General features: G+C 36.2%; 2 protein-coding genes, 1 long non-coding RNA gene and 2 pseudogenes across 7 annotated transcripts; 4 read left to right on the top strand and 1 right to left on the bottom strand.

Annotated features, from left to right (window-relative positions):
• Positions 1–193,305: 193,305 nt before the first annotated feature.
• NEGR1 (neuronal growth regulator 1) lies at positions 193,306–917,734 on the top strand. Its single transcript, XM_081145808.1, has 7 exons — positions 193,306–193,877; positions 478,465–478,697; positions 605,673–605,798; positions 663,746–663,877; positions 739,036–739,156; positions 755,361–755,512; positions 914,821–917,734. Exons 1-7 carry the CDS (start codon positions 193,702–193,704, stop codon positions 914,943–914,945), a joined length of 1,065 nt encoding a protein of 354 aa, XP_081001934.1. The 5' UTR covers positions 193,306–193,701; the 3' UTR covers positions 914,946–917,734.
• A 12,418-nt stretch (positions 917,735–930,152) lies between these two features.
• Positions 930,153–936,228, top strand: LOC308560454 (chromatin target of PRMT1 protein pseudogene; annotated as a pseudogene). The gene is made up of 3 exons: positions 930,153–930,190; positions 931,607–931,673; positions 935,499–936,228. The product of its transcript is annotated as a chromatin target of PRMT1 protein pseudogene (transcript).
• Positions 936,229–984,819: 48,591 nt separating this feature from the next.
• LOC308560453 (3-oxoacyl-[acyl-carrier-protein] reductase pseudogene) lies at positions 984,820–1,029,007 on the top strand (annotated as a pseudogene). The gene is made up of 2 exons: positions 984,820–985,092; positions 1,028,244–1,029,007. The product of its transcript is annotated as a 3-oxoacyl-[acyl-carrier-protein] reductase pseudogene (transcript).
• Positions 1,029,008–1,073,734: 44,727 nt separating this feature from the next.
• LOC308560262 lies at positions 1,073,735–1,131,732 on the bottom strand. Its single transcript, XR_013999313.1, has 3 exons — positions 1,131,670–1,131,732; positions 1,076,577–1,076,647; positions 1,073,735–1,075,580 (listed from the first exon to the last, which is right to left on the bottom strand). It is a non-coding gene; the product is annotated as an uncharacterized lncRNA (long non-coding RNA).
• Positions 1,131,733–1,131,818: 86 nt separating this feature from the next.
• Positions 1,131,819–1,152,062, top strand: ZRANB2 (zinc finger RANBP2-type containing 2). 3 transcript variants are annotated; one of them, XM_081145599.1, is made up of 11 exons: positions 1,131,819–1,132,165; positions 1,135,806–1,135,858; positions 1,135,951–1,136,059; positions 1,137,026–1,137,108; positions 1,142,915–1,142,991; positions 1,143,252–1,143,386; positions 1,144,640–1,144,809; positions 1,146,313–1,146,399; positions 1,148,301–1,148,456; positions 1,149,531–1,149,604; positions 1,150,143–1,152,062. In XM_081145599.1, the coding sequence occupies exons 1-10, from the start codon at positions 1,132,110–1,132,112 to the stop codon at positions 1,149,562–1,149,564; spliced, it is 960 nt and encodes a 319-aa protein (XP_081001725.1). In that variant the 5' UTR covers positions 1,131,819–1,132,109; the 3' UTR covers positions 1,149,565–1,149,604; positions 1,150,143–1,152,062. The 3 variants fall into 3 exon arrangements, 2 of the variants coding, with proteins under 2 accessions (XP_081001725.1, XP_081001726.1); XR_013999428.1 differs by having other exon boundaries at positions 1,131,853–1,132,165; positions 1,149,535–1,149,604; XM_081145600.1 differs by lacking the exon at positions 1,149,531–1,149,604 and having other exon boundaries at positions 1,131,853–1,132,165; positions 1,150,143–1,152,014.
• The last annotated feature ends 1,371 nt before the right edge of the window (positions 1,152,063–1,153,433 follow it).

Below are 1,153,433 nucleotides of genomic sequence, written 5' to 3'. Positions count from 1 at the left end.
GTTATATACCCTTCTTCCCTAAATCCATCAAGAAATACCAAAATTCCCCAGGTGATTTTTAAATTAATGAATCACTATTAATAAATGAATGAGTGGCTGTGCTTCTATGTAATGTTTCATTTAAATGGAAAACCACATTTCTGACTCAGTCCAATCAGCACCTCCTTCTGATTGTGACTATTCTGATAGGAAACAAAATTAAATTAGAAATTAAACTTTTGAAATTAATGTTTTCTGGCTATAACAGTATGAAAGTATTGGAAAGGGTGAAAGGTCTGATGCAGTAAAGAGGCATAAAAGATATAAAAAGAAAAAGGAAGAGTGAAAGAATGAGAGGAGGGGTGAAGGTTCACAAGCATTACACATATTCTCTGCCCTAGATACTGTACTCAGTGCTTTTCCATAACCAGTCTCAACTCCTGGAGGCATGTGTCAGTAATGCTGTTTCATAAATGGCAGTACTCAGACTAACTGTAGTAGAATTGAAGCCCTCTGGCATAAGATCATAAAAGCATTACTGCTGAGAGCAGTCAGTCAAAGCAGACAATAATAAACCTAAGATAAACAGAATAAACATGTGTTAAAATTAAAACCTGATATGGCTGACTTTGAAACACATAACCTTAACCTTAAATCATAACCTTAACCGTAAATCTTCTACAGAAAGCTAAGGGAGGCTATAGATGATGTCCTAATTGTACTATTATTAGAAGTTTTGGAGAAAGAGTAAAAATGGAGCATGCTATCCCAGCAGGAGCTTTCACAAACTGCCCTGCAGCGACCACAAACCAAGGAGCTGGTGCTCCCTAGGTGAGCAGAATCATGTAAAGGCTTTCTTTTCTGTCCACCTGCCCATAGTTTTCATCTATGGGCAGCGTTTTGATTCCTTCACAGCTTGGTGGCTTGGGACAGTTGGACTTCCTATATGTCAGTCTCGGGCTCCAAGAGCAAGTGTTCCAGGAACCACGAAATAAAGCTGCTAGTGTCTCCAGGCCTGGGCCCGAAAATTGGCACAATACCACTTCTATTATATTTATCGGTTAAAGCAGTTACAGAGCCAGCTGAAATTCAAGAAGAGGGAAACACAGACTCAACCTTTCCATAAATGGAATTCCAAGAGGAATGTCTAACAGTCTATAGGAATTTTTAGTCTGCTAATACTATTATGTGTTATTTCATAGATTTTTTGTTTCTGTTGCATATATGTGAGTATATATTTGGTTAAGTTACATGTTTCTTTTGGTGGGTAAAGTTCAAAAAATTTTGAAAGCCACTAAAATTCCATTTTTATATCAAGTGTATTCATAACTTCTCCTCAATTTTACTTTATTTCAAAAATATACAACTTAAATTACTGTATCTGATTTGTATTCCTCTTCTAAAACAAACAAAGTATTATATAGATCAAACTGCATATACAGCATCTATTTGTATATATTTAAATTTCCTAAATGAGAAATAATGCAATAATTGTCATTCTTGAGTGCATTTATTTTATAATATTTCTAAATTCTCTTCAAATATTATCTAGTAATCATTATCTAGTAATTAGACAGGAATAAATATGCATATTACGTTTTTCTCTTACAAATATGGGAAGTAAAGGATCGATGGCTAGACTATGAAAACACAAAATGATATATATGAAATAATAAATCAGTGCCATTTGTGAAGCAATTACTCTAATAAGTAATTTACTTGCAGATCTTTTTATGTAGATATTAATTACAGCCATTTTGCAGAGAAACATAAGGCTTGAGAAATGAAATATCTAACCCAAATCACTCAACTCATTGGTAGAACTGAAATTCAACACAACTATTATGCCAATGACATGGTCATAAATAGTATGCTAAGCTATTTCTTAAACCTTTAGGAATTCTGAATTTCAGATTAACAAATTGTTTTCCCACCTGAACTTTTTATAAGAGTGTATAGGTCATGCTTATAAAATACTATAGATGCTACTAAAAATTTAATTATATTTTTTACATCCTTAATATGTTAGTAAAGCATTTGGTTGTTTTCAGTGCTCCTGCAGTACTAAAAGAGAAACTCCTAGAGCTGAGGGAACATTAAGAGTTTTCATTTAATCACTTTTCTTCAGATTTTTTAAAAAAAATTTGCTTTAAATTTAATAGAAAGAGAAATGTCATAAATGTTGGTAATTCATTTTACTATCATATGATTTTATTAAAATGTATTTTTACACCTAACTTGATTCATTTTATTTTCATGGTTTGTACTTTAAGTCTAAATTTAGCAGGAGGGAAACATTAGTCAATCAATCTCTAAGTAGTACTCTCTCATATATAATATTAATAAATTACTATTAATAAAAAATAACTTTGACCAAAGATGTTAGAGACTCCTTATGGGATTTTTAGTATTTAAAGTAAAAGCAAATATATATATATGTATATATATATATACACACATGACAAACAGATACATAAGTAAATATTTTTGTAAAGTGACTAATATCTATATTCTTCATGGTATTTTATACAAACTGTAAACATACAGAACAAGAAACTGACAATAACCTTATCCAGCATATAGGTAGGAAGTATATCAATTTGTTGACAAGGAATTGAAGTATATTATCTGTCCCCACCTATTAAGATGGGTTCATCCTTGGATTAATTTTCCACTGCTGTACAGAAATTGCTACAAATTTAGTGCCTTAAGACAATCACATTTATTATCTCACAGTTTTGAAGTTTCAAGAGTCCAATTAGCTGGGTCTTCTGCTAGGGTCTGACCAGACTGAAATCAAGGTGGCAGCCAGGGATATGATTCTCAGCTCAAGTTCAGGGTCTTCTAAGTTATGGTTGTTAGCACAATCCATTCCCTAGCAGTTGCTGTCTTGCTAGCTGTTAGCCAATGATTACTCTCAATTCCTATAGGCCACCCACATTTCCTTGCCACTGGCTCCTACAGACAGTTTGCAACATAACTATTGTTTTCATCCAGGCCAGCTGGAGTGTGTGTCTTCCTATCCCTCTCCAGTCTGCTAAGGTAAGTTATGCAGTGTTTGTAATATAATCATGGGACTGACTAACATCATACTCACAAGTTCTACCCATACTCAAGGATACCAGATTGTACAAGGGGTGTGTAGGAAGGAGCAGAAATATTGGGGTCACCTTAGAATTCTGCCTACCGCAATCCTGTAAGTTAAAAAGAAACATTTACTAATTATTGTGCTATGATTTAACATTTATTAACCTGTTTAGAACATGAATGGGCTACATGATAGACACTATAGATGTAAAGTCAAGTAAAACATGGTTCATATTTGCTTAAAGCATGCACTCAAGTGACGAAGATGACCGAGTCTACTGCGAGCCTGCTAAATGGTGTCGCTGAAACACATCAAGGTGCCCTGAGACCGTAAAGGAGAGTTACACAATTTGAACAGCAGGGTGAGAAAGTCCTTGTAAATTGATATTTGGATTAAGATTTAAAGAACATGTAGGAACTTGCTGAATGAATAAGTGAATTAGAAGAATTCTGGGAAAGAGAAAAAATTATGTAAGGAGAAAGATAAGAAATACTACATGAAATGTCCAAGTAGTACAAATAGTTTGATACATCTTGAGGTGAGAGTGCCCATCACATGAAGGTATCCTTAGCAATAATCTCAATGCTAACAGAATCTATATTGATTTAGTCGAAAGTAGGATGAAATATATTGAGTTAATTAGAACTAGGTTACTGATGCCAGAGTTATATTGCAACTAATGCTGGTGACTAAAATCAATACTTTATGCAGTAAACAACTTTAATGATTCTTAGAACATTTATTTTTATTTTTAAAGTTTATTTATAAGGTACGAGATATATTTTACTCCAAACATTGGCTATAATAATTTTTATATTATATAGTAACCTATTATAGAGAAATTTCAAGCATTAATGCAACATGTAATAACTAATATAAATAAAGGGTTGCATGAATCTGATGCTATAGACATTAATATTAATCACAACAATGTCAAATATTCATAGTAAAGTGCAATATCCAAAAAAGGAGCAAACTAATCAATTAATTAAAATAAATTTGAGCACTTTTTACTGTGTTGAGCTCAGGAAACTGCCATTATCTCCAAAAGGGTAAAAAATTTGGAATGTCTTACATTGTCATAATGAAGTTCCTTTGTTAAATTTTTCTTTTTCAAATGAATCTTCATCTATTTTACCGTTGGTGGGTTTTGGCCCTCTAAAATTACATAATTTATATTGAGATAATGTGATATTCAAAAGCAGAAAAGTCTGGGATAAGAGTCTTTGATATCAGAAAGAGAAATTATAAGGAGTATGTCTTCTTAATTCCATAGTTAAGGTGAGGCAGTGTATCAGAGTGGTTTAAAGCAGCAATGCTGGACGCAAGCTGCTTGAGTTTGAATTCTTTCTTTGTTTCTTGTTAGTTAAATGACCTTGGGATAATTACTTAATTTCTCTGTTAAACTGAGATAATAACTCACAAGCTGTTTGTAAGTATTCAATTAGTTAATGTATGTAGAGTACTTGGAACTGTGCCTGGTTCAACAAGTTTTAGTTACTTGTTATCTTGTACTGAGATATCCATACAGGCCACAAAGAAACTGGGAACTGTTATCATATTGGATGGGAACTCCCCAGTCCACCTCTGTTAAAGTTTTCTTCGAGTCAAACTTAGTTCTGAACATAGAGCAAAAGCCTCACAAGCATTTTGTGGTCAATAGTGAAATAACCTGTGGTGTAACGGGTATGGTATACTCAAGCTCTAAGGTGGCAATGGCCACTGTGGGAACAGGTCTTGGAACTGATAAGCTAATAATATGACAAAGGGTGCAGATTTAAAAAAATAACATTTACTAAAATATCTTCAGTATAGACATTTACCTCTAATAAGTGCCTTTGTGGGTGGTAAGAGATTCTGTGGGTTATACCAACAAGCCAACTGAGTCAGATTTAGCAGCAAAGAAAAGAACAATCATAAGGGATAAAATAAAAATTGGTGGAAATCATCAGATTTCATTCACATCAAAGTGGACCAAAAAAAAAGAGGTCCATGGAAAGTGACACCACAGAGTGATCTGATCATAAATTCCTAACTGGGCAGGTCCTAGTGGGTAGTCATGCCCCAGGCATATAACTTCTTTAGTAAAAGGCTTATCATAGCCTCTAAGCAAGCCCTGTCCAATGCTTCTCTGCACCTAGGTTAACACACCTTTAAATGCCCCGTTTCAAGACCTTCCTTCTCAGAATAGCTAATAATACAGATGGCTATAAAATAATAATAACTCAGTTGTTTCAAGATTTAAAAAAAAATAACCCTGATATTACCTATAAAAATAAAAAAAGACCCCTCCTTCTAAAGTATGCAGGAGATAATCCAATCCCTATCTTGCTTTCTCTCGTCTTCACAAAATCATCCTTACAGTCCCCTCCTTAACCTCAAAGGCATAAAATAAACTGCAACCTGTTACTCTGGAAAGTATTTAACTCAGTCTGTTGAGAACTTGCTTCTAGGCATATTCTCTGGCTCACATAAACTTGTATTAAAATTCTCTCCAGGTTTCAACATTCCTCCACTGACATCAGGTTAAATTCACAGTCCATCGTTTATAACCCCCTTTGGCCAGTAGCAATGATACACGACTGGATCAGCGCTTTTACCCTGCTTTTGGCCTGTGCTCTAAGCCTGCTAAGGTGCACAATTGCTTCATACACATAGGGTTGCCCTGTATGGCATTTTTCAATCCATCCCTCTCATTGAAATGCGTAACAGTTCAAAATGGAGAAGACTACAGAAGTGCTCTTTAGGGCAGTAAGATGTGGCCTTAATCCTCACGGGCTGCCCTGCCTCCCAAAACCTACCTTTGTCTTACAAGCGTATGATAGGGGACTATCCAATGCTTTCTGGGCGACAGATAATATTTCACAAGACTGTGACACCTTTTCTTGCCTCCGTGAAAGTCTCCCAAAGCAATTAAAATTTTTGAAATAGAAGCTTTTTATAAAAAATAGCAAATAAATAGTCTTAGAAAAACATTGAAGGGAATTAGAATGAGCCATATCCTCTTTTTTCATATTTATGTTCAGAATTTTAATGGCACTTGACTCTGAAATCATTCCACTAAAGCGGAAAATTAATATTTTAATATGTCTACCATTCCAGCAAGTAGAAATAAGTAAAGTGGAATAAGTAATAGAGAAGAAAATGTTTTAGTATTAACTATATTTATGAATATTTATCACCTCTACCTATTAGATATCTGCTTTTCAGTGTGCCCATTCATTTCTATATACAGTAAATCATTGCAGAACACACACAAGCAATTGTTTCACATTTTATAAAAAATAGGGTGACAATTTCCTTTTAATATATTTTATAAAATTTTGTCATAATTTTTTACTGAGTGAATCCAAAAGAGTGGAGCATAACTAATATAAGAACATTATCCGATGCGTTTTTCATGGAATGATAAATACCCTTATCAGTTTTTCTTCATCTAGATGGGGTTGGCAGAGAAACATGAGGAAGTAAAATGACATAAAATGGCTTTGCTGTCTGTGATACTGTCTGGAAATCTGTTTTGCTTCAGGGTCAAGAGTTGTAAAAATTTGACCCATATGGCTCTGTTTTGTTTATTATGTGAATTCATTTACTTGCGGAAGGAGCAGACTGACCAAGCGATTCATTAAAACAACAACAAAAAAACAATACAAAAGCAAAAACAAAAAAATTATTACTGTTAAAGGAATCTTTATAGTACACTAATGAAACTAGATTTTTTTATCCATGTGCACAATTAGTTGTGTCATCTACAGAAGAACTACGTATACGTGGGATAAGCCTATATCCATGGTATCAATGACCATTCTTGCTACAATTGACGTCAATGTTTCCAAATATAAATGAAAACCTCATTGGCACAGGTTTCTGACAGGCACCTTTTTGTTATCGCTCCTTGCTTGGTAACAACTTTACCCCAAAGAGAGTTGCCATAATTAAAATACAAAAGTGGCCAAGCCTTATCTTCCATGGACAACTAAACAATTAATTAAAACATAGTAAATTAAGTGGGTTAGAGGAATATGACTTTATTCCCCATCAAGTGACTCTGGTAAAACATAGAATATATAAAATAATTTGTATATATTACCTAGGGCTATTTCTGCTATGAAGTAAACGTTAAATAAATATTAGTCTGTTATGATAGTTATTACTATAGTCATCTAGTGTCATTCCAGAGATAACTACCATTCAAAAATGTATTCAAAACAACTCCCATTGCTCCTAAAAAGAAAAATATATACACGCATACATATACATTCATACATATACACATATGTAGTTAAAGTGAACATACCTGTAAAATTCATCTTTAAAAATAAAAGGTATAAAAAGTTCTATATTTGTTGTTAATGCTAGCACTTCATTGTTTGTTTAAAAAAGGAAAAATGTTTCATTCACTATGAATGCAGGAAAACTGGGCCAAGGCACTATAGATAAGGAGCTAATTTGTCAACATACTCAAATATGAGAACTTTTAAGCAACTTTTTCTTTAAAAAGAAGAGTTGCTTTTCTATGTCCTTAAAATAGTCTCAGTTTAAAGGGTAATCTCGTAATTCCTATATTCTAAAAAAAAAATGTTTTGTTTGCAGAAGTCGTCACAGCCAGAAATGATCTCAATTAAATAGGGATGCTATCAATTTTCTCATAGTGATATGGTAAGGAACAGTGAAATAACATAGGTAAAATGACTCATACAATCACAAGTGCATAGGACACATTCAATAACACAGATTATTACCATGGTTAACAGCAATCATTTAAAAAAAAAAAAACATAAGATGATCTTGACAAATCTTATTGAAAATTATATGTCAGGTAGATGATAAACCTATTGTATTGTCCCTCAAAGATGAATATCGTGGCTTTTACAATTTATTTAAAACTCTACACTGCATTTCTTCAGTTTATTGTGTGTTAAATTCACATGGTTGGGAGAAGAAAAATAATTTTATGTACTAAAATTTTTTTCAAAAGAGAGTCCATATCTAAATTTCGACAATGGTGGGTATGCAAAAGACATGTCAACAAATGTATATCTTAAAACCACTCACAGGAAATGCATTTTCTGCACAACTACTACTACTACTTATTAGTGTCTTGTACCAATACACTACCACCATTTACATCACTACTTTGAAATTTTAAATATGTATTTTATATCACCACTTTAAATCCTGAAAGTATATTCTTGAAAGTATATATAATGTGACTAAGAGCAGAAAAAAATAAACAAGATTGATACTAATATTTCTCACTTAGATAGGCAAGATTCCCCAAAACACTACTTTATTTACTTCTCATTTATATCTACGCCCAAAAGAAAAATATTAGAAATAGTATTTGTTTCTTAAAAATCAGTCTAATTCTTCACATTGGTTCATGAACAATGAGTAGTGGAAAGCACTGCCTCCTCCTCAACTATTTTCAGATTTCCAGGTTTACTTATAAGAACTTAGATAAGACGTATGCCTCCTTGTCCTTCCAAATGTGTTTTGGAGGTTTTCTAATTGCCCACCGTTTTACAAAGGTCATCGCTCACTGGTGCAATAGTTCCGAAAGATTGGTACCTTACTTATAAGGGGCATTTTTCTTGTACAACATCTTGCAGTTTGCACATGAGACCTGTATAACTAGAAAGAGGAAAATGATTGATGATTAATGAAAACATTACCTACAGGCTGACAGCACCAGAGAGTAAGGCTTTCACTAAATTGGAGTGAAAATTGCCTTTCCACTAGGAAAAGATAGCCAATAGTTAACATCAAATTGCAAAGAGAAAGAGCTCTAAGTTATCTGGAATTAAAGTATGGATTCATGCTATTCTCTCATTTATGTATTAAGAACCTATTATCTAAAAATATTTTGTTATATGTTGTGAGGATTTAATGATGAATAAGAGAAGCATCTTATTTCAATAAACTTGTCCTAATGGACAAATCACAAACATACACAAATTTCACCATAGATTTTGAGTAAAAAGTAGAAAGTTCCCCATTTTTTCTGACACGTCATTCAACAAAATTTGACACTTACTTGGTTAGAGAATATAAAAAAGAGAGTATTTGTAATTTCTCATGAAGTTTTACTTTTCATCTTTTCATACTAAATAATCAATGTAAATATAAATTGGTAAAATTAGAATGTTTCATCATTTTATTTGGTTCTTTTGAAGTCTAATTGTTCTTTACTTCCACCTCCCGGATGTTTTAATATGTCTATTTCCTAGATCAGCATGAATCTCACAATGGATAGTGAAGTTCTCCTAATATCTTTGTAGGTCTTTATTTCCTCTTTCAAATCCATCTAGTTATCTTATATACCAGGCAGTAATGTCATTTAGGGCATAATTGTGCTATGTGCTATTTTTTATTAGTAGTAAAAGATGTCTATTATAAAATGGCCTGATTATTTTTAATGCATAATTTGTTGTATGTTCCTAACTTTTAGTTCTTAATGTCAACAATATTAGTGAAGAAAATGACAAAACAAAACAAAAACAAAAAAAACAAAAAACTCTACCTTCATATTATGCAGGTACTAGTAGAAGAGACTAATTACAAACAAAATAAAATTAATATCTAATAATTGGTACTTTCTTTTTAAAATTAAATGTTCAGTAAGCAGCAGAAAATTTATATATAATAGATGAGCCAGAAATATTACTGATGTAGAATGATTAAAACGTAACATATTTTAATTGCTCTCTTTTCATAAGTGTCTTATTATATGTTGCAGGAAGCTCCAGAGACAGAAAATGAGTTCTAATACTATCTCCAAGTGGGGACCTTCAAATAAACTTTGAGTTTTCTTACTTACAGATTGGGACCAACCTCATTCAGAGGGTTATTCTGAGAAACTAATATGGTGAAATATTTGAAAGCAATGTGATGACTTCAATGTCCTATAAATTTATAAACCATTATTATGCAAAAAAGTATCTAAAGTTCATTAACATGGCACATGTAATGGTGAGTTTATTTCCTTTGTATCTCCTATTACTGCATTACTGTCCTGCATAGTGGACCACCAAGTCTATCTGGCCTTTCGTGTATTTTATTTGTAATCCTACTTATTTTATTCTTATATTCAGTGATTCCCAAACTTGACCACACATCAACATTATCTGAAGAGCTCATTCAAACTTAGATTTCTGGGTCCCATCCCCAGAGATTCTGAATCAGTAGTTCTGAATAAGTTCTGAGAATTTTCCCTACTAACAAGATCACAGATAGTGCTGCTACTGTTCTGAGAACTACTATTTTGAGAACAACTATTTATGGAGATAATGGCCATTTAATAGAGTTAATAAAAAAAATGCTTTTTTTTTTTCTTTTTTGTATTAACCTGAATTGTCTCTCAGTCAATCTGTACACAGAATCTCTTTGGAACTATATAAAACCAATAAAATAAACACTTCAAATGGAAAAATAAAATCAAAGTAATAACAAACAAATTTGAAAACTTTGATGACTGACACACTTATTATATGGAAACTTTCCTGAATAAACTAAAAGATGTGAATCCAAATTTAATATGGCAGAGGAAAATCTATCTTGCTACAGTCGAAAGTCGAAATTACACATCTATTATTCATCATATTAAAATCACTGAGGTGAAAAATTATAGGTGCAATGTCAAGTAATATGTATTACTTCTTTATCCAGAAGTCAAAATCATTTGTGTACAACTATATTTTTGATAATAAGTTTCTTTATTGTGTTAGATTTGACCAAATAATAAATTAATCATTTTTTTATAGCAGATGAAGAATCTATTGGAAATATAAGAAATGTTCTACCAAAATGTTTTTAGAGAAGTTTTGCAGTCACCATAAGGACAAAAAAAAAATAGGCAGAGATATATACAAATATATATACACCATTCTTTATGGTCCATTCTCTCATTCTTTAGAAAATCAAAGTCACTTAAGGAAGTACAAGTTAAAATTGAACCAGTTTCCATTTCCAAAACTTCTATTCAAATGATATATGCCTTCATCTCCTTCTTTCTTGTGTATTGTGCTGCCATAAGTGAGTATTAATAACTGCCTTCTCCTTAGTGTATAAGCATAATACTGTCTTTATCTTTTTTTTATTCCATTGACATTGGTCAACAGGATCATATAGGTTTCAGGTATGGATTTCTATGTTACAAAATCTGTATATTGTACTCTGTGCCCACCACCACATGATACTGTTCTCTGCAGTCTTCAAGTTGGTTTTCACATATTTACATATAGAGGAAACAAAACTTATTTAACAACTACTCATGAGATAGACCCAGCTATGAAGAAAGTATATATATGAGAGAGAAGATAAATGAAATAAAGACCAGGGATATTTTTACTCTGGCATGCAAATATATTTATATAATTTTTCCTATATAAATATGGGTGATGCATTCCAAAGAAAGCTTGGTCTTCTTTAACCCCCAAATAAGTAATAGTGTCTCCTAATTTCATTTAATTTTTTATCATGCTACAATTAATTTCACAGTATACCAAATTCAAGGCCTTAACAAGGGGGTAGGGAAAATACAAAATGGTAGGGCAAGATACAGAAAACCCCATTCTGTACCTAAAGAGGAAAAAAATGAGTTAAGCACTGATATGAAAAGTTCTACACCTTCTATGTGTGTTTGTCGATTTGGGGGGTATGGGTGTTGAGCTCTTACCTTGAATCTGAGTCTGGAGACATATTAATAGTGACACAATATTGGATAGAATGTTCTTACCGCTTTAAACACATACATCTCTTTTTCTTTTGGATGCATTGACATACAACGATGCTAGGATTTTGGAAATCACATAAAACCATTGGAGTTTGAGAACCCTCTCAATGGTTCTGTAGCTAACTTGCTAGAAAGAATGGTAAGAAAAAAATACACTTTTATGAAGAAATTCTTAATTTTATGGTCTTCTAGAAATTCTGCATGATAATGAAAAGCAGCTTGCATATGCTAGAGTCTCCCTCCTTGAGCGCTGATTTGCTTCAGTGGAGTTGTCACACTAACTTGGGCCTCCTCTGAGAGTCCTCCCTTCAGCTGCAAACATTAGTGTTTCCATTCTGGGCATGTCAATTGCAGTGGTTCAGTTACATTTTGTGGTCACGGTTAAAATGTACAACACTCAGGTGCCAGAAGAGGGGGGAGGTTCTAGTGAAGCTTGAACAACTACAATTCAGTAGAGGCCAGAACGACTATTCTCAGTGCTACTTATTCAGAATTAGTTTTCCACAGGAGACAAACTATGTCTCAATGGAGACTTCAGAGCATTGATATCTGCTTCTGAATGCTTCACAGAACTGTACTTCTAAATTCACTTATAAAGATATGTTCACCTACAATAAAAACAAGTTTTGTATTTTAAAACTAAGATAACATTCCCTTAATAAATCCTTAACCTTCTACCCGTTATTATTAAAAAAAAACCGACCAATCAAGCATAGTACATTAATTAAAGTAGACTCTTTCTGAAGTGGTTTGAGAATGTGTATGCAAAGAAAGATTTGGGAGGAGAGTGTGCCAATAGTTTAGCCTCTCCTGTCCAGGAATAAAGAAGGTTTATTGTTTTATAAATTGCTATAGAAAGAATCAATATAATATATAATTTCAAATGCTTATCCTGGCATCTAAAACTCTATCCACATTTTCATTAGAAAACAGAAACTTTTACTGAGCCAGCTCCTCTTGGGAAATCCTGAGCTTGTAGACCAAGACTCTTGGCCATTAGCCATGTGTCTGTCCCTCTTCCCTCTGAGAAAGAACAGACTTCAAAAACTGTCACTAAGTTCATGCTTCGTTGAAATCATAAGACTGTTTTAGTCCAAAATAATAATTTTTACAAGTATAGCAATGAAGAGCATGGAAGCACAGGCTGTGCTAGAAAACTCTTGTATCTCTTTCTGTCTTGAAGTATTGTGCACACTAACTAGTTCATAATAATTCTATTAGAGAATAGGTGATGAGTTTCTCAGGACCCCAACTGAACAAAAAATGTGATTTTATGCTATTCTTGTGTCAACTGCTCAGTTTTAAGCCCAAATAGACAAATAATGATTGACCAGACTGTGCTTGTGGTTCTTAATAATGGAAAAACTTTTTCCTTGTTTTCCCACCAAAAAGTAGGGGTGGTGCAGGGTGGAGTATGGGGTATGGGAGTGCAGTGTGTGAGTGGTGGGTGATTAGTGTCCTCTTTTATTCATATTTCTGAAATAAATGAAATAAATTTTCATAATGTTATAAGCTGAGAAAGCAGGAGAAGTATATTTTATTGATACTTTGTAGAATTTCAAGATACATAGCAGCATTTTAAACATTTTAAAAAATAAAAAGTATTTTTTACTGTCTGCCATTTAAGTTTTATTTTTACACTTGTTCCTTTACTTAAAAAGTAAGTAATTAATTTAAGATCCAGTAAAGGTAAGTGTCCATTGTATTTATGTCATGCTGTGTAACAAATAACTTGCAGAAAAGTGCCTAAAATTATGCAGCATCATTTGTTTTGCTCAAGACTTGAATGACTGGCTAAGAAGTTATTGCTTAGGTTCTCCCCCGGGGTGATCTTGAAGCTTCTTTACTTGCATGTCTGGCACCTGGTCTAGAAAAATTTCAACATGTAGCACTGGAAAAGCTGGGCCTTCTCTGGAACTTCTCTGTCTCTCTGTCTCTGTCTCTGTGTGTGTGTGTGTGTGTGTGTGTGTGTGTGTGTTCTTTCCAAGCAGTTTCATGATAACTGAGCTTCTTCCATAATGACTGAGAAACACACAGAACCAGTGTTTAAAGAGCTACCAGGAAAACCTGCATGACCTTCACTAACAGCCTCAAAAAACATGCAGTGTAATTTTTATCAGATTCTGTTCACTTAGGTTGTCCCAAAGGCAGGCCCATTTTCAAGGAGAAGAGTCATTGACTCCTCCTTTTGACAAGAAAAGTGTATCAGAATTTACAGATACCTGAATAACAAATGGATCAAAACCATAACAAGAGAAATTTTAAAAAGTCTTGAGACAAATGAAAATGGAAACACAACATACCAAAACTTATGGAATGAAGCAAAAGTAGTTCTAAGAGGGAAGTTTATAGCAACAAGTGTATAAGTCCAGAAAAATAAAATATATATATGTGTGTGTGTGTGTGTGTGTATATATATATATATATATACAACCAAATTTTGAACCTTAAAGAACTAGAAAAAATAGTAACTAAATCCCATGTTACCAGAAGAAAGGAAATAATAATAATAATAATAATAATAGCAGAAATAAATGAAATAGAGAAGAGGAAAACATTAGAAGAGATCAACAAATCCAAGAATTAGTTGGTTCTTTAAAAAATAAAATAGACAAACCTTTAGTTAGACCAACCAAGAGAAAGAGAACCCAAATGAATAAAATTACAAGTGAAAGAGAAGATATTAAAACTGACATCACAGAAATACAAAGACTTAGAAGACTAAGCTACTATGTACAACTATATACCAAAAAATTGGACAAACCAGAAGAAATGAATAACTTCCTAGAGACATACAATCTATCCAAATTGAATAAGAAGAAATAGAAAATCTGAATAGGCCAATTACAAGTAAGAAGATTGAATCAGTAATCAAAAACCTCCCAAGAAAGTGAAACCCAACACCAGATAGTTTCTCTGGTTAAACATGTAAAGATGAATCAATACCGATCCTCCTCAAATATTCCGAAAAATTGAAGTGAAAGGCACACTCCCAAACTCATTTTATGAAGGCAGCATCACCCTGACCCTAGAACCAGACAAAAACAGTACCAGAAGAGAAATCTATAGGCCAGTTTCCCTGATGAATACAGATGTAAAAATTCTCAACAAAATGCTATCAAACTGAAATCAACAGTACATTAACAGTACATCATACACAGTGATCAAGTGGGATTCATTCTTGGGCCATAAGGATAGTTCAACATACCTAAATCAATAAATGTGATACAACACATTAATAGAATGAGAGATCAAAATCACATGATCATCTCAGTAGATGAGAAGAAAAAAAAAGCTTTAGACAAAATTTAACATTCATTCATGATTTAAAAAAATCTCAACAAATTGGGTATAGAAGGAATGTACCTCAACATAATAAAGGCCATATGTGACAATCCCACAGTTAACACATTCAGTGGTGAAGGTTGAAAATTTCTCTCCAAGACCAGGAATGAGACAAGGGTGCTTACTCTCATCACGCTTATTCAAAACATTCTTGGAAGTCCTAGTCAGAAAAATCAGGCAAGAAAAAGAAATAAAAGGTATCTGAATCACAAAGGAAGAGGTAAAAGTGTCCCTTCAGAAGACATGATCTTATATATAGAAAAATCTTAAAGACTCAATTAAATAACTTGAACTAATAAACAAATTCAGTAAAGTTGTAAATGAAAATACAAAAATCAGTTGTATTTCTATACACTAACAATGAGGTATCTAAAAAAGAAATAAATAAGGTAATCCCATTTATAATAGCATCAAAAACAATAAACTACTTAGAAATAAATTTAACAAAGGAGGTGAAGATCTGTACACTGAAAAATATAAGATGCTTGATGAAAGAAATTGAAGATACTAATATAGGAAATGGTATCCCATGTTCATGAATTAGAATAACTATTGCTAAAACATGCATATGATCCCAATCAATAAATTTGATGCAGTCTCTATCAAGATTTCAATGGTATTTTTTACAGAAATAGAAAAAATTCTAAAATTTGCATGGAACCATAAAAAACTTCAAATTGGCAAAGTAATCCTGTGATACTTGTCTTTCTCTGACTGGCTTATTTTGATTAGTATAGTAGTCTCCAAGTCCATCCATGCTGCTTTAAAGGGTAAGAGATCCTTTTTTTTTTTTTTTTACAGCTGCATAGTATTCCATTTTGTAAATATACCACTGCTTTTTTATCCACTCATCTACTGATGGGCAGTTGATCTGTTTCCAGATCTCAGCTATAAAAAGACAGATTAGTCAATCAAAATTGTGTTACAAACAAAATAAAACTACTTGTATTTGTGTTGAAGTTTTAATCATGATGTACATTACATTCATATATCTAAATCAGTGGCTTTCAAACCATGTGCTGTGGCAGACACATCAGCGTGCCTCATGTTTTAAGAATTTTTAAAACATGCAATATCTAACTCTTTAGTCAGGGGCACTGACCTCTTTTCCTTTAGACTGGCAAATAAAAAAATAACAGCAGCCAATACAATAGCCATCCAGTCTCAATGGATGAAAATTATACTTTTTTTTTTTGTCAGATCGGCAAAAAAAAATTTTTGTGTGCCACAGAACTTTAGTAATTAGTTTGTGTGTGAGGTGAGATGAAAAAGTTGAAAATTGCTGACATAAATACATGAAATATTGTTTTTATAGGAAAATAAACTTAGTTATTAAAAGTTCAAAATTGAGTTATTGGATATTTACAACTACTAGATAAAAGGAAAATTGCAAAAAAAGTAGAAAAAAATTTTAATGAAATATATTTTATATCCAGTAAGAAATAAAGTGATATATTATAACTTAGAGGATATATGTAGCTTGGATGCTGAACCCAATATTTCTATTTAGTGCCTTGTAGGAGTGAACAAATAGAGTTAATGAAACTCCTTTCAACAGAGTTCACAGAAGAAAAGATTTATATTATACTACAATTAAGTAGTGTCCCATGAAGTTATATAGTTGTGAATATATATATATGAATATATGTATGTGTATATATATATAATAATGTGGGTCACTTTAGGGCCTATTTGAACTCTCTACTGCTTCTAAAACAAATAACCATTCTAAATTCAAAGTCCTTTAAGAAATATATATATCTTCAAAGATTTCTTATAGATATGATGTGTATTTCCCACTGCAAAAGCCCTGTAAACCTTTATAAAATGTCTCCTTCAACATCACTGAGTAAAATGGGCTGTTACAAAATGTGCTAAAATCTTCATTTCTCTTTTTCCTTGCAGTCACTCACTACAATGTTTCTTTCTTGTATTCACCCAACCTGTCAGCACTGCTTATTCAACCACCCCTTTCCCTGCACTAATATCAAAATTCAGGTTCTGAAAAATGACTGTACCTGTAAAACACAGCCTTCTCAAATTACTGTCCCTATATCTTTGTCATAGCTCCTCTCCCAAGAAGCAGCTCACATCTGGAATTCTGCTAAATACATTTCTCCTTCTTGTTACAGTTCAAATAGCCCAGGATCACTGTCCTGATTTCTAATGTTATATAGAACATTATAAACAAAGTTAATAATATTAGATGAATGAATGAATATGCCCATTGAATTATCAGGTGAATATTTAGCATTCTTTTTTTCTCTGAAATTAAATGTTTACCTATAGAAAATTATCATTTAGGTAGAATATCATATGTTGGTTAATTTGTGGTCTGTTTGTTCTTTTTGTCCAAAATCTATAGAGCATCTTTTATTTACAAGGTTCTTTGCCTGACATTGGGCATGTATCAGTGAGTAAGACAGACAATCGGTTTCCGTACTCACAGAGCTTGCATTCTTGATTATACAAAAATAATCCTAGATGAATGTGTAACCAAATGAACTCTGAACTCTTTGATGAGTATGTGTGTCTATACATATGTATATGCATATGAATATATGCATGTATATATGTGTACATATATGTATATATACATTATCATACTTTTTTAATTAAAAATTTTAATGTTGACATTATTGCAGGTGTCCTCCTTTTTCCCCCTTTGCCCACCTCCACCCACGCCTGCCTCCCCCTCCCTTCGCCTTCATGGAACTATTGTCCATATCCGTGGGGTGTGCGTATATGTTCTTTAGCTAATCCCTTCACATTCTTTTTCCAATCACCCCCATGCCCCTCCCCTCAGGCACCAGCCAGTCTGTTCCCTGTATTCATGCTTCTGGTTACATTTCAAACTGAATGATTACTCTATAAACATACATTTTAAAAATACATAATATAACAATATGTATAGTAAATCCATGATGCTCATAGTTTTAAACTCATGCCTTCTCATGAAAATATGAAATCCACATTTTCTCTAAGGTTTTTATTGTAAAAATATGGTATATTGTTTTTCTAATATAAATCCTATCCTAATATTTGCATGCCTCCTCATTGGCCCCTCCTATTTTCTAATATATCCCCATGGTTGAGCCTGGACTCCAGAGAACTAAATTCTATGTCCAAGTTAAGTCTGTATTGCATTTTAAAATACACAAAGCACTTTTACATATATTATTTCTTTTTTTCTGAAGTAATGAACAGTGTCTCCAAGGAACTAAATGGCACCTGGCTAAGTTGACAAAAGGCAAAGAGTAAAGTCAGGATTCTGATTTTTAAATTTGTGCACTTTCAATCATTTCTTTAAAAAAAATAAAAAATGTCCACAGCCCAGCCAGCGTGACTCAGAGGCTGAGCACCCACCTACAGTGCAGGAGTTCTCAGCTGGATGAAGAGTTTGGGCACCTGCCTGGGCTCCCTCCCCAGCAGGGGGCGTGCAGGAGGCAGCCGACCAATGACCCTCTCATCACTGATGTTTCTATCTCTCCCTCTCCCTTCCTCTCTCTGAAGTCAATAAAAATATATTTTTAAAAAAATGTCCACAGCCCTAGCCAGTTTGGCTAAGTGGTTAGAGCATCTGCCCATAGACTGAGGGGTCTGGGTTTCGATTCGGGCCAAGGACACGCACCTGGGTTCCAGGCTTGACCCCAGCCCCTGTCGGGGGGGGTGTCGGGAGGCAACCAACGAATGTGTTTCTCTCACATCGATGTCACCCCCCTCTCTCTCTCTCCCTCCTTTCCTTTCTCTCTGAAAAGCAATAGCAAAAGTATCCTCGAGTGAGGTTAAAAAAACCAGAAATGTTCACAAATGTGTTCTGACCCTTTTAGTACATTATGCCAAACATAATGTACTAAGTTACCCACAAATACCTCTGGTTTCTTTTATGATTTTTCCTGTTTAATTTTGGGGAATTCAGGGTTTCTAAGAATTTTAATAAAAGTTGCTAGCATACAAGTACTATACTACCATTTTATTTATTAATATGTTTAATAGGCATAGTATTGTTGAATTTTTTTTTACATTTTCTCATCTAGTAAAATAACATAATTTATAGACCTTTTTAATGTTTAGTTGTTAAATTTTTTAAGTCCCCATATTCTCAAATTTATATTTTGTGCTTTATTGGCCTACAAGATTGTGTAATTTAACCTAAAATTTACCTTTTCAAACAATTAAGCAATATACAATGATTTAGCATCTACATTTGAATACACACTTATGTTGGCCAGTAAAACCCAGCATCATTTAGAGCATGTACTACTGAAAGTTCACAGAATTGAACCAACAACCAGTATTTTCCCCTTTGGTAATAGTTGTGTTTTTTTTACTATCTTACTGTGTTATAGGACACCTTACCCAGTTACCTAATCTGATCATACCGACAATTAAAACGTTCTAACATAGGTTCTTTTTAATGTAGTGTGGTGACAAGGGAGAGCTAGAGCACTGAAGTAAATACAATCCTCGTAATTTACCACTCCAGATGTTTAGATAAACATTATTTTTCTCTGTACTTCTTTTTTTCCAGAAGAAAATACATATTTTGAAAGAAACAAGTTTTTAGAGCAGTATTTTATTTTTGCAACCCTCGAAACATTAACAGAAGGGTATTTATTGATAGTTGCTGCAGGCTATTTTAACTACTGTCAGACTCGTTGCCATTGATGTATCTTGTGTGATATCACTTGACATGTAAGGATTATGGTTCCAAATGCACTTCTATGTTTTAATGAAGATATACATACATTTCTATTTCAGAAAAATGCTGGGAATAATTTAATTCGTTTTTCACCATTACACTTTTACTGAAACTTTCATAACTCGCAACTTTCATACCCTGATCTAACTTCTTACAGGGCATAATTGTGAACTTTTCATACAAATGCCCCACTACCTATTTACCAAATAAGGAAAAATAGAATCATTGTTGCTATTTCAAAATTTTCTCAATATTTTATCAGTACTTTTTTAATGTATATTTGGTTAAAAGGGTCAGAGAAAATCACTCCAGCTATTCTGGTGTATAATTCTCTTAAACAAAATGTGTATGCATTGGTTAAAGACATTAAGAAATACATTAAGTAGATCCTCAACCTCTAATAGCTGTAAATTAAAGGCTATCTATGTGTATTGCCCAATGTAGAAATCTGCTGATAAAACCTGTGGAGAATTTGCATTTCTAAAGCTTATCCATGGTCTCTACTTGCTCTTGTGGCTTACATCAGTCAATTCCAACTCTCCTGTTTCCTAGTGGCTGCCCTCATAGCAAAGGAGAAAATTATATAATTTGAGTTTCCGCTAGAGACACACAAAATCCAATAATTCTGCTACCATTTCCTTCTGTATCAAAGTCCAAGCCAGCACTCTAGCCCAGTGGCTACCCACATTTTCCTGTTCTACTTTCACAGTTAGGAAAGCATGCATGTTTTCACTGGCAGGAATTCAGGTAGCCATTGGGACAGGTGTACTGTGAAAATGGAGAACAGGCAACACAAACTTCATCATTATGCTAAGATATTGCAATAAAAACAAATTACTTTTTATAAGACCTCAAGACAGAAACAGTCGGATAAAAAGAGATGGGATAGAACTTTCCCATTGCCTAAATCACCATATCTGGGCTCAAAAAAATGCAAAGTACTCCACTTTCTAATAAAAACTGCAAACAATTGGAGGAAATAACTTATTTAGGGTTTCTTACAAAGGGGCAGGACTAGCCATGCTGGCACCCACTTTTAGTCTGGGAATGGCCTGTGCAAGGTGAATACTCCTCCGGACTGCCATGTTCATGTGTACCTATCTCTAATTTAAGTGAGGAGGTACCTAAAATATTAGTTTGTAGAGATTAAGAGTCCCTAACTGAAAGAAGAGCTGGCATTTCATTCATCTGCTGAACATGCTCCAAATACATGGATCTGCCCTGAGCAGGGGAAAAAGAAAGAAAAAATGGCCATGGGGCCAAGCTCAAGGAAATGAGAAGACTGATATATGTACTAATGTAGATCACAAGGGTCAGCTGTCCACCCCACCTCCCATTAACTGCTATGTCATCTTACAGGGGGGTTCAATGTGTTGCTGTGAACTCAAAGATGATGTGGCCAGAAAATATGGATTTAGCCATACCACTGCAAGGAACTGAATTCTTCAACAATCTGAACGAGTTTGAAAAGGAAATCCTAATCAGAGATTGCTGATGAAAGCTTAGCATGGTGATAAATTGGACTTTGGCCTTGAGAGGCCCTCCAAAGAGGACTCCATTGAGTCAGGTTATGGCTGAACCTGTGATCCACAAAACTGTGAGCTAATATATGAGTGTTTTAAGTTACTAAATTTGTAATAATATTTTAATGAAGCAATAGAAAACTAGTACAACATGTTTAAATGTTTCTCTTGAAATGCAATTGCTCCATTGGTTGCAGAGGGTACATCTGTGATGTTCATTAGTAAATTCTTAGTGTCTAGCATAGCGCCTGTTTCATTTTGAATATTTAATGCATATCAGTGGATTGAATGAATAAATAGAAAACTGAAGCCTATACATGTTTAAAAACTTAAGAGGAAAATAGGATATGAAATAGAAAGGCAAATCAGATAAGTATAAAATAAAAATTATATTGGAATTAATAATTCAAGAAACTGACAGCTAATATTTATGAAAATATAACATATGAAACAAAAGTTATAAATTAAGAATTATCTGCAGTGCTGAGTTTATGAAAAGTTGTATTTAAAAATTTTATTGCAAAGATAGGTTTGTTAGAATTTAAACCACATTTTCAAAAGGAAATGATATGAGATGGGGCAAAAGTAGGTTTACAGTTGTTTAATATGGGAAACACAGAGTTTATTCTTGTATTATTTATTAATTATTGTATTATTTTCCATACCAACAACAGTACACCTACTTTTGCCCCACCCTGTATTACAAGGTACCAATACATTTCCAACATCACCTAAGAGCACCAAATTAATCCATAACTCAATTCATCATTTCCATAAATGATGTAAGAGAAAGAGTTGTCAAGCCATTTTAATAGTAAAAAGTATATATCATGACAAGTGCTGGCAAGGATGTAGAGAAAAGGGCACCTAGTACAATGCTGGTGGGAATGCAGACTGGTGCAGCCACTATGGAAAGCAGTATGGAATTCCCTCAAAAAATTAAAAGTGGAACTGCCATTTGACCCAGTGATCTCACTTCTAGGAATATATCCTAAGAATCCCGAAACACCAATCAGAAAGAATACATGCACCCCTATGTTCATAGCATTGTTATTTACAATAGCTAGGGTCTGGAAACAGCCCAAGTGCCCATTAGTAGATGGGTGGATAAAAATGTTAGAAAGGAGTACTATGTAGCTGTAAAAAAGAAGGATCTCGTACCCTTTGGGACAGTATGAAGGGACCTGGAGAGTATTATGCTAAGCAAAAGAAGCCAGTCAGAGAAAAACAAGTATCACATGATCTCACTTATATGTGGAATCTAATAAACAAAATAAACTGACGAACAAAATAGATCCAGAGACATGAAATCATGGAACAGACTGACAAATCTCAGAGGGAAGGGAGGGAGAAGAGGTGAACCAAATAATTTATATGCATACATGCATAACCCAAGGACACAGACAATAGTGTGGGGAAGTGTGGGGTGGAGGGAGTCAATGGGAGAAAAAAGGGGACATCTGCAATACTTTCAACAATAAAGATAATTTTTTTAAAAGTATATATCATCAAAGGGCTGATGTATGTTTGAAGAGTAAAACCAGAAAATTTTAAAAATGGATTATTATATTTGAAACAAATGGAAATATTGGCATTTTATAAGAATAATTGTTATAATCAAATAGATTCATCCAATAATGTTGTGAAGTTATATGGAGTGGACAAGAGACTAGAACCAAGGGCATTATTTTTTTGCATTTAATTCAATCATGAGTGAAATAAAAATAAATTGAAGTTGTAACTGTTCAAATGCGTGTATCTCAAAAATCATATGCCTGGAGCTTTATTATGAATTGTATATAAAGATTGAAAAGGAGAGATGCTAAGCTTTTGATGAATATTCATTAGCGGCTAAGGATTGGTTGACAACTTAGGATATTTTTTATCCTAAACTTGTAATTTTCTACAAAGATCAGGTCATTCACTATTGTGTTCTACACAAAATAATCTCGACAGCTTGATTTTATGCAAGAATAATTTTACTGATTGTCTAAACATATCTTAAAATTTTCCTCATTATCTGCTCATTTTATAATCCGCAGAATTTTGATTTGAGCTATATCATTCTAGGTCAGGTTCAGAATTTGTTTTATTTAGTATATTTATCGTTCCATGCTGGTTTAGAATTATTCTGACGAACTGATCAAACTTCATTCTTTCTGCCTTCATGTGGTTAGGCAGCTCATATTCCAATTTGATGGTGGCCGTTCATGTTAACAAGAACACGCTTTTTTTGCTGCATGAACAATGGATGCATGATCTAAATCCAGAATTTCCCAGGCTGCTTCATTAGGTTAAGCTAACACTGCATTATTGGCTATACTATACTTAAGGTATATTCACTATGTAATTATTTTGTTTCAGCATGTTTATTAATACTAAAGAATTACTTTAGTTATTTTATCTTTCTCTGCTTTATATATTCTATTTTGTGTTTAAGTATTTTTTTCCCTAAATCAGCTTTTATCCACTCACAAACAATGGTGATTTCAAATATATATAAAAATTACAGCAGAGAAAATATTTAAAAAGCAGATGTTGTAATGTTTCAAATTCATTGTTTTGTATCCTTTCAATTCTAATAGTGTTAAGTTAATTAAAAGTGTGCTTTAATAGGAATGGTCTATCAAACTATTCTCTGGCAGAATAGATGTAGTTATGACCTCAGAAACCAATACTGGCTTGCATATGCCCCATTCTAAAAATTAGAAAATTTGCTAATTATTGTAACCGTTTATCACTGAATTTAAATTTCATAAAAGGTGTACAGTGTCTATATTATATAATATATAGAAATATCTACATTATACTCAATTATATCCATAAAATCTAACACGAAGCCTATATTTTATACAGTGTACACTTACTATTTTTCTGCAAGAATGCCATAAAACCTGAAATAAGTTATTTTGAAAGAGAGATTAAAGCAAGGGTAAACTATATTAATAATCCTAGCAATTGGGGCTATCAAAAAAGTTTCTGCCGCCCGGACAGGCATGGCTCAGCACCTGAGCATTGACCTAGGATCCAGGAGATCAGGGTTCGATTCCCAGTCAGGGCACATGCTGAGGTTGCGGGCTGCAGCGGATCAATGACTCTCTCATCACTGATGTTTCTATCTCTCTCTCTCCCTCTCCTTCTTCTCTCTGAAATCAATAAAGATATATTAAAAAAAAAAGTTTCTGCCATATTTAAATGTTAAATTATTAGAAATTTAAAATATTTGCAATAGTATCCTCAAAAGAGTCATAGCACAGAAATTGCTCTTAGATGTTACATGACTTCAATATGTCTTTAAAAATAGTACTCATCTGAGAAAAAACTAAACCTTGAACCTTACTAGAAAGAGTACACTAGACAATCATTTAGAAATTGATTCTGGAATTAAGGTAAAAGATAATAGGATTAAACTTCTGGAAATGATTACAGGACAATATACTCATGACTTTGAGATTGGTACAGATTTCTTAAGCCGGACACTGAAAGAATCACTGATCATAAAGGAGAAGATTGACAGATTTGACTATCAGACATGAACACTTCTCTTTACTAAAAGATATTTTGAGATTCAAAAGGCAAATCCCCCAAAAGGAGAAAACATTTGTCATACATATATCCATAGAAGAACTATTCAATGATTCCTATAAATTAATTAGAAAACAATAAACTTCTTAAAGAAATGAGTGAAAAAACTTGAGCAACCTTTTTACAAGAGGATGGATATCCACATGGCCAATAAGCATATAGAACATGCACAATGTTATAAATCGTTGGGAAAATGCTCATTATAACCACAAAGAGATACTGCTCCATATCCACCAGAATGGTACAACTTAAACTCAAAATACTGATTTGGGGCACTTAAATGGATCAGCAGTGCTCTCATGCACTTCTGGTGGTGTTACAAATTGGTACAAGTTTGTAAAACTGTTGGCAGTATTTCTATAAGTAAATGTTTGTATATCTTATGACCAAGCAATTCTTGTGCAGCATAGACATGTACAAAATATTTATTAAGCACAATTCACAAGATCTAAAAATTGAAAATAACCACTATCAATAGTAAAACAAGAAACATATGTTATAGAAAAGACAATATTTCAAGCAATTATATACACATATTTTACAGACTCATGCTGAACAGAAGGACCTCAAACACAAAATAGCATACACCGCCTCATTTCATGTGCAGTGATAGAAGTTGGGATAGTGGCTGCCTCTGGGGGTCTGTAATGACCAGGGAACAGGTGCGGGAGAGCTTTCTGCCGTGCTTACGATGCTCTGCACCATGATCTTGGCACTGATTACCCTGGTGTGCTCACTTTATAAAAAATTACCAGCCTTTTAAACTTAACATTTATGACTTGATGATACATATTTTGCACCTCAATGAAGCGTTTACCAAAATAATTAAATAATATAATACAAAATATCATGTGCAAGTATCTATAATCACTTCTCTTAACTGGATCAAAGCACTTTGCAGATGGTTGGTGGAACATCCAGTTCAATAATTAGTGTCCAAATTATTAAGTTATATTAACCAAGATTGATGCTATATTTTGAAGTAGTCAGTTTCAGTTCATAAATCAGACAATTTGTAAAACTTCACCTTCTTAACTTTCCCTTCTTGGTTAGAATATTACAAGATTTATAATCTCAGTGAATCAATTCCCTTTCCATTTTCCTTAAAAAAAAGAAAAAGCAATGCTAATAAAGCTCAAATAGTCTTGATTTAATCTTTATTTTGAATCGATTTATTTTTAATATAAAGACAAGTTTTATTAAGTAACAAACCACTCTTTTGCACTTACCTACATATGTATTTTAAGCTTATGTGTTTCTCTCCATTGATGGTAATAATAATATATAATACATATAATATATAGTAACATATAATAATAATTATGAATAAGAAACAAATTGAGACCACTTAAGCAAATAAGGATAAAGCTATATAAAGACAGCATCAAGATATATATATTGTGCATTTATTATGTTTATTATGGGCCATACGCTATGATAAACACTTTGTCAAATTACCTCATTTAAAAATCATAACACTCTAAAGCAATATTATTTTGTCCTATTTGTAGATCAGGAAACTGAGTCATGAAGATAAGAACCTTGCCCAGGATGACACAGCTGCCAGGTGCCAGTGTCCGGGTTCGAACCCAAGCTGTCAGTGTGGAAGCTCAGGCACATAACTAATTACTCAAAGCTAAGGAACTAGTCCTTAGAGTGTCAGCTTGATTTAATTCCAGAGATGGTAGCAGTTAAAGATCAATTGTAGCATCTCGAGGCTGTCTTTACATAGCTTCCTCCTTATTTACTTAAGTGGTCTCAATTTGTTTCTTATGCATTTAAGTGCTCAATTATGTTAATGGTGTTCCCAGGTGACTTGCTCTTCCCTCTTCTGCTTTTCTTTCAAGTGATCCCAGAGGCTTCCCTCATTGAAACAGGGCCTAAACTTTTCACCCTGAAGAATTTATCGTCCTAAGCTTTGAGGGGCTGTATTCTCTGTGACTGCTTTTCATTGTGACAGACATTGAGATATCGGTAACTCCCATTTTTGAAAACCTATTGTTTCTTTTAGAGAATGCTTATTAATTGATGCACCTGGTTGAACGGTGATTGCCAGTGTTGTTGACATCTATTGATAGCTTCACTCTGCTTCTACAGATGCTGCTATAGTGTTCAACCTAGTTATGTCTTTTGAGCAACATATATCATCAGTGTTTAAAAACTGTAAGAAGTGTTTAGATCCTAAAGTCACACAATGAGAAGATTTATGCCGTTTGCTTCCTATAATTAAGACTGATAATTTTCGACTGAATTACAAAACATTTTAAATGCTGAAGGTATTACACACTATAAAGAGTTAGTGTCAGCCTTGGGGGTTTCGACTGCTTGCTTGTTTACATGTCAGTGACGATACCACTCTCTTTTCCTTTCAAGTGGGTGTAGTTCTGAGGCTGGAAATAGAGATGGCAAATGTGGAAAGAGCAAAGAAGCCTTCCTCTCTGCTCTGACGCTGAAGCAGTGGACATGAAATACCACCAGCTCCAAAAATGAAAACAATTACAGGTTTGATTGTATTTCAAACATTTTATCCCACTCACCACGCCCACTGCCATCCTATACCAATTACCAAAAACATTAGTGCATTAGTGCGTCTTTTTTAAACTAGAGGTAATTAGATTCTTATTGTTAATACTATCCTTTAAACATCCCTAGTTTATCTGAGTTCTGCCTCTATAGCTAGAACACAACATCCTCAAAAAGAAAAACTACATATTTTTTAATCTCTCCACAACTTCAAATTTCATCTAGTTTAGATAATGGTGGATGATATTAACAATAATGTCCCTTAATTAACATGGCAGGTGCATACTATGTCCTTGAATAAGGCCCTGTATAGTGAACACGGCTGCCGCTTGATGTACATCTGTGGTTTCTCCTTCTCTTGTGCCTTCAAGTACTGTCATTTCTCATTTGCCCGAATATTACAATGTCACATACTTCAGGCTACGACCCAGTCGAGCATTCTACACTGAGGAGCACCCCAACAGTTAAGCGACCCACCGTTTCTGAGAGTATCGGGTGTATTAGCATCAGAGTCTGGGCAGTAAAGCAAGCAGTTTGCATGAAGCTTCCCTTGGCAGGTGACAGGGAATTCGGCTCTAGTTGAGGTTTTGAGTACTGAAGGTGGGTGAGAGTTGGGGGGAAAGGGAGCATGAAGAGAGAAAATATTATTTCAATCACAAAACGACAAGCAAAGACTGAAAGAGATCACACAGCCAGTGCACAGGCACAGGAATCATGACTGGGAGAGTAAGAGCCTAAGTGAGGCAGAGGGACTCAGCGGCAGGGAAAGGCGGAAGCCGTCGTCAGAATGGGGTACCAGTTGAGAATCAAATCACAATGAGAGTACCCTGATATTATTCCATAAGTGCTGGTTTAAACCCTAAAATAACTCTAAAATACAACTCAGGAGAGGTAGTATGGAGGGGCAGGGCTGAGCCTAAATGCTAAGGCCAAGTGATTCCAGCTCTAGAGAAACTGATTCAGAGGCTGGAAAATGACAATAATGAAACAGGGGGAAAATTTTTTTTAAATTTTTCTTCCCCAAAGACATTTTATTTTCCAAAGTTATATAAGCTGCAGAAAAAAATCTCATTATTGGAAAAAGATAAAATTTAGCAACTGGATCCATTTTATCTTTGATGTCAAATTTCTTATACTAACTAGATGAAAGTTTGCTGTGTTGTTTCTTACCTATTGACATATTTATCTGGATCTGATTTTAAAGTCAGGTGAATTCAAGTCAGTGCTTTATGACCAATATCTTTACCATTTCCTCACCACTTTCACCTTCCATCCTGAAATACTGATGGTGCCTCTTGTTCATATGTCAATTACCATACAACAATTTGATACATAAAGAATGATGGCAATCCCAATCTTAAATAATTTGGTATTTTAAGGTCTTCCTTAATTTCTGGAGGCTAGATAATCTATATTCCAAGGGTTTTGCTCTGAAGTCTATTGATGGGACGTTTCCTACAAGATTAGGCTTTTTAACACATTCAACATTTTGACTGAAAATTTAAACACACTTTCTTTTTTTAAAAAAAAACATATCTTTATTGATTTCAGAGAGAGGAAAGGAGGGGGAGAGAGAGAAACATCAGTGATGAGAGAGCCATTGATCGGCTGCAGCCCTCAACCCAGGCATGTGCCCTGACTGGGAATCGAACCCCAATCTCCTGGATCCTGGGTCGATGCTCAGCCGCTGAGCCACGCCGGGCTGGGCAACACACTTTCTTAATCTAACAAGTACTAGAATATTTGAGATGTTAATTTAATGAAATACTTCATGCTTCATGTCTGGAAGCCTGGTGCAATTAATTACTTTGATTAATTTGTAATATTTAATTATATCAATAGCCATAATCTAATTCTTGCTTTATTATTTCTATTCATTAAATAATCATTGACGATAATTTAACAGGCATAATATTTCATACTTCTGTTATAAGTTTAATTAAGTGACAGGTCTGCAGCTCCCAATTTCACTAAATAAAACAAACAAGAATGTGGCCTTAGGTAGCAGTGTCAAAACCATAGGTGTTGATGAGCAACACACTTAAGCTCATTGTCACATTCAGTTAATTTCTAAATTACACCAAATTGCTTGAAAAATAATAGAAATTTAATAAGTTTACCCTAATTAACCAAAATACATTCTCAAGTACCCTTACTGAATATATTTTTGCTGTTATCTACATCAGTAATTTATAAAAATGAGTTATTAACAGAAATGTAATACATGCCACAAATGTGACTATTGTAAAACTTATGTAAGTTTTACATCAAATTAGTAAACACTAAAAATCTAAATCAGGGCATGCACCACATTTAAATAATTGTGTGATTTTAAATAAATGTTAAATGTGTATTTATCAAAAAAACATTGCCCTTTCTGAAGGGATTGTAAGCAATTGAAATTCCCCCAAGAGTATTTTAATTGCCTCTGATATGATACACACTGGAGCTAGGGAAAATATATGTGTTTGAAGAAACTAGGAGCAAAGTTTAATCCCCTTGGCTTGGTTGCCTAGCAGTAGTGTAGTCAAACATGGGTAAAAATATGTGAAGTATTTTTCTCTATTGTAAGGGGCTGTAACTATAAGTCTTGAAAAGAATCCAGTTGCATTTTTCTTCTCACTTATTTTGCCTTTTTGTATAATTTTATTCAAATGACTTTCTCTTACCTTATAGACATGATCATAGATACTTTACCAGTTACATTGTAATTACCAACTATGGGTGATTCACTTTTGCAGTGAATGTGAATTGCTTATTAAAAGTCATGCTGACTGCAAACCCCAGTTTTGTGAGCTAATTCTCCTGATGGCAATTGTAAATAAACTACTCCATTCTTTAACTATAGATAATCAAGACATTGCAGAATTCTGACTAATTGAATTCACTTATTATCTGATTGTTCTGAATGTAATTCAAGGATATAGATTTACAATAGCACACAGGTGCACCGACCAGAGGTTCCATGAATTAATAGCACAACTAGTTTATATTTTTTGTAATACAGAAATACATTTTTAAGTTAATATTTGTAAACTAAAATGCAAGCAAAATAGTGATAGACCTTAAACCAATTCCATGTTTTTTAAAAAGTTACAATTTGACATAATACAAATTGTTTCCTATAAGCCATATTTGTGAGCATGAAGCAGGGACATTAGTATTTAGGAATATTATTAAAAGTTGCAGTATTCAAAATTATCTCTCAATCATAAATAGTTTTCCTAAGTTACTCATCTGGCTCACATGAGTAATGGTAAGAGTCACATCTGTCCCTAGGGATTTCTCAAAGGTGGACATTTTCAAAAACTTGTGGAAAGAAAGAGAGTCTTAAAAAGGGAAGCAATCATTGCTTGAGTCTTTTGTTCTGAAACTTTAGTGAGCATGAGATTTGCCCTGGAGGGTTTTAAATAAACGTTTCTTGATCCCACCCCCAAGAGTTTCTTTTTCAGTAAGTCTAGGATGGAACCCAATAATTTGCATTTCTAATAAGTTCCCCAAGGGGCATTCTACTGCTATTATGGACCACACTTTGAGAACCATTGAGGCTTAAGCAAATCAAGTTACGCTCTATTTCGAAACTTAGGATATAATAGAAACAATATTGGATTTAAAGAAATCAATAATTCATGGTCCATAAAAAATGAAAGCTATAGAAGGGATAACTTTTTGTCTAGACACTCCTGGGTAAAGGTAATGCTTACTTAATCACTCTTTTTCCTTAATATCAGCAATTTCCCTGGGATGATCTGCTTTTCTTCAAATGGTGATAGGTGCTAATAGATACTGCTACAAATTCAATAGATATTGCCCTTATAAAACAGTCCCTACTTGGAAATGAGAATTTGAAAGGCAAATTTCTACTGAACTGTTTATATAGATCAAAATGTGTGTTTTTTAAATAGAAAAAAATCAATTTTAAATTTCTTAAGTGGGATCATTTTAAGCCAAGAAAAAATTATGTAACTGTAAGCATGGCCAGATGGGCTAATCTGCCTCAAAATATCTATTTCGAATCAGCAGGATTTTTAACTGCGTGTCTGTAATTATTTCATTGACTTGACAGAGGTTCCCACAGCTATGCACCTTGGTCCCTGCGTTGACTTCTCAACAATCACAGTAGGCTGCTGAGCTCCTGCGGGGCCGGAGCCGGGAAGGGCGGCTACCTTACAGGAGATCACACGCAGTGTACACTTCCCCACCACGCACAGCCTCAGCGCTGTGTCATGTGTTTTAAGTTCCTTCCTTCTTTCATCTTTCTCCATCTCTCCTCACTCTATTAATATCCTGGCTTCCTTCTCGAAAAGGAAGACGAGCAGATGCTGCACTGCCCACCCTCTGCTAGATAGATGTTGCTCTAGACGTCTCTTCGGGCCCCTGCCTTTTCCACCCGGCGCCTCCCTTCCTTGCCCCCTCCTCTCTGCCTTTCCCAGAGACCAACAGCTGCCCCTGACAGACACAGTGCTTTATGGCACCTCCACGGCTGGGCAGTCCATCAGCAGGGCAATTAAAACCCTACCTTTATATTTCTCTCTCTATATCCGCCTTTACTGTATTTCCCAAGGGGCAGCTGAGTCACAAAGCGGTGGGACGTGTGAAAGTGTGTCTTCATGTGCATTCATATATTTTCAGGATATGTGCGCTCACCCACGCATCTGTGTGCGTGTAGCTAACACCTCCTCATTCGCGTTGTTAGCTAAGTTGCTGATTTTTTTTAATATTTCTTTTCTTCCAAATAATTAAGATAACTTTATTAAAATGTTTTATACGATAAATAAATCAGATATTTGGATTTGTCCTGATTTTATTCTTTATACTAGAAGATTGGCTTCTTTATTTCAAGAACAACAATAGATGGATGTGACCTTTTGCCCCAACCCTTCCAATTCTTTCAGTGCCCCCTTTAACTAGGTTGGATATCTACTCTAATGTTCTGTTTTCTTTATTTATTCTTTCTGTTTTCCTTCCTTTCCTTTCTGGTCATGCATTTCTTGATGTTCAAAGTGTGGTCAGCAGAAGGCAACTACTGGCCTCACTTGGAAGTTTGTTAGGAATGCAGAATCTTAGGCTTCTCCTCGATTTGGTAAATTACAATCTGCGTATTAATGAAATCCCTGGTAACTCCTATAAGCTTTGGAGTGTGAGAAACACTGGCCTATTACATCAACTCGCATCGGATACCCTCAGGTGTTCCACAGACCAGACATGGCCCATAGACATGCATTGCCTGCTTTACACTGTACTTCAGTGTTTCAATAATCTGGGAACACATGAAAATTATGAGCAATCATGTTAAAATGTGAATCCCCCAATTCTATTGAAAAATTAGGAGATCTGACTAACCTAGGCTCACATTTGCATATGGAAAAAAATCTGTTTAAAGTGTTGAACTTGCTCCTATTTTATTTTCTACGTAAAATACAAGAAGCCCAGGTAAATTTGAATTTCAGATAAACAACAAATACTCTTAGTAAAATCGGATGCCCAATATTAAATGCAACACTCTTACTTTTTAAAAAGTATTCAGTTTCTATCTGAAATTCAAATTTGACATTCTGTTTTGATTTTGATTTTTCTTAAATACAGCAACACTACACCCTATTGATCAGCATATAATCATGAGAGAATATTAATCCACTTTATACACAGTAGAAAGAAATTACCTGGCACATAATAAGGAATTAATAAAGGTTAATTCTCTTTTCTTTTCCTATATAGTTTTCTCCTGTGTGTCTCACAGAATCTGCAAAACCAAGCCTAAACTTAAAATAAAATTTTATTTCATGTTATAATTCTGTGGAAACAGGGATACTTTTGAAGCAGGAATATGTTTTCAGAGCAATTTGTCCAAATATAAACAAAATTTATATTCATTGTAGACATTTGAAAACAAATTATGCAGAAAAGACATGCATCACACTTACTCAATGATGAAAGTAAATTTCATACACTTCCATCTCAGTTTATTTTATATGACTATATATTACTATAGATTTCATTATGCTAAAATTATAGTATTAAATTCTAATTTTTAAATATAATATTTCAGGAGTAATACAGATGCCAACAGAATAAAATATTTAATGACATCCTTTGGTAAAACTTTATTTACGTAGTTACTTCTTATTGTTATTTAGGCTATTATCGGCTCCCCAATAACATTTAAATAAACATATGTAATATTAAAACTAAGAAACAACTTCAAAAACTAGCTTTTAAGAACTGGCTAAGTGTTAGGTTTAATGCTATAAAATTGCTAATATTCAACTTTTTTAACATATAAACAGCGATTTCATATGGTTGGATCTAAGAAATTGAGACCCATTCAAGAATGGGCTATAATACACCATTAATAATACCTTAAAATATTTACAAAACATGATAACATGTTTAGATCATACTATTAAACCAGAAGAAAAAAAATGTGAAAAGGAAAGCCAAATTTTTAGGAAGACTTCTTTCTTTATGGTGAGGTTCACTGGTGAGTTTTCTTCAAAAGTTTTGCAAGTTCCCATGTTTCTTATTATTAATATCTATTTCTTTTGTAATTTCTTATTATTAATATCTATCTATTTTGAAATTAGAAAAAAATAAATAGTTTTTATAAGGGAGTATGTATTTAGAGGTGATAGCACTGGTTCAAGGTCAACATTCAACAAAATAAAGTAACCCCATACTGCCGGTCTCTGGTGGTCTCTGATCTGCTCTATCTCCTTTCAGGAGCAGAGGTTTGCAAAAGATTAGCATTCTTAGTTCGTGTGTGGAGAAACTTAAAAAAAGTCTTTCCAAAAGCCATGATGCAAGTCCACAGCTGTGCTGTGCAAGGGGCTGATGACTCTGGCTACTGTTTTGTCATTTCTAGTCTATTTAAGTGTGAAACAGATGTGTGAGACTCATAAAGTTTTCCTGATCTGATTCATCTTTAGTCTATGTGAAATTCATGGGGAGGTGTATGGTTACCCCTACAATGTAGTTAGTGGTCCAGCAGTTTCTCCTCTTTCTCTAGATTTTCAATCTAGAGAAAATGTATAGCTGTGTGTGCATACAGACAGGTCACGAAATGGGTGGCTGAAAGTCAGCTATAAGTAAATCTAATAGAGAACTTCATCCTTAGACGCCCTGGTCACCTTTATTTTACTAAAGGAATTTTACCAAGTAATATATGTCTTAGATTGTAAGAGCATTCTCAAAGAAGAAAATATAATCCTATTTTAGCTGATCCTGAATTCATATAACATGTTTATATTATAAATATTCTCATATTATCCTAAATCTCATATTTAGGATAATACAGCCTTCCTTTGACACAAATTTCACTCTGGTTAATTTAATAGATGGGTATCTAGGCAGCTTTCAGCTTTAAACATTTTATACCAAATTTTCTTCAATTTTTTTCTCAAATTATTTTGGAAAAGCTGTCACTTTTTCATATTTTGTTTCCCTCAACAATATCATATTTAATTAGGTAAATTACTTTAATATGCTTTGTTTATTTTAAGGTTTAAAAAAAAATACACCTGAATATAAGGATGCATTATAAATCTCATTTTACAACTGGGTAAACTAAGCAGTAACGTGCTATTCCTAAGATTCATATTTTAACAATTTAGCACTGTAACCCTAAACTTGAAACTTTGCCTAATTATAGTAAAAGCTTAATAAGTAGTTGTAATATTAATAATGCTTTAGCATGTGTAAATCAAAGGTTTTCTAATTCCGAGTTGTGTACCATTTACCTTTTTTATTCATTCACTCATCAATTTTATGCAACACTTATTAAATAGGCCTCCAAAGACTTCTCAAGATATAGATCAAAGGTACAGATCCAAAAATCAACTGCACAGAGGTGGTAACTGAACCCACATAAACATATGCCATCATTTAAGATGATTTTATTAAGAGAGATGAGCAGAGGGGAAAAGTGATGATTTAATAGAGTAAGGACAAAGAGAAGTCACTGATAGAGGCAAATCATGAAGGTGGAGATATTGCCCAGGGGAAAAATATTATACAATACAGTCTTACATGGTAAAATGTTTGAGTGGCATAAAAACAGATAAGAGGCCCAGAAAATTTTTACCTAGAACGTGACTGGTAGCCAGTGATAAGAATAAACATTGGACTCCAGGGAATGCAGACTACATATTGAATAAGTTTAATTACTAATTAACGGGGAAAATAGATTAGTAATTTAATGAAAATTGCTATTGTTATTTTTGTTTCTTTTTTATATTTATTTTTGAGGGAAGAAATTTATATGGCAAGAAAATACAGATTCCCTATAGCACTCATTGTAGCTGAGTCATTTCTCCATAAAATTGGGTAGCTTATAAGGACAATTGAAACATTTAGTTGTTTGATGAGGTTTACCCATAGTAAAATATGACAAACACACTTTAATATATAATCTCAACAGTGACAAGAATAATGAAGGATCATTATAGGTTTGTGCATTTCAGATGCGAAATGATGGTTTAACAAATATGTCACAGTCAAGTAGGGAAAATGCAAAAGAAATCATAGTATAGACTGAATGTCCCTAATATGTAAATAATTAAATATTAAAAATGCTTTTAAAAATAGGTAAACAACATAAGCAGAAAATTTAAAAAGATGTTCCAAATATGAAGATATCTAGCCTCATTCACCACCAAAAATATATAAAATAAAATAAGAGATTATTTTATTTTTATAATCAAAATATTAGTAAGATTTAATTTTTAAAATGAGTTAATTATATTTCTAATTATTTTGTAGAAAACATGTATTTGTCATTCCTTCTTGAATGATGAATAAGTTAAGAATATATATATATTAAATATATCATTATTGATTTTAAAGAAAAGAAGGGGAAAGGAGAGAGAGATAGAAACATCAATGATGAGAGAGTCATCATTGATCAGCTGCCTCCCACATGCGGGCATGTGCCCTGACCGGGAATCAAACCAAGATCTCCTGGATCCTAGGCCGATGCTCAGCTGCTGAGTCACACTTGGCCAGGCAAGAATACTTTTAATACAGTCTTGTAATAAGCACTCTCCAAAATAATAGTGGAAAGATACTTTGTATAAATTTTTGGCAGGGAAATTTAATAATATATACCAGAAACAATGAGATATGAATAAATTTTCCTTGTAATATAATAGTCTTACAGTCTTCACCTATATTCCCCTCCCCACAAAAAAGTCTGCAAAAATTTATGTGCATGGTGTTCACCACAATTTTATTTATAAAACTATGGTTAAGTAAAGTATGGAATGTCCCCATTTGGAATATGTCCACTATATTTAACATATATGTTCTTATATTTTTAATGTCCATTATAGGACTAAAGCAATTTTTAAAGAAGACATAACATGTATATTTATTGACATGGAAATAGGGCCACAATATATTGTATTTTGAAAAAAATAATTATATTCAAAGCAATATGGACATTATAACCCATTTTTGTAAAAGCCATGTATGTACATTTGGAAGAATATATCCAAAATCATTAGCAATGATTATTTTTAATGTGGTATATTAAGTGTTTTTTCCTATATTCATCTATTTGGTGTGAATTTTTATCAACAGATTTTTTTTCAATAACTAGAAACAGGCAAACCTACTTTCATTTGGAGAAATAAAATAATTAAACTCTCCAATTATTTTCATAATAATTTCATCAGTATCTTCTTTTATTATCTCTTTTCTGTGGTCAGAACAAAAAAGCTATGATTACCTCTGTAATTAATACAGAACAATCCATTAAAACAGCTGTGTTGAAACTTGTGTGTAGAGGAGTAGTCATGTTGCCATATTATCTTACTTTTGTTAAAAGATTAGTTCATTTATGGGATTCAGTTCTTGTTAGAAATGTGGAGGTTAATATTATTGTAATTAATTATTTTCAATAGAGAGTTAAAAATAGGTAAAAAATAATTGACCCAGTATTGATTTACTTTAAGCCTATGATCTTTACATTTGCCTGAGATTATCTTCATCAAATTTATAGAAAATTATTTTTTTAAATTACTCTTACTCAATGGTGCATGGCTTTATGATGGGGATATGCTCAGAGAAATGTGTCCTTGGGTGATTTCCTCATTGGGCTATCACAGAATGCTCTTACACAAAGCTATGTGACCTAGCCTACTATGCACCTGGGATATACGGCATAGCCCATGGCTTTGAGGCTCCAAACCTGCACATCATGTTACTGTATTGAATACTGTACAGTACAATCATTTGTATTTGTATATACAAACATACAAAAGGTACAGTAAAAATGTAGTATAAAAGATAAAAAATGGCACACCTGTAAAGGTCATTTATTATGAATGGAGCTGCAGGACTGGAAGCTGCTCTGGGTGAGTCAGTGAGTGAGCGGCAAGTGAGTGAGAAGGCCGGGGACATCACTGTCCACTACTGTAGACTTTACAAACACTGTCCCACAAGCCCTTTCCCTTCCGACAGGGTCAGAAATAGAACATCAAAGCTGCCAGTGCTGCTCCATGAACAGGGACATGGGCTGGGTTGATTGGAAGTACGGAGGAGAACCTGGCTGGGTGAAGGACAAGTCACCACAATAGTGACGGACGGGAGGGAGGGAGAGGTGGCCCGAGGATCAGTAGGAACAGAAATCAAGGTGGAGAGATGTCACGGGTTGTCATGGCAATGTCATTTTAGCTATTGCATGTTGGAGCAGTAGTAAGAGTAAGGAACTTTGTGGTACTCATTAAAAAAAAAAGGGTATTTCACATGGAGAGTGTGTAGAACTGAGGACTCCATATTTTGACTTTGGAAATTTGTTCTTACTTCCACTGACCTTATCTGACACAAAGGGCTCTCTCTGGCATTGAATTGATGGAAGAAATAAAACTTATCTATGCTTCACATCATTGTGACCTAAAAATATTTTTAAAGTGCAGGGACAGACTGGATCCATACTAACACACACAGTTTTTACTAAGGTATTAAGTGGCACTTAACTGTTAAGGTAGCTCCTGTGGACCTGTGTCCTTGTACAGGATCTTAGGTCCTCAACAAAGAATTTATAGCAGTGTACTCTGAAGACCATCAAGCTAGATCTGGGAGGGCTGTAGCACCCCTGAATATGTAGTGCTGGGGGACAGGCTCCTGTGCGCTGAAACAGGTCAGTGGCTGGCTGATTGGGATGTAACCTGTGCACTCAAAATTAAGGTGCTGGGAGTGAGAGTCAAACTATTACTAAGCCCCACAGATATTGATCCTGTTAGAGAGAAGAAAAAACAAAAAAAACCTCCTGAACCACATAGCCTTCCATTTCTTGTGGAAATTCAGCTCCATATAATGTTTAAGGACCACTGTCATATATGCAGTCCATCACTGGTAAAATGTCATTATGTGGCACATGACTGTTCAGTAACAGTCAATAAACTTTCAAATTTTTGTCTGAAATTATGTAAAATGTTATATTATGTTAACATTTCACAATTAATGGCCTTTCAGCAGTCTTATTATGAACAGCTCTAAAGCAAAGCTGTCATAATAAAATAAGTATCACTGGCAAATCTTTTAAAAATGGTGTTATTTAGAAGGTTTATAACAAGACATCTCCCATACATTAGATGACTTTCAAAATGATGAGCTACATTGTTACTAGTTAATGATGTGTTAACAGGAAATCATTTTCTTCCTAAATTCACTTTTTATTGAGGCACTTTCCACACAACTCTATACATGATAGGATGACGAAGGTTGAAGTTACGCACCTGGTCTCTGCATCCCTACCCATTAACTCTCTGTTCCCCAAGAGAGACGAGCAGGCCCAAGGTGCCTAGACATTGGGCCACGTTTCCGATGGGCAGGACGGGCTCCTCTAGTGCTCCGTTGTCATTGCCGCTTCCTGTGTTGTTCTGCCCAGGACTCATTCAGATGAGCCGAACACCTGGGCTTCTCATAAGTGTCCCTAAGCTACTGAGGCTCCAAGGAGACATGTGAGGGTACAGAGCTCAAGTTTAGACTGGGAAAGTAGATGTTCCAGCGCCAGTCCAGCTTTCACCCGAGAGCTCTGCTTTTACAGCGTTGCCATCAAGCCCTCTGTTGTCCCAGTGAAGCCACTACCGCTCACTCTCCCCATCTCTCCCCTTCCTTGATAGGCCACTGGCTTGGGAAAGATGCTCTCCCTGTGGGATAGTCATTGCCCAGGTATTCTCAGTCTTTACTTCTCTCTCAGGAGGTAACAAAGAGGCCGTCTTTGCTCTATAGAAGAGTTCTCTCTTTACCCAGTCTACTCTCCTTAACCTGCTGTATTACTTTTTTATAGAATTTACCGTACCTGACTCAAAAAAAGGTTATATCTACCACAGCTAAACTGTTTGTTAGGTAAAACTGAATCAAATGAATTAATGACGAGACAATGAGATATTGACAAGTCATTAATAAATAAGGTAGTTTGTTCCAACTTTGTTCCCTGGCCTATCTATAAGCCCTATTCACAGACCCCTGGGAAATTTTTGAAGTCTAGACTCCAAGGACCATACAGAGAAGGGTACTAAGAAAAAGACCACAGGGTTCGCTTAGGTGCTGGCTTCCTAGGAGCGTGAGATTGAGATGATTAACATAAATAGTGGGTGCTTTTTTATTCAGATGTCACAGACTTCACATCTCTTATCTTTCTGTCTCTTTGTATCTCAAATGAGGCCGCTAAGACACAAATCTGTTTACAAAAAGCAAAATAGATAAGAAAGGAATTATGCTTTTATCATGCAAATACTGTTTTTAAGTGAAGAAGGCAAAAAGCTAATCTCTACTTTATTTAGTGAAGAAGACAAGAAGCCAACAAGAAGAGCAAATAAAATATTGTACAAGCATAGCTGGGTTCACTTGAAAAGAGAATGGAAATGGCAAAGGGTAATGGAACACGAGAGACCCATTTCTGAATTTCCCAGGAAGTAAGAGTGTCTCCAACGTCACTGCTTCCTAGGAATATGAAAGCATGTTGTAAAACTGAAAATCTTAATTGTGGATTTTCCCTCCAAATGGGCCTAAATTAAGAGGAGTTTTCTATAGACATTGATCAAACTGAAGAGGGTCCTGGTAGGGTTAAAACTTTCCTTTATATGGATTCTTTTTCTCTTTCTTTCCCATATAATGCTATTTGTCCTGACATATAAAAGCAATACTGACCCAGTTTGGCAATATAATTTGTTTGGAGAATACAATTGTGTTTGCGATAACAGATGCAGACGTTAAAAAAAATATATTGTGATTTCAACATGTTGTTTGAATGAAGAACTTGCTATGATGTCTTATTTGTACCCTACCTCTGAAAATTAGAAAACATGAATAATTTAAGGTTGAAGTAATTCTAATTTGGAAATTGTTCAGGAAACTCTTGCCATTCCACCAGAAAAAAACACACAAGGATTGATCTTTAGTCCAGGGGGAAATTATTTACACCAGTATTAGTGGGAGAATAAACATTAGGCCACTTATATGTTTATCCATTCAATAATTCATCCTCACAAAAACTGTGTTCGAGACTAACAAAGAATGAAACAGGCTCTTAAATCATATAATCAAGATTTGTACCTGTGACTTATGGCTACAGAACTTCACTGTGGGAAAATGTTTCTTTACTGGTCTTTCAAAGAAGGAATTATCAATGGATGAGAGACAGACAAAAAGTGTAATAAAGGAAGTTTGGATTTGAGCCATCCATATACACTGACATCTACCAAAATTGCTGCTGGCCTGGAAAGAACAGCAGCCAAGGGAGGTGTATTAGTTTTTTATGGCTGCTGTAACAAATTACCACAAATGTAGTGGCTTACAACAACACAAATTTATGATCTTTCTTTTCTATAGGTCAGAAGTCCAAAATAAGTCACTCTGCTAAAATATAACTGTTGGAAAGGCTACATTTGGAGGCTCTAGGGGAGAATCCATTTTCTTTTTCCAGATTCTAGAGTCTGCCTGCATTGCCTTCATGCTCCCTTTCTGCCATCTTCAAAGCCAAGAAAGACTGATCCAGCTTTTATCATCTTCACTCTGACACTTTTCCTAGTCACCTCTCTCTGACTTCCTCCTGTGATTACATTGGACTTGCCTGGATAATACAGGATTAACTTCCAAAAGTCAGCAGCTAATTACCAATCTTGATTTCATCTGCAGTCTTAATTCAGCTTTGTCACATAACATAACAATCACAGGTTCTAGGGATTTAGATGCAGACATGTAGACATCTTTCGAAAAGCTGTGCTGACCACAGAAGTTGGTCCATACTGAGGGGCGGGGAGGTCAGGTGGATCTGTATGCCTACCGGTAAGACCAAGCAGAAATGTCCCTTTCGTTTTGGAAAGATAATACAGTGTCATTAGGCAATGAGTGAGCTAGGGCATATTGTGATCTAGGCAGGCTTGGAAAAAAGAAGAGTTTAGAGATTATATAATCAATATTGAGTTGTGCTATAGTAATTAATATGTAAATGTCTTTTTGATATGATGAATTGGCCAAGAGATAAAGAATTACACAGGCTTTTATATTTTTTAGCCTAATATATTCTTAAAAGTGATGGTATTTCAGAATATAATTTAGTAAAAGAACCAAAACAGAAAGAAAGCAAATAATAATGATATCAGAGAAACTATTTCTAAGAGGGAAAAAGGGTAAGACTATATTTCAATGGCAGGACCAGCATTATTAAGGATTTTAAAGGGGCTATTCTAAGCAACTTTGTTGTGTCATTTTGATTAGTTCAATCAAGGATTGAAAGTCAGCATATTTTAGTGTAAAGAGTAGAGACTTTGAGGTCTTGAGGAAAATTTGAGAATTGAACCCTCAGTTAATCTAGTTTTACTTAATTTCTAGCAAGTCTTACTCTCTCCAAGTCTCAACTCACCTTATGTAAAATAAGAAAAAAAATATATATCTAATCCCCAGGATTGTTTTTGAGATTATATTAAAGATACAGTATTTAAAGCATCTAGCATGCTTCTTGCCACAAAATAGATTCCCACTGAGTAGTAATTCTTATTTTAAACTGCAATCTAAACCCAGTGGTACTGGTTTTTAGTTAGACACTTTTGAATACAGGAATGTCTTCCACAAACACTCTTTATTATTTTTTCTTTGAATTTCCATTTTTTGGGTCACATATGCCTGTCATCTCCACTGAAAAAAATTTTCAAATCAGAGTATGGTTCTAGACATAAAATCTCATAAAAATACCTGATTCCTTTGAGAAGCATATTGATGTAAGACTATATTGTATTTATATGTGCAAGATGTAAGTACTCATAGTAAAAGTAAAACTATTACTGTATACATGACTTTGAAATATTTAACCAGTACAATAATATTAAATACATTAGGTGATTACATGTCTATGAACTGATTTAAATGTAAAATTAAAAGGATTAAAATGAGAAAAAAGTTATAAATGAATTGTAACACAGAATTAGAATTGGCGTGGTGGGTATGTGCCAAATTTCAGTAGGGTAGTTGTCTCCGAACCCTCCATGCTACTGGTAGTGCCTGAAATACCGTAGATGCCTAGAAAAATGTTTGTGGAATTGACATCAGTGTCTTCATCATGTTCATGAGCTTTTCTTATTTTGCACTGGCATTAATCGGTGCTTAATACATGGTTATGGGTTTTGTGACTAAACTGAGTCAAATTTGATACGTATATTTATGTATTGGCCTTTATGCTCTTTTCCTGTTCACAGTTGATCTGATTCTGATTCATTATTAACCTTTCGCCACTGTTTCTCAGTATATGTGTTTCATTGGTATACCTGAAATCCTACATGGAATTAGGCTAGTCCTCAAATAAGTAAATAAATAAACCTTTGGTTTGATAGTAATTGAGGCAAAACTTAATTTCCATATTGTCTCTGTTAAATAAGAGCACTGCCAAATTAATAACATTCTATGTTTTTATGCATCTTTTATGTTCAAATAAGGCAACACATTTCCTATAGGCTTGAGTATTCTGTCTCTGATACAAAGGAGCCAGGAAATATGACTTAATGGCTTGGTTAGCACCATTAACAGGTTGTAGTATCACTTCTATGACTCCTATAGTCCTTTCTGACACACTCATGGGTAAAAGGTGTGTAGATTTCTCTCAGCTCTTCAGGATCCAAACAAGATTACATGAATAAATAACCTCTTCATGCAATGTAAGGTAATTTATGTAGATTTTAGACATTTTCTAACTTTCCTTTCTAGTCATGTTTTTTTGTCCTTGGTTGCTTCTGAATAGAGGGCTTTACAATAATTTTCTCTCAGTCACTTGGTTATCCCCCTATACATAGTTTCAAACCATGTAAGTGGTTGATTTGTGGAGCAGGGAAAACAAGTGGCCTATTTGAGTTGTGGCTTTAAGTAGTCCAGTGAGAAAGGGGACAAGCTAAACAACTGCTTTGGGGCTTGGATTGGGAGAAACCAGTTCAGATTTAAAAAAATTCTCTGCAAAACCATCATTCATTCAATCAATATTTATATACATGATAGTCACTGTTCTAACACCTGGGGATACCACACAGACTTACCACACAAATGTACCTGCTAGTGGAAGCTTTTATTCTAGAGAAAGCAGCAGGAAACAAGCAAATACAATATCAATAGTAATAAAGGTCTTAAGGAAACATAGCTCTGGATAACAGGGTAGAATTTGTGACTGACATTTTAGATAGAGTGGTCACAGAAGTTTGTTGTCTTTTGCAAACAACAGAGAAAAGAGGTCTTAGATTTAGGCTTCTCTATTTTCCAAAGACTACTGACATAATTTCTGTTAATGATTTGTAAGAATTTTTGAAACTTGCTAATGTCACTCCTCTTATTATGTATTAGCTTTTTGGGGACACAGCATTCCCCATAAGATTGTGTAGACTATCTGGTATATAAAGCACAGTATCCTGTTTTCCCAGTGGTCCACAGAGTTTTCAATTCAGCAGCTAACAGTGGAGAAAACAGAAGGGATGGTGTTTGGGGGAAGAAAATGGTGGAAAGGTGAAAAAACATTGGACTAATTTAGCAAGTATTTTAAATCAGGGAAAGAGACCTGGTCTTTCGAAGCACATTAATTCCGTATTTCTTGACATGCATTCACTTCTGCCTTTCCCAAACCCTGTCATTTTGTGAGAAATCCCAGTAGTGAAACAGAACAGTGGTACCTCTGGGTTTTCAGTATCTCTGAGTTGTGGGACTGAGGAAAAAGAGCATTTTTGTCAGGAGCATAGGGTCAGGATATGGTCCTATAATTCCAGATTGGAACTTGGGAATCATACTCCAAGAGAGATAATATTATGCAAGATACTTAGAGTTTATGGTAACAATATTTGCCAAATTTTCTATTTCTTTTCATAATTTTATAATCAATTTATGTAATTTTATATATTCTAAATATATATGTTTGTTTGTTTGTTACCTATATATGTGTTCTTTTGGGATCCCCAAGAGTTAAAAAAAAATAGTGAAGACCAACTTGAGAAACAACTTGAAACTAGCATACACAATATTATTTACATGGTAAAAAGGAGGAACAGATTCCAAACAAATGATTTCAGCATGGACTCAGAGAATCCAACTTATTTGTTAAGTTGGAAACTGCTTTCGAATGAATCTTCTGCATTATACTAAGCCCTCTAACGAATGTTGGGAGACGTGATTACCCACAAAGCTCACACAAATACAATATCATTTTGTACAAGGAAGAAACAAAAAAAGTGATTGAATGATTTTCCCCTAAACAAGTTAAAATGATGGACTATCAAAAGCTGCTCCCTTACTGTTTTCCCTTCTAAAATTTGTTTAAAACTCTAATATCAAGGATAAAATATCTCATAAAAAATTTAATATCATGAGTTAGTTCGTAGAAAGGAAATTAATTCACAGACATTATCAAATGAAAGTCCCGAATGGTAAAGCTCTTTCTGGAAAAGGTTATTTGTAATGACCAAATTCGTCACTGTTTGGAATCTTGTAAAGGTCACAATGGAAGGTTCCACTTGTTTTAAATAAAATTCTATATTTTAAAAATAAATATGCTTTCCTTCCATTTCATAGAAATATCAACGCTGTTTGTACTATACTTTACTTTTTGAGCTTCTGACATTTACCCAGCTGACTGTCTTTGGAGAACAATCTCTTGACTGGGAAGCACTCTAGGTGAGAAAACTGTCAGTTACAAATTACTGTTTGAGGCATTGCAAAGTGCAAGAACTCTTCAAATTTAAAGAGTGACCTTGTTGAATATTTTTGTGTCTAACTCTAATTTAAATTTTAAACACAGCCTTTGTATAAATGTTGAGAAATTTGACTAACAAAGATATCATCAAACGAGAGAAATGCCTCAATTAAAATAATAATTGTGCTATAAACCTCATAGTTAACTATTTCTTAAGTTCATAAAATGTTGAATCAGGTTCCAAATATGTTGAAAGCCTCAGTTTTATAAGCTTATCTTCTTACTTTGAATTTTATTTATATATATAATTTGAATTAATAGTGAAACATTATTTTTAATGACATAACAAGACTGAATACATAATTTTTAAGGTTTATGTTATATATTCATTCTGAAAATATTTTAATACATATACTACATCAAGAAGTTATATTTTCAAAAAGTAAAGTAAATATTTTCTAAGAGTAATTCAAAGTAATAGTTCAAAGAAAAAAGAAGCTCATGGACCTAAACTGATTGCCAAAGATGAGTGTTTTTCTTTTATAACTGGCAGCACTCTAAATTATGTGTTTATAAATGTGTGGTGTAACACATAAATCTAATTTATGCATTTAGTACCATGTAGATTTACCAAATCTTTATTGTAACATAAACTTGTACCTTTAGTGTACTTTCTTCAAAATATTAGATATTTTATACTCTACATCCTAACTTTTGGTAAAATAAAAAAGAATTTTATCTTTAATGTAAGTTCTGGAATCAATGTTATGTAAATATTTTAATATTCACACAACAATTCTCTCCAAAGAAAGGAAAAAAATTCCTTTAATTATGGTTTAAGGTGAGTTAAAAGGGTGGTTGGAGTAAGTAAAAACAATAATTTAGTCTTAAAATGTGTATCTTTAAAGATTTCTGTGTTTTATCTTAGGATAATATAAAATATCGTTCAATATATTTTTATTTTTATGGAGCTGATATAAATATAATTTTTTCCTGGATGTCCATGTCCAAGAGAGTAAATATATCATAAGCTTTTTTAGTATAATAAAAGCTAATGTTGCATAGATATTGATGAAAATATATTTATATTATATATTGCAAACTATTTATGTCGCTTATCAATACCACGTTTGTGTACTTCAATACCAACTATCATCTGCTTAGCTCATTTCTGCTAATACCTTACACTCTAGATAAGAAGTCATACAATCTTGGAAGCTTCCTTTAACAACCCCCCCCCAACTGTACATATATATCTGTTAGGATTTATGGGAGATACAGAAAATAAATAAACACATACAAACATATGTATGTTTGTGTATCCCAGAGAGCTCAAGCAATTGTTTCTTTTGCACTTTTACCTCCAATGAATTAATGCATTATGATCAGATTTTTTATAGTCAAATAAATATTCCACTTCATCTCTGATATTCCACAAGATAACATGTCATTTCAGAACATATTTCAAATATGACTTTACAAATCATGACTGGTTTGCATAATTCATGCAGACATTCATTTGTACTTTCATTAATATATTCATTCAAAAATATTATGTTGGGTGATAAATTCGGGTTACAATTTCAAATAGGCCCACAGCCTTGTTCTCTAAGAGGTCATAATCTCACTGAGGTGAGCAAGTCAATAGGCAATTTAAATATAATGTAAGAAGTGATTTAAAAAAGTAAAGTTAGAGGGAGTAGCAGAGTTGTGGGGTTAAAGGAGGCTTCCAAGAATGTATGATTTCTGAATTAGACCATGAGGAATTTGCAGGAATGGGATAAGCAAATGGTGGTGGTAGTGAAGTAGACAGAAGTGCTATAGACAAACAACATTAATAGTTTTGCAATGAAAAGGCAAGTCAAATACAAAAAGGTATGTTATTTCCACATTTGCTATGCTCTCATTTTCAGTGTTTCTTATTGATAGCTACCCAAGTTTAAAATTTGCATTCAAACAAGTTGATGGACTTTAGACAACAATTTCCATGTCTAGATTGCAATGATTTCTTCAGGCTCATGCATTGGCTGTTTTGTTTCTCTGAGCAAGTGGAAATTTTTATAGCAAATTTGGTGTTTGGCTTGCTAATTCCATGAAAGAATTCTGAACTATCATAAAATGTTATAATAAACAATTCGGATTATTATTTAAATAACACAAATTTTCAAAATCAAGATGTTGCTTTTTAATGGTAATTATACTGTGATGCCATTGCCAGTGGCAAGTTAAAAATTAGACTTTTTCTCTGGGCCTAATTCTATATACGGCACACTGTTTCAGAGCGCATGATTATCTAAGTGATGTGTTGTGATGTTATGATTAAAACTATGCCTTCTTTCATCTGTTTGTTCTTCCCTATTATTTCTGTGAACTTTGCTAGCATTGAAGGCATTCTTATTAGAATGCTCATCAAACAGGTTTCAGCACTGCCCATGTTAATAAAAATCACATCAAGCACTCCTTTATAAGCATGACAGGGAACTGCTCATCTCTCATGAGTGTTTCATTAAGTGGCACAGAGCCACGGGCTCCAGGAACAATGCCAGACTTTCTTTTTTTTTTAATACAATCTAGTATCATGGAGTCAAAGATCTGTCCAATTTGTAGAGTTACTTGCCTGTGTGTCTTCACAGAACCCCTAGCCACAAAGAATTTGCCCCTTTGATCAGGATTCTTTTGTATCTTTGAATGGATAACTTGAAAAAGTGTTCTGCTCAGTAACCTGGCCTCATAACCCAAAAATGGGCAAAGAGAAAATAAGTCTTCAAAGTTCCAGTTAAAACATCTTCTACTAGATACGTTACAAGAGTTAATCTTTTTTTATTATAATTTGATTTTTAAGCAAATGTTCACATAAAATTTGTAAAATTTACCACCCAAAAGGGGTTACTTTGATCACTTTCACCAAAATCTGTATCATGAGTTATATCAAGACATCCATTTCGACATCTCTGTGCCATCTAATGGTAGAGCTCCCCGAGCTGCACTATAAGAATAATACTATTTTGAAATAGATAAAGCAAATTGTATATATCCATTCTCTTAAGAGCAATGTTAACCACATCTGTCACTTTTAGAGAATTATTTTGGGTTGAAATAAAGCAAATGTTTTTCCCTCTCCAGTCCCTGATGGAAATCGACTATATTGAGCCCACAGGTGATGTCCACAGTGCTTCTCCCACCAGGTTTACTCCAGTAACAAGATCATCCCCCCGACACTGCGGGCTGCACACCATGTTCACTGAGCTCTGGTAGAAACACCCCGGGTGCTCTGGAGACCAGTCATCAACCTGGGGGATCCTGATGGAAAGCTAGTGTTCGAGCGGTAATTCTTCCATTGGCGGAGCAGCTGCCTTGGCACTCAGAGACAAAGCTTTGCTATTGACATTAAGGAGTTGTATGTCACTTGTATCTGCTAGTTGCAGGCTTGCAATGTGGCCAGGAGCAAGGGTTTCATTTGCATCTGGACTAGGTCATTAGTCTGGGCAACAAAAAGGCATTTTTGTCCCCACCTACCACCAATCTAGCCTCCACTACCAATCCTTAAATTCTTCAGGAAGGTTCCAGGTTATTTTGAGACTAAGGCTTCTGGTTTAGTCTTTGACCTTTACACTGCTAGATGAGGAAGGAGCTATCGACAAGGTGGCTGGCTAAGATCTGATCCTTGAAACCAAATATGGCAATAAATAAATAAAATGCTACATATGCCATATTTCATAGGAATTAGTATAAGATAAAAGAAGGAAAGGAGCTGAATTTTATTTTATTTTTTTATTCTTTTTTTTTTTTCATATATCTTCATTGATTTCAGAGAGAGGAAAGGAGAGGGAGAGAGAGATTGAGAAACATCAATGGTGAGAGAGTCATTGATCGGCTGCAGCCCACAACCTGGGCATGTGCCCTGACCGGGAATTGAACCCTGATCGCCTGGATCCCAGGTCGATGCTCAACCGCTGAGCCACGCCCGGCCAGGCAAGGAGCTGAATTTTAATTTTCATTCTTGAAGGTAACTCTAAGTTATATAATAGTCATAAATTTAGATTACATTCATTTAATCACATATTATAATAAATTGTAATAATTTATTATTCTTGTCACCATTTTGTGGTTACAGTTTTTAGCTTTTTTTTATATGGCTTCAAAGGTGAGATTTCTTTATTACTTCAATTAGCAACTAAGTGTTGAGTCTCTACTCTCTATCTACCTGTAGACAAAAAAGGGGCACTATAAAAATCTAACCAAAAGTAACCTAATACGGTGATCTGAAAATAAATTCCTAATTTATTATGATGAGTAGTCCAACCTCATGCATGCAACTGATTTGGTAAAAGGTTTATCTTTTCCTTCATCAAGCCCTGTCCATTGTTTTTGTGCATCTAGGTTAACATACCTTTGAAATGTTTCCTTTTTAGATCCCTCAGAAGCATAACCACCCTCAAGATAGCACATAATCTTCATAATTATCCTGTAATCCAATCTTTGCCTTGTTTTCTCCCACTGCATAATCTTTCTTATGTTCCCTCCCGAATTCTAAATGTGAAACAGAAACTGCAAACTGTGATTCTCTGGAGCATTTGAGGTCTTGCTTCCGGTTATGTCTTCATTTTGGCTCAAATAAAATTTTATTAAAAGTTTCTTAAGGTTTGGACCTTCTTACATCAACACATGATGATCCACTCCTCAGATGGGGGTCATGTGTTTTTAATCTGTGTGTCTGCAGCTCCAAGCTAAGAAACTGGCACATCACTCTGGATCCATAAATACTTGGCAAATGAATGCTGTATGCCAGAGGCCAGCAGATACTAATTTAAAGAAGATTTAATCCTCAAAGTATATCAGTTTTGCCCCAAGGCAGACAAGTAAATTGATGCTTACAGATATAAAGTGTGTTACTGAGGTTTATTGCCAAGTGCTCTGGGTTCTAAAAGAAACTGGGGCACAGGAATCAGTATCTTGGAGGAGGTGATTTTGAACTGAATAATATTCAGTTTAATTTGGAAAATAAGCAGGAATAAGGTGAAGAAAGGGAAAGGTTTTACCATGGAGTATAAACAGAATATGTGAATGACCAGAGAAAGAAAACAAAAAAAAACACAGGAAGAATTTGGGAAATTGTATGCCATTGCCTATCTGTGGAGAGAGAGGTTGTGTGTGTGTTTCTGTAAATGGCTTTAACTAAAGTTCAAATGATAAACAGGTCTACCCAGATCATGAGGGGCTAGAGTTTTTTTAATTGAAGACATTAGGCTTAATTCTGAATTTTAGGGGAAAATCAAAGAACCAAAAAAAAAAAAAAGACCACTCTGGCTGCAGAAAAGAACAGAGTTTTGATACAGCCAGACCAGAGGCAGCAAGACCAGCCAGGAGAATAGTGTTCTTTTATAATTATGTGAGGAGTAAAGTGTTCTTCGCTCATCATTCACTTTTAATTGTTTAATATAATTTCAGTGATGTTTTCATTAAAATATTTATTATAAAATCAACCTGGCATTTTTTTTTAGTATTTCCTGGAACCCCATCCTGTGATAATAAGTTCCTTTTTAATTAGTGAAATTGATTCTCATTTTTGTTTTTAAAAATAGGCAATGTTATATTTAAAAATTTTAATTAGTAGTGCTGATTAAGGTGTACTCTTTAGATATCAGATAGACTAAAGTAGGTAAAATTTGTGACCTCAACCAGAGCCCTGCCATACTTCTGAATTTTCTTCCAAAGCAAACGTAAACACCTTTTCTTTCAAATTTCTCCCATCAGTGACTTTAATTAGTGATTAGTGGTTATTGCTTGTGGTTTCTGCTTCTCTGTTAATGAAAGGTCACAAATTAATGATTACTTTAAAATGTGCTAAAATAAATCATCCTTAATAAATAACTTTTTTGTTGCTGTTTTATGCCTGCTGCTTTCAAAAACAAGATGTGGGGTAAGCTGGGAAAATGAATAATGTTATATTGAGTTTTTATAACCACTTTTTTTCCCTGGAGAGAAGGAAAAATTTATTTATCAAAGCCAAACTCCAAAGGTGTGACAGTACTAGATTTTCTATTCCAAAAATTTAGGGTTTAAAATCATGTAAAATGATTAGTCAGTTCAGGTCAGTGTGGAAGGGACAACAGAATGACATTTCAATTTAAACAAAGCCTGCTACAGCTAACTTTAATCAGAGGCTCTAATAAATGAGTCAAAGAACAATATTTTATATTCCTTAATCCAAAAGAAAGCCAATTGTCATAACTCTTGTTCAAATGTCACACAAAACAATATGAAAATAATCATGAACAAAGGTGAATAAATACAAATATACCGTTCTAAGTTACAGGTTCTACTCTATTTTTGTTTTTCTTCAAATACAATTCAGTCATAAGTGATATATATGTATATATGAATTACTTAATATAATTTAACAACTATCTGCAGAACTCTTACTATGGGTAAGGCCCTATGTTGTGATGAGTGACATAGACTGAAGGAGGAACTCATCATCTAGTCTTTCATTCATTCACCAAACATTTATTGAGCTACTATTTGCATTAGGATGTGTTCTAGGAAATGGGGATTTATATTTGCAAAAAAGAAAAATCTTGAAACTGCACTTGGGATAGAAGAAAATGTTAATCAAATGATTTCAATACAAAAAAATAAATAGGCAACTCTGCTAAGTGATAAAAAAGAAAGATGTGCCACTTGTGTATGAGGGGTTATTCTCCTAAGAAAGGTCAGGGCAATCTTCTTTGAAGAAGTTGTCCTTTACTTTTTTTCCACTTTTGAGTATTTTTTCAATTAAATTTATTGGAGTGACATCACAGTTAATAAAATTACATGTGTATATACAATTCTATAAAACATTATCTATATATTGCATTCTGTGTCTATCACCCAAAGTCAAATATCCTTCCGTCACCATATATTTGACCCCTTTTACCCTTGACTGCTTCTCCTCCCCCAACTTTCTCACTGGTAACCACCACACTATTGTCTGTGCCTATGAGTTTTTGTTTATTTGGTGGTCTTTCTCGTTAATTTGTTGCTTTCAGTTTTATATCCCACATATGAATGAAATCATATAGTTCTTGACCTTTTCTGTCTGACCTATTTCACTTTGCATGATATTCTCAAGATTCATCCATGTTGTCACAAATGGCAGCATTTTATCTTCTCTTACGGCTGAGTAGTATTCCATTGTATACATGTACCAAAGCTTCTTTATCCAACCATCTACCAAAGGACACTTCAGTGGTTTTCATGTCTTGGCCATCATGAATAATGCTGCCATGGACATAGGAGTACATATATCTTTGCAAATAAACGTTTTCAAATTTTTCAGGCGGAAGTTATACTTTAGCTGACATCTGAAGCTAACCACCTGTCCTTGAGTTAGACTTAAGTTAAAGAAATGAGGGAGAGAATCTAAGGACAAGAAACAGAATGTGTAACTGTCTTATAATTAGGAGAAATCATGACGACAGAAGATCACTATGAATCAAAAAGAGGCTGGTGATTGAAATGAAGAGAGCTTCAGGTGGGAAAACCCCAATGGGAAAATACTGAAAAATATTAAGCATGAGTGGGAGAATTTGGGGGAGAGGGCCTCAAAGATGATACCAAATTTTTATTTTAAGGATAACTTTCTAGCTACCATGTGGAAAAAAGAGTGGATAAGACTCAGAGTAGTAGATCTAGCTCAGCGGTGAATGGAGGTAGAGGTGGATTGGTGGTGATTAAATCCCTGAGTGTGGTTGTTATTACCTAGTAAGAGAATACCAAGTGAGCATGGAGAAGGCTTTGGACTGAGTTTGAGGAACTCTAAATCTATTGGCTATGTAGAGGAGAGGTGGACAAGACTCCAAAAGAGAAAAGGAAAGAGTAGCCAGAGAGTTAGGAAAAAGCCATTATGAAAACAGTGGTTAATTGCATCAAAGACCACAAAGACATAAAACAAGAAGTATTTTAGAAACATCCATCATCTTTATCAATGTGAACATATTTCATGGAATCATAATGATTAAACCTTAATTGTAGGTCACTATCTAGCTGTCTGGCTATAAAAGTGAGAAGAGATATGAGCCTGTAATTGGAGGGGAATGAAGGGGACAGTAACGTTTGGGCTTACATTTTTATTTGTTTAATTAAAGAAATTTCACTATGTGTAAGATCGTAGGATCTCTGCAACAACGAGAAGGAGAAATTGAATCTATCAGTGAAAGAAAGGGCTGGCCTGTCAGAGAAGGCTTAAGTGCCGATGTACACAGGAGTTGATGGGCCCCTCACACAGGTGGGGAGATTTTCTTCAGGCAGAAGTGTTCAGAACTTTACTAGTAGGACGGGCTGCATGTATATGCAGATCAGAGAGATTTCCTCTGGTGGCTTCTAACATTTTTTCCGTAGAGTAGAAGATGAGCACAGGAAAGAGGTATTGTTTATTCATCCATGGTTGGGTTTAAAATAAAGATGAAAATCCCCTAGGGGGTATAAATAATATAAAGGATGCCATGAGAGTCAAACTAATGAACGGAAAGGAGAGTTGAAAAGATTGAGACAAAGTAGAAGGGTCGGGAAAAGGAAGGACGTGGTGATTACATTTCGGAATAGCTGTAGTGAGAGTACTTGAGTAAGTATGCTGAAAGGAAAAAGGTAACAAGGAGTCTGCAGCTCGTGAACAGAAAATTATTCCAAGAGATAAAGCAATACTTGCAGAGTTCAAAGAAGGAAAAAATATCTGCAAAAGAAGTCAGTGAAGCATTTATGGAGCTGAAGAATTGCACAGGGAGTGCTTAATAGCTGGCAACACTGCCCGAGAGAAGGGTTAGGGTGGGCTTAGGAGGTGAGCAACGTTCCAATAAAGGGAGCCCAGGAATGAAAAACAGTGAAGAATTTTCATATAGAGTGATAATCAATCCAGTTTAGCTAAATCAGAAAACATCTGAAGGGGAACAGTGAAATGAAGTTGGAAAGGTAAGGCTGGGATGCAGATTGGGCAGGGTTTTCAAGAAACCTAAGAAGTAAATGTAAACATTTCACACTAAAAGCTTCCATGGTAAAAATCAAAGAATGCAGAGGTTTCTAAAGCATAGTGAACAACCGTACACCCAAAATAGAATGTATTTAGCCAGATATTTTCCAGATTAAAAAAGGCCATCTGTGGGCCTTCCAATGAAAAAATGATCCAGTGCCACCATAAAAATATCAACATAGCTACACTGTGCTTCATTAAACACCGATTACCATTGACAAGTGAACCAAGATATTGGCCTTTCCAAATGGCATGTTGCATAAAATTCTTAGAGCAAAAATCAGAAAATTAGATCTTTAATGCAAAATCAGATATATAAAAGGCATCTGCTATTTTCAATGTTTTGTCGCAGGCACAGAATGAGGGGCTGCTTTGGAAACAGAAAACTGACATTTGCAAAGTACTTTTAACCACGGACATTATCAAAGTCCTGGATGAAATTAGCAACTCCACTCCCCTTTTTAATTTCCAGAGGGTGTTGGGAGCATGAAATGATGAAGAGGCTGAAAGGAACGCCACGGTCTTTCAGATTTTGTCCTTAATCCGGACGTAAGGAGAAAGAGATGCAAGTTGCAGGTCAGAGCAGAAAACTTGGCTACTTTTGTTTTCTCTGGCAAAATGCTTCTGGCAAAGAAGTTGAAATCAAGATTAAAATGAGTCCTTGATAATTCTGAATTGACTATTTCTGACAGGGTACAGAATATGAATTGGCAGAGTAGATGCAAGCCATGTTTTTTTCCCCCTGCATGTCTGGAGAATGTCATTTTATCTCAGGTTTGGAAAGACATTGAAGGTCAGATCATATGATAATGGGAGGTGAATCTATGTTATGTTCTCTTTCATCTGAAATAGTTTCCCTTTAAATAGGCTTTTAAACATGACCATGCTGTCACATCTTTACGAAGAAATCTATTTCCATTTTATGATAGATGTGTTCTCTATAGAGATGTTCCACTATACACTAAAGTTTAGAAATTTAAATTTTGTAACATTTTTAGAATTCATTGCCAAATTTATCTTTGCATTGTCTTTGACAAAATATCTACATAGTACATTAAAATATATAAGAAACTATTTTAATTGTAAATCTACTTGAAGATAATTCTTTCAAGAAGTTTAGAATTATCATTTACTTATAAATAGAAAAAGTGCTCAGTTCAAATGACCCTTATGTGTGCAGTGTAAAAGTTTTGAAGTACCTTAAACTAACAATACTTTATTAGCCATTACCTTGTGTTATAGTATATACTTGAGAAGATACCAACTCTAAAAATTTAATTTCAATCTCTTAAAAACTATCTAGAGTTTATACATTAGATATATTTACTTTGACAACACTTTCAAATGAAGTTATTTGGTTTGGTTCCACTGTATCACACAGCAAGAAAAAAACTTACAGTCACTAATATTAGCTTCGAAATTAGGCTATTCTTTTGAAATTACTTGTAAATGACAGCTTTAAAAGGATCATTCCAGATGAAGTAATACTCAATGACAATCTTAATTTAATGATTGTACAAACAAAGCCAATTAAATAAATGCTTGAGATCATTTTATTTCTTTGAACAACATACAAATTTAATATATTGAAAATCAAAGTTAGAGCTTAATGAAGGAAGCCGTTTAGATGTAAACATGAGCTTGATTCTGATGCCTCAGGACCCGAGCCGTCTATCATGCAAAGCCAAGGAAACTCTGAACACCACATAGCTGTCAGTGGCCTCGAGGAACTGACATAGTACAGAAATTTAGCAAAGAACCCTGCTGCCCAGAGTTGCCAGTGGAGAAAACAGAAATCCAGTATTATCAAACCTTTCAAACAAGTCCTCATGTTGACCAGTTATCTTTGACACGTGTGAGAAGAAAAACTACAAAATCTCATTAACAAGTCCACAAATATATAACTATTCAGAAAATGATTAATAATCTGAACTCATTTACCCACTGGGTATGTTTACATCTGAATAGGCCAATCAAAGAATTATGTTCACATCTTCAGCACATGGAAGTTCCTGTCAGAATAAAGCAATTACTGCACTATACTTTTTAAAAGCCTGCTTTGGGCTATAAGAATAGCATTAGTTGCTGGAGAAAGAGTCATTAAAAACAAACATACTGAGGTTTCTTTGAAAATTTATTTTATCTGAAACAAAATGTTGAAAGAAATGATCTACTTTGCATTTTAGATATTCTGGGGAAAAATGTAGTCATTTAAAGTGTCAAGAACATAAGAAATCTTTGCTTTAAAATATGTGTCAATTATTTTCCACTTTTTGTTTCTTTTCTTGGCTTCTAGAGTTGAATTGCTGTGTAAAACCCAGTTCAAATTTGAATGCCACAGAAGACCCCTTCTGAGCAGCAAAAAGGGGTTGGGGAAGGGGAATTTAATTCATCAAATTGTGTAAGGGACATTTCTGCATATAACACTGAGAGATTAAGATCATAAGGGCACACATAAATTATAATTAAATCAGTCACTACTGCATAGTATGGTATTTATATTATCTTATGTATATGAATATGTTTTTTCTTAAAACATCTTAGCCTGGCCGGCTGTGGCTCAGCGGTTGAGCATCAACCTGGGATCCAGGTGATCGGGGTTGGATTCCGGGTCAGGGCACATGCCCGGGTTGCCGGCTCGATCCCCAGTCGGGGGCGTGCAGGAGGCAGCCGATCAATGACTCTCTCATCACTGATGTTTCTATCTCTCTCTTCCTCTCTCTGAAATCAATAAAGATATATTAAAAAAAAAAAAATCTTAGAAGACAAATTTATACACACACTAACATCCATATACTTATTGTATTGTAGAAAGTGGGATGCCAATGATGTTTTTGATTAAGATATAAATGTATTCTATACTATGATTAGGATCTTTTACTTTTCAACACAGGGCCTCACCTGACCACGGAGAGGGGTGGGAGGTGGGGGTAGGAGTGTATTTGTGAACGCTGAGGGAGACAAATTGCCTATTTGTTATTTTACTATGTAGTTAGTGTTCACCTCTGTGGAATGCTGCTGAGAGGTTAAGCAATACGGAGATGATGGAAAGTCCTTTGAAACTGAAACATGGAGAAGGCTGTTGATAATTCTGAGGCCAATATATTTGGTGATGTGGTGGGGTGAGAGCTCAGGTGGAGAGATCTATTTAGAGAGAGATGAGGGAGGGCATTGAAGGAGGATTTGTCTTGAATTGGGAGACATTAATTAGCCTATGTTTTAATGCTGACTGAAATGATGGAGACTGAGATTTCAATGACATTAGATATCATTGAGGAACAGAAAGGACTATAAAAGAAAGTGTGGGAGTGTTAGGTCAATACTACAAATGAAGATAGGATACAACATCCACTATAACAGGATAGAAGGGAAACATGTGGTAGGTTTATAGGTAGTAGGTTGAGGGGGGTACTTTGTATTTGATGGTTTCTATTTTCTAAGTGATATATAAAGTGAAGGCATTAGCTTAGAATGAAATAAGAAGGTTGCAGATGTTTGAGGAAGGAGAGTTGGTATTTCTTCCCCGCATTCATCAAAAAAGGGAAAATGGGCATGGCTGGCTGACAATATCACACCATGGACCTTTTCTATCTTTCCAACTTCAGCTAACTTCAATCTTTCCCAAGACCAGAAAGCTTCAGCCACACTGATTTTCCTCCTGTATTTTCTTCCAGTCTTTGGATAGGACATGGTTTTCTCCAATTCAGGGCTTTGGAAGATTAATCTTTCCCCCTAAAAAATATTCTTCTACCACCCCCAGGCTATCAATACCATGGTCCTGTTTTATTATTTCTGCAATGTTATCCCCAATAGACAGTAAGTGCTCAGTGTTCATTTGTTCAGTGAACAAATAAACCTTTAGTAGTATCTTCTATTTCCCAAATGCTTATTTCTTTATTCAGCTTTTATCTGTCTTTCTAGACTTCGATGGAATATAAGCCACATAAAGCAAGATCTGCTTTGAATTTTTTACTTTTAACTCTAAGAACTAGAACAGCTATCTCCCAGTACATAGAAGGTTACTAATGCATATCAGTTGACTCAATGAACAAAATATAGAAGAATGCTAGTCCACTTCACAATGATTTTGCTAAACTTAAAGTGATACCAGTCAGGATCTTTTATTTTAATCATGTGATTTTTTCCCAAGATGATATAATTTTCCAGGTGCATGAGTCATCCAAGACTGGGAAATTGCCGAGTGAGACAGAGAAGGAGGCAAGTAAGTTCAAGGTACTTAAAGTGAGTTTGTTATAATGACTGGGATATAGGTGTCAAGAGAGAAGGGGCTGGTACAAAGTGAGAAACAGTTGTGATTAATGTATTGGCAAGGTCACCATAACCAAAGAATTGTGTTGTTAAAGGTAATTAAACAGGTGAGTCAAGTGAATAAAAAAATGTGGTAGGAGAGGGAAATATTTAAAATAGAGAATTCAGAAGTGGCACAGCTTCTGCTAATGGTGAGGTTAGAGCATAGCTTATATCAAGGAAGTGAAAAACTGAAATGAAGTTAAAAAAACAACATTCACTGGAGGTAAAGTAAAGGAATCAAGAATGTAAAAACTTTAGATTCCACATGTAAGCAAGATCATGTGATGTTTATCTTTCTCTGCCTGGCTTATTTTGCTTAGCATAACATTCTCCAGGCCCATCCATACTGTCCCAAAGGGTAGGAGATTCTTCTTTACAGCTGCGTAGCATTCCATGATGTAAATGTCACCAGGGAATACTATGATTCAATGACATGGAAGCATGGATCAGACTGAGGAATGTCAGAGGGAGGGAGGAGGGCGGGTAGGTGGAGGGGGAGAGAGTAACCAAAGAATTTATATGCAGATATGCACAACCCAAGGACACGGACAATGGTGGGGAGAGGGACTGCGGACAGGGGTGGGAAAGGGTTGGAACGGATTATTGGGGAGAAAAAGGGACATCTGTAATATTTTGAAAAATTAAAAAAAAAAAAAAAGTAAAAACATGGATGTGTCACTTACCTAAATACTAAAGTCATAAGAATGGAAACAGGAATAAGGATTTAAAGGCTATAATTTATAAATTAACTTTTTCAGTTAATGAAAAGAATGAGTAAGAGGCCAAGATAAAACAGCAAAAAGGAGGGAGCAGCGGGCAGCTAAGGCAAATGCCATGACTTTCAAAAGAATAAGACTTCAGCTGCCACTGTTATTTTGACTTTCACGTCTGTTCACAAAGGGGATAAGACAATTTGGAAGGTGCGATTGTTCTCAAGCAGGACAAATTACTTGTCTGACTGACATAATATAGGAGATAAAAAATTAGAGAGAAAAAACAAAAATAAATGAAAATCGGTCTCCACAGAAAGGACAGCGGTGGGACCGACAAGGGGCCAGATGAAGAGGACACTTGAGAGGACAGGGCACAGGCGAGGCTGGCGTGGTGAGGGCACAGGGCTGGGTCTGCAGTGAACTGTCACCACACATTCCGGGGTGGAGGTAAACGAATTGGCTTTGTTTACGAAAGCACTGAACACAAAACAGAACTCGGTGCCCATCAGTGCCCTCAGACCCAGGAATTACAAGTCATGAAGAGGATAGCGGGCATTTCTCAGTCACAGGGTGGCTACTTGGTTCTTGTGGCCACTTACCTACATGCCACTCAAAGCGAGAACATTGATGGCAGGCGCATGGCCGGTCCTCAGTGAGTGTGTGTTCAAGGAATGAAAACCATTTAACATTTTCTGCTATTTCTTGATTCCTTATTTCTCTACTTTCAGATACCACTGGAGGGGGGAAATGCACATTTTCCCAACTAGTCCCAAAATATTGTTTTTCAGCTATTTTCATACACCAATAACTCTTTATCATGTAACAGATGCTGTTTCTGCTTTGTGAAATCTCTGCCTAATTCTGCTAAAATTGCTATCCATCATCAATTCTAGGAGCCCCATGGCATCTTCTGACATTTGAAGATCAATTGCTGCTACAGTCAATTATGAAAAGCTTTGTTTTAATGGACCTATAATTGATATTGGTATTTTCTATTTTCAGACTCACTCAGAATATCCAGATCATTGTTTTCAGTCACGATACACAGACTAGTCTAGATCTAGTCTCAGAAAAGTGTTTAAATGGCTCTATTTTCAAAGAACATTTTTTTAAGGTTATGAAAATTGAAAATTATGGATTTTTCTTTTGTTGAGTACAAATGGAAAAAAATCTACTTAGTTCCCTTCTAATGCTTTATCATTAAAAAATCTACTTTCTCATTGGAATAAACTCTAAGAATGGCAATCTACATCATTATTTAATGTTTTTCTGTGTCTTTCAGAAAACTGGGCTATGGAGCTTTGGGCTCGTAGAATGATTCTCTGTATTATATTTGTGGTACAAGGGTAAATTAAACCCAAAACTATAATTATTCATAGTTATATGGTATGACATTCTAGCCTCTGTTAAGAATTAAACAGCATTTTTTTATATTTAGACTATTCACTTACTAAATGTAAACTTTCTGTTGTTTTGAGTTAAAAGCAATATGGCATAGTGAAAAACAGAGCAGTGAGGTTTGAATACTGGGTGCATGATTTCATCAAATATTTTTAAACTACCAGACACTATCTTAAAAGTGTAGTGACACAATGTAGAAAAAAATGGGGACATGGTTCCTGCCAGGAGGAATTTACAGTTTATGAAAAGATACAAGTGAATAGCTAGCAAAGAAAGAAAACAGCAATTGTAATGTAATAAATTATGTGGGCACATAATAGGGTTGCCAGGCATAATATAAGCTTCCCAGTTAAGTTTTAATTTCAGATAAGCAATGGATAATTTTTTTTAGTATAAGTATGCCCCTAATAATATATGGGAGAAATACAAAATAGGCTAACGCAGGCAATTCTAGCACAGGTGGAAAATGGATCCAAGCTAAACTTCCTGAATAGCTTGGATCCATTTTCACCAAAAAGGAGGTGTGTGCCATCTAAATGGAGAAGAAATTAGCCAAGTAATGAATGAGAATTGTAGGTAAAGGAAACAGCACATGCACAGACGAGAAGGTGAAAAAGAGTAGAGTGCATTTGGAGGACTATAGTAAGTTCAGCAGGAGTGCAAGGAGAGGGGGAGAGGGGAGGGGAGGTTGACCAGTTAAGATGGGGCGCTTTATGTCTAGACTAATAACGATGGGAAGGGCATTTTCATTTATTCACATTTAACTTTTTTCTGATTTGTTTCCTTGAAATTTCACTTGTTTTACAACGTGTATTATAAGTTTAATTTGGGAGGGTCAGAGAAAATTTTGGAGTCTATAGATAATATCTATGAGAAATGATGATTGTGTAAACAGGAGAGGTAGCAGTAATGTAAGAGTAGAGGAAGCAATAAAGAGAGAAGGGAGCACACACAGGATCCATTTAAGAGTTATCCACAGGAATTTGTAATTGATCATATGAGGGGGCGAAGGGGGAGTGAAGGGTTAGGGATAACACCTACATCTTTAATTTGTCATATGGGATTATTAAGGTTGAATGCCCTAAGCCAGGGAATGCAGTAGGAAAAATATGCTGAGGCAGTGTAATTGTGATGCGAAAAAGTTTGTAGGGTATGAGGAAGATTTACAGCAACCAAGGGGAAATTTCTAGTAGGTAGTTGATTATATGTCAGTGAAACCCAGATGAGAGATCTGGGCTTCAGCCATAAATTGGGGTATTTTTAGTGTGCAGATAAATGTTCCTCAAAGTGTAGTTCCAGATGACCTGTATCAAAATCACCATGGGTTCATGTTAAAAATCCTGTGCCCCAGCCAAACCTAGCACATTCTACTTTATCACAAGCACCAAGATGATTCTTATACAGTCAAGTTTGATAATCCCTGAGAGAGATGATGGATGAAGGGGTGAACCCGGATAATATCACTCGAGGAAAGTATAGTGTAACAAGAGCGTATTGCTCAGAATGATATGAAATACTACCAAAATAAAGTAAAATAAAAAGAAAAAACCCAGCATCACTAGGGAAACTTAGGAGGAGCTTCCAGAGAAATCACAAAAAACAGATGAAGATGGTTTTAGGAAAAGCAAGGTTAGACTGTGTCAGATTTTATGTTTCAATTTAAATCTTATAAAATACTGAAAGGTTGCTTTTTACTTAGGTTGCACACTACATGTTTCACTGACTGAGTGTTTAACCTCTAAGTCTGCAGCACCTAGTATATAAGATGTATTCAATTTTTGTTGTTATTGTTTAATAAATGCATGAAAATGTTCAAGCTTTGATAATGACGAACTGTACCACTGCCATAAATAATACTTTGCCAGATGGCATTTCTTCTGAGGGAGAAGATACATTATAAAAATATCTTTGCAAAGTTTTCTATTAAACATCTGAGACAAATATTGTTTTCTAACTTTAAATTTAGTTCGCATGTAGATATCCTAAAAAATATGGCTATTGCATATCTGCATATTTGGACTAAGATCCTCATAGCATTTGAACTGGCAAAAATGGTCATGCATTTTAGCTAAAATGGGACTATTTCTTTAGCTATTATTGAGGACTATAAGAAATCATTTAATAATATGCTAATATAACCCTTTTACAATGATTTATCTCTTCTCTTTGATTTTCTCTGTGTTATAAATCTCCACATTGGAGATAAGTGTAGCAGTTTTTCAGGTGTGCATTTGATGAGCTAGCTTACATAACCCAAGGCTCTCTATTTTAAAATACTCTTATCAGTACTCAATTTTCAAAGAGTAAAAAATAAATAAATAAATAAAAAAGGCATAAAATGGCTCTACATATTATATCTCTATCAATATACTAATGTTCCTCACTTTTCAGTATTTTCTATCTCAATTTTGATTTGGCCACTCAGTGCCGCTTAATTCACCACTTCCATTTTTAAATTCCCACACACCTCTCCAATGCCACTGAAAGTTTAATTTGTATTTATCTCCATTATTTTGCACATGAAATTGTAGCATAAAATGATGAAGCAAATACACGAAGGTTATAAAATTATTGCAATAAATATCCTAGATATCACAAGAAAAGACTCCTGTGCTGGGAAGAGATATTCATGTAAATGAAACTTCCCTATGTATTAGTATTTTAGTCAGAAGAAATGACTCTCCTCCCCCACCAAGTAGAAAGTCTGAATCTGCATTTAAATGGAAAGATGAATTCTAATTCAGATTTCAGCTACTGGGATCAAAGAAAATAAATCAGGTGTTGGCTGAAAAAGTTGCCTTTAAAGTTATATTGAACTATACTTATGTGAACATTAAGATTTAATCTAACAATCAAATGCATCAGATTAATTATCTCAATGGAATTTCTAGCCCATCTCTAACTTAGTCATTAAATATCTACTTCCAAAATAGCTTAAAATGTTCACTTAGTAGTTTACTCTAGTCTCATTTTTCATATTTATTTTAGATTCCATGGTACTATGCAAAGAAAAACAATGTATCTTTTAACTAACCTTCTATGTGAATCTTGATTTCATGTATTATTTTTATAACACTGTTCACTGAAAAATCATCTTCTGGAAACCAGTAAAATAGTAATGAAAACTACACTTGAAAGGCCTCATATAATAAGATGCCATGTCTATTTATTTATACTATCAATATGCCTACTTCAAACTCAAACCAGCTGTTAGTAAATTTAGAAATTATCCTCAACTCATAAAGCTTCCACAAGTATAGAATTCCACGAGAGCCGGGATGCTATCTTGTTTATCATTTTATCTCTTGTCTCAGTAACAGAATGAAGCACTTTGGAAGCATTCTATAAAAGTGAGTTTTGGACAAATAAATAAAGTAAGTAATAGCTAGCTCAGAATTTCCCCAGAATTCAAAATGTTGAAATTAACATTGACTGGTAACTCACAATGTATTAGAAATCAAAAATAGAAGGAACCTTGGGAACAAGAGTTGGTTGACTGTCAACCTCTCACACAAGAATCAGAAGTGTCTTTATATCAGGGACCACATTTTATTAAACTCCACATTCTCTCTTCCTTCTCCAAAATGCTGAGCACATGTGTAGTGCTCAACATTTCCTGATTGAATCACATTTGGAATTACTGACTGCCTCATGTGATCTCCCGTTTTTATAACAATATTACATAATTATGCTTTCACAGTCTTCGTGCATGCTGTTCCCTCTCCCTAGAATGCCCTGCCCTCTGCTCTTCACTTGGTAAATACGCAGTCATCTCATGCCACTCTGCATCCTTTGGCAGAGACAATACTTAAGTGCTGTTCTTGTTTCATAGTGTAGACTTATTGCTAAGAAGGGGGTGGCTCCCCCGGCTTTAACATTTGCCAGCCCCATTTGAATCTATGTGATGCATTGTGATTCATACACAATAATGGGATAAAAGCAGATTGGTGTCATTTCTCTCCCACAAAGTGGTTAAGAGTGAGGAAATAAGTGCCCACCCCAACCCCCCCTTCTTCCCTATCTGTAAGATGGATTTAGAAGATCTGAGCTCTTAGATAATTGCAAGTTCACAAGAAGAAAAGGTCTTCATTTGAATGTGAGCCACCCACCGAGATCAGAAAATACCATTTACATTTTATATGTTCAAGAAATAAGTTTTCGCTATGTAAAGTCATTATACACTTTGTTGTTGTTATAGCAGCTGGTGCTACCTGACCTGATGCATGTGACATCTTAGGGAAGTCTTCTCAGTCCCTCCTATCAAAGGAGACTTACCCATGTGGATCAAGCAGTCCCTTGACCAAAGTGTTAATCTACAAAGACACTATGCATCACTGGCATCCTATGAATTGGGGAAAAAGGTCCCCTCAGGAAGAGGACCTATGTAAGTGGAAGGAAAATTTTGCTTAAGCTGCTTTGGGTGGGGGTGGTTGGCGAGAGGCTATGGATCGTATGCACACGTAGTAAAAGTCTCTCAAGTAACCTATAAGAAGGGTAGGTCTGATTCATTGAATTTTTTTTCTGTGCTTTTTTTCCCCATTTTGTGGGGGGGGTGCAAATTTGGGGCTAGAACTGATCAGGGCAATACAGAGAACAAATGTTGCCCCAAGTTCTTCCCCAATTGATCCTGTGTAGCATTCACTCTCAATGCAGGCTATATACTGAATATATATTTTGCTATCATCTGTTCGAAGTTGTGCCAAATTTTTGGCCTGGCAAATGATTCATTTGACTAAATGTGGCCGCAGCTCTGATGGATATTATATGCTATATCCATCATAATACTATTACATATACACACAAGTGCATTCCCTAACTGTGTAAGAAACAAATTTAGAATCAGCATGTAGCATGTTTTCTGGAACACGGCAGGTTCTGAAGCAATGTCATACAGGGCTTAAGCATTTGGTGTTTAGAACAGTAGCGAGATCCTCCCCACCCCATTCCCAGCCCTTTTTATCTCAGACCTTGAGGAAATTGCATCCATCTTCATTTTCTTCCCTTTCTAATAACAGTGTTTTTCTCATAGTGTTTAATAAGACTCAAGTGAAGTAAGTTAAGTGCTTGACATGCTGAATGCTGCTTTATAAACTACCAATACATGTTAGTCATAACTAGTATTCTTTCCTGAAGGTTATTTATGGACTTCGAACTAAACTCTATGTTCAAAAATTTTCTGTAGCTGAAATGTGTTTAAAACCCTTAGACTTTTTCCATGTAAGTGTGACTATATATATATTAATATGAAAATTATATAAATTTATAAAATGAGTTTTTCTTGGCCCTCACAATATGTAAAATCAACTTCATAGACTTTCATGATGTCTTCGACTTTCTCTTCTGGAGAAAATGAGAAATGAAGATAACACACCTGTTACAGTGACCTATGCTAAAATAGATGGGCTACAATCTTCTGCCATCAAGTTTCTAACCATATTTGGGCAAATTATTTAACCTTCTTGAAACAGTTTGCTCCTCCAAAATTGGCAATCAGAGAAATAACTCCTCAAAATTTGGCTTAAAGGAAAAGCTAATATGAATAATTTTAAAGTATTTTTTGAATATAAAATGCCAGGTAATGTTCAGCTATCAAGAAGAGATTTAAATTTTACAGGTGTATGTTTTTATTTCTAATCACTATCTGCTACAGTGATTATCAGGAACTGTAAGTTGATTGATTAATTGATTGATTGATTGATCACTTCATTACATTAATCTAGAAGTGGGAAAAATAGGATCTTCTATCTCACCTGAAAAACATCTGCATCAAATCCTCCCTCACTTTACAGTGTAAAAGTGTGCTTATGTTAAAGTGCCTCATTTACAGGATAAAATACCTCCCTGCCAAAGAAGAGCAATGTGACATAATTACTCTTGGCTCTGAAGCCTACTATTAGTTTATTCAATGACTTTCCCAAATGGTGCTGGGAGAATTTGACATGAAACATTTTTGTTAGAAAAAGCATCTTTCAGCTTATGTAAGATATAGACATAGAAGAAAAATATGAACGGTGAAAATAAGCCTACATTTAATAGTGACAAACTACTTGCCACATGTATTCCTTAGGTTTCAAGTTCCTGGTTCTATTTTTGGGTTGTGAGCGGTACACAATAAAATATCACAATACTTTCTGAGATAAAATCAGTAGATCTCTTCTGCTAGAGTATAAAGCCAGTTACCCAGCTATTCAGACCTACTCAACTAGGGCAAGAAAGGGGTACCTCATTTAAAAGAGGAGCATGTCAGAAACTGGAATTAATCCAACATTTAGAGTGTTGCTTTGTCAGTGTAAGATGAGAGTAAGATGAGAGTAAAAATATCTGAAAACAATTCCCAGAGCAGCAAAAGCAACAAATATGTCAACATGAGATTCTTATAGATTCCTGGTAGGCAGGAATCTACTAACGTAGAATTTTAAGGTTCAAGTTTGGGCAAGTTTAATACCCTTTTATGGAGGCAGTATAAATTAGTTAAAATTTTAGACTTGGGGGTCATGTACCCATTAATTTCAATCTTGTTTTATCACTTGCTAATAATGACTTTGGACAAGAGTTAACCTCCCCAAGTCACATTTGCTTTATCTATAAAAAGAAAATAATAGAACATAATTCTTGAGTTAGGAAAATTAAATGATATGATAAAACTTTCTCACAAGGATGGTATATAGCCATACATTATTTTTATTAATATGATTGTTTTTATCAGGACAGATAAGGCACAGGGTATAGACTGGCAATTGTTCATGTAGGTAAATTAATAGTAAAGTTTACTGGGACATCAAAGGAATCCAGCAACAGTGCTTTAAGGACTGGCAAGTGCAAAAGAGAACCACTGGCTTACCAAAGCAGGGGCCTGAGTTTGAGTGAATGCAGCAAAAGGCCAATTATTGTCTGAGATACAAGTCTACAGGACAAAAAATTGCAAAACTGACTTACAAACATAGGATTCCAGGGATATAAGATGTACTAACCTTTATTTCCTTTTCATTTGATGGATAAAGAAATAATATGGTACAGAAATGTAATTGACATGTTCATAATTATACAGTAAATATTGGGTCCAGGATTTCAAACTAGTCCCAAGAATATATTCCTAACTATTGTGTTTTACTGCCCACTGTGGTTAATGGTAAAACTAAGAATTTGCAGTTGTGGAAATGAAAGGGATAACACATATAAAGCTGTTAGCACACGTCTAGCATGGGAACAAATATGGTGCTCAGTAATCTCTGCTTGGAGTGGAACATACACTTAAGAGTTTTAGTCATGCGGAGGCTCAAAAAATACTGACTGATGTATATTAAACAAGAAAATAATAACAAAAAGTACCTCTCCTACCTATTACTACATCTGCAGCAGCAGATTGCTAATAATAATAATAATAATAGTGTGACTGGTACATTAATAAAAGTATATTGCCAAACCATGTGAGAGGGGATGTTACTCATAATTACCTCCATTGTCCATTCTATTAACCTCATTTAAAAGAGAAATTTACAAATTCGATGTTGGCCAAAAGTTTGTTACTGTAGTTGTTAAAAATATGTCACATATTGCTTAGAGAAGACTTAACATGAGCATGATTTTTGAAGAATTGAAAAAAATGAACAAGAATTTAACCTATTTTGTTTTACTTCAAGGGTAAATCTAGGACTAATAGGTCAAAGCTAAAGAAAGCAAGCACTGGAATTTACCTAAATAACCATGTGCTTTTAATAAAGAGTTTCTGAAAATTGAAAACTTGTTAGTAGTGTGTATACTTTGATTTTAGTTGCTCACATGGATAGTATAAGATCATCTGGCATACTGAGATCGTCTTTAGGGTGTTAGGAAGGATGGTATACGGGAGATTCAAGCAGATCTGACTTTATGAACTTTTTCTAATTTCGGTCATCACTCCTTAATTTAACCAACCAACTTTAGTTATTTGCCTAAATCTCTAATGCTATGAAAGCACAAAATAGTTTATTTTTGGGTCATCAAATTAAAATGAAACTGATAAGAGTGTGTGTGTGTACATATATATGTGTGTGTGTATATGTATGGATCAGTAATATAACATGAATGCTTCTGCCTACACAGAGAGACATGTTTTGAAAGACTCTACAAGGTGCCTTCCAGCAGCTCAGAGAAGCACAGTGACTCTGTGTGATCACTTCGTCCATCAGAATCACTGACTTAGCTGCTTTGGGGAAGGCGTGTACTCTGGGTTATCTTTTACCTCACTGTCTGCTTCATTTTCTGTCTTTTGCTGGAATCTTTTCCTCTTTGTGAATTCTATATTTTGAGCTGCCCCGAACTCAATTTTCTTTTTATGCCTATTTACACCTATCCCCAAGGGACCAGCTCTGTTAAAGCTTTCATTTCTATCTGTGCACTGATGGCTCCCAGCACACCCCAGTTCTTCCCCCTCCTGTGTACTTATTTGACAGTGACACATGGATGTCCGAGAAGTATTTCAGACACAGCATTTCCAAAACAACTCTTGGTCCTTCCCCAACCTCCCCATTGTCTCCTAGTTTTCCCCATTCTGAAAAAGCTTCACTATGCGCTCAAGTTTATTTGGCCAAAACTCAGGGATCATCCTTTATTCTCTACTATTATCGCTATATCTAATCTACTGGCAAGTCTTCTGACTCCAGCTACAAGTCCTACCTGGACAACAAGCACATCTGACAGCTCTGCCATCATCCTGGCCAAGTCGCTGTCACCTCTAACATTGATTATTGCAACAGAATTTTATCCCTTGCTTTTATGTATTCCCCCTATTACCAATTCTATACACATCCACAAGAATAATCTATAAGAAAAACTATCGCATTATGTCCATTTGTTCAGAAACTCCCACGCCCGAGGAGGAAGTTTGAACTCTTTGTCACATTCTACATATACGACCCCATGTGATCTAGTTACCACTTATCTCCCTGACCTTTCCCATGACACTCTTCATCTGGTTCTGCCCTGACCACACTCGCCCTTAATGTGTCCTCTCCGCTTGCAACACAATTGATTCACTTAGCTCTTCAAAAGGCTCACTCCTTTCCTTCACTCATCTCTTTGCTCAAAGTCACCACTTCAGAGAAACCATCTGTTGATTCTTTAAAATAACACGCCACTACCAAACCACAGTCTGTAGCCTTCTGTCACCGCACCCTTCTTTATCGGCTTGGTAGCACTTATTGTTGCCCAAATGCAATAAATTGGGCAATAAATTGGTTGTTTTCTATCTTTCCACTAGGACACTAGACTAGAAGCCCCATTAAAATAAAATTTTCTTTTTGTTTGTTTGTTTTAAACCCTATTATATGTCTAAATTTTTGAACAGTGGCTGGCATATGGTTGGAATAAATAAAGGAATTAAAAAGCAAAATTAAATTTGATGTTACACAACTCATATTGTATACTACCCAAAGGGCTTATGTTAATAAAAAATCAGGATAGAGAAAGCAATGTCTTCACCCATAAATAGTCTCTTAGCATACTTCAAAGAAATGCATTAGAGTGAGAATTTGAAAATATACCCTTGCTGACAATCAGATAATGGTATCTGCAACAGAACATAAACAATTAACACAAACCTATTGAAGCCATTCCCTTCACCTCTCTGAGAGGCTCCCAAGGTTCCTCTGGGCATGCCAGGTAATCTTTGACTGTTGGGCTTCAAGAGATGTAAAAATTCAACCAAAATCCAGCAAAGACACTTGTCACTACAGAGTAGGACATACAATCCAGTAGTAGTGTGCATATCTAACACTTCTTTAGAATCCACCTGTTAAAGGCTTAATTGCCTGAGACACAAAATAACTTTGTAAGGAATCTAATCTATAAAAATTTCATTTAGTCCTATAACTTTATAGTTATTGAAATTCCCTGCGGGTTTGGACATTTTCTTTCCCGGCAGCCCCTTGGTGGGCAGTAGGAGCCGGAGAACGACAATGAGGCGAGAGAGAGTGGGGTGCGTGAATAGAAGCTTTGGAGCTATGGGCCGCAGACCACACGGTGCCTGAAACTGAAAGAGGGTAAGGGGTGACAAGGAGAGCAGAGGAAGAAAGGAAGCAGGAAGGAAGCCTAGCCCCCCAAGTGTGGCAGAGAGGGGTGATCCGATGACTTCTCAATCTCTCATCCCCTCTCCTGAAACATTTCGTTAAAAATTTAAGCTGCCCTGAAGAAGATTCCCGGTACATGAACTTTAAACCCCAACCATGTGCATCTCTGTGACTTTGTTAAGGATGTCCCATATCCCCAGACAGAAAGGAAAAAAAAAAAAGTTTTATTAAAATATTTAGACTTGTCTTGGGCACATACACTTGAGGCTTCCCTGACCTCCATCAATTAGCGAATCTTTTGGTGGAGCCAGAAGATAAAAAACTTGTCTTGGAAAAGGCTAATTGCAAGATGCTGCGAAGGATCTGAAGGTTAATGAAATAAACTTTATTGAAATGAAATAGATAAGGGTACATGAGTTCAGGACAACCTATTTTAAGAGCTATATCTAAGGCCTGACTAAAGTAATATAAACCTTGGTTCAATCTTACAAACAGCAAAATAGTGAATCCATAGGGCACCTCAGAGATAATTAAGTAGTGCCTTTAGGTAACATTCAGCATTTGGCCGGGATGCTGACATTTCCACTATCCTCTCCAATGTTTTTTTTGTAGATGGCCTGAAACCAGATGGCTGATCTGATATGTAAAGGAAGATTGGCCATTCAATCCATTGTATAAACTTCAGCCTTTGCCAGAATGCATTGAAGAGTATTTAAATAGGAAAAAAAAAGAACCCTCAAACTAAAGGTATGGATTTAAAAATAAGTGGATGAATGGAGAACTGCCACAATCTTAAACATTTAAGACACCCTTTAATAAGACATTTGTTGGTTTTGTAGACAAAAAGGCCAAGGCAAAATGAACTGTGCCATCTTAATAAAAAACAAACAAAAAAAGGAAAGAACTAGAGATCCCTGAGGGTTAGGAAGGGGCTCCAAGGGAGACTATAGCACCCAATTTCCAATGATTCTGTTAAACCATCAAAGGGAAACATCTCTAATAACAAGACAGAAACAAAACTTTCTAAATGGCAGAGTGGCTATTCTGTCAACTATAAATCCTACCACTTTTGTATACTTCTCTAGTAATCTTTAGATTACTAAAATGGTAGATTTTTCAAATACCCCTCAGACTCTTCCCCCAATCCAATGTACAACAATCATTCTCAGCATTCTTGGACTTCAACTTTGCTTCTTTGTAAAAACAAACATATTTGTTATTGAGAGGTTCCTTTTCAATGTAACTATTAGCCCTAACTAGTGTGGCTCAGTTGGTTGGAGCATAGTCCTGCTCACTGAAGCATTACGGGTTTGAATCCTGGCCAGGGCACATACCCAGGTTGCAGTTTCGATCCCTGAGCGGGGTGCATAGGGGAGGCAATTGATCAATATTTCTCTCTCACATTGATGTTTCTCTTGCTCTGCTCCTCTCCCTTCCTCTTTCTCTAAAATCAATGATAAAAAACAAACACCAAAAAAACACATATTTCAGGTGAGGATTTAAAAAATTTTTTAAAATGTAACTATTAAATCAAGTATTTTTCAGATGGACTATTTCCTGAGATAACTGACACCTCTTGCATGCAACATACACTAATAGTTTTCAAAAAAATATTTTTCAATCCTGTGTACTTAACTCAATCCCAACTTGAGGAATTACTTGAGGCCCAGGATAGCCCTGGGCCAAGAAATCCATAAATACCTTAAAAATATTATGGACTGATCTATTTAAGTAATAAATAATTCACCCAAGCCTTTACCCAATCTTACTCAATATCCTTTGAAGCCCTAAAGCAAACTGTTCCACAGACTGTTCTACTGTGGAAAATTTGTCAAAAAGGGACCCTTTCATTCATTGTGTTGGGGAACCAGAGACGTTCACCTTAGGGAAAGACCAAGCAGCACTCGGGGTTCAGGAGGTTTATCCTACCCGGCAGGCCCAGGGGAGTCCAGCTCCAAAGCCTGAGCCCCAAACACAATCGGAAAGGAGTTATACACCCTAATGCTGCCACCTACTGCGGGAGGACTGTGGGGCTCACCTAACAAGTTAGGCAGCGCAGGAAAGTGGCGGGGTGCAGGAGGGGAAGGGAGGGGAGACTGTTGGCCATTTTAGACTGAGTTTCCCCTTATCAATTGTACTAGTGCCTGTTATACTTTTGCATTTATGTAAAAAATACTAATATATATATATGCAAGATCTTAGTGTTATAAATAAAATGTGATACACTATTTCCCACTGGTTCCAAACCTAAATATTATTTTGTTCTCAGTACTACCTAAAACCATCCAGTTTACTGTTGTGTATTTGAGCTATTTCCTTTCACTATCCCTCTAGATCTCAACAGTCAATATTTATTTGTCTTGTCATGGGAAAATCAACAGCATGCCAGGTCTATTACTATACATCAATGATTTACAGAAGCCCTCTTCTACTTCTCTTAATCAAGACCTAAAATTTATAAAATTACCTATGACTTTCCTCTTTTACAATGTGTAGATACTTTTTTGTGAAGCCCAAAAGACAAAGTTCAAAAATTGTTTCCATCTATTTATTAAAAATATTAATTCAGAAGAGCTATAACTCCTTCAAAGAGAAATTAAAATTCTACCAACAAGTTCATTATTGAGAATATGTTATATCCCAAGAAGGTAAATCTCTAATTTCTAAGGGATTACACAATCTAGAATTTTTCTAGAATTCCAAAATCAGTAATGGACAATTTTATCACTAGTATTGAAGGTGTTGAGTACCAGTTTTTTTCTGTGTTTGCATTACATTTATGTAATTGATCTCTAGGCCTCAAAATTTTTTTAGGGGAGATAAAAATATGAAAAAACATTTGGTAAGGGTAAGTTAAGTTAGGTCAATGGTCAACTAACTCCAACTTTAGGATTGCCTAATTTTCACATACACTTTTCCCTTTCTACCATTCTTATTCTGGTCATATATTACAGAGTGGAGCAAAGTAGATTTATAGTTGTGAATATGCAAAACACAGTTTATTCTTGTATTATTATTTATTATTTCCTTATTTTCCATCTGAACAACTGTAAACCTCCTTTTGCGCCACCCTGTATACGTGCTCTGATGGTGTATCAAATGCAGCATATTCTCCTCTTCTAAGTGCTACAGTAGTAGCTACAAAGCTTGTGGAATCTATGGCAGATTCTAGGGTCCCAGAGTCCCCACTAAATTTGTTGGTTCTAGGATCCCCCCTAAATTTGTTGGTTCCTCTTGTTATATGGACTACTATTAGCAGAAAACACTAAGGGACTCTCAACAAGTTAACCCCTACAAGATCCCATTATCTTCCATTTTTATATATTACTACACTGTGTTAAAATCTTAAACTCAGAAATTCCCCTTCCCCACCTGAAGGAGAATCTCATTTTTTATTTATTATTAGGCAAAAATCTAAGCTGTACTCAAAGCTTTTGAAAATTATTTAGAAAATCACTGATTTAATTTTGTTTGTTGATGCTACATACCTGAAAAAATTCTTAATGTTGTCAAACATCCTATGTTCATTCATATTAATTTACAGTTACATAAAGAGCCACTCGCAGAATTTAATCAGCTCAAATGGCTGAGTCGATCATTATAACTTAGGTTTTCCAGCTATTTATTAAAATATTTCTAAGCACATTACTGCCCTTCCCTCACACTAACCACAAGAGAAAGCCTAAGATTTTAAATTAGGAACCTGTAGTTTGGCCTATTGTCCTCTGACTCCCTTCACCCACTCACTAACAGTTTTATTCAGCCAACATCTACTCCGTGCCATCATAGAAAGCTCAAGAATTTCTATGAAGGGGGAACTTAGGTGTATGTTTTTTCTGAGTTAAGATATAAATGAAATATAATATTATATAAATTTATAGTATATAGCATAATGATTTGTTATATGCATACTTTATATATTTTAAAACAGTTTAATTAACATTTATCACCTCCCATATTATTTTTTTTGCTTGTGAAGAGAACTTTTAAGAGCTGTATTAGAAAATTCCAAGTGTACAATACAGAACTGTAAACTATAGTCATCATGCTACACATTATATCCCTGAACTTATTTATCTTGTAACTAGAGTGTGACCCTTGAAACCACCTTTACCCAATTTTCTGACTCATTTCCCTTAGCATAATGCCTTCAAAGTCCACCCATGTTGTTATAAATGGCAGAATTTCTTTCTTTTTTATGAATGAGTAATATTCATATATATACACACATATATACTTATATAACATATATATAATTTATGAATATAAATATATTTATAAACATATTACTTGTTCATTCATCCATCAGTGGAAATTACGCTGTTTCCATGTTTGGGCTACTGTAAGGAATGCTGCAAAGAAATGTGAAGGTACAATATCTCTTCAGGTAGTGATTTTGTTTCCTTCAGATATATCCCCAGAAGTGGAATTGCTGTGGAAAACTAGGTTTAAAGAACACTCTTAAAGATATGTGTACTTGTCACAGTTGCTAGTGTTACTAGGGAGGTCTGTTTATTTGGGATGGTTTGGAGTGTTTGATGGCAGTCCTGGAGCAGATCATGTAGACACATCAGGGCCAACACTGTGTGCAACAGGTTTAGAAAGACGAGCCCAGCAGAAAGGGCCCACACCCACAGGAAATTTACTGAGATGTTTTCAAGTCTCCAAGTATGTAGATATACTAGGAGCCTGCAGAAATTCTCATACCTGAAGCTGATATTGTTACCAAAGAACTGGGCAGTACACAATCCCCAGCCAACCTTTCGGCCTTACTCCACACACCACAACCAATCATGAGAGTCTGAGAATCAGCTACATTTTCTGTAAACAGCTCAGAATAAATTCTAGGTAAATGACCAACATTTGTTCATTTCTGGAAATATGCCCCAACACTATTGTAGTTGCTTTCCATTGGGTCTCTCTTATGCACAGATCATGCACATTTTTAAGAATATTTCACGAGGATATTTTTACAAATAATTATTTTTTGTTATTCTATGGATTTGATATACTGAATTTTTAGCTAAATAGAAATATTTCTCACTGTATCTTAGAAGCCAACAACTAGAAAAAATTAATTAATTAGAAAATCATTTTGACTAAAAAAGTAGTAAGTACATTATTTTACAAATGCATGTTATATTAATTCTAAATAAAAATGGAAAAGAGGCTTTCATTAATCCAACCTTAATTTAGAAATCTCTGCATGTGCTTAAATATTATTTTACAAGTGTCTAATGTTAAGTGAATGCCAGAATCAAAACAAATCCTTCACTTGAAATTGAGAAGTGCAATCTGAAGTCCAAAATATTTATTTGTAAAATTCATCGTTAGAATCATCTAAGGAAAGGAGCTGAAGAACATAGTGAAGTCAACCTATAGTTGGATGGATGGTATCCCATGAGCATAGCAGGAACTTGCTAACTGACCTTCATAAATAATTTGGTCATTTTGTCAGTATAATTAAAGCAATCCTTATTAATTCTAATATAGCCAATAATAAGAGCACTTATACATTTCAGCTATAGGAAATAATTGTTGCTAAAATTTGTTTTAGGCTGAGCAGAGTATCTCCACCAAGGATCCTACCCACTAGGAAGGTAGTTTTTTTGGCATACACTGAGTGACAGATTGCTAAGTGGCAATCAAATACAATCTACACTCAGTATTCAAAGTGTTACTAAAATTACTATTGAAATCATATATGTAGCAACTTTATACTAATAAAGAAAGTGGAGGGATGTCAATTATCTCAGGGTGTAAGACAGAAGACTGTTTTTTTTTTAGTCAGCTGGGAAAGCAAAATAGAGGAGATGAGGGAGAGGAAGGTTTTGCTTCATTGTGTGAGAATTGGGTTTGGTAATTCGATGTATAAAGTTACATGCATGCAGCCTGAGTAAAAGCATTAAAGCAAGCATGGTGTTTAATGGAAGTTAAATGCTTTGTTTTCCCTACTAAACTTGATTTCCAAGATTTATTCTAGTTCAGAATATGATTCTACAAATTTGCCTGATTAAAAAAAAAAAAAAGATTAGAAAACACCTATTTTCTACCCCAGGCCATACACCTGTAAATATTTACAATTAAATATAGATCTCCCCTTTCATTTTACAACTAAGGAGTAGCTGCATCAGTACTTAGTCCTGTATTTTTATTGGACAAGTGTTTTTCAGGAATAGTTAAAACATTCCCACTTATAAGGACATTTTCACCTACAAATATATTTATAGTAACATATATTTGTATCAATAGTCTCAACTTTGTAAATGCCTAAATTCCACAGATGTCTGCAGTCTCTTTGTTTTCTCAGTTACACACATATCTTTCTGTACTATTAAAACCAGAGAATTAATTTATCATCTATTTTCCAAGATAGGCTGTTGTACCATAATGATTTTAAAAATGCATGCTGAACTATTATCGCCTTTCATTTGATGGGAAATGTCCCTTTTACTCTAACTAAATGAGCTTCTTTAGGTAGAAAATCACTTTTCTGTTCATTTAGCTTTAAGCTGGAAAGGAGTTTACCCAAACACATGGCCGTTTGCTCTTGAAGATCACTGTCATATTATAATTCCAGAGGTATTTTTCCTCCCTGATGGATTAGTCCAGATGTGTCCCAAACCTGTCACAAATCAGAAAAAGGTTAAAGATCATGTAATTTCTGTGTCGGACCCTCTGTCAAGTCATGTTTACTGTCACCGAAAGGTTAGGCCAGAGGAGAAAAGAATCGGGTTGATGAATAGCACGGAATGCATGTCAGCGAAATGAAGGAGGTGGCATGCACCTGTTTTCTGCAGTTAAAAGCTGTCCAGATTTTGCCCTGTCACTTTTAGTTTTTCAAAAGTACATTGCTTTTAGGCCTGGATTTTCAGCCTGCCTTAAGGCACTTGGACCTTAGAAACAAATAATTCATTAATATGTTTCCTGCCAGCTCTTTGAAGACATGGGCCTTTGCCTCACTTCACTGGGTATCACTGGCTCCAAAGGTTTCTGAATGAACAGCTACAGTTATACTGGGCTTTTTTTTTTTTTTTTTTTTTTAAAGAAGAAAATGGAAGTAATGAAAAACGGTGACATTTATTATTGTTCATATGTAAATATGTGCTAATATAGAGGCCCTTAAGACACAAACCATGATAAAGTCAGACTTCCAGGTTTTATATCTTGGTTAAGAATTTTTATAGAACAAAAAGGTAAAAATGCCCACAGGGTGAAGACACATTTTTTTAAAAAATACATGTTATTGATTTCAGAGAGAGGAAGGGAGAGGGAGAGAGAGCTAGAAACATCAATGATGAGAGAGAGTCATTGATCAGCTGCTCCCCCCACACGCCTCCCGCTGGGGACAGAGCCAGAAACTGGGGCACGTGTCCTGACCCGATTCGAACTGTAATCTCCTGGATCCTAGGCTGATGCCCAACCACTGAGCCACGCAAGCTGGGCAAGGACACATTTTCCTTGTACAGTTGTGAATACAGTGAAATGGTGAATTTAAAACTATGAGGTCTCTGACTGAGCGAAGCCCGTTCCTACGTGATGGAATAGAAACAGGATTGCGACGTCTATACTCCAAACAGTCAATTAGAGACGGTCTCAATAGTTACTGGTGATTTTAGCCAGAGGCCAAGGTTAATTTTTCCTGACCTCTACAGGAGATTTTAAGTCTGTCTGAGTGACTGACAAGTGCAGCAGTTAGCAGCTCAGCAGTTAGGTATACAACCTCCTACCTTCTGAAGAAATGTGTTTTCCTTCTAAGTGTCTGCCCTTAGCTGCATTGTATTACTTCTCTTGACTATCTTCCTGGGATTTTGAAGACTCTTCTCATGTCAAATATCACTACAGGTAATCTGCACATTTATTTACTTAGAATTTAACCTTTCTCTTGAATTCACTAGACCGTATACTATTCAAAATGGTGTTTTATTTACCAAGTACAGTATCTGGCCCAGTTCTGGGGTAATGTAGTCTCTGAGTAGGCAGCAAATTCTGAGCCAGTGTCCGGCTGAGAGTTTAATCCAAGTTAAAAACAAAAGCCTGAATGAAATCAAGACCCTTCCTGGGGCTGGAGGATGGTTAGAGGGGAGCAGGGACTTGGGCTGATTGGGGATTATAAACAGAACTACTGAGCTATCAATAGTCAGGAGGAGGGCAGAGGAGCGAGGGGGCCTTGGAAAGGTACTGCTGCTGGGGGGCTGCTGGGAGTCCCATGCCATGCAACCTTAGGACCAGGGAGGGCACAGGTAATTCACTAAGTTTACTGGTTTAGCAAAGTGGGTTTAATACCGAATGTCTGCTCTCTTTACCTATGTGAGGGGAGTGGCACTCGAAAGGAACTGAAACAATTTACAAGGTTTTAAAATACTACCACATACTACAGTGAGGATTTTAATCCTAGTGTACCTGGCTCCCATGTCGATTTAATTTCTTACCGTACATAAACAGTCCTCAAATATAGCCCCAGACCAGCAGCATTAGCATCACTGAGGAAACTGAAATAAACACAAACTCTCAGACCTCACCACAGACCTCCTGGTCAGAAAGCGTAGGGGTGCAACCTAGGGGGCTGTTTTTTAACCACCTTTCCTGGTGCTGTGCATGCTGATATTTGAGAACAAAAGCACTATACCAAGCAGCATCAAAACTCTCCGAGAGCCTCAGGGTGCTTAGGGTACAGAGAGAAATGCCAGAAAGTGTTGGGGGGGAGGCGGAGGAATATAAAATAAGAGTTTAACAATCACTTCCATTAATTGAGGGATTATTATGTGCCGATTGTATTTGGGAAACAATATTATAGTCTCCTATGATAGATGAGAAAACTTGAAGTGCGGTGACAAAATAGATGTCGCCCAACTTTACCAAACTGCTGATAGGAATCAGAATCCTTATTATTTGTTTCGTATTGAAATGGGCTTTGGGAGAATCTAAGGTCAGGTCAGGGCACAACTTAAGCATCTTTACTGTATGTGGCGGTTGAAGGTTACGCAGCAGAGAAGATGTCATACACTGTAAAGGGTTTTCACTTCTCTACTGCTCCCCCACCATTTATTTTGTGCTAATCTGAAGCGATGTTTGACTTCAAAGCCAAGGATTAAAATCAAATTATACTGCCTCTGGTTCAAAAGAATTTGAAAAAGCTCCATGGATAACGTGGTGTTTGAAAATGGATTTTTTTTTGTAGGTTAGGTCTTCCAAATTTCAGATAAGCTTTTTTTTTTTTTTTTTCTGCACAATTTTCAGATTATTTCATCAACATAAAAGAAAGTCACATTCTTAAAAAAAATCAAAGCCTGAATAATTGGGCAGATTCAGGGTCAAATAAAGTGAAAAATTATGAATAAGATTGTAGGTAACTTCTAAGTTATTACTAATATTCTAAAATGCCATGTAAAAGAAATCCATGACATTTTAAAGGATGCATTTGTTGTTTAAAATATAATACTAGTTTTGATTTACACTATTTATTTCACAGCATAAATCCAAATGTACACTCCTTTTAACTACATATGTTAGTTAATATTTTTAAAGATTGTCTATCATTTGAAGTTTTTCCACACATGCATAAAATGAAAAACACTCTTAGTTATACTATGTGGGGCTATAATATTTAGGTGCAATCCAACCCTATCAGGATCTAATTATAACAACATTTTTAGGGATTCTTTAATTTGGATATTGTTGTATGCTCAGAAAAATGTTATTGGGAATAAATACATGAAATAGGACAATGAATACTACATATATTTCTACGCAGTTATGTAAAATGAACTCTAAAGGGTGCACCACCTTCTATCTAAGACACTCAAACAACTGAGATGTGTTACTCAGTCTGCAGGCAGATGCTCTAACCACTGAGCCAACTGGCCGGGGCTGATTCCTATGCGTTCAGTGAAGCAGTCATCTCTTCCAGTCTTCATGGACTGGCTTTGGCAAGGAAAGGCTGTCACCAATTAGCCTAGCTAGAGGTTCTGGGATTCTCTCTTATTATTATTATTATTATTATTATTAATATTTGATGGATGTGCATGTTCCACTCCTTCCTATCCCTTCTGGGGGGAGAAGTCTCAGGATCATTCCCCTTCTCCAAATTCCGCAGAGCCCTGCTTGGTACTAAAAGCCAGCTGCCCTTTTGCCTTGGGCAGTGCACTGGGATGTTGGGTGTAAGCTCTGCTTCTCTCTCACCCCTGAAGGAGAAATCTCAGAACGGTGCAGCTTCTCTCTGCCTCATTGGGCAGATCCAGCTGCTAACCCCTACGCTGCTCTTGAGGTCCACAGGCATTCTTCTTAGGTGCTTCTTCTATCAGACTGTGTCACTGCTGGTACTCGGATGTCCAAGATGATGAGAGAAATCTTCAAAGCAGTCCCCAGACAGGAATCTGCATGTGTTCAGCCAAGGACACATATTTTTTAATACGTTAAGTATCTTCAAACAATAATTGCTCAAGATCTAATTATTTAATCATGTTGTGGTGAATATCACATGAGCTGCTTGATAAAAAATTGCTCTTTAGCTTAGGCACAATATATCCATTCCAAGGACTTTAGTTATAGACGAGATTTCAGTTGAATCTCCATATTTACAGATCAGTGCTAATAAATCCTATCTTTCAAAAGTCTTCTTTCAAATGGTATTTCATTTATTACCACTAATAAATGTAATAGTTAGTTGTTAAAATAATAACTGTGTTTATATATATTTTTGAACCAGCATATTCAGATGAAACTTTTTTTTTTACCTTTAAGATGCAATTTACCAACCCTAGAGAAGAGCCTGCTCTTGAGGATGGTACTAGCTAGCATAGCATCACCATCACTTCATAGCATTTCCTGCACTTGCATAGATCCCACATCTAAAGAAAATAACCATCCTTAAAGGATTAAGTCAAGGTGTTTCAGCTATTTAAAGTTATACCAGAAATAGCATTCCAATGGTTCAACTAGGGACTTGCAATACTATATAGCAAGCCATGGTTGCTTCTCCCTTCTGGGAAGGACTACATTATATAATTAGCTCCACAAAATTGTGACTTTGTAAACACATAGAGCTAAGATCTAATCTCAGTTCTGCCATATACTCGCTGAACTTGTCAAATAGAAAAAATTGCAAGTTGTGAGGAATTCATTGTGGTACTCGATGTATAATGTCTACTGATAAACTTAAGAATTTCCCACAATCCCACCTATTTCCATGATTTCCAATTTTATACAGGTATGATCCAAGATTTCTAGAGAGTAACTTCCTAAGGGGCTATAACTCTGGAATCAGAATGTGTGGGTCTGAATTCTGAGTTCAAGGTCTGCTGGCCTTGTGATTCTGTGCTTAACCCCTACGACTGTAGGAGGGTTAATGCAGAAGTAAGGCTCTTAGTGCAAAACTGACACATATAAAGAGTCATTCAATATTAGTTATTGTTGCCATTGCATCACTTGTTTCTGGCCAGAAATGTTCCACCTATCATATGACTTAGGGAAATAGTTATAGTTGCTCTATTGTTAGGTGTTTCATTCACAATGTTGATTCTTAGAAGTGTTACTACGATGGTCACTGTTAACAAAGATAGCTATACATGTTAGGCATATTATTTTCACCTGAAAGCATTATTTGGCATGTCTTTCAACCTCTCATTCTCAGAACCCATAGTTTAAAAGGTAGGCCTAAATTGATTAAAGGAATAATTTACTTCCTTCCTTTCCTTCCTTCCTTCCTCCCCTCCTTTATTCATACACCAGCTCATTCATATAACACATTTTTTCATGTGGGCTTTGGAGTGGGATGGCCAGGGTTTAAATCCTGGCACTAACATAATTAATTTTGTGACCCTGAATAAGTTACATAACCTCTCTAAGCCTCAAGTCTCCCTCTGCCAACTTTAGATAATAGTAGTATCTACCTTCAAGGATTGTTCTAACAACTAACTGAGATCATGCAAATCCCGTCACACAGTGGCTGGCATAAAGAGCTCAGAAAATGTTAGCTATTATAAATATTATTTTTATTGTTAGATAACTTTAGTATACTTCCTCCTGACCCTCCTTCACTTCCTCTGCATTACGGTTTGCCAGCACTCTGCTAGATGCTGGATCTATACTGACAGCACAAACAAACACTCATCATCCTATCCTCATGAAATGCACATTCTGGGAGTGAACATGTAACATACAAAGGAGCACAATTTAAAATATAGGATTATAATTTTTGATAATGTTGGTGGGAAAACACTTTTGGGGGATAATTGAGAATAACTGGAGGGGGCTAATTTAGGATTATGGGAAGGCTTTCCGTACATTTTGTAGAAGCTGAATTTAAGCCCAGGCCTGAAGGGAAGCCACAAATGTGAAGAACAGAAAAACCTGGGTGTGTGAGGCAGTGAAAGTAAATTTAGCAGGTAGAATGGGAAATGGAGTGTTAGGTCTCAGAAAATACAGATTTTGCACATAGGGAGAAAAGTTGGGTTCCGTTTTAAGTATTACTTTAAAGTATTTGTCTTTTATTTTTGAAAGCATTATGTGTCTGTTGTTGATGTTATAGATTTTGCTCTTTTTTAATATAGTCTTTAAACCTCCTGAAGTGTTTAAAAGACATTCTACTATACTGAACATGTATAAAATATGATACCTGCCATGAGAAAAGAAAGATATATATACAAAACATCAAATAAGCAATGTTCAAATCTTCAAATTATGCATCAGTTAAGATTTTAATTTACTAAAGCTGTTTGCTTAATTCTGTAGGCTTTATTCACAGATGGCAATATTTAAATCATGGAGTTAACAGAAAGCGATGAAAGAAAGAGATCTTGGTGGTATGATGTATCCAGTAAACCAGAACTGTGCAAATTCGCCAATTAAATTTGACAACTCCTTAAAAGATTTAATCCCACAGATGCAATACGACAATCCCAAAGTGGGAACAGTACATGAAATATCATCGCAGCCTGCTCATTCACTTAACTGTTCTTTCTTAAGGCGGCACAATCAGAATTGCATTTAAGGAGCAGATAGTATAGCAAATGCAGTTAGTACACAGACTCCAGATGCAAAACCTTGTCTTTGTCACTCAGAGAATGCAAATGAAAAATGCTGGATCTTAAACACTTCCTAGTAGACTGACTTGATTTCTTCTTGCCATTCCTTTGTTCATGCCAACATGTGACAGCAATACTATTCGAAACCCCTCCAAATGGTTTAGCAAATCGTTATATTTCCTTTCTCCCCACCCCCGGAAATAATTTCCTAAAATGGAATGACAAACAAACCAAAAAAAACAAACAACAACCACATAATAGTATTTTTCTGTTAATGGCCAATAATCTTTGTATTTGAAAGGCTGTTTAATTTAGCCCAAAGGTTTAAACTAAACTTTCATATAGCAGTGGTTTTACATTCTTTTCAGGTAGACACGTTGCTCAGTGCTGTGATTAATTGGGCAAGGCCAATTCCTTATATTTAGAGCCCACTTGTAAGTGGAAGTGAGAAATGAATTGTGCCAAGAGCCTTCAGTTCTATTTTTATTAATAGAGTAGATTACATAGATCACGAAAACAATCTTCTAATTTATAAGCGTCAATCTAACATCGTGTTAAACAAGAGTTATTATTATTGAGCTTAAGCTATTGAAGTGCGTTGTACCAAAGGGCCGCTTCCCACGCTGAAGCGCACTGCCGCGAGCAGGGCAGGTCAACCCCATGCTAATGGGCTCTCGGCGGCCTGATAGGTTATTGATTATCTCAGCTGGCATCGCTCGTATCAGGACGAGACAGGGTGGTTAACTGGAATGTAAGTTCTTCCTTTTGCCACTTGAAACAGACTCGCACGCTCATCAGTCACGTTATTCGGGGCCATGGTAACAGGCAGGAGGCTTTGTCCACAGGTGGATGGTTCTTTCAGAAAGGAGCAGTGCTGAGCACCATTAAACTCTGGCCCAGAAATGTTCAGCTCCTATTGTACCTATTAATCTAAACAGTGGCTGAAGTGCCAGATGGAAGCACAGTTCAAAGCCACTTGCCATTGTTCCCTTGCTAATGTGAATGGTAAAATTATACTGAATTTTGTATTTTGTTCATTTTTACCAAGACTGGACTGAAATGGAAAAGGAGAGAGTATATGTGATTATAAAAGGCTATGTTTAAAAAGACGCATTCACATGGTAACAGGCAGCCATACTATTTTAAAGCGTTTCTATAGAAAAGATTCTCCATTGTGAATAATATTTAAACATATGCCAAAAGTAATTTTGCAGAGGATTTTTTTCCCCCACACAAAGTTGTGTCAGTGCGGTTTATGTTCACCGGGAACTGGGACCCTTACAGCCTGTGCTTAAGCTGACACTTTTCTCTGCACATTACTGGTTTTTAAACAGAAGAGAAATGCATGTTGAAAATTGTAAAGAGGAAATAAACTGGCTCTTAAAGAAGTATCTTGTTGTGAAGTAATGCAGGCATTGTAAATTGGGAAGATTTTGTGATACATTGCTATGTCTATTTATTTGTGCAAATGTTTGAAATTGCTCAAAAGGGTTTAGTTTCATGTTTTGCAGGAATGGTTAAGTTTACTGTGGGAGTTTGCTAAAAGAGGAATACTAAAAGGAACAGGATTTGGGTTTTCTTGGTAAATAGTTTCCTTTTAATATTTTTTCTCCCAGGCATATTTAAATTATATAATATTTTGCCAAATAGAAGATCAAATTTTAATTGCAGCCACCTATAATATCAGGTGACTAAAGTCTCACCTGGCACTAATCCCTAATATCAGCCAAGAGTGGCTTGCTCAATTGTTTATTAAAGAGAAAACCACAGGCCCAATATGGCATCACTTGTGCCAAAGCCTGATACCAAACCTAGACTTATTGCCGGACCTAACTGCAGTTCCAGCTTTCACCAGAAACATAATCTTAATCAACCAGTCTGGTATTTTCTGGTCAACATCCATGAAGTAATCTGTCACGTGGACCCTCTCCATCCCCAGGAGAAAGAAGGGGCAATCTGCATAATAAAAAACCTTGCCATTCCCTTCTCCTCAAAAAAGATGCCCTGACCTAAAAATAACCCTGTCTTTTCTCTTGCTAATAGCCCCCTTGCCCTACCCACTTCCTATAAAAACCTTCCGTTTTATACAGCCCCTTGAACAGGCCCTTCCAGTTGCTAGATGGGATGCTGCCAGATTCATGAATTGCTTAATAGAGCCAATTAGATCTTCAAATTTTCTCAGTTAAATTTTGTTCTTTAACAGTTTTGATCAGAAACTTTTTTTTTGCTTTCATCTACATAACTATAATAGCAGTCACGAAAATTCTATGGAATATGTAAATTGTTAAAGTGGCAGTAAGTCTGAAATAATAAACCACTTAAAGTGATACAGTTACTAGTTAAGAGTATGGGCTTTGGCAGTCAGAAATTTCTGGATTCAATACCAGCAGTGTGACCTTAGGCAAGGCAATTCAGCTCCATAACCCTCAGTCTGCTCAACAATGAAATGATAATAGTGAAAGTACGGATGTGAGATGAGCTGTTTTAAGAATTAAAGGAGATAATGCATGTGAAGTCCATAAGGCATTTAGCATGGGTTAAACATATAATCATATTTATATTACCCAGTCCAACTTTCTTGAGTTAACAGTAGAACTGGACAGTTAGGGTACTTGTGTTTAATCACAATTAACCATGTAAAGAAAAACATACAATTACTAGTAATGTCAGTACTACAAACAAGCTTTTAGAACTAAGTTAAATTTTAAACTATACTACCCAGGAAACATGAGATTGAGATATTCTCTCACTTATATGAGTATATTATAGAATTTTATTACACCTAAATATTTAGTTATTAGGACATATGTACATACATCTATATATATACAATATTAATTCTACACCATTAATTCTCCTATAATCTTGCTATAGGTCTGCATTAGCACTGCTCTTTTTCCTGTCCACTGTTTTACTCTTAACTCAGCCTTTCATTGGTTACAAAAAAATATATAGTACCTCTATCCCCACTCCTGCCTCTCCTATCCCCCAACTAGGCAGTAGTGCTATATTGATATGCAGTCTCATTTTTTACTAAAAAAAAAAAAAAAAAAAGCTATTAATTCTGTTGATGAAGCTTTGTTCCAAAAGCACAGGTTATAAATTTTTGTTGTCACACGTCAGTCAGCTGAAACCCCCAGTGATGAACATACCCAGGCCTTTAGCTTAAATCAAATTGAAAAAAACCTTAAACAATTGAGCCTCTTTAAGATACCTAAATAATGATGGAATCAGGGGATTCAGCTGACATTATTATAACAGCATTTTAACTTCACACCCTACAGCCTCTTAAACAGAGTAGGCAATCAAGATTTATAGTTAAATTAATTGTCCAAAGCCCGATATGTAGGAATAGGGCAGAGATTACAGCCCAACAGTTTTAAAAGTTTAGGGGCTTTTAAAACTCACATTCAGTCTGCCCCTTACACGTTCCCATAGTAATTGTTGTTTACATTGGGCCACTGAGCTGTTAACTCTAACACGTCTTCACTTTTATAAACTGAAGAATGTCATGTCGATAGAACCCAAGAGATATAGAGTATGACTTATAATGATATGTTTAGCAGCAATTTTATTTTGATATTATTCAGCCTTATTCAGTGTCTATTTACATATTCTTTGTATTCATTGCCATAGATACATAAATAATAATTTAACAAATTCAAAACCTTTCTCTAAGTTTCTGATATCACAGATAACATCTCTGAACCTATATAAAATAGTATTATCTTCCTTTATGCCCATTCCTCCTCCTGAATGCTAGAGAACATGTGTGTTTTCCCCCAGAAATGTAATGGTTAAGCAATATTTATGACTACCTACATTCCTGTGAGAGTTAAATCATTAATTTAGCTGGTACTTTGTATTAAGAGGACCAAAACAAAGAACAACAAATTTTTGAAAGTTATGAAAGTGTGTTCACATCAACAGTTCTCTAAAAAAGAGCGGAAAATTCAGAAATGAGAGATATTAATTTAATAAAATCATGTGACAATAGTTAAAAACTTGAGGTCTTTAGTTAACAAGAACTAAGTTTATACACCATCTGTAGAACCTTGGGCAGATTTTCATTAATCTACAGATTTCTAATTTATAATAAAGGGATACAAAGTAGATAGCCAATAGTATCCTGATTCTCACTTTCTCTTCTCTGAAGAGTTAGGCAGACCTCAGACTTCATCACAATTAGTTCTGTGGTTTGGGGACAAATTATATAATCTTTTTTGGCTCATTGTTCAAAAAGTTATTGTGAGAATTCATTAAATAATGTAAGTAAAGTCCTGGATGCAGTGGCCAGAAAATGACAGCCCTAGGGCCAAATCCATCTAGCTGTCTGTTTCTGTAAATACAGCTTTATTAGAATGTGATACATTTTTGTGGTACAACAGCAGAGTTGAATAGTTGGCACAGAGATCATATTGCCCTAAAATATATACTATCTGATCCTTTACAGGAAGCGTTTGTCAACCACTGTCCTATTGCATTGCCTAATGCACTGAACATCCTTTCTTTCTTTCTTTCTTTCTTTCTTTCTTTCTTTCTTTCTTTCTTTCTTTCTTTCTTTCTTTCTTTCTTTCTTTCTTTCTTTCTCTCTCTCTCTCTCTCTTTCTTTTCTTCCTTCCTTCCTTCCTTCCTTCCTTCCTTCCTTCCTTCCTTCCTTCCTTCCTTCCTTCCTTCCTTCCTTCCTTTCTTTCTTTCTTTCTTTCTTTCTTTTTCTTTCTTCCCTTCCTACCATTTTCCTCCCTCCCTCCCTCCCTCCCTCCCTCCCTCCCTCCCTCCCTCCCTCCCTCCCTCCCTCCCTCCCTCCCTCCCTCCCTCCCTCCCTCCCTTCCTCCTGGAAAAGTCTATTGTCCACTATGTGAGCTGAGCTCTGAGCTAAACTCTAAGAATCCATCAATAAGACCCAATTTCTACAACGTAGTGGTGGATACAGACCAAAGACAATTAAAATGCAATAAGTGCTATTGTAAAATAACGACATGTAGATAGGTTTCCGTCTCAGGGGTTCAGAGGAGGCTTTCTGGACACAAAGATCTAAAAGGTAAATTCTGGAAAGTAAGTGGAGGTTTGCCAGTAAGGAGAGCAGGAGGGGAAAGGGTTCCAGTAACGGGAGAAAACATGATCATAGAAAACACAGCACTTTCCAGAACTTCAAATAGTTCAGAGTGTTGGGAGATTTATTAAGAAGAGTGCAGGAAGATGAGGCTGAACTGCCGAGCAGGAGCCAGGCTGTGCAAGGCCTTGTAGCCCATGGTCCGCAGAACTGAATTTATTATACCAAAATAATGCGAATGGATGCGGACAGGGGAGGTGTTTGCCCCAAATTCAGGTGGCAAATTAGTCATTCAAAAAAATTAGTTGGTAGCAGTTTTAGAAAGTGAAATGAAGCAAACATTGTGGACATGGAGACAAGTTAGATGATTGGAATACTTTGAAAAAGTAGACCAGTTTTAGACGAAGCATCTGTTCAGAATTAGTGGTGGACCTGGGTGTGGTTTTCTAGAAATTCTGTGGTATTATACACAGGACATGGCTGTTATCAAATCCTGCGTTCCTGAAGAAGCTGGATCGGAGAAACAATGTCCGAATGAGAAAAATACAGTGATATTACTCTGAGTGTTTGCAAAGCACTCATCAATCAGGATATAGTACTCTTTAGTCTCATATATATTTATTCAACATATATTTATTGAATGCTTACCAGGCTTCGGGAACCATTTTAAGGATTGGGCACATAGCAGAGCATAAAGCACTGAGCCTCTTTTCACGAAAACCGTGTTGTAACGGGAGACACAACCAAAACTAAGTAAATAAGTGAATATAGAGCTGTGAGTTGTGGTATGTTCTTTAAAAAGAGACACAACAAACAAAAATACAGGCACAGGATAGCACAAATATAACGGATGTTCCCTGTTTCAGAAGGAGAAATCGGGAGAATCCTGAAAGAAGCGGCCTTTCAGCCGACAGCTACAGGAGAGGAGGAGAGGGCCATGGAAGGAGTCACGGCTTCAGGCAGAGCCAATGGCCTAAGTATGGATGCCTACACGAAGGAACGTGCTGGGCAAGATTTAGAGAATTAAACAGTGTCAGTGTAGCTGGTGTGAGACATAAAATTATTTATGGTTGTTTTTGTTATTGTTGTTTATTTATTTTATTTTCACACACAGGTCTTGTGAAGATTTTATTACATTTATCTCCAGGTAGCTAATATTTGACAACTATTGTAAATGGCTTTTTAAAGTATTAATTTTGATTGTTAGCTGCGGAAAGAAATGCAATTAACTCGTTTCCAGGATTCTGCGAAGCTCTCTTATTAACTGTAAAAGTTTGCACGTTAATTAGAATTTTCTATGTTCAGAATCACATTATCTGCAAATACGACAGTTGTATCTCTTATTCTTTAATCCTCATAACATTCGCATCTTATGGGATAGGTAATAGGAAAATTAGAGTTCAATTTTGGTTTACATATGTTTTAAATCTCCTTAGACCCAAAGCCAAAAATTTCCTTATCATGCCACCTTCTAGCTGCCTATGGGGTCCTGGAAGCCAGCGCACGGACTGTCATGCCAACACGAAAGCAGAGGAGCCGCGGGCTGTCATTTCTGATCAGGCACAGGGACTGTGCCCGTTAGCGCACAGGACTCGGTCCATAGCCTGGCTCTGCTCCATCGGAACACAGGGCCTCACTCAGGAAGAGGTACGAGATGACAGAATTACCCTCTGTGTGTGAGCGGAGAGGCAGGCAGAAATACCTCCTGCGCCCCGAAACCGAGAGGATTTGGGGCAGATGGGGCTTCAGGCTCCAGGGAGGGCTAGGGAGCCTGGACAGTGCAGTTTCACTCGGGGCCCATGGGCAGGAGGGGTGCCGCGCCCAGAGCAGAGGGGTCAAACAGCCAGCACAGGGGCCCGGCGGTAAGGGAGGACTTATGTGTTTATTTATTTTAATTTTATTTTTGTTTAAAATATTACAGATGTCCCTTTTTCTCCCCAATGACCCGTTCCACCCCATCCCCTCCCCCTCCCCAGTCCCTCTCCCCACCATTGTCCGTGTCCTTGGGTTGTGCATATATGCGTATAAATTCTTTGGTTACTCTCCCCTCCTCCACCCACCCGCCCTCCTCCATCCCTCTGACATTCGTCAGTCTCATCTAAAACAGGCCCCAGGGGGTATCAAAGGAAACCATCGATGGGACGCTGACCTAGTTCTTAGACATAACTGTGTTAGCTCAGCATGTAAACAATCATTGAGATCTAGTGTATTTAAGGGGTGGGCAGAGGGAAAGTAACGGGCAAAATAATACAGTTGGTAGAGAAGAGAGATAACAGGAGTGTGTGATAAATATGACAGAAGGAGAATGGAGTCTTTCAAGGAGAGAGGAACAACACTGAAACATAAACACTATCAAAAGGAGAGATTAACAGTTGCCTCCTTTGATATCCTGGGTGTGATAATCACCATAAAGTGCCCTTTGTTTTTAGCAACAGTTAGAACCACACATAGTGATCTTACTAGAAACCGCTTTAGTGAGGGTCTGGGAGTTACAGCCAGATGTTAACGGCCTCGTGATTTTAGGGTGTCTAAGTAAGGATGACAAGGTGAATATGTAGATTCAAGAAATGCTCATTTTCTCTTTTCTCTCTCTCTCTCTCTCTCTCTCTCTCTCTCTCTCTCTCTCAAAGAGAGAAATAACGTTTGGAGTTGGTGGGAGATGAAGCTTTCCCATTCTCTTTTGTTCCAGACCCTTCCAAAACCCAACAACTCAAGTTCTGCAGATGAGATCAAAAGATTGAAAGGGAAAGAACGCCTGGCTAGCCCTGGCTGGTGTGGCTCAGTTGGTTGGGCATAGTCCCTTGCACTGAAGGGTGGACAGTTTGATTCCCAGTCAAGGCACATGCCCTGGGTGCAGACTCAACCCCCAGTGGGGGCCATGCAGGAGGCAGCCAATTGGTGTTTCTCTCTCACATCAATGTTTCTCTCTCTCTCTCTCCCCTCTCTCCCTTCCTTTCTCTCTCAAATCAACAAAAACATATATTTTTAAAAAAGGACACCTGGCTAAGTTTTTCTTAAAACTCGAGTATGTCTTAATAAAATGAATGTTTAAAATCTCGTAACAGATTGAAATTATTTAAAGTATTAGATTTTAATCACAAAAGCTCACTCCTTCCTTTGAAATCATTTAAAAAAGTTTTTGATTCACATTGGAAATTGCATGAGTTACATTTATTTATATATCTGTTTTTTGCTTTCCTACATAAACTCCGAAATAACCCAGCTACGATTACATATTACTGACTGTTTATAAATTGCAAATCTGCTCCCTTAAAATGTTTGACACAACTCCAAGGAGGCATGTATCCATATACACTCTAAATTGTTTTTATAAAAGATACTTTATATCACACATACAGTCTGTACTAGGGTTAGTTGAGGACATGAAATTTAAAGTCAGCACAATAGTTAGAGATGCCTCTAGGGCTTTATGGAAGATAATAGCTCCAACAACCTTATGACATTCCATTAACAATATTCTTTGGGATAAATTTTTGAAGCCATCACGCTTTCTTATACACACTTAACATCTATCCAAAAAAAAAAATACAACTTTTTTGCTTCATCTGACTATGTATAATTTAATTTTAAGATGCAGCTTTTATCATAAAAGTTTTTCAGGAAGTAATTTATAAGTTTGAACTAGCTAAAATCAGCACTTTATCAATTTACTGGCATTTTAAAAAAAAATTTCATGACTTTATGTTTTCCTGAACTACCTAAGTAGGTTTAACCTAACATATAATGTGTCCTTTTTAAATCTGAATAACGACCATCCAGTTTCAATGAGTTCCTTTTTTATGAGGTATATAACCTACTTTCCTTTACCCTGTCACCTCACCAACACCCAGGGCCCTTTACCCTTCCTCGTTGGCAGAGCCTTTCAGCTACATCAGGAGAAAAGTGGAGACATGCACTTCTTCCAGGGTAATAAGCCTGGAGTACAGAACACAGTGTTTCCTATTTTCACGTATAGGAAACATTTTTTTATTTATTTAAGAATAATGTAAAATTTGCCTTCCTGGCTATCTGACTAAAAAACAAATTTGAAGGTGGTACTTACTTGATGACTACAAACAAAGTTTTATGCTTTTGTTCATTCACTTAATTTTGCTTCTGATATGTCCATTTTGTGACCATTCGCTGAAAATCTCAGAACCCCTTAGACATATTGATTAGTTACTTTTCCTTGGCACCTATTAATTCTTTATATGGCAACAGAAGCTCCTGGACTTCTGTTATTTTTACTGAATGTGTTATGAATTTCAACAAAATGTACAGATTACATGACCCTTATTGTTAGTTTTCATGACTTTTTTCATGAGATATGGGTTTTATCTTAAACCATTAATAACCAAATGTCCTTTTAACACTCTCACTTGGTCACATGAAACTAGATACACTGACAAATCTTATTTGAAGTTTGGTCTTTATTTGTCACTTACTACTTTCTCCTGTTCTGTCCTCTAAACTGACCACTCTGTTTCAGTCTTCTGTTTTGTTTTTCCCCAACAATTTCTAAGTAGAGCTACTGCTTAAGAATTTTTATCCACTCCTCATTTTTCTTTATATTCTCTATAGGTACTTGCATCCACATCAAGGATTTGATTGGCAATGATTTCTTAATTATATCTCTAGCCTCCCCTCACCTTTTTTATTCCACATTCTCACTGAAGTACAGGACACATGTATTTTTCTTAGAATCCTATTTGCATATATCTGCTAATCCTGTTTTCCCTGTCTATACACTTCAAAACATCGCAGAAAAAAATATATTAGAAATACATTAAGAAGCTCTGGGGACATGGAGAGCCTCAACTTTATCTCAAAACTATAACTTTAATGGTCTTTCCCCTTCAAGCCTCAGTTGTTGGTCTTGCTTATTACTTATAGTACTGAGAAAAACACAAGCAATTTTTAAAGCTATCAGCTCACCATCAAATTTACCAAAAAAACACCTGTATTCATCCGCCGTCTTTACAAGCTCGGTGCACAAATTATCCACGTTTCCATTTAAAATCAACCCTCCCGCTTGCACTTAGGGTTCCATCTGCTGTGACCGCCTGAGAAACCTTGTTTCTGCTGTTCATTGAGTTAATTCTATCAGCCCACAGAAATGCTTATTACATCTTAAAAGGAAAGAATCCACTCACATGATACCATGTTACCCTACAGCGACCTTCTAACCCGTGCGCCCCCCTTTGGAGAGAACTCCGGGGTGGCCTCTGCGCTCCATCCTGACGGCCTGGCCTCCAGGCCCCTCCTGTCACCCCCAGCAGCCTTCTTCCTCCCCCCCCCCACTGAGTTCACTCCTGTGAACACAACCTGCCCAGTCAAACCTTTGAACAACCCTCTTTCCTCATTTTACTCAAACCCTCAGCAAATTTCAATGACCAATCTTCCTTCTCAAAACATACTTTTTCTTTCACAAAAAAAACACAGACTCCCGATTTTCCTCCTGTTTCCCCGAGCACTCCTTTTCTTCACTTTTAATTGCCTCACCCATCTTTACCTGACTTCGAAATAGGACAGTTTTCCAGGGTTCTGTGCCCTTTTATTTTCTATCCATATTTACTTGATAGTCTCATCTAATCCCATGGCTTTAATCATCATTTATCAATAATAATAAAAATAGTAATGCTGTGATGGGCTCTGTTATAAGTAATATAAGTGTATTGCTTAATCCTCAGGACAAAATTAATTTCACTTTGCAGGTGATGAAACTGAGCACTGGAGAAGCTCGGTGTCCTGGCCAAATTTACGAAGCGGGTACATAGTAGCTCAGGACTGCAAATCCTGGCAGTTTGGCTCCTGAGCTCCTAACTTCCAGCAGTTACTCTGTACCCAACGTGTATTTTTAGCCCTAACAGCTCTGTTGAACGCTAGAGTCCTGTTTCCCAGCACCTTACCCAACATCTACCTTTGAAAGCCTCGCACGCACCTACGAGGTGGACATACAGAAAACTGGTCTTTTGCTTTCCTCCCGAGTCCGCCTCTCTCGCTCCCCCTCTGCATGGCGGGGCCAATTTCCCCGAATTCACCTGCTACTCTTTCCAGGAACACCAGCCTCCAGGCTGCAAATCCGAGCTGTTTCCAAATCAGGTTCTTTGCACTTGTTCTTCCCTCCAGAAAGGTTCTTCCCCAAGACCTTACATGACTTACAGTCTCGCTTTATTTAGGTCTGTGCTCAGATGCCACCTGCCCCAAAATAACACTTCCCAGGGGTGAAAGAGCCACCCAGCCTTTTTCTTCCCCGCTAGTTGTATTTTTCTTCATAACTGTTGGCATCATCCATAATTAAACGTTGGCTTTTAGTTGCTTATTATTTGACTTTCCATTAAAATGAAAGCTCTATTTAGAAAGACCTTATCAAGTCCTTCCCCTCCTTCTGCCAGTGTGTACTTTTGGCCTGTTTTTAAACGCATTTTATACTTTTCTGCCTCTTCTACTCCCAAATTCTTCCTCTCATGTCATATTTATCTGTGGGGGCCTAACAGAAATGATGTAATTATATTTTTGCTATGAATCTGTTCATGATTCCTCCAGTTAAAATTGTATTATTATATTTTTACACAAATCAACCTTTTTAACCTCTGTCATAGATTTTTATCATATTCTGCTTAGCAGTATATTATACATACTAATATTTTTCTCTCTCATGAAATTATGTTTAATTTCTATTCCAATGCACAAACATTTGTTGACACATTCACAAGTTCTATATGTGGCCACAGGTCTTATCACTTTTATATCTTCCAAAGGCCAGACATAGTAACTTACATGTAGCAGCCACTCAATAAATGTTTATGAAATTGGTAATTTTTTCTGTTCTTGAGAAAAGACATTAATTTTATTTTCATTTAATAATTTAATATGGTTACTATAAATTATCTTTATTTTGAAAAAAATGCCTTTAATATATGGCAAATACTAATGCTCTTGCCTGTACTTATTATATGTGTGTGTGTATTTTTCCATATGTATTTCCTATATATACATATATAATTTATATATATAAGGTGTGTGTGTATATATATATATATATATATAAATAAATTTTACTTATATTGTTTTTTTCTTATAGAAGGAAATGCCTGTAGCTCTCACAAACTTTCCACCATCTACTTTATACTTTCCCTGGTATATTGCCTATGGTAAATTGAAAACCATAGGATATGTACCCCCCTTTGAGGTTATATTTGCTTAGTGAACCACACTGAGTAGGTCAGATTCACAATCGCTGTTAAAAACCCGTTGACGCCCAGGAAGCAGCTCTTCCTGTGCCTTTAGCAGCTGCTTTCCTAACCTTCTTTCCCTGAGCAATGACAGGCAGGCAACTGGGAGGCCTCCTATGTCCCTCGGACTTGAACTTCTTACACTGACGCTAGCCTCACAGATTAGTTTGGCATAAATAACAGCTGCTTTAGCCTCTTGCGATACAATTTTTGTCAAACTATCTGATGTCTTATCTAAGAGTCAGGACTGGGAATAACATCAGAAGCAGATTTCATTTTATTTGTTGAACTGCTGGAATTCAGGATTTGTTTATAATCCAAAAATATCTGTCAGAAATGTCATATGTTTGTTTGCTCACAGAAAACAATAATTTCTCTTTCTAAATATATTATATTTAACCAAACCTTAAAAAGGGAACACTACAATTACTATAGTTTACTAAATCTAGATTAATACCTTCCATTTTGTGTCTAATACAATAAAAAAACAGCTACAAATTCAAAATAACACAATTATTGATTATACATTTTTCATTCAATAATCCAAATCATATCCCTGCCATTGTTTGTTTTGTTGAGAAGGCGTATGGAAGAAATTGTAAGATGTCCCAAGTTATTTGTTTATTAAAAAATAAACTCTTTAGGTTTTTTGCTTCTCTGTAATCTGATGGCACATCATTCTAGGAGATGGAGTATTATATAATCATTTAAGTGCACAATTTTGACAAATAAATAATTGCATGGGAAAATGTTCACAAAAAAATACTAAATGAAAAACATGATTCAAGGCTACTTATATATTTTTACATGTGAGTATATATAAATAAAAATATATATTCATTTATATTATATATATATCATTTTTTAAAGAGTTGAAGGAAACACATCAAAGTTTTAAAATTAACTGTTTATAATAAATTATATGCTACTTTTTACTTTCTTTTTTACATTTTTTGTACTTTTCAAATTTTCCTGCAATTGTTGGCATCTAGGAGACTTATTTTACCTCTCTCTCAATAAAAGAATGAGACACATTTAAAAAAAAAAGTTCCTTATATAAATTCAGTGTTGGAATGAATTGTTTTTAGGCAGTGGTGTCATATTGTCGGCTAGTATTAATAAAAGTGTGAGACTATAAACCCTGGGTGTATGTGTGTGTGTTTTTTTAAACAGCTGTCTGTTCAGATTTTCATAAATAATGCTTATATAATCTATTTGTTTTTACCTAAATTCAAGACTCTACTCAGTTTGGTCTATCATTCTAGGCAACCAAAGAATGTTGAAATTTAACTGTCACCTAATGAAACTGCCACCCCCTCCTGATTTGTGTCATCTTAAAGAATAATACATAACAAGGGTAGCTTCCACCAGGACTTTTACAAAATGCTGAAGGGGCAGAGCACAGGACATGGAGATTTGAGGAATCACACCCTACCAATACCATAACAACATATGCTTGCTGGATTACTACAGGGAAGCCTCCAGACTCGCTTCCACCCTTGTCCTTGATCCCTTGTGGCCTAATCTCAGAACTGCAATCCTAGAGGGGCAGTTATAGCAGTACTTCGATCATGTCACTTCTCATTCCTATCAAAACGTTAAGGCTCTGTCCTTAGTGATCTGATCTAGAAGAAATCATTGTTGCTTGGTACTGCTGGCTGTTGACCCATGCTGACCAGTGAGTTCTTATTGTTTGTTTGTTTCTTTGTTTTTAATTTTCTAGAAGAGTAACAAATTTTCCACATTTACTTAAGAAAATAGAAAAATATCTAAAAAATATGAAGTAAAATGTACTAGATAAAATCAAACTAGATATATATCTTCCAATTCTTATACATAACATATAACACAAGTGTTGCATAATGTATGAGAGTAATGCAATAATACTGTATGTAGTTGACGAAACAGGATCTACCAAAAGTAGTGCCCATAAAGTGACCTTAATAAAAAATAGGGTATTTTCAGGTATAATTAGCTAAAGATCTAGATGTAAAATCATCCTGGATATAGAATGAGCTCTAAATCCAATGGCTGGTGTTCTTACTAGGAATGGACACAGAGAGATAAGCAGAGACGTCCGCATAAATACAGGACAGAGATTGGAGCTATGTTGCCACAAGTTGAGGAATATATGGGGATACCATAAACTGAAAGAGGACTGAAAGGTTTCTTCCCTAAAACCTTTAGAGAGAACATGGTCCTGCTCACACCTTGATTTCAGACTTCTGGCCTCCAGAACTGTGAGAGAATAAATTTCTGTTGTTTAAAAGTGCCAAGTTTTATGATAATTTGTTACAGCATCCTTAGGAAACTAATACACCATGTAAACACTTACGTTATATTCTTTTTTCACTTGTGCAATATTGCATTCATTTGTGTTATGTTGTGTTGTGTTTTCTTTCTTTCTTACTTTTAAAGGCTACAAAATATTACAAAATATAAAGGTACTAAGTTATTTTAAAACTCAAAATGTAGAAAATTTAGAATGTTTCCTTTCTTTATTCTTATTTTTTATGTTACAATAACACTACAATGAACGCCTTTGTACATGAGCCACTTTTCCATATAAAATTAAGATACTATCTAGAAGTAAAAATGTTGGATCAATTTATTCTTTTTCTGTTTATTCATCAATCATTTATTGAATAGTAGAGAATAAAGTTTTATCTAACTGACAAAATAAAGTTAAAAACTCACAAAACTTGTAGGTAACACAACGAATCCAGGAGACTTCAATGAGACATAAGAACAGAAAAGATGAAGTAATATTTTCTTATCTACAAAATGATTTTTCAAAATCACCATTTTCATTATCTTCATCTCTTCTCTGAATACTGTCAGTGCCTTCAAACCGGTCTCCTAACAATCACCCTTGCTTTACAGTAGATTCTCGACAAAGTACCCAGAAAGTTCATTCCAGATAAAAGTAAGGTAATATACTCCTGCAGTTAAAACCTCCTTTACTCAGCATTTCCCTCAGAGTGAAAGCCAAAGTCCCCCCAAGCCCTGCATGGTCTCGCTTCTCATTACTTTTATGACCATGTTTACTACTACTCTCCTCGCCCATTGTGTTTTAGTGGCCGCCTTAATCTCTCTCAAAGTCGGCCAGCACCCTCCTGCCCGAGGCCTGTACGGAGGCTCTTCACCCAGCTGGGGTAATCGGCCTCCACATAGACACCACTATCATTCCATCACCTCCTTCCTGGCTCTGCTAAAAAGTCAGCCCCACCTAAATAGTAAGCACTCCTACCTCAGCTACCATTTCTCTAACAGGAATCCTTTTTCTCTGTTCTTAAGTTCTTATTGTTTTAAAACATACTATATAATTAACTTATAATTTTAGTGTACCCTACAATAAAGACAAGGATTTTTGTCTACTTTGTTCAATATATAATTTATTTGGCTAAATGGTATAAATGAATACATGAATGAATCCCAGTAATGTTTATAAAATGTCTTTTATATTTCAGTATTATAAATAACAACAAAAACTAGCCTGTATTGAGGCTTTTAATATGCTTAGCATTACACTAAGTTCCTTAAATACATTAACTATAACTACTGATAGAAAAACTAATGCATGAATATTTTTCCTATTTTGAAAATAGAGAATCAGGCTTAGAGCACAGGTTTATTTTTGTTACATCCTAAATGTGAATTAACATGCAATAGCTTGCTTACTTTTTACAGGTAAATAATTAGGGGCATTTTCTACATGATAAATTTATGGAAATATGTTAATAGTTCTGCTTAGTTTTTTTAAATAAAAAATTAGATCAGATAATTTAAGATTAGATCAGGACTTGGAATTTGTTGATTATAGCTTATAGCCCCTTTCCGGGTTGAAATCCATGTTATTATCGGAAGCAGGTAGATTGATTTAGAAGTTGAGGTGCTTCTAATTATGTTGTGAATGCATATAAAATAGAATGTGAATTGATTCTGGATCCAAGATGTCGGCAGACAGAGTGGAAGCTACACTGACACTCTCCTGGAACTAATCTGGATTTACAACTAAAACATAGAAAAACTATCCTGAACACCATCCTGAAAACCAACTGAAGACGAGCTGGGGAGCACCCTCATAACCAAAGAGGAAAAGTAGAGACGGCAAGGAGACTGGTAGGAAGTGCGGACGCGAGAGGGCTGCTGGGCCCCCACAGGCAGCAGCTAAAGGTCCAAGGGAGATCCCAGCTGTGGGGGGTTCCCACTGAGGACTCTGGGGCCTACACCCCAGGCTGGGTTTCCCAGCCCAGAGCACCAGGACTGAGAGAGGTGCCCACATAACATCTGGCTGTGAAAAGCAGCAGGGTTTCTGTCTGCCAGAGAGAGACGGCTGGAAATGCAGGCACCGCCTTAAAGAGCCATCGCACAATGTTACCTGTGCAGCCACTTACCTTGGGCTCCTGTGGAGGGGGAGTGGAGTGGACTGGAGCTGTGTGGGGAGAGCCTAGGAAGTCATTCCCACAGACTGTGGGGGACATCTTTCTTGGGAGGCAAACTTTTGGCTTCTGTCTGAGGGGGAAGCAATTGCTTCACCCTGCTGGAGAGCCTCTTGCCCCTCCCAGAGGAGTTTCTACAGCCTGAGGCTTGTTAGGAGACTGATAACAACCAGCTGCCCCACCCTGTGGAGCTTCTACAGTCTGAGGCTCATTAAGAGGATCAGATTAACAAGTCTTCAGACTGAGGGTGCAGACCTCAGGGTGCTTTGAGTCTTTGCCTGATCTGTTTTGGAACCTGGACCTTAGAAAAGCAGACTTTGGTGTGAATCTTGGTCCTGTCCAAATTCACCCAGCCCCAGCAGTGGAGACCTCAAGCCTGGGGTTGTTGACAGCCCCAAACAGGGTGCTCACGGCCAGTCACAAACTGCATCTGACATCGACCTGTACCAGAGACCCTCCAAAAAGACTGAGAGTCCTAGCAGATCTACCTAACACTTAAAAACAAACCCAAAAAAGTAGCCAAATGGGGAGACCAAAAAACAAGCCCCAAATGAAAGAACAAAAGAAGTCTCCAGAAAAAGAACCAAATGAAATGGAGATAAGCAATCTCTCAGACACAGAGTTCAGAATGCTGATTGTAAGGATGCTCAACAGCATGAAAAAAGATTTGGAAACTATGAAAAATGACCATTCAGAAATAAAGAAAGACATAGCAGAAATAAAGAATACATTAGAAGGAATAAACAGCAGATTAGAAGAAGCTGAGGATCGGATCAGTGAGTTAGAAGACAGGATAGAAAAAATCACTCAATCAGAGACCTAAAAACAAAAAACAATTAAAAAACAGAACAATCTAAGAGAGCTGTGGGACAGCATAAAATGTAACAATATTTGTATTATGGGAGTGCCAGATGAGGTTGAAAGTAAGCAGGGGTTAGAGAACCTGTTTGATGAAATAATGGAAGAAAACTTCCCTAACCTGGTCAAGGAAAAATGCACACAGGTTCTGGAGGCACAGAGAGTCCAAAGCAAGAAGAATCCAAAGAGGCCCACTCCCAGACACATCATAATTAAAATGTCGAAAATCCAAGACAAAGAGAATCTTAAAGGAAGCTGGAGAAAAGCAATCTGTTACCTACAAAGGAGCTCCCATAAGGCTGTCATCTGACTTATCAGAATCTCTACAGGCCAGAAGGAAATAGCATGAAGTATTCAAGGTAATGCAAAAGGATATGAAACCAAGACTACTCTATCCAGCAAGATTATCAATCAAGCTGGATGGTGAAATAAAGAGCTTCTGAGACAAAAAAAAGTTAAAAGACTTTATCATTATAAAACCAGCATTACAGGAAATGTTAAAAGGACTGCTATAATTAGAAGTAGAAATAAAGAGAATGAGAAACAGCTGTAAAGAAACAAAATGTCAATGGATAAGTATTTTTCAATAATAACCTTATATGTAAATGGATTAAATTCCCCAATAAAAAGATATAGGGTGGCTGAATGGATAGAAAATATGACCCAACTATATACTGTCTACAAGAGACCCACCTCAGAACAAAAGACTCATATAGGATGAGAGTGAAGGGATGGAAAACAAATTTCCATGCAAATGAAAATGAAAAAAAAAGCTGGGGTAGCAATACTCATATCAGACAAAATAGGCTTCAAAATGAAGATCATAATGAGAGACAAGAAAGGTCATTACATAATACTAAAGGGATCAATCCAGCAAGAGGATATAACCCTGATAAACATATATGCACCCAATATAGAAGCACCGAAATTTATAAATTTATTGAAAGCTATGAAAGGAGTCAATATTAAAATTATAAACATGATAATTATTTACATTACTTGAACTTATGCCTGTGATATATTTAATTATCAAGAATACTTGAGCCTGGCTGGGTGTGACTCAGCGGTTCAGCATCCACCTAGGATCCAGGCGATCGGGGTACGATTCCCGGTCAGGGCACATGCCCGGGTTGTGGGCTCGATCAATGACTCTCTCATCATTGATGTTTCTATCTCTCTTTCTCCCTCTCCTTTCCTCTCTCGGAAATCAATAAAGATATTTTTTTTAAAAAAAAAAGAATACTTGATAGTTTTTAAGAATACTTTAAAGAAGACATCTTTGCCTTTAATAATAATGGTTATTGTATTTTAATGAAGGGAAACAAGACAATTCTCTCTCGCCTCCTTTTTAAATTAAATGTATTGGGGGGACATCGGTTAATAAAAGTATATAGGTCTCAAGTGTACAATTCTATGATGCATCATCTGTATATTGCATTGTGTGCCCACCACCCAAAGTCAAACCTTTTGTCACCATCTACTTGACTCCCTTTACTACCCCTATACCCCACTTCCCTCTGCTAACCACCACACTGTTGTGTGTGTCCATGAGTTTTTGTTTGGCTATTATCAACAAGACAAATAATGACAAGTGTTGGAGAGGTTGTGGAGAAAAAGGAACCCTCCTTCACTGCTGGTGGGAATGTAAACTGGTACAGCCACTGTGGAAAACAGTATGGAGGCCCCTCAAAAAATTAGGAATAGAGTTACCATATGACTCAGCAACCCCTTTCTGGGGTCTCTACCCCCCAGATTTGAAAAAATTTATTCACAAAGATCTGTGCACCCCTATGTTCATTGCAGCATTATTTACGGTGGGCCAAGACATGGAAATAACAGATGTGTCTTTTGACAGGTGATTGGATAAAGCAGCTGTGGTACATGTATACAATGGGATACTACTCAGCCATAAGGAAAAATGAAATACTGCCATTGCAACAGCATGGATGGGTCTTGAGAATATCATGCTAAATCAAATAAGTCCATCAAAAAAAAGTCAAGAACCATGTGATTTCATACATATGTGGGCTATACAACTGAAAGCAACAAATGAAAAAATAAGAAAACAATCTCACCTCCTTTCTTGATCCTGAAATACATATATTAGAAAGTATTCCCTTCAAGCTGCAAGGCTTATAAAGTAAATTATAGAATTTGGACAAAGGAAAAACAAAGGACAAGTTGTGTAATTAATTATAATTTTGTGAGGGGAGTTTGAGAGTCCTTTCTTAATGGTAGCAGAAATCCTGCCCTAAATTTAGGAAGATATGAATGCAAATCCTATATGGACTCTTTAAACACTATAAATGTTGTCTACAATTATATATATATACACATATATATATACATATGTATATATGTATATATTTTTTAAATATGTCTTTATTGATTTCAGAGAGTGGAAGGGAGAGGGAGAGAGAGATAGAAACATCAGTGATGAGAGAGTCATCATGTCTTCTGCATGCCCCCCACTGGAGATTGAGCCCACAACCCAGATATGTGCCCTGAGTAGGAATCGAACCTCAATCTCCTGGATCCTAGGTCGATATTCAACTGCTGAGCCATGCCAGCTGGGCCACAGTTATATTTTTAACAAATTATGATGTTTTATTCAGAAATACTACATTATGCTAAGCAGGAAGCTATTTTCTAATTATAGGATTGTTTATTTGTGAATACAGTCATAATTAATCATTAGAAATTCATTTTTAAATGTGCAAAGTCACTTAAAAGGAACTCCATTTCTTCTTCCCTTTTGAGTATGAATAGATATTAAAAATCTCTAATTCCTTGTATTTCTGATGTAGAATGAACTACAATTATTAATGGTTTCTTAATAGTTTCTATACCCAAATGCTGTTTATATTGCAACTTATCAGAATTTATCTTCATAAATATCAGGCCACAAGCTTCCCACTTACCTATTATGCAAAGCACAGTTGCAATTTCTTAAACACTCATTATAGATGTATTACCACTGGCCTCTATTTATCTGGGCATTTAAATGCCGGTGCCTTCTTCTATTGCATTTTTCCAGAACTCATTACATTTATTTTATTTTATTTGTTTGGTACATTGATCTCAATTCTGCTCCTCACTTCTAGTTTCTGCCCTTTTATTATACAATCTAGCTATAACAGAAGGAAGACTGACAACTTTCATTTAACTGTCACATCTTTCTAGGGGTCCACTTGCTGCAGTAAAATGACTCTACATTGCATTTAATGAACCATGAAGATTCAGAGACCAATAAAAAAAAAGTTTTCATGCCCTCAGAGCAAGAGGCTAGTCTCATCTTCGATTAAAGCTGTTTAACAGCCCACAACAACTGCCAGACATGGGGGAAAAAGTGGAATGGCAATGTCACCAGCTACTCACCTCCCATAATGAAGCATCTGTTCAAAAAATATAAGTATTTTCTCCTTCTAAGAAACGCAAAGGCAAAGGTGAACCAAGTAGTGAAACAGAGACTCAATAAAATAATACATGTTTTAATTAGAACAACAGAGGAAAAGTAGACTAGAAGGAAATAGGAAAAAGATGGGAGGTATTTGAGCCATTTAAATACTGTTCATTAGTGAGACTAAGAAGTACACAGCCTACCTACTATCACAGCAATTAAGTTCCACACAATTTGGCAAGAATAATATTAAGCAGTAGATGAATTTTCTGTTTGTTTTGTATACACAATAAAATTCCTGCTTCGTTTCTACATAATATCGGAGTTTGACCTCTCTCCCAGGAATTAAATTTTCTTCTCTGTGTTTGGATACATTGGCTATTAGTTTAAAGAAGAGAAAAAATAATTAGTAGGAAAGCAGTTAGCCAGGTTATGCTTTATAAACAGAGACACACTCTCCGGGATAAGTTTAACATCTTAGGTTCGCTTTAAGTTTTCATGGTTTTGTTCACATCATCTTAAAGCTAAAATAAAGAGTTCAATGATTTCCTTACACCAAAAATAAAAGGAAGAATTAATGTATTTTCAGCTTTATCTATATATGTTTAAAAAAAAATAAACCAGTAACTGGTAACTAGTAACCCTACAGTATCCACAGATCTACGAAAATCGCCATATGGGCTACCTCAGTGATTAAAGTTTACTACTAATAGTTTTGATTTTTTAGATTATGAAAGCAAGTCCCCAGAAGTCACTTGTTAAACTATGCTACTTTCAGGAGATTTAACTCATCAAGTTAAGCTATCACGGCACAGAGTGTTTTTCAGAAATAAATTTCAGAAAATTATGGGATTATTACATAGAAAACAAATGTAAGCTACAAAAAAGAAAATTAAAAAAATGAGAACAGGGCCACCAATGACCTGGCAAGTAGAAGGCTGGATGGATTTCTGCTCATAATTGACCCCTTAACTGGGTAGCCTGATTCTGAGCACAACCTACACAGACTGGAACCGTAGGTGGTGACCCCATGTGAAGGGATTGGTTTAGAGCTTGAGGTGCGTCGAGATAGACTGAATCTAAGTAGAAGTGCTTCCGATGGGGTTACGAGGATATCAGGCCTTACTAATAACAAGGAATTGGTATTAAAAATTGTCTTCCTTCAGTGAAAGCTAGAACAACAAAAGCGAGAAATAATTTGGTCTAAAAGAAGGTATCAAAGGTTGATTTTTTTGCTTTGTTTTGTTTTGTTTTGTTTTGTTCTATGTCAGTTTTGCCCAGGGCTCTCGCTGTGGATATGTGTTCTTTCCCTGTGGAATTTTCACCTGGGGAGATTTATTTAGGAAAGTTTTAAAGCAGTGGTATCCTTCAGAATGATAGTATGCAGAGCATATAAATACTAACAATAACTCGTTATTAGATTGAGTAAAAGCATTTTAATCAAACCAATCAAAGTTTTTCTTTTCCTCTTTATAGAAATGTCCCTGAAGTACCTGCCTTTCTCCTGCCAAAACAAATGAAAAAAATCTCTGTTATTTTGCTTGTAAGAAAAAGCCTACGCTTGGGGCTGCATAAATATCTCCATTTGTATTATAAGCTTACATTAAGGGAACTTTCCCCTTGGAGGGTGAGAAGTGATTATCACTTAAAAGAAGAAAAATCAAAATAAAAGGCATTGTGTAGGCTTGTATGGCATATGACTAACCTTTTAAGAGGTTTTGTGGGCTGTATTGTTTGTGACGAGTTTATCATGCAGTAAAAGTTAAGACTAACTGGTGCCTTAATGAAAAAAGATTTGACCCAAGATTATATGTTGATCGAAAAATGCAGTACACTTAAAATATCCCTTTAGCTTTTGGTTTGAATAATAGAAAATGTTTGTTTTATTGGCCTCTAGCTATATAAATATAGTCAATGTTATTTGCATTTAAAATTCTTAACAAGAAAACCGTTCATCTAATTTATACTGAATCACTGTACAATAGGCTTAGTATATAACATTAGTTAGTGGCACAAAAATAGCTACTGTGTATTCATCAGGAGTTATTATTAATCATCAGCTTCCTATAATGGCTACACTTATGTCTTTCTAACAGCTTCACTCTGTCAATGAAGTTACTGTGAACTGAGCTCAGAATTTCATTAAGTGCCTGTTTTCAGAAGGAAGACTTCTGTGAAGAACACGTAGACATATGCATGTAGGCAATATATAATTGCCTTATTGTTGTATTGCATAATTCCATTTAGAGCTGGCTTTAGATAGATATCTTTAAAATTAACCACATTCCAGAAAGCTTCAGATTTATTCCTTTTTAAAGTGCATCAAAATATTATATAAAATAATAAAAGGCTTATCAGAACACTAATTCTGCTTTAATTTGGTTTTCAGTCTTTATCCCTTTTAGTTGTACGCAAGCAGCCGAATGGATCGGGAGGATGTGACTGCCCGCCAGTGCATTTGTACCCAGTGAATTGACAGAGCCAATGAAGATAAGATTTTAAAAGAAAAAAAAAAGTCATGTGTATATTAATGGGGTAAACTTCTACAAGAGCAACTAATTTCACTTCACTGATTTTAGTCAAACCTTTAGGTAAATATGGAAATGTCACTTCCCAAATAATCTCTTATATATAGTAAAGACCAACTAAGCATTCAGCATTGTGATAGGTACTGTTTGAAAGGATTAAATGTAAATATAATCTGAGCTGTTCCTCAAAAAACAATTCTCAACTATAAAATGAATGCCTAAATAATGTAAAAAAAAAAAAAAGTTTGTATTTAATTTATAAATTTAGAAATAAATCCAATGGTCTGAGAATTTGAAGCAATAAAAGATCAGTGGGTTTGGAATCTTTGGGAATGGTGAGTGTATGGGGCAAATGGCCATACATTAATTAACAGCATTTGGATGGATATAATGAAAAGGACTAGCCAGAGGCAAAGATTTAGCAGTAGGAATCTTTCTGATGTAAAGTGCTGTGAGGGACAATAGGGTGACGCCAAATCTGCAAACAGTTTACCAGTTGCAGGCTTATACTAGGAAGTTGTGAGAAATATGACACTAATGGGAAAGAGAGAACCCCCACTACAAAAAAAGAAAGGGGGGAGAGATTAAAAGCCAAACTATTTATTTTTTCACAGCCTAATTGAAAAAGTAAATTAAAGTTAAAAATAAATAAATGAGAGAACTAGTAAGAAAATACCTAAATTGTTTCTGACTTCTCTAACAACATATACAGTTTTTTTCAAAATTTAATTCTTCATGCTCTTAATTTTTGTAGTCACACCTTCTTCCTAAGACCATCCCATCACGATGATCATTACTTTTATGTTCATTTCTATTCTCTTTTATTCATGAATCTCAAAGCCTTTTTTATTTTAAATATATCTTTATTGATTTCAGAGAAAGGAAGTGAAAGGGAGAGAGAGAGAAAGAGAGAAACATCACTGGTGAAAGAGTCCTTGATCAGCTGCCTCCTGCATGCCCCCTACTGGGATCGAGCTCACAATCTGGGCATGGGCCCTAACTGGGAATCGAACCACAATCTCCTGGCTCATAGGTCGATGCTCAACCGCTGAGCCACGCAGGTCAGGCTCAAAACCTTTTTTAATGGATCTCTAATTTGGCATCTTCACTCAAGCTCTAGTCTAAATGCCTATTCACTGGATATTTTAATTGGATAGAATGCTTTCATTTGGATAGGCTAACTTTTTCTTTACAGCACCAACTACAAAATAAAAATTATTATATTTCCCCTACCAAATTCAACAGCTCACCTTCTCTGTTTTTGCTAAATTCTTTGGTATCTGATTTTTCCTACTTGTATTTATGGAATCATATTGTTCTATACATTGTATCACCAGTGAATCAATTATACCCATCCTGGTCTAGGCCCCACCCAACATTAGTTTTACACTCACAACCATGCATACTCAAAACATTGTATATAATAATGGAAAATGACCATTTACCAAAATGTCTATAATAAATGTATTATCAAAAAAGAAAACATAAAAACATAAGAGCAATACTTTTTAAAGATAATAGCTGGTTTCATTACAAATTGCAATGGAGCAAAGAGCTTTGAAAGAAGTCAAAGCCCCTAATAGACAATGTTACATTCATATAGACGGCCAATTAGAGACACTCTTAAATTTCAAAATATTTTAATGAAACTGCATTTTTTCACTTTGGAAAATATTTTTGTACCATTTCAAATCATTGTATCAATACATTTAACATATAACCCTCAATGTTTGATAAACAATGGATCAATCATAGACAATATCACAGAGTATTTCAAAATAATAAAGCATTACATCATGATCAAAGATTCAATATTTAATGTGCTTATGGAAAATCAATTTTCCAATTTTACTGTATGGTTTTGAGGATATTCTTACACACTGAGCAATGTGCAGTCAAAGAAACTGAAGTGTGATATTCACCTAAATGTGGCCCAAGTCACCACCATTCCTTCTTGTACAAAGCACTAACAAAAGAGAATTTGTAAACACTAATTCTTGGATTTTGGTCTTATTCTACTTGAGTAATTGGTTTTTATTATATTCAAAATTTTCAATGCTTTCAAATCAAAATTAGGGCCCCTGCTTATAAAAAATTGTTATTTAGTAATAGCTTTTATAAAAACAGGAGAAATTATAAAAATCAATCTTGTATATAAAAGGAAAACAGAACAATTTTGATAATTTTTCTTCTTCACTCTTTTTCTTTTGCTTTGCTTTTCATTCCCTTTTTCCACCCCAATAAGGCTAACTGAATGGCACCTGAAGAATTTTGCTGTTTGTGATTTTGTAAACACTTTGGATATTATGAAGAATTATTAATCTATTTTGAAAGTGAAAGTAAAGATTCATCTTGAATTTGCTGTAAATCATGCACTATAGTAATTCAAAATTGCATGAGTCTTTGAAAGTTCTCAAAATCAAGACAAAAGTTTGGCATATTACCCATTTTTCTCACAGGATCCAGGTGTAGTAACAAGATTCCTTAATTTTTCCCAAGAGAAAAAGTTAAAGTAGAAGGTAAATACAGAAAACTGTTAGTAATACTAAAGGTTGGCCAAGAGCAGAGAAAAGATTTGATAACAAAGAACTGAATTGAAACCACAACCAGACAGTTTATTAAAGTTTCATAGTTCCATTCTCACAATCATTCAGATCTCTCTCATATTTTCACACATCTGGATGACATATATGCACCTAACACAAGTCCCCATAGGATATGTTCTCTGTTAGAAAAAATAACTATACTTAATTCACAAAATAATATTAATTATAGCCTTTGAGGCTTAGAGGGAGATTAAGCCTTTGTCTGGGTAAATGTAGGCACTTTACAATGTAAGACCCTTTATGAGATAAATGAGTTCTTGTTATTACACAGTCCAACAAAAGCCACAAAGAAATCTGAAAGCCTCTTAGCCAGATGAGCACAGTGAACAAATCATACTATATCTTCATCAAAATACTGGAAAATCCTTAGCAATGAATATAACCTTGGCAGTTTACACTGCTCATTAGGAAACGATGACCAGTGACCCAGCTAGAAGAGTAGTCATGTGAACTTAATACAAAAGTGGGAATAACATCTTTCGAACTAAACAAACCATGCATTTTTTTTTTCCAGCTAGAGTCATGACTCCCTAATCAATAAAGCAAAGCTCTAAGCATTAAACTGGATGGAAGAAACATTTTTATTATAAAATAATTAAAGTTAAAAAGATAAAATAGAAACTCAAGAATATAAGTGATTAGAGAATACAGCATTTCTGTTAATGAATTTTTATTTCAACATTTTATAAATATATAAACAGGTTGGGTGTTGTGAAATTATTTAGATCATAAAACAGGAGACCCTGAAAGAGTATTCACTATTTATTTCCAAAAAAAAAAAAAAGACTAGATGAATACTCTACAGATGAATAAAGTTAGATTAAATTTAGATAATTTTTAACATATCCAAGAGCTTCATTCCAATACTGCCCTTGGTCAAAATACTTTCTTTGCACATAATTAATTGCCTTCAAAGAAAAAGAGAAACAAAAATGCAAAGAAATCTTTGTCAAAACACATTGATTTATTAATCTCTATAACCCTTCCTATCCTTACCCTCATACATGCGTTACTATAATCAATGGCATACTACTTTGTATTCTACTTTTTTTTCATTTATTCAGTTATGGACTTCTTCTCATATTGTATCTTTATATATAGTTAATATTTTTAAACTAATACAATATTTAAAAATATACCAATAAGTATTAATAGTCCAGGAAGATATCTTTAATTTTTTTTTTTTTTTACTCTCTCATCCACGGCATATAAATCTATCACTTAAGTTTTTCTATTTTGCTTCCTATATAGCGCTCTCAGATTTGCCTTGTCTTGTCATCCTAACCCCCAAATGTTTCTTTTAGGCTCATAATCATCTCAATAATTCCTTTTGAGCATTTCAATAATCCCTTATCTGCATTTTTTTTTTTATTCCAGTCTCATCAACTCCTCAAAATGATCCTTTGCTCAGATACTAGAGAGACTGCCTGTTTCATAACACCAAAAATACCATATAGTGTTGATAAAAATGTTGCTATAAAGAGCCAAGATCATAAAAAAATGCTGCCATTGGCACACTACTGGTGGGAATGCAGACTGGTGCAGCCACTATGGAAAACATTATGGAGGTCCCTCAAAAAATTAAAAATGGAACTACTTTTTGACCCAATGATCCCACTTCTAGGACTATATCCTAAGAATCCTGAAACACTAATCAGAAAGAATATATGCAGCCCTATGTTCATAGCAGCGCAGTTTACAATAGCTAAGATCTGGAAACAGCCCAAGTGCCCATCAGTAGGTGAGTGGATGAAAAGCTGTGGGACATTCACACCATGGAGTACTATGCGACTGTGAAGAAGGATCTCATACCCTTTGGGACAGTATGGATGGACCTGGAGAATATTATGCTAAGTGAAATAAGCCAGGCAGAGAAAGACAAACATCACAGGATCTCACATGTAGAATCTAAAGAACTTAATAAACTGATGAACAGAATAGATCCAGTGACATGGAGGCATGGATCAGACTGAAGAATGTCAGAGGGATGGAGGAGGGCGGGTGGGTGGAGGGGGAGAGAGTAACCAAAGAATTTACATGCAGAAATGCACAACTCATGGACACGGACAATAGTGTGGTGAAGGCCTGGGGTGGGGAGTGGGTGTGGGGTGGAGGGGTCAAGGGGGAAAAAGGGGACATCTGTAATACTTTCAACAATAAAGTAAAAAATAAATGCTGCCACTTAAATAATATAATAAATCTTAATCTCCTAGAACGTTTGTTTATATTTGCTGAAATGTTTAACTTATTTTAGGTATATTTTTTGTCATAGTTCACCCTTGTATAAATATATATGCAAAAAACAATTGGTTACAGAATTCATGAATCGGCTTCACATTTACAGCCCCACTCTTCTGAGTAACCTAAGAAATGCTCAGTTTTGCACTGGCATTTCCCACTCAGTACTGTCCTCTGTGACACCAGGAGCACTGGAAGTAAAACATTTAAATCTGAAAATCTTTTTTTCATCCTCACTGGAGGATATTTTTTCCATTGCTTTTCAGAGAGAGGGGGAGAGAGAGAGAAACATCAAGGTGAGTGAGACACATCGATTGGTTGCCTCCCACACAAGCCCCAACGCGGCCAAGGATTGAGCCCACAACAGAGGTACATGCCCTTGAAGAGAATCTATCCTGAGGCCCTCTGCCTGCAAGCCAATGTTCTAACCACTGAGCGAACCGGCTAGGGCTAAACCTGAAAATCTTAACTGAATTTTTTATGTGTTGATTTTAAAATGTGTGAGGAGACAAATCATTTTTCAAAATTCTTTTACGGGATAATTAAACAAATATTGTCCAGAAAACAACACTACCCTAAATCCAGAGAGTAAACATGGGAATTAGATTATTTAACTTAGATGCTTGTTCCCAGTCCCATTTCCTGGACTAGATTTTACCCCACTGGTGGGAACCTCATTGCTTGTGAATATAAATCTCTGGTTTCTGTAAGATAGTGGGGAAATGTAATAGCTGTCTTTTTTGCAAAGCATTACCAGTTCCAAAATCCAGTATACAAATAAACGTTTATAATTTAACCCTTACATAAGTATGGAAAGAGTTGTTTTGTGTATTATTATAGGCCTACAGAAAGTCTCCATAAATAAGATCAGCCCATTTTGTGCAATTTCTTATCTCTGTTTTGAGAATACAGTGTGCCCAGTCAATTATTAATGGAAATCAAACCAGAAGTCAATATGTAAGTTACTTTGGTTAAAGTAAAATATTTTAAAGAATTATTATACTTGGCATATTTTAAAAGTTAAAAATGGTATCATATTCAATCAAATATTAAGTTTAAGCTTTATAATGTATGATAGTCAATTTTCTCCCTTCTTTCCCTCCTTTGTTAATTTCATTGGTAAGCTAAAAGAGTTAATGGGGACTATTTTAATCTGTATTTTTAATTTTACTTATTTTTTAATTGATTTTAGGGAGAGGGAGAGAGATGGAAGCATCTATATGAAAGAGAAACATCTATCTGTTGCCTGGTGTTTGAGCCCAGACCAGGGACCAAACCAGCAACCTGGATATTTGCCCTGACCTGGAATCGAACCTGCCACCTTTCAGGTACAGGACAACACTCCAACCAACCTAGCCACACTGACCAGGGGCTAAGCTGAAAATATTTTTAATATCAAACATATAAAGAGTTGCCTGGTGCATTAATTGTTAGTTAAATTTAACTTCCATATATAAACAAAAACAGCATTCACACCAATAATGATGAAGCTAGCATATAAAAACATAAAACTCTGTTGCCAAGTTTTTAACAAGTGTATTTGTTTTTAAAATCTTGACTTTGATATAAATAGCATATATCTAATTACCTTGGAAGACAAAGTTATTTTAAAAATTACTAAAAATGTTTGCAAATATCAATTGGGAATTCTCAAGAGGTTATTTTCAAAGACTCTGAAATTCATATTGAATTAAAATATGAAAATTTTTTTTCATTACAAATGCTTTGCCAGTATTTTTCCTAGCCTAGCCCAGGAAAGGGATTAGAATTAAATAATTTGAATAAGCATTTAGCATTTTAATACCTAGAACAGATTTATTTGACAAATAAATAAACAAAATAAGTTCAATGGAATCATAAAGGGGAATAAGAATATTTATGATATAATTAGAGTTGGAAATAATGAGAAGCTACAAACTAGAACCTAGCTAGCAAAATGTATATTGTGTATATAAATTATAGATGATAAATAATATATAGAAACTTTGGTAACTGAAGATATAAGTATAAATTCAAGTAAACATATGAACACATAGTAAAATTACGTTGATTGTATAAATTGTAAAAAAAAAGAAATTGGAGAAAGCTCTATTTAGGAAAATAGTTACTTCAATTCTTTATATATTAACTTGTTAAAAATGGTGTAACATTTATGATTTTAATTCACATATGTTTATGTATTAAGTGCTATAAATTAAAAAATTAATAACATGCCCAGGTAAAATTTCTAGCGGATTAGACAATGGTTCTAGAAATACAGATTTGAACATGGAAGGGGGGGGGGACCTGAAAATAGGAAGAAAGCTAAGCTAGCCAAATAATAAACAAAGGTAAAATGAAAGCTTTGATAACATACTGAAATGTAGAAGACAAACAGGAAGAATAGACATAAAGAATACTGCTTTCAGCAAAGTATGGGCTCCACAACATAATAGTAGTGTAAACATTCTGAGCCTGAATAAATAAAGTGAGGATAATAAAGAAGTTGTTTTGACACTCAAAATAGGTATTGTCCCAAAGTGTTAAACATAGTGTCCAGAAAATAAACTCTCAGAAATTATTGGGTTATTTTTACAGAGGTTAATTTCAGGAAAGTAGTTAGGAAAAGAAAGTCAGATTTTATCATCTATTAGATTATTTTAAAATTTTTAAATTCTCAAAAAATGTTATTACAAGTGACATTGCTGAAGATTCAGAGGTTTTTATAGGATATTTGTACAAGCATAAAAGTCTTTGATAGTATCTTATAAGGCTGATTTACTACATAGAATAGAATAGACAGGTTTGTTATACAGAATTAACCCATTAGTGACTCATAACAGTAAGCCAGATAGCTGCTATGGTTTTGCTATCTCAGTAAAAATTTTAAAAATTGAAGAAATAGAAATCAAAATCAGCAAATCAAAACTTTATCTTGAAACATTTCTGTAGTGTTAAGATCTTGGCTCTGCGGCCAACCTATCTAGCTTTGATATTTTGTGTTTTCCATTCTGACTCTAAGGGTTTTAATGGCCAAACTCTGAGTAATAAACATTCACACGTATTCCTTCCAATTTAGAGATTACATAAAAAACACTATTTTGCAATTCCTCCTCCACAATCCCACCCACAATGACTCAATAGCCTAATATACTCATTATTTTTCTCACCATTAAAACATAATTATATGTAATAATGGAAATCCTGTATTCTCTCCCACATCTTCTCTATCAAATTTTATTTTGAAAATACTTTAAAAAGAAATCCAGCTGAGCTATACTAATGATTTAAACTGATACAATGAGTTAAGATTTGAAAGTTATACTGAAGTTTCTCCATTTCCTATCACTTGAAAAAAATCGCCCATCCATCATTTCCATTTAAAAAGAAAAAAATGAAACTATCACCCTGTATTTTAATGAGTCTAAATTATAAGTTACTTGACATATGCCAACGGGTTCGAATTTAAGGATGGGATGTCAGCGTCTTCACTGTTGTGTTTTGCCATTTATAACTGATGAAGATGACATATTAAATGAGTATGTCCTTTCTTAATTCAAAAGACAAACTTCAGAATAATCACAAACTGGAATCATGACACAGCTTGATATAAACTCTGTATTTTCACATTGTGTTACTCTTGACCATTTATCATATTCTATCTTGTACTGTAATTTTCTGTTTATATATATTTTGATATTAAATCAATTTAATTCTTTTCATTTGTGGTTAGCCCTGGAACCTACCACATTATCTTCTGCCTATTCAATGCTTGTAAACATATGTTGAAGGAAGCAAGGTATAGTATGTTCATATTCACACAGCCTGACAGTTTACAAACTGAACTGTGCACTTGCTGAAAGCAGGGACTACGCATCTACATCTGTAACGCTGGCATCTCAGAGGCTGTTGGCATCAGAAAGGTGTGCAATGACTTTTCTTTTCTTTTGGCAGAATAAATATTTTGATAGGAATAAAACACAGGGTCTTTTGAAAGTCTTCATGAGAGTTAAAGTTCAATTGGTAGAGTGGATACAATTTGAAGAGGTTTTTAAATCCTATATAAAAGACTAAAATGGGCCGGGTCGGGTGTGGCTCAGCGGTTTAGCGTGGGCCTAGGATCCAGGCAATCGGGGTTTGATTCCCGGTCAGGGCACATGCCCGGGTTGCGGGCTTGATCAATGACTCTCATCTTTGATGTTTCTATTTCTCTCTCTCCCTCTTCTTTCCTCTCTCTGAAATCAATAAAGATATATTAAATAAATAAATAATAAATAAATAAGTAAATAAATAAATAAATAAAAGATTAAAATGGTAGATACTGATTTATATTCCAGTTATGCTGCTTCATGGACATACCAGTATAATAACCACCTCACACCTATGAGCCTTACTTTTCTCCATTAAACTGAAGAAGGGAATAACATGTTTGGCCATCTTCTTAAGCTTTACAATACCAGAAGATGTTTTGGTATTGTAAAACAATACCTGAGCCTTCAGAAGGTTGATTCTATTTTGGGTTCGTTGGGCATGTGATAAGACTAGTGAATACCCTTGGCATGGGTATCTTTACCTACTGCCTTTCATGTAAAGTCTGTTTTCTAATCAGATATGATGTGTCTGAGATAAAAGGGTAACACATAAGTGATTCTCTAAATCTATGGAGGTTGGTATCAATAGAAGTTACTTACATTTTCTACCTTCTAAAAAAATCATTGAATTTGTTGGGGAGACATTGGTTAATAAAATTATATAGGTTTCAGATGTACAGTTCTATAATACATCTGTATATTGTCTTGTGTGTTCCCCACCCCACGTCGAGCCTATTCCAACACCATTTATTCCCTTTCTACCCTCCTCTACTTCCACCCTCTCCCCTTTCCTTCTAGGAATCTACTGTTGCCTGTGTCTATGCAGGTTTTTTTCCTAACCCCTTCATCTTTTTCACCTCACCCCCTGCCCTCCTCCCTGACAGCTGTCAGTCTGTTCTCTGTATCTATGAGTCTGTTTATATTTTGTTTGTTAGTTTATTTTGTTCATTAAATTCCACATATAAATGAAGTCATATGGTACTTGTCTTTCTCTGCCTGGCTTATTTCACTTAGCACAATGTTTATCAGGTTCATCCATGTTGTAGCAAAGGGTAAGATTTCATTCTTTATTACAGCCAAGGACTATTCCATTGTGTACCTATGCCACAGCTTTTCATCTACTCGTCTGCTGATGAGCACTTGGGCTGCTTCCAAATCTTGGTTATTTTAAATAAAGCTGCAGTGAACCTAGGGGTGCATCTATTCTTTTGAATCACTGTTTTGGGTTTCTGTAGATATATTCCCAGAAGTGGAATCACTGTGTCATAAGGCAGTTTCATTTTTAATTTTTTGAAGTAACTCCACACTGTTTTCCACAGTGGCTGCACCCATCTGCATTCCCACCAACAGTGCACAAGGGCTCCCTTTTCTCCGCATCTTCACTAACGCTTGCTGGTGGATTTATTGATGGAGCCATTCTGACAGGTGTGAGGTGATATCTCATTGTGGTTTTAATTTACATTTATCCGATGATTAGTGACATTGAGTATCTTTTCATATGTATATTGGCCATCTTTATGTCCTCTTTAGAGATGTGTCTATTCAGGTCCTCTGTCCATTTTTTTAAATTGGATCACTTATTTGGTGTTGAGTTGTATAAGTTCCTTATAAATTTTGGATATTAACTTCATATCAGATGTATCATTGGTGAACATGTTCTCCCATTCAGTGGGTTGTCCTTCCTTTTTGTTGATGGTTTTCTTTGCTGCACAAAAACTTTTTAGTTTAATGTACTTTCATTTGTTTTTTTTTTTCTTTTTGTTTCCTTTGCCCTGCAGATCTATCAGAAAAAATATTGCTACAAGAAGTGGTTGAGATTTTACTGTCTGTTTTCTTCTAAGAATTTTGTGGTTTGAGTCAAACTTTAAAGTCCTTAATTCATTTTGAGTTTATTCTTGCATATGGTGTAAGAGCTGGTTTAGTTTCAATATTTTGGCATGTATCCATCCAATTTTCCCATTACCACTTAATAAATAGACTACTGTATATTTTCCTCCATTGTTTAATATTAATTTACAATAAAGTTGTAGGTTTATTTCTGAGCGCTCTATCCTGTTCCATTGATCTGTAAGTCAGTTTTCATGCCAGTGCCATGCTGTTTTAATTACTATAGCTTTGTAGTATACTTTGAATCAGGTAGCATGATTCCTTTAACTTTGTTCTTCTTTCTTAAGATTGCGGTGTCTATTTGGGTCTTTTGTTGTTCCATATAAATTTTTGGAATATTTGTTATAGTTCTCTGAAATACCCCATTGGTATTTTGACAGCAATTGTGTTGGATCTATAGATTGCTTTGGGTAGTATGGACCTTTTAATTATGTTAATTCTTTCTATTCATTACATGATATGTGTTTCCACTTATTTGTATCTTCTATTCCTTTCTTCAGTGCCTTATAATTTTCCAAGTACAGTTCTTTTACATCCTTGGTTAAATTTATTCCCAAGTTTGTTTGTGTGTGTTTTTTTTTAATGCAGTTATGAAGGGTATTATTTTCTTAGTTTCCCTTTCTGATAGTTCATTATTGGTGTATAAAAATGCAACTGATTTCTGGCTGTTTAGTTTGTATTCTGCTACTTTACTAAATTCATTCATCAATTCTAGTAGTTTTTTAGTGGACTCTTTGGGGTTCTCTATATACAGTATCATGTCATCTGCAAATAATTACAGTTTTTTTTCTTCCTTTCTAATTTGGATGCCTTTTATTTCTTCTTCTTGTCAGATTATTGTGGCAATACTTCCAGTACTGTGTTGAATAAGAATGATAAAAATAACATCCCTGTCTTGTCTATTTGAGACTTTCTTGTTTCTTGAGATAGGTCAGTAATGCTGTACATTTCCTTTAGGACTTCTTTTGCTGTGTGTCATAGATTTGGGTTTGTTGCGTTCTCATTTTCATTTGTTTCAAGGTGTCTTTTGATTTTTCCTTGATCTCATTTTTAACCCATTCATTGTTTAGTAACATGTTATTTAGCTTCTATGTCTTTGTATGCTTTTCAGTTTTTCTTTGTGATTAATTTCTAGTTTCATACCATTATTGTCAGAGAAGACGCTTGATATAATTTCAACCACTGTGAATTTTTTGAGACTTGTTTTGTGTCTTAACATGTGCTATATCCTAGAATATGTTCCATGTGCACTTGAAAAGAATGTATATTCTGCTGCTTTGGAGTGAAATGTTCTGAACATATCAATTAAACCCATGTCATCTAGTGTGTCATTTAAGGCCACTGTTTCCTTGTTGATGTTCTGTCTGGAAGATCTATTTATTAATGCCAATGGGATGTACAAATCCCCTACTATGACTGTGTCACTTTAGGTGCTTCTATATTGATTGCATAAATGTTTGCAAGGGTTATATCCTGTTGTTGGATTGATCCCTTTATCATTATGTAGGATCCTACCTTGTCTCTTGTTATAGCCTTGTTTTGAAGTCTATTTTGTTTGATATAGGTATTGCTATCCTAGCTTTTTTTTTCCTTCATTTCCATTTGCATGAAATATCTTTTTCCATCCCTTTACTGTTTTTGTCCAGATCTCCTTAAAGAATACTCATATTTTTTATCAGCTAATTAATTAGCGACCTGTCATAAATAACTATAGATGCATATTTCAGTGCATCTCTTCTTGTATAGGAACTGAAACATCAGAAAGATTTCCCTTCAGTACTGTTTTTAAGGGCTGTCACTGAGTGCAACTATGAACAGTGGCAGTCTACTTCCAGCCAATACCAATAGAACTTGGAGATCTAACAGAAAACCAGACTCACTTCTTCTTACTCCATTAACTGGTCATGGGAAATTCCCCATTAGGTCATATCTATAGTTGAGGGAGAGTCAGTGAAGCAGTAGGAGCAAGTACCATGGGAGTCTAAGCCATCTGTTTATACAGTTTATTTGTGCCTCCACAGACCTATGTGGATAAGTCTAATTTCATTTTATAATAGAATGTACTGTGCACATCCAATTTTATGGTTCGGTGGATCAGATAACACAATTCATGATGTGCAATACAAATTGCATAGTTGTGGTATCCCATGAACAGGTGTTCACTCAACATACTCCCAGTAACAACATGCAGCTATATTTCGAGTGAAAAATAGTTACTGGTAGATAAATGTATGGCTTAAGAGGTCTATGCTCTTATCCTTTTATGACAGCTTTCCAGAAATTCCACAGAATTATTCCATCTACCACAATATTTCCAATACCATTGGATCTGCTAAGTCATGAAGCCCAAGTGACTGGCAATTTGAACCACAGTCTAGAACTGAAGCAGAGTCCTTTCTTGCTTAGAGATCAATTCAGTATTGAGCCTTGTAGGTAAATTAGTAAATGAATCAGAGTCATACTCCCAAACATGATATGTTATATGCAAAATATGAGGCATGTCAGGTTTGTGCCTCTTTGTTTGTGTCAGGTGTGCAAGATACACCAATGCATTTTATGCTTTAAACTCATTTAAAGTAGATTGTCATCTTATCCCCAAATAACTGGACTAGAAAGCTCACCTTTGGACTCGTCAGGTTTTTGCTACTTTCTGTTCACTAGGTCCTATTAGCATAATTTACCAATGTAATGGGTAAGCATGATGATCTGTGAGATATCATGGAGTTCAATATCTCTAAAGCCTATATTATGACAGAGAGCAGGGCCTTTGACTTAGTATAAGGCAAGACTGTTTTCCCAACCATTACTCTGATTATTTGTTCTCCTAAGTATACAAAAAACAAAACAAAACATTATTTCCAGGTCAGAAACTGGGTAATAGACACTAGGGGCCATTTATATTTGCTCCCAAAGAGATACCACATCTGGAATTGGAGCTGTGATTGGCATCACCATATGATTGCATTTGATTATTCCCAGACACACTCCATCTATTCATAGGCCAAATAAGAACACAAAATAAGACTGAGATAGAGATCACCACGTTTGTATTTTTATTTTATTTTTTCACCCATTCCCCACTCCCTCCCGTTTGGCAAATATCAGCTTGTACTCTATATCTAGGGGTCTTTTACTATTTGGTATCATGCACCTATACTCCTATGGTTGTGGTATTTCACAGAAAATAAATATTTTGAGATATATGCATGCTGTTATGTATATAAATAGTTTAATTCCTTTTTATTGCTGAATGATAGTCCAATGTGAATCTACTTTGGTTTGTCAATTCCTCTATCCCTGGGCATTTGAATTGCTACCAATTTTGTCTATTACAAATAAAGTTGCTGTGAATATCAATGTAAAAGCCTTGGTATGAGCATATGCTTTCATTTCTCTTGGGTAAATAATTAGGAGTAAAATGATTGAACCTATATGGTAGAAATATATAGTATTTAACCTATAAGAATCTGCTTATTTATTTTTTCTCAAGTGGTAGTACCATTTTCATTCTCAGCAGTAGTGCGTGAGAGTTCCAATTTCTCCATATCATTATCAACCCTTAATATATTCATTCACTTAAAATGTCTTGAAATCATGTACTTTTAGTTCTCTCAATGTGTTATTTTATAAAGCTGTTTTGCTTAACTGAATTTCTTTGCATTTAGAATTTATTTTAACAATTTTTTATAGTTCTAAAAGGGTAAGTTTTGCACTTCTTTATTTAAATTTATTCCTAAGTTTATTCCTAGTTTTAGGCTATTATAAATGCAATTGCTTTCTTAATTTCATTTTTGGATTTTTTTTTCTGTATGTGGATGTTGAATATTATTGAATTTTATAAATTGATATTGTGTATAGATCTTGTATTCTGTAACCTTGTACAATCTATATATAAAATATAAATGCCTAAGAAATTCACTAAAATATTAGAATTTATAATAAATTAATTTCAATGTTTTACTCTGATATGTCTGGATTTTTATCTCATTCCATTTATCCTAGTTGGAAATTTTTGAGACACTGGAAGTATAGATTAATATTTTTCATCAAATTTAGAAAGTTTTAAGCCATTTATTTCTTCTCCTTTCTATCCTTTCCTTCTGGTACTCCTATTATACATATATTGGTACACTTTAATTGTGAGCCACATTTCAATGAGATCTGTTCATTTTTTCATTCTTTTACGTTCCCTGGTCTTTAGGTTGCACAATCTCTATCTTCAAGTTTGCTACTTTATTATCAGGTATTTAAAATCTACATCTGAGCCCCTCTAATGAAATATTCATTTACTATTCATATAATTTTCAATTGCAGAATTACATTTGGATCTTTTAAATTATTTCTCCCTATTGATATTCTTTATTAGATGAGACATTTTCATCACACCTTCCTTTTCTTCTTTAAGCATGGTTTTCTTTAATTTTTTGAATAATTTATAAGGGCTCTTTTAAAATATTTTCTAAATTTAACATCTGAGCCCTCTCTCACAGGCAGTTTCTGTTGCCTTCTTTTTGTCCTGTATGTGAATCATACATTCTTGTGTCCAAAAAGTCATCACCAAGTCCAAGGTCATCCAGATTGTCTCATGTTGTCTCTTAGGAGTTTTGTATCTTTGCTTTTTACATTTAAGTCTGTGATCTATCCCGAGTTAATTTTTGTAAAGAATATAAAGTCTGTTTCTAGATTCTTTTTTGGAGGGTGGAGGGGAGAGACATGTGGATATGCAGTTTCCAGTACTATTTGCTATAAACTCTATTCTTTCTCCACTGAATAACTTTGGCTCCTCTGTCCAATTCAGTTAACTATATTTGTGTGAGTCTATTTTGGGGCTCTTTATTCTGTTCCATTGATCTGTTTTTCTGTTTTCCATCTCTCAGTAATCACTGTCATTACTTAATATCTAATTTCTTAAAAAAAAACACATTGTTTTATATATTTTATATGTTTTTGTTTCAGGCGGAAGATAAACCTAGTCCCATCTTGTACAGAAGTAGAAAATGCAAATATTTAGTTGAAATTGTATAGAGTGATGAATTTTATCAAGAATTTTAGTAGTGAACTCATTGAGCCAGTTTCACTGCTTGATCAATCTCCTATTAAGTACTATTAAGCAATTTCCATATTTTTATTTTTATTTTACCAAAATATATTTCATCAAGATTCATTATTCTCTATGTAAATCATAATTAAGATATAATTTATCAATAATCCTATCCCAAACCAAAATTAGCTATAATAGTTTCTGTCACTGTAAGTTTTATTTTGCACTATTATTTATATCAAGTCAAATTTTTGCATGTTAAATTACCTTAGAAACATTTAATACCTTAATCACTTTTTGGTGATTTGATTAGTTCAGTTATACCATTGAGAGATTTGCATTTGTCATGTCAGTAACATGTATCATGATCTAGGTCAATGACTGACCATATATACCTACTGCTTTAAATTATTCATTAGGATACTGTTAACAGCTCTGTGAGAGAGAGAAAAAAAAAGTGATAAAGGCCAAAAGATAGAAAGGGACAATGAGGAAGGAAGTGGAAGAGAGAGAAAAATAAATAGAGAAAGAAAATTATATTTAATACTGAGTATTCAGTGATAAACTCTGAATTGTAGACAGAAGACATACCTTTGGCCTCAGAGTAGCTAAGGCAAGGCATCTAGCTTTGAATTAAAATATTACAATCTTATCCATTGATCTAAAGATGAGGTCCAGTGCTGGCCAATTTGGCTCAGTGGTTAGAGCATCAGCCTGCAGACTGAAGGGTCCCAGGTTTGATTCAGGCCAAGGGCACGTCCCTCAGTTGCAGGCTGGATCCTGGCCTCAGTTGGGCTCATGTGTGAGGCAACCAATCAAGGTGTCTCTCTCACATCGATGTTTCTCTCTCTCTCTTTTCCTCTATCTTCCACTCTCTCTGAAAAGCAATGGAAAAAATATCCTCAGGTGGGGATTTAAAAAAATTAAAATAAATAAGTAAAGATGAGGACAATTTTTTAAAAAAAGATCTGCATTATATGGCCCCTTCTTTTACTTCAGGCTCTACTCTGATTCTGTACTCCTCACTAAATAATTTAAGTATCCCTAAATATGTTAACTTACATAGAGATCTTGCCTATGGTATTTTTTCCCTTAGAACATTCTATCCTATCTCTCTTTTTGTTGATTTTTGTCTGTTAATTGCACAGGTTTCAGCTTACAGTAATTTCCTCTGGGAAACTGTCTATTACCACTCTCTATTTACAAGACTGCTTTAAATGCCCCCAGTACATGTTGTCATATACCTTACACTTTCTTATAATATTAGGCACCACATTATATTGTGTAATCAATAGTTATTTGTTGGGTTTTGTTGTTTTTTGATTCTGGAATCTAAAAGGGCAGAAACTCCCCATCTTCATCATTGAACAGTTAGCACCCAATGAAGCAACTGGCCTAGAGCAGTGTTGTAAAATATTTATTTAAATGAAATTGCTCCTCACTCTCATATTCTATGACATCATGATTCTAAGGCTGAACTAATATCTCAATCCTAGGATCACAGTTCATTACCACTCAATTTCTCTCCTAATTAAATTAGGTAAAATAACATGGAGGTTTGCACACAGAAAATCTATATGTCAAAAAAGACACCTAACTTGTTAAAGGGAAGAAATAGTTCTTGTTGTTTTAATTAGTATGTCTTCTCCAGGTAGCAAAGTGATCTATTAGAATACAAAGTATGGATTTTAATGAAACAGCCATTTCCAAAGGATTCTCGCCTTTGGCACATATTTATTAGGTTAATCACTATTCCAAAAAACTACATGTATCTAAGACTGTGCCATTGCTTTTCCCCGAGAGGGTTGTAATACTAATGAGTATTGAAGACATCAATGTATGATTCACAAAGAAACTGGTCATTTAAGCTCTAAATATATAGAAGGAAAAACCAATGGGATTAAAAGGAAAGAAAATTAATTCCCATCGTCTCTGAAACTTTAAGTATGTTTCTATATGTTCTCAATAAATCTCGTTTTCACACACCTATAATTCACGAAATAATGAAGATGCAAAATCAGTCTTATAAATGGAAGATTAGAGAATCAGAAGTTATTTTTGTCTTCAGGTATCCAAAATACATTTAACTGGACTAAATCACAATATTACCAACATAACTTGAACCCAAGTCCTCAATATCTCAAAGACCTCATGATTTCTCTAACACTCTCTATTGAAAATACCTCTTAAGAGAGAATCTGTGATTTAATTTTTTATGGCTAAAAGACTGATGATGTGTTTGTTTTAAATTTGTAGGTATGGTTTCTCTCATCTTTTTCAATTATATTTATGAACAAAGCCTTGGTAAACTAAAAGTAAAATTTTAATGAAGGATGTCCAGGCACCGGACAACACATAAACGTTCTCTTTTGGGGGGAAATGGACACTGAACTTTACTGATACCCCTGAAACCATTTCTCAGAATCAGTTACATTCCTTCAATACACATAAAACTGGCTCTTCTGAGATGAGCACCATGAACAGTGACTTCTAAATACTGAACTGCATGTTTATTATCTGTTTCAGTCATGGCTGAGTTCTGACATCTGGAAAATAAAAACAGTATTGCTGGATCCTGGATACTTACAAACTATTTTAATTATGATATTTCTGGCAGCACACCCTGTATGCATATTCATGGCTTTGGAAATGCTTCCTATTTCTATAGATTCCTTCCTCATTTGCAGGTGTGATTATAGATTCATGAATGCAGCAAATCACTTCTAATATTATAGCAATCCAGCCACTGCATTGAAATTTTCCTTGATTTTTTGATGAAGCTATGGCCTTGAAAGAAGCTCACTGAATTATATAATCCACAGTAGCCTTCAGGAATAGTGATAGTGGTACATAAAAGTTGGTTCATTTGGAATTTACTTCTGATTACACTTGAAAAGGACTCTAGAACTCTCCTTTATATACCCACTGGCCTCAGCACCCACAAACACACACACACACCCCTATACTTTCACATCTCCTACATCTTTCATACTAAAAAAAGAGAAGGGTCAGCTCTGTTTCCTCAGTCTAAAACTGATATTGTTTTCATTTAGAAACAATAGAACCATTTATCTTCCGGGGTTAACTAGGGTTCTGACTGTTTCCATAAAGTGCAATGAAAGCCATTACAGATATGTGTAAAATCATGAACTGTTTATGTTTCAGCAATTTATTTTATCAATAAAATATAGAAATTTACCTTTCTTCTCTCTTCTAATCAATATGGAATTTAAGCTTGATTTGGTGATTGATTTGGTCAAAATATCAATATCTCAATAAAGAGGCAGTGCACAGATACTCTTTCCTTTCTATCCATGTTACACATTAGAACCTTTGAAACATTTTAAACTTCTAGAGTGAAATGTACCCCAACGAGGCAAAAATTGATGTTCTTGTGTGAAAAGAAAATAAGAGAATTTTGTGTGATTGTATGAATTTCTGACACTACAGTGAACCCAGGATTTTGGAGATGTTGCTCTTCCTGTTAGGCGTTGGGTAGCAGCTGACAGTAATGCTGCTGAAGGAGTCACAGACTTCCCAGACTCCAGGCTCATTAAAAGTAGCTTGAGGCAAGAGATGTCAATCTTCATAATTAAATAGGCCTAGCGATTGCTTCCTCAGGTGCAGTTTCCAGTCATCTCACCGCTTTCCTAGGTAACTCAACTTGGCTTCTGTTTCCAGCTCCTTTTTTTGACAAGTCCCTTCATCAAACTACAAATGTCCATGGTTTGTCTCCAACCTATGCCTGTTGAATTTTAGCATTCCCTCAATTCTTCTCTGTACTCTTGTCTGATTTCAATCTTACCACACCCCATGTTATGCCAAACACGACTCCTCCAACATCAAAATCCCACACACAGAAACAGAAAGGTAATATGCATGAATTTGTAGTCCTTTTATTTCTGTATAATCCCATGTGTTTTGACACAGTTATTGAGTTTGTCATTTATGGTATTGACTTTCTCATTTTTCTTTATGTTCATGGCACATAGAAAAGCCAAAATATTGTTAGTGTTAGTACTATTGCTATTATTTCTATTTTCAGATGAGCAAACTAGAACTGGAAAAGTAATTGCCTTAGAGCCACACAACTAGAAATGATGGAGTCAATACTTGACTCCAAAGACTGGATATTAAGTCCTTTTGCTTAATATGTTTTTGCTGAACTGAATTCAACTGAGTCAGAGCATGTCAATAAGAATTAGAGGTGCAAATGCTACTTAGAAAGGATGGATATAGTAAGCAGGAAGTTGGCATCCTCAAACTCTACCAGCAAGTCTTCAGATCCCAATCACCAGGCCGTAATTACATATCAGAACCACTATTTCTGGTTGGGATGCTGGGAAAATGTAAACTAGCTTCTAGTCTATAGAAATTTACATGTCAAGCAGACCCTTAAAAGGACCCAAGATACAAAGGTAAAAAATAAGGCAGATATTAAATTTAACAGGGATGAGGTAAACTTGACTCAAGTAGTGAGGGCTAGTCAGTTATGAGCCCCACAGGTTTGAAATAAATGTCTAGTTTTTGTGCCTTAGATCAGGATTTGTCATTGGAACTGGTAAGAATGAGACTGTGGTGGCTGAGAAAGGAGGGTTGAAAATTCTATTTACAAAATCATTTTGTACAATTTTATAGAGATTATCCACAAGTAATATCAGACCTACTAGAATGTGGGCTCCTTTGAGGCAATGGGACTCTCTAATTCACCTTTATATCACTCAGAGCATTGAGCTCAGAACTTGGTTCATAACTAGTTTGGAATGATTGCAGACTTGAATAAATGCGCCCAAACCTGTGGTGTTAAGCTATTTGGTGCATCTCTGAAGTATATCATAGCTGACATTTTTTCTTTTATAATGATTTTAGACTTTGGGAATTGGGAGCACCTTATGTTTACCACCATGATGTCTAAATGATAAAATGGAGGTGAAGCGCTTAGCCCATACATGACCTCTACAGGCAGATTCACATATCAAGGAAGCGAATGGACTTGAAAAAATAGATTGGCTGGATTCAAGTCACAGTTTCACATTTACTAGCCATGAATATGACTTTGGGAAAGTTGTTTGAAATTGCATCTCCCAGTTTCCACAGTTGAAATGTGGGAATACTCTAAGTATTCATCTCATGGTGTTGCTCTGAGAGGTGTGTAAAGTAGTTGGATGTGATTGCCTAAGTTTCTTCTATCAAAGGTTATAATTAAATGTTTAAAAAACACTCTTCATTGCAATACCACTTCTCCAAATCCCCAAAACAAGTGACATCTGAAAACTTTGCCTTTATTTCAAATAAGATCTTCATTCAAATTTACAAAATCTATTATTTTCTCAGGAAAAGTCTCTTCAGGGCAACTAGGATGATGTGTTGAAAACCAAATGTCTGGGGAAAAAAAATCAATCAATTTTTACCTTGTAGTGTAACTGAAACACATACATACATATTTGGCAACAAATTGATTCATAGTCAGGTAAGAGCAATGAGAATGTTTGGCAAATTAAACTGGATCATCAATTTGAGTCATTGCATAATTTCTTAACTGATAGATCTGTTCAGTTTATTAGTTGTTGACTTGCAGAAAGTATACCATATGAGGCCATTGTTAAAACGGATGATTTGAGCAATGAAGGCACACACAATAGATGAGAGAGAAAAAAAATTAAGCCTGCCCCTGCACCAGAAGAAAATGTAAATAAATCAAAACTGTAAAGTTAAGGCTGATCAGATGTTGACTATAATTTGAGGTTTTGGGGCTGATCTAAAAGTCTTTTGGATTGATATCTATCACATTTTTTCCCTACTATTATTGGTGGCAGTAGGATTAGGGTTGCACAGAATATGTTTCTACTTCTGTCATTACCACTTTCCAGAAACCTCAACTGAAAATCCTTTAACTAGTCCTTTTGCTTTCTTATCTCTCTATAATGGAATTGTAATTTGAAATATATTTTTAAGTCTTTAGGCCACTGTGAATGAGTCTGAGCTAAGAGATGGTAGAGAATAACCTACTAGTTTCCTCTATGTTAAAATAAAGATAAAAATCATTTGTTTTCATACTCCCTGAAGTCGTTTGATAGTATCTAACTATGATATAGATGTGGATCAAACTGGGATGCTTCCATACCCATAGGTTCTGGAAGCTTTGTTTTCACTCACTGTATGACAGGAAATTCCTTTAAACTCATTACATAGACTTCAATTTTGAATTTTCAGCGACTACCCATGGCATTGTTGAAGTCGTCACACATTCACATGTTGCTGCAGGAATAAAATACCCAGTAAAGATGTATGATCTTACTGAACATTGAAAACCATCCAAACTCATGCCCCTGAGAAACAGAAAATGTAATAGGAGTTTTGTAATTCTAAAATTTATTTTTCATCAAATATTGCTGTTTTCACTAATAAATGGTGTTTTACTGCCTGTTAGATTTGTTCCTGAGTACACTGACAAAAGTAATAAATTATTCATTATAGCTATTTAGTAGTTTAGGTTTCATTCTGGATCAGAAACCCAGACCGTTAAGTTGTAAACCACTGAGATTTTTATATGAATGGACCTGGACATTCTAGATTTAGATGCTCCAAATCTTTATATAGGTTATATAGTTAATCGTAACATGATCTGAATTTTTAAATGATTATTCATATACAGTTAGGTATTTTAAATCTCAAAGTAGTATAAATGTCTAGTACACATGAAGAAAACCCAAGGCTAGTAGTTTCCATGATCCTTTAAACTGCAATGGTCTTTATATTTTAATATCCTGAAGTGCCATGAGTACCACCATGGATATAAAGTCAGTAACATTTGTATGATATTTACCATGCTTTTATTTATTTCAAAATACTCATAAAAATGGTAGTAAAATATATCCTTTCCCATAGACATAAATTATGCCATTTTACACACAGGCACAAGAGACCAAAATAAGGATTCAAGTTCAAGATTCTCTGAATTCATTACATTGTTGAGGTAAACACGCTGATGTAGCTCATTAAAAAAACCGCAAAGTGGATCATTAAAATCCTTCCAAAATTCACCCAATTATAGACAGATCCATCTGTACTGACAGTCATTCAGCTTCATATTTTTTTCATCAACATGTGTAAGTGTAGCACAATTTAAATTGTTTCTCTACAATGATAACACAGTTTTGTTCTGGTTTCCTGATCGTGTATCGTATTCTTTCTGAAAATTTGTGTTTGGTCCTTGGAGTGGTAGTTGGCATTCATCTCTCATATGTTGCTTTTATCATGTTTCTTTCTCCTGGCACTGCATTTGGCTACGAAAATTATAAGAATCTTAGCATCCAACATTCATATTTGGGGGATGGTAATCTTGGGGGTACATTAATTTGTATTTAATATATATGTCCTGTGTCTTGACCTAATCAGTTGTGTGTGTGTGTTACCTCAAGAGTGAACACATGAGGCTTTCTGAAATTTCTTTGATAAGCAAGAACAGCATTATTAATATTGCCATTTAAAGAAGAATACAGGCTACATAAAGAGAGAAGGCGTCCCTAGAAGTTAGAAAAATAGAATAGAAATTGTTGGTAAGAATGTGAAGAAACTAGATCTTTAGTGCATTATTGGTGGGAATAAAAATGGTGCAGTCACTTGGCAAAAAAGGTTGGCAATTTCTTATATGGCTAAATATAAATGTATTATGCTGTATAATCCATTGTATTTGTTTCCTATTATTGATGTAACCAATTACTACAAATTTAGTGGTTTAAAACACACACAAATTTATTATCTTACAGTTCAGGTGGTCAGAAGTCCAAAATGGTCTCATAAGGCTAACAAAGTCTCCTTCCCTGATGCTAACTCTCCTGCATCTCTCTTATAAGGAACTTTGTGTTGACGTGGAGTCCACCTGGATAATCCAGGATAATCTGCCAAATTAAGGATGTTAATCACATCTACAAAGTATCCTCTGTCTTGAAAGATTACCATTCACAGTCCCCATGGATTGGGCATGGACATCTTTGGTGGGGCGTTGTTCTGTCTACTACACTCAAAAATTCTACTCCTGATATATACCCAAGGTAAATGAAAGCGTATGTCCATACAAACTTGGTATATGAGTGTTCATAGTTGTTCATTAATAATAGTTAAATATTGGAAAGTATTCAGTATCTGTCAGCTAGAACTGTATAAAGAACAAAATATTGGTAGGTACTAAAACATGAATAAATTTCAAAAACATGGTAAGTGGAAAAACTAGAACCAAGAATGCACACTGTAGTTCATTTTCATAAAATTCCAGAAAAGGCAAAACTAGAGGCAGAAAGTAGATTAATGGTTGCTTGGGGCTAGGGTGGGAACAGGAATAATTGAAAATGTTCTAAAATTGGAGTGTGATTATGATTGCACAATCCTGTAAGTGTACTAAAAATATTACTTTGTGTGTACTAAAAAAAGTGGATTTTATATTATGTGATTTATGCCCCAATTAAGCTTATTCATTTTCAAATCAGTCCATAGGAAATATTAGTAAATTGATGGAGCAACAAGATAGTACATAAGGATTCATTATATTCCTTATAACCTTTTTCCAAATGTTACAGAAGTCAACATTTTTTTCTAATATTTCAAAATATTTTAAAAATAGTACTGAAGGAAAACATATATGTGTCTTAAACTATGTAATTACTTTCTGGAGAAGGCACAACATTTTTTTTTTTCTACCGGAAAAACACTGGTGATTTAAATATTTAAATTCCTCCTGCATGGCTCATGAGACTAAAAATAAAATTAAGCAAATTACAATCACAGTATTCATTACAACCTGTTTCTCATGTGTCTTATTGTTTACAGGGCCTATATTTTTACCTAGTTGTTCCTGGGCAACTAGGCCACTGGATAGAACTTGGGTTTTACTAGGCAATGAAACATAGCTAAGATTTGAATTCAGTTCCAGGTTAAATATAGAGTGGGAAGGCTTGGGGTACCAGAGACTGTATATTTCTGGATTGAGCTTTGGAGTCCCTGCTCTCTAGTCTATCAAGTCAGGTTATTCAAAAAAAAGCAGCACAAGTGGCAGTCCATTTTGGTGTCATTCTCAAGGCTTAAACTTCAGATGATCCTCAGCTCTGACAAAGGTTCTGTAAGCCACATAAAACCCTCTCTCATCTGCAGTTAGTGTTGACTCTTCTCTGCTACTGAGTCTTCAGTTATACACTGGAAAAAAAAGTTTAATTGTGACAGAGAGTTACTACTTTTACTGTATAAAGAACTTTTATAAATCAATAACCATAAGATAAATGTCCCAGTTTAAAAAAGCGATTTACCTAAGAACATATATTTACAATGATCAAATATATGAGAAGATGCTCAATCACATACTCAAATAAAAAACAATTGCAAATTAATGCAACAATGCATTATTGTTTTCACCTTTTATGCTGGCAACATTTAAAAAAGCAATTTTTTAACCCTCTATGAGCAAAGGTGTGAAGAAACATGCAATATTTTATACTATGGTAAACCATGTAAGTAGGTACTAACATACAAAATTTTGGTAATATTTTGGAAATTTTCATTAATGCACAGTTTGATCCAGAAATGTCTTTTTAGGAATTTATATGTATAAAGAACTACTTTATTCTTTGATCCCCTGGATCCTTGAATACTATACGTCCCTTGGTATATATTCAATAAATACTTGTTCATGCTTGTAAATTTACAAGAGGTTCATTATAACAGTACTGAAAAATAATAAAGTCTTAGAAGCAACCAGGGAATCAGTTAAATTATACATATAATGAAATACTACGCAATCATTAAAACCAGTCAGGTGGGTCTATATGTGTGTATGAACACTCATTAAGAACCAGTTGGTATAATAAATGTTCATCTGTTGTCCAATTCAAAAGTCATGAAGGAAACTAGTGGTCCATTTTAAATTTTAAAATTGCATATGGTAATAAACACACATACACTCAAATATACTCATATATACAACAAATTCTCCCTCCAAAAAAAAACCCAAAAAAGTAGGAATAAAAAGTGAGTAACACATCTTGATAAATATATATACAGAAAACATAATAGATAAAGGACTTTGTGTCTAATACAGTGCTATTTAAAAGCAATAAAATGTGTAGATCTTATCAAGATGACAACATATTTTAGACGTCCCTGAATTTTTCTTCCAGCTAGCCAGCTGCATTTTCTACTTCTTTCTGGAATGAGACTATCGCCTAGATAGGCATAAGAGCAGGAACCTAGAAAGTTAACTAAACAGGTCTACTACATCCTCAGGGAGACAAAGGAGTTCTCCTTTAATCCTGGCGGTGTCTGAGGGTCTTGAAGCAGAGGAAGGCTTATCTAGCTTTGAGACCATGGACAAAGCTATCAACAGGGCCACTGTTATTCCATGTGAGATCTTGTAAATTAGAGGAAAAAAAATGCCAGTTATACTCCTTCCTTCTTGGCTACGTGGCTTAGTCCGAAAAGCACAAGCTGGTTTTTAGCCCCTGCTCATCCCCTCAGAGGCCATTCTTAGGCACTGTGACAGCAATGTAATCATAGACTGTGTTCCTGGACATGGACTCATTGAAAGAGCTTAGGAGACAATAGAACACTATCAGTCACGTTGAGGAGGCCTTTCTTAGTTTGTTTCCCTAACATGTCCACATAAGATTCTGGATCAACCTGTTCCTGATGACTTGTGAACACCTGAAGAGGCATCACTGGTAGTCTGAGTTCAGTCTCCATGGCTCACCACGGGTCACCAGTCCAGAAGTTTGAAATTCCTGTGCTGGCCACCAATCACCAGTGACCTGGCGCACCAGGTGAGACCACGTGAAACAGTGAGCAAGCAGAGAACCAACCACCTAAGACAGTAGAGGACCAGAGAAAGGAAGGACAAGAGGGACACTTGGAACAAGTAAATAAAACTGATTAAGGACTCAGGTGAGAGTAAAAAGCAGTAAATGATCTCAACATTTTCAAATAAAGAATAAGATATGTTTCTAATGTGTTTTTAAAATAATTTTATATCTTAATATTTAACCAACAAATTAAAAAAAAAAAAAAGGATGATCGATATTGAGAATTAATGGATTAGAATGCCCAGTGCAAGGCCAAAATATATGATAAAGAAAAAAACAAACTGTTAAAGGGAAAGATGAGAAACCTGGATATTATCTTCAGAAGATATAACATCTCAATGTAGGCATTCCAGAATGAGCAAAATGAGTAGAAGAAAATGTGACAAATAAGCAAATAATAAAGGATTATTTATTTTTATTTAAAAAAAATACTGGGTTCTTTACATAGAAAGGTATCACTGAGACTCAAGCAATATTAATTTAAAAAAAAATAAAAAAGGAAAGAAAAGACCTAGACACATGCTTTTGAAATTTCTTAAAAACAAATATTAAGTAGAGAATCTTACAAACTTTCCAACAGAAAGAACAAGCTTTTTATCAGGGAATGATGATCATTTTTTACATCTGGTACAGGACACAAGAAGATAATGAAATAACATCTGGCCTACTGAGAGATCTGCCTTTCAAGAATTCGATTGCCGGACAAGATACCACCCACCCATCAAAATGAAAGTTAGCACTATGCAAATTTTAGAAACTCAGAGCATAACTGAGTAGTAATTGAATAGGAACATATATCTCAAAAATGGGAAAGATAATAAACACAAACATCTATATCTGTATATATGTACATGAGGTTGTGTGTGTGTGTGTGAATGAGTGAGACAAGTATTTAAAAATAATTTTTTTACTCTCTTTTACCCTATCACCTTAGGATGAACTCAGAAGAAAAATTCCAAGTAGAAAGCAGCCATGTGGCTAGGAAAGCAAGTCCCGTCACCAAATCCACTACTCCCAGTTCCAGGGTTTCTCCTTATATTCATTAAGTCCACCAGCAGTCGTTCATTTACACTAACTTGAAACACAGTATGTGATGGTCGATAATTCTGCAATAACAAAGAACTGCTGGAGCTCCCAGACTTAAAAAAAAATAAAATCCTATTATTTACTATGCCCAAGCACTTTCTGATTCCCTTTGTCTGAAGCTCTTTCACACATCTTATCAGAATTAGCTTCAGATGGAGTTACTTAGATCACTAATTTACCATAATTACAACCTGTTGTGGCTTTAGCATGAAACTTTTCTTAACTATTATTAACATAAGAAAGAAATCGCAACCAAGACAACTGAGAGTGGGACCTGCCCTTGGACTTCTTGTTCCATTTGGATGAACTCTGTCCTTGACCCACCCGCTTTCATGGGTGAAAGATTGTGCACCAATGTACTGCCCTCCCCATTAACTGTATTTCCTAATGCCTCCTGATTTACAATATATAAACCTATTCCTTCTGATAACTATTTTTTTACAAAAATGTTCTACAATTATATAGACATGAGGTATATGGAAAATAATACAGCTTGAAATGAAAAGTTTTAAATTATTTCAAGAAATAAAGACTTCAGAAGTGGAGGAAGGTAAAGGGAGACAGTTCTGTGTTCCTATCATTTCCTTTGAGCACAGGTAAAGACATTATTTTCCAGACTTCCTTACGGTGAGCGTGGGGCCATGTGACTAAATCAGGACATTGAAATGTGAGTGGCAGTGAGGCATATAAACACACTGCTTGAAGCTTCAGCTCTCTCTTCCTCTGCCACAACCACGGAGGGACCATATGTTGAGATGGTTGAGCCAAAAGATGGAAACACCTTAGATCACTGGGTCCCCACTCAGAGGGACCTTCCCTTCCAATATGCTAAAGCTCCTAGAGACTTTGCAAAAGTGAAAAACTTTAATGTGCTAAGGAACAAAGATTTGGGGATTCCACTCCACAGAGCATAGCTGTGTTTATTCTGAATAATGGAGGCGGCACAGAAACAGAAGTAGGGAATTTAATGGGTCCTAAAATTTTTATCTTGGATTGTCACTGGATTTGAATAATATAATAAAGAAAAAAGATATATTAAATTCTGATTGTGTGAAATGGAAAAATAAGTATCACCATATTGAAAAGCATAGTAGAACATAATTAGTAAGGCAGAAAAAGGAAATAATACAAGTATAATAAAGCCAGAAATATAATAAAAGAGAAAACAGCAAAGTAAAATAAATAGCCAATATAAAATAAAATGCAAGTAATAAAAACAATTATAGCATTTATAACACTAAATGTGAACATGCTGAATTTCTTGATTAGAGATGGATAATTGTTAGAATGGGTAAAAACAAAATCTACACATATGTTGTTTAGCAAAAAAAAAAATAAAATAAAATAAAAAGTGATAAAAACAAGTTCAGAATAAGAGATGAACAAAAGATTCCTAAACAACTATAAACAATAGATAAAAGTCCTGGCAGTGTTTCTAGCACCATGAAGTCTACGAACAAGAGCATTCCCAAGGGAAAAAGACACAATATATAATATATATATATTTTAAAGTCTAAATTTTCTAAAAAATACAGTTGACCTAAACCTTCCCTTATTGCATAAGGTAGCAAGTATATATATAAAACAAACTTATTTTTAACTTTTCAATAATATTTATTATATACATAATATAATGTCAAACTTTTTGATATAAACATTGAATTGAATTTTTATATTGTGATAAGAACATGGGATACACCTTCTTAAATTTTCAAGCGCACCCAGCACAGTCTTGTTAACACACGATAGGCACAATGTTGTACAGAGCTTTAGGCTTACTCATCTCACAGAAATGAACCTTACACTCATTGAACAGCAGCAGCCTGTTTCCCCCTTCTGCTGGCCCCGGGCAGCCACCATTCTATTCTCTGCTTCTATAAATTTAACTATTTTAGATACCATATATGAATGGAATCACACAGTATTTATCCTTCTATGACTGGTTTATTTTACTTAGCATAATGTCCCCCAGATTCATCTATGCTGTCACATGTGCCAAGATTTTCTGCCTTTTCAAGTATTAAAAATGTTGCATTTCATGCTTATGTCATAGTCATTGCAGCATTAGTCACAATATCCAAGATATGGAAAAAAGCCTAAATATTCATCAATAGATAAATGCATAAAGCAAACTTTTCAAATAGGACTTATTTCTGAAAAATAATTATAATTGGGAGATTTCAACACCTCTCTTTCTGAATGTTGATAAATCTTATTTATTAAAATAGAACAGCTATAATGGATTGAAATGTTCTATAAACAAGCTTAAATATTTTCACAAATGGGACAATTACTGGTACTTATATTCATGGAATCAATCCTTATGTCCATGGAATAATTACCAAAAAAATCATCTACTTGACCTGGCTGGTGTGGCTCAGTTGGTTGGGCATTGTCCCCTGCACCAAAAGGTTGCCAGGTCAATTCCCAGTCAGGGCACATGCCCAGGCTGCGGGCTCGATCCTCGGTGCGGGGCGTGCAGGAGGCAGCAGATCAATGACTCTCTCATCATTGACGTTTCTCTCTCTCTCTCTTCCTCTCCTTTCCTCTCTCTGAAATCAATAAAGACATATTTAATATATATAAATATGACCTCAAAAATTCACCTTCTAGATAACACTCTCCAAGATAATCCTTGTGTAAGTGAGAGGGAAGATTGTAAATTAATTTAAAAGTTATGAAGAAAAGTATAACTTAAAGAAAAACCTAAGAGATTTAGAGCAGTACTCAAAATATAGGACTTACATATTTTCTTTACTTAAATAAAAGATTAATAATAATAATAATAGCTGACATAATCTACTTATTTTCTATGTTTCAGGCACTGTTCTGAGAACTTACAAGTGTTATTTAACTTTTACCAAAATCCTAAGAGGTAAAAGTATTATTCCCATTTTACAGATGAAGATATTGAAATGCAGAGAAATTAAAGAACAAATCCAGCATCACAAACTTAGCAAACTGCAAAACAAGCACTCAGACCCAAGTGGTCTGGCTCCAGGTCTCCATCCTCATAAATATTATGTTACAGTAAATATTAATCTCAAGAAATTAGAAGAGGAATTATACGGAGGGAAAAAAAGATTGGTAGGAGGTAACTAATGATTTTCAAACTGAACTTCATAAATGAAACAGGAAAACAAAAAAATTTAGCACAACAAATCTGTTTTTTTTTTTGGCAAGTGTGATAAAATGGGTAAACCACTAGAAGCCCAAACACCCAACCAAATTTTAGAAGGGCATACCATTTGATTAATTAATTCTATTCCTAGGCACGGATGCAACCTCAGAGCTGAACAACTAGGGCAGTGTATGCATCTTCAGGATCCTTCATAATTACAAATACTGGCAACAATATGGATGTCCATAATTTGGGAGCTGGTTAAAGCAGCGATGTCATAGCCATACAATGGGACACTTAACATCAAACATTATATGATAAGGCAAAGTTATTGCCATGGCAAGGCATCCATAATTTTTAAATAAATTAATAGGTTACAAATGTTATATAGAACATACTAATAATTTAATAATTCCTATGTCCATAAAGGAAATGCCTAAATGGATTTAGATGATAGAATTTTTAGGGGTTTTTTGGTGCTATTTTTCTTTTTAACTCCATTTAGGATTCGAATTGTTTTTCAGTGTTAATATTACTTTTATAATGAGAAAACACTTTTCACTTTGAAAAACAAAAAATCATTAATTCTGGGCATCTTTAACAAATGGATACACGGAGAGGGCACACATATTTTTAAATTATATATTCATCACTTTTTTATATAATTGAGTATAAGGAAATAATCAAACAAAAGGCTAAATTTAAGTCTCAAAATCACCCAGTGAGATGCTAGGCAAAACTTTTTGCTGTATATCAAGTTTAGCTCATTATGTCTTTGTATCAAATGCAAAAGAAAGGCACATACTTGGTTCTTTATGGAATAACAATTAGTAGCTTCCTAATAATTGAGCTTAGAAAGTAATTTAACTTTTGATTCACTCAGAACTTTTTTCACATCTTTCATATTTTTCACCTTATTTCCATGAGATAAGTTTTAGGATTTTTAAATATTTCATATTAATATGTAGGCATATTTTGCAAAAATAGAATTCATATTAACTCGTATTTTAAACCAATTTATGACTTTCCGAAGATACATTTAAATACAATGAGGTTGTCAAGATAATCTGATGGGTTTAAGTGTATAGAAACAGCTGGCTGATAGACAAGACTAATTAGAATTTACTATCTTCCACATATGGAAACTTCATTTCTGAAGTCACTGTGAAAAAGGGGCACAGTTTTTGCTTTCCCGATGCAAAGATAGCCCTGATTCAGAATGGTCTGTATGTACTATTTGAAAAAGTATTTTAAAAACATTTCATATCTCTCAATTAATCTTTAATTTAAACTATTTTGACCTATTCTTAGTAAATGTGACAACAGAAACCCTTCCTTGGAGGGAAGTAGTGAAAATTATAAGGTAAAAAAATCTGACTATCATTTGGATGTTAATCTAGTCAATCTAAGTATATTGAGGCCCTAAAAATACCTACTCTTATTCTGAGTACTCAGAATACAAAAGGGAGTAAAATCCAGTACCTTCCCTTCAAACAGCCTGGCAGAAACAATAATGCGGAGAAAACTGTGATATTTATTATTATAAGAAAGCAACAATTTTTATAGAAATACATTTCTCATATAAAACTCCAGTAAAAAGAAGTTAGTTATTAAGTGAATATATTTAAGACTGGGCTATATGTCTGCCAAACAAAGTATAGAATCCACCTGAAATCAAAAGAAAACCAGTTACCTTATGAAAGTATGGCTGCGGATTCAGTTGTCTTCCATCAGACATGAGGTCCTCCCATGTTTAGGGGTGACAGCTCTTCTAGGCCCATGCCACACAGGTGGAGGATTTGTATCTCACAAATAATTAATTTTATTTTATAAACCAAGAAAATAGTATCTGTACTATTACATGTTAAATCATTCATAAATAGGTGTCTTAAAATAAAGAATAAACATTCCAGCTCCTTGGCTTATGAATTTCTTCTTTCAGCTCTGTACCATGTAAGGATAGGTGCAGAAGAAGGGTCTGGAAGGTCAGCAGAATATCGCGCTCATTATGGGAGGCAACATGCCCCGTCCCGCCCCAAAGGTGTGTGGAAGCTGCCAGCGCATTAGGTTATATGGCAAAGATGAATTTAGCTGACCTTGAAACAGAGCTATTGTCCTTGATTATTTGAGTAGACTAATTTGACAGAGCTCCTGAAAAGTGAAAAAGGGAAGCAGAAAGTATATATGAGAAAAAGGCTTGATGAAGAGGGAAGGAAGGAAGGAAGGGAGGGAGGGAGGGAGGGAGGGAGATGTTACCCTGGATTCTAAAAGCCTCTGCTTTAGAATCCCTCAACTTGAGACCTTGATTTCTCAGGTATTCATCTTCAGTTCAAGCACAGCATCTAAGGTATGGTCACTGTAATTATATATTTAGGAAGTTGCTTCCTCTTCGAATCCACTTGGATAAACAATGGCCACAGCAACAGGAAGGCAACAGGTGTGTATAGAAAGAGATGCTGGATGTAGCAGGAAATGAAAATGTAAATTTTAAAGGTATTATACAAAATACCAGTATTTCCTTCTTTACTTGAATTAGGCCACTGGCTGGATTTAAAAATTTGTTTTTAATCAGATTTGTGTCCTACTGTTACTTATAGCAATATACTTTAAGTTGAATAAAGAAAAAATATTTATTTAGCACATCACTTTCTATTTCTCATGAATTGCCCAAACTCACATTATATTCTTCACTTAAAAGTTGATTTTTTTCTTCTTGTTCTAAGTCCATTTTTGGAGCTATGTTGAGTCTTTCTCTGACTTTATACCATTTGTGCTATATACATACTTATTTGTCTCAGTTAACAATTCATCTCATGAGTATCAGAAAAATGAGAGTTAGTTGAAAAAAATCAGGGTGCTAAATCAGTTGGTGTACACTTTACAAAACTTGAATTTTCCCATCGAGCAAAATTTTCTTAAAGTTAAGCCCACTGATATTTAGATATGTCTAACACATTGCAATAACTTTGTGAATTTATTTGCAAAGCATTGCTGAGGTCTTTTTTAAAAAAAGTGGTATCAACCATGAAAGCACTTTTTGGACTTACATAAAAAATAAAGTTTATTAGGACAAAAAGCTTTGCAATATAGCACTATCACCTTAAAATAACAAATGAGTATATACAAAATATTTCATGGAGTATACTATATTCAAGTATATTACATGATATGTGGCAAAGATATATACAACTTTAAAAAGTGAAATATGAAACATGAGAGAATCATGACTTTCAAATTATGACCATGTGGAAGTTTCTAAAGCAAATCTTTACTTTTACTATGAATTTATTTGATTGTTTGACGCATTGAACAAAAATAACTGAATTCATGATTATTTATCTCTGAAATTATTTAGAATCTCATTATAATAATTAAGTGGCATTTAATTAAAACACATCTTCTAAGTGAGTTTTTGCTGTTTCACATTAACTGGCTCATTTGGATTACCCCATATTGTTTCCATCCATGATATCATGCATAGTGGGAGTAGTCTTAGGTTCTGAATTTTAATAAATCCTGTACAGCTGTTCACTGAACACCAAGTAGCTGATAAACAAGCATTAGCTAAAGTGGCTTATGAATCAAATATTAAACTGCATTTAAAATTACTATTTTTTAAATATGTATCAACTGAAAATATTAAAGTCAGTCACTTATATTCAAAAGTACTTCAGCCTAAATATATTTCAAATTAAAAGTCCCTTTGAAGACCTTGATAATTAATCTTTCCTTTTATGACCTTACTTCCATTAAATCTCTTTCCCTATAACCCCAAACCTTCTACATTCTCAGTGCATCTTTATTCCAATTAGATAAATGTTTCACAATCCTCCTCTTTCCTCAATCTCTCTAGAATTTAGAAAAACATTTAAAAGAAACATTTTTGGTAGGGTTGCTATTGATTTCTCTATTACTGTGTATACACATATAGGTAATACATATACAGGTAAATACACCTATAAGTACATACACATAAAGGTACATACACATGCGGGTTTTCACTGCTACCCAAAAGTACAGTTTTCCTATGAAACCTTTGTAAGATGAAATGGCATAAAGCAAATAAGCAAGTACCATTAATTTATATGGAAACATTTTTTAGCAGCCCCATACCCAAAATCATTAAAAAAATTACCTACAAGTCATACCAAATAAAAAATAAACCCTAATATAACACTAACATGGACAAAAAGCAGGGATGATATGATAAATACACAGCTTATATAAACTTGAAATAATGTATGTACAGTGTAATTTTACTGATTAAAAAGACTGATTTCTCCTTAAATAGAAGACAACGAAACATGTGGTTTTGTACACCCATCAGCCTACTCTAGGGATGAATGAGGGCAGTCATTAAGGAGAAATATTAAAGAGGTAATGGCGATCTCAACTAAATGGATCCTTAGAGATACTATAAAGAATTTGGTATTTACAAAGTGAAAACTTTTTTTAAAAAGTCAAAGAATTTAAAGCAGAAGAGTGAGATTATCTGATTTTTGTTAGGATGTCTCTTGCATTTTGTGAAGAGAATTGTGGGATAGAGGCGAATATGGAATGATGAAAATCAGTTAGGATAAATACAAGCGAGGCGAATAAAAGCACAATTGAGAATGGCTCCTAAGGTTTTGGCCTGACACTGGGAGAACAGAATTGTTACCTATTAAAATCACTAATTTTACAAGAGGACAAACTTTGGGTGATGAGTGGGTGATGAGTAGGGGGAATCAGGAATTCAATTATAAATGACATTTTCTGTACACACTCAAATGGAGGTGTGGAAGATAGTTTAATGTGAATCTGAAATCCAGAGGAAAGGTCTGAGTTGGTTATATCTATAAGGTGCCCCCCTCCAAAAAAAAAAAAAAAATGTATACACACTTTGAATAATTATAAAGGCAACGTTTATCAAAATACATTTCATTTTCAAAACTGAGCTATCAGCTGTTAAAGTGTATATACATTTTGGGGGGGACACCTTGTATTTCAGACTCCTCACTGCCATGCATGTAAGGGATTGGAAGCCATGAGAATGAAGGGAGGAGAGACAGTATGAGAACTGAGCCTTGAAGCATTCTGACCTGTTAAAAGTGAAGGAGAAGAGAGAAAATGAGTCCAGAAGACTACAGACTTTGCCCTTTAGTTGAAAGAAAATATATACTGTGGAGAAGCATGGATCAGGCTGAAGCATCTCAGTAGGAAGGTGGGGGGTTGGGGGTGGGTGAGGGGAGGTAGGGGGATGGGGGGGTGGGGAGAGATTAGCCAAAGAATTTACATGCAATATGCACAACCCAAGGACACAGGCAATGGTGCGATGGAGGCTTGGGGCAGAGAGTGGGTGCAGGGTGGAAGGGGTCGATGGGGAAAAAATGGGCCATCTGTAATATTTTGAACAATAAAAAAAAAAGAAAGAAAGAAAATATACATTGTGGTATCACTGTGTCTCAGATATGAACCTGAGTATTACCTGTGTACTGTACTCTTTTTTCCTCATTCCCCCAGTTTTACTCTGAGGGTCGATTTATTTCCCCAACTCACAGTGAAGTAGAAAAAAACATTTAAATGTGAAAAAATGAGACAAAGATTCTTCTTTTAGATGCATAATTGTAAGGTTTGGTTTTCACTTCTGTAAAAGTAGAAAAGACAGAATCTGGGAAGAAGAGAGGAAAGGCTTCTCTCACAGGTTACTCAAAAAGAAAGCAAAAGGGATGATCAGAACAGAAGGCATCCAAAAAGCATGTCCTCTCTGCTTCATAAACTGTCCTTCAGTAGTCCTGAACATCTCTAAATCCTACAGAATATTTGATAGTAGATATACTCTGCGTGAGGGTAAGAGAGGAGGGAGACATGAAAAAAGCATTTCATACATGTAGAAAGCACTTATCAATGTGGATCAGAGCAGAACTAGAGCTCTGCAAGAAAGAATCAATGATAACTCTATTTTAAGAGGCAATTAGAAGACAGATCACATTAAGGCCACAAAAGACTTCTTAGGTATTTTAGGTCAAAAAGTTTTTGTTCTGGTTAGTGAGTGAAAACCACCCCAAATCTTAGTGGTTTAATGCAGAATGTATTAATCTCTCTCATGGTTTTGTGGGCTGACTGACCTCTGCTAGGTAGTTCTTTTGGGATCTAACACGCTGTTTTAGCCAGATGTTAACTGTACCTGCAGTTATTTGAAGGCTCCTCTGGGCTGGGTATTTAACCCTGTTTACTCATATGCTTGATAGTTGATGTTGGCCTTTAGCCTCCAAGTTGAACTGGGGCTATGAACCAGAGTGCCTGCACCTGGCCATTCCATGTGGTTTGGATTTCTCACAGCATGGACACCGGGTTCTAAAAATGAGCATTTCACAAGGAAAAATCCCAAGCAAGGATCCCAAGAGGCTCAGGTAGAAGCTGCAAGCTTCCTATGAAATTGTGTCTGATGTCACACATCATCACTTCCACAACATTCTATTGGTCAAAAGCAAATCACAGAATAAACCCAGATTCAAGTATAAGGAACTATACAAGAAAAACTAAAATCATTTTAAATTTATTCTTTTGATTCATAAATATTATTTCTCTATTATGAAAGAATACAAAACTAGTGTTTACTATAGAGAATTTAGAAAATGTTGACAACAAAGAATCCATAATTTTATCATTTAAGAATAATTCACACATAATAGGTGGCTAAAACTACTTGTTTTAACACTGGAATTTTTGTATGTAACTTTGAAATCAAGGATGATAATATCTAGATTTTAATCTCTTTTTGCTAAAATTGTAACATAAATATATTTCTATTTCATTAAATATTCTACTACACAATCCATTTTAATATTACAGTACATGCATCCTCTGCTTTTCAAAAGTTTGTATTACACCACTTCACTTTTATGAAAGACCTACATTAATTAGTACCTGTTTTCAGTAACGAAAGAAATTCAAAGATTTCCCTTTTTACAAAAAAGGTGAAAATAGCATTTGGGTAATTGCTTTTTCTCTTCATGTCATTTCGGCTTGCAAAAGACTTCATAGAAATGCTCTACTTTCACATAGTGGGGGAAACGTATATAATATTATATGGAATAGCCCTAATTACTAATTTCCTATTGCTACTCAAAATTTCAGTTATCTCTAAAATGTTGCTATTATCTTTTTAAAAAAAGCCCTAACATCTAGTAATTAAAACTCTACTGTTATGATTAATTTCTATTAAAATAAAAAGTGACACAATTTTAAGATTTTTTAAAAACGAGCACTATGATTTTTTTTCTAAAATGCTAAAATGATTTACACTACCATTAGCACTCTTTGTAGCTTTCATTTTCTCACACCCAACCAACAAAAACTCTTTTGATATGAAAAATAGAATAATTTTTATTTTGTCTATTTGAGAAGAAATTTTTTTGCCCACCTCTCACTTCAATTACTAGTAATATTGAACATATTTCTACCTGCATAGAGGCTGTTTGTGTTTTGTTTTTCTCTTCAGGGCCTTTATTATTTTTTCCATTAAAATGTGCATGGACAAGACAGTATTTTGGTACCACATTTTATATCTTTAAATGTCATGAGGAAATAGATAAAACAAATATCCTAAATGTTATAGCCTGGATTACATTTCTGACTAACTTCATGAACCAACACATAAGAATACTCAGAAATAGAAGCAGAGAATAATTATTGTCAATTTACTTGTGGACCGATTCTTTTTTTCACTTATCATCATTTATTTACTTTATGGTATAACTATTATCACCAAAACTTTGTTCCTCAAAATTATTTTATAAGCCCAGCCGGTATGGCTCAGTGGTTGAGCATCGACCTGTGATCCAGGCAATCACGGTTCGATTCCCAGTCAGGGCACATGCCTGGGTTGCAGGCTCGATCCCCAGTGGGGGGCATGCAGGAAGCATCAGATCAGTGACTCTCTCATCATTGATGTTTCTCTCTCTCTCTCTCTCTCTCTGAAATCAATAAAAATATTATTTAAAAAAAATAATTTTATAAGGATTAGAGAAGTAATGCACCCCCAGGATTCCATATAGTGTCTGCTAAACTGTAGGAATAGGTATACACCTCTTTACAATTGTGGGACTGGATGGCAGCTCAGAAGTATGCACCGATTTAATAGGGAAAAAATAGGTTGTTCCTAAATAATATTACTAAATAAATAAACAGATAAATAACCACTACTTACACCACTGCCACACAGAGAATAAAATAAAGCGCTCAGTTTTCTAACAATTTGTTTTGTGTGGCCCATGTCAAGCATTGCTCAGTCACTGAATAAACAACTATATAAAATATAGTTTCTTGAGAATCATTTTATGTCCTGCTTAAAACCAATAGTTATCACTATTGAGAGACATCAGAATTACCACTGTCAAAAACTAACATAATAAACTAAATACCATATTATATCAGTTCAACTCAACAATAAGGATAGAATGTAGTTATTATCTCCTAAAAAAAGTATTGCTGTCATGCCTGTTTTATAAAAACACTAAGATAGATGCATCTTCTGTTTACCATATGGTTTTATAAAGTACTCTCAAATTTTTCGAATATCCTACATGTTTAAGCCATTTTTAAATGACAAATAATTTCTGCTTCAGAACCTGACAATTCATGCATGTAAACATTTATATTATACCTAAGGAGAAAGTCCAATTATATTAAGTATATTGTCATGCTTTATACTTTAGGGAGTGGAGTAGAAGTGGTTAAGAGATCAAAGTAGGCAACTTATTAATGTAGAACCAGGAGCCACATTAGTCAGATTAAGAAAAGGAACTCTACTTACTCATTTCAGGTCACTTCAGGCTCTTACACTTGCCTTGCTTCCCAAATTCAGCTGGCAAAGCCACAGCAACAATTCCTCGCTCTCCCAAGATGGTCTGCTCAAAGAAACAATAGTTTATACAGCCTCTTAGAACACTCCCCACAGGGCTATGTGATCAGCTATGCTTGTTGCAGAGCTGTGGACAGTTTGGAAACACTCCCTTTATTCTCCCTCTTTTCCCGTCTCATTCTTATATTTCCCTTCTTCTTTGTTTCTGGGGGGGGGGGGGTTGTTTGCAAATAAGGTGCTTGCCCGCAGGCTGCCGCTAAACTGAGGGACTGCAGGCTAGAATAGGTTCGCCCCAAGCTAAAGGGTTCGAAGGGATTCAAAAATACAAAAAGGTTTAACAGGTACTCAAAGCCAGTTAGATTTTTACAAAAGGACTATCATATACAGAACTGTGGACCCTGTTGTAAAAGAGGATTTCGGTTTTAGGAATAACCAAAAGATATACAGATCTATCTCTCTATATATATCTAAAACTTTTAGAATGAAAAATGACCATGTGCAAAAACTATGTTGCAGTTCTTACCAATGCTCCATCTTGGTTTTATTCCTACTTTTTCTATCATTAGAATGGCTTTTAGAACTACAGCAGATTTCTGGCCAGATTGATAATCGTTTGTTATTTTGCAAACTGGCTCCAAAAAGAGGTAGGCCGCCCTAGACTGGCGGTAGGTTTAATGCACATGGAGGTTTAACTTACATATGAGGCTTTCTTGGGCAGCCACAAGACAAGCAGATCTCTGCACAGCCCACCAGAAGGTTAAAAGTTTATACTATATAGACATCGGAGGGAAGGGTGGGGGGAGAGATTAACCAAATAATTTAGGTGCATCTATGCATAACCCATAGACACAGACAATAGTGTGGTGAAAGCCTGGGGAGGGGGAGGAAGTGGGGCGGAGGGGGTCAATGGGGGGAAAAAGGGGGACATTTGTAATATTTTCAATAATAAAGATAAATTTAAAAAAAAGTTTATATAGAGGCCATACCTTGGGCTCTGCCCCGTATTTGTTTCTGATGGTCTCGACACCACCAGAATCTCTCAAGGCTGCATCCTGGAAAATGGCTCCTACTGAGGGAGTGGCGCTCTAAATTTATATTCTGAGGGCAGGGGAGGGGAGAGAAACCTCCAATTGCCCAGGTCAAGGTCACGGGTCAACCACAGTCACAGCCTCTGATTATCTCCTCCAACAGAGTTAAATGCTTGTTATAAAAGTGGGGCCTGGGAGCAGCAGTACTGGCTTCACCTGAGAAGTGTAGAATCCCAGGCCCCTCTTCAAACCTGTTGAAGCTGCTCTGCATTTTGTTAAGATTCCCAGGTGATTCCTATGCACACTGAAGTCTGAAACATTGCCTTAGAGGAGGTAAACTTTGAGCTCTGCCCAGACAGATTAATTTCTTAAAGGGTACCATAGTAGAGAAGACCTGGTTACCTCCAAGGAGCAAAATGCTGGCTGATTAAGCGGGGAGAGGGGGAAGAAACGAACAAATACAAGTACTTACACCAGGTTAGATACTTTACTTGAGTTCACTAATGTCACCACCTTTAATATTACCATAAAACTCCGATGGAGCAATATTACAGCCCTTACTTCACTGATGAGTAAACTGAGGTTAAATAAGTTACCAGAGAGTACACACTTAGCAAATCTTGGCCAAGTATTTCTGTGCCCTCAAACTTTCATGCTCTTCTATACCTAACGTTCAGTGCACATGAAAAAGTTATAAATAATTCGTGAGAAAATAGAAGAATAATTAAGTGCATGTGGCACAGATTTTAAATTATAAAAGTGATCATAAGATGGTATCATCATTGGGAAGTGGTCTACTAAAAAAAAATTCATGGAATGTTGGATTAGAAAGTGGTAGAAGGTTTGGATAATGAAAAAACGAGAGTAAAAATGTATATTATTTATAAACATCTTAGCATTTTACACTCGTTATTTGATTCTTATGCCAGCCTCATGAAGTGCAAAATATTTTCCAATTTAGAGATGGAAAACCAGAGACTCATGAGCTTAAGGAATAAAACCAAGTTCACAGATCAAATAAGGAACAGTATTGTGAATTCAGAATATGAAGCTGTGATTTTCCCCAAAATAGCACTGGGAGTGAAAACAAATGTTCATTTTAAGATAGAAGAGGTCTCAATTTTCAGCTTTATTTTAGATTGTAATAGTCTTAACAGATAGTCAGAACCAATCCTTATTAATCTTATTGATATTACATTAAGGTATCTGTTAAATAGAAAATTCATTTTCTGACAAATTTCAGTCTCCTCCCTACTCATGCTTCCATTGAATTGTGATGTTTCTAAATATTTTCTTTCCTTCAAATAGTCTTCTAGTTCCTTCTGAAAAAGGAAAAAGAAATAACACATAAAGACAAAAAATGCAACCTTTGAAAATTATATTTAACTTATCCTCCAAGTATAAAATTACAATATCACATGCTTAATAACACAGGAAAAATAAAAATATCTAAAGCCTCCTCAGGGGTAAATCAACATTACTACGAAGTTACATTATTTTCCATTATGTCAAAGAGTATCACACTGGTCTTCAAAAGAGAATCATTTTCTCGCTGCTTAATAATACCAAGCAACTTGTAATCCAATAAAAAACAAATCAGCAGGGCTATTCGATGTCACATACAACTCCAAGAGAGCCATTTCAATGAGTCTACAACCTACAACTCTAAGTAATAAGAATGTTTCATTGTATTATTCAGTATCTTGCAGAGGCCCATTAAATGTTTACTGAAAGGAATTTAATTGGGAGTAAAGCCAAAAGTCTGTTAGTAAATGTGCATATGTAGGTGCTGTATTAATTTCTACATAGTTTATCTCTGCACTCTCTACCCTCCTTTATTTTTACAGCAACAAAGATAAAATTATTGATGTATGGCACATGTGAGAAATGGTGCAAAGGATGCTAAAAAGAGAAATTAAAGGGGTGGTGATAAATATATATTGTTCTATTAAACATTAATATATAGCTCTTACATTCATAGACATAGAATATAAAGCTATGTTCATACACAGAATATCATATATTATCTAGTCCAACTTCCCATTTATACATTCATTTGTCCATGTTTATTTACTAATTTATTTATAAACAGGGGTGGGCAAAAGTAGGTTTATAATTATGAGTACACAAAACACAGAGTTAATAAAGCTATTATAATGATTATAACCTGCATACTTTTTCCATATGAACAACTATAAAACTACTTTTGCCCACCCTTGTATTTATTCATACATGTGTTCATTTAAAATCCCTAATGCTTATCTTCTTTGATGAAAATAGCTAAAAGTAGCACTTGCCTTATAGAGTTTTCATAAATATTCAATGAAATCATCAATGCTAAGTGTACAACAGATTGTCTGATAAATGGTATGCACTGATATTACTATAACTAAACATATTCGTGAGAGTCTGGTATGAGCAAGGCTCTGTGATGAAATAAAATGAATAAAGGATGTAACTAAATCTGTAGTTATATCTTGTAGAGAAATTAAAATATATACCCATATAATATTTACAAAGCAATGTGATGTTAGATTCCAGAAGAAAAAGTTCTGTGAGGGGGCAGAGATTTCCAAAAACAGAAATCCTTAATTCTACAGTAATTATGATAAGTGCTTTAAAATATCTTTAGCAGGTTTTTGTGGGGTTTTTTTTACTGACTCACTAGGCAGGATATTCTATTTTTAGAAATGATTAATTATTAGAAATTATATTCTATTATTCTATATGGAAATTGCAGTATATTTCAAAATATTTTCCATTTTATTCCTAATCTCTTTCAGATGAATTTCAAGCAAATGCAAATCAAATGGGGAAAATGCAAAAGAATTTTCTTTAGTATTATTTTTTTAACAAAACACAGAAACTAGTGAATGGTAAGTGAATCATTCTATATAGAATGCTATTGTTTTATTTCTGCTGACTTCTAAATAAAATAGCCTAGCCAAAAGGATAAATAACAGGCTGACCTGGCCACATGCTCCCAATATATTATTAAAGTGCACTATATTTCCTTTGGGAAGAAATTACCCTGCTATTTCCTTTACATTTTTTATATCAATAGATGTCTGAATTTCACTGGAGCCACAGGAGAGGGCTGAAGGAATAAAGTTTGACAAAGCTGGGTTCAGCTAATGAGAGGTAAGGGAGCTCAGGGAGGCTTGAGTTTTACCATGAACTCTAGTTTTCATTTCAGTATTTAGGAGAGCAGGATATATCAAGGAGAGGGATTCAATGGCATGGGGAAGGGTGAACATGAATAGAGTTTACGTTTAAAATGGTATATTGGAAAATATGCTGTCAAAATCTGACACTTACCTTCAGTTTTTCAGTTTAGGCAATACCGTTTCCCCAAATAAGACAATTTTTGAAAGTACTTATTTACTTTGTATTTTCCAATTTGAGCAAAATAATTGAGCTTCTTGTTGACATTATTTGTTACTAGAAATGAGAGATATAGATGAGGCATTTGCCTTAGAATGCTCATTCTCATATTCTGCTCTTGGGATGTCACATTTTAGCTGTCTACAGTTTGTGTCGCTTATTACTGCAGGCAGTCAGAGGTGTGCCCGTGTCAAACTGCCTCTACTGAGCAAGTATATTTCTAGGAGAAATAATGTTTTAAACAGGAAACACAGGCATCTGTCAACAACTAATAAAGTACTTACACTGTACCTCCAGCACAAAAAGTTGAAAAGGAAGCCCTTACTCGTTGCCATTTCTCTGCATGTATTAAAAAAACTAATAATCAGAAAAAAACAGTCCTTATTCTTATAAAAGCAAGTTTAACAAAGATTTGGGCTAAATGCAAATGAGTTGTCAAAACTATTAATTGTGAATTTCTATCTCCTTTTTTGTCAGTCAATGAAGGTTTTAATACATATATAACATACTGATAATATTATTTCCACTATAGATTATACTGGTGTTTATAGAAAATCATTTATAATCCCAGAAATGTTTGTTTCCCATTTTTCCTTATTAATGGGTTATGGCTCTGAAACACCAGTCAAAAAAAGAGAGTAAGAAAAATAACTATCAAAGAAACTTGTCTACAATGACACCTGACTTAAAGTAATAATATCTCAAAATAACATACAAAATTTAACTTAATTTAAAACTCTTAAAAACTAAGGATATTAAATGGTATTTGAAATAGAAATATTTTGTAAACAATATTGTTAAATGTGAATGCAATTTGCCTACTACGATGTGTAACTACCTCAATAGGCATAGCAAAGTCAGTTATCCTGGTAGGATGCCTCTTTTCTAGATGATAACCTAAATTAGAAATTACATGTTGTAGTTTAATTTGAACAAATTCTAGGAAAGCAAGTAGTAAGATGTATGCTTGCACTTATTTTTACTTTAACATACTTTAAAAATAATAACAACTTTAACAAAAGTACTTGCTTACGTATAAGAGAGCATCTATGATTTGCCAACTATATATTTTCATTTTAGACTATCTGATGGAGATGTACTGATTACTCTTAAAGCAAGGAAATGACGAATTTTGTACATGGAAGCATTGTCTAAACTCCAATGGTAAAATGGCATTGAAAGGAAACAAAGTATCTCAAGTTGGGTTCCCCAAAAACGGACCCTGGGCAAATATTTGAAGCAGCCCCAGAAGCTTATCAGTAAGGTAGTGGGAAAAGAAGACCAAAAAAGAGAAAACTAATGTAAGCTCAGTAAGCAAGACATCGCTTTCAGCAACTGGGGTGCATTCCCCCTGGGAACATCTGGGGCCTGGATGGAACACAGTCCCCCGAGGCAGGAATTGTCCCGAAGCCGCCGTATCTATTTGCCAGCCCTCGCTGGGCACAGTCTGGGCCTTGCTCCTGGGCGAGTTCTGTCTCCTGTACTCTCATGCGTGCCCGGGAGGGGCTGGGCACACTCCTAAGCCGGAGGAGGCGGCACAGTACCCACTTAGGGGGTGCCAAGGGGATACGGGGGAAGCACTGACGGTGCCTGCTTCCGAAGGAAGTGAAAATCGCGCCCTACATTCCTCAGAGTTTACCATTAGTCATGTAAATGGAGATTCAGAAATAAGAATAAATACAAAGCAGTATTTAACAGGTGCGACTATAATTCTATAACTGCACATTAGGATAGTTAATACGAAGTTAAAACGAACAGGCACAGTCTCAATCTAAAGCGCTAGCACCTTGGGGCTAAGTCGGAAGGTACCTGAAGGCAGGTGAAGTGAGGAGAAGGCGCCCGCGGTGGGCAGCAGGCCTCCTGAGCCCCGGCGTGAGGCCGTGTGCTTGCGGGGAGCATGTCATGTAACGCTGTCAAACCTATATCATGCTGAAGGAGCAGGTGGGGGCATTTTATTCGCTGAGATTTTACGAAATAGAACGGAACAGTGATGTAGAAGTTAATTCATAGAAAGGGACTTATTATAAAGATACATGAGAAAAAGAAAAGGAACCCAAGAGAGTGTCTCAGCAGAAAATCTTGATCAGTATGCTGGGCCATTCAGGTGGCAGCAGTAGACCTGGAGCACCAGTGTCAGCCTTAGTGACTCGGTCAGCTGGTCTGTCCCTCGGCAGGGAACATCTAATAGCCCTGCGGGCTCGTTCTCCCTCCTTTCTACATTTCTGCCTCCAGGGCTACTGTTTCCTTCTATTGTCTCCTACTATGATTCCCTCTTTCCCTCCCTGCTTCATACTCAAAGCAGAGATATGACCCCAAGAGATATGACCTAATTGTATCAGTAAGCCCCTCTATATTTTGAGGCAATGCTATGGAGCAGCTCAGAAATGGTTGTCTTTGCAAGGGTGCAGATTCCCAGGCCAACACATTATATCATGACCACGTGTGGAAAGAGCCCTGCTTCTGGTCGCTTTCTTCAAAAGGGGGATTGAGTGTGCCAGACACTTGGTTATTCTTTAAATCTACCAGGGAAGGGAGAGCATGGACGAGGTCAATGGGGAAAAAAGGGGGACATCTGTAAGACTTTCAGTCTAATCATCAGAGAGATGCAAATTAAAACCACAATGAGGTATCACTTCACATCTGTCAGAAGGGCTCCATCAACAAGTCAACGAACTACAAGTGCTGGCGAGGGTGTGGAAAAAGGGGCACCCGGTACACTGCTGGTGGGAATGCAGACTGGGGCAGCCACTATGGAAAGCAGTATGGAGGTTCCTCAAAAGATTAAAAGTTGACCTGCCATTTGACCCAGTGATCCCACTTCTGGGAATATATCCTAAGGAACCCCAAGCACCAATTGCAAAGAACTTATGCACCCCTATGTTCATAGCAGCGCAATTTACAATAGCTAAGATCTGGAAACAACCCAAGTGCCCATCAGTAGATGAGTGGATAAAAAAGCTGTGGCACATTTACACCGTGGAATACTATGTGGCTGTGAAGAGGAAGGACCTTTTGGCCTTTGGCACAGCATGGAGAGAACTAGAGAGTATTATGCTAAGGGAAATGAGCCAGTCAGAGAAGGACAAGTACCACATGATCTCACTTATATGTGGAATATAATAAACAAAATAAACTGATGAACAAAGTGGATCCAGTAACATAGAAGCTTGGAACAAACTGAGGGAACTCAGAGGGAAGGCAGGGAAGGGGTGTGGGTGGGGAGAGATTAATCAGGAAACTTGTATGTTTATGGACATGGCCCATGGACATGGACATTGGTGTGGGGAGGGCCTGGGGGTGGGATGGATGTGGGGTGGAGTGGATCAGTGGGGGACATCTGTAATGGTCTCAACAATAAAGATAAAGAAACATTAAAAAGAAATAAATAAAGAAATAATTAAATTAAATTAAATTAAATTAAATTAAATTAAAAAATGGTTAAGTTTGCCCAACCAGGCGTGGCTCAATAGTTGAGCATCGACCTAGGATCTGGGAGATCGTGGCTTGGTTCCCGGTCAGGGAACATGCTGGGGTTGCGGGCTCGATCCCCAGTCAGGGATGTGCAGGAGGCAGTCGATCAATGACTCTCTCTTGTCACTGATATATCTCTCTCTCTCCCTCTCCCTTCCTCTCTCTGAAATCAATAAAATATCAAAAAAAAAAAAAAAAAAGGTTAGTTTTTTGTTAAACTTCTGTCAAAAAGTAAATAATGTTTCCTGGGATGGGCTAATGGATTTATGTGTGAAACCATTAGCTAATGTTTATTATGTTAATTTCTTAAGAGAGACAAACTCTGAACAGGTAAAACACAAACCAGGGTAGCCATGAGAGCGATATGGCAAATTAGATGTGAATGTGACACCTGAACCAGAGTCTGTCCCAAGCTGAGTAACTATTAGTGCTTGTACCTGAGAAGAAACGTATATGTTTTCACAATGGCAACTAGTGCCTTTGGCCTTCCTAGTATGTTCACAATTTTGCTTAAGGCAAGCCCTAATGGCCAGAAATATTAATTCCTCTTTATTTATTTAATATTCAGGACATCACCTTCTTTTTTTATAAAAATTAAAATAATAAGGCTATGTTACCAAAAAATACTCCTCATGCAAATTAATGATACTGGTTTTTGAAGAAGGCAGATTTTAAACGAGTTGTAGATTTAGTTGCAATTTATTTATGAAAAACAAAAGAAGTCTTTTGACATTATCATTATGCATAGTTTAACTAAATTAATGTAATTTTAAAATGACCAGGTGCCAACTCATCACAATGAATACATTTTAAACACTGAATTGGCATGGAACCTATGATTAGGTAGCATAATAAATAATAAGCCACAGCAAATTAAAAATAATAAGAAGAAGATATGGCTTCAGTTACAGGCAACTCTGATTTAAGGGAATCTTTAATTATTAATATTTCTGGAAAATATATAAACTCCCTTCTGTTTTGCCCTCAATAACAATAGCTTCTACAGTCAATATATTTTCTAATACTCTTATTACTTTATCTGTTAGCAGTGTGTTAAAAGCTGACAATGCCAGGGCTACCAATGGAGATGGCTGATGAATCATAATGTTGTACATCTTATTGACATGGAATCATAGATGTCTCAATAATTGGCTTTGGATGAGTGCAGAAGAGTGAAAAGATTTCACAGAAGATAATTCTTGCATAGCATGTCTGAAAGCTGAAGGGAAATACAAATATTTAAAATAAAAAACATATTGTGAGCATTCTCTCTCTTGGCCTTGTGCCAGGGACTGTGGGTAACACAAGGAAGAATAAAGCACAGTTGCTGATTATTGAGAGCTCACAATCTATGAAAAGTTAAGTAACTTCCAATAACAGTTCAAGATAAAAAAAAATTGGCATTGGCTGATGATTAATATAACCTACGTAGAAAATGATTGCATTAAGTGCTCTGTACATGATGATTTCACATTAGTAAAGTTAAATTGAAAATCACACTGAATATGCTTAAGTTGAGATTAAATTGAGATATAAACTATGTTTTAAAATTTGGATTTTCAATAGACATTTAATTAGAGATAATTTTATACTCAGAATAAAATTGAAAATATTTAAGTCTCTGTCTAATTATGATGAAGCAAATCAGTTAAAATAAGAATTAAGGTCCCAAACAAACCCTAACAGAGAGTGACCTTGACCCCTTGACCGTCAGACTCAACTGTGATAAACAAAAGCAAAGTGATTCAAAGAAGTATGTGAAGAAAACTAAGTTAGGACTGAAGCTTTGACAAAAAGTGGGGATACTGTTGTGCACAACTTGCTTATCTGTATGATATTTCTATGATATTCACTTGTAAGAACAAACTACTGGAAAAGAGGGCACTACAGCCATCAAGTCATGGTCCACGAGTGGCCATTAATATGTTTCTATCCAGCCACATCCGTCATGAGAGAGAATGTCTGGACCATAATACCTTTCTTGAGAGATGTTACCATTAACATCTTTTCATTTTTTCTCAATTTTACCTAATAGGCCTCTTTCCCATTTTTCAAGTGACTCCTATTGAGTGCTCATATTGGTCTGTTTTATATGAGGAAGGAAAGGAGAGTGCGTAGGTAAGTGGTAGAAATGTTATCTTTTGTTTCCTCCTAATTTCTTTGGTTGTTCTCAGTCAGGGTCATTTAGAAATGTGGGGGTAATATTATTTATCACTGGCTTTCAGTGACCAGGGGATATAGATGCTAAATGTCCTACAATATTTGTGAGAGCTTTGCAGAATGAAGAATTTTCCCACCTGATATGCTAATAGAGGCCCCACTGTATATTTAGAAGGAATTTGAAGGAAGAAACCATTGCCTCAAGTTTAATAGATATTTTGGGAAGTAGATTCACTTAATATCTATAATATATATAACCCTAAGCCCGCCTATACTTTGTGCCTTGGGAGTCATAGTAGACATAATGTAAATTTTTAAAAAACTGTAGTAAACTATATTGGGGATTCCTATATCATCTCACTCAGCAATACTATTTGCAAAGATTTTTTTTGCATCTAATCAAGAGATAAATTTCTAAGAAAATGGCTATATAGGTGTTATTTACAATCATTAAATCATGATAAAAATGTTCATTTATATAATTTCAAAGCATGCAAACTGCATGTTCTTGCTAAGGAGGAAGATTGATACATACATAATAATGAAAATTTATCTAATGTGACACATAAATCTCTCTGAACATTTCAGAAAGAGAGAATAAGTTTTTGTTACATCAATGAAATGATCCTATACTGACTTTGTGTACAGAATGTCTGTGTGTGTGTGTGTGTGTGTGTGTGTGTGTGTGTGTGTGTTTCTTGCATTATCCAGCTGAGGCATTTTTAGCTTGAGATTAAGAATACAGTTCAGGAACCAGACTGCCTGGGTTTCAAATCCAGCTCTGCTATTTACAAGTGGAATGAATTTGAGCAAGTTATTTAGCACCCCTGTACCTTTGCTTCCTCATTTTTAAATTGAATATGAATAGTGCCCCTATAAACGTTAGATATTTTAATATTTTGTACTAGACTCAAAAAATGTATTTTAACTTTTAATTGCTTTTAATTATTTTTTAAAATGTGACTGTGGCCATGTTGTTTGAACCAGTTTTTTTTTCTTTTTATCCTTGTTAATGTAGCTCAAAACAAGAAAGAAACCCCCCATAGAGGAAAGCTCATTAAACACACAGTATTACTAATAAAATAGTGCACATCAAAAGGGTTATTTTACAGAATTTTGTAGCTTTCTCACAGCCCACCTTAGAGAATTACTTTTTAATTTTCCTTTAGCCATCCAGGAAATAACAAAATCTTTATGATGTTCTGCCTCAAGATTTATTCCCAATCACGTTATCCTGGCAATGGTAGTATATTGTGATTTTTAGGTGTTATATAAGTATCTCTTTGTTGACCAGGAAGCCAGAAAACACATAGTAATTAAAAAGATGTACAGTATAATATATTCTAATTACAGATGATTACCTACTTCTACAAATGGGTTGTCACAAATTACTTGCTAACCCTTTCAGAAATAGGACTGATTTTGTATTGTTGCCATTGATTTTGCAAGCTTTACAAAAGGAAAGGATGATTATGTCAGAAACAGAAGTGATTTTGTTTTGTATTTGCTCTATTTTTCTTTTCTTTTCTGACCAATCACTTGGTCATTTTTCTTTTAAAATTCTAACATTCTTTAAAAAGAGCATCTGAAACAGTGTTGTCTTGTTTGGACAATAATTTTAGCTCACAGAAGAGAAGCAACAGAGGAAAGAGTTACCATTAACTAGATAATGACTATCAGGATAGAACTGGCACACAGAAAAACAAATGAAAAGGCACTTTTGGGGAAAAGTGACCTTATGTTTGTTTTTAAAAAATAAGAAAACCATAGGAATAATCTACTCAAGAATGTTATTGATCAGACCAACCATGCTTTTTTCCAACTAGGGAGTTACATTGCAGCAGAAAGATAAAGGGTGTAACGGCAATAGGAGGGAGGGATGAGTTGGGGTATAACAGGATATTTTCTTGACAATTTTAACTGTGTGACCAAATTTAAACATTTTTCTTCCTTTCTACCAAGCATATTCCTCTTCCAAATGCCACTGGCCACCATCATACTTCTCAAGCTAGAAACTGAAGTCATCTTTCTGGGTTTCTTACTTTTCTTCACTCTTCACAAGAAGGCATCAGAAAATCTGTCTCAAAAGTACATCTTCATCTGTTCCCTTCTCATCATTCCCACACCCATCACCTTTGCTGAAATAACTTCCATATCTCACCTCTACAAGTCCTTCACAAATTCTAATGAACATACAAATTACCTGAGGATCTTGCTAGAATATATTCTGCTTTAATAGGTTGGTGTAAGGCGCGAGATTTGTCATTTTTTACAAGCTTCCAGAAGAGTTGATTCTGCTAGTTCATGGACCACTCATTAAATAGCAAGGCCTACTTTACGCATAAAGTCACCTAATTTGTTTTGCAGGTTTAAGCTCTTCTTGCAATCTATTCTCCATCAAGTAGAGTGATCTTTAGAAAATATAAATCAGATCATGTTCCTTTTCAAATCAAAAATCATTTGTAACAGAATTTTAAATGCTAAATTTACTCCTTTTAAATATATCTATATCTATATCTATATCTATATCTATATCTATATCTATATCTATATCTATATCTATATCTATATATCTATATCTATATCTATCTATATTTATTTATTTATTGATTTCAGAGAGTGGAAGGGAGAAAGAAATAGAAACATCAATGATGACAGTCATTGATTGGCTGCCTCCTGCACTCCCTCTGCTAGGGATTGAACCTGCAACCGGGGCATGTGCCCTGACTGGGAATCAAACCTCAATCTCCTAGATCATAGGTCGATGCTCAACTGCTGAGCCACACCTGATGGGCTAAATTTACTCTTAACTCACAATAGAATCTCCAAATCTAAGAAAAATAGGTGAGGTGACAACTATCCCATCAATCTCTAGAGATTATCTAGAAAAGTCCCTGCAAGATATTAAGAGTATCTATTTGATCTTTCCAATATTCCTATTCGTTACCAACTCCAGCTTATGAAAGGGAAAGCTAGAGGTTAACAGGAATCCATCCTGGCTTTCTCCCCCCTTTTGCATGGGGAAGGGTACGAAATGCTCCATTTTCTGGTAATGTGAGAGGGATCCAAAAAAATCACTCATAGAAATTGAAAGTGCCTCTGAAATTTTGTGGTATGTATACGTTTTTCAGGGGACCAAAATTTGGCAGATATATTTGGTCTTCAATCACAGTTCCTGGTTCACAGCTCCCAAACCCCTTAGAATTTCCTAAGTGATGAGGACAATAGTGTTTCTTATTATGTTAATGAGGTGACTTTGGGACCCCACCCCAAAGTGGGGACTGGTTGCCAATAGAGCCAACAATATGATTAAAGCAGAGATTTTTAAACCTTTTTTAATCTCATGGCACACATAAACTAATTACTAAAATTCTACAGCATACCAAAAAATATATTGTATTTTTTGTCAATGAAATGTGACAAAAAAATAGATATAATTTTGATTGATTTACAAAATAATAATAATGGTAGTAGTAATTAAGGACACTTTTTGCTCCAAAGTGGCTTTTTAGAAAATCAGGTGCCTGTGCTTATATATAAGGATTTCTGGTACCAAGAATTAATCAATCATAAGCAACCTTATTATGTGACATGGCCATTAAGATGCAACTCTATTATGACCTATATATTTATGGTTCAAGACAAGGCATTAGCACCAGATGGCTATTGTTGTGTTGGCTATTGTCATTTTCTTATTTGACAATCTAAGGGAAATGATGTCAGTGCCTCTCACTAAATAGACAGATATTGCATATTTTAGAAGTTCTTGTAACACGTGACTTGAAAACCATTGGGTTAAAGATTGGAACTTTCAGTCTCAGCTTGGGGCTTGAAGTTGAATTAATCATCAAAATAGCCAGTGACTTAATCATAACTATGTAATGAAGGCTCCATAAAAACACAAAAGCACAGCTCATGCAACCTTTTTGTAGAGCTTCCATGCTGGGGAGCCAGAATATTTCCACATGCCACCATGCCTGCTCCAAGAGAACAGAAACTCCTTTTTTCAGGGCCTAGCCCTATGTGGCTTTTCATCAAGCTGTTGACTTTTATTCTTTAATATCCTGTCTAGAACATTGGTAATATGGTGAGTAAACAGGTTTTCTTGAAATCTGTGAGCAGTTCAACCAAATAATCAAATCTGAGGCAGGAATCTGGGGACCTCAGATTGATAGCCACTTGGTCAGAGGCACAGGTAACAACCTGGGCTTGCAGCTGTTGTTTAAATTGGAGGGCAGGCTGTGGACTAAGCCTTTAAACTGAAATCTGATTCTACCAATGGGGAGGTAGTGCCAGAATTTATTCAAATTCTCAGACATCTTGCTGGTGTCCGAAGGTTGTATTCATGAAGACATAACTATAAAAAATTTCAAGGTTCAGACAGCTTCATCCTAAAGATTATCAAACTCAGGTTTATAAATTTTAGTATAAGACTTTATTTCTGTGAACACTTGAGAGTACATTGCTTCCTTGATTACTACTCAAAGATACTTATACTTCTCATAGATTTGTGAAGACACATGTCTTCATGCCATGCACATGAGATTTCTTTCATTATTTTTATATGCCTACCAGTTGAATTTTTGTCATAAAAACATTTTCCTAGAAAGTGTCATACAGTAACTATATAATACTTTTTTTTTTTTCCCCAAATGCATTAAAACATCAGGGTAGATATATTGAAAGAGCAAGATTATGTTTTTTGTTTTTCCTAACCTATTTATGATTAGTCCATTAAATAAAACTTATAAAGACTGGAAAGTTCTTTGTGTTAGTGTAGGTAGCTAGATATTAATAAAGGAAGGGAGCAAAGGGAATCAGACATACAGAAGCCTGCTTCATTAGGAAGCTACAACTTCACACACTCCCCAGGAAACTGCTGCATTCTCTGCCCTCAGGATCTAATCCCCAAAGCAGGCAGCAAGGATAATTACTGGTCATTACCCGGGGAGGAATCAAAAGAACAAGAGAAATTCCTTTGCTGGGCAAATGTCTAGTAGAAGCTAAGATGGCACAGGGGGAAGTGCTCCTCCTAGGAGGCATGCACAGGAGGAGCCAAGACAGGGACAGTAAAGGTCTGTCTGTCTAGCCTGGGGAAAGGATCAGATTGAATAAGAGCCATGGGACGCTGGAAGATCTAGGAAATGGATTGGGTAGGGGGAGGACCCACCTGAAGCCCACGAAAGATTGGGAAGTTGATTACTTACTTTCAAAGGGCTCCTGGTCCCTCCCAAGCCTAAAATAATATAATCCAAGCTTAACAATGCTCACACTCTCTCACTCACCCGATTGGGTCTCCAGTTCTCTCCAGAGCCACCCGCTGGGCCTCTGAGTCACCTGGCCAGGCAGCTGTGTGGACTCCAAGCCTGGGCCTGGGTGAGCGACAGAGCGCCCGCAGAGCAGCAGGGACAGAGACGAGGCTGGCCACGTGGGACAAAGGCCCAACCGGACTGAGCTTCGACACGGCACAGAATTTCTGGACACTGGTCTTTGTCCTGGGCTTGCTGAGGTAAAGTATAAACTTTTCCCACAGCCGGAGGGACAGAGCTGAGACATCAGGAACCTGGGGGCAGCCTTCTATTTCTACCCTAATAAATCTGACCACAATACCTCCACCTCCCATGCATGGGTCCCCGGAAAGGCTTTTCTAGTGACTTTGTAAAAGGACCCCATTTTGACTGGAAACATTTGTTTTGGTAGCCAAGGTTTAAAAACTTAGAGAAAACAATTAAAAATCACAATTGGAAAGTACCGGATTCACGGCCACTCTCCTTTCGTGCTCTCCTGTACTTTCAGTGTTTTTTATACCACATAGATGGCGAGCTGAGGACTTCTCTCCTCTTGGTGCCATTGATTACAAAGGAAATTGCACGCAGCACTCAGACACAGTCCGCTTCCATTTCTCCAATATTAAAAAGTCATGCATATGATTCCGTTTGGCCTGACCCTCACAGTAGCACCCCTACCAGAGGACCTCCAGGCCGTTCCCTCCTGTTTGGAGGGGAAGGGCAGCTGTGAGGAGGGACGGGTCATCGTGGTTTCCCATGCCTCTCGCAGAGTTCCCCGTTTTGTCCTGCCAGGTACTTATGCTTCTCTTCTCCATCAAGATCATTCAGGGCTTTAGCTATTTTCCTCTCAACAATAGCCGCCCTTGAGCCCTCCATAAATTGGAGACACTTGCCTTTAATTCTTTTATTTTCCAACCGGACAAATGAAATGCAAAGATTTGATCACTTACCCTTCCAGTTTTAAAGCGCCTATGCATACATATTCATTATAGAGAAAACTTGAGAATACTTTAGTGATGTCTGCATATTTCTTATCTTCTTTCTTTCAAGATAATAGATTACAACATACTAGGTAAGATTATATTAGTCCCTGTACCTAGAAACATGAACATTTGGCTTGCTTGTCTTTTTTTATCAGTAACGCACCCCAAAATAAATAACTGAAAACCAATCTTTGGAAAAAACATTTTAACATTCTCCGAATTTATATCAGGCATTGCTGAGAGGATCTTGCTGTAGTTGTTTTTGCTGGGAGTGACAGTGATAGCGGTGTGTAAGCTGACTGCTAACCTTATGCAAAGTAAAGGCTTTACCTCAGAGCTCTAAACTGAATATGTTTAAGACAATGAAAGTTATCTCATAAATCTAAGTAGTCCAACAAGTACCATGTCAAATTTTATACATGTACATCTGACTTTCATTTGCTTGGTTCACTCCTGTGAACTAGAAGACAGCTCAAGGGCATGACCGAGATTAACTATAAATTTTCCTTCAAGGATATTTGAACCAGGGAAAAAGTCATAACACTTTTCAGGTAAGTACACAAGTCTAGGAAGATTCAGTGTGAAATGGTTTGCTTGAAACATGTTAGCTCTAGTAGCTAATAACATATCTACTTGTTACACATAGAAAATAAATATAAAGAGAACAGTGACACTAATTTCAGAAGACAAAAGAATTAGAAAGCATTTGTATTGAGTTTTGTTTTCCAAAACTTTGTTTATTTTGATATTTACATTTGCTGGTTTAGAGTAGAATAGTTCTTTCTAAATTAGAAACTGACAGCTTAATAATGTGATTGATAAGCTTTCTTTGCAGGAGTTACTGCTGAAATATAAACACCTATCTTAATTCTTATTTGTATTTATTATACTCAATATAATACAAATATAGAATGGAGATAATTTAGTTTTGTTGAATTCAGGAATGCGGATTGGAAAAATCCTAGCACAGGCAAAATTTTATTCAGCAAGTATCTAATTATCCTGTTCTGCATTGTGTGGTTAGTCCCACTATATTATATAGTTCACCTAAAATTGCTATGCAGATGTAGACACGACAAACTGTTTTAATGAGAAATCATTTACAGCATACTTATAGCCATGTCTCTATTTAATACTCTGTTACACAGCAGGGGAAAACTGCCCTTTTCGTCATAAAGGCTAAATCTCACAATATTGTCTGCAAAGACATACAGTGTTTTAAAGAACTATACTTTTAATATCTTCAGTATTAAATATTCTTTATAAGATGCCACTATATCTAGGCTATCATGACTTTCCCCATTGATAGCAGAGCCGTATAGGAATAACATTACCTTTGGAATCAGACTGACTAGGTTTGAATCTTGATTCTGTGATCGCTAGACCTGCAAAGTTACCTATGATATTTTATCTCTGTGAGTTTCAAATTCTTCCTCCGTAGAATGCTGGTAACTATACCATCAGTTCAAAGCCTGCAGAGTATATCATGATGTGTAAATGAGGTAATGGTGTGTGTGAAGTGTCTAAAAGCATGCCCTGTGCATTATACACAGTCAATAAAGTTGTTGTAGTGACTATATAAACGTTTATGCTAAACACTTTTTGATAGTTTCCCTAAGTAGTGTCTCCATTTTTCTCTTAAATCATATCCATTTCCAAAGAAAAGATTAAAAAAAAAAATCAAGGGGAAATAATTCATGTTAGAGTCCTACATGACTGCTGAACAAAATATACAGAAAAGACTGAAAAGAAAACATACAGAGGTGTTTGGTTTTTTTTCATAATTCAACCTCAGGAGGAGATAGCTACTGAACAGCTATATTAGTTGGCATTCTTAGTTGGAAGTAACAAATGCCCAATTCAATCTACCTTAAGTGAAGAAGAGAAAATTTACTGTCTCCTTAAGATACGTGTCAAAAGGGTAGAGTTGGCTATAGGAATATTCAAGCAATGTCCTCAGGATTTGTCTGTTTAACATTCTGCTCTGTGTTCTCTATGTTAAGTACCGTCTCAAAAGATCTTCCACTGTGGACAAACACAGCTTTGAGAGTTCCAGGTTTCCACAGGTTTTACAATCATAGAAGGAGAGAGTCCCTGAAATCTACTTTTAGTTTGATATAGTTCCTCTATGTTTTCTTCTAGAAGTTTTATTAGAAAGTCTTACATTCAAGTCTTCAATTCATTTTGAATTGATTTTTGTGTATGGTGCAAGATAAGGGGTCCAGTTTCATTTTTGATGTGTAGCTCTCCAGTTTTCCCAGCACCAGTTATTGAAGAAAATACCCTCATATATATCATTTGCTTCTTCGTCGTAAATTAATTGGCCGTATATGTGTGGGTTTATTCCTGGGCTCTCTATTCTGTTTCATTGATCTCTGTGTTAGTGTTTATGCCAATACCATACTGTTTTTGATTACTATAGAAATGCAATATAGTTTTAAATCAGAAACGATTATGACTCCTGCTTTGTTCTTCTTTCTCAATATTGCTTTGGCTATTCCAGTTATTTTGTGGATCCATACAAATTTTAGGATTGTTTGTTCTATTTCTATGAAAAATGCCTTTGGGATTTTGACAGGGATTACATTAAATCTGTAGATAAATTTTGGTAACATGAGCATTCTAACAATATATATTCTTCCAATCTGTGAACATGGAATATACTTCCACTTATTTTTCTCTTCCCAATTTATTTCATCAATTTCTTATACTGTTTAGTGTACAGGCCTTTCAGCTTCTTGGTTAAATTTATTCCCAGGTATTCTATTATATTTAATGTAAATGGGATTGTTTCCTAAATTTCTCTTTCTGATAGTTTGTTGTTAGTGTATAGAAACACAATGGATTTTTGTATACTGATTTTGTACCCTGCAAATTTACTGAATTTGTTTATTAGTTTTAACAGTTTTTTGGACTTTAGGGTTTCCTATATATAATATCATGCAAATAGAGGCAGTTTTATGTCTTCCTTTCTGATTTAGGTGTCTTTTATTTCTTTTTCTTGCCTAATTGCTCTGGCTAGGACTTCCCGTACTCTGTCAAAAGTGGCTAGAGTGAGCATGTTGTCATGTTCCTGATCTTATAAGTAAAGATCTTATAAGTAAAGATCAGGAACAATATCAGCTTTTTACCATTGAACATATCAGCTCTGGGCTTGTTATAAATGGCCTTTGTTTTATTGAGGTAAATTCCTTTATGACTAATTTGATTCCTCTCTTTTCTTTTTGAGTTTAGCTAAGTGTTTATAAATTTCATCTTTAAAAAATAGCTTTTAGTTTTGTTGATTTTTTTTCTATTTTCTTTCTAGTCTATGTCATTTATTTCCACTCTTATCTTTGATATTTCCTTCCTTGTACTAAATTTGTACTTTGTTTATTCTTATTTTTCCAGTTCCTTGAGGTGTCAAGTTAGGCTCTTTAAGGTGTTATTTTTCTTAATGTAGGCATTTATTGCTATGAACTTTCCTCTGAAAACTGCCTTATCTGCATCCCATAAATTTTGGTATGTTGTGTTTCTATTTCTATTTCCCTTAAGATTATTTATTTCTCTTTTCATATTTATCTTTGACACAGTTGTTCAGTATCATGTTGTTTAATCTCCAAATATTTGTGAAATTTCCAGTTTTCTTTTTGTAATTTATATTGTTTCATACCATTGTGACCAGAAAAGATGTTTGATATAATTTTAATATTCTTAAATTTTATAAGGCTTGTTTGTGGCCTCACATATGTTCTGTATTGTAGGATATTTCATGTGAGTTTGACAAGAATGTGCATCTGCTGCTGTTGTATGGAATATTTTGCACGAGTATATTATGTCCCTTTGGTCTAGCATGTAATTTAAGTACAATGTTTCCTTATTGATATTCTTTCTGAATGACCCATTCAGTGTGGAAAGTGGGGTATTGAGTTTCCCTATTGCTCTTTGTTTCTTCCTCCAGATCTGTTAATATTTGCCCTTAAGCTATCTTTAGTCTTTTATATTCTTTTTCTTTTTTCTCCTCTGATTGGATGAGTGCCACTGCCCTGTCCTTGAGTTTGTTGATCCTTTCTTCCCCTTCATCTAGTCTGTTTTAACCTCTCTATTGAATTTTTCAGTTCAGCTATTGTATTTATTCAGCTGTATGATTTCTGTTTGTTATTTTCTTATATATCCTATCTCTCTGTTGAAATTATCACTTTGTTCATGCATCGTTGTTCTGACCTTCTGTGAGCATCTTTATGAAATTGGTTTTAACTGTTTATCAGGTAAATAAAGTACTCCATTTTCTTAAGAGGTTATTCATTTCCAGTTCATATTGTTCCCTATATCCCTTTCAAAAAAATTAATAAATGAGAGTTAATTTTCATTCTTCCTATTGCATTCTCTTTTTTCCTTATGTTTATCTTTCAATTGTTGTATAAAACAAAATTTTTAGGTGACCCTGAAATTTCTGCCAGGTGTGAAAGTCAGTTTTAAAATAGTACTTTTTATGTGTAGGTTAAAATATTGTTTGATTTCCACCCCCCAGAAATTTTGAGGCTTATATAAGATCAAATTTATTAATTGCTATTCTTACTGTGTTAATTTCATGAAAATCTTCCGGATAAATATACTGTGTTCTAAAGATTACTTTACTGTAGTTTGTTTTTTTCAATGTACAAAAATGTCTATTAACAAAAGGTAAATGTTCTTAGTTCAGATTATAGTCAAATTTAGTGCATCAGTAAAATAATCAGTTTAATTTGGGAATGGGAGGTGGGCAATGCGATGTATTTAGGAATTAATATCTCTATGAAATAGTATCATCCTATTTCTAAAATGTATTATCTTCTTTTTTTGGCTTATTACTGGTAGTGTTATCAACTTATCACTACTTATTAGTTAACACTATCTTGAATTTTACATTAACACTATAATCATTATTAACGCTATTTAATAATATGAAATATATATGGTCCTTAACTTTTGTCAGCTATATGCTAAATACTTTAGTAAGTTCTCAAAAAATTATTTTCACCATTTTACAGATTGAAAAACGAATGCAAAGAAGTTTCAGCATTTTATAAGAAGAAGTAGAGCTGAGTGGAAACCTAAGTCCTAACCATGATATTGTTATGAATTCCTGTTATAAATCCTCATTACAATTTTTACTGAATAAATTTATGTACATATAAATCCTTGAAGCTAAAAAATAAAATAGAAATCTAATGTGTGTTTAGGGGGAAAAAAGTACATATGTATGCACATCCCTTATGAACTTGATTCTATGGAGAAGTAAAATTAATCAACTGAATAAAGAGTGCCCTTCCCATAAAATTAGTTTTTCTATAATGATAGGCATGCTATTAAAAAGTATGAAGTGGTTTTTATATATAAAACATGTTTACTTTTTAGTAAGTTAGTACCTAGATTTTTAAGGCTCACAGAATCATTACATAGAGAAATAATAGCTTATAGACTTAAAAGGTATCTAGCATTTGCTGCAACTTTATTTTTGCTAAAAAACATTTTAGTGTTCTCTTTAGCAATAATATTTGCATCCATAAACAAGCACTCTAATGGGAATGGATAAATCAGAAATGAACAGATTGAGTCAACCAGGGTCAGCAAACCTTGCAAGTCATTACCATAAATGCCTGTCAGCAAGCATACATAAAAGTGTAGATGTCATTGCTTGGTTCTTAATAGAGAGGCATCCTCACCACAGTCTCACTTTCACTACAGCTGGCACCTCTGACTTCACTTTGCCACGACAGATATGTGCTGACCTCAGCAAAGGCAAAGGCAAGACAGAACCAGCATGGAATTGCACAGGGTGCAAATATTATTAAAACATTATTGTTTACTGAGCTCCCATCTGTCAGGAAAGCTCAAGTGATTACACACAAGTTATCTTCCTGGACATGCTCTTTGCTCTCCTTTTTCCTTTTCTAGCCCAAATTCTCGTTACTTCTGTAAATTGATTTTATGTTTACACACAGAAAATGATCCAGCTGCTGTTTAAAGCAACATACTCCACTTTTGCAAAATGAGGCAAAACAATTTCTATACCATTAAAATGTACAGACATACACACTTTGGGAAAAAAATAGCTAGAGCTGCAAGCAGATTTTGGATTTAGAACAGGTTTTTTAAAATGATTTTTTAATCTGAGTCTCTGAATGGTTAGCGAGTTGTCTGAAATTATATGTAAAATATTTGATATGCACATATGTTGTGGAGAAGTTAGATAGTGTATTTCCATAGGAGAAGCCTTCTCCCCTTCCAAGAGAGCATTTCCCTCCCTACAAGAATAAGTCCTACATGCTTTGTTTCCACATGACACCAGCCCCATGACTACAGTTGACTGTATTATCATTGAATTCTTGACCTAAGCTCTAACTATTCAGATTCTCTTTCCCAGTAATTTGGAATTAGGATTCAGACACAGCAAGGAAGTGCCTACAGATTTGTATGTTCCAAAATAAGATAAGGCTACTCTCTGAAAATAAACACATGCTCTCAAAATATGATATTAAAAATAAACAAATTTACTTGTGTAAAAAACATATTTTGGGAATTTGAACCACATCTGTACTTTCTCATATTTTTTTTGGTGGTGTTGTTGCTTCCTAGGCAGGAAGTAATTGTTTCCCCTTGAGCTCTCATCCCTGACACAGATATTTCAGAGTTAGAGGAAAATTCACTTAACCCAAGGAAGAGAGGTCGGCATGTCAGAGTATAGAGAGACTGCGCTTTGAGCTAGATGGCTCTAGATTCAAAACCAAAACCCTGTATGAACTATATGCATGATCTTGGACAAGTTAATTTATCACCCTGCATTTTTCTCCTCTGAAAACAGAACAAACGTGTCAGTCTGAGAAATTAATTAAATGAGATAGCACTTGTCATGTAGCTTGAATGCTTCCTGACTGGATACATAGGGAGTGCACAGAGCATCTTAATTCCCTTCCTTCCCACCCACATTTGACAACCCTTAGTTTTAATTCGGAATATGATGCTAATACACAACTTAATAAGGCCCGGCAGTAGTGACAGAGGTCCCCAGATGTTAACATTTTCTAAGCTATTGTTTCCAGAAGCCCAAGGTCTTTCAGTGCTATTAACACCATTGCAGAAGAACCATTTCCTTCATTCTAGAATCAATTTTCATTATCTGTCTAGAACATTCCTTATAACAATAAGAAATGCTAGTTATTGATCACTAATTAGGTGGTAATTGACAATGCATTATGCGATTTACCACATTTAGTATTCACAGCAACAACCTGAGTTAGCTCTTGCTATCCTTGTTTTAATATTATGAAGTCTGAGGCTTAGAGAAGATAAATAAGTTTCTTGTACAAGATCCCAGCCAAAAAGTATCAGAGTCAGGATTCAAAAACAACTTTGGTTCCAAAGCAGTTATTTCATTTAGAGTTTGCTTATTTTTCTTATTTTTTCTGCTGGTTCCTTTACTGTTAGGCTATTCTTTTTGTTTTATATGTGTTTCCTTCCTTCTCTCCTTTCTCCCTCCCTCCTTTCCTTCCTTTGTTCCTTTCTTTAGCAATTCCAACCCATTAAAGAAAGCAGTTACAAGTGGGCTAGCATTACTTTTTACAGTTTTGCAATTTTAATATTTGTATCAACATAAAAATGTAGAGAACAAATTGAGATTTTATTTTGAAGACTGATTCAAATATTTGAATATTGAAAGTTTACAGAATTATTCATTTATTCAGCAAATATTTATTAAATGTCTACTTTGTGCCAAGCTTTGCTAGATACTGGAAATGCAGTAATAAACAAAATAAAGTTCCTGCCCTAAGGGCAAAATAAAAAAAAAATCTACAATCATATTCGGGAATGATCAGTGCTATTTAAAAAGTAAATAATGTTGCTTCTCTATAGTGGCTGGGTCCAAGGGATGACCAGACTAGCTACATATCTGTTTGGTCCTCTGAAATACAGGCCCTTTTACTCAATCTGGCCGACTTTGTCAAAGTTACCACAATGTTCTGGGAGGACCCCTGATGTCTTTCTCTGTCATCTCAACTATTTTGGGAACCAAATTAAAAGTGAATTCAAGTTCCTTCTCAAAGGCTGCTGGGTTATATACATATGAAGAGATATATGTCTTGGAATCATTTTTAGTATCTCGGATCATTTAATTTAATAAGAGCTAAGAAGTTTCCTGAAGATGATGTGGCAGTTGGGAAGCAGGAGCACGACGTCCACCTTCTGGATAAGGAGGCATCCATTTCTGACCACACACAAAAGGAAGAGCTATATTGAGTTGACTTTATGTGAGATGACAAGGCAACTCAGGAGATGCATGGGTGGGAGCTGTAGCTTAGAACAAAACAAAGCTAGGCAATCAAAAATGAATCCATTACACAAGCCAAGCTGCCTGGAAAAAATATGACTATTTCTTGTTAAAACTATATCCCCTATCTTAAATATTAACTTTCACATTGATTCCTTTGTATTCTTGTCATTGTTGCTAAAAGAGATGACCCACCCGCACAACGTTGCAGATGTGATTGTATGTTCCGCCTGTGTAGGTATCTCTCCCTCACATCACCTAAATCAATTCATGAGTTAAGTGCTTGAGGAGACATTTTATCCAAATTCTTGCCAAAGAAACGCTTTCTTATAGGTACTTTGTATGAACACCTTAATTCAAACGCTGTCTTTTTCATTACCCTGCTTATTTTTCCTCATAGTGCTTTAATTATCCCATATCTGGTTATCTGCTAATTGTCTGTCTTCCCCACTGAAGCATAAGCTCCAAAATCGCAACACCCTGGTCTTATTCACTATTGTACATACACCGCAGCACCTACAGCACTGGCTAACACCATTAGCAACTAAATGAACCTTTGTTAAAGAATTATAATACAGCAAAAAGGACTGGTTGAGAATATTGAAGCCATTCTATGAGTATAAAGGTTCAACTGATTAAACATCTAATTTTAATATAAATGCAGATACCAAATCATAACAAATGCACTGTCATACTACATTGTCTTTTTATATTAGTTCCTATTATTTTCTTAGTAGGAAAACAGTGGGGACTGAATTGTTCTCCATCTATTTGCTTTTCTTTCCCTGAATATACATATATATATATGTTATTCATTGAGATATCTCTTTGTCTATGCTTCAATCCAGATTCCCATTTTCTTCTTCTTTTCAATGTTGTATTTTATAAGTGGCCAAATATTAAGACACATGGATGTCTTGATGTTTTTTTCTTGTTGCACACACGTGTCACCCCAAAAAATAATGTGGAGGAAGTGGCTAGCCCATGGTGTTGTGTATCCTTGTGAAGAGGAAATGAATTTACCTAAAGCTTCTCCTAAGAACATTCCCACCGCAACATAGCATAGGGATTATGAGTATGGCTTTTGAACCAGACGGCCACATACCAGTTGACGATTACTCGTCTCTCTGTGCTTCATTTTTCTTTTCACTAAAATGAGGATGATGAGAACCCCTAACTCAAAAAGTTGTTCTAAGGAGAAAATCAGTTCATGGAAACAAAATGTTAAAACACTGCTAGACACGTAGTGATAAGTTAGCATCGGAGACAGTTCTCCAGGAAATGTGCATGTTTCTGCCTGGCTTGAGAGCAGAGGCACTGACAGTTTTCTTCCAGACTATCTCTTCATGGATGTTTGCAAAGTGAACCATTTTGAAATCTCAAGTGAAAGGAACCCTATCTTTAAAATGAGCTACCTTTTGCCCCAAAAGGAGACATTATCCTTATTTTATAGATAGTAAATAAATTTTTCTTTTCGTGAGGAGGGAGACACTGTCTTTATATTTCAAGGTTGTTTACTTTGCAAACATCCTTGAAAAGGATAGCCTGGAAGAAAACTGTGTTTGCAGATATAACCTGCACCCACCCACCCACCTTTTTTTTTTCTCTCATGGGAATCGGAGCTTGGAGAATGGGTACAAGAAAACATGTGTACTTTGGCTATTACTAATGCTGTGTACAGGAAACTCTTGTCTCTGACCCAGGAGTTTCATGTCTCCTCACAGCATTCATGAAGTGATGACAATATACCTTATAAGCTAGAAAGTAAAATCTAACATCGAGCAAGAAAGTATTTCTGAGATAATTGCAACCTGGATAGGTTTGCCCCATTAATTATTAATCATTTCCCTTTCATTTTTTGACTCTCTGCACCCTTCCTACTACTTACTATAAAATAAAGCGTTGATGGGAGAACCAGGTATTAGAAAATTGCTCCTGAAAACAAACTGCTACATGCTAGTTTATGTTGTTTCACCATTTCCTACGAGCTATATATCAATTACCACACCTACAGTCACTTTTCTAATTCTGTAAGTAGAAGTAGTTTCAATTTATCAGAAATGTGCAGTCTTCTGTGCAATGTGTTTTTTTTCTTTGCTGATTTTCCTCACTCCACTGTAATCTCTGTTGTCTTATTTTCTACTTTATAATCAATCTCTCATGCTAATACCACATAGTTCTTTTTTCAAAATGCTTTACCTTGAGGTGTTTTAAATTTTCAGGACAGTAGAATATAGGCAAGGGATGCCGTTTTCTATTCACCATCTGAGCGGTGATGCATAAACAAAGCAATATTTTTATTTCAAGATGTTGTATGATGCAAATTTTGTTTTCTCCATTTGTTTTTACTTAGTCCTTTATTTCTAGTTAAGAAAGTATCAAAACATTCTGTAAAGTTATTTAAATCTAAGTAATTTAGTCATTTTCTTATCAGTATTTGATGCTTCGCATCAGCGTTTATAAGCCTGTCTCCTATGATGTGTCCTGCGCAATAAGCCATGATAGAGATTACACCATACCCTGTGGTTTCTGCAGCAGCTTATTAAGCTGTTTAGTAAACATAACTCAGCATGTTTAAGGTGCATAAGCTGTTACTAAAATGAGTGTTTTCAAATCACTGGTTAAATTTTGAGGTTTTTATTAATATGTTAATAATTCAATTAATATACAATTATAATAGTTACTGCACTTAATATTTTGTTGAATGTGAAATTCAAAAACAACTTAAGAATATGGATCACTTCATCTGTAAAGAAAGAGTTGCCCCAATATTGCTTAGGGTCAGTCTGAAAACAAAAGTGAAAGACTTCAGAAGTGTCTTTATTTCCCCACTAACAACTTCCACAAACAGAAACAGCACACACATGCACCAAAACACTATTACAATCCATGTGGGAATAACCAAGAGGAATAGAAAGTATATGATAATTCTGTTTCTTGGACAGAAAGTGTAGTCCTCTGAATGTTATCCAATAAGCCTGAGCAATCTGATGGGTCTCATAGGTAGATACTAAGTCAAGAAAGAGAATACTTTGAGGAATTCAGAGGTGATTAATATCCCCAAGTTGCTCCACTTAGAAGTTAATCGATCTAAGTCTTTAACTCTCATTTGTGTTTATTTTGATATATAATAGAGAGCCCAGATTCTCTATCCCAGGTTTAAACCTGCAACCAGGGTAAGGATCCTGTTATCCACTCCCTAGGTTTGCTGTCTCTCCACCATTCCTCTTCATTCTCTGAATTCACTTCCTTGACAGATTAGTTTTGTTCAGTGTTGCAGAATTATTATTTTTGGAACATGTATTTAGCCACTTAAACTTATAATGACCTCAGAGACTTTACATAAGTGTTTAGACACACATACACACATAATCTACATATGTACATGTGATGTGATTTATAATAAAATGTTTATATTTGGCCTTTGTCCTTGCTTCTGGCACAGAGCTCCTAAAACTTGGACTTTTCTAAGTGATAAGAGCTATAAAGGTGTATTGGTATTCATAACAAGCCCCTTTCAACCACACAGGAGTATATGTTAATGAGGTGACATTTGGATCACTCTTAGGTGGGGGCTTGTTGCCAGGGGAACCAATAACAACATGATTTGAGATTTCACTCCCGTTCCCCTAACCTTTGGGAAGGGCAGGAGGCTGGACGTTGAATCAATTGCCAATGACCGATGATTAAACCGATCATGCTTGTGTAATAAAACCTCCATAAAAACCCAAAAGGACTGTGTTCAAAAGGCTTCTGGGTTGGTGAGCACATGGAAATGTGGAGAGAGTGGCACACCCAGAGAGCATGGAAGCCCTGCGCCCTTTCCAATATTCTTTGCCCTATGCACCTCTCCCATATGGCTCTCCCTGAATTATATCCTTTTATAATAAACTGGTAATCTAGTAAGTAAAATGCTACTCCAAATTCTGTGAGTCATTCTAGCAAATTAATACAACCCATGGAGGGCCTCGTGGGAACCTCTAAGCTATAGCAAGTTGGTCAGAAGCACAGGTGATAATCTGGACTTGCGATAGGCATCTGAAGTGGGGGTTCAGGCAATTCTGTGGGACTAAGCCCCTAACCTTCGGGAGAGGTAGTACTGTCCCACACAGATAGTGTCAGAATTGAGTCGAAGTGTAGGACACCCAGCTGGGGTTGGAATTACTTGTTGGAGTGGAAAAAATACACACATGTTGGAGTACAGGAACAAAGAACTGTTTCACTTTATGATTTTCACATAAAACAATCTAACCTCACAAACAATAATATTGCTTAGTTTTTGAATAAGAGGAGAATTTATTAGAAAGTGTTGTGGGTAGGAGCTCTGCGAATGTATGGAGGGACTCCAACAAGCAAAAGATTTTTCCCTTCATTTTTTCACTATCCTGTCACTTTTCCCTACCAAACAGAAAAATAATATCACTAATTACTTATGAAAGGAAGCATTTTTTCATATAAATTATTCAATTTTAATATTCATAACAATCTTATAAATTTTGTTATAAAATTTTACAAATGAAGAATTTGAGTATCAGTGAGCTATTAAAATTTGACCAAGGATTTTAAGGCTAGAAACAGGATTCTATACTGTGCCTGTCTGACTTTAGAAAGCATGATATAATAATAGTCAGAAATTGGGAGATATTTTCATTACAATATATTTTCATGCAGTGTTTCTCAGGGAAAATTTCAATTTTTATTCTGTCATCCTATACTAACAAACAAAAGAAAATGTGAAGTCATGCCCCAGAGACAAAGAATGAGTGAGACAGAGAAGGGTATAATTTCAAAGATTCTGGATATTTTTCAATTAAGTTATTTTAAAAATATGCCAGTATATCTGGCTATTTTCACATTTCATTTCATATTTAGACAGCCTCGGTTTCTGCCACATGGCTCCTCACATCCTGGATGCGTGACCTAAGACTAATTACTTTAAAGCCCTCTAATCTTTATTGTTCCATATTTGTAAAATGGAAGGGACTAGGAGTTGCTTGTCTTCACTGAGTTGTGCTGAAAATTAAATGAGATGATGCATGTGAATTGTTGGCACAGTGCTTCTCTCAAAATAAATAACAATGCTACCTATTGACATTTCTCTGCATATTAAAGCCATTATTATTTTATTAATCCATAATTATTATTGCTAAATCAAGTGAAAGGGCATTTCCATGACTACTCTGAGCATTCTGTGGAAGGCATACACTTTGCTTCAAAGCCCTCTAGTCAGCCTAGTCCTTTCAAGTGGGATGGGGCTGGTTTTTGATTCAGACTTCTAGATTGAATTCTCTCTTCTGGTTCTCAAATCTTGCCTTATATATCTAGTGTGAAGAATTGTGTATGATTCCTAATATCTTAATCTATCGCAAACTGGTAATTGTTTCATGATTATCATGTTTTATAGGTGATGCATATAGTTTAGTAGTACATGTGATAAATTTATAAAGATTCTTTTTTCTGATTTGTTTTTGTTAATTTAAGAAAACTTTTTCATCCCACTTATATTTTAATTATTTTAAAATTGCAAAATTAAATGTAAAGGTGAACAGGCAAAAGAAACAGCCTGTATACATATCACTCAGAGATAAATATTAACATTTGGCTTTACTTTCTTCTAAGGTTATTGCTTTACATTTTATACAATTAAGTATTATAATAAATATAAAATATGTGCATCCTGCTTTCTTTAAAATATTTTTCTAGCATTTATTGTGTGCAAAGTCCTAAGTGTTTAAATATATATTATGTATACTGAGTACCTCATCTATTATTTTAACAATTTTTGTTATGAGAACATAGAGGAAAGTGCATAAAACACATATGCAGGGTGTAAATAAAAACTATAAATTCAATATCCATTTAACTACTACTCAGGTAAAGAAGCAAAATATTGGCCATGCACTAAGTACCTCTCCCTCATCAAATCCCTCCTGCTCCCCTCTCCCAGAGATAACCATCATCCTGCATTTTGCACTAGACACTTTCTTGATTTTTTCTTATATTTTTGTTTTTGTATTATTTTCTTATATTCAATGAGGACAGTGCCAAGAATGGAGAATGATCTGAAATGTTTCCTTACTTGCAAGTCCAGTTAGAATGCCATAGTTTCACGGATGCTGGCAAACGACATGGCTTCTGTGTCAGAGACAAAGCACAGTGTACTAATCACAGTAATAGCAGCAGCCAGAGAATTGGCATGTCTATAAGTTTCCCAAATTCCCTTTCCCAAAGGGAGATTTGAAAAAGGCCAGGTGCCATTCGCACATACAGTAGAGTGCATTATAGGAGAGGAACTCTAAGCTTAAAGAACCTATATTTGTTATAATGAGCAACAAGTATGCTTGGATTTAGCCCCAGAAGACATTATGTTTAATATATGGGGCAGTAAAGGAAGCTGCTTTTTCTCTGGTGTTAGGGATGAGTTATAAATTGTCTCTAACTTTCAAGTCTGTTTGCTATACAAAATTCCTTGAAAAGGCAGTCCAAACCAAAGGCAGACAGTGCCTCTCTGCTCAAAAAACACGCAGAAAAACATGAGAAGCCTGTAGAGAATTGCCATCCAATAGTTAATACCATTTGAATAAATATAAAAATTGTGAATGGTTGGGGGAGGCAGGGATTCTGGGGAAAGACAGTATTTTTCTGACTCCCATAAAAAGTAACACTGTTGGATTCTAACATTCTAACTGGACTTCATACAATTAGACAATAGGTTATCAGTCCTGATAAACATCAGAAAGTATAACAAAGCCAGACTATTAAAACCATCGTACACTGGTACAGTTAGAAAGGAGAAAAAAGATATCTCTGGGTGTATAAAAATTAGTACTTGATAAAAATTAGTGCTTTATGAATCAGAGAATGAAGCAAAACCAAAAAGATTCATTCCTCCATTATCTTGTTAAAAAAACACCAAAAGCTTCATGGGTTCATATATTAACAGATCCAAAAATCAAACTTTATTAATATAAACTATAATACAAATTACTATTCATATATTGTTTCATGAGCTAAAGAAAGACAAAGACATTATGTTTATATTCAGTGTTTATGGAATGGAAGAAACATTATTGTTAAGATGATGGTTCTCCCAAAATTAACTTATAGATTCAATGTAATTGTAATAAAAATCCCAGCAAATTATTTTGTAGATATTGCCAAACTGATTCTCAAGTTCAGATGAAAAGTAAACACATGCAATACTGAAGAAATGGAAAAATTTGGAGGATTCACACTACCTGATTTTATGACTTACTATAAAGCTACAGTTAACAAGACAGGGTGGTATTGTTAAAAAAAAAGAAAAGAAAAAGAAAGAATATATATGTCAATGAAACAAAAATAGAGATTCCAGAAATAGACCTACACAAATACAGTCAACTGATCTTTGACAAATGGGCAAAAAAATTCAATGAAGGAAAAAGTTCTTTTCAATACATGGTGCTGGAACAACCAGACATTATACATAATAAAAAAGAAAGGATGAAAGAAATAAGATTCAAACCATATATCTGTCATAAAAATAGTCAAAATGGATCACATACCTAAATATAAAATGGAAGGTTATAATAGTTCTAGAAGATAACAGAAAATCTAGGTGTCCATGGACTTGGCGATAGGTTTTCAAATACAAACAAAAAGCATGATCCATGTAAGAAAAAAAAATAAAGTTAGACTTCATTAAATTAAAATTTTCTGCTCTGCAAAATACACTATTTGGAGAATAAAAACACAAGCCACCAACTGTGAGAAAATATTTGCAAAATGCTTATATGATAATGTGGTTATATCCAAATAAAACAAAAATCACTAATACTCAACAATAAGAAAACAAACAACCCAATTCAAAATGGGCAAAAAGTCTGAGCAGACACCTCACCAAAGAAGATAAATAGATTAAAAATAATAATCTGAAAATATGCTCAACACCATCAGTATGTAACTAGGGAATTATAAATTTAAACAACAAGGTACCACTTTATACCTATTATAATAACTAAAATCCAAACAAATTACCAAAACCATATGCTGGCAAGGATGCAGAATCACAGGGCCTCTAATTCATTGCTGGTGGAAATATAAAATGGTACACCAACTTTAGAAGACAGTTTGACAGTTTCTTACAAAGCTAAACATAGTCTTCAATTATCAACCAGCAATCCTGCTCTAAGCTATTTACCCAAATTAATTGAAGCTTTATGTCCACATGAAAACTTGCACAGTTTGTAAAGCTTTATTCAAGCGCTTTTATCACTTAGAAGCAACCAAAAGGTCCTTCAATAGGTAAATGGATAAACTGTTGTGTAGCCACAAAATGGCATGTTATTTGGTGATAAAAAGAAATGAGTTAATAAACCACAATAAGACATGAATCAACCTTCAATATGCATTGCTACAGGAAAGAAGTCTGAAAAAGCTACATACTGTAAGATTCCAATTACATAACATTCTGGAAAGAGAAAAACTGTAGAGACAGTGAACAGATCAATGGTTGCTAAAGGTTTGGGTGTGGGTTACACAGGTGAAACACGGGGCAATTTTTAGGGCAGTAGAACTATTCTGTATGATACTGCAATTACGAATATATGACAGTAAGCATTGGTCAAGACCTAGTGAGCTTTATAGCACACAAAGTGAAAGTTAATGTGTGCAAATATCTTTTTAGATCTCATTTAAGACATCAAGGAATCCCAGAATAAAAAGCAGATGTGACCAAACACTTTGCTCCTTCAAATGTATGAAACACAATCTCATTGAAGTGAGTGGGAGGAAAAGGTGCTGACCTGAGTAGCTTTGGAAATGAGTGGAATTATGACTAAAGTAAAAAGAACTGCACCTAAGCCCTGTATTCTAGTTAATAAAGTAGTTTCCCGTGGAGGAATGGGCTAACAATTCTGATACTACTATACATATGTACTGCAATTGAACAATTAAGTAACTGAACAGCATATAGTGGGAACTAGAGTTATCACTATTTGGAGTGGGAATTAGCAGATAATTAAGAGGAAATGGTTAGAATGATCCATATTTTAATAAATTACAGTTGGAGATATCAGTATGAACTCATATTTTGCTTAATATAGATACAGTTAAATATAGAAATATTTATACATATGTGTAATAGACTGGTTAGCATGCACATGCATTTCTTTGCCCCATCAGCGGACAGGGCTAGAAACAATGATACCCTGGTAGAAATACGCATACTTAGTGTCCATATTTTGGTTTCTCATACCATTCTCCAATTACAAAAAAAAAAAAAAAAAAAAGAACAAGTTTCCATGGAGAATTCCTGTCTCTAGAACCGATGCAGGAAATATAAAAGATAAACATGGAGGTCTAGAGTATTAAGTAGTGCCAAAAGTAAGGAAATTATCAGAAAATACAAAGCTAAAAAACAAGATTGATAGGAATATGTCAAAGGAGCCACTGAAAGAGTCTCCCAATGTCCAAAGCTCAAACAGCTTGACCAATAAAGTGACACTGGATTGTAATCCAAATTATAAAATAAATATCAATGGGCCTACAATAATATAAATGCATTAAAATGATTGAATGAATAAATAAATAAATAAATATGGGGGATGAATCAAATCTCCCATGCAGAGGAATTATAAATACTTTATGTCGATGGGTCACCTTCAGGAAAGGAGGTAGAATTCCTCACTCTTTACATGTGGGCTGTATAAAGTAAAAAGAAAAGAGAGAGAGGAACTTTATAGTGGAGAATCCTAAAAAACACCACTTTGCCAGGTGATCAAGGTCAACATCAACGGCAATAAATCATTTTGATAGCAAGTATCCTCGACATGGTGCAATGAAATAGCACTTTATCTATGAAATCTTTTTCTTAAAAACCTATAACCCTAGTCTAACCATAAAAGAGACATCAGACAAATTCCAATAGAAGAGCATTCTACAAAATACCTGATCAGTACACTTAAAACTGAACAGGTCATCAAACCCCAGGAAAATCTGAGAAACCGTCACAGCCAAGAGGATCCTTAGGTGTGACAACTAAAGGTAAAGTGGATCCAAGCTGGGATTCTGGAACAGAAAAAAGGCAGTAGGTAATAAACTAAAGAAATCTGACTTCATTAAAGGATAGACTTTAATGATGATGCATCAATAGTGATTCATTCATTGTAACAAATTTATCATACTAAGTAAGGTTTTAATATAAGGGAAACTATTAATTTCTCGATTTTCTGTAAATCTAACAATTCTAACAATGAAGTTTATTACAAATCAGTATTTGTAGTTTTAACATGTAATGTCTTCTAAATATTCATTGAAAAAGAGAAAAAGAAAAAAATTAAATCAGTGTATATGTATATATTATCTATACAAGGTGGGGCAAAAGTAGGTCTACAGTTGTTCATATGGAAAGTAATACAATAATTAATAAAAGGTAATACAAGAATAAACTGTGCTGCACATACAACTGTAAAACTACTTTTGCTTCACCCTGGATATATCCACATACAAATGTATATGTGTATGCAATTTCCAAAATATGAATTGCCAATGAGCTTAAGGATAAATTTCAGCAGAATTAGTAATCAAATAAATATGAATTAAAACAAAAGCAAGAGTGGTCCTTGAGTATCAAATCAGAAAAACACAACCCACAATTCTCTGCTAATAGACAAATAAGTTGAAACAATTTTTTTGGAGAAGAATTTTCAATATATCTAAAGCTTATCATTTAGGTTTGTACCACTGGACCCAGATAGTCTAATTCTAGTAATGCATCTTAAGGATCCATATTGATTTAGTTCTGTGTTAAGATTTAGCACTAAATTTTAAACTAAAATTAGCTTTGCTCATTGGTTGTTTTAACATGGTAGAAAAGAAAATGACCCAAATGTTTCAATAAGAGATGTGTTAAAAAAAAAAAAAAAAAAGTATAGCTATGCAATTGCACACAGCTATTCAATGAAATATTCTGGAATTAAACATAACATTTAGAAGTATATTAGTGACTTGAAAAGTTGGCGAAATTAAAATATTTTTAAATATTAAAAAACATTTATAGTGTGATCTCAATATTACAAATTGAAAGAAATGTCTGGAGTTGCTAGCTTCTAAGAAGGCTCCGAAAGGGAGCCCGCCTCCCGGTGCCGCAGAGCGCCCTCCCGCGCCGAGTCGCGGGCGGCCTGCACACGGGCCTGTCACGCGCAGCGTTCCCGCGCGTTCCCCCAGGTGAGACCGGCTCCTGCAGCCTGCGCGCTGCATTCAAGACTTGGTTATTGTCCCAGGATGATGCGAAGCCATAAAAGAGTGTAAGAAGAGAGGTGACATAATAACTTTTGTGTTTTAGAAAATCTTTTCCTGACATATGAGGTTGTAGGTGAGGAAAAAGGAATGTTGGAGACCAGTTATTTAGTCAAGAGAGAATCATCATTTTATGGTGAGCAGAGATGGAGAATTTTCAATTACTTTTTGCTAATAAATTGCAAACAAAAAATAAAACTTTATTATGTATTCTTCCAAATAAAACTATAGACTCAATAAAAATAATTTTGTATATTAATTTGATTTCAAATATTAATTATGAGATATGCTAAGGGTCTTAATGATGAAAAATCTAATAATGACAGATTTATTATACTTAACTAAAATGAGAATAGAGTAATATGTTTCAGAGAGATACTGAGACAAAATAATTCTGTTGATCAACTTATATCTTAATGTTTTACATTGTAGCTATGATTAACAAATATTTTAAAACAAATGTAAACACTTCTGTTTTTAATGTTCAGTTTATTTTCTAAAGTAATATATGTAATAGACAAATATATCAAATAATATATAAAATAAGATAATAAAGAATACACTGTGTTTGGCAAATAAGTTCTCAGTGAATGTTTGTGGTGGGTTTTATATTATGATTTTTCATACATTATATCTGTTTTTTCTTAAGTGTCTTGACTTGGCAGATATATTGTTTCTTAAACTTGACAATGATAATGGTGTCCCAGGTCACAAGATAATTTGGATAATTCACTAATCATCTAGAACAAAAATAGTTTTGAGATAAATACATCTGTGAGGTGGAATCATGAGTGTAAATATAAATAGCAATTATTTGAGAATATGAGAAATATTAATCCATCATAATTTCATACTGCAGCCTCCATTTTACAGTGCAAATTGTGTGGAAATTAGAAAATCAGTCCTAATGAAATAAAGTTGGTTTCAGCGTCCAAGGCCATGTGATCCTGCACCAAAAAATAACACACTCATTATATACATGAATAATCCAGATAAATTAGCCATTTGGGAATGCCAAAATTGGATTCTGAATGGAGATATGGCCAACAGAAAAAGCATTTGTAAAAAAATGAGCTAATCAGAGTATAAGAAATTTTGCTCCTGTCTGGCCACAATCCTTCTCTTCTTTCTCAAAGGAGTCAGGACAAAATATTATTAAGAGTTCCTGAAGCATCTGGATTTGCTTTTTGGGTAATGGAAAATTAGATCATAAATGATCACAAATAAATCTTACCTTATAAATCTCATTAAAACTGACAATAAGTGTAAGTGTAGCCACTAGATTATGATAGAAATAGAGCATAATTTTACTTGTTCTCACAGCCAATCATTTACATACCTCATGTAGAAATTGTGGGGAGGTGGGCAAACATTCTTTAGACTGAAGAACTGTCTCAATTTCAAACTATTTGCATGAATTCCATTAAAATCTTTAAACTAATGTCAATCCTTAAATGTATTTAATGTATTTCATTATTAATAAAGTGTGTTTGCGCACTGGCACTTGAATGTGCACAGCAGGAAGGTATATGTACCAAGAGAAAAGGGAAGCATTTACTCTCCTACCAAAACTACATGTCTAGAGAAATTCTAATTCCTTCAGTCCTATAAATCCAGCTTTGACTCTGGGTCCAATATGCGTTACTCTATTTGTGTACAAATCCCCATCTCATAGTGCAAATAAATTCCTCCCTTAAACTCCAAGAAAAAAATTAATTGAGCTTACGTGTCACTTATATTTAGTGATGTATTTTTTAAAACTTATGTATTAAAATAATAATAAAACAGAAACTAGTTGCCTGGACCGCTCACGTCCAGTCTTCATATCCAGAGGAACTGGAAGGTGGGATGCAAGCACTGAGTGTACAGGAGGGACTGAGATGGCCTGTGATCAGGCAGCATGAATCCACACTGTTCAATCAGTAAATATGTGCAGTCCCTCACTTTATGCTGGAAGGAACCTCAGAGGTTATGTATTATTCCAATCCCTCTGCCTTGCAAGAACCGGAACGGAGTCCAAGCAAAGATTTGTCTTTGATCCCTCACCACCTAGTGGCTAAAACTTGCCAAAAATTAAGGTCTCCTGTCCTCTAATTCAGTTTTCACTCCAATCATAATCATTATTACATAACTTTAAAATACTGATTTAAATTAGCTACATCCATAACAAATTTAACTTTTCCTTCATTTTAAACCGTAAGGTCTTTCTAATATATGTACACATCTTCATATTTACTTATATTGCCATGAAGTGGTGCTTTTTTTTTCTTCTGATTGACATAGACGATCAACAATATTGACAGAAACACAGTATAGATTGATAGACACATAGCCATTTCAGTGGTATCATTTAAAAACACAGCCTGGGTGTCTGGAAATATTTACTTGGTCAGTGAAGTTCTGTGATTAAGAAAGTCTGTTATACACTAAAGTTTTCTTCCTTAAATTTTTGTTTCCCTAGTAGATATTACTTACATTATATTATATAGTAGTAATAAACAAGCCCCGTTCAAGTAACATTTTGAGATAGAAAAGATGAAAACCTAGGTTGAGCTTACTAGAAAAATAAAATTTATAATGAAAAAAATTAATGGTATTATGTATTGGAAAAGATTGATTAGATGTGATTCCCACCAAGTGTACTAAAAACACTGACATTATAGGTAAAACAAACACAAGATGATTTTGGAAGGTGGGAAAAAGACGACAGACTGGTTAGGAACCTGAGGACCTATGGGGCGATATGGCTGTGTGTTCCCTGGGTTTCCCTTTTGCCAGACTGAGTGCTAGAGAAACTGGCAACTCAGAAATGCCAACAGGCATAGACAAAAAAATCCCAAACAAAAGCCTGCTGTTTCTAGCCAAAGCACCAGAAAAAGGGGCATCCTAGCAAGAAGAGAGCTTTTAGACAATAGTTCCTCAAGTCCAGCCAAATACCACACAAAAAACCCCCACAAAAACTGCAGCCCTACTTCACCTTCACAAGCAAAGACCTATTAGGAAACTGGACTACTCTCACCAGGCTGCACAAAGCTTCCCAAACCTCCTTCCCTGCCAGGGTCGGGGTGGGAGTGAGGGGCAGTGTGGTGGTATTAAAAAGGGCTGAGTTGAGTTGCCAGGATTTTCATCCCCACCAGGCAGTGACGACACACCCAACCACGTCAGAGAAGACCTAATGGAGAGTCAGAACTTTCACTACCACTCATAAGTAAGGAGAACACTCCTTCCGCTATGGTGTCAGTGTAGGCCCCCGGCCGCAGTGACAAGGTATGGCTCCCATCCCAGCCAGTGTAGTATCAACGGAGGCCTAGTGGGAACCTGAATTTCCATATCAGCCTATCAATAAATGGGACCACCCTCCATGGGTGGGAACACAGACTTCTAACCTTGATCTGGTACTATAGAGGCGCTATCCTCTTTTCCCAGGAGAAAGTTGTGAGTGAGAATATTACTAGAAAAGATGACATAAATCATTTCCAGAGTCTCATAATACCCAAATAATCAAATTTCAATTAAAAAAATATTCATCATGCCATGAACTGGTAAAATTTCAACTTGAATTAGAAAATGACATCAACAGATGACAACATCAAGATGACACCAATGTTAGAATTATCCAAAAGGGATTTTAAAGCAGCTATCACATAAATATTTCATTGAACAATGAACATGATGGAAAAAAATAATAAAAAGTCTCAACAAAGAAGCAGTCACAGCAGAGTCTTAAAAAATAAATGGTATCAAGAATTAAAAAAAAAAATTTTAGAACATAACAGAACAATCTAAAAAAAAGCTCAAAGAATGGGATTGACAATGAATGGAGAGGGAAGAGTAAGGATTCCGTAAACTCAAAGACAGAATAGAAATTACCTACTCTGAACAACAGAGAAATCAGACTACAGAACAAAAACAGGCCTTCAGGGACTTGTGGGACTATAATAAAAGACATAACATTTATGCCGCTGGAGTCTCAGAAAGAAAGGATAGAGGGTGAGACTGAAAAATTAATGAAGAAACAATGAAAAATAATGTCCCAGATATATTTTCCAACCTCTCCTGCAAGACACACTTCGGGAAGAAGCTTGAACTAAGCCGCCTGCCTCCAGCACTAAAGCACCTGCTTCCTCTGCTCCTGCCGGCTGAGCCGCCCTTATAAAGGAGTTCCTGGAATTCTATTTCAGCCAATAGGACGGAGACATTTCCAGTCCAATCAGAGCTCTGCAGCTATGCCCCTGTCAGCATCTTCACTGGCCAATCAGAGTGGCTCAATTCTGAACAATCAGAAGAGCACTTTTGGGGCCAATCAAACTGTGAGAATTTGAAGCTCATTTGCATGCGGGCAGGCCAATCAGAGACCAGGGGTGGGGCCCTCTCTGTATATAAGTAAGTTCCCCTCCGACTCAGAGCACAATGTTTTGCGTTTCTACCAAATCCTGAAGAGTGTCTCCCAGGTGGGGACTGATAGCAAAACACAGGCTGTGGCTCCAACCGGGCACCAGAGGGGAGGAGCAGAGCGGACTAGAGCGCGTGAAACCGGAGCAGTGCAGAGCGGACTAGGCCAGATGCGGGGCTGCACAACTGTCCAACCAGAGAAGCCCTCGCCAGACCTCGCTGCAGGCTGCTTTGCCCCAGGGAGACCTCGTAGCCATGCTGTTCCGCGGCCGCGCTGTTCCGTAGCTGTGCTGGCTCATAACTGAGCTATAACACTATTGACCTGCAGCCACGCTATAACGTAATTAGCCTGTTTGCACTGAATGAAGTTTGGTTGACAGACCTTAACAGAAACCTTATCCAAGAAGATGCTCAGATGGGAAGTAAGCCTATGAAAAGATGGCTCTACGTCTGATGTCATCAGGGAAATGTAAAGGAACACAACAGGATTCTACACATCAGAATGGCCAAAATCCAGAACACTGAGGATACTAAATGCTGGTGAAGATGTGGAGCAACAAGAATTCTCATACGCTGCTGATGGGAATGCAAAATGGTGCAGTCACTTTGGACGCCAGCTTGGCAGTTTCTTACAAAACGTAATGCACTCTTACCATAAGATCCAGCATCATGTTCCTGGGTATTTAACAGAAGCAGCTGAAAACTTATGTCCACACAAAAACCTACATAAGGATGTTTGAGGCAGCTTTATGCATAGTTGCCAAAGCTTCAAATCAACCACTCACATTTAGTATAAGACTTCTCTTTCTGCCCAGCGGTGTGGCTCAGCGGTTGGGCATCGACCTGTGATCCAGGAGATTGCGGTTGGATTACCCGTCAGGGCACGTGTGCTGCTCAGGGCTTGATCCCCAGTAGGAGTGCAGGAGGCAGCTGATCAGTGGCTCTCTCATCATTGATGTTTCTATCTCTCCCTCTCTCTCCCTTCCTCTCTCTGAAATCAATAAAGACATATTAAAAAAAAAAAAAAGACATCTTTCTGGTTTAAATACTTAGGTGAAATTTTCAGCAACATCCCACGGCAATGGTTTGAAGAGCTTTGAAAATAGTATAGATATCCCTGCACCTACTTCCCCCCAAAACCCACAAAACATCTTACCTCTTTGTTTTTATCTACATTTAATAAAAATATTAATTTTTTAAAAAAATGATAAATGAATAAATATATGATTTTTTTACATAGAGTGATTTAAGAGGGAAATTTGTTTTCACTCTCCTTGATTTATAGCCATTTTCTGACTGTGTACATTGTAGCTGTCACTAGGTAAAGAGTACAAAGTTTGTTAATTCTTGCCAGAAAGTAGCTTACCATCTACTTACACTTTTATTCAAACAACCACAAAATGACAATTTATTTTAAAAATGAGGACTATCACTTCAACTCTGGCTTAAATAAAAGAGCTCCCACAGAGAAATCATAGAAAGACATTTATGATCAGCCATTAGATTCATTACATCCTTGTTAACCTGGGTCATACAATCACATGGCGGGTCAATGTAGAGATTTAATTGATGGAGAGGAGGAGCTACTTTTGTAGCTATAGAATTCAAATAAAATAATTTTTCCACCTACAGATCTGCTTTATTATTTTATTTGAAAAGCTCAAGATGGTATATTTTTAGAAATATAATCTGTAGTGGAGTGGTTCTCAACCTGAGGCGATTTTTGCCCTCTCTCCCCTAATCCGCAGAAATTTGGACAATATCCTGGTGAAAGTTTGGTTATCACAACTATTGCCATCTACTGGTTCTATTGCCATCTAGTGAGTAGAGGCCTGGGATGCTGCTCAACATTTTCCAGTGCACAAGGCAGTGCCCACAACAATTCCCTACCCCAAATGTTTAAAATGGCTGGGAAACCTTTCAATGAAGGAAAATTTTCCCACCCCCAACAAATTCTCTGAACTTCTTAGTTCTCATAGTGACCTACAAATCATCACTACAGGTGAGTTTTACTTAATAGGGTGCTCAAACCTTAAACTAGCTTAATTCAAATAGAAAATCAATTATGGCCCAAGTGAAGGAGTTATTATTCATATGTCCTGGTTATAAGAGCCCCCTGACTGACTCTTTCAGGAATTACCAAGTTATCTCATTATCTTTTCCCATTAGATCCTGAGACCTGTTTGCCTAAAATGTCTCACACCTGGACAGTAATAGCATGAAAAATGCATCAGGGTTTACTCATTTAGTATCAGGAAACAAGTAGGAATTTGTATTCTAAATTTCCCCCTAATAATCTCATTTACACTATTGAATAAAAAATCAAGCTCATTAAACTAAGGAAGTTTGAGAAGCTTCCTTATAACATTATCTTTCCAACAACATTGAGGTCATAGGGCATAAAAAACAAGGGTAAACCAAGCTGCATAATGTCATAATCAGTCTCCACCCTTCTCCTTCCAAACGAACTCTATACTGGTTATCACATTTCTTTAAATATTAGATTTCGAGCGTTGGAAACAAAATAGAGGTACATAACTCAAAAGGAAGTAGTAATTCATTCTAATGTCAGTTCCTAAAAACTATGACCAAGGGACTATCCTATTACACCTACTAAAATGTTCAGACAATGTCGTTACCTATTCCTGATACTTAAAAACAAATTCTACTAAGGAACTATGTGCTATCTGAGCTGGAACTTTCTTTCTCTTTCTTTCTCTTTCTTTCTTCCTTCTTTCTTTCTTTCTTTCTTTCTTTCTTTCTTTCTTTCTTTCTTTCTTTCTTTCTTTCTTTCTTTCTTTCTTTCTTTCTTCTTCTTCTTCTTCTTCTTCTTCTTCTTCTTCTTCTTCTTATTATTATTATTATTATTATTATTATTTTCTCAGAAGGAGCCAACATTGCTAGAATTTAAGTCTCTGCTAGGAAGAAATCCAGGACCTCAAAAGCAAATACTGGAAACCCTGTAAAATCTTCTCAAATATATGCTCTTAGAAAGATTGAGGGGAAAATAAAGCCACAAAGGTTTTAAAAATCATTTTCCTCCGTAGTCAGAAGAACAGCAAAAGTACTGTAGTTACAGGGGTTGCCCTGCATATATGTAAATAACCTCTCCAATAGTCCACACATGTATAAACTAGGTTCAGTTGTTGCTTCCCTTCGGGTGGGTTTTGTGAGAGTTAGGTGCTGTGATCAGGGAATGGAAGTTGAGGTAACAACTAGAAGTAAAGAAAATAAACTCTTTGCCTTTAAATCCAAGTGGTTCTAGTTTCCTTTTACAAGCCTGAAGGGTTGTTGTACATATCAAAACTGCTGCATAGCTCCATCCCTGGTCACAGAAATCCCACCTCCTTCCGCCCTCCTCCCTGGAGATGTCAGACCTCTGGGAAACAGCAGTTACAAAAGGAGGCTTTCCATAGCTTGCACTAGAAAACGCTGGCACCCCATTCCTGCATAAAACAGCGCTAACCTGAGTCAGAATGCCGGGAGCTGTGCCTTTTGCTTCTCTTCAAATGGATCTAGATTATTTCTAGACAAAATTCTAAATAATGCTGCATAATTTTGCCCATGTACGTGACATGTCGATTTTTCTAATCCCCTGTTTGCCCTAGATAATTTTAAGCTTTATCCATCAGTGCGCCCCGGGAGAAAGAAGAAAAAGAAATCGCATTTAACAAGATGACAGTGTTATCTAGGTATCTGGCATCAATAGTAGCAGGAGTCTGTCATTGGACAATTATTTTCCTAGCCTACCCGACTGCTAAGAGAATGTTTTCATCCATTTGCAAGTGACTAACATTTTATTGATGTTTCAAAATGCGTTGGATACTGTTGCACTCTGAATTTCCGAGCTGGGTCTGAGAGTTAGGTTGGAATACTAACAGCAGGAACTCCCGCTGCAAACGTCGCGGTTAACGGCAGGCCTCGGAGTGTCCGTGGAGCAGCGAGGTGAGGCTGGTTAGGGGCCCTTCGATCCGGCCGTGCAGTGGTCACAGGTGATGGGAATCCTCCCCCTTCTCCACACATCCTCGTGCACGGCGGTAAAAATCACTGAGCGCCGCCGCCGCCGAGCGAAACGACTCCCTGCCCGCCTCGTAAAGAGCTCAGCCGGGGGAGGCGGCCGGATGCTGACCCCTGCAGAGACGATTGCTGCGGTGCGCTCTGCCAAGGACCCCGCTGGCGTTATGGAAAACGAGTTAGGGATGCGCGAGGTTTCATTCATTTCCTCCAAGGACTAGGGTCAGGTGAAGAAAATCTTTATTAAAGACTGCTTAAGGAGGAAGGGAAGAATGAAGGGGGTTGCTGAGCATATTTTTTTAACGACCGTACTTGTTTCCCTCCTTCATTTCCAAGCGCTTTGCTTTCCAAACTCCTCGCCGGGAGAGATTGATTGGCGTAACTGCTATTGACTCCAGCCTCGGCTGTCGCATTGATCTGCAAACGATCCAGAATAGCTAAAGGTCCTTAAACCTGGAAATGAGTTCACGAAAGGAAGAAGTAGAAGATGAAAGGGGCGGCCGGGTGCCCAGCACCCCCTCCGCGGCGGGCCAGGGCGGCGGCGCCAGCGGCGAAGGGGCTGCGGCGCGGGAGGCAGGGCAGCGGCTCTGCGCCACCGAGCAGGGGCCGGTGCAGCGCGGTCGGGAGGCTGTGGAACAATGTAAACCTGTGACTCTTTAAACCCGACAACCCTGCCTCGCCCAGATACGGATGCTCCGATCCTTGCGCCCGATACGCTCAACTGGGTTAAACTGCCTCTTACATAACGGCGCGGCCCGGCTCCACACAATTAAAACCCTGGATCCCAGTCCCTTCCGGACTCCGCCGCGCCGCGCCGCGCCCCCCGCCCGGCGCGCGCCAGTGCGCCTGCGCCCCCCACGCGCGCCCCCCCCCCGTGCGCGCGCACAGCGTCCGCGCTCACCCACGGCACACACGCCGCGCCTGGACCGGCCCTCCCGCGCATCACACACCCGCACCCACACCCACTTTAGTGCCAACACGCGCGGGGGAGGAAGGCGCCCTCCCAAGCATACTGACTGACCCTACAGACGCTCCAGCGGCTCTGCTGCGAGGCCTGGCACGCCCCCCCCCCCATGTCCCCTCAACCAGCAGCCCCAGCCGCCACTGTCCCTACCTATTTCCGAAAAGAGGTAAAGAGTGAACTAGTTGGCCGCTGGTGAACTGGAGCACGGCCGCCCAGGCGAGAATGGAAACAAATAAGAAACAAACAAACAAAAAGCCCTCACAGTCCCAGGCGTCATGATGGCGCCCATCACAAGTTGGAGGACTTTAAAGTTCCCGTGCTCAAGAGGTAAAACGCACGCGAGGGGGGAAAGCAAAGCGCCCCTCGGCTGTCTCCACACCAGCCCGACACGGAGACTTTTCTAGCAAAGCGTCGCTCCAGTGCCCGAGACAGGAAGGGGAGCCTTGTGCCTGCGACGCATCTCTTTCCCCGCAGTTTGCATGATTGTGATAGACCTCCTCCTGATATATAGTTCCGTTTTCTTTCTCTTTTTCCCCCCTTCATTCCGCCCCCCTCCCTGCTGCATCCCCAATCCCCGGGCGGGGTTGCTAAGGAAACGGCCGCTTGGCAACGCGCGCGAGCCCGGGGGCCGCCGGCCGCCGCTGCGCCGGGCGCTGCTGCTGCTGCTGCGGCGCTTGCAGCCGCCGTCGCCGCGCCTCCGCCCTCACTCGCCGGCGCGCTTGCCTCCTCGCTAGATGGTGTGCGAGCCGCCCGAGAATTAGACACGCTCCGGACTCGGCCAGAAGCGCCCGGGAGGCGGTGCAGCGCGGAGCCAGGGGGTGGGAGGGGAGGGAGGGAGGGACGGCGAAGAGGCGGAGGGGAGGAAAAAAAAAAAAAGAGAGAAACAACACTCAACAACTAGAGGGGGGAAAGAAAGAAAAGAAGCCCACCCAACCCTCCAAATAAAGGGGGGAAAAAAAATCGCGTGGCGCGCCGCCTGGTTCCCGGGAAGGCGCGCCAGCAGCGGGGCGGGGGAGCGCGAGCCGAGCGCTTCTGGAGAGCGAGCAGCCTCGCAGGGATGGACATGATGCTGTTGGTGCAGGGCGCTTGTTGCTCGAACCAGTGGCTGGCGGCGGTGCTCCTCAGCCTGTGCTGCCTGCTGCCCTCCTGCCTCCCGGCCGGACAGAGCGTGGACTTTCCCTGGGCGGCCGTGGACAACATGATGGTCAGAAAAGGGGACACGGCGGTGCTTAGGTAGGAGGACCGGCGTGCTTTTCGTACTTGTCTCAGTCTCTCTTTCTGTCCCCCCCCCCTTCTTTTTAAACCGAGTGAGAATGCCGGCGGTGACCACTGTCCAAAGAGCACCTCGGGGACGCTCGGGGCGGCCTGCGGGCGCTGGCCCGGTGGCCGGGCGGGCGGGAGCCGGGCTCGCGTGCTCAGCAGCACTTTGCCCGCGCGCCGCGGAGCCCCCGGGACCGGGACGCGCGGGGCCGCAGGGCGGGGGGCGCTGGGAAACTCCGCCCGCCGGGTCCCTGTTCCACGGTCGTCGGGCGCTCTCGGAGAGTCTGACAAGTTCCTCAGGCGTGTTTCTGCTCGACCCGAGTCTCTGCGACTTTTGCAAACTGCTCGCCCCCCGCGCCCTCGACTTTCCCTCTCAGTTGGACACTTGGGCTCGGTCTCTCCCGCCTCAGCTTGCTGGCTTTCTCCTGAGGGCTTTCCCCCTTTTCTCTCTCTCTCTCTTTCTTTTTTCCACCCCCCCTTCTTACTCCCCCCGCCCCCCGTCCATTGCCTCTTTCCTTTTCTGTTTCATCTTCAATTTTCTCTCATTCAAAAAAAAATCGCCACCGCTGTCATGCCTGGCCCCTCTTAGGAGCCCTCCCCTGCCCGACCCCGCTCCGCGCCCCTGGCCCTCCTCAGCGCTCCCGTGGCGTGGTCTTGCCGGGCACACCCCGGCTCTCGCCCTCGCCCTGCCACACGCGCGGGCGTGCTCCCGGCGCCCTGCTGTAGCCCGTTCTTCACCCGCACACGTCCCCTTTCCTGGGCGCTCCCGCTCAGTTCAGAGCCTCGCTCCCACGGGCTCTTCGCGCGCTGCGGGCCGCGCTCACACTCAGGTCCTCCGACTGCGTGAAAGGCCCGCACTTCTTCCCGCTCCGCGCTGCCACTCACAGGTGCGCCCCCCCCTTCTCGCCTCTGTTTTCTCTGTTTCATCTTTCTTCCCTCCTCCCCCCTCCTTCCATCTTCAGCTTTACTTTTTTTTTTTCTTCCCTCTCTCTCTCTCCTCACTCTCCTTTCTCCCCCCTTCCCCTAAGCTTGGGCGCTGAGATGTTTTGTCATTAATGAACCTCCACAGCCTGATGTTACCCCCTAAGCAGCACTGCAGACTGAGCTCCTGGAAACAGTTTCTCTCCTGTGAAAATATAAATTGACGATCAGCAGTACTTAGATCTAAACACGGCTAAAGGCCCTAATTCCTTCATTTCCCATCTCCCTCCCTTCTGCGCTCTGTCCCCCCACCTGATGTACACCTCAAATCTCCCTGAAAGATCTTCTTTCTCGCCACTGGGTGGTAGTTGGCTTATAAGTGTGGATTGCACAAAACCGGAATACATGGCACGTCTAAGTGAAAGAGTGGGGATAGGTTTCTGTTTGGATCGTGTAACATTTTAAATTTAATGCTCTGGGATCTGGGTGTGGTATATGACTTACACCTCCTGAAACAAGCTTATGAGTCGAAATCTGCATGGAATACTATTATAGTATCTAATATACACTAACAACATGCTTTTATAATATATCTTGTTATCTTTGCTGTAAACACAAAATGCCCCTGGATGTGTACAAAAGTAATGATAATTTTTTATAACTGAATAAAATACCTTTTCATTGTTGGTGAAAGCAGTGAACTCTTTGTCACATAGGGGATATAAATGAAGCCCGTATTTATGTTCTTTATATTAAGTTTGTTTTAAAAGTTCGAACAATAGTGGTAAGGACAAGACACTTCTTTCAGAGACTGCAAACATATATCGTGGGAACTGCAATCTATATGTTTGTAGCAGCATATTGCTTATTTGTAATGATCAATAATATCTTCAAACTAAATAATTTGATAGACTGCTTCTCTTTGATGATATATCTTGGCATTTTGTTTCTAATGGACAATCTAATAAATACTAAGGCTAATTAAAATAGATGAACCCATGTTTTGCTTCTAGGAGACCTATGCTTAGTTCACTCATTGCTTCCAATACTAAAGCTTCTCTAACTAGTGGAGAAAATATCTTCCCAGTGTGTTAGTTTGGTGCAGTCCTTGTTTACTCCTATGTACTGTACCTCATCCATATTTTTTTCTATACCCTGAGTTTTGTGATACCTTATTTTAGGGAACTTTTGACTTAAAAAATTTTTAAACAGAATAGAATCTCTATCTTTTCTAAATGATGTTTCTAACTAATCATAGTGTTGTTGTTTTTTAATAAAATAATCATTTTTTTTGTCATAGGCAACAGAAATCTGATCTGCGCTAGTTACTTTTTACCCAAAGTAATTTGCTTATAGTAATTCTAGAATTCTCTAGGGACCATCCCATTTTTTTTTTTTTTTTTTTTTACCTATTTACATTGTCCATGGGTTTTTAACTATTTTAACATATATATACACATACATATATATGTGTGTATGTATATATACATACACACACACACACACACACACACACACACACACAAGAAATCCTCAGTTTATTTTTTCTTAACTCTTCTCCTGCAACTGGTATTGACTGTCTTCATAGACCAGTACAGACAGAGCTTAAAGACTGATTGAGTGTAAGTCAGGTGACATATTTTTCATCAAAAGTAATATTACAGAGTTATGTTTTTGCTTTGGATATTTAGAATTGTGTTTGGTGTTATTCTGTAACTCATTAGAAAACAAAACAAACAAAATTTACCCTCAAACATGCAATCCCCCACAATAAAGTACAGAAATCTAGTGCTCAAGAGAATACTCTACTGAATTACATTATATCATTCATTAAGTTTTATACAATATACTCTACTTTTATTCTAACATATTACTCAAAGTATCTCTAATAAAAAGCAAATAGTGGCATAACAGTTGTCAAATAACTTTAAGAGCTAAAGGCCTGAAAGTGCAAACATGTCAGTCAGTGACTCTGTTGCTTGTGGTTACATTAATGAAATAGAAGTTTAAAGGTCAAATGATACATTTTTATCTCCTAAATGCCACTATGTCTGTTTTAGAGAAAAGAATCAAGAAAACAAAACTTTCTTTAACTGGTATTATAATGCAAAAGAGAAATTTATTTGGTGATTAACTATAATCTATCATTTGTAAACCATCTTCTCTGTTTAGCTCAAATAGAGGACTTATCATGAAATTTCATTTAATAATTTCAACATTCTTGTCATTTCAACTTTGTCTTTTAAGGTTAGTGAAGCAATATATTAAATGTCAAAATGTCCTTTTCTTCTAATAATGTTATTCACTGGTAAATTTCTGAAGGATTCACTTGAGCTATTTGGACCTTCTTGATAAAGTATTTAATGATGCATCTACTCAAGAATAAAGTAACATTTGGTATCTCCCTTAAACTTTGGATTCAAATAAATACATGGGTGTCTAGAGTACATTGTAACTTGCTACAAACACAAACTAATATATTCATTAACTTATTAAAAAGTGACTTTGATTACAACTACATTTAATATATTTTGGTTATTTTATACTTAACAAAACTTGTTAAACTGTATATGGAGAAATTAACTTTTTTTCCAGTCTTCAAATTACATTTTGCAGTGCATGGAAGGTCTGAGTTATTGCTTCATGGGGTGACATAGCAAAGCACAGGAGATGCTAGAACTACATTGATCACACTTCAGGATCCAGTATTTCTAGATGTGGAAAATCAAGGGGAATGTAACTCAGCTCTGGATCAATACATAAATTTCAGATGACTTTTTAAATATGGTTTTACAATTACTTTAATGTGAATCAGTTGTTTTATTCTTACCTTACTGACAAACAAAGTTATGATAACATGTCCAAAATGTTTAATATTCTTTGGAAATGATACAAGGAACATCCTCATTTATATCCTACAAGTATCTGAACATTTTTAAAAACACATGTCAGTTTTAAGCTAATTATTTCAATCTGTTTCTACTTCAACTCTTCTGTATGAATTTTGTACATTTTAAGCTGCCTTCCTGATATGAACTCAAAATATTCTGTTATCTGCTTGTCATGCTTTAATCAATGAAAGGGAAAGTATTTTCTTAAATGTTTTTTATTTTACCTTAGCAAAGTTGATCACAACTCTGTTATTTTAATGCAGTCGATTTGAATGGAATTTATATGAGATCCTAATATGATATTGTAATAAGGAGGAAGGCTTTTACTTAAAGCATAAATCATAGAGCACATTTCCACAGAAGATATATCCATTGGAAGACACAAAACTTTTACAAGTGGATTTATAATGGATATGACAAATATTTATTACTTGTCAGCCTATTTGTCCAATATGTTTACCTTTTGATAAGACTACATTAACTAGTTTGGTTTGGATACAAAAAAGTACATGATTTATGTATGAGAATGGAGAATTACCAATAGCAATAGAAATCAATTATGCTGTACCTTCAGAAAATCATTGAGGAGTCTCATATTGTCTGTTGAGTCATTCCTGCACATTGATGCCTCACATATCCCAGGTACATTGTTCAAGTATATAGATACTCTCAGCTTTGAACATTAAGGTGTTATTTAAAAACCTATGTGCTTATTAAATGGTGTCATTGAACAAATATATTCAAAATTCTGTTTTTTCCCCTTCTTTAAAAAAATAAGGGGAAATAGATTGTCATACTGAGTCAATTGGAAAATTGTGTTTCAGAATATGGAATTAAGTGCTACAATATTACCTGTAGTGATTTTTCTGGGCTGTTCTGTTAGCATGACTTATCACTTGGTATATTAATATGTAATTATTTATTATATTAAAGAACAATAATAGTTTTAAGAATTTATAGATAAATTTATTTTTGCCCAATCTTTTTAGTTCAGAAGAACTGCTAAGCTCATGTGGTTATAGAAATCTTTGAACAGAAACATTTTAATGAAGTACTTATTTTATTTATTTATTTTTATTATTATTATTTTTTTACATATGTCGCCTTTTTTCCCCATTGATCCCTTCAGCCCCATATCCACTCCCTGCCCCAGGCCTTTACCACACTATTGTCTATGTCCACAAGTTATGCATATATGTATATAATTTATTTGGTTAATCTCTCCCCCCCACCCCCCACCTACCCTCTGAGATTTGTCAGTCTGTTCCATGCTTCTATGTCACTGAATCTATTTTGTTCATCAGATTATTTTCTTTAGATTCCACATATAAGTGAGGTCATAGGATATTTGTCTTTCTCTACCTGGCTTATTTTGCTTAGCATAATATTCTCCAGGTCCTTCCATGCTGCCCCAAAGGGTAGGAGATCCTTTTTCTTTATAGCTGTGTAGTATTCCATGGTGTAAATGTCCCACAGCTTTTTCATCCACTCATCTACTGATGGGCATTGGGCTGTTTCCATCTTAGCTATTGTGAATTGAACTCCTATGAACATAGGGGTGCATATATTCTTTATGATTAGTGTTTCAGGATTCTTAGGATATATTCCTAGAAGTGGGATCACTGGAGGCAGCTCCATTTTTAATTTTTTGAAGAACCTCCATACTGAAGTACTTATTTTAAATAGATTGGCTTTGTAATTAAACAGCTCCACGAAATAAGTTAATTCTGCAATACCTGACTTCTGAAGAGTTCCAAGAAATGTTTACATGCTGTATGTGACAGTTCTGGGCTTGATTCACCAGACCCAACCTTCAGCCTTCTGCTACTCTGTGCTATTGGAGCTAGATGGTGGAGCTAATCCCTCCGCCACACTTCTCAGTCTTCTATGTCTTTAGGCTGTGGTTGGCCAGTGCCAGGTCGTTTGGGGAGAATGGAGGACATGAGTGAGAGCCAGGGTGTTTGTTTCTCCCCTCCTTCATCGCCTTGGGCAATGTCCAGCAGTGTCTCCATCTCCCACTGGAACCTCATTGTTTCTTCTTCCACCCATAACTGGCGCTTGGCCTTCTGTTCATGCCTCACCCATTTGTTCTTTCATGCTGGGAGCAGTAACGGTTCCCTGCTGTTCCAACTGCTGGGTTCTGCTTCTCAGCTTTCCCATCCCTTTGTAATCAGTTCCCTCCATTAAATTCCCTCGGTTTAAATATCCAGGTTGCTTTAAGTTTTTCTGGTAGGGATCTGATTAATGCAAAGCGAAAAGTAATAGTTTTAGTGATTTCAGTTATATCTGATTAAATTACTGCTTTGCCCGTGGCACAATAATGTCACTTGCTAGCATTGGATAGCAACATTGGGGCATATTACAAAAAAGAAAGATGGATATTTGTTCCCCCCCCACACACAAATTATGATGAGATTAAAACAAATTTATAAATATTCGATTAAATTTATAATTGAATAAATAATTTTAATAAAAATATGTAATGTTGCTAAGGGAGGGGAAATGAAGTTAATAGATATATATTGGCAAAATTCACTAATATTGTATTTTTTTTTTTGACTGAGCAAAAGAAAACTAGGGTTAAATTCTGCTTGTGGATATATGATCAAAATGCTGAGATAATTCTTACAGTATTGCCTATTTAAATCAGTAGGAACTCAAGGTCTGTCTTTTATATAACTTAATACCAAGGAGTTTTCAGTATTTTATGAAGTAAATGACCATAATAATGCCCATATTTCAGGTATTGAAGTATTTGACCACTGCAGAAATTAGCCTCACAAGCCATTTGAATCTTTTGATTAGAAATCAAATCACTTTCTACCCTATCCTGTTCAATTAGCATAAATTAAGGCATTATGACATCACATAGCTTACATAGAATAGCTAAGGGAATCTTTATTAGTGGATATTGTTTTTGTTTTGTTTTGTTTTGTTTTGTTTTGAATTTGCTCTCCCTCTTGACTGACTATTAGATGATGTGGGGAACCTTTTCCCTAACTTCTTCAAAATACTTTCTGAAAGATATTTGTTTAGGTGTCTGGCTCCAGTATAAACAAGCAGTCATCATAAAGTCATACTTTTGGTACATTTCTCTGCACTTCCACAGGAAAGATCTTCATTGAAAATCGTCATTAATGAAATGACCCTCTTTCAAAGATGCTCAAGAAAGGATTTCTTTCTTTCTTCTTTTTTTTTTAGAATATATCTTTATTGATTTCAGAGAGAGGGAGGGAGAGGGAGAGAGAGAAATAGAAACATCAACGATGAGAGAGTCGTCATTGTTCGCTGCCTCCTGCATGCCCCTGACTGGGGATGGAGCCTCATCTTGGGCATGTGCCCTGCCCAGAATTGAACCTTGATCTCCTGGATCCTACGTTGATGCTGAACCTCTCAGCCATGCCCAGCTGGGCAAGAAAGGATTCCTAATTGGGTGGGAAGTTACTTACTGATCTGTGCCATTCTGTCTTAAAGTTTTTACAGATTATTATTGACACTTTTTATGTACAAGAGAAAATAAAATATACCATTCTGCTTTCCCCTAGGAGCATAACATTATCTGCCTTTTGGCTTTTGTAAAGGAAATTTTAAATTGGGTCATATGCTGTTTTATCACGTGTTTTATGTTTTTCAAACTCATCAATGAAAACAACTTCCCATACTACTAGAGAGTAAAATATAAGCTTTTTTGAGATGGCTATAATCATTCTCAGATTGGATTTTAATTAGTTCACTGTACCTAAAAATGTGGTTAATTTATGAGATATCAAAGAAATTTAATAGTAGTAGTATTTTTTGATCCTTTGTTAAAATATACTTTTTGTTCTTAGCTGTATTAATTTTGATTGACAAAACATCTGAGTTCATAAGCTCTACAGCTGTTGTTCATCTATCCCTAGGGCCTTAACAGAAAACTTTGCATATATCAGGGTGACATCCACTATTTTTTAATTAATGAATCCACAGAAAGATAAACAAAAGAATAAATGTATTTGTTCTTTAGTTTATTAATTCTTTCAGTTTTTAATAATTGTAACATCTTTCATGCTGTGTTGGATCTGCATGCTTATAGTGATTAAGTACTTTTTTATTGAATCTATATATGAATAGCCTCTGTCTTAAGTAATTCCTGCAAAAGTTCTAATGGGTTAAGACACATTGGAATCATTCAGTGTCTTTAAATTGTAGGATACAACCTACAGTGTGTCTTGAAGAAAAAGTACTGGATACTAAAGGCATTTTAAAAAATAAAACCTACTAAAATAGAGTATAAATCATTATACATAATAAAGCTAAGTAAAGTATTTGATTAAACTTTTATGGTGTGTGTGGGGAGTGTGGTGTGTTGTGTCAAGATTTTAGATGTATTTCTTACTGTGGGTTTTAGAAGGGAAAGTTTGACATGCAATGGCATACGTATTGTAAGATTATGAAATGTAACTGTAATTTTAAGAAGACCAAATATTTAAAATCATATAGGAAGGCTTCTGCTATTTGCAATTATAATCAACAGATAACAGGAACATATTAAAACAGCAATTTACTTATTTATTTTTCTGTTCCTACCTCAACTCCTGGAGCCTCTTCTTCCTTTCTCGTAAGGTTTCAATTGAATAACATCAATAAAAGTAAAGAGGTAGAATTGGCTATTTGCTCTAGATGAATGGCTCTCAATTGTGAGAAGTAGCTACATACCCCAAACCAGGGCAGGACTTTTGCGTCGTTCCAAATGTCTCCCAGAGTTAGGGCAACAATACTTTATAAACCACAGGGTATTGATACAGCTGATAGAATTTTAATGCGTTCATATGGCTTTGATTTATAACGTTGGGGAGGTTATCTATTAGCGTAGTGGTTTCTAAGCCATATCAAGTTCTGAATCCTGAGGGAGGACCTTGGATGCTCTTAAGCATCCAGCTGGCATGGGGACTGGCCTTTTCATCACTTTCTCTAGGAAAAGGGGAACGTAAGAAAGCAGGAATTTGGCAGTGTTGCCAACATTAAGTGTGGCTCTCCTGAACAGAAGCCAATATATGATACTTTCTGGATAGCTGGTAATTTGTTCAATTTAAGGGAGATGTTTATAACCCTTTTCAGTCCAGATCTAAATTATTCTTTACCATATTTCACTAAGTCATTTGGACACAGGTTAGTGCCCATGCTCATGCTACAAAATAGGGTCTCTTTAAAGCTATAGTTCCTGCCATAAAGTATTGAAAGGCTTTGGCTGATTTAAAGGGCCATGGGAAAAATGTGTTCTGTTGTCTTCAGAAACTCCTTTCCTCTCATGGAACTAAATTAAATTTAGAGATATTAAAAGGATTTAGGAGATATCGTGAACATAAGAGCTGTAATCAGAAGGCAAGAGAGTATTGCCTGTATCGTCTCTCCAGAAACATTACATACTATTGTATTGGGATATTAAGTCAATAAATCAAAGGGGTCATAAAGTTCCTCTAATCTTACAGATATACTATTTCTCATAGGAGAACATACTTAGGTATATTTGATTTGTGAGTAACCCATTTTTAAATTAATATCTTGGTAATTGATCAGCTGAATAGAAAATGGCATTTCTGCTGCTTAACATATTGCTTGACATATTATTAGTGCTCAAAACCTGAATGTTGAGTGTAGGAATTGAAGGCAAGAGGGAAGAAGGGAAAGGGGGAGGAAGGAAGAAATGTAAATATGTTATACTATGTGTGTGATTTCTAATAAAATTCCCTAAAATTTTAGATTACTGGGATGACAAAAATTAAGCCACAAATTGTACTGTTTGGAAGAATTACAATAAAAAGGAATGAATTTCACTTTAAATACATTATTTGATAATTGGAATAATGCTAAACCTACATCCTTCCCATGATGAAGTGATATACACTATACAAATTGAAGTTTTAAAATCATATTTTACACTCAGGTATATGCCTGCCTACCAGGTTACTAGTCCATTTATGTTTATTTTAAAAGATAGATGGTAGCTCTGTACCTTGGCCTGCAGTGCAATCAGGGACCAATGTTTTTGAAATATGTTCATAAAAGGAAATTATATATAAGTCTTTGAATAATTGCTCACTTGTCTTCTGGAGAATATGTCATTGATCAATTTTTGGCTCATACATCTTTAATATGAAATAGATATATGGAGTTACTTTTGCTTATGCACAGAGTTTATATTTTATTGTAATTGTTTAGTTGCATTGAAAAACCATCACGCTTTGAGGTATCCAGAATAGGAGTGATAAGAGTTTTAGTTTCTATTTCTCTACTTACTGGCTACGTGGCTTGAACATATTCCTTACCCTCCCTAGCAAAACTGCACAGATGATGTAAGAAATGCTTTTAAAATGCTAACAGTACCTATCACACAGCAAGCACTCACTTTATATTAGCTAATGATTTTGTGCTTCTTTTCTTCCCCTGACAGCAATCCGAAATTAGTTGGCACTATTTAATTACTGACATGGGCATATTTTCCCCCATTTATTTTTATTTCTTTAAATACAATTTTATTGATTTTAGAGAGAGAGTAAGGGAGAGGGATAGAGAGATAGAAACATTGATGAGAGAAACATTGTTCGGCCCCCTCCTGCACGTCCCCTTCTGCGGATTGAGCCCGAAACCCAGGCATGTGCCCTGACTGGGAATCGAGCCAGTGAACTGTTCGTTCATGGGTTGATGCTCAAACACGGAACACGCTGGCTGGGCTGTTTTTCCCCATTTAAATCACTGTGCCAATTACATGTGAAATCATTGTACGTTATTTGTTGAATATATATATATATTCAATATATATATGTGTGTATATGTATTTATATGTGTGTGTGCATATATATATATATAAGTATATATATATACATATATATGTGTGTGTGTATATATATATATATATATATATATATATATATATATATATAGTGATTTTGTTAAAATAACATTTGATAAGTAGTTCTCTGGGGTCAGATTGTGAGCCCCAATTCAATAAAAGACCACAAGAGAAATTTATATAGAGAAGTTTATTGCTCACAGGTCCTAGAGGAGATACATGGCATGCCTCCAGGGGCCACACGAGGAGTCCAAGGGGCAGAAGCAGGCAGAGAAAGTGACAGGACCTGGGACAATGCCTTTATTAAGGTCCCTGGGTAGAGTGCTTTAGGGCTTCCTGGCCAAAGCTGGATTGGTCAAATGAAACCATAAAAAGTGTGTGTGTGGAGGGGGCAGTAGATTATCTAAGAGAAGAACAAAGAGAAGGCACATCAAGAGAGGCAGGGGAGGCTACTCTCAAGAGCTACTGGAGAAGTGATATCAGGAACTTAAATTTATTTACTGGCTACTCTTCAGGCTATTATCTAGGGTATGACCTGAAGAGGGGCTGATGTCAGTTCAAGGTCCCTGCTGGCCTTTCAGCCACACAAAATGGATGCTAAGGCAGCAATAGCCAAACTCTCGACACTTTATATTTTAAGATTCTATTTAATGGGCAACTTGTATTTGTTGTGCTGAACACAATAGCAAGTGAAATGACTCCAAATCTGAAAGTTGAAACACACCAAAAGAGGTTTCAGTTATTAGGATGCAGACCGGCAGCAGTCAATAGCACTAGAACCATAGATTTTATGCTCAACAGACAGATGGTGATTTGATTCATTTACCAGAAGTAAAACATCACTGTAACTAGGTGGTCACATGAAATATCAAGAACAGAAGAAGAAATGAGAAGAGATGGAAGAGAAGAAACACGAGAGACTGGAAAGTGCAATGCAGTGGAAGAGTCAGAGGGTGATGTTTAACATTTGTGGCAGAGTTTAGAATGGAAGAGGCCAGCTGATGACAACATTGGAACACAGTAGTTAATAAAAAGGCTAGAGTTATTTTTAAAATGCTATTGGCTTTATTGGGGTGACATTGGTTAATAAAATTATATAGGTTTCAGGTGTACATTCTGTAATACATCATGTGTATGTTATATTGTGTATTTACCTCCCAAAGTTGTCTCCTTCCGTCACCATTTATCCCCCCTTTATCCTCTACCTCCCCCTTTCCCTCTAGTAATCACCATAGTGTTGTCTGCAGCTATGAGTTGTGTTTGTTTTTTTTTTACTTAATCTCTTCATCTTTTTTACCTAGTTCCCCAAAGCCCCTCTCCTCTGACAGCTGCCAGCCTGCTTTCTATCTGTGAGTCTGTTTCTATTTTGTTTGTTTATTTTGTTCATTAGGTTCCACATATGGGTGAAATCATATGGTACTTGTCTTTCTCTGGCTTATTTCACTTAGCATAATGCCCTCCAGGTCTATCCATGCTGTTGCCAAGGGTAAGGTTTCCTTTTTTATGGCTGAGTAGTATTCCATGGTGTAAATGTCCCACAGCTTTTTTATCCACTCACCTGCTGTTGAACACTTGGGCTACTTCCAAATCTTGGCTATTGTAAATAACGCTGCAAAGAACATAGGGGTTCATGTATTTTTTTGAATTAGTGTTTCGGGCTTCTTTAGATAAATTCTAGAAGTGGAAGTGCTGGGTCATAAGACAGTTTTATTTTTAATTTTTTGAGGCAACTCCATAATGCTTTCCACAGTAGCCACACCAATCTGCATTCCCACCAACAATGCATGAGGGTTCCTTTCTCCACATCCTCGGAACACTTATTTTTTACTTATTGATGACAGCCATCCTGACAGGTGTGAGATGATCAAAACAGCATGGTACTGGCATAAAAACAGACAGATGATTTATGGGATGGAATAGAGATCCCAGAAACAAACCCATAATTGTCTTTATAGGCAATTAATATTTGCAAAAGGAGGCAAAAACATTCAATGGGGTAAAGATAGTCTATTCAATAAATAGTGTTGGAAAAATTGGACATATATGTCCCCCCGCCAAAAAAGAAACTAGAACACATTCTTACAGCACACAAAAGAATAAAGTTTAAATGGATTAAAGAACTTAAATGTTAGACTCAAAACCATAAAAATCCTAGAAGAAAACACAGGCAATAAAATTTCGAACATTTCTTGTAGCAATATTTTTTTCTGATATACATCCTCAGGCAAGGGAAACAAAAGAAAAAGTAGATAAATGGGACTACATCAAACTAAAGAGTTTTTGCACAGCAAAAGAAACCGTCAGCAAAATGAAAAGACAACCCACTGAATGGGAGGACATATTCACCAATGATACATCTAATAAGGGGCTGATACCCAAAATTTATAAAGAACTTTTAAAACTCAACATAAAAAACTAAAGAATCCAATTAAAAATAAGCTAAGGACATGACTAGACACTTCTCCAAAGAGGACATACAGATGGCCAAGAGACATATGAGAAGATGCTCGACATCACTAATCATCAGATAAATGCAAATTAAAACCACAACGAGGGCTAGATTAAAAAAATATAGCCAACTGTGTATTCTAGATGTGGTAGTAAATAATTAGTCAGGATTTCTATGCCTTTATGGATCCTATGACATCTATATGTTAGGTTGAAGGCAGTACAGTTCAAAGGCAGACTGCATTGCAAGAACTTTCTGTCTGTATTGCCATTTTATCCATAGACAATAAACTCAAGCTCAGAAAGTGTGTATGCTTGCTCTAATTCCCTATATTTGCTAAAAGTACAGCAGAATGATTTAAGTTCATAATCATGATAGAGCCTTCAACACCATGATTCAGATTCACTCTCATTGAGTACCTACTCTATAGGACATTCCATCACAACAGTATGCAATAAGGTATTGCTTTTCTGGTTTTATAGTCAAGTAAACACAGGCTTGGAAAGGTAAGATAATCTGCTCCAGGGAGAACAGGTAGTGCCTGAGCCAGAATTCAAATTTAGGTCCTTTTATCCAAAGCCTCCTGATTTTTCTACTGTCTCTGTCTCTCACTAAGAGGAGGTCAAAGCAAATTTAAATTTATTGCTTATTTCCGTTGTTAACATTTATTGAGCACCATCTGAATTTTAAAAACTGCTAAATTGACAGTGATAAAAAATAAGAATGTGCATTATATATTTGAAGAAACATGTTAAATTATTTTAAATGAGATAAAGTACTTAGCATATATTAGATAGTAATAAGCATTTACTAGAGTGGAAATTAGTGAATTCCACCCCCCCCCTTTATATTGAATTTATTAGGATGATCCTGCTTAACAAAATTATACAGGTTCCAGGTGCACAATTTCACAACACATCAGCTGTACACTGTACTGTATTGTGTGTTCATGACCCCAAGTCAAGTTTCCTTCCATCACCGTTTATCCCCCCAACCCCCTCCCCAGAAGTCACCACACTGTTGTGCATGTCCATGAGTTTTTCCTCTTTTTTTTTTTCTTTTTTGCCCAATCTAAAACTATATATATTCTAAGAAAAGTATTTCCATCCAAAGTGATTTTATCCCTAATAATTATGTTACTGATAATGAAAGAGAAAAAACAACTTTTGGACATCGTTTATGGTTAGGCATCATACATCGGTTACATACTGAACCCTCACAGCAGCCTACAATTTTTCTGCTTTATAAGTGGAGAAACAAACTCATGGAAGATGAATAACTTTCTGGACTTTAATACAGGTAGTAAATGACATACCTAGAATTCGGTCTTAGGCCTGTGTGTCTCCAAAGCCCATGCTTATTTATTTATTTTTTTTAAGGCACAGTATTTCCTGGGGCTTTTTGTACACTGTAGTCATTAATAAAAAGGAAAAGCTGTAGTTGTTTGCTGTAGTTTTCCAAGTCCCCAGTTTAATCATTTGAATTCTAATTCTGGTATAGCTTTAAACAGTGAATCAAACTGATTTAGATTCTCCTTTGAAAAGAATTAGGTGGCCTAGGGTACAAGCACCATTATTTTCCAAGATAGATGGGAAAATAAAAAAAAATTCAGGAATCTAAAAAACATGGTTTTATTCCATTTTCATCAAACATATCAGTAATATGTTAAAGTCTTGTTTAATTGCATTCAGTGTATGAAATTAAACATACTGGAATTAGACGGGTTGTCTTTTTCTGCTAGCGGGATAGAGGTATACTGTATATTTTGTAGCCTAACTGAATGAAAACTTATTTTTATGTAATTTAAGAATCTTTTTTTTTTTTTTTTAAATATATCTTTATTGATTTCAGAGAGGAAAGGAGAGGGAGAGAGAGATAGAAACATCAATGATGCGAGAGTCATTGATTGAGCCCGCAACCCAGGCATGTGCCCTGACCGGGAATCGAACCCCGATCGCCTGGATCCTAGGTCGACACTTAACCACTGAGCCACGCCCGGCCGGGCCAAGAATCTTCTTTAATGTGTTTTCATATTTACCTTCTACACATTTTACATGTGTCCCTAAGAGGAGAGTAAGTGTCTTATTCCTTGGCTCTCCTAAGTGTTCCCAATATGAAGTCCTATTTTTGCCTCATAACTTTCAAGAACATTTTCAGTCCTCTCTAGTCCAATTCTAACTGCTTATTTTCTGAATTTTGAATTCCTACACCTTTCCATTTTATAATGTTTATTCTATCAATTTTACATTACAGTATATTGTTATCTATTTTGATTCTACAAAGGAATATAACAGCCATTATCTTATATAACAGTCTTTCACTTATATTATCACAAATCCTTCACAGAACTTTGCATATTGGTATTTGTATGGAATATGTTTACTAAATTCTAGAATACTTGAATTGATTTTTTCTTTTTTTAATTTATTTTTTCTTTTATAATGTAGTTTTTGTTTTTTTTAATAGGGAGCATGTTTTATCAGACCTTCCTTCACCATTTTTCAGCATATGTTTATTGAGTCTCTGTCATATAGTAGACACTTTTTATAAGTTTGAGATACAGTGATAAGAGATAAGGTCCCTTCTATTGAATTTACATTGTAGTTCAAGCTGTGTTCTTAAACAGTGTAAAGAACTTATGTTTGACATTTTACCATCTATTAGCTCTCTGGTCACAAGCCAGTTATTTGGTTTTTGTGAGACTCAGTTTTATTGTTGGTAAAATGGAAATACTGATGGCTACCCTATACTGTGCTTATTGTGAATCCTAGTAATGACTTACGTGAATGGGTCCTGAGCAGTATTCAGCACACAGGTGACACTCAGTCTCAATGTTTTTCTCTCTGCCTCCCTCATCCATCCTTTCATACAGCTGTGACTTACAGCCAGGGCTATCTAGTTAAAGGAATTAGTTACATGTTATATGGTGCTTTCTTTATTCTATTTCTACTCTAATAACTTCTGAGGCTTCCCTATTTTGAATTCAAGGCAGCTTTCTTTGAAAAGTAGAGGTAATCGGAACATGCGATGACCGTCTCATTCACTTGTTTCTACTTCTTGGGCTCATTTTTATGTCATCTGAAATGATTCACCTTCATAATGTCCTCTTTTTAATACTTTTGTGCATGGACCTCCCCCTACATTTGCCAGTTTTTGACATATCCTGAATGTCCATGAAGAGTACATTTTCTTTCTCACAGCTTCCTCTGTTGGCCTCAAAACCTTCTTGCCAATATTATGTGTTTCTTCTAAAATCCTACACTTATCGGTATACTTGCATTATCATTTTTCTTCGTTGGAATGGTAATATATGTAAGGAACCCTTCATAATCACCACCTGATCCTCTGTTTGACAAGCAAAGCAAATGATATTTGATATTCTTCTGCAAGTAATTCTTCACTAAAGTAGTACTTCCATGCTTTTGTTCATTTTCTGAACTCTCCTGAGCCTCCTACCTCAATGATTGATGAGCTGATTTTCTGACTTTTCTTGGGGCATTCTAAAAATTATCTTAACATTTGATATATAAAATCACTTGGTTTCTGCTAGACAATATCTAGACTTTCCTATATCACCTAGCTTCAAGTAGCATGCAATTTACATATTGTTTATATGGAGAGATCACTAAAATGCAAATTTTTGTAAATTTATTTATTTACATTAAACTCCCTACCATCTTTCTTCTCTTGTACAAGTATATTGTGCTCATTTAAACTCTTCAATATCTTCATCACTTTCCTACTTTCAGCTACTTATACATATGTATTTACGTTGGGCCCTTAAAAATAGTGTCATATGTCTTTGAATCATTGAATGCACCAGGAAATTGATTTAAGTTGTTAGCTCTATATAAAATGGGCTGTTGAAAGTAGTACCTACCTACGTTGTGAGAATTAAATGAGATAAATTTTGTAACCTCCATAGCATCATACCTGGTACAAAATAGACATTAAATGTTAGCTGTTATGATTTTTATAAATATTATTAACAATAGACCTTTAGTAATATTTTAGGGGGTTAGCTGACAGCAGCCAAATTCAAGATTCTCTGGTAATGCTCTCACTCCTACATTCTCCACCATGCATCAGGAATTTCTTTCATTGATTATTCCTTTTTACTTTTTCTTTTCTTAAACCTCACTTGAGGATATGCTTTTATTGATTTTTTTTTTTTTTAGAGAGGTGTGTGGGGGAGAGAGAGAGAGAGAGAGAGAAAGAAACATCGATAGGTTGCCTCCTGTGGGCTCCCCTATTTGGGATTGGGGATAAAACCCAAAGCCTAGTATGTGCCCTGCCCCAGGAATCAAACCTGCAAGCCTTGGGTGTGCTGGGGCAACACTCCAACCAGCCGAGTCACCGGCCAGGGCTCATTAATTATTCTTTATTTCAGATAGGACTTCTTGCTATGGCCCCCTCTTTTGTGGGACTTTCCTCTCCTGGTCAGCTGATTTTCCAGAATAACTTCAATAATTTCCAAGTTCTATTCATTTTCTAAATTTAGTTCAATGTGAATTTTTTTTTCAGGGAACTTTTGTAATTGCTCAGAATTGAAAATTTTAAAGCAAAAATTCAAACACATGGAAATATATATCCCCAAATATATATATCGAAATATATACATATATTTACATCTTCGCAAATTTGTTTACGTCAGAACTTGTAAGCCCAAACAATTTTCTTGCATTAATGATGGATTTATCGAAATGTGTTTGGTGAACACAGTTCCTTCCTTGTATTTTAGTTATTTATATACATGTTTTATAAAACACCTGTAGTTTACTAGACTTTTTGAAGGCAGAACTGTTACCTTTATTGCTTTTATATCACGTGGGGCCTTAGATAGGCTTTGTGAGTAGAAAAATATTTGTGGAAATGAGTAAATAAGTATACAAAACACTAGTTTCTTTTCATTACAGTCCTTTCCATGTTTAGTTTGAGTGTATCTACTTATGCTATATATATGTACTTAATTTGTTAATTCATTATAGTTAGCTATCAATTCACATATTTTTACACAAATTTTATTTGGAATACATGTTAAGGTAAATATGTATCACATCTCCATTTTTTAGTGTTAATTTTAGTCTTATATCAATAACTTAGCAGAAATTTTTTGAGGCAGGGGGACATGTGTGCTCTATAGATATTGCTACCATATTGCCAGAAAATGTTAATATCAATAACATTATGTTGCTACAATAACATGGATGGAAAATATTCTCACCAAAGATCATATCAGGAATCAATCAATGTGTTATTTTTTAAAATGTAACACTACCTGAAAATAAGATTTTGGGGGGCTTTGATGAAATAAAATACTCAAATTCTAGAGTGAATGGTGCTGTAGTGTTTCTCCCCCTCCCCTATTTGTTTTAAAGCGGAGGATTATAAAATAGTGTATCATAAGTGGGAAGAAGAATTAAGTTTCAATCTGATAGGACCAATCAGATAAGTTTAGTCATAGTCAGAGAATTGTGATGAATATTGTTTCAAGACAATAATGATAATGCCTATAGCCTAATAAGAAAAATTTTAAATTTATAAAATTAAGAAGGCTGTTTATTGGAAGTTTTCCAAATATCTTATAAGTTCCAATGGGTATAATTCATATTAAATTCCTTAGAGATTTAAAAACAGAGTCCTTAGTTTTTGGTTTTCCAGTGCCTGGTGTATATATTACCAGACATTTAGGGGACATTCAATAAATAGTGTATGGACTGATTCAATAAATAGTGTCTGGCATTTCCTTAAACTAATTTAAGCACTGATTCATTACTTCTTAGTAAATTAGAGACATAATTTAGGATCAAAATTAATTCCTAATTGTTAAGTTAAATTGTGATGTTTTTATCTCAGTTATTTTTCTTAGAGAAAATTCAAAAGAAGAAGTTTGATATGCTCTAAAATTGCATGGCAATATAAAAGCTGATTGACTTTAGTACCACAAAATTAAAATGAAAGGCTAACAAAAACTATCTTTTAAACGAAAGTCATTTTACTATCTATTTTATATTATTTTCAGTTGGTATTAGCAGGTATGTTACTGTTCAAAGAGGCAAACAACTATCATCAGTCATGCATAATTAAAACAAAAATGTTATCCAAGAGTTTAGATTTAATATAGCTTAGTGAAAAAATCTGACATAATAGAGTGTACATAAATTGGTACTAATGTTGTAGTTATACAACTTTTGATTAAGGAAAAATGTTATGTACAGTTATTGAACTAGTTAATGAAAAATGACAATTGACTATATACTTAAAATTTATTTGATACAGTAGTATAAATTTTAAATTTATGATGTTAACATAAATAATCTTAAAACAGACAAATATATAAGTTCTTGTTTTCCATCTATAGAAAAATTAGACTTTGGTACACTTTCTTCTAATTTTTCTTTATGTTCAAGAAGAAAGTTTTCTAATAAATAAAATATTGGCATTTTGAATGATGCTTACCTCATCATCAGAGAAATCTATACATTGGTAAATGTTTCATGGGTGTCATGGGCTATTTAAGTTATTAAAAATAATTGAGTCATAAATATTATAAAATATTTATATTGTTTAAAAATTAAATATTAATATAAAATGATTTGGTCTCCATATATATTATTTTACTTTGAAAATAAACAGTAAAGGACATTGTAGGAAAATGGAAATAAAAAACCAAAAATGACAGTTTAAAATATATTTAATTATATTATTAATTTTTCTATATTAAAAAGCCTTCAGTATTTAATAATAGACTATAAATAATCACATCAAAGTAGAAATCAAGATATGATTGTAAATGTATCTTATAAATATTGAATTAAAATTTAAAATTCATAATTATTAAATTATAATTGTACCATGAAATATCATATCATCTATGTTATTTTAGAACAGGTGTTGATATTCCAGTCTTACAGATGAATAAACATAGGCTTAGATGTTTAAGACGTATTGGTAATGAACTATAATTATGTCTTAGAAATATCAAACCTTAGACTGCAACTTAGTCCGAGTTCTTGTTCAACACTCTTTTCTTCAGGTTACTGACTATCAGAACATAAACTAGTCAAAGTTACAGGTTTTATTTTATTTTCCAGGGACTCTAGAACCCTGGTTTCATTGTGGTCTCCGTATTAAGCGTGCCTCTCATAGCTAGTGATACCTCTGCTTCCAGGGGCCGCTGTCTCCTGTTTTGTGCTCCACTCCCCATCACTTACCCACTTCCACTGAATAAATGTGCACAGAGTAAATAATGGAAAAGTCTAAGAAGAAATGAAATCACTGAAGAAAAAGAACATTAGGGAAGCAATAATGAGGTGAAAATTGCTTCGTCTTCTTCCACTATTACGCTATTGCCATGTTCTTTTTTCATTGTCATTCTTTTGTCCTTTCTTTGCTTTGATGCCTTCTTTATTTCACTCTCTATCTCAAAACAAGAAATTACCAGGCAAGAATGAATATTAATGCTGGTTCTTTAGCCAATTGTACAATTAATTTGGGAGATAGGAAGTCAGAGGGAGATAATTCTTTGTACAAAGAAGTGCTTATGTAGCAGTTGTTCAAGGAATATAGCAGAATATTCAAGTAAAGACAACTCAAAGTCTACACGGTATATTTTTTGTCTGTTTTCTTTTGACTAGCTATAGTCATCAAAATGTTTAATATTTTAAAAATATATGAGGTTGTTTATATAAGCATATACTATTTAACTTTGGAAACAGATTTTCCTTCCCTTTTTCATTAGAAGAATAGAACTATTTAAATGCAAAAAACAGAACATCCCCTTTGGGGAAATAAAACTTTCAATTGGCGTAGGTAATTTCCACTAGTAAAATAATAGGGCACTTTGATCACCCCTGATCAGCATTTCCCGAAATGGTGTTATGGGGAAAGCTAATCTATACAATGCTAATACAAAAGAAGCTTTTTTAGCTGACCTATATTTGAAAAGTACTCTTTATTTCCTTTAAAAATAATTCTAACTGGTGCCCACAGCATGCAGTACATTTCTCTTTAATATGTACATGACTTTTCTTCCTGTCAGTTGAATTTTCAGATGAGCAGAGTCAGTTAAAATGAGTGTGATAAAAAGAGACTTGTTTCTACAGAAACAATGTTGAATGCTTAGAAACTCTTTGATAAAGGGAATCGTTAAAAATAATTATGTTTAACTAGATGTAGATGAAGTAGCTGTAAAATATTTGCAGGAAAATGATAAAATCTAGATGCATTCTATACTCAGAATGCCTCACAAATGTCTTTAAATTATCATTCCACTTTGAAGAATCAGAAACTAAATGTCTGGTAATCTTAATTGGAGCATTACATGGTGCAAGAAAGAGAGTGTGGAACTTTAGTCAGTAGTCACATTTGCTAACAACAGAAGGTGCCTTATTCTTTTAAGACTGACATATGAATATACATGTATCAATGAAAACAAAATATTTTGGGAATGCACATTATAAATTACTTTTGATTAACTGACCAATACGTGATGAGTCATTGACCGGCTGCCTTCTGCAGGCCCCTGACTGGGGATCGAGCCCACAACCCAGGCATGCGCCCTGACCAGGAATCAAACTGCAGTCTCTTAGATCCTAGGTCAATGCTCAACTGCTGAGCGACGCCCCGCCAGGTGCTATGGGGAAATTTTAGAAAGCTACTGTCTTCAAATAATGTACCCCTAACTGTCTAATTAGCACCCTTACTCCACATTTGTGGAGAGGAATTAAAATTACATTTTAAAATTGCTATTTAGAAGAAACTGCCTCTTGCTCTTTTAGAGCAGATGATATTTATTCATTGATATAACTAATGTTTCGTGAGTACTTAGTATACATTATTCTAGGTTCTTGGGATCCATTAGGACAAAAATAAAAAATCCCTGTTCTCAAGGAGTTTATAATCTAGCAGGTAAATCTATCAAGGTAGGAAATGAAAGCAACTAGAGAAGAAAACAGGGTTCCTAATATGGATGTAGGCAATGGACACAATATTCTCGCAGAATGTTCCATCTGGCTGTTTCCTCAGGCTGCAGAAACTAAATGTTATGTGACTTTGCTTTCACTTCAGGAGAGCCTCCAGTGCTCCCGGGACTGAGGGGCCACAGCCTCATCTCCCAGTCTCCTTCACCAACTTGCTCATTGTAGACACGCATTGTTTTCACCTATAATACTGCACCTGAGTTTCCCAACTTTCTGGTAGGTAAGTGACTAGTATTCTAACATCATTCTGGTCATTCAGGTCTCAGCTTGGAAGGTACCTCAGGAGCCTGCCCCGCCACTCACCTGGGGTGGACCCTCAGTCAGACATGACGGGGTTTGGACATGACGTACCCATTTCTTCCCTCTGATCTGTTTTATCTTCTAGTCATGCTTGCTGTTCTCTCACCGGTGTTATGGAAAAGTGGGGACCTTGCATCTTTTCTACCCAGCTTTACCTCCAGGGCCAGGTGGTGCCTGAACCACACTTGGTGCTCAGTAGGGTTTTATTGACAGAAAAAACTAAGTTTTAGAAATAGAAGTTGTTGTTTGCTTGTTTGTGTTTTTAATTACAGGACTTCTCAATATTTAACATGACAGCGTTAAAATTCATTTTACCAAATACGTAGTTTTAGCCAAACTATTTTTATTGGATATTTTTTTCTAAGAATTATCTCTTCAGATCGCTGTTCTGCAGAACATAATATGAGAAACACATATATTACAAGGTTTTTCTAATAAATTTTATTTTAAAACGTGATCAAATTGAAAATGTTTTTAGCACATCATGCTGAGTGCCAAAATCACAACACTGCTCTCCAAGTTGGTTATTGACTTAAATGACAACAAATATAAATATTTAAAATGGTAGTGCAAAAAGCTATATATTCCCATAACCATCTATTTAGGATTATTTTAAATGTGAATATTCCTTGTTTACTTTTGACATTAATGTAAAACATGAGTTTTCCTCCTTAGATAAAAATATTTAAATATTTTTAAATTAACATTTATGCAATTTTGTTTCTAAATATAGACCTTATTCTAATTTCACTAGTTTCCTTTTTAAAAAACTTATCTTTATTGTTGAAAGTATTACAGATGTCCCCTTTTTCCCCCCATTGGTCCCCTCCACCCCACATTCCCCTTCCCCAGGCCTTCCCCATACTATTTTCTGTGTCCGTGGGTTATACATATATGCATATAAGTTTTTTGAATATTCTCTCCCCACCCACTCCCCCACCCCCAAGATACTTATTCATGATCCTTCGGAAATACACTTCACTGTATGAAACAAACAAAAGCCATAATCTTATAACTATATCAGTTATACTATAAGTTATAACTTACAGTCTTTCTGAATCATGCAGCAAAATTATGTTGACATGGTCAAACATTTTATTTTTAAGCTCCTGCTTTAAATTGATCGTTTTTAAATCCACCAGAATTGTTTTAATTATATTTTGATTCTAGAATAGTTGTTATAATTCTTTCACTTATCAGAAAGGAATGTAATTGCCTAATCTGCATACAAATGTCAGCTTTTAAGATTCTTGGCTCCCTTACTATATGATGAAATACTGAATGAAGTGTGAAGCTGCATTGAATTCCAACTGGAATTCATCTAAAATATTATTTTTCAGTTTGAGCAAGTTTTTACATAATGTATATTTCATCCATAGTGCATTTCACTGGGGCGAGTTAGTTGAGTAGTACTTGGATCAAGGGTAACAGGATAGTAGTGTATAGTGTCATCTAGAATCACACTGCTTAGTTTTGAATCACAGCTTTGCTACCATGGAAGTATGACTGGACAGATTGCTTCCTCCCTGTGCAGATTCCCTCATCTATAAAGTGGTGACAACAATATTGCATATTTTATAAAGAGTTGTTTTGAGGATTCACTTATATAAAACTTGTGAATTACTTAAAACTGTGCCTGGCACATAATAAATGCTTAGTAAATATTAGTAAATTATTACATGCTGTTTGCTAATATCAATCATGCAACTTAATGGATGCGAAGAAAGTACCTGTTCAAAAGTATTCTTCATACCAATTGGACTTACCAGTTGATAACCAAATCTTGGTTTTGGGTGAAACCAAGGATGAAGGATATCTTTATATAAACACCCTTCAGGGAAGTATAGTTTTTAAAGCTATATATTTCAAAGTCAGGCCAATGTAGATTCATTTGCTTCCTAGCTATTGGGTATTCAGGCAGTTCACCAAACCTCTCAAAAATATGGTTCTGTTATCTGTAAAATGGAAATGAATCTGTACTACTTAGAGTTACTGTGAGGATAAAAAGGAAATTTACGTAAAACAGTTTAGTACAGGGTACAGTGTAAGCAATTGATAGTTTTTTTCATATCATTGCTATTATTATTTTAACTTCATATTATAACTCATTTCAGGAAATTATTTTAAATGAAAAGAAAACAAATCCACAAACACAAAAATCACATGTTCAAATGCGTACAAATGGCCATCCTGTACCTCTAAAAGCCCACCCAGAGTTGCTCAGTCTTGGAACTGTAGATGTTTTGGCCTGGTGGGCAGTCCTTTCTGTAGAAGGGTGGTTACTAGTACCCTTGTCCTGCAGTCTCTTGATACCAATAGCACCCGACCCCTTGAATTATGACAACCAAAAAGGTCTCCATATATTGTCAGATGTCCTCTGGTAAGCAAAATCACCCCTGGTTGAGAAACCATTGACTCATAGCCCAATGATTCTTTGACCCCAAGTTAAGAAAACCTGCATGAATGGAGATTTGGAAAGGATTGCAAATATTGGGGAATATCTGTGGCTTATTGCCATTCTTAACTCAGATTTCTTCAAGCTTCTTACATCACCTTTACCATAAAACAATGACAAAAATAAACTTTTTCTAAATTAGAGAATTTTAAAGGTGGTTTCTCTGCTAAAAGTGTTCAGCGGTTTATCAGTGTTTGGTTTACTCTAGAATGTATTTAGTAACGACTTTAGTACATGGATTTTATATGCATTCTGTTTTCATTATTTTTTTAATATAAATTCAAATTTCATAGTTAAGCTGTATTATTCATCTAATCAAGTTAGCAAAATTTGATCAAAACCAGTAAATAAAACTAAAAATTTTGTTTATGCACAGACTATATATTCTAGTTATTACATAAACTTTAGCTCATTTTTTTTTTTTCCTTCTGTGAACTGCAATAATGAAATAAATGTTCGGAAATAAGTATATTTGATATGTATAAAGTAATGAAGTTGCATGGTTAGAATAATTATTATTCATAATTCAGTTTTAACTTTAAATGTGTATTTTCTACTTCCTAATCAATGTAAATGAGATAAACTAGATGAACAAACAAAAAGCACATTCTCGCTCTCTTCTGTGGAGAGTAGGGTAAAGGAAAGGATCTGGCTAGCTGGTGCAGAGCCAGAATTTACAGTAAATGTCAGTGAAAACAGTCTTGTTTGGAATCTCCAGCTGGATGAGCATTGTGTCAACATTTTGTGATATTTCTTGATGATATCCTGTTAGTCTGAAGAACACTTAGCAGGTACTAATTATCATCTGGTGAACACTCTTCAGCTGAAAAGGTGAAAATCTATTCAGTATATGCAATGCGTGCTCAATCGTTAACCTAAACTGCAAATTACTAAGACTTAATGTTTGGTGATAATATAGGTTTAAACAAAACAGATGCTGTGCATTATTTTATACATTGTACGTTTCCCAGTGATTAGGTTTCAATTTATATTATTTTTATTAATGAATGAGTTAATTTATCTTATAAAGCACAACACATAAACTTCTAGATTGCTCTCTAGTATAATTTTAAACTATTATTTTTAATTTGGAGAAAAAATAATAAGTATTCACTACATTAACATGAAAGTTTAATGTTTTAAAATTAATATGTATGCTTGATAAATCATGGTAGATATTCTTAAATGAACAAAGCATACACGAGTCAGATGGCACATTAATATCCATAGTAAATTACAACGATGTGCTGACATTTTTATTGCATTCTGAATAGTCATTTATTAATTCAATAAATATCTGTTTAGCCCTACTATGTGCCAGCTGTTTAGCTGTCATTTCTTTTTGCTGAAAATAAAATAATTGGTTTTCATTAATTTTATGAAATTACCATTCACATTATTATTTTACTTAAATAATTAGTAAAATCAATTTCTCCAACCATAAATAAAACTCTAATAATAATGATGTGCATGTAGATTAGTACACAAGGGGAACATTTAACTTACTTGTACTTTCTAGGCAAAAATGGACCTGATCACAGGTTTATTTTTCATATAATTGTGATGAATCATAAATAGAATGAACAGACATAATAAAAGATTGAGCATTTGGGAAAAGAAAACGTTATGTGGATAATGAGGACAAACCACAAAAAACATAAAAATATATTAAACTATTGTAGAAATATATACATTTTACTTCACCTATACAGTTGGATATCTAAGTCTTCCAAGTAGCTATCTGAAGAAATAGGAATGACCTTAAAGTTTCTGGGAAAAATTCACTAGGAATAATAAAAAAAAGGAAAGAGATAATTTTTATTTTTTTTTACAAATATCCCCTTTTAAGAGATACATTTTAAAAAGAACACATAGTTTAATGAAAAAAATGAAACAGCACTTTATATAAAATGTATCAACATTTTACTGGCTATTGAAACATGTTGAGCCATATGTTGCATAAAATGCTTTTTCTTAATATATACATAAAGTGGGAGCCAAGGTATCATTTTTGAAAATGCAAAAGCTTTCAGAACTTTAATTTGATGGCTTGAAAGATGGCAGTGTTCCTTTTTCATTTCATCCAAGCTGCAAGCTTTCTTTGAGTGCCTCCTAAATATGTACAGTTCCACTAGGTATTAAGGGAAAGTTAAAAAGACGTTGTCCTTCAGAAGAATCTTTGATTGTAGTAGTAAGAAATACACCCATGAAAGACTTACCAGTGTACAACATAGCAAATGCTTCATGAAGATAATACATGATACTTAAATCCAGAGAAAAGGGAGTATATGTGATATAGAAACCTAGGAGTGAAGTGGGATTGGAGGTGAACCTTGGAGTATGGATAGAGTTTGAATTAGGAGAGAACATAGGTTAGTCTTTGTTCTGTTAGAGAATGTCATCTAATTCTTACTTGGTAAATTCATTTGTTTGGCTAGGGACATTCATTTGTAACCACTTCAGATTTCAATTTTTCATCTTTAAAATGATGGAGTTTGGAAAATTCTGTCATTCAAAGCTTTCATGTTGAATTATTCTTGCATTTCAGATTCAGTTAGTGTCTCTGCCAATTTTTCTTCCAACCACATATCCAAGACAAATCCCAATTTCCTGAAATTTCTATATCAGTATCATGGTTTCAATGCACATTCATTACTCTTGGTTTTGAGTCTGTTGCTAATATCCTGATATCCAAATATTTCTATTGCTTCTAATTAGATACAGATATATTGGATTAATTTTCCTGTACCTTATTTTTTATATGTAATGTATTTGAAATGACTTTGAAATCTGTTATAGATATCTTATTTTTATTTATACTGATAACATGATGTTCTAGCCTCCATTTTTTCCCTGTATGAACACTTACTTATTCCTGTATGAACACTCCCTGTATACACTTCTTCCTAGGTATTTTTCTGTGTCTCCATGCTCTCTTCTGTAGTTGAATGGAAAAGACCTGTACTTGGCTATGTCCCAAGATATGGCAGAAAGAATAATATATTGAAGTGAAGATGAATGTTGGTTTATTATTTAATCCCTCTTCAGTCTTATTGTCACTCCATAAGAGTATTCTGATTTTGTGACTTGATCTGAAATGTTTTGTATGATTTTCATTCCTAAGCTTCTGGGCATCAAGCCTAATGAGATGGAAGGATTTCCTAGAGAGTCCCCAAAGCATTCTAACACGAACTTTTCAATTCTTCAAGTACTTTCAAAAGAGAGAATGAAAATGGAACTATTAGAGATTCTTTGTTGACAATGAGGAAACGATGATGGATGAGGCAGTGGAGGATTATAGCTTAATATCTTAACAAAAAAATACTGTCCAACAAATTCAGTATTAATTCTGAACATACATTTTATGATAATTTGAAAAATCTCTACATATTTTGGCCTATAAGTGCCAATGCACCCAATTACCTGAAACCTCCCCAGTATTTATGCTTGCCAAACTATCGCTTGAGGTAAAAAAAATCCTTTAATTAAAACAACAAACAAGCACAACAGCAAGAAAACAAATGCAAATGTATACCCATCTTAGGCACTACCAATTTGTTGTTTCTTAGCAATTTAATTGAATTCTAAACTTAGAAAATTTTATTTTGCCCTATATGTGACCATTTATAATCGGGGGTCTAAACTGGATGGTGCGAGGTTATGTACTATATACCATAGATTTTATACTATTTTTAGGGAGTTATATCTGTAGACCCCCAAATGAGCACTCATCTTGATTAATTTGTAGTACTCGAACAAACATTATATATAAGCCATGTTCTCTCTCTCTCTCTCTCTCTTCCTCCCTCTCAAACACAAACACACAAACATGCACACAAACACACAGACACACCTCACAGTTTTTTTGAAGGTACATTAATATTATTTAAATTATAGAATTAATTTTACATAGAAATTTTAAAGTAACAAAACTTAGTTGTGAAAGAAGAGAAATAACAAATTTGTTACAGGCACGTTCTAGAACTGCCAACTGAGACTTGAGTTTATCCAACCTAAGTCATGGCTCTAGGATTTGGTACACTCATTTCTGAAACGGTCCTGAGCCCTGAGAAGAACTTGTCATAAGACTACAGTCATAAAATAATTCTTGAATAAATTCACTGGCTTCCATAGACAAACAGCTAAGAGGTTGGATTGCATATATTTTTATGTAAAAATTCACAAATGTATGCTCTGGGAAGACTCAAATAAAATATGGTTAATGAGAAAAATCTGCTTTTATACTTTATCAATTTTATGTAGCCCAAAACCATGGTGCCTACAAAATACAAAATAATGTGCTGAAAATTTTCTAAAAAAAATTCTCTTATCAGTCTTTTTTTTTTTTTTTGAGGAAGTAATTTAATAAGTTTGGCTGAACTGTATGTTTTTTTAAAAAAATATATCTTTATTGATTTCAGAGAGAGGAAGGGAGAGGGAGAGAGAGAAACATCAATGATGAGAGAGTCATTGATCGGCTGCCTCCTGCATGCCCCCAACTGGGCATTGAGCCCGCAACCCAGGCATGTGCCCTGACCAGGAATCGAACCCCGATCGCCTGGATCCTAGGTCAACGCTCATCCACTGAGCCACGCCCGGCCGGGCTGAACTGTATTCTTTAGGAAGAAGAAAAATTGTTTTGAATAAATATTGTAAGAAAAATGTTTCATTATAAGGATATAATTATATCATTCAAACAAAATAGTGTGTATTTTTGTTAGTCCTTTATTTTTGTGTTATTTTTGAAGTAAATATATTGCAATTATCTATTAATGTATTGATCACCTGATCTTTATGACAAAGATAATTCATAGGCAGAATAAGATCTACATAATGTATAAAGTTTCTGTTATTGAAAATAATCCCTTCAAAAAAATCAACGTAAAACTGATAAAGAAAAAGCTACAGTGGTCAGCAATGCAAAATATGCCCCCTTTTAAGATATAGTGCGACCCAGCAGGATATAATATGGTCCTAGGCTACTCTTATACACATTTACAAGAGAGTTTCTAGTAAATGGGAGGCGAGTTTAATGTCCCATTACTCTTTCCACGTATTTTCTATTTTGCCAAAGGATCCTCACATAGGCATATGAAATCCCCTGGCGAATTCCGCTGGGGTTCCCTACAAGAAAAGAATTCATGAGTTCATAAATCTTTCAGTCCCTTCAATTTATCTGGAGAGTTATGGATAGCATGCTGAGTAGCAGCACATGGAGCAGATCATCTTGAAAAATAATGCCATCTCCATAACAGGGAGGTTGCTATTTCCCAGTGGGGGGGAGCTGTTGAGGCTGTATAGATATGGCCCTATTGCAGATTGCTGCTGGCAGGGAAAATTCACATTCTTTCCATATTACTTTGAATATATTTCAGTGCCTGAGACTTTAATTATGTCAAAAAAGCACTTGGTAACACTGTAAGTTCTGATAAAAATGGGCAAAAGAAAGGGATTCCACAGTTAAATGTGTTGTTCTATTGAAGCTCTCTGCTATATAAAGGTACTACAGGATTACAAGGTGATTAAAGAATATGTGTGCTGTACCTTTAGACACAGCGACAGATAGGAAAGTAGATAGTCTTCATTGGCTGGTTTTCATATTTTTTTTTAGATTTGATTATTTGTTATTTGAAGGTAGGGATTTGTATTTTATGGTCCCTAATTAAACAAAATAGCACCTACATGTCTAGTCAGGCTTTTGTTTCTAACAAGTTATAATTTCTCTGTAGTCTGAATGTGACAATATGCATGTCTATGTTAAGGCATAGATCAGACTGAGGAATGTCAGAGGGATGGAGGAGGGCGGGTGGGTGGAGGGGGAGAGAGTAACCAAAGAATTTATATGCATATATGCACAACTCATGACAGGGACAATAGTGGGGAGAGGGACTGGGGAGAGGGGTGGGGCGGGGTGGAACGGGTCATTGGGGAGAAAAATGGACATCCGTGATATTTTAAACAAAAATAAAATTTAAAAATAAATAAATAAAAATATTTTTTTTTCTTACTAGATAGAGAAAAAGGTAATTAGTTACAATTTAAGGGTAGTGTATTGCAGTTCTCTAGAGAAAGAGAATCGAGAGGACCAATAGGATATTAATCAATAATATATTCTCTATGTATGTGTATATTCTGTGTGTATATCTATATATCTATGTCTACTTATCCGTCCATCCATCCATCCATCCATCCATCCATCCATCCATCCATCCATCCATCCACCCACCCACCCATCCATCCATTTGACAAGGGAAATACAGTGGGGAACAAGCTTGATTTAAGAGACTGTCTGATGAGATTGTGAGGGCTGGCAGGTCAAAAATTCGTAATGCGGGCCGGCAGTGTAGAGGCTCAGGCAGGATTTCTATGTTGCAGTCTTGAGGAGAATTCTTTCTTGTCTGGGAAACCTCAAACTTTTTCTCTTAATACCCTCAACTGATTGGATGAGGCCCACTCACATTATGGAATATCATCTGCTGTACTTAGTCTGTTAATGTAAAGGTTAATCACATCTGAAAACTGCCTGTATGGAAAATCTACACTGGTATTTGAACAAACAACTGGGCATGATAGCTTAGCCAAGTTGAGACATAAAATTAAGCAATACAGGTAGTATAAGGCAAGTTTTTGTTATTTCTGATATTAATAAAGATCTCCCAAATATTGGATAGGAAATTTGGGTCATTTTCAACAAAAGGGAATCAGATATCAGAGCAAAACTGACTTTTTTTTAGGCAGTATGATATATTATTCCTTTTTTTAAAACCTATTATTTTTCATCTGCAACTATATTTCTCCTCTCCTCTCTCTTTCTCCCTAGTGAAACTGAATCCAATTTAAACAGTTTGGTCCATAATTATTCTCTATTTTTTATTTATTTATCTGTCGTGTATTTCACATGATAGTGTGCAAACTTCTTTGGGTGAGGAGCTCAATTTCATGTTTCTTTTGTAGTCCTCAGAATGCCTCACTAATATTAATCTTTTAATTAGCTATCAATAAATATGTGTGAAGTTACTGAGTTCATGCATATTTTTACCTATTAAGGATGGCAGGATCTATCATAAGAATATTCATCACAAGGAATTTGTTCTTTTTTTCTTCTTTCTCTTTTTTTTCTTTAAGAAATAACCAAGTGAATTTAATATCCTTCCAATTAGAAAATGTGATTTTGATACTATTCTGAATATAAATAATAAACCATCTTGGTTTTATTCTAATTTTTCAACATTATGTACCAAAACTACCAACACAAATCATTTTCCCTGGGATATTCCCATACATATTTTCTAATACATATCTTTTTATTTTCTCTACATATATCTTAGAATCCATATCATGCCTCACTCTCTTTCAAGAAGCTTCTACAGTATGATCCATCTCACACTACTGTCTTCCTAACCCCAGTAGTTACAGGAATCCCACATCTTTTAAAAAAAATAATATATCATCTGTATATTGTATTATGTGTTCACCACCCCAAGACAAGTCTCCTTTCATCAACTTTTATTCCCCCTTTACCCTCTTCTTCCTCCCCATCCCCCTTTCCCTCTGGTAATTACCAGACTGTCATCTGTATTTATGAGGATTTTTTTTCTTTGCTTAATCCCTTCACCTTTTTTACCCAGCCCCCCAAACCCCCTCCCCTCTGGCAGCTGTCTGTTTTCAGTGCCTATGAGTCTGTTCATATTTTGTTGGTTAGTTTATTTTGTTCATTACATTCCACATATGAGTGAAATCATATGGTACTTGTCTTTCTCTGCCTGGCTTATTTCACTTAGCGTAACACTGACCAGTTCCATCTATGCTGTCCCAAAAGGTGATTTCCTTCCTTTTTTACAGCTGCATAGTATTCCATTGCGTAAATGTACCACAGCTTTTTTATCTATTCATCTGCTAATGGGCACTTGAGCTGCTTCTAAATCTTGGCTGTTGTAAACAATGCTGCAGTGAACATAGGGGTGCATGCATTCTTTTGAATTAGTGATTCTGTCGTCTTTGGCTATATTCCCAGAAGTAGAGTGCTGGGTCATAAGGCAGCTCCATTTTTAGTGTTTTGAGGTAACTCCGTATATACTGCTTCCCACAGTGGCTGCCCCAATCTGCATTCCCACCAGCAGTGCACTAAGGTTCCCTTTTCTCCATACCCTCTTCAGCACTTGTTTGCTAATTTATTGATGGTAGCCATTCTGACAGGTGTGAGGCGAATCTCATTGCAGTTTTAATTTGCATTTCTCTGATGATTAGTGACACTGGACATATTTTCATATGTCCATTGGCCATCTGCATATCCTCTTTGGAGGATATTCAGGACCTTTGCCCATTTTTAAAAATTGGATTGTCTATGTTTTTGGTATTGAGTTTTACAAGTTCTTTATAAATTTTGGATATTAACCTCTTATTAGATGTTTCATTGGCCAGTATGTTCTCCCATTCACATTGAACTTGAACATGTAAAAATAAATTATGGGGTAGCAATAAAAGCAAACTTTCTAGAAAATCAGGTGACAAAAATATAGAATAAAATGATGAATGGATTATGCATTTTTATAGCCAATTATGCTTCTGCCTCAGGACATTTGTACATGTTGCTTAATCTTGAAACATTGTACCCTTAGTCATCCACATGGTTTGCCTTCTTCCTTTTGGTTTCTAATCTGGGGTCACTTTACCAATTAGGCTTAGTGCTTATAATCACTTGGCATAACTAATTTTTTATATATTTATTGGTTTACTGTTGGATGTAGAATATAAGCTCATAAGCAGAGGAATTTTGTTTGATTTGTTTGCTGCAGTATCCCTGGCACTTAAAAAAGCATGTGATACAAAAGGTGAAATAAACATTGTTGAATGAATGAATGGATGTTTGAGAGGGTTTAATATCTGACGTAGTAAATTAGAACATCGGAATGGAAAGCATTTGTGGTATTTAAGTTTAATTGCCTACAGAAATATAAACACTCACTAAAACACAAGTTAATGTATAACTTTTTCATCAAATAAGGCATTATGTTTTGGAAACATCTAAATTTCCACCCTGGCACAGTTGCTTACTGTTTGACAGTGAACAAGTTACCTAAATTTGCTAACTCTTTTTTCTGAAAAATAAAATTATACTAAATCTATTCTCAATACCCCTCTCTCTTATCCAGTTAGTTGACAAATAATATTCATTAAGATACTACTACACGGCCGTGTACTAAAATGCTATTTTACAGAAATAATTTTATAGAATAATATGGAAAGTACTTGGTCCAGAACAAGATATCAATAGTCAAAAATTATTTGTATTTGCAATGAATCAAATAATACGTAGCCTGTAATTTAATGCTCACGTCTAGCTGTAAGTTCATAGCCAGGGTCTAGTGATATCTACCTCCTCATTCTCACCTGGGGTGCAGGGGCTGTCCAGGTGTGGGTAAGGGCATGAGTTCTGGAGTGGGACCACGACATTATTATTTTGTTAATATATCTTTATTGATTTCAGAGAGAGGAAGGGAGAGGGAGAGAGAGAGATAGAAACATCAATGATGGGAGAGTCATTGATCGGCTGCCTCCTGCACGCCCCCCACTGGGGATGGAGCCCGCAACCCGGGCCTGTGCCCTGACCAGGAATTGAACCCCGATCTCCTGGATCCTAGGTTGATGCTCAACCGCTGAGCCACGCCGGCCTGGCAGGACCACTCCGTTTGATTCTGTGTCTTGCATACAATGGCTGAGTAATCTGGCGCAAGTGTTTTGTTTTATTTATTTATTTTTTAACTTCTGTGTCTTCATTTTATTTGTAGTGGGGATGGAGAAAATAACACCTACATCATTTCATGCCCTGAGGATTAAATGAATCAATACAGCTAAAGTACTTAGAATGAGTGCCCAGCTCATAAAAGCTTCCTTTGTTTGCTGTTATTTGCTCTATGTTTGAATGCATTTAATTTATACTTTAACACAACGTTTCAAGACTTTTCAAAGCACATGGTATATAAATCTAAAATTTAAAAAAATAAAGCTTGAGATAGCTCAGTTAGTGATAGTTGATGAACTTTATATTAAGTACCAAATCCTTTTAATCCTTTTAATGTGAGTTGCTCTTATATATAATGAAAATATTTCCCCACTTTCTCTTCTTAGTAATGAGTCTTCACTGCGTGAAGAATTATCACACCACACTTGTATTCTGTATTAAACCAGATTGACAGTGAGTGTGGAGTGGACCAGGGTTTTTTTCCAGTTCATTTTGTCATTCTGCACACATTTATTGATCATCTCCTCTGATGAGCACTGCACTAGTATTTGACTTATAAAATAAATAATACAAAATAAAGAATATTAATAAGTAATGACACTCTAAGTCTTTTGGAGACCCTCCTTCTATATGATAAAGGCAACCATAAATAGATGTGAACAGTTCTAAAGTGAAAAATGATCACCTATTTCTCAAGGCAGTCAGGTAAAGATTCCAGGGAAGGCAACACTTGTGCTGAGTTTTAAGTAAGAGTTCTTTAGGCAGCCTAAAGGAAAATGAATTCTAAGATAAGAATGAAAGGCGTGGAGACACAGAGCAGTGTGGCTTGGGGTGAATTAAAGTTACTGCATTATGGTTCCGGTATAATATGTACAGGAGATAGCAGGTAGTGAGGCTTAAGAACTAGACAAGGACATGATCATAAAGGGATTTTTAAGACTGGCACTAGTTTGATTTTATTTTCCTGGCTGTGAATTGTTTCAAGCATCAGAATGATCTAGTCAGGATTATATTTTAGAAAAGTAATTGATAGCCTAGAGAGCAAAAGACTGGAAGTAGGATCGTTAGTTTAGGTTATTGCAAACAGACAATGGACAGATAAAATCAATTTGATTTTATTGAATGGGATAAAACACTTTCTATGATAACTGTTAAAATGGAATTTAAATGTTTCAAGGGGGCACTTTATAACAAAGACTGGTAACAATATTAGTAGGATATTAAGTAATTAATATTTTTATTTATTGTTTTAAAACTTGTATTTAATGTGCATAACCTATAAATTTACCTCCATTTAGGATTTAGTTTTTATAGCATAGTTCTGTGACAATAATATTTTGAAACTTAGGTTGAGAGTGTTAGGTTTTAAAAGTTTGTTTTCAAAACATGTAATAAAAGTCTAGAATTTAAGGGTTGCTTTTAGATTAATGGAATATTTATTTAGCAACTTTGTTTAAATGAAATATCAGTAATATATTCTATCATTGCATATGCAGAGAACTTTATGCCAAGTTAAAATATTTAACTCATCTATATGTATTTCCTCTATATTTAAAATTAATGTTTGATTCTTCTAAATGAATAGCAAGAAATAGTTTTTTTTGAGAGCTAATAGTATTCTTCTATATTACTTTGAAATTATATGATTTGAAAGATGATGCCTATTTGACTGTTTGCAAAATCTATCTAAATTATTAATATATAAAGTTATGCCTTATTACATTAAAATGTGCTGCAATCTTTCATGAATTATTAATGGTGCCGTGACTGTACCATTGACTCAAAAGTTGAGTAGTACTTGTGACATGGAAGAATCTACTTTTCTTGATGGAACGCTGATTGTTTCAGTAAAAATAACATTATAAACCTTTTAATCCTATATACTGCTTTAATAAATTTTGGTTGACTCACTGAATACATTATTTAAAATCTGTCCTAATCACTTCTTAATCAATTAGAGAACATTTTCCAGCTGAATTACCCAGCATGGAAATTTTGACAACATACAGTTGATCCTCATAATTTGTGAATTTCATATTTGCAAATTTGCTATAATGTATTTGCAAACCAAAATGAATATTGGGGCACTTCACAGTCATTTGTGCACCTGCACAGAGTAGCAACAATTTTGAGTGGACCAATGCACACATTGCCAGGTGAGGTCAAACAGGTGGCGCTCTGTCATTTCTTTCAGCTTATATTGTAAACAATATTGTAAACAAGTGTAATTTTTGCTGCCCACTTAGGGCCACATTTTTACTCATTTTGCTTTCTGTTTATGATTTCACTGTTTAAGATGGTCCCCATGCACAGTGCAAAAGTGCTGGGTAGTATTCCTCACTACAAACAAAGGCTGTGATTATCCTAGGGAGAAAATTTATGTGTTAGGTAAATTTCATTATGGCATGAGTTGCAGTGCTGTTGGTTGTGAGTTCAATGAGTTAATGAGACCTTAACTCATGTTGACATCAGGATTTTTAATGCCTTAAATGTTAAGGAATCTTTAAACTGAAACACACACAAAGACAAGGTCATGTATTGATCAGGTGACAAAAATATTGTAACCAGAGGCTCCCAGGAACCTAATCCTTTATTTCCCCTAGGAGCAATGGTCCAGTATTTGCTGATTCAGTGGTTGCAGCAACTTAATAGAACATAACTACCCCAAATAATGAGAATTGACTGTATTTTCAATTGCCACTTGGTAACTTGGCAGTGTGAGATAGAGCATACATAAAGTGTTTTTCTTCACGCACACACGCACACATATTGAAAATGTGTATGAATTCATATAGTTGGGTAGAAAATTCCTGAATCACTTATGCTGTACAAAGTAGATAAAACAGGTTTATAAAATATAACAGATCTAAAATTTCTTAATCTGTTGGATATTTAAAAAAAGATAGGCTATGTCAAAGATAGAAAGTTTTTAAAAGATATACATCTTGCAAATAATAATCATAATGCTAAGGCATTTGTAGCAGCCTGGATGGAGTAATCCTCTAATGCATTCTGGAATATATATTTTTGATTATGAATAAATAAGGAATTCACTCACATGTATATGGAAATTTCTGTAGCACATATTGTTACTAAAACAAAACAATAATGCCAAATAAAAGAAATCGTTAATGAGATGGAGAATTAACTTTGGCTCAGGGACTAAGTATGGTATACTGGAAAATCAGATTAAGATGCTATACTTAGATAAATCTGAAAGGATAAATCTAGCTTTCTCTATAAATCTCCTATTAACCTAAAACAAAGAGAATTTAATTCCCAATTCAAATTTAAATTAAAAACTTTTATCACTTCATGTTCTAATTGCACAACAATATTTATCCAGACTTCCTGTCACAAGAAATTATTATACTTATTTTTAGAAATAATATGAAATAGCATAAAAGAGCACTCTACATAATGTAATATTTGAGATACTTAATGAATGTAAGTATGTAATGAGAATTAATAATTATAGTGGGTATAATCCAGTAAATATACACACTTCACGCATCTTTTTCTGCATTGTTATAATTGTAGTCAATCTGTGGGTTTTTGTTTTAGTATTAACTATAGAGAGAATAACTTTTATTACTTACTTAAGAAAAGTACCTAGTATCAAGTGCTTGGAAAGCAGCACAGAAACATGACTTTGATAGACTGCCTCAAATTCCAACAGTGAAAACAGGCACATAAACCATTCTTAAAATTCCAGATTATTTACCATGTAATCCTCAAGCAACTGTGTGAGATGGATACCGTTGTTCCCCCACTAAATTAAAGCTATCCCCCCACCCTCTAAGAAACCAAAATATCATTTTTAATTTTAGCATCTGTAAGGACATTTTATTGGCTAGAGGTGTACCTATTTGGTGTAGAAATAATTTGATATGATTTGTATCCCTTTTTTTAAACCAATAACAGTCGTTTATTTTATTATCAAGTATTATTTACTGTACATAATTGTATGTGCAATACTTTTCTGTGACTGGTAGTGCAGTAGGCCTGTTTACACCACCGTCACCACAAACATGCCAGTAATACTTTGCCCTACAACATGACTGTGGCTGCACCTCTAGGAAGTAGGAATTTTTCAGCTGCTTTATAGTCTTATAGGACCACCGTTGTACATTTGGTCTATTGTTGACCAAATCGTCATTATCCAGCCCATAACTGTGGTCAGTTAACATGACTTTTGAAGTCATTTCAGTGGGATTATAATGTACAGATAGATTTGACACCTCCACCGGATAGAAATGTTTTGTACTGTATTCAGATCAGAGAACCCGAGAAAACATTTAACAACAGATGTTATTTCAGTTTTGCAAACAAACCCACCTTATTTTTATGCAGGGATCCTGAAAGGTAAATTCACCTACCTTTGGGACTATATTTGAAATTTGGCAGTATTTGCTAGGTTTGATCGATTCCAATACTTTTAAATTACTGATCCTGCCCAAAGTTGTTAAGGGTTATTTTAAAAATTGTTGTACTATGGATTTTGCCTGTATCTGTCCTAATTTCTGTTCTCCGAAGGGCACCCTAATGGATTTGCCTTATAGAATCTTAAAAATCATCTAATATTAGAGATAAGTAATCCAAAACCCAAGTGTTTTATTCATAAACCATTCTCTTTTTTAATGAGTTTTTTTGTTAATTTTTTGGGGTGGCTGGTTAATAGAATTATATAGGTTTCAGGTGTACAATTCTATAATGCATCATCTGTATATTGTACTGTGTGTTCACCACCCCAGGTCAAGTCTCCTTCCATCACCATTTATCCCCCACTTACCCTCTCCTGCCTCCCCCCACTCCCCTTTCCCATGCTGTAGTCTATGAGTATTTGTTTCTCTTTGCTTAATCCCTTCACCTTTCTCACCCAGCTCTGCCCCCTGCCTCCCCTCTGACAGCTCTCAGTCTGCTCTCTGTATGCTGAGTCTATCCTATGTTGTTTGTTAGTTTATTTTGTTCAGTAGATCCCACATATAAGTAAAATCATATGGTACCTGTCTTTCTCTGACTGGCTTATTTCATGCGGTCATAAAAGGTAAGATTTTCTTCTTTATGACAGCCAAGTGGTACTCCACTGTGTGAATGTTCCACAGCTTTTTATCCACTCCTCTGCTGATAGGCACTGGGGCTGCTTCCGGATCTTGGGTATTGTAAATAACGCTGCAATGAATAGAGGGATGAATATATTTTGTGAATTGTTATTTCCCCCTTTAATATATTTCGGTCATGTATTTGAGGAACTTTGAAATTTTTATTGAATGAAAATTTTGTAGCTTCACTTCAGATTTCCTTTTTAGATTTTAATTGAATGAAAATTTTGTAGCTTCACTTCAGATTTCCTTTTTAGATTTTAATTTCAGAATAGTGTTTAGCTACTCAAAGCAGTAGAAATTTATGTGAACAAAATTAAGTAGCTTAAAAGGAAAATGATAAATCACATTGTTTAAATACTTATAAGGTGGTTTAATCTCTAAAGTATTTATAAATTCAAACAAAACAATAAAAAGTACAAATAAAATATGCATAATAGTTAATTGTTTTCAGGATGAATTTTAAGAAATAATTTTGACTGAAAATAATTTATTCAATGCTTATTTATTGAATATTATGTCATTTTCTTGAGTGCAGAGTGTTGACTGCTTTCATTTACCATTGATATACTTAAGGATAAAACATCATTTATTATGGAAAATGAATAAAGATTAGGAGTATATTCTCCTCATATCAAAATTAAGTTTTGGTACCAAAGAATGATTGGTTGACATTGTCATATTTCAATTTGTTATTTACATTTTTTCTTAGTTGAGAAATAGGGTAATTATTCTTTAAAAAGCTATTTCCTAGACTTGAAAGGCCATGTGAAGTAAGATTTCTCTCAAACGCTCAGAAAACTTTGTACATGAGGCCCATGAACATCGTAAGGAAGGAGAATGCAATGCGGACCTTTTTGGAAAAGTATTTTACTGAGAAGTGTCTTTTTTTCCTCATGTCCATTCTAGTCATCAGGCTCCATGATGTGAAGTACACTAAGTGCCTCTGCCCCAAAGGCTTTATGTCATTAAAATTTGGTACTTTAAATTTCTGTTAGTCACTCTGTGTTCTGTGTAAGTTTTGGAAGACAAGTGCCTTACTGAACGGTACCAGCATCAGGCTTCTTAAGGAGAGTGAAAGGAGGGCACACAAGCCTGTGAGTGATTATTCCAGATGAAATGCATAGGATTGCATCACCAAAGCAATGAGGGCTGTAGGACACAAGGGTCTCCATCGGAAGGCACATTGCTAAATCCCCAGTGACAGATGGAAGGTGACATCAGTGCCTCAGGAGTACTGGGTGGATAGCTCTGTGCTGAGAACCGCTTGACTTTCATTATGGCTCCTGAAACCTCTTTTTCTTGTAGAGACTCTGTTAGTTAGTTTGTTTGCTTAATTCCATTAGCCTAACACATAGCAGGTAATAAGCAAATCAATTTGCTATGGATATTTAGCATGGTTTAAAGAATACACAGTACAGTTAAGGAGAGGGGTTAAATTTTGCATGTATTTAGATGATCATTTATTCATTTATATTTTAATTATTTGTTTGAATGTCTGTTTCTCCTACTACATTCTGAGGTTTTTAACATTTTTAACATTTACCATAGGGCCAAGGAAATGGCTGTTTAATGAAGGAGGGGAGAGCATTATTGAGGGATTCCTTATTGAGTCCTTACTGAATGGGTTGCATAGAAAGGTACGGATTTAACATTTGTCAGAGCAATTGATGGAAATCAACCAATTACAGTTTATCAGAAATTTAAATCACAAATAAAAATTTTAAGTAGTAAGGAAAGAAATGAAATATGGTCTTCAAGGTGGGAGAGAAAGAAAGTAGTAAGAAAAACAATTATTGAGCACCTACTGTGTGCCAGATGCTATACTGGAACTTTACTAAATTATTTTATTTAAAGCTTACAACAACCCAACATAAGGAAGTTATTAACTTCATTGCATATATATATATATATATATGTATAATTTGTATGTAACTTGCCTAAGGCTATATGACTAGTGTATATTAATTCAAAATGAGAACACAGGTCTTCAGGCCTTCCAAATTTCTGTAGAGCTTCTAGTGTCCCTAATAATATACTCGAGAAAGAAAGGATCTAACAAAAGAACATTAAAGATACTTTGCTTTCATGCTTTTAATAACTGGAAACTGAGTAACAAGGTCTCTTATTTTATAATATTTTGAAACATACGAAAATCAAAATTTTTTCATCTGATATTTAATTGGTATTGGTTTTATTTATTTTTCCTGGAAAGGATTTCTTTAATTATTTCATTTTGTAATAAAGTATCAAAATTAAACATGACATTAGAAAAGTTTTGGAATTAAAAAAAATGATTACGTGCATTGGAGGGACATTGGTTGATAAGGTTATATAGGTTTCAAGTGTACTGTTATGTCATACCTTATCTGTATGTTGCACTGTGTGTTTACCACTCAAATTCAAATCTTTGATTTTCTGGGTTTAGAATCCCCACCAGTTCACGTCTAATCTATAAACAAATTTTCACATGTAATAGAGTTTATATAGTTTAGCACTTAGAGAGAGCATGGATCTCACAGTAAATTATAAAAGTACTCTTGCTTTAAATGATATATAATTCTATAATTTACATTGGTTTTAGATATGCAGGTCTTATCTCTTAAAAATTAAGGTATCTGTTATAAATTTCTTTACACATTCACATGTTTCTTTTATATTCTAGCATACTTTCTTTTCCAGTGTAGCATAGGACTCTGATGAATCTATATGCTGATAAAACTTCTCCTAATTTTAACCTTTGTAATTTCTGAAAACAACAACAACAAAAAGTCATGAAAGACAGTACATTAAATAAGAGATAAAATAGAAATAACCAAGATTGGAATTTTTCATTTTATAATTAAAGTCACTAATGTATGTTTTATTAGAAAAATCTGCATGGCATGGAAACATTTTTTAACTATCCTGAGCAAACAAAAACTGGAAATTACAACAAAATATTTTAACCCTGGGTTAGAATCTGCAGCTGCATAGCACACAGTGTCACTTGCATCTTAATAGCTCTTTCTTCATAACAGAAATCACTCTAGATTATTTTGTGAATATAACCTAAAATAGTACTCTGAAATATTAGAAGAGTGAAACTTATCACATCAGAAAAGGCCGAAGCAAACGGAAAATGACTTGTTCAGATATTCAGTGGACCAAGTACCCAAAGATAAAATTGTTAATACTCTTCATTCCTTATTTCTCTTTTGCATCATAAGAAGTACCTTTTCTGAGAAAAACAGCCCATAATAATTAACACAGAAATTATAAAATCAGAATTTACATGTATGATTGAACACACAAAAGGGAATCAATTACCGATTATTTCCAGTGATGGACTAGGTGCTAGTATAGGTTTTTCAAAATTGCATTTAATTCAAAGTCTTCACATTTTTAAAAATTCTCCAAAATCTTTCTTTAAAAGATTTACCTTCATAAATATATTTTGCTTAAGATTGTTCCCAAGTCTTAACTGTTTCAACTGTTGTGTCTCAACCCATAACCTTAGTCATGTTACTTCATGCACAGGAAGCGGTTTCCTGTTCTCAGTGAAATTAGTCGTGGACTCCTTGGTGCTTTATCACTTTTCTCGTTTTTCCTTAAGAATGATATTCTGTTCTCAGTAAGTAATTCTTTTTACTATTCAAAATACCATATTTTCTGCCTCCACGTCTCACTCACTTTTTGTTCCTTCCTCATGAAAATAATAGTGCTATTTTTCATATGCTTTGCATTTCACATTTGCTGATCGTTTTATAAATATGACTTGGTTTCGTATCTTCTCGCTGCCCTCCAGTTCACCCTGCACACACCAACCTTCACTAGCACGTGGCATTTCAACCCTGCTATATGTTGATCTACCCCAAATACATCTTATGTTTTTCCATTTCTGCACCCTTGCTCACAATTTTCTGCGGAAATGTACAAGATACCTTTCTTTTCTTCGTTCTCAACCCATGCTATTTATATTCAATACATTATTTTGGGCCGGGAAGGAACATGGCCTCCTATGTACAAGTTTTCTTGATAAGGACAACAGTAACAGATTGCCGCTTCCTCCTCGAGACTATCTTAGCTTTTACACTTTGCTTTTAACGGGAACTGCACCTTGATATATATTTATGTATGTGTCAACATCTCCTTGTAGATTTTCAGTTCCTTGAGGATGGAAGCTTAATTATATTTCCCAGTATTTCAGTATATCTGTATTCTTCTGTGCATGGTTTTATAATAAATGCATGTTAAAATTTGGTGAAAACAAGCATATGATGGAGATATCTTTACTCCATAACTCTCTGGACTGAGAAATGAAAACCTAGCTACATAGCCAGCTGACTATTTTTCAAGACTTCACTGTGTACACCTTTTAATTCAATTTTATCTCCCTGCCTTTTAGCTTTCTCGTGTCTTTCTATAGGTTTTTGCTGTTGTTGTTTGTTTTTTTAGAGGGCACAAAAAGAGGCTCCAAGGAAGTTAGATAACTTCATCCTTGTGTGGTAACAGCACAAAATTTATGGGAATATAAGGATGGGTAACAAGTTAAATTGTTTTATCTTCTATTTTGCCCTTGTTTCACCCCTGCCCAGCTCCACAGAATGGAGTGTATTTTCCTATCCTTCCAGATATACAAAAACACTTGATAAAAGTAAAATAAAAGAGGGGGGTTAACCTATTTTCTATTACTCTAAGGGAAAAAGTATTACTTAAAAAATATATCACAGCACTCCATTTTACAGACATTGTTTTTCAAAACCAGGCTATAACACAGCGATGGCCATAGAAATGGTTGGTAACACAGCTCATTCCGCTACCTCAAGACCCTCCTCTCGCCGTCTCTCTAAGGAAGCTGAATGTCCTTACCTGAATGCATTGAGATGTCGCAGAGACATAATTTATATGTGTGACTGCGAATTAAAATTACCTTGAAAGCTTGTTACAATATCAACTCCAAGGCCACGTTAAGCAATCTTGATCAGTAGCTGTTAGGATGTTTTATCTGTAGTTTTAAAAATGTCCGGGCCCATATGATACAGATGTAGGCAACTTATGAGGCAATGCTTAGTAGATTTCTTCTGCATCTCTGTGAGGGAGGTGGTGCGTTGGTGAGTTATCTCAACTTTATGCTATAAAGCAAAACCAAAATCTTACCTCCTTTACAAAGCTCTGCAGCATTTATTTCTTCATTTGTTTTAGCTGCCATTCATCCTAAAAATAAAATGAATTATTTAAGGATCATCTATGTTCAGAAGATCACATGATTAATAGAACATGGCTCCTGCTCTCTAGTTATTCACAGTATAGGTAGAGAACCACACAAATTAACAAACAAAATTATCACAATGTCCTAATAGATATGCACAAAGCTATTTGAGAAGAAACATGATATTGTAATAAATTCTGTAAAGGTGGACAAGATCTCACATAACATCAATAATTATAATTAAGAATAATAAAAAGCAAATACTCGCACAGTACTTAGTATAGTCGCAAGTCCTTTTTTTAAAAAAAAAATATTTTTACTGATTTCAGAGAGAGGAAAGGAGAGGGAGGGAGAGAGAGAAACATCAGTGATGGGAGAGTCATTGATTGGCTGCGTCCTGCACGCCCCTGACCAGGGATCGACCCCGCAACCCAGGCATGTGCCCTGACCGGGAATCGAACCGCGATCTCCTGGATCCTAGGTCGATGCTCAACCGCTGAGCCATGCCCACCCAGGCTGTCATAAGTCCTGTTTATATATTAACTCATTTAATCTTTAGAACAGTCCTGCAATAAGCACTACCATTATCCCCTTGTTAAATGTGAGGAACTTGATGTAAAATGATGTCATGTGCTTGTTCCAGACCTCAGTCTTGAGTGGTGGAACAAAGATCATATCCAAGAAATCTTGATTCAGAACTTTTCCTTTTAATTAAAATAATTTATGTAGGAGGCTTCATTTCAGCATATAGTAAAGAGAAGGGAAAATCATTTTTCAAAAAGAGAGAAAAGAAAGACAGAATGGTAAATATAAAAAGAAGCTATGGCAGTTGTTGGCAGGGATGTCTTCCAGAGTTAGTCTGAAGGATGGGGATGTGCAATGGGTTTAAATAGAGTGAAAATCCATCATTTTTCCCACCTGCTCTCCTTGGTTGCTCCTCTAGCCTGCAGTTTCATGCATTTATCCATCATGAACTTGGTATGTTATTGTGGTCAGGGCATGACTCAGGAATGATGACCCTCTAGGACACCTTTGGAATTCTTCCATCATCTTCTGAGGTCACAGCAGAAACTTTTAGAAATACTAATGGTTATTAGGAAAGTGCACATGTTTTAGAATAGCCCAACAATGTATATTTGTGAATGGCTCAATGTTGACCTAAAAGTCTGCATTAATCTTAGATGGCAGGGCATAGTTCCAGGCTCAGGGCTATTTCATGTAATTCACTATTTGGGAGGCGAAAACAAGAGCATGGTCATTAAGTTTTGGATGACAGGAAGTTGGACACAATTGATAGAATCTAGGATACAATAGGGGTTAGAATTTGAATTAACTTTAACAAATTAGAGAAATATTCAGCTTTATTATAGATGAATAGGACTAATTCAGATTGGGTATAAGATAAATAAAAAGATGGAAAATGACTAGCTAAGAGTAATATTTTAGAAAAAATCTGGGATTCAAGAACTAGCCAAAGGCTGTTATTGCTTTGTTTATAATAATTCGCAGAAGTCTAGAGTTTTGTTTGTCATAAAGAACACCATAATTTGATTTACATATTTGATGACATGTAAAATGCATTTGAAACCTATCTAGGATTACATTAAATCACCAAATCGGTTTCTAGCAATAAAACTATACAAATAACTTCACAGGTGACATTTATACCAATCAACACTATGTTACTTTTTAAAAGTTAGGTATTATATACAAATAATTTTTCCAATCAATTATCATATCATTATGCCGAAGAGGACTTGTGAGGGAGATAGGTAACTCAATTCTTAAAGAGCAGTTTTTAACTTTTCATGTAAACTTTGGGCTGCTTACTTTGCTAGAAGTAATTTGACAAATGATTCATGTGAGATTTCCAGCAGTGAAATCTGCAAAATATTCTACCCAATATGGTTACTTAAACAGTTAAATCCTCCGCAATCAGAAAACTCCCAGTAAACTTGTGATTATCTGTATGACCTATTCTAATGTCCTGAGCAACTGTGTAAAGATCATGTGGACTGATTGTTCATGTTACTAACTTCTTAAAGGGATTGAGTGGAAAAATTACACAGTGTATTCTTCACTGTGCAAAATTTGCTTTTGATAAAAGCAGAATGTTTTAGAAAAATGTGAAATTTAGAAATATAATTTTCATTACATGTTGGAGCAGATTTTCTTATTTGGAAAATGTCCTTGAAATCAGAGGGCAAATCTAATCCTCTAAACAAATTTTAATTTACAAACACTTGAGACTATATTAGAAACTGGCATCATTAGTTCTCTTTAAAAATCACCTTTAAAAAGAAAGAATAAAAACTATATTGATTAACATGATATAACATTAAAGAATGTAACAATTAGTTTAAGTGTATCTTTCAGATTGTAATTTTACTTTTCCCAGACTTGACCACTGTTTTTGCAATGAATTTTTTTTTTTCTTTCCTTTTTGTTTTCTTTTTTGAAAATATATCTTTATTGATTTCAGAGAGAGGAAAGGAGAGAGAGAGAGCTAGAAACATCAATGATGAGAGAGTCATTGATCGGCTGCAGCCCGCAACCCGGGCATGTGCCCTGACTGGGAATCGAACCCTGATCGCCTGGATCCTAGGTCGACGCTCAACCGCTGAGCCACGCCTAGCCGGGCTGCGATGAATATTTAAAACTGCCAATCAATAAATGTTCTCTTTCTGGAAATATAGATCATTTACTTTTGAAAAATATGAAATTCAGTTATAACTCTGACCTATTTAAAAATATTAAATGATAGTCAACTATTGATAACTAAAATAATTTACAATCAGAATAATACTTTATATATGTGTATAAGTGTGTGCAATTATCTTACTATTAACTAAAAGTACTAATAAGAGCTAATAGTACAGGTTCCAGTATCAACTTGCTTAAGCACTGCAGTTGCAAGTGATGATACTGTTTATGTCAAGACTCTGTGGGTTTTCTACAAGTAGAGGTGGAAAAATACTTTTGGTAATGATTATAAAAAATATAGTTGATGATTTAATACCCCACACAAATGGAAATGGAAATCCAAACATTAGTTCATTCAGTTAGTAATTTAATTTTACTGAATGCCTGCATTTCACTTGGAAGAGCGATGGATTAAAACAGAATACTACTCAGACCCTTCTTTGAAAAACTTAAAAAAAAATTTGGGCCCGGCCGGGCGTGGCTCAGCGGTTGAGCGTCGACCTGGGATCCAGGCGATCGGGGTTCGATTCCCGGTCAGGGCACATGCCCGGGTTGTGGGCTCGATCAATGACTCTCTCATCATTGATGTTTCTCTCTCTCTCTCTCTCTCTATCCCCCTCTCCTTTCCTCGCTCTGAAGTCAATAGAGATCTATTTAAAAAAAAATAAAAATTTGGTAGTGGAAACATATTAACAATATAGTGGCAACAGTGAATTTTTGTGACACTTGCCTTAAATAACTTTATACCAAGGTATATTTTACATTATAATAATAGCATCATAATAACAACTTCTCATGGAAAGTCAGTTGGGCTTTCTTCATAATAACTGTAGCCTGTATTTAAAGCCAAGCACTGTTTTAAGAGTACTACATGTACGAACCTATTTAATGCCCACAACATAATCAGTCACTGCTATAATACCTGTCATTACAAGTGATGCACAGGGAGGTTAAGTAACTTGCCCAAGAGCACAAAATAGTAGGAGAAGCCAGCGTTCTAACTTAGGGATCTGTCTGCATTGTCCAGAATCTTCTCACTTGTGCTCTGGGTAATACTGGCTGAAATTATAGGTCCAAGTCCTATAAAATTCAAAACTTTCTCTGATACTTTGTGAATTTGCACTAATACTCTTCCTTAATGCTCACTTCTGCTTATTGGAAAATATGCCATCACTTATTTATACCACATTAATCAGTGTCTCTTCCTTGATTTCCTTAAGGGAAGCCCCCTATTTATTACAAAGGATTGGTTTTGCTAAAGGAAGGGTCTAAACTCAGCTTAGTAAAGCTAAACACTGCAAATGTAACATAAACATGCTCATTCTCTGAATCTTTTTTTGAATGCTCTTTCGCTGCAAGATACATCGAGCACCTGTTCCCGTACACAGCCTCCAGCTTGGTAAGACTCTGGTTTTCTCGGTCCTTTCCTTTTGGCAGCAGAATGATTATTCGTGTCTAATACAAGCCAGCTTCTTTCCAGCCCTGTCCTCCCTGCCCTCTGTTGCTGCCTCACCTTCAGATTGCACTTCTCACCTCAGTCCCTCTAACTTCAAGGTATTCTCCCGTACAGTTCCTTCACATTCTTGAGGACTCTGGTGATAGCAGTCGGAATGATACAGTTCTAACCGCTTTATCACTGAGTAGGTGCTCATTATTTGTGAGGCACTGTTTTATAACATCTCATTCTCCTGACTTTCCCATGAGGTAGGCTCTTGCCATTCTCATTTTAGAGATGAGGAAACTAAGTTTCAAGAAAGTGAATTCACTTGTCCAAAGTTTCAAAACCATTAAGTGCAATAGTGGGCATCCCAACTCTGATTTCAGAGGCCCACCTCTTTCCAGCGCTTTCTTCTCATTGAGGTCATGAATATTCCTTCCTACATTATTTCACCATAGCATTGTGATTAAATGGTTTGCGTGCACATAGGTTCTGTTTTCTTCTGAAGGAGATCAGTTTCATAGCTGTTCTGTGAAAATGGAATGGATGGCCATTTTGCCTACCCTAATATAAAAACAATTGAGCCCTTACAGCTCTTAGTGCCACTGTTTTTAAATGGCACTAAGAGCTACTGAATAGGAGTGACAGAAAGGATGCTTTGTTTTGTTTTCTTTCTATAGAGCTCATAAATATAAAAGTAAATATACATGAAAAAGATAATTTAGTTTCTGAATTACTTTCTTATCTGAATTTCAAAAGGCATTATGAATATAATTATCATTTTATCAAGAAATAAGTAACATTTGAAGAATATAGAGTGAACATACTGGTAAATATTTATTTTTAATATCTATATGTAAATGATATAGTTGGTTATGACCAAAGGCCAAATCAATCTTCTAATGCAACTTGAGAGTTTCCAAATATATGAATTCATGTATGGAGTCAAATGTAAACTCTCCCCAGATAATGAGACTTAAAGGTCATAACATATGCTGTTGAGAAGATAATTATTCTCTGGATATTCAGTAAAGTCTGTGCCCTGTGACACTGATGATTCAGAAAGCAGATATGTGCCCTCTATGATGTGTTGCCATGGAACACAAAAAAGGGGCCCATATATATCATTTGTAAAATGTAACTTTTTGATGCTTATGCTTAAGATTGAGCTCACATTTTTATAGGCCTTTATTCCTGCTGTTCTTTTTTTCTTCTTCTTCAAAATCTGATAGTAAAATAGTATTTTGCAATATGTCTACAATTTTATGTTTTTACCAAAAGTTCCCTTTTGAATAAAAATTCCATAATTTGTAGTTATATTTTAGTGATATCTAACATAAATACCAATTTCCATAAAAGTTTGATTCTGATTAATCCAGTAAATATTTTAAAGATTTGTTATTCTTTTACTTCCACTCAAGCAATATTTATGACTATTTAGATTACAATACATTTAATTCATAAACATTGTTTTCTAAAATTGACCTTCTTAGGTTTTTTATTCTACAATATTATTTTCCTTGCTTAAGTCAGTTCCTCAAAATATATATTTACATCTTAATATAACTTTATAAATCTTTAAAAACATATCCTCTTTCATAACAAGCAAGCACCGATCATGTTTAATCAAAACTAGGAGTAATCTGGATTAAATTTGATACCAATCATTATGAAGAGTAATTGCCCTGCCTGAGAGAGTTTAGTTTGATTTTCTTCTGTCTGCCTTACTAACTACATGAGGCTTTTTTAGAAATGATCGATTCTAAAAAAGAAATACTAATCATGATAGATTATTTATTAAAATTTAACTCAAACCTTTTAGATATAAAAACAAATACTAGATGCCCATTAATGAATTTATAAATGACAAATATTTAGGATTAGTCTGTTTTTTAATTATACACTTTTCTTATTTTTTAGTTCCTGTTAACTATTTATGTTTAAATAAATAATCTGCATAGCACAGAGCATGAATTCTAGGAGAATCCTGGTGAAGAATTTATTTTATAAATTCCATATTTCATAAGATGTTAGAAATGCATTTTTAGGAAATATAAAAACTAACAAGATACTTTTCAAATGTAGTACTGGTACAAACTCATTTAAGTAAAATTGTTTGCTTTATAGTTTAAATGTGACAATTATAAACTAACTTTATTCTAAATATAAAAGATAGATCACAGATTTTTCTCATTTAATGTAGCTTTGATGAGAAATGAGGGGCAGTGTGTTGTGGGTAATAATTCACTTGAGTCAGATAGTCCTGGGTTCATATAAAGTTCTGTCATTTATTCATGAGGGGATCTTTAGTAAGTTACTTCTCTGGTCTTCAGTTCATTCATCTATAAATAATAATAGACACTTCCACAAGGTTGCTGTGAGAATTATATGAAGTATATACACAGCACTTGGCAATTACAATAATACTGAATCAATAATTATAACATAGCTGATTTGTCTAGATATTTTAAGATTATCTTAATATAAGCCCAGCTATTTTCTTTTAAAAATTGTCTGAATGAATACTTTCTAAAAATATGTTATCAATTTGTTTGCTTAGTAAAGAAAATATATTAAAATATATTTCTTTTAAATATGCTTTTATTGTTTTCAGAGAGAGAGATAGAAACATGGATGAGAGAGAAATATCAATTGGCTGCCTCCTGCACTCCCCCTACTGGGGATTGAGCCTGCAACCTGTCATGAGCCCTGACTGGGATCGAACCAGCGACCTCCTGGTGCTTGGGACACCGCTCAGCCCACTGAGCCACACTGACTGGGCAAATACATAAAAATACTAATACATTTTCTGGACATAGAATTATTACAAAAACATATATGGATTCTTATCTTTTTACTAATAAGCAAGAGCAGAACAGAGAATTCTTAAAAAGAATGAATAATTCTCTTATTGTTTACATTATAAGCAGTAGTTTTCTTGCCAGTAAGATATAGATTCTGATCTGAAGGCCTCAGCTAATAGCAGCAGCATGTGTGTAAGAGCATGGGCATTCACTTATTCAGTGCATATATGTTAGATTTCTGCTACCTAGTGGAGAAACAAAAGGCAATAAGATGCAGCTTTGTAATCAGGTTTTCTCTTGATATTCAGATGTCTTCGTTCACTCTCTTATCCAAGTAGAAAGGTGCAAAAAATGATGCAGTTTTTAAAGCCATTGAATAAATTATAGCCTAGAACATAACTTATGTTGTTAATTAAATTAATACTTATAATATCATTCATGTTTTTGCATATTAAGTAATCCAAGATTACTTAACTAATCTTGGATATAATTCTTTTTTTTAAAAAATATATCTTTATTGATTTCAGAGAGAGGAAGGGAGAGGGAGAGAGAGAGTTGAAACATCAATGATGAGAGAGTCATTGATCGGCTACCTCCTGCACACCCCCGACTGGGGGTTGAGCCTGCAACCCGGGCATGTGCCCTGACCGGGAATCGAACCGAGATCTCCTGGATCCTAGGTTGATGCTCAACTGCTGAGCCACACCTGGTCAGGCGGATATATTATAATTCTTAAAGTGGAAACAAACTGTCTTTAGAGGACACCAGATGAAAATAAATTTTCAAGTATCTTTCAAATGTACTCTTGAGTTGTCTCTTTTTCTCTGTCTCTCTTCCTCTCTCTCTTTTGTATTACAGGAAACATCATCATTTTGTGATTAATAGCATGAGCACTCTAAAAAGAAACTTCTTTTAATTCATATTTCAGTAGACTATATAACCTTGGGCAAGTTGCAAGTTACTTAATTGTGTAAGCTGGGATTGATTCATACATTGGATAATACTAATAAAAATAATAATAGGGCCTATCTCATAGGGAAGTTATGAGAATTACATAAAATATTACATGTAAAGAGACATAATTCAATGTACTTGCATTTATGTATCCCCTGCATGGAACTCTTCTTGCAGATACTCAAGGTATTTCAACAGAGAATTTTCCCTAACCCTATTTTAAATAGCACCCTCTATTTTTCCACCTCTCTTCATTACATCTTAAATAACCTGGCTGTGAATTAGGAAAAAAATGTAAATGAATTAGACAGTTTTCCTAACCAGTTTTCTTTACATGGTCATCCTACTGACATAGTTGTCAAGAGAAATGTTATTAAAGAAGAAACTCCTTTTCAAAACAGAAAATGTTGAATGCATACATCATTGAAAGGCAAAATTCTTGGGGGACAGAAACTTGGGTAGTCAAATTGGTATACATCAGCATACAATAGTCTTCTAATCTTTGTCAAAAATATTTTTAATTAAAGCAGTTGTTATGCAGCCATAATGTTGTCATTTATCAGCCTAATGAATTTAAACTGAAGGCCACTCTTACTGTGAGAATGAACTGATTAAGTGGAAGATCTGCTTTGGTAATAATTAGTCAGAAAAGTGCAGTGGTGCAAATCAATATCTTGGTCCTGAGACTGTCCTTGGAGAATCTAAACCATAACAAAGCTGTCAAGCTGCTGGGAAGTGGGGATGTTACTGATTTGTGTTTCTAATTTACTCTGATACTTTCAACTTATATACTGAATACTTCAGAAATGAAAAGGATATTTTACTTATTAAATTGTATTGAAGCCTTAATTAGTAAACTAATTATGACATTTTTTAGGAATGGGAGAAGTATCAGAAATATTGTAATGTTATTTTTTTGTCAATGTTTAGCAAATATGCATCACTTGCTATTTAGTGTTATAACTTGTATGCAAGTAACTTTATTTCAAATATTGTGAATTATATGCATAGATGTCTTCATAATACCTAATATAAATATTTTATTATGGACTTGTATAAACTGTGTCATTCATCACCATGTCAGATCCATGTGTATTTTTTTTGTTGAGAAGAACAAAAACAATGACAAAATGATCTCTGAAGCATATTGAAAGGCTGAGTCAGTTTTGTAAATGTTTTACGAAATAAAGAGAACAAAAATGTTTCTGGCTCCATAAATACTGAACTTGGTTTCATTCATTCTTTTGAATTACACCTTGCTTTCACAAATGCCCACCCTGTCTTCTGCTCCCCCTTAAATCACCAGAAAAGTATATGACTATTTGCCTGAATTTAATAGCTTTAGAACTTTTATACATCATTGACTTAAGCAGTGTGATCAGAAAGATGGAAGATTATTCCTGTTCATCAGAGTTGTTCGTATTGCCATTCCTTTGGCCATGACCGCTTACCTCGAATGCCCTTGAACCCTTTTCCAGCCAGCCCGCCTTTACATGCCTGCTTGCCTACCACAGCTGTCTCGTCTTACACAGCCTTCAGTGACTGTTTTGTAGCCGTATTAAGTCCCTACATACACCTGACACATAGCATGATCTCTTTTTTAAAGACTCTCTCTTTTGTACTTTTTATGACAACTTTGTTTTGTAAGTTATTCACATTAAAATATAAATTTCAGGCAGTGGAGGTATGTTATATCTCTTTTTAATCTAGCTCATAGCCAGTTTTGTTTATCTTATATCCATTAAGTTTTATGTGAATGGGAGGCCTTAAAAATTCTTATTTAACTTTTTCTCATTTTATGCAGGGTGGGGTAAAAGTAGGTTTACAGTTCATATGGAAATTAATACAATTATTAATAAATAATACAAAAATAAATTCTGTTTTGTGCACTTTCAACTATAAATCTACTTTTGCCCTGCCCTGTATTTATTTCCTTCTACACAGTTTTCATGTGGACATTGACTGTTTTGATGATCACCTCCTTATTTTTGTTCTACCTGCTTAGATAGAAAAGCTTATGAACAAATGCTCAGAATGTAAGTTATATTTAAGGGTGAGTGTTATGTAGTGGTCTAGATTATAAGAATCTCTTTGAAAATGGAACATTTGTGTTTTTTGACATCAATTTTGCTTTGATTGCTGTTTGGTTTTTGATAAATTTGGTGTCCAGCTGCCTACCACAAAGCTTGGCTTCCTGAGATAAGTTCCAGCCAAATGTTTTAATTTGGTCCTGTCCATTTCAGGCACCTAACCTATGAGCCATCTGCCACACTGGATATAAGAATTACTGAGAAAAATTATTTCAAATTACAACATGCTAGAAAGGCAAAGATAACTTTTACAGTATCATTTGGGCAAAAGTGATCATTTAATAAAGTTAAAATTTATTTTTGTAAAAAGAAAAAAAAAAAACTTACTTTATGGCCCTGCTGCAAAAGTCAAACATGAATTACTGTTTGTGGTATACATTTATTTTCAGAAAATTCATTGCCTATTCATTGCCTATTCATTGCCTGGAGTTTTTATTATAATCTAAATTTTATTAACTTTAAGATGAAATGAAATTACTTTCATGAAAAAGAACTTAGGATACCAGAGAGGTTCTGTTTATTTTGGATTATGCCTGTCACTATTTATCTTATTAGAAATTAAAAATTGAGATATTTAAAAATATCATCAATTCATTTATAAATAGCCAAACTCATTACGTGTTAATATAAATAATAAATAACATAGTATTATAACATTACGTATATATAAATGAGATGAGTGGCAAAATAAATAAATAAATAAGTAAAATTGGATGAGTGGCATTGTCTTACATTTTTCATATCTCTTTAATGTCTGCCTTAATAGAAGATAGATGGATTCTCATTGATTCTGCATTCAGTCTGTGACAATATGATATTTTATCGAGTATAGAAAGAAAATTAGCCTCACCAAATATGGAATTGAGACAGGATGAGTCCATTAATAACCTTTTCAGAAAACTGATGTCTCCTTTATACTACACCCAAACTTGACAAGTGGTATTTTCAAAATGGTTAATTGCAATGTGAAATCTGAAACCGCATCAATGAACTTTTGTGCTCTGTTACATTAAAACCATTGGTTTATCCTGCACTTTAATGCGTCTTTATTCATGTTTGAATTTGTAAGGTCTCATTCATTGGTCAATTAGAAAATATTGGTTCACTGTGTTAATCATATCTTTAATTACATTAAACAATATCAGAAAAATAATCATGTTTATTAATACCATAACCAATATCATTTAAAAATAGTATTAGTACTGGAAAGCTCTCAAGCTCATGCCTGCAGAATCAAGACGTCAGAAATTTTAATTTTTTCTGTTTTGCAACTTGTAACAAAAACTCTCATGAAGGACAGTGCTTTATTTCCAAACAAATGTCTGTCAAAACTTGACTCTGAATAACTTCAGTTTTGTTCATCGATTATTCCTTCAAGTAAAATGATGTTCCATGAAAAATGTGACTAATTCAGTTTGCATCTCAGTCATCCAAGTGCTTTTATTGAGATAACCATTATAATTCAAAATGTATCACAAGTACTTTATGTGTACATTACATTTCATTACCTAGACTATTGAAAACATGTATACTCAGGGTTTTAAGGATCTTTTCAACTTCGTAGCACACACCATGTCACTGAGTTCATTATTGCTAAAGTTCCAGGTGTTTTACCTACAGACCACTGCTTTTGAAACATCATTGCAAATGTCAACATAATGAAACAGGCAAACAATATCTCATAATTATTATGAAAAGAGTTTTTACCTATCGAATAAATGAGCCTCAGGGACTCCTAGTTGTCTGTGACCATAGTTTGAGAACTGCTACACCAAAGAACAAAAAGTAAACTTTCCTGTTACAGTAAATTTAGGAATGTCTTCCAAAGTCTAGTTCATTCCTCTGTCACCTAAACTTTATTATTTTCAATAATGGGCCTAAAAGATCAAATGTAATTCAGTAAATATTAAATTTCTGTGGCTTGATTAGTATAAAGGAATGTCATAAAGTAATAACTGTTATTCTTTTAATTATAACTACCCTTTACTGAATACTTAGTATGTGTCTGACACAGAGATCTAGGTGATATAAAGTATATTAATTACTTAAAATCTATCGAGTTAGTGCTACTATTATTTTTCTTCTATAGGTAAGGAAACAGTGATTAAAAAAATTTGCCTTCAACTCTAGTACTTTAAATATGTACTTAGAAAACTAATAAAAAGAAAAGGTGCTAAATAAGAGAAAAATATTTCTAAACCTCCCATGTATTGAACAGGTATACCTACACAAACTTTCCTGAAAATAAAAGTACCCAATTACTTTGAAATAAATACATTTATTTTTCCTTTGATTTTATATGTTCACAAGATAAATGCAAAGGTAAAATTAAAAAAAAAAATTTAGAAGTGCCTATATTAATAATTTTGTGGGGGAGAGAAGACAAATGAGCAACTTACACTTTTTTTCTGGTGTTGCTAGTGGATATTTTTAACTGATGAATCAGTCCTTGTTCTTAAAATTCTGGCAATATCCTTTCTCAAAGTAAGACAGAACTTGACTGCTTAATTTTGTGTCTTGTAGTCATAGATAACAAATTATTTTCTAGTGGTGTTGAATATAAAACCGCTAGTACTTTGTTAGAATACATAAACAATTAAAATAGCCTAAAAAAACAAAACTTTTAAATCATTGCATAATTTTCAAAAGAAAATAATGATACGTATCTATTTGAAATAAGGTTGGCCCAGGAGGCTGGTCTAGACTCTAAAGAATAAGTATTTTCTCAATACTGAATTAAGGATAACATGTAACAGGGCTTGTGTCCCCTCTTCTCTTTTAATGGTTATCTCAACTGCGAGGACCCAGCCTCTTTGGTCTCTCACTTATTACTCATCCCCATGTATGGAAACATGGACTAATAGAGTGAGAACAGAGTAAGATGTCAAGGTTAGTTTTTTGGGAGATGTGGCTATTAAATAAGGTCAAGACTGTAAATGTAGAAAGACAGCAAGTCCGATAAACAGCAGCATCAAGTTGTGGGGCACTTGAACACAAAATTGGTATCCCTGGGTACTTGTGTGCAATGAACTTTAGGACACTGGTGTTTCTTAAACATTCAGTGTTGCTAGTGGTTGGATATTTTAATAAATGTTAAAGTTATTTGTGTTTTCTTCTTCTATGCCACATTTTTCAGAAATGGGTTTGTGCTCAGACTCAAGTATAATCATCTGGTAACAATGTGTATTTGATGCTTTTAAAAATAGCATTTCCCATACACACTCACAAAGTTGCCTGACCTTCCTCCTCCACAGAATTAATCATGCCATCTGTGCTCACATTGTATTTAATCATACTTCTAATATGACATTTTTCACATCATATTATATTAGAGTTCGTTGTTTCTTTCTTTCTCTTTTCTACCAAACCACGTGCCCGTGAGGGTAGAGATATGTCATTCATCCTTGTATCCCCAGCATCTGGCACATGTCTCACTCATACTAATATTCAATAGGCAGTATCTGCATTGTTTTGAAAAACAATGGATGCAAGTATTTTTTAATTAATGAAAATCACCTGTTGCATAAGCACTCCTAGAATGAAGCTTAAATGTGAAGCACGAAAAATTGTGAATGTAAAAAATATTAGGAGAGTAACAACATTCACGTTCTGATTCCAGTTTAAGAGAAGTATTATGAGGCTTGAACATGCAGTGTTAGCCTTTGCTGAGTCCAGTGTCACCTTCAAAGCCCTCTCTAATAGACAAGGCCAGAGAGGCGTCCCTTACTCTTCTGGCATTTGGAGTCTTGCTGTGTGAACCCAATATGGTTTTCCCATACCTGGAAACTCAAGCAGGTAGTAATTGTAATGTGAGAGAGCTTCTGATATCAATATGTGGGTTGGGTTAGAATGGAAGAGTAATACAAAGTCTGAGAACCTGGTCACTAGAAGTTAAGGCTTGTTTAAACTCAAAATCACTTTCAGATTATATATTAGCAATTTAATTTGGTGATTTTCTTCTAAAGAAAATTATGATTTTTGCTTTCTTCCCATTTATGACCCAATGAGAACAAAATCCTACATTCTCAGTATAATAGAGTTTCTCCATACTCCCAAACACTTTGCTTTGACTATCTATCAGCAATCATCTCATATTTGCTTATTTTATATTGTATTCCACAGGGCATATAATTTTATTTTAAGCAATGTCATATGTCTCTATAGATCTGACAACTTGATTTAAATTTGCCATGACAAATTATAGAAGGGAGAATGGAAATATTTTTAGTATTTCTCACAAATCAGAATTAGGGGCTATAACCTAACATCTTTAATTATGTAACATTTTATTTTCATTATGAAATTATACATGAGTTAATTATTCTGCAAAATGACTTTGAAGTAGAAATGAGAATCAGTGTATATACATATTACATAGCTCATTGACACTGACTAAATTATTTTTATACAGATTTTTTTGTGTGTGCTTGAAACCCAAACTGGAACAATACTGGAAAGAAGTCAGGATGTAATTAGTTTGGATATATGAAAAACAGATTGCACTGTTTCACATGCTGTGAACTGTGAGTGATCCACAAAGCTGTAAAAGATAGGAAGCTTCAACAGCTTCCCCCTGAACTCTCAGAGTTCTTGACTTTTTACATATCACTGCTTGGGAAGCAGAAAAACAGAGGTTCTACTGATACGAGGACTGTTGACTAAAATGGCTGGATTGGTTAGCTTTGATTGGTTTATGGCTTACTTCCCTAAAGATTTTTGATTCTTAAAATCAACATTGATCTTACTTGGAGATTGCAAGATGGGGGGGGGGGGGGGATGGTGAGGAAGAAGGACATTATTTTTTTTCTCATTAAATGGTGAATTTAGATGATATAAAGATCTTTACAAGGAACACAGTGAATGACCTTTGTGGTTATAGTCAAGAAAATCATTGTGTCGTCATTTATATAACTCAGCTGTCACAAAGTTATCACTGTGGAATGTTTTTTAATGCAGTTTTAGCCTTCTAGTATTTTTAGTTGATATCCTGACATTTCATTGTATACATCTTTGGTAGAATTAGGCCAAAGTCATAGTAAGGGTGGAGGATTTGGTGATTATGACTATCCAACTTTATCGTTCTTTTTTATTAAAATTTCATTGAGAGGAATTTAATCAAAGCTTAAGCATGAAATAACTATTAGACATACCCTGTATGTCACTGATTCTAAGACAGTTCTTCCACCTCTCCCAATCTCAAGATTGTTGAAATCATGATACATCTTAATATCCATGGAATCTTACACACGTGGTCAGACAGAGAGTACTGATGACATAGTTGTCCTTGTGTTACATGTACAAACTTCATCTAAGATATTCATATTTTTCTGACTTCATGTGAGTTATGTGCATTGTTAAGAGTACAGGGGTGGAGTTTAGTTGCTTAGAATGTCTTCAATTATTGCATTAATGTGTAATTTAAAGTGAAATTAAGAGTATTATGTTCTCAGAGACATGGAAAAAGAAGAAATGATATAAATTTACTATTATTGGAATGGCTGTTCAGTATTGGAGAAATTAATATACTTTCTTTCCAAGCTATAACCATGTATTTTATAAGACCTAACACAGGAAGATACCATTAATTGACAATATGTTGTTTGTTACTGAAATATCTGTAATATAATTGTCTGTCATTCCGCGCAATGTAAATGAAGACAGTAAACATTGGCAGATCCTTTGTAAATGTAGTATTAAAAAACTTATATGTTAATTGTAACTATTACCAAGTCATTTTATAGTAGTACATGAGGAGAATTTTTTCTCATTGGTAATATATAAAGGAAGGTTCCATCTATTTATTAAAGGGAACTTAGAATAGGTGAACTATGTAAATGCTAAAAAAACACACTCTACCTCAACTAATTTTTATTTTTATTTTTAATATGTCTATTGATTTCAGAGAGAGGAAGGGAGAGGGAGAGAGAGAGATAGAAAAGTAAATGAGAGTCATTGATCAGCTGCCTTCTGCACACCCCCTACTGGGGGTCGAGCCAAAACCCAGGCACGTACCCTGACCAGGAATCGAACAGTGATCTCCTGGATCATAGGTCGATGCTCAACTGCTGAGCCACGCCAGACAGGCTCAATTAATTCTTTATTGAAAAATTATGTTGAAAGATTATTATAACTCAAAGCAGTACTGTTTCAATTTTACAATGGTGTCAAAATCCTCAGCTGTTTTTAACTTCCAAATATTTGGGGTGATGAATTTTGTATACATTGTATTACATTTCTGATTAAGCATAAGTCAACAATGTCGTCCATCACCTCTGTTCCATTTGCTGGCCAGCAGGTTCTCTAAATTTGGAAAAATTATTTTCTCAGCTGTTAGTTCTATTTAACCTTTCTAGTTGTTTTCCTAGTCAAAGACAGCATAAAGTAGAAAAAGGTAAAAGAAGAAAATGATAAGCCAGAAAACAATCAAGTTGAGTATTCCCTTCTGTATCAGGATTAGGCTTGACGACAGTGATAGAAAACACTAAATAGCACTTGTTCAATAAGGCAGAAACTGATTTCTGTCACACATCGATTTCCAGAGGTCAGTCTCTCAGGGCTAGTGCGGTACTCGTGATTATTGCACAACCAGGCTCCTTCCACCCGCTGCTAGGGTTTGCATCTTCTCTATCCCCAAGGTCACCTCATGGCTTAAGGTCTCTCTAGTTCCATATCACATCTCATGCCGGCCAATAGGAAGGAGGACAGGAAAGGAGAAAGTCATGCTTTCCCCATTTGTAAGACACATTACCATTTCCCTTTCCTCCACCCTCAGTTCTTAGGCCAGAACTTAGACAGATATATATACAGCGGTACCTCGGTTTTCTAACGTAATCCATTCCGGAGACCGTTCGAGTTCAGAAACGTTGGAAACCCGAGGGATCCACAGCCGGCAGCTGGGCCTCAGGACCTTGCTCTCCGCGGAGGCTGCGTGGCCTGTTCAACTTCCGGGGCGTGTTCCAAAACCAAAGCGTTTCCTTCCGGGTTTATGGCGTTTCTAACCCGAAATGTTCCTCAACGGAGACGGTCGAAAACCGAGGTACCGCTGTGTTCCCTTACCTACAAAGGAGGCTGAGAATTGTGGTCTTTATTTTGGGCAGCCATCTAAAAAGTGTAGGTGCTTTGCAGCTAGAGAGGGACCAAACTGCCGGGGAAATGCCAGCAGCCTCTGCCTCATCCTCCCACCAATTATAGATCTTCTGGGACCAGGAGAGCATGGCACGTTAGGATCTCCAGCGAGAGGTTAACTTTTGTCTTATTTGGCTTAAAATGTTTGAGATAAATATAAAATTAATTTACCACCAGAGCTTAGTTATTCCTTACTTGTTTTTATGTTTGTTTCATTTAATAAATATTTATTAGATAGGAATTTTGTGGTCGGTACTTAAAGTACCACTTATTTTAAACAGTTGCAGGATTACCATTCAAATTGAATATAATGTGAATGATTCTCATGGATCATTGTGCAAGGCAGTGTCCTTGTCACTTTAAAACAAAGAACACAAATCTAAATACTAAAATGAATTTTAACTGGTTTCATCAAAGTCTGCGTGTGATGTGAATAATCTAAATCGATTCTTAATTTGTACTTTCAAAAAAGTCGTATTTTGTTTTTAGGTCATGCCAAATGTAGACTCTTACCAAATGTAGACGTGTCTTGCACCACTTTTGAGCAATATATTTTAACTTACTCCTTCATTGTGGTCTTTTATTCTTAGATCTGTAGGTTGGGAATGCAAATGTCTTTCCTTGTTGGAATATTATGTAGAACACAGTTTTTCTTACAGATGAAACTAGAGAACGTTTCAGCATTTAGAAGTGTACATTGCTAAGTGAATGTGGGCCGAGTATGCGAGTGAGTGAAGTGGGGGGCTTATAGCTATATATTGTTAATCAGTGTATGAATAATTGCTTTTGAGAAGCTCATTTTAAAATATTTAATCTTTAGTCGACAATGATCTACTATTCTGAAGAAAGATACCTGATTTAAATGATTGATTAAGACAGTTATTATTTTAACAAATATTTTGTGGGATTTTGTTCATTTTTCTATAAAATTACATCGTGTTTTTCCCTCCAAAACTTAAAATTGGTTTCTCTTTGGTTGGTAGTTTTTAAACTAGCATATTATATTACATAATAAGAAAAATACCTGAGTTCTTACATCTTAGAAGAATAATGTTAATTAAACTTAACATATATTTATAAAAAATTTTATGTTTGACAACTTCTACAAAAATGTAGAAGCAATTTAGACCTACCATCCTCTAGAAGAATATTTTTTTTCCTGAATTGTGTGCTGGAGATTGGGAATGAGGTGTTAGAGTCACGTGTGGTAAACTCTGGAATGATTAGGAAAGAATGAATAAGCAACTCTAAGAGCAGTAACTCTTTCTAAAGTACTTTTGTGGATTTCAACAGTGTCATAGCAATGAGCCTCCTTCAATTAGGCTATTAGCCTATTATAATGGTTAAGCGTGGATACTGAATGCAGTGCTATTAATCCCTGATAAATTCTGGTCTCATTGTCATGATGGAACAGTGACACATTTAACAGACAGATGCCATCAAGTACGTGCATGAAAAAGAAGTCCCTTTAATGCTCGAGGTACAACAGACTGTGCAGCACTGCCCTCTTTGTATGCCTGTGTAGGTCACTCCGTACAGCAGACGACAGGGCTTGCTTTTTCCCCATTTGGGACCCATCTGCATGGCCTTCCAGGACATGGGAAAGAGCTGGGACCAATGAAAACATGTGATAGATAGATCCAATTAGGAATTTAGAGTAGCTCATTTTACCATTCAGATGACATGTAGTCATGAAACCAGAATTTTTACAAAAAGAAGGGGAAGCAAGAGAAATGAAAAAACTCTTGTGGGAACGTCATGGTGAGATTCATGGTCAATTTCTCTGGGTACTATCATCCTGGAAGGCCAATGTGTAAGCCTGTTTGTAGTCAAGTTCTAAGTCATATAATTGATTTTTGTGTTTTCAAGAGAGCCAGCTAGGGAATCTTGGCAACTTCCCTGAACATGTTTGCTCTGGACTTTGATTCTAAGAGGGATTACTTCTTGATAATTACTTTCTCTACTTTTGAGACTCAAAGTTAGATGGCGAATAAAATATTTATTTAGAAGAGCATGTTACCACTAAGAATAAAAATTTCTCACTTTTTTCTTCCTGTTGATTATTACTTTATACAAAATAAGCTAACAAAAATATTAGCTTTGTTTCCTTTACCATTCTGATATATGTGTGCATGTGGAAAGAGCAAGGCTTTGTACCATTGTAAAATTTATCTTCATCTAGTAAAGAAATAATCCCGTTTTCATACATACAGAAATGTTGTAAGGGAAATCAACTTTTGGACAAATGTTAATGCCATTTATTGTGTTCAAATACTTCCTTTTATAATTTCAAGTGATAGATTGAAATGTTGGTGATTTTTAATGGGTTTGCCAGTTCTGCACTCTTTTCACATGTTCATAATAATATTAAAATCTATACTTAATGTATTATTTTATTTATGTTTTATAGGAATATGCTCATTGAATTAGTGTGATAAAATAATACCTTAGGCCAACATCATTAATAAACTTGATATCATCTTTAGATTTTGTGTTACTTAGGTATGACATTATATTATGATGGTAAACCCTTCATAGTTGATGTATATAGGGCTAGTCTCAGAAAATTAAAATGGTGTGTGGTAGGTATGTCTTCAGGGTTTTAATTTGACCTGGAGTGTATCTGTATGTGACCCAAAATGAGCTATTTATTTTTTTTACAAAATAGACATATAACTTCCTATACTAAAAGAATACCACATAATCTAAGAATAAATAAATGTATAACATGAAAAAATCATATCCCTGATACTGAATTAGAAAGAGAATTAAATGACATTTCTGGCCTTAAAATATTTTTTTACCTTTTAAGGATCTTGTGTGTACAATTCTTTGTTCCCATTCTCAGCAATATGGGTGTTTAGGAAGAGGGACAGAATAATGTGGTTCCTAAAATTTCCTTTTTGAGTCATAAAGGAAACTAACACTAACACTAAAGAGATATCACAGATTGTATGCATGTTTTACTGACACTTTATGGTGCATTATGTTTGTATTGATTTTCAGAACTTTGATGTACTGGAACTTTCGTGACTATTCTGTATGAAATTATTGCAAAGATAGACAAGGAAAAGCATGCTTTATTTTGCTTTTCAATTATAAGGCATCCTAATATCAGTGTTACCTTGGTGACACAGACAAATTAAAAACTATTCATGTTTAATGATCTGAAAAATCAGACAAAAATTAATATATCTGTTGTCTTACAAAAGTTCTTGTTTCTTTTATCTGACACCCAGAAAGATGAACTATATACTTAAAGCTCAAAGGTAATGAATGGCTCCATCACTCACTAGCTTCATCAGTTTAGGAAAAATATATTTGTCACCTTCCTTATAGAATTCAAAAGTCATAGCCTAGAAACGAACATACTTTTCCTTTAAGAATGTGTTAAATATTATTGGTGTACTGAACAGGAGTAATAAACAAGAGAGAGAAAATCCGGTCACCAGTAACCTTATACATAGAAAGGCACCATAAAAACAAGGATCTCAAGCTGAGGAGAAACTGTCCTACCATCCAGTGCTAGAGTCACCAGGCATTTAGTAAAATCTGTGTGTGATAAGCCCTATAATCCATAAACTATAACCTTGTAAGTCAAAGTAACATCCAAAAAACTCATAATTCTACTTTGTTAGTACTCGATTTGATTTAATAGTGGTAATGTGTGGAATGTTTTAAGCTTAATTAGTATTTTTAGTTACATAAATGAGATATATTCTTCTTACTGATTCATTGCGAAGAATATGTCTCATAAAGACATATGCATATGCCCTCCTAGACTGAAATTTACATTTTTAATATTTGTAATTTGCAATTAACACTCTCATTTTCCTTTTATTGTGGAATATATACTGAATCAGTGCTCTTAAAATTTTAAGAAAAAAATCCCTATTTTGTAATATCCTTCCTAGAGTATATTATACTGTGATGTATTTTACTCTCTGCCAAAACTGCTCTTTTTAACAGCAGAAGATAAATTGCTCTTTATCTCTGAGCACTGCCTTTTCACCATAGCCAGTGGGATTCAATACCACTGATTCTTTTTACAATCTTGGTTTAGAAAATTAAAGAAACTCAAGTAGCACTGCTGCAATTCATTTATGGCTAATACATCTTGTCTCGCATGACTGAGGACAAGTGCCCTCCAGATTAAATTTTGCTGCTCAGCATCCTGCATTTTCATAAAATATAGTCCTTACATAGCTCCATGAATATCCCAAGCATGTGGTTTAATTTAAACCAACATGCTTGAGTCACCCATTTAAATAAAATGTTTGTAATGTTCCAAAACTATTTTATAAATGCACCGTTTAAAAATAAAATGAGAAAACACTATAATTTCAAATGAGATGAAATATCTATACTCAATGGTAAGCAGAAAGATCTTTGGGGAGGATTACCTGAGTTACCTTAGGGACTAGACATTTGCTTCTGAATATTGATTTGTAAAAGAAGAAAGTTGTACTGCAAGTCAGGGCTGCAAGTGACTGTAAGTGCTGGATCCACCCACCCAGCTTTCCTATCCCTGTGGCCAAAGCAACAGAGATAAAGTTGATATGAATGGCCTGGCAAAATGTTACCTCCCCTGCAGTGTTCTATTTAAGCTAAATGCTGCCCCAGATGAATTTTGATAAAATTCATTTATAAAAATGATTATGTGTGTGAGTTTGGTAAAGGTAAATAAGAGAAAAAGTGATTTGAGAATGTATTAGATAGTCCTCACTCGGGAGTTTTTATTATGATGTATACAGATACCATTTGGATATTTTGTTTTGTTTGTGATAAGAAACACCTTGAAGTCTAAGGAAGCATTTTAAACTTCTATGTGCTTATGAAAGCAAACCAATTGAAATAAGCACCTGATACTATGAGTTTATCTTCTGTGTGTGTGTGCATGTGTGTGTTTTTCTGGTCTCCACTTAATCCATCAGATGATACCTCAAAATGATAAAAATTTACTTTAGAAACCATCCATGGGACTTTCAACCACAAAGAAACCATGACGAGATCAAAATGAACCTAAACTCGTAAGAGAGCCAGTGCACATTCTGATGATATGTGTGCACATTTACTAATATTCTGTACTTCAGTTGGAGGGACAGTGTGGTCTCTAATTATTGGGAGTATGTTAGTAGAACATCATGAATACAGGACCTTGAATGTATGTTGGCAGTTTTAAGGGATCATATCAAATGACCTGTATGCATAGGAATTCATAGTTACCGAGTTATCATGTAAACCTTTACTTTCTCTAAGTAAACCTTTTACTAACATGGGGGGAACTATAAAATTAATTGAGCCATTGTTTTCACGTGTTTGAGAGTATCAAAGCCAGCAAAATGACAAAAAATAGCTAGTAGAATCTACATGACATAAAATCTAACTAGTAATGCAGAATAACTTAATGGGTTGAAGGGTTTTAATCATTGTCTATCATGTATTGTCATATATCAATATTTTGAATGCATTTTTATAAAAATATCATAAAGGATTAAGTAGTTATATTGCACCTAATGGGTGGGGCAGATCATTAATTTCCAAAGACCAGTTTAGTGACTCTAGGTAGTTTCATGATTTATCATTATTAGCTATTCAGTTACATTAGCAGACATATACTTTCTTGCTTATATAAAAACTTTAACCAGCATGTTAATTTTATGACATAACATTTGATTGATGTGTTATAGTAACATAATAGAAAACAAAATTAAATAGAAACAAATGTTTAGGAACACCATATTTTTTGTTGGCAAGAAGTAAAAATGTGTGATTTTTCTGCATATGAATTCCCAAAAGTATTTTTCCAATTTCAATGCAAAAAAAAAAATTAATATCTGAATAAATATTCAGAAATATAGAGCCATGTTTCCACTTAAGTTGCTCAGTTAAAGGTAATTCACTTGTAATTATCTGCAAGCATTTTCCATATACTTAGCATTTATCAAGTCATTTCATGTCAATTATATCCAAGGCTCTCACAAAAACTTGCATACTGTTATTATATTATTTTTTGTAGAAGTAAACACATATACAAACACACCCATGAATATATATAGCTGATATTAGAGGGATTAAATTAACTTACTCAAGAAAATGTACATGATATTTGGCATAGTTGCATCATGTGTCTGTATATTCTGACTCAACTCAATTTATACTTAATATGACTATGTTTGACCAATGAAATTAAAGTTTCCCAATCATGTATAATTTACATTGGCTAATGTGCCAATACTTTCTTTCTTAATAGAAAATTTAAACATTTTATTATGTTGAGACAAAAATTCTAAGGCAATGACTTCTTAATGCTGTAAGTTCAGTAAGTAAATGAAGGTTGACAAAAGAGAAGGAGAGGAGAAATGAAAACACAGTCATTGTAGGTTAAAATCTGACAGTAAAGACCAAGATAAGCTTTTTAAATCAGACAGACCTGACTTTGAATCTTCATCTCTTAATAACTATATACTCTTCAGCAAAAGACTTGAGGAATATAATCTTGTGTCATGAACAACATAATGACAGTTGTTCTTATTATATGACTGTCATTATTGCATTTATCTGCTTTATAGAAATAACATTTATAAGACATGAAAATAAATATCTTTCAAGCAACATAACATCTACCTTTCTATGCAGGTTATAATTTATGGTTTCACTAATCCAATTATTGAACAAATATCAATTCCCTGGGGCCTATTTGGATCTCAGTAATAGTAGCCACTCAAGATATAGAGATAAGTAAAATTCATCTAAGCATTGAAGAGTTCATTGTCAAGAGTGGAAGACATACATACAGTGAGGGGAGTATAAGACTGCATTATTTTGGGAGTCCAGAACAGAGGTACATACCAGGGCATAGGAAAGTCAAGAAGATTTCAGAAATCTGATTACTGAGCTGAGCTTTAAAAGATAAATTGGAACTCTCCAGATGCTGAGGGAAAGTGTATGTGATTAGTATGAATAAATCTAAAGAGGTGAGAGAGAGTTCGATATTTCAAGCACTTCAGTTGTATTTTATAGTAAGTGAAGTGTGACAGAGAAGTAAGGGAAGAATTGCTACATTGAACAGCTTTTGGGAGAGAACATTTCCAAGAATGAGTATATAGCTCAAAAACATAATTATTCATTCAAAGGAAAGATACACAAATAGACTTTTATAATGTGACGAAAAGTACAATTTATCATTTGAACACAGATACTGTTTTTGGAGCTAAAAAAATGAGACAGTGGGCATCAAGCTGGCAGTTGGCAAACTATTGAGAGTGAATTTGCATATGTATTACATTTATAAAATATCATATTTTCATGTGAGAAATTTGAGGGGAAGACTCTGTGCCTAGTGGACATATATTTATGGATCTAAGAGCAGACATTGAAGAAAGAATACATGTTGAGAATTAGTTCCTTTTAGTTTTGTTTCTAACTGTTATCTGGGGCTGGCACTAAACCCTTCAGCACTGAAGTGCCTGAAAATCAAAACAATCACTTAATTCTGGTTAGAACACTAGGAATATAGAACTCAGAAAAACTGTTTGCAAATCCAGATTTAATATTACTGTAGAGAAGAAGGATGACAGCTAAGTTTAATATGACAACAGTTGTTATTTGTGATTTTTGTGTCTCATGTGAAAAGAATGTACAATTTGCAAACATTTCTAGGATGAATAATAATAATTCTATAGGACTCTTCTCTAGTTTAAGCAGAAAGCTACAAACACCATCTCAGATATTCAATGGAATTCGATTCCATTGACTTTAAATAAAAATCACTGAAAAAAACCTCATTTTTATTTTATTTATTTATTTTATTTTATTTTTGTTCAAAATATTACAGATGTTCCTTTCTCTCCCCATTGGCCCATTCCACCCTGCCTCACCCTCCTCCCCAGTCCCTCACCACACCATTTTCTGTGTCTTTGGGTTATGCATTTATGCATATAAGTTCTTTGGTTAATTTCTCCCCCTTCCACCCACCCTCCCCTTTCCATCCCTCTGAGAGTCATCAGTCTGATCCATGCTTCCATGTCATTGAATCATTTCTGTCCAGCAGTTTATTAAGTTCTTTAGATTTCACATATAAGTGAGATCATGTGATGTTTGTCTTTCTCTGCTTGACTTATTTACTGAGCATAGTATTCTCCAGGTCCACCCATGCTGTCCCAAAGGGTACAAGATCCTTTTAAAAGTATGAACATTAAAAGGAAGAATATGATTTATTTTGCTCCAATTAATGAACTATTTCCAAGAATTAAACAATGCCAAATCCATGAGGGAAGTGGCATGTAGGCAGCTAAATTATTAAATATAAAGAGTGTGAAGATTTAAAAGATGTGCCATGCCTGGCTGGGCATGGCTCAGTGGTTGAGCATCTACCTAGGATCCAGGAGATTGTGGTTCAGTTCCCGGTCAGGGCACATGCCCAGATTGCCGGCTCCATCCCCAGTTGGGGGCGCGCAGGAGGCAGCTGATCAATGACTCTCTCATCATTGATGTTTCTCTCTCTCTCTCTCTCTCTCCCTCTCCCTTCCTCTCTCTGAAATCAATAAAGATATATTTAAAAAATTAATAAAATAAAAGATATGCCATTGTTACAAGATAAGAGACCTTCTTTTCCCCCATTGTTTCTAGTGGGAGTGAAATTCTTGCAATATCTGAAGGAAAAGAATTTTCTGAGACTATCATAGAGAATGAGTGATTTTTATTTGCATAAAAATAAGTTCCTGAGTTTCCAGGGTTTCATTTCCTTCAGTCCTGCAAAGGAAGAAGTCCCATTTGCCTTTAGCAGGGCTAAAATCACAGCCAGTGTCCAGTGTTTTCTTTCCATATTTGCACAGTCTAATACAGCATCAAGCTCGGCTGCAGTCTAATCAGTACATGGCATGTGGGATCTGCAGAGCCACATGGCTGTGAAGAAAACATGGGCAGGAGCAAAACAAGTGAGCCCTGTGAGCCAAGAGCCAAGAGAAACTCCTTTGTTTAGGAGATTATATATTCCCAAATTTTCACCTGCTTGCAGTGGCCATGCCCATTCTGGCCAATGATCTCTGTTCCCAGGTGTGACTGACAGACAGGTACCTTCCCTATGCCCAACATTACTGGGCATGTGTCTCTCTCCCTTTTGTTGGATCCTTTCCCCCAGTGATCTGTGGGGAATTGGCTGGTGGTTCCCTGGGGAATGCAAAGTTTCAGCTTCCTGGTGAAGCTTCCCAAATGGCATGCCTATAATGTCTGGTGTTCCCTTTGCTCTTTTCCTATTATTAATAACTAGCTAATTACAATGGTGTCACCTTTGGTGGTCACATTGGAAGAAAAATTTATGTCCATAGTTATTGAGAAAAATCGCAAACTTCTTGATCTCTATAAGTTAGTAATTTACTGAATAAAATCAACCTTTTGAAAGGTTCATCTTTCTAAAATAGTTTGGCTTTGAAACTTATGCCATTTTCAGTGCATTGAGATTGACTACTTAAAATGACAGCATCCTAAGTTCAGGGTACTAAGACGCAATAGTGGTTACCTTTGAAGCAGCGAAAGAAAATAAAATGGGCCTAGGGTTTTTTTTCCTATTGATTAAAGTTGGCAAGCACTTGACCTACAAAAGAGAAAGAAAAACAAAAACAAAAATAATATGGGTATCACTTCCCTCTAGTGGTGAGTGAAGATTCTACAAAGCACACCCCAAGGAGTACACTACCAGAAGACTCATGACAGTCTTTTGCAAAAGATTTTATAGTTTTCAAAGTTCTCAGCATTTTTTCTCATTGAATTCTCAAATAACCCTATGAGGTTTTATCATTCCTACTTTAAAGACGAGGAAGCAGATTATTAACAGAGAACAGGATGCAATTCCAAGAGTAAAACATTGAGAATTGGGGAACCTCAGATTAAGAGAAAATTTTTACCACTAATTAGGTTTTTGGGTTTCTTGAGTTTATGCAAATGAAGTGGAAGAGTCTCAGTAGTATCTTACAGCCCATTATAATGATAAAATTACCTCAGCTTGTCTCAGTTCTTATATCTAGTAAGTAGCAAAATTGAGACTTTAGCGTTGGTAAAGTGTCACCTGGCCCAGTCACTCTCCCTCTGTGTTGCTGCCTCTCTTGAATGGTTTAAGATATGCATTACTTTAGTCAGGAATTAATGCAATAGCTAAGATTCTTAAGGCTACAAACTCCCCAATAAAAGCGACTTTGAGTAGGGAAGAGAACAGAATGAGTGGAAAACAAGACTATGGATATTCAAGAATTCTCTTAAGAAGCTTTATAAATAATTTTCTATGAATAGAGAAAAACGTATAGTAGAATTTGATTATGATTAACTTTTCCCAATTCATGTAGGAAGTTGGCAAAATGGTGTGCTAAACTTTAGCTAGTCTGGGACAAATCAACAGGTGGCAGAATGATCTAAACTTTGGTAGATGAGATGTTCCAAGTTAGCTGTGGAGAAGAGCAGCTTCTACAAGAAAGATGTTTTATTGCTGGGTGGATTTAGATCTACTATTCTTTTTACTAAGACAGATTTCTGGGTTGACAAGTTATAGAATGAATAATAACTAACCATGTCTGATGCTCTGGAAGGTTATAACTAGCATTTAGTAATTTTTTAAAAATCTAAAACCTTAATACATATGATCTGTATTCACATGAATTCAGATCTGAAGAATGAAAACACACAGTGCTAAAGTAGAGCATTTATTTTTCCCGTTTGGGTGAATATAGTGTGTGTGTAACAGTTAAAGTGCTACAGAGATTATATGAACCATCTCAGCTGGTAGGGATACAGAAGGACGTACCATATATGTGGGTCTTCAGCATTTCTACACTTATTGTACAGCTGAGCAATATATTAAGAAACATCCAAGTAGTAATTTAAGAATAATTATCACCAGATAATGCTTTCCAGCTCAGGTTTTTACTTAATAAAACAGTAGGTGGGATTTTTCCCCTCCCATTTAGTCTTCCCCCTTCCCAAATCATGTTGGTGACATCAAGTAGAAAATAAAATGTTGATGGTAGAAGCAGGGGAAAGCTTGGCCTTCACATAAATACCATGGTAGGTCTGAAGGTGCATAGCTGGGAACTGTCAATTAACTATACCTCCTGAAGCAGCATCTCTAAGAGGGAGGTTTGAGGAGCTCACCCTTTCCACCTCCATGCAATTCCTTAATAGGAATATTTCTCTTTTGATCTCATTAAAGACTTAATGTGTTAGAGGAGGGGGCATTTACCTTTATAATCATTATGCCAATAATACTAAATCATGAGGCAGGAAACCTAGGTTTTGATGTTGCTTTTTGTCCCCAGTTTCATGACCACTATTTCCTTGTATACCTGGAATTTCTTCTCTATAATATTATATGAGAATGTTTTGTTTCCATTTTAAGGTAACTATCAAGTGCCACAAACAGGCCACAAGCAAGTCCTCTATTGGTCCTTTTATTTTATTGAACACATATGTTTAAATATCTTTAAATATATATAAAGTAAATGTATAGTTATTCTCAAAGTCATTTCAGTTCAGACCTTACACAAGATGTTAAAGAGTGGGTGGTACATTTAGAAATGTGGGTACAGATTCCCCCTTGGGAAGTTGCTTCATTAGAAGTTCATTCCTCACTGGAACATTCAATTTGGAAATAGAAGCTACAGTCTTACCTTTTAACTAAAAAATAGAATGAATTATCTACCCCTTTATACTTAATTTCAAGAATTTTTATTAAAATTTATTGAACTTATAAACACAGTTCTTATATTCTGGAAGGACAAGTGCAAATAGCTAAATAATGCTTTAATATTCATTGAGAATATACTATGTACTAGGCACTGTTCTGAGCATTTCACAAGCATTTTACTCCTAACTATTCTGTTGTGTTTAGTTATTGCCACGGAAGTTCAGTTTATAAATTAACTGCAGAATCTCAGCAGCATTCAAGAATAAGCATACATATAGGCTCAAAACTCCAGAACAGGTTTTTGTATTTTTTTAGTCTTATGCTAAGCAATCCTCCGATCTTTTTTTAAAAAAAATTATCTTTATTGTTGAAGGTATTACAGATGTTCCCTTTTTTTCCTCCCCATTGACCTTCTCCACCCCCCCATTTGTCCCACCCCCAGGCCTTCCCCACACTATTGTCTGTGTCCATGGGTTATGCATTTATGCATATAAATTCTTTGATTAATCTCTCCCCACCCATTCCCCCACCCCGGCCTTCCTCTGAGATTTTCAGCATGGATGGAATGAGAGCATTATGCTAAGTGAAATAAGCCAGTCAGAGAAAGACAAGAATCACATGATCTCACTCATATGTGGAATAGAATGAACAAAATAAACTGATGAACAAAATAGATCCAGAGACATAGAAGCATGGAACAGACTGAGGAATCCAGAACAGTTTTTAATTTGTGATTGTGGAGTCAGTTGATCTATGAACCATTGTTCTGGTTGTAGTTTGGTTCATTCACATATCAGTGGTTGTTTAAGGGATACCTCTGATTCATGTACCTTTCATTTTACTTCTTTATAAAATATGTATATATCTTTATTGATTTCAGAGAGAGGAAGGGAGAGGGAGAGAGAGATAGAAACACCAATGATGAGAGAGAGTCATGGATTGACTGCCTACCGCACACCCCCCACCCCCACTGGGGATCAAGCCTGCAACCCAGGGCATGTAACCTGGGCATGTGCCCTGACCTCCTGGATCATAAGTCGAGGCTCAACTGCTGAGCCACGCCGGCTGGGCTCATTTTACTTCTTGAGTAAAGAGGAAGATCAACACTCATGCATGTCAAAATATCTAATTTTGTTCATTATAATCTTGTGCAAAAGAAAAGTTATTTTGAAACAATATATATCATCATAATGATAACAGAGAATGGATTTTAAATTTAATTAGATTATATTTTATATCATGTGTTGCTTAACCTATCAAAAACTTCAGATATACTACAGATAGTAGTATATCACAGTGTAAATATTAAAAAATGCAACAAGTCAAGATTATTTAAACTGTATCTAAAATAATGAGAAAAATCTTCATATAAACATTCTGCAATCCCTATTAGTTTGCCTTTCTATTATTCTTTACATAATTAAATCAATAAATATTGTCAAGTCTTATTATAGGTGCTGGAAATAAAACTGTGTATGAACTATCACTTTCCAATAATTATTACATATGTGAAATATATGTTTTGTATACATACAAACACAGATACGAATAGATACACAAATGATATATTGCTTTATTTAATTAATAGTGCTTATCATTTAAATCACTGAGTTATCTGCACACCATTTCATTTAATACACACACAGTGAATATTTTTGAAGTAGTTTATTACTTGCAGAAGTTTTACCTTTTAATTTTCATCTGCACCTTTTTTCACTTAATTCTTAATGTACTTTAAATAGTGAGGCAGCAGCCATTTCAACTACTAAAATCTTTTAACTCAGATCATGTGTCATTAGTGTGTAGACTTTCTGTTTTTTTGAGCTAATTCAGTTGAGATAATGATGATAATTATTATAAAATACAATGCCGGAACCTTTCAGAAAATCCTTTTTAACAGCATTCTTTGGTCTGTTTCACCAGGTAGTTGGGTAAATCCTATGCAGAATCTCAGTATATCTTGCATCTGGCAAGATAATAAAATAATGTAACCCACACATTTAATAAGCTGGTAATTTTTAGAGCTAGGGATTGTCCTAACACACAGGAGAAAAGCAGTGTTACAACATTGCCAGACACAAGCTAAGCCAGAAGAGCTGTAAGAGGCCTCCAGCCTCTGCGAGTCATTGGTGTCCTGATTTAGCCTACTTGTTCATGCGAGCTGTCAAGCAGAATCCGTAGAGGGCAAGGGAAGTGCTGTGACAAGGTGCCACTGAGAGAACTAATTGGGATTCTGCAAGTTAACGGTGTGAGTTTCAGAGAAGTGGACTAGCTAATGGAACACTCTATCTTTAGGGACTGACCATAAAAATTAGAAATTACAATTGGCTATTGATCACAAATTCAACGTCTTTGATTTTTAAAAAAATAAAATTAACTGAGGAAAAAGGGATAAAGAATGGTCACTATTTTAATTAAACTTGATAAATTGTTCCCTTTAAACACCTATGCCTAAAATATGAAGAAAAACAAAGTAGGAAATAGAAAATTGTGTGCAATATTCTTGACTGCCAGTTTCACTCTATTAAATAATTTCTTTGTCATTAAAAAACAGACACAAGTTTCCTTTGAAAGACTTCTGAGAACTTAATACTCTCCTTATTAATTTTTAAAGTGCTGAGTTTCTAGAAAGGTATGACTTTCTCAAAGCCCATAGGCTCTGAAAAGCAGTAAGCTGCGCTTCATCTCAGTGTCATTGTGCACTTCTCAACAGAGACCTCATTGTCCCTCCTCGCGCTGTATGCTTTGTAGGTGTTCTCTGGTGATTGAAAAATAACCTGTGACTGTACTGACATTTCTAGAAGGCTTGGACCAAAAAAAAAAGATATTCTACAATTACAATAAAATAGCTATTTGTGTGGGGAGGGAGGGTCAGAGTTTTACATTTTTATCCATATACTATTGATATTAAGACTAAAATTACAATTAATTTCTATAAAGAGAAAATATTTCAAAATGTAATTATATATGTACAATGATATTCAATGTAGTATTTATGTATTTTAATGTAGTAATGTTTATAATAATAAAACATTGGAAATAAATGAAATGAATGCCCAGTGATAGGAAAATGGTGAAAATGTGGTATACAGCCAGGCTGGCGTGGCTCAGCAGCTGAGCATCGACCTAGGGTCCAGGAGAGTGCAGTTTGGTTCCTGGTCAGGGCACATGCCTGGGTTGCGCTGGTTGTGGGCTCGATCTCCGGTGAGGGGCGTGCAGGGCAGCTGATCAATGATTCTCTCATTTTTGATGTTTCTATCTCTCTCTCCCTTCCTCTCTCTCTGAAATCAATTATATATATACATATATATATATATATATATATAATTTATATATGTATATATATAATAATTATATATATATATATATATATATATATATAATGTGGTACACACTAAAAGATTAACATGAGCTTCTCCATTGCTTCTCAACCTCAGTTGGTGGCACTCATTCTAGTAAATTTAGCTAGACACTAGCATTATCCTTGACTACTCCTATTTTCTTACTCATCATATCACATCATATGTGCCTGGGTTTGAATCTTGACCCTGCCTGTTGCTAACTGTGTGCCACATGTAAAATTTTATCTTCTCCATACCTCAGTCTCTTCTTTTCTGAAATCAAAATAAAAGGAGTACCTAACTCATTAGGTTAACTTAGATCATGTAGCACTTCAATCAGTGTCTGACAGATAACAGCTCTCCAATCAGTATTATTTTCCACTATTGTGAAGATGGTGGTACAATCCTTCCTTTAATCATTCCATTTTATATGCAGAATGTTCATTAAATCCATCTTGAAACTGACTTTTAACTATTCCCAAGCTTTGTTTCTTTTCCCGCTGAAGTCCAGCTCCTATTTTGCCGCCACTAATATGATCTATAAGTTTGACCGCTGAATACCTCTCAGTGGTCTTCCCTGTCATAGATGTCAGGGCATGTAGGCTTCCCATGATCGTCTGTGCTTAGGACTGCACACTCGTGATTGCCACTCTGCAGCCTGGTTGGTGTTCTAGCCATCATAAAGTGTTCATCTTTTCCCTACATGTTTATTGTTTGCCATGTAGAACGCCAGGCTGTTTTGCTTCAGCCAGAGCTTTTATCCATGGCTACTTTGTCTGGGAATGCTCACCGACACCTAACGTTAACTATTGGCTCAATGACTTTGACATCCTTCTGGAACTAGGCTTAGTTAGGTGTCCCTTCTCTGGCTTCTCATGGTCCTGTGTGTACAACTCTCTTATCACATCTGCTGCCTTGCATTTTAATTATCGAGTGTCCTTCCCAGTGGAGCTTGATTTCATTGATGGCAAATTCTTAGGAGTATTCCTGGTGCCTGGAAAAGTGCTTAGGGCATAGTAGCTGCTCTATAAATGCTTTGATCAGATGTTGTATTGATGTAATTGTTTTGATCACTGTAAAGATAGATATGAAAATGTATATAGTCAAAGGGAAATGTGTGTAATATCATGTAAGGTAAAAAACAAACAAACAAAAACAAGGGACCCCGTTTTATTTAGAATTCTATATACCATTGCTAAAACTGTGTAAAAAAGAGGTGAGAAAGGTAATTGGCTATGGATATCTTTAATGCTGATTTTCAAATTAATTTCCAAGAAGAAACATTTAGTATATTTTTTGGCATCAGGGTAGTTTGTGTAACTTTCCTAGAAAACCTCCCAAAAATATTTAGTTCTTTCCTGATTTTTAACTGTCTTCTGAGTACCACGATGTATCTTATAATACCCATAAATCTTCACTTCCCTGCTGTTATGTACATAAAGGCTACTAAGATATATTCAGGCTGATGACATACAGTAGTTGCATTCGCAGTGCCCATGCCTCAGTGCAAGGTTGCTTTAAAATGTGAAGTGTGTGGAGTTAAAAAAAAAAAAAAGTACAAATTTTATTTGTATAAAAACAACTATAACCCCAAATTGAAATATCTTGGTTCTATAATATTTCTAAAAATTACCCTCAAGAATTGTTCTTATAGACAGAGAAAATCAGCACTTGAATTCATACATGTTTCTTAAGTTTACCCCCATTTTAAACACTTAATTGAAACAAAACTCTAGTTTTATTCTTTTTAAAAAATATGTGTTTATTGATTTTAAAGAGAAAAGAAGGGAGAGGGATGGAGAGAGAAGCATCAATGAGAGAGAGACGTCGATTGGCTGCCTCTTGCACTGGGGGGTCGAACCCACAACCTGGGCATGTGCCCTGACCAGGAATCAAACCGAGGACCTCTTGGTTCATGAGTTGATACTCAACCACTGAGCCACACAGGCTGAGCTCTAGTTTTATTCAACATAGTTTATCTCAGCACTTTTGGGTAATGGGACTATTTCCTAGAGAATTCCAACCAATCATGATGCTATCACATTAGTAGCAATTTTACACATTTACAAAGAGGAAAAGTAAACATTTTGCCATTTAGGTGTCATTAGGAAACCACATCTGAAAGCCCAATTAGACTAGTCACTAACATAAACAGAGGAAAGGCCAGGATGGGCAAAGCATAGATTAGAATCAGGAGAGCAGGGGCAGCTTCTAGATAGGATTCCTCTTCTCCGCAGGTTAATTTTCGATAATGACCAGTTTCTGATCAATCTGTGGGCATTGCCTGAGTCAACTGTTACTATCTTCATCTTTTGTTGATCGGTAATTGGGCAACCACATCTAATACTTACAATCTAATAATTAGAATGGTTCTTTATATTTAAAATCCCTTTACAATTTATAAAGTGATGCTAAATGTACCAAATCTGGACCTAGTCTGCACAGCTCCTAGTGATTGAAAATATTATCCATACATTGCAGATAAATTCTCAAGAAGTTAAAAAACTTGCCAAAGCTGAATGAACTCTTGCCTTCTCATCCTGTGCTTTTTAAATTTAATATCCCACACAGCCTCCCCTGCTTCATGGCAATGCAATAAAGCACGGGTTTAAAGCTGTAAAAAGACTTTCTTTTCTATTTTTCTAAAGTTTTACATAAAATAACTTCCTGGCCTTTTGATCTATCGACATTAGGGTGTGAACTTATTACATCACTTGGAAAGAGTAATGTGGTTTAAAATAAATTCACTTAACTTAGTAGGTTCAAAAGATATTTGTTCTAATTTAATTCTGGACACTTTGGCTAGGTGGCTTGAGGCATGGCAGTGAATCTTTAAGGTCTCAGTTAACTCACCTATAAAATAAGACTTAAAAATACCCAGTGGAGCAAAACTATGGGGACAGTGAGAAGATCGGTGGTTGTCGGGGGGTAAGGAGGGATGGGGGCTGAATAGGCAGAGCAGAGGGAATATTTAGAGCAGTGAAACTATTCTGAATGGTACTGTGATGGCAGATACATGTCCTTATACACTTGTCAAAACTCATAAAATGTACAACACTAGGAGTTAGTCGTAATGTAAACTATGGACTTTGGGTGATAATGATGGGTCAATATATAGGCTCATCAGTTATAACAAATGTACCACTTTGGTGCAGGATTTTCATAGTGGGGGAAGCTGTATGTAGTAAAGAGCAGGAAATATAAATCTCTATCTTTAGCTCAGTTTTGTTGTGAGTGTAAAACTGTTCTGAGAAATAAATTTTACATTAAAAAAATCAGAATAATAAGTTGTACAACTTTATACCAATAAATTAAAGCCATAAATAAAATTGAAAATTTTCTTAAAAAAAATAATGCTGAGTGCACCTATGTCAGAGAATTGATGTAAAATTGAAAAAGAAAATGAGAAAGTGCTTTATAATTATTTTTAAAAATCCAGAAAGTTACAACTTTACTACCCAGATTACTTCTATTTATCTTTTATTATTTAGTAGAACAAGAATAATAATAAAAAAGATGTAATGTGATATGTAGCCACGATTTAAACTGCAGATACAACCATTAGAAATTAGGGAGCCTAAAAACTGAGGGAGAAGGGAAAACAAAGATGAATTAAATACTGTAGAATTTTTATTCCTTTCAATATCATACTTTAACGAACATGTTTACGATATTCCCATGAGAGCTGGTAATACAACATTGTTATATTGTATTAAAATGAATTTAATACCCAGAACATGTGATTGCATTAGCTTATGTGGCCAAAGGGAATTTAACTGTGAGAGGGAATTAATATTTCTAAACAGTGAGCGTTACAGTGGGGAGGTTATCCTGGACTACCTAGGTGGGCTCAGTGCCATCATCAAGGTCATTAAAAGTAGAAGGAAGTGAAAGAAACAGAAACAGAGAGATGGCAGCATGGAAGGACTCAACCCAAGATGCTGGCCTGGAAGATGGAAGCTGGACTCTGAGCCAAGGATTACCTGCACATGTTAGAGAAGAGAAGGCGCCAGGGTCCCCCTTAGAGCCTCCGGAAGGAATGCAGTTCGGCTGACACCTTGATTTTAGCCCAGTGACACCCATTTCAGACTTCTGACCTCCGTAACTGTAATAGAAGGGTGTTGTTTTGAACTACTAAGTTTGTTGTAAATTGTTACAACAGCGATAGGAAAATAATACAGTATGTCTAGCATAACAAGAAGAATATCACATTTTTTTTGAAATTCAGTTTTTAATGATGACTTTATTTTTACGGTGATTTTTATGAAGAAAATCTGATTTTTCCAGCCCAGTGCGCAGAAGAGAAAGCTATTTGAGCAGACTGTATTTGACGCTCGGAATTTTATTTTGGAGAAGGCAATTGAATCTTCATTATGCTTGGTATAGTGTTGATATTTGGATATGACGTTTAGTTATATATAGTCAGATATGAAGCTGTTTAGTGTCTTTAAAAGTTTCATTTTGGTATGCTAGTGCTAGCTTTTGTTCCCTTGAAAAAAATAGTACATTTTAGCAAATGGAAGGAAATGCAATGATATTTGACTGTAATGACAAAACTAGTTAAATGCTTGATAGAAAAAGAACTAGTATAGTTACTTTATATACCTTTGTAATGTGGTTTTAATGTGGAAAAAATCCTCCTTAGGAAGATTGAAAAAGAATCATATTGGATCAATAAAAAAAAAAATCATTAACATTCTATCACAGTGGTGACTTCTCTTCTATCAGCCATTGCTGATGATCATTTTACAATGTCAAAATGCTTTGTTTCAATGCACCAGCTTTTCCCTTTAGCTTCCTAAGATAACTTTCCTTTACAATATGATCAGAGTCTTCTTTCTAGAAGGATCAATAGACATTACAAAAGTTTATTAATAAGAAAGACTGGATTCACAGCAGATCAAACACTTATTGACTTGACTAAAAAATGTTTATCTGTTGAAATAAGAGTTTGGTATTTTAATATGCATTTCTCAGATTTTTAAATATTTTTTTTCATAAAACTCCACAAAAATATTAATATCCCTGTAACAATTCTTGAAAATATACTGTTTTCTTCTCTTTATTAGTTAGGAGTGCTGCAGTTGATCCAAAATAAAAGTTCAGCAAGATTCAAGTGTTGACGTTTTCATGAATAACTTATTTTATCCATTATGGAAGTTGCTAGTGCTTTTCAAGAGCAAATTACAAAAATATTCTATTTATGGTAAGAAAAACAAACAAAAAAAAAGACTGTGCTTGGAGAGAAATCATTTAAAGCCATAGCAGATAATAAAGAATTGGCAGCAAACACTGACTTCATTGAATTTCAGAGGCCCCTGTAGCCTCAGCCTATGTTGCTCATAGACAAACATTTGACTATTATGCTACTTCTACTTGTCAGCAGCTTTTGAACTTGACCTTATTCAGTGTTTCTGTGCTGGAATAATCCTCAGTAGAAGCCAGAAAATGCAAAGGATACTTTTGTGTGTTTTTATCACCATGAATCACTGTAGATTTTTTATGCTCAGTGCATATACCCAGATTTAGAGAGAGACAGCAGTCTAATATCTTTACGCTGAAATTCTTATAACTGAAGTAATATTTGTAGCAACTATTAAAGTCTGCTTCTGGAATGGGTACTTATTCTTTTAAATATTATTCTTCCACATAGAATTAGCTTGGAGAAAAATCCCCTGATGCTCTGGCAGGGGGAGGGGAAAATAGCTATTTTGAAAAACACCCAGAGACCTCTGTTCTTAACCAGACCTTCCCTCAATGAAAACTGTTTCACCAGAGTCCAGCTGGGCAGGTTTTAACCAGAGCCCAGCAGACCTGTGGAAATGGAAGTACCCAACCCCAGACCTCGTAGCCTTCCTGTCTCATGTAAGGGTGGATGGCAGGAGCAGACCAATAAAAAGTCTTTTTTAAGGTTGTAGCCCAGGGGCACAGGCTCAATAGAAGACAGAGACCTAATCATAGGAGCACTGAGTGCTTCCTTTTCCACCGCTTCTCACCACCACGTCAACAGGGCTCCTGGATAATAACAGCTGAAGAGAACTGAAAGAACTGCGTATCTCAGATCTTAACCAGGGATTCTCTAGGGAAACCAAAAGACAACAGGTGACGCATAAACAAGGACATCAGGAAACGTTAGCCTCCCATACCTACAACTATAGCTCAGTAAACATCACTAATTAGCAAATTTGGGTATCTAGGTATGAAATTGTAAACAGATGAATTTTTTCTGTTGCTCAGTGAAAATAAACATAGGTTTGCAAGGGCTCACTTTTAAAAGATTAAGTATTTTCCTAGCTTAGTAACTTCTTAAAAATGCCTAAGTTGCAAGAATGATAAAATTCGTGTTTAGTGGCTCATCCCACATTTCATTTTGAAGACTTACCGTGGATTAAACACTGGCATTGCTGTAGAGATCACAGCCACTCAACTTACTGTCCTCATAGAGATAACATTATAGCTGGGGAAACAGACAATAGACAAATAAATGGGTAAAACAAATAGTGTGTTAGAGAGAAATAAATTATTTACAATAAATCGGGGGGAAAAATAAGAGTGGGTTTGCAATTTTAAATAGGATGTCCAAGAAAGGTCTTGAAAATGTGTTATTTAAGGACAGGCGTGGAATATAGATTCATCTAAATTAAAAAGTTAGAGATATACATGAAATAGTCATTGCTTAATTTAAAAATATATAATGTTTTTATTGATTTCAGAGAGAGGACAGGAAAGGGAGAGAGAGAAAAACATCAATGATGAAAGTCATTGATCAGCTGCCTCCCACACGCCCCCTACTGGAGATAAAGCCTGCAACCCAGGTATGTGCTCTGACCAAGAATCAGACCAGGGATAGAACCGAACCATGACCTCCTGGTTCGTAGGTCAATGATTCTCAACTACTGAGCCACACTGGCTGGGTTCAAAATTTTTTGAGTGCCTAAGAGGAGACCCTGAGGACTTTCAGAGGAGCACAGAACTACCAAAGGCAAGAGAAAGATTTCTAAACCCTGGAGGGCTTATAACCTGTCAGGACATAGAATATTTCCATAGAGGTTTTAAAAAAGGTACAAATAAAGGGATTTCATGTATGTCTAAATAAAATTTATATTATATAGAGTATAAGGAAATGTAGATTTGAGTTCTCTGATTAGCTACAAATTCCTAAAACCAGCATTAATGGCCCTACCTTTTCATTATTCTTCAATACAATGATTTAAAGAGGTATCTCTTAGTCTTCTTCTGTTGTACATTTTCGTGTGTTCATTCTTTCATTTGTTTTTCAATTCACCTCCAATTTGTCAGTGAACCTTTAGCTGACATTTGTTAAAGTTCACTAAATTTGGAAACGATCTCAGGAATTAGGAAGTGTCAGATCTAATTCTGTGTTAAAAACAGTTGGGGGTCTGGGTGAAAAAGGAAGGAAACAAAAACCCCCAAAAATACAAAAAACAAAAACAGTGGGTCAGAAGGAAAGCCTTGTTATTATAGATCCATTTAGTGGAGATTTAATGGAGAGTTTGGCATAAATTCTGGATCACATAAAAACCCTTGCAGGAAAAAAGCATTATTTGCATAAGAGTAAGCATTAGAGAGTTTATATTTCATTAACCTGTTGAATCTTATAAAAGGTCAAAAGCAGAAATAATATTAAAAAACCACAAAGAAGAATTCAGTAGAGACAATATATTTAATTCCTAAATTATAAGATTACACACTAAGTCCAGGCCTGAGACAAACTATCTTAGAATACTTAATTAATTTACAAATCAGAATTAAAATGTTATACATTTTATTTATTATTAAATTAATATATAAACTATGTTGTTTATTAAGGACATTTGAAGCCTTTCTAAGGTTCAGTAGGGCAATATTTAATAGAATGTCCTGAAAGTTGCACCTTGCTGATTTTTAGGGAAAAAATATTCTAAAGGTGATTTGAAATATGAATATTATTTTTAAAGGTCTGATTTACATTTAACACTTTCCTAATGGAGACATTATAAGCATTTTGTTCAGTAATACTTAATACATTTTCTTCATAATAAGTGTTGAATATGCATGAATATCGGACTCTTTGCAATTTCCTACTAATTATATTGATTTTTTATTGTAGGAAGTAACTTTAGTTTATTATTCTTATGATAGATTTTTTTTTAATTTAAAATCATTGTCATGTCCTCATTCCCTCTTTTGCATATCCCATTATTCTTAGTGTTACCCTAATTATTTCAGCTACTATGCATTTGATAAAGTTTCCAAATCTTCACCAAATGTATCGCACTTTCCATACATCAGGGTTTCTGAGGTTCCTTCATGTCTTGTACCTTGTAGAGCGGGGTGCTTTCCTCCTCTGACCTGAAAAGATAATCTCAATAGTTCTACCTAAATCAGTGTTAACTTTTTTGGCAGTGACACTGTTCAGATTAAAAAAAAAATGTTTTTAAAGAAAGAAAATATCTTAATTTTTCTCCCTTCAAAATTGTTTGATTAGGTATACTTGTGTGTGTCCTTGGAGAGAGAGAAGAAGGATCGAGTAGGGTAAGAAAGAAAAGAGACTGGCTTTTCTTTTACTTCATCAGTTTCTCTCCAATATTTCATGTAAATACCCTCTAAATAATGGCCTTGGTTCTCTATGTCTTGTATAGAAGTCAGTGAAAAATTTTAAAAAGCTTCCTTTGTAAATTTGGAACAATTAATACATTAGAGATGAATTTATATAAACTAATTGATATAGAGTGACACATTAGTTTGAAGGAAAACAATTGATTTAAAAGTGAAGGTATCATGTAATGCTTAAATTTCATATAAGGATATTAAGCAAAACTTTGTCAAGGTTTATTTATATTTCATTTTATAGAGCTCAATTAAAATAAACTACATCTTTGGCAAACAGAAGTTTTTGTTGAAAAGGTGCGAGAGACCTCGAGTTAGAGGGCTTTTTTACTGTGACAATAAGAAGCACTGGAAAGAAAAATATAATAAAAATTTCCCCCCTTTTGTTATCATGTAATTACCTAGTTAATATTAATAAAGGGAAGAGAGCAAAGAGAAGCCAGGCTTTGTAAGCAGGCTCACCTGGGAAGCTTCAGCAGGAAGCTACAGCTCCAAGAGCATCATTCCTCCAGGGCCATTAACACCCCTCCCGCCCCCATCTGGCCGGACTGTTGGCGGGAGGAGGGGAGATGGGCAGGGGTGCAGCAGAAGTCGGGGTGGGGCAGGGAAGGGCTTGCCTGTCGGCCTAGCCTGGGGAACAGTGGATTGGCTCCGGGTGGACCCCACCAGAAGCAGGTGAGTTTTTGAAAAGTTCATTGGTTAGTTTGAAGATGCGCCTGGTTAAAATCGCCAGCCACAGTTGCCTCTCTCGCACTCTTGCTCCCGGAGCGCACTCCCCTGTTCTCTCTCCACAGCCCTGTGGCCTTAGCACCCGCATGGCCGATGGCAGTGCTGACCCCACACACAATGGACGACAGCTGGGGACACAAGCTAAGCCAGCCACATGCTGGATTGGACTGCACTTCCATATGGAACAGAAATTCTGGGCAGTGGCTTTAATTCTGGCCCTGCTGAAGTCAAGGTTGGACTTCTTCCATGGCCGAACAGACAGCGATGGGACCTTTGAGGGGAACCCCCTTAATTTTACATCATCAGTAAAGCTTTCCAGGAAACCCCATCCTCCCATGGGAGCCTCAGGAAATTCTTTCCCTGGCCTCACCCCAAGAACTCCACTTCCACCGATAACACTTTGCTTTAGATATATTAATTTAATCATTTAATTTATACTAATTCTCATATGTCATATATCACTAGATATGCAGCTTTTAACAATTATTTTATTTGACTAAAATTTATTTACTTAGAAAATAGAGTAATAATGTGTGAAATTAATTAATTTTCAATAGCTTATTTACTCACAATTCAATGATTTTTAAATTATATTTTCTGATTTTTTTCCAGTTTTCCTTTAACTTTCCTGTGTTATAAATATATGTCATTAAAAAAAACCCCTTCATTCTGTGAGATTTAATCACCCTTTCTACTGTAAAGAGTGAAGCCTAAGGAAATAGTAGTCAAAGAAAAGACTAGAAGGAGGCTTTTTTTGTGATACAGGTAATGGGATAAAATATTGTACTTTGGCCAGACAGAATTCCTTTCTTAAGTTTTGAATAGCATCTTCTTGTTTTGAGGAATTGCTTCCCACCTCAGGCTCCTAATATTGTCTCATCTCCCTGCCCCCAGGGATTGGCCAAGGCATTAGCTTGTAACTCAGGGGAGGTCAGTCATAGCACTTGACTGTTTCTGGCCATAAACATAAATTTAGAAAATAGTGATTTTAACCAAGTAGTTCAATCTTCTCTGGGATATAATCTTTTTAACCTCACACTGGGCAGTAAAACTCCCTTTCCTTTTTAGTGACAAAACTAAAGATATGAGCCCAAAGCTTCCTTGGCTCCCAATTTAAGAAGAAATCTCTATTTTGAGGTTTTATGTTTAAGAGAACAAGGCATACAGGAAAAAAAGAGAGAAAATAGAGGGAAAAAAGTGCCCGTCTCTATTTCAGTCAACCCTGCCTATACCATCGTGCTTGCTAATTACGCAAACTCCTTTTGTCTGAGTTGTTCAAGTAGATTTCGGACACTGGAAATCGAAAAAAGTTCTTAATAAGACAGTTAACCAAACAAAAATATTATTCGCTCATATCTAATCAAAAGCCGACAGTGATAGTTGGAAGGGAAGAAAAATATTTAGAAAGTATCCGTACACTTCCTCTCCTTGCTAATCTATTTCCCAAACCAGCAGCAGCTAAGGGTTGAGGATAGTGAGGACGGTTCCCAAAGTGAGAGACTCTATTTAACAGCCACTGACAGTTTCATACATATTTAGATGCTGAGGGCGGACATCATGCCTTGCTACGAAATCTCTTCAAGTCTTCAAGAAGTCAGACTCAGTAAAGAAAAGGCAATTGCTTAAAGAGAATGAAATTGGTAGAAGAAAGGGGTGTTAACCAGAAAAGAATATGGCAATGAAAGAAAACAGAATAGGGAATGCTTCTTGCACTGTGCAGGTACAGATAGAGAGCACCCAAAGGAAATTTTTAGGGCTTCATTCCCTCCAAAACCCTCTCTCCTATGGGATTCATGACCTAGTTGGCCTGGTGGCACAGATTCACTGGAAACATTGCTTCTAAAATTGTTGATGGCAATCTGTGCATTTCATCGCTTCCTCACGCATCTGTCTAAACTCATATTTTATTAATTAGAATTAACATATTTATTTAATGTGTTGTTTTGACTCACTCTTTGCCTCTAACTAAACATTATATCATCTATAAATCAAAATATGTGTTACCACAAAACTATTTTCTCAACATGAGTGACCTTTCTAATTAAAATTTCTAACGCTATGTTCTATTTAATAGTTGGAGACAACTGTTGATGTTCTGCTCTTCCCCTTTTCAGTAGTGTTTTTCATTAATGGTAATCTTTCCGTAAGATACTGCCCTGATAAATCATTATTGTTTACTGTAATGCCAGTAATGATACATTTAATATCACAAACTGTATGAAGACTCATACTTTCTGCTCCAACAGTCCTACAGATGAGGAAATGGTCATGTTAGTTAACTTAAAACAATTGCCAAGAGTCTGATTTTAAAGTGTATTTTTAAGAACAAAGAGAAAACATTTGCTTTCTTTTCAGGGAGTTATTTGAAATGATACTGAGCTTAAGCAAATGGCATTTTAAAGCCTTCCTCTTCCTTATCAGAATTTTCAGTGTTATTTTTACCCACTATTAAGGTAACCACTGCATTAGTTTAAAAATCCCAAATAGATGCACTTTGTTTGTTCCCCTCTATCTTGATTTTCTTTCTATAAATGGCAAAGGAAGGAAAAAAGGGGGTAGCAAAACTAAAACAGAGAGCCGTGGATATAAACACTTGACACACTGACAGTCTAGAAGATAATTAGCATTAGGTCCTCCACAGAAAAGGTATGAATTCTAAAAGCAAAGAAAATATTTAAGTAGCACACATTTCATGAGCTTTCAGTTGGATCTTAAAGTGTTTGTATGAGTAAAATGATAGACGTTTGGAAGCTGAAAAAGGTTTAGATATCATTTGGAGCAAGTTCACAATGTGGAATGTTGGGGAACTATCAGAGCTGGTCTGAGACGCCTGTGAGACAGCGTGTGAGACGGGCTGATCTGAAGAGTGAAGGTGGAGATGTTAAGCAGGGGTTATAAACACGCAGCCAAACCGGGCCTTAGATCACTCAAGGATATTCCCGCTTCTGCCATAGACAAGCACACTCACACAGGGTTTTCAAGTCAATGGGTTACATTCTCAGCTGAACTACATTCTCATGGAAATGCATTAGGGCCTTTACATGGTCATTTCAGATTTCAGGGCAGCAGTTCAGTAAAACGTAAGCTGTAGCGTGAAGGAAATCATAGGCTCCACGCAAGGCTCAAAGGACACTTATTTCAGTGGCCTGCACACTTGCTGAACCTGATGGAAGCCTACCTTCACATCTGTCCTTTGGTTTCTGGTTTTAAATGGCTTTATTTTTATTTAATTTTTAATTTTTATTTGTTCATTTTTTTTTTGCTTTACTTCCCCCCCCAACAAGTTTTCCTGATGTTTGACCTAATGAAAACTGACTGGATTCTTATATTGGCTACTGCATTCAATCTGCTGCAATATATTGTTCTTTTATTTAAATCCTAATCAGAGGATATGTTTTTTCATTGATTTGATAGAGAGAGAAAGAGAGAGAGGGAGGGAGGAAGGGAGGGAGAGAGAGAAACATCCATCAGTTGCCTCCTGCATGTGCCCAGACTGGTGATGAAACAACCTGAGTATGTGCCCTGATTGGGAATTGACCCAGCTACCCTTTGGTGCACAGGATGACATGCTAACCGAGTCACACCAGCCAGGGCAATACGTATTGTTATTTTGTTTTCTTTTTATTGAATTTATTGGGGTGTGACAGTGGTTAACAAAATTATACAGGTTTCAAGTGCACAGTTCTACAACCCAACACCTGTACTCTGTACTGTGGTTCACCGCCCCAAGTCAAGTCTCCTTCCATCATCATTTGCGCCCCCAGACCCTCCGCCACCTCCCCCAGCTTCGGTAATCACCACACTGCTGTTCCTGGCTCTGAGGTTTTTCTCCTTGTTTTCTTTTTTGATCAACACCCCCCACCCCGTCCCAACTCAGCCTCTGCTCCTACCTGTCAGCCTGCTCTCTATCTATGAGTCTGTCTCTATTTTACTTGATATTTTTATTTAATTAAAAAAATGCTTGTCTGAAGATTTATATAAGTGAGAATCACTTTATACTCTGTGTCCTAGGAGTATTTACTCCAGTGGTATCTCTGTACATCAAACACAAACTTGTACTTACAAGAAAATGTTCACTGTCTGTGCTGCTGTTATTTTGTTTTCGTAACTGTTTATTTTTCATTACCTAGTAGGAGATATGACCCATGGTGCAATAATCAAATAACACACTCTATTTATACTTTCTTTTTGTTAGGAATTGAAAAAAAAGTACACGTTTGACGCAGGCAGTATGGTGTAGTATCTGCCTTGACATTTTTAAGAGAAAGACAAAAGTTCATTTTGAGAAGTTTTGACTTGGTTTTTATAAAGTGGCACCTTCAGATAATTTATAAACCAGATAAAGTAGTGTAACTTCTCAGAGCCCACATTAGAAACAAATTTGTTGTAAAATGACATCCTCACGTCTCCATTTGGTTTATGTGGTCTTCAGACTTCTAATGACTATTTTTGGTAGTTTATTCTTTCTAACCATGTTTGTGTTTTGTGATGTGGGCATGGTAGAAAGCAAGCAACTAAAAGAAAAATTAGCATAAAATAATAGCAAGAATTATTTTAAAGCATATAGTTATTAAACAAAGCCCTTATTGCTAATGCTTAACATTATGTCACAGATTAGCAGTAGAGGCTCTGGTGGGGTAGAGTAGGACCTGGGCTTCAAATTACCAAAAGGATGACATGAGGCCAGTTATATATGAGGAGTTTTTCCTTATATGTCAAGCAGGAATAATAATAGTATCTCTTACAAGGATTAAGTGGCAATGTAGTGATTGCTCAATATGTGTAATCATCCTCATATAGTTATTGTAAAAAAAAAAAATCCAGTAAGCTGAATAGCATGGTTAAATTTAGGTTGGCACCATGATAGAATACGGATTAATAAATGCATTGCAATATTTTTGGTGAGTCTCATAATATTGTTCTAATCCTGTTCCCCAAAAAAAGTGGTGTTTATAAAGTTTTATTATGTGGTTTTATTTCATGAATTCAAAATAAATGAGAGTTTATAAATCAATATTTTCTAAACAGCAATCTATAACATTTTTGGAAAATCATCTAAGACGTATCATTCCTATCTTATCAGAAAACTATATCTCTCTTGAAAAATATGAAATTTTCACTAATGATATTCTAATTAAATATGGTCTGTATTGTTGCAATTGCTTTTTAATATTACCCTTCAAGAGAGCAGGTACTGTTGTGTTTTAAACTGCTGTATTCTTAGGGCTCAGGAATTGCTTATTATATTATAGATATAGGTTTATAAACATTTGTCATTGAACAAAAAAATCACTTCAATGCTTTTAGCCTTTGCAGTTTATATGAGGTCATGAAATGAGATCATGATGGCCCTTAGAGCCTAAATTATTAGTATTCAAGGCTCCATTGGTCTAAGTGCTTCAAATTATCTCCTGGTGATTTGTGGAGTGTCCCGTGGCTTGTTTCATGTGTTTCTAAGAACACATTTTTCATGTTGCTCTGCTCTGGACTCCCATTTTCTTGGCTATACTGCTGTGTTTGCTGTCACACAAGATGTCATTGCTTTGCTGGGCACAGCGGTTTTCATTGATGACTGTCACTCTAGATGGGGCAGTGGGGCAATGCCTTCCCTTTGTTTCTCTATCATTTCCTTGTGCACTCAATACAGAGTTTAGTTTAACTGACTTATATTGTCTAAAGCTAGTTGTGGTTATTAACTTTCCCATAATTTCTGAGAGCACAACTAAGTCTAAACTGTAACTTTTAACACTAGTTGAACGGACGTTTAAGGGAACGTACAAAATACAGAGAAGCACGATGCTTGGCCTGCGTCGAGGGCTGGACTTCTCAGCAGCCGCCGTATTGACAGTTTGGACTGGATGTCCTTTTAATAGGCGACTGCTCTGTGCATGGGGGGGGGGGGGGGCATTTAGCAGCATCCCTGCCTAGAAGCCATTAGTACCTTCCAAGTCATGGCAATAATGTCTCTAGACATTGCCGAATACCTCTTTGGTTCAAATCCCTGGTTGAGTGAGGTCCTTTAATCTAGATGTGGACCAGCTTACTACCCACCCTAAAAATACACCAAGTCATCAAATACCTAAGAATCCACACCCAAACTTCCAAAAGGATGTTAGAGAGGTTCTTCCTCAAACAACTATCGGCTACCACCTGGTAACTTGTTGCTGCCCCAGGAGTGGCCTCTTTCCAAAGCATGGATCCTGTGCTTTCCAAGTCAATCTCTCTTCAGAATCTGTCCCAGAATAAGGTAAAGGGACTCTCAGGACGCAGGACCTTTTGGCAGTAATTCTTTTCATCCAGGTTCTGGAGTTTGTGAAACAACTGCTCTAAGTAACAATTTATAACTCAGCAAACATGTAATAAAAGAATTCACCTAACTGACATTAGTAAACACAGCAGTTCTCTGTTTCTTTCATCGAATTCAATCTGCCGTGAAACATGGGTAGATTCCTGCTATGGAGTGACTTAAATAATAGTTTCTACTGGTAGTTTTTGTTTGTTTGTTTTTTCCTCAGAACCAAAGGACTGACAACAAAAATAAAAATCCAAGTCTTAGCCTTAGGAGACAATTGCACATTTTATATGGCAATTTTTCTACCTTCAACTAGTCTCAAGTTCTAGCCTCAAAAGCAATGCTTTGTTACATAAATGACACTTTTTTAACATTCTGAGAAAGCTCCATTTATTTAAAAGGCTTTCTAATGACCTTCCCAGAAAGACAATGCAAATAAAATGTCCTTTGTTAGTGTTTTCAGTGTCATGATGGTATCATGATTGAATTCATGTATATATTGCTGTAAATCAGGTTTATTTTAAAATTCCAAATTTACATTTTAATGCTTGGACTATTTTACTTATATTTGCTGCTTTGGGGGCATTTTTACTTTTGAAATAGCCTTTTTTTATTTAAAAATATTTTCATGTAGAGTGATAGGAACAATAAAATCCCTGAAATGTAATATCCTTTTTTTCAAGTTGTAATTCTGATAATTGCATATTGGATTTGTAAGGGGAAGGAGAACTAATGAAACTATTAAGGTATTTTTAGACTTTTTAAAGTTTAATTTGCCTTCCCACCTGGGCACTTTAAGGAATTTGAAAGTATTTTGATATAATATTCCAGTGAGAAAAGTCACCACCTAACAGTCTGTTCTTTTTAGTGCTAATATTGTTCACGCATCAGCACCTGCCTTTTCGGAGATGGTAGCAGCTGTTTGAGTTGGAAAAAGGAATGAAACCTTGATAGTTTCACACTCAGTACTACTGTATAATAAGCTAAGCCAGCTTTTGAAAAATCTAACATCTTTTTCAGGAAAGCAAGACATTGTTTGCAGGAGCATTGGTTAGTCATTCAAAAATAAATAGCAATAGAAAATCTGAAGATATGTTTCTAAAACTATATACTTAATTAACAAATTGTGTAAAGTCTATTTAATGGAACTATGACTACACATTATTTTAGTGTCAAAGAGGCAGGAAACTCTTTTGGAAGTCACAGTACACCTTAATTTTAGGTTAGTCGATAATATGTATAATTGATAATTTTGTTTTTATTCAAAAGCTAAATTAATTCAAATATATAAAATGTAAAGCCTAAAATGTTCTTTCACCATACGATTTGTGCCTATGCCCATCTGTGTCTTTCTTATAGTATCTCATTTAAATATGCACAATATTGCCTACCCCCAAATATTTAAAAGTTCTTAGAAAATAACCACAGCACCTAATATCAAATGATAGTCAAATAAAATTTGTGGCATCAGACACAAAGAAAGTTAAAATACATAGTACTTCAGCAAAGCTCTGCATTCTTCTGTTCTTTAAATTCACCAAGACCAAATTATTTAATTTGTGGAGAATGGGTATGTGACACTGCTTGCAGTATTTAGGTTTGAAGTTAGCCAGCAATTGTCCGTCTTACTGAAGTCCTGCAATACTTTATATTTGGAGTTGTCCTTGAAGACCATGGGGAGGTTTTGTGTTGTGCAGAATTCAGTGACCCATTTACATTACGATTGTGAACCCAATATTGCACCTGTGCTCTGCAGTGCCCATTTTACCTCGGAGTGATATTCAAGGTGTTGTGTTTAATCAACCAAGACCTATGTGGTTTGGCCTGTCATTTTCTTAAATATAAGAGTTTCTTCTCACTTATGAAGGCTAGAAGTTATGGAAAAGTAAAGAGACTATTGGAAAGACTCTTCCTAATCTTAAATACTCTGACTATCTGTTACAAATAAAAGTTTACAGCTGGGAATATAACTTAAGATTGGAATGGCAGTAGACATCCATAAGCACAGAAAAAAAAATGTGCCCACTAACCTTTAGTAGACATTTAGGATCTATTATACTAATTTCACATTATCTAGGCAAAGTACTTACCACCTGCAGCTTCAGCAGATGTATTATTCAGCCTCATAAGGACCTTCCACCTGTGTTTGATTTTATTTCAGGTTCAATTTAACAGGTTGACTTAGATCCTCTTAGGTCTCATCTTTATCAACTGAATTCTTAGATAATTCATGCAACAGAGTATTTATGATTAAAAAAAAAAAAAAGCTCTGTCTTCATTTCAATTCTGGTCATCACATTTTTAAACTCAACCAAAGTAATGACCTTGGGAAACTTGATCAACTAAAATGTACTGTAGATAATAAGTTTTTATTATTCATTTTTATACGATAGCTCAGTTTATTGCACAAATGTTCTCCAATCTGGAATGCAGTGACCTAGAAAGTGGGCTCCCTTTTCATTTCTGTAGAGACAGCTCTATTTCAGTTCTATCTGATTTAAAATTACGATAAAAATGTTAGAAGTGAATGCATCAGATCAGGCAGGGGCAGGGAAGAGGGAAATGGGGAACAGAAGATGGCAGGGATCATTGAGTGCGAGATCTATAAGCTAGTGGGACTAGCGGGGCCACTGTGCCAAATAAAAGGTGTAAAACTGTTCTCTAGCACTAGCTTTTTCAACTACATCAGTGGCACAGTGGACCCTGCTGCCTGGGCCTGCCGATAGGGCAGCTGGGCAAGAACTGCACCCGGATTTGAGAGCTACACTACGGGAGAGAGTTTTCATAGAATATACTGTTTCCTGAGCTACGTCATCTAAGATACTTTACATCCCACTAATATTAAAGAATATTATATTCATAAACTATTTCCTCAGGATGTCTTTTGACCCTGAGCCAACACCTCAAAGACTTTAAGTGCCCATTTTTCATTGATGACAACATAGACACTCTTTCAGGTGGCAAAGAATCCCTGGCCCTAGTGTAAGCTTTTCAGATGTACTCCTGGAGGAAGATGATAGACTTCCTGTTCCCTTCCATAATCTTTGCATGCTTTTCCATGTATAGGCCTGCACTCTGGCTGTGGGGAGCCCTTGCTCTATCTTCCAGTACTTCCATGGATTATATGGTAAAAATGTGGGAAATTTTCTCAAGCAAATAATGTCAAGTATTTTCTCTGAAAAAGGCTATTTTCTGTCCTCTTAGATAGGGTATCATGCACATGGCTTTGTTCTCAAGTAGCTATGTGGTAGTGGTAGCTTTGTCAGGTTGGCTTCTGTTCTTGACCTATAAAAGGGAATGGAAAAATCTTCAAAAGGAACCAAATAACATGAATGTCAGTGTTGATGAATGGCAGTCCTTGCCCTTAGCGTCACATGATGAGGTGGTGCTGCCTTGGAGTCATAGCAAACAGTGGCTGTGATTAGGGCCCCACTAAATTCTTTTTGTCGACATTTTTATCATGGTATCCAGCTGACATGCTCACACCAGACAGAATGTTTAACCTAGCTTTGCCCAGATTTAACAAATACCCTCCTCGTACTAAGAAGAGTGTTTTTATGATCATGCACCTGCTCTAAGTGTACAGAGCACAACCTTGCATACATACCTGTGCGTAAGAAGTATACACGAGAGCCCCCACATGCAGAATCTGGACCTCACTGTCATAAAAGTGATCAAAATACTGAGATTAGGGATTGATTAATATTTTCATTAAATATTTTTGTAAAATGTATCACTATTACACCAATGATAATATCTATAGTTTGGAAGTGCATCACACTATTTGTAGTAAAACAGTCTGAAAGGGTAGGGAATCTTTTATCAGATAAAGTAAAGATAATTTATTTGTTATCATCAATTTTTTAAAAAGCAGACAATGCCAAACAAATTTTTTTATGCTCAGAATAAAACAGGAAAGCATTTGTCATTGTGTTGATTCATTTTTGTGAAATTATACCCTTTTTCATTGGTTCTAGTCTCTTACTGTTGCTAATTGGTTTATACCAGATATAATTTATGAAATGAAAGCAGGGCATATCAGAAACAGTGTAGTGTTTGACAAGGAAGAAAGAAAGAAAGAAAGAAAGAAAGAAAGAAAGAAAGAAAGAAAGAAAGAAAGAAAGAAAGAAAGAAAGAAAGAAGGAAGGAAGGAAGGAAAGACAGACTACAGTAATAACAGCAATGACAAAAAAATGTTTGTATTCATTGAAGAAATAGTTTGTATGTTTAGAATCTGCCATAGATAGTACAATTCAATCAAGAAAAGTCAGTCTCTGTGGAAAAGGAAGACTGTTTTGCTTAATAGCAAGTCAATTTGAAAGGTAAAACAATTTATACAGAAGGAATGAGATGATATTTTTCCATTGCTTACAATAATATAGTTTTTGTTCTTATTTAAGTCCTATATTGAGAAATTCCTTTGAAACCTCAGAAAAGGTACTAGATAGCCTTTTTGACTCCCAAACCCCAATATAGTGCTAATTGCTAAAAATGATTTTTATATTAATTGGATATTTACTAGAGATTTTTATTATTGTTTATAATATAACATATAAAGTATGAAAAAGATAACTGAAACAGGTAGAGCCAGAATACATAAAATCTTTTACTCCTATATTAATAAATACAACTATAATATCTTATTTTTCTACCAGAAGGTTTATGTTAACTTCCTATGGGGGTAGCAGATTTTCCAAGTGCTGTTCAGATAATTTTCTTAGGTGTAAAATTTCTTTAGAAACAGGACCACCCTTATGCCTCGACCTAGTAACCATCCTGCAAAGGGTTTATGTTTGTTCCTTTTGCTTTATTTTGATTTTCCTAATTTGGCTTGGCTTGGTTTGGTTATCTTGGTTTGGTTTCAGATGGATGTGAGCCCTACTTAGCACTAACAAAAGAATGCTCCTAAAGCTGGAAGAGCTGTGGAGTCAAGATCTGTATTGTAGGTGTTGATGACAGTTAGCACTGTTGGCTTGGCATAAAGTAGGTATTTGAAATATGTTTGTGAGTTTCAGTCTCTCTGTCCCCCACTGTATTTTTTTGGAGGGAGGGCATTATAGTTAAGTGTCCATGGGATATCAAAATGGCCAGGAATAGCTAGAAGATGTAAAATGGGAAATGGAGAAGTATCAAAAGCATTTTAGTGTTTGATATTTCATGTCAATAGCTATCCGCTGTTGAATATTTTCTATGTGTTAGGTTCCAATATTACATATGTTACCTTCATTATATCAACAGTGTCTGTGAAATACTTGTTTTTATCACCATTTTGCAGGTAAGGAATCTGAGGTTCAGATTTGATAAATAATTTATCCAAATTCTGCTCTTAATTTAACACATTATTCTGCCTATAAAGAACTTGAAAGCCTAAACTGGCTCTATGAATATTGGAATAAATTGTTCCTGGCTTAGCGAATATATTAAAATAATAAGAGAATGAAAAGAACTATTTTATTTCCAATGAAGAATCTTAGTAGGTGAAAATACCCAAACCTCTTAAGAATCACAATGTAGTTAAAATATCATTTTTGAAGATTTTGAGTTATGATGAAATCACTAGCTATAAAGACTACCATCCTTGCTAAAATGTTAATTATTTCAAAATGTAAATCTGATTGTTCTTAGAATAATTGTCTAGGCCACTAGGTACGTGATTTGGCTGCCCCATGACATTTCTCCCCTTAAATTGTGATTTGGAAATATGAAAGACAGCATTCTTTCTCTGAACTTGATAGTTAATTTTTCAGTGTCCTTTAACTACTCACATTTGAAGTGAGCATTTTTATTACTAAAGAGAAATGCTCTCAGAGCCACTACCAGAAGCAGAGTCCTCATGGTTGTTTCAGTGATGATGGAAAGGTTAGGACAATTAGGAAGTTCTCATGGCATAATTGAAATGTATGAATTACTGGTACATTATGAAACTGTTTTAAATGACTGGAGAAAAAGTAGAATTACAGTAGTGAAAAAAAAAAACCTACAAAGTTTATTTAAGCATTGTTATATTTTCTACCATGTATTTTTCCCCTGGGACAAATTTGCAAAATTATTTTCTAATATTTATCATTATTTATATTATGTTTTATAGGTATTATTATATTCAAACCATAAAGTTATTCATAGCCATTCCTCTAATAATAGTCTCATCTTTCACCCATTCTGTTGAAATATGGCATGCTGACATTCATCCTGAAGGATAAGTTATTAATGTATTAATGTACCCAGTGACCTGTGGACATCTAACTGCCAGAACAGCAGGGCTCAGATTTGCCCTGTGAATCATGTGCAGGAAATACTAACCTAAAGTTATGTACATTCTTAGGATATGGCTCTGAGATGTCATTATAAAGTTCTATATACACATTTATATTCTGAGTGAAGTAAAATTTTCATGAGGTTCACAATCTCTAACATTTTGTTGATGTTTGAACCAGCTCACAATATTCCAGATTTGGTGAGATTCTACTGGCATTCCTGTAATCTTTCCCAGTAGGAGGATGTTTGTCACGCTCTTGCTGTAGAAATTTAAATAGCCCCATTGTGACTTGAAGGAAACAGAGCTTGTCCAGCTACCTTGATGACAGAAATGAATTCTGCAAGAGGCTGTGGGAAGACTGATTTCAACAGCAATGAGCTGATCATGAACTAGAGATCAGAACAAATGATTTGGGTCCTGATTTGGGGTGTCAGGTGAATTTGGTTGAAACAAATCCCTGGCTTTTCAGGGATTTCACTTTATGCCTTAAAATGTTTGCTCCTGTGTCTTAAACGTCTTCTTCTTTATTTTTTCTTATTCTTTAGCATATATGTATACACACACACACACACACGCCACACACACACACCACACACACACACACACACACATACACTCACATCTGTCCACATATTTGAAAAGCTGTTTACATTTTTCCAGATCATCTCTTGCCATCATTGATTTTCTCAGTTGTGTCATTGTTATCAATTTTATTAATTTTTTCTTCATAGCTTCATTTTTCTGATCTGTTTAATTTTCTCAGGTAGATGCTACTATGTTTTCTCACTTCTTAAGTTGGATATGAACTTATTTATGTCTGCCTTTCTTCTTTACTGATATATTTATTTAAGTTATGAATGTCCCTTTAAATATATCTTTCAGTCCATTCTTCAACATTTGATATGTAGTATTTTTGTTACCATTCAATTCTAAATATTTTAAAAATCCCATTATGATTTATCCTTTGATTATGCATTGCTTATATGTATTTTAACTTCCAAATGTATAATTTTAATATATTTTTCAAAATTTAATTAAATTGTGGTTACAGAACATAATTCTTTGCCATTTCTTTAGATCAGTTCTATGCTTAATTCCTAGTATGTGGACATTTTTGAAATTGCCTTACTTATGCTTCAGAAGCGTGAGCATGCTCTGTATGATTCATATTAAACCTATGTCATCGTGTTCTTTAAATATTCTATATCTGTACAATTTTTGTAACATGAAATAAATATTGGGAGAAGCACATTGACATCTTCCACTTTGCTAATTACTATAAACATTTTCTTCTGTTTCTATGAATTTTGTGTATAAAATTTTGGTCATTAAGAGTATGCATCTTTGGGATTATTATATCTTATGAATGACTTGACCCTTTTTCATTATATATTGACACTCTTATAATGTAGTTAACATTCATAAAATTTTTATGATTTGACTGGTTTTGTTTATTTTAAGAAATCAACTCTTTCTGAGATCATAGACATAATTTCAATATTGTCTAAGATTGTGGCAAGTATTGTTTATTTTCCTTTTTAATTATTATACCTCCCATTTGTGTCTTTAGTCTTACTGCATTGACTGAGGCTTCAAGTACACTTTGCATAGTAGTAATGATAGTAATAAGTATTTTAAAGTGTTTAACATTAACTACAAAGTGCTTGTCATATTTTACCATAAAGTATCATACATATGTGACTGTGCATGTATGCATGCTGTTTACATATAGCTTTATATACTATGGTAATATCATTTTCTATTTATCTGTCCAACAACCAGTTGAGCTATAAATTCCTTCAGGAGATCTCCTTTGTTTTGCCAACCATTATATCTCCATTGTCTAGCATAATGCTTAACATAAGATACATATTGTGTAAGTATTCATTAAATAAGAAATGAGTAAATGAATAAACATGTATAGTTCGAATCAAGTTTCCATGCACTAAAGAATAAATAATGAGAGAACCCTTGTGCAAAGTTTCGATCACTATTCTCTGGGGTATTTTTGTTTGTTTTTATTTTAACAAATATTACTCTGAATTTGTTAGAGTATTTTACAAGGGAGATATTTACCTGTTTAGTTGGCTGGTTTTTGCTGTTTTCTTTTTCATTTTATTATTATTTTTAATAACACTTGCTAAAAAGTCAGAGGAGTTTTAATAGACGAAGAAATAAACCGAGCAACAGAAAGCCGGTGAGTCAGGAGAATGGTGACCATGTAAGCTGGTGTTATCGCCTCTTTGTTGCTCAGGCTGTAGAGTAGCATTGCAAAAAATATGTGAATAGTTAAAATCACTATTTTTCCCTTTAGACAACTTTTAGAATCTCATTTTATGGTCTAGACATTAATGTGAGTGTGTCTATTTTAAAACTATAAAGAGCATCATCACATCTAAACTTGTTACAGTTTTCTGGCCCGTTGTGGCTGCAGGAATCAAAGCTTTTCCAAAAAATCTAATCAACCACATTACAGAATGATCTATTTTACAGTGACTGCTAGCCAAATACCACCCAAAATACCTCTATGCCAATATTTACGGTTTGAAATACACGGAGGGGAATTTGCTATATTGTCTTCAACATTGCTAAGGTGCCAGGTAAACCCATTTGGTTTTGTTTTATTTGTAATCATCAAATAATTACCAGAAATGTTATCATCCTTAAATCTATTTTAACTTAGTTTTGCAATGGTAATATTTACTCATTGTAGAAGCAAAAATTCCTAACACAGTCTCTTAAACTTCACACTCTTAAGAAGAAATCTCAGCAGGCTTCCTCCTTTATTATACATTCCTTTTTTTTTTTTAAGAAACAATGACTGGCTTTTCTTCTCAAGTCAATGCATGTCAGCTACATACTCATGGTACCTTTGTAGCTCCAAAGGCTTGTGCTTCATGACAGGTGTCAGGGCTGGTGGTGATTCAAATTAATATTAAAGTATAATAAATGAATGGTAGAGGAAATCTGCACCCTCTTCTCTGTTTAAGACTCAGCTTTGGGACTTTAATGTCCATATAAATGAATTGCTACTAGGCAAATTATGAAAGGACTCAGAGAAGGGATATGTGAAGAGAACAACCCTAAGATATGTGTGACAGGCTTTCTGAATATAAATCTGATATTCAAGTTATCAACTGGTCTTATAGTTATTATTTAAGGGTATTCATCCTTGGTAGATTTAAAATAAAAACTTTGGAGGTAGGGTAAATTGACTTGTGTTTTACTTTTTCTGAACAAAATTATATGTTAAAATTATTACTTCTCAATGTCTATTTTAAATTTAGTATATAAATAGCATATGATATAGAATTCCTGAAGATATTAAAACTTTTCATGTTTGCTTTATAATTTTTATAAATCCTCTAGGAAATTTTGTGTCAGTGAAGATTCTCTGATTTATGTCTAAATGTAAACTTTTAAAGAAATGTTTTTATCCCCTAAATATGACTTATGTATTATGCATACAAGCACGAACATACACAAAACACACATAGGCACACACACACATTGTATTGTTTCTAAGTGTAAGAGAGGTTAGCTAAGTCAGCCGTTCCTAAAATGCATTAATTAGGAGTACAGGTCAATGAAGAGAGTGTATATAAGTCACTGTGGATTTGAAAGAAATTTCACACCACCATGTAGGAGGAAATCTTACTTTTCCCAAAATTCCACCATAAATGTAGTCTCTGAATTGTGTGAATATACACAAATGACATGTACTATGTGTAACTATGCCACTCACCCACTAGTGTTAAAATGGCAAATTAAATAGCTTTACAGATATAATATCACTATTGATGCAGTGAAACAACTTGCTCTGCCAGAAATTAAAATAGTTTTGTGAAGACATCTTATCAGACTCCCCAACACTAGCCAACAGAAAAAAGAAATGATGGGAATCACATAGAACCTAAATAAAAAAACACACACTGAGAATTCTGAACAATAATGTTCTTTAACTTCCAAAGAAAGAACAGTAATTCAGTTCCAGAGTGATAAGTCATAGCTGATGAAATTTGTCATATTTGAGTGGAAAATAAAATTAGATATGAAAAATGGGTGGAATGAATACAAATAAGCCCTAATTGGAGTAACGTTTACTAAGGAAAAATCCTTTAAAAGAAGAAATAGAGTGCTATTTTAGCAGTGTTGTTTTATGATAATAATGAGTAAAGGAAAAAAGGAAAATAATGAAGGTGAAGAATAAAGATTAGAGTGGAATTGCACAGAAAAACACAAATTCAAAACAAAATATTCCTATGATGATCTATGTTTTGTGAAATGAATCCCTTACGACCAAATACCCACTTACTGATGGAGAGGAAGAAAAACAATTTTTATCAATCTAGCTCATCATAAGTTACTATAAAACATCCCACTTCACAGGGCAGCAAAAACAATATATATTTTAGAAAGGCATGGTGCATGCATGCTCTCCTGTCAACTTAAAGTTTGCACATGGTTGCTTCAGTGCCCCATTCAAAACTCTGTCTCACACCACCTTGCAAACTCTATTTTCTGCTCTCACATTTAGTGTTCACAGCTGATAAAATGTTGTTCAACAACTCGGTTCCTTGAAGTGAACTCTCAGTGATGAATGTACCTGGAATGAAAATAAAAATACATGGGCATACCTTAAAGGAAGTCAGAAGAACACACTCAATATAAAATTTAAGTAGATGACTCTGGGAATGCTTTTTACTGAGCATGTCTTTCTACTTACTATTCAGGATACTTGACATGTACTAGTATTATCTTGACCCTGACATTTAAAGAGGTTAGGATAAGTTCTTAGGAATTTTTGTTTTCCTCTTTGGAAGATGAGATAAACATTATTTTATTCACTGTTGTGAATTCCAATGTCTTCCATATAGGTCTTTGGTAAAAATGACAACTGCATGACTGACATGCTTTTATCAACAGTTCATTTTGAAGGTATATAGATAATAAATACAGATTATATAAGTTCAATTCAAACCCTGGGGGTTGAGCTGCATATGTAGATTTTAATGAAAGACCAAGATCAAGTTTTGCCTTGTAATTTTCTAAGGAAAGAGATATTGTAAACAAATCAGAAAAAAATGCTATTGGTTCTGAGAGTTGTGAGGGAGCAGTCAGAGAGGCAAGACTATATTTCAAATAAAAGACAGATTCTTTCCTTCTAAAGTGTATGGATCAACAGACCCTTGTTCAATGATCTCCTTATCTCTGAAATTTGTATATTCTTACCAGAGGGGTGAGCAGCTGTCTGGGAAAAGTGTTCAAATCTATGCAGTTTGAATATCAACAGTGGAATATTAAGGAGTACCAACTGTGGTAAAACTCTAAAATATTATTACAGTACTTTGCTTCTTTCACATGTGAAAGATGTGATTATAAAAAAGTGTGTTCCATGCACATTCACTCTGTCCTGAATTTCCAGTTGATATCTTATGGCAATAATTGTTTATGTGCCCATTTCTAACAGTATTTCTTATAGTTTTGTGATTACACCCTTTTTACATCAGTAAAACATATCTCAAGTGCAAATTGTAGTGAAAAATATAAATTATTATCGATTGCCTTTTCACTCACCATTGTATCCTCATATATACACCAATATCTTAAGACATGCCTGGCTATTCAATAGTACAAGTTTAATAAAAATAAATGAATGAATTAGATAAAATTTACAATGAATACAAGTCATATAAGGTTTGTATAACTTAAAGTGAGCAGAAATATCATGTATGTTTGGAACATTCAATTGGTTATGTGCTTATTTTTCAGAATCCTATGTACTTAAGCAATGATTTTTATTTTATTTAATTTTACTCCAAAATCTGAGGGATAAAGCACTTCTTCATTAAAAATGGAATTGATGCAAAAGGGAAAAGGCCTTGAGAAAAATCCCATGTCATTCTAAGATGTCCTTCCCCAGTGAAAAGCACTGAATTGATGAATATATATATATATATATATATATGTGTGTGTGTGTATATATATATATATGTATGTATATATATAAAACCATTTCCTTTGTTGTCAGTACATTTTCTAGGAATAAAACTGGAGTGACCTCAATTTACAACATAATGAGATACTAAAATATTGTCAATATCAAGTAAAATATGTACCTGGGACAATATTTTTCTATTTCTTTTCATAATTATTTAAAATATATTCACTATTGGGTAGAAAAATGGCAGCTTTAAAATGACATTCTTTTGTGAATCAGAAAAAGTGACTATTTAATCATAAAATTTGGTATCAGGGTAATGCTTGCATCATAAAATAAGTCAGGAAGCGTTCCTTCCTTTTAAGTATTTTGGAAGAATTTGAGGATTTGCATTAATTTTTCTTTAAGTGTTTGGTAGAGTTCACCGGTGAAACCATCTGATCCTGGCTTCCTTGTTGGGAGAGAGGATACTCCATCTAGCTGTCTGAATGCTTCTCTCAATGAAGTGTTTACTTTTATACAACCACCTGCTTTTGCACCTCCCCAAGTCACACTATCTTTTATCATAAGTGTAGCTACCTGACAGTATATATTCTCATTGTGTTATTGTCTAGCAAAACTGATAAAAAGCCTTGCAAAGCATATTCAACAAATACTGACAGAATGTCTTGTATGTTCCTGTCAAATGATAAGCTTACAATAGTCATCTACTGAATTAATGAGTGCATTAAATAATCACACTTTCAAAACTGTGAGGTTTCTATGGGCACTTAAATGTGAGATGAAAATAAATTCATTTCAATAACAATTTGAAAAAAACTATCTCAGTGTTTATTACTGAATCTTAAGTGTGAGAAGTTTAGTGAGGCTAAAATCTACATGTCATTAAAAAGTTTCAAAAACTCAAAAGAAGGTAGTAAGTTTCGCAGCATTATTGATCCATAATTAGTTTTATATTTTTCTATTAATTTATTTCATCTATATAAAACCCGTCACTTGCCACTTGAAGATTAATAGCTTATGAGTGGAAATCTGTAAGTTGACCCTTTTTGGACATATTACCTTACTTTGTATGTAGTGTGATTAAGTACTTATTTATTTGGCTGAACATAAATTCTGCATAATAATAATGTAATCCTCACTACAATCATTAAAAAGGCACTATTATAATCCCCACTGTACAAAAGAGAAATGGAGACACAAAAGATGTTAATGAATTACCATATATTACACAGCAATAAGTTTTAGTGCCGGGTTATGAATCCAGGTGATGTGGCTATGGAGTCTGTAATCTGTAATCTGAATTGCCTCTTGGTAAAGCCTTTTGTAAATGGGCATGATTCCCATCATTTTACTTTCTAGTCAATGTGTGGTCCTTTTTGTCATTCCCTAGTAGATAATGAGGAAGTATTTGTTACCAAATAATGAGCAGTATTTTAATGTTTTATCACTCATGTTCTTTACATTGCGTTTGTTCATGTGCTTGTGACTATCTCCCAAGTGCCCCCCATATGTCAGTCCCGGTGCTAAGCATTGAACAGAACCAGAGGTTGCTGGGGTTTGTTTATCGGTGGACTGAGGAAGGGCTAAGATTTATATAGATAATCAGTTACTCATTTATTATGAAAAGCTAAAAAAATTAAAGTAAAACAATGTCATATGTGTGGTCTCATTTGATATGGTGCAGGAATGGCACAATTTGTAAAATTTGTCTCTCGTGTTGAACTTCATTCTGATTCCCAATAAATCATTAAACAAATACTTATGGAACACTTACTCCCTAGGCAGTGGGCCAGGTGTGGAACCAAAACAACAGGCAAAAAGACAGACATATCATCAGCACCACTGAGTTTGACCCTGCCAGCCATCTCCACCACCTGCCACCCATTCATTCTCCACTTGCCAGTGCTCGCTCTGACATTCCTCAGCTTTTGACACACATTGCCCCCCCCCCCACACACTCAGTTTATGAACCACTCTACATATGTCTTCATGATAGGCCAAAATCTACCTGTAAAATAATAAGAAAACTATAAAATAATAAAATAATGTAATTAATTTGAATGTGCTAGTGAGAAACATTCTTAGATCTTGCTTCTTCTCCTTTCTAGGTCTCATGCATTTTCACTAACAGAATATGATTTCATGTAAAGATGGTTGGACCAGGAACCCAAAACACAAGTTCAAGGCTGATTGAGTATTTGAGTTGTTGATGTTGTTAGGATTAAATGAGATTGTTTATGTAAGGTTCCTTGGAAAATAATAGCTATTCAACAAATTAATTCTTTTGTTTAAATGAGATAAAATATCTGAAATATTTTTAAACCCCAAACTGATATGTATTGTTGTATTGTCTCTATTTCTCTCTCTCTTTCTCCTTCCTTCCTTCCTTCCTTCCTTCCTTCCTTCCTTCCTTCCTTCCTTCCTTCCTTCCTTCCTTCCTTCCTTCCATCCATCTGCTTGTCTATCTTTCTTTCAGATTATTGTGATTAGTAATCGGCTTGTCTTGTTGCCTAACTAAAATAACTCTGGTAGTGGGAAAATGTATCTTTTATGAGGAATTATCAACATCATAGCAGGTTGTGGACCAATGATTTGGTAGCATGAACTTCATTGTGTCCTAAAATTATATTCAGTAGATGAAAATTGGGTCACTTATGTTGAAGATCAGTCTTACATTTTTCATATCTATGTGTCTCTGTTTCCATGTGTCTCGGATAATCATTCAGAATTACCTTTAACTTAGGAGGAAATTAAAAAATCACACTCTGACAGAGTGGAACCTTCCTGACAAAGCATTAAATTATAAACTCTAAGTACCAATTACCTCCTTGATCAGAGGGCATGGAGCTGGAGTCATGTGGAGTAGAATGAATGATGAACTATGGATCCCCTCCAGTTTCTGCTGTTTGAGTCTCTGGTATGGAGTTGCTTTGTTAAAGGAATTTATTTATGATGATTGCATGGGTACAGTGTTCATAGACTTACTTAATTCCTTTTCTTTATTGGCTTATGACTTTTTCATTATCATGCTTTTCCTTTTTGCTATAAATTGTTAATTATTACTTTGATAGCACTGGGTAAAACTTCTGTTAACTGTCATTGTTTGACTAGCAGTTATGGAGATTTACTTTTTTTATTATTAAATATATCTTTATTGACTGCAGAGAGAGAGACAGAGAGAGAGAAACATCAATGATGAGAGAGTCATTGATCAGCTGCCTCCTACATGAATGGATAATTTTATTTATTAAATGAGTAATTTTTCTTATTTTTAATAGAATTCCCTGGCATAAATTCACATGTCAATACTAGAAAATCTGGATAAAATGTATCATTTATATTTCCATAATTTTTTGGAAATTATGTATACATAAATTGGCTTATTTCACAAAGTGTTCTTATATCTTCAAAAGATTGTTCCATATGTTTCCAGTTGCATCTTTGGTATTCATGGCCTGTGTTTCTGTAATACTGAACTACTTTGTGGCTCCCTGATACTACCATATGGATTACATATAGATTATATACATGAGTCTCTTTCCCTGGAGTGCCCCTCGCCTCACCCTCTTCCAATATACCATTATTAATTTAATATGCTCTCAATCACTTTGTTAATTCTTCTGTGTTAGAATATATAACATTATGTGGTGTACATATAATGATATGTAATGGTAGGGTCTCCGTCTTTAATCTTTATATCCATATCATGCCTTAGAAACTCTAATGCCTCTCAGCTCTGTGTCCTCAGCTTATTTAGTTTTTTGAGCTCTGCCTTGGTTAACTCCACCCTGTGCCACAGCCTGGAAACTGTCTAAGGCAGCAAGTTGATACAGTCATGGAGTTCACTCATTTGTCTGTTGTCTCCCAGGAATCATTGTCCTGTAGAGTCTAAATCAAAATTAGGATAAATCCTGGCTTAGTACTAAAATTTCCTTGCATATAAAATATTAATGTCATCATATATAGGCCCTGGTGATATTCTTCATAAGCAATTTCCTCCAAAAATAAGCATTATTGTCATAGCTTTCAACAATACTTAAATATAACTTCAATGAAGAAAAACAAGTTATGAATTAAGAAGCATTTAAAGACAATGTACAAATTTTCATAGTAATACCCATTTTGTAAATATAGTGCTATAATACCATCTTAATTTTCTTTCTAGATGACATTTAATAGATTTTTTATAACAAAATAATCTTTTATAACAAAAGACCATACAAAATATATGGTTATTTTTTCATTGCAAATCATTATAGCACTCTCTAAACATTGTTTAGTAATTTTTAAAACTCAAAGAATTATTGCAATGTTGATGTGAAATTTACTTTCATAACTTATTTTACTCAAATGGGTTAAGTATACTATGACTAAAGTATAATTTATAGTTAATGCCTTTTTTTAATATTAACCACAGAGTCAAAGTAGAAGACATTTTTTGTTCTGCTAACTTCCATGCTAGTGAATCTGCTGAAATATTTTCAGCTTTTGTCTAAAGCTGTTTGTATCAGATTCCTTTGCATTTTAAGAATCAACTCTGAGTTGAGTTACACATATAAGTGAAATTTAATTATATGTCATTTTCTTTAGGAACAGAACACCAAATACCAAACATATGTAATGTGTCTGGTGCAACTGGGAGAACACAGAACTGAGAGGAAGAGAAGCTCCACTGCCTGATGCCAGCTAAAGGGATTTTTTTAGGAACCTCTGTACTGTTTTCTGTGGTTGCTGAACCACTTTATATTTCCACCAGCAATGCACAAAGGTTCCCTCTTTCACCCAAATTCTTGTCAACACTTGTTATCTCTTATATTTTTAATGATAGCCATTCTAACAAGTGTGAAGTGATATCTCAGTATGGTTTTGATTTGCATTTCCCTGGTGATTAATGAAGTTGAACACCTTTTCAGGTACCTGGTGACCATTTGTATGTCTTCTGGGTATATATCCCCCCAAAATGAAAATAAGGTCTGGAAGAGATATCTACACTCCCACGTTTATTGCAGCTTTATTCATAAGTGCCAGATATGGAAACAACCTAAGTGTCTGTCAAGAGATGAATGGATGAAGAAGATGTGAGATATATAGATATGGGTTTAGAGATAGAAATAGAGGAAGAGATATATGAGAGGTATATGGGGATTTTATACATCTATGAAAAAGAAGGAAATACTGTTATTTGTGACATGCATGTCCCTCGAGGACATTATGCTAACTGAAAAAGAGAGAAAGACAAATGCTGTATGATCTCACTTATATGTGGAATGTAAAAACCTTAAACTCATAGAAACAGAGAATAGTATGGTGGTTACCAGGGGCTGAGGGGTGGAGGAATTGGGGAAATGTTGGTCAAAGGTTACAAATTTCCAGTTATAAGATAGATAAATTCTAAGCATCTAGTATACAACATGGTGATTATAGTTAACTTCAAATTTGTATTAGAAGCTTCAAATTTGCTAAGAGAGTACATCTGAAATGTTCTCTCTGGACAAAAGAAACGGTAATCATGTGATGTGATAGAGATAGTGGCTGTTAGCTAACACTGGTGATAATCATTTTGCAACACATAAGTGTATCAAATCAACACATTTACACCTTAAACTTATACAATGTTATATGTCTATAACTCAATGAAGATGGAAAATGCTATTATACTATACAGTACAAAAATTCTACATTGCTTTCTCCCTTTTGCTTAACTCCATAAAATAAGAATTTTTTTTAGAAAAAAATATTTCCTATTGCATTATTATGCTCCCTACTAAATGTACAATTTAACACAAAAAAGTACATTTTTCATATATGAAAGAAACTTTGTATTTATCGGTGCATGTCAAAAGATTTAGCTTCCAAGCAGTAATTTATACTGTAGGACCTCTGTATTTAAAACTAAACAATTTTATAGTGAATTTTCACCTACATATCTATAAGAGTGCCAAACCAGAAAATTATAGGTATAGATTGATTAATAACTAGTTATGAATCTTTATTCATAAATGAATATAGTCATGACAAAATAATTGTCGAGTTGTAAAGAATTGTATTTATTTTAGGGCCATATTAAAAAAAAAAAGCCTTGTAACATTTAAAGAAAAAAATATGAGAGAAACATGAAAAAGAGAAATTACCTAGATAGGTCTCTTTTTTTCTAATAAATAAAATCTCAAAAACAGCTTGAAAGATACTCCATAACTGTTTGGGGGGGGGGGGGAAGGGGGAAAGGTCAGCTCTGCATTAGTTTTGACTAGGTTTTACTTCACTAATAGATCTTTCTAACTCTCTGGTTCTTGCACTATACACTTTAGATTCTGTTTTTTAATTTTAAAATAATCATCTTTTAATTTTATATTCACAATAAATTACTTATATAGAAGGTGACAATTGTCATTTGGAATATACTATATCTATCTTATTTTTGTTCTTGATTTTTTATTATAAAGTCAGTTGAGAGTGATTCCTCTTCTGCTCACTTGTTGGAATTACAAGGTAATAGCAAAGTAAATGAATAGTGGTATCATATTAAATAAGTCATATTTCAAAAAATTACTGCAGCATCTTAACTTTAAAATTCTATGTCTAAACCCTGGTTATTCTCAGAATGGTTTCCAGGCTTAGTTGTAACAACTGAATGAAGATTCTACTGTTAATATTCTTACCATAAGAGATTTTTTGTAAGGCTTAAACCCCTGTCCTGTTGTAAGATAGCCTCCCCTCCTCCCTTTTTCTAACCTCCAGTTTTCTGTTTTTTAAACTGAGCCACTTCATGACACTCCCGCCAAAATGACCTATGAAATCAAATTCATTTCTCCATGAAGAGTGTAAATAAATATGAATTTCTAACTCCATAATTACTTTATCAAAGTATTGAGGAGATTTCCTTAGTTGACCATCCCATTAGTATCCAATTCATATTAATGGGCAATGGAAGTTAAGGAACTCTAAAGGGCACTCAGCCTGTTATACAGTGGGCTCCTTAATGTAGACCTAAGCAACGTAAAGCATATATGATATATTGCTAGGGTTATCCACCAATTCCATTGATATTGTAAAGTTGTCTTTAAAATCAATTTATTGGATGTGGTTTTATTTAATTTAATTTAAATAGTTTCTCTGAGAACGATAGAACACTAAAAATCCCCATATTTCCTTCTGATGTTATAAAATTAAGTTGTGCTGTTTCTATAATTACTATTAATTTTCACGTTACCACCAAATTTAAAAGTACTTTATTTGAGAATGAAATTTTCATGAGACTGCTATCCCCTGGGCCATCTTTGTTTAGAAACTTCTAACACCACACGGTTTGAATTTATTTCTCCTTTATCTTATTTTTTTCCATTTTTATCTTGTACCCATCTTCATTTATGTGTGCATGCCCTGTTCCTCAATTATACTGTAGGATCCCAAGGGGAGCATTTTTTTCTCTTGTTGATTTTTGTTTATACATCATTGTCGGGCCCATCATAATAAATATATAATGCGTATTTGCTGCATGTGTACTATCAGATATATTTAATAATAAGTATATAAAGTATATGAATTCTAGATATTATAAATATGCAGAATTAATTTTATCAATAAGCTTGCTCAAGATTAGGGGGACATTTTTAATAAGTTAATTGGTAGACTCAGGAGACAGAATTTATAATGAAAAAGTGTTTGCCAGTTAGATGGATACAAACATGGCCTAACAAATGGTGCAACAGAAAATTTGTTTTATGAAAATTAGATCCTTGTAGACAGTTGTTTCCCTATCAAGAATTTCTCATGTTTTTTAGTTGTCTTTCTTTCATTTATCCCCCATCCATCCATCCACCCAGCAAATATTTATTAAGAATGTACTCACTTTTAGGAATGACTTTATGAGCCAGAGAGATAAATATTGCTGCTTTTATGGAGCTTATATTCCGTTAGAGTGTGAGGCAGGGATTTGGGGGCATTTAGCCATCCCTGAGGAGGTCAGGATAGCTGGAATAAGCAAGAGGCTAACAGAAGATCAGGTCTCAGAGACAATGGGGATGGAGCAGCACAGGCTGTTTGTCTGCCATTGTAAGGAGAAGGCTTTGACTCCAAATGAAGTGAGAAATATTGGATGTTTTGAGCAGAGAACTTACAATATCTGAGTCACGTTTTAATAGGACCATTCTGCCAGCTGGGTTGAGCAGAGGCTCAGGGCGATGCTATCAGAGCAGGTACCACTTGCTGTAATGCAGGGAAGAGGTCACGGTGACTTGGGCCAGAGCGTCAGCAGTGCAGTTAATGAACAGGCCTTATATTCTGAATATATTTTGAAGGCGGAGGTAGAAGTATTTTTTGACAAATTTGGTACAGAGTGCGAGAGTAAAAGGAAGGGTGAAGGATGACTCCAAGCTATTTTTCTGGAGCAACTTTAAATGGACTAGAACTATCCTTAACTGAGTCATTACTATTTATTTCCATTGCTTTTCATTTATTCTCTTAAACCTTGCAATTTGATCCTGCTCCAAACATAAGTTGGACCTTTAAATGTTTTCTGCTTGCCCACACTGCATTTTATTACTCTGATCTTTTAGGAAACTTCTTTTACCCCTGACTTATTTCCCTTGTTTGGCCAAAAAGCCTTGGTTCTACATCTCTTTCTCACGCCCTATACAACCGATTCCATTAATTTTGGTATGCAGAAAGTAATTTATAAACCTGTGTGCCTATTAATGAATAAGAACATATTACAACTTAAATATTAATTTCACATAGTTTATTTTACATGTAATATACATTGTCATTAGCATGATTAAATACTGAAAACCAAATACTTCCTGGTCAAGTGACTAAACGATATATTAATCAGAAAATATGAATGTGACTTTAGAAATACTTAGCCTTATTCAGGAAGTTTAACAACAGCACTCAAAAGAATTGAACATACCAAAATCACAGCAAATTAATAGAAAATGTTTATCACCTTTTTGTAAAATAATTGCACTTAAATATATATATAATTTTTGAAACTATTTCAGATTTAGCATGAATGTTCACATATATGACTGCCATACATGTTCATATCTTCGAAAATCTTGTTCTACACAATTTATGAGTATTGTCTATTGTTACTTTAAATTATGACTGATAGTTATGTCTACTTTGTGGCACCTCTGTTTATTAAATGTCACGTTCAGGGGGCAGCTATTCATTGTTCAGATATACATGTTTTGTGATTTATGGCTGCATTTTAATAATACTTTCTGTCTCAGTTGCCCAAATATTCTACACCTGTTCTTTGTGAATATGTGTTTCTCTTAAAGGGTTTTAACGCCAGTGCAAATCCTTAATGTAATGCTTTATCACGATTCAGTGTGATTGTATCATGTAATGCAATCTTAGCTTCTTATATTTTTACACTTCTTGAGCTTTTAACAACCCATTTCCTGTAGCAAATGAGAACTATTTCAAGCTTTACCTAGTGTGGTCATCAAAGGAAGATAATATTTTTATCCAGATAATTTTTAGGTCATTTTAAATGTTCTGTAGGATTCTGCTAAGCCCGTGTAGGACCTCTGTTCCTGGGAATTATTTATGTTTATTTGACTGATAGAAATGTATGTTTTCATACCATTTGCTTTCTTCCTAAAATACCTCTCTAATGCACGTTTGTTTTTTGTTTCCTTTTTGTCCCTCAATCAGTTAGAGCTAAGAGTCTTTATTTCCACCTTTTCTTCTGGACTTAGGAAAATATGCTACAGGATTGTAAATATTTAACTGTATATAAAGATATTTCCTTTCCCTTTTAGAAACAAAAGCACTGTGAGTCAAATATTCCTTGATTGTGATGAATTATTTTTCTTCCAGATGCTGTTTTATCAAAGACTTGGGTGCACTAAAGACAGCCAACTGCTACTTGCTGATATATTTATTTTATAGCTGGAATACATATGTTCAAGGTTCAAGCTTTATTGAGAATTACTTTAATAATTAGACTATTTTACCACCTTCAGAAGCTTTTAATTTTTAGCACTTCACTACACAAAAGCTATTTTTTAAAGAAAAACTTCAGTGGTGAAAACTAACACTTCATAACAAATTACAATTTTTACATTTTTAAGTGCGTCATTCATACATTTTGAATCTCCATAGTCACAAAGATGATGTTATTACCTGTTGGGGGCCAGTCCTCCATGGTGTTTCTACAAATTTTGTGGCAACTTTTGTCCTTGACTATCTTTTCAAGGGTGTTTCTGAAGTGGCATCTCTGTCCAGGGCAAAAGGCAGATTTGTTTGAGTCCAATGTAATCAAGATAAGATATCCCTCTGGGACAATTATTGGGCAGGCTTGCTGGAAGCCCTTCTATAAGATTGGGAATTTCCTAAATTCGTGGAACCTCCACTGTGACATAAGCCCACTTTGCAGCATCCTCCTGGGCCATTTAACATTGCCCTTGTTTCTTAGGGTAGAAAAGGAACTGATGAGAATATGAAGCTCATGAAATGCATAATAAGTTTTTTTTTCTCTGACCCAAGAGTCTCTTGTCTACTTCCAGCCTTTATAAAAGTGTGGCAGGCTGACATATTAACTTACAAGTCGAATAAAATCTCTGCCTCTTGACAGTTGTTGACACTATCATCATTTTACAGAAAAAATAATAGGCTCGGAGAGGGTAAAAAACTAGCTTAAGGCCTTAGAAGCCATTAGTGGCAGAGGTAGAACTTGAACTCTGGCTTTGTCATAATATGATGCTGCTTCTAGGGAATGCATTTCAGCCCATAATTTATTATTTTTTAATTTTTTTACATTTTCTTTATATTGTATTTTGTTATGGTTGAGCCAAAATTTTATTTATTTCCTTTTCATTGAATTTATCGGGGTGACACTGGTAAATAAAATTATATAGGGTTTCAGCTGTACAATTCTATAATACATCATCTGTATATTGTATTATGAGTTCACCACCCCAAGTCAAGTCTTCTTCCATCACCATTTATCCCCCCTATACTGTTTTCTACCTTTCCCAACCCCCTCTCCCTCTGGTAATTTTAATTTATGATCTCCTGGGAAGTAGCTAGAGCTAAAGACAGGACTCATTCTGGCAGCTCATTATAGTAGTGGAAACTAATCAAGCATAAAAACTAATATGTATCCATTATGATTCAGTTACTTCTTCAATAAAGCTAACATATAAAGAACATTTAAAATATTATAATTATTGTTTCAGATTTTTGTAGTTTTAGATATAAAATTATAGTTTGATTTTTAAAAAGATGTCTCTGGAATTTGCCAAGATTGGGGACTGTGGAGATAGAAATGAAACACTCTAATTTCCGCCACTGCCTTTTTCTCACAAAATGCTTTCTCTCTCTGTCTGTCTCACTCTCTGTCTCAGTCTCTTTCTCTCACACACACACACAATTGCATTTTCTGATGGCTTACAGGAGGGAATCACATCACAGTAGACTATCCCTAGTAGTCCTAGTAGTTTTTCTTAAGGATTTAGTAATCTTACTATCATAAACTAGAATTATTTTATTGTCAGGAAATGGTTTTTGAGGAACACCAAATGTAATTAAAATTCTGGATCCGAAGTCTGGACACCAAGTTGTATTCTCACCTGTGTCACTACCTGTATGATCATTGCCATGTATTTAACTTTGATGCTACTTACTTTGTTGTTCTGTGGAAAAATGGTTGATTACTTTCAATAATTTTAAAGGGACTGTATAATAATAACAGTTAAATTTTTTTTCTAAAATATATATTTGTATTGATTTCAGAGAGAGGAAAGGAGAGGGAGAGAGAGAGATAGAAACATGAATGATGAGAGAGTCATTGATCGGCTGCCTCCTGCACGCCCCCGACTGGGGATGGAGCCCGCAACCCGGGCCTGTGCCCTGACCGGGCATCGAACAGCGATCTCCTGGATCCTAGGTCCATGCTCCACCGCTGAGCAACGCCGGCCAGGCAAGTTTCTTGATTCTGAGTGAGAAGTATCAAAGCTATCAAAAGTGACATAGGTGTTTTATCCTATTGCATTACTTCATACATATTTTGAAAAAATAAGCAGTCACTGCTATATTTGGTCTTTTTAATACACTATCTGTGATCTGTGTATATCCATAATAGAAATAATATTTTCTTGCTATTTTCATAAAATAGAATAAAATGCCATTGTATTTTACTTTTGAAATTTTATAATTGATTTATAAATAACAATAGATATTCAGTGTATGCAATTCAATATCTAGTTTATGACATAAATTTAAATTTTTATTTGGCTACACTTTGTATTGTCCTTTATAGCTTAGTACCTCTTTTGGCATATTATAGTAATGACAGTGCTATGAAAATTGTGTTATTCTTAACTATTATTGCTGTTTTAGAGGCCATGAATAAATTTTAAAATACAATTTTTTAATCTTAGCATGAAAGTAACTGAAATACATGTGCCCCTGCTTATGTGCTCATGGAACCCTCTGCTTGGGACATTCAGTTGTTCCTTGTCAGAATGAAGGCATTTTACATTTCTCACACAGTATTTTCTTGGTTTTATTAGAGCAATATAGTATGAAATATGAATGAGATGCTATCACTGGAGGTTATTTAGCAGTACCATTTTTATACAAGTGCCCCTCATCTCAATCTAACAGTTTACAGAGGTTGTTACTGACATTTTATTGAGTGACATGTAAGAAGTTAGAGTAGCTTCTGACTTTAATATAAACCTTAAATATTTTATCATCATTAATAAAGTTTTTGTTAAGGAAAAAATTAATACTTATTTTAAAATTTAACTGATGTTATCCAATGAGGAATGGTAGTCCCTTAACCATTTGAATGACTTTGTATTTTCAAATCAAATGATTTATACTGATATATATATATATATTAAGTATATATTGATTTCAGAGAGAGGAAGGGAGAGGGAGAGAGAGATAGAAACATCAGTGATGAGAGAGTCATTGATCGGCTGCCTCCTGCACGCCTCCGACTGGGGATCGAGCCCGCAACCCGGGCATGTGCCCTGACCGGGAATTGAACCTCGATCTCTTGGATCCTAGGTCGATGCTCAACCGCTGAGCCACGGCCGGCCGGGCTATACCAATATTTTTATCAGTGAAAAGGCTTGTTTGAGATTAATTTCACATTAAACCTTATACATTTATTAGTAATTCTTTTGTAAAATCCTATGGAATTCTAAATGAAAAGCAGCCAATGCCAAGAATGATTTAACATTTATAATTTTGAACACTAGAATACACAAAGGCACCTATTAATGTAACATACTAGTACAATAGAAATCAGTTTCTGATAACCTTTTATATCTGGTACAGGGAACTAGATTCATTTTAGTTCAATTAATCCCAAATCTGTGGGCTATTTGGTCCTTTCCACTTACAGAGACCTATTTATTACTGGGTTTCCAGGAAAATTTATTTATCTTCCCTATTGCTCAAGATTTTATTGTTGTTGTTTTGCTGTTTTATTTTGTTTCTATGTTTGTTTTCTATCCTGATTTTAAAGGCTTAGGTTTTGCTCTGGGCTACTCTTCCCCTCCTCCCCCAGTTCTTTTTAACTATATCCAGGGGTTTCCCCAGAATTGTTTGGGGGCAAGCAGGGAAATTAGGATGGCCATAATGGCAAGAGGAGGTAAGGAAGAGTACTTACTTGAAACTGTAGTTAGAATAGAAGGCACACTGTTTCACTTAACGCACACTTATTTAGGACTGGGAAGGGTCATGGAGGTGAAGGGGAGCTAAAACCTCCTTGGTGATGACTCAGAAATACTTGTATTTTCTTACTTTCTTATTGTTAATCATCATTAATCCTCAAGGCAAGAGATTTGTGAGCCAGCAGTTTCTGCAGTTGAATGGAGAAATATGTTTCATTCCCTTTCCAATTCCCCAAATGTTATATCTCGGATTATATAAGCATATAAATGATAGATTTCTAGTTTCAAAAAAAGATGATTAATACATAATTTTAAAGAACATATAGTTCTTAAATTGGCTGAAGCAGTACTGATTGAGGCGGAATCATTCTCTTGAGCCAATGTTTGTCTTTCACTTCTGTAATTTTGCATGTGCGGATAACACCAAATAAGTCCATCTCCCCCTTATGCTTTTGTAGATGTTCAAATACTCACAACCTTAAATCCCAGTCGTTGAAATAATCTTTTGAATTCAATCTTTTAAATCAATTATATAAAAGAATATGTTACCTCCTCCTATTAGATAATGACTTGATCATATTTGAGACTAATTTATTAGGTTAAGAATACAAATGGGATATGGTTTCTTTGCCTTCATCATGTTCCTGTACAGGACTTTTTCTATTGCTTGAAAGCTGTGAGAAGCTCTTGTGTATCCTAAATTTTACCTTTTTTCATAAACTTTGAGAGACTTAATTATTGTCTAGTGTTGAATTCTTCATCCTGCCCCAAACCTTTGTCTTTATTTCCACATGAGTGCCCATCTATAGTTAAAATTTATCATTGTTATGATCCTAGAGCATTTTTAAAGCACTTAATATTATGTGATATGATGCAAAAAAGTATTTCTGGGCCTACTTACATGCTCCTAGGGGAATTTGGTCCTATTACTTGTTATATACACCTACATGAATTATACAATATAATCTCAGGGTTATACAAAATAAATGTAAAGAATGTATTGTATGAATGATTTTATTCATGATAAATTCTTTGCTCATGATAAATTCTTTGCTCATGATAAATTCTTTACTTTACAAGCTGATGCTGGCCAGCATGGTGAATATACTTTTGCTTATAACTGCTCCCAGAAGTTGCCAGACCGAAACTTTGATTACCTGCATAGCTGGCCAGCATCAGCTTGCAAAGTAAAACATTCTTTCATTGTAACTAAAAATGCTTGGAAAGAAATAGGCAAATATAGAAGCAATTAAAACAGATAGTAGGGTCTATGATTCCAATTAAAGAGATTCTTTTCTTTTGGAAATATGTAACAGAACTTTATTGAAACTTGGAGATAACAAAAGTTTATCATAGATAATCTTAGAATCAGGACAGACCCAGATTCTGTGGGAAATTTTGAGAATCTTTGTAAGAAAAAGAATACAAAAATATTTTACTCCATCAGTTTAGAAAACATATGACCATGTATACAGATCGCTAAGGATCCTCCCAAGTCCTTGGAACCCTGACAACCAAGCTTCATTAGCTTCATGGTGATTATACTTTTGCTTATAACTGCTCCCAGAAGTTTCCAGGCCCAAACTTTGATTACTTGCATAGCTCCATAAAGAGATTCTTATTAATTTAAGGACCTTTGCATGGGGATTGAATAATGCTCCAAAATAAACTTCTGGCATGAAGCTTATTTCATATAATGTACAATTAAAATATATATTTTTAAAAGTATTCTAGGATGTGTCATACGTTTCCAAAGTATGTTTCACATTATTTATACCTACTCAAAATATGTCTAGAACCGACAGGTTGCCAGCATCAGCTTGTAAAGTAAATCATTCTTTCTTTATAACTGAAAATGCTTGGAAGTAAATAGGCAAATATAGGAGTAATGAAAACAGATAGTAGGGTCTATGATTCTGATTGTTTTATTTTGTATTTTGGAAATAATATATTTCAGTGTAATCACAATTTAACACTGTTACTGGAACTCACTACTTTCTGTTAAGGTGGTGATGGACTTACGGAGAAGAACTGCACTCCAGCAGGCTAAGGGATAGTGACATTTACTACTGTAAATATTTTCTCATATTTTTAACAGTATTTAAATTATAATATCCTTTGAATATTGCTTCAATGCCAGTGGACCACTCTATCCAGCATAGTGTCACTCAATTTTATGCAATGCTAATATTTTCTATAATTAAAGAGCTCATTCTACAAACCCTAAGAACTGTTGCTAAATTATATATAAAATTGATAATGATTCATATATATGCATAATATATAATCTATATATGCATGTCTATACTTACATATATGTGTATACACTTAATATTTTTCATAAACATTTCCAAGGTCACAAGTTTCTGTATGTTTGTGTATGTGAAAAAGCATAAAGTTACTAAATGGATTGGGAATAAAATTCACAAGTTTTCTACCAAATATCGAACTGCACATTTGTGCGTGTTCTTGCAAAGGCCATTTCTTTACAAATAGGGTCCTGGGGGATTGTTAGCACTAGATGAAGCTTCCTGCTTATTCACCTACTCTGGGATTTCCCATTTGCAAACACTACAAATGCACTGTGTTATAAATGAGAACAGCCTGTTGAGAGCAGTGGTTTAATGTTTTCTGGAAATGAAGAGAACATGTTCTGATACATTTGTAGTGAAATTCAGGTAGGAGCTTATTGAGTATAGGGAGTTTTTCTGTGTTTGTTTTTTTTAACAAGCATAGGAAATATGTTCTTGTGGTAGTATTATTGATAATTACAGATTCTTCCTAAAGAAAATCACTCTTCATGCTTTAGAGTTAACCTCCTTTTAGTAATGAAGTTAGTATTCCATTTGGTATCTAGGTAAACAATATATACATTAAAATACTGGGAAGCTATCTGGATATGTACCTTAAAAATCCTCTACATTGCCCCACAAAAAGAAGATAAAATAGTAGTAATATTTTAATAATCATAGGTCAATTGGCAAACTCTCTTTACTACTATTTATCTATCTTAGTGGATTTTGAATAAATAACTAGATAATAATCATTTTTTCTGAAAAAAAAGGGAGAGGATGTATGTCAACTATAGTTGGAAAATAAATTTTAAAAAAGGGTAGGGGTAGGATAAAATAAACTCAATCCTACTTTCCCTGCCACCACATTTTGCTCTCACAATTTTGCCTATTTTATAGTCTGAACCTACACTTTCACTGCTTAAGAGATATTTACTAACATCTTTAAGGAAAACTTGAGTTATAGTTTTATTCTCTATTTTCTCATAGATAAAGATAATCTAGCTTCTTAGATATGGTATTTATTATAGTTTTAGTACATATCTTATGAAGAAGCTTGAATATGCTATGGCATACTTATACTTGTAGTATTGTCTGCTTAAAAATTTGGGCATTTGGGCTCAGCGTTCTATTGCAATTATTACTTTTTTAATTTTTAGCAAATTAAAAAAATAGCAGGATAACTTTTGATATTTGAAATTTTATAAAAGTGACCTTTTCTTTTTGGAGTGCAGGGATGTAGATGTGGATGTGATCTGGGTGAGTGTGTCTGCACGTGTATGTGCGTGTGTAGCTGCAAATGTCAATATAAGAGATGTATTGCACCGCAGTAGTAAAATTTTGGTTATGTCAGCACAAGCCTGAGCTTATTCAGTTTTAAATGGGACAAAGAGCTGATTTACCATAAATTATAGCAGCATTTAATGAAAATTGTTTATATAAAAAGTAAATAAATTAACATAAGGAAGTAACTGTCATGTGAAAAATTACTTCTTTGAGCATCTCAAAATTTAAAGTTTAAGAAGTTGAAACATAATATTGGTATATATGTGCAAAAATGTGTTCTATTTTTCCCCAGTGAGTTATGTTTTATCAAGTGTAGTTACCTCCATAACTGATAATTTTTTAAAAAGTTTTATATAACAGTGTGTGTTAAAGTGAACTATAGAAATATTTTAAATTATATAGCTTCAGAATGATACATGGTTCACCATAAATTACAAAGGGTAAGGAAAAATGGAATGAATTTTTAATAGACCTAATTTCTCCTTTTAAAAAATAGGGGTTGTTAAAGGACCATCTTAAGAAGTATTAAATTATGCACAGATGTATAAAACATTAATAGGATATTTGTATGGGGTGGCTAATTTCATCCCTAACTGCTGAGTTTATTTACAGGATACATGGTACCTTTCAGTTTCTTATCTTTTCAGTTATACTCTCAAATTACTTATACTTTTTTTTCTAAAGGTTTCCACTTCATCACCAAATCATTCTTTCTATCCATAAAATATATTGTGCAGATTGACCTTTTCCTTTTTGCTGTGCAGTCAAAGTACTTTTTGGATATAAATAAAACATGCTTAACTCTCCTTTTCTACTGTTCTTCTTACTGTAATATACAGAGGTGGGCAAACGTAAGTTTATAGTTGTAAGAAGGCGAACATAAGTTTACTCTTGTATTATTATTACTTATTGCATTATTTTCCATACAAAAAACTGTAAACCAACTGTTGCCCATCCCTGTATTTATGTGAAGTATTATCTTTTTTGAGGTTTAGCATCTTTTAAATTATGTCTAAAATACATGTGAGGTGGAAAAATGTACAAATCTGAAGTGTACAGCTTCGTGACTTTGAACATATGAATATGTATGAGCAACCAACATCCACATGAAGATATAAAACATTTCTATCACCTCAGAGAGCCCTCTCCTGACACCTCACCCACCCACCCACCCAAGGTAATCACTCTTCTGGTACTATCAACATCAATTCATTTTGCTGGTTATTGAATTTAATAGAAATCAAATAAATCTGTTTTATGATGTTTTCCTTTGCTCAACACAGTGTGTGGGATTTATCCATGTTGTTGTGTGAATCTTTTTTAATTATAGTTTTGTATTCCATTATAGGAATACACGATAGATTAGTCCTCCATTCTCCTGATGGACATTTGAGTTTTTAATTTTTGACTTTTAATTGTCACCTCAGAGGAAGAATATTCAACATTTTATGAATATATAAGTCAGCTATAGTTTCTTTGGGTTTGTAGATATAGTTTCTCTTTTTTTAAATTTGCCTTTATTGTTTAAAGTATTACAGGTGTCCAATTTTTTCCCCAACAATTAACCCCCTCAACCTCGCTCCCACCCCCTCCCCAGGCCTTCACCCCGTTATTGACTGTGTCCATGGGTTATGCTTATATGCATATAACTTTTTTGGTTAATCTCTTCCCATGCTCCACCCCTCTTCACTCTTTCCTCTGAAATATGATCGTCTGTTGCATGTCTCAATGTCTCTGGATCTATTTAGTTTGTCACATTCTTTTGTTCATTGGCTTCTTCTTAAAGAAGATTGTTCAACATTTCCTGTAGTGCCGGTATGGTGGCAATGAACTCCTTTAGATTTTTCTTATCTGTCAAGCTCTTTATCTGACCTTCAATACTAAATGATAGCTTTGCTGGGTAGAGCAATCTTGGTTGTAGTTCCATGTTTTTCATCACTTTGAATATTTCTTGCCACTCCCTTCTTGCCTGCAAAGTTTCTGTTGAGAAATCAGCTGACGGTCGTATGGGTGCTCCCTTGTAGGTAACTAATTGCTTTTCTCTTGCTGCTTTTAAGATTCTCTCTTTGTCTTTAACCTTTGGCATTTTAATTATGATGTGTCTTGCTGTGGGCTTCTTTGGGTTCTTCTTGTTTGGGGCCCTCTGTGCTTCCTGGACTTAAGTCTATTTCTTTCCCCAGGTAGGGGAAGTTTTCTGTAATTATTTTTTCAAATAGGTTTTCAATATCTTGCTTCCTTTTTTCCCCTTCTAGCATCCCGATAATACGAATGTTGGGCCTCTTGAAGTTGTCCCAGAGGCTCCTTATACTATTTTCATATTTCTGGATTCTTTTTTCTTTTTGCTCTTCTGGTTGGGTGTTTTTTGTTTCCTCCTGTTCCAAATTACTGATTTGATTCTCAGCGTCCTCTACTGTTGATTCCGTGTAAATTATTCTTCATTTCAGTTCCTGGAGCCTTCATTTCAAATTGGTACTTTATTATGTCATCAATTTTCTCAGTTATTTTTGTAAAACTCTTACTAATATGGTTGAGCATCCTTATAAACAAAATTCTGAACTCTGTATCTGTTAGCTTGCTTGGATCTATTTCATTTAGTTCTTCTTCTAGAGATTTCTTCTGTTCTTCCCTTTGTGATATGTTTCTTTGCCTCCACATTTTGGCTGCTTCCAGGTGTTTGTTTCTATGTATTAGGTAGAGCTGCTATGTCTCCTGGAATTTGTAGAGTGGCTTTGTGTAGTAGGTGTCCTATAGGGTCCGGTGGCTCAGCCTCCCAGTCACCTGAGCTGGGCCTTCTAGGTGCTCCCCTGTGTGGGCTGTGTGCACTGTCCTGTTGTAGTTGAGCCTTGATTGCTGTTGGCATCACTGGGAGGAATTGACCCCCAGGCCAATCAGCTGTGAGGACCAGCTGCAACTACAGCCAAAGAGCTGCTGTGCTGGAGACACCCCTATGGAGCAGGATTTACATCAGTGGAGCTTTGGTGTTCACCAAGTGCGCCCCTTGAGTGTGTCACTAGTGGATGTGGTAGGGTTGTAATCCAGCGTGGTCAAGTCTGACCACCAGGTGCACTGTCTCTGGGGCCTCCGGGGAGGCACAAAGTCAACCTGTGCCAGTGCCGTGCCCAGGGCCACCCAGCATGAGCTACACAGCAAACCGTAGTTGGCTGGTCCTTGTGCTGGGCTTGGAGGAGCCCAGGAGAGGCCAAGCTATGAGCCAGTGCAGGCTGCCGCTAGTGCCAGGCCTGGGGCCGCTTATCAAGCCCTATAGGGCCTGCTGCTGCTTGTTTGAGAGATTTTAGGAAAGTCCTAAGCATGAGGCTCGAGAGGCCACTTGCACAGAAAAGCCCCTGGAAATGGCCCGGATGAGCTGCAGGTGGGGAGGGGCGGGGCCTCCGGGAATCACGGGGCGGGGCCAAAGGTGTGAGTCAGGCGCTGGTGATTCAAACATGGCGCCCGCCTGCCGGCTGTGTGCGGGGAGGACTTGCCAAAGGAGCCATGGCCTCCGCCAGCCCTTCTGCCCGGGAAGAAGCCGCCCCTCCAGCTCTCGCCCGGATCTCAGGCAGGTTAGTTCCTCCCCGAGTGTCCCGGGTCCTTTCAGGCTGCTGCCCGGCGCTGGGCTCAGAGGGAGCGTCCGAGTGAGTCCGTGCCGGGCCCTTTAGAGGAGCTGCTGGGCTTCTGCAGCCTCCGCGACCCTCAGGGACAGTCCCCGTGGGTTTCACAGCCCAGAGTTGTGGGGACGTCTCTTCCCGGCCCTGGAGCCCTGGGCTGGGGGCCTGCTGTGGGGCTGGGACCCCTGGCTCCTCCGGGAAACCCCCACTGCCAGGATTCCCTCCTGGGCTTAAACAGTGGCACCGGGTGTGGGCCCGGGGTGCGTCTCTGATTCAGCCCAGATCTGCCCGCGTCTCCGCCCCTCCTCCTGGTCTCGTTGCTCCTTCAGTTCCCTGGTTGTGGGGCTTCTGTGCAGCCGGATCTCAGGAGGCTCTGAGTGATGGTGGGTTTGTTTTAGTTGTCATTTTGGTGTGGTCGGGGGGGGGCGGCGGGTGCAGCTGCTACCTGCGCTGCCATCTCGTTTTTCTTGTAGATATATTTTCCCACCACTTTTATCGAGAGGTAGTTGATGTATAGCATTGTATTAGTTTCAGGTATACAACATAATGATTTGGTATATGTATATATTGCAAAGTGATAACCACAGTAGGTTTACTTAATGTCCATCACCTCCCATCGTTTCTTGTGATCAAGACTTTTAAAATCTACTCTTTCAGCAATTTTCAGCTATACAACACAGTCACAATATTTTCAAAATCTCATATTTCTCTAAGGGTCACCAACCTAGGCTCTGTGTGTTTGTCATCAGCATTACTCTGGAAGTAGGTTAGCTATGAGATGACCTAAGGGCCTCGTTGATTTAAATTATGTATAACCCAAAGGTTCTCATCTTGTGAGGTTATGGCTCAAAATGATATATTCTTTTGAGCCCTCCTTATTAATTATTTATACATATTTACTTTAAACTCACCATAGGACCCAGTTAAGCTAAGCTGTTCTCCTCCAGCATTTCCAACCCAATTGGAAGATGACCAGTTGCATATTCACTATGAAACATTTAGCAGTGTCCAAATCCTATACCAGTGGCATGCCAGCTGTGATCACACAAAACAGCCTCAGATGTTACCTAATGTCCACTATGGTGGGGGGGCAGAGAGGATGCCGTCATCTCTTATTGAGAAACCCTGAGATATTTTGATATTCCCAACAATACAAATTCTAACTTTTGAAGTATTTTTCCCAGTAAGAGAACCCGAGCAGTTTTGTTTGTATCACACAAACAACATGGTTTTCTTCTACCTCACTTGTTTGTTTTGTTTTTACCCTCATAACTGCCGTCTCCTTTTTTTAATACTATGGCATTCAAGTCTTACAATCTTTCTGTGTATTTTACATTTCAGGGTGGGGTGGTTTGGACTTCTATCACTTCTTAAAGGAAACCTTGGAAGATATTCATAAAATTTAATATAAATACCTTTGCTAATAAGCCTTTGCCATTTTTTCCTATTTAACAAATTTAGACTAGTTTTATTCATACCAAAACAATAAATGATGATTCTTATATGTATAATTTTCATGTCAAAGTACCTAGAACTTACTGAGAACATTACATTTACTTGATATATACCTTTTTTCATTTGCTCTGCAGTCATTGCACCATGAAGTTATAGTAAGCAATGCCATTTTCTTTCTTTACATTGACATTACACTCATAGCTTCTTTCTTCATATGTGGAACCACTGTTCATCCTTCAAGACCCCATGCTGTTCATTGAGATGAAGCCTTCTATAACCCATTTTAGGATTAAGGATCCTCGTCATCTATGTTCCCAGAGCACTGTGTTCCAACATTTACAATTGCAGTTACCACATCACATTGTAATTTATTGATTACTGTTAGGTGACTGTAACATACCATATACTAGAATGAAGTAAATACTAATCAACTTATTATTTATCCATTCAATAATTGGTTAATTCATATACAGTGTTCACTTTCCAAGTGAGGATTAAATGTTGTCCAGCGGCAAATATCTAGCTTAATACCCTACACAGTAGTTGTGTAAGAAATATCAATGTCATTGTCATAGCTAATGTGTGAAATCTGATGGACAGGATAGTCAGAAAAAAAACAAGATAACCTTTATTTTTTTTTTAAACCTTAGGACTAGTTGAAATTCTGAGTAGATTAGCTATAATAAAAATCAATAAGATCCCAAGATATAATCTCTGAACTACGACTTTTTCACCATGACCCAGAAAACTTCAATTGTCTTTATTATGTAGCTCTGATTTTATAAAAGTTGTTTAAGAAATAAAATGTTTCATCATCACAAATACATTTACTTAAAATTTTTAAATTTTGAAAAGTTTCCAAAATAGAAATTGAAATATAGAAATATATGCACATATGTATATACAATATATAATGCATATATTATATATAATTTCTATAAATTATGATTTAAATAAATTTATGTTAATAAGTATATATTTATTTCAGGATTCAGCTAAGGTTATGGAAGCCACTGTAGTCGTTTTAAACAGAAAGGGATTTAGTTTAGGAAATCAGGTCCATAAGATTGCCAGAAGAAAGGGAGAATCAGGCTGAGGCTGGTCCTTCAGTAATGACTTCTGGACCAACATTGCAGAACTGCTTGTTTACCTCAATTAGAAAGCAGGAAAATCAGGATATAGCCTTTCTCACTACCTGCTCCAAGAACACACCAACCTAGCCACTGCCAGGATTATTGTCACCTGAGCCATAAAATACCTGCTCAATCCTCACTATCAAAATGAGTGCAGTGAGGCCCACCTCTCTTTCCACTTCCTAATTCTGGTTGGTGGAACCTAAGTCACTGCTGGAGTCTTGCTGAACGGGAGTATCAGAAATACTGTTTTTAACTCAACATTCTCTGCAGTACAAAATGATGCAAAAAAAAGAGGTTAGAAGAAAGACGGATGAAACCAATCTGGATCCACTATAGTTTGTAAGCGGCAGAGTCAGAATTCCGCCACAAATCATGTGATCCCCAGGCCAGTGTTTTATACTTCAACCTATTAAGGATATTTAAAATAGTATGCTATATTTTTCTTTTTTAAATTTTTTTTTAGATTTTAGAGAGAGGAAGGATGAGAGAGAGCAAGAGAGTGAGACACACAGAGAGAGAGAGAGGAAGAGAGAGAAAGAGAAAGATGCTCACATCCATCATTGATCGGTTGCCTCCCACACATGCCTCTACTGGGGATCAAACCCACAACCTGGGTATATGCCCTGACCAGGAATCAAACCCTCCACCTTTTGGTGCATGGGACAATGCTCCATCCAACTGAACAATACCAGTCAGGGCTTTATTTTTCTTAAATTGCATACATTATTAAGTACAAACCACTGATCTTAGTGTTGTAAGGGCACAGGTCTTGGGGCACACATAGGAATAATTCCATGCCCTCAAAAATTGTACCTAGCTGTGAGAAGTAGGAGGAAAGTGATTTGTTTCTGAAGAGAATTCTCAGCAGTGCCTCAGGTTTCTGTTGCATCTCATCTCCAGCCACATGATGCAAGTGACTTTCTAGAGTTAGTCCCTGCAGTGTATATATAGTGCTCTGTAGCCACAGGATTTCTTCACCATACTTCATGCCACTTCTCTTAGATAACATTTGGCTGCAGTTTCTGGAACAGGTGGCACTTGAGAATCAAAAATACCCCGAGGCAAGTGAACATCCCTCTGCTTACAGTCTGGCCTATATCAAGAATGTTAAAATAGCAGGTGTCCTTTCCCGGAAGCATTCTGCTCACAAACCAAAAAGAGATTTCTTTTGCATTGAAGAATATATTTCAGGCTTTCTGGGGTTGGAGAACAGAAGAAAGTTCTTGAAATACTAGCAATGTTAGGGACATAGTGTGTGCAAGTGGACAGACTGTTCCAAATTCCACTGTCTTACTGCAGAGACATTGTCTATCTAGGCACCATGGGATTTTATTTTTATTCCCCCAGAGAACAAAATGAGAAATCTCTTGGGAAATGTTTTCTTTGTGCCTAGAATGCTAGCAGATTCAAGTATAGAAATCATTGCCATTGTTGCTAAATTCTGGGTTACATTAAAGCTATATTCTCAAAAGTAATTCCCTGCTGTTTTCAGAGTGCTGCTAATATGAATGATAGAGTAGCTCGAGTAGCCATGAAGTCTTTTTTTTTTTTTAGGGATCATTGCGGACAAAATGAAGCCATGCAAAACAGCTCTAGGTCTAATAAAAGTCATAAATTTAATTAGACACATCATTAAAAACTACATAAAATATTCCGGGAATGTGTATTATAGCATGTAAAAAGAATGGAACTTTACTGTTCCATGTATTTTAATATTTGTTAGTAAAACTCATCAAGTAGACAAGATGATAAGAAGATGGAATAGATTAATCTCAACATGGTTGGCAATACCATCAGTTGTTTTATGAGTCAAAGTTCACAGAAAATTACTGAGCTTTCACTTGAACTTTTACACCAGAAATAAAAAGCTCAGATAAAACGCATTCTCAGAGGCATGCAGAACTAAGTTGTGAGGGAACTATTTGAATGTGTCCCTTATTAAAACATTTCAATTAATATTCTTGTTATCAAGACCAATGAAAAAGTTTTATTAAAACTTCCTATGGATGTAGATATTGGAAGATATTTTAATGGTAGCAAATTGTTTCTAAAGAAATAAGTGGAAATAACTAGTCTAAACATTTTCACAGACTTAATAAATTGAAGATTTATGTTAATCTTTATATAATTTAAATGTTTTAAAGTGTTAAGCTGCTATTTGAAAGTCATTATAAATATTCTACTTAAAGCAAACTAATTAAAATATACTTTTTACTGTTAATACACATCATTACCAAACAAATGTTTATGTGTGTGCATGCACACTCACACACAGGTGTGCCAGGAGGGTGGAAATCATGTTGGGATATTTAGTTTTTATGAGGTAGGGATTAAATGAAGTGTAATTGAAACCACAACTGACTGTTGTATTCAACAGATATTTGTTGATGATCTTCTATATGTACAACAATGTGCTAATTATTATTTAGCTAAATCACTCCCTGCATATGACTGTAAGGAAATCCAAAATGCTAAATCTGAGGTTGTAAATGGGATGTTATTATTCACAATTTAAAAGGATCTATGCTTTGCACAGCAATTCTTTTAAAATGCTATTACTAATGCATTTACTGCTTTATAGATCATAGTTACTTTTGAAAGAGATTTGATGGATAGATAGATACATTTAAAATTAAAGATTATGGCTTTACTTTCTGAATATATTTTAATGTGCACAAAGTTATAAAATCAAAAAGTACATAATGGTATTATATAAAAAAGAAAAGTCTTGCACCAATACCCCCCCCCCCCCCCCGATTGCATTCCTCAGAGTGGAACTTTTATTTACGGTATGTTTTAAAAATGGAAATCTCTGTTATCCACCTACTGACCCTCCCAACAGAGTTGAGAATCATATTATAATACTGTCCAGGATTGTTTCCTTGATAAATATGTTTCTTATTTTTTAAAGAGGCTGATCAACTTTTGCTTAATTTCATATTTAGACTACACATAAAAAGCCATCTAAACTTTAAATTGACCCAGATGTCCTTAAATGATGTCCTGTTACTTGTTGAACCCTAACAGCTCTCTTCATTTCATGGGCCTCCATTTGTATTATCAGAATTCCTTTCCCACCTTTCCCACCTTTCCCACCTTTCCCACCTTTCCCGCAATCATGATGTCATGCAGAAGCAGTACGCCTGTGCCTTCAACACTCATAATTCAATTTCGTTTCCTTTCCTTTAGTTTGTGCCCTATACTTGATTTTAGATTAGTCAGTGTATTGTCATTTGTGGTACTTTCTGCATATGGCAGGTGTAATTCTATCCCTAGCACATTAAACGCCTGGAGTCTTCTCCAGCTAAGCCAGTCAAAAGCACTACCCTTCCTTGCCTTCCAGGTATGCATTTTCCAGGTGTTGTTCTCATTTAAAATCCATGTGCTTAGCCTGCTTCGTCAATCTACAATCTGCTCATGTCTGCTGTGTCCAGAAGCCACTGATGGTATTAGATTTTCTGGCACAAGTAATACCCCTTGAGCCACTGAGGCTAATATCTTACTGGCCTTAACAAGCTTGCAGACCCACAGCCTGTTGAGGCCAGGCTGAAACTTTAAACAAAATTTTCCATATAATGGGAGAAAGATAAGACAGCTATAATACTATAATAGGAATACACTTAAAACTTGCTATCAGATATCATTATGAAACATATTGCCAAACACATTTTGTTGGGTCTGTGCAGGATATCTCCCTGCCTAATTTTTGATCTATGATTTATAGTAGGAATTCCCATTCTTCTTTAGGAAAATATCCTTCTCAACTCAGAGCAGTGTGACATCATTTTATATACTGAATGAAAAAAAAAATCACATAAAAATAGAAAAGGTAAAAATCAATGCATTGTTCACAGCTTCTCAAGGGCTTCTCTTCCTGAGGAAGGTCTTTGACTTTCACGGACTTCACTCCAAGGCTTACTCCAGGAAGTTTAGCAAAACACAACTAGGAACCAAAGCTGTGGTCAATCTCTGTCTTCCACAAAACAAAAAACAGCTTCCAAGTTTAGAAAGCCAGCTATTTCAAGAATCTACTGTTCCCATTTTGGCATCAAAAATAATAGTGACATAAATGATACCACATCTCCTTACAAGAATTAACTTGGTGGAAAACTCAAACTTTTCATGAGTACTCTAACTTCTCTTTATTAATAAACTGCAAGTTCAGTGCATTAAAGTACAGCTGTCCTAGGTGATCAGTTTGCTTCAAAAGAATATGTGCTTTTCTACCCCTGGATGGTAGGAAATAGAATAGAATAAATGATGTTTCCAAACCTTTCTTGTTTTCTCTCTTTAAAAAAAAACCAAAAAAAGCAATGTCTTCTAGAATGTTTACTCAAATTTGAAATATTACAAGGAAGTGAAAAACTTCCTTCCAAAGAAGCATCCATTTTTGTTTATGTAATTATTCCAAGCCCTACTTTTAATATTCAGTGTACTAGTCAGGGCTATCCAGAGAAATAAAATCAATAGGAACTACCTAGATCTCTTTCTACATTTCTATCAATATATCACATATATAGATATATCTGGCCTGACTGTAGTTAAGAAGCTAAAGGGCTATAGGTGAAGGGTGAATCATGGTGAGGCCTGGGGTGGGCTTCAGTCTGAGCTTGCCTGTTTATGTGTTCATTTAACTCTGGGCATAGGTCCAGGGGGAAAAAAGCTTGCTGACTTGGAGGCATGGAGTTCTGCTCTGGCCTAAATGACTCTTTTTTACTCGTATGCTGTATCAAAGTTTTGTAGACTGGGAGACTGAACTAAATACTTTTTTGGGATGTGTGGGGGAGGAAGGAGGGGGAGAGAAACATTTTGAGGAGTTGGCCCACATCATTGTGAAGGTTTGGCAAGTTTCAAATCTGCAGGGTAGGCCCAGGGAAACACTGAAGCTTGAGTCCAAATGCAGTTGGCTGGAGAATTCCCTCTTATTCTTTGTTCCCTTAAGGCCATCTACTGATTGGATGGAGCCCACCTACATTATGGAGGGTAATCTGCTTTATTCAAGGTCTATTGATTTAAATGTTAATCTCATTTAAGAAATGTTTTCCCAGAACGTTCTAAAATAAATGCTTAACCAAGTATCTGTGTTCTATGGCCCAGCCAAACTGACACATAAAATTCACCATTCCATTCAATGGGTTGATCAATTCTGAAACTTTCTAGTATAAACTTATAACTTACATTGTTTTCTGATTTGTAACCAATGACATGAAATTATACAAATGTTTTTACCAAGCACAGATAGAAGGTATGGCTCAGTGGGCTAAGTGGTAGGAGTATGCGCATGCTGGAACAGCAATAGTGCCCTGCTTGGTACTGGAACCTCTGTGGTGGTGTCATACACAAGAGTCAGATTCAAGCTTAAGTGCTGTGAGAAGTTGTTTTGACTGAGAAACCGACAGTCTCATGGTATTTGAGGAAAATGAAACCCACCTAACTGTGAGAGGGTAGGAAATCCAGGATTAAGGAAAGATCACAGTCCAAATCTTCTTAGAAAAAACACTTTGAAACACCGCACTAACGTAGATACAGTTCCTCAGCTTTGCCCCTCCTTCACCACACTTTCCCCCTTGTCTCGCCTACTTTTCTACTTACTCTCTAATTACCTTTTCACTGGCAGTGCTTTCCATATCCTTTCTTTTCCAAATACACCCCCACGCACTCACACACACTTTTCCTATAACAGCCTACCCCCACTTCCAACTCCACTCGCTAAGGATAGAAGCTGTACATGTTACTTCACCAACTGAGGTTTGCATCAAGTAAGTCTTGTTGGCTTTCTCTACTTTATTTACGAATTTCTGATTTTCAGTCTCCACTCACTTGGGTGGACTGTAAACTCTGTGTTGCTTCTGGCTTTCCAAACTCCAAAGCTGAGTCACAGTTTCACTCTCATAAAGGATTCTGATGTAAGCCATTGGTCCAGACAGTGTGCTGGTAATGGTGAATCCATAACCCATTACCATGAAATCCCTGGGCCTAGTGTCTCTGTGTTTTTCAAGTGCCATGTTGGCCTCCCTGGGGTCCAGTCTTCCTTGGTGCTTCATGGGGCCAGGCTGAATATGCAATACTAACTTCCCAGTTCGTTGAATTCAGATCATTTAATGAAGTAGGTAAGAGATTATTCTGATATATTAGCTCAGGTGGCTTCTTGCCAAAAAGAAGGAAGTGTTAAAGAAAATACTGGTGGTGACATGGAGGTGATGCTAAATGAAGAACACTGAGAAGGAAAATAAAAGAGCAGCACCATAAAAAGTAGGGATTTTGACGTTTTGGAGAAACCCCAAATTACTCGACAAAAACCCACTTAAGAGGAGAGCCGAGAGGATTGCACGCTGTGCCTTTGCCAAGGATTGTCATGAGAAAGGGGCCTTGGAAAAGGCCACTGATTTTCCATGAGGACATCACTTAAGTCCTAACAGATAAATCACCCAAATGTATTAGAAGTATTCTCAAAAGCTGAGATCCAAAACCATTACATCTTTTCTAATAAACCATTCCTACCTAGAGGGCTTTTACAGGAGAAGGGCAGAGGAAGCAGAGAAATGGAGGGGAAAAGGCAGAGGCCCCAGGAAGTGTAACCAGCAACAGATTGAGAACTGGATATCCCTTTCCTTGTTGGGTCATTGCACACTGCCATGTCTGATCCTGGGGAGATCCATTCTCTTTGGTAATCTACAGACTACTATGTCTTTCTTTTCTTCCCTGCACCCTCCAGCCTGGGGAAATTATTTCCTGTTCATTTTTCTATGTTTTTCATCACTCAACATGTCACTTCATGTATGTATGCCACTGCATGTATATATGTGGGTCATTCCTATTGAATCTCTAGGCAGGCCTCAAAATTCCTACTAATTACCTCTGTCCAGATATAAATTAGACCTTATAAAACTAATGCTTTTTTGGATGCTATTCTATCTAAAGCTACCCTTTGATCAGTTAAGTCACAGAATTAGATGCTGCTAAGAAAAAGGGCCAAATTAGATTCCAACCAAATTGGATTCCAACACACCCATACATAAACATGGGATAGCGGGTTCTTCCACTGAGGTGGGACCCACCACTGAGGTGGCAGAGCCCTCTTATTCCATGTTGATGCATGGGAGTGTCGTTGTCGCTGTCTTTTATAACAACACCATTTTTTTACCTCCTTTGCCACCGCCACAATTCAGGTTTTAAATTATTTAATGCAATAGTGTCTTTTTTAATAGATCACAATAGTGTCTTCATTTTTCCAGCTTTATTGAGAGATAACATATGTAAGTTTAATGTGTACAACATGATGATTTGATACATGTATGTATTCCAAATGGTTATCACAATAAGTTAGTTAACATCTCTCTCCCCTCACAATGTTAGCTTTGTGTGTGTGTGTGTGTATGTGTTTATGTGTGGGGGGATAATATTTAAGATCTCCCCTGAAAACTTTCAACTATATAACATGGCACAGTTAATTATAGTCACCATGCTATGCATTAGATTCCCACAACTTATCAATTTTATAGCTGAAAATGTGGGGGAAATTATTTTCTAGTTAGGAAAAATTGTCTCCCTTAATGTTTGTAATGAACACCCATGTTCTTTTACACCAGTGGCTCTTTGCTTCAATACAAGGGGGAAGAAACCAAATAGTTATTAGCCACACCATACAAATAATATGTCAATTCAGAATCAATCAGTGATTGGGTAACTTGGTGGGACTTTAGAAGGAAAAAACTAGGATATTAGAAAATAAAACACAAAAACATTGGACATATTATGGAAAAAATGATGTATTATGGAAAATATAATGAATATATAAACTATAATGAAGATATACTGAGATAGGACTCTCCTTGTCACTTTGTATTTTCAGATAATTATATGAGAACAAAATAATACAAGAAGGTAGATAAAAAGGAGAAAGATAAGATTCAGAGCCATTAGTGTTCTTAACATAGATAAAAACTGTGAAGAATTAGGTCTGTTTTGGAGAATGAAAATGGAGAAATGAAATAGACTGTCCCGTGTTATGGAATGACCATGGGATGCAGAAGAAAACAAATTAATTGTAAATTTCACTTTGCTGCTCAGCCACTCTGTGGCATTCTTCATACTAACAACTCTGGATCTCGTTTTCCTGTCTGGAAGATAATGCCTATTCAGAGAATCACTATGAATATTTAATATCATTACCAAAATGAAAACAATGCAGCACATGGTAGGTGCTCAGGAAAAATCTATTCCATTTTTGTACTTATTTCTTGTAGGAGGCACAGGGATGTAAGCAGGTGCAAATTCCTGCCTCAAACATTTTAGGCAATTGAACAATTTTTACTATTCTCTGCAATTCTTTGCTTGACTCTCAGAAGCTCCATTGCAAAATCAGTTATTCTCTTATTCATATCAGTAAAGGGTTTTTATGGAACAATGGTTTTTATAACTGCAAACAATGAGAACTTCCATAATTTGGAATAGAAAAGAAAACGAGGTTTTTAAAAATATTTATCATTACTCACTTGTCATGAGGGTTCTTTATCCGCTAGTCTCCATTAAACTCTGATGTCTTTGCACACCCATGTTTTATCTTACTCATCTTTTCATACTGTACTATGTCTAATGCCGTGCCTAATGCTTATTAAAATAAATTGACTTAATAACAGTACTTTATGCATGTTGGTATAATTATATTAATGAATCATTTCTTCTCATAATGTTAGGTTCACATTCTGCTATGCTTTGAGAAGCGAGAAAAAGGAATGGAGTCAAATGGTTAATCTCTAGAAAACCTAGCATGAGAAGCCAAAATAAATCTAATAATTATAATTGTAATAGGTAATCTTCTTTCACTCCAGCTACATGCCAGACATGGTGCTACCTGCCTTTCATGGGTTACCTGACTCAATCCTCACAATTCAATAAGATAGGCACTGCTGTTACCCTCATTGTACACATGAGAAAACGGGAGCTTAGAGAAGTTGAATAACTAGCCCAAGGCCATGCAGCTCATATTTAGTATACACTAGAGCCTGAAAAACCTGCATGTCACTCTATACAATTACTAAATTTGTGTAACTACCGTTGGTTCCTACTCAAAAAGTCAAAACTAAAACCCAGTAAACCAAATAATGTATGCAGCTTGATAGGATAACTGACTCAGACATTGTGTTTCTATTTATTTTTGGATTCCCAAATATAACACCTATATTTTGACTATCTCTGGATTATGAAGTTTACAAATAATAAATTATTGGAGTTAACATATGTATTGAGATATCACAGATCAATATTTGCAATATTTCCCTTGGCAATGACCACATTGTTATCTGTGTCTATGTAAGATATATATACATACACATATATATAAAACAATAATATATATGTTATTTACTTTTTGCTTAATCCCTTCACTTTCATCCAGGCTCCTAACACCCTCGACCTCTGACAGCTGTCAGTCTGTTCCATACAGCCATGCTTCTGTTTCTGTTTTCTTTGTCGGTTTATTTTGTTCATTAGATTCCACATATAAATGAAATCATATGCTATTTCTTTTTCTCTGACTAGCTTATTTAACTTAGCATAATAATCTCTAGGTCCATCTATGCTGTCGCAAAGAGAAATATTTTTTTCTTAATTTTTCATCCCTTTAATATTTTGCTTGCACTTTAGACCTATCCTTTTATCAAATGCATTTAATTTAGTGACTACACATCTGTAATTATTCCGAGTGTCACAAGGTGGTCATATGGCATCTTTCTCACCACAGGAAACAAAGTTCTTGTGCTTTGTATATAATTTTTACACCATGGATCCTAAAAGTGCTGATGGAAATTATTCATGTAAAATATCTACTTTTATAGTCACACCAAACTGAAAATTAAATCCTAGTGTTTTAGAGTTGCATTATCTCACTTGTTTCCCCAGCCAGAAAATAGACAAGTTCTAGAAGTATTCATTTTTAAACCTTTGCATTCCTATCAGTTGATATAATGTAAATTCCATATTGTGGATTTCTAAGCAATAACATCAGTATTTTCATTCTTTCACATGTTAACTTGAAAGGAAAAAAATTGGGAAGAAAGGGTTGGTTCTCTAATCATATTTTTAAGATTTTCTAATAATAAATGCAAGATTTTACATACAGGCATAAATTGATCCAAAATTTTCCTATGTCCTAATTGTCACATTTTCTTGTTCTGAAAACATGAAAATCAGTATTTTTAATGCAAATTTTGGATGATTTGTTTAAGCGAGTTAGGACCTGACCACTTAAGTCAGTGAGTTTTCATTTTCTTCCAGTGGGTCCTGATCTCAGGAAGGAATTGAAGACAATTCTCAAGTTGGTGCCTTCATACTAACAATGAAATTTCCCAAGCAAATAGAGAGATGAAAAAAGAATAATGCACATTTATAATTTTGGAAGATAAAGAGTCTGCAAGAGAAACAGTGATTATAATACTTGTCTCAAAATGACTCCATAGAATCAATTGAAGGTTAATAAGTTTCTGTAGCCACTTATCAAGAAAATTTTTCATTAGCAATACTCATCTCTGTGGGTGTTGAAAGAAAAAGAGTCGGGTATGAGTGCACTGTACTTATCACATGTTGAAAATTAGATGAAGTATTTGTATTTATGACTCTTTTTTTCCCTCTGAACCATTAACCTCAATCTCCCTTGAAATAAAAGATTCAGATAAAACAGAGGGAAATAATAGTGTAGATTATGAATTTTTTTTATCTTCTTGGAGTTGTGTTTTAATGTTGAACACAATTTTAAATATGTATTTAATATAATTACTACTTTTTTGTAAGCTTGTTTTTCTAGGCTTGCTGCTGTGATATTAAGGAATTTGTCCAGACAATCAAGATATTAAATTATTTTGTACTTTGTATAGCAAATAGGTTTATGTGAAAATTATATTAAAGTAATAGAATGCCACCTGTTTTCTACACCATGGTAACCTTGTGTGATAATGTCACTTGCTTACCTGGGAAGTTATTGATGCATTGCAGCCAGGAAGAAGACTAATATTAAAATTGGTTAATTATAGTTGTGTTTTAAGTGAAAGGAATAAAAGCTATAAGTGGCTGCTTAAAGGGGACATGCATGAATTAAAATTAATACCCAGCACAGTAAGCCAGAAGAGGGTGTAGAAAAGAGCAATTCACTAAGAATTAGGCTTGGTTCATGGTCTCTGTTTTACCACTATTCTCCTATGTGGCTTTGGACAGCTCTCTGAAATCCTAAGGAGGTTGCAATATCTATTTTCTAGTCTGTTGTAGCTCTAATCTCTCATAATTATTTACTTTGGCAAATAACTTCATATATTCTTGATATCATAAAGCATTTTCATCTATTTTTATCATCTAAATTATCATCTATTTTTTCTTATATAAACAAGACTTATCTCTGTGATAACATGGAATACTCTTGCTAAAATTTTATATGTAAAAAGTAATCATATTGAATTATTTGGATATATCTTCAGACTCTAGCCTTAAGTTGTAAACTACAAATAGCAAATTATTTATCTAGATCTAGAGCGGTTAACCATATTCCATGTAGGTCAGATTTACGAGTGTAGTGGTATACTTCTGAAAACATTTAAACGATTATGAAACAAAATATAGTAAGTTACAACTAGAAGGAAGGTCCCACTGAGAATGCCTCGAATGAAATGAGGAGAGAGTATTAATAGTTCATGGTATTGAAACAGTACTTAAATAATGAACACAGTGATTATTTGTAAAAATGAGAAACTCTTTCTGAATCTGTCATAATATTTGATCTTTTGAGTGAATGAGTGCATGAGAGGGAAGAGCAAAGTGATTTCCTAAAGTATTATTTGTAATTACCCTTTCAGCTTTTTTACTTACCCTTTGAGATGTCCTAGCAATTGTTTGGCTATAAAATTCATGTGTGATTTTTTTCTTCAAAATCTTGATCTTTACTGATAATTCTTTCTTTCCTAGAAATCCCTATCGTGCTTTAAAAAATTATGAGACTTATAAATTAGACATATCTAGCATACCGAACCACAGATTTCAGGAAAGGGATGAATTAGTGTAAGGGCTCAGCCTAGTGCTAGCATCGAGGAAAAATGGCCTTTGTAAAATGAAACAGACTTATTTGATGTGAGTGAATGTGTGTGTGTGATTGAAAATAATGTTGATAAAATTATATAGTTAAATAAACTAAGTAAAATAGCTCTAGAGTAGGAAGACTAGTTTTAGAGAATGCTGTGAATAAGTAAACATATTTTAAGTCCAAAGCACAATGGATATGACATCTTTTTGCCTGAAAAATGCTAAATGTATCTCTTCTTTAAAATGAAACTGGAAACTCAGCCAAAGGAAAGATATTAAACTTGAGTTTAAATAGGTAAAAGTGTTTAGCATATTTTAAATTTTAATGCAAAAAGTTCTGAAAAATTACATTTATGTATCTATCCTACTTTTCCCAGGCCAATTTTTTTTCATAATGTTCAATACAGGTTTTGGTTGTTGTTCCCCCCCCCCCCCAAAGTAAGGCCTGTTCTCGAGCAGTTAGGTATGCTGAAATATATGTAGGACTTATGATGTTTCGGAAATAGATCATTCTATTTATAAGTATAGCTTCAAAAATCTTTAGTGTGGTAATTTTATGTAATGAATTTTATAATATTCTCAATATAATTTCCTTCCTATGTTATCATTGCAAAGCAGTTCTGCAATCAGTTGATTCATCATAGCCTACTTTTAAGATGTGTGATTATCCCCCACCTTAATGACATTTCACTCGAATCATTGTATATAGACTAAGAGAAATTTTCTTTTCTGAAAAAAACATACAAAAAATGGTTTCTTGAAGAAGCTGCACAAATCAAGCTTGAATCTTTTATAATGTGAATTGTCTTGGGCTGTTATACAAAGTAGCTGAATATCTCTTACTAAGGCCACAAAAGGAAACAGGAACAGTTCATATATCTAAATCATATTTATACCTATATTTCAATGACACTTTTGATTTTGATAGAGAGGGAACATTGAAAATACTGACTTCTAATTATACTTCATTCACAATTGTGTCTAAAGATTTATCCAAAATTTCAAATCTCATGTAGTAAATTAATCTCTAAACTACCATTGCTGGTCACTCTATTTTTCTTTGTCGAAAAGTTTGATGAGTTTCTCATTCTAAATGCTTTGCTGTCATCCTTAGTCATATTTTTATTTTACTTTTCCATTCAAGGCAATGGGGATAAATTTATAACCTGCCATTTTTAAAGGCAAGATCCAATCATCCTAGAAATCAAAACCTTATTATTCACATCAGTTTTGTTTCTTCTTGCCTTTCATTTAATAATTGGGAGGGAGAATTCATATCTGAAATTTAATATGAGTAATCTGAACTAACATAGCTAATAATACCTACTGAACTTTTCCTGCATAAGGAGACACGCCCGTGAACAGAGAACATTGGGGAAGTGGACGGTGAAATGTTCACATGGCATGTTCCAGGGTCACTGCTCCCTCAAATTGAATTCAAGTGCTCCAGTGCCTCTCGGCTCTTCATGCTACAGAACAGTGAAGCAACAAAAGTTAACCGAAATTTCAGACCTACCCGAGATCCAACTTCCATTCCTTTTGTCTAGTAACTTTTTTATATTGTTTACAAGTAATGAGTCTTTTTGACCTTTTGCTATTTTTACCTTTCTTAAATGTTCTTTAACTTTGCCATTGTTTCTTATAAGCTTAAACTCAATGCGTTAGCTAGTACTTATCTTTACAGGTCTTTACATTTTCTTCAATTGAATGTAATAATTTTAGGAAAGTTGTGATTGAATTTTGTTCCTGCCCAAAAACTTTTTTTAGATCCTACTTTTGCAAGGGTAAATTCTTATTTACCTTAGTTATTTCTGGATTTATGCTGTCTTCTGGAATCTCTTATGAATCTCGCATTTGTTTTCCATTAAACATTTCCAAAAATATTCTATTCTCAGTAAACTTAACTCTGCCCTTTCTCCTCAATTATCAAAGCGACTTTCTCTACTAAAGTAAAGACCTGTAACATGAACTTTACCAACTTTACCCTTCTTGGCCATGTTTCACCTCCATCCTTCCTCCTTTGTCCAGTCCATACTTTTTCATCTATGCCCTAGTTCTTCTCAGCTATTATTACCTGTGTAATTATCTGTCTGTCTCTTTATACTCAGAAATGATCTCAAGTTTTTCACATCCTAAGGAAGATTTCAGCAAACCCTGATGATCCTTATAGTTATTTTTTATTTTTCTGTCATTTTTTTCCCCTTTACTTCAAAATATACTTGATAAAATAACCTGTCTTCTCTAAACTTTTCTCATCACTCATCCTTTGTAGTCAGACTCTTGCCTTGCTTTGAAATTATTCTCATAAGTATCATTGTGCCTTCATAATCACCACATGTGCCAAACCCTCAAGTTCAAACATTCAATATTGATTGTGATTTTCTTGTGCTTAAAACTCTTGCCCAGCCGGGCACGGCTCAGCGATTGAGCATAGACCTAGGATCCAGGAGACCGAGGTTTGATTCCCCATCAGGGCACATGCCCGGGTTGCAGGCTTGATCCCCAGTTGGGGGAGTGTAGGAGGCAGCTGATCAATGACTCTCTCATCATTGATGTTTCTATCTCTCTCTCTCTCTCCCTTCCTCTCTCTGAAATCAATAAAGATATATTAAAACAAAACAAAGTGAAGCAAAATTCTCCATCGTTTACTTCTGTGACTCCTTTATAATATACTGTACTACTTTTCAGGACAAGTTAGATACAGCAACAGTCCCATTAGTTTTAACAAAACAAAGGTTTATTTCTTACTCTGTACTCAGGTTGGCAGGACTCTGCTATCTATAGTCATTAAGCTCTCTGGGCGATGGGGACTTCATAATCATACAGCTACACCACCTGGAACATAGGGAGATATCATTGTTGGTTCAGGAGAAGAGACACTGGAGGTTTACTGCTATCTTTTTAATGCTGCAAACTGGGACAATTACATGCTACTTCTTCCATAGCCCATTATCCAGAACAATTCATGTGATTCTGCTTGTCTACAGGAAGTTTGGGGAGGCAGAAGGAATGTTTGGTGAGCTCCCCTGTGCCTGCCACAGCAATCCTGCTCGGTATTTCTCAGTGTGATTACTCTTCCTTTAGTTACCCCTTAAAGTAGGGCTTCTCCATGACTGTGCCCGTGGCTCTTATTCATAATCTAAATCATTTTACCGAGTAGCCATCCACCTCTTTATGTACAACTGTACCTCTCTCTCTAATATTTACCTGCTGGATGTATATACTTCCCCCCCCCTTTTCAGTAAATTGTGACACCGTTTTGTCCTATAAAACAATGCCAGCTTAATTGTCCTAAACTAAATATATAATTCTAGGTTGCCTCATTTTGATTTGGGAAGTCCAGTTTTAAGCTATCTGTAGAAGAATTGTTTTAGTGTTGTTATAAAGAGACCTGAGTGAATATTCTGCTCATTCTCTACATCTACTGTATATGTTTTCCTTTGAAAAATTATTTCTTATAGTAGGTCTGATGCTGAAGTGGTTTGCCTCTTAAATGTTTCTAGTATTTATTTAGATGTGGATTCATTTGATTTTCTGTATTATTGCTTCACCCATAAAATGAGCAATAATTAGGGAAAATTACTATATAAATACATATAAATATATTCATAGTATTAAGTATAGATGCAGAAATATATGTGTATGCATATATATTAGTACATAATATTTTATTGCTTTGTTGAATAATGAGATGTGACACTTCAGTTTGCTTTGGTAAGGATTCAGCTAGCTAAAACCTCACTTTAAAAGCTTTTCAGTTACAGCCTCATTAGAAGAAAGTTATATAGCTACCATGTTTACAGACCTGGGCTGTTTTTAGTATCTTCCAAATGTGAGTAGTTCGTTGAATTTAAATGCTATTTTCTTGCATTTTATAGGTGCAAGTTACAGTTATAGCATAAAATATTGCCTATAGCTAAGTTACTTATAAAATAGCAAGAATGCAACTTTTATGCATATTGGCACATTTTTTCAATTTAGCATTTTAATTTTGAAGGTCACACTCATAAAGACCATGGAAGCTTCCTCCCATAAGGCTTCTGAAATTTTTAGAGCATAATTAAATTATCTGGATGGTGAGGTGGGGGGTTTGAAATACCACCTATGCCATCTAACTCATCATATTACACAAAATTTTTCATCATATGAGTAAAACTTTTTGTAGGTATGCTTCTTTTCTGAATTAGCTATGTTGTTCTTTGTAAGGCGCGCTTCATTGAGAATTGTTGTGTAACCTAAGTGTGTCTTTAGTTTTCTCTAGAGTAACTCATTTCTGCTGACTGTTGTCCTCTAGTGATCAAATCCTGCTCATTAGAGTTGCAGAGTCAGCAGGCATTTTAGGTGTGAGCCTTGGGGATACATAAGACATGAAGGAATAGATGGCTGGGTGGGTAGATGGCTGTTGAAACATGTAAAGATCTAACCTAGATTTAAAATAGCAATCTAGTGTTGTTGAACCTCAATGAATCAATCAACACAAAGTATGCCTTTGGGAGGCAATGGATTGAATTAGGTCATGAGAGTGGGGCTCTGGTGTGATGATATTAGTGCACAGAGGAGAGGCCATGAGAGGGCATAGAGAGCAGGTGGCCACCTGCAAGTTAGGAAGAGAGCCTTTACCAGAAGCTGAGTTTTCCAGCACCTCGATCATGAATTTTTAGCCTCTAGAACTGTGAGAAAAAGAAATTCTGTTGTTTGCGTCACCCAGTCTGTACTATTTTGTTACTTCAGGCAGTCTAATAAAAACATACAATATGATAGCAACTGCAGAACTTGGTGTTTAAGTCTTAGCTCATTTTGTCCTCAGTGGATGAAGTTCCGTATCATAATACACAGCAAGTAATTCTAAATGATGAACAGATAATTTAGAACTGTTTATATGTGTAAATGATAGAGAACAGTCCATATTACTTCCACAACTGGAGCATATCAACAAATTCACTTAAAATTAATCTGGTTACAGTAAGTCATATTTAACTATATACTGATGTGACTAAGTTCTAGAAAGGTACTGAAACTTTCAACTCTGCTGTATACTGAATACATACATAATTAACAAGGTCCTGTGCAGGTGTTTTATATGAGTAGAGATATAATGAGTTAATGCTGTGGGGTGATTATAATAATAAAAAAAAGGAAGAAGTACTGAAATGAGATAAAATCTATTTTAAGTAAAAATAAGGACATTGCATATATGTAGTTTTCTGCAGGGGCTGGTGTAGAAAGTTTTGTTATATTTCTAAAGCTTCCCTTGTGGATGTTTTAAAATTAAGTATCGACTTGTTTCAAGTAACACTCCTAGGCCCTTGGTGATGACTGTCGCTGCATGTTAATCTCTGTATTCCTCAAAACTAGAGGATCTGTCAGAAAGAAGGGGTAAGTGTACTTAAGTCCTTAGAAGACAACCAAATTATTTTATTTTTGGCATCACAGCATTTAAATTTCAGTCTTCTATCTTGGCAATGCCAAGATCACTACTGCTGATTTATTTATGTTTCAGTGGTCACGCAGTATTAACTCTAAGAACATTTGGCACTTAAAATCCAATTGTATACTGTTATATCTATACAAAGATATTTGATTTTTACTTACTTAGAATTATATCAACTAAAAATATTTAATGATCTGTTGGCAGAAGACAAAATGAATTTCCATGTATAATATCTAAAGGTAACATCTAAGTTTTAGTTTTTCATCTGTAAAACAGTTTAGATGCTAACTACACTAGCAAAAATTAATTTTGTGAGAAAATGAAAGTTATAATGTATGAACAGCCAAATCATTGTGCAAAATAGTAGACCTGTAAGGAGAAAGGTTTTCCCAAAGTTTACTTACCAGGCCCAGTGTCATTATGCGTACTATTAATGAAGAAAATTCATGAATGCAGAGTTTTATTCATCCTATAATATTTTTATATCATCCGCCTATTTATAGATGATAAATTTTTCCTTGAAACAATTTCCCTTTTTCCATTTCCATTTAAGAAGAAAAAAATCATAATCTCAAAAATTATACAATTCCTAAGTAGTTAATAGGGTATGTTCTCTTCAGCATCTCACCACATTTAAGAAATGAAACACACTAAAATATACAATGAATTTTTACTAGGTTAGAAAAAAAAAATTCTTCAGCCTAAATGGGACAATAATCCATCATGGTCCCAGGATATGATCGATCAGGGTGTACTCAGTTGTTTGATTTGTCATGGTCATAGATAGGTTTTCTGAGGGAAACTGTTCTACATTCTTGTTTTTTGTTAAACAATTGATTATTCAACCATTTTGCAGGACACTTGCTGTACAGCAGCATTTGAAACTCTGGAGTTCATATTTGATCCCACAATACAGACAAATACTAAAAGAGGGATTTTAATAAAAGTTTTTTAAGCCAGGAGCCAAAATTTGCCCCAAATTAAACCGAGAGAACAGATCACATTTCCAATGCAAAGAGCACATGGAAAGAAATATGGAAGTATTAGACAAAATTACCTATATTCTTGATTCCTTTGGTCATTTTCAGGATGATCCTAAGAATCTCAGACATCTCTCTGTAGCGTGTGAGTCTGACAGTCCTCCCCTAACAATGAGTCTACTCATGAAGCCAATATATATATAACTTTTTCAATTTCATGGATCTCCCAGGCAAGGCATTCTTAGTGAAGCTGTCTGATTCTCCTGCTGTTCTCTGAACCAAAGCTTGTAAGAATCTTCCCATTCTCTAGGTCTTTTGTAAAGCATGGAATGGGAAGGTTTGGGGACAGAAAAAAAAAGTCCAGAATTTTCCTTCAGCGGTTAAAATTTCTGAACTTGAATAAAGTTCATCTTTTTCTGTTAAACCATTTAAGATCTCTTTGTCTACAAAGAGAAATTGATGGGCTAAGCTGGACCCTGGAAGATTCAGAGGCCCATGTGATAGAGGAAAAGAATGAGATGGGGCTGAGTAAGCCTGTGTTCTTCCCTTCATCATCTACATTATCAAATAAACTGGATAGTTTGATAATAATAGTTATACTTATACTTAGTGTGGGTGTCAGGCATAATAGCTGTTTTTCGTATATTGCTTAATCCCCACAACAACACTAAGAGAAAGATACTGTTACTATCCCCATGCTACTGAGTCAGAGTGAGGTTAAATAACTTCCAAATATCTGTTAGCTAGTAGATGGTGATGGCGTGGGGGTAGAGAGTGGATTTCAAACCCAACCTGGAGTCTTTACTTTTAAGCTTTATATAATATCACCTCTCAGATAATGGATGCATTAATTAACTCCATTTTGGGAATCCTTTCACAGTGTGTAAGTGTAACAAATCATCACATTTTACACTTTAAATTTATTACATTTTTATTTGTTAGTTATACCTCAATAAAAGTAAAAAAATAAGATAAAATGAAATAAAATACCAACTCTCAAGTCAGTAGAACTTTAAAAGAAAATTAAAAAAACCAAACAACCTATGCAAGACTTTATAAATTTTTATTTTACCTGAAAATTCAATATAAAAGATGTTAAAATATTCTCCTTGTAGTATGGTATGGACTTTTTGGAGATATATTAAAAGAAAACCTGAATTTTTTCCACATGGGTGTATTATTTTTCTAAATAAATCAAACTCTGAAAATATCAGGAACTGTAATTAATAGGATATTTGGTGACTGTGCTTATAAGTTTCTAATCTATAGAAACACTATATTTTAATATGGTATTTTATATTAGGCAGCATTTGTTTTAACTCCATTTCATATAAAAATAAAACAAAGCTGGACAAGACTTGACAGCTAACTTTGAAATGAGTCAAGACAAATTTTACTAAATTATTCAACTAATTCAATGAGTTAATCATATAGCGAGATTCTGTATTGAGGTATTTTTTATGTAGTGAAGTAATATAAAATAATCCTTTCCTTCATTATATTATCTGCTCAAGTTTGTATTTATTCAAGGTCTGGGGTCTCCATAAACCAAAGAATGGAATAAAAGAAGCATTTGCCTTTATAAGAACATTCAAAATGAAATCAAGTTCAGGTTCACCTTGAAACATCAAACATCATTTCTAATTATTTAGTGTTTTTTCATCCTTAATTGGAAAATTGATCACATAAGACTTGTATTTGAAGTGTAAAGAAATGTGATCCACAGAGAAAAGAAAAGTCCTACAAACTGGGCTTTAGGCCTTCTTGAAAGTCTTAGCAAGATGCTTAGTCATACTTTAAGAGTCATATACTTTGTATCAAAGCTTAAAGAAAAAGAAATTTCTAATTCATTATCTTAGTTATTAAAAGTAAATGTGGGAGTGGGAGAAGCAGAGATATGAGGTAGAAGAGAGAATTGAAAATAAAATACTTTCGTAGTTAACTTGGAGAGAGAGAACAGTTCTATTTTTACTACAGATAAACCCTAATAAGCATTTACCACTTTCAATTGGCTTGGGGTAAGGCTTGCTATCAAAATGGCAGCAGTTTTGGAGTTTGTGGATTCCAGATTTTACAACCTATTATATATTTGTATTAGAAAGATTTAAATAATAATTAGATAAAAGATCTAATAATTTCTTTTTAAGTTTTGATTTAAAAAACACACACACACACACAAAAACATAACGTCAGGCATTGCGAAGGAAGTACTCTGGCTTTGAGAAATGTGGCCAGTGTGCCGAACTTAGCATTCACAAAAGAAAAGAATTTAAACAGGAATTTTTATTACAAGGATTAAGAAGGAGACAGGGGATTCATTAATTAATATAAAGCATTCAAGGGAAATTTACCACACTAATCAATTAGCAGAAGTGTTCCTAAATCTTCACTTGATTCCTACAGTAAAAGATTTACACTCTTACAAGTAGTATAATTTTCCTCGAAAAGATGCCAAACAGCAAATCCTTGATAAAGTAAGGAAACTCTAACTGCATTCTCTTAGGCAGCATATAATAGATTTTTATTTTAAATTTTCAAAGTAATATTCAGGTTTGAGTGCAAAATAAACATATGAATTATTTCTGAGCTATTTGAAACATAGTATTTTAATCCAAAGTCACCATTAATCTATGTATATGTGCTAAAATGTAAGTTTTAATGGAGATTTATACAGATAATATGAAAAGGTAAGCTTGAAAAATTAGATGTGTTATTGCACTTAAACAATTTTATTTTTAGTTCTCACCCGAGGATATGCTTTTGTATTGACTTTTAGAGAGAGGGGAGAAGGGAGAGGGAGAGAGAGAAACTTCCATGTGAGAGAGAAGCACCGATTGGCTACCTCCATATACTCCCTGACTGTGGATCAAACTCCCAGGGTCTGCGCCCTGATCAGGAATCGAACACAGGACCCTTCAGTGTGAATGGGAAGATGCTCCAAACAACTGAGTCTCACCGGCCAGGGTGAAATGTGTTACTGCACTTAATCTTCATGTTTAGATAATATAATTTCATTATTTTTAAATTGTGCATTTTAGCTTTTAGGGATATCCACAGATAGAATAATTTATTTTGTGTATTATAGTAGTTGGCAGGATGCTAGAATTTGCTATGTTTAAAAAGGAAACTCACGAGGTGAAGTTTTATTTGACGTTCACACAGAACCATTCATTCATTCAATCAAATTACTTGGGAAGTTGTGATGCACTAGCTATTTACCTTTGTGAACTATAATATAAATCCAATATTTCGCTTATTTTATCAATTTAGTCATATTACTTTTGGCCCACTATGTATGATTATAAACATTTATATTTCTTGTTAGTAATTTTTCTACCATTAGTTTTCTTTAAACATTGGTAATTTTCAAAGTATCAAAAGCTCAGAAATAATAGAAGTAAAATCAATGAATCATTGAGGTAGTAATTAGTAAATGTTTATTGTGTGCACACCAAAAAGACAGTTTGCAAACCAGGAGCAATCAAACTAAAACATGGAATGAGGTTCAGGGGTATATTGTTATAAAGCAGCTCATATAGTGAGAAAGCAGTGACTATTCTTTACAGTAATTGGTTATAATACTAGAATTTTCAGTGGTTACCTTGTATCAACCTTGGAAAACAGTTCAAGTTTTGTTTATGATTTCCAGACACATAAGCAAGAAATGACACAGATAGAGGTAGTCTTGCAAAATAAGCTAAGCTTAGCTTTGTTTGTATGATTAAACTGGTTTTGTCCACTCAGGAAATTTTCAAGGTTTGCTTCTGTTCTTTATTTTAACAAACGTCACTATTGATGAGGTAGTAATTCCTATGGAGACTTTGCTGTTGAATAATTGGGCTCTATGGTTGGTTTGTTCCATTGATTTTATAAGTGTCTAGGCATACTCAGAAGAAAGAAAATAAGTCCAAATTCTTCTTAGAAGAAGCCCATTGGAGTTTTGAAAAATGTGAAAATACTGAGAACTTTAACTTGAAAAATGTGAATTTGAATGATTATTGTGTTATTTATGGAAAGAGAATTGTGGTGAAAAGTGGAGGGGGAAGACCTGGGAGAGAAATAGAGCATTAGGAAGAAGTAGTTCTGGAGTTACTCAGTGCAATAGCTTGAACTCATCTAGTGGATATGTGTCATATGTGTGTGAACTCCAAGGGAGAACCCTCTTTACTTCCGATAGGACAGGAAAATATAGGAAAGAGAAGCACAGATAGCTATCCAAGGAACAGATGCTAAAATAAGCAGATAATTACGTACATGGAGTGAGTGCTAGGCACTTAACTAAAACCTGATGCTTAAGTGCTCACAGCATAGATATTTTGGAAGAAGGGTGAGGATCCAGCTAGGAAGATGCATAGAGTTTGCTAGGAAGATGTATTGTTTCCTATACGAGACTGCTGAGTTATCTGTGTCAGACAGCGTTCTTCCAAGATTGAGTCCCAGTGCTCAATAAATATACTTGTCTTTCTAAGAAACCTTAGGTTATTAATAATCACTTTCAGAACTGATTATTTTAATAGGGAAAATGGAATTAGCAAACAGCCAATGAATTTTAAGTTTCAATGGCAGACTCTTTTTTTCGGGAGGAATTTTAGAAATACAGGCATTCTGTAGCCAGAATGAGCTAGACAATTTAATTATTGAGAAAATCCAGCCTTTCATTAGATTTAGTTTTTGCTCAAGTGTAATGGCCTTTCTTTTCTTCTCACCCCTGCCACAGCATTCTATCAGTCCTCTTTTTTAAAAATTCATATCACCAATAAACAAACAACAAACCGCCCAGACAAAGTAATTGTGATGCCAGCCTAATAAACTTTGAGGCTTTCAGTTGTTGTAGATGAGGGTTACAACATACTTTCATAATGAAAATCGAGCTCCGTAATTAATCAGTCCAGTTACTGCCAATTCACATTATGACAACATAGAGTGTGTATAAATTATCTGTACTCATTGAGATAGAAAGAGCAAGAACCTTCTTTCTGATTCAGCTCAGGGCCTTTGCACAAGTCATTCCCTTTGCCTGGCATAATGTTTCCCATTCTTTCCCTGGATACACCTATTAATCCCTGAAATCTTAGACTTTTTTTTCACGATCCCCCACCAAACATAAATTACTTATTTCTTTGCTATTTTCTCTTTTAATATAACACTCTGATATTTTCCTTCATAATGCTTTCCATAATTTGTAGTAATAAATTTTTGTGAGCTTATATTTTAAGTCAGTTTCCCCTATTTTTAAACACTATCAGACTGATGCATACTATTTTAAATCATATGAGGCCAAATCTGATATTTTAAGTGATAAGTCGCATGATTAATTATTAAATAGTAAGAAAAAGGGAGAGGAAAAGTCATAATTTGAAAACCTAGTACCTTATTGTTACTGACTTTTAAGCAACAAAATTCTTCAAAGTTTATTATATTGTTCAATATATTAAGAGATGAATTAATTACATTTGTGACTTCTATTTTAAAGCTATATGTTCATCTTTCCAGAAATGCTAGAACATATGCTGGCTGAACAACAACATGCTGATTATCTAACCTTTGCTGTTGTAAGAAGCTCATTAAGAAATCAGAACGTTGAGAATACTTACTGACAAGATTTATAAATTTGATCTAACCAAGCTGTGGTTTTAGCAAAATGCTGATTTATAAGTAATGGTCTAAATGAACCTCACTATTTTACAAATAACTTTCTAGGTAATAAAGTACATTACCAATGTAATGTGATGCTGCTGTGTTCTCATATTTCATTAGCTTTTGATATGTAAATATAGCTTGTCTTTAGAATAATAAATCCCTGGCATCAGGAAAACATAATGGCCACAGAATAATCTTGCCTTTACACATTTGTAAACTACTGATAATTGTGAATAAAACTTGCAAATATTTTCTTTTTCAAATGTATGAAGAATCAATTTAAGACGTTTACTCCAAGAATATATATAATGTAAAATTGTTACCCTCATATCCCAAAAATGTTTTACGTTTTGTGTTACCATTTGAGTCTCTCAATTTAATGGAATTTTTGTAGTAGCTACAAAGCTTTCAAAATATTCAAAATAAAATTAAGGACTCACCAGCAATAATGAGAATTTGAGGAAACTACATTGCAGTCTAAGAAGAGGAGGAGCTCTTCTCTAATGTGTTCATTATAGGTTGGAATGGAGGAAAAAGCATAATTGCATTTTACTTGTCAATTATGTCCTATGTATTAAATAAAACTGTGGTTGATAAATTAAAATTATAAGGGAACATAGTTTTCAAAGTATATTTATTTTAGGAAAAAAACTTAATATGTAATAAATAGGTATATTTATGGTTCAGCTAGACATCTACTCCAAATCCATCTCCACTTCCCAGTGTTGTTAACGAACAGAGTACAGTGAGTCAGGAAGCCTTTTCACTGGTTAGTAGAGAGAAAAATGGACCAGATTGAAATTAGTTGGAAAACTTTTCTGAAGATCCTACCATAGTCCTGTTTTATGCCTCACTATTTGAGGATTTCCTCCAGCTTCCCAAGGAAGGTATTTTAGGCAGATCTCTACCTTTCCTGTCTTTTTTCCTGAAAATTTCAGACATACTATCTCTACCCTAGTTGTACTGAACTTTTTATGTTACCCAGAAAATAAAACCCTCTCAAACTCCCCCACCCAATTGGAGTGATGCAAAGTTCATCTTCTTCATCATCAGGGACTGAATGTTTGTGTCCTCACAAAATCCATATGTTGAAGCCCTAATCTCCAGTGTGACTTTATTTAGAGATAAGGCCTATACATACATTAAATGAGGTCATAAGGGTTGAGGCCCAGATATGATAGGATGGTGTCCTTATAAGAAAAGAAACCGGAGAACTCACTCTTCTGGCAAACACACGAGAGGTCCCCAGAGCACACAAGAGACCTCAGAATGAAACCTATCCTTGCCAGCATCATGATCTTGGACCGCCCAGCCTCCAGAACTGTGAGAAAACAAATTCTTGTTTCAGCCACCCAGTCTATGGTATTTTTCTATGGCAGCCCAGCAGACTAATATAATTGGTCTGGTTATTTCTTTAGGGCTAAGATAATTAAACTTTCTCAGTAATACTTCTAAAGTCTTCCCTACTATCCTACCTGTTTGCCTTCTCCTTGGGTAAACTAGAGAGCCGTGGGGCTTTGGGTAAGTCATCTGACACCCTAGTTCCTCCCTGCTCTGTACTCTCATGAGACTTGCATAAACCTGTAATATGAAATTGCATTATCTATTGTTGCAATTATTTATTTATTCTTGCCTTTCCTATGGGGTTGTGATGCCCTTGAAGATATCAAGCTTAGTCTTGCACAAATGAAGGAGGAAGGAGGGAAGGAAAGAGGGAAGAAAGGAAGGCATAATGGAAGGAAGGAAAGAAGGAAGGGGAGGGGAGGGGAGGGAGGGGAGGGGAGAGGAGAGGAGAGGAGAGGAGAGGAGAGGAGAGGAGAGGAGAGGAGAGGAGAGGAGAGGAGAGGAGAGGAGAGGAGAGGAGAGGAGAGGAGAGGAGAGGAGAGGAAAGGAAAGGAAAGGAAAGGAAAGGAAAGGAAAGGAAAGGAAAGGAAAGGAAAGGGGAAAGGGAGGGAGAGAGGGAAGAGAGAACAAATGGAGGGAAGAAAAGAGAGAGATAAAACAACAATCTGGTAAATAGAAATCTATAATATCATCAGTGTCACTGGCATCATCGATATAAATAAGCATGACAATGGATGCTTCGGTATATCTGAAATAATATGGTTTTAAACATGTAAGTACGACATACTCTCTTACTTGGACAGGCTGTAGCTTTGTGCTTATTTCTAGTGAAAGTTCTCTAGATTTCTAGAAGGATGTGGGGGGGGGCAAACAGTTGAAATCACCTTTTTACAATTTTGGGTGTGGAGGATTGTCCAATTAATTTTAAATATTTTAATGTATTAGAGGCAGGTAATAATACATGTTTTTTACCAAAAAGCCTCATAGTTGGGAATTACATCACTATGGACACAGCAAAACATTAAAATTATCTCCAAGAGACTTCCTAAATATTTTTTAGGGATACCGTGACATTTTATGATGTATCAGCTTGATAGCATCTTAGAGATTAGCTCAGTTCCTTATTTTTCAGATGTGAAAATTGGAGCCAGGGTGTTAGATGACTTACCCAAAGCCCCACAGCTCTCTGGTTTACCAGGGAGAAGGCAAACAGGCAGGTGTTCTGACTTCCTGTGAGTGGGCCTGTTGCCTGCTGCGAATTTGATCAGTTTCATTTTCAAATCTAAAGTCATCTTTATGCAAGCTTAGCAAATGTGTTCAGTGAGCAGACTTGCTTCCTGTTAAAAAATTTATCCAAATTATCAGGTAGATGATCCTGGAGTTATTTTAATTAAAAGCAATGGAGAAAAAAATTAGGCACTTAGATAGTTTTCTTGGACTCATAAAATTAAAGAGCCTCTTCTGTCAATATGTAGGTTAGAGGTAAATCCTGTAAATGTGAGTGTAAATTAGCTGTGTAAATTCCCATGCATATTAATTACAAAATAAACTCTCACTAAACTATATGTCCATGGTAGAAGCTCTTACTTTTTTTTTAAATGACAGTAGGATTTTATTTATTTATTTATTTATATATTTATTTATTTATTTATTTAAAAATATATCTTTACTGATTTCAGAGAGAGGAAAAGAGAGGGAGAGAGATAGAAACATCAATAATAAGAGAGTCATTGATAGGCTGTCTCTTGCACACCCCCGACTGGGGGTTGAGCCTGCAACCCAGGCATGTGCCCTGAGCGGGAATCGAACCCCAATCACCTGGATCCTAGGCCCACGTTCAACTGCTGAGCCACACCCAGGCGGGCGAAATTCTTTTTAAGAAAAAACAAAACAGGATTCTTCTAAGAATGGAAGTTGAAATATTTTAGATCTTTTTCTCCTTTCATCCGCTCTGGCTCCAGAAATGTGAATATATAATTACTCTACGATGAACTTTTTTACCTTAGGTTATTTCATTAATATAATGATTATATACCTAAAGAACTCTAAGTGGCAGCATCCTGGGGGGTGATTAACTCTCCAGGCTCTCCTACTCCTACATATGTTTTAAAAAGAAATATATACTATCCTCTTAGTATGAAGACATGAGTTAGTTATTTACAGCAGTCAGGAATGATTTTACATTTTCATCCAACCCTTGATAGAGGTTAAAATGTAATGGCAAGCTATTGGTCATCTGGCAAATCCCTAACTTCCGACTTTAATTTTCAATTTGACCATTGACATGATTAAAAGGCTCATAAAATATAATAGTAATCATTTTTCTATTTAAGAAATTAGGAGAATCTCCAACTACAAATCCCTGAGGTTAGGTAGGATTCAGGATTTCTTATCTCAACTAAATTTGAAATTAATCACTGGACTAATTAGTATATTTAATAGCCCATAATTTAATCTTCTGTCTTCGGGTAAGAAATTATTTAAAGTGCCCCAAGTGGACATAGGCTGTAACTATTAAGATGGAATTAAAAACAGAAAAAAAGACTAAAAAAGAAATGTTTAGATAGAAATTATTGATATTATCTCTGATGGGGACATATGTCAGCACTAAGAATATGTAATTTGAGCTAGAAGTCAAGCAGTATTTCATAAGAAATAAGACATTATGCTACTAATTTAAAAATTAATCATTTTTCCTGTAGGATTTGCTGCTTCAAAAGCAATATTTATATAATACTTTATATGAATTAATCACTTGAAATAAATGTTTGTAAAATGACATATTTTGTAGTGATAGGCAACTTCCTGGTCTAACTATCAAAAGCTAAAAATTATTATGTGCTTATGATGTATTAGACACTGTTCTAAGCATTTTGTATATATTAACTCATTTAGTTTGCCGTTCATTAAGAGATAGGCACTATTCCTATCCCCATTTTACAGATGGGGCCCAGAAAAATTTACTAAATTGCTCAAACATACATGGTTATAAGTGGTAGCTGCTCTTCAGATCTCACCTCCATACCCTTGCTATACAGAGTAAGGTCCATGGAAAAAACAGCAGAGCCATCCTCTAGGACAGCAATTTTTAACCAGAGTGTTAGCAGGAACACTGGTGTGCCACAATCATTTTTAAAACATGCTTTATTTGACTATTTAGTCAGGGGCATTGACCTCTTTTTCCTTAGACTGTCAAATTAAAAAATGACAACAGCCAACATAACAATAGTCGTCTAGTGTGAGTGAATATTTTTCATCAGATTGGCAAAAATATGTATTTTTTGGTGTGCTACAGAATTTTAGTAATTGGTTTATGTGTGCCATGAGATGACAGAGGTTGAAAATCGCTGTTCTAAGAGCTTGGTAGAAATGCAGAATCTCATTCTGTGCAAAACAGCTCTGAGTCTAGAAGCTAGTCAATGAAATAATTCTTCTGAACTGGGTGGATTTATAACCCAAGTAGTGAAAACTTCTTAGAAATTTGAGGAATACCTATTTTTGTGGACATAGGGAGTTACTGCTTCTCTTTAGTCATTCATTTTGTTTATTTTGCCACAGGCGATTGGTTATACTTATTTCTGCAAGTATGGTTCTGATCATTAAATGTCATTTTCTTCTTCGGTGTTTGTAATATAACCCCTCTTCATGCATATGACTTTTCTCATACTGAGGTTAAGCCGGATATTGTGAGTATTTATAGTCATAGAACTTTGAGGCCTTTAGAATTTACATATCCTGGCCATTCATTTGAAAGATGAATAAGATCTGGAGGGTCTTCCCAATAACCACGCAGCTCATCATTGTATTGAAATATAATGAAGTAATTAAAACAGATTTCTTAAACCCAAACCATGTGTTTTTCACATTACTATTTACTGTATTGAATAACAACTTTTGTTGCCGTAAAAAGTTTTTTAAGTATTTTTAGTTTAACTATTTTTAGTTTAAAAGTTATCAAATATGCATAGAAATAACAGTTACAATGTTATTATAGATTGGATAATTGATAAAGATTAGATACAAATGAAAATATAATACATATGTTCATACGATAAATAATATAATTAACTTATTTCAATTTTATATGCATTACCACAACCTTGTCTATCATTTGAACTAATATTACATTCCTAAACAGTTGTAGATTGAATGAGAAATAAAGTTAATATCATTATATAAATATGTGATAATACAGGCATGGAAATATTTATATCCTTTTAATTTATAGAGACAGTTGGTGAATTTTCACACTTAAATAGCACATATTCTTTCTACCGATATCAGTGGAATTTGTGTATACATTTTAGTGATATTTTTTAGCTCAGAAATAAAAGGTTGAATGATATCAGTGGTAGGCAGATTACTTTAAATATTTTTGTGGCCTGATAGTAAAGTCAACTCATTGAGGTGTTGAAGTGCTACTGCTTGTTCTGGTTTTAATGTTTGCATACCAGTAAACTACATTTGATTTCTCTGCTGCCTTTCATTTTTGCTGCAACTTGGATAGCTCTTTGGGTTAAATTAGGGAGTAAAAAAAAAATGGTGCTCATAGTTGAGCATTGAAAAGACAGGCTATCTAATGGACAGGATGTCAGAATTATACTCTTTTGAACCAAGACATTGTTAGTTCCAAGCTAATAAACATGGAATATGCATCTTCTCAACAGGGTACTCATTAGTTGTGCCACATTTTCACTGTGTTCTGATTATTTCTAATTATTTACTACAGTGTAATAAAGTATGTAAAAAAGACTTAAATCAATAGTAATTTGTACTGGTTTCTAGGAACTGCCCACTGTTCATGTCTAATAATTTCTCTTCAAATTCTTTGCGCTTGATTTGAAAAAGAGCAGTTCTAAGAATAATTATTCATTAAGTGGGATCTATGGTGAGGTGGCAAGGGTCTAACTGTTTTGTTTAACTTTTTTAGTAGAGGATTTATGTGGAAGAAAGGAGACTTTAAGTGATGTAGTTCAATTAGCATTAGATCTGGTGATAAAACTCCCCCCAAAACAATGGCTCATTCTATCTTGTTTCACCACCTTCCACACATGGTTGACATCTCATTGCCCACTGTGGCTGCTCCAACTGCAGACATCACATTCATGTTCCATTAACAGGAGTAAAGCGTATGAAAAAAATCATACATTTCCTTTTATTTAGCCTTTTGGAAGTTGAATACCAGTTCTGTTTATGTCTTCCTCACCAGACTTTGTTATATGACTACATTTAGTTGCAAGGGACCCTGGGAAGGGTGGATTATGTTTCAAAGTTGAAAATCAGAAGTTCTTTTACTGTAGAAAATGGGGGAGTGAATACTGGGAGGAAACTAGCAGTTTCTTCCACAAGGTATTACCACTAGTGTCAAAAAGAAGAAAAAAAAAATTGGGACTAAGGTAAGGAGAAACTTTATTCAAAAGGAGTATTGTAAGAAGGGTGAAAGGAACTATTGCAAAAAGGGGTTGGGGACTCATGCAATGTGGTTTGTCCATGAGATCTGCAAGCATCTCAAAAGTTAGGTAGAAAAGGGTTTGTCTGTTTTTTTAGTAGGGAGAAGTCAAGAAAGCTAGAAAAAACTGAATTTGGGGAAGCAGGATAAGTAAGGATATTGTGGTAAAACAATAGATCAGAGAATGTTTGACCCTTAGCTCAGCCTGTTCTCTGGAGTTTTATGCTGGCTGGTGTTGAGGGCAGGCCAGAGTCCAACAGTGTGGGGGAAAATTTGGGTCAACCTTTTTGACGCAGACCCTGGAACAAGGATTCTGTTTTTAACTATAGATCAGCTGGGATAAAATAGTTTAGGTAATCATTTATGGGGCAAAGAATGAGAATTCTTCAGAGTCCGAGTCTGGCCTTGTGATAGGTAAACAGGGGAACACCTGTGGGCCTTATCTAAGTCGCGTGGGGAGAGATGTGTCGGTGCAATAAGCCTTCTACTGGAACACAAAGGGGGAGGGATTTGTTTAACTTTCCCAGTTTACCTGGATCACATGGGTTGAGTAAAAGGCAACAGTTACGGGAATGCGAACAGAGGTTACTCTAATTTCTAAGTTTACTGAGGTAGAAAGGGAAGCACCTTCGCAGTGAGGGCGCATAGCCCGGTGCTGATATTAGTTAGACCTGTTCTCTTGATAGCCAGTGGCTCAGTCGGTTCTTCTGAAGTGCACTAGTATGGACTGTCCCCTAAAACGGGGGGGGGGGAGGGGGGGGCTGTGTGTTACTCATGAAGGCGAGAGAGGCTGGTCCTCAACCAGGGAAACTATATCTAAAAGGCAGAACTTGGGCTTGAGTGGGCACTGTTTTCTCTCATTGTTTTTTACTCTTTTGAGTTTGGACATTGGGTTTAGACTTGAACCTTCAGTAAAATTTGAGATGGTCTCTGACTGTAAAGGCAGGTGAGAGGTTAAGCCAAGCATGCCTGAAGGAGCTTATTTTGCAACTAAATTATCCAGTGGCATATCGCTTTCTCTGTGTATTTCTTTTTGTTACTTCCAAACATAGTAAAGCTTTCCAAATGCACAAACCAATTTATCAAATTTAAGCTGTCACTGGTATAATAAAGAGGCTACCATGGTGACAATTTTAGTAGTTTGGAAAGAATTTGGGCCATGGTGTCAAGCTGCCTTTCCCCACTGAAAGATACCTCTGTTTTGTCATTCTTGTTGATGTGGTGGGTTAGGGGTGAAGCGTTAGATGCCTTTCTTGAGAATATTTTATTCTCGGTGGTTGGCCAAAACATACTGAGAGAGTATATGAGGGGGCCCAACAAATATGTTTTTAATCAACTGAAAAATGAAACAAAAAAATAAGGTAAATGGCATTAAAAGTTACTGACATGATCTAGGTTGAAGGACATAGTTTATTGTGAGTCAAAATAGGCTTGCTAACTGCTTATTTCCTTGCAGCGTTCTTCAGGGATATAGATGTAAAGTGAAGGAGCAGTGATGAAATCCTCCATTCTTAGAAGCTTTAATAAATAAGGTAAACAAAATTTTAAAAATGTGTAAGAAGCCCTGGCCAGTGTGGCTCAGTTGGTTGGAGTGTGGTCCTGCACGCCAGAAGGTAGAGGGTTCGATCCCTGCTCAGGGCACCTATGGGAGGCAAAGGATCCATGTCTCTCCCTCTCTCTCACTCTCCCTCCCTCCTCCCCTTTTTCTCTCTCAGATTGAAAAGAAAAGAAAATGTGTAAGAATGTGTACCAGTGGCTGTTAGCCACCAGCTTACTCCATCTCCCTGATGAGAAGGGTCAGGGTCCTGCTTTTTTATCACACAGCCCCAGTGCTCTCACAGTTACCTTGCTTTCTCCTGCAATGTGATATGGTAGGCTACCCTGATACATTTTTTTACCCAGACCCTGAAACAAGTCATCATGTATAAGGAACGATAATTTCTCTTAGCAAGAAATTAAATTTAGAAATTACAGCTGGATACTAGGGGTGGGTTTTATCTTATGATTTATTTTATTTTTGGTTAGTTTAAGAATTCATGAAGAATGATTCTTAGAACTATTCTTATATTTTTCTTATACAGATTGCTTTGCTTTTAAATCATGTAACCATTTAAATAAACAAAAGAGTAGCCATTATATGGCAGGCACATAACTCAAGATTAAGTAAATGTTAATATATGCCTTATCTGCTTTATATCCTATAGATAAAGATATACATAAGTAACTATTTGGAAATTGATGTGAATTACTTATAATAGAATATGTGTGGGTGTGCTTTATATTTAAAATGTAGAGAAAAGCATGATAAGGTATGCATATTTTCTCAATTTGCTTTTTTAGTCAGTATGTTATATTTGAGATTTTCCCCCTGTTCATATTAAGATGTCATTTGATTACTTTATAGTATTACATTGAATGAATAAACAGTAGATTAATTATTGATTCCTCTGAGACACAGTTAGGGATGCTCCTCATTTATAATACTGAAACAAAATATTCTATCCCATGTCCCCTTGTGCTCAAGTACAATATTTCCTCTAGGGAAGGTACCTACAAGTGGACTTGCTACCTTGGAAGTTACCTATATGTCCAATGTTACTAAGTATTAATGAATTTCCTCTCCAAACTGGTTGCACAACTTACACTCTTACCATTATAAGTGTTTCCATTACTGTAAGTCCTTATTAATATTTGGAATGATAAAACATTAATATCTGTGGAGTAATAATTTTTTTATTTATATTTTTCTGAATACCAATAAAATTCTGCAGTTTTTCAGAAGTCTATTTGGGTTTCTTCAATTCTATTTATATTATATTACTTATATTAATTATAGCTATAGGTCTAGTCAGGTTTTCTTTTTCATCATAAGTCAATTTGGGTAACTTATTTTTTTTCTAGAGTATTGTCTAATTTGTCTAAATTTTTAGATGTATTTGCTTAAAGTAGTTCCATCCATTGGTTATGATTTTTTAAATATAGCTAGTGTTTTATGTATTTTTGTTCTGCCTGTCAGTGAACACTTATTTGGATTTCTCTGTTTTCTTTCTGTTTATTGAGATACACTTGATGGTTCTTGGTATTTTTAACATGAGCATTTCTTGCTGTAAGCATTTTTGCTGCAATTGTTTTCAAAGCACAACTAATTAGATGTAAGATTTTTTTTCATAAAAATAGAATATTACAAAATGAAAAAGGGACATAATGAATCATGAAAAATGTATAACAAAATTAAAAACTACTGAGAAAAATGAAAGACATTGTCTTGACAGTCATTCATTTCTAGTATTAGACTTTTTTTCCTGTCTGTTCATCTCCTTATTCAACATTGCACTTTCTCTTTTTGCTACAGTTTCTTCTTTCATTAAGAGAAGTATGGGTTGCTAACTAAAGAGCTGATAATTAAATCTCTCCAAGACGGTTGTGAATTAGTAACCACCTCTTTCATATGTGTCAGAGCTTGGTAAACTTGGTTTTGACAGGTGGGAGGGATGACTGCTCACTTAAGGACTTGCAAACTGGTGTGCTAGCATTTTCTGGTATCGTATGCAATCTGGCTATCCATGAAGCTTTGCAATCTGGCTCTATACAGGGTTGTTATCATACACTATTTTCAAACCACCATGTTAACTCATCACTGTATAGACCATTATGATGGCTCAGATTTATATAATATAAAAACGGGAGTACTGCAGAAATTTGTCAATGGGGAAATGAAGCCAAAAGGACAACTAGCTTAAATACATTAGGTATGCCCAGTGAAAACCAAACTGTCAACCAGTTATTTTAATTTTTTACAGCAAAATAGCCTTACAGCCAATTAGTTGTGCAGTGAAAACGTTGGCTGCAAAAATGATTGCTGCAAAGATATTTACAGCAAAGATGCTTATGGTGATGGTACCAGACACAGTTGACTTATGACAGTGTATAAGTTTAAGGTGTACAGCTTGCTGATTTGATACACATACGCACTGCAAAATTATTACCACAATAAGGTTAGTTAACACATCCATCATTTTAATAATTCCTTTTTATTTTTCATTTTTTTATTTTTCTTTGGTGGGAATATTTACAATCTACTCTCTTAGCAACTTTCAAGTATATAATACTGTATTGTTAACTATAGTTGCCATGCTGAACATTAGATCCTCAGAACTATTTATTTTCTAACTGGAAGTTTGTAACCTTGGGCCAACCTCTCACCATTTCGCTTACTCTCCAGTCCCTGGCAACTGCCATTATACTCTGTTTCTATGAGTTTGGCTTTTTTCTCTATCCATTCACATTTTCTTTATTCATTAATCCATCAATGGACACTTGTTTCCATGTCTTGACTATTGTAGTGAATGCTTCAGTGAAATTGAGGGTGAATATATCTCTTTAAGACAGTGATTTCATTTCCTTCATATCTATAGATAGATAGACCCAGAAATGAGATTGCAGGGACATAATGGTAGTTTGATTTTTAACTTCTTGAGGAACATCCATTCTGTTTTCTATAGTCTTTGCAGCAATTTACAATCCCACCAACACTGCACACAGATTCCCCTTTCTCTACATCCTCAACAACATTTATTATCTTTTCCTTTTTGAGATTGGCCACTCTAACAGGTGTGAGCTGTTATCTCATTGTGGTTTAGATTTTTATTGCCCTGATGATTAGTATTGTTGAGCACTGATTTCATGTACTCCTTGGCTGTTTGTATGTCTTCTTCAGAAATATCTGTTCAGGACTGTTGCCCATTTTTAATTGGATTATTTGTTGTTTTTTTGCCATTGATTTTTATAAGTTATTGATATATTTAAATATTAATCCATTATCTGATAGATGGTTTGCAAACACTTTCTCCCATTTCTGTAGGTTGTCTCTTCATTTGGTTGATCATTTCTTTTGATGAGCTGCTTCTATGATGTAGTCCCACTTGTTGATTTTTGCTTCTGTTGCTTGTGATTTTGGTGGTGTATCCAAAATAATCATTGCCAAGACCAATGTCAATAAGCTTTTTTTCTAATTTGATGCTTTCAAATTGACAGTCTCTATTTTTTTTATCAGTCTTACAAAAGCTTTTCAGTGTTTTTAGTCTTTAAACAGCTTCTGCTTTTATTTTACTTATATTGTTTGATTCAACTTTTATAACAATTTGTCAACTTTGTTAACTGTGTATTTTTATCCTGTTAAAAGATGAAGAACCTGGAGTTCAGTGAGTTTGAGATTTGCCATACACAATAAATAACAAATAAACAAACTACAAAAACAGGTGTTAAATCCTAATTCAAATCCAAGTACTCTGACTACAATCTTAGTTCTTTAACCTCTTTACCAGTGATCAGGAACTGACCTCTTTTTCATAGAGTTTATAGAAACATAACATGTAGAAGATAAATTCTATGCAGAACAAACCCAGGCACATTTTCACTTTCCAGCATGTTGACAAATGACTTCCTGAGGATCAACCAAAATATATTTTTCCATAGCAGCAGGCATAACTTTAGCTTCTGTTGAAAGGACCTGGGTAGTCATCTGTAGCATTCATTCATCCAGATGGTCAGCACCATAAAAATTTGGATGAAAATTAGTATATGCAGATGAGCTGTGGAAGCTTCACAGCTTGACACTGCTGAAATGATTTTTTTTTTAAAAATGTGCCTGAAAGCTCAGAATTGTTCTTAATTTGAAAAAATCAGAGAGAGAAGCCACCTTTTACATATTAATTGTTTTAATACCAGTATATAATCTTAATAATCACATATGTAATGTTTAGAGGATTATTGTTTTAAACATTTTTTGTAACTCAGAATTTAAGCTAAGAGTTGCCAACCTAGATCAGACTGTAATACTATAGGTAACAGAAAGCAAAATTTCTTGAAGAATTCATCAAACCTGTACCACTTATTTGCTACCTAGATAATTTTCCTCTTTAATTACAGTATCATAAGTTTCTTATTTATAAAAATAAAATATTTTCTAAGCTTCTGTATATCTATTTGGTAGTTTGAAATGTTGTAATGTTTCCAAAAGTTTCTAAAACTCTTTAAAAGTAATTTACTGAGAAAATGGTAACTCATTTTGTTTCATGGTTCAAGTATCATATCTGCTGGGGATAAAATTAATTAAAGTTGCAATATTTCAAGTTCAAGACTGTCTATATTTATGTCCTTAAAGTTGAATTTAGAAATGCCAGGAAAAATATGTACTATATATGCAAGCCTCTGAAAAGATTTTCCACCTATTTCCCACATCTCTTTCTGAGGTATAATTTAGGAAAGCTTGAGTTTTGTCAGGTATATTTTAGAAAAACTTTGACCATTAACCAGTTTATTTTGTCGTAGTTTAAGAATATATGCATGTCACATTGAACATGAAATGTGTGCTGTTTGGTTAAATACTTAAATGTTATTTTAACTGATGTATCAAATTTTATACCTCTTTTATAATGTCCTTATAATACTGGTAAGATTTTTAGCTATATATTTCTCCTCATCTCTGTTAATACTTTAAGATAGATACATACATAGAAACATACATACATAGGTAATGGGAGAAATAGGCACAGCATGAAAGCAAATCATATTTAATAACTTTGGTTGATGTACCACCCAGATCATTTTCAGGAATGAAAATTACTTTCCTAACTCCTGGAAATGCCGTTGAAAGATCGCCTCCGAAGACAACTGCCTTGTTCAAGTTCAGACACCCTTTTGTCAAAGTCTGAAACCAATGATTGATCATCACAGGGCATATGAAAGCCTGATGCCCTAGATCCAAATGGAATAACTATGAAGGCCTATCATATCTCCAGAGATCTCATGGGGCTGGTTGAGGTCTTCGTTTGGGTTATATCATTGCTCAAAACTGTTGCCCAACCTTAGCTGTTTAATGCCACAAGCATTTCCTATAATAAATGTCCTGCTTTCAAATCTTTATCTAGGAATCTGCTCATTGGGAAGCTTAGCCTGGACAGCAAGCTGACCTAAAATTTACAAATAAACTAACCAATCCTCTCTCTCTATATATGTGTGTGTTTATTAATTTCAGTGAGAGGAAGGGAGAGGGAGAGATAGAAACATCAATGATGAGAGAGAATCATCTATTGGCTGCCTCCTGCACGCCCCCTATTGGGAATCGAGCCTGAAACCCAGGCATGTACCCTGACTGGGAATCGAACCATGATCTCCCGATTCCTGGGTCTATGATCAGCCACTGAGCCACACCAGCCAGGTTAATCCTTCATTCTCTTATCTATTCATCTATCCATCCCCATAATATAGTGTATGAAACAATAATCAGTGGACCTCTGTATTTTGTGAAGTAACTTAAAAGAGATGATTCTCTCTAGTAGTGCTGGTTTTCCTATGCAGTATAGTGCTAAAGAAGGGGTGCGGGGAGCTGGGGACGAGATTAACCAAAGAACTTACATGCATATATATATAACCCATGGACACAGACAATAGTGTGGTGAAGGCTGGGGGGGCAGCGAGAGTGGGTTGGAGGGGGTCACTGGGGGAAGAAAGGGGGGACATCTGTAATACTTTCAACAATAAAGATAAATTTCTAAAAAAAAAAACACTTTTCAATAAGCATTTCACAGCTTAATGCCAAAACCTTTACATAAGATACAAAGCAACAATATTTTGTGACATTCTAGTTGGCATGTTGTCTATCAAATATTTTATAATGAATACAATCTTCAATAACAATAAGCATTATGCCCAGTTCAACCTACTTTAGAAATAGATACTAGCTATTTCTTTCCATGTATTAAGTAGGACAATAAATCTGTTAAATACTTTAATTCATATATATGTGTATATATATTTATTTTTTCATATATATATGAGAAAAAAATATATATATAGAACAAGTTTTCCTTCCCTGATTGCTGTGTCCAAATCCACAAACCTGGTATTATTATGCATCATTGATTATGTTTCTTGTTAGAGTGGACAACAAAATTGACAAGCAAGAACATAGATTAGAAAAATCAGTCAGTGTAAAACTACAGTTCAAGTAGGATTTGGAGCAAGTAAATTGTCTGTAAATTACAGTACCTTATCTTCAAAGTTCTATAAATTGAATAAGTTGTACTTCCTAAAATTGGAGTAGACATCTAGTCAATTTTTGTGTGTAGTAAGAAATGGTTATGGTGTTAAAATATGCATTTTACCTTCTATTTGGTGCTTGAGGTATGACAAGATGAATATCATCTTTACATAAAATCAAAATGCATTTCACACTGTGAACTTTTTACAAACCAGTTTGAGCAGAACACTCATTAAGAGTAATGGAAATTGAACATATACAGGCACTGTTACATGACAACAAAATTTAAATCTCTAATGTACAAGATATTACCAAGCATGAAAGATTCATGAGTAGGGATCTTAAAATTAAAAGATATATAATTTGGTTTACAAATCAAATCGATCTTTCCCATGTTTGCAGAACTTGTTATTTTGTCACCAAATGTTGCTACAACTAGAAAGGTAGTGTTTTACTTCTTTAACCAGGTGCAATACATCTATTATGAAACGAATATAAGGTAAATAAATGCATGTGTGATCATATTGGGGCTTTATGGCAAGAATTAGAATGGGTGCTGGGAGGGCCTGAAAGGTATTTTTTCCTGTTCTGAAAATGTATCACTAGCATTCTATCTAGTTTTTTAAATTATTTTTTAGACCTTTTTCTCTAACGCCTAACTGTTCTTTGGTTACCAAATTTATACAAGGGGTTGGTCAATGTCTTAGTCAGCTAGGGCTGCCCTAAGGAAATACCGGAGACTGGGTGGCTAAATAACTGAAACTTATTTTCTCACAGTTCTGGAGGCTAGAAGTCCAAGATCAAGGTGCCAGCAGGTGTGGTTTCTCCTGAGGCCTCTCAGCTTGCCGGCAGATGCCTTCTCACTGTATCCTCACAAGGCCTTTCTTTACTACACACACCTCCCTGGTGTTTCTCTCTCTCTCTTCATATAAGGCCACCAGTCCTATTGGATTAGGGCTCCACTCTTATGACCTCATTAAACCTCAATTACCTCCTTAAAGTCCCTGTCTCCAATTATGATCACATCGAGGGTTAGACCTTCAACATATGAATTGTGAAGGGGCACAATTCAGTCAATAACAGCCCATTCCTTTTAGTCTTTCTCTTGTTACTCTAAAAGTTAAAATTTGGTCTCCGTTGCAAGTTCTATGTGTATCAGACTAATTTTGTACATTTAGACCTTATTTTACACAATTATTTTGCTCATGGAAAATTAATAAATTGAAATAAATATTAATGAGAAACACTATAGTTTGGTAGTTAAGCCCAGAGGTCTAGGTCTAGTTCCAGGCTGCCTGGATTTGTATTCTAGCTCCACCACTTATTGGCTGAGAGACTTTGGGAACATTACCTAACCCAAGCCTTCTTATGAATAAAACTGGTATAAATAATGCATTAAAAGTGATTCACAAAGTATTAGAAAAACTTCTAGCAAATAGTAAATGTCTTATAAATATTATCTATTTTTATCACTAAGAATATTTTTCTATATATCCTGATGTTTAAAAGAATGCTTTGGTTATTTTTTAAAGTGAAGGAGAATTTTTTTAAAAAATGTTTTTAATTTCAAGTTGGTGATATGTTTGGACTCTAGTATCAGGCTGCCTTGGTTTGTATCCTAGTTCTATCACTTCCTAGCATGATGTCCTCTGAGAAGTAAGTCATTTAACCTCTACCCATAATTTTGCTTATGAGTGAAATGACAATAAAAAATAGCACTTTACGGGGATGCTGTGAACATTAAATGTAGTAATATAGATAAAGTGCTTAGAGTGTTGCTTGGCACAAAATAAGAATTCTTCTAATGATTTCTCACTTATATAAATACTAATATAAAAATCACCATCCCTTAACCATTTACTAAATGTGTGCTTCATACTTTTTTGTTTTTTGGGTGTTTTTTTAATTCAGCCAAACTTAAACAATAGCCAATTTTTTTCCCCAGCTGCCATTGCTGCAATTCAAGTTTTTTCTTCTACTTTTGGGGACATTTTCTGAGTAGACAAACGGAGAAGGTGCTCAGCTCCAAAGCAGTTTCTACAGATTGATTTTGTTTGTTTGTCTGCTTGATGTTTGGGCAAATAATGAGCATGGCCAGTGTCTCATGCGTAAACCTGTGGGAAAGTGGTCGTTAAGTGGCTATCATATGCTGATAAGACAAATCCAAGTCACCTCACTTAGAGACATTCACTAAATGACAGGTGCATTAGAGGAAGGATCTCCCAGAAAATATAAAGTTTTAAGGAGAAACTGGTTCATCTAATCGCAGGTCGACAGGCTTATTAGAAGCCTTCTAATTAGTGCCTCTTCTTTGACCAGAAGTTACATATCCTGTAATTTATCCTTAGAAAGTAATAGAGCAAGGGTACAAAATGTAAGCATGAAGATGTCCCATAAAAAAAGTAAAAAAGTAGTTTATAACCTTGTATGATGACAGTTACTTGCATGCTTGCTCTCACTGTGTGTGTGTATGAAAAATATGCATATGTATAAATCTGCATCTGCAAAAACCAAAATAACAGTGGTTATCTTGGGATTTGTTTTCCTCAGAATGTTTAATATTGGTTGTTTTATACACAGTTATATATGCAGTCTTCTAATAATAGTAATGCAAAACAAAACCTGGAGTTAGTAGTAATTTATAATCCACGTGCTGTAAGTATGTATTATAAGCCTAGATAAAGTGACATGCACTCTCTGTTTCTTAGTTTCCTCATTTATTTAAAGGAAACAAGAAGACAGACCTTCTGTATCTGATAAGGTTGATATAGGAACAGTACAAGATGGAAAAATATAAAAATGCTTTGCAATGTTGAAAGAACAATTTAAATATTGGCTATTAGGGTTAGTGGCAATAATAAAAATATTGATGATTCTCATCCCAGATGACTAAGGAATACAGTGTACATTTTTCTGCTTTTCTAGAAAATATTCCTTGGAAACACAGATCCCATTAAAAGTCCATTCTGGGCAGACATTTAAACTAAATGCATCATGAATCGACAAGAATGACTGTATTTGGACACTAGTGATGAAAGAATGGGGCCAGCACAATGGAAGCCCTGGTGCACGGGGCCACTGTGCTCTGCTTTGATCCCAGCTGGCTGAACCACGGGGGCTTCTGCACAGACACTATCAACATATTGCTTGTTCTGTCAGTTTATCTTGCTTCAGTTATTGGGACACTAACAAAGCCACAGAGGTAAAGGAGCCTCGGCTCCTCTACATGCCTGGAGAGAGGATTAGAGGGTTCTTTTCTTTAAGTAACTGTGTCTGTTTTCTGTATTTGGAGGGTTTATTTTTAATAACTGAAGAGAAAAAGGCGAAGGGAAAATATTCTTTCTGAGAAAAGGGAAAGGCAATACAATTCGTGATAAAGGCTTCCTCTTGCTATAGAGTAAATGGCACAGAATAACCCATCACTTCTCTGAATCTGACTCAAAGCCTTGTTCTCTTGGCTGGTACAATTTTGAGTAAAACAAATGCAAGAAGGGAGGGATTTCTTCTTTTTTTAACCTTTTAGATATTTATTTTTGTGCCAATATAGAAAAATTTATCAAATGCACCTCTTGAATTGTTATTTAGCCTGAAATTGAGTCTATGAAGCCATCTTATCACTGGGCATTATTTTGCAGAATGGTGGCTGTCAAAAACTACATTAAATGTAATACATGGCAGACTGCCCCTTAGAAAGAGATTTTGTGAGCATAAGTCTTAGGAGGAGCACATAGCCAGTGTCATCAATGCTGAAATCTGGGCTTTGCGGCCGGTTACTACATTGTGGACTGACAGTCACGATTCAAATTGTGCACCTGGGTACATAGTGGGTTACTCCCCGGGTGCTACATTTTGGGAGATGGTGTGTGAGATGGTTTAATGAACCGCTGCAATGTTTAATTACATATTTAAATCTGCATAGTTACACTTAGAAATCACACCCTACATTTACAGTGTGCTGGAATTTAAAGTGGTTTTAACATAGGTGAGACTTAGATTCAAACTCTGATTCTGTCACTTACCAAATATGACCTAGGACAAGTCAGCTAAATCATGTGAGTCTCAGAGTCCTTATCTTACCTTGTAGGGGATTTTAAAGGATTAGAGAATATATATATAAAACACAGTGCCTATTTGCTGATTGGGATAATCGATTATCCTCAAAGAATATTTAGTTCAGCACATAAAATGATTCTTTACTGATCCAGGTTCATGACTAATTTGGAACTTAACAGATCTTATTTGTTTCACAATAAATATTCTACCCTAATTTATTATAGATTTCCAAAATAAATGCATCTTCAGAAGTATAACATATAGAAAGACTTTCCTTTCATATAGAAAACATATAGAAAGACTTTCCTTTCATAACATATAGAAAGCTTTTCCTCCCACCTTTTTAGTACCACTGAGTTCATATACTAATGTGTGTACTTATGAAGACAGAAAGAAGAATGGAGTTGGAGATAAATTCTCTCTGAAAGTGGCTACCTATTTTTTAATCTGTTAATAAGACCCTGTGGATAGGCCCTGGTTTCCTCTTCAGTGCAGCTATCTTGAGAAAACATACTCACTGGAGGCTGGGTAGGCAGAGACCACCACGATCAGCTAAGCTGACACGTTAGCTCCTGCCTCAGGTGTTGGAGAAGCAGTTAGTCTGCATTTACTTTAGATCAAAAATGCTCTTTGCCAGCAAAAGGCTACTGAGACATGTGCAGAGCCTCCCTTCTCTGACACTGGGAGTGAAAGATGACAAGAAGCCACACATATCTTTTGGGAGTTAATCAGTCTAGTCACTAAGCAAAATATGTGTGTCCCCAAAGTCCTTTGTAACCACTTTATTCCATGCTCTATTTCTATTTATTGAACTCATTCTGCATCTTCACACTACTCTAGAAGCTAGGCATGTCAAGGTGCATAGGGAGAATCTTTCCTCTCAGAAGAGGGAGAGACAGAAATGCATGTAGTACAAGATATAACACCTAATAAATACTGCTAATATTGAACGCGCTCAGTGCTGTCATAGAAATACATAGCAAACATTATGGTATCACAGAATAGGGAGTGATTAATTCTGCCTGGAGGAGTCTGGAAGGCTTCAAAGGATGGGTGATATTGGAGCTGGGCTTGCCAATTAAATACAGAGGATTGGAAACTGGGAAACATTTTGTAGACAGAGGAAACAAAATAAAGGCTGAGAGAAAGGTAAATTCATAATTCTTGGGAATACCCTTATATGCAGACAGTAGGTATATTTTGTTTAGAGTTGTGGTTCAAGAAGATGAAGTTGAGACTCATTTGAAAGGGTCTTCAATGATGTGCTGAGCTGCTTGGTCTATTCTTGAAGCAACGATAGGCTGTCTATTTGAAAACTGTCATTAGGGAAAGGCAAGTATAACACTGTGTTACAGAAGATTATCTCCAGTGGCAATGTGGGAGAGAGCCTGGGGTTAGGGATTGGGCTAAGAGGAGATGGCAGGCAAGGAGTCCGTTATAAGAATCATGAAATAGTCTGAGAAAGGAACACAATAGGCCAGACATAGCTCACAATTCACTGTCAAGGTGGTGCAGCTCCAGCTTTATAGAATGTGATTTTATTGACTGTAGAACATAATTTAAGAATTTCCAGAAAGTAAGAACACTTACATCAATAATAGAAATAATTTTAGATAAGTTACTTGGAAGAGAGTAAAATTTCTGTTGAAACTTTTTGTGAAAAGTATGTATTTAAAAGATATTCTCCCTTCCTTCTTGTTCTAAGTATGTATTGGTGAGTGTGTAAAAGTCTTTTTATTCAATCATGTGTTCAGTCCTCATTCAATAAATCTGTATGGATTGTCTTCATATGTTAGATACCATGCTAAGTGCAAGATGCTGGGTGAGACACAACTTGTCTGTGGGCATCTCACTGTTAAGAGACTGACCAGTGATGGTGTTATTTGTTGGAAACTATCATAATAATTCTATGCCTTGAAATTCCATGTGTGGTGTGATGTTTCTGGAAAATTCTCATTAAATGTCCAGAATAAATCCATTTGGAGACATGATTTCTCAATTACATTTTGAGAAAATAATTTTATATTGCTGGAAATGAAACATGATATTGGGCGAAACCATCAGTTTAGCTAATCAGGTTACTGTGTTCTTATATTTTAGCCAGTTCTGAACCACAGAAAACATTTTTTTTTTTTACCTCTGTAGTTCAGCATGGAAATGGAGGGTGTTGATATTCTTTATATTCTTTTTCTTTCCTTTTTTTTTTCTTTTACATAAATCCTTCCTACAAGATAAAACTAGAGTGACCACAATAGTTATCAGCCATTTCATTGGGGGTAAGGAAGCAGCTATGTCATTGATTCTAGCCCAGAGTGAGGAAATCCACAGTGATCATTTATTTCCATTTGAGACGGGGCATATTTACTACACCAAAGCCTTTGCTCAGCAGAAAATGTCGTTTGGGAGCAGGTGAGCATTTGAAATTGTGCTGTGGAAAACACATAGGTTAAGATAAGTTGCAACAGTTCTGTTGCTGAGAAGAAAAAAAAAAAAAAATCTCCCTTTAAAGAAAGGTATCCATAAAGTAAATCAAAAAAGTTTTTTAAACCGAGTCTTGTCAAAATGGCCCTGGTTGATGGCCAGGAGTGTGGAGTTTACAGAATGGAACATAATGTCTAACGCTAATGTAGCCACCTTGGTTAATTACGTGCAAACTTTTGGAACATGAGTGATCTTTATTGTTGATGTCCAGCTCCTGCTGAGCGCTGCTTCAATTGAATGTCACAGAATTTTATTTATGCTCAATTTTAAAAGGGTGTTCTGTAATCCAGGAGCTTATCGTATTAACTCCTCCTCTAAACAAGGGCAGAGATGCAAATAAAGAGGTTATTAAAATCGGCTGTAAAAGACATAGATCTTTCATTAAAAGTTTCCAGACAAGCAGAAACATAGGCTTAACTCAAGGAGATTAACATGGTTAGGTTAGAGGCTAATTGTGTTTTGCATCTGAAATGTAATAAAAGTTTGTACCCTTCGGGGGGAAATACAGCTAAGGTTCATCAATTATTACCATCTTTAATTCTGCAAACCCTGGAAAACTAATTCAGAGCAATAGTACGGCTAGTTAAGATGATAAATCTCTAATTAAACAAGGAGCTATCTTCCTAAATGAATAATCTGTATCTAGATCTCAATGTGTCTCAGCATATTTAACTGTCTGTGTGTGGGAGAAAAATCAAAGTAGGTTTATAATTTTCAAGGTAGAGAGCTTGAGGTATTTGGAAATGCTATTGACACGAGTGTAAATTATTAATATCGTAATTTCCTAAAAGCCATTTTTGTCACTTCATAAATATGAACTTTATGAAAATTTCATTATAATTTTTCCAACCAATTACTTTGTCAGAGGACTGCAAGATGGATTCTTTAAAACCCGAGTTTCCATCTAAATCACTTTGAAATCTGAAATGCTTCAGGCTCTGTGGTGAAAGGGGCACTCAGGTTTTATGTGTGAAAACAAAAATTACAAGTTAGGGCGGGACATTTCATTTTCTTTGTTTCCCAAATGTGATTTTTCCTGTTTGTTTTATGTTTTTAAAATAGCCATTAGTAAAATATGATTTAAGATTTAATGTGAGTGGTGTATAAATGTATTAGAAGTACTTAATTTTGTAATTCTGAAAACATGACTGAGGCTGAGAATTCTGCCTCATATAGGAGCAAAACCTACTTAAGGGGAGGATATTACTGTTTCACCATTACTTGTATATATTATGATTCGAACTATCTATTAAAATCTGTGTATTATCAGATTTTAAATAGTGCTGGCAAGGCTGTCGTGTGCTTATGAGTCTGTATTGGATAAAATCAACAATGCTAAAAAAGAAACAATTTTAAACTTTAAACAATACTTATAAGGTGAAAGGAGTAAATCACATTTCATTTGAAAGAATGTCTGTAGCTGATAAGCAACAACCTGACCTGTTAAGTAAGGCAAAGAAACATTTACCCCTTGCCCTCCACAAAGAATGAATGGTCTGTGAGTCTAAAGAAGGCATCTGAAAAAAAATCTAGCGGCTGCAGTGTTAGTGGTGATTAGACCATTTATTGTGGAATTGCACTTTAGCAGTACTTAGCATCTTTAGATGCATATAATCCCTACCCCCAGGCTTAAAATTAGAAAATCAAGGACCCTAATAGAGAAGGCTTATGTTGTAACTAGATGCTGGCCTCTATGTGGCTGCTTTGTTGACACCTTGTCACATTAAATTTACTGGAAACTTGAAGTAAGAAAAAGGCAACAAGAAAAATGGGGAGGGGGAAATCAATGTGCTGCAGTAGGTCTGGGGACCAATCTAAAAGACAAGCTTCCAGTTGTATTTCCAACGTGCCTTTTTCATTTTGTGATGTTGTAAAAGTAAGATCTTCATTAGATACCTCTGGTGTTTACAATCCCCACAATAGAAATAAAAAGGAAATGAGATGTTCCATTTTTAATATTACACATACAATCATTTTAGAGTGTGGAGGTTAATTTCCCCCATAAAAGTGCATGAAAGGAATTAAAGGAAACAATTTGAACATTTTAATTTTTTTCGTGCATTTCAAGGAGAGGAATTAAGCACCAAAACACAAAACAATTATATGTGTAATTTAAAATACATGTTGATTTTTTTTCTGAGCAATAAACTGGCAATGACAGTAAAGGTAAAGCTTTCCTTGTATAAATAAAATGTATTCCTACCTAATAACTCAAAACTAAAGTGATAGTTATAGTTGATGCCTAGCTCACCAAGATAATATTTGTATAATAAAATGAATCCTTGTCATTGTTATTATGAGGAACACATGACACAAACTAGACATAGACAAAACTATTGTTTAAATTTTCCTTCTAACTCTTGCTATTATAAAACATTTACCACTTTACTTAGAGACACTTGAATTCCAAGACACCATCAAAAGAACCAACAGCCCCAAACCCTTCAACTTGCTGTTAATGAGATAGTATGTCAGATATTCCTGAACCTAACTGGAACATGCTTTGGGTCCTAATGTTAGATTATAAATGAAGCCTTTCTCTTGGTAGTCTTTGCCAAGTTCCTCTCCTTTTGGCACTTTAAATGCAAAAAGTTTGTGAGCACCATTTGTGACGATTCCTTCATTTCTTTCCAGAGTTCCAGACTGAGTCTTATTCCGTGCAAGGATCCAGCTTATATTGGGCATAGTGAAATTGCACGTGAAGGGAATGCCCAGATCCTGAGCCCTAAAGGCAAATGTGCTTTGTAAAACTGGATGCATGTCCTGTAATTTCAATTCTGTTTAGCTGTGTCCAATTAAGTCAAGAAATATCAGAAAAAGAAATGTAGGAGGAAACCAGAGAGTGTATATGTGTTACGGACTGAATTGTGTGTCCCCAAACCCATATGTTGAAGCCCCAAACTATAGACACCCAATATGACTGTATTTGGTGATAGGACCTTTACCAGGTAATTGAGGCTGAGGCCATAAGGGTAGGGCTCTGATCAGTTAGAGCCAGTGGCCTTATAAGGAGAGGCAGAGATATCTGAATGCTCTCGCTCTGCTGTGTGAGAGCACAGTAATAAGTCAGCTGTCCATGAGCCAAGGAGAGCACCCTCATCTTTTATTTGTTTATCAAACCTTAAGCTAAGTAAACTGTGAAATGTTCCTTAGTTGAAACCATGACCTAAGAAAACATAATAGATGTGGAATTTGAATGTTCCTGTAGAACCCAGCTCCTTGGACTAGTACACAGTGCTATCCATGACAATCCATGACAATCTGATGTAGAAAACAAAATAAACACTTAAAAAATCAAAGTTGGATTTAATTGTATTCCTCTAATGCACAACCTGAATTTTGTAGCCAAAAATTTAACAAAGAATTCTTTTTACTAATGTTTTGTCTGTGGTAAGCAACTTTTGTAATTCATTATTTTATCCAACTATTCTTCCTTCCATCCAGTAAATAATACCATTATGTGTCAGCAATAATACCAGACTCCTCGAGAACTATTAAGGCACTGCCACCATTTTCAAGAATTCCCAGCAGCAGGGGTGGCAGTGGCAGTGGAGTGTGGGGAGAGGGCAGAGGCTTTAAGGAAGAGGGAAAACTGCTGGGTAGAAACTAGGTACCAAGGGCTATGGGAGCACAACGTAGAGAGGACTTGGCTCCGCCTCAGAGCAGGGAGGCTTGGCAAAGAATGCAACCACCTGACCACTTGTTAATGGGCATGGAAGGCCCCACGTGTAATTTATCTGTGTGGAATCAGAAAGAATGTTCTGAGGCAGAGTAAACAGAATTGGCTGACCAACTGGACACATCAGTGGGCAAGTAGAGAAAATATGGTTCAAATAGACTTCGAAACAAAAGTCAACTTTTACATCCTATTAGTCCTTACTTAAAACACTGCTATGTGTAATGAGAAAGAACTAATTCAATAAAAATGAATTACTGGCTACTAGTCTACATTTTAAATGCAATCAAAGGACATAGATCAATGAAAAGATTATTAATGAACCATAGGGGACATTTGTTTTTTAAAATAGTAACTTAGCGAGACTCTCATGATATTCTTGTCACTTTGGTGAGCTTCCTAGAGTAAATCACTATAATTCCAGCAAGAACTTCACTTACTAGATAGATTATTCTACTTTCACTTTCCACCATAGAATGTGGAAGGACACTGATAATACTAACACCGAGAGGTTTTGAAGGAAAAGCTGCTCTCGTACTCTCATCCAGACCTAGCCAAGACTCTCTCGTTGGTTCTCTATGTCATTATTAACAAAGTAACCCTCCTTGAACTTACAGAAAAAAATGAATAAGTGAATAAATGAATAGTAAATAAATTACTCATGTTATTTTGGGCATGTACAAAATTAAGGTCTCTCTCTTCACTAAGCCTCTCCCCTGAACCAAACAAGACCCATACAAAGAAAAATAAAGATTTGATTAACTCCTTAAGAGTAGCAGCTTATTAGGTAGCATAAGGACATCAAGGTGTATTATTGATTCATTATATATAATGACTCTTTTGGAAATGAGAGGTATTCAAATCCCACATAATACGTACTCAGATAGCTGAGACTGCTAACTGACTTACCAGTGTGGTAAGAATAATAAATAAGAAATAAATTGAGAAAAAAATATATACATTCAAATCATTATAGAATTAAATCCAGGAGGTTAGTAATGATGAAACATTGAATTGCTTATCTTAAGGTAACCCAGCTAGTTATTTTCAGAACTAGTATTAGAAGCAAGATCTTTAGGTATGTAACTTTTTTTTGTTTTCTTGTGCTTTATATTTCCAAAGGATTGAGTAAATGGGTTTACAGAAAACATGTATAACATGAATTTTATTTTACAAAAATATTTTTTACTAAACTATATTTCATATTTGTCAAAATACATATAAATTGATATTTATTTTTTCAAATTGTTATATCTTTTCTATAAGCATTTAATATATTTGGGACTAGAATAGTACTTTCTTTTCAGATAAATTTGTCAATAAACACTGTTTAGTGTTTCTACTTGTTGAAATCAATGTGTAATCTGTGTACCTGCATATCTCTAAAGAATCAAGGGAAAGTACACATTAAAACAGCAGAGAATTCTAGAATGGGCCTCAATCAACATTTTACAATAGCCAAGATAGAGAAAAGAAGGCAAGTATTTACTTAACAAAGGATAAAAGAATTTTGTTTCATTGTATTAATTGAAACTAACTGTAAATGCTTTGTTGGAAGGCCTGGTTTATATCTTTGAGGACAAGATAATGTGTAGTTCATCTTTAATGTAAGCCTTTAACCTTTGTTAAATATTCTTGCATTATTGACCCTGAGCAGATAGTCACAATGAGTAGGAGAGATTTTAAAAAAAATTATAGTATTTGGTATCAGCAAGAGGAAAATATGTACACAGTTTACCATAAACAAGTCATATTTTTAAAAAAAGAAAAAACATGTGGTCCACATGTCACCTATTTAATGTGTAATCTTGCTAATTACCTACTATTTGGAGAAAGGCTTTGAGGATGAGAAGTGCCATATGTGTTAACATTATTATTTGAGTACTATAGCTTCCATAAATTAAATGTATTTGCAGATGAAATACCATTCCTTTGATCTCTAGGGATAATTAGTATTTCTGCCTTCTTCTAATTGTGTAAGTCATAACTTCTCAAATTTATATTAGCTTTCCAATTAGAGAACTTTTTAAAAATATGAAGATGGGGAGAAAGTTTTTATTTTATGTACAGATAAGGAAATGATGATAAATTTGAAGGTGGTATTTTAATTGTACAGATAGCATATATGAAAAGTCAAATATTGGGTGAGATCTCACAGCAAATTCCTAATGAGATACTTATGGTGAATACTACCCTGATATGGCAAAGATCGAAAGACAAATATTACAAAATAACTCTATCATCAAAACAATTAAATTGATATTTGTTGCTAAATAAGGTACCACAGTATTTGTAGATATAAATTAGATGTGTTTGGGGGCATAATTTCAATTTGAAAATAAAATTTGTTTTCAAAACTAAGTTTGCAGTCATGTACCTTAGTTGTAGAATTGAGCCAGGCAAGTTGAATAATAAACGATTTCAAAAAGAATCTGTAGTGTAAGACTAAAGGTTCAGAAAAGGATTCCAAAACGCCAAAAACGAGAGAAAGAACACAAACAGAAGGAAAGTGCTATAATATCACTATGGATATAAATATTCAGAATCAAGGGCTTCAGCCATTTGCTCAGTGATGGAGTAGTTCCTGAGGGGTCACCTGCACACTGGAGAGTTTCTGGTTTAATGTAGAAAAGCTCTGAAGATTTACTCTGCACTAGGTTAGAAAAGACATTTGCTTTACAATTTTATTTTTGTCTCACACTATATTTTTTATGCAGGAGATATTTTGCTGTAATTTTCTCTAGCTAATGTACCTATTATTTTAAAATTATTCCCCAGGGCTAATTAACTTCGGCAGGTTTAGATCTTATCAACTTACCTTATGGCTTTATACTTTTCTAATTGCTTGAACAATGCTTTCTATCCAAAGAGATGGATTCATTCAGAATATTTGTAGTATTAAATTAGGTTCAACAAACTTTCAGTTGAGGTTCTAATATGTGTGAGTTATAGAAATCTTTTTTTTCTCTTATTGATTTTAGAGAGAAAGGAAGGGAGAGGGGGAGAAAGAGAGAGAGAAACATCAATCAGTTGCCCTCTGTACATGGCCCAACTGGGAATCAAACCTGCAACCAGGGTATGTGCCCTGACCACTGGGAATGGGACCCACTACCTCTTGGTGCATGGAACGACTCTCCAACCAACTGAGCCATACCGGCCAGGGCTAAAAATATTAAATAAAACTAAAATGGAAAAAATGGTTGTATAGATTTTAGATATAGAAATATTGTCTCTCTAATATTAATATATTGAAAACTTTTGATATTAAAATTCTGTACAAATACAAAATATAAAACTAGTATCGGCACAAAGGGATTGAAAACAAATGCAGTATCTAAATAATTCAGCATTTCTCATTTTCCCATAAGTTATATGAGTAATTTAGATAATTACAAATAGAATTTGGCTGGAGATATGTGGCCTTTGAGTTTAATGTTAATTACTTCACTAGGGTTTCTGGCAATTAATTTTAAAAAATGGATCAACTGAATTGTATTTAGAACCAAGCACAACTTGTGATGTGAAAAATTAAAAGGTGATTTTAAAAAATCTTCATTCTATATAAATTTTTAATTCAATTGGATAAAGTTTAATTACCATCTTTTTATGTATAGGGTACTGATTCTGATTTATATATTGTGTAAAGTGTGTTGTTGTTTTTTTAAATTTAAAGGTGATAGTTGACTTGGTATTAGGAAAAAACAAAAAAACAAGCAAAAAAACTCAAAACCTAAATGTCACATAATGTGTTTATATGTGTTTGGTTTTACCCAGTTACCAGATCAATTTATTTTACTAATAGTAAAGAGGATGGAAATGTCTTTCCGTATAAAATCATTTGTCCTGCAAACACAAGTTTCCCAGGGGGGAAAAATCGAAAGAAAGGAAAGGCTCTGTTTATTTACATTTATTTACTCAAAAAATATTTTATGAGCACTTATCATTTACAAGGCCATACTAATTATTGCGTTCGGAATGCAAACATGAATATATACTTCTTGTCCTAATAATATCATAGTATAGTGATTGAAAAAAGAAAACTCCAATAAAACATGATTGGCATCAAGTGGAAATAAAGAGTGGAAATGCTGACTCAGCCTAGGAAAGTCAAAGCAAGCTCTGCCTAACAGGTGAGATGTAGGGCTCTTAATTATTGTGGTCACCAAGTCCATTGAGAATCTGATCAAATCAATGGAGGCCCAACACGGGACAATGCAGATATAACCTAACTGCAAAATTGTTTATAAACTTTATGTAATTCATTCTCATGTAGTTTTATACAAAAGTTCATGGCCCAATTCTACAAACAAGAAATAAGAGAAAGAAATAGAAATCGGGCAAATTAAAAATAAACTTTCACTCTGTTCAAAATTAATTTCCTTGATAAGAAGCTGCTTGAATTAGAATTTGAATGTATTTTTTATAAAAATTGTGATACATGATGGTTTGTACACATCATCTTTGACATCAGATGAGATTGTTCTTTTGATTAGAAATGTTGCAAAAGGAGTCAGAGCTCCTATAGTTAGCACTGTCCATTAGGGATAAGACATTTTTTATAATGCTGGAGTTCTCCAGGCATTTTCATTTGAATTTATGTGAACAAGTTGCTGGGGTCAGATTTGACCAGGTTTGCTTCTCTAATTTTTTAAAATTCAATATCCAAATTATTCAATCAGTGCTAAAAGAGGTTTCAGCAGAACCAATAATCAAGAGTTCTGTTGTGACTCCAGAGATTTAAAGATATTTTCCTGGAGGAATTTGGTAAGGTTTTTGTCACTACCACCTTAACCCTGAATAAGTGATTTCTTAAAGCATTTGGAACTTCATGTGGTTGTCCACCTCAAATTTCTCTCCACAATTAGGAAGTTGAACAAAATAACATACTTTATTATTTCCATCAAAAACCATGTCACAAGGCCCTACATGAAAATATTTATTCATCCTTATGGCTATAAATACCCTTTAAGTAGGTCAAGTCACCAAGAAGCTCTATAAAATTGTTCTAAGGATGCCCTGGCTGGGTAGCTCAGTTGGTTAGAGTGTGGTCCTGATACACCACGGTTGCGGGTTTGATCTCCCATTAGGGCTGATACAAGAATCAACCAATGAATGTATAAATAAATGGAACAACAAATTGATGTTTCTCTCTCCCCTGCCTTCATCTTTCTCTCTTTAGAAAAATGTTCTAATGATGAGCTATCTTTCTTTTGAATTTTTTACTCAAAGTTCAATCAAGGGCTTTGGAATGTGTGCTCCAGAAAGTTGGCAAATGTCTACGCACTAAAAATGAACTTAGTTTTCTCTTTCCATCTTCTTGACATATTTCTTAAAAAGGCAGTCATTCAAGACCCTGGTTCTGATAAAGTTGACAACTTTTAGGACAGTAGACAAAAATTTTCTCCGGATTGCTGGCAGTGTATCTATTGCCAGTGCATGCCAGCTTAGAAAGCAGTCACAGTCATGTGTGGGGCTCCTTTCTTCACCAAGGCACCAGGGCCATGGATGTTGCCAAGCCTCACAGGTGCTCCGTCTGTGCTACAAGTTACCAAGCTATTTTTTTCCCCAAGCTAAGTTTATCTTGGCAAAGAAACTTTTCACTCTTTCGAGGATGTCAATGGCCCTTATAATTTTCAAGGGGGCCTAGAAAATAGGCAATCTTCTTTAATACCATAAGAATTCTACATCATAATACAAATACCAACAATTTTTTAGATATAGTGAAATATTTGACTTTGTTTCAAACCACAAATGAGCTAGATTCTTTTTAGGGTTCATAGTATCACCATGATCAGTCCAAAAGAAGTGTTCTTTGTTATGCTTGGAAATGTATGCTTAAAACAAAGATTTTTATGTTGGAAAAGTCCAGATTAAGTACAGATGCATCCCTTTCATATCAAGTTGTCTTCTCATAACAGTAGTTTTGATTATACTGTGTATTTTCATGATGGATGAATGTATGATGCTTCATCAAAATGTTTGGCCTCACACTTTCACTATAATCTGTTGTACATTAAATGATAATTATGGGTTCTATGAAATTTAATTTAATGTGTAGCCGTTCAGAAACGGATTGGGCTTAAAATGCACTGGGGATGTCACATGCAAAGGCAAAAATTGGAAAGTGCCTGTGAGATTTTAAGGATAGTGGATAGTTTAATGAGGTGGATGCTTACCTTTCAGGCAATGGGGAGAGAATTCCAGAATATGAGACTTGAGGGTCCATAAACAGGCTCCCAAATTCCACAAACCAAATACAAAAAAATGTCGATTTTTTTCTGTTCCCTTATTTAACTAGGAAAGCTAGTTTTTATGTCAAATGAAAACAAGCTTTTGTTTCATTCTGAACAAATTTAGAATATCACAGATTGTTATTGAAGGTCAGATCTGATGGCTTGATTGGGAATGAAGGATGTGATTCCAAGGTGGCTCACACAGATGGGCAGCAAATTGGTACTGGCTCTTGGCGGGAGACTCGAGTTCCTCTCTCTGTGAACCTCTTCACACCGCTGCTGGAGTGTCTACATGATATCAGCTTCCCCCAGAGTAAGCGATTCAAGAGAGCACAAGGTGGGAGCCAGAATGTCTTTTATGACCCAGCCCCAGAAGTCACATGGAGGCCTTTTCCTAATAGCCTATTGGTAGCACAGTCAGCTTCATTCAGCGAGGGAAGGAACGGCGCCTAGATACCAGGAGGGCATGAATACCAGGGGGCAAATGATCGAGAGCTACTTTGGAGGCTGACTCCTACATCCTTAATAGACAGACCATCACTGCCATCACATGAGTGGAACAGCTGGAATAGTCACGCATAGATAAGAATAAAAATATTTCTTTCTGTATGTCAGTTAGAATTGAAGTGGGCAAAACATTTTAGAGAATAATTCAGTTCTTTAAGGGATTGAAGTAAAAAAGTAGACCCAGCAAGCTATCTTTCAATGAAATTTGCACAGTCAGGACAAAAATAATTATTCATCCCTTTGTTTGAAATTGTATAAATCGCAGTTTTATGACAATTATTTTTTCCAACCTGAGATTTAAAATCAATTTAAATGAAACATTATTTTTATAGAGAAATAAGTACCTTTCAATATCAGTGAGTCATTATGTGCATCAACTAATTCATTTATAAAGCATTTAGTTTATTACAGATTTTAATTTTTCCTAATATAATTTTAATGTTAATAATTATATATTTATTTGTATATACTATATTAGTTAATTTAAAAATATTTATTATTTTCTTAAATTATTTTACCTTCCCCTTTTTAGAATAAAATAGAAACAAAAAACTACTTTGCCTAGAAAAGCAGGGGACTTTAATGGAATCAAATGTTATAATGTAATTGAAATTTATTTTTATCTTATATTGACAGCCATTTTTCTCCACAAAAATGCAAAAATACTTAATTATGTGTAAATCAACAAAATGTCTTTGTACCAGATGCTGTAGCAAAACGTGTAAGTACTTTTCTTCACATTAGTCAGAGCCTATATACAGTCAAACTTGCTTTTAGAAAGGTTCAGCCATTCTGGACTGTAGCCTAATTTATGGAGTAAAATAAAATATATGCACCAACAATTCAGTTTTTCCTAATTCCCTTCAAAATGCTATGAATTGGAATACAAAGATCAATAGGAGATGGTTTTTACCCTCCAAAATTCACCTGTTAGTGGAGAAAATGGACATGTCCATATTTAACCTACTCTCTGGCTAAGGTTGTGTGTATTGGCCACATGCACAATGGTGGTGGGAACACAGAGGAGTGAGCTTGAGGCTAAATGCTTTGTGCTGCTTTGCTCTGCATCCCAATTGAAAATGAGTAACCAAAGAATTTATATGCATATATGCACAACCCAAGGACGAGGGCAGTGGTGGGGGGAGGGACGGGAAGGGGGATGGGATGGGGTGGAATGGGCCATTGGGGAGAAAAAGGGACATCTGTAATATTTTAAACAAAAATAAAATTTAAAAAAAGGCAAAACAAAAGTCTAAATTAAAAAAAAAAAAAACACAACAGAAAATGTCTTCAAACAGCTTTCTGTTCTACAACTTTACTCAGTTATTTTGTTTTATTTGAAACCATGGAAAAATTCCATTTCAGATCTATCTACCTTGCTACCTACAGCCTAAGGTCATGTAAATATATCTTTGCACTTACTGTTTCCTCAGCCTTAAATAAACTTCCTCAGATTCTTCCTGAGCTTGGGTCACTTTCTTCTCCCATTCTCAGTTTAAATGTTACTCTCTCAAGTAAATCTTAATGACCAGTATATCTAAAGTGGGCCCCCAGATTATTTTCTGTTTCATTATCCTACATTTCCTCTAAATATAATTGCACTATCTCAATTTTCTTTCTTATTTCTGATTACTTTGCTGGCTCCATCATTAGCATGGAAGATCAGCGTTTGCGACTTGGGGAAAGTAGTACAGCGATTGCACTGGGAGACTCCCTACTCCGAGCCGTTCTTTTGTTTATTTAAGGTTGTTCAATTGTTTGAGTTAATTTTTCAGGATGTCTTAAGAATATGGCAAAGGCAGAAAAGAGCTAACTTTCTGACTATGCTTTCATTTTGAAGATGTCACAGGATTAACCATTGCAGTTTTTGGGAAAAGACTAGGAAAGCTCCTTAGAAACATTATTCCCGAGCAGGTCTCTAGAGAATGTTTCACTCCCTAGTAGAATCAGGACTTGCTCATGCCTGCCCTCCCCACCCCAGGCCACTCATTCATTATTTAATGGTCGCCTCCTATAGAAAAACTGATGTGTAAACATATGTTAATAAATACGAAACTTGAAGGAGCTTATATGTTTAAAGGGGTGATGAGCTACATGCAGACCTATTCCATATACAAGCAGAACGGGAGGCGGGAAGGAGAAGGGATACCGTCCTTTTTGCCTCCATGTGCTCTTAAGCAATTCATTAAACAGAGACTTCAGTTTTCTGATGTGTGTGTGTGTGGGGAAAGAGTCCTGGGTGAAATGAAATTAAAGTTGCTTCAACCTTAACATGCTGTATAGTAATATGAATTATAATGAAGAATAAGTCCCATGGGGATTCAGTGGTGTTTATACCACTGCTGGCAGGGGGATAATAAAAGTAAAGCTTTAAGAAACACACTTCCTGTCTGAGTGGAGTCTCAGGGATGAAGAGGTTGACTAGATTTTGAACACTTAGAGAAAGAAGTGGAAGATAAAAGACAGGGAAGGACATTGAAGGTAGATGGAAGCACCCAGTCAGGAAAAGCAGAAGTAAATCAAAGTAACAGTAAGCAGTTTGTCCATTTTGGCTGCCTCACACATAGAAGGCTAGATTCTGGAGGGCCTTCAGTGCCCCGCTGGACACAGTTTATTTTCTTTCTGTGCAATTGAAGCGTGGTTATACACTTGGTGTGCTCTGTTCTTCTATACAGAATATTTCATCTACCCGAGGGGAGAAAGAAAAACTTAGTGGCTAGTAGTATATAATAAAAGTTAAAAGTACTGAGAGTCAGTGGATAAATCAAATGCTTATTAGGGTAGTAATAGTAACCTTTGTTAATAAATTTCTAAAGTTGAAAATTTTGATTTTTCCCTCATGTATTTAATACATAAGGATTAAATGATTACTTATAATAGGAATACTCCCTGTGAATTTAAAAGAAATACTGATCAAACCCAACCTATCAACAATAATTATGGAATCTATTTTAGCATCATATATTATTATGAAAGACTGGAAAGCCTTTTCTGAGTTATAGTAGACCACTGTTAATTTATGAAATTCACATTTACTGATATCTGAATGATGCATGATATTAAGTTATCATATTAATTGTTTTGCATTAAAATGTGCATATTTATTTAGTTATTTATCAACATATGTGTGTAAAAATCATGGATTGTGTTTATCTTAGGAAATGGAGTCATCTAGCAGGATTACTCATTAGAATCAAATGGCTTTCCTTTAGATTTTTAACTCTATTTCTGCTTCAATTTTTTATTTTCTTATATACTGAGCTACTAGAGGTACTCAGAGATAAATATTGCAATTGTTTTCTAGAGATTTAACTTTGCATATCTTATTAATATTAAATTTCATCTTTCCTCTGTATGCCTGAAATGCTTGCTGAAATAGTTGAATAGATATTTAAAAGGCTAAGAACAGGTTGGTGGTATAGGGGTGGGAAAAAAAGAGAGAACAGCAAAACTCATCTTTAAAATGAATTTGGACAGAGGCCAGGAATATGAGAATGCTCACTTTATAGTAATTGGAAGCTTTTTTGAGGGGAAGTGAGGGAGGGTGGTGAATCTTTTCTTGCAATCTGTGTACCATTCTGCCTATTTAAAAATGAAAGATATTAGAAGAGGATGGATTAGTAGGTCACAGACTGCATCCCAGCTAGTTTGTAGCAGAACATTCCAATATTTTTTCATGTACCTTTGTATCTTATTGTAGACCTTCTGATCATTTTATTAGGATTCATGTGTTATACATTGAGTATTTTTCTGGAAAATTAATTTATTTTAAATTAATATCTCCATTCTCTAATGTCTGGCATATTTCAACTGTTTTTGTTCTGGTAAAATAAACTGTACTACATATATAACTCTGTGAAAGCTCTATAAAGTACTTTACCATTGGAAAAAAGTTTATCAAAAGTTGTTCAGAAGTTTTCAACAACTAAGGATTATTTTATTTACTGCTGAATAAATTGAACTATTTACCTGCTTTAATCTATTCTGAAATAGATGCCTAATGCTTCAGGTCATTTAAGTGGCTAGAATCTAGAATCTGTAATTTATTGGTTATTTTGAAGGGTTGCAGTGACCTAAACTCAATGTCATTGAATTGAATAAAAGAATTATCTCTTTCTGAAGTCAATTTATTGTTCCTTTTATATTTTTCTCAAAATAATATATCAAAATTATAAACATATACAATTACTTAACTCAATACTTTTTTTGTTCTCTTGGTTTTATTTCTTTTGATGCATCTCCAAAATACTTAATTTTCTTCATTTCATCCTTTGTCAAATTTATTTTCCTAAAGTTTCAATATTTGCTTTCTCTCAAACTTTACTCTTTGTTCAATTATAGGACATTTATATTCCTTAAGTCTAAGGCTACTATTTATATATGTAGGAATGAACTTTGTGGTTAAATGACTTGTATGACAATCAGAAATACAGGTATTTTTTCCCCACTAATCTTCTCTTTTAGGACACTGAATCTTCCTGTCTCTATTTGCTCTATTAGATCATTAGATTTTCCATTGATGCTTTCTTGTTTTTCTTCTCAAATGTCTTATTTCTCAATAGAAAGGTTTGATTATTTACCAAAGGAAGTCACATCTGATGAAATCATATTTCCTCACAGTCCCACAAAATACACTTGGACGTTTGCTGTCATTTTAAGACATTATTTCAAATCCTTTGTAGATAGGGTCATGTAAAAGTATACAAATTTCCTCCTAATCTTTTCTTTACCATTCTATTCTGAATCTTCCATTTTGGATATTGAATTTGATCTGTTGCTGATAACAAGACAAACTTACGAAGCGCAGCATATTTGGATGTCCTACAAATAGACATAAAGATAGATGCTGACTTATCATACTTGTTTGTTTCTAGTTTTAAATAGATTTTTTGATGTAATGTTAAACACTTTTTCATAATAGTGTTTATGTTTTTGCTATTTAGATGCATTTTCAAGTGTCCATTGACGTATTTTATTTTTAAACCAATAAAGAGATTTGAAGAACTTTATTGTACCAATTATAAAAGAATTGGATATTTCAAGTTTGCAGAATTCTAATACAGTTATGTTATGCTGAACGAGGTCATAATTATGTTGAGAAAGTAAAAACCTCAAGTCTCAGGATTGCAAATATATAACAGTATGATTCATAACAGTGCTAAACCAATTATGTTAGCTTTTTGCTATATGATATACACTTCATTTTAGAGGATTCTGTTTAATTTAACTTCTACTTTTTTAACTAGAGTTAAATTGATCTTTGATATTCATTATGAAGTTATTTAAAATTTATTTCTGAATAATGTACAAGGAAACTGTGTACACTTACTTCGACTTTCTCCTTCAGCAATTATATTTAATAAAATATATTCATATATGATATGTAACTCAGAGTTGGTGAGTGTATTGGTCAGGGCCCAGTCAGGATAATAAAAGCAATGCTAGTTATTTCTAACAGAGGGGATTTGATTAAGGAAATAATTTACAAAAGTATTGGAAGGACTGGAAGATCAAAAGGAGAGTGTGAAATAATCCAAAGATGACTAACTCCAAGGGGAAAAATTGTGAAGAAAGTTCAGGAGTGAATTCAGGGCAGCTGTGCTCACCTGCAGACCTCAGAGGAGGAGCTTTCCTGGCCTCAGGCAGATTTGGTAACTTAGTGAAAGGATCAGCTGATGCTTGTTCTTAGAGATATATCACCTAGTATGTTGTCCTCCAAAAGAGAAGTGAGTGCAGTTTCACGTGTATATGACTAAGTAAGCTTTGAAAAAGTGAAACTCTACAGATTATAGCACAAAACATTTTTATACTCACCCCAGTTCCTCGTGCTAGTTTGAAACTGTTACAGGGAAGTGGGCATGTTTGGTGACACCTATGATAGATTTTTAAGAAAATTTTCTGGACTGTCTGAAGTAATAAAAGCGTCCTGGTCACATTTAGTCAGAAATCATGTGTATGTTAGGTGCTAACGTGTCTACTACAGTGATTTTCAACCGGTGTGCTGCAATAATTTTTATTTATTTTTTAATTTAAAAATATCTTTATTGATTTCAGAGAAAGGGAGGGAGAGGGAGAGATAGACACATCAATGATGAGAGAGTCATTGATTGGGGCCCTCCTGCACAACCCCTACTGGGGATGTGCACTGACTGGGAATCCAACGGCTATCTCCTGGATCCTAGGTCGACCCTCAACCGCTGAGCCACACCCGGCCAGGCCACAAGAATTTTAATTTATCTTCACTGTTGAAAGTATTACAGGTGTCCCATTTTCCCCCCCAATTGACCCCCTCCACCTCACTCCCACCCCCTCCTCAGGCCTTCACCCCATTATTGACTGTGTCAATGGGTTATGCTTATATGCCTATAACTTTTTTGGTTAATCTCTTCCCAACCTTCACCCCCCTTCCCCCTTTCCTCTGAAATATGATTGTCTGTTGCCTGCGTCAATGCCTCTGGATCTATTTAGTTCATCAGATTCTTTTGTTCATTAGCTTCTTCTTAAAGAAGACCCTTCAACATTTCCTGTAGTGCTGGTCTGGTGGTGATGAACTCCTTTAGATTTTTCTTATCTGTGAAGCTCTTTATCTGATCTTCAATTCTAAATGATAGCTTTGCTGCGTAGAGCAATCTTGGTTGTAGTTCCATGTTTTTCATCCTTTGAATATTTCTTGCCACTCCCTTCTGGCCTGCAAAGTTTCTGTTGAGAAATCAGCTGATGGTCGTATGGGTGCTCCCTTGTAGGTAACTAATTGCTCTTCTCTTGCTGCTTTTAAGATTCTCTCTTTATCTTTAACCTTTGGCATTTTAATTATGATGTGTCTTGCTGTGAGCCTCTTTGGGTTCCTCTTGTTTGGGACCCTCTGTGCTTCCTGGACTTAAGTCTATTTCTTTCCCCAGGTAGGGGAAGTTTTCTGTAATTATTTTTTCAAATAGGTTTTCAGTTTTTTGGTCTCTTTTTTCCCCTTCTAGCATCCCAATAATACGAATGTTGGGCCTCTTGAAGTTGTCCCAGAGGCTCCTTATACTATTTTCATATTCCTGGATTCTTTTTTCTTTTTGCTCTTCTGGTTGGGTGTTGTTTCCTCCTGTTCCAAATTGCTGATTTGATTCTCAGTGTCTTCTGTTCTATTGTTGATTCCCTGTAAATTATTCTTCATTTCAGTTCCTGGAGCCTTCATTTCAAATTGGTACTTTATTATGTCATTGATTTTCTCAGTTATTTTTGTAAAACTCTTACTAATATGGTTGAGCATCCTTATAAACAAAATTCTGAACTCTTATCTGTTAGCTTGCTTGGATCTATTTCATTTAGTTCTTCTTCTAGAGATTTCTTCTGTTCTTTCCTTTGTGACATGTTTCTTTGCCTCCACATTTTGGCTGCTTCCAGGTGTTTGTGTCTATGTATTAGGTAGAGCTGCTATGTCTCCTGGAATTGGTAGAGTGGCTTTGTGTGGTAGGTATCCTGTAGGGTCCAGTGGCTGAGCCTCCCCAGTCACCTGAGCTGGGCCTTCTAGGTGCTCCCCTGTGTGGCCTGTGTGCACTGTCCTGTTGTAGTTGAGCCTTGGTTGCTGATCATTGGGAGGAACTGACCCTCAGGCCAATCAGCTGTGAGGACCAGCTGCAACTACAGCCAAAGAGCTGCTGTGCTGGAGACACCCCTATGGAGCAGGATTTACTTCAATGGAACTTTGGTGTTCACCAAGTGTGCCCCTTGAGTGTGTCACTCATGGATGTGGTAGGGTTGTAATCCAGCGTGGTTGAGTCTGACCACCAGGTGCACTGTCTCTGGGGCCTCCAGGGAGGTGCAAAGTCAGCCTCTGCCAGTGCCTTGCCCAGGGCCACCCAGCATGAGCTACACAGCAAACCGTAGTTGGCTGCTACTTGTGCTGGGCTTGGACGTGCCCAGGAGAGGCCAAACTATGAGCCAGTGCAGGCTGCCGCTAGTGCCAGGCCTGGGGCCGCTTATCAAGCCGTATGGGGCCCACTGCTGCTTGTTTGAGTGATTTTAGGAAAATCCTAAGCATAAGGATAGAGGCCACTTGCATAGAAAAGTCCTGGATGAGCTGCAGGTGGGGAGGGGCGGGGCCTCTGGGAATCACGGGGCGGGGCCAAAGGTGGGAGTCAGGTGCTGGCGATTCAAACATGGCGCCTGCCTGCCGGCTGTGTGCGGGGAGGACTCGCCAAAGGAGCCATGCCCTCTGCCAGCCCTTCTGCCCGGGAGGAAGCCGCCCCTCCGCCTCTCGCCCGGATCTCAGGCAGGTTAGTTCCTCCCCGAGTGTCCCGGGTCCTTTCAGGCTGCTGCCCGGCGCTGGGCTCAGAGGGAGCGTCCGAGTGAGTCCGTGCCGGGCCCTTTGGAGGAGCTGCTGGGGCTCCCGCAGCCTCCGTGACCCTTGGCTACAGCCCCTGGTTTTCACAGCCTGAAGTTGTGGGGACGTCTCTTCCCGGCCCTGGAGCCCTGGGCTGGGGGCCTGCTGTGGGGCTGGGACCCCTCACTCCTCCCGTAAACCCCCACCACCTAGATTCCCTCCGGAGTTTAAACCGCGGCACCGGGTGTGGGCCCGCAGCCGAGTCTGCGATTCAGCCCCGATCCGCCCGCGTCTCCGCCCCTCCTCCCTCTCTCGGTGCTTTTTCAGGTCCCTGGTTGTGGGGCTTCTGTGCAGCCAGATCTCAGGAGGCTCTGAGTGCTGGTGGTTCTGTGTTTTATTTGTAATTTTGATGTGATTGCGGGAGGCGGCGGGTGCAGCTGCTACCTACGCGCCATCTTGTTACCTCGGCCGCAAGAATTTTTAAAACATGCAATACCTGACTGTTTAGTCCGGGGCACTGACCTCTTTTCCATTAGATTGTCAAATTAAAAAAAAAATGTCAACAGCCAACAGAACAATAGCCGTCTGGTGTGAATGAATCAAAAGTATACATATATTTTTATCAGATTAGCAAAAAATATAACTTACTTTTTGGTGTGCCGCAGGATTTTAGAAATTAGTTTATGCGTGCTGTGCAATGAAAAAGGTTGAAAATCACTAGTCTGCTACTAGGCAAGTGTTCTAGACAAAACTCCAGGTTTCATTTCTTTATGTTTGGCATGATCTGAACCTGTAGTCTGCGGTGGGAAGGAGCATGTGGGGATTGGCAGATTAACCTGATTTCTCCATTTTCTTGTCTAGTCGTTAAGTGATTATTGAACTTTCCAGAGTTGATGATAGAGGATGGGCTGAGGAGAGATAAGAACCAAATAAGTTAGTTTTTGACTTGTGCCATTGTGATTCGATATCAGTGTTCTCTCTTCTTAGCAGATGTTCAAAATTAATACTTTCTTGAATGTTTTCTTTGGATATTTCTGCACTGGAGATATCCAACTGCATTTCCTGTCATACAGAATCTACATTTTCTGGCCAGCTTCTTTTTACTTCCCCCACTAATTCTATAGTTTTGTGGCTTCGCCATGACCGAAGAAGCCGTTTTATTAAGTGGAATGTCTTCAAGCCACCCAGGCTTGCTCCCCATTATGGTCTACAAATGGTCCCCATCCGCATGCCCCCTTGCTCTAACGAACTCAGGAGGTGCGGGGATTCCTTACTTGGCCATCTCACCTCCTCCTGCTGTTTGAGGAACTAGGTAGACTGAGCACCTTGCCTTTGTGTCTGTGGTTCAAAGACTCCACACACTATGCGTGTCGAAGGCCCTTGCACTTGATGTGAGATAAAGAAATGTACCCACAGACCTGAAAACATTTCTCAAAAAAAAAAAAAAATTTCCTCTACCAGTCTCTTTGACATCAGTCATATGATAGCCTCGACAGGGGATTGGTCTGGAGTCACAGGACCAGTATTTGATTTCTCTCTTGGAAGCAATAGCATAGAGGTGACTTGGCACCTGGCTTTGGGACATTGGGGTGCCTTGCTGTTCATTTTTTGGTTCTCCATCTTTGAATATGCGCACAGTTCAAGAAGGAAAACATCCCATTTTAATGGGATGTGCAATTTCAAGAAACGAAAGTAGAATTGTAGGAAGAGAAGATATGGGTTAGAAGTGATGTAAATATTTGTAATTAAGACAACAGTTTACTACAGGTATATATAACTGTGAATGAAACACATGAAGAAGAAATTTAAATCCTTGCAAAACATACTGAAAGATTACTTAAAAGTACAGAAGGTGAAAATAAAGGACAAATGATTAGGACAATAGAATTGAGATTCAATCTATTACAAAAAAAATTTTTTTTAAATTAATGGCCAACACTAAACTTACATACCTGGAGTAAATTTGCAGTTTGTAATAAATTCCAATAAAGGGGCATTGACTACTTGAAACATACTGACACATGAACTAGCCTAAACAGAAACCAGATGATTAGGTTGATGGCCAGAGAGCAGATAGACTATTTTCACTGGCTCTACATTAACTCATGGTCTTTAGTGGAGAGAGGAATGTTGAAGATTATGGAAATAGTTACAAGATGGTATTTGGGTTGGGTTTAATATTGAACCAAATTCAAAATGCTGTTCTTGACAACTTCAATTGATGTTTTCTTTTATATTTATCATAATCTGCATGTACTTAGTCACATATTTCATTTGTGACAAGAAACCTATAATAGTCATTAGGTCTTTCTTCTTTTTTGCATGCATATTGAAACACACACACATGCTCTCTCTCTCTCTCTCTCTCTCACACACACACACACACACACACACATTTCTTTCCTTTCAATAAGGTTCAGAGTTGATGGACTTGTTCTCTGATTTTTTTGTCAGTGCTCTTACTGCACTTGCAAATTTAACTACCGAGGGTTAGCAGGCAGACAAGTTCATCATAATCAGCATCTATTCCATTTCCATTTTATACTCAAGGTCTATTGTTGCCAATTCATTCAAGAAGGTGTTTTTATTTAAGTGGTGCTTAAGTGCTGGCTTCTGTGCCCCGTGAATGCAGTCCCCGTAGGGAATGATTCTGTAGAATGGCTCATTCTGAATGATTCTAGGCTGCTGTGATGCTCTTGTCCATTGCAGATTCATGTGAGAATTTTCCTTCTAATGTAACAAGTGTTTATCTGACTTGTATTATCCTGGAGCACTTTGTGAGCCTCTATGTGGGATTCAGAGGAAGACTTTGACAGAACCTTTGCCAGGAAGGAGTTCCAAACATATTTTGGGCTTGACAGTTATAATATGTAAAAGCGAATCTATAGCTAGCAAATAGTTAAGTGTAAGGATATGTGGTATACATTTTTAGTTTTTTAGGAAATTAAATTATTGAAGGTTTTTGTATATGTCTTAATGTTTTATTTCTTTGCAGCTGCATATGTGTCTAGCAATTACATTTCACAGCTGTGTGTATGGAATACTTCTTTCTTTCTTCACCTCATGATATATAGGAAATGCATTTCTGAGTTAAATGCCTACAACCAGCATTTTCTCTCACTGGGGACTATTCTTAAATATATTGCCAGAATTACCAACGATTATCAGTGTAAGTAAAAACTGAATAAGTCTTTAGACCCTTCTGATCATAAAAGAATTCCATATTTCTATGCATCTGAATATCCCCTCTACATTCTTGACATGCAATTGGTGCTCGTACTTCATACAAGAAGACAGCTCCTGAGTGTTTACTCTTTAATATCATATTCATTTTTCTTATCAAGTTGCTAAGAGTTTCTCTATTATGTCTTATATCCTTCAGGATTCTACATAGTAGAAAATCCAAAATCCTCTTTGTCCTCTTGATCACAATACTAAGCTGGTATCCAGGAACACAAGGGATTTTGTTGCCATTGTTGACTCTTCAATACTCAGAGGGTTATTACTGTTAAATGCAAAATGCATTAATGTTAGAAAATTAGAAGCTGGAAGAAATGTAATTTTTAATATACAGTTTTAACAAGAGCCTACCTTTGAAATATCTCATATTTTCTCTTGCTTAATTTCCAATTGTTGCTAGCATGATCTCGTGTCTGGGCATCTGCACCAGCTACTCCACATCCATTAACCCTTTATTTTGGTTATATGGTGTTCCCTTTTAAAATAAAGAGATGCCCATTGTTACTTTCCTGATCAGAAACCTCAGTGGCTTATTTATACTTACAGGAAACAAGTTATCCTCTTTGGCATAATATTTACATTTCTTCAACGTCAGACAATCATTGTTATCATCTGCTGTTATATTAACATGTTGGACTATAATTCCATTGCATACTCTTATGTTTTCTGAACTTTTCATAGTCTGTTCCACCTCCATGCCTTGATTCCTTCTGTTTCGTTTGCCTGGAATGGACATTTTCTACCTTGTAATCTGATAATGTCTTAATTTTACAAAGTCTACGTCAGATTCTGCTGTCCTCGTTCTTTGGGAAAATTTCCCTTTCATGTACTCACACTTTATTTTGTTTGATTCATATTACAGAATTTATCATAATCTGACTCATATGCTTGTTAAATGTGTTATTCTTGTCGTCTACTCAACAGTGGAATCCTCGACCTGAATGTTAGATCTCTCAAAAGCCTAGCAGTGTCTTATAATCAGTGCCTTTTTTTCAGTGTTGCATTGGGATCTCTTTATTTTATTATAATATGTTGACTCATGGAACATCAGCAATATTTTTCTAATATTGTTTCTTGGGCAACAGAGATCTTTGCATGCTTTACCTCAGTTATCATCAGTGCCCACCAATGACGTGATTGATAAAAGATTATAAGTTTCGTGAAGACTGATATGATAACTTTCATTTTTGTACCCCAGTTTTCTTTTTGAGCAAAAATTACTTGCAGATGGAGATATTATATAAGAGAATTTTTTTTTTTTTTTTAATGCCTGAGTTTATATGTTCGGTAGCAGAACACAGTATCTCAGCAAAGACTCCTGACTTATTGAGTAGTTTCCTTGACCTTGAGAACTCCTTGTTATTGAACCATCATGGTTTATTGGAAGAAATATAAACTTCCCATGGAAATATATCCAGCTCCAATCTAAGCTTAAACCTATGAATCTATATATTTTTATTTAATGTAGTCATATTATTTGTGTATATAATGTTTTGCAACCTCTTTTTATTTTTTTTAACACTGTGTCATAGATATTTATCCTTGTCAGTGTTTGTAGAACTAGCTCATTCTTATTTACCACTGTAGGACATTTGATACTATGGATGTAACAGATTTATTTAAAGATTTTTCTAAGGAGGAAGCCACCGTAGTATAGTGGTTAACAGCTTCAGTTGGATTCCTACTTTAAATTCCTACTTTCAAACCTTGCTATACTTCTTACTAGTTGTGTGATACCTTTGCTAAGGTCTGACCTATGAGGACATAGTATTTAGAAAATGGCTAAGAATTACCTGTGCTAGAAAATATGCTTAGCCAGAGGACCTTGAGCTCTTTTATAATAAAGGAAATACTACCAGCAGGTGGCAGCAACTTTGGGTGGTAATCATAAACATCAAGAAATGCTGCTTTGTTAATTATAGGTCGCTCAGAGAGCAAATAAAAATAAATGACCTGTCAAATATGACATCATAGAAGTACACTTATTCATAGAGTTATGTTGTATTTTTATACATTGTGCATAGCATTATATAAAAATGAATTCATACCTGTGCCTTACATGATGGAATTACTTTTAAGTGTTTACAGTTATCCAGATTGAATCAGCCTTTAAACAGATAAGCATGAGATAGTTTATAGCTTGAATTTAAATATGAAACTATTTAATTCCATTCTTTCCATCTCTGAGTGATAATAAAGGTAGTTAAAATGGCAAAGAATTATAACCAAGGCAATTGGAGTTGAAGTTTTAAAAGAAGAATGCCTTCCAAAGAACTTCTACAACATTGTTGCTTAACAAAGGGCCAGAAGAACCCTGGCTCTGATAACTAATTGTCTAGGTTTATTTCCTGCCTCTGTCAAGGATTAGACAAACGACTTGAGTAAATGCATGTTTTCTCATTGTGAAGTAGGAATAGCAATAATATTGATTTCATGGTGTTGTAAGGATTCAATGAGATCATTATAAAATAAATTGTTAGTAGTGCCAGAAATATAGTAAGTGCTCAATAAAACATAGCAGTTATCTTTTCCAAATATGGTCTTAAACTGTATTTTTTCCCCGATAAATACCCCCATATCTTGGTAAAACTGTTATTCTCAAGTCAGTCTCAATGTTTGTTTCCTAGATTTTATGCTCAACATATCAGAGGTGATAAAATATACATTTAATATAAATATTCAGCTACAAATTCATTTACAATGGAGACTGATGTTGAAGTGGCAGGATGTTTTCATAGGCAAGAACACAAAGGCCAGGCACCACCATCATCCATGTTCCATCAAATAGATCTAATGTGTGTCTGAGAGAGTAGCAATTTTCCTAATAAGTGGAAAATAAAAGATTTACATCATCCATTTTTTAAAGGCAATTCTTTTTTAAAAAAAATGTTTTTATTGATTTTTAGAGAGAGAGGAAGGGAGAGGAAGAGACATACACATCATACACATCGATGTGAGAGAGAAACGTCAATCAGTTGCCTCCAGATAGGGGAGTCAACCCAAAACTTAGGTTGTGCCCTGGCCAGTCATCAAACCAGTGACGTTCCGGTGCACAGGATGATGCTCGACCAACTGAGCCACACTGGCCAGAGCATCATCCATTTTCTAAAGCTCTTGTTTTATTGTTTTCCTATACCTCTTTGCTACAGTTTAAATTAATATATACTTAATTATACCCTGCCTTTCAAAAAAACTGAAAATTAACTGTTGGTTATTTGCAGTTTTTTGACCTATTTACATTATCCTTCACTTTCGTATTCTTCTGTGATCTTCAGAGCTCAGAGAAACAGTTTAGAAATATATTTTTCCTTTTGAACATCCTAACATAATGGAAAAATAGAACACGGTTTTAAATGAATATAAATATTTAATTTTCCATCTGTGTAATTTAATATAGCTTTTAATTGTGGATCTGTAGATGTGCATATTTTTATCTGTGATATCCTGGGAGGACACAGAACCATATAAACGGCTGTGACATTCAGAAATATTAAATGCTTATTGGGAACACTTTGTACTTTCTGTAGCAGTTTTACATTTCAAGAGCGAGTTCATTTCTATATAAATAAATAATTTATATAGAATATCTAAGTAATCAGTCTAGGAAGATAGATTGCTGTAAACAGTCCTCCTCTAACAAACAGCATTACATCACGACCCTAAAACGCACTCATACTAAATCAGAGTGCCATTTTAGATTTTGCAAATTTTTGACATGGAATCTGAAAAAAAAAAATCAAACATTTATAGTATTTCGGAGAACAACTTTTGAATCATATACCTTAATAAATTTCAACTATGATGTAATTCCTTACATTTAAAGTTTTTCCTAAATCTGCTCATCTGTAATGTGTGAAGCTATTAAACACTATTAAAACAGTGAGTGGGGCCAAGGGAAGAACCCTCCTGAGAGATGGGAGACGTGTGAACTTATCCTAATTCTACTCAAGGGCCATATGAACTTGCTCACATTACTTTACCTTTCCGGTCTCTGTTTCCTTATACGTAAAATAGGAGTTGTAAAAGGAGCTAAGCTCACATAGAGTTTTAGTGGCAATTTAATGAAATAATAAAGTGCCAAGCACAGGATCTGGCTCAGAGACCTTATGAATTCCTGGTAACGATTTTAATTTTTGTAGAATGCTTCAAACCTTTAAATATTTTCTTTCCGGGTACCCTTTCCCAGCAGTGCCACTGACAGCCCTGCCAATCTCACCCACATCTGTATAAAAATAACTGTAGACATAAATTCTAAAAAATAGACTTTGGAGTCTGAACTTCATGATTTATTAGCTATTTTAGTTTAAGCAAAACATTCAAACTTCCTGAGTCCTATCTGTATCCATAAACAAAGAGGAAAGATACTTAGTCCAGAGAGAGAGGGGGAGATGCAAGTTTCAGTCCTGGTAATGTTGTGAAAATCATTCATAAACTATTATCAACTACTCTGTGATTTCCAACTGTCCTTCTACAATAAGGACAGAAAAGGTAAATACCTTTCCTGATCTATTAAGAGGCCTTTGAGTTAGGGAGGTAGCAGCAATTGTCCACCAATATTCCAGTTCCTTATGAACAAAAAAATATTGCTTACGTGCTCTATCTATTTGAGATTCCTTTTAATAGAATGTGACAAAGGAAGGTTTTGTGGGTGAGCAGGAAGTGGAATACATTTAGCAGAAGAGAGAAACTGAGATATGTAGAGGTTGTGATTTTTTTCAAAGTAGACCAACCGAGTTAATTCATGACAAGCCAAGAAGTAAATACTCAAAACACTCTTCCCTTTCCTTTCCTGCTTATCTAAAAAAAGATAGAATTTATACTCCACAGTAGGTGATCACACCTGCATGCACAATAGAAGCCCTTCTGGTGTTTTCCTAGGGCTAAAGAAATAAAACAATACTCCAAGGAAGTAACACACCTGTGTGCTTTTGGCTGCTACCACTCTGTGTTGTAACTGGCCAAATGTTTTCAAGTAAGTGTACTCTGTAGCTAATTTTATATGGAAAAAAAAGTGTCATTTCATTCTGCATGTGTTCCAAGGGGCCCTCTGCTACATGGCTGCTGTGCTCTTTTCACTTTTGTAATGGATACAAGAAAATAATATTGCTCAGGTTTGTTCTACCCTCCTGAAACAGAGGCAATAGTTGGGACTTGCATTCTTTTACAAAAGGAGAACATTTTGTTGCTTTTCTTGTTTAAAGTAAAAATGTGAAAATTAGGCAATAAATCATGGCAGGCCAGTGTTCTGGGTCATGATAGCATACCTTAGGGGGTATTTTAAAGCATGAGTCCTAGTGGCTTTGCCCTCTTCAGGAACATGTAATAATCCCCCAGAAAAGCACTGTTTGGAGTGTTAATATTATGAAATAGAATTTATATATAGAGAGAGGAAATGTAGATCTGTGCTTTTACTGGGCAGTGTACTCGGGACAAAACATTAATAGAGTATAAAAATGCAGGTTCTAAAAAGCTGTTTTGTTCGTAAACCCAGTTAGATGTCTCATACTGCTGAAGTCTCAAAAATTTGGTGAATTTCTTAAAAATAATTGAATGATTAAAACTAGACAACTGATCAAAAGATGATTGCCTATGTTAATGCAGTTAAAACGTAAAGTGTATGAATTTACTTGAAAGGGAAATAGTGTGAAAGTTGATGATAAATGTTTCATACTTTAAGAAGTGGCATCGTTTACCATGGAAATACATGGTATCAGAATAAAATTCTAACCTGTAAAAGCCTCCCTTTGACAGGACTTTAAAAAAATCTTTCCATTATTGCAGGCTAATAGCTTGACTGTAATGTTTGCTGTTAAAGGAGCAAGTGCCTGAACAAATATTAATCTTACATTATTACTACTAAATATTCAACTGATTTGAATATTAAAATAGCCCAAAGGCTCTTCAATAAAATATGTGATTACTGAAATAGTGCAGTCAGTCCCTTTCATCATGCCAGGCATATGCCATACATACATTAAAAGACTTCATAGTTTCTTAAGTTAAGTAAAAATAGTAATTGATAATAATGGCAAAGCCTGAAGTTTAATTTTTTTTTTGCCTTCAGAAATGATCTTCCCATTATATTTGAACTTATCCAGTACATTGCAGTAAAATTTTGATGATGTGGTTAACTGTTGAAACATTGTACTATATTCTTTCAGGAATATATATTTTTAAATAAGAATGATAATAATAATTTATACTTATATAGCAATTATTGTATGCCAGGCCCTGTTCTAAATATGTGGGTTATTATTTTTTTAATCTTTGTAACAAATCTATAAGGCATTTATTTCTTTATTCTCATACTTCTTATACTAAATCTACTTCAATAGCCAAATTAGATAAGACATAAAGACTGAATAGTGTTACTGTATGTTGACTTTCTGACTTATTTATCTTTCAAATTGTATTATTCTCTTAATCATGCATAAACATAATTTCCTGCATATTACTGAGAATCTCTTGAAATATGCTTTCATCCTTAAAGTTATTCCATGCTATTCAAATTCTTTCTCTTCCATTTTGTTGCATATCACTTTTAAAGCACAGAGTATTCTTTTTTTTTTTTAAGTTGGCACATTGGTTTCTACTTAAAAGCCCATATAGTTCAATGACATATGCTTAACATTCCATAGGAGACAGCATTACTTGTCAATAAACACATCAAAATGACTCTGTTGTAGGCACACAGTACTTACCGGACTGTTAATGATCCATCCTGTGAGTGCCGCGGACTAATGACCCAGAACTGGCCGCGTGTGCAGATATTCCAGTGGCCAGCTGGCCGTGCCCCCGGCTTGCTTTTCCTTGAATCTTCATCAGTACACAAAGCAACACTGAAGTTGCTTCCCTTTTCTTCCTTCTCTCTATATAAATGTCTTTCTCATTGTGTTCCCTTTTTCTTCTGCACTAGTTTATTTTCTACATTTTCAAATTATTTTTATGAAATCAATCTTTGCATATCAATCTAAATAAGTGGTTGATCTCATGTCTTCTTTAACCAGCCATTTGACTCAATTTTATTTGTCCTTGAACAATTTAGAGATATTCATGCTGTTTAATATTCTTAATTTTAATTTATATAATTTCTCATTTTTTTGCACCTTTCATTTTATTTCATTTATTAAACATTTTATTAATCATCAAGCCCTAAGTTAGGAATATAAAGCATGGTTTTTGCCTTCAAAATGCTCAGGGTTTAATAAGGGAAATACACATTGAAACTCCTGCGATTTTCAAACTGCTTTAATAAAGAGATGTGTAGGATACCATGGGGATATAAAGCAGAAAGTGATCAAGTTTATTTGGAGAATGTTAGAATAACTGACAAAGACAGAAATATTTGAGCAGACTCTTGAAGGTTGAATCGGTATATTACTGATTTAAAAGGGTAGGGAGAAGGCATTCTAAAGAAAGGTATTAGTGTTTACAGAGACAGTGACATGAATGGCTTAGTGCTTCAAACCCGGTGAGATATACTCTGGAAACTGAAATTTGTGGGTAAAGTGGTCAAAAGTAGGTAGGCACCAGGAGATGGGGGGTTGTTTGACTTTATCCTATGGACAGAAAGGAATGACACATATTTATTTACATTCGTTCATCAGATCTCATGTGGATTCTATTTATGCCTGTGTGAAATTAGATATATTTGTGTGAAAGCCTTTAATTGGGGGAGTATAAATACAATTTATGCTTTTGAAACACAATTCCAATATACTATGAAAGAGATTAGAAAGGATGACTGAGTCCATTTGAAAGCTTGAGATAGTAAGAAAGAGATGATGAAGGCTTGGGTTACTGCTATGCTGTGGTAAAAACAGGAAGAAGGAGTTTGAGAACTGTTTAAGTTATTGATTAAATAGGATCCAGTGATTGATGTGTAGGGTGAAGATGTCTCTGAAATAACTGGTTTGATTAGCTCAGTGGATTTGTGGAGCCAGTTATTAAGATGGAAATTTCAGGAGAAAGAGTTGGAATTGGGGCAGGGAAGGAAATGAATGCACTGGAGGGAAAGTTTTATGGGTGTGAAATGTTGATGGAAAATTTGAGTCCACCGCTACTCAAAGTCTAATGTACGTACAAGCTGCTGGGGAATCCTCTTTACATGCAGGTTCTGGTTCAGAGGACCTGGGGTGGGCCTGAGATTTTGCACTTCTGACAAGCACCTAGGAAATGGCCACGGTGTCTGTCCATGGACCACACTTAGCATAGCAAATATCTAACAGATAGCTGGATTTAATATTCAACTAAGAGATATGAGAGATATAAATTCACAAAATCTGAGCATATTGGTGGCCGCTGAAGCCTGATAAAACCTTTATTAAAATATGATACAAATAAATTGGCAAGTGAGGGAGCCCAAACTTTCAGACCAATGGTACTTGCATCTAAGAAGTGTACATAAAATGAGAAGAAAAATAGAGCCTATGGCTGATCCTTGTTGAGCAAGAACATTTGAGATGTGAGTAGAGAAAGAGAAACCAGCAAAGCAAATGGAGGATTGCTGGAGAAGAAATAAGGTCAGGGATTCTTCAGTTTCCTACAGTCAAAACAAAAGAGCGTTTCAGGGAGAAATCGGTCAGCGATATCACAAGCCACAGTCCACGGAATTAAGATGTGCTACAGACAATATCTATTATATTCAGAATGCTTGCAGTTATGCAGTTGGTGCAGTTGGTGGCCATTTCCAGGCAACTTTAATAGAGGCAGAAGTCAGAAGAAGCCAGATAGCTGTGGTTTGAACGTTGAATTGAGAGGTAAGGAATTAGAAGAAATAAAGAGAAACATTTTTTGTTTGCTTGCTTCAGGAAATTAATTGGGAACTGTATTAAAGAGAGGAATAATTGATTAAATCTCATATTTAAAGTTACATTTTAATTTTAATATTCAACTTTACTGGCAACTAGGTTTACTCCTTTTTTGTGTGCAGAGGACTCCAATGCCTTAGGGAAAGATATAGATTGGAAGTAGAGACCGGGGTCTTAGTTCTAGTCTGCCATTAATTTTCCATTTAATAGAACCAGGAAAAAAGCTTAAATCAACCAGTCCAAATTCCGTATTCCCATCTCTTCCCCTATCTTTCCATTCTTACTAATCAGTCAAAATGAGAGGCACTTCATAGTGGAGCAGGGACAATACTTTATTTGATCCAATGGACCATCTGCTTTAATTGTATCACTTCTGGAAAGTGGGGCTCTCCTTTCCAGTACTGCAACTTAGTTTTTGGCAGAAAGGACAAAAATTACCCTGCTGCACGTCAGCGATATATTTAAATGCTGCTACATGAAAATCAGAACGCAGTGTATGATTCCGGGTAGATCTGGGAATTTAAACTTTATTTTCTCAGCTTAACCCTGGGCTTATTTATCATCATCAGTAACCTTTCCTATCTTGGTGCTACTGACTGGTTTGAGATTATTCATGAGTTCAAAGAATTTGGATGGTATCTGGTTAACTTTTGATGCCCAGGGATTAGCACAGTGGCTGGAAACTTGAAAGATGTTCTTTAGATATTCACTGAATCAAATTAATATATTTTATTACTTAACAAGGGCTTTAAAGAACATGATAGAATAGTATTAAGCTAGTTAAAATAGCCATTTTAATTTTTGGGTAGCTGATAGGTATTTTGGAAACATCTAGTCTCCAATATGGTAAGAATACTGTGAGATAATCTTGGTTCAATATAAAGTTTAGTATCTATAAAGGCCTTCTTATTTTTAAAATGTTGTAATTACATAGAATTTGAGCAGCTTCTGGCTTTTTTGAAGGGTGGGGTCAATGTGAAGGTTATACTCTATGAGATATAAAAACATAGCAAGATGTTTTATGAGTTATGTTTTGGTGTCTAGAATGAAAAGCGTTCCTTAAAAGTTTAATAGACTTTCTTGATTTGGGGATCATAATTCATTTGTAGAAAAGTGAAATTGGATTGTTTCACTATCATTCCCAAGTGGCAAATCACTTCAAGAGCTCTATGAATAGGTGCATTTGTGCAACCTGATTGGCTACCCTAAAGGCAGAAGCAATTATATTATGCTAATGCTCATATTATGCTCAGAAATCGGAATTTACCATTCTAATACATCAATGTATATTGCCTTTTTAAAGAGGTAAGCTTATAGCTGTCAAATTTTGTGTAAAGAGAGGTTTTAAAGATTAGCAATTGTCAGGTTCCAGGAGCTTGAAGCATTCTTACATTTCATGGTAATGATCAGATCTTTTCTTTGACAGTAAATACAGAGCTGAATATAGTGATAACCTTGATTAAGTATAACATGGCTGTGCAAACATTCTGTAAAAGGTGTTTTACATCTTTATGTGGAGTTCATAACAACCTCAGGAAAATTATTTGGAAATTTGCTCATTAAGAGCCTGGCAGAAAAGCATTTTGTTTGCATGGCCTAATAAAATGGACCAGTGGATACATAATTTTTCCTAGGGCATGTAGTTTATGGTTGAAAATATTGTGGTGCTTCAGTGACACCATTTACTATCAACTTTTATTTATTTTATTTTATAGCTCATCAGAAGTTTTAACGGGAAAATTTTCCTTCCAAATTGAGTAACAAAAGCCAATGCTGAATTTCTTGCTTCAACTAAGAAACATGAAATGATACATACTATATACAGAGACTTTTTTATTTTAATTTTAGATGGAGATAAGAAATATATGATGAGGTGGTTAAGACTTTTAATACAAAGAAGAATTTTTCTCAAATAATTACTGATAGGTTCTTCAGTAATAAATCATCTAGCCAGATGGCTTTACATGAGAAATGACCCGTGTAAGTCAAATATTCTATTCTAAATTTTAGCAAGGGTGATTCTATGAATTAAAGAGAATTAATAACTTTTATATTGGAGCTGGGTTATAAAAGCTGATTTTTAAAAATATGATAATGCTTTTAAAGGCTATTACTAATATGATGAAGGTAAGAGTTGTAAGCAATCCTCCGAGGTCACTGTCTTTGTCTATGACTTATTATTCTTTTGTTTAAACAGTACAGTGTATCAAGACAGGAAAGCATGGCATAATTTTGTAGGAGAATATAATAAAATATAATGACATTTACTAGTTCCTAATACTCCTACTATGTTATTTTGCTAGTTCATTAAACGGTTTTCTCTTTCACTTTACTGTTTATTGATCCCCAGTGAATCTGAAAGCCTTTATAGAGCTCAGCTCTTTAATTTGTTATTTGAGTAATTATTGTTCTTGTGTTATTTGTTAAGATTTTTTTTTATTAAAATGTTTTAAACATGGAATGTAATCTACCAGGGAAGCATTATATTAACTTTAAAAATCCCTTGCTTTAATTTACAAGATATTTTCTAATATCATTATGGGGGATTTAGCAGCATAACTCTCATTTACACAAAAACAGGCCCATTGGCCTTTCTAAGTGGGGAAATATGCATCTGCATTTTAAAGCACTAAGCCCTTTTAATATCTCCCTGATAAATGAGCTTTTAGGATTCGGGCAGCAAATAGGTGTGGGGAGAAACTGTAAACACTTAGCTAAGTGGTTACAGATATATAAGCAATTAAAATGAGGTAATTTTTATTTGTGTAAAGGGTTTGGGCTTAATTTGAATCAGGCAAGTGTCAAGGACCCTGCTCCAACACCATCACTGCCACCACCACAATAACAATATAAGCCCAATAAATTTGCGTGGGCAGACACAAAGAGTTAGGAGTTATGCCAGCTTTCTTTTCAAAAACTTCTGCCACAAAAATGATAATGCTGATAACACTGAAGTGCAATGAATTGAGGAAATGAAATACTCGTAAAGGAGTTGGATACATACAGATTTTATTCTTACTTCCTTCGGTGTTTTTATTACTTCAGGGCATTTTTTTTGCCTTGAAATGCAATTATTTGTGGAAATAAAATAACATTTAATGAAAGGAGTAAGGTGGTAAAGATTTTGTTCTTACTGACTTGAGTGATGCTATTGTTTTATATTATGAGTCCTTGGCACCTTTAAAAAACACAGTAAAATGAAACCTTAAAAATTGTCATTGCTCGTTAAGAACTTTTCAAAATCCAATGGATTTATTATATTTGTTTTCTCCTAAATATTTTAAAACATTAACTTTTAAATGTTATCTGGTCAATTTTTTTTCTTACCTTGTATTTTTGTTGTTGTATAAGGTATCTTTTTAAAATTAAATGTTCTAAATACTCACTACTACTATACAGAAATGCAGTTGTTTTCTATTATGTTGATTTTATATACAGCAACCGTGCCAAACAATTATTAAGTTTAATTGTGAATTTGTAAATTATTTTGGTGCCTCCACGTAAATAATATCATTTGTGAATAATGACCATTTGGATACTTCTTTCACAAGCTGTACCACTTACTTATCTTGTCATGTTGTAATGGCTAAAAGAGTTGTTAGATTTTAAAAAGGAGTGATGATAGCGAATATCTGTCAAGTTCCAAAGAAAATGCATTTAGCTTTTCACTATGGATTATATTATTGCTGCCTTGATTGTGTTCTCTTTATAAATTTAAGGTTTTTTGTATCTATCCTATTCCAGTTTTTAAAGCTTCTTTTTATATATAGACACTAATTTTATTGAATGTATTTTTGGTATGGAAACAGTTCACTTATGACTATTATGCCAGTATCAATAATAGCTTTTTCGCACCATTTGTATGCTTTATTTTTTTCTTTAAGGCTGCATGATCTCACAATTACCAAAAGGTTGTGTTAACACCTGCCACTATAAAGACATACTTGTCATTTTCTTCTAGTAACTGTCAAATTTTTTTGTTTAATTATTTTGTGGCTATACCATAAGACCATCTAAAATTAAACATTTATATCTTTCTGTTAAATTAAAACATTAATTTCTGTGACTTTTATTATATCTACTGTTTTTGTTGTTGTTGGTTTGTTTTACTACTTTATCTTATGGTTTACTTTGATAATAGTATAACTACATCAGATTTCTTTGGTTTAGAATTTGCCTCATATACCTTTTTCTGTCCTTTGACTTATAATTTTCAGTTTATTTATGTTTTACACATTTTTTCTTGTAAATAGCATAAAGCTAAGATGTTATCTTTTACCTAATCTAACAATTTTTGTCTGGTCTAAACTGGTAAGTTTTCCTACTATCCCCCTCCCCCCCCGCCTCCTGGGGGAGTGTTTTCCTGTTTTATTTACCAAGAGTATTGTTGGTCAGAAGTCTCTTAATATGGGAGCTTATTTTTTCAATTTCCCATCTTTTCTGGGACCAGTGTTTTGTCTATTGCCTTCGAGAGTGGCTTGAAGTATCCAAACTAGGCCACTCAAGATAAGAGAGTTTTTATGATTTACTTCTCTTTCTACAAGCATTCTTATAATCTTGGCCCCTGAGGATTTTCCGTCCCTAAATTTCATGCCATCTATTATTTTTAGGTGATCTATATTGGGATTATTTCCCTCAAAATCTAGTATGCCTTATTGCCAGAAACAAAAGGGAATTAAAAAATATATATATGTAGACTCAAATCTTAGGTGACCAAGGAAACTAATAGAAGTGACTTAGCCAGTATTTTATGTATTTAGTTATCCCTCAGTTTTATCATCTGTAAAAAAGGAATCTTAATACATGCTTTACAGCATTAATTCTTTATTACAATGAGAATATGTGAAAGCCTTGGCTCATCGATAGCCACATACTTAGTTAAATGGTAATTAATATTAATAGTCAAAGGTTTATGTTAAAAAGAGTATTTAAATGAGGAATGCCTTTAAAAGGGAACTGGAGGTGATAAAACACAAACTGCTAATAACACTATGAATGATTTGGGGTTAAAATGTATAGCTTCAAATTTACAGTGCTGCATGGAACAACATGCGGAAATATATTGTATGGCAAATTAAGCACAGTAATGAAGCTCAGCCGTTATTCAACTCTTACCAAATAGAAATAGCAGCTTTAAAATTAAGACAGAACCAATTTAAAAACGCGTTCATTGTCTCTAGGTTTCTACTTGTTTGAAATTTATTTATTGATCTGATCAAGGTTTCATGTATGTCTTTGATGGTACTTTCATTTTATTAGTTCTTCCTAACTTTTAGGAGCTCTTAAAGAATTTTCAGGTTCATACTGATGGAACCAGGATATGGTACAGCTGCATTATAATATAACACTGTCTTCTACTTCTTTTAATCCTCACCTGAGGATATTTTTCCATTGCTTTTCAGAGGGAGTGGAAGGGAGAGAGAGAGATACATCGATTGGTTACCTCCCGCTCAAGCCCCGACCAGGGCCGTGGATGGAGCCTGCAACCAACGTATGTGCCCTTGGCCATAATCAAACCCAGGACCCTTCAGTCTGCAGGCCGATGCTCTAACCACTGAGCCAAACCGGCTAGGGCTATTTTCTTTTTTTTGATACAGTTTTCTAGTGTGGAACAAGAAAACGCTCCTTAAACTTATGAGCATTTTATAGCTGTTCATGTGCTTATGCAAAAATGTGTATATGCCCTGTCCATATGATTGGGACTATTCCTGTATATAGATGTGGAAGAGAAGGAAAACTCTGGATAGATTTTGTCACCATCCTATTTTAAGACACCAAGACTCGTCTTCTCTATCTTTTCAGTTAGATGGAAATACAGAAACATGAAACTCCAAGATTCACAAGCACTGTGCTGCTGTTCACTTCTTTGCTTGAGCTTAAAAACCTGGAATCATGCTTGACTTCCTCACATCATGCCCAATCCTCGAAAACATATTCTCATTTCTAGCATCAAAATATATAATGAATCATATATCATGCTGCCCTGTGCTACTACCCACTTCAAAGCCACCATCATTTCTGATATTTCCTGACTTGTTTTGCTGTTTCTACTCTCTCTTTTATAGCATATTCTCTGCAGAGCAGCCTGAGGGTGCCTGTGAAACCTACGCCAGATCATGTTAACTTTTCACTAAGATTCCGCCAGTGTCCTTCCATCCCACTTAAATGAAAGCATAAAATCCTCGCAGTGGCCCCTAACTACCCCCTTGAAAAAATATTTGCCATGCTTCATTTTGCTTCAGGACAGCCAGATTGGCCTTCCTTCGGTTCCTGAGATGTTATTCCCTAGACATGCACATGGCTGCTAGAGAGCAGTCCCTGCCAGTTTGGTTTTTTCCTTTGGCCTGTGTTAATTTTGCTTCACAGTACTTATCATTACCTGGCTTTAGAGTTTATGTCTATTTGTTAGTTGTGGATGTTCTTCAACCTAGATGCATATCAAAATTTTCTGAAAAGTTATTGAAATTATAAATCACACGTCAAAATGCCAGAATGGGCTAGAAGTGTTTTATATAGATATATATGAATCTCTTGGTGGCGTGGGAGAGGGGAGACATCCTGGGCATTGGTAACCTTTCAAACCTCTACAGCCAGATGACAACCACTATGTATTTCTTTTGTTTTCTTCTCCTCTCAGTGGACTATAAGCTCAATAAAGGCAAGGGCATTATCTCTTTTGTTCACTCCTCTATTCCTAGATCTCAGAATAATACCTGGCACATTCTAAGCTTTCAATAAATATTTGTTCATAATTTTAAAAACTCTTTAGTTAGTCCTTTCCATTTGACTATAGAAACAAATCTGTACCACTGGTTCTATATAGTTCAGGGAACTCTCTACCTCCCATTTCTTCATCAGTCTGTTCACTCATTTAAAAAATACTTATTCAGTGCATTTAATGAATCAGATAATATTCTAGGCTCTCAGATCAAGAGTAAAATAAATAAATATCTCTGCCCTTGTGGTGCTTACATTCTCATTGAGGAGTTCCATTCTGTAGATAACTGTAGTTTGAGAAATAAGGAAATCCATGTTCTTTTAAAGAATTTTTCGTTGTTCTATGTGCTTCCTTGATAAAAAGCCCCTTAACTTCTTTGGGCCTAGTCATAACATCACTTAAGGAATCCTTCTCCTTTAACTCAACGTAATTGAAACTGTTATTTTTGTGCTGCTGTTTAAAACACCTTTCCAAAGTAATTTTAGAAGATTCTTTCTTAAACTATGACTAATTAAAAGAAAACTGGTTTTCTGCAAAAGAAAATAATTGGATTGTAACAGATTTACAAGACCCACCACATCTGTCTTAGGAGAAACTCCTAGTTTTCTGAATAATGCCAGCTGGAGTGATAGCTCTGGGATATCATGGATGACATAACTGTTGGAATCATTTAAAAGTGCTTTTGAGTTTTGCACAACTGATCATTTAATTTTTCATTCATCTATTCAACAAACATCCTCAGGTGCTAAATATTACTTGGTGATTTGCCAAGTCACATGGTTATAATACATGTTCTCTGCTCTTCAGAAGCTCATTTTATGATCATACTTTTGTAAAGAAATAATAGCAAATATTATTCAAAGATAATATAAAACAAGTAGTGCACATTACAAAGAAGCACCCAGAATTGAACTTAGGCCCTCCTTCAGCTTGTTTGATGTCAACAGACAAGCTCTGCTTTTATTCTAGTTCTTTATCTACTCATGTTACCAATTCTTTTAACTCTCTTTGGCTTATATGTATATTATACTTACATATGTATGTATTCGCATTGCATTGTATTCACTCGGTACATGTATTTTATCAAATTATCTAGAATAAGTTAAAATAACTGTAAGAGTTGTAGTCATGAAAGTCTAGAACAAAGTCCAATAAATCCAAACACATATCATACTCAAAGGCTTCCAAAACAGCTAAATAAATAACTGTGCACAAGTATAAGACAAAAGAATCAGAGGTTATAATGAACTGGATGCAAAACCAGAATCTCTGGAAAGAGCAGAATGTTTATAGCATTGCCATAACTGCATATTAAACACAACTTGGTGAACCATGTGCCTTCCCTCTGAAAACGGCAGAGCAGTGGTTCTCTGAGGGAACCCAAGCACCTGAGATCCTGGTTATGGGCTTTTATAAGTTGCTGTACATCTTTTTCTAGGCTTACAGGTTGGTATTTTCCCTCTATGTGGAAGCAAGATCTCAACACTTAAGAGGAAAGCATCTTGGGTTCAATTCTATTACCTTCATCATGGAAGTATTTGGAGGAAATTAATATGTTTTTAAATTTATTGCCCACCTTTTTAACTCTTAGATGATTTTCTGGTCCTTTTTATTTTGGGAGGCAGATGAGTCTAGGAGACAGTTGCACCCCCTAGGAAGAATTAACTCTTTGATCCTCAGTTCCTCTGTCTGTAAATAGTAGTATAGTTTATGCTTCTCAGGTCTGTTTGGCTGATTACATTCGAAATTCTTTGTAAAGGATGATAGGTAGCAAATGTTAATTTCTTCTTGCATCTGTCTTTCTTGCACATTACATCAATTACTTTGAGTTTAATCTCCTGTTCTCACTTGGGTCAGTCTTCATTATTGCTCCTCTAAGATTGGATCCAAACCTATCAGTGATAATGAGGAATTTATTTAATAAATAAAGGTCATTGAAATACAAAACTGTAAGATGACATGATCTCAGAATGAAAGACGGTTTCTTGAATTGAGAAAATTTAGTTTTATATAAAAGTCACTTCAGTATTCTTGCTCTTCTCATTTCTCTTTGGAGCAAACAGAATGTCAGCCTAGATTTGTATTCATGCTTAGAACAGACTAGATAACTTTGGAGGCCTGTTTCTAACCTGATATTCTTAGATATGATTTGGCCATGGTTACCGAAGTTAATAGCAATTTGCCTAAAAAATATTAATGGTCATTTTATCCATGGTAAAAATCTAAAAGGATAGATAGGTTGCAGATGACTCATAGTTTAACTATTTGTCTTCATAACAACGTTAGTAGAATAGCATAGATGGATGCTCAAGCCCATAGGACAATAAAATGCATTTTTGTGATGAGAACATATCAATATATTTGCTTTAGATGGAGACAAAATACCACAATACATACTTTAAATTAAAAAAAGATATGAGACAAATGAAATAACCAATTTCATTTATGCTCATAAAAACACAACAGTGAAAAGACCTTGTATTCAGTATGTTTCTTTTATGTTTGCATGACAAATTCAAGGAGTTACTCTTTTTCCAAAAGTATGTAATTTCTTTAAAAATTATGTTTTATAGTTTAATTCACCTTAGTGTGCTGTCTAAAATATGCTTCCTGGATATCAGCAATAATTGAAACAAATGAGGTGTTAGCTGTAGCATTATTTGGAACACTTATTTGAGTTTCTTAAAATAGATCCTTTAGAAAACAACTCTGTGAGAAATACCCTCCAATATAATTGTAATTACAACCAAATGCCTAAACTTTTGGTGTATTACTTTATGAAGGAATACCTTCATTTGTCATATTTCAGAGAACTCTTAATTGTTGCATTTATGCTCACACTAAGAGCTGTGAATAATTGTTATGAAAAAGACTGTCTTTGTTGTAATGGTTAAACAATTAGTAAGCATTTCTGGCTTGATGGGGACGTCATAGTTAAGTGAAGACCTTTCAAAATTCAATACCTACACTGGCTTAATGAGAGCATAATGTGTTAATATTGCATTTAGAAGTTGGAAATAATTATTTGAACATTATTTAAATATTGGTAAATGAATATAATATTGCTAATATAAATTCTAAATGTTTATTATTTTAAAGGTTTCAAAAATATTTAACATTTACATATTATGCTATGTATATGAATATATGTTGACTGATACAATGTTAAAAATCATTCAATAACCTGAATTTTAAAGTGAGGTTAGTAGTAATACTAATGTTACTGGGAAATGTTACATCAAGTATCTCAGAAAGCATTTTTAAGGTGAGTGTAAAAAAATTAATTCTTTGTAAGTAAAGGGGTATTACGCAATGTCTAAATATATAGTTTGTGGAACTCAGCAGACCTAGGTTCAATCCCTGTTCTGTCACCACTCCTGGGACTTCAGCCTGATTCCTTATATGTGGGTTTCTCATATTAGAAGAGGCACAATAACCCCTAAATGACATTTGTAGTGCAAAATTCTTGACAAAGAGTAAGCATTCAATAAATTATAGTACCATGATGATAATGTTAATAATTATCACTCTAAAATAAAAGAAGTTATATGGTTAAAGAAATTTTGGAAGTGTTGCATACAAAAAAGATGAACAGCTCCCCCCCCCCCCCCCCAGCATTTCTTAGAGCTTTTAACATGCTAATGTGTATTGTGAATCTCTTAAAATTCTACAATTCCCAAGTTGAATTAAATACGAAGCCACTTCCCCCCCCCCCCCCCCACAGAACATCTCTTGGGACCAGTGTTCTTCCCACACACTTGCTTAAATGATATCTTAGATAAAGACCTACCTATTAATCATCATTCATGCAAAATTCATACTGCTTAGGTTTTTAACCACTTGTATTAAAAAATTTTAAATACTAAATGTCAAATGTCAGAATAGTGAGTGTTTAAAAAACTTTCATGAACATGACAGTCTGAGAACCAGAATTTGGGGAATAAAGTTTTCAACTGCACCAAAATCAGCCATTTTACAAGTGCCCATAATCCCCAGAGATCATTTATTTATAGTTACTTTATGTTAGCAGAAATATTACATGATATTAAACTCTAGTGCCAGAGATTATTTACTCTCACAATTCTATTTAGATTTAAACAATTTCCATTTTTAAAGAAACAAATTATAAAAACAAAGAAGTGAGATCAGTATTATCTTTCTTCCAAAAGAATTCATAGTTTTCATATACAGTTGATTAAAAAAAACAACAGACAGGTTGTTTGAAAGGGTCAATAGTAATATATAAACTTGAAATTTAAGCCTTAGAGTCAGGAGTACTGTCTTCATTTTTTGTTATATTTATTTTAATTAGTCTGCCTGTCTACAGTTTGGAAAATATACCTTCTGCATTGTATCAGAGGGATACTGAACAAGAAGCTGACTTCCCATTGCCTTCAGGATCTCCTAGTACTTGGACACAGCACCAGACTCTACAGCCTTGCACATGCCCCACTCTCCATCCCCACCAGATGTCTGCATGCACTTCAGCAATGTATGCTCCCTCACTACTTAGGTGTTTATAGGCCCCCGCACACTTTACCATATTTTGCTTCTCTGCTTTTGTGTATATTGTTCTTATTGGCAGATATCTCCACTCATTGTTTAAGATTCCACTTAGGCATCACCAGTTCTGGAAGCTTTTTCTAACCCCTGAATCAATAGCTGGGTTTAATACCAATTAACTGTATTCCCATTTCACATGATTACTTTTAATATTTGCAGTGACCATGCTGTGTTTTAATAAATTGTTTGAATACCTTTTTGTTCCTAAGAATGTCAGCTTTTTGAGGGCAAATATTGTGGCTTATTGATCAATTTCTAGCATCTCTATAGTATTTTGCTCTGTCTCTGGTTGCCCTTTGTGAATGATCTCACTGAGTATTAGAAAATATTATTTCCATTAGGCATAATAACCTTAAAATTTTGTTAACCCTCCAAGTTTTCCATCTAGTTCCTGAGAGTGTTTGATTTGCTAAGTCAGTATTTCTATGTGAATGCTATTTATTATATAACAGTGAAAGATTGTCCTTTCAAACCCTAAACTTCTCTTTCCCAAAGATATCAGCTCACCCACTGATTTTCTGAATTATTCTAATACCAACCGCATCTTATTCGGGCACTTGCTGGTAATGAACTTCTCAGACATGCTGAGCCCAGTAATATCCTTTGAATTCTATGTTCTCTCTCAGCTCCCTTTCAGGGTAGAGTTTCAGAGTGTTCATCAGCCCCCATGGTGCCCAAATTGATCTTTATTGACATGACCAAAATCATGCAGAGGGTACTGCATTAGATAATTAAAAAAACAGGGACTTGAAAGGAATACTTGTTTTAAATACATACTAACTTTATCTTCTGTTACTTTATGCTTTAACCTAAATCAATCATTCTTATGGCATCATCTTTCCATTCTCCACTGTCAGTGGCACCAAAATACTATTTCTAGGGCCTCTTAGAATAAGAAGTCTCAGGCCAAAATTACCAATGAAGGCTATGGCACACACTGCCACAGTTGCCTTGTGTATCTATTTTAAATTATCTTTAAAAATCTAACTGTAGTCATAATGACCTCCTGTGCTCAAAAAAACCACTCCCATCCACCCAGTCCTCTCCCAGGTTTCTATCAGCAAATAAATGCCTATACTTGTGCCCACGTGACTCCTCAGAGTTGTAGCCAAGGGCAAGTTGCCTTTGAGTTCCACACAATTGTGCTCACAGAGAATAAATGCTTTCTTTCCACTGCCCTGGTGTGAGAGGGAGGGGAATGGGGAAAGAAAGAAATATAAATATCCAGGGGAAAATACAGCAAAGCTTTCGTTGAGCCTGGCAGGTATATAGATTTGTATACAGAACATAAGGCAAACATTTCATTTTTAACCATTTTCATCACATTTCTTTACTGAACAGAAGGAGGAAGAAGAGTGTGACTTTGTATTAATTAGAAAAACAAAGATAAAAATGGATATTTTGAAATTGGACATTTTGTGAGCACCGTTCTTTCTTCCTTCCCCTCCGTTTTTATCCAGCACTGGTTTCCTTCTGCCTTGTTTCCCTGCCTTTATTCCCACCTCCTTTTATCTGCTGCCTGTAGCTGCTTCTGACCTATCTCGTGAGCCTAGGACGTGGCGACCACAGGTGTCAGCAGCTCTTCACAGCTGGCAGAGCTGTGCTTGCACTTGATTTTCCCCCATTAAAAAGGAAAAAAACCCACAAACACCTGTTTTGACTCATCTCCCTTCTTTTCTCCAATGGCAAATTAAACTGACAAGCTGGCTGGACAGTGGCAGAGGGGATTTTACTTTCAGTCAAATTATTTTTGTCTTTTTTTTTTTTTTGCCACTGGGTTCTCTTCCTGTCATTTCTTCCATGTGGTTTTTGACAGCTGGGATTATTTTTATTGTACTTCCAGTTTTTGCATTTAATAGCCAAGATTTTCACACTTCCCAGGTTTAACTAGCTTAGAATGACTGTCTAACCCCCGTATTGAGTTATGTCCCCAAAGTTACAAATATCTGCCCTGGGTTTCATTCATTCTTTGAGAACATAAATGTCTATGATATGCCAGTGCTGCCAGGTATTGGGGCCAAAGATATGAATAACACATGGTTCCTGTTATTGAATAGCTCAGCATGTAGTGGCCAGTTAGATACAAAACAGCGGACTACACTGCAGAGCTGGAGGGAGACAAACCAGGAATTTTTGAATGGATAACCCCTTAGGTTAAATGTAAACTGTCACAGGATAGTTCCTGCCCTAATTGTTAGGTTGTTACTTGAATGTTTGTAGATGGTAGTAGGATACTTTGTCCAAAGAATATTTTTATCTGGAGATTCTCTTTATAAAAAAAACAAAAACCTTGCATTTAAAAGTAGAATGATTTTTTAAAAAGGACAGAAAAACATGATATGCTAATTTTGGATTTGAATGAAATCAAAATTAGAATATTATGTAAGAATCTATATGCTAACCTTCACAAAGACTGGGGGAACTTAGAAGAGGAACGGTGCCTGAAATGCAGAAGAAAAGGGATAGTTTGAGGAATCTCCAGGCCAGTTTCTGTAGTTGACAAGAAAGAATCTCCTTATATTGAACTCTGGTTATTTGTTATGAAGGATAGGTGCAGGAAAGAAATATTAGATTCGTTGGCCATCTGCTACATAAAATTCTTTAAAAAATATCATTAATCCATATTATAATTCTGTGAGGTTGATATTATTAACTCTAGCACCCCTTTTTTTTCTTCCCTTCCCCCCTACTTTTTCTTAGATGAGAAGTTATTCAGATAGGTTTAATGATTCTTAGCACTGGTCTGTGCTAGGAACCGGTTTTAATGCAGATATATTTGACTTTCCTCTTTTCACTACAGTGACTGGTGAAGAGGTTTTCCGAAACATCATTGGTACAACTCAGGAGTGTGCATTTAACTATAGGCAATTCTAACGAAGATAATATAAAGTTGAAATACTGCTCTTACAAGTTTTGACTTATGTTTTGTATTACCATTACCTATCCTTCTGGACAAGGTATATTAAGCACTGCCTCAATCATGGGACTGTTCAAAGAGAATTATATAGGTCAAGTCTCAACTTTCAGTGAGGTTACTATCAGATGTAGTTATGGAAATTCAGAATAATAATGTTTAAAATTTATGAGCATTTACTGAGTGTCAGGGCCTATAGTAAGTGCTTTACCTAGACTATTTCTTAATCCTTAAAACAGCCCAGCGAAGAAGGTACTATTCTATTCGCATTTGCAGATGAAAAATTTGAGCTTGGTATAATAGCACAACTTACAACTTACACTGTATCCTAGACTTATGTGTGGGAGACTCCAAGTATAGACTGTGGAAAATGTAATGATGCATACTGGTAAATCACAGACCAAATGCATGCATTTTATTAGAATAATAAAAGCTTCTTTGTAGAAACAAAAACAGACTTCATAGGAGTAGATGTCTAGCTTGGGACTCCTGGGATGAAATTTCTAACCCTTCTTTGATTTATCTATTTAGTAACTATGTGGCTTTGAGTGCATCATGCCTATTAAATTCAATGTCCTATTCTATAGAAATGTGGATAATAGTCACTGACACCAATAAAAACCACCAATGAACTTGTTTATCCACACCATCATTTCTTCATCTTTCCAAAAGCAGTGTTTATGGTTTAAATAAAATTACCCCAAAATACTTATTCAAGCAAAACATAATATTGAGATAAACAGACTTTTAAAAAAAATTCTAAATTTTATCATATCTCTCCTAATTCTTCTTTATAGTCCAGAACCAGTCTCTCGCTCATCATATGCTACTAAGTATTACCCAAACACAGGATGACTCACTTGACATATTTTCTCTGAAACAAAGAAGATATAAACATCAGGGCTTGGGGAAAGTACTAGTGTACTTAATGAAGAAATAGATAAAATTATTAACATAAAAAATGGCATTTATCCTCAGAGTATATTTTGCAGACTAAAATTAGATTTTCTTTTTCTTAAATCTTCCAAACTTAAAATGTGTATCTTTGAATAGAAGAAAATGATAGTAAATGTTTTTGATTTTTGTTTTTTTTTTTGTTTTTTTATAGTAAGCTGTAATTTTGGTTCTCTACTCTTCTTTTTATACTGGCTTCAATATTTGATTTTTTAAATGCATGTTTTCAACTGGAAGCCATAGGACAATTGGTTACTTCATATAGGAGTGGCAGAAAAATGTCTCAACTAGTAGAGATAAGTGACCTTCCTTCTTAAAGATCATGCTGGCTTCCCCTTCTGCCAATCAACTGAGCTCACAGTGAGTTTGACCCAGAAAATTGGTCAGGTTAGGAAAAGAAAAAAATGTTGTCTTCTCTTTCCTTATCAGATTTTTGGTTTTGTTTCATCCCTTTGACTTAGAAAGAGAGAAAAAACATTTTAAAAGAATTTAATGCCTGAATTCTCTAGGATGCTAATTATTAAAAATTAAAACCTTCAGACTGGGAGGAACCTATGAGCAGTTGTGAAAGAAGTGGTCAGTCTCATAAATGAGCCCAAAGACATTTATGATTGCAAGTGAGTTCTTATCAGCATATTTGCTTCTAGGGTAAACCCACATAGTTAAGGGATACCCTGTCCCTTTTTTTTATTGCCCTAGTGTTAATGTTTTCTCTCCTTTCTCATGAATGGAAGCAAGTATTTATTTTTAGATGGAGAATTTTGACCTTTGAAAGGAAAAGACTTAGACCTCACTAACAGCAAAGAGATATATGGAGAAATACAGGTGTATTAAGACATACAAAAACAAGCAAACAAAAACTGCACCATTAACTTTGACCTTGATCTCTCCCTTTACACTCTCATGAAAAAGTGGTTAACAGTGTACTTATTCCCACTGTGCTGTGTAAGGGAGGTGAGCATGCTGCAGACTGTTGACACTGGGTCAAAGGGGCCTGTTAAAGGCAGCCTAACCTTGTCTTTGCAAGCCATTTTAGTTTTACATAGCTTTTGCTGCAGTAAATCATGACAATACTTTAGAAATGCAGATTCACCTCCCCATTAGTTGGGTTGCTAGTATCATTATTTTTAGTGGGACTTTTTTGAAACACTTTTCTTCTGATTTAATTGTCATGTTCTCCCTCATCACATTATGCAGTTAGGTACTCGGCTAATTACTAGGTGCTAATGTCAAAACGCATAATGTACCTGAATGGATTCCTCTCGTCCCCTCCTAACACTCTCAGCAGCATTACACTGTGTACTGACCAGGAGAGAATGTGAGTACGACAGTTGGTTTGGTGGCACTGATACTTATAGAGGAAAATAATTATTCTGATAGGACATACATTACATTTTGTGGTGGAGAATTATGATTATAGCCATTTAAAATGCATGGAATGTTTCTGCTATACCTACGTGGTCTGGAAGGCCTTTATTATACAAAGCTTATTTACTCTCAGAACTCTAAATTTACCATGTCGTTTTAACACATTCTTGGGGACTGACAGAACTGGAGATACTTTCATAGGCTAATGTAAGTGGACACACAGAAGTGCCAAAGTGCATTAGGAAAATGAAAATCTATTCTGCTTCACGGTTGAATTTACCCTTCTCCAGAGACTGAATTTATTTGCATATTTTATTTCAAATATATGTGAGTTACACTGAAGAAGGTTTGAAATTGAATAAATGCCATGATTAAACAACAGACATAGTGATGGCAGACCCGATAGCCTATCATACTTTTTTCTTTTCATAGGAACTTAAGCCTGTGTTACTTTTTGGTAAAAAGATATCTGTCCTGTAAAAATGAGTAAAATTTTATTGGAAAAGTTTAACCCCTGAAGGGCCTATTTTATAATTACTATTTCTATTCCTAATACCTGAGGAAAATTAAATGATAAATTGAATCACAATATAGGTGATCATATTGTTGTTTTTCCTAAGTGGTTTCTTTTCCTAAACATTCTTTTCTGAAATGTTGCATGATTGTCTGCTGCTGAGTATTTCTAAATAGTAAAGTCACTGGAAACATTTTACAGATAATTAACTTCCTACTTGAATAAAAAGTTTGGAAACTAGATTTATTAAAAAAAAAAAACAAACCCAAAAAACCCCACAAGTTATTATGACCATGTATTTATAATAACTCAACTAAAACTCTTTAAAGCAATTTGTATCCGTTTTAAAAATTATCTTTTATAAAGTTCAAATAAATACACATCTAAATATGTTTGATTATAAAATGTGAATGCTTAGTTTAAAAAATTAAGTTTTGATATTTTACCATATTCTGTAATAATTATAACTTATAAAAAGAAATATATATTTGTTCATATTGAAAATAATACAATACTTAATAAATAATAATATAAGAATAAACTATGTTTCCTATACTCAGGTCTGTAAACCTACTTTTGCCCACCCTGTATGTGTGTGTGTGTGTGTTTATGAACATTGCTTGTAATATCAAATGAGCATTGCATCAATTAGGATTTGTATTTATAGCTTAGAGACATGCATATATATTAGTGATTTACTTCTTGATTTTGTTTATTGTACACCCTACCACCACCACACACACACACACGTGAACTGGGCGAAGGGAAAGGAAAGAAAGACTACAATTGTGGCTTAAAGCAGGTGTTGCTTATGGGAAGTTTATTTACCCCTATTGCTCTGGATCAAATGTTTGTGTTTTACTCAAATCCGTTGGCTGAAACCCTAATCCCTAATGTGATGGTATTCAGAAACAGGACCTTTGGGAGATAATTAGGTCATGAAAGAGGAGCTCTTAGGATGGGAATAGTGCTTTTATAAGAAGAGAAAGGAGAGAGTTTCTTTCTCTCCATATGAGAACACAGCAAGATGGCTGTTTGCAAACCAGCAAGAGAGCTCTCCCCAGAACCTGGTTGTGGCGGCACCCTGATCTCAGACTTTCTAACCTCGAGATGTTATGTTGTTAGAGCCACCCATCTATGATATTTGTTATAGCAACGGAACTAACATACCTATTTTCTCTAGTTCTTGCCTCTTCAATTAACCAGGCATGCTGATCACACAAAATAAAAGAAATGCAGGAAAGCATACCTTTATTTTTCGACCCATTAATCTCTCAATCATTTATCTACCATTAATCTCTCCCTTAACACATGAAAGTGGCTCATGGAAATAAACTGTAAATCTCTGGTACTAGGTTGACTCTTCAAAGCTATCACACAAGTAAATAAATTGTATGCTTTATAAAGATTATGAATTGGAATAAAATATTTTAGTTCTGTTCATTCTGATCTTCCAGGTTTTACTTGTATTGAATTGGCTCTACAAAAAAAAAATGCATTGTATATTCCTGTAACTTGATGTTTCTATGTGAGAGTTTATATCATTCTTTGTACCATGCTTAGTTATATAAGCCCAACAGAACAAGGAAAGGCTATCAGTATAATCGAGATCAATTAATATGATCTAAAACCAAAATTTAATCTTATCTTCCAACAACTTCATGGCCATTTTCATTTCCAAGTTCCCCATTTTCTACCTGCTTCAAATATTCAAATATTAGCTGTTTGGTTTTTTAACGTCTTTACTTTTGAAGTGCCTCTCTCCTCTTTCTTGTGTTTTCCTTTCCCACCAATATTTCCTCCTTGCTTATTTAACTTTCTAACTGAATTCCGCCAAGGCCCCTTTAGAGTGACATGGCATGTTTCCTGGCACACTGCATTTTTGCTGTGCTGCTTCAGCTTGAGTTCAGGTACAAGAATGTTGATATTAACAGAGCATCCCATAAAAGTCAGTATTTTATCAGACAGAGCAGAACAGCAGCTGGTTGGTAAAGCCTGCCCTGCAGCCCCAATTTTTCAGGTAGGGTTTAAAAGCATCAATGCTGAAAGGATACTTTAGACATTTGAATAAGCATTGTAGGTATTCCTGATTCCAAGAAAGTGTCTAAGGAAGCAAATACCTGAACATAGAATTGAATTTCTTTCTAGCTTGACTTTAAGTCCGTTTTTCAGTTGTAATTTGCTAACCTTGAAAGTGTCCGTCCGAATGCTGCCCAGTTTAAGTGCTCCTTTCAAGCCATTTTACAGGTTAATAACAGGTGTAACCCCCTCAAAATGTTTTTATTCATGGGCTAAATTGTAGAGCATTAGCAGAAATTATTTTTAGTAAGCTTAGAAACAAGGAGTGTTTTACATTTGATGTGTTCTTTGCATTGATTTAAGGAAACCAGGAAAGATCTGTGGTCAACTCTTTGGTGCAGTTTGTAAAGAATAATTAATGAATTGCTGAATTGCATTTTTGAAAGTTAGTATTGATTTACAGTTAAGAGTAGACAATCCATATGACATTATTGATTAGCAATATGAATGCTAAGTTTTTAAATATCATTTCCTCATGTTATGTGGCTTCATTATCCCAACACTCTTCTACCCAATTTTTTAAACTCCTGTTGAACATTTACTCTATAGGCTATATAATAAAATTCTAATAAACCATTACATGTTCTCTTTTATTGCACTCTAATGAGCATATCTATCACTTCATTGGACCACAGGCTCCTTGAGGCTGTAGAGCCTATCACATTGCTACAGCACACAAGGTGCTGAGCAGTTCCTGTTAATTAGTTGACATTAGAGTCATCATTTTATTTGCCTAGGTACACTGTTGAGTTGTGTGTTACCCATTGTCTCTAGTGTGTGTATGTTTGGGAAGGGAGAGCAGGGTTAAGAAATTCAATGGAGGGAACTAAAAAAAATGTAATTGGGGAAAAGGTAATAGTATCATATTGCTGTATTTCAAAAATTTTATTTTGTATTTTTGTGATTTTTCTGAAAATTTCCCACACCCTTATAGGAAACTTTATTAAAATAAGAATAGTAATAAAACAATACATGTGACTCCATTACTGACTTTCAACTCCCCACCCCCACCTCCCATTGCATCATAGCACAATTTAAAGGCAGAAAGGAGGTGAACATAAGTCCAGGCCCAAATTAATTGTTTCCTAGAGCATTTTAACACATGATCAAAGAAGTTCATGTATTAAACTTTAAGAAGTAATGTGAAAAAGAAGAAGGAAAAAAAAAAAAACCACCAGGAGTCTAGAATTTTATTAACACCCTAGTTTCAAAAGGAGAAAATAAACATTTGATTGAAAAAACCCTGCAAATTTATTTCAACCCCTAGGAAAACTCTACAATGAATTATCAGGTCAGTTTTGGGGGAGGCACTCTGAAAAAAATTGTTCATAGTCTATGTAGCACAAGAGGACAGTTTCCTTGGAATGAGACTTTAAATTAATCAAGAATATATTCCTTTTCTGATAGTCCCTATGGAAATGAAATTCTGGTATGTTTTATTGGCATGCTTTATTACTTTGCCATTCTCTTCAACCCTGTGAAGTTTTGACCCTCCACTGGGCTAGTTTTTTTTAGCTACTATCCATAGAATTGCATGCAATGTTTATAATGCCCTTCTTAACATCAAAGGACTTGACTAAATGCCTAATTGTCTATCATTCATTTTGGTTTTTTTTGTTTTTTTTTAATATATCTTTATTGATTTCAGAGAGAGGAAGGGAGAGAGAGAGAGAGAAACAGAAACATCAATGAGAGGGTCGTCATTGATTGGCTGCCTCCTGCATGCCCCCCACTGGGGATCAAGCCTGCAACCGGGCATGTGCCCTGACTGGGAATTGAACGCTGATCTCCTGTATCTTAGGTCGATGCTCAACAGCTAAGCCAAGCCAGCCAGGCTCATTTTGTTTCTTTCTCCCTTTCTTGGTTGGCGTCTAGTGTTAATGCTGATATTTTAATATTGCATTTTCTTCTTTGTGGTAAGTCCAGAGCATTCACTTGCCATGATCTTGTGATTATAGATCAAATTTGATGCATTAATGAGTGCTTCTCAATCTTAATGTGCATCACTCTGTGAGCTTGCTAAAATGCAGATTCTGATTCAAGATTCTAGTAGAAAGCCCAAGATCCTCCATTTCAAATGTGTCTCAAAATATGCATATTTTAAGTAGCTAGACCCTAAAAATAGGAAATAAATGGTACAGATTACACAATACAATAAAATAAACAACAGGTGCAGCAAATCACCCTCACCTTGGGGTAGCTCTCATTGGTTCATCAGTAGATACTATTTAAAAGGAAGGAGTTTTTTATGTGACATAAGAATATAGAAAAAATTTAGTAAGCTACTTTTAGGAACATGACACATAATGAGAATAAATGTATTCATTTTCTCATTGACCAAAACAAAAAATAAAATAAAAATGTATTACTAAATTTATAGAACTAAATACATTTAAAAGAAATTAAATAAACTTATAGAGCATAGTATTTACACTTCTGAAGCTATTAAAGCTTAAACTATAAGATCATTTTTGGACATTTTCCTTCAACTCTCTTTCCTCATCTATAAAGTGGAGACAGTGTTATTGTGAGTATAAAAATAATTATATGAGTAATATACTTAATATGCTATAATTGTTCAATAAGTAGCACTCACTGTAATTATACCCATAATTATTATCTTTGTCCAAAGTTCAAAATTAAGAAGGAATTAAAGGAAGCTTATAAGAAAGGTCGTACATGAGGATATTTCTAGAACATTTATCACTATATTCCAGTTTTCAGAACAACTTGGAGATTTAAAAGTGTAGGCTTTGAGGTCAGATTTGAGTGTGCACCTGTAACCTTGATTACATTGCTTAGCCTTCATGAGCCTTGGTTTTAGGATCAATCTTATGGTGTTATGTGGCTTTACAAATCTGGCAGGGAGCTTGCCATATGTCATCTGAAACTGGCCCCTTACAAGGAGGGCAGGGAGAGGCCAACAAAAAAGTCAGACCACTCCAGATTGCTAGAGGGCAGTTTTAATAAGCAAGGGGACTTAAGAGATTTGTCTTAGGTGGCCACAAGACAAGTAGTTCTCCACATTCATCTGCCAGAATCTTAAAAGTTTATACAGAGGACTTAACTGGGTTCAGTTATGTACACAGGAGACCTCCACTGGGTTCAGTCACATATCCAGTCCAGATAGTCTCATCACCATATTACCATCTCAAGGCTGTGTCCTTGGAGCAGCTTCTGTGGAAGGCAAGTGAAATGCATGTTCTAACGACAGGGGAGGGGATGAGAAGTTTATTGCCTGGGTCCAGCTCTCAGATCCACTAGCGGTTATGTCTTCTTATGACTTCCCTCAAGATGTTATTATAAGAACTAAACAAAATAATCTATATTTATCTCACAGTACAGTGACTAACACTACTTTTGTATACCAGATAAACCAGGACCACTAGAACAAAGAGAAAATGAAGGCAGATTAATTGGTGACAGAGTAGTAAGCAAAATACTACATCTAGCAAGGGCTAGGTATGAAGGCTGATGCCTTCAAACCTCAAAAAATGTCATGCCCTGGCCGGTTGCTCAGTTGGTTCAGCAGCATTCTGTATGCCAAAAGGCAGTGGCTTTGATTCACAGTCTGTGTGCATACAGAAGTTTTGGGTTCAGTCCCTGGTCTCAGCATACAGGAGGCAGCCAATCAATATTTCTCTCCCTCTCTCTCTCTTTTTCTCTCTCTCCCCTCCCTTCCTCTCTTTCTAAAATCAATTAACATATCCTTGGGTGAGGACTTTAAAAAAGTATCATCAATAGTCTATAAACAAAGTGAAAGGTAAGTATTTTCAGTGATTAAAAGTGACTACTCCTCAGTCATGAGAAAGGATGAGATACAGTCATTTGTAACAACATGGATCGACCTGGAGAATATTATGCTAAATGAAATAGTCAATCAGAAAAAACAAAGAACCATATGATTTCACTCATATGTGGGATATATATAAAACTGAAACTTGTGGGCACAAACAGTAGTGTGGTAGTTTCCAGAGGGAAGGGGGTGGGGTGGATTGTGAGGGGGTCTTAATATATGGTGATGGGAGAAGATATGACTTTGGGTGGTGGACACATAGAGCAATATAGAGATCTTGTAACATAGAAACCCACACCTGAAACCTATATGTTTATATTAACCATTGTTGCCCCAATAAGTTTAGTAAAGTATTCTTTAAACAAACAAACAAACATGACTGTGGGGAAAGCTAACGCCCAGACATCAAAGGGGGGGGGGCGGGGGGAAGTTGTCATGGCCAAAATGCAAATATACCAAGAATGTATCTTCAAAATTTTCAGAAAACAGATTCAACAAACCCAAGTAAAAATAGATGTAAATAGATGAGGTGCTTTAGTTCTGAAGCCAAGACCCATCTGTTGTAGTCTTTGCTTATAATGTTATATTTAACTTTTCTCGAAATCTTCTGACGTTATATCATCTTCCCAGACAGGAAGAAAAAAAAAAAAAAAAAGGAAAAAACCACTAATGCTTCAATTACCTTGAAAAATAATCTCAAGACTATCTGAAGGAATTAATAGTGGGCATTATTAAACATGAAAGGGTTGAGTGAAAGGGGCAGGCTATGAAATCCTATTCAAAGTGAAGTCTTTTAAAATAGAAGATATTTTCCTAAGTAATGATGGTCTCATCAAAGCCTGGAGTGTGCATTGTTATATTCCTTTTCAGTCCTATAATTTTGTGATGTCAAATAATTGGGGCTCAAAAAGTACATTTTAGAAATTGGTATCTGTCTGTGAGACATTACTGAAAACCATTATAAAGACTGGAGTTTGTGTCCTTCATAGATGATAAAACAAAGGTAACTCATTCAATTACATAGTGACACATTTAAGAAAACTATATTGATCATTTAATATGTTCCAGACTTGTGCTAAGATACATGTCTCACAGAGCTTATGAACTAAAAGAAGAGAAAGTTTTGTATCTGAATTATTATACTCCTAAGTATGGATGTTATATAAATTTATTTATACATGACCTATGTATATACACTTTGATTATAATATATATAACCTTATGCATATATTTATTCATTATTTTATATGTATATTTATAATATAGTCTAAAGACATATTATACAATATATTTAAAATATGTATTTATATATTATACATACACACTCACACAAGTCTATGGGAGTATAGCATATAGAAATGCTATGGAGGATATGATATTTTAAGTGGTATGTTTGGATATGAGGAAGCATCTGTATTGAAAAAGGAGTGGGTCCAGGAAGTGCATTGTAAGGAGAAGCAAAAAAACATGAGACTTAAAAGTATATAAAATGTGTACTGTGTACTGTGTACTGTGTGTGAGATAAACAATGGCATTATAAGGCTGGAATGACAAATTAGACTTCTGTTGTGGAAGGTATTGAATTCTCTTTCAGTGATTTTGGATTTTATTTTCTGAGCAGTAGGAAGCCGTGCGAATTTTTCTAAGCAGTGGAGAGTCGAAATCAGGACTGTGTGTTAGGAAGATAAATATGGCAACAGTGGAAATAAATAGGATTGAAGTATTTAAAAGTTATTTCAGTAGTTTAGGTTAGAGATGATGGGGGCCTTTACTGAGGTATTGGCAGTGGGATTGGGAAGCTGAGAACTCAGTTGTGGAAGATCTCATGAATTGTCATAGAGATGTCTTCCCATTTAAAAACTGGCCTTTGTTAATCACAAAAATTCAGAGTTTTGAAGGAAACCACGTAGTTATGCTGATGGCTCTAGCTTATTTCTCTCATTGATGCTATAATGACAAACTATAAAATGGGGCCTTTACTTAAATGACAAAGTTAGAAGAAATGGAAAAAAAAAGTCCAGGGTATTCTTTGAAATTGAATTTTTATGAACTGCTTTATTTTACAGGTATATCATAAAATTATTTTCAATGAAACAGCCTCTTGCACGGAAGATCTGGAGTAAGATGAAATTAATGAGCAAAAATACACATCAGTTATTAAATTGTATGCCAAGAATCATTGAAAACACTATATAAGCATTATTTTGTTTAGTCTTCAAAAACCTTTGAGATAAGTATTCAGATTAGACCCATTTAAGAGGTGAATTCTAAGAAATTTAAAGAATTTAAGTAAAATGCAATCACAGATGGTTGATTTAAAAGCTCTAATGTTTTATCCCTTAAGTTTCACCTTACTGTTCACAATTACAACTCTTGGGAATTTTCTTTTTGGTTAGGGAAACATTAAGAACTAATTCAAAATTATTATTTTTTCTAAACAAAGGTAAATCCATTCATGTTTATAAATATAATGCAAAACCTAAAAAGACAATTATACCTGTATTAAAGAACAAAATTCAACCAAGTAAAGTTGAATATCTCCTTGGATTCTTAATGTATGCAAGGCACTATAATGGATTTTCTGGAAGAAACAAAAATCATGTGACTTCTATCCTCAGGAAGCTCCCAGAAGAGAAGAACACCAGAATTACTACAGAGGATATAAATTAAGGAACAGTATTTATAAATTAAAAACAATATTAGTAGATATATTAGACAATAATTCAAGGTACAAGTTCATTTGAATTTAAATGATGGATACGATTCTTACTTGGACACTTGAGGGGAAAGGGCATTGCACTGTAATTGGAGATATGACTTTAAATAAAACGTTTGTAGTCTAGAAATCTTTGTGGTAGATTGTGCTATAATTTAGGAAGACTGCTGGGGTGGAAGTAGTGGGGTTTAGACTTGAGAAGGCAAATTGAAGTTAGATTATGCAGAGATTGGCATAACACCCTAAGTTGTTTGGATTTTACTCCTTTAAATAGTTTGGCTGCATGAATTCATAAAAGGTCATTACATTCAGAGTCACCTGATCAATGGCTTAGAAGATTAATCTGTCAGTAGGTAGTGGATTCTTAATATGGGAGAAGATAGAGGTAAAAATTCTTGGCATACAATTTAATAATTGATGTGTATTTTTACTCATTAATTTCATCTTACTCCATTGGAGGAATTTTACATTCATCTAGAAATGAATTGAAAAGATCCTAAAGTACAGATATAATGGGACAATGAAACAACAAAATGTGTTATCTAACTGGTTTGTGGAATAGAAATCAGGAAAACTTCAAAGTTTTGAGGCTAGGGCACTAGGTTAATTTGTTGATATTTAGAGACCTAGAACTGTTGGAGAAGAAAAATAATTTTTCTTGTACCATTCTAGTTGGTTGGCAAATGAACAAGAAAGAAACACAGAAGTTTATTAACATGTATACCTCCTGTATATATGAACACTACTGAGGGAAACTAACTCCCTAAAATCACCCAAGCCACCATCGCAAATACTATTTCCAGTTAAAAATAAAAAAAGATGTTGAGGGTGGAGTCAACTAACTCCCTCAGTTGTGGGAGGCCGGGGAGAACTTGGAGCGAGCACAGTAAACTAGGGTAAGGTTGGTAAGCAGGTTTAAGAATCTGCCGTCTTCAATTATAAGTTATTAAAGATCTAGTCATTCTTCTCTTCCTGCTACAGAGAGGGGAAACCTGTACTAATGGAGATTTCCCTTACAAATGTGAATGTACCTTACAAAAGGGTAACTTCTATTGCATTTTCAGAGCTCCCCCTGTGTCTATTTCTTAAAAATAGTCAGCCAAAATAATCCTTGTACCAAAGAGGTATATAAATAATAATGTATTATATTTTGGGGGAACATAATGGATATAATAATAATGGATATAACAATAATGCAGTGTTTTTGTTTACTAATATTAAATAATACTGAGATGTTTCAACCAAATGCAAGCATTCTGAGGAATCAGGAGGCTGTGACAGATGGAGTTCAACTTCCTATGCAAAATGAACAGCTTTTATAAACCTGACCTGCTCTTTGTAGATTAAACTATTGAGACCACTATATGGTGACTATTTGGGTTCTGTGAGGAAGGTAGTACTGAAGATACTGAAGACAATTTCCTACTGCATTTCAGTAGTTAATAACAAAAGTGCTTTGTGCACAAAGAAAAGGAAAACCTTTAATAGTAAAATGACATAGTGACTCCATATCAAATGATGCATTCTCATTGTGCGTGGCCCAAGTTAGATTATTTCATTTTAAGACATATTAGAGATCAAAAAGATTCAGATAAAACAGCCAGGATAGTTAGAAGCACATTAAGATTTACATATGATGAGTGACTGGAGAACTGCAATTGCAATGGTGTATAAATGAGAACATCTAGACAAGTTTTGGTTGAGAGAGTTATAAATGTGAAGCTATGATACAAAATTATTTTAATGTCTTCTTTCTTCTACTTTATATTTTATAAAATAAAAATAGAGGCTTTTAGTTGTTAAACTTGTTAGAAATATACTGACCAATACAATTTAATATAAATACTTAGTAGTGATTTCAGCAATATACTTACTGGTACAATTTATGGTGAGGCTTTATTTTCCCTAAATTTATAGAATGAGCATGCTAGAAAGATCTTTTTAAAATGGACTTGGGTCATTTTTTAAGATGGATTAAAATCATTAATAATATTTGCAGTTATATAAGCTCATGCCATAAAATGCCATTACTCATTTGTTCTACTTAGGCAACACAAAATGCAGTTGCTGAATTGATCAGATCTGCAGCTGGATCACTTACTGGCTCATTAATTTTTATCATATATTGAGTATTCTGACCTGGTACATCAACTTTTGAAATAGCCACTTGTCTTCTTTCCCTGGGCAAATAGCTACTGGATGCATTTTTAAAATGTGGATCTAATTTATTTTGTTCTCATTGAACATCTGTGGGAGAGGACAGCTGGTAAACATGTGTTTAGGTTTACATGTACTCTGGGACTCATATCACCTCTGTGTACACTCCTGCAGGATCAGCTAGGCAAATCTGTTTAGATGCACACAGGTCTTCAACATTTCACATCTTTTCATTCCATTCTCCCTTCTCTTTCAGAATCCACCTCCAGGCATTTAGATTTTATTCTTCCTGCCATTTGGTAGTCCCAGAGAAACAGAGTAATTTGGATGCTTGAGATGAAAAAAATTTTGCAATAACATTCTTTTACCTTCTTAGTATGTATCTCCCCAAATCTTCCCCAGTGCACAAGAGGTTTTTTCCCACCCAGCATGATTGAGCCCAATGTCTTGCATTATGAATCTATATCCCACATGTTCAGTCCCTCCTCTGTGACAGTTACAGGACAAAGAGTGACATTGCTGTGTATTTTAGACACTTCAATTTTATAGCAGTTTTTTTTGTTTATGCCAGCCATTTCTGTTCTATTTTCCTTCCCAACTCCAGTATTCCATTTCTAATTCCCAAACTAATTAACGCTGAACTATTTGTTTCTTAATATATGTGACAAGACTCTGAAATAGTCAAAAGTGGACCTCCAGCCCAGCCAGTGTGGCTCAGTTGGTTGACTGTTGTCCCATGCAGGAGGTCATGGTTCAATTCCCTGTCAAGGTACATGCCCTAGTTGCTGGCTCGATCCCCAGTAGGGGCATGCAGGAGGCATCTATCCATGTTAATCTCTCATCAATGTTTCTTTCTCTCCCTCTCTCTTCCTATCTCTGAAATCAGTATAAACAAATTAAAACAAAACAAAAATACAAGTGCACCTCCAAATAGGGCAGCAATTAGCACAAAGATATGACAGATGTGATTTCAGATATTATTGATTATCTGGGAGTGAGACATGGATATGTGGATTTTCCTCCCATTCCAAATCATATACGTCCATCTATATTATCAGAGTCATTTTACTTTTTGTTAAACCATATAAAACCATAGCAGGTTTTTATTCTCTGTGTTTCCTCTAAACTACATGGTTTTTTATAATAGACTTTGTGTGTATGCTGTTGTGTATATATGTGTGTGTGTGTGTGTGTATATATATATATATATATATATATATATATATATATATATATAGTACTCTGATCTGTCTTTTATTTTACCCTCTTTAATTTTATACCTTCTTTCATTTTATATTTTTTTCTCCTGAAAAATTTATAATTCTCTTTTCCCTCTTATCTTATCTTCTTTATTCCTCATATCATCCTCATAGCACCTTATTTTTTTCTCTCCTTCTGTGCTTCAGGTTTTATCCTTTATGTGTTTGTGTGTTTGGAGGGAAGACTCATTTCTCCTAGGGAATTTAAGTGACCAAAAAGAAGCTGGTGCCTGGCATGACTGTCATGGTGTGTCAGCAGTATCAGGAGCTCCTCTAGGTCTGAAGAGGGCAGTGGACACAAGAGTCAGAGGCCCTTCCTCCTCATGCCCATCCGTAGCCTGGGAGTGGTCTTAGGGAACAAGAAACAGTATCTTTCTTTATTAGAGACTTAAAGCTGGAGAAGAATTTCCAAATGAGGTTTATATTAGCCCTCAAAGCACCCTTTACGAAGGAGTACTCTTTCAAATTCCATGTGGCAGTGCTGTTTTACACTCATCCGCATCCTTTCAGTGAGTTAATTGTATACAAAAGGAACTAAGAAGAGACTAGAAATAAATGGCTTTAATAAAGCAGATTTTATAAAAATCTCCTGATTTCCTCAATTCATAATAATATTCTAGATATTTTCCCCGGGCCATGAATAGATGTAATTTTCTCTTTTTGTGCCACAAATGGGGGTGTTTATTTTCCCACTGCTCAATGGTAGCTGAAATGCTGAGGGGAATGTGCTTCTGCAGTATCTTCTCCAATGTGCTCTATCCCATGCAGTCAAATAAACTGGATCATTGAACAGCACTAGGTACATTCACGTTGCAGCAGCAGTCAGAGAGAGGGTCAATGCCCTGCATTCTGTTTCTGCCCCTGTCTGTCTTTACTCAGCAGTGGACTATTTGGTCGACAATATTTAGTCTTATTTCTGCATCGTCTCCCCCTTTGCCTACGCTTTCCATAGATCACTACCATGTGAGTGGTTTGTGTTACTCCCTGGTAGCTGTTGCTTTCCACTCTCTCTCCTGCCTGTCTCTTTATCTCTTTTTTGTGTGCCAGACATGAAGCTGACAACAGGCCTTGATTTAAACACTCGAGTAGCTCTTTCACCACTTGCTATTCTTACATCTTGTTTCTTTTATTTGGATGCAGTAAATGAAGGTTATAGAACAGACAGGATGAAGTAGGCCTGGGAGATAACTGTACATTAACTCCTTAGGAATTCTAGTGTCTGATGAGACCATCCTGCTGAAAAAGCAAGGTGGCGCTTTCTAAGCAGCTTGATTCTGGAGAGTGCAAAGAAATGCCCCTTCCAGGAAACCCCTTGCTCACAAAACACTAAAAATTCTACTTTTAAAACACTGCACCCTTAAGTTAAATGTTTGTGTCTTCTAATTCAATATCAAGGTAGACACTGCAATCTTTGATTTTCATAGATCATTGTAATGATCTTCAGTTTTGTAATTTCTTCCCTCGGAAGAATTATTCTTCCCTTTCTGGCCTCAAGAACTTTGCAGTGGGAAAAGGTCAAAGGACAGGAGGCCTCTGAATAGTCTCTGACAGGGGAATTCAAAGACAGTGGAGAGAGTGGGGTCTGAAAACCTGTAAACATGACACAGTCCAAGGAAGCCACCTGTAGTAGGTCATGATGTCAAGGGAGGGCCTGTCGTACAACAAGTAGCCCGGGGAGACCAGGCACTTGGAAATTATTTTGAAACATTAATCTTCCTCCTAGGCTAGTTTTATTCTGTTGATCAACATCATGAACCTCTGCATGTTTCTGGAATTTGGAATCCCTTCATGGTATGTGTTCTTGGAGGAGAGAATAAAGGGGGTGTGGGGGCTGTGAGCAAGACCAAGTGGGAAAGCAGGAAAGTTGCAAAAGGCGTTAAGGAAGAAGTATAGGATGAAGGCCAGTCCACAGGGCCCGGCCACGTATGGCAGGGGTTCTTAATGTTACTGAGTTGTAGGGTCTCAAAAAATGAAAATAAAACTTTTCAGCGTTCACTCATCCAAGACAAATGTTTCTTTTAAAATCTCATAATGCACTATCATGTGGAATATATCTGGTAGATGAATTACCAGCTGTGGTTAAGGCCTGGAGCTCAATTTTAAGCTAGTGATAAATATCTTGGATTTAGAGGTTTAAATGTTTTTAGTAATTAAGAATTATTTTAGGAAAAGATAAAAACAATTACTCCACCTTGTATAGAATTCTCACACACTGACACCAAATTTAATTAGCTGTCTTATTAGGTGAGATTGGAGAACAAATAAATATAAATATATGAGGATTTTTAGTTTCATGTGTACAAAAGATGTTTGCCTCCCTTTCCCTTTTACAGTATTTTCTTATATATTTTCTCAGCTAATGTATTTCAAGTGCTCTCTTTTTCCAATTTTCTTCTCATGAGCAAAGTTACCCTCATTTCAAACATGAGAAACCCTGGTGGTTGAAGAAAATGATTTCATCAAGTATAATGCACTTCCGAGTATGGGGAGGCGATACAAGTTGTCTACCAATTAGAGACTGAATAGACAAGTCTATCAAATACTCTAATCTTATAGATAGTCTGGGGAGCCACTGATTTAAAATAAATGGGATGAGTAATAGATTCCAATAGATAAAGTACTTTCACTTCTTTTCTATGCATTACTCTATGTTTATCATATATAGATACCATAAAACTGTAGATATATGTAATTTAATATACTTGCCTATACATTTTCAAAGCCATTACATGAAAAACCTAGGGCATGAATACACTCTTTCCATTTCCTGTAGAATCTGTGAAAAAAAAAATAACATGGTTTTGTGGACTCTAGTGTTAGGCTGCCCACCTTAAATCTTAATTCAAAGATTTATTTGTGGTATTACCTTGGGCAAGTAATTTAATCTCTCTCTACAATCCAGTTCCTCATATACAGCAACCCTATGAAGATTAAATGAACTATAACACATAAAGTGCTTATCACAACACTCTGAATATTTTTATTATATAGAATTGTGGAGAAATGTGTTCGTGATTTGAAAAGTAAAATGAAGAGAGAAGGTTCAAGAGAAACCCAGCCCATCTTGATATTTTTACGGTATTCCAAAGACTTTAATATCTGTGATACTTCACAAATTACTGTGATTAAATTGCTTTGCATTTAGGATTATGATTTTGCCTGTGGAGGAGAGATTATTTTTCTTATAAAAGAAGAATCTGAAGCTCACAGAGATTAATTTAGTGTGACTCAGAGTTTCAAAACCCTGGTCCTGGAGGTAGACTGCCTGGTTCAAATCCTGGCCTGTGGTCCCGCTTTCTAGCTGAGTGATCTCGGGCAATTAACCTCTCCATGCCTCATGTTCCTCATCTGTAAAATGGGGATAATAACAGTACTGATTGCCTATGGTTGTTATGAGGATTAATTTAGTTATAATACTATATGTAAAAAGGCTTATAACATGCTTTGCTTACAGTAAGTACTCTATATGAATTAGCTATTATTTTTATATCATTACTGTGATTATTATAAAGCATGCTTAAGTTTACACAGCTAGATTAAATTGTGATTAAGTTTTCAATCACAACCCTGGTTTTAGTGATTGAAAATATGTTGCTGTTAGAATATCGGGATTTTTTCTGAAAAATAATTATAGGATATATACTGGGCTCTTACTATATGCCAGACACTCTTATATTCACTTTACATGGATTCTTTCAATTATTTCTCACCATGACTATATGAAGTAAGACTTATTATGCCTGCTTTGTAGATGATACAACTGAGAATGAGAGAGATTAAATTATTTGCCTAAGGCCACCAGAATTCCAAAAAAAGGGAGTCTAACTCTAGAGCCTGAATAATATTATGCAAATTTTAATTTTATCATTTTTCTCTATAGCTTCCAAATTTTCCACAATGGCCATATTAGTTTTACAAGTGGAAAAAAAAATGATGTTAAAAATTAATTCAACAGAATAACTATTTTGTTAAGCAGTAGAACCCTGAGGGAATTTTGAACAATAGATGATGACTGAGTTGTGGAACCAGTGGAAGTTAGGATCACATTGCTGTGGGTGGGCAGGAGGCAGTAAAAAGGAAAGAAATGAAGAGAGAAGAGATCCAAAAAGTGGCATTGGGAAAACTGAAAGGGCAAAGTTTAAATTCTCAAAGCTTTTATTCAGGGCTAGATTTGCATCAGTAGAATGCAATGACACACAATGTTTCAAAGAGACATTTTATCATAGTTGGATTAATGGAAGCATTGATACTCCCTTGACATCATTATTTTATGACTCATAGAATTTCATGAATGTTTTAAATCACAATCATCTAAAGAATAGTTGGCTATTTTCTGTGAAAAAAAATTTGTTGACTACATTTTAAAATTACAGATAGAAAAACTAAGCTAATAAGTTATAATAAAAGCGGTGTTTTCTCCAATTTCTTATCTGTATTCATACTTACTATTGGATCAGTTGGCTTCATATTTGTGAATACATATGCACCACTTGCACAAGTACATGCCCTTTTGTCTGAGCTCCATTTATGAGACTAATTTATTTTTTATTTTTTTAAATATGTTCTTATTGATTTTTTAGAGAGAGGAAGGGAGAGGGAGAGATGGAATAGAGAAACTTCAATCAGCTGCCTCCTGCACACTCCCTACTGGGGATTGAGCCGGCAACCAGTTCACGTGTGTGCCCTGACTGGAAATCGAACAGGTGACCTGTTGTGTGGGAAGATGCTCAATCCACTGAGCCAAACCTGCCAGGCTCACTCATTTATTCTTAATAGATCTCTTCTTTTTGAGTCTCTAGTTGTCCATAAAGCTGCCTGAAAACTTACCAAGAGCATTTGGAGAGGCACAAAGTATATTTAATTTGGTTCTACTTACTTAGACTGATGGAAGTCTAGCTCCTGTGGAGGGTGAAGAAATTTTTGGAAGGTGATAAATTATGCTCTGCTCTACAAATGCAGGAAGTACCCCCTCTCTTACACACTCCAAAGGAGTAAATTATGGTAGTTAAAAAAAATCCCACTTTAACTGTTTTTGCTACTAGATTAAAAAATAACTACTTAATCTGATTTTTGTCTTGGGAAAAAAAAAAGTGTTTTCCACTATTTCATTTCCCAGATATCATTATGTAGAATTATTTATATCATCATATAAGTAAAATTGCTATGCTTAGTAGCAATTTTAAAATAAGCTTTCAGTAAGTTTTATAAATATTAATAGTTTTAATAATTTGAGTTTAACTTTGGATCAGTATTTTTTTCTTAGCCTTTACAGATATTGCCTAAATAGGCCAAATAATTTCAATTGCAAAGTGATCTTAATCATTAGTGAATGATTATGATTCATGCTGTTTTCTCTATTAAGTGTAGTTAAAAGCCATTTATTATTTTAAACTTGTCAAATCCAGCTAGCATGTACAAGATTTTGTTTTATGTACAGGATTTATAAAAACTACAGACGCAAAGTCACATGAACACCAAAGAGAGCTCCTGGAGGAGAAACATTCCCAGTGAATTCTGCATTTATCTTTCCATCTGTGCAGATACAAAGAAAATCACCATTTTCTTGATCTTGTGTGCTTAGCCCTTCAAAGATTTTTCTCCTTAGAAATAGACTTTTGTGAATTATACCTCATTTGTACTTATTGATATCCTCCTTAATTAATCTTTGTGGCAGACACTATCTAATTGAACTCAGTTTAGTGAAGTAATTTTGCTTTGTTTTTTCCTCTCTTTGAGTATCTGAATCCAGTTGGAGTTTTAAATGAATCCAAACACTGCAGCCTGCTTCAAGTTAACCAGTCACCATTTATTGAACTCCTGCTGTATATATTGCAATAAAAAATGCATTGTGGAATTGCTGAAAGAAATAATAGATGCAGTTGTAAACTTCGTGAAACTGGGAAAGGATCTAGAAAAAAAGACATGGACATTTTGAAATCACTTGTTTCTTTTGAAGAAAAGTTTACACTAAAATTAAAGAAGCTGGGATTCTAGGCTAGCTGTACTGAGCCATAAAGAGGCTATTTTCTGTGCTATACCAAATGCTAGGATAAAAGAATCTTACCCTTTCAAGCCAGGAGTTGGTGAGGATTAATGAGAGATTATTTTGTGGTATGCTGAAAATGCTTAGAAGAAAGAGAGTCATGCAAATTCATATGACTATTTGATTAATACTGAATTTGAATGTTTAAGGGTTCAAAATAAGCCTGTACTTATACGTGGTCTTTAGTTTGAACTCATAAAGCCTAAAGAAAGAGAGATTTCATTTTTGAAAATTAGATTTTTATGCACTATTGTGTTTTTTTACTCACTTGTCTTGAAATTCTCATTTTTTCTATAAATTGAAGGAGATAGTAACAATGTAACAAATTACTTGTTAATGGGACATTGCTCACTATATGCAAAAACACACACACCAAAAAAAAACCCAACATTATTGTTACGTCCACAATGTATACAATGTTAATAGATATGATTTATTATCTCCAATGAGAGCTGAATGGTTCTAATCTAGGTGTGTATTTAAAATCCTTAAAAAGTTCACACCATTCATATAAACTGCAGAGCAAGTTCAATTTATTTCACTGTGATCAATGAAGCCTCTATCTTCTCTAACTCTCTAACATCTCAGCAGATGATCTATCTCACTTTCTACTGACTGGGAATGCTGGAGATGTCAAAGGAGAACCATATTCTTGTTACAGAGCTCTGTTCTTCAGACCCTGAGATTCAGAACTTCAGATTCATAGTGACATCTCCCTCTCACTCACGTTGTATTTCCCATCTTGTAGAGCCTATCACCTAATAGGTCTTCCATAACCCCTTTTTGTTTTTTCTCCACTGGCCTGTCTTGATACTTTCATAAATACCTTTTTTAACAGCCTCATTTGCAACCCCTACTCCATTTCCATCAACTGTACAGATGTCAAATACTTCTTCAAATACCATGCCCTGTTCATGATATTCAAGTACTTCCAAGCTCTGGAACTAAACCTTCCACCCTGCATGTTTGTAAAACTGAGCTAATCTTCCTAGGAAGGAGACTTATGTTTTCTGCTGCCATTGTTTAAGCCCTTCCTGTATCCTACTCTGGGCATTTCAGCATCTACTTTCATTATGTAATGAGCCTGACCAAAGCTTTCTTCATGCAAAAAATAAAAGCTTCTGTAATATCTTCTTTATCCAAACTTTCAAAAAGTGCTGCCCATTTCTCATAGTAACTTTCAATGTCTGCCTAGAATTATAGCTTTCTGTGTAATTTTTCTATTTCTACTATTAGATTCTAAGTTATTTTTGGTAGAAAACCTTGTCATCCCCCCTAGCTCTTGCTGGTACAATGATGACTGTGAAAACGACTTTCTCACAGACAAAATATTAGGCATCTAATGTGTAAGTGGTGAGGTAGATAAGGATACTCTTCTTATGGAAGCACAGAAGAAGGGTTATATAACTCAACCTGTGAGTTTTGGAAAGCTCATAGGAGAGGACTGCATGTAGGTAGACTGGATTATAAAGAATGAAAAAGATAAAGCCAAATAAAGAAAGGAAGGGAGAATGTTTTAGGCAGAGGGAATAACATGGGAAAACAGGAGCACTGAGACATGATTCTACAGTAGAGTACTATTTAGTGTTAATAGAGCTGAGTATATAGGATAGGAAATGGCAAACAACAAACTAGAGAGTTTGAGCCTTGGGTTGATGATATGGGATCATGAGATAGAATATTTGTAATGTTGAGAATGAGGCTTAGGTGACATTATATGATATTCAAAGGAGCTTAGACTTCATTTTGTAGATGAAAAGAAACTACTGAAAGGGTTATGGTGGAGACTGGTTATGATGAAGGGGCATTTAAAACAAATGCATGTTTATCCATTTTTGCCACATGCTATGTGCCGGTGGGAGTGTTCCCTTATCTATAAAATGTATAGCGTGATAGTTAACTTGTTGTTAAAAGAGTTAAATGGCATATTGTAGATATGACATCCTATGAAATGCCTTTTTTTTTCTTATTGCCTAGAATAAATCCTAACACATGGAAAATTTACAAAAATCTTTGCTGAATGAACCATAATGCTCTGCATAAGAGAAAGGGTCCTATGTTCACACTGTGTTGCCAACTAATAATGGCTTCCATTAGAATTGTTCTTAGTTGTGGCTTTAGATTAATTTTTATGGGTCCAGTACTTGTGAGTGTATTGCCCATAATAACCCTTCTTGCCTCTGTAACCTGTCTGGTAATGGTATATGGGGTTAGGGAGGTGGGTCAGGGTTCGGATCTTGTAGAAGACCAGGATTTATATTAACCGTGGGCCAGATGTCTCAGTGAATGTTTTGGACAGGACTAAATTTCAAGGACTTTTGGTATCAACCAAATGTCTCTATGGGCATTTCGGACAGGGCCAAAAATCTTGCAAGGCAGCTGACCACCTGGCGGAGCTGTGTGTAGAGTGAGTGGGCTTCACTGTGGGAGGATTACGTGCCTGCAATTCAGTCAGTTCAGGGAACCCCTGAATATCAAAATCTCCATCATGTCTTTTGGACATGACCCAAATTTTTTTTCCAAAGAAAAGACTTTCTATCATTTTTATGGAGTGGAATGAGGAACTGTTTAGATGTACAGGGAAAGGAGATGTACCTTTCATTGTTTAATGGTAAACTTCTGGTTTTTACCTCTGTTTTTACTATGTTGTCTTAGCCACCGTTGGACATGGTGTCCTTGACTTTAGAGTCTCTGGTATAATTTCTCTCGCTGCGTAAGTTGGAGAATTGTCTAAGTTATAACAATTTTGAACCTTTTTTTTTTTTTTTTTTATCCAACTCCACTCCTCACTCATACCTTCTAAATGAACAGGTGCCTCTGATTTTCTAATGCGTGTAAGCTTCTGCGGCTCAAATTGGCTTTCCTCTTTTTGGTCAGAATCTCAGAAAGAACTTAGTTTTCTGCCATCTCTACTAAGACCATAATCAGCCATTCATCAGCTTTCCATCACATAAAAAGTTTTTCTCATCTATTGTCATGTTCTATGTGTTATTCTCATTGTCCTTGTGCATAATCCTTTATTGACATTTTAATATGACTGTGGGAGTTATTGAAGATGTAAACACATTCAATCTGGAACAATTGAAAATTTCACAATGCTTTCACATTAATCATCTGGAATGTTTCACAGATGGAATAGCTATTAACTCTGTTTTATAAGTTGTAGAAATAGTTTCTTGAGTTGGGTTTGATAGGTGTTATGTAGCAAGTTTTGGGCCATAATTTGTTTTTATCTTTAGTGTTCCATGTAGTAAGTGATGAAGTCCAGAGAAGAAACATGTTGGAACCTCAGAAATAAACATAGGAAATGGAGAAACAAATTTTAGTACCAATGCACAGGAATAGGTCTTATACATATCAAGAGAGCAGTCCATACTATTTTACTTTTGCATTTAACTCTTGCTTACTCCAAGAGAACGAAACACTTCATATTTAAATTAAGTGGTGGTCGTTGCTAACTCTCATATATTTTTCAGGCATCTCACTTAGTTTGACAGGGTTCAGTACGACCTGCATCTCTCTCACCATTATAAAGAAGCCCTCATAATGGAAGAAGAAGCTCATATTTTTTTCAAAGGTATTACATGTATAAGAGCAACTTCATTCTCTCTTCAACACCTTTGAAAATGGAGGGTTAGCAACTTGAGAAATGCTCCTCACCAATATGTTTAGTTTAGGCAGCTTGCCTGGGCTATGCTATTGGTACTCATTCTTCAAACCTGGCCCTTCTTACCTGGCCCATCTTACCTGGCCTATCTTACCTGGCCCATCTTACCTGGCCCATCTTACCTGGCCCATCTTACCTGGCCTATCTGGCAGCAGAAAGTGAGGATTCACTGCTTGTAAGGAGATTTATTCCGGTAGATAGTGAAATTAAATATTGAATTGTACCTTTTAAGGATGGTGTTGTCTTCATTCTTTTTTCTGTTATTTTTTCCTCTTTGTTCTGTTTCTTTTTTGACTTGTATCTGGTCACTACTTACCCTAGTATTTTGTGCATTGTGATTTTTAGAAAGAAAAATACCTTGTAAAATTTTTAATAATGACAAGACAGTAAAAGTATGCAACTGAGTTTATTCTTGTATTATTCTTTATTAATTATTGTATTCTTTTCCATATAAACAACTGTAGACTTACTTTTGTTCACCCTTGCATATGTATATATGAATATATAACATATATATGTATACAGATATATGTATGTGTGTATATTGACAACATATGTATATGCATATATTATATATAATGTTAGATGTATATAAAAAACATTAAATAGAGGTAGCTAAACAAAAATGAAGGTTGCCTAGATTCAGGTCTTATGGAATCTTTTTAAGTGGTCAGAAAATTAATTTTGAGGTAGACTCTTTGAGTATTCTGAAGATGGCCTAGATTCCCTTCAGGAAGTGAGTGCATCTCAACAACAGCAAATAATATCTTTAATATTTTACAATCTTTGAAATCCAGGAATTAAATAGGTACTTTCTAGTTTTATCCTTTATACTGCATAGTACTCAGCATTCTATAACCACTATATAATTTTTTCACATTTAATTTGCCTTTTAAAAAAATATCCAAATATATTAAATGAATTGACAGTAAGAAAAAAAACTGTCTGAATCAAATATTCTCTCACTTTTTTAAACAATTTATGTGAGTTCAGCAATTAAATCCATTAAAGAATATATTGAAAATAGGTTTGTTTGTTTTTTCCTGCTGATGTATTACTCAAAACATATCTATTGGGGTTTTTAAAAAATATATCTTTATTGATTTCAGAGAGAGGAAAGGAGAGGGAGAGAGAGAGATAGAAGCATCAAGGATGAGAGAGTCACTGATCGGCTGCCTAGCCCGCAACCCAGGCATGTACCCTGGCTGGGAGTCGAACCCTGATCGCCTGGATCCTAGGTTGATGCTCAACTGCTGAGCTATGCCCGGTAGGGCTATATTGGTTTTAAAGGCAGTGAGATTAAAGTGTTTAGAAAGAAACATTTCTACTCAAAAAGCCTTAATGCAAAGACAAAAAACAAGTTGAAAAAATAAATCTGCACAATAAAATTTATTTTTGTTTTTCTTACAAACTCAGAAAGCATTTTATTTTAAAAGTAAATTAAAAAACAACAACACTGTACTAACTCCCTAAAACTTAGAGAAGCTATCTCTAACTTATCTTTATCTGCAGTTGAACTCACTTGAAAAAAGTCCTGCCAGCTCTTATAGCCACCAGCCATTCTCCCTCAATCAGATTCACTTATCAGGTGTTAAAATTAAATGGAATGGAAAATCTCTGGCTGAATCCAGTGTATTCCAAGTATGCATATTCAAAGGAAATCTTCCAGCAAATCATAAAATAAAACAACAGCACTGAAATTTCAGAGTACTCTCAAAGGCACTCCCTCAGTATCTTTTATCTCTTGGTTCATGTACATATTACATAAGCCGATGGTATCAGCATTGCATCCATGATTTACATTCGGATGGAATCTCTTAACTGTGTTTCAAAGTTATGATGTAGGAATGTGAGTTCTTGAAGTGAAGGAACAAAACAAAAACAAAACACATGAAAATATAAACTTTCCTTTGGGTAGTTTTATATTAATTAATTCTAGTTTTTGTGCTTATGCATGAGTCTTCCATGTAAACTATTCTATTTTCATAATGAATAAATGTGGTTATGAAGCCCAATGCTGGAGCACTAGTTGGGATTCAATTTAAGAACATTTATTGAGTACCTACTGTGTTCTAAGCTTTGTGTAGGATGGTAACCACACAAGATAGTTAAAAGCTATGCAATTGAGAGAAACTCGATATAAGTAGTTTTCTCTTTCCAAATACCAGGTGATTATATTTTTTTATATTCTCTTCTCAAAATGTAGGTGAATTTGTAAGATAAAATAAATCTAATAATTACAAGTTTTGAACTGGGAGGAATCTTATATCTTACCTATTCTAAGTAAAGTCTTAGTTTTATAGAGAAGAAATTGAGCCACAGAGAACTTAAGGGACTCACTTCCAGTCATGTGGCTAATAGGGATCTTCAATTAAGAGTCAGTCCAGTACAGTGAAAAAGACCACATTCAGAGTCAAACATATTTTCTTCTGCATAGGATATGTTTTACTGAAAATTTCTGACATTTCTCTAATATTACATCATGCATGTGTTGATTTCAATGTACAGAGCTAAGAGCTCTTGCAAATGTACTGTCAGACCTCACTTTAAAAATACTGTTGATTTCCAAATTTTGCATGAAAAATGGGACAGAAGAGCAGTTGGTAGCAGTGACATTTAGGTTAATTCCATAATATTGCTCCTATTCCACATCCTTCTTATTCAAGTTACCTGCACTTCATTAAATTGCAATATTTTAAGGTTCTAAGACATAGCCTCAGCATATTAGACACACTGTGAAGAATAGGAAAATAAATTTAAGAAGGAAAAAGCAATGAGAAGAAATGTGTCAGAAAGAACAGAGCCACTCTCAGCTCCCCCCACCTCCCAAAAACTAAGCTTACATTGCTTTCTCTGCTTCTAAAATTGTGTTGATTATATTCTACCTTGCCATAGAAATACATTTGAAATCCTTTATGTGATTCTTAGGAAAAGTGTGAATTCTTCCTTGAAATTTGTAATGCTTGTTCAATAAATGACTCAAGATGTATATACTGGAATATAACTATTTCTGGAATTCAGAGCCGTGACTGACAAAAAGAGTTGATATGTCTTCTCTTAATGTAGACTTTTCCACTAGACTCTTCTTAGCATGAAGTCTTTTCTGTGAGTGTCAAAGTGGACATTTAAGTACATTAGTGAAGGAAACATTGACGCAAGGTGAAAAGATTCATTCTCAGTCTTGTTTTATTCTTGAGCAATAATTAAGGCTTCTGTTAATTTCATTGGGGACTTGAATAAAAGATGGTAAAAGATCATGATTAAGATATGCCTTATTATTCTGTTCTATTTATGCAATAAGCAAGAGATGCTAATCTCTGATGTTGAGTAACTGAATTCAGATGTAGACATTTGCAAAAATAATTAATATATAATCAGATATAAAACAGACTAACTTTAAATTGAAAAGACTTATTAATCACATAAGATTCAGAGACATCTTGCACTTAAATAATTTTTAAATATTTCTAGCAAATCAGGAGATATGACTATTACTGTCATTAATTTTTAATCATTATTTTATTGGTACCCGATTCAAAACTAATGAGTGCGTGTTTAACTATAATTTTATACATCATAATTCATGGAATATTCTTACATGAGTAATTCTATTATTAAAATAGTTTAATTTAATAATCTATGAAGAGCTCAAAGAAAGAAAATTTACATTTAATAATATACTCTAAAAACTGTAAAGGAATTCATTTAATATCCTCAAAGTATATTCTTACTCAGGTAAGAATACGTGTTATCAATCTATTTTGGCTTGACTACTATTAATATCAAAACAGATACTGAACAATTTTATAGAGAAAATCAGCATGTCAGAGTTGATAGTGCTGAATATCCCGAGGCCATGTGGTTAATGGCCCTGGATTACTGAGTCAGTGGTGTGGGTGTCTGCATTGAGAAGGTAAAGAGCCCCAGGTGAGTGGAGATGATGGTTTTGCTAAGTGATCTGCTTCCTTGACTCCCTTCTGTAAGAAACTAAATCCCTCTTTTAAAAAAATTTGTTTTGCACAATAAATGAGCCAATGGAAATACAGCTTGGACATGGGAATGGGCTCCCAGGGTGCTCAAAAACAAGGGAAGGAAGGAAGGAAGGAAGGAAGGAAGGAAGGAAGGAAGGAAGGAAGGAAGGAAGGAAGGAAGGAAGGAAGGAAGGAAGGAAGGAAAAGAGAGAGTGGGGAGAGAGAGAGAGTGGGAGGAGGGAGGGAAGGAGGGAGGGAGGGAGGGAGGAAAATGAAAAAAGGAAATAGGAAAAGGAAAAGGAAAGGAAGAAAGGAGGAAAAATGAGATCATCTGTTAGCTGTGCAGGCACAGGAACGGCGGGGGATGCATCAACACTGGAGCCAGGCAGTCTCTTCAGGGCATCCTTTTAGTTTCTAATACCCTGTTCTTATGCTCTGTGCATCCTACCAAATAAAGATGAAAATTGATTATTTCATATTTTAGTATAAATTTGGCCTTTTATCATCTGTGGTATTCATTTTGCTAAGCAATGGGAAAAAAGATAATGATAATTCCCCATTTTTCCCCAAGTGATTTTCAAACATTGCTTAAAGATAAATGTTTTAAATAAGATACTTTGCCCTTTCTGTTCCTCATGGTAGATTAAAAACACCAGTGGTATCTGGATTAAAGTTAAAACCTGTTTTAGTTTTCCAATTTAGTGGCTTAAAAAAACAGAAATTTGCTCAGAGCCTGGAGGCTGAAAGTCCAAAATGAAGGCGCAGAAGGGCCATTCTTCAAACTAAGGCTCCAAGGGAGCTTTTGTTTCCTGTCTCTCCCAGCTCTTGGTGCTTTCAGGTATTCCTTGGCTTGTGGAAGCATCACTCAAAGTTTTGCTTCCATTATCACTCAACTCCTCTTCTGTCTGCCAAATCTCCCATGTTTGTCTCTTATCCTGACACTCATTGATTGGATTTAGGACCCACTTGGATAATCCAGGATGATCCCTTCTTCTCAAAGTCTCTAACTTAATTATGCCTGCAAGGAGTTATTTTTCCCCCAAATAAAGTAACATTAACAGGTCTCAGGAATTAGAATATGAACACATTTAGGAGAGAGCAGATTTTGTTTTGGTTATTTTAAAATATTTCCTTTGGTATGCAATCCAATGAGATGCAATCAAAATAACCATAGAAAGCAGTAGAGCAAAACTACTGAAAAAATCAATTTCAGAGTCAGGTAGACCTGGGTTTGAATTATAGCATCCATCACTTAGTAGCTATATGGCATTAGGTAAATAATTCGAAGGGTCGTTAGATTCTAATAAAACCCCAGCAGATTGTGTTCTGGTTAAATAATTTCTCCAGAGGGAAAACCTTGTTAAGAAGAAAAGAATGTTCTGGTGTATTGCAAAATGGTCCTCCTTTTTCTCTGCCCTTATTAGAAGCACAATGTTTTTTCCTCCAATATTATTATGAAAATCTGATTGGATTTCTGGAGGTAAGGCTCACAAAGGTATGGGGACCTCCATATGACTGGTTGTTCCTGAAATTTTTATCTCCCAGACTTGTCCATACTGAGCCTTTACAAAATCATCAATTACAGGTCAGATTTTCCTGTGTTGGCAGTGATTTTCACTCATGAGGTTTTGCTCTTGTAAATTGTGACTCTTGGTATATACTTGTCTGTCTCTCTAATCTTTGGGGAGGCAATTTTCCCTGTCTCCTCACTTCTCTTCCACATCAAAATATTGTTGATTTCCAGTCTGTTCAGCTTTTTATTTATTGTTATAATAGTATGGCAACTTCCAAAAATCCTTACATGCAGAACTGGAGACTGGAAGCTCTACTATAAGACTTTTTTATATTTTTACTAAATTCGCCAAAAGAGAATACACTTAAATTTTATTTTAATTAAAGTTAAAAATTTTAAAAAGTATTTTTGGGGAAAAAAATCTTAAATATGTGATAGCTTTTGTGCCAACAGTTGATTTATTGAAAATAAGTTTTGAAATTAATTTTCAGAAATAAAAGCTTTCCCAGAAGAAGCCATTTTTACTTTGGCACATACCTATTTATTTTTGTCCAAAGAATAATCAGATATAATCAGATAAACATAATAGAAATGCAGTTTATAAGAAACAATGTAAGGACTGTAGGGCAAAGTTAGGCAAATAAGAATAATTAAATGTTAATTTTGTGCATTTTCTCATTATAATTTGAGAAAAAATTATATAATTTATATTTTTAAAACTTTCACTTAACTCTGTTTTAAAAAAATATTATTATTGATTTTTAGAGAGAGAGGAAGAGAGAGTGAGAGAGAGAAGGAACATCAATGTGAAAGTAAAACATTGATTAGTGGCCTCCTGCATGCCCTCTACCAGGGATCGAGCCCGAAACCTGGGCATGTGCCCTGACCAGGAATTGAACCAGCAACCTCTTGGTGCACGAGAAGACACCCAACCAACTGAGCAACACTGGCCAATGCTACTCTATTTTTTAATATGTATATATCTGTTCACTTATCTCTGCAAGCAAAACTTATAATAGCTCTTAAGATGAGACTGTAGGGGAAACATCATTATTTTTTCTTACAATTTTAAAAGTGAGTTTCTAGAGAGCAAGCTGACAGCTGTCAGGGGCTGCTGGGGAGAGGGAGGGATTGAGCAAAAAAGTAAAAAAAGAAAGAACTCACTGACATGGACAACAGTGTGGTGATTCGGGGGGTAGGGGGTGGAGGTGGAAGAGGGTATGGGGGAATAATAGTGATGGAAAAAAATGAAAGAAAAATAATTTCTATTTTCAACCAAAAGGCAACAATAAAGTATATTTAAAATATATTTTAAAGTAAAGAACCAACAGTGGGAGAAATATTATTACTGAAATCATCTATACTCAATTCTATCTCATAAATTAACTTTGAGTTCTGTTGTATCAAAACAGAAATTTCATAGCATCTCAAGTGTAACTAAGGGCTAGTTGAATCTACAGGGTGAGACAAAAGTAGATTTATATTTGTTTGTGTGGAAAATAATGCAATAATCGATAAATGGTAACACAAGAATAAACTCTGTGTTTCGCTTACTCAGCTGTAAACCGACTTTGCCCAGACCTCTATAGCAGTGTCTATGGAGCAGGCAATAGAATTGTAGCACAGTTGTTTCATAGAATTTGGAAATCTTCTCTAGAGAGACAAATACTAATACTACCAGCCAGTGGAGGGTGACCTTTTCACATATCAGGTAAGCAATGCAAGTTAATTTCAGGATGTAAAAGGAGAGAACAAATATAGCCAAAATTAGGTACACCCCTGTTTTTTCCTAAAGTGATATAAAATGTATTTAATCTGACAGAAGTGTTGTTTGAAGAAAGGGCATATATAAGAGGAGAGATTTATTTTGTTCTTAGTTTCTGCTTTTCATTCCTCTATCTCAGTGGTAAATACCTGTATCTTTAGGTTTCTTATGTTGTAGATATAAGTGTTCCAGCATAATGTCTATTTAAATGACTGCCATTACTAATTTGAAAAGCTTTGTAATCCACCAGTAATAAATGAATTCATAACCACATCTTCTCTAATCACTACAGTGCCTGCACTGCTATTTGGCACACATTAGCTGAAACTGCCATTCACCTATAATTTATGACTAGCATACAATTATGTGTTATCGCTACTCCAAGTGATTACTACACTGCATCTTTTTCAGATGCGGTATGCACCACTCCATGATAAATTGTACTGCAAAGGATAGTTCATTTCTATAATTTATTCTATTATTTTCCTTAAGACAATCTTGAGAGAATTATATGGAAATGTGAGTACCTTTTTAAAGTAAGAATATTGTGCCAGTGTTCCTACAGGAAGAGGGAAAAACTGCATTCAGGGAAGGAAACAGACTTAGTGTTAAGAAATGCATTTGAAAATATTTTGATAGAAATGAAATATGCAACTTTAAGGACAGAGTTTGAACTTTTTAAAAAATGCACAATTGTGTTGTGATTAAAGACTGAACTTTTTAAAAGTAATTTGACAATAATAGTAAATATGTTAATATTAAATATCATGGAGTGTGGCATGGATAATTGAACAAAATTACCAAGTAATTATCCATTTGGATGGGAAGCTTTACAATTCAAAATATTTTAAACATTTTTGTTTTTTATCTACCTAGTATTTCTGTAGTAGTTATCAGAACTAACATTAATTATTTAGTCTGTGTCAAGCAAAGTACTACTCTAAGGATTCCACAGGTGTAATTTTATACAATTAACATAGCCCTGTAAATTCGGAAATGACACAGCTGTGTAGCTAATCCAGCAGCACAGCAAGAGTTCATGGTTTTTTGTTGTTGTTTTCCCTAGGACCGCCAAAACAAGTATCACAAACTCAATTTGTTGGGGGGAGGGCACAGAAATTTATTATTATAACATAATTATGGAGGCTAGAAGTCTATAACCTAATTACTGACAGGGCCAAGCTACCTCTGAAGGCTCTAGGAAAGAATACTTTCTTGTTTCCTCTAGCTTTCCATGGCCCCAGACATTCCTGGGCTTCTGGCGGCATAACTTCAATTTCTGCCTCCTTCCAACAGGTGCTTCCTTGTGTGTCTCTCTGTGTTCTCCCCTCTCCTAAAAAAGGCACCAGTTGTTGGATTTAGCACCCTCCCAGCCCCCACCACAGCCCATCTTACACACACACCCATAAACACACCCACACACCCACACACACACACACACACACCCCACCCCCCAGTTCCAGATGATTTTATCTCTAGTTCCTTAACTACATCCGCGAAGTCTCTATTTCCAAATAAGGTCACATTCTGAAGTTCTGAGTGGAATTGAACTTGGTGTGTGTGTGTGTGTGTGTGTGTGTGTGTGTGTGTGTGTGTGTGTGTGTGTGTGTGTGTGAGAGAGAGAGAGAGAGAGAGAGAGAGAGAGAGAGAGAGAAAGAGAGAGAGAGAGAGACTATTCACTTTAGTCTGGTGCTGGAGCTGAAAGCTCCATTAAAACATATGCACTCCAGAGTCTTTTCCCTTGAATGTGTATGATTGTGCCAGGGACTGTGTTTGGTACATATTTTAATAACCATTATAATCCTCTGAGTATATCTTTTTCTTTTACATGTAAGAATGCCCAAGGCCATGTGTCACACACAAAGCAACATCATGTAAAATTGGAGTGGCATTTCTAAAGCACAAGTTATGGCATTACCCTGTGTAAAAATTTGGTTTTACATTCCTATTAACTTTAGAATAAAAACTCCATTATTTAAAGTAATGTTTGGAGTCCCCTGGGAAATGCCCCTGCCTTCCTCTTCAGTTTCTCTTTACGTCTCCCCTCCCAATGCTCTTTATGCTCTCCCCCTTCCTGGCCTTCAGGGTCCCCCTGTGCTGCTCCCTCCATCTACAACACCTTCTCCCACCCTTTTTCTTCTGCTTACTCTCCTGGTCTCATTTTTCCCCTTCTGATGGGCTTCCCTTTCTGACAACCTAAAATAGCTTTAGTGAGTCTGCTATGGGCTCCCATGGCCATCTAAGCAGCACCTACCTTACCCTGTCATGCCTGCTGCGATTGCTTGTTTAATGGTCTATATGAGTGTGAGGGCAAGCCACAGAACTGTACATTCTCAGCTGCACTGTGAATACTGACTGACACTAAAATGTATGTTGAAAGAATAAATGAATGCAATTTATGAAAAATTGAAGGCAGGATATCTTTATGCATGAGATAAAGCAGAGGCAGAAAACTGCCTAGCAATTTATGACTCAGTGTCTTCATCTTGTTCCAAAAAGGCTTATTCTGACTTTTTGGCTCACTGCTTCTCAAGAAGGAAACACATCTGGGCTTCCAGCAAGCAGATGACTATCAAACAATGTATCTGTAGAGTCCTTATGCCTGCTCTTTCTTCATGAATCTAGAAATTTCTAATAATCCTCTAAGAATTCAGATGGCATATTTACATGCCTTATTCCATTTGCCCCCACTTCAATGGTAAGTGTTGAAATACACTGAGAAAGGTAGGAAAGCAAGTAGCAACTTTCATGATAGGACAGTCAGGACTGAAAAGGTGATCGTGTTAGTTGGTTGGTCAAGGCCCCGTGCCTGTATCCTGGGGTTGTGCAAAATCTAACCTGAACTGTATGATCCTTCCAGAGTTCACCAGCCACATGATGACAGAGGCAGTGAAATAGAATTGTATAATAGGATTATATAATAGGATTTCATCTGAGGAATCTCAGTTGTTAGAACATGATGTTGCATATATATGACCTGTAGTATTCAATATGTGGCATCTCAGGTATGGTCAGCTAGCATGGTAACTCTCATATAGGATTCATGCACATTTTCCCAGGACACCACCTTCCCTAACAGCAGAATGCACCATTTAGAAACCCCATGATATATGCAGTTCAGAAAGTGGTTTTCCATGAGAAAAACACTACCCACAAACATGGGTTCCAATCAATTTATTTCTTGTCCAAAGAAAATAGTTTGTCGCCCAGCTGGGCGTGGCTCAGCAGTTGAGCGTCGACCTAGGATCAAGGCGATCAGAGTTCAATTCCCGGTCAGGGCACATGCCCTGGTTGTGGGCTTGATCAATGACTCTCTCATCATTGATGTTTCTGTCTCTCTCTCTCCCTCTCCTTTCCTCTCTCTGAAATCAATAAAGATATATTAAAAAAAAAAAAGAAAAAAAAAGAAAATAGTTTGTCATTATGTGGAGGGTCTATAGATCTATTACATAATTTTATGCATAATGCAACGTAGATGTTTCCAGTGAGAAAATAAAAGATAAGATCTATAGAGGGGGGAACCTGCCTTTCTAAAAAAACAAAAACCAAAAACAACAAAAACCTTTAGAATATTCAGTCTTTATGTACCAGTTCACTTTGTAAAAGTTTTTCTATGCAAAATTCAGTAAATCCTATCTTCCCAGTTGCATTGTTAAGTTCAGTAGAGATTATTCCCCCCTCTGATGAACATTGAGAATTTGTGAACTGAATGTCAGTTTCATAAAATTTTTATCTGTTCTCTTTACATAAACATAATGTATCCTGGTGGCTAAAACCTGTCCATAATAGGAACTCAATAAATATTTCAATAATACACATATTTAGAAGAAATGTACATAGCTTTAACTCATCTACTGACCACACTAATCCATCATTAAGTATATCATTGGGGTACTGTGTCTCACTGATTGAGGACCAAGTCCCTTCAGAAGTTTCTCCTGCAGTGAAGCATAAAATGGAAGGTGTAAGTTATACTTCCATGTTTCCTCTTTCCTGTATAACTTGTGCATTTTCTAACAATTATATGTATTTAATTTCTAAAGGGAAAGTTGATGGTGTTTCAGAGTTGCTAGAGAGAACACACAGTTGAAGTCATTTGTTAGCAGGCTGAGGAGTGATATCCTTTAAGAATATTTGTCTAAAACATGACAGTCTGAGAAATGTGCTTGGCTTTCTGGATGCTGTTCTCAATAGTGACAGTGAAGTGTAATCTGGCTATTTTCAAGTCTTTTGTGTGACTAATTCCCATACATTACTACAAATTGGTTTCTCACTTCCGCACATGAATCTATGGGTAAAAACAAAGTTACTACATAATATGAAGAATATTGCATATAAGCATTGGACATAAGCCTATGTAACTACTTCTCCATTCATACGGTTAAAAAAATAATATATTGAACCATCAAATATTTGCTTAACCCTCATTATAAACAAAGGTTGTACCTATGGATTATTTTGAAGCAAAACATGTAAATGAAGAAGAAATAATGGCTAATACTATCCCCTGGGTACATTCATTTATTTTAATTTTATTTTTGTGTCTTTTAGAATTTTCCAAGCCAGAGATGTTGAATGCATGGAAATACTCTTCATTTATCATATGTAGAATTTTGATGGCAGATGAATTTGCTTTGAGATAGAACTCTACATTTAAAAAATTATAATAATGTATAATCTCCAGCTATTCAACTTGTTCGTGTTGTTAAAAGTTTTCCAAGTAAGATAGTATCATGCTTCTTTAAAATTCAAGCTTACAGTGTCTCCTTCTCTACAAAGGCCTGTGGTGACATAAAATTTAAATGTACCATTGTCTGGGAGTCCCACAGAGAAAAATTATTAGTGCCTTTGGATGTCGGTTGCATTGAATTGCTCTATTTTCTTTCCCTGCCTGCTTACTATGAGAAGGGACAGCAGCATGGACTTTCCTCACTGTCATCACCCATTTATTACAGAGTTGTGGCATTTATTTGAATTTTGCAAGTATAATATCAGTTCTCCATTCATTATTTTTTCATAAGTGCATCTTAGTGTAATAATCCTCTCCTCTCTGTGCTCATGTTTTTGTCAGAACCTATTACATCAGTGAAGAAATCTTTGTTTCTTTCTTAGCCTTGAACATACTAAGAGCTCATTTAGGTTTCCTAAAAGTGAAACAAATGCAGCTAATTATTCCTTGACCTGTATTAACAACCCAGCTGGTGGAGCCCAATTTTAGCTACTGAATATAAGATTATAATAAAATTGACTTGCACCCTTCGTCCAAGTTGTGAGAATGTTAAATACTATACAGGAGTTTTGAAGCTGCTTATTCTCTTGCCCTTTAGGCATGACCAACCACTCTTCTGTGGTCTCAAACCGGATGTTGCGTTTTAACTCCTTTAAGATCTGTTTCTCTGCCACAGAGCAGAACAGCAGAGGGGAGAAGTTACCATCTGCACTGGCTGTCATCACCTGCAGGAATTTTTGACTTGCCTGAGGATGTGATTGAGGCATGGATGATTTATCAGCAAACGATGCCTTTTTTTTCACTGAAAACTCACTATGGGAGATATTGTACACTCTTTAACTCTTTAAAAGGCCACTTTTATTCTTTTATATGATAGTAACAATTAGAAGCTTATCATTTGCATTTGCAAAAACACCGGGAAACCAAGTATAAGACATATTTTAAAACCTGCTTTCAAGGAATTTGGCAGAGAGCAACCACCAATAGGTGGGAAAGGAGTGTAGCTTGAACCTGTATGCGCAGCATAAGCAGCCATCTACATGGTTTGGGTGAAGGAACACTTGGGCTTATTCCACTTTTTGCCATGGTATATGGAGTGTTAACACTAAAGACTTTTTTTTTTTAATGCACATATTAACAAAAAACTCTTGCTTTGGACAAAGAACATGTGTTAGTTAATACTAAAACCTTAATGTGAATAAATTTGTCGGATTAACTAGCTGTCATTTGAAGAGTTAGTTTTGCTATGATGAAATGAGAGATATCTACATTTAATGAAGTACTAAGAATCATGAGGTGCAGTTATTTTATTTATTTTTTAATATATCGTTATTGATTTCAGAGAGTGGAAGAGATAGGGAGAGAGAGAGACAGAAACATCAATGATGAGAGAGAGTCATTGGTCGACTGCCTCCTGCACGCCCCCGACTAGGGATCAAGCCCACAACCCAGGCATGTGCGCTGACCGGGAATCGAACTGTGGTCCCCTGGATCCTAGGTCGATGCTCAACCATTGAGCCATGCCCAGCCGGGCAGGTGCAGTTATTTTTAAAATAAGAAAAACACTTTTAAATTTTGAGCCTGTAGCATTATTACTAACAGAAAAGATTAGTTGAATGAATGAGGGGAATGACTGAACTTTTGGTGGCATAGTTATTAGCATTCTACATCAATGTTTTGTACATGGTTATTAAATCAATGAATAAATTAACAGATGAAATAATGTAATTGTTTCTAGATTGGCCATTTTTATGACATGACATGCTATACAGACCCAGAAAAACATTGACACATTTATAACCTCTTACTCTCTAAACATGCAAAATGAAAATTAGGTTGTTTTTCTTTTTCTTTTTTTATTATCAGGATTAAATGAAGCTGATGTCTAAGAGTGAGACTAAGATTAATGTCCCCAATTTTTTCCAGGTGATTAAGATTTGAGCTCAATATTCATTTCCCAAATGTAACTTTCTAAATTCTAGTTTATTATATTGGATTCTATTAGAAAGGTTAACGTTTTCTTAATCAAAAATGAACCATTACATTCTAACTTAGGAAATAATACATAAAATTCCAAATTACAAAAGAGAATGGGTAGATGGACAACCTAGGTTTACTTTAACCCTTTTTCATGAATAAATAAACACATCACCTTGATCCTCACCAAACTTTTATTCAAAGCAGAAATCCTAGGTCTAAGGATGTATAATTGGTCAGGAAGAACTTAAGGGAAATCAGACACCTCTGCATAAATTAAGAAAGAGACTCCAAAGCACTTTCCCAAAAGATTTTATTCAGACCACAATGTCTGTCTAGAAGAAAAATGTTGGAGGTTGACAATTAAATTAGTTTTGGAAATCCTGAAATACTTTATCCCTCATGGAAGGTTTAGAATACATACTGACAGGGCCACTACACTACACAAATCCAGCAATATCATTCACATTATAGATTATGAAGAATTGCCTAAGTGGCCATATGCTGAGGGTAACTTCACCTAAACCCAAGGTAGCATTCACCATGCATTCAGCTGTAGGCATAGACAAACCTCACTAAAGTTGATTAAATCATATAGACATACATTGTCATGCTTGAGATGGGAGATACGTGATTCTAAGTTTTGTTTGGTGGATCGGTGACGCCATACCTGTGCTTTCATTCAGAATTTCTATAATCCCTTAGCTTTATGTTCAGAAGATAGCCACTGCTGCTTCCAACATCAAGGCTCAAGTCTTCATATAGCAAAATTTAAAAGCACAAAGTCAGTGATTTCACAGTGATTATGGTGGTACAATGACCAGAATGTAGGCAAATAATTTTATGTATATCCCTTTGATTATTTTATCAGGGAAGGAAAATATTTTCCAGAACCTCTCCATTGGGTCTAAGTTGGGTCTCATTGGTGAGAACTTACTGCTAAACCAGTAACTAGCAAAGAGAGCAGAATTATTATGTTTTATTTAGACCAATTATTTATAACTATCCAGGGTTATTGGGTAGACAGTAGTCTCCTAATAGTGTGCACTGCATTCAGTATTGAGGAAATACTGCCTTCACAAACTCCCAATCACTAACCATGCTTTGGAGAATATTTTATTTTGTTTTTATGTGATTATACATAAATGCAATACATAAATATTTTTTCTAACATTTACAAATATAAAACAGTCTTTTGGTAATATAGCTATCTATTATATACCACCCCACTATTTTGGGGTGATATATAACAATACCACCCCAAAGATAGTGCCATATAATAGCAACCATTTTAATTTGCCAACAGATCCTGTGAATCATTAATTTGGTCAGGGAACAAAGGGGTCCATTTATGTTTGCTCAGAAATGTCTGGGTCTTTAGGTGGGAAGAACTGAATAGCTGGGTGTGAACCAAATGACTGGAGGCAAAAATTATCTGTAGGCCTCTTTATTCATATGTCTGGCACCTCTGTTGGTAGGAATCAAGAGGTGGGCACATCCAGACCTCTTGGCCAGGTCATCTATACATAGCCTTTCCCTGGCAAATGGGAAAAAAATCCTATGAGGAATAATCTGAAAAGTGAGAATTAGAAAAGAGCAGAGTAGAAACCATATGGTGTTCTTTGATCTAGCTTCAAATTTCCTGACTCCATCACTTCCACCACATTCTATTGGTTAGAAACTATCACTAAGCCTACCCAAGATTTAAGAGAAGGGAATTTAAGACTCCACTGGTTGATCAGGGATTGGCGAGGCCTTAATGCAGAAGAATATGTGAGGTGTAAGCTATTTATTGTCTCCATTGTTGGAAAATACAGCCTGCCAAAGGTAGTATGAGGAAGGTGTAGAGAATTTAGGTGGGATTGGTAAAGGCCCTATGATTGATCTTATTTTAAACTTTTCAGGTATAAACTTCATAGAACTTGAACTTTCAATTCTAGGTATACTCTGAGAAGAGAAGAAGAGAATACCACCCTTCATCATGTTGATATTTAATGAATCTGACTGTAGAATGGAGTCTGATGTAAAGTAGAACCATAATTCCTGAACAGCAGGGCTGTATAAATCACCAGAGAGATATACGGAATGTCATTTTGTGGATGTTTCTATTTACTGCACCACAAATTCTGGTGATAAATTTCCACAAGTAATGTTTGTCTAACAAATCTAGTCTGGTTAAAAAAAGAGGAAGTGATTACTAAATATGATTAATCAGTAGTATTATCTTTGGGAGCTTTCAAGAAAAAAACTTACATTTTTGAAATCACAGATTCAACTAACTACAAATAGAAAATATTAGGGGGTTAAAAATGTTATGCTGACAAGTACTATGTAGCTAGGCCTATAATGGTTGTGTCTGTGCTGAACGTGTACAGACTGTTTTTCTTGTCATTATTCTCTAAACAATACAGTCTAACAACTATTTACATGGTGTTTATGTTATATTGGGTATTACAAGTAATGTATAGCTTATTTAAAGCATATGGGAGGGCATACATAGGTTATATGCAAATAGTACATCATTCTCTATATAGGACTTGAGTATCCACGGATATTGAAATCCACAAAGGTCCTAGAAGCCATCACCAGCAACTACCAGGGGACAAGCTGTATAAATTTTCAGACTCAGGCACAGAAATTCTAATTATTTTGGTTTGCAGTGGCTTCTCTCTCTTTCTCTCTCTCCATATATTTATGTGTGTGTGTGTGTGTGCATTCAATATAAATATTTAGAAAAATATATGAAATATACCTACCAAGGCAGGGATGGTGCAAGTATTAACTAACACAATATTTGAGAAGACAATTTGTCACAATTAAAGATTCACATAGTCTTGACCCAGCAATTCCATTTCTATGAATTTGTGTTTTAGCTGTACTTACATTGTTAACGTTTGAAGTCTGTTTATTGCAGCATTGGATTAGCAAAATATCTACTGGGAGATAACTAATGAAACTTCACCTAAAAGACATGAAAGTTAACAGTGCTTTGCATTCTCTTTGTAAAGCAGAATGGCTGTTCATGACCTCTCAAAGCTAGTAGGCTACCTTCTCTTCAGTACACCCCTCACTCTGATAAATATCATGGAGGGCCTCTCCTGTAAATAGTATGTGGATAAATCTTCAAGCGCTTAGAAGGAGAGTGTGTCTACATGAATGCATTATACAAAGATACTTTAGATAAACTGTAAAGGTAAGCAAGGTATTTAGAGTATATTATATATAGGATGAACTTATTAAAATTAAAATTTTTAAACATATAGGTATAGAAAAATATTCTCGTTTACATAATTTCTGGAAAGACATGCAAGAAATAGTTAATTCCTGGGGGGAGTGAAACTGGAGGTTTTAAGATCAGGATTTCTAGGATTATAAATGCTGATGGACAGAGACCTGACTTGGAGTGGTGAACACACAATACAGTGTACAGATAATTTGTTGTAAAAAATAATAATAAATCACCCCGGGGGGGGGGGGATCATGGGCATTCACTGTTTTTAAAACAAATGCCTAGTATATTTTTCTTTGAGGTGCTACAAAGTTGATTTTGATGTCCATCTGGGGTTAAGTACAGCAGTAATTAATTAATATGTTTCATTTTTAGGTGCAAGTAGGGAAAAGAATATGTGTAATTACAGAAAATACTTGGAAATTTAGAAGAAATAAAGTAAAAGTCCAAGCTTTTTTACAGTGTATTCTTTGAGGGAAATCAATAGGAGACATTTTTTTATTCTACTAAATTAGCATTTGTAAATGCAGTAACGAGGTATGCTTTAACATATCATTATCTAAGAGATAGGTGCATCTTAATTTCTAAAGGGTTTTTAAATATAGAGGAGAGAGCCAACCAGGACAGATTTTCATTATAAAGTGATATCATTACACCAATGATTTCAGGCTAATTCCCCACTTATACAATCTGACCACTGACCATGCTAGATCAAGAGGGTTTAATTTCCTTTGTAAATGTTCATTCCTGCTCATTTTACTTGAGAGCAAGTAAAATGGTAGTTTAATAAGGGAAGAAATCATTTTTAAAGAGAGGATATGTAAAAGCAAATGCTGTGGATTTTTGTCACAATAATTATACACTTCCCTTTTTATTATCATTTCTGACATATCTGAGTTAAAACCAAAAAAATAAATCATGTTTTCTGATTTGTTTCCAATAGCTTTTAAATGATGCTCACATATGTATTGACCTTTAGTGTTGACAAGAGCACATTGGACTGTTGTCTTCAGGAAATAGGTTGTAATAATACATTCCTTTCCCTTTGTCTTATCTGACATTTTGGCATTCATCACTTTTTAAGACTGTATTGGATTTTTTTAATGAAAGCGTTACTTTATACTTGCTGACAGTTGAGTTTGTCTGTCAGTTTTCTCCATTCCTAAGAATTTCTTAACAATATTAATATTAATAAAATAGCATATTTAAATGTTGCTCCCCCAATTTAAGATTATTTCATTGATTCAGAGTTATTTTACATGTGAAAATAACTGGATCTCAGAGAAGTTATGTGACTTTTCCAACTTACATAACTATTAAGTGGAAAAATTCTGCTACTATCCACAGTATACTTATAAGGATAATGTCTTTGCAAAATTCTTCACAGTTTACCAAGAATTTTTATGGATGCCAACTCATTTGGTCATACAACAACCCCAAAGTCTGTTGTTAATATTGAAATTTTGCACAAATATAAAATGAAGGATTGAGTAACGAAATGAGTGCCCAAGATTACAGAATTAATAAGTGATAGACCTGGAATTTGAGTTCTGGCTTTTTGATTCTCATGCCTTCCATTGTGACTCACATGGCTTAATGATTTTACATCCAGTGTACCACCTAATTTAACCTGTGTGGTCAGTGAATTTGTAATCTTGATTTTACAGCTGAGAAACCAGATGTTCTAGGAGGTCAAATGACTATAAATAGTAAGTGGCAGAGCCAGAGGCTGGAACTCACTCTACTGACCCCAGAGTCATTTCTCACAAGAATGCCTCTTATTTAAATCATTTCCTTTTGGCATTTTACTCAGTGAACAAAAACAGTGTCCTCTGTAAACGTAGAATTTCACTGTGAAGCTCTGCTTTCAATCTAGGGACAAATAATATTCAATAGAATATTTATCAGACTTGATTCCAGCATTCTACCGCAAGAGACAGGAAGAGGCAGTGCTAGACTTGGTATCAGACACAAGCCTTGGGGATAAAAGTACTGGATAACAAGCACTTACTGGATTTCAGCGTTGTCTTCTGCTCCCATACCTAAAGTTCAGCTCAAATTTGTGGACTTCGTAAGAGTTTAGTTCCTTTGGGATACTATAACAAAAATACCATAGACTGAATTGCTAATAAAAATAAATTTATTTCTCCTAATGCTGGAGGTTGAGAAATCCAGGGTCAAGGCATTGGTTTATTTGGTGGCTTATGAGAGTCTGCTTCTCAGTTCATGGATAGTCATGTTTTTGCTGTGTCCTCACGTGACAGAAGGGGTGAGTAAGCTCTCTAAGGGCCTCTATTATAAGGGCACTAATCTGATCTCCGAAAGCCCTCACCATCTAATACCATCACATTGTGAATTAGGTTATAATATATGAAATTTGGGAAGACATAAACGCCAGTCTATTGCAATAAGTGAGTGATGCTTCGCAGTGAGCCTAAAATATTATCAGGGAATTGCTTAGGCAAAATGAGAATATGATAAAATCCTCCCCTGTGTGTGTTTGACAAAAGTCTGATATATGAGTGTTAGTATAATTTGTTTATGGAAGAGTTAGAAGTCATCAAATTATACAAACCATGGAGTTAATATTATACCAAATGATACCTAAGGAAAATAAGCATAATTTTATTTTGTATTATGATATTTAAGGAATTTTGTCTCCATGGGAACATTTTTGCATTTCTACAAAACATATAGTTCATTTTAATAAAAGGTAATTTTGTAAGAGTTGTTTTGAGAATGAGTTGAATTTACTACTATGACCTAGGCAGTAAAATTAACCAAAATTAGATTTGTGCTTATTTATAAGTCTGGGAAGAGCAGACCTTACTGATGGAACAAATGTTTAGCCCTGTGGATTAACTCTGAGCCTTCTAATGAGCCACTAATGTGTAGGGGAATGCTGGACAGAGTTTAGGAGGAGACAAGAAATGAAAGCCTAATATCAGTAATATAATGTGAGAATCTGCTCTGGCCATTAAAAATTCAACTTTAATAGGAAATAAAGAAAAATTACATTTTTATTTCATGCTGTGTTATTTTTTATTTTATGCTATGATAAATAGAGGAAACTTACATAATATTTTATGCTATGACAGTATGAAACCCTTGTAAAGTTATATTCACTTGCTTTCTATCAGATTCAAATTTGTGTGGCAACAAACATTTCTTTAAAGGACCTACTTTATGAACGAATGCCATCTTGTAACTTTAACCATGGAATATAAAACAAAGTACAAAGAAACTAGTAACATTATTTATAACAGGACAATTAGAAAAACACTTTTTTGAAGGTCAAGGTTCAGTCCAAGCTGGTTTGCTCAGTGGTTAGACCATCAGACCACGGAATGAAGAGTCTTGGGTTTGATTCCAGTCAAGGGCTTTCACCTTGGTTGCAGGCTTGATGTCTCTCTCACATTGATGTTTTTCTCTCTCTCTTCCTTCCACTGTCTCTGAAAAGCAATGGAAAAAGTATCCTCTGACAAATTTATCATTAATGGCTCAGTGTAATAAAATTATTTGTGAAAAGGTAAAGAAACCATATGGCCTATAACACAATGGTTATATTGGAAGGTTGTAGGAGAATGGCTGAAAAGTAGATAGAGGTTATATTATAAAATATACTTTATTCCAGGATAATGCCTTAGGTTTTGATTCTGTGGGCAAAGAAGAATGATTTGATGATATCAAAATTGAATAATCAAAGTAGAATTTAAGAAAAATTAATCAAATAAAAGTGGATAGAATGCTGGTAAAGGGGTACATTATTCTATAAGTTCACTGAGTTTCATCTTGTACTTGGTAGAGTCAATTACATTTTTTTTTTACATTTATCTGCTTGTCAACAATAACTTTTTGTTCATATGGACATTTGGTCTATGTTAAACAAATTACAATACCAATGAGATGGATAGGTAAGTTGAATTAGTTCCAAAACTCAATTGGCACATTAATGCAATTATTATATAAGAGTGATTATTAAGAAATATATTGGTCTCCTAAGAAGAAAATATTTTACAAAAGTATTAATTAGTATATGTTTTATTCCTCTCAACTGCAGAAACATAAGCATTCTCTTGCTATAAATCTTCAAAAATGTTGTATTTACAGATCATGAATCATTATATTGATTTGTATTTATCTAAAAAATACCAATTATATTCCTATTTGGTTTGATTCATTTTTATAAAGAGTGGACTAATTTTTTGTCCAGAATTGGTTTGATGTAACTTTGGTGCTTATGAAACTGGATGTTTGAGCTTCAGATTACTCAACTGGAGCAAATACTTGATATCATGCTTGCCCTTGAATTCAATCCTAGTACTATGGCTATTGGCATTTAGTCTTCTGCTCTGTAGACTAAGTTTCTAAATGTGCAGAATGGACAAAGTGAAACTTCCTGGAGTATGCACTGCGACATAGGCATGGCTTTCAGTTTGTCATCTTTTTCCCTTTGTGAAACATTAATTCTGAAAGATTAATCATAGGCAGGGTGTTAAGAGACAAATCAGTTTGGGAATACCTATGTATTCTCTCTCTTTTTTTGAAGAGTCCTCATGGATATTAATATACTAAATGTTCTGAGAATTCCTGCAATAAGGAAATATATTTTAATTTACCTATATGTACATGGAACTACAGTTTGTTAACACCCCAAGAAGTAGTTCCATGGAACTCACTTTGGCAAATAATCTCACTTCACAGATAAGGCAACCTAGGTCTTCAGAGACTAATTCCTGAATAACAAGTAGTTGGTAGGACAATAATACCTAGAGTCCAAGTCTTCAGGTTCTATTTTTGAGGCCTTTATATTAGGTTGTGTTACCAAGAACTCCACATACTCTGCAATTGGAATTTATTTATTTATTAATCTGAGAGAGAGAAACATCAATTTGTTGTTCCACTTATTTATGCATTCATTGGTTGATTCCTGTATGTGCCCAGACCAGGGGTCGAACCTGCAGCATTGATGTATCAGGATGATGCTCTATCCAACTGATATACCTGGCCATGGCCTTGCAGTTAGAATTTAGACCAAGTGTACTTACATGACCATTAAAATTCATAGAAAGTAAAACAAGAATATTTCTTGCTGATAAGACTGACATGCATTGACAGAAAATGTCACAAATATTGTATAGCTTTTAAAGTATTGGTGTTAAAAAACATTGATTTTAATTTCTGATTTTAACTTTAATAAATTTTTACTAATTAAGCTTTAGGTTTCTTATTACTTTTATCATGTATAGAAAGAGTGCTGGTTCCTTCACTATTCCTGCAGCTTTAGCAATAAATAAAAGACCAAACTGAAAGTTGAGAATGGAGTTGTGTAAGAGGATGCTACTTCACCATGATTTTTTTGGATATGATATATTTGTAATTTATGCTAATAATCATACTGAAAGATGATTTAATTAATAATTTATTCAAGCAATGAAAGTTGAACAGTTGTAGGTGTCAAACACTGTGCTAGGCTCTGAATCTATCAGCAGCAAGGACATCCTTGAACTCTAGGAGTTGGTAATCAAGTTTAAATATTGAAGCTATATTTAGTGTTAAAATAAACCAGAGCAAATATATATGTATATATTTGTTGGAGTATCCTTTGGTTGCCCAAACTACTCAATATTTGCTCTGCCTTCTTAAAATATTTATTTATATCTTGAGATATACCTGGTTTACAAGTAAAATTAAATGGGAAGAAATTGAATTTATCCATTTTAACACTGTCTTCAGCACATCTTCATCTTTAAAACAGAGCAAATGTTCGGTATAGAAATGTGTGAACATAAGCCTCCACACAGAAGTGCGATTTGTTTTCAAGCCCCTTCTTTCCTCGGCAACAGCATAGTTAACTGAACCCAGCTGAAGGTTCTTTGGAGACTGAATTTCATGGACTCGGTCACAAATGCATGAAAGGGACAGACATCAAAGATATGTATCATGATCTGTGCCACCGCTGACGTACACCTGAGGTTTAGAGTTTAGCAAACCTTACTCTAATAATTCCCAGTGCTAAACTCTTTTGGAAAAAAGTAAATGCAAAAATACAAACAATAAAACTAATAAGATGTCTTCATTTAACACTAATGCAGAAGGCTGATCTAGAGCAAATTACTAAGGACTGATGCTGGTACTATGGGAAGAGCAAGGAGTTGGACTCCATTCACGGTCCCTGGAGTACCAAAGCAAACAAACAATATGAAGGTTAATAAGACATAAGCATATAAAAGAATAGAGGCAGTCTACTGTTTCTTCCTTTGTTCTACAGGGTGGTCTGCTTGACATCAGCTGTTCAAGTCTGCCCTCAGGGAATTTGCAGTCTGTCCCTTCAGAGGTTACTGGACCCCTGAGTTCACTGCCTTTTATATCTGTAAGCTAGGAAAAGGGCAATATTAACATTCAAGAATTTATCAACTACCTCATCGGAGAATTACTTTCGGTACAATATTGTTTGCCTTTCTTTTCTGTCACTGTATCATTGGGCCCATGAAAGATCTGACAAAGGCCTACCAAAATATATTATTTCCTGAACTCATTTAAATAATTCTCCATAATATGCTAGGACAAAAAGGGTTGCTTACTGGTATGTGGGTAAGTTGAATCTATGAAAATTGTAGTTTTGTAATAGTTTGGAAAATATGGTAGAATGGGCCAGATATTTGGATTTAGTTAGATCTTGTTCAAATTTCAGCTCTATTTCTAGTTTGTGGTTCCTTGAGGCTCATTTTATTTTCCTGTAAAAGATAAGATCAGCAGCAGCTTTATAAAGTGTGTGTATTACGTGCCATTGAGTCTGCTCCAGCTCCTGAGGTCCCTATGAATGAATGATGTCTACACCTCCTGTTCTCAACAGCCCTACTCTGCTCCTGTCTACTCATGCCTATGTCTTCTTTTATGGAGTGAATTCATCTCATGCTGGGTTTTCCCCTTCGTGCGGCCTGTATTTTCCCCAGCATTATTGTCTTTTCAAAAGAACCCTCATGCCTCATGATGTGCTCAAAGTAGGACAGCTTCAGTTTTGTCATTTTGCCTCCAGTGATGTTTCAGACTTCATTTGCTCTAGGACCCGCTTGTTCATCTTTCTGCTTGCTCATCAAGGGTATTTGTAGAGCTCTCCTCCAACACCATATTTCAAATGAAGCATCCTTTCTTTCTATCAGCCTTCTTTTTTTTCAAATATTTTTTTAAAATACGTTTTTATTGATTTTTTTAGAGAGAGACAAAGGGAGAGAGATAGAGAGATAGAAACATTGATAAAAGAGAAAGAAACATCATCGATCAACTGTTCCCTACTTGGGATCGAGCCCACACCCTGGGCATGTGCCCTGACCAGGAATCAAACCTTGACCTCTTGGTTCCTGGGTCGATGATCAACCACTGAGCCACACGGGCCAGGCACTATCAGCCTTCTTCACTGTCCAACTTTATCATCTGTACATAGTATTTGGGAGTATGAGAGTATGATCTTTGCCTTAGTCTCTGATGACAAATCTTTGCCATTAGTTTTCCTTCCTAATCTTTCCATTGCTGCCCTTCCAAGTCTCAGCCTTTATAAAGTACTTTTGTATAGTTGATTAGTGTTTAGCATATCACTAATGATGAAATGATGGTAATCATTATCTGATTATTTATGTGTGGTTGACAGCTATAAGACTGCAATACTTTTTATTAGGATTGATTTTATTTTTGGACTTTTATTTTCTGCAGTGTGCTTGTATGGATTTTTGTTTTTAATGTCATGATCCCTCCAGTTTTCTTTTTGGAAGTCAGAAAAGCATGAATACTCGAAAATGATGGTGATTATTCAAACACCTCCCTCAGCTTCAATTTACTGTTCATTAATTCTCAGTTTATTATTTATTCGAATTGTCCTGGTGATTGCTGAGGTCAGCAAGATTTTTTTATGAGCCTTTCATTTTATTTAGGCTTATATCCAACCAACTTCAAAATACCTCTTTCAATTTTTCAAAGCCTGAATTTACGAACTGTAGTGCATGTTCTTTCAGAAAGATAAAGAAGTTGGATTCATTATAATCAGTATTAGTAAATCAATTTATGTCAAAGCCTTTTCCTTAAAGAAATTTCTCCCTTCACTTGTTTGTCTTTGCTTTCCAAAAGTACCCAGGGTAGGTGGCTATTAAATAACCATTTTTTATATCAACAAGAAACAGAGACATACATTTTTAAGGATGAAAAATTCCCCTCCACAGACACTAATTGAAAATGATGAGAAAGAAATAAACAATCTAAGCATTATTCTTTTCTAAGGTCCTAAGTGAGTAATAAATGGTGTCAGATGCTGTTCTGCATCTACGCATTTAAAATTATCCAAATAAGTTAAATGAAAATGAAATATTCAGTACTTACGCTCTTTTGAGAACAGAAATATTGACTAGGTTCTAAAGAAACCTGTACAAAAATATTAGTGGTCTGGCAGGCATGGCTTAGCAGTTGAGCATCAACCTATGATCCAGGATATTGGGGTTCGATTCCCCGTCAAAACACATGCCCGGGTTGTGGGCTCAATCCCCAGTCTGGGGCGTGCAGGAGGCAGCTGATCAATGACTCTCTCATCATTGATGTTTCCATCTCTCTCTCTCCCTCTCCCTTCCCCTCTGAAATCAATAAAGATATATTTAAAAAAATGTTAGTGGTCTGAAGACAGACTTTGAATAAAAATTTTAAAATAACATTGTTGGTAATTAAATGATGCTTACCAATTCAAAAGGACCAAAATGTGAGTTGGTAGTTTACATTTTCAAGGCTACAGGTTAGGGATGCACAAGGTCACCTAATTGATCTTTCTTTTTTCCTCTAATGAAAGCTTGCTGTATACAAGTAGTAAGCTAAAGGAAGAATACTTAGAGACGTTAAAATGCAGTAAGATTGAAAGGGATGAATCTTGAGAAAGCTATCAAATTTCAATTTTACATGAATCTAGTTCTTATAAAAGAACTAGACATTATAGTTCTTTTATAAGAACTATAAAATTACACTTTTCTGTTAATCGTCTTCTCCACTAAAACCTCTTAAAATGCTTATATCCTTACTTCATTCCTGTCCTGAAACTGCTCTCAATAATGTCACTGAGAAGTAATCTTCTAGTTAAGGACATGTTTTCAGTTCCTCCTTGACTTCTTTATAGTATTAGACACTTAAGGACACCCCTTCTTGTTAAAAATTTTCTTGGTTTTCGTGTTACAAGATGTTTTTTTTTCCTACTATTCTCAATACCAAAATTAGTGGAATCTCCCAAGTTTCTGTCTTTGAAACTCCTTTTTATTCGTAATGCTCCATAGCATGACCATGCTCACATCTATTGTGAATAATTTCCAAATATGTCTGTCTACCAATGACTGCATTTATAATTTCTTGTCCCCTCCTGGTAATGGCACCTATGTCTCATATGCAGTATGTTAAAAAAATAATTGTTATCTCTGTCCTCAAACCAAGCCCTCTTTCTAATTTCTCCAAATTTAGGGAGTACTTGGATATTTCCAGATATACAAGTTTAAGCAATTGAAAAGAATGACATCTGTTCACTGTCTTTTACTAGACCACTCATCTCTTTCAAGACTAACAATCTCACCTTGATCACGACTCTCCCATTTATCTTCGCCTTTGAATTTTCTCTGTTGACAAACGAGACTAGTCTTTCATGACTTTTGGTGAAGATAATAGCTTCTAATTGAATATTCTGCCTGTTTTAAGAACCCTCATTTCAACTCAGGCTACACAAGGAAGACTTATGCTTTTCCTCTTTATCTTCTCTTTGGGTTTTTTACTCCCTCTGTCCCTGTCTATTTTTTAGTTGTTTTCCTAATTCTTTTAATGCATTGAGATATGTTCTCACCTTCTGGAAGTTCTATAAACCATCCTGTCTCTCATGGCATTTCTGTCATGTCCATCATGGTGTCAATATTTTGTGTATCCTCCATTCTTGACTGTAAGCTTATTGGAAGCAAGAATTTTTTTATTTGTCTTTTAATTTTTCTTATATACTTGCATAGTCAGAACTCAAAAAAAAATTTATGAGGGGAATTGAAGTGGGAATTGACCTAGACTCTATCTCAAAATAACAATCTTGAGTTCAGTTTGAAGGATGGTTATTTCTCAATGAGTTTAGACAGGTAGAGCTCAATTTCACTTTGTTTTCTGTGTATAAATACAAAGTGGAGTCTAGTGATACTACTGGTGATTTTCCTGCTATAGTTGCCTGCCATTAATAGCTCATTGGGATGACCAACTCATTTCACAAGGGTCGCTGAGCATCTGTTAGATAATGATGACTTTCAGCCATTACTAAAGATGAAAGACAAATGTATCTCATTATTTGTAAGACAATTTGGGGTTTGGCAAAATAAAAAATATATTTTGCCAAAAAATGGTTTCTTTTAATTATTGGACCAGTGTGTATTTCAAAGGAAATCTAATCATTCATTTATTTGCAACTCAATAAAATGCCACCTTAAAGTCTATTAGCTCTTCATAAATTCATATATTTATTTTTAAGCTCATCTTTTTTTCTTTTGTACTAAGTACATGAAAACTGAGGTAGACTGTCAAGGAATTATACAGTGCTGATTGGAAATCTTGAAAATATACCTATGATAGACTAATGCTTTAGAGAAAACAAAGAGAAATATGATAGCTTTTTTTAAGGGCTCATAATTAGAAAGGCCAATTAAAGAGAGAAAAAGATGCATGTGTATATACAGTATGACATCCATGAAGTCTTTTTGAATCAGAAACAAGTCATGAATTAAGGAGCTCAGGAGACAAGCAAGCCAGGAAACAATAGCCTCGTGTTCTCAGTATTGATTGCAAAGACAATTGTGAAATATTGGTAACAGAATAAAAGCTGAGGAAAGTGTGGTTGGATTTCTAACATGAATTTTACAAGGCAGTTTGTGCTTAACTAACTTGCTGGGCTGCTTGAAAATAATGCACTGTGAAAGATAAGAAAAGTGGATATAGTACATTTCGATTTTCATAAAAGATTTTGACAGCTTCACGTGAGAGATTAATGGCTAAGGTAGAGAATTGTAGAGTAAATGGTAAGGAGTTTCTTACAGAGGAAACCAGCTCAGGAATAAAACAGAGCCTTTGAGGAGAAAAATATTTCAAGGAAAAAAATTTTTAATGTGATAACCCTTAAAATTTCAGGGGCCCTGCATTTTATATTTCTAAATAAAAACACCCACACTCAATTTCCATTCTTACTCTTTTCATCTCTATTTACTATTACCATACATTTATTATGTTTCATGATGTTACCCAAATGTATATTATGTTAACTAAATATTATACTAAGAGTTATTACTAGTGTGTTCAGCAAGAAAAATACAGATAATTTTAAGGACAGTGAAAGACAAATTCATCTTTTGCTAAGAAGCAAAAGATTTACTGTTCCAAAGCTGGAACTCTGAACTAAATGACATGACCATGTTTGTAGATCAATAAAAAAATTAGTAACCTAAAAATATCATATAGTTCCAATTAAATTAAAACAAACTGAGTAAGCTTTTCCTATATTTAAACAATATTCATTTATCAAGTAAGTTTTCTTATGACTCTTTCTCACCAACTCTTTATTTAAACTAGCTCCTGAGTTTTTGTCACATGTTCTAGAAATTTAGGGAATAAAATATTATATGAGTGACTTCCACTTGTTTTTCTGAGACAGATGGAGGTTTTTTCTATTTTCCATGCGTCAAAACTAGACTTCCACATCACTAAATTATGACTATGGTAAAATGAACAAGCAGTTAGGTACAAGTAACCTCTGTAGACCGTGAGCATGTTTTGTTCCAAATGATATATTCCATTCTTTGAACCAGGGAGGAAATCCAGAGATTTGTGTGTCTTCTTCCATTAAGGATAATCAGGAGCAAAGATGTGAAGTACAATGGGAGTAAGGTGGATATCAGTGCTAACTCTGTGCTATCCCTCCCCATTCCTGTTCCCAACAGTTTGTGATTTCTTTTATGCACCATTCTCACAGTACTTGATTTAGAGTTCTCATAGTATTAAAAATATATTTTAGGCACTATGTGACAGACAATGCACTCCTTACTGGGAATCACCATAAATAAATCAACTACTAGGGTCCTTCATGGTTTAGCATAGTCAGTAAATGATTAAAATATGATTTTGCAATGTGGGGTAATAGAACAACGTAGTTAATGTGCTGGGAGCAATGCAGGCATTAGGGGAGGTCCATTAAACCTGCCTAAGGGCATGGGATAGAGATGCCAGGAAGAGCTTCCCAAAGCAATGATATCTAAGGCTATGTGCTTAGGTCTTGTTACATGGGACATTTCATTTAATCCTCAAAATAGCCCTTTCAAGGACATATGACTTTCTTCATTCTAAAGAATCCAATGTGAAGACTTAGAAACTTAAATAGTCCCCAAATTTCTAAGACTATTAAGAGTCCGGAAGAATTGTGATTCAATCCCATGTTGTTTGAATTCAGGGTGCAATTATCCTTGGAGAAACCATATCAACATTTCCCCAGATGACAGTTCCCCTGTTTTTAGAGAACATTATAGTGATGATTTTCTTCTTTACTGTTCTGGTTAATATTTTAGAGTGACTCAAGGAAGTAATGATTCATATCAAAGAATTCTGACCTTGAGAATTCAGTCATGGAGATAGGACAATAAGCAGCATTCTCATAAGCAGAGGTCCAGCCAGAAATCCATGGCTGGAATTTCAGCTTTGCACAAATCACAGTAGAATTTTATGTCCCTTGGAGGCACTTTCTTTCCTCAGCCAGCCAGGCGCTGAGATATGACAGGTCCAGCTGTCCACTCAGAGACTACTGCTGGAGGGATGCTCTAGCAAGAGATGGACTGATATTTGTGGAGGTTCTGGCTCTTTCTGTAGGAAAGAACTCAGATGTAATTAATATAAATTGAATGTTGGTTACATATTTAAATTTTCCTTCCTTGTAATCATAAGTATTCATTTTCACGTCTTGTCAATTTTTGCATCAAATGTCTTCTCTCTGTGTGTCTCTGTCTCTTTCTCACACACACACAAGCACAGCTCTTTAAACCAACACATATCTCAAAGCAGCAAAGATTTAACAGTAACACAAGAGTTGACCATATAGAAAAGATAAGGATATTTTAGATTTCTCAAAAAGAATAGAAATTCAAGAGACTACCAATACATATCTTTCAAAATAAATATTTAAAATCCATGGGCACTGGGTTAAAATTTTCAGCTGTGATAAATATTAAGTAAATACAAATGAAAAATCAAGCTCATGAGATTCAACAAAATTAAGATATTATTATTAGTTTTACGAGGTGAGATCAATATTTTTAATTTCATGATACATGGACAATTATAATATAGCCTGTCTAACCCAAGTATTGTTTTATTTTTAACAGATTTCCAGCAACCTTAAGCATAAATCTCAGAAGGAAGTGAAACGACTTTTTGAAATAACTATATTAAAGAAGTACATTTTCTTCCTAAAGAATGTCTTTGGGGCACTAAAATTAATCTGTAAACTAACATTCCAATAATTCTCACACAAATTCAGCCTTCTGTTTTCCTTACCCCTAGGCAGACAGAAACTAAAGTTTAAAGAGGAGAAAAATTTGAGACAAATATGCTGATAGCTTTAAATAAGGAGTTCAAGAGCTGAACATAAAAAAAAAAAAAAAAAAAAGATATGAAATATGTCTTTTTCCTAAAAGTGACCTGCCTGAGAGAAGGTATGTGGTTGGATTGGTTCCAGTTCATACCTCCTACTTTTAAAACATCTTTTGTAAAATGTTTGGAACATGCAGAATTATATCATGGAGCATGGCTCAAAGTATAAAACCTTCACATAACAAAACAAGAAGTCTGTTTAAAATATTAGTGTTGATGTTGAGACAATGAATAGACAATTTCCAAGTTGCTTTCAACACATCTACAGTAAGTTATAATAGAGTTATAAACTGACAGCATTAGTAATGATATTGGTGATAGTGCTTACATCACTCTGATGGAGTTAAAGGTTTGAGTGGCATCTCTGTAACAGGACTTCTTCCATCCCCATCGCCTAAGAAAACTGGGTTTCCCAGAATTAAGTCTGGCCTCTGTTTCATATAGTATGCTTATTGAACAAGAAAGCTTTCCATGTATCTAGATGAAACCATCTCATTAAGACTTCTAGCATTAACTAGGTAAAAAAAATAATCCATAATATTGTTTATACTTAAATTCTTACAGTCACAAGAATTTTATAGCCAATTTACATATTTATTTTTATTGCAAAGAAGATAAGGTATCAATAAAAGACTTTAAAAATAAAAAAATAGATTGGTATCAAATCATATGGTAGAAGTGGAATGAAAATATGAGGTTGGGGGAAAAAGAAACAATGTAGTATTTCTTTTAAAGTAGAGCTTGTTCATCTTTTTTAAGTGGGTGATAGTGAATATCAAATCACTGTGTTATTAAATTTCCTTGGACACATTTAAAAGTGAGAATTAACAGGTTTCTTTTTAAATAGCCACATTAATAATCAGAAGTTATAATTTTTGCAAAGAACTCAGCTCATGATAAAAATTTTAGGTGGCAATTGAAGAATGTAAGAGTTTACATAGTGTAGAAAATCATTTTATCAACTCTAAAAGCAAAAATAAAACTTCATCTCACTGAGCTTGGGAAGATCACAGTGCTCATGTAATCTCTAAATGGAGATTCATGACCATCTTTTAGAGCTATGAGGAAAGTTAACTCATAAAACCTTATAATAATTATAAAATATTTACCCTTAAATTTTGACTTATAAGTTTGTGCATTTATCTCCCATGCACAGCCTCAGCTGATCTTATACCAAATAGGAGTTCCATGGTACAGGTGATGCTATCTCCACTTTGCAAATAAGTAACTAAGCTTTAATAAAGATTGGATTACTTGACCGCCTAAAATTTCTAGTAAATCAGGGTGTGGGTTTCTAAATGTAAGTTTTTAGTCTTTCTCTCTCTCTCTCTCTCTCTCTCTGTATATATATATATTACTATGTTAGAAGTAATTTTAAAAAAAATTTTTAATTCAGTTGACATACAATACTAAATTAGTTTCAGATGTACAACATAGTGATCAGGCATTTATATAAATTTCAAATTACAATTTATATATATATATATAAACACTGAAATGCTCTTTTTCTACATGTTCTGCTTTTAAAACAAAGTTAACAATAAGAAGATAGGTTAATAAGAGTTACCTTTAATTACACACTTACCAGGTATCTGGTGCCATCCTGGACATGAAACGAACTATTTTAATTCTCATAATAATATTGTTAGATCAATTTTACTAATCCCATTATAGAGGTGAGAAAACTAAGGTAAATTAAATTGCTCTGGGTTAGAAGGAAGGTACCCAAGAAAGCTAACATTTGAATGCCAATGTTAACTATAATTAATTGCTGCACTATGCTGGATCTCTAAGAATTGTCCATGGGATCTAGCTAAGAGTTAAATTTGAGACTATTTTTAACTTTTAACATCTTTTGAGAAAATATAATCAGTTTAAACTTGTTTTCAGGGAGCACATGAAAAACAAAACTATATTGTGTTTTTCCCTCTGGGGTACATTTCCTAATATATTTTAAGGTATAGCTCATACTGAAATATGGTTTAGTCAAATTTTCTCAAGAGAGGACAGGTAAATATGGATTAATGGCTACTTTAGTTAATGATTGCAAGTCTGGCTTTAATTAATGTGCTATGTAGCCATTTTTTATTCATCAAATAAAATTTGTGCTCAGAATATATTTTACTAGAAAAAAATGGAAGAAAAATCCAGCAGTGACCAGCAGAAAGTTTAATGATCAACATAAGTAGAGAGAGAGAATAATTCTTATAATTCTTTTTATTTTTCAGATGTAAAGATTCTGTAAAGAAGTATATACTTTTCTATATATCCATTTGTTGTGTTTCTTTTATCATCTCTATTTATATGCAGATAGAATAGTTTCTAAATGACTTAAACAGAAAGATGGTTGATGTAAGGCAGTAGAGTTGCTGATACTGTTTTTTTCTTTATTTTTCTTTATTTTTCTTATTAAATGTATTGGGACGATAATGGTTAATATGAACATACAGCTCTCAGGTGCAGGTTTTTAGTACAGAATTCCATGTTTTTTCCCTTGTTTTGAGAATGAGGTGCCTGTACCTGGCTTCATCCCAAAGAGGACAGAAGAGAAAAGTTTGCCTGGAGCTTAGAGTTTTTTTCAGACACTTCTCTGGGCCTGATTTAATTCTCCCTCTCTGATATGGTTATTTTAAACATCTCCTGCATGCATTTTGAATGTAGTGCTCATTCCCTTTATAGCTCCTGAGGTGAAAGTCCAACTTCTCCAGGAAGCATCTGCCAGGGAGACAGCACTACACACAGAATCCTCCCCACAGCGGTTCAGAGCACCTGCTAGTTAACAGAAATCTTGAAGCCCTTCCAGATCCAAATATCTCACATTCAAGTCCACGTGGGAGAGAGCAAGCTGGTTTAGTTGAATTCAAAAACTAAAAAGTAGAAATGACAAAGAAATTTCCAATTTGATTCATGATTAAAGCCATTTGAACAAAGCTAGTCCTAAGCTAACTTCTTAAATATGTAGCACTTCGCCCTTTTACAATCTCTGCCTCTTTCATCAAGCCTGCATTCGTGCCTGCACCACTCTTAATGTGAACATAACACCTACCTCCCCAAAGGCTTTTGTGAATGTTAATGTGATTATACATTATTTTCTATTCCTCTTAATCCACCCACAGTCATCATTGAGCAAGTGAAATTTATTAATATTATCAAGACAAGATGGTGATAATTGGACTTCACTAACGGCAATAATGAAGTTATTTTACCATTCAGACTTTCCTGTTTTATTTAGTTATAATGTATAGGCTCTCTTTCACTCTATCCATACTTATTTTACTTCATAAATGCTAGTTTATATGTTGAATGATTTACAAATGTGTTAAAGAATCTTAAAGGTAAAAACTCCTTGGTGTGGCCTTTTCTAAATACAGATATTTTACTTACATGGAACCTTGACTTAAATGAGCCAATGGAAAGAATAAGATAAAACAATTTGTAGTATTATAGGAAAGCATGGTTTAAGTACAAGTTGAAATAAGTGATTTTAATGTTTGAAATTTAATGATTAATCGAAAACCAAATTTTAATGATTTTTCTAGGCATTGAAAATGTTGGATTATTAATGTTCTTTTTAATAAAGACTTAAATAATTTAAATTGTGCAGTAAAGTAAGACTAAAAAGTATGAATTAACACTATCATTTGATTATATTAAAGTCCCCATTTTTTAGGAATTAGGTATAGTTTTCATGAAAAAGCAAGAAAAATTTAAAAACTTTATTGTTTTCAGGGGTTTTTTCTTCTAACATAATATTAAAACATTTAAGTTGTTTGAGAATTTATTCTTAACTTTCAATCTCTTACCCATGATATTTTTAATATACTTTATTATTGTAAAGAGTGCTAGGAGAAAATATACTGGAAATAGATTTCATTCATTGTCTCAGACAGCGTTTTTTTTTATACTACATGAGAAGTGAAATATGCCTAGCAGGGCATGATTTTCATTCTACAAATAAGTGTACATGTATCATTAATATTATTCAAGTGCTTATGCCAGGAGGTTTAATTCAGTTATGTCATAATAAAGTTATTTCAATAAGAAAGTCACCTGTAAGTTACTTAACTTCTCTGTACTTTGGTTTCTTCTCTGTAAAATGGGCATTATGATAGTGCTTGACAGTACCTAATCCCAAAGAGTTGTGAAGATTGAGTGAGAAATATATATAATGCTCTTACAATAGTATTTGGCAGACAATAATGTTAATATATTATCTACACAACAGTATTTAACTGTTCCCTGCCCAACTGCATTTTTACATAGGTATTTCTTTAAAATGTAATTCTCCTTATTTATAAGGTGTGAGTACTTAATTAACTGAAGCTCATTGGACACGTTGTTGATTATGTGGGTTTCCCTTGAGAAAGTCTTATACCACATACACCTGCCAAAATAGAAATACAATGATAAGTTATTGTCATAACAGTAGTAAAAGAGAACTTAAAATATTAAATCAACTGTAATATTATATGTAATGAAATTATTACCTGACAAATATTAAATATATAATCATAATATTTACATATGTATATATGTGTACACATGTTTATATTCATATATCTATATATATCTATATATCATCTATATATCTATTTCTATATATAATTTATATCTATATCATATATCTATATCATCTATATCTTTATCATCTCTATATATCTATATCTATATCTACAGCTCTATCTCTATATCTCTCTGTGATGTTATCTAGTGAATAACTGACATGAAAGATATTAAGAAGAAAGTGCCTTAAAAACAAAGACAAGTGAGAGAGGAGATAGAATTTGTTCTATTTCACTTAATCTATGCTTTACTTCCCTTACTTCTCTGTGGCCTGGAAGCCAGGATATCAAAGCTCTCTTTGTATGCAGAACTAGCATGGAGGTTGTATGGAGTTCTGAATTTTTAAATTTTTTTTTCTGTATTCTTTTGAAAGCTCTCCTGTCAAATTTACAACTTCGTGATATAATAAAAAGGCAGCTGTGAAGGTAGCTAGCCAATTTCTTCATAAGAATATTGTGTCCCCTGGTTTAGTTTTGAATCCAAGGGAAACTGCACTTTTCTTCTTTTATTAATCAGTGCCTTTAATAGGAACTTTCATTAATCACCGTGTCTTGAGAAAAGCTGGTCCCTTTCCATAAAGCTGAATAAATCCTGCTGTGTGGGGTACTGGTAATGATGCTAAAGATTATGGTTTTGGGAAGTGTTATGGGGCATTAGAGATATGAAAGTGAAACAAATCATTCTTCAGCAGTTTTTTTCCTAATAGAGCTTTAAAAAAATAATAAATAACCTAAGTATGCTAATTTCTACTGAACTCTCTGATGTCCAACTTTCATATGTAATCACCACAGGAGATCATATCACAGACGGAGTCAGTTAAAATTATTCCAGCATCAGTTAGATCAACTAGCAGCACACCAACTAGGACTTATTACCCCCCAAATAAGGACCTGTCTAACATGTGGTAATGTTATGTATAAAGGAGCTCCTTAAGAGAGATCAGAAGGAAATGCAATTCTGATTAGAAAAAGGTTAACTATCTTAAGCCTGGATTGATAGGATTAACAACCGTGAAACAAAATGAAATATTCTAGCTATTTTCTTTCTTTTTTAAAAACACTTAATTTATTTTTCCCCCATCATGATTTATTCCACCTGTACCCTCTTCTACCTCTTCCTACACTCCCCCCCCCCCAATCACCACATTGTTGTCTGTATCAATTAGTTCTTTCTCTATTTTTTTCTCAATCCCTCCACCCTCCCACCCCTGACAGCGGTCACATTTCCAACAACCAGATGTTTGGAACTATGTATACAAAACATCCAGATGATTGACTGAACATTGAAGTATTTGCCATGATATTTGTCACAGTGCTAACGCAGCTTATGCTGAGGAGTGTGTTTTTGAACTGCTCCACTCATCTCCCTGTGAGTAGGTAGTCTAGCAGATTTTTTAAAAAGAAATAAAGAAAACATTTTCAAGAAAATTCATGCCACACTCAAAGGATAGGTTCATTATTGAACCTTTTTTCAATTGTTTTATTGTCCATACTTCAAAGGGATCCTAAGCTTACTAGCTCTTAAAATATTCCATTTAGAAATCTAGAGAGGAAAAAAAGATCCGAGTTCGTTACCCTAGAATTATGGCTTCATCCTGCTCCCATTAACTGCCTGACTGCTTCACCAACCTCTCCCTCACACATGAATCCTTCCATCCTAAACAGGGAGAACCCCTCATCCTTGCTGATGTCTGACTAAAAATACAGAGTATGGTCTTTCACCATGGTTAAGAGTTCAGGCGGACTGGCTTTGTTCAAGATACAATCTCAGTAACTTAATTTCTTCATCAGTGAGATGAAGGTTATAGGTTCCAGCTCATGAGGTTATAAGAGGGTCAATGTCAAGTGCCTAACAAGTGCCCAGCACATACTAAGCAGAATAGTTAATGGTTTAAAGTGGTTCCTGAAGTACAGAATCAAATGTTACAGTTTTTTTCTTATTTCCAGTAATTATGAGCCCAGCTCACCTCTCCCTACATCTACCACTTGACTCTGCTCACTGAGCTCAATCCACTGACTCAGATTGTTTGCTGAGTTCACACTATGTCTCCTATAGCAGTTTTCGTTTGTGCCGCAGATATTTGCATTTAATTATATCTTATAATGCCGACATGACTGCTTTTCCAACTAGATTGCACTTTGGAATTCTGATCTACTTTACCATATTAACCCTTCATCTAAAAGTGTCTTCATTTTTGCCTTCATTCATCCACTCAACAAAAATTTATACTCATTGTCCATTGTGTGTAGGCCCTTGGAATATACAGAGGCGACCAAGTAAACACAGCCTCTGGGTTACACTTTTGGAGACATGCAAAATAGTCAATTAAGTAAACAGAAAAGATGTCTAATGGGAATGTTGAGAACAGTTTTTGCTATTTAGTACATTAGGTAATTCAGTGAACACCTAAGAAAGGTAAGGAAGAATTAATGCAAAACTCTGGGGGATGAGAGTTCCACGGGGGAGAAGTGGCCAATGTAAATTTCCCGGGGCAAAAGAATGGATGACTTGTTGGAAGCAGGGCTAGAGGACCACTGTCTAGAGCAGAGCAACTTGGGAAGAGTGGTCGCTGACAAAGCAGAAAAGCATCAAAGAACCAGATACCATAGGCTCATGGGTCGTTATCAGGAATTGAGTGTTTCTTATGAGTGGAATAGGAAGGCTTGGAGCTGATGAACTCATTGAAACTAAAGTTTATTCTGTTTGTTGTTGGGAGAATGGTCCTGGCTATTGGGGTGAAGGGAAAGAGTTAAAGAATCTCTGGCAAATACAATAATCCAATTATAACAATCATTTAGTTATTATATATTAACTTTCTGTTATGCATGATGGCTATTAATGAATATACTTTATCATCTTTACTAAATTTTAAATTCTGTATGGGCCAGGGTAACAAGAGATTTATATTTTTAGACATTATAGAATCCTTAAGCCAAGAAAAAAAAAAAAATTTGGTGCCCAAAGAGTGCAAAACTAAATTATCACCACTTCCCATCCTTCTACCCCCACCCCCATACCATGATGACCTTCCTTCCCTCCAGCATTTCTTCTTAATACAGCATACACATGTCAGGCAGTATCCCTGTGTATTGTAACGGGGGGAAGGAGGGTGACTGTGTAGGTAGAGATTAGAAAACATGGGTCTTAGTCTCAAGGAATCAGATTTGTGTGTTCGGCCTGTTACATATATTTTATAAAACCATCTTATAGTTGACCTCACAACACATATACTCAATTTAAGTATCTTATGATTGTTATAAAATGGAAAGCCTTGCTACTCCCAATTTGTAAAATTCTGTATATGGTAATTTTAGTTAAGTTCTGACTCACTAGTGTAATTTGAGAATAATTCTGCAGCATTACAAGGAAATAATGCAACAACAACAACAACAAAAAGTAGTTTTTTCCTGAGTCTCCTTCAAGGGTATTTCTAATATGTCTTAAATACTTTGAGTTGAGACCAATAGCAATTATGAAATACAGTTATCTAAACCCAGAGGACATAAAGAACTCCTTTTCATTTTCACCGTGCAGAACTTCTGTTCTTCCTTGATGGTCCTGGATGTGCCAGAACAGAGGAACAGTGCTTATGCTGAGACTAGGAGTTACAACCCAGATCAGGTCTATGAAAGCTCTGGTGTCTAAAGGCTAATCTCCCTGGTTCTCTAATACCCCCCACATAAAGGTAAAGCTGCTTCTGCCTCTAGGGAAAGGGAAATGAGAGGCAGAGTGTTCAAAATCAGACTTTCATGGTCAAATATCCATTAATAATTAATTTTCTGCTTCCTTTAGAATAGAACAGGTTAAGCAGTTGGTCACATTCAGTAAATAAGAAATTACGTGCAGTAATTTCTGCAACATTCTAATCATCTCCCTCTTTCTGAAGCCTATTTGAAAAGTCTTTGATCTGCATTATGGTGGAAAGGACATTGGATGTAGAAATGCTAGACTCGATTATAAATTCAACTTTGCCACTCACTACTAGTGCTTAGGGCCAGTTGTATAACCTAAACATCCCAGTTGTTTCCTGGTGATGAATTAGAAATAGAAATCCATACCCCACAGGGTTGTTATGAGCACCAGATAAGGTAACGTGTGAAGGCCATGAATGCAGAGGTCACACAATAAACTTCATGAATCCATATAGTAAATACAAACAGAATTATCACAGCCCTGGTAGTGGTATTTTGATGTTCTGCCTAATACTTCTACAAATATGATCTTGTGAAATGAGAACTATGTCTCCATCTTCTTTCTGCATATTATTAGGAATGGCAATACACTATAATTGTTTAATTATATCATTAAAGTGGGTATTATTTTCTTCATTACATACGTAGGCAAAGCTTTTCAATTAACGGTGACCTTTATGACTTCTACAAGTTTGGATTCTGTAGATGGTTAAGCTGACTACAAATTAGATTCTGCAGTGTACCCTGTTCCTTATGTGTTTCCATCCACTGATTAGTTTCATACAGTTGGCAGCAACCTACCCCTGCTGCATTCAGCTTGCAATTTTGTAGCAATCTCAAACTCTGTGTTCAATCCCCCAAGGTGTTCTGTGGAAATGCTGTCAAACTATTTCGATGTATGTGTATTTTCATTCTGTAGCTGTGCTTTGTACTCATTTAAGAGAACCAGTCTTTAATTTGTATCAGAATGTTTCCAAGATGAAACAGAACTCCAGGCCTCAGCAAAATCACTGACATATGACCAGAGCCTTCTGTTGGAAGCCTTGATGTCCCTGACTTCTATTAGATACACAGCTATATTTCTGAATCTTGTTATAGAATACAACTTTGAATAAATGGCTTCAAATTTGGCCTTAAAATCTACTGTCACTATGCTTGCTACCATCATCTGGTTCTAGTTTACCTTTCCAATTTCATCTCTCATCCCTCCCTTGTATCCCATACTTGTACTTCCTTGTAATGCCTGGTTCTCTCTCTGACCTTTCCCTGGTGTTGCCCACATATAACACCTCTGTCTAGAAAGCTATGTCTTCCACTTCTCATCGCTTTAGCTCAGGCATTTCCTTTCCCTTCCCAGAAAGCCTTTTTCTATACCCCAACACCCTTTCTGAGTCAAGTAACCCTCTTTTGTCTCTCATGAACCTTTGACTTGAGCTAATAAAATTATTTTTCTTAATGTATAGTATTAACTGCATTTCTTGGTTGTCTTTCTCACTAGACTAAAAGTTTAGAAGAGCAGTGACAATACCTTTTTAAATCAATAAGTAGTAGATGTTTCATACATGTTTATTGGATAAATGAAAGCTACCTAGAAAAACTGTTAGTTCATTGAAAAGGCAACAAGAATTTGCTACTAAAATTATTATTTTTAAATTGCTATATTTAATTACAACAATATTATCAGTGAGATGCAGTTTATAGTTTCAATGTGCAAGCTTACTGCTTTGCAAATGCATGGGATTTTAAAAATAAATATGTATATAGTACCATTCTATGCTTTGTTTTCTGCATCTAATACATGATATTGAGAATCGGATTGGGTTGAGTGAGGCTGACTCATAGACCTTTCCTACTTCTTATAATTTCAAAGAACAAAATGCTTTTTAATGTTGAAAATTGTTATGTGAACTAACTTAACATTATTTAAACTTACTTGTTGTCAACCAGAAAGAATGAAAACTGATTTTGACTTGTTTTCAATTAAAACACACACATACACACTCACACAAAACCAAACTGTATTCAGATATTGTTTCACATTTGTACTGGGAATGGAAGATGTACCAGTATGTTCATGTTTCCTGTGTTTATGTCCGATGTTTGCATTTGATGAAGTGCTATAATTCAGCACATGGAAATACAGCCAGAGCAAAGATAATGTCTCTCATTTTCACTTGATTAATAGTGTTCATCTCTGGTCATTTGTAGGTGTTATTTGGAAGATGGAGCTTCAAAGGGTGCCTGGCTGAACCGGTCAAGTATTATTTTTGCGGGAGGTGATAAGTGGTCAGTGGATCCTCGAGTTTCAATTTCAACATTGAATAAAAGAGACTACAGCCTCCAGATACAGAATGTAGATGTGACAGATGATGGCCCATACACGTGTTCTGTTCAGACTCAGCACACGCCGAGAACAATGCAGGTGCATCTGACTGTGCAAGGTATGCATTTCTTAACTGCTATACTGTGAGAGACTGTGCTTAGAAATGTTCAGTAATTAGATATCAAGATGACTCAGAAATAACTGACAATGTTGAAAGATATGTGGTCATTGTTTTAAAGGATTTATGTTCCTAGATTCCATTAAGTGTAATGGGTATTATAGTCATACGAATCCCCACTTACAAGATCAAAAATTATCAATTAACATCACATTGTGATTTTTTGTGCATGATTTACTTCCTATCTTCCTTTGAGTTACCCTTCAATAAATCTTTGAGAACCCATGGTTGATACATTAAAATAAATATTTGATAACCCATGTTGAATACATTAAAATATTAGAACTTTTTGAAATATGGATAGTAACTCTTTAAAAGTAATTCTCTAGCTTTCCAACACTGTCTCAATTCAACTTCTGTGCACTTTGGTTAAAGTCACAATGAAAAGAATCAGCCTTCTAGAAATACTTAATTTAAATATAGAGTAATTGAAAAAATATGGTACACAATGCTTTATGCTTTGACGTACATTCAGTAGATCATAAATCATGCTAGCTAACTTGCAATCTCCAAATACAAACAGAATCATCAAATTACATTATTTTTCTTGCACACTAAAATGTAAGAGCATATTTATCCTGAACACAAATGCTTCTCAAGAAAAATGAAATTATAATGCTAATAGGATGGAAAATGTATATTTTTGCCCTTTACATTATTTCCTCATGTGTTTTAGATTAATAATGGGTTGGTTGCATAGAAATATTATGCTGTGGGACTCGAAATGACATTGCAGCATTTCTAAGTAAAATTAATAACAAATTATATGATAATGTGGTGCTAGGGAATGCATGTTTTATTCTTAACAGGAATGCTGAGCAAGCAGGTTATTTGTATTACCTCTGAGTTAACCCTTCAAATAATTAACACTAAGTGTTAATTTATGTACACAGCTTACATGTGGAAAGATTGTTAATCTATAATTTTATTAACTGAGCTTTATTTCCTTATATTCATGTAAACCTGAATTCAAAAACAGATTCGATTATTAGTAAATATTTTATCTTTTGATAAAAAATTAAACTTATTACTTAAACAAGTAATTTTAAGGAAGGAAGTATAAATTGAGGATTAAATCAGTGAATTTCCTCAACGGCTTTTCTTATTACAGATCATTGCAGACTGTAAGATATTCCTTATTAAAAGTATAGGAGAATATAGTTGTTTTCATCAAAGTCCGTCTTTTATACAGAGATTATCCAGAGATTCTAGAGGGCAGGAGTTTGTCCAGCTTCAAAAACTGACACGAGGTTACAAATCAGAAACACATTTCTTCTGTTATCCAGGCCTAATCCGATTCTCTTGTGTAGTCAGTGCCCTTTGACTTGAGTTTCTAGCTCAGAGTCTACAAAAGATTTTTATTACATGAGAAAAAGTAAACTTGGACAAATAACATATTTGAGTGGCTTGAGATACAGACTTTTTGCTTCTTATAGATTTAAATGATATATTTTAGACACTGAATATATCCTGCTTTCATTTTTTCCATTCTTGTTTCATGTTAGGCCCAGATTTTTAAACCAGACTGGATATATAATGGTTTAATTTCCATAGGGTTTCTTTATAACTTTATATAAAATAGATTACTTAATATTGTACGCATTTTTACAGCTGTTCCATGCCTTATTCTGGCACTCTTTTTTGCTGGCCACTTGATGATAGTGAACATTTGAGCACCATTTCAGGGAATACATATTAGGAATGCACCTAGTGAATGTTTTATCAGCATAATATTTTGTTCCTCTAGAAAAAGAAAATTTCTCTTTCTGTGTTGAAAATATGTGCTTGGGTCACATTAAAAGCTAATAATTTTACAGTATTTATGAACATAATTACTTATTAGAAGTTGATTGGCATGTGAGCAGTTTTCCAATTACATTAATAAAGTTCAGGGAGTCCATTAACAGGCTTGTCAGTCAATTCAAGAACTAAGCAAATGTCATAAAAAGTCAACCCCACTTAAGCTACATTTCCTCTCAAAGAGCAAAAATAAACAGATGTGCTCATCTCTTCAGTCCCTGGATTTGCTCCATTGTGTGGTGCGCAGAGTATCTGGATGGTTTTGAAGTGTATGTTCTTTGCTGAACAGTTTCCTAAGCCTTTACTCACCAGCATAAAGAAACTTAGCAAATAAAAGAAGAGTATTCATCACCAATGTCAAACAAACATTGGTGGATAAAAAAGAAAGCTCATCTTTAATTGTGGCAACTATGTACTCAAAGGAGCTACTTAAAAATAAAAACATTTTAGAAAGGGGATCATGAGAGAGGTGTCTTGCCAAGGCAGACATCGCATGGGAGGTTGTTTGGCGCTGGTGTCTTCTTAGAGCTATTAATATCAATGAATAGGATGATTGGGCGGGGGGAGACACCGAGATGTGAGTCGGAAAGCCTGGATTCCAGTTCTGAAGTTTTCCTCATGAAATGGGTAATTACCAAGCCTCTTTAAACTCTAATTTTCTCATTGGAAAGATGAAGACTCAGATGATCTTAAGGTCCATGGCAGTCAAAACCAAAAAGACAGATGACAAAACACACACACATGCAAAAAAACCACAAACCAACCAAGCAAACAAAAAACCACACCACTGTGATTATTTGCTTTTGATATGAAAGGCAAAATTATTTCAGTTAAAAAGTAAAAAATATCCCATAGCACTTGTATAAGACTTGTATTGTGCACCATGCAAACTAATTTTTGCACCGTAGCGCCTCGTATTTACTCTGCAAGGATGCTTGATTTATCTGCATGTTTTTCTTTCACCAACTGAGCAGAACAGTGTATATACTCATGGAATTTGAAGAATGTGGTGAATTGGGTTTTGCTTCAAGGGGGTGGAAACTGGCTAATAGACTCAGTGAAAAAATTACTTATATATAATATGATGCTGATAAATCAAGTTACCTGATTGTTCAGTGTTTTAAGTCATGTGGTGCAGCATTTACTAAGAGCAATCTTTCCTGTTCATGTGTATAAAAAGGTACAAGGCTGTAGCACCTGTGATGAGATCAGAGATTACTACTACAATACTGTACTGATCAGAAACATGAAATGCAAATGCTATCCACTCAAGTATATGACAAGGTTGGTTCCTACTTTTGAGTCCATGTTTAAAGACTAGGTTGTCCAGACACTGATAGGTGTTGTATACATACAACAGTCCAGCCAACACCTTGATTTTAGCCTTGTGAGGCTATGAACAAGGACCCAGCTAAGATGTGCCTGGACAGAAACTGAGATGATAAATATATGTTGTTTTAAGATGCCCCCCTGCACACAATATATATCGGTTGTTTATCACTCAACTTGTACCCTTTCAGGGAGATATGCTGTGGGTTTTCTCTAGGTAGAATAGATTTAACTAGCACATAACTCTATGACCAAAATAACTTCTCAATGGTATTTAACTTCCCCAGGGCATTCTAATTGCTTCAGGGTATATGACTTACCTAGAATATCTATGATAGATGGGTACTATGCTCCCCTTTACAAGGAGGGGCTTGTGAGGCGTTGTTAGCAGACAGTATTTATTGGTCAACCCTTTCGAAGATAGCCTTAGCTTTAGAGAGCCACCTTGCCCAAAGTCAACCTCTTTCTAGAGCAGTCAATATCCAGTGACTGACTGAGGCAGGCTGTATAAAGGCCCTTCTCTTTCAGCCTAAAGAAGGTAACTCTGATGGGCCATTTAGCTCCAGACAGCTGAAGCTGTTGACCATTGTGTATTGCAGTTTATCTTCTTGCTTTGTTCAATCCTATTTTCTTCCTTCTCCAGGGATTTATCACAAGGATATTCCCAATAAATATACTGCACTGTAAACTCCATCTAATTTCAGTGATTGCTTCCCAAAGACCCTAAACTATGACAATGTTAGATCCTTACCTCAGGCTTACTCATTGTTTTGAGAAAGGCTTTGTAGAGTAGAAAGAAACACGTTCAAACATCATTTATTATTAACAGTCTGCTTTGTATTAGAAGGGATTTAAAGTGGCTTATAAAGAAGTGTTTAGTGCACCAAGATAAATAGGAGAAATCTGAAGCAATGATAAGGTAAGAAGAGTAGGATGGGTCAGAGGTGATGTTAGATCATGAAATTTGTGACATGATTTCTATATACTTTTGAAGCTCGGCAAAAAGAAAAAAATAGTTCTAAGATTTATAGCAGCCAACAGAGCAAGAGAAACAGGATCAGTTATTCATGTCAGAGTCCATAAGGTTAACACTTATAGTTCTTGCTACCCTGATCCTATTACTCAGAATGGAGAAGCATTTCTACTGAGTCATCTCAGAGTCTCGCTATAAGGAACGTCTTAACAGTAAGTGTACAGTTCTCACTTCCCTCGCTCATAGGATTGTTCCTTATAACACGTTTCAATGTAACCCAAAGTTTGAGGAAGTTAAAAACATTGTTTAAAAATCTAAAAATAAATTCAATAAGATGCTAGTTCAATAACAGGGTAATAGCTTTTTATTAGTTTAGTCTATGAATAAATTTTAGAACCTGTTCTTCCTGAGTCAAACCTCTACAAATATTATATCTCTCAATTGGGTCTTTGAATAGGAATTTAGGTACAGATATTTCAAAATTATACTTACCAATGAATATCTGTGGAGCAATTATTCCATATAGCCACAGTTTGGAGCCGCATTCTTTAAAGACCAGCACATCTTAATCTAATATTAACATCCTTTTCATGAATAATAAAGCCTTGACAAGGCACGTACTGGAAGAGGAAGACACCCCACTTCTGCTCCACGTTGAGCTGACGGGCAGTGTACTGCACCGCCTCACAAGGCATGGATAGGCCTGCCTTCCTCAAAGGAAAGAAGGGAAAAGCTATAATGGTCAGAAAACATGCCAAAGTGCCACATATATTAGAAAATTCAAGCCATTGTTCTGCAACAGTAAATATTTCAGACTTTCAGCAAGCTAAAAAATGAACTAAAGAAAAATCATCAGCACTAGGGAAAGTTTTACAGAGCCCATAGATATCAAAATAGTCATTGCCTGAGTGCTGTGATGGCTCAGGACTAGACCCTTAGACTGGCTGCCACTCTGCTCTTTCATTATTTCAACCAAATAATGTTTAACTGTAAGGAATGTAACTTCAGAGTATACCTATAAGATTAAATAGTTATAAAATATATACTTAAAAAATATTATTATTGAGATATAATTCACATATACCATTATATTAGTTTCTGGTATGTTACATAATGATTTACTATTTGTATATAGGGGTGGGCAAAAGTAGGTTTGCTGTTATAATACAAACAAATAATACAATAATTAATAAATAATAATGCAAAAATAAACTCTGTGTTTAGTGTCCTCACAACTGTAAATCTACCTTTGCCCACGCCTGTAGTGTGAAATGGTCATCACAACAAGTCTAGTTAACATCCATCGCCATGCATAGCTACATGTTTGTTTTCTCATGATTAGAACTTTTAAGATTTTAATCTCTTAGCAACTAACAAATGTACACTGTTGGTTTGAAACCTGGGGCATTCCCCTGGTGAAATCTGAAACTGGCTTCAGTACATGGAAGAAAGGGAGAGACCAGAAACAGAGGCAGACCACTCCAGACTGGTGGGCGGCAGGTTTAATGAGCAAGGGAACTTATACACAAGGTTTATCTTGGGTGGCTGTCAGACAAGTAGATCTCCACACCCATTTGCTAGAATATTAAAAGTTTATATAGAGGTTCAATTAACAAGGTTAATAAGTTTCAGTCATGTATGAAGTGCAGTTAGTCTCAAGGCTTGTCCTTGTAACAGCTCCTAGTGTGGAAACAGTGAACAGAACCTATATTCCAAGGACAGTGGAGGGGTACTGACCCTCAGATTGCTCAGGTCCAGCTCGAGGGTCAACCCATCATTCTCTTGGTGACCTCTTCCAACAGTCACCATTCTGTACATTACATTCTCATGACTTGTTTATTTTATAGCTGGAAGTTTGTACTTTTAACCCCTTTCACCCATTTCTCCCCGCTTCACCTTTGGCAATCATCTATCTGTTCTCTGTCTTCATGAGCTCAGTTTTTGTTTCTATTTTAGAAAAAAAACAAAACAAAACAAAAGAAGAATATCTTATAAAAGTGATTTGGTTTTTTCATATGATCCATATCTTTATTATTAGCTAGATAAAATAGATCTATTTCTAAGATCACCTTATATGGAATGATGCACATATATTACATCATTTACTCTCTAAAAGTAGGTTATAAATGATATAAAATAACAGATAAAAGTTACATGGAAAAAGGTATACATACTCATTCTCACTCCTTCTGCAGGGATTTCCTATTTGTTCGACCAAAATAACTCTTTGCTTGCTTCAGTTCAGTGGGAGCCAAAATATACTGAGCTCATACAGAACTAATCAATACCTGAATACTGATCAGTGAGTCAAAGACCAGTTGAGTAGGTTAAATGATGTGACATATGGTTGTATTAGTCCTACACTGGAATCATACCTAAAACCTCCCACTTTTCTATTTTTCTTTATCTAAAATGTTCAGATTTGCAAGTTAGGAGGAAAGGAATGTATAAGCACTGTGGGGCAGATGCCTCCTTAGCTAATAGGACTCTCACCCGCTTCACCGAGTGCTTTATCCAGTGGGAAACAGTTTGTTGAAATATATGAGGTAGTGTTATTGACGTCCAGACAGATAATGGGCTGGTATCTAAACAGTTTAGAACAATTATGTCTAATGTGTGAAACCTGGGAAAAATAAGTCCTCTGGGTGTCTTTTGTGATCTATACTTCAGTAAAATTATTCCCTCAATCATATCCTTACAGACAAACTCAGGTCTGCTAACCTAGACTTGTACAGCATAGGCCTTTTTAAGCAGTGATGTATTTCATAATAAGTTTTAAAATGAATGCATTTTCAGGGGGATTGTTTCAGGGGATTTTTTTCAGACATCTCAGTCTGGCTACAATTGCTGTAGTTACATGGCAGTGTATATTAGGACAGCTTCTAGGAAACCATTACCTCGCTTCTTATCTCTGAGCTTGTTGACATTGATGAGGTTATTGGTTTAGCTACTAGGAGCCATAAGAAGTAAGGTTAATTGAACAAATATTCAGCAAAATTTTTATTTGAATATTGGCACTTCTTCCAAGATAGACATTTTTCTTTTTTTCTAAATATTATTGCATTTTTTTAAAGAATAGTCTTTCGAAAAACCTATAGGCCATTCTTTTTCTGTGATTGGGAAAAAAGAAGTAGCAGAAAAAGAAGGTAGATTTCAATGCATAGTATTTTTGATTGAAAAAGATTTTTTCTGTAAGTGTAGTGACCATGTTTTACTAACCAAAAATTAGTACATGAAGTTTTAATATAGTCTAACACAAGATCTTATCTTAGAATAGTATTGTCCATCAAAACTATGTAACAATCCGTAATATACTCCCTACTATACACAGAGGGAATAAAAGTTGATGGTATTTTCTTATCAACTTTCAATATGCTGTTATTTGCAAATAAAAAAGAGGTAGGAAAGAGCAAGAAAAATAAAATGGACAGATATTTAAGGATTTAACCCTCTAATCAAAATTTTCTGCCCTTTAAATGTCCCTTAAATGATTAATGAATATTTATTATGGTCCTTAGAGCATATTAGTTTGATAAGTATCTCAAAGCTTAGACTAATCACATTTTTTATTTTCTTGGTACTAATTCTGAATTTTATGTGTTGTGTTTCAGAATAGTTATATTTGTTGTCTACCTTAGAGTATCTTTTTTTCCCTAAAAAAAGAAACAAAAACAAAATAACTGTGTGAGTAATACATGTCAAATCCCATACACTATCAGTATGAAAAATCTCTCTATAAATAAAAGATCACTACTAAGCTTTAGCAGGTGCACTTATTTTGAGAAACCTCACAAATAAAATCTAAGTCTGGTGAAATAATTTATCTTCTCCTTGGAAGTCATTGCAATAAGATTTAATCTATAAAATAATTTTACTGTTTTACTCCCCAAGTTATGTGTGCAGTAAAGAAATTACACCAACACAATTAAGATTTTGTGTTTTCATTAACTAAATTCTAAATGACATGCCCCTTGTAACCTTTTCGTAGGACAAAGATAAAATTTAGCAGAGGAGAAAATTTGAATCTGCTAATGATATTGTTTATCTTATGATTTATAGCAGAACAATAAGAATTAATTATGTATAGTGCCAAGAGGAAAATGGCATAATTAAAATTGGTGGTGAAGTTCAATTTGCAGAATCAGAGTGACTCTAAGTCCCAACGTCTCTCTGCCCCATACCACTTCACTTCCCATTTCTCCAGTATCTTCTAGTTAGTGATTTAGAGAGAGCAGTAGAGAGACTCAGGAAAAGTGGACCATGCAGCCGAACTCGGCTGTTAGAGCTTTCTCACTCACATTAGTAGGTTTGCATCTAGACTAATGTTTTGTGTGTTTTTTAATTTGTCTTTATTGTTGAAAGTATTACAGATGTCCCTTTCCCCCCCCCATTAATGCCCTCCACCCAGCTCCTGCCGCTTCCCCAGGCCTTCCCTGCACTAACACCTGTCCATGTATGCATGTAAGTTCATTGGTTTGAGATTAACCAATAGACCAATGGTGTTTAGACATTTTCTGGTCATGAACCCATTTGAAATTCTGATGAAACTAGTAGACCTTGTCTGTAGAAAAATATATATACCCTTAAGATTTTGCAAAGCTTTTTATGTGAGCAGAACGATCATGAACCCCCTAAATCTATGTGTGGACTCCAAATATGAACCCCAGTGAACTCCTTGAGGGTAAGAACTGGGTCTTAGTAGTCCTTTTTGACTCCCAAATATCCAGAAAAGTGCCTGACAAATGCTAGGGACTCAAGAGAGGTTTATTGGCTGCGTATATGTACTCACTTCTTTTTCCCGGCTTCATGCCAATCACTTTTGCTTAAGCTGTGACTTAATGTATTGATGTTATCTTTAGGGCATAACACCAGGAATGCTGACAGAACAGGAAAACTTTTAAATTAAAGGGATTAGTTAGGCATTCTCAACTTAGGTCGCTTATTTTCATTTCAGGTCATAGCACTCTTATCCTCTGCTAATCCTCATGTTTTCACAAATGCAGGCCAGTGATTGCATGCTGTAGTGAAGGAATAATAAAGGAGATACCAACATTTTGCAATTTTTTTCTCTCTCCTCGCAATGTTATTTTGAGAAAATAATATTTATATGGGGCAGTCTTAGCTACAAAGATTATAAAGCAAGGGTTCCTAATGACAAACCCCCATCAGAGGTTAATATTTTAAAAGGGCCAAATATAATGCAATTAGAATTTCCTCTTAGGTTTTTAATTCATTCTCTTAGGTTTTGGTTTGAACAAGTTGGTGGATGGGCACATTTTTATTTTTTTATTTCATTTTTTGTTTATCTTTATTGTTGAAAGTATTACAGGCGTGCCCCTTTTCCTCGCATGGATCCCCTCCACCAGGCATCAGCCCCTGCCTCCCCCAGGCTTATTCAGTTGATGGATGCATTTTTCAATGGCGTGTTGAAGACTTAAGAAGGGACTCATTTCAGAGCTCTTTATCAGTGTGCAGTTAGGCAAGACACATGTATTGTTTTTCCTATGCTATGACCATTTCATGTAAAGGTAGTCCATTTTAAAAGGACAGCTAAGAGAAATTCAGTTTAATTCAAGCAATATTGTGTAGTCCCACTTTAATTCAACATCTGCTCTGTGCAAATAACTTTGCTAAAAGTTGCACATGCATTACTCCTTGTGGTAAGCAGAGTAATGGTACCCAAAGATAACCATAGAAACCATGTGTATGTGAGGTTACATGGCAAAGGGGAATTAGGAATGCAAATCACCTGTCCTGGCCAATGTGATTCAGTTGGTTGAGTGTCATCCCATGCATGGAGAGATTGCCAGTTGGATTCCCCGTCAGGGCACAAGCTTGGGTTTCAGATTCCATCCCCATTGGGGATACTGCTGGAGGAAGCCAATCAGTGGTTCTCTCTCATAGATGTTTCTCTCTCTCCCGCTCCCTTCCTCTATCTCTCCAAAATCAATAAAAGCATATTTCTTAAAAAAGATTGCAGATCACCTAATCTTATCATAGCGATAGCCTCTTGGGTTGTCCAGGTGGGCCCAATGAAATCACAAGCATGATTAACAGTGGAAGAGAGTGGCAGAAAAAGATACTCAGAGGGAGAGATGACTGTGGAAGTAGGTCAGAGTGATGTGATGTAAAAAGGATTCAAGCCCACTTTAAACACAGAGGAAGGGGATCAGGAGCCAAGGAATATGGGTATCCTCTCAAAGATGGAAATGGTAAGGAAATGGGTTCTCTACTAGAGACTCCAGAAAGGAAAGCAGCTTGGCAACACCTTGATTTTCACTGAGAGAGCTTATATTGTACATCTGACCTACAGAACTGTCAGATAAATTTGTGTTGTGTTAAGCCACTAAGTTTATAGTAATTTATGGCAACAAAAAGAAAACGAATACACACATACACAGTAAAAAATAAAGAAATCTTTATACACACCTAGGACAGACTTTCTCAACTTTAACACTATTGACATTATGGACCAGATAATATGTGTGTGTATGTGCGTGTGTGTATTATAGGAGGGGAGGAAATGTCCTATATATTATAATATGCTTAGGACCATCTTTGACTACTATAGGTTGAATGTCTGTGACCCCCATAATACACATGTTGAAACATAATACTCAATTTGATGGTATTAGGAATTAGGGACTTTGGGAGGTGCTTAGGTTGTGAGGGTGGAGCCTCATGAATGGGACTAGTGCTCTTATAAACAAGACCCTACAATATTTCTCCCCCTTTTCATCATATGAGGTTGTAACAGTGAAAAGATGGCCATCTAAAAGTGGGTCCACACCAGACACAGAATCTGCTGGTGGCATGATCTTGGTCTTCCCAGGCTCCAAAACTGTGAGAAGTTACTGTTTGTTGTTTATAAATCACCCAGTTTATATTTTATAAGAGCAGCCAAAATAGACTTTAAACAGTGGCCTCAACACATACACATGAGTAGCATTCCTTGGTTGTGACATCCCAAAATATCTCTAGACATTGCTAAATGTCTGCTGGGGTAAAAATCACCCCAGGCTGAGAACCACTGAACTAGTAGAAAAGATATGCACATGCTTTAGTGCTCCAGTGCCTGGCAGGTTGTGACAAACTGCATGTAAGTAGGGATCTTATCTGTCTTACTGCCTTACTCTTAGTGAGTAGAACAAGGGCTGGCATGTAATTGGGGATAAAATAAACATTTAATAAATGATACATTGAATGAGTGAAGACCCTTGGGAGTGCAAGCTAGCCAATCACCAGATAAAATTCTTCTGATTTTTCTCTCTCATTTGTTAATGGTTTGGATGATTTTCCCTTTAAAACTAGTTAATACTAGTGTTCTTCTAGTTTAGTGTGGCATTAGATTGACCTCAGGTGATTTCCAGCTTTGATCTTTTATAGAGGCTATAAACTTGGTTAAGTATCTCTATCTCCTGAATGCTCATTTTCATTCCCTGAGAAGTAAAAATACCCAGCTCTCTGAATTGCTGCGAAATTTTTAAAAAACAATTAGGTATATGAGAAATTTCTCCAAGTGTCTGAGTCAGAGTAGGTATTCAATAGATGTTGCCATCTGTCTTTTTCTAGTGAGCTAATAATACTCAGACAGATCCTTTCCTTTTTCTCTCTTTGAATTAGGATATAATTGAGATTGCTCTCATTGATTCCAAGTGATTTTTATTTTAGAATATAGATAATAAAGTTAATTGTAAAATATTAATAAAAGTAATTATTCTTCCTCTGGAAAAGTTCCATGTGAAAAGATATAATAAATTTTATAGCAGTGTTAAGGTTTTAAGCTACAATAGTTGAAAAGACTTTTTTTTTGGAAAACGGATTACTACTTAAAATTAAGGAAAAGATATGGTGGTAATCATTTTTGCCTGTTTAATCTCAGAGCCACACTTTGTACCTCTTTGTCATGCTTTAAATCATGGGTCTGGCTGGCTCCCACTGCGTGTTCCCAGGCTGCTCTGGTTTCTGCTTTCTGGCAGGATTCACCCAGGGGGAAGCCCTGGAAAGAGACTGCGGATCGGGTAGGGAGAAGCCAGGCTCTTTTCCTTTTCCTAATTGCTACAGAGAGTGCTCCTGCAAGGTCTTTCCTCGCTTGGCCCCAGCTTCCACGGGACAGCCTATCTTTCCAATAACACAGCTCACACTGGGCACTCCCATGCTATGGATCCAGTTCCTGACGAACAGCCCCGACCTCTGGGCTCTGGTAATGATGCCTCCTTGTGGGAATTATTGATTCCCCCTTGTTGTTACAAATGTCCTACTTTTCTCTATGCTTTGGCTTCTTAGCCCTTCATCACCTGTGTGAACAACTTCCTGGGTTAAAACCCCTTTCTTTGAAATACTAAAGTTTGTTTCTATTTTCTTGACTGGATTCAGACTGATACAGATTTTTTCCTAACATCTCAAGTGTTTCCTAGTTTTAGATACTCACAAAAGGCATTTTTTAACATCTCTCTCTCATATAGGAAACCATTTTATATAATGATAACTACCTCTTTACATTCTGGAAAAAAAAAAATCTCATTCTTGAGTATATATCCTGAGTATAAAAAGCAAATTTAAAAACAAATTTTAAAGTTAATTACACATATATTGGGACCTCAGATTTAGTAAACTAATTATCAGAAAGTAAGATAAATTAGGGAGAAAAGATAAAAGTATGCATAATCATTAAATACTGGCATTTATGTGAGCCTTGGGCTTCTCTTTATTAGCTTTTTGGGTGCAATTATCATTAGCATTTCAGTCGCATCTTTAATGAACATTAGAGCTACACATAGACAATGGCGTGAGTGGTAACGGCAGTCTTTCATTTTCCACACAGACTGTAACTTTAAGAAAAATCCCGTACATAGCGGCTGTGGAGTGCTGCTGTACATTTACCCTGGGAGCTAGGAGCTGTCCAGCAATATTCTGGGCCTTGATTTTTACAGCTGCACCTGTGCCTTGTGGGGAAACAAATAAAAAGCAATTTGGGACTCTTCTCCAATAAACCAGTTACCTTACTTTGGACACTAATGCAACCAAAGCACATTTCTTAAAGCATTTGTCTTGTGTTAAATATTTGTTCTAGGTGTTAGGGAAACAAAGATCCACAAATAAGAATTAGCTTTTCCCTTCAAGGAATTTATAAACCAGTGGGGCAATACTGGCATGAGGCAAGTAAGTGCACTAAAGTTAGGTAGGATCTAGGACAGATGTATATGCAGGATGCATTTAAAGGAAGTGGTCCTCTTTTTATGGAGGGGCATGTTCAACTTTTGCAGGGAAGTAGTTGATTAGGAGAAGGGCTTGAGGTTTGACTACAAGGCAGGAACTGATGGTTAGCTACAGGAAACTGCTTGAAGTTACTCTAAGTGTGCATAACAAATGATTTAGAGCTGAATAACAAGCTACTTCGAGACCCAGCAAGTGTTGAAGGAGCAGTTAGAAGTATGTCACATGGTCTTGTTCCATAAAGTTGAATGAGGGTTGGGGGATTGATAGTTTGGGAACTGACCAACTCTTTTGATTGGGGCAATGGCTCCATTGAAATATTGCCATAGGATGTCTTTTAGAAGTGGTGCTGACAAAGAAATTCTCAAATGGGCAGTTCCTGAGAGATCAAGATACTGTTGGGGGTTGTTTTAGCATGTGAGAAGTAATGGGGCTCTTGGGGAGCAGCTGTGGGAGGCTGTAATTGCTGGGCTCAACTGCTGACTTGAGCCTTTCATTGCTGAGAAGAGCAGCTGTGGAGGGTGTAAGCAGGGAGCCCTGGGGAGCCACGGCTGGGAGCTTCCTCAGATTAAGAAGCTGCCACGGGAAGCAGCAGTTTTGAGTATCATCTTATGGAAACTTTAGTTATTCATCCAGCTCCATCATCATGGCAGTTGGCAATGGTGGAAACACAGTCTTAGATGTATAAAGAAACAATGAATGATTGAAAAGATTAACAAAACCTTGTTCTAGATTTTTAAATAAAAAATTTTCTCAAAGTCTGACACAGCCTTCCTTGGCTGATAAAGCATATGATCTTTTACTTGTTTATCAAGGAACATTTTTACCCTAAAGATTAGCTGTTTTACTAGCCAAAGTTCCTGACACTAAAACACTATGACATTTTCATTAAGAAGCCAGAAAGGAAGGTCAACCAATGGAGAACTTGGTAACATCTGTCAACAACTTATCCACAAAAGGCACCGCTGTTAAACTGATGAATTTGTGTAATAATCATGTTGAACATCATATAGCATTACTATGAGGCTGTCTTCTTGAAATATCATGTGAAATAATATACTTTTATGCATTAGTGATTCAATTTGCATCTTTTTGGACCAGCATAGGCCCAGTTAAGAGGGGCCTGGGAGATAGAAGCAAAATAACAGGTGATTTTTATTTTTTTTTTATTTGAGTGAAGCAAAATTATGATACAAGGATTTGAGAAAAAATCCATTTGGAAAAGTATTGTGATATTTCACACTTGAATGATGCTCTGAGGACTACTGTGGATACTGTGGAAATAGAGGAACAGTGTGGAGGTAGAGATGTTGAACTTGTGAATGTGAGCACTTTAATTTTTAAGTTATAATATATCTAGTAATATTTTTGTTTTGTTAAAATCTTATAACATTACTGATTTCTGTCAAAATTACTCCATCTGAAGAAATTCAATGTGAATTAAGCCACATGGGGGTCAGTTACCCTGGCCTAATAGATACTTCATTGCTGTGGGTTTTAATTTTGACCTTCAGTCTTTGCCTGTTACACAATCTGTTCTCAACGCACAATGAAACAAAGTGAAGTAAGACAGGTTTAGAGTATATTAGTGAGTTGGGGTTTGAGTGGCCAAGAGTGAAATGTCAGAATAGCAACAAGAAGAATACTCCAATTTTTAGGACCAGCATACTCATTTTTTTTTTTTTTTTAGGTTTAGCATACCATACCCTCCTTTTAAAAGAGTGTTTTTAATAGAAATCACTATGTGTATTTTTCAAAGTACCATAAATTTACCCTTGAAGCTCTTGACCTCCTAAGACTCCTGGAAAGAGTTACTTTTAAGTCGGCTCTAGACAAATAAAATTGTTCTCAAAGGTATTTATTTAGCTAATGAAAACGCCTTGCAGAGCATTTGAACGATTATTTGAAGGCAGAAAACATTCCATGGCTCATCCATCTCTCATGGAGAGTTGTCAGCTTTGCATACCTTGAAGTGTTTTTTCCCATCTCCAAAGGAGACACTGCCCCACTTTCTGGGACTTGGCATGTGGTTGGGATTACTGCAAGGCTTTTGAGCCTGCAGTTCCCACAGCCCACTTGTCTTTGACAGCATGATATGTTCCTCTTTTAACTTCACAGTACACAGCAGTGAGGTCTCCCTTAAAGGCAACCTAACTCTATCTGTGCTTTCTAAAGTGTGGTTTGTTATCTACTTTGGCTGCTGCCAAAATATGGTATGACTTGCTTTTTTCATTTGCATGTAGTTAAAAAATTGATGTGGTCTTATGAAGATCAAAGGGAGGGAATGTATGAGTCCCTGGACCCTTCAATTCATACAAAAGCCTTAAAATAAGGAGTTAATCAACTAGGAAGAGCTATATATTTTAGAAGCGAAATGATCTCCTGTTTTGTTCCTTTAAGATAAATATTTATACATAATAAATATTTTTATAATGAATGAATTTATTCAGTCAGTTTCCTGGTTCATCACCTTCTGAAAGAATAGGAGTTATTTGTTCGACTTATTGAAATGTTATATTGCTGTTCAAAGATAACTAAATATACCAGTTTGATTTAACACACTCCATAAATTTTCAGTTCTCTCCTTGTCCCACTGCAGCACTTAACATTCCGTCTCATCACCACTGTGATATTTATGAGCAGCCATAGGCACCGAGTGCTGCACAGTGCCCTCTGCCAAGTGTGGCCTCAGTTCTCTCTGACTACTCCATAAAATCAAGAACCCTGACACAGCTGGCGATGTAGAGGGCATATGCATGCACATGAAATACCCAGAAGAAAATGTTGCACCAATCTCTACCTTTCTCTCTTTCCCAGACTCCTATCATCAATCAGATATTTAAAAATTGACCATCACATCACAGCCCTGTGGAACCCCTTTGCTTGAGCCCAGACTGAAATCTTCATAGACGGCTGAATAAAGCCTTAGGCCTACCATTTGAGTAGTCTAATGTAGAGAATACTGTGTATTTGAGATTGAAAAATCTCTGTGATTTGGTATTCTGACCCGATGGCTCTACATGTACCTTTACATTTTCAGTGTTTCATGGTGAATGGGAAATTTTTTTAAGGATCTCCACAGTGCCTGGAACTTGGCCACCAATTTGGCTGTTGCCTAACATCCTGGTGGTTAGTAAGGGAAAATAAAAAGTACTTGTTTCTAATAAGATTCATTTTGCTTTTCACTTGTACTTTATTTGATTTTTAAAATTAAAAAAATTGATAAAGACATATGGAACATCAAATAGTATGTAATGGGCTTTTAAATAAATGATTAGATTTTGAAGCTCTCTCTATAAAAGGTAGCCGAGCCAGAATGGCAAGCAAACCCCTCACTGCCTGCTCTCCTCAGTGCAGCAGTCCTGCCTCCCTCTTCTCTCCTTTGCCAACCTTACCCTATGGAGGTACTGAACATTTTGCTGTTCTGTTAAAGAATCCTGGTGTTTCACATCTCTGCATTTTTGTTTTTTCTTGAACCCTCTTTTCCCCCTCTAATTAAAATTAATCATCTCTTCTCTGAGTCCTCTTTGACCCTTTCCACCCTTCTATCTTAGTCCATTATTGGTTAATGTATCTGTGTTTTAGGCTAAAATGTAAACCACAGGAGAATGGGAAACATGCTTTATTTATACTTAATAAATATCTTCATAATGAATTAATTTATTCAGGCATAACTAACATGAGTCAGCTAATAGAATCATGCTTTGCAGAGAAAATGGCTTTCCAAAACTGTGATGCCTCTGCATAGCCTGCACAGTGGGAAGGGCTGACGTGTCCCATTAAGACTTATCTGAACCTGGGTGTTGACTCTCCCCCTTAGCTGTGTGAACTCATGATTGAGACACTTACTCTTTTGGGGGCCTTGTGGATAATGAATCCTATGTTACAGAATTATTTTTAAAATTAAAAACAGTCAGTACTCAATAAATGATGCAATCATTAGGTATTTGTAATGGAAGTCTTTTAAGACATTTGTATGCATATTGATAGTCATTGAAAAAATTCAGTCATTCATTTCAACTCCTCAGTCACTCCTCTTCATTGTCACTCTAACTTCTTATTTAATGGCTATACCCAAGAGCATCTGTACAAATATTAAATGCCTGTTTTTCTAGCTTTCTTTCTTTCTTTCTTTTTTTTTTTTTGAAGCTGGTTGACAGCACAACAGAAAAATACATATGCCAAGCCAGTGTTCACTTTGTAATGACAAAAAGATGCTTGTCAAACCTAAATTTGTTAAAATGCTACCCAGTCACTTCATTAGAAGTGATGAGATTTTTGCCAACCTCTTTATTTTAGACCACTCATCTCCCAGCCTGATAAAACAATTAAAAAAAATAGATTTCATTGTGTGTCCTCTAACTTTCATAATAACATAGTAATTACAGACCATATCATTGGGAATACGTTTGATACCAACTAAAGGAAGAGGAAATACTAGCAGCCAAAACTCTTTTATATACAGAGTGGTAGTTATTAACAATAGCCAAAATAAGAACCCAAGAGCAAATAAATCCACCTGTTAAAATAGGTAATAATAGGTGCAGATTTTTTAGTGAAATGATGGGAGCATGGGTATCTGTGTGGAACTACTGCAAAGGGAAGCAACTGTTTTCTTAATTCTTGTGATATTAAGACATAAATAAAAAATTCAGAGAGAGAGACAGAGACAACTATATTAGACTGTGGTAGTTCCCTGCTCCTAGGTAGTTACCATCAGAAGGCTATGCGGAAATTATTTCCAAGGAAGAACCATATTTTTCCATACTACCAAAGAGTGCTGCAGTACTTGGGTGTTTGTGGAAAATTATGAAGAATGAACTAATACCCTTATACTTCTGTAGAAAAGACAGAGGGGGCTTACATTTAATGGTAAATGGGAGAGGAAGCACCAAGTAATAGCACCAAATTTAAAATCCAATATTAGGTGGGCTGATCAGATGAATGGTAATGACTTAAAGCATCTGGTCTTCATTGCCTGGACCTCTACCATATTATCAGCAGATGTCCCACATTATTGGGAAGTTAATAGGGAAGAACAGAGCATAAAACCACCATATAGTATTTCTAAAATAGATGTTTACTTAATTTATAAAGATTCTGCACTTCTATAAGTTTATTTTGTATGAATTTTCAAAAGTTTTGATTAATGGGGCAAATCTATGTGCCTGTTTCTATTTGCATCGTTTAGTTTCTTTTTTTATTATTAAATGGTCAGATTTCTTTATAAGTATTATTTTCATGTTCTCATGTCTCCTGAGAGGTAGCGTACAGAAATGTTATAACTGTTGGCATTCTTTGGAAATCCAGGAGCAAGTAAATATTTCCAGTTAATTTATCCATTCACAGTAATGTTGTGCCTCATTTACCTCTTCTGTTAAACATGGATTTGAGAGAAAAAAAGAGGAAAAAAAGGTTGATAATGCATTAAGGTAACAGTTACGTAAATTTTGATTGTTGAAATAAAGGATAGGACAAGTCTGTCCGTGGTGAGACTGGCTCCAGGGTTCTATGTCATGGGTGTCTTGCCAGTGTCTTCTTATACGATATAGATATTGTTGTAGGTTGGTTCAGAAAGAGTTAATTCTCACTCAGGTTTGGTGCCTCAGTATCTTATTCTAGATTGACCATAAACTCTGGTCTCATGGGTCAGAAATATCTTACAATATTCTCACGTTGTTGAAATTAGAGTGTCTTTGTTTCAAATTTAGCATTTGTTATGTTAATGAGAGAGGATGTTGGTATTGTGATCAGTTCTTCACAGAGAAGCTTATACCACTTAGGGATTAGAGACATGCCATAAAAAAATGTTTGTCTTGCATACAGCAAGGGGTATACTTACGTATCAGTGGGTCCCCCCTCCCCTTTTCTTCAGAAGAAACACTTTGTGTTACTAGAGTTTACAACCATGTGTTGGTGACTGTAAAATAATAAAATTGGGGACTGGCAGCTCTATTTTTTTTCTTTTGTGTGTATGTGCCATCCATTCCTTTGTTATAAAAGATTAAAAAGTGCTGAGCCACTAGAAAGAAAATAATTGGAAATGAAATCATGGTAAAATGAATAGAAAAAAAAAAACTCTAATCAGTTGATGAAAGCATGCCATTTGGCATTGGGTCTTCTTTCAGTTTTAACATATTGTCTCATTTCTCAAAATCTAATTTCTAATATTGAGAAATCCAAAACTAAGAACAACATGAAATATCACACAAAAATATGGGTCTAGAAGTGACATTATGCAGGCTTCTTATCTTTTCTTGTCCACTCTAAACAAGAGTGGAAAATGTCATGTAGGAATGTACTGCTTTCATATTTTAGTAAATATATGAGGCTGGAAGTGTATGAACTTGGCATCTATTGTGTACTTGTAAAACTACTGAAACTGATAAGGATTTCCTCTAGAGAATTACACTAAATCACATGTATCAAACAATTATAATTACTGCTAAAGATATGTCAGAAAAAAGAAAAATATTTTTAATAGTGAAATTGGAAATTATTACAAAGTATATGAAAATACTCAATCTAGAAGTAAATTTTTATATGTAAATAAAATGTATACAAACATTCATATATTAAATCATAGTTCATATTAACAAATATATTGGCTGGAGTATGGTAGAATACATCATTTCCTAAAGTGTATAACTTGGAGCAATAATTTCAAAAAATGATCTGTAATAAATGGGTCTCCAATAAGCTTAGAAACCATGAATACTATACTCCCCTATAAAATATATACACAGTAAATGCATATAGGATTGTGTAAAAGCAGTTATTTTAAATCATAGCATCTGTGGTAGTCAGAATAATGGCTCCCGAAGATGCCCATCTCCTGATTCCTGGAGTGTGTGAATATGTTATTTTACATGCAAAGGGATTTAAGTCCGCAGGTGGAATTAAGGTTGTTTATTAGCTTGAAATAGAAAGATTGTCCTACATTATCTGGGTAAGTTCAGTGAAATTACAAGGATCCATATAAATAGAAGACAAAGATAAAAAATGAGGTCAAAATGATGATGATGTGATGTGATGTGATGTGATGTGGTGTGGTGTGGTGTGGTGTGGTGTGGTGTGGTGTGGTGTGGTGTGGTGTGGTGTGGTGTGGTGTGGTGTGGTGTGATGTGATGTGATGTGATGTGATGTGATGTGATGTGATGTGATGTGATGTGATGTGATGTGATGATGTGATGTGAGGACTGACCTTGCTTTGAACATGGGAGAAGGGGCCATGAGCCATTGACTGTGACCAGCCTCTAGAATTTGGGAAAGACAAGATGCATTTGCTCCTAGAGTTTCCAGAAAGAAATGCAAACCAGCCTACACCTTGATTTGATCCCCATAAGACCAGTTTTAGACTTCTAAACTGCAGAACTCTAAGGTGATATGTTTTTTTTGTGTCCTTAAGCCACAGTTTCTGGTGATTTGTTGCGGCAGCTACAGACAACTGATATGTCAGTTGTGTCTGTTTAAGTGATTACTACATGCCAGACACCATGCAAAGTACTTAATATCCATTATATTGTATTTCATTAACAAAAATCACAATAAAATATAAACATTATAATTACTCCCATTTTATGAACAAAGGAATTAGGGATGGGAGCTTATTTAGGTTTAGAAAGTTAGGTAAAATAGCACAAATAAGAAATATCAGAGCCAGAATTCAAATTAAAGACTATGAAATTTATGCTTTAAATTTCTTATTTTCAAATTTAGCTTTTACCAAGCTTACTTGGAACTAATTTCTCTCCAAATATACCTGTTTATTTTTGGAATCAGTATTACAGTGGAAAGAGACTATCCTTAAGATTCTAACTCCAAATTTGCTACTAAATATCCATATAACCTGGCTAAGCAATCTTGTGTTTCTTATCCTCAATTCCTTCAGATATTTATGTTCGCAAAACAGTCCCTGCTGTCATGGGGCTAAGACTCTATTTCTTAGCTTTATTCATGCCTATAGTTAAAAGTGTTTTGCATTTATTATCTTATTTGCATTATTTACAACAATCTGCTAAGTACCAATGAAAAGATATCATTATTCCCATTTTATGCATAAGAAAATTGAAGGGCAGGGAAGTTGAGTTTCTTTCTGTAGATCAAAAAGATAGTAAATAGTAGAGCCAGGTCTTTAAAGGATGTCATCTACCTCCTGAGTAGATGCTTTAAATTTATGTAAACCTAAGAAGTGACAAAATATATCACCATAAATGTACACTTTAATCCAAAACATTAAAGCAATGTCGCTGAATAACATATTGCCTTAGTTTTTCTTTGTAAATGTTTGATATATTTACATCTGGAGAAGGATTGCAGTAAAAGGAAACCACTAAAATGATACTTCTCTTACTACAGTGGTATTAATACTTGGGTACATTTTTTTTTGAAAGTTTTGCTGGAAATCCTGGCTAGAAGCCAAGACTCTAGCGTAGCCTTAGGCATGGTCATTTAACATACTCCGGAAGCTTAGGATTTTGTCAAATAAACTGAATGTAACTGAATGTAATTTCACTTGTTAATTGATTAGAATGGTACAGAGATGTAAAACAGAAATAGAATGGATTTTTGAGTCAAATTACGCAGACTTCAGTTCCCACTCTCCCATGATTAACGTTACCTTTAGTGAACAATTTCAAGTCCTAATCAGTCAGGGTACGTTTAATCATCTGTAAAATGAAGATAATGAGGCCTGTTTTTGAGGATTCTTGGTACCTAATTTCCCTACCCATACACCTTTAAAACTGGCTTGGACACAGCGCCTTTCTAAAGCATGCCAGTATTTCAGTGGTCGCACTTGGGTTTTAGTTGCTTGTTTGCCTCTCTATCCCCTGGGCTCTCAGTGTGTTAAGGTTGGGATGATCTGTTATTTAAAGTCTATCAGCAGCATTTAGCATGGGGGCCGGCCTCCAATACACACTTATTAAATATTTGTCGAATGAATGAGAATCGTCACAGAAAGTCCTTTGGATAATCTATAATGTCTGATTTTGTGAAGTTATGTTTAAAAATCAGTGATGAGGGAAAAACCTTTAAAAATAAAACCAAGATGCACTGTCCTACTCCATCTGTTGATTTTAGTTTTAATTTTTTTTTTTTTCTGTAAGCATCTAATCATATGATATACTCTACTGAATCTGCAACATATTTAAATAAATTTCTCTACTATTTATACAGTCTATGCATACCTACAATTAATGACTTTGATTAAATATATTTAATATTTTTGATGTAATATGTGCTGTCTTTTGTGGTTAATAAATCTTTCAAACACCTCCTCAATATTAACATATTGATTCAGTATTTATAATGTTTGTGAAGTTTAATTTATTTTCTAAATCTGGCTAAGAGAGACATACATTTGGAACTAACAAGATAAATCTTATACAGATTTGTGTAATGTAGAACAAAATAAATATTCAAAAGACTCCTAAAATCACATAAAAACCCCTTTCCAGTTAAAACTGATAATTTATTACTATTTTACATTGTGGGTGCTTGAGTGGGGTGTCAGTGTTGGTTACAAAATTAACATACTAATGTCAGCCACTGTTAGCATCTTGTCCTAGCTCAAAACAAAAGAAGCAAGGTAGAAGATTTTAAAAAATAATTTAGAAGTCGTTTGGTGAGATTAACCAAACAATGAAAAAGTAATCATGTTCAACAAACATCAGAAATATTAAAAGGCTATGTTTTATTCCTGGATGTATCTTTGAAGAAATATAAAATTGTACTTTTACAATCATGCCCAGTTTCTTCCCACTCTTTCATTTTCAGCCCTACTTTTGCCTGATTCAGGGACTACCTTATGAAAGAAAAACCACTAGCTATTTCAGATGGACTCCTGCCTGTGTGCCTTGTACATGGCAGAATGAAGCAAGGCCTTCTCTAAAGCCTACTCTCTGTAAATTAATCATTGAGTCGTCTCATCTTTAGGATTGTGTCCACAGGGCACTGTAGCATAGACTTAATTGTTTTGAAAACCTCACAAGCAATCCAAAGGGAATTCTCCAAGGACCTCAGCTTTAAGTGTCTTTAAACTTCAAATAACATGATTGGGAGTTCCAAGTTTAAAAACCTCAGTGCCTACAAATGATTTGTCCTTTGTCAATAGTGTTAACCTTTGGACTATTTAAAAAACATATATGTATATAATAAATAAGGGAAGATAAGTGGGCTTATTTTCTTAGGTTTGAGAGAAGAAATAGAAATAGTCCAAAAATTATTTAGTGTATACATTGGTAAAAACAATAACAACAAAGTAACACATGAGTTAGTTTAAGATCCAGAAAAGTAATGATTTACACGCTGCTCTGAGTGATTAATAACTGTGGCAATTGATTACATGGACTTAAAAGAATAGATTTTATATATAGAAGTTTTAGAAATCAACTGTCTCAATTCACAGATACTGGCACTAAAACCTACTGGAGTTGAATGACTTTGGTAGCTCATAGGGTAGCAAGGAAATGAGTAGACCTAAATTTGAAATCTACGGTTCCTTCCTAGCTGGAGGGCCTATTGGAGCCTCCTTTCTTCAGCCTTGTGAGGTGCATTGTCTGTCTCCTGAGGATGTTAAATGGGTTCTGAAATCTTTAAGACACTCAAGTATCTGACTGGGTTCCTGTCCCACATGAAGTGTTCATTTCATGTTAGTTCCTTCCCTTTTCTGCTCTTCTCTCTGTCCAGAGTTCTTTCAACTATAGCACATTTGCTAGAATTGGTGTATGTCTAGATTAAAGCTTGTCATAATTCAGATTTATAATGGTGGTTAAACTTTTGGAAATGTTTGCATTAAAATAGAATGAGAGCTGTGCTACAAAAGATTCTAAGGACTAATTAATGACCACTGAGTTTCATATTGTTTAACTTAAATAATCTTCATGATTTTGATTCTTAATATGTTTATATTGTTCTAAAATTAGATTCTGGATAAGAGGAAAATTTCAACTACATAATGAGTTTCCTTGCTATGAAAAATATATAAATGTAAATAAAAGCATTTATCTAAAAATATGAGATACATTGGATTCATCAAAATATGATTTTAAAATAAATGAACTATATCTAAACCAGCTTTTTAAGAAAAAAAAATTAACCTTTATTTGTGTCTGCAGACAAGTAAGCATTAAAATCCGAATCAAAAAACTGAATCAAAGGATAACATCATAACTGACACTGAGTACTTTTTCAAATATCTCAACCAAAATATTGGATGAAATATCTTTATTCTTAAGTTGCAAAATGAGAAAAAACAATTAGATTATACAAAGATGCCCTGATTAAAGAGTAAAAATATTTCACCACCCTTTGAGAGCATTCTAATTCCACAGAGAATTAAGGTGACTGCCATAGCATTCGTTACAAAAGTTGTGTTAGAAATGGATTGAGTAGCTGTCTCTCTCTGTATTGGTAGCAGGGGCTCACATGCAAGCTGCAGTCTTGGGTATGACATATATTAGAATCTACACTGCTGATTGTAGGGTCACATAATCTTGTTTTTCTGTGCAAATGTGTATATTGATAGTAAAATTGCCAGATGCCACCATCATCTACATTTTGAGTTCTTTCTGGCCCCCAGATTGAGTGGGTAGATACCAAATGAGTAGAAATACTAATAAACATGATCATTCTCCAGCGAGTTTGCTTGCAGAAACAGGCAATTGTATAAGAATCGGCTTATACAAGTTCCCAGCCACCTTTATGGAGACAGACATTGCTTCTCTTTTTAAGAGGAGACTGCTGGCCTCGCCAAGTCTTATATTGGAAGAGACATAGAGATAAATCTTGAATGACAGTGTTCAAAAGTTTAAGGAGCATTGCTACTATATTAAGTTACATTACTTTATCAGACTTTCTGTCTCTACCATGGCAATTGTATTATCTTTCATTTAAGAATGATATTGTTGTGTAGTACCACAGGGCAAACTCAATTATTTTTTGGCGATCATACCACAATTATCAAGCATTTCTGTCCAGTTATGGAGGGCTGGCACATAGAAGCTCTTAATCATGCTGTTTTATAATTTATAATAGGTTTTCTTCATCAATATTATAAATTAATTTTAGTAAGTAGTATCTATTTGAAATCACATTATTAATAAACATGTCCAAGCCCCTTCTTTACCTCTTTGTGTAATGCTGATAAATACAGCTGCTGTCCTTAGCAGTGCCATCACAATTGCTTTTGTTCCCTGAGGCACTGCTTCATACTGAATTTCATTTTGGGTAGATAAAAGACAGACTAAAGGATTTTAATATAATACATAACAAAATGATGACATAGACTCATCACTATAAGCTCTTGTGTCATATAAATAGGGAAGAAAAGTAATAAATCAATTGTTATTAAATGAACAAATAAGACTGATACAAACTATAAGGCCAGAAATTTGTTTTTTCATACTAACATTAAACTTAATAAATAATAACTTGCCTATCATATATCTGCCTGGTTACAGGGAAGGAAAATAATTATAACTATATATATATATATATAGTTTCTCTCAAAGTAAGAGAGAAAACATATAATGGAAATGTATCTGTATACATACCAAAATCCATAGATGATCACTCTTTTCAAGTGATTAAGTATATCACCTTAGTCAAAGAACTTTTAGGACATCTTTAGATGAAAGATTGAGGTCACAATGGTGCCCTTTGACTGATTTAAAACTAACAATATCTGACATATTAAATATCTTAGTTGAAATGCTATCATCATATACAATTTTTTTGTCAAGTTCGGTTAATGTTTTATAAAGTGAAGTGCATAAAAATAGCGTTGAAAATAAAATTCCGGCTTTAATTTTCTGGTGAGCAAAAGAATTTTAAGCTAAATAAAATTTATTTCTTATTTAGTAAACATACTAAAGATATGAGCAGACATAAGAAATGGTTAGATATCATCACAGTGCTGTCAAAAGTCAACAATGTTTCTGCTGCTGCACAGAGGTGAATGTGGGCTTAAGTTAGTTTTCTAATTTTTCAAGCAAGGTGTCTGGAGGCTTACATATTTTGGATTGTTTCTTTCTTTTTATTTGATATAAAAATCCCTATGCTTAACAGAAGTAATTTTCATAGATAGATAAAAAATAAAAATAGAAAGTTAATAAAAGAGGATTAATGATAGCATTTCAATGATTCATTAGCATATCCTACCCTCAATAGTTTTTTTGTTGTTGTTTCAATAACATAGCTAATAAGTTATTATCACAAGAACACATGAAAATGTAATCTACAAATGAAGCTCACCCAGAAAAAAATAACTTTTATAATTTAATATGTAAATGAAAACATATTTTAGAATAAGCAATAACATCTTCTGCCTATATTGTACATATGTACCAAAGAAATTTATTTGTTAAAATAATATAGAAATTGTATATTTTCTGGTAGAGCAGTTAGCAATGAATATTTTTAAAATCAGTATAGTTGTGGTGATGACCTTACAAATATTGTATTAGAGTACGACAATGAAAAATTAAGTTCTGAAGTGACTGATTTATACTTGAGGTAATGTAACAGGTTATAAGGTATTTATTTCAAATGTGAATTGAAAAATTAGGTAGATCTTAAATGGCACTGAATTTCTGAGCAGAAAAATATTGATAGTATCTGCCCAAACAAATCAGCACATAGAGCACAGTTGCTGCAAATATAGTAACTGTTATAGTTTCTCATAAGAAGAAATGATTCTGAATATGTAATACCTTGTGAATTAAAATAAAATATATTTAAGAAGTAATCCTTATGGAAAAATTCTTCAAGTGCTGTTAATTTCTAGCTTTTGCGGGGAGGGGGCAGCAGTAAAGATGCATAAGTTGGCAGATGCCTTTGTATTAAACTTCTTAATGAATGAATGTCTTTGGATTTTTCAGAATTTATTAAATTTAAAAGCACACTGATCACACACAGCACTCATATTTTGTTATCTAGTAGATAAGTCCTGGGACAATGGGCTCTGGACTATGATATCTGGCCTCGTCATTAGCATTGGGTCCTTAGACTTCTGTGTGCCAGCCTCTTTCAATTTCTAAGTCTGTGAAATGGGACAAAGGAGACCTTTACTTCCTAATTGCCCTCGGCATGCAATTTAACAATATAAATGTTTATGAATTTTATAGAAAAATAAATACCATTTTTATTATATTTTCTTTCCAATTTTTGTGCTATTATAGTTAAAAATCAAGTATAAGAAGTATATATTTCGTTTCTAGGAAAAATGTCTTTGTAAAGATACTCATGCAGTACTACCTTGTTCACTTGTGGTTAGGAGACAACTCTAACCACAGGATCCCATCTTGATGGTGGCTTCCCCTTCTCGAAGCCAATCGCCTACATTATAAATTGCCTACACTATGAAATTGATTGTTCAGCTTGCACCATGTATAGTGCAGGAGCCGGGATTCGGCAGTACACAAACTAGCCGCAGGAGGCTGCTCTCGTGGAGCTTACATTCTAGTGAAGGGAGGTGCATAATAAATTAGAAATGTATCAGATAGTCATAATAGTGTCAACATGTCAAAAGTAGTTAATAAATGATATGTACCATTATCAGTAGCAGCAGTCATAGTAGTAGATAGACTCTTAGGGAAATAAATATCAAGGTCATTCCTTATTTTTAGATCACTTTGTTTCTTCTTACTGTATCTCAAATTCAAACCTGATTTTCAAACTTCAGTTATGTATTGATAAAATGCTTTGGGCAAATCGCCAAATCAAAACATGGGTGCTTCACTGTTATCTCAATAAATACAGATTAAAAAATTAAGATTAATGTCATCACCAGATGATTTTAGTGTAGAAAAAAAATGAGCTTTAAGGTCAGATGGATCTGTGTTGAAATAATTTACTTATACGTTACATGAACATTAATTAGAAAATATTTTTAAACACATTAATACTGCTTAGCTATGATGATGATGATGATAATTATATATATTTTTTCACTATTCTCTATTTTATACCTAAACACAGCTATATCCTAATAACAGACCTTGTTTCTCTGTTTCGGAGTCTCTTCACTTCACTGTATCTTTCCCAATACAAATTAATATTAATTAAACAAAACACCTAGCTTTTGCATGGAGTAATTCTGTACATATTGAGAGATAAGTTAAGCAAATAAACGTGCTTTCCATCTTTAGCTTCTATAATTGTGGTTACAGCTTAAATCTTATGTTTCCTCTTAAAAGTTATTAAAACATGCAAACATTCTTTTCTCATATTAATTGGAGCCCTGCCCTCATTTTGCAGTACATAGTTGGCTACCCTGCAAGTTAAATAACTCTAATTATTAAGATTCAAAACATTACATGTATCAGTGAAGGCAATTAAGATGATTTGAATATTATTAAATGAAAATGAATTATTTCTGTTTCCAAAAACTAAATAAATATGCTTAGGGATTTTTACATTGTTAAATTGCCTCAAAAATAATTGGACAATTCAATATAATAAAGTGAATGCAATAAATAATTTTAATTCATAACAATAAGTACTGTGCTTATTTGCATGGCTGGGATAAAAAATGTATTGTGTAAGTACTAAACAGAAACTAATAGGGGAAAGCATAGGTTATTATACTTCTAAACCTCTAGTTCGTAAGTTATGACACTTTACTGTGATTAAATTTGGTCTAACTCCACTGTAGCATCTCATATAAGAGTTCTTAATCCCCTCCCATTTATCATGTGAGGAAATCCACATACATCAGGTCAAAGAAACTGCTTAGGAATTTTGTCAAGCAGGAATTCACACCCAACAGCATACTGTATTATTTGGTTGGAAGTAGAGAAATGGAAAACTTACTTAAGCAGACAGTGCAACGGCGAGGGTTTTGGGTTGTATATAACTCAAATGTTTTCCTTCACTGGCCCTGCTTTCTCTGTAGCCTTTTGGAAAGACCTCAAGTACTCCAATAACTATCCTATTGGAAGGACATAAGGAGAGCTGCGGGACCAGAGAAGAATTAGCACCAGTGAGAGAGGATCCTTGGCCAATAGTACTGACATTTGGATACTTGGTGTAAGAAAACAATAGTACATGCTTGATGAGATCTGGAGGAAACTAAAAGGGAAAAATATGGAAAATCTCAGGCAAACCTGCAGTGGGAAGAAATAAAATGGTCTCTGATCAGAATAGAGTAGTTCTATGAATAACATGACCTTGCATTATAGATATTCCAACACAAATTAAAAATGTTTCTACATATTAAATTATATCATATTTAATTAGAATATATATATTGGTTCACACTTGGGTAAATGAGGCTATAGGCAGATACTGTAAAACTGAAATGCACTTGTGTAACTTTTGAACCAATTCGTGGAGTTGGAGGTCTTAGTAAATTTCTGGTCCCAGCAATTTCTCCCTCAGTCTATCTTCTTTTCTATTGGGACAATACCCCAGCTCAAGGGATCTCAGCCTATGATTCTTGCCCAGCGTTTGTTGATCTTGTCTTCAATCCAGTGCCCATAGGTGGCCTTGGTCCCACTGTCTTCCTAGTCACTCTCTCTCAAATCATCCTCCAGACCCTGCAATTCAGGGGTCAGTACTGAACCCACCCTGAGTCTTCCCCTTTCCTGGGGTCTCAGCGCAGGGTCTGCATTCTGAACTCTTATATATCCGTGTAGACAGTTCAGAAAACCGTGGCAAACACCTCGATTCAACTGTTGGGCAGGAGGCATCAATGCAGGAGACAACAGTTTAATTTCTCAGTTTTCCAGAAGAGGTTTTCAAAAGGGACACGTTCCCTTGGAATTTTGCCTTTGCAGACACCTTTTCCGTGGTAGTCATGGGCATATAGGTGAAAGATTGCTCTTTTTTCAGCCAGGCAAAACCTTTGGGTCTCGAAGTATGTGTTAAATTTCTAAAGTTTATTTAAACATTATGTGAAACTAGCAAGCAAACTGCATAGCAGTTTTCATTTTTAAAAACTTGTTGATTCTGATGTCTCTCAGCACTTTATAAGCTAAATCCTTCTTAGGTAAAGCAGGTGAAATGAATGAAAACGAGATAAGAGCCCCGACCAGCGCGCCCGGCTGGAGCATCACCCCCCAGGGAAGGACTGGGGCTCAGTGGGGTGAGAGCGTGGACACAGCTGTGGGTTCAGGCCCCGGCAGGGCGGGCAGGAGGGCCACCCACCGCGTTTCCCTCTCTCCCTCTCCCTCCCTCTCTCTCTAAAATCACTAAAAACTTATCCTCAGGTGAGGAATAAAAGGAAAAAAGCCAGAGAGAGAAAACAAGAAGACATATGATTAGCACTGAGAAAGAATGTGTTAGCCTCCCCAATGACCCGTATGATAAGACTGACTTCACAATGTCATTGAGTGCCTTCAGCCAAAATTTAGAAGGTAAATTATGTATCATTCACAGACTCTCAGTCATTCCTAGTTGGTGAGTCATCTTCCATTATTAGCCAGGCACACTAACTGTGACATCTGAGAAACGTACATTCGTCAGTTCCTAAAAAAATAAAAAATCCCTAAGCCAGAAACCTCTATTGGCTGTCTAAAGGAGCAAAAACTATTATTTTAAAATTTCTATATTGGAAGTGGTTTCTGGGTTCATGAATATACTGTGTTTTATCTTTCTTTAAAATTCAGTATTGATCAAAATTATTAGATAAATAAACAGTGAAACCTATAATTATAATTTAGATTTTCCCAAATTTTTTACAGGTATTTAGAGAATGACCAAATTTGGGATAATTTTTTTGTGAACCCTAAAGTTTTTATGAACTTTATATGTGTTTTATTGTAAAATTACATTGTTTTCCTCACAAACAGTTACCATATGACCCAGCTATTCTACACCTAGTTATACATGTAACAGAACATATATCCAAAAAAAATTATACATAAATGTTCTTAATAGCCTTATTCATAATAACCAAAAAGAAAAAGCACCCAAATGCCCATTAATTAATAGATAAACAAATGTGATATATACATGGAATGGAATATTATTTGGTAACAAAAAGGAATAATGTACTGGATATGCTACAATATGGTTGAATCTTGAAACATTATAAGTGAAAGAAGTCATATACCAAAGACCATACATATGACAGGTTTAAAATAGGCAAATCCGTTAAACTGGAAAATAAATTAGTGGTTTCCAGGAATTACAGGGAAGGAAAAATGGGACGTGAATACTAATGGTTAAGGCATTTCTTTCGGGTTTGAGGAAAATATGGTGATGGTTCCATAATTTTGTGAATATACTAAAAACAGTGTACTTACAAAATGGTGATTTTTGTGGTATATAGGTCAGATCTAAAGAAAAATTAAAATCTACTGAAAAAGGTTATTGTGAGAATAAATGAGATAATATGTGAAAAGAGAAGCAATGTATCTATTAAATAGTAACTACTCATAAAGATTAGTTGATAATGATGACAATAATGACAAAAACTTGGTCTAATTCAGCATATAAGTAGGAAGTACATTGGATGTCAGAGTAAAACCTATTTTACCTATTACCCAAATCTCTCCCATCCAATGGCTTACAAAATGTTCTATTAAGTTCACAATGACAGTTAACTCCAGCATCATGCCATAGAAGTACCTGGAAACTATTTATAGACATTTCTTATATATTTTGGTAAACTGTATATGATCTTTTTTCTAGTGCAGGTTCTTTCTTTAAAAAGAAAACAACAAAACAGAAAACTACTTAAGGTATTTCTCTGTAAAAGATATTTCTTTGTAGCAAGTTAGCTAACTTTAGTAATCAGCATCCTCTAGTACTGAGTATCTCAGTAGGTAGGTATCATGTTTGATCTTGTTTTTCTTATCTGTAAACTGAGGATAATAATTCATACAGCTCAGTGTTGTTTTAAGGGCAAGTGGTACCATGCATTCAAAGAATTTACTGTAGTGCTTGTTCCATGGTAAGCTCAGTAAGTGGAAAATACTGTCATTGTCACTAATCCTAGAAGGATGCCTCAAAAAGCCCCTATTTCTGTCTGAATGTACCTCCTCTTATTCTTGAACTATTAAGGATGTTTTGGTGTTGAACCTATTCTAGCACTCAAGAGAATACCAAGAGACCTTGAGTTCTGGACTTCCGCTATTCCAAATCAGTTTCTTTTTCTATTCAGAGATAACTCAGATTTAAAACAATAAAGTACTTAGGCTAACCCCTACTCTGGGCCGGTGGCGAAATGAATAAATTATGGGACTGTCAGGCTTTCAGATATGTGTTTGTCATTCTTATGGAGTGTAAAGGTGTGGCCTGTCAAGAGCTGCCAGGCATCCTCTGGCACCACCCACCAGCAAGATTGCAGCAACACAGGCAATGATGTGGTAAAGGCCAGAGGGGGGGAGGGCGGAGTCTGGGTGGAGGTGGGCAAGCGTAGGGAAAATGGGGGACATCTGTAATAATGTCAACAATAAAAATAAAAAGTAATGAAAAGTGTAAAAAAAAAGTGAGTGGGACTCTGGGTGGGGGTGGGAGCAGTTAGACTCTAGGGATTTCACATAACGAAGGTTAGTTTCCACCTGACTTAGGATATTGGGGAGCAAGTACCATGGGAGTAAAAAAAAAAGGGAGAGGTAATAAAAAAAAAATTATAATAGGAAAGATGGGATTGATATTTGCTCCTGACCTCATGAGTAAAGTCAGAGTAAGGAGGAAAGAAACAAAAACCAAACAAAAACCCCACAGACTTGAATTTTTAAAAGTTCTAAAGTTTTTAGACAAAGAGGTCAATGTTTTGTAACCCAGATGGGATTTTGTTCTTAGTACTGGCCAGTACGAAATAACTAAGTGATAACAGTAGTAGACACAACCTCTCCTCTCTGCTCCTAATCTCACTTGTTAGCATCTCTCTCTTCTCTATTTCAGAAAAGTATTAAATATAATACATGTAAAAATATACATGTAATAAGTGCCTCTCAAATAGTGCTCTATCTGATTTATGTTCACTGAAGATCTTTCTCTCTGTTAAAGGCAAGTTGGGGAGTGAGTGAATGATAACAAGCTTTAGTGTACCTCTAACCACCTACCTATATGACCATTTCAGAAGCTGACTGCTGTTAAAAAGTGAGGGTGAGCCTTCCACCTAAAACAAATAACCTACCTCAGTAGATGTGAAAAACTGACTAATTTATATATGCCATCTCTAATTCCTGCTTCCATCTGTCCCTTCTTTCCCTTATATATTCCATAAGCCTTGACTAAGTACCTACACAGACCACTGTAGTATAATCTGAAGCCACAAAGACACAAAATATAACACACAGTAACCATGGGCTAATACCATGGAAGAAAAATGAAAAACAAGCTTTAGGTCTTACTGTTCTTAAATTATTGCTGCCAAAGTAAACACTAACATTTGCTTTTACAGTTCTTACTAGGGCATAGCTAATAATCATAATTCTCAAGGGAGAACATGTTTAGCAGGTTTTGACTTCAGGAACTAGTCTTCCCTGGACTAAACCCCTTTGTTACAATTTCCAACACCTTTTGTCCCTCTGTGTATTATTAGCAACTCCTTTGAAAGCTTGCAAACGTTAGACTTCATGCTTGTCATAAGGACTGTTAATGGTTGATAGTCTTTTCCCAGAAGTGCCTAAGTGAAAAAGCTGTCGTCTGGATATAGAAACTTCATCTCAAGATTTAATGAGCATTTTAAGTCTAACTCTTTTTCAACTAAGTCTTCTGCCTGCTTATTAAAAGCATCTCTAAATCTTACTCATTTTATAATATAAAAAATATTTCTGTGAAAAACATATATATTTCCATGTTGTGTAAGCACCCATTTGCTTTGTTATGAAAAATATCCAAGTGAACCTAGAACAGATAAAAGTTTAAAGAGAAACATACAGCATGTTAGCAGATAGTTGGATAAATCATAATAACGCTAATGTGAATAATCAAGGAAAAAACTCCCTACAATATTGTGCTTCCCTATTCTCTAGTGTTTCTCTGTAAATTAAAAAGTCATATTCAGTGTGATTAATTAATGGCTTGTGAACCATTTTCTAGGAAGTTTGGAGATTTTCTTGCATATTTCAGCTTTTTTACATAAACTCCATGTGCTTTTTTATTCCTCCAGACCCTCTTCCTCACAGTTGCATTGCTAATGTTGTGCTTTACTACAGAAGTTTAAAAAAGAGCTAATGTGAAAAAATGTCCTTGTAATAAAAAAAATTCTTTAAAAAATTCCAAAGAAGTAGAATTCCTACAAGTACCGTTGCTATGTGAGTCGGGTCCTCTGGGAGAATTGCAAGCTGGCTTTGTGCCCACTTATGCAGGGTTTCTTAATTTGTTCTACTGTAAAATAATGTGATGCTCTCCCCAGCCGTAAGTGCCTCGCTGGTTTGAAATGCAGGAAGTGTAATTAGACTTGAAGCTGAAAAGGAAGGTACCTTGGAGAGGCCTGGCTCTTATTAGCTTCAGAGCTAGGGCCAAACAGATGCCACAGACTATTGGAGAGCTGTTTCTTGGATGATGCTAATTGTTTACGGTCCTCATTATTCTGTGACATCCTAGAATCACCCAGGTGGGGAAATGTTGGACTGAAATTACCAGTATCTGTGCTAAGATAAACTCACCCTTCCACAGTTTAACTCTATTTTGACCAAGGCAGAAGGATGCAAGAGCCATTGAAGTTCATGAACAAGATTAAAAAAGCACCTGGTACTGGTCTTAGTTTGTCAAAGTGGGACTCTCAGTAAACTGTTTGAGATTTTTTTCACATTCCTGGTTCAAATATACAGAGAAAAATGTTTACAAAAAGAGATAAGATCAAGAACAAGCCCACCCTTCCCCCATGTGATTTAAGCCAACAACCTGCAATTGCTTTGAATCGTTGTATGTGATTGGCTATTGACATGTCTTCCAGTTTCTTTCTGAATAATCGTTACTTTTTCAAAATATAACTTTGCTTTGTTGTACTAACTTCATGAAAGTGGTAAGTGTATCATCTAATTCTCAATTTTCCACATGCCAAGTAGAGGATTTTCCATACTATAGATGTAGAATAAGAAATTCAACCCTCTTCTTGGGGAGAGAGACATGAAAGTTGAGTTGGATCTAGAAGATTTTTAAGACATCTTTCAGTTTTCAAACTCTGTGATTGTAATCATTTGTTGATTTGGTTTGGTTGATTAACTCATCAAATAGAAGTGTTTATAAACTAATTGATCAGATGCACTAGTATTTGAACGGTTCACATGTGCAGCAATCAATTATGGTCTAAATTTAAACTGTGGGTGAGTCTGTGTGGATGGTCCAGTTACAATGAATAAGAGATGACTTGCAAAACAATTGAAATTCTTCAAACAATTTTCATACCGCCTCTCCCAAGAAATGAGGCAAAATATCATTCGTGAAACAAAAGAAAGAACCAACAATGAAAAGTACAATAAAGATAAAAACTGTTCACAAACCCAGGAGGGAAACAATAGCCAATTAAACACAATGTTAAGAAAGATACAGTGTTAGGAGAGAATGAATGAAATTATTTTTGTAGATTTTAAGGGGCCCTATGGAGAAATTGGACCATTTGATTTCACTGATTTGAGTGAAGCATAAAGACAGGATGCCGTGATGGTTAAGGACACAGAGTCATAATACTGAAGAAAGTAAAGAAAATTATTTTAATTAGGCTGTTAACTCTTCTGTTTACTCTTTTCAGAAAATGTATCTCATTTAAATCTTTGTTGTTTCTAATAATAATTGCAAACAATTTGTGTTATGTGAGGTTATCAACTGAGTCAATTTTAACTTTAGGAAAAATATCTGCTTTGCTTCACTGAAAACTATATTTCAGTGTAATAACCTCTAATATAACTATGCTAGACAAACTTTCTCTTCTGGGGAGTTTATCAAATGGTCAGACTTCTGTGTTGAATTATCTATTTGTGATACAACTTCTAGTTGAATAAAAGGATAAGCCTTTTGATGCTTCTATTTACTTAACAGAAATTCCAAAATTAGTCAACATGATAGCATATCATGAAGTTAACACATATAATGATTATGGAGTTAATTGGGTATTTCAATCTAGCAGAAGTTATGAAAATAATTTTATTATTGTATAATGTATAACATCATAAAATCAAGCTGGCAGTTTTATGTTTTAAGTGGATTATAATTAAGGAAATATATTTTTGTGATGAATAAATACTACAGTAGTGGTATTGATGAGGTGAGTTAAGGTGTGATTTACATTTGCTGAAGTAATGTTTTATACATAGAAAAAAACTGAGGCCCCAAAAAATTAACATTCCAAGTCCCAACAGCAACAAAGCTAAAATTATACTTTTTTGAGTTCACCTATCCTGAATTGAGTTAAACAGAAATAAATATTTTGGCATTTAACAAACGGTTACAAATTATCCACTTAAGTACCTACCATATGCTAGATATTTTAGATACATTTTCTCTAATCTTTACAACCCTGGGATGTAGGTAATATGGCTCTCAGATGAAATAGCAGAGCAGCAGAAGGCAAAGGAAATTATTCATAATCACATAGTAAATGGTAGAAAAAAGTATTCTGGTAACCTCCAGATCTAGATTGGGTACCACTGAAATTGAGTCTTTGGGAAGTACTCAACATGTTTCTGTTTTTTCTGAAGAAGATGATTTTTTTTTAGTATGTGGAGCTGATAACCTGTTAGGAGTACGAGGGAGTGAGAAAACGGGGATACTAAGCATAGGTCCCTTTTTAGCCTTATTAAATTCCACAGTGTCTGTTTAATTTTTAAGGAACTAAAAATTTTACACGTTGTGTTTGCAAGAAAGTCAGCCATGAAAGATTCAGTGTTCTTATAGGAAGCATTCTCTTCCCTAAATGAAAAAAATAAATTCTCAGTTAACTCTCTTGAAAGGTCTTCTAATTGAGGAAGTCCATTCTTCCTTCAAAGCACATGGGCAGCTCCCATTAATAATAAAGCCCGTAGGGAGAAAGCAACTCCCTAAGATGCTATAAAATGCCAAATAGGATGAAATCTTCTGGCAACGTTTATACTGACTCTGAGTTTTGATATAAGCAGCTCGCCGTGCCTTCTACAGGACTTAGGAAACATTTAATCACCAGTTATATAACTAACTGAATTAAACGGAAAGGAGCAAATGTGAATGTCGACAGATTTAAATTGCACCCTTTAACTATAAAGCAAGGCTTGCATCTGTTTATTTAGATGACAGTCCATCTCGGTGCCAGGCTTTAGGATCCAAGAACCTAGGAGGGTGAGATAACGGTGCTCTTGAGTTCCACAGGAAGACAACATGCTTGGAAGAGGGTATTTCCAAGCTGCATTAATATGAAAACATCTGTCGGTTACAGATTAATTTTCTTCACAGATTTTTTCTACCTTTGGAAACATCTGCAGCTGAAATGTATTTCCCTAAAAATGTAGATTACAGAGGTCAACTAGTTTATCAGCCATTCTAAGAACTGGCTGCTGTCGACACTGCACAGATATAGCTGAAATAGCAAGATTAAGCACATACCTTTAAAGCTACAAGAGAAAAGCAGTTGGGTGAGGGGGAGAGATTTTCAAAAAAGAACCTATTAGTACTGAAATAACTCAGCTGGGAACTCACTTGTGGTCTGCCACAGTTTTCAATAGATGAAAGCCACATTATACTCATAATAGTCAAGAAATATGTGCACCAATCTTCTTCCTCACATGCATTTTTATAGTAAAACTGTATCCCTTTAAATTTAATAATCAATAATCAAATGAAAATAAATTGAGAAAACAAATGCACCTTGCAGAATCTTGGTTTAAAATCATGTTTTATAGCTTTATACTTAAACAGTCTGTATATTTTAAAATACACACGCATAATGACAATTTAGGGAAATGTAAATGTAGAAATCTGTGCACAGGCTTAATTGAGGTGAAACTTGCCAAAAAATTAAAAGCTATGATTTATTTTAGACTAAGATTTAAAACTCTTTAGGGAACTTGCATGCGAGCGCCGGAAGGCTTGGTGATGTCACCAGAACGGAAGGAAGAAACTATCAGTATTCTTAAGAAAAGCTGAATTTGCCGTAAAGCAGAGAGTTTCCTCTCCTAATCACCCTTCTTTATTTTTATTTTTATTTTTTTGATCCCTTTCTACAACAAAACAAAAGCTATTCATAAAACATTTGCATATTTGGAGATCCTGTTATCGATATAATTTTGAAGCTTGAAACACGCTGCCCTGTAGGAAGGATTCTAATTGAACAGAGCTCTCTTGAGAATCCTTTATAGTTAAAAAGTGTGCGTGCGATACCAAGGGGAGATGAGGCCAGCAAATACATTTCTTATGTATGAGAACACCATCTAGCTTTCGCTATTCTGAGTACTAGTACTTGCCATTGTTATTATTATCTACTGGATATATTGCCCATCCTTCTCTCAGAACTCCAAGAAGTTTAATTTCATCTGGAACGCTAACCTAAATTTTCATCAACATTAATAATTAAACATTGGTCCCCCTCTACTGTTTATCCTTTATTGTGGCAAGATGATGTGAGGTCTTAAGGAAAATGCTAGCAGCCAGAGCATAGAGCCTTTGTCCAATGCTCTTAACCTTTTTGTGAGGGTGATGCAATTCTGGTAAGAAGAAAAATATTTATGCATACAGCCAGAATTGAAGGCAGTAGGTTATCTTGGTAGGAAGCTGCAAAATAATATTTTACCAGAGGGTAGAAGAGTATTCTGAAAAGCTTTATTGAAACTATGAGGTTTTTTATCTGTATAAAAATGTTTGGAGCTCATTTCAAAGGAGCACAAAAAATAAATAATTGTTTGCAAAAGAAAATTTCATCTAGAACCAAAGGTTGTCTTAAATTTGAACAGAGAACAACAAATGAAAACAAAAAATCAACAAAGAATCTTTGTTCTGCTAACACTAGTGTGCACATACTTTTAAAGGATTCTTTTGGGTAATTGCGAACATCATCATTATTATTGAGAAATATACTTTTAAATGGATTAAAGTGATAATTTTATTACCCTTAGGAAGATTCTACAAAATGCACTTCAAAATGCAGCCATTCTTCTTTGAAATATGAACAATAAGTACATTTTAGTAGGAAAGATATTGATAAAAAGATGAAAGATTATAAGATTCTATATAAAATTATTTCTTTTATTATGAAAACATATCCTCAAAGCTTTCTACCTTGATACCTGGGGGTGTTTTGCAGCCTTAAGTAGCTCTCCATAAAGAAATTCTAAAGTTTAAAGTTAAAACAATATATTTCTAAAAATATTACTGGAAAAGAAATGGATTTTATATTATTAGCTATCTTGGTAATCTTCAAATCTTTCAAGACAAGACATACTAATGTTCACATATTTGGCTGCTATGAAGGTATATCTTTTTATAGAATTCATATGAAAGGTTCTATTTCTAAAGCAAGTGTTGGAAATAACTTTATACTGGGGTTTACATTAATCTGTCTAATATTTCTAAATTAGGCTATCAGAAAAGTGAATTTTAGTCCTTTTATAGTTTGTCTTTCCATAAAATATTTTTAATTGAAAAAAATCTGAAAGTTTACTTAATACTTCATCTGAAGATGGGAGGAAATTATATTGTACCCCCCACAAAAATGTTGTTAATGCCATGTTAAAAACTTGGCATTTCTAATATAATTGTGAAATGGTCCAGTAAAGAGCAAGAAAGTTAAGATATTTTTTTATAGAGAAAAAATAATTCTTCAAAACTTTTGATAAACTAGAACTTTTTTGCATGTTCAGGGATCTTAAACTCTTGAGTGAGGGGGTTTGTTCTGTAATCATCACGGTGTATTTAATTATCTCTCCATCCATAGTGTCAGCATAAGGGCCATCAGGAAAGTCCACATTTCCATAAATGTCTCCTGTGGTTGATTAGCTGCCCTAAAAATAGCTGGGCTTGAGCCAGCTTGCTGATAATTCTTGTTTTCTTAAAGGCAAACTTAGTTTCTTAAAATAATTCTCTTAAATATTAACTCCTTAAAGGCTGCCAACGTCTTTCCTTTTAATCCTCTTTTTATACTGACGAATGGGGTTGGTGAGAGGGATCTTTTATCCTTACTGTGGCCCTTAGCTTCAATCCCAGGGCAACAAGAAACAAAAGGTACCTCTCACCATTCATCATTCTTCACACATTTTATAATTTATTTGATGGCTAACAGACAGGATATGCATATATTATACCTGTTGCTGTTTTTAAGCTTTCAGCATTGTGTTCTAAGCCTCATATATTGCTACCTGGTAAAGGAGACATTTGTTTCATTGGCGTAGCTACATCTCTTAATAGAGGAATACACAGATGGCTATGATACTGACCTATAAACTTGTTTGTTGCCCTCATACTAATGTGGCCAAGGTCAAGGTGACACCTGATCAAGAGACAAATATTTTAAATACACTGACTTCTTAGAGTTATTCATCTCTTAAATTGGTTCTTGGTGGTGAGGGTAGCAATTAATTCCATATCCTCATAGATACCATGCATTTAATGATTATTTCCATCAATTTCTTATCATTTATGATGGTGACAAATGAATTTATTTCATTAAAACTATATATTTTCACAGTGGGAAATACTTTTTCAAAGTGAAATGGCACAATTTGATTTTATAGTTACAAACATTACTGTAGAGCAGAGGTTTTCACAGAATGGTTCCTGGACCAGCAGTGTCCACATTACTGAGAACTTACTAAAAATGAAAATTCTCAGGCTCTACCATAGACTACAAATAAGAAACTCAGGGTGGGGTCCAGCAATCTGTTTCAACAAGCTCTCCAGGTGATTCTAATGTATGCCAAAGTGAGAACAACTGCTGGGAAGCATAAAGAGAGCTCTTTATCCAGAGAGGGATAATCTTTGCTAAACAACTTTATAAGGAAAGCAAATATAAATTTATGTGTTCAAATAATTCTTTTAAATGCTAAAAAATACATTGACTACTGAAATTGGCCAGAATAGATTTTAGATTATTTATTAATTTAAAAAATCATTCAACTATTTCTTTATTCTCTACCCACCAAATAAAAATAGAATAGTCAGCATATACTTTTTCTATTGTTTTAAGTTATTATCAGGAGAGGGTGATTTAGAGTCATTTCTAATATAAGTTAGGAAGACCAAAACAGTAAATTATTACCCTGACATAACTACATGATGTCGAAATAAAGTTCAGGGCATGATATATTTTATTGTTGCTCTTAGGTTATAATATAAAAGTTATAAGACCACCTTCACCAAGGACTAAGGAGTCAGTCCTTATAGCTTGGGCAGCTCAACAGAACACTCACATTATATATGGACTATCTGCATTGACAAGTAATCCCCCAATTTTCTTTTATTGTTTTCTTCTTATAAAAGTAAGGTATATTATTGTGAAAAGTGTAAGTATTAAACTAACACCATAGGCAATTCCTCTATTTTTCTATTCTACTATATTGGTTGTTAACAGTGAATTGTATTCCCCACCCCAATAATTTACATGTTGAAGTCCTAACCCTCTGTATCTAAAAATGTGACTGTACTCAGAGACACTGTAGATTCGCTTCCAGACCACCACAATAAAGCCAGTAACAGGCCTACCTGGGAGATATTGTAGGTTCTGTTCCAGACCATCGTAGTAAAGCAAGTATTGCAATAAAGGGACTCAACCTTTTTGCTGGGGGAGAGTCTTGCTTTCCATTTGTTAAACATGCAACACCGGTGGAGCACAATCAAGCTTAGCACAATAGCACGAGACATGCCTTTATTTAGAGAGAGGTCTTTAAAGTGATAATTAAGGTTATATGACGTCATGAGAGTGGAGCATAATTGCATGTGACTGGTGTCCGTAGAAAAAGAGATGATTAGGACACTGGCACAACCACAGAGGCAAGACCATGTAAAGAACAGAGATAGAAGATGATCATCTACAACCCAAAAAGAGGCCTCCAACGACACCTTAAAAACCTACTGACACCTTGATCTCTGAATTCTACCCTCTAAAATTGTGAGAATGTTAATTTCTGTTATTGAAGCCACCTAGTCTGTGGTGCTTGGTCTGGCAGCCCTATTAAACTGATACAATCACTACCACTATTTCTGGTACCTTGCTGGACTTTTCTGCAGGTGAAGCTGCCTCTCTTGCTTTTTCTCCAACCCTTTGTTGTTTGTATTTCTGTCATGCTAGCATTGTTTTGAAAATGGTTTGATTCTTTTATCATTTGCCACCCTTGCAGTTTACCCCTTAACCTGCACAGTCATTGTTGCTAGAGTGTTATCTGATGTTTCTATCCTCACTATTACTGCTATAGTTTATTGCCCTTTTTCTGCACTATTGGAAAATTATTCCTGTAGGGTCCAGTTTCTCTAAATCTCTTCTCAATCTATCATGGCCTCCAAAATGTAGGTAGCACATGTGCTCTAAAGCAGATGTCTGATTTATCCCATTCAATTCCTCATCCTCTCCATTTTTTAGTTTGTTTAGTTTAAAAGTAATGCGTTGTTTCCCATATATTACATGATAAGCCCCAAAATGAAACTCTGACCTAGAGCAATTTCAATTTTTCCCATCCCTCCTCCTACTACTTATAGTCAGGGATTTCAACTCTACGAGCTCTCCACTCCAGCTGGAATACACTCCTCACTCCTGTTGTTTTTGTGTGTAACTTTCAGACACATCTAGGATCCTCAGATTGCTTGCTATGGGTGAGTGGTTATCTCTACAAAATATAAAAAAACAAAACTATGGAGAAATGCCCATTAAGGTCTAATTCAAGTTTGACTTTCTCCTAAGATCTTTCTTAACCATTGTTGCCTGTGCTCCACCTTCTGAAACACTTTTAATATTATCATTAACTTAGCAGTGGTTAGTGAACTGATTTGTTTCTCATATTGCTAGCTTAGGATCATAGAATACTGATAGTATAGAATAGTACTGGACTTGTTCAAAGGAAAAAAAAACCACTATATTATGTGCAAGAACTGCTTGTATTTTAGGGTTACTCTGTTAAAATAATGTTTAAGGACGCTCTCCAAAAAAAAAGAACTTCTTGTTATGTTCATTAGCTTAAAAAAATCAAGAACCATAGAGAGTACCAACCTCAGGGGTGAAGCAGAGTATGGAAGCCAAGTTGAGGAGAGATTAAGACTGAATAAGAAATATCTAATTTGGCAGTATAACTATCTACTTGCTGGACAACACTTCTGGATCAGGACAAGTTCATGAAGACAATACAGAATGGTCTAATTAATTACCTAAAGCAGAGGCCTGCTTTCCAGCACAATTAAAGCAAATAAACACAGCAGAGAGGAGGATGACAAATTGGGGCTGGGATTTATTTTTTCAAGACTCATTATGAAATGGTATCTACTAGAATGCCATTTTTTAAGGCTTACCAGTTTATTCATATTTGTCTTTGGGATTTAATAAAAGCATATTTTATATAGCAAATAAGTGCTATGGAAACCAAAAATTTTCCTTGGCAATCAATATCTTCAGAACATTTTCCTGTGATGTTACGGTAATGAATAAAGACCCAAGTTTTTCTAACGTTTACCATCTTTTAATTCAAGACACTTGGACCTCTAGGACGCTATCACACCAAAGAATCAGGCCTGACAGCTTTGACCCACTTCAGTAAAAGTAATTTACATGCTTTCCATCTTTTTCAGTGCAGGTGAATTATAATATTAGGTTGGTATATTTAAAAGGCAAAATGTAATAATGGAGAAGGCACACCATAAGGCAGAAGAATTAGAGAAAGTTGGCTTATAAGGATGAGACTGGCCAACAGGGCTGTGGTTAAAGAAAACAGACCCACAAACCTAGCAGACAGGGAGATAAAATGAGAAACTGGTGGTTGTAGAAGATAAAGATAATAACTATTTTACACTAAAATATAAAGATAAACTTTTGTTTTCTACCTTGCGCATCATTCCTGAATACAGTGTTTAAGACTTCTATTTCCCTCCATTAAAAATACCTTTTCATAGAGTGCTTTGAGATCCTTATATGAGGTGCTAAGTGCAAATTAATGTCGTCTAAAAGCTATATTAATGACTTTATAAGCAATAGTAGAATGGCTTCCAGTTTAGTACTAAATAGGTGTAAATCATTTCACATGAACAACCAAGTGAATTAATTGCAGAAAAATAGTTCAGCATGCACCAAATCTATTAGGATACTTGAACACAGCTGCAACTCAGAGGATAAACTAGATTAGAATACTGTTTGCAGAAAATAGCAAATCGAAGCACTCTTTGAGGCAATTAACAAAATCAGAGCATCCTTTGAAGCAAATAAGCATGAAAATGCCTTTTTTTACTCTGATTTTTCCAATTGCCTAATTTTGCTACTGTCTTGAGTGTCTTGGATTATGTTCAAAACCCAACACAACAGTTTGTCATACAGATGAGATTTTGTTTTGATGTGAACTATTCAACCACAACTAAATGCACATTTGCTACCATAGCAATGATGACTGTGAACTATCACAGTAACACCCACTAGGGCTTGACTCACTGCTGTCATTACCGATCATATTCTACTTATAGTTTCCCATTGATTGGGGAAGGAGGCATGAGAAGTATGATAATATTTGCATATGTATATGTAAATTATTTGGAATACATAGCATCTTTATATACTTAATTGTATATAACTACCATAGGGATCAGTAAGGCAGATGTAATTTTTCCATATTTTAATTCATATATATTAATTAACTGATATGGGGTCATATAGTGAAAGTTGTATATCAGGGACTTAACCTAATGTTTTTATTCCAAAACTTTTCCACTAAACTATGTTACAACAAAGTTCTTTTAAAAATTTTATAGTTATTTTTTCTTGTTATCAGATATTTTAGCTATTCCACACAGCCAAACACACTTAGAAATAATGTTTACTATGGGTTTTATATATTTCATATATTTATTTCTATATTTAAATGTTGTTTTTAAGATCTGAAGCTCAAATTACTTTATAAACATAAATGTTATTCTGTAGAAGTAGGTAAAGGCTTGCATTAAAACTAAACAAACAGAAACCGAGGAATACCCTATTTGTCTTTTCTACATCTTAGGATTGCATAAGAACTGAGGGGCGAAGAAAAAAAAAGTATTTTCTGAGTCAGAATGCAGGTCATTTTGTCTGAGTGTCAAACACTGGTGAAGCCAAAGGGTAGCCCAGCTTCCACTAACCTCCTAAAGCATTTTCAGGAAGAAAAATAAAGAAGAAATGAAGTAGAAAAAGGGAGGCAACAACGTCCACGTGGGAACAAACAAGAATGAGGGCTAGTGGTAGTGCTGGTTTATTGTACTATCGACATGGTAGATACCATAAATCATTGCCTACATTTGTTGCAGGTTTCACACAAACTGCTTTCTCAGCATTGTGGCCAGAAGTATGTTGCTGAAATTTGAACTGGATACAGCCTGTATCTGTCAGAAGGGGCTACATAAATTACACTGCAATATTTTAACACCTTTAATTTTCAGTGGCTTAAAATAATCAAGTTTTATTTCGTGCTCATGCTCTGTGCATGTGTTGTGCCAGATAGAGGAGCTTCCATCATCATGGACACCGAGAGATCCAAGAAAACAGAGCAGCAACCACCTTGAATGTTATACTATGTTAGAGGGGAAAGAGAATGCTACAAGGCCCGGGCATCTTTTTCCTGCCCAGGGCCATTTGGATATTTATAACATCATTTGCAGGCCATACAAAATGATCAACTTAAAAATTTGCTATGAGAAAAGCTCCTGGATTTATTGACTTTCCAGTCTCGCCTGCGGTTGCCGTGGCAGGGCCAGGCCGACTGATTTTATGGGCCGCATGCAGCCCGAGGGCTGGACGTTCCCCACCCCTGCTGTGGAGGGTCGCCAGCCAGCCAGGAAGCCACACATCACCTCCGCTTGTAACACTTCCCTCTACTCATTATGTGTCCCGGGCCCCTGTAACTGGCTTCACACAGATAGATTTATTTAACTGCTCTCAAATTTAGTTGTTTGAATAATCCATAGAACCATGTCTTAGAGAACGATAGAGCTTAAACACACAAGTAGTTAATTTAGCAGAATATATTAAAACCATCTCAGAAAATCAGTCTACCACTGTACCTAGAAAGAACATCATTGTTTTTCTACATGTCACACCTCTTCAAAGCAAGTTTTAGGCAGCATTTAATTATATAATTATCATAAGATTAATATATAATCACCAGTTTTGTGATATTTCCTATGATTGCCATCATTTATTTTTATTTCCACTGTGTTATTTAGTTGGCCAGAGTACTAAACTCTATAGATTTCATAGACAAAAACTCTAAGGTTAGCACTGTGGAAAGTGTTAATTCTGTGCAAGCAATATTAAGAGAATCTGCTGTCACTAATACTTCACATAATTGTTTTCAGAAAGGATAAATTGATATCTCCCTGATCCTCAAACACAAATAGATCATTAGAGCTCAAGTTAATGAAAACTCAATTCATGAATGAAACTTTATGAAAACAAGAACCCTCTGTGGGCAGTATAGAAAATAAATTTCCTCTAAAATAAGAGAAACAGACATCTAAATCTGAATAAAAAACTATTTTATTGCCAGGAAAGAAGGTAATGTGATTTAAAGCTTTCATTACCAGTTTCAAAGTCTGTTAGGTTCTTATTTGTACAAATCAGTTTAACTTGTCAGGCACTGGCATGCCAATATAAAACATACTCTTTATGGCTGAGAACAAATGTACAAGGTGTGTAAAGTGTGTGCAGCTGACAGGGCTGCTTAATATACATTTTGAGCTTGGAATGAACATAAGCAACCAGAAAAACCGAGACACCACAGGGAAAAGTATGTAGTCCTAAGTCAATCACTTTTATTTTTACTTTTTTCCTGGAATGTAAAATAGTGCCATTAGAGGTACCCTGACAAGGCAAAATTACTTCAAAACATTGTAGTCCACACATATAGTCTACCAGAGATACTGTTCTATCAGTTAAGAGTCTGAAGAACTATTGGGATTTTAGAGATCTAAGATTTAGGTAAGACCTCCAAAAATGACTAGGTCACTCACTTCTGAGTCCATTCCTCAGGGCTATGTCTTTTCATGTCTCGGCATAATATGTCGCTACTTTCATAAGCCTTTATGTAAGTGGCACTTTACAAGATATACTCTGCACTACCAAGTCACTGAAATTTTGAGGATAAATAGTAGAGTACTTGATATTCTTGACACATGTTGGAAAAAGAGCTCTAAGACAGAGGAGAACTTCTGTATGGCTCTTCTACTTAATGCAATTCTGCAATAGGGTTTAACTGCTATTAGACTTGCTTCTCACAGCACTCTTATCCCCAGGTGTTCATATGAAAGCTGAGATTCTTACAAACAAAATATTCCAGCCCTCAGGGTGAATTTGCAAGACCCTGCTTAGGTGATGCACATACAAAATCTGTTAGCTTATTGCATTTTGGGTGAACGTTGCCTCTGTAGTGTTTTGAACATTCACCCCTTCAGGTTAGCAGATTCATTAAAAAACATCGTGTGAGTGTGATATGAGCTCACATTTGAGCACACAGATTTGAATGAATAAAAAGGCACTTACAGAGCCAAATGATAGTCACATTCATGGGGCTGTGATTTTTCAACCTAGCTCTAGGCCAGTGTAATTCCACAAATGTAACAGAATGAATAGTAAAATTATTACTGAATCTTTAAGACAGTCCAATACCAAATTCTGGAATTAAAAATATCAGGCAGCTGTACTTAATTGCTCCCTCCCCCTGACAAAGCTTTATTCATGGTACAAATAAAGTATGAATTTAATTTAGGCAATTTTAATATATATATATCGTCATCCAATTTCTGAATTTTAAGAAGTTTTTTCTTAACCACTGTTGATTTAGTCAAACTAATATCTGTTCTTTTACCAAAGTGTGTGGAAGAACCCGTGGAACATTCCTTTGACTGTTAACTACAAAACACCTTAGTATAATTATGCATGAACTATTTTATTTTAACCCCTTACATTTAAACTAATCTTTTAAAACTGTAGCCTTTTGTAGTAGGTCTTTGTCAGTATTACATCTTGATGTCTGAAAATGTCTAAAGGCAAGTGTGTTTTTCAGTTTTGATACATTCAGAATGCTCAATTTATGACAAATACTTCACAAAAACTATACAAACAAGTTTTGGAGAATCCATTAATATATATTAAGACTACTGCTACATATCATAGACTATTGGAAAAATACTAAAAGTTCCTGCCTATTAAGTGAAAGGGAGGAAAAAGGAGATAAAAATATTTTTAGAGCTATTATATTCTTATTACCTGAATATATATTCCCTATTTTTATGATCATATTTTAATCTTTACCTACACAAATATTGTCTGGGCAATTCCCCAACCTATACTTTGTTTAGTTACCTTTTTAGCCACCATACTACTCTATTACCTGAAAATAACAAGCCTTATGTAGAACGGTCAATGTTATCTAGCAATCAGTATCCATCATGTTAAATAAATGTGAGACTAATTGCATTTCTTTTTGGACTATCTGTCTGTCTGCCAGAATTTTGGAAAGGTAATCACTTTTGCCTGCTACGTTTTCCAGTAAGATTTATTTTAAATCATGGTGCTATATTCTAGGACTTTTCCCTCTGTTTCACAATTATTCATTTCTTCTCAAAATATCTATATCAATTTCTCTATATATAAAATCCAGATTTGGATTGTATCAATCGACTTAAATAACCAGTTTGCCTAATTTCATCTAGAATTCTTTCATCTATTTAGTCATTCATCAAATATTTACCTAACCCCTATTTTAATCTAGGAACTCTACTCCATACTAAATATTAATCTATAAACAAGATATGGAAAGATCCTGCCCACATAGAAAGTAAAAACCAGTGAAGGATACAAGTTATGAGAAAAGATAATGTCTATACTAAAACATGAAGGCTGGAATGGAATAAATCAGACAAAAAGCCTGCCTTCCTGTGTGTGTGTGTGTGTGTGTGTGTGTGTGTGCACATGTGTGTGAAAAAAAAAGAGAGTACATGTGCATGTATGTTAGGGTACAGGAGAGCATGAGGAGTGCAAAGTGATGGCGGCAGTGGAAGGAAAGAGTAGAAATGTGTTTTAGAAATAGGATATAGTTTTCACTTAGCCAGGAGCAGGTTGATATGGCTAAGATAATATTAGAAAATACCTACAACATTGCTTGGTAACAAAAGTGGATTTTAGTGGAGATAATGGAAGTTGAGCTTCAGGGCATCTCTTTTATAGGAGCATCTTATGAGGCCCTGGGAGGTCTGCAGCCATGTGTTTATATATATATAAAACTTAACTTGTGAATAAGCTATTTTACCTCAATCAACTAAGACCACTGTGCATTTCTATGTGTTCTCTGAGTCAGGAGACGTTGGAATGGCTACCTAAAAGAAAACTGATTTGGGGATTCATTTGATGGAGGTATAGGGAGATATTTTTATGTGATTCACAGTTACTTCTTTTTAGTAGTTATTTTAATTATTCCCATGATAATACCTTCTAGGGATGCTCCTACTAAGTAAGGAGGAATGGATTTAAAAATATATATTGGAAAATGATTTAAATTCCTTCCTGTTTAGAAATGAAATAATGGCATTGACAAAGATAATATAAAACGTGTATGACCCATTAAAAAGAGGATATGGCCCAGCTGGTGTGGCTCAGTGGTTGAACCTGGAGGTCATGGTTCAATTCAGTCAGGGCACATGTTGGGGTTTTGGGTTTCGGGCTTTGATTCCCAGCAGGGGGCGTGCAGGAGGCAGCTAATCAATGATTTTCTCTCATCATTGATGTTCCTGTCTCACTCTCCCTTCCTCTCTCTGAAATCAATAAAAAACATATCTAAAAAAAAATAAAAATTAAAAATTAAATGAGGGCATGGACTGCAAACTGTTTAATGTTGTCCTCATTTCAAAGACCAAAGACTTGATATCAAACACATCATACCTGGTATAAAATCAATAGTGCTTTTTCCAAATTTGATGGCAATCTTTAAATTTTTCAGTATAAAATCATTAATGAATCTGTATGCTGAAATATATTTTCCTAAACTAAAAATAAATCACATTTAAACAGCATTGCTGAGGAATAATTGGAAATAATCTTTCTCTTTTCTTTATAGAAAATGATATTGCAAAGTAATTGCCATATAAGAGGCAAAAAATATTTAGTTACTTTGTAGAAAAAAAATTTTATAGAAGTGAGTCAGACATTTAAATAATGAAAATATTTTTCTGCTTTTGGATATTTCTAATATTTGTCAGGTTTTAAAAATTTATAATTTATTTCTGTCTGAAACTTATTCTTCTAACTTTGTATTATTTTTCTTACAGAGGGGCACCAAAATTGTATATAAGCCCCCCAAATCCTGGATCTTTCCCTACCTGGCAAACAGTTGTGCAAACAGTGGTAGCCTTTACAAATCAAAGACCAGGATAATTCACTAAATCCATTAATTCTTTCCTCAGTGTCTCGGCTTCAGTGTTCTCTCCTTACTGAATTTCTATGGTGTTTGTCTTGGCCTCAGTAGTTTGGGCACTTCTACCATTTTCTCATTGCAGGACTACTGTGGCCTGTATGCACCTTGCACTTGGTGAATTATTTATTGACAACGATAAACTTATAAATAACAATCTGGATTCTCCAAATCAAGCAAAACTTTTATAACTCAAAAATTTGCTTTCTTCACCACTGCTTCCAAATCTGACATTTCTCTGCATACAAGTCTATTTCAGATTGGATTCCACCATCATTTATTTTCAAAGGAAATCTAAGCACTTTAATTATTTTAAATTTCTCTTCTCATCCCTGCCCCATACTTCCACTAGACCACTCCTAACTGAAGTTGAATTTTTCTACTTAAAGATGACATTTAGTTGGATTTTTGAAACCATATCTTCTAAGTAATGGGTAGAGTTTTGTTTTATTTTGTTCGGTTGTTTTTGTTTTTCAGTTTGTCAAGAGAGAGTAGGCCTCCCAAAATAATGTTTCTTTAAATTAATCTGTGTGCTTTCCTTGATTTGCTTGTATGTAAAATATCTAATTGACACTAAAACATGGAGACTCATGAAAAACTGAACAAATGTTGCAGTTTTGATGTTACTGCTTGTACATATTTAAAGGGATCATACACTTTTAAAGTCTCCATACCTAATAAAATAATTCTTTCTTTTTTTTAGCATGTGTGGTGGTTTTCCATTCACTGCTAATATGTCTCCATGGATAGAAAGTTATAGTATCTATTTAATAGTATGGTGGTTGTGATCAGGAGATTCTGAATTAATATATCAATCCTCTGAAACACTAAAGGAGAAGTCAAACCCTTATTCTATTTCACCAACTTTCAAATATTTTTAAATAGTGATTAAATCCCTCTTTAGTATTTCTTTCTCTAATTTAAACAACCCCAATTTCTTCATCATTCTTTATATGACATAATAGTCAAACAATTTAGGTTAATTCTACCCATTTCAATAGACTTAAATCCCTTTAGGATAGGGATAATGCACTTCCCTTTTCACTACTTCACCTTTCCAAAGTACAATAAAACTGATACTTATCACTTATATGACCTTTATGCCTCACAAATAACTTTCACTTACACTGTCTTATTGAATCATAACAATAAAAAGGAATTAGGTAGATTCCCATTTTTCTGAGATGGAAACTGCAATTCAGAAAGGTTAAATGATTCACCAAATTCATAATTCTAGCTAGAGAATCTTGGTGCATTTTTTGACACTGTATCCAGAAAGCATCTCATTATACTATCTCTCCTCACCAAATTTATTTTTAAAATATACTATAGTTGTTAAAATATACTAATTTTTTTATAAATATTGTTTAGTAACCATAAAATCAGGAACAAGCGAAACATAAAAGTAACTCTTGAGATGAATCTATAAACTATCAGAAACATTGGTGAGAGTTACTAAACAATACAGGATGTTTGAAGGGTCAACATATTGGATGAAAATTTTGATGAAACAATTTAATATCTTAGTGATTTTAATTAAAATGTGCAAAATGTGGTAGGGTCAGATATTTGTGTCATTAAAGTACATCATTCACAATAGCTACGGCCCTTTATCATCGTTTGAATATTGAGTTATTAAAAGAATTAAATGGTTGAGAAAGTGTCTGCTCTTTATTATTATTTGATTAGCCTATTCTTCCTGACATTATAATGGATGAGTATGATATGTGTGGAGCATCTTGTCAAAAACAATTCCAACACTGCCTCTGAAGCCAAAATTTCTTTTTCTAATAATTGCTAGTGGTCTAGTTAGAAGATATTTTACTGTTCTTCTTGTGTTTTTTTTTTTCTTTTTTAATTACTCAATTAGGGATTTATTAAATTATTCAAATAGATTTTTTTAAGAGAGACTGTTTCCATTTAACTTGCCTCTTTTCTCTCCTCATCATCGGTCCCTTTAAGTGAGGGGAATGGCTTCTGTTTGTAGCCTTATTTGTTTATGCTCAAATGATAGAAAATGAAGGATTTCAAACCTGGGTTAGGAAAATGGTGGTGTATTTTGAAGGGTGGCATTTTAAAAATAACACTTTCAGCACAAAAGAAGAGCAATAGAATATAAGAGTGTTATTTATAAGACATCTTTAGCATGTATATGTCTTTGTTCAGTACAGAAAACACTCAAAATATTTTATACCTAAGGAGATTTTTATACAGGGAATTTGATGCTTATAAAATTGTTGGAGAAATTCTATATCGAGCTTTCAGGCGTGGCTAGAAAAACATTTCAGATCTGAACCACTAGGGGACCAATGCTAAAAATAAGGAAGATGGGAACCACTGGAAAGTTCTGGCCATTGTATCAGGTCTACTTCCCATGCTTTCATTCACCATGTTACTGACTGTCACAGTACTGCAAGCATCCCAATCAGATCTCACCTTGAACTTCTCTTGTTTGCAAAACCTACTAGAAACTGTCCTCTCGAAAAAGGGGCCCACTGAACTGTGTTCAGTATATTGTTTTTCTTCTTACGAAAAAGCCTATGGATTTCTCCTGTTCTCAGCGTGTCCCTAAATCGGAAGTCCTGCAGATACCTTTGTTTTTTATTGTATGTTATGCAACCTAGGATATAAAGTCATGTGCACGTAGATCACTGTATAAATAATAAATAATAATATTTATGTCCTTCCGGGGAAGACTGGAACTTTTCTACTCTAATTGAGCTCTTCTGCTTGTGCTTTTGATGTTTTATTTACTGTGTGCTTTGTAGGAGGGATTTTTCTGCTTATTGTTGTGGTCCCTGTTCTGTTTCAGCACTAGAAATAGCTCCTGTCTTGTGTTGCCCTTTTCTTTGAAATTTTGTTTAATTTCTGTCAGATGAAGGTTCTTTGGAGGCTGGAGGGCACTTGTGTCAATAAATTAAGGAAATAAAAAATGCCATCTGCCACTTTTTCACTCACTGTACAGCATTCATCAATGTATCAAGAAAAATTACTTGAGTCACAATTCCCTCACAGAGAAATTTATTTTCTTGTTTTTCTCTGATGACCTTCTAATTTTTAGGTGTAATCAAATTGTAGTGAAAGCCAGTAAATTATATACATAATATCCTTAAGTTTAGATTCTAGCCACTGCTGGAACGTTCAGGCCATGTCACAGCAGCCCTGGGAATGGAGTGGGGAGTAGGACAAAACCTCCCTGTCACAGTGCCTCCGTGACCATGAACTGCATGCCTGTGTCTTCCAGAGGAGATAGGACGCACAGTCTCGATAATAGAAAATTACTTAGCATGGGCATTGCCAAAAGTGATGCCATGGAACCTATGGGCCAGGAGGCCTTTAGCTACTGTCACTCCCTGCAACCATGTGCGCAGCCCACCAGTGAATGCTGCTCACTGTCACAGGGACAAACAGAAGGGGCCTATAATTTAGTCATGTGAACAAACTCTTGTCAGAGAGATGAGGTAGTGTCTAAGCTCTACTGTGTGACTTTGGTGACTTATTTGCCCTGTTTCAGTTTTCTCATCTATAAAAGCATGAAAGAAAACCAAACCATCTTAAAATTTCATGGGAAGGACTGAGTAAGATAACATGTATAAAGTGATTAGCACATCAGAATTGATAAGAAATGGTCTTTTAATGTCCTGCTAATCATGGACAGTCTTCCTGTTCATTCTGTGTAATCATCACTTTGATTGGGAGCCAGACCAAAGTTATACTCCCTGAGGGGACCCTGGAAGACTCACATTTTCTATTCCTGATTGTGGAAGATTTCATCTGCTTTGGGAACTAAATAAACATGTGTAGGAACTGTAATAGAAAAACAAACAAAAATAAGTATAACCAATATTCTCTTGATCACTTATGTATTTAAATACATCTACTGAGGGCATATAATGTGCTTAGCATTGTGCTAGCTACTGAGTCCCTAAAGATAAATAAAGGCTTGCTCCTCTTTTGAGAGGCACTCAGATATGTCAATAGATTGATTTCAGTGTGATAAAATCTAAAATGTACAGGACAGTACACAGAATAGAGTGGAAAGCCATTGATCTTTTAACAGAAGTGCAGAGCAGGGGAACCCATGGGCAAAGCCAAGATTTACCTCAGGATGCAGATTGAGATGTTTTTGTAAGATCACTAGGCCAGAATAGTTTTGGGTAGGAGACATCTAGGAAAAGAGAGAGTGAGGAAAGGGGAAGAACTTATCTCATGTAATTTTTTTATTATATGTATAATTTTAGTTTTTCCATCACCCTTTATCCCCTCTATCCGGTCTTCCATCTCTACCCCCTCCCCCCCCCACAATCACCACACTGCCATTGTCCATGTCCATGAGTTCTCTCTCTCTCTCTCTCTCTCTCTTTTTTTTTTCTTTTTTGCTCAATCCCTACACCCCCCCTCCTCCCATCTTTCTACCACCCCCAGAGCTGTCTGCCTGCTCTCAGAGGCTGTCTCTATTTTGTTTGGTAGTTCAGTTTGTTCAAAAGGGTGAATTATGTCACATCAGAAATGAGAGTGAAATGGGAACTTAAGCATAGCTTTGTAACATAAAAAGTTAGGAGTGTGAGGTATAAAGTCAGCACTTCTAGATTTAATTCCCTCTTTTGCCCTTTTCTAGCTGTGTCCTTAATCTCTTTTCATTCCTTATCTAATACATTTGGCAGGGGCATTGTGAAAATTAAAGAAAATGATTTCTTTAAATGATTGACTGAGGATCTATATATAATAAGCATTCAGAAAAGCTCACTGTTATTCATATTGAAAAAAAAATTAAGCCCATATTATGAATTACAGATAATATAGGGAACAAGCACCCCAAAATGCAAAACCTCTAAAGTATTAAAATATGTCTGTCTTTTGTCTTAAGTAACTAAACTATGTCTTCAGGTTGCCACCTCTGTGTATAAAAGCTACTTCATGTCATAGAAAAGCTGGTGTAATTTTTATAGATGATGTCCTGGCAGAAGCTACTTCATCTAAATACATGGTTTTACTTTTCATGGAGTGAAATCTATTTCATTCAATTCAACTCTGCTGAGTCAGACCTCTTAAACATTTAAAAAACAAAAGGAAACTGATAATTACTAACTTGAATTTATGAGACTACGCCCTAATTACTATAGTTTACTCATGTCTCCCTATAATAATCAAAAATTAATTTCATTTTATGCTTGCAAATAATCATTTTATTTAGAAAGGTTGGCCATCTTTCTTAGCAAAGTTATCCCTTTCTCATTACTTACTAGATTGTGCAAATTAAGCCATAGCTAGAGATTCAGGCAGATCTTTCTTCTCCTCTTGTTGGTGTTGAAGAGCAGCATGGGAAGGAAGTATGTCTGCAGAAAACTGAATTTGGGGCCTGGAAATCTGATTCAGTCTCAGCTATTTCCAGTGCTTGCAGGCACTTCAATGACTCCTAGCATCTCCAATGGAAACTATGTCTAGGGAAAAAGTAGGAAGCACTCTGAACACCCACACAGCTGTGCAGCCCACCCCCTTAGACTGTAGTAATAGTGCATGGTGGCTATTGTATGCCAGGCACTCTTCTACGTGTTTTACATTTAATTCTCACAATGACTCTAGGAAGTAGGTGCTATTATTAGTCTCATCTTATAGGTGGAGAAACTGAGCCACAAAGAGATTAAGAAATCTGCCCAAGATCATTGAGCTATGGGGTATTGAAATGGTGATTCTAAATCAATCTGCTCTCCAGAATCTGTGATCAGAAACACTGTGCAGCCCGGCCAGGCGTGGCTCAGCGGTTGAGCATCAACCTAGGATCCAGGAGATCGGGGTTCGATCCCCGGTCAGGGCACATGCTGGGGTTGTGGGCCAGGCAGCCGATCAATGACTCTCTCATCATTGATGTTTCTATCTCTCTCTCTCCCCCTCCTTTCCTCTCTCTGAGATCAATAAAGATATGTTTAAAAACAAACAAACAAACAAACAAACAAACAAACAAACAAAAAACACTGTGCAGTGTGGCTTCTCCACTCATCCGTTTCCCTGTTGTAGGATGAAAATAAACCATAGTGAAAATAGAGTAACTTCTTAACTTTCAGTAGTTAGCAAATTAGTAATTGTTCTCTCTATGACCTCTTCTTACTTTCGTTTTTATTAGATCCAGATTATTCTATTTTAACTTGATTATGCAAATGTGCTATTCTATAAAAATAATCTCTAATTTTTTCAAGTCCATATGTTTTCTATTCCCAAACACAGAAATTCTTTATGACTTGGGAGCTGGCTTATCCTTTCTGGGGCTCACTTTCTTCATCTGTTCATAAAAGACAAAGGTGTAATTGAAACCATTAAAGACTTTCAACTCTAAAATGTTATCCTTATGTAGTTACGTAAGAACAGGATTGAAGCTTCATATTGTTTTGATTTGGGTACTTATACATCCCTGCAAACCATGTTCATTGTTTTGTGCACAGTAAATTCTAGTAAATCTTACTGTTCCTCTTTGTATTTAGTAATCATCTAAATTCTAATATATGATTTAAAAACTATTTTAATTAAACACTGGTGTTAAACAGTTGCTCTAAATCATAATTTCATGAAACAAAAAGTGTTCTAAAACAACCTGCCACCATGCTTAGACAATATCAGATGGTCCACAAGATCCAGTGGGCAAAGATTATGAATAGGCTGCCAAAGAAAGCACTGTAAAGAGATAGTAATAAAAAGAATGGTTGTGCAGTGCAATGATCTACCTTCTAAGAGACTTGCAAAGTCATGTTTTCAGAAATAAGTGTTAAAAGGAAAGAAAGAAAAAGCATATTGTCTCTCACAAACTTCCCCTTCCTGGATAGTTCATGAGTGAGTCGAATTTCTCCCCCAACCACATGAGTACATGTATCTTAGGACTACGAGCTTCTTGGTGCACCCATAATAAGGATAACAGGGTATGTTTGACCTGGATTGGCAGAATTTGGAAGGGAATGTTCAGGCATATTGCAAGGATTTGCAGAGCAGTAGGGATCTGGAAGCAGACTGCTGGCAACTCTTCCTTCTTTATTAATCATTGTGAGTATGGCAGATGGTCCTTGGGTTATTTTCCAGAAGAAGGAGGAGCAGGGATATGGAGAGAGAGGTCCTCCTATCCTACTGTCCTCATTTAAAGTATGAGTTGTTACCTTGAGATTTAGATGCATAAATGAAGAACTTTTATTGAACAGGTAATTTATTGAGTGTCACCAATGTTCCAGGTACTCTTGTGGCAGTGGTGGTCGAGCAATGCCTTCATGGGGTTTGCATCCAAATGCGGCAAGAAACAGATGATAGAGAAAATGAGTCAAATATATAATATGTTATATCAAAGGTTAGCTAATTAGGGCCTGTGAGCCAAATCTGCCCTGTCTTCTGCTTTTATAAATAAAGTTTTATTAGAACACAGTCATGTGCTTTCATTTACCTGCTTTTATGTTAGCAGAGTAGTTGTAACAAAGACTATATGACCTGCATCTGTCCTTTAGCAGAAAATGTCTACTGACCCCTGAATTAAATTCTAGTAAGTAATACAGATAAAAATATATCCAGGGCCCAGATGTGCATGGCTCAGCAGTTGAGCATCAATCTAGGATCCAGGAGATTGCGGTTCAATTCCTGGTCAGGGCACATGCATGAGTTGCTGGCTTGATCCCCAGTTAGGGCATGCAGGAAGCAGCCAATCAATGACTCTCTCATCATTGATGTTTCTATCTCTCTCTCCCTCTCCCTTCCTCTCTCTGAAATCAATAAAGATATATTAAAAAATAAATAAATAAATAAATCCAGGAAGGAGAAGAACAGGGTATCTTTTTGATAGAGTGATCAGAGGACAAGTAACAGAGAAGGTAACATCTATGTAAATCACTGAGGAGGTGAGAGAGGAAGCCATGCAGCTTTTAAAGACAAGGCACTTTAGGCTGAAACAATAGCAAGTTCATAGGCTCTGAGATAGGAGAGTGCTTGGGATATTCTAGAAACAGTAGAAAGGCCAATGTTGCTGGAGCAGAGTGAATAAGTGAGGGAGAGGTAGGAGATCAAATAATGGGACAAAAGGTGTCAAGTAGCCATGTAAGGCCTTGGAGGTCATCCTGAGTCCTTTGGTTGTATTGAGTGAGTTGGGAAGTCTTTGCAACATTTTGACCAAGTGACATCTGACTTAACTTTTCAACAGGATTTTCTCTGGCTGCTGAATTGAAAACATACTGACAGGGAGCAGGGCCAGAGCAGGTAAAGCTTCTAGAAAATGTAAGAAGCAAGCATGAGAAGAGGGTGGCTTGGAAAACAGGAGTAGAGGTGGTAAAAAAAAGTAGAGACCTGATTTCCAATTAAATCTCACATACATTTAGATTAGGGAAATAAAATGATGTCATTTTGAAATGGAATAATAAAACTATTTCTTGTCCTACCAGTGTGGCTTAGTGGTTGAGCACTGACCTAGGATCCAGGAGACCGAGGTTTGATTCCTGGTCAGGGCACATGCCCGGGTTGTGGGCTTGACCCCTAGTCGGGAGAGTGCAGGAGCTGATGACTCTCTCATCATTGATGTTTCCATCTCTCTCTCTTCCTCTCCTTTCCTCTCTTTGAAATCCATAAAGACATTAAAAACACACACACACACAAAAACACCCCAGTATTTCTTACTTCCATGCAAGTATATTTTTGGTATGTACATTTTCTTCCATCTACATCTGTTGGGCTAACCATAAGGTGTTTACTAATTAGGATTCAAAAGTTTTTTGTTTGTTCATTTGTTTTCCATAAGGAGGCTATGATTTGAATGTCCCATATATATGTTTAGGCAGTCTGAAACAGGAGGAAAATATCAGCTAAGTTCCTTTAGATTCTCTTTCCTTTCCTTTTCTTCCATCGTCACTGAGAAATTCAGCCATGTAAAATAGGACTCTTCATCACTAACATGAATTAGCAAGGTTCCACGGTAATAATTTCCCATTAAAACCCATGAGGTTCAGGTTTTACATGACTCCTTCAGAGATGGTTACACAAATGCGTTGCTCTGCAGGCAGCCTGTTTAATCTAATGTAAAAACCATGAGAGCTTTTAAAACTTACCTGCAAGAATAGCTGGAAACTTCAGTGTGAGCAATAGAGTCCTGAGTTTTAGAAAAGAATATTTTTAAAAAGAATAAAAATGAAAAAGAGCATACTTCATTGGGAGCTTTGGGTAAGTGTGTGAGGACGTCTGACTAGTCGCTCTCTAGGCTGTTGACCCAAAGGATTAAATAGTCAAAACTATGTTTATGGTGCAGCAGAGTGACCGTTGGTGATCCCCACTTCAGCAGAACACTAGGGAAAATATGTTTAGAAAAATGGAAATTAGGATAGGAAGAAGTGAAAGCCAAATTACAACGCTTGGTGTAAGAGAATTGAAGGGAAAAGTGAAGCCTGCCAAATTCAATGCCCTGGAGAATATTCCAAGGGAAAGGAAGTCCTGTAAGAATGTTCTGTTTTCAAGGAACAAAAGAAAAAAGGCTTACTACAGCAAGTCTTTAAGAAGATATCATCCCATTAGTTGGATTCTCTAGAGATTATAGGGCAGCATAGAATTTATAGAATATTTGAGATAAAGGGAAAATGTACATTTTGTTGAAACTAAACCAGGTAGAATTAAATTTATCATAGCCAAGAGATAAATAACAGCACCACATATTTTTACAGAGCTTAACAATTCATAAAGAATTTTCATCTACACTCTCTCGCAAAACCAGGAAGGTTTCGGGTCAGAATACTTTTCAGGTGAGAAAACTGTGGCTCAGGAAAATTAAATGAGATAGAGTTTTGGAACTATGATTTCAACCCAGTATTTTAAAAATTCTAACCTAGGACATTTTTAAATACCCAGATGCTTTTTCACATCTATGGATTCTATGTTGTTTTCAAAAGCAATATTGGAGTTTCATAATCACCTAGAAGTTGGAGGTAAAGAATCATGAACCACCATCATTTGCATTATACTTTCCTGTTTACAAGAGCTGCCTGTCCTCTCTTATTTGCTCCTTTCAATTTTCAGATGAGGAAACCAAGTCTTAGACACATGCCTAAGGTTAATACAGGAGTAATAATGGAAACCTAACTTTTTGACTCCCCAAAAGGCTGATAGATAACAAACATGGAAATAGACAAAAGGAGTAAATGGATGGATAAATGGATGATATTTGTAATTAGTCTGGAATTCTGTTTATCTCACTATTGCTTCACTTCCACTTTGAAACCTTTCTTTACATCCCCTTGCCTAAGCCAAGAACCATTAGGTGCATAACCTATCTACTTCCATAATATGAGGTGTATTAGACTGTGAGTTCCTTTAAACAAGGAACTAAATCTTGCTAATCACTGTATCTGGCACACGGCAGAGAACACATGTTTATTAATGACACACAGTTCTATCTGGGATCATGTGCTTCCTCATAGGAGATCTCTCAGTACTGAATAAATGGCTCTTCATGAACCTGTGCCTCTTCATGTATCTATTACCTGGTAGGGCACTTAATTGGGTAGATAACTGTCTTTTTATTAGACCAAGTACTCCTTGAAAATAGGCACTATATCTGATTCATTATGACTTCACTATTGTGAAGATGAACACTTTGTAAATATCTGCCTTTGTCTGCTCCATTCTTACTCTGCTAGAAGGGCTTATAAGGGTAGACATAAGAAATATAGCAAGTGTAGCAAATGCAGCATGTCAAGACTCAGAATTGTGAAAAGGCATCTTTGGGGACAGGTGGAGGGGTTATGTGGTATCACTGGAGACTAGAATTCACTGATATTACTTACTGGAATCATGGTTCATAATTATATACTTAAAAATGTAATTTCCAACATGAGACATTTTGAATGTATTTTTTTTTTGGTAAATTCAGCCATTTCCTAATAGAATTAATTTCACCTTATTGCCACCCCAATCATCTATTAAAACAATTTTTTCATGATAACAAATAGTACCTGTGTCCTCCAAAATACTTTTTCTACCTTGAAGAAAAGTGTACTACAAATTTAAGAGAGCATTATTAATTTTAAGATTTTATTAAAAGTACATAATTCAAAGCTATGGTTACTGAACCATAAGGATGATTAAGCATAATCAAAATAATAAACTTATTGTCCTTACTACATTCTAAACCTTAATATTAAACACTTTTCAGTTATTTTTCAACATCTTCTAAATGTCAATATACAAATCTTATAAAGGACTTCCTATACTTCTTCTAGAGGCTAAGTGGCTATGGCAGCTTCCTCTAGAATTGGGTTGGCTATTTCCGCTTCATAAATCAACTGCTTTTCTTCTAGGACTGAAGGAACCCCCAGATGCATTTATTCTATTTTAAAAGAAAAATATATATTATTAAGGGTCTTCTAAATAACCTCACTAGTGGAAAAAAAATGAAGTTTCTTCAAGGTCCATCAGGGAAAACCAGAGATTATACAAATGTTATTTGTCAGCAAATATATATTGATTGAATAGAAGTTGTTTTGCCTTCTAATTGCCACTTTTCCTTACAAGGCACTTGGCAGGTCAGGGATTTGAGTTTATTGAAAGAAAATGAAACGGGTTGCAGTTTGACCTGACAGATTGCATATGGGGAAATATACAACAGAGTTACATTTTTAGAAGGGGACTTTGGGCAATGAAAGTGATTTATAGAACCTCCACATGCCTAAACGTGATATTCACTAGGGAGTATTTAGCGATAAGAAGTGTGGAAGAGCTTAAATTCAAGCATCAAAACTCATAGGTCAAGAAAAGGGTAAACACAAAGACTTATATTACTGACCTTGTTCTGTTGTAATATCCCACAGTTGCTTGGGTCTTGGTTTCAAGGGACATTGGCTGTTACAATTCTTGGTTTGATGCCTAAGATTATAATTCTCATTACCTCCTGATACCAACTGATTTATGGTACTGAGATGAATCTATTTTCTTTAAATATTTTCTAAATATCAGAGGCTGTATTAGAAATTAAAAATATACTTTTATTTATTCACTCAGGTACTCAACATGCATTTATTGAGAACCTACTGTATTCTAATACTACACTAGGTATATAAAGATAAATATAACTTGGGCCAAGAATATGAGAACTCACATTTAGAGAAAGTAATTATACAGCTCACAGGGAAAGTAATTCCTAGTCAGCATGCTAAATGTAGAAATAGAGGTAGATGAAAGCCACACAATAATTTTGAAGGAAGGAATTACGGCAAGTTTCAAAGAGGATGTCAGGCCTATGACGGGTTTTAAATGAGTGAATAGGAGTTTTCCAGGTTAACAGGGAATAGGGAAAATCAAAATGAACAAAAACATCTAAAGGTGAAGAGATATAGTATTAGATTAACTTTTCAGTGATTAACATGTTCAGTAAAAATCAAATTCTCAATAGAACAGAATACAGAATTAACAATATCAGCTGGAAATTCTTCTGCCCTCTGAACTGAGGTCTGAAAACCACCAATCTTGTCTCTTTTTGTAACCCATTTTGCACATTTCACAACTACTCCAGTTTGCTATGAAGTAAGTGCATTTGTATTCAAACAGATACCCAGCAATACTAAAACCCAAATGGGTACTGCTTCACAAATGTAACCCTCTCCCAAAGAAAGCACAGACAAGTTTTGGTACTTTTTGTAAAGAAATGTTGGTTTGTGATAACAGAAAGTTTCTTTATTCCTCCACTTTCTCCTCTGTCTCTTGCTCCTATCTGGATCTGGCTGTTGTGAACAGAAAGCCTGCAAATTCAGAGGCACAGAAGAATGAACCAAAGAGAATCAAGATATGTCTGTCCAGTTAGTCCTCAATTTTCTCTAGCAGGAGCTTCTAATTTCTGCCTCTTTTCACTACTCTGAATGAATCAGACCCCTAGTGTGCTCATGGAATTCTCAAGAGAAAGACACAATTTGGTGGAATTCTACTCCATTATACATGACACAATTGTCTCTGAAAACTTTAACATGTATCTTTTAATGGACTTCTAAACATAGCTCAGGATTCTTATAATGGTCATTCAGCAAAGTCGCATTAAATTGCTATATATCACATTAAATTCCTGTACTTCACATGGAATAATTAACAAGAACACAGTTGTATCTGAGAATTCATTATGCTTTAGATTAAAAATGGCAAATTATCTTTTAATTGCTCACAAATTATGAATAAGGTTTGTGAAAATATTCCAGCATCCTAAAGATTGATAAAAAATATATACATATTCTCTATAATTTAACTCAATAAGCACTGAGGGCGTACATACTCTTTGCCAAGCTCTGAGATGACATGAATAGATATAATCCCATCATTGCTCTAATGGGTCACAGTTTATCATTATTGATTAAGACCTACAAATATTTCTGAAGGTCAGCATTGATATTTGCCATGACTCATGAGAACTGGAAATTTCCTTAAACTTAAAAATCCAAATGAGCACTATATTCCAAATGGAAACCTCTGTGATCTCTAGTCATAGTCTGGTTTATCCCATTTCTATTAAGTACACCAGCCATTCTTTAGTAATACTAATCTTTCTTTTTGTTCTTCTTTTCACCCAATCAATTATCAAAGCTCTCTTGATTATACTTTTGGAATAACTTTCATAATAACTCTTTTCTGCCCATTTCTGCATTAACTTGACACCTTTTTCCTTTTCATCTATACTACTGAAAACCTTCTGTTTATTCATAATCTTGTCCTTCCTCTAAACTGAAGATATATAATAGTCCTGAAAATACCTGTACAACCCCCTCTGCCCCTGTTAAAATACAATCAACAGTTACCCATTTTCTATGGAAGTCACAAACTCAAGTGCCTAAAAGGGCCAGGTAAGTAACAAAATGAGTGGGGTTGGTAGAATAAACAGCAGGGAGTGGTAGAGACTAGTATGCCTAGGCTCCAAATAAGAGACAGAAAAAATTAACTTCCAGTTGGTTGTTTTCATCAGAAGGAATCTCCACCTAGCTCCCAGAAACCTGCATTTCTCTCATCTACCTTGTGTTAAAATGTGCATACAGCTCTTATCTCTTTTACTAAATGAGATCAACATATTATGATCATGTGAAGCCCCTTGCTCAGAGTTGGAGCTATAAAACTGTACTGAGTGAAATGAGAAATATATAAATTGCAGGGTTTTGTCCATTTCCTGATACAAAGAGTGGGCTATGTCTAAATGTAGTAAAATACTAATTAAAAAGAAAGTGCTATTTAAAAGAAAATTCACCTCTTGCTGGAAGTGCTTAAAACTCTTAGTTCAGTATAAGCCATCAAAACTGTTTATTAAATTATTTTAAAAATAGATCTAGGATGTATTTGTAAAACATTAGGAGGAAAAACTCATTTGGTCAGGAAATAAACTGGGGTTTCTGTGTGGGCGGTAGTGTCAACATGTAAACCAATTCCCCTGGTAACACAGTGCATAAAAACATTTTGTTCAAATCTTGGTACCCTGCTGTGTTCTGTAGTTTCCTGCCAAAATATTCCTTTGCTGTCATGTAGATAGCCAAAGCTATTTGTTAGGAAAACTCCCTTCTCTACTCAAATAGCCCAGCTCAGCACTTTCAAAGGCTCACAGGAAACACACTAAACTTGAAACCATCAGGGGTGGTTAGATAAATACAGGCAGCCTGATGTTATATAGTCCATGAGACTATCCTCTCCTGAACTCTGATTCAAAAGTGATTCTGAACTATACCCTTAGCTCTCAGGGAGATCTCAGCCTGGAGTGCTTCAGGATTGAGCATTTAAGTATACTTTAATGAGGACATTTACTAAAACCAGTGTTGGGATCTTTATGGGTAATTATGGCACCCCGAGAAAATCATCTAGATTACATTCTCTAGATGCCCTATAGTTTAATTAGAGCATCCAAATGTATGACACAATGCCAAATTTTTTGTACTTCACTGCTCTCTTTGCTGTATTAACATGAAAAAAATGTTATTAAATCAAAAGCCTAACTATTCATTTGTCATCATTCTGCCCCAAAATGAATAAGATTTTAAAAATAACATGTAGACACTAATGTATAGAGATTCACTTAGCAGGACTTCTGATTAGTATGGCAGAGGATGTTCCTAAGAGGGCTGTGCAGGGGTTCTTTTGTACTACAGGGAAGAAATTCTCAGTAGCAGTTCAAATAGTGCATATCAACACACCAGGGGAGATGTCATGAGGCCTTATTCCCCACTATAGGAAAATATTCTTGACCTTGGTGTTCTTGATTCACAATTTGCAGTATACTTGGGTCAGACAGTTTGTAGTGAGGGAGGAGAGGTCTTGCTTGGCAGTACTGAGAAGGAAAAGTAGTAATATGGAAAGAGGAAGAAAGAAGAATTTGTTTTTGAAAGTAGAGTATAGTCTAATAAGATAACAATGTTTGAATGTATGTGGTGGTAAAGAAAAGAGCAGACAGCTAATGAGTAATATGCATAGAATTGCTGAGTTCCTCTGGTTTGGAGGACGCAATGAGGCAGAAAAGAAGGTAGGAAGTGGTTAGTGACTAACTTTGCTCTTTGCTCACTTTTCTTGTCACAGAAAACATACTCCACATGGCATGTTGGCAATCTTTGAAATGCCATAATCTACATTAGACGTGTGTGTGTGTGCATGCGCGTGTATTTGAAGCTCTGAAGACCAGTGGAGATAATCACATACAAGTAATTAAGCCTTCTTGTTATTTTAGGTAGGTGTGACTAATAGTACTTCTTGGAATTTGGTATCAGAAAACAAATTTTTACACTTCATAGGAGATGAATTGTGTTTAGCTGAGAGGGGATGCTTGCCTTTCACTCACCCAGTTGTAAGGCCAACCTTAGAGCAGAGAAGACAGGAACATTTCTGGCTCCCAGATCCATAGCAGAGAGAAGAGCACACGACCAGGGGTCAAGCCACCTGGTTTGAATCTGGCTCTGCTGTCTTTTTGCTGTGTGACTTGGGCCAACTGAATCTCTTTGTGCTTCAGTTTTCTCATTTGTTTATAAATGGGGATGCCTGGCAGGGTGTGGCTTAACGGTTGAGCATCGACTTAGGATCCAGGAGATCGTGGTTCAATTCCTGATCAGGGCACATGCCTGGGTTGCAGGCTCGATCCCCAGTCAGGGGCTTGCAGGAGGCAGCCGATCAGTGACTCTCTCATCATTGATGTTTCAACTCTCTCTCCCTCTCCCTTCCTCTCTCTTCCTCTCTCTGAAATCAATAAAGATATATATATATTTTAAAATGGGGATAATAGTATCACCTATGTATAAGAGTATTGTGAATGCTGAGTTGAATGTTTATGTATTTAGAACACGGCATAATAACAGTGAGTGTTCTGTAGGTATTATCATTATGACTTTGTTTTGTTACTCATTTTAGTGGTACTTGTGAAGAAAGTGGGAGGCCTTGTTCCCCTGGGTTAGAGTACAGGTCTCTATGGAGTTCTTCGGGTGGGACATTGTCTTTTCTCTTACTTTCTCCTCTTCATTCTGGTTTTCTAAGTATAATAGTTTCTATTTTAACTATTTACTAAACTGATTATCATTTCTGCCTGTTTATTTATGCATAATATGATTTCCTATACCATGGAATGTGTTTTGTAGATACATATAAAAGTTTATAATTCATTATGAAAAAGTTAAGACAACAATAGGCTACTTTTTCTGACCATAAAATTATATAGACATTAACATAGGAAATGTGTTATAACTGCATACTCTGCAATTAATATTATGTAAGTCATTGTTTATCAGGAATAAGTTCCACAAAAATTTAATGACTTCGCTGATTGGTTTGAAAAGAAAAGAGTTATTTATGTTATTCCTAATTTTAATAAAAACCTCTATTTAGCGTGTTTTCAGATTTACGTGTCGACTTTTTGTTGTTATTAATCCTTACCCCAGGATCTTTTTTCCATTGGTTTCTAGAGAGAGTAGAAGGGCGGGGGGGACAGACAGAGAGAGAGAGAAAGAGAGAAACATCTATAAACTGGACAACCATCTCTGTCTTTAAATGTAAAATCTTATAGAAATGCAGTTTCTTGAGTATATCATGGAATTTCACCTCTGGCAGTCCTGCCTGTTCCAAGACATCCATCGTGATATGCAGCTGGTCAAGACAGCTTCTGTCCGTGACTTGGGCAAGGCTAGTCCCTACCTGTAGAGTTCTGACTTTCCTCATTGCTTTCCTCTCCCGGCTCGTTGCTGCTTTCCTCTGTTAGGCTGAACTGTTGGAAAGTTCTGACGAGGAACTTTTTCTTTCTTTTCAGGCCTGCAGGCACAGACTTCTGATTTGCATGCCATTCTTGCTAGTCTACATTTACCAGTAAGGCAGAATAACTCAGCGTAGTTTAGAGATGTAAAAAGAATCAAGAACAGCCCCCATGTTGCCACTGATTACAAGATCATATTTCCCTAAAAATACTTCCTCTCTTTAGCAGCTTCTTCAAAAACCTGAAGGATCACCGACCAATAAGGCTGAGATCATTAAGAATGATTTTGAAATGCCTTATCGTTGCAAAGCAAGTGTGATTTTTTTTTTTCCTTAACCATAAGTAAAACTGATTTTGATTCAGTCATATAGTGTTCTCCTTTAGAGAGCATTAAACTATTGTAAGGATCAGGAGGCCCTAATTTGCACACTCTGGTGTGACTCAAAACCAAGTGTTTACACGGAAAGGCCTACTTCATAAAATTCTTCCGTTCCACTCCTTTCCCCATTGAGGCATTATGACTTTGTTAAGGGATGGTTACATCCGTGGTTCTCATTAGTTTGATTAATGGTATACCTCTAATAGAGGCCGCCACCTGACATTTGGGAAAAAAATACATGGCAGGTAATTTTTAAAAATACAGAACCTGTCCCCTTAACCTAGTTTCATTCCCTCTGGTAAGGGTAGCAATTGGATGTGACACTCATCAGTGGGAGAGGTCTGACATCCTCTCCCTCCTCCCTCCCAAGTTCAATTAAAAGAAAGATAGCCTGCCTGACTTTCTGGGGAAACTGAAGCAAATGTAGGGAGAGAGCTGCTCAATATCCCAGCACAGTAAATGCAGCCTATCAGGTCCACAAATTTAAAACTTTACATTTCCTGTCAATTAGACATGTTAAGGTTTCACTAGAATATTGAATTAATGGAGTGATTCTGTTCCTAATAGATAATGCATCTCATGTGTCTTGCTGGTCTTTTCAATTAGGAAAACAATGAGGTGTAAAAATAGGCCAATTTCAAATTTTTCAAATGCTGAACTAAAATTTATATTCAAAAGCTTTTGCTCTGGAGTTGGCTTTGGGTCTCACTAGTGATACTACTTTATTCCCTTTAGGTATTTAAGATTATGAAAATTGTTTCTCTGGTCTTGATTGTTATTGACTGTCCATTGTTAACAACAGGATGTGACTTTAATTTTGTCCTAAGAGAAAGCGCTTTTAACACTAGGAACATATAGAGGATACAAAACTGGCCTTGGCCAAACCCTTCCCTAGTAGGCTTGTCGCTCGCAGTAGTACATAACCACCAAAATCACCCTATTTCCATTTCATTGCACAGGAGTCAATAACCCCAATTTTTGTTCTCTTAGGGCCTAATGGGAAGTGGATTTATTTAAATTTCTCCAAACAAATTGCAAGTTTTGCTGCTTTTATTGGTTTGCTTTTCCATTTAGTGCTCTACTTCTATATCTATGTCTATTTCCCTCCAAAGATTAGAGAACCTGTGTTTCTAAGCAATTGTAAAAGCCCTTCCCCACCCACTGTGCCACAAACAGGATGGTGCCTGGAAACTGATGACAGCAGCTCTCCTTGGGCATGGATGTCCTCTTTAATCAAAGTGAGTTCCCTAATGGGTACTGTAATGACGTTCATTTGCCATTTGGATGTACCTGATGTGACACTTGAGGCTATGCCATGATTACTTTCCCTTAAAAATGTGAAATAATTTTACAAAATCAAAAAGGCAGAAATATTGTTTAAAGAAGTTCATTTTAAAAATAGCAATATTATGATGGATTTGGGAAAGTGCTGCAGTCTTCTGTCTCACAAAGAGGGTCATTTTATATTTAACTTGGTAACAAAATTCTGTATTTGAGAATAACAGATCTATTGGTTACAAAAATCAGTCTGTTGGCTCCATACAGAATTTTCTGAGTTAAAGAATAAAGATGGTAATTTAATGATAGCATTGTGAGACACACCTTAGAAGCCAAATGTTTTACTCTGCTGAATCTGAAAAGTGTTTGATAATGGAGGAAACCACTGTATCCTTGAACTAATATTTAGACTAATATTTCCAAGGTTTCTTTTTACGTGAAATCTCTAATACTGCTATAACTAAAATGCATGCAGAAAATTGCTCCATGAAAAGTTGAAAAACATGCTTAACAGTGTACATGGGAACATCTCTCCAGTGTATGTTAGTATAGTATTTATTAGCCATAATGGAAAACATTTTCAAAAATCTTAAAGGAATTTCTTATTTTGTTAAGACCTGGAAGAATCTTCAAAACATACGTAATACTTATCTTTAGCCTCCGGAAAGCAGCATTGAAAGACAGATGCTGTCCATGATGAGTTTATATCTTGTCAAAGCATGATAAATCTAAAAATTAAGCTCAATATATAGTATATTTTTTGTTCAAAAGAATCATCAGGGAAGATGCTTTCATGACTTTCTTTTTACTCTGTCCCACTGTCTAGCAAGCCATAACAGCCACACTTCAAGCTCCCAAAGTGTGACAGAGCCATATCATCAAGCAGCATAAAGAGGAAATAAAAGGACAGAATATTGTGATCAATGGCAACTTCCCATGTGATTTGGGAACTAACAAATGCCTATTACCAATCATCTAAGAGTGACAGCAAGATGCAAAGCACAGTGAGCACAGTTTTGATTTAGACCTGAGTTAAATGTTGACGGTACTGTGTGTGATCTCCGGAGCTGCTGCTCTCAGAGCCTTGGCTCCCTCATCCAAGAGTGGAGAAAATAGTACCTGCTTGGAAGGAATTTTGTGAGAATTCTAAAAAAAATAATTCTAATAAACCATAAACCCACAATAGCTGGTAGCTATTATCTTTAGTTATTGTCTAGGTGGCCAACTAGACAGCACTGAGCCAGGTGATTGCGGGGTGGGGTGCAATGCACATGAGACATCACCCTTGCTCCGTAAAGAGACTAACAGCAAGAATCGGGTCCCGCAGAGTTCTGAGTGCAGAGCATCGCAGTGCTGTCCTCATGCTGGCCCTGCGACATTGGAACTGTTATTCTCGTTCTATAGATGAGGAACCTGGGGTTGAGAGGTTACCTAACCTTCCATCATTGTGACCCCAGGGTAGGAGCTCATAACCACCATGTTATGCTGAGTCACATGATAGTGTAATGTCCTGAGGGGGCAAAGCTATGTGTCTGTGAAATAGAGCAAACGGGGGGATAATTATTGCTAGACACATATAAGTGCTCGTTTGTATTGACATTATAAAAAGTGGCCATACCCTTTTCCCCATGAGGGCCTCATTTTTTTTTTTTTTTCTGAAAATAAGGGTTTAAATTTAAATTCATATTTGTTTGCATACTTATACAGAAACTGAAAAGACATTTATATTTTACATAATACTCTTTACCAAGGATTTCTCATGTAACCCCTGTTCCTTCTATTGTGTGGATACCTGATAGTAAGGTATTTTGTTGGTATTATCAAAGATTCCTCAGAGAAACAGAATTAATAGAATGTATATATGGTACAGTTGATCCATGAACATGCGGGTCTGAATTGCACCGGTTGGCTCATATGGGAATTTTCCCAGTACGAGTGGAGGGCTGACTTAAGTTACACATGATTTTTGACTGCATGAATGGTCAACAGCCTTAACTACCCCCCTCACCTTGTTCAAGGGTCAACTGTACTAAAGAGAGAGGTTTATTTTAAGGAATTGCACATTTATTTTAAGGAACTGGCAAATCCCAAATATGCAGGGTAGGCCAGCAGTCCAGAGACCCAGGAAAAAGTTCTTGTTGCAGCTCATGACTAAAGGCCTTGTGTTGGCAGAATTTGCTCTTGCTGAGGGAGGTCATTCTATTGTATTCAGACTTTCAAATGATTGGAGGAGGCTAGTCCACATTGTAGAGAGCAATCTTTTTTATTCAAAGTCCACCAGTTTAAATGTTAATCTCCTTCCAAAACAATCTAATTGAAACATCAGAACAATGTTTGACCAAATATCTAGGCACTGTGACCCAGCCCAGTTAACACGCAAAATAAATCATGAGAGGTTTTGTTGTGGTACAAGCATTCCAAATGCTCCAATGTGGTCATTTAGCCACTGGGATTTTTTAGGTTGTGGTTATTGTGACTATCATATCCTATTTTTTGTAGAGTGAGATCTACATGTTTAAAGTACAAATTAAACAAGGCATACCTGATCATTCATTTTTCAATGTAATAGTGAAGAAAGAGAATAGTTAAAACCTTTGCTTTCATATCTGCAAAGCCTCGAAAACATTAACATCATTGTAAAGGGACTCAGTCTTTTTTTTTAAATATTTTTTTGTTTAATTGATTTCAGAGAGAGGAAGGAGAGGGGGAGAGAGAAACATCAATGATGAGAGAGTCATCGATCGTCTGCCTCCTGCACGCCCCTCATGGGGATCGAGCCTGCAGCCCGGGCATGTGCCCTGACCAGGAATCGAATGGTGATCTCCTGGATCATAGGTCGATGCTCAACCTCTGAGCCATGTCTGCCGGGAAAGGGACTCAGTCTTTTGAATGAACCCCAGTAAAAGTGTAATGTACTTAATAGAAATTATTTTACTATTATTTTAAAATTCTGTAGATCAAATAAAAAAATACTTTGGAACATATAAAAATACTGATGTTTAACATAATCTAATGACATTGTAATTCAGAACATTTTAGAGTATTTATGGTAGCAAAACTTTAAATGTGTTTGCAGTGTTGAATGATATTTTACTCACCGTGCATAATCCCAAAGACGTTGATGTACAATGTTTCCTGATTCACTTAAATCAGGTATAAAAGAGAAACTCTAAAAGAGCCTACTTCTGTAGTCCTTCCATAAAGCGAGCTCTTCCAGGAATTATATTTACAGAAGGAGAAATCCGCTCTGGAGATAATGCATATAATCGCATTTGCTAAAAATGGAAAAGCCTTATTACATTCTTGTTTGGTATCTATTTTACATCATCACCTGCAGCTATGTTCTGTTGCCATTATTTTAATACTAGTAAGAAGAAATTGCCACTAAGAACCTCAAAAGAGAGGACTTATTTTGTAAAGCTGTAATTATGTACCTCGAGTTTCAGCATCTCCTTCAAAGAATAAAGATATGAAGGCTCTGAAAACTATTGCAAAAGAAGCACTTTGAAGAGCCCTTTGTGAATACATTTTCTCCCAATACATATTTGAATATTTGCATAAATAAGGATGAAGGCTCTATTATGGAAAGAGTTTAAATGCCTTCATTAAAATAAAATCTCTGTAATATTTGCAAATGATGTGTCCATTTCTGCTAATGAAGAAGCAGCCTTTTAAATCACAATCAAAATTGTATCTCTATCAAAACTCTTATCTTTTTGTCTTTCTTGATTTTTTTTCCATGATTTTAATTTTTACTACTCTTTGGAAAAATGTGGTCCCTTTGAAAAGTTTGTAGAAAATTGTCATAACAAATCTGATGTCTTTTCATCCAGCTGTGCTTCTTTTTCAATCTTCTTCAAAGATTCTTTGGGAGACCCTGGTTTCCTTCTGCTGGAGAGGTATCTGATGGTCGTAAAGGTTCTGTTACAGGACAGATTATCCATAACATTTCCACTTTCCCAATGTGGTCAGCCAGCCACTGGAATTTATAGGCGAAAACTACTATAAGGATTTCATATTCATTTCTATTTTTAAAACAGCTTGCATTTTCTCAAAGGCAGTTACAGAATATCAAATCAACTTTATATTAACTATTGGAATCTCTTTATTGAAACCAATTTTTAATTTTACTTCAACTTTTATTGGATCTATTTTTTAATCAAATACTGGCCTTTGCAATTCAAGATTCAATCTCATTTGATTAATTTCAGGCCATTTTTTTCTAGGCTTTTTGTACTATTATATGATATCTCATCACTTGATATCCTCTCTCATCTGAGAATTTAATTAATGTCATTAAAAACTAACTGAAGATCATTTATGAAGATGTTTAACAGACTAGAGTTCAAGACTATTCTGAATGAAACAAAACACTTCACACTCACTTTTAAAGACTCACAATATGCCTTTATATTTCCCATTTAGCTCATCAGTAAGCTAAATACAACCTTTTATTATTACCTAAATGCTTTCCAGTAGGATTTTGAGTTATCCTGACATATTAATGATTTTACCTTCATCAAAACTAGGAGTTCTGTATTTGGCATTAATAATGATTTCCCCTAATGGTTTTGTATATATGGATAAATGCATTTTTCTGTACAAAGGGTTCACTGGTAGTGTTATAATATATTCCCAAGAATACATAGCTCCCAAAGTATATAAAAATTTTTGCTTCCTTATGTGATTATATTTATAAACAATTTATGATGCAATTCACCTATGTCATAGATAGGTCATTACTATTCCCTCCTTGTCTAACCTCTGGGTTATCTGTATCATCCATATCCATTTTCTTGTAAAGTAAGCATTTTCTCAGATGCATATACTTATGATTTTTCAGATAACTTTCCAAAATATATATTTTGACTATATACTATTTTTAGATGAAAAAAGAAAAACTAAACTGTAGAAACTGAAAAAATAAGAACATTTTTTTATAAATGTACTTCATGTGATGTGAACAAGTGGATATTATCCAGGGATTATAAAACTTTTAGAAAAATATTTCCCATCAGTCTTATTTAATGATTTTTTCCTGACATTAATATATTTAGAATGTCAAAGAGATTCCAAACTCATCTTACTTTTAAAATGTTCTTCCTATTGATTTATCCAGAAAAGAAATGAGAGAACTAGATTATATCTTTTAGTATTTTTCTAATTAGATGAGTGCCCAATTGTGAATGATTAACACTATCTCAGTATCTACTTCATGGACCTTGCTTTACTGTTTTAAAGGGATGTTAACTAAGGTTGTGTCAATGGGGGGAAAATTGCAGTGACATATTCAAGAATATTAAAAGGACATTTCATGTGGAAAACATAAGGTTATGAAATTATTTCCTATAGGGTAAATAGAGCACTAGGTTCAATTGAGTCCCATTATTAAAAGAGCTATACAGAGATGAAGGAGAGTGTTAACAAGAGGACAACAAACAGGAGGGAATGTTCTGGGAAAGATAAGGAATGAATGTATTTCAAGTAAAAACGATGAAGAGAAACAATGTCCGTGTTCAAGTATTTTTTATAAGAGCATAAAGTCTGGGATGAGAGAAACCTGTATTTGAATCCAAGTCCTACCCTTATAAGCTGGCCAACTTTGAATCTCTCCTCTATGTGAAATATAGAATAATATCTACTTTGAAGACTATTGTCAGGAATAAGGATAATATAAGTAACATGCCTACAGTAGTATCAGACGTATATAAAAGTCCTTCTACAAATGATAGTTGGTATTATTTTTACTATTTTTATTATATAAGCAATTCCAAAGCAGTGTACAAAGGCCCTTTTGAATTGCTAATCACAGAGTTGCTTGCGAGTAGGTTAGCAATGGTGGAAGTTGGAACAGAGAGGAAGACTCTGCTTGACCTTAGAGGATAATAGATCATTCAGTTCTTTGTTTAACATACTAATGCATGCTTGAGTTTGACATAATTCAAATTTTACTGAATACTATGAGGCACAACTTTTGTTTCTGTTGTTCTTCCTCTCTGCCCTCTCTCCTTTCTTTCTTAGAAATGTTGCTAAATACAGCTGTGTGCCTCTGCAGGGAATTTAATCATCAGGTCTGATTTTGCCATTTTCCATTTCTCAGAAGTGTGGTTAAGGGTAATAATGTATGACAGAGAAGGAATCTGACATTGGTTAGATTTTATGTGTTGTTCTTTTTAAAAATAGCAAGGAGTACTATATATTCATATGTTGTATATTAATATATATTAAAATGTTGGCAAAAATATAGGTGTAATATTTTTAGATCAGAGTATTTTCAAATAAAGATTTTCCTTTCTTTCTTCTTTTAAAATTGATTTCTGTAGTCCCCCCTCCTTTTTTTTTAAGCAGTCTTGCTACATACAGGAAGCAATAATGTTTCATCAGCTTGCATTGTTTTCCCAAAGTCTAACTGTGCTAAGAGAACTGAATTAAAATAATTTTCGTTAATGTCATATATAACTACTCTTGAGGAAAATTAATTTCTCAATGTTTCTTATGTCACCAATGCAAGTATATGTAACCACTATGTAATTGTATATCGTTAATTCTTTTCTATGGCTTCCCAGGGTAGATTTTTATAAGAAAATGGAAATAGAAAATAGAATCGGTGAACAACAAAACCAAACAAAATAACTTAGTACAAATAAAGAAAAATAAACTCTAATTGCATGCCTAGAATATTCATGGATTTTTTTCTATTTGGCTTTAGCTCAGAAGTCAATAACATGTCACATATTGTCAGAGATTAGGAGTTGGAGGCAGTGTGAGAAAATGAATGGGCCTAGTGAGCCAGCCCACAACACTATCTTTCCCTTGTCTGCTAATTAACCAAGAGGCTAGACTCTTAGGACTTAATCCCCCACTGAAATAAATAAATTAAATGTAACACAGGTATACACGTACACACACAGACACACCAGGGTCCCTACATACCACACACAAATTCATATAAAAAATTGTATTTAAACGTATCAGTAACTCAGTTACTCCATTTTAGAGATGAGAAAACCAAAGTACGAAAAGATGAACTGGTACAAGATCGCATACGTGTAACTTGGCAGGCATGCTTGAAAGCAAGTCGTCTAAACCTGTGACTGTTTAACCATTATGCCATCAATGCTTAGCTCAACTTCCACAGTGAATTAGAAGACTGAGAAACTGGAGAATTAAAGAGAATTACAGGAGCCATCCCTGTGGCTCTAGGTTGTCCTGTAATTACTTCTTGGTTAGGTTGGAGAACTCGCAGAGGGGATAACCAAAATGGTTTAATCAACCATCCTTTTTCATTAGAACCATGGAATTGCACACCTAAAAAGGATAAGGTAAGAGTGAAGGAAAAAGGCTAACAAGGAAACATAGGTAGTGGGTTAATAATCACAATAAATCTATTAAATGCATGTATACAGGTACTGTGGGGACAGTTTCTTAGGTTGTGGTTGATTGAAAATGGCCACAGTTCTCTGCTGTCCTCTCTGTCCTTAACCCTTTGCAATGTGACTTTACAATTATTCACATTGAAAGATAGAATCTATTTTCCAAATCTTTGAGTTTTGTCTGCCCTTGTGACTTGCTTTGACCAATAGAATGTGGCAGAGGTGACATTATGCTACTTCTGAGTTTTGGTTTCAGGAGTACCGAGGGCATTTATTTGTTCTCTGTCTTGAGCTTCTGCCATAGCGTGAGAAAATGTTGATGGGAATGCATGACCCAGTTCCCCTCATTGCCCTAGTGGGCAGCGAGCCAACTACTAGGCAAAGACCACGAAACCTCACTTAGACCAGCCAGGCCTATCCTAAATCAGCAGAACTGCCCAGCTGTTCTGTAAACTCATGAGTAAATAAGCCAGTAAGTTTGGGGTATTTCTTATGCAGCACTAAGTAAGTGATAAATATTATCTCCTAAAATCTCAAAACAACACTGTTTGGAACAAAGCTCTGTTACAACAACATAGTAAATGGTGGGAGCCAGTATTTACTTTCAAGTTGTATGACCTTCTGCCCTGGTCTTGTCCTGCTCAGAAGGAAACAAGTTAAGTAATTAACAGTTAATGAAGACCTAGATATGAATTTCTCCTTACTTTCAATCCAAAATTTTAAACCATAAATCAAGTCAAGTTTTATGAAGCAAATTCCAATATCCTAGAGTTGGCTTCACTCCAGCACAAGCCAGTTTATTTGGATAACATTATAAAAAGATAGGCTAAAATCCAAGACTGAAGCAAACTCATTTATTTATTCAACAAACATTTATTAAGTGCCTGCCATATGCTAGGCCCTGTGCTTGGCATTATTATGCATTTAATTTTAAAAGAATCTATGATTTCAGAAAGAACTCTAAGCTAAATAATTTAGGCAGAACAAGGCAAGTTATTCGTAAGGATGCAGACTAATTGGAAATTTCCTAGTTTAAATGCCATACTTATACTGCAGTGAGAGTACTATGGACCTAAAGGGAAATGCACAGAAAGTTCTAAAACAATTTGTCAGAATAATTAAGCATATTAAGAATGGGACTTGGAACCAAATTTCTTCAACACACTCTGTAGAGAACACTATAAATTTGTGCAACTGGTTTATAACACCAGTTCTACCACAGGCATAAACCCAATTCAAATACTGAAAGATCGACCCAGCTTTATATATTGCCAGAGACAGAATAGGGAATCACACTAAGTACCAGCATGCTAGAGCCACCAACTCAAAATGACATTTGCCATTTATTTTTTATGTAGCTCTGCTTTCTTTTCCATTACCTCCAGTTCATAAAAACACTGGTTTCTTCCAGAAAGATTCTCTCTGTAACTAATTCTAGGCTTCATCAACCATTGAGAAATAAATGTTTTGTTTTTTCTCTTTTGTTTTTTTCTCTCACAGTGTATAATTTCCTCTTTTTTACTCTTGAGAAGGAACCATTGATAGAAGATAATGATATTTGCCTTTAAAAAGCAATAAGGCCTTACTCCAAATTGTACCAAATCTATTTTATTTTCCTATTACAAAGAAGAGTCCCAACACCTTGTCACTGTGGAATGCAAGGAGTGCTTTTCTCAGGTTAAAAAAAAAGTTTCTACTGTATCTGACATATTATTGTGAATAAGTATATAATAAGCAATAACAATCTGTTTCCTGATCATCTCAAAAATAGTAGTCTACTTCAAGGAAAGCAGATAACTTCTCTTTATTGGTTGAAATAATGAAAATGCATTCCCTCTGTATCACATCTCTGAATCTGTTTTTCATAATGCTTTTATCTCCATGTATCAAGTGTGACCTCGGAGCCCAGGAAGTGACAGGTTCTTTCCACTTTGAGTTCACAAATATATAGATACCCAGTTATTTAATAACACTATATTTGTTAGCATATTTCTAGTCAGGACCACTCGGTCAAAGCCAAACCTTTAAGTAGAAAAGTTAACAAATCCCAGATATGATAGGCTTCCCTGATTGAAATTCTCCATGTACTCATTGCAGTGCACTCAGCACTTGAGTTTCAGAAGAGGCCATCACATGTTGCCTAACTGAGCATTGGCTTTATGGTTTAATAAAGATGTTCTTTCTCCACTCTGCTTACATGGTGTGCCGTTTTAAAAAGTTAGACCTACCCCCCACTGACATGTTGTTAACCCCCTTATCCTCAGTCCAGTTCAACAAACCTTTATTCAAGGACTACCAAGTATTGTTATTTGATGTTTTATTATAGTCTATAGGTGACCTGGATGAAAGTTGACAAGGAGAATGTGACGTCTATTTGCAGTTTTGAACTTCATAGGCACCAGAGTTGACTCTTACTCTGTGGGCCTTTAATTTGGTTTGACACATGAGGCCACATCAGCTAGTGCCTTAGAGGAACTTTGTGTGTGTGTGTATAAAGTTCATCATTTATCCATATACTCCTGAGCAAGAAAAATCTAGAGACAACTTTCCTTTCAGCTTTGTGTGTCTGATGAAGAGCTTTCAGACATATGGCTCTAGTGGTATGTCACTTTGATCGCCTGGTTGTCAGTTTGTAGGGCTGTGTTGATTCTGTCACTGGTATTACCATTCTCCCAGACTATCTTTTGCTCTTTCCTCTCATTCAAACCTAGTATTCAGTCTGTCATTGCATCCTGTCATTTCCTCTTTTGAACTGTCTTTCAGTGTCTGCCCCCCCTCTCCTTCCCATCACCCCCACAGTGCTCTAGGCTTGTGATTAGCGCAAGGATGCTCAGTTGATTTTTCTCACTCCAGCCTTTACCATCTCTCACCCATCGTTCATAATTATTCCAGTCCAATGTTCCTAAATGTCCTAAAGCTCTACTTTTCCTCTGTTATTTCCTGTTGAATAACCTAGAGTAGTCATTCCCTCTTACCATTTTATAAACACATTTGGACTGGTACACCCTACTCCATTAAAACTAGGGCTCCCACTCATCCCAATACACCTGGATACCACACCAAGAGGCGTGCTTATACCTGCTTCATTGCTTTTTGAATGTTTGTCTTCCAACTGCAAATTTCCTCAATATCCCCTCTCTTATCGAAATCCTACTAATACCCTCAGAGACCAACAAAAGTTTCAGTTCTCCCAACATCTTCTCTAAAAGCTTCAGCCCATACTCAAATCCTCTGTGCTTCCATAGCACCCATTAATATTTTGTAACAGCACCTATCACTGTATGCTATAATTGTCCATTCCCATGATTGTGTCTCACACTCAATAGTGAGCCCTCTGATGACAGAAAACAGTTTTCTTGTTTAATTTTGTTACCCTATGTGCCCAGATGTGTTTGGCTCAAAGTAGCTTCTCATTGAAAACTTGTCAAAGTATTGAAAACTCTCCTTCTTCTAAATGCTTAACTCTAAACCAGGAGAGAAGTTTAGCAATATGCATATGTCTGAAGATGAATGTAATGACTAAAAACATACCACAGGTTGAAGGAGCTTCCATGAACTCAAGCAATCTGTTTTATTTGTAACTGTTTTCTTCCCAATAGCTTCTTAAGGACAGAGACCATATATTATTGGTCTTATGATCCTTTGCTAGAATCTAGCCCAGTGAGGGTAATGAAGAACCTGGGGATTTGAATGTTTAGGCTTCTAACACACAAGATTTTCAGTGTATATCACAGCAACAGCTGGGTGAGCTAAAGCAGTCCTAAAAGACAGAATACTGATTTTCTGATTACATCTTTATGTGTGGACCTATCAAATCAAAGAGGGCTACTGTATGTTTCATTTTCATTCATCCATGTAATGTGCTCATGCTTAAGGCTACTTTGAGAAATGTGGAGTCAGTCTTTGGAAATGCTTCCTAATTTAACAGGTTAAAATATCTCCAGAACTCCTAGATCCAGAGGGTGCTAATGGAACAGTTTTCCCCTGCAACTTTGTTGTGACCTTCTTAACAGCAGAAATTTTTGCTTACATAATTATGTTTTCCCATAACACAGGGTATCTTGCACACAGTAAATACTAAGTGAATACTTGCTGAGTGAATGGACTAGATTACAACAACTAAGAGCTAAACTTAGTAGTGGCTCAGAGAAGGAAATATCAGAGAACTATCCTAATGGAATAGTATTTCAAACTTTTCCATATAAACATTCTCTATCCCCCTTGTGCTTTATTGAATACAAGCATATATTGGGTATGATCGTTTTTATGTTACAATAAGCAGAATGGAGTAGCTGGAACAGAGACATTATGTCTTGCAAAGCCAAAAATATTAACTATGAGGCCCTTTACAGAAATGATTTTTTTTTTTTTGCTTTTTTTAAGGGCTGGATTTATTACTTTATTGATTTAAAGATTTAAGAAAGTGTTAAAAACACAGATTAAACTTTAAAGTGTGTCTTGTCTGTAGCCATTGCACTGCAAATAGCACAAAAAATTGAAATATTTTTTGTGTTCAAAACTATTATGGAATTCAACAAAGATGTCACTTACATTCTTGGCAGATGAAAGAAGTTCCAACACATGACTTCACTGTTTGCATTTGTCTTACTCCTTAACGTCAGTGAAAATATCAACTAACATTTACACAGGAGCTATACACAGAATGCCAGAAACATTACCAGGGTACGACTGCCTCTGACCTACTGCTGAGTCTCAACCCTGGCCCCCACTCCAGCCCTGAGGTTGGGGGTAACGGAAATCCAAAGGAGAGGCAGTCCCTGCCCTCAGTACTGCACATGGTTCAGCCAGAGGGAATGGCCCCGCCTTGTGCCTGTGTGACCATTATCCCCCACGGACCACAGGTGGCAGTTCTTACCTTGCAAATAGGCACAGGAAGAGTTATTAGATATTCACTCTTCTCTTGCATGCTATTAGGCTACATTTAGTGTTCATCAGGATGACTCTTAAGCAATATAAGATCTGGATAATCAAAGAAGCATTGAAGCCAATTCAACATTTCCAATGAAAACACATTTTAAAAAGAAGCTTTAACAAATGTTGAAACAAACAAAACCCCAGAAAAGGTTTCAACTCTTGGTCTAGAACAATGCCTGACATCCATTAGATATTCAGTAAAGGTCTGTTATACAAATTAATGAAATAAGAAATATAGAAGTCAGAGATAAAACTCTATTAGATAATACTTCACCATGCCTTCAAAGGTCCTTTGTGTGTCTTGAAATGTTTAGAGACCCTGAAATAGATGTCCAGTTGTATTCCTTGATCTACAGGGACCTATAGTGCTGTGGAAGAGAATTTGAGTTTAGTACCAATTGGAAGTGATTTATATAAACATTTTTTGATAGTTTATGTCTTTAAAGAAGGTTAAACTAGAGAGAAAGTCAAATAAGTTTCCGGAAAGAAAATCACCATTGAGAAAATAAATCCGGTAACGTCCGGTATGCTACATGTGGAACTACTCAGGGAAAGTAGTTATTCTGGGTAATAAAAGCTTGTGCCTGACATTTCCCTTGCCCCACCACCTTGGGAAGGATTGTGGTACCATATCAAGACTAGAACTACCCATCTCACTGTGGACCCCACGGTGAAACCCTTCAGGACTGTGAGATCCCTCATCCTGAAAAGAGCATGTTACAGAGAGCTACTGCCTCAAAAGAAGGGAAATCCTTATCTCTTAGTCAGTTTAGGCTTCTATAGCAGAATACCACAGGCTAGTTAGCTTACAAACAACAGAAATTTATTTCTCTCATTTCTGGAAGCCAGAGTTCAAGATCAAGGTGCCACATGGTCAGATTCTAGTGAGAACTCTCTTCCTGGTGGCCATGTTCTTATTGAATTCTCACATGGCAGAGAGGAGAAGAGCGGAGAGGAGGGGAAGGGAGGGGAGAGGAGAAGAGGGGAGGGGAGGGAGGGAAGGGGAGGGGAGAGGGAGGAAGCAAGCTCTTTCTTGCCTCTTCTAATAGGCACACTAATCCCATTTATGAAGATCCCACTCTCATGGCTTAATTATCTCCCAAAGGCCCCACATCCCAAAACCATCACATTGGGGGATAAGATTTTGACGAGTGAATTTTAGGAGAACACAAACATTTGAGTCATACCACTTTGGCTGTTTCTATTTTGGTAGAAATGAGCACATAATTATGAGTCAGACATAATGGTCAAGAGACCTAAAGAGTGTTTGGAACCTTAGAATCCAGAGCTGACGTATTGCATTAGCAGCAGCTCTGATTATATATCAGAACCCCCAGCCAGAAATAATTGGAATGTGGTATCTCTGAAAAAGGTGAGCTGTCTGCCTCATCAAGTTGATAGGAGCTTATTGCATTGAGATTTGGAGCCTTGCTGGGAATGTAACAGAGGCTTACTTACTGCTCGGTGATGCTGGAGATACGCTGGGTTCAATATCTGTTCAACCTCAGAAGAAATGACGATTTTAGTTAAATTTTTCATAGAAAAGAAACTGAAAGGAATTTATGATATGACAAAAAAAAAACACCTTGGGCAATTTAATTCTAATTGATTTCAGTTTGGCTTTACATAATAACCAAATCCAGACAAACTTTGATATCCTCCAAACTCAAGAACCTTTTTTTTTTAATCACCAAGTATATTGAAGGCTTGTTTCCAATTTCATTTGGATTCAGACTTCAGATAATAGCAGTGGACTGTGAGGTGAGATAGGAGGGTGAAACTATACTTGCGTTATACAATTTCCCAGTAAGACTGTGCTCCCCTCATCCCCGTCTGTGACTGGAACCTGTCCTGCAACACGCACGCAGGCCCTGACCCTCCAGCTGCGGCCTCCTCTCATCGCTCAGCCGTCAGTAGTATTTATTGTGCATTGATTGGGAGGAAAACATAAGCCAAACCTTTTTTTCCTTGAGGGAGCACAGCTCACACTGCAGGCAATAAATAATGACACAGAATCAGAACAAACAGCAGCTCCTGTGGAGTGCAGGACAGCAGGTGTACTCTGCTAGGAAGTTAGAAACTCAAGAATTTGGTCTCTGATGGCAATAGGCCGAGGTTACTGGGAAATAGGAAGCGATGTGGACTCATATCCCACAGACATGACCAACATACTCGTTAGAAAAGTAAAAAGACAGAGTGGATTGTAGGGAGCTGTGTGGATTGTATAGGTGAACATTTGAAAAAAAATAAAAGAAAATAAAGGAAGAAAAGGAAAGGAACCCTGTCTTTTGTAATAAGAGAAAAAGGAAAGGTCAAAAGCTTATGTAACAACGACAGGGTGTATTTCTGAGTTCCCTTGGGGACCCAAAATACAACTGCTCTTTTCTCTTTATTATGTCCCCTTTATTTTTTATTCCTACCCCTACTTTCCATATGAAGGGGTAAAAAAATAGAACTAATTCAGGACTAAAGAAAATTTGTTAACATTTATTGAGTACTAATAATATGCATAGAAATGAATTAAACACAGTGGACACACACACACTCATAATCTTTCTCTGAAATTCAGCCTAGTTGGAAAGTGAGAGAGGTGAAGAATTATAATACAAAGTCATAACAATCAATTAATTATCCAATTTCAATTACCCCAAGATATTTAGTCCATATCTTTATTACAGTACTTAGTACATGGTATTATAAAGACATAATTCCAAACTTGGATACTCCCTGGCTTTAAAAGCAGTTGTTGTCTTTTCTCTGATTCTGAGACGTTAGCTGTATTAGAAAGGAATTGTTAAATTCTTATACAAGTGGTCAGAAATGGGATATCTACTTGCTAAACTTTTGACATTCCTTACATTTGGTTTAACATGTTGTTTTTTTCTTTATTACTTATTTATAGTTGACATGGGATTTGTATTTTTTATCTGGTTCAACTTAGATAAAGAGAAAAATCACGAGGATGTTATGCTGTTATTTTTCTTAAAATGTGTCTTTATCTCATGGTATAGTTACATAACAATTCCGATCTAACAAGAAAACATAGTTTTGAAAAACAAAAAGTAAGAATTGTGTGTTGCTCGTTTTTGTCTTCAATTAGTTAATTCTGGAAACATGTTTTAGAGAAGAGTTCTGTGTGACCATTTGTTTTTAGTTTCTGTGTTTTCTGGGTGATATATTGAGATCAGTAATAAAAAATATATAAATAAGGGACTTCAGCAAGTCCTGGCACTTGTATTTGAGCTTGCTCTCTTCTCTTCTCTTCTCTTCTCTTCTCTTCTCTTCTCTTCTCTTCTCTTCTCTTCTCTTCTCTTCTCTTCTCTTCTCTTCTCTTCTCTTCTCTTCTCTCTCTTCTCCTCTTCCTCTCTCTCTTTCTCTCTCTCTCTCTCTCTCCCCATTTTCCATGAAACCAAAACTACTGAGTCACAAACTATAGCCAAAAAATCTATGGCATAAAAAACAGGCATGGTTACCTACAGTCAGTCTTTCAGCCTCTCCATTGATTGAACAGGGTTGTATGACAAAATAGTTGTTGGCAAGAGATGTAGAGCTCTCAGTTTACATGGAAAATGGAAAGCCAGGCATTCTTGTGAGAATTTTCAGCAGCCAATCAAACTTTACCCACCAACTGTAAAACTAGGATTGTCTCTATCGCTCTGTAGTAAAACACATTATGAATTTGTCAAGCAAAACATTTTCTTTTCCCCTCCACTCCATTTGTTTTGAATAAGTAAAATAGAAAACAAAAATAAAGACTTCTTTAGTGTTCTATATAATTAGTGGATATTTACTGAGCAGTCATAGCAGTCTGAATTTCAGCATTAGTCTCATGTTTTTGGAAACCACTGTCAAAAGAGAAAAGCCCAAAGTGAAAACCGCTCTGCACAAATGTATAAGCTTAAAAACAGTGTCATTCTAAAGGCTCTATTAATAAAAGTTGATTTCATCTCTCTTCACTAAAGGAATACTGACTATAATCATTAATAAAATGTAATCTATCGACAAATCTCCATTTAGTTTAATGAGTGTTTATTTTACCTTTGTCATTGTCCCTAGGTTTCACTAATGTATTAAAAAGCACTCCATAAAGAGAGTTATATTATTTTTATATTGTAGAAATACAGTTATGTTGGTTACTAGCTAGCCCTGCTCTCATCAATAAGCAGTAAATTTTAATAACTCAAAAACCATTTCCTTTTTGGGCTGTGTACTTTTCATAGAAATGAGTAACAGGCAACTCTCTTGCTTGATTGAAACCAAAACATTACACCTTCCTTTTCAGAGGAAAGGGGAAAAGATCTTGCTTTTTTTTTTTTTTTTTAACTTTCTTAGGCTCATATATAATCTTAAAGGAATGAAAACCTACTTATATCTCCTTTTAGAAAATATATGTCATGCTGATTACAAATTATTCAGGTAAAGGGAGGAAGACCCATTTAAATAGGAGGTGTCAACCTTAAAAATTAGAGAGCTAACAGTTATCTGAGCAGTGAGTTTATTTGGGAATAGCAGAGGGATTGCAGTTTGGGACATGCAAACCATGTCAAACCAGAGGCAAATCTGAAGAGACAAAAGAAAACAGTGTTTGTCGGATTTCAGGGGGAGATTGGGGAGGGCTGCATTGAACAGGAGCCTATTGGCGGGGGTGCGGCAGCTTCTTCTTGGTGATGAAGAGAGGGCGGTTGCTGTTGCGGAGGCAGGCCGGGAAGAAACCCGCCACCTTCCTGCTGTTATATGAGCTGCAATGAGTGGTCATGTGAGAGCTCCCCCTTCATGATTTCCTGCCTCCGTTTTGATGAGGTTTCCTTCATTCATTTTTCACAGAAGCTGCAGCCAATTTGTAAAACAAAACAAAGCAAAACAAATGAACAAAAATCCAGAAGCAGAAAGAATCTCAAATGTGTAAAACAGTGGTTCTCATTAAAAAGGGGAGACTAGATTTATTGAATGAAGTGATTCATAGGTAGAACCACGGTTGTGATATCATCATGGGAGTGATGAAATAAATAGAGAAAGAGCATGCTTGATTGCATATTTTCATTTAATGTGTGAAGGGAAGGGAAAAGAGAGCTGAGAATCCAGAAACAAGGAATAAACAATTTTAGATTGGAACATCAGATGGAAATAGACACAGGAGGAAACCAGAGGGTCATCCTCGAGACCTTGTACTGGTGAAGTAAACAGCTTGACAGAACACCTTCTACCACTCATCACATGAGAAGTTCATGAAAATTGAGAACGCAAAGACCTGGGACAGCGTTTCAATCTACAAAAATGCTATAGGTGAAAGTAAAAGGAAACAAAGTAAGAAACGTTTTCTGGAGTATTATCTAAAGTTTATGATTAGGTTAAACAGTAGTCAAAGATATTGACATTAGGTTTTCTGATTTGTTTAGCTTCAATATATTTTCACTTTTTTTTTCTCTCCTTCTTCTAATGTGTGTAGAGCATATATGATGAGTTTGACACAATGTTAATCATTTTACATGCAGCCTCACCTTTGATCTTTTTCACAATGCTATGAGGTATTATAGTTACCCTCAAATTATAGAGGAAGAACCTGAGATTTAGGGAAATTATGTAACTTGCCCCAAATCACATACTCAGTAAGTGGACACTAGGATCTGATATCCAGTCTTCTTTATTTTAAAGTCTTTGCTTGTAATTTGTACATCATAGTCCCTTTTTTGATGATCTAATAAACATATTAGTAGTATTAGTCAGATATCTACAACATAATCTAGTGGGCTTTTTTTTTAATAAGTTTCATATTTCTAGGCCTTATATCATATCTTCTGGATTAAAATGTTTGCATGTGCTATTTTTATTTGTTTGTTTTGTATTAAAATCTTGGGATGACATTGATTAATAAGATCATATGGATTTTAAGTGTACATTTCTATTATACATTTTAAAATGTATCATTTTTATGAGTTATGTAGGTAAGATAAAATACCATGGGAAAACAGAAAAGAAACTTATAAATTAGACTGTTTTCTGGAGGGAATTTAAAACGTGTTTAAGTTCTGTGTGGTTTACATATGAAAGAATCTCAGCATTACTTATCATCTGGGAAATGCAAATTAAAACAAAAATAAGATACTGTTTTATACCCACTAGAATTGCTAGAATAAAAAGACTGATAATACCAAGTGCTGACAAAGATGTGGAGCAACTAGAATTTCTGGTGGGAGTGTAAAATGGTACCACCATTTCAGAGAACTGTTGGACAGTTTATTTTATAAGAAATTAATTCCATAATGAAACACACATATATCCCATGTTGCAGAAATTCCACACCCAGACATGTACCCAAGAGAAATAAAAACCTGTGTCCACAAAAGACTTTCTTGTACATGAATGTCCATAGCAACCTCACTCATAACAGTCAAAAATTGAAAATATCCATAAACAGGAGAATAGGAAAGCAGATTGTTGTATATTTACATATTGCAATACTGCTCAGCAATAATAAAGAACAAATGAATGATACATGCAGCATGGACAAATTTTGCAGACATTTTAGTGAGCAAAAGAAACTACATAATTCTATTTATATGAATTACAAGAATAAGTAGAACTAGTCTGGTAATAGAAGTCAGTAAGTAATTTCTTCTGTATGTGGAGGGGTACAGGGATAGATAGGCTGAAAAGAGGCACAATAACATTTTCTGTGGTGATGGAAATATCCTATATCTTGTTTTAGATGATGGTTGCACAGAAGTGTAGAGATGTCAAAATGTATTGTTTTTAAAACTTGAGATCTGTACATGTAAGTTATAATTCAATTTTTTAAATTATACAGTTTTTATTATCACCCTCTTCCTCCACTTACAAATGAGAAAACTGAGGTTCAGGGAGGACAAGGTAAGATTTATGGCTCTGAAGTTATAAAACTTACAACAAAATTTAGGTATCCTATTTCTTTTTTTAAAAAAAGATTGAATTTTTTGGAGTGACATTGCTTACTAAACTTATGTAGGTTTCAGGTGTACAATTCTGTAATACATCATCTGCCAATGTTATTGCATGTTCGCCACCCAAAGTGAAGCCTCCTTCCATCACCACTTACCCCCCCTTTACCCTCTCCTACCTCCCCCACCCCCTTTACCCCTGGGCATCACCATACTGTTGTCTATGAGCTGTTTATTGTTTGTTTGTTTTTACTTAGTCCCTTCACTTTTTTTTCACCCCAGGTCTCCTTATTTCAAGGCTCATCCTATTTTTCTTTCTCTTATAGTGCCTATAGAATCATAAGGCTCCGTTTTGCAGTGTATCTACATAACTATAAAAAATACACAAAACAGACTGAAACATCTTTTTTTTTTTTTTTTAATATATCTTTATTGATTTCAGAGAAAGGAAAGGAGAGGGAGAGACAGAGATAGAAACATCAATGATGAGAGAGTCATTGATCGAGCCCGCAACCCGGGCATGTGCCCTGACCGGGAATCGAACCCCGATCGCCTGGATCCCAGGTCGACGCTCAACCGCTGAGCCATGCCTGGCCGGGCTGAAACATCTTTTTCAATTAAAAAAAAAAAGATTAAGATGAGAAAATTGCAAAGGCCAAACATCGAAATTAACTAGTTTTGGTGCTTTTTTGAACCAACTCTGAAAATCTCTTTATACAGATGATTCTGGCCTCAATGTCCAAGAGTAGTCAATTTTTTCTTTCTTTTAGTACCATAATCTATACCTCTGGAAACAACCAGGGAAGATAACTTGGCTCCTTTCTCGGGATTACATTTTATGTTAAAGGAGTTCCTCCCACACTGGTAAATGTAATGAATAGAGTGTATTCCATTTCATCAAATCACTTCTGTAGACATTCACAAAAGATCAGCTTCTGTGCACTTCAGTCAGACACACAGTTATGAAAGTGCCATAAAACCTGTATAATCACCACCTGCATGTAAAAAATGCCAGCAATAACTTACCAAAATATTTCCAGTGAAAATATGACTTTGACCCAGATGGCAAAATAGGCTGCATTGGCCGTAAATCTGCAGGCAGTAAATGGGCAGGTGGTAAATCTGCTATCATTGCTAGTGTTTTCCCAACACTTTATCTGCACAGACATTTCCTAAGGAAATAAAAATTCTGGAAATATGGAAGAAGAAACAAAATACTGACTGAAAACTCTGGTGTGAGGCTCTACATTTCTTGAAATTTAGGAAACAGGTCCTAAGATTTATAGGCTCGGGTGTGAGATACTGAAAACTAGAAAAAAGGTGTGCAGAGAATTGAGGATAAAATATATAAAAATCCTCGTTTATTTCCTATAACTTTTTACATCAAGAATTACCCTGGAAATACAAAGTTTGTTGTTTTCTTTACATAGAAAAGATAATATTCCCCAAACAATTAAAATGGATTTACCTCCTAACTTCTCTATTCCCTATCACAATGGTTTTTACCCAGAAATGATAGAAAGGTTACAACAAGATTCCCATGGGCATACTCAATTTAGGAATAGTCTGTGATCATCTCATTCAGATATGGGGACAAGATTATACCCTATTGAGTAGGAATTTGGTTTTCTTCAGAAAATAATGGATGTACTCACTACCAACATCCTGTAAAAAAGTGTTTAAGCTGGGGTTGGAAATGATGCAGGAATCTAGACTTTGGAAGGAAGCATCTCCATTACTGGGATACTTGAGCCTGAATCTGAGGTACCTGTTCCAATGGTCTAGGGAGCTGTCATGTCTGCATAGAGTCAGATTAACATCAGGTGATTTCAATCCTTGATTCCTGGACCTGTGTATCCTTCCAGTCAGTGCCACAACAAATATAAAGGTCATTAGTTCACATTCTGGATCCTGAAGGATTGCACACCCTCCTTTCAGAAGAGTGCCTGTAGCTTGGCACTTGAGCTGTGCCTTCAGAAGGCTATTCTAACACATCCTAAGGTCAGCAGTCTGGGCGAAGTATGTGAGACAACCAGTGGATCCCAGGGCCATGGATCCACTCATACAATTTCTTTACCAAAATAGAGGGAACCCTGGTCAGTAGGATTTTATGCCAGTGGCTCAAACATACTGTGGGCCTTTGATAGTGGGGCTAGCTAAGGCCCTCATGGCAAGAAAGGCAAGCCTATATGGGGAATGAATACCTTTTCCTGAGAACAAACCAGTGGTCTTTCCAGGAAGCATGACAATCAGTGTAGTCAATTTGCCATTAAGTGGCTGTTCTCAAGAAATGGTACCATATCCAGGGCTCAGCATTGGTCTCTGTTGTGGGAAGTTGGACCCTTGGCAGCAATAGTAGCTGGATGAGCCTGGATGAGTGGGAGCTGATTCTTTTGGATCCATGTGTAATATTCATATTTGCCATCATATCTGGTTTGTTTATGTGTCCATTGTACCAGCACTTATGTGGCCAAGGACACATGAGTCATTTTATCTGCTTGGCCAGATAATTTTATCTATTTGGTTGTTTGTACCTCTTCCATTGTGGATGTTCTCTGGTGGATTTTAATATGTGATACAAAGATCTTCTTGCATTGTGCCCACTCCTATGGGTATGTCTACATGCCTCTGCCTCATTACTCCTTGTATAAAGTATCCTAGTCTTTTACTTCCAGGCCATTTGCATAGACCACCTCTTAGCCACCTTTTGAGACACTTCTCTTTACACACAAAGTAGATGACCAGTTGCACTGCCTGAAGCCCCTACCCAAGAAGAGAATATTTTCTCACCACTATCTTTCAAGGCACCCCATGTACATTAAACCTATAGAGCAGCTGCTCTATATTTTGACTCACACAGACAACACTTCTGTAAATCAAATTGGGACTATTTCCCCCTCTATCAATTGGTTATATCTCATCTCCATGTGCCCTAGAAGTAGTCTGAGGAAGGGGTGTCATTACTATAGTGTTGTTCCATGGGGTTCTAAGTTATTTGCTTATGTATCTTGCTTGTGTTTCTTGTCCTGTTCATTCTCCATCCCAAATGTACCACTCTCATCTTTTGATGGTTGCTGGGAAAGGTCCAGAAATAATCCTTAGGTCTTAGTGTATCTTCAGGGATCAAGCTCAGGATCATGTAATATCTGAATATCATCAAGTGGTGTCCCATGATTAGGTGTTTTGTCTCTATGAGGACAAGTAGCATACCAAGAGGTGTTTTTCAAAAGACATACAGTTCTCCCTCTGCAAATGGCATGGCATTCCTCCAGAAATCCAGGGGAATGTGTTATGATTGTCCCACCGGAGTTTTCCAGAATTTCCATGTGGCATTCTTCTCACCATTTATAGCTCCAACCCCATAGGATCCACCATATTATATGACCCAAGTGGTGGGGCTGTTGCACCTCATCCTGGACCTGGTGTAAAGTCTATTTCTGTTCTGGGCTTCACTCAATTTTTTGTCTTTTTTGTCTTTTTTTTGTGTGTCACCAGTACATTTCTAAGCATGGAATAAATATGTTCCATTTTAGAACCTTAAAAGTCCCACTAGGACAATATGCTTCCTTCTTTGTGTTACTTGGTGCAAGATGTGATAATTTATCCTTTACTTAGAGCCCTTTAATTGTTTTGGACATGGCAGGCCCCTTCATCTACACAGATTTGACCTCTCACCCTCTGAAATACACATGTTCTACCAAGGCTTCCAGAATGCCAGCTACCTCTTGTTCATCTGGCATGATCAATATAATATCATTGATGTAATGGATTAATGTGAAGTATTATGAGTTGTCCAGATGGTCCAAATCTTTTCAGACTATATTATGACAGAATGTAGAAGAATTAACATAGCTGTGAGCAAAGCTGTAAATTAATATTGTTGTTCATTCCAGGTGAACATGAACTGTTTCTGACTGTCTTTTCTGATTGAGATAGAAAAGAATACATGTTCCAGAATATTGGCTTCATACCAAGTTCCTGAGGCCATATTAATATGCTTCAGCAAATATACCACATCTGGCATGGCAGCTGCAAAGGGACTATTACTGGGTTAAGCTTGCAGTTATCTTTCAGGATCCATCTTGTTCCTCTAGTGTTCAGACTAGTGAATTAAATAATGATGTTATGAGAACAAATGTCCCTGCATCCTTTAAATCCATAAAAGCAGCACTAATCTCCAACCTCTTCCCTCACTCTTAGGGTTCAACAATGTTTTTGATTTTCTGTTGACTGTGGAGTAGAAGGAACAGGTTCAGGGGCTTTTACTTGACATTACTCAATATTATAGCTATTACCCAAGTGGCCAAAGATACAATAAAAATGTTTTATCACATTTCAGAATGCCATTCTTGATTATACATTCAAGGACCAGAGAAATGATCATCAGTGGATATACCATTAGTGAATATATATAGACATTGACCATGACTCCATTTATTCATTTATCATCTGACCGTTATGTGTACACACTCTAACAGGAATACAACTATGATGGTCCCTGAATATCAATGTCAATCCAGACAGTGTGTGCAACAGTTGTCAAATATCTAGGCATTTGCTTTACCCAAGTAAATTACTATAGTCTTCTGGAAGAAGGACTGGAAGCATCATTACCATGTATACTTACCATACAATAGTGAGGACCTTTCCCCTGGAAATCCTATCACATCTTCGGTGAATTGGTCTTCTGCCTAAAAAATACCTCAGTTTTGAAAACTGAGCAAAGAATCATGAATTTTTATCAGGATGGCTGCCCTCATCCTCCCAGTCATCTACCCTTGAGCTCTTTTGCTCATACAAGCTGAGTAGTTCTCCTAATGGCAGCTTATCTATTTTGCCCCTAAAGATGCCTTGTTGTGTTAACATCTCCATGGCCATCTGTGGGTCAGGCTTCATTGGCTATTACTCTGTTCATTCATTACAAAAAATGAATCCCTCTTGTAAATGGTAGTTCAGCACTGCCACTTAGTCCCTCTTGTTTTTCAGTACTATTAGCTGCACTGATGTTATTGAGTGAAGATTTGTAACACCACTCTTCTCCTTCCAGTCCTGTCCAGACAGCCACCGATGAACTTTTACTGATGCTGGTGCCATCTCTTTAGCACATTCCTCATGGCCTTAGGAAATGATATGCCCTTTGGCCTCAATATGGAGTATAGTCATCTACTGAGTCTTCCAGCTGTACAGTGAATATTTGTTTGAGCATTTGCCTGAGCTTTCTACACCCTTCTTCCAGAGCCTACCATGGCATTCTGGCATTTCAACCTTGCTCAGTGTGTGCTGTCACTTTCCCCTTGTTTCTAGGAGTCATCCTAATAGGGAGTTCACATTTTCTGAGGAGGGTCCTTGCTACTTAAATAAATCCTGTGCCTTGGAAAGACACATACAAGTTAATAAACCTTTTCTATCCAATTTTATATTGCAGACCCCTTGAATAACCTCCTCGGAATCCAGTCCCACATGCATTTACCCAAACCCAGTTAGGACATGTTGGCTGGGTCTGGCAGCCCCTTTGGTATACAGATCACTTCACCCTACCTGGCTTATGCTGTGACTTGGTCATTTTTAGGTCTAGTGCTAGGGGAGAGAAGGGCAGACCCTGAGGTAGGTATATATTTCCTGAAATGAGAGAGGACTTTAAAACTGTCTTCCAGCAGGGTTGGCAGCAGGTACAAGCTCTCAACAGGGAGGGTGGGTCCTATCATAGGCTCGTAAAATTCAGACTCTAGGGAGTGATAATTTTTAGAGGAATGTACCCAGATGCCTCCATCTTAATCTTGGCCTTAGTGTTTAAGCTTCTTTCATGTTTGTAGTCTGACTATTTAACCCAGAATTGGGCCCCCAGCTTTCCCCAACATCTCACTAGAGACAATGCTTGATCCTTTGTATAAAAACAAGAGTCCCACTGGCTTCTAACACTAGCTTTAAACTGCTCATTACTCAATCTCAACTGTTTTGTGTTTGTTTTTTCTATAGAACAGTATTGTACAATAGAAATATAATGCAAGACACATATATACTTTTAAATATTTCTAGTAGTCACATTTTAAAAAGTGAAACAAACAAAATAAAAGAAAGCCCAACCAGTGTTGCTCAGTAGTTGTGTGTCAACCCATGAACCAAGACATCACAGGTTTGATTCCTAGTCAGGGCACATGCCCAGGTTGCAGGCTCAATCCCCAGTAGAGGGGTGCAGGAGGCAGCCAATCGATGTTCCTCTCATCAGTGTTTCTATTTCTCTATCCCTCTCTTTTCCTCTCTATCTAAAAAAAAAAAAAAAAAAAAAAATCAATAAAATCATATTTAAAAATAAAACATGAAATTATAATATGTTTTATTTAATTCAATACAGGGATTGGCAAAAGTAGGTTTATAGCTGTTTGTATGGAAAGATATGCATGTTATGATTATTACAGTAGCCTATTAACTCAAAAGAATAAACTATTTCATGTACTCACAACTGTAAACCTACTTTTGCCCACCCCTATATACAGATTAAGTGATAGATGTAGGGATAAGAAGAGAAGAGATTTCCTACAATTTCTCCACTAGAGGCATGTCAATGGGGAGGAGGGCTGAAAGGACAGTGAATCCTATAGAAGATTTGAGGAAAGAAAAGCTATTGGTTTGCTGAGCACTGGAAAGCCAGCATACTAAGTGATTTGGACGGCACACGTTCAGTTCTCATGTGAGTTTTATGGTCATGAACCTGAATTCAGACTAGACAGCAAGTGTATAAGCAAATATTTTGATTTTACAGGGTTTTCTGAGTTTCCTAGATGAGTGTTGTAAAGGATAATTTCGGTGAGATAATGGGTGTTTGAAAAGAATTGATCTTATTGATGCACTTTGAAATCCAGTTTGAGTAAAAAGCAAATTAAGGGCATAAGGGTGGTAGTGACTGTGAAAAAGGAGCCAAATTTCAAGAAAAAGAAATAGGTTAAGCCTTTTACAACCTCTAAGTATGATCCAGTTTATCAGAGATCACTGGCTGACTTAAATGGAAAGAGAAACTGATAGGTTAGGCAAAGAGGAGGAGGAGGGTGTTGAAGATTTTACCAATCGCACAGTGGGCTGAAGAATTGTTTTCTTTGTACATGCAAGGGACAGAGGCACTGATTGGAATCCTCAAATTCAGAGTATCTGCAGGCAATGTGATATATAGTAAAAGAACATTAGGTATTGAATCCAACAACCTGGATTTGAATCTTGGCTCTATTATTTTATCCATTCACTCACTCACTCATTCATTCATTCATTCATTCATTCACATATTTATTCAACAAATATTAATTTAACAACTACTAAGTGTTAGGCACTTTTCAAAAGGCTGAGAAACAACAATAAACAAATTGAAAAGTTCTTCTTTCACAAGCTTACATAGGGTAGAGAAGGGAGAAAGGCCAGACAGAGGAGGTAGGTAGGTAGGTAGATAGGTAGGTAAGTAGATAGATAGATAGGTAGGTGGGTAGATAGATGATAGATGATAGATAGATGATAAATAGATAGATAGATGCATACATATGTAAGTAAGATCATTTCAAATTGTAAGTACTGTAAATAAATAAAATGAAGTAATGAGATAGTCACTGACTTGGGCTGAGAGATGCAGCTGCTACTTAATAAGATGGTCAGGCAAGGGCTCTCCAAGGAGGTGACCTTAGTGCTCAGATCTGAATGACAAGAAGGAACCACTTACATAAAAACAGCATTCCAGTCAGAGGGGAAGTTAGCTAGCTCTACCATCTGAGATAAGGAACTTGAATTTTCTGAGCTTTAATTCCTTTATTAATAAATGGCAATAATATTATCTTAGAGGTTGCTATAAAAATAAATAATATATGGCACAGTGCCTAGGAGATAGTAATTATTAAAATGGGATTTGCCTTCAGTATTTCTTCAGAGTGATGGTACAGTTTCCTGAAAGATTTAAGAGTAACTATAATCTACCTTTGTGCTGACTCCCTTGGGCCACACCTGGACTTCCCATAAAGGTGTTTCACAGAGCCTACAGCAGAATATTTTGGTATTGTACCTCTTGTTAAAAACCACCAGAATGTTAATCGAAGTTTTTCTTGATATTTAAGTTTAGGAATGTCCCTTTTATAGAAAAGTAAATTTGAGAAATACATAACTTCATAAACAAGGGTTAACAAATTTTATAAATCTTGTTGCAATGTTGCTGTTTCAATAAACTCATTAAAAAAGCTTATAATGCATTTCAATATTTTTTATTCCGTTTTAATACTGTTCCAGTTCTATCCATGAGGGTGATTAGATTACCTGACTGGAAAATTGCAAAATTAACTATAAGGTGAGTGCTCAAATGTATCCTAGAGATTCTGGAGGGAAAGCACACCATGCTGTTAATTTCATTCTCTGTGTAGAAGAAACACTATGATTTTTAAAATGTCATTATAATATTATTTGAAATGACTTTTGTTTTAATTTAAAATAAATAAGAGAGCCACCATTAGGCCCCAGAACAAAGGAAAGCTAAACCTGTGTAGGAGCCCTCTTCCTTCCCCGTCACTGCCCCTCTGTCTGCCGCTGCCAGTTGTTAAGAGTCTTAATAACTATTAACAGTGCAAATTGCTAGCTCAAGTAAATGAAAATGTATTATTTTCTCTAACATAAAGCAGCTCATGGCTCATAATCAACTACATTTGGATCAACCATCACAGTTCACTGACAATAAAACCTTCTGTAAAATCTTTTTACAGACAATTACTGCTCTTTGAGAAGGTTATAATTTCTCTTCATACCAAACCATATTTTCTTATTTATTTTATATTTTCCCTTTACTTGCTCAAAGAAATTCTTTCTAAACTACAAATGTTTTAGGATTGAGTTGTCATGTTACATTTTTGTATTTATAACCCACGCCACACTGGAGTCCTTTTAGAGTGTTGAGTACACACACACACACACACACACACACACACACACACACACACACACTTCTTAGTACCAAACACACACACACACACACACACACACACACTTCTTAGTACCAAACACACACACACACACACACACACACACACACACACACACACACTTCTTAGTACCAAATCGGATATATCAGCTTCCTTTTGGCAGAAAGCTATATGCTGTATATAACAATGATGTCACTGTAAACTCAGAGAATAGTTAACAGAAAGATTATTTACTTTTATCCATTATTGCTATGCGTACCTTTGATAGAGAATGATTTTTAGATTTTGGTGGATGTTTAGTTAGTATTCTTTGATTATCTGGAGTCATTACATTGCAAAGGACTTGGAAAGCATACTTCATTTATCTTCATAACCTCAATGTCTAGGACAGGGCCTGAGAAATAGATGATGCACAGGAAATATTTGTGAATGAATAAATGATTACGGCAACTTAGTTTATTATTGTTGCACCATGTGGGTGACACTCAAATCGCTCTGAAAAGAGAGGGAAAAGAGATAGCTAGCTGAGAATATCCACGGCGATAAATTTCTAGACAAAACCAACGCCTATTATATTTGTTTACTTAACTGCCTTGTGCAATGATGATGGGAGAAGTATGATGATCCAGGTTAATCAAAACCTTAGAAAAGCATGACTTTCCAAAAGGGCCCACATGCTCCTGCAACACCAATAAATTGCAAGCAAACAATGAACGGAGGCATAGCCATTTTTCTTTCCTTTGTAGCCATCACTTATCTTGTCAGTCCCCCTGCTGCTGCTGCTTTTGCGCACATGGAGATGTATGTTTAATAAGCAATAGGTGGAGATCTTTAAAGGGATGCGTTTCCATCACAGTGCTGTTAAGGATCTAATCATGTAAATGGCAAAAAACACATATATGCATTCTTATTAGGTTTTGCCAGCCAGTGATGAATTGCCATATATGGAAAACAAACTACACATAGATGGTATTGTTGCTGTTGTTTTTTATTTGCTTTGAGCCAATGTGGTGTGCATTGATTTAAAAGCTTTAGATAATTTACTCTCTGGGGGGAAAATCACATATCCTTTTGGGGTATTTACCACTCTGTGAAAAATCTCTCATTTTCCTCTATTGTCCTCTCCTTTTTTCTAAAATAACACTGTGTAACTGGGAGTTGGGGAAAGTAATTATGCAAAAGATTCTATTTATTTTCTCTTTAATGCTTTTAGAAGTTAAGAACTACTGTTGCCTTGGATTCAGAGCAGATGAAGTGCATTCCCTTGTTTATACAAAAATCATGTCATTGTAGTTTCAATTTGCATTTCCCTAATACCTAGTGAAGTTGAGCATCTTTTCATGTATCTGTGGGCGATTTGTATGTCTCCTTGGGAGAAGCGTCTGTTCAGGTCCTCTGCCCATTTTTTAATTGGATTGTTTGTTTGGTGTTGAGTTGTATGAGTTCTTTGGATATTAACCCCTTGTTATTTGCAAATTAACCTGTTGTTTGCAAATATCTTCTCCCATTTAGTTGGTTGTCTTTTTGTTTTGTTAGTGGTTTCTTTTGCTGCTCAGAAGCTTTTTAGTCCCATTCATTTCTTTTTGCTTTTACTTTCCTTGCCTTTGGGGTCAAATTCATAAAATCCTCTCTAAGACCAAGGCCCATAAATTTATTACCCATATTTTCTCCTATGTAATGTATTGTTTCAGGTCTTATATTTAGGTCTTTGATCCATTCTGAGTTAATTTTTTAATATAGGACAAATAGTAGTCTAGTTTCATTCTTTCATGTGTGGCTTTCCAGTTTTCCCAGCACCATTTATGGAAAGAGGCTTTCTTTCCTACATTGTATTTCCAATATTCAGTTGGCTCTCCTTGGTTGAAATGTTGATTTATAAAATTTTGAAATGTTTTGTTAACTTACGCTTTGTAAATGTAAAAAGATGGTAAACTGGGTCTAGATCTATAACATAGCACAAGAATCACCTAAAGCATCGTATGCAGTTAAACATGAAAGGTTTCCATTAACTTCAGTTCCTCTTCATAAGTAATTAAATCATTAGATTTGTATTGTAGTATCACTGCCCTTATTTCTACTTTTGTCCATTGTTACTTCTGTTTATATCCACTACTTGTCTGTATTTTTCTAGTATATTTTGTTCTTGTTATTGATTTGTTTGATTGATTTATATTTTCTTATCTATTACAGAAAATGTTCAATCTTTATTCATAACTGTTCAAAGTTTAAATTTTAAATTGAAGGTCTTTATTAGCCAAATAACACAAGATTCAATTTATGTGCTTTCCAATAACTCTTCAAAACATCCCACAGTATTGTTATTTCAAAAATAGATAAATGTATCTTTGTAGTACTTAAATTTGTGTGGTACACTAGAATTATAGAGTCTTCTTTAAGAGCCTAGATTTTAGTGCCAAAAGATATCTAAATCTTAGCCTAGCTCTGATATGTTCCTGTCTCATGACTTGGGCAGTTACCTAACTATTCACTTTTAAAAGACCTATTCAATAGAGATAATAAGAATACCACCTATAGGATCATTGTGAGAATTAAATGAGATAATGTGTGGAAATTGCTTACCACAATGTCTGGGCAAATCATAAGTTCTCCATATTCTCCATAAATATGAACTAACATTTATATTAAAACAAGTTTTAAAGTCAGTTTATGGCTCTGACACGAGGAAGCTATAGTTGAGGTGAGAAAAATACCTGCTGGATTTCGGGAGGAGGGGGCAAGGAGTGGGAGAGTATTTCCAAAAAGATTTTAAATTGTAATTATTATTTTTTTACATTGCGTAGATCTACCTACTCATTTGATATTTCTTATATTACAGCATTAAAAATCTTTATTACCACAGGTCTTTACTCTTTGAACATTTAAAAACCCCAACTCATAGGAATTCCTACTTCAGAATCAAAGAAAGAACTTTAATATAATTTTTTCATTCCAATGGTCTTTAGCTTCAGGAGTTAGATTTGTGAATATTTTATAAAATATATTCTTTAAAATCTCAATACCATCTTTACTATAGTTTCTTGGTCAGACAGAAATAACAACTGATTAAAAGGATTAGGCCAAGAACAACTGGGGATAGCAAAGACTTTGTTGGGACATGATTTTTCATGACATATCTTATAATTATTTATTATCCAACCCAAAATTGAGATTATTGAATTAGATATTTCTTAATTTTAAAAATAATAATGAAAATGTCTTGGTAAAAGAGTGGCAGATATTTTGCAAACAAGGTTACTGGAAAAAAAGTAGTAGTCTGAAATCTTTATATGTTTTGGGATTATTTTCAATTATTTTTATTTCAATAATGAGAGCTTGAGAGGTTTGCAGAAGCAAATTTTATATAGTCATTATTTTTTCATTAACCACTTAATTTCTCTTTGTCTTTCCAATGCCTATTACTGAGGACATGAATAAAAATTTGTCATTTAAATAAAACAGGTGCAGATGAATTTCAATTCTCCTCCTATTATACATTACAGTAGGCAAGTAGTTAAGCATTTTACAAAAAGAAACATGAGAAATTGTAAATATTGTTTGCAAACTAATGAGCTTGCAATGAAATCTCTAGCTAAACACAACATTCCAATTATCTCTAAAATTGTGCTAGAGTGTTATTATCATTGAAAGTGATATTCAAAAAGAGTATACAGCTTCTCTGTGATTTCACATGTGAACTTAAATAGGATGGTGTCTACATATGAATATGTACTTTACTTACAATGTACTGGGAGGCCTGCTACTGGACCTTGGCCAGCAGATCTCTTAGAACTGCATTACATCTGTTCTTACTAATTAATTCACCTCGTAACATTCACAGTGGTTGGGAAGATTGGCAACAAAGCATGTGATTGCTGTTTATTATTATCAAGTTTATAACACATGAAAAAACAAGCACAGTTTAAAATTAAGTGTTATCTTCTTAGTAATAATTTTTAAATGTTACATAGAAATTTTCATATAAATATCAGAAATGATAGCAATGGTAGGTTTGTGACTTTAGATTTCCAGTTCTTCTCCTTAATATCATCAAGCATTTGCACTTTTATTTAAGACTGATATTTGATTTATTGCTTTATTTTGCTTCTATTTTATATTTAATAAAATATAAATTATTTTAACAGTACATTTGATATTTGATATTTACCCTGTAGGCACTAGATATTCAAAGATGAAAGTAATTATTCTTTGACTCTCAGGGAAGGAAATCTAAATACATTCCAGTGAATTTAATAAATGTTTATTGAGCATCTACAATGTGACAGAATCAGTTCTAGGTAATGAGGATTTAACAGAGACAAATATTGACAAAAATCTGTTACCATGGAACTTTTGTTTCCATGGGAATGGACAAAGAACAAAACACATAAATAATTCAGATAGTAGATTAGAAGGTATAAGTTCTATGGAGCAATTTGTAACAGGGAAGGTGGAAAGGTAACACTTGTAAATATAATGATCAGGGAAAAGATTTTTAGTGGGGTGACATTTGACCAAAGACTTCCTACAGGAGAAAATTATGCACATATCTGAAGGAAGAGTCAGGTATGTGCAACTGCAAGTTATAAGTCCTTGGGGCAGGGGAAGGCCAGAAAGCAAAAAGCTATTGGGTCTAGAACAGAGTAGAAAAGAGTAATATATGATATTGGAAAAGTAATAAGATGAGGACGGGAAGGCCACTGTTAGCATTGAAAAGACTTTATCTTTTTCTTTGGATGTAATGCTCTTCTAGGGGTACCATTATGAAATATCGCAGATTGTCTGACTTAAACAACAGACATTTGTTTTTCTCATAGTGCTGGGGGCTGAGATTCCAAGATCAAGGTGTCATCAGGGTTGCTTTCTGTTGAGTCCTCTTTTCCTGACTTGTAGACAGCCACCTTCTTGCTCTACCCTCACATGGCCTTTCCTCTGTGCAGGCACAGAGAAAGAGAGAGCTCTGATGTCTCTTTGTCTTCTTATAAGGACACCAGTTCTATCAGATTAGGGCCCTGACCTTATGACCTCATTTAACCTAATTCCCCCTTTAAAGGTCCTATCTCCAGATATAGTTATATTGGGGATTAGAGCTTTAACGTGTGAATTCTGTAGGAATACAATTTAGTCCATAACATTCTACCCCCAAATTTATGTCCTTCTCACATGAAAAATACATTCACCACATCCCAACAGCCCAAAAGTCTTATTTCAGCATTAATTCAAAGTCCAAAGTCTGATCTAAATATCATCTAAATCAGGTATGGGTGAAACACCAAGTATGGTTCACCCTGAGGCAAAATTTCTCTCCAGCTATGTGAATTTGTGAAGCCAGATAATAATGTGTTTACAAAATTCAGTGGTGAGACCTTAATCGCTCTCATTTCAAAAGGAAGAAATCAGATAGAAGAAAGGGGTAACAGGTCCCAAAAAAGGCCAAAACCTCGCAATACAAATTCTACTAGATCTTAATGCTTAAGAGTGATCTTTTCTAGCTGGATGCTCTGCCCTCTGGGCCCACTGGGGTTGCAGTTTCTTCTCCACAGCTCCAGGCTTCTGCTCCATCCTCTTGGCTCTTTGAGAGGGCCCTGCCCGGTGGTTCTTTGCAGGGTTTTCCTGGCACACTAAAACCCAGGAAGTGGCCTTATATTTTTCAGTTGCTATTTATCTTTGGGTTAACTGTGGGCACTCTCTTCCTCACCAAGCCCAAGTATACCCTCTACATGGGCTGGAGTCAGTGACAATATCAAAAAGTCACTCATAGCTTCTGGGGGCTGGCTTCTCTGTGGCCCTTGCTCCCACCCAGCTGTGCTCTCTCTTGCATTATATGAAGAGAGAGCCCCTGAGACTGAAAGGGAACTGTTGTGGCCCTTTATGTCCTTTAACAGCAGCTATTGATTGGCCCATTTAATGTTAAAAACACACATACTCTTTTTTTTTTTAATGACCAAGAAATTATACCTAATGAAAAAAAAGCATAGAGGTTTTATACTTAAATTTTATAACTGGATACTATAGCAAGTCTGGTTAAACAAAAAAGCTCTGTTTATTTTTTCTAAAAATATCCCATAAAGATGGTGAATACAAATAGAAAAATGATAACACAGTTTATGCGGCAGGACCTATTCCGAGAAGAAGAGTCAGCACCCAGAGCATTTTATTAAGATGAAATAAAGACAACTAAATAAATTACTCAAGATTTCCTTGTCTCCCGTAGTATTCCCATCTGTCTTTCTTCAAATGATGCCAGCTTGCTTGAACTCTCTTGTCCTCTTTAGTGATACAAGTCATTTCCCCCACCACCTGGCAAATATTTAGTAAGCTCTGATATATGTGACTAACCCGTGATCCCTACCTTTCATCCTAATTCTGTATATCAGGCCCCTGTGTAAAATAGCAGCCTTTAAAACCTTCCCTAGCGCCCAGGCAAAAGTGCTCCTCAACTCTTTCTGAACTTCACTGGTGGTCCATCATTGGTCTGAGAAATTGACTCCCTCCCTTTGCAATGTCTCTTTGTACTTTCATGGCTCCTGGCTCCCTAGGAGGTTGTTGGGAAGTTTGACATCTGCTTTCTGTAAGGAAGAACAGTGCTTTGTGCGTGATAGGTGTTTGCAACTTTCTGATGGAAAAAATTAACAAACAATTTTTTACTCTGGAATTCATTTGAAAAATTCTTTCAACTAATTATGGGCCATTCTTCTTTGCTTTAAAACAAGCAATTCAGTCACCCCAGGTTTTGCAACATCCAGATTGCTTGAGCCTCTCTTCTGGCTCTTAATCTCGCTCCATTTTCTAGAATATTTAAACATGATGAAAAGGCACAAAATCGACATTGTTTTTGGATGGGTTGAAAAAGAGCAATAACTTTACCATTGCCTCCAAAATTAAAGGGAAAAATGTATTTGATGACGATGCTGTGAATTGGCAGAACATCTTCTCAAAAATACATGCAAGCAAGGAGATGTGTAAATAAGACTCATTCAACACTGTCTGAAATGGGCCCAGGCTCTGCAATGCCTCTTGAGACGGGGGTACAGAGCACACAAAGAAAGCATCCATATACTTGGAAGGAAAATTGTACTATTGCCTGTGGTGGTCAAGGGCAGGATTTTGGATGGAAATTCAGGCTAACCGAATGTTAAAGCAATTAGAATTTAGAATTGTATTGATGTGCAGTCAGGAAAGCAAGGTTGGCATCAGCATCTCTGCAAAAGCTAGATTTTTATGACCAAAAGTTGGTTTATCTGAGTCCTATGTGCACACAGAAATGCACCATTTCTCTGGGACTGACTGAGACTTTTGAAATGACCCCCAACGGCTAGTCTGGTTCAAGTTATAGCTGCTCTTTCTTTCACAGTATACCATTAAACAAAACACGGCTCCCTTCCTGAAGGATGTGAACTTTCAGTTTCCAAATAGTTTGGGGAATGTATATCTTTTTAATGCCCCTTTTGCCTCAATCCATTGGCTTTATATTTGGTGACATCCATCAAACATCATTTCCTTCCTGAAAATGAAGCCAAAAAAGATTAAGTTTTATTCATTGATGTTGTAGTATTTTTGCTTGTATTAGTTTTGTTTGATTGTTGGTTTTAAATAATTCAGTTTTCAGAATCAGTCATTCTGTTGGATCAAATATATTTGAAGTTTGATATATAGAAATTCTTTATTAAAACTATGTGATAATTTACTTATGTAATTGCTGCATATTTCACTCATAATGGATTGAGAGAAACAGGAAATATGCAAAACAGAATGTAGGAAGCAAAAATGAATAAATCGTGTGCATAAGCAATAAGCAAGTAATTATAAAATAAACAGAAAAAGAAAGATCCTGAAAAATGCTGAGTGTTTTCAGTTCCTTTGATATAGATTACATTTTTATTAGCAAAAACAGTCAATCTTTGTGATATTTGTTTCAGTCTCTCTTTAATAATGACAGCTAATACCTATATAGCATTTACTTTACAGAGTTGTTTCTTCATTCAAGCATCACATCCCCTTTCCAGGTACAGAACACCTCATGAAAAAAAGGACACTTTTAATCTACATTTTGTTTAAACTTTTAACTTTTTTTGAAATTTGAAAAATATAAATAACTGAAAAGAATATCAACATCATTATACCAGTATACAAATTTAACCATTTGATATTGATTCACTTCACTTAAAAATAAAAATAATAGCCTGCTGGTGTGGCTCAGTAGTTGAGCGTCCACCCAGGAATCAAGAGGTCACTGGTCCGATTCCCAGTCAGGGCACATGCCCAGGTTGCTGGTTTGATCCCCAGTAGGGAGCATGTAGGAGGCAGCCAATTGATGGTCCTCTCTCACTGATATTTCTATCTCTCTATCTCTCTCCCTTTCTCTCTCGAAAATCAATACAAAGAAAACATAGCAAAAATAGAAATAATATATGAAGCTAAACATTTACTTTAAGCTTCCCTTCCATGATTCCTTGCTCTATCTACTCTAATTTACTATGTATTCCTCTTATATGTGTTTATGTTTTTATTATATATGTAACCATAATACTTTATGGAATATTTTTATGTATTTTAAGCAATATGGTAAATAGTATTACACTTTCATACTGTATAACTCTTTCCCAATTGGTGCTTTTTCCCATTAAGCATTTATTAGGTTTGAAATTTTATAAGATCAATAAATGTAATTTTGTATGAAGGCTGTATTTTTTAGAGCACTTTTAGGGTCACAGCAAAATTGAAGTGAAGGTACAAAGATCATTTATAGACTCCCTGCCCCCATATGTGCACAGCCTCTCCCACTATCAAGTTTCCAATAGAGTGATACATTCATTAGAATTGATGAAACTAACACTCACACATCATGATCACCCAAAGCCCATAGTTTGCTTTATGGTTCACTCTTAGTTTAGTACATTCTATGGGTTTGAAAAAATGTATAATAGCATGTATCCATCATGATAATATCATGCAGAATATTTTCACTGCCCTGAAAAATCCTCTGTGCTCCACCTATTCATCCCACTTTCTAACCCTTGACTCTTGGCAAGCATTTATCTTCATACTATCTTTATATTTTTGCCTTTTCCAGAATCATATAGGTTGAATCATACAATATGTAACCTTTTCATATTTGCTTCTCTCACTTAACACTTATTTGAGGTTCTTCCATTTATTTTCATGTCTTAATAACTCATTTCTTTTCAAAACTGAATAGTATTCCGTGTGTGTGTGTGGACATAAGTTTTCAACTTTTGGGGACTAAATACCAAGGAGTAAAATTACTGGATCACATGATAAGAGTAGATTTAATTTTGTAAAACAAAAACAAAAAACCAGCAAACTGCCTTCCAAAGGGGATGTACAATTCTGCATTTCCACCAGCAATGTATGAAAGTTCTATATGCTCCACATCCTCTCCGGCATTTGGTATTGTCAGTGTTCCAGATTTTGGCTATTTTAATACTGTGTAGTGGTTTTCACTGTTATTTTAATTTGCATTTCCCTGATGACAAGATTTGGAGCATCTTTTCATAAATTTATTGGCCATCTGTATATAATTTTGGTGAGGTGTATGTTTAGGTGTTTGGACCAGGTTGTTTGTTTTCTTATTGTTGAGTTTTAAGAGTTTTTTTGTATATTTTGGATAACAGCCCTCTATCAAATGTGTCTTTTGCAAATACTTTCTCCTAGTCTATGACTTGTGTTGTGATTCTTTTGTTGTTATCTTTCAAAAGCAGATGCTTTTAATTTTAATTCAGACCAATTAATCAATTATTTATTTCATGGATTATGAGTTTGGTGTTGTATCTAAAAAGTCATCTTAATACCCAAGGTCATCTAGGTTTTCTGGTATGTTATCATCTAAAAGTTTTATAGTTTAGTTTTGTGTTTCATATTTAGGTCTATGACCTATATTGAATTAATTTTTGTGAAGCGTGTATGGTCTGTGTCTAGATTTATTTTGTGCTTGTGGTTGTCCAGTTGTTTCAGCATCATTTGTCACAAAGACCTTCTTTGCCCCCTTCTATTGTTTTTGCTCCTTTGTCAAAAATCATTTGAGTACATTTATGTGAATCTATTTCTGGGCTCTGTATTCAGTTCCATTGATCTACTTGCCACCAACTGTCTTTTGCACTCAACATTTTATTATTTAGAGCAGTTGATGCTGATACACATAGTCCTAGTTAAAGCATTTTGTCTGCAGTTTAGGATACTATTGTATAACCTAACAGCTTGTAAATCTATGGATATTTAGGATTTAGGACTTTTATTTCTTCAAACTACGTAATTTTTGGTAAACTTTTTCGTGCATAAGTGAGATTTTCTGTAGCGTGGAGGTTCTCAGGCATGGATGCACAATGAACTCATCCAGGAAACTTTTGAATATAATTTATTGTTGGCAATTCAGTTTGTCTGCATTAGAGTTCATGCATTGGAATACTTTATGAACATCCTAGGTTTCCCTAATGTGCATCCAATTTTAAGAACCACTACTCTTATCTAGGACACTGCTTCTCAAATTTTAATATGCATATAAATTACCTAGAGATCTCGTTAAATTGCAGCTTTTGATTTAGTAGGTCTGGTTACACCTGAGATGTGCATTTGTAACAAGCTCTCAGGTGACAGAGGACCACACTTTCAAGTAACAAGGCTCTGGGGTATGTCAGTACTTAGAAATGAAATTTAGAGATATATGTGCATCTTCAGTTTTATGAGCTATTTTCAAATTGTTTACAGACTTATACTGTTTTCGACATCATATGAAATTTCATTTTCTGATATCCTCATATCTTAGTATTACTTAATTTTTAAAGTTTTACCAATATTATGGATTTGAAGTTGTGTTGTTTTAATTTAAATCTTCCAAAATATTAATGAAGTTAAATAATCAGTCATCAAATTTTCCTTTTATGAATTCCTGTTCAAATACTTTATCTATTTTTATTAACATGTTCTTTTTTTAACCCATTGACATGTTGAAATTCTTTATATATTCAGGATAATAATATTTGTTGTTTGTTTAAAGTCATTAGACATATGTCCTATAAATCTGAAGCTTCACTCAAATTTATTTATGGTGTCTCATATGTGTACATGTATAATGGCTTTAAATTTAACATGGCCACCTTTATTGATTTTTTATTTATTTATTTTGGTGTGAGTTTCATGTCTTACTCCTTCTCAGCATCATATAATAAAGTTATTTTATATTTTTAAACATTAAAATATTTTACTTTTAATATTTATGCTTTTCACATATGTACAGCTTATTTCTATATACAATGTGAGCTCAGAATCCATTTTTATATTTTTTCTAAGGTAGTTGATTTTCCTAATACCACCAACTGAATTGTACATTCCTTTCCTCTAATTTGTAGCATTTCACCATCAAAACCTCTGTGTTTGTGTGCTCGGGGCATGTTATATGTTTTGTGTGTATCAGTTTCATTCTGGTCTATATTTTTCCACCAGAGTTTTATAATTTTTAAGAGCATGATAGGATAAATTCCCGCCCCCCATAATCAAGGTTGTCATGGCCAATCTTTGTTCTTTACCCTTTCATATTAATACCATGTTAATCTTGCTGAATTCTGTGAATAAAAATTGAAGTTTTAATATAACTTTTAAAAATCTGTGGGTTTATTGTAGAAAGATTAACATTTTTATTGTAGTCTAGCTAAATTCTCATCAGTTTTATCAGTTTCAATAATACATAACTCCTCTTGAATATTCTACAAAGACAATTATATTATATATGATCAATAACTTTTTTAGACCTTTTTCCCCAATACTTAGACTTCTAACTTATTTCCTAATCTTATTGAAATGGTTAGGAACTCCAGTGAAGTGTAAAATAGAAGCAATGAAAATGGGCTTTCTAACTTTGTTTCAGTTTTTATAAAATATATCCAACACCTCACAATTAAAGATAATGCTAATTGTGAATTATTGGTAGATCATTTTAGTCACATTATGAAATACACTTTCTATCCCTAGTTTGCAACTTTTTTTGGTTATAAATTAGAGTGTTTTCTCGTACGCAATGCTTTATCTAAATCTATTGACATGATCATATATATATAAATATTTCTCCTTCAATCTGTTTCTGTGGAGTACTAAGTTGATAAATTGTTAATATCCTCAGTCTTGGAGTAAGGCATGATTTTTAATATACGTTGCTGGAGTCACTTGATGGATTCAGTATTATCATTACAATTTTTCTTTGTGCATAAGTGAAATTACTTTTCTTGGGCAGTCCTTCTCCATATTTAATGTCATATTATATTGGTTTCATAAAATGACTTGGTGAGATTTTTCTCTTTCTATCTTCAGGAATTGATTTATAACAATTATTTCTTTACATTCTGCTTTTTAAAACTTCTTTTGAGTGGGTTTTAAAACATAGAGATTGCTCCCTCAGATATTGGTAGATCTCTTGTATAAAATTGTACGGGTGTATTATTTACTTTTTGCTAATAGAACATACAAATGAGTTGTTCCTTCTAGGCAGGCTGCATTCCCTAGAGACCAGTTCTCTATCTTGTATTTCTGTCATCTTCAATATATGATTTTCAATTCTGAAGGTCATGTGCATAGCTCTATATGGGGAAATAGCATGGAGGACCATGAAAAGAAAGTTTTTGTGGGCCAAGACTAGGAGTGGCACACATATCTGCTCAGGTTCCACTGTTTAAAATTCAGTCATAAGTAACTGCAAGATATTCTGGGAAGCAGAATCTAGCCGTGTGTCAAGAAGAAAAAACAAACTTGGTCATCAATTAGCACCCTTGCTGACCCAGAAAGGAACAAATTCTATTTCTCTACTACAAAAGTTTATTTTTTTTCTATGAATTTTGTTTAATCCCACTTTTTAAAAAGTACCATTCAGCATCAAACACACAACTCAGTTTCTTAAGGGACCATTTGAATGTTACATCTCTCAGCCTGATAGGAACAGTTTGATGTTACAATCAGAGCACGATTGTGCTGACTTCCTACCAAAAGCACAGTGTTATATACATAATAACTCCTCTCATCAGCTGGTGACTGCTGTCATTTGGTACCTGTTTTCTTCGATGAAATAACTGGTTGGCCAAAATGAACCATAGTCACTTCTGTTTTCACAATATGTTTAAAAGGCAGGTGCTCATTGCATCTCTGAAGATTAAAAGCAATTCAGAGATAAATATGGAACAAAAGAGAAACCAGGGCAGCAAGTGTGTGGGTTTAGGTGTTTGGTGAAACAAGATGAGAAGGGCTCTTCTGTTGCTCATCAACTGAGAAGCGTATTTCCATCTGCTTATACTAACACATTGATCTGGATGCATTCACTGTGACGGCTGTAATGAGCACCATCTCACAAAAATGGGCTTAGGTATAAACGCCGGATGTAATATCCATATTATGTTTGGAAAGGCAAACATACAGTTGGCCAATGCAGTTTTCAAATAGCAGAGAATTGTCTCTCTTTTCTCCCCAAAGATAGTAATCAAATATTCTTTCCGTTCCTCAAATTCAGTAGAACTTAATTGGACCTATTATGTTTTAAGCACTCAGAGAGAACATAGTAAACAACTGTTTACCCTGACCTTTTATCATGTTCATTTGTTTTTCTCTGATTTGCTTCCTCATGTACCCATATACCGTGCAGCAAAGAGTAAAAAATCCAAAAGTTGAAACATCCTAAAAGCATGTTTGACTCGAGTACCCACCTGAAGTAGTAATCCCTTCCCTCATCCTACTGGTCTTCCACATTCTCTGACATCCTTGATGACAGGGACTTTACATTTTTAGGAAGTAATCTCTTTCATTGTGAGGACACTTCTTGTTAGAATACTTTATTATAATGACCAGAAATCTACCATTATTCTGTCCACTAGAACAACTTGGAATAAATCCACAAATCAATCCAAATTTTTTTCTTCCTTACATTTATTATCTTTGTGTAAACATGTCTAGCTCCCTCAGCTGTGTCTGTACATGGTATTGTGCCTGGGCACTTGACTATTCTGACTGACTGCTAATTGTAAAATAACACATCAGTGTTCCACACATAAATTGTAGGGATTGTAACTGAACACATAGCCCCTGGTATGGTTTTAGCCATAAGAGTGTCTGTAAGAATTTTATTTGAGTTGCTTAACACTGAGGAAAGGAAGCGGCAAACACAGATCCCCATGGCACGTCTGACCATTCTGCCCTCTTGCTGACGTGAATCCACCCACCTACACTACCTGGATTTGCTCGGCCACACAGCATTCTTCCTGCTGTGTGAGTGCCTTGTCCACATTTCTCCATTCTATTGGTTAAACTGTCATAGACAACTGTCAATGATTCTTGAGATTTTTATATGCTCAGTATGTTCATAGAATTCCTTTTATATATTAAGCCAGTTAACCTATTCAAATGGTAAATTAAATCATTTTGACATGGCCAAACCTTGCCCTTCATTTCTCTCAACACTCAAACTAAAAATTTAGATCTATTTTCTATCCTTTCATTGAAGTAGTAACTGTGATAAAAGAATAAGTAATTATGATAGTTTAGTATTGGCAAAAATATAGAACAACAAAGAGCTAATGTTTATAGGGTAGATTATTTGAGTGTTCCAACTTTCAGAAAAAGGAGAAGATTTGGCTTGTTTTTGGAGGCTTTGCCAAGGGATGAGACTGGAATGTTGAAAACAAGAAAGTTCAGCAGGTAGGAGAGGTAGTTACAGGACAAATACCCAAGGGAATATACTTCTCAGTCTTAACTGCATTTTTAAGCTCTTAAACATATAAAGTTATATTATTTGGAAAAACAAACTAATAGTAAATGATACTTTTTAACTGGGATATGAAAATGCACACCTAGTACCTTGGAGAATCTAAAGTAAACAAATACAAATGTTTCTTACTTAACAATACCCCAGGAGTAGGTTACTCACAATGTTTTTTAATTCAGAAGGGAGAAGTGGTAAAATATTTGTTACTCAGAATGAGGTAATTAATAGGAAGAAGAATGACTTTTCAATGAATGTGTTAAAGACTAACCCTTCAAATAAGGAAAGTTTAGAACTGATGAAAACACTCTTATTCAACACTTTCTGAGCACTTACTGTGTACTAAATGTGATTCTGTGAAATACTTAGGGAATAATAGAAAATAGTTCCTGCACTTATATGATTTCTCCATAAATAGTAGAAAGAGTTAATTTGTTCATATCTTGAAAGTGAATAGAGGGAATAATTTTAGCTGTGACCAGCTAAAATAGTTCAGTCAACTGTTGCAATCACAGTGATGAATACATGGTCTACAGATGGGTCCTGATGTTTCCTAACTCCATGCCTTCAGACGTGTCACTCTAATTGGAATGCACTTCTCTGTTTAGATAGTTAGAACATTTTATTTCAAAAGTATCTTTGTATCTCCATCTCCATCCCTTTACCTTCATTTGGGTGGGGTGATTTCCCTTTAGATTTAATATTTTATGTATTTGTCTCTTTTATAACTTCATACAATTATATTTTTAATTCACTTCAATCTTTGCTTCCTCCCATAATATATAAGCTGCTGAAAAGAAACAATTCTATTTTATTAGTTTTAAATGACTGGCACCTACTATATTTTCTTTTACATAGTAAGTGATAAATAAATATCTTCTGACCAAATAAATGATATATAAATTTATATAGAGAGATCTTTTGAGGTTAACTTTTCTATAAATACATTTTCCCCTTTATTACCATATTCCAGAATTCACAAAGGAACACTATGATATTAAAAGATTCACACAGATATTCAATATAATATATATCAACTATATGACAAATATACATAAATGAATATATTCATACATATATACATGTACAGTTTATGCGTGTTTGTATATGTAATTAATTGGTTATATAATTTTTATATTGTACTTAAAAATATTGAATATATGTAACTGACCAAACTTCAGTATTTTTATATTAATCCTCTGTATCATTTTATTGTTACTTAAAAGGAATTACCTTTGATTATTTTCTCTACTAATGAAATGTTCATTAATATAAAACCTAGATAGATAGGAGATAATTTGTAATATTAAACCCACTTGATGGAAATCAGTGAGTTAAAAAGATAAAGATAAGCCTCTTATTTAAAGCAAGATAATTATGAGTAATGAAATTTTCAGAGTTTTTGTGATTCATATTTAAATGTAAGTCCCAGAAGCTAGCCCTAGAATAAAACAATTTCTGGCAAGAGACTGACTTTTTTCCAATGAATAATTAAAACTGCAACTTTTTTCCATGTGAGCCATCTTATATCTTGGCAGTAGTCATAGTAGTATTTCAATAATTTATAAAATTTTGAATATAATATAGTTAATGCCACAAAAGCAATTTCTTTGATATTGAATTATAAGAGAATGCACTTAGGCCACTGTGACTAATGATCTAAGGGCCAGCAACCTGGCAAATTACTTTTTAACCCAATTTTAGAGAGAATTTTTGCATGTAAACATAGGACTCTACTGAGATCTCCTGGCATATAGTTGCATGGTCACATTTGGTTATTGCATTCAGAAAACATAAACAAAGCATTCTCTTTGAGAAAAATAGATAAAGGAACATGACGATTAAAAAAATATAGATAAGGTTTTTGGTGGGGGGAGCAGAATATGAATGCGAATCATGGTTTCATTATTTAAATTTCTGAATACATTCTATCCTCAGAATATTTCCTAAGGCAGGACTCTAGTCACTGTGAAGACCTAATCATGCTTATTCTATGACAGGTGATCAACTTACACATTAGTATGAAAATGTACAGCTTTGATGAGAAACCAAGCAATGTAATGTGAAAATGGATTCCTTGGGTCTTACAAGGCAGATGAACAGGCTGTGGGCTTGCTAGGATGTAAGGCAGGGATGGCAAGATTATGACTTTATGACTGAATCCAGACCACACAGGGTTTGGAGCATATGGTGAGGATTTTGTACACACATAAATCTATGGGCACTGTTTACTTTCACAGACCGTGTAGGTTTCTATATTATGACAGTTTCCCAGCCTGTGATGATCAAGTGTCTTCAGTAAGTGGCAAATTTTTCTAATTCCCATAATGGTACCATTTGGGTTGGGGCCAGGGTGAATCACAGATATTTGGATGAGTTCACATGGTACCAAAAAAATGGAAAAATTTATGTTTTAAAGATTGGCAAACCTGGATATCCATTTTCTAAATTGAAATTATCAGTGGTAGCTGCCCTCTTTGGCCTGGTGCTCTCCACTGGGCCTTATCACTCACAATGTTTACATGCACATTTCTCTTTACCTACCTTAGTCGTGATGTTACTTATGCATTGGCTTAGGTATTGTAGTTTTTAATATAAATAACTAGGACTTTGAGCTTCATGGGAAGTTTTCTCACCTATTTTGCAGTCTCTATGTTATCCCTCTGTCTATTGTAATGCTGACGCCACACTTTCTTTGTTGTAGTATTATAAGAATGTCTTGAAGTTAGTTAGTATAAGTCCTCCAACTTTCACTATTCTTTTTCAGACCATGCCTTTACTTGGTCATTTTAAACAACTACCATTATATATTTTACTAGCAATTCTGCTGTATGGACACCCTATTGGGAGTCTCACTGGGATGACTTCAACAGTTGGACCTAGAAGTGTTGAGGTGCTTCCTAAGCTCTCTTTTTGCTCCTGTTGTTTCAGAACTTCTCCAGGTGGGGTCTACATGTGGTATCTCTTTCACATGTTCCCTCCAGTGTGGTAGGTCCATGGTAGTTAGGCTAATCATATGGCAACACAGACCTCCAAGAGTCAGTGTCCTCAGAAAACAAGGCAGATGTCTAATGACAGTTTACGATTCAGTCTTGGAAGGCACATAGCTTTTCTTCTCAGTTCTATTATTTGAAGCATCCAGGAGCCTACTCAAATTCAACTGAGGATGGGGCACGAGTACAAAGACTCCATTTATAATAGGGGAAGAACTTGGGGCCATATTGTAAAACTGCCACATAAACCAACTAAAAAAGAAGCAAGTGGGTGAGTGGAAGAAGAAATCAGGGGTTGGATGTATTGAATTCTGCCCCATGATCGACCCTACCCCTGCCAACAAAATAAGAGCCGCTAAGCTCTCACTGCCTTACGCATAGTGATGTCCGACAAATATTAACCTTCCCTGTAGGTGTCCTTTTGTAAGACATGTGCCCAACGAGAAAAGAAAGAGAATGAAAATGTGGCATTTTGAATTGTTTTCCTGTTGCTTTCTAGCTCAGTTGCTAGAGGGTGTGTGTTCTAGAGAAAGGGACACTTTATTTTCAACCGAAACTTAAGCACAATTTTCTGGTGGTGCTGTTGGGCCTCATGGAAATCTCTTGGGCCTGTGTGAAAATACATGCATAAAATACAAAAGGAAATACATAAAACAATTAATAGTGGTTCTCTTGGAGTGGTGGGATTATTTTAAATGAAATCACATGAAATTACCGGTAGCCCTTTATTTTCAATCTGCCAAAAGGCAATTTTAGATGTTTCAACCTGATAGGTGCCTTGGGGGTTTTCTTCTTCATTCTTTATCTGTCTCCACATTCTATTCAGTAGGTGTGTGCTACCTTTGTAGTTAGAAAAATAAATATTGTGCTCAAAGAACAAAGAAACCAGACTTGGTTAGAAAAGGCGTGATTTTTCTGCTTGTGCTGCAATGACACATCATCTCTACAAGTACCAAAAACATAGCAGTCTTTAGATATAAAACTCTGCTAAAATAAGTTTACAGAAACCTGTGCCTATCAAGGAGAACTCATATTTAAGTGAAGCAGGCTCACCTTGTGAAAGGAGAAACCAGGTGTGACATTATAACTCTACGAGTCCAAGGGTAGACATTGGACTTACGTTTCAAAAACCGCTAAAGTAAGCTTTTAGAGATGGGAAATGTTTGCAAAGGAGGCAGCTGGGCTCTGGTATGACACAGCTGGGCTGTTTCCTCTGGGTTATGTGGAGAATAGTTCACTGCCAAGAATGAAGCAAGAAAAGTTCACCCGGGACACCCCAGAGGGTGTTTTCAGGCACATTTCCCAACAGAACAGTGGGGTTGGCCACCAGGTTTATGGGAATAGTGACTGTACTGAAAAAGGTAACTGCTTTCCTCAAGATAAATTCCTGGAAGGAGAAATCATTGGCTCACTGGGTTAGAATTTTTAAAAGTTCTTAAAATATACTGCCAAATCGTTTCCAGGAAAAAGCTCATTATTAATTCTTAATAAAATGTTATCATCGCTGCCAGTTTTAAAGACACAGAGTTGGTCCCTTAAGAATTCTGCCTCACTAGGTGTGGGCACCTGCGTTTGTGTGCTCTCAGGTATTTCGGCTGTGGCGCTCTTCCTATGCGTTTTGTAACCGTTTTCTGCCTGGGAGAAGGCGAATTAAGCAGGCATTGTAGATTCCCTGTGATACTCAACGGGCGGTAAGGGCGCCCTGGCCTTCCTGCTGCTGCTGCCGCTCGGGCGAGGGGGTAGCTGCTATTATGGCCCTGATTTTAAACAGTGTTTTATATCTTTGAACCATCCAATAAGTGAAGCTGAAGCGAGCCTGAGGTACAGCAGGGATTTGAACTCTGGAGTATAAACACTCATGTGTAGAGGCCAGCTATTAATCCTCTAGCCAAGATGAAGCAAAGGAAAAACCTTTTCAGTCTAAAATAGTGAAACTCTTGTACAACAGTGTTGTATTTTTCACCTCAAAATGTTTATATAGCAGGTAAAAAAGTTGCCTTCAATCAAAAATTTTAAAATCATTAAATAAATGTTAAGCTACCAAAACCTATTCTTTCTAAACCAGTGGCCTCATTAGATTGTGTGTGTGTGTGTATTTGTCACTGAAAAACTACCTAGCAAATGGCTGTGCTTTCCTGCAATGAGAAAATCTGTATTAAAATTTAGGAAGTACTTACTTTCTCTCATCTTACTCGATGTATAATTTATGTATTAGGCAGCCCAGCTAGGATGGAGAAAAGGGAAAGAGAGGGATGCTATTTCCACTTTGATTTTTCCATGACTACATATCCTGTGTGATATATTCCTCTAGAGGCTTACTTTCTTCTCTCCATTACTGATCGTCTTGCTCACTGTTATGAAAAACCAATTCTGGATTTTCCCAAGGGAAAATAACCCAGTGGGGAAAAGTTGCCTATGACACCTTTCTACCTCCAGTACGAAGCCCTCTTTATGTCCACCATTTCAGCTCTCAGGAAGTATGAAAATAAATGCACGCTATTAAAATATCTCTTCTAAGGATAGTTACATTTTAATATTAGGTTCTTGAAGGTAAATAACTGCTCTGAGGGTGTGAAGGAAGGCCTGTCTCATTAGAGTGGAGACAAATAAAGAAGAGAGAGAGGTGTATGCAAAGGTCTTTTGGGTATCTTGTAATGTTTCCAAACCTGTAGATTTTGGAACTTACTGTTGGCCTGGGATCTCCTGAGTTAGCCCTCTTCCCTATCCTAGGGTTGAAAATACCTCATTCAATTATCCTGATGATTGTCTGGATGCAGAAAACTAACTATTTTTAACTATCAAATTCTACTCAAATGTCATCTGTTTCATAAAACCCTATCTAGTTTCAGTATCCCCTCCAATTCTGACTCCATTGGCAGAGTTATATTTACTGTTCTTTGTTTCCAAAATACCTTGTAGTTACAAAATCTACTTCTGTAGGATTTATGACTCCATATTATGATTAATAGTGTTAGGTCTTTCTAACTCTTTAGACATGGGCTCTTTAAGATTAGTCTGCCTAATTAGATGGGTGCTCCATAAATATTTTTATGGATGGAGAGAGGGAGAGATTAAAATAGGTCATTGACTGCTTTGCCATTTTATATAACTGACCCCTTAAAGGACACATAAGATTGAGAAAAATGTGTACATAGGTTTTCTAAAAACGGAAAACCACTAAGCAACATGATTCAAAGTTTGAACCGAAGTCTGAAAGATACATTTTTCTCAGACATGTTCTTTGCCTCCAAAGTAGTTCTGCCATGTTCCATCAGTAAGTAATTCACAAATCCGGCAAGTCTGCATTTACCAGCCATGCTTGGATATTTTTTTCCTCCTGACACTGTCTATGTGATGGAATGAAAGGAGAAGCCACAGATGTCTGTGAAATGTCATAAACTACAAAAAGTCAGTTATAGTCTGTGACTGGAGAAAACAATGATGCTCGTTAGAGTCAGGCCAGGAAATCATCCAGCACCCACAAGCAAACCAATTTTTAAAAAAATAAAAAAATCATGAAACAATTTCTTCTCTCAGTTTGAGAAAAACACCTTTTCCAGGAGGTTTGTTATGTAACGTAGATATGCTTTCGATTTCTGGGGGCTGGCCAAGACTGAGAAGGGAAGTGCCAGCCTGGGGAAACGAAGACTGTTCTTTTGATATTGCCAGCCATTTCCAGATATGGAGTGCAAGAAAAGCCAATTCTCCCAAGATTTATAGTTATGTCTAGCTTGCTCACTCAAGCAGCTTGAAAAATCTTCAGAGATATGGTTTATTTGAACTAAACCAGATTCCAAGTCTGTGGAGAGGGGGGAAAGCAGAAATAATAGGTACATACTCTTTGAGTCAAATCCTTTTGTCCTTAAATTTCCATGACTTCTCAAGTAAAAATAAATAAATGAATAGCCAATGTATGCAGTGCTGCCTAAGATGTCATAGCCCATTCTGTTGAAAATAAATTTATAATATTAATGTCGAATTATTTCTCTGATTTTGCATGGCCAAAACTATGGTAGGTAATGGAATAGAAAAAAATACCATTACTTTAAAGGAGTTAAAAGGAATACTGAATCCCCAAACTGAGAGGATCTCGGGGGGGGGGGGGGGAAAGTCACATAGAAGCCATGGTACTATAATTGCATTTTCACTATATTCTCAGAATTTTTATTGTATCATCTTCTCCAGGGTATGAAATTTTATGGGGAATCTTCTTTAAAATATCGAAGAAATATTAGCTCGGTACATGTAAGAAAAATAAAACAGATACTTGTTGAATATCCTAGGTGTGTCAGACCCCTTTGTAGGTGCTGGTGATACAGATGCTGTTGAAAAAAACAAACGAGATTTCTACAACCAGGACCTACATTCTCTGAAGAGAAGACAGGCAATAAACAAGTATACCAAAACCAAAGACAATGACAGATCGTAAGCATACTATAACAGAGAAACTCTGAGGAAGAGTGCAGCGAGAAGGGACTGAGGGTTGTGGGCGCAAATGGTTCTTTCAACAAGATACATGCCTAGAGAAATGGATCTTGCTCTGAGATGATCAATATCATCAGTGACACAGTGTTTTAAAATGGAATTTTCACCTTTTAGCACTCACTCCAAAGTTCATATTTCAGTGTGTTTTCTTTCTGGTAAATTTTTGGAGTGGAGGAATTTGCTGTGAAGAGGTTGGTCAAGCAGGGCACCAAAAAGACAGAATCGCTTTTATTTTTATTTCTTGCTTGCCCTGGAAAACATGCTTGAAGAACAGGTCTAGTGATTATGTGCATAATCCAGACAGATACATTAAAACCGTTAAAGGTTTTTGATAATGAGCCTATGTATGACTTCAGAGAGTGAGTGGGAGTGCACTCAGTGCACTTTCCTTCATGTATGCACAACCAGGGACACGGACAGTGTGGCGAAGGCCTGGGGGTGGGTGGTGGGGAAGGGGGTCAATGGGGAAAAAAAGGGGACATCTGTAGTACTTTCAACAATAAAGGTAAATTTAAAAAATAAAAAATATATAAAACACGAATTTTACACCCTAAGAAATATTGTGGTTACAATATGCTGAACTGATGTTTTTTTCATAATCTGTGAGTGAGTAACTAAATAAATGTTTTGTATGTTGGATTAAATAAATATTCCATCCAACCTTTAGTTCTGGCCACCTAAAGAAGACCTCCAAATGGGTTGGTATCTGTGGTGTTTCATGGACTCTTACAACTTAAGAACTTGATGGGGCATTTAATTGACTCCAGTGAGCAGATGTAAATTTACAGGCCAAATAGTCCATGTCTTGAATTTACAGTTGAGATAACCATCAAATACATCCTCTAATAGTTCTCAATATTATGTGAGACCCAGCTTTGCATATCATGCAACTTAGTATAGGTGTAAACTTTATTTTATTTATTATTTCTAAAAATCATCTGAATAGACTTTTCGTATAATAAAACATTAGGCTCATACGATTCCTGTGATGTATAGCTTAGTCACCCTTGTGTCGACTTTTTAATGGTTATGTTCCAGACTACAAGATGAATTCTTGGAAGAAATTTAATTTAAATCAGTGAAGGCTGCTTACTGAACAAACAAAAATCTTATTTATAGAGCTCAGAAAGTAAGTACACGTTAACAACAACAAGAGGCAAACCGTGCAGCCTCTCACAAACTCAATTGCCCATTATAAATATGCAAGTGGCAGGGAATGGCACCAAATGGCGGGCTGGGTAGGAATCCTTAGCATTTGGTTTGGATATGGATTCTGTGATTTTCCTTGCTGACACCGCTTCATACCCTGCCCCAGGACACTGCGATAGATGACTCCAATGGGCAAAGGCAGTTGGGGCAAGTCAAAATGCATAATTTTTTAGAGAAAGTGAAACCAACAAGGGATTTAAATTACCTTTACTGAATCTAAATCTAAAGAAACATTTAAATATGCATCATTCTCTCCTTATGGAAGCTACTGAATAGTTTAGGACAGGGTATACTAAGTAGAAGTTGAATTTGAGATCCCTGAATAATTAAAATGAAGGCAGGTTATTAATCTGAGGGATCAAGAGTGATTTCCTTAAATGTATATGGGACATCTGTTTGTCGTCTTTGGAGAAATATCTGCTCAGGTCCTCTGCCCATTTTGTAATTGGATTGTTTAGGTTTTTTGTGTTGAGTTTTGTAAGTTCTTTATAAATTGCGTGTGTTAACCCCTTATCATTGGTGAATATTTTCTCCTATTCAGTGGGTTGTCTTTTCATTTCGTGGATGATTTCCTTTTCTGTGCAAAAATTTTAGTTTGATATAGTACCATTTTTTATTTTTTTATTTTGTTTCCCTTGCCTGAGGTCATATATCAGAAAAAAAATATATTGCTTCCAGAAATGTCTGAGATTTTACTGCCCATGTTTTCTTCTAGGATTTTTATGGTTTCAAGTTTAACATGTAAGTCTTTAGTCCATTTTGAGTTTACTATTTTCTATGGTGTAAGAAGGTGGTCTGGTTTCTTTTTTTTTTTTTTTTGCACGTATCTGTCCAATTTTTTCGACACCATTTGTTGAATAGACTATCTTTGCCCCGTTGTTTATTTTTACCTCCTTTGTCAAATATTAATTAACTATAAATGTATGGGTTTATTTCTGCATTCTCCGTTCTGTTCCATGGATCTATATGAAAAGATGCTCAACACCACTAACCATCAGAGAAATGCAAATTAAAACCACAATGAGATAGCACCTCATACCTGTCAGAATGGCTCCCAGCAATAAATCAACAAACAACAAGCATGTGGAGAAAAGGGAACCCTTGTGCACTGTTGGTGAGTGTACAGATTGAGGCAGCCACTGTGGAAAGCAGTATGGAGTTACCTCAAAAAATTAAAAATGGAACTGCCTTTGGATCCAGTGATTCCACTTCTGGGACTATATCCAAAGAAACCCAAAACACTAATTCAAAAGAATATATGCACCCCTATGTTCAATGCAGCGTTATTTATAATAGCCAAGATTTGGAAGCAGCCCAAGTGCCCATCAGTAGATGGATAAAAAAGCTGTGGGACATTCACACCATGGAGTACTACTGGGTCCTAAAAAAGAAGGAAACCTTACCTTTTGCAACATCATGGATAGAACTGGAGAGCATTATGCTATGTGAAATAAGCCAGTTAGAGAAAAACAAGTACCGTATGATTTCACTCATACGTGGAATCTAATGAACAAAATGAACTATCAAGCAAAATTGAGACAGACTCATGGATAGAAAGCAGGCTGACAGCTGTCAGGGGGACAAGGGTGAGGGGCTGAGTTGGGGGGAGTGGAAGGATTGAGACAAAAAGGGAAAAAAAAGAAAAAAATTCATGGACATGGACAGCAGTGTGGGGATTGCTAGGGTTAAGGGGCTGGGGAAGGTGGAGGAGTGTATGGGGGAATAAATGGTGATGGAAGGAGATTGACTTGGGATGCTGAATACAGGGTACAGATGATGTGTTGTGGAATTGTGCACCTGAAATCTGTATAATTTTGTTAACCTGTATCATCCTAATAAATTCAATAAAAATGAAAAAATGTATATGGGAATTTTATAATACATTTAATTCCAACTCAGCCTTTAAGCGTACTTCCAATCTCTAGTTTTTAGAAAGTTTCTGATGTACAATCTCTTTCACTGGTGATACACAACAAATAATTATAAACAGTCATAAAGTCGTGTATGTTCCCAATTAAAGTCCCATTAAGGGAGAGATATTCTGTGATTTAGTATGAAATTTAGAACTTCTGTCTTTTACTGGTTTTATTTATGGTGTCACAATGATGATGACAGTAATGATAATATTATAATAATTATTTTCTGCAAATTAAACAAGTTTACATTTAAGTGAATAGCATATTTCTTTATTACTCTGCTGTGGTTCATAAATACTTAAATAATATACACAGGAGTCCAAAACGCTTATTAACTTCATAGTTATTTAGGTGACTTTAAATAATTTAATTGATTGAACACATTTGCTCCTTTTTCAACACATCATTTAAGTTAAATTTCTAAATAAAGGGTTTGAGAAAGTTTGGAATAAGGTGTATAGAAAAGGGATATCATCTAAAACAGTAAGTTATTTTAACTCTCCTCGTTTTTCTGTGCTTGAGCACAGCATATTGGACTCACCATAAGACACACTGCTTTGCCATTCGGAAAGCTAAATAGAATCCTATTTAGGATTACCTGTGTGTGTACCATTTACACACAAACTGTAACCCAGGAAGAGCTACAGAGCCGAATGGTCCTAAGACGCCAGAGATGTTACCATTCTTCCCTGCTCCTGCCACCTAGAGCAGAAGGACCTCTTTTCTCTTCCACTTTCCCTCAGCCTTATGCTCCTGGAATCATCCCAAACCCTTCCCCGGTACCAAACCTTAGTCTGGAGACAGAGCCGACAATGCCTGTTAATGTTGTCCTACACTGAGGTTATTAATAATCTGATGCATTATGCTTAGCACTGCACCGAATAGCTTTGTGCACAAGTAGCCCCACATGCTTCACATTAAAGAAACCTGGATGAAGTAATCTTTGCCAATTTGAACCCAGAAGGCATAGCTATTCAATATGTGTTACTCATGTAAGAAGGTGAAGGTAAATGTGGAAAATATTTATCTTATCTTACTTACATACCTATCTGCCTCTTTCTTTTAATTTTAAATTCCTTGAGGGCAAGGATTATACTTTGAAATTTTTACATTTCCTGTGTGTCCAGAATTAACCTTCCATAATACTCTGTAGAAGTCTTAAACTGAATATGAAAACATTCAAAATATCTTTGAATATTTAGTGAAGCAACATCTGTTTTTACCTCCACAAACTACAGTGCATGTGAAGGATTTCATTGCCCCCCTCCCTCTGCACACAGTGTCGCTGTCAACAGGTGATGCGTTCTGGGGAGAAGAGCCTTGCCAAAGGGGTTTTCCCTTAGCAGCCCCTCTTCCCATATGTTCCTTCCCTGTAGCATATCCTGAATTATGAGGCCCGGGAGGTGATCGCAATCACCGAGATGACGTGTCACACCTGGAATTCAGCACACTTCCCTCACCACACAATTTTCCTTAGTTGTGTTGAATCTAAGTTTATGGCTAAGGAACTCTTGTTTCTCTGTGAAGTCAAATATTATGCTTAATATTAGTTTACCATTTATGTTTACTGTTTAAAATATAGGCAGATGTGTAAAGATCTATTAAAATAGCTAAACTATTTTAAGACCAGATAGAATTGACAGGATAGAATGCATGATCTTATGACACTTCATCACATCTTTAAATATGCACACAACTTCTGTCTAAAGTTCAGTCAGTTATATGTTTAAAATATGTAAGTAAACTAGCCAGGCTAGGCTGATCTCTGTGTCCTATATTCTCTATAAAGGAGAAAGTACTATGTAGCTTTTTCTTTTATTTTCTTAATAGTGTGCATTGGTATAGATGTATTTGTGTGTACATTCACACATTATGTGACATCTATTTCATAGTTTACTACATCAAACCTATACCTACATCCATATAGCCAATGACATTCCTATTTAATGTTGTAACTTTATTTTTATTAACTATCCTGTTCACCAGTAGTAGGTCTTTCACATTTTTTCCCTATTTTCTTTCTATGGTATTTAAATGTCTGTATTTCTGTTGTTTCAGTTAAGCTAAAAAGAGTAGCTGTTTGGAATGGTCTTTATGTTTTTATTATTTGCTTGAGAAGAGCTCGCTGAAGAGTTTGATGATAACATCTTTTAAATGCCAATTAAAATATGTCATTTAGAAACGGTTACAATAGTATATCACTTAGGAATAAGCCTTTTCTTCAATCATAGCAACAGTTACATGTAAAAATGTTTTATATTTGTAATCATTATCCTAGATTTATTTATAGCAGGGTTATGGTTTCATTAAAATAATCGAAGATGATATTCACACTATAGGTAATTTAATTCATCCTTACGGCAGATTTTAGTTACTGTTATTTTAAATAATTGTGAAAACATCTCTTGCGTAAAGAAACTTTAAGAATCTAACAATTAAAATATTCCAGTAAAAAAGTATATTTTTCTAATAATTATCAAGGTATCAAATTACCATTTATTTAGCTTTAACCTGCAACTTCAGCATACTATAATTTTTATATAGTAAACCATAATGTATGGCATAGGCCATTCATATACCACCAAAGTGAAGTTCTGAGAACAATTTAAGGCATGGGAAAAGGGCAGTACTGAAATTAAATGCAATATGATATATGTCTTTTAAGGCATCTAATAATAATAGCTAACACTGATACCAGGTGGTTTTCTAAGTCATTTAATATGTATTGACTTATTTAATTCTCAGAGCAGCTACATGGGGTTGGTATTATTACCTCCAGCTTTCAGATGAAGACACTGAGACTGAGATACATTAATCAACTTGCCCTAGATCACTCACTAGCCAGCAGAGGAACCAGGATTCATATCCAGGTTGTTTGAGTTTTAAATGAGAACATTTGGTATAATGGACATTTTAATCCAAGAAGTTAATATAGGGATTTTCCTACCCAACTTTCCCAAAGTGCACTCCATGATCAGTAGTTTCACCAAATACTCTGGGATAAAAGCTTTGATAGTCTAACACATCAGGGAAAATAAAAACGCAACATAATATTGTCCCCTTTACTCTTGGAGATTTGCAGTGGGCATAGCAGAGGTTTTAAGAAATCCCCAAGTGAAGAGACTTGTTTCAACCCGTGGTTTCCAGACATTACTGACAAGAAAACTTGCTGAACACAAGCTTCACAGCCCTTAGTAGCAGTGCTCCTTAGAACATAAACGCTGAGACCCTCCAGCCCTACTGTTTGGCAGACGGAGAATTGAGGCCTTTGGGGGGACCCTGTACATGTTTTTATCTCACTCAGCTCTTGAATCAGCATATAGGCATAACTGTTCTGCTATTTTAAGTTTCTTCTAGATTTCCATCTTTGTTTAATCTTTTCAACAAGAAAACTGTCGCTATAGTGAAGTCACACAGATGAAACAGATTGGCTATATTCTAGTTTACTTAATACAAAGTATCCACAATACAATTTTAATGTAAGCAGTTTTAATCATTCTTGGTATTAAATATTCCATTTATTCTGAAATATTACACATCTAAAAATTAAAGAAAAATAAAACTAACCAACTAACAAAAAAAATACTCTCGGAGAGTCCTGAGGATCTAGAGAATCTATTTTTTGGGTAATGATCATGATCATAGGCCATGAGCGCATTTCACAACCACAGCTTTATTGCATGAGATCACGGAGTTATCATATGTAGCTCAACAGAACTTTATATATTTTTTTCTGACCACTGCATGTTTTACCATTTCAGTTCCTCCGAAGATATATGACATCTCAAGTGATATGACCATCAATGAAGGAACCAATGTCACCCTTATTTGTTTGGCCACTGGGAAACCAGAGCCTTCCATTTCTTGGCGGCACATCTCCCCATCAGGTAAAGCAGAAATATGTCAGTGTTGTTTGTGCTGTTCAATATTGTCCTGTTGCCTCGCTTGTTCAAAACTTGGGTCAACATATTCTTTTCCATCTTACTCACAAGGTAGGCGGGATGCGTGGTTTTCTACTTATTCTTTATACCTAAAAACGCTGTAGTTCACCAAAGTTAAGTGAGCATTTTCCGTCAGAGCCCAGAATAGAACTTCTGTGTCTTGATTCCTAGTGAAGGTTACTTTCATTTTACTGTACTGAAGAAGCACAAATTAATAGACAAAAGGCACAAATGGAAATATTACACTAGAAATGGTTTCGTTTAAGTGTATAAGGCTTTTTCTTCTGTCTGCATTCACATGTTAATAGGCTGGAGTGAACTGCTAAGGTAATCAGGGGACAATCACATTATACAAATTATGAGGTCCGTGGGTCTAATTTGAAAATGCAGTTCAGAATCAAGGATCTGGAGGTTAGAATTACATTTTAACTGATGAAGGATCTTAAAACCCAAGAGTTTAAGTAACTTGTACGAGACCACGTAACTCTGTAGAATTAAGGGGCATGGCAGTCTATGGGTTTCAGTGCGCATCGTCTTAAGGAGGTGAAGTATACTCTAGGAAGCTGAGGGTAATCATCATCAAAATGCTCCTGTTTTCACAGCAACAGCTCTAACAGAATCATCAGCTTGGGTCAAATGTTAACACTGGAACGATATAGCTTTGAGTGTACCATGGAAGGGAAGGTGGTGCTTTTTAATGAACAGGAAGCCACAACATTTTAGATAATGAAAATTGATTTTTATTTGTTTTATATTTTTAGTGGAAATAGCTTCAACAAGGCTATTGTGATGAAAATGCTTTTAAAGAAATCAGAAAGATACATTTGATGTAGGCCTAGGAAGAGTACAACTGGAACATCTATTTGACCTGCTAATGCTTTCTTTAATATCACTTATCCTTAAGTGTTTTTCAGTTTCCTCATTTATGCAGTGGGTCTAATGAGACTTACTCATATCATATGCTTAGTATTACTATTAATGTGAGAAGAAAATCAATATAACAGCAGTATACACTTATATAATATGCATTATGGCCTCTATAATATTTCTGAAGCATGAGTGTACTCTTGACTGCCAACACTTCACTCTTTAGAGTGGCTGCAGAGTCATAAAAACTGGTATGTGAGCACTGAATTAGTGGCAGGACTCTCTGCAGAGTGTGAGACAAATGTAGGACCAACGGTTGAAATCCGTGTGTTCCTATCTCAAATTCCTTATTCATCAGTTCAGCCAATTTTAGTGCAGATCTCTTAGCCTCAGTTATTCTCAGCTCGTTTCCTACTTTCCAAAAATCAAATGATAATAATGCCTGGCTATTGTGAGACTCAAAATAGATAAGAGGCATAAATGTGCTTTAGAAAGTATAAGATGATATGCAAATACTGATTCTTAATCATCTCTTCAGGGATTTAAATCTGATATGGTAATATATATTTTTTGTAAGAACGAAGCACATAATCTCCATCTTTATACAATTTAAGATTAATATGTTGGATTTAACTCTCCTGCTTTGCAGTGCTTGTTACTATGCATATTCTTCTTTTTAAAAGTGCTTGGGTACATTCTAGTTTAATTAAATAGCAGGAATGTTGGTTAGTGAAGTTATTAGAATAATGATAATGGATAACATCATGAAGTTGAAAGAAGACAGATTGGGTTTAACTTAAACTGTACATAGATTTGTTTTCCTGATCCTGCCATACAAAGCAAATTAGAAAAATTAGCATAAATATTAACTATTATCCAATGAATAGCTAGACATGGCTGATATTTTTATAAATGCTTCCAATATTTTCAAATTATAATTTGTTAACTGTCTATAGTCAAACGCACAGCAATGTGGGGTTTCTGCTTTAAGTAATATGTCTGATAATTCTATTAATTTTGTAAAGTGATGTTTTTATATTTGAATACAAAATTGTATAATTCACTGATGTGTTACTATTTGCTTAACACATACTCATATTTTGTATATTCTCTTTTATTGTGCGATATCATGAAAGAAATGTGACTCAAAACAGCAGTCACCACAGGAGCAAAATTTAATGTTAAAAATAGATACAGATACACAGTTGACCCTTGAACAATGTAGGGGTTAGAGGTGCTGATGCAGTGCATTCATAATCCACTTATAAATTTTCACTCCCTCAAAACTTAACTTGTTCTTTAGTTGCCTAAGGGGCATTGCTCCTAGGACTACCCACAAACACTGAAATTTGCTGGTGCTCAAGTGCCCTATATGAAATGGCCTAAATCAATGCATACAGTGGGCCCTCCACATCTGTGGACTCTGAACCACTAATCAAAATTAGTGCTGCTACTTATTGAAAAAAACCACCAGAACAGCACAGCGATTAAGACCATGAACTTTGATGACAATCAGAATTGAATTTAAGACAGGTCTTCCTCTTACCAAGTGTAAGAACTTAGATACAATTGTTAACCTCTTTAATTTCAAATACAAAATGATGATAATAATTATACCCAATTCACAGAAGTGTTATGAGGATTAAATAGAATAGTATAGAGTATTGAAAAGGGTTCATGACTTAGAGCAAATGTTACATAACATTAACTATTAATGGACTACTCAGATGTGTTTAATTTTTGACCAGATAGATTCTCCAACCCTGGTTCTGAATAGAGGGGCCTATTAAGAGCTCTTAAGTGCAATCCACAGAGCTGTTCTCAAATGAGGCTGTTATGAAGCTAAAATTCACTTCGAACTTCTGGAGAACATTGACAGGTTTACATGAGCCACTTGATTTTGGATATAAGGACAAAATAAATTTTTTATCACATATCATTTTATCAATAAATCTAGATTTAATAAAAAAATAGAAAATGTTAAAAGATAAATTTTAAAATGATAGATTACAGATAACAAATATGGGACATCTTGAAAGCCTCTGTCAAGTTTTCACTTATTGTTCCTTGCTGTTTATCTTAATCACTGTTTCCTGGTCTATTCCTATTCTTTGATATCTGGAATCTCCAGAAACATTCTTACTCTACCCTGCTGGTGTTTATTATCTGACAAAGATATTGTTTTGAGTCTAAAGCTAAACTATGAGATAAACAATGGCTGTATGTCTCAAGCTCTTTGTTGTCTAATTTCCATATTCGTCCTGCCTTTTGGCAAGATATTCTCACCTAATTATCCGTAGGAATTAAGACTATCTAACTCACCCAGCCAGCATGGCCCAGTGGTTGAGTGTCAACCTATGAACCATGAGGTCACAGTGCTATTCTGGCCAGCTCAGTTCCCAGTGGGAGTCGTGCAGGAGGAAGCCCATCAATGACTCTCTCTCATCATTGATGTTTCTCTCTCTCTCCTTCTCCTTCCTCTCTCTGAAATCAATAAAAACATCTTTTAAAAAATAAGACTGTTACCTAACTCATTATGACGTCTGTCCAATCAGATTCACCTTTCTCCTGTTGTGTTCTGGATTCCACCTCTTCCCATTCTTTTATATTCTTATTCCACTTAATATCCTCTTTAATCTATTTTATTCTATTGACTTCTACTGTCCACATTTAAACAAGCTCAAGTTGCTCTTTTCTGAAGGCAGTCCTTTGACACTAATCACTTTTGTTTAATAAAAAATTGTTGAGCATTTATAAAGAAGAATACAAACAAATGGTCAGAGGTGTAAGAATACAAACAGAAAGCCATGGTTTCGAGACTAAAAGAGGAAAAGTTTCCTGGAGCAGCATGCAGTGAGCAATGTCAATCAGGCCAAATAAGAGCCAGCTAGTTAGTTGCCTTTGTGTGAGGTTGTCTGGTGATCATGTGGCAATTCAGTGACACTTCTGTAAATTGGGTATAATTATTATCATTTTATAGTTGAAATTAGAGATTAACAATTTTGTCTAAGATCTTACACTTCATGAGAGGAAGATCTGTGTCTTAAATCCAATTCTGATTGTCATCAATGTTCATGATTTTAACCACTGTGCTATTCTGGCACCATCTGATGCATAAGAAATTACTGGTAGGAATAAAAATAAATCATACATTTTATATTAGGGATTTTGAGAAAACCTTGAAAATAAAGTATAGATGCTTTGAAAGATAAAAAGCAGTTATTTCCTATACTTTCTAGAAGTATTGCTATGGGTTTGCCTCAACTATAAAATAAATACCATAAATTTTCAATCAAGAGTACAACAAATTGCTCTGACCTGTGGCTCAATTGCTTGGGTATCATCCTGTGAACTGAGAGGTCGCCGGTTCCATTCTGGTCAGGGCACATGCCCAAGTTTTAGCTCCATACCAGGTGAGGGTGTTGACGGGGGAGGCAATCAACGTAGTGCTCTCACTTCAATGTTTCTTCTCTCTCTCTCCCTCTCGCTTCCTTTCTCTCTAAAATCAATAAGTAAAATTTAAAGAAAAGAATACCATGAACCGTTCCAAAGTAAGAGATTTTAAAGACTTTAAGAATATTAAATGACAGCTTTTTCAGTATAAACAGAGTAAACAAAGTCAAATATTCATTAGACCATGGGTCAGTAGCCTAAGGCCTATGGGCCAAAGGGACCCTACATTCTATTTTCCTAAATGGAATTTTAGTTGCTGTGGTTGGAAGACAGTCAGACTCCTTCCTTTACATATTGTCTATGGCTTCTTTCATATTATAGTAGTAGAGTTGAGTAATTACAGTAGAAACCATATGGCCTACAAACCTTAAACTATTTACTATCTGCTCCTTTAAGGATAAGTTTGCTGAACCCTGCATTAGATATTTTAAAAGAGGTGTTTTAAATTTTGTTTCACAGCTGCAAGACATACAAGTTTAATGTTAGCACATTAAAGCTTCTATAACCTTTAAAGAAAATTAAGTACAATCTTAAGACAGAAAATGTTAATTACTAATTATAAAAAAAAATAAAAGACTGTAAAAATTAAAGTTATTATCTAAAAACCATGTACACTGCTGGAATCTGTTTAAAATAATTCTGATAATAATTTAATAATGATTTAAATTATAATCATCACAGGTACAATCTGGAAAGTATTACTTTCTATTATTGCTCTTGTTTCTACTATGGTTCCCTTCTGTGTAAGAAAGTCTTCTATGAAATATTTGAGTACTGGGCCAACACCAAGAGTGATATGATAAAGAGGCTGTATGTGTGATCCTTGCAAACTGGCAGCCTTAACACTTAATTCTTTGAGCATTTTCTCAGGTTTGCAATCCTGACACTGCACTTTGCTATTTAATGTTAGGAAGAAAAAATTCAGTAAAATCAGCAATTTATGCTCATGACATTTCAACAATACCAGATCTTCAGATTACAAGTTATGCTTCTATTTCCATTGTAGGGCTGCACTCTGTGTAGAGCTTTGGTGAACTTCCATAATGACTTTACATAATGGGTAACTATATAATGAATGAATCTACCTAATGGTGGCAAGTTAAACTTTTACCGTCAGATTGCATACTAATAATTTATATACACAGCTAAAATTGCCTCTTTGTTCTGAGTTTTCTTTATAGCAATTTTAACTTTCATTTGTCTGTTTCTAAGGTCCCCTCTACTTTTATTCAGTTAGTGGTGGACTATGTGTATTCAGAACTGTTGATGCCTACTTAAGATTATAGAAAACAAGAAAATATTCAGTACTTTGAGATACATCTGAGGCTAAACAATGGACCTGAATATATGATGCATCATTATAAAAAGTAATCCACTGTTCTTAGAGGAAAGTACTTATCCATGTGAAAAAGAAAACAGGAACCCATCAAGCATCTCAAAGCATTTCATTATACATCTAGATTTTTGTCTCCACTTAAAAGACTAAATTTGAGGTTAAAGCTTGGCATTAAGGTGTTTATAGTTTAGGAATTAGATTTTTGTAGTGTTCCCTAAGTGATTTCAAATGGCATGTTACATGTATTAGGGAAAGGTTTTACATAAATGGTTATATCTAAACAAGTTAGGGCTTGTTTAAATGTTATCATCTTAGAAAATGCAGCTTTACTTTGGTTGTAAATTTCATGCCAATTCATGCTGAAGTGGGGGCCACATTTATAATATTGAAATAGATCCTAAAAGGATCCAGAAAGAATACCAGTAGGTAGTATGAATGTATAAAATGAACCCAAATAATATTTAAGTATTATTCATTAGCACTTAGTATGTTCTAGGCACTGTTCTAACCTATCTTAGGTTAACATATATTCACTTGTTTACATGAGAATTATTATAACTTCATGTATAACATTCATGAGGAAAAGAGAATGATGTTTATTTGAACCCAGGGCAGACAGTGAAGATACAACTTGGCTTTACTTCTCCATAAATGCAAGATCATGTCCATGAAGACTACATTTGTATGCAAACAAGGCCTCCTGGAATTTTAGTGCTGTTACTGGATTATTACTAAGATATATATAAGTAATAAAAAGAAAATATGTTAATAATGATTTTTTAAAAATCAAGACTCAAGGTGTCCTTGACTGTTAGAGACATGAGCATATGTTTATCTTGCAATAAATTATTTATAGAGGAGTTATGACCTCTAGTGTAAAGAAGTACTATATCTATTTTTCTTCGCTCAAAATGAATATATTACTATTGAATTTTAATTATACTCCAACTTGTTTTAAAATTTTATTTTTCTTGATTAACTTGACCATAATTAGGAATAATTCTCACCAGTGGAAAATTAGAATGATCTTGGATTATAGATCAATAAAACTATGATTAACACTTATTCCTCTCATTATTTGTGTGCTACCTTTTTAAGATTCATAATTCAGGCAAATACAGCTACATAGTAGGTGCTCAATAAATAACTGTTAAATGACAGTATTTTAGAATATTATAAATTCTTTACATGACCAGTAAACTTATATTAACTGATTAATGTTTTAAAAATTAATATTACTATTAATTATTTTCACATATATAAGCAATATAGCATAATGCGCATAATGCTTAAAAGGACATGGTTAGTACTTGAACTGCTTGGTTTCAAATCCTTGCTCTGCCACTCACTGTGTGTGTTAACCTGGACAAATTTCTTAAACTCTCCATGTCTCAGTTATTTCGTCTGTAAAATGGAGGTGATAATAACAATAATATCACAGGGTTATTATATAAAGTAGATAGCACATGTAAAAAATTCAAAACAAAACAAAAATTAAGAGGTCCAAATTCTTAGGTATTATCAAAATTTATTTCACGGTTTATATTTCTGTAGAACTTGCTTGAGAACAGATAAAAGATGGCAATGATAAATATTGCGTTCTTATGTGATTAAAATCAGATAAATGCAACGCAATGATTGCAGTTCTAAACTTGTGAGATGTTGTTTTGTATTTAGTTGGTTCTGCATAGAAAGTAGAAGAGGAATGTTTACTGAGCAACTACCAGAGTGACTTCTAGAAACAAAAGTTTGAATTATCTATTCAGATTCTAATAAAAGGCTGTTGATGAGAGAAGACAAGAAACACACTGCATTAGAGGGATACATTTGGGGGTTTTTGTTTGTTTTATTTTTGCTATAGAAAAAATTATAAATATAAAGAACAAAAGAAAAGTCTTTAAGCAGCTATGTGTTACTAAGGGGTTGCCCTCTTAATAAAGGAGCAAGTCTCTCGAGAGTTCAATATGATCACTAGCCCGAACAAAGCCAAGGTGAAGGATATGAAGGATACTGTAACCAGGAGAACATGAATAACAGCACCATGTTTTCTGTTTATTATTATTAATTGCTATTATTATCTATAAGTTATCTAATCCTGGTACTATGCTACCCAATTTCAGCCTGTTAAAGTTTCCTAAGAATTTATGGAATATTTTCTTTCAGAAGACAGTACTTTCCCCCTTATAAAAATGTTACAAAGGGAAACTTGTCCTAAGGAAAGAGGTTCAACATTTATGAAATGTCTCCTAGTATAATGCATAATGAAAATATGTCCTGAAATGTTGAGCTTAATTTTGCCAGACTGACAAAAGAGGCAAAATGAAACTTTTATTGCACTTAAACTTATATGTACACTTTGGAGAGAAACGGAGGCTTAAAAAACTAGATTTATTGTATATTCTTGTCTAACTCGGGCTATGTTTCTTTGTCATCTTCAGAAATTTATAGAGAATAGTCTTGCATAAATTTAAAAATTAATAATAAGCCATGCTAAAGTCTTGAAAACTTGTCTTCAAAGTATACAGGATTATGAAGTGCCTTCAAATAACTTTTTTATTTAGGTTGGGTTTTTTTCACCTTCCTTGTTAGCCAGTTGTGTGTGTTTTTTTTTAATGTTTCCTTTTGCATTAGGTTTAAATTTAATCAAGTACCAGCTGCATTGTTTCTGGACAGTGCTGAGGCTCTGAAGATGTATTATACCCATGCATCATCATAGCATTGTCATCCTGACGATATATTAGTGTAATACATCTTCAGGGCCCTCAAATGAGAAGCTGTCTAGAAGGAACGGGGCGAGGAGTGAATTCAATTCAATTATAGGACAAAAGAACCAGCTGAAGGGAAGGAGAGACCTCTCAGAGCAAGTCTCTCAGTGGAGTTGATTACAACTGGGTATTTCATGGAAATATATTCCATTTTTCCTTTTGTGACACGACAAGGAATAATTATGGATTTTGAGCATGCAGTGGTAAAGATAAAATGACTTCCCCACCCTGCGTTTGGCTCAGTAAAGTCCTGATCGTTTTCTGGGAAGCATTTAATTAGTTTGGGGGAAAGTTATATAAGCTTTGCTATTCACTTAATACATGAACTTACAGTCCACAGTTAACCTATAAGTTGGTTTATTAAAATGGGATAGGTATGAAAGAATGTTTATCTTTCAAATGAAGCCTGAGTTGGCACTTTTTAAATGTTCAGACACAAGTAAAGATATACAATAGCTGACTGAAGGGTGATCAGCAGGCAGCAAATGAGAAAATCAACAAGTCTTCTTAGCCAACTCCTAACTATTTCCACTAGATTGAGCTGTCGGGAGTGATCAATAAGTCTTATTGCTAGGGTAAATTTTTCTTAGACATCTCTCTTGTGTTAGAAAAGCAGAGGAACTCTTAATTTCATCATAGTACAAGTATATCGGGGGTTTAAAGTGTTCAGCCTGGCATACATGTTTTTCAAAAATATATTGCTTAAGTAAAAATTCCTAACTCATTACATAATGGTTATATTATGAATATTTATTTTACATGTATTTTCTTTGAATATCATCTATTGAACACTTACATGTCAGACAGTTTGCTAAACATCGAGTATATAGATGTAAGAGGAAAATGTACAGCTACTACCTTCAAGAGCTGCACAATCTTGTTGGAAGAGACAGGTTTGGAAGAGTGAAATAATTACACATTAACTAAAGACTGTGGCTACAACAATAAGGAATCCTTTTTTTTTTTTTTTAACTATGAGAGTATGTTTATTAAAGCTGGAGATAGTGAAACAAGGAAGGGCTTAGCATAATAGAAGCAACAGGAGAGCCTAGGCTGGGCTGCCCTAACTTGTTGGGAAGTCAGAGAAAGGGGGCCTTGGGGGCAGGTTCAAGGGATTGGCCTGGGACTAGCTGCTGCTGCCCATTGCTCCCTTCGCTGCAAGTCTCATGGGGGCCATCAGAATTTGGGAGATATGAGCCTGTGAGGGGGAAGGAGAGGGGAGAGGATAGGAAGAGAATGGTGCAGGCTGCTCCCCGAAGGCAGAGCTTACCTGATAAGGCGTCGTTGTGAAGCTATCTTCTAAACTGAGCCATAAAGTTGAAGGAAGGGAGGCTGCTGTGTGTGGCAGTGCTGTGGAAAGCACAGCATTTGTAAATGCTTCAAGGCAGGAAAGAACCTGATGTGCTCTAAAACACAAAGTCTGGAACCAGCTGATAAAAGGGGAAAAGTGGCTTAAGGTTTGGTTGGAAATTAGCTGAGAGGGGTCAGATCAACTAGGGATTGATTATAGGCCATGGTGAAGGGGTCAGGCACTTTTTTCCCTAAATGCAAAAGGAAACTATGGGGAATTTTTGAGCACAGGAATGACATGACTTGATGTTAATTTGTAGAAGTTTGTGGTGCCGTGTAGAGAACGAATTGCAGGGAGCCTGAAGCGGAAGCTGGGAGACCCTTTAGGAAACCACTGTAGTAGATGAGGCAAGAGAGAGATGATGTTGACTTTAATAAGGGTGACTGCAGTGGAGAAGAAGAAAGTGGCTGAATCCCATATTATACAGGTAAAACCAGAAGACACTGAGAGATGGAAGATGGGGAAAAGCTTTTAGTTTTCTGGCTTGATCAACTCGAAGAATGGGTGTGTTTTCCATTAAGGTGAGGCAAACCAGGAGAGAAATATATTTTGGAGAAAAATAAAAATTTCTATTTTGACCATGCTAAATTGTAAGGCATATTAGACATCCAAATTGAAGTGCCCATGAATAATTGGATCTATGAGGCTCAATCTCAAGGGAGAGGCCAGGATAAGACATGAGACTTGATCAGTATAAGCCTGTGCTGTGGGGCCAAGTAGAGAGACACAAGAAGGTCCATGACCAATGTTTGAGGATTTGGAAAACAGGCGAGCAATGAGATTTAGGGAGAGCTGCTCGTGTACAAGACAAAGACCTAGAAGAATAAAGCTCAGAGAGGAGATTGTTTTAATAATTAGAAAAAAGATCTAATGAATTGAAATGTAATGAGAGGAATAATAAGCTACATACAGAAAAGTGTCTATTGTGTTTGGCAATACAGAGATTTTATTTTTTGAAATCCTCACTCGAGGATTTTTTCTTACTTTTCAGAGAGAGTAGAGGAGAGAGAGAGAGATCGATGTGAGAGAGACACGTCAATTGGTTGCCCCCCACCCTTGCCCTGACTGGAGCCGGGGATCGAGCTTGCAACCAGGGTATGTGCCCTTGGCTGGAATCAAGCACCGGACCCTTCAGTCTGCAGGCCGATGCTCTCACCAGGGAGCGAAACTGGCTAGGGCTAGAGATCACTCCTGACATTGATAAAACTGTGAAGCTGTGGGAAGCAGAGCCAGGCAGGGTAGCTTAAATAAGGAGTGTAGGGGCGGGTGGAGAACCAGTGGGCAAATCTTAGCTGTTTCAAGAAATTTGTAGTGGCAGGAGGCGAGAAATGGGACGTGTAAGGTTTAAGAGAAAGAGTATACTATCACAAACCCAACGCACCTATCCTCTGACTTCAACAATTATCCATACTTGGCTAATAGTGTTCATCTGTGCTACCTTCTCCAACTTAAAGAAGGATTTTTTTAACCACAAAATTATCTATGTTAAAAAGATCATTAGTAATAGTAATTATAGAACATTTAAACTCCAATGGATCATAAAACAAAACAGAAGTAGTAGCTTTGTAAAAGCGGCATCCCCTTCTTTATGCTTTGTTCCTCAACCTGAGATGCAGAGGCCTCTGCCCGATCGATACGGAGAGCGCAGAGAGCTGAAGCCTCACAGGTGTGATTGTGTGCCCTGTCACGGCAGCCTTCCTGTCGCTCACGAGGAGCCCCGAGCTCCTCGGATCCAGCTCTTTCAGGAAAGCTTCCAGCCCCTTTTTGATAACGTGCTCTGCCTCTTAGTTCTGTTGCATTGCTGTGTCCTGAAATCGCGTGTGCTTTATGCCCAATTTGTCACCCCAGGCATCTGGTGCTCTGACCGGCACCAGCCTGGACATGTCACCTGACAGCTTATTGCTTGCAGGGATCACTACCCAATTCCTTGCCTTGTTTTCTCTAACAGGAGATGCAGTCTTCGAGAAAGTCCTCCTTTCCCTTCCCAGGTGTCCTCTTGCCCGGCAGCCGTCACACATCACCAGTCGCCCGTCTCCATTCTGAAAGGTTACAGGGCACGTGTTGGATGCACAGAGTTAAATCAGGAAGACGGGAGAAAGTGATCTGGTGTCGTTTCCAGGTAGTTAGGGAAAGAAGATGCTGCCACCTCCCCACCTGTCGAAGGTGATGTGAACAGTAAGGGGTGCGCTGGCTCACTCTGAACAAAGAGAGTCGGTCAGTCAAATACGATTTGAGCCGATAAATCAGAAGATAAAATTTAATACGGTATGCTTGATGAACTTGATAGACTCTTAAACTTGCGACGAGCCTCTCAGTTGTTGCGTGTGATAAACTGAGTCCATGTACCTTCTGGAACTATCATTGGAAAGGGTTAAGGTGGAATTAAGAGTCTGCTTTAGGCAGTTTGGTAACGGAATTAGGTCCCCACCTTTACTAGGCTTCAGTATGCAAATTTAAGCCCTCTGTGATTTCTTTCTACAGATGGTGGGGTAATCAGATGTAAGGGGGTTGAGTAGAGTATGATTTCTCCAAACCCCACTAAAGCAAAGAAGGACACATGTTGAGCTTGTTAAGGCCCTGACATAATCATCTTTAATCATGATGTCTAGACTAAACATCAAACATGCCTGGGTTAAGATATGCAATTCAGACTGCCTTTCAGCATCAGTTTTCTTGGGCACTGCCTTTCAATTTTATTATTTTAAAGTTATTATTTTTTTTATATCTCTAAAACATTCATGTTTTTGGAACCTAACCATGAAAGCTGATATGGACCTACTCTGTATATAGTAGCAGCCCATCCTCAGAATACATAGAAGGGTATATGTAACCACTGGGAAGTCAGACCAGGAATCTCATTAACAGTCCACAAGCAAAGACAGTATTGGTATCCGTGATTTCCTATCATGAATGATGAAAGAGGCAGTATGTAGCTCTATGATTGCTAACACGGATGCATGTTATTATTCTGGAATTATTCAGCTATGGGCCGAAGATTCCTGAGATTTAACAAACCCACTGACCATAACCCACGTTTCAAGATTTATGTGGATGCAGACAACACCATTTTTAATCTCTGCTTGGGTATAAGATCCATAGAGCTGAATTCACTTTTATCTTTATCTTCATTGTACTTTCAATGTAGTAGGTGCCTAAAATATTTTTGACTGAATGATAAAACCTGAAATATGTTTCTAGTGAGTTCGGGTGATAATTTTATCTCTACTATTTCCACTAACAACAATAATGATGTCAACAATATTCTTTTAGGTGAGCACTTATTATCTGCCATGCAATTTATATTCATTTCCTTATATAAACCTAAAAAAAAAACCAAAACCCTATACTGTAGGTGGTTTTATTTGCATTTAAAAGCTAAAACAAAAACAAAAAACTAAGATTCAGCATTTAGTAATTTCCCCAAGGACTACAACTAGTATGATTCAGAGTTTAAATTCACAATCAGTTTTGATAGACTCCAAAGCCCAAGCTATTAACCATAACTAAAAGGAGCATGCATATAGGAGGTGAAGTACTGGGTATGTGGAGTTGCTAATAATAGAATTAGAATTTTTGGTTTATGGGCTTACTGCTATAGAATGGTGTTAATCTCAAAATGAACAAGATTTTCTGGAACAATTTCCATTAATGGGAGCTATTGTAAAATAGAGTTGAGACCCTATTACTGAAATAGTAATAAAGACTACATAATCCCATAAAGAATACTGCCTAAGTGAACTCTGGCACCTATGAAAGTGAGAGAATGCACTAATGATTGGTACCATAGTATTTGATTTATAGGTCATTGTATTAGTCAAGGTACTCCAGAGAAAAAGATATAATTATATATATTGTATAGATACAACATATATATATATATATGTATTGTATATACAATATACATATAATGTATATATATCACAGACACATTCAAATTATAAAATTTTGTTTAATGTGTGTATATATACACATTTTAATAAAATGGTGATGCCAGTGGCAAAATTGTATTTAATATATATAACAAATTATAATATATATTATATATTAAAATTATAAATTTATAAAATTATAAAAATTTGTTTAGTGTATAGTTTTATATATTATACTAAACAAAATTTTGCAATTTAGTCTCACCATTTCTTCATTAAAAATGTTAATGCTAAAAGAAGGGCATACATTTTAAATAAAATAAATAATCTTACATTAGATACCCTTCTTATCTGTTTATCTATCTAGTCAATAAACCAAAACTGATTATAGGAATTAATAAACTACAGCCAGTACAACAAATTCCTTCTTCAGTCTGTGTAAGTAAAGTATTATTGGAACACGGCCACACCCATTTATTTTTGTACTATCTATGGCTTCCTTCATGCTGCAACAGCAAAGCGGAGCTATTGCAACAGAATCCCTTTGGTCTGCACATCTGAAAATATTTACTATCTGGTTGTTTCCAGAAAAAATTTTCTTACCCCTGCTGTAGATTATAAAAGGATCCCATTTTCTATTTTTAGTACATATTTCCTCCTCAGTATTACCCCAAGTATGGACGGCTGCTGAATCTTTAGAGGCCAATATTTGATTTCATGATTAGTACTTCCTAGGTGTTATGTATAATTCCAATAGAGGACAATCTCCCCATTTCTTCAACTAATTCTTTAAATGCATCCTTTTATTCCCTTTATTTTGCCAAGTTTCAGTCAACCAGTGAACCAGATGACTAATGAATTTTCTTCAAATTCTTTTTTTAAAATTTTTCTTTATTGTGGAAAGTATTACAGATGCCCCCTTTTTCCTCATTGATCCCCTCTACGCTGCACCAGCCCCACCCCCACGGCCTTCATCACACTATTGTCTTAAATTCTTAAAGTTTAAAATTTCAAATTTTCATATTTTTATAGATACTACTTTCACACAATTTCCTCCATATGTATGCCAAGAATGATTTTTATTACAGAAATTGGAAGGATTACATGCTTGATTATACTGTTCTTTAGAAAGAGAAAATGTGCCTGGACTTCTCTCCAGGAAGAGTGCTGTTTTAAGCCAATTTATGTAGCCACCTTTGAGTGAGGCAGAATATTTTCTTGCAAAAGAAGCATGCACATTTGCCCAGAAGGCCTGTGGCCATTCCCTTAGTGACAGCCACAGAAGCAGCTCCGGGCTGAACAGCTCCCACGCAGAAAGATAAAAGTCACTGCTTGAGCAACATCCAGAGGGTAGTGAGAGCACAAAAAGCAAACGGTGGGGGGAAAGGTTGTCAAGTAAAATCAATAAGGCCTCTGTCTGAGACTTGGGAAGTCAAACAATGGGAAAATGTGTGATTTAATAATATTGATCTTCAGAGACATCCCCAGCAGAGCCTCTTGTGCCCTTAATGGGGATTCGTTGTGTTAAATGTTGAACATTCACTGCTCTAGGATTCAAATACATATCTTGATGTGTTCAAATTATACTGCAATCTCCACTCTCACAAGCACTATCTGCACACTTTAGAGGTGAAATAAGTAAACTGTGTAAGTAAATTTGAAATGGCAAATTAAAATAACAGATCTAGGGATGCTCTTAACTGACCTTAGCTAAGAGTTCACCATTTTCTGAAGAGGGGATAAAACCTAAAATGACTGAATTCCTTAATCATATTGGATATTATCTATGTTAGAGGATGCAGGCTAAAAGAGAAAACAAAAAACACAAAACAGGAACGACAGGTTTATGCCAAGCATTTTACGATTTTCTCATTTGATCAGATGTCTTTTCTAGAGCAAGGCAGCATGGCTAAGGAAAAGAAAAAAAGTCATAAATGTAAGTCCGGTTCCCTTACTATGGGATCTTGGGCAAGCCCCTTAACTTCTTAAGAACACAACTTTCTTACACCTAAAATGAAGGCATACGAGAACCTCTAAGGTATGTCCTGCCCAAAGTCCTTTAATTCTGTGAACCTAGTTGTAAGCTAAATTCCGTAGATGGGACACACAACATTCTGCCTCATTACATTGTCTTAAAATGCAGACATATGAAATTTACATACATGTGCACACATACATAGAGTCATGATCTGACTATGAAATAAAAATACTTTGGGGGTACAAACAGGGCTTTAATGACTGTTTCTATGTTCATCCATGGTGCATGTTAAAGGTGAGCAACTGTTTGGGAAGGGCCGGGTGATACAGGCCAAGCATGTTACTTCACAGTGGTCTGACCAATAAAGAGTTAAGGCATTGAAATCACAGAGGAGAAAATGATCCAACAGAACCACTGGTCTCTGAAGTTTGGAACAGGACCTGCTCTCTCGAAATTTAAAAGTGAGATTGGAACTATCTTATCAGGTTCTAGGAAAGGGAGCTAGAGCAGAGCGTTGGCTGCAGCAGGATAGAGAGTTAACCTAGTTCAGGGGCAGGAGACACAAATTCAAATTCAAGGCCCCAAGTAGCAGTCAAAGATCGGTTGTCAGAGACAAGAGCTTAAAGTATAAATAGCCCTGCTTTCTTTAGTATTTATATCATGGCAGATACTATGCCAAGTGCTTTAAGTGTGCCATGTTATATATTTTTGTAACTATGCAAAGAAGATGTGCTATTTTTATCATGTCTATTTTACTCACAAAGAAACTGTGGTTTAGATAATTAAATGAAAATTCAAAATTAAAAGACAGTGCTGCTAAGAGTATTTTTACACTGAGGCAATACTGCATTCAGTGTTTTGTTCAAAATGAAATTTGCCAAATGGTGATTCAGTGAATAATTGTGATGTCATGAAAATAGTGATAAGAGGGAGAACTGTTTCCTTCATTAAATATCCCCCTCCGTATTACATCAGAATATTTTATTCCAGATGCTGTTATTATAAATAAGTTTTTTTGGTTACTTTTCGGTCACATAGGTTTATTTTGGTAGCACACAGCAAAAACATCCTTCTTATCTTAGGTTAATAAACTCTCCTTCATTTCTAGAAAAACAACAGAATTATATCTTGTTATAATATTTGTAGTGAGCCCTTTTTCTAGTTTGCCCCCATTCCCATTGTACAGCCTTTTGATTCCATTTTCTTCAGAGTTTTCTTTGATCAGTTTCTAAACGTCTTTTTTTCCCTCTTGTGTGAATCACAGGAAGCATATTACAGTCCTTTGTAGAACTCAGTACCTCCACGTGTTAGAGACACTGCCCGTTTGCACAGCCAAGTGAAATTGTATTTGTTTCATTTCAGTTGTTTTAAATTAAGTCATTAGGTCAGAACCAAATGTCCCTGGGTATTTTTTTCGGAAAATGATAATAAAATATTTTGAAGGCAGAAAAAAAGATTATTTAGATTAGTCAACTAAAAATGAATAAACATGCTCACATGCATAAACGTACAAAATCAAAGGGCATAGCCTTTAAACTTTTCATTTATTTTTTCCAGAATACAGATATCATGAGTCATTGATAAGGTCTCAGTATATCATCATATTTCCCCCTTTATCTGGAGACTGACACTTGTTTAAAACATACCAAATGATAGCAGCCTGCCTTTTACTTAAAAAAACAAGAGTGAAGATAACTTACATGTATTCAATGAGTTACTGCAGACCTGCGCGTGCTGTATTTCTCATCAGGCATGAGCTTCATATTTACCCAGAGGGAACTACATTGTAAACCAACATAATCAATAATCAAGGAACTTGTAACCCTGACATTGGAGAGAAAGATTGTCCTTAAAAGGCTAATTATACCCTATGATGTATATTCTATATGGGGAAGTAAAGACAATAGAAAGAGCACTGGACTGAGAGTGTTTTCTCTCAAAGCTCTCCCATTGTGCCTGTGTCCATAAGCAAGATGCTTAACCTGTTTGGAATTTAAGCTTCTCGGGAAAAGTTACACTTGTCCAACTTTTGAAGACAAGACGAAATAATCAACATGAAAGATTTCCAAAACCAGTCTTAAACAAGCATCAATGAGATATTAGCAGACTTACCTTGTCCTACAAAATGGAATTTGAAAGGACCTGAAAGCTAGGAAATAGTTTCAATTTTCCCAACTCTTCCTGTTTTCTTTCTTAAAACTTTGTAATCTAGGTTTCTCTAATAAAACTAAAATGTAAAACTCCAGGGTGAAGTGTGGGGTATGGGCAGAATAGGATTAAAAAATAATATTATAAAAATGAGAAATCACCCCTTCCCAACTCTTCTGCTCAGGTTTCTATTATTATATAAAGATGATGAAGGAAAATTTCCCCAGGCCTCTGTTTTTACTCAGAAGTGACACTAAGTGATTCTAACATTTATATTTATATGTTTTCATATTGATTCTACATGCTATACTGAGCTGGATTTAATGGAAGGTGGTTGACTGACTGATCTGCCTATCTAAGATCCCTTCTGGTAAATATCTATACAGGAAATACTTCACTATTTTTTTAATGAGATTTATATGCCTGACTTCAGAATAGCTCTCTACAAGTGTGTCTATTTGTCACTAAGTCAATTGCCCCTTTATATGATAAAAAGCTGATGTATTTTACTACTCACTAGAGGAAATAGTCTTAAGGAAGATAGCCTCCCTCCTATGCTCAATTTAATTGTCACTTGAAAGCCAGTAATGCAACGGAATCATTTACACTGGCTATATCCTTTATTTTCGGAAGAGGGTTGAAAATTTCAGTGACCCTTAGAATCAGATAAGCTTCTTACATAATTGAGACAAGCAATATTCCATTTTTAATGGCTAATACCCAGGTGGACTGAAAGGCACTTTAGAGACGGAATATACCGTGTAATTAAAGGAGGGATGAAACTGCAGAAAACATCCATGAATTTCCTTTTGGAAAATTTAGAAATCTGCAGACATATAAGTATGTATATATACTTTTTCTTCAGGTCAAGTGATATTGTGTGAATGTTGTGACAGAAGTGGCAGAACAGAGAACATACTTGGAGGAAAATTAATGTATCTGTGAATTTGGAAGTGAACTTCCATGGAGAGTTAATAGAAAAAAAAAAATCGTAAATGGTAGTCACTTAAGGATTTAGATAATGAGAATTTTAAGGTATATGGCTTTTTCTTTTTTTAAAACAATATGAATTCCAGGTATTTAATAGCTTTCAGGTCTAACGAGATAATTTAGACAAGAGTATTTCAGGTGCTGGAACAGCCTCTCCTGGTTTGCTATCTTTTGTTAGAAGTCCCACTACTTCCTCCAGGCAGCCTTTACACTTTAATGTTGCAGTCCTGAGCAATAGATTTGATAACGTTATGTATTCATTAAGTACATATTTATATATACTTGCCACAAGGTGCTATACTAAATTACAGGCAAAACCCTCACAGAGGACAAGCCATGTGCAGCAGTTTGCTTGCTGTGTTTCTTTTGGCCTTGGTTCAAACTCCAACCTCTATAAACCAAGGCAACATTGTGTTTAGTGTACTATTTTCTTTCCTTTATTCAAAGACATCATTTGATTCTTAAATTCCTCTGAATTGTTATTTTGTGCCTCCACACGTGCATGCCCTCACCCATTATTAATATCACTCACCAGTGTGTTACATCTGTTACCAAAAACGAACCTACACTGACACATCAGAATCACCCAAACACCATAGTTTACCGTAGGGCTCACTCCTGTTGGTGTACATTCTATGGGTCTGAACAAATATATAATGGCATGCATCTATCATTATAATATCATAAAGAGTATTTTCACTGTCTTAAAAATTCTCAGTGTTCTATCTTTTCATCCCTCTTCCCACCCCCTAACCCCTGGCAACCACCTATCTTTTTACAGTTTCCATATTTTTGGTTTTTTTCTAGAATGCATATAGGTGGGATCATAAAGTATGTAGCCATTTCAGATTTGCTTCTTTCACTTAGTAATATTCATTTAATGTTCCTCCATTTATTAGTCATGACTTGATAACTTGTTTCTTTTTAGCACTAAATAGCATTTCATCATCTGGAAATATCACATTTAACTCACCCATTTACCTACTAAAGTATTTCTTAGTTGCTTCCAAGCTTTGGCAATTATGAACAAAGCTATAATGAACATTTGTGTGAAGGTTTTTGTGTGGACATAGGTTTACAACTCTTTTGGGTAAGTGCCAAGGAGCCTGATAGTTCGATCATAAGTTAAGAGTCTATTCAGTTTTGCAAAAAAAACCCAGCAAACTGCCTTCCAAAGTGGATGTATACCATTTTCTTTCCCCCCAGCAATGTATGAGAGTTCCTATATGCTCCCTACCCTCTCCAGCATTTAGTATTGTCAGTGTTCCAGATTTTAGCCATTTTAATAGGTATGTGATGGTATTTCATTGGTTTTGTTGTTAATCTTCACCGGAGGATATTTTTTCCATTGCTTTTCAGAGAGTGGAAGGAAGGGAAGGAAGGAGAGAGAGAGAGAGAAACAGAGAAACATCGATGTGAGAGAGACACATAGACTTGTTGCCTCCCACAGGCACCCCGACAGAGGGCAGGGACTGAACCCGCAACCCAGGGACATGCCCTGACCGGGAATCAAACCCGAGACCCTGTGCTACATGAGCTGATGCTCTAACTACTGAGCAACACTAGCCAGGGCAGTATTTCATTGTTTTTAATTTGCATTTCTCTGATGCTATATGATGTGGAGGATCATTTCATATGATTATTTGCCATTCTATCTTCTTTGGTGAGGTGTGTGTTCAGGTGTTTGGCCCATGGATTGTTTCTTTTCTTACTGTTGAGTTTTAAGTGTTCTCTGTATATTTCGGATAACAGTCCTTTATCAGATGTGTCTTTTACATATATGTTCTCCCAATCTATGGCTTGTATTCTCATTCTTTTGACATTGTCTTTCACAGAGCACAGGTTTTTAAATTTAATTGAGGCTAGTTTATCAGTTATTTGTTTTAAGAATTGTGTTTTTGGTGTTGTATGGAGGTCTCTTTTATAAGGGCACTAATTCAACTTATGAGCACTCCACCCTCATGACCTAATCACCTTCCAAAGACCCCACTTCCAAATATCATCACATTGGGAATTAGGCTTTACCATTTGAATTTCTGGAGGACACAAATATTCAGTCAGCACAGTACGTTCAGCTTCATCTCCCTTGCCAGTCCCAACCTGCTGATAGTTCTTGTAAATAAAGCATCACTGAAACATAGCCATACCCATCAGTTACCTAGTGTACATGCTGTCTTGCTACAGCTACACAGGTGAGTGGTTGCCAGAGAGACAGTATGTCCCAGGAAACCTAAAATAATTATTATCTCTAACTTTATAGTAAAAGTTTCCTGACTCCTGTGTTAAGAAATGGACATGATAGATGAGTGTATATGCACTAATTAAAACTGCACGTCATGGATACCGATATATGATGTTGATATTGATGTATGTGTTTTTAATCTTACATGGCCCATTATTGCTACTATTTATGGAGCACTTACTACATTACATTTGCCAAGCACATTATATTTTTATTTTATTTTATTATCATAAACGTTCCATTATCATCCTTCCTGATATTTAGAGTTAGATCTTGGAACTCAAGCTTTATAACTATAAAAACCATGCTTTTATTTTTTATGTAATAGTCTGATCCTTAAAATAATAAAATAAGATCCAAATGACATCTGCCTAGGATTGCTTGACAACTTTTGCTCCTCAGATATATAACAACATCAGCATCATTTTTTTGATAGTTAATCCTAAGGTTATCTAAGCCACCAGTGGGAGAGGATTGCAGAATTAGGCAGAAAGAGGGGATAAGTAATTGCAGGACAGGTCTTATTTCCAATTCTTGACTGAGGAGATGGTTATTTTATATGCAATTTTCAGTGTTGAGCTGATGCTTGAATGAAGAGAAACTAAGAGTCTACGGCTTTAATTATTTGACTGAGAAAGGACAGTTCAATTCATAAGACCTAAGTGCCAATTAGCTAAATGAGAAACTCAAGCATGATACCCAGCTTCAAGGTAAAAAGAGACTCAGAAAGGCAACAGAGCTCTGCAGCTGCGGCTGATCTTCAGCCACACCGACATCCTATTGAAGATCATTTTGCAGGTTATTAGGGCCTGAGTTGGGAGCCTGAAAGAACAATAGCATTTAAGGAGAGTCTATAAAATAAAGTTCATTTTGTACATGAATGACATTATCTTTTTAATAATAGAATACTGAAAGACATTTTCAGATTCAACATATTAAGCATTGGTTAAAATTAATATTCGTTGTTAACAAAGAGGCTGATCCAGTTATGAAAATTTTAGTCGAAATTGTTCTTAGGCTGAAGAAACCAATGACAGCTGAATTATAAAATATTCAAATTAAAATCTTACTGACAAAACCAGGTAACTGTGACTCCGTACTATCTGAACCTCTGTAACAGTTATTTTGTATGTATATTCAATCACGTCTTACTTTCAGAAGATCATTTTGTATTACATATATTTGATTGTCCATAATTCTTAAGAAAAATGCATGTGGTAGGTCCTTGGCAAACACTCACAGAAAGGATGAATGGATATTTGGAGAGCTGAGTGAGTTTTCCCAGGAAGATGAGCCTGGAGGGACTAAAGGGTAGATTATCTACATTTTGAAATAGGAAGTAATGGAAGAGGTAGGGCTATATGAGAAAGCAAGCACCACATGACTTAAAAATAAGTTGATCAGTAGTGGCAAAAAATGATAAACACAAATATGATATTCACCATCATTGTCAGTATTTCTGCAATGTTCATAGATGCACAGAGGCCCATATCATCAGAAAGGTTTTAAGATATTTTCTGAGCCCTGATTTTAGTGCAACTTTGTACTATATTCTGCAACTACAGTTGTTGAACCTCCAGCTCAAAAAGGATTCACATAAAGAATTAGCAGATCAGCCCAAAACTCTGGTGTCTCCTCCTTAGAGCAATAATGAATGTGTTGAAATTTAGGATACAATGAAATCGAGTGGTTGAGAGCCTAACTGGGACACAATAAATGGAAGAAATCGTTGGGTCAGATTCTTTTTGTGAGTAATTTAGACCCCACTTTCTGATGGTTAATAGGACACTTGAGGAAAACTCTACAGGGAGTCTCTTTGATTACACTGAAGAGAAACTGTAGGCTTGCAAAATAATCCCTGAAAGTAAATGTTCACTTGTCAACTCTGAAGCATCCAATGGACCTAACTTAACTATAAAATACTTTTTAAAACATCCCCATCACTTGTTTATGAAAGTAATGAAAGGGTAATATTAAAATGTCTGCCTTCTGGTTCCAAATGGCACCAAAGCTATGGTACCCTGAAATTTGCCAAGGGTGATGTTAAATGGTATACCTTATAAATTTAATTTTCACTAAATCTAAATCTCAGTTGGTCAAGATTTTATTTTATTTTATTTCTTTTAATGACTTTATTTTCCTATATACAGCAGAGAAACCCTTCCATTATTGCCCCAAAAAGCATCTTTGTGGCATGAATAAGCTCATTTCCTTAGGGTCCCAACCTTGCTCCTAGGATGTGGGTTATCCATGAGGGAAATTAGGCTTCATAATTTTAGGTATTTAATTCCATTACATTATATGTTCCTCTCTTAAATCATACTTATATTAATCTCTATATCTGGAACCCATATATGGTACAGAGTAGCAAGCCTAAAGAGTAATACAAATATTATGTAGCAATAATGGAATAATTCATTCACAATTTGATAAAAACTATTTATATGTTATGCTTTATTAGAGGCCCAAATAATGAATGGCTGAAAAAATTAAACAAATAAGGTTGACCGCTTTTAAAAGTTTATAGTATATTAGGAAGATAGATGTATACATAGCTGTATTATAGCAATGAGTGATGTAAATTCCCTAAGAGAAATATGTGGAAGCAGGAAAACAAAAATCTATCCAGTCCATGTAGGCAGTGATTTCTGTTCTTTTGGTTCACTACTATATTCCTCTCACCTAGATCTTAATACGTGCTCAGTAAAATTTTTCTTGAATGAATGAATCGATTTCCTGATTTTGTGGTGGTCATGAAAGAAAAATAAGCTTTTGTTTGAGACACTCCTAGAATTCATTGGAATGAAGGTGCAGTTGCACAGAAGTAGAATAGGAGGGAAATATCCAGTTTTGTTTTGTTTTTAAGGGTAAGAATGATTTAAGAGGGTTCTTTGTTTCTGTTTTTTATTTTTTGTCTTGATCTGTTTGCTCTTTGTTATGTTATCTCTTTAGTCTCTAATAATAAACAGAGGCATCATAATTTGAATTAAATAAGGAAAGCAGGGAGCTCGTATAATGCAGTTCTATGTATCCTCAGTAACTAAAACAAGACCCTGAGGTTCATAAAAGGTTTTCCCCGAGGACAAAGCAAAGTCTGCAGGACTTTTTATAGAGGTCCACTTCGGGGAAATAGATGGGATAATAGTAACCTAGAAAGGAAAGGAAAGAGGGATGATAAAACTTTTTCACTCCAGCGTGGCCTGCTCCCTCCCGTAGCCGGTGGATGGAAGTCATCTGATGTAAGGAGCGTGGTTGCCTAAAAGGACTGTCACCCCTTCTAGCCATGGGGGCTGGAAACTTGATCTGAGAGGTCCCACAAATGGGTCAGGAGGGAGGTGGGGGTATTTATAACTTGTGGATGAAAAGCCAGCTATTAGATCCAACTTTTAACTTCTTAGTAAGTGGCACCAAGGAAAATTAGCTTTTGTAGATATTTCTTTTGGCCTTACTTTGTCTGAAGGAAGAATGAAAAAGTATAGAATGTATTTTACTCTCCACTTTGTTTGTCATGTTTATACTCAAAAAGCCTTACAACTAATGGTAAGATAAATGACCAACTTGCATTGTGAGAGGCTCTCTTACCCACTTTATTACTTTCTTCTTATCTTTGTTACTGTAACAATAACATTTCTCCACCTTTATCTCCATTTCGAGGGATGGAACAAACTAAGGCTAGGCTTTCAGCCAGCATTAGCATTTCTCTACAAGAAAAAAGGTTAGTTTCTTACCTTACCTCCATCCAAAAGGTGATTGAATAGGAAATATATAGAAAAATCAGGACCAGAATTTGTAATTTTAGAGCTATTGAAAAACTGGTTGAATAAAAGGTCACATTTTAACAGACATTTTGGATATAATATGATTGAGCCTGTTTCATTTCCTTTTTCATAAGTTGAAAAATCAAAAGGGCTTATTTTAAAATTCAGGTTACGTCTCTACTTTTGCTTGGAGTTTATTATAGCTGAAAGATTGGTGTGTTTTTTTCACTTTTTTTTTTTTTTTTGCTTAAAACATGCATGAATGGTTTCTGATTTCTTCTCACCCAGATATTAGAGAACAATTTTAGGAAGCACCCAAGTCGACTGCATTGCATTCTCAAGTGTTCCTGTCTCCTCTTAGAGCCCATCCAGAATTGCCTTCACAAAGGCACATTGGCATTTAAATATCACTTGGCATTTTTAGTTTGGTTGGAATAGAATTGCAGAAGTTTGCTTTTCTTACTTGTGAGAGAAGCAGATAGTTATGTACATTTCTTTCCTTCTGCATGTTGAAAAATGCATTCAATTTTTCTGGAAATATTTAGTTCTATTATTATAGATACTAAAAGGCATGATTACAGTGCAGGTTCCTGGTTCTAATGTAATCTCTTATGGAAACTTTGGTCTAGGAGAGCTCTCCTGATTTCATTCAAACTTTGTCCAAGAGACAACCAGCAGATGGCTTCTGGACTTGAACAACTTGGAGAGGCTTAGATGAGAAATGTACCTTTTCTAGAAACTAAGCTCTGTCCCAGTTACAAGACCATATACCAATCACTGATTATTTCAATGCATTATGGTTTTCTCTAATGTTGCTGCACAACCTTAGAAAGAAAATGTGTATTTTGAATAGTATTTTAATGGTAAACTGTAAAACGGATGTTTAAAATCAAATGTGTTGCTTGTACGTTCATAATCTCTGAAAGTATACATACAAAACAAGATACGATAGTTTTTGTAAAGATACATATCTATGTATATATTATTTGACAAATTATTAAATGTCAAATGTCCAGATTCTGTTTTGGACATAAAAACTCATCAAAATATATTTTAAAATATATAAAAAGTAAAAAGTCTAATAGTATAATACAAAGATTATATGTAATAATAGAAATTAACTAATAAGAAAAACTTAATTTCAAAAGTTAGAAGGTAGCATTTCTTTTATAAAAATAAGACAGATATTTTATCTAGTTAGCTCATCTGGCTTTGCTCGAAATCCCAGGTAATTTTAAACTTTTTACTCCAAGAATGATGAAAATGTTGAAACAATAACAATCCAGGGAGATCCTGAATCACATTGTCAGGAACTCTATGAATATTCTCTTTCATTGAATACTAATTGTTCATTTCAATAGAATGTAAAAACTTTAAACCCTTTATACCCCTGAGGCAGGAGTATAAAGTAGATGACTTTCTCAGTCCTTTCTAGCTCTTTGATTCATATGTTACAATTTAAAAATAATTTTTCTCCAATGACTTTGAACACATAATATTATTCTAAGATGAGTCATCTTTAGTTGTTTTCCTCTAATACCTATCATCACAAAAATAACCCGTGTAATGGCATATCTGAAATGCCATGCGAAAATATACTGCATATATTGCACAAATATATGTGTATAATTAATTTTGTACTTTTAAATTTTTATGTAAAAACATATAAATATTCATTTTGGCTATTCTTATCATAGTCATTAGAACCATATTGTTGTTTTTTTTACTCCAATGTCTGTAACTATGTTATGCTCCTATATGTACAAATCATGTCATCACTCTATCTCATTTACCATTTTAAGAAGAAATAACCCTACATTCAGCAATTCACTTCAGCAACCATTCATTAAATATAAGATATTTTTGTTCATCCTGTCATTTTTGAAGTACTTTGAAAACTATAATGGTGTTTTGGGCTCTCAAAAGCTTACAGTCAGTAGTAGGTTAAAAAAAAATGGATTTACATGTAAAAACTAACCATAACTAGGAGAAAGATTCAAACAAAAAGTGGAGTTCTGGTAAAATTTAAGCTGAAGCTCTTAGAAGGCTCTGTAAAGAGGTGCTGTTTGAAGTGTGCACGGAAAGACGAATACTAAACCTGGCAGCAGGATAGCGGACGGAACAGAGAATCAAGAGGTGGGAAATTCATGCTGAGTAGAGGTGCTGGTGGGCACCCATGTGAAAATGTCAATGTGACTAGTAACTGGAAATTAAGAAATAGGCCACCTCTAGTGAAGGAAAGTTGGAAGTTAGCAACATAGAGCTAAAGGGGTAAAAGAGAGTCTCAGGTAGGAAGTATGTAGATTGAACGTAAGGCTGCTGAGGGGGGAGGCACAGGAGGATGACAGCTGCAACGTGGCAAGTGGGGGGAGACCCACTTAGGTGACTGGAGAGGAGCAGCCCCCCATCCAGAGGACAAGAAGGCACGTGAGCCTCTCGGGGCCTGCGACGGCAGGACTGTGCACGGCTCAGGGCACTGAAAGCAAGAGGCCGTCAGGCATTCAGTGGAAGCCGTTTCCCTGGGGCGCCCGTGGCCACAGAGGTTTAAGGACAGATTGCATTTGGGGGGAATGAGACTTTAATGAAGTTGGCAGTGAGGGAAGGGGAAAGTTGGGATGGTAGATGAAGTTAGAAGCATAGCTCAAGGAGCATTTATTTTTACTTTGGGGAAATCAGACTAAAAGGGAGAAGGCATCGGAGAGAGATTGGCATAGAAGAAAGGGGATCATTTATGGAGAAAAGTTGCTTATAATATCAAAATAATGATGAAAAGAATTGTTTATTGAGCTGTTACTAACACTAGGCAATATTCAAAGGCCTTTGTGTAAAATAAGTCAATATACCCTCAACAATTCTATGAGGTGTATGTGCTATTATTACACACATTTTTACAGACAAGGCCGTAGAAGCTTGGCTAAGAGTGGTTAACAAACTTGCCCAAAGTCTCCCCGAATGGAAAAGAAAGAGACACAGCTTGAACTGAGGCCATCTGGATTCAGAGCCACAGCTCTACAAAGAAACCTGGCACATCTCTGTGAATTCTTTACTCTCCTTCCTTAGGGTTGTAGGTGAGGCCTGGAACCGGTCAGTCCCACACCACAATAAGGGAATTGATGGCTCTCAGCAATATGAGGAAGCTTATGATATTTTATGAGAATTTCATAAAAGTATAAAAATTAACTAGATTTTCTAGGTATTAATCACATTGAAAGATTTAATACTTTCCAATTTAGGAAGTTTCAACATAATGGTTGAAAAGAAATGATTAAATTGTATAAGGTGGAGGTGGGTAACAGATGACTCATTGTTTCTTGTTTGTAAGAGGCTGTCATTGACATGTTCTGTCCTTTTGGAAATGACACTATACGTGCAATTGGAGGGTACATCCAATTCTATGCTGTTTCATTTTGTTATATTACTATTGTTTTATTCTCTGCTATTTTAATGAACTTTGAATTGTTTGTCAGTATTTACTCTTTTCCTAGGTCCCCTACTCTCACTCACCTTATCCTAGCTTCTCCAAAATCCTACTAACTTCTATTATTTTTGCTGTATTGAAAAGTTCTTACAGCCTTGGGCTCTTCAGCCAAAAGTATGATATGAAGCTGAAATATAAATAATGCATCAGATCTATTTTACTAACTTTCACTCAATCTGGGCACGTGACATTTGCAATTTTAACAAACCCGAGGCATAGTGCTGAATAAGAGAAAATTGGAACAGTTAGAAGATAGACTAAAATTTCTAAGAAAGTTTTTCTTTTAGTTTGTCTAATATATATATAATTCAAGTCCACTGGAAGAATGTTGCCTCTCAGATGCTAAAATGAACATCTGCAAACTGTTCCCGCAAACAACCTGAGTAACTCCCATGCTCAGAACCCTCCCTGATTCTTATTATTTTCTACAAAGACAATGTGCTTCCTTCCAAACATTAGTAGATATATCAGATATTTCAGTATTAAAATGTAGATGCACTTGCCTTTTAGATCTCAGTCTAATCTCTGAAGCTAATCAGCATACTGTGCAGCTTTCCCAAAGTGGTTTTTATTTTTTATTTTTTTTAACAATAATTCCAGTAGATAATCTATAGGAAAACAAAACAAAACAAAACAAAAAATGTCCTGTGACCACACTGACTAGAGGAAAGCTGAGCACACCTGTCTTGCGGAGTTACAGTGCACATTACCACATTAAGGGCTCTCAGAAGTCCAGGCGTATGAAATCGTGCCTCTTCTGTTTAACCCAGTATTTCCCAAGCTTATTTGAAAATGGCAAAACATTTTCACCATAATCTTACCAAGAGAATGTCCTATAAAATGTTTTTATTTTATTTTATTTTTTTATTGAAGGTGGTTGTTTTGTCGTCTCCTACCCATCCCCCAAAACACATTTTGTGCAATGCTGCAGCCTCTGATTTGTGCTTTCTGAGCCAAGAGCAGTAAAGAGAAAATTCAGAATTCTTGAGTATTTATGTATCAGTCCTATAAATTTATATTTTTAGTAATATAAAATTGACAAATCTTTGGGAAGTGTTAGAAAAGGAAACTGGATTTCTTCTAAAGGCACAGAGTCCTCATGGAACTTCGAAGCTAACCAGCAAGAGATACTGCATTTTACCAGCACAAATGCAAATGCCTTTCCAAAGAACTATGAAATGCAATCCAGGCCATTGGTACCCAATTTTTTACTTTAATGTTGCATTGCATTTCCCCCCAGATACCGCTCTAAAATTACCAGCATTGTGCTAATGACAAAACAATACCTGCAATATAGGAGAACAAGCATATTAATTAAGTAAGCATTTACCATGCTTTATATTTCTAGTATATATTTGGAAGCTGGCCAAAGGAAAGAAAAAAAAAGAGGGACTCAATAATGTGTGTTGAATGTGTCACTAATGAATTAAAGATAGTAATTGATGAGTGTAAAATTGAACACATTGTCTGAGCCTGGGTCTCTGATAGAAAATCTAGATATCTGCAAATCATATATACTTGTGAAGTGTAATACTTTATTATTCATTGCTGATAAGCACCTATGTCTTATAAAAGATGGAGGCGTCAATTCTAAATCAATGAGTGTCTTTACAATAAAAGTGTAAATAGGAGCCTAATGAGTAATCATGCTTATTGATTTTCCTCATTTACTTCCCTTTGTTCATTTGTGAATGGGAACAGATACTTAGTTTTCATAGAAGTACTACTCCAAAACTTCCAGCTCCCTTAAAATTAAATCCCAACAGTTTTATACCAGTTTCCGGCAATGGCTATGTGCTAGGAAAGCGCTAGTCTTCAGAAGATGCTATATATGAAAACAATATGTCAGTTTTGTATCTCCTCCTGCAGTGGCATATAACAGCAACCATCACTTGAGGCAAGTCCAATTTTGCCTGCTCCTCTGGTGGGGAGTCAAGAAAGAAGCAATGTGCTTTTTAAATGAAATTTGTACAACAGAAAAAGGAACTCTTGTCTCTATATTCTATATTGAAGAAATTGTCTTTTTCCATTTATGTTATTGCTTCCACAAAAAAAAAAAATTACCTCTAATAAGCAATGCTTCTATTAACTTTCTAAAAATATATCTTACTACCTCCTCTCTTCTTTAAAAAAAAAAAAATGACCCCACATGTTTTTTGGAAAGTATGATTTGAGATGTCAGAGCGAGTGCTCCTCACCCTGAGTGCTAATCACAGAAGCAGAGCTACATCGTCCCATAATCATGCGGTGATGGCCATTTGACAATAATGCCATCTGAGTGGAGGGAGCTCCTCCAAGGGCAATACTGAGAGCTTAGTTCTATGTATTTTATTCCACAAAATGTCTTCTGTTGGTTTAAAAAATGAAGAAAGAGCCCGACCGGGTGTGGCTCAGCCCCTAAGCCTTGACTCATGAACCAAGAGGTCACCAGTTCGATCCCGGGTCGGGGCACATGCCTGGGTTGCAGGCTGGGTCCCCAGCCTCCTGATGTTTCTCTCTCACATTGATGTTTCAGAAATCTCTCTTTCCCTCTCCCTTTCTCTCTCTAAAGTCAATAAGAAAAAAATATTTTTAAAAAAATGAGAGAGGCTGTAGAGCACATACTGCATAAAATTCAGCACATAAAATTTACCTTCCTGACTTATATTGTCTTGTTAATAAGAATTATCTCCTTGTTCTTATCTTCATTAAATTGCTGAAATCACGAATCCATGTAAGAACAAAATCCGACAACTTTCTTTCCTTGTTTTCTGAGCCTTAGTGCTTATTAGGAAGAAAAAAATGTAAAAATTCGAATAATGACAAAATTAAATTATTTCTTACCCGCTATTCTTTCACTTTTTAAAATTAAATTTATTGGGGTGAAATTGGTCAATAACATCATACAGGTGTCAAGTGTACATTTCTATGATATACATAATCTGCATGTTGCATTGCGTGCCCACCACCCAAAGTCAGGTCATCTTCCTTCGCCATGTATCTGGCCCCCTTTACGCTTTACTACCCTCCCACCCCCTTTCCTCTGGTAACCACCATCCTGTTGTCTGTATCTATGAGTTTTAGTTTTATATTCCACATATGAATGAAATCATATGGTTCTTAGCTTTTGCTGACTGACTTATTTTGCTTGGCATAACATTCTCAAGGTCCGTTCATGTTGTCTCAAATGGCAGCATTTCTTCTTTTCTTATGGCTGAGTAGCATTTCAGAGCATATATGGAGCACATCTTTTTAATCCAGTCCTCTATGGAAGGAGACTTTGGTTGTCTCCATGACTTGGCTACGGTGAATAATGCTGCGATGAACATAGGGGTGCACATATCTTTGCAAAAAATGTTTTCGCGTTTTCTGGATACCAAGAAGAGGAATTGCTGGGTCATATCGTAACTATTGTTAATATTTTGAGGAGCCTCCATCCTGTTTTCCACAGTGACTCACCAGTTTCCATTCCCACAGCAGTGCAGGAGGGCTCCTTTTTCCTCATAGCCTCCGCAGCACTTGCTATTACCTGTCTTGTTGATAAGAGCCATTCCAATGGGTGTGAGGCGGTATCTCACTGTGGCTTTGACTTGCATTTCCCTGACAGCTAGTGAGGTTGAGCATCTTTTCATATATCTGTTGGCCACTTGTATGTCTTCCTGGGAGAAGTGTCTGTTCATGTCTTCTGCCCGTTTTTTCATTGGATCATTTGTTTGGTGTCGAGTTGTATGAGTTCTTCGGATATTAACCCCTTGCCTGAGCTGTTGTTGGCAAATATCATCTTCCATTGGGTTGGCTGTCTTTTTGTTTTGTTATCAGGTCACTTTATTTTCCATGGTCATTTCTTTATAGAAGCAAATACACACACATACACACACCCAGGAAGAGAGAAAGAGAAATACCGGTGCAGCAAATGTGCCTGTGCAATCTGTTGGTATGGATGGATCAAGAAGGTTTAAATGCCAAACAATTTGGCTATTAAATCTAAATGAAAACAAATGTTTGTGAATATTGGAAAGACATTTTTATTTACACTTTGTGATTTTTCATAATAAGTATAGATGTTAATCATCTATTTGATAATATTTTGGAAAATGTGGCAGTGAACCCAAAATGCTTTTCAGAAATGCATTTTCAGAGTTTGGAAAGTCATATAAAGTTTCCAGATAAAAATTACATATATACGCAAGTAAATTATATGATAGTGTGACGTGTGCATCACATAGGACTTTCTTGTGTAAACTGTGTTTCTCAAACCCTTTTTAAGCAAGACATATACGTTTTACCAAAACAATACTTCTTTAAAAAATCGTGGTCATCATTACTATCGTCTCAGCATGAATTGCAGGGTAGATGTGTAGACCTGCTTCTAGACTTTCTGAATTTTGTCTATTTCTCTAAAACATTTGATTCTTCTTTATTGCTGTTATCAACATTTTACCGATCAGAGTAAAAAATTAGCGCTTCAACAGCTCCCTCTGAGGCTCTGGTTGTCACCGTCCCTGTACTGAAATATTTATTCCTAAGAAACCTGTACACATGCTAGTTATTTCTCCAATCAGTTACTCTGGGTTGTCTGTATCCTCTTATTGTAAAAAACATTTTTTAGGGCGCCTCCCATGCCCCTTGACATTAGAGTCTATGCCTGCCCCAGAATTCATCTTCCTGATCCCTGTTCCAATCACAAGATTGAAGAGAGATTTCCCTGCTTTCAAATTGCTTTGGTTGACTTTTATCTGATTTTATTTCAAAGTTAGTTTTGGACTCTTTCTCATAAGTATTGTCTCCTGATCAAAGAAAAAAAATCTTAATTAATTCTTTTCTTATTAAAAGCATTCAGCCACATCTCTTAACGAGTTTTGTTTAGTTACTCAAGTAAGTCGCTCAGATTTATCTTGTAAAATACAGCCCTTTATTAATTCAACAAGTATTTATTAAGATTCTACCAGGTGCCAGAACTTGGGAAAGAGGAGTACACAGAAATGACAAAAGCTATTTTCTTTGTAGAGCTTTGTGTTGTGTGGTTTTTTTCCAGTAAGGAAAATGGATCATAAATAATAAATATTGAATCACATAGTATGTTAGAAGGTGATTAGATTAGATGGGGGGATTAAGCCTGATAAAGTGGATTGGGAAGGCAGGAGCAGAGAGGAAGACGCTTCTATTGAAATACGGTTAAAAGTGTAGCCTCGCTGATCTTTGCACAAAGGCATGAAGGCAGACAGGGAGCTGCCCTCAGCCGCTGGTGGGAAGGGCCCCAGCGTGGGCAGCCGCCAGTGCAAAGTCCCTGACACCGGAGAGTCCCGTGTTTGAAGAGAGGTGAGGAGACCAGTGTGGCTGGAGCAGAGAACAAAGGACAGAGGTGAGGGAATCAAATCCGAGCGATCAGAGAGCAGGTCAGATCACTGCTGCTTTCAGGCCATTGTGAAGATTTTACATTTCTTCTTTTATCAGGTCCTCCCGCAGAGTCGGGTAGTGGCTCTCCACCATCGCATGGAGGCCGCAGAAAATGCCTGGCGCTCGGCCCCGCAACCCTTCTGCTCCTATCAGATTTCTCTCAGGGCAGAGCATCCCGTGGGAAGGATAACGTGACCTTGCTACTCACCCCTTTTCCTACTCCCATCCTGTTCGGCGCAGGGACATGTGAAATGGAAAAAATAGGAGGAAGAAGGAGGGAGTGCAGAACTGAAGGAAACACGCACTAATGAACATGTTCTTGGAATAGCTCTGTGCTGTTTACTAGGGCATATTCCATATCATTTAATCTTCAGAACTGTGAGAGACGGTCAGTCATTATTGTTTTATTTTTGAAGAGGAGTAGAATGAAGTTCAGAGAGGTTAAGTAAGTTGTCTACAATCACACAGCCAGTAAGGCCCCTTCTAAAATCATGGGGGGAAACAAATGTTTAATTCTGGAGAAATAATTTTTTTTAAGAGCGTCGATAAAAGATATGTTAAGAACATGCAAGGAAAGATAGGAAAATCAGAACCTGGGACTGCTCTCATGTGTTCCGTCTGTAGTCTTCATCTCAAGGGGCCGTAAGAATGATAAATCTCACCAGTAGCTTTCTCGATTTCTCGTTAGCAAGGTTGGCCCTGATTCTCGTTTCCTTTTCTTTCGAACTCACTCTGCCAGGACCTCAGCCTGTTGTTTTATGCTTCTTTGTCTCCAGATATTTGCACGAGCCTCTTACTTCCAGAATCTGGTTGTCTGTTTGCTGAACTGAGCTGAACTGAACCAGCGTCGCGCCCTCCTCTGGCTCCTTGGCTCAGTAAGGAGCCGGCTTCGGTCAGCGGCCTCCTTTCCGAAGGGACGGTCTAGTCACAGTCCCCCTGCGCACACTGGGAGCCTCTCCTGTGCTCCTTGGGGTTCAAACCAGGAGCCTGTGTGCTGGCACGACCGCATGGTTTTCACACACCTCTCCTCACACCGAATGGTGCGGGGTTGTGACTCCCTGCCTCGCGGCGCGGTGCCAAACTTTGCTCGCTCCTTTCTGACACCCAGTCCTGACCCCGGCAGTTGTTCCCCAGCTTTTCACAGGGACCGGCCTCAGACCCCACCAGCACCTCTCGGGGCGTTTCTCACTGTTCTTTAGCATAAACCCCACGTTCTGCTCAAGCAGACTTAGGACTGTTCATACCGCATGTGACATAAGATTCTTCTTGCCTATGAACCCTTTTCCTTTCCCATTAACTAGAAATGCCCCCTGCGAATGCAGCTTCTTTCACACTGTGCAAGCCTGGCTTTTCCCTCAAAGTCTGCCATGAGTGCTCCACTCTGAGAGTTTTCACCATTTTATGAGTTTCTATTACATGTGATGCTTCTACCACAGCATAAAAAAAAAAAAATCTGTTCTTTCTTATATTTGTGCTTATTTTGGTGTGTGTGCTGCCTCTAAATCAGATTGCGAGCTCTTTGAGAGCCAGATGAGTGATATCTACTTCTGATTTTTTTCCTCATTGCCTAACAATATATTAGGACCCTAGTAAATTTTTAATGTCTGAAGTGTGACTAATAGCAAAATCCTTTATCAAAGTATTAGCCATTTATCTCACCACTTTTCTGGATCTTTTTGCATATCCTGAATTTATTTTATTGATGTTAACTCAAAATGGTTATTATTTATTTCTCTCTCTAGGTGGCATATTAAGTGTATACACACTCAGAAATTACCTTAACATTTTAACAGTAAAACAAAAATGAGTTATAAGAAATAGAAGAGCATTTAGATAAGAAACTGAAAGGAAGTGGGTAGAAATATAGAGGGAAAAAATGACAGTTCCACCTTGGTGATACAGAGAATAAAATTTAAGCTCAGCTTATGAAGGGTGCCTAGTTGGATAATTGATGAAGGACAAGGGGCAGAAATAAATAAGATGGCAGCAAGTCTAGGATCTTGTGAATGTCAAAGCCCTCAGTCCTGGGGTGACAACAGTTAAAGGAGTTGGATTTTCTGAAATTAAGGGGACCCGGGCTATGCTCTAGACACTTGGGTGCTGTACAGTGAGACATGTCACAGAAGCACACCTGAGGTGTTCACAGTAGGTGTTCATGGCGTTTTGTGCCCAGCATTTCTTTTCTCTCCTTGGGTAATGAAAGTGGGTATTTGGGGGAGGAGCTGCTCTAGGTGGTATGACGTACAGGTTCACCGCCTCTCCTCCAGAATGACCGTGGGGTGGAAGCTTCATCGGTCCTATGATATCGTTCCCTCCACTACATTGGTTGCTCCAGAGATGGACACATGACAACATCATGGCTTATCAGAAATTTTAGGGTTGAATTGATTGGATATTGGAAACAAAGGGTCTCGATCCTTCTGAGATTAAGGACATTAAGAACAATATAAACCTCAGGATATAGGGGGTGGGAGGTAGGGAGCTGTCTTTCCTGTTACACAGAGAAACCTACCTGAGAATAAAAACAGAAAGGGAAACATCACCAAGAAATGTAGATCTTGTGAATTGATGAGAAATGCCTGAGTTCAAACGATTTAACTTAGGGCTCTTCAATTACCTGAGACAGTAAATTCTTTCTTTCTGTTTAACTAGTTTAAACTGAATTTCTGTCACTTGGAAAGAAAAGAATCATGGCTGATGCAGTTTATCATGTGTGACCGGGATGAACAAAATCAGAAAAATCTCTCACAACTTCTCTTTTTCTTCTACTCACTCCAAAACTGGGTGGGGGTAGAAAAAGTCATACTTCAGTATTACTTGCAAAAGTATAAAAGAAACACTCAGAGTCTGGATCTCACAGACAGAAAAGATTCCAGCTAAAACTGGACGGTAACAGGTGTACTTTGAATAAGGGTCCTGTAAGTACTTTTAAAGTCCTCTAAATACTAACTCCAGTCACTCAGAACAGCAGCAATTTGTCATCCAGCACCCTTTGCAGGCATCAGTATTAAGGAGCTATCTTCGATCAGTTCTTCAGCACATGCCCGTTTCCCGAAGACGGCATATTCGTTAATGTTGTGTGTGTTTTTCAACCAACTTGTGACAGACACAAGGACAAAAGTGGAAGGAGAGAGATGTGGAGCAGATAAAGCCAGTTCTCCATCACCGAGGAGTAGCAGCGACGCTGACCTCATTTGACATAGGATATCATCCTAATCGAGCTTCAGAATAAAGACTAGAAATTGTGCCATAATCCAACATGTATAAAGAAGTATATAAAATAAGATAAAAGGGAGAAGACGAAGGCAAGTTTAGATCTCTCGGGGCACTCTCAAAGAAAATAATAACAGTAACAACAAAAGCCCTGCCTGCAGAGACTTCCTGAGAGTGGGCCCTAGAAATAAATTCTCTAGAGCTAAAAGCTAACATTGTGCCTCGAACAGTTTTGTTTTTTTAAAAATAAATTTAAAGATATGGTTACATAAAATAGAAAATGATTCATCTTAAAGTTCAGCATATTTCCCTCACTTGTGATGCAACTACACGCTCCTAACCAAAGATTATGTAGGAAACAAAAAGGGACCACAGAATTAACTGATGGTAATGTAGTTAATCCATATTATTTTAAAAAAATATATTTTAATTGATTTTAGAGAGAGGAAGAGACAGGGAGAGAGAGAGATAGAAACATCAATGATGAGAGAGCCATTGATCGAGCCTGCAACCCGGGCATGTGCCCTGACTGGGAATCGATCCGCGATCTCCTGGATCTTAGGTCGGTGCTCAGCTGCTGAGCCAGGCCAGCTGGGTTAACACATATTCTCAGTCTTCATCAGTGTGGAGATTTAAATCCAAAATCTATACTCAAATTAGTGTCAAGGTGAACAGTGTAGAACCATAAAACTTCCCAATGAATGAGTGGTGGGAAGAAGTCATGGAGAAAAAAATGGCATGTGCATTAAGGACCTAGTATGGGTTCTTAAATAGCTAGAATACCAACTATATTAAATTTTGGCTGTTATTAGTATTGAGATCTTTTTGTGGACCAGATATTTTGAAAACACCTAGACTTTTATTTTCAGACAAAGAGTAATAGAGGCCATATTTCACAAACAAACCACAACAACAACAAAAACAAAATCTATGAAACCATGGCTCGGAAGATAATGGACATTGAGTAGTGAGGAATGATGATGAATCCTCAGAGACAGAATATAAGGAAGGAAAGCTGTGCAGTTCCCCAGCTTAGTGCTTCAAGAGAGTAACTAGGCTGTGGCCCAGGGCGGTGAAACCCAAGCAGAGCCTGGCTCACTCACTGAGATAAGAAGATGAAGCTGAGAGTCTGGGGAAGTAACATGGTTTAGACTCCACAGGACAGGGCACCATAAAGTAAGAAGCTGGGAAGAAAGGGAGAGGGGAGGGAGAAATAGAGGGAGAGGAAGCGGAGAGAGAAAAGAAAGGGAACAAAATGCGCGGAGATCTGCAGAGTGTCTCCCCTTGAATATTATTAGCACGTTCTGCACATACCCGTGAGGAAGTGCAGAGCAGGGAAAGAATCAACCAAGGGAATTAAGGGTAACAGTGTCTGGAGTTGTGGCAAATAATTAGCCCTAGACTGAGTCCTGTGCTGGTCTCACCTTAAAAATATTAAAAGCAAAACTGGAAAAGAAGAAACTGTTTTCAAGTAACTTAAATGGATCTAAGAACAAGGCTGAAGAATATCGATATGAACAAAAGTATCCAATGATCAGTCAAATAAAATTGACAATGTATACTATCCAATGAAACATAGGCCGGCGTGCAAGTAAGCAGAAAAATATGACCCATGATAAAATTATTAATTTCATGAAATTATAAAAACTGATCCCAAACTCATACCGGTGTTACAATTAATAGATAAGGCATTAAACCAGGTTTCATACCTGTATTCCATGTATAGAAAAAGCTAAGTAGGGACATGGACTATCTGTCTATCTGTCTGAAAGATCCTCAATGAAATTCTAAAGATGAAAACTACAATGTATGATGTGAAAAATTCACTGGATGCAGTTAAAGGTAGATTAGATTTCACAAGAAAATATTGATAATGTTTAATATATAGCCATAGAAGCTATCCAAGATAAAATAAAGCAAATTATTTTTTACTGAACATAAGATCAGTGTAACTGGAGTCCCCAAATAATAGGAGAAAGGGAAATGTTTTAAGAGATTGAGCACCTTATGATGGAATATTTCCCAAATGTTCAAAACTATAATCCTAATGAGAATGTTTTCCCCTCCTGACACACAATAAGTGGTGTCTTTTCCAATACAGCTTCTCCAATTCTATGACCAAATACACAACAGTTCATTTAAATTCTGAGAATATCTACATGAAGTTAGCCTCAGAATCCACAAGTTAAGGGCTCAGTCTCATGGACCCTCACTTCAGATGCCAATCACAAGTCTGAGGCCACCAGTACTTCTCCATGTCTGGCTATAAATTAAGGGTTCCTGTGAAGCCCTTGCCCTCAGATTCAATAATTTGCTTGAACAGCTTATAAAACTCAGGAAAGAACTTTACTTATGTTTCCTGGCTTATTATAGAAGTACAAATAGACAGCCAGATGAAGACATATATGAGGCAAAGTCCAGAGGGCCCTGAGCACAAGAGCTTCTGTCCCCAGGGAACTGGGATGCAAGATCCTTCCAGCATGTGGATGCATTCACGAACCCAGAAGCTCTTGGAACCCCATCATTTAGGTTTTGTTTAATAAAAGTTTCATTACATAGGCATGGTTGACTAAATCATTGGCTGCTGCTGATTAACTCAATCTCCAGGCTCTATTCCCTCCCTGCAAGTTGGGGGTAGGGGAGGTGGGGGGCTGAAAGGTCCAAATTTCTAGCCAGTGTTCAGACTTTCTGATGACTAACTCCTATCCTAAATAAATTTAAGGGCCCACCAAAAGTCATTTCATTAGAACAAAAAATATTCCTATCTTATCACTCGGGAAAGTCCAATGGGAATAAAGACGTTAGGTGTGTTTTTCACTCTTATATTCCCAGCTCTTAACGTAATGACCTGCAATGTTTTCTCAGTATTTCCTGAAAGACTGAATGCCACACACATTTTCCTGTAAAAGCAATATATATTTATCACATAAATACTTGTTGAATATTTCTGCAACTGACCACCATCATCAGCTAAAGAGATGTTTTCCCAGGGTGTGATTTGAGACTAAAAAGGACAGAGAAATCAACTTTCCGCCAGTTTGGAGAGAAAAGAAAAAAAATTGTGTGACTACAAGCCATCTTCAGGGAAGGGAGATTGCCAAACACAAACCATTTTTGAGTAAAATGCTTTTCGTAGCTTGTGAAATAAATTGACTTGCCTAAATCTCTGGCAGGGTCAATGATTTGTGTTTAAATGTGCAAACTTGTTGCATCTCCGACTGTCTCTCTGCCTTGCTATAAATAAATTAACACTTTTATCTAATCTGACTTGCTTCCACCTGTTATATTTGAAGAGATATTGCAGTTCGAGCTGATGTTTTCTCTAAAGAAATAACTGTTGACCTCTTAGTTTGAAGTAAAAGTGATAGTTTTAACTGTTGATTTCCTTCAGGGAAAGGATCCAGAAGAATTTTGAATTATGATGCTCTTATTTGGGTAGATTAGGATGAACCCGGAAATTTGGGTTTCATCAAAGCATTTCTCTAATAATCCTCATAAAGAACTTGGTTCTACTATTTTGTCCAATTTTTTTTTCTCCTTAGTGCCACTTTGATATGACAAATTTATCAAAAACAGAAATAATGGCTGTTGAAATGAGATCAAGGAATTCACTTAGGCTCACAGAATGGTGGAGCTAGGATTTCACTTATATCTATTAAGGAAATTGGGTACCGATAGGTTTATATATTTTAGTTCTTAGTTAATGCATTTACATTTTAAGCTCAGAGTTTTTGGGGAAAATGCCTTAAACTAAAAGAATAATTAATGATGACAGGAATTTTAGGTGCAAGGAAAACCAGCATTGGAGATATTTGATAGGCTGTAAAGCTTTTGATGCCCATTGTGTCCCATCAGCCACGCATGTGTGTGGATTATTTGTGCATTGCTTTTGATTCAGCTACACAGAGAAAGACAATCATGATTTAGAAATAGTTTCTTTTCCTCCTGTTGCATAGACGTGGCACTGAGAGAATCGAGAGATTGTGTCACTCTTATTGAACCAGCATATCCCTATCACCTATTTTATATCACAATATATTCCTTCATGTACTGTCACAATATTGCAAAATGGAAATACTTGCTTTATTTGCTTAAAAAATTTAATTGCTATTGGATACCTATCATCTCCGTATTCATTTTTTCTTTAATATAGTTGCCATTTCCTCATTTCTTCTTATAATCATATAGTAATATCTAAAAATAAAAAAGAATGGTTTTATTCCATTATATACTTTTATCACAACTGCCTTTTCACTTTAGCTGTCTTTTCCTTAGTGAATGAGAAATAGCCATCATGTTGAGTATATGCTTCTTTATGGTTTCATGAAATTATATTTTGTCAAACTTGATTGTTTTTAACTCTAAATACTCTAAAGTTTCTCTCTTTCTCATTTTGCTCTTGACATTTCAAAAATAGTGGGATCTATCTAGTCTGTCCAGAAACATTTGAAAGATCTGGGAATGTAATGATGATGGGAAATTTCTCTATCACTGTTAGCATGAGGCCACCAGAAGATGATGATAACAATTGTGTTGGCTCCATTTTCAATATCAATTCTGAATCCACCAAGAAGAGGTCACAATATATAGAATATATTGGGGGGGGGGGGTTCAGGGCAGGTACAATGACAGTGAAATTCTGGAAAGACCAGGCAATTCATTACTTTGTAAATTCATTCTTGCTTTGTTCTATTGTTCTTGCATTCAATTACTTTTCATTCTTTGGTTTAACAAATGTAATGAAAACTTTTCCTGTATTAATAAGCCACAATTTTGGAGTTCCCTGTTTCTAAGTTACTGGCTGTAGGGAGTGTAAGAAGATCAGAACAGAACCTCTCATTAAGCCTTATATATCATCGTGTTGGTTCGTGTTCAAGAAGGGCTAACCCAAATGATTTTGGGGCAGAAACCAAGGCTTAATGTGTCTGCGGGGGGTGGGGGGGGGGGAACGACACATGAAGAATTTTAGCACTATTTCCCCAGAGAATTGCACAATTATTTTCTCAAACTCTTTTCCATGACACCTTAAAACTCAAACTCTTATTTTCTGGCACCAACCTCAGATATGAGGTAAGCAGTACTTTTTTGCTCATAATAGAAATATTATGGATTTTTTCTTTAAAATTGGCTGAAATTCTATAAGAAGAGCCAAGGGATTTGGCAGAAATAGGCAAACTCTTAAGCAAATGGAAGGGGATATCCGATTTCCTGGGAATAGAGTGGAGTAGGAGAGTAGAGATGAGGGAGAGTATAAAGGGGACAGAAATGGAATAATGGAGAGATTACTGCTTTGATTTTTTTTATATGCTCCAAGCGTTTTCTACAGGAAAAAAAAAACTGCAACTGAATGCTTTTGAAAAAAAATGACAGGCTCTTATCTATATTCTGATAGTTTACATGTTGTTTAAGGATAAATAATAGAAACAAATATTGGAATTTGTAAAAAATGACATAGAATATAAAGTCAACAGAAATAAAAGGCAATATATCAAATTTCAAGCATTTTAAATATAAGAAACGTATCCTAACAAACAGGGTTTGCCTTTACTGTCTTCATGTGGCATCTGTATTAGTTTACTGGGACTTTCACAAAAACGTACCTCAGACTAGGTGGCTTAAACAACAGAAATGTATGTTTTCACAGCCCTAGAGGCTAGAAGTCCAAGATCAAGATGTTGACAAGTTGGTTCCCTCTGAGGGCCACAAGGAAAGTATCTGTTCCTAGCCTCTCTCCTTGACTTAGATTGCTGTCTTATCCCTGAGTCTTCACATAGTCTTTCCTCTGCATGTTTGTGTCCAAATATCTCCTTTTTATAAGGACACCAGTCATACTGGATTAAGGTCCACCTTGATGCCTTCATTTTAACTTAATTAAAGACCCTATCTGAACATATGGTCACATTCTGTAGCACCAGAGGTGATGACTTCCACATATGAATTTTAGGAATTGCACAATTTTAGGAATTGCACAATTTTAGGAATTGCCCATAACATTCAGCAATGTTAATCAAAATGCATTCATTGAAGAATTATATACTTTTTTCTTGAACCAAAGCACTATTAGATATTACGTGTAGCTTAAAAAATATTAATATATTAAGGTGTGTTTTTTTAAATATGTCTTTATTGATTTCAGAGAGAGAAAGGGAGAGGGAGAGAGAGGGAAATAGAAACATCAATGATGAGAGAGTCATTGATCGGCTGCCTCCTGCACGCCCCCTACTGAGGATCGAGCTGGCAACCTGGGCATGTGCCCTGACCAGGAATCGGACCAGGATCTCCTGGATCATAGATCGATGCTCAACTGCTGAGCCGTTCCAGCCGGGCTGGAATATTAAGTTTTAACCTTGATGAAACTTATGAAAAATATATAGAGACATAGGAGAGATAGAGCACATAATTAAGATGAACTCTACAGATCCACACAGGCACTGGGCTATCTCACATGACCGTTAAGAGGAGCATCTGTGACTGGGATTCACTCAAGGAAGGTAATACTAGGAACAAAACAATTTCTATGTTGCATATGCAAAAATAAGGAACAAATATGCCAAGAGACATATGGCGCCATAGAGTGAGTTATAGGCAGAGCAGAAGTGTAAACAATATTTCTGATACCCAGTTGAACCTTCTATAATTACTATTACTTGGAGAAGATAGCTTTATTAGACTACAGCCAGGGCAGACTAGTGCATTCAGATCAGTTACAATACTTTCAAATAGAACATAATAGAGGTTTCACATAGTGCAGACCACTAACATATGGCTTTGTTCAGAGAGAGTAAATATTACATTGCTAGTAATGGATTCAACCTGGTCCGAACAGAACTTAGCTGCAAACAAGCACATACACAGCAACAGCCTGTTCCTCTCACTGCGGGCACTTTCTTTTCAGAATGCATCCCTCTTGAGGAAGGTGTGTATGTGAGGGGCAGAGGAGGAAGGAAGGAAGGAGGAGGGGACAGTTTTCCCCCAGTATTATGCACAATGTGTTATCTAATTGACTAAACTTGTCAATGCAGATTAAATTGCTTATTTTCTAGAAAAAAAATGAGTCTCAGACCAACAAATGTAGAAAGGCCAGAAAAACAGTTACAAAATCCAAAATGGGTGACAGCACATAGAGAGGATCTGTTAGTGCAATTTTGAGTAAATGTGACCCCTACCTGATAGGAAAGGCGTATGTGTTGTTTCTTCCACTTTAAACTATTTAAACTGCTTTCCTGCCTCTGTAGGTTTTGATTAACAAAATCAGATTATGTCATGAGATCTGACAACACAATTCTTACCTTTTAAATATAAATACTACAGGCAATGAGCAACATTCATCATTTCAACTTTATTTTTATTAATAAATTTTTACCGATACAAATTTTTAAATGTTTTATTGGGATGTTACACAGCTCTTTATATGTATTCTCTCATTCAAGGCTCATAATAGTTCTATGAAGTAGGTATCATTTTCTCTGTTCATATGAGAAAACTGACCCCCAAAAGAGATTCAAAATGTTACCCCAGATCACATGAAACCCGGTGCATCTACTCTGAAGCCCACATTCTTAATTACTTTTCTCTATTATTGTTATAAAATAATCTCTCTTTTTCTACTTTTTATACAGGCATTCATATGAACACATTTTGAGTTAACCATTAGAATTTGTCTACTCCTTCAAAATGCTGAATGTCTTTTAGAAACCTCACCATGATTAGTTACTAAAATGCTGTTTGACCATCTCAAGGCGGTATCAGAATTATTGTGGCATTTCTATTAGACACCATGCTTCTTTGTTTTCTTTCTCCTCAGTAAATATCTCTGCTTGTAAACAAAGTAAGATCCAAAGTCTCTATAGTAATAACCAATAAGAACTCATCTAATCTATTTGATTTAACACAGTTCTGCTCTATTACCATTATATGTAATATCACTATTTTCCAAATCTCTTTGGTTTATATTCTTATTTACAATATCCTGACCTACCCGCATATTACTTAATGATCCTCAAAACACCACTAGCTATCGAAACATCAAAAGTATATTTTCCTTTATCTTGGCTTTAAATTGTCTACTAGCCTATAAAAAAAAAGAGAAACAACCAGTTTATAAGATTATGGATCATGCTATCAAAGCAAATTAGCATGTCAGAAGTAGAGCCTTTTCTGGTACTAAGATACACAGAGAATTTCTCCCATGGGTCTTAGTACATAGACACATTGATTATAGCAGTAGGAATTCAATAACTTTTGTGATAAAAATGTAATAAGAAATTCCATATGGCCTTTCTTATTATGTTCCTCAAATAAAGTTTGGCAAAGGAAATTTTAATAGAAACCAAAATATGGTAGTGAAAGGGTACAATTTTCTGGCTTATTCTGAAATGAAAAATACTAACTAGCTGAAGAAATACATTACTTTTCTTCATGAAATCCTTTATGGATTCTATTTCTCTACATGAACCTATGATAATAATTAAACACCAGAGAAGTCAAAGTCCTATTCTCTGGCCAGGCTCTGGAGGAGAGAGTGTATTATTCACAGAGAGCCCTGGGCCACGGAGCTAATAGAATAGGAGACGAAAGTGGAACCTTCAGCTGAAATCCTAAGGCAACGGAGAGCAAAGCGCCTTGTAATTCACATCACCTCAGTGGGACTGTTCAAATATGACTGACCAAGAACCAATTAGATTGCTTCTAAACTTTTCTGTAGAACTGAAAGGATCAAGAAGGGACTGTGCATTCTTAGAGAGAGCTGTGCAGAGTGCTCCGTCTTCTCACTTACATTTGGTATTATAAAATCTTTTAAATTTTGGCCATTTTAGTGGCTGTGTACAAATGTTTTGTCTTCAAATGTATATTAAATAAATAAACTCTATTTTTGGTGTAAAGTTTTATGGATTTTGACAAACACATCCTTACGTGTCCACCACTGCAATCAACATACAGAACAGTTTCATCGCTCTAGGAAATTCCCTCAGGCTGCCTTTCTGCGGTCAACAAGCCTCCCCCTCCCCAACCCTGGACAAAAAGCTGATCTGTTCTTCACCTGTGTAGTTTTGCTATTTCCAGAATGTCATATAAATGAAATCATGCATGTAGCCTCTTGGGTCTACTTCCTTTCATTTAGTAAAACGCATTTGAGATTAATTCGTGTTATGCATATATGAATAATTTCACTGGTTAGTGTTATTTCATTGTATGGATGTACCACACCTGTTTACTCATTCAGGGCATAAAGAACATTTGGGTTGTTTTCGGTTTTAGTAATTGTCGATAGAGTGAACATAAACATCTGTATATATATTTTTGTATAAACTTAAGTTTCTGTTTCTCTAGGTATGAGATTGCTAGGTCATATGGTAAACACATGTTTAATTTTATGAGAAGCTGATAAACTGTTTTCAAAAAGGACTGTAGCATTTTACAGCCCTGCCAGCAATATCGGAGAGCTTGAGGCTTTCTGCTTCTTACCAGCACTCATCAGTGGGCTCTTGTCCTTTGCTTGCTTTCTTTGTTTTTTTCCCCTCTTAACTTTCATACTGACTGAGCAGGTTCATCATTTTTTGACATGTCTGTTTACCATCTGAGTATTTTCTTTAATAAAGTTTCTTTTTAAATCTTTTGCTCATTTTTTAAATTAGGTTGTATATTTTTACTGAGTTTTGAGAGTTCCTTATATATTCCAGATACAAACCTTTTGTATAATATGTAATTTACAAACTTTTCTTTCATTATGTGGCTTGACTTTTTAACTAATGATGTTTGCAAAGCAAACCTTTTGTTTAATTTTGATGAAACCCAGTTTATCAATATCTCCTTGTATTGCTTGTGCTTTTGGTGTCATATCTAAAACTCTTAGCCTAAGTCAAGGTCACGAAGACATTCTCCTTTGTTTTATTCTAGAATATTTATAGCTGTATGGATTTACATTTAGGTCGGTGATGATTGTTGAGTTAATTTATGGAGGAGATGGGAGATATAGGTCAGGGTGGACAACCTTGAATTGACCCACAACTTAGGGGGAAAGCATTTACCCTCACATGATTAAATATGAGGTCAGATACAGGGTTTTCAGACAAGTTTTTGTCAGGTTGAAAGGGTCCCTTTAATTCTCAGTTTTCTGAAACATTTTATTACCTTGAATGAATGTTAAATTTTTTTCAATGAGTAACTGGCATCTAGAGATACTTGTGTATTTTTGTTCTTCTTCATATAGTGAATTAGATTGCTTCATTTTTTTCAGTTGTATAACCAGTCTTTCAATTCTGGAAAAAACAGTTATGGTGTGTTATAACTTAAAAATATTACTGGATTTGTTTACTATACATTTTCAAAAAGATTTTTGTGTCTAAGTTTATTTTTTTTCCTTTTATGTCTTTAGTTTTGATATTAAGATAATAACTAGCCTCATAAAATGAATTGGGGAGTTTTCCTTCTCTTCCATCTTCAGAAAGAATTTGTGTAGACTTGGCATTCTGTCTTCCTTAAAGTCTTAATAAACATGATCCTGGAGCTTTCTGTGTGGGTAATTACAAATTTAATTTTTTCTAATTGCATATATGTTGAATATTGAGATTTTGTATTTCTTCCAGTCAGTTTGGATATTTGTGTATTTCAAGGAGTTTGTCCATTTAATTTAATTTCTTGTGTTAAGTGATAGGTAGTTTTTCTTAATATTTGATTAGTAGCCATTTACTTTTTCTTATATCTATAGTAATATCCCCTCTTTCACCTGATATTGGTAATTGATAATTGGATATTGGTAATTGGTATTATCATTCTTTACATTCTTTATTAATCTGGCTAACTTTTACCCATCTCAATGATCTTTTAAAAGACTAGATTTTGGTTTCATTAGTTCTATTATTGTCCATTTTTAATTTTACTGATTTGTATTTACTTTAGGTTTTATTTGTTGTTTTTTCTAGCTTCTTACTGTTGAAGCTTATGGGATTAATTTTAAGTCTTTATTCTTTTTTGTTGTATTTCCATTGTAATTTGGCTTGTATAATTTCAGATAAGAAGTTGGGAAACTTCTTATTTCTATTTCTTTGTACGTAGTGTGTATTTTTATCTCTGGCTGCTTGTTAAACTTTTCTCTTTCTCTCTAGTTCTCAGCAGCTTGATTATAATGTGCCTTTCAGTGATTTTATTTGTATTTATACTGCTTGAAGATTATAAGGTTCTTGGATTTGCCATTTTACTGTATGTGTCAAATTTAGAAAACATTCAGCCTTTATTTCTTTAGATATTTTTTTCTGTACCTTTTATGGGATCCCCATATCTATATATAAGAAAAATTTATATTGCCCCATACATCACTTTTTGTTTAATTATTAGTATGTTTTCTCCTCTGCTTCAGATTACATAAATATGAAATACTCTTGTTATCCTTTTAAGTTTAATAATTTTTTCATCATCTAATCTGCCATTGATTTCAGCCAATTAATATTTCACTTGAAATATTTTGTGTCCCTATATCAATACTTTTTGTTGTTCTTGTTTTCAATTTCCCATTTATCTCCTCATTATATTTGTGTATTTCTTTTAGTAGTTGAACTTAGTTTTATTTTTTTAAAATATTATTTTTATTGATTTCAGAGAGAGGAAAGGAGAGGGAGAGAGAGAGCTAGAAACATCAATGATGAGAGAGTCATTGATCGGCTGCAGCCCGCAACCCGGGCATGTGCCCTGACCGGGAATCGAACCCTGATCGCCTGGATCCTAGGTCGACGCTCAACCGCTGAGCCACGCCCGGCCAGGCTGAACTTAGTTTTAATAGCTGGCTATTTAAAAATGTTTGTCTGATTACCCTATCATCTCTATCTTTCCTATATCTCATTCTCTTAACTCATTTTTTTCCTCACGTTGTTTAGTTTCCTGCTTCTTTGAATATATAGTAATTTTTTATTGAATACTGGACCTTGTATTGCTCCATTGCTGAATATCTAGATATTGTTTTGGTTTTAAGGTGTTGGATGTTTTTCTTACAGGAAGCTATATTGCTTACAGATAAGTTTGGTTCATTGAACCTTGCTTTTAAGATTTAAAAAGAAGTCTATAAAAGTCTTTACTCCAGCTTTTTACCAGCCCTACTACTAAGGCATAAAAGCCCCTTGTAGTCTCCACTGAATGCTCTGATACTTACAGAAGCCTCTCCTTTCTTGATGGTCAAAGATCAAATGTCCACCTTCCTTGTTTGAGCTCTAAGAATTCTTCAGTTTACAAACTCCTTTGTTCTTTCTCCAATTTTTTGGTGTTTCTCCCTATGCATGTGCAGCCTAGGCCTCACTAAAGGCAAGGAAACAAATGTCGATTACTCTAGTTCTTTGTGTGGGTTTCTTCTCCTTAGAACCCTGTACCACTGCCTCCAGTCCCCGTGGCCTGCCTGCATTCTAACCTCTCTTTGCTCAGCTCCAAGGTATCCCGAGGCTTTGCTTTCCACCTCTCTGAGCCTAGGGGGTGGGAATTGCTTTCAGTCGTGGAGATCAGTGGTGGAGCTCACCTGTTTAAATCATAGTCATGTACTGCCTCTTACCCAATGTCTGAAAAGAGTTCCTTCATATAATGTATCCATTCCTCTAGTTGTTTATGGCAAAAAGGTAAGGTCTGGTCTTTGTTCCTAAATGTAACTGAAATCAGAATTCCAGAGATATCTGTTTAAAAACATAATATTTAAAAATATTTAAATGTGTCATACTCTTTTACTTATAGTACTGCAATTATCCCTCAAGTTAAATTTCAAACAAATTCCTTCGAAAGCATACAAGGCCATGTAGGCTTTGATCTCTGTTTAAAACTCCAGCCTCACCTCTACCAATTCTTGCTAAATTAATGCCCTGACCTGACCAAACTTTTAGAATTTTTACTTGATAAAAAAACAACTTTGCCATAGTTTGTACTATGATAAAGTATGACAAAACAAATGAAAACCTTGACCTTTTATCCACCGATTGCATTTGTTTGCTTCTGGAACCTCTGTTTCAATCATTTAGTAGATAATTTCTAATAATTTCATCTGACCATACACCCTCCTCTTATTGCCCATTCAAACCCCACTATTTCTGTGCTCTAACAAAACTTCCCAGAAGTTTGTGTACATCTCATGAAAATAATTTGCTTCCAAAGGAATATCTTACTAGATTTATTTTTCCTAAATTCACTCATATTTTTTCAGAGGTATTAATAAGTGCAACAAATTGGTAATGAAGGCCATTTATTTTTATTTCTGCTGTCTTTGAAAAGTATAGACAAATTACAATTTGTATATGAAAGTAGGATTGCTGGGTCTAGTGAAGAGCCATCACAGGCAGAATAATGACCCCCAGGGATGTCCATGCCCCAACCCCTTGAACTTGTGACATATTTGTTGACTATATGAATGGTAAAGAGAATTTGCAGGTGTAATTAAGGAGATTCTCTTGGATCAGGCAGGTGGACTCAATTTCATGCATGGGTCCTTAAAAGTAGAAGAGGAAGGCAGAGTGATTCAGAGAGACAAGAGTGGAGAAGAGGCAATAGAGATCTAAAGTAGGAGAGAAACTCCACCCACCATTTGCTGGCTTGGAAGATGGAGGAAGAGGGCTATGACCCAAGGGTGGCCTCTAGAAGCTGAGAATCACCCTCCACCAAGGAAATGGGGATATCAGTACTACACCAGCAAGACAGGGAATTCTCCCAACAGCCTGAATAAGCAAAACAAGCCTCCAGGAAGGAATCTTGTACGGCTGACGCTTTTATCTTAGTTCAGGGAGACCCTGAATTATTTGATGTTGTGGCTGTAACAAATTACCACAAAGTCAGTGATTAAAACAGCACAAATTTATTATCTTACACTTCTGTAGGTCAGAAGGCTGGCACCAGTCTCACCAGATTGAAAGCTAAGTGTTGACAGGCTGTGCTCCTTTGTGAGCTCTAGAGAAGAATCAATTTCTTGCTGTCATTTGAGGGCCATTCCCAGTTTCTCCAGAGGCCACAGCTGTCCTCCGCTTGGGCCTCACTTCCTCCATTTCAGAGTCAGGCCTTGTAGCATGTCCTGTCTCTAGGAACCACTCTTTTTCCTCGTGCTCTACTCTTACAGACTCATGTGCTAGGTTGGCCCTTCAATATAATTAATTGCCTATCTCAAGGTACTTAACAGTAATCAAATCTGCAAAGTCTCCTTCTCCATGTAAGCTAATAGAGTTGCAGACCCCAGTGATTAGGATATGGATATATTGGGGGGACATATTATTTTAGTTACCATAGACCTCTGTTGGACTTCAGACCTAGATAATAAATTTGCATGATTTTAAACCAGTAAGTGTGTGGTAATCTATTATAATAGCAGTAGAAAACTAATACAAGAACCAATAATGTATTTCAAAGATTAAACTAACATCTATATAGTGCTTTATAGTTCTAAGTGCAAGGGTTACACAGACATGACCTACTTTAATTCTTGCAGAGAGTAAACATGTTTATTACCCCCATTTACAGAGACAGTGCTAATATGGCATTTCAATGATACACAGATCGGGCATGTAGGTTTGGGAATTAGCCTGAGTACCATACCTGTCAGTGGGTTCATCAGCAAGAAATGTAACCTCTTTAAATGCTAGTCTTATTATATATAATAAATCTACCTCATATGTTTACCTAAGTTTAACTGAGAAATTCATAATAAAAGCACTTAGCATGGTACCTTATACAGAATAAGGAATTAATAAAAGGTAAATATTATTTTTATTTATAGTGATGAGGTTAATAATTATTTAAATAAGATTAATCAACCTTCTCTAATGAAATGTCAAATTTTCTGAACTTTCTATTATGTTACCTTTCTTTAATCACATATCAGCAAGTATGTATAGAGCCCATACTAAACATGGAATAAGGTGTAACCTTTTATACCACAGAACTTACAGTGTAACAAGAAAGTTACACATTTTAAAAGTTGCTAATCATAAAATAAGTAATAGGAAGCATGTACATGACACATACCATGAATGCAGGATTTTTTTCCTTTTGGAAATATGTAACATGGAGCTACTAGACAGCATAGTGAGTAAATCAGGAAAATCTTCTCTGGGGAAGTAATGCTTAAGCAGAGACCTGAAGGATGAGAAGTAGTTATTAGGGTGAATTGAAGGATAGGGTGTCCAGGGCCCGGGAACCAACTGCATAAAGATAAAGGAGGCGAAAGCGATGCTATCTCACTCAGCTGACAATTCCCATCGCAAACTCAAAGCTAGCGGCTGTCTCTGAATGCTGTTTTCAAAACAGAGAGACTATTCAAGAATGGTTTTACATACATATAAAAATATATGTATAGCCTAGCCGGCGTGGCTCAGCAGTTGAGCTTCGACCTAGGATCCAGGAGACTGTGGTTCGATTCCCGGTCAGGGCACATGCCCAGGTTGCAAGCTCGATCCCCAGTCAGGGGCGTGCAGGAGGCAGCCGATCAATGACTCTCATCATTGATGTTTCTATCTCTCTCTCCCTCTCCCTTCCTCTCTCTGAAATCAATAAATATATATTTTTAAAAAATATGTATATATATTTATAATATATATTTATACTTATATATATTTGTATATATTTATTATTATTATTATATATATTATATATATTAAGAAAGGAGAGAAGTGAATCAAGTTTAAAATGTCCTTGGGAATTCAGGTGGAGAGAAAGTGACCCAGCATGAGATCAGCCCCCGTTCCACGCGCAGATCTCCAGGGCAGGTGTGTGTGATGCGACAGTGACATGAACCTGAACTGGTAATTGCTACCAAGGCCTCTCGAGTATCTTCCTTATTTTCACTTCTGGTTCCACTTGAATATCACGTTAAGACAGAAGCGCTAATTCTCAAATATAGTAACCTCTCACCATGGAAACACTATTTCCCTAAGTCGACCTTCCTGGCAAGCCTAAGCCTGCGCACTGTAATAAGAGAAGGTGCTTGTTGATTCCTAGGAGGCGTTTGTTCTAAGGCTTCACTTCCATGAACCCACTAACCCTCCCAACACCCATACAAGGCCGGTTATTCTATCCCCACACATCACAGATGAGTGACCTCCCTGTTCAACTCCTGGTACTGTGTAAGGTCCCATAGCTATAAATGGCAGAGCTGAGATTCGAAGGCAGATCTACTAGGTTCTAGAACCCGCGTCCCTAACCAATCAGTATCATATAGTCCATAGAAGAGATCCTTGCAGGATACCAACTATGCTGGTGGGTGACAAGCTGACAGAAAATATTAACAATCATGAAGGTGAACACACCATTCAAGTATATTTTGAAAAGTCATTTGCAGAGTACCATCCAGTAACAGATGGCTATGAGATACTAACACAATACACTCCTGCAGAGAGACCTTGAAAACTAGATGACCCTTTCTGGGCAAGGGTTTTGGGAAAGGACTCTGCAGCCTGGCCAGTGTGGCTCAGCAGTTGAGCATCGACTTATGACCCGGGAGATCGTGGTTCAATTCCCAGTCAGGGCATGTGCCGTGGTTGCGGGCTCCATCCCCAGCAGGAGGCAGCTGATCAATGGTTCTCTCTCATCACTGATGTTTCTATCTCTCTTTCTCTCTCTCCCTTCCTTTCTCTGAAATCAATACAAATATATTTTTTTTAAAAAAAGAAATGACTCTGCAGGTCAGTATGCAATGATGGGGAGGTCACCTGAGTATGTGCCATCAGAGGTCAGGAACTGAGACACAAGGGCTTCTAGAAAAGGTTTGAGAATTACTTAGGAGGCAAAATTGGCAGGACACGGTGCCTGATGGTTGTATGCACTGAGACAAAATGTGCTGTCAAAGTTAATAATAATGATTCTGGCTTAAGCAAGTGGGTGGTGATCAAAGCACTCGCCGAGTCTTAGACACCGGAGGAGCTATGGGAACGGCGGGAAGGGAAGGCTGTTTTTGGCCTGTTGACTCTGAGATGCCGGTGAGTCATCCAAACGGAGATGTCCAGTTAAACATATGTGTGTAAGTGTCGAGATATAGACATGGGCTAAGTAGATAACTAGGGATGTATCAGTACATAAATAGTAATGAAATGCAAATGAATGAACAAGATCCCCCCAAATAGTGTCCTCAGTGAGAAAAAAAGAGGTCATAGGACAAAAACAATATTTGAGAAATGTGAAAAAGTAAAGGGTTTGGAAAAAGTGAAAGGAAATGGTCAGAGAGATGAGAGGGAAACTAGCGAAGGAGGATGCCCTAGAAGTGAAGGGACGCAAGATGTATTTTGTGGAAATTTTTTTCTGACTCTTATCAGTATTTTGTAGAAATTTGATGCTGTTGCTAATAATTTTTATGTGCAATATAAAGTATGGTTCATATGCCCTATCAAACTATGAAAAACCAAATCTAAATACCCTTTTAGAGGCCACTATAGAAATCTTTCTGGCCAGGTTTTTATAAATCTTAGGAGAGAGATTTTTATAAAGCGTAGCTACATCCTATTTTTTCATCTCCCCCTTAGCAGGCAGTGATAACAGTGACATTACTGAAAGCATGGGGTATCTCTTTAGTTCGTCACTTTTTGAGAAAGTCTACCTATGCCTGGGAGAGACTCCACACAAAAGAAAACTATTGTTTAGGCTACAGGCAGCACTTATCCTTTGTTCTTCAAATCGTATTGAAAGTTTTGTTAGTCTTTATGATTTTACAAAGGATCTATGAAATCTGTAGTCTGTTCTCACCACTGTCATCACCTATCACTTCACGATGTCAGATAAGATGACAATTCTCTTTACATCTTTTCCCTTCTTCACGACTGGGAGAGAGAAGTGACAACGTCTTTGAATGTAAGCGTTTAGTTTTGATTCTCTGTGCTCTGTCTTTACAGGACTTTATTAACTCATTTATAAATGTGCTTATTTATTTATAAATAAATATTTACCAAGGGTGTGATGTTCCAGGCATTGCGCTAGAGCCCTGGATACAGGGACGAACAAAACAGACACGGTCACTGCGCTCAGAGAGAGTGGCAAAACCTGTGACCAGAGAGGGCTTCCTGTCACAGTGCACTTATGTGTCATCGACATTTATTTATGTCGATACCCTAAATGATAAAAATATTACACGGTGTTTGTGTTTTTTTTCTAGATTTATAGGAGCACCCTAAGGTAGCACATATTTAAACATTGTGAAGGCTTGGCCTTGGCCCTGGTCCTCGGGCCTCTAGCTCCCTGTATCCCTGAGGGGATCATCCCCCCTTCCTTTGGGGAGATTAGTTAGGTTACTTTGCATGAACTGAAATGCTTTTTGCATTTTAAGGTACTATGCCCAGAACCTTGCCCCTCGTGGGGAGAGTGATGGGAAAAAAGAGCAACTCAGCCAAGTATAAAAGAGGATTGCTTTCCTTGGCTCCAAAACTAAGGTGAAGCATTACTATTAGGGAACACAGAGGACAACGAACACCAGAGGCAGCCAAGCCCATTGCAGACGAGAAAGCTTCAGGGTTTGAATTCTCAGCCACTCCAACTTTCACATCTGAAATTTAAGCCTGGTGAGATAAGACCAAGAAAAGAGCAAGAATGAATTCAGGATGGAAGCAAAGCTATTTCTGTAAAAACAAGAGAATACTTAGAACACATGCTTAGGGAGAGCTGATCCATGGTACGGTGAATGTGAGTGAGAAAAATGAAGTTAACCATGAAGTTATGCTTTTCCCCCTAAGTTTCTTTATATTAGTGTTATACGGCTGATAGTTAGTGTTGGGAATACCATTAATTCACTGGTTCTCTAGCTCCTGAGTTACGAAATGCAAAACATTTACTGCTAATTCGGGGAGTTGTAAATAGGGTCATTGTTCCATGGTGGAGTTGAGAAGGGTCCCTAAAAATCATTAGGTAGAATATGTAGTGAATTCCAGGAATAAACATATCCAATAGATATAAATGGTGCTCTCTGGAGTTGACTGATCCAGTGGTCCTGATATTGGTGATATTTTTGTCATACAACTTAATATAGTTGCTCTCAATTTTTCAGAACCTGCCATTAGAGAGGGAGAGAGTGAGCTAGACATACTTATCTATTGTGTTCCTTCCTATCCTTCAATACTTTAAGAGCACTTGTTCATATGTCTACAATGTTGAAACAGCAAAAACAGTAACACATAAACTCACACACAATATTTAATGATTTATTTAAGAATTAGATAATAGTTGATTAATCAAACAGGTATAATGTATGCTTTTTATCAAAAGGATGCATTTTGCAAGACACAATTTCTTAAATGACGTCAGTACACAAAACCAGGAGTATTCGAGTAACATTTTAGTATGGAAAATAACTTAGGCCCTAATAAATTTGTTTTTACAAAGTTTCACAAGAGTACACCTTTTAACTTGTGATTGGCTTTCTTTTGTATTTGTTCAACTAGGTTATTTAATTCTGATACAGTATATCAATTCTTCCATACCTTAATTTCCATTTAATATTTCCCTTACTTTATAATTCAAGTTATACTTTAAAAATTCTAGGATGTGATTAGGGATTCTGTACCCCCTATATTTTTTACAGACACATTTAAGCTTAGATTATCTTCATTATAACGGTGAAAATAAGAGAAATAGAATAAAACAATAGAAAATCAATGTCTTATTTATATATTGGAGTCAGATAAGGACCCCGGTTGAACTTAGCAAATGATTATAAAATCAGATTTTAAGAATATGGACTGTGGAGACAACTTCTGCTTTTGTGAGTTTACTTCTTATTCTCAAAATAGTTTATCAGCGAACCACCACCCGAGAAGTATAACTCTCTTCTATGTACAACTTGTGATTAGCCAGGAAAAAAAAGGAGACATGACTCAGTCATTTACAGTAAATCCTAAACTCCAGGTTGCAAATAACAAAGCCATAGTTATCTGGAAGGCAGACAGAGTTGCAAGTGATTTAGGCCCAGGTAACAGAGCCCACAGGAAAAAATAAGAAATGTTTTTCATTGACATGGATTTTAGATTTGAAGCACCATAACTATATTTTCTTCTGTTTTATTCATATAAAATTAAATCTTACTGGTTTTATAATTTATATATTATTATAATAGTTTCAGTAACAGAATAAGATGAAAACAAAAATAAGGTTGATTTTGAAAACAGACCACTTAATGGAATCATTGTTTCATTTTCCAGTTCTCTTTGGTATGCTTTGAAATGTGATTTTTAAAGACTTGTGCAAGGAGGGAGAAGGGCCCCGCCTCTTGAAATTCACATAGGCCCATTCTTCCTTTGCCGTGATAATCACAACCTTTCCTGCCCAATGATACAATGCTTTCAAATAAATAAAAATTCCATTTTTTCAGAAGCTGTCTTTCTTTTATCAAATCTAACTCACTGGGGGATATTCTTTCACCTGTGATTATGTCTTTATATTTTTAACCTGCTGCTATTTTTAGTCAAATAGAATGTTTTCCCTGAAATATTAAAAGTAAAGATAATTTAATATGTTTATACGACCACTTACCTTTTAAAGGCCATAAAGATTTTCTTGACGTTTATTGTGTGGGTCAAATATAGTATATAAGTTGTACCTCTCCTGGAAAAATTTATAATTTTGGAAACTGAGACATGGTAATGGTTCATTATATCTCTATACTCTTATCAAGCCATCTGGCTTGAAGCCTTGAGAATGACTATGAGATTTCCCCAAAAGGAAAGTAACATTTAGTTAGGTTAAGTGTCAAGTTGCTAGCATACAGTGTGTAAAAGTCAATAAGAACCAAGTGATATTAGTGAACTTCATCTACACTGCTAGGAGGTTGTTGAACTCAATTACAGAAATGTGCACAGCTCTATTTGATGGGTGACAAGGTTAGGAGACCACAATCAATTAAAAAAAACACATGTATATCCTGGTCTGGGGAAACAGTATTGTTACAGCATCCCTTGTTCGGCTTCTGCTTTTTTTCTCTGACTTTTCCTCTGAACATAAGAGAACAAAGGTTTCAATAATTCCCTAGTTTCATTGGAAATTGTTTTGTCCGCAATATCTAATAGGAAGACATGAGATTGTTGTTTTACTTGAATGAAGCCTCGGGCGGCTACAATTAAACATGCTGTGCTTTTTTTCTTGTAGCAAAACCATTTGAAAATGGACAGTATTTGGACATTTATGGAATTACCAGGGACCAGGCTGGAGAATATGAATGCAGTGCAGAAAACGATGTGTCATTCCCAGACGTGAAGAAAGTAAAAGTTGTCGTAAACTGTAAGTCCCATCACCTTTTATCAAAATAACCTCAGAGAAAAAAAGTAAACCACCTGAAAAATGCCATCTGAAATGTATGTTGTTGTTTTTACAAGGTAATCTATTGATAAAGACCACTTATTGATGTGAAAATGTGTATATGTTAAAATATTGGTCAAATTGTTTCACGGAACATCAATTATCCCAAATAATCCCATCATAATTCAGTTTAATGTGCAGATGGAAATGTTTCCAATATCATCTTAGTCCCTGGCATTCTAAACGGTGGTATCCTTACCTCTAGAGCACTGCAGACACATGGTGTTTTCTTCATTCTCACAGGTTTCACCTGTAGCGTATTTTGACTCAATATAAGTGTGAAACTCCTAATCAAACCAGATGGAAATGAAGTGTACTCAAAAAAAACAAAACAAAACAAATGCTGGGGGCGGCTATTACTGTGCTGTTCCTATTACTTAGGTTACTTAATTCTATTTAATTTGAAAAATATTGAGAAAAATAAATTTTCTCATAAACATCATTATTAGGAAGTTAGAATAGTAAGAAATATCTGCAGAACTATCAATGCTATTATGTTACACCCTTTCTTTAAATGCATCTCAAAACACAGATGTAAGATTTTTTCTTGATTAACATCCTAATTTGTATCTCATGATTTCAACAGCCATGACTGCAATAGTCTTTACTTTTCAAAAACACCCCCGTAGTATTTTTCTCAGGAATTTTCACATTATTTAACTTATTCAAATAAAGTACTTTGGGGGTACTAGTATTTTACCAAGTGTATACAAGCTATAGCTTTTGCATTTTTTTCATTCCACTTACACATCTTCCTATAGATGGCCTTGCCAATCATGCACACGTAGTATCACACTACAGGTCAGAAGTCGTCCCAAACATCTGCCAAAATTCTACAACAGAGCAGCTTTTTCATATTTATATGAATCTTTCAGTCTCATATTTCAGTTTCAGGGCAAAAAATAACTAAATACCCCTGGAAGTTGGGTGTCTGCCAAGGCAAATCACTGCCATCAACTAAGATTTGTCAGTGACTAATCCATGCGTTTGGGTTTGCACTATCTCTGTGAGACTGAGCAAATGTGCATAATACTGGATCAAGAGGCAGTTTGTGGGCAGAATTTCTCATATCATGTTCTACAGACAAACTTTAGATTCACCCAAGCAGCTCACTAAAAATGGAAAATCCATGTGTCCCAAATCAACTCTAGTGAATCAAAATCCTTGGAGTACACGGCCTGGAAATATGCATTTATAATAAGTAGCTATTGAGCCTCAGAACTCCTGTTGCCGAGGGCTATTGCTCATCCCTCTGGAACTCTGTGAAATTAGAGGTATAAAGCAAGTGAAAATCATGATCACTGGCCGTATTGCTCTGAGTGTGAGTCTACCGATTTTGTTGTCGAAGTGGCGGGAAGGAAGCTGAGGAGTAGAACAACTAAGGAAGTAATATTCTTGGCAGTGAGCACACAGAAGTGAAAAGGTAGCATCAAACTGTCAGACTGGCAAGGCATCAGGCCCAGAGAGCAGCCCATCGAAAGCCCCAGACGCAAGAAGGCTGTCTCCGGGGGAGAAAATTGCAAATCCAGCTGCTGTAAGGATTCTCCTGGGCCCACATTCCACGTAGAATCCAGATTTCCCTTTGTACTCACACGTTCTTATCATTTTCATCCCTCTGACTTTAGTTCATTGTCACTTATCATTTAAACTGATCCCGTGTTTTGTTTTTTTATGAACAAGGGGAGACCTTAGACTAAGGAGGCAGGAATTTGGAGAGAAACTAAATTGAAAGATTTAGATGACTGACCAACCAATGAGTCATCACCCACAGGATCTAGGTGGAGAAGAGACTCCTTATAGAAAACAGGACAGGAGCTAGAGAAACAAGATACAGAGAACTGTGGAGGATCTGCCCCAGCTTCATGCATGCTGGCAGGAGACAGAGACTGAGGCCAGTTTAGCACTCACAGCTACAGCAGATGCCAGAGGATTGTCATCTTCTTGCATCAGTCACCCACCCACCAGTTACTACAGGCCGATACGATGGGGCTAGGTGGCACCTATATGCCCGGTGGGGCTATCATAGCTGAGGCTCCCGAGCTTAGGAAACTCAATTTTTTTTTTTTTTTTTTTTTATAATGACAGCAAGCAAACCTGCCCTTTACCACAGAGGGAGAAATTATCTTTATTATACTGGACTGTAAACTAAACCTGTCCTTTGCTCTATAGGGAAAACCACCTTTTCTGTCTTCCAAGGCTGTTCGCTACACACCTTTCTTGAAAAGATAGCAGGGGACAAACACTGTCAGTGCCTCTGCCCACAAGATGTGCAGAAACACAAGAGGCCCTTGGGGAATTGTTTTCCAAAGCAGGATGGGAGCAGGAAAGTTCAAAGCAGAGCCTAAAAGACATTTCATCAGCCCCAAAGTGTGCTTCAAGGCTTGTGTAGGGTGTCAGACATCTAAGGACAGGTGGGAAAGAAGACTTTGTTACCCAGTTTTAACTTAAGAAGGGAAAAGTTTTTTAAAAAGTTAAGGAGGTTGCTTTTTATATCAGAACACAGAAAAAACTTTTTTTTAAGGACTCATTTCAGTTAAAGTACAGTCCTAAGTGCAAGTTGTGGTACACACATAATATTAACATAGCTCACACTAAAAAATGGACCCAACAGAATTTTTCATGATTTCAACCAATTTTGTCTTCTGCTCCTTCCCAAATTATACCTAAGATAGCTTACATTTTCCTAAACGTGCTATGAAGAATTGTATTTAATACTGACTGAACAATTGCATTCACATCTCTTGAATCAGTATTTTATGTGAGAGATGAGTTCTGTTCAGACTTCTCATCAAGATCTAAATTTTGCCTCTGTTTGAAATAGTTTTGTCACATATATACCAATGAAGTCTAAGTCATGTATGTGTGTGAGTGTATGTGTGTACTTGTTCCTAGTTCTGGGAGGTGGGAAAAGTGTTAATTTTGTGAATTTATAAGTCAAAAATTGAACACTACCTGTGGATTTTACTGAGTTGATTTCCCAAAGGAAATTAGCCGGACCCTACCGAGCAAACTTTATTTCGTCAAAGCTCAAAACTGAGCAGAGTGGTCTATGTCACCAGCATAGAGCTGCACGTCCCCTGGCGACTCAAAGGTTCCCTGAAGATAGAGTTGTGCCAGGTTCAAGGCCGCGCTCCTTTTCATTGTTATTCATCAGTATCGATCGGGCTTATGGAACTGCACTAGCTTTGCGACTGATAATTTGAAGAGAAACTGTCCTTTTTCCCAAACGGGGTTCAGGATGAAATATAATAAATTTTCATAAGCTCTAATAGATTTACTTATGTGGTAAGTCAATTTGAGAAAGAGGTTTAGGTTCCCTGAAAGTTAGAAATGTTTACTATTAACTGTCTAATACATCTGCCACACTTACTATATTTATAAAACACGTAGATACAATATAAAATAACATCACTTTTGCCATATACTTCATACATATAGCACTGTTATGTACATTTCTATTCAATGTAATTAAACAGCAGTGTAGTGAAGTGATTGGTATAATTAACTTACTTTATATATATATATTGGACTAGTTGGTTGATTTAATAAATCAGTAATTCCCATCCCCCAAATACTCCCAGACTGAATTAATTATTAAAAAGATTAGCATTCTTTAAGTTAATCAATCTACTAGACAGAACAGGAAGAAGATACTGAGTTTGCTCCAAAAACACCCCATGAAATTGATATGTTGACTAACTTCTGATATTTTCTTATCAAATTGTTCAGGTGGATTCAATAAAGGTAACCTAACATTTAGATACTGCTTTTATCCAAGGAGAGGAAACAATAATTTCTTTTCTTTTTTTTCTTTCTTTTTTACAGATAAGAATATTGAGGTTCAGGGAGGTTAAAACATTTAGTAACTTCCTTGATTTTTAAGAACAAAACAGACATGAATAATGAAACGTGCTGATTAAGCAGAAAAAATATAGAGTCAACCAGATTAAGGTAAAAATAGGCCTAGACAATATTTCAGTTTTCACTCATGACAGTCAGATTTATGTATTGATCATTTTATTCGGTATGAGAAAATTTTCATGCACACAATTTCCAGTAAAATAGAATTGAGTAATTCTTCCTATTGTCAAACAGTGAGGATATTTTTGGGTGCACTGTGAACTAAGATTTTATACAATAAATCACAGGCATATATTAGTGCATTATTTTGCATCTGATGCATATTTATGTATGCAAATATGCACTTTATCTTTCAATATAACTAGCTCTAAACATGTAGAATAGAATGTACCAATTAGTATAACTTAGTACAATTGTATCAAAGCCTGAAATTAGAGGCCACTGGGGAGAGGAAAGTGGAGGGAGAGGCCTCTAGGGAAATGGCCAGTTTTCTTAAGCTTTTCATAAAGTTGTCTCCAAAACTTTGGGCAAGTTAGGGAGGCATGTCAGCCTTAAGACTAGAAGAAATTGCAGATGACAAATAGATCTTCTTTAAATAAAGAGAAAATTTCGACATTCAGAGTTGGAATAAGGCAAAGATACTATCATGGGACCAGAGAAAATGGTTTTATGTGAATTTATAATTATCACCTTAGTTTTTTATTTCTGGCTTCATTTTATGCCCCTACCATCACTTTCCATTTACCTCATCTTTCCCATCTACTTAAAATTTAGCTTCCTCTCCTGTATTTTATAATTCTTTATAAGCTAATTGACACTTCTTTAGAACAACTCGGAGCATAAATAATGCATATTGCTGTCTTCTAAATAAAGTACTAGTTTATATGCCATTTCTAGTACAATAATGAAGCACTTCAGTAAATCTATATTCACATATGTATTTATTTACTTATTTTCTTATTGTTTATCATGAGACTGTCAAGGTCTTAGGGCCTGGGATGCTTCAAGTACACCATCAGGGAAAGAAAAAGACAAAAGAAACACATAGTTAGGATGCAGTATGGCCCGCGCTCTGATAAACCCATCGTAAGGTGCTGCTCAGGGCTGTCAGAGGGCCCCAAACACAGCCTTAAGGTACCGTGGAAAGCTTGTGAGAGGCCTTGAACCTGATGGTGCCTGAAGAACAAAATTGAATTTGACAGATATTTTTAAAGTGGGGAAATAGGGGAAGAGCAGTCTCCCAGACAGGAGCAGCAGCATTTGCTTAGCCCCATGATAGTCAGGGGACAAGGCACTGCTCGGCCCGTCACACTGCACTGAGCTGGAGGAGCCCAAAGGGGGAAACAGAAGGAAAGGTGGGTCCTGGAGAGGAAGGTGATGCCAGATTAGATGGGCGTGAGTGACTTTTCATAGGCAGGCCACAGATCCGGTGCTTCTCAATCGAAGAATAAGTTTGAGATGCTAGAACTGTTCAGAGACGCATCTGCATATAAAATAAATGTATTTAAATATTTTTATTTTCTCCACTCATGGGGTGCACCAGAAGGCTTCTTTTCTTTGTCGTGGCAACAGCACAGGAAAGGATTAAAATGATAATATTAAGAACAACAAATTCAGTTAAAAGAGAGATAATGACTTAAGAAATTTGAAGGAAAATCCCTACAGGTATTAAACATGGAATATTAAAAACATATGGATAATTACCCAGAAAATATAGTTTTAAATCATTTCTTCTCAATAGAACAACATAAAAATCTGGGAGTTAAACCTTTTTACCATGGTACTATCTGTTATAAAAAGTTCAGATTTAATTCTGTGGTTTATATAATCCCTCAGTTGAAGCAAAACCGTGTTATTAAACATGCAGTTAAGGAATACACGGCTGCTTCTATGGAGGGAGACATAATTGGTCCTTCGTTTTAAATCTTAGGCACACACTTCAATTAATGACGAGTGTGCCAAGGCTGTTTTTACTTAATGAGTCGGCTTCTCAATTCAACTTAAACGTATTCTCCCCTACTTTTATCTAGGTTTTGAGAGTAGTTTTAGTGTTAAAGGTCTGTGAGTAATCTTTCAGCCTTTTGTTCATGGAAAATAAAAATGCATCTGTAGTAATCATATGTGCATATTATGAGTCCTTTCTTTTAAAATTGGAAGATGAAACAGTTTTCAACTTCAATACATAAGCAAAGCTGTTTGCTAGATGAGTGTGTTTATTTTGTGTTGTTTATAGTTCTTTCTAGGTTGGCATTTACCACTTAGAAAATATACATATATATTTATATAAATTATATGTAATATATAGAAATTGATAGTATGATAGAGTCTGAACATTATCGAGCAGTAAGAAAACAATTTCTAACAGGGTGAAATGCTCTGGGCCGAAAACGAGTCCGTGCCAAACTAAGGAAAAGGCGTGAAGCTGGGAAAGAAAGAACAAATATGTAGTGACCCGTCTATGTGTGTGCTTCCCTGATGGCGCACTCATCTAGACGCATGCTCGAGTAAGATGTCAAAGTGTCAGACTCTGAAAACTTCGGGTGGCTTCTCATGAATATATTCTTCAAGCTGATCGAAGGTTCAGACCTTGTGCAAACACTCAGTTCATAAACCTGTGTTTACCTAAGTCCAACTGGATCAGCATATTTCCTCAGCGAGCATGTGTATCAAGCGAGATAATTTATGGAATTGAATTCATTTTAACTGAACACTGAAGAGCTATTCCCAGAATGGGAGCAACACTGAATTAATGTTGGGTCTTTTCCACATGGTTAAGATTAGACGTCACAGGAATTAAGGATTCTTAGGTCTGCTCTTGCTCCTAGTTGTATGTTTTGTGTACATGCATGTGTGTATGTGAAGGTGGAGCAATTAGGGGGAAAGTATGGTAGGAGTGGTATAAATGAAGGCAGTGTATACAAGAATTGTGGTAGATAAATTTGGAACAAAAGGGACCCAGTTTGGGGGAAACTTCCTCTGCACATCCACGCTTGCTTTGCCTGTCCCCACTCATTCCTTCTTTCATCTATGTGTTCATTTCTTGCCCAGTAATACTCTTCCTCATTATATTTTCCCCCTTCTCTTTCCCTTATTTCTACCCACATATATAATAATACTAAGCCAATTTGTGAGAGACATGTACATAATGAAAATTAACAATGAATTGTATTCAGTATCTTGGAAATATTTTAAATATACAGATTCCTGAATAATCGCTCCATATGCTGAATTGGTTTATATCATATTTACTTATAATCAGATGGGTAAAACTTTTTTGAAAATTTTCTAGGTGATAATAATAAATATTTATGTTTGGAGATTACTGGATATTGAGTATGAGACAGAAGGTCTGAATTCTATTTTTAACTCAATTAATCATAAAACTTTGGACAAAGAACTTAAACTTCTATGTATTAATCCCCCTATTTGTAAAATGAGAAAAGCATCTCTATGGTATCCCCTAAACCTGAGATTCTGATGCATTTCTCTGATCCAAATGTCCAAGTTTTTTAGGGATTGCATGGATTCAACTCCCAGGAGGCTGAAAGCAAAAGTTTAAAGCAACTGTTTGACTTCAGTGTCTAATGATTCAAAGTAACCTAATTCTTTGCTTTGTGATTTTATCCAACATCCAGATGGTGATAGTTTGTTCTCTCATGCATTGTTGCCAAAATTGGGCAAACTTTTCTGTTACTTTAAAATTTTAATATCATGGAAAGAATAAATACAACAGAGAAATACATTTCAGAGGATCGCAAGGTGGGAATGCTGTGTATGCAATGGAGTGTGACAGAGGGTAACAAAGCAGGATCTGGAATCAGACAAACATGATTTCTAGCTCTAGCTCAGTCACTTATTAACTAGGGAGTATTGGGAAATTCCTTAACTTTTCAGGGGCTCCATTTCCCTACACACAAAAAACTGGAGATAATTATAACACACCTTGAAAATTTGTTCTGAAGATTAAGCGTCATGATATATGTGAAACATCAGTGACTAGCACAAGGAAATGACTTCCTATGATGTGTTAGTACGCAGCAGCCATCACATCATACTGTTGTTTACATGTCTGCTTTCCCCCGTGGCCTGTAGTGATTTTCAGGAGGGCGACTCCTCCTACTCACCTCGTGCCTCAGGCAGTGCGCACAGTGGCTGCAAGGGCAGGCTCTGGAGCTGGGCATCCTGGCTTTGCATGCTAACCCCGCCACTTGCTACTATGAGAGCTTGGTCAAATTATTAAGCTTTGTGTGTGTCAGTTCCTTCAGTGATTAGGTGGAGAGTGTGAGGGTTCACTAAGTAATTACAGGAAAAGGCTTAGTGTAGAGTATTATTACTCCCCATACCTGGCATAGTGCCTGGTAACGAATGTCTATTGGTTGAATGAATGAATGAATATAAAATAAAAACACATGGCATTCTACAGTTAATGATTGTTAAATCACCCAAATTTCTTCATCTTAAGGACATATGCTTTAGGGTTCTGGAACTTCTGTTAATTAGATGGTAGAGTTCACAGAAGTACTCAGAATGCAGTCCTGAGATCCTGCTTCTCGGCAGAGGCTGTCTGACTCTGTGGGCCTGCCTCCATGTAAATAAAAACGGAATGTAATTGTCTTCAGTCAGTGCTGGGAACTCCAGAGGCTCTGTGAAAGGGAGGGTGTAGCCTGAAGCGTGATGAGACAGGGTCGCGGTGTGTGATGCGGGGAGGATTCTAATAACCAGAATACACCCAGGTGCTGGCTGTCAGAATGGCTGACACTGAACTAAAGTGAAGAACCAAGGAAATTAGGACGCTAAGTGAATAGAAAAAAGCAATGGCAATAAACAGTCTGTGGGAAGGATGCTGCGCTCGGCTCGGTGTGTCCCCGTGTCTGAAGGAAGAGCCTTTGCCCAGGGGACGCGGTGGTCGTGCCCGCGGCCTGCGGCTGCACAGCGAGGCTATGGGTGGTGCAGGAAAGCTGACAAATGGAACCAGACAGAAAAGCCCGCCCTGCTGGGGACACCAAACGCTTACACAGTTAGCATTTTCATTGGTAAAATGAAAGACGATAAAGTTTTATCTGGAACACTCTGTGTTTGTTTCATCTTTAAGATTCACTACTCTGCTTTTACTGTCATGATGCCATTGTCCTTTCTCTCTCCCGTCGCCATTCCTCCCCTCCATGCCCTCTCCCACCCCCATCTGCCATCGCCACACTGTTTTCCACCTCCCTGAGTTCTCTCTTTTTTTTCTTTTTTGTTCAGTCCCTCCCCCACCCAACACTGCCCCACCCCGAGCTGCCCGCCTGCTCTCTCTGAGCCGTCTCTGTTCTGCTTGGTAGCTGAGTTCGCTCTCATGGTCCATTCCAAAGAACAGCCACTCACACTCAGTGTTCGCTGTTGGGAGCTGCATCGCTACACACGCAGGGCCCTTCCTTCAGGCTATAGCGTAGCTTTCTCAAATTGTTGATCTTACTACCCTTTTACAAGTCCTAAAAATTATAGAGATTCCAAAAGAGCTTTGGATAGTGTAGATTATAGCTCTTCATATTTCCTATATTTAAAAATGAAAAATAAAAAAACACAAAGTAAATGACATCGTATTTTCCATATTTAAAATTAAAACTAAAAAAAAATAAACATGAAAGCAGATTACTTTCATCAGTCGGAGCAATGAGGTCTTCACGGATCATGTAGCATCGGAGAAACTGTACATGTGTGAGAGGGAATGAAAATTCAAACGGCAACTTAATATGAAAACAGTTTTCTAAAGAAAGAACTAGTTACCTTAAAGGATGTCAGGAACGGGAGGCATCGCCACAAGACACTTTGAGAACTGCTATAGTACTCACTAAATTAATGGTATTTAATGAACACCTGCTATGTGCCAGGATATGCTATAATCTACCCATATGTAGTACTCATTAGACTTTGGAAAAATTATTTTCATTTAACATATAGGCAGTTGAAGCCTTAATGAGGTAAAAGGCATTTGTTTAAGGTAAGTTTAGGTATAAGAAAAAATCGGGTTCAAAGCCAGATTAATCTGCATTCAGAACCCATTTTCCCTGTACATAGCAATTTTACCAAACAGCATTCATTCAAATGGTATTTATCTAGAGGTGATGATGATAACCACATTGGAAAGATGTTGCTGCTGCTGCAGGACCTCTAAAGTTTTTCCCCATATACTTTCTCTGGTTTTTATATATAGGGTGGGCAAAAGTAGGTTTATAGTTGTTTGTATAGAAAATAATACAATAAAGAAAGCATAACACAATAATAAATTCTGTTTTGTGTACTACGACTGTTAACCTACTTTTGCCCCACCCTGTATGTGCTCAAGAATAGTTTCAATAAAAAAATCAATAAATAGCTAGAATAGGAAAATGACATACTTATTTCTGTTTAATTAATGGTGGTTTACATATGAGAAGAATTTCTTGGATAATTTCTTTAATTTTAACTTTCTTTTGTGATGTAGTTTCATTTTTGATAAAGCCTTTTGTCAACACCACCAAATTGAAAACTGTATGTGGGTGTGTGTGTGTGGGAGTGTGTGTAGGCCTAAAAATTCAGTTGAGGAAAGATAAGTGTAAAATTCTCTCTAAAATGTTGATAATAATACCATACACTAATATTAATGTTGATAGTAATATTGATGAGATTTACCATATACAAATGAAAATATATCCTAAAAACAATGTCCAATAAAACTTGTTTTTAGCCAGAAGAAAACAAACAAAACAAAACAGAAAGATTCACTATTCTGCTTTGTTGCCATGAAGTCATGTTCTATTAAGATTATCAATACCTTAAAAGTATTTTTGTGGCAATTTATATCTTATACCCACTCCCCAGTTGTTTCAGAGTTAGAGTTAGGAATTTGATAAAAGTTCTAATGTTTAAATAATGTAATGGGACATATTAGCTTAATGCACATTAATTTTTTTCTGCAGTAAACTATACTTTTTCCTAGTCTAAATACATCAGCATTCTGAACCCTAGAACAGATGTTGAGGATGTTTCTGCATTTAGCACAACTAGCTAGCGTACATTTACAGTATTAGATGGATGAGGTACACCAGTAATGAGCTGAAGTTCACAAATGCTATGTTTGTTAATGCTGTTTCATATTTGTGTGTAGATTGGCTTTGCAAACCCTTCTCTTTTTCTCTGTGGGAGTCAAAGGAACTTTGAACTCAGCGCAATTCACATGCACATGCAGCCTTTGGTAAAGCCTCTCATAAGCTGTTCTGCACAGCCCAACAGGAAACAGATGAATCGGATGATTTGTGAATTCTTTAAGAGTCACATTTACAAAATGGAATATTACTCAGCCATTAAAAAAAAAGAATGAAATCGTACCTTTTGTGACAGCATGGATGGACTTAGAGGATATTGTACTAAGTGAAATAAGTCAGGCAGAGAAAGACAAATACCATATGATTTCATTTATATGTGGAATCTAAAGGGCAAAATAAATGAACAAACAAAATAGAAACAGACTCATAGATACAGAGAACAGAATGATGGTTGCCAGAGAGAAGGGCATTTTGGAGGCTGAGTAAAAAAGGTTAAAGTATTAAGAAGTACAAATTGGTAGTCAGAAAAGAGTCACAGGGATGTAAAGTACAACTTAGGGAATGCAGTCAATAATATTGCGAAAACTATGTACAGTGCCAGGTGGGTACTTGAAATATCAAAGGGGAGCTCTTTGTAAAGTATATAGTTGTCTAACCACAATGCTAAAATTGATGCAAAATAATATTGAATGTAAACTGTAATTGGAAATTAAAATTAAAGAAATAGTTAGTTAGTTAGGAACTATGACTGAGTTTCAGCAAACAAAATGTGAGCAGAAATGACTGGGCCTCTTCTAGGCTTGGCTTATAAAAAAGTCCCATGCATACTTTCATGTTTATTTCCCTTCCTAGCTAAGGAATAGTAAGCCCTAGATGACTTTGAGAGCTACATGTTGAAGAGAGCACAGCTACCATTATCTTGAGCCCCTGAGTAATTGTATGCAGAAGAATGGCCCTACCCCTTACCCCATTTTGCTTCTAACCATTCACTGATATGAAACACTATAGTCTATTCAGTGAGTGAGAATTAACCTTCCTTTTTGTTGACTCATTGCATGTTTGGAACTATTTGATACCATAGCTTGGTCTCTCCTGATTAATACAACCAATTATATAGACTCAAATAATCTGTATAGAGCAGAAATTTTTGCCTCATATCTTTCTTTAAAAAATATAGTTCAGAAACAATGATTGAAAGCTTCCTTAGAAGAGTAAGGATATAATAGATCTCTTTTTCCTCCAAGGTGAAGTATAGCCAACTGAATTTAATTGCAAATTTTGTCATTCATGAAGAAATAATCTATGAATATCATGCCTTTGAGGGTTCATATGATTTGACTCAAAAATACAATTGGATTCCAAATAGCATCTCACCATCAAGCTCTGACATAATCTTTCCTGACAAAATATGACTCGAAGACAAAGAAAAAGGAACAGTAGTTGAAAAACCTTCAAAACCTAAAACTAATCCAAAGCCAGTAGCATTCAGATGGAATTTTGACAAAGGAAAAAGCTCAGAGAATTGTAACACACACACACACACAAAATAAAACAATGCTATACCCTGCTTAGCTTCATGGAAGAAACAGCTCTGCCTTTCTGCTTCTTGGCTTAGAAACTTCCAGACTGTACCAAAGACAACACTAGACAATCTCCCTTCTGTACATGATTGCAGCATTTGAAGACATTCAGAGTATTATTCCGTTGCTTTCACCCTCCCCTCCTTATCTACTGTTCCATTGCATTTCAACAGGGGTGTTTCCACAATTTAAAACTGTATACGGGGGAAGAAAAAGATGAGGAGAATACTAGCACTCGTTGAGGATTATAGCTTTCCACTGGTTCTGAGGATTACGGTATCGGGGATTACAGGTAGAAGGGAACACAAGTTGATCCTGAAAATTGTATTTGGATCATCCTGGCAGACACAGGAAAGGAGAGGACACGTGTGACCACAAACATGCTCTGCACTTTGGCCTGGGAAGTGCATCCAACCAGAAACCAGGAAGGGAGTGAGTGGGGTATTTACAAACCACACACCTCGAAGCCTCAGTCCAAATTAGAACCCCGCACAGCAGGAGAGAGGGGTGGGGGACCCTTAAGAACCTATGCAAATATGCACTAGAACAAGAAAAAAAGCACATCTTTTTAAAACTCGAAAATAAATGCATCATTTAAATGACTGGCTATAGCAAAAGAGAGAAAAATGTTTTAAACATATGAAACCAGAAGACTTTTCTGCCACAAAAATGGTATCACAAAACCATAAAGGGGGGAAAGGGGTCAATAATGATACAAACAAAAAGCTCAGCCTGCTTGGCCCCGTCTTGATACAGGGCGATGGGGCAGGAGGAGGGGCTCATAGGGAAGAAAATTAAGCCCTGAGGATGTCACCTCACAAGGTTCACTCGTGTGGATTTGGGGCTGGATTTACACTCTAGAGCCTGAGAAATGCCAAGTAGAAAATTTAGTTTAAAGTAGTGCTGGGGTTACTGGCCCTTTAGATGCCTACAGAAGAAAAAGTAATACTTTCTGTGGAAAAGATTTTAAGCATAAGCCTCAATTTTTCTTAAGTGGTATTTAAGAAACATGAATTCTTAATCAAAAATCCAGTGCACAAAAGAGAAAGCAAGTCAGCAGCAGAGATACAAACAAACTTCAAAATAAGATACACATAATACAATTATTGGAATTATTGCAAATAGAATGTTAACAAGATGTTAATGTGCTTAAAGAAATAAAAAGGGAATTAAAGTATTATGAAGGGAAGGATGCTATCCACACTGATCAATGTTTTACAAAATCTCTTTGCTAAGTAGAAGTACATTTAGCTGACAAAGGACATAAGTAAAAATTTATAGCCAGTGTCATACACATGGATGAAATATAAATACATTTTCTTTAAGATCAGCTAAAACAAGGATGACCCTTTTCATTACTTTTTCTAGCCAGGACAGGAGAATAAGAGCAGGAAAAAAATTAGAGGTAAAAGTATTTGAAAATAAAAATTAAAACTGATATCATTCCAAGATGATGTGATTTGCTATATACAAAACCCAGAAGGATGTAATGATAAATTAACAAGTAAATGAGTTTATTATAATTAAGAAATATAAAATCAATATACCAAATTAAATTGTATTGCTATAAACCAACAGAAAGAGTAAGTCCAATTGAGAAAAATAATGATACTTAGAATATCAGCAAAATATGAATGTATTGAGGGTAAGTCTAATAAAATATATACAATTATTTAAATACATTAAGCAAGATCTAATTAAATGGAGAAGTATAACATACTCAGAGATGTTTTGGAGGTGTCATTACCCTCAAAACAAAATACAGATTCATTAGAATTCAAATTAAAAAAATTAAACTTGTTTTTTCATAAAACTTGATAAGTTACTTCTAAAATTAATATTAATAATGCAAGAAATGTCTAAAGGAAAAAAGTCAGTTGGGCAAGATACCTTAACAAATATCAAAATGCATTATAACTCTGTGGTGATTTAAATGTGTGATATCCGTACAATAGATAAATGCACAACTAGAGCAGAACAGAGAGCCCCTGAACAGATTCATTCATATATGGAATTCTGATATATGAAACATAATATTATAGATCAGCAGGGGGAAAAATAAACCATTAAGCAAATGGTTTGGGAGCAATTAGTTTTCATAAATAAAAAGGAAAGGAAATGAAACTCTACTTCATAACATAAGCAAAATTAATTCCAGATAAATTGAGGATGTAATTGTAGAAGGCAAATTTTTAAAAACCTTTAAAAGACAATATATGAGGCTATCTTTCCAACCCTTGGTAGCAAAAGTTTCCTTAAACTAAACAGGGAAATGAAAACTATTAAGACAATGACATATATTCTACCACAATAAAATTAACAACTTTTCTTTTTAATAGAAGAGAGCAAAAAGAAGAAAACACAAATTGGGAAAGATAATGAAATATATAAATCTAACAAAGATTAAATATACAGAAAATATAAAGAACATTTATTTTTTTTAAAAGAGTCAAGAAAACCCATAATATATGGCAGAGGAAAGTTTAGTGGATCATACATAAAGATGTCCAATGTCATTTTTGTTATGGAAATACAATTTAAAACTATAATCACATATCATTCACATGAACAGCTTACAAACACTGTAAATCTTAAAATATTACATTTTTTGTGAGAATGTAGTACAAAAAGAACTCTCACATACTGTTGAGGAAAATGTAAATTGAAACAATAACTTAGGAAAGCAATTTTATATCACCTAGTAAAACTGGACATACACATACCCTACCCTACAACCTGGCAATTTCTCTTCAAGGTACACTCCCTGCATATGTATTTGTATGAACCAGAGAGCATATACAAGAGTGTCTGTAGAGGCAAACATGTTCACCAACACTATACTTAGTGTATAATAAAGTTCTATACAGAAATAAAAGTAAATATATAATATCTTACATGAATCAGTCTGGATGAATCTCAAAAATATAATATTAAGCTAAAGAGAAAATAGAAAAATACACATAACATGAAATTATTTCTATAAAACTCAAAACTAAACTAAACTAAACATATACTGCTTAGGGATGACTGCACAGGTGGTAAAACTAAGAAAGAATGCTTCCAAACTACAAATGAAAATGTCAAAGAAATAAAAACTATGAAAGAGAAGGTGAATTATTTGAAGGACACTGAACTTTGTTATATATGTTTCTAGGAAGAAACAAACTTTAAATGTGCTACCTTAAATGGGCTTGAAACACTTACATTAGCCTACAGTTGGGCAAAATCATCTCACTGCAGCTGCCCAGCTTATCGCTGGTCCAGGAAAATATCAAAATTTAAAATTCAAAGTATGACTGAGTATTGCTTTTGCACCACCATAAAGTTGAAAAGTTGTAAGTCAAATCATCATTAACTTTAAGATCATCTGTATGAAGTCTTCTTAGAAAAGACGACAGGAAATATTTACAGATTTACAAATCTTTGGTGAAAGTTTTATTTAAAGCCCTCATCCTTGACTGGATCAAGTAGAAGTAAAGAAGAAAATAAAGAATTTTGATAATATTAGTGATGTTGAATATACGTATTTGATTTCACACCCTCAAAGAACAAACTAGTTTTCAGGGCAGCCACAGAATTTTATAAATGATAATTATCTACAAGGCCACAAAAATATCTTGAAAAAATCCCCAAAATAGAAATAGTGTGAGTCATATTTTCTGATCCAAATTTAATGACAAATGTTTAATTCCCTAAACCAAAATGACAAGATTCCAAACTTCTGGGAAAAAAATCTTAGATAACTTATTTGATGCCTTTTAAGAAACAGCAGGAGCAAGTACACTACATAAAAAAATCTTACCTTTTGCAACAGCATGGATGGGCCTGAAGAGTGCAGTATTATGCTAAATGAAATAAGCCAGTCAGAGAAAAACAAGTAACATATAGTCTCACTTATATGTGGAATCTAATGAACAAAATAAACCAACAAACAAAAAAACCAGACTCATAGATACAGAGAACAGACTGACAGCGGTCAGAGGAAAGGGGAGTTGGGGTGCTGAGTGAAAAAGTTGAAGAAATGAAGGGAAAAAACCAAAAACTCATAGACACACACAACAGTTTGGTGATTACCAGAGGGAAAGAGGGTTGGGGAAGGCAGAAGAGGGTAGAAGGGGGGTTAGTGACTTGGGATGGTGAGCACATAATAAATTTGTGGGCTTAACAAATTTTCACCGTGGTTTCTTAACTCTTGAGTGTTTGAACACACTGTGCTGAAGACCTTTTTCTTGCCCTCCTATTGATGGGTTAATTTTACGCTGCCCTAAATACTGTGCCTGGCACCTCATAAGTGCTATTGAGTGAAATGTTCAATAAATAAGACAGAAAATGATACATTCCTGCCAGCCCGGTCACAGTGGAAGGAAATTCCCACAGAAGTGTTATATGCATATGCAATTGAGCACTTTGATGTGGCCATTACATTAGACTTGCTCCGGACCCACCTGACAAGCAGTTTGTAAGGGGACATTATTAAATTTGGAACATTATTAAATTTGTTTATGTTCAATCACTCAGAATATGTCCATTTAAGATAAATTTTGAATAAACACTTCATTAGTTCCTGCATCATACCAGTTTTGTTATAAAATAAATCACATTCTTACTACGCCATGTAATTGACAGGTGAAATAGATGCTAAGCTTCAATATTATATAGCAAAGAGAAAAGCTTTTGATATGAATATTCATTTTACCATATATCAAAGCTGTTCAGTGTTCCAAATACACACAAGGCAAGTATCTAGTTTAAATTACCTTTTTCCCCTTTCAGTTACTTCCAACTAGACATAAACAGCCCAGTCCCTATCTTTCCTCATAGTATAAATATAACAATGTATGATAAATATTTACATAAATGGTTTTGGAGGTGTGTATGTGTTTTTTTTTCCTTTTATTGCTGTACTTTACAAATTTATCTTCATGTGCTCCATAAAAAAAAGAAAGAAAACTTAATAGAATTTGAGGCTCAGTCCATATCAAAACATAACTTTTGAGGCCAATTTTCAAATTGACTTAAAAATAGATAAGTTATAATCCAATTTCCTGTTACCAGTAAATCTTATTAGCATTTTTCCATTACATTTTATAAGGCAAATGCTGATTTATGCTTGATAATCTTGATTCTTTCTTTACAACTCCAGTCTCAGATGAACAGGATTTTAATGCATTAGAAAGCTAGACTGTAAGTTATACAGGCAGGACTCCAGCCCAGCTAACTTTTTCATTTGTAAATTATGTTTAAGGAAATTCTAAACACCAGAACCAGTGTGGTGATGCTGAGCCAGTAGAATGGGACACATGCTCTGAGAAACGGGCTTTTATTTTCATTTATAAATGAAAATTAAAATCCCAAAGTAATGAGTAGCAAATGTGAACCTCCAAATAGGCCTGTGTGGAAATATTTCTACTTGTGGTTATCTTTTTAAATGACATTCAGGGTTTGCTCTTTTGGGGCCGTAAAGCAAAGGCGATAACTTCACACCAGAACCCAATGTTCACTCAGCGAGAGAACAGCAGACATCACATAAAAGCATCCATGCAACTGAAATGAAAGTTCAATATCATTAATTTGATTAGAGTACATGATTATTTGACAGTGCTAGGGACTGGATGTAAAGGACGCTACTGTAATTGATTGTGACTCATTAAAAAGCGTGCAGGGAAGAGAATGCTGCCTGGGTGGTGGTGAGTTATGAGTTTATCCCATCCGGGGACCAGATTGTGGGAACAAATGGCTCCTGTCGCCACCGATGAGTCAGGGAGGATGGGACCTGAAGCAGAGGGCTGTCTGTGAGCATGCGGGGGGCAGTGACCCCCGTGACAGAGGGTTAGCCACAAGCCAGCCCCCCTAACCTCTCCGCACACATTGTCTCACTTCATCCATGCCATAGCCCAAGGGATAGGGAATGTTATCTCCACATTACAAGTGAAGGAAATGAAATTCTGAGAGTTTAAGTAACTCACACAGGGTCATACACTGCCCAGCGGGGAGTGCCATCTACCTGATGGGAAAGCCCAGGCTCTGAACTGCTACTTACACTCTCTCCAGGGAGAAGCTGCAACGTGAGCTACCTGCTATCTTAATGCGCTTGGTGCAACCTTACTGTGTTATAATTTACCTTCTAACGGCTTTTGCTGGGCGTGTTTTCCTCCCCTCAGCATGCTTTCAAGTCTCTCTTCCCCCTTTCTCCCTTTCAGGATTCGTAAGGGGGACTTAGTGAGTGAACTATTTTATTTTTCATCTATTTTATCAGGTGGCTCTATTTTATAAGAAAAAAATTAATAAGAAGGGTCCTGTGATACACCCTTTGGGTTATATTTAAAAGAGATAGTGGTTAGCAAGGCAGTGGAGACCACTGGCTGGGATATTTGTACCAAGGGAGGCACCCAACAAGGACTGAAGAAAGTGCTGCCAGAGAAGAAATATCCTTCTTTTTGTGAGGTCACTTATAGTTGGGTGTTATTGTTTTTTCTTGTCTTCCAGCAATCATTTCATTCTAAGGTCACTTGTATTTGCCATATGACAAGCAAATACATAGTATGTAAGGTGATGATTAATGCTATGAAGGAAAAAAGGTAAAAAGTAAATAGAAAGTAACAGAAATGCTATGTAGCGTGGTCAGAGAAGGCCTTCTGGTAAGGTTATACTTGAGCTTCATTGAAGAATGTGATGGAAAAAATGTGTATATCTAGTTCATTCAGGGCAACCTTATCTAAACAATGTTAGTTTTCAATACATAATTGTTATTTTTATTATACATACTCAAACTGATTGATAAGGCCGGTCTGAATATTATGCCTTTTAAATTACAGTACCAAGTAGAGTATATGTGTATGTGTTGGTGTCAGTGTATGCCTCCTTGTAAAAGCCTCCAGGATCTGTTAATCAATTGAGCCTATAGGATTATGGAACAATTCACTATATAGAAGCATTAGATGTGTAATGCAATGTGAAATATGAATAGTATAGGCAGTAAAATACTTACATTTTTTATAAGTAAGAAAGAGTTGAGCAGTGCAAGTGGAAAGATGCCTTCAACTAAATGCAATAATAAATGCACAGGAAGTGCTAACATGTCCTGATTTGAGATTATACCATGTACTTGATTTGTTGATGTTTATTTTGCAGTTTTCAAGATCTTTCTGCAGGTGAAAAAATGCACATTGTGGTTATTTCAAAATTGTGACTTATTTAAGATAGTAGCAAGTGTTGATTTTATGTGGATGCTTTCATTTAGGTGGAAAGAAGTTGGAACTTCTGGAAACATTGTTTTTTTTATTAACAGTGTGGGAAAGACGAATGTGTGTAGATCTCTCCTTTATCTTAAAAATAGTAGAAACAAATGATGCTCTTTCTTACAAACATATGCTTTTTGAGAAATAAATGCATTTTCCAAAGCTGCTTTTTTTTTCAGTGTTGAGAAAGAATATTGAGAGAATATTTTTTTCACATTTAGTACCAACCATAATGGCATTGTTGAACTAATAAAATATTAGAACCAGTATATTACTGTATAAATTCAAAAAAGGCAAGAGCCAAGTTCTCTTTGTTACTATACCTTCAGTACTTGACACAACGATAGCACTAAACACATTCCCGTTGAATATTAAAGTGTGAATAAAGGATAACACATTTGGGCTCTCTTGTCTACACCTCAAGGCCTGGTGAACTTTTTACAAAAATGCTCATTAGTATGCTAATAAGCTGGTGACCTGGACATAGTATGTGGATATGAGCCCTGAGTGGCATTTGTTGGGTTTAACCTCCACGATGCCCTGCCCTGCAGTTAATTGTGGTGTGATAAGCTTTAAAAATTTTCAATTTAACATTCCCTCATCCTAACTCATCTTTAGTTTTATTATTTTATAATTTATTGACAACTGTCCTCCCCTCCCTGGGCTGAATTTAGCTTTGTCTTGAAGAATAGGCCTGTGTTAAAAATAAAAATAATAAAATGAGCCTCTGTCAAAGTAATTACTACAGTGTGCTATTTTGAAAGCTACACTTAGAAAATATTGAACACTCTATCCTTTGGGTAATCACAGAGCACTTCCTCAATGAAAGGTTCTGAGGGATTGTGAGGAAAAGAACATTGATTGGCACTATTGTCATCAATATTGCCCTTTCATATATTTATCGATTCAATATATATTTATTAAGCACCTATAATGTACCACTAGGCAATAATCGGGATACATAGTGATGAACAAAGTAGACATGGTCTCTGCCGTAATAGAACACACAATGTAGCAAGGAATAGATGTCCTCTGAAATACATTTTTTTAAAATGCTACTCCAGGGTATCTTCTGTCTTTCTCCAAAGCTACAAAGATGGCACTTGGTTAATTTTTAATGACTATAATACTCTTCTTTAATTTCATCTGGTCTCCACCACAAGAATTCATAATTTAATCAAGTAAATAATTATGAGATGGCTATGGTTTGTCACCTTAAATTTTCTCAGCAGCAAGATACTAACTTTAGGAACCAGTATTAAGCTGGTCATTTTAACCCTTGAATATACTTAGCCATTCATAGCAGTTATTTGGCACGCTCCTTATCATTAAAATAACTTTTAAGAGTAATGGGCAATTTACCTCTATGCACGAACCTCTGTCGCTCTCTTCGAGCTGTTCAGACATGTCCAGATGACACACACAAAAAGATTTTCTTATCAGGAAATATTTGGCTAAACTCAACCAAAATAATGATTTTAACTGTTAGTACTTAACATATATATATAAAAGAAGATACATAAAAGGATGGAAAAAGTTTTTTAAAATTAAGTATTTCAGCAAAAAAAGAATAAAGGATAAACTGATAGGTTAGATATAATCCACTGCTACGTTTATGTACATTAATTATATCTATAATGATAATAATAATAATAGCTAAAATTTATATAGTGCCCAAACCATGCCATGGGCTGAGCAGCATTAATTCTTTGCAACCTACTATGATGTGTATTTTAGATGTGCAAAACTAACTCTAGGAGAGGTGAAATAGCTCGCTCGGAGTAACAAATCTAGTAGGTATAAGGAGGCATTTGAACCCAGACAGCCTGGTTTCGGAGGCTGTGCCCTTAATCCTTTTGCTATACTAAATTCAAAGGTAAAAGCTGAGTTCTAGTAAAGCCTTCATCAAACAATGCACTGTTGAGACACCTTATATGGCTTCTCTTGATAAAATTATAAAGATTTTCTATAACGCCCCCCCCATAGTTCTTCTGTAGTGTACCTCTTCCCATTTGGATAGCTCCCTCCATCAGATACCAAGGCAGAGATTTGCAGCTAGAACCCAGGCCTCCTGACCCCGTCTGGACCTCTGTCCGCCATGTCACCAGATTGCAACACTAATTCGTCCATCTGGCACCCTATCTCTGAAATTATTATTCACATTCACACTTGTGTGTGTTTCACAGACTTTGGTTTTATTGCATAGTTACACAGAAAAGCTTCATTCATTACAATGTCTTGGAAACCAGCTTTTACTTTTCCTGTGGCAGTTTGCATTGATTGCTCAAAACATTCTGAATTTACTTTTCAACTGACTTACAGCACTCACATTGAAAACTAGGCCTTTGCAATTCTAGCCTTAAACCTGTCAAGGAATAAATTATTTTCTTTTTGCATTTGGTATGATTCTGTTTATTCGACATATGGTTTCCAGCTTGTTAAGGAGTCCAACATTGGTCAAATGCACTGCCTTCTCTGTACAGCCTGCTCTGTTTGCTTTTGCTTTACGGACTTCAATTTATGACCAGACATAATAATTAATATTTTCCTGTAGAAAGGTATACTATAATAATATGAGAAATGTTAATACCTGACCAAATATTTGTTAATGCCTACAGACAGTTGCTTTCAGAACACAGGCAATTGGTTTGTTAAATATGAGTTCATGAGATATTTTTTTCTATAGACTCTTGTAGCTGAAAAATAATAGAATGGCTTTGGTGGCAAAATAAATCTTGGCTTGGAATTCAGTTTACAATACAACTTAAGAAAAAATGTTCAAAATTACATTTTAAAGAATGATAAAATACAGAAGTTATTCAGCCCTGTCTGTAGAACTTTCTCTGGTATGTAAAACCTTTGAAGTAATAACAAGAACTATATTTTGGCATAGATTTGCAGAACAAAAGGAGAGCAAGCTTTTACTACTGAGTAGGTATATTGTTAGATGGAGGATTTGTAGTAAATCTCAATGTAATTGCAGTTTGGGCTTGAAATATTTCACCATGAATGTGGTTCTTTTTCCTGTGAAAGGCTTGAATGGCATTTCCAAAGATAAACACTGCCTATTCTATGCCCCAGTCAAAATAAAAGTTCTGCAGTAATAGATCCAGAATGGATGTTAGTATGTTTCATTTTTAATGCTGATTGAGTGCCCATGCTTTGGCTCCTAAAAGAACTGAGTATTCCATTCCAGGGTGGGTCTTTTTTTCCACAAGCTGCGATCAACAGTAGACAAATGAAACCCCCTCGAGGGCTTTCTTAGCATGTGGCTTCCATAAAGGAATTATTTATGCTTTGAGACCCATGCTTTTAATGCAAATGAGTATTGTCAGGAGTGGTCTTGAATATCCTAAAGTTTTAAAACTATTTTCAGAACAGGGAAATGGTGTAAAAGATAAGACCTTTATTTGGAAGTAGATGGTAAATAATGTACTTGAGCGACTAATAGATTTAGGTAGTCAGGTTCTCTGAAGCATTTAGGTTCCTTAGTGCATTCACACTGAGAGGCAGTGTCAGTGTTTAATGTGAGTGAAGAGTAAGGTAAAAATGAGACCAATGACTAGACTGTTGACCTCTCGAAGGAAGGGGCTATCTCTAGTTCGCCATGGTGGCCCTAAGGCCCAATGCAGAATCTGTCAAATCACGATGTTTAATATTTTAAGGGGGAGTAAGCCTTGTATTAGAGCTTGGACTCTATGTTGTAGGCACCAGAGAGCCCATAAGTTTCAACAATTAAAAATAAAACGCATACCATAAAGGAGGGTAACTTGGGTGTTAAAGCTCTGGGACATGTGTTCTATAGACAATTGAAATAACTGGTGATATTTTATCCAGAGAAACAAAGATTTAGGAAGCTATAATCAGTCTCAAAATATATGGAGTTCTATTCAATGAAAAGTGGAATGAACATCTGTGTCCTTCCAAAAAAAAGAATCAGAACTGTGGGCGAAAGTTTAATGAAGAACAGCGGGACTCAATTTAAGGGAAACAGATATTTTACGTCGGAACAACCTGCATGCCGCGAGTGCCTGCTACAGAGCTGCAAATATTCAAGGACAGTTGAATGGGGTTCCTGAAGGGAAGGACCCAGGTTCAGCCCTTGCGTCTATCATCACACCTATCGTATGGGAAGACTCCATACATGGTACAGAATAATGCAGCACGGGCTCCACGGCCATCCTCAGGGATTTTGAAGCCGTGCCCGCTTCCCCCGTTTAACCTACACACCATCCTGTTTGTAGAAGTCCCACCAGCTCCCTATAATTTAAAGTCAATAAGAAGTGCATTGAACTTAAAAATCGAGCTAAAATAGTATGTCTTTTGTCCCCAGCCAGCCAAGGTGAATGAATATTGTGTGTAAAGGAAACTATAGCTTTAGAAAAATTAGTTTTATTATTACAGAATATTGTACTTTTACTTCCTAAGTAGTTCTCATTTGTCACATGAAAGTTGGCCCATTTTAAAGTGTTTAATATATTTTCATGAATGATTTAACTTTGCAAATAGCTTTGGTAAATATTTGATATGCTGTTATTAAATTTTCTTTTGCTGACCTAACCTTTTGGCAGTTATTTTACTTTGGTCTGATCTTGTCGGATTTAAGTCATTTCCACTTTGGGATAGTCATTCCAAAGAAAGATTTGATAGAAAATGTGTGTTTATACCTTCTTATTAAAGGTTATCTATCCTAGAAACTTACATTTTTCAAGATAAAGTAAGTCCAAATGGCAGGCTCCTATTCTGCTGCTATTCTGCTGCAATAATAGGATCAACTTAAACAGATCAAGGGAAAAAAGAGTGTCAGAAACACAAAGAGATATTTTGTACAATATACCCTAACCTTGACGAGAGATGTGATCTTTTTTCCCCTCTAAGAGGCCAAGTAACACAAGACAAGGTTTTGATTGATAGTGGGGAAAAGAAAGTTGTTGAAGTCTCACAAGGTTTCATTTTAAATTATGTTCACAAACAAAATTAATAGATTTAATGGTATTTATTTCAGTACAAAATAACAGACTTGACACATGTATCTACCTCCCTTATCTTCCAAATTTCCACTGAAATTAGAAAAATGTGTGTGTGTGTGTGTGTGTGTGTGTAAGAAGAACTTCATAAAATTACAAATTGGAAATTCTGAGGGCATCTTAGAAGATAAAATATTAAACAGAATGGGACTGAAGTAGAAAACAATGAAATAGCAAACACAAGGATAGGAGCCATCTTTCCCAAGTTCAGAAACATCATGTGCCAATTTCAGAAGTGAAACTGCAATCATCACAGATCACTGGCAACCATCAAGGTAATTAATGAAGGAACTACTTCTACAACAGCTGGGCTAGTAGAACTCTATTCTTTCATCCCGTTTGCTTTCACTGGACATACAAATAGAATCCAAGTATTGTATTCTAAGAAAAGAATTTTCTGCATATTGTGAACTTAGGATGTGGATGTGGGGATCTAAGAAAGACAGGAATGATTTTTGAAAATGCTAGATATTAAAGATATGAACAGCACAAGTTAAAAAAGAAAAAGGGATCAATTATACTTCAGAGGGAGATGCCCTGGAATTCATTGCTGAACTACAGTGGACTCTTATTTTAACAATTAAAGGTCTCAGCATGTATGTCAGCTTCGCCCTCATGCATCCTGAAATGGGAGTGGCCGGTCAGTATGCAGTCCGTATGCTGACTTTATAGACACCATAATTATCTCTCAAGAGTGTAACTTACCTTTTAAACACAGAAGTTTGATAGGGAGACAAATGACTAACCTTTAGAGAAAACTTAGGACTGCTACCCAGGTAAATAAACCTAGTACTTTACTAATATGCATATACAACTGAAAACAATATTTTGGTTCTAAATTCCACACAAGCCAAACTATCAATCATGTGGGAAGGCAAAATAGAGACATTTTCAAATAGGCAAAGACAGAGAATTTAGCTCAATTTCTCAATGAGATACTTCAGTAAAATTTTAGAAGGCTACAAGAAATACAATGGCAGGAGACAAATTAAAAAGTGACAGCTGATTGAACTAGCAGAAGCAGAAAAAATGCAAAAGTAATTAAGGGGGATTCCAGTAGACTTTGGCATTTTGGAATTTCTTCTTTTAGGAGTTAGAATTTAATGACATAGCAAAACACAATTACCCCTTTGTAATTAAGAATATTTATCTGTTCATAAATTGCAAAGATGGATTTTGTTGAGTTTAAATTATTAGGTTCAAGATATAGGCAAAGAAGACTTAATTATAAATAATAAAAGATAAGTGTGTTGTTGCAAACATTGATGATATAAAATAACAAGACAAGAATTAAGATACAGGAAAGTGAGAAGAAGAAAGTATTAATTCCTAATCTATTCGTCTTTCATCCCCAGGAGTGAATATATATAATTTAAATATAATCAGTAGGAATAATGTACTATTTTTAAGTAATACAAGTAACCACTATAAATACTGAAAATCAAAACTGCTAAAAGTAATTAATTCCAGAAAGTAGGTAGATAGCAAGACTTTTTTAAAGGTGTTTATATATAGATCCAAATGTTTTCATGTGTAGATATTACTTTAATAAAACTGAACTAGTTTTAATTCCATTTTTAAGTTAATCTGTAGATACTGAGGAATTTCAGATGAATACAATTTTTATAGAAATGATTTAGATGTATATTTCCATTGCCACTTTATAATATGTTTATATATATTCTGAATTCCTATTTTTTGAGGTTATAAAGATAATCACATTTTGTGTTGTAATTTACTCTAAGCAAAGAATTGATGCCCATAGTCACTATGTGATATACCTATGATTAATACTTGAAGTTTTCAGTTGAAAAAACTGAGACAAAAAACTTAAATGTTTTGTCAGTGAGTGATATAACTAAGATTCACTCTATACGTCTAAGTAGGACATGATAGTATCTGAATATCTCTCAATATATACTGCTTTGCAGTAAAAGGAGGGAGCTATCTCTACTCAATAGCTGCTTTTCAGTTCCACGATCCACACATAATCACCTCCAAATTCCTTTAGAAACCACTGGATTTCATAATGAGAGTAGCAAAAACATCTAGGCTTTATGAATAGACTAGAATGATGCTGACACTGTGTTAATTATATTTGATTATTTCATTCTTCCCCAGTCACTATGAGATAAGTACTGGCAATTACTCCCATTTTACTGACAAAGGAAACTGAGGCTGAGGGTGGTTAAATAACTTATTCAGGGCCTCGTACCTAGTAAGTGGTAGAACTTAGATTTAAACTACAATTTGTTTCAGAATCCAAAATCTGCTTATGCCCCAGAGTATACTGCCTCCTGTAAAAAAGATTATTGACCATTTATTATGTGTCAGGCATGGTGCTCACAACTCTGCATATATTATTTCATTTAATCTTTACAACTCTAACAAGTATTATCATTATCCTCATTCTACAAAGAAAAACTAAATAGTTTCCCCAATGTCACACAGTTGGTTAGTGACAGAGTTGACTTTTAAACCCAGGTCTTTTTTTAATTTTTTTTTATTTTATTGATTTCAAGGAGAGGGAGAGAAAGAGCGAGAAACATCAATGATGAGAGAGTCATTGATCAGCCACAGCCCGCAACCCGGGCATGTGCCCTGACCGGGAATCGAACCCTGATCGCCTGGATCCTAGGTCAACTGCTTAACCGCTGAGCCATGCTCAGCCGGGCTAAACCCGGCTCTTTGATTCCTGAGCCTAAAATCTTAATCTCCATGCTACATTTCTTCTAAGCCATTAGCCTGAAGCCAGAGAACTAATAAGATGCAGAATAGAGAAAGAAATATTTTTAACTCTTCTAATATAGGCAAAAACGGCAGGGTGGAAAGAAAGGACATAGAACTTAACATCAAAGAGATTTGTGTTCTAATTCTCATTTTTTCCACAAACTGACTTTCTGACTGTGCACATTTACTTCTTTTTTCCGAGTTCAGTTCTCTTCAAAAATGACATAAGAAAAGTTATATGTAGAATTGTTGTGAGGATTAGAGACTATATATGTAACATATGTGACGTGGTAGATGAACAATAAATGGTAAAAATTTCTTTTATATTTTCACTTATCCATCATCAGGATAAATATATCTTCTAGAATTCTTTCAGTGATTTACAGTATGAAATATAAAGTTTGCACTAGTCAGAGAATATTCATTATTTACATCCAATGATATAAATTTAAAGCATAATTAATTGGTCCATAGATTGGTAATCCAGCTTTATAATATGCATTATAAAAGACATCAAAAAAACAAATATGTTTAAAATTAATAATATTAATAATATTTTCTATATGTGTAGAATTGTATAGGCACTGTTTCTGGTTTGTTTTTCACAATCAGGACTTCAGGAGCCTATTTCACAACTCTGAGTGAACTAGAAAAAAGCACCTTCTCTGCACAGATGCAGCCTGAGGGTGTAAGCTTTGGTAAGCAGAAGAAACTTTGCAGAGGAGACTGCCCTCTCTCCTGACAGAGCCCAACTCCAGGACTCACGATTCGGTTGTTGAAGAACAGACTTGATGTTAAGCCCATTTGTTCTTCGTATGGGCACCTTCATGCAATGTACAGACTACACAACTGGTTCTGGTTGCCCCGCTCAGATAACTGAGGATTAGGAATCTTTTTGGCTGTTAATAGACTGAACTCAGAGAAGTATTTGAATAGGGTCAAATGGCTAACAATTCAGCAAAGGCCCTCCAAAGTCAAGTCCAATGATCTTTCCATGAAGTTACTACGTCCAATTCATCAGATTGGGTCAAAACTGTTACAGAAAATTGCTGATTTAATAGCCTATACAGCTGTGATATAAAAATAATCTGCTCAACCTTTAAATCTCTCCTGATTAAGTGAGACTTCCTACTTCACATTTTGGTTTTGCTGAAGAATTAGTTTGAGCAATAATTTTGTGGCCTATAATAACATTGTCACGTTAACTGTCAAGTACAAAACTTACCAAAGTAGAATATATCCATAACGCTGCAATTCTCTAAAGGTTTTAGCCTTCCAGAGTTCTTTTAAAATGGATAAAATGTATATTTCTGTAGAAACTCTGGTTAATTTTATTTTGTTTTTTTCTGTTTATTATTATTTTATTTATTATATAGGCCAGATATATTCAGAGTCCTCATCTTAAAAATGTTTTGCCAAGAAGAAAAAAAGACTACATGCAAGAGACAGAGGTGCAATAGCCACCATTTGCCATAGTAAACAGTTCTGCAGGTTAACACATGGCCCACGTTAAGTGATTGAGAAGTTTGGCACATTTACAAGGCATTTGGCAGAGACTTGAAAATACAGGTTTCTGAATCCTTGGTGCAGGAAAAAAATGTAGTTTATTCCTGCCCACATAAAATTGTAATTATTGCCAAATTAATGAATAAACCATAAAGCATGTAGGCAACAGAAATAAGTTCATTTAATTAACGATTTAATTATATATCCATTTATCTCTAAAAAGAATTAAAAACAAAAACAAAAAATTTAACATGGCAATCTCTATGCATCAAACACTATGCTAAATACTGTGGATCTAGTGATAAATGAGTAATTCCTGCTCCTAAGAAAGTCACTCTCTAAAATGAAATGCATGGGAGTACACATATGATATTACAGATGCATAGAGTAATTAATTATGCTTAGGATGGAGCTGTGTGGGGATCATAGAGGGAAATGACATTTGCAATGTGACTGGAAAGATTGGTCATTCGGTAGAGAAAGAAAGAATGTATAGTCAAGGAACTTTGGACAAGTCGATAGGCCTGTTTAGGTTAATGCTACTATACAACAATATAAAAATATATGGTTTTCAGCCATAATGTTGTAGTTATTAATTTAGTTCTTAATCTAACTACAGATTTTGAAAACATTTCTTTTCCCTATTGTGAAAGCACTTGTAAAGCATCCCCACTAGCGTGTTGTAACAAACATCCTCCTTACTATCTGTTACCAGAGGAGGCAGGCCACCGGGGACAATGGAGCCGTCAGAGTGGCATATGTAAAGTTCACGCCCGTCTCCCAGCCAGCTCTCTGAAAGCTTGTTTTCTCACTTGTTGGCATCTGCTCCCTTCTCCTGCCAGACTCTAATGTTGCCTTTGTTTTTCATCCTTGCCATTATAAAAATTATCTTCCTAGAAAGATGTTGTTTCTGAATTCGTTTCTTCATGTCAGACATTTAGGAAGAAGCCGAATGTTTCTTTCTAAATACAGTAACAAAATTTGGGGGCATCTTTCATGACTCATGATTTGGTTTTATAATAATATAAAGCAATAAATCGATCAATGTACATATGCTGTTTACTAGTGGGATGTTTAGAGCTGATAGGAGTATTTAATTCACTAAGAACAGCTGTTTGGCAGAGAATTCTATTTTATTCTTGATCTTCAGACCTTTCCCAATGCTTATTACAGGTTTTGTACAGTTCGAGATAGAATCCCTTTGAACCATTGTCAGAGCCCATTCCCGGGGATGGTTCCTGTGAAGAAGCATGAGGTTTTGTTTGGCTTTTAAAGAATTCACTAGTTCTTTATACTATTGTGCTTCACTGTCTGAGTGTAAAGCTATTTCAAGACATTCTTTGTGGACTGCTGTTTCAGATCTCCTTATCAAACTACAGTGGCCCATGGGGTTCCTTGCTCAATACTCTTGCATCTTTCTATATACCGTGTGACAATGCCTCGTTATTATTTTTAAACTGAACAGCATTATTAGATGTCTATGTTGCAATATTATGGCCTTGGAGCCAATTTGGGGACACCCCTTTCATGTATTAATAAATGAATTAGAGACATGTTGCAACTATTTGGAAAACCCAGGTCAAAAAACCTACCAGATATTTCCAGATAATTGAGACTCAGAAGGTTTTACTTAAATTATCAACAGAGATTAATCACCAAATTCTCACCCTTATGAGAATTCTCCTTATGTCAGGGCTATAGATGCTAATTAACAAAAACTCTCATAATTTTAATGATAGAAAAAGCCTAAGAGATATCTAGTCCAACCTCTCATTTTATAGATAAAGGCTTGGAGATGTTAAGAGATTCTCTCCTGGGGCAGAAGAGGCAGAGAGAGGGGCTTGCAGAACTGTTTTGCCTCCTAATAGGAAATCCTGACTTTTCACTACACCATGAGGGTTTAATGATAATTACTTCATTTTTATACCAATGCACTCGATTTTTGAAACAGACAATGCACTTGATTGGGGATGGGGGGTGAGCTCTGGGGTTCACTTTTGGGTCAGTCAAGCTCAGTGAGAGCTCAGTTCTGGTTCTTAAATACCCTGAATTTGGACAAGCTTTATTCACTTTCTTTGCTTTTAAAATGGGACAAGTTCAATGGGGTGTGTGCAGGGTTAAGTAAGATATTATATATACTGCCTCTAGCTTAGAATTCTGCATAAAACATTCACTTCAAAAAGATAATGTTAATATGTGTAATAATGATGGTACTTAATGTTACTATGTTGAAGCTTGCTAAGGTAACTGCTCAGGAGATCTTGGGATAAGAGTTAAGTGACAATGCTTTGTCACAGACTATTATGGCAGTTTTTCATTTTCTTTTGTGGTGTCTTTTATAACTCTAATTAAACGGCCATTTGTGGAATAATATCCTCAGTGCTTTTTACACCTATGTAAAGGGACAAGGGCTTGTCTGTCTTGCTTACCATTCTATGGAAGTCCACAAATTCCCTGAAGTTGGATGCAAATATATTTGTGTAAATGTTTCAATGCAATTTTTATTCAAGGAACCTATTGTTTTTAAGTCTATCATAAGGCTTTAGGCTACAAATGGTGTCATTTTCGTATTTATTCCTGCCTGTCGAGTACATTTGGTCTGATCACTCTCTTCTTCAGATATGTCAATACTCAGGGCCCTGAAATGCATCTTCCCAGTATATGCTATTAATTCCTTTGCTTAAGCTGTTCTTCAACTCTTTGTAAGATCTTTAAATATTCAGAACATCACTATAATTTCTCTTCAACCTCCCACCTCAGTAATTAGTTCAGGACTTTGCCAAAATGAAGATACTTAATAAAAAACTTCTTGAACAAATAAATAGAAGCACACATAATAAATTCTCTTCTGAATGGAATTAAAATTGTGTAGTTGTGACTCCATAGGAAGAGTTTCATTTGGATGTAGCCAAACGCAGAACTGAAAATTCCATTAACAAACATGCAAATTCAAATGTGTATAGACTAGTTGTGATGGGTGATTTTACTAGAATTTCAACACTGAACCTCACAATATAAAATCTGTTCTATTTTTTCATCACCATTTATCAAGGGAATTTTTTGTCAGTGGGAAATACTTAGTATTCCATTACTGAAGTCATGTGTTAGAAAACATCTCCCAAATTTACGTATTCATTGAAAACCAGAACCCCATAATGTCAAAACTTTATTTATGTTTAGAATGTATCCACTCGCATTAATAGTACCACTTGTCATTTCTGTCAGAAGGAGTTCAGAAATTATCTATCACTTGACCTATTTGATATTAACCGACAATAAATCTTGCATCCTATCTCAGAGCTGGCACCGCCGTTTCACACCCTACTGAGTACGTTCCGAGTACAGAACATGCGCTTTCAAGAACAGATAATGTACAATGGAAAGAAGTTAATTATGAGTGAAGTCACAACCGTGTTCATGATTTATTTATTTTATACCTTAGTGGAATTTATTTTTGAGGGCTGTTTTAGAGCAGTTTTAGGTTTACAATGTAACTGAGAGGAAAGTACAAAAATTTCTCATATAATTGCTGCCTCAACACATGTATATTATTTTCCATTATCAGCATCACTCACCAGAAGGATAGATTTTTTACCAAGGATGAACTTCACATTGGCACATCCTAATTACCAAAACCCCATAGTTTACCTTAAGATTTACTTTTGGTGGTGTATGTTTGATGGGTCCGGACAAAAGTATAAGGACATACAGCCATCATTATACTACCATTCGAAGTATTTCCGCTGCTCTGAAAATCCTCCATGCTCTGCCTATTCATCTTTGCACCCCAGGCAAGAAAAAAATTGGTAAACTGGACTTACTAAAATTAAAAAACTCAGCTCTGTGAAAGAAATGTCAAGAGAAGGAGAGGACAAGCCACAGACTGGGAGGAAATATTTGCAAAAGACATAGCTGATACAGGACTGCTATCCAAATACAACAAACTCTTAAACCTGATTTAAAAATGAGCAAAAAACCTTAAAAGAGGCCTCACCAAAGAAGATATACAAATGGCAAGTAAGCATATGGGAAGATGTTCCACATCATATGCCATCAGAGAAATGCAAATTTAAACAGGAGATACCATTACACCCCTATCAGAATGGCCAAGATCTAGGAAACCACTGAACTTTTCATTGTCTCCATGGTTTGGTTTTGCCTTTTCCACAAATGACATAACAGTTGACACTTGAACTGCACAGGTTCTACCACCACCACCACCACCAAATATATAGTCAGCCCCCTGTATCCCTGGTTTTGTATCCTGGGATTCAACCAACCATGGGAGGAAGTGGGGTTTGGTGCCCGTAACCATAACCCCCAAGTTGTTCAAAGGTCAACTGTAGTTAAAATCATACAGCCTTTTGGCATTGGTTTCTTTCACTTAGTGAAGCATGTATTTAAGATTTCTCCATGTCTTTTCATAGCTTGATAGCCCATTTCTTTTTAGCATCGAATAACATTCCATTGTCTGGATGTACCACAGTTTATTTATCCATTCACCTATTAAAATGCTTGGTTGCTTCCAATTATTAGCAATTATGAATAAAGCTGCTAAAAAACATGTGTGCAGGTTTTTGTGTAGACATAAGTTTTTAGTTTCTTTAGCTAAGTACCAAGGTATGTGATTGTTGGATCTTATGATAAGAGTAAGTTTAGTTTTGTAATAAACCACCAAACTGCCTTCCAAAGTGGCTGTATGGTTATGCGTTCCCTCCAACGATTTATGAGAGTTCCTGTCCCTCTATATCCTCACCAGCATTTTAAGTTGTCAGTGTTCTGGATTTTGGCCATTCTGATAGGGGTGTAATGGTATCTCCTGTTTAAATTTGCATTTCCCCGATGCCATATGATGTTCAACAACTTTTCATATGTTTATTTGCTATTTGTATATCTTCTTTGGTGAGGTCACTCTTAAGGATTTTTTGCCCATTTTTTAATCAGGTTGTTTGCCTTCTTATTGTTGAAATGTAAGTGTTCTTTGTATTTGGATAACAGTCCTTTATCAGCTATGTCTTTTGCAAATATTTTCTCCCAGTCTGTCTTCTCTTTCTCTTGACATTGTTTTTCACATAGTTGAATTTTCTAATTTTAGTAAGTCCAGCTTACTATTTTTTTTCTTGCATGGATTGTGTCTTTGGTGTTATGTCTAAAAAGACATAGTTAATGTCACTTAGATTTACTCCTGTGTTATCTTCTAAGAGTTTTGTCATTTTGTGTTTTACATTTAGGTCTGTGATTCATTTTGAGTTAATTTTTGTGAAGGTTGTAAGGTCTGTGTCTTTTTTTACATGAGAATGTCCAGTTGTTCCTATACCATTTGTTGAAAAGACTATCTTTGATCCACTGCAATGACTCTGCTTCTTTGTCAAAGATCAGTTGACTATATTTATGGCATCTGTTTCTGGGCTATCTATTCTATTGCTCTACTTATTTATTCTTTAACCAATGGCACACTGTCTTGATTACTGTCACTTTATAGGAAGTCTTGAAGTCAGGTAGAATTAGTCCTCCCACTTTGCTCTTCTTCTGCAATAGGTGTTGGCTATACCTACTCTTTTGTTTCTCCATATAAACTTCGGAATTATTTTTTGGATATCAATAAAATAACCAGCTTGGATTTTGATTGGGATTGCATTAAATCTATAGATCACTTCAGGAAGAACTGATATTTTGAAAACATCAAGTCTTCCTATTCATAAATATGGAGTATATCTCTGGATATTTAGTTCTTTGATTTCATTCAAGTTTTATAGTTTTCTTCATATAGATATTGTATATATTTAATTAGATTCATAACTAAATATTTAATTTTTGTAAATAGTATTGTGTTTTTAATTTCAAATTCCTGAGATAAATCCCACTTTTTATACATTTTTGGAGTCAATTTGCTTCTGGTTTTATTGATTTTCTCTAATTTCTGTTTTCAATTGTATTGATTTATGCTGTATTTCTTTTTGTTTGTTTGTTTTTTTAATGACGTTTGATTCAATTTGCCCTTCTTTTTCTAGTCTCCTAAGGTGGAATCTTAGATTGTTGATTAGATCTTTCTTCTTTTCTAATACATGCATTCAATACTATAAATTTCTCTCTAAAATCTGCCTCTCACAGATTTTGATAAGTTGTGTTTTTATTTTCATTCAATTCAAAATATTTTAAAATTTCTTGAGACTTCTTTTTTGACCAGTGTGTTATTTAGAAATGTGTTGTTTGATCTCTTTGTAGTTAGGGACTTTACATTTATCTTTCTGTTATTGATTCCTGGTTTAATTCCATTGTTGTGTGAGAGCAAACATTGTATGATTTCTATGTTTTTAAATTTGTTAAGGTGTACTTTATGGCCCAAAATGTGATCTATTTTGGTGAACGTTCAATGTGATCTTGAGAAAAATGTAATTTTTGCTGTTGTTGGATAAAGCAGTCTATAGATGTCAATCATATGAAGTTGATTGATGGTGCTATTGAGTTCAGCTATATCCTTACTGGTTTTCTGACTGCTGGGTCTGTCCATTTCTGTGAGAGGGGTGTTGAAGTGTTCAGCTATGATAGTGGGTTTATCTTTTTCTCCTTGCAGTTCTATCAGTTTTTTCTTCATGTAGTTTGATGCTCTGCCATTAGGTACATACATTTTAAGGATTATATGTATTCTTGGAGAATTGACTCCTTTTTCATTCAATGCCCTCCTTTATCCCTGATAACTTTCCTTACTTTAAAGTCTGTTTTGTCTGAAATTAATAGGCCTTCTATTTTCTTTTGATCAGTGTTAGTATGATATATTTTTCTACATCCACTTCTTAATCTCCATGTGTTTTATATTTAAAGTGGGTTTCTTATATTACAAAGATAGTTGTGTTTGTAATCCACTCTGACAATCTATATCTTTTAATTGCTGCGTATAGACCATGGATATTCAGAGTGGTTTTTGATATAGTTGCATTAATGTCTATCATATCCATAACTGTTTTCAATTTATTGTTTATTTTGTTCCTATTACTGTCCTCCACTCTTTTATCTGCCTTTTATGATTTTAATTGAGCGCCTCATAGGATTGCATTTTCTTTCTTTCCTTCTTAGTATACCAGTTATACTTCTTTTTCTTTGCTACTTCTTTAAGGAACCCTAGAGTTTGCAATATACATTTTCATCTAACTCAAGTCTATTTTCAAATAACACTATGCTACTGCAATTAACAGGTAGTAGAATAATAACAAAATAATTATAATTCCTTCCTCTCATTTCTTGCATTATTGCTGCCATTCTTCTCATTTATATGAAGCATATATAAGCATAAATGTATACATATAAACATTTATATACAGATACCATACACAACTTAATCAAATACTTTGTTGATGTTATTTTGAACAAACTGCTATTTGTTAAATCAATTAAAAATAAGAAAAATATAAGTTTTTTTTATACTTTTACTTATTCTTTTTTTCATGTAGATTCAGGTTTCTCAACTGTGTAACTTCCTTCCCTCTAAAGAATTTACTTGGACATTTCTGGCAAAGCAGTTGTACTGGCATCAAATTCTCTCAATTATTGTTTGTTTGAGGAAGTATTTCTCCTTCAGTTTTTAAGGATAAATTTTACAGAGCACACAATCTCAGGTTTTTTTTCTCTTAACACATTAATATTTCACTCTGCTCTTCTTGCTTGCATGGTTTATTAGGAGAAGTCAGACATAATTTCTCTCTTTGTTTCTCTGTAAGTAAGGTGTGTGTTTTCCTAAAGTTTTTTTCTTTATGCTTGATTTTTTGTAATTTTAAAATGATATACCTAGATGCATTTCTTTCCTTCTTTCCCCTTCCTTCCTTCCTTCCTTCCTTCCTTCCTTCCTTCCTTCCTTCCTTCCTTCCTTCCTTCCTTCCTTCCTTCCTTCCTTCCATCTTTCTTTCTTTCTTTCTTTCTTTCTTTCTTTCTTTCTTTCTTTCTTTCTTTCTTCTTTCTTTAACATTTATCATTTTGGGTGTTTTCTAAGCTGAACTTCTTGGATCTGTGATTTGATGTCTGACATTAATTTGGGTAATTCTCAGTTATTATTGTTTCAAACAATTCTTCTGTTTCTTTATCTCTTTCTTCTCCTTCTGATATTTCTGTTATGTATATATTATACCTTTTGTAGTTGTCCTATATGCTTGGATATTCTTTTCTATTAATTTTGGTCTTACTCTTTTTGCTTTTACTTTTTTAAGAATTCTACTCATATATCCTCTAGCTCAAGGATGCTTTCCTTAGCTGTGTCCAGTCTACTAATAAGCCCATTCTTTATTTCTATTATAATTTTTTTATCTCAAGCATTTCTCTTTGTTTTTTTGTTAAAATTTCCATTGCCCATCTGCTCTTGCATGCTGTCTTCTTTATCCATTAGAGCTCTCAGTATATTAGTCACAGTTGTTTTATCCTGGTCAGATAATTCCACTCTCCCTGCCATGTCTGGTTCTGATGCTTGCTCTGTTTCTTCAAACTGTTTTTTTGCCTTTTGATATACCTCGTAATTTTTCTTGCTTAACTGCCCATGGTGTACTGGATAAATGGAACTGCTTTAAATAGGCCTTTATCATATGGTGGTGAGGCGTCGGGGGCGGGGATGCTCTGTAGTCCCTGAGATTAGGTCTTTTGGTGAGCCTGTGCCTCTACTCGGCTGACCGTGAACTTCACAAGTGTTTCTTCCCTTTGGTGGGACAGGATGGTGAGAATGGTCTGGAGTTGGGTATTTTTTTTTCTTCCTCCAAGTCAGCTAGGCTCTGATAATACCTCTGCAGGTTAGGCTTCGGTTAACTAGTTTCACCTGAGGGCTGGCCTTGTTAAAAACAAATTAGTGCTCTGGTGCATTTAAAAACTGTTCCTTTCCCCTTTCCCTGCTGGAAGCCCAAGGGGCTTTTTGTCAGCTATTTGCTGTGGAAATCTGGTCAAACTCCTGAAGGTAAACCTCACAATACTGTGTCCCCTTCTCTCCACCAAGAACTGCAACCCCCTGGAGTTTTTAACTCGCAGGCTTTACTCACCAGGCCTCCAGCAATTCGTCACCTACATTTCAGGTTTCCCAGCCCTGGCATGGCTTCCCAAGGGCTTTCTCCTGGCGACTCCCTGCTCCCGGGAGTGGGGTGTCCTGGGTGCCCTCTGCGCCCCTTCAGTCTCTGGGCAGCAGCTTTTCCTGGGCCCTCCCTTCTCCCAGAGTCCCAGAGCTTTTGAGTTTCCAGTGTGTCCAGCATTTTCCCTCACTGCTGGAACTGAGTGACTTCCAAACTCCTTACCTGCAGAGGGGAAACCAGACGCCCTGCTCTTTAACTTCAGGTCCCGTGGGCTTGGTGCTCCCGCCTGCGCGGCGCCTGGGCCTGGGCCAGGCTCTGGCTGTTTCCTCGGGCTGGGCGCAGGCGGCCTTTCCTTCGAGCAACCCAGCCTTTCTCCTGGATCCGCCCGGCCCCCTCTCCCGGGTTTGTCTCCTCCCCATTGGGGTTGCCATTGGAGCCCAGCTGTGCAGGCCTCAGCAGAGGCATGTGCCCCCTCGCTGGCCCCCACCCCCCAATCAGACAAACTGATGGACTGTTTCTTTGGGCGGCTGGAAAGCCCTCCCTCCCGGTGGGGAGACAGAAGGCCGCTCGTCCCGTCGGTGGGGCAATGCATCCGTCCTCTGGAGTGTCCTGGAAGCCACCCGTGCCCCCTTCATGAGCCAGCTCCCCTCCTTCGCTTGTCTCAGTAGCTAGCTAGCTGCCCACTCGGACACCACCACCAGTTTCCTCTATTATTAATATCTTGCGTTAGTGTGGTATATTTGTTACAACTGATGAATCCATCTTGATATATTAATGTTAACTAAGTCTCCAGCTTTCATCGGGGTTTCCTCTTGATATTGCGCATATTTTGCATTTGGACAAATGCATAATGCCATTCATCTACCATCACTGAATCATTCAGAATCGTTGTTTCTGTCCTAAAAATGTCCTGTGTTCCACCTACTCAGCCCTTACCCCTTTCTCCTTAAATCCTGGCAACTACTGATTTTGTTACTGTCTGCACAGTTTTTTTTTGAAGAATGTCATAGCTAAAATCATACCATATGTAGTCTTTTCAAATTGGCTTCTTACACTTAAGCAATATGTTTGTTTCGTCCATGTCATGTCTTGACAGCTTCTCTCTTTTAAGTGCTAAATAATACATAGACACATATATAATGATTGATTTTCAGTAACAAAGAGGGTTATCTGAGGTGTCATGTTGTGAAAAAAATAGGACTCTGGAGCCTTAGAGCCATGGGTTTTAAGAGTAGCTTTGCCATGTTTTAGCTGTAAGCTTAGCAATTACTAAAGACCTTAGAGCTGCAGTTTTGTCATCTCTCAAATGAAAATATTATCCACCTTGAAATGGTCATGATAAGAAAATAACATGTAAAGCCTTAGCACAGTACCTGATCATGCTGACAGCAGAGGCTGCAGCTGTGATGGCCTCAGAAGTAGTAGTAACATGCTTGGCATACAAGGATATTGTCTTTTCAGTGATAAATGTCTGCTTTTAATAGATATTGCTTATTTCATAAACACAAATAGACAACTACAGTAATAATTAGCAATCAGATAATGCTGTGCAATTGACCAAAAAATAAAATAAATAAGAAATAAAAAGCTTAAACTAATTAATACAAAGAAATATAAAAGCAGAGTAAGAGGTGCATGTCATGGGGATAGAATCCCTAGCTCATCCTGGGTGGTTCAGTGGTTGAGCATGACCTATGAACTAAGAAGACACGATTCAATCCCCAGTCAGGTTGACATGCCTGGATCCCCAGTAGGGGGCATGCAGGAGGCAGCTGATCAATGATTCTCTTCCATCATTGATGTTTCTATCTCTCCCTCTCCCATCCTCTCTCTGAAATCAATAATATATTTTTTTAAAAAGAATCCCTATTTAATTCACCTATTTGGGTAAACATTTCTGAAATAGAAAGCTTTTTAAGTAGTTAGTGCAATTTTAAGTTTCAGGAAAGAAAAGTTGGAGCAGCACATGGATATTAAGTGTTTCTGAAATTACTTCATATTTACTAAGTATACTCTGAAGAATATTTTAGTAGATTAAAAGTAAGGTCAAAATGACCTGGCCGGTGTGGCTCCGTTGGTTGAGCGTTGCCCCATACAACTAGATGCTGCTGGTTGGATTCCCCATCAGGGCACATGCCAGGGTTATAGGCTCAATCTCCAGTAGCGGGCATGCTGGAGGCAGCCAATTTATGTTTTTCCCTTATCAATGTTTCTCTCCCTCTCCCTCTCCTTTCCTCTAAAAATCAATAAAAACATAATTTTAATAAAGGAGAGTCAAGAGTTACAGAGTCATAGACTATGTTTACATTGACACATTTTATTCTTTAAGCCTTTTATTAAAATTATAATAAAGTATGAGCCTGATAATATTTGAGATTTTAAAACAGAAAAATTGAAGAGAGAAGTTTATTTTTGAGCATTGATACTGGTTGTAATTTATATTTGAAGTACCTAATACAGAGCCTTGATTTGGCATCAATGAATTTACTTTGTGGTGGAGGGGAGTAGGAGTCAATTAATTCTACGTCTGCCAAGATGGTTTAAAATATTGAGTTAAAGAGAAGGAGATAGTTTACCAAAGATAAGACTATAATATAGAATCCATAATGATTTAGAACAGGGTCTGGCAAATTGTTTCTGCGAAAGGTTATATAGCAAATATTTAAAGCTTTCTATTCCCTATGGTCTCTGTGGCAACTACGCAACTGTGATATTGTAATGTGTAAATAGCCACAGATAATATGCAAACAGATGGTTACCTTATGTTACAATAAAACTTTATTTATAAATATAGTCAGATGGCTGGATTTGACGACAGTTTGCTCACTTCTGGGTTATAAAATGAAAGAGTGGAATTAACCTGAAAACATTTTATTCTGATTACAAACAAACATGACTTATCAAACTATTTTTTACTGAAGACTGACAAACTGTGCAAAGAATGATACAGATTCGTATTATGACACAATGCAAATAATGGAATAATTATATGTGTGAGAAGGAATACAGTTTTTTTTAAAAAGCATATCTTGAGTTTGGTAGAGACAATACACTCTTTGTTGGGCAGTGGGAGAATGCAAGTTTTGGATTTGGAGTTGGACATACCTAATTTTTAATCTTAACTGTCATTTATGTTTACATGGTTTTGATCATGTTCCTTAATTTTTTGTACCTTAGTTTCCCTATTTGTAAAATATAGATGTATCTTACTTCATAAAATTGTCATATATGATAAGCAAAAGAGCTATTATAAAACACTAGAATTCCTGGGATGGAGTAGGTGCACTCAAGGATTTTACAGGTAATTATTTACTTGTTAGGTAACTTCAACAAAGAATGCTGAAAGAAAATTAATACTAGTGCCTTAAGTAAAACTGTGAGAATTAAATAAGATAATGTGTGAAAATAACTTAAACACATAGCATAGTGCTTGGCACCTAGTAAATGTTCAATGGATATTAGTTGCTGCTGTTGTAACTATTACTACTAAATACAGTAATGGGCAGGGCAGAATGTGATAAATGCTATGACAAAGATATAAAACTTAAATCTGATTGGGAAATTAGAAAAGGATTCATATAGAATTACATTTGAACTGTCTGGGTAGAATGAATTGTATTTCAATTAGTGGAGCTGAAAGTTATTAAAGATAAAACAAGGATGGGAGCAAAAAACAGAAGCAGGGATTTGATGGGTATGTTCAGTGAGCAGTAACTTAATATGATACTGTTTATAGAATCTACACATTTCTTATTCAGACCTCAAAGCAACTCCGTGTACCGGACATTAATATACATGCTTTGTAGAAAAGCAATCTGGATACAAATGATTTAATGACTTTCCTAAGGTTATACAAGTAATATGTTCATCCTGGAATGAAACTCATGTAATTCTCATTCCCCCAGTCAGTGTTATTATCACTCTGCTATACAAACTCTCTATGGCAAGTGGAGCTTAGTGGAACCTTAATTCCCCTTATGTAGGTCAATTGTTATTCTTTGATGTGAATATTTTTATGTAGTGCATTTCATTCATTAATCAAAAATACTTATTTCCTTACTCATTCAAAGAATATTTTTGAATGCTTCTCATGTGTCAGGCACTATTCTAGGGAATGACAAACATTAGTAAAGAAAATAGATAAGATATTTGCCACATATTAATGGGGTTTTGTTTGTTTTTTGTTTTTACTTTTTGAAAATTAATTTTTAAGACAGAGGTAGGAATGTATTATCAAAACACTGTTAATATTTCATAGAAGAGCACAAAGTTATTTGTTATCTAATTATAATTTTGTTTTCTTAAAATAAAGGTATTAAAAAGCTGATGCCTCAAAGTCATTAGAAAGCAAAATGAAATCTCCAGTAGTTGATATTAGCTGATATTTACTCTTAATATTTTTTCTTTTTACACTAAAAATCACAACTCTTAATATGGTGATGACAATGTACTTATTTTTATCAAAACTTAGAAAAACACAACTAAAAGAATAAAGCTTTATTGGTAGAAAGGTTTTTTTTGTAAAATATGCAAGATCAAAATTATAAGCAAGGTATTCTCTAAGGAAGCTTCAGGTAGAAAGCTCCTGTGATCTTTTCTCAATAGCAACGTAAAAACACAGGATTTGTTTATGATAAAGACACAGGTCTACCTTTCAAACTTTGCTATTTCTGCCTTTATGTCTTCACAGGTTCCAAATGCTCTTTAAAATGTGAGACTTGTGCTTACTAGTTTTAAGGCTTAGAGATAAACATGCAACTTCCATGGAACAGCTGGATCTAATTAGAACCCAAAGTTCTGATTCCACTTGATCTGATTTCCCATCTGTATGGAGTCATTACACCATAAATAGTGTAAACTATAACTTCCAGTTCGAACCAGAAAGAAACTGGCAATCACGGCTCCTATTATGCAAGGGTCACTGAAATGTCTATTTAACAGCACTTCCATATAGGCTGACTCGATCATTTAGAACTTTTCCACCAATAAATGAATAAAACAGAAATAAGATTTTTTTTTTTCCGCCCTACATCTATTTATTTATTTTTTTATATGAGGGTACTTAACAATCCGAAGTGTCAGACTTAGTTATAAAATGTTCTCTGTTATCAGCAACTTCTTATAGTATACTTTCATTGAGTACTGAAATTTGTATGTTTTGTATACAAGAGTATGACACTACTTACACTTTCTGTTTCTTTTTAATAAATTGAGTATTTAATGGATTTATAGAATAAACAAATATTAAGAATATAAAAAAAGCCACCTTTCCCCAGTCACATCATTTTAGAAATGTGGAGACTGAATGTCAAAATAGTTGTCTGACTTGTCTTTAGTTCACACTTAAGAGACGTAAGAGGAAAGCCACAGACCCTGACTTCCCACCTCGCGTTCATCTCAGGACTCAAACGGACTGGAGCAGGAAACCGTGCCAGGAAAAACACAGCGCGTCTCCACACTTACAGTTTGGCCTCTTCTTAGGTAATAGCAGTACATCATAGGTTTTATGAATCAGAGAGTAAAGAGAAAAAGATATTCATTCAAAAACAATCGCTGTTAAAATTCTGAATTCCCATACATCCCATGTATATAGTTTGTGCCCTTTCCATTTTAATGTATTTTATTCTGTCCCCAGGTAATTAGTTAATCTTCATGAACATGCTTTTTAATGGCTAAATGGCATCTTATACTGGCACACCACAATTTAAAACAGCATTTTGTTGTTTGATAGGGTGTTTTCAATTTGCTTTTATAATAATACTATGATGATAATCCTTCTATTTGCGCCTTTGTACATCTTTGTTTGTGTCCTTAGGATAAATACTTTGAATTGGAATTCTTGGGTCATAAGATACGTATTTTAAGCCTTCTGATATGTGTTAGCAAAGTTTCTTCCTGAAAAGGCTGTGCCAGTTTAAAATTATACTCTCAGAAAATGAAACTTTTGTTTTTCTGCCCGCACAGCTAACACTGAATATTATCATTGCCTAATGTTTTATCTTTGATAGATAAAATATGACTTCCAATTTCAATTTACATTGATTAAAAGTAAAATTGGACATTTTTCACATGATTTTTGGACATATCTACATATATGGAAATAACTAGAAAGTGGTGAAATTAAGAAACTGTGGACAAGAAAACGAATAGTCCATTTCAGCTGAGAGAATCAGAGAAAGCATTCAGCTATAGTCTAGAAAGAGGCATTGGAAAATCATTTGAGGTATGGAACTGAACAGAAAAAAATGAATTGAAGAAGTGAAAAAGAAGATTTAAGTGACATGAGGGAATGGTAACTGAAAAGAGAACATGGTGGAGATATATAATGAACAAGTCAGAGAAAGGCAACTGAAAGTTTCCATATCCAGTCCTGTGAGGCATTGACAGGAAGGGTTTGTGGTGGTCAGGGCACCATTAAAGGCTCATAGAAAAACAAACTAAAAGAAAGAGAAACAATCTAGCAGTTTCTGTGACTGAATCATGGCTCTTCAGAGTGGAAAGAGTCCTCTGGAGATGTTCGAGCTCAACTGTGCAGTTTCCACACGAGGAAGCTGAGCGGTTAAGTGCTTTGCCTAGGGTCTTGTTAGAAGAGCCACAAATAGAATCCAGGCCTTCTAATTCCCAGCTGAATGATCTCTGCACAGTTTTATGGGACTACAACATCTTCAAGCGAGCAGAATTGTAATGTTAAGCTTAGCCTTTGATTGAATTATTTAAATTTCCTGAAACTCGGTTTCCTCATCTTTAAAATGAAAAGACAGAACCAAATAGACATGAACATTTTTTGCTTTTAACAAAATTATTGGATTTCGCCTGCTTATAGCTAACACTCAAGTTCTTTGTTTTCTGGGCCTGCTAATCTTACCAAAAAAACAACAACAACAAAATGTTTCTCTGCATATACACTTTTAGATAGCTGAACTGCTTTCTTCCCTGTGGTCAGGTCATTCAGAAAGTGTTCTGGTTTTTGTTTTAAATTGAATTTTCTGAACAAAATTGTTTCCTGACCAAGATGATTTATAAGGTATTTTAGCCCCAAAGCATTATTTTAAGGAAGTTATAAACACTGTGAATGGGAACAGTGCCAGTTGACTACATATTTTTCTGGCTCAAGAAAAACTAGTAGAATGCATTAAATACTATTTTTTTCTATTAGAATTGAAGGAATTCTCCATTGGTTTCATATATATAATTTTACCTTCTTTCCTTACTGCATGTGCTTTTATGAATAGCACTTGAAGCAGTCGTGACATAATTTGCTTTCCATAGAAATGTATCAGTGTTACAGTCACATTCATAGTGCACTAAGGGTAGACAGTGTCACAAGGCAGATTGTTTGACATTTGTAGGTATCAGCGTATGGTGCTAATAAGGCTGAGATCATATATTCAATTCCTGTTCTTTGGTTCTCCTTCACCCCACACTGCAAGGAGTCGCATTATCCATAAAGGCGAATGAAGGAAAAAGTGTAGAAGAGTCAGTGTAAATCTATCACCGCCCCAGGAAAAATAAATGAACTAAAGCTCACTTCTGAGTTATTGAATGGTCATTGGAGCTCGTCAAGAGAGAGGGGGAAGAAAAAGGGCTTATGGGTAGTTCATCTGTTAGCACAGAACCAAAGTACTTCTGTGTGGCTTCAAATGTTTATTGTAAGCAAATGACTATTTCATCACCAATAATGACATAAATAAGATTGTGAAAAAGATGTATGACTTTTCTTCCATACCAGGAATGAGGCCAATGCAAATTCTGTGGATTCAGTGGAATTTTGGCTGGTCAAGTTTCTGAAAGTTGTTTGTAAGTCTAAGTTAATGGACCCCCTGGGCTAGAAAAGAATGATTACTGCACACAGGCATTTAGAAATCCTTCCAAATGAATCAGGGTTCCCAGGTGGTTCCCAAAGATAGAAAATGGTGGGAAAAGAAAGTTCCTATGGCTTAGACTTGGGACTTGAAAGAGCATGAAGAATGACTGGAGGTGAATCAAAAGAGTCCTGACCACATTTGGTACAATATAAAGAATTCTGTTGGTTTTCCTTTTGTTGGTTAAAGAAGCTACTACATTGGCATATATTTTAAATAAATGTGGCATGGCTAGAATCAACACACTGTAAACATGAAGGTTGCTTTTCCTTAAAATGAAATACCATACCCATAGCTAACTAGTTCCTTAACATATTCATGCACAGTCAGCATCTGTAATAATAATTAGTAAAAAAAAAAATTAATATAGAGATGGACAATATTTTAAGTTAGAAACATTAATTCAATAGTATGCAAGTTCTGTTTTGGTCTCATTCACAACCTTTCAGTATTTCTGTTGGAAAGTCCTGAAGATCCCTCTCAGTAACACAGAAGCATAGCAGATCAGTTTTCTCTCTGAGACTTAGGTATTATTTCTGGTCAAGGACAAACAGATTCCATTATGCCTTACTTTGAAATAATATATGTGTTTTTAAACATGAAGAGAGAATCCATTTTTCATATGCTTAGTGCTCATTAATAATTCTCTCATACCACGAATAGATTGCCTTGCTCTCCGATGCACATTCTACTTCAGAGAGCCAGGATGAACCCATGTGTTACGTGTGCCCTAAGATCAATCTTTCTCTTAATTATCATGAACTATATAGTTCTCAGGGGGGAGAAATCAGTGAATTCCTGGATATTTCTGGCATATTTTCCTTTGTAATGAGGGTTCAGGTCAGTTATATTGTAGTTAAATTCTGAGGAAACACTGCTTTTCTAGAAGAGATACAACACCAGTTCAGGGTGACCTACCGATTTAGATTCACTCTCTTTTAGGAAACCACAAAGAAAAATGATGAAATGCTATTTAAAATATTCATGTATATGAGTCATATATTGATGTATGTGAATGTATATATGTAAATGCACACACAAACACACACACAGTTGGAAATGGCAAAGAATACACACCTGCAAAAACCAAAATATTATAATGGTAAACTGTCACATTTTAGGGCAAAGTACTATACTATTTCCACTTCTGTAAGAGAATGGTAGCAGAAGAACAGGATAACTTTCCAAGAAGCAATTTTTCTTTCCTAAGAATGTTACGATCTAAAAATACCTGTCTAGAGTTCATGACCTATGCAGGGCAAGGCAGGCAACCAGTGATTAAATATGGAACTTCCCAGTCATTAATCAGCTTCTCACCAACCCAATATGTGTCCACTGATTAACCCTGCTTGAAATTTAATACCCATTTTTCCTATTCTACCTAATCTGTCAAGGAACTACAGACAATGTGGAGATAAATGTTAGCCTCTTACTTCCAGTATATTCTTCAAATGTCCAGAAACTTCAAGTTTAGTCATTTTCTGTAAAAGAAATTAAATCTTACCATGGGTTTCAAAAATGGTTCTACTGAATATTTAATAAGCATAAAAAGCCCTAAGGTACTGATTTATTTCACTCATTTGTTACTTTATTATAAAAATAATTAGTGAGAAACTACTGTTGTTTGCTGCTGTGTGAATAAAATAAATCCACCTAATTCAGGAATATGTTGTATCCCTAAAACTATGTTATGTAAATAAAATTAAATAGGTGATAAATAGCACTATTATTAAGTGCTCATATTTCTTTCTGCATTCAAGAATTAAACTGTGGGGACACCGCTGTCTTGAATATTTAGTATACTGAGCTGTTATGCTCAAAATGTATCACAAAGCTTGATTTACCTACTCTTCAACAAATGTGTATCCCATGCATACTATATGCAAAGCACTCAAAAGTGCTTGCATTTTTCAATAGTCAGAACATGGGAGGTTGCTCTAAAAATAACTCCAAACTGAAACGTAATCTGACATTTCTGCTCGAATAGAAAAATGAAAAACTGAAAGGGCATAGTGCAAACCTGATTTATTACATGTGTTGTTTCCTAATTTGGGTTTGAGGGGTGTAGTGCATAAGATAATATCTTAATACGGTTTATCAAGGTAGCAAAATGGCAAAGATATAGATTTGTATAAATGTTTAAATGGTATGAGAACAGCCTGTAGGAAAAGCCAGTAGGAAAATGACTGAGGAGGGAAGCTGTGTGATAGGGGGAAAATCGTTCAAGGAGACTTCAGAATCCTTCATTAACAACATGTGAACAGACTCTAGTGTGGGGAAATTATCGGACTAAGCCTCTGGATAAAGATCACTCTGGTACTGGAAGTAACACAAGAGGATGTAGATGCTTCTTTTACTGTTAATAATAAGGATGTTATAGATGTTGTGCAGGCTTGATGGTAAGCACTTGGATACCTCCCCAACTCAGTCCTCACTCCATTGATGCCATTTCCATTTCAAAGCTGTAGAAATTGAGGTATGTGTTTTAAGCACTTTTCCCAAGATCTCTCACCAATTACACTCATTCAACAACTATTTGTTGAGTGCTTATCACATGGCAGACACTCTCTTAGAGTCTTGGGATACACAAGTAAATAAACTAAAACCTGGCTTCATGGAGCTTTCACTTTAGCAAAAAACAGACAATATATGACTGGCATGAAAAATAAAATGACAAAAAACTAAATTATATATTAGAATGTGATAGCACTATGGGGAAAAAGGTAGAGACTATAAAGAAAGTTGAGGGTTGCAAATTGTAGTTTCAGTGGAGTTGTCCCTGTAGGCCCCTTCAAGGAGGTGACACCTGAGCAGAACCTTGAAGGACATAAGGGAGGTGGCTATCTAAGGAAGAATATTTTCAGCTCCAGGGAAAACCTAGAGCTGAGGCCTGAAGGTGAGACTAATGCTGTTGGAGAGGAATGAAATCAGACAAAGAACAGAGGAGCTGTGAGAGTCACAAGTTTCAAAATATGGGTGAATGGGGGCCATTGTCGTGGTTTTGGCTTTTGCTCCTGTGGAATGTGGAGCTCCCTTGGGCTGCTAGGATCTCTGTCACTGTCAGTGGGGAGGAAGCTCCAACTGGGCAAGAACAGAAAGCTGTTACTTTATATTTGCTTCCCTCTGGCAGTTTAATGTTTTTCCACAGGAAACATTCTCTGTAAGCAATAAAAACCGCCATAAATTGTTTATTATTCATTTAAATTACTCAGTTTTTACAAAATCCATGAGACAAGCTAACTAATGATTCCTATTGAATGTTTATGATTCCAGATCCTATCAGATACCAGTTCTGAGGGCATTCAGTTTACCACGACGTGAGTCTGGATTGTTTCTGAGGTCCTATTGGATTTAGGAAAATCATAATATTTCTGAGCCAGAATTCAAAGAAGCTTGGAGTTTACAGTTTACAAGTTGTAGCAACCACCCACGTGCATACACGTTTGTGTTTGAATTATGATTGGGGTAGTGGCGGTTTAAAGAATAACAATATCGTCTCTTCCCTTTCCTAAACACTGATTCCTCATCTATCTTGCTTCCTAAGAGTGGGTCTTAGGGAACTACAGAGGCAACATCACAGGCTCATGTATTCCTTTCCGCTGAGTTTAGCCCAGTCCAACTGAAAAGTCAATGACATATGTTTTCCATGCAACCTCGGCTGCCTGGCTTTGGAAGAAACTCCCAAATTCAACCACCAGTTTCCCAGTGATCCTTTTTTTTTTTTTTTTTCTGGCATGAGATACTCCTACAATCAATATATCACCAGCACCACCATGATCACTTGAAATACATGTTATTTGAAATATAAGGTGCCTTCTATCCAAAAGGTTGTACTAATATACTTTGGAAACTGCATTCTCTAGATTTGTTGACAAGCCTAACATTGTGGGAAGAATTTTAGAAACTTCAGGTCAGCTCAGAGGAGGGTAAGGGAAAATATTTGGGGGTACATGTGGTTTCCTATCATCTTATATCTCACTAAAGGAGAGACTGCCTACTTCATCAGGCTGACCTTGTCCCCCAAAACAGAATAGCAACTATCTTCATTTAAAGGGACTGGCAACACCAAATTTATGGATCTACCCCTTCATCTGGTCTGTTTTACTTCTCTTTATTTTTATTTTTAACTTTTCTTATTCACTCCTGAGTATATTTAGTGCTGCCTAAAAGTCACAGTAATGCTCACAAGCCCAATCCTAGATAAAATAGTGACTATTTATCTGCCTGGGACTCCTGCTGCTACAGGCTCTCAGAAAAAGAAATATCAAAAGAGATGAGAAGAACCACATTCAACTTTTATAGAGCAGATATTTATGTATTGCCTACTGTAAGCGGTAACAAACACTTATAGATTTCCCACTGCATACTGAACAGTTTACTTTATTAATTCTAGTGAATCTAGTAAATAAATGAACAAATTAAAAAACCATGCTGCCCTAATTGATTTGTGATCTCCTTAACCATCTAAGAAATATTTTATTTATACACTCTTGATATCTTTCTTAATCTCTCTTTCTCCCCCCTTTTTTCTCCCTCTCTCCCCTTTCTCTCCCTTTCCTTTTCTCCCTTCCTTCCTCCACTCTTTCCTCCCTTCCCTTCCCTTCCCTTCCCTTCCCTTCCCTTCCCTTCCCTTCCCTTCCCTTCCCTTCCCTTCCCTTCCCTTCCCTTCCCTTCCCTTCCCTTCCCTTCCCTTCCCTCCCCTCCCCTCCCCTCCCCTCCCCTCCCCTCCCCTCCCCTCCCCTCCCCTCCCCTCCCCCTCCCCCTCCCCCTCCCCCTCCCCCTCCCCCTCTCCCCCTCCCCCTCCCCTTCCCCTTCCCCTTCCCCTTTCCTTTCTCTTGCTTTTTCTTTCTCTCTCTCTTTCTTTCTACACAGTCACCAAATTATACTACAGCATCCCTTTCTTTTATTTTTAACATGATCAGCTTTATAATTTATCTTGATTTCATGGTTTAAACATTCTATAATTGGTTCAAACACTTATTTTCTGGCCATGTTGCCCCTCATTATTAGCAGCACCTGCACCAGGAGCAGTTGGCGGTGCCAGGAGTGAGAGGCACAGCCCTGCCAGCCTACCCCAATCAACGTCTGCGTGTAGCTGCTCTGTTCCCCCGACCTGCAGGCATGTTGGTTATTCTGATCCTGCCTCTCCTTTGTATAGAGGCCAGAAACTCTGCCAAATTATGTGATGATGACAAATGAGAACTGGGACAAAGTGATCAGGTAAATGCATTAACTCACCATACTTTCTAAGGCCCCCAAGCATATGGATCATTCTAAGGTAGAGCTCAGAGACCATAAATTAGGGAACTGCAGAGAGAAGACCAAATGAATGGATGTGCTACATTCTGTTTCAGCGAAATGTCATCCTTGTCACTTTTCAAGTAACCCCAGAATATGTAAACTATTCTTATCCCTATATCTCTACTCTGGTAGACACCCCGCACTGTTGAAACGGAAGCCTTTCAGCGTTCAAGTACATTGTCAAGCCTGCGCTGGGTAGCGTACACCACACCTACCTGCATTATACATGACTGGTTCTGCTGACTTATCTCATCCCCACTCTGCTCATAGCACTTCTATCCCAAGTTCAAATCTGAGAAACGATCCCCGCCCCCGACATTTATCCTGTGACCGTCCCAAGATTTAAGAACTGAAATGAATGGGCTTCCCCCAAAGGGTCTGTTTTCACTTTGGCCTCATTTGGTTGCAAATAAAACTCTTCTAATAGGAAGACTAATTTAAACAATGCACACAAAAAGAGACCACTGGGTCACCCATCATTGCTTTCATGCGCACTTTTGTTAGTACTGTGTCTGTTTTTCAGTAAGCAAAATGTTTTCATGCACTAATAGACCTGCTTTATAAGAACTCTATTCTTTGTTAATGTAGTTCACAGAACTGTAGCTTCTCAACCTTTCAGGGGTATTCAGCAACTGTCTCATTTTTCATGAGATACATATGTATATCAGCTATAACACACTGTCAGTGAACAGTGGTTCTCAATCAAATAGCCTGTCAGTAAAGCTGATTTACTAACAAGAAAGCTGTCAAGCTGTGACAGCTGCTGTCTTTGCTACCCAAACAATCTGTTCTGTGCTAATGGTGACTTGTGCACTCCCATTTATTATACAGTCGTAATGAGCAGTGTCCTCAGAAACGCCATCTGAGTTAGTGGATTTACATACTTTGTTGTGTGGGTTCTGCAAAATCAACACCAGCAGAATTAGCAGCTGGTTTTCTACAAAGATTTTGGAGGAGCTTCTTTGTTTGAGAAGTTTTGGTTAATTTCCCAATGGTGAGGAGTCATCCACCATCCTTTCCATAAGCATCTATTGATTTTTTTACTATGTGTCCAGCACTCTTAAGTATTGAGAACACACACAGACAAAAAGAATGGAATGTTCTTTACCCATTTATTTCAATCTATTAATAAAGCAGATATCTGGTCACTGCAAGTTAGTTGTTAGACTTTGTGTTATAGTCAGAAGCTCTCAATTTTTAATAAATTATAAATGGCTTCTTAATTTTCCAAACCAAGGTTGAATATTTAAGCTCTTATATCTTCAGCTCTTGAAATAATTTCCTCTAGTCGATACTGAATTATTAATGAAGAACTTTATTTTTCAAGTAATTGTCTCCTTGGGAGAGATTTAGATTGGTGGGAATATTCAATTCCCAAGAATTAAAACTTACCAACCACTTCTCATGCTCTATCACTTTTGTTAAGACAGGAACTTCCTACCGTTAATAGAAGCCAGGATATTCCATTTATGTTGTTTCCTGGTTTGAATCACTAGGGGTGAGTAGAGAACAGTGGGAAGGAAAATAATTCACTTTGACACTTGGAGATATCTTCTCTGCAATGTATCTTTTGAAGCCAAGAACATCATTTCAGTTTCAGGGAAGCTCCATGTTCTGGGCAGATTAGAGTCCTGAACTTCATGAGTCTCTACAGAGCCAATTTTGCATGCGCATAGCTCTCTCCACAGCCAAGGTTTCTGCTCCCATTATGATAGCAGTGTGCCCACAAAGCAACCAAGAGAGAATCCCATGTTGAATTGCATTTAACACATAATCTGTTTCTGCCTGAGGTAACCCATAGTGGAAACTGTTGACTAAACAGCAGTCCATTCATATTACAAGTATTATTTGCTCTTAGAGAATAATAATAGAGGCCATGTAGTTGGCCCATAATTGTATAAATGAACATTTGACTTGTAAGGGCAGCAATACATAAGGCTGGAGTTGAGCATTTCAGGAAAAAAAAAAAAAAAAGCAGAGCAGTTCTCTCTTGATCCATGGATGTTTGTTTGCAAAAAGAGAAGAAAACATCCTTAGGACTAAAGTGAGGAAATGTGTGTTGAATGACCTGATTTTTCTCCTTGGAGGGTCCTGAATGGTTTTGTGTTCTCCCATCCCCTTCCCCAACCCCTCTACTAATACATCATGAAGACACTGTAGGTGAAACACACGTCTCTATCCATGCTGCCTCTGGGACTCAGGTGCATTAATGGCACGTGCTTGTTGGGCCCACACCACATTACTTGGCAGGTCACAAATGCCTGGAGCCCAAACACAAGTGAGTGATGGTTGGTGACTCTGATTTCTCTCTTCACCAGCAGTGCAGTATTTGCTCTGAGAAAAGGTTTTAAAATAATAGTGTCAAAAGGCTATACCTCCCCTTCTATCTTACACACACACACACACACACACACACACACACACACACAGTCTTCTACCTTATTGCCAGGCCATCATATACACTAACCTTCATACTACCCAAAACAGAGAGACTGAGAAAAATATTGACAAACTGTCTTCAGCAAGAACAACAAAAGAAATAGGAGCACAAACCTCTGTGATGAAAGGGGCCTTTGTTGAATTAGCTCTTTGTAGCCGCACAGTGAAGAATTGTGAAAATGCTCAGTAATTGCAACTCTTATTCTGCTGATGAAAATGACAAAGCATAAACTCACCTGCCTGACAAAGCCATTGATTGGCATGAGGGACTTGTTTTGTGCCCCTTTTTTCTCCCCGCGCATGTATTTATCCTCAAATATGCAGAAGTATTCCATACAAGGATGCTCTATTTTTCTGTTTACTCGCACAGTACTCTGACCACTGGCTCACATGGCAGAGAAAATGAATGTGCCTTCCCGTTGATGCCATGGTACCTGCACATGAGAGGCTCAGCTCTCATTTGAGGGTATGAATTTGGGGTATAAACTTATTCTCACTTACTGTATCTTTACTTTGTCCCTTCCCCTTGTAACAGGTGAAATGGATATGAGTATAGCTATTGAAACCTACTAGCCATTCTTTCCTCAGACACTATGGTATTATCCAGTGACAGATTCTGAATATTGGGAACATGGGGCTTTTAAAGGATTCCAAAAATACTTACAGCTAGCATTATGGCCACAGGTGGAAACATTACAAGAAATGCCACAGCATATTAATAATGATCTTTTCTGAGAATATGAAGGGTTTTTAAATGCAAAGGTTTACTACCCATAAAACAGTAGTGGTTAAGAGCTTGATCTCAGACACTTTGCTTCTCTTTTCTCAGCTGTGAAATGGAAATCGTAATAGTACTTATAGAATTGTTGTGAAAGTTAAATGTGTTGGCACAGGAATTGTGTGTGCTGAGAGCAGTTTCTGGCATAAAATAAGTGCTCAGTCTATGCTAGCTTTTGTCATGTGCCTTGTCCTTCATTGAGAGGAGACACCATGGGCTGAATTTTAATTTTCTGTACTCATATGTGCTGGGTCCTCTGGTTAATTTTAAGGATATGGAAAATATATTCTTATCACTGTCCAAATCGCATCCTATTTGGAGAATCAAACAATAAAGATAAGTGCTTTATTTTTATAATCTAATTTTTACAGCTCTGCATTGAAGGCATGTATTCCCATTTTACCAAGGAGTGAACAGGATTATGAAGGTTAGAGAACTTGCTCAAAGACTAATACAGAATTGAAATCCATTCTAAAGCTGTCCTCTGCTGCCATTCGAACAGGTCCCATGTGATCCACAAGATGAGAAGGCATTAGAGGGAGGGATGATGTTTTCTGGAAGGATTTACACGGGCTTCAAAGAAGAGGTGGTATCTTAATTGAGATGAAAAGAGTATTCTCTCAAGGTGAAATTAATTGAGCAGAGATAGTCATGTCCAAACTGCTTGTGGAATAACCTATGTTTACCTATATAATGAAAATTTCTGAGTGAGAAAGATCTGGATTTGAATCTAATTTGTGAACTAAGTAAACTTGGGAGGTTACTCAACTTCTCTAATTTCAATTTCCATCCTTAAAATAAAAATAAAATAGCTTCAGACACGTGTTCTTAAGATAATGCATTTAAAGAACTTCGCTCTTTTCAATACTTAATATATGCTTAATTTCGATTAATTCTCATTATTAGTACTTAGCTAGGGACTGTATGAGAGAGGTCAGATTTGGTTTATGATGCCTGGAGACTGTAACGTGGGTTAAGTCACCTATGTAAGTGTCCACTAGCCCTATTTTTCAGATGATTCTTCCTTTTCTTCTTCTCTTTTTCTTCCTAGAGGTATACTTAGTAAATAGTGATTAACCATAGTGACATCACTGTGACTGTTTCCCATTCCATCTTCATTATGATTATAACCACATGGCATGTGAAAGTTCATATAGATTTTTATATAATTTCTATAAGGGGCAAACATTTAGACTTTCTTCTGTCATTGCTATCTTGCTACCTGTAGAAATTAGATTGCCTCATACCAAATTATATACCTAAAAATAATCATCACTGTAAAGTCCATCTCAGTTAAGCAAAGCCCTCCTTTAATCTTGGCCCCCTTCATTTTACATTAGGGTATTTTACTTTTGTATGATCACATATAATTGAACATATAATCAAATAATAATATGGGGCAAGCCTAACTCTTTAACTGAAAGCAATTTGTTTCATTCATCTATAAATGCTCTAAATTTCTAGGACATATAAGTTACTTGATGAATATTTGTTTCTAAAAAATTTGGAGCTTGATAATATGTAATAATGTCCTGGCTTATTTGGTTTGTTTAGACCTATGCATATGAAGGGGGGGCATAGCAAAGCAGTTCAGATTAAAGGCAGGTGTTGAGATACATACACTATATTATTAGAACCCCCCATCACTGTGGGAAATGTTGTTAAAACCAATTTTTTCCTCTCTGTCATAAAAAGGGAAACATAAAAAAAATCTCTGTTGGTAGTATTTATACTATACAGTTTATACAATAAATGTCTCCTTATTTACCCTACTCCTGCTCCCCACATAAATACTTGTAAGCATCGGCATTCACATTTACTCCAGTCCCTTCCCTGACTTGGAAGACCTGGGCCACTCTTACAGAAACAGAACCTTAGGTACATAGGGAAAGATTCCTCTAAAGAACTCCAAGCACATTCATAAATACTATCTAGCTTGTTGCTTAGTGGGATACTTATGTTTTATGCTTGTAACTAAAGTTTCCATTGAATAACATTCAGTTATGAAATAGTTGTTTTAGCAATTTTTTTTTAAATGACAAGCAATATGATAGCCAACTCAAAATAGGACAGGCATTCTATAAAATCAAATACCAATATACCATGAATGCCTGGAAAATATTACTCGATGATATCTCTTAGAAAACATTAGAATCTGATAGAATCTTGTGGAATCTTCTCTCAAGATGGAGAAGCTTGCCTTTGATGGCAATGATTCAGTGCTATTTCCTGTAAATCCATCATTCCACGGAAAACCTTGCCCTGATAGTAATTCTAATCTGTTTTAGTTTTACTTGTCACATGAAAGTCTTTTTACCTTTGCCTTTCAGAAAAATATGCCCACTATTTTGATGATAAAAATAAAAACTAAAAGCCATAAAAATGAAACGGTTTAATAAAGACTAAGGTATGAAATATAGAGAGAGAATTCCTAGATTATTAATTTCCCTAAAACCAATTAGAAGTAGAAATTGTTTTCTTCATGTCTCTTGAATTTTTTATTCCATTATTTACTTTCCCTTTGACAATTCCAACAATACTCCTTCTCATAAGTTACTATAATACATTTTTAAACAAAATATTTAGTTGTTTCAGGGTCTACCATGACACTAACATTCTAAGGCTTTCTCTTCAGAAAATATTTAAAAGGCATGAAAAATTCATCTATATTTGTATAATACAGAACATAACATGTACATAAGGTTAAGAGCACTTTAAAAATAACCAATTACTTCTACCTTTGATCACTTTCTCTTTATTTGTCTTGTGTTTAACATTCTCTGCTTTTATACAGTGTTATTTCTCCTGGGACAAGAACCTAAAGGGAAAAAAAATGGTAACAAGATACTATATGAGTGGCATGACACAGACAATATGAAGGATTCTTAAAGTGCATAGTGACAGAATAGGCGACAGCAGATTTGAAAAGCTCTCTCCCAGCCTGCGGGCCCCCCCTCCCCATAATATCAATTAATGCCTTTGCACGCGTGATTCCGACATTCACAACCCAGGCCAGCCTCCTCCCCCCGAGACTTTTCTACTCGTGTCTCCCTCTGATCTGACTCTGGCTCTCAGGGACGTTTCAAACTCAGTATGTCCCCACACCGAATTTAGGGTTCTCAGCACCTTCCCGTCATCGGCCACGGGCCCTGTTCTTCACGTGGTGACCGCCCATCCGATTGTGCTAACCAAAAACCCGGGAGTCCTTTTCCACATGCCCATCTTCCTCTCTGCTCAGGTCTAACCTGTGACCAACCCTCTCCATTTGCCTCCTAACCACTCACCTCCAGTCCTTTCTCATCCTGCGCCCCTGCCACTGTGACTCGGCTTCTGCGCCTCGGCCTGATTGCTGCAATGGTCCTGGCTGTTCTCTCTTATCCCGTCTGGCTCTCCCCCCTGTTAGATTCACTCACAGCCACAGTGATAGTTTGTTTTATTTTGTTTATTTGAGGGGGATGTTTGTTTTGAGCTAGATATAACTAATGCACATCTCCCTTTTCTGATACTTTGATGAAGAGCAGTTGAAACTGTGTATTTTTTTCTTCTATGTATGTCACTGTCTCTAGGTTTTTACTGTGCTGTTCCCCCTAATATCTATCTGGACTGGCTGCTACAAGTTCAACTATTTTGCTGAGGATTTCTCTTCTACCATTTAATTAATCTGGATTAATTTTTTCTGTTTTTATTAATTTATTGCTCCTCAATTATGACTGAAACAAGTGCTTGTATCCCTCCATTTCTTCCTTAACTTCCTGGGAAAACCTGATTTCTTATTTCTGTCCAAGCCTTTTATAAACTACCTTTTCATTGTTCGAATCTGCAGCAATATTATTGAATTATTTCTCCACCTCCATCCAAGAAGATCAAATATCCTTTTTATAAGAGACCTCATTCCTTTTTACTTATTAATAAAATCTGAGACTCCTTTATGAATAAAGCCATCATTTGGACCTCAGCAATCAAAAGCCATTTTCTGAGCCTATGGATCTAATAAATCCAGGCCCAACTGGAGAACACAATACTGAGGAATGCTTCTTAAGAGTCTCATGTTTCTAAGGTTAGCCCCTCCAGAGTCTCTTTTATGATATAAATTCCAAACATGAGAGACAGGTTTGTGATAGCTAAAATAGTAGTTTCTACCTATTTGGGAACTCAGGGTGTCTACAGTTTAAAGGATCTGGACTTCTGTCCCCCAGACGTGGCTGAAAAACACAATGAAATTATGAAAAACTCCCATCTCATCTACATCACCAGATATATACTGGGAAACCACAGGCCTCCCCACATGAGCTGCCTGGTTTTATAAAACTCTTCATGTCCTGCTGAAAACTAGCAACTTAAGAGTGAAGAGAGATATGGTCAATCTGTACATGACCATCCCTCTCCACTTGCAAATATCAGTCTTTCTCCCTTCTTTGGATGGAGGTGAGGAAGTAGATAGAGAAAAGCCAAATATATCAAATTAAAATACCTCCTCTGCCCTTGACTTCCCCTGAGAATGGATGTTTCTCTCGAGCTCCCACATTGAGTTAATCCTTTCCCCCAGGACTTTCCACTCCTGTTGAAATTTCCATAGCTCAGTCCTTGATAAACTGCACTGAGCCAATTTTCACCCTTTTAGACTAAAACTCCTCCAGTCCACCCTACCCACAATTGAATTATACATGATTCAATTTTGCACCACAGAAAAACACCAACAATACAAGTAATGAGGCTTTGAAATCACTCAGGGAAAGTTAAGAAGTGTAAACATTAGAATGAGACTGCCAAGGGACTGTAATATATAATTACTGAAGAGATGACAAAGAATTCCTGATGGCAAGAGCACCAGGCACAAACAAGGTACAGGCTGTTTAGTTATGAAAGTAGTAAGATTGGGCATGTACAATCAAATGCATAGATGCCAGGGAAATGGCTAGATACGCAGGAAACTTTTTATTTATTCTAGTATTGTGTATTAAATTACCACGGAGAATATACAACTTGGCACAAACTCAATTTCAAAGTAATTTGAGTTTGTAGAATTAAATCTTGTTAGAAATACTTTAAAAGACTTATGCAGTATGTATGTTTTAATACCTTATTAATTAATTCAATTAAATAAGTATTCAGAGACTCTTGCCTCGAAAACACTTACTGGATTGATAAGCCATTTTATCTATCACTTTGTTATCTTCCCCTCACCCATAGACTCAGACTATTAAACAAAAAATAATCTTGAAAAAGCTTTCCCATAAGTCAACAAATTATACAATAGAAAAACTATAATTCATTCACTTATTCAAATTATAAAAATTATTATGTGCAAAGCATAGTTCTAGCTGCTAACCATAGTATCTGACAAGCAGTAGATGCTTAATAAATGTTCCTTATTTGCAGAAAATAATGATAACTAAGAAATAAACTAAGAAATTATAGAGACTATAATGTATTAAAGGAGACAATAGCATTATTATTAACAGTGACACTATACTAATAATATGCTATATTAATATGCAGTTATATGTGTTTTCTATGCATAATTAAATACCATTATTGTGTAAAATAACAATAGTTATATATAATGGTATAATTATTGATAATATTGCTATCATAGAAATTAAACAATATCAATTAATATCATATATAAATAGCAAACTAGAAATTTAAGTACATAGTAAACAATGGAATGGTATATGAGATTATATCTATATCTTAAGTGGTCAAATGATAATAAATTAGTGGTTTAATAAATTATGCAAACATATACATATATTTATGTACATATACACATATAAATGAATATGAATGCATAAATGCATACATACCACAGTCATCAGTGGGTCAATAATCCTGGAGGATCTGAGAAAGATGAATGTTAACTACCTGCATTGCTCTGCCGAATTAACAGTCACTTTGAATCAGGGTGGCAGAAGTATTTGTGGTAGCATCTCACATTTTCAAGGTCTTCCTTGTACTCATTTCTTATATACTTTATGTACTCATCCTTCATATAAAAACCTTAAAACATTAAGGTTTTGAAAATGTTACCATATTTGTGTAGTATTCTACAACTAGTAACTGATTATAAGCTAAGACCCTAATTGAATCCTTAATGCGTTGCTCCTAACTGCTGCGCTATATAGATATTTATATCCAGGAATTTTTCAGATAAAACCTCCTTGCTAGTTCTTGTGTGACCTTTGTCTTTCATACCCTCCCTTGTTCGCTGAAGGTAAATATTACCGAGGTCAGGAAAAAGATTACCTGGAGTCCAAAAATATAGACCTCATTTTACAAAGTTATGTTTTCATTAGCATTCAAGTTCTGGTTATTTGTATTTCTCTCTAAGTGAATGTGAATTTTTTACAAGGAAATCTTATTACCATCCTAATAATCAATTAACGTGTATTGATTGCCCACTTGATGCAGACCTTGAACTAAATTTCAAGGATAGAAGATGAATCTGGAACTATTAGTATTTTTTTAATATGAACAATTTGGCAAAGAATTAACATCTAAGACTTGTGGAAATGCATTATCCCAAGTGGGAAGAGAAACTATTGTTGATATAAGCCTAGTATTGTTATTGTTTATAAAATGTGAGAATTATCATTTTTAATTGCATACCTCTGTGTTTGGGATGTAAATAAGCTAACATCTCAGCAAACCGCTCAGCATTACCTACTCTAGTAGAAAGCTTCTAATCATCTGACTTTGGGCTCCCTGTTAAAATGTTTTAACAAGCCTCCAAACTTAAAATAATTAAGAGAAATTATAATACTTTAATATTTTGAAATAAGCTTGTCTCTTAACAAACAAGCTAAGGAAACTAAAAATAAAATTTGATAAAAATTGGCGAAAAAACAAAAAAGAAGACACTGCTTTTGCCATTTACAATTAATTCTACATAAATATTTGTTTAATTAGACGATGTGGTTAATCACCAAGGTGAAAGTGAAAGTTACCAAAACTGAATGCTGGTATAAAAGTCAATAAATTCAGTTCATAATCATTATGCACGTGCTAGTTATAATAATTTACTGTCCATACCAAATCTTTATAAGCATTGTAATTAAATATAAAATGCATATTAGAATTATAATGAGTAATTAGGGCAACATAACTAATAGGCATGAAATTCCCAAAGCTCATTAAAATGTTAAAAGACAAAACCTGTTCTACCTAGTGTTTTTGCGTATTTTTTTATAGCTAAATGAATGAGTCTGTCTATTGTTTTACCATTTTTGGTTTTTAGGAATTATGCATTTAAAATGCCCTGCAAACATTTGGTTTAGTAACCAATTACAGGCTTATTTCCAATTTGGAAGAAACGGAGCTAAAACACACACACACATACACACACACACACACACACATAACCACATTGAAATAATTTATTTTGATGCAATTACTAGGCCATCTCAAAAGGTTACTTCAGTAAGAAAAAATACACAACTCATTTCAGGCACTCTATTTCCTTAGCAGAAAATAAACTTTACAAGGCAAACCCATTGAACTCTGTGACTTTAGTATGGAAGAGACTTTCAGCCTGAATGACTCTTGATGACCAAGTGACTGCTTTGACTAATGGGCATAACAGATATGACAGAGCAGATACATGACTGAGAAATAGATGTTGACTGTCACATGTCACTAAGATGTAGTGGTTCTTTGTTACAAAGTATTAATGTGGCAATAGCTGACTAAAACATGCCATAAACCCAAAGGTTGTCAGTAATTGCTTTCTGAGGCACAATATATTGGTGGAAGCCATAGACAAACATCGCCTGAATTTTTTTCTAGAACTCTGCTATCCAGAAATATAGTATTTTAATGTCAAGCTATAGAGTATTACATTTGATATTATATTTTATATAAGGATAAAATGCTAAAATTACCCATTGGAAATGTTTTGCAATGACATTTACTTTCAGATGCTTTATTTCAAATAATATCTAAGTACTCTAAGGAATATATTAAATTTAATTAAATATATACCTAGATATAATAAATATATAAAATACATTTATTGTTGATTATATATTGATAATATGCATATTTTATATATTCATCTAACTAAGGATGAAGGAGATGAAAACAAAGTATTAATATATAGCAAAACATCAAAACCATGAAGGTCACCTATTTGCAGACATTGCATCGTTCATTTTACAGGTACACAATTCCTGTATGGATTGTACTTTCAAATGAGGGAAAAGAGACAATCATCAAATAAAGAGGTAAATGTATAGTATGTCCGATGGAGATGATTATTATGAAGAATGATAAAGAAGGTTAAGAAGGAAGGGGTTATAGGTAAGGGGATAGGGTTATAATTTTATATATGGGGTCAGGGTAGTCCTCTCCACTGAGCAGGAGTTGGCGTAGAGCCTCAAAGGAAACGAGGGTGCAAGCAAGACACTAAGATACCTGAGGGGTGAGTATTCCAGGCTGAGGAACCACCAAGTATGAAGAACCTGAAGTAGGAACATTCTTGTTACATGTGCCATGAGTCTCTAGTCACCCAGTGTGGCCAGAGCTGACTGGGCAAGAGAGAAAATGGACAGATGTGTGGTCAGAGAGAGAGAGGGAGGTCAGATTACTTAGGGGCCTGTGGACAACTGCGGTGAACTTGACTTGTATTCTGAGTGAAAGGGAAGGCAGAGCGTTGTTGTGTGTAGTAGTAAGAATGAAGGATTTGAGCTGTTTTAATAGAAACACTATGGGTGCTGCATTGAGAATGGCCTGTAGAGGGAGGAAAGGCAAAATCAAGGATTACCTTGGTTTTGAGACTCGCAAGCAAGAGATAACGTTGACATGAACCAGCATAATAGTTAGGGGGTGGTGAGGAGTGACAAGATGCATTTTAAAGGTAGAACCTACAGAATTATAGAGTCTCTCAAGACTTGGAAATGTTTTGCAATGACATTTATGGACTGGTAATAGCAACTGTTCATCAAATGCACAGATAAGCTTTACAGGATGAGTGCGGTAATAGAGAGGAATCTCCTGATTTTTGACTTAAGGGGCACTAAATAAAATTGAGATTATAAGGAGGGTATCAGTTTAATTTTATATATATTTTCTTCTGAGCAATAGAGGAAAGAACCCAAACATTTTCTTTGATAACTTATACATGTGCTGTTGCTTCTGACATGGAATTTATTTGTCAGTTAGATTTTTCCTTTCTTGACACACCCTTTAGTTGTCAAATTACTTTGGCTGTTAAGATTTTTCTCATACCATGGTTTACTTAATCATTTTAGGAAAGATGACATTTTTCCCTTAAAAAACATTCTTAGTTCCAAATAAATGCATACTATTGTTTATGAAAATCATAGTTTTTCTATCACCCTTCCTCCCACATCTTTTGATTTCTTTAAGATACACTGTAGGTAAAATGTCTCTCCTACTTTATGTTTTCTTACTCTTTTGCTCTTAGTTACTACTTACTATGTTTGCTGTGATTCAGCTTTCTCCGTAAAAAGAAGTGTGCAAAACAGTGTTTTTCAAATGCAAAGAAAAATGACCTCTCAATTCTACATTTAGTATCCCTATCTTGTTTTTCTCTTGTTCATAAGTTCATGGCAAGTCTGTGCATGAAGCACATCTGTTTCATAGTCATGACCTCTGTTGCTTTACTCTTTAAATCATATAGAAATACTAGAACAATGCAACTTCCATGATGCAGGTCTAAGGACACAGCTGATTGCCTCTTCAAAATGAAAGGAGAGGTAGAAGTGGTTCAGTGTAATGTTCATTTTCTTACTAGGGAATTTGTTTCTATAATTTTGGAAAACATAATTCACTTAACACATACCTATATTCTTGCTAGACTTCTAACATTCTTCTTCATTCATTTGAGGATGGTGGGCAGGGAGAAAAGAGTAGTTTACAACTGTATTTCTTTTTTTTCTTTTTTTTTAATATATCTTTATTGATTTCAGAGAGGAAGGGAGAGGGAAAGAGAGAGATAGAAACATCAATGATGAGAGAGTCATTGATCCTCTGCCTCCTGCATGCTCCCTACTGGGGATCGAGCCCACAACCCAGGCATGTGCCCTGACTGGGAATCCAACTGCGACCTTCTGGATCATAAGTAGATGTTCAACTGCTGAGCAATGCCAGCCAGGCTACAACTGTATTTCTATAATATAAATCTTATTTATTTTTCTTTTATTTTTCTTTTTCTATCTATTCAAAGGCTTTATTTTCTTTAATACTGTATCTGGGGAGTAACTCTTTAGAATATCTTGGTAATGCAACATTCATTTTTTCAGAATTAAACAATTTTAATAATTGAACTTTAATTGATTTTTTAAATGTGTTATTTTAAGATTATTGAAGCCCACAGAAACAAAAAGAAATAATAAGCCATTCATTCGACTAAAATATCTGATCCAACGATTATTCAGCATAAGGCAGAAGTCATACCAGCTCAAGGCTCCCTGTGCCTTCAGATTTACCATTAGGTCCTTGGAGAAGCTGGCCCTGAGGCCGAAGAGAAACACGAGCTGGTGAGAAATGAGCCTAAGGAAAGATTCCACCAGTGTTACCCCCATCTATTACTACATACATTTTATTGCTATCATATTTTTGTTGTAATCCTCACCCGAGGATATTTTTCCCACTGATTTTTAGAGAGCATGGAAGAGAGGGAAGGAAGGGGAGAAGGAGAGAAAGGGAAAAACACATCGATGTGAGAGAGACATGTTGATTGGTTGCCTCCCTCGTGCACCCCAACCAGGGCTAGGGATCGAACCTGTAACCCGTGTAGATGCCCTTGACCGAGAATCGAACCTGCAATCTTTCGGTCCACGGGCCAATGCTCTAACCACTGGGAAACACCAGCCAGGGCTATCGCTATATTTTTTTGCATTGATTGGCTACAAAAATCTTAAACTTATATATAAGACAAATTTATTCACACTCTGAGAGATCAATATTAATATTTGAAAATGTACCGTGACTTAAAACATAACAAAAAAGCAGAGTAGAAGCTTAAATAACATATCTTGACTGATTAATACAATTGGAATTCTAATTTTTATTTGGAGGAGATGCACTAAAAAATAATTTTGGATCAGGAAATGTATAATAGCTTCAATATGAAAAGAATGCATTCAAAGGTTTAAGGATTCAGAAGGTTTGGACAGTTGGACAACTGTTGTTATAAAATAGTCAAGATAGCACGTGCTGAAAATAGAGATGCCTTTGGAGAATCCCAACTTCACAATTCTTGCGAATGTGTCCAGTGTACTCAAATCAATCATATACGGCTATAATTTCAGCATGACTGACAACAGAGAAGAGACCAAATCATGAGTGAAGTTTAAAGAAAGAAAGTTTGGGTTCACCAGCTAGGAAAACAGTGAACCATTTAATTCCTATTGATAAAACTGGTGGCCCAAAAAATTTCAGACATTTTACAGTGGATGCATCACTGGAGTGAGCATTGCTGACTGTAAGGGGACAGCTACTTCAAGCTGTAATTTCACTAGTGCTAACCCCTTGCCAAAAACATTACATGAATGAATTCTGACTAAGCTCCAACAGCTCCTCATTATATAACCCTTTCTCTCCTTATTGCTCTTTTATCGACTTCATGAGTCGTGGATAACCCAACCCTTCATTCTTCAACAGCTTCTAGCAGATACACGTTAAAAATCAGCACACTATCAGATCCATTCATACCTCAGTGTAAATGACTAATGAGAGCCTGAACATATTTAACCCCTTTGAAATGATTAATTATTATAAGAATATCAAACCATGAATTTAGGGAAATAACCCCTTATGTTGTAGTTTTAAAAAAATGCGCAGATTTTTCTTGGAGGGTTTAGGGGGGACCAGTGCAAGGACCTTCACCAATGCCCCTAAAATCAGACAATATGCAGTTGCATATCTTACCTCTGAAATGTTTTACAAAATATTTTGCTTTTTATGTACCTGTGCAAACATAAGGGAATCAGAGATCACAGCTTAATGCACTGTCATATTGGATACTGATTGCTTAATAAAACCATTGAAGTCGAGTTTATATATGAAATTCCACTTATTATTGTCTTTCCTGTGAAAGAGAAAATGATCTCATCACATGCTTAACTGAATCAATTCATTGATCTTGTATATGCCCTGCAATGATCTTCTATATGCCCTGACACATGATGTTACTCCACAATTACATGTCTTTCATGAAATGACACCTTTCTGTTCCACACAATTTTCATTTTGTATCACATTTAGGAACCTAAGCCTCTTACTTCTTGGTCATCAAGAACTAAGACCAAATTTACCACAAATGCCTTTAAAAGAGAATTTTCTGGGTTAACCACCCTAAAAAAGCAGAATATGGATGGAATTCTAGGAGAGTAAAAGTGATATACTAGTCCAGATTTTAATTAAATTAATCACATGCTTGCAGTACCTAGACAATGATTTTTTTTAAAAAATCAGTTCCCTTTTCTATCCATATCTTATCACGATTCCATGCTTTTAAAGGAAGTATAGCTATGATACCCTATTCACTTGTCATAATTCCTATTTAATAGTAGCTAATGTTTACTTCTAACTCAGTGAAAAGCACTGGGGTAAGCACTTTCCATGAAGTGTTTTATGTTGTCTCTATAGCAATCCTGTGAGTAGGCTTATTTATTTTACAGGTGAAAAAACTAAGGTTTAGAAGGGTTAGGTAAACTGAATGAACGTTAGAACCACTTTTGTTTGACTGCAAAGCAGAGCCTTTTTACTACACTATTTTGCCACTGTTTAAATGTTTAAGGTCTCATGGAAGCTGGACGTACATTGTAAACTGTATTATTTTTATCCCCTGCAAAAGCAGACCAGAGGTGTTATTCACTATGAAAGTCCTTTATGTCATGAAGATTATAATTCTATTGAATTTTAGTAGTGTGATTTTTTTTCAAAAAATCTTACTAAATTATTTTTTTAAATGTTCTCTTAGCAATTGCATGGAGTTCTTAGTTTTCTGTGAGGTCAAATCAGTCCATAAAGCAAGAATATATTTGCTTCATGGAAACTGTTTATTGACCTTGTGGTCCATTTCTTTGAGATCTATGACAACCTTTGAAAGACTGTCACATTTTGCAACTATCATCAATCTCATCTGTAACAATAGTTTATTGAACACACCTTATATAATGTTCTTTATGAACACACCTTATATAATGTGCTTTATGAAACCTTACATTATTTTAAAAGACTGCCTATTTGATCAAAACTGCTGTAGTGTACTCACAAGTTCTAGAATCTAGACTGAGATCAACATGCTTATTTACCACAGTGTTTTCTTATGTAGATTCTATAGGATGAATTTCTCCATGACTTATTTTTCTTTACTATTTTATATACTTTTTTATTGTTGTAGTTATTTATTATGGCATTTTCATCATTGTACATCATTTTGAAGGGCAGGGTAATGGTCAAATCTTTTGCAATTGGAGCTCTAAACTTTCATTTCAACCATCTCAGTTCACTAAGGCTATTAAAGCAATACTTGGACTCACTCTTTCTTCTTTTTTTATAAGACTTTGTACAAAACCAAAGTTCCCATTGAGGATGGCAAGAGGGGAAGAAGGTCTGTGTGGCTAGTGTCATGTAACTAAGAAAACTTGAATCTCAGTTGGTCTTGTTGGGTGCCAAGTGCTGAGATTCTGTTGCTTGCACCTGCAGAGCCTGGAGTTTTGGATGAAGAACCTTCAATTATCTTGACCCTGAAATGACTGGCTAAACAATGAAAGCAAATAATCCCACAGAGTGAATGAAAAGGGAAGAATGCACTTTTATAAGCATCTAATTACACAGGTGTTAAATATTCCTTCTTGACCCTTTCACTCCTGGCTTTTCCCAGCATCTGTTCTTTGCTGTTCCCCATGTCTGCCTAATAACATTATTCTGAAACTGTGTGTTTTTTACTGTCCAATAGCTTCAGCTCACAGTCATATACAATTTAATGTAAGGGCAGTATGCCTAAATTTCAGCAATGCACATGAATCCGTTTATTCCAAAGGATGCCATTTGTACATGAATTTCAGGGGCCTTTTTTGCTGCTTTGGTGTAATTGAAAGACATTACATCTGAGCAGAACAAAAAACTATCTCCATGGAAAGAAAAACATTTCCAGAAACCCAAACACATGTAGATGCCCACATTTACACCCCCACTCCCTGTAAAAACAGCTTCCATCACTGGGCCAGGGCCAAAATTCACAGAGCAATGGAGTGTAATGGTAAAAGAAATAGGCTCTGGGAGCAATCACTCAGGTTGTACTGTTTGATTGTATTTTCTAGGAAGGGCCCAATTTGATTTCTTGGGACTTGGAGCATTTTAGTGGAAAATGAGTGTTTTGTATAACTTAGCCAAGCATGCTTATAATTCACTATTATAGCTCCAGTTGTAGAATTAATTAGTCATAACTGTTGTGAGGAATATCGTTCTGACAGGTAAGTGAACATATCCTGATGATGCAAATAATCGAGGCCTTCTCCTCACATAAAATTCATGAATACATTATAGCTCATGAACCTGTTGAATCAGTGATGATTTTTGACCTGAAAAGTCATGGATCACACAACATAGCCTGTGAAGTAGACCTTAAACATCTACTAGACCATTGTCCAGCATAGCCAGAATATGTCCCAAGAAATCTAGGCCCACAAGAACTCAAATGTAAAAACTTGGGCAGTTTTATGGCCTCATAAGTTTGGAAAAAGCTCCATATGATAAATTCATAAGGCATACATCACAGTTTCTGAGATGTGCTCTAGAAAAGAAACTTATGGGGTATAATCAGATATTCCTGTGGCCACAGGACTCTTCAAAGTAATAGGGTTCAGAATGGTGTAAACTTGGAAATTTCACTATAAATGTCCTGTCACTTCCAGTTAACTAAAATGAGTTGATTCAGGTCCAATATGACCAATGATCTAATTAATTAAAATTTATCTCAATTCCCGCCTTCCCTATGAATTGGCCAACGACTTTCTCATCATGCTAAAAATAGTCTTCTAGCTGTTCTGCCTGTTTCCTCACCTACCTCTCTGCAGACCGTGTTTCACACAGCAGCTGAAGAATCTTTACAAATGGTCATTAAACCATGTCACTCCTCTACTGCAAATCTCCAGAACCTCATCTCCTTAGAATAAAATTCAAAGACCATCTTGTTCCCACTTTAACCTGTTAAACATGTTTCCACCTCAAGCATGTTCCCAACTGAGGCCTTTGACTTCTCTGTTTCCTCTTATTTTAATAATTTCCTACAGATAACACATGATTCCTTTTCTTACATCATTCAGTCACCTGATCAAGTATTGCCTCATCAATAAGGGGCTTTACTTTTACCCTGCTCAATTTCCATGTCAGTTCATATCAACCTTTTACTATTTATTTAAGTTTAAAAAAATTATTTACTGTTCACACATGCATATACACCCCTCCCCCCCAAAAATAAACTTCTCACAAAATAAAACCTCAAAAATGTTAGCCCTGTGAGGCCAGGAATCTTATTTTTTATTAATATGATCCCTAATAAACATATTTCTTGAAGTGATGAAGGTTTTAAAAACAAATAAGTGGATTAACCCTCTTCCTCCTAAACAGTCATTTCCAAAAGAGGCAGGATAATATGAATAAGGGTTTGTTTGTGTTCCCAAGAATAATCAATAGAGCTTTCAAGTTCAACTTTAGAATTTTAGCCTCAAAATGAAATCTATGCGAGACTCTCCTCTCCACATTGATCACCCATAACTCATAGCCCTTTAATTCTGTAACACAAAAAATACCCTCAGGACTTTTTATTATGCTCAGTTTTAATTTTTGATTCATTTTTATATGCTTCCATATGACATTGTAGGTATATTTCCATTTTTGGCATTCATTGCAGCACCCCATGAACCCTTAGACAACAGGATCATGTTTCTTTAACTTGTGTGGTAAAGCACCTTGTGCTGAGCCATGTGCACTCTGTACTGCATAAAAGCCTTTTAGTGACAAATTAGATTTTTATTTCAGTTCATTACGCCTGGGTTTTCAGGCAATGTTCCAGATTTCATGGTTTTGTTTGTAATGAGTCATGGCCCCCTTGACAAACAAGAGACTAATTAAACTAACCAGGTTATCAATAGAAGCTTGTGATGGGTCTCCTATTGCATATGGTTATTTCATCTTTAATAACAATTGGATATCATAAAAGATTTCGTTTCTTAGTGTGACGGGGAGAAAGAGAGATGAAAGTTTGTGAGAACATGAGTGAAAATACAATCTTATCTATACCTCTCACAAGCAAATCAGTTTCATAATAGACAGACAAATAGGTGGGTTTTTATTTATAGATGTCTTTGCATATTTTATTGCCTTTTATAGGGGAACATGAATCTTTACTTAACACAGAAATCATTATTAAATGATTCCTTATATGTTGGTATGTTTGTGTGTTTGTGTTTGTGTGTACATATATATGTAGTACTTATTTACATATTTACATATATAAAAATGTGCGTACATATATCATCTCACAGCATTTTCTTATTCAGACTTTTAGGACAACCATTTTTCATTATTTTTAACCATTATCACCAAGCACTTTAATAAAAATATTTCTTTGAAATTTTTTTCCAGAAAAGTTAAACCTTTACTATTAAGAATAAAAATACCACCGACAGATAGCGATGGTATAATTTCAAAGTGAAGTATCACCCTAACAGAAAAGGATGAATTTGCAAGGGCATTTTTAGAAGGAAAGACAATGTTCTGTTGTAAGAGTGTTTACAGTTTTCATATTCACCGCATATTGAAAAATCATTAAACTCTGTACTTTTTTATTTTCTAAAGAAACCTAAAATATATCCAAAGTGCACATTTACTCAGTTCATTTGTCTGCATAAATTAGTATTTGCGTCTTCAAGGTTCCTATTATATGGAACCTTTTCTCGTAGTGTTATTTAAAATATGTACTATGTATTAAAAAATGATAGAAAATAAAATATTTATGAAAAGAGATATGCATATAAAACTTCTAGAAAGTAACATAGAAGAAAATCTAGATGACCTTGGGATTGGTGATGGCATTTTAGATATAACACCAAAAGCCATGACCTGGGGAAGAAATCATTGATAAGCTAAACTTTATTAAAAAAAAAAATTCACTGTGTGTAAAACACTATCAAGGAAATGAAAAGACAAGCAACAGACTGGGAGAGAATATTTTCAAAAGGTACATCTGATAAAGGACTGTTATCTAAATATACAAAGAACCCTTAAAACTCAACAATAAGAATCTAAACAACCCAATTAAAAAAATGGGCCAAAGACCTTCATAGACACCTTGCCAAAGAAGATACACAGATGGCAAATAAGCATGTGAAAAGTCACTCTACATTATATGTCATCAGAGAAATGCAAATCTAAAAAAATGAGATACCACTACATACCTATTAGGATAACTGAAATCTGGAACACTGACAGCTGCAAATGACAGCAAGAGTGTGGAGCAGTAAGAACGCTCATACGTTGCTGGTGGTGATGCATTAGTTGCACACCACTTAGGAAGATAGTTTGACAGGTTCTCAGAAAACTAAACATACTTTTGCTGTATGACCCAGCAATTGCTCTCCTTGGTATTTACCCAAAGAACTTGAAAACTTATGTCCACACAAAGACCTTCACACAGATGTATAGAGCAGCTTCATTTCTAATTACCAATACTCAGAAGCAACCAAGAAGTCATGCAGTAGGTGAATGGATGAACTGCGGTACATCCAGACAATACAATATTATCCAGTGCTAAAAAGAAATAAGCTAGAAAGCCATGAACAGCCACCAAGGAACTTTAAATGCATATCACTAAGTGAAAGAAGCTAATCTGAAAAGGCTACATATTATAAGATTCTAAACTATATAACATTCTGGGAAAGGCAAAACTATAGAGACAGTAAAAGGACCAATGGTTGCCAGGGGCAGTGGAGATGAATAACTAGAGTGCAGGAGAATGTTAGGGCAGTGAGAGTACTTTCCGTGATAGGATAGTGATGGACATATATCACTATGCTTTTGTCCAGACTCACAGAATGTGGAACAACGAGAGTGGTCCCTAATGTAAACTATGGGTTTTAGGTTGTAATGATGTGTCACTGTAGCTTTATCAATTATAATAAATATACCACTCTGGTAGGGGATGTGGATAATAGAGAGGCCATGCATGTGTTGGGGCAAAGAATACATGAGAAATCTCTGTGCCTTCTGCTCAGTTTTGTGTGAACTTAAAAGCTGCTCTTAAAATTCTATTTAAAAAATGGCACATGCTTACAACTCCAAAAGTTTCCCTTCAAACCCTTCTACTTATACCATCCTCTCCATCTCAGTATTCAAACCTTCCACTTAAGCCGAATGAAGTCACCCTGGATTCCTCTCTTTGTTTCACATCTGTCAAGAAATCCTATTTTCTTTGCTAGTTTATTTCTTTTTAGCACCAGATAATATTGCAATGTCTGAACATACCACAGTTTATCCATTCACCTACTGCATGACTTCTTGGTTGCTTCTGAGTATTGGTAATTATAAATGAAGCTGCTATAAACATCTGCGTGAAGGTTTTTGTGTGGACATAAGTTTTCAAATACTATCAGCTCCAACTTTACAACAGACTCCAAAGCCAATCATTTTTCACTACCTCCAGCGCTACCACCCTAGTCAGAGTGCCAACATAACTTTGCCTTGTTTACTGCAATAGCTTTCTACTGGGCCTCGGCTTTCATCCTGGCTTCACTATGGTCTTTTCGCGACACAACAGCCAGAGTGATACCTTTAAAACAGAGGACACATTATACCCCTGCTCTGTAGTGTTCGCCATTTCACTCAGAGTAAAAGCAAAGTCCTTAAGAAAGGAAATAAAGATTAAATTGGAAATAAGTGACATGGAGACTAAATGTGACTCGTGATTACACAGGCTTTCTATAAGCTGGAGACCCAGGAAAGCCGGTGGTATAGCTCAGCCTTAGTCGGAAGGCTTGAGAACCAGGGGAGCCAATGGTGTAGCACCTATTCGGAGGATCTCTTAGCTCAGCAGTCACTCAAAGAAGAGGTGACTTCACCCCTCCTCTGCCTTTTATTGTCTTCAGTCCCTCAATGGATTATATGATGTGGACCCACATTGAAGAGGGCAATATGCTTTACTGAGATCACTGATGCAAATGCTAATATTTCATGGACACACCAGGAAATAATGTTTAGCAAATATCTGACACTGTGTGACCCAGTCCAGTTGACACAAAATTACCCGTCACACTCCACCTCCTGCTACTCCCCACCTTTCTCTTTGCTTCAGCCACACTGATCCCCTTGGTATTTCTCAAACAAATCAGGCTTGCTTGGGCCTCAGACCCTTCCTGCAGGCCGTTCCCTCTTCCTAGACTCTTCCTAGAAGACTTTCTCCAGGTATCCACATCATAAACTCACTTGTTTATATCTGTGTTGCTTAAATACCTTCTCAATTAGTCCTAATCAGATTACCCTACATAAAATTGCAATCCAGTCTTTGCTCTAATTTCTCTTATCTTGCTGCATTTTTTACCGTATTTTTAATCAGATTCTAACATTTCATTTAAATTACTTATTTATGATACTTATTGCTTATACTCTCTGTCTCCCATCCCCCTAGACTACAAGCTTCATCATGTCAGGGAGTTTGACTGCTATGTGCCTTGAGAAATACATGACAATTATTGATGGCTCAATAACTATTTGGTAAATAAAGCAATGGCTATGCTACAAAAAACCTTTTCAAGCATCATTATGTGAAAGGCATTGTGTGTTGATCTCTGAATATGCAAATTGAATCACATATTTACCCTGCCTTCAGGACACTAACAAGGAAGCTTGAACTACTCATAAATAATTACAATACAAGATAGATATAGTTTGGTATGAGAAATTTATAAAAACAACTTAGACAAAGGAAAACTGTTTCCAGCCAGAGCGATGGGGAGGAGTTTGGAGATGGTGACACTTAAATTGGTGCTTGAATCTGTGGGAATTAGGAAGAACAGCATTCCAGGTAGAAGAAACCACATTGAGAGAAAAAAAAATCACTAAGATTTAATGCATGGGGAATATTGAAAGAGCTCAGGCTTTGAATCAACATGCCTGACTTCAAATCCAAATTCTACAGCTAAGCAGCTGTGTGACCTTAGACAAATTATTTAACCTCTCTGAGTTTCAATTTTTACATTGGTAAAATTGGGATAATACCTTCTAGCTTTGAGTATTACTGTGAGGAAATTATGAACAAAAATCACCTAGCCCAGTGACTGGCTCCCAGGGATCATTCAATAAATGAGAGCTATCATTGAAGTAGAGTTTGACTGGAGTACAGATGAAGTGTATCCCTCACCGATGCCATTTTCCAATAGAAAGCAAGGCCAAAATGTATTACATTTACTCTACACTCCCTGGGAACATTCATCTATTGTCCAACTTGAAAAATGAAGCTGAAAGCGACTAGTGTTGTATTAGAAGCATAAAACACTGGAAATGTGATGCATTGGCCTATCGGGTATAAGATTGCTTTGAATATAGAAAGAATGGAAATATATGTGTGTTATATTTCTGCTGAAGATTATTTTTACTTACCCACCAGTTGATGTGTTTGTTTCGTTTGCAGTTGCTCCTACGATTCAGGAAATTAAATCCGGCACCATGGCCCCGGGCCGCAGTGGACTGATAAGATGCGAAGGCGCGGGCGTGCCGCCTCCGGCCTTCGAGTGGTACAAAGGCGAGAAGAAGTAAGGACCTGGCCACTGTCACTCTGCTCCAAGCACGTGGAGCTGATGTGTTTGTGTTTCCCTTACTTACTTTAAGCAATTTCTTTAACTGGCTTGAATGACGCTCCACAGCCTCCTTGCAGGCAAACCAACCAAGGGGTCCACGTGGGAAGGAAGGGGAGCTAAGAGCATCCAGAAGAAGTGTCCATTTGGTTTATATGATCTAGAAATGTCTGCCGATCCCCCCTCGCTGATTGTTTTATTTCATCTCCCTTCTGAACCAGCACACCATGGCTCTTGCTGGCAACTATGTTTAATTGGGAAGTAAACCAGCTCTCACAGGCCCGCACAGGTTCCCTGAGAGCACTCCAAAAGCCATCAGGGTCGCTGTCTGCCCGGCTTCCTTCATAAGCCTCAGCCCTCTCGCCTGCCTTACGCTCCCTCAAGACATTCTAGCGCTTTGTTTTATAGCTCACTGTATGTTAGATATTCTGTCACTGAAGGAGCTGTAGAGGAAATAAAATACATGGTTAAAGGACTATCCAACATGATTTTAAGGCTACTCTAACTTCAGCTCTGTATGATTGTCCCCTCGAGAAGCCTCAGAAGGCCTTTGCAAGAGCGTTTGAACAAGAGAAGTCAGGACTTGACTACTTTCTCTTTATTTTCAACCAGTAAGCTCATTCAAACCTCTTTAGCTGGTCTTATCAGCCATCAAAGATGAGTGGGACCCATGTGGATTAACTGGAAGATGGAATGCAGAGGGAAGGGTATTATCTATTTATGTGTGTGTGTGTGTGTGTGTGTGTGTATCTATAGGTATATATATAATCGCTTTAACACTAGGGAGGGATGTATTCAAGAAAATGCTAGGTTGAACCATGACTGTGGTTTTATCTAAAATTTTTTGCAGCTATTTTGCATAGAACTTCTTCTACAATTCAGGATATTCAGTTTTTAATTCTTTTTACTGATTCATTCATGATTTTACTAATTTTAAATCTACCTCTTTGTAGCTTCATGGAAGCCCTCATGTTTTTATGTATTTAGAATAAGACAAACCTCTCTGGGGTCACCCTTGTCGCATCCTGTAAGATTATGTATCTGCTAATACAACCTTCTCAGATTCTGGTTATCCAGGTGGAGATGTTTTCAGTTTGTGATTATCTTTATGGACTATCATATCTAGAAGAATAGTTCTCAATCCTTTGGAAGTTATGAACTACTTTATTCAAATGCAATCTTATTTGGAAGCCCAAAAAGTAATATCTATGAAAGTAACACTTCTCTGGTAGATACGGAGTGGGTGAATAGAGCCTGAATTCCACCTGTTCAGAAGCCTCCCTTTCATAGGACATCCTTGCCCCACCCCCATCCCTGGATCTACACACACACACACACACACACACACACAGTTTAAATAATGACAAACTATTTTACATGTCTTTCAAAGTCACTTTTGAGTTTATGTCATTTCTTTCTTTAAAGCTAACAGTTATTCCCAGTAGTACAAGAGTGAGCTCATTTGTTAAAGTCCATTTTGCTTCCAATATTTTGTGACGTGATGTCCTGAATTTTGGGGGGGAGAGGCATCTCTCTCTCTCTCTCTCTCTCTCTCTCTCTCTCTCTCTCTCTCATTTTCTCTTTCTCTCCCTTTCCTAAATACAGCAAACATTTGGGGGGGGAAATGCTACAATAATCCTTAATCCACTTATTTTGGCCTATAGCAAATATAGCAAAATAGAGTTGGTGCTCTTAGTCATAACTTACGTGATAATTATTTTCCTAATGAAAAGAAGTTTAAAACCGCTCCTATAAAAGGTAAATTAATTTTCCTCCATCAGTGTCCCTCTGAAACACACATACCTAGAGAAAAATTAGGAGCTGTGAAATCAAATGCACTTGTAAAGGGCAAACATATTTTCATTTTAGAGAAAAGTATACATTTATCTTTGTTAGGGCTATAGTTGAGGAAATATTCAAATTCTCAAGCACCATTAGAATATATAAATTCCTCTCAATATTACAGTTAAACACATTTGAATATATGCAGAAAATAGGAGAAAGAAGGATGATTGCTGAGTGATGGTTGCTACACTCACTAAATGGCTCTACATGATAGTTTCAGAGCCCAGGACATTCAAATATTTACTTCATCAAAATGAAAAACTAACAAGCACCTGCTTTGACAAGCAGTGTTCTAAATTGTTAATAAATATTAACCATATTATTTTTATGATGAACCTATAAGATAGATATCATGATTTTTTCCATCTTGCTTGGGAGAGACAAAAGCAGAGTTTTTAAATAATTTTCACACGTTGATACAGTTAGTGGCCGAGCTGGGATTTGAACCCAAGAAATCTTGCAACTCTTCATGCAGAGTCCATGAATGTAACCCCTCCACGATGGCACCTAGTTTAAGTTATGGCCCTTCAGAGTCTATCAAAAATCAATTGAAATGTCAATGTTAAATGCCAAGGATAAAAGGATTGTGAGTCGATTATGAATTAGCAAAATGAAAGATTGCACATGAAAACATTCACTTATAATTTCCCAATTTATTTAGCCAAAGACACACAAAAAATAGTGGAATCAAGGTAGAGACAGAGAAGAAACAGACACAGAATGTTTCCAAATGTTCTCTTAACCTCAAGGTGTCTAACTGGAGCATGAAGCTGTCAGAGACCTTGTCAGAGTAGAGAAGAATTTTTGCAAGATCTGGAGAAGTTTTATTTCATACTTGGGGCTTACAAAAATATTCAGAAGTAACTTATGTACTTTCTTCACTTCTACTTAAGGGAATGTTTATAAAAATTCACCTCTTAAATCAGTATCTTCAAAGTCAGATCTTTATTAAAATAAATATAAACAAATAAACACAAACAAAGCCAGATAGTACCTGAACATCCCTAGTCTTTTCTCTGCATCCTGTAAAAACCATTTCTATGTGCAGGGAACAATCCACTTGAAGACCTTTAAAAAGACGTCTTGTCAAATTAAGTGAAATTTAAAGAACAGGAAAAAAAATATTTACTGATGACAAAGCACTTTCCAGGCCCTTTAAATACTTTTATTTATTCCTCAACCCCCTGTGACATACAATTTATTATTTTTTAATTTACTAATGACAAAATTGAGACACAGAGATTTAAAATAACCTGTCCAGTAGCACTCAACTTCCAGCTGCTGTCAACATACATTTTAGATTCGTCAACCTCTCAGCCCATGTGCTTTTCCCTGTATACGCTGAAATTAGTAGTTATCTATTGCCAAGTACCAAGTTAACCCAAAATTAGCAGCTTAAAATAGCAAGCATTTATTATCTCAAACAGTTTCTTGGGTCAGGAAATGAGGGGCAGTTTAGCTGTACATTTATGGCTCAGGATCTCTCATTAGGTTGCAGTCAAGCTGTCACCTGAGTCTGGTCATCGGAAGGCTTAAGGTGGGCTGGAGGATCTGCTTCCATAAGAGCTCACTCACATGCCTGGCAAGTTAGTGCTAGTTATTGACAGAAGGCTCAGTTAACTACGGTGTGGACTTCATTAGTTACCTACTGCTTGACTGTCAACATGATATGGCAGTTGACTTACCCTAGAACTAGAGATCCAAGAGAAACCAAGGTAGAAGCTGCCATATCTTTTATGACCAAGTCATGCTCTGTCATTTCTGCACATTTGGCTGATCACACAGGGTGATCCTAATCAATGTGTGTGTGTGGAGGGGCAACACAGGGACATGAGTGTCAGGAAGTGAGAATCATCCGATGCCATCTTCAGAGATGGCTCCCGCACTGTCTCTGTCATAGATAATATAATTATTTGTATTAGAAATATTAGCCAGTTGACTTTAATTTATTGCATTGTTTAGATAAGCATCATGAGAATGACTCAAGCTTTAATGCTTGTTATTAAAATATTATCCCTTGCTATAAAATGGTGATTATTTTTTTTAACACTATAGTCTCTTTCAGCATACCTGGCAGGAACAGTCCAATTAGATTTAATTTTACTTCATATAGATGTAAATATTGGGAAAATCAGAGTTATGTGTTCAATTATATAGAGAGCCACCAATTTAAGCATTTTTTTTTCTTAATAATAGAGAAGATTGACAAGGAGAAATATACCCTTTATATGCAATAAAAAGACACTTTTGGAACAGGCAAAGTACTACTAAGCAAATCATATTTTTGATGATATGAAATTAAGTTAATCTATGGCTTAAGAACAGTACATTCATATATGATTAAGGCTATAAACATAAATTAAATGTGAATGGACTAATGTTTAAATAGGTATTGCAAAAGCACTGGATTTGTATCGCTTTGCGAAGATGTGGTTACCGCGGCCCTAGATCTGACTGCTGCTGTTCGCTTGCTTGTGTGAATGCCCACCTCTTTTTCAGATGCCCTCCAATCCCTGTCTGAGGCCTAGAAAGACACGCCTTCTGATTTCCAATGACATTTAACTACTCCAGGCTTTTTAATTGCATTTATTTGTTTTTCCCACATTCGGGCAAATGCCCAGTAGTAGCAATGCTTTTGGGACTCCTTAATAGCCACAGGGCTTCCCTCTTCATCTTCCATCATAATTGAAGATGGGACACAAAAGTTGCAAAGAGGTAAATATAGATTACCTCCAGGATGAAAAGCCAATATGAGTCACTTAAAAATCATCGATATATTTATAAAAAGCAAATGTATACCTAAGAAATTGAATATTTTGTATTCAATGATGAGTACCTATAATATTTTATTTTAAGCAATAAATTTCAAATTTAATCCATGCATTTTTAAGTCATCTTTACAGCCAATATCATGTCAGCATATTTCTCATTTGAGAATCCTGTTAATTGTTTAGTCTGTACCCCTGCTTTAGAGGAAATTTGATAAGCATTACCATTTTGCTTTGGCTTAGCTATCTATGTGCCTAAAACATGCATGCGCAGACACAGAATGTGTGCAGGCACCTTGAATGCATAGGGAAATGCCTAAGATCAACCGTGGAGAGTATTCTATGTTCCCTGTACGCAGAGGTATGATGACCTTTTTGAGTCAGGTTAGGTTTTCACTTTAGGGAATCATGATTTTTCATTCTTGGTTTTACAGAGGTGAGATGAACTTGAGAAGTCATAATGAAGTAAAGTGACCTTTCCTCTCCTTTTCCCTGTTCTGGGTACATACACCTCGACCATCTAGCAGGCCGTAAATCTCACCTGAGCACTAGGCACTCTAATAAAGGAATAGGAGCAAGGGGGGCTTTCTTTTCTTCTTTTATTTTCAAGGGAACCAGAAAATGGGTTAAAATATGTCTCTGTATCTTCAGTGATCCTTTTTCTTGGCTGTTTTTCATAACTTATTTATGTCAAGGGTAAGAATACATTACATTTGTATAACACATTGTGATATTCAAAGCATTTTCATATGTGGTAGTTCTGCAAAATATGCACATTTTTATATTTCACTTACATAGAGTCAACTCTTCAGACTTGGAGTGCTGCATGAGAAAGATAGAGAAAAGAAAGATGTAAACATATAATAATAATTCAAATGGTGCAGAAAGACAAACTGTGGGACATACGTTGCTGTTCCTTCAATTGGTCTTCATTCCCATATATGTATCTCTAACAGTGTATCTCTCCATCCTAAGGGGTAGTCTCATGTTGAAGGTCTGTAATTAATATAATGTAGTATAAAACTGCTACTGCAGCCATGGATAGTGATATAAAAACAATAGTCTGCCACAGTTTTGGAACATATATCCCAATGAGCACAATTTAAACCTTAGCAAAAACTACTACATATGCATACTGATTTACAAATTATATATATAAATTTCTGAACTAGTACATTGCATACTTTAAATGAAGTACCACAGATAAGATTTAAAAGATGAGATATCAATGGACATTCTTAGGTGGACTTTCTGTAATTTTCTTCCCACACTCCAATAGGTCACTTGGTACCCATCTTGGGGTCCTTACCCTCTGTTTTGAAAACTCTTGTAAAGTATGGTAGTTTAAAGTGAAGACGTTTAAAGAATTTTCAAGGTCAGTTTTAATGACATGCAACTTTTAGCCTATATGCTGACTTTGCAATCGTATGGTATATAACTTATGTAACTCACTCTTTATAATCTTATCCATTCCTTCCATCATTTTAACTAAGTTACACCTGAGGGGGGGAAAAAACTGTACCTCATAAAGGTTAAATGACTTGACGGGAGGTTTAGGATGAGGAACATAATCTAATTTCAAGGAAACTTAGGAGGTGGTAAATATGTTTATGGTCTTGGTGGTGATGGTTTCACAGGTGATGGTTTCACAGGTGTATACTTATCCTCAATATATATACAGCTTTGTATACATTGTATGTACAATACATTGTATGTACAATACAAAAGTCGGCTTACAGTTGTGTATACATGAAACAAAGAATTTATTCTTGTATTATTATTATTATATTATTTCCCATATGAAAAACTCTAAACCTACTTTTGCCAAACCCTGTATAAATATAAAAATCACTGAAGTGATTTTTAAAAACAGCAGAAAGCAAGACAAACCCTTAATTTCCTGACTCTTGTGTCAATATCCCTCATCTAAATTTTACACAACAACTTTGATTACTCAGAAGAGACTAGAAGTCTCTCCTCTCTCTCTTTCATTCTCTCATTTGCAAGGCCATTCTTACAAGAGTGAGCAGTTACGTGCTCTGATTTAGAATGGAACTGGAAATAACTTCATTGCCACCCCATGTTAAAGATGATTTTCCTTGCTGAGCTCAGATTCTACTTCTTCATTCAACCACATGCATTAGGCACTATCTGTGAGATAATTTGAAAATTTTGAAGGGAAATAAATTCCTGCATTGAATTTATAATGTTATCTCATTATTATTTTATTTATTTATTTGTTATTTTATTAATTTCATTCTGTTGATATTTCACTTCTTTTAATAACCAAAGTCTTATCAGTACAACTTCATCACCTCTGTGATAGCTTTGTCATCTGAGGTCAGGAAGGGAAAGGGAAAATATGTGGAACAAGTGGGAGCATTTCTACTACTGAGAACTGGAGAGCCCATGTCCATGTATGACATAAATACATGTTATTACATTTAAAACTTGGGGCTAGCCAAACAACGTTGAAAGTGGGCCATTTCCAGTCTATGATTTGTCGTAAAAATCACCACAGTGAACTAAGTCAGAAAATCCTAAGGAACTCTAAATCGAGTCTGGTAAAAGTGCACAGCAAGAGCCCATTCAGCTCAAATCAGAACATTAACAAACACTTTAGGGAAAGGTAGCTTCTGTGCTGGACACCAAAGGGTGAGAAGCCTTTCCAAACATCACAAGGGATCAAAAATGATCACAGGCAAGGAAAGAACACTAGCAATGTTTGTAAGCATTATGTGGAGAGTTCCTTTGTTGTTGTTTTTTATGCCTGAGGTACAGGATGTGAAATCAGGTGTAATAAGAGTTAAGGTTAGAAAGGCACTTCAGGGCAAGAATTGGAAGGTCTTAAATGTCATGGTAAGACATTTGGACTTGATTCCATAAGCACTGGAGAGGCATTGAAGAGCTTTTCATGAGTAGTAAAACGTGCATGCCCTGTCTTATAAAATGTTTCTTGAAGCAGTTGGAAAGAATGGAAGGGAAAGAATATGTCATTGGCTGAAACTAGAGTATTGCTTGTGCAGTTAAAAAAAAAAAGAAAGAGAGAAAATATGGTATTTGTATATTTCAGTAACTGATTAGATGCAAGGAAATGGCAATTTGAAGGTAATTTCAAATTTTCTATCTCAATAAGGCAAATGGTGAAGCCATTAGCTGAGGCTGGGAACACAGGAAAAGAGATTTGAGAGCGATTGGGCTGAGTTTGGTTTGGGACACACTGAAACTGAGATGTTCATACTTTTTCTAAGCAAGGGAGTGTCCCTGAAAGGAGTCATTCACACACATTTGTGTCTTTCCATGATGCCAAGTTTATTAAGGGATACCACCCCAATAGGCCCATAGACACATGCAGGTTACACACCGAGAAGGAGCTTACCTGATAGAAGCAAGCATCCTGCTCAGTGTCCTGTCATTGGCCACATCCTCAGGTGGAGAGGCAGGTATTGATCTCAAGTCAGGTGTCTACAGTGGAGTGGAAATCTGGCAGGACTCTGAACGTGGCCTGAGGTACAGCCAAGCTCTAGTGCTGGGTGGTCAGCTCTGAGATTTTATGGCCCACCAAGGGTGGAGATCCCACTCATGTCAATGTCCAGATGGAGTCCTTATCCAAGTATCCAGACTTGTGGTTTTGGGTGTTCCAGGCCCCTCCTAAGGGTATTCCCATTACACCCCATTACCTCAGTCTTGACATGCACTTGACATAACTGTCATGACTGACAGTGACTACAAGTTGGATTGTCAAAAGCATCCAAAAAGTCCACTCTGATCTTGCTCTAGGCCAATACTGCATACACAGTCCCACCAGTCCCCCCCTGTGTCCTTAAATTTACAGTTATATTTTTAAATAAATACCTGATCTTATGTTATACTTGAATCCCTCCAGTGGCTCTTCACTGTCCCTAGAATACAGTCCCTAACACCACAGTAGGGCATGATGGACCTTCATGTTTTGGTCACTGTTTACCTCTCTGGCTATGAATTTTGCCATACTACCCTTTCACAATAGAGCTGATAACCATCTGAAATATTTCAGTTCCCAAACTGTGACATGATCTTTGTCTTTCAGGCCTTTTCACATGTTGACCCCTTTGCTTATAAGCCCCTTCCATGTGCACTCTTGCCTGGTTAGCTTTGGCTTGCTTTGTTCCACTAGTCCTTAAGTCTCAACTGAGATGTCACCTTCTGCAGGAAAACTACCCTGCACCTTTTCTACTTTTGGAGGAAGCTCTCCAGTAATACCCCCATGAACTGACCTCTGACAAAACGCTTATTAGACCATATTCAACTTTTTTATTTGTCTATCACTCCTTCTAAACTATAATCGACCTGAGAGCTAGGATTCTTCCCTTTTCACCATTGAGTTCACTGCCTCTAATATGGTGTTTTGGAATACACTCTCTTGTAAGAATGAGCTGTGTAGCCTTGTAATAATAATAAAGTAGGTTCACTCTTATTTTAATACACTCTCAAATTGATGAGAATATTAGTACCAGTGCAACCCTAGGTTGTGGGATGCTGTCCACCGAATATATGATTAAAGAAAGGGAGCTGGTTTCTATTGCTCAAGTCTGACTTCCCAGGATTTCATTTTTGTGAATGCGGCCTCTGCAAAATGCTTGTATTGGTATATTGTAGGATGAAATTTGACATTAAAACCATGGACACATTGATGTTAGAAAAGCAGTTCAAGCAGAGGGGAGAAATCTAGTCAGAGGCCAGGTTGTCAGGGATACAAGATTCACTGCAGTCAGGAGAGGACTGACACCTGCACTGTAGATGTTGTTTATTTGATGTAGGGTTAAAAGGCAATATCTTCCCCGTACTGAATCAAACTGTCACAAGTAAGGCAGCTCAAAGGTCTCTAATCTAAAATTATTGATTTCATTAAAAATGATAAAGTAAATAAGACATACATTTTAAATAGCCTAATAAAGTCTAAATTATTAAAGCATCCTAATATATTATAATAACATTAATATATTCAAATGTGCAACTAAAGATAGATAACCCTTGGGGTTAAGAAGAGAGTGATGCATGATATTTTTCAGTCTGTTTCTAGGAGTAACAGATACCAGATTGTTTTTGAGCCTTGAGTACGAAGCAACGATCAACCAATAGGTTGCTATAGCAGCATATTCACAACAATTTTCATTTCTCTCTAGTTTCTTACTCCTCCTTCTACCTTTTTTTTAATCTACCCTGCACATCTGTGAAAAGCTTAGATGAGGTTGATAATGCACATGTAATTGATACCGAGTTTGGCACATCTTAAAATCATGATGCCATGATCTTTTCAGTCACTCTCCCACATCTTTTCTTTAAAAATAATTTCCTGTGTGCTCAATATTTAATATTTTGCTACCATCTGAGAGGAAATGTTCTGTCTAAGAAACAGACCCTATCATTAAACAAGAATAACACCTATCATATATCTAGTGTCTACTTCATTTGATATATCTATATATGCATATGCATAGATATTACATTTTATATATTTAAAAAACATTTTTATATCAACACTTTGAGATTGGCTTTATTTTTTCCATTTCACAGATAAAAAAAACTAAAAAAAAAACATTAAAATGTGAAGACATAATTTGTTCAGTCAAGCATATAGCAGTTACCTGCTGTGTACCTACTAAGTACCCATCACTGTGCTGCATGCTTGGAACACAATGAGTAACAATAGCAACCAGGAGCCTTGCCCTAAAGGAGTTGCATTCTAATGGGGAATATGGACAGCAGTCAGAGTCATACTAATATGTGAAAACTTACACTGGAGTGCTGTCACCAAGAGAAGTATTGATGTTATGATGATGACCTGACCAAGTCATCGAGAGCACAATCATTCTGTAGCATCACTAGCCCTTGAACTTTAGGGACAGTTTTGGAATGACTTAAAAATATTGTGTTCTTGCCCAGCAGGCGTGGCTCAGTGGTTGAGAGTCAACCTGGGATCCAGGCGATCTGTGTTCGGTTTCCGGTCAGGGCGCATGCCCAGGTTGCGGGCTGCAGCAGATCAATGACTCTCATCATTGATGTTTCTGTCTGTCTTCCTCTCCTTTCCTCTCTCTGAGATCAATAAAGATATATATTTTTTTAAAAATTAAAAAAAAAAATATTGTGTTCTTGACACTTGCCTATGTTGTATTTTTCTACCATTCTTGTTATATATTGCATATATACAATGGGGAGAGATTTATTACCACCCAGATATTTAGTGAACTTAGGGGAAGAAAACAAACATTCATTGATGCTGAAGGTTTGCGTGTTGGGGTAGGTAGTCTGAGTGGGGAGGAAGGTGACAGTCATTTCTTGCTTCTCATTTGGTGACTGTAAGTAGCCTGAGAGGCTGATTCTATTGGAGTCTAAAGACAGCTTCTGTAAGAGGTTGCACTGACCGGCATAACTAGCCCCAGATAGATAGTTAAGAGCCCAGGGAAATCTCCAGATAGCTACCTGAACTTAACTCTACATTTTCTTTGACTTTCTATCCCATTAGATTCACCCCATGGATTGAACTTGGCTTTCCCTGGAATGGATGCCACATAATACTTTATTTAGCTCCTTTTGTTTTATTTGCTGGTGTGATTTGATTTCCTGGAACCAAGATGATTTCTGACTTTTCTCTCTAAACGCAAAGGCAATATTTTCATTCCTACTTGATGATTTGAATACCAATAGCTATTTTGGGAGAATTCCAACAGTAAGAAGACCTGCATTTGAATTTTGGTTCTGCCACTTATTAGATGGTGCAAGATGAATTAACTTAATCTTTCTAAACCTATTATCTATCATTTGTAAAATGGTCTAATAACGCTCACCTCCTGGGCTTGATATGAAGATCAGTTGATATCTACATTTGAAAATGTTTAAATGTTTTCTGAATGTCAGTTTCCCTTACTCATAAACATCAACATTTTTTTGTACAATGTTGAAATTTTTTGTTAGATTACTTCAGTCATAAATGTGCTAAGAACAGCTAACCTTTTCACGCACAAAATGCATTTGTACTCACAATGAAAAGGCTAAAAGTACAGTTATGATTTAGAGCCAAAATGTATGTAAGCAAGAACTCTATCATTGTGAGAGTCATGATGAGATATATTGTTCAAGGACCTATATGCCATCTCAATCTTATCTTCAGATTTTCAGGTGGAGCTAAGTTCCTTTAGATTGTAACTGTGTCATATTTGTCTTTTTCCCCCCCTTTGGTTTCTAAATCAGTGCCTCAAGCATAGCAGGCACTTAATCATCACTTGATGACCAAGTTGAACTTCATTTCCATTAAGAACATATCACAGTTCTACCACTGTCACTGGACTGCTTTGGCACTAGGGGCTGCACAGACTGACCTTTCCTGTCTGCTTGTCCTGTGACATCCAGGTTCTTGATTCCTGCAGGAGAAATTTCAAGATATGAGTCTAGGTGAAACTGAGAATAAGTTTATTAAAGCTTGGGACAGTGAAGCAAAGGAAGGGCCCCTGGAAACAGGGTCAGGGGGTATGCCCAGGATAAGCCTCCTCTGCCCACTGCTCTTCTGGGTGCAAGTCTCCTTGGGGCCCTTAAAGCTTAGGATAGAAAAAGCAAGTTCATACCTGAGGAAAGGGGGTGAGAGTATGCTCAAAGAAGAGCCCATGCTGGCATTCTTTGTCCTGAGGGTTTTGTCTATTTTCTATAGGCAGGAATTTTAGGGGAGGTCCAAGGGGAGGATCTCAACAGAATATTCATTATATTTTTGGCTAGGTCTTTTAGTATGCTGATGTAAAGTGAGTGTATTGGAGGTCTGGAGTCATTCTCTGGTTAGTTTCACCTCTATCTTGGATTAGCCTGGCTATAATTGTTTTGTTTTACTTTTTTGTTGTTTTCCATCTCCCTGACTAAGGTGATTTACACCACCTGTTCTTGGGTCTCTTTGGTCAGGAACAAATTCCTAATTCCTGTTGGTGGCAGAGGGTAGGAGACCACAGTGTTAGAAGAATCTTATAGCCATCATGTCCATTGAATGGTAAAGTGTGAAAAAATAAAAATGGCCACACATTTCTAAACAAACACCATATGCTGTCAATCTGTTGTTGAGGAAAGGAATGCCATATTTAACCCCTAACTCAACAAAATTAGTTTCTCTCTCTTTTTGGGGGGATGGTACTATAAGAAAAATGTCTCATTCTATAATCTAAGTAAATACAAGAATGGTTCCCTTAGAACTTGAAAGAATGAAGTGTTTAGGGAAAAGAGATACAGAACTCCAAATAAGGCAATATTCTGAATTTAGTTCTCTGGTTTTGTTGAAAGATATATTATAAACTATTGTTTGATTTGTCACTTTTAATTTCACATCACTGGTGCAAGGAAGTCTGGTTTCAAACAAGTCTGAAATGAATATGAAAAATCTATGGAGCCAGGATCATCTGTGAACAGGCTCATAAGTGCATGCCTGAAACTGATCAAGGATTTTCTTTAACATAGAATAACAATTTAATTTGCCAAATATATGTTTTTATTGATATTCCATATTGGAATAAATCTGTTTCATAAAGAAAAAAAAGTGCCATTCATTAAAGAGGTTTTTTATTATTTGTTTTTAGTCCAGGAGTAAAATTACATTAGGCCCACAGGACTTCGTGGTGTGACTCAAATTTTTATATTCAATAACCAAGGGTAGATGTATTCATCTTAACAAGGCCTCCATTGTGATTAAAATATCCTCTGCTGTAAACACTTGTTTATTTACCTGATTCTTATCTTCAGCTTTGATCTTCTCAAAGGCCTTCAAAAATCTTCAAAGATCCTGTGTTGCGCAGCCTGTTTCCTAATCACATAGCACAGAAATCATCTTTGTAGCAATTTAATGACTATCTTCAGAATTGATATAGCTGAGAAAGCCCTTTATTCCCCACTAGGATACCTATAGGAAAATCACAGAAATACACTCTTAAGAGATCTACTCCATCTCAGAAGTCACTCTCCCTCAAGGTCAGCTTTTCCAAGGCTCTTGCAGCCGTCTACCAGGCAAAGATAGGTTCTGAACTGCAGAAGAAAGGAAATTTTGGATTCTCCAGTAATCCCAGAGAGGTGGCTTCCCCTAGATTCCAGGGAAGATACTTTTCTTTTTTATTGGCCATAATCACCTGACAGGCTGATCGGAGCAGCAGGGGTTGGAGCACTAATGTGCACTGCTGGCCAGAAGCCAAAAATAGGCCCAAACGTACAGAACATGGATCTGATGCATGATTTAGCAACATCTGTGGCTTTTTCATCAGATACATTAAAGGACAGAGAATTGGAAGCAAGTTTAGAAAGACAGCCATAAAGAACATAAGCACACAGTGCCATGAAGTAACTGAATATATTCCCTCGAGATTTTCTCCCCAGAGTCTAGCCAGGTGAAGACACTTTTTTTTCTCAATTCTCTAGCAGCAAAATGAATCTTGGTTTTGTAGACAGTGCACTACAGGGATTTAATAGTCTAAGGAGTTGCTGAGAACTCTGGAGAATGCGTTCATAGCATAGATGTGAACAAATTGATTTGAGCCGTAATGGTTATGCTCTTAGGACAATGAAATTGTGATTTTTTAAACATAAAACATAGACTAATTGGTTAAAGACAAAGTTATTAATGTGATGCAGAAAAATATGCAATATCACTGTGGGAATTTAGCATACATTTTGATAGATTTGCAATATGAGACAGAGGAGTAGAAGCTCCCATAGTCTTAATATTTTATGCCCTAATTTCTTGTATCACAGTTTGAGATCATTAGATTTATTGCTTAAGTTAAAGTTTTTCAATATTTTTTCAACTCAAAGTTTTATTAATCTGATTAAAGTTTGAGTTTTAGATAAACCAAATCCAGCTAGTACATGAAATAAAAGTAATTCCCAGAGTAATCAAGCAGGGCTGCTTATTTTAATCTGCATTTAACTGCAGTATATTTTATCTAAATTCAGATGCAAGTCACATAACGCAAAGCAAGGAATTTCAACCTAAATTCTCAGGGGAATGCCATTTATTAGCATCTTTGAAATTAAAGAAATTTTTAGTACTAAAACTTGAACACATTAAAGAGGACACATTCTAGAATATATTCCCTTGAGCTTTTCTCCCAGAGTCTAGCCAAGTGAAGACACTAACCCATGCCTTTTGGGTTATAAGCCTACATAGCCCGTATTGTGATCAGCACAACTTTTTTACAAAAAACTTGGGGGTTATCTAAGAAGTTAGTATCTGGTTGGCATCCTCATTACAGCAGAATTCATACCGAGAGAGAGAGTTTCTTGAAAAGGCCACTGGAAGGTGCTTACCAGTCCCTGGGTTGTGGGGACATCACTCAGACTCCATCGACCTATGAACTATTCATTATGCACTTAGAATACCACTATAAAGTGTGATGTAGGATTCAAGTATAATGTATGTCCATATGGCTGTGCTTTGTGAGGAATTTGAGGCAATGTAATTAATTTGGGTTGAAAAGACTTGTGTGCATAGAAACTGCTAGAGAAAATTCAAGAATGTTGGTTTTGGCTTTCTAAAGTCCACATCAATTTGGAAGGAAACATACAGAGAGAAAGAGAGAAGAGTCCTTTAAGGAGCATCGGAGAGAGAGAGATAAGACTAGGTCAGACCTAAATGAGGAGGGAAGGCCTAGATGGCAGAGATAAAAGGAAATGATGACTCTTGAGGATAGATTCAGGGAAAAGGGAAGCAGGTGTGGGCATGGCAAGCACTGAGAAGAGAAAAGCTGTAACAGCCGATGTGAGGAAGTGAGAGTGAGGACCTCTGCTGGTAGTCTGGAGAGAGAGTATTTGGTAGTTCCTATGGAATCCAGTAAAAATGAATCTATATTAAGGCCCAGAAAAGTTAAAGGACTTTCATAGGCACATCCCTGAAATGCAGCAGAGACGAGACTCAGGTTTAAATACTACCTTTAATGCTGTGCTTCCGCCTGGCTTGTACCCGGCAGCAGTAGAGTGGCGTGGACTCTGGACGCAGACCGCCTTATCTCCACTGCAGGGTTGACTTTCATGGGAGTTACCCAACAACATCATCTGAGTCATCTGGAATGGCCTATTCCAGCCCGTTTATCTAGAAACCATCAATCTGTGCTTTTAATGGACTCTTTTTTTCAAATGTATCTTTATTTTTGAAAGTATTACAGATACCCCTTTTTCCACATTGACCCCTTCTACCCCACCCCCACCCCCACCCCAGGCCTTCACCACAGTTATCTGTGTCTACTCTTTCTTGAATTTAGCAGATGAGAGGCCATTTTTGTGATGTGTTTAATTTTCTAAAATACAAAATAATGTGTAAATAGGTCATGCATAGCTCAGTTTGTTAAATAGTGCAAATAATTCCATAAGAACAGTCTGCAGCTGACATACAGCCTCTCCTGCCCAATATCAAATAGTTGTAACATTAGCATGCTACGTACTAACACCAGTGATCGAAACTGTCTATGGGTTGCCGTTACAACCCCGTCTAAGATATAAATGAAAATGGTGTTTATAATATATATTTACCTAGAGTTCATTTTGTCTTCTAGGCTCTTCAATGGCCAACAAGGAATTATCATTCAGAATTTTAGCACAAGATCCATTCTCACTGTTACCAATGTGACACAGGAGCACTTCGGCAACTATACCTGTGTGGCTGCCAACAAGCTAGGCACAACCAATGCGAGCCTGCCTCTCAACCGTAAGTAACACAGTGTTGCCAAAATGCCCCCATGGGCCTCTTGGCTCCTATCTCTCAGTTAAGATAAGACATAATAGAGAATGTTCATTTTAGGACTCAGCCTGATGTGACATGTTTCTTACACAGAGGAACTTGGCCCCAAAATAATATGGTTGTTTGAGAATTTTATAATCCCTATGGAAGTCTACATGTGCTTAGAAAAATGTCTTAGAGCTGAGAAAAGAAGAACAAATTGCATATATAATAAGATCCACTGAAAAATGTTTTTTGCCTGAAGAGAGTTGGTTTGGTGAGGTTTTGTTTGTTTGTTTTTGTTTTGTTTTTTAAAATGTATTCTATGATCTTGAAACATGAATTAATTTCGGTTGAATTTACTCTTGGTTGGTTTTCTTTAGATGCTCATCTTGAAAGAGCAAGAATTTCACATGCCATAAATAAAATGAAATAATAAATAAAGGATCATGTACAGAATATTTATCCATATAGAGAACCTTTTTACTCAAAACTGTATTTTAGAATACAACTTAAGGTTTTACTAAAATAAATACTCTATTTATAATGTACCTTAGTTCCTAACTGCTAGAAATGAAAACAGAAGAGCCAACACAAGGAGGAGTTGAGAGGAAAGCAACCTATTGTAATGTTTTCTCCTGCAATTCATTTTAGTGCTTTTTAGAAGCTGAATCACCAGCAAATTATTATAACCATTAAATATTCCTGATTTAAAAATGGAGCGTTTCTCAAAATGTTCAAAGGAGATGACAGAGAATACAGTCTTTTCAGTTCCACAGTTAGCTGAATCATTCTTATCACATATATTTTTACTGAAACCTGATGTATATATTTATGCTATTATCCTATGATCATAAGCTGTCTCTGAAAAGTGCAACTATTGTGTAGTTAATCACAGACATGATCATTTCCATTTTGGAGAAATGAGGATGGGATATATAATAGTTCTACTACTTAAAACATATTATAATAAGAAGTTTTATGATTTGTAAACTTTGAATCACCATGATTTAGGAACCTCTGATGTTAAATAAACTATATCAGTTTGTTGTTAATAAAAAATAATCACTTGAAAATGATTTGTTCTATATACACTTTTCAAACATTACTTCATTTGTTTTTCCAGCTTAATATTACTTAATATTTCTTACTATCGCCACTCTGAAAGAAAAACATTGCTCGTCATGCAATAGGCATATATACTTGCTTGAGTTCCATGAGAATGGTTTATTTAGGGTAATTATGAATAACATAAACCATTGAAAATATTATAGAGTAGTGTGAATTCCAGATTAATATAAATCTTGATAATTCTTTGGTATGTTATTAATATTTTAAATGGTTTAAATATTCAAGAATCTGAAAGAATAACTGAATTAAAAAGGGAAGGTAAAGAAAAATTTAAGGCTTAATAACATATTAAGTTTTTGCTATTTAAATTTCTAAGTCACATTGTGATACTAAAAACTGAAGCATTAATGAAAGAAACAAATTAGGAGCAAATGTCACTTAGTTGTTTTACTCTGGCAACCTTAACACAAACATCTGGAAGTGAAACGCTGCTCAAAAGGCTTCTAAACATGATATCTTCAGAATGGACTTCAATGATTTCTCTCTCTCTTTGCCACTGGCTTCCTGTTTGTAAAAGTGCTACAAAATACTAGTGCAATTTGATTTAATTGTTAATAAAGACACAATATGTAAATAGTGTCTGTAATTATGAACATAGCCCTGGAAGTTTAAAGAAATATTCATATATAAGAACTCTTGTATAACTTCATCTGAAGATCTTATTGCACTAATCAGTCCTGTGTACAATAATTATTTTTATATATTTTCATATTTCCACAAATTATGTTTGTTGAGAAGACAGGATCATATCTGATTATTTTATCCTTCATATCACCAATACAGTGCCTAATATTTAATAGGCAATCAGCAAATCTTTAATAAATAAATGAATTCAACATTGAATAAGTGATTAAAAGGGTAATAAATAAATGTCTGAACTGGGTTTTAGCTATAGAATGTACATTTGTAATCTCTAGATATACAAAATAATGTCACAATGCTTATTGTTAGCTTACTGTGGACCAGATCCTACTCTAACCTCTTCATGTGAAATTTGTTCATCTAATTCTCATTCAACCTAAAAAGATAAGTTTTATAATTCCCTTCTTACAGATGAAGAAACTAAGATAAAGATAGATTAAAAGCTTGGCCAAAGTCAAATGCTTAATAAGTCAGTAAGTAACAAAGCCAAAGCAAAAACTTGAATCCAGGCTGGCTGCAGAGCCCAAGCCTTTCACTCCTACATTTCACTATCACTATGAACGTAAAACCAGCGGTGGAGTGAAAGATAAATTGTGTCATTTGCAACACACTCTTTGAAAGATAAACCTCTGCCTATAACATGTTTGTTCTTCTTGTAGTTTTCATCGACTTTTCTTTAATAATTTAGCGTGCTATTATTTAATTTATAAAAGCTCTTTTTGAGAATAAATGTTTAGATATAAAAGACACATGTCAGATATCAAATGTAAGTACATAAAGGTGAATGGGGTCAATGTTTGACTGAAAATGTATACAAAAATGAGACTCAGGGACGTTTAAACACATTTTTTTATGGTATTTTGGTATTTTAAAACCTTTTGGAGTGATACAGTTATCCAGCCCAGGCACTTGTGAATCTTCAAACTATGTGTGGGGAAAGGCAGCTTTCCTAAAATTTGTACCATGCTAGCTGGAGAGAGAGTGATGTGTCCCTTGATAAGAACCCCTGTGATATCTTTACAAGATCTATGAAAGGGAAGGTCTTCAGCTTCTAAACTGATCCAAGACTAGAAGCCAGTCTAAGCTGATCTAATATTGGCCTGTGAACTGTTCATTTTTTTTAATGTGTTATTGAAGATCAACCCATTCTATAGCTAAGGGATTATGTAAAGCTAACTCACCTAACTTCTTAACGAGAAGTAAACCCCAGAGTCTGCCCCCGTATACGTGGTGATATTTGGAACATGCCATGAGTAATCAGATCTTCATGCTTTCATGATTTGTATTTTTGAACAGTTAATATGCTTGAAGACAGGGTAATAAAACATGTGACTTACCTCGCATAGTGCTTATACATAGCAAACACTCAAACTGGTTGAGAATAGCATTTCAACAGGGCTTCAGCCTCTGGGAATCAGCTCTCCATCCATAACAGTTTAGGAAAAATCCTGAGGCTATTACTGTCCACTCCTAGCTTGGAATAACCTACATTTTCCAGATCACCAAGAAGACAAAAGGCAATAAACTATAATTTAGAGCTTTGTCATAACTAAGACCATCCAAAATGGAATGTATCATATTTCATTATGTGTATGTTTTACATAAAGAGAATCAAGAAAGTCTTGATTTGAACCAGTTTTACCACGTCAGTTATGTGTGACTTTGAATAAGTTACCAAAGTGCCAAATCCTCAGTTAATTCACTTATAAAATGAGGACAATGATAACTTCCACCAGGATAAAAATTAAATGGGACAATGCATGTAAAGTGTTTATCCACTCATCCTATATCAAAGTAAATATTCAATTAATGTTAATTATTGTTATTATATCATATAACCCAAGAACACTCACTTCATTTCAAAAATTTATATATAGATGGCTGACCTTATTTGATGACTGACTGCTAGTACTTTACTGAGTGATTAGATGGGAAACCCTTACTGGCAAGCCAGAGAGAAGGCATGCAAATTTGAAATAATATTCCAACTCTAGCTTACAACCCCATCCCTTGTTCAGTGCATAAATCAGACTTTGTGGCACTAATTTCAGATTAAATACGATGTTTACAGCATAGAAGCTCAGACATCTAGGAGATTCAAAGAGTAAAGGCAGAACTGAAACACTTGTTCTATTCTGAGGCTCATACAATTCACTCAATAGCAATATTCATCCTTCAAATATGTATTTTGACTGCCCACAATGTGCAGAGCACTGTGCTAGATGCTGGATATTGGAAATAAAAAGATTAATATAACTGGAACCCTATCCTCAAAGAGTTCTGAGACAAATGAGAGAATAGGGACAAGAACACAGGCAGCTGTGTTGCAGTATAGTCAATGGTACTGTACTAGGGCAGAGAAGAGACTGATAATTCAGTCTCAGGTGTCATGAAAATACTGTCCTCTATATGTATCACTATATGCATTATAACTAAGATGCAGTTCAAATGCCATTTTAGTCATCACTATCTCATTTTTAGAGGCAGTACTTGGCAGAATTTATTCAACAATTGTGAACACAATGAGAGAATCATCAAGTCAGTCTTAGTGATTCAGAGCAATCTATAGAGGAGATGACCCTTGAACTAAGGATGTGATTGGGTCAAGTCTGGGTGTTGGAATGGTGATGAGAGAGAGAAAAACAGAGAGGGGGGGAACTTCTCTAGTATGGAACAGATTTGACATGACAGTATGAAATAATCTGACACATTTGAAGACATGTGATTAGAGTAAAATGTGGGAGAAGAGGCTGTTAAGAGATGAAGCTGGACAAGTTGGTGAAATTAGGACAGGAAGGCATGCAAATAAATTTAGACTTTATCTTCCTGATTTTGGAGAGTGAAAAAGAAGAATACAAACGGATTTATTTTCTGAAAAATATTGTTAGGCAATGTGGAGGGCTAAATCCAGCTTATTAGATTTATAATAATAAAGGCAAAAGAAGATAATTGCACAAAAAGAGTAGCAGGAATGAGAGAGTTGAGAGGTAATTAGGAGAGAGAAGTTAATGAGTAGAGAATAGAAAGGGAATTGTAGCACTCTAGATAACTCCCAATCTGGAGAGAAGAGCAGGCAATTGTAGGAATCTAGGTAACTCCCAACATTTAGTTTGGATATTAACCAGGATAGAACACAATAAGAAGATTAGCACTTTTAAATTTGGATAGAAGGTAGAGATTGAAAGAAGAGAAATAAGTTCAATTTTAGACATATTCAGTTGCAAGTGATTGATGTTCAGTAAGTAGCGGGATATGAAGTCCAGAATGGAGATATGATTTGGAAGCTATCACAACAGAGTTGGTAGTTTCAGCTATGAGAATAAATAATATTTCTCATAAAGACCATGTTGAGTGAAAAGATGAGCAAGGACCAAAATCCAGGCAAAATCAACATCAAGAATGTTGAGGAGAGGGCAGAGGAAGAGAAGCATCCTGCAGAAACATGTGTTGATGGAGATGCCGGAGGAAGATCAGTACTGTAGAAGCCATGGAAGGGGACCAGGTCAAGAAGAGGGAAGGTCAGCAGTGTCTGATGCTACATCAGGTCAGAGAAAGTCTGAAAGTCAACCACTGTCTCTGACAATCAGAAGTGATTGGTGATCTTTGCCAGACCAGTTTCTGTAGAAAACTGGGATTAGATGCCACATTTCTATGGATTAAGGTTAAATAAGTAGATGAAGAAGCAGAGACATGGCAATAAACTTCTCTTTGTACAAGCGAGGCTGTGAACAGAAGAACACAGGCTGATGATCTCAGCAGCTGGTCTGATTTGGGCTTCTTAAGGCCCAATTAAATCTCAGTCTTTGGTGAACTACACTTGCCATGCTTTTTGCCTTTATTGCAAGTCTCCCTCATTCCAGTTTGCCTCTTTTCTCACATCTTTCTTGGGTCCCAGAGAAAGAAGAAAGGGCTTTGATTTAATATGAAGTTACCTTCAATGCCTTTGCCTTCCATGCCCTGTAGTCCTTAGACTGGAATTGTAAGAGGGACTGTACTTGTAAGTACAGAAGTTAGCAATTTCATCTATGTAATTGCTTCAGGTAGAGTATACACTTTCTCAAGTAAGGGGAAAACAAACTGTATGGTGAAAAAAACTACAGGAAAGCTAGTATACACTGAATCCCTCATCCTCCAGAAATTTCTGAAGTATGTCTGCATTTAAAATGTCTCTTTGTGTGTTTGTGTGTGTGTGTGTGTGTGTGTGTGTGTGAGAGAGAGAGAAAGAGAGAGAGAGAGAGAGAGAGAGAGAGAGAATTAAAATATTCTGCAGTCACTGTAGATCAGCCTCAGGGAGCAAGTGCTTTAACAACATTAATAATGGATGACAGTGTGCCAACTATTCATAGAAAAACATGTTATTAAGTTAAAAATTGAGATTCATAATTATTTGGGATTTTATTATTATTTTCAGCTGTTGTTTTTTGCTTCCTGAACCTGAGCAACTGAAAGAGATAATTCCTCTAAGCCTTCTTCTTAGAAAATATGAACTGAATGGTCCCATCCTGCCATCTATGGGTTCAGTTCATCAAATGTACACCATCTTTTGATCAGTAATTTAATAACCAATAAAAGTCACATCTATAAGTAAGACATTTTATATATGTTTCATTACCCACTTTCACAAAAGAATGGGTATTTTTTATAGAACACGTATAAAAGACTCATAATCTAAAGGGAAATAAGGAAAAAGAATTAGCTAAGAAGGAAGCAATCTTAGCTACATAAACCAAGTGTTTAAAACTTGCATAGCTTTAATTTAATACAACCTTCTCCCGAGACTTAATATAAGAAAATATTTGGGACAATTCAAGCTTTAATATCAACAGAGTCTTTGTTTACGGTCCCAAATAGATAACAGTAATATAATACGATGTGTGGATGCCGCACATCCCTTTAATATGTTCCCAAAAGTGTGGTGTCAAATCTTTTGCTAGAAGATAAGTTCTAAAGATGCTATAGGGACTCCTTTTCTTGAGTGTGTGTGTGTGCCTGTGCATTCATGTGCACACATGCATTTATTGAAATAGCAATGCATTTGCCTCAGAAATATTACACATAAAATATTCAAAGGACTCACCAAAACTGCCTTTTCCCTGCCTTAGCAACCCTATGGAGACAATAATGAAATTCCAATTTTAAATTCTTTATACAATCAGTGTTATTTAAATTTCTAGAAAATCTCCTCTCAAATTAAAGAATATTTCTTCCCAGTCTACTTAATTTGATTGGCACTTCCTTTTTAAGATATATATATATATATAAAATCAGTAGCTTGTATCCAAAAGAAGAATGGAAGAGGCTATTGGAGAAAGTAAGCATGTGGATTGCATAACAGTTTTTCCCTGTTTAGATCTGCCTGATGCAGGCAAACGTTATTTTTTGACTGATTTGTTGAATATGGAACCAGCTGTGCCCTTGCAAGTAATATTTCATCTCTCTGCTTGCTTCAAATGTCCCACTTGCCAGTTAGCAATTGTATGGTCTCTCTGTTATTTTTGACTATTATAATGAACTTTGATTCCATGCGAAAGGTGATACCACAAATCTGAATGATTCATGTTTTAGATTGAAATTGATCTCTCATCCTGCAACTTAAAAGAAATGGGGTTTTCATTTTGGTTGAAAGAGGCAGTAATAAATTTAGACTTGGAGATTGTTGAAGACAACATGCTGTGTGAAGCTACTTGCTCTATCCTCACAGATCTATGTTAATGTGAAGCCTTCTGTGAATGTTTTAGTAACATATTTGACAAAAATTAGGTTTGCAGTTGTAGGTAGATTTTGATATACCTAAATTGGCCTATCGAATGGCATTCTACAGAAATACACAGGCATCGACACAATTGTAAGACCAATAGTGTGGATGCAAACAAATTTGCTGAAATGGACTATGAGCAAAACAAGAGGATTTTTTTCCCTCCCCAACCTAAACCTAGAACCTGTGTGTTTTCTTGAGAAGCTAAACACAAAATGGTCATTCAGCGCCATTCGTGAGTAACTCAGCATATTGAAACAGAATAACTTCTGGAACCTGTGGTGCCCCAGCTCACCAAATTGCCACCAGTGAAAAACAAATACAAATATTGACAGAGCTTTAGTTACCCATGTCAGTTGTCAGAACTTTAGAGCTGGAGTAGGTCTCAGATATTATCTTGTCATTTTCAAACTTTTTAAAGCAATGGATTCTGTTCTTCCCCCCAAATAAAACCTATGCAAACCTTTTTTATATAACAAATATAAAATTTAAATTACTTTGGTTGATTTGGAGGTAAACCTGCAAAACCCTTTCTTTTCCCTTCTGTATCAAATGACACAATAACCCTAAGGCCTGTCAAAAAGTCATAGAGTTCAAGAAAATTACGTTTTAAAATTTCTAGCCTAGACCAGTCATTTCACCTTGTAAGTGAAAGAACTGAAGCCCAAAGAAGGTGAGTCAGAACTCAAAGCTGTGCAGTGTCACAGCAGATCTAGGGCTACAACGTGACTTAGTTTTTCCACTTCCGGTGGTCTTTCCACTGGACAGGCCAACCACCAAAACCTCTGGAATCAAACAGGTCTGATTTGAAACCACAATCCCACATTGTAGGATGTTGACAGTTCTCTCAATCCCAATTTTTAAGCCTTAGTCATCTCATCCATAAAATATGGAAAATGACTTATTTTATAGAATTTTTGTGAAGATTAAATAAGATATATAAGATGACTAAGGTATAGTGCCAAGTCCAAAGGAAGTGCTCATTAAATGTTAGTTTCCCTTTTTTTCCTCTCTGTTATGTATAATCCAAACATTGAAGGGTAAGCCAAAAGACACTCAGTTCTACATACCTCAATAACTGGGTAACTGTATCTCACTGAAAATCCCCGAACAGCACTGGTTCTTTGATTCATTTATTAATGCACTTATGTGTATCACTGTGATATTTTCTTTTTTAATAGAATTATTAATTAAATCTGCTATGCACATAAGCATTCACTTGCAATGATGAAGAAAGTGGTCAGGTTGATAAAGAAGGTTGTACAAGATTAATTACTCTACTAATGTGTTTCTCTCAGGTGAAGAGGCAATTTGACAGCTGTATCCTCAAGCTACTAATACTGCACATACATCCCTATAGCTGACAAAGGGTCAGCAAATGCCAAAGAGAGAAGAAAGCTTTGGTATTTGCGGCTGTCATTGATCAGCCTTGAAATGTAGCAGCCATGTGGGAATTAGGTTCCAAAAAGATAGAGAAAAATCAAAAGGGTTTCAAATGTAACCATAAAATTTTGTTGGGAGCCCTAGCTTAAGAGTCAGGCAATTTAAGTTCTGGCCTTTAATTGTAGAGATACTTCACTCTCTAGCCTCAGTTTCCTCATCAGTAAAACTTCTTCTCTTTCAGCTCTAATACTTCAAGGTTCTAAGAAATCTATATATGTTTTAAAATAGTATTTATTGATGGTTATTAAAAACAGCTACATTTACCCCATAACAAAGTAGAAATGCTGCCAATATTTTTCCCTTCTGTACATTTTTGTTGTTGAACTCAAAATTATTTTTTATTGACAGGAAAAAAATTGCATTTTAATGTATTTTGCTCTGTGGTGAGTTTCCATAAGGTTTAGCTCAATAGTACCTCTGGCCTAATCATGTTGTCATCTCCGCAAAGAATTTTACTCTTCAGGGAAATTTCCTTTCTGTTCACAGTTTCAATTCTGTTGGCCAATAACCTATGAAAAGGCACTAGAATAGACCTTTGTGCTTGCTGTTTTATTTCACAAAGCTCTAGCTCTATAACAAATTAGGCCAAAACGTCACCCTGTGTATATGAGAGTTGTGGCTATTGAGACTTTGAAAAAATAAAAATATGCCAACATTTCCAGCCTAAAACAATAACAATGCAACAACAAAACAAATTACCAGCCTCTACTTCAATAGTGCCTTTCCCAGCCTTTACTCTGACAGAGCATATCAGAGGTCTTATGAGAGATTCCCCTCCCCTTATTTCTAAGAAGTCTCAAAGAATATTTACCCAGCATGTACTGTTTTCTCTGCAGCTGCGACTAAATTTGAAGCATGATCTAATGGTTTGATCAGATGAAAAGGTCTGAGCTAGTCTCCCACCTCCACTCCTGTGCTGTGATTCCTTTTCTGAAAAATGGAAATGTGGCCCCCATTATAAGATTCAAGAATATGTGTGAATATAATGATTATTATAAAGTGCCAAGTGGCATTATTATAAAACTTCCCATTTCTCCTTGGGCAATGTGAAGCATAATTAATAGAGAACATCACCAAAAGAAAAAGTAAAGTGAGGTTGGCTTCTTTTTTTTCTGTTTTGACGTTCCGGATTTAGGAAAAAAGAGAAAGAATTAATTGTGAAAGCAATGATATTTCAATGGGCCATCCTTTCTCTAAAGTGCTGTAAGTTCCATTTTAGTAGCCGTAAAACTGCTAAGGAAGGGACTAAAAATGCCATGTCCTTGTTGAATGTGCCCATTCAGCATGGACTGGATTTTCTTACTTATAAATATAACTCATTGGGGATTTCTCTCCAGAGATACAAATTAGGTATCTGCCCAATATATACTTAAGTAAGATTTGAATATATCAAGCAAGATTGGCTTGCATGGAAATGTTATTTCATTTATGACATGGCCAGACATTTTTAGTAGGTTGGATTTTTCCAATTCTATACATTTTTTACAAGCTTTCTCTTCCAACAGTTTTAAGGAAAAGAGGTAACTTGAGTTACTCAGCTCTAAAATGTGTTATTAGGCAGTTACATACTCTTCAGTTCCTTTCTTTAATTTTTTAATCAATCCAATTAGTGCACATGTGGAGCAGCCTAATTAGGGAGGCAGACCATATTTCTTGTCAAAGAACCATGAGAGTACTACTCGGTCCATTTATGAGGAATCGCTGGTTTTCTAAAGTACTTCATTACACAAGATATAACAACATATTTTCCTCAAACTGGCAGGATAATAGCCTATGTATTAGGAATTAGTAGTCATACCTATAGGGAAATTTATGTTTTCTCAAAAAAAAAAATAAAAATCATACCATCTTGGGAACACTATAGTTTATGCTATAATAATATGCTTACCCAAATGTAGATAATATCTATAATCAAACTATTAACTGAGTAAATGCATTTTAAGAAGGCTTGCATAAGCTATGGTTACACAACTCTGTAGGCTTGACTCTGCTGGAAAAAGATAAATTGAAAGGGTTTATTTCTCTCAAGCTACCTATTGCCTGTTGGAGGCCGTATTTGACATCCTTTGTTACATGCATTTTGCTTCATACCTCAGAACCACCTGTATTTCCCCGACATCCCTCCTGCCGGCAGCACCTGAAAGCATGGGTCTTATACACGAAAATATTCTTAGAGTGCCACATATTACTATCATAATCACCTCCCAGCTATTATTTACATTTCTCTACCTCGTTAGCACACTCCCTGATTCTCTTTTCCCTCTTACTCTTGTCATCATTATAAATATCTTAAAAAGACAAAAACCATTACTGACTCACATGCTATTAGAGAGAGGCTCTCATCTGCTATTTATGTTCTGCTTTCTGAATTATTTTCTCTTTTTTGCTTTCTTTCTCTCATTTTTCTTCAACTCCAGGACTTAATCATTAACCAAAACAGGTAGGTAGATGATTCTCTAACCAGGAGTATGGATTTGGGATAGAACTAAACAGTTTCTGAACAGGCAAGCTCAAAATTGCTTTTGAAAGCTTCATCACTGAAAATGTAATCAAACTTAGCTTGCCCCGAATTGATTTAAGTTGCAGCCCAAGGGCCAACCTTTGACCAGGGCAGCATTCACACACGCATTGATTCCGCCTGCAATTGAATTACTCAGGCAATTCCGTGCACTTTCAGCTTTAGCCCTGGAGTGCAAATGGCCAATTTTGGGAAGCAACTTGGTTGTGCTTGAAATTTGCAGGAAGATTGTCTCATATGTTCCCGGGGAAAAATCAGGCTTACTTTTTAAAAATATTCTCTTAGTCACAGAATTGGCTGCCCGAAGGACATTTTGTTTATTTTTAGGTTTGTTTAGATTTGAGAAAACTTTGCTTCTCCCAAAGAATCTCTCCTGACTTTCAAAAGATGAGTTCTAATCCTTCGATACGTGTACTAAAATTAATGAGAGAAAAATAAGGCAATGTAATATTGTGCTATTAGATAGAGAAAAAAGGCCAGAAACACATTGAATTTTATAGTTCCAGAAGCAGAAGTTAAAAAAAAATATGTTTACTGTAATGGAAGCAAAAGAACCCTTATAGGTCTCCATAACATTGCGTTCTATGACAACACATCGTTCCCTCCCTTTCCAAAATATTTTATAAAATTGGCACAAAATAACATTACAAATCTTCTTCTAGGGCATAACAGGCTTTCATTAAACATTTTTCTCTTTATGTTTACCCCCTTGAACTACATGTTAATTGTATAGCATCTACCCTCCTCACAGAACTAATTTTATTTTCACACAAACCTTACTATTCTTGTATACTTATTTTACATATTTATAATTAAGATTTGTTATAAGGTTATATAATTATAAGGGAGTTCTGAGGTATACTTTGCTCACCTAGAGGTCGAAGTATCTTTTATTAAATAGGACATATGTAGAGCACCTGATGCCCAATAGGAATTCATTAGTTGTCTTTCCTTTCTCTTTTACATAGTTTCAAGCCCCCTTATTACAGCTATAATTTCTTGAAATTTATTGTAAGGTAAGGATGATTTGATTAAGTTTCTTCAAATCCCTGTAATGGCCCCTGATACAACTGGGATTTTATTCTATCTTCATGATAAACTCATGTATACCTAAGTGTCCACACATGCACACAACATCCCTTGTTGACATTTGCTGCAACATAAAACATTGTCCTCTTAAAATGGACTCTATCACTATATCTCATTCCCACTCCATGTTCATTTTTAAGCAACATTTTAGATAAAAGTTGTAAAGCCTCGAGAGTTGCTCATCTTATAATGTTTTAATCCCATGAAAACAGAGAGACAAATATATTACCTGGTCATTAAAAGTGTTCAAAGTCTCATATTAACATCACGATAGATTTCAGATCCAGTGTTATCTCTCCACCAATCTGTCCAGAGCCAGAGAAGGGGGCATACATACTAAGTTGCTTTTTGACATAGGTGAAATCAGGTGTTTTTTTTTAAATCACCCCCCAAAAAATTTAAATTATTTTGTTTTCACATTCTTCTTGTTTAAAATAAGAAAACAGTAGTTTATAAACTGCATTCCTTGAGACATATGTCATAATTTTAAAATTTCAGTGTGAATTCACTTATTTAATCTATTGACTATCTAAATGCCTAGTCCTGTGATATGTTGGGAATACAAAGGTAAGATAATAAGAATTGATTCTGAACTTTCTGAGGACTACTGTGTTTGAAGGGGAGGTTGGGGACACAACTAGTTACCACAAAATGTGGTCAATCTGTAGAAGTGAGAAAGAGAGAGAGTGACAAATTATGAATGAATAAAAGAAATTCTGTATGGCTGGAGCACAGAAGACAACTAAGGGAAATGTGGAAAGATGAGGATGGGGAGGGTGTCAAATGCTGGCTAATGAAAGGCCTTGTAAGCAAATGATACCTCCTTTAACATATTATAGAAGTGTCATCAGCTAAAAACTTTTTTTATATACTACTGATAGCTTTAAAAATGTTAGTGACAACAGAGACAAATGATTATTACTGGAATATTGTAATACTTTGGTTCTTAAGTTGTCTCATGTAAACAATGCCAGTGACAAAGATAAAGACTACTTTTGGACTTAGCCTTGATTCCTCTTCCTCTTTGATCCCCCTCAGATACATACACCTATATATTACCCCCTTATATGTTTCTAGAAAACTGTAAATGCTTGTGCCAATTTTTGCTTAAAGGGAGAGCACTTAGTACACTCTGTTGATCTATTGTTTTGATCAAATAGTAAAATAATTAGTACTGAACTATTTAATGAGATTTTTAACCTTTTAAACTATATCCCGCCTTAATTTGTTTTCTAGTACACTGTTCATCTATTCACTAATGCACACTATAATGGTTTGGTCTAATCTCTTTTTTTCTTCAAATTATACAGGATGTTGTAAGAAGCTCTCCAAAGATATTAAAGGGCAAAATTGTTAATCTCTATGTACTATAATAAAGTGAAATACTCTTGCCCCTGAATGAACACATGGTAAACTTCCCTATATAGATTTATAACACACTGTTTTCTGATTAGAGAATCATGTGATTAATAATGTCACAATAACAGCTGATATCTAACATTAAAAATTATTTCCATGTCTTGGAAAACAGCCCATAAAGATAGTTTTACCATTTTAGTTCCAGTCTCTTCTATCTAGTGAAGTATTTGGCATAGTACGTACTTTCCCCAGGTGAGAGAGCTAAGATTGTTTAACACAAATCCAGCCCCACTATTAATATCAATGCCTGTGCAAATCACACTCTACTAATGGCTGAATGGTAAAGATGTGGGGAAAGAGAAATATTAGGAGCAAAGAGAGCTAGCAGCCTCTGTTCAGTGTGGCTGGTTGTGAGATCAGGCGTAGTACCGAGGCTCAATCAGAGAATGAGGAATGGCAAAATGTAATGCAGGCCTCTATCTAGGTAAGATCATCATGGCTTCAGGAGTTCAGGCAGAGTATTGGCACTGAAAAAAAAAAAAACAACAAAAACCCTAGCTCCTACCAAGTATTCTGCTGCTGATGATTCAGAATCATTGTCTTCAGACACAAAGGACAGCATTGCTATCCTTTGTGCATATAATAGTTGAGTTCAATGTGAGGTATGCCTAACTTTTAACAGTTTTAGAAAATACCATGTTATGTTTCTGTTATTGGTGGTGTTTATAGAGAAAAATTCAGCAAAGTGACAAGTTTGTAAAGGATAGTTTCAGACTAGGAATTGGGCTGATTATCTCATATATGGAAAACAATAAACTGGAACCTGTTATAATGTTTAGAGATGATGAATTTAACATGTGTGTGGTGTGTGTGTGTGTGTGTGTGTGTGTGTGTGTGTGTGTGTGTGTTTAAAGCTAGATTAAAAATCACCTAATATTGATTTCAGTTCTTCATGACCATTATTATGTGTATAGTTTATAATTGTTATAATTCAGTCTAAAACATCATCAGATATATGGTTATTTAAGTGCATATTAATGTTTGTCACTATAGGATTTCAGTTGTTCCCCAGCATTGTTGATAGCTTGTTGATGGTTTCAGCCATGCCATAGACTTCTTCATAGGTGATCCTTTAAAGCTATAAAATTCTAACATTTGTCTTATTTAAAATGACCTTTGAAAATGAATGTCTAAAACAGACTGAGGAGTCTGAGAGGGAAGGTGGGGGTGAGAGGTGGGGGAAAGAGATTTACCAAAGAATTTGTATGCATATATGCATAACCCTTAGACACGGACAATAGTGTGGTGAAGGCCTGGGTGGGGGGCGGGGGCAAAGTTTGGGGTGGAGGGGGTCAATGGAAAAAAAAGGGTACATCTGTAATACTTTCAACAATAAAGATAAAATTTTAAAAATAAAATAAAACAAATGTCTAGAAACAAAAGCAAATAACTTTATCTACATTCTACTTTACCATTAAAAATCTGTGGAACTGCTTGGCCACAGTGGCTCAGTGGTTGAGCATTGAACTATGATCCAGGAGATGGGAGTTCAATTCCCGGTCAGGGCACATGCCTGAGCTCGATCCCCAGTGGGTGGCATGCAGGAGGCAGCCAATCAATGACTTTCTCATCATTGATGTTTCTCTCTCTCTCTCTGAAATCAATAAAGTTATATATATTTAAACCAAAGGAAGGAATTTTCCACCATAAAGGAAGGAACAGTCTATAAATGAATTTATCATTTTTTATTCATTAATATTAAAATCCTGTGAGACTTGTGAAGAACTGACACTAACTTTCTAGATAATGTTTCTGATGATCAATGTTAGGGGTTAGGAATGGTTGTGAGTGACAAAACCCAAAGTAATGACTTAAACAAAATGCAACTATATTTCTCTCATGTGGAAGCCTGCAATAGAGTCCAAGGCTGGAATGGCCTCATAATATCAGGGCATAGCCTCCTTGAATGATTTTGTTCCGTGTTGTAGCTTCTGTTCCCAATTCCTTCAATGGTCTAAGGTATGGCCTCCAGTTCAAAGCATCATATCTACACTTCAAGCAGCAGGAAGAACAGAGGGAAGGAGGTCTCACCATTTTCTTTTATAAATGCTTCCCCAAACCTGTACATCACTTACACTTCTTTTTTTCAGGTAAAAATGTTGTTGTTTTTTACAATTTTAATTTTTTTTTAATTATATATATACATATATATATATGGAATACAACATGATGACTTAGTGAAATGATTACTACAGTCAAACTAATTATATCTTCTCACGTCATTACAATTTGTGTGTGTGTGTAATGAGAGCATCTGAAATGTACTCTCTAAGCAAATTTCCAGCATTTAACACAGTGATATCCCCTACAGTCATCATGCTGTACATTAGATCTCTTGGCTTAATCATTTTACGTAAGTGCAACTTTGAGCAGCATCTTCCTATTTCTTCCCCAAGTACAATGAGGAAGGAAAATAATTTAATAGGGTTTCCTAAAAGACTCTCAAGGTCCCTTGGGCTAAAATAGGGCATATATTCATTGATTTTGCCAACATTCAAAAATGTGCTGAATCTTACAGGGGTGAAGCACACCGCGCCCTTAAGGCACAAAGCATCTAGAAACCCCACCCTTCTCTCCCCACCCCTCATTTTATACATGAAGAAATCACTCCATAGAGAAGAGGTAATACAATACTTTGGCATAGCAAGTTAATGGTAGAACCTAGATAAGAAATGAGTTCTCCTAATGCTTTGCTTTGGGCAACTATGCTAAAAAAGGCTAAAGAAATCTGTGTCAATACCTGTGAAGTGTCTGAGATCTTACCCTAGAGCTAGCTGCCACAGCTTCAGGGATGCTGGCAGGAAATGCAAGGCTCCTGGGGCAGAGATGTGAGATTTTGTTACTGGCAGTGGCCAGAGTCGCTGTGTTTGCGTCTGTTCCCCGAGCCCCCAACCCCCATGGGAGCCATGGGAGCGGCTTCATGGGTGCTCCCCGTGCCTGGGCTCTGTGAAAGGAGTGACCCCTGGGCCTTGGGATCCCGTGTCTCACAGCAGCCTGTAGGCAAGCCGCTCAGAGGGGCACCTCCTCACTCCGCAAGAAGCGGCCTGAAGGAAGAACATCTCCTTATTCTTCGCAGAGGCTTTGCATTCTTGGATTCCCAGCAGAACATGTAGCGCAGGAAAGACCATGAAGGAATGTCCCCCAGCACCTGCAGGGGTGGAGAGGTAAACCTGGTGGCCGTGTCTCCTCTGAAGGAGCGCTTCCCAAATTGGACTAGGCACACTAACAGACTGAGGACTTGGAAAATGCACACTGATTCAGTAATCCTTCAGCAGAGGCTGAGATTCTAAATTTCTTCAACTTCCCAATGGTGCCAATGCTGCATGTCCAAGGACCACACTTCATTAAATACTAAGGCTCTAAGAAAAGTCTCATTAGATCTGAAAATGCTTATTTCAGTCACCACATTCTAGATTCTGGACTTTTATTTCAAAGGCCCAGAGAGTCTTTGTAGTCCAGTGGCTAGAATTTAGCAGACTATGAGAGACTGATCTAGATTAAAAATATATGAGACCACAACTTATATCTGACTAGACCCCAGAATACTGCTTTATTAATTTACAATAAGACAGTGACTTGAATTATAATGTTCATATTATCTTGATCAGCTCATTCTGTTCCTAAAATGAAGCAACATGAAAAGCCATGTCATAAACAGAAGTAATTTTATTAACTCATCATGAGAAATCACTGTGTGAAGACAGAAAATACTTGAAGTCTGTAGGATCAGCCACTCACTCTCTGTAGCCTGACCTGCAGAGGACACCCATCATAATCAGCAGGTTGCTTGGTGAGCATGGAATCAGAGCAAGGGGAGATAAATAAATCAAATATTCAATGGCATCAGAGTAAAACCAACATTGCTTCATTTTCAAAAAAATGGCAGTTTTATCAGTGGGACAGAATATGCATAAAGTTCAATAGTCGTGGCTCTCTTTTCCCTGAGTGGCATATACATCACATCCATCAACAGATCTCTCCTCTTTCCAGACTGGCCTCTGTGACTTTCCTTTATCTGTGCATGCAGCTGACCAGACCCTAGAGCTCTGTTTCTTTCCCCTTAGGAGTAACATAGTCTTTCTTTAGATGTGTTAATGTAGGCAATCAAGTTTCTGTCAAGTTCTGTTTGCTGTATAATCTTTTTTTGTCTTTAAGAGGTAATTTTGCACATATCTTTTCTGATCTGTTGCCTTCATCACTTAACTCTCAGAGGGCAAGCTCGTTTCCATCATTTTCAATTCTGCAGGTGAGGTGGGGCATAGCCCGTCCAGAAGGCATTCAATCAAAGACCAGCCAATTATCTTATTGCTTATTTCTTCAACTGATTATTTGGGTTTCCTGTAAAAATAGAAATACAATACTGTCAAATAAAAAATTTAAAATGAGCCTTGTATTTTCCTTGAAATACTTTTAGGAAAGTTGCCATTGAAGGCCATGTTTATGAGTTATGCTATCACTGTTCAAACCACATCAAATTTGTGCAGTGTTCCTATTTATTTCTATGATTAATCCAATCAGAACCTGCATATACTTAGAAAATGTATCTAAAAGTTAATATTATGAAAAGTCTTTAATTTTATACATGTACATATATACACATACATACATAAATAAATACACACATACTCTAGCCAAACTACCTCTACACACAAGTAAACCACATTCCAGTGGAAATTATTCTTCATTAGCCCACTATTTGAAAATTGGAATATTTTTTCTCTACAGAAACATGCATTTTTTTCATCTTTTTATTATTAAATATGGACTCTATGCTAGGATCCATATCAGTGTTTGGGAATGCAATGGCAGTAAGGTAGCCATAGCCCCAATCCTCCAGAAAATGTATAATCTGTGGAAGATATAAGCATGTGTCAGACAAATATAATACTCAAGGATCAGGCATGACTTTCTAAAGAAATTGATATCTAGTCTGAGACCATAAGAATGAATAAATGTTAGGCAAAAAAGGAGAGGCTAGAGGAGATGCTTCTCATTTCAGGGAGATAAAACAGTATGTTTAAATCCCCAAGGCAAAAAAGAGACTCTTTCCCAGATAGGTTCACAAAAGTCTGTTAATCTAAAATGTACTTAAAGTAGAATCACAAATTGATTGAGATAAGGCGAACGAAAAATATCTAGTTGTTAAATCTTAGATATAAAGGCTATACAAGTCCTAAAAAGGTCATCTCATCTAACCTTAATATTTGAGGTGGGAAGACTGCAGTCCAAAAACTATTCCAACATACCCCTGAGAGTTAGTGACAGAGCCCAGACCAGAAGCCTAGCCATCAGATTCTCCCTACAAATACAGCCTTAAGGACAGGATTAATTACACAATGGATTATGCCCACAATTGCACAATTGTATTCAGAGTTCCAATTTAAGATAACGCATTTGTAGTGTTATACATTAGACTCAGAGACTTTAATTAACATGTTCATTTATGAACACATGTATATTTATACTCTATATCTTTATGGATATCAGGTAGGAGTTAAGTTTCATTACTAGTAAAAGATGTCTGATAGTGTCTTTAAAAATTTGTTGATTTCCTTGAGCAACTAAAAGTCTAGAGATAGGAAAAACGATCCATTATGTTGGTACCACATTGTTAACAAGATCAAATAATCTATTCCTTCAACCTCTCTTAGCATGTTCTTGTCTCATTTGCACAAGATGGCAGACAGCACTCCAACATCACAACCATGTCCCAAGTAAGAAGAAGGGAAGGGCATAGGCTGGCTGAATCTGCTATCTTTTTATAAACTTTCGCAGAAGCTCCATCTAGTAACCTGTAGTTATACGTTTTAGCCTGAACTGTGTCACATAACCACTCTATTTGTAAGGAAGACTAGAAAATACAGTTTATTTTTCAGTGGGTCCATTGCTGCCCCAACAAAATCAGCTCTTAAAGTCTAAATCAGAAATCTGGCCAGGGACCCAGAAGAGGTTGCTTTTTTTCCTAGTTTAGACATTTCCTTGATCTTTGAGCAGCTCATTCCATGTCTGTGAATTTTTTTCCCCTCATTTTGAAATGGAGTGGAATTAAATAAATATATCTAATTTTGAAAATTCCAATAAAATAAATAGGATCCTCTGATCTTTATTGTAGTTAACCATTTTACCCAGAGGGTGGTCAGAAAGACACAAAAAGTAAAGAGTGGGCTCAGGCCTAAATGGATATTTTGCTCTCTTATGTATCGATTACTCCTTTACCCTGGAGAGACAGTGAGGCATAGTTCAGGAACACAGGGTCAGGTAAAAACAGATTGGTCTGGCAAGCTTGCTGCTTTACACAATGCATCTCACAGCTGTGGGTGTCATTGGCTGGTGAACAGATAGCTGTAGGGGCCTTAAAGAAATCTTTTAACCTTTCAAATTGCTATTGGGAAGATGTGGAGCATGAATACCCCAATGTTCAAGCTCCTTTCCCTCCATGCAGTGGTTCTACCCGTTCAAGTAATTGTAATCTATTTGAGTCTCATTTGAATAGAGACTGTTGTTTATTTCTAGATAGAGCTCTCTTTACAGTCCCCTTTGGTGGCTGTAAACTCATATTTTATTCTTTATAACCATGTTTAGTAAAACAGACTTCCTCAGTTCAATCTCAGACTACTTCTGTTCTTAGCACACAACAATTCCTACCCATATTAAACAAACCCAGTGTTCTTAAACCAGGGGCAATGATACCACATACTTCAAATGTAGGAGGCGGAGGCCTCCAGCAAATGAGGATTCTCCTCAAAACCCGTATTCTCCACAAGAACTCAGCCTCTGCAGGTTTCCTTTAGCCTGGGCTCCTCCAGGGACACTTCCTTTGCCAGTCATTTCAGAAACTGAAAATTGCTTTAAAGATGATATTAACAGACCAATATAAAATGACCATCCTTTTTCAGCTGTTCTCTGATTACTACTCTAGGGGTTCCTTTGAGGATGTAACAAACCAGAAGCCAAGATGCCATGTCTATTCATGTATTAGTGTCTAGCACAATAATATGTGCAGTCAGGCATTTGTTACCTAGAATTGTTTCCATAGCAATGACTACAACCTCGAGTGGGTTAATACGCTTATATGTCTGCAAGCCTAATGGGCACTTTCAGTAGTTGTGATTAAACATAAAGAATGGAGGAGACCAGAGAGGTTACAAATGCTGAGATGGTCTGATAAGAGTTTTAAACTCTAATGAACAACTTGCAAAAGAGCTAAATAAAACCTATTTAAACCCGGAAATCTGCCTGGCCAGCGTGGCTCAGTGGTGAGCATAGACCTAGGGTCCAGGAGATCGAGGTTTGATTCAGGGCACATGCCCGGGTTGCGGGCTCGATCTCCAGTTGGGAGCCTGCAGGAGGCAGCCGATCAGTGACGACTCTCTCATCATTGATGTTTCTGTCTCTCTCTCTCTCCCTGTCCCTTCCTCTCTCTGAAATCAGTAAAGATAGATTTTTTTAAAAAACAAACCAAAAAAAAACCGGAAATCATCAGTGTTCTAATATAAGAGAGAAAAGTAAATTCTCAGATTTAATTTGGAAAATTAAAGCTCAAAAATATGGCCTAGCCCTGGCTGACCTGTTCGATTCCCGGTCAGGGCACATACCTAGGTTACTGATTCGATCCCCAGTCGTGGTGTATATGGGAAGCAACCTATCGATGTTTCCCTTTTGCATTGATCTCTCTCTCTCTGTCCCTTCCTTTTTCTCTGAAATCGATAATAATTTTTTTTAAAGGCCTAAACAAGGTATAAATTTACAGTACAAAAATCTGTCTGCCCCACTCCAAACTTATACTGGATATTGTATGAAAATTAGCTATGATGTAGGCAGGGCATATTTGCTTGTGCCAGTTTTACATTGATTCTTGAAAAATGTATGTTCCAAAAAGTGTACTTTGAAGGTATCAGCTTTCTGTACAATCATCTTACATTTCAGATTTTAAACATTTTTATTGTTTTTGTTACTATTAGTTTTGCACATTTTGGCCAATTATTTTGTTTGCCCTGGATCATGGCAAAGTCAATTTGGTCAATCATACAGAAAACTACTATTTATTTGTTAAAGTGGTAAATTCACGCTGCTCATTCAGACTGTGATTAACAATAGATGTTTTTGTGCTCCAGGGAATAGTCCTGGATTGATTAAATAATGTGGTGGCATCTCTCCTAAACTGAGCACATTTGGCTCCTCCATCTTGACTTTCAGAAAACTTTAGATAAGTCTGTCTCAAAATATATTCATGACTAAAAAGGAAGTAATAATCAAATGCTATTTTTGATGAAAATGTGTCCCACTTTCTAATATGAATTTTCTCACGTGGTATATGAGCTCTTCACTCAGTGATATATTGGCTAGTTTTCTGAAAACTTTTTATTTCTTGACACCTCATCAGTTTAATTTCACAATGAGCTAACATACCTAGTGTCAAAGATGTACATCAGTAAGTGGTCTTTTTCCATGAATGTAAAACAAACCAAAGGACAAACAAAAAACACATAAACACAAGAACAACAACAACAAGCAATTACAAAAGCTTTGGACTAAGGTATTAGCTACGAACAAAATATTTTATTAATTCTCTAGACTTTGAATTTGGCTAAAGCTTACAAACACTTCAGCTAGTTTTCCTCTGGGGACTATGATGACTTGTTCTATAAAAAAAGTAAAAATAAAAAATAAAAAAGGTAAAAAGGCGTATGTATTCAGACCCCCCAGTGAGCTATATAGCCTTAGGCAGCTTAGGCAGGGGCCAAATATAAAGTTCTGTGAGAATGTCTGTGGTATTGGGGTACAAATGTAACTATGTATCAAATGAAAGACCATGTATACAAAAAAATCCAAAAAAACTCAAGCCTATAATAACAACAAATTAAAAACAGCTTCTTGCTATAAAAGATATAAAAATTACTAAGGTATTCCTTCCCAGGAACCCGTTAAAATATGGGCTCCACCTGGAAAACCCCTGTGTGTGTCAACAGATTGTGAAAAATAACAATAGATAACATTGCCCAAATTACACTAAGATAAAAAACACTTTATCTAGTCCTTCAAATTATCTTGCATAAAAACTTCGTTTTCTTATTTTTCAGGAAACTGAGTCATGGAGAGATTATGTAGTCCAAAATTGCATATGTATTGTTTTGTTAATACATTCAGCCACAGTGTCTTTGGATTGGAGCATTTAATTCATTTGCATTTAAAGTAGTTGACGATAGATAAACATTTATTGCCATTTTATTATTCATATTGTCTTATTCTTTTTTTTAAAAAAAAAAAAATGTTTTTTTATTGATTTTAGAAAGAGAAAGGGAGAGGGAGGGAGAGAGAAATATCAGTGATGAGAAAGAATCATTGATCGACAGCCTCCTGCATGCCCCCAACTGGGGATCGAGCCAAAAACTGGGCATGTGCCCTGACTGGGAATTGAACCATGACCTCCTCCTGGTTTATGGGTCAATGCTCAACCACTGAACCATGCCTGGCAAAGCCTTTTTTCTTCTTAAAAGAGAGCCTAAACCTTTCTTATAAGACTGTTTTGTTGGTGGTAATAAACTCCTTTAGCTTTTTCTTGTAGGGGGAGCTCTTTATCTGTCCTTCCATTCTAAGTGGTAGCATTGTTTGGTAGAGTGAGTAATCTTGGTTGTAGGTTCTTGCTTTTCATACTTTGAATACTTCCTCCCAACCCCTTCTGGCCTAAAGTGTTTCTATAGAGAAATCAGCTGACAGTGTTATAGGAGCTCCCTTGTAGGTGACTAATTGCTTTTGTCTTGCTACTTTTAAGATTTTCTCTTTGTCTTTAACCTTTTGCATTTTAATTATGTTGTAACAGTCTTGGTGAGGGCTTCTTTGAGTTCATCTTATTTGCTACTTTCTGTGCTTCCTGGACTTGTATGTCTATTTCCTTCACTTAGGCTAGGGAAGTTTAATGTCTTTATTTTTTCAAATAAGTTTTCAATTTCTTGCTCTCTCTCTTCTCCTTCCAGCATCGCCATGATGTGAATGTTGGTATGCTTGAAGTTGTCCCAGAGGCTCCTTACACTGCCCTCACATTTTTGGATTCTTTTTTCTTTTTGCTCTTCTGATTGGGTATTTTCTGCCTCCTTATCTTCTACATCACCAATTTTATCCTATACTTCTTCTACTCTACTGTTGATTCCCTGTAAATTATTCTTCATTTCAATTAGTGTATCCTTCGTTTCTGGCTGGTTCTTTTTTGTTTTCTATTTCTTTGTTGAAGTTTTCACTAAGTTCCTCTACTTTACTTATAGGTTTATTGAGAATCCTTACAACCAGTGTTTTGAACTCTGCATCTGGTAGATTGCTTGTCTTATTATTTATTTCCTTTTCTGGAGTTTTGTTCTGTTATTTAATTTGAGATGTTTCTTTGTCTCCTCATTTTGGCAACTGCCTGTTTTTGTCTCTGTGTATTAAGTAGAGCTGTTATGTCTCCCAATTTTGGTGGAGGAGCCTTATATAGTAGGTGTCCTCTAGGGCCAAGTGTTGCAACTTCACCAGTCACCTGAGCTGGATGCTCCAGGAGCACCTTCCCATGTAGACTGTGTGCACTCTTCTGTTGTAGTTAAGCCTTGATTGATTTTGACACATCAATGGGAGGGATTGACCTCCCCAGGCCAATTGTCTGTGAGAACTGGCTGTGACCACCATGAAGGGTCTGCTGTGCAAAGGACAACCCCACAGAGAAGAATTCACTTTAGTGGAGCTCAGATACTTGCTGAGTTTACTCCTTCAATGTGTCAATCGTGGTAGTGGATGGGTAGTGCTTCAGTATGGTCTGAAGCTGTCCACCCGGTGCACTAGCTCTGGTACTTTCTGGGATTTGCAGGCCAAAGTCAGCTACCACCTGTGTCCTTTCCAAGGAAACCTGGTATGATCTACAAAGAGATTGCAGATGGCTGCTACTTGTGCTGGGCTTGGAGGTGCCCAGGAGAAGCCAGGTTTCAAAGCAAGGCCAGCTGATACTAATATCAGGCCTTGGGCCACTTAGCAAGAGGTACCAGGTATGCAGAAGCCAGATGCTGCTTGTTTGAGAGATTTTAGGAAAGTCTGCAGCATGAGCCAAGACAGGCCATTTGTATGCAAAAGGCACTGGAAATGGCTTGTGTGGGCCTGCAAGTTGGGTGAGGTGGTTTCTCAGGGAATCACCAGGGCAGGGTGAATAGTACTAGCCAAGTTAATGGAGACTCAGATATGGCACCGGCCAGCTGGCTCTATTGGGAAGGACACAGAACAGGAACAGTGGTCTCTGCCAGCACTTCTGTCTGGGAGAAAGATATACCTCATCCTGATGTCAAAAAATTCAGTTCCTTCCCCTATGTCCCTTGTGCCTTTCTAGCTGCTGCCCCAGCCACTGGAGCTCAGAGCAAGTGAGCCTACTTCTGTGCACAGGCACTTTAAATGGAATTACCTGGGACTCCAGGAGTGTCTGTCTCACCCAGCCACACTCCCCACTGGTTTTTACAGCTAGAGGTTATGGGGACTTCTATTCCAGGCACTGGAACCCTGGGCTGGGGGACCTGGTGTGGGGCTAGACTCCTAACTTCTAAAGGGGTGCCTCTGCAGCCAAGGTATCCCTCCTGAATTTTATCAGCCACACGTGAGTGTGGGATGAGCCTGTTTAGGGTCTTTGCCATTCCTACCAGTATTAATGTGGCTTCTTTTTATTTATTGATTAATTGATTGGTTGATTGGTTTTAGAGAAAGAAAGAGAGAGAGAGAGAGAGAGAGAGAGAGAGAGAAACATAGATCTGTTGTCTCACTTATTTATGCATTCATTGGTTGATTCTTGTATGTGCCTTAACCAGAGATTGAATCTGCAACCTTGGCATCTCAGGAGAATGCTCTAACCACCTGAGCTACCCAGCCAAGATGTGGCTTCTTCTTTATATCCTTAGTTATAGGACTTCTGTTCTGCTAGATTTCAGGCAGTTCTGAATGATAGTTGTTCTGTAGTTTAGTTGTATTTAGTTGTAATTTTGATGTTGCTGCGGGAGGTTCCAAGTAGTGCATTTACCTATCCACCATTGTGACTGAAGCTGACACAGCAGACTGTGTACTGACTCACTGTCTCTCTTCCTCATTTTCTTCCTCTCAACCCCTCCTTCCACCTCAGGTTATTAATATATTCCTTAGTTCCTTTCTTATGTGAAGTGACTTATTATTTATTTAAGATTCTAAAATTTACCTGTTACTCCTAGCAACAGATAATAAAAGATCCTTGCCCACAAGAAGCTTTATATATGTGTATGTATGTATATATATATATACACACAAACATATATGAGTGTATGTATGCACACATACACTCATATATACCTATGCACGCACATATACATATACACATATGAAATATGTATAATTCCTATAATTTTATTTTATATACTACATATATACATATACACATATATAGACATATTGCACATACAATATATATACAAACTATATATTAATATGTATAGACAGATTTTTATAATTTTATTTTGAGGTATTCATTGACATCCCCACTAATATGTTTTTTATTTACCGTTGGAAAACCAATTTACGGCACAGAACTCATCACATAGCAATTTCAATAAATATTTGAGTGGCTAATAATTAACAAGTTACTTATTTCTGAGTTTGCTCATCTGGCATCTAACTTCTAAGTTCCTCGAGGACCCCTGGAAACCTAGCCCTGCTCCTGGCCTTCCAGATTTTCTCCCTAGGTCTTTGGACTATCTCTCAGGGGTAAAATAATAAAATCAGTGGCACAAGGACTAAACATTTGGCAGGATTCTTCTCATCATACTCTGAGGTCCTAGGGCTCTCTGATATAGAATGCATATTCCCTGTCAAGGAAACTTGAGAAGTCCTCTAATCTGCCCACTTCATAAACAAGTTAATAAAATGACTTCCCTAAAGCAGGCAAGGAAATCAACAATCTAACTGACAAGAAACAAAAATGCCTTTTCTCCTGATACACAATGTGATTGAATGGGTGGAATGGAAATGCTATCATTTTATGAATCTTTGAACTTATACATTGCATATGCTGATATACTTTATTTTGAGCTGAACAATGACAAATCAATTACAGTGAGAAATCTAGAATGAATAACATAGAAAACTGTGCATTTCTACATGTCTTTATTATGTGGAAATCAACAATAGTAAAGCAATTGAATGGTTTACCTGAGTTTTATTCTAAGTACCAAGAAAGCAAAAAAGCGCTGCACGTAAACAACCATTACTAGAAAATATAACTATTCAAAAAAGCAGAGATGATAAAAGTATAAGTAATAGCAAATGCTTATCAATTCTGTATCATTTCTGCCTTTTGTTGGAAATGTTATTTTTAGAACAATCTTCCCTCAAGTCATTTTTCTAATACTCAGCTACTGTATTCACAGCAGAATCTATATAAAAAATGTTCTTTTGAAACTGCACCAAACTCTGCAATATTTAATAAATTTTATCTCAAGTAGATAGTTTTGAAATATGATGGAAATAGGGATAAGAGAAAGAAAACACAACAAAAAACAAAGACTATAATTTTGGTGGATCTGTATTTCTCTAAATAAAACTGAGACCTCTTTTTCTTTTCTCTGCTTATTCTCAAATTGTCCAGAGAGAATCAGAATACTTCTTCTAGGCTCTTCATGCTTAATCTTTTGATTCCATACTTCATTGTATTCTCTACTTCTGAACTAGTGTCAATTAAAAAGTTTTTAAGTGATAGTAGATTATCTTACATTTAAAATTTTAACTGTCATCAAAGAGAGAGCAATGAGGGCTAAACCACAGATTTAGAATATTAATAAGAGACATCACTTATTTTCTCAGCTCAGGCACATCAGGCTTGGGCATTCTACTTCCCATAACATCAGATGTAGAAGACTCAGGTCATGGCCTTCTATGATCTTACCAGATGGCCTGTCACTGTAGTGATGTGGAGTCCACATGGGTAAAAGAAGTCAAGAAGGTACATAGACATCTCTGCTCATCTAGGATCAGTCATCAGTGCAGTCAACTGATGAGTCTTTTAGAAAAGACTATTGTGGAGTTCCCTGCTGCAGGCAAAACTGGGTATCAACTAGCTTATGCCTGGATCACAGGTATTTTGAAGGGTGAAAGGCAGTAAGGTAGCTCCAGATTGGCTCCTTGTCCTTCTAAAATTGTCCTTTACTGTTTTCTCCCCAGTGTCCACTCACCTGACATTTTTAAAGCCACTTCCTCTCCATTCTCCATGGCCTTTCTTTGACAGCTACCTCTGGATTAGGGCCCAGGTAACACAGGGCTAAGTGTAACATTCTCCCTTGTTTCTCCTCAATATGAGCAAATCCTTCCTCATTCTGGACTCTGCCACACCTGCTTTATGCTTCTATGCAAAACCTTTATTCACTTTTCTTTCACAGAAGACCTTCTGACAAATTAAACCTGACTCTAACACTGGTATGGAGAAGAAGGGACACCTTCGCAATCTGTGCTATAAGAGAGACGCCCTACTTAAATTTTTTGTATTCTTGAAATGCAGCAAAGGAAAAAATTGAAATGAAATATTTGTTTTCAATTTCAATGAAGTAAAATGCTTGTATCCTATTAGAGTATATTTGTAGTTCTACTTCCCAGGATTTTTCATGGCTGTCCTCTCTGTCTCGTTATAGTTTAAGCAGAGGTCTGCAAACTACTGCCCACAGAACAGATTCAGCCACCAATTTTTATATGGCCCGTGGACTAAAAATGATTTTTACCTCTATAAATAATTACAGAAGTCAACAGAATAATAAATCATGGCAAGTGAAAAGTTATATGAAATTCAAATTTCAAAGTCAATAAATAAAGTTTTGTTGGCACACAGCCTTGCCCATCTGCTTATGTATTGTCTGTGGCTACTAAAACCAGAGTCGAGAAGTTGCTAAGGAGGCCATTCAGCCTGCATAGCCAAAAATATTTGCTATCTGGTTCTTTACAAAGTTGACTGACCCCATTTCAATGCATATACTTAATTAGACAGAGACCTGGGTTCAAATCCCACTCTATTATTATATCTGAAAGATATAATACCCTTCTCACAGAGAGTATTGTTTCTAGGAATAAATGAGAAGATGCACAAAGACCACCAAATTAATGCTTTTTAAAAAGTTGCCTAAAAATGTTATTACTAATTGTTGCCTTCTCTGTGCCTCAGTTTCTTATCTATAAAATACAGAAAATACTATAAAATATTTTGTTCTACCTGTAGGCCCATTTTTCTAATGACAATATAACATATTTAAAATTCAAAAATATTGAAATTTAAAGGCATTATTTAAAATTTATTCACCTAAATCTCTGTATTAGTTCCCTAGGGCTGTCATAACAAATTACCACAAATTAGTTGCCTTAAAAACCACAGAAATTCATTCTCTCACAGTTCTGAGACCAGAAGTCCAAAATCAAAATGTTGGTGGTGTTGGTTCTTTCTGGGATAGAATGTGCCCTATGCCTCACTCCTAAGTCCAGTGATTGCCAACAATCCTTGACGTATTTGGCTGGTGGCAGCATAAATCCCATCTCTGCCTGTCTTTAATGGCCTCTTCCCTGTGTGCCAGACATTGTTAAATCATGGCATATATTCTTATGATTTGACTTAACTATGGACATAGATCAGTAGGAAACTATTATCAAATTATGCAGAATAAAAACACGGATCTTGAAAATTCTAAAGAATTATATAAGTACGTTAAAGAGGACACCCCTGCCCGAAGTGTTTCTAAGAATATCTTCTCCCGCCTAATCCACGCTCTTGCTAACCCCAGTAGTATTCTCTCTTTTTCAGTATCTATGGCTTCCAGTTAATTCATTACATTTAGCCCACATTCCTTTCCTTTGCTTAAGTTTATGTGCTGTTTCTTTTTTCTGTGTCTCTGTACCTGGGGAAGAGACTGAACAGTCAGCTGGCATCCTGCGTGCTCCTGTCTGCATGCCAGTACTTGTTGCTCTGTCCTTTTTAGAGGGCCTGGGATCTTGAAGAGGAAATATGCTCTGCTCAGAGACCAGTACAGGGTCGGCAATCATAGGGAGAGATACTATTTTCCCTGCTAAGCAAATAGCTTATGACTGAAAACCACTAAGAACTGAGACGAAGTCTGTGTACAAGAAATGACATGAATCATAGAAGTGTTAGGCTTAAACCATTGTGTATATATACATGGAAGCATGCGTAAGCACACAAACTCCAGCTGCTTATTTTTTCCTTTTATTTTCTTTTGACTATTTCTTAATTCTCTAGTAACCCCAAGCCAAGGATTAAGTCAAGTAAAATCTCAGTGGGAATCCAATCCAGCCCTGTTTCTGGGTAGAGTTCATAGAAAGGCTTCAAGCCATGGAAGAGTGGTCTCCTCCCAGGAGCCATCGGGGAGTGTTTTCTTTAGCACCGTTTCATTCTTCCTGGTTACCTCTCAATAAATGGGTCATTGGCTGGTGTGAGGAGAGGATCTCGGTACTGGTTATTTACCTGAAAATAACATGCAAAATTTGTTTGCTTCCCTAATGATTTCTAATTGACAGGTACTCTTAGCTTCCCTTTAGAGGTAGTGTGATACGTAGTAGAAATAGATGAACCCAAGCTGGGGATCAGAACACCTGAATTTTAAACACAGTACTGCAAGGGGTGAACTTCTAAGGCCTCAAGACATGGGACAAAGTTATCTCTAAATCTCTTTCTAGCTCTGAGTCGATATATGATCTCTGAGTTTGTTTTACCTTTTGTGGGACATAAGTAGTTGATCATAGTCACATAGTACTTGTTGCCTTGGTAATTTTATGAAAACTATTGGTATCCAGAAATGATAAAACACAGATATTGATTTAGAAAAGAATTCTTATTTCTTTGAACTATAAAAGAGAATTTTAATTTTTGAGGGTTTTTTGGTGTGTGTGTTTTTTCGTGTCTAAGATACATCTTTGTACTTGTGAGCACTAAGGGAGGGTAGGGAAATAAGAGAGAAAATATGTGTAGAGGAGGCACTGGGATTTGAATTATATAAAAAAATGAGTTGTTAAAGGAACAGAGCTTTTATTTTTTTCTGTATTCAGAGCAAAAAAATAATAAAATAAAATAATAAAATAAAATAAATAAAATAAAATATAAAATAAAATAAAAGTAAGAGAAGATAGCAGAGTGGGGGAAATAAAAACTAGTGAATTCACTGGTTACCATGTAGATGATCTTTCCAAATTTATGAGACCTGATACAAGTTCTCTTATTCTTAAATTTTGGAAAGGAAAGTTATGACTCTATGGTGATGATTACATAAGATGATATACTGAGGAGCTGGGCATCCTAGAGAAGTGTTTCTCAGACTTTAAAGTTCATGCACATCACCTAGGAATCTTGTTAAAATACAGATTCTGATTCAGTAGGTCTGAGCTGGGGCCTAAGATTCTGTATTTCTAAAAAGCTCCTTAATAATACCAAAGCTTTGAGTAGCAAGGGAACAGGTACTTAATAAACACAGAGCCTTTGTCCTTCATCTTCCCCATTGAAGCATAAGTACATATTTACTTTGAAATGATAGATTGGAAAATTGGTTTCTTGTTTTGTTTTTGTTGTTGTTGTTGTTTTCTGATCAGTATGCCTGTTCTGTATCAAAGTGATCTATCACCTACAGTGAGGACAAAGGACACCAACACTGTATCATTTTAAGTCATCTTATGTCAACCTGCTGGGACAAGTCCCCAAACTTCCATTCAGCACTGTGATTCTTTCTTTTTGAAGCCACTACTGCCAGTTCTCAAATGCTAAAAATTATTGATTGAAGTTGTCAATCTCCTTTACGCTGGAAAAGCAGTGTTACCAGTAAAATTCTATTCTTTTGGTCATTTCAGACTTACCTCTGTTAAGAAAATGGAACACAAAAATAAATAAACCTTGTGCCTACATTCCTCTAGGCTCATGTTTTTACCAGTTTGATAGTCTTTTATTTTTCTTCAAGTGATAGCAAAAGATCTAGCAACCATTTACTTGTCTTTCTACATCTTTCTGTAAATAATAGAAGATAATTTACTCCCCCTCTGTATGATTGGAGCATATTTTAAATTATCCATTTAAGCATGGTCTGTAATTAAAATAATGTGGGCATTTAGGACATTATTTTCCAAAAATGCTCTGTGGGCTTTCTCTGAACTAGCTCATAGAGTCCAGGTGCAAAGCAGCATAAAAACAGTGAGAGAAAAATCAGCCATATCTTGGGTTCATGCACTGGCCATTTAGCTATCAGCACCCAGGCAAAAGCCACAGATATGTCTTTCCAGGAGATTAAGTATGTCCCAGAGTCAGCAGGAAACCTGAAATCTCTCACTGCATTTAAATAGAAGATAGTTATATCTCTTTCTGTTCTGATATGTTGCATGGAGCATAAAAAAACAACAACAAGGAAATATATGCCTCTGGGAAATTCTATTGTTTTTCACAAATATGCTCTTCCCTCCCTGTACAAGGATTACCCATCTTTACCAACTTCTAAATGATGTGCAGGCCTCCCTCCCCCTGTACCAGTGAGCACCACATCTGAACAGGAGCCCCCAGAACTATCAGTAGTTTGTCTCAGACTTTTTCTCTATCATGAGAAGGGCATGAGTCAGATAAAAGATATGCCTTGAACCTGGCCTAGAAAGAAGGAGACACATGGAGAAGGAACAGAATTGCAGCTCACCTACTGTCAACCAGTTGCTTGGGCAAGAAATAAATTTTTTTGTTGGAGTCACTGAGATTTTAAAACTGTTACACAGCGTAACCTAGCAAAAGATGACCTGTGCAAATGATTGAAAGGAAAGTAGAATGAAACCCCTTAGCTGTAGAGTAGAATATGACCTAAATAGCCAAGTAATTTTCTACAGCAGTGTTTGAAGTTAAGTGAGAATTAAAAGGTTGCATATAGTAAATCTATATTAGGGAAGGTATATAGACTTCGTGTGGAGTCTACTGTTGTTTACTTGGGAGGAACTGCCTTAAATGGTGGGATAAAAATGACTTTCAGGTATGTGAGGAAAAAAATTAATATTTTGCAGGTGTGTGATGGTGATGGGAGTAATAATAAGCACAGCAATGCATTTGCTAACCTTGTCCTAGAACGAGAAAAATGCCAAGGTTAATCTGAGAATTTATATTCAGTATTTTAAAGAAGGAAGTTATATTTCTCTGAGTTCTAGTGAAAATTTGTGCTTTCAAATGAGAGTCAAGATAACAGAAAAAGGAACCATGCAGAATGTGTTCTATTGAGAAAGTTTACTCTTTTCACCCTCTCATCATTATCATTTTTTACAATTATTATTTTGCCAAATAATCTATGATTTATTCATGATAATCTGAATAAAACCTTTGGAACCTATATTGAAACTACAAAGCTGTTAGCCACAAAGGAGTAATAAGAACTTTAATAATTCATCATTAGTGTATCTTTGTGTCTCCATTTCACTTCAGGCCAAGAACCAGCAGTGGGACAGGTTAAAAAAAAAATCTCTAAATAAAGAAGTGTAATTACTCAGTCAAAAGTGTGGTTAATCATGTGTGTTTTTTAAACTCTAGCAAAAGTGCAATTTAACAGTCTCCAACATCTCAGTGATTCATGAATGTTATATTTATGCATATTCATGAAAGAAATACCTAAAAATAATACTTTGTCACTTTTTTCTCTTTTTGATGTGGGCAGAGCAGATACTAAAATGACACCTAAGCCATCTGTTCAACTCTGAAAACTCTAGAACTCAACATGATTGGCCACACAGGATTTCGAGTATCTGTGCACTCACGGTTTATGCTTGTCTTTACCTATTTAGACACCAAAGTGTGTAGAGAAACAATAATATTGAAAACTTGGGAGCCTAAACACTATTTCATATGACTGTTTTAATAGTGGATTATTTTCATTCTACAAAATGTTTAGGATTATCAATTCAAATTTGTCTTGACGTTGGTATTTTATAAATTCAGCTGAGCACATAATTTTATCCAGCTCAGTAAGTCTCTTTTGTTTAACTTTAAGGAGTAAAAGACAATGGAATTACTGAATGCAGAATAAAAAAATTTAAAAAAAGCAAAACATTTTAAGTAGTGTGATCTTATAGTTTATTATCCAAATTGGAAAACTTTTGGTAGTAAAAGGCCCTGTTAAAAAGTATATAAGGATTGTCTCAGGCAAGCCAGGACATATAATTACACCGGCTATGGGAACATTTGGAATCTAAATGTTGAATCAAAATTAATAGGACCATTGCTTTGTTATAGGCTTACTTTAATTATGTTCCTAGTAAACTCTTTAAACTTGCTCAACAACTCTTTATTAGCTAAAAGGAAGGTGAGACTGTTGAAATGGGCTCAGAGAGATTGAGAGTTGCCTGCCCTAATACCTGCTCCCATGATCATTGACAGGATATGCTAAGGACTTTATATGCTGCATATTATTTAGTTGTCACTGCAACATTATCACATAGTTTCCCAATTTTACAGAACATAAAATTGAGTCTCAAAAACATTAAATAACTTGTCCAACTCCATATAGCCAACGCATAGTGAAACCTGACTCAAAATTAGTTCTAGCTAGCTAGCAAAAGCAACATTATTTTTTTAAAGCTCTTGGGAATTTTTCCCTTAGGTGCAGCCTTCAGAAGGCTAGGAGGCAAAAGTCAGGAGAATCTTTTGTACTTCAGAAAAGAGAATGGATATAAAGCTCATTCTTTTATATAGCATCAAATCCTGTCTCGTTTAGTGCCTAGTAGAGTCTTGGCTGGTCCTTCATGAGATGCCAAATGTTCACCTTCATGAGACACAAAACTTTGGGTTTCAATGCTAAGGGTAATTCTAATCACCTTAACAAAATGCCAGTGTGTGATCTAGTGGACAGAAGATTGAATTTGTGCTCAAACAATTTGTTATTGAATCTGGTGGGTGACTTGGGGAAGTTGTTCTGTCTCTCAGAGTCCTAGTGTCCTCGTCTAGTGGTATTTACCATACAGAATAGAAGAATGACAGTAAATTGGATAAGATATATGATGGAAAATTATACAATGCCTGATATGTTAAGATCATATGTAATGAAAGTTGATTTTATTACTTTTCCCCTTTCACCTCCCCCTCCCCCCCCCCATAGCACTGAAGAGATTCAACATAGATAATGAGAAGGGTAAGAAATTTGAAAAAGAAGATCTAGATTTAAGTCCTAGATCTGCTATTTATTAGCTTTTTAGCCTGGAGATGACCTCTGAGGCTCAATTTTCTCACCTTTAAGTGGACATTGTAATAATAGGCTTACTCAATATCTGTCAGAATTACTATAAGTTGCATAAAGAAGTTTTTATAAAAGTGCACATAAAAGTTTTTTATAAATGACTTCTAATATAGTTATCATCATCATCATCATCACTACAACATCTTTGCAACTAGGGAAATATCTATGCAAGTGATAACTATGTACACTGGACTTCAAGTGAAGGTGAGGCAGCTGGTCTTTAGACAATGCTTTGAGGACACTGGGTAAAGTAGGCAAAGGTGAAATGGTAGAATATAAGGTTGAAAAAGTAGGTTCAAACTGAGATCTTGAGAGTCTTTTAAAGACCATGAAATATGCACAGCATTTGCAATCCCTGAAGATTGTTTTTGCCAAAATAGTAATTTGAACTATATTGTGATTCGAGAGGTGTTAGTGTGGAAAAGTCTCTACACATAATGGTGTTTTGTGGAATCTTAGGCTCCCTGCAAATAGTGGGATCTGCCAGAGCCAATCACAGTTCAACCTAGGAGGCATGTCACAAACAAATTTTAATAATTTTATTTAAAACTTAAAGCATTGCTATTGTTGTTTCTTTGTTTATTTCAGAAAACTTTGATGGGAACTTTGGGAATGATGAATGTATTCTGCATGGTACTGTGATAGTAAATACAAGACTCTATGCCTTTGTCAAAACCCATGGAAATGTACATCATGAAAAATGAACTTTATTTTATGCAAATTAAAAAAATTAAACAGGATGTCAGGGAAACTCAAGATGGAATACAGACTGTGACAAATGAATCTAACTGTGTAACAAATGAATCACATAACCACACTGAAATTAGTGTGGAAGAATGGAATTCATCTAAGGAACTTTGTAAAATTGTCTTTTGATTTGAAGCTGTAAGGCTAAAGATAAAAATAAACTGTACTCCAGTTAATATATTTATTTCTCATAGAATTATGGTTAGTAATGCTGAAATAAATATGACATTTATACTGGGTTGAACCAATAAGTATTTTATAGGTAATGAGAGTCAGCTTTCCCATTGTCTAAGAAAAAATTACAAATAAGCAAAGATAAAATGGTAGAATTAACTATGTGGTGCTTGATTAGGGTTGGAAATATCAATATGAATTAATGTTGATTTCAATATAGATACAGATGGATATATAAATAAAATTAGATATGTGCGTTTACATGGGTAAATATGCATACATATATTCCCTAACTCAACGTACTGAGAGGCCTAGAAGCACTGACACCCCAGTAAGGTTGAGCACATCTCACATGCAGATCTTGGTTTCTAATACCATTCTCCAATGAGAGAAACCAGGTATCCCTGTAGAAATGACTGACCTTAAGGCTGGTCAGGGAAAATACAAGGTGAGCCTAGAACATTTTTGTGGTGCCAATAGGTAAAAAAGTGCTAAAAAAATGGTTGAGAAACATGTCAAAAAGACAAAAACTATCCAAAAGAGCCCAAAATAACCAAAATTGAAACAATTTAATCTACAAAATAAATATTAATAGTATTGGATTATAATTCAAAGAATAAAATATCTGTAAATTCAAACCGATATAAATAAATTAGGTAATACATATACAAAGATGGAGGAGTAATCCTTTCTTACTGAGGAATTCTAATTAATAAATGTGGGAATGAGGGAAATAGAAAGCATGAGAACACCATAGTAATAAATGCTGCAGATAAGAGCTGATGTATATTAAAATAAGTGCGAACATTTTAAATAGAAACAGGATATTTGTATATCCTCAAATATCACCCCCAAAATGTGTATTAATTTGTGGTGGATTAACATATGTCCATAAATTATTTGGTACTCCACCCTCTAGAGGTGGAGTTTAATTCTTCTCTCCTTCAGTATGAACTGGACTTGGTGACTCACTGCTAAAAACAGGGTATGAAAAAAATAAAGTAACTTTACAGTGGAAAAGCTTAACAGAAACTGCTATTGTAACCAAGCAATTAAGGCTAACATCACCAGTAATAGACATATTAATATAATGTACCCTGATATGGTAGAAAGAGGAGGGCAGGGCACATCAGCTCTGTGATATTTTCCCCCAAATGTACTTTTAGTCTAATAATGAGAAAACATCAGAGAAATTCAAATTGAAGAACATTCTATAAAATACCAACCAGTACTTTTCAAAGTGTCAAGGTAGTGAAAGACACCAAAGAAATATCATAGACTATCTTTAGAAAGAGACGAAAGAGACATGAGAACTAAATGCAACATGGTTTCCTGGATTTAGTCCTGGAATAGAAAAAGCACATTAGTGGAAAAACAGGGAAAATCTGAATAAAATATGGTTTAGCTAGTGATATTGTACCAATGTTAATTTGTTGGTATTGATAATTATATTGATTATTGATAACTTATATTTGGTAACTGTTTCATGGCTACATTAGATTTTACTTCAGAGGAAGCTGGGTGAAAGGTATATATAGACTCTGTTCTGTCTATTAACACTCCTCTGTAAGTCTAAAATTACTTCAAAATAGAAAGTTAAAGAACAAATCATGTCAAAATAAAGACTTTGCTTCATTAAAGTGATGAGCACCTTAATTTAGTCTAATGGAATCATACAATTAGAAAAACTAGAAATATTTTATCAATATTTGCTTTCTCCCTCATTTTGATTTATTTCTTCCAAATACTTAATGTAAGTGACAAAGCATTATGAACTTGACATTCCCTTGGTTCCATATCACCTCCAGCTAACACTTGTCTGGAACAGAGCCAAGTTTTTCAGTCTTCACCATACTTAAAAGTCAGCAATTCCAAGTCCTCACGTACTGACTCACCTCTCCAGGGTCTCTTCCTATCTGACTCACATACTGACTCATCTCTCCAGGCTCCTTCCTGTCTCTCCAGTGTCTTCTGGTTTTTCCCTGCAGTCCTCAAGGTGGTTGTTTCTTAAGTATGCCCTCCCAAAAGCATTTGTGTTTTTTGAAAAGAATTGTAGTGGATGAACTGCATCTATCTCAAAGAACTAATTCTTTAACTGCAAACAGGTCTCACAGGATTTATGCAATTGAAAAGGTCTTTCCTGAATTATTCAAATCAACCCATAAAATGTTTCTAAAACCATTCCATCTCATAGCCTTGCTAATTTAAGGACACTTCACACTTTGCAAAGTGTGCTCTCCACATTCCTATTTATTTCATGCAAAATAAAAAATTGTGCATCTATTAAGGAGTTTTCATGTTGCTATTTTATACATTTGTTGTTCTGTGACCCTTCTTATTAAGAATATTTGTCACTATATGAAGTCCTAAAAAAGACATGAGAAATAGGTTAATTAAACATTTATGTCTACCTTCAAAACAGAATACATATGTCCCTCCCCTTCATATTTGCACTCTGGGACTACACCTTTCCCTCTCTCTTTGCGTTTTATTTTTCCTGAGTGTGGTTGTGTGAGCATGAGTTTGTGCATGTGTATACACTTGTGTCAATAATTATGAAATGGAAAAAGATTATTTTAAAACGCTGTCACTAAAAGTATAGAATGATAAAGTATTGCATGTTGATGACTTTCCTTAGAATAGAATTTTATGCATATCCAAGATAATGTGTGCACAAGGATATATTTCTTCCAAATACTTGATGTACATTACTTGATAATACATTATCATAGTAAATGCTTCTGGAATTGCTAAGTAAACCATAACATTCAATTTGACATAATGGCCACATTGCATTAATTCTTCAGACAGTCAAATTCTTCCCCATTAACTAATAGAGCTATGTGCACCTCTCTCTTCTGCAAACACTTCCCACTTTCTGTCTGGCCAATCTCTTGAGTGGGTAATGAGCAGACTGCCTCAGAAATTGAAGGCAGAAAGATCTTTCAGACATATTACATGGAAATATGAGTTCTATGCTTCAAATGCTAAAATCCAGCAGGGAAATCCTAGGTTTCAATGCAATATAGAGACTGCTATTGTGCATTAAGGTTTGATGAATCTGGGCTATCAGAATTCATCTAAAAACTATTTTATTTTCATTTCAAGAGAAGAGGGTCTGGTAAATGATATTTTACAGTACATTAAATAATATCCTCTAACTAGGTATGTCAAGTTCAGAACTTTGTACTATCTTTTATGATCTAGTACTATCAAGTATGAGAGGATCTATAGTCATATTTTCTTGGATTACATAACATCATAAAAAATGTAGTTTTCTAAGTTTACAGGCTGATATGTACGAACATTATTGGATAGAAACCCAACAAAAATCTGAAAGAATTCCTCAAGGATCTTTTCCTCAAATTTATCTATTACAAATACCCCAGTGAGGATGAAGGGGTTGAAGATATTCTTAACTCCTAGGGTAACAGAAAGTGACTTTCATCCATTCAAAGACAGAGTGCATGTAGTTTTACTAGAGAATATTTACTTTCTTTTAATGGGTATTTGTTGACTTCATTTTTAAAAGCTACCTATAAAAGGAATAGAACTTGGCAAAATATTAAACTTAGAACATTGAGACTGGCTAGTCCTCTGCTCTGTGCATACTCAGGAGTACTCTTACCAAACTCTCACTGCAGGTCACTTTTTAGAGTAACAGGTTCATTTTCTCCTTCCTTGTGGGCAGAGAACACATATGGGCCACCTCTACCTCTATGTCTTTTGAAAGCAGTAAACATTCTAAAAATGCCTATTTTTCTATGGCCAGTAATGCCATAAAGGTTCAGAAAGGAAACGATCTCTCCCTAAGGCAGGGCGGGCACAATGCCTGTGGGCATCCTCTTCCCTCTCCTCTCCCCTGCAGGTGCTGCTAGTCAGCCTTGGCCGTTTTTGCTACTTAACCATGTGCAGGCCCAAAACATGTACCACCAACCCAACAGAGTGGGCATGCAAGAAATACTCAGTGGCCAGAAGATATCTGAAAATGACTAGCTGTTTAAACTGGGTATGATGTACAATTTATGATATGTGTAATTTGGGAGTGAGGAAAGTGCAGGGCAGCAATATCCAAGTAGGGCTTCTCAACTCAGTACTCGAGAGGCTAGAACACTTGGTCTCCAATTGAATTCCAAGTGGCTGCTCCCCAACTTTTGGAGAAAAATGAATTCTTTGAAAGAGCGCACTTTCAGGAGGGTTGGAAAAAACAAAACTGCTGAGTACTTTGGGATACTCATTGGTGTCTTTCACCCGAGATACTGGAAAGATATTGAGTTTAAGGTTCTAGGTTTCCTGGGACTTTGGTGCTCTGAACCTTCCCCTTTAGATACTTGAGCTGCTCTAATTTCAACCTTTGAGCCAGCTCTACATGCAGGCATCTTTGATTCTGGCAGCCTAATTGGTGAAGTCTAGAGAAGAAAAATTCCAGGAGCTCCACGCTCAAAATCTATTCCCTAATTAAGAGAAATGATAAATTGGGCCTCAAGGTTTACTTCTAGATTGTCCAAATCTTTTTACCAGGAAAAAGGAGGAAAGTAGGGGTCTGTAAAGAAGTTCTGTCAAAGAACAGAGACTTAATACCCTATATTGTATGTTTTGGAATTTGAGGACAATAATAGGATTTAGGAGGGTGAGAAATCCCAGTATCTCTGCTAACCAAACTATTAAGAGAATAATACAATTGTTTGATTTTTTTATACTAGTATTTAATTTTTTAAAAATAATGTACCTAATTAGCAATACAATATTGTTCAATTAGCAAAATAATATGATAATTAGTACTTGATTGACACCTGTTTCATTTATGCTTGATTAATGACCAGTTTTTTCAATAATAGGAAAAAAATCAATATTCTAAAACAGAAACCTTTTCAGGGCTCAAAACTTAAGTGAACTTGTTTATATAATGTGATAAACCATTTTTATTTCCCTACTCTAGCATCTAAAATATCTGAAAGGCATAAAGATGAAAACCAAACCACAAAATTATTTTTATTAATTCTCAAAAGTATTAATTAAAGCAATAAATCTTCATTTAGAAAGCTGACTTGATTATGACATAAAAAGTTATTTTCTGCAAGCCAAATCTACTATTAAATCTTACTTGTCAAGTGTTCTAGATGAAGATATCTGGTATTAATAAAAGGAAATATGTTAAACAAGAAAAGGAATTTTGTACCTATTTAAATGTAATTATTAGGAGTAAGTTAATAGTATAAAGACTCTTGTTGGGCTGTATCTACATACTCAAATATGAGTTTTCAAATAACAAGTTATTTTGCAAGCTATCAGCATAAAAATTTTTTTTTTCAGATTGCCTTGTGTGCACAACCATAATCTCAGGTGAAATTTTTAAAAACTGTGCACACACCAATGTGAATCCTCATCTGTGTTTAGTTCTTAGAAAAAGATGGAACCTGTTATAGAAATATATTTTAGATGACAGTGTCCCAGCTATGACTTAAAAATATCTCCATTGTACCATTCCTTCAAACCTCTCATCTGAAAACTTTATCTTTGAGTCAGATTTCTCCACTTGTGACACATTTTGATAGCGTCTGGCCTACTTCTACAGCTTAAAGAGTGTTCATTAAAATGAAATACATTAACATATAAGCCACAGACAAGGAAGATGAAATTGCCTTAAATAACTACCAAGGAAGTAGGTGTAAATGAAAACAGTTATAAGTTGAAAATTAATTCAGGCATTAATACTTTGATACCCGACAGATTCCAGGCTAAGCAATTAATTACTCATTCTGAAATGCTTAAAATAGCCTCATTATTTAAAGATACAGGAAAATTTAGATAGAAGGTTGGTCTCTCAAAAAGAAGGCAAGTGTAAAATATAAAATACTATGGTACATGCTGTTAAGAAACATATTTTACGGGAACAGTGTAGTTCGAAATGAAATCTTATTTCTAGAAAGTATATACTCAGTAGAATTTTTAATATTAGGGGGAAAAAAGAAATAAGCAGGAAATGGGATCATAAGTATATGTAATTTTTACAAGCTGGCTCAATTCTTTTGTGGAAGCATATAAATGTAAATAAATTAAATCTGTGCTGCAGAAAGTTAAGAATAGAAATATTGGTGTATGCCCCTATATTTAGGTCAAATGCAAAGAAACATCTTTTTCTGACAATGCCATTTTTTTGTGTTGTCAAGAAATTGGGGAGTTTCAATTGCTGAATTCTGCTGAGAATATGTGGTAAAGTAAGATGTATTTTTGCCTATTTATATACAATGTATTTAAAGGAGAGGAAAGAATATCTGTAATTAAAGATATAGAAGTTTTTATACTCTTAGCATTGATTTTGCTATTATCCACATGACAATAAATGAGTTACTACCAGGCTCCAAATTCTTTCAATGTGAAAGAAGGTATATATATATTTTTAAATGAGATTGGAGGAGCTGTCTGCAGCCTAGTACTAGAAAGGGTTTGAGACTGCCATCCTGGCCAAAAGAAATGAGTGCCCTTATGGATTAGCAATGTCTACGACATGTGGGAAAGGGGAAGCTAACATATGTGTTCTTTGCTCTGATTTCAATATTTTATTCTATAACTGGCTAAACAATGGTAAGTAATTTACCTAAGATGCTAAACGTGAATAAGTGAAGAAAAGAACAAGACCTAGGTCTTGATTTCTAGTGATTTTTTGTAGATTGCACTGAATATAGCAGAATATATTGTGTGTGTACATATTCACATGCTGCAAACATGTACGCATGTGTACTTATGGGTATGGCTGCCTGCAATGCCTTTGAAACATTCAGTTACATGAGTGGCCCATCAGGCAATGTGTTTTTTAACTTCTCTTCCTCATTATTTATTTAAAACTAGGAGACAATGTGATTGAAATTCCCTCAATTAAATTAAATTATGATTGATTTTTTCCTTCATGATTGTCTGTAATGGAATGTCATCTATTTTCAAAACCTTTCAATGATTACATTTTTGAAAAAGCAAAGCTCACTATGAAAGAGTACGTTTGCATATTGTAAAAGTGTAAATAATGTTTGCACTTTTATGTTAAAGTAGGAGACATTCCATTGGCAATCCTGATGGAATTTAATTAAGTACTTATATCATTTAATTAAGTACTTATAAACATTATCCATAAAAATTCTTCATAAGGGCATAAAAATGTAGAGTACAACACTGTGGTCTAGTAAATTCCTTTTATAATGCTGGTCTCTGTGACAACTTAATGCCCATGATGTAGGTGTTCTAAGTTATTCTCAGAGAGATGTATTATATTCTTAAAACAGTGAATACATAGGTAGGACTGAATTCATAGCTTGCCTAGGTGGTATATTTCAGGAAAGTGAACAAAATTTCCTAAAATCCTTCCCATAAACTGATTGTTTCCATAAGTAGATTTTTTCCTGTACCATGGGAAAGTATGGTCCCATTTCTCTTGCCAAATGATCTTGACAGGGAGCAGAAAGTGAGTGGCAGGGGCCAGCCCTGGGACACTAGTTTAGGCTGTGGGCTCAGGAGCTAGAGCAGAGGTTGGCCGTGGATTCTGGGGATTACAGAGAAGGGAACAAGAATTTGTTAGCCACCTGTCTCGGGCTTAGAGGCAAGAGTATGGCGATCCCATCTCTGCGGCCACAGTGTTCTGGCACGAAGGGCTGGATTCAAGAAAAGTCGTGTTCACAGCAACAGACAGAGACGTTGGGTCAGCAGCAAAAAGTGAGCTTCAGGATTCTGACAGCAGCAGGTGAGCTGGAGCATGAACGGACTCTCGAAGCAATTGTGCTTTTAGGAGATGGCAGCTCCGGGACCTAAGACAGGCAGGAGCTTGTAGGAAATAATAGATCAGGGCCCAGACAGTTGCAACTTGGAAATGGCATGCCATGTATAGATGAACACAAGTGAAAAGCCAGCCTGCGAGGGGCTGGGGGGCAGTAGGGCAATGAGAAGGAGAAGGGCAATGGCCATCCATGAAGAAGCTGCTATGCGCTGGACTTGGCTCCAAACCACACCGATGTGTGGCCTAGAAAAAGTGGCCAAAGTCATTCAGACATAAGCCAACTCCTGCGTCGTTCAGCCTTAGACAGTAGAAATGACTGTCCCCTAATGTGTTCACATTCGTGGAGGAGTGAGAAATGTATAATGTAGGTTAACTGCCGTGTTTTGCTCTGTAAGTGAGGAAGGCAGAGGAGATCATTGGGAACTCCCTTATTCCCCCTACAGCAGCGCTGAGTGTGCTCTCAGATGCTGGTATGCACAGTACTAGGCACTGTGTTGTCACGAATCAGGCATCCATTCGATAGGTTTCAGCCAGAATTTCCTGAACACCTGCTAGGTGTCTGACACTGCACTAGGAACCTGAGCTTTCAGTGGTGGTGAAAGGCCGACCTGATCCCTGCCCTCGCTCACTTACGGGCTATGAAATAAACATCTGAAAAAAATCCGGGAAAGAATGTTCTGCAGGCAGAATAGATACCCTAGGACCCTCCTCCTCCCTCCTGAGAGAGCTGCTGCAGGCCGGAGGCCTTTCCTCCCTATGCACTGCTGAAGGTCATGAGCTTTGTGTTTTAACAGACCCAGGTTTAAATGAATCCAGTGCCACCACTTACTAGATGATGAATGGCTTTGAGAAATTACTTTACTTCTCTGTGTTATGGTTTCTCCACATATAAAATATGTCTGCTTAAAGAAACTCTTTTGGGGACTTCTAGTAGAGAACCTGTATCTGGCTCTCCTCTCCTTCCAGGCATATAGGAAGGTTTTAGGCAAGATCATGTGACTTGTTCCTACCAGTGAGATTTTGAGCAATCCTGCTCTGTGGAGCTTCCGTACCAAAGCCTAGAAGAGCTAGTGTAACACTCTCCTTCTCAAGTTGATCGAGAACTTTTATTCTTTCCAAATGGTACAGTAACGAGACAGTTGACCTAATCTCTGTGGGATATATAGATATGCATGTAGCAAGACAACAAATAATATTTTTAAGCTAATTCCTTGAGATTTTAAAGTTGCTTATTACTGCAGAATGTTCTAATTTTTTCAGGATCAGATAAAGCATCTGAAGTGCTTAGCACAATGCCTGGGATATAGGAAGCACTCGAAGAATGCTAGCCTTTGCTCAAGATACAGATGGTTTCTCTGAAAATGTTTATTTTCCTGGTGACCAGGAGGTTGAAGTTTTAAACTTTTTTTTTTGGTAGTATTAAAACTTTCCTATTCTCAGTACAGGAAAGCTCTCAACCTCTTTCCACACAGACTTGTACGAAATGACTAGCTCCTTTTATTTAAATCACTGTACATTGACAATATTTGCTGTACCAAAGGGGCTCATGTTATTCAGCTTTACCAAGTCACAAATAATATATATTTGAAAACAAGTGGTAGCTGATGTAAGCACCAGATGGCTCAAACATAAAATCAAGGGAGCTGCTTTTAGCTCTACCCCAGGGCTCTTACAGCCGCCTCCTCAGTGCTCCTTTCTGTGTTGTAGCTTATTTCTGAAGTGACAATAAAATTGGGAACAGCAGAAAGGGAAGGAGCACCCCAGCCTCGGCATGTTTTAACAATCTGCTCTGCATATGAGATGAAATGTTGCCATCACTAGAATCAACAACATCTTGACACTGATTCAAACGTCAAGAATATCCAAGAATCTAAGATGTCTTTGAATCAGCAGCAAGAAGCTAAAGTCAAGTCTAGACTGGAGCCCAACGCCTGAAAGCATCTCGTCTCCTCTTTTCTGAAAGCTGAGAAACTTGGAAGGCACCGTTTTGGCCTTGAGGGCTGAAGCCCTGTGAGGTCCGTTACTACAAACCCTTGCATTTGATGGCAGCATGAAGCGTGCCTCACTTAGTGTGAAGGTATCTCAGAGAAGTGTTATGCCCAAAGCAGCAGGAACGTTGCTGCTGAGAAAAGCCACCAGCTGCGGAAAGGTTCACCGTGAACACAGAACCAGTCCCATCTCAACGAGAGAGGTAGTGGGACCCTTCTGGTTATGTTTTATTACATAATAAATTACCCCAAACTTATTAGCTTAAAATAACATTTGTTATCTCAGTGTCTGTGAGCCACGATTTCAGAAGTGGCTTAGCTAGGTGGCTCTAGCTCAGGGTCTCTCATGAGACTGCAATCGGTGACAGCTGAAGCTGTAGTCATCTGAGGCTTGATACGTCTAGTGGAGTTTCTTCCCAGATCACTCAGAGCGGTTGTTGGCCGGAGGTCTCCGTCGCTTCCATGTGCCTTTCCCATAGAGCTGCCCATAGCATGCCTTTCCCTAAGCTACTGACCAGGGGGGGTGGGCAGTGGGTGAAGCGCGTAAGCTGCACTGGCCCTTTCATCTAGAGCACAGTGACATGCCGTCACTTCTGCCACATGCTGTTGGTCAAGCACACCAACTCTGGTACAATAATGTGAGTAGCAGAAGGCCAGGAATATTGGAAACCACGTTGAAGAATGGCTGTGGCAGAACTGGCAAAGCAGTGTGCTTCCTTTTTCTTCTGCTGGGTCAGCTTTCTAAGACATGTGGTTTTGCTCCTGTTTGGGACCACACCGACATGGAAGAACATCGTATTTTTTAATCTCTCATGTTTATTTTTTTAATTTTTGTGCATCACCAAGTATCTCTCACTTTATATTCTCTTCCTGTGGTGGAGCATTCTTGTTCGAGTCTTCTCCAAGAGATCTTAAAGCTGCAGAGCTACAAGTCCAATGTGCTGAAGACCCCTTCCCAAATCGGAAAGAAACAAAAATAGACTGAGTGGCAGACATAACCTACCCTCTGTCCACTTCAGTGACTTTGCTAAATTGCAAAATACACGTGTTCTCACTTCTAATTAATTATCCCCAAATAAATACTCTCCAGTCTACTGTCTGGGTCTCTTGACAAATGAACAAATTAGATGGATAGTATCAGACAATAAGGGAAGGGACTGTTGCTTTGAACTGGCAGTGAAATGAGGTTTCAAACAAAGAAACTTCAAGGAGAATAGGAGAGCTATTCATAAAGGGTTTTTCCACTTCTTACTTTAACTATATGAAAACATCAAAATATCAGAAAGAATATATGCACCCCTGTGTTCATAGCAGCACAGTTTACAATAGCTAAGATCTGGAAACAGCCCAAGTGCCCATCAGTAGATGAGTGGAGAAAAAGCTGTGGGACATTTACACCAGGGAGCACTACGCAGCTGTAAAGAAGAAGGATCTCGTACCCTTTGGGATAGTATGGTTGGACCTGGAGAATATTATACTAAGTGAAATAAGCCAGGCAGAGAAAGACAAACATCCCATGATCTCACTTATACGTGGAATCTAAAGAACTTAATAAACTGAAGAACAGAATAGATTCAATGACATGGAAGCATGGATCAGACTGACGAATCTCAGAAGGACGGAGGAGGGCGGGTGGGTGGAGTGGGAGAGATTAACCAAAGAATTTATATGGATATATGCATGACCCAAGGACATGGACAATAGTGTGGAGAGGGACTGGGGAGGGGGTTGGGGTGAGGTGGGATGGGTCAATGGGGAGAAAAAGGGACATCTGTAATATTTTGAACAAAAATTTAAAAAGTAAAATTAAAATAAAAAACATTATGGAAGAAAGGGAAGTTGGTAGACACAATTATTAGCCGTAAGAGTCAGAAAAGATGTTTTAAAAATAAAATAAAAGCAGCGTTTACAGTGATTAAGGTGTCAAACCAACTTGCCGGCCTCCCTCTAGTTTTTCGTTTCATTATGATCCATCTGAATGTGTGGCCTGATTAGCTAGTAACTAGAAATGACTGACAGAGGCACCAACCAATAGAGCAGTTCTTCATATAGAAAACTGATCATTGGTAATACAAGCCCTAAGTCTTCTTCCTTAAGCCCTGAAGGCTATTTTTTCCACCTAATTATACTGAGGGCCACCTTTACCCAATACCTTCTAAGAACCATACTGCCCTCTAAGGCTTAAGTGTTAAGAGTACAGGCTACAGTGAATCCAGGCACTCTGGATTTGAATTCTGGCTAGGCCACTTACTGTCTGTGTCACCTTGGACAGGTGACTCAGTTTATTATTTGTAGTTTTCTCCTCTTTAATAATGGGATAATAATAGCATTCACTTCCCTGAATTGTTGTGATAATTAAAAGGGTTAATGTGTTTAAAGCATTTAGAACATTGTCTGGCATGTACTCAGTACATATTTATTACTAACATCACCACCTTTAAAGACATTTTCCTTCTCTATTATTTTATAGCAATATATGTTTTATGTTACGTTATATAAGTTTTTATTTTAATTAGTTTGCCCCCACTTGAAAATGAGTCCTGTCTTTTTTATCCTTGTACCTTCAGCACATAGAATAGTACTTGGCACACAGTAGGTACTCAGTCAACTTCTGAAGAGACAGGCTAATTAATTAACATATAAGTCAAGTGATTTTATTTTTCACTGTCAAATTTTTATTTTATCATCTATTGAATGAATGAGCATTTTTTAAAATTGTGTATGCTATGAGCATTCCTTATTGATTTGGATTAAAGAAAAGTTTGGTCAAGTCTTCATTATTCTAACTATAGCCAACTATGATTAAATAGCTTGGTCGAGAGTAGTGACTGAAGAGCTATTGAGTTAATTTATTTTAAATCTTAAATAAAAGATTACTTTTCCTTTTGGTAGGGTACCTCTTAAATGGTTATCAGACCCAAGTTTCTCTTCGCTGATAAAACTATTTGACCCATGAAATTATGGTGTTTTCAAATATATACATGGGAGAAGTTGTAAAGACAGAGTCTCTCCTTGCCAAAGTTAAGCCTATGGGCCTGAGTTTCCCCCAACATTCTTCCTGTAGAGGCGGCTCCCAGGGCTGCCTGCTCCATGCAGCTCATCAGATCCATAGGAAATGGAAATATTGGGAGATTTGTCACAAAATGAATCATGTACAAAAATGCCAAAGCCCACACACCATTAAAAGACAAAGGAAAAAAGTTAAGGCAAGAATATGTCCAAAGAGAAAAAGACAGAAAGAAGCAAAGAGGAAAGAAGATACAGAAAACAGTAGACTATCCACAAAATTGTTATTTAAAAGGGATACATGAAACACTGAAATCAACACGGGCCTTGGCCTCCAAAGAAGTCTAATCACCTCCAAGCTGGGGTAGTTCAGGAAAGATTTTCTCTTCTGCAAAACTTGTTTGGCAGTTGCCATGGAAACCAGCAAAACTCAAAGTGAAACTCCTAAAAAGTAAGGCGCATGTGTAGTACGCTTCTACTTGATAAGTGTACAGCACCTTCTGTTCCTTCTGTGGACAGGTCAAAGGTAGACAAACAGGTTCTGATCTCTGGTTTTGAACTCCATACCCCACACCGCTCCTCCCTACTAGACTAGGCTTCATGGGACAGAGATTCTGTCTCTTCCTCACACTGTTTTATCTCTGACATCTACATAATTCCTAGCATATGACAATTAACAATCTTTGTAGCATGAACTAATAAAGGAAGTGCTTCAGATGGAGCCAGCAGCCAATTAGCTGCTAAAGCAAGAGCCCTGACCTGGCAGTCAGAAAACCCAAATCCTGATTTCTGCTCTGATGGCAACGAGCCTTGGGCAACTGGTAAGTTATATTCTCTCCCTTGACTCTCTGCTCCACTTTTTGATTGAAGAAACAGCCCTAAGAGGATAGATAAGCTGCCCAGGGCTGCAGAGTTAATCACAGAGCCAGGAGAGAGTCCCAAATTTACCTTCTTTCTGCTGTACCTTGCTGTGTTCTTATAAAGTAAGTTGGATCTCAGTGGAATTGGAAACTAATCATTGGTACCAACCACAGCTACTCAGACTCCCTTCCATCCACCTCCCAACAATTTTCCATCCAGGATGTTTTCGTATAGAAAAGAAGAAGAATTGTAATAATTAATATATGACATGTATATAATCTATTTACATTATTTTAATAATAATTACTAATGTTTTAAAGTGTATACTATGTACCAGGCTAAAATTTTTACAGAAATCATTTAATTTTCACAATCACCTTATGAGGCAAGTTATCATTTTCCCCATTCTACAGCTGGGTAAACTGAAGCCTAGAGAAAGGACTTAATTTACCCAATTTTACCACTGTGGGATAAAAGAGGTAGATATTACTTCTCCCATTTTTCCAAGTGACAAAGTGAGGCTCAAAGCATTTATGGCTTAATCCAAAATTACTAACTAGTAAATGACACTACTTGAACTCAAGTTTTCTGGCTTCTAGCATGGATTTTTTTTTCCTTCTCATTCATTGCCTCTAGGTACTTTTGATGCAAAACTCACCTTACTTTGTCCAGAATACACTATTTAAATGATTTAGATAAATGAATGTTAAACAAATATGTCACTTAAACCACACTGTTTCAGCAAATGGTAGAAAGATCTAGTGAGTAGGAAGGGAAAGGAGTGCCTACTCATTAGAGGAAGGTTGAGGAGTTTCCGAATTTGGCCAGGCAATATGCAGCGGCCCTTCCTTATCTGTGATTTCAGTTTCTGTGGTTTCAGTTATTTGCTGTCAACAGGTCTGAAAATATTAAATGGAAAATTCCAGAATAAACAATGGATCTGTTTTAAATCGTGCACTGCTCTGGCAGTGTGATGAAGCCTCATGCCTTCCAGCTCCATCCTGCCCAGGATGTGAAATCTCTCTTTGTCCGGTGTCTCATGCGTATATGCTCCCTGTCCACCCTTCAGTCATTTAATAGCTGTCTCGGGTATGAGGTTGTCTGCTGCAGTGTCACAGTGCTTGTGTTCACGTGCCCTTATTTTACTTAATAATGGCACCAAAGCACAAGAGTTGTAATGCTGGCAATTCCGATATGACAAAGAGAAGCTGTAAGGTGCTTCCTTTAAGTGAAAAGATATGTATGTATGTATGTATGTATAGGGAAAAATAAAAAATATATACATATATACACACATATATATACATATATATATAGGGCTTGGTACTATCTGCAGTTTCAGGCATCCACTGGGGGTCTTGGAATGTATCCTCTGCAGGTAAGGGGAGCTGCTATACAGATAAGGTTGTGTTCTGACCATTGCCTCAATGAGCGCATCTTCCTCAAATGCAACTGTGGCAAAGAAAGGGAGTCAAACAAACAAATAATGCTAAATCAACTGTTTTGAATTCATACAAGGCCTAAAACCTAATATGATTTGAACGGCTAAACATTCTATCCACCCTAACCAACTGATGCTGTACCCTGGATTCATTTCCTGAGAGTTTAATTCTGTATGCCTAAGAATAACTTGCTTCACTGAAATATGTAATTTGGGATAAAAATCAGTCATAACTGATACTCTGCTCAAATTTTTAAACAAATTGTTTCTGAGTTTGTTAAAGGTCTTGGTATTAATAAAATCTACTAGAAGATACAGACCAAGTAATAACTAGATGCCCTGAGCTTGAAAACAGTTTGTTCTCTGAAACTAAACTTGACTGAAATCATATGCCTCTCTCTTACGTATGTACAGTAGATTGTGCAATTAGGACACATTTAAGTCTAATTTATTATGCCCTCCTGGGTTATCTATAATTTCTGTCTTTGTGATAATGAAACATTTTGGAATTAAATGGCAGGAGAATAAAATATAGAATAATTATTATATGGTCAGACAGAAAGTATCTTGGTCAGACTTTACTATTTCAATTTGCATAATAGTAACTGCTTCAATCCTGCCTAATTAAAAAGAAAATCTTTTTGAAGAAAAAAAAAAAACTTTTATTTGCAGGCAAAGCTGAACCTTTCATTTGGACTCAGTAATAGAATTCTTCTCATCTGGGCAATCTATTTAAACTGTATCCTTAAGATGTTTGGTTGGAGTCTGTGAGTCACAAATCCTCCTGTTTCAGTGGATTTTCTGGAATCATACATGTGCATGACGTGTATGTATGTCCACATCACAATATTTACACATGAGCAGATACACCCACATATGTACATGAAATTGTACACACGTTCTTTTGTTCATCTAGTACATACTTATTGAGTATCTACTGTGTGTCAGGCAGCTTCTCAGCATTGAAAATACAATAACAAAGTAAAGCCTCTGCCTTTGGGATGCTTATATTCTAGTGAGAAAGACAGGAAATAATAAACAAAAAGGTTTCCCATGATACATATATTTATATCATGTAACACACATATACCTGTATGTATGTGTGTGTGATTTTATATACACTCTTTTGTTACACTCACCTTACAGTCTATTATATACACATATGCACATTTGCATCTCTTCAAGTCAATTTTAGACAAAGTAGAAAATTTTTTCAAAGTTGAATGTGCTCCAGAATTGCTTGGGACAGGCTTTGAGGAGAAGACAAGTTGCTTGTGGAGTCCTCAAACTTGGGGCACTTACTTTCCTTGCCTTATGAGGACCAAATGTTATGACAGGAGTGACATTGTGATACCACCTACCCTGGCATAGTACTAAGGTGACTTGCTCTTTGATTGCCATTTTTAGACTAATGTTGTTGGGTGGAACGTTGCAAAGGTTTCTTTCTTTTTCATTGTCACTGGATCTGGGGTGAAGAAAAGAGCTTCTAATTCCCCTTCTGTGACTGACTGGCTGGATGAGTTGGGCACATCACTGTGTATGTCCGGGACTCATGTTTCTCATCTCTTATATGAACTGGTGGGATCAGGACAGCCTCGAAGATTTCTTCAAGCTGTAGCACCCTCTGCTTCTAACTGGGATGATTTACTCAGTATCTTGCTATTCAGAGAGCACATCATGTCCTGCCCTCTCAACACCCCATATTCTCAAGAGCAGAGCCCCGTACAGGCTACATGGTAGCTGGACTTGTTAGCAGCTTGCACCAGCAATGAATCCATCCAACATCCCTTCCTGTTGCTGTCTGTCTCCAGCCTACACAGAGCACATAATTCGAATATGGAAGTTAAAGTTTAGTGTATTGGCTCCCTGAAAGGTTTTCCCTAACCATGCATCATAGTTACATGATAGAGCCCCCCGCTACGTGCTCCTAAATGACCCTGTATTTGTTTTCCATAGTTCTCACCACAGTGTAAATTATGTTGATTTGTTTATTGCTAATCTCTCATACAATATATTTTAAAGGGAAGGGAATTTGTCGTATCGCCACTGAATCCACACACTTAGCATCATGTCAGGAAAATAGATACGCAAAAGGCGTGTTTAAAAAGGAATTAAAAACTTCAAAATAATCTGATTTGTTGGTGTGACAGTGATCAGGCATCTCTTCTCTAGGAAACCCCCTGGGATCATCTCTCAAGCCTTTGTCCTTGGTCTTCGGTATTTTTTTTTCTTACCTGAGCCAATAGCATAGCTATTCCTTCGCAGGTCTTGTTTTCTGAAAACATTGGTATCCAAAAAGTTGTATCATTGCCCCATGGCTTCAACAGAGCAATGGGACGACTCTAGGAACACATATGCTGCCAGCCTTTTCGGTTCCTGCTGTTCCATGTTGAGCCTCTCCTAATCCACCTGGCTCCCAGGAGCTGCACGTGAGAGCGACTCACTTTGTCACATTCCTGTTACAGGTATCCCACAGCGTCCTTCTCTGTCTTAAGGTCTTCCATTGTAGGCCATTTCACACCGGCCAACGGGTAGCCTCATTTAGCAGATCTTCAATGAATCCAGTACTCAAGGGACATTTGCCACCATCCTCAAACTGCCTTTTTTATTACAAGTTTTCAGGTTTTTTCTTTATTGCCCAGTGTTTAAAAATATATCACCCAAATAGGGCCTAGGAATAGCTAGAGATTAAAAACTTTCTCCCATGATATCAGGAGATTTGGATCGTAATTAGAGAGCAAGGGTACATATTTAGTATTTTTCTACTATACTGTGTTAGGTGTCTCATCTTGGTTATTCATCTTGAAAAACCCTCTGTACCCATGAGCATTAACTTATAAGAGATCTCACAGCTAGTATATGACAGAGATTTAAATCCATTTCTGCCTGACTCCAACCATATGAAAAGCACACCTCACATGGCTAAGTCTCAGTAATAGTGTTGATTTAAATTCATCAAACTACCTTTTAGATCCAATGTGTCAAACTGATAAGTAACGTGCTAATGCAGTGAAATGGGCATCACAAAGCATCTGGCCATTTGCCAACCCCTTGGGGATCCCTGTGCCAACAAAAATCCAGAAGCAGTCGCTAAAAGCCACTCTTCTGGACAGTCGTATGTGGGGAAGAATTGGAAAGGGCTCGCATGTTGCAGTTCAGTCCTTGGAAGTAATTAGGGTTTTATAAGTTTAAGACAATACACAGTCCAAGTGTTAATTACCAGCTGTCTAGGCTCTGCATTTCCTTGCGTGACATCAATACAATGGACTTCTGTAAATACATCGGTTTTTAATACTCCTCTTTCGGAACCATGCTGTATCCTTAACTACATTCTTTTGACTCTGATACTTGTTCTAATTTGTATTAGAGAGGAAACCAAGTGTGTTTGCCAAAAGCTGAGACATGTATCATCCTGTGATATTGAGAGGTATGTTTCAGAAATAACACCACACTCTGGTCAGATCCTTTCCAGAGATTACCTATACAATGATGAAAATCACATAGTCTGGCCTCAGAGTGCTATTGAAATATTCATGAACACCTAAAGTTCCTCAATGGCCTTTGAGACGATGCTATATTTACTGAAAGCTGGTAGTCTACTTAGAAGTATGGGACAAACATTTCAATCTATAGCAATCCATAGCATGGGCCAAAATTCTTCCAAAATTGTTCTCTCAAAATCTGACCCAGTAGAGAAATAGATTAAAACAACTGTGGTGCTCGCTTCGGTAGCACAGGTACTAAAATTGGAATGATACAGAGAAGATTAGCATGGCCCCTGCGCAAGGATGACATGCGAATTCATGAAGTGTTCCATATTTTTTGAAATCAATAAAAAATATATTTAAACAACAACAACAAACAACTGTGATATGTCTAGAAAGTTATTAATATTAAGCGTACGAGTATACCATCTGTTATTAATGCTCCTTTGTTACTACAGAAAGTGTTTTCCTTGCTCAGAACTAGCTTTGGGAAGACTGAGAGGATATTTGATATTCAAAGAAGTCATTTTGACCAAGATTAAGTATAGCAACATTTATGCTGCCTTGGGAGATATTTCAGGAAGAGAAGAGACAGGCTTATTTTAGTTTTGACATAGTGTTTTGTCTTCAAACGGATCCTGGAGGTGCGCACACATAGAGAGATGCTCAAAGCAACTCTAACCCTAGGCTTCTGTGAAGGCTCCTTTACCCTCTCACATGCACATACGCACTGAAACGCTGCAGACAACAGCTACATGGAGCATATTCCTTCCACCAGGCACAAAAGCTTCTTCAAAATCAGTGCAGAATGATCTTGTATATTTGTAAAGTTGCAGCGGATTTTTGGTGGGTGAGTGCAGCTAATGTTGACATGTAGGCTCTCCCTTGTAAAGATTTGGAAATATTTTTGCAATTTTTTTCATGAAAAGAAATTGTTTTCTTGAGGGAAAAAATTACTTTTGAGGTTGAATTATATGATAGTCACAACAAAGTGTTGATAGTGCTGTAATAGTTTTAAAGGTCATTTATCATAATTTCAATTAAAAATAAGTTAATTATTATAGAGCTATGATTAATTATTTGCCAGGCAGTCACTGTGCAAGTGATTCATATGCATTTTCTATTTACCCTTGCTACAATGTTGAATGGTAGATATTATTGTTATCTTCATTTTATGAAATGCACAAACTTAGAGGGGGTGAGTAGCTTATAAGAACTGGACTCAGGGTTTGGTCCTAGGTAAGTTTCCTGCAGAGCCACTATTATTAACCACTGTGCTAAAACATCTTTTAAACAAAGACCATGTGATGGAAACAAAAATAACTCGGTGAAGTTTGTGGGTCAACTATTATAACTTCTTAATTATATATCAGAAAAGTGGGCTTGGGTTAGAATTACACACCTAAGTTAGCAGGTAGGGATGTCTGTCTGCATTAGACTGTCTGGTCATTGATGTCAGTTACAACCCCTTGAATGTTCACAGATTACGTGTGTTTTTCTCCAGAGGCGAAAGTGTGATGTCTAAATTGTCCTCACTGCACAGAGACTCTGCTGTCCCAGTGCCCTGTGAGGCCTGACATACACTTTACTGGCCTCCCCACAGAGGTAAAAGGAAGGGTCACCTTTTCTGTCTTCTGTGTCCAATGTAGCTCACAGTGTCTTCTGTGGCTTCCATCAGCACTAACCTTGGTCGTTCCAGGGCAACATCCTCTTTATTCTACTGTGAAATGACATTGCTTCCACTCCACGATGATTGGGAGTCAGAGCTTTCAGATGAAACCATGGCAACCAAAAGGATTAATTTCTGCCACGTCTCACCACACAATCATGTTATCTCTCAACAGTCTAAAAGATAACTCGCACACATCACAGCTGTGTAATAACAGAAAGATAAAATAACAACCAAGAAACCAAATATGAGCTCCCAAAATACATAGAAATAAAGGGGTTTCATACTGGACAATTCTAGCGCTAAATTGTGTGTGCAGAGTAAAAAAAAAAATTAAATAATTGTTATTGAGGCCTATAGAAAGTGTAATTACAAATTACTTCTTATAATACACTTTGTTTCCTCAACACCTTGTTTTAAAAGCATTTCCTCCTATCCTGGCCAAAATCACATTTTCTAACAAAGTAAAATCTTGTTTTTCACGACACCTCATTTTTCCACAGAACTGTTGAAAATGTCTGTCTTGGTGAACTTCTCTTCACCTCTGTTTTATGTACAATTAAAACCATATCTTTTGCTGAGGCCATTCCCCACAGTAATACAATTGCCTACAATGATATATTCTGCCGTTAACCCTGGAGCGCTCGCTCTGATTCTCGGTGTAATGAGACACATGAGAAAGTCTCACTGAGAACGTTTACTGTTGTTCATCAGGAGAGCCCACTTGGCACCTCCTGAAGAATATTTCACTGCTTACAAGTTGATTACTAGGATGAAAAAACAGCTCAAATCTGATCCATATAAAAACAACCAACATTCTTGAAAGCTAAGCAATATCTGGTCAAACTACTGTGCTAACAGAGTGGGAGTTTACAAGTTCAAGGTTCTTATTTGATTGTGTGATCCAGTTACGAGCACGTCCTCTGCGCTGTTTGGAGAATTGGGCCTCTATGGCATTAAGACTTCTACAGGTGTAAGCAACTATGTGTAGTGTTGCCTTGGAATATGAGAACAAGATTTGAAAATCATGTTACAAACCCTTTTCTCATGCAAAGTCCTCTATTATAGAAGCCTCCAAAATTAACATTGAATCTGTCTTTCTTCCAATTTGGGTGACAGAAACCACTCGTTTATTAGCTGCCTCTAATAGAAAGACTGACCCTATTATTGGGAAAGTTAGTAATAAAGAGTTGTAAGATCCCTTGTACAGCAATGTCCCATGTAAGTAATTATAGCTGTTATGAACGTCAGCACAGTGTTTCTTCTGGAAGGTGAGAAAGGAATGCTAAGACATCCTATCACAGCATCTCTCCCATTTCTACTGTTTATTAGCTGTGTGACTATGAGCACGATAGTTAACCTCTCTGTGCTCCATTATCTCATCTGTAAAGGGGGAATTAATAATAGTGTGTGCCTCATCGATTCTTTGGGATAAGGAAATGAGTTAATATATAGTTAATATATGTAACTGTACCTGGCACATATTAAGAATTTAATAAATGTCAGTAACTGAAATTAATATAATAATAATTTCTGTTGTTATAATGTTCAAGAAGTAGTTTCCTGAAAAATCGAATCAATGCTTGGGGAGTATAAAGAAATCTATAGTAGATTTATTGGATCTAGTCAGTTTCAACTATTATCCAAACTGTGTTTTCTGCGTAATAAAAGATTTTATTAAAAAGAACTTGGCCATATTGAGTTAGTGGGATCATTATATTTTGTTTGGAGATATAAGGGGGAAATTATTTTTAAATACCTCTGTATATCCTAATAATGCATGCCTACAATTTGGCACAAAAGCCTCATTTTAAAATTAAAGTGCATTTCTCCCTCACAAAACTTATAGAAGCTTAATCTATAAATGTCTACTCTTACTTAAATCAGAACTGTTAAATACCTTGAATTCTTTAGTTGTTTTCCAAGAGCCAATATGACTCCCAAATAGTTACCCCAAAGCATAATATATTAACTTTTTAATTGGAAAAAAAAAATCAGTGTTCACATTCTAGGTGGAATTTAGTTAATTAGATTGTTTCAACTGCTCATGATGTTCTCCGTCATTTTCTAACTAGTAAAGTTAAACCTCCCCAAATCCTAACACTCTACTTTTCTTGTCATTGATTCAGATATTAATTTTTTTCATCCACTTCTATAATAACAAAAACTACTCCGCTGCTCACTCTGACTTGGTTGTATACATAAAGTATCTTTAATCCTACCAACAGCCCTCCGAGTAGGAGCTAGTATCTAAATTCCACAAAGGAAGTCGCGGGTCGGAGAAACGTGTTAAGTTGCTTACCACATACCTAAAGGGTGGCAGGTTCGCGAGTTAATACCAGTTTAACTTGGGTCCTTCCTGACTCACCAAACTGTCTCACAAACTTCAGCACGAGCTGTTTCTAATCTTGACCTCACTTCCTCTGCTTTCTCTTCTGCTCGCGCTGACCCAGTCCTGTGGGTGACCCCTAGCTTTTCATAATCTGAATCTTCAACTCAACCAACGCATCTGATCCCATTGTGTTTTACATAAAATTACCTTCCTAGGGATTCTACTGTATCTTGAGCTATGTGGGGGGAAATATTTTGGATTCACTATGAAACTAAACTACATTATGGAATGGATCCTATGTACAGCATAATTTTTCAGGCGCTAAATAAAAGACCTTCTATGAGACAGTGGGGCTTTACATAAGCGGTTTAGCTCTACATAAACAAGCCCAGTGAAGAGCTTGGTTCAAAAGATAGCTGTCTGTTTCTGCCATCCTGGAATCGAGATGAAGTTGTCGTTGTCATTGTATGCCACTCCATCTTGTTCAATGTACACTCAAATAAGCGTTAGAATTTCAAAACAATGGAAACCAAACAGTTGAAGGAATTGAAGTGCAAATGTCCAAATTACTAAACAAAGAAAACTCTGTTCACTGTCCTACTGAATTTAGTTTTCCCCTGAATAAATATGCTGGTTAAGTTTCTATCTTTCAAGCCATTTTACGCTTTCAATTTTCTTTTTAATTATAAAATTCTTTTTTTTTTTTTTTGAGTACACACTTTAAATGTATATTAATCAGATTCGCTAGGTAGCATTAAACTAAGTTTAACATAAACTTTCATTTTTTTGAAGGAGCTTTTCCAAGAAAAATGAAAACCATAAATGCATAAAAAAATATTTGAGGGTTATTATACAGCCTAACAAAAGAACAATTTTTAAATTAGAGCAGCATTTCTCTATGATATTTTATTTCAAATTTTAATTTTCTATAAATAATGGAATTTTGACATAAGCATCGAATGTTCTAATATTTTAAAGACCTACATTATATAGTCCATAAGCTCCATGAAACCAGGCTTTTTTCTTAAAGTTTCTTTATCTTTATTATTGAGAATATTACAGATGTCCCCCTTTTTCACCATTGATCCCCTCTACCCCACATCCATCCCCCCCAGGCTTTCTCCATACCAATGTCTGTGTCCATGGGTTGTGCTTATAAACATGTAAGTTCTCTGATTAATCTCTCCCCACCCACTCACCCCTCCACGCCTTCCCTCTGAGATCCCTCAGTCTGTTCCATGCTTCTATATCTCTGAAACCAGGCATTTTTAACTGTTTTAATAGCTGCTATAATTCCAGCACCTAAAGTAAAAGATATTGGAATATTAATTGTGATACATTAATACATATAGCTGTCCTTGGAAAAGAAAATTAGAAAAATTCCCACATTTTTTAGTAATCTAGTGCAGAGGTGTCTTACTTAGTTATCACTTGTTAATGACATCAAATCACACTGCCAGATGGATGACAAGACTTTTGAATTTTTAATTGTAACTTTTTTAATTATTTGTCAATATCTCATTTCAAAAGTTATAGTCCCCCTTCTCAGGTCTACTGAAACTTAAGCCATGATCTTAGTCACCTCTCCTGAACATTGTACATGATCCATTGGCCCAGAACAGTCAGGAAGCTATTCAGGGAATCCTGCAGACTGGGACACACACAAACTTTTTAACTAGGTTAAAAAAGAGTAGGTTACCTGTGTGTAATTAGTACTGAAATAAGTCTCCTAGGACAATGCATTATTAATTAATATCTCAAAATGCATTATTAATGTCTCAAAAATGCCATGTTTTCCTGATGTTTGCATTCTTCAATAAAAATTGTTCATATCCTTTAAGATTGCCAATAATGGTGTTTAATTTTTGTATTGCTATTATTTTTATGATCACCACCATTTAACACTTGAAAAGAAGCAATCTTATTTAAAAAGTTAAGTTAGAAGTGGAAATCTTAAATAATAGCACATATGTAATTTAAAATGCCATATTATTTGTTAGATACTTGCTGGAAAATTAAAGTTGATACACCAGTGACATAGTTACCCTTTAGCTATGTCTAGACCATAGCCAGCAGTGCCTTGTAGTCATAAATATATTTCAGGTAATTCAAAATGTGTACATGTTTCTGTATATGTGTGGGTTGTATGTGTGTTTACTTCCTACATAGAGACATGAAGGCAGGCATAACTGGTCTTCCAAGTGGCCAAATTCTGTCAATATGCTTGTAAAAATACAAGATTGATCTTCAAAAAGACTTTTTGAGTTCATTTGAATTTTAACCATTTTTTTTAGTATATATTAAGAAACAACAACTGATTGAAACACTTTATAGCAACTAGCATGAGCTCTCATGGGATAAGGCATTGTACATATGGGGTTTAGTGTTTTCCTAGATGGAAGTTTTGAGAACTCCAAGGGTCAGTCTTAAGGACAGCATAACATGATGCTGTAGATTAGAATTCAGAAAGGGCTCCTAAATGTTGGCTCAGTATGAAATATGACTTAATACCAAGGACTCTGATGGGGTTTTGTGTAACCTCAGAGATTGGATTTTGTTCAGTGGTTTCCAAGGTCAGGGAAGCCTTCAAATACAACACCACCTGTGTATATGTTGCATGATCGTTGATTGTCTCATGAGTGTTTGTCTTTTATGTATGATTAATACACAAAATGTTTTTCTTTTCTTTCCTTTTCCCTTTTTGTAGAAATTATTGAGCCTACTACCTCTAGTCCTGTCACAAGTCCAGGTCAGTATCCACATACATTCACAAAGTATGTCTGGGTACTTTCTCCATTAAACAAGACCTCTTCGTTGTTACAGAAATAAACTGAGTTGAATACGGGCCGCATGCTTGCGGTGCTGCTCTAATGTCTGTCAACTTGTCCTTGTCTGTCTGTGACTTGCCCTCCCTTTGGATTTTGTGATCTGACCCCGATGTGAGACTAATATATTTTATTTTGTTCTTTAGGGTGTATGCAGTAAATCTGTATCACATTGTGTAAGCGTTGCAAGGTGATTAGCTTCTGCAATATCTTTGCAAACAGATCTGTAGAGAGTTTGTGGTGTTTCCTGAGTAGCTATTTAAAAACTATTTACTTTGGTTTAGTATTTCATTATTATAAAATCATTACAAAACACAATAGCATTTAGTGCTTCTAAAGGGAACGAGAGCTGGGGTAAAACCTATACTTCTACTCTTGGAATATTATAGTGGGAGATTTTGGTCTCTTGAAACTGACAAGTCAAAGGACTTATTTCAGTTGTGTTTTATTTTGATTGTTCCAAATCAACCAGAAATACTCAGTCTGAAAAAATAGGTCATTGGTATAAGTGTGTTTTTAAGCATTGTTTTCTATTGTGAACGTTTCTGAGTGACATGAAATCAAGATAAAAGCTACTGATATTAGAAACAATCTTTATCTTGTTATATAGGAATTTAGCAGTTCATTTTGAATGTTGACTGCTGGCTCTTTAACAGGAAAGTAGAACGTTAAAGTTATTTAGCTTTGGAAAGTTCATAGGAATTTCTTGTAACTGCTGAGTAAAAGGATTTGTTGATGCTGCCAACCCATGAAGAGGTATAAGTTGGTTAAGTAGTTGTTTCTCCTCTCATTCCAGAAATGGCTCTAAATTTTAGTCTAAAACAGGATTTGCTGATCTGAGAAACTGAATATTTTAGAAATGAAAAAAAAAAAAAAAAACTATCTCAAATTGTAATCAATCAAAAATGCTTAAAATTACTTTAGATGATTATGAATTACCCCCACCCTGCAAATGAAACAAGTTTGAGTAAGTCTATGATTATGTATTTAAAGAATCTCATAATATAACACTTTCTGGTCAAATTATAGAATACATTTCATAATCCCTCAACTGAAGCATATTTGAAAAGTCTATTTTAAATGATTTTATAGTTGATACAGACAAGGTTTACGTTATATAATTAATAACATTTTTCTATTTTAAAAGTAGGGTTAATGGCTTCCCGAGTTTGAGTGTCATGTTAATATAATTAGAACTATTAGTCATTTGAATCTTATTTTTCTCTTAACTTATAAAAAGATTCATGAAGCCTGATTGTTATGAATACCTATGGCTTCCACAGAGTTATGTAATCTCAGGTTCATATAAGATCTTAGAATTGTTAGTCTTGCCAGTAAACTTTTTGATCTCTTTTTTCTCCATCAATTTTAAAGAGGATATTAAGTAAATTCCATATCACTTTATCACCTCCTGAACTGAAGGGAAGATTAGATAAGTATTTACTTTCTTCTTAGACCATTGCCCTAACTATTGGAGGAAGTCTTGGTAAGTTAAAAAGATAGTTTATCTTCCTTATTTATTCAAATAAAGAAGAGTGGATTGCAAAATATTTCAAGGAGTGGTGTTTGGAGGCATTTAGTAGCATAATATTTGCTGACTTTGTGAGTTTTGGGAAATTTTCATATAAGATAAGTTTAAAATGACTTTTTCAGTAGACTATTTGTATCAAACGTTCTTTCAATGGCAGGGACTCAAAAAAAAAAAAAAAAAAATCACAGGCCATAAAGCAAACAAAGAAATTGCTCTTGCTTCTACAAAGATTCATGTTTTTTCAAACAATGCCTAGCATAAGGGTTAAGAACATGGACTTTGCAATCAACTGCTAGGTTTGAATCCTAGGTCTGCTACGGTTTAGCTGTGTAAACTTAATCAAGTTACCTAACCTCTCTCTGCTTCAAATTCTTCATTTGTAAAATAGGTTGAGGTAGGGTAATAATAGTACCTTCCATATAGAGCTGTTATGAAATTGAGTATGTCAGTATTGGTAAAGCACCTAGTACATAGGAAGTATGATAAAAGTGTAGATTAAATTTTGAAAAAATATGCATATAACATATATGTATGTAAATTATACATATGCAACACATATGTATATAAAATACACATATATGTTAAATATACATATAGATATACTATATTATACAAAAATAGGACTATATAGTCTCTCAAGTACTCTGAGACCTTAAATTTATTGTCACTGCATATAGAATACTTAAAGCAACAGGCATTCAAATGGTCAAACTGCCATTATTGACCCCAAATCAGTCAATTTATTGCTAGGGTTCAATGTTTCAAAACTATGAACCCATGAAAATAGTTTAAAATTGAACTCCTTAGTATTGCAGTCTTTGACAAGGATAATGTAAGCTTTTAGAAAAGATTATTGCAGAAATATTAATAAATATATGTTAAATTGAGATCAATAGAAGGATGGAAAAACTAACACAGCTTCCACTGAAACTCATCCTTCGTTAATTGTGAGTTTGTTAAAGGCCTCCAGAGATGGCTTTGCTTCATCAGGGATTTGAAGAGTATGTGCTTACAGCAGGATTTAAAGAGTGGTATAAATGATAAACAAAAGCTTTTTAAAGTACATGCAGTCTGCTCTGCAGGATAAAAAAAAAAAAAAAAAGAGAGAGAAGAATTGGCAGTATATAACTCTAAGCAAAAGGTCACAGAAGGGTAGATGGGAAAATAACTTACCCCATGAATAAAGCCAATCTGTTAAAAGACCCAGTCATTTAAAGCAAAGCTTTAAAAACATGTTATCCAAATAAAAATAAGAAATGAAAATTCTCACAGAAGTATTTGAGGGATAAAAAATATCTGATTTTTAAACTAGTTCATTTACTGCTTTTACATAAGTGAGAAAGGGGAATATAAAATAACTCAAGACAGATCATATTTTTGTAATATTATTGCCCGAGAGTTAAAGCAGAGATAAAGTGGATATAGTTATGAAAATATTAGACACATTGAAAATATATTGAAGGAAGTGGATTTATATCATTTATGTCCATAAGTTCTAAAGAAATGAAGGTCCTGAAGTCATAACTTATAGTTTTATATATTCTTGACAAGTCAGAATCTGTTTCAATGCATGGGAATGAAAATTGAATTATTAAAGTAATTATTCAATAAGAGTCCATGAAATACCGTAAGTAATAACAGCAAAAGAACACCCTTCTTTGATCAGTCTCAGAGTCTCAAAGTTTGAACGGTACAGTGCATTTTGTACAATGATTGAGAATTGCAGTGAATATGAAAATTTAGGCTATTTTTATTGTAATTGCCATGCTACATGCTATTCTGGGTAATGGTCTTAAAATACCTACCATTAGGCCAATAACAACAGCATCCTATTAAAGCAAGTTAACCATTTCCATTTAATATTTTTTTAATTTTACATTTTTGTCATCACTTTTAAAGTATATTTTATTTTAATATTTGACTTTCATTCGTAAAGGATGAAAAGAGGTTAAGGTTGAAGTCTGTCAGCCTTGAATAGGACAACCTTGAATAGTATCCTTAAAACTATTGGTTTGCAGGAGCAGCATGTCTGCCTGAGGACATTATACAAGTGCTCTCTACTGTGACCTTGAGCCTAAGTCAAGGCTGAAATTCCTACTCTAGAATCAAATTCACAATGGTACTCTAATTCTGATTTTACTTTTCTAGGTTATAACTATCTACATATCATCAAGGTGATCATTCAAATAGTGAAAGTGCAGCCAAACCAGCATTCACTTGACTTCATGTGGACTCAAAAAAATTAATAAAGATTAATTCAGCCAACTTTTTTCAGTCTGTAGGCAGAAGATTAAGAATCAGGGTTTGTTAATACATTATAGATGCCCAACCTAACATTTGTCCTTACTTTGTTCCTAGAAGTAATCATTAGTAGTAAATCAAAAATTATTTTGTAAATAATTTAATTTTTAACTGCATGCCATTGTTACTTGTAGTAAAAATGGCTTACTTATAAATCTTTAGGCAAATAGAAATGTGCTTTAAAAATGTGATTTTTTTTTTGTATTTGGAAACAAACAAAAAAGTCAATTTAGAATCTTCACTGCCCTTGAAAAATGTCACTACTTGAACATGGCACATAGTATTTATCAGTGTTATAACATCATTTCTAAGTTCATGCAACAAGGCTAGTTTCATTCTGCAGCTGAGGAAAGAGACAAAACAATTGTTTTTACCCAAGTTCATTCAGTGAGCATATGGGAAAACCAAAATTAAAATGCCCAGCACATAGTTGATCATCAACTATGTGTACCTCACTTAAACAACAGAAATCATTTTTGAAAAAGCCAAATATTTTTTCTGAACTTTTCAAAAGAGGAAATGCCTTTATTCAACTTATCCCAGGAAGCCCATTTCCTTTCGTCCTTTGAAGGATACTGTTCATCATTTAGCAAACATTTACTGAGTAACAGCTGTATCAGACCCTGAGTGCTGGGAACATAAGGTTATTATCTTAAGGGGTTTATAATCTATTAAGGAGAAAGGCATATGTGTAACTAACCATTATTCAAGATAATATATTCTATAATTTCTGTCTAGAGAAGGAAGAAGGCAATTTTGCCTGAAGGAAATCTTCGAATATATGAACAAGATCTTCATAGATTAAGCATACTTGGCAAAGAATGTGGGTCCCATTACAAAAAATAAAAAATAAAAATGCTTAAAAAGTCAAAGATAGAAAGTACAGAAAACAGGGCAAAATCTGATTTTATTTCTGTATCTATGTTATATACTGTGCCTCGTATTTACCAAGTTCTCCAGGTATGCCAAATGGTTTCAACAAAGATACTGAACTAGCCCTGGCCAGTTTGGCTCAGTGGTTGGAGAGTTGGCTCGAACACCAAAGGGTCACAGATTCAATTCCTAGTCAAGGGCAAGTACCTGGGTTGCAGGCCAGGGCAAGTGCAGGAGGCAACTAATTGGTGTGTCTCTCTCATATTAATGTTTCTCTCTCTCCTCCCTCCCTCTCTTCTACTCTCTCTTTAAAAAATCAATGGAAAAAATATCCTAGGGTGAGGATTGACAACACCACCACCAACAACAACAAAAATACTGAACTAGTAAAGCGTTTGAACCAAAAATTAAACACAAACTTTAAAAAGTTTCCAGACAACTAACTACATAACACCTTTTGGTTTACATTAGGTCATATATTTTATCATTCTTTTAAACTCTCCTAAAAAGAAGATAATAAAATAAAAACAAATTTACTACCAATTAAACCAAAACTCACTCTCTTACATCGGTCCAAAAATATTTGTATGCTAACATTTTCTGTGGTAATCGAGAAAGAATATTAACCAGTTTTTTAATTGCATCATCATGCTCTATGATAGAAAGTAAAAATGTCCATTTTGCAAGAGTTATCTTACTTTAAGAAATGAATGAGTGAATGAATGAATAAATGGTTTCAAAACTCATATGTAGTCCACAGGAGTACAGCATAAGAAGAATCTCATAAGTAACAGTAGTGTGCTTAAATAAAACTCATTTATGAATAGAAAGGGGTGAAAATAATAATTTTTTAGAACATCAAGTGCTTACATGGTACCAAGAAAAGGCTGGGTAATTAACCCCTTTGTTTATTAAATAGAAAATTTTAAAATAATGCCTAGATCAAAGGCATATACCTGACTATGGATGGATGGATGGATGGATGGATGGATGGATGGATGGATGGTTGGATGGACAGATGACTAAATGAATGAATGGGTAGATGAATGGGTGCATGAGTAGATGATGAACTTATATGTGGTTCATGAGGCTAGAGCATAATAAATGTGAGAAAATTGGTAGAAGTTAAACATGTAAGTCAGCTTGTGAAATTTCTGTCAGTTCTCAAGAACTTATTGAGCACCTGAATGTGTCAGATCCTGTATTACCTATTAGAGATGCAAAAGTGATGGCCCACTGCTTATCTTTCAAGATTTTCACATCCCAGTGATGACAGAGACATGGAAACAGAAGAAATTACTATAATACAATATGTGCTCTAATACAGGTATGTGTATTGCACTCTGGGAACTCTGGTTCCACCTGAGGAATGTCAGAAAAGGCTTTTTGGAGGAGGTGATTTCTGAATTCTGTAGTTTAAGCATAGGAGTAAAGGGAGAACACCATTCTACACAGGAAGCTCAGCCTGGGCAAAGGAACAGAGGCATAAAACATCACAGTGTGTTTGAGAGAAATTCCAAATAATTTCTGGAGTGTACATTGAGCAGAGAGTGCCATGAGACTAGGGAAGTAGACAGGGAAAGTTCATGAAGGGTGTTGTGTACATTGCTTGGAAGCTTGGCCTACGTAACTTTAGACATAGGCTGATTGTTAGGCTTCCTGTAACTCTTTGGGTCAAGGTAAAGGGTTAATTAACCTGAGCAAGACTGGCATCAGAAAAGATTATTTTGTTTTATCAGGGAAGAGCTGATGAGAGCCTGATATTGGACAGGGACAGTAACAAGAAGAGAATGGGACCAACCCAAAAATTACTTAGAAGATTTGGAGGGCAAGGAAAAGGTCAAGCAAGGATGACCCACTTCTCTGTAGATGGAGGGGAACACCAGCCAGGAGAGAGCGAACATACCCCAAATGCCATGCCAAATGGTTTAGACTTTATCCTGTTGTTTGGGAAAGGATTCAGTGTTCTGTTCTGTTTTAAACAGGAATAATATTACCGTGTACTTTGTAAAAGTGGAAAAGTAAGAATGGAGGTGAGGGGGCACCAAGCAGTCTATGAAAGCACAGTCCCTAGGGACAAGGTTGGTTCTAGCTCTCAGGAAAATGGTGACCTGAGTACAAACATCTCTCTAAAAGCTGGCGATGAGCTCCTACAAAATAAGTATCAAACGTGTGATATTATTTCAAAATTTATTTTAAGGTTTGTTGGTTTTTCTAATTTGAAACAATCAAGCTTCCATTATTCTCTGATTGTTAGAGTGTAAGGAATTTAAGGCCGTTCAGAATATGTTTCAAATTCTAATAATATGACTGAATATAATGAATTCAGTTATTAATTATAATTATCCATAATTAGTTGATTAATTTCTAGATAAAAGTATAGCAGAAAATCTATGATGCAATTTAAAACATGATGGGTTGTTTTAAATGGAAAAAGTGGGGTGCTCTCTGCTCTCACTGTTTTTTTCAATCCTTTTTTCCCTGACATATCATCAGCTGTTTCTCAGAATATTATTTTAGGCTATTGGTCTTTTGAATTATACTGGGCTCAAAGTAAAGCATCACCAAGCATAAGGATTAATACTTCAAAGTCAAGCACATACATACTAGTAACAAGCCTTTAATGTGTTAAATCAAATGATTGATACATAACAGAAGTATTAAGATTACTAATGATTACGCTACTCTACATACATAAAATAACACAGACTATTCACTTGAGTTCCTAATAAGTATCTACCAGGTGCACAGTAGCACATAGTACTATATAAGAAATTGTGGAGTCATATCACAATCATCAAAGCACCTAATAATGCCTTGTATTATATTTAGAGGCATGTGTCTGTCACACCTCTAGATTTCAAGATCTTTTAAAGAGAGAGGCAAGGTTTTTATTTGTTCTCTTTTTTATTTTTTGGATTTTTTTTTTTTTTTTAATCTACAGTGTCTGAAAGACTGGAACATCCAAACTCATTGCATGAATGAATAAGTGAATGAGTGAATTAATACAAGGAGTATTTCAGCATGATGAAAAATTAGAAGAATTGAAATGCATATTTTTTATATTTTATATTATAAAAGAAATAAGCATGAATTATTCCAAATCCAACATAGAGCCCAGGTTTCCATGAGGAAAGTGTTCTCATTATATACTTACTCAAAAAGAGAGAACTAAAGGCTGATGGAAAGTAGAATTTCCTCCCAAAATCCCCATGGAAGAGAGAAAATCTCTTACTCATCTAATCTTTCCTGGTTGATCAGTGGAAAGAAAGAAAATAGAGTTAATAAAAGGCAGCTCTAATGGCTGAACCCTGATTAGATGAATGTAGCATTTAGGATACATGCAAGATTTGTTGGATGGGTGGGTGGATGGATGGATGATTTCCTAGGTGTATGAGATTCTTTTTGTTGCTCTAACAAATTATCATAACTACAGTGGCTTAAAACAACACAAATTTATTATATTAAAGGTCAGAAGTCTGAAATAAACCGCACTGGCTAACATTAAGGTATCAACAGGACTGCATTCTTTTGTAAGGCTCTAGGGGAAAATCTGTTTTCTTACCGTTTCCAGTTTCTAGAGGTTTCCCACATTTCTGTTTATGCTCTTCATCCATCTTCAAAGCCAGCAATGGCCATCCAAGTCTTTCTCATATTACACCATGATGACACTTCTGCCTCCAGCTGTCACATTTAAGGACCCCTGTGATTACACTGGACCCACCCAGATAATAAGAATAATCTCCTTATTTTAAATCACTTGATTAGCAGCCATAATTCAATCTGCTACCTTAATTTCCCTTTGCCATGTAATGTAATAAATTCGTAGGTTCCAGTAATTACTATGTGGCTATCTTTGGGAGGCCATTTTTCTGTGTACATATCAGGTGATCAAAAGATTTCTTTTGTCTACATCTAATATTTTCTCCCAGAATTTAAGCTCCTTGGACTTTTTCAATATGCAGGTAATGAGTTTTTGAAAATACAGGCTATTTGAGCATTGAGTTTTATGTTAAATATTTATAATCATCTATTTCAACGTAGAAGAGGTAAAAATATCTATTAAAAAGATCATACTTGCCAGGCCGCGTTATTGCCAACAATATCACAGTACTTTATAAAACAAATAAGCTGATATTATACATATGGCCCTACCCCGCCACACACACACACAAAGAAGACTGAAAGATCTTAATGTTAGAGATAAATCCCAACTGGCCCGCTGGTCAATTAGAGAAAGAATCTATACAGGAAAGAATCAGAAATGCTAGTAAATCTTGAAACAATTGGAGTTAATGCCTTCTGGTGTAATTAAGTGATTAGTCTTTCACTAATACATGTAGGAAACAGTTCCTTTGCTCTTGGACACAGGACTCCATAAAAGCCAACAAGCAAATGCTTGTTTGTAGTTCTTCAGAGTAGGAATGCATATATTTTATTTTATTTTTTATTTTGTTTTTTATTGTTCAAAATATTACAGATGTCCCTTATTCTCCCCATTGACCCCCTCTACCCAGGCCCCACCCCCCTCCCGAGTCCTTCACCACACTATTGTCTGTGGCCATGGGTTATGCATATCTGCATATAAATTCTTTGGTTAACCTCTCCGCACCCACCCGCCCCCTTCACTTTGAGATTCATCAGTCTGATCCATGCTTCTATGTCACTAAATCTATTTTGTTCATCAGTTTATTAAGTTCTTTAGATTCCACATATAAGTGAGATTGTGGGATGTTTGTCTTTCTCTGCCTGGCTTATTTCACTTAGTAAATATTCTCCAGGTCCATCCATACTGCCCCAAAGGGTACAAGATTCTTCTTTACAGCTGCGTAGTACTCCATGGTGTGAATGTCCCACAGTTTTTTATCCACTCGTCTACTGGTGGGCACTTGGGCTGTTTCCAGATCTTAGCTATTGTAAACTGTGCTGCTATGAACATAGGGCTGCATATATTCTTTCTGATCAGTGTTTCAGGATTCTTAGGATACATTCCTAGGAGTGGGATCACTGGGTCAAATGGCAGTTCTGTGTTAATTTTTTGAGGAACCTCCACACTGTTTTCCATAGTGGCTGCCCCAGTCTGCATTCCCACCAGCAGTGTACCAGGGCTCCCCTTTCTCCACACCCTGGCCAGCACATGTCATTTGTTGATTTGTTGATGGTGCCATTCTGACAGGTGTGAAGTGATACCTCATTGTGGTTTTAATTTGCATCTCTTGGCCATTTGTATGTCCTCTTTGGAAAAGTGTCTATTCAGGCCCTTTGCCCATTTTTTAATTGGGTTGTTTGTCCTCCTCTTGTTGAGTTGTATGAGTTCTTTGTACACTTTGGAAATTAGCCCCTTATGTTCTCCCCTACCATGAGTTTCATTTGTATTTTGAGGCTGATTTCTTTTGCTGTGCAGAGGCTTTGTAGTTTGGCGTAGCCCCATTTGTTTATTTTTTCTTTTGTTTCTCTTGCCTTAGGAGATGTATCAGTGAAAATCCCACTATTTGAGGTGTCTGTGACTTTACTGCCTAGTTTTCTTCCAGGCTTTTTATGGTTTCGTGACTTATACTTAAGTCTTTTATCCATTTTGAACGTATTCTTGTGTATCAAGTAAGTTGATGATCTAGATTCATTTTTTAGGAATGCATATATTTTAAAAGAGAGAAAGTGAGAGAGAGAGACATCTTATACATACATTTTACAATTGATAATGACAACCTGACTAGGTCCACACCATGAATGAGTATATCCTATTAGAAGTGATTTCTGCTGTCACATCTCAACAATTCTCAAATTGTATTTCATTCCTAGTACTTATATTGGCCCTTTTCTGGTTTTACCTCTTCTTCTGCCACTCTCCTCAACTTGAACCACCAAAGTCCCTTGATTTCAGGATTTCTCTCAGATTTCAAAATGAGAATATACCCAAATACCCAGATAGTGGTCTCACTACTGGTTATCTAAACCACAAGGACAAATCAGACCTGTCCATCTTCAAAGGTAATGTCATCTCTCTTGAAATTCCTTAAATTCAGGGATTCCTGTAGTTAGTTCCCCATTCATAAATGCATTTGCTTACTGAACATCCTTTATCAAGTATATAGAGTGTGCTAGATAAAAATAATAATCTTGAGATAGCCCTAAAATATCACAATGGAGGCAGAAATGTGTTCTATCCTTTTTATCATGTCATATGTTAGAAATTCTGTTTACTGGGCTTATTTACAGCTGAGACTACGTGTGCCCATGAGGAGCAAAGCCCTTGAGTAAACATCTTACACTGGTTTGCCTTTGTGACTTTTAAAGGCTTGCAGAGCATTACCCAGCTTATTTCTGCATTTGACAGAGCAGAGCAAATTATGAAGAGACATTTTGTATTATTATATATTTAAAGATAACCTGAAATATATGCAAATCTCATTCTCCATGCTAACAAATGTGTGCTTCTCACAGTCAGAAGAATGTGTCACTAGGTGGCACCTCTGTGCTGTATTCTCTACTGAAAACTGTCCTTTCCATATGCTGACTAGTGTTGGAATTTTGTAGCATCTTTTTTCTTACAGTAACATTCCTCAAAGTATGATTTGCACTAACCCCTTTAGCAAGGGCTGCTCCTACAGACTTAATAGTAATGTGCTGAAACTGTTCATACCCACTGCCAATTGAAAAATGGAAAACCCCATCCTGTTGTCTGGTTGTTGAAGTGCACTGTGCTACACCACCTATTTGCATTTACTATTTCATTTGCTTGGGATTGAGCATTATAGGAGAATCTAATCAGCCAACAGAGCACAATGATTGGGTCATAGGTATCTACAACACGTAAAATCAAATCAATGACTAGTTTAGGGTGTCAGGCATGTCTCAACTTATTCATGAACATTGATGATTAAGATGTAGCCCTTATCCTCAAGGAACTCTCATTCCCCTGGGAATATAGACTCTATAAAAATGGAGTGATTGAGCTAGGTGATATTAAAGTATGCTTTCAACTCTTAAATTCTATGGCTTTCCTACAAAAAGGGTATAAAAGGTCTATGGTTCTAAATCAGCTGTGAAATTGCTGTGCTGTTCCTTATGAGCTTAGTTAAATTGACTGTTTCCCAGTCAGAGGGTCATAGCACTTCTGTGAATATAGTTTATCCTGAAATGTCTGAACTAAATCCGGGAATTTAGAATGAAAAAGCTTCAACTCAGGCATAGATCTCTGCTCCAGGTCAGAGGCCATGGAGCTAACCTCAAGCTAGAGAAAACGACCCTACAAATTCTATATTACCAGACTACTAACTAAAATTCCTAAGCATGGCAAATCACATCTAACTTGTCCTTTACCCTGGCAAGTTGAAAAACCATGGGTCTTGTGCAAATGCAAAAATTTCCAGTGAGCACCTCTAACCACAGATCGATGAACCCTTCAAAGCCTGCCGCACTGGGATGGAGTGACAGAAAGCTCCCCGTGGCAAATAAAAGCAGCGTGCCTCATACCTTCTTAAGGCAGATTTGAAATCGCCTTTCCATTTTCTCCATCTCCTCTCCCTTCTTGCCTTTCCCTGTCCCAGCCATGCCTGTGACACTAGAGAAGAGCTGCGGGTTAGTTGATTTTACAGATTTTTCATGCAAGGTATTTTTCATAGTAATTAATACACAGGAACCAAAATGAAGAGCTACTTTGAGAACTTGAATAAACAACAAAAAAGGGTCCAGGCCTTTGACTGCCCTGTGTACAGTTTACAGATCTTAACAGAATGTAGGGTGTGTGTTTGTAACCCACCGAGGGAATCATTGAGACAAAACATTGCCCTTCTAAGCCCTGTGCAGGAAAGATTTCTCTGGCAGACAAGTGCAACTGGATCTGCCAAGCAGGGAGCCGTGGGTGCTTGGGGCTGAGTCTGATTCCAGACTTAATGATAACATTATAGTAACTGGGGGGGATGTCAGTAGGTCTTAGTGGACAGCACTGGGTGGAAATCTAAATCACTGATATTACCATTGGCTAAGCAGTTACTCTGTAGTCAACACAGTGTTAAATAATTTTAAATACATCATCTCAGTTAACCTTTATGACAACCCTAAGGGTAGATATTTTCATCCCAATTTCCAGAAGAAACTGAAACCAAGATAGATAAGTAAGTCACTGCAGTCAGGGTTTATCTGACTCTAAATTCTGTGATCTTAAGAAATAAGCCTGTTTCTCAGCTGAGAGTCTCACCCATACTCTTAGGGGCCCACAAATTTTAAGAGAATTTTAAATTTTTTCTTTTCATTTGTATGACAATCCTTAGAGAATCAGTTTGCCAGATATAAGAAAAGACATTCCCCTATGTAATGAATAATAACAAAGTTTTAAAAATCCCAAGTCTATGCACAAAGTCTCAGGTCCACAAGAACATGTTATCTCTACAGTAGGAATTCATACATGTCTCAGTTTGGAAAACACTGCTTCAAAATAAACTGCCTAAGACCTCGGTTTGAATGTGACTTGGTGAATTTACTGACTATGTGATCTTAAAAAGGTTTCTTAACTTCCCTGAACCCAAGCTTCAGAAGGTAAAAGCATATACCTATTAGGGCTTTGAGATATTTTAAGAAAATATCCATAAACTCAAATGTACTTAATAAAGGTAGATATCAGTGCTAATGTTGGCTTGGTCCTAAGGAGAAAGGCACTGATTAACCAAAGTTTTTATCATACATTTAGAAATTGGCATATCTACCTCAGTTTCTTCTGAATGTATAGGGCAAGAGCCCTTTACCTATTTTATTAACTGAAAGCAGAAGAAATAGGTTTCTGTTCTCACAAAATTGAGAACCAGGCCCGAAATAATGGTAGATTTTCCAAAATAGAATCTACTGTGTGCTTTTCCTCATAAGCTCACTTTTTTGAGAGGTGGAGGTGAGGAGAGATTTCTGTATCAGACAGAAATAGGAAGGAAAATATATTCAACAACCTAGGGAACTAAATATGCTTAATTAACAGACATAAAAAAATGCCCCACACTTTAACTTTCTGAGCTATTATATAAAGTCTACTTATAAACTAATAAAGCTGATTTCTACAAGATTTGCCTAAATTCAGCCTTTCTAAATCATTTATATAATTGTGTCTATAACTCTTCTATCAAGGGAAATTATTTAGTATGTCATATTTATTAGTTTACTGTGTGTACGTATTTCTTGTCCATGTTACATATATAGCAAAACTGTTAGCTTTTTCATAATCATAGTTTCTATTGTATCTTATGTGCCTATAGCTTATTTTATTTGCACAATTCTTAAAAGTATGTTAATATTTGTTTCCTTCTACATACAACTGAGCTTAGGAATCTCATACATAGTTTTTCTATGAACAGATATTATACAAATTGTATGTGTCACTGACATTTAATCTTTGCATACAGTATACTTCATAAGTACTGTATATGGAGGGAGGTAACTATTTTTACATTTAATAATCCTAACAGATAACATTTAATATTAGAAAAGATTTATTTTAATGTAATCAACAGTTATTTTAAAAATATAACACTTGATTCTACAAAAAGGAAGAAATATTTCTATTTTGAGAAGGAAATATCATTTTTGGTTTCAGAAGAGCAATAATGATGCTTTAATTAAGCTATTACCATTTTCCTTATTCATCATATTTTAACATTTACTTGCACCTAAAATAACAGTGATTCTAACTTCTAACACATTTTCAATGAATCTGCCTATGTGACAGAATATAATCATACTATAGATGTTATAAAATGAACCCTAAATTAGATACATTAGTTAAGGGTAAATTTTTCTAAAATCCTGATGTAGAGTTTGGCCGATTTAAGTTTATATGTAAAAGAAGAAAGATGGGCCTAATTATGTGTTTCCTCTCAAGGTTATCCATATCAGTTATACTTCATATTGGTTCTGTGTGTTTTTTGGCCGATCATCTCAGTGCAAATACAGATGCTGAGAGTCTGCAGCCATAAGAATATTAACAAAAGGACTTATCTTTTTTTGATTCAGCTTATCTCAACAAGACCACAAAAGCATTTCCTATCAGATGATTTATTTTACAACATCCTGGCATTGATCTACACAGAATCAATAAGTAAAAATAATGCTTCAGTTCTGTGGAACTTCTCTGGCAGTCTCTGGGCTCTCGGAAGCTAAACCCTCTCCGCTTTGGTTGAGTCTCAGATGAACAATTAAACGCAATACATGTGATGTGTAACAGTGAAATAAAGGCTTTTGAAGGCAGAGGGGCATTTATATACTTGACCACAAATACTAGTCTTGTGGCGTATTTTGAGACATAATGGTTTGTTGGTCAAATAGATTTGGAGACTCCTTGTCTTGAAGATTCAAGTTATATGCTAAACACACTAGAGATTCTGAGAAACCCTGCAGTAAAGGAACCGGTAAATGACTGGAATACTACTTCTTCTTTATTAATCAACACCTAGCTTTGCAGGGTGGGGTGTCAACTGCACTTACGGTGCCTGAACAGCAGCAGAATGCTCTGTTTTCATCTTCCCCCATCGTCCCACGTCACGCTCCAAGACCTCTTTATAGCCTGGATCTGCAAACTCATCAAGCCAACCCCAGAACTCACCCCCATTTGTGATACATTAATGGTGAGTCGAATAAAATGAACGTTAACCTTACTCTACACTAATTGATTCACCATTAATGTATCACAAATGATATATTAATTTTAAAGAAAATGTACCACTGTTTTCTTAGGAATATAAATCAATTATTTATATATGTCAAGTGATTAAAAATTGTGTCTTTATCAGATATCAGCTCATTAGGTCTCAGGTAGAAGTTTGTGTGCGGGGAGGTGGGTGGGTGCCCATGCTTGCACATGTGTATGTAGAGCAAATAGATAATAAATATGTGGGCCAATAGTAAATACCTGGAAAATCTAATATTCATTGTTTGGTACCATTTGCACACTATTGACAGTCCTATTGTGGAGAACAAAACCTGTGACAGTATTAAAAGACCATGTAAGAAAGTTACAATGTAATGTTTCAAATTAGCATATTTAAATACACTATTATTCTTACAAACATTAATGCTGATAGGTACTAGAGAACAGAGGATAAGATAGCACTTTATCTGCTCTTTAGAAGTTAAAAAAGATTTATACAAGCAAAGGAGATGGGCCCTCTTTATGTATCAGTTGTGAAGAAATTGATCAGTTCCAAAAGCAAGACATTACCTTTGTCAAATATTGAGTTTTCAGAGTAAAAAAAAAATAAAACTAGGGTCCTGGTGGAGAGTTCCAAGTGGGATAAAATGAAGAAAGTGCTTACTGTCATCTCATGTAGATTAATTCTACCAGTCATTCATTCATTCATATGTGGTTTATTCATTCTCAGTCTCACTTGACCCTAACAGCTGAAGCTAGAACTTGCTAAAACCAAGATGTCATTAACAATAATGCACTCAACACAATTGCAGCCATATTAACCTATGTTGTAGGGAGTTAAACAAAATGTAACTACAGATTTTTTTTTGAAATATGTTTGTATTTACAAAAGAAGAACCATGAAGAAACTATACTACTGATTTTTGCGGGGGGGGGGGGGGTATTATGTTTGGTTATTAGAGGAATAAAAATTCCTCTAATAACAATTTGTTAACAAGCATTTTAGGATGTGTTTTAAAACTGAAGTATCATTCAATAAATAGAATCACTTTTTTTGGCAGTTCAATGAGACTCAGTGTTGAGAAGAGGTATAACTTAGATCGTTCCGGGCCCATACATTGCTCTGACATTTATTATGGCATAAATATTTTGATTCCAGTACTTCAATATAATGTGCTGTGGACTTTGTTTTTTGGCTGAGCTATTTCTCTATCACTAATAGACTACACTAGATCAGAGATGTCCAATAGTCTCATTCTGCTTGCTTATTTTATTGATTAACAGTGACTATCCAGAGCAAAGGTTGAGAAGGGTGCCACAGCTCTGTCAGGACTCAGGAAGGAATGATCCTGTAATAATGTACTAATGCTTCTATCCCCACCTGGACGTAAGCACCGTGACAGTGGGAACATTGTTGTTTCCCTTTTCTGTTGCATCCTGAGTGTCCATAATAGTCCCAGCACAAAATAAACATAGTATATATGTACATATGTGCAATATATATGTGTGTATATATACATATGTATATAATTAAAATATGATCTAACCCATTTTGAATATAAAATATTTGAACAGTGATTTGAGAGGGATCACAGTCCAATAAATCCCAACAAGTGGTCTGGTTTTTAGAAAATCATTCTGTTAGACATCTGTTTGTAGACATTCTGTTAGTTTATTTTTGCTACATAGATGAGAATAACTCTTGCTCAAAACTAACATTACTACTTTTTAAAAGTAAAAACAAAAGAAGCCTAAATTTGGAAGTGTCCCCAAGGTCTTTGTATGTGCCCTGCTGCCTCAGGAGTCAGGAGTCAGCAGACGGTTTTTCACTGATGGGGAATATGTGCCTTTGAAGGTACTTTGGATAGAACTGGCTGCATCCGAGAGATGAAAATAATGGAAGCCAGACCTGGCAGGCAGCTGTGTAATGGGCACCCTCCAACTATCCCCACTGAATATATACCCTGTGGGCGAGTAATGACCTAGAGGTCTCTTACGATTAAGGCAAATAATCTTATGAGTGGTCATGAGTATGCACATTGATTGGGGTTGGCAGACTGCATAATCAACCGCAAATTAGCTTTGGGGAATGACTGGCTCTACCCAGTGTGTAGAAGAAATGGAAGCAAGGGGATCTGGCAGGCAGGAAGTGCCCAAAGCAGCTGTAGGAGTTACATTCCCATAATTTACTGATGAAAAGAGCCAAGCCAGACCTTTCATAGCTCCGCTTTTCATTTCTGCTTTTTGGAGGGATTGCAGGAGGTGGCTGTACAGTCAAGCAATTTATCTTCAGGATGGTGGTAAGGCAGCGTGAGAATGTCCTACTTATATTGGTGCAGCTCTTGAAGCGTGAGAAGCACATCCCTTTTCTTTATACCCAGCAGAAAAGCACAACATCTGCTCTGCTGATAATTGGATACCAGCCTTGTCTGATGAAAGGATATTAATTTTCACTTCATAGATTAAGAGACCTTGGGAAGTCAACTAGTCCATCACACGCTATCTTACTGCAGGAAACTTCCTAACCCAGACGGAAGTGTTTGAGAGCGATAAAGGCATGTTTAATGATGTTATGATTTTGAATGCCACTAACTTTATCTTAATATATACAGAGAAATTTTAAACCACGACAAGAAAAGGGGATACTAGATGACCACTACCTATCAGCTGTTAAAACAGCCCATGGTTTCCTGTTTGCATATATTTTTTAGACAAGCCCAGACCCAGATTTAGAGGAAAAAATATCTATTTCAGTAATAATTAATGAACTCATGTTGAGTTTTTAGTATTCTGCTAGGGACCATGGGGGTTATTAGCTCATAAGTTTTAATTCATCATACATTTGTTTTTGATGGAGAAAGGGAGACATGACATTTCATTTAGCATCCTACCCTGACTAAAACATAGAAATTATATTATTTAACATCATATCCTGATCAAAACAGATATCAAAAAATAGAAAATGTGGTCCTAATCTTAGAAAACATTAGCATTAGGTTTTATTTACATGGGGTTTTTTGTTGGACCTATATATCTTCATCTTTTACTATGCTACATGTATTTACATCTGTGCATTTGCAATTATACTTTTTTCTTTATTCTATTTATTTAGCTTCATAAAGAAGTAGAGATTCTATATTTTTAAAAAATGAGTTCTTAAACCACCACAATTTAGAAAAATAACAAACCAATTCTACCCTCTGGAATCAGCTACCTTGAAAGCAATTTATTTATCTGATCTCATAAAAGAGATTGAAAACCCTCAGTTTTAAAAAAGATGTCAAATTGTTTTGAAAAAAGCATATTTAGAAATCTTAACTATGGGATAAGCGTGAATGTTTCTATTTAAAGAAAAATGTACATTTCAAACAATTTTCAGAGTAAATTCTGATTTTTCCATATATATTTATAATACACAATATATATGGTATTATTTCAGAGGACTATTTGAACACAGCAAATCATAAAGATATACATTATTTGCTGAATAAATGCATCTTTCATCTTTTTCAGTTAGAAAGAAGTTTCTCTTTACACAAAAACAGTATCATCTGTCAATTGATCAGCATTTGCAGGCCCAGTATTCAAAGCACTAGCTAGTATCACTTCAACTAAACATGCATTTCTTATTGGAAAATTCAATATTAATAAGCTTGTCTCCCAACTGTTTCTAGTATATTAGAATCAGCATTATAGAAACTGGACACAGTACGCCTTGCTTATCTGATTCATAAAAGTTAATGTTTCCAACACAAACCAGACTAAGCATGTCAAAATCTAATGTTTTATTTTGATTGAACAATTTTCCAGTATTGAGGATGGATGTTAGCAAAGTTGCAGGTGGTTTAACTCTCTATGAAGGGGTCTAGTGCAATGTGGAGACTGCCTATAAAGAAGGGATTTACACATTTATTCCACTGATAGGTTATCATAGCACTCTAGTAGGTAAGTAATGAATTCTTGCCTTGTTACCGATCTATCTCACATCTCCCTAGCTCAGCCAGGGTCTGTAGTGTTATTTGAACAGAACATGCAGAAAATCAAACATTCTGTTTTCACAAAATTGTCCCAATTTAAGGTGCTTCGGGACATACCAGGATGCCTATTTGAGATGATTCTCTTTCTGAAAAGTATTACCTTGGAATAAAATAAATAAGAATGTAGTCTGTCATAATCCCAGCCCAAGGAAACATAAATCCTGATCCCCTTACAGTTCTAAGAAAAGTAAAGCTAGGACCAGGAAAATAAGCTGTATTATACAAGAAAAATATATCACACTTCTGGCTAATGGGTACCTTCATTCTTCCTATCACCTCTTCCACCATCTGCTGCTGTACTCAAACCAAGAATCAATCCATCACCATTTCTAATTTCAGGACTTTTCTAAGTTTCCATGGATACCCTCCCCTAACTAGTTGCAGATGCCAACATCAGCCCACTTCTGGCCCTTTAATTCCTCTATTCTTTCTGATTTTTATGCTCTATTTCCATCTGTATATTTACTTATGAACTCTACTTATGTGGTGCTCATGACTATTCTTTCTATTTTGGGGTATCTTACATTACTTAAAATTATCCCTTTCTGTTAAATGGGGCAAGAGCCTTGCACTGACCATTAGCATCTTTTATATGAAAAAGAAGTAAAAACAAATGCAATATACAGATCATATATCAAAGAAATGTACACTTGAAACCTATATGATCTTATTAACCAATGTAACCCCAATAAACTTACTAAGAAAAGAAAGAAGTTATAATTAAGAGGTATACTGCCAGTCACAGGCAGTGAGCATGTAGACGGCCTATCAGCTGAAACTGAAAATGTGAGAAAGCCAGCACTAGATTGATTCCCAAAGCCTGAAGCCTCAAAATAAATTTCTGTCAGAAAAACTGTAACAATCATCAGGTACTTTCATCAAGTATTCATCCCTAGAGAGTTGGTGGCATATTTTCAATGTCTAGTATGTGCTCAATAAACGTTGTTAGAATTGTTAAACTATTTCTTTAATGCAGTGGTTCCTTAGGAAAATACTTAAGTCTTCTTGCCAGTATTACTGCCATCTTTTTTTTTTTTTTTTTTAATATATCTTTATTGATTTCAGAGAGAGGAAGAGAGAGGGAGAGAGAGAGATAGAAACATCAGTGATGGGAGAGCCATTGATCGGCTGCCTCCTGCACTCTCCCCACTGAGGATCGAGCCCGCAGCCCGGGCCTGCGCCCTGACCGGGAATCAAACCGCAATCGCCTGGATCCTAGGCCAGTGCTCAACCGCTGAGCCACAGTTGGCCAGGCTACTGCCATTTTTTTATTCCACTTTTTCACAGCATTATATAGTCTTCCCCCCCTCCTTTTTTTTTTTCTCCTTCTTTCTGATCTCAGAAGTTACCAGAGCACTAAATTTCTGTGCTTACCAAAATCCAAACATTTTCTGGTACTTGTCATAATGTCTGTTTAATAATCTACCTGCAATGATATATGTTTATATTGTGATACTCACAAAAACTGCTAGGAAGACAGTAATTTAAAGTGGTTTTGTGCAATGATTTTCACCAACTGTGCATTTGAGGGAACAGTCCCTGCAAGACTGCCTTAACTTTAGAAATAAGCTATAAGTTTGTGGGTCCCCTGGACCACCTTCACTTAAGACTATATGACTACAAATTCAGGGATCCCCACGATCATCCTCAGGCTTGATAGTTCACTAGAAAGACTCAAGAACTCGTCAAAAGCTATTGTACTTATGGTCATTACAGAAAAAAGATACAGAAATTTAGCCAAAGGAAGAAATGGATAGGGCAGGGTCTAGGAGGGGTCCATAGCTTCTGGCCGTTCTCTCCCCGTGGAGTCATGAATGGTGTTACCTCCTCCTCGACACACTGTGTGATGATACACACAGAGTCCTGCCAACCAGGGAAGTTCACTCCAGGCTTTGGTGTTCAGTTTTACTTAGGGCTCAATCACAGACTGCTCCTGTGGCTGCCTTTTAGTCTCCAGCCACTCACAGAGGTCAGAACTGAGGTAGGGTGGCCTCCAAGCCCTCGTCTTACATCATATTATTAGACTGTCTGGTAGTGGCCAAAGCTTCGAGGCAAACAAAGACACTCCTGTCAGGCAGGGCATTCCAAAGGCCTAAAGATCTTCTCCAAAGTCCAGGGCTAAGTCCAGACTTCTCTTTTGGCAAGGCTGGATTCCTTGCAACACTGTCTAGAACTGAGTTTTAAAGGAAAGAGAAGATAAAGATAGGAGATAAGTCATTTCAGATAAAAAATAAACATAAGGAAAGCCTTAAAAGTATCAGTGAGTGAATGACAGAGAACACTGAAGTGAGGAGCCCGTCCAGCTAAGGCAGGAGATGTTTTAGGAAGTGGAAATAAATAAGTTGGGCTAGAACAGAGGATGATAATTCTGGAGTTGTGTTTTGGAGCTATAAAAATTGGAAATATTAAGATTCTTGAATTTGTGGGAAGAGTGGAATGATGAAAATTCTATGTAGAGAAATTTCAAAGTATTTTACTTCTGGACACCACATTTTAAAAGTACCAATAGGAGGGCAATCAAAATGGTGAGACCTAAAATTTATACCAGGCCCAATTCTGGGAATAGTGTACATTTAGCCATTTTTTAAATAGGGCTTTAGAAAGACAGAATATCTTTCTTTAAAGGCTTGATGGAATTTTGTATTTCAGGTGAGCAAAACTAGTTTTCAATGGAAAAAAAACACAAGAAAGGTATAGATTTAGCAATATAAGAAACTGTTTTTTAATAAATGTTTAAAAATCTTTAAAACTGTTTTTATCAGTTTTGGGGAGAGAGAGAGAGACAGAGAGAGAGAGAGAAACATTGATCAGTTGCCTCCCATATGCACCCCGACTGGGGATTGAACCCGCAACCTGTGTATGTGCCCTGATCTGGAATCAAACTGGTGACCTTTTGGTACATGGGGCAATGCTCAACCAACTGAGCCACACTGGCTAGGGCCATATAAGAAAATTTTATTAATTTAAATAATTTATAAATTAAAATTTTTTGAAGAATTGTGTTTCTATCAATAGATATCCAGGTAGTAGATAGCTATTCACCTCCATTTCCAAATTAATGCGTAGAGATTTTTGCTCTGGAGGGCAATGTCTCTTCCTGTTATAGATTCCTTTGGGGTTTTTTGAAGTACACAGGCTGATTTAGGTGAGGGAAGGCCTGGACCCACAGACATCTGCTAGGAAACTGCAGGAATATGGGGATAAAGTGACCCAATTTTGGACTAGGGAGGTGGTAATGACCATAGAACAGAAAAATAAAAGAGACATTTCAAAGAAAAATGAACAGAACTTGGTGAATGGCTAGATGGGAGCATGAATCTGAGGAAAGTGCGAAGAACACCCATCTTTCAGGCATGAGTGACCAGGCTAACTGGGAAACTGCTGGTAGAGACAGTCATCGCAATGAAGACCAATTTTTGGAGGAAAGATGGTACATTTCCTTGTTAAGCATGGTGAATTTGAAATGAAGAAAGGTTCAATAGGCAGCAGGCAGGAAACAGTTTACATTTAGACTCCAGTGGGAGGCCCGTTGCTTCTATTTTCATTGCTCAAAGATTTTTTGTTGTGACATTTATCACACTATGTTTTATATTAGGACTATTTAAGAATCTGTCTACTAAACTTGATTGCGTAATTCTGGAGAGCAGGGTCAAAGTTTTATGCATTTTATTTTTATTTTACCAAAGCAGTTTTGTGTCCTGCACATTTCCAGTAAATAGTTTTGTATTAAATTACTTAGATAAAACTCTGAGAGAAACCCATAAATATAAAAACTCTGAGTGAACACAGAGAAAAATAGAGAGGGGTACTGACTTCTTGAAGAAGGGAGGGGAAACTAGCTGAACTAAGAGCGTGGTAGTTGGAGATGGGGGAGAAAATTGGGGTCATTCATTGTAGGGACACTTGAAGGCTAGAACTTCAAGATCAAAGGCCTGGCAACTGTGAGGTTTTGATAATGAGGATAGATAATGATAATGAGGAAAGCCTTAATGGTTTTTCAATTAAGCTTCGATTGATCATTTTCAAGAGCTACTGACACTATTGTAAATGGTTAGAACTTCTCATTAGAAAGAGAATATATCCTATGCAGACAGGCTCTGTGAGTGACATGTATTCTCTTCAGTGTTGTCTTCCTTTCTCCCTCAAATGAGACTCTTCCTTCCATCTTAGTTTATATTTTTTCTTTGCCCAATTAAATGAGCCTTCAAAAGATGTGTTTCTCTCCCTTAGAATGCTGATAGAAAAGCCAATAAGCACATTCTTCCTTTTTGTTTTATATTTTACACATTTGGTGGCTGTGTTATTTTTCCATTTTGAACATGTAGCCCTTTGGGAGTGAGAGAATGTTTGCTAAGGTAGTGCCCATGGGGTAAACCTGTGGAGGGCCAGCCTTTGCCACGACAGGGTGGAATGGCCTTCACACTAAGATGATGGGTGAGAGAAAAACACTCTGCTGTGAGTTCATGTTTTCACTTCAAGTGAAAAAAAGGGTCTCGCCCCGAGGTGGTCACTAGAGGTTCTAACATGTGCCTTTTCCTGCATTTTCCTTCACAGTATCACTTGTATTATATACATTATTTCCTTGCAGTCACTGCCTATTATTATCATCTTTAGCCCAAATAAATATGCATTCCTTAGTGTTTCCTCAAGTCTGTAAATTCCAAATACTGGTAACCTCCTGGCATTCATTAGCTATTTAATAAATACTACTTGAATACTCACTATGGGCCAATCATTATGCTCAGATCTTCGGTGAAGTATTTGCTTTATGTATCAATTTAAGATGCTTTGAGCTGCACATAGCAGAAAATCCCAAGAAAAAGTTGCTTAAGGAAACATTATTGCACATAACAAGAAAGCAACTCCAGAGTTAGTTAATTCAGTGACTCAAGGAGTCAGCTCTTTCCATTAATACAGCTCTGTGTTCTGCTAATGGCCCTTAAAATCACAAATGGACAATTCCAGGCTTTCCATGCAGACACATTAATGTCCAAAGAAAGAAAAGGAGCCATTTCTTCTTCCGTGTTACCTTTTATCAGTGAGGAAACACTCCCCAGAATCCCTCAGCAGTGTTCCCTTCACGTGTTATTGCTAAGGTGTGACTCAATCATTGCCAAGACTGAGTCACATGGTCTTTCTTCAAGCAATGGAGGGAGGGGGGATAACATTACTTAGACTAGTTATACTAATGGAGATTTACCCCAGAGTCACTAGACTCTGCCAACACGGAAGAATGTATCTGCTCTATTATATATCTATAAATTATAAATTTATATCTATAAATACTATGTTAGGAGATAAAACAGATCAATGAAAAGTTGGAGAAACAATGCTCATTTAGGTCACACCGTATTTCTTACATGTTGCTTTTTGTCAGAAAATAGTGTCATTGGCAAAAAAATAAAATAATGTCATTGGCCGTGAACCTTATGTTCTATTGTCATAAGCATTATTTGAATAAGAATATTGCAGTTTCGGGTTAGTTAGGTGGGTAAAAATGTATATGTGTTCTAAATTTGTATTTCAAAATTGAAACATATATAATAGTGATTGTCACTTTTGGCTGGATTTCATAGACTCTTGGTATAAACAAAATATAAAACACAGTCCTACAAAAGAATTTATAAAATAAGTTTTTTTATTTAAAACAAGAAATTTGTGTCTGCTATAGACATCACATTAACAGTCCAAAGATTATTTTATAATGTAAAGAACAATAGATAGCATGAATCTATTCAAATTATGTCATACTATTAAGTGGATTATATAGATTAGTACTTAAGTGATAATGTGGCTCAGTTTAATTTGCAGATTAGCATACGGTTACTGCTTAATTTGGGGGGTGAGGAGCTGTTTCTTCTCTCCTGTAAGTGTGGTCATTTCTGTTTTTACCCCATTTTAGTGCCAAGATGTGATGAGTTGAAAGCCATGTTGCAAATGCTCCTCCTTTACAACTACATGGCTTTTGTTTTCTTTCCTTCCTATTTTACTGTAACTCACACTGGCTTGAATAGAAACTTCCTGGGGATACTCCAGGGAAATAAGACCAGGTGGGCGAATTTGGCCTGAGTGAGGCAGCTCTCTTTAAACAGAAAAACAGCTTTTACTGGGGTTTTGCAGTCGGAAAGACCCAACTCTAAATCATGGCTTTACCACTTAGCAGCTGCGTGACCTTGGATTAGTACCAAAACCTTTCTGTGGCTTACGCTCCTCTTTCATGGAGTAGAACAGTGAATATTCTACCCATCAGTGTTCCTTATGGGAGGCAAGAGAAACCAACTAGGAAGAACTTCCATAAAAATAGCTTATTGGAAAGATAGGTTAGGAGCTAACAACATCAACAAGAGACTGGGGGACCAGGCCTGAGGATAGACAGGGAGCAAGGGAATGCTGGAGGGACAAGAAACTGGACACTCCACCATTGCCCTCTTGTTATCTTTAATGAATAAACTCTAATCTACCTGGTTGGTATCAAATCTCGGGAAAGAGCTCCCAATTCAGACATTTAGGTCATTGTTCCTGTCCCCTATGTGGCCTGATACAGACAAAAGAAATGCCTCCTTTGGCTTTTATTGTGGAACCCGTTTATCTTTGTTACTTTCTCATATAATAGAGAAGCATAATTCTCTAATAGCAAAAACATGGGCTTTATTCCTGTGAATACATTATCTCATTTAATCTTTACAAGAACTCAATGAGGTATTTAAATCTTCGGAAACAGAATCAAAACTGTTATATAATTATTCTAAAATCACGCCAATAAAAGTAAAATGGTAAAGCCAGTTTTCAAGTCTAGATTTATCTGTTTCCAAATTTTACAATCCTTTCATTACACAACACCATATTTTTTTAGGGGGGATCCCTCTAATTTTATTGAATCTTGAATGATATCATCTTTCTGGCACATTAGTGGTTGCAGGCAACAGGCACTCAAGACAGGAATCTGGGATAGTTATTCGGTTTCTGTCTGAAGTCAAGGGAAATTCTGTTTATCTATAAAAGAGATTACAAGTAGTTCATGGTACAAGGTGGCAAAAGTGGCAAACATATATGGTTAACCTAGCCAGCAGTTGGATGAAGTGTCTGCTTCTGTGAATTACTGAATAACGACATGGGTTGGACATTACGGCGCTGTTTGGGAAAAGAGCGGACGCTGAGAAATGGAATGGTGACTTTGGAGGAGATTCAAAACCATTCGGCATCTCAAACCCTAGTTTCAGGACCTCAAGCTTGAGTCAATGAGAGTTCAGTTGCAAAAAACTCCGTAGACTCCTAAGTAGAAAGTGACTTTTTACAGGGAATTATGCTGACAAAATTGTTTGAGAAGGCTGCAATAACACGCTCCAGGCTGGCCTCCAGGATTGGCTCTGGAACAACAGTTCATGCCTTCCCTCCAAGGAAACCACTACCTTAGCCAATGTCAGAAAGCTGGAGAATTCAGGAAATGCATCACAAAAACGAGTGCCTCTGGAAATACCCTGCCTTAATTTGAGACTTGAGGTCAACAAGGGGGAGGCAGTGCTGTGAACCCCAGAGCTGCACCATTCCCGTAAGTTTCACAGGCGCAGGAGGCCTCATCCCACGGCCTCCCTGTCAGCTGAACTGAGTTCTGAAGGTAAGTCTCATGTACATCTGATTGGTGCGTTATAAATGTTATAAACCACATCAGGAGACCTAACTCCCAGGGAGTCAGGGAATGCCATTCTTAGCTTTCCAGCCTCTGCAGGACAAGAAGGCCCATCAGAAGGATGTGGGGAGGGGGCGATGCCAAGTAAATTAATCTCTTCTATTTACCCCATCATTAACATGTTTAGAAAATGAGCGTATCAAATAGAAAGCATATAGGACTGGTTGCTCCAAATTTATTACATCGTAGAGAAAGTTAATGAGCAAAAAAAGTTCTTAAATGTCAAGGAAACACATGTTTGCTTACAAAAGGTAACTTTCGCTCATTTTTAACAGACTGTTTTTGTTTTTGTGTTACTGGATGCTCGGGTATCTAAGAAACATACATCACTTACACTCTGAGCAAAGTTTTGGGGCAAAACTTTGTCATTTAAAACTTTGTCATTTTAGAAGTCAGTGCTATTTACTTCTCAGCTAGCTCGTTATTTTCATTTTGAACCATCCTGGCAGCTTTCATATTAGTACGTTCAGCTAATGTTACTAAAATAGGGGCAAATAGTGGGGAACAAGGTATGCAAACTCACAGGGGTTGGAAAGACCCGCATGATAAGCGAGTAAGTGACTTGTGGAATTTAGAATAACAATGTATAAAAGCCAGGAAGCTGTGAGGCCAGCATAAATCAGAGAGCTGCAACTAAAAAGGCTTTGGAGAACAAAGCCCATTTCAGGAAAGAGGTCTAGAGTAGTTACAGATATTATCCTAAAATCATCTGCCTGGGAGGCCGCGGTGAGGAAGAGAGGAGAGTAGTTCCTCGGCAGCTGGAGAGGAGAATGAACCTTCAGATGTCATTGTGGCGTCAGACAAAGCATTGGCGGGGAAGGACCACGCCATCAGGACGTTCCTGAGTCTTTCCGGCGGGGCTCTCCCGGTAATTACTAGGGCTGCCTTCCTAAAATGCGGTGGGGAGGAAAGAAAGACGGGCTAATTTTAGGACAGGTCTTCGTTCATTTATAAACAACTTAGGAGTGCATGAATAAATCTATGCATTCTCTCCCTGTCTCTTCGCTGTTTTCTGTCTCTATGTGGAGTAGAAGTGGTCCAGACCCTTCCAGCCGCCACACAACCTCGCTGTTTTGCTCAGTCAGGTACACAACAGTTCTTCACCTGAAATGTCTCAAGATGATCTTAGAGACATTATATGGAAAAAAATAACTCAGAGACTATATGATTTTACATAATAAAAAGAAAAACTGGAGCATTGTTACTTATAATTTAAAGTGTTGTTAATACTATTAACAGCATTTATTGACTTGTTACTGTTGCCAGGAACTGTGCTAATTCAGCATACATGTTTTCATCTCTAGCTCTTAAACTTGGTTTGAATTCAGGGGAGGGGAAATATGTTGAAATGTCAGTGTAGGACTCATATAGCGTACCCTCAGAAAAATCTTCCATGAAAAAGCCACTTTCTAACAGTGGAAGCTGAACTAGCCGTAGAAAGGTTTCAGAGACTAAAAGGGCTCAAGGCCTGTTTTGGGCCAATTATGCTGTTTGCGTCCAAATGTCACTTTGCTTGGGGATGTACCAATGATAGCTGAAGCATCAGCTGGGTTACTAGAAAGGTCTCTCCCAGTACTTTTATATTCTTCTCAAGTCTAGACAGATAGGTCGAATTTTGTCTTCTTTTATTTCACCATGAAAATTATATGGTAAATGATATGGCCAGAAGAGAGGAGACTAAGAGATGGAGTAAATTCACCTTCCTGCCTTCTCTGTCTCCTCCCACCCATACCTCCTGCGTTGCTTTTTCTCCTTTCTGCACCGACCCCCAAAATTATCTGCGAACTAAGCAAAAACTGAAATTACCAAGCTCAGAATCCTGCTGCTCATCTCACTAAAACAACGTCAATCTTGGTGGCAGTTATTTAATTAGTAACTTTTAAGCTGCTATTAGAAAACACTCTGTGAATATTTCCATTAGCTAAAAAATATTATAGCCAAGTTATCACCTCCAAATATTAAAAGTTTGTTGTGTTCTAGTCACTGACAAGGAAGTTCGAGACAGAGTTTCATATAAGGAAAATTGGGACCGAGTCAGTATAGTATCATGAGGGGTTCTTAGTGAGTTAAGATAAGTAGTTTCCTGTCTTTGTTGTTCCCTCAACTATTGTTCACTCTGTGAACCTTGGTTTCTCATATCCCTGAAAAGAAGGAGTTGGACTGGAAGACTTCAATTTGTATGAGCCTATGCCCATTTTCTCAGCTCTGAAAAGATAGAAGATTATTAATGCTACTGGATTGAAGCTGATAATAGATTTTTAAAGGAAAACCTTCGTTGAGAATTCCACAATAAATTGTTGTCTTAGATCATTTGAGTTGCACACACTTTCTGGTAATATTCAATATATTAGAGGCCATTTGTAAAGTCTCCATATCTTGATTTATTTTAGTCTGGGATTGCTTTCTGTAGGAATAATCTCATTTATGATATTGCCTTTTTAAGATGTAGCAGCATTATACAGAAAGATAAATAGGCACTGCCTGCTAAATGCAAATGATTGTTATTTTGAAGAAATCATTTCAGGGCTTTATTTTATACACATATATATGGAGATTCATATGTATTCTTTAAGGTTTACAGGCAGTAGCAATAAATAAAATTAGTTGGCCCTGGGGATGAAAAATATAACATTATGTGAAGGGGAATATTATCCCAGGAGTACTAGAGAGTAACATCTAACTTGCATTTTATCCATGTGCCCGAATGGAGTCACTTTAAGAATTTTCAGGTCGCCTTGAAAATTGATATGCATGAAGCCTGTTTCAAAAGCTGAAACAGAATGGAAGGCGGATATTAGCCAAGCTACTTCTCAGTCAAGGATCAAAGTCTATAGTCATATTAAGAAGAACATGGTTAATAGCTAATTAGTTTACCTAAAAAAAAAACAGTATGGTTTTTAAGTTTATACTCTGGAAGAACACACCAGTTATTTTCCAGAGAGTATGGAAAACGAGATTCATTTTTGCTCTTTAGTGCTAAGGAGCAGGTATCTTGGTGAAAAAAATTCTTAGTGAAAGTGCCATTTTAAAAAGCCTTTTTAGGTACTGCTATTGTATAAATTACTGTTAAATGCTAGACACTTGCATTTATTTTATGTGTTTTAAGCCAAAAGAGAGAAAGTCTTCGCTATTTAAGATCTACTAGTGACAGTTGCCTTTGAGCAGAGATTGAACATACTTGGCATGACTGCCTGGCCATCTCACACATTATGGGACGCGCTCCCTCTGAGCCTGAGCATGGTCTCAGACCTTCTCATCACAGCACACCTGGCAGCTACTGGTGATGGATGAGAGTTGGCACTGGAGAGAAAACCTGTGAGCCATGCACACCTTAAAGGTTTGGTACATTTGTATGTATAATTATAGATGTGTGTGTATATACATATATATACACACACATCTATAATTATATACATTATGGATTATTGTGAAATTTAAATGCCCCATGCTACTGCTGTTGCTCCCCTATAGGCCATACCCAACTTTAAAAACATGCCATATCATCTCATTTCTTTCCTTAAAATTCTCCATAGGTTCCCCTTTCACTTAGAGTAAAAACCCAGTGCCAAAAAACAGTCCACATAAAGCTACATCATCTGGCACTCTGCCACGACTCTGATTTTATTTCGTAATTCTCTCTCATTCGGCCAATGTGGAATCAGATTAATCTCTGTGCTGTTCCTAGAGCACACCATGCCAGATGGACTCTGTCTCATGGTCGTAACACTGGCTGTTCCTCTACCTGGAATACGCTTCTAACAGATATCCATGTGCCCTTCTTCAAGTCTTTGCTTAGATGTCACCTCTCAGTGTGCCCTATCCTGGCCAGGCTCTTTCTAAATGCAGCCCACCCAACCATTCTCAATTTAACTTCCTTCTTTAATTTATTTTTTTATCTCACGTATACTAAGTAATTTTTGCATTTTAAAATTGCGTTTCCCCTGCTCAATTGGAATGTAAATTTCGTCAGGGAAGTGCTTCACTCATGACTTTATCCCCAGCACCTGTTGCAGATGTTATATAATTGCCTGTCAATTATTTATTGAATTAGTGCCTATATGACTCAATGAATTCATATTATGAGTACCCGCAAGGAAGTACAGGTGTGAAGTAGGTATTGAGATAATCCTGATAAACACAGCTTCTATTTACCATGTCCAGTTTGGAGACTTGCAATTTGTGACTTAAAAATGATACCCAAACATTTTTATTTCATAATAAACAATATCAAAATGCTCTACTGGCACAAATTCCTATGAAAAATTTAAGAAATGAGAATTAAAAATGGAAAGGCAGAACAAAAGGTCTTAGTCATATCCTTTGCTACTGGAGTTTATTTTTAAAATAGGGATTGCTTTCTTGACAAGTATATGTAGAAATATTTTTAAATCAGAAAAAATTTTGTGAATTAGGCAAATATATTTCTCACTGTTTCCCACCACCTAACAGTTTGGGTTTTTTTGTTTAGAAAGATGAGCTATGGCAGGTGTTTTTTCCTCCTGTGTTAAAAAAAAATTATATAGATGCAAGATGTTTCTCAGCAACTCAGCCCAAAATACCTTTTTGCTACTGTTTCAAAAACTAGTTATTTAATATTAATGTGTTTCTGCTTTGGCAACAATGAAGATGAACATCTATTTGTGGTATGGGTTTTGTTTTTGTCTTTTAGCTGTTTAGTTTATAGAGGTATCAGTAAAAAAATTAATGGCACTTTAAAAAATAAACAGGAGTTTAATCTTCATTGCTCCTAATTCAGTGTTTCATCAATATCAAAAGGCCTAGTGCTTGAAATGAGATGGTACATTAGTCCCAAAGCTTAGTTGTTTGTAATTCACTCCAGAAATTGGGCTTCTGGTCTTCAGGATTAGGCGAGTGTCCAGAAAACAAAGGCACAGGGAAAATGAGAAAAATGAAGCCCAAAGACAGAAAAAAATGATAAAGAAACAAAAGGCAAATCGACACATTTTAAACCAAAGGCATGAATGTAACTTTTACCTGTACTGTGACTAAAAAGCATTTCTTCACCAGGCAAACAAATGAATAAAAAAAGGCAAACAATTTCAATAAAATTTCATACTTATAATAGCAGTCTCTCAAAGAAGCAATTAAATGGAAGAAACTAAACAGGGAGAGGAGGGTCAAGCAAACCTGCGCCTAAGCGTGTACATTATCTCTTGTCAGTACGGTTTACAAAGTGGTTTTATTTTAGGGAACTCACGGTGCATAACTGCAGTAGTGTCTAAGGTCTTCATTTGTAGGAATATCTAAAGACTGCTCCTATAAAACAGTGCTCCAAGGAGCACCAATTAACTCAGAAGCTTTTATTTATTTTAATATTCAATAGATACAGTTCATTTTTAACATTTTTTTATTTTTCTTTTTGCCATTTTAAGAAGAGAAACCCAATGAAGCAAAGCAAGTCACCTACATATACTCGATACATATGGACAAAACCAAGAAAAGAGTTACTGTTATCCAAGTGACTGTGCTGCCAAAAAGTCATTTAATGAAGAATCGTTACAGTAAAGAGAAAATTTTCAGTTGGCAAAAATTGTGTGTATAGAAGCTAACTTAATTTTTAAAATTCTGTCATTTATTTTTTATTCCTTTTCACTGCGATTTTTTTATTCCTCCATGTGGGTGAGCATGGATTAAGTGTCCCTTGTGCCAGGGTCTAGTGGGAACTTCCAGAAGAAAGCAGCACAGGACAGGGTAGGCAGGCCTGGGCCTGGGCTTTCTGAAGCGCTTTCCCCACCGACCAGCTACGCGACCTCATCAAGTGCTGCATCCGTGCCCCTGCCTGGTGAAGGCTTCATAAGAGTGCTCGAATTATGAAGTTATGAAATGAAACTTATTACATGAAATAAGCGTGCAAAAGAGTTATAATGATGTTTATCTGTTAATAAACTTTAGCTATCAATATTTTATAAAATAAAGAAATTAGAGTTTAATAGAAGGAACCTAATACCCGAGTGTGAGGAGAGCAAATCCGACTCATGCTTTAATCTTCACTAGTCTTTTAATTTTAGGTAAGTTACTTGACCTCTCTGAGCCCCTGTTTCATTAATTCTTTTTTTTTTTTTTTTTTTTTTGGTATCTTTATTGATTTCAGAGAGAGAAAAGGAGAGGGAGAGAGAAATAGAAACATCAGTGATGAGAGAGTCATTGATCGGCTGCCTCCTGCACGCAACCCGGGCATGTGCCCTGACCGGGAATCAAACCCCGATCACCTCGATCCTAGGTCGATGCTCAACCACTGAGCCTCGCCCGGCCAGGCTCATTAATTCTTAACTAGGAATAAGTATTCCTACTTTAGGGTTCTTCAAGAGAATTCGAGTTTAGGGGTACAAGAAGCGCAGTGCCTGGTGTGGCCACGATTCATAAGTTTATTATTTTAACTATCTCTTATGTTTCCATAGGGCCCAGTTCCACTTGCTGCCAGTTGGTTCTGAGGCAGGAGAGTGTTGTGAATAAAAGCAAGTACTCTGATGCCAAACACCCTGTGTTCAACGCTGGTGCTACAACTTCATTCATTCACCCAGCAGCTAGGCATGGCCTACCCACTATGTGCCGTCATTGCTCCAGGCCTGGGGTGCACAGTAAAGAGAGGTGCATGCCCTCTTGGAGCTCCCCTTCTGACAGGGGGACCGACAGTGATCATAAATCAGTAAACTGTACAGTATATTAGAAGGTGATAAATGTTACCTAAGAAAGAGAGAGGAGGGAGAGGGAGGGGGGAGAAGAAAGAAAAAGAGAGAGAGGAAGGGAGGGGAGTGGGTACAATAAAGCAAGGAGGACAGCAATGTGCAGTTTTACTTATTAGTTACTTATTACCCTAAAACTTGAAGCAAGTTACTTAATCTCTCTGGCCTTAGTTTCTTCATCTGTAAACTGGGGGAAATAATATTGTCATTAATAGGATTGCTTTGATACTTACATGAATTATTCTCTATAAAGAACTCGGAATGCCCAGTATATACTAAATAGTAGGTATTGGCTATTATTATTATTATTATTATTATTATTATTATTATTATTAATAGGAGTTAGGGATATATGGTCACGATAATTGTATGGGATGACTGAAATGCAGTCTATCAATCTCATTGTTTTTAGGCCATTCTAATTACCCTTATTTTCAATGTTTTAAAAACCTGAAAGTATTAAGTGAGCCATCTTTGAGAATTTCATAACCAAGTAATATTTAGATAAACCATGTAAAAAAAAAAAATTATAAATGTTCAAAACATACTGAATAATTGCGTAGTTGTAATTTATTTACATGCAGCAAATCACAGAGCTACAAAGAATCTGTAATAAGCAACAGCACCATTGTAGATAACAAAATCAATGACAATATTAATTGCATATTGGCAGGGAAAAATATTATACCTACCAACCAGAGTCTCTGATTCTCTCATGAGTAAAAGAATACAAATAGTTTAAACCATATCTACTATCTATAAATAAAGATTTTAAGCAAGAGATACTTAAACCATAACTCAATTGGACTGGGATTGGTGTAAAAATACTTTCCCAGAAGCAAAGTTCTCTCCATAAGCATATATTTACCTTAATTGCCCATCACAGTGTAGGACTGGGTGTCAGAAGAACCTAATAAAAATGAATAAATAACACCTGGATTCCTATTAAATATTTAGCCTGTCTGGAAGAGAAAACTAGCAAGTGAGACATACTTTTATAATGACTTTTTCCTACTGATTGATTCTGCTGGATAGTGAATTTATTTAGATTACATCCAACCGGCTACAATGGGATGCTGGTTTTCTGATTGGTTTTTTCAGTCCATGTCAGGGTACTGTTGTGCGTAAGAGAGATGCAGCGGGTCAGGAAGGAGCAAGCAAGGGTAAGGCGGTAGGAAGTTAGGTCAGGCCAACTAAAGGAGCACAAGGAATAGCATTAGGGCAGATTCAACCGACCGGCCCAGCTAAGCAGAACCTAGGATAAGTAGAGTTAAGATCTGAAAACTTCTAAAGCCCAATCAGGCTTCTCAATCTAAATTATTTTTATATTAGAAAAGTAAAATGATTAGTTCTGCCTGGTTCCTATGGAAAATACTTTATCAATAAAGAAACTTTTATACTTAGATTATACTTTTTATATATTTTAAGCAGTTGTTTGAAGGACTATTGGCTATATTTTAAAGTGTCATTTAAAATTTTTAAGTGCCTTAATAAAAGGAATATATTGGTTCATGTAACTAAAAATATAAGTAGTGCTGTCTTCAGGTAAGGTTTAATCCATAGTGTAAACATTTTTAAACATTTTATAAATGTATTGAATCAACACATTGACATCTTCAATTTACACAATGTTATATGTTAATTATATCTCATTAAAGCTGGGGAAAAATAAGGATAGGCTTCAGGTAAAGTTTGATCTGGCTGCTCATAGTGTCACTGAGAAATTATTTTTGCCCTTTGTCTGTCCATGCATCATCCATGACATCCGTGTCACCTTCACATGCCTCCACTAACACCTAACAAATCGAATTCTCTCTCTGTAGCAACAAAATGATAGACATGTTTCAGAGCTCTCATTCTCACACAGTACCATAGGGGGGCGGGGGGAGGAGTGATTTCTTCTGGTTGCTCCTACATATATTCTGTGACTTGCTTTCACTTCACTCCGTGGCCCAGTTTGGTTCATTAACTATTTACTATGTCCAGAAGAACAGGACATGCTTATGTGTTAAGTCCAGTCGGGGATTAATCCTACTCCAACTGAGACTAGAAGAGTGCAGTTTGCAAATAAATATCTGGTTACTAGGGGCAAAGGAGAAGGGTGTAGACACTGGGCAGGCAATCATAAAATTCTTTTCAGAGACTCAACCTATTTACTACGAAACATGTTTTATACGAGAGTGAGAAGTGTCGCATTTACAAGTAATTATTGTAACTGTGAATTATTTTTCATGAAGCTGGAAAAAGGGCCTATGGGCCAGATCATGAAATGCTTTCAATGCCATGCCAAGGAGTTTGAGAGTTTTTCTCCCCTTGCTCTTGGGGGTTTTGAAGGATTTTAATCAGGGGAATAACATATTTAGTCTGCACCTTTTTAGAATGGTCAGAGTATCTTGATGCCGCATACACATGTGCACAAGCGCACACATCTTGAGTTTGCCGCAGGTGGTGTGTCCGTTAGCAGCAAAAGAAATCAGTGATAGGAGACAGGGTCAGCCGTAGAGTGAGACAAAGGTAAAGGCTTAAGCTCCTCTCGGGAGAAACCCGTGCAAGAGCACCCAAGCCACAGAAACTGTGGCTTATTTGAAAACACTGATACAGTGATACAAGTTCAAGACCATGGTGACTTCTTTTTATTCCTTGTGTCTTCAGTCTTCCTACAAGATCTGACCTTTCACCTTGTGCATCAAAACAAACAGAAAAACAAACAATAAAAAACATCTCCCGGGGGAAACATCATTATCTGTGTATTGGGATGTCTCCTCATTCTCTCTGTGAGGCATCTGAGATCAGACCCAAAATGTATACTGGAAACAGATACAGCGAAGTGAGAGAACAAAACGCCTGGAGCAGGAGGGTCCTGGAGCTTCCACCAAGGGCCTGGCTGTCCACTAACCCTGCTGCTCCTTAGAACCACCCCGCTGTCCGAGCAGGATCGACGGCAGCTCAAGGAGCTGGGCACTTGCTCCGTGTAGACGGGCACAAGTGAAAGACGGGAGAGGCAGTGCCCCAAGCGGAGGTGGCCGAGCCGCCGCGGGCATCCACGGCGCCCAGAGGAAGCAGAGTCGGGAACGCAGACTTGCCCTCGGCGCTCTGGCCGCCCCCGGGGAGACAATTAACGCGATGTCACCAAAAGCAAGCCTCGGCCTTTGACCAGTCCCTGTGAAAGGCGAAAAATAGCTTTCGGTACACAGTTGTCAAGAAACCTGCTGAACAAAAACATCTGCCAAATTTTCTGCCCTAAAGATGGGCTTCCAGTGAAAGCCAACACAATTTGCTGCTAAAACGCACACAAAGGCTGCCTTTGAAACATCTGCCCCGTATAATCAATATTAAGCAAAGCTGCCTGGTGCTTGTTGTTTTTAACACTTTAAAACTGCACACATTGAGGAGGGGTCAAGGGGCTAGGTGAAAAAGGTGAAAGGCTTAAACGAGAAAACTGCAACAAAAAAACCTCCTGGACACAGGCAATAGCAGGATCACCGGAGGGGAAGGGAGATGGAGGAGGAAGGGGGGTTAAATGGTGATGGAAAGAGACTTGACTTGGGGTGCTGAACACACAATACAATATATGGGTGATGCATTAATAAATTGTGCACCTGAGCCCTATGTAATTTTATTAAATAAGGCCACCTAAATAAATTAATTTTAAAAAGTAATAAAGTAAAATAAATAAATAAAAAATAAAACTGTACACATTAAGCAATTTTTAATATAAGGAATGTTACCAAATAGCCTTGGTTAGAATTAAAATTGACTCATAGACAATATTCTTCATGTACATATCAAGCTGATACTCAACCACAATATTTGCTTATTTATAAGCCACGGTGAAAAAAAATAAACTTATGCATTAAGTGTTTTTATTTTACCTAGTATTAGTTTGGTGGTTTCCCCAAACCACCCTCAGTTTTAATAATTCACTAGAGGGACTCAGACTTCACTGAAAGCTGTTGTACCTGTGGGTACTGTTCATTAGAGCTAAAGAATACACATTAAAATCAGCCAGGGGAACGTGGGGCAGAGTCCAGGAGAAGTTCCCAACTCCAAATGTGGAGTTTCCCCTGCTCTCTCCCCATGGAATCAAGACTGACTTTCCTGGCATGGATATGTGAAATATGCACAGAGCATTGCCAACCAGGGAAGCTTACCTGAACCTGTGTTCAAAGCCTTCACTGGGCCTCTCACAGAAACACTGTTCATGCCCACAGGATGGATCTCAGTTTCCAGCCCTTCAGAAGATACAGTTGATACCATGTGACCCAAAGCCCCCACCCTCAATCACATTTTTTATCAGGCTCAAAGCCTCCAGGCCACATTGTTCCATTGCCCAAGACACCCCCAGGCAAACAAAGACCTTCCTATCAAGTATACCATTCCAAGGTCTTAGATGTTACTTCCCAGAAGCAAGGATCAAAGGACAGACAGACTTCTCTTTGGGCAAGGTTAAATTTTTTAAGACACACCTGATAAAATGTGTGGCCATATATAGTCTTTTATATTTCATTTTATTTTGGTTTGTATTGTCAAAAGGGACAATTGAATAGTACAAAAGAGATATGAGTCAAGAACTGACCCTACAATCTATTACAGATCAGTATGGTCTTTCCTTCTTTTTTTTCTTTCCTGCCATTCAATTATGAACCAACCAAGTAGCTCATATTTTCTCTAGGTAGATCAGGTTGATATAAGAAAAAATTCATGAGAGATTATACAAAACATCGCACACACACACACTCATGCTCAGTGTTTCAGCCAACAACGAACTGCATATGTGACGGTCAGCAGCCTGCCTATATTCCCTCCACATTGGCATCTAATGCTTGGCCCTTGACTTCAGGGGACTTAGACTTCAGTTGGAAAGAGATATTACAGGTAAGGCCCAATTCATTTCACACAAGCTTGTGATATCACCAAGCCCTGCAGGTCTTCCTGAGAGTAATACGACTGAAAAAACTTTCCTGTTCAATTTCATATGTTGTAACTTGGGCTAACATATCTGTCCCCTGCTGGGTGATGCCACCACTGTGTCAGTGGGGAAAAAAACCAACTGCGCTGTCATCTACGGTGATTATTGGCTTTGGCTGATTCAATTTGAGCACTTAAACATACATACACTAACTTTTTAATAATTCTTAGGCACTAAATTAGTATATGTAATACCTTCCTTTCTGCCAAATATGTCCTTCTTTAGAGAAAATTTTATGATCTCTGCCACCTCAATAACTAGTCATTTGTCCCTTTCACTCTGTCCCAGGCTATCTCTGATCGTATTAACCAGGCTGCAGACAAGGTCTCAGCTGGGTCTACAGTGATGTGAGTGCTTCTGATGAATGGGGGGCGGAGGGGGGTTCTCCCAGATAATTCTAATTCAGCTTACAGTTTTTCGCTTGCAGCCCCATATTTTCATGTAAATACTAAATTCAACCAGAGAATTTTCTCTTCTCAGAAAGTTAAACATCTGCTAATGAAAAATGACCAGAAGTAAAGTACTTATTAGAATTTAATTATAGAGCAAATTATGGGGTTTTTTTAATAGTTTACAATGTGATCCTGCTTACTAAAAGTGGTGCACTCTATTTTACAAATTTTCAACTTTATCCCTATGCAACAACCAAATTATCTTAATGGGTGTCCAAGTGACAAATTAGATGAATGCCTTCCCCTTGAGTCATTTTCTGATAAAGACACATCGTTTAGTTGCAAGATGACAAACTATGTGTTCAAAGTGACAAATCATTTAATTAAAATTTACAAGCGGTTAAATACTGTTTGACCCAAATGGAGGCTGTTATCATGAATCAATTTCAGAGGAGGAACACACTTTTCAGAAAAATCAATTCCAAATAACTATAAAGCTTTGAACACATTGCACAAATGCTTTACGGTATTTTTGAACACCTCTTCGGGTTAGTTGTAGTTTTTACTTAGTTCAAAAAGAACTTCAATCTAGTTGAATAGAATCTGAGTTTCACTTAGTACTTAAACTCTATTCAGGTTCATGAATATTTAATATCACGTTCGATGTTTAAGCAAAATGCTCCTCTATCTTAAGAGAAAATAGCTGAAATTTTGATGAGTTATGGTTTTTTATTGCTCATACAGGCCAATGGAAATTGCAATCATCTTTCATGAAAAGGCTGGGTAGTTTTTATTGTATGAGAATAAGGGTGGCCGTTGCATTTACTTACTAGTACAGTAAATGTAAAATTGCTTAAGTAACATGCTTTATTATTTATGCTGCCAACCACATAATGTGAGGGTAGTTTCATAAAAAATATAAATTAGAGAAATTTCACATGCCAGCAGGCTGTAGATCTGTTTTATGGCTCTGACTTAGCAGGTGCCCTTCTATTTTAGTTGTGCCCTGTAATGAAGTACATATTTAAGCAGTATTGAAATGCAGATAAAAATATGATGCATATAAGGCAAGCAAGTTCCTTTCTCCAGAGATGCTGTACTTTACAAGCTCCGTCATTAGTAGTTAATGACTGAGGATACTTTTCATCAGTTCAACTCAGCTTTTTGCTCATGTCAAGGTTGATAAGGTCTTAGGAAATGTGTTTGCTCAGTTTTGGAAGTAAGACTTTTAACATTGATGGATTGGTCAGATGTGGAAGATTCATTAATAGTCAGGCTTAGACATAGCCCATAGCTCCACTGTCTAAACTAACATAATAAATAGAGATAATCAATGAAACATCAGAATAATCCTCTGAAATATATATGCCATTTCTTTCCCCCAAGTCATCAATTTGATTATAAGGAAAAGACAAATGATACTGTTGGATCATTTTAAGTTGTAATATTATACTTGTATATGTGTAATCTATTTTGTTTTCTTGTCTGTGGGACAAGAAACATGTTTTTCACCCTTAGATATGTTAAGAGGAACGATAATTAAACATTCTGAAAAGCACGAAATTTTCACTAGCAGATAACAATTTACTATTTACAATATACTATATGACTCCATTTAAAATATTCAAAACCAATGAAGCTTGATTTATGAGGACAATTATCAGTGGATACCACTAAATATTTAGATTTAAGTGTGTTATACGTAAGTCAAAAGCTTGTTTACAATGCCACATATCAACTGGAAAGATAGCTATAATTTTGACAAGCAATTTTTTTCAAATAGGAGAATATTTTTTAAAAGGTCAAAAGTATAAAGTGTTTCATACTCCATTGAAATTAATGGGTCAGCTAATGTTTTTAATGCTATTTACAGTATTCTAAAAAAAACACACAACCCCTAATTATCTCTAGTAGTTATAAATAATTGTGAAACATGAAAACGAGAAAAATTCTATCAAATCAAAATAATTAGTTCACTAGTTAAAATTTCCCCTTGTATTAAAAACTTCTGACTTTTTAAAATATGACAACAAAAAATGGAGTCCTTTACATGCTGTTACAAAAACATTATTGAAATTTGACTCTGCAATACAAGTGACAGATAATAGGACCAATGCAGATGATATAATTCTCTGGGCATTCATTTATTACTGTATTTTCTATTTCTACACTGTGATGCCTGCTTTAACAAACCACCAGACCTCAGGCAGGCTTCTCTCACACCTTAAACACCAACACAGCCTCAGAATCCATTCATACGATTCCAGTTCTAAATTTAACCTACTGACTAACCTAAGTCAATTTTTCAGCCTCAAGCTTTGTGCCAAAATGCATGACTTCTGAGAAGACATAGGACAATGTTATCTTATTTTCCTTTCATTTATTAATTTCATAAGGCACATTTTATGAATACATGTCTAGTATGACTGCATAAACACTGACCATAGACAGGCACTAAATCTGGCTGTGACGTGTAAAACAAAAATCGTGAAAGCTGTGAAAAAAAGCTTTCTAGATTTAAGAGCTGGCCCAAGGGCAACCCACAATTTCTAGTGCAGGTTGGACCATCTTGTGTGAAAGGCTGTCTGAATCTATACCACTCCACAGAGCTGGATTTAGATTCTCCCTTCCTCCGGACTTACTCAGCCAGATCAGCAGTGGCCACAGTGTGGTCCGTGGGCTCCTGTGGGTTCCCACCCGTGCTGTTATCTCCCTAACTTACCTCCCACTTCACTCCATGTACCCTGGCCTCCCTGCTGTCCTTACTACACACCAGACATGCTCCATCTCAGGACTTACATTCCCTCTGCTTGCAGTATTCTTCCCCCAGATATCATATGACTCTCTCCCCAATTCCTTTCAATTGTCATCTTCCCAATGAGGTCAACTCTCACCACACATGTATATTGGCTGGACTTCCCAGAACACCCCATCTCCTTTACCATGTTTTATTTTGTTCATAGTATTTATCACATTCTATTTATAATTTAACTATTATGTTTATATTTTATAATCGATCTGCTCCTGCTAGAATGTAAGCTCCAAAAGGGCAGGAATTTGAGGGTATTTTGTTAAGTAAATGTGTCCCCAGGTCCCAGAGCAGGAAAAACCTGTCAGAAAGAAAGTGGTCAGCAAATATTTGTTGAGTAAATGGATTGCAAAGAGTGAACATGTACTTCAAGCCCTGGACATTGATTGATTATATGTAGGTATACAGCATTTTGGAAGTACTGTTACTACAAGGAGTACTGTTACTTCTTTTACTAAGGGCTCTTACATAGTGTATGCCAGGCTTCATTAGCTGTTTCACACAAATAATCATATTTGTTTTAAATACCCCAGTTACTTACATATTATTATCACCACTCTACAGATGAAGAGGTTGAGATACAAAGAGTTTAAATTATCGCACAGCTAGGAAATGAAAGAGTTAGGAGTATAAAATATGGGTCTGTCAATCTCCAAAGATTTTACTCTTCACCATTAGACAACATATAAAATGCTAAAATCTAATATCAGCTTGGCAGAAGTTGGTCATAATAACCATTTTTTCTCAATGTTCTTTATATATACATTCTTTTCAAGGAACTCTTATTTGTCATATAAACTAAGATAATTTTCCAACTAATATTCTTTTCCATTCTATAATCTGTGCTAAATTTATCTGCCTAAAATATAACTATAATAATGTCATTAATCTGATCAGAGGCCTCCAGTGTGTCCCCATTAAGTACATATATGACTCCAGTTTACTTCGTCACTGATGCAGCTTTCTCTCCCCAGCACCCACCCTGGGAAGAAAGGGAGAATTTGAAGACGCTGGTAATAAAATGAGTAAGAAAGCTCTACAGAATTGAGTTCTGCATATAACTTAATGGGTTCATAAATATACAAGTTTAAATAAGTTGCAACCCTGATAGCATCATCTTCAAAAAAAGTATCACTCCTTTCCTTCAAATCAGCGTGTGTGCATGTTGTTAAAATAAGTTCCAGAAGACTAGGGGTAGACCCAGTACCCAAATCCCAGCTCCCTTGAGAGTGATCACAAAGACAGGGGCCCCGTTGTCCGCAGGTTGCAGCACCGCTCGGCTCCTGAAACAATGAAGTGTGCCATTGAGAGGTGGTGCTGGCGGCCACTCGGGAAGGCCTGCGAGTCCCAGAGCGAGGGGCTGCCCTATCCATGCCAGCACCCCCAGACCTATTGCAGTGGCTGGCACCAAACAAAACTCAAATGACTTGACTTGATTGCTTTTATTGCTGTTATTCTCATTGACGCTCTAATTTTAAATTTTTTTCCCTTATTTGTACTGTAATTGCAGTAACATTGCAGGAGGTTCAGGAATTTGAGATTGTGAATGAAATAAATGGTGCGAATTCTAAGGTCGGAAACAGCAGCCAAGCATTCCCAGAATGATCTCTTCCCTATGAAGTGAGGATAGCAAGTGTCATTCTCTGCCTTGAAACCCCAGTCCTCTCCTGGAGATAACTAACTCAGCTTTTCTTGAGTGAATCAATAGCCAAGCTCCACTGTCCTGCAGAACCGTGTAGCACCACACTGCCTTCGGTGGTGTTTCAACCATTAGAGCCAAAGTTTCAGTTTGTTATTATCAGAGTCCACAGGGTAGACTTCCCTCAACTACTTCCCGGTGTGAAGCTCTCTGTCTAGACAACAGCAGACGCATGATTGAGGCAGCATGTTTTTATTTCATTATGGGAAGCGTATTTTCCCACACGCATTGGCTTGCAGGTATGCTCCGTTTTCTGTGGGCTTGAGGAAAGCTCTTTAATGTGTGTACATCTAGGTTTTGTACGGTCTTAAACCTGGAATTGAACTGTATTTGGGGAGAATTTGTACTCTACAATAAAAATTCAATCTTTAGTTTTCCATTTTTGACGAGTGTCTTAAAAGTAGTGGTTTGGTTAATTTGGCAAAGTTACAATGGGGATGGCACTCACATGGGTAAAGCCAACCGGTCAGCCTTCCTTATTCATGGGTTTGCATCTGTGCATTCAACCAAGGATCAAAACCATGCAGAAAAGATTTTTTATTGTTGCTGAGGGGTACTATGCAGTTAGGCCTAGGAAGGTTGCGTCTGTGCTGAACATGTACAGACTGTTTTTCTTGTCATTATTCCCTAAACAATATAGTCTAACAACTACTTACATAGCATTTACATTGTATTGGGTATTACAAGTAACCTACAAGTGATTTAAAGTGTACAGAAGGATGTGGTAGGTCGCATGAAAATATTACACCTTTTTTTTTTAATTTTATTTTTGTTTAAAATATTACAGATGTCCCTTTTTCTCCCCAATGACCCTTTCTACCCCATCCCTTCCCCCTCCCCAGTCCCTGTCCCCACCATTGTCCATGTCCTTGGGTTGTGCATATATGCATATAAATTCTTTGGTTACTCTCTCCTCCTCCACCACCTGCCCTCCTCCATCCCTCTGACATTCGTCAGTCTCATCTATTTTATATTAGGGACTTGAGCATCCATGGATTTTGGTATTTACATGAGGGAGGGGGCGTCCTGGACCCTAATTTGATTAGATATCATTTATTGCCTATTTATCTTTTCCTCAACCTGTTCTATTGGTGCATGTACTTTAGTTATATTTATTTTTAGTTCATTTTGTTTTCCCTTTTAAACTTCTTGACCATGTTGCTGGTGATAAGTAGAAGTTATTAAAACTTTCCCAATCCAACAGATTAGCCATAGTCCTTTATCATTCTGCGACATATTTAAAATCTGAGTAATATATGGTAAAGTATATTTACTGGGTACAGTAATATATAGCCTAGTAATAGTAATAAGTAGTAGTTTTGCAACCCTGACTTGATGATACAACACGGGGTCAACTTTAACCTGAGAATCTTTTAGTTTTGTTCTGTTTCTTTAATGAAGAGGCTACATAAGCAAGCTGTGGACAGATGATGAAAACCTGACTTTAATCTACTTTTATTAACTGTATGGAGCCTTTGCAAATGTCTCAAAATCCAACTGGGGTTTAAGAGCAACCACAGCAGCCCAGGAAAGAGAGGAGTCTAACTTTGATCTTCTCCAAGATGACATGCCTCACTCAGAGTAATGAATTCTCCCTTGGGTTTCTGGCTATACAATTCACCTAGCATAAGCTCCATCTATTTAATTTTAGTATTCTTAGGGACCTTTGCTTTCTAATTAAAGTATAAACTCTTGAGAGTTAAGGCAAGTCTAGCACAGAGCCTTGTACAAAACACATAGTTGTATCATTTTGTCCCAGTGTAGAACTGCTTTTAATGAACTATGAATTTGCTTGCAATATACCACAATAAGAAATGCAAATAAGCAAGTCTCCTAGTAAATTTGTTCACTGTATTTCCCAGGTTCTTCTGTTAAAGGGGTAGGAAAAGTTTTATATACTAGAGTTCTCATGCCCAGGAAGAGTAACTCCACACTTCCTAAGTAATGATATGAGCCACGTGACTGCTGTAATTCAGGGTTCAGCAAAGTTTTCCTGTAAAGGGCCTAATTGTGTGTTAGGCTTCGCAATCTCAACTCAACCACAAACTCCGATATTGTATCAGGAAAGCAGCCAGACGCATTACATTATGATCTGGCTCTGTTCCAATAGCTCTTTATTTATAGGCACTAAAATATGAATTCTACATAATTTTCATGGGTCACAAAATGGTATTTATCTTTTATTTTTTTAACCACTGAAAATGTAAAAATTATTTTTAACTTGCAGAATATACAAAATAGATGGTGGGCCAGGCCTGCAGTTCAGCATCCCCTTGCTATAAAGCATCCCATTGGCAGCCTGGTTTTAGCAACTATTTAAACTGGACTCAGACCATTTATACTTCTTGGGATGGGTATAATAGTAAATAATAAACAACCATCAAGTGTGTTTGCTTCTTGCTCACATTGCGTGACCATCAGGTTCAGCAGAGAGCACTGCCCCCTGTGTCCTTACCCCTGGACTCAGGAACCTCTACCATCTAGTCAGTGACTGATTGCCATATTAGGAGAAAGAAAACTTGGAGAATCATAAACATCTCTCTTTTTTTAATCTTTAATATTGAAAGTATTGCAGATGTACCATTTCCCCCCCAATTGACCCCCTCCACTTCACTCCCACCCCCTCCCCAGGCCTTCACCCTGTTATTGACTGTGTCCATGGGTTATGCTTATATGCCGATAACTTCTTTGGTTAATCTCTCCCCACGCTCCACCTCCCTTCCCTCTTCCCTCTGAAATATGGTCATCTGTTGCATGTCTCAATGTCTCTGGATCTATTTAGTTCGTCAGATTCTTTTGTTCATTAGCTTCTTCTTAAAGAAGACTCTTCAACTTTTCCTGTAGTGTTGGTCTGGTGGTGATGGACTCCTTTAGTTTTTTCTTATCTGAGAAGCTCTTTATCTGACCTTCAGTTCTAAATGATAGCTTTGCTGGATAGAGCAATCTTGGTTGTAGTTCCATGCTTTTCATCACTTTGAATATTTCTTGCCACTCCCTTCTGGCCTGCAAAGTTTCTGTTGAGAAATCAGCTGACAGTCTTATGGGTGCTCCCTTGTAGGTAACTAATTGCTTTTCTCTTGCTGCTTTTAAGATTCTCTCTTTGTCTTTAACCTTTGGCATTTTAATGATGATGTATCTTGCTGTGGGCCTCTTTGGGGTCCTCTTGTTTGGGACCCTCTGTGCTTCCTGGACTTGTAAGTCTATTTCTTTCCCCAGGTAGGGGAAGTTTTCTGTCATTATTTTTTCAAATAGGTTTTCAATTTCTTAGTCTCTTTCTTCCCCTTCTGGCACCTCAGTAATACAAATGATGGTCTTCTTGAAGTTGTCCCAGAGGCTCCTTATAATATCTTCATATTTCTGGATTCTTTTCTGCTCTTCTGATTGGGTGTTTTTTGTTTCCTCATGTTCCAAATTCCTGGTTTGATTCTCAGTGTCCTCTACTCTACTGTTGATTCCATGTAAATTATTCTTCATTTCAGTTCGTGGAGCCTTCATTTCAAATTGGTACTTTATTATGTCATCGATTTTCTCAGTTGTTTTCATAATAATATGCTTGAGCATCCTTATAAACAAAATTCTGAACTTTGTATCTGTTAAGTTGCTTGGTTCTATTTCATTTAGTTCCTCTTCTAGAGATTTCTTCTGTTCTTTCCTTTGTGACATGTTTCTTTGCCTCCACATTTTGGCTGCTTCCTGGTGTTTGTGTCTATGTATTAGGTAGAGCTGCTATGTCTCCTGGAATTGGTAGAGTGGCTTTGTGTAGTAGGTGTTCTGTAGAATCCAGTGGCTGAGCCTCCCCAGTCACCTGAGCTGGGCCTTCTAGGTGCTCCCCTGTGTGGGCTGTGTGCACTGTCCTGTTGTAGTTGAGCCTTGGTTGCTGTTGGCATCCCTGGGAGGAACTGACCCCCAGGCCAGTCAGCTGTGAGGACCAGCTGCAACTATAGCCAGAGAGCTGCTGTGCTGGAGACACCCCTATGGAGCAGGATTTACTTCAGTGGAGCTTTGGTGTTCACCAAGTGCGCCCCTTGTGTGTGTCACTCGTGGATGTGGTAGGGTTGTAATCCAGCGTGGTGGAGTCTGAGCACCAGGTGCACTGTCTCTGGGGCCTCCCTGGAGGTGCAAAGTCAGCCTGTGCCAGTGCCCTGCCCAGGGCCACCCAGCATGAGCTGCTCAGCAAACCACAGTTGGCTGCTGCTTGTGCTGGGCTTGGAGGTGCCCAGGAGAGGCCAGCTATGAGTCAATGCAGCTGCCACTAGTGCCAGGCCTGGGGCCGCTTATCAAGCCGTATGAGGCCTGCTGCTGCTTGTTTGAGAGATTTTAGGAAAGTCCTAAGCATGGGGCTCGAGAGGCCACTTGCACAGAAAAGCCCCTGGAAATGGCCCGGATGAGCCTGCAGGTGGGGAGGGGCGGGGCCTCCGGGAATCACGGGGCGGGGCCCCAGGTGTGAGTCAGGCGCTGGTGATTCAAACATGGCGCCTGCCTGCCGGCTGTGTGCCGGGAGGACTCGCCAAAGGAGCCATGGCCTCCGCCAGCCCTTCTGCCCGGGAGGAAGCCGCCCCTCCACCTCTCGCCCGGATTTCAGGCAGGTTAGTTCCTCCCCGAGTGTCCCAGGTCCTTTCAGCTGCTGCCCGGCGCTGGGCTCAGAGGGAGCGTCCGAGTGAGTCCGTGCCGGGCCCTTTAGAGGAGCTGCTGGGGCTCCCGCAGCCTCTGTGACCCTCAGCGACAGTCCCGGCTGGTTTTCATAGCTGAAGGTGTGGGGACGTCTCTTCTGGCCCTGGAGCCCTGGGCTGGGGGCCTGCTGTGGGGCTGGGACCCCTCACTCCTCTGGGAAACCCCCACGGCCAAGCTTCCCTCCCAGGTTTCAACCGCGGCACTGGGTGTAGGCCCGAGGCGTGTCTCTGATTCAGCCCGGATCCGCCCGCGTCTCCGCCCCTCCTACCGGTCTCTGTGCTTCTTTAGCTCCCTGGTTGTGGGGCTTCTGTGCAGCCAGGTCTCAGGAGGCTCTGAGTGCTGGTGGGTCTGTGTTTTAGTTGTCATTTTGATGTGGTTGTGGGGGCGGCGGGTGCAGCTGCTACCTACGCTGCCGTCTTCTTTCTTTCCTCTCACAAACATCCCTTAAAGACTTCTTTTCAAATGTGACACATAATTTTTTATCATATTCCATTGGACAAAGTGAGTCACGTGATTATGCCAAAATTCCACAGGGCAGGGCTGTGCAGCCCAGTCATAGTTCTGGAAGCAGATGAACAATATAGTGAATCTCCTTAACAACTAGAACAGCACCCTGTTTAAAGTTTCATGCTCCTCTCCCCGGGTTCCTCAACTGTCTCATTTTCATGGCTTAATTTTGTTCCATAGCTTTTGTCACTTTCTTAAGTACAATGTATGCAATTTACTGAGCTAGTATGCTTATCCATCCCCCCTCCCATCCAACCTGCATTATAATTTACATGAGGGCAGAAATGTTTATCTTCTTTGTTCACAGCAAACTTTCAGTATCTAGGTCAGGTGCCTAAGGGGCACTCAATAAATATTTGTTAAATAAATTGAAAGGTTAGGGTCAGTGGTGTATGGGCAGGCTAAATAACCATCTCAGATGGTGAATAAAGAAAAATTGAATTTATTTAAGGAAAGGGGCTGGGGGCTGGGGAGATCCAAAGGGAAGGGCTACACAGCAGTGAGCCAAAGGGTACTGGGGCAATGACGGCAGCAAAAATATACTTGGGACAGGGAAACAAGGAAGAGCGCAGAAGAGGCAACAGGAGAGCCCAGGCTGGGCTGCACTGGCTCACTGGGAAGTCAGAGAGAGCAGGGGGCCTTGGAGAGGTTCAGGGGTAAGCCCGGGAGGAGCTGCCGCTGCCCATTGCTCCCCTGGTTGCAAGTCTCGGAAGAAGGGGGGAAGGAGATGCTGCTGGCATGCTCCCCTGTTGGGGAGCTCTTGCTGGGTCCTTTGTCCTGAGCGTATTTATCTCTCTCTTGCAGGTGGGAATCAGGGGAGGGTCTCAATAGAATATTCATCAGCTTTCCAGGTGTACTCTTTCAGGGTCCTGATCTCCAATGATTGGTTGGTGCCAGGTCAGGGGGCAGCCAAGGTACCACTTGTCTGGTTTTGCTGCTTTTCTGGGCCTAGAGCTGGAACACAACTGAGGCTTAGATGTTATCTTTAGGGAGGAAAACTCAGGGGGTCTAAACCGCATGACCAGAGATATGCTATGAAAGGATAGGTTACCCTGGGGACAGGGTTCTTGTTTTCCCAGTTTTGCCCCTTCGTAAGCATCTGGGGCTTCCTGTCCTGGTGAGTCTCTGTACCCGAGTTTTCTGTACCTACCCTTGTCTAACATAAATGGATGCTCCAAAACAAAAAAAAAAAAACTGCATAAGTCCTTGCAGCATGCCACACCTAGCTGCATCCTATTTTCTTACCATGCTTTCCCCTATTCATCACATATATTATCTAATGTGACTATAAACACACACACATACATGCACACACACAAACACACATCTTTGTAAGTCTTCTCGTGTTGACCATTGTGAATGAATTATTTCTTTTGAAAACCACAATGATAAATAAAATTTGGTACCAAAACTTGTTTATCAATTAATCAACTGACGGACTGTTTTTAAATAAACTGTTCTGAAAAAATGAAAATAAATATGAGAAAATATAAAGAGCATATGTCTCCTCTGCACTTCTAATGCAATCTCTGGCTTTTAAAAAATTTATTGGGGTGACATTGGTTAATAAAATTATATAGGTTTTAGGTGTACAGTTCTATAATACATCACCTGTATATTTTATTGTATGTTTACCACCCCAAGTCAAGTCTCCTTCCATCGCCTTTTACCCCCTATACCCTCTTCTACCTCCCCCATCCCCCTTTCCCTCTGGTAATCTGTGCTGTCTGTGTCTATGAGTTTTGTGGGGCTTTTTGCTTAATCTTTTCACCTTTTTCACTCAGCCCCCTAACCCCCCTCCTCTCTGATAACTGTCAGTCTGTTCTCCGTATCTATGAGTTTATTTCTATTTTGTTTGTTAGTTTATTTTGTTCATTAAATTCCAGCAATCTCTGTCTTTTAATACAAAAGCCTTTCTTACTACACTCCCAGGGTAAAATCATTTGAAGTATCTTCTATGATTGGCCAAATGCTCACAGTCCCCAGACATGCAGGGGTCACCCTGCTGGGCACAGCCCTGCTTTCTAAGGCCTGCTTTGCACTACAAAAGGAAATTACCATGAGAGCACCTATTAGTGCTTGATTTTCCTCTTTGCATTTCCATTGCTCTCTAACTGGCACACTGTCATGAAAGGGCTCTTCTTCTAAAAGGGTCTGTTGAATTTCCCAAATATCAGCTATTAAATCTTCACTTGATCTTAAAAGACTTGTCCGATCCTGAAATAAGATTAAAAGGCATCCTTAGCAAATTTAGGCTGTTCCTACTTATGGAACAATTATGGGTTTCAGGCTAAAGCTGCTGAGTATTTTTTCTTCTAGTGCGTTGGATTACATCATTGATTTTACTGATAAGTGAGTTTTATTTACAGGTTTTATATGCAGTTGTCTACTATTCTAATAAAGCTAAGTGTTCTATAATACCTGGTTTTAAAGAATGAAAGTTAAGCATAGGTTAATGTAGCCAAACCCATGTATGATTTGGTGATTAAAATTGTAATCTCAGGAATGAGACAGACCAGGGTTTGGATGATCTTCTGCCATTTATTCTGACACTGGCAACTTGGGCTGGTATTTGAGCTATTTAAGGTCCCATTTCCTCACAGGCTAAAGATACTATAAAGATTAAATAAGAAGAGTTATATAAAGCCTTTATAACAATGCCTAGCACATGGCATTCAGAGAGAAAATGCCATTGACTCTATTTTCGCAACAATATCTTCGTTGAACGTATTTCTGAATGTATAACCTTCTTCAGGGCTCTCTCCATACTTTTATGCCCTCCATGACCCCCATACCTCAATATTCAGTTTCTTTCAGGCCAAAAATCCATCTTCTCTAATCATTCTTTAAATGTAGATTGCCTCTTTTCAGGGACATCTTATGGATATTTGACATTGGACATGTGTCTGAGATTCATTTGTGACATTTATATAAGTCAGATGGGAAGATTAGACATAAGCAAGCAGTGTGTCATTCTATCAACATTTGTTCAACCTTCTGTGGGAAATACCAAGAGAACTTATTAGAGTAATTTGCAGAATTTTCTGGGCCAGTTTGCTTATTCAAATTAGAAGCTGATTATGCATTCAAACTTTATAAGTGAATAAATTAATTCAAACTTTTTCAACAAAAATGGATGTAAGACCTTCACATTTGGCAATCATGACCAAGTTCAGGATGTTAATTTAGTTTAGCTGATTATGCAAATCTGAAAGACCATCATTTAGAAGAGATCTGTCTTATTTTAAAAAGTATGCATTAGGATAATGTACAATTTGGGGAGGAAAATCTTTGTAACATGACATGAATTTTTTTTTAATATTTTTGTTAATTTAGCCTAAGATGTGGAACAACTACTTTTTTTGAGAATAGCAATGGACAATTACTTTTTTTATACATTAAGGAGTTTTACTGTTGATATTGCAAATAGGTAACATGGGATGAACACTTATTGACTGAAAATAAAGAAGCAGTTCTTCTATCATAAAGAAAACAACTAAGCACTGAGCTGAAAGTTCACCTTCCACGAGGAAGACAAGAGAGGGTTAGGTCAGGTTCAGACACCAGTCAGCCTCAAAAACTTTTATTTGGCAATGACATGGGATACGTTTTTTTTTTTAATTATACGACTAGAATTAAACCAAAAACAGAACCTCCAAACTTATTTTTATGGTCAGTTCAGGCCTTGGCAACTTGTGAAGTAAGCAAATGAGTTTGTTTCTGGAAATTTTCTACTCTTTATTTTATATTTGCTGTTTATATATTTATTTTAACTACCTGGAGTGCTTTCTGACTTCTTTCTCCAGATAACTTCAAAGTTTTCTTTGCTTTATCATGCCATCTAAACCTCCCTTGGGTCCACTGCCTCAAGGTCTTAGTCTAGTCTTGGTGACAATAGGTAATAAAGCTAATATTTATTGACAAGTCCTATACACCAGGTACACGATCACTTTATTTCATATAATATTTAAAACAACCTTACATTGTAGATGCAATTTTCTTAAATCCTCATTTTATAATTGAGTAAACCAGTGCTGACAGAGGTTAAGGTAAATGTCTATCAGCACTTGGAGACTAGACTGAAGGAATTGGAGTACCCAGCATGTAAAACATAGTGTGGTATTCACTCTCCAAGATGTTACAACCTATTTAAATTTTATACCTTCACCCTGGGTGCCATGCTTGTCCCACCGTAGCCCAGGCCCTGATGCCCACGGCCACACAAATATTCAGAACTGAAGCAATCTAGCTCACAGACTGACCCATTCAACGACACTCCTCAACTCAGAAATGCTGTTGGTATTGACCAATTGACAAAGCACTTTCATATGTGATTCCTTCTAGGAAACATTATCCCCAGCCTGAAAATATATGTATCACTCATTCATTTATTCAACTAATGTTAAATACCTGCTGCAATCCAAATACTGTGTCTACTTAGGAATATGCACCTTGACACAGCAAAAGAGACACGGTGACTTGCATTTATGGCACTCAAGGATCTAAAGGGAGAGACAGACATGAATGAAATAATCACTCAACTAAAAGCAAATTGCAACTGTGACAAGCGTCATGAACAAGTACAAGGTGCTATGAATGAGAGTAATACTGATATTTGACCTGCTCGGGTAATTCTTAGAAGGATTATGAAAAGTAATGATTGAGGTGCTATCTAAAAGTTAAAGAAATTACATGAAGAGGAGAGTAAGGAAATTCTAGGTTTGGTAACAGGTAGGGAAAGACACATGCATGAGTAACTCATATACAATGTAGAACATAATCGATTATGCAAAGAAATCATTATGAGTGCTCAGGTGGGGTTTCTGGGTGGAGGTAGTTAGGGGAGGCCCCATGGAAGAGTTAGCACTTAGCCTATGTGTTGGTGGATTGGCAGGATTTGGACATGCAAAGGGGTAAGGGGACCATGCTAAGCTAAGGGATTTATTATGAACAAAGGAACGAAGGTAGAAAAGCTTAGGTGAGGTACAAAGAAAAGTTTGCCAGAATTGGAATGGTAGATAAGGTACAGAGCAAATTAGGACTTTAAATCAATCATTAATGCCTTAAATGCAAGCCCACACTGATGGGCAGCAGAAAGTCTTTGAAAGGTATTGAGTGGAAAAATTATTTATTTAGAGGTATAAAATTTAATCATGCAGCCTCATATCAGAGAAAAAGTGAAAATTGAGGTGTGAGCACTCTAAATCTCCGATTTGTAAACCATTTGAGAGATAATTTTGGTACCTATAGGGAGACTTAGTGGGGTTTTTATTTTGCTTGTTTTATTTTTTCTGAGAGGAGGATCAGAGAAGACTTTCTGGAAGAGAAAATCTTAGAGCTTATCTTTTAAATTTAAGAATGGCTGTAATTGGAAGAAAAGCTATCCCGAAGTTGAACAGTCATTTTCAAAATATTGACTAAAAGATAGAAGGAGGGAACTTAATTTTTTACTTAAAGAAAGAAGATGCTTAAAGCAATGGAAAGAGATAAATGAGACAAGGGGGGAAAAATAGCCAGGACTGATAAAGAACTTGAAGCTTTTGGTCTGTGAGTTGGTTTGGCTTTGTGTGTCAGGGGAGGGTTTTGAGGACTGGGATGACATGATCAAAGAGGCAGAGGGGAGATAACTTTGTCAGAGATGTATGAGGCTGATGGAAACTGGGAGATACTGAAGCATGAGAGCTGTTAAAGAGAAAGTTAAAGTCATGTAGGCAACAAATAACCAAGTTCTGAATCCAATAAAATTCTGTGTCAAAGACGTATTTGATTAACACTAGGAGAAGGACCTAGAAAACATATCCCTTGTTACCATGAGGAAGTGAGAGTCCTGAGTGAGTCCTTCATTCATTTAGGGAATATGTGTTGTGTGTCACACGCACCAGACCCCGTGATAGGGATTGGGTTCACAAAAATGAATAAAGGCATAGTTCCAACTTTCATGATACTTATGTCCTACTGGTATGGTTAAAGCCATATCAAAATTGAGCAGCAAAGAGACAATATGAATGAAATTATTTAAATTTAAAAAACAAAATTTTAATAAGAACCTGCCATGCGTAAAGCACTACCATGGTGGGCCTGACAGAGGCGATTGTAAACTATGTAACTCAATCCCTGTCATCAAAGAGCTCACATCTATCTGAGTTTGCAAGACACAGATGCACAACACATTAAAACTAGACAATGTTTAATCTAATGACAAAGGACTGGTACAGATGATAAAAGTTTATGGGAGTTTAGAGACTATGATGACAGTAAGGGAAGACTTCATAAAGCAGTCAGGGCTTAAGCTGCACCTTGACGGATCCGCTGGGTTTGCCTGCAGCCTCGCCAAGAGTCTCACAGGATTGAGGAATGAATAAATGGGCTCCTCAGAGTAGCAATGTGATACAGGAAGGACACAAGCTTTTCAGTTAAATAGAGCTAGGATAAAACACTTGTGTGTCTGTGTGATGTGTGATCTGAGGTAGTAATGTAGCCTCTCTGAGCCTTATTTACATTTCTTATAAAATAGGAAAAATAACAAGAGGTCTTATTTCACATAGTTCTGGAATTTGTATCGTAGGAAATAATGGAGAGCTTCTTTAGAATGCCATCATTGGGCTCAATAAATACCCCAACTGTTATTCAATATTTAAGTCCCTGGCAGACAGTCTCATTGGCTCACTTGCATTCTAAAGCAGCTGACACAGGATCTAACTGGCCAAGCTGTGAGGCTTGCTTACCTATACTATAGGGCTGAGGTAGGCTAGAGCCAGCCCCATCCAACCACAAATTGTGAGAGGGAAAGATGGTGTCCTAAGAAAGGGTGCTAAGTAATATAAAACATCTTATGTCCACTACAGTAGTTTACAAAGCCTCTTTGCATTTGTTATCTCATTTTATTCCCCAATTCACTCTGTGGTATAGGTAGGGTAGATATTATAAGCATCTTAATTTTCTAGTCAAGGCAATAGAAAGGAGTGATTTGTCCAAGCTTACACAGTAAGTGGCAGACCAAAATCTGAAGGTCATGAATGGCTCTTCTGGTCACAAATGTTATGCTTTTTCTGTTTTCCCTTGCTCCTCTTGAGAATTTTCCATCCAACTCACGGTCTGGGGATTCACATTGTAAAAATGGGAGGTAAGTAAAAGAAATTCCCAAAGGAAAGCTGGGTATTTGAATAAATTGTAAAAGATCATGATCCCTCAAACAAATTTAAAAATGACTCAAAGAAATGATGTGATTAGATGTTAGAAGATGAGAATATGTCAGGGAGTAGAAGTAATAGGTGTGAAAGTATCTGTGTGGAAGGTATTATAAATATCTAAGACTCTTCCTATTAGGTAAACGGACAAGAGGCTGTATCGAACAAACAAAAGAAAGGAGTTGGGTTAGAATTAATGACAATAGACAGTATTGTATGCTCTAAAGAAAAGAAGCTCAGGCAACCGCTGCAGTGAGAATTTCTTAAACACAAAATGCACAGGAAATGCTTAAATTTGGTGAAAATATGAGTCATTTAAATTGTTATTAGATACTGATTTGGCACAGAGTTGCTGCTAAGGGAGGTGGAGAATAAATTAAGACTATGGATATTCTCGAGAAATGGAGAAATCAAGTCTATAGAATATGATATAAATTCAGAAATAAGAAAGTGAGCTCATGACTTAGGGCTGAAGAGAAAAAAAAAGAAAAATTAAATAGTGGAGCCATCAGCCACTGGTTTTTGTGGGTAAGTGTGAGACTAATATTTGCAGCATAATTGTGCTTAGTTTAGAGTGAAGGGCAGAGGCTATTTCTTTTGTGTACAATTCTGAGTTCTAACCTTTTGACTACTGAGTGCGGGCCTTTCTCCGTTTAGTGCTATTCCCCGTCAGTGAACAGTCAGCTCAGGACCACCCCAGATTTTATGTTGGTCCTTATTAGTTTTTCATTTCCCTGGGAGCTCCTCTCTGACAGAACAATACTTTCCAGTTGCAAACAGTTCTGCCATATAAAATACCATGACGGGCAATAGCACTGGTTTGTACTTCTTTTTCCCACTTCTTATTGAAAAAGCTGCCGGTGGTATTGCAGATCTTTCTCCAGCCTGGCAATAATTATATATAATTCCACCACACAGTAAACTGACATGTCTCCAGTTTTTCCATTTCTTGACCATCTTAGTATAAAATTTGGTTCAGTCACTGTTGTCTTCCAGCAAAATTAAATGCAAGTTTACTTATATCCTGGGCATTGGCTCGCATTTTACACTAACTATGCTAGACCAAGTATGATCACTCACTCATCACAGGGGCAGAGATTTGAGGATTTCAAACCCTATTACTTAAGTTTATCTAATATTATAACCCCATCCCTGCAACCCAGAGACATGTTACTCTGATTAAAGGAGCTACTGCACTGAGATCCCACTGAATGTCTTCCGTTGCAGCTCAGGTATGACATAAAGATGACAGGGAACTTGTCAAAGATGAGTGGGAGAATCTCCTGTTCCCCAAATCCATAAAGCAAACCTCTGAATCCAAGCCTATATCATCTGTCCTTAAATGCATAAGAACTTCTTCAGGTTCCAATTGTCACTGCAGGTCTGTACTTTAAAAAAGCTATTGAGATACTTGGGGTATGAAAGATGCTATATAAAACCAAATTTAATTCCGTGCTGTTCCAGTAATTTGCCTCATAAATACTTCTTGAAGTGGCGAAATACTTTCGGTTATAGAAATAAAACTTATATATTCATGACCTACGAGTTATTTCATCTTCTTGGAAGTCAAAGGACTCTTCCAGTGTTTATGCTGCTGAAATAAATCTGCTCTAGGTACTTTTATAAAGGTTGTTAGTACAAGTAACTTTGCTGGAGCTAGAACTATATTATCTGTTGTATATTCCTTGCAATTATGTTTCTATTCACCTTAGTTGTTTTAAATGAGTAGGCTTCAGCTTTTCCTCATTAATAACTACATTCATTTATCTGAAACTTCATATTTTGATAGACGGTAGGGCATTGTTAATGTGATCTGATGGCCAAGAAAAAGGCATGGGGGGGGGGTGCCAGTTAAGATAGGCTTCAAAATCGCTTACTGAAATGATAGCATGAACCCTGTTATGAGACAGGGACGTTGATTTAATGACTACTCAAGTCCATATTTCCCCAATGAACTTTGTCTTCACAATGTGTTTTCTCCTACCCTGAGCATGTCTAGAAGCAATCCTTTTATCCTGCCCTTGTGGAAGCGCCTGCTGTATCTGGGGCAGTAAATGAGAAGCTTCACCACCTCAGTCAGAAAAGGCAGAAATTATGTTCAAACCTTGTAGCAATGTAGATTACGACTTTAACAGGAATTTTATCCAAATTTTAAAAATTAAGACATTTTGTGGCGTTTTATGTGTAGTGATTTCATTGAAGATTATCTTCTCATCTCTACACTCATAGAATCTAATGGAGTAAGAACTAGCCACCCAAATAGATGCTCAGAAGAATAAAATGAAATAAAATAATAAAATGTTAAATTAAAATAAAATAATAAAATAAAATGAGGTTGAAGGTAATCATGAGTTTACGTGTGTGAGTGCGTGTATGTGTATTGGGAGTGGTTTAAAAGTTGACATGATTTATCAGTCATCAGGAACTACTGTTTTCCCCACAATAAGATTGCAGATATTTTCAGTGTAACATGAAAGATGCCTCATGGTGTTTGAATGAAATTTATTCATCTCATTCAGCTGATAATTTTCAGCCCCTCCTGATGCTGGGGGATAGGGTATGGGTGTAAACATATAGAAGATATGGACCCTTCCCTGAAAGAATTTACAGTCTAATGAATATTACATGTTAAAATATAAAGTCACACTTGGGACTCATTTTTTTTTTTTTTAGGATTATGTACTAGAATATAGAATAGGATTGTTGAATATTTTTAATGGGCATAATCAATTTTTAAAGTATCCTTTTTAGAAGGAGCTTTAAATAGTTGCTTTTATAAATGTAGTGACGTAGTTTTCACACAAGACAGAGCGCCAGCCGTTTCTGTCTGCATAGGATTGGCCTCAAGACCGATAGGCTATAAAATGAGTAGTGATTCCAAAGCCTATGAAATCTGTAGCATCTACTGGATTCTTGTTGGTTCCACTGGTTCTTTCCCAAAATCATTTTTTCACTGTAGAATAGGAAAAGGAAAAGAACTCAGACTTTTTTAGAACAGTCCTGAAACAATTTAAGAACTTCCATTTAAAGCTTATCTTGAACAAGCAGATCTGACTACCTAAGGGATCTCTGAAGAACTCTGCCGTTAGAAAAAGCATCTTCCAAGTGTCCAACTGGTGTAATTGATAAGAAATGGAAGGTAATTCTTGGTCTGGAGGAGAAGACATAAGAATTAGACTGACCTCTGAATTCCAATACAATAGAGGTTGTACCAGATCAAGTTTATAAAACATTAAAGAGCATGAGGAGACCATACACTTTACTTTAAAACATATTTTTTCAGTGCTGCAAGTATTACATAGTCATTAAAGATTACCTGGAAAGTATAGAAACATAAAACAAAAAAAGGCATACATATTTTCAACACCCAAAAATAACCACTATTAAAACTACATACACTTTTTAGCATAATATATTAATAGTTCCTCTTGAGAAAATGATTCTTATAGTTTTATAATTTCAATGATACATCACATCCTTCCTTGATATCCACTGAAGTCATGACAGAAAGATGTCTTATTGGTAAAAAATAATGTATATAAAATTTTAAGTTCCTAAAATATAAAAATATAAACAACAAATATAAAAATAAATTTATTCATTTTAAAAATAGTATATTCCAGGCTTTTATTAGTCAATAGGAATACCAAAAAAAAGAAAGACAGTCCAGGCTGAGACGGCTGTATTCAACAATGTGGTTTAGGATTTGTAGTTCTGAGACATAGATTTCAGTCCTGACTCCATTTAAGTAATGACTGTCTAATCCTGAGTAAATCAATGAATCTCCAAGCCTCAGTTTTTCCATGTATAAAGGGGAGAGGGGTAAACTTGCCTAAAAACTTATTATGAGAATTAAGTGATATAATGTACATGAAATTGTGTTATAAACTTAAAGTTGCTATACAAATAATGTTAGCACATAATTTACTTAAGTTGAACTTAAAATTTAGCTCTTAAATTCAATCCCTAAAATTGAATTATAGTTCTTTATATCTGTCATTGTGTAATGGATCACAGAATCCAACTTAAAATTAATACTACCAACAAGGTCTGTCTTCCAATCACCTCTTTAAAAATTCAGAGGTGATTTTGATGCTCTGATTTGAACTCTCCTATCCAAACAACTGCCTTAAATGCAGTTTTTAAAATTTTTTCCCATAAAAGTGAATGTTCAAAATTTGCAAAACTTTAAATGTAGGCACCACTGAATGTAATTTTAGTCCATGTAAGTAGTGACCAAGTAATTAATGTTAGCAATTTCTAATCAGGCTAGCTTATATCGTGAAACAGTAAAATTCCCTGTGGATGATTGAATTTCGCATTAATCTTTCTCATACCTCTCCCAGCCTTGGAATTGCAGTAGTCAATATGGATTCTGCTGTGATCAGGTTAGAGTTCAGGGCGCCACTGACTGTATGAATAATCTAACACATCTCACGGGTAGTGTAGATGATGGCATGATACCTCCGTATGAATAGTACACGGACTAGATATGAGAGCATTACGCTTTTAGACGATCTCTCTGACAGTCTCACGTTACTCTTTGACAACTCAAATAAATCTGACAAAGACATAGCATCAAAACATAAGCCTCTTGAAAAGGGGAAATAAAATGAAAAGTAATGAGATTTTTATCCTATGCCCTTTTATTGTGCCGTTTCCACTGTAATCGAAGATTTCAGAAGCTTTTTGTGATGTAACTTACAATGTTTACCAAGATAGAGTTGGAGCCAATTGTATAAATTACATTTAAGGTGGGGAGCACCTGAACCTTCTTTGCGTTTTTGTCGGACTGCGTTTGTTGGAAGCCTGCCCCGCATCCACTGGGAGACCTTTTCCCTGCCACCTGCTTTCAGAGTTTTCGGCTTCTGCAATGTTACATCGTCTTCTCTAATCTCTCCCAGCCTCTTCTTACCAAGGAATTCTAGCACCTGACAGGCTGTAAGAAACAATGGCTTTTTTCCTCAGCAGGCACTGCAAGCCGTCTCTTTCTTCTCAGCTCTGTTAAGCCTCACTTCTATCCTTTCAACACTCCTATCTTTCAACACAGACTAAAGGCGACAAACACTAAAATTTCTAAATAACCTTTCAATGACCGGAAAACAGCACCAGGTGAACAAAAGGAAAAAGTTTTTATTGTCCTTCCCTAGGGTCATATCTTTCTTTCCCATAGGGTTCTCGTTTAGCCCTGTGAAAGAATCAAAATACAAGTTTATTGAAGACTTTTTAAAATTTTTATTCATTGATTTTTAGAAAGAGAGGAGGGGAGAGAGAGAGGGGGAAAGAGAGAGACAGAAACATCGGATTGTTATTCCACTTATTTATGCATCATTTGTTGATTCTTGTATGTGCCCTGACCAGGATGGAACCTGCAACATTGGCATATTGGAACGACGCTCTAACCAACTGAGCTACCTGGCCAGGGCTTTGCCTTTATTCTTTATTTCTAATTATTCCCTGTGATAGGAGGCATAATTTCTGTAGTCAAATTTTATTGATATTTTTGTAGTATTTTGAAAAGGAAAAAAACCTTATAGAAAATAATGGTTCATTCATTTACTCACTCGATAAACTTACACCAGACACTTTGTTGGGCCCATTCTAGGCATTGTGAACAGAAAAATTAGTAAGACATTAGTCTCCGCCTGCAATTTCACAGTCCATTAGGGGGGAAAATGTATAAACAGGGAGTTAAGTATGACTTGTTTGCAAATACTTGCGGAGCCCAGATGGTGGAATTAATTGTGCTTAGGAAGGTCAGGGAAGCCTTTACAAAGGTATACGAACTGAGATTTAAGGGAGTGGGAGCTGGACTGGAAGAAAACAATGGATGGGGGTAAAGTCATTTTAATTGCAGAACAGTGCTAACCCCTGGCTGTTTAAGGATCTGCAAGTAATGCCAGATGATTGGAGGAAAACCAACCACCATATTATTCATGGCCATGTATATTGGACCAAGGGGTTTGAATTTTATCCTAAGGCATTAGAATGTTTCTACCTGGGAAGTGATCCGTGTCAATGGGCATTGACAAGCATACTTCTAGTAACAGGGAAGAGGGTATATTTCATAGAGGTGGAGCAGGCACTGCAGGGATATTAGTCAAGAAGATCATGCAATGTAAACAGTCATATACAGTGAAAGAAGAGGTTGTGGCATAGAAATACTGGGTATGAAACACTCATAAAGTCAGTAAAATGTAATTATTTTTATTTTCCATGATCTTCAAGTCTTTCGAGCATATATTTGTATTCAAAATTGAAAAAGGTCATATTTAAAATACATGAATTTAAATAATTAATTACAAAGGAAACACTAGGGCCAAATTAATTTGATACTTAAAAAGGTAGAACACATATTATATAGCCTAATTTTTTAATTATAATTTTGGGGCAAAATTTCTAAATGGAGTTTTGCAATATGGTCCAAGCTTCAATATGCTGATTCAATAGATCCTTCTATTTGGGACTTCATAAGATTCAGACACATCATGTATTTTACTACGATGGGTAGGTAAATAAGTAAATAAATATTGAAGATAATATTAAAAAGTGGTGATGTCTGTATTCAATAATATGATATGACATAATAGAAAAGTAAAAAGACAAACCACAGTTTGGGAGAAGGCATTCATAATACATATATTCAACAAAGGACTTGTATCTTGGATATATTTTTTAAATTCTATAAAGAATAAGATTATGGCTGACTGTGCAAGAAGAAAATGGGTAAAAAAAAATGTGAATAAGTACTTTACAAAGACCACATCCAAATAATCAATAAATGTATCAAAAAGCACTTAATGTCATTAGTCAGCAGGCAATAATAATTAAAACCACAATTTGAAACCTCTCCAGACCCAACAGAATGGCTAAAATGAAAAAGACAAAAAGTACAAGTTTGGCTAGGATCACACAGATCTCTTAAACACTCGGGTAAGAGTGTAAATTGGCACAGCTGTTTGGGAAAATTGCTGGGCAATATCGACTGGAGCTGAACATATTCCTACTCTGTGACCTAGCAATTCCACTTCCAGGTAGACCTATAGAAATAATAGACATATGTTCACTAAGTTATATGCAGGAATGTGCAGAATAGTGTTACAATTGCCCAATCTAGAAAGAATCCAAATGTCCATTAACAGAACAGATAAACAATTTTTATATTATCCTTATAAGGATGGAATCTTATACAGAAATGAAAATGAATTAACCACAGTTACACACAATATCATGAATGAATTTTGCAAACATAATATTGAATGAAAATAAGCCAAACATAAAAGAGTATAAATTGTCTGATTCTACCTATTTGACATTAAAATACTGCCACAATTAGAAATCAACGTAGTGATTACTCTTAGAAATTGGGATAGTTACCAGAAGGGGAACACAGTGGTTTCAGGGGTGCTTCTTGATCCGGATGCTGGTGGTATGGGTGTATTTCCTTTGTAAAAATTCTTCCAGCTATACAGTTACAATTTATGCACGTTTCTGTTCTACTTCAATTAAAAGTTTACATTAAAAAGAAAAAGAAAATAAAGTAATATGAATAACCAGCATCTATTTTGAACAAGCAACAACCTAATATTGTCATCTTTAATTAAATTCAAAACATGCGAACTAAATTTGTAGTCACTTAAGTTGGTCATAGAGACATAATTCATATAAAACATGTCCATTTTGAATTATTTCCCTTTCTCAATAGTATTGTATACAATTCTTAAAAGTTAATCTTGTCAAAAATAATTCATTTTACTTTCTCAGAATAATGAGCACATTGCAGAGGCTTGCTTCCTGGTTTTATGAAATAATCACTATTTGATGACATTTAAGAAACTTCCCTAGCTTTGTTTTCTGAGACAGTTGTCTCAGGACACACTAAACAGAAATCTATTTGGTACACAACTAATTTGAAATGCCTCCTATTTCTTCTTCCTCACGGTTTTCTGTGAAATGATTTCCAATGAGTTCATCTCAAATGAAGCTACTTGGCTTCTAGTAAAGAGGAAAATATCTTCTATTGTGGTCATAGATGCTCAAAAGGCCACCCGAAGTCCTCCGTACTCAGAACTCTTTTTACAGCAATATGATTTACATTTAAATTCTGATTTACATTTAAATCTCCTTGATTTATTGCAATTTCTGAGTTGTTTTGACTATTTTATTAACAGTGATGTTCAATTTAGTGCTGTTTTGACAATTCCTTACAAAAGGATAATCCAATAAGTAATGTGAAAAGATGAGGGAGGATTTGAAAGTAAAGATACCATGTGGTCTCTTTTCCTTCTTGCTCTTTTTAATTCTTACGACGGACAGCTAGGAAATTCAGTGACAGGTTTTGCACTGCAGAATCACAATGCGTGCAGTATTTGCTAAATGTCCTTGGGGATCTCCAGTAGGTCATGGGACCATCACTGAAACATTGTCCTTGACCAGTGGACTTTGCCCACGCAGGTTCCCTTCAGGAAGCCCGCTGCTTGCCGGAACATAAGAGTAGCACACTGAGGCATTCTATTTTTACTTAAATCCAGGTGTATTTCCTGTCTTATTCTCCCAGTATCATAAATCGAATTGTTCTCAGGTGTTCACAGTTTAAAGTTTCTTGCTTTGAGAACTTTACTAAAGTCAGAATACTCAGGAGTCAGTTGTCAGACTCCAGGCAGATCACTTACCCTATCCAGTCATAATTTCTAATTCATTTTTTATAGTCCATCAACCTGCTCCTCTATAACCATAAATCTTCAACTAACTTCAAGTGCAACAATATTTAGAGATATTCATTTCTAGGGCTCCATAGAGAATTCCAAATTTCTCTAATTATATTCTTTTACTATCTAAAATCTTTGCTTTAAGACAGTTTTGATAGCCTAAGCTCATTAAAAAATACGTTGAGGCTCTGTCTAACCTTGAGCTTATATTTTCTCCTTGATTTATTGCAATTTCTGAGAAGACAAAGTTTAAGCTTTTCTTCATGATAAGTCATTAACCCCAAGTAGAGTTTAAATGGGCGACTTGTAGCATCAAACTTGGACACCCCTAAAAGAGTATTGTTGGTACTACTTCTGTAATTTCCAATTTTGTGGGAATCATTTTGACTGTACATTACTTTATGCATTGTGCATGCATATGATTATTTGTTATTGTGGCTTTCATCCAGAAATGTAAATTTTGTGAGGGCAGAGATTATGTCCTTTTATGTTGTTGAGCTGTGGTAACTGATGCCTAGAACAGTGCTCAGCACATAGTAGCTGCTCAAAATACATTATATGAGTTCATGAATATTATTGTGTCAGAATGGGTATTGCTTTGGCTACACCATATCTTATATTGTACTTTGTACAGTGTGTCACTTAAATACTTGCTGCTTTTTGATTGAAATATATTCCTGTCTAAACCAGGGATTGGCAACTTTTTTTGAAGGGTCAGATAGTAAATAGTCCTGTCTTGTGTGTTTAGGTTCTTTCTCACAAGTACTCAACTCTTCTGCAAGAACTTAACTGTGCAGTAGTAGCAAAAAAAGTAGTTACAAAGGACTTGGACAATGGTGAGGAGTGGGACTGGGGAGGGGGAAGGAACGGGGTGGAACAGGTCATTGGGGAAAAAAAGGGGCATCTATAATATTTTAAACAATAATAAAATTAAAAAAAAAAAAAGTAGTTACAGACAACATGTAAATGAGTAAACAGTCAGCCAGGCTCCCCAACTCCTGTATTTGTATGGTTTTAAATTACTAAATTATTTATTTATTTATTTATTTATTTATTTATTTATTTATTTATTAATATATATCTTTATTGATTCAGAGAGAGGAAGAGAGAAGGAGAGAGAGTGAGATAGAAACATCAATGATGAGAGAGTCGTCATTGATCAGCTGCCTCCTGCACGCCCCTGTGGGGATCAGTTTGAAACCCCGGCATGTCCCTTGACTGGGAATTGAACCTCGATCTCCTGGATTGTCCCTCAGTCGATGCTCAACTGCCGAGCCATGCCCAGCAGGGCAGTAAATAATTTTTTTTAAATCAAAAGTCATGACACTTGAAAATTATATAAAATTTCCTTATTCAGAAATAAAGTATTGAACTTAGCCATCTCCATTGATTTCTTATTGCCTATGAATGCATTTGTGTTCTACTGCAGAGTTGAGTAGTTGTAACTATTAAATAGACTACACAGCAGAACACTTAAAGAAGGGGCTGGAAATGAAGGGGAATTTGTCCTTACATTCTCTGATTATAACAATTTCCATATCTTCAAGACATGAGGTCCCTATAATTAAAACTTAATAAAGGGTAAAAGGAGAAAAGTAAGATATGTCTCCACACCTGCCGGTGAGAATATGTAAATACAGAAGACAGTTCTCAGTGACTAATAATTTCTGATTCAAGAACCAAAGGCATAAGTGATGTCCATAGATGATGTTAAAGGGTCACAGAAATCAATAGAGCTAGGCTTCTCATCTCTCTATCAATTTACAATAGGTTTTTTACAAAATATGAAATTACTTCTCATTTTAATCCTCTAACACAATTGAAGGTGCTAATGAAAAATCTAGAAATCTGTGTATCAGTTAATCAAGAGTTGGCTATAGATTACCATCTTCTATAAACTTTAAATAAACATCAAATGAAAATTACTTACATCTATTAGAAACATGTAAACTAATGCATGTTTCTCACAAATTATTAAAAAACTGTTAGCATTAGGTGAAATATATTCTATTGATAAAGATACAAGAATGTGATCTTTTTCCATTTAGAATATGAGCTTCACAAGAACAGGCACTATATAAATTGATGAAAAAATTAATGAATGATGCTCACAAAGCCATTCATTCATTGATTCATGCATTCGATCAACAAATATATACTGATGTCTGTTCTGCACTAGGTGCTGTGGGACACAAAGGTGAAGGAGGAACTCCCTCTGCCCCTCAGCAGCACTTTAATTGGGAGATAATATATAACTAATAAAAGTGGACCTAATGAAAGGTTTTAATATAAATTTAAGATAAAAGGCATTAAAAGGAAATGTCTTTTTAAGTGCCAAATCAGTAATATGAGAAATACGGACTAGAATAATTGTGGGGAGGAATGGGTCATTAAGATCAGCGAAGGCTTCGTGGTAGAGGAGAGACTTAAAAAGGAATTTCAAGGGTGAATAAACACCCGGTAAATACTTGATGCATAAGTAAATAGCTAATATTTACATAGCTAAAGAGAAAGAGGGACCAGGAGGTAAAATTGTCAGCTTTCTGGACCCTGATCCTACATTCGCCAAGAGGTTCAAGGTAAACAAGTGTGCGCTCAGTGGTAGAAATCATCCATTCTGCCCTCTTTCCACCTGCTGTCTGAGCCTTTCAATGTACAGGTAACAGATTAACGTGAACACAGTAGGGTCGTGAATAGAGGGGGGAAAGGAACATAGGATTGTCCCTGTAAAAATGCTCTACCATCTAGGAAGATGATTGTCTACAATAACCCACAACTGTTTCTGACAGAAGGTCAGAGTCAGCCGTAACCTTCTATCAAAACAGGGCCCCGTAGATGGATTCCTAGTGTTGTCTCAGAGCACAAGTTTTTGTCTTAAGCTTTTCCAACCATGACTAATCGCCATTACCATGGCCTACTATCACTGCAGTTTTATAAAGTCGCTAGGGTTGTGCCGCATGAGGGTAAAATGCCTAATTATTTCATAACAGCAAATTGTTTGTTTTTTAAGTATTTTTCAAATACTTGTTTTCTAACGTGGTAAATGAACACATATGTTTTTTGATTCAGTTTCTTTTATAGGATGTCATCATCAGCAATTTTTTTTTAAATTGACTTACAAATGACATGTACCTATTTCAGTTACCATTTGACGTATTTAGCAAATATCAACCTTGTGATAAGCGTAGAGAGTATTCAGTGTTAGATAATTTATATTCCCATCTTCAAAGACCAAAAAGTACTAATGATGTGGGCAGTATAAAATAATGTTTTTATCATTTTTCAGGGTTTTCCTCCATCTGATTATTATCATTTGTGTAAATGCTTGTCCAATGGTGTTCTTGGTAACATATTAACACATGTAACCATTTCAATTACCACTTGACATATTTACAAAACACCCTCCTTGTGCTTGCATGGGAAAACTCAATGATAGATAAAATAGATTTCCATCATCAAGGGGCTGAAAATCTAGTAACAGTGATAACACATATTTAGAGAGCTATGTTTCAGAGCAGAACAGGATTTCTTAAAAACCCACCATCACTAAAAATAAAATCCAATCTATTACTGCTGTCTACAGGACTCTGAGGGCTGTGAGTTCTCCTCACTGCCCCAGCTTCACATGATGTGCTCTTGCTCACCACAGTTCACCCAGTTCTTTTTGCTGCCTAGGGTGAGAACTGGCAAAGTGTCATTTCCATCTCATGTCATTGGCTCAAGCAAGTCTCGTGGCTGAACCAAAGTCATGAGGCAAGGAAGTACATTCTGCCTACAGTGGGAGGCTCTGAAAAGCACATGGCAAAGGGTATGGATACAAGGAAGAATATGAGATTAGGGCCAATAACCCAACATACGACTATACCAGCTTAGGTGCAAATGTGTATGCTTGGGTTTTTCTGACTCCTGACTCTTTTCTGTACCCAGTCACACTGACTTAGAAGTAGTTGATATCCTCACTTTACTTCTGAGTGATTGCAGATCACACAGCACACTGGCCATGCGGTTCACCACAGTCTCAGACATGGCTGTGAATTTTGCCTGAGAGAAATATATTCTGGGCTAATTTATGTAATTATGATTTTGGATATATGTCTCCTAGATTCAACTGTATATATCTTGAAACAAACATGTCATTCAAGAAATAAATTCATTTTTAATGACCTAGAGAGCCTCACCTAACTTTCTGTACAGAGTGAACACCCTATAAATGCTGCCCTTTAACTGACTGCTTTATCTCATTTCAAAATAAAGGTGACCAATATGTTTCCATGATTCTGATCCTGTGGAAACATTAATATTCAAAACCTTACTAAGCTTCTCACCTGCATCAGCTAAGCTGATTGAGGCTGTAGGACCAATCAAAGACAGACACAACAAGACTTTATTCTTTCAATTCTATAAATATGACATTTCTAATTTCCTTGATAGAAATAAAGACTTAATATAGTGCCTCTCAAACTTCAGTGTGCATTTGAATCCCCTGGGGATCTTGTTAAAATGCACAGTCTAATTCAGTAGTCTGGGCTGAGGCCTAATATCTGTATTTCTAAAAACTCCAGCTTATGTTGGTGCTATTGGTGCTCAAAACCACGCTGAAATGGCAAGGGTCTAAAGGATTCAGTAGTATATGTTTCTGAATAAAATTCCATCCATGAGTCTTGTACGAACTGCATTTAAAATAATGAGAAGTGAACTCAACATGTAGACTACTGAAGGATTTTTTTTCATATATAAAAGATCAGCTATACTTTTTGTGCTGAAAATAAATAGAAATTATAATTTGGAAACAGATCTGTAACCAAAATAAGATAATATTCATCAAATAGCACCTACTTTATTGCTCTATTACAGGCTCTGGTTGTTGGCAATGGATGCAAAATTACACCTGGACAAGTAAATTAGATCAATGCTCATGAGAATTGACTGATAATTCAGTATTTCTCACTTCATCATAAACCATCAGTTGTTGTGCTCATGAACTAACAAAATGTACTGATTTACTTGTAGAGTGAGGTACAATATATTTTTGGATGAAGACACTTATTTTATTCATTCAAAAATATTTAGTACATACCAGAACATGACATGGTGGTAGGTACTGTAGGTGAGTCAGTGATGGATGACACATGGCACTTATTTTTATGCTTACAAACCAGGGAACAGAAATGGATAATCAAATAACAATAAGACAGTGCAGGAAGCACTAATTTTCTTACAAAATGAACAGAAGTGCCAAGGAAGTCTGTAAAAGGGAAAATAAGAATCTCTCAGCCAGAGTCCTGTGTAGACCCTTTAATGAATCACGGCAAGGTAAGGACATAGGGCAGCAGTGGAAGTACTCAGTATATTTTAAAATTTATTGAAGGAAAGGTAATAATGTGAAATTCCATTCACGCCCTAGAAAGCCAATCAGTAGATAATAGTCAGACTTGACACTTTTGCTCCTATCTGAATATTTACGTTTCTCACCGACCTTTCTCAGTTTTTGCTTCTGTAAAATGAGTTCATCTAATCCACAGAGCCCTACTCAAAATTGAATACAGCGCTGTACAGCAGTTACTCAAATAATGCTCATTTAGTTCATCATTGTTTCATTATAACATTAATGAGAGAAAAAAAGAAATCAATCCCTGGCCTGGGCCGCTGTCTGGTGGAGCTTGCCCACTCTCCCCAGGCCTGCGTGCAGTTTCTCCAGGTGTCCAGTTTCCTTCCACACCCCAGAGATGTGCATGGGAGGTGAATTAGCGCATGCGCATTGTCCCAGGCTGAACGATTTGGGGTGTGGCTCTGAGTGTGCGTGTGATGGAAGGGTGTCCTGTCCATGTTCCCTCCATGCACCCTGAGCTGCTGGGACAGGCTCTGGCCAACTCTGACCCAGAGCTGGAATAAGCAAGTTGAGAAAGAATTTTCTTACTTGTTTTTATTGATTTCCTTTAAATGTTTAAACAGCTCACGTTTTTTTCAATGTTTAATATTAGAAGTGTTTTGGGTCTTTATTAAGAAGTTCAGTAATGTTTTTGTGACCAAAAATATGCCGTAGGAACTTGACTCTTGTTTATATCCATTAGCTTATGGTAAAATTAGTTTCCTTATACATCGTTTTGATTAAAGACACAGTTTAAGAACTTTGACAACTTAAGTAAAGACTTACTGTATAGTGCTTGAAAGACATGATTAATTAGAGTAGTTTGGAGAAGAATAAAAATTGATAGAAAATGGAATCAGGAGTAAAGATGAAAGAAAATGGGATTTGTTCATTTGGAAATATCTGTATGGGAACTTTGATTTTTGTGGAAATTTTAGACTAAGGATACTGAATAGCTAGCTATTTGCTGATCAGGCTGATCAGGGAAGGACAGAAAGAAATATAATCCAGCCAAACACATAAGTAATCACCTCTTTTTTGTTTCTGACCCCTGAAACCTGCTCTTCCTGTGAGCTACCAAGAAGAGGCAGGTTTCCACTGCTCTGTCACTGGCCAGGGACACTTGCCAATCTCTCAGATCAGCGTATTCAGGTTCTGGCCATAATAACACCAAATGGGTCCAGGTGCTCTCTCAAGAGTGCCTGGGCCATTTCTCTTGTGATACTCTGTACAAGATGTCTAGGTTCCTTTGACCACCAGAGTTATGAGCTTGGACTGAGACCAGTTCATCACAGCACCCTAATCCAGGGCCATCTTTCATGTGGTGCTCCAAACCTGTACAAAATACTATTATGCCTAGGTACTTCTTCAACCTAAAAAAACACACATATTTTCTTTATTGCATTGTAATTTGGTAGGTAGCTGGTTTGAACCACAGATTGGCAGTATTGCTAATAGAAATAGATGTAAGGACCATGTCCATCAGGGCATGCAACACCCATGGGAAAGTGTCTCTAGATAAAAAGCATTGCTAATAATGAGAATCATTAAGAAGCTTCTGGAAGGAAGCAATGTTGCTTTAAGAAGAACATAATTCACTATAAATCTTCTTCCTTTGACTTAAAGACAGTCATACTTCTTTTTTTCAGTGCCTGACCTGATGAGATCCCCTTGCCTGAAATTTACCATAAACACAAAGGATACTTCAAACAAATCTTCTATACATATGTTAGACAAACACAAATTCAGGCACTTAATTTCTATGGAGCAGTTAAATAATGATAAATGGTAGTCAATTGATGATTAATACTTTTTCTCTCCAGTGAGTTCGTGCTCAACCTGACTTCCTTCTCTCCCCAATTTTCCCAAGTAGAAAATATAAAACACATAGATGAACATAACCATTCATAAATTAAAGTTTGTAAACATTCTCATGAGATATTTGGTGCAGAAGCATTTTAATTTCTTGACTCACTGACATGTGAGAATTTTTTAAACCTGAATTTATGTGGCCATTGCTTTATATGGGTAAGACTTCATCAGTTTTATCATCATTTGGGAGGGTGGTAATAGCTTTATTGAGATACAATTCACCCATAGAATGTGTAAAATTCAATGTTTTTTAGTATATTCAGAGTTGTGTACCCATATCCACAACCAATTTTAGAACATTTTTATCACCTATGAAAGAAACCCTGTACCCCTTTAGCTATTAGCTCATCCCCCGAACCTCCCATCCCTCTTAACCCTAAGCAACCACTAATCTTTCTGTCTCTATATATTTGCCTAGTCTGGACATTTTATGTAAGTGGAATCATAAGGCTTTATAGTGATTATTACTGGCTACCTTTATGCAGATAAATATATTTCATATTCTTAAACAAATATTTTGTTTTTTGAGTCATATATTTACAATGTCATGTACCTACAATGTTTGTAGGACTACTAATATAGCTTATATTTAAAGTTCTAAAAATGAACACATAGTTGAGAATACACATAAATACACTTTGAAACAGAACTTATTTCCAACTTATTGGCTCATTATTGATTCAACAATCTCAATATGATTTCAATTTTTAAAAATATATTTGACTTGACTAAATATATATATATTTTTAGTCAAATATGTTTTCAGTTATTTCAGTTTGCTTATAGAGTTGTTTTGAAATACAAAAAACCACACGTTTATTATCAGTAACAACAAACCTTTAAGCTTGCAGCGGACAATGTCTTTGTCTCCCACGCCCACTGGGCTCTGGGAGCCCCACTTCTGTATTACCCAAGGAAGTTATGGGACAGTGTGGAGCCCAATGATTGGTGTCTACTTTGAAGTTTCCTTAAAATCAACTGCTAAAACATATGTCTCACTTGGACTATGCCTATGGACTCCTGATTTGTCTCCCAGCTTGAAGCATTGCCTCAGTTTCATCTACTTTTTACCACAAATAGTCCGAGTGATGAATTTTAAATTTGTCTCTCCTCCGGGGGTGGGTAAAGGTGGAAGAGGGTATGGGGGATAAATGGTTGGTGGAAAAGAAATAAAATAAATAGAGGAAAGTGATAATGCCACTACATCTCACAAAACAACAAAAATATCCGATAGCTTCCTGTTTCACTAAAAGTAAAATCCAAAGTCCCCACTGTGGCCTGTATGATATTGTCCCCAGTTCTATGTTCTATAACCTCATCTCTTACAATCACTCTCACTGGACTCTCCTACTGTATTTCAGCTATTGTCATTTTTTTTCTGTTTTTAAACACACCAAGCATGTTACTGCCTTGGGGCTTTAATGCTCACTGGTCCCTCTGCTTAATACAATTTTCCGTAAATATTTTTATGGCTCATGTTGCTACTTTATTCAAATCTCTAGTCAAAAGTCTCCAGATTCCTGACCATACCCAAAACAACACCCAACCCTTCCATTCACTTTCTATTCCCATATTCTATTTTATTTTCTTAACATTTATCACCACCTAAAGATTGATTGATTTATTGATTGATTGACTGATTGATTGATTTTTCTCCCTTTCCCTGGCGAAATAGAGGTTCCCTAATTGCAAGAAACCTGTTTGTTTACTGCTGTATCCTAGTGCATAAGTAGTACCTGGATAACAGTAGGTGATTAATAAATGTCTGTTGAATGAATGGATGAGTGAATAATTGGACAAATGGGTGAATGAATGAAAGAAAAGAAATATCAATCCTTTACTCTTCAGATAAAATATCTTCAATATAGTAGTATGCAATTTCTACAGAACTTTTTTTTTTTCCTGAATACAATTCAAAATGATTAACTCTGCTTTTAGGGCTATGAATTAGCTTTTGTCCTAAAATTATTGCTGATATCCTATAACATCAGTGGAATTCTAAATGAATTCAGTTAGGTAAAAAGAATGCCTGATTTAATTTTGACATGAAGAAGACTTTGAAAGAGTCAAAAGATAAGAGAGTTTTCTAATCAGACAAGCTAACTATAAACCTGATTTTAAAGCTGACATTTTATAGTCACTGGATGAAATATTAGAAGCAATGAGGAGGCTTGATCACGAACATTCTTCAGTAGGATCCTGCATAGTCATCTTTCATCTCCTCTTCTTCCATTATTGCATGTTTTACTAGAAAAATTAGAATCTTATAGTATTTTTTTACTTTATCCAAACTGTACTTTTTGTGTATTTTAATATTAAATAAATTGAATTCATGATTTATAGCTGAATCATATTTTCAGATACATCTTCTTTTGCTTTCAAATCAATATTTGTAGATTTTGAATGCATCTAAACAATGCCAGAAAATATGTATTTATTGCCTGAACACAAAAAATAATTGCTCCTGTCTTTATTCTTATGTGGAGAGTCATGGCTATGAAAAAGCTGTAAGAAACACCACTTCTGAAAATTTAGTAATATGTATGAATTATATACTTTCTGTATTACCAAGCTAAAAATATGAGTGTTTTATAAGCAATTCTGTGCTATAAGGACTTTCGCACATCTGGATAATCTAAGAGTTTTAGAGTGAAAATACAGTATGACTTCTTTAACTATAAAGTATTTCATTTCATTTTAAAGAATCTAAAACACAAAACTTAATTTTAAATTTTTAAAAAAAGGTACATTATATCTTCCAGTTACCTAGTTGAGCCTGAAAACAAAACAATAGAGAGCTTCAGATAAAAGGTATATTAGGGCAAAACCCAGGAGAAGAGGTCAGGTCAGGAAAGCAGCTGAGTTCCAAAGGAAACCAAAGAACTAATAGATATCTTCCTCTTAGCTTATAGAGAAAAAATGCATAGCCAACTAATGGCCAAAGTTGGCCAAAAGGTGCCAAAAACAGAAGTACAGAGATGAGTTGCCCAAGTGGTTTAGGACATTGTCCCCACGTGACACGGCAGCACTAGGCTATGCACAGTGGCCCTGCAGTGGTAGGTAGGTGGGACTTGGCACTTGTGTAACATTTCCTTGGGCATTTGTTTTACCTGCCCTACCAGGCACTTGGCATTCTGAGAAGAGAGACCGGGGCTGGCAAAGGGCCTTGAACATATAGCATACACTAAACACACTTCATTGAATAAATAAATGTATATCATCCCTCCTACACCAGTGAATCTATAAATTAGCACAGGTAACCCACAAGATGTATTTTCACTGTAAAACAAAATACATCTCTTAAATATTTCTCTTGCAGAATCACTTTGAACTGAAAGCAAACACAAAGTTTCCATCTGAAGACTATTTGGGGAAAGTTTTAAGCATCACAAAGCAATGTTGTTTTTTAAATGGAAGGGCCTTCTCGACCGTGCCATAGTACGTCATCCCCACCACAGCGTTGTAGTTGCCATTTGTGTGGCTGCAGAGTGGTGAGGTATGGACGGGCCTAGGGCCGGCTCCAGAGCTCCCAGGCAGGGAACAAAGGGCACGTTCTGTAGGGCCTAACAGATGGAGAAAGCCTTCCATGGATGGCCCTCTCTTCAGCCTGCCTCAGGGCGCACTGGCTCCGGGTGGCTGGGCTCAGGCTATTAACAAAAGGAAGTTTTACTCAGCCAGTTTTTCACCAGTAAGGATTTTATTGTGCAAGCCACTGAACATTTGAATTGAAAATGAAATGCAATTTAGACTTTGCTTAACCTATCAGACTTTTTTGGTTTGCTTTAATTTTACCTTAAAAAGAATAAAAACTGCTGTGGTACAAGGCAATGTATATTACTGACTTGTAAAATAATTCATTTAAATACTGGATGGTAGTTTGTTTCTTCTTTAGAAATAGATTGAACTTAGAATCTAAGTTCACTGAAAATAACATGGATGTGTTGCTATTGTCAGCAATTCTACTCAATGCGGTTTATGAAAAATATTCTGGAATTACCCAGATGTTACCGCTTAACCGTAGAACCAAAAAATGACGTGTTGATCATGCCAAGTTTTCTCCTTCCTTTATACTGGTTTGTTTGTAAAAGAGAAGCCTTAAAAAGCCTTTATCTGTCACCTCAGCTGAAGGTGTTAAAGATTTTTTAAATGCCTTTTTTTTTTTTGCTTTATTTGAAAAATTCCAAAAGTAGTTTTGTGTGTTTGTTTCTTTGCTTGCTTTAAATGGCAGATCTTAGCCTAATTCTTTTTACCAATATATTCTTAGCTTATCTCTGAGGGGCAGCATAATAAAGTGGTTAAGAGCAAAGATCTTAAAAACACACAGACTGGGTTAAAAGAGATCTACAGCACTTACGTGTATCAGTTTGCCCTTCTGTAAAATGAGGAAAATAATAGACTGTTGCTAGGAGTAAATACATTTATATATGCCAATGTTTTAGAACAATGTTTAAGCATAGTAGGTCTATGAAAGGATCAGCTATTCTTATTTTGTTCTAACATGCAAATTGTTTTTGTTTCTTTAGCTATGAATTTCACTGACATTATGTCCCCAGCATTTGAAATTATTAAGGCTTATACTCAGTGCCTTAACTCTATAGCTCTTTTGTAGATAAAAAACACAAGCCCTTTTTATTTTTGTGAAGCTTTCGTTTGGTTACTACATGTGTGCTATTTAGGATGGGACTTAGCACGGACTGCCTTTGCAGCAGGTGTGAAAACCTTCTGCCCACAGGCTAGACATGAACCATAGCTTCATGTCATCTAGCCAGAAAGCAGGCACCAAAAGCTGGCATTGCCATTCATATGTTCAGCTGTGAAAATGCAGGAGGACACTGAGAGTCTCTTGAAGCCTTTTCCTATAAGCACATAAGCTGGAGCTGTCCCCCTCCCCACCCATAATTGCAATTCTTTACCCTTTTGATAAGTGTCTACATGAGTCTCTGAAGCAGTGGTATATGAGGAGTGTGTGTGTGTGCGTGTGCGTGGTCTGTGTGTTCTTATGTATGGCTGCACAGTTCCCTTCAAGCACATCTCTCATTGTTGTTTTTTCTACACTCTTTGTTGGACATTCTTTTTGTATGATTCATACTATATTGAAGTGCAACATTACTCTCTTCACGTCATTGTCTCAAACTATCACTTAAAATTCTAGACAGTTAGAATGCAGTATTGACTTATTTTACAATTGACACAGTTCTTTAATATAGAACTAAAATGTATATTTTATTGCTTACTGAATTTATTGAATACAATTCATTTATTCAACAAGCACCTAAATGTACTATATGCCAGGATCTAGAAATAGAGTTAGTTTTCAGTAGTCTCATTTTAAAAAGCTGCATGAAATACTATGCATTTCTATTAACTAAAACATAGCTAGTAATTTAAATGTTTTTTAACCTATGGATTTATTTCCCTTGGTCCACTCTTGATAGAAAAAGTAAAAGAATTCCTCTCTTGCTCTAAACACAAAATAAGAAATGATTGGTGAGAGAATGTATAAGATTAGACATATATTTACAAAAAGATTAAGCCATGTTAACACAAGTAAATGCAAATGCATGATAGGAATGAACTTAACTAATTAACCTTTACATCAAAAGATTTTCTTCTTCAAAACAAAGGAAAAATGCAGACAGTCCATCGTCTTGGCATGACTATGGACTTGAGATGCTTGTGCAGTCTGGCTCACAGGGTTTGTCTTCTCTCACCCTGGAAAAGCGGAGTGGAGTCTGGGCCATGCAGGGGGCTTGTGTGTCTATAAGGAAGACAATTTCTGAGTTTGGGCTCAGGTGAATACCCAACTACCTATATGTGCCTCCCTACCTTTGAAGTTCAAAGCTTGGGCATACAGGTACAGGTGATTTTAGGTGAACTTACAAAGTCAACACCAGTTATTCAGGAAATCAACCTAAACAAGCCAAAAGGAGATGGCGTAAGCAGTAGTGCAAATTAAGGAACAGGTGAACTTCAGCATGGCTGCCAGGTAGGCTTCCTGCTCCTCGCTGGCATTTCTTTGATATGTAGTTTTCAAAGCAGGTGCTCTTCTTATTGCAATCACATTGTCACACTCCATTAGGAGGAAGCAATTAAGCCCATAATAAGTAAAGAGCTGATGTTTTGTGTGTGTTTTTTTATTTCACACAACCATTGATTTGTTGGCTTTTGAAAACAGATAAGAAATTTTCAATTACACCCTGCAAAATACCTTTTCTTTTCATTCTGAGTGTTTGAAAAGCAAATGGATCTTGGATCCAGTGCTTTTGTGTTTACAAATCTGGATATGATTTAGTAAGCTTTAAAGAGATAGCAAACGCCTAGTAAGGAAATCAGATTTACATAATTTTCTGCTTGCTTACAGAACACTGCAGTTGAGATTATCTTTTACATTTGGGAAGACGGTTTTAATATGATAAGATGAAATACCACCTACAGTACACTTGATCTTGCTCGTTTGACTTCTTAAAATAAATTATGGGCTGATTTGTCACAGTGACTTTTAACATGAGTTGCTATTATAATCTAAAGAAGCAATTCTAAAGGAGACTGCTTTTCACCTCATCTACATAAAAACATTTAGGTTATTTCTACATTTATTCTCTCCTCTGTGCAATTTATTTACTGTAACTTTACATGGCAGGAACAACAAAAATCCATGCTTTGTTCATTCCATCCATTCTTCTATTTGTGGATGGTAAGAAGCAAATGGCAGCTTTAATGGAGAAATTGTACAAGTAACAGAATGTCTGCTTTACTTTTTGTAAATTAAAAAAAGCGTTTGTAGGGGGAGTGTGTGTGTGCCCTTTTCCCCACTGGAAACACAGTTAGGTTGTAACCTTGGGGAAACAAGATGAGCTAAGAACTTTACTCTTTGTCTTATTTATTTGTTTATTTATTTGTTTGTTTTCTTGTAGCTTCAATAGCTACTGTAAATAATGAGCGTTATACTTCAAACGTCTGTTAGCTGTGAGAGTGTGATTGCTAGGAAAAAAAGAGGGCATCGTGCTAAACCAAAGGGCTCCAGAGGCAGAACCTCTTATGCAATCATGAGCCTCCGGGGACTGTTTGATGCTTTTTGTCCTGATTTTTGCTTTATGTTTTGTGAGCATTATGCTTGACTAAGCTTTCTTGTCACTGCCTCTAAATGCTATTTGTCCAAATTTGCCATGGTGCCTGTTTTCTGTGGCATCTGTACTCATTATTGGACCACAAAGGAGTTAGAAAATGAGCATGGTTATGTGCTTACCGGGGTTAGTTATTCATTGATAAGTATTCTGTTGTAGGCATCTTACAATTAAAAGGTGTGAGGGGAATGCACACACAGCTTCAGGTCAAGCTCTCTTGCAGATTACATAGATGTACATACAATCTCATTCAGGACTCAGCGTGGAATTGGAGTAATCTTGGATTTATAAGTGGCTCATGATTATTTCCTTTCAACTCAATGGGACAATAGCACTGACCCCTGAAGTCTCTGATTGTAGCCTTGTTTTTATTGTTTGCAAAACTGAGGAAAACGTTTATAGAAAACACAGACATCAGATGCAGTACAGGGTTATAGAATGTCATCTAACAAAGCTTGAATTAAAGATAGACAAATAGGGTCAAAGGGGGATATAGTTGAAATTATAACAGAAATTCTGCCCTGCCCAACATTCCCATGCTTTACGCTCCCCTGGTCCAGGAAGAGCTCAGCCCAGCCCATACCACTGCGAAGCAGTGCTCTGAGAACTAAGAGCCCTTGTTATATGTTCATCTGATGTTCATTTGCTGCTCATCTGATGTTCAATCATTCCACCTTTTGGTTTTCTGTTTCTTTTTGTCTCCTTAACCCTTGCATTGTTTTCAACAGTTTATGTGATGTGTCCCCAGTATGAAAGGAGATCATTGGTTGCATTAGTTTTCTATTGCTAGGAAATAATGACCATGAATGCAGTGCTTCAAAACAACACAAATTTATCAGCTCACAGTTCTGTAGGTCTGACGTGCAACATGGCTCAGCTGGGTTCTCCCTGTATAATTTTTTTTTTTTTCACATCACAAACTAATTTATTGTATATCAACTGTAATTGAAAAATAAAAAATATTTTAAAAACATTTTTTAAAAAAATGAAAGCTTTTGGTGGGATGCATGTATAATTTTGCAGGGTGTCTCCAGGCTTCAGGAAAGAAACCACTTCCAAGTGTTTTCAGATTATTGCCAGGCTCCAGTTCTTTTTCGGTTATAGGTCTAGGTCCTCATTTCCTTGCTGGCTGGAAAACTGAGGCTGCTCTCTGCTCCTGAACACCAGGCCTCTCTGGCCTCAAGCCAGCAACAGCAAGTGGAATCTCCCTCTTGGTTTTAGTCTATGACTTCCTCTAATGCCAACAGTAGAGAAAACTGCCTACTTCTTTTAAAGGGGCTCATGAGACTAGAATAGTCCCACCCAGATCATCCTATATTTTAAGGTCAACCAAGTTGGGACTTCAATTACATTGATAAAATCCTTTCACAGCAGTACATTAATTAGTATTGGATTCATCAACCGGAAATGGTAATCTTGGGAGATGGAGTTTACCTGTCACACCCAGACAATCCTGTGCAGAGTAGATACTAATTAAATATTTCCTAAATTAATTCACAAATGCATGAACAAATGAGTAATAAAAGAGACACTTTTCAAAGTCAGATACCTCATCACACCAATTACTAATAAATAAAACTGAGCATCTAGGTAAAAAGAATGTGATGGTCCTTATACTTCACCTTATGGCCTTGAGTGAGTTGATTGACCACCTGGAGTGCCACTCTTTGTTTAACAAATGACAATAAATTTAAAAGGGACTTGTGTGGTTTTTTTAAAAAACCCAATTATCAGCACTTGAGAATTATGCCCTGGAACCAAATTGCTTTTATAAACTGATTTATACATTACGAAGCGTAATCACAAACATTATCTCCTCCAATGCTCACAATAACCCATGGTTACTAATAACCCCATCCTAAAAAGAGAAATCCGAGACTCACAGTACTTCCGTATTTTGTTAAAGGTCTTAAACTTTTATAGAAAAAATTTCTAAAAACAGTTAATTTTGCAAAAAAATAAATGGAGGGCATCATAATGATGTGATCAGAGAATTAAATGAAGACTTTAAAAAAGACACACTCTGGGCAGCCCTTTACATCCTTGACCAAAGGTTTAATAAATATAATACAACTGCTAATCTGTCCTATATTTAACACTGAAAATACTTCGCTTCAAGAATTAAAATAGTAAGTTATCTATGTCAAGTAGAAGAGTCTAGCTATTTCCAGCATTATGTCTTAGCAGCTGTAAAAGGACGTCTGATCTTTACCTACCAACGGAGTGTTAAAAAGGTAATCTCTTCAGATGAACAACAGGCAATTAAATATATCTCTAATTGGCACCTAAGAAATATTGACATTCTTTTTCCCCCCAGGATTTTGTAGTTTTCTCTTTTTTTAAAGTAGCTTTTGAATCTATTTTCATGATTCAGTGATCTAGAGAGCAAACCATATTTACTGACTTAAGATTCCTTTTCTGTACCTTAACAAACCCAAATGTAATTCAGTGGTGTAACATGTATTTTAGGGTGGATATTCAAAGGATAGTTGGAATTACTAAACTCATAGAGTGCAGTAAACATACCTAAGAGTAGAAAAAGACTCAGAATGTCTAACATGAAGTGATGTGTTTGCAGGGCACCAAAATGAATATGTTTGTGCTTCTGCTAATGCTTTTAATCATGGGATCTCCTTCCCCAGCATTACTTATGTTTCAGCATCTTTTTCATCACTCGCTTTTCTTCCTCTCAGCCACTCCATTTCACTTAAAAATGCTTTTCATAATATATCCACATTACATTGTATTTCATTGTCAGCAAAAAATAAAATAAGGATTTCATGGCTTATTTTTTCTGTAGTTGGTAAGCCCAGATTTAGTCTGAGGTAGTTTTCATAGTCTTATAAATGACTTTGAGCTTGACCTAGGACCCCACCTTCAGCATTCCTGTGAGATTTCACAGGAATTGTCACCTTGTTCCTTATGAAATGAAAGTGGCAGTATGGCTATCTTAAAGAAGAAAAACACTCAAAAAAAACATTATGAAAAATTGGGGGAGTACTGAACTAGTACATTTGTGCATTTCATTGAACATTCTGAACCGTACAAATTGAATGAAGCTTTCAATACACAAATAAGCCAGTTCTGTAACAATGGACACTGCCATTGTATATCAGACATTATGCATAGTGCAGCCAACTGCATCAAAGACATGGGGGGACTGGGATTTGTTTCAAGGTTAAATTGAAATCTAAAAAAAAAAAAAACTATCATTGTTGCTCTGTGATAAACAGGAGATAAACAGGAATGCCGCTTAATGAAAAATTCTATTTATACTGTTGGTGAGTTTCTTGTTCCTAATTCAGGCATGTAGATAAAGCTGCTCTATTATTTTTATAATGTGATATCTGCCATAATGTTTAAAGACCATCTTGTTCATATGTGAAGAATATTCAAAGAACAGTTTAAATAGGGTAAGCAAGAAATAGTTTAATATAGGAAAAGATTCTAGTAAGATTAGTAGAAACTTGCACAGTGCTTATTGCAACCTTTTACATCCCATTTCTTTGGGGGGGAGAAAAAGTGTAACAATGTGATATTAACATTTAATATCTTTTCCCTTTCTGGGGAAGGAAGAAAATAATCATCTCTTTTTTCTAATTTTAAGATTTAAAAAGGTACATCCAAGTTCAATTACATAGTGTAAAACTTTTTATAATAAGACATGTGTCTAAGAATACACAATAAATGAAATGGCTTTATGGTTGCTTTCCTTAAATCTTGCACATAAATTTACAGGGAATTTTAGAAAGGCTTTTTGACATTTAGAATGATACTAAATTTTCTTATTAATTGCGATTATATTTAAATTTAGTGTAAAATAGAAAATGTATATTAGAATACATGTATTTAAATGTGGCTTTCTGATTTCATTAGCAATGACTTAGAAACTGGAGTACAAGAACTATTAATGCAATTAAGCCAAATTGTCACATTTATTGTTTTAAAAATAGCCTTTACTCTCTAGGAACCTATAGTTTCCTTAATTCTTTTTACATTTTTCAAGTGTTCAAGTCCTGACCTCAAGCATGAATAATAAACTAAAGCTGGTTCTTCACTTTAAAAAAACAACTGCATCTTATACAGAGATATTCTAATGCTAATTTTCTGAATTCATGTGTACCTTTGAGAAACTGAAGAATCTACACATAGTCTAGACATATATGCAGAATATTATACCTACTCTTTTGATTCTATGCAATGTTCTTATTCTTTATAAAAATAAATTAACCATTCATATTAGATTTCTAATATGACAGTTATTCAGATACCACTAATATTTGATCAAGAAATATCATGAGCTTCAATATGCTTGATGCATTAAAAAGTCCAAGTTGAATACATTATGAGGGATGTAAATAAAGCATACATTGACTATAGATGTTGGAAATTATTTCAAACATTTGATGTTTCAAAAAATAACTTTCACTTCTAGCATGTATACAAATTCATTTTGTGTTTTATTGCTTGAAATAATTAATTAAAGTGATGTGTAACTGTTGGATAATTTACTAGATTATGAAATTATTTTGATCATATTTTTTTAGAAAAATTTTAAGATTGTATTTGCTTCATTCAATATTAATTAGCAGTAAGAGTCATAAAAAACTGAAACACGTTACTAAATAAATAAATGTGGGCAGTGTAATGTGCTAGAAAGAACACAAAATTCAAAGTCTGGAGATTTGAATTAATTCTCTGTGTAGCTCTTCCCTGTCTGGGCTTCAGTCTGTCTGGCTTTAAAATGGCAGAACCCTACAATACCTTTCTCAAACTAGATTTCTGATTTGATTATATTTGACAAAGGGAAGTAGAGTCTCTCAAAATTTCTTTTCACCCTGAAATTCTAATAATACATGATTTGGTAAAAATCATCCCTTTTCTTCTAGAGTAGAATATTTTGTTTCTACGTGACTATAAAAGTCCCTCAAAGCTGAGGATTGGGTCTTGTTCACCTTTATATAGTCAGCGCTGAGTACAATGCCTAACACAAAGTAGGTGCTCGGTAAGCATTTGTTGAATAAATAATGTGCTATTATAAAAATCAGTTATTCCTAAATTACTCACTTTTGGACTTATCTGAGTCTAAAATCAGTTTTCCAGCTTAAAGTTTAAATGTATATCCAGTTGACCCTTCAACAACACTAGAGTCCAGAGAAATTATGAGCATCATATTGTCTCTACATGGAAGGAAGGAAGTTACTAAACAGCCTTAAAAATCAACATTAATCCATAGTGCATGATGTGTTCAGTACTAGAATCACGACAAAAACGTATTGATCTATTTTTTTGCACCCTTCGATGGGCGGTCTTTGCATTAGGGTTCCCTAACACCTAGTTTTTGTGCAGACATCCTCCAGCTCCTTCCACAGTAGTTGTACTTCCCACTTTTCCATTTTATAACTTGGATCACCTTAGGCAGAAACCGTACAGCAGGCAGGTTGAAGCCTTGAAAAGGAGCATTTCAAGGTTGTAGGGAGATGAGTATTTTATAATTGAAATCATAATAAAAATATAAGAGCCATGAGTGCTTTAAATATTTAAGAAATGCAATAGGAGACAGAACTTTCATTAGGCAATGTTGCTGGTGTAGCAGAAACCAAAATGATGATGGTGAAAACCAGTGGGTAATATTCCTGGGATAAAATCAGTGAGGGAAAAAAATCAGATTTAATTAAGATTTTAAGACCCCTTTTACATTATTAAGGGCATGTGCCTGCTAACAATATAATTAATACAGAGCTCATAAAAACGAAGCAAGGGAATTATTATAAGTGAAGAAGAGTGGAGATGAAGAGAGAGGATAATTGTTTACTTTCCATTAACATATTGCACATCTACTGTGTAAAGCACCGGGCACTGTGGGGAGATAGGAAGTTGCACTAGACACAGTACTTACAACCTATTGAACTTCACTGCTTCACACAGCAGTGTTGTCCTTGTCTGGTTCCTCCCAAATGAGCAGTTTGCTTATAGGTGATTCTTTTGGAAAGGAATTTCAAGGAGTGTTGGAGGGAGATTGGAACGAGTTAAACAGAGGAGGAGAGAAACCCAGTCCACGAACATATTATTGAGCTGGTCCCCACTGTGTGTCACTGGGCCCCACCCTCCTGGGGACCCTCTGAGGACCCATGTAGAATATATCTCAGAATTGTTTGCCTTGCACACCGCTAAAGTAAAAAGGTAATAAGAGGATGTCAGACAGAGCACAAAAGGTCTGTGAAACAAATATATTTTGCAAATTTACCTTATGTGGAGGAAAAAGAAAGAGTTATTTATTAAACCATTATTATGTATAGTTAGCCACTGCGGGGGTGGGGGGGGGGAGAAGTAAAGAGAGATGGAAAACTCAAGGCCCCTGCCCTTTAGAACGTCACAGTCCCTAGGTGAGGGGGCAAGTCAGTGAGCAAGGCCAAGACGGGGAGTGTGGATTATAATGGGGTCTCAAGGGAGAGGACAAGTAATGGTTAAAAGGCCAAGGAAGTTATCATAGAGACAACCCTTGGATTAGGTCCTTGAGAAGAAGTAAAAGTATGCCATATGGAGGCTGGAAGTTTGGGAGGAAGTAGGAGAAGGTGATTCCAAGTAGAAAAACATGAATTGCAACCCAGGGGGTGAATGGGTATGGTTTGCTCAGAACATTGTGATCTGCTTAAAGGAATTATATATGAAGACTGTATCCCACCCAGCACACAGAACCGTATATGGAACACAAGAAGTACTCAGTATTTTTTGGTACTCACACATTATTTGTTTAATGAATGGATTTTCTGATCTTCATTTTTAGATCTGTGCTTTAGAAGGAACATATTATTGGTGTGGTTGTTATTGTTTCAAATTTATAGGTTTTTGAAGTACACACGACCTCATTCCAACAACTGGATATTTCTTCTTGGGCCAAAGTAGGGGCTCACGTCGGTCTTCTTCTGTAAATACTAATGCATCTTAAAAGCTGCCACCTAATAAACACTGAAATAAGCACTGGCTAAGCACTTAGCTCATTTACTGATCACAGCAACATTACGAGGAAGATACTTTTATCCCCTTTGCTCTGGCTGAGAAAACTGACACTTAGAGGTGCTAAGCTAGTACATGGTGTGCTTGATACAAATTCCGTCTCCATCCATAACTAATGCATTCAAATAGAAGTCACAGACAGGAGCGATGCTTCAACAGTTCTCTCAGAGTGTATGTGTGTGTTTGTGTGGTGCGTGTGTGTGTGTGCGCAACTCTATGTTTATGGTATGATGTCGTCAGAGACATCTAAGAATGCATGATTCTTCTTTTCAGTGTAATAGTACCAATGTTCCTCTGCAATGATTGATAGTCAATGTTTCCAAATCCTGAATTCTTGATTGATGATATTGCCTTCCCTATAGTATGACTTTCTTTCTCTTGAGCTTTATAGTAAAATCTCATTAGGAATTTAAAAAATGTATCTATAGTTCTCTGTAATATTTTGCTATGCCAGTCACTTAATCAAATGCTCTGAGTGCTATTAAATTAAATATGATTTTTGTTTTCAAGAAGCTTAGACTCTACTGAAGGAGATGGGCATGGGAGTGATAAAGTATAAGTAAAAGCAAATGGCTACAACAGAAAAAAGGAAATGGCAGATTAATTCCAACTAGAGTTAGGTAGCAAATCAGGAGGTCTTCATAGAAATGGAGTCAGCATACTTGAGTTCTAGTCTTATTTTTGCCTCTAACTTAAGCACATCTTTCAATCTCCACCAGCCTCATCTCCTCTATAAAACTAAAGAGTTGCACTAGACTGTCCCCAATAATCCTTAGAGTTCTGACAGATTCTAATTTTGTAAGCAGTGAGATAGAAAAATGGATTCTATTCCAATATGTAAGGTGCAGAAGTCCATCCCAGAAGAAGGCGGAGTGAGCAAATACACAAATGCCGGGTATTTTCTGAGAATGGAGAGCTTTCCTGCCTCCTGTGACTAGAGCAGACCCTGTCAGAGGGCGGTCAGCAATAAGGCTGGAAAGGTAGCTTTCTGGAAGTTTACAGAGGGTCCTGAATTTTATTAAGGTTTTTTAAAATAGGGAAAATATAATGGAAATGATTAGAGAATCATTGAGAGTAACCGAAAATCAACCTGGAGCATAACAAGTGGAACAATTTAAGTGAATCAGAACTACAGGCCAGATAATCACTGGCCTTTATTGCATTTGAAAAGCTAAGAAAAAAATTGGGAGGTAAATGGAGTATTCCCCCCTAAAAGAATGGGAGAAATAGTCAAACCTGAAATTCTTGATCTTTCATGCTAAAAGAACAATGTTTCAGAATAACAGGAAAGAAGCTAGTTTAGGATAACCTTCCTAACACAAAAGAGGTAAAGAATGAAACTTAATAAACATGACAATTTGATCATTAAAACTCCAAGTTTAAATACTTGTATAAAATCTTAAAGAATTTCACACTCACATAGCCACACATACAGAACCTTAAAAATCCCTTCAACTTGCAAAAATGTTTACCGGTTTGCAGCTTCTCCCTCCGCCTTTTTTTTTTTTTTTACCACACTAGCAATGTCACTTTGATGATACAGCTGATGGCAGTGACTATTAGTGACCTTAAGAACACAGCTGGGTTTCTATTTTTATTGCTGTGAAAACCTCTTTTCTTCAGCTAGATGTTTCCTTAAAGGCCCAAACTAAAATCTATGTAGTCAAGGCAATTTGTATTGTAAGTTTGTGTATATACTTCACACGACAAAGCCAGCTTTTAAAACATACATACACACTCCCACACACACAGACACACATACTCCAAAATGTGTAATCACACATATATAGAAATCCATTTGCAAACCTACCTAGACTAAATAACTGTACTTTGCTCAAGCTCAAAGAACCAGTTAGGCTTATACAAAAGTACCTCTTTTGGCAGACCTACTATAGATGCATGTAAATCACTTCTGATTTGCTAAAAAATATAAACCAAAAAGTCCAATACATTTAGAAGATATCAATGAACAACTCAGGCTTTGAAACTTTTCCAGTGACTATGAAGGACAGAAAAAGGCAACAGAATTTGTTTCTGCTTGGGTAACAATGCATACCTACTGTCCTTAGCTCAATTAGAGGTAATAGCCTAGGAGAGTTTTTTTCTGGCTATTTGCAGATTAAAGTATTAAGCTACACATAGGCAGATTTCTGAATACAGGCAATAGCAGAATCAAACATATGTTTAATATTCCTAATGTAGTTGATATTGAGTAAACAGGATTGTGTGCCATGAACTTGGGCAAAATGGGTCTTCAGCAAGCAGGAAAAGATCGAGGATGGTGCTCTGAGGGAGGACAGCTTAGCGGTGGCCAAGGACAAGCTGGCAGGAAAGCTCCGTGAGTCAGAGAGAAAGGAAAGGTGGGATTTCTCTAACCAGTCCCCTCATCGTTTATAACCCCGAGTGGAGATACCCTATGTGAAAATAACTACTTTATATTTTTATGTGGTGCAAGCTTGGTCTGTGAAAGCTGTTAGAACTCCTTGAAAATAGGCATTCAGTTTTGGGGGTTTTTGTTGTTGTTTTTAATTGATTTCAGAGAGAGGAAGGGAGAGGGAGAGAGAGATAGAAACATCAGTGATGAGAGTCATTGATCGGCTGCCTCCTGCATGCCCCCTGCTGGGGATCGAGCCCACAACCCGGGCATGTGCCCTGACCAGGAATCAAACCCTGATCTCCTGGATCCTAGGTTGACGCTCAACCACTGAGCCACACCGGCAGGGCTAGGCATTCAGTTTTTAACCAAATGAAAAAGTAAAAATTTAAAATGTTAGAATAAGTATCTTTTTTTTTTTTTCTGTGTCTATGAGTTTATTCGTTTTTTTCTTTGCTTAATCCCTTCACCTTTTTCACGCAGACCCGAAACCTCCCTTCCCTCTGAGAGCCGTCAGTCTGTTCTCTATCTAGGAGTCTGTTTCTATTTGGTTTGTTAGTTTATTTTCTTTATTAGACTTTACATATAAATAAAGTCTTATGGTACTTCTTTCTCTGACTGCCTTATTTCACTTAGCATAATACTCTCCAGGTCTATCCATGCTGTTGCAAAGGATAAGATTTCCTTCTTTTTTTATGGCTGAGTAGTATTCCATGGGGTAAATGTACCACAGCTTTTTTATCCACTCCTCTACTGATGAACACTTGGGCTGCTTCCAAATCTTGGCTACTGTAAATAATGTTGCAGTGAACATGAATAAGTATCTTAATACAGATTTTCTATAACCTTAGGCCTCTAATTTGAGAAAAGTGCACCACTGTGCACTGGGTAGCCTGATTCCTTCCAAAGATGATAAAAATGACAGAAATTCAAAGCTCTTTGTACAGTTCTGATTTTCTCTCCCCATATATGGGTAGAGCTGGCTATGATAGGAGCTCATAAATTAAACTTTACTCTACCAGACTGAGAGCTGCTTGGAAAGAGGACCATGCTATGGTTATCTCTGTATTCAAGGAAACAATGTTATAGTACAATAAAGGTATCTTGTGTAAAAAAAATCTGTTAATATACACATCAGTGTCCCGGTCACATGTCAATTGTGCTACTCAGGCATTCCTCAACCCCAAAGCCAAGGGGAAGAAGAAGTTCTTGAGGGTCTAAGTGCAGGAGCATGCAATGTTCACACAAACACAGCCCTTCCCAAGGAAAGTCACTGTGCCCCAGATGTGAAATGTACATGAGAACACATGGTTTATCTGTGCTATGCTTTTAACACAACACATTTAATCTTAGGGCCTGGACCATCTTATTGCCCAGGAAATAGTACAGAAAGGAATAATGAGATGATGTCATCTGAGCTGAGGCTTGCCTGATTCTTCCAGACTCCATAATCAGAAGTTGTACATCCAATTGTAAAGCATATCCCATTCTAGTGCTCTTCAACTCCCCTAATCTCCACCCAGTGTTTAGGCAGAATTAAGTGATACAAAAAAATCTGGGGGTCATCTGAGGTTCTGGCTCTCTCTTCCACCTGCTGATGGTGTTAAGGGTAGAAATTGCTCAAAAGGTGACTCAAATATCTTTTGAGCAAACTCCTTCCACAATATGTAATGAAACAAAGTTACACTGTCTTTTGGATAGACTCAATGGTGCATAATTTCTGAGTAAACTAATGTGCACTCTATTCTGAATCCACATTAATCACTCTGTTTTATATGATCTAATCTAATTTCTGGGTAAACAATTCACTTTCCATTAAGGCATAAGCTTCCTCAGTAAAACTTAAGTTAAGGCCAGTTTTTTTCTTATCGGAGCAAAGTTAATGTAGCTTAAGTAACTCTACCTAAGATTGCAACAAGAATCTTAACACACTGACTCAAAGCTAGTTTAGTTAAAGCTTGGGTAATTTAAGGAAATTGCCTAGGCAAGTAATTGGTATTATACCAAAACTAAATATTTCACAGTTACATTTGCTTTTGCCTAAAAATAAAAACTGGAACAACACAAGGGAAAACTGCCAACACTGAAAATAATATGCAGCAGCTGTAAGTAACGGGGAGTGAAAATCATAATTAGACAAGATGTAATATACATGTTAAAACTCAGGTTGGATCTTCCTGTTTACAACTGGTAGAGATCCCAAAGGTGTGGACTCCACACCTAGCCCAGGCACTTCTGCTCCAGGCCTGGGAGCACTGCCAAAACCAAACTCAGCACTAGGTCAGCCACGGAGCCCCTCTCTGAAGGCCACACACCGCACTGTTCTCCTTGGGGAAAGGGGGAAAGGAAAAAGGCAGAGGACATGCTCCCTGCCTTCAGGCAGCCTGCAAACCAGGAGACTGGCCGACTGTCTAACAGCAAATAGCATTCAATGAAAGAAGCCCAGATAATGAAGAGAATAATTTTTTTTTTTAAACCCTCACCTGAGGATATTTTTTCTATCGCTTTTCAGAGAGAGTGGAAGGGGGAGAGAGAGAGAGAGAGAGAGAGAGAGAGAGAGAAACATTGATGTGAGAGAGACACATTGACTGGTTGCCTCCCACATGCACCCCGACTGGTGCCGGAGATGGAGCCTGCAATCGAGGTACGTGCCCTTGGCCAGAATTGAACCTTGGGACCCTTCAGTCCAAGGGCCGAAGCTCTAATCACTGAGCCAACGCGGCTAGGGTGAGAACACACATTTTTATAATGTTTATATTACAAATATAAATTGGAGGACAGTGTTGTACAACCAGAGAAACATTGATTCCTTAACCAAATGTAAATTAAGAATGAAGTAAAATATGCTTGTTCCATGAAAAACATCTTAAGCTAAAGAGAAAGCTCTATGGGGATAGGGGCCATTTCTATGTTACTCAGAGAATGCCTAGCACATAGCACGCACCCGATTTGCTAAATTAATGAGGAGTGTTTACCCTGTGTGAGATGCTGTACTGGGTCCTTTAAAAGTATCAACACATTTAATCTTCACGATAACTTTAGAGATACTACCAATCCCCATTTGCAGATGAAAATACTGAAGTAAGCATGATTAAGAAATGTGCCAAGGTTAGTCCAGTTAGAAAGAGGTAGAGATGGATTTTGAGCCAATGTCATCTGAATCTACAGTCCATATATTACACACATTATATTTAAAAACTAGAATGCCTTTAGCTTTTCTAAGAAAGTGGGAAGAGTAAAAACCAGCCTTTTCTGTTGTTGGTTCTAGAGTAGCCTCCCTGATAGATCCATTGCATCTCTCCTTTCTCTTCCTTTTTCTTAAAAGGGTGAACATGAAAACACCTGACACATTGCTTAAGGACTAGGTACTTTCGCTCTGTGTGTGTGTTTTAAATCTCTCCCTCTCCCTTCTTCTCACTCTAAAATCAATTTTCTTGTTTTAAAAAAAGACAATTAAGACTAGCCAGTGTTGCTCAGTGGTTGAGCGTCAACCCATGAACCTGAAGGTCACCGTTCAAGTCCCAGTCAGGGCACATGCCCAGGTTTAGGGCTCGATCCTTAGCAGGGGGTATGTAGGAGGTGATGGATTGATGATTCTGTCTCATCGTTGATGTTTCTATCTCTCTCTCCCTTCCTCTCTCTGAAATCAATAAAAATATATATTAAAAAAATAAAAAAGAAAAAGAGAAAATTAAAGAGGTAGTAGGAAAGAAACAGAACAGTTTCCCTCTTACACACTTTTCCTTAAGAGCAAAAAATCATAGGAACAACTACTGAAATTGGGTATTTTGCCGAAGTTGTTTTGAATTAGACAAATGCATATTTAAGAATATTTTTCCACATTCATTGCCACACACATCTGTTGAACACATTTATAAAAGGTACAGATGCTCACATTATAAGGAGGAATGTTCCAAGACTTCCATATGTTTATAAACCAAAGAGAAAGATATATATATCATTTATTATAAATTTTAAAAGAACTGCCTCTGGAATCAGGAATAAGCAGGAGACTAATACTTCTTATTAGAGATACTGGGGAGGCCTCATGGAGGAGGTGGTATTTTAGATCTTTAAGGATGAGTAGGACTTTGATAGGTAGAGAAGGGGAATAGGAAAAAAGACTATTTAGGCTTAAGGGTATAGAATGCACAAATGACAGGGAGTAATAAAAACACTCTGTGTTCAGAAAATGTTTCATGCGACTGGATCTAAGAGTGTATATGAGTTTGGATAAGTTGACAAGAACCAGATAACAGAGGCCCCGGATGCTGAGCTACAGAACTTGGCTTCCCTCAGTAGCCGATGGAAACGCCTGGAGGGTTCAGGCCAACATAGGCTTCTACTCTTGCCGCTGCTAGTATACCCTAGTGGTCACAGAATACCTAAGCAACCATGTAAAACCATCAGCTAATATGCTCTGCTCAAAATGTTCCTGAGGTTTCCCTTGTCATTTAGAGTGAAATTGAAACCCTCACATGTCCTGTCCCTCCTCATTTTACTTGGGATGAGAAACAGCATGATATTCATAGGCATCGAAAAACATGGCAGAGAACATACGAAAGATATGACCACCCCAAAGGCACAGCTGGATGTCTTCTGAGAAGTTCAGACATATATCTAGGGACCAGGGTTCATCTACGCTCCCCATCTCTTGCTGCGATAGGATGATGCTAAAAAGTCTGATGCGTGCTGTTCCCCTACGTAGGCTGCCTCACGAGCTGCCTTCTTGCTCAGATGCTGAAGGGAAGTATTCTGACTCTGTACAGGTCTTAGGAGGTAAAATATGAATGGCGAAAGGCAATATTCTTCTGAGAAGAGTACTCAAGGTATTGCATTCCCTTATGTGTTTATAAGGGTGAGAGTATGGGAGATGGATATGAACCTTATCATCACTTAATAAATATTACTGAACATTTACTAAGTACCAGGTTCTAGTCTGTACCAGTGGTAAAAATACATATAATTAATCTTGGCTTGAAGACATCCTCAGTCTAACAGGGGGAAATCGATGTGTAAATATGATCTGGCAGATATATAAATAACATCAAATATGATGCCAAACGAATCTGGCAAGTGGGGTTTTAGAAAGCGTTTCCTCTTTTAAAGGAGGGGGTACTTGAACCGGGCCTTAAGCTAATTTCTAATCGCTAATTACTCATAGCTAACAGTTATTTTCTATAATTTCTTAAGATTTCCTGTAATCTCTTATATAGCTGATTGGGATTGAGTGTGACAAGCAAATCTAATTAATCCAAATAGTACTGAGACACCTACATTTAGTACCATTAAATTTGTGCTCTAAATTACTGTATTAACAAGTCACCAAAAATTTACCTAATAAATATCAGTCAATGGAACTAAGGTTATCTAGTAATAGGATACCCCAAGTCAAAGAACCATAACTAAGGTTATCTAGTAATAGGATACCCCAAGTCAAAGAACCATAACTAAGGTTATCTAGTAATAGGTACCCCAAGTCAAAGAACCATAACTAAGGTTATCTAGTAATAGGATACCCCAAGTCAAAGAACCATAACTAAGGTTATCTAGTAATAGGTACCCCAAGTCAAAGAACCATAATGCCACCATTTTAAAAAGTGAGATGCATATATACTATCATGTGTTTGTCATTACATTTTGTAGAAAATAGTTGTATTTGTATCTACTGCCCAAACTACTTTGGAGAGCCCTCTCATGTTTGTTCCCTGTATATAGGGTGTCCTCCAAAAATGTATACACACGGTTTGAATAGTTATAAAGGTAGTGTTTATTAAATTACATTTCATTTTCAAAATTGAATGCTATCATCTCTTAAAGTGTATATACATTTTTTGGGACACCCTATACACCCTAATGTTCTATATTTACCTTTTTATTTCTATATCCAACTAGAATGAAACTTTCCTAAGAGAGGAGATTAAATTTTATTCATCTTTCTCTGTGTTTGATTCCCAGCACATAAAAGACGTTCAATACCTCCTTAAGAGCATGAATCATGATATATGGCTTGACATTAGTTATTTGACCTCACAGTCCCTTGACTACCTTTACTCTTTGTCTTTTTGCCCACCGATTGCCAATAGCTATTCTATAGTCCATTTCTTATAATAATTACCTGATGACAATGCAGCAACAGGTTCCTACTTTATTTTAGGACTAATAGAAGTATTGCATTCACAAAACTAAAAAGTACATCAATTTGAGCATCAATAGACAAATATATATACTCCATTAATTGCAAAGTAGTATTTAATTTTTAAATATATTGTTTTCATGTCTAAAACAATATGAGGCTGAGTAGAAGGTAAAGGCACATTGTGGGAAAAGATGGCATTGAAGGTATTTGATAAAAAGGAGTGTATAAAGTAGATATGGCCATGTGTGTAATTAAATAACAAAAGCACTATATCTATCATATTAGCTATGGTATTCCCAGTACTTAGCACAGTGCCTGGTACCTAGTGCAGTACATATTTTCTGAATGAATGGAAGAGCTATATTGAAGAGTGTCTAGCCTATAGGCAAGTGGCTTGCTTCAGAAGAAATTCCTTTTATAAGAGAGAAATACCCCTCTTAATTCTGACCTATTTATTTATTTCATTGAATTGTTCACTCGACAGACATTTCTTAAACATCTACTATGTACCAGACTTTGCCAGACTTTGTGTCTGGAAAACCCCAAGATAAATAAAACATGAACTAGGAGAGTTTACAATCTGGTAAGATAGATACGTATGGAAATATTTGCAATGCAGTGTTATAGTTGTATAAAAAGAAATAAATGTGGTGGCCTAATGACACACTAGGGTAATCTGCTCAGCTTGTTGGAGAAGAGATTTAGAAAAGATTGCCTCCAATATGCTTTTTAAAGTATGAATACAGAGTTTGAGAGTCCTTTATACTCTACCCACTTAATGTACTATTTAATTACTCAAGACAATAAAATTTTATCTTGCTTTGTGTGCTTAGCTTTTAAGATTTATTTCTTATTTATGAAATCATTTTATACACTTTGTTTATTATTGGCCCTTTACTGTTATACTGGTTTTATTGCACTCAAGATTCTTTAAAAACAACAGCAAAAATAACTCTGAAGTAGCTGTCATTAAGAAACCAACAGACCACTTAAATATTTATTTATACTTTTAAAACATACAACATCTTTCTAGGTCTTGAACAAGAGAAGATAATTTAAGGAGTTTTGTGGTTTTATATTAGACTTCTTTTGTATCAAGACTTGAAAAGCTGTCTGTTCAATGATATAGACATATTTTCTTTATAATCTTTTCATACTTTAAGACTCATTTGTGATGCAAATACTTTAGGACTCATTTGTGAAGCATTAAATAGTAGATTTTGCTCTGTGTATCCTAGAGTAGTAGTTTCAGCCCTGAATCTTACTCACCTGGGACCAACAATTGTACTGTTAAGGAAACTCCCCGCTGGCAGGGAACCAATGCATCTTTCATCCCCTCTAATTTCTTAGAGGTATAAACAAAGCAATTTATTCTTCTTGTAACATGGAAATGTAGTCATTGGTGAAAGTTCCATTAAAAACTACCTGCTGGTAATTCAAATTCAGTGACTAAAACTGCTCCTGAATTTGAGTTATGGATTTGGGGATGAAATAATATATTTTTATTACATTATTTATTTTTATTAGAAAACAGTGCTTGAAATCCAAGTTTCATTAAGAAAAAGTAGTTAAAATTACGTCGGCGAGGTTTTTTTTATTGTTACTGTTATAATTATTATGGTAAATGAGAATCAGTCTCAGGCAAGGTTGAGTGTGTCTGCGACATTCAATTTCTGGAACACAATATAATTCACATTCAAAGAGGTAACTATTCTCTTGTGAAATGAAGTGGAATTTGTTCAGTTGACTTCCACAATATCCCAAGCTTGGTGAGTCTCTAGGAGAAATCTCTCAGTGAAAATTCAACGAGTCTGTTAGCCAAGTTCCACACGAGCTTCTCATGTATAAAACTGTGATATTTCTTATGTGTAAATAAATGTAATCATACTATTCAACAGCTCAAAATTCTTCAAAATCTCCTTTATTATAAAGAGCTGAAGTCCTTTTTTATTATAGTCAAACTCATTCTGTCTGCCTAGAGTCCCAGTTTCAGTTCCAGAAGGAACTGAAATAGAAATTTCAGGCCTCAATCTTCATGGTCAGCAAGACTAATTTACTTTTAGATCCTAGAATATATATTGTGCTCTCTCTTTTCCTCATGCTTTTGAATATATTGTTTTTTCTACCCAAATAACCATCCCCTTTGGTAAAACTCTCTGTTAAATCATCCCTCCCTTGCCCAGGCAGATGTAAATATACAATTTTCTGTGTCATTGCAGTTTTGCACATGCGACTCTGATATTTCTAGGATTGTATTATACTTTTTGAATATCTTTTCTCACCTTCAAAAAAAATTGTTGGAAGAGAGAATCTCTTGTTTTTCCAGCATTTAATACAGTATTTTGCCAATAAAAATGATTCACAAATATATGCGCGTATATATGTATAATGTCACTTATATGTTGAATCTAAAAAAGCTGAACATGTAAAAATAGAGAGTAGAATGGTGTTTACCAGAGGCTGGGGAGGGGGGAATTGGGGATTATTGTTTAAGGGTACAAACTTGGAACTTGCAAATAAATAAGTCCTGGAGATTTAATGCACAGCATAGTAATTACAGTCAACAATACTGTATTATAACCTTCAAAGTTGCTAAGAGACTAGATCTTAATTATTCGCACCACAGGAAAGAAATGATAATTATATGATGTAATTGAGGTTTTAGCTAACACTACAGTGATAATAATATTACAATATATAAATGCATGAAATCAACACCATTGTACACCTTAAACTTACACAATGTCAATTTTATCTCAATAAAACTAATTTTTTGGAAAAATATTCATGAATTAATATTGCTCACTAATACAAATATTTCCAATGTATGCAAGAGGACTAATGTTAGCTGCGATGTAGTAAGTACCTAGCATGTGCTCAGCCCAGTGCACTGTTCTGCGTGCTTCATCTCCACGCCTCGCTGCAGGCCTGCCAAGAGGGTCATATCATCTCTGTTTTCCCTAAAGAATAATGGAGCTCAGAGAGGTCAGTCAAACAGGCCGCACATTGTCCCGCAGCAGAGCCAGATGCGAGCCTGAGTCCGTCTGGCTCCAATGCCAGTGCTCTCCCCGAACTAGCCAGCTGCCTTTTGATTATCATGAGGATCCTGAAAGACTCGGCTTAGATTCTGATTTAGTCTTTTCCATTTCTTTCCAGCTCCAAGTACAGCCCAGTATGGAATTACCGGGAGCGCCGACCTTCTTTTCTCCTGCTGGTCCCTTGTGTTGACACTGTCCTCTTTCACCAGCATATTCTACCTGAAGAATGCCATTCTACACTAAATCTAAAGACCCATGAAAGGCTTTTAAGAATTCTCTGGAAGTGCTGATGGCTGGATCCAATCTGGTACAGTTTGTTAGAAGCAGCGTGGGATATAATCAGCAGTGCTTACGTGGGGATGCTCGCCTTCTGTAGAATTGCTCATTATGTAAATACTTTCCTTCCACTCTTTTTTTGATTAGCTACATTACCTTGTGAAGCAGTACATTGTCTTTTTTTTTTAAGATGTGAAGGCTCTGAAATTACTTTTAGAGGATATTAATTGTGATTTCATGTTTGTAATCTACAACTTTTCAAAAGCATTCAGTCATGGTCTGCTAGGTTGCAGGCTGTAGTTTACAAAAACGAATATTGCAGTGAATATGTGATTCTTTAAGGCTGCAATACAAGCATTCATTTCCCCGTTTCAATAAGAATCAATCCACATTGACAAAGATGCATTTTTTTTCTCTCTTTTGATAAAAAAAAAAAAGCAAATAATATTGCCTTCAGATCATTTCTTCAAAATAAACACATATCTAGATTTTTTCTGCTCGCATGATATTCAGGTTTCAGGAATGAGCCTTGTAATATAACTGGCTGTGCAGCTCTGCTTCTCTTTCCTGTAAGTTCAGCATGGGTGTGCCTTCATGAAATAATAGTTTCCTCTTCATCTTCAACTTTAATAAAAACAGTTTGCCAAACCCTACAGTTTAAAGCAAAAATAAACAACAATGATAAACTATACCCTGTCTCTAAAGAGCAAAGTAGCTATAGGACTATAAAAATCTCTTCGTTACCAGTGGGGTTTGAGAATTCTGCCCCACAATAACTCAATTTTGTGATGAAAAACAATTTTATTAACATAGTCCAGGAACATTTAGCATATTATTTTTTTATGTTAAATCCACTTTGGGAAATAATTCCCTTTAAACTGACAACACAGTCCAGCCAAGAGATTGCCCAGCAATCCAGGATCTTTTCCTTTCATGATTCCAAGCCAAAATTTTTAAGATGATTTTTCAGAAAGGACACAAAGTTCAATCACCTAATATTACATCAGTTGGTAAACACTCAAAATTAAGTTGGTTCTGTGACAGGAAAGATGGTATGAGAAGGTGCCCCTGTGGACAGGAGCATTTTGCATATTTTTTTACCTGAAAACATCACTCAGTTGATAGTTTGGAGTGCATGTTATATTAAAAAATTGTTCAAAATATATTATAACAAATATTTTGTGCTGGTGTGCAGCAGATCAATCCCTGAAATAACTAATTCTATAATAAAATCTTTCTCTATAGCCATGTCAGCTCAAATAAGTAAGGCCAAAAATTTTTTTTACCATGTTTGATTTTTTTCTTACATGGTATATGTAAGATATGATAAAATAAAGACAAGACCAGAGATGAGACTATCTTAAGATATATTAATTATTAAATTATCATGAGTATTAACTTATTTCTGTCATAAAGAATGAAAACTACATTTTTGAAGGAAAATGCTGTTACTTTAAGAAGTGTTATATTACAGGAAGAGTTGGATGGTTTTACTCTTTACTAATGAAAGACAGTAGCCTTGAAAGTCATTTCACAAGTTTGACAAAGTTACCAGTTGCACTACACCTAGAGAGATTTCTGCAGACAGTCAGCCCCCTTTGCAAGTCATAAAAACAACGAAAAACTTATAAAGATAGATACAAGAAATTTCACAGAAATTATACATATTTAAGATATCTAATATTTTACCCCAAAAAAGATAACTTGAAAATTGTGATTTCTTTTCAACTAAAACTTAGTCCCAAATTGCACCCTAAGTCTATTTTAATTAGAAAAATGAATTCTAAATGAGGAGGCATAAATATACATGTTTTCAGAAAATGGCAATAATAGGGCATGATGCTATTAAATTTACTCACTGTAAAAATGTATTACATTATTTTGACTGATGTATTAAAAATGGGGTTTTAAAAATACAAATGGCATTTGAACCTTGGTTATTATTGACTTGCATTTTTAAAATATTCTTTGTGGAATTTGTGAGTAAATTACAAAATATTTTGTTTTGTATTGCAGCTTTAAAGTGGCACACTCCATAATAATCTACTTACTAGAAATAGAGGTGCTACCACAAAAGTGTTAACCATCAGTACCATTGTTTGGGAGAAAGAAACAGATCAAGAATGCATATTATACAGTGACCGCTTTCCTAGAGTTAAAAATACCTCCTCTTTGTAAGGTTTGTAGGGTAAATGTGAGGTAAATCGAGGTATAAACTTTGGATGAACCAAATAATTAGTTCAAAGTGTTGTCATGATTCCGAATTTGTGGAGTCTGGTGTTATTACCATAGAATGTGACAGAAGTACAGTCATAGCTCAGTAGCTATATGTATTTGCCTTTATGTTAGAAGAGATGTTCTCGAGTGACATTTTTAAACGGAGGAGGTATTCGCTATGTTTTTCTGTATCACAGCAACATTCCTAGTCCTTAGGCCCCTGGACAGAGTGAAATCATGAGTATTTATGAGTTCAATATTGTTCAAATAAGGCTACAGTATTTGCTTTTTTGTGTGAATGTGTTGCATATAATGTTCAAGTAGATGATTTTACATTTATGGACATATGAAACGTCTGATTACTTCATTTTATCAGTCCTGACTGTACAAGATTGTTGCGACTTCAGAATAGCAGTTTTATGAAATTGATTTCTCTTTTGATGTATAATAATTTTTTTCTAGCTATTCATTTCAGCATTATATTTCCACAAGTTACATTTGTGGGATTTCTTTTGTTGCCCCTGATTTTTTTTTTTTTCAAAGAAAGAAGAAAGAAAAATAAAAAGCAGTTGAGAAAGGATAGTAGAAAGAAAGGAAAAAGACGGAAAAGGGCAGGAGGTAAATACAGTGGGGGAAAAAGGAAGGGTGGAAGAAGGAAGGGAGGGAGGGAGAAACTGACAAAGGATGGGAGGGAGGAAGGGAGGGAGGAAAGGAGGAAAGGGAAAGAAACAAGAGCAAGAACAGGAGGGAGAGAGGAAGAACTGGAATCTTAGGGTAGTTGACTTAATTCATTTGCATTCTTGGTTTAATTGCAAATGGTGTAATTATGTTTTACAGTGATCCCATTCAAAACATAAGTCCTGTTACACCATGGAGTTCCTATTGTGCAGCAATTATATAATGAAAAGTACTACCCAAATTATAGTATTGTGTATTTGGGGGGGGCGGGGAGACTCTAAAAGATTTGAGAGAGCGAATGCCAATCTTAAAGCTACTCTTGGAGGACTTAAAACTTAACTGAAAAATTAATGCTTCATCATAACATTTAAACTATATCTAGAAAGTAGACTGGAGAACTGAGAAAATTAGCCAGATAATTCAGGACAAAATATATATATAAATACCCCAATGTGTGAACTCAGAAAACTCTGAGAAATTTATCAAAGCCAATCATCTATATTGATCAAATTTATTGAATAATTGTTAATTTATCCATTGTGCTTAGCTTTGTGACACAGCCAAAAGTTACCTATTTAATCTTTTCAATAAAAATTGTTTTTTGAAATTCAGAAATGATTTAAAAAGAGGTCAGGTTTTTAACTATTTATTGAAGTATGTGGATGTACAGTATTTCAATAGATATGAATATGAATAAATGGTATGCCTTAAGATCCTTTGAATATGTATTTACTTTAAAGACTAGGAAAAACTCTTCCTGTCTTTTAGTAAAACATCCATATTTCATAATCTGATGTAAAATATGTTGTACTGTTTCCAATAGGTGAATATAAATTCAGTTTATCAATTAAAATATGTATTTGACTTATTTTAAAACTCTATTAGTTTCAGAGAAAAAAGGAAGAAGTAATAGTTTAAACACCTTTCTGCTATTCCCTTCTTTATTTTGTGTTTTATTCACTGCACCATACTCACATCTTTCAGGTACTACAAAGCAATACAGGGTGAAAATGTGGGGTGCTACAATATCGAAGGACTCCACATTGTAGCTTTTCTCTTGCTGATTTCCAAAAGGTCTGACAAACTGGACTACATCTACCCTAAAGAAGTTTTCTGGAAAGATTTTTATTATCAGTTACTTAGAACTTTTATCTGCTGAAAAGCAGCAGAGTTAGCAACAGAGACTGCTGATAAAATCCTGTTGGTTTGGTGGGCTAAGTATCTGAAAACTCAAGTGCTTGTAGGATTCAGACAGATAACATAATTGTATAAGACAGCTGGGTATAAAACAGGGAGCATATACCCCACCTCAAGGCATTCAGATTCAATCTTCTTAAAAAACTCTGCTTTCCAAGTAAAACATTTGTCTGAGAGCTCCTAGTTCATGATTTTTATAATATGCAAATGAGAGCCACCCCGAACGAATGATTTAAGCCCTCTTCTCCAAATCTGTCCATCTATGATGGTCAACCAAATAAAAAGGAACAAGGTGGCACATAAACAAAACAGAAAACCATGAAAAAGATCCATGCTTGGTGAAATAAGCTATTTTGAAACATGGGTGTCATTGCTATTCTGGGAAAACCCCTTACCCTATAAAAACAAAAACATGCTAATAAACATCTGATTTTCCCACTAGCCCATTATTTCTCCCTCTGTAACTTTTACCCTTCTCTCAGTCACATGGAAGCAGAAGCATCAAGTCTCAGACCCTGTAAGCTGGCACGGGAAGCAGAGCTATTTTCTCTCTGAACGTGACAGGTTAGAACACACATACTTCAAAACCACACCCAGGTATTTGGAAAATAGTTACTTACGTTAGCCTGTCAGGCAGAAATTTAAGAATTTTAAGAGAAAAATTTCCAAGATAGTGGAATTTGATCCAAACATGTTAACGTACATCCCCTGAATTTCCCAAGATGCAGATGCCTTCACTTCCACATGCACCTTTTTCTCATAATTCACTTACTGAAAATACTTAGGAATTCACTTCTCTAAAGGAAAGAGAACAGATTGACAAGTGACTCAATAAATAATTTCCAGTCTTGCTGGAGAAGAGGAAAGGAGTAACCCTTTTCAGTCTTCTCCCTAAAAGCCCTGCCCACAATCATACTAAGGCTAGCAGGACTCTCCCAAATCTTCCATCTAAGCAACGTGCTTTGCCTCAGAGACAGATGCGGCAGCTAGAATTACTCCTCAGGAGTCACACCTATCTCTTCCTTACATCTTACAATGGCAAAGCACTTTAGCAGGCATTGTTACTTTGACTTTCACAGCACGTTAAATGAGATTCAGAAATTTTAAGTCAGTTGCTGAAGATTATACTTTACTAAGCGGCAGATTTAAGCCAAATGTGCAAATGCAAAATACTCCCGATGTGTTTCTGTTTCCATTAGCCTCCTTAGTAACAGTAAAAGGATGTGATTACTTCTCTAGCCACACAAACAACTATAAGTATATTTATATTTATATATAAGTAACTTTGTTTATTCATTTTTTTTCTTTAATGCTATCCCTCTATTTTCTAATGTCTCCAGAGGGTATGTAATTTAAAGGCAAATCATGTTTTATATCTCATCTAAAACTTTTGGGGCATCGAACATACAATGCATTTGCCTTTGGACACACAAACCTTGTAATGTTAGACCCATCGCACCAAATGGGGAATCTTGTCATAATTGTATGTATCTTTCTAACATAGCATTCTGCAAAAGGCCTGCCAACTTTTCGATAATCAACTAAGACTATTTCCCAGGCATCTGCAATCAACAGAATTCTTAGGGAAACAGAGATCAAAATGAATGCATTTTCTAAAATTCATGATAGAATACTGATTTTAATTTTGAGTGATATTTCAGACAATTTATGTCAAAAATACTAATTTTATGCTCATCTTCTTGTGCTGGGGCAGTAGAACAAGATGGAGATTCTAATTTTAGAAATTAAACCATGTACAACCTAAGAAATACATTCATATTTTGTTGTCAAAATACAGATGTAATATGAATCCTGTGGACATAACTTCTTAGTTTGGAAAAAAATGAAAAGCATGACTTTCATATACATGCAAAATGAACACAATTCATTAATGAGTAAGATGTTACAACCAGATAAAAGGACAGTCCAAATAAAGGACACATTCATAGATTTAGAATATTGAAATCCATTTGCTAATGGAGCAAAACTCCTTTTTCCAGAGAAGGAAGAAGAATTCAATTGAATCTTTAACCAGCAGCATTTATTTACATGTCTCTAGACAAGATACAGCCTGGGGCAAACGTAGGTTAACAGTTGTGAGTACTTGAAAAATAGTTTATTTCTATTATTTATTAATTATTGTATTATTTTCTATATGAACAACTGTAAACCTACCTTTGTCCCCCCCGCACCCTGTATATTTTGCCTTAGTATCACTTACTTACATTTTATAAAATAGCTCAAAGGAAATGGAAGGTAAAATCCTCATAGAATTCGAATTAGATAACCTAGAAGGGTGTGGTCTAAATAATGCAGGGGTTTGTCACTGCAACACAAATTTCCCCTAAAATTATGAGATATCAAAATCTTAAAAGCAGTTGAATTAATTGAATTGATACTATTTTGATAACATAGTAACCTCTATTGTAATGACTCAGAAAAAAACACACCAAGTTATCTATATACCTAATATTCTACTTTCTGTATATTCTAATTATTAATTTTCTCCCTTATTTAGTTTGGGACATATAAAAGGAATAGGAAACACTTAAAATATAATAAGAACCAACTTGCTTCAAGAACCTACCTTGTTGAAAAACGAATATATTTTGGACATGTTAAAAGAAAATGCTTTTTTGTCATTTGGAGAGAGGGCCATTTAACCTACGGGACTTTAAATCAACATTTTACAGTCACATTAACAACAATAAGAAATATGAAGTAACAGTTGAGAAAGCAATATTTCATCAACCAAATACAAGGGTAATGGTGAAAACATTTCAAGACACTATTGCAAGAGTTGAGCGATCTGTTTCCATTTAATGCTAATGAGCCCAGTCCTTGCACAAATTTTGGTTTGGTAGAAACTACAGGAGGTAGCATGGTTCATTAGGCCTTCAAAGCTTTAAAATGTTAAAGGGGTGGTTTTCCTCCTACATTTCAAGTGAATTGCTAAAAGCATTGGGATGTTCCTCAGTGGAACTTTGAATTTGCTAGTTTCTTCATTAATTTTGACCCTTTCCCATGAAAAAAAGTTAACTTCACACTAACCCACAGCAGACTTCTACCTCCTGCAGTTCTGAATTGTGTTTAAACAAGTATTTCAAGCACATGGAATTTCCTGAGAAAATTTAGGAAGCATATTTTAAAAAAAGGACCTATGGAACATTCTTTGGAGACTATAATATGCTAATAATAAAGAACAGAGGTTTCTGGATGGTTCTAAAGTGCCTGATAAGATCCACAGAACTCTTACATCATTTTGTAAGCAGTTTCAAAAATGTGGACTGTGGTTGCCCCAAAACTTGACATCTCCCTACCAAACATTTGACAAGTGACCTGGCAAAAATGTGGTCAATAGCTCATGTATGACATACTCCTGAAGAAATTGTTGCTAGAGATTTGAAACTGCTTCAAGCTGATGTCTTTTGAAACAAAACACACACTCACACAAACACAAAATCGCATTGGTATCAGTGATCTGGAAAATAAGCTCACAAGCCAGCCATGTGGCATTCTGGATAATTCCAAAAAAAAAAGAGAGAGAGAAGAAATAATGACAACAGTTTCTGTTTAAGACTCGTTTACTAAGATTGTAGCATAAGTAACATCTCGTGTTTAATTAATCAGAAGCCCCCGTGGGTGAATGAGATGTGGTAAAAGACTTTATTTACGTGGAGTTACATCCCTTGGGCTGTGAAGTCCCTCATCCCTTAAACCAGCCTTGGAACAGGTTGCAGTCGGGGGTCCGTAGAGCCCAGAGCAAAGCCAGCGTCCCGAGCTTCCCTTCCAGGCTGCAGCTGGGTCCAGGCCAGCACGGGACTAATTAAAGTCCATTCGTGCATCGTCAGAGCCACAGGGCCGGAGCCACCGGGCGAATGCAGGGGAGTGTGCCCCCCACAGCAGGAGCTGGGTGCAAACAGCAAGTGGGCCAAGAGCCAAGAGAGAGAGCCCTTTGTCTAGACGTTTAAATATTCAGGTTTTCCGCCCTTGCGGGGCCACGCCTGTCCTGGTCACTGACTGGCTTTCCGGTGGGACTGACAGGTAAACACCTTGCCGCATCACTCAGGCATTTCTGGCTTTGTCCAGTCCCTTCCCCCATCGATCAGGGGAACAGACTTGGAGAGTGTTAAATCACCACTTTCGAGCAAAGTTGTGTAAATGGCATGCGTATATTATCTAGTCTTTCCTTTACTCCTTTCCTGTTAAATAATAACCAGATGTCTACAGCGGTATCACTGTGACACCCACCCACCCATTCATTCACTCAAACAGTACAGTGAGATTAGGCAACTTTCAAAGAGCCATCTAAGAGGAACTGTCTGGTGGAATTCATCTGGATTCTAAAAGACTATCAACGAACTTGAGTAAAAAGGCATCAGTGTCCCTAGTCTTTTTTCTAGGAAGCCAACTTCACCTTAAATCTAAAAATAGAGAGGGAAGGAGAGAGGGAAAAAAAGAGGGAGAAGGGGAAGAGGAGAGGGAGGGAGGGAGGGAGGGAGGGAGGGAGGGAGGGAGGGAGGGAGGGAGGGAGGGAGGGAGGGAGGGAGGGGGAAAATGAGAGAGATATTAAAACTGGGTGCATATTTTCTCCTGGAAAAATACTAACAATGTAAACTGGTGCAGCCACTATGGAAAACTGTGGAGTTTCCTCAAAAATTAAGAATAGAGTTACCATATGACCCAGCAATCCATCTTCTGGGTATCCACCCCAAAAACTCAGAAAAGCATTTATTTGCAGATATATGCACCCCTATGTTCATCGCAGCACTATGCACGGTGGCCAAGACCTGGGAACAACCAAAGTGTCCATTGATAGATGATCGGATAAAGAAGATGCGGTGCAGATACACAGTGGAACGCGACTCAGCCATAAGAAAAGATGAAATGCTGCCATTTGCAACAACACGGCTGCACCTTGCTAAGCTCCATCCATGCCAAGCTAAATAAGTCAGTCAGGAAGAGCTAAGAACTGGGAACCATATCATTTCACTCATATGTAGGATATCAAACTGAAACTCACAGACACAGACGACAGGATGGTGGTTACCGGAGGGAAGGGGGTGGGAGGGTAGTAAAAGGTAAAGGGGGCCAGATACATGGTGACAGAAGATGATTTGACTTTGGGTGGTGGGCACACAATGCAATAGACAGATTATGTAGCATAGAAATGTACACTTAAAACATATAAAATTTCATTAACCAATGTTACCCCAATAAATTTAATTCAAAAAAAATAAAATGTTGTCAAAGAAAGACTTCCTTCGTGTGTGTGTGAGTGTGTGTGTGTGTGTGTGTGTGTGTGTGTGTACTTACTGTTGCCTGGCTCTATCATGAAAAATAACGTCGTTTGCAATGTGACTTCAGTTTTCATATTTATAATTAGTAAATACAGTGATGTGAATAAAGGTTGCTATTCTGTATTTTCCAAGTTGTCATTCCTCTTGTTTCCTTAAAGGTTTAATTATTATTCATCTAAAATTAGATTTAGATTTAGATTTTGACAGCAGTGCATCATACCTCTTTTCTCAAAAAAATATGACAATATTCCATTTCATCATGTAATATAATGAAAGAGATAACACTTCCACTGCTCTGTGACTTTGTTAACGATGAATCCCTCTAGGCAGCTGCTAAAATGGTTCAGTAAGAAAATAACATCTGAATTTGGATAGGTCACCACTTTATAAATATTCACAGTGAAATTAAGTCACCTCTATAATTGTCAGGTATAAACTCTTGGTGATGTCTGTAAAAAAGAGAAATCCCCAAAGCCTTGAGAATGTAGCTCTCAATTTCAGGCTTCCAGAAAAATGGAAAAGTGTTTTCCAACAGCAAATTAAAATAAAACTTTATTTTTAGGAGTGTCAGTGTTTCATAAATCAGTCTATTCACATGTCATACTCTATCAGTCTTGGTTGCAAAAAACAGAGACAGACTGACTAACTTGAGCAGAAAAGGAATTCACTGGAAGAATTCTGGGTAGCTCTCAGAATGGTGGAAAACCAGGAAAACAGGATGACACCAAGACAGGAAATGCAACAACAAAAGTGCAGCCAACAGACAGCCAAACACACAGCTAAGGTCATGCCACAGGTAAGGACACTGCCTTCATGGACACCTGTCCCCTCTATTAGAATCTCGGCTTTGCTACTGATACCCTTAGTAATATCTAACTGTTCCCATTTCTGCTTCAGTTCCCCAAGAGTCAAAGTCCAGAGCAGCTGGCCACACCTCGACTTATATAGTCAAGAACAAGCTGCCAGATGCATGAAATATCTACCCCACCTGAGTTTTAGAATCAGGAAATAGGGCCCTTTCTTCCACTAAAATCTATTCATAGGAGACATTTCCAAAAAGGCAGGTTCAGATACAAGTTAACCAAAATACAAAAATTGTCCATTACACATGCCTGTAAGCAGGTGAGTGTAAAAAGGTATACATGGAAAGCTATTATACATTTGCTGTCATACTGCTTTATTAAAGATTCTCTGTTTTAACTATAATTTGAGGAAAAGATTCAATTATGCCTGCATACTTAGGGTCTTCTCACCAAAGTTCTTCAGCTGCTCGTTTAAATGAATATATTGAAAAATTCATCAGAATCTTATATTTTATTTGACATAGTCTTGAAAAGTACAGTGTAGTTGATATAAATTCTGAAGTCAGTATTTCATAAAGACTAAATGTTCAATTTGAGGAGATAGATTTAGATAGGATGGATGGATAGATGATACATAGATGATAGATTGATAGATGATAGATGACGATGATAGATGATGATAGATGATGATAGATAGATGATAGATGATAGATAGATGATGATAGATAGATGATAGATGATAGATAGATAGATGATAGATAGATAGATGATGATAGATAGATAGATAGATAGATAGATAGATAGATAGATAGATAGATAGATAGATGATAGATAGATGATAGATAGATGACAGATGACAGATGATAGATGATAGATGATGATAGATGATAGATAGATGATAGATGATAGATAGATAGATAGATAGATAGATAGATAGATAGATAGATAGATAGATAGATAGATGATAGATGATAGATAGATGCAGATAGATAGATAGATGATTAGATAGATAGATAGATAGATAGATAGATAGATAGATAGATAGATAGATAGATAGATAGATGATAGATAGATAGATAGATAGATAGATAGATAGATAGATGATAGATAGATGATAGATAGATAGATGATAGATAGATAGATAGATAGATAGATAGATAGATAGATAGATAGATAGATAGATAGATAGATAGATGATAGATAGATAGATAGATAGATGATAGATAGATGATAGATAGATGATAGATAGATAGATGATAGATATAGATAGATAGATAGATGATAGATAGATAGATAGATAGATAGATAGATAGATAGATAGATAGATAGATAGATAGATGATAGATAGATAGATGATAGATAGATAGATAGATAGATAGATAGATAGATAGATAGATAGATAGATGATAGATAGATGATAGATGATAGATAGATAGATAGATAGATAGATAGATAGATAGATAGATAGATAGATAGATAGATAGATAGATGTAGATAGATAGATAGATGAAAGATACATAAATTTTCTTTCCTCAAGATGGACATTTTTCAGTAGGGAAAAAATGAGCAATCAATTTCTTTGCTTAGTTTTCTTTTGAAAAACAGCAGTCAAAACAAACAGACAAAAAGTCTCTCACTCAAAATATTTGTTTAATGTTATTTAGAATAGAATTAGCATATTCTTTTAAACCTATACACTTTGAGTGCAAAATTCAAGTAAAGGATTTCTTAGGAATAGTTTGGCTTTCATGACAAGTATTCGTTTAAAGTGTAGAGAAGCATAAAGGATTTTATATACACATTTAATAGTTTAGTTTTAATAGGCATTTTTCTTGTACTGTAACTCAGTGACTAAAACAAGATCATGTGTGTGAGCAAACTATAAAAAGTCATATTAAAAATTTATATCAAAGCTAATCACCCTTGGGAAAGCAGCTTTACAGAACAGGCTAGAATTCCAAATCAGATCAACTGTCTCTCTTTTAAATTGAGATTATAGTAATGTCAGTTCGAACACTGATAAGCTCTCATGACATGGACATTTTCAAAAAGTCTTTGAACCAAATTCCAGATTTCGGTCTCAAAAAGGAAATTTTATCTAAACCCCATTATCTATGAAGGTACTAATTCAATAATTTGAATAATATTAATAATGAGGAAAAAGTTAAAATTGGTAACCTGAAAAAATAAAAATATAAAAGCATAATAATTACTTGGAGGGCACATTTGTGACTAATTATTTTGTAGGTCCTTTATTTCATAATAAACATGACAATGCATGGCTACAGTCAGAGAAATAGGTGTCATTATAACCTACCAGGCTTTAGATCTTCAGGAAAGTGATTGAGGCCCCTATATTTACCGGTAATCTTTAACACTCATTAAATTCCCTTCTTGCATTGCCCTACATCACTTAGACTGACTTATAATATGATATTCATTCATTCATTCACTTATTCACCACACAATTATTGAGTACACACTTTTATCAAAACACTGCGTTGTTATATGAGGGTGAGGTATTCACAATGTAATGAAAGAGTTGGAAACATAAATAAATGATTACAACACAAATTATACAAATCTTGCAGCATAATATTACAACACAAATATTGCAAGTATATTTATAGTGTTGTGGTGCACAGAAGATACAGCAATTAACTGTATAAAGAAGGCAGAAAAGACTTCATAAAAGAGGTGACATTGAAGCTTGATCTTGCAAGACGAGTTCCATGCTGATGGTAGATCGCAATAAATAGTCCCCTACAACTCTCCCTCTGCATTCATTAGACTCCAGTCTCACCGGCCTCCTTCCTGCTCCTCACGCATGTCAGGAATGCTCCCAATTCCCTCGCGCTTCCTTCTGCTTGGAATGAACCTGCCTGCATATGTGTGGCTAGCTCTACAACTTCCTTTAGGTCTTTCCTCAAATCTCACTTTTTCATTGCAATCTTACTCTTTTTAAAATTGCAGTTTCTATCCCAATAATTTGTATTCCTTCTCTCTCTCTCTCTCTTGCTTTTCTCTTCAGCACTTTTAACTAATACTATGTAATTTAAACATTTATCATTTATAAATTCTGTCTTTCCCATCAGAGTATACTCCATGATGGCAGAATTTTTTTATGTTTTGTTCACTACTGTATCTCTAATTTTAGAAGCAGTGCCAGACACATAACAGATGATCAATAAATAGTTATTAAATAAATAAATAATATACAGCATAGGGACTCAGGATTAAAGAAATAAATATCAATATTGAGTATTTACTCACCTTTGTTCTGAGGAAATTACTAAAAAGGCAGTGTAAATATATGTATTTCTTGCCAAATCAGAGGTCCTTTCAACTGGAAGGAGGAAAGGAGCAATATGTGAAGGCAAGGTTCCCTGTCCCAAGTCTCCCCTGCTTTCTTCCCAGGCTAGAATTCCAGCCGCAACATTGAGGTGGCGACAGTTCTGAAGCTAAACCTTAACGGATGCCAGCATTCCTGCCGTGAAAGAATGTGGTTCCCAATTTTTCTTCTATTTTCCCTAAAAACTTATCCAGTTTTAACCTTGGTCACAGACTCATTTTATTTGTCTTGATGTTTCTAATTAGAATTATTCACTCTGCTGAAGAACTTGCTAATACACAAATGGGCGATGTTGCATGTAATATTGTACTTTTTGCACCTTATGTTCTGTTTACTTCCAAAAATTCACGCAAAATGTTTTCATTGGAATATTAAAAAAATAACTCTCTTGGCTTTCCATGTCGCCAAGAGTGATGCTATTGAAAACAGAATAACTGTTTAGTTGTTGAGATGATAACATAACCAAAAAATTTATAATTTCAAACACAATCTCAATCGAAATCAGCAATATGCTATGTTGAATTTCTTAATCTTTAAAAATACTATTTTAAGTGGGATTTTTTAAAGTTGTGTATTTTGACTCATATTTTTTGAATACCCTAACTTATAACAGATACATGCTGACATCTCAGTGGCTTATCTCAATTGAAGTTTATTTCTCATTTATGCAAAAGCCAAATACCAACTTGGTTGAGGGGGGAGTCTTTCCTCCATACAGGTGTTCAAGGACCCAGACTGATGAAGACTCTGTCATCTTCAAAACAAGGCTTCGACAGTCACCTCAGGCATTCAGCATCAGCTGCGAGGGAAAAAAGGATAGGACATGTGGAAAGTTTTTATGGGCTAGGCCTAGACATGGTATATATCATACTTGCATTCCCTCAGCTAGCACTCAGACTTCTGGTCCCAAACCATGTCAAGAAAGGCCAGAAAATGTGTACCAAAAAGAAAGAAACTATTTTTGTTAAATTTAGCCAGTTTATGCCACAGTCCTCACTTATAATCTCCTTACTCTCAAAACATAGACATGCCCAATTTACAAAGGTAGGTAAAAAAAATAACTACAATAAAGAGTCCATTCAAAAAAAAATTTTTTTAAGTTACTACGGTAAGAATTTATGAAATCCTGCCAAGCAGACATTTAGAAGGCTCCCTATACGCAAGGAGGGCGTATTACTTGATTAGACTCTGAATTTAATTTCTGAGAACATCTCCCTCATCCATTTCCCCCGGCCCCTTCCCTTGCTCTGTGGAAACGCCTGTGATCTCTATCACCACATCTGAAGTCGGTGCGGTGCGGGAGATCAGGTCCTCCTCTGGGGCTGGAGAGGCTTTGAAGTCTGATTCTTGCTTCAGTAAGAATGTCACACCCCTGATCTTATCTTTGCCATAGGTCACTGGATTCTCCAAAGCTATTTCAATTTTATTTCCTATTTTTAGAAGTGTAGTGACAGCCATTTTCCCATCCCTTTCAACTCCAAAATTCCTGTGCTTTATTCACTTTGATTTTTAATTTTTTTTTGGAGCCAGGTTAGAAGTAGGATACATCCCTTCTATTCACAACCTATGGCCCAGTGAGCCAGGCATCAGTCACGTGGGCCCACCTAACTTCAAGAAAGGCTTAGACATGGCGTCTAGCTGTGGATTCAGCAGAAAGGAAAACCAGTTTGGTTAACAGCCAGTTTCTGCCATAACTTTTAACTTTGAAGGATTGTTACTGTTTGGAGAGTAGGTCTTTATTCTATCATGTTTTCAGGTTGTATGATAGAGGAGATGATGACGTCAAAAGTTTCAGAACTTTTATGAAATGTCTAATGACTGTGGGAATTCTATTTTTGGAGAACTCTTGCTCTAATATTAGCAGTTTGATTTCCAAAAAGTGAAAAATAAGCAATAAATAGTATATATAATCTGAAGAAAAAAACTCATTTAGGCCTACCTTTTTGGGGAATGGATTTAGAATCATGCCCTTTGAACATGCTTCTTGTATTACGTCATGACAGGCCATTCTCAGTGTTACATACCCATTCCAAACTAGGTAAACATTCAAGACCCGGGAAATAGAACAGGATGTGAATGCGTTCTTATACGTTTTTAAGAAATTCACTAATAATTCACAATATCACTGAGATCAAACATGTGTTCTTAATAAGATGTTTAAGCATTAGGTGAAACGTTTCCTAAGACAAAATGAGTTTTCTTTGGTGAAAGTACAAAATCATTGAGTTAAATTATATTTTTAATTTATATGTGAATCACTAGTGTGTGGAATTCTTTTCTTGCAGAAGTCCCAGGAGCAAGGTCAAGATGCAGACAGAGGCTGCAGGGTGAGAGTGTCCATTGCAGCAAGTTCCACATCATTTTTCCCATTAAAGCAAATTCCAGTTCCCATGAGTATTTCAGCCTTGAAGATGATTCAGGTCAGGGACAAAAATGTGAGCTTCCTGGGAAGTTCCACATACAAATAATTTATTCCTTATGGCTGAAGATAGAACCAGGAGTAGGAACTAAAATATCACCAGCCTAAATATTTTAAAATTCTTTGAAGGAGGTTTCCCAGGACAAATATCTTCAAGGAATCACTTAGACTATCACCTCTAGTTTTAGTCTCTAATTATTATTTTAACCTCTTTAGTATTAGCTTTACTCTCTAAGAGATTACCTGTGCAAAGCTAAGGCAATGGCTTCATTGTGAATCACCTTCAGGGTCATCACCCTGGTATGGAATGCAAGTTGTATCCCCCAAATTAATATGTTGAAATTCTAATCCCCAATACAATGGTATTAGGGCGGTGAGGCCTTTGGGAGGTGAAGGTCATTACAGTAGAACCCTCACGGATGAGATTAGTGGCCTATGAAAGAGACCACAAAGACCTAGCTCTCTCACCCTTCCCAACAGATGACACCACAGCAGGAAGACTCTAGTCTATGAACCAGGAAGCAGCTCTCACCAGACATTGAATCTGTCAGCAACTTGATATTAGGCTTCCTGGCCTCTGGAACTATGAAAAAACATATGTTTCTTATTGAAGATACCAAATCTGTGGTAATTTTCCTGAATGGACTAATTCTTATCCATAGGACTCAGGCTTTTGTCTATGGACATCTTCTCAAAGTTTTCTTCGAAAATGCAAAGACAACCACTTGGGTATGGATGTGACGACACAGTACCTGTCACGTTTCTACCCTCCTGGAAAGCATATATTTCCTTAATTACTCAGCCTATCACATTTTTCTTTAATTTTCTCTGAAAAACAAAGACTCTATATCTTTTTCATACATATTCATAATGTCTACTAGAACCACTTTACCAAATTTCTATCACCACACTACAAATGGGATAAAAATCTTAAAGCATCTTAAATTTAGTAATTTTCCTTGCTAATTTTTTTTTTTTTAAGTAATGAGTTTTATTTCCCTTTGACTGGATTTAGGAACTGGAGTTAGGTTGTGTGGTGTGTTTTTTTCCTTTGAGTCATTAAAGCTTGGATTCTATCATCCATTTAATTTTATCCTAATTATACATTTTATTTTCACCAGTTACCACAGACTTAATGGTTCCAAATATATAGTTCTGTCAGCTCAGGACATTTGCAATAAGCATTTTTTTCTTCACCTTGATTATGGCATAGAAAACCTTTAGAGAGTTACACAAAGGCTATACTATTCATTCCATTTTTAATCCATCCCTCCAAATTAATGGTTTCTATTAATTAGACAACAAAACGTGAAAAGGGCGAAATGGAGGGTGCCATGTTTTTCATCTAAAGGTGCACTGCTGTGAGGGATGTTAAACAGCTGATCCAGATTTTAATGAATTCTGAGATAGATTTTAATTAGAGTTAACATGTGAACTGAATAGTTTTACAGTACTCTATACATGAAGGACTCTTTTTAAAACTAAAACCTAGAATTATTATATGTAATTAGTGCTACAAAAGAAAATATATGAATGGCACATTTTTGGTGCCAGGGGAATACTAATTCAGATCTCATTCCTAATAGGCTTCCAGCTCACCCTGGCTGCCATTTGCTAACTCTGCCATATTTCTCAAATGTCAACATTTGGACATCTAATTGGTAAACAAAAGGTACAAGGACAATATATCTGCTGTTATTCTTCTGACAATTTAACTTCCGATTAACTTAATTTCTGGATCTACATGATGTTTGTATTTTGTGTTGTTCTTAAAAATACTCCACACTTGCCCACTGACAGAGTGAACCTATTCTGAAAGGTGGTGAAGAGCCTCAGTAACCACACAGTTCAGGTAAGCTTCATAGACAACGGTGACGCACATACTCCAGCTGGGCCAACTTTTATGAGAGCACATGACTTGTTAATTAGTCAACAAATAAATGACTCACTTTAAAAGAGTAATATATTTGGCCTACTGGACAATGAGGTTGAATTCCTGTAACTCCTTTGATTCAATACCTAAGAGACAGAATGAGGTTGCTTGAAAATATTGCTTTACCCCACACTTTCAAAAGCATTCAGACAAAAACCCAAAACTGCTTCCAAGATTGCCTACTAAATTTTGTTAGAAAAAATGGAAGCAGTCTGGTTCTTGAAGAAAATCTATTTTTAATTCTTATATAAATTAACAACTTGAATAATTATATGCAGAAGTATTTTGGTGAGGGACTAAAGACCTTCTAGTAGACTTTATGATGGAGCCAAAAAAGTGACATGGAAGAGTTTAGTCCATAGGAAACTACAGAGTGGGTAAATATAACAGCAGAAGCATCATCAACATCAGCATTATAATATATAGTAATACATACAAGTATTAGTTGTATATATACCATTTCATGGGCACTATTAGAAAACAAGGATCCTGTCCTATTGAAATAAATTATCTAAATTGGGACAGATTTAGGATTACTCTGCTTCAGAGGTCAGTATATTTTTTATCTAAAGACTCAAACAGCAAATATTCTAGGCAATCTGGTGAGTTGCAGCTATTTAACTCTGCCATTGCAGTTAGAAAACAGCCATAGGCCATTTATAATGATTTGATGTGACTGTGTTCCAATAAAACTTTATTTATGAACACTCAAATTATTTTATATAATTTTCACATGTCATGAGATATTATTCTTCTCTTGATTTTTTCCCAAGCATTAAAAAAGTGTAAAAATTATTCTTAGTCTGTGGGATGTTCAAAAGCAGGTGTTGTCCTGGATTTAGTCCATGGTTCATAGTTTTCCCAGGATAGATCCAATTTGTATCTATTGACATGGCATAATTATTAATAGCTCCCCTTTCAGTCCAAAGTATTCTGTTGTGGATAATAAATTATGTGGTTACCTAGCTATGATGAAAATGTATTACAAACAAAAAACCAACAAAATATGAGAGAAACCCAGCTTTACATCAGAAATCCACTGTAAAAAACTTTTTATAAATGTCAATAAATTAGCATTATTGAATGTAAGTGCTATTTGTTATCTGACTTACATTGTATACATTTGAAGGCATAATTTAAAAAAAAAATTTTCCTCACCCAAGGATATTTTTTCCATTTTTTTTCAGAGAGAATGGAAGGGGGAGAGAGAGAGAGAAACATCGATGTGAGGGAGACATCAATTGGTTGCCTTCCGCACATGCCCCTACTGGGGCCAGGGATGGAACCTGCCACCGAGGTACGCTCCCCTGGCCTGAATTGAACCCGGGACCCTTCAGCCCACTGGCTGGAGCTCTAACCACTGAGCCAAACTGGCCAGGCATGAAGGCATAATTTAATAAAATAAGCAAAGTATTCAGGAGCTAAAGAAAGAACCCAGAGCTTGAGAAAAGTGCATGCAGCAGATAATTAGGTTTGTCTGAGACTAACTGAGTGGGTATTCAGAAAAACAAAGAAAAATGAAACATAGACTGAGGCAGCCTTCTATTTTTATGTTGCTAAAATGTTATTTGTGAAATACCGTGTTCTAACACAGGTCAAGCGATATTGATTAATATCTGAAAACATCACTACGGATAAGGTGAAGCCTGACATAATAAGTTAAGCACAATAGAAATTTGGGCTGAATTTTTTTTATAAGTTAAATGAGTTAAAAACTGGACTACACACATAACAAATAAATAACGGAAAGCAAGCCTTCTTGGAAGTCTCACACTTCAGGAGTATTTTCATCTCAAACTGCACAATTAATCCAACTCTGATTTTACTATAATCAACATAATGTACAAGATATTTCTTCCAGTCTCAGTATTCTGCAATCACATTTGCTGGTTAGACCCAGAGCACTATTGAATTTTCCATAGAAAGGCTTCATTTGTCACTAAAAATGACCAACAGTGACAACATTAAACTTTAGGTTTACAGCCATAATTTCATCAGGAAGATGCACAATTCAAAGGACATATTTTCTCCTCCCAGCTCAAAGGTTAAGATGCACTGTGGCAGGTAAAAGCAACACTTTGTTCCCCATGAAGACAGGAAATAATAGCCATGCTCCAAGGGGAAAGCGTGCTGTGGTCTTGCAACCCCATGAGGTGCTGTGATAACTCCAAAATGTGCCCTTTCTCCCTGCCGTTTAGACCAGTACAACTCTATACAGGGCTTACTAATAATGAGGAAGGAGAGTTCCTGTCATAGTTCCTCTCCCACATTCTTTATTTCATTAATTTTTTTCTTCATCTGAACATTTAGGCCCCCTTGCTACATATCATGGGGAGCAGAATCTGAAGAGCCCAGCATAATTCAAGGCCATCACAGACCAAGAGAGCTAAACACGCGTTTTGTTTGGACACCCAGTGGGAGCTGGCAGTGGCTGTGGTGGCACAGACCACAGGCAGGAAAGGGCAGGCCAGGCGAGCAGATGGGCCGGCTGACCAGCCAGCAGCCTCCAGCTCGCGCCCCGGCCAGCCTAGCAAGGGGGCCCCCGCCCGCCCCGGCCGCAGCAGTCCTGGCAGCCCCGGGAGGGGCCGGCATGCTGTTCCTTCCATCCCCGGGATTTGAAGACGGCTGCACCGAAAGTTATGCTCAAAAGCACCACCAAGATGTCTCTAAATGAGACTTTTACTAACAAGTTGAAGAACAAACAGCTGATGCCAGTGAATATTCGGACTTCGACGCAGCAGCAAGAGCAACTAGCCGGGGCCAGAAACAGAAGCCTGGCCCAGCAGGTGACCAACAGCCCCCTGTGCAGGCAGCATTAACACTTTAGCAGAAGAGCTTAAAGCAGTGCCCGGGTGCGAGCAGCCTCCAGGCACAGGTAGGCTGGCCCACAGGGGCCCTGGCCAGGGGAGCGATGGGGGGGGGGAGGCCTGCCCATAATCCAGAGAGGCTGGCCCAGAGGAGGACTACATGGCTGTGCCACCAGAGTCCTACTTAGGGGTGGGGTGACCCTCCAAGGTCATAACATCCTCCAAGGTGGACAAGCTGTAGCTCCCCAAATGGGCTTAAGAAGGGGCGGTGTTCAAGGTCACGGAGGCCTTGAGAGAGGTGGCCCCGGGCAGGAGCTCTGGGTCGTAGCAGAATGAGAGACAGAGGTCGGGGTGTGAGAGGTCAGGGAAGAGGGAGCTTTGGAGGCAGAGGCAGTGGACAAGGGACAGGTGCCCTTGCTCGCCCTGTTCTGACCAAGGAGCAGCGGACAACCCATTGGATACAAACACGTCAAAAACAAAAGGCCACAGGGATGCCGAGTTGGATGCCCACATGGCGCAGACAGGTCCCGAAGCCAGGGACTGAGGCCTGTCCGCCCTCCTGTGAGACTTGTTACAGGGCCCACCTCTGTAAGTGACCTTGAGAAAGCAGATGAGGAGAAGCCTGCCTGACTGAGCTGGAAGGACCTATCGCAATAGACTGTAGAGTTACCTGCCACCAGTTTGTGCATTTAGTATGACCCTTTTACTTTTTTGGTACTGAATTGTCTGAAAACCCTCTCTCCCTCTGACCTGGGTTTGGTTTTGTGGTTTTTGTTGTTTTGTTTGTTTTTCCCTTCTCTCAGACTTCTCTCTGAACTGACTGGGTCAGCCCTCTTTCCACCTCTGCCTCCCCTCACCTGCCATGTATGCTCTAGTGTTCCAACAATTCCTCTGTTCATCTCTGTACCCCCTGAAAAAGCCCCAGAAAAATCCACCAATGTTCCTCCCTAATGCCGTACAGTTCTGTCCTATATCACTTTAATAGCCTCTTAGAAGTTTTTAGAAAATCTGGAGTTCAAAAATGCATTCTGCTGCATTAATATTTTAGTATAGTAAATTAGGAACACTGACCTAGCTATCGGGCCACAAAACAGGTTACATGTGGCAGCCTCTCTGATCTGATTAAAGTTGCTACCATAGGCATTGCCACAGAATGTGAGCTGGCTTGGGTGTGTGCACACTTCCTACCCTGGAATAAGATTTATAAACTTTCCTCTTGGCTTTGCATCATGTAAAGGGGAACTACTGGGTTGCTTACACCTATAGAGAAGGACAAGCCATTGGTTAAGCAGATGCTTCAGAAGGGATGGAAGAACTATGGTAGCAGGGGAGGGGTCAAAAGACACCCACGCCAAATGTGGTTCTTATGTTTATCCCAAACCAATCTTGGGCCTTTCCTTACATTGACTTTGTTTGATCTTATTTCCCTTGAAGACCATAAGGCCAACCATATCCTGTCAACTGTTCCAATTTCAGGGGAATCTTGTATTTCTGGTTTAGTATAACACGAAATCATTCTAAGAGGAAAGAGAAAGAAAGAAAAAAAGAAAGAAAGAGACTGCATTCCATTAGTTCTATGACTTTACTCTTTCCTGACTGCAAATTTACCCTATGTTTAGGTGATGGAATTAGTCGCATTTGCCTTTATAGAATTATCAAGGAAAAAATGGATTTAAAAAACTGACAAAACAATAAAAGAAAACCAATATAAGAGAGTGATATTTACAGCCTAATCAAAAAGATGTGGAAAGGATGTAGCTACAAAGATAATATCCAGGTAACTCATCCCATAGCTGAGAATAAGTCACACTAAAATGACTATTTTCTCCACTTCAGATCTTATATTGTGACAAAGTACCCAAATATTGGTGTCTAATCTCTACTAACAAATGTCTCCATTCATTGACTTCCTGATGTGATGAGTTGGCAAAGGACATACACCTGGAAAGTGTTCACAGGAGAAGCTAGTATCAGTGACTCTTACTTCCTACTTGGATGTAGTGTTAGGTGTTAAATACATTTATGCCTGGCATCAGAAAGAATACATTCATGGCACTGGGCTGGCGTGGCTCAGGGGTTGAGCATCACCCTATGATCCAGGAGATTGTGCTTTGATTCCCGGTCAGGGCACATGCCCAGGGTTGCAGGGTTGATTCCCAGTAGGGGGCGTGCAGGAGGCAACCGGTCAATGACTCATTGATGTTTCTATCTTTCTCTCTCCCTCTCCCTTCCTCTCTCTGAAATCAATAAAGACATATTTTAAAAAATAAAAGAAAAAAATATACTTATGGCACTACTTGAAGTCCATTTATATAAGCAAATATTTCTTTAAAATTTTATTCCATAAAAATGAAAGCTAAATTCAACATAAAAGTAAAAGTTTAACAATCTGAAATTTTCAAAGTCTTTAATGCACATACTTAGTTAATAAAATCTTTTAATATCTTAAGTATCTTTACTGAATTCTTTGAATATTTTTACATAAAATTCCAATTAACAAAATCATGACTTTTTTTTTTAAGCTTCAAGACTGAAAGTTGATGCTCATTTAAAACAAGGACATAAAATCTACTTTTTTGGACTTCTTTAATTGCAAGAAAAAATTACAATTTTTTTTCTTGAGCATGAATTTGATTATCATATAGCTCTAAAAACATCTACAAGGAAGTCAAGTTATGTAGAGTATAGCAGTTAATAGCTTTGAATATTTTGCAAGTGCAGGCTATTTGCTAGACTATTATTTTGCCCATTTTGCAGACAGGTAAAATAACCTATCAAGGAGTGATAGATTGAATTAGGTTTAAAACATGATGATCTAATTCCAGGGTCAATTCTTTTAATCATCACTCTACCTTCCTGCATTTTATTTTTAAAATGACATGTTTGCAAACTTAAAAAATTCTACGACATTAGGGTGATGGATACAATTCATTAAAATATAACAGAGCATGAACCACCTGTGTCAAATCTGTGCATGAATTGTCACTTACACATAACTCATTATATTTACTATATTTGACAGACAGACAACAATTAATTTCATTTAGGTATTGAATCCGTGTAATTTCCTATTATTGAGAGCTGTCAGACAAATTGTAAATATCTGCTGCTTCACACCATCTCTCTTGAGGAATTCATTCATTACCTTCACACTCCGTTGAGGTCATACAATTTCAGGAGAATCTCTTGTTCTTCTATCTGTTGAATCTATTGCTGATATCAGGAAACTATTGGCTGAAACGTTATAAAAATGACAGGGTTACTACTTCAGCAATGCTCTCATTATATGTGACTTTTCAGGTCAACACCTACAGAGAATGCAAGCAACAAGGATTTTTCATGCACCAGACTTCAGGTTGCAAGAAGAAAATGGTTCAGTAGGGACACTGAGTTTCTGTCTAGTATCAATAACTTGAGATGGAAGAACTTGTATTTTAACCTTTATTAAGGGATTAAATCTAAAAACCTTCTAAATTTGAAACCATAGTACAAATGTCCAGCCTCTGAATCACATTAACTCTTATCTAATTATGACCTTTGGAAGTATAATTTTAAGGCACAATATTGTATTAAAATATCATTCAAATATATCATCCCTTTTTCTAGTCTCATTTTAATGCTATTTAAAAAGTGGAGAAAACAGACTCCCCTAGAGCCTCCAGAAAGAAAGGCAGTCCTGCCAATACCTTCAGTTTAGTCCATTTAAACCCACTTTGGACTTCTGACTACAGAACTGTAAGAAAATAAATTTGTGTTGTTTTAAGTAATTACATTTGTGGCAATACAGGCATAATAGGAAACTAATACAACATCCAATTTAATTTCCTTTCTACTGCCCTATCCCTCAGATATCTATAAAGAGAAAGGGAAAGAGAATATGGCAGGACGAGAGAAAAACTATATGTTTTCACAACTGGGAATACATGTTTTTATTAGGTACATTTCAGGGCCTGACATCAACTCCTTTTGTTTTTGTTTGGTAAGTAATGTGCAATCCTAAGAGGGGACTTTAAAAAATTATAGATAAACAGACTTTAAAACATCAAGTTAATAAATGCTTCTTTTGGATTAATTAACTATACAAATAGAGAGCAGAGTGCAGATCAATTTGGGCCTCCTGTAGGATGCTATTAGAGGAAAAAATGCTGCTGTCATTTTCACTAGAATGAGACATAATTTTGTTTCTGTCTGCTCACTCAGTTTGTAATACATAAGAACTCAGACACCATTGTGTTTGAGTAATAATTTAATGCTTTACTTAAAAACACAATAATGGGAAATTCTGATAAATTAAACCAATATCTATTGAAATTAGGGTTTAGGAAAAATTCTCCCATGTGATTATTACAAAATAAGCCATTGCTAGCAGTAAACTTTACCTGTTATATCATGAGGGCAATTAATGGTCCTATTGAAAGAATTTTGTAGCTATAAAATGTAATCGCATTTTGTTAACCCAGTATGCACCTTTTTCTCAAATGAAAAGTCAGTCCAGATTGCTAGTTTTCTTGTTTTGCTTCTAACCAAAGAACTAGACAATTAATAATTATGTGTTGTCTAATTAAGAAGTTATCTTGTGTATTTTTTTAATCCCTGTACTAAATTTCAGTTTACATCAGGTATCTTAATATAGTAATGATACTTTGATTCCCCATGGCAAGTTTGTGTAATAAGACCATGAGGTATAAAACAATAGTGTTACTATAATTTACATATTTTGTGTTCATGTGTAGTACTTTTGAAATCGAACTTATAGAAATTTAACAGTAACTTTCATGCATGCCATATGCATAAATACTTGTTAGCTCATTAGCATTTGTAAAATTCCATTGCTAAATTATCGTCTCAATGAGGTTGCAATCAACTTTTTAAAAAAAAGATAACATTTTGGGAAAGGAAAAACTATAGACAGTGGGTGCCAAAGGTTGAGGGGGAGGGAGGAGTGAATAGGCAGAGCACAGAGGATTTTTAGGGCATTAAAGCTATTCTATATGACATTACAATGGTGAATACATGCATTATACATTTGTCCAAATCCACAGAATTTACAACACCTTAATGTAAACTATAGACATTGGGTACTGTATCGATGTAGATTCATCGATTATAATAAATGTCCTGCTGTGGTACAGAATATTGATAGTGCGACAGGTTGTGGGGAGTTGGTGGGAGAGATGGGGTTTATATGAACTTTCTGTACTTTCAGCTCAATTTTGTTGTGAATCTAAAACTACTCTTAAAAAAATAAAGTTTATTCGTTGTTGTTTTTGAAATGCCTTAAGCAACACTGTGGCTGTCCAGGTTGAAAATGGCAGCAGCAGGCTGGGTTTCTAGGCTGCTAGTTTGGTTGATGGGCACCAAAGATGAGAAGGGTTCCTTTTGCAGGTGGAAGGGTTCCTTTCTCACCTGCTCGGTCAAGCTCCCCCCGTGGGAGTGAGCATGCTAAACGCCTTCCTGAAATCACAGGAGGGACAGCAGGAGACCCAAGTTTGTCACCTACTCCCATTTCCACATCAGGCTCAAGCCCTTTCCCCAAGGAGAGGGGAACCACACATACTCTATTCTGTAACCTTCGTTTGAGTTGGCTTCCAACTGGCTGCGGAGATGACTAGAGAACCTGGGCTTCCACCAAGGCGAGGCAGGCCACAGCTCTGGTTTGGGTCATTACTCTGCACAAGGACAAAAAAAGGGTATGGGACATGTCCTTTGTATCAAATGATGACAATTTTTTTGTTTCTGGCAGAACAAAGCTCAAATAAATAACTTTTTTTAAAATGCCTTATAAAGTTTAGCTAATTTGCTTATTTATTCATTTTAATACAGTAATGGGCATGGATCGCTGGCATTGCCCCTTATCAGACACCCTTACGGAGGATGCTACATAAACTTTGAGGGTCTTATAGATCACTTACTTAATATAGTAAACACTTCCACAACACAAAATTATTAAATGTATTCTAATTTAAAGAATGGCAATGTTGTCATTCTTCAGCTAGTGTTGTGAATACAATAATGCCCCACTAATGCCTTTTCTTTTCTGCTTAGACAATAGTATCCTCAATGATGTGTCCTTTTATAACAAAGTTGGTTGCACCTCCTGAAGTCAACTTGTGTGGAAGCCAAAACACAATATATTACTATAAAGAGTAATTTTCTAACAGCACTATGAACGTAGGACAGCAATAATTAGTTTAAATCATTTTCAGTCTGCCAAAATGTTCATCGAAGAACTATTTATCCAGTGTGTTCCCACATCATTCAAGCACTGTGTTGTTCATTGCTTGGTTTTAAAACCAAATAATTTGATGGGATATCAAATAACTATAAACAAAAGCAATTGGGAAAAACAAAATTAGTTCTTTAACTCTTAAAGTAATTATCATTAAACTACTGTCAAAAAGTGTGCAACCTAATTGCATCACACACATGTACACACACTCAAAAGATTAAAGGAAAACTAGTATTTATTATATTGCTCAAACTAAAGGTAATTCAAGGAGAAAACTGAAACTATGACTACCTAGATTTCCAAGGAGTCATTGAGGAAGTAAGTGAGGTGCTTTGCTGAGGGCATTAACACTTTTGTGGTCATTACCCACCATAATAATTTCAGAAACAGTATCTTAGCAGCAGACAAGAAATGTTCTCAAATGAGCCTAATTTATTCCCTGACTGGATCTAACAATGCAATCATGTTATTAATGGCACCATAAAAACTTTTTTATACTCAAATAGAAAATGAAAGTAAATACTGTATTTAATCTATAAACCAAACACAAACTACTTGTTCAAATCATAGAGATTTGGGCACTGGGTTGCAATGAGAGACATAACAAAATAAGCTAAAAGCATTTTTACGGATTTTTTTTTTGCCATCAGCTTAGCTCAGTTATTGTTCAATCTCAAAACAACCCCTTTAACAATAACAACAGATAATTAAGCTATAAATAAATGTAAAACAGTGGGAAGTGGTGTATCACCATATGTTGCTTTTACAAATTATACAGAATGACTTCATTATTAGCACACAGCTTGCCTCATGATCACTATAAATCATTTCATTGATAGAGAAAATAATAATGGCTTATGATATTATCCCCTTGTCCATTGTCACAGCTTTCCTTAGGGATCAGCGGGTAGAGAAAAACATCTAACCACTTTATATCTTTCCTTTGGTTGCATATTCATAGCAATCTGCACTCCTAAAAAGTTTTGTAAAAGCAAAAATATATAGGACTCCTCCAAAAGATTTTTATTAAGAAATCAATATACATTTGTCAAAACTGTTGATCAGGATTATCTGAGCAAGTTTCAGCCATGCATTTAAAGACTTTGAGCTTTATCTGTTGTGTTCAGAGGAGAAAAGAAAGTAAAAGAGCCAACTTTCTCCTTTTGTTGAGCACCTGCTATGCTTCACTCTACATGACCTACCCACCTTGGGCCTCACAGCAGCTCTGCAAGAGAGATTACTGATATTACAGAGATAAGAAAGCTGAGCCTCAGCAATGGGGAATGGAAACAGGATTGAACCTAGATCAATATTGTTCCAGACTGATCTTGGCACTTTCCATCAACTTTCTAAACTAATCTACCTTAATAAATATGGGAAGGCCCGGCCGGTAATGCTCAGTGGTTGAGCATCGACCCATAAACCAAGAGGTCACCGGTTGGCTTCCCAGTCAGGGCACATGACTGGGTTCTGGTCTCCATGCCCAGTAGGGGGTGTGAGGGCGGGAGCCCATCAGTGTTTCTCACTGATGTTTCTATCTCTCTACCCCTCTCCTTTCCTCTCTCTCTCTCTATTTTTTAAAAATATAAAAACATATTTTTAAAAAACCACAAAAATAAATAAATATGAGAAGAAAGGGTGAATTAAAAAATTAATAACTAGCATTTTTACATAGTGCTGGCACTTGTGAAGCCAGGCATCCAGTAGCTCAGTGTACCCCTGACACCTCCCTGGTGGATTCTGAATAGAGGGAACACAACCCAGGGCCCCGGGTGGTTAACACTGAGATCGGTCATTCTCAAACTTTGGTGAAGAGTCTTTTCATTTTGTTTTGTTTTACTATCCTGTCCATTGCACGGCATGACCTTGCGAAATGCGATAAAATAAATTACAAAAACGAAGTGAAACTATAAAGTGAGGGATACAGAAAAGAAGCTCAATTACGTATGATCAGCTTTACCAGACAAGCCGCCTCAAAACAGCAGCAAGGGAAAGCGCCCGGCGCCTTCCAGCCCGCAGCTCCTCTGGGCGGCCGGCAGCCCCGCCAGCGGCCTGGACCGCAGCCCCGCCTGCCCTTTGTCCCCGCGCCTGGGTGCAGGCTCAGCCCTAGCTCAGGCTTCGGAGCTCCGGATACTTACGCTGGGAGGCTTGTGGAAATTTACCGGTTTGCACAAACATGCTGATTGAAAGTAAACGGCAGCATTCACAACCTTTTAGTCTTTTTGTAATAACACAGCCGTTGGGACGTGCTGGAACATCTAACATACTCTAGTTTTTGCACTCCCTCCACCAAGAAGTCAAACTGTTCTTCAAAAAAAATTTTCTTCAACTGATTTGAACAGCGCACAAGCTACTCCTTATGTTTTTAATTTTAAGTGAAACCATTGAACGATTCTTTGTCTTAAAATTAACCTTTAGAAATCAAGATTTTTAAATGTGTCCTATCTTCTTGGAGTTGGCATTTGGCTTCACGACTTCGTTAACACTTTTGAATTCTATTCATCAACAAAGTACTTTAATATATTTGGACGAAAAGACTGAGAGTAAATACTGGGTAGGAAAGTAATAGATGCTTCCAGGCAATGCACACATGCAGGCCCTATTCTGGTCATACACTAACGAAGTCCATTCTGTTAGCAGTTTCCTATTACACTTAAAAAAAAAAACCTAACATAATGAATAGGTGATAGGAATAAATACATCAATTATAACACTGTATACATACTTTTATAAACTTGACTGCTAATTGTCTTAAAATTTAAATTTGCATAAAAATGGTTTCATATCGCAAGATTATTTTCATGAAAAATTTGGAACACTGAGAAGAGCAATGGTGAAATAGCAGTTAATATTTATGTGACTTTTTCTTCCGCAAGTGAACATTTTTAGAGATGATTATGCTGCTTTCAGAGTAATGTGCTTTCTCTTTTGGTTGTGTTTGTGTTACAAATGGCAGTAAAATTTAAATTTCAAAACTTAAATAGAATTTCAATTGCCCAACTTTATTATCAGATTTTCATCTCCGAAGTCCCAATATCAAACATCGGTGAAGACAGAAGAGAAAGAAAGTGAAATAATGCTATGATTTTACTTTGCAATAATATCTGTGGACAAATACTCAGTAATAAAACTTGGAAATAAATTTGAACTTTGAGACATGAAATAAGAATATAGGATCTGACCTTCTTTTATCCTTTGTCTTCCTTTTTTAAAAATGTTAATTTATTTTTATGTAACTATAGTTGGTATACAATCTTATATTGTTTGTATTAGTTTCAGGTGTACAATATAGTGATTCAACATTTTTACACCTTACAATGTGAGCACCCCACAAATTCAAGTAATCATCTGTCGCTATGTAAACTTAGCACGGTATCATTGAGCACCTTCACCTTCAGGCCTCCACCCGTTCCATTCCCTCGTCCCTGCTTTTCTGGTAACTGTCCCTTTCATCTTCGTTTCTACAAGTCTGTTTTTGTTTCTTTTTGTTTTTAGACTCCGTATATAAGTGAAACCATACAGTATTTGTCTACTCTGCCTGACTGATTTCACTTAGCATAATGCCTTATAGATTATCCATGACAAATGGCAAGGTTTCATTCTTTTTTATTGCTGCATAGTATTTCATTGTATACAAATATATGCTGTATCTTCCTTAAACATTCACCTATTGATGGGCACGTAGGTTTTTTCCATATCTTGACTATTGTAGTTAAAGTTGCAATGAACATAGGGGTGCATATAGCTTCTTGAATTAGTGTTTTCATTTTATTTGGATACATACCCAGAAGTGAAATTGCTGGGTCCGCTGGTGTATCTATTTTTAGTTCTCTGAGGACTCGCCAGACTGTTTTTGATAGGGGTGAATCATCCTGCAGTCCCACTAACAGTACAGAAGGGTTCCCTTTTCTCCACATCTTCACCAAAACATTATTTATTGACTTTGATAATAGCCATTATGACTGGTGTGAGGTGGTTTCTCATTATAATTATGATTTGCATTTCCCTGATGATTAGTGATGTTTAGCATCTTTTCATATGTCCATTGGCCACCTGTAAGTCTTCTTTGGAGAAATGTCTTTACATGTCCTGTGCCCATTTTTCTTTTTTGTGATTGTAGTTGTTATCAAAGAGTAAGCACTAATGAAAAATCTAGAAATTGGTGTTGAGTCCATCATGTTTTGATATTCAAACATATGATGGTATTTTTCATTAATTACATATTAAAACTCAAATTTGTATTGAAGACCTTAAACAAATTGGTCAACTGTAACCCTGTAAAAAAAGTAAAACCACTTATTTTTTAGAATTTCCACTGGCATCCAGCAGAGAGCGATCTTAAATTAGAAACATTTTTTTTAAAAATGTTTAGCTCTTTAGCTAATGAGATAATAACAACGATTATAGTAGTATATTATCGTTTGTAAAGGAAGCAACATTTGCACATTTGTTGCCATTAACAGAATGACTTTTTAATGGATATTGCAATAGTTTATATCAGATAATCAGGCTGAGATTCAGCCTATCCTGCCAAATACAAAATTAAACAACATGTTTCTATCTTATGGAAATGTTTACTTCACTTCTTCAAAGAGCTAAAAAAGAAAAGCATTGCTTCTTCCCAATGATACATTTATGTAATAAATATCTGTCATTTTCCTGTGATCCACACAACCTTTTCTCTTCAAGTTAAACACAGAAAAATTATTTATATTTTACCCATTATACACTCTTATTTGTTCAAAGGTAAGAATATTTATTTAAAGAAAAACATGACACTGCCATGTAAAAGTTTTAAAATAACAAAAAACAAGTAAATTTGAAAAACAGGTGCAATGTTAGGCTAATGGGGGGAAAAAATCTATTGCTGAGGCACTTCATGCCTTCAAAGCAGGTTCTGTGGGAAAATCTGGATGTTCTAGTAGAGCACACTGAAATGAGGTAATGATAAAGTGTGAAAGAGAGTAACACCTAGGCTGAATTCATACAAGTGAAAATCTTATGATCTTAGCATCATAACATAACTGATTTCAACTCCATGAACTATATTTTAAGAAGGTGATGGATAAATTATAGGACCTCCAAAGGAAAAAGGCCAGGAGTCTGGATATCTTTCAACAGGAGAGTGATTGAAGCCGAAGTCACAACTGGAAGTCGACAAGTAGAATCTGACCATTCAAATGAGTTCTTTTTGGCTTGGACAGTGCTGACCTACACAGTGCTTTGAAGTTTAGAATGTATACTAATATTTAGAAATCAGGAGATTTCTCACACAAACCAGATGTCTAGATGTTCTTGGAAATTAAAAGATCTGGCAACATAAACCCCACATTTTCCCTTTGGTGGCAGTTGACTAATGCTGGGAAGCGGCTGCCTACCTTCTTTAGACAAGATATGAATTCTCCATCTCAGCCTAGCCAACTTGACACATTCGCGCCACCAGCTAGCTTCTGTAAGTGTGTGAGTTTGTGAACTGACAGATCCCTGGATGATGATTTGGTTAGATGTGGTCTAAAAAGACAGGAGGAGCTGTAGCTGTGCTTTTCAATCATTTACAGCTTGTCACATAGATGAGAAAATGAATTTACTCTAAGTTTTCACAGAAAGCATAAGTAGGACCTAAATGTGGAGTTAATAGGGAGACAGCTTTCAAGAGAATGTAAGAAAATGTGTATCATTTGAAATTGAACTATTTAACAATGGAGTCGTCTTTTTCAGAAAGAAGAGTGCACCATTTTATTGGAGATATTCAGGCAAAAGTTATGTGGCTAATAGCATTGTTCTGTTAGTTTTGAAAATTAAAGAATCTATTTTAAAAAGCCATGGTATTATATCTGTGTATATGAAAGTAGTGCTTCAGTAGTTACACAGCCACTCCACTGGAAAATTCTTCTTGCTCTGCTTTAAAATCCTCTCCGTGTTTCAGGTGCCATGTAGACAAATGAAATAATGACTTTTACAGGACCAAGGTAGTTGTTGCTCAGAATCTTCCCACTTTTAGTCTTAAACTTGCATACTAGGTGGATTTTCTGTTAGTCTTCTCTTTTTTTTAATTTTTTTAATGGGATTTTATTTTATTTATTTATTTTTTTTTTTGTTTAAAATATTACAGATGTCCCTTTTCCTCTTAATTTATGGTCATAGTTATAGTAAGATGCTTATGAGCGAGAAAACGTTGACTTGAAAGTTTGTTCCTGCTCATATGATGAATTAAGCCTGAAAGTGATGGTACTTTCTACACAAGTAGTGAACCCATCTCCACTGGGTAGAATTGTGTCCTTTGTGGTCAGACCGTTGCAAAATAAAACCAATTAAGACTTTATCTTTAAGAGACAAATAGGAAGACCTCAGCAACACATAAAGTATTTGCTTTTGGGGGGAAAAAAATCTGAAATTAAATTTAATCAATTCTCTAGACATCAATACCCGTCTACAAGAAATAAAGAAAACAAAAGTTCAAATAGAATACAACAACACAAGGAGAGGATCATTCTACAAGGTAACTGACCAATTTATCCAGCAAAACAATGAAGGACATGAGCAGTGAGAAAGAGTGAAGAAAGTGAGAAGGGTATTGTCAGAGAATATTTTCTAATCCAAATGAAACGTTGTCTAGATCATGATTCAAGGTATTTGTAGGCAAAAAGGAAGTTTTATATAAAGATTGTGTATAAGATAAATTTAGTAAAGGATAGTAACTTTAGAGTGAAAATTAGGGGAAACAAGATATTTACACATTCTTGATGTGTAAATATCCTCATTATTTATTATTTATAATGAGAGAAATTATAATAAAGAAATCTGATGGACACAGCCTTAGCCAAATGTGCAAATATAATGGCACCAATAATGGAACAGATTTATACCATGTATCTCTTGAATATTACATATACACCATACAATGTTCCCGACTCCTCCCTCCAAATATATATATATATGCCTCTAATCATGAGGCAACAATCAGACAAATGCAAATTGAAGGCCATTTTGCAAAACAGTTGGCCTGGACTGTTTTTAAACTTCAGTGTCAAGAAAGTAAAAAAAAAAAAAAAAAAAAAAAAAGCTTGGGAAATGGTCTCGATTAAGGGAGGCTAAATGCAAAGTACGATTTTTTATTTACCCCTATGTTGAGAGTAAAATAAACAGCTATCATGGGTAGTCGTTGGACAATTGAGAGATACCGAATATGAACTGCATGTTAGCCAACTTTAAAATGTCAATGTTAAATGCCCAGAATGCCTGGTTCTTAGGAGATACCTGTTGAGCATTCAGGGATGAAGTATTGTGATATCTGCAACTAATTCTCAAATGCTTTCAAAAGATAAAGCAAGAGAGAGGGTGAAAGGACAAATGTGGCCAAATTTTAACAATTGCTAAATCTAAATGAAGGAAGGGTATGCAGGTATTCATTTCACTTTTCTTACAAGTTTTCAGAAAATCTGATATTTTTCAACAACTAAACATTGAAAAAATACTTATTTTTTAATTGTGTAAAGTATGAAAATTGAATGGTAGTTGAAAATAAAAGTTCTTATTAGCGTAAGATGCATACTGAACTGTTTACCGTAAAAATAGCATGATGTCTTTTGAGATTTTCTATTAAATTTTTTTTTCTTTAAAAAAAAATGAGGGAGCCCGGCCGGGCGTGGCTCAGCGGTTGAGTGTCAACCTGGGATCCAGGCGATCGGGTTCGATTCCCGGTCAGGGCACATGCCCAGGTTGCGGGCTCGATCAATGGCTCTCTCACCATTGATGTTTCTATCTCTCTCTCTCCCTCTCCCTTCCTCTCTCAGAAATTAATAAAGATATATTTTTTTAAAAAGTGAGGGAATAAATAAAACAAAATTGGCAAAATTGGCAAAGATGGGTGATGAATATATGGGGGCTAATTCTATTTAAATGCTAATTTTCTAAATGGCTCATTAAAATAATATTTTAGCAATTTTCCTAGTTTTATTTTTAACTCTAGCTTCTAAAGCAGCTTTGGATACAATTTTTGATATATAAATAAAAAATTTAGAGCCAAATATTGGCAAGTACATAAAATAACACATTTTCTGGAGTATTCAGAAATCTGTTTAAAGGTAACTGCCAAGCAACTTTTGTCAGCCCTCCAGACTCACAAGAAAAATAAAAGAAGGTGTTGAAAGTCTTTAAGCTTAAGTGCATGGAAAACCATCCTTACGTAATTGTGAGTGATACCTTCTTCTTATATAGGAAATATTCTAGTTCTAGGGTATTATTCTGTTGATGTGTGACGGTTGAAAACAAAATTATTATCAGAAGATGGATTTCACTTCATCATACTCACTATTTTTATACCTCTCTAAATATACTCTTTCTGAAGTCAAATTGGGCATGTTCAATTATTATGCATTATCATGGTAAATTATCAAAGTAATTTTTTCTTTCTACAACAAATAGGATTCATAATATAACAAAGCTCTTCACACTTAGACAGATATAGAATAAAATTATCTGCTCCACAAAATTCCATAGAAATATAATTATACAAAGGGAAACATTTTGTCTGTCCCTCAGAAATAGTGTATTTCAATAGTGCAAAAACTGGATACAACTTTCTCCTAATTAAATGCTAAATTCAAAGTGTTGTATAAAGAATTTTGAAAGAATTATGCTTATGTAATGGTCTTGACCTCATTTTGATAGGAAATAAAATCCTGATAAAATGAGATTTTCTGTCAATTCTGTACACACATCTTGACGCTCTCAAGCTGATGTATTCATCTTTTCTTCCTTTTGATGATGTGTACTTAGAATAACGAGCCAGAATGAAAGAGATATTTTTGTATTCTCTGTATGATCAGGTATGAGAGACATTTCAAATATCTGCATATAAAAAGACAACAAAAGTCAATAACAAAAGCAAAAGCATCTAATGGGAAAGACAAATAATGTGACAACTTATAAATTATTTTTATTTTTGATTATGTCTACGATTCCAACAGTTCTAAGTAATTTTTTTAAATATATTTTTTATTGATTTCAGAGAGAGGAAGGGAGAGGGAGAGACACGGAAAAACATCACTGATAAGAGAGAGTCATTGATCGGCTGCCTCCTGCACGCCCTCTGCTGGGGACCCAGCCGGCAACCCAGGCATGTGCCCTGACCGGGAATCGAACCTCCATCTCCTAAATCATAGGTTGATGCTCAACAGCTGAGCCATGCCAGCCAGGCCTAAGTAAATTTTTTTTTTTAAATTTTAATTATCTATAACTTTTGTACATATATTAGTGACTATTCAGATAATTCCTGAGATGCAGTCTGTACTAATTATTTTTTGAAAAGTTATGACTAGATATTAATATTAAAACATAAGTACTATATCTATTCTAAGAATAAACCTTAGACTTCCAGGCAAGATGGTGGCTTAGATAAACATAGTACTCAGCTCCTCCCACAACCACATAAAAATTACAACTAACCCACAGAATGAGCCATCTAAGACTGGTAGGAGGGGTGGAGACAAAAGAGCTGGTTCTACACCCGCCAATGGCAGATAAATGTTGGGAGGGATACCTCAGCTATGGACGTCCCTGAGGAGCAAGGGGCCCCAGCCTTACACCAGGCCCCCCACCCCAGGGACCCAGTGCCAGGAAGCAAATCTCCCATAACTTCTGGCTGCGAAAACTAGCAGGGATTGAGGTTGAGGGAAATGGAGGCTGCTGGAGCCCCAGGCAGTACCTCTTAAAGGGCCTGTGCAAGGATGTACTCAGATTCACTCCCTCTGAGCTCCAGTGAGAGGCACCAGATACATATGGGGAGGAACTGAATTGTTTAGCATCAGGGCAAGAGCTGAGGAGGGGGCAGCTTTCTCCCAGACAGAATTGCTGGCAGAGGCCATCGTTCCTTGGATGAGCCCTCTCCTCCATAACTGGTAGGTGGGTGCCATATCTGAGACTTCATCAACCTGACTCACACTGTTTGCCCCACCCTGTTGATTACCTGAGTCCCCACCCCACCCAACTTTCAGGCCCACCAAGCTGTCTCTAGTGGTTTTTTCATATGAATGGCCTGTCTGGGCTCATGCTTCTGATTTTCCTAAAATCTCTCAAACAGGCAGCATTTGGCCACAATGTGCCCTGTTCCTCTCATTGAGTGGCCCCAGCCCTAGCACTAGCAGAAGCAAGCTTTGGTTTGCAGCTTGACCTCGCACAAGCTCAGCACAAGTAGCAGTCATCTGCAGGTAGCTTTGTAGCTCATACCAGGTGGCTCCAGGCAGGGCACAGGTGGTGATTGATCTTGGCCTGCACCTCTGACGAAGCCCCAGAGTCAGTGCACCCATTGGGCAGCTTCAGACCACATCGAAGCACCACCACCCAACCACCTTCACACTCAATTCACACTCAAAGGGTGGACTCAGTGGGAATAAGAGCCCCACTGAAATAAGTCCTGCTCTGCAAAGTGGGCCCCTACGCAGCTGATCCTCCCCAGTGGTCAGAGGTCAGTGGTCTATGGTTGCAGCCAGTCCTCACAGCTGATCACCCTGGGGTTAAATCTCTCCCATTGATGTGCCAATAGCAATCAAGGCTCAACTACACAACACATACGGGGGCACACCTCGAGTGCCCAGTTTGGGTGATCAGGGAGGCTGTGCCATTGGACCCTACAGAATACCTAATCCATTAGGCCACTCTACCAAGCCTGAGAGATATAGCAGCTCTACTTAATACATAGACACAAACACAGGGAGGTGGCCAAGACGAGGATACAAAGAAACATGTCCCAAATAAAAGAATAGAACAAAACTCCAGAAAAAGAACTGAACAAAATGGAGAAAAACAATCTGCTAGATGCAGAATTCACAACACTGGTTATAAGCATGCTCAATGAACTTAGTTAAGAACTTCAACATAAAAAAGGACAAGTCAGAAATGAAGAATACACTAATTGAAATGAAGAATAATTTACAGGAAATCAACAGTAGAGTAGATGAAGCCTATAATAAAACGTCCAGCTTGCAATATAAAGAAGCAAAATCCACCCAGTCAGAACAGCAAAAAAAAAAAAGAATTTTAAAAAATAAGAAGATAGTGTAAGGAGCCTCTGGGACAACTTCAAGTGTTCCAACGTTTGCATCATGGGGATGCCAGAAAGAGGAGAGAGAAAGAAACTGAAAACCTATTTGAAAAATAATGACAGAAAACTTTCTAACTTGGTGAAGGAAACAGGCTTACAAGTCCAGGAAGCACCAAGATTCCCAATCAAGATGAACCCAAAGAGGCCCGATCCAAGACACATCATAATTACAATGCAAAAGGGTAAAGATACAGAGAATCATAAAAGCAGCAAGAGAAAAGCAGTTAGTTACCTACAATCCCTCCCATAAGACTGTCAGCTGATTTCTCAACAGAAACTTTGCAGGCCAGAAGAAACTGGCAAGAAATTTTCCAAGTAATGAAAAGCAAGGACCTACAACCAAGATTACTCTACCCAGCAAAGCTATCATTTAGAATTGTAGGTCAGATAAAGGGCTTCCCAGGCGAGAAAAGCTAAAGGAGTTCATCACCACCAAACAAGTATCATATCAAATGTTGAAGGGTCTTCTTTATAGAAGAAAAAACAAAGATCAAAAATATGAACAATAAAATGGCAATAAATACATATTTATCAATAATTGAATCTAAGAAACAAAATAAATTAACAAGCAGAACAGAAACAGACTCATAGACACAGAGAACAACATTTTGACGGTTGCCAGATGGGAGGGTTGTTGGGGGGATGAGTGAAAAAGGTGAAGGGATTAAGAAGTAAAAATTGATTTTTACAGCCCTGCCGGGCATGGCTCAGCGATTGAGCGTTGACCTAGGATCCAGGCGATCAGGGTTTGATTCCCTGTCAGGGCACATGCCTGGGTGGAGAGCTCAATCCCCAGCTGGGGGGCGTGCAGGAGGAGGCAGCCGATCCATGATGCTCTCATCATGGATGTTTCTATCTCTCTATCCCTCTCCTTTCCTCTCTATGAAATCAATAAAGATATATTTTTTTAAAAAAATGGTTTTTACAGAAAAGTCATGAGGATGTAAAGTACAACATAGGGAATATAGTTAATAATATTCTAATTACTGTGTATGGTGTTATGTGAGTGCAAGATTTATTGGGATGATCACTTAGTAAGTTGTGCAATGGTTAATCACTGGGATATACACCTGAAACTAATATAATAATGTATGTCAACTATAAGTGAAAAGTAATATAGATTTCAAAATGGAAAAAAAATTTAAATTATAATTTATTATAATTTTTATAACTATTCTTCTGTAACATTTCTGCCAAAATTTTCATTCATCATTGCATATAAATCATGGTCTGGCCTGGCCAGGCGTGGCTCAGCAGTTGAGCGTTGACCTAGGATCCAGATGATCAGGGTTCTATTCCTGGTCAAGACACATGCCTGGGTTGTGGGCTTGAGGCAGCTGATCAATGACTCTCTCACCATTGATGTTTCTATCTCTCCCTCTCCTTTCCTCTCTCTGAAATCAATAAAGATATATTAAATAACACAAATAAATAAAATGCCATTTAAAAAAAAAATTCATGGTCTGGCTGGTATTAAGTTAATGGATTTACTCTAAAATACTTCCTTGTATTACCTATCATCCACAAGTAAGAGCAATAATCAAAAGAGTTATTTTCAATTACTTGAAGGAATGGAATGTTATCATTGATTTATTTTCCTCATTTACATGAGTAGTAAAAGAAAACAATATGAAAATAGATTTAATCTCAATATAAAAATTTAAAGAAATTGCATATTCTCCATCAGAGAAAGTGCTTGCATTCAGGCAGGAAAGTCTGGGATTAACGATCAAGTTCATAACATTTTTGCAGAATCTAGTGAAAGTTTTGAACATTCTTTCCAAGTGAATACATATATGGATATATACACAGAACTTAACATCAGGAAGCCTTTTTATGGAATCATTAGTTATGAACACTTATAGTAGAAGATATGAATGATCAAGGGAAGAATGGGAACTTTAAGATATATACTCTAAGATAATTCTCACATTCTAAATAAATGATAAATAACCTCTAATGCTCTTCTATATTATTAAAAGGCAATGTAGTAAGAATGGTATGTTTATCTTACCATGTTAGCACCTGGCCCACTTAAATTTAATTCAGAATGTTCTCAAAGAATAACTGGAATATTTATTTAATTTTTAATTTATCTTTATTGATTTCAGAGAGAGGAAGGGAGAGGAAGAGAGAGATAGAAATATTAATGATGAGAGAGTCATCATTGATCAGCTGCCTCCTGCACGCCCCTGACTGGGGACTGAGCCCACAACCAGGGCATGTGCCCCGACTGGGAATCAAACCATGACCTCCTGGATCCTAGGTCGATGCTCAACTGCTGAGCCATGCCCAGCCAGGCTGGAATATTTATTTTTTACCAAGAACCACTTACACTAATAACCTCATGGTCCATCTAATAACAATATTGCCCAAGATTGGTTAAGCATTGATTTATCTGGAATCTTCACAGTACAAGGATAAGATAGAATAAATATAGCAAGTATATGCAAGCACATTTTCTTGCATTATAAAGAACATTTAGAAATGGTTATAAGTCATTGCACCCCTTAAAAAAAAAAAAAAATACAAAGAAAAAGTCAGCTAGGATCTTCCAAAGGTCTGGTTATCAGAAACACATAGTATATTTCTGCTCTGAGAGCAACCACAAAGCAAAAATCAAGGTGTATTTACAGGGAAAAATTTTAAGAAGAAAAAAAGCAGCCACCAACTAGAGTGACCTGTCTTGTTCCTGACTAGGTTGAAAATATCTAACAGGAATGTGTTTCTTCCATGAGTATTCTAGAAAAATGGAGGCATATTTTTGAAGGATTTCTGGAAAGTTCCTTCAAATGCTGCAAAACCTTGTTCCAGAGACTAGAAATTTCAATTGAAACATACATGATTTTTTCATTCCTTATGCTGATATCAGTGTGCAAAAAGTAAAACCCTAAATACACCTAGCATTTGCTTTTGTGTATTTAAAGTGTCCAACCTTTACACCACATGAGTTCACAATTTAATTATATGATGGTACTAGCAAGACTACAAAATAAAATCATTCAATAGTAAAACACACATGCAATATAATGTTGCACAGTGAAGAATAGCCAATATTACACAGTACAACTCCTCAAGCATTAGAGAAATTATTCAACAGAATTACAGCTTTTCAGAGCAGAGATAGTTTTTTAAAAGATAAAATAAGGTCAAAATTTCATTAAAGGACATGAAACACATCCTGGAATTATTATTATTTTAAATTTATCTTTATTATTGAGAGTATTACAGGTGTTCCATTTTTCCCCCCAATTGACCCCTCCACTTCACTCCCACTCCCTCCCCAGGCCTTTACCCTGTTATTAACTGTGTCCATGGGTTATGCATATATGCATATAACTTCTTTGGTTAACCTCTTCCCACCCTCCACCCCTCTTCCCTCTTTCCTCTGAAATATGATCGTCTGTTGCATGCATCAATGCCTCTGGATCTATTTAGTTCATCAGATTCTTTTGTTCATTAGCTTCTTCTTAAAGACCCTTCAACTTTTCCTGTAGTGCTGGTCTGGTGGTGATGAACTCCATTAGCTTTTACTTATCTGTGAAGCTCTTTATCTGACCTTCAATTCTAAATGATAGCTTTGCTGGGTAGAGCAATCTTGGTTGTAGCTCCTTGTTTTTCATCACTTTGAATATTTCTTGCCACTCCCTTCTGGCCGGCAAAGTCTCTGTTGAGAAATCAGCTGACCGTCTTATAGGTGCTCCCTTGTAGGTAACTAACTGCTTTTCTCTTCCTGCTTTTAAGATTCTCTCTTTTCTTTAACCTTTGGCATTTTAATTATGATGTGTCTTGCTGTGGGCCTCTTTGGGTTCCTCTTCTTTGGGACCCTCTGTGCTTCCTGGACTTGTAAGTCTGTTTCTTTCCCCAGGTAGGGGAAGTTTTCTGTAATTATTTCTTCAAATAGGTTTTCAATTTCTTGGTCTCTTTCTTCCCCTTCTGGCACCCCAATAATACGAATGTTGAGCCTCTGAAGTTGTCCCAGAGGCTCCTTATACTATCTTCATATTTCTGGATTCTTTTCTGCTCTTCTAGTCGGGTGCTTTTTGTTTCCTCATGTTCCAAATTGCTGATTTGATTCTCAGCGTCCTCTACTCTACTGTTGATTCCATGTAAATTAGTCTTCATTTCAGTTCGTGTAGCCTTCATTTCCAATTGGTACTTTATTATGTTATCGATTTTCTCAGTTATTTCCCTAACAGTCTGCTTAAACATCCTTATAAACAAAATTCTGAACTCTGTATCTGTTAGCTTGCTTGGATCTATTTCATTTAGTTCCTCTTCTAGAGATTTCTTCTGTTCTTTCCTTTGTGACATGTTTCTTTGCCTCCACAGTTTGGCTGCTTCCAGGTGTTTGTTTCTATGTATTAGGTAGAGCTGCTATGTCTCCTGGAATCTGTAGAGTGACTTTGTGTAGTAGGTGTCCTGTAGGGTCGAGTGGCTCAGCCTCCCCAGTCAGCTGAGCTGGGCTTGCTTGGTGTTCCCCTGTGTGGGCTGTGTGCACTGTCCTGTTGTAGTTGAGCCTTGGTTGCTGTTGGCGTCACTGGGAGGATCTGACCCCCAGACCAATCAGCTGAGAGGACCAGCTGCAACCACAGCCAGAGAGCTGCTGTGCTGGAGACACCCCTATGGATCAGGATTTACTTCAGTGGAGCTTTGGTGTTCACCAAGTGTGCCCCTTGAGTGTGTCACTCGTGGATGTGGTAGGGTTGTAATCCAGCGTGGTCAAGTCTGACCACCAGGTGCACTGTCTCTGGGGCCTCCAGGGAGGTGCAAAGTCAGCCTCTGCCAGTTTCTTGCCCAGGGCCACCCAGCCTGAATACACAGCAAACCGTAGTTGGCTGCTACTTGTGCTGGGCTTGGAGGTGCCCAGGAGAGGCCAAGCTATGAGCCAGTGCAGCTGCCGCTAGTGCCAGGCCTGGGGCCACTTATCAAGCCGTATGGGGCCAGCTGCTGATTGTTTGAGAGATTTTAGGAAAGTCCTAAGCATGAGGCTCGAGAGGCCACTTGCACAGAAAAGCCCCTGGAAATGGCCCGGATGAGCTGCAGGTGGGAGGGGCGGGGCCTCTGGGAATCACGGGGCGGGGCCAAAGGTGGGAGTCAGGTGCTGGCGACTCAAATATGGCGCCTGCCTGCTGGCTGTGTGCGGGGAGGACTCGCCAAAGGAGCCATGGCCTCCGCCAGCCCTTCTGCCCGGGAGGAAGCCGCCCCTCCGCCTCTCGCCCGGATTCCAGCAGGTTAGTTCCTCCCCGAGTGTCCCGGGTCCTTTCAGGCTGCTGCCCGGCGCTGGGCTCAGAGGGAGCGTCCGAGTGAGTCCGTGCGCGGGCCCTTTAGGAGGAGCTGCTGGGGCTCCCGCAGCCTCCGCGACCCTCAGGGACAGTCCCCGCTGGTTTCACAGCCCAGAGTAGTGGGGACGTCGCTTCCCAGCCCTGGAGCCCTGGGCTGGGGGCCTGCTGTGGGGCTGGGACCCCTCCCTCCTCCCGGAAACCTCTGACGCCAAGTTTCCCTCCCGGGTTTCAACCGCGGCACCGGGTGTGGGCCCGCGGCCGCGTCTCGGATTCAGCCCCGATCCGCCCGCGTCTCCGCCCCTCCTCCCGGTCTCGGTGCTTCTTCAGGTCCCTGGTTGTGGGGCTTCTGTGCAGCCAGGTCTCCGGAGGCTCAGAGTGATGGTGGTTTTGTATTTTAGTTGTATTTTTGATGTGGTTGCGGGAGGAGGCGGCGGGTGCAGCTGTTACCTATTAGCCATCTTGTTTCTCCTATCCTGGAATTATTAATCAAAATAGAATATAAAATTTTTAGTGACAGCTTTTAGCAGTTAAAGCAAACATTTGCATAACATTTTACTTAAAATAGATAAAAATAACAATAGAAAAAATTATTTGAGTTCTGCCAAGTGATTTCATTATAAATAAGATATCCGTGAAATTTTGTGAAAGAGGGAGGGTGTGAAAAAGGTCTTGAATGTGTACTTTAATAAAGATTTCAAAGTACTTTGGAAATAAGAGGCACAATATAAAATAAAGCGAATGTATACTTATGTTGGCTTTTAGTGTAATAACTGTATGCAAGAAAGCAAAATTTATCGCATCTTATAGGTTTCTTCTGTATTGTTGAATAATAAACCATTCCAAAACTTAGCACCTTAAAACAATAGGGATGTGTTACATTTCATGTTTCTGAAGTCGATTTGGCTCTTTTTCTGTTCCATATAGTGTCCACTGGGGTCACTCTGGGACTGCACGTATCCAGATAGGCTGAGCTAGTCACGTCAATTATACATCAATTTTAAAACAATTTAACTCTGACTTGAAAAAAATAAAAATGATAGACTGAACTGCAAGGTTCAAGAAGGCCTCTCTCACGTATCTGGGCCTTGGAATTGGGTGAAGCCTGGAGGCCTCAGTTATCCTCATTGTTGTGAGCTCTCTATGTGATGTTGTGTCTTCTAGGTCCCCTCCATAGAATCTCTCTCCAGTAAGAGAGTTAGGACTAGCTTATAATATGGCTCCTGAGTCCTCACAGGGAGAATTCTGAGAAGATAAGCTTCACTGTGGAAGGATATGTCAGATCTCCACTTGCATCATTTTTGCTAATGTCTCATTGACCAAAACTTTGACATGACCAAGCCCACATAATTATGTGAGGCCACCACAAAAGATATAAATGCAGAGGGGGAACATAGTCATTGCTCTTTCTCAGTATGCAGTATGATAGTTTACCACAGATGAGCTATCTTTCTACATAGTCACATAGAATCTAGGAGATTGAATTTCCATTTTTCTGTATCACTCTGTGATGAGAAGAAAAAATTGTTATCCATTTACATCTCAAACAAAAATAATTTCATAAGAAATATTGCAAATGAAAAGTACTTTTTTCTTAGTTATTTTTCAATTACAACTTGCATTCAATATGATTTTGTATTAGATTCAAGTGTACAGCATAGTAGTTAGACAAGCATATACTTTACAAACTGTTTTCCCTGATATTTTCAGTGCCCACCTGGCATCATACATAGTTATTACAATAGTATTGACTATATTTCCTATGCTTTACTTTACATCTCCATGACTATTTTGTACCTACCATCTGTACATCTAAATCCCTTCACCTTTTTCACACAGTCCCCTCACTGCCCTCCCCTCTGGCAACCTGTTGTCTGTATCTGTAAGTCTGTTTCTGTTTTGTTTGTTCATTTATATTATTCCTTAGATTCTGGATATAAATGAAATCATATGGTATTTCACAGACATATTTCACTTAACATAATACCCTCTAGGTCCATCCATGCTGTCACAAATGGTAAGATTTTGTTCCTTTTTATGGCTGAGTAATATTTCATAGTATATATGTACCACAGCTTTTTTATCCACTTGTCTATTGATGGGCACTTGAGTTGCTTCCAAATCTTGGCTATTGTAAATAACACTGCAATGAACATAGGGATGCATATATTTTTCCAAATATATTTTCCATATATTTCAGGTTTCTTCGAATATATATACCCAGAAGTAGAATCACTGGGTCATAGGCAGTTCCATTTTTAATTTTTTGAGCAAACTCCACACAGTTTTCAATAGTGGCTGCACCAATCTGCATTCTGATCAACAGTGCACAAGGGTTCCCTTTTCTCCACATCCTTGCCAACACTTGTCATTTGTGGATTTACTGATGATAGCCATTCTGACAGGTGTGAAGTGATATCACATTGTGGTTTTAATTTGCATCTCTCTGATGATTAGTTATGTTGAGCATCTTTTCATATGTCTCTTGGCCATCTGTATGTCCTCTTTGGAGAAGTGTTTATTCAGGTGCTTTGCCCATTAATTGGATTGTTTGTCTTTTTTATGTTGAGTTATGTGAGTTCTTTATAAATTTTGGATATTAACTCATGAGATTTATCATTGGCAAATATGTTCCCCCATTCAGTGGGTTGTCTTTTTATTTTGTTGATGGTTTCCTTTACTGTGCAAAAACTTTTTAATTTGGTGTAGTTCCATTTGTTTATTTTTTCTTTTGTTTCCCTTGCCTGAGGAGATGTATCAGAAAAATATTACTAAGAGAAATGTCTGAGATTTTACTGCCTGTTTTTTTCTAGGAGTTTTATGGTTTCGAGTCTTACATTTAAGTCTTTTATCCATTTTGAGTTTATTCTTGTTTATAGTGTAATAAAGTGGTCTAGTTTCATAGTTCTTCATTTTTAAAGAAATAATTGTCACTTTATAATAAATCCAGGAGAGAATATCTAAAATTAACTGGTAAAGTAAATTTTATAAAATAACAAAACCATTTACCATATGTGCATTATGTAAGAATCATTTTTTTCCAGAGTTATATCTTTCCTTTTCTAAGAAATAGTTCTTAAACAAAAGGAATGTCCAAATTTACATAGTCAGGGTCTTAAAAACCTCATTTACTCAAAAATGCTTCTTGTTGTTTATATATGAGAACTGCAAATAATATTAATAATAGTAATATATATATAAATAAAAAGTAAACTAAGCATAGTGACTGATACTCCCACTGAAAACAACCAAATATCTGCACAAAACATTAATTTGCTTACATGTATTGATAAACTTAAAATAGCATTAAGTATAATTAGGCCAAAAATTAGGTGAAAGAAGGATCACTTTATTTTGCTGAGCACTTTATTTGGCTTTTGTCTTGATGAACAAGGTGGACCTGAACTTTGATTTTGAAGTCCACAATGGGCATTGAGGACAGTGTGCAAGGTCTGTGGGTCTACAACCTCATTGTAGGGGTGAATTAAAAAGAAAACCAACCCCTCCTCAAGAATACCAAAGGAAAGATGCATCTTGAATTTTGATGTTAAATAGAGAGGAGAAAACATCTTCCTTAAGATTCCTTACCCAAAATCATTTCCTCAAAGCAGCTTTGGAATAAAAATGAATATTGTGCGTGTGTTCCAAAAGCTTTATCTAAAGAATTAAAAATGTAGTTACCCTAGACTGGTACCCCAGGTTCCTGGAGGAAGCAGATCATATATACTCTAGAGTAACCCATCTTCCTCCAGGAATGCGAAGAATTTTATAGTTAAACTAAAAAATATAACTTCACAGTCAAATGTGAAAGGAAAACAAAGTACTGTGAGTGAGAGGCAGATGGCAACATCAGACAGAAGGATATCCAGAAAGCTTTGATACTATAATTATCAAACTGAATAAATGAAAGGAACTGAAATGCAAAGATTGACAATTAAACTTTAAAATATGACTAATCATATTAAAAGTAATAATTAAAACTTTTACAAATGGAAACTATATTTATTAAAATTAAAAATCTATCAATGTGCTTACAGGAAAGTAGATATAACTGAAGAATAGATTACTGAGTTTGAATAGATTTATACAACAAAAAGATAAAAGGTAAGGATTGTCATTTCATCTCTACACAATAGGCTCTGAATTAACTTTAACATCTGCCGAAATGTACCAATTAGCAAAGCTTCATGGCCTTAATCATTATGGGACTATAATTACAGTTATTCTGGAGCTCTCACTAAATTTAAACAAGGTACCCTATGACATCAGGGGAGTTACTGAACATAAAATCGGTGATAAACAGGTATGCCTTACCTTGAATTTTGGAACTATTATTGCCTTGCCTAACTTCTCTAGTTATAGTGCCCAGTTTTCTAAAAGATCCCATAGTGGTTATGGCTGGCCTGAAACAATGAACAATAAATTAAAATTTAAAAGTCTTTGAAACTTACAATTGGCTTGATAAAAGAGACTCATGGACTGTCCCCTGGATAAAATAGCTCATACTGCCCAATATACAGGCATACCTCAAAGATGGTGCAGGTTTGATACAGACCACTAAAATAAAGCAAATATTGCAATAAAGCTAGTCACATGAATATTTTGGTTTCCCAGTTCACATAAAAGTTTTGTTTACACTAAACTTTAGTGTATTAAGTGTGCAATAGCATTATGTCTAAAAGAACAACGTACATATCTTAATTGAAAAATACTTTATTTCTAAAAAATGATAACCATTATCTGAATCTATAGAAAGTCGTAATCTTTTTGCTGGTGGAGGGTCTGACCTTAAATTGGTACAAAAGGCAATATCTGTGAAGTACAGTAAAATACAATAAAGTAAGGTATGCCTCACTTTAATTGAAACCTATTATATAAGCCCTATTTAGAGAATGGGAGATCATCCTCGCTGCCTCTCTAATTAACAGCCCAAATTGAACTAGTTTTAACCTGAAAAGAATGAATGGCGCCTCATAGTGGATCACTGTCATGTGAATACTGTAGTCACACCAGTTAAGGCCTGCATACTCAATCTTAAAAAAATTACTGACTCCATCCAACCAGTAACTGGTATTTACTATACTCTGCAGTCATAAATTTGACTAATATGTTCAGTGTCTATTCCAATAGCCTTGCAGGTGCAGTTTGCTTTCATCTGCTAAGAGACACAATAAAACATGCTTACCTGGCTGCCCTGTGATGACCTCAGAGTCCCTGTGATCATACATTATCTTTGCGGGTACAATCTAAACCACATCCCGCTTTTCCAGGACCACAGACATGCTGTCACACTGACACCCTCCTCCAATGAGATACATTTGATGTACTCATTCAGGACACACCAATGCTCACAAAATGGTTCCGAAGAAGGCAAGGGGCCATTGTCCCACACATAACACAAGGCCCCACCACTTCAGTTAAGATTCTGAAAATTACTAATAAGCTGAGAGCTGCTCCATCCCTGATGCTGTAAACAGCTATTGCTCTTCTCAGTACCATAATGTCAAAACAAACCCAAGGTAGTGTGTTTGTTTTTTTTTGTTGTTGTTGTTTTCCTCTTTGTTGGTGCTAGGAACTTTATTAGTGAAGATCCTTGGCTTGGGAGAGGATGCAGGACCAGTGCCCATCTCAGTGAATTTTCCTGGGCATCAGGCATTACTCCATGCAGATTTAGAGGGAACACTGTCATGGAAAAAATACCTTTCCTCGCCCCCCCAGAAGGCAACTGCCAAGCAACAGGAGTTTGAGGAGCTCTCTCAGCACAGCTGAGCCTCTGGGACTGCAGGGCTTCCATCTCAAGCTCGATGTCACTGGTTAGAAATTCAGGATCTCTTTTTTTTTAGGGTTCTCCTGATGCTTGAACTGGTTGCAGAGGAAGCCAAACACAACCACGCCCTGGCCAGCCTAGGCACCACTGAAACTTGTTCATCTGAGTGTAGTCCCAAACCCTTACTCCTCAGAGGGAGGCCATGAGCAGCCCCTTGCCTTGCAGAGAGCCCAGGCTCATATGGGGTGTGGGCAGCGATGTTGGGTTTCCTGAGCTGAGTGGGTCACATGGCATGGGTGTGGGACTAGAGAAGGGAGAGCTTCCGATTAGGACAGCCAAAACAAACCCAAGATCTTTTACAATTTGGGTTCTGTAGACAACATATTCCTCCTTTACAAATCTTACTTAAGCCCATTTATGCTGTTACACATATATCAGTTTGCTAAGAATGGTACCTTCTATAACACAAAGCTCTGGAATCTGCCCAAATTGCAATATAACAGGCACGTCTGCTTGTCTACTCTAAAGACTTCACTCTAGGCGATTTACCAACCTCCTCCCATTCCTCCTGGGGTCCTTAGTCCACCCATGATGGCCATAATTGCCTGTGGGCTTCCAGTGCAAGAAATGCCCTCCTTGGCCCCACACTATATTATTCATTAAAGTAGTAATTGCTGGGTGCACACTGGGCTTTTCTGAAAACAGAGGTTTTAGAGATCCTGAGCTTATGACCCTCCATACTGAGTTGCCCATTGTGTCTTGGGTAATAAAAGCAGCACCTCATGAGCTCAGCATGGCCACTGAAGTCTCTTTGCTACAAGAAGAAGCCATACTTGGGCCCTCTACCCTGCAAGAGTAGAGGGGGATTGGGTGGGGAGGGATATTGCCCTATCCTGATTCTCTTGCCAAATGTCATAGTGATAATGGAGGTAACCTGTTCTGTACTCCTTACCTTCCGGAGGAGCCTCTTGATACCAACTGAGTGAGCATCAAAGGGCGTTCATAAAGGAAGGATTGCAGAGCCACCATTACACGAGATGGAGCTCACTGGAGAGTTGCTGCTTTTAATCTTTTAATTGCATGTTCCAGATCAATAATGGAACCCAAGAGCCAGCAAAATTGGCTGAAGGTCAATCAGCCATCTTAACACAGGATGCCTTAGCCAATGGTCAGCTTCATCTGTGCATTTTTACTGACACTTGGGTTTTGTCTAATAGCAGCAAAAATCCCTTATCTAAAAATTCCCCTTTGAATAAAGAACTCCAGGTATATCTTGCCTCACAAATATCCAAAATATAAATGAAGGTCACTACGTCCCTGCACATGCTAACACCACAGTACAAGGCCTTACTAAGACACACGCTCCTCATCTCCTCCAGAGTCCCAGACATTATTGATAGTGACCAAAGCACTCATTTTATTTCTTAAAATATACAATGTTGGGTTTTTGAATAAGATATTCAGTAGAACTTTTAACACGCTTACCAGTTGCAGGCTACTGGCCTCCTAAATCACCACAATGTCTTACTTCAATGAGGTCAAATTCAGTTAAATGAAACATGGCACATTTTAGTCATCAGTCAAATATCAAGAATAAATTGTAACAAAGAATATTGCTCCAGCTTTAGATTGTTTTTCATACATGTTTTATGAATATTTTATAGACTCAAAATTTAATGTAAATAATTAAAATTAAGAATTCTTGAAATAAAAACATTATCATAAAACCTTATGGGGTTCGAGGCTTTTAATAGGAGACTAGGAATAGCAGAAAGAAAGGGTAAACAACTGACAGTTGCCTTCCTGAGACCACGGAGTACTGACTTCCAACCTGGCCAAGAAATTATGGAGAACACCTGCACTTCAATCACTAGGAGCTACTGTTCTGTTGTATATATGTGTCTTTGGACAAAACTGTTTTAATTAGCATTCATCATTGTTTGAACCAATTGCATTGTTATTCCATAAGGATTTTCTAGGGCATCTTAGGCATAAATACATGGAGTTAATGCATATATATCAGATATTTTCTTCTGTATTTGTACTGCAGACCTTCAAGCAGCTTTAATTACAGTACATATTTGTGTATGTGTGTGTGTGTGTGTGTGTGTACTGTACATTCTCAGGTAAATTAGGCTAATAAGTTATAGTCATAGTTAATTATTTTTAATTTTGATAAAAGAAAACAGAAACATAATAAATTGATAAAATATTTGCTTTATTTATGTGTGAAATTGTGTAAGAGTATTTTGCAAGAAATGGTTTCTTATTTATATGCATGACCAAAAATGAGAATGATTAGGGAAGGAAAAGTCTCCAAAAGTTTCTAAGGATGGACTATCTCAAGGCAGATCATCGCTGAGGTAGGATGAATAATATCTGTTATAGAAAATAGAAGATTCATAATTTGCTATTAATATACAAACAGAAAAATTAAAGGCACTAGGAGAATCAAATATAATAAAAAACGAATGTCTGACCTATGCACTGTAAAAAAATCAACTTAATTATGGTTTGTTACAATAGTTCCTCTTTTTGAACAAAGTCCAGCTTTAATTAAAATCTTCACATTCGATCAGATGGAGCTGCAGATGAGATTAGTAGGAACTATCTATTGTTCTATTCATTTCAATGTACTGCATTTCAGCAGTAAGGAGACACACAAATGAAAAGCACTTCACTAGCTACTAAAAGGGGGTCTGTTATGATTCTAAATTTAATTAAATTAGATTAGTTGTACATCATTTATATTACCAGAAATCTCAGGCAGTTTCTAAGAGATCCCCTCCTCCTCCTGTCCCATCCTTACCCTCATCCATCATGCCCAATTCAAAATTACAAAAGCTATGTTGAACTCCTGTTATTTCTTTTCGTAAACAGCAGACTATTCTTTAGAAAACAGTCTTACTTTCCTTTCAGCTGCCCAGCACATATAAATAGGACTCAATCAGCAAATCACTTAATGTCCATATTAACAGAATAGACAACTCACCAGTTTTCAAAAGGCCATTTGCAGTTATGAATTGCAATAATGACAAATCCCTCATTTCTCTATAGCTTCTGTCTTTTTAAAAAACACACACATTATATTTTGCACATTCCTCTGACTTCCTGTGAATACAGTTGGACAAAATAGGTCTAGAAATAATTCACTGTACATCTATTTCTATGACTAAAAATTAATCTAGCTGCCTCAGAGACTATTTAAGTATTATTTTTCAGCCGTAGGACAACACTGTCTCAAGAATTCTATGTAGTGTATCTCTATGTACATGTTGGCTGAACATGTAACAACGTCAGTCTATTTTCTGTTGTTTTTCAACTGCTAAGTTATGAAGCACTAGTGTTACGCAGCACAAGATAACAAATACTGATTTTGGTTCTTGTGCAGAGAGCAGAAATCGGGGGACTTTGAGAAGCGTTTTAGTAAAAATGCGAAGTGCCTTGAAGAATTATTTGTGGACGTATGACGGCTTTGAGGAGCTCGTAGTGATAGCTTAGAGGATAGTAAGAGAACTTTTACTGGAAACAAGGCGATAGGGCTCCTGCCTGCAGCAGCAGAAAGTGCAGCATGCTGTTGCCTGTGCTAATGTAGAAAGTAGAAAATGTATCTGATTTGCCAGGTGACCTAGCTAGAAAAGGTTTCAAGGCAGAATGCTGAAGGTGCTACCTGGTTTCAAGTTTCTTGTCGTAAAACATGAAAGAAAAAAGATCAGAATTGTTAAACAGAAAGTATCTGGGGCTTAGCAGCTTTGAAATTTTAGTGTTTTCAGACGGCGAACAGGACGAAAATGAAGAGAATGGCTTCGGAACAGAACAAGTCTTGGGCACTCTCAGGGAAGAACAGTTTGAAGACGTGAAATAAGTCAAACACAGAGAGACAAATACCAGGTGATTTCACTTATATGTGGAATCTAAAGAACAATATCAACAAAACAAAAAAGCAACCAGAAACAGTCTCATAGATGCAGAGAACAAACTGATAGTTGCCAGATGGAAGGGGGCCTGGGTGGAAAAGGCAAAGGGAATACGAACAACAGATTGGCAGTTGCACAATAGTCACGGGGATGCAAAATACAGCACAGGGAGTATAGTCAATAATATTGTAATAACTATTTATGGTACCAGGTGGGGAGCAGGCTTGTCTGGGGGATCACTTCATAAGTTATATAAATGTCTAGCCACTATGCTGTACACTTACAACTAATATAAAATAATATTGAATATCAGCTGTAATTAAAGAAAATTGTTATATTTAACCACTCCCCCCTCCCCCAAAAAAGAATAAACAGAGAGTGTTATTATTTTGGCAATTATAATAAATAAAGCTGCTATAAACATCTGTGTGCAGGGTTTTGTATGGATACAAGTTTTCAATTCCTTTGAATAAATACTAGGTCCTCCCTAGCATTTGGTGTTATCAGTGTTCTGGATTTGGGCCATTCTAACATGCATGTAGCAGCATCTCACTGTTGTAATTTACTATTCCCTAATGACACATAATATGGATTATTTTTTCATATGCTTATTTGCCATTTGTATACCTTCTTTGGTTTGGTGTCTGTTAGGTCTTTTCCCCATTTTTAATCAGATTGCTTGTTTTCTTATTGTTTATATTTTGAATGTGTCCTTTATCAGATACATTTTGCAAATATTTTCTCCAAGTCTGCGGCTTGTTTTCTCATTCTCTTGACAGTGTCTTGCAAAGCACAACTTTTTGATTTTAATAATGTTCAGATTATCAGTTATTTCTTTCATGGATTATGACATTGGTGCTGTGTCTAAAGCGTTGTATCACCATGTCAAGATAATCTAAATTTTCTTCTTTATTACCTCCTAGGAGTTGTATAGTTTTCTGTTTTACATATAGGTCTATAATTGATTCTGAGTTGATTTTTGTGAAAGGTGTCTACATTCATTTTTTGTCTGTGATGTCCAGTTGCTCCAGCACCGTTTCTTTAAAAGAATATCTTTTCTCCAATGGATCGTCTTTGTTCCTTTGTCAAAAATCAGTTGGCTATGCTTACATGGGTCTATTTCTTGGTCCCCTATTCTGTTCCATTGATTTGTCTGTTCTTTCACCAATACTACAATGAGTGTCATGATAAATGTAGTTTTATAGTAAATCTTTATGATATTATGATATATAATAGAAAATGTATATTTGGTCTTCTTCTTCATTCCTGGCCCAAAACTAAAAAAAAATCCTTGGAATTTCCTAAGTGATAAGAGCAATAAAGGTGAAAGAAGTGTTTTGTTAATCAGAAGAAGTCCCTTTAAACCATACCTGAGTTGATGTTATTGAGATGACTTTTGGAAAGACCCTAAGGATGAGGGGGGAGGCTGGTTTCCAGGGAAACAAACCATGTGATTAGAAAATAAAGGGGAGAGAAGATGGAAGTTGAACTTTCACCAAAGGCCAATGATATAATCAATCATACCTACGGAATGAAGCCTCCATAAAAATCCCTAAAGTGCAGAGTTCAGAGAGCTTGCAGGTGTGGAACAGGTGGAGGGGCTGAAACAGCAGTACCCTGGCGAGGGCATGGAGGCCCTGTGTTCCATCCCACGTTCCTTGCCCCATGCACCTCTTCCCCATGGATGTTCCTGAGTTTTATCCTTTTGTAATAAACCAGCAATCTACTATGTCAACTGTTTTCCTGTGTTCTGTGAGCTATTCTAGCAAATGATCAAACCTGAAGTGGGGGCCATGGGAACCTCTGATTTATAGCTATTCAGTGATAAGAAAAGGTGATAACTTGGACTTATCGTTGGCATCTGAAGTTGGAAGGAGAATACAGTCTTGTGAGGCTGAGCTCTTAACTGTGTGATGACACTTAATCCAGGTAGATAGTGTCAAAACTGAGTGAATTGTAAGAAACCCAGTTGCTGTCAGCAAAGAACTGAAGAATTGCTTAGTGGGTCAGATGTACACACATGATGTCAGAGTGTTGATGAGTAGTGAACAGGGAGAAACAGCATTGTTGTTGTTTTTAGTCTCAGACTTGGGTAGTGTGAATTTTCCAATTTTGTTCTTCTTTAATATTGTGTTGGCCATTCTGGGTCTTTTGTTTCTCCAAATAAACGTTAAAATCAGTTTATAGATATCCAGTTTATAGAATAGCCTGCTTGGATTTTGATGGACTTTGCATTGAAAATCTAGGTCAAGTCAGAAAGACCTGAAATATTGACAATATTGAGTTTCCCTGTCCGTGAATATGGAATATTTCTCCATTTATTTAGTTATTTGATTTCTTTTATCATAGTTTTATAGCTTTCTGCATGTAGACCTTATACATATTTTTTAAGATTTGTGCCTGTTTCATTTTGGGGGTTGCTAACATAAATAGTATTGTGTTTTTTAATTTCAAATTCCACTTGTTCATTGCTGATATATAGGAAAGTGATTGACTTTTGTACATCAACATTGTTTCCTTCAATCTTGCTATAATTACTTATCAGTTCCAGAAATACTCTAAATATTAAGTTTAATAAACACAAGAAGATATACACCTGGACATATGATAGTTCAAAAACAAAGACAAAGAAAAAATCTTGAAAGCAGAAAGAGAAAAACAACTCATATGAAGGGCAACAACATAATTAAACGCTCATCCTTCCTCAGAAACAGTAGAGTCTGAAGGGAGTGGAATGGTATATTTTAAGTACTGGGGTGGGGGCAGAGGGCAGTCAATCAAGAATTCTGGATAGACTGAAATTATTGTTACAGAATGAAATTAAAAAATGACCATTCCCATATAAACAAAGCAGACATTTTGTTGCTGGCAAACACGATCTAAAAGAAAAACTAAAGGAAGTACTTCAGGCTGAAAGAAATTTTCCACAGATGGAAGGAACAAAAAGCAAGGGAAATCATAAGTATGTGAGCAAATGAATAAAAAAGACAAAGGAAAAAGAGAAGGAGGGAGGCAGAGATAGAGGAACACAGAGACAGAGAAATTGAATTCCTCTTTTATTCTCTGAGTTTCTCAAAGAAAATAAATTTGTTCTATTCTCGCCCTAGAATTTTAATCTTGTTCAAAGTGACACAAAAACTAAAAATGTTTGATTTATTTTGATAAGAGTGACCTTTGGAGACTGCCTATTTCCACATCCTAGACTCCTTCCTAAAACTACAATGATTGTTGCATGAGAATTTCCTTGGATTCTATAAACTGCCCAATGTCCATCCAAGAAATTATTTTGTGCCCATTAGTCCAATAATTTGTGTTGTTGCAATTGAAGGCAGTTAGATGATATTTATTTCTCAAGAAATAACAGTGGTTATTTCTTCATCATATATTCATTAATTCATCAAATTTATTAAGTAACCACTGTGCTAGTTCTGGGATTATATTGATTAAAAAGATAGATGTATTCCTGCTCTCATAAAGCTGATTACCCGGATTATTAGAAATTAAACAAAAAATTATACTTCTTTTCAATTGAAAACATGGTAAACCCTACAAAAAAACATATTATTAGAATTTAAAAAAAAGGACACTTAATATGGATGATCAGAGAAGACTTCTCTGACTTTTAAATTGAAACCAGAGAATATTTAAAATCAGAATCTTTACTATGGTTGCAGATTATGGGATACTTAATTGAAGTAACTTATCTTTTCATTGATTATATCTGTAAATCCCTTCCAAACCCCAGAAACACTCCGTAAAGAACCACGGCACATTTTTTTTGTTATCTATTGTTTACTCATCAAATAAAAAACCTGTTTATACAAAGCTGATCTTTCTCCAATCCCTAGAGATTGGTTTAGAGTATATTTACATTATGGAAGCACTCGATGTTATTGATCTGTGGGCAATAGCCGAGATGGAATCTCTCTTCATAAAAGTTTTCTCCTTCTATATCGTACTAATTGTCAGGGAAAAAAAATGACATGACTGCAGGTCTTTAATGTACCATCCATTTAAAAACAAACTGCATGCCTGCAAGCCACAAAAGAAGGTCAAATAAGTAGTCTCAGTGTCATATTGCCAATGTTCTCCACTACTTGAATATTTAGGCCATTATTTTTAATTGCATCTCTAGATACAAAGAGGGTCAGCATGCCATATTTTCAAAGCGATGCTCAAAACTTAATAGGAAGTACTGTGTGCATCATGAACAATTTAACAAGCCCAAACTTCAAGCAACATATACTTTATTATAAAACATATAGTATTTTTAGAAGCAAATAATATAACATTTGCAAACTAGCAAACTATTACTGATTTCCCCATCTATGTAGTACTTACAGTAGGCATAGTAGAGATGGGCTCTATTGTAAATTATAAAATGTTTCTTATCTCAGAGACACATTTGATATAAAATGCATTAATTTATCTTTATTATGAGGGAAAATATATTTTGTAAATGTTAAGTTGTATAAGTGCAAAAAAGGCAGCTCTTCAAAGTATAAATACTTGTGATTTTTTAAAAATTATCTTTTACACACAAAAAATTTTGCTGTATTGGTTTAAAATATCACATTTTTTTTAAAACATTAAGCAATTGTATAAATAAATTACAAGTACTATATATTTAAGCAATGTAAATGCACGGTAATCTTGGTGGAGGGAGGAATTAGGTGGAAAAGAAAATATAGGAGATTCTGATCAGGAAGGGCCGGCCCAGGAGCTTCAACTCTATAGGAATGTTTAATTTCTTAGGCTGAAAGAATCTCTGCCGAAGCCAACGACAGAGGCCCTAGGCTGAGGACCCATAAAAGGCTCCCAGACCCACGCCACAGGAATGGCCGACGTATGGAGCTGCTGCTTCTGCCACAGTCAAGGAGCTGCCAAATCAAAAGGTGCCCCTTGGCGGCCAGCTCCCGAACCTCACCTACACTCGCGTGTATTAGCAGGGCCCCGTCGGAAAGCACTGAACCAGGAACTTGTCACCACAGCCACTGACTCCAGAACCATAAAACCTCTGCCACAATCTGCTCCAGCCAGTGGGTGCCCTGAACCCCACCTCTTTCTCCACATAACTCAGTTCTAGGTCAAAGCCTCACACAGAGGCTTTCAGCTGGTGTACAGTCTAAATCACGTATCTGTATCCTGGCAGGAAGAAAAACTGCAAAATACAGGTTTGTCTTTCTCTTCTTTAAAAAATGAGGATACTAGAGAGGAACACTTACGATGAGAAGGTGTTCCAAAACGTTTAAGCAGACTGCAAGGACAGATTCCGTCAGAGAGGGATAGGGAAATTTCAGCTTTGCACCTGTGTCCTGCACTATGGGTTTGCACGGCTTTTGTTTCTTGTGGTGGGTTTTTTGTTTGTTTGTTTGTTTGTAGTTGTTTTTGTTTGTTTGTTTTTACCATGGGCATTTTTTTAATCACGTCACAGGAACCGCTGATTGCCTTCTAATATGTAGCTGAGCTGATTTTCTAACAGAAAGAGAACCCAGCCAAGGAGATGCATGGAGAACTTCTGTATGCAAATCCCAAGAGGCCTCCTTAAAAGAAAAGAATGGGCCTTTTTTTTTTCTTTTTTAAAATCTTTATTGTTTTACTGTTGAAAGTATTACAGATGTCCATTTTTATTCCCCCACACCCTCTCCCCATCTCCCCCCTCCAGGCCTATGTCCCTGGGTTGCGCATACATGCGTATAAATCCTTTGGTTAACCTCTTCCCGCCCCTCCTCCCCGCTTCCCTCTGGGATTCCGCAGGCTGTGTCATGCTTCAGAATGGGCCTGTCTTGATTTCTTCTTATTTGCTGGAACAGAAATATAATGACTGGTTTGAGCAGCCACTTTAAATCATAGTCCATATGCTAAAGATGATAAAACAACAAGAGAGAAAGAGCATATGTTTCTTCTGAAAGTGCAGCTCAGCTTTGGAGTAACTCACTGTAGTCATGTTTAAATAAGCGAAAAATAAATGTCTATCTTATTTAAGGCACTTTTGGGGCCAGGTGAGTAGTTCAGGTCTTTGTTACTGGCAGCCTAACTTGGTCTTAGCTAATATAGAAAGTAGTATCATTTTCACATCTACTTAAAATTTAACCTTAAGGATAGCTGAACAAATATTTGAAACCTTTGAATTAAGAGTCTTGCCCTTTTATGAATCCTTATAGCAAAACTCCATGGGAATTTGCCTAATCTTTTGGCGGAATTGATCAAAATACTGTACAAGTTTCACATCACCTCAGATAGGTATGTTGTCTTCTTTCTAACCTATCAAGCTTCTCAATATTATTTTTATAAATTCCACTCTAAAACTAAATCCATAATTTAAAAGAGCCTGTCAAATGTTAACTATGGTATATAGATTATTTTTTAGATCTTAATTTTATTTCCCTCTTAATACAGCTACAAATTTATTTTTGTTATTATAGTTTAGATATGATATTTATTTAATTCATTAAATTCTCAATAATAATTAATTAATTTTTAAAATTAACGCAAATTTGCCCTGTGCTAGGCACTGTGTTAGGTGCTGCAGATACAATGATGAATATTACAGTCCAATCCACAGGATGAACTCAGTTTAATGGGGGAAGATGGGCACATAAACCTTTTGCATACATTGCAATAAGTGCTACCATATGCTTTTACTAAGATACTAAAGTACTAATTGGAGGATCACATCCTACTAATAGCTTATTAACCTTTAGGGCTTTCACTATGACTTCCAGCAGTTTTTAAAAATTTCTTAAATTTGTCCCTATCTATTCCCCCCTATATTATAACTATATATAGACTGGTACAGATCTTTATATATGCTACCATTTTTGATGAGTTATTTATAGTTAATGTTTTAAAAATACCAAAGTTATATATTCCATTTCTACTTTTCCCTAGAATTTCAACAATCTGAAAACTTTAATATTCAGGTAAAATAACATCTAAAAATATACATTGATAATTATCAAACATTATCCATTTTCTACTCATTGACTGCATTTAAAGCAAGTCCTTTAGATTTGCTAAAAATAATTTCCTTCTCCTTATCTATAATTATTTTGTAAATAGTGAACTCATATTTTAGCAGTCCATCGCCTTAACCACTCAGCTACCTCTTCTTGAACTCATATTTTAGAAGAATGCTTTCTAAACCAATAATCTTTAGTTTGTGAATGAAAATATATGTAGCAGAATCAAATGTTTCTGAAAACTATTTTACATCTATTGTTTCTTCTTCTTCTAAAGGAGAAGCAATAGATGTAAAATATCAAGATTATCACTTCATCACTATACAAAATAACTTTGCATACGCGTTTGATGGCCTGAGTAGTATGTTATAGTATATTAGGGGCATGGGGTGATGAAGTATTTAATCTTAGAACCAATATCAAGCCTAATTTATTTTTTAATGCAGTATAACATTAATAATCACATAATAAGTAGGAAGTTGGTCAGGCCATTATGAGAATTAACACAGTATTGAAGTACTCAGCATTCAAAGTACTCAGCTTCGAGTACTTCAGTAGGACTTAGTGTGTAAGCACAGTCATGCCTGACTACAAGCACAGTTGTACATCTCTTATTCAGTAAGCCAGGAAGATGCATTATTGTTTTAAAGGCCAGAAGCCTGGGGCAAAACAAATGGCTAGCATAGAAGGGCTAAGCCAGCAGATACAATCACATAATGAAAAAAGTTTAAGGAAAGAAGTAGAATGTGATTTGTGTGGCTATCAATAAAAGCATAATATTGACATACTACTTCTTTGGGAGGCAGTGGGGAGATTTCAGGAGGACTGGTAGGCTGAAAAAGCCTAGATCTCAGAAGACACAAAGCAGCTGCATGTTAAATGCATCAAAGTTGATGAAGTATACCCTCAGGTAACCTAGCAAATAATGAATTGCAATCATCTAAAGGAGGCTAAAAATAAGGAATCAACCCAATTTCCGCTTCTTTCCCATTGAGCCTAATGCTGCCGGCATTCTGCAGAAAGAACTACACTACTTAGAATACCTTTCAGTTCACAAAACTTCTATTATAATAGGTTTTATATATTTGTGTGACTTTAACTATCATTGAAATAGTCATATGTATTAAGAGTTTAAAAACCAAGCAGTGTTATCCAACAACGTAAAAAGAAAAAATGTAAGATATTGTCGATAATTCTCTTTCTGCTAAATTCACTTGGAAGATTTGGGAGGGAGTATTTCTATTACTAGTCAACACCACTTATGAAAATAACATATGAGCACTCATTATGTATATTATTCATGTAGTTGGGTTTACTTACATTATACATACATTCAACATACACTCACTAAACTCCTATTCCAGATACTATGCTATGTTCTCTAGAGGAACAGTGTTGTGAGAGATGTGAGCCCTGTGCTAAGGGAGTTTACTGTGCAGTGCAAGAGATTATATGACTAACAAGACTACAATATAAAATATGATAAATGTCATTAGAAAGGTATAATAGAAGTGCTAAGGTGGATCAGATGATGAGGAAAGGAAGATGACATTTATTCATTCAACAAATATTTTCAAGAACTCTTCTAATCTTTGGGAATAGATTAGTAAATAAGATAAACAAGGACCAACCCTTCTGTGTTTTTACAAATGTTAATACGCTATATATTCATGAGAGCTTGGACAGGCAAGTATTATTCCAAGGGGGTGACTGTTTTACTGTTTGGTGTATCAATAATGGCCTCCCAGTAGTGTTGAAAGCCCAGGGCTTAGAATAGCAGGAAAGTCAGTCTCCTTACTCCTGCCCTCCCGAGAATGTAGCCCAAAGTGCTAACCTATATCAAAGGACCAGTCCTACTCATTTTCACTTTTTGACTAGGGATAGAATTTAAAAGCTCCCAATAGAGGAGGGAGTTCTCTAGGGCTGGTATCAGATGTTATTGCATAGAACTATTCCACAACACTACATCCTCGAGATGACTGAGGAAACCAGGAATGGATTTAACAGTGGTTTACATTAAAAACAGGAACCAAACAAAAAGCAGTAAAACAATCTCCCAGATAGATCCTGAGGGTCTGAATACTTCATTCTAGTCTTCAATAAGCAATGCCTATGTTGTAATACAATGGAAAAATTTTGGTTCTGAATGATAACACTGTAGTACTGGAATTATCAAAATTGATTTCTGTGCACAATACTAGATTTTTTTAAGGTAGAAAAGACTGCCAGATTTTAGGAATATTTTCAGCAATAAGAATTAAATTAAAATTTATTTTCTGGCTAGCCTAGGGGAATTAAGTTAATTAGAATATCTAATTTCATGATCATTCTGCGTAAACCAGTAGCATTTTATATATTTAAAAGACTGTTAATATTGATAATAATATTATATTTTTCAAAATCCCTCAAATCCTTTCAGATTTAGAGTATCTTCTTTATGACATCCCTTTGGGGACACAAATATTAATAATTGATATTTGATATTATCTCTGATTATAAAAATAACTTTAGAATATCTTTCTCATTTTAAAGATGAGGAAAACTAAGCATCCATTGGTAAGAATATCTAAAACCATAATTCAAATAAAGTTAATGAAAAGCATTTTGTCTATTAACACTTCTCAACTCAAGCTATGCCTCAGAATCACCTGTGGAGTTTCCAAAATTACAAATACCGATGCCATGCTGAGAACTGTGAATCAGAGTTTCTGTGATGGATTCTCCATTGTTACTTTTTAAAATATCTACTGGTAAATCTGACCTGGCTTAATAGAGTAAAACCTGTCAAATAGCAAATTAAATGCAAGATACTCCAGTACCTGAATTGAAATGGAACGTATAAAATAATAGGAAGAGTTAAAGTGAAAGAAACATCTGTTTTTCTGAGTCTAAAAGAAATAATGAGAAAAGTACTGCTCATGGTTTGCATAATTGGGCTTTAGACTGTGACCAACACAACTTTCTCTGATGCCAGTCCTTCCAAGGTGAATTTGGTAAGATTATTTGCCTCTTCTAATTAAGAGCAAAAGACGCAGAAGGAAATACTATTGCCTTAATTCCAGCTTCTGATTTCTTTCCTTGACCGGATTAAGGGCCAAGGCCTGTGTCAGTGCATCAGTAGCACTCACACAGCTGCTCCCTGTGCCTATGTCCTGGCTAGACAGACATGGCAGATTGATTGGTGCAGCAAGTGCTTATGTACCCTAATAATTCTTCCTGAACCCTACCAATCAGACTGGGCACAGAAGATGAAATTTATTTGGCCTTCTAGATCATTTATTCATTCATTTACTCATTTACTGAGTAAGCAGTGAATGTACACTATTGTTTTGACAATAGTGCCTGATACTGGGAATACAATGAAATAAGTCATGCACACTAAAAACACACACAAAAAAACAGTAAGTGGAAGAAGAACCCCTTCTACAGATGCCTGGCCTTTATTTCCAGGGCACTTTTTAAAAGTACTCATGTGCCATGTGACTTAGCTCTTCATTCAAAGATGTTTAAAACATATTATCCTAGAAGTGGGATCACTGGGTCAAATGGCAGTTCCATTTTCAATTTTTTTGAGGAAACTCCACACTGGTTTCCAAAGTGGCTATACCAATCTGCATTCCCGCCAGCAGTGTACTAGGATTCCAGGGCAGTGTGTGTGTGGGGGGGGGGAGAACATCTGTAATACTCTCAACAGTAAAGATTTTTAAAACAACAATAGTTATCTAAGTATTAAAGCATGTTCAATGTTGCTTTTTATTATTTAATTCTAAGAACAAACCTAATAGATAAATACTATTATTATTTGTATGTTACAGAGGAGGAAACTGAGATATAGAGAGGATAAGTACATTGCTAAAGGTCATACAGATAGCAAGCGATAGAATAGTTTTAAACCTAGGTTCATCTGACTTCAAAACTCATGTTTTTAAACACTGAACTCACTGACTCCTTTGAGGGTAAAAACATCAATATCTGTCTAAGATGTAGAGAGAGTCCTACAGAGAAGCTTTCATCTATCCTTACTTCATCTTCATAAAGTAGGAATAATATTGTTTTGTCAGTAAATGAGAAGAGGAAAGGAAGGAAGGAAGGAAGGAAGGAGGGAGGGAGGGAGGGAGGGAGGGAGGGAGGAAGGAAGGAAGGAAGGAAGGAAGGAAGGAAGGAAGGAAGGAAGGAAGGAAGGAAGGAAGGAGGGAGGGAGGGAGGAAGGAAGGAAGGAAGGAAGGAAGGAAGGAAGGAAGGAAGGAAGGAAGGAGGGAGGGAGGGAGGAAGGAAGTGTGGAATGGAGGTCAGGAGTTCACTACAGAGACCACTATGAGTGAACATCCTTACATACTTCCATTCATATGAAATTTCAGCCTCACTCAATTGTCAGTATATTAAGGAATTATCAATTTTCTCAATACTGATCTGCAAAATCTGATTATGAGAAGGGCTTTGCTGTCTTCTCCAGACCACTCTCTCCTCAGGCCTCTCCCACACATCAGCTATGATGCCATCTTCAGTTCAGCCTCTAGACTGCTTTAAATTAATTGGTTTATTAATTTGATTGGTTGATTTGTTTTCTAAATGTGATTGGTTAATTTAATTTTTCTCTCAGTTAAATAAAACTGAAATAGGCATTTGGTGGCCTCCAGTGGCCTAAGAAGGCCTTGGTTAAAGTGAACTCTGCTGTAGCTGCTGTCGATTTCTTAAAAAAATAGACTAGAGATATTAACATATTTAACTAGACCCAGTTTATGTTTTCCAGTAAGGTTGTTTGCTCGTATTTGGCCAGATAAGAGTTCTTCACAAAAGTTCTAAGGAGAGCAGTAGGAATAGTGTCAAGGGCAATGAGAAGAAGGGGAGATAAGCATATTCCCTTGTAATGCCGAGAGCCCTGAAAGACAAAGCAAATGACAATCAAACTTAAGACAAGAACTTAAAAAGCTGCTTTTAGATTTGTTGTCAGTGGTGAGAATTAAACTTATTTTCTTTTGTCAAAAGTGAAAATATGTTCATGCCAAAAAAAAAAAGTTTCAGCATGAAAAGAGATAAAAAGAAGTTACATCCTGGCATGATTATAAGAGGAAAAATATTTTCACTCTTAACTCTGCATAAAGCAAAATTAAATTGTAGAGGATTTTGCTATGAGCTCTGAACATAGTACCTAGAACATTGTGGGTGCTCAGTAAGTATTTGTAGAACAAATAAAAAATTTTTTTTAAATGTCAAAAAAGCCTGGCCGGGTGTGGCTCAGCAGTTGAGCATCGACCTAGGATCCAGGCGATAGGGGTTCAATTCCTGGTCAGGGCACATGCCCGGGTTGTGGGCTTGATCATTGACTCTCTCATCATTGATGTTTCTGTCTCTCTCTCTCCCTCTCCTTCCCTCTCTCTGAAATCAATAAAGATATATATATTTTTTTAAATGTCAGGAAAGCACATTGATTGTTGTGCCTTAAGATACCAAAAGAAATTACATCAGAATTTCTAAGAATTCATTTCATTATGCTTTAATTAATGAGTTAAAAAGTATGTAATCTTTGGGAAAGAAAATATTTATCTGAAACATGAAATCTTCACAAATAAATTTATTTTGTTTTGTTTTTTTAAGTTTTTTTGTAGATATTCTTTTTAAAAAATGTATCTTTATTATTGAAAGTATTACAGATGTCTCCTTTTTTCCCCATTGATTCCCTCCATTCCTTAGTCCACCCCACCCCCACCCCGGCCTTCACCACACTATACTTTAATGCAAATAATTTATAATGTGAATGGCTGAGAGAATGAGATCGCCCCCAATATAAATAAGAAAATGTCTTTATCTAATTCCATTTATTTATCTCAGAAGGTCTCCATTACCTACTAAATAGTCACTTTGTTCAAAACACTAGAGAAACTCATTGAATGAACCTTAATCAACTATTTAGAGTAGCTATTCTCTTCTATTCTGGCTTTGTAATTACCAATTACATTATTTTTCGCACGAAGAAGAAACACTTCTGGACTTATTTTGATTGATTTTTATCGGGCAGCTCTCTTGCATCTTTAAGGAGCATTTTATACAGGAGCTTCTGTTTGCTTAGTTTATGCTAATAACATCTATATTTTAGTTATTAATAGATTCAAATGTCTCATTCATGTTTGAAAACAAAGCCATAAATTTTTTTTTTAAAAAAAAGGAAAATATGAATTAATTCTGCTTTTGTGCAGTTTGAAAACCAGATCTCAATTAAACATCATTCGCAAGAAAAGTGAATATTATTCACAGGCTACAAGAGCCAAAATTGCCTCTGCTGGTTTAACTTAGTTTCCCCCACTATAAGCAACAAATATTTGCCTGTACTTCTCAGTAAATCCTCTTTCCCTCCTTCTCGTGTGCATAATAAAACAAGAAAAATATGGCCTTGGTTTATTTCCTTATATCTGAGGGAAAATGAAAAATCTACCCTTCTTTGGAGAGAGAGAATGTGATTCCTCAGTGTTATATCCGGTTGTGGTATTTTTTGTGGAGTAGCTAGAATTCCTGGAGTAACACCAGAAAAGGAGGAAATGGGGTGGGGTAGGGAGTGTGGAGAGAGCACAAGCAAGAGGTGAGACTTCCAATATTCCCTGAAGCATGGCACATCGAAGGCAGGGTTTCGAAAAGGTGACAAAGGAGAGGTAGCTGACTTTTCAACTAGAAATACATCTGAATCCAAGAATAATCCTGGAAAAGCAGCATGTCCAAGTCATACAGCCCTTCCTAAATAGTGCCGGGTAGTTGAAGCACTGACGACTGTCTGAAGGTAGTCCCTCCTTAGACACTACAATCTTTACTTAGTGGCCACCTGGGCTCTCCCACTGTTAGAACACTTCTTAATCATTTCTAAACCCTGGTACTTTAGAAATGGTTGAATTGCAGACCTAAAGCAGGAGCTTCCTGACCGTGGGAACACACAATAAAATCTCCTGAGAAATGTTTTGTCAAACTACACATACCTGCCAGTGCCATGTCTACCCCCTCGAGATTCTGAGGCAGCTCCCTTGGGCTTGGTTGTGAGCCACACGCAGAGAATGAACAAGGGGAAAGAACAGGGTAGGTAAGCTAGTGGCACTAATTGTATTCCCTCCCTTTTCTTTTTTTTAAGTGTCTTTATTGATTTCAGAGAGAGGAAGGGTGAGAGTGAGAGAGAGAGAAACATCAGTCACAAGAGAGTCATTGATTGGCTGCCTCCTGCATGTCCTCTCCTGGGGATCGAGCCCACAGCCTGGGCATGTGCCCTGACTGGGAATCGAACTGAGATCTCCTGGGTCCTAGGTCAATGCTCAACCACTGAGCCACTCTGGCCAGAACCTCCCTTTCTTAATAATTGCATTTGATTCTTAGGGTTGGGCTTTCACTTTGGTTTCTGAGAGCAGACTCTTAGCATCTTTTCTGTGTGGTACCATATGTTAAGTCACATGGCTACACAGTCAGTATCCTCACATGATATACTCCTGATATTGGAGGGACTTTCCCCAGCTCTATGACCACAGAGCAATAGTTTCACCAGCAACATCTTCTTTTGATCTTACTGAATGACCACCTGATCTCACAGTGGTGGCCTTACCCTTACTACTCCCTCTTCCCAATGTGGCTTATTTCCAGGATAGCAATAATCCCTAAAGCTTCCACAAAATACTCATCTCTAGAGTTCCCCTTTCCCCCTGTATTTTTTGTCATGCGTTCTCTGCATCTTCTTCATCCCACTGTCTCTGGTTGTTCCTCAAAGGTGGTATTTTCTAAGCATCTATTCTTAGCCATCTCCAATATTAATTCTTTACCTGCCACTTTCTTGAGTTCCTTCTCCAAGTTACCCAACTGCCTTGTGTATTAGTAAACCAAATACAATACCAGGCAATGAAGCAACATGCTTCAACATATGAAAACTGTCCCCAAATCTAACTCATAGTTTTTCTCATTTTTCTTCATTCTGGTTCTTTAACCTGCATTCCTCACTAAACTGACATGTCACTGTCTACCTAAGGAATCACAGATATATTGTTAGATCCTCTGCCTCACCCACTCCTCACATTTAATGTTACAGTGTCCTATAATTTTACCACCTACATTTTCCTCGCTCTTGACTATCAAGTTTAATTCATAGGTTAGAATCTTATCTTCTCTCTAATGACACCAGTGAGTTCCTTAACCCCCTGCCACCCAGTCTCTGGACTACACCTGTTGCTCTAGCTGGGGGTGTTATCTACCCTTTCTCTAGTCCAGTTCTCTTCAGTTAGGTTTTATGAGAGAATTACTTGTGTGATAACCCCATCCATCTGATTGCCTAGCTACCTAGCTTTCTCCTTCCCAGTGAGCATATGTTTCTGTAGGAGGCAATGTTATGAGAACAGTTTCAAGGACAACTTCTTGTTGTACCATATCAACTCGACCCATAGGTCTAACTGCTGAGCCTACCCTTCAGTTTACACTTAGGAGTTGTTTCTGCCCAGGATCCTGGTGATCTCCTGCATCATTCTTCCAGAGAGTCTACTCCTAACCCAGTCAGGAAGCATCCCATCTCCCTCCCACCATCCTGAATTCCCACCCTTCTCTAGGTCTATCAGCTGTATCTGTAATAAACTCTAAGTGTGAATGAGTTTATGGATTTTCTCATAGAGCTCCTGAGACCCAGACAAATCAGGGAATGTGGCTGGACATCTGTTTGTGTCCCTAAGCATCCTATCCCAGTGAAGGAGACAGTCTGCCCAGAGCAGTTGGAAGATTTCCAGCAGGATGTTTCCTAATTTCACTTGCTGGCACACCAGGGAGATACCTCCAGTCCAGTCCAGACACACGCTATTACACACAATTTCCCTAAAGCTCTGGGATAACTGAAACTTAAGCCAGAAATCTGATTCACAGGCCATGTTTTACTCATCCTTAGTTGGCAGTCCCTGAAATACTTGCCCTCTTTAGGGGATCAAGGGCCCACAAAGGTTTAAATGAATCCAAAGGACAACAATATTAGAATCCAGAACAACACAAGAAAAGCCTAACATCTATTCAAGACATTAACACACACATAACATAATTACAGTTTCCCTCCAAAAGTACCCACTGGCTGCTGGATAAAGTCCAAATTCCCAAGCAAGACCAAAAAAAGACCTTCTCGATTGGCATTAAGCAGATGTTCTAGTCTCATATTCTGCCTTACCACCTGATCCTCTCTGCAGGCTTCCCAACCTTACACTTCACCAAGCGCGCGTGCTTCCTGACTGGCCGCCTATGTATGTGCACCTGTTTGAGGAGCCCTCCCACATTCTTCTATGATAGGAAAATATGTCTCATTTCTTTTTCCCAACTTCTCTCGGCAAAGTTTTCTGTCTTCTAGGCTTCCACACCCCTTTCAAGGGGTCCCAAGTAGTAGCTATTAAATTAAGTTTTCACTGTTAGTATGTACTACTAGATTCTACCACACTAGGAGCTAATATCAATAAGTCTTTTATGAATAAATAATCGAATCTTTCTGGTGTTTTCCCCATACGATTCCAATATTCCCTTTGATGTTAACTCTCAGGCCCAGAAAGTTACTGATGATTCTGCCCTGATGGTTTGAGGCTCAAAGAACAAGAACGGTAGAGGCCTGGCAAAAAGTGTTCCTACCCTGGCCCGTGGCAGACATCACGAATCAATTACAACATTCATTTCCTGAACCAAGTGTTGCGGGCTGGGCTGTCTGGAAACAGACGCTGAGGCAGATGGAGTGTGGGTACAGGATATCGATCAGGGCTGAACACTGTGGAAGGTGTGGGAGGAAGCAGGATCAGGCAGAGGGAGAAACGGAATGTGATACAGGCCTGACAAAGCCCCAGGCGACGCCCTCGCCAGCTCCAGGGCTACACCATCAGGGCTGTGCTGCTCCAGGACGAAAATGCCTGCACCCTCATCTCAGCACAGCCACCCGCTGGATGCAGGCTGCCCTGGGAAGGGCGTGACCTTGGTGAGAATGACTGCAGCTGAGGCAGACGCCGAAGCAGCTGAATGCGGGAGGCTGTCAGCAGACCGCTCTCCAGAAGCTAGGGCAAGAGAATCCTTCTCAGAGGATGATCTGGGGGGCGCCTCTTGCCAGGATCACACCCAGAGGCGGCGCTGGGCTTCCTCTCTGCTCAGGTCTCTGCAGAGAGCAAGTGATGAGAGTCGGCCTGTAACATGAAATCATTACGCTATATTCCGCCCTCAAAATTGTAGACCCCAATCTCTGAGGTATTTTCCTGTTTGAACTTTCAAAATGTATCCCTTTCACAAAGTTTCTGAACTAGGGACAAAACAGCTCTATTTAAAATTCAGAAGTGCTGTTAACATTGAAACAGCTCCTCTGACAATAAAACAGCACTTTCAGCAGCTTTAATATTTTTTAATTCTTTTCTGCCAGGCAGTATCTAAGACAGCTCCTTCTATCCTTTGTATCCAGGAGATTTGAGGAGAAATTGTCTCTTATTCTAAAGTAGGTTCTCCTATCTCTTTTCTTGCCCCCCAGCCCTCCCTCCTCACTGTTTCCCCTCCCCTCCCTTCCCTTCCCTCCCTCAGGCCTGCCTTATCGCCTTTCTCCTCTCCCTTTCTCAGTTCTTCTTTCCTTCTTTCTCTCTCCATCTGTCATTTTGGTCAAAATTAATCAGACTTGACCATTGTGGGGTTGATGTCCTGATCTGTATCTCTGTGCTAGAAAATATTCTGAAAAAATAATTTCAGATTAAAATTTTATGGGGGAAGCTAAGAGGGAAAGAAAATGGTGAAAGGAGAGCCTGATTTTATCTTTCTTCATTTTATTTGGATATTAGACTGGAAAATGTATTCCACAGCCTGAGATACCACAAGCACATCAAGTAGCTCTCGGTACCAAGGGATATGTTATAAACTACCCCTGACAAACGATAACCAGCTCCATCCTGGTCAGCGATGAGATTCGGTTAATGGGCTCCCTTATCCCTCTAAAGGGAATTGCAGAGTTTGGTGCGTACGTTTATCTGAACAAGTGCAGATGTGTGTAACCTAATAGTGCTCTGCTGAAGTTGTCACTGTGAACTCCCAGTTTAAATCTCAGTATCTATGGAATGGAGTTGAAAGTATTTGCAGTGCTGAATCACACTGAAAAGGCTCTGGGTTTGTGGTTGCATTTAACTATGATACATCAGTTAGTGGTCGTTTCTTCTTGCCTCTAAGCTGGGAGGGACTCAGTCCTGCATTCTGTTTATTCCTGTATGTAGGAAACATTACTTTTACAAAAAGGTTTCGTTTTCATACACAAGATTGCTTTAAAGAATTTTCTTAGAGCCTCAAGCGGCAGTATTGCTGGCGCGAGTAAATAATGCGCGCTGGGTAAGTGATAATCATGGACATTTCCCGCGTCCCTGGCTTTCTAAGAGGGTAGGTCTCTTTTATCCATCAGAGATAAAGGGTAAAATAAAAATGGAAGAAAACATGATACGAGAGTAAACAGTTTCACTAAACAAGTAACTTGGAGGTGCATTGATGGGAATAAAAGGGCTTAGGGTCTGGCAGAGGGAGAAAGAGTAGGAAGGAAAGGTGAAGTTTGAACAGCTACCACAAGAAGTGTGACTTTGGCAAACGGGAGGCATCTATACAGGATTTTTAGGAATATTTGCTGTGATGGGCTGTAGATTATCCACTGCGGGCAGTGAAGAAAGTTTTAGGCAAGACTACAAAACTCAGAACCTTAAAGCAACGGTCAACAAATCATTCCTGGCCCAGAATACTTCCTTTGATTATTGTGACTAATGCTGCAGTGCCCACTGTCATAGAAGGATCTGTTTGAGTCACTGTTTCAATGCTTTTGAGTATATGCCTAGGAGTGGAGTTGCTGGGTCATATGGTAATTTTATGTTCAATATTTAGAGGAACCACCAAACTGTTTTCCACAGTTTCTACAGCATTTTACATTTTTGCCAGCAATGTATGAGGGATCCAACTTTTTCACACCCTCACCAACATTTGTTCTACTTGTTTTTTAAAATTATAGCCATCCTATAAGAAGTAACACATATAATGTTGAAAGAGATGACTGTCTTAATAAGAAAAAATAAATAAGTGTGACTATATTCACATTTAAATTATTGTCGCAAAAATTTGATTACTGGAGGGAAGGGGGTGAGGAGGTAGTAAAGGGTAAAGGGGGCCAAATATCTGGTGAAGGAAGAATACTTGACTTTGGGTGGTGGGCACACAATGCAATATACAAGTCATGTATCATACAATTATACACTTGAAACCTGTATGACCCTATTGACAGTGTTACCCTAATACATTTAATAAAAAAAGAAGTAAAAATATTGTTGAAAAGATACTGCAAAGTCAAAAGAATTATGTTACATTTAGAAAAATTCATAATGTGGGATGATGACAGAAAAGGCTAATATCTATACTATAAAAGGAACTGCTTCAAAATGACAAAAATCCAAAAGGCAATTCAACAATTGCTATGAATATACAATCACAAATAGTCAAAAATATGACAATACACTAAAATTCATTATTATTCATGGAAATGCAAAGCATAATAACAACTTCCATGCACCTGACTGCCAAACATTCAAAAGAGCAATGACACCCATTGCTGGGCATATAAAGAGAAGAGGAGGGGAGAGTTGATAAAGATGGGAGCTGTAACAGTTTTTCTGGAAAACAATCTGTAAAAATATGCTAAAATTTTCCATTCAGCTACCATATAATGCAAATGTGCTCCTTCAATTGGGAGATGCAAGGAGCAGATTTTAGCCCATATATACAAGAATGTTTAGTTCAGCATTATTTTCAGAAGTTAAACATTTTGAAATAAAATAAATTCCCATTAACATGTCAATAGTTTAATATCCCATATTAATACCAGAAACTATTAGGTAGCTATCCAAGAGAATGAATTAATGTGACTCGAAAAAATGTCCAGAAAAGGGTTGTGAAATGAAAAGAGCAAGACAAATATCTATATCATATCTCATTGTTATTAAAAAATAACAAAAACTCCATTTTAAGGATGCATGTACATCAGTATGTAATTCTGTGAAAAATATTAAAAGCTACATGGTAGGTTCAGTGGAACAGAATGTAGAAAAAAACTCGTACATATGGGAAATCATGTTATACAATATAATTACTGATTAGTTTGGGGAAAAAAGGTAATCCAATAAGTGGTGCTGAGACAACTGGCTATACATATGGAAAAATTAGATAACTGTCTTATGCTTATATAAAAATAAATTTTATGTTGACTTAAAAGCTAAATATTAAAAAAGCTAAATGTTAAAAAAGCTTTAAACATTTAAAAGAACATGTAGGCAAATATGCTCATAATATCAGAGAAGAAAGAATTTTTTAAACAAAACAAAAAAGCACAAAAGATAGAGGAAAGGATGAACTTAAATACATTAAAATTAATTTCTATATATCAAGAGACATAAACAAAACAAAAATATAAGCCACAACTGGGAGAATATGTTTGAAGTGGAACTTACCATCAAAGGATTATTATCTAGAGTATATAAAAGAAAAAATGAAAATCAATAATAAAAGAAGAGTGAGCAAAAGATAAAAACAGGGAATCTATAGAAGCCACTTGAGTAACCAATAATCAGAAAAAGATCCTCAACATTCCTATCAATCAAGGGAATACTAATTAGAGCCATGGTTAGATATTGTGTCACCATTATAAAATTGGCAAAAATTGTAAAAGCTGATAAGCTCAAGAGCTGACAAGGAGAATAGTTGCACACTTACCCAGTGACTGACATCTAAATAAGTTGCAGATCTGTTCACTAAGATTCAACAGTTCCACCTGTAGGTGCATGCCCTGTATAGACCCTCATAAGTAGGCATGAGGAGACTCGTCCAAGAACATTGGGACAGAGACTGACTAGCACTTCACTAAACCTATTTCCTCATTTTCCTGGGCATACAGTTACACTCAATTTCCTCACCTCCTTATCATTAGATGTGACCCTGCAACTGAACTCTAGTCAATAACAAGTGAGGATTTAATGTGCAGCACGTCCAGACCTGCCTCATAAAAAAACAGCCAGCCACACAGATTCCCCATGCTCTTTCCTCTCCCACCGGCTTGAAGCAAACAAGCAGTTTTTGAAAGCTGTATGATGAAAACAGTGCAATCTTAACATGGAAACACCCGGGCCCTTCTACTTGGAAGAAGGCCTCCACCAATCAACAATATGCATTTTGTTCTTTATGTGACCTAGGAATAAACTCTATCATGTTTAAGCCATGATATATTGGGGGATTTGTAATCAGAGGTACTAATGTTTCTTAACTAATATAGATGTTTACTGTGGCAATGCTAATCAGAAACATTGGAAAAGCTCATCAGTTGAGATTTGGTAAATCATGTGGGATGTAATACTATTTAGGAGTTAAATTTATGTACTTGATCCATGTGTATCGATATGGGTAGACCTCAAAAATCTTAGAATCAATTTAAAATGTACATATACAGTTTTATGTCATGTATGCACATATGTAAAAACATCATATATGTTTGGGAAATCATCTAATTCTCTCTCAGTCCCTGTATCTCTGCTTTTTTATCAAATCTGAGATATCACTGATTATAAGGTGTATTATTTTGTGTGCCAATAAGAAAGTAAAAACACTACCAATTAAACTATGAGAAAATACTTTATCACTTTGAAAATTTTTTAACACTGTAGAATGAGTTCTCAGACTTAATCGTGCATAACTTTTTATTATTTTATTATATGCCCATATAAAAAAGAAAATGTAAGCAATCTAAAGTGGTTAAAGTCCTTCTGAAAGATCTTCACTTTCAGACTCCAACTTTTCTGAATCCCTTTCTGACTCAGAGTCATTTGATGTCCATTTTTTCCCCACACAATAACATCTGTGCGCCATCAAAATTATTGGTGGGGCAGCATTCAAAGAAAAAGTACTGAAAACTAAAGCCTTCAACATCAAAATCAAGGCTGGCTAAAAAAATTATCTTCACTCTTTTTTAAAGAGCTCATGTGAACAAACTTGACAAAATTGAGGTTGCTTTGGACATACTCCTAATTCAATCAAATCAACATCAGTGCAAAATGAAATTATTTTACATCTGGAATATTTGTTTAAAAACAAAGATGAAGATATCAAATGGGGCAATTAATGTCCTATGTTTTAAAATTTTACTTTAAGAATAATTTAAATATCAAATATTTAGTGTAATCTTTCTATATCTTAAATGATTTTTACTTAGCTTCATAAATGTGTCTTATTATGAAATGTCTACATCAGGTAGAGATTTATGGATTATTACAATATATTGATTCATGATGTCAATAAACCATGTATTTTCTATTCTGTTTAAATAGGAAACCTCTGAAACCTTCAGTATAATCCTATCATAGAAAAATAATTCATTGTTTATTATTATTGTCACTATTATTTAAAACACATAGTATGTTATGAAAAATGCAGAATAAGATAAGGCAGTTCCTAAAATTTCCCAAAAATTGTGATTTTTCATTTATGAATTCCAAAGATGAATATCTATGGGAAAATTGGAAACATCAGCCAAAAACAATAATAAGATACTTTCGCCCAGCCGGGCGTGGCTCAGCAGTTGAGCGTCGACCTAGGATCCAAGTGATCGGGGTTTGATTCCCGGTCAGGGCACATGCCTGGGTTGCAGGCTCGATCAATGACTCTCTCATCATTGATGTTTCTGTCTCTCTCTCTCCCTCCCTCCCTCTCCTTTCCTCTCTCTGAAATCAATAAAGATATTTAAAAAAAAAGATACTTTCGATTATAAGATACATCTCAATTTTAGTGATGTTAACATGTGGAAAAAAAAAAAGTGGTCTTAGAGTATTAAGAATATTACATGAAGACATTATATTAAAAGGTAATATCTCCTTCTATCCTTCTAGGTCTGAAACATTCAGTTAATTTATGGTTTAGAATTTTATAAAAAATAGAGCACATTAGTAATTGCCCAGAATATTAGTCATCTCTCTCTTTTCTTCTGTCTTCTTCCTGCATTGTTATTCTGATTGATAGATTTTCTGTGTTTTCTGATATTTCTATCTTACCATTTTATAAGTATATACTACCATCACAATAAAAATATACTGATCTAATTTTTATAAAAATTTTGATGTAAAATGTAAATATATTTGGTAGAATGTAAATAATTTGAAAGATATGTATTATTATTTTAACTTTTCTTCAAAACAGCAGATGGTAAAAAGAAAAAAGAAAAAAAAAAATCCCAAAAGTGCTTTTTTTATCTGCTTTTAAAAAATACTATGGTACTGTTAGAGCTAAAAAAACATACGAGGAATATCAGGGATGATACTTAGCTCATTTGGTAACCACAAAATCTGTATTACCCTTTCCTCCAATGTCCTCAATAGTAATATTCTCAGGGAAGATATTCTTTTCAACTACTTTCTGAGGGTTGAGTAGTAGTGAGCTTTGGGATCACTCTAGATTGCAATCATGTAAAAAAAGCTTATCATTACTTTAGGGTTTTTGTTAGACTCATTATATTTTATTGTAACCTCACTCTTAGGAATTAGGGAAAAATAAACCTACATGGCAGAAGCAAAGTATGCATACACTTAACAAAATAGTCTTTAATAACATCATGTCTTTATATTCCACTCCTCATTAGGGAATCAAAATCCAAAATGGCTTTGCTAATGCAAGATTGTTGGTTTTAGTAGTTGCTGGTAGTAGTCCCAGAATTTTAATCCCAATCTTGTCCCTCACTCTACTTTGTAGTTAGAGGACAAGACTCTCATGCTTTAGTTGTTCCTTCTCTGAAAAGGAAGGTAACTACATCTCAGAGGAGTTGTGTGAGATTTCCCAGTTAATATTTGCAAAGTGCTTTGGTGATTAAAGGGATTGCCAAGTTGACAATTACTATTATGGAGACTAGCACAGTTAATGGGTACAACTGAAAGATTGGCATCTACATAATTTTAGGTTAGTTGTAAGAGTTAGTATTAGAGAATGGCTGCTTTCAGAGAAGTATATTTAAATATTAATAGCATTTGGGGAGCAAATACTCCCAGAGATAAACACATGCTTTGAATCCACAATTACTTATGTATCCTCCCTGTGCCTCCTCTATGTCTGTATTTTTAAAATTCTGTAGGTGAGAGACTGGGGTTCAGTCTCAAGGTCATCAAAGCGGCTGTGAGTTTATTAGTATGCTCATCGAATGTGCTATAGAAATGTAATTTAAAGCATTAATATGTACACACTAAATAAAACCATACAAGCTATAGGAAAAGTTATTTATGATGCTGGAATTTTACCACTTATGGAAATAAATAATATAACATGTGTGTCTCTTGAAACAATGTGAACTCAGCTTATTCAACAGAAGTAGTAAAAGAAATCTAAACAGTTCTGTAATTCTATGAGGAGGGTAATTTCACTGATGACAGCTTTTCATAATTTTACTCTTCTAGATAGTAAATAATTTTTGATTCTTTATTTTATTACTATTTGGAATTGCACTCCTTGTTGAAGTTTCACCTTTTACTAATAATTCTTCAGGAAATGTGTTTTCACTGTTTTTCATATAGCAGTTACTGCTGGCAGTACCTAGTTGAAACCAACAGAATTACAACTCTCTTCAATATCCCTACATGACATAGGTAATATTTCAGTTTAATCCAGTGGCATGAATTGAGCCAGGAACAACCATTTCAATTTCTACTGCAGTTTGTTTAGGCTTAACATGGACTAGCTACTATACCCTCTCTCTGTGAACCATATTAAATTGCTTACAGAGACCTACCTGCTCAGAAAGCAAAAGACATGGTTTTACTGTTCTCATGACCAACTTTTGCCTAATAATCATGAAAGCTATAAAAAGAAATCCACCACAAATGCCCTCAAAAAGCTCCTTTCTACCACCCAACAACCAAGTTCCAGGAAGAGATTTAAATAGCTATTAAGATAACTTTACTTTCATATAACATTATGTTTAGTACTATACTCCTTTAAAAAAAAAAGAAAATCTCATCTGTAATAATAGACCAGTTCTGTTTCCCTGTAGCCCTGTCCATAATAAATGACTCTGCTATACACTTACCAGGTAAAAGACTAAAGTGCGATGATCCATCCGTATTCTCTGTAGTTCTGGAATTAAGGGCATTGGCTTACAAATGACTACCTGAAGTTAAAGGAATTGGCTATAGCCAAGAATAAAACAGGTTGGGTACCAAATGCAAGGATCTTAAGTAAAATAAAGTCATGTGCTCTGTAAAGCTCATTTCCCCTTAAAACATATATATGCACCTCTTGTATCCAAAACTCATCATTGTCAAGAATATCAACAATGAACTGAAACATTAGATTTTTCTGAGACCAACGCATAGTAGGAATACAGTAAATGTTGGTCAAGTGAATGAAAGCATATGGTTATGACTTATTCCTTCTAGCTGGAGAAAAATACCGTTGTACACAAAGATAAGTGGAGAATTATATAAATTGCCCTGATAAAAAATTAAGGCTTCAAAGCACATTTTTGGTAAATGAATAGCTGTTGTATCTATTGCTCAGTAATCCTGGCTTGTTTTTGGCAGTGTGGTGAGTAGGAAAAGCATGATAAGTGAACCAAAAAAGGAGGCTGGAATTCTAGTCCTAGCTTTTCTACTAATTGGCTTTGGGCTCTGAGCAAGACTTCAGCAATCATGTACTAGGCTCCCCTACGCATAATGAGGAACTATGGCTTATTCTATATTACAACCTGTTCTAACGCATTGTGGGTTGATGTAGGGAGCATGATTTGCTGTCACAGTATAGAAAAAGATATTTTGATTGGTTTTTGCTACTCCTTTCATATCAGCTTAAAATTATCAAATAATACTTAGTCCTCAGTGACCAGGTTTGAGGCATTAATCTCCTATTTATTTAACAGATATTTATTACTACCTATAATGTGACAAAGTACTGGCCTGTTAGCTACTTCTTTTGCTTAATTTGTAAAAATGCCTAGTCCTGTGTCCTCCTCCTATATTTTCATTTTCTTATGACATGCCACTACTTGGTGGTGCGTACAGTATGCAGAAAAAGAAAATTTGCTTTATTTTTGTCCCTGATGACATAGTCATGGAAAAAATAAAATGAAGAAATCATTAGCTATCACTCAGTAATACTGCACAATGTTGAAAACGTATACTATTTGCTATATTGAAATGTGTGTGGCTTTTGAGGAAGTCAAACTCCTTTGAGATTATTGAGGGTGGCCTATCTTCACACCTCTGAATATCCAATTCTGTGCACAGATCAATGCACTGAAGCTTCCTGATTCCCTGAAGGGCTTTTAGTACATTGGTAATGCCACTTCTCTATACTCAAAACCTCATGGGGGGAAACTGCTCCATGTATTATCTGCTTAGTTCTGCTCTCTTCCCTTCTTAAACTACTGATCTCTGCTCCCAATTTTGCTTCAGCAGAAATATCTTTTAAATGTCTTCTTCATTTTCTGCTATTCTAATAATAAACAAAGACACTCCTTAGGTCTTCTGAACTTAACAGAGTGGCAAGTCTTTAAGCCTACATTAAATTTGTCCTAAAACCTTTCCTTATGAGTCTATGTAATCAGTTTTTAACATACTGCTCTAATTTTTAAAAATGCAAAAAATGGAAACAAATACCCAGGTTACCTATGCAATAAGAAAATTAAGTATGGTTTTTGGATGTACAATGTTTTGGTTTGAGTTTTAATTTGGCAGGGGATGCATAATGATATTAACAACAGATAGCTTTCTATTTTGTAGAGACTAGTATTTAAATAAGTTCATACTTCCCAACACTTATCAACTAAGAGTTACTGTGACTTGGGAGTTGAATTAAAATCAACAAATTTTATTGAGCTCTTAATAAATGTAAAGGCACTCATGAAGAATTGACTAGTACTTTCTCTGTTTTCTAAACTACTATAGTCTAGTAAGAAAGATAAACCAAGTTCACTGACAACTTGACTAGAGTCAAGAAAGGACCAGAAGTACAAATACCCATTTCAAAGGAGAGACAGAGCATCTTGTTAAGAGCCTCGGGAAAAGTGGCTTTTGAGGTTGGCTTTGAAAAATGAAAAGGATTATAAGAAGTGAGAATGAATCATCCTAAGAGGAGGAAACACACAAAACAAAAGTGCAAAGGCTGAAATGTGTGAAGCATGTTAAGAGAACAGTAAACTGATAATTCTGTTATACTGCATGCAAGGTTTGTCTAGGCAAGTGATGAGAACTGAAACTGAAAGTGACATTGAGCCAAATATCTTTTTTAATGATGTAAATGTTATTATGTAATCTGATATCATTTTGTTATATATTAACCCAGGTTTGTATGTAAAAATTTCACCAGATCCACAGCAACAAGAGCCAGTGTCAGTTATACTATTTATAATTTCCTGGATAATACCCCTTCTTACATAATTAATTTTTAAAATATATGTATTGATGTACTAAGAATGGAAGTTTTGCACAATTAATAATAAATTCTCCAGGGTTTAGCAGCTAAAGTCATATTACACAAAGCTTAAAGTAACGTAGCAGACTTTAAGTTAGGCATGAAACATTGAGCTTGCACATTTAGCCCACACCATCATGGAACACTACTGAAATGATTGCAAAGGAAGAAAAAAAAAACTATATAAAATCAAAATGAAAAAATGCATAAAAGACAATCGTGAGTAAGAAATGCCAACAATACTACAGAAGACAGGACACAGAAAGATGGCTAGTAACTTAATATGATTCGAGTTTTCCATGGTTATGCATAAATAAGGAACAACAAACTAATGTCTCTCCCTTCCTCTCTCTCTCTCAAATAAATAATAAATAAAAAGTGCTTTGTCATAGAAGTGGGTGCGAGAGAAGACTCCTTTTATTAGTGTGATCTAGGAAATCACATTTAAAGTAAGACCTAAAAGTGAGAAGAAGCTAGTGAGACAAATATTTGGAGGAGCATGTTTCAGACAAAAAGAAGTTTAAGTACAAAGATACTTAGGCATAAAGGAGAATGGTAGGTTGGCGACCAATCCGCATGGCTGGACTACAGTAACGAAGGAAGGAGGGTGGTAGAATGAGGTGTATTTAGCAAGGGAAGGAGTATCATTTTATCCTTATGAGAGAGTTTTCATTTCTGCCTCAGTATAGTGAATCTAAATCTTCTTAGTCAGTAAACTATGAAAACAATCAAATTTTGCCCTAGCAGGTCTGCTCAGTGGTTAGAGCACTGGCCTGCTGACGGGAAGGTCCTGGGTTCGATTCCAGCCAAGGGCATGCAGCTCGGATGCGGGCTGGATCCCCAGCCCTGGTTGGAGCACATGCAGGAGGCAGCCAATCATTGTGTCTCTTTCACAGCTATGTTTTTCTTTCCTCTCTCTCTCTCTCCTCCACTCTCTCTGAAAAGCAATGGAAAAAATATCTTCAGGTGAAGATAAAAAAACAAAATCAAATTTTATTTCTAGCCTGGCTGGCGTGGCTCAGCGGTTGAGCATCGGCCTCTGATCCAGATGACAGTTCCATTCCGGGTCAGGGCACAGGCCTGGGTTGCGGGCTGGATCCCCAGCAGGCGGCGTGCAGGAGGCAGCCCATCGATGACTTTTTCATCATTGATGTTTCTGTCTCTCCCTCTCCCTGTCTCTCTCTGAAATCAATAAGATATATAGATTTTTAATTTTTATTTCTATCTCTAAATCTACTTAAGTCCATCTCCCAGCTCACATCCTACTATGCTGGCTGGAATTTTATCTCATTTGTTATTGCTCCTACTCTCACATCCACCCGGAGTATTATATAATAGTTCTAGCATCTTGGGCAACATCAGTGGCTCTGAAAGTCTCCTTCAGTAATTGGTCACAGTCATGACAAGTTACTCCTGAGACACATTATCTCAGTCCTTAGGGTTTCTTGGGATTTGGAGGCTCAGCTACTTTCGTGCTGAGCGTAGGTTGTATGACACTTTAGTGAAGCTGGAGGATCTTGTGTCTAGGCTCCGGCAATGACCACAGTTCCACCGCTTCTGAGGTTTTGCCTCTTCTGATGCCACCGGCCACCAACAGAACCCACACCTCTAGCCGTAAATGAGCCCTTGCTCTGCCCTCCCCTCACCACATTCCATTCCTCTCCTTTCAGAATGTCTTCAAGGAGCTTAGGCTTTCAGAAAAGATGGGAAGAAGTGTTGCTTTCAAGCAGTTTCTAATTTAGGTCCAGCAAATGACCCTGAAGATGATATGAAATCAAAACAGCCTGGCTATCTATTTGGAACAAGGAAAGAAAGAAGTTAAAGAAAAATAACCAAATATTAATATCACAATAAATTATTTTGTCTCACTAGCTTCAGTGGATTTTTATTACTTGCAAACAACAATAATAACACTTAACTAATGGGAACATAAAGCTTTCTCCTGAAATCTTACAGTGTTTATAAAATTTACTGCTTTGGCTTAGCATCTATTATCACCTCTCTGTCACCGTTCCCTCTACCCTGACATGGACTGGCTTTCTCAGTAATAGATCTTTTGGCCTGTCTAGGTGTTTTAGTGTTGTACTCATCTGATTTATTTGCCTATCCTTTCTCTTGGGAATTGGAGGCTATTGGAGCTGACTGAATCAAACCATTGCTGACTCTTCCTCCAAAATATTTTAGATTTTTGCTAAGCATCTTTTCAAAAAGTAGAACACATGAGCCATACAGAATCAAGAACTTCAAACCACTGAAGAGTTAACAAGATGGAGCACTGTAGAAGAAAAGCTATTCTAATTTGGAAATGTGTCCCCACAGAAATATGTTGTGTTCTTCTTTCAGTAATCTCAAATAGGTCTTCATGCAGAGTTTACGGAAGACATATTCTCCAGACAGTCCTTGATGTGGGAAAAGCTTTTATTTTGAGACTAAAAAAGATGGATTTTCTAAATTGTCGTAGACTGTAGTTTAGCAGCTGTATTCTGAATGGTCCCTACGCAGCTTATGCTTCTAATTATGCTGCTGACAGCTTCCCCGGTGGATTAATATCCACACTCAGAACTCTCTTATCTTTAACCTTTTATCCCCATGACTCCCTACTCCACAGACGCCTCTCCAAATGCCTAGTTCTAAGTATGGGGACTTCTTAGATGAGCACTTGCACAACAATGGAGAGAAAGGCGATTGTAGTCTTTCTCTGATCTTTAAGGTCTAATTTCTACATACATATTAAACACAGAAAGATGAAAAAGTAATCTATTTTACAATACAAATGTTATCTGGTTCTTCAATGGACCTTTAAAAAGTGATAAACCTTTGATGGTTCTACGTGGGGCAGCTTACTTAAAAGAAAAAGCAGGCTTTGCTATATAGTAATACCTCATTTGAATGGTATAAAAGAAAGCCAAAGTAGATAATTATTCACATAACTGAGGCTTACTTCTTACTAAGTCGAGACTTTAATATTTTTGTTGTTGTTGCTCAGAATCTTTAAGAAGGTATCCAGCCTCCTTTGCCAGCAGATGCTGACAATAATTCAGTATTGCTTTATTCAAGATCATCACACACATCAAGACCAGCAAGGGGATGCGCTTTGGTCCCTTTGGGCTCCCATCGTCCTCTCTCTTGACGCCTCCACCACATCCAGGCTTACCTGGAAGGCTGTGTGTTCTTGCATCGCCCCCATTCTCTTACCCCCTGCGACGCTCTCAGTTCAATGCCCCGCTGAGGGCAGGGAAGTCAGATACACCAGCCTGTTCAGAACTCTAAAATAAATGTAGCCAAGTTTCTCAACTTTTTAGCAGCTATTTAAAAATTGCTCTTCCTTTAATCAGGCGTGGACGTTGTTCTGAAGAGTAACATTCATCAAAGTCAGTTATAGTAGGGCTTTCTAGCACCTAATGTGATTAAGTGATTTGTATGTGTGCTTTTAAAGTAAATCAAGTTCCCTGGATTTAGGATGACAAATTGGGAATCTGGAAGGTTCCCCTGAGGGGAAAGAGGTGAGAGGTCTTTACAAAGTCCTCATTCTTTGTTTTCATCTAAAGGATAAATTATTTTCTCTCAGAGAAATGGAGGAAAAGAGATGAATCCCTAAGAGGTCAGTAATATTGAAAGGCAGAAGCACTAGAGAGAATACAGCCCCTAGGCAGAGGCTGAAGTTTCTTCTCTGCCCTCTCCAGGCTCCAGGGACCTTTAAAAAGGTCAGGGTAGGGGAGTAAGGGTGAGGAAAGAGAGCTGCAAGACTCCTGGACCCCAGGGAAAGAAAAGATACAGATCCATTGATACCTCAATTAAGTACTAACCATGTATTAGGAAACGTCGTGGGTACAAGCCCTTGGACTATCACTGTCTGGGCCGTTCTCTGCCTTTCTCCTGTCCTCTCTGGATCTCAGGGGAGTTGAGGCCATGGGCTGCTGCGTTTCCCGAGCTGCCTCCCAAGCCTGGTGGCTTCTGGCTGTGTTGAGCTGATGGGAGGCAAGGGATGGAGAATGGGGTACCGAGTAAAGGAGGAGCAGGGTATTTCTCCTCTCTCTGTTTCCGAGAGCATCCCCGTCAATGTGTCCTCCATGGAGACCAGTCAGCTGCAATTCTGGCCTGCCAAGCTCAGGGCCACCGCTGAGTTCTGGTAGCACTGTCCACTCCCCCGTCCTCTCAGCACCGGAGTGGGACTTGTGTCCTGCTGTGACCAACCCCTTAGTTGCCTAACCATTCCTTGGTTAGCTTTTCAGTGATTCCATGATACTGTTGGTGTTCATACACTACACGGTAGTTTCGTTTTGCTGTTTAGACCTTAATGATACAAAAAAACACCCAAAACATTTTCCATTTTATTTCATCCTTACAAGTTGTCTGCAAGGCAATAATCATTACTTCTATTTTACAGGTGAGAACAAGCAAAAGTCAGCGAATGTAAGGTCTCTTAAAGCCACAGCCCTAGTCAGTGGTAGAGCTACGATTCCATTCCAGTTCCAAAGTCGCTCTTAAATTGCTCTGCTGCCCAAGGGCAATAGCAAAGCAAGAGGAAGCAGCAGAACAACCCTGAGCCTGAAAGCAGCCATTTAGCCTGCAGCATAGCTGTCCTAGGCCAGCACGGTGTCACTGCTGGGAGCTTCATCCGAGCGGAGCGCTGAGGGGCCTGGTAGGACAGATGCCTCAGCTTCACGGGAACTGCCTGCTCCAGAGGAGCAGTGCTGTCTCCACTCTACACCAGATGAGCCAGCTCATGACAAGGACAGCCCAAGATAAGAGTTTCCAATGTCTCAGCTTAACTCTTCTGACAGTCTACTTTTCAACTTTGCCATTTTAAAAGATTTCCTGCCTTTGCCATGCTCTCTGGATTGTAGAAATATTTATGAATGAGATATTATATTACTTTAATGGTCATCATTAACCCCATGTATTCACTCTCTCAATTGACGTATGTTAATATTACATCAAGGATAGTCCTATTTAGCTACTGAATTCTGAATGCTGACTTTTTTTAAATGACAAATTAAGACAGTAAAAGAGTTGAAGGATCCATTATAAGATATCTTGATAACACTAGAAATAGTCTAAGAATTCATATTCTGCTACAGCATGACTAAGAGAAAGTTTGGTCAATATGAAACCAGTGCTCATAACAATTCAGACTCCTTGGTTTCCATTCTGTTGTTAATCCTGCCCTTTCTAAATGCCAACAAACTTTCTATCTCATAAATGCAGCATATAGACTGTTAAATGACAGGATTATAATTGATAATTACAAAGATACAAGAATATGTATACCCAACACTAAAAAAATCATGATTATACAGACTAAAAGGGACACATGTTCTTTAAAAAGAAATACATGAAACACCAGCACATATCCTTGGACCAGTTTCTATCCAATGAAGCAGGAAAGAACAAGTGAAAAATATAAGAAACGCCGTTTTATGGATTTTAAATCCTCTGGTGTTTGGGGTTATTTTTGTGTCCCCCCCCCCCCCAGATCTCCTTCTTTCTCTGAACAATACAGCCTCTGTTGCTCTGCCAGTCCCCTCTTTTATGTGCTACAGAACACCTGGTGGCCAATTGCTAGGTGGGAGATAATTAGCCCCTCAATTATCACCAGTTTATTTTCACCTGTTCCACTAGCATTTCCCTAGAACTTGAAGCTTGTCTAATTAGTCTTTTCTGATCCATTCACCACCATCAGACTCAAGAAGTAGCCCTTGCACTAAGTAATTAACCCGTGGTAGGCCAATCCTCCAGCTTTTGTTTCAACTCCTGTTGGAATCGTTAGAATCAAATGAACAAAGAAACATCATGGGACAGGTTAATAAGAAACTAAAAAGTTCTGTCTTCCCTCTCCTTTTGCCAGCTTCCAAATCCAAATTACAGAAACCTTAAGCACAGTGACATTTAGTCAGACACACATGTGCTTGCTGCTGAATGTCTTGAAAGAGCAAAGCAGCACTGCCAGAATTATCAAGTTCAGTTATCTGAAATGCCATAGGAAATACGGCGTTTATTTTATACTCAAAAGGTGAGAGAGATCAAAAAGAAACCAAATGTTAAAATGCAGGCCAAAATCTCTCTTTGTAAATCCTTTACAGGACACTGTAATTAATTGAATCTAGCAATTTAATCTTTACATTATTTTGGTAAACTATAAATAATTTTTCCAAACTATTTATACACATGCATAGAAATTCTTATTTTGCTTTATCACACAGGTGGATAGAGAAGTCCAGCAAAGATTTCTATAAGGTTAAGCCATGTCTTGTGTTTACTCATTCATTCAACAAGTATTACAGAGTACCTACATTAGTTAAGCCCTGGGGACACAGGAATAATCAGAAATTTTTATATATTTTTTTATTGATTGATTTTAGAAAGGGAGAGGAGAGAGAAAGAAGAAAGAGAGAGAGAAAGGAAGGAAGGAGGGAAGGAGGGAAGGAAGGAAGGAAGGAAGGAAGGAAGGAAGGAAGGAAGGAAGGAAGGAAGGAAGGAAGGAAGGAAGAAAGAAAGAAAGAAAGAAAGAAAGAAAGAAAGAAAGAAAGAAAGAAAGAAAGAAAGAAAGAAAGAAAGAAAGAAAGAAAGAAAGAAAGAAAGAAAAGAAAGAAAAGAAAGAAAAGAAAGAAGGAAAGAAAGAAAAGAAAGAAAGAAAAGAAAGAAAGAGAAAGAAAGATCAATTTGTTGTTCCACATATTTATGCATTCATTGGTTGATTCTTGTATGTGACCTGACCAGGGATCAAACCCACAACCTTGGTATATCGGGACGATGCTCTAACCAACTGAGCTACCCTGCCAGGGCTGGTTCTTGTATTCTTGAAGCTGAAAGTCAAGTGCACCTCAATATATAATCTATTTTATTAATGTATTAAAACCAGATACACATGCTTAAAAATTGGTGGATTTGAGATTTTCTATTCTTCCTTCCCAATAGTACCCCAAATTCTATTGAAGAGCCACTCCCCTTATGCCACACAGATTATTTAGGGTTGGACATATGATCCAAACTGAGCCAGGTTGGAGACATTCATTTCACTGTTGAAGCTCTCCCTGTCTCACTGAAAATCGGATGATGTGATTCCTCGAATTGATGCTTCCATGCTGTAATCATTTGAGAAAAAAGTTGAAGCAAGAGTAAATAACAAAGCTGTAAAAGAAGGGAAAGGAACCCCTGGTAACATCAGTTAAACCCTGTGCAAGCCATTTTGCAAGCAAGGTCTTATCCTGGATTTTTGTTACAGGAGTCGGTATTCTCTCTACCTAAGACCTTTGGGCTTGTGAAGTCAGTTGCATCCAAAGTGTTCTAATTAATAGAGATGTCTCTCTAATATTGCAAATAACAGCTTAAGATTTAAGGTAGTTATATTTTCTTGTAAGCAATTAAAGACCTGCATCTTATTTATTTTTGAGCTTTTAAACATTCAAATAAGTAGATATCTATGATATCTATCCATATGTATGTTTTACACTTGCTTTTCACCTGTAAACATTCCCATTTCTTTCTAGACTATAAACTTGCTTATATAAATCTGGTGAATCATATAATTCTATAAAGTGTGTTCCAAGAAGTTACATCCTTTATTCTTATATCATACCACATGCCCTATAAATGTTTTTTAACACAACAGCTATTATTCTATCAAGTCAAATAATTTTAGAGTTATCTCCATGTCTTCCACTCATTCCAAAATACTTACTGGTGATCCAAATATAAATAAGAATGGTCACCATTTTCAAGGAGCTGCCAGGCTATTTAGGAGAGCATAAAGTGATATAAAGGACTGACTAAATACTGAACGACAATCACTATGTAGGTTTCAATCTTTCAAGTGCTAAATCTAACAAGATGCCATTTTTTTCACTTCCCACATCCAACCTTTCAACTTCTATTGGTACTGTCCCCCAAAATCTGACCATTTCTCCTAGCTCCATTATTTAAAACCCAAATCCAAGTCACAACTATTTCTCACTTCAACTATTGCAATAGCCTCCTAACTAGTCCTCTTGCCTCAACTCTTAACAGCTTCACCATCTCCACTCTGTTCTCCATTCAACAGCCAAAATGATCTTCTGAAAGTGTAAATCAGATCAATCTACTCTGCTGCTTAAAAACCTCCAAGTCTTTTCATCACCTTTAGAAAAAATAAATAAATCTAAACACCTTTCTATACCCAATTAGACTTTACATAACCTGACTCCTACTTAGCTCTTCAATATCAGATCCTACTATGTTCCAAACTTGCCTACCTCACCCCAGCCACACTGGCCTTCATTTCATGCCTCAGAGATGCCAAACCCATTCCTAGCTCAGGGCCTTTCAAGTTGCTGTTCTTCTGCCTATAACATTCGTCCTTTCTCATCATTTAGGTCTCACCTCTACTCAAAAGCCTTCTCTGACCATCTCGGCTGAAATAATTGCCTTATCCCGTTGTCATATTTTATTTTCTCCATAGCATACATCACTATTTTAAATCATATTGTCTATTTGCTTACAATGACTCAGGGTTGGGGAATCTTTTTTCTGCCAAGGGCCATTTGGATATTTATAATATCATTCACAGATCATAAAAATAAGCTATGAAAAAGGCTTCTAGATTTGTTGAATTTTGAGTCCTGTCTGCAGTTGCTTTGGCAAGGCCAGACTAAATGATTTTGAGGGCCATATAGGGCCCAAGGGCCGGACATTCCCCACCCCTGGCTTACATAATGATCATTGGCCTTTCTCTACCCTCCAGTAAAGTGTAACTTCTAAGAAGTCAGGAGACTATGTTTTATTCATTGCTTTCTCCTCTGTGCTAAGAATGCCTGACACACATTAGGCATTCAGTACGAATTTACTGAGTAAACACGAGACTACAAATGAGATACATCTAACTCAAACTGGGAAACCAGGGAAACAGAAAATAAAGTTAGGGAAGATGAAATTTTGGATAAATGGGGGAGCTACTAAATTAATAGAATATTGAATGTAGAATATAGAATACAGGAGTTAATGGGAAATTTGAAGAAAGTACAATAACTTGAGAAATTACTTCAAATATTCTTTATGCTATAATATTCTACAAAGCAAATTGACCAGCAGACCACAGAGTAGAGCAATGGTGAACAGGAATAAATTAAATTGTAGAAATGTCCTAAATACTATTTTGAGGGTTGCTGTGATGTTTGTGCTTATTTAATGTTGTTATTAATAAGCTGGAAAAGAAAATATGTGTTGTATTAATGGAACTGTAGATAATCCTAAATTGAGTTTGGTTGCAAATATTACTCCAATTCTCAACATCAATTACCTCAAAAACCTAAGTGAGAATTGATTTGAACACTTTTTAAAATATAAATATTTTCATAAAATTCACCTGAATCTAATTCTAATCACTCTTCAAATAGGAGAAAGTTAAGGAGCTAAAAGGGACCAGTGTTAGATACTAGGCAGGAAATTAGATACTACTTGACAATTCAAAAGAATAGTTTTTATTTGTTTATTTTTTTTAGTTTTCTGGATAGATGGGAAATCTATTGTCTACTATGTGCAAGGAACTTTATGTATGCTTTATTTTATCTTCAATCTAATTCCTGAAGAGTTTATCATCTCCATTTTCCATAATGGGTGGACAAAAGTAGCTTTACAGTTGTGAGTATGCAACAGTTTATTCTTGTATTATTTATTAATTATTGTATTATGTATTTGTATTACAGCTGAAAGTAAATTACTTTTGCCCACCCATGTATAAGAAAATTGATAGAAGTGAGATTCAAACCTTGATCTACCTATTTCTAAAGTTCTTTTTCATCATTAACATTTTCCTGTTGCAAACTCTGAGACACACAGCATTACTAATCAGAAAATACCATTCCACTTCACTTAAGACTTGCCAACACATTCAGTGAAAGATATTAGGAAATAAATAAGAGTAAGGAAATTTTAAAAAAAGAAAAAAAATTCCTGAATTTTTAAAAAGTAAATGTTTTTCTAGATCATAGCTAAGAAAGCAAGAGTATGACAAAAATCCAAAAATATTGACCTACAGCAGAAAGAGAATATTTATAAACAAATTAAGTAAAGATTAATTGATATCAAATAGAAAAAGAAAAACTCCACCTGCCAACAAACTTGTAAAGGGTGGCTTCCATTCACTGTGACATTTGAAAGCAGATTAATGAAAAAGGAAGGAAGGAAGGAAGGAAGGAAGGAAGGAAGGAAGGAAGGAAGGAAGGAAGGAAGGAAGGAAGGAAGGAAGGAAGGAAGGGAGGGAGGGAGGGAGGGAGGGAGGGAGGGAGGGAGGGAGGGAGGGAGGAAGGAAGGAAGGAAGGAAGGAAGGAAGGAAGGAAGGAAGGAAGGAAGGAAGGAAGGAAGGAAGGAAGGAGTAAATGAACAAAGATACACAAAGATACTTTAGCCTATATTGGGAACACTCTTCAGCTGGAAGACTAGGGGCTGGAAGGAAAATTCAGACATGAATTTAGGATCATCTTTTTTTTTCTTTCTGTGCCAAGAATTTTGTTTCTCAAGTGATTTTCTGTTACCTTTTCAACAAAGTGAATGAAGTTTTAATTAGTTCCCTTTCTTGAACTAGAAGATAGGCCTGGGTATCACTCAGTGGGAACCTCTTCGCCAGTATCTTATGTAAACTTGAACATCTATAGTATTTCCAGCCTTCACATTTTTTATTTTTTTCAGGCAGCACTGTAACGAGATCCCCTAAGTCAGTGTGCTACCAGAGGGAGGAAAAAAAAAAAAAAAAAACTAAAATAAAAGAAGCATCCATATAAAGTAAACAAGTTAGAAAGGCTCATTTTTCATTTGTTAACTAGCCTCCACAAGGCTGTTGGCTGTGACAACAAATGATTTAATGAGTCCAATTTAAAATGGTGTTGTCTGTGCAAGATAGATGTCTTGGAAAATACTTTTAAAAATCTCACAGCTATAGCAAAGGCTGCTTTAACATACCCTGAGAAAAATCTGCACTGCAGTTCCACATTTTTTCCTAAATTTTTAATACATCAGATATCAAGCTGGTAACAGCAAGAAGCATAATACATATTCCCACTGTACCTGTGAACATTTCCTAATAGTAACTGTTAATAAGATGTTTCAGAGATACCAGCTCAAAAAACCATAAAGATTTATCAACTGTGTGGGAAAGTGATTAGTCAACAGGAGCCTTTCTGCACTACATGTTCATCTTCTCTGTCAATCATTTAAATGGCCCATTAGAATGATGCTTTGTCAGAAAAAGAAAGGTGGTAAGGGACATGATGTATATATTAGGTAATGACGAGAAAAGGGACTCATCTCTAAGGGTGGGCACCATCTAGGTTTTGGCATTTGATTTTACAAAACTTGTAAATGCATTAAATTAAGGAGATGAAACTCTCCAAAATCCATTTCTCAAGTTCACAAGTACATGTCTTCTTCCTCATGTTTCTTAGGTAGATTTTAAGAGTGATGAACAGTTAAGAAATGTTATCTCTGAATTCACATGGTACTTCCATTCATATAAAGAAAAATTACATTTTTTTATAATCCTTTGGCAACAGATAAAACACATTACATAGCTTCTGAGAGGGTCAGGTAGATCCAATTTTGTTAACTGACCTGTCTCAGCTCAAAACTAAGTATCTTGTTGGGCTCTTGGAACACAGATAATCCTAAATTTGATTAGTCTAAATGTGTATCTTTTTTGAGTATCCAGATGCAGTGAGTATTCAGAATTAACCATCAAAAATGACTCTTACTAAAGTTACCTCCATAAAAATATTCCAATTTGCTAAAAATGTTTTAAGATTCCAGCACCAATACTGAAGGAAGTATACATTAAATAAAAGGCTGGAAGCCCAGAGAGCAGATGTGAGTTAGAGCCAGTCTCATGATGAAATTATTCAAGAAGTCAAAGAAGTGAGGGAAAACAATGTCAAAATATTTTCACATTAAAAAAGTAATTAACATATACTGAATAAATTATAGAAATGTAAACAAATAGACCTAGCCATAATACAAATACCTTTTCAAGCCAAGTTTTGGTTTAGATAAATATAGTTCATACAAGTAGAAAAAATCAAGCAAACCATTTCTCAAAGCTATACATGTGTGTCTTCCCTGACTTCTGTAGCAATCTCAAGGAAACCAACAAGGGAGGGAGTGGGTGGAACAAATGCTACCAAGGAGAATGAATAAATTGCTATCTGTCTAGTCTATACAGGGTATTAACCTCACCACGGAGCTTTTGATTGTGGTCCAAATCTCAGACCAGCATTGTATAGCAGGCTATTCTTTGTATGAAACTATTAGAAAACAAATTTCAAAATGTCAAGTGTTGCATGTCATTTTCACACTCCACACTTGTTTCTTCAATTGTGTGTTTATTTAAAAAAAGGAATTTAATCTACTGAAAAAAATAAATGTTTTTCTGTGACTAACTATAAAAACCTCCTCAATCAAATGATATATATGCTACACAAGCTCCAAAACTTTTTTTTTCATGTTTGAAATGGAAATACAATCAGAGGTCCAACCCTGAATTATCTGCATCTTTTATTGTAATGCAAATACATTATTAGTAACTGATGTTTCTAAGTCCTAGTCCAGCATCTTTGGTGGTTCCAAATTATATTATTTTCATCCTTACTGCATTTCCATTAACATACAACCTTTATTCTAAACTCATTCTGCTATTCTGTCATCTCCTATTGGATTTCTTGTTTTATTTAATTATATTCTTATTAAGTTGTTTCACAGCATAAATCTCTTGTAAGAATATTTTTTCTGTTCCTTGGGATTTTGTTTCTTCAAAGTTGTGCTTTGTCTTTTGCATTGTGAATTTTTAAAAAATTTAAATTGCTTAGATAGCTGTGCCAAGCCATTTTCTTTGAAAGATTTTATCTCAATTGTCTTATTTTATTATTTACTTTTCTATAGTGTAAGGGACTTTCTGATTCTGTCCTTTAATATCAGAAACAAGTTTGTCTTCTCTTCCAAACTACCTGAAATTTGAGGTGTTATAGTTTTTCATGTTCCATGCATATTTTCCATAACCTGAGGGCATGGAAGAAAGAGTGAGGGAAGAAATCAAAGTTGGCCTAATGAACTAACCTTGTCTTCTGCTCTTCTAGAATTTGTTCAATGCCCTACACTGAAGCTAAATTCCTCTAATTGTGGAAAGACAACCATGCCACCTAGGTAATAGTCTCAGATTTCAGGTTGATCCTTAAAATCAGTATTAAGATTGCCTCTTGCCAACACCCATTGTCTTTTCTATAGTAAAAGAACTGATATTAAGCTATGCTCATTGCTGATCAGAATAAAAACCTCCCTTGGAGTTGAGTGTAGTCATCAATTTCTGGATAATGGGATGCAAGGAAAGCTTTCAGGAACCTTCCTTCAGGGACAGCATGGTTGTCCTTTCCTGCATCCCACTGCTTAGAATGTGAATGTCATCATCTTTTACATGAGGTCAAAACAACAAATAGTTGGAGCACCAAGGGAAAAAATGCCTCAGGTCACCCATAATACAAACCATCATAACCCACCCCAGGGTCACCTTCTGGGACATTTATGTGAAAAAGAAATAATGCATATCTCAATTAGCTACTATTTTCTGTTTTCTGTCATTTGTAGCCTAATTTTGACCTAAATAATACATTGTCTTTCAGATAAAATCAGCACTTGTTCATTTCTTCGGTTTCATATTGTCAACCAACCAATTTGAAAAAGAAAAGCCTACACGTACACTCCTAATTTGATTCTCTTTAGATTCGGAAGATTTAATGAAAATTCTCAGGACTTTTTAAATATTCCTAAACAGTTTTTCAGTAATGGGAGCAGTGCTGATCCGCTCCGGAAACTTGTTTCTTTCTATAGTTGCTGCCTGTTCTGAGGTGTTTGATAGTGTTCTGTTCCCCTTCTCTTATTAGTTTTTGTTGGTGGCCATATCTTACATCTGAGTCTTTGTTTATGGGGTTTTCTCCCCATTTTTTTACTTATTATATTAGAGATTCTACAATATGGCATATTCTACATTTTTAATCCAAAGAACAAGATTTCCTTTTTATAGCTTTCTGGGGACTTGTTTACTTCTATCCAGGTCTAGAACTATTTAGTAGATAAGCACATCTTTTGAGGCTGGGAACCAGAGCATATGATCCCTGAAATGGTTCACTTTATATATCAACTTGACTGGACCACAGGATACCCAGGTATTTGGTTATTATTACACCCATTATTCTGGATGTGTTGGTAAGGGTTTTGTTTGTTTGCTTGTTCTTTTCATTTTGGTGGGGGTGCTTTTGGATGAGATTAACATTTGAATCAGTAGACCGAGTAAATCAGATTTCCCTCCCTAACTTGAGTGGGCCTCAGTTGAAGGCCTGAATAGACCAAAAAGACTGACCCTCCTTTGAGTTGGAAGTAACTCCTCCTAACTGACTGCCTTCAAACTGGGACATCAGTTCTTCCTGCCTTCAGACTTGAACAGAAACATTGGCTCTTCCTGGGTCTCAAGTCTGCTGGACTTTGGACTGGAACTATAGCATCAGCTCTCCTGGGTCTTCAAGTCACTGATTATACTGTAGATCTTGGGATACTTTGGCATCCATAATTGTGTGAGCCAACTTCTTATAATACATTTTATATGTGTGTATATATATATATTTATATGGATGTATATATATTTATTATACCATATATAATATATATAATACACATTATGTGCATATATAATAAATATATTATATATATTCCAAAGAGAAGAAAGATTCCAATGAATAAATGAGTATTTATAATCTCCAATGAAGCCCTGGCTATTGACAGACATATCTTGCAATTTAGGAACCAAAAAGATTACATTGTATTACGTGATGAAGTCACAGCTGGGCCAAGGCTCAGAGTCAGACATGACTATCATATGGAGTTAGATGGCATCTTGCACAATTATTTGCATACACTGATTTACGGGGGGTGGGGGGGTTGATGCACAACATGGTGAGAGGAATTCAGATTCATAGACATATTTTTTTGGACTGGCTTGGGAGAGGGAGAGAGTAAGGTTGCCAAATGGCACAGAAAGATGGCAAAGCTCCTGAGAAAGAATTTATTCTAAGGGAAGAAGGAATCTGGAATGACAATTTCACAACAGGATTTGAGGATTAGATGACAGCAAAGATCTAGTGAGATGACAGACACTGAAATCTCATCCTAGCTTGGCTTCCTTAGTGGCAGTATAACAGTCCAAGGAGAAAAAGGATCATCAGTGTGAATAGAAAGTGATCCCCCCAAAATAGCTTAATATTTGAAGGTCCAAACAACCACCTCACTACACAACTGAGCATTATGTATGTATGTTTGTGCCCTCTTTGATGACTACCAAATCTTATAGCACCATGAAGATTAAGAGCGTCAGAACTGGGGTAAATAATGAGGGACCTTAGTGATTATGGCCAAAATACAAATGAAATAACGTGATGGAAGCTTACGTGAATTTATAAACTTCTGTAAGAAACTTCAGGACTTCCCAAAATACTCCTGGAATGGTGAGTCTTTAAAAGGTACTAAAACTCCTGCATTAGCTTAGAAATAAAAAGCTTGAGTATTGATATAACTGACTTCATTCATATCCATAGATTGGTGAAATTTGGGGATGTTTGGATGATATGTGCTACTCACAAAGTGGTGTCCTAGACACAAAACCCGTAGATAACATAGGTTTGTTGTTCCAATCAATCCAGGTCATACAATGTTTTCTTTAGGATAGGAGTATGAGGAACTAAGAGCCAAGAGGAATTCATGCTTCATATCTTAGTCTCATTGATTACACTCTTAAAAATAAAATTGTAATTAAAATAGAACACACTTTCAGGATTCAGGGAGCTTTGTCTCAAATTTAACTTCTGCCATGCATAGCTATCTGCTGAGCCTTTTAAGAAACTGACAGGCATCTAGTAAAAGCCTTTCAGAAATTTTCTTTTTTCTTTGTTTGAGCCCACTGTCTTCTGCCTGCTATTGGCAATGTCCTTGTTGTTGTTTTTTTGTGTGGTTTTTTTTTTAAATACATCTTTATTGATTTCAAAGAGAGGAAGGGAGAGGGAGAGAGAGAGTTGAAACACCAATGATGAGAGTCATTGATCGGCTGCCTCCTGCACGCCCCCGACTGGGGATCAAGCCCGCAACCCAGGCATGTGCCCTGACCGGGATCTCCGGGACCCTAGATCAATGCTCAACCGCTGAGCCACTCCCGGCCAGGCAGCAATGTCCTTACTGATTACTTTCTTAAGTTATGGCATAAAATAGCAAAAAAATGAATGAAATTTCAGTTTTTCAAAAGAATAACGCACAATAATGTTATACTCCTTTCCTCCTTCACTATTTAAGTCCAAAAATGCCTAATTAGTTTCTGGTCCAAAAATGTCTAATTAGTTTCCGTTTTTCTGGTTAACATTAGTCATTCAATAACAACTTCTTAGACACTTACGCACCTAGCACTGGGCTAGATTATGGGAACTCAGTCATAAATTTAACTGACCCAGTCACTATTCTCATGGAGCTTGCAAACTGCTGAAGGATAAACACACATAAAAATCGATCCACAGCCCTGGCCTGTGTAGCTCAGTGGTTGGAGAGTAGGCCTTAGCGCAGGGGGGTTGTGGACTTGATTCCTGGTCAAGAACAAGGGCACCTATCTGAGCTGCAGATTCAATCCCTGGCCCTGGTTCAGGGTGTGTGCAGGAGGCAACGAATTGATGTCTCTCTCACATTGATGTCTCTCTCTCTCTTCCTCTCCCCCACCTCTCTCTCTCCCACCCTCCCTAAATATCCTTCAATGAGGATTAGAAAAAAACAGATGCACAGAAAACTACAATAAAATGTGCAGGAGAGGCAATATTATATTATATAGTATAGAGTTGTATGGTATAGTATAGTATATAGTATAATAATATATAGTATAGTAGTTATAACCTGGACCCAGAAGCAGACTGCTTTTGTTTAAACCTCAACTCTACTATTCGCTTATTATCTTTCCAGTTGGGTGCATGAATTAATAAAAGAATAAGCATAAAAACATTCATTAGGTGCTAAATAACCCTTTGTTACCATCATTAGCTCTTCATTTTCTCTAATATTGTCTGTTTTTATAGTGCCACATGTATATGTGGTCTGTCCTGTATATTATTGTAATAATAATAGTGATGACTACCACTACCACCCTGAAAATCTCTTCTAGCAGCACACATTCATTTTTGTAGGATTTTATTCTAAGCTTTTTGTTAAAGTTCGAAGGCAGAGAGATTTTCTGAAAATGTTACTCATAGGAAATCTATTGCCTGATAATCTAGAGGCAAAGTGCTGTTGATTTTGTTCCTTCTAAAGGTTAGTCAATTATAATCATTATCTATCTGCCCAGACACAGTCCCTCCTTTCTGTTTTCCTACCAGGGACCTGTTATATCCTCTGAGTGGTTCAGTGGTGGGTTTTTTGCTACTCTTAACAAGTTTAGTGGTAGTATTGCCAGAAGGCTAACTGTCATTAGGATCTTATCAAACTCTGTGGGCATTATTTAATCTTTGAACTTGTGTGTCTACAAAATCTGACTGAAAGTACTTAGGGATGATTCACAGGAACCATCCTTGGCAGTACATATTTCCACATAACACTAAGATCTTGCTTTATGTTTTTCTTTATTTTAAAATAAAATTAATGTTCTTATTTCAGCCCCTGCTAGGGCATATCCCTGATGTGGGAAATCAACCAACAAGAAAAAATGACCACATTGCCTCTCTCTTCCTGTTTCGCGTTTTTGGTATGGCCAAGCAGATATCCCGGTGGGAAAAGTAACTGCCTTGCTGTATCTATAATTTATCAACACGGAAACATTATGGTTCTAATAATAACATTTGAGAGGCCAGTCTTATCTCCACAACTGTGCACTGAAAATTTTCTAATAGGAGGAAACTTATTTTCTAAGAATAAAACTGTAATTACTGAAAGTTGGTGAGGGAAGAGGGGATGCAGATATAGAACATTCTGTGAAGGTAAATGTATAACCTATAGAGTTGGGGACGGTAATTCCAGGGCACTGGCGGAAGGAAACATACAGAGGGAGGTGGCGGCCTGAAAACGTCCGCATAGGAGAGAATTAGGAGCAGCAACCGGTTGGAAGAGGGGATGCTGGAGGACTGGTCTTGAAGCTACAATCCCGCGGCAGGGACATGCCTTCACTTAGAACGAATTTCATCTGGGGCAGTGTTGGCGAAGCTTTCAGGAGGCTGTAGGAAAACTAAATCTCATCGAGTCAGTTGTAGGGATGAGGGGGAAAGGTCATGAAAGCATAAACATGATCTACACCAGGATCTGTTATACCTTCAGGAGCTATAATGGAGCAGATGATAAAGTCAACAAAGATAAAACAAGGCCATTGCCTACGATGGATAGCAGATAATTACTTGTAAAGGTAACAAAATGTTACATCTGTTTAGAAGGATTAGCATGGGTTCCACCCTTCATTCTTGAGCTGGGCTTGTTCTTACCATGTGCTCTTGAGGTATGTTCAAGTACAACAGCTGTTCAGCAAATATTTCCTGAGCAAATCTACATGTTCCCATATCGCAAAAACCCCATTCACACAGCACTTAGTATAATCATAATTGGCCTGTTACATGCTGCATCTTCCTGTGGAGATTGCAAACTTTACAGAAGCATGGACTGTTTCTATCTTTATATAATTAGTAATAATAATAATAACTAACATTAATTCATCACTTAATTTTTGCCAGGCACTATATTGATTTAATCTTCTCCACAACCTATGAAAATTTTATTTTTCCACTTATGCATACAATTCTGTTTTTTGACCCTTTAATTGGGTTGAGCAGTATGCCAGACACTGGAACTAGGTTAGCAAACAACACACTCTGGCCCAGCCGTGTCAAAGCTTGCTTTCTAGTAGAGGAAATGGGCTATAAACAACCAACCAGACCCCAAAAAAACCCAATAAGTAAATGACATAATTATAACAAATAACGTATTTGTCAGGATAAGTAAGGTCAGAGAGAATACCTGGCTGATGAGGGAGATGGGAGCAGAGGGTCACTTCAGAGGAGGTCCTATGAAAAGGTGACATTTGAGTAAACACAGAAAGGAGGCTGTCATGTGACAGTATGAAGGACTAACGTGGAAGGGTGCTTGGCTTGTTTGAAAAACAGAAAATGAACCACCCCCAAGAAAGCAAATGACAGGTTGGAATGAGTTTAGACAGAGAGGGAGGAGTCAGATAATTTAGGAATTGGCTTTAGACCATTGCAAGTAGCTTGAATTTTATTCAATGGACAATAAAAAGCAGTGACAGGTTTATCTTCATTTAATCAATTAACTGTTGGAAAAAACTGAAGCTGTGATGCTAATTAACTAGTTTACGGTTACTCAGCTAGTAGACAATGAAGTTAGGATGTGAATCCCCTGCAGTCTGATTCCAGAGACATTAGTTCTCGACCCTAATTCTTCTTTTCTTTTTTCTTTTTTTTACGAAGCACAATCTATATTTTATTAAAATGATATACACATCTTGGTGAAACAAGATATATAGACAATGTCCATAGTCTATTTCATCTGCTTCCCACAGAAAGGAAAATCCAAGGGGAATATTAGTGGAATTTACTAGGGCTGTGTCAGGACATCAATTCTTTATTTACTTATTTATTTATGTATAAAATTGAATGTATTGGGGTCACACTGGATCACAAAACCATACGGGTCTCAAGTGTACAACTCAATAAAACATCATCTGCACACTGCAGCGTGTGCCCATTGCCCAAAGCAAAATCCCTTTCCCAGTTCATTTTCTGCCCCCTGGGCTGACCTCCACCTACCCCCCCCTCTTTCCCCTTCGCCCATCAGCGCACTGTTGTCTGTCTTGTGTCATGCATGTATGTTTTTTGGCTAATCCTTTCACCTTCTTTCATTCAGGTCCCCTACACCCTCCCCTCTGACAGCTGGCAGGCTGTTCCATGTATCCATGTCTCTGTTTCTATTTTCTTTGTCCCTTTATTTTGTTCATTAGATTCCACACATAAGTGAAATCATAATAGAGTGCCCAGCACACAGTGCATTATCCAGCAGCAGCAGAGTCCCCACCACCATAATCATTACCACTGTCGTCGTTATTTTAAAGATGAGGAAGTCAAGGCCTTTAGATTCTAAGGAACTTGCCTATGTCACAGCCAAGTAGAAGAAGTAGTGTTTGAACCCAGGTTCTCTAATTCCGGAGCCAAGGTGTTTGACCCCAAAACCTATACAGTTTCTAACCTATGGAAGACATTCAACAAGTATTTCCTGAGAAACAGAGAACCAATAAGTTTACAATACTGTACTTGGCTATGAAGGGAATTGAAAAATGAGTAAGATAAAGACCCTACCCTTAAAGTGTTTAAAAATTAGGATTAAGTAGAAATTACAAATTTGTCAGATTCGCAGATAGCCATACTACAAAGCAGAATTTCTTTTTAGCAAGAATATATTTATTGGCCTCCTGATATTCTGCCCCTATATCAAACCTAAGAGAATAGAATATTTTTTAAAATATCATGTATCACATCTGTTTGGGTAATTTAAAAGGGCTTCAAGGAAGGGCCGTGAAAACAGAAGAGAATTTTGACAGATGAAAATTTTGAGAGCCTTTTTTGAAAATTTTTGAGTCCTTACTGACAACCTTGTATAAACTTGCCCTCTGCTTCCCATCTCCATCATCCAGAATTGCATCAGAATTTTGACATTGAGAAGAAACAATGTAGAAAATGATAACAGTGGAAAGGAGGCACAGAAGTGGAAGAGTTTAAGAGTGGTTCACACAATAGTCAAGGGTTCAATTTGATCAAAAAAGAAAATTCATATGGGGAAAAAAAAGACGAAAATCTTGGGGGAAAAATTTACAGCCGTATTTTGAAGAAATATGTTGTGTAGCAAACAAGCCTGTTCTTTGTAGAACATGGCCTGATAAACTTCAACTGAAGTTTGAACAAGGAGTCAAAGAATAAGAGAGTTCAGGTATATAATAAGCTTTACATTTTTAAGAGGTTTATCTTTGAAGCAAAGAAGAGTATTAAGTGTTCAATATCCCTTCTGTTTTATATTAGCTCCATGAGAGAAGGGGAGATAATGTCTTATTTACCATGTGAATACAGCATTTAGAACAGTGCCTTCCACATGGAGGTAGGAATTCACATTTGTTTGTTAGAAACAATATTTTAAACCCCTCATCCAGTGACTCTCAAGAGGGCAGTATCATCCACAAGGGGTGATTTTAAAATTGTGGATGTGTTTTTGGTAACCATAACAAATAGTAAACACTAGTGGAATTTAATGTATGGAGACCAAAAACACACAGGACCATCTTATATAATACAAATTAACCCATGTCCCACAGGACTTCTGAATGTCACATCAGATATTAACGTAGGTAAAGCACCAGCTTATAATTACCTGAGTTTTATACCTAACCCCACTTTACAAACAAATACAAATAAGTTGTACACAATTTTATTATAACCTGAAGGAGCTGAGAAGGGGATTCTTCCTCAGGCCTGGCTGAAACCTTAATTTACAACCTAATGAGACATCCTAGCCAGAAGATCCAACTATGCCATGTCCAGGTCGTGGACCCACAGAAGCTACACAATAATAAATGAGTGTTTTTTGAAGCCACTAAGTTTGTAGTAATTTGTTTTGCAGCAATAGAACACTAATATAAATAGGTTAAGTAATTTCTCTGATTTGTATAAGTACTAAGTGATGGATATAAAAAAATCACACACAGTTCTGTGTCCAATGCCAATGCTTTTTCATTTATCAGAAACTTTAAGTTTGAGAGATAGGAGGTTAAGCTAACTCATGCTGAATAGCTTCAAGGTACTAATTAAATTTAAAAGAGAAGTCAATATGCCAAGAGTGATATGGGATATATGGCTGTGGAGCCCAGAAAAGCAGTCTAGACTGAAGATACAGATTTGGGAATCTTTATTAGAAACATTTATGTAAAGCCAAGAGCATGAATGAAATCACTCAGAGTGGTAAAATTGTGAAGATGATGTAGAATGAATATTTAAGGGGTGAACAGGAGTGAAATCAAGGAAGGAAAAGGAATATTCCCAGAGTTAAGAGGAAAACTAGAATACTGGTACCTTGGAAGTGAAAGGAAGAAGAGGCAGAAGTCAGCATTACATGCCACAGACGCGGCAGATGGGATAGAGGTGAGAAGGTCTCGTTAGATGTTAACTGTTAGGAAGCACTTGCTAAAACAATTTGACTGAAGGCATGTGAATCAACAAGTTGTTCCTGGAAGCCTCCACCCGTCTCTGATCAGTACACTGAGCAGGGTTTAGAATGATGCAATGCACATTACTGTGGCACTCCACACAGGCTAACATAGATCAATTCATTTCAATTTAGCTCCACAAACATTTACTGAACATCTATAAGTCAAATAAACTGAGCACAGTTGTGCAGATTCACTTAACTACATTGCATTCCACTCACATTTTTCCAGCTTAGTGACAATATGGAAGCACTATATCAAATCCTTTGCTGAATTCAAGACAAGATATGTGCACATATTTCCCCTGATCTGTAGTTCTGCAGCCAGTCTCCCATGTGGATTCCAAGAGCCTGCAGAAGTTTTCACATATGAAATCCGAATTGCTTCTCATACCTGAGTACACCCAGAATTCAAGGAATTTAGCAGGATAATCTCAATTGCAAAATTATGTCCATTTTGTTCATTTCACAGTAGTCCCTGTTTTTTTCTTCTTCCAGATGCATGCCCTGGTTTCTAAAAATCTGAAGAAAAGTGATTATTTTTAACAGCAATATAAATTTTATAATTAACCATAGCCATGTTATTTCTGCTTATATATTTTTTAACCTGATAAAGAAAATTGCAGTTTTACAGACTGCGCTGGAATGAGCCTGGAGCAATGTATGAACCAACAGTTTTTTTAAAGTTTTGCTTGAAGAGCAATAGTCCACTAACCTGAAAGTAATGGTCACTGATAAGAAACAGAGCATTTGACAAAATATAACATCCAGAATCATTGCAGGCTTCAAAGTAGCATTAGTTGACACTTGAGTACAAGTCTCCAGTGGTTCTAGAGCATGACATGTCTGTGTAACCTGATTATGAAACCTAAGAAAAATTTAAAGCCTATCCATACCTGAAAACTGACCTCATACACAGAAGCTACTGCTGATTATAACTATATTTATTCACATTAGATATGTTTCAGTTAAAAGTCAATATGAGAATTAAGATCAATGCATGATTTAATACCAAGATAGTAAGAATGTGAATGTGAGGTGTTACAAATTTGGCAAAGATTTAAAAAAGTACTTGAAACACATCAACCAAATATTTGCCAAATGAAAATTGTATTTACAGTATTTCGTTTTGTTCACTGCTGTATCTCAGTCACCTAGAACTATGTCTGGCATATAATATATATGTTCAAAAAGTTTAACAACAAACATGGTGCTGGCAGCTCGTGAGAAGTGGGAGTTTTGGAGAGGAGCACACACTGCTGAGGAGAATCTCCCAAGGAAACAACTCAGGAAGGTATCAACGTTTTCCACTCTCTCACTCTGCCGGAGGAGGCTTCCCTGAGAAAAGGAGGGCACGGCGTGTATGGGATCATCAGATGATGTATCTAGAACAGCTGACCTGGGACTGGCACATAACCGTGGCTCAATCCTATTGCTTGTCATTTTTGTTGTTACTAGTGGGAGTGGCTTGAGGACAGGTCATTCCTTGTGGGGGCTGCTCTCCTAGCCAAAGGACAGCAAGAAGCCTAATATAGGCCCTGGCCAAGGAAGGGCATGTCTTAGTCCATTCAAACTGCTATAACAAGATATCATAGCCTGGATGGCTTCAACAAAAATGTATTTCTCATCATTCTGAAGGCTGAGAAGCTCAGGACCCAGGTGCCAGCTGATCATGTTCCTGGGGGGGCCCCTTCCTGGCATACAGAGGGCTGCCTTCCTTCTCCTGTATCCTCGCATGGTCAAGAACAGAGGAAGCAGGTTCTCTCCTGTCTTTTCTTATAAAGGCATGAATGCCATCATGAGGGGTCCAACCTCATGATTTCATGATCTCCTGACGGCTCCATCCCCAAATACCATCACGCAGAATTATTAAGATTTCAACACATGCATGGGGGGGAGGCATACACAAACGTTCAGTCCATAGCAGGGCTTGCCATGTGCCCTCCTTACTATGCTCCCAGTGCAGGGTGTTTTAAAGCAAATACTTTCTATTTCCAAAAGGCCCCCGGGTAGCCTCTGGACTGATGGCTGCCTGCCAATGCTCTCCCACACCTGAAGGAACGTGGGGGAAAGTCTGTCTATCCTCTGAGAACAGTGAAGAAGGTTTATCACCGTGTAGTTATTCTTGCACTCAAAGGAGGGAATTCACATGGGAAGGACAGCTATGTTGTAAAGAATTCAGGAATCAACAGACTGAGAAACTTATAAGTAGCAGTACTCACCACCACCCGAGTCTTAGCGGCTTTGTCAGACGAGGAGTGGTCAGTGTCCTCAAGCTGAGTTTAAATAACTAATTTCATGAATATGGGGCTTCGGTTTAAGAGCAATTCTTCCTCCAATTCTTTTTTCACTGCCTTCTTATCATGACATTCTTTTGGTTCATGTTCCTCCTATAGATCTACCTTCCTGAATTTTTGCGATATACTGCACCCTGGTGTTTGTATTTATTATTTATCTTTCATTCATTAAAGTATATATATATATTGTGCTCCTCATTATATTTGATCCTCACAACAACTGAAAGAGGTCAATATATTACCATCCTTATTTGCAGAAGAAATAGACAAAACTTAGAGCTGCTCGTGTTGGCATAGCTATTAAGTGGTAGAGCCACAAATTCAGGTGGTCTTAGCTCAGAGGGTTGCTGCAAACTATTATAAAGAATAGCTGGATCAGTGGCCTAGGTAGGACTGATATTTTTTAATGAAAATCTAAGTTGCATGTGCTTTTAAAATACCCCGTTGTTGAAAATTATGTGTGATGGATCTGGAAAGAAAACATTGCTGTTGGAAGATACCGAAGCAGTCACCAACTTCTGTTACTGTCACAGCAGCTTTTTCTGTGACAAGATTAAGGAAACGAGCTGGCCTGGCACATATTCTGCTTATTTACGAAAGTTTTTAAAGAATGTTCGCGGCCTTTTGTGCTCACCTTTCCTAGCAGCTGCACTGTCATACAATTTACTGCTAACATTTTTCAATTGTTAGATGCCATTTCCCATACTCATTTCATTTTTCTAAATTTAAAGTCACAACATCTGGATGGTTTTCAGTGGGCAAAAGAAATTTAAAAATTATTCATCAGGTTGTGTGTTTTTTGTTAAACAGTAAGATACAATAATTACTAAGTGGTGTTTTTCCAGTTTTAAAACTAGAAAAATGAATTAACATTGGATGTCTTTTTGTCAGTTTTGTTTACTTCATTTCATACACATTTTTCCATTATTAGTCCTTAAACTTTCAGGTATGTCACGTTTACTTTTCTTATTTTGACATTTTCCCAACTGTTCATGTAAATATTGATCAAATTTAGCAATTTGAAGAAAGACAGCCTTTATTATGACCTCTGAAGGGCAAATGTCTTCCACTTAAAAATGTAATAACCCTAATTATTTTCTTAAGCTCTCCAAAATAATACTAAATGTTCTTTCTTTCTTATCTGTTATTCAAGACATCAGTGTAGAGGCGTTTGTCATTGATTTACTTGTAATCCAAGTAAATATAGATTTCTTGTTCTCTGAGAGTTTTCACGACTTTCAAGAGTTCTCATTAGACACATCTGGTCTGGAAACTTCCGCTGTAAGTAATGACTGTCTTGTTAAAAACAGCTCAGGCAAAACAATAGATACAACCTTTTAGTCTTGGAATAGACAAGCCAGGATCTAAAACAGTTTAATCGCTTTATTGTATTTTCAGAATATCTGCTCAATCACATTACTTTCTATTTTCTATTCTGTTTAATTCTCTGTAAAATTTCTGGAAATGATTTCAAAACAAGCAACTTTTATGAAAGTGCTGAATGATATTATTTTTCAGTGAAGCAGTCCATAATGGAAGATCACGATAGTTGTTAAACTCAATGACTTCATCAAGGCAAGCTACTGCTCGCCTCTGTGATCATAAAACTCTTAGCTCTTAGTCTTTTTCCTGCCCTTAGATTTATGTCAGCCTCCTAAATCATTCCCTTCCTTTTCTCAGGTAACTCATATGTCTCCACCCATTTTTACCATCTTCCACTGACTCTGTAAAGGATGAACCAAAGAGGAGGCCTTGGCCTACAGGTCTCAATAAACACTCCAGGACATGTGCAAACTCTCCACAAAGTAGGATCTCCCCACTAAAGGCAGGAAGAATGTTTGTGGGAACCAACTACACATATCACAAGGAAAAACATTCATTCTCAGTGATCGTGCAGTATGAATCCTTAAAGAAGCCACCTACCTTCCCTTGAATTATACAAATTACACATCAATATGTGGAGCTGAGCATATTCCTCTTAATGACTCTCTCAGTTAAAAAAAAAAAAAAAAAAGCTTTATGATCACAGTTCTAATAGGGACCTTTTGAAATTTTTAGCCATGGGAGGCAGAGCTTTCATCTTATTTACTCATCACAACTATTCGAAATATATGTAATTTTTACCTTACCTTTCATTTGAGAAAACTAAGGTTTAAGAACAAATAAACTTTACACTGCCACACAGCCTGTAAATAGCAGAGCCAAGTAATAAAAATCAGAACTATCTAACTTTAAGTTTCATACTTTTATCCAGTGATGTATGAGAGATACTTTGTACTAACTCACAAAAGCCAATTGTTAAATTATTAGAACTTTTTTGAGTTGGTTGTTAAATATAGCCATTGATAAAAACAAATTACATAAACTTGCATTTAAATTATTTTAAAACGAAGGTAATAAGTAGTCAAAACGCATTACTTCCTCATGCTTTCACTACTTTATTATCAATGCTCTTGATTATGTTTGTCCTGTTATTTCTGGGTGGTAGAAACACTATATAGTGTGTGCTATTGCACATATCCCAATTCATTGTTCAATGAAGTTATGTTCCTAACTTGAAAGTGGCCATGATGGAAATTGGCTGCACTCAGATCAGGGCTGGTTGTTAAATATTTACCATGCACTATTATACTAACTGTTATACTAGTCTACCTTTGAACAGTGATTTTTTTCCTCTAAGAAAATATTACAACACAATCTATGTTTCAGAGAATTGGTCTTATCACTGTCATGTAATCCTGTGCCCCCTTTAAACTAAAGATTTCACATATCTTTAGATATTCTACACATTGTGGGCTAAGGTAGCTAAATAAACATTCTACATCATACAGTAATAGACATAGAACAAAATCCAATATCCTCAGACTTCTAGATGCCCAATATATTAAATGTATCACTTATTTAACAAATATCAATGAAATGATGGATCGTTATTTTTCTTAAATGACCTTTCTGAGCAAGGAAGAAATTTAATATTTGGAAAAGGAAATGAAAAATACAAAAGATAGAACTTCTTATTTAGACTACAGACAGCAAAAGAGACATATGAAAGAATTTTAAATCAATTCTTTGCCTGCAGAAAATTTACATTTTAAGTAAAAAGTAACTAGTAGAATTTGGGCAGAAAGAACCTCTGGTTTCCTCTCCATTGATTATATATCTTATTTTGAATCTAGAAACAAAAGTCAGAAGAGCCAAAATTTTTATTCTCAATTCCCATTTGAATTAACACGATTTATTTTGCATAGTTAAGTCATGCTAATATGTGTCTAGTGAAATAAAAATGCATTCTCTGCTATTAATGCTACACAGTACAGTTGTTTAAATATATTTATAAAATTATTATACATTTTCCAAACTTGATATATATGAAATACTGCAACAGCCAAATATTTAGTAGTATATTCTAAGTTTTCCTCTAAATCACAAGTTTCCAGAAAACCACCGGTAAATATAAAAAGCAAAAGATAATATAAAATTAGAAAATAGCTTCATTAAGAGTGAATCTGACACAGTTCCTTACTTGCCATTAAAGAGCAGCTACGCAGCATAGAATAACAACTCTGAAACTGAAAGTTTAGCTAAGATTGTTTTTTAAATTGGCCTTATTGGATGACAGGTCCAATTCTGAAAGTTTCATAGAACCATAAAATTAGGAACACTGTCAGGAGGAATCATTTCATTTACCTCATTAGGCAGGGATATATCTATACTAGCATTTCCTAAAGTTCCACAAGATGGTAATAACTATTACCTGAAAAAGGGATTAGTCAAGTAAGCTTGAGAAGGGCCGATTTTTTTGTTTGTTTGTTTGTTTTACAATCCCTCTTCATAAAGGAACCCTCTCTAGCTTCTGGGAGCCACTGTCTCCCTTGACCTTTGTAGGTCCTAGGAAGGTAAAGCCCAGCTGTAGCTAGCCATGGGATATTGTACTACGTTTATTGATGCTCCTAAAGCTGTCAAAACCTTCACAAAAGTAATGAAACTCTTCTAAAATTACCCATTAAGTGTATCCACTTCTTCCTGCAGGGCCTCTGACTGACGGACACATCTTCACCGTTTCCTCACTAGGTACACGAAGATACATTCTTTACTTTTTTGACTGAAAAATATCCTCAGCCATGAAATGAGACTATTTACACTGGATAATTTGAAGGTTAAACAAAATCTCAAGGCTTTAACCCTTCTGGAAGGTAAACAAGCAAGCCGATGACTGCTGTTAATGGGTGGTCTTCATCGGTGGGAACAAAAAGAACTCCTAACAGCTTCTCAGTCCAACCAATGGATACTATTCATTGGAATGGACACTGGAAAATGTCCAAAAATAGCCTCAGTTCCCAGCATCTGCCAGGAAATAGTAACAGAGGGTTCTGATTTGTACAGCGCTTGGTCATTTCTTGATGCTGACATCACATCAGTCCACACAGTCCCTCTTTTCTTCCCTTTCCCATTGCATGGAACTCAACATAGTCTAGGGATAAAAAAATAATATATCTGTCCAAATGTTTTCTGTTTTATACCATGGATTTTTTAACTTAAAATCAAGAATTACTTCTTAGATTCTCTTATTTTCATCATTCTAGGACTGATGAGAAGGCTCCCAACATGTAGGAGAAGAAGTACAATAATGCATAAAATGAAAGGAAACCTATCAGTATGTCCCCAAATGCATTTCCTTGTCACATAAATTTTAATAGGTTCTATTTCAGATTGGTGAAGCCAGTACATATATTTACTTCTCCTTTCTTCCCAAAAATCCTCTTGAAATAATGCCATTAAATTATAAAAGGAACAAATTTATGAAAGCACCGAGAACATAATGGTATGCTAAATATTTTAACAGATACCTGCAAAACCAAAGGCAAGTAAAATTAAATCAATAAAGAAACCATAATTGAGGGATCCAGAACTTGGGATATACATAGAAGAAAATTGCAAGAGAGCTAGGAACTCTTCTCACAACAAGCCAAAACTTCTCCCTGAATTTATAGGTAGATATACCAAGAATAAGAAAATAAGAGATACCAGAAAAAAGCAGCAGACTGGCTACTGAAGAGTTGTGCTTCAGGCAGGCCTGAAGCCTAAACCTGCCAATAGGGTGGCAAGTGTAGATTTTACCTTTAATCTCTCCAGTCTTACAATAGCAATGAGAAATGCTTTGGGAATGTAGCAACTACAGTTATTTCAAATTTTGGACAGACAGACACATAGCACAAATCTCTAAAGAGAGAATTGTAAGGGACCAACAAACTATAAAACAGACAATGTCAAGGCTAGTGTCCTGAAGAGATCACCCAAACCAAGTAGCATTATTAGTAGTTAGGAAACTTCTTGGGACTTAAGAGTAAGAGGGTCTTACTCATCCAGCTGATTGTGTTGCTATGTTTGCTGCACTACACAGCCAGTTTGTGTGCAGTAACTATGGCCTTTCCATGCTTAAAGGAATTGTTTAGTTTGCCTTGTGTGTGAACAATGTTCTGTCAATCACATCACCATTCTATTTTGATTAATTGTAGATTGGTGTCAGGAGTGGGATTCACACACACACACACACACACACACACACACCTAAAATAGACAAAAAGTATCAGCTCATATTCAGAGGCAGTATGTATAATGGTTTCAAGTACGAGCTCTAGTACCCAGCTGCCTTAGTAAAAACCTTATCTCTGACAGAAGATATGTGATATTAACCTTTCACACCTCAGTTTTCTCATCTCTAAAATGGGGACAATACTTTAATTCTCAATATACTAAAGACCTTTATGAAATTTCAGTAAGTTAATACATACAAAATTCCATGTACCTGTCACATAAAAAACATTTTAAATTATTATTTTATTAAAGCTATCTTAAAACAAGGTCTATAAACATTTTCAGTAAAAGGCCAGATAGTACATATTTTAGGCCAAGTATGATCCCTGTTGCATATTCTTCTGTGAATGTGTGTGTTTACAATTCTAAAAATGTAAAACCCAGGTTTAGTTCACAGGCCATACAAAACCAGGCTGCAATCCAAATTTGGCTGTCTGTAGTTTGCTGACCCCTGTTTTAAAACATTCTTTCACTTTCTCTTGGAAGGATGAACATCCACCCTTTTTCTATTAAGAAATGGCAAACTTACATTGAAATTCTAAGTCACCTATTTAAAAACAGATGAAAAGATAAAGGAAAAGTATTTCCCCAAAATTTGTAAGCTTAGATAAAGCAACTGCAATGTCAATCTCCTCCTCATCTCAGTTGGACCCAGTTTAAGAGAGTCATCTCTTTTAAACACAATTATGTCTGTGAGAATAAATTATTTATCCCATTTAGATGAATTATGTTAATATTACAATTCAGTATTGTTAGGAACCATGTATCATCCTGGAAATGAACTTATAGATGTCAGTTTTTCAGACATATCTATCTAAATATTTTCCTACTTAGACTGACTGGAGAGGTTACCAAATGGATAATATTGAGCAGAGGAAAAATATATCATACAAAGGAATTAAAAATGGATCAAAGTTATTAAAATATCAGGAATTCTAGCATCAGGAGTGTGGGTGAAAAATGAGCAGGGGGAACAGCCACATGCTGAGAACTGGCTGCCCTGGGAGACCAGAAGTATGGCCAGCAGTCTTTTGTGGAAGTGACATTTGAATGGAGTGTAGGACCTCACAAGGCCCCCAAACGGCATCACCTCCCTAAGTGAGTTCTGATGTTAACTGAACATACAAAATGAGAGATTATAGTTTTAGTGTCTCTGGCAGATGATAGTCAACTGGAAGCATTTAATTTCCTTTGAATCTCTTTGGTGGTGAAGAATTTAAAATAAACCACAGAATTTTAAGAACAAATTTCTGATCATAGCCAAAAGCAGGAAGCTCAATGCCTGGTCAGCCTGTCAAGATTTTAGAAAAACCATTTTCAACATTTGTGGATAAGGTTAAATTTACTAAACTGCAAGAATAAGGTAATCGAGCATTTATCTTGGGAGGATCACTTGATGACACAATATTTTATATATAGATATAGATATATAGATAGATGATATAGATAGATATAGATGATGATATAGATATAGATATATAGATATATATAGATATAGATGATATATAGATATAGATAGATGATATAGATATATATAGATAATATAGATATATAGATATCTTATAGATACCTTCTATATATTCATATATATGAGTTGAAATATCCTGTTGCTAAAAGTTGATAAATTCTATTTTCATCTTATGTGAAAATGAAAAGTATTAGAAATGGATCCAAAATTTCTGGAATTACTAGTAAAGCGATTAAAGATATTTAAATGTAATTTAAATATAACATGGAATATGAAATATGTTAGAACGCAATGTGCTGTTGTCTATTTTGAGTTGAGTCTTGTGGAACCGGGCAATGCTACCTGCAGAAATTGTTCTACCTGAACTCTTGAGGTTTGAAAACGTTCTGATTCTTAGCATTTATTTAGAGACTATTTCACATTCCCTAACTGAATAATTACTCTGATACAGTAACATTGAGCTAATAAATATTTGTATCTACTCTTTTTCAATACCAAAGCTATCTGAAATAAAAGCTGTATGTTGACTAAAGTGCCCATGGAAGTAAAGTTAAAAGTTATTTTTAGGCAAAATCTCAAGGGCATCCTTTAGCCCTGGCCGGTGTGCCTCAGCAGTTAAAGTGTGGGCCCTTGCACGGAAGGGTGGCGGGTTCGATTCCAGGTCAAGGTCCCGGTTCGCTCCTCGACCCCCATTGGGTGCGTGCGGGAGGCCACTAGTCACTGTGTCTCTCTCACATCGATGCCTCTCTCTCTTTCTCTCTCTCTCCCCCTCCTTTGCACTCTCTCTGAAAAGCAATGGAAAAAATATCCTCAGGTGAATATTAACAACAAAAAGACATCCTTTTATTTCTGGTTTCTTCTAATAGTATAGCAGTCCACTTGATATTAGATGTCTTCAGCCTGTACCATCTTCACAGTTTCCTAGGGAAGAGGGCAGGCTTCCTCTCCCTTCTCAGACAGTCTGTCGTCCAGGATACTGAGAGGGGGTTTGGGTGGCCAGTTCCAGAACCCTGAGGCAGGGGTACACAGGATTCCAAATACAGACAACGAAGTGTTACTTGGTACGCAGTAAGTTACATCAAAACTGGGGGGAAAGGAAATTAGATTAAAAAGTATCCTTTTAGGGCTAAATAGAAACTTAGTTAAGTTAAAAGTAAAATCACATACCCCAATACAGAAGAATTAACTTAACATCATGGGCCGCAGGAGGAGGGGTGGAGGGTGCTTTTTCTCGCGGGGGGTTGGCTTTTTTGTGCTGTGCTTGGAGGCTCCCGGGGCATTGGCAGTGCAGTGGCCCAATTAGTGGCCCAGTTAGTGGCTCAGTTAGTGGCCCAGAAAGGCTGCCGGCTGGCCACTGTTGCCAGAAATCTGGAAGCTGCCAAAGCCACCGCCCGTGACCTCGGCGGTGGTCATTTGGCATTTGGATGTGATGTTGCCAATGAACATGACGTTCAAAATACATTTGAAGATATGGAGAAAAATGTAGGTCCTGTCAACTTCTTGGCAAATGCGGCTGGAATTCACAGGGCTAGCGTTGTAGTAAGAACAAAAACCAAAGATGTGACATCTCAGCTTCACACTCACCTGTTGGGTTCCAGGCGGACCTGCAAAGCTGCCCTGAAAACTTTGATTCGCCGCAGAGAGGGTGTGTTGTTAACGTGGGAAGTGTTATTGGTTTAAAGGCAAGGCTGGCCAGTCCGTGCACAGTGTTGGGAAAGGAAGACAGGTTGGATTTTCACGAGCTCTTACCAAAGTAGCACGAAAGAAAATTAGAGTGAAGGTAGTTGCACCAGGATTTGTTCATACAGATATGACAAAAGACTTGAAGGAGAACATTTAAAGAAAAAATATCCCTCTTGGGAGATTTGGAAAACCTACTGATGTGGCACACGTGGTTGTGTTTCTTAGCATCACCATATACTACAGGGCATGTTCTGGTAGTGGGTGGGGGGTTGCAGCTCAGGATTTAATTTACAGTTGACTCAGGTATAATGCTAATTAGAATCAAGGGCACACTTTGTTGATTAGACAATCATATCTACAATGGTGACATTTGCTAATCAGACCTATTCATGCTACGAATGTCGATTTCCATCTTTATATGTATATATCCGAAAAGAACGATGTTTGACCAATTGTGTTTTCTAAATGGTATGTACCTTATAGAGACTGTGGCGATGTTAGTATACAGACATTTCTCAAGAGATATAAACAGGTATTACCTTAATTTATATATTTGTCTCAAAAGTGGAAAAATTAGAAAGTTTAATTTTCATGAGTTATTTTATTACATCAGGCTGAATTCTCTAGGAGTTAACCTTGTGCGCCATGGCCAAAATAAGAGTATGTACAGGGCACTGGCTAGTTGTCGGTGCTCTAGCAACCCTGCTAAAATTAAACATTGTATTGTTTTTCGTATGCCTTGGATGATCAGTTTTACATGGGTTGAAAAAAAAATAGTATTGGTTTTATACAGACATGAATTTAGAGTCTGCTGTGTGTGTTTTTTTCCAGTGGCATTACCTCTGATTGAGCTGCTGGGCAAAATACAAACATAAGTCCGGTACAGCTGATCCTCTGCATAGGAATTCTCACTGGTGATGAGCATTAACCCTTATCTTAAGGTTTACATATCTGCTAACTTGATCTCATCGATTTAGGAAGTGGAAGTGTTTTTTAAATTAAAAAAAAAACACTCAGTATAACAAACTATTTAAAAATAGTGTAAAAAATAATTACATTTTAAAAATTAAGAGTATTTAGAATGATTCTTACCCTAAAATTTTAGTAAACAATTACTTATGAACAATCATAAATGTAAATATGCAGCAACAATGGATTACATATCTTTACAAGGAACAGAAGCATTAGTCTTAAAAGAAAATATTTGCCTAAGAAGAGAGATAAAGGCACAAACTGAATGTAAAATATCAGGCCACATCTACTTCGCTTTGAACAATTTTGTGGGGACTAGTGTGGTATTTTACTATCAGGATGCATGTTGATTTTTATTACTTACTTAAAAATGTTTTAAATATTTACTGCATTTTAAAAAGTAATACTTTTACAGTATTATTGAAGCTGAACATTATTTTATATAATCAGATTTAATTTTACATTGAAAGTCAGTGCAAAAACATGAATAGGATATAGTAAATAAATGCAAAATAATAAAGAGAAATAAAAAAATAACATCATAAAATTATCTTTTCTTTAAAAGAAAAAAAAAATATTTTTTGCTGTGTAACTCAAGTAGTTTCTTTGGCATGCCAGATCCCCAATTCTCATATAAAATGCTAAAATTTCCACTTTTAGCCCCTAGATTTGATCTTTAGTGCTGTTTTTTAATGAAAGGAACTAGAACCCTTGGAGTGGTGTGGCATATTAAGAGTAGTAAAACTCAGGATGAGACTGAATTATCTTACTGAAACTAAAAAGCAAGGACTTAGCCAGCCGGGCGTGGCTCAGCGGTTGAGCGTCAACCTGGGACCCAGGCGATCGGGGTTTGCTTCCCGGTCAGGGCACATGCCCGGGTTGTGGGCTTGATCAGTGACTCTCATCATTGATGTTTCTCTCTCTCTCTCTCCCTCTCCTTTCCTCTCTCTGAAATCAATGAAGATATATTTAAAAAAAAAAAAAAGCTAGGACTTTTTGTTTGTGTTTTGTACCTTCCTATACTATTTAGATGTTTATTACTGTGTATGCATATGTATAAGTACATAGTTATAAGTAAATAAAAATAAAACAAAACAAAACTATTGCTTATTATATAAGGCCACATTCTACAATAACAAGGTAAAAGCATTGGCACTTTTACGTCCCATGCCTCCTCACAGGCCTGCAGTAAGAGACTTATTTAACAGAAACACCATGGCAAGTATTACCAGTGGTTGGCATATGGAATGAAAATTCTCTTTCCCAAATGACTAATATCCACTTGTCTAATTGTCCTTTGGCTTATTCCTGTTGATCAAAGAAGATGCTCTCTGGGCATCATCAGCATGCCCTCCTTCTCTATTCTTTTCAGCTCCACAAGCTTCATACACAAATTTGTGGTCTCTGGTAAGTCCTCAAATATGTTATTGCCTCCCTTAGAGGCTGAAAGCTTACATACGGAATACGCATAACTTTGCCCACAAGAAAGGTGAAAAACGATTGAAGTTGTTATTTCCACAGTGGACTGGCAAAGCAGCTTTCCATTCAGGGGGTTTGTTTTTTTTGTGGGGGTTTTTGGGTCATTATTTATAGCATTTACCCCTTTATGTGATGTAAATGTTTCCACCATGGCTAATTTCAAGCTACCGACAGCTTAACATCTGGCTCACAAAACTCCTAAACAATTGACAAGCCCTCTCATGAATGTGAGCTAGCTTCAACACACTGCCGGCCCTGCTTTCCTCAGTTTGCCTTATCTCGGCCTTTCTCTATGGATTTTTACCTGCAAAAAAAAAAAAAAAAAATCAACTATGGTTGCCTTGGGAAACATTATTCCCTATAAATTCACAGGTCCCACTCTCTTTGCCACTCACTCCCTAAATTCTAGTTTATGTCTACATCCAATGTTGGAACAGAGGCTGAAATTATCAAGCTGGTATTTCCTTCTTGTTTATAAAACTTTTGCACACTATGTATGCAGATATTGATAGAAAGGAAATGAAAAGAGAAGGAAGGGAAGAAAAGACAAGACAAAGGAAAAGGAGAGAAGAGAGAAAAAATATCATTCTCCCTGTCTTTTATACACCTATTACTTGCTTCGTGTTACAGGCATTCTTGCACATATACTGTTATTTTCCCAAGTTAAAAATACCTTTAATACTTAACCTGAGTATCATTCATGCCAGAGTCTCCCACAGCATCCAGCTCAGTGCTTAGCCTGCAATGGGCCTTCAATAAATGTTTGTTAGAAAAAGCAATGGAATGAATGAATGAAAATTTTCACAAGAGAAATGGTTAAATAGAACAAGCTTGTTTTAATATCAAGTCACACAAGTAAGTAGTCAACATTCTGGCTTCTGAATCTCATTTTGTTTGCCATCAATTCACCATCGTCAAGTTGGAATTGCCAGCCCCCCATCAACATGCTCTTGCAGTGGCCCTACGGCCTGTGATCTTCTTCCTCTTATGGGGAGCACATAACCGACTGCCTTCTGTGTAGGATAATTCCTTTGTGCTTCACTGAAATAATCACTCTTTGCCAATAACAGATCATCTCTGAAGGAAGACTGGTGCTCAGTGTTACTTTTTTCTTCCAAATAAAGAGGGCAACCCATAGACTTTCTCAGCATGATATCACTATCAGAATGGATTATAAAACTGGATTTTATTTATTATTGTAGTCCCCCCTTGTCCTAAGGGGATACATTCCAAGACCCTCAGAGGATGCTTGAAACTGCGGTTAATACCAAACCTTTAATATACTATGTTTTTTCCCCTGTATATACCTATGATACAGTTTAATTTATACGTTAGACACAATAAGAGATTAACAATAACTAATAATAGAACAATTATAACAATGTACTGTAATAAAAGTTATGTGAATGTGATCTCTCTCTCTCTAAATATCTTACTGTACTGTACTCACCTTTTCACTTAAAGGAAACACTTTATGGTTTCTCTTTGGCAAATCTGAATTGCCAGCATCTTGCACTTGGAGCTGTTATTAAGTAAAATAAGGGTTACATGAACACATGCACTGCAATCATAGACAGTCAGTCTGATAAACAAGGCAGCTACTAAGCTACAACATGGATATATGTCAGGCAAAAGGATAATTCATTTCTAGGATGGTGCAAGCTCTATGGCAAGAGATTTCATCATGCTACTCAGAATGGCATGCATTTTAAAACTTGTGAATTGTTTATTTCTGGACTATTTCACTTAATATTTTTGGGCCATGGTTGACTGCAGGTAACTGAAACCATGGAAAGTGAAACCATGGGTAAGGGGGGACTGCTGTATTTTTATCATCAAAGTACTGTTAAGCGCTGTCTACTGATGCTGACATCAGTTAGTTCAGTGCAGATAGTCCAGTGCTTAGCTCTTTGAAATACTTTGAACATTTAACTCAGAAATATATTTTTTAGCTTTGTTATGCAAAAATGAACTATCCCCTCAAAATAGGAAGCAAAGACTAGTATAGCTTTTTTATTGTTATTGTTCACTTGCTTAATGTAGTAAATATGAGTCTTAAGCAGGTGAACAAGAAAAATCACATTTTATTATTATCTGTAAATCATTTAATTTATATTCTGAGAACCGCATCCCATAGTGTTAGCGAGAAAATCAACCTGAGTTATTTCTAGTCTTCCTTCCACCCCCAGGTTTGTGTTGAGGTTCTAAGATCTTACTCCAGGAACAAGCATTGGAACATTGATCACTAAGCTTCTGTCCATCTTGGTAACAGCTGGATTTTGCTAGAGCCACGTGACCCCATCAACTCTACCTTGTGCCATTGCCATGCCATGCTTAGGGCAGGGACTCTTTAACAAGGCTAGGACCCTAAGTTTGGCATCTAACCTACTGGTTCATCACCTGGAGATTACTCCTGAATCCTGCTACACTCTTGGGTGCTCCTAGGTAGGAAATGAATGGCCCCTCTCTTCAAGAATCTGCAGACCTGTCTCTTCCTCCACCTAGAGAAAGCTCTTTTTTCCCCCCGTGAGGAACCTTCTGTCTCTCCTGGTTGCACATGAGGATACAGTTTCCTCTCTCTTCAAATTCTATTATTCTCAGTAAGCAAACAGAAGCCAGGAAACCCTGCCAAAACCCTTTCATGGGCAAGGGGGTATGGAAATTGTTATCTGCTCAAACAGAGGACAGATAAGGGGGGAAATTCAAGGGGCAAAATGAACATCTTAAAATTTCAATTAATTTCTCAAAAAAAGTTCATGTTAACAAAATATCTATCAAACATCTCCCTTCTGTTTAGGAATATCTGTCCTTAGGGATTTCATTGCTTCAATGTAGGTGGCCTAGCTTTCTACCCTTGACTCTCCTCCCTCAAAATGCTAGCTTAGGGGCATTTCTGTCCTGTCTATGTACTTGTCCTGTGCCCAACAAAGATAACGTTCTGTTTATGTAAAGTAGAAACCGTTTAAGTAATGTAATTTAAGGGACACTAGGAAGGTCCATCCCCATTCATAGATACTCGTTTCTCTTTTACTGATGACTCTGATGTTACCTCTAGAGAAATCGGTTGTTTGGATTAAGGTTTAGCTACAGGGAACCTGAAAACCCAGGGATTCAACTATTTATTCAACAAACATTTATTGATGACTTATATATGACAGATACTGTGCTGGGCACAAGATATGCTACAATAAATAAACAGGTATGATCCCCTTCTCATAGAGTTTACAGTCTACTCAGGAAGAGAGACATGAAAAAACTAATTTCTAAAGTGATTATTTAATTACAATTATAAGGTCTATGAAAAGAAATGGAGTAGCTGTGAGCGTATGTAACAGAGGAACTTTCCTGATGAAGCAGCCTTCAGGCTAAAACTTAAAAAGTAAATGGAGCCCGGCCGGGCGTGGCTCAGCCTTTGAGCGTCGACCTAGGATCCAGGCGATCAGGGTTCGATTCCCGGTCAGGGCACATGCCCGGGTTGCGGGCTCGATCAATGACTCTCTCATCATTGATGTTTCTCTCTCTCCCCCTCTCCTTTCCTCTCTCTGAAATCAATAAAGATATATTTTTTTAAAAAAAGTAAATGAAGAGAAAAAGGTTCTAAAGCAATGCACCAAGCATATCTGAAGGCATTAAAATAGGCAGAAGGTTATTTAGGATTTAAAAAAAAAATCGTCTGATGGCTGAACCGTAGGTGAGGGAGAAAGTGCCTCACAGTGAGGCCACCAGAAGGTGAGCAGAGGCTAGCATCTGCAGAGCCTTGTAAACCATAGCAAAGATCTGCTCTTTATCAAAAATACCCTGAAGGGTTTAAGCAAAGCAATGAATGATCAAATCTCTATTTAAAAATTCTGGCTGCTGTGCAGAGAATGAATTGGAGGGAGGCAAGGACTGAATACGTAAAACATATGCCATTATCAGCGATTAGCATCCTAGTCTCTCAGATTCTTTCCAAGTAGCTGTTGATACAAGAGTGTGACAATTAGGACCCTTGGATTGAGACTGAACATGTTCACATATTCATAGAACTGTCCCTTTCTCTATACATCTCTCTTCTCTTTTTTTCTCATGTCTTTTTCTTATAATAAAGTCTCTACCAGGCATGTCAGTTCCATCTCCAGTATCCCGATTTTAATCAGGGAGGTTTATTTACCCTAAGACCTTGCCTATTTAAGCTGCATCACACTCTTACCTCTCATGCCTATGCCCATGGACTGGGGTCCTCCCCATGAACCCCAGTCTAGGGGATGGGCTTTGTTATCTGCCAACAGGTTCACCTGATAATGTCTTCTCCAATACTTCCAGTTACCCCACTGCAAGCCACAACCTAAATCTACTGCTTGCCATTCTTACTAACACCCTCCTAATTCAGGCTACTATGATTTCTTACCTCAATTATTTGAACATTCTACTGACATATCTTCCATCATCAAGTCTTGCTTCCCTCCAATGCCTTGGATCAGCATGAAAGATCTCTTTAAACCAAAAATTTTGCTGTGTCATTTCCCTGCTTAAAGCCCTTCAGTAATTTCACATTTCTTACAGACAAACTGGAAACTCCTCCTATGTCATTCAAGGCCCCACTTACCTTTTCAGTCTTGCCTCACACACCCTTTCTTTGTGCTTTATGCCCTAGTCACCCAAACTATTTAATAGTTTTATTAGAGGCTGGACCAGCTGGGGTGCTCACCTCACTGGAGCACATTAGAAATATTGGGCTTGCTAACTTGGATCCCCAACTCCTTATTTAACTGGCAAAATTGAAACTTGTGTTGCTCCTGGAAAAGGAGTCAGCTCCCACACATAATAAAAGTAGTGCCCTGGCCGGGTAGCTCAGTTGGTCAGAGCATTGTCCCAATACCCCAAGGTTGTGGGTTCGATCTCCAGTCAGGGCACATTCAAGAATCAACCAATGAATGCATAAATAAGTGGAACAACAAGTCAATGTTTCTCTCTCTTTCCCCTCCTCTCTCTCTCTAAAAATCAACAAATTAATTTTTTAAAAAGAAAAAAATAGTCTCCTTGTCCTCTGGACATACTGACCTGGTGTTTCTGCAAAATATTTTTAGAGTAACAGCTGAAAGTTGGCAGCAAGTTGAATTTACAAAACCAAATACAGTCATATATGGCATAGCGCTATTTATTAGGGATGAGTAGTTTATTTTATTATCTAAGTTTTGCATTTTTAATACTGCTCCTGAGAAGTTCTTTTGTTCAAAACACACTCACAAACTGGAGAAAGAAGAAAATAGGGAGTATTTCACGGAATTATTCTACAATATCAATTCTGCCTTGACCCAGATGAAGCGAATTACTAAGTGAATGTGTTTTGCATATAATTTGTATAATAAAAAAATCTATTTCGCCTTGGCCCCAAGAAATAAATACTGAACAAGCTTCATGCCCTCATGCTATTGCCTACTCAGCATAAACAACACGCCTTTCAGGGGGCCTTCCCTGGCCCGTAGTGTAAGGAAGGTCCCTCTTTTATTCTTCCATCTCCCCACACTTCTCATCATTTTACTGGGTATCCATTCTATTTTGTGTATCTGTTCTAGATCTTAAGCTTCTGAAACAGGATATCTTATCTTTGTTTTGTTAACTTATATATCCCAAGCACCTAGACCAGTGCCTAGAACACAGAAGAGCCTCAATAAATATTGAATATATAAATGAACATGTGAATGAACAAATACGTGAGTAAAAGAGTGCTCCATGTTAGAGCTCCCTGGTCCCTTGCTGAGATGCCCCTGTCATTTATCACCATGGCCTCCGGTTACCTGTTCTGCCTGAAGCTGTGTCCATGAACTGAGTTAATGACAAGTCTAGAGTTAACTACAGCTCCTGCCACACATACCCAGGCACATGACAGTTTTAAACACTGGCTATAGGAAAAGTAAATGCTAAGACACTAAACACCATGAACTGTCTCCTACATAATTTTGTTTGTAGCTGAACCTCCTGGCATTTCTCCCCAGTTTTCACAGGGAAACCTCCAGGCATTAGCAAACAGTTAAATTAATGAAGCCCCAGCTCTGCAACCCCCAAAGGGTGCTTCCAGTGAATTTAAAGGTATAGAGAATGTCAGGCCAAGGTAGCTGTCTGGGAAATTATTGATGGACTATGAAATAAGCAAAGTTTTCCCCTGGCTGACTCAGTCACTCCAGAGTTGCAACATACACTTACTATATGCAGGACATTGGATTATCTTTTACAAACGTTACTTAATTTAAAAAACATGAAAATCTTACAAAGTAGATATAACTATATTATACCCATTTCACATATGAGAAAACTGAAGTTCAGGGAAGTTCAATTGTCCAAGGTCATCCAGATAGGAAATGGCACAGCCAGAATATCTACTGATTGAATCTAGCTGATTCCAGTATACAGACAAAAGGCTTGTGTTCTCTCATTCCCACTCCCCTAGTCAACTTTTGGAAGAAATGCAAGCTAATTTCAAATACCAAAACAAGTTAATAAGAAAAATAATCTTTCTGTTTATGATGTTATAATTCTTCATCTCGGGTTATTTTCAACCAGCTGTTGCATGCTCTACTTTTGTGTAAATAATATTCCTTTAAACAGAAAAGATGTCTCATTGTTTACATCTAAAATAAATTCAAAATGATTAGGAAGCATTCAGGAAAAAAATCTAAGCAAAAGACTTTGAATGCTTTCTATAAAGTATATGAAATAGAATCACTGAAGGATCTTGCCACCCTTTTAGAAAGAAATACACAAAATGTGCCCAAATTATTATCATTCATAATAGTTTTATTAATGAATTTTTAATGCTGTGGTTAAGCACAAACAGTTCATGAATTATGGAAGATTCCATGGGGAAAGAGGTCAGCATTTTAGTTAAAGGAGAAAATAATTTAGAAGGTGCTGGAAGTGATACTGACTAGCAGAAAGTATTATGATGGTGGAGGGGAGGGGAAAAGGAGAGTGACAGCCCCCAAAGAATGAATTAGGGTCACTCTTCCTGCTTGAGAACTTGGAGAAGAATGTGAGGGCACGTGTGTTTTGGAAGGACTAAGTGTGAAACACATTCTATATTAATATCACACCCTGAGCCATGAGAAACAAAGCCAGTGAAGGTGACATTTATAAAGCTAACATTTATTGAGCATTTAGTACATGCCAGGATCTGTGCTAGGCTCTTTACATGGCTCCTTACAGATTTAAAGAGGAGTTCAAAATAAATGAAAGACAGTTTGAGGGGATCAAAGTTGCTTTCATTTGAATTAGAGATTTAAAAAAACACAATTGTTAAATATTTAGACCTTTACAACCAATAAATAAGAAATCTGTGTAGACTTGTTATATCTCCAACACTTCACTAAGGATTATAAGAAGTTAAGAAAAAAGTACACTCTGACATCAGAGGGCCATATAATCTATGAAGGACTTAAATCTGACAAGTGAACATAAAATATAGTAATAGGTCAGAAAGAGAATAAATTTATATGGCTCTTAGGGTCAAGTGAGGCAGGCGGGACTTGATGCAGTCTTTGAGGGTAGATCGTATGGGAATTAGATGAGTGGCGGCAAAGGAGAGAGACCTCTAGACCAAAGGTACCCCAGAGCAAAGCAACACAGATGTTCGCTGTGACATAAAGGCCATCAGATGTGCCTGGTTGGAAGTAAGGACAGGCTCTGGGGAGAAATGGGGAAGAGTAAGACCTATAAATTGGACTGAAATTATAGCAAGCCTTAAAATATTTTAATTAATTAAAATATAAGGCACTTGAACTCCAGTCAATCTTTTCAGTTGCTCTGTCGTTCCACTTATCTCACCAAAACCCAAGTGTGTAACTGCCCACCCACTGACTTAGTAACTTTCGATCTGCATTCACTCCCAGTTCCCAGTAGCTTTATGCTCAACAGGTGCTCACCAGCCCCAGCTAGGACTGAATAGGCTCAGGGCAGTTCCATACCCCTTATGTGGACGTAAAAAGGCAGTGCCCTAAAAGAGGTTTCTTTTTCTAACAATAGCATCCCTCTGCATGGAGACCTGCCCCTCCGTGCATTGCAGCAGCTTCCCTGGCCCTTCGTGCCTGCATCCTAGAGAAAGGCACGGGCTCTGCCCTGTAGAGAGCCCAGACTCCTTCACTCGAACCCTGGATTTCATCAGCCTAGGATGTAAGATATAACCTGTAGGCACATTTCACCCATAAACCCAGCCCATGGCTGTCCCGATCTTCTGAGAGTCTCTTTAAATAGAGTGTCGTGTACGAGCAAAGCAGTTTGCTCTCTCGCATTTACTGGGGGGTAGAGGGCATGTTTCCCACAGACAGAACAGTGTGAAAGTGAAAGCTGGACTCCAGGACAACTCGGCGCCCTTCCTGCTCTCACAGCAAGGCCCCTGTGTCCAATGTGCTGAGTTTCACATCAACAGTAGTCATTAGGTGGGAAAAGGGGCTCCTTGTAGCCACTGTGGACTGTCATAGTAAAAGATATTGGCAGCTTGAGCACTGTTAGATGGTGAATTTGTCACCCTAAATAGGACAATGCCTAAAAGTGATAAAGAAAATGAAGCAAACGTCCGACATTAGATCTCCCTTATGGTATTTTCATAGAAATTGGAAGACACCACATAATCCTTAACCTCAGGAAAACACAGGAAAAGAAAAATATAGTCCTCAGTGACATGGACTTTTATAGCAGGCTGGGATACCAGGATTATTACAACAATTCCCTTTCCAGGTGAAGGAACTGAGGCCTAGAAAAGTTTGGAGATTTGACCCGAGCTCACCTAGCTTTTAGAGGCAAGCACACTATTTGGACAACATCCCAAATATCTTACTTTTTCCAGTGATGCCCCGCTAATAACAGCAAAGGTCTGCAGTCCACAAAACAATAGGACATACACATTTGATGTTTATTGCAGCTCTGGGAGGGTAGTATTATTGTCCCCTTTTCACAGACCCAAAACCCAAGGTTCAGAAAAAAATCAGCTGACATCTTCAAAGAGCTCAAGGAAAAGGTAGGACTCCCCCTGCATCTTCTTTCTGCCCAAGAGACTGAGTCAGTTCCCAGGCCCATGTTGCCTGTGTTGCAGCTAAAATGCCATGGAAACACCCTCTCCATTTCCCAATTGCACCTTTACAGAAGAATGTATCTATTCCAAGGAGGCAACTGTTCATCAGCCGCTTCATTCAGCACATAGGTATTGAGTACCTACTACACACCAGGCAATTATTTAGATCACGAAGACAGAGCGGTAAAAACAATAGACAAAGTCACTGCCTTCCTGGAGACAAAAAATAAACAAAACCAGCCTTGGCCAGTGTTGCTCAGTGGTGAGAGCGTCGGCCTGCACACGGAAGGGCAGCAGGTGCGATTCCTGTCAAGGGCACATACCTGAGTTGCAGGTTCACTCTCCAGCCTTGGTTGGGTGCATGCAGGAGGCAACCAATCGATGTCTCTCTCACATAGATGTTTCTCTCTCTCCCTCCCTCCCACTCTCTCTAAAAAAATTTTTTTTAATTAAAAAATTTTCAAAATAAAAACATAATGTATGTGCAGGTGGAAAAATGAAGTATAAAAGAAATATAAAGTAAGCTAAGAGAATAGAAGGTATTGAAGATCTCAATTACTAGTCACCCAGGGGCTCTGTCCCAACCTGAGCAAATCAGCACGCACAGATCTGACCTACAATGACCCATAAGCAATAGTAAAAAGCCCACATCCCAGATCCTTAGGGGTCAACAAACTATATTCAGAATTTCCAATAAATAAATTAAAAATAAAAGTATAAGTTGAATATTTACTAAAAGAGAAAACTATGGAAACTATTTTTTAACTTATAAATTACATCAACTCTATGAAAGCACAGACTATCTAGAGCTAATCATAAATCCTAACTGACAGATATACATTCATAAACATGGGGACCCCAGTCACTACTTAATAAATGACATTTGTCTGGTAGATAAAAAAAAAGAATCCTTCCAAAAATTAGGGATTATACAAAGTAGTCCTGGGTCCCCATAAGGGTGGAATTCATCATGCATCCTAAGACAAAGAGGGAATCTCTGCCCTGGTACCTCTTGGAAATAAGCTTTGCTCCTTCAGCCTCTGGGCTGACTGCTCTGAAAACAACCTAGACATGTCCTTATAGCTGGCACTGCTGGAGTGCCAGGTAAACCTGAGTATTCAGCAAAATAGGCATAGCCATTATGACCTTCTAGAGCCTTCCTCATTCACATGAGTACTTACTCTTCCCATCCCAATATTTCCTCAGGAGCCAAAGTACCTCATGTGGCGCTTGCTGCCCACAGCCTGCAACTGTGGTACCTTCTTAAGGCTGCTCTCTCCATGCTCAGAGAAACACCACTAATTAAGCACCACATTAAGAGCTTTATACATGTTGTATGTTGTGTTATTTACTCCTCAACACAACCTGATGAAGTAAACACAGCTAGTTTCATTTTGCAGATGAAGAAATTGATGTTTATGGAGATTAAGTATCATGCCTGTGGCCACACATGCAGTCTCTTTCTCCTTCCAATGTAACATACTATGTGATCAGCTAAAGTATGAAGTGAACGGTAAGATCTAGATTTTTACAGAATATTTCAATACCTTTAAGACAGTAATAGTCAAAATGTATTTATAAGCATTGCAAAGACTTTTATTGTTTACAAATTTCTTGTACATTCAATGTCATAGTGATGAGTCAGCAAGGTAAAGAAATCATGAGCCCTCACCATTCTCAAAAAGAAATTTAGTTTCCTGTGTACATTCTTTAAAAATTTAAAGTTTGTAATGTTTAAACTTTGGTAAGTATGAAGAATAAAGGAGGTATCATTTAGGATTCTTTTCTTGACAATATTGTTATGTTTATATTTTCCCTAAAAATATAAGTACAGTCATGTTTTTGGTCAAATAATGAAAAAATAAAGTTTGTATTTAAAATATACAACAGTGAGAGCTAATTAGAAGCTAGTCAACATGATCTAGCTAGAGAAATGTTTTGGTTTCTAGTACCGTCTAGAAACCTCAATAGTTTAGAAGTACTTCAGCTAATGCAATTTTAGACCTCATTTAATCCTTGCAACAACTACAAGATGAGAATTATGGTCCTCATTTTACAAGTGAGGTAACTTAGGCTCAGAGAAGTAAAAAAATTCCCAAGTGACAGAGTCATCATTTGGACTTCGGTGGATCTCTCCCCAAGGTTTGTGCTCTTAAACACTCCAGGGCGTTTTATGTGCCTCACTCTTACAACCAAAGCCCACACCTTACACAGGGTCTGACTTTATACATCTCTGAGCAGTGCCAGGGGGCACTCAAGACTAGGCACAGAGCAGTTTCTGTTACAGATGAACAATAATATTGAACAGTCAGGACCAGGCACTCTCAGAAGAGATAAATACTTAGACCATCACTTTGAAAAACCAAAAACATTTTAAGTGTTAAATGCACTCTGCCAATCATAGCAATGAGAATGAATCATAGTCTTGATAATATATTAAAGTTAAATATCGTTTTTTGCATGATTTATTCTAAAATTAATATGCTGATGATTCACAGCCTCTTGTAATATCACCTTTGGTTTGCCATTTTTCATCACTGTATTATGATAAAAATTGTCTCTTTTGGTTAAAGAATGTTCATCAGGAGGAATATTATTATGGTCTGCATGAGTAGCACTCAGTTATTTTTGAAGAATTATTTTCTTCATCTGTTCAAATCTACTGTATATGTGTTAGCCTGAAACAGGTAACACTACCTACTAGAATTCCTGGCTTTAAGGAGCTTTTTTAGCCCCCCCCCTTTATTAAGTTATCTGGACCTGTTTTACTTATTTAACAAGTTTTGCCTGACTGTTGTTTTAGTCACGCAAAAATTATAAGCCAAGATTTTTTAAAAATACTGTACAGATTGCACATGGGGAGTCTGACAGTCTTTCACACAGTGTTCATTCTCTGCAGCACAAATCATCACCACAATAGAGACTAAAACAAAAGCCAAATGCTGCATAAGGAGTGCTTTTCCTCCTGAAAAAAATTCCAACATTGGGGAGCGTTCTTTCCTCTGGATGCACACGCATAATTTCCATTATTGTTAATGGGAGCTATACATGCATAACACCCATTACCGCTAATGGGAGCTAAGTGCTCACACAAGGGTAGAATACAGTGAAATCTGTCTTAGAAAATCACCCAAGAGACTAGCAAAAATCAGTTGCCTGGTAGAGAATGGTTTTAAATTAAAAGCAGAACAGAACTGAACTTAAAACCACAGGGGAACTATTTAAACTTTAGGGAGCAGTGGGAATTGGCTTCTCTCTTTCTTGCTCTATTCCAATGTCTCATTTTCCTATCCATGTTCTTGATGAAAGCCAATGACCTTGTGATCTCCTAAAGAGATGATCTGGAAACAAATTTCACACCTTCATTGACTCAAATGGTAGGCTTGGGGACCCTCTGGTTGGGGAAAGGATACAGCTTCTGGATGATTACATCACAGCACAGGCAAAATACAAGTCATGTGGTATCTTTAATGACAGTTAATGAACCAGAATGAAAACAGTAAAGCAATATTATTATGGCAGTGTGTATCAATCATTCGTTAAACATCAAAAACATCTGTTCTATTATGATGTTATTGTAAAAGTCAATGAAAGATAAACCACAAAGTGATTTCCATCTACCCCAGTGGCCTCCACATTTCCTTCGGCATTTGAGGGCTTTGGAAATACAGACTGTTTCTACATATCATGAAATTATAGACTATTGTCCTAGTTCAGTCTCTTCACTTTGCAGATAAGAAAACTGCAGAGAAATCAAGTGTTTTCCCCCACAAGGTCACAGAATACTAAAGGCAGATCTTAGACCCAGAATCCAGAATTCTCCTGACCCAAGATCCAGCGGTTTTAAGACTCCCAAGGACTTTTATCTTTTTTGCCTTTGCATTGGTCTTTGGGGAGCAAATGCACAGATGGGTAGAAGAGTTGCAAATTCCAAAAGGGACAATTCTAGAGCTCTGGAGAGATGGCAACTAAATGTTCGGTATGTTACTCAAGTGATTGCATGCTCCAGTTATTTCCAAAAATAGTTTCAAATACAAATCTCAACAAGTGCTTTATTTTAAAGAGATATTAACAAAATAGGCAAAGGAAATTGAAGGTTTGTTATTTCATGTTTAGAAAAGAAGGGAAACACTGTGCTTAGGATGACTTTTCTGTTCAGCCCCCTCATTCCTAGCTATTCTTCCAAGCCTGTCGCTGTAGAACACTGGCAATAAAGCCATTCTTCTATCATCTGTGTCACATATCATTGTTGTTATGCTTCATACACAGTTGTTCCTAGTTGGTCTTGTTTCACTCTGAGTCTCCCAGAGATGGGCAGGAGCAGGCGAAAATAATGTTGGGAGTGTTTGCAAGAGCTGTCAGTTTACAATAACCCAGATTATTTTTCTCTTGCTCTTTTCCCAAGGAAGGCGTTCCTTGCTGCCTCGGCTGCCAGCCCTCTGCTCCTCATAGGCTTGATATTAGGATGAGGGGCGATCAGCCGCCGAGTGGAAGAACCAGAAATGACTGAAATTCTGTCCCAACCCAGATGTCCTACAGATCCTCATTTATAATTTATAAATATTATCCTTCCTATATACTTCTTGGACATTGATAGCCCTGCTGATTTAAACCCTGAAAGGGGGGGACAGTTTGATCAAGGAAGTCTTCCCTCAGCTAGCCCACGTCAGTCTGGTAAAAATAGAAGAGGGCAGGAGAAGAAAGATGAGAAGTGAAAGGAAAAGAAAGGGAAGGCAAAGAATGAGAAATGGAGACTGGAGCGAGGAAGCAGGGGCAGGGAGAGAAGGGACAGAGAAGGGGAAGAGGGTAGGAGGAGAGGAGAGCAGAGAACCAGGCGCCGTCGCATTGGGAAGGCACAGCACGGGGCTGGTGCGCCGGAGTGAGAGAGCTAGCACCTTAGAGCCTGAATAACCGGGTTGTACTTTCAGCTCGGCCTTTATTCTGCATGTGATGTTGGACAAGCTAAACGAGCTTGCTCTCTCTCAACTTTTCCGTCTGACAGGGAAGGGTAAAACACTGCCTGTGCTGCTTCATGGGGTTCTTGCATGAGGAGGTGGCCCATGAAAATGCTTTCTAAACCATAAAGAGCTGTGATATAGGGCTCCTACGATTCTGACGGTTGGAGAAAAAAGTCATACTGAAGGGATCACTTTTGTCCAGGTATCAGAACACATCTTGATGGCCTTTGACCATCAGCCTAACTTTCTATGTGCACCTTCACCCCTAACCCAACTTTATTCTATAAGAAAAGCAACTCAGTGGAAACCAAACCTTGGTGCCCCCCCCAAAAGAAAATACCAGTCCACCCTACTGTGCCCATGCCATATAATTTGACAGAGTTCATTCAAAAGTCATATAGAAGAACAAGTCATTTCTGCTGACTCTACAGGAAACTAACTCCATAAAGATACGACTCCAAGCAGGGAAATACCCAAAAGCCATGGATCAGCCCAGTGGTTGACCCTGTTCTGAAGGTGCATAATTTTCACTGAGTCCTCTCAGATCTTTGTAGAAAAAGAAAGAAGACCCCTGCCCTCGCCAGTGTTGCTCAGTGGTTAGAGCACTGACCCTTGCACCTGAGGGTCATGGGTTCAATTCCTGGGTTGCGGGCTTGACTGCCAGCCCCAATGTGGCACATGTAGGAGGCAACCAATCGATGTGTCTCTCTCACATCAATGTCTCTCTCCCTTCCTCTCTCTCTAAAAAATCAATGGAAAAAATATCCTCAGGTGAGGATTCACAGAAAATAAAAACAAAAAAAAGAGAAGGAAGACCCTAATTCTGTCTATGGAGTGCAGAAACAATGTGTTTCTGTTTTTCTTGTGACCTGTATCACAAACTATCTTTTATTAAACTTCTTTTGTGTACCTTGCATGATATATTTCATTGTCTATATTTTTCCTTCCAGCAAAAAGGCCAGTAAGTGTGTCTTTTGTTGATGCTGTTCATCATTAGAGCTTAGCACAGTACAAGGCATATAATAGGAGCTCAATAAATATTCAATTTATTTGCATATGTATTTATTTGCCTATCTTCTACTAGATTAAAAGATTGCATAGACTTAGCCATTTTATGTAGTCACAAGCCAGCACATAGCTTACATATTTAAATGATTATATAACTGATTGTATAATTAACTCAACTGAGTATAAACAAGTGCCCAAAAAGCCAACTAGAAAGAATAATTTATTCTATAACAAGCATGAATTCCTCCCAAATAGTGTTAGAACATCTAATAATCATGTTCCTAAAACCTATCTTGTAGTAACTCTTAAAAAAGACAAGGAAATAGTGGTTTGGTCTTCAGACACATATTTAGGGATGATATCTTCTCAAAGAAATGTTGAGATAATTGTTTTGTTTCTAAGGAACATTGTTTATTGCAGTCCTGTTTACTGGTTCATTTTCTTTGATTTGGACTGGATTGTTTTGTTTTTTTTCATTAACATTAACATTTTTTCATAAACTAGGTGAGTACTACTTGTTCATCTTTGGAGACATTAAAAATAAATGTTTTCTTTGTGTAGGAAGATGGCACTGTTGCTTTACTCTTAGTTTAACACTGTACAGTAGATGGAATACTAGTCAAAAATCAAAAGACTTGGGTTTGGGTTCAGCTTTAATGTTTATCAGTTTGTGACTTGGCAAGTTGCTAATTTTGCTAATCTTGCTGACCCTCCACCATTTCTTATCTATAATTTTTTTGCGAGAATCAAATAAGAGAATGTCTGATGTGAATGTTGCTTATACACTTCAAAGCACCATAAAATGGTTCATTAGTAATAGTTACAACAGCAAATATCATTTGTTTAACTCCCACTGGAAGTTAGGAATTGAGCACTCAATATTTCTAATTCTAATAAAAAGTATGCAATATAGGTATTGTTACCCCTATTTAATAAATGAGGAATATGAGGCTTAGGGAGTTTAATTAAGTAAATTGTCTGGGATCAAACAGTAATAAGAGGGAGAAGCCAGAATTTTAATCCCAAACTGTCCCATTCCAACTTTAAAAGAGAAATACTCCACAGGAATTGGAATAAACTATTCACAGAAATTTGCAGTCAATTTGATTACATTTGTGCCTCCCCTCTTTTTATTTTCTTTTCCTTTGCCAATATGATCTCAAATATCCTTTCCTTTTCTAACTTTGGAGAAGGTCATCTGGTGATTATCTGTATTGCATTATGTCTTATCTTTAAGGTTTACCTTCACTCTTCTCCCACTTGATATATAGGATTTATATAATGTTGGTGTTCATCTGATCTAATTTAGTTTTACCGGTCATTGGGGAGAACATATGCAGATACAAACAATATCTTAGGTGACAAGAGGGTAGGAATGCTCATATCCATGAAGGAAATCTCTCAAGTATTTTTTGGGTAGACACTGTGTGTCACAAAATAACAAAAGGCCACAATAAGAAGATAACTAAATAGAACTTCTAAAGACAAACATTTTTGAGTTGAGAATTAATGTCATATTTACAAATTCACTTACCCTAGATCTTTTATATATATATTATAATTTTTTATTAAATGTATTGGGGTGACATTGGTTAATAAGATTATATAGGTCTTAAGTGCACACTGCTGTGATGCATGATTGGTATATTGGATCGTATGCTGACCACCCAAAATCAAATCATCTTTCATCACCATATATTTGGCTCCCTTTACCCTTTACTACCCTTCACTCTGGTAACCACAGTACTATTCTGGTAACCGCCATACTATTGTCTGTGTGAGTTTCCATTGTATATCCTACATATGAGTGAAATCATATTGTTCTTAGCTTTTTCTGGCTGATTTATTTCACTTAGCAAAATATTCTCAAGGTCCACCCATATTGTCGCAATGGCAGTATTTCATTATTTCTTATGGCTGTAATATTCCATTGTATATATGTACCACATCGTTTTTATTCATTCATCTATCAAAGGACACTTTGGTTGTTTTCATATCTTGGCCACCATGAATAATGCTGCAATGAACATAGGGGTGCATATATTTTTGTGAATAAATATTTTCAAATTTTTAAGATAGATACCCAAAAGAGGAATCGCTGGGTCATATGGTAACTCTATTCTTAATTTTTTGAGGAACCACCATACTGTTTTCCATAGTGGTTGTATCACTTTACATTCCCACCAGCAGTGAATGAGGGTTCCTTTTACTCCACAACCTCTCCAGCACTTATTACCTGTCTTGTTGATAAGAGCCATTCTAACAGGTGTGAGGCGGTAGCTCATTGTAATTTTGACTTGCATTCCCCTAATAGCTAGTGAAGTTAAGAATCTTTTCATATATCTGTTGGCCATTTGTATGTCTTTTTGGGAGAAGTGTCTGTTCAGGTCCTCTGCCAATTTTTTAATTGGATTGTTTGTGTTTTTGGTGTTGAATTGTATGAATTCTTTATATATTTTGGATATTAACCCCTTTTCAGAACTGTTGTTTGCAAATATCTTCTCCTGTTTGGTTGGTTTTCTTTTTCTTTTGTTGGCAGTTTCTTTGTTGTGCAGAAGTTTTTTAGTTTGATATGGTCCCATTCATTTATTTTGCCTTTATTTCCCTTGCCTTTGGGGTCAAATTCATAAAACTTTCTCTATGACCAAGGTCCGTAAGTTTAGTACCTATGTTTTCTTCTGTGTAATTTATTTTTTCAGATCTTATATTTAGGTCATTGATCCATTTTGAATTAATTGTTGAACATGGGGACAAACTGTGGTCCAGTTTCATCCTTTTGCATGTGGCTTTCCAATTTTCCCAGCACCATTTATTCAAGAGGCTTTCTTTTCTCCATTGTATGTTTTTGGCTTATTTGCCATATACGTGTGGTTTTATTTCTGGGATCTCAATTCTGTTCCATTGACCTATGTGTCTGCTTTGTTTGTTTTTTCTTGGAAATACCATGCTGCTTCAATTACTGTTGCTTTGTAGTATAATTTGAAGTCAAGTAGTGTGATACCTCCAGCTTTGTTCTTCTTTCTCAGGATTGCTTTGGCTGTTTGGGGTCTTTTGTGGTTCCATACAAATCTGATGATTTCTCGTTCTATTTCTTTAAAAAATATCATGGAATTTTTATTAGGATTGCATTAAATCTGTATATTACTTTGGGTAATATGGACATTTTAACTCTGTTGATTCTTCCAATCCATGGACATGGAAAATTTCTTTTCATTTTATTGTGTCTTTGTCAATCTCTTCTAATAATGCCTTGTAGTTTTCAGTACATAGGTTCTTCACATGCTTTGTTAAGTTTATTCTTAGGTTTTTACTTATTTTTTTATTTTCACAATTACAAAAGAAACTGGTTTTTATTTCTTTTTTCTGAAATGTCATTGTTAGTATAGATGAACTTAGTGAATTTTTGTACATTGATTTTTCATCCGGCAACTCGACTATATTTGTGTATTGTTTCTAATATTTTTTTGGTAAAGTTTTTTAGTGTTTTCTATATAAAGAATAATGCCATCTGCAAATAGTGATCCGTCTATTTTTTTTCTTTTCAATGGATACCTTTTATTTCTTTTTCCTGCCTAATTGCTCTGGCTAGGACTTTCAGTACCATTTTGAATAAGAGTGGTGAGAGTGGACATCCTTGTCTTGTTCCTGATCTTAGAGGAAAAGCTTTCAGTTTTTCACCATTGAGTATATTAGCTAAGGGTGTGTCATATATGGCTTTTATTATGTTGAGGTACTTTCCCTCTATACGCATTTTAGTGAGTGTTTTAATCATAAATAGATGCTGTATTTTATTGAATGCTTTTTCTGCATCTACTGATATGTGATTTTTATCCTTTCTTTTCTTAAGGTGGTGTATGACATTGATCGATTGATCGATTTGCATATGTTGAACCAACCTTGTGCCCCTGGAATGAACTCCACTTGATCACAATGTGTTATTTTTTAATGTATCGTTGTATTCGATTTGCTAGCATTTTATTTAGGATTTTTGCATCTGTATCCATCAGAGATATTGGTCTGTAGTTTTCTTTTTGTGTGTTATTCTTGCCAGCTTTTGGTATTAGGATTATGTTGGCCTCATAAAAAGTGTCAGGAAGTATTGCCTCTTCTTCAATTTTGTGGAAGAGTTTAAGAAGGATATATAACAAATCTTCTTTCAGTATCTGGTAGAATTCACTAGTGAAACCATCTGGTCCTGGACTTTTGTTTTGGGTGAGGTATTTGATGGTTGTTCAATCTCCTCTTGTTGACTGGTCTATTTAGACTTCCCAATTCTTCATGATTCAGTCTAGGAAGATTACATATTTCTAGAAAATTATCCATTTCTTCTAGGTTATTGAATTTGGTGGCATGTAATTTTTGTTAGTATTCTAGTATGATCCTTTGTATTTCTGTGATGTCTGTGGTCATTTCTCCTCTTTCATTTCTGATCTTGTTTACTTGAGTTTTTTCTCTTTTTTCCTTAGTAAATCTAGCCAGGGGTTTGTCAATTTTATTAATCTTTTTCAAAGAATCAGCTCCTTGTTGTATTAATTTTTTTGCATAGTCTTTTTGTTCTCTATTTTATTCAATTCCTCTCTCATTTTGTTTTCTTTCTTTTACTGACTTTGGGTTGCTTTTGTTCTTCTTTTTCTAGTTCTTTAAGATGTGCTGTTAGGTTGTATACTTGGGATTTCTCTTGTTTCTTGAGGTAGGCTTGTAATGATATAAACTTCCCTCTTATTACTACTTTTGCTGCATCCCAAAAGTTTTGATATGTCATATTGTCATTCTCATTTGTCTCTATACATCTTTAGAACTCACCTTTTATTTCTTCTTTAACCTAGTCATTTTTTAGTAGTATGTTGTTTAATCTCCACATGCTTGTAGGGTTTTTTACTTCCTTTTTGCAGTTGATTTGTAATTTCAAAGCATTGTGATCAGAGAATGCTTCGTATGATTTCAATCTTCTTAAATTTGTTGAGACTAGTTTATGTCCCCACATATGGTCTATCCTTGAGAATGTTCCATATGCACTTGAGAAAAATGTATAATCTGATGTTCTGGAACGTAAAGCTCTATAAATGTCAATTACATCCATTTGGTATAATGTGTCATTTAAGACCTATGTTTATTTATTGATTTTATGTTTGAATGATTTATCTAGAGCTATAAATGGAGTATTTAGGCCCCCTAATATGATCGTGTTTTTGCCAGCTTCTCCGTTTAGCTCTGTTAGTAGTTGCTTTATATATTTTGGTGTTCCCTGATTGGGTGCATCTGTATTAAGAAGTGTTATGTCTTCATGATGTATCGTTTCCTTTATCATTATAAAATGTCCACCTTTGCCTCTCATTACCTTTGTAATCTTGAAATCTATTTTGTCAGCTATAAGTATGGTTACACCTGCTTTTCTGTGGATATTATTTGCTGGAAGAGTCGTTTTCCACTCTTTCACTTTGAGTCTATCTTTGTCTCTGCAGCTTGGATGTGTCTCCTGAAGGCAGCATATGGTTGGGTTTTGTTTTTTGATTCAAACTGCTACTCTGTGCAGTTTTTATTGGTGAATTAAATCCATTTACATTTAGGATAATTATTGATGTATGAAGATCTTTTTGTAGCCATTTTATCTTTTGTTTCCGGGTAGCTCTGTGCCTTCTTGTGCTTAAGAAATACATACTAAAGTATTGAAGGGTAAACTTTTCTAAAGGGTTGAAATATTTGAAATTTTAAAGTTTTGGGGGGAAAATTGAAACTGTCTATGTATTGTGAAACTGTCTAGGTACTGCCATGGAAGAACAACCTCAATTTAATAAACAAACGAATATATATATAATGATCCAATTTCATAAAAATTATATACACACACTTGTGCACTAACACAAACAAACAGTAGAAATCCTTGGATACAGTGATGGGGTCCAATGAATCAGGCTGTAATGTTAGTTGTCATTATACACAAAGTTGTCTTATTCTTTTGCTTTTGATCATAGTTGATAATCATTCTAAACAGATGAGTCATATGGGACGGGATCACAACCTGTTTCAAGTTAGGGTCTTCAGGAAGCAGACACTTAGGTAGACTATAGTGTGCAGAATATGCATTAGGCTGTGCCATGTAATTAAAACCCACAAAACAGAAAAAAAGAAGGCAGGCTGGATATCTGATGATAGCTCCTGCCAACCCCAGGGGGCACCCTAGAGCTAAAATGGCTCGGAAGAGCTTTCGCTTGCCGTGTCAAAATAGCAATCTCTAACACCCGTACCTTGATCAGTCTTTGGATATTGGCTGTGCTGTGAAAGTTGTAACCTTGGGCAAGGGGCTCTCTAAACTGCAGGAGCTGACCACTGAAATCTGTCTGCAAATAGCACTCCCAGTAGCTCGGCAATAAGTCCTTCCTTGAAGGAGGAACAGATGGTGCATCTCATTTCCATCACACAACTTATCTCCTTTTATTTCAGCAGTTATAGATTAAAATTTGGTTTAGTTGATTTGGGGACTCTAATTTCAACTGCTCTATCCTCGTTGCCCTGTCTTGTCACTGCATATGAGCTGTACATTCGTTCTTAAATTCTAATAATCTCTCTCAGTCTTTCTTAGGGCCTGCTATAGACTGAATTATGCCCCCGTCCCCTAATCCATATGTTGAGACTCTAACCCTCCATGTGACTGTATTTTGAACTCATGTTTTTAGGAGATAATTAAGGTTAGATTAGGTCATCAGGGTGGAGCCTTAATCTTATAGGACTGATGGCCTCATAAGAAGAGAAGAGAGAAATCTCCCTCGCTCTGGGCACTCTCAACGAAAGGCTATGTGAGCACAAAAGCAGCACTCTGCAAGCCAAGGAAAGAGCTCCCACCAAAAACCAAACCCTATTGGAACCTTGATCATGAACTTTCCAGCCTTTAGGGCTGTGAGAAAATAATTTTTTTGTTGTTTATGCCATGTAGTCTGTGGCATCTTTTTATGGCAGCCCAAGCAGACTAATACAGGGCCAAAATTGAAGGTCAAATCCAAAACCTGCCAAATAATTAGACCATGTAATTGATAGTCCTTAGACTGACATGATTACATGAAAGGGATAATTGAATTTTAATCATAAGAATCTGTGCTGTAGAAAAGACATATCATGTTCAACTTCTTTCTTTCTCTGTGTCCCTAAATACTCTCATGATTGTTCTGTCTGTACTTTTATATTTAATTATCACTGTTTAAGTTTACATTTTTTGTGTGTTTAAATAAATCACTGAAATACATGATGAAAAAAAGTTTTTGCCTTAAAATTGGGCTTAATTTGTTACATTGCTTGTTTTTATGATTCTGGTGTTATGAAGACAATCAAGTTCCTTAGGGTTTTATGAGTCAGACTAGTCCATTTTTCTTTACCTTACCCTAGGATTCTAAGAAACCATAGTTACCAAGAAAGGGTTACAGTAAAAGTAACATTTCCCTCTTGACCCGGCTGCTTTCATTTATTTTTTTCAGAAGGAAAATGATGTCCTTGCAAAAAAAAGTCTATCCAATCTCACTTCTGCACTTTTTTCTTTTTTTTACCACAATTGAAAAAAGAGCCAGCTAAAGTGTGGACATGAGCATGGCATGTCTTTTATGTTCTGCTCAGTGACTACCAACTATCTTTTATGGGATCAAACCCATGGTGTGGAGTTTATTTTCATTGGCCCTTGAGGAGGAGCACTAACCAGCACAGGAGAGTAATTGGGAGATGCCATTAATTGAAGGGGATAAAGCAAAAGCATGTCCAAATGTAAGTTAATATATTATATCTCTAGGCAGAAATCAGAATATGTGCTTTTTCAGATGTAACATTTTAATTGGCCTACCTGATAAAAGGTTACATTTATACACCAAACCTCATTAGTACCCACTTGTCAAATACCCTTCCTGAAACACGACTAAAACTAGCAGTAAGTGGGTGCAACCCATTATTATGAGAAACCTAAAAGTTGTCTTTAGCAATACTATTTGCAACAAAGAATTGTAACTGGTCCCATTAGACCAACCACACTTTTTCTATTTCATCCAAGAGTTTTAAATTTTAAGCTGAGTATTTGAAAATTCCTTTTCTGTACAGTACTCCATTTCAAATGTCCTCCTGGAAATTATCTGTGATAGTACATTTCTAATAAAATGCTACTATTGAATGAAGCCTAACCACATAAAAACAAAATACTGCATGTTAGCATAATGTTTGAAAATTTTTCTGGTATGAAATGGCTACACAACCAAGAGATTGTCTTCCCCTACCCACCCACATCTCCCCTAAAAAAAAAAAAAAAAACAACTCTGTAAAGGATCATCTTATTCACAGCAAAGACAGATATAGGAAGATGAATGTCATAAAGTATCAGAGGCCCTTGAAACTTCCAAAAATAAAAATGATTTCAAATGAACATGAATCCAAAATCTGCCATGATTATATTTCTTGATTGCCTTCCATGGTTTGGTGAATGAGCTGCCCACATTTTCTCTTTATTTCTGCAAGGTGCCTACTGATGGTTCTAACCCTCTATACCTCCTACACTCAGTAAGGAGAAATACCATAGCAGTTGTCATTATGCTGCTGGGATTCCACCTGTCAGCAAAGAAAAAGACAACCCCTGCCCTTCAGGAACTTATTGACTGGTATGGGAGAGAACAGAAAAATAAACAGTGGCAATACAGCCTGGTAAGAACTAAAATGGTGAAAATACTAGCTGCAATGAAAAAAAAAATAATAAGAGGGATCTCTAACTCAGTCTTGAAGAGAGGGTCAAGTTAAAAGATCATAGAGGAGATGCTAAGTTGAAACCTGAAGTGGAGTGAAAAACAGAAATTTTAAAAAGGTGAAAGCTACAACAAGTACAATGACCATAAAGTAAGACTAGGTGTTTCAAATTTGTAAAAATTCAGTTGATTTACAGCTTAGTTTAGTTTAGGTGAGGTGTGAGACTTTGGTGAGAATAAAGCAGGAGAGGTAAGTTTACAAGATAATGGAAGACTTGAAAACTGCCATATAGACTTTGAACTTTGTTTTAAAGGCAATGTGGAGCACAGAAAAAAAAAAAAATTTAATATATCTTTATTGACTTCAGAGAAAGGAAGGAAGAAAGAGAGAGAGAGAAACATCAATGACAAATGATGGCCGCCTCTGCACCACCCCAATTGGGGATCGAGCCCACAACCCAGGCATGTGCCCTGACTGGGAATTGAACCTCAGTCTCCTGGATCCTAAGTCGACACTCAACTGCTGAGCCACACCGGCCTGGCGAGCACAGAAAGATTTTAAGCTGGAAAGTTATAGGATCATGTTGGCATTTGGAAAAATCACTCTGGCTGAGATACAGAGAACATATTGGATTGAGGTGCAACTAGAGGCCAAATGGGTGGTCATAAAAAGGCTATTGCAGCAACCCAGTGGCTGTAAGATGAAAAGAAGATGAATTTGAGAAAATATTTAGGAGATAGTTTTGAAAAGTCTTAGTATTTGTCTAATATGAAAAATGAGGAAGAATGAAGAAGAGTCAAAGGTGAGAACCAAGTGTCTAGCATAAGAAATTGGATATATTGAATAAGCAAACAATGAGAGGGAAAGGGTATGGGGTCATTGAGGGCGAGCTTTAAAACAAAATGTGCATTTCCACTTTCACTGGGAGGTATACGAACCAGAAGAACGGGCTGAACATAATAAATCACTTAACATGACTGAAAATCACTAACCATGACTCAGCGAAAATTGCTAACCATGACTCATCAAAATCACTAATCATAACTAACCATAACTCAGCAAAAACTACTAACCATGACTCAGGAGAGACATAAATTGACTATCATCTAACTCCTGCCAAATATATGGCTGAGATCATGGCTAGCTGAGAAAGAGAAAGGGTGACAGTCTCTCTATGGGTTATGCCAACCACCCACCTCTCTAGATTTGTTTACGGTAGGCAAGGCAAGGGAACAACCTGTGTCTGTTGGCAAGTTAATACCTAAGGAAAATATATATGTGTGTGTGTGTGTGTGTGTGTGTGTGTGTGTGTGTGTGTGTGTGTATTCAATAGCACATTATTCAACCATAACAAGAAAGGAAATCCTGCCATTTGGGACAACATGGATCTATCTGAAGGACATTATGCTAAATGTAATAAGTCAGACAGAGAAAGATAAATATTTCATGATTTTGTTTATTTGTGGAATAAAATTTTTAAAAACCCTGAACTCATAGAAATATAGTAAGTATAGATTGGTTTTTGCCAGGGATTGGGGAGGTGGTCAAAGGGTACACATTTTTACTTGTAAATTAAACTCTAGGGCTATCATGTATTGCTTGGTGACTGTAGTTAATACTGTATTGTATACTTGTGGGCAGAACTTTGAAGTAGTTTCAATCTAGTGATTTCTCCTTTCTTTATGAAGTCAGTGGCAAAGCCATCTGCTGAGAGGAAGGGAGACAGGAAGCATGGATGTTTGAAGAGGGTGGAGAAATTTTAGAAAGCTGATGTTTGGAATGGGAGAAAAAATAATGAAGAATAAATAGGAGGAATTTTAGATGGTATTGATCCATTTGAGGTTGAAGATCGTCAAATTAATTGGAATTAATAACATTTAAATGGCATTAATTTTTGGAGTTAAGTGATTGATATTTTTTTAAGTAACATTTATTATCCTGGATAAAGAGAAGAAGCCAAAAAAAATTTAGATTGATCTAAAGTTTAGAATTTTCCCAGATGGCTCACACATAAGAAAAAATAGTCTAAGGGACTCGAGGATAACAGCAAATATAAAAATTGTTTGAAGTAATAGATGATGGGGTTTAGGCTGGGTAAGGAAGTGACAATAAGAGGGAGCTAACAGAGAAAAAGTAAAGAACCAAGGGATTAGAAGTCCTAAGGAGCTGAGGGACAAACCTAGTGACAATTACAGAGAAAGAGGCAACGATAGGAAAAGGAAAGACAGGAAGATGTGGTCTGAGATTACATTTTAAATTAGGATTTCAAAATCGAAGCCCTTCAGATGATGACAGCAGGTGCTGACATGCGCTAGGGAGTGAATAAATAAAGGTGAAGATGGCTGAAGGTGGGGGGTAAGGCACCGAGGGACTGGAACGGAGGTGCTGTCCTTGAAGGAAGTACTCAGGAAGGGGGAGAGAAGTGGCACGAAGAAAGGGACCGTAAAGCCAGTGCCAGTTTCTGCAAGGAATGAGGGGAAAAGAGCCGTTAGTCACGTGATGACACCAACAATTTTGGGTGGGAGATGGAGTGAGCCTTGATGAACAGAGATTGTGTATGAAAGTAAAAGAGTAATGATCTGGAATAAAGTCAAAATTAAAGCTACTGATGCACTCCTAACCCTGAGGCATGCAGGAGGCGAAAAGTCGAGGGCAATGGCCTTTTCTTCCATGAATACAGCTCAATCCCCTTCGCAGCGATTCTGAAGAGGACCACCCTCCATGGGTTTATTCAGATTTAATCACCATCTTGAGTGGGGCTTATTGTATTTATATTTGTGGTTAGTGAATCCTTTTCTCTCTCTCTTTCCAAAACTAGCTGGGTTTTCCTGGCATGAATATTTGGGACCCTACAGTACAGCTGCTGCACATCAATCTTGCATGAACTCTAACAAAAAAAAATGTGTGTGTGCCAGCAAAAGGTAGGGACCACACTGGGCTTTCCCACCCAGAAATGGTCACCCTGATGTGTAATCAATCAACGGGAAAGGTGTGCCTTTTGCAAAGAAACTCCAAGAGGTCACTTTCCTGGGTGTGATCAATCTCCCCCATGCTGATCATGTTACAGCGATTACCGCTCCATTCTAACAGCTTCTTCTCGAGGGAGAAACAAAACTGTGTCTGTGAATGTTTAGTACGGTGTGTCTTGTCAGGTTAAATTACCTTGTAACATAACTCACTGTAAATTCACCTCATAAGTAAAAAAGCAGTTGGAAATTTTAAAACACCATCAAAAAGCATTCTATTTGGGGGTAGAATTATGTTGTGCGATTACAAGTGAACCATGCCAGTGACCCTCATCATCAAGAGAGTCAGCGTTTCTTTAGTTCAGCACATGACACACACAAAAATTTCATGCTTTATGGCCTAAAAAGTTCCACTGGACAAAGAAAGTAACATTTGTTCTTATGACCTTTGAAGGAGATAGAAAAAAAAAACCTTAGCATTTAATGAGCATCTAATATATGTTAGGCTAAGGCGATACACTTATATACTCTCTTATGTAAGACTTAGTATAAGCATCACCTCCTCTGGGAAGACCTCTTGATCACCTCCGAAATCAAAGTATGATGTTAATCTTATGTGTCAATTTGACTGGGCCATGGGGTTCCCAGATATTTGGTTAAATGTTATTCTGGTTATGTCTTGGGGTGTTTCTGGGTGAGATTCATTTTGCATCAGTAGACTGAGTGAAACAGATTACCCTCCCCACTGTGGGTGGGCCTCATCCAATCTGTGGAAGGCAAGAATAGAACCAAGAAGCTCAGGAAGGGGGAATTCACTCTCTCTGCCTGTTTTTGAGCCAGGACATTGTCTTCTCCTGACTTAGGAACTGGACTCAGACTGAAACTTATACTCTTGGCTCTCCTGATCCCCAGGCCTACAAACTCAGACTACAACTACACCACCAGCTCTCCTGGGTCTCCAGCTTGCTAAATTCAGAGTCTTAGGCTTCTCAGTTTCCATAATCATGTGAGCCAATTCCTTGTAATAAATGTGCAATAAATAGGATAATATATGCCCTATTGATTCCATGAAGAACCCTAAATAATATACAGGGTTAGGACCTCATGATCTTTGCTCCCTATTGGCCCTGTGCCACGTAGCTACTATCTTCTTTATCTTGCCATGTATGGTCTGGTTTTGCCTCTATACTGCAGCTATTTGAGGGAGTCTTAGTCATTTCAGTGTTTTGAGTGCCTAGAGCAGCATCTAGCACATAACTGGTGCTCAATAAATACTCATATTACAAGCAATACTACATTTTTCTGAGGACACTAAAATTCAGGGTCATCAGGTAATTTGCACAAAGCTACATAGCTAGTAACTGATAGAGTAGAATTTGAACCTGGGAACACCTGGATTAAAAATCCTTGCAAATGCAAATTTTTCTATACTGCACTGCTTTTTACTTCCCTTTTTAAAATAGAATTCCTGAACAATTGAGTTTACTTTGAGAAGTACAGCCATTAGGATAGCAGAGAGGCAGGGTACAGCATTAAACAACTCTAGCTGTAGACACAGACTGCCAGAGTTTGAATCCTAGATCCTCTGCATACTGGGCAAGTTTAAGCAAATTACCAATTACCTGGCCTCTCCGTGCCTCAATTTCCTTATCCATAAAATAGGAATCACAATATCACCTATGCCTATCAGTAACTCATTGACACCATAATGCTGTCTAAAAAACCACTCTGAAATGTGGAGCTTAAACAAAAATCATTCTCATAGATCTGCAAATAGACTAGGGTCTGGCTGCTCTACATAGGACTTGGCGTGGGGGCAGGAGTGCTTTTCTGCTTCCGGTTGCTCAGGCGGGGACGCTCTGCTTCTTACTGCCAGTCTATAGGTCAACTGTGACAGCTCTGCATGCAGCATCCTTCCTCCGAGCTTGGCAGGTTTCTGTTGCGATGGCAGAGGTGCAGGAGGAAGCCTCCTAAAGCCTATGCTTGGGGCTGGCATGTGGGCCCACCTGTAACTGAGCAAAGCAGCTCACAAGGCCAAGTCAAGGGGAGGAGAAATATGATTCTCCCACAGTGAGGCCATGGCAAGGATGTGGAGAATTAGACAGGGAGGAATTAAAAGCCAGGCCAGAATTTCAGCCTACCACCCTACCTCCGAGGGCAGTTATGAGGATGTATTCAGTTTCATGTATCACCCACAGAACAGAGCCTAGCACATGCTACCAGCTGAATAAATGTTCTGCATGTTCTATCCGTATATTAAAAATCATGTGGCTCTGTCATTAACCAGCTATAAGAGTAAAATAATTCAAAGGGCTTTCCTGTGTCTTTTTTATTTAACCTGCCACTTGAGTTTATAATAGCTGCTCCACTTTCTTCATTATGTGTCTAAAAGGATCAAATAACATATGGTGACTGATCATGTTCCAAAAAAAATTAAAGCATCCTAGGAATGCAAAGTATAATTTAAGGCTAATTCTAGATAACCATTTGGTTAAGGTCAGTAAATCCCTCCAATTTTAAGTGATAAGAAGCCATCGTTTTTATTTTATAGCGAGGTAAATGCTCCAAGGAACTGAAGTACTTCTTTTCTGGCCATAAATCCAAATACTGGCAGAGAAGGGATAGAATTAATGCTTCCTCTCTTCTAGATGTTAGTTGGGTCAGAAACTGAACATGGATGGGAAGGTTTAATCATCCTTCAGTACCAGGTGGTTCACATTCAGATTTTAGAGGTTCAGGGCAGTAAGGAAATCTTCAAGCAACTTCATAGTCTCATCCACTCATTCAGGTAATAAATCCCTGGGAGCTAGGGATACAAAGGTGAAGCTCCACGGTGCCTGACCTCTGGACTTAACAGTTGTGGACTTAGAGACTGTGAAAGCCACCATGTACCTCTGAGAACATTCTAATTATCCCAGGTCCTTGGAATCCCAGATGCCCACAGGCCATATTCTATCCACTATCTATCCCCACTGATGGGACAGAAGAGGGAAAAAGTCATTGTCGTGGAAATTATGTCCTTTTTCACTCATGGAAACTCTTCTCTTCATGACCCTGCATCTAGCTTCCTTTAGGCTTTCCCTCCCCCTGTCATCCCACCCTGGTAAATATCTCTGAACCCCATTTCTTACCAACAGGTTTCAAGGGCCTTTCCACAGTGTTCCTAGAACTTGGAAATCAGGGGCTTTGCTAGATATCAGGAAGGAAATCACCTTAATCACCCACCATTCATCCTTTCAGTATTTGTTTATGGACCACATGCTGTGTGCCAGGCATTGCTCTAGGGATTGGGGAGACAGAAGTGCGTGTGACAGACAAACCTCTCAGCCTCTACGGGCTCTCCTTCATTCCCTGTCCCTCTCCCCCACTCTCCTACAAGTATTTCCTGGCGTCTCTCCTGAGAAAGTCATTGCCTTTAATCATTGTCTCAGGGTTGGCTTCTGGAGGAACCCAAACCAAGACATCCAGAATCCTTGCCTTCAGCATCACACTCTCAAAAATCATCAAAGTGGACAACGGGAGAGGTGTGTCTGTCCCTGAAGGCACACGTCTTGTCATCTCACGCATGCAGCGTGAGCTGGGCTCTGTCCAGTGAGTGTAGCCTTGTGCGTGGATCTCATTCCTAAACATCCCCAACCATCCCCTGCCAACCCCTATGTCTAGGAAAATAACAAACGTATGATAGTGGTACGGAAATTAGATCGAAACCAAATGAAACCAGTTCTAATTTGATACCTGATACCATTTACCCATAAAAAGATATAAAATTCTGGAGCTTATTGACCATGTTTTCTGTGCTTAGGGAGATACTTGGACTTTTTAGCAAGAGTATTGCTATCTATTCTGACCCTGTATCCAAAAGTTAAAAAACTCACCTGTCAAGTGTGTTGGTCCATGGGTATTGACTTTGAATAACCTCTGACAAAATTCACTTGCATAAGCTAAGTTATTTTCAGTTATATATTTAGGACTTCCCTTGGGATTAGGAACTTTTAAACTTGATGCACATACTCACATAAACCAAAGTAGATAAATTAGTAAAACTCCACATTAAGTGAGGAAAGTTATTTATGTTACTTATGTTATTCCTAGCTAAGGAAAATCCAGGATTCCATAAAATTTCACTCTCAAAAAGACAGGTGCGTTCATAGCTACCTTCCTGGAACAAAGCTTGAGGCTAAAAGGTTAAGGCAGAAATACATTACATTTTAGGGCAAACAAAAATATAATACTCCCATAATGTTAAATGTTGTCTGAGATACTGTGGATTTTTATTGTAAAGGAAAAAGATTCCAGAAGTGTATTTCTCAATAGTGCTTTTGGACATATTTACCCTTAAGTTATATTTTCAGGCAAAATTTCCTGTGGAAATTTATGATTTTAAGATGTTGTGCAGATGAGCACTTTAAAGGATTCTTGTGATTTGAGGTGAAGTAGTATTAGTTGCCTCTCATTGTGGTTCTTAACAAATATCTCATTAACTAGACACCCCAGTTATAGCGTCTAAAATCTGTATGCTCTATTTTAATAAGAGCCATCTCCTTTTGTTCCTGGTGGGTGGAAGTGCTCTTCTCTTACCCCTCCTCCTTGCTGAAATGTTCTCTATGCCAACTTAAGTGGAGAGTTCTTGGCAGCCTCAAGATCCCAAATGAATGACTCTGGAATATACTGTATTTTTCCAGCAGTGACATTTGGGCCTCGAGCTTGTTCCCTGGCTGGGATCTGAGAGCAAGCCGCACACAGGGCTGCCTTAGGCTTGAGACAGAGTCGGCATGCTGAGCTTGTGCTTCTAAACATTATTTATCACTGATTCTCTTTGGATGGCCAGCAATTGTTAATTTCAATATAAAAAATAACATAAAACATCTGTTCTTTGTATTTAAGGAAAATAATAAAAATGCAGTCTGAACATATTGATTTTATGCAGACTCTACATCTTTTTTAGGAATAATTATTTTACATTTAGATTAATATTATGCAAAAAAATAATCTATAATATTCACATTCAGTGGAGACATGACCTATCTCATTCAAATTACAGAAAATAATTTCAAAACCACTGAATATCGTAAGAGTATATGCATAAAGATAGCAAATAAGCCTTTTCCTTTTCTCTAATGTTTCACCCATGCAGGATTGTATCTCATTTGTTTGAGACCAGTCCTTTCCTGCTTATTACTCTGCCATCTTTGAGAGCCGGATCTCCAGACTTCTGTTATAATGAGCCCTAAAGAGAGAGAGAAAGACAGAGACACAAAGGGTGGGAGGGTATCTTGTTAGAACCAATAAAGCTACCGAAACCCTGGAATAATAAATTATTTTGTTTCATCATTTTCAGGACAACATTTGAAGAATATGCCAACATCTTCTTAAAATGCTGTTCTTTCCTTCTGCTTCTAATCCCAAGCTGAAGTCTCCAGATATTGTGAAAGCACATTCACATGTCATCACCACAGCTGCCTGGGCTGCTGTAGAGAAATCTATCAGTTGTTGATGTTCTTGAAACACTGACGGTTTGCAGGGAAAATTAAGTAGGAAAGCTATCCCTGAATTAAAAGGTATGCAGATCACTCTTATTTTCATGATGAATAAAATTCAACACACACACACACACACACACATTCACACACACACTCACATTTCTCAGTTAATACCAGCAAAAGTACACTAAAGCCCTCTGAGACTAGATTAGTACACTGGCAAAAATAGACTGTCCCTAGAGATTATACAACAGCAGCAGGCAACAGGATATTTCTTTCTCTAAGTGGAAAAGAGCCAACTGAACCCTAAATCTGCATTTTCCTCATGGGATTGTGGTTAATTAAAGCCAATCGTTTTAATTAATGTCATAATCAATGTCCATAAGTGAGATATTATTTTGTACAGTGATCAAAGGTTAGGCACTGAAATCAAAATACATGGCCTCAAGTAAAAAAGATTAAATTTCTAGGATCCTCATGGGAAAAAAATCAAATACTCCTTCAATATCACGCCCCATTTCTTAGGTCTCCAACACCAAAGAAAGTGCCTTACTTACATGGCAGAGAGCAGAGTGGACAAATGACAACTGATTAATAAAACAAGTTAAAGTGTCAAGAGTAATGAAACAAGATTGATAAACATACTAAAATAATTTCTCTTACAAAGGAGTAAATGAAAACCTTGAGAGAGGAAACCTAGGCTTTAAGTATATAAACCTATGAATTAAATCTGAAAAAAAACTAAATATATTTAAGGTAAATAAATTTAAATGCAAACTTGACTTTTATTGCTAAGACAATTGTACAAACAAAGCATAACAACTGCTATGCCCAATCTCTGAAGAACTGTATCCTCATAACCATCTCCCCTATTCCTAACCCCCTTCCTCCTCTGCATACAGAAACAGGGAGTATTGAATATATATACCAAAGGTATTATTTAGGATGTTTGGTACTCAATCCAAATGAAAAGCTACTTGAATATTAAAACACATTTTCTTCCCAGTGGTGTGAATAATTCCAGTTCACAGAAACCCAGGGGAATACACAATAATTTTTGTCACTGATCATGAGATCAAGTAGTCTATGAATTGAGAGCTTAGGTAATTGTATTCCCTGGAACTTGTCCATATTTCTAGTGCTATCCTGGTTATCTGGAGAGGAATATCTCTCCAATGATTTGGGTGAAGTGTGTGATAAGGTTTTGTGTTCTGGTACACAGAACTGAAATACGATCTTCAATCTCACACACAGTGATTGCATATGGCAGATTAATGTCAAAGAGGCTTTGAACAAGCTGGGTTCATCATCAGAATTTTTCTCCAGTACTGAGTTATGACCCAATGTGTTTCCCTGCACTGTCCCAAAGAGATGAGGAAAGATGGCTGGAAATATTATATAGTGCTCATAAAAGAGGTGTTCTTTCCCATCATTCAGGGAAAAAAAGCAAGGAAAAGATTTGCTAAACTCTCATGTCCAGAGAGCAGACTGTTGTGTGACCATTGAAATTCACCTAAATTATTTTGAAATAGAGCATACTTTGGATGTCATTTTAACATGTTGATATGATCAGATACACATGTTATCAAAGCACTCACTCATTTTGTATGTAATCATTACACACAGTGACCTAGGAGTTTCGTGGGTAAGAACAGAGCATAATTGAGGTTACACTTATACTTTTGATTGCTATTTGAACTTCTTACAGGACCAAAGACTATCCCTTATAATGACAAATGTCTTGCTGTTGGGCTGAAGATGAACCAATACGGGCATCTCTGTATACACTAGATCAGTGGTTCCTTCATTTGGCTTTGCCTCAAAATTACTGTTATTTTTATTTTTGTTTTTCTGTTCTTTAGGCCATCTAACCTTCTGAAGCCTAATCTCTGAGATGATTATGATACAGGCATTTATGAGCACTTGGGAAATGTTGGACTAGACAAATCCTCACCCAAGTGGAGGAAAAACCCTAACACCAAAAAATGTAGTGGGTCAATCAAGCTATCTCCAGACCCCATGTGCTGACCCCGCAAATAATGACGCTGTCTGTTCTTAGTCTGGCCACATAACTCCTGAAAGAGTTTTCAAGCAAGAAATAGCTCATTGTCTAAAAATCATGAAGACCCTCCCTGACTAAGCTAAGTCGCCCTTATCAGCACCCCATTTTTAAAGTTGCTAAAATGTATTTTGATGTTCTATTGATGTGTCTGATTCCTTATCAATGATCTTATCTTCCAAAGTTCTTGAGAGTAAGAACAATTTTAAATTCCTCTTGGTGCCTACTATAGAATTTTGCATGTGTTCTCAATATATATATATATATATAGTTGTAAAATAAACTAGAATGCTGAAAGAAGATTCATGCTCACACACTAGCTCTTGCATCTCAAGCAAGATCTCTTAGTCTTTGATTTCCTCATGAAGATTCTGTGCTAAATGTTTTCTCTGTTGTTGTTTTTTCTATCTTTCATCTCTCTGCTTCTGTACATTTACATATAATAGATTGGCAAAGACCTAATGAGTAAGACTCTGCTCTCCAGGAAACAAAGATGTCTTGACTTCTTAATCAATTTCTGATCTACTTAGCTCAGCCATGGAACTGAGGAATTTCCTAGGAAACTTGTGTTCTATACACCGAAAATCTAAAATATTCATGTCAACTTTAGAATCTAGTGGAGGCATGAATTATACATACCATCCATTTAATGTTGATCAACCATCCATTTGGCTTCATGGGGGTGCAGATTGCCAGAAGGAGTTTTAATATGCTCCAAAGGAGCTGAAATCTTAATACTGAGGAGAAAAGAGAGTGACTCAAATACCTCTTTGCCAAAAACTTATGGTTGAAATTATGTCCTAATGAGATTTTTTAAAAACCCTTCAGTGTCCCTTTCTGATTTTAAGCAGATGCAACCTAAAATTACTCAAATATTTACATTTATGTCAATGACTCTAATTCATTTTGTCACTTAATTGTATAAAGCTATCTTCTACAAAATAGTATGCTGGTATTTTGAAATAAATTGATTTTTAAAATGGACATGGATAAAAAAGCTACAGATGGGGTTTTTATGTACAGTTGTTTGCTCAGTAGATGAAATATTGAATCTTTCACCCATTAAATGTATCCTCGCCACAGATTTGCTGCACCTGCTATTTTACATCTCAGTATATTTCATACTGAATATTTATGGTTCTTTCAAATTAATATGGAACCATTAAATGGTCAGAAATAGCCCAATGCTGACATCTACTGGATGCACAAATGGCTGCATTTGACTATCAAAAGAATCCCCATAGCCTACTTTATAAAGATGTAAGAAACAAAGTAAAACTTACTTTGTTTTACATAATAAACATATCTACTGGTTCTCTATAAGTTTTTATTCGTATCTAAACAAAGAATATCACTATATTTCAAAAGGGATAATGTTGGGAGGTTAGACACAATTGGACTCAGAGACCAAGGAATTACAATACTCTGAAAGGAGATGAACTCCGAAATAATGCATTTTGGTTACTGCTAGTGTCCTTCAGCCACTAACCCGAGCTCCAGTGGTGGTGCTTTCTCTGTGCATGAACAGAAAGCGTAGCTCCAACTCCGCCCTCCTTTGGTCTTGAGAAATCGTGTGAGTCCTGCTCTGTTCTTTTTCACACCAACATGGTTTCTTTGGCAGAGTTTTCCTTGGCTTCTATGAGCCTTTTATGAATTATATCTTGCTTTTGCCAAGGTATATTTAATTGCTAGATAAGTTGTTACAATGGAAAGTCAGACAGTCTTGGCTTCAGTTTCTAGCTCAGCCTTTTATCTATCTATCTGAGTGAAGTAAGGAAATTATTTAATTAAAATACAAATAACTTGCATTTTATTGTGCTGTTATCAAAAGAATGTATAGCAATATATGCAAAGCACACAGCATTGTCTAAAACATAGGTGCTAATTAAATAGCAGTTATTGTTATCATCATCACCATCATTATTTTCAGCTAAATCTATAAAGTACCCCCAACTCAAATTCTACTGCTCTGTGAGGTGTTCAAAGGCAGGGGTCATGGCTTACTTATGTTTGTATCCCTTGCACTTAATAGAGTACCAGACACAAGTAAGTGTTCAGTAGATGTTTGCTAATCTGAGCTCTCTTTCCGAAATGGGCCGTATCAGGAATTCACCTTACATTCTATAGAGATTGCACAGTGCTGAAATATATGGCTATCCTCTTGGTTAAAAATATCACAAACAAGGAACAGTAATAAATGGAGGAAGAGGAGGGCCATTGTCAGTCAATGTCATAATAACACACTGTCTTTATCACAGCATAGGAGTGGTGGCCTTGAACTCATGGTATTCTGATGTGTCATTAGCCTAGGCAATTTCATGGCAGGAGGGTTGGTGCAGGGAAAGATTCTACTGTTCTGGAGCAGAGAAACTCACCCAGATACAGAATTGCTCTGTAGTTCCCAAAGCACATTTACAGTATACGATCTTTGTCCTGCATGGGTTCCTGTTCAAGGTTGTCCCTGCCACTAATCACAGACTGCCTCCCATTTGAGCCCTGATAAATATTCTAGCCAAAAAAATTTGTAAATTTTCTTATAAAACTGACCCTTACAAATAAAGCTGAACTACAAAATTGGGGATATTTCCCCAGATCAGATACTCCAAGCATATATCACAACTCAGAGGTACTATGTAGAATTCAGTGAAGGAAGAATCTTCTAGGAGAGGCACCCTGTCACAGGTCATGTATTACATTCTTCCTGTTTAATTGCATTGTAGGGGCTAATAATTTAACACATTACAAACTCAGTTGCATGAAAAATATGTGCTCTGTATTTTCTATGACTGTTCTTATCTTGCTCTCAAGCCCCCCGTTTTACTGGGCAGTGAGAAAATTTAAGCTTACCAAGTCAAGTAACTCAGTTGTGTTTACTATAAATGATCATATTAACATAATCTCTTGCCATACTTAGAGACTCTTTCAAAGTTTCTGTCATCTCCCCTTCTCCAAGCCAATGCAGACTCTGGATATCAATAATATATTAATTGTTCTAATGTACAGGGAAGACGGATCCCTAAATCAGAGTGGTGTTTCTTGTTCTTCCCTCGTTGACCTCCTTAAAAATGTTCCTTGACCCTTCCAATTCTTTATATCCCTCTGGTATATACTACTAAAATTCATGGCTGGTGAAACTTGGGTATTTTCTTAACATGATTGGTGATCTCCATGCCCACTCTGAAGACTTGGCCCATCCTGGCTTCCACTCATATTACAGATTATTTAGAATGTCAGCTACATTCTCCATACGGCCCCTGCTCAAAGCAGGCCTTCTGGCTCTCTGCTTTTAGCTATCATCTCTTCTGATTATACAAGGACACTCTACCCTTTTTATACCACACAGGAGCCAAGGGAGATAACTGGTATCCATACTTCCCTCTGTTTATCACACCATCATCCTGCAGCACCCAAACAATGCTAATGTGGGTGATTCCATTAGGTAGCATCCTCCCAGAAACCCAAACAAGTGGAGCACTAGCTCTTCTTATTTCAACTTCCTCCACAAATTCCACGTTTTATGTTCATACACTCTGTTTCCAATTTTCAAGGATGACGTGGGCAGGGCAGGTGGGGCACATGGATAAAAATGATTAGCATCTGATCTTTTCCCTCTCATCTCCCATCTACCCCTGTCCTCCTTTAACAACTGAAAGGCCTTTATTTTTTCTTCCCACTGCTGTCTGGCAGACACTTCCTCTACCTCATAATGTCCCTTTCTATTCCCTTCCCAAAGGTACTTAAAACTGAAAGTTTGTAATCAAAGAAGCCATTGTACCAAGGACAAAGAACACGTAGGGAAATGTTTTCAAATGATATACCCATTACCTGAGGAAAACCTTTTCTCTCCCAAGAGATTGAGATGTTTTGATTTTAGACATTAAATGAAACTTTTGTCTACACGGTCCTGGAAAGAATGGTGTAACTTAAACAGGAGGTAAAATTAAGACTTCATTTTTTGAAAGCCCCACCCAGCTTGCATTAGGTAGAGAAGGCAGGAGCTCACATTTCCTATTCAGAAATGGCTCAGGAGTGAATCTCATAATTCTGTAGGAAAGAGATCCTTTAATAAGATTCCTTCTTTGTCAAGAGCTTAAATTGGCCACACCCATATTGAGGCTTTTCTTTCCCAATATACTAATTTGAGTTGTGAGAGACGCTGGAGTTCAATCACCTATTCCTACTCAAATGGACCAAGATAGTGATTAACTAGATCCTACCTCTCGGTAAGACTAAGGTGGTTAATATTTTACTTTCCAGTCAGAATGGGGTTGGAATTCAGTGGGGCTGACCTGCAAGTGAAGGCCATACAAGTGAATGGCATTAGGTAGAGAAGGCAGGAGCTCACATTCCTATGAAAACTTCTTCCATGGATAAGCCAAAGGAGAAAGAAGAGGCCCCATTCATGGCTGTTGGCCTTTTCTCATTTGCTCTTCATTGTCATGGTCAGAACATGTCTATCACTTGGGGGCAACACAGGATTTTAAAGACTTAGTTAAAACCGGAACATAAACTATCTCATTAATAACTTTATATCTATTGTTGTGTTGAAATAATATTTTGGATATTTGGATTAAGTAAAATATATTATTAATTTCATGTGTTTCTACTCTTTTCAATGTACTTCCCAGAAATAATAAAATTAAGCATTTCAATTATTACTTGCATTATTTACTATTGGGCAGTACTGACTAGCATGTATCCCTATTGATTTTCCCATTGTTTGTTAATCACACTCTATCCTGGGCTCCCACAGTCCATTGCTCACAACTCTATAAGAGGCTTGTAATAAGAGAGTCCAGTTATCTTTCTCATGTCAGTTTCCACCACTAGACTGTGAGATGCTCCAGGACAAGGCCTCAGCCCTGTTCATCTGTCTCCTCTGGACCTAGCCCAGCGCATGGCACCTGACAGATGTTGATGAACAGCTAATTCCTCCCCCTTCCTTGCCCAGGGCCATACAGATTGTTAATTGCACAACACAGACTCTAACCCAGCTCGCTTGACTTCTGCTCTGATGTGTTATCCATGACATCCCACTGCCTTACGCCCTTCCTCTAAAGACTAGCACAAGAAGCAAATTGAAGTAAGACTCAAATCAGTCCAATTTACTACTCATTAACAGTTTTTATGAAGACTGGTTATAGAAGAGATTGATACACAAAGCTAATGTGACATTTTGAATTATCTCAAGTTGTCACTTTTCTATGCTGTGCTTCACTCTCATTAGGAAAAGTAATCAAGAGCTGGGCCTCTTATCGCACTGTCCTTCCTTGTGATTAAAGCCTAGCACTTGGAGATATGTAATGCTCATGTCGATGCTACATTTTTCTTATTGGCACAAAAAGTAGTCTATGCATTTTCCCCTGATGAATGTTTTGGGGAGTTTCCCCTTTTCAAGACTGCTTCTTCAGCCTGCCATTTAGGTACACATTGATTTTCTCTGAAAGGATTTGCTTCATAACTTGAAGGACACATTCAGGTTCTTTCAATGGAGACATCCTGTGATGCCTTTTGTTTCCTCTGTCAACACCACGGAACCTCTAGGTTATGCAGGACTCTGGGAAAATATTTTTTATATACACTATAAACAATCTGAGCTTAAAATGTATTTAAGAATTTATAAGCTAACGTTGGGTGTAGTGGGTTGTCTAAATAAAGATTTAGAATAGTGGGTAGAGAAGAAATACTTATATATTTTATTGTCCGATCAGTGCAAGTGCAGATTCTCTATAGTGTCCAGCTACTATCTCTTTCTGTTCAGGTACAATAACTATCTCTTTGTGTTCTTTATTGCCAAATGCTCTATTCCTGGCTAATTTCATATATCTCACTAAGAGACCAATGTAGCAATGCTATTATACTCACAATGCCATGGCTCTTTAAAACTTTTTGTATTGAAACATGATAGATCTTCTTGCCTCTGTAGTGCCCTAATGCCATATATTTAATACTGGTTACATCATTATTTACATAATAATGTAATTATTCATTGTGTCATCCATGAATATTGGTTTCCAATGACAGTTTCAAAGGTCATTGCTGTGTTTCATTGATGGTCATCCTAAATGGAGGTCTTATCTAGAGTACTGAGAACACTATGAATGATAGTTAATTTTCCAATTGTTAAATTTGCCATTTTGAATTTTATGACATAGAAGTGGGAAAATACTTCTTCCAATCATGTCTTCTCCTCAACTCTTAGTGCATTTGGGCTGCTATAACAGAATACACAGACTAGGTGATTTATAAACAACAAAAGTTTATTTCTCACATTCCTGGAGGCTGAAAAGTCCAAGACAGAGTGTTAGCAGATTTTGTATCTGGTGAAGGACAACCTCCTGGTTCATAGATGGCCTTCTCACTCTGTCCTCACTTGGTGAAGAGGCAAAGGAGCTCTCTGTGGTCTCTTTTATAAGTGAACTAATTTCATTCATGAGGGCTCCACCTTAATTGCTTCCCAAAGGCCCCACTTTCAAATACCATCATATTGAGGATTCAGTTTTAACATAAATTTTAAAGGGACATATTCAGTGTATAGCAAACCCTTTAAGCAATTTTAATTGCATTCCTAAAATGTGATCTCTTTTGATGTTGACCACCCCTGCCTCCACATTACCAACTCCCCACAGGTAACTGAAAGCCTGGAATGGGAGCATAGGGTTTGAGGAACATTCAGGCACTGTCATTGCTGAACAGAATCGTCAAGGGACACAGTGGTCAAAGAGCAGGCCAAAGAGATAGTCAGGGAACTACTTCCTATGAGCAGTGGTTCTAAACAAGGAGGAAGGAGGGCTTGGCCCCACCCTCACCCCCCAAGACATTAGGCAGTGTGTAGAGACATTTTTGGTTATTAAAACTTGTAGGGAGTGCTATTGATGTATGGTGGGTAGAGGCCCAGAATGCTGCTAAACATCCGTACAATGCACAGGACAGCCCCCCATAACAAATCATTCCACTTAAAATGGCAATAGAGCTGAGACTGAGAAACCCTGATATAGGACAGTGATGATCAACCCTGCATGCACAATAGAATCATCTGGAGAGTTTTTAAAAATACTATGCCTGTGGCCTTACCCAGAGATTCTAGTTGGCTTCAGGGCCCCGGCATCAGTGATTTTTCAAATATAGAGAAACATGTAGAAAAACCCATGTTGAGCATGACAGGCACTTATCATATTCACAGTCAATGAAGTGCCTAATTGCTCTCATTTCTTCTCGACTCCAAGTTCCATGACTATCTTGTTCTCAGCAATATCTCAGTCTAGCACAGTAGCTCACACACAGTAAGAACTAAAAAAGAAGGAAAGGAAAGAGAGAAGGAAGGAGGGAAGGAAGGAGGGAAGGAAGGAAGGAAGGAAGGAAGGAAGGAAGGAAGGAAGGAAGGAAGGAAGGAAGGAAGGAAGGGAGGGAGGGAGGGAGGGAGGGAGGGAGGGAGGGAGGGAGGGAGGAAGGAAGGAAGGAAGGAAGGAAGGAAGGAAGGAAGGAAGGAAGGAAGGAAGGAAGGAGGAAGTTCAAATTGAAATGTGAAATTGAGACATCACAAACAATAGTTTAATGATCCTCATCAGCAGCTTTATGAGAAACTTTAATCAGAAATGGTCAGTGGGGCTTTACTGGATAGATCTTTCAGACAAAAAAAAATCAACAAGGAAACAGTGATTCTAAATGACATACTAGATCAGATGGATTTAATTAACATTTACAGAACATTCCGCTCCAAAGCTGCAGAACATACATTCTCTTCAAGTGCACACGGGACATTCTCAAAGACTGAACACATATTAGGACATAAAACAAGTTTCTACAAGCTCAAGAAGATTGAAATCATATCCAGCATCTTCTTGGACAAGGAATACTATGCAGCTGTAAAAAATAAAGGATCCCTTACCCTATGAGACAGCATGGTGGGACCTGGAGAACATTATGCTAAGGGAAATAAGCCAGTCAGAGAAAGACAAGTGTCACATGATGTTACTCATCTGAGGAATCTAATGAGCCAAATGAACTGATGAACAAAATAGATCCAGAGACATAGAATCATGGAACAGTCTGATGAATTTCAGAGGGAAGGAAGAGGGGGTGGGTGGAGAGAGATTAACCTAAGAATGTACATGCATATATGCATAACCCATGGACACAAGCTATAGTGCGGTGAAGGCCTGGGGGGAGGGGTACAGAGGGGAGGGGATAAATGGGGGGGGACATTTGTAATACTTTCAATAATAAAGATAAATTTTTTAAAAAAGAAATGGTCAGTGGGGGAATTATTTAGAACTTCTTGCTTAGGACACAGGGCTTTGACATCCAAGTCACTCCAGCTAACTTTCTGATTACCGATTTTCTTCCACAACTAAGCAATGTCACAAATCTATCACCTCCAATTTTTTATATGTATTAAGTGTAGTCACTTGGCCATGCTCAGTAATCCCTCTATCTTAAAATGTATTTTCTTCATGGCTCCCTTAGTTGATATAAAGGATACAAAATCTTGGTATTTGTTGAATGTATTAATGCTGGGAACCAAGCAATATCTTTGAAGCAAGATTCCAAGTAAAGCTTCAGCAATCATAAATGGGTATCAAAGGTCACAAGACCCTAAGAACTCTCAAGAAGAAAGAAAAAAGGAGCCCGTCAAGGGAAAGAATCTGCTTATTAACCAGTTCTCTTCCTCTGTCTTCTTGTGAGTTTTTAGTATCTTTTGACCTGCCATAAGCAACCAGTGTGATCATTTTAAAATAGCACTACCCTGCATAAAAGCTCCAGTGACTTCCTATAGATTTACAATAAAATCCAAACTCCTTAATATGCCCTAAATGGTGTGACCTCTGCCTACTTCTCTCATATCATCCCCTACCATTCTTCCTCCTGCCTGGAACGCTTCAGCCATCCTAGCTATCTTAGGTCCTGTAAGCCAGTGATTTTCAACCAGCGTGCTGCAAGAATTTTTAAAACATGCAATACCTGACTATTTAGTCAGGGGCACTGACCTCTTCTCCCTTGGATTGTCAAATAAAAAAAAATAACAACAGCCAACACAGCAATAGCCCTCTGGTGTTAATGCCCTATCTTGAACCATAAATATATAGGTCATATAACAGAGTTGCTTCCTGTTGGTCACGTCACATAATAAGGTTGTGTCTGACTGGTTAATTCTTGGTACCAGAAATCCTTATATACAAGTATAGGCACCTGATTTTTTTGAAAAGTCACTTTGGAGCAAAAAGGGTAATTACTATTATTATTCTTTTTGTAAATCAATCAAAATTATACCTTTTTTTGTCTGATTGGCCAAAAATATATTTTTTGGTGTGCGGCAGAATTTTAGTAATTAATTTATGTGTGCATGAGATGAACAGGGCTGAAAATCGCTGCTAATCTAACAACACATATTCATTCTATCCTTAGGACCTTTGCCCTGCCGAGAACCTTGTCCCTCTAAATTGCAGATTGCTCACTGCTGTTAGGTGTTCAGCTAGCACCTAAACATTACCTCCTCCAAGAAGCCTTCCCAGATAATCTTAAAGGAGCACCCAACCCTCTCTGTCACACCACTCCACTTTAACACTGTGCATAACGCTTGGCCTGATATTTTTTTCTTATAAAGTTTTTTGTTTGTCCCCCCACCCCCATCAGAACATATGTTTCATGAGAGTTTGAACTCTGTCTGCCTTGTTCATCATTTTCTCCCCAACCGCCAAATGCCTCTCAACAATTCCTATCATAGTTGGCACTCAGTTGAATTTATTAGGTGAATGAATGAAAATTGGTCTCTGAATCTAGGAGGTCAAATCTGGTTCCCAAGGTCATTTCCCAAACAACAAAGAAAATAGCCCATAAAAACTAAAGTGGAGTTTACTATCAAGTTATCAAACAAAAAATATCTCATTGATCATAAGGCTAATCATGGATATCCAGTGTTTCTAAAAAGGTAAGGTCAGAGACATGTTAATAAGGCAACACTTTTTCTTTCAATATGAGTTTAAACTACATTGTGTCAAAGTAAAAGTAATGTTTTTTGGAGGATCCACGTGACTGATGTTCTCATGAGTGAGAAGGCTGAGCTACAGCTGGAGGGCCCAGGGATGTCTTTGCTCTCGGTCCCTGCTGGACCCCATCAGGAAGGAGTCCTCGACCCTTTCAGAGGAAGGAGATGTCACAGCTTTTGATGGTGCAGAAGAGCCTCATACTCCTGGAGGCAAAGAAAAAAACATGCAACACAGGAAAAACATCCTGAGGACAGTGGACATCAGAGGGAGGGGACACATAGTAGGAAGCTTTAGCTGAGGTCAAATTTCAATAAGCTGGATATTTATCAGGAGACAGTACTGAGTGTACCAATTATTATTTAGCTTTTTAATGTACCTCTTAATGCATAGGCATCTCTTCATTCCTAATATATCTCTAGGAATAAAAAATAGTCTCTAAATTACTATTCAGGGTTTTAAATGAAAAGATTAAAATACCATAAATGTACAAGCTGGAGAGAGTATCCTGCCAATTTTTGCTTGGAATGTATTTGCAAAAAAGTAAATGTCAACTTCAAGATCTTAAAATGGAATATAAGATGAATACTACTGTATTTAATTCATAATGGCATTCAAAACTGCTACAATGAGACACATTCCCAAATTGCAAATGATATCAAGTCCTGTACATATAGATGGATCCTGACTAAGGTGTTTAAGTGCTAAGAGTCAATAGGTTAAAACAAGTATACTCTACATGACATTAATTTAAGTTAAAAGTTTTAAAACGAAAAGTGCTCTTCCACTAAATGGTAATGTTGTTCCCTAACAAACTGCCAAATCATGCCCTTGTCAGGAGAAATAAGCAGAATAACAAAAGATGTGCCCCCGAGTGCCTGAGAGGCAGAGTGTGGCATATTAACTAAATCACGTCTTTCAAACTGCACCCTACCTCCCTCCTGCTACGCAGCGTATGTCGGCAACCTAGCTCCACGCAGCTCAGCACAGGTACGATGCTACAACAGGAGGGTCCGGGGCCTGCCCGGGTGCCCAGGAACAAGAGGTCATGCATCTCTGCTCCCCTGAAGATACCAGAGCTGCCTTGTAAATCCTACAAGATACAACCTGAGAGGTTTTGAGAATTGATGGATTAAAAAAGAGTACAGGCCTGAGGCTTCTTGCTCAGTGTAATATCAATCATTTAAGACCGTTGTCCTTACATCAAACATTCCTAGAGTGCATTTCTTCCATTGCCATCATGGGATATTTCCATTATTACCCCATCTTCTTTCTGATTCAAGATACAAAACACACACCTTCCGTTAAGACCAAATATTTCCCCTCCAGCATAGCAGGGCCTCTCCCCCTCCCCCCAGAGAAGGCTTACCAAACAGATAAAAACCATATCAAAACTTATGCTTGATCTTATTACTTACAGGTGTGTTTCCAATGAGGGGGGAAAAAGGTGTTAATTAATATTCATATTCAGAGAGGAAGCCCAGCCAGGAACATCCTGGTTTTCATTTGCAGTAGTGACAACGGCTTTCAAATGATCCTTCTTTTATCTAACAGGGCTACAGGAAGATGTTTGTGACTTGTTTTTCTGTTAGATAACCATGATTAGGACCTTCCTGTGAGCACCAGGCATGTTGACACAGTAATGAGGTCTTTAGCATGCTTTGGAGGAAGGCAAGGATGAGTGGTGTGAAAAAATTTACATTGAGTCAGAAGACCTGCATTCTAGTTCTACTACAATCAATTATCTCTATTTTTTATTTTGCCTCAACTAACTAATATAGGTGACTCTCATTTGCATGATCTGCAAAGCTAGGATGACAATACCCAGCTTACAAAGGTGGTGTTTGTGATTTTTCTCACTCATCAGTGTCCCTGTTCTAAGTGCTAGGAATAAAAAAGTGATAGGGAGCTAGGCACTGTTTTAACTGATTTAACCATAGTAGTGAGAACAAACATGGAAACAGATCATTGGGTAGCAAGATAATCTGTCACTCTGACAGATTCTGACAACTGGGACAGGATGGACACAATCCCTCATGACACCTCATCAACACCACCTTGACGACTCAACCAGAACGTGCAGAGAAGAGAGAGGAGATTGAAGGCAAAAAATCTGAATTGGTTAAAAGTGAATCGGAAGTGACTAAGTTTACTCAGAATTCATTTAGGTACATTTTTCTATAATCAGACAAAATGGACTTGAAAGGGAAGTGTTTTCGGGCAAGAGCCTCAGAAGTAGATCCTGAGCCAAGGAGTCCTATGTGGGTGAATTACTGGAAACGTGTTCCTGGGGGAAACAAGGCAGGGAAAGGGGGAAGCAGGGCATGGAGGAGACAGAAGCCAGGGAAGGGTTCAGCAAAGGCCCCCAGGAATGTCCTCAGCTAGGCTTCGGGCTGGGGAGTGTTCCTATCCCTTGGACAGGATTCCCTCGCCATTCTGTCACTGGCTAAGCCGCTCTGGAGGAAGGTGATTCCCAGGCACCCCCAGCTCTCTGGGCTTCATGGAGAAGCATTCCCAGCAGTCTGAAGACAGTCCACCAAGGAAGAGTCACAGGTGCAGGCTGGGGGAAGTGAAGGGACACTGACATAGCCAAAGGGGTGCAAGGGGCTCTGGGGGCACCCAGACATAGCCAAAGGGGTATAAGGGGCTCTGGGGGCACCCAGACATAGCCAAAGGGGTGTAAGGGGCTCTGGGGGCACCCAGACATAGCCAAAGGGGTATAAGGGACTCTGGGGGCACCCAGACATAGCCAAAGGGATGTAAGGGCCTCTGGGGGCACCCAGACATAGCCAAAGGGATGTAAGGGGCTCTGGGGGCACCCAGACATAGCCAAAGGAGTATAAGGGACTCTGGGGGCACCCAGACATAGCCAAGGGGATGTAAGGGCCTCTGGGGGCACCCAGACATAGCCAAAGGGATGTAAGGGGCTCTGGGGGCACCCAGACATAGCCAAAGGGATGTAAGGGGCTCTGGGGGCACCCAGACATAGCCAAAGGGGTGTAAGGGGCTCTGCGAGTAATGCTGACAGTGTCCAGTAGAAGGACCAATAGAAGATGAGTTATAGAAATGCCAAATTACATTTTTCACAGATGAGAATGTGGACTGAAGTATTATTGCAGCTATAACTGCAATACAGAAATATTATAATAAAGGAATAGATAGAGGGTGACCACGAAAGCCCCAAGGAGGCAGTGACCAATTCCGTCTGAGAAAAATGACAATATATTTAACAGACCGTATGATCCCTCCTTTGAGGGGCCATTGGATTTACAGGAGTTTCCTGATAGCTGACTGAGTCTGGGGTCAAGGCTTCGTCCTGTGGGGTGGTTGCCTCACATGCGGGGGGACAAAGTCGGAAGTGAATCCCTTTCTAAAAATTAGAAACAAGCCATAGAATCTAAGTCAATTTTAGAAATGAAAGGTTGGGAGTTAGACAACTATAAAAGTGTCAGCAGCCAGGGGCCAGGTGAAAATTAGGCACAAGAATCTTGGCCTTTAACTGTGCACAGGGTAGGGCTGTCCTGGTGACACTGGGCAGGAATGTCCGCAGGTGAGGCCAGGGTGGGTCTGGATGGAGTGCACGGGCTCTTAGGTGCATCAGGGGCACGTGGCATTAGGGAAAGAGAGAAACTGTGCAAAGGCATGGAGGCCAGAAGTTGCTGTGACTTGAATTTAGGGAACATGGTGAGGAGAGGGAGATGAAGCTGGGGAGGTCATTTTCTCTTTTCTTTTTATTGATTTCATTGGGGTGACACTGGTTAACACGATTACACGGGTTTCAGGTGCTCAGTTCCACAGCAGGTCATCCGTACACTGCACTGTGTTCGCCACCCCAAGTCAAGTCTCCGTCCACCACCGCTTATCTGCCTCCACCCTCCTCACCTCCGCCCACCCCTCCTCCTCCTGGCAATCACCACATATTGTCTGTGTCCATAATTTTTCCCCCTTTTTTGCTCAGTCCCTTCACACTCACCCCCAGCTTCCCCTGCCCCCAACAGCTGTCAGCCTGCTCTCTCCCCGCGACTCTGTCCTGTCTGGTTAGTTCATTTTGTCCATTAGATTCCAGGTATAAGTGAAGTCACGTGGAGGTCATTTCCCCTAATTTATCAAAGTCCCCGCAAGCCGTTTTGAAAAGTTTTTACTTAATCCAGTGGCCAATATATCTTTTTCCCCCCACTTACAGGAAGATTGTATGGAAGGTAAATCAAGAGTAAAAAGAGAGATGGAGAGACAAGTTTGAGGGCTGTGAAATCCAGGTAGGAGATAATGTACAATGTAATCAATATTCTCTCCGAAGAGATTCTGTGGCTTAGAGAACTAGCCCGAAAAAAAAAATATACCAGATCTTTCTTAAAATATCTTTATCCGTTTGCATTTTCTTTGTGCATTGGTAACTGCTAAGCGAAGGGGGAAAAAAAAAACAGCCCACTCATCTATTTTTTTAAAATTCTGAAAAAGGCTTGACCCTGAAAGCATGTTCCTGCAGAAGAACATGACTGAGGTGAAATAGGAACTGGATTCTTGCCTAGCAAATGGAAGGCAGAAATCTTGCTCGAGAAATAAAACCCTGGCTCAGGGCAGGGATATTGGGGAACTAGCACTAATGAAATGATTGAAACATCTCAAACTGAGGAGAATGCCGGGATAAGCTCACTGCACAAGGTTGAAACTAGCTCTCAGCAAATGGAAATCGTTAACAGGTGGTGAGACAATGGAAAATTAACACCCACCTATAGATGCTAAACGAAAACAATGTTAGTGAGATTAGACATCAGGAGCAAGAGGAGAGAGCTGGTGCCAGGCTGTGTATTTGAAATGAGGGACACTGTGGTATCCACCACGAGGCTTACGGTTTGGGACTGAAGGAGAGGGAGCAGTTTAGGGGTCATGGGGCAAATGAGAGGTCAGTGTTGTGCATACGCAGCCTCCAAGTTGGAGGTACCTGGTGGGTGGTTATAAATATATATTCAGTTCAGGGAAGAGGTGGCTCTGAACATACAGATGTAAGATCTATTTCTATTTAGATTACAGATGAACCCTAGAAATGAACGAGAGAGTTCAAGGGAGAAAACAGGCATTCCTAGAATAGAATCCTGGGAAACTCCAATAGTCAAGATCTATCCCATCTGCAGAGGAAGATCTAATAAAAGATGTTTAAAAAGAGTGGCCCAGAAAGATGGGAAATAAGAAGTATGCTCTAGGTCCAAAGAGGAAGAAAGTACCCAGAATGAAAATCCAACCCTGTCTACTTAGGCCTGATTGGGGGCTCAACTGCTTACCCACTGTGTGAAGGGCAAACAGCTTAAGTGCTTTGTACCTCAGCTTGCTCATCTGTAAAATGGGGATAATAGCATCCACTTTGTAGAGTTGTGGTGAAGACTAAGTGATTGCAAAGCGCTTAGAGCAGGGCCAGGCAGACAGCAAATGCTACAGGAGGGTTAATACAAAAGAACAAAATACTGCAGGGACATCACGTTTATTAAGTTGGGTGATGCCTAAAAACAGTTAATTGGATGTGACTATTAGAAGGTCATTGTTATTGGTGAAATGTGCTATCTATGAAAACACAACACATAATAATTATTTTTTTAAATGTTTCCAGCCTGCTTATTACTTAGAGTTTGTGAACACAAAAGAAGGAACAATGGTAACATCTTTAAAAAGAACAAATAAAGAAGCTAACACATGCACGGAAATCTACTGAAGACTAGATTAAAGGTAAATTTAGCACAGCAAACCAAAGTATGGAATTATCACCCACACAAATGAAAAAGACACATGGAGCTTTTGTATTAACAATATTAGGTGTCTGAAATCTCGCTGGAATTATTTTAGAAACACAGATGAACAGACAGATGTATGCTCTGTGAATACAGGAAGAGTAAGTGACACAAATTGTAGTGGGGATAGTCACCTTAAACTTACACATCTTTCTTTTTGATTATGACATCTGGGGGAAAATGGGATACAGCTCCAAAGGATGCAAATCTTTATTTATGAGCACTAGTGTATAAGTACCATATTGTATATTTATAATTTTATGCCCAGAAATTATTACTATCCTTTATACTTCACACTTCTTCAGTGTTTATTATATGCCAGACACTACTAAGTTATGTTTTATGTATTCATTTAAATTTCACAGCAACCCAATAAGTAGTTATTAACACCTCCATTTCATGGGCAAGGAAGCTGATATACAGAGAAGTTGAGCAACTTGTCTTCGGTTACTCATCTAGTAAATGGCACAGCAAAGGCCGAATTCAGGTAGACTGGCTCCAGAACTCATACTCCTGGTTGTTATGCTACACTGCTTCTCCATTAAGAAGGAGGCAATACAAGTACAGAAGATAGAAAGGAAAAGCCTATGCTGCTTTTGGAGATCTGCAACATTTTCTTAAAGACTGAATTGTGTTCTCCCCAAATTCATGTTGATGCCCCAACCCCCAGTACCTCAGAATGTGACCATATTTGGAGATAGGGCCTTTAAAGAAGTAATTAAGGTTAAATGAAGTCATATGGGTCGACCCTAATCCAATCTGACAAGTGTCCTTATAAGAAGAAGAAATTTAGACACAGAGACACCAAGGATGGGAGCGCGCTGAAGAGAAACCATGTGAAGACACAAGTGGGCAGCTATCTGCAAGTCAAGGAAAGGGGCCTCTGAAGAAAACCAAACCTTCCAGGCACCTTGAACTTGAATTCTAGGCTCCAGAAGTCTGCAAAAATTAATGTCTGTTGCTTATGCCACCCAGTCTGTGGTATTTTGTTATGGCAGCCCTAGCAAACTAATACACATTTTAAATATCAGAGGTGAGTTAGTTAAAAATATTCTCAGACATTCTATCATCTAGGAAATTTTCCTTAGCTTAGCTGAATCCTATTTGCACACTTAGCTGTTCTTAAGGTGGCCTGTTTATATAACCATATTCCCCACTGAGCTAAATCGGGCAGGAACTGTTTACCATCTTTATGTCCCTACAAGGCATTCATGGGTGCCTGGATCAACATAAACATTTTGTTTACTTTTTCTGACTTGAGGCCCAATATTGCTATCTTTCCTGTGGATTTCTTTTCAAGACCAATTCTTTTCTATCCCCTATTCCTACAGCTGCCATACAAATCCTTTCATCCAGAGATTATCTCTGATTCACATATATACAGTCCAAAAGAATTGTATCTATCTTCTCAAAATAGGCAGTGACAACTTTTCAAAACCAAAGTTTTCCATGCAATGCTGAGCACAGAGACTGAGGAAGAATTGGCCCTCCCCCTTAAAATAGTAGAGGTCAAGCTTCTGAGATTCCAGGAATTCTGCAACAGGTCATGTGATCATGTCCTAATTAAGTCCTGGGTAAAGGGGCCACCATGGGCTAGTTTTGGCTGGGGGCAGTTACTCCTGACTCTTAGGAGCTCCTCTTTGTAGATAAGTAAACTCACTTCTTGCTCTCTGAAAGATCTTTCTAGTCATCCCTCGAAAAGCTTCAGAAACGTCTTTAAAATGAGATTTATTACCTCCTCATGCCTTCTGAGGTTAGTGGGAATGATCGAGCCCTCAGTAGACCTTAATGTAATAGTCTATTTGATCAGGCTTGGCCTCCAAAGAAACAAATCAAGGAGGCAGCTTTATAGTAAATACGATTCTAATGAATGAAGAAAGGAGATATAAAACAAAGAAAATGGAATTTATTGAAAGACAAACCATTTCAATTTATGACATTTTGGAAGACACATTGTGTAGATGGAGATGGATAGAAGGTTATAATTCAAAAATGTCCTGCTTAAATCAAGGGAGTTTTCGTAAGGGGCACTGTATTTACAGTATAACTTATGATTTGTTAGCTATCTTAGGCACTATAAAGTAACATTAGTTTACCCATTTTCCTTTTGAAGGATATAGTATATGCTTGGCTACATAGATCTCACCTACAAGAAAAGCTCAATTTTGAAACCTATTTGAGTTTTTTCTATTAAGATAAAGCTATATATTGTAAGACTCAGTACATTTTATGTATTCTCCAACTTCTATTTCTAATATAATTTTTTATATTATTTTACAGTATGTTTGCCATACTCCGGAAATGCTGAAACACTGCAAAGTTAGCCAGGCAGAAAAGGAATTCAGGTGTAAACTACAGAAATAATATTAGCACATATGGTAGACTTCAGCCAACAAAGAAGGATACAAGGTCAGGAGCTTATTGATGGCAGAGCAGACTGATGGCTAAACAATGGCAGAGCACATCTGGTGCACGGAGCAGGGCCTGAGAGTCAAGAGACTTGGGCTGTATCTCAGCCAGGTTATGGGTTCACATAGCCACCTTGAGCAAGTCAATTAGCCTCTGCCCCATGTTCCCTACTTGTAGGGCTGAGATAAGAATATTCTTAATTCATAGAAATGTGTTGGAATTAATGGCTTGTTATTATGGGAATTGGTGCAGTAAGGACCTGGCCATACAGAGACAAGCAGTGAAACCCAAAGAAAAAAAAATGCCTGTCTTTTCTATCTGGTTTAATTCTTCAGGAGAATCCAGTGTTTTAAGGATTGCAGTGGAGTCTAATCAATGTACTTGCCTCAGAACTTCTAATACTACAAGGAGTTCAAGACGGTCAGAATAACTATAGATCAAGCAAATTGCCTGGAGATGCAGAGCACTAAACCAAAAAGGATTATTCTTGAGTCCTAAGATCTTGTGGAGTTTGCCTTATAGTTCGGACTACTTGGGACCTGTTACCCCTTTCTTCTTGTATATTTCTCCCTTTTTGAATGAAAGGTCTATCCTATGCTTGTCCCACCATTATAATTTAGACACACATCACTTGTTTGAGTTCACGGGTTCACAACTACACAAGAATTACCCTCAGGATGAATCATACTATCCTTAGCTGACTTAGATGATATTTAGAAGAGACTTTGGCTTTTAGACATTAATGTTGTGCTGGCTGTTAGGATGTAATAAATGTATTTTCATGTGAGAAGGTCATAGATTTGGGGGGCCAAGGGCAGAATGCTATAGACTAAATGTATCCCCCCAAAATCCATATGTTGAAACCTAATCCACACTGTGATGGTATTTGGAGGTGTGGCCTCTGGCAAGTGATTAGGTCATGAGAGCAGAACTTTCATGAACGGGATTAGTGCCCTTATCAAAGAGACTCCAGCGAGCTCCCTTGGCCTTTCTACCCCAAGAGGACACAGTGAGAAGAACCAGGGAGCAGGTCCACACCAGACACTGAATCTGCTGCCACTTTGATGTAGGACTTTCCAGCCTCCACAAATGTGAGAAATAATTTCTATTGTTTACAAAGCACCTAGTGTATGGTATTGTTGTAGCAGCCTGAATGGACTAAGACAGTCGTGTTAAGATGGACATTCTTAAATCTTGGTCCTGATAGTTAAGCTCTGTGTACACACAGGATCTTAATTGTCATAGTAGGACATACTCCAGTTACCTCAACATGACTCTGTGAAAACCACAAAAATAACCACGAATGCTGAAAAAGGAGAGACACCAAGGAAAGAAAGAAAGAAAGAAAGAAAGAAAGAAAGAAAGAAAGAAAGAAAGGAAGGAAGGAAGGAAGGAAGGAAGGAAGGAAGGAAGGAAGGAAGGAAGGAAGGAAGGAAGGAAGAAAGAAAGAAAGAAAGAAAGAAAGAAAGAAAGAAAGAAAGAAAGAAAGAAAGAAAGAAAGAAAGAAAGAAAGAAAGAAAGAAAGGAAAAAGTAGTGTGTGGTTTTCCAGTAACAAACTGTATGGGTGCAAAAGCCAAATATAGCTGCCTTTCTCAGCTATATTTAATTATTCCCAAGGGTGTTATAGCAAGGGTGACTCTGTGATTTATATTCAATCTGAGAAACATTTAAGATTAAAAAGGGATGCTAAATTAAGTTACAGGCTTAAACTTGTTTGCAACTAATATAACCAGGATCCCAGGCAAATCTGTGGTCATCCGCAGGACAGCCTAAATAAGCAAGCTCTAGTGTAAAATTTAGAAGAAATAATAGATGTAATTACTATCTGTGGACTTCAGTTTCAGTTCTGACACATAAAGTCACTCCCATCTTTACAAAAAAAAAAAAAAAAAAAGCTGAACAAATTAAAAATCAACAACTTTTCTTGGATTTTCTTTTCATAGAACTGACATCTCAGGGCAAACCACCACTGTGAAATCTGGAGAGACAGTAGAATAAAAGAAATCACAGCTGTGTGGGTTTTTCCCACACCAACCAGTTCTCCACCACCACCTGGATATCCTAGAATTCAATTGAACCCTGACACCATGTTCCGGGAGTTCGCATCAGACTTCTTAAGAGCTCAAATCTACAAGACCGCCCCCCACTTCAGATGCCAGTCACAAGTCTGAGCCTCCCGTACTTCTGACCAACTGGCTTATAAATTGAGGGCTCCCATGATCCCCTCCTTGGGCTCAATATTTTGCTAGAATTGCTCATAGAACTCAGGAAAACACTTAAATTTACCAGTTTATTATATAATAAAGGATTGATAAAAGATTCAAGCACCCAGATGAAGAGATACATAGGACGAGGTCTGGAAGAGTCCAGAATGCAGGAGCTTCTGTCATTGAGTTAAGTGTGCCATGCTCCCAGAATATGATGTATTCACCAACCCTGGAGCTCTCTGAACCCCTTCAGTTAGGGTTTTTATGGAGGCTTCATCACATAGGCATGATTTGGTCATTAATTCAGTTTCCAGTCCCTCCTCCATCTCTGAAGGATGGAAGTGGGATTGAAATTCCAACCCTTTAATCACATGTTAGTCTTTCTGGCAGCCAGCCCCCTTCCTGAGGCTGTATCGGAGCCCCTAGCTACCAGTCATCTTATTAGTATACAAAAAGATACTCCTAGCGCACTAGACATTCCAAGGGTCTTAGAAGCTCTGTGTCAAGAACAGGGGCAGAGACCAAATGTAGATTCCTTATTACGTCACAGTCCACCCCCTGGTCTCTGATCTTGGACCTCCTAAGGCAAAAGGGTCGTAAAGTCCAAAGATAATGGTACATTACTAGAATTCCACTCAGTCATTGATAATTAGTCCAGTAAATCATATTATATGAAAACGTCTCCCAGGACAAGACCACTCAGGTTTTCAAGCTTCTATGCAGTCTCGTCAGGTTCCAAAGGCAGGAGCAATCTCAGCAATGTATGACTTCACCTTTTCAGACATCTGGTATCATCGAGCTAAAAGACAAAACCATCTCTTTCTCTGCACTTCTTTTAAACCATTAATGTAATATTGGATTTGCCTAGTGAAATAACCCACTGAGTCCCTTTTTTACCCTCAGCTACTATTCCTCCTTCTCATGATTTTTACTCAAACATTTCTACCTTTGGGAGGAACATTAGGTTCGGCCACTGTGCTGGTTTGACTGCAGGCAGCAATCCTAGTCGAGCGAGTTCCTCCCCCTCAGTCTCCTCCCAAAATACGGGTGAGGTTAGAGAGGTGAACAACTAGAGGTCTATTTTTACCACCAGGCAATACAGCCACATGCACTGTTAACACCAGTTTTGCCAGATAGTGTGAAGGAACGACCACCCCATCAGGCCCTTAGGAGTTCTGACCTCAAGTTTCAAATGCATAGTTGCAGTGTTTGCTTAGGAGCTACCCCTGCTCCCAGCATTTGTAACTGCAGCCCTGGTCCTGTAACCACTACATTGAGTAGGGGAGAAACAAAACTGAGATGATGTGGGGGAGAAAGAAAAAAGTATAGTTGCTATACCAGTGTCCTCCCCGCTCAACAAGAATCGCACAGGGGCACAGGCAGCCTCCTCCACTCACTCTTCCCCAGATTCATCAGAAAAATAGAGGAGTCTATCCAGCGGGCACATGTCTTGAGCCCCACTCCTCTCGAGTGTGAGCACACACTCATGAAGGTGTGTAAGCCAGCACTTCAGGCCTACATATCCCCCTGCTTTAGACAACCAATGTTTTAATTGCCCGTTCCCATTTTCTATCAAACTATTACTCTGAGAAGGATGTCTCTCTGCCCATTGTTGGGCATTTTAAGCTGTAAAGTATGTTCCTTGACCTGAAGGAATATGACTCACAGGTCCAAATTGGTGCACTATCTTCCAACTCTTTTAGAGCTTTCTGAGCGTTTGCATCTACCACCTGCTAAGCAAAGCCCAGTCCAGAGTCAGTGTCTATTCCTGTTAAAACCCATTTGTAGCCCCCTAGGGCTACTTGTATCAGTCTGAATTACCAGCTATGTTCACGGCCTTCCCCAGAGAATTTTCCACATAGCCATCTGCAGTCTCTGTCTCTTTTGCTGGCAGACAGAACAGTTTTTGTTGGCATTTTGTGCTCAGAGAGTGCAAGAGGAATATGTCAAAATTCAACCCAACTCTACATTGTTGCAATACCCCCAGATCCACTCGTTTCATGTACCTAGGTAGGTACCTTAAGCAAATGCATGGGGATGTCTGCTTGTTATTCCCATCACCTTCTGAACCTGGAAGGGACTTCTGATGGGCACCAACATGTCCTACTTCAGTGCACCCCTCAAATTCTAATAGTGATATCCATAGGTATATGATCCATATGGGCATCCCTTTAATAGTCCAGGTTTCCATTGCCCTCCTGTCTAATCACATGGCCAGTCCATTGGCCACTGCCTGTGAGTCAGTAAAAACCCAGACATAGGGACTTTTACCACTACTCAATCCTTCCATCACTGCTAGGAAAACAGTACACAGTTTAGCCCACCAAGCTGATCTGTGTTTACCTTCTTGGATCAGAGTGGCAGCCTTCTAAGCAAGATATTTTCTGTTCACCTTGGAACTGCCATCCACACACCAAGCAACCCTTTATTGGACAGTTAAGAGCTGTTTATGACACTGACCAAGAGACACTAGAATCCGACAGCTCTTCAGAGTCAGTCCTAGGGGGGAAAGGCTCACTGCCTTCTCCTTGGGTAGCATGATCTTGTGTAAACTGTTTCCATTTTATTATGGAAATCTTCTGGAAGCTGCAATCCACATTTGAGAGTTTCTCCAACATCACCTGTGACATTGTTCAGTATTTCAGGTTTCAAGATTATTTTATGTCCTTTAGTCATAGTGATAGTTTTAATTCATGTCCAATAGCAAGCTAGTAATTGCTCCTCAAATAGAAATTCTCTAGTCCAAAGTCCCAGTAGTCATTGTGGGAAGGTACTCGCAGTCTTTTCCCATAAGCCTCCATCTATGCTGCACATGGGGCTATCACACAGAGCATTTGTCCCTATCGACATTCCAACCTTTATTCTATACCAGGGCTCATGCAGTCTTACTGGTTCCCATTTAGCTTGTCCCATTGATATTGCTTGAAGGACAGATTTACATGCCTTCTGTTTTACAATGCTAAGTAGGGGAAACATTCCTCAGTCAGAAACAATGTCTGTCTCCATAATACAATCAGGTAAAATAGATGAAACCACGTCACATAAAGACTGTTCAAACATACCAATTCTCCTACTTTTACCTTGATTCCATCATCCATTACATTCCTAACTGCAGCCTCCACTAGGACTCCATCAACAGATTTTGGTTTTACAATACTAGGTGGGGGAAGTGTTCTCCAGCCAAATGTAATACCATTATCGTAAAATGCTCAGGTAAGAAGACCTTCATTTTAACTATATTTTTAAATTGGTTAAGCAAGGAAGCTATTTAGGCTGAGGTGGCTATATTGCCTTAGTAGTCTAAGTAAACCAAAACTTCAGCCAGTAATACCTCAAGGTTAAGAAATAAAAACCTGACAACCAATCACATACAACTAAAAAGGCTTTCCTAAATAAGGCAACAACTTAAGCTATAGCCGATCAAATAATTTCTTTTCTTTAGTTCTGCATCTTCTCTGTAAAACTGTTTTCCCATAGCTCCTGTTGGTAGAATACGACTAACCATTTCTGGTTTGGTGCTGCCCAGTTCAAATGGATTTTGCTCATATAAACTCTTAAAAATTTTAATACGCCTCTATTCATCTTTTAGCACCACCAACATCCATTTTATTCAACCCATTCCTAACAAGCATCTAAAGATTTCCACCCTGCTGGGATGAGTCCTGTGACTATTTTCCCCCTTTTCCTCTTTGTTTCACTCCTTTCAATATTTGCTTTATTTACCTCTTCTTAATAATGGTTAAAAATTTCCATCTTTCTAGTTCCTTGACTCTCCCCTCTGCCTGCTTGCATTCTTTTATTAATTAACCTAATGTTTTTCTACTACCTGGAAGACCCATAAGAAGAAGCTGAGATAGCAGCTTCCAAGACTACTGCCTGATTTTGCAACACTAAAGATATATGGGGTCCCCATGCAAAAGGGCCACCCTTAATCACAGCATTAACCATTACCTAGAAAATGGGCATATTCAGTGGGTGAATATCTAGGTTATCATAAAGCCAGCCCCATGTGGCTTGCACATGAGGCATATCAGCCACTTTATCTGAGATATTCCACTTGGCATTTATAGAAGAAATTGGGCAGTACCCCTTATCAGTGTTAACAGACCTTAAAGTGGCTTTTATCCAGTTCACCACACTATCTGCTCACCCAAAAATAACCTCCTCTGTGTCTGGATTACATGTAACCATCTGTGATTGTTCAGTAGTGAGCTATATCTACCCAAACATGCTCTACTCCCCTGCAGCATCCAAAACCAAAGACAAGGCCCCTAAGTTAGTTATTCTCACATCCATTATATTAAAAGGTCTTCAGAGAGCTGATGATACCAATCTACAAAATGAAACTACCCCTTCACACTATACATGATTAGCCTTCTTGGTGACTAGGGGTCTTAGAGGCACTTTATGTCCCTTCCCTCTATTCCTATCAACATCATACTTGAAGACTCAGCTAGTGCAATAAGACAAGAAAAGGAAATAAAAGATGTACAGATTGAAAAGGAAGAAACAAAATTTTCTTTGTTCACAGATGATATGATTATCTATGTAGAAAATGACAAAGAATCAACAACAATGCAAAAAGTCTTCTGAAACTAATAAGCAAGGTTGCAGGATACAAGGTTAATATACAAAAATCAATTGCTTTCCTACATACAGGAAATAACAATTGGAATTTGAAATTAAAAACACAATACATTTACAATAACATTCTCCCAAATGATATACTTTATTATGCATGGGTTTGGATTTATGAAAATGAAGTACTTTATTATGCATGGGTTTGGATTTATGAAAATGATGTACTTTATTATGCATGCGTTCGGATTTATGGCAGGCCCTTCCCCCTGGGTGTCTCATAGTGCATAATGCCTGATGCCAGAGCAAACTGTGTCCTTGAACCATTGCCTGGCTATTGCCTGTAGGCTGCAGGCACTGAAGCGGGTTGCACAGTGGGAAAAAAAAAAAATGTTTTATTGTAGATCAAACAAAATATGTACAGGATCTTTATGCAGAAAACTATAGAGCTCTAATAAAAAAAAATAAAGAAGATCTGCTTACTATATTTGAATTAATCTCCTCCATCAGTGAAAATAAGTACAGTGCTGAAAGGGGGAAGAAACTAATTAGTTGAACATCTATCATATGTCGGATACTATGTAAAGCAATTACTTCCACAATTACAAAAAGCCCTATGACATAGATATGACTCTCACTGCTGTATAGCTAAGAAAACTGAAGCTCAGACAATAGCTGCAGGGGCTGGTAAAAATCTTATGATAAAATATTATGTAACCATTAACAATCATCTTTCTGGAAAATATTTAACAATATGGTCATGTTAAAATGTTAATTAAAAAGAAATCTCTGTATACCATATGATTCTAATTAAAAGTTATAAAAATTTAAAAGCAAACTTGAAGATAGTGCTCTATAATTCTGGAGAAAATACATCACAGCATTAATATGTTTATCAGCTGGAATACTCATACACTGCTGGTGAGAGTATAACTGATACGGCCACTTTGGTAAACTATTTGAAAGCACCTACTAAATTTGTACAATTCATATTCTAAAGTCCAGAAATTCCATTCCTAGGTATATAACTAGGTATATTTTCTGTTCATTAAAGGACATAAACAAGAATGTTTATTTTCTCGTCCTATTCTTAATAACCCAATGCTGGAAATAACTCAATCATACACAGTAGAATGGATGAATAAATTCTGGCATATTCATATAGTGGAAAACTACAAAATAGTAACAATGAATGAACTACAACTACATGCAACATGGGTGAGTCTTGCAAAGGTATTTTTGAGCTAAAGGAATTAAACATAAAGTAAATAATTCCATATATATATAAATTTCTAAAGCAGACAAAACTGAACTCCAGTATTACTGAATAGAGGGGTTACTGCTCAGAAGGGGGCAGGAGACATGCTTTGGGACAGCTAAATAACATTCTGTTTCATTAGCTCAGTTAATTATATGAATGTATTCACTGCTTAAATTCGTTAAGTTGTATAACTATGATTTTTCATTTTCTGTAGTATTCAATTTTTTAAGTAAAAGTTTACTAAAAATACTAAAGTAGTTATATTACATGATGAGAAATGAATTTTTCATTTTTATGGCTTTCTATATTTATAGCTTTCTGTATCTTTTATTATGATGATAAATAAGTATTCCTTTTTTAACAGCTTTATTGAAGTATAACTTAGAGAGATAAAATAAACTCATTTTAAGAGTAGTTAGTTCAATGAAGTTTGACAAATGTATAAAGCTGTGTAACCATCACCATAGTCAAGATATAAAACATTTTCATCTCCCCAAAATTTTCCTAATGCCCTTTTGAAATATATTCCCTTGTCCATCCAATCTGCTCTTTGGCTTGTTTTCTGTTGCTATAATTTTGCCTTTTCTAAAAATTGCATATCAATGAGACCATACAGTATGAAGATTTTCATGAGTGGCTTCTTTCACCTGGTGATGTTTTTAAGATGAATCCATGTTACCGTGTGTATCAGTGGTTCTTTCTTTCCTATTGATGGATAGGATCTCCTTGTACGAATACAGCACAATTTGTTTATATATCCAGCAGCTGACATACATTTGAGGTTTCTTTTTCTTTCTGATATTATGAATAAAGTGGCTATGAGCATTTGAATAAATTTCTCTTTCTCTTGAGTAAATGACTAGTAGTGGAATTTCTCAGCTTTATGGTAAGCATATATTTAATTTCATCAGAAATTGTCAAACTGTTTTCCAAAATGGCTGTGCTGGAAATATCCAGCATGAATGTATGAGAGCTCCAAGTGCTCCACCTCCTCACCAATGCCTAGTATTATTGGTTGTTTTCATTTTATGTAGTAGTATCCCATTGAGATTTTAACTTGAATTAATTTGATTACTAGTGATGCCATTAGTATAATTTTATAAAGTATCTAATCAAAAATTTTGCCCATTTTTTACTGGATTGTCTTCTTACTGTTAAGATTTAAGAGCTCTTTATATATTCTTGATGTAAGTCCTTTGTCTGATATATACAAATTGTCTTTTATTTTTTTAATAATGTCTTTCAATGAGCAAAAGTTTTATTTGTGATGAAGATCAATTTATCTATTTTTAATGGTCTGTGCTATTTGACTGAAAGGTTAAGGAGATAGATTGATCAGTCTAACTGGGGCAATTCAAATTCAGAGATTTAAACCATCTATTTGCTTGGCTGAAATGGACTATTTGCCAAAAAGAGTAGTGTGAATACAAAGAATGTTGCACAACCTTGCTCATAATGTCTGACCTAGAAGGTATTTGATTTAAGGTAGAAGAAAAGAAAAGGTCAATTCTATAATAGAAGTTACTATTTTAGAACAGTTTAGTCTTAGTTTAGAAAAGTGAAGTCAAACATGCTTATCTTTGTTCAAACCCTTCTTCAGAATAAAGTCCAAAGCAAAAGGGAATCAGTTCTTAATGAATTAAGAATAGTAAAGGGAGAAAAACTCTTTTTTTTTTGTAAATAAAAAGGTAGGAAAAATAATAGAAAGGCTCAGCCAGCGTGGTTCAGCAGTTGAGCATCGACCTATGATACAGGTGATTGCCGTTCGATTCCCAGTCAGGGCCCATGTCAGGGTTGCGGGCTCCATCCCCGGCGGGGGATGTGCAGCAGGCAGCCGATCAATGACTCTCTCATCATTGATGTTTCTCTCACTCTCCCTCTCCCTTCCTCTCTCTGAAATCAATAAAAAATATATTTTAAAAAATAATAATAGAAAGGGGAATTTGGAGTATAGCTTAAACTATATTCTGTTTTCAAAATGAAAACACAAATTTAATTCCAGTACACAGTTAAGTTCGGACTATATGTGAAATAAGCAAAAATACCTAACTAGTATTAGAGGGAGATACCTTTGAAATGGGTTTTCTAATTATAAGTTGTATTTTTTAATACTTCATCTCAGTCAATAAGCCAACATTCCATGTCCTCCTAGGCATGTGTAGACAAAATAACTGTCTTTCATCACTTTTAATTCATGTTATAAAATACAATTTTTAAAATCTTAGAACATTAATAGGCTTTACGGCTAAATTAAACATAAAGTGAGAAGTTGATCTGTTTTCCTAGTATTCCTGGTGTTTTCAGAAACACTTTATTTAATCACAAGCACAAAACCATTTGCCACAGTTTAAAGATAGATAAGATTTAAAATGAGCCCTTCCTTGAAATTGTAATTTCAATAAAAAATTGAGGGCTTTTCTTTCCCTCCCAGAAAGGCAACTACATACAGATAATTTATTCATCTCTAGGAGAAAAAATAAATTAATAGGCTTAATGTATATTGTAATGTTATTTCTATAGAAAGAGTAGATGGTAAAAGAAAATGCATACAAACTCAATATTTGGTATTTTCAATATAATTATAATTCAGATAGGGAATGCATTTTTAATGTTGCCTTTTCAACATATTGAGGGTTTTTTAAAGGCAGAAAAGCTTTCCAAAATTAGATTGTCTTTAAATTCTCCAGGCTACTAAAGAAACAGGGGAACAGCTTGCCTTTGATAAGAATTTTTCTTTCAAATGTGACAGAGAGCTCCAATTTTTGTAGCTAACTGGATTAGAGTAATCCTAAATAATTTAGCTTCCATTTATGGTTTGAGCAAGTTCCTTATATGTGAACCCCCAGCAGCTCCTCTCTTTAAACTCTTTTTGACCAATTAATGAACTTTTAAGTAGAAAATGTACAAAGTATCCATAGACTATTACTTAGAGTATTTTTCCTTATCATTTTATTCATGTTTCTATGCTAACTAAGAAAGGAAACTAAAATTTGTTGAAGGCTGAAATATAAGCTCTTGAAGAGTAAGTTTCGTAGTAGATATAAGCTCCTCAGCAGAACGGAACCTTCCTGAGCATGGGAATTTTGTGCATTTTGTCTTGTTCACCACTATCCCCCAGTTCTTAGCACAGAACCTGGGACACATAGGAATGTTCAATAAAAATGTATCTCTCTCTGCCTACTACAAACCAGAGTAGTATGAAGCACTTTCATACATTACTGCAGTGAATGTGGCCCTATCGGGGCCTTCAAAGACAGGGGCGCAGATTGCCTGTCTTATTCGCAACTCCCTAAGAGTTTGTTTTACCTCCTCTACAGATTCGTGGGGGCCCTGGGAGAAACCCCTCACCGGGCCAAGCCCCCCTGCAGGCTAGAACAATCCCGTCTATAAGGGAGTGAGTTCCCGGAATGCCTCCCCTCCCCCACGTGCCCTGCAGGTGCTGCCGGAGGGCAGGGTGTGGTGATGCTGCTCATTTTCTCTGCCTCCTACGCAGTCAGAGAAATGCCATCACCCCTTCTGTCCCATAGCCACCCTGACCATGCCTTGGAGCTTGGCAGCTGTGTCACTGAGCTCAGCGGAAATATATTCTCTCATCATGAATACCCCCTGAATTAGAGGGCTGCCTCGCTGGCTGAGCTTGTTGGTGCTGTGCTTTTGCTTTCTTTTGCGTTAGGGATCAGGCAGCACAGGCTTTTGTCCATTGCTTTGCCCATCACTACAGTATCCACTTCACTCTCCTCACTTTCCCAGGGATGCCACCTCTTAGAGTATCAATCAGGCTTTGTCACAAGCACTTGAACCTTAATCCATGGCAGTTGCTGCCTTCCTACCTTTGTTAAAGGCATAAGGTCTCCCACCTATCCTGCTCTGCCACCTTCATGCCAACCCCAACGCTAACAGAGTAGTAGACAACTGTGTGTCCTTCTCTAACCTCAGCTCTTTTTCCAGCTCCCTAACTTGTTAGCCTCTAGCTTTACATCAGTGCTCAGAGTAGAGGCTCCTCACTCCGCAGCCATTCATTTCCCTTCTTTGCCTCTGCGTGATGTGCAATTCCTCAAACAAACGCATTAAAGCAAACTGCATTTTCCAGGCGTCCCCAAACTCACAGAGTGGTCCACAAGAATCTAACGTATGGGCCACCCCTCCCCACATAGAGGTCGACAGGCACCTTGAAATCTTCCCTGCAGGTGCTGCTTTCCCAAAGCCCAATTCTTCAGTCTCCGGGCTGGATCACCAATTGTCAGTACACAACCTCGGGAGCTTCCCAGTTAGAATCTGGAACTGGCCCCCATGCAAAGGGCAAGGAGAGACCAAAAAAAGAAGCAGATCCCTCCAGATTGGTAGTTGGCAGGTTTAATAAGCAAAGGGGCTTACCTACCAGGCTTATCTTGGGCAACCATGAGACCTATAGATCACACTTGCCCACCAGAATCTTAAAAGTTTACATAGAGGTCTTAACTGGGTTCAGTCACATGTTCAGTCCAGATGGTCTCGACAGCACATTACTCTCTCAAGTCTGCATCCATGAAACAGTTTCTAGTGTGGGAACAGTGGGTGGAACATACATTCCAAGGGCAGGAGAGGGAGTGAGCACCCTCTTATTGCCCAGGACAGTCACATCCTCTCCATGACGTCTCCCAACATGGCCTTTTGATTTGCTTTGTTTAATAAAATGCAGCAGTTCTGAGCCTAGTCCTCAAGAGACCTTGCTTATGCTATTGCTCTGTGAATGTAAACAAACTTTGGCTGCTTCAGAAAGGACACAGTATCTCATAGGGTGAAGGGCCCCACTTGAGATCCCAGAATTACGTGCATGCCCAGAAAAACACCATGTGGAATAAGATGAGCCATCTTAGAAGAAGCCAGACCAAATTGCCAACCACAGAATAATGATTTTTGGTTTAAGTCAATACATTTTGGGGAGGTTAGTTTTGTAACAGTAAAAACCTGATTAACTTTTCTAAAATTCTTTTTCCATATAGGATTATAGATATGATTACTATTTGTAGAAATACTACAGATTTGCCCTACAAATACAAAAGTTTTGACAAATTCTCTTTCATGCAATTTCCACCAGAAAAAAGCAAAACACATGATTAATTTAGAAACTGTATTATTAAGTATATTCCTGACAGGTAAGAATATTGATAGGAACCAAATCCTCCAAGTATAATTTTAAACATCTAATGATTAGAAAAGTTTCCCATAGACTAGCTTCTGGCTCCATATATTTCAAACCTTGTTTTTGTTTCACTACACACATACATACTTTAGATGCTAGATACCTTAAGACATATTCATATCACTTTGGCCATATACCTATGAGTCATAACATCAATCAGGTTGGCAGGGTGGGCAGTAGGAGTATTCCTGGAAGCTATTCCTTTGTCAGAATGAGGAAGTAGTATCTTAAGTATGTGGGAAGTGATGGTGTAAGTCATATAAATATATTCCACTAAACTAAAAATATATTCTCCACTCAAAGTTTCTTGGCTAGAACTCAAACAATGTCTGGGGTCACTCCAAAACCACCTCAAAGAAGGAGTAATGTAATGGGAGAGTAGACAGAGTACGAAAAGACAGGATACTTAATTGCTGCAGTGAAATAAATACCTTGCATAAATTTTACAAAAGCCTATGCTGTATGAACACATTGCTAGGGTCCCTATCAAGGCCTTGGAACAATCTCCATCATGGAAGGGACCCTGAAGCGTAAGCCTCATTAGTTTCAAGGTATGTCTACCTAAGACCTGCCACCTCTTCCTGGCTCCTTTCTTCTCTCAGTCTCAGAAGTAGCAGCAAATAGTCTCCTTATATTCAAGCCCCTTTGGAATCTTACTTTTCTACCTTAAGCATTTTGCCAATATATAGTCGCATCCATATTATTTTTTCCTACTCTTTGCTTCTAAACTCCAGAACTTGAATTTCATAGCAGTGCAAGCCACCTGAAAAGATAATTGCTTGAGTGTGATAATGGTGACTGACAATTTCATCTCCAAACTATTTATCAGTTCACTCTCCATATATCGGGAATCAAGAGAACATGACACCTCTTGTCAGTAAAACAAAAGAATCTTGTGACAGCATTTCAATTGAATTTTTCACCTGGCACTCACCACATTAGCACTCAGTTAAAATAACTCCATTCGTTATTCAAAAAAAAAAACCCCACAAAAACACTTGCTCTAGACAAGGTAAATGAAATTGTATACATAAATAAAAAAGCTAATACTGCACCTGAGCCCAGGTTTTTAAGACCTTCAAAATAACCTGTCTTGGTTTACTATAACTTTTTTTTATTTGTTTCTGACAATAAACCAATCACAGGTCATTCTTTTATACAAGTAAATCATTCTTTTCAGCAGAGAATGACTATCATGCAGAACAGTAAGCAAAACATGTCAATCTTAAAGTTCAACCTCAAGTGTCTCTCAGTTACTTCTAAACCTCAGTGAAGGTCTCAGTCCAAAACCCTCAATTGACCCAATTGCCATTTTCATAAAATGTGAAGCTCTGATTTATGATGGTTTGGGTAACTCCCCAAAAGTTGTCTGAAACATAGGCCATTCCTGTTATCAAGTTTCCCTCCTTTTTTCTTTCCAAGGACACTTCTTAGGCTTCGAGAGACAGCCAAGTGTGGTGGTCAAGGTCATGGGCTAGCCAAGGGTGTGTTCACATCATAGCTCAGCCATGACTGGTACTGTGATTTAGGCAAATTGCCCAAATCCTCTGTGTCTTGGGTTTCTAGTTTATAAATGACAGACAATAACTGTTTTTAATAAAGTAATTGTGTAGATCAAATTATCTGATAAACATAACTTAGCATATTGACTACCCAAAAAGCATACTTTCCATTATTTTTTCCCACTTATAATTTCTCATTGTAATTGTCATTTTGCTCTGAGAAAGAGCATTAGACAGAGGTATAATGAGAATGAAAAAAATAATTCAACCTCTCCTTCTAGGATTGATCCCAGCCTTCTATTTCAACCACCTGGGCAGCTGAGTCACTTCAAAGGAAGAGCTCTTCCCTCAGGTACCACTTTAGTTCAAAAGACATGGCCTTCAGTCACAGAAGGTAACTAGACTTATCACGGTGATCACCTCATAATGTATATAAATACTGAGTCACTATGTTGCACACCTGAAATTAATATAATATTGTAAGTCAATTATACTTCAAAAAAAATTAAAATAGATTCAGTCTGACAAATTCAGGATTTTTTTCTATAAGATTCTTACCCAGTATAAATCAAGTTTCAATGTCAAAGAAAAAGAAATGTGAAGAAAAAAATGACTCCACCTCTGTCTCTGCAGTTCTTCATATATATCTTCCTCCAAATATAAATTCTTCACATATTTGTTCTTCTAAAAGAGTGAAAAGGCAAAAAATAAATTTAGCCCATCAAGCTATATTGAAAAATGCTAAATCAATTTTTAAAAAGGGGAAATAATGAGAAAAACTTTCAAAATTAAGATTTGAACACAGTTTAAAAAACAAAAACAAAAAACTAGTGTGCTGGTAAAGCCTTAATGAACCTAAATAATATCCTCCATACACTAGGCAACTTCACCATACATTTGTTGAGTACCTACTCAATGCTGAACACTGGGTTGGATCCTGGAAATACAGAGGTCATCCCCAAAAGAACACCTTGTCCAGTTGAGCACACAAGCCCAGACATAAAAAGACACGATAAAGTCCTGGAAAGTATGAGATCAATAAGACAGGCAGAGCGTGCCACAGCAGATGAGAAGATAAAATAATCCAGGGCCATCAGAAACATTTTTACACAGCAAATATGGTTAAGACTTGCTCCTCACTAAAACATGAGGACCGAAAGCCTCAGATTTGTAAGCTATCCGTAGTGACTACCTCAAAGGCCGACATGAGCACAGTGGACTTGCTGTCTTGGAGGAGTCCTAGGTTCATTCACTTCTGCTGCCCGAGCCTGCCTCATCCCATTGCTGATCTGGGTGGTCAAACTCTGTTCTCTGCGCTGGATCGCAACAGAGCATTCACAGAGGCAAAAATCACACTTGTATGATCTTACTCTTATAGTTCCTCTCCTTCTAAGATGTTTCAGAGGTAATAAAGGACAAAAAAGGCCAGCCGAATTCCCCTCCATCTCTGCCTTGCTGGACTCTCTGGACTTCCAGGAGTGTGAAGTCAGGCTAAGCTTGGAAACGGCCCTCCCCAGGAGAAACCTTGGTCCTCTCTCTCTTCTTTCTTTTCTCTTACTTTCTCTCTTCACCTGCTCTTTTTCTTCCACAAGGCAGCTGAGCCTGTAGCCTTACTGACAACTCAAGAGGGCTCCAGGAGAACCCATTCAGGCAGTGGGCCAGGTGCTGTCTCCAGCTCTCCTTACGTCTCACCCCTTGGTACTGGTGAGTAGAATGCACATGAGAATGGTAAGATCCAAATGTGGATTGGATATGGTGGGAAAATAGTCAGAACGAGTCTTTTGGCCCTTTGCTTCCAGGCCATTTATACAGAGGTCAGAGATTTTTCCCTGGAGTCCTGGTTAGTTCCCTCTTGCCCTGCTTTGGAGTTTGGGAGAGAAGTCCCGGTAGTTGTTGCAGTGTGATGTCACTGTGCTCTGTCAGCCAGGGTGTCCTGCATATACACTCAGAGAAGAATGGCCAAGGCTGCAAAGGATTTGGACACTCATGAGTGCTCTGGCCACATGCCATCCAACTCTCACCTTGCCATCAACTCTTAATAGCACCCATTCCTTTATTTTGAGTTCTGCCTAAAGGACGTAAGAACAAGTAAATGAGAATGTCATAGTCGGTAACGAATGTGCCTTCCCTTTGACTTGTTCAAAACATGAGCAAATAGCTAGAGAACAGAGCTGAACTCCTAGTCTCTCTGGCAGGAGGAGCACAGGAACCCGAAAGACAGATACCCTTTTATTTTCTAAAGTTACAGATTGACCAGTCAAACAGGAATTTCTTCATCTTCAATTTTAGCAGCAAAGATAGCCAAAGTCACCTGAAACATCATACTCACTTTAATATACAAGCTTTAAAAAAAAATTGCCCAGGCATTCATTCTAGTCAGGTGTGTTCAGGGCAGGGGAAAGAAAAGTGGGAGGAAGGGGGCAGGTTGGAATCAATTGGTCCAGTCCTGCAGTCCAGCTGGCTGGCCCTGGGGACAGTTTCGGAACCTAAGCTTGGCTGTCTTCACAGCAACCTCTAGAATGTGAGAAAGTTAACATCTCTTGTGTTCCGTTTTGGGCCTTAACCAAAGATCTGAGACAATGGAAAAAGTGTCACTTAACAACCTATTAAATTTGTTTACTCGCTCCAAATTCTGTAAAATGTCAGCAAAAAAACCCCCAGCGATTTATAAGATAAACTCTGGAAATGCCAAAATAATCAATGAAATATCATAATCATTAAGGTTTTCTTCACAGTTGGAGAATTATCAAACCTCTTTGCCACAAGCAGTTCTGATTTTATTCTCAAAGGCCTCGGCTATTATATATATATATATATTTATAGATGTTTATCACACTCAGAGAATATGCCAAATAGATACGCCTTCCCAGAAAAATAAAAATATTCACAAGTCAGTTACTGACTTTCCCTTGAAGCCCTCTGGCCTGGCTACATATCATTTGGCTCTCAGCATTATTCCCAGCCTTCTGGAATCTCCTCAGTATCACAGGATGGCTGGGAGCCTTAAACTGCATCTCACAGACTCCCTTGCCAGCTGCTTTCTAGTGAGGTTCTGCCAATGGGAGGCACTATTAGGGAACTGAAAGGCAGGAGGGAGGGGAAAAATCTGTGTGGATTTTTTTTTTCTGCTCCTGGTGGTGTATAGAGGTATCAGCCAGAGAGCTAGGGCAGTGCAGGCTGTGGGGTCCTGCTCGGGCAATGCGTTGCCACAGCAGCCGCAGAGGCCGCGCTCAGCAGTACGGGGCTACGGGCTGTGGCTCCATCCAGCAGCAGCAGCTGAAGCCTCCGTAGCAATGACTGTGGGCTCCTGGGTTCCTGCAGCATCAGTGAGCGGGGGGGCTCCTAGCAGCCTGCAGCGGGTAGTGATAGTTGCAACAGCAGAAGAGCAGCAGTAGAACCTCAGCAGGTTTCTCAGCACAGCAGTCCTAGGTCCTGGAACACCCCGTTTCCCCTGTTGCTCCTCCAGCCAGACAGGTGGTAGGTGGGTGACTTCACTTCCCCTCTTCACTCCTTTAGTCTTTCCAACAATTTTATAAATAATCTCTTATATTTTTCCCCAGTTTTCCTGAATAAACACTTAAGAATACACTTTCTTGCCCAGCTGTCGTGGCTCAGTGGTCAAGCACTGACCTATGGACCAGGAGGTCACATTTTGATTCCTGGTCAGAGCACATACCAGGGTTTCAGGCTCCATCCCCAGTTGAAACTGATCAATGACTTTCTCATCATTGATGTTTCTATCTCTCTCTCCCTCTCCTTTCCTCTCTCTAAAATCAATAAAAAACATTTAAAAGACAGTAATACACCCTCTTTATCTCTCTTAATACTAATGAACCAAGAGAAAACAAAAAAGATATATTTTGTTAATTTTTCACGTAGGTATAAATATATTTGATAAGTGCTGTAAAAATCTTACAATTTAGAAGTAACTTACAGAGAGCAGTACTGCTAACTCTGAAGTAAAAAGCATTAAAAATTTACAGAATTCAGGTTAAACATGATGAATTAAACACACATTCGATCCTGAAATACCACTAAAATAAGAGTTAAGGAATGAAAAAAAAATGTATAAAACAAAGAAAATGGAAGAGGGAATGAGACAGCAGGAACAGCAGACAAGAAATAAAAACACAATTTTGAAAGATAGACAGGACATGAACTAGTGGAACCTGACTAGCAGAGCTCAGAAAGCTGAACTGAAAGATTCAAGTAGGAAATCGTCAAAAAGGTGCCGGAATAGATTTTTAAAAATCAGAGATTTAAGTAGTTTTGGACTTACAAATTGTAACAACAGATCAACAGAAATTAACAAAGCAATGCTTCTAAATCCTAAGAGAAAGTTACTTGTAATCTAAATCCCTATCTTCAGCTGTACTTTAATCAAATGCAAAGGTAGAATTGGAATATTCTCAGCATGTAAGATCTCCACGCATTTTACCTTGTATTTAGCCTTTGTAAAATATAAAATAAAATAAAATAATAAAATAAAATAAAACAAATTCTAGAAGATGTGCTCCATCAAGACAAAGAAATAGACCAAGTAAAAGGAAGACATAAAATCAAAGAAACAAAGAATTTAACACAGGGGGAAAGAGAAAATGGGTAAGAAAATCCCCTCCCTCCTAGGAAGGGAGGAAGGGATAGAAAAAGGAAGAAGGAAGGAAGAGAGAAATCATACGTTCAAAGGCATAAACTCTATAGAAAGCTGTTTGGCAGTTCTCTGAAACAGTTTGGGGCTAAAATACTCATAAGGACCTATGACAATAAAAATTTGTAAAGAGGAGAAATGTAATCAAAGTGGAATACGAATTGAAACTATATGTATTGATGTATTAGAAAAGCATCATATAACTATAGTGGAAGAACAGGAGGAAAAATAGGTGTATGCACTGAAATTAGGGTTGAGGAGAGCAGTGTAAAAGATAATTCTAGTCTTCCATAGAAGAAAGCTAAGAGATAATGTATAAAATTAAAAACAAAAATGTACAGAACTAGCAATAAAGTATGGTATTAGAAATTGGGAGGCAAATGCCAGATTAAAGAGCTAAAAGAGATTGAATATAAGTGTTTATGTGAACAGAATGAGAAAAGGACTGGAGTTTTTTTCCATTTGTTTGTTTGTTTGTTTGTTTGTTTGTTTGTTTGTTTGTTTTAGACTTGCAATACTGGCTGGCTTTTAAATTTAAGCATTAAATGATATTTTGAGAAAAATAATTAAATTTTTTGAAGTAAATAATAAAAGATAAGGTGGGTAATTTCATATATATGCAGTATTCTAATCAATAATAAGTTGGGACATATGAAAGTCAAGCTATATTTTCTATAATGAAATTAAACATTAACTGTTTACTATATTCCCTGTCTTTAGGCACTGCTAATGTATTTTGTGATTTTCATAATATACAAAGATGGGTTTCGGCCCAAATCAGATGAAACTTTTATAAATTTTAAATTAAATGGATGTCACATTATTTTGGTTACTAAGGTATCTGTTAGGTCCTGTTCTGGTTAGTATTGCTACATACTGAATCATCCTAAAACACAGTGGCTTAAAGCAATGGTGATCATTTTATTATTATCACTCTTAGTTCTGGGGTTCTTGCTAGGAATCTCTCATGAAGTCATACTCAGATGAATAGGGAAGCTGAAGGTAGAGTGATCACACAGGCTTGCTCACACACATGTAACAGCTGAGGCTGGCTGTTTTCTGGGACCTCAAATGAGGCTGTCAGATGAGGCTGTCCATGTGGTCTGGCTTCCACAGGGCATGGCAGTTGGATTTAAGAGTGAGCATCCCAAGTGGACAGGAAGAAGCTTTACCACCTTATATGACCTCGCCTCTGAAATCACATAGTGTGACTTCCTCCATAGTCACACTCCCCTCAATATCCAAAGGAAGAGAATATAGATCCCCACTTCTCAATGGGAGGAGTGTGAACGTCACATTGTAGGAAGGGCATGTGGGATGGGAGATCTTTTTGAAGATATTTTGAAATATACAACCTGCCATTGTTCTCTTTGTTCCAATGTTGAAAGATCTACACTCATGTAAGGTTGAGTAACCAGTAACTGTCTTCTAAAGGAGACATGCTTAGCCCAGCAGATTTCAAACTGGGATATATGCAGTTTGGAGGCATGAATAATTTTAAGGAAATAATTTCCAGATTCTAAGCTTCATATGTACTTTTTCCAAAATCTGTCTGCCTGAGAATATTCACACCAGTTGGTCATTTTTTAAAAGAGAGGTATACCTATTGTCAATTTTACCACCCTACCATGGTGCATTGACCCTGAGTGTAGAAATCTCCAGATCGCCAAACAAGAGGACAATTAAAAATATTGGTGTTGGTGTTGAGAAAGTAAATGACTAATAAATGAGTCATAAAATCTGGAATTGGTTTCAATACTTTGCCTTTAATGAAGTTGAAAAAAATAGACTAATTAAGATGACAGCTGGTAGATCATTAAAAATAATTTTTAATGATAGATAACTATGTAATTTTGGCATATAACTTGGAAGGAATTCAAATCCTTGAGTGACATTGCTAAAACAAAACTCTTTCCATTCTCATCTACTTATTTATGGGAATATGTTTTCTCAGATCTTACATTCATAAAAGCAAAAATAGAATACATGCTGAGCTTTGTCTCATTCTAGCAATAAATAATATGCATCCACAGATACACACATTTATTAAACAAAAATTGCACAACCATAGGAATAATGGATACAGTTCTAATAAATGTTATTTTTATGTTTATTATCTAAATGTGCAATTATTTATGTTGTTTAGATTAATTTTGTCTTAATAAGTATAATAAAAATTCAATTCAGAAGAAGTTTTAACACCTGGAGTCTAATGGTCACAAATTTCAAATTATTTTTCAACGTACATGCATATTTTTATGTCAGAGAAAAGTGGTCACTACAAAACTTTCAGGCATAAAGAATATATTAAACTAGAATAAAATTCTATTGGAAAAGTGATTTAGAAATAGAAGTTCAAAGAGAGAGAAAAATGAAAAATTTCCAATTGTTAAAATGAGTTTGTTCGTGTATTTTAATATGGGTTATGGAGGGAATCAAATGGACACATTTCAAAGGCTGATGAAATTTTTATGTCAATGTTCCCAATTTCCTGTGAACTATATATTTTACGACTATAGTTGACCTTTGAACCATACGAGTTTGAACTGTGTGAGTCCACTCATATGTGGATTTTTGTTCAATAAATACTGTAAATGTATTTTCTCTTTCTTATATTTTTCTTAATAACATTTTTCTTTCTCTAACTTATTTATTATAATAATGCAATATATAATACATATAGCATACAACCTAGTGTTAATTGACTGTTATGTCAATAAGACTTCTGGTCACTAGCAGGCTATTAAGTTTGGGGAGAGTCAAATTTGACATGCAGATTTTTTACTGTGAGGAGTGTCAATGTCACTAACCCCCAAGTCATTCAAACGGCAACTATATTTAAGCTTATGATGAGAAACGTAAAATTTTGTGAGAAGGGATATAAACTTTTGAAATTTACTTAGGACCATTGATTTAAAATCTTAAAATACCCTCCAAAATAATATGAAATATTAGCTAATTTAACAGCAAGTATTTTACATACGAGTTATTTTTTGTTAGCTGACAGAGCTTCTAAACATTTTTCATATCCTGTTCAACTACACAGTTGTTTTTATTATATATTATGTGTGTAACTGTGAGGCAATTTAGTAGCACAATAAAAGAAGGAAATCTTGCTTTATTAAACCTGGCAGAAAATCGATATGGTTGAATTTTATTATTGTGTCTAACACTAATTAATTAGAGCTGAGTTTTCCAGTTTAACCTAGATATTTTTTTTACACACATGAAGCAACATGCCTAGAATTAAAAATCTGCATTGTTACATTTGGGGTATATGGAAATACAAAAATAAATGCTTTTCCATTTCTTCTGACTATTATTGGTAATATTTACTGAATATAGGACTTGAAAATGCCGATATGTACTCCTTGCTCTCTTTTCAGTGCCTCAGTGCCCACCAATAATGAGCTGGTATACCCAGTCTCAACTAATTTTAATGATATCATGTGTCCCAGGACACACTATGGTGCCTGGCACACTATAGATGCTCAATAGCTGTTTGTTGAATTATTGAATGAATGAAAAAGAACTGGGGGTTTTCATTTAATGAGTTGGCCAGTAAGCCTTTTAAACTTTCAGAAATTTCTATTGAAGTGCAAATTTACATTTGAGTTATATCATCTAAACAGTGGTTCCCAGAAATCGGCTCATTAGTCTGATTGCCTCAGTGTCACCCAGGGTGGGTGTTATAAAGTTAACGCCCTGTACCCCCACCCTATATTACTAAATTACATACTTGAGGGGTGAGAGATCTGGGAATCTTTATTTTTAATAGGCTCCCCTGGTTTTTGTCGTACATGAAATTGACAGGAAGCTGAAGAATCAATTTTGGAAACAAGAAAAAGCAGGGCAGATTCATTCAGAGAATGAGAAAGCAGGAACTGCAGAGTCTCAGGGGAAAGCAAACATCTGGTCAGGGCACCACTGCTGGTAATGAAACAACAACAAACATTTGTCACTGTGCTCAAGGTTCAAATTTGAGGAAGAGAGTGACTGCTGGTTTACCGTGGTCATGTTGGTATCCATGATTAGCAGTTCTTCTGTACTGCATCCAATATAGAAGATGATTTTTCATAAACATGAATTAAAATGCTGCTAGAAATCAGTAAAGTTGTCTAGGTAGCCAAAAATAATTACAAATATAAGGCTATACACAATGGAATGGGGTGCTCATAAAGTAGTATGACCTTGTCAACAGAGAACCAAACACTAGACTGTCACTCAACCTGACCACTACATAAAAGATTCCCATAACAAGAGCAATAGTATAACCTTGAATTTTTTTTCCCCATCTTGAGTCTGTGGCTCTATATAACTAATTTAACTCCAAAATCATCCAATTCAGTTTTTAAAAATCAGTCCAACGTCATTTAGAATCCTTCAGAAAAACTAAATAATTGACTACTTTTGTAACTTTTTGGCTGTTAAGTATTTTAAATTGTGTCTAATGACAAAATACTAGGCAATGTCTATTGTGGGGAAGGATGATTAAAAATCATCTGCTCAGCTCTCTGCCCTTTTACCCAGCATGACCTCCTCCACTTACCATGTGCCCACTGTTCCATAAAGAAAAACCTCAGTCATCTTATCTCCTTAGCATTATCAAATGAGGAAATTGTTGAGGAACCACCTGTTCATTCCCAAATAGCTTTTGCTCTTTTCCTACCTTTATTTTGGCTAAAAAACCCAATTTGGCCCAATATGTGGCTCTGCAAATCTAATGTCCTTTCTTTCTTCTGACTTCTAAAATTTGCAGTTCATATTTGCCAATCCCTTTGGCTCACAGGATCCTCAGAGTCTTAAGTAAGAATTCTGGAACCTAATTAGTATCTTGTTTTCTCCAACTTCGTTCATGTTGGCTGGATCATTCTCCAATCTCCATCAAGCAGGGAAGCTCAACTATGTTCATAAATCTATGACACGGTTGAATGTGGAGATGCTCACTGTTTAACCAGGAAGTAAACATTGACAAAACATCCAAATAATTAAATGACTGCACACCCACATCATTTTTAAGGTATTTAAAGGTATATGTGTTCAGCTTTTCTGACTCATGCCATTATTCTTTCAGTGATAGAATGGACATGGCACACTGCTCTGTGAAGAATACCTCATTACCTTTCTCAATACCTCATTACAGTTCTTTGAGTTTCAAAGTGTTGCCTAAAAGTATCTTTTCACCAGAAGAGCCTAGAAGAACAGCACTCAAGAGAGAATTATCTTTTCCATGACACTGCTCTTAGTCAGTAGATTCCAATGCGTGATTGAGTTGCATGTGCTAATAAATCAACAAACGTTACATCTCTTCTCACCTGCACCTTAGTCTTTCATCTGTGTACTGAGTGACTTAATGTTAAGCTAATACAAGTGTTGCCTTCTGCCTCTCTGGTTTGTTTTGGATTATTTTCTCTAATATATTTACCAAAGACCAATCTCTTCAAAAATGCATACATTCTGCTGATCTATGTAACAGATCCAGGAAAATAATTTCATTTTTCTCAAGAAAAACATTACATATGCAATGACTTAGTTCTTAGACTCTGAAGTCCAACTTGTTGACCATATAATCAGGCTGTAATAGCAGCTTTTAGCAGTGCCAGAAAGAGATCAAATGTAAAAAGGCCTTTAGTCAACGTTTACTGGCTACTCACTCGAACCCAACTCACACAAGAGGTGATACTGGTTACAGCAAATTTTAAAAAGATAAAAAGTAGATCTTATGCCACATGATTAACTCCTAAGTACAGGCTGGTCCCAGGTATGACCTGATAATTTTGATTAAGAGTTGGGGGAAAACAGTAAAATCTATAGCTAGATGCCAAAGGTAATCAGGGAAGAAGCACTGCAAAAGGCCACTGTATTCATCAGGGTTCTTCAGAGAAACTAAATCAACAGTAGAATGAGATGTCATATAAGGAATAGGCTCAGGATTATGGAAGCTGAGAAGTCCCACCATCTGCTGTGCGCAAACTGGAGACTCAGAAAAGCCGGTGGAATAAATTCCAGTCTGAGTCCAAAGGCCTGAGAACAAGGAGCTCTGACTGTGTGAGTCCCAGTCAAAGGGCAGGAGAAGACTGCTGTCTCACTCTCACAAGCAGAAAGAGGGAGAATTCGCCCTTCCTCTGTCATTTAGTTCTGCTCAGGCCCTCTAGGGGTTGGATGATGCCCACACACATTGGAAGGGGGCAATCTGCTTTGCTCAGTTCACCCATTCAAATGCTAATCTCTCCTGAAAGCACTCTCACAGACACACCCAGAAATAATGTTTAACCTGGGTGTCCTGTGGCCCAGTCAAGCTGGCACATAAAATTAACCACCACAGGCACTGATCCTAGCATTAGAAGATCTGATTTGAAGTCCTGGCTGACAACACTACTTAAGTCCTCCAGCCTATGTTTCTTCATCTGAAAAATGAAAGTAATAACACCTCCTAGGATGATGGGGAGAGTAAAGGGATATAAAAGATGTAAATGTGCTTTTAAATGTTAAAGTGGCCTAGAAATATAAGGTGCTATTACTCATTTCCTGTTAGTGCCACACTGTACTCTATCATGAGATAGTTACAGGCCTGGAATGTACAAATTTACAATAAAACTTTTGTCAAAGTGATTTCATTGGAGGAAAGAAGCTTAATAAGTAGTCTTATGTGTTTGGATACAATAGCAGATAAAATATTACCAAAGATATTAAACAAAAGCCTCTACTAAAGAGGCTGTGCTAAAACAGACATAGAGCCCATGAGATCCATTCAATAGGAAATCATAGAGATAGGCAAACCCACCGAAGCCTGACATGTTATTCCAAGCCAATTGTCTCAAAAATTTAAATCATCAATTGGAGTTTCTATCTCAGCACCAGTCCAGGTGAAGGTAGTGGAGTGCTGGTCTTGGAACATCTACCTATTTGCCATACCCCAGGGAATATCCACTTAAATAATTTATTGCAAAAATGGAAGAAGCCATTGCTATGTCAATGAAAGAAAGAAAGAAAAATGTCTAGACAAAAAGAAAGAATTACTAATAGAAGTGAGCACACACAGAATAGCTCCTACTTTAAAAGCTATATGGACGTAGGCTTCCAAGAAGTCCCGGATCTGTTATTCTCCTAGCTACCATCACTCCTTACACCAAAGCTCTCAGCTTTGAATAACAGAAAATCTTCTGTTGCTTTCTCTGGACACTGAGTTCACCAAGACAGAGGTAACTTATCTCACCATAGTCCTGGTTCTTGCCTGACTGAACAAGCTTTTACTGAGAATGATCTTCCACAGCAAAGATTAGAAATGAGAGTTGGAGAAAAAGATTGTCACAAATTCAAACTAAGGGTCTGGCAAAATAGTTAAATAGGGTAAACTATTTAATTTTGGTAAAAACAATTTCCCCAAAACCAGAAATTTTCTCCCAAGCTTTCTTAAGTTGGTTAAGATTCCATCACTGTGTCAGTCACTTAAGCTCAAACATGTGCTCATTTTCAGTCACCCTTGCTACTGTTATCCTCACGATTCATTAACTGACAATTCTTATTAGTGATAGGCACACACTACAGGAGTAATCTCTCTTGTCTCTTCTTTTGTAGCTCCTCTGTCAATACTCCAGTTTGTTTTCACATTATTTTTTTTAAATCATTAAAATAGCATCCTAACTAGCTGCCTTTTTCATGTCTTTCTCTCACCTAATCTATGCAACCTTACCAGATGTACACACCACTTTCCAACTCAAAGTCCTTCAGTGGCTCACTAGTGCACACAAAATTAAGTTCAAATTTCTTAGGCTGCAACTTAAATCTGAAAATACCAAATGTTGGAGAGGTTATGGAGCAACAAGAACCTTCATGTTCTGCTGGTGGAAGTATATGGATAGGACTATTTTGGAAAGTTTATTCTCAGATTCTACTAAAGCTGAACAAGTGGATATCCTATAACTCCCAAACTCCCCACAAACAACAGTGACTTTGATAAACTGTAGTATAGTCATACACTGGAATACTTATGAAACAATGAAAATAAATGAAGTATAGATATGTTCAACTGCATGTATAAATCTCATCAACAATCTTGAGTTAAAGAAGTTATACACAAAATAATTTATACTATCTAATGGCATTTACATAGAATTCAAAAGCAGACGGCACTAATTCATGGTGTTAAAAGTCAGTATAGCTTCTTTCAAGGAGAAAGAAGGGTATAGTGTTTGAGAAAGGGCATGAGTAGGGCTTCTGATATGTTGCTAATGTTCTATTTTGCAACCTGGGTGGTAGTTTCATGGGTATGTTAACTTTGTAATAATCTACTGAGCTATAGACTTATGCTTTGTGCACATTTATTTACAACTTTTTTAAAAAATATAAGTTCTTAGCTTGGCTCTTAAGTTTGACCAGAATCTTTTCCCTACCTATTTCTTCAACCTTGCTCTCTCTCAAACTGCCTCACTAAATGTTATGCTTAGCCCATGTAGGCTGCTTTACAGAAAACCAGAGGCTGGTTGCCTTAAACAAACATTTGTTTTTCACAGTTATGGAGGATGGGAAGTCCAATATTAAAGTGCCAACAGATCCAGGATCTGGTGAGGACCCAATTCTTGGTTTGCAGACAGCTACCTCCTTGCTGTGTAGAGCAGAGAGGAAGGAAGCAAGCTCTCTCACATATTTTCTTAAAAGGGCACTAATCCTATCATGAGGGTTCCATCCTTAATTACCTCCCAAAGTCCCCACCTCCAAATATAATTCCATTGGGGATTAGGGTTTCAACATATAGATTTTGGGGAGAGATAAACATGTAGTCCATAACTAACAATATTGATTTATTCACTCATTCCCAGAACAGATTCTATTATTTTTTAACCCTGTTCTTTGGCTCACCCTCTTTCTCACTGGGAGTTTTCTCGCACATCTCTTCATCTCAAAATCCTATGTGTTTCTCAAAGATCAAACATACCATTTTATGAAGCCTTTCCTGATTTCAGTAGACATTGCCTTTCCCTCTCTGAAGTGCAACAAAAACCTCCCTTATCTCTATGATTTGCACCTCTCTTATGAATTTGATCCTACAAATCCCTGTATTTCAGATATTTTAAAATGTTTCTTCCCCTCTAACAAGTGTATAAATCACTGGAGAATCAGGAACTTGGCCTTACATGCCTTGGAATTCCTTACATTACTTCACATACTGCCAGCATATTTGCTAAGTGGATAACAGGCCGAACATGCAACTAAATGAACGAGCAAATAAACCATCGAATTCCCTATTAAAAACATGTATAATCCTCCAAGGGGACCCTATGGGTCAAGTTTTATCCCAGCCTAGGAGTACAGGTAAGTCTCTCAGGGTCCTCTTGTTTCATGGCAACAAACCAGTAGGTGAATGTTGCAGTGTTTTGTATCTTACTGAGCCCCAAAGGTGAGAGATGAACAGACTAAAAGCCTGGAATTGGTAAATACTCTACCAGCCCAAGACAAAATTGTGAAAAGGGAAGTTGTTTCTTTCCTACCTTTCCTCTAATCCTCATGTCTTTATCCACTCCCCCAACCTCCCACCCTGTCTCCTTCCTCTCTTCCCTTCCCTTTTAGAGGTCAGTACTGACACAGTAGCAACAGGATATTGTACATATCCAAGGGGGAGTATGTGCTATAGAGAGATAATTTATTATAAGGAATTGCCTCATGTGATTATGTAGGCAAACAAGTCCCAATGTGTGAAGTCAGAGTGTCCAAAGTCAGGAAAAAGCCTTTTAGGGGAAGGTATAGTTCAGCCCCACCACTGGATAGCCCAAAATTTAACTAGGTTTCCCATACTGGAACAGTTCTGCAGGTGCTGGGCGATCTGGAGCAGCTCTGTTGGAGTGCGGGTGGTGAGCAGACAACCAGCACTTGGTAACAGGTAGAAACCTAGGCAGCAGGCAAAGCACACAGGGCTCTCAAAGGGAACAGAAGCTGGCCTGATGGGAACCCTCTGTGATACAGGCAGGTAGCACAGGGAGGGACCTACAAGGGGAAATGAAGCACTGGTACAGACAGAAAGCCTTTGGAGTGCTAATTTCCATGTTAAGTGTGCAGCAGGAAGGTTATTGCCAGGCTGCAAAGTTGCTGAAGGATCACATTTCAGGCACATGGCAGGGCAGAGCTTCACCAGATGGCCTTACACCCACACTGTTGGCTCAGCCAGCAGCAGCTCCACAAGGGAGGAGAGCTCCTTCCTCCAGCAAAGTCCCTCCAGAGTCCTACTCTGAGAACACTTAACGTAGGTCTCACTTTAAAAGAGGAACACTAAAAGGGAGTGTTATCATAGGACACATATTGAAGGGTGAATTTTGAACTGAGAGGCAATAAATTGACAAGTGGCACACAGGCTGTGAGTATTGGTCATGAGAGCCAATGAATTCCCTTCTGGTTTTAGACATTTTCTGCTGGATTTTCAGAATGTTGCAATTGAAAGATTGATAGAACCCGGCCCTCATACCAGCAGGGTTTTTCACTGAGCATTGCATGGTGCTCTGCCAGACTTTCCGCTTTTATTTTCCATCCCAAATCTTTCTTCTCAGGCCTTTTTGTTGTTGTTGTTAGAATCCTACTTATTGTCATAAATATATATGTTAACAACCTATCAATAACATTTTTTATTTTAATAAGAGCATTCAAGAAAATGAAGGCTTTAAAAGAAAAGGATGACAGAGATTTTAGGTACCTTGACAAGTTGATAGAAAGATACTTAAGGTACACTGGCACTTTGGGTGTCCCTCAAATAACTCTACTGTGTCTATAATAATCTAATACAGTCAGAACTTTCCAGGCTCTGAAATCTGCCTGGTCATTCTAGAATTTCACAGTGGCAACAAAACACTGCCCGTCAACAAACAACTTATTCTCAGTAAGAAAAAAAAGAAATCTAAATAAGCAACCATAATAGTCATAGACTATTTAGGTTAAAAGACAATTGCTTTTTGTGTGATTTCTTTTTAGAAAGAGATCTACCAGGGAGTGGAATGAAGAAAGTAAAAATTTTACTCAATACTCTTGGCGATTATAGTAATCACTTTATGTTGTAGATGCCAAGGAATTTCTAAAAGTCCTTAATTAGATAATATTGCTCCTTTGAAAAGTTTGATTTTAAGATTAAGGCTCATACATCTTTTTTTTTAAATGTCAGCGATTTCTCCTAAACTCCTCAGTAGTCTTGTCTATATAATGATAAAGCTGGTCATTTTCATTTGTTTATAAGTGTTTCTTAGTCCCAGAGCTTTATAACCACAAATTTTATTATTAAAAAGTTTTAGTTCACCACAAATACTTTCTGTGCTATTTGGAGAAAGTATCTAGGGGAAAATTCACATAAAAAGAGCAAACCCAATTTAGCAGAAAACATGAAAAATTGTTGATGAAGTGGTTTGTGTGTGCATGTGTTTGGCCCAAAGGAAGCATCGGACTGGCTCTGGGAGTGGGAGGCAGAGTGAAAAGATGTAGTATCTCCCCCTCCACCTGCTTGTGTTGGATAAATGGATCATTTTATTGTCAAGTTGGTTGAGACTGAATGTCAACATTATACAGGAAGATCCCAAAGGTATGCAGTACAGGGAATGCTGTTCCAGCTTCCTTCACTTAATGCTATTAAATGAGCTCACATTCTGTAAGATAAAAGTTAGATAAATTGAAGGCCAATAAGTACCTAGTTTTATAGCAGTAGTTTAAGTTCAAACTCATAAACACATGAGTTTATGTATGTTTCTATGGGAAGACTGCACCTAAAACAACACTCTAACAGATGAAATTTACCAGAGAAAACAAAACTTACCTGTGAATTGCTGTACTGATTGGTGGATTTTTTCTTTTCCTTTCAATAATAGCACAACAGTCGCCTTAGAATGCGTGAAAACTCTAAACCCTAACAATGGGTGGTATATTTAATTTGAAATATCAGAAACATATGTTCATTTTGAAAATTTTGGCTGGGTTACATATAAGGAACATTCATCCATTCATGCCACAAAAATTTATTATCTGTCACATACTAGGAAACCATGGTTTCTGCCTTCATAAATTTGTCTAGAATCTGAGAAAGTGTTGTTGCTCTAAACATCTATGATTATCAGATATTAAATGGGCACCACACTTCAAGAGAGACATAATAAAAATAATCATTTTATATCGGTATAATTTCCAAAGAACATTCATATCTAAACAATGGTAATATTCAATATATTTAACAGTTGGTACAGCACAGGCTCCAACAAACCAAAATGCAAATAGGACAAGGTTGATTTTGGAAGAAGTCAATGGAGTACAGAATCTCAGCCTTAATGTCCACTTGTATGTGTGGTTTACAAGTATCCACTGAGCCAGAAGCAGGACCTTAAAATGGAACCTGTCCCTCCTCCCCCACCATAAGTATGGTGAGGGCTAACAAGAGATCATAATATTGGCAATTAGAAATTGACCATTAACACATCTTTATTACATGCAGACCAGGTGTCAGAAACTGGGCTTGGCATTTGGTTGAGACAAGTCAAGTTGCAGGCCGCTAAGGAGTAAGTATGAAATAATAAAGAGTAAGTTGGGGGTACAGTGAGAAAATATTGACTGTGGCGGAAACAAGGCTGGGGAAAGTATTTATAGGATATAGAATATCTTTGCATGTTTTAGGCTGAGAAGAAATTTGTGGAAAGAGAGAGGTTGAAAAAGCAAATAAGAGAGGGCATAATTATTTAGTAAAATCATGCAGGAGGTAGAAGGTGTGGGGCCATGCGCACAGGTGAAGGAAAGGAGGGAGAATGACCTTTTTCCTGTGGAAGGAGGGAAGGAGAGGAGGAGAGAACTGTAAATCAATTCAGAGGCGTAAAAATAAAGTAAGTCCTAGGATGATGACAGGAATTTGGAAGGGAAGGAAGGGAGTGATCCAGAATGAGAAGGAATAAATGAGCTTCAAGGAGGCGGTGCAAAGAAAGTTTTTCACAGCTCTAACAGCTATTTCCTCTGCAAAGTACCCAAGGTAACCTGCTAGGGGAAAATAGTGCGGCATTAAGTACAAAGCTTGAAACTAGTGGTAAAAACTTACCAGTGCTATGTAGGGAATGCACAAAGCTATGTAAGTATTCGCTAGATCATACTGAGAGTCCAACAGCAATTGGAAATCATAAACGTGTAAGGGAGGGACACAACACGGTGCGTGACTTTCTCCAGTATTACTCAATGCCGGCTCCAGGATCAGAACAAACAGCTGGTTAAGCTCTTCTCGAGATTGTTAGAATAATGGAGTGAAAAGAAGGGCATGAGAGTGGTGGGAATTCGAGGTGCTGGTGAGAGAGAGATTTAACTGGATGACCATGGGCTGTCAGTTAGATCGAAAATGGAAATGAAGCCAGAGCTTATTAATGGAGAACAGATGACGCCGGCAAAGTAGGAGAACCACTGAGAGTGAAGAGCAGACGCCCCCCTGCATACAGCTCTTTAAGGGCATTCTGCAGCCTGGGAAACAAAGCTCAGGTCTTACAACAAGGCTTCCCATGAGTTCATGTCTCACTCCTTTCCCCAGATGCCCCCAGGCGTGCCACACGTCCAGGCACACAGAACGGCTGTGCCTTCATGTCACTGCTGTTCTTCCCAAAGAGCTCCTCCTCTTCTCCTGAATCCCCACCCACCTGAAGAGCTTCTCAGCCCTCAAGGTTCATCTCAAGCACCTCTTTCTTTTTAAAGTCTTCCTCGATAATTTGTCTGAAGAAGAAAAAAAAGCTGCCAAATTTTCATCCCATTCCGGTACATTCAAGCTATTCCTCCCACTAAAGCCATTGATTCCGGGCAAGCCAAAAGAATGCCTAACCCAACAACCATGCTGTAAAAAACCAAAAAAACGCTCAGGCTATACTGCTTGTACTATATGATAGCATGAAGAGAGAAAGGCCACAGAAGGAGAGGTGGCATACATCACTTATACCCCAGACCTTCCTGGCCATTCCTGCCCATCCCAGCCACCAGATGCATGTAGGTGGGACCATGTCAGCCCACAGAATTGTGAGAAAGAATGTCGTGGGTACTTTAAGCCACTAAGTTTGGGGATTTAGTTATGTAATTATAGATAAGTGATATGTTTCCCATATTCAACCAAAGTGCAGCTGCTCAGACTTTCCACTGCATCACACTACTGTAATATAATATAGCTCTACTGTCTTACTTTTTACACTAGGATTGCAAACATTTTTGTTCCATGTCTGCTCCCTTCCTACTCTGTGAAATTCTAAATCCTAGCATACATCATATGATAGATAGTAAAGGATGTGAATAAGTCAAATCTGAATTGAGTTAGTGGAAGGAAGGGAGAGAGAAAGACGTTATGCTCAGTCATTGAAATTTCATGGTTAAATATTTCACAAGTGGAGCAGTTCCTGGAGCAATATAAAAACATCTTGAAGGTGAAGCTGACTGGCGTACAGTTGACTAGAGCAGAGAGTGGGAGCATCATCGATGATGGGGACTTGTGGCTTGCTATGAGGGCAGGAAGTTGTATGGAGTGGAATGGAAAGATTGTGAACTTCGGGAAAGGAGAGGCTGTGAGTGACAGTTTTTTACAATTATAACACTTTCAAAGCCATAGTGAACACTTAAGAAGATAATGGTCCAAGCTTCTGTCCAATGTATGCCCAGAGGAGAAAAAATAAGTCTCCACAGACTTAGGTGGGAGTTGTATTATGCTGATTTTCCTTTAAGCCATTCGAGGACTCCTCCTCAATAGCCTCCCCTGGCTCCTTTCTTTCCACTGGCAGTGAAAGCTTTCTGCCTAATCTTCTTCCCTATGCCTATTCTCTGGGTCCTCTGAGTTACAATTACGGCTTCAACCTCCACTAATTGATATCACCCAAATTTCAGCTTTCTGACTCCGTATCTTTCATGAGCTTCAATACTGTTATTTCCAATTCTCTTCTGAATATCTCTATTCTCTGGCATTTGGGATACATTAAACTCAAAATGTTAAAGGACAAATTGATAACTTTGCATTCAAAACATGGTTTTCCTCCTGTACTTTCCAGCCCAGTAAATGGCATCACTCCCCACTCAGTCAGCACAGAAAATCAGTACAATGGCTGAGAGCTTGGGTTCTGAAATTAGTCAAACAGAATGTGCTCAAATTTGGCCTCCATAAATTACTACCTATATGGTAACCTCAGCAAATAACTTTTCAAAACTTCAGTTTTTCTCATCTGTGATAATCCTCAAGAGCTTGTGAAGAGTATTAAATAAATGCTTCTCTAAACTCTCAAACCATTCATGCAAACTTGACTTCTTGAAGCCATCCTTAACTTTTCCCTTTCCCTTAACATCTGTCAAGCAACTGACCACCCAGTCCTGTCAATTCAGTTTCTAAAATGTATCTTAATACATGGCTTTGTCCACTGTCACTTCCATTGCCACAGTATAACAGCCAAACATACTTCAACACACCTATTACTAACCTAGTCTAAACCATCTTTCACACCATTGCCAGAGATAGCTTTTCAAAAATAGATCAGATCACATCCTGGTCTTTACCTTCAGTTTGTTTAACTGTCCTCTCCTACAAAAAATAATTTCAAACTCTAGTATCTGATGTTTGCAATCTTTCCTTAAATTACCTTTTCAGTCTATCATTTCCCACCCTTCCCTATATTCCCAAACATACTCTTCTGCCTTCTTATCTATTTCCTTTCCTACGTCTTCAGCCCCCACTTCTCCTCTGAGAATTCCTTCTCCAGCTCAAATGTGATTTCCTCGCTGTCGCCTTTGCAGAACCCCCAAGTGACATAGATTGCTCCCTCATCTGTTTTCCCACAGGACTGTGTACAAACTTGTCACAGCCTTTATCACACTAGAGTATAGTTATTAATTTATTTGTCTATCTTCCCAGCTATACTCTGAGCTCCTGCACAGAGGCAAGGATGGTGAAATATTTATTCTTGCATCACCAGTCCCTAACATAGTTCCTGGAAAATACCAGTACATGTGAAATGCTCTGTTGGGGGAACATATGAATGAATTAATGAATGAGTGTATAAAGAAACTAAGGAACTTGAATGGTGCTTGCTATGTTATTTGAATATTAATTAAATCCAATCCTTAAGGTATAAAAAAATAAAATCCTTAAAAGTAGGTATAAATTTAAAATATATGATCTCTAAGTATCTTCCCCAACTCCAAAATTCTAAGATCATATTGTGAACTGGGCTAAAGCTTTTCTCCAGGCATGTAGGATTAGAATCTTATTTGGGACAGATAAATTTGTAAAATAGGACCTAATGGGTTGTTTAGGGTGAATATCCAATTAATTCTATCATATTAACTTTAATAAATTATATTTTATAAAGTTTATACTTTTCAATTAAGCAAAATTGAATTATGTGCAATAGTTCATCTTTTAAAATGGTAACATGGCGAAGAAAGTGCTCTTTTTTAAAACCCTGTCAGCTTGAGTGACATGTGAGTACCCAGCACTAAGCATCTGTTAGGGAAATTTTATTACTCTGTGTCTGTCACTAGAAAATTGGAACAAACATTGCAAGACCTACCCACTTAAAATGTTATGATGTGTTTTTAAAACTGCTTTCCACAGAAGGCCTTTTATTTTATTAGAAAATTATAAGCAAACAAGTCTTGTTTAATGGCTTTCAAAGTATAAGCACATTTCATGTCAAAATTGTATCACACTCAACTGCCTACTTGTGTGAGAAATCTGTCAAGCTCTGGTGTCCAAGAAAATAGGGCAGCACAGTGGAAGATTTCTTGCTGAGGGGTACAATGTATGCTCAATTAAACCAATACAGCCTGTGTAATGGTCTGAGTCCATCTTAGCAAGAACTGTCAACTTTCTCTTCAGGGATCAAAATTTTCCTAATGCCTGGACTTTTTGGTGGCTCCCATGTAACAAGAGATGCAGTCTTGAGTTTCTATTTCAGGGAAAGTTGGGCTCTTATTTTTTCTTCCCTTAACATTCAAAAATCCATGTAATTTTACCTTCTCTTACTCTCCCTTTCCATACCTCTACTAGCTTGCTAAATATTTTAACTAACACATTAAAAAAACATGCATGAAATGCTAAAATTACAGCCAGTTTTTCAGAGGAATCAACTGTTATTTGCAGTGTCGTTTTACTTAAGAGTCAACCCCAAGTGCTTTATCTCCTCAAATATCAAAAAACATCTATACATGCTCAAAATGAATTAGTTGTTAATAAAAAAAGGGTGGAAAAATCCTAGAATACCCCAATGTCCCTTTAATAATGTGTACTATGTGATAAATTTATAACAATTCTGTTTCTCTAAGGCAGCAGAAATCACGTACAGAACTTTTCCCCAAAAGAGATGACAATAAATATATAATACTTAAGATACTGATTTTCCTATATGTTCTTTAAAAACATGACTTCTGAATATGAGAAAATGATATTGTATGTTACTAAGCTGCCATCTACTGTGCTTGTTCACCCAGTACACAATATCATCTCTTACAGGCTTGCCTTTAACAATGAATAAGTGAATTTTCCCCCAGCTGTTTCTTCCCATTCTTTCTCTCCCTAGTTCTAGCCATGTGTACTTTTAAAGACCAGGAAAAAAACTGTTTCAATTAATTATAGTTCTATCAAAGCCTTTCACATCATTTAAGACTTAGATTGATTATTCACGGTGCCATGAAGACATGTCAGTTAGAGACAAGAAGAGGTTTAGAGAGGTTTACACTCTGCAGAGTGCCACCTGTCTCCAAAGGGCACATTCATTAAAAAGCTCCAGGTGCAATTTGTGGGAGCAAAACAGCATAATGAAGTTCTTTGCCTCCTTGTTCACTTTTTGATTAATAACATCCTCCTTCAGGTCTAGCAGATTGTGCACCAATGTTCGCAGCAACAAACCTAAAATACCAGCCTGCTTTTCTATCCCTCTCTGAATTGAGTAAATTGCCATTTATCTGTGACCGGAATCAAAAGAACATACAAAAAGGGGGTATTTCTGGTACAATCTACTTTTATAAGAAAAGAACAGCTAATAAGCCAACTGAATGATAGGTATTCAATAAACCACATTTAATATGTGTCACTGATCAAATTCTACCTAATCCTCTCTGTCCTATATCCACACACATAGAAATCCAATTGATATTTATAGAGATAACCTGAAGGCATTGTAAAATTCCAAGTTGTCTCCTGAATCATAAAAATGGGAAATAAAACTGGCATTTATCAAATACCTACTATTTACTAGACATTTTCACTGCCACGATCACATTTTATCCACATAACAGCCTAGTCAGGTGGATGTTATCCTCATTTTCACCAGTGAATGTGATTGAGACTCAGAGCTATAATATGAACTAACATTTATTGACTGCTTACTATTTTCCTGGCATGGTGTTTATTACTTAAGAGGGATTGCCTCAATTAATCCTCACAACCACGTTATGCAGTAGACACTATCATTATTCTCATTTTATTAGGGGTCACCAAGATGTGAACCCAGGCAAACTGGTGCCAATGCCTAAACTGTTAACCCCAATATTGTACTACTTAGAAGTGTATTTGTGCACTTTATTGTTAAATTAGTTATATAACTTTGTTTTGGAAAATTGGGGATACCTATTTGGTACACATAACTTTCAACTGTTCTAACTTCCCTACTAATAGCTATTAATACTTGCTTTTTATTGTACGTTTACTGTCAAGCATTTTACATACATTATCTCATTTGAAATTCACACATGTATATAATGTTATCCTCATTTTACTGTGATAAAACTGTGGTTTGGAAAATAATAATAATAATAATAACCACAGCAAATGCATGGCACTTTCTATTGCTAGACACTCCTCTTAGAAAGAGTTTTAAATATAGTACTCATTTAATATTGACAAAAACAATATAATGTATTATTATTCCTATTATACAACTGAGAAAACTGAGGGGTGGCACTTTGACCAATGTTACACAGCTAGCATGCAGCAGAGCAGGAATTCTAGTTCAAAAGCCCATGATTTTAACCACTACTCTAAACTGTGGAACAATTTAAAGTAGTCATTTCCTTATTTATCGCAGCAAATGTTAGCTACATGCCTTAACTATAATAGCATTTGTCACAATCAAACAAATCAAAAAGCTTCATGATATGTGTTTTCTTCGTTTCTCATCTGATTTTCACCTCAGAACTATTCTAGCAGGCTTGTTTGTTGTTCCTGAGCTCCCAGGTCCTCCTCCCAGTCTGGCCCACACCAAATTCCAACTATATGAGTCAGAATTCCTGATTGCAAGTGACAGAAATCCAATGCACTATAACTTAAAAAGAGTGTGTTGACGTGGCTTATGTAACAGGGAAGTCCAGGGGATAGACATGGCTTCAGACAGAATGAAATTCAGAGATTCAAATGCTATATTCAGAATTCACTTTCTCTCCCCACCACCTTACCCCTCTTCTCTTTCTTTCTCTCTTTAATTCTCTCCATCGATCAGCATTCATTGTCTCTACTTAACTTTTTTGTGTGGGTGGGCTCCCTCTACATATTGGGTATCACATTCCCATTTACCAGCTTAGGAACCCCAATGGAGTGAGAACGGCTCTCTCCCAACATTCCTAAATGAATCCTAGGGAATATTCTCATTGGCTTTTCCTAGTTCACATATCCACTCTTCAACCAATCCATGACCAGGCAAGCTAACACACAGGATTGGATTATCAGATCAGACTCACACAAATCAGAAACTTTACCTAGCATCAAGCTTTACTAAAAATGTCAAGAGTACAGGAAATCAAAAGACAAAGCAAAGAAAGGTCTAGGATATTCTTGCCAGGTTGTTCCTATCTACTGGCTCTGAAAAATAGACAAGGTCTCAATGTCAGGTTTTGCAGATTTGTACAAGCATATAACTTATGAAACATCTCCATTTTATATCTCAGAGAATTGTGTAGCTTACATAACATTCTCCTGAGAGGTCATGTTCCATAAATCAATAGATTCCATGTTTATACTGTAAGCAATCTTTACCAAGGGAGAGGCTACTAAGGACATTCGGTAGATAAGGCCTCATCCTCCTGCCTAAAATCATTATTCTATTTACCCGGAAGTCCTGATGACAAAGAGATTAAGCCAGATCCCCTCCCCTCTTTTTAGCCCCTAGTGGTGGCTCACAGGTAAAAGAAGTGAATGGATCTTAGGCCAGCTGCTTTACTCCTTCCCCCTGGGAGACTGGGCACTGAGATTCCCAAACTGCTTGGGATTAAAGAGAGCACCATGACTGACAGTTCTATTGGAAGCACCTAGAGTTTCCAGACAATAGGAAAGTAAATATAAATTTTGACTGCTCTTGCCTATTACACTACTTCTGTCTAGAGAAGAGACTCTTAAGAGTTGCGATGCTGTAACTTTCCTGTTCCTAAACTTTGTCTACATCTCTCTAGTTTCAAGCTGTGAAAAACTCTCCAATTTTGTCTTTTGCTCATTTCCAGGAACACAGGCAAAAGAAGTAGTGACAGCAAAGAATGGGAATAACTATGCCAGATCTAGGGCTCTGTAGGAAACAAAGCCAAAGAAATGCTTAACAAGGCTGTTTTACCGCCAAGACAATGAGATCTCTGTTGGTTCTTGGCTTCTTAAAGGAAAGATTTCAATCAAGAGACAAAGTGCAACAAAGCAAGCAAGAATTTATTGGCTGCAGCAAAAACACACAGTGAAATGAGGAAGCAACAGGAGAGCCTAGGCTGGTCTGCTCTGGCTCACTGGGAAGTCAGGGAGAAGGGGGCCTTGGAGACAGGTTCAGGGGGTTAGCCTGGGATAAGCTGCCACTGCCCATTGCTACCTCGGTTGCAAGTCTCATGGGGTCCCTTAGAGTTTAGGGGACATGTGCCTGTGGGAAAAGGAGAGGGGGAAGGGAATTGCACAAGCACGCTCCCCTGAGGAAGAGCATGGTCAGGGTCCTTTGTGTTGAGGGTATTTCTCTCTCTCTCTTACAGGTGGGAACCTTAGGGGAGTTCTCAAGGGAGGGGCTCAACAGAATATTCATCAGCTTTCCAGCTGTGCTCTTTCACAGTCATGATCTCCACTGATTGGTCGGCACCAGGGCAGGGGGTCATTTGTCAGTGCAGTCGATCCTGAGGCAGCCATGGTGTCACTTTTCTGGTTTTGCTGCTTTTTGGAGCGTGGAGCTGAAACACAACTGAGGCCTAGATGTTATCTTTAGAGAGGAAAAGGTCACGGAGGTCTAAACCACATGACCAGAGATATGCTAGGGAAGGAAAGGTTACCCTGGAGTTCTTGTTTTCCCAGTTTTGCCCCTTGGTAGGCATCCTGGGCTTTCCACCCTGGTGACCTTCTGTACCTGGCCCATTGTCCTTGCTCTCCTCTTGTCTGTCTAACTGCTATAAGGCCACAAGGAATTTTTAAGTGGAGGATAATATCCCAAATAGGTGCTTTCCATCCAATTCTCTTTATGTCCTCACAGCTATTTGCCTACAGATATTCTAATATAGCTACTGAGTTTCTTCTACCCTAAGCAAGCACAACAACTATCCTATTGACCTTATAATCCAGCAGGTATTTTATGTTTGGCCAAACAGTATTTATTTTTAGGTTGAACTTGAAAGTCTTTGAATAGCTCTTCATCATCTTCCTCACTGCCTGGTGTCTTACACAGGCCTGCTTCATTCATTTATGCTACTGCCTGGTGGTCCCTGCAAACAATTCAGTTTCTGAGCCATGGTTTAAGGACTTGATTTCTGCTAAACTAAAAATTTCTTTAAAAGAATGTATACTTTAAATTGTTTTTAGTTATTTACACCAGTGTGAATGAGTTTCTCAACTGTTTTTCATTGGAAAGAAAACTAAAACTAAAAAAAAGAAAAGAAGTTTTTGACTCAGGGTAAGACTTGTCGATGTGAGAAATGTCCAAACCTACAGAGAGTTTTTATAAGAGTTTATTTGAGCCAAACTAATGACATATGCCAGGAGCAAGATCTCAAATGCACCAGAGAATGACAGTTTTTCAGCTTCTTTTATGCATTTGAAATGAAGGAAGGAATATAAGGAAGATTACAAGGAGGTGGGAAAAAGCAAGATGGGGAATGGATTAAAGGATAGTTAACAATGGAAGCAGGCATAGAGGGGATAAATGGTGATGGAAAAAATAAAATAAAATTGAAAAATAAATAAGTAAATAAATAAATAAATGATAGTTAGCAAGACTATGTGCTATCCTGAGGGTAGTTCAACAGTGTGTTAAGCTAGATGCACAGAAACAATAGAGTGGGCTTGCTTAGGCAAAGATAAACCTTTTACTAAAAAGTTATATACCTGGGGCATGACTACTCACCATGAGCAGCCCAGTTAGGAATTTATGATCAGATCATCCATTTGAGATTACTCCCTTTTTTTCATCCACAGACTGAAGAAATAAATTGGACCAGGACTAGTGTGAGCCAGACATCTCGTATACAAAGTTTAAGGAGGTACTCTCAGGTGACACCTTCAGGCTGAGTACCTGGGAGAGAATGCCTCCTTAAATTTCACACCCCTTGTGACTTGCTTGCCTCATTCTTGTCCCAGTCCTGACGGGTAAAGTTTAACCAGACTTGTTTTCTGTTACTGGTAATGAAATAACCCTGATACATTTCCCTTCCCCACCCATGAACTGGGAGAGTTGTTCCTCCTGTGAACACCCATAATATCCTCTACTTATGCCTACACTTACAACACTGCTTTCTAACTCTCTTTATACATCTGTATTCACCAGCACTCTGTAAGCTTCTTAAAGAGGCTATGATATTGTCCTCTTTATAGCTATAATATCTAGCCCTGTCCTGTTGAAGTGAATGAATGAATGTGCTGTTAGCATCAAGCATCCCATTCGTCCTGTGGCAGGGAACATATGTGAAGTTGTGTGGCAGCTAAAATTTTTATCTTTGCTACAAATTGATGGCAAATTTCAATAAAGTTTTATTCTAATTATAATAATTTTTCCCATAAATTTGCATGTAATCTCAGTATTGTTCATTTTTTTAACATATGCGCTCAAGAAAGCACTGTGTTAGATTTGCAACTGATGCCTTATATATGCTTTGCCTTTCAGTCTCCAGCAGGGCCAGCCTCCTTGACCTAAATAGACTTCTCCACTCCCACATGGCTAGTAAATGCTATAATTAATTTATAAAGGACTCTGAAACACCAGCTGGCAAAATCTCCTATTAATGGCTTGCACAGAACAAAAAGAACATTTAAGTTGTAGGAGATTTGTAAAGTATGTATGTATGTATACTCACATTTTTTAATCCACCTAATTTCCAAGAACATCAAATTGTAAAGTGTACTAAGTAAGCAATGTTTAATAATTTCTTCTCACTTCTTTCAGTACATTTAGTTCAAATTGTAGAAAGAAATCTGTGTGAAAAAATATTCTCAGAGATGTATATTTGGGGTACTTGAGACTTGAACGTCTATGAATATCCACAGACAAATCCCAAGCACTATAATAAACTATTTTGTTCTTAAAGGAATGTCCAAGAGAAAAAGGTAAACAGTCAGTTTAAAGATTTCTCAATGCTTTGAGAGAGTGACAACTATAGTGGCCATTTCTTGGAGTATTTGTCTATTCAATAGCCACGATGAACAGAATTTTAAGATGGCTTCCAAGATTTTAGCACCCTGTATTGTACCCTCCCTTTGAGTGTGGGCAGGAACTGTGAATATGATGGGATGTCACCACTTTGATTAGGTTACATATACCACAAAGGTGATAGAATCATTTTTCCATGATTATATTACATTATATAAGACTGCTCTCGTGGTGTTGGTGGTGGTGGTAATAGTAATGGCAACAGCAAGAACATATTGTAGAGAAATTCTTCTGCAGAATTTGGAGAAGTAAACTTCATGTTGTGGGACGGCCATGTGATTAGAACCTGAGGGAGTCTCTAAGAAACAAAAGAAAGCCCTGGCTGACATCTGGTAAGAAAATGGGGACCTCGGTTCTCTAGCTGCAAGGAATTGAATTCTATCAAAAATCTGAATGAGCTTGTAAGATGACCCTGAGCCTCAGATGAAATTGCAACCCCAGTCAACACCTTGATTGCTGTCTGGTGAAACCCTAAGCAGAAAATAAGCCATGCTCAGACTTGACCCACAGAAACTGAGAGATAATAAAAAACGTTGCTTTAAGCTCCTAAGCTTGTGGTAATTTGTTACACAGCACTAGAAAACTAATACAAGAACCAACTGCTTTTTCTTTTCCCCAGGTGTTACCCTTTTCCCATCGGAGTGCCTCCTAGCAGTCATGGTTGTATATTACACCTGACATGGCTGATAGGTTCTGACCCAAGCTAGCACAACTAGAGTTTTTGTCTGGAAATATAAAGTTGGGGCTAAAATATTTGTTTGGAATCTCTTGAATGTGAGAGAGATATAACCAAGGATGCTATTCTTCTGTCCAGCGCTGCCTCTAGGTTATACAAGGTCCTGGGGGAAATATTTTGAGGTAGGCAGGGTAGAAGCTATCTGTAGCAACAATTTGATTATAAAATTACAAAAATCATGGGCCCACGTGAAGTGTAGTATTTATTGATAAGTTTTGGAGCAAGAAAAGGTACTAATATAGATGTTTATTGTCCAATCAGTGCACGTGAAAAATTTTCATGGTTTCCAGGATCCACTTATTTGTGTTATTTATTGTCAAAGATACCATTCCTGGCTAATTTCATATATCCCACTGCAAGTAAAAGGTAGCAACACTATTATTATTCACAATGCTATGGCTCTTTAGAACTTTTTTTTGGAACGTATTTTAATTGAAACAGTATAGATCGTCTTGCCTCTGCAGTTCCCTAATGCCATTAATTTAATGCTGATTACATTACTCATCTCGTGGCAACATCCACTGTGCTGCCCATGAATCCTGGCTTCCAGACTCTCTAATGTTGTTAAACTGCTTTGTTGATATGACCACAAATGCAAGTCTTACCCAGAGAATGCAGGAGAACGTAAACAATCTGTTTTATGATCCTGTCAAATTTATCATTTAGAATTTTATAGCATTTATTTACAGAATTTAAAGCATTAATATAGAACAACACATCTTCCGACCATGTCTTCTCTTATACTGTCTCAGCCTTACTGCATGGCTACAATGTGACCCTTTTAATGTTGGCTGCAGCCAGACCTGCCACACACATTACCAGTGATGAGGATAGGCAAGGAGCCCTGGGCAGAGCCAACATCACAACTGTAAGAAATCTCAATCACCATTAAAGCCAGAGGGTACCGAGGTATCAGTGATACTCTGGTCACAAGGGGGTCTGGGATCACTGGCTTTGCCCTTGAAGTTGGTATATTTAGCAAATATTTACTGAATGAGAAGATAGGTGGGATATGATGAGATGGGTAAATTTAAGTATTTATTTTTTAAACTTCTTATTGAAGTTGAAAATAATTCCCAAATCACAAATGTTGTGAAAAGTTGGCGTAAGTGGAGCTATCTTAAAACGGAGTCAGGGCAGCCACTGCAGAGGAACTGCATTGCACGTCTTATTCCTTGATCCTTTGGAATGTACGAACTGGGCAAAATCACCTATGGACTGGGCCAGGGCAGCACTGGCTTCCCAACAACTGTTTGTAAAGCTAACAGGAAAGCAGGCCTCCTGATTACAAGAACTGATAAAGACAATCTTTAGAATCAGAAAACAGCCATATATAGCTAAGGAATAACTTAGCTTATTAGCACAAATGGAAATTTCTCCCTTATTCATGAAATTATTTCCCTTCATTTTCTCATAAAACCTTCTTGCCTTCACCCCACAATAGGAACACTATCTGGGTTTCTGCCTGAATCAGTGCTTCCCAAATAGCTATTCTTTGATCTCAAATAAACATTTGTTGCCTCTCTCTTTGGCCTTTATTTTCAGGTTAACGGCATGCAGCTCAATGAATTTGTATAAGGTGAAGATAGCTGTGTAACCAGAACCCAGATTATGACAAAGAATATTATCAGGACCCTCAAAGGTCTCTTATGTCCCTTTCTAGTCACTATCTCCTCCTCAGGCCATCATTATCCTAGATTAGTTTTAGCTGTTTTTGAACTTCATATACATGGAATCAGAAAGCACATACTAGTTTGTGACTGGCTTTTTCAATTTAATATTGTATTTGTGAGTGACATCCATACTGTTCAATGTGTTTGCAATTTGTTTACTCTCGTTGCTATATATAGTATTCCACTGTGTGAATATATGACAATTTATTTACCAGGCTTATTTATTCATAAGTAATTGGAAACTTCTAGTTTGGGGCCATTATGAATAGTGCAGTGATTAGCATTATTATACACATCTTTGGTGAACTATGTGCATTTCGATTGGGAGTATACTTAGGAGTGGAATTTCAGGTTTGCATATATTCCAATTTAATAAACTCTGGCAAAGATTTTCCAAAGCAGATGTGTCAATTGACACTTCCACTAGCAGTGTGTAAGAATTTGAGTTTCCCCACACTCTCTCCAGCACTTGGTATTGTCTGAATTTTTCATTTTAATCATTCTGATGGATATGTATTGGTAAATTACTCCTGCTAAAATGGAGTAAGACTACTGCAGCCTAGCTTTCCTACTGATTACAACTAAAAGTTCAGGACAAAATACAAAAAGCAAATACCTGAGAACTCTGAAGAGCACGCAAAAACAGATTGGGGAGGAGAATCAAAACTTGCGAGAAATGCCCTGTGTGTTTGTTTTTCCTGTTTTCTCTCACAGCTTTGACCTGAGCCCTGGCACCTAGTGAACCTGTGATGGCAGCACAGGCAGCAAAAACTGAGAACAAAAACAACATATTTCTAGCTGGTTGAATGGGAAAAGGGGCTTTCTGTGAACCAAAGTTTGTGGGAAATATCTGGCTCTTTTTCCTCCTTTTTCCCCTCTGGGCTTTCACCTGGGAGCTAAGGCCTAGGCTTGGAAAGCTCCAACACCAAGAGAAACCCTATCTTTCTAGACAAGGGAAATGGGAACGTGGGCCTCTCAGGTCTGAAGAGTATAGAGGTAATACACATTTTTTTTCTCTCTTCTCTCACCTCTTTGTCCCAGTGTGGACTCTAGTCAGCTGCTGTAGCTATGCAGGCAGCTAAAACTCCAGGAAAAACCTCTTATTTCTGGCAAGAGGGCCAGGAAAAGGGGCCCTGCAAAACAGAGAGTATGAGAGGGATATCAAAAAGGGGAGAGCTGGAGAAGGGGACCCGTAACTCTGTGTGTGAAACCACATTAAGTTCCGTGCTCACACCTAAACTGAGCACCTGCAAGACATAAAGCTGCATAGCAAAAGATATGTGAACTCAACTACAATGTCAAAGTTCCAAAATAATCCCTGAGTGTTGTATATGTAGAACAGACTCAAAACAAAACAAAGCCTCTAAAAACTGACCTGACAGGGAACCAGCACCCATAGGAGGTGAGACTAAACTTCTAATATGAATAAAATTGGATTGATTGCCTCCTAAAATAAAATAAATCAACATTTCCCAAAGGCTTTTAACAGGACTCAGGGTGTATGCGACATAATATTCAACTTGTCCAGGATAAAGACCTCAATTACTCAATATACAATAAATTAAAAAATACGACTGGCTCTGAAAGAAAAATAAAATCAAAAGCTGCCAACCTCTAGATGACCAAGATGTTAAAATTATCAGAAAAAGACTTTAAAGAAGTTATTATAACTACAAAATAGTTGAAAACATTCCCTCTCAGGTATATCCTTGCATTTCTGTATCCTAATCCTTGCATAAGAATGTTTACACCAGCGCTGTCTGTAAAGACAAAACCTGGGAAATAAAAGGGCTAAACCGCCACACAAAGGAATACTATCGGCATACAGCAGGAAAGTTAAGAAACTACAGCTACGTGCGTGCAAGTATATGCAACAATCTTGGAAGAATTTAGAAGCACGTTGTTGAGAGGAAAAAAATTAACAGACTATTACATAACTATTCTTGTAAAGCTCAACCACTTATCAACTTAAACGTACACATACATACACTAATCTTTTTTAAAAAAGCAAAGGAATCAACCCAAAATACAGAAGAGTGTTACCTCTGGGCGAAGGCAGAGGATGGAAAAGAATAAGCCAGTCAGAGAAAGACAAATGCCATGTGGTTTCACTTCTATGTGGAATCTAATGGACAAAATAAGCTAAGAACGAAATAGAAGCAGAGGCATGGGAACCTGGAGCCGACTGACAGCGTCAGAGGTCGAAAGGTGAAGCGCTTAAGAAAAAAAACTGTATGTGTACATATCACATAGAAAACTACATATATATAAACTATATATGAAATACTTATGTAATTATATATAGACTATATGTATCACACACACAGACACGGACAACAGCGTGGCGATAGCGGGAGGGAAAGGGGGTGGGGGCAGGTGGAGGCGGGAAAAGGGGGAGGACGGACGGGGAGGGAAAGAGGCCGCTTGGGCGGTGATTGCACGATGCAGTGTGCAGAAGTTTTGTTGAAACCTGTACGGCTTTGCGAACCGATGTCACCCCAATAAATTCAATAAAAAAATTTTTAATTTTTTTTGAATGTTGGCAATATTCCAACTCAAAAATGACTGGTGTGTTTCCATGTGTACACTGCTTAACTGTATTTATGTATCAAAACCAATAATTTTCTAAACGACATCGCCTGTACATAATAGAACAAAAGTTTCCACCTTTTATTAAAATAAGTCTTCCAAATTTTTGGATAACCCTCCGTGCCTCACCCTTTAAGAGCAGACCGAGCGCGAGCCGCAGTTCCCTGACCCGAGCGGAATGCAATCACTTCCGCCTCCGCCTACTTGGGCCCGCCCCTCCGAACTGAAATACTTTCCTTTTGGGTCCTCCCGCCTGTAGGGGGCTCTTCAAGGCTTCTGGGGCCAAGGCGGCTTCCCGGCTGGGGTGTCCCTGCGGCGCCTGTTACTTTAGCTCGGGAGAATACTTTTGCGTCGTAACTCTTTTGGCCAGGAAAAAATCGCACAGACATCTTACTCTGGACGGTAACGTTCAAACTCAGTCCCGGCCGAGTGCCCTCGTTAGCAAACCCTGACGCAGTGGTGACTAGGAGTCAGGCGGCACGAAGACAGCCCCGGAGTGCCGAAAGTCCCCGGGCCGCTCTCCCCCTGTGAAGACGTAGCTGCTGGTGGCTGTGGTGGAGGCGTTCAAGATGTCGACCAAGAATTTCCGAGTCAGTGACGGTGACTGGATTTGCCCTGACAAAAAGTGAGTTCAAGAAAGGTCCCGAATGGGAGCGGGGTTTATCGATGAAGTCTTTCTCAGAACGGTTTGGCATTATTTTCTTTTTACGATTCCAGCTGCCTTAAGCCGCGTTGACGCGGCGCGGCGCGGGCTCTCGGGCGGGAAGGAGGCTCCCAGGCTCCTCACGAGGAGGGCTCTTTCGAGAGCCTTTGTTTTGAGTGTGTCTCCAGCGTTTCCTCGCCGTTTTGTCTCCAAGACAGCCCCTCTTTTTGGAAAGCGAGATGGCCTCCCCTTTACCTCCCTCCCCCCCCAGCCAGGTTTCAGCGATAAGGGAATTTTCCCGGTGGAGGCCCGCTTGGTATTTGATCTCCCTCACGTGACTGTTCCCTGAAGAACTTTATCTTGTTCGACGATAGCGTCTCGTTCTTTCTACTCGCTTTTTGGCTTCTCGTAGTTCACCTTCTTGGGTTATTTTTTATTTTATTTTAAACGTTCCTTCGTACTGTACACATATGTATATATACGTATGCCCCCCTCCCCCCCCCAAGAAAACACACTACCCTTCTTTGGTGTGGGAAATGCTCACTTTTCTCCCTTAAATTTCCCCACAAGAACCGAACCTTTCGCCCCATTAGAGCCGAAAGGCGTGAGCCCGGCCGTTTCGCCAGCTCGCCCGTGGAAGGCCTGCAGCAGACAAGCACGTGTTAGGAGGGCTCTGCTCCTGACGTTGTTGAAGTCAGCGTGCTCTATCAGATGGTTGGTTTCCATTGAAGGGCACTCAAATCGGTGTTTCTCTTTGTAAATACAGGCATATGGAAATTACTGTGGAAAGTAATTGTCAGAAATATTGAACGTACAACTCATGTTCAAATAAAAGCCTTCGATTTCTTGTGCCTAAGTTAGCCACGGACATACAGAGTTTATAGTGGTAAAGAGGAAAAACTTTGAAGCAAACAGATCTGGGTATAATTCCAGCCCTGTTGCTTGTTAACCATGTAACCTTAAATATATTTAACTTTGCTTTAAAAAAAAAAAAAAAGAATGGCTTCCTTATAATAAATACATGAAATCACATAATGTCTGGAGAGCAGCGATATGTAGCAAATACTCATTGACAGCTATCGATAGTAGTTTTAGAAAATTAAGTCGTCTAATGTCATTAAAGTAGATTAAGCCCTTACTTCCCCAGCATTTGTCTTCTAACCACATTTTAAGCAGTTTTAATGAAACATTATGTTTTTTTATGTAAATAAATTGATGGTTCTCAGTTGCATTATATTCATAGCTGTAAATAATTTATATATTTGCACAGTGGAATATTATACAGTAATTAAAACGGAGGGTCTAAATTTACATGGAAAATCATCAGTGAATCTCCAAACAAAGTGTTGAACAAATAAAAGCAGATGAAAAAGTATTAAGTCGGTTGCATAAAGAGTAAGATGACTTGAAGGGTTTCAAATCTATCTGAAAATATTGAACAAGAACAAGAGTGATATATATGAATAGCATTGCTCCGAGTGGTAGGACTATTTGAAAACATTTAAAGGTATTCAACAACTTCTCTTGTGGTGTTGGTCACCTGTAGAATACTGTGCTTTTGACAGCCTCATTAATGCAACACAACCAAATATTTGAAGGAGGTCTCTCTAAGAGAGTGAATTTCAACTCAGTTACAAATATGTGAATAGAATATTGTTTCTGCAATCTGTATAAATCCAGAAAACATTTTTCAGAATATGTTTGGGTCAAAACAGATATTCCTTGAGGAGGGTTCCAAAAATTTATTTGGAATGCTTTAGTTTAGTGGTAATTCCATACTTAACATCTTAATTTTATTCTAGTCTAATAACTAAAAAGTAAAATTTTTTTAAATTTAAGCTTTACATGCGAGTCAGAGCATTTAACATCCTGTTTACTGATATGCATATGCACTGTTCAGACCATGTTAGTAAATCCAGTAATTTTTTGTTTTTATTTAAGTTTGTTGAATATAAGCATAAAGTGATACTGTTACTCCATGTGTTGAGGTTATTGGTTATGACTGGCTTTTTTTTAAACTAGGTTTCAGAGGTTTGATAACCCAAAAAACTCCACTTTCTTATAATTATTGAATCTACTAAGTTTTTAGTCAGTACAACCCTTCTATCTTCCTTTCCTTACTGTCCTACCTCCTTACTGTACAAAGAGTATTTTATCAAGATCCATGAAGCCCTCTATGATTTATTCATTTTCTCCCCATTAGTCCACCCTTAGGATGTTGTATTTCTTATAATACTTAACACCTTTGTGGGTATATCTTTATTTTCTGTACTGGGAGTTTCTTTGAAGTTTTTTGGAACTCCCTGGTGCCTCATCAGTATTTGTATGTGGAGTCATATCTTCCCTCAGCTTTGCAAGGGGATTTCATTAAAATTAGTTATGTTGCCCTGGCTGGTGTGGCTCAGTTGATTGGAGCTTCATCCTTTGCACCAGAAGGTTGCAGTTTGATTCCTGGTCAGGGCACATACCTAGGTTGCCGGCTTGATCCCCAGGGCTGGGTCATATACAGAAGGCAACCGAACTTTTTTCTCCCTTTCTCTCTCTCTCTCCCCTCCTCTCTCCTTCTCCCTCTTCTTCCTCCCTCCTCCACCATCTTCCCTCTCTAAAATCAATTTTTAAAAATTATAGTTATGTGCCGCTTAACCACGGATATGTTAAAAGAAATGTGTTATTAGGCAATTTTGTTGTTGTGCAAATACAAAGTTAACTTACACAAACCTAGGTGGTGTAGCCTACTATACACCTAGGTTATATGGTATATAGCCCATTGCTCCTAGGCTACAAGCCTGTATAGCATGTTACTGCACAAAACAACACAAGATTAAATCAACTAGTAACGTCATTTATTGTCATTAACAAGAATTATGTACTATACATAACTGTATGTGCTATACTTTTTTTTAATCTTTATTGATACCAGAGAGTGGAAGGGAGAGGGGGAGAGAGAGATAGAAACATCAATGGTAAGAGAGTTGTCACTGATCTGCTGACTCCTGCACGCCCCCGACTGGGGATCAAGTCTGCAACCAGGCATGTGCCCCGACTAGGAATTGAACTGTGATCTCCTGGATCCTAGGTTGATGTTCAACTGCTGAGCCACACTTGGCTGTGCTGTGCTATACTTTTATACTACTTGCAATGCAGTAGGTTTGTTTACACCAGCATCACCACAAACACAAGTAATGTGTTGCACTACCAAGTCACTTGGCAATAGGAATTTTCCAGCTCCATTATGATATTATGGAACCACTGTTGTGTATACTGTCTATAGCTGACCAAAACATCATTATTTGACGCATGACTGTAATGATGTGCTAATAGGACACTGAGTCACAGAGATCCTAAGGGACTCACTAGGATCACATAACTAGAAAGTGAGGTACTGATTTTCTTATCCTGGACTTGTGACTTCAAATCCTATATTTTTCCACCTAAATTACGAGGATTTTTTTTGGTAGTTAATATTGACATTCACTACATGGCTTTAGAATTACTTAGATGACATTGGAATTTCTGGATCCAGGTATGTAGTGAGGGAGAGCACATTAAAAAGTTGTGTGTGTGTGTGTGTATATATATTTTTTTTTTTAATATCTCTAAATATTTTTTATTTTATTTTCAGGTGTGGAAATGTAAACTTTGCCAGAAGAACCAGCTGTAATAGATGTGGTCGGGGTAAGCATTTGAGGAGGCTTTTATTAGGACAATATATACAGATAATTTCATTATTTCCCCAGATTCATATTGCATAATTTTTTTATTTTCAGAGAAAACAACTGAGGCTAAGATGATGAAAGCAGGGGGCACTGAAATAGGAAAGACACTTGCAGAGAAGAGCCGAGGCCTATTTAGTGCTAATGACTGGCAGTGTAAAACGTATGTGTTTCTAATTATCAACTCTACTCTTCTTCCATAATAATGTATCTCACTACTTGTTAATATTACCAACTTTTATCAGTCACGTTAACAAGCCGAGGTAGCCTTTAAATCAAAGGTCTATTGATTGCTATTCAGTCTGTATCTGATATATAAGTGTAAAGAACTATTGTTACATTTTTTAATGGTAACATTAGTTGTTACTAAGTATACCAGTAAACAAATGCTTAAGGTGAGCTAACATCCCAAAAAAAGCCTACTTCTATTACTTGAAAAAATCTCAAAAATTATTATTAATGTGAAATACACCAAAAATTCATTTTGCCTATTTACAAAGTAATTTTAGAATCATGCATGCCATAATATTCCTAATTAAATAGGATTCTTAATACTTTTGATTTTTAAGTTCTGTATTGATTTTTATGACTTCTATTTTTTTATGTTATGCAGATAAATATATATGAAAGAGGATTTCGTTAGAAGGGAGTCTTACATAAATTTTTGATCCTATAGATATCAATTTGTACTGAAGAATTTTTCAACAACAGATTAAAACTGGGTTTATTATGCTATGAAATTCAGTGCTTGAACTGACTCAAAAGAGAGAAAAAATTTACCCTCCTTTGAGGTGAATTCAGAGACTTAGAAATTAGTAGAACCTTTGATTTAAAATGATATTTTTCCCTGAGGCATCAGAATCTCTATGGATATAATTCATTATTTTTCATAAAATGACAAAGGTACCATGCTATATTACTTGTGCTTCGCTGTTTAGTTAGAACTCACATTCTCTCTTCAGGGAAAAAAAGGTACAATGGTACATTTTCTTTGTTTGCAATATTCTTAGTAAACATTTTTTATGGTAGTGTTTTCATTCTAGTTTTTATTTTAAAATTCTAGAATGTCTAGAAATTTACTGTTTTTCATGTAGTTTGTCTACTAACTTGGTATTTTTAACTTCTAAAGTTGCAGTAATGTGAATTGGGCCAGAAGATCAGAGTGTAACATGTGTAATACTCCAAAGTATGCTAAGTTAGAAGAAAGAACAGGTAAGATAAAAACAGTCTAACTAAATGCATTTAAAAGAACTAAAAATTGAATTGACGGTTATATCGTCTTAATTTTAAGAGTATAGTAATTGAGGATTCTTATCTATTCTGCCTTTATGTTTTTGACCTTGATTTTTTCCCCCCTCATACTCAAAAAAATCTTTGTTTTAGAATTTTACAATTTATAAAGTACAGCATTAGGAAGCTGTATCCTAGGAAATAATGATATTAGGATACTTTTAGAAATGTTTTATTTACTCTCTTTTCCCCCACTGGTCTAGATGTTTATTATTAGTAATAATAGAGTAATATCTTGCTTAACATAATGCTCTCCAGGTCCCTCCATGCTGTCTCAAAGGGTAAGAGATCCTTCTTTTTGACAACTGCATAGTATTCCATTGTGTAAATGTACCAAATCTTTTTTTATCCATTCGTCTACTGATGGGGACATGATCTCACTCATATGTGGAATCCAAAATAAACTGATGAACAAAATAGATCTAGAGACAAAGAAGCATGGAATCGACTGATGAATCTCAGGGAGGGGCAGGGGGGGACTCAGGAAGAGATTAACCAAAGAACTTATATACATATATATATAACCCATGGACACAGACAACAGTGCAGTGAAGGCCTGTCCTGGGGGGTGCGGGGAAAAGGGGGGAACATTTATAGTACTTTCAACAATAAAGATAAATTTTAAAAATAATAATAGAGTAATATCACTTTTTCATTTATTTCATATCTTAGTATGACCAAAAAAGGGGGGCCAAGAGGCACCTTTTAAAGTAAATCTCTTTGGGGGTGGATCCCAGACATCTACAGGTGATTTGGATGGATTTTTGCCTAAATAACATCTTACTGTGTTGTCAATGGTGAGATGAAAGTATTTACCTAATAATATATGGTTTTCCCATTATCTCCAATTAGCCCAGCCACATCATCAGTATACTTCAAATCTGATTTTATTATTCAACAACTTATACATCATACAAAGGCTTCCTTCTATATATAATCACCTTGTCAGACATAGACTTAATAAACTAAACTAGTTCCTGGTTTTGTTTTTTTCCTCCCTGATTTTAAACCACTTTCACTGTTTGGTCTCTGGAATTAGAGACCCAGTAAAGAATCTTTTGGACCTAGCCCTTCCAGAATTGCAACAGAAATTCTAGTTTAATTACCACCCTTCACCTTTTTTTTCTTCCCCCTCACTTGATTTTAGAAAGAGGGGAACACCGATTTATTGTTCCACTTATTTATGCATTCATTGGTTGCTTGTATGTGCCCTGACATAGGATCAAACCCACAACCTTGGTGTATCAGGACAACACTCTAACCAAGTGAGCTACCCAGCCAGGACATTTTTTTCTAATTTGTGTTCTCACATGTGAGAACATAGCCTAATGTCCTAGTTGGGTTTTTTTTGGTTTTTTTTCCAATCCTCAGATCCCAAATCCTGCCCCACTCTTCTCATTCTCAGGAATTGATCTTGACTTTGTACTGATTATGTAGACTAAAACCTTCTTATATGGGTGGTTTTTTTCCTTCCCTCGCCTCTTTAAGATACACATTTTAAAAATCTTTTTTAACTTCCACACCTCTGGTGGTTTATTGTTTCCTTTTAGTTTCATCCTCTTCTGCCCTGTACCTGGCCACAGAATGTTGGGTTTTCTCAAGATTCAGTCCCTAAGCTGTCTTTGCTCTATTTTTTCTAGGCATCTTCTGAGCACGAAGTTGAACCATTGGCACACAATGATGCCTATATTCATGACTTCGGCTCTGACTTCTTTGACCCATATATTCAGCTGCCTATTTATCATCACCATATAAATGTCAAACTCATTATATCTAAACTGAATTTACTTTTTCCCCCCCAGGACCTGGCCCTCTTCTAGTGATCTTTCTCATGATTAGTACTACCTCTTACATGCTTGTTAATGTAATCCAGAAACCTAGATGTCCTTCATCTGTCTTCTACCCAAGAAAGTCTTACTTATCACTACCCTGGGAAGAGATACCACTATATCTTGTCTTGAAAAAAATAGCCACCTAGTTGGTGTTTGTACACATTCCACTCCTGCCCAGTTAAAGCCAAAGATTTTTCTGTTTTTTGTTTTGTTTTTTTCTAAACTAAAAATTTCATTTGTTTAAAACCATTATGATTGCTTTAGGATAAAGTCCAAAGTCTTTAATAACAGCTTTAAAAATTATAATTCAAGGAAGTTTTTTATCCACATTCTCTTTGACCTATTTTGTGATTCCTCCTTTAACTATCTCACAAGAGCTGTAGTCTTAACAACTGAAGTCCTCAAAGTTTGATACCTTCTCACTTTACTCATCCTTTTCTATCATTTGGCGTCTTGACCCCTTTCCACTTCCCTGGTTATAAGTAGTTTTCTTGTCACAGTTCAAGGTGTAAAAACTTACACTGTTGCTCTCCAATTTCTCTTTACTGTTTGTAATAAGGAAGTCCAAAGTTAGGGAGCATTTCGTAAGCTCCCAAACTAAGGGAAAGGCTGTTAATAAAAGAAAACTTGATGTACTGCTTCTAAAATATTGCATACTTCTGCATAATTCTATCAGATGGTTATATAATTACTTAGCCATTCTCTTATTTTTAGATTTTGGAAACATTTTTGCTTTTGGTTTTTTTTTAAACCGTTAAGGATAACTGGAGTAGAAACAATCTTAATAACTGATTTTCATTCTTTTGATTTCTTTAAGTTAAATTCTCAGAAATTGGATTAATTAAATTGTTCAAAATATAGAATCTCAGAATTTTCAAGTTTGTACGTTGGTTCTTCCTTTGAAGTACATGTTATATTCATCCCCTTTTCTCTGTTCATTTCCATTGTCACAGCCCTATCTCAGGCCTGATTTAAACCTGTGTTCAATGCTTTACTGTCTATTTTTCACCTTTTTAGATTTAACTGTGAGACAAATTTGAAAATATTTTTATTGTAACACCTATAGAGGTTCTGGGTTGCTTGTTTCATCTAAACTGCATTTTAGCCCTGGCCAGTGTGACTTAGTGGATGGAGCATTGGCCTGTGCACCAAAGGGTTGTGGGTTCAATTCCTGGTCAAGGGCATGTACCTGAGCTGCAGGTTTGATCCCCAGCCCTGATTGGGGGGCGTGCAGGGAGCAACCAGTCAATGTGTCTCTCTCACATCAGTGTTTCTCTCCTCCCCCTCCTTCCCTTCCACTCTAAAAATCAATGGAAAAACATCCTTGGGTGTGGATTAAAAAACACACAGACCTCCCAAAACAACTGTATTTTAAAGCCTTCTCGAAAACCTCAAGTTATTTAAACGGTACTAGATTTGTGGTGTTTTCTATATTCATTCATTGAAGAAGTAATTTATTGGCCATTATGCAAGATGTTCGGGATACTTGGGTGAGCAAAACAGACATGTAGAGCCAAAGATTAATGAAGTCCTTTTAAGAAAACTGTGTGTTTGAGAAAGCGTTGTTTAAGTTAAGAAAAGATGAGTTACCCAAGTAACAAGTTGAAAGATCATTCTGAGTCAGGGCAAATAGCTTGTGTGAAGGTCCTGAGATTTGAAAGAATTTAGCATATTAGATGAACTAGTTAGCTCCAGAAAACACTTCAGAAATAAGGCAAAAGCCATGTAAATCATGATGTAAAGAGTTTATATTTTATTTTAAATTTAATGGAAAGTATCTGAAGGATTTTTAACAAGAGAGTAACACCTCTAATTTTTTTTTTTTAATATTGCTGGTTTGTAGAAAAAGATTGGTGGGGCAAGAGCAGAAACAAGAATACCAATTTTTACAGTATTGCCCAACATGTTTCAAACCTGTGGAATGAAGGAAACACATATAAACCATGCCATTGATGCCTCTAACTCACCTATTTTTCAATGGAAATGATATGTTCAAGTTTTGTCATGATAGAGAGCTATATGTTTCGTGTATAGAGAAAGCAATCTCTTCATGAGATGGATTTGTTGTGTTGGTTCATATAACATACCTTAATAATCTCTTTGTTGTCAACAGATCATGTAGGTTGTTCTGTGGCCTGTATGAAAGAGCATAGCTTTGTATTTGCTATGATATTCATTTTAAAGTAATTTCTACTTACATACCTATGCAAAATTACCTATATGAGTTATAGTTCACTTTCTAAATCTTGGCTATAATTATTCTTTAGCTCTCCATTTTTGCCATATCATTTTTCAGCTGTAGATTACTAAATGACCCAGATCCCATGGGGTTTTTGGGTTTTTTTACCTACTTCTAAGTATTTTGAAGTTTAGGTCTTTACTGTTAGTCATCTCTTAGAATTTGTTGTTTATCAAACTACTCATACCTTAATCTTTAGGATGTACTGATACAATGTTAAATATATTTAGAGATAAAGTATATTGAATTATAACTTTCCATTGTGTTTGTAATCCAGAATTAATATTGAATATGAGCTGTTCTCTTGAGGTGAACATAACCTAGTTGTGCTTGCTTCTGTCTTTTTATATATGATATTCTGAAAAACAACAGCCAAGATTTTACTAAGGAAGAGTTGTTATTGTTATTTAATATACTTTTTACTCATGTTATATGGACAGAAACAAAAGGAAATTCTTACGTTTTTCAATTGGAGTGCATATTGTCTTTGAATCAAGGTAGGAAGAAGAGGAAAGGGATGATATGCAAGTATGTCGAAGATAAACATGGCTACTTTGCAGTTTTTACTATAAAGTATAATTAAGAAAAGAAAGGATATTAATGGAATTTTTTTTTAAGAAGATGATATGCTGTTTTAAAAAGCGTATTTTTAAAAAAATCACTACAGAGCCGTTCTCTTTGTGGCTATTATGAAATGATAATAGGGTAATGATCATTTTTTTAATGCCCATGTTTGATAAATTTAAAGTCATAAATCCTAAATTAAAAATATTTGTTTATAAGTTTAAACATTTTTCTGGTCTGTGAAGTCCTTAAATCTGGGAATCACTGGCCTTACATGCTGGTACTGCTTTGGAATATGTTAGATTGTGTTACTCTTGACCTCATACCTCTCAATTATTTTTCAGTGAGAGATTTACTCAAACTATCCCATCTCACTTTGTCTAAAACTAACTCACTTATTCCAATCTCTGAAGCCTATGTGAAAGACTTACTAGTCTAATTGTGGGTGTTAGCTGTGACATCAGTAGTTTGCTGATCTTGATTACTTTTTAATAGAATATTTTTAGTTTAAAAGTTAACTGGCTACTTCAGAGATTCTTCAGTGACTTTTACCTGTGTATTAAAATCAATTTGGATGTCTAGTATCATGTTACTGAATTTGCCTGTATAATTTGGAATTTTTCAAACTCTAGCTGCATTTTAGCCCAGCAAAATTTCAATATATCAAAAAAGACTGCAATTGGTAAACAGTGAAATTTGATTCTTGGTTCTTACTGAGCCAAGCTGGTACAGAAGAATTATGGGAAGCTACAGAGGAAAATCCTTTTTACTTTTTAAACTTGGTTTTAGCAGAGGTGAGATGTTTTTCACCCACTTATTTTCATGCATAGTTTATCTCTTTGCTTAAGGACACTTTGAAATTGAGAAGAGCTGAAAATAATAGCAACAGGACTTTGTAACTAAGTATCTCAAATTGAGACTTTTCTCTGTAGTGATTTTTTGTTAAATACGTTTTTTAAAATACTAGTATATGTACAGGCAAATCTCATGGTAAGGTTTTTCTTTTTTTTTTCTGTTGCTTGGAGATGATTTTGAGGATTTTTTTTGCTATTTTAATAAATTGTCAGGATAACAATTTATGCCCTTTTTTCAGGGTATGGTGGTGGTTTTAATGAAAGAGAAAATGTTGAATATATAGAAAGAGAAGAATCTGATGGTGAATATGATGAGGTAAGCTATGCATTGGTATGTAGGATGAATACAAATTAGAAAAACATGTTAGAAAATATCTTAAGTGCAAAGGAAAAATATAAATGTGTGTTATTTTTGTAAGTACACTTTGAGTCTTACAAAAACTTATGTAGGAAATCATAAGACTATATAATTGGCATAATGGACTTAAAATATATATTAATTTAAATACAAGTAATTTCTTAGAAAAAAGTGTTAATACATTTTTAGCTGACAGAAATATGAAACTTTTTCTCTAGTTTGGACGTAAAAAGAAAAAATACAGAGGGAAGGCAGTTGGTCCAGCATCTATTTTAAAGGAAGTTGAAGATAAAGAATCTGAGGGAGAAGAAGAGGATGAGGATGAAGATCTTTCTAAATATAAATTGGATGAGGTAAATGATTTCCTGGTTTCCCCTTTGTGTTATTTCAGCTGTGACATAACACATGAATGTTTTTGATGACCTTTGGCCTGTGGTGAAGATAGGTTCTGTGTACTGATTTGTTCTCTCAAAGGTTTTGAGCTTTCACTCTGCCAAGCACTATTCTGGCTCTGAAAATACAATAATGACTGAGACAGAAACACCCTTCTTTTAATGGAACTTAAATAAAACACCAAATAAAGGTTCCCTGAGTAGGAAACAAGCCAGCAACATTCAAAAAATCAACATAGGCCAGTGTGGTTAGAACAGAGGTAAAAATGTGGTACGGCAGCGACCACATCAGGTCTGGTGATGTTTCTTCTGTGGGCCTGAGTGTAAAGTTTTATGGTTGGATGTATAGATCTAGATTAAGGTCGCTGTGTGGTTTCATCATAAGAGGCCCTTGAGTGCAACTAAACAAATCAATGTGGAACAATTTCTAAAGTTTTTAAGAAACATAAGGTATCTGACCTGTGCTGCAGAGTGATGACTCAATATACACAGGTGACCCTTGAACAGCGGGTTTGAATGGTGCAGGTCTGTTTATACAAGGATTTGGATTTGTTTTTCAGTGCATACTATAAATGTATTTATTCTTTCTTGTGATGTTCTTAACATTTTCTCTCTCGCTTACTTTATTTTAAGAATACAGTATATAAATATAATGTATAAAATGTGTTAACTGTTTATGTTTTCCTGTAAGGCTTTGGTCAATAGGCTGTTACTGCTTAAGTTTTGGGGGAGTCAAAAGTTAAGCACAGGAGGTTGGTGCCCCTAATTCCTGCATTGTTCAAGGGTCACCTTGAACAGTGAGATGTTGAGGAGACAGAATGGATTTTCTAAGTCAAAGAGGTCACCTAAAAGGTTACTGTAATATCAGTAGAGGAAAAAAATGAAATCCTAAGGGAGATGGATTCAAAGACTTTAATAGGAGTAAAATTGAAAATTCTTTACAGCTTACTTGGTACTAGTTTGTTACAGAAAAAGAGGAAATAAGTACTACTTCTCTGTTTAATTCTTTGAAATATTTGAGATAGTCCTTAAGCTGCTAAGCTGAGCTAAGAAGTGTTATAGGCAGGTTTCAGGCTTGAGAATGAATTTGCTGAGATACTATGATGTGATGTATACCTATATGGAGATGTCAAGTACCTAGAGCTGTTCATCATTCCTAGTAGACAGCATTAATATCTAAATGTCAAGGATAATTAGCTCTGAATTTTTGTTAGGATGAGGATGAAGATGATGCTGATCTCTCAAAATATAATCTTGATGCCAGTGAAGAAGAAGATAGTAATAAAAAGAAACCTAATAGACGAAGTCGCTCAAAGTCTCGATCTTCACATTCACGATCTTCATCACGCTCATCCTCCCCCTCAAGTTCAAGGTCTAGGTCCAGGTAAACGGGTACAGGTCAAGGGTAACACCAGTCAAAATGTCAGTATCTAACTTCTTTATTTATAAATTTTGTTTTTATTGACTGAATAAGCTTTCCTTTTATTTTAGAGATTTTATTCAAGTCACCTTTTAAAAGATAATTTTTTCTTAGTGCTTTAAAGTTATTGTCCAGAATATTTTCAGAATTGCATATTTTAATATGAAACTTCCTCAGTCCATTTTCACCAGCCCTTTCATTAAAATAGACTAAAAATCTAGCTAAATCATTACATAAAGTACATTATCTAAATAGATAGATTACATTTAGAAATTTTTAAGTAAAGTTAAGATTTATCCTTTCACTGATTAAGGCTAGCATAGAAATTTTCTAGGCCTTAATTAAATTATTGCTTATTACACAGTGCTCTGATAATTTATTTTGTTATAGGTATCTGAATAAAGGAGAAAATTCAGTCATAAAAGTTCTGTTGGCCTAATGCTTATAACTTTGAGATGTTCGAGAATAAATTAGAAGAGTCAATTGGTGGTATATTTGAATATTATTTTGTTAGTAATGTAAAATTTTAGTAAATATTTCCTGATTGCATGGTCAACAATAAAAATAAAATTTTAGGTGAGAAAAAGCAGTACCTTATATAAACAGTGTTCCCTTGAAAAATTCTTATTCACAGTTTCAGTGAGTCAACAACAGGCAATGAATTTTGATGGTATTTATGAAAAAATATTAGCTAATTGAGTACTTAACAATTGGTTAAAGCTTAAAAGAGTGATTGATTCTAAAGATAATAATTTTAAGGTGAAAATGTTATGTCCTTTAGCTGCAGGTTATTTTGAGGGACAAATTTAAAGGCGTAAGTTAGATTAGTATTGAATCTTGTTTCTTTTGTGATTTCTGAAATTTAAATGAACCTTATCTTCCCTTATGTCATTTTCCCTTATAATTATCTGAAACAGTGACAGGGTTGTTAATGTATTTCCCTTTAATTCTCTTAACATTTGAGTAGGCAGAAAAATGTGGTTAAACAGACATACACATGTCAACATTTAAAGCTTCAGACTAGATAGTGGCTAAGGAAATGGAAGGGATTTCATAAGGGATATTAATAAATATTTCAGAGAAGTTAAATATAAACTGCAACACTCGCAGTGCTTGGATATGTTAAGTCCTGGGTTACTTATAAATATTATTTGTACATGTAAGGTATTCAGTGTTAATAAAGTGACAATGCTGATGTTTTTATTCATATAATCTTGAATGATATTTAGAGTAATTTTGTCAAACTTCAAAAGTGATAGTTGATTATTTTCAAAAATTACCTAGATCCTTAAGTTTTCGCATATACATCAAAACAAAAAATTACTTTTAAAATACTGGTTTTGAAAATATGTATCTCCAATAGTTGTCTTATGAAAATGAATTCTAATGCATATATTTCTTTCAGTGTTCATATCACAAAATTCAATTAAGTGGTCCTGGAAAAAAAATCCTTCCATGTTGTTCCAGGTCCCGTTCAAGAAGTTCTTCCAGTTCGCAGTCAAGATCTCGTTCCAGTTCCAGAGAACGTTCGAGATCTCGTGGGTCGAAATCAAGGTGAATGAGGTAGCATCTCTCTGTTAAGCAGAGAGAAAAAAAAATATTTAAAGGCCCCAGAAGGGTGTTGCTGCTTTTTTACCCTCTTATTTTGCTTCTACTTGTCAATTTTATTTTAGCACTAGAAAACTAACGCACTTGCCTCGGCTTAATTTTCTCACCATGAGATGTTTCCATTGCCTGCAGTGTGCCAAGACATTCCCATGATTGAATTAAGGTGGTTATTTTGCATTGTGCAAGGTTTGTTATTTTTGTGCTAAAATGTGATGAAGTAGGAAGGTGGAGTCAAGTCTTATTACCAGATATTTCATAAGCTAGTTATGTTCGCAGTAGTACAAATAAAATTAGAGATACGCAAATAAAAAGGCAACATTTATTCTCATATTTAAAAGGAAGAAAAATAAGTTTGCCTCAAAACAGATTTTGTTTGCAAGGCAACTGTTTAAATATTTACAAAAAAATTTTTATATTAGGTAAAGGGGGATCTTATACATATTTTTACTTCTGTAATGTTACATAGAATATTATAAATAGTGTATGTAGAAGAGCCATTCCTCTTAAATTCCACAAACTAAGAAGCACAGTTGGTTAGTCTAGGTAGAGTGTGGTCTTAAGTAATATTATTATTAACTTTAGGTCGCCTTTAATCATACAGAGGGCAAAACACTGTAAAAAACCATTTGAGACCCTAGTTTTTTCTAAACATCATCCAAATATACTGCCTTTTTAAGTTAACTTATTGATCTAGTAAAGGCATCTAACATGAATAAGAAAAGCCACTAAAGTTCCACTTGTGTAGAACTATACACTGAAGTTTAGTGGTATTTTCTTTGGTAAAAATAATGGCTTAATAGCTTATTAGAACCAAATCTGTAGCCTTAGAGGGCTACTGCAGTTTAACAACATTAAGAAGAAAAGAATGATAATGCATACTTGTATTAATCCAATACAAAGTAGCAAATGAGTTTATTGTTGTTATTGTGATGATGATATGTATTGTCAATGTTTTAGTCCTTTGAGTGCTTCTTAGGTGAAGCTAAGTCCTAGTTCCCTTTGGGAAGCACTATAATAAGGTTTACAGAACAGCCTTCATATTCTTTCCAAACATTTTTTCATTGCTTAGAACTTTCCAAAGAATTCTCCTTTTGGGCTTTCTAAGTTTATTTTAAGCCCAAAGGTGAATTTTTTGGGAAGTTTGAGCTAAATGACTTCAACCAAAATATGTAAAGGAAGAAAAAAATTGCATTTAAACATTTGCACGTTTACCTCTGCCTAAAACATGTGAATGTCAACACTTCATACTTCATGAGTAGTGGTCCTTCATAAAAATAAATACTGCTGATATAAATCAAGTTTTAAAGTTACTCATTTTATTTTTCTTTGAATATTTAGCAATTTAATAGTTACTGTTCTTTCTCATTTCTGTCCCCATCCCTGCTTTTTCTATAGCAACTTAACTAATAAGTTTCATAATTCCACTTTTTCTCAGGAAGTTGTATATATGACACATATTTTTTCTCCAAATGAAAGAATGTATCTACTAGACAAAACATGTAAATACACAGTTTACTTGTTGGTTTTGCTATTTATGTGTACTTTAAAAAGAAAGCCTTATGTTTTAAATAATTTAAAATTCTACTTTAACATATTAAGCTGGTTGTTAATTATAAGTGGTAAATACTTATCTTTGGATTTTAAAAAGAGATGACATTAAAGTAAATGTATTTAAATAGAATTGTTTTCATGGTTGAACCAGAAGTCTTCTATTGAGTAAGCAGTAAGTATTTCTTCTTATAAAATGTTCAGTTATAAATCCTGTTTGTTTTTGGAGCTGTTAACTAAATGATCTGCCTCATTTCTTCTTTTAATGAAATGTTTGATTTGTTTCTCAATCAATGAAGATCCAGCTCCAGATCCCACAGGGGCTCTTCTTCCCCACGAAAAAGATCTTATTCAAGTTCATCATCTTCTCCTGAGAGGAACAGGAAGAGAAGTCGTTCTAGATCTTCATCTGGTGATCGCAAAAAAAGACGAACAAGATCACGGTCACCCGAAAGGTTTGGGTTTCTGTAGAAATAAGAATGGGTGTTCTTAAGTGTGTATAATAGATTAAACTTCCTAGTCAAGGATTAGATTTTTATAATCTTCTTTAGTTCAACTTTAAATTATACTTTTCAACTTTAAACTTCAAAAAGCATTAATTACTTGTTTATTTTTGTGCTTTGATCAGATTGTTTAGAAAAGTTGTAGATCAAACTACTCTCTTCCACTATCTGTTCATTTTATTGTTTAAATATTTTCATATATAATTATAGCCAACTCTCGGTTATTTCTGTCTTTTAAGAGTTTAATTCAGAAGCTGTATGTTGAAGTAATTTAGAAGTTGATTTTTATATGTATTTATGCTATAAACTTTTACATTAAATATTAAGAGATCAGTATTCTAGAGTATCTAGTAAAAATAATTCTAGATCATTGGAAATATGTCCTCATTTAAATATGTGTAAATGCATTTTCAAAGCAAATTATCATTTCATGCTCTTTATAAGGAAATTGTTCTTATAGCTAATACATTTTTCGTCTTGCAGTACAAATCCCATTTTTTTCTTTTTGAGAGAGGTCTTTACTAGAAAGCGTTACCTATATTGACATTTTTAAATTTGGAGAGTTTGTCATCTGTCAGCCTTTTCTACAGCAGGCTAATTAATTAGTTTATTAACTTTCTCTTGATTTTCAGTGTCTAATTATACAGTTAGTTTAATGGCTTTCTTTGTGTTCTAGGCAAAATTTTTCTTATCCTTCAGCTTGTGAAAGTAAGGATTAGATAAAGTGTGATTATTGCTGGGTTCAGTAGTAGGATTACCTCATGATTCCTACTTGTACAGATTTATTAGTTTTGCTTCTTCACATTTTGAAGTTTAGATATTGAGGTTACACACAACTAGTCTTGTTTCTCTGCATTTGTATTTTTTGTTTTGTTTTGTTCTTTTGTGTAAAAAAATACCTCCATACTTGAGTGAAATACATTCTGTTGCTTTCTTACCACTTCTGCAAATTTTTATCTTAGCCACATATAATCCCCCTAGTTTGTTGTCATCTAAACTTAATGAACATGTTCTCTATTCCATAAGCCAGGTGATTGGTGAAAACACTAAACAACCCTGAGCCCAGGGCCAACCCCTCGGAACACCACTACTTTACCCAGGTTGATATATATTGACTTATTCATATTAGCTGCATGAATATAACCCTTTAACTAATTGTACAAGCATCTTGTGAGACCTAGATTTCCAAAATGTAATTATTTATGAATATATATTCTCATACACAGAAGCCTTGCTTTATCTGTTTTACATTTAGATTTACCACACTATCTACAATGTTATCACAGAGCTTGTATGCCTTTGTTTTATATTGTCTGTAATTTTTTACACATTTTTGCAAGGCTTTTTCTTTATTATCTTAAATAATTGAGAGGTGGCTATATCTTAAAATGAGAGATTTTTTAATTATAGAGAATTTTAAATTATATTATTACTGGGCTCACATCCAAGGTCTAAACACTAGTTAATTTTATGTGTACAAGTTTGTATCTTAAGATTTATTTTTATTTTTTTGCCAGTATGATGAGGCTTGATTTTTTTTTTTTTTTTTTTTTTTAATATTCTCAGAGTTTTATGAATGAATGATGATATCCAGCTCCAGCTTACTAGACTACCTGCTTTCTCCATTATGTCTTGCAGGCACCACAGGTCATCTTCTGGATCATCCCATTCTGGTTCCCGTTCAAGTTCAAAAAAGAAATAATGTATTAAAATTTACATCTTTAAAAAAAAAAAATCCAGTACAGTGCATGAAGCATATTTTTTAAGAAGTTGGTGTCTTACTTGGTCAGAAGTGCTAAATCTGCTAGTAGAGGTGCATGCCTTTCATTGCTTTTCAGAACAATACAGATGTGTTTATTTGTGAAATTAAAAGTAAACAGTATTTTAAGCCATAATGTCCCAAAATAGATGCTCTCTATCATTCTTTATTTACAACCATTTATTTAAAACCATCTCAGCTATAACAAAGTACTTTGTTTTTTGGTGTTTCTTCTTTGTTTTGTTTTTTACTTTGTTTCCTAATTTGAACTGTTGTTTTTCTCATATCCAAATCAGAATTGTTTATTGACTTAAGACAAGATTACCTTAGACTTGCCTGAACTTCGGGCATGGAGGCAAGACTGTGGTGAAGTAGTTGGAAACAGTCTGTTTATGTTAATCTGAGAAAAGGAGTCAGCCTGGTTATGTTAACCTATGTCAAAGTGATTCTTATCAGAAAAAGTTAAACTAGTTGTAAAAGAGTCAACTGGAAACTTCATTTTTAAATTCCCTATGCTAAGGGTGCCTTAGAACCTGTCTTTTATTCAGTTTTACTTTTTGCAAAATATTTAATGCAGGAAAATCTCGTGAATTGTAGGAGAAAGGTGTTACTCATTTCTCACTATCTGACATAATTTTGAGCAAGAGTATCTAACAGTTCATTTCTAATCTGCTGATATGGTTGTCTGATGAGAAAAACATTTCATTTCAAACTGTTTATCTTAACATTTTAAGAAGCTTTTTGTGATATCCTTTAAAAATCCAGGGTAGACAAAGCTAAATTATAGTTAATGAAGAACAAATTGAAGAAAACTGAAGTATAATTCTCTTCAGGTGAAAGACCAACAGAGACATTGTTAATTTAAGCGAACATTTGCCGTGAAATGTTTTAACTTTAAACACACTGCATAAAATTTTCTCCTGAGTAATGAATGTTTATTTCTGCACCACATAAGCAGAAATAATTGTTCCTGTTCACTTGAAATTACTTATGGCTTAAAATACTTTCAGAGTTTCTTTTATTTCTCCAAATTAAAATCTGGTCACGAGCTTTATTATGTCTTCTGGTTTAAAAACAAAGGTTTTTTTTTAACAGTATCTTCAATGACAATGCAAGGTAAGTATATTAAGGAAAATCAACAGTTGTGCTTGGGGACTTTTTGTCATGGGGATCAATACCCATTATTCTTGTTCTGTTTTTTGTGTTTGTTTTTTTTGTGGTGTTTTTTTCAAACTGATGTCTCCTGCAATTAAAATGTTTTAAGGTATTTTGTAGACAGACCAAACAAAATTATATTTGTTTGTTTTTTTATTTTAAAATGAGTGATTTTTTTCCTCTTCAACTGATCTAAAGATGAAAGCAAAATATCTTACGTAGAAATATTTTGATAATATTTTTGCAATGAACTTGCCCCTTGTTTTTTTAATGTCTTAATTTTCTTTGCTACATTTACTGTAGTTTGCACAAGAACTTTTCTCTCTTGTAATTGTGCCTCAGACTTCTTGAAAGTCCACCTTCTAAATTGCCCAGATGATCTTTTAGATTCTACATGTTACTGTTGGTTTATTCTTGTGCTTTCTGTATTTAAAACTTTGGCTGTACTAAGCAAATGCAAGATTATAAATTTAGCTAATAGTAGTTTACAGACAATTCAGATGATTATGATTTCATTTGGTTTAACTAAGCTGTACCTAGTCCATTTCATAAGGAAATGATGCTATAGACAAATGTAAATAAAGCTTGTGAGTCAAGCATCAAGTGGTGTTTGTTAGAAATAAATTAGAATTTTTAAACTCTGATTTAATGTTCATTTTTCAAGCTGTTTGCAGTCTTGTTTGTTACTTTTCATTGAGCATTTTAAACTCTATATTCCCTTAACCCTGTATATAATGTCATCTTATTTTTATATAGGAGTGCTTGGTTTAAAACATTACAAAGTGTTATCACTATCACCTTGGGGACTCAAAATTTTTGTGACTTTCTTTTAAAATGTAGATTACCCAAATTAGTTTAACATTTTTTACCAGAACATTACATACCTATTTCATAGCACACCATAGTGTACTTCCTGAATAACTCTTATCACTTTATAGCGCTCAACAACTGTCCCTTTTAATGGCTAAGTTTTCTTAAGTTTCTATTTGCAATCTTCATCAAAGTCAGAGTAAGCCCTAAATGTAAGACCATCTCTAGGCACAGTTATGAAGATAAAACAAGTCTTATCTCAGAACAAGTTTCTTGTCTCATCTCTTCTTGCTGTGTGGCATCCACAGCCTGTCTTGTAGATGTTGGTAAGAAGATAGGGGATTTCTCCATTCTGGCCCCTCTTTTTGACATAATTGTTAAATGTTTTTTAAATAGAAATAACCTTGTAGCTTTTCTGAAATGGAAATTGTATAATTTTTGAAAAATAAGAGTGGACAGTTTTAATTGAAAGTTTAAGATATGTAATGAGTGGTTTACAGGAATTATTTAATTCTCTCTGTCACCTTTACATACTGTTATATATCCCCTGTTTACATAAAAGAGGATTACAGCTTAAGGAAATTAAAGACTTGCTCAAGGGAGCCACACGTGTGGCTGAATGGGGATTCACCCCCAAATCTGATGCCAAATTTCATTCCCAAATAACCTGTTTGAGAAGATAACGTTAAGCCAGAATGGTCAGATGTTTCTTAATCTAGTGATTTAGAAAGGTAATAACTTCAGTTATGTATGGGAAGATAGGTAGACAGACATATTTTGGTAGAATACCTTAAATTTACAGAAAAGTTGTGAAAATTATACAGAATTCCCATAAACTCCCCACCCGGTTTCTACCATCGTTAAGATATTACCATGTACTTTTGTCAAAACTGAGAAACCAGCATTGGTATATTACTGTTAATTACAGTTAAGATTTTATTTGAATTTTTACCATTTTTCCATTACTTTGTTCCTGGATCCAATCCAGGTACCATACGCATTGCACTTAATTCAGTTCTCTCTGGTCTGACTTTTTTTTTTTTTTTTTTTTTTAAATTTTTTTTGCTTTTGATGACTGACCATCTTGAGAAATAGTGGCACAGTATCCTGTAGAATGTCCTCCCATTGTAAGTTTGTCTATATTTTTTCTTGTGGTTAGTCTGGGGTTACAGGTTTTAGAAAAAATACCATAGAGGAAAAGTGCC

Source organism: Miniopterus schreibersii (genome assembly GCF_964146895.1).
Source record: "Miniopterus schreibersii genome assembly, chromosome: 8".
NCBI lineage: Eukaryota > Metazoa > Chordata > Mammalia > Chiroptera > Miniopteridae > Miniopterus > Miniopterus schreibersii.
The sequence above is the reverse complement of the archived record's forward strand: the minus strand, read 5'-3'. Positions and strand labels throughout refer to the sequence as shown.

Bases quoted from the DNA above. Each gene is read 5' to 3' on its own strand.
- NEGR1 (XM_081145808.1), top strand. From the start codon at position 193,702: ATGGACATGATGCTGTTGGTGCAGGGCGCTTGTTGCTCGAACCAGTGG. The intron at 478,698-605,672 runs GTATGCATTTCT...TTACCATTTCAG, and splicing joins GGTGCATCTGACTGTGCAAG to TTCCTCCGAAGATATATGAC. The intron at 663,878-739,035 runs GTAAGTCCCATC...TTTCGTTTGCAG, and splicing joins AGTAAAAGTTGTCGTAAACT to TTGCTCCTACGATTCAGGAA.
- ZRANB2 (XM_081145600.1), top strand. From the start codon at position 1,132,110: ATGTCGACCAAGAATTTCCGAGTCAGTGACGGTGACTGGATTTGCCCT. The intron at 1,136,060-1,137,025 runs GTATGTGTTTCT...TAACTTCTAAAG, and splicing joins AATGACTGGCAGTGTAAAAC to TTGCAGTAATGTGAATTGGG. The intron at 1,148,457-1,150,142 runs GTTTGGGTTTCT...TATGTCTTGCAG, and splicing joins AGATCACGGTCACCCGAAAG to GCACCACAGGTCATCTTCTG.